This window comes from Ambystoma mexicanum, chromosome 6p (assembly GCF_040938575.1).
Source record: "Ambystoma mexicanum isolate Mex_15411 chromosome 6p, UKY_AmexF1_1, whole genome shotgun sequence".
Lineage (NCBI taxonomy): Eukaryota > Metazoa > Chordata > Amphibia > Caudata > Ambystomatidae > Ambystoma > Ambystoma mexicanum.
The window spans coordinates 273967326-275120758 of NC_090935.1; the positions used below are offsets into that span (position 1 = coordinate 273967326).

The following is a 1153433-nucleotide window of genomic DNA, read 5'->3' on the forward strand; positions in this document are numbered from 1 at the left end:
TTCCAAGATCAACATCGAAGAAAACTTTACATGAAATTTCGTTTAAACCTTTTCCCGACTCGAGAGCGTCTAAACTTGTGGGCAAATACTGTCGCTCCTACGGCAATCTGTAGACTGTGTAATGATGGTGAAGAAACCCTTAAACATCTGGTAATGCTGTGTCCAAGTCTGACTAGTGAACGCACAAAGCACTTTGGCCACTTTTTCAAGCAAGAACAACTCTATCGTTAGAAGATTGGTGGCAAGTCTTGTTTGACAAAACAGATTGGAAGCTAACAATTGCACTAACCTTCTTTTTGGAAAAAGTTATTTCTCTATGTGCTCTACCTGAGTTGCCCTTGTCAAATCTAACTCCCCAGCTGGATGTCCTTAGTTTTAAGTCTTGTAAAAATCTGTAGAACGATCTTGCATCCTGTGTGTGACTTGCTGCCAATGGAAGCTATATAATTTATGCATTGTATATTTCTATTTTTGTATCTTTTAAAGGTTTGTAATAAACTAAATAAAAGAATCAAATAAAAAAATAACCTTGGTATTGTTTTAGGCTATCTTGGTAGCCTCGAACTTAAACCCGCTAGACCATATATGTTTTATTACGGTTCCGGCTGGGTTTATTCACCATTTCATTTTGTAAAAGTCTTTCTCGTGTTTTACTCTGCGTGCCAAACCAGGTTTGGTTCCTTTGTTCACTGTCTTTTCGCGGGCTTCTACGCAGAAGCCCTCCTTAGGTGCCTGTATGTCTGGGGGGGACAGGATGTGAGGGAGGGGTTTAGGACATTTTGTGAGCTTAACTTGTCTGGAACCTATTGGGAGTGTTGTGGTCGATTAAGAGAGTGATTTTTAAACTGTTTTACTTTAGTGAAATGTTATACAACTGATGTGTAAATAAATGTATATTCTTTTACTCAGAAACCTTGAGTCAGCGTTTGTTTGAATCATAGTAATTGCTATCCTTTGTGTAACTATTGATACTGCTCACTTGCTCTTGAGATAAGTCTGGCTGCTCACCTATCGCTACCACTTTTACTGTATAATACAGGTTTGTAACAAAGGTAAATTTGTACTGTCACTTGTAGTCTTAATTGTGTGTGGTGTTCCCAAAGGGTACTGCATATAGTTCTGCTTAACAGCCTCAAATTCTAAAAATCCCATAAAACCCAAGGGGAGCATCCTGATCCAACCTGGGTTGCTGCTACTAAATGCATGCCTGCTCCAGGCTAGCCATCCCATTGATCTGTAGTCTCCAGTAACCAGAAAGGCCAGTCCAGTGGAGTCCGGTGTCCAGAACGACCTACATGATCCTGTCCTGCCCGGTTTGCCCAGCTGTCCTTGGTTAGACCCAATCCATGTGATGACCAGAACCCTTGACGGTCCAAAATCCTAATTTAAAGTGGACTGTAAGTATTAATAGGAATCATAGAAAACCATAGCATGCCTTGCCTTGCCTTGCCCTATCCCCATCTCTAAACCATCCTATCCTTACCTTAATAACTTGTAACATTGTTATTTTGCTAAGCGCCACTTCTTTAGTCATTTTTATCTTGTATAAATCCTAAACTATCCATCCTATTTCAAGTGGTCGGTCTGGTTCCACCAGAGTGGTTGCTGGGGATCTGGGGTTGAAGTCCTGAATCGACTCCAGAGCTTACTGTGTCCCTCTTTGGTATTCTAGTCTGCCTGCTCTAGTCTAGAGTAAAACTATAGTAAATCTTTTCTTGTTCAAACTGAGTTTCTTTTCTGTTTTCACAACCCGATTTTTCTAAAAATGTCTCTCGTTCTACATTGCATATCTCCCTCAGTTTAATAGCTAGAGACTTAATTTCAACTCTGGATTATACCTAAGACCTATAGCTACAACGCAAAACCGCACCCAAATCAGTGTATTTCACCAGTTTTTCTTAAAAACCGTTTGGTTCATTTTAGGCAGGCATCCACAATTTTGCAATGTTTACATGTGTGATTTTCATTCTAAATTATTTTCAAACTTCCATTCAGATTCAAAGTGTTTACTTTTGCTCAAACTATAGCTCATGATTGTTAGTTTCTTTCCAATGTTGCGCCCATAGAAATATGTATTGATTTAAGGATTTTTGCACACATTCACTGTTTTACCCAACCATTTCCGAAATGTAATTTTAAAGTGTAAGATTTCAAATCCATTTTTCTCTCTTGTTTCCTTATTCCTCATTACCTGCTGCTTCCTTATATCTATTTAGAATTGTTTATTAGTGGGTTGAGGAATATTGCAGGGGGAAATCCTAACTTTAGTGGTATCTTTCCAAACAAGCCAAAAATTTTCTTTTCTCTGGTGATTTCCTTTTGTGTTGCTAGAGAGTGAATTTGAGTGCCTTACATACCTTCTTATTTGTTATTGTCACCACATTGGTGATTGCAGCTCCCTATTAAAAAGCATATGTTTGATTAGAATTTTAAATAAATAAATATTGCCTTTACCAGCAGCCTGATTCTGGTCCATCGTGACCCGAGTTATTTGAAAAGGGGTGTGATATACGTTGTATCACTCAAAATATTGAACCTATAGATATAATAAAATAAGCATTTCAGCATTGCGCTGCATACTAGGCTGAGATCAGGGTGTATCGCCTGATTGGAATACTTAACACAACCCTGGGGGGGGGGAAATGACCGAGGGAGGATCACCTGGGCAGGGGGTTCTTGGGTACTATGGGAGACACGCCCTCAGATGATACATGGTATTCCACCTCCCACACTCCAACGTCCTTACCCGATATCCCCTCAGCTTTTGTAGGATGTTGTAATTCCACCACAACCTCATCCCAACGATGTCCTTCTCGAAAATGCAAAACCGTCCCTACAGATAGTAATAACACGTTTCCCACTCGCTATTCCTAAGTCTCCCTTCCTAGTCATAACTCTAAGAAACATTATCTGTGAATGGAAAGTGTGCTCTCCATCCTGCTTTCAGCGCAGGGGCGCGTTGATTGATGCAGGCTCGTTGCTGCCTAGTTACTTCAATGGCAAGAGTCCGGCAGGTAAGAATGAGTCTTTTGAACAGTTCTCTAACTTCGTTCCTTTCCTTCCTTAGATGATGGACAGCGTCCGGGGATGGCGACGTGCTGCTGAGGTGAGTAGCGCTGAAGATGAGTGAGAGCGCGATGCGCGATGCAACCCTTTCGTATTTGTATTGAACTGAGTTCTTTTTCTGTGTCTTTTAGGTGCCGCAACGTTTTCAGCGTGGATGCCGGTTATGAAGAAGAAATGTGGTGAGTAAGCGCAGTATGCAGCGCCTCTAGATGTTTCCACACTAACCTGGAGTGTCTTTTCCCTCTTGCAGATGGATGAGAAGTTCCGGAGAAAGAGTTCCCCCAGAGCGGCTGGGATTCAGGTAAGCGTTTGAAGCTCATATAGTCTTTAAAAATAAGCGAAGATTTGCTGAATGCTTACTAATGCCTTTTTTTCTGTTCTTTTCCCTTTTCCTTGGGAAGTGGAGTGCCGGGATGGGAATGACATCGCCGAAGATGCCCGCAGAACAGAAGAAGCGATGAATGATGGGCAGAAGCACCACAAGGTAAGGATGTTCCTAACAGTGTTCTTGTTCTTGCAGGAGCTGAGCGCAGAAGAAAGATGCAGGCCTACTGGTGACCGATCCGAACACGGTGAGTGTAACGCTGCAGGTGCAGAAAACACAAAGCATGTTTCTCAGCCTGGGCGTGGCTTAAACAGTCTCTGGGTATCCCAGGTGTCTCTGGCTGAACCACACCCAAATTACTAGACTGCACATTCAGTTCTGGGAACCGAAATATGTGGGGGCATCCATCTTGTCCCCATCAATGCACTACAAGTCCAATCCCCAATGTTATCCTCTGGGAGTGAGTGAGTCTGGTGCCACAAGCGCCAAGTCTGACTCCAAGTGGGTCTTTGGAGGGATGGAGAAGCCCTTTAGGGCCATGTAGGTGATCGTGGCCTGGCTCCAGCCTGACATCTTGGAGGGCTGGGGACATGAGGGGCAGGAATCATGACACATTCCAGGGGTAAATGTGCATCTGTTTACCAAGTTGGGAAATTTTAGGCCAAATTTTTCATGGTTAAATTTGCCAAAATGTAGCAGAAAGTCAAAACCAGGTCCCACAAACTTGGGGTTTTGATGATTGAAGTATGACCCACAAAATATATAACCTGTGTATCTGATTTTCTCAGAGGTTATAACTGTATAAATATGTATTTATGGCAAAATTAGATTTTGGTTCCAGTAGCTAGGGGAGGTTTCTAGTCATTGTAATAATCATCCCATAAACATGATATCCTGGGAGGATAGCTCAGCGGCAACGTGCTTGCCTTGGAAACAAGATGACACAAGAAACACAGGTTCGAATCCCGGGTCCGTGCTTAGAAACCTCCAGTTATTAAGCGCATTATAAATACGCAACTAAGAGAAACATGTTCCTGTAACAGCGCCTCGATGCCCACGGGGTGTGTGAGCGCTTTAAAAATGCAAATAAATAAATCCTTTTCTGTGATCCAATCAGAGAAGAGCAAGGCAGAAACTATGCCCTTGCCTAATCCTAGCATTATGGGTGTGCGTAGTAAGCCTGCCCCTGCCATGTACTTGAGTGATGTCATTTGGCATGATAAATAAGGGAACCTGACAGCACACAGAAAACACATTGATTCCTGACGTTCTTCCTGATTTGCTGCGTGGCGTCCTAATTTCTTCATCCTGCTTGATCCTGATTCCAAATTTCCTTGCAAAACCAAGGCCTATGCATTTCTGAACCCCCTTTCAGTTAGGCCTCTGATAGGGAGAATTCTCCAGAATGGCTCATTTCCCTTGCCTACTGAGTCCCTCTGCAGCTTTGCTGGATTTCTAGGATTTTTTCACCTGGTAAGAGTGTGAGCCTTTTTTCCCACTCTTACCTGTGTTTTGCTGTGTGTGTTTAAGATTTTTGTGTTCATAGACTGTGGAGCCTCACCTACTCCACAGGCATCTTTTTACTGTGTGTTACACAGCACCTTCAGTGCAACGAGACCTGCAGAGGTGGATTGTGTCCAGTATCCATATAGACCCAAGACAGACTGGTTTTACAAAGGGAGTCGGGTGTAGCATGAATCAATTGTTAATTAACCTGCTGAAAATGGACACTTTGCGGCCCGGGGATAAAATCTACATCGCTTCAATCGACCTATCACATGCTATCGATAGCATTGATCGCCAAATTCTTTGGACTAAGTTGTTGAAATGGAACTGCCCGTTAAGCTTATTTTTGGCTATTAAGGACCTTCACACTAATACTAACATCCCTATTAGACTCGCTAAAAGGGGAAGACTGTCATCTGCCATCCAAACGTTTTGTGGGGTTAAACAGGGTTGCCCCTTAGCTGCGATAGTCTTCAACCTTTTTATATCAGATGTTGACTTAACCTTGAAGAAAGTGATTTCATTTCCTCCTAAAATCAATGGCCTCCACATCGGCCATATGATCTATACCGATGATCTTATTTTGATGGACTCAACGCGTATTGGCTTGCAGCGTAGCTTGAATGCTCTTGAAACCTATGTGAAACAAAATGCTTTGGTTGTAAACACCACCAAGTCTGAGATCATTGTAATAAATAAATTGCAAGGTACAAATAGTCTCAGCAGACAAAAATTTAAGTGGTATTTAGGAGACAAAATTTTGGCATGAACATGAACTTGGGGTCTACTTTCAACTCCAATATAAACGATGTTCTATGGGCCAATAACATCAAAATGAAGTGCAAAAAACTTGCAATTCAAGCTGCTTGGCTTAATAAAAAATACGGCAAATTTTCAGTCTTGCCAGTACTTCATGTTTATAAACAAAAAACCGTACCTGCACTTATGTATGGCACAGAATGTGCATTGGGATGCTAGTTAGAAATTTGGGACAGTCTGGAAAACATCTTTTGGTCTCTTGTTCTCTGTTTACCTAAGGGAACCCCAACAGCCTCCATTCACTTTGAACTTAGCTTGACTTCTATTAATGCAAGAGTCTTCTGGCAAACTCTCACCATCTATCGCAAGGTCTCAATGGCCTCATTGTCTCTACAATATGAGATACTAAATCAAGCAAACAAAGCGAGGTCCTGTTCAGTCTTCTCACTGTGGGTCGAGCGTTCTGAAAAAATACTAATAGAACTTGACACAGACCTAATTACCCTACAGACAAATCCAAAACTTTGTTCAGAACAAACTCTGGAAGCAGGGCTGGATCCTAACTGGTGAAGAGAGTCGCAAACATCGTATAATGAAAAACATCCCGATGCAGAAAAGAGCTCTCAATGAAATTCAGAATTACCTGATAAAGTTCCAAGATCAACATCGAAGAAAACTTTACATGAAATTTCGTTTACACCTTTTCCCGACTCGAGAGCGTCTAAACTTGTGGGCAAATACTGTTGCTCCTACGGCAATCTGTAGACTGTGTAATGATGGTGAAGAAACCCTTAAACATCTGGTAATGCTGTGTCCAAGTCTGACTAGTGAACGCACGAAGCACTTTGGCCACTTTTTCAAGCAAGAACAACTATCGTTAGAAGATTGGTGGCAAGTCTTGTTTAACAAAACAGATTGGAGGCTAACAATTGCACTAACCTTCTTTTTGGAAAAAGTTATTTCTCTATGTGCTCTACCTGAGTTGCCCTAGACAAATCTAACTCCCCAGCTGGATGTCCTTAGTTTTAAGTCTTGTAAAAATCTTTAGAACGATCTTGCATCCTGTGTGTGACTTGCTGCCAATGGAAGCTATATAATTTATGTATTGTATATTTCTATGTTTGTATCTTTTAAAGGTTTGTAATAAACTAAATAAAAAAATCAAATAAAAAAATAACCTTGGTATTGTTTTAGGCTATCCAGGTAGCCTCGAACTTAAACCCGCTAGACCATATATGTTTTATTACGGTTCCGGCTGGGTTTATTCACCATTTCATTTTGTAAAAGTCTTTCTCGTGTTTTACTCTGCGTGCCAAACCAGGTTTGGTTCCTTTGTTCACTGTCTTTTCGCGGGCTTCTGCGCAGAAGCCCTCCTTAGGTGCCTGTATGTCTGGGGGGGACTGGATGTGAGGGAGGGGTTTAGGACACCCTGCACAGGGTCTCCTTGGAGACCCATGCTGCACTCCGAACTGATTGGCTGTGGTGACTGTCCCGGTGGGACAGCCACCCTGCTGTGTGATTGACAGCCAGGCTGTGTGAATGGGGGAAAACTGTATAGAAAGCAGGTCTCTGGTTCTGGAAAAGGCAGAGTCGCCACTGGAACGAAAGAACCGATGGGGAGCTGACGGAAGAGGACCCCCTACCACGACTGAACCACCCGGTGAAGCCCTGCTGCAGGTCCGAATCCTCGGACTCCGACAGAGAAGATCCTCCCAGAATCTTCTTCCCCTGAGCTGGTGGGACCAACCAGTTTGCCTAAACTGCAAGCCAGGACTCCCTCCTCTGGTCGAATTTGCTGTACAGAGCTACAGTGGGCCGGATAGCCAGGAAGCTCAGACCCTGCTTGGGTTTTAAGGAGTGCACCTTTTATTTGTTGCTTTGCTCTGTTGCTGGTTTCTTCCCTGGGCAGTGCAGTATTCTTCAGTCTTCCTACTTCATGTCAGTCTGACAGTCACTTCAGGAACCGTGAGCCTGCAGGAACTGCCAGGAAAGTCCGCCTCAGCTACAGCTTCTTCTCCATTTAAAGGTACTGTGCAAATCCGGTTGTTCGTTTCGGTCAGCCGCGGTGAAAGTGTGTGAAATCTTTCTCCAATCTGAGGGCTTGTCCTTCTCTACTCTTTAAACTAACTTTTCTGCCGACCAACTTCATCCGGAACTCTTGGCAAAGATTTAACCGCAAACTACCCTGAACTGTGTGATCTAGAGCAAAAGACTTTTGTCCTATTGACTTTGGCCCTAAGCCTTTTTGATTTGATTCCATCACTGTAGTTCCTCTTTCTAGATTGCCCTGCTTAGTTACCTGTTGGTGCTGGTCAATTTCTGCCTAACTTTGTCTTTCCCTCCCTTTTAAATTTCTGGAGAGCCATTTTGCTCCCACATCATTTTGTGAGCTTAACTTGTCTGGAACCTATTAGGAGTGTTGTGGTCTATTAAGAGTGTGATTTTTAAACTGTTTTACTTTAGTGAAATGTTATACAACTGATGTGTAAATAAATGTATATTCTTTTACTCAGAAACCTTGAGTCAGCGTTTGTTTGAATCATAGTAATTGCTATCCTTTGTGTAACTATTGATACTGCTCACTTGCTCTTGAGATAAGTCTGGCTGCTCACCCATCGCTACCACTTTTACTGTATAATACAGGCTTGTACCAAAGGTGAATTTGTACTGTCACTTGTAGTCTTAATTGTGTGTGGTGTTCCCAAAGGGTACTGCACATAATTCTGCCTAACAGCCTCAAATTCTAAAAATCCCATAAAACCCAAGGGGAGCATCCTGATCCAACCTGGGTTGCTGCTACTAAATGCATGCCTGCTCCAGACTCGCCATCCCATTGATCTGTAGTCTCCAGTAACCAGAAAGGCCAGTCCAGTGGAGTCCGGTGTCCAGAACGACCTACATGATCCTGTCCCGCCCGGTTTGCCCAGCTGTCCTTGGTTAGACCCGATCTATGTGATGACCAGAACCCTTGACGGTCCAAAATCCTAAATTAAAGTGGACTGTAAGCATTAATAGGAATTATAGAAAACCATAGCATGCCTTGCCTTGCCCTATCCCCATCTCTAAACCATCCTATCCTTACCTTAATAACTTGTAACATTGTTATTTCGCTAAGCGCCACTTCTTTAGTCATTTTTATCTTGTGTAAATCCTAAACTATCCATCCTATTTTGAGTGGTCGGTCTGGTTCCCCCAGAGCGGTTGCTATGGATCTGGGGTTGAAGTCATGAATCGACTCCAGAGCTTACTGTGTCCCTCTTTGGTATTCTAGCCTGCCTGCTCTAGTCTAGAGTAAAACTATAGTAAATCTTTTCTTGTCCAAACTGAGTCTCTTTTCTGTTTTCACAACCCGATTTTTCTAAAAATGTCTCTCGTTCTACATTGCATATCTCCCTCAGTTTAATAGATAGAGACTTCATTTCAACTCTGGATTATACCTACGACCTATAGCTACAACGCAAAACCGCACCCAAATCAGTGTATTTCACCCGTTTTTCTTAAAAACCGTTTGGTTAATTTTAGGCAGGCATCCACAATTTTGCAATGTTTACATGTGTGATTTTCATCCTAAATCATTTTCAAACTTCCATTCAGATATAAAGTGTTTACTTTTTCTCAAACTATAGCTCATGATTGTTAGTTTCCTTCCAATGTTGCGCCCATAGAAATATGTATTGATTTAAGGATTTTTGCACACATTCACTGTTTTACCCAACCATTTGCGAAATGTAATTTTAAAGTGTAAGATTTCAAATCCGTTTTTCTCTCTTGTTTGGGGAGGGAAGGTTGGATTCAAATTCTTTCTTCTATTCCTTATTCCTCATTACCTGCTGCTTCCTTATATCTATTTAGAATTGTTTATTTGTGGGTTGAGGAATATTGCAGGGGGAAATCCTAACTTAAGTGGTATCTTTCCAAACAAGCCAAAAATGTTCTTTTCTCTGGTGATTTCCTTTTGTGTTGCTAAAGAGTGAATTTGAGTGCCTTACAAACCTTCTTATTTGTTATTGTCACCACATTGGTGATTGCTGCTCCCTATTAAAAAGCATATGTTTGATTAGAATTTTAAATAAATAAATATTGCCTTTACCAGCCAGCCTGATTCTGGTCCATCGTGACCCGAGTTATTTGAAAAGGGGTGTGATACGCGTGGTATCACTCAAAATATTGAACCTATAGATATAATAAAATAAGCATTTCAGCATTGCGCTGCATACTAGGCTGAGATCAGGGTGTATCGCCTGATTGAAATACTTAACACAGCCCTGGGGGGGGGGGTGGAGTATGAGCGAGGGAGGATCACCTGGGCAGGGGGTTCTTGGGTACTATGGGAGACACGCCCTCAGATGATACATGGTATTCCACCCACCTCCCACACTCCAACGTCCTTACCCGATATCCCCTCAGCTTTTGTAGGATGTTGTAATTCCACCACAACCTCATCCCAACGATGTCCTTCTCGACAATGCAAAACCGTCCCTACAGATAGTAATAACAAGTTTCCCACTCGCTATTCCTAAGTCTCCCTTCCTAGTCATAACTCTAAGAAACATTATCTGGAAGGCCCATTCTATTTGAAACCCTTTGAAACTTATTGTTTTCCACATTTTGCAAAACAATACTACTCCCATAATCCTCACCTTTCCTATCCTACTGACATGACTGAGACAAGGAAGAATACACCTGGAGCAATGAGGGTTATCCATGAAAGTCCATGGGCCTTTTGGTATTATGGACAAACTCCACTTTGTCACATCAACAAGGCCAGGCAGAATCAGGCACGAAGAGTAGGGGAGAGTGTCAGGTGGGAACAAGATAGGCAGAGAAAGATGAGAGAGAGCCTTTGGCAGGAAAGAAGAGCACTTCTATTTTGGTTGAGTTTAACATCAGAATGCAAAGCCATCCAATATTTAATGCCAGAGAGACAGTTGGATATGTTGATAGAGAGATTAGAGGAGAGTACAGGAAAAGAGAAGATGATTTGGGAGTCATCCGTGAAGAGTTGGTACGAGAACCCAAAGGAGGAAATTAGTGCCACAAGGGTGATGACCCAAGACAGAGCATTGTGGTACACCAACAGTTAGAGGAGTGAGTCGTGAGGTGTTGTTACCCCAGGGGAATGGCAGAATCCTCCCAGAACTGTACAGATCTCCCTCTGGCTACACTAGCCCTTTCCGCTTCCATTGTCAATAGAATCAAATGCCTTTATAAAGGCAGCACCCTGGTGTGTGGCTATTCCCTGGAAGAGGGTGTTATCTGCCCTCACAAAGAGATCAAAGAGGAGGCATGGCCATGCAGGTTCCTGCCTTGTAATTTGGCTGGATAAACCCACCTGGCCAGAATACACATCACCTTCCATAGCTGAGCTTGGCTCACAGGAGCTGACACATGTGTGATATCAAATTTGGATGTGGATGTAAGGATCATAAGTAGTCCCATGCACCATGCCTTAACCCAGGCAATATTTTATTCTTAGAGTTTACCCTGCCACCATCATGGGCGATTTATGAGCATCATGGTTTTGGTACGGGTGTGCGCATCACTAAAGCAGCCCTTATGCTGCAGAGACTTGGCTGGCACTGCAGCTGTAAAATGGGGAGCTGTGACCTCTGAACCTGCTTTTTGCAACTGGTAGAGCAGATGCTGCAAATCAGGATACTGAGGCAGCAGGACACAGCTAAACACTATAACTTTGGCATGGAGCTTATAAAAGGGGCATCTGATCAGCGGATTACCCTTTCAGAGATGGAATTACTTTCATCATTGTATTATGTAATCAAAATCCAAAAGTGTCAGGGCTGTCACACCCTTGCCAGATGGCAATTACTCACACCTATGTCTTGTTATCACCAATCATTAAGAAAAGAATTGTGCAGGTGAACCACACAAAATAATATATAAAAAGATATAGTAAGCTTTTAGCCTCGGGCAACAACCATAGCCTCTCACCCATGGAGGAGGTAATCAGCCTCACAGAGGAGGTAATCTTCCTCATGGGGGGAGTCATTGTCCAGATAGGTAACCATTAGTGAGGGCACTCATTAGGGACAGATACTATGTCATCCATTTGAGGCATCTTGACATCTTTTAACAACATTGATGCTTTTATTAATAGAGGAGCCATGCAAAAGGTGTCTGTGCAAATAATATTGAACCCCCCATGTTCTGTGAGTATTAACTTTATTTTGGTTAGTAACCATAAATGTACATAACAGTATAATAGAATATTGAATTCTAACAGATACAAACATTGATTCCAAATGAATACAAAAAACAATATCATTACCATAAAAACAATTAATACATTAGGATAATGATCATGAAAGGATTGTCCTTCAAGACCATCTTTAGCCAAGGTTTGTAAGGAAGGCATGCTATCAAACAGTAAGACAGACACAAGCGACCACAGTTCAAGGGTGTTTATTGAACTTCAATTGGGTTTGAAAAATGCCTATCTAAATCTAAATGTAAAGATGGGAGCAAGCTATGACCATCAAATAATAGTAAAGCAGTCCTAGGTGTGTCTTGTCTAAATAAAAGGACTTATACCAATAAACCTATTGCCAATCCTTACTTCTAAATACAAATAGTGTGGGAAACAATGTTGTGCAAATGAAAAGTGTTCAAGAAATTATATGTCAGGATATTCAAGCCTTTGGCATCCTAGCCCCACGTTTTCAGCATGGGACAAGGCGGCACACTCAAGCTTAGCAGTCTCTAGCTTCTCTAGCACAATGGTGCAGTTCAAAACTTCAACATCATAGCTTTATATGCCAAAGTCTCTTTGCCATTCAAAGTCTCTTTTCCGGAGGGCCTGATGCAACATGACAAACACCAAAGTTTCTTTCTCCTTAGGATTTCACATATACAGATTCTTGGGTGATTTTCTGTTCACCATGGGTCCCCCTCATCCAAGGCTCAGACCCAATTTAACACGAAACCTTCTCGAGTCATTTTCATTTCTCCCCGGATCCCCCTGCATCGGTTTGAGTCCCACTTTAACGCAAAGCTTTCAATTGATCTCCCTCTGCCGGGCTCGAACCAACTTGATCAACTTTGCCACAAATCTTTACTGTATCAAAATCGAAGACTTTTGATTGTGCGCAGGGTTTTGCTTTGATTCACAACTCTCTACAATTCTTTCAACTGGATACCTTACACAAAGCTTCGATTGAGCAGTGAAGCCGCGTGGTGCCGGATCACTCTGTGAAAGCTATCGTATATTGGTTTCAAAAAGTTCAATCACTCATCAGCAGTTCCGAAATTCTTGTAATTACAAAGTACACAAAGTTTACAATTAAAAACAAAATCTCTCAATCAGTATTCTCTCTTCTCCTGGCTTCCCTCATTTGGGTTCAAGCCACTTTGCTTGTTCTATGATTCCGATCCCTCTCCTCCGTTCTCAGATCTGCCACTGTTAACTTTCTAGGCTTCCCTCTTTCGGCCGCCATCCTTTTAAACCACTCCAAGCATTGTTATTGCTACTTCAATTCTTCGTGCTTCATTCTTAAAGCCTTTCATTGTTCATGGACATCGTATAGAGCCTTAGGCGATTGTGCCTCACCGGGTTACTCCGGGTTGCACCATATGTGCATCAGAGCTATTGTATCAGTGGTGAATTGATAACAACTGGTGGCTGCCCACGTGTGCAGGCTGGAGACATTGAGGCAGAGTACACACTGCCTTCTGGAAGTCCCTGTTGTAGGGACCCCGACAAGGCCTACATCATCACAAAAAGATGTAACTTGTTTGCGATGCATCCTTCAAACCCATACAATAGAACGTTTACCTGCACGTTCCATATGTCTTGAAGCGCAGAACATTAATTTGGTAATACGCAGGCTGGCACCTTTTCCAGAAATGGTATTTCTGCACGTCACTCAAAAGCATAGTTCAGATGTGTGGGGATTTGAATGATCAATGGACCACAAAGACCTGGAGATATTAAAAAGGCATTGTCCAGTTGATAAGATTATTGCTCTCCTTCTCAAATGGCTAGTAGCAGCTTATGTGGTGCCTTGTTTTAGCCCATGCATTCCCTTGTTACTGTGTTGTTTCATTCTGCTGTATCTTGCGGAGTGACAGCTTTGACAGTCGGAGGCTGTAATTGAGTTGAAGGAACCCTGTGTTGCCAACAGTGTTGCTGCAGGGATCGTTCTGCTGGGAACACTGCCTCTTACCTACGAAACCTGCTTGGGAGGTGTACAATCGTTGGCATTCTGGTGAGTACTTCTATGCTCTCGCTACTTTCTGGACAAGGTGTTGGTGCCCAATACACTGATTGAAAGGTTTGGATTCTTCTGCTCTGTTTGAAAAGCTATGTGTAGGCTGAATCCATTTCATTGCCATCTACCGCTTCGGGCTTCTTCAATCTTGCAATTTGGCAGTTGCTTATTTGGAATTATAAAGTTACACTTAATCTGAGAGGTGCATGGTGGTGTCTACAGTTTGTCATGAAATTTGCAAAACCCTGTGGGTATAGGTTGAGAAGCTCTCTCGGAACACTGACATACAACTCTCCAAGAAAGACAAGACAGGCACCACACCTGATGGCCAGTCAAAAATAGCATGGTTTTTTGGAATGGCTGGCCAGGAGACGGGAACTGTAGCCCAAAAAGTCACACAACCCATCACCTGTTAAATCCCAGTATTACTGTAACCCCAACTTCTTTCATTTCGCCACTATTGATAGCAGCAATTCCCTATTGAATTTGTGATTGGGCCGGTAAAGGGACTCTTTGGGTGGATTGGAGGTGGTAAATGTTACTTAAGATCATTTTGACAACATCATTGGATCTAATCTCTCAGCTACTCCGTGCATTGAAAAAATTGCTTGCCCCTCCGACTCCACAGACGCTGACAGTGAGGAGGTGTCTTCATCTTTTTTTTTTTTTCTCTTTAAAAGGTTTATTTTAAGTTGGCATGTTACAAGTACAGGAACATAATGCGGGCAAGTAGAGTTACATAGGAACCTTGCGTGTTAATGAACATCTGCTGATATATGCCACAAATAAACAGTTAATACGTCATAATGGATCTTGCGATCAAGCAAATAAGACCTGGAACCGGCCCAGATGTCCCTTGTCTGCTGGCTTACTGCTACCACAGAGATATAGGTCTCCTAAAGTCATTTAATAATGAGAGTTAATGCAGCCATTCACTATGTGGGGGAGTAGTGTGGATGAGCAGTGTTTTATTTTTTTTTCAAAAAACATGAGACCTCTCTTATGCCACCTTCACTGAGTGCCATAGCAGTTACTGTAGATGCTTTGTTTGGATTACGCTCTACAATGGCTAAAGAACAACTGGATATGAAAAGAATACCTGCTCGAGTGTTAGACTTCATTTTGGACAGTTATGTGGGAGAACATGCTTTGAATTCTAGCACGCTGGCTCAGGCTAGTTCGATTTTGCAATCTACTTCCAAACAAGTGGGCACTACGGCCTTCCCAGCCTGCAAAAGCTGTTGCCTTCCAGTGCCTCTAGCACAAATACCTGTTACTTGGAATCTTTGCCTCGGGGATAGGATGGGGCTTTAGCCATGGCAACAGAGATAGTCGAGTCGGAGGCTATTTTGGTGCACCCTTCCATTAGAGGAGGACCTTGTATCCCATGACACCCACGTAGCACCCATTTTGACATGGAAACAAGCCACGGAAATCGGTCCCTTTTTCCTGAGGGAAATCAGTCCACCCATAAAGCAGCGACTATTTCTAAGGGGGTAAGGTCTGCTGGAAAATGCCAATGCACCCTGGAAAAGCAAGCCCCTCCCAGGAAAAACGTATCTCCAGGTGGCACTGTTTGCCAGGTTTCTTTAAGGGGTCCAATGGATAAATGCATGGACTGATGTTTCTGTCCTCCATGTGCCTACTTTAACCCCTGTTAATGAAGCTAGGGTCGCGTCTACTCCTTTACATAAAATTGTGACTGGCATAAATCCAGCGAACAACAGCGGTTATATTTCTCAGGAAACTACCACAGACCTATGGCCTTGTGTACCTATTATTGGTGAGACCTCCGTGGGAAACCCAACTTGGCTACATCCATCAAATGAGAACTATTCCACAATGGGCAAATGGACAAAAATTGAAGCACTAAATCCGCTTGCTGATAGTCCTTTCCTGTATTGAACTTTTCTTTTGGAACTGTTTCAGAAAATTCCTCGGCTGAGAGTCATTGAAACTGATGACATTGTGCATATTAAACTCCCTGAGGCTGACAGCCCTTTGAACTGGGTTGTTCGAGTCACACATTGCTGTGGACTTGCTGATATCTTGTAATATTGATATTGTGTCTGTGGGGTACCAATTGATGACATGTCGCAAACAAATTCTTGGTTCCCCTTCCACAGCAATCTCTCGGCCCATTGCTCCTTGGTCTAAGGGGCATATGCCAGAGGGCAGTCATAGTACGGAAAGGGCTAGTCTGCTTTTTTCCCTTAAAATGGGGGGGTAATCCTTCCAGTGGTGACAGTGGGGAATGCTGGATCCCTCAAGCACTCCTTTGTGCGCCCCCTCCTGAAAAAACCTTCTGCAGACTAGTCTTGCCCACCCAACTACTGGCCCTATCACCCCCTTCCTTGAAAGACTCTTGGAGAAGCTGGTCTTCCCCCAACTGACCCAGCACACCAAACATTTTGGTTGCCTCCATGAGCATCAATCTGGATTCTGAGCATCCAGAGGCACAGAAACTGCTCTTCTGAACACCTGTGACACACTGCTTGCATCTCTCTACTCCATCTCTCCAGCTCTTCTCATTCTACTTGATCTCTCCTATGCATTTGATACGGTCAACCACTCCATCCTCATAAAACAGCTCCACGATACCCTAGGTATCTCAGAGCAGGCACTGGACTGGCTGACCTCCTTCCTCAGTGACCATCCGTCCCGGGTTATTCTGGGCTCTTTCTCCTCCCCCACCTCCATCTACACCTGCGGTCCCTGCTCTTTAACAACTACCTTGCACTACTTGCACACCTTATTTCTGCCTTCTCCCAAACTTCCAGTGTTATGAAAATGACACACAACTCTTCTTCAAACTTCACTCTGAACCTCTCCGTACTTCTTCCATCATTCCTAACTGCCTATCTGCCATCCAGTCCTTATGTACCTCCAATGATCGCTGCCTCAACGCCAGCAAGACGGAGATCTTTCTTATTGGGACACCTGCTCCCTCTTTTTGTTCTCACTCTGGCCATCTTCTATGGGCTCTCCCCTTTCATCTGAAGCCAGAAACCTTGAAGTCATATTCAACTTCTCTCTCTTCTTCATCCCTCACATTCAGGACCTTGCCAAGAAGTACCGCTTAACTCCACCTCCTCAAAGGAATTCTACTTTCCCCCAGAAGATCAATGTCTCTAGAGCTCTGGTTCTCTCTAGGCCAGGCTACTGCAATAGCCCTTTCCTTAATCTGCCCTCTTCTTCTCTACAACCCCTCCAGCTAATTCAGAATAGGGCTGCAAGACTTATCCTTGGCCTCAAGCCCAGGCACCGTATCTCTCCAGCCTTAAAAACTCTCCACTTGCTCACGGTTGCTGCAAGGATCAAATTCAAATCCCTCTTCATCATTCACAAGGCTGTTTCGGGCCGGAGACCACACTGTCTACAACTTGCTATCACTAAATACTCTCCCTCCAGATCTCTACGTTCCTCCAGCACCAACTATGTGTGTTAAGCGCTTCGCTGAACAGAGCTGCTGGCTGAAAGAGAGCCCTCTTTACTCAGCAGGCTCCCTCCTATGGAACAGCCTCCCTCTTCCTCTAGAGCCAGATCTCCTAAAATTCTGTAAGCTCTTCGAGACTTTCCTTTTCATCTCCTCCTTCCCTTCCTACCTCCTCTGCTAAATCCCACAGTTGTTGAGATTGATGCCAGGGCCCTTATGAGCCCTCCTGGGTCCTGGCCTCCGACACCCAATCGCCTATAGACTTCACCCCTGCCAACACTTTGAATTGCACCCACTGGCCTGTCACCACAGGCCTGCACTTATTTATTGACGGCTGACCACTCCACCTATGCACTTCCCTCTTGATACACCTAGAACTCACCCCCCACTCGCTCATCCCTCTCTCCCTCTGCACTTGCACGTTCATAATGCTCACAAGGCCTAGTAGGTTTGCCTCTATCTTTATTTGTATTTGTTATATTTGTTTTAATTCCCATGTTCCCTCCCTGTTGCCCTGTGGGCGCTTTGAAACAAAATGTACTTGTTGTATAAGCACCTTACAAATGCACAATAAATAAAAGTTATTCTGAAGATGCCCTCCAAGAGTCTGGGTACTTCTTCTGATTCGCCACAGGATCTATACAGATTTGCATATTTGTGTTTGATTTAATATCTGATTTGTGTACTTTTTAACTCCGGACTATAAAACCGTATATTTTGAGCTCTTGAATTAAAGGATAGTTCCGGGACTTTTTTTTTATTGTCCCTATGGTTCGGCCATGTGTTTTTAAGCATAACTCGGTAGATCGTAGAAAACTTTCCTATGGACCTTACCCGACTTTTCGTCCATTAACGCACTCGAAATCAGCCGCCATTTTCTGATAATCCTATCACTTGCCGCATCGCCCTGGCTGACCTGCTTTTGCGGCACTAAATCAAATCCCCCGCCCCTGAGCCTGACATCAGCAGACGCGTACCGCCCATTTCCCAACGCCAAAGCACGTTTCGTGTCAACAATCGCTGCGCCTCAGCTAATGAAGTGTCGCCATGGAAATGGCAGGACGCCTCTTTCCTCTATAAGTATAAACACACCGTTTCACAACACACAGCAGCAGATTTTCGATTCCATTACTCTCTCTGTGTTACTTTGAGTATTCTGTGACTCGTTTCTGTGCTCTGGTCAGCTACCTTCGCCGCTTCTAGGCCTTGTGAACACCTGTACCATCTCTGTAAATTATTTTACTTTCTTTACCACACTATGGCTACAATAATGCCGTATATGTACGAGCCCGAGTACACCGAGGAAGAACTACTGGAAAGGCAAGCACGCGAAAACGATGGGGATTCGGACGGCAGTTGGGAGGACCAGTCAACGGATGAAGAGCCTGGACCATGTCGCATGGACGGCGTCTCCACCTGGTGCACGTGCAATCAGTGCGAGCTAATGCCAACTGAGGAGGAGAACTGCTGCTGCCGTGAAAATTCCGGGTGCTTGGGCTACATTTCGGAAGGCGAGCCAAGTCCGCAATGCATCACCGAGCTGCCAGAGTTCAGGGAAGCCTGCCTCTCACTGACCGTGTTGAGGATGATGATGGTGCTTATGCACGAACTTCGCGGCACTGTTCGTCCGCGTAATCCGAGTAACGAGTAAGTATACTCTGGTTTTGATGTCAGTGATGCCACTACTATGTCATGGTCGTCTCCCACATATAAAATTACATCTACATATCATTCGAATGCATGTAAATTGGTTCCATATTGTGCATTTTCTAGATAGAATTTTTTTCAAAGCAGAATGACATTTTTTACCTAAATCGACAGTGATAAGAAAGTTTTGTCATTTTAATACAGTTTGCATCTTTCATTTTCACAGGTGGTACAGGCTGGTGGCCTATCGTTGCTTCACTTGGTGGCTTCACGGGAGGCTCGGACACCGCGTTCGGAGAGTAATACCTGCCTGTGCGGTACTTGCCATTAGACAACATTTCCCCAGCGACAGTGGACAATACCGCGGATTTTCCCTGGATGTGCTGCAACCGGAACTTTACAATGTGTAATGTTTATTATTTATGTTCAATTAAAATTAAGATCTAAAATAAAACCCAACATATATTTTAACAATGGTTGTTTTCATTTTTTAAATGAATCTAGTGTGTCTCCATTGAATAGTCTTCCTGTGCCTTGTCTTGTCACACCACATGTCTCCGGCCAGCATCCTCCCTCACGCTGGCCGCCCACCTTCAATCCACATAACCGTTGAACCCATATGCAGCAGACATACATATGTTATTTTGCGGGTTGGCATCAAGCCTCCCGGCCTGGCCTCCTCCCCCAAAAATACTTACCACACCACTTTGTTCAAGCGTTGGCAATAAAAGGAAGGCCGTTGGATTTTATTGATACAAAACATGGTTATAGGTAAATAATCCATATGGTTGATCATAATAAATCATCCTTTTGGGCACCGGGTACAGAGATGACCCCCTCTGGCCTGTGCCGCCTTGCCACCACAGGCCAGCCTGCTGCTGACTAACTGCCTAGGCATCCAGGGTCTCCAGGGTGAACTGCACCCATATATTCTCCTGGGAGGGTGAGGTATTTATAAACTCACACCCCTGCCTTCCATGTACTAGATCCTGCAGCCTGCCTCTTACATGCAGTTAGATGGCCTCTCCTTGGTGAGGCCCTGCGGCAAACGAGTCTTGTCTGCACGACCACCGCCCCAATCCACCCCCCCCCCGCCCTATCAAAGGAAGTTCGCACCGGGGTACTTGTGCTGGCAACTGGAGCTGTCAGGGAGCGATAAAGGCCAAGAGGTGCCAAAGACCATGTACACTTCAAAGTGGTCTATAGAGCATGGGTTGTTGTTCCCATGTCTACCTCCAGACCCCGTGTCTCCTGCCAAGCATCCCCCCTCACGCTGGACGGCCCCCTGCAAACCGCATAATGCCACGACATATACACCTCATTCATTCACAAACACACCCCTGTTTCGAATTCTTTATAACCCACTTCATATTTCTAATGAGCACTTCTTTGCGCTTTGCTAGTCAACCCGTGAAGGTGCTGGTTATCTGCTCTTCGTCTCTGTGAACTTCCGTGACCACTTCGAGGAAACTCGTCAGTTTGCAACCTGTGAACTGCTCCCTGTTCTACGACAAGAAACTACTCTGATCCCTGCATCTAACTGTTTGTTCGTCAAGGTAAGGCCATGTACCATAATCATTTTGCGTCCAATTTCTTTTCCTTCAAGACAGTACATGCAAGGAACTAGTCACATGTTCTGAGTTTACATTGGTATTCATAGAGAATTGTTGATCTTTACTTTTCAGAACTTTCCACAATGCCTGCCTGTTCCATTGGCGGTTGCCCTTCGAAGACCCATAATAAATCTGAAGGTACTATAATGCATGTTTTCCCTAAGACAATAGATCAGATAAGAGAATGGGTCCGATATTGTGGATATCCACCGTCTGAGCCTGAAAGTAGAGTCCTAGAAGTCTTTGCGGACAAGAGGGGTGATCGATACTGCATCTGCAGCAGGCACTTTACCTCTGACATGTACTCCACATCATTGCTAATAAAGAAGAACACACCGCGAGCGAGGCGAAAATTGCTCTCAACCGCTATTCCCACTCTATTCGTCCACATCCCTCCACTGGTGAGTCAAGTTTACGTATTTATCTCTCGGCCTTGCGGTAGTGTGTAGCATTAGCTAACAATAATTTCCCCATTTATGTATCCACTCAATATGAAGGCGGAAGATTCTCCATACGTGTCGTTATTGCAGTCATCAGCCACTTCAAGCGCCTATCGGGTAATCTTACTTGGCTATTCTGCCACTGACTTGTTTTAGGCATGTAAATCAATAGTTTTAATTTATGGTGTAATTATTTTACCTAATGGTACACCCTTGTACTCGTCCTCTAGTCTTTGTTTTCAGTTATAATTATTGTTATCCAAAATAATGCAAGTACTGTCTTTCAGGGAGATGCTGAGGAGTCCAACGTATTGACGACTACCGTTGATGTCACTCAGATGCTCGAGGTACGTTTCCGGACAGTTCCATCGATGGAGATCATCAGATCTTGCATTCTTGTAGCGTGATTGTTACACACAATGTTTCTTTCATTTTTAGCCATTGATATGTCCTTCTGTCGTCGCCCTCCTATGTGTCTTCTTTTTTCAATATTGTGTTCATTACTAATGAAAGTCCTATGTTTCAGGGAGTCGATGGAGCATTAGTCCAAGAAGAAGGGGGAGCATGCAGTTACGGATCGGCGCAACAGCTTGCAGAAGTGTGCACCGCAGTTACATCGTCCCTTGATGTTCTTATGCATTTCGAGGTATGGATACTGACAGTTCGATCAAGCGAAATCATATGACGTGATTACATCCGCTATACTTCCTTCTTTATTAGCGCAAGTACTATGTTTCAGGGAGATGACGGAGCTTCTTCTACAAGAACATCACCCCTAGTAGTTGATGCAGATCTCTGGGTGGTGACACTTCCAACGATCGAGCAAATCGAATCATATTTACATATCCATTATTTATTTTAGACACCTGATCATTTGTGCAGGTCTATTTAGATGAGCCGTTGACGCCTGCACAAAGTGTATGTTCTTTTTAACAAAATAGAAAACCATACTAATGCAATTACTGTGTTTCAGGGAGTTACCGAAGCATCATCTTCAATAATATCATCAATGGAAGTCTATGAGGAGCCCGAGGTATGGATCTTGACAGTTCCTTCTAACTAGATCAACAATGCATGAATAATTGTCGTTTGAATGTTCTACACAAAGCGTTCATTCGTGTTTTGCTATTGAGATGTACGTGTGTATTGGTCCCCAAGTACATTTTGTGTTTTCGATATTATTATACATACTAATGAAAGTTCTATGTTTCAGGGAGTCGATGGAGCGTCAGTGCGTGATGGATGTGCTTATCATGAAAATATAGTCGTTGCAGCGCAAGAGGAAGTGGAGACATGCACACACGAGTCGGAGCAACAGCGTCCTGATGTTGAAGTTCGAGGCAAGAAAGTTTCAAAGAAAAGAAAGCAAAAGAAGGTTAGTGTCCTGGTCACTATATTATGTTGTTTTTCACTGTTAATAGTTCAATACTGTAAGTTGTGTTTAAACTGAACATCCCTTTTCCAATCTGTTCTCTAGTTGCGAGTGGGTGTACGAACTAGATCTACACAGACAGTGAAGCGAACGAGAGATGTTGCTTGTCAAACCGTTTGGCAGGGACTTGAGACTGGAGATGCATCGTGCCAATGGGAAGAATATGAAGTGATTGACAACTGAGCTATACCACCACCAGCCATTGATAGTGAATGTCCTCCTGGTAGTTCGGATGCAGTCGGAGATCAATTCACAGAATCCACACCCGCAAAAACTAAGACCGCAAGAAAGTTGAAGAAATTGTTTTATTCACCCATCGCCGGAGAAGGAACAGATGTTGCAATGGAAGAGAATGAAGTGGACGACAATGAAACACCATCAATATCACTGAACATAGCGGAAGACGATATCAGAGATTCTACCTTTCATGTGAGTGACATGTCCTCAACGTTACAGGCCGAACCAGCTGGGATGCAGAGTGACAGTATAAGGAAAGAGGCCAAATTCATTGTATTCGATAGTTGTTTGATTGATATTATTATTCGGATGAAATGTGGGCATTCGGTTGGTGGGGAAGTATGTGGGGAGCCATTGATTAATGTGACTCGTGCAATTCGAGGCACTAACCTTAAAATACATGCCACCTGTACAAAATATCATCCTTTCTCATGGTCTGCACAACCCATGCTGGGGCAACTGCCAGCAGGCAATCTACTTTGTGCAGCGGCTGCACTTTTTAGTGGTTCAAGTTTTAAAAAGTTAGAGTCTTTCTTTCAGTTTGTGAGAATCCATTTCATTGCGAAAACTCAGTTCTACAAATACCAAACCGATTATCTATTTCCAGCCATTAGTGAAGCTTGGAGAATGGAAAAAATGTCTATTGATAGTACATTCGCGGGCAAACGGTTCAGGCTAGCCGGTGATGTACAGTGCGACAGCCCAGGATTTTCAGCCAAGTACTGCACCTACCACTTTCAGGACATGGAAAGTAAGAAAATTGTGAGTTTGGTGGTCGTGCAGGTGTCACAAGGTACATCCTCATGGCCATGGAGAAAGTTGGCTTTGTAGCATCATTGCAAGAACTACAATCGCGGGGAATGGTGATCGACCTGTTAGCCACGGACAGACACGTTTCAATTGCCAAGACAATGAGAGAAGAGTACAAAAATATAAATCACCAATTTGACGTTTGGCATCTTGCAAAAACAATCAATAAAAAAATGTCGGCTGCAGGTAAAAAAAAAAAGATATGCAAGGTATTTCACAGTGGTCCAAGTCAATCAGCAACCATCTTTGGTGCAGCTCAAAAACATGTGGAGGGTCGTTGGAAATTCTACTGGAAAAATGGCGGTCAGTAATGCTACACTGTACCAACGTTCACCGTTGGAACACAAACCAACATTTCCACCATTGTGAACATGGCCATTTGTCCACAGAGGAGGCACGGAAGAAGAAGTGGTTGATTCCTTCATCACCCACTCACAAAGCCATTGAAAAGATTGTATTTGATAAAACTATAACAAGAGATTTGAGGGGACTCACGGAATTCTGCCACACAGGAGATTTGGAGGTGTTCCACAATATGTGCCTAAAGTACAGGCCAAAACGATTGCATTTTGGCATGGAGGGCATGATAAATCGGACTCTTCTAGCGGTCTTGGCACATAACCATAATGTTGGCCGTCAACAAAGTAGGACGACCGGAACTTTAGGGACGCTTCGCTACAATAAGGCCTTCACTAAAAGAAGTAAACAATGGGTGATCAAACCAGTGTTTGAGGATATGCAATATGAGTTTATTGAAAGACTTATTGTTGACGTCCTAGATAGGCACATAAATGGAGTTGTGAACGAACCTGTGCAGGGGACAACTGCATTGCCACCCAACATTGCCTGTGTTCCATGTCCACCTAAAGAAGAGCTCATTGAGAAATACACATCACGGTTTAAATGATTGTAATTTGATTGTCTGTTCTCTCGAGTCTCCTCATGTTGCAGGCCCGTTGAATATGTGTATCTATGTAATGTGTAAATAAAAGTGATTGCTCAGTGTACATGCAATGTGTCTCTCCACCGTTGCCCCTCCCTTCACCGTGCAGTTGTGCGAACCACCCGGGTGTCACCTGTGACTTGTACATGCAATGTGTCTATCCAACCTTGTTCATTTGCGCATTAAATTAAACCAAACAGTAATATAAATCATTTTTCAAAAAATATAGAATGTCTCCGTATTTATGGTTCTCTGGGGCTGCAAATGCACGCAGACAAAATGCAAAGATGGAGTGTAAATTTCAAGTCCTGTGAGATGGCCTTACACTGAATGTAGCTAACTAGGAATGTGTGCTCGTTCAAAGTGAAGGTCAGCTGCTTTGATTTTTTGCTTGGGTGCCGGAATGGCCCACGACTCAGTATAAGGTTCTATTGTTATTTGACCTTAACAGGCCGGGACCATCCCGAAAGACTTCTTTTTGGGGGTGTGGTGCAATAACGTAAACGATAATGAATATAATTTCAGAAACGAAAGCCATTTAATGTTCGTTCATTAGAAGAAATAACGTCGGCATAGAAGGAGTGGTATTTCGGGGCTGCCCTACGCACAGACACAATGGAAAATGCAAATATAATGTAAGTAACTCTTTAGATGAGTTTATACCGCAATTTAATTACTATACAGTAGCTTTAAAGACGGGTTAAGTTGTACTTGTTCGTTCTATGTGGCATATTGTTTTGTACCGCGCACTATCTTGAGGAGAACCATCTCCTTTTACGGAAGCACCTCAAAACCTTCCTCTTTGCTTCTGCTTTCTCTCTCCCTCTCCCCTGCTAAAACTGGACCACTGTCTGCGACCTCGGTCCTGGGCCCTTCCACTCTCCACCTGCACTGCCTCCCTGTCAACCCCTGCACTGGGGGACTGTCTCAGTATCCTACAGCCCCCCCTTGACGTATAATACCCAGTTGCACTGTCCTAGCTATGAAATAATTTCCCGACCTAATATATAAAATGAATAATTTTAATAAAGATCTGATGGTGAGACTAATTTCATTTTTTATGTTTTTCAAACAGGTACATCATTCATTATTGCCTGTGTCACGAGTACCAGACACCGGCGGATGGGTTTTTTAACCGCCAGTTGCTTCTCCGCGTGAACAATGTTACCACCCTGACCATTTTATGGGACGATCGCCAAGTACAAGTATGCCCTTACGCGGTACTAACGGCTAGATGCAACATACAGACCATTGTGGTGGCCTAGTGTCTCGTTGTTGGAACAGCCATGCGATTATCAGTGCGACCGAAGAGCTTATTTTATTTTAAAGCAACATCCTGTGTACTGCACACGAACATCGCTTGCCTCAAGACGAACTATTTTGGATCGAGAGCAAAGAAAAATGCAAATCGCTGAATATTCTCTAAGCATTTGATGTCCAATAAATGTACTTTGCCAAATGTACAATCTTGCCGTTTGCTTTTAAACCACAGTTTCATATTCCGAATTGTGGCGCTGTATTGTGAGATGATCTAAGACCCTGTGTACAGCAAAGGAACATCGCGTGCCTCAAAACAAACTTTTTGGAACGTGAGCAAATAAAAATGAAAATCGCTGAATATTCTCTAAACATTTGATGTCCAATAAATGTACTTTACCAAATTTACAATCTTGCGGTTTGATTTAAAAGTACAGTTTCATATTCCCAATTGTGGCGCGCTGTGTTGTGAGCTGATCTGTGTTGGTTTCCGGGTTCTGTGTGGAGTCGCGTAGAAGACGCCTGGGCGCGTTTGCCTACGCAGCACAGTCACGTCACGGATAGAGGCGGGGAATATGAATGTTTTGATAAAGTCTGTTTCAGGGGCGGGGGATTAGATTTAGTGCCGCAAAAGCAGGTCAGCCAGGGCGATGCGGCAAGTGATAGGATTATCAGAAAATGGCGGCTGATTTCGAGTGCGTTAATGGACGAAAAGTCGGGTAAGGTCCATAGGAAAGTTTTCTACGATCTACCGAGTTATGCTTAAAAACACATGGCCGAACCGTAGGGACAATAAAAAAAAGTCCCGGAACTATCCTTTAATACATTTTTGCACCAACTACAGCTGAGGAAATATGTGGTATAGTGTTAATATCAGGCACATGTAAACCCCTAGCTTCACTTGTAACTAAAGTGTGTGCTCTTGGGCAAATCATCCTATCTCGCTGTGCTTTATCTGTGAAAATAGGGATGCTTAAAAATGTAAATATTTTCAGAGAATACACCATTGAAAAAAGGATAGGTGTTGGTCAAATAAACAGAGGTGGGGCTCATAAGTAACAATCACAGTGACTATAAAGATACTGTGCATCACAAAGTTATTGGTCTGGATTTACTCATAGAAACAACTTGTAATGTAATTTCCCATGTTACCTTTAAGTTAACTTAAAACAGTGATGATCATGTTAGGATCTGTGATGTCAATACATAAGCAATTTAGCTGAGACCTGACCTCTCCCACTTGAATTTTGCTTCATAGACTTTGCGAAAGTGAAATTACCTGATCAATCATGAACAGTAGGTGGAGCTCTTTACAGTAATTATTAACATGTTACTATGTCAGCTATAAGGCATTATGCCAGAGCTGGAGAGGATTTAGGTGTCTCATCACACTGCATGCAGGCTTCATTTTACAAGCCCCCATCTATGTACGTTTAAAAACAGACACTCAAACCCAGCATTAGCTCATGCTTGTCATTTCCAACATCATAAATACTAGCTACTCACAGTGGATGATCAATGGCAAACACACTAGCAATTAAAGCCATAAAGGCCCCTTACAGAGTTCTTTACAATCACTATGGTGATAGTCGTATCCACTTGATGGCTAAATGCATAGCGCTGCCCACATAAGTTAGCTGACTCAAGACGATTTGGTTCTATGTCATATTTCTGCATATTGAAGACCGAACACAAAAAAGACCAATTTATTTTGGTCGACTTTATGCAGGCCGCAATATGCAGAATTATCACATTACATGCCACCAAACCCTACCTCCCTTCCCTCCCCCACAAATCTAATCCCCCAACGCTCCCACACTGGCACTTGTTTTAGCAATGGGTTGGGGGGGTTCATCTCCAAACTCCCATTTTCTCACACATCGCTCCCTTCGCAGCCAAAAGTCTTTGTCCCACTCAACGTCTCAACGCAGACACAATAAGGGGCATTCAAACATGCAAACTCTAAGGATGCAGATGGAGGAGACTGACACACAGGTGGCATGGTGATTGCTGTAGACTTATTTAGTGAGGAAAATAAAGAGAAAGCCTAACTTTCACTATCTCTAAGAGGGATTTCCCTGCCTTAACTAAAATACTGAGGGTTCTGTTGGAATGTCTGTGTAAATCAATGGTCCAAACCGTACTTCTGTCCCTTACACTTGAAATTAGACTACAGATAAAGTAGATCTTCTTGCTCCAGAAGAATTACTCCTTTCCTCTGGACTGTGGATAAATGTTTGCTACCAGATATTTGTTTCTTAGGGAAATGGCTACCTTCCCCAGGTCAAAACTGCTCTCCAACACAAAAACATAAAGTTCAAACACTTGACCTTGGCAGACACACTGCCTATCTCCTAACGCTCTATCAGAAAGTCTTTCTAACTTTGGTTACCAGGAGAATGACTCTTCTCCAGGTATCTTGGCTTCAGAGTTCGATACAACCAGGGGGACTGACTCCCTTCCCCTGATCTCTCTTTTGTTTTTGTATCACAGTTCAACAATACCAGGGGGAATGACTCGCTTCTCCTGGCCTCTCTTGATTTTAGGCTTCTCAGCAATACTGTTCATACAGTGGTAGGGTCCTCAATCCAGGTTTCCAACCTGTGGCCCACTTTTTTCACTATCCTACCAAGAACTGCCACAAGGAAGATGACTTGTAATGTCCTTCTATTTTGGGTGCGGGTCCCAGACCCATACTTCTATGCTTTTTAGGTCTTGCAGACTTGGTTTACTCTCCTGCCACAAACTGCCACGAGGAAGAGGACTTGTGTTTTTTTTTTATTAGGTCTTGCAGACTTGGTTTACTCTCCTGCCACAAACTGCCACGAGGAAGAGGACTTGTGTTCTTTTTTTTATTTGTGTCCTTAGTATTTGGGGCCTGATATGTGGCCCTATTGGGGAGCCACTTCTCCTTCTGGCTCTCCCCACGTCACACTAGCTCAAGTTACATCCTGTCCCCACAAGACCTGGATTTGTTCTCATCTGATTGGATCCTCTCGTACCCCCACTGGCCTGCCCGTTTACTCCCATACCTTTTGTGACTTCTCTGGTGGACTTTGGTCTTCCTTCGGTCTGCTTGGATCTCTAATGGCTTCCACTGGCTTCTCCTGCACTGCGGCAGCTCTGCAACTTCTGTCCTTCCGCAGTATGCATACCCATTACAGTCCGTGTGGTCCACCTCCCCTGCAAGGTCGGGTTATTGCTTTGCCAAGGGTCCTCCGGTATCAGACCATCTGTGGATGCCATATGGTTTTCGGCACCCTGTCTGAAGCCACTTGAATTTCCCATGCCAAGTAGCTTCATGGTGCTCCGTTCCACCTGGGATGGCTGAGCCCTTCTTTGTTTTTTATCTCACACTGCCATGAATGACTAGAATGCTCACCCAGGTTATATGGAATGTTCTTTATGGCTCTGCACCTCCTTCTTGTCCCAGTATGTGTCTAGTACACTTCCTTTGGGTAGTGCCTACTTTGTCCCAATATTTTTAGAGTCACAGACTTACAAAGGTACATGGGAGTACTGGGTAAAGTGTTAGGGTCTATGGGGTATGGAGGGTGTTGGATGTTCTCCTTTGTCCCCAGAAATGAGGTCTCTTCCCATGAGATCCTCCTGCTGAGTACCACTCCCAGAGGGACTGTCACAGGAAGGGGCTCCCTCCTGGGGAGAAGTGACATCTCAGGATTTGTCACAACACACAGTTACCTGTTCTCCTACCCTCCCCAAACATATCTTTCTCTCTCTCTCTCTCACTCTCACACACAAACTCACCCTCTTCTGCCCTTGCCAAGCGTGTCAGCCCCTGCAGGCACCCCTGTGCTTCGCAGGGGCTGACAGTTCATTTTAGGATGACCACTCAGAGCGGTCTTTCTAAATTAGTCTTTGAAGAAATCAATTTTACAAAATCCATGTCTTGTCTTGTGGGATGTTTCAACCCACTAATCCAGGCCCTGCAACATTACTGTGCATTGCTGGCAGCAGAAACCTCAGAAATGGCCACCGGAAAGCATGCTGCTCGCTAAAATCACCCAAAAGTGCGAAGTAAAAATCTGAAAAATAGGCCGCCATCCACTTTTGCCTATGTCAGTGGGAACACAGGAGACCACTGCCAAAACCCATCATTTGGCTGCCCACAGAGCAAAATCATTGCACAAGAAACACAGAGCTGTTTTAAAAATCAGTTTTTTCCCTGGCTGTCAAAATTTGCAAAAATCATGTCTCACAAACCACCCAAAAAGATCCAACCTCCTTGTTGGGTGCTGAACATCATTCTACTTCGAGAATCCACATAAATACAATGTCCACAGAAGTATATATTATCTGAACAAAGTCCACTTTTGAGGATGGTTGAGCTGGAAGAAATCTGTCAAAAATGGGTGTAGTACTGTTACTGTCAGAAGCCGGCGATTTAAAACTTATGTGTAAAGTTGTACATTGAACTCAAAATATGCCAAAGAAAGACTTGCTATACGAAGTCTAAGAGGTGGATACAATTCAAAACTATAGTCTAAAAAGGCTTGAAGTAAGAAATTGTTTGATGTATTTGTTAAAAATATAAGTTATATTTTAAGACAAGCCAATTTCAGACTTTGTGTTTAAAAGTTAAAGTTTCCCACACTGGGCTTCAAACACATTCCACACCTCTTCCCTAAACAAGGGAACCTGTTCTGTGCTCTGCTAAGAAACCGGAATGCTGGTGTGAAAAGGAACTGGGAGGGGCACCCTGGCCTGTTGCTGAGTGCAGACAAAGGGCTCCCTGGAGCTGAAGGCAGATGCTAATTTGGGGCATCAATAGAAACTGCCCTGGCTGGAAGGAGGCCATGTGACTCTCTGACTCAGCCCAGCTGTGGAGGTGGGCCAGACTGAAAATGTGGACTTGACATTGGATTCAATATATGTTTAAGGAAAATACTTCTAAAATATTGTACCAAACTGACAAAAATCTAAAATTTAGAGATTATTAAAATGAAAAATCTGCTCACAGTTTAAAACTAATTTGGAATCTGTGCGATGTTCTGAGACTGAACCACAAATGTTTTTAATATTGTAGCTAGTGTGGTTGTGCTAGGAACATGAAAAATTACAGAAGTATGACCAGATGGTATGCACATGTATATGTAAAATATTGTACAGATCCGAAAATGTGTAACCAACCAAAAGTGGGAAAAAAACGGTCATTTGTGAACCGAAGCTTGTAGGAACATGGAACTTTATCAGAGATGTGCCTTAATTAATCTGTGATGTGTATATGTAATATGAACAAATTGTTCATCTTGGAAATATGTTTTTGGGGGAAAATCGATTTTCTAAGTAAAAGCAAATGGGAGGTTCTTCCCTAGGTTGTGAATGGCAGCATCGCTATGACACATGATGACACACTGTTCCCTTGTCAAATCAGGGGACAAGGAATTCTCTGACCTATCAGATCCTTAGAGGGTTGGGCATAGACAATCAGCCTCCCCACCCACTTTGGAAAATGGATAAATAGGGACTGTTGAGGACCCAGAGATATACACTTTCCACTCATCAACTGATTCCTTAGCAAAGCACCCTGCAGGAAGATCCAGGCTCCAGACATAGATCCAGAAACCAGACTCTAGAACTTTGAAGCAGAGAGGCCTAATCCAAAAAGCTGAACTCTTCTCAGCTGGCCTTCAGAATCTTAAGCAACCTGATTCTAACCCCTACACTTCCAAGGGGCACCACAAAATCCCACAGCCTGGCTGAGCTGTTTTGCTGTTCTACCTAAGAACCCCATGCTAGAACCAAGATCCAGACCTGCAGAGCAGAGCTGTAACCCAGAACCCATCAGATCCAGACCCGCAGAGCAGAGCTGTAACCCAGAACCCATCAGATCCAGTCCTAGAGGCTGCGCAGACCAGAGGGCCTTGCTGAGAGCAGAACCCAGGTGCCCTGAATCCTGTCCGGTGGCGAGTGAAGTCCAAACCTTTGACCAGATCTTTGACGGGTCCATTCCATTCCAAAGCCATAGGAGTGAGTATTTAGTCTATAACTGTCCATAGTCATCTCTTAGTTTAAAGCCATCCTATTCAATCCATTTCAACCTATCCAGAACTGCATTACAGAATCTTGTGTCCATCCTGAATTCTTCTCATTATATAGTCGGTGATAATTGCAGCGATAATCATCTGTGCGCTGATATTTTCTGAAGAAGTCAAGTGTCCTGGCACACAACAATTAGAGTGGAAGGCGCCCTGTTCTGGTGGTTGTCCCGTTGAGTATCTTGTACTTTCATAGCTCCTTAGTATAAGTCCATCTTGATTCCTAATCTTTAAAGCGCATCTGTCATTTTTGAAATCTTGACTCTGTCTGAAAAATCTACTTTGATTAAAACCTCTGTAACTTTTGAACCGTACATCATAGAAACACAATTTCTAACATCCTCAGCTTTCAAACAAACCCAAAACGACATTCTAATTCCTTATAGTTTTTTCCATAATCGCATTTCCCGCACACAGAAAAGTTGCTGCGATTTGCAATTTGGCTCAATTTCATTCTATGTAAAACAGCCATTTCTTGCTTTCTACTTCTGAATTTCATTTCCATCTGCTAATCATTCTATAATCATTGCTAGTGTTGACCTGACCCAATCCAAAGCAACTCTCACTAGTTCTGAATCCCATTTAGCGAATTAAAATCAATTTTAGCATTTTCCCATTCATTGCAAATCACACTCAAAAGCATTTTGACCTAATTTTAAAGCATTCATGTTCTCTCTAAGCTTGCTGGGGGGAATTGGGATTGAACTGCATTGTTGATTGTCGTTCCGGATACCTGTGTGCCCTCATTACATATCTTCATATTGCATGTTGGGGGGAGTGAGTAGTAACAGGGGAAAGAGTGATCATATTGTCTTTTGATTGAAGTCATATCAAGTTTTATTTCTTTGTTGCATTTCTTCCTATCGTTGCAATTTCTTGAACCGTACAAAGTATTCTCTGTTAGATCATTCTTCCTATTCGTACTCCTAATTGATTAAAGAGATTGTTGATATTGTCATATTATCCATTGCTGATCATTGCATAAATATTCATAAGTGTGATATTCAGAAATTCATAAAAGTGTAATATATATATTGTGTAATTCTTCAAATAAATCTTTTAGTTTGCAAAACAAACCTATTTCTTGGTTCAGTGAGACTGGGGGAATTCAAAGAGAGGGGCATTATAGAAGGGTACATCATCCAGAATTAAACAAACTTTTGACATAAAAATATATAAATAACGGTTTCCATTAGGCATCCCATACTAGGCATTGACTTAGTTGGAGTGCTGGATTGAAATCACTTACACACTGATGTATAATAAGTATTCTTTCTACGGTGCATTACTTACATTTTGATGCACTTAACCACTGCGACCCATCCTTTCCATTACTGTTCCCCGTTGCCATTTCGTGGTAACCTACAGTCATTCAACAGTAAGCTAATGTCTCCTCGGGCCACACAAAATGGAGCAAATACCCTGGCTGGTGACACATGCAAACTCCAGAGAAAAAAGGTACTCTACACGTGTTTACATAATCACATGTCACCATGGAAAGCCGGAGAACGGTTTCCACTGTAATGCAGATCAACATTCACTTTATATGTTCATTTTTGATTCTTTTTGTTTTTAAGAATGCCATTTCTTAAATAAAGCAGTCGACAAAGCAACTTAAGTATTTGTATAAACATGCCATTGTACCAAGAGACAACTTTTATTAAAAACAGTCATTCGCTGGGAGTCAATAGAAAAGGGCAGTTATAAACCCGCCAAGGTAAAAAATATGAAATACTTTTTACATCCATCCTTTCTAATCTCGAACCACATTGCTGTGAAAAGTGAAGTCTAATAGAAAACAAAGTCTGTGGGGAGTTGGTGGCAATGTCGCCGAGTTCAAGACGTTTCACATTCAAGAGACGTGTCTTAGGAGTTCTGGCATTTCGAAGCAAAATTAAAATTACGTTATCAGCGAAAAAAAAGAGGTGCTTGAAAACTTTTCTGTAGTTAGCCAGTTAACTGGCAGTAGAGTGTGCTATTTTTACATTTCTCCTTGTAGCATTGGCCAATTCTTCATCTTCAGTTCACAGTTGTATTTGTACTGAATTGTTGTAAATAACTGAACTACGATTGGACAAACCAGGGTTTGCAGGTCCAGCATCAGCACTATTAGCAGTTGGGCCACTAGAAAGGACGGTCACAGAACGGTTCTTGAGAAAAAAAACATCTGTGGTAGGGGTAAGACTGTTGCACACACTTTCCTGAAGATAGTATCTGTCTAGGTAAATAACATGTAACACGTTTTTAATAACAGCAGTTCACCGATGGAACCCCGTCTTGACATACCCCTTAAGAACCCATAGAAGTCCCTTGCACACATACTGCTTTCCGTCACAAATTGTTCAACCAATAATTACAGCCATGTGGCCACACCATAAATTGCCCTGAAACACAAAACCTCCCATACCTAAGGTACAGTTATCGATTTCATTTTCGGTGCATCTCTTTCTGAGCCCTTTCATTAATCAAGCAAAAGATATTTGTCCTATCATCGCATATGTCTACAAAAAAGTGCACAATGAATATACCCAATGTATGTACTATCATAAAGATCTACCCTCCCTCGCAGCTTTGTTTTTTAGGTTGCTGGGCACCACAAATATAATGAACTCCCCATTTTTTCCAATATAACTTTGTATTAAGCAAGAGATGCAAAGAATACGTTGTGCACTGCAACAGTTTTATTTCTCTCCTATTAAAAAAAGAAACCTATAGGGTTTAATTTCAATTAATCATTGAACGATATGTGTCGATGGCTGGGACATAGTTAATATATAGTGCCTGCCAAATATATTTGCAAGTGCTCAATGGAGGAGGATCCTACGAGGCTCAAATCGGTAACAATTTATTTCTGGCTTAATAGGCAAGACTTCAGCTGTGGTAGCCAGTGGCCCTACAATTACTTGTGCATTCCTGTGCCGTTATGCTTTAATGAGTTGCTAAATCACAAACGTTCAAAAGAGTGCCTCCCTGGGTAAAATCCGAAAGGAGCGTGCATTTGCCATTCAAGACAATAACCATATAAAATGGCACACACGCTCATTTTTCAAGTGGTGTTGCCATTAGTGAGAAAAGAAACAAATTGCTTTGTGGTGTATAGTATATAAATGGCCAATTGTATTATATATGACTCAACCTTATAGGGCATGTTTTTCGCAAGAGTTTGCCCAGACAACCAAATCACTCTTAGTGGTAATGAAAGATTGAGGCACTTGCAATTTTGACTGGTTGGGAACCATGAGTTGCCCAGGATCACATACATTATTTCAGAGGTGAAGACAGGATTTGAGCGCAGGTCTCATTTCTGCACTTGAGCACGTTGTCGCCAATTTCTCTTTACTGCAAAGTGAAATGATTTATGAATGCTTTACTTCATTAAAAAAAACAGCTACCTGTTTTGAAGACATGACTTGGAAACAACAAAATCACAAATAGCTGACCAATATTTTAAAAAGGTTTATTTATAGAAGCTAATAGTCCCTTCATCAAATAAAGTAAGGTACATAAGTATTGGATTAAGAATTCCTGTTTGCCTAAATTGCTCATCTTAGTTTTTCACAAATTTTTTTTTGATTCTCTTCTATCCAGAACCTCTAACTCCAATGACCAACATGGAAATAAAGAGCAGGCATTTTGATTAAAAATGCAGTCAAAAAGTGAATAGGTAAAACATTGTACAGAAGGCATCACTGTACTAGACCAGGAAGTTACCTTATCTAGTGGGAAATCTGGGATATGGGTCTCAGCCCTTTTGTTACAGTGTTGAATTTGGCTCCCTAATCACATGTACAGACTAACTTCCTGCTCTTCATTAGCAGTGCTAACCGGTTTGACATCCTTTGTTTTGAGGAACAGCGCTCTAGAGCTTCACTACACTGATGTTATGATAGTGTTTTGAACTAACAGATGTTGCAGGCACATTCGTTTGCAGCACCATAGGTGCTACGATCACCAACGCGCAGGCATATGAACACTTCTCTGGAAGTAAGATGTCATACAGTAAGATCTCTTCTGGACAAGAGTGGCTATATGCTTTATTAATGTGCCTTTCATCTTAGGATACCACACAGGAGGAGAATATGCGCCACATAGGAGGGTAAAAACACTACACCACTCGTGCTACAGTGAAACACCATACGGTATCTACTAATGTGAACGCAGAACACAATACAGGCTAAATGAATCAAATACAAATGTACTTGTCAAAAACAGCCAGTCATCTATCTGAGCGGATAACCACAGCAGCGCACTGTACAATATTATGGCGTGTTTTATTTCTAATAAATGTGGCACATTCACTTTTTGAAAAAGCCAGCAATATGCTGGCTGCCTCACCGCTGTTAGGGAGAATTCTCTTATAAGGCTAATTTACCAAACCTAGTGAGTCCCCCAGCAACTTTGCTGGATTTTTTGGGGTTTGGTTTTTTCTCCTGCTAAGAGTGAGACTCTTTTTCTCCCACTTTTAGGCATGATTTTAGGTATGTCTTTGACTTATTGTGTGCTTATGGGCTATGGGGTCTTTTTACTCCATAGGGTATCATCTGTTTAAGTGTATGTGTTACACAGCACCCTCAGTGCAGTAACACAGGGGTGTCATAGTGACCCCCAAACATAGACTCCATACCCTGGGACTGACTAACGTCTCCCAGGGCATGTAAAGTCACCATTGACTTTACTAGTCCAAAATTGTGAACAGAACCAGTACAAACCATCATATTGTGGAAGTACTGGAAGAGGTTAATTAGATTGCCCCTGGGTCTGTTTCCAAGGGGGCGCTGTACAGTCCCCCCTCGTCGAGTTTCTGGCTGGTGGCAGTGGTTGCCATGCAAAATATTCCACCAGAATATTTCCTATGGGATTTTCCCATTGATTTTAAACGCACCACTTTTTGGTGCAATGTTAAAGATACCGCCGGTTTATTTATTTAATATAAAATCCCCGGTTGGGTCTTTTCGCCAGAACTCTTTTCCAAAATGGCGTTTGTGTCCGTCTCTGTAACTCCAAACCAAGGTCGGGCCCTTTGTTCCACTTTTTGGCGGGCTTCTCCACAGAAGCCCTCCAACTGGTGCCACTCTGTCTGGGTTCCACAGGATGTGTGGGTGGGGGAATTGGCACCCTGGACTGTGTTGCCTTACCAACTCAAGCTGCACTCTGTTCTGATTGGCCCAGTGTTGAGCCGCCCGGCTCACCACTTAACATGTATGAGTGACAGCTAGGCTGTTGAATGGGGGTTTTTCTGCATAAAAGCAGGGCTTTTGGGACTGGAACTTCAGAAGTTGCCACAGGACCTAAGAAATCTGAAGAGGGGAGTAGCTGAGCCATCTGCAACGACAACACCACCGGTGGAGCCCTGCTGCAACGACCTCACCACTTTCCCGATGACAACAGAAGATCTTCTGCTGAAAGAGTCTTCTTCCTCTGAGCTGGTGGTATCAACCAGTTCGCCATTCACCTTCCAGGACGTCTCTTGGTCGAATCACCAGTGTCAAGCACCTCGGCGGCCGGATAGCCAAGCTTCACCACTGTGACCGCGAATAAAAGGAACGCACCTTTTAACCGACTAACTCCGCGGCTGGTCTCTTCCCTGGGCAGTGCAACGACTCCAAGTTTCCTCTTCAATGAGACGTTCTGTTCCCCTGGTTGAAACCACAAACTGACCCGCTGCCATAAACAACTGCCACCGCTGGAGCTTCCTCAACCTTAAAGGTACTGTGTTCCACCAGGCCTCCTTTTCTACGGTTTGCTAAAGGTGACCCTTAAGTCCTTGGCTTTCCAACTGGGTTGGCCCCCAGACCTTCTAACTTTACCTTCTGAATCAACCCAACCTCTTTTGAACATTTTTACAAAGACTTGAATGCATTTCTAAACTGTGTGATCTTGGGCACATTTCACCTTGCTCCAGTTAAAGTGGGCCTGGCCCATGAACTTTGGCACTACAGTAGACTCTGCCTTCACTAACTTGTTTTGGTCTTAGAAAAGTGTTGGGGGCTGGTTTATTTTCACGACCTGCCTTTTTCTCTTTTACTTTATTATTGGAGTGCCATCTAAGTTACGTGCTCGCACCTGTTTCTACAAATAGTGGTGTTTTGACTTAGACTTGTCTAATAATTCTTAAGGGAGGTGTGTATACTTTTCTGTGTTTGAACTTGCTTTGATTTATAGTGCTAGTGCATTTCCTTAAGTGTGTGTTAAATAAATAATTATATACCTTTGGCACCAAGCTCTGGTCAGTGTTTGCTTGCCCTACTGTGTTTTTGGCCCTATTGTGTATCCTCTGTATACTGCTCTACTCTTCTTGAGAGAAGTCTGACTGCTCAGCCACAGCTACCAGGTAAATCTGGGTGGTGCAGACTGCTACCAATTGGGTTTACTGCTTACTCCTGTAGTCTTAATCTTCTTGCAGTGGTCCCCAAGGGAACTGCACAGGATTCTGCCTAACAACCGCAATGCCACAAATCCCTTTGTTGCCGCCCCCAATCTGTTAAGGAATGAAGGCTACAACAATAGGCTAGCAACATGGACAGAGGCGATCTCAGAGAAGTGCTTCACCACCAGAACTATCTTCTTAAACATTTTGCACTCACTCAAAATTATGCTTTAAAGGTTAATGTATACAATCAATAAATTACTCAAAAAAATGCACAAAGGCTAAACCAGTTTGATTTAGTGAATGCACAAACTTTATTTTCACAGGGTACAAAGTAGGCATTTGTCGATTGGTTGATCAAATAGGCATTTTACTATAACCATAACAAATTCATAGTCTAAAGAAGAAAACACGAGATTTTAATTGAAATATGCTACCATAATGGACAATGGCAGAATGTACAGGATGTTCATTGCATGCAATATTGTTTGCAATAATTCAGCATGCAGCCTATATTTATAAATGTCTGGTCTACCCACTCTCTCTCTTTTGGTAAAGGTGAATCCATAACCCTCTTCTCCAATACCTTCAATTCCCATTGCACCAGTTCTTCCATGTTGTCTACCCACATTTTCTTTGTGGGTTAAGACTTCTAAGCATGTCCTCACCTCCATGCAAATCGATGCTGAAATGACATTTTTAGACTGTATTTGAGACACGTGTTATGGAACACCTCTAAGTCCCCTGTGTGGCCAAACCTCCATAAATCCCTTCAGCCGCTTGTCACTTACAATCTTAACAAAGTCTGCATGAGAGTTTGAACCAGGCTCTAGTCATTTTTTCCTCTTGTCCTGTTCCTCGCTCATTGACCGAAGTACTCGGGCACGATAGATTGTTTACACCATGCATGTTTGTTGGCAGCGCATAGCCGAAGTGATTGCCACTTTTGACAAATAAACAGATTGATCACACGTGTTTTTAAAATGTCACTAGTTGTAAGTCTTTAAAAAGTCAGTTCTGTGGCACAAGTTAGCCCCACAGCAGCCCCTAAAGGGATGTAGGTTGAGCCCCTAGATTCATAACACGCCTTGGTGCACATACATAAGAAGTCACCAGAGAATTAGTTCTTTGATTAATGAGGTAAGTGTAACACCTCTTTCAAACGATCAAGTGCCTTGTTTTTGCAGTAGAGATACTAGTTTTTCTCATTGATGTGATCGGTTGAGAAGGTGCTCTAATGTCACCCACAATGCAGTGCAGGATTGCAGCACACCAGTACGTGCATCCTCCAAAACATTGAGTATGTAAATTGGAAGCCAAAGCAATGATCGGGTACAAAATAGCAAATGTGAGAATTGACTGCATTTTCTGAATGATTAATTCCGAATTTTGGGGACATTTTAGTAAAATATAGGTGTGGGGTAAGGGTAATAGTTCAGGTGGGGCGAGGGGATGGAGGGCGGGGGTCCCCCCCCCTGCATTAAAAAAACATGTTTTTTCACATTTGTTAATTTCACGGAAATCCATTTAAATTCTTAATCTGCCATGACATTTCCTTGTTATTTATCATTATTTATATTAAAATATATTTTGTAAAGACCTCACACCTCCCCAAATCCTGTCTGTGGATTTAATAAGAGCAACGACAAAAACAATAGAAGCACTGTGTGGGGTGAAGAATGGCTACAGAGTGGAAAAGCAGCTTGTGAAATGTGTCAGTTCCCACTGAACGCCTGCCTAAAGTCTCCTCCCAAGCATCCAGGTAAAGGCAGACGCTTCGTGATCCTGACCATTATTTATATTTGTTTATATACCACCACAGCCTGTGGGCATCATGGCACACAAAAAGACAAAAGACAGAACATGAAGCACAGGACAAATTGGGGGTAATGTACTGCAGGAGGATCACCTGGGAGGAGACAAGGCCCAGGGTGGTGAGGAGATCCTGTGGGATGATGCGCAATATTTGTCATTTAAAAGTATGAATCTTTTAAAGTTGACAAAGCATGTAATTGCTTATTGTGATTATAATGTATTTGAACTGCATATAAAATCTGTGGCTCTGGGCTCAAATACCTTAAACCTGAACAAACCTTAACACTAGAAAGACCATGTAAGGTAGTTCAGGATAAAAATCCTCCTTACTCCTATAACACCAAGGGATATAAAAACGTTACTATAAATATACTGTCTTCCTCTGTAACAACAAATTCTAAAGGTTCATCTTTAAATGATTCTAAGGGAAATAAAAATCCCCTTAAAATCAAGAAGTTGCTTAAAAGAGTTGATTTTTTTTGTTGAGATTACACGTCCCATAAAAATATAAGTACTGCCACGAGAAAGAAGACTGACAAGTTATCATGTAGCAGTAGTCAGGCAAGAAGCCTAACAGTCCACACCCAAAGGAACCTGGGAGGCAGAAAAGGCCCACACAGGTGCAGGCAATTAGAAGGAGCTGGAACTGTTAATGAAATCTACTCAGTAGCAGTAGAAGTAGAAAGAAGAAGATACAGCATTGGCAATCCCTGCAACAGTGGGAGAACCAGAGGGACGCCAGAACATGGATGCAGTAGATTTCACCTGCTTGTTCTGAGTGCATCTTGTTCCCCCAAACTCTGAAGTGCAGAGGCTGCGCAGAAGATGGCGTGTAGGAAGGCAGCCTTTCGCCATGTGAGCCTGATTGCAGTGGCTGCTGTGCAGGAGACATGTCAGAGAGAGGCGAGGAGCATTTGTCAAGCCATGGGTCTCAGGAGCGAGAGCGGCCAGGTCAGACACACCTTCAGCGAGGAAGTGAGCCAGAAGCAGTAGAAGTTGTGTAACTTGTGGAAAGAGGTCAACGGAAGCCAGTGAGTCAAACCAGGTATTTTGATTCCTTGTGCGAGCACTGCTGGCAACAGTATCCAGATCAAATGTTAACTCACATAGAAGCAAAAGCGAGTTGAAGTTGTTCGTTGAAGTTTGTAACAAGTGGGAAAATGTAAAGTAGTAATTTGCGTGTGATCAGAAGTATTTGCTTTACTTGCGAAAAAGCAAACGCTGTTCAAAGCCATTGTTAACCCCTTATGCTATGAAGAAGTGGCCTCATGCCTCTTATTAAGCACAACGAACATTGGAGAAAGTATTGTTGAACATTTAAACCCTGTAAAACGTAACAAGTGGTTCTGTGTGCCTAATTTCGATTTCTAAGTGAAGAGTGAACTTTACCTCTTCATTCACATGAACAACTATTTTTCATAATAATCGTTGAGGGTTTAACATTGTATCTGCAGTTGGAGAGAGCTCAAGCATTGCCCAAGCCAAGGGTATTCCCATATTAAGATTGAAAGCAGTCTTTCTCAAAGCCAGAAAACGGTTTTACAATTACTTAGAGACCAATAGAAGTTCAACCTTGCTTAAGTTACAATGGTGCAATCCTTACCTGAAGCCAAGAGAGTGGCACCAAGGCTTACGGGAAATTATTTGGCTAACAGTTGGCAAAGACCCTGTCCGGTAGATCATAGGGTACGATTAGAGTGAAGATCAGTGATCTTAGACTATAGGTAGATTGGGGCTAGGCCATGAATGTACTTGAAGACCAGACAGTCTTGAAAAGTATTCTTTTCTCTACTGGGAGCCAGTCAAGACTCCTTCGAAAGGAAGAAATAGTACATATTCTGGTTAGGTCGAAAAGTAGTTGTACCCCAGAGTTCTGGGCAACTTGTAATCTCTGGAGCTGGTACTTTGAAATGCCCATTAAAACAAAGATTGCCCTAACGTTCATGTATCAGTGAGTTCAGCATTCGAAGAAAGAAACACATAAGACATGCTGCCCTACATTCTTTCTGCAAAGGCATGCACTATTGTTGGGTGGTCGGGTGGGGTTCTTCATAGGGGTCGGCTCTACAAGTTCAATTCTCCTGAGATGTATTGACCTAATTGCAGCTCTAAATTGTCTACTGCTAATAAAAATGCCCCAGTTCCACCCATTATCCACTCCTTCCATTCCTTCCTATACAGACATCAACTGCTACCTACACTGCCTTTAGCAGCATAGTGAAAACCTGCACTGCAAATTCAATTTGCATTTATAGCTGCGCAGAGAAGACATGTCAACACCTATGCATAAGTCAAAATGATTGGCTTTGTCAGTGCTTGATTTAACGGGAACAGGTATAAATCAAATGGCTCAAGGAAGAAGGTTAAACCATTTGTTTTAATAGTAGACACTTTGGAGCTGCAATTAAGCCAATAACACTCAGCCGAATGCTTAGAAATAAAACAGGCCGGCTACCGTTTTAATGGTACTGCTTGCCAAAGGTAGCTCAAAGAGATCGAAGGAGAATGCGTTTTGGGCCGGCGGGCAGGGAGTAAGTGGGAATGGCCATAGGGATTAGAATGGAAATGTCCACTCAATGGGTGAGTAAATAAACAATTGTCCGAGCTGACATGAAAAAAGGAGGGGGACAATTAGAACCAATGTAGTCATGTGGCTGGTTTGCATAAAATCAAAGAAATTTGGAAACAGAATAGTGACCACAAATGTTTACTATTGATCAATATTTCTAGGACAGTGATTCAAGCCTGCAGACCTGAGCACATAGTGCATACTTACATTGCTGCTTATTCCATTTGTGATAACACACCAATAGTACAATGCCTGTAAATCAAGACAGATTTATTTGGACAGCCTTCCTGAGGCATTGGCTATCCTGCTAGGACAAAAACGGATTCTTGGTTCCTTCTACGGCTTGTTAAATCACTCTACCTAGCACGTTCCTGTGCATGTGCAGACAAATTTCTTGATCCCATTCAATCTCCCTGCTAGCTCTGGCCCTGTTAAAGCCATACAGGTTTCTAGGGGTAGCAACATAACGCAAAGATGAGATTGAACATTGCAGAATTGTTGGGGAAGAACTTATCTAACAAGGGGCTCTGCAGAATTGAGGTTATGCATGTTGGTTGAAATACTACCTGGTTCTCTAACGCAGGTACAAAAACATATGCCAGGGATTTGTTTTTATTGCGTTGCGAGCCACATGTTTATGGATAGATAAAGTGTCAAAGCGCATGAACAATAAGACATTTTAAACTTGATATTGCCTTTTTTCATTCATTATTGCTCTACCAGATATAAACTTTGAGGGGGAAGGAGCGTTTCCATGCAAAAAGATCACTACATTGTTCTAAATGCAACATGTGGTGATATTTTACCAGAAGATAGACAACACATGTATCCAAGCTATCTGTGCATGAATGTCCAGCAACATTAATCGCTTCTATCTGAGGTATTTGGTCGAAAGAAAGGACAGGGGCTAAGGGATAAATTAGATAATTACAGAAAATGTCACATGGTGTTTGGGGTGTGTGATGTTAGTGTCATATGCCGAAGGGGGCTGACTTATAAGGAACAATGTATAGGGGTTTAGGACAAGAGGTGAGAAATTAATTAAAGCTGCAGACAAGCTGGAGATGTTTATGGCTCTTTGGTTTTATTTAGAAGAGGAGCTTTTTTCCTTGGTTCACTTACTTACATATTAAAATGTGGAGGCATATTGCGGTTGATTGCATTATGGAAAGATTGGTTCCTAGTCCCCTATTCTGAGCCCTTTGCACGTGGTAGTTTGGGTAGTTTAGTTTAGTGCTGGAAGTGAAAGAGAATCGGCATTACTGCACAGAGATCCAGATATTCATGCACTGGCCAGAGGTCAGACAGCTGACACTAAGCAGACGGGCGGGGCAGCTGACACTAAGCAGACGGGGGGCGAGGTGGCTGGTCTGGTCCCACATCGTTGGCCAATGCACACATGTGGCTCCCCATTTAGTACATGGCATGGCTTTCAATGCCTAAAACCACAAATTACACTAAAAGAAATGTTCCATTTTCCTCCAAACTAATCTAAAATAAGCCTGCATCGTTCCCAAGTTCTGTGGTTTATTTCTCCCTTGCTCCATATCGCCGAGTGTTGCAAAATTATAATATCATATTGCATGATCTGGCTTATGTTTATAAAAAAAAAAACTGAGAAATGCTTCACAAACTCTTTCAGTGCTGGGTAGAAAAGGTTAAGGGTAATCTATTGGATTTTTGCACAATAAATATATGGTGTTGTGGATGTTTAGTTAACACTGGTCCAATTTCTGTTGTATTTAAAATTATAAATATGTTTTTTCATGCCAAAATGTGAGCAAGTGTGCGTTTTCTTTCATCCCAATATTTGTATGTGTACTTCATTGTAAGACCGTCTGAATGGAACAACAAGAAAGACGGTGTCAAATCTAAATGTGCTTAGCTGGGCTGGACTAAGATAAATAAAGGGTGCAGACAAACTCTCCTATAGAACGGTTCGTCCAGAAACGACCTTAACCATGTATAGAATGTATATAATATGTTGGTCGGAAACCAATTGCATCATAGGACAAACATCGCAAACACAGAATCGTCAGTATAACCACAGGGCGTCCATCTTGTGTAACATCCGCCATTTGCTTTTTTCTGTTTTGTCAAATGCTTTGCAAAATGTATTTTGTTCTGAAAGCTCATACACGGTGCAAGGCCACAACCTGCATGCCTGCATGTTGAAAGATCAACCCAGACAGGAATGCCAAACAGTACAGAAATACATTGTTTTCCTCCCTCACAAAGTCCTTGGAGGCGAGCAGAAACAGCATTTAATCAGCAGCCCAGGTGCCAGCCTGTCTCACTAAAGCTGTAGCAAAATGCAGTTAAAGCATGAACTACACTCTTCTAGCGGTCCTCCTTCGTGGATCTGCCTCTGAATAGGCTGACCCCTAGTTCACGAATAGAAACTGGTAGATAACGTGCTTTGGAATGTGTCTCTCTCGCGAACACAGTATCCTTGCTGAACAAGTTCTTTATGTTCTGTATAACAAAGAACTGTCTCTGCAACTGTCTGCAGCTGTTGCTAAAATAAGTATAATTAGATTGAATAAGAAACGTGTCATAATTGTCAATCACCGAATCCTAGCTCTAGAAGATACATTATGGGCGGTTCTTGATGGGCCTTCAAAGATTGCATGGTTGTATATATGTTCAGCTTGAATAATGTTCGCTCCCTTGCGTCTCACGAGGTCTGAGTGACACACGTTGCGAGACATTAGACCCAGTCGGCCGACTGAGCATACTTTGTAATAAACCATAGTACTTGGAAAATCGAACCTTGTGTCTGTCGTATCACTAGTAAATGGTGATTGTGCCTTAGTTTCCATATGCGGAGGGTCTTCAGGGCCTAGCAAAAAATGGCGCCCGAATAGGGACCCACCCCCTTTTGCTCCATCATATACGTTAAGTTTGAAGAAGGCAAAAACGAATCGAGGACAAAGCTGTCGAGCCGGGATCGAAAGGTGTTCGGGCGCCCCTGTAGAAGTGATGAGATACTCCTTTGCAGATTTGTACACAGCCGGTACCTGATCAACGAGCAGCGTCTAGAGAGCATCGAGGCGAGGGTCCCGAAATGAGGCAGATTGAGCCAGATACGCAGTCACAACGGTTTTTGGATGCGTCTGTATACGGACGAATTGCGTCTTGATTGACGAACTGACTGATCAGGTGAGTAGTGCCCTGATTCTTAATCGCCCTGATATTGATTGAGTGTTGCTTTTGCAAGATCAAATGCCCAGGGTAAGAAACGAGTAAGGATCAATTATGCCTGGGAGATAGTCTTCCTGCCTAGTGGGATTTTTCCACTGCGGTAGGCAATTTTTGGAAACTGGCCAGGTCGCGCCAACAGTAGGGTCGCCAGCATTTGAATTGTATGTGAAGTATGGAGTAGGGGCAATAATGTTTAACGCAATTTGGCATAAGCAGACCAGACATGTATCAGACTTGCAGTGGCCTAATGATGGGACTTTTGAATTGGCACGTATAGAACACTTAGAATCAGTTTTGCTACGCAAGAAAGCACGCCCAGCGGCATTCGATGTCGTGAAAGACTGGAAGAAAGAAGCAAACCTCCGTCTGAGAAGTAGAAACAAGCACGCAGACACAAATCAAATGCAGAGAAAGCGCTAGAACTTGATGAGCATAAAGTGACAGAGGATCTTAGAAGAATGGACAGGGCTTTTCAATTAGGCATACAAAAAATATATCCACAAGATTTGCATACAACAGATGAGCTAATAAACAAAATTCTGAATGAACGAAGAAATGAACGTCCTCAAAGTAGTATTGACCTTATTGCATCACTACCCATTGCTCCCCCACCTCAGTTGCCTCCCCCCACTCCTGTTGTTCCATCTGCACCATCTCCCCCTATGCACGTGACACCATTTCCTCCACTGCCAACAGAGCGTGAATTAGCAGCCGCCTCGGGAAACAATTCCACAGAGGTGGGGTCTGCGCCAAAAGGAAGCACTAGAGTAACTCGTACGGTTAGTAAAGAGAGTAAAGAGCAGCTAAGAGATTGGGCAGAAACATATATTGAAGGCAATTATGAGGGAGCCGTGCAGTGTTCCATGTGTGACTATAAGAGGCTTGGTAAACAGCAGGTATTGTTAGAATGCATGGGGGAGTATCTTGTGGAAAGTTGACTGGTACATTGGCACTGCAAGAGTTGTGTGATTTAAATGTTTTTTCTCATTTGCGGGATAATGCGTCCGAAGTACAATAACATGTAGGCCGGCTATTTGTGTTTAGAAATGAGCTTGATCAATTGAATGAAGAAATGAAAAGAGGTACACAGCAAGTGGTGCCATATGTCCAGCAACGATTCTTGCCGCTGATAAAACCTATTAGTGAAGAGATGAAAATTTGTACGCAAGAGGCGCTTAGATGGATTACGGATGCCTCCATTTCCCCAATAGAAGTCATGACACGTTTAGTCAATATACACTAGAGATACAGGCAATGGTTGAGCATTTGCAAGATGAGTGTTTGAAGAAGAAAATATGTTGTCCCCTTGATTTGATGACGGTATACAAAAGAGCATTTTCGTCTGAAACTGGAATAACTGCCTTTTCTCTCGATTTAGCATTATTGCTTAGCAAACAAACAGATGAAGAAACACCTAGTTTACAATTGCCTATGACAGAAGTGCCTCCCACGTTTGTCCTGAAAGTAGAGATTGCTGCCACTGCAACGACTGTCGCGTGCATTACAGATGCCCATTATACAGCACAGTTTGTGCATGTCCCTTTCTTCAGACAGGAGGTAAATAATATTAAGCAGACGATCCCTGATTTTAGGAAAAATCTGGCGGGATTCTATAAGGAAATTGAGTCTATTTTGAATTCCTCTGTTTTTATAATGAGTGATATTGATCTATTATTCCCAGTGATTCTTCCTGTAGACATATGGAAACAGGTTAGGAATATAGATGACTTAGATATATTGGGTGATACATGGCAAAATGTGATTAGAATTGATGCAGACAGAAAAGCTGGCGAAAAACCACCGCCAGTCATGTTGGCCTTACCAGTGTGAATAGTATAGAAATTGAACATTTTAATACCTGAGAAAATAATTGTTTGGGATAAATTAACGGCTTGCGTACAGGGCAAATATGAAGCTGCGACAGATTATTTTAATCGATTTGAAGAAGTATTTGCAGATTTCAATGGCCAAGATTTAAGTACTGAACCTGGGAAGAGGTTGTTTGTTGATAAGTTCGTGCAAGGGTTGTTACCGAAAATTCAAAATTTAATAATGACATCCGAAAGTGCATGCAAGCAAAATCACAGAGTGAGGTATTACACATGGCCCAATATTATGAGAATAGAGTAAATGAGGAGAAGGAGAAAGAAATAAGGGACAAAGGGAATTTTAAAACTTGGGTATTAATGCAGCAAGTAGCAAACAATAATAGAGGTGGGGGGAATGCACAAGCCAGAGCTAATTTTTCCAACATGCACGGTGGTCCAATTGGGCTTAATCAATGTGCCTATTGTAGACAAGAAGGCCATTGGTGAGCACAGTGCCTGCATATACAGAATTGGAATGGGAATTTCCCAAGAAGACAGAATAGAGGTCACCCGGGAACGCAAGGACAGAATAGAAACTCAAGAGCGCCACATGTTCAAAACAACCAGGGAAATCACAACCAGAATCAGAACCAAAACCAACAACAGCAGAATAGTACGGGGGATGGAAATGTTTTCGATAATCAGTCCAATACATATTACTCTGGCGACTTTACATCTGATGATGTATTGTTTTACTAGGACAGCCCAAGACAGGGGTTGGAACCAGTATCTATTCCCGTAGACCAGAAAGGGCCCTATGTAGAAATGAAGGTTGGGAATAGGGAGCATACTTTTCTAGTGGACACAGGTGCACAGAAATGTTCAATTGACCATTACCAGGTTCCAGATATACCACTCTCAGGGCAAAATAACATCTCAGTAGGGTTCGCAGGTACACCAGTAATTAGTCCAGTGTCACAGTCAGTACCTATAACACTAGGTCCATTCACTGAGTCTTGCCCATTTCTTTTGACACACAATGGCTGCCCACTACCTAAGCCCCTCCTCTGGCAGCCAGCTTCGGATTTGGTAGCACGTAAAAACGCAGTAGGACCAAGTGAAGAGCCGCAGAGTGGTAGGAGGGAGGGTTTGCATGTGAATCCATGCCAGACCCATGCTGGAGAACAACAGTTACAGTTAAGTAACGTGTTCCTTCTCCAGCATGGGGTCTGGCATGGATTCACATGCTCATGAATACAAGACGACATAGCAGTACACACATGCACAACCACGAGAGGTGGCAAGGCTCAACATTAAGCATTTCATCAACTCAACATTAAGCATCGCTCACCTCCTCACCAGGTCCATTCACTGAGTCTTGCCCATTTCTTTTGACACAAAATTGCGGCAAAAATTTGTTGGGTTTAAATTTAAGAAATTGAATGCGGTTATTCATTGTTCTCCTGATGGAGTGTTTTTGACAATATCACCACAAAAAGCTCCTGTATCGCAATTATTATCTAAACCATTACCGACTGAATTGAGTAGAGTACCAACGTGTATATGGGCAATAAATGATAACGATGTTGGTTGTTTAAAAGTAGAGGCAGTAAAAATAGTCTTGAAAGAACGAAGGAACAAGTTACTTACCTGTAACTGTTGTTCTCCAGCATGGGTCTGGCATGGATTCACATGCTCATGAATATTCCCCGTCGTCAGGCTGGGAATCCTCGGTAAAGAAAAAATCAGTTTCAGTTTTGTTTCTGAACTGTCTTTCTCCTAATAACCAATCACTGGTCTCTGGGTGAAAATGCCCCCAGCCAATGGCTGCCCACTACCTAAGCCCCTCCTCTGGCAGCCAGCTTCGGATTTGGTAGCACGTAAAAACGCAGTAGGACCAAGTGAAGAGCCGCAGAGTGGTAGGAGGGAGGGTTTGCATGTGAATCCATGCCAGACCCATGCTGGAGAACAACAGTTACAGTTAAGTAACGTGTTCCTTCTCCAGCATGGGGTCTGGCATGGATTCACATGCTCATGAATACAAGACGACATAGCAGTACACACATGCACAACCACGAGAGGTGGCAAGGCTCAACATTAAGCATTTCATCAACTCAACATTAAGCATCGCTCACCTCCTCACCAGGCCCACCTTCAGGCGAACAGGTTGCGCAGCACTGCCTGGCCGACTCTGGACTCCTCCCTGGAATTCCGGTCGATGCAGTAGAATCTCGTGAAGGTGTGCGTCGACCTCCACGTAGCAGCCCTGCAGATGTCCAGCAGGGGCACACCAGATAGGAACGTTGTGGTAGCAGTGATCGCTCTGGTGGAACAGGCTCTCGGACGGCCGGGCAACGGTCGGTTTGCCAACCAGTGACCGTGCATGATGCAGCCGGAGAACCATCTGGAGATGGAAGCCTTCTAGAGGGCCTTCCCTTGGTTCACAGGTCCAAAGTTCACAAACAGCTGTGATGTCTTCTGAAAACTCTTCATGCAGTCCACGTAGAACTTCAGCGATCTAGCTACATCCAGTGAGTGCAAAGTCCTCTCAGCCGGCAACGAAGGCGACGGGAAGAAAACAAGTAACACCAAGGGCTCGTTGAGATGGAAGTCCGACGGCACTTTGGGCATGATGGAGGGGTGTGTCCTCAGCACCACCCTTGTCTCATGGAAAGTCAGGTATGGGGGCTTGCAGGAGAGGGCCTGGATCTCTCCCACTTGTCATGGGGAGGTGATGGCCACTAGAAAATCTGTTTTCCACGACAGGAACTTCAACGGTGCCGAATGCAGAGGCTTGAATGGCGGCCCCATGAGCATGGTAATCACCACGTTGAGCTCCCACGCCGGAGCCTTCACCGGCGTGAACAATCGGAACAGTCCCTTCATGAACTCCTTCACCAGGCAATGGGACCACAGGGATGAGCGCCCTGGAGTTCTGGTGTAGCGGGAGATATTCGCCAGATGGATCTTGATGGAGGCATGGGCCAGCGATAGCAAGTACGGCAGCACTTGAGGGGCTGTAATCCGCAGAGGGTTAATCTCCTGTGCCCGGTACCAGACAGAAAACCTCTTCCATTTGTGTACATAGCACTTGAGAGTTGAGGACGCTCTGGCCTTTGCAAGCCCCTCCTTGCAGTCAGTCGGGATATCGTACCCTCCAAACTCTAGTGCTGCAGGAGCCAGGCCTGCAAGTTCAGCGACCCCGGGTCGTGGTGGAGAATGGCGCCTCCTTCTCTGGAGAGGAGATCCGTGTCCATCGGCAGTTTGACTGGGGGGGACGCTGACATGTCCAGAAGGTCCAGGAACCAGATCTGTCTCGGCCACGCCGGTGCAACGAGGATCATCCTGCACCTGGACCGTCTGAGTTGGTTGATGAGTCGCAGCAGCAATGGCAACGGCGTGAAAGCATAGAACAACAGGCCGTCTGAGGGGAATGAGAAGGCATCACCCATGCTCCCTGGCTGGGGAAACCTGCTGGCGAACCTCCGGCACTTTGGTGTTCATCGCTGTCGCAAATAGATTGATCTGGGGATTGCCCCATCGTTGGAATAGCAGATCCACCTGACCCTGTCGCAGTTCCCAATCATGGCACAAGCGTAGCTCCCTGCTGAGTGAGTCAGCAATGGTGTTCTTTATTCCTGCCAGGTGGAAGGGTACCAGAAACATCCCTTGGGCGACGGCCCAGTGCCACAGATCCTGGGCCTCCTTGGATAGAGCTGGGGATCTGGTGCCTCCCTGCTTCCAGATGTAGATCATCGTGGTGGTGTTGTCGGTGAAGATCCTCACCACCTTGCCCTTGAGGGATGGAAGGAACGACCTGAGGGCCGAGAACATGGCTCGTAGCTCCAGGATGTTGATGTGTAGTGACCTCTCCTCCGGGAGCCAAAGGCCTCTTGCGTGGAGATCTCTGATGTGCGCTCCCCATCCCTCCAGAGAGGCATCCATCATCACCGTCTCCTGATGTGCCGGGGTCTGGAAGTCCATACTCGCCTCGAGATGCGCTCTGTGTGCCCAACCATCGGATCGCTTGGCGGAAGGTCTTGTTGAGCGAGATCCTGTCTTCGAAGCTGCCCGCTACTTGCATCCAACAGGCGTCGAGGAACTCTTGCAGTGGATGCATCCGCAGCCTGCACAGGCGAACGAGGTAGATGCACAAGGACATCATGCCGAGAAGGGACTTGATGGACCTCACCCTGGCCACGTCCATGGTCAACAGCTGTTGCACCTTGCCCAGGATGACCTTCGTCCTTTCCTCTGACGGAGAGGCCAATCGCGCCACTGTGTCGAGCCTGGCTCCCAGGAACTGTGCGATTTACGATGGAACCAAGTGGGATTTTGCGAAGTTTATGGAAAATCCCAGATCCGTGAGCAGCTGGACAGTCTTCACTGTGTGCTCGACGGTGAGTTCTCTTGTCCTTGCTCAAATGAGCCAATCGTCCAGGTAGGGGAAGACGTGGATCCCCTGTAGGCGCAGCCACGCCACCACTGGTGCTAGGCACTTGGTGAATACCCTGGGCGCTGACTTCAATCCAAAGGGGAGGGCCTTGAACTGATAGTGCCGTCTTTGGACTACGAATCTGAGAAACTTTCGATGTCCTTTTAGAATGGGGATGTGGAAGTAGGCATCCTCCAAGTCCAGCGATGATAGGAAGTCACCCTCCTCCAGCTGCCCCAGCACGTGCTGGAGAGTGACCATCCGGAACTTCTGGGACTTGATGTACTTGTTTAAATGACGAAGGTCCAGGATGGGTCGGCAGCCGCCGGTCTTCTTTCTTACGAGGAAGTATCGTGAGTTCACTCCGGAGCCCCGGAGCCTCTTTGGGACGAGCTTGATGGCTCCTTTTTTCAGCATCGCGCTTACTTCCAGCAGCAGTTGAGGGATGTGGTTTTCCTTCCTGGCAACGGGTGGAATGCGGCGGTACTTCTTTATAAACGTGAGAGTGTGCCCGCCAGCCAGGGCATCCAGCACCCATCAGTCGGTGGAGATGGACTCCCACGCGCTGACGAACTTCGCCAGCCGGCCTCCCACAGGGTGCTCAGGTGGGGGCCCGACGCTATGGCCGGTTCAGTCCTGCTTGGTAGTGGCCTTGCCACCTTGGCCTTCTTGACGACGACGAGATCCTCCTGACTTGCCGTGTCCTCTGTAGGCCTCCTGCGACGAGGAGCGGGCCGCCTGGCGGTACGTCGAGGAGCCGCCGCCAGATCCTTTGGAGGCACCTTGCTTGCCTCCGGAGTTCCGAAAGGGCAGCTGTTGTTGCAGCAAAACTCCCAAGGTCCGTGCCGTCTCCATGTCGGCCTTGATGGCCTCCTGTGACTCGTCCACTGTCTTGCCAAACAGGTTGTTCCCTCGAAAGGCATGTCCAAAACTCTGGTTTGCACGTCCTGGCAGAAATCGGTTGCCTTGAGCCAACCACGCCGGCAAAGGCAAACACCGTTACCAATCAGGCGGAAGCCGGTGTCAGCAATGTCCGTGGCCACCGTTATGGCATGGTCCAAGGCCACCTCGCCTTCCTGCAGGATCTCCAGGGCCTCAGCCCTCTTGTCATCCTGTAGGAAGTCCAGCAGAGGAGCGACCTTAAAACATAGCTCCCTGTCGTAGTGGGCCACAATCGCGAGGGCATTGGCTGCTTTAATCGTTGTTGCCGACAACAAGATGACCCGTCGTCCCATGGCGTCCAATTTCTTCCCTTCGCCGTCCGGCGGGGAGGTCGAAGATGAAGCCGTTGTAACGCTCACCTGATTCCCACGGAGCCGCGGGTCTTGGCAGGAGGGTGTCTGTGACTCGAAAAGTGATGTGCAGGACTCAATTGGCTTCTGGGGTCGAACCTCTTCGCACTGTGTGTCGAACTCGAAGAGTGAGGTTTCTGCAGGTGAAAGAATATGGGGGTTAATGGCCTGGGTTGTTGAATGTCTCTCTCTCTCTCTCTCTCTCTCTCTCTCTTCCCAGCTTTTCTGTAGAGTCCCCCCCCATGTCAACGTGCTCACCTTAGATAGGTGAATGCTGGGCTCTCCATCTGCGTCTGGTGCAGGGTGCCGTTGCCAGTTCCTTCACTGGTGAAACATTGGCCTCTTGAATTCAGAGGATGGTTACCGTCGTTATCTGCACGAGCGGTGAGTTTCTGGACACTTTTTGTCTTTATAGTCTTTAAATGCGTGGCACGTTAATGTTGAAGACTCTGTATAATGCTTTTCCCTTATGTATTGCAGGACTCTTGGGATGGAAGATGGAGTGAAGTGCCTGGAAATTCGTAAGTATGGCAAGCGCTCTAACTGTCTCTTTCCTTGCAGCTTAGTTCGTGTTAAAGAGACGCCGGAGTATTCGCAGGCGTTTTATTGCGACGAGCGTGATGGGCGTGAGTAAATACCTGCTTAATGTCTTTTTCTTTTGTCTTTCAGATGTTGGTTTGCAGCGCCGGAGTCAGCGGAATGCTAGTAAGTTGTAACTAAACTTTGTCTTCACAGGCGGCGATGCAGAATGAAGAAATCCGGAATTCACGGCGTGCCGGTAAGTACAACAATGCCTTTGTACTTGCAGGCGAAGGTGCAGCGTGAAGACACGGCCGCTGCTGATGGATCAGGTGAGAAAGCACTGTGTGTAAAGTTTGTCTTGCTAACCTGTTGTTTCTTGTCTTTTGCAGGTGCTGATGTTGACTGGATACAGGAATGGTAAGTATAATTCTTGCAGGTTCAGGATCAAAAGAGGAAAGGCTGGAACAGACTCGGTGAGCGTTCTGCTGTAGATGCAGAATAACGCGAAGCACGTTTCATCTATCAGGTGTGGTTTAAATAGCCTTGGAGTGATGAGGCGTCTTCTTCCACGGCCCCGCCTAGGTAAGAAAAGAGTTCCAGTTTCCAGAAGAATTCCAGTGCTGTATCCAGGGAGTGGAGCTGCCCCACCCAGGTAAGAAAGTAGTTCCTGTTCACAGAGGGCTTCTAAGTGGCTGGTAAGTAAGCAGCATGGTCTGCCGCAGGTAAGTCCACCCAAGCACTTTCACACCAATTATGAGCCCGGCGCTTCCAGTGCCGGGACCGATGGTTTTGATGAGCCTGGTGCCACCGGCGCCAGGACAGGGTCCAAAAGGTCCCAGTAGGGACCGGCTGGTGCATAGGATTAGGGTTAGGGGCCTGCTTCCAAGGACGTTGGGGTGGTCCTGGCTCCTTGGAAACAGTGATCATGACAGCACCCCCCCTCAAGGCCCCTCCTAAGCGTGTCTTCTCCGGGGGTTTTGGCTTGTTGGGGTGATTCAGATGGAATTTCTTGACCAGACGAGGTGCGTAGACATATTCTGAGGGTTCCCAAGACCTCTCCTAGGGGCCGTATCCTTTCCAATCAACCAGATAATATAACTTAGATTTGGAGATTTTGGAGTCTAGGATGTTCTTCACTTCGAATTCAAGTTCTCCATCTACGGAAACCGGTTCTGGAAGTTCAGTCAATCGGGTTTCTGGTTGTACTGGTTTTAATAAGGAGACATGGAATACTGGATGTATTTTCATATGCGTAGGTAATTCCAATTTGACAGCCACCGGATTAATTATGGCAGATATGAGATAGGGTCCAAGGTATCTCGGGATGAAGGTGCGGGGTCCTTTTAGAGGCAGGTGCTTAGTGGATAACCAGACCTGATCTCCCACAGCGTAGTGAGGGGCCTCTTTACGATGTCGATCTGCTCCTTTTTTGAATTGAGCTTTAGCTCTTTGCAGATGGGCAGTGGCTTCCTTAAAAGCACGGGTGATCTCCGAGTGCAAGTGATCCACAGCAGGTGCTTCAAATTCTTGGGGAGGATCCAGGTTGGAGGTTCTAGGATGGTGTCCGTATAATAGGAAAAAAGGAGTCTTCCCGGTTCCAAAATGAGTCGAATTGTTGTAAGCGTATTCCGCGATCCAAAGAATATCCTTCCAGGGGTTTTCAGTTTGTTGGAGCATGCAACGTAGATATTGTTCTAGTGTCTGATTTGTCCTTTCGGTTTGTCCGTCAGTTTGGGGATGGTGACTGGTCGAAAGTCTTACATCAATTTGGGCTAGACGACAGCAACTGTGCCAGAAGTGGGAGATGAATTGGCTTCCCCTATCGGAGACTAAAGCCGAGGGAAAACCGTGTAAGTGAACGATGTTTTCCAAGAATTCTCGGGCCAATACTGAGGCTGAAGGTAGACCCTTCAGGGGAATGAAGTAAGCCATCTTGGAGAATAGATCCACGACTACTAAAATGGTAGTATACCCCGAGCATGGAGGTAAGTCCGTGATAAAATCCATGGACAAGGTATGCCATGGACAGAGAGGGATGTCTAGTGGCTGTAATAGGCCGGCTGGTTTCTGCTTCTGACTTTTATTTTGGGCACACACACCGCAGGAGATTACAAAGTCTCTAATATCCTTTTTCCATGATGGCCACCAGAAATGTCTTTTAATCTTTTCCATGGTTTTGGTAATGCCAGGGTGACCCTCCATTAGAGAGTCGTGATAACAGGAGATTACTTGTTTTTGTATTTTCTTACAGGGCAAGTGCAATCGTCCTCGGAAATATGGTAGGTCTTGATCCACTGAGAATTCTTTTCCCTTTAATTGCCAGTCCTGCAAATCGGCTGGAGTTAGGAGTGATTTAACCGTGGTCTTGATGTCTTCAAAAGATTGAGTACTGACCAAACCCAAAATCCTTTGTTCTGGGATTATGGGTATTGGTTCTGGAGTGGTCAAATGTTCATCTACTCCCATCCGGGAGAGGGCATCTGCTTTTCCGTTCTTACTGCCTGGTCGATAAGTAATTATAAAGTCAAATTCAGCCAGAAACAGAGCCCAGCGAAGCTGTCTGGAAGACTGAGCTTTGGCCGTCTTTAGATATTGTAAATTGCGGTGATCAGTCATTACGGTGACTGTGTGTCTGGCTCCTAAAAGATAATGCCGCCATGCTTTAAAGGCCGATCTGATAGCTAAAAGTTCCTTGTCTGTAATTGAATAGTTGATCTTGGGAGCCGAAAACTTGCGGGACCAAAAGGCTACAGGGTGTAACTGGTGTGTGACCGGATCTCTTTGTGATAAAACTGCCCCCATAGCAAGACTAGAAGCATCCGTTTCCATGATGTAGGGGTGTTCTGGGCGAGGATGTTTTAGAACAGGTGCAGAAATGAATTTAGCTTTTAAGTCCTGAAAAGCTTGCTCTGCTTCAGAAGACCACTCAAAACGTTTGTTCTTTTTTAACAGAGCGGTGATGGGCTGGACTATCCGAGAAAATTCAGGAATAAATCTGCGGTAAAAGTTAGCGAAGCCTAACATGCTTTGAACTCCTTTTACAGAGGTTGGTGATGGCCACTTGATGATTGCATTGACTTTCTTTGAATCCATATGGACTCCGTTAGGTGACAATATGAATCCCAGGAACTCGACTTCAGTTACGTTGAAAACGCATTTTTCAAGTTTAGCAAAAAGATTATGTTGACGCAATCTCTCGAGATCCTTTTTAACGTGTCTCTGGTGTTCCTCTTCGGATGATGAATAGACAAGGATGTCATCAATGTAGACAACAACACACACGTCTATGAGTTCTCTAAGGACATCGTTCATAAAATATTGGAAAGCGGCAGGAGCGTTACAAAGTCCAAAGGGCATCACTTGATATTCGAATAGTCCGTACTTGGTGCGGAATGCCGTTTTCCATTCATCGCCCTCTTTTATCCATACCAAGTGGTAGGCTCCTCTGAGATCCAATTTTGTATATATACATGCGTCTTTGACTTGGTCCAGGAGTTCAGGGATCAAAGGTAACGGGTATCTGTTTTTAACGGTGATTTGATTCAGGGCGTGATAATCTATGCAAGTCCTAAGGTCTCCTTCCTTTTTCGGAATGAAGAACAAAGCTGATGAAGCTGGAGATTTTGAAGGACGGATAAACCTGTTAGCTAGGTATTGGTCCAAATATTGTCTGAGGTGAAGATTCTCTGGCTCGGTGAGGGCATAAATCCTGCTGCAAGGAGGAGTTGTTCCGGGTATCAAATCTATTTAACAGTCGTAAGACCTATGAGGAGGCAGGGTGTTAGCTTGACCCTTCCGGAAGACGTCTTGGAATTCCTGGTATTCGGAAGGTAATTTGGGAACCTCCTCCGAAGAGATTGCCGCCAGTGAAACATCAGGCCTAGGATAACAAGTGGTAAAACATTCTGGAAACTGAACCTATTTTGCTCGCCAATCGATCTGAGGATTGTGCTTCTCTAACCAAGGGATTCCCAGAATGATCTGGAACTGAGGAGCCTTGATCACATCAAACACGATTCTCTCCCGGTGTCCATCTTGACTCACTAGCGTCACTTCTTGGGTGGCATGCGTTAAGATCCGGAGGCTATCTCCGTGCCATCCACAGTAGTAATGACGTCTTTTACAGCCTTAGGGACAAGGGGTAGATTCATCCTTGATACCATTTCACGGTCCACATAATTACCGATTGCTCCACTGTCGATGTAAGCTTCAATTGCATGCAAACGATCCGGACGTTCAGGACTAATGAGAACCATGGGTACCACGAAATGCGAGGTCACGGGACAAATCTTAACGCTCGGCAAGAGGACCTCTACTCTTGCCGGGCTAGGTCGTTTCCCTGCTCAGAAGGTGTGGTACAGGTATCCGCGGCTCCTACAGCCTTCTTAGCTGGTTTCACTGGACAGTCCCGAAGAAAGTGTCCTGAGTTTCCGCAATAGAGGCATAATTGCAGCTGCCTTCTTCTTTCCCGCTCTTTCTGGGTTAAAGGTCCTTTCATGCCCCCTATTTGCATGGGTTCCACCGTGTCAGCTCCCCTAGTAGAGGTTTGTGGTTTAGAAAACACTTGGTTATCAAATTTGGAACGATCTGCCTTCCTGTACTGTAGTCTGTGGTCCAATTGGACAACTAAGTCAATATAGTCTGAGCATTCTTGTGGAGGATTCACAACTTGAGCTAACACATCCTTGAGCTCTCCACGCAGGCCTCTGTAGAAAAGCGTTATTCTCTTATCCTCGGGCCATTGAGTTTCCACTATAAGTCTGTTGAATGAGGCTATATAAGTCAAGAGGTCTTGATTACCCTGTCATAATGAAAGAAGTTCATTGTCCAAGGCCTGCCCTTGTGCATGTCTTGCGAACAGTTTCTCCATGCTGGACTGGAAGGCCTGGAAATCATGTAAAACCGGATCATCCTGGGTGACTAAAGGGATCGACCAATCTGCGGCGCTGCCACTGAGATAAGAAAGCACGAAAGCCACCTTGGTCTGGTCTGTTGGGAAAGCAGCTGGTCGACATAAGAAGTGTAAGCGGCACTGGTTGATGAACACCGCGAATTTCTTTGGATCACCTGAAAAGCGTTCGGGTGGAGCCAAGGGCACATTACCGGGCAGATTGATTTGCACTGGATTTAAAGATGATGCAGAAGGATAGCTTCCTCCTGGAGCGGGCTCAGTTCGCTCCTGGGAAATTATCAGTTCTCTTCTTAGAGAGTTTGTTTCCTGACGAGCTACATGTACCTCTGCTCTTAATTCTCCAAGCAACTGGGCTAGGTGATCAGTGTCTGAGGTTTCCATTGCGCCTGGGTAGGAGTTTTGTGCTGGGCTTCGCGTTCTGTAACGCTCACCTGATTCCCACGGAGGCAGGTAAGTCCACCCAAGCACTTTCACACCAATTATGAGCCCGGCGCTTCCAGTGCCGGGACCAATGGTTTTGATGAGCCTGGTGCCACCGGCGCCAGGACAGAGTCCAAAAGGTCCCAGTAGGGACCGGCTGGTGCCTAGGATTAGGGGCCTGCTTCCAAGGACGTTGGGCTGGTCCTGGCTCCTTGGAAACAGTGATCATGACAGCCGTCGCCCCCGCTGCTTTCTTCTTGGCCGTCGCTGAGACGACCGAATCCAGGGTTGGCTGCGCCGTAAGGCACATGGGGGCGGAATCCGGGACCTGTTACTACTTCTCATACCGGTCTCTCTTGGCAGGGGTCGTGGACTGGTTCTTCAGGAGCACCAGCCCCTCATCCCAGATGTCAAGTAACAGGACCGAGAGGACTGCCTTCCTCTTGACTTCACGCCGTTGATAGCGGAAACCTTCCTTCTTCTGTTCTTCGGGGCAGAGCTGGAAGAGCTCGGATGCCCTAGTGATCATGGCATGGAAGGAGACAATTTTGTCGGGCGGGGAGGCCCGAGGAGGTGGTGATGGAAGGCCCATCCCATCGTCGCCACCGTCGTCATCCGTCCCCGTCGTGGCCGTCTCTGTTCCTGTGTCATCCCTTGGATCCGGGAAAGGAGATGAAGACTGAGGGCCACGCAGGCTAGAAGGGCAGTGGGGGATGAATTCTCGACTGCTTGCTTGGAGGGCTTCTTGACGGCCCAGGCTGCGCTGGGTCGTCCGCTGGAGCTAAGGGCAACCTTGTCCTTATCTCTGTACACAAATCCTGGATCGCCATCAAGATTGCTCCTGAGTTGTCCTGTGCCCCAGGTACTGGCTGCGACGGCCACGACGGTTGGGGAAAGGAATCCTCTGCCTCCACGGGAACCTCGTCGGCACCACCGTCGCTTTCGTCGTCCGCCTCGTCGGGATCCCTCCCGTGAGTCCGGACCTCCTTGAACCTCTTGTCCAGGATCTTCACGACTCCAGCCAGCTCCTCTTCAGAGGCTGTTTCCGTGTCCATGATGGCCACCACCCCCCCTTTCTTTTTCCACTGGGGTTCTCACGGGGGTCTTAGCGATGGGTTGAAAAGATGATTCCCTCAGCGGTGGCAGGGAAACTCTGGGCCCTGAGGTCGCATCCACTGGGGTAGCCTCCACAGGCTTTGCCAGGGCCACCACGACTCCCTCGATAGAGGCCTTAGCCGGGTGAATCAAGGCCTTCACGACTTTGGATGCACTTGAGGCCTTCACCATGGGATGAGGGTCGCCGCCTCGCTCCCCCTCGGCTGTCTCCGTCAGGATCGCCGGGACTTCTCCCGAAGCTTACCCGGGTTCTCCGACTTCCTCTTTCCCGAGCCAGAGCGTTGGCTCGTAGTTGATGGCATTGGTGAAAGTGCGCCCTGCTTGGCAGCCAAGGACCCCGACCATTCGGCGCTCCCGGTGCCCACCAACTTGCAGTGTTTTGCCTTTTGTTGGGCCCCCGTCGCTGGAGCGCCCTCAAAGGTCTTAGAAGACCGCTCGGACCTCTTCTTCTCACCTGTTCCTGGGCTCTTCCCCTCCAGCCAGTTGGTGAGGCGGATCCGCCGATCCTTCCTGGTTCACTCCGACATGTTCTTGCAAAATGCACAGTCCTTCTCCATGTGCGTTTTGTCTTCGTGAAGGCAGTAGACGCATCTAGAATGCTCATCCTCCTTGAAGACATTCTGCAATCTGCACCAGGGCAGCTCCTGAACAGCTTGGATCTGGGCGCCGTGCTCCCTTTGTCCTGGGCCACGTCCACACGGTTAGGCCTCAAAGATCTTCTGGAATCCTTCAAGAAGCGGAACTCGATGAAAACTTCACCCTTGAGGGGCATAGAAAATTCTGAAACAGGTCCCCGTTGATCAGAAGTAGAAACGGTGGAGTTTGAGGCTCGATTGACTGAAAAAATTAGATTAAACTCTTTGAAAAATTGCAAAACACAGTAAAAGCTCGAGAGCTATAGCACGAGGACTCCCAACACTTGAACGTGCAGTAAGAATCTGAAGATGGCTGCCAGAGGAGGGGCTTAGGTAGAGGGCAGTCATTGGCTGGGGGCAGTATGACCCAGAGACCAGTGATTGGTTATTAGGAGAAAGACAGTTCAAAAACAAAACTAAAACTGATTTTTTCTTTACCGAGGATTCCCAGCCGGACGACGGTGAATATTCATGAGCATGTGAATCTATGCCAGACCCCATGCTGGAGAATTACGTTGCCGTGTATTCCGCAATACAAAATAGGAAGGAGAGAAAGCGTTGACATGCGTTGTTTCTGATTTGATTAAAAGAAACGTAATTGAAGAGATTTTAGGTAGCACTTGCAATAGTCTAATTCTTCCGGTTTATAAGAAAGGAGGTAATGATATACCGTACCGTTTCATAATTTATTTGCGCAGATTGAATAAAGTTGTTGATCCACTATTTCCATTAGTCCCAGATGTGACTACAATTTTGACAATGATTCCAGCATCTGCATCATATTTTAGTGTTGTAGACTTAAAGAATGCGTTTTTCAGCATTCCAGTACATCAAGATGATATTTATTTGCTTTTACTCTAGGAGGACGCTCATTTACATTCACACGAATTCCGCTGGGATATACTGAAAGTCCGAGTATCTACAGTCGAGCATTGAAGGAACAACTAGACAAGTTAGAGCTACCACCAGGTTGCGCATTGTTGCAGTACATTGATGACTTACCGATTGCAGCAGACACAGAAGACATTTGCAAAGAGAGTACAGTTACATTATTGACACATTTAGCAGCACATGGACACAAAGCTTCATTAAAATAATTCCAGTATTGTCGAAAGGAAGTGGCCTACTTGGGCTACCTCCTTTCAAAGGATGGAAGAAGACTGACACCAGAAAGTATAGAAAGCATCTCTGGTATGCCTAGTCCAAAAACGCAGAAGGAAGTCAGGGCTATAATTGGCATGGCTTCATATTGTAGGCAGTGGATAGCGAACTTCGCCATGATTGTGAAACCGATGGTGGCATTAACAAGAAAGGATGTTGCTCAGCCTTTGCCATGGAACATGGAATGTCAAGAAGTATTTGACCTGCTCAAAGCTGCATTGTGTTCAGCTCCAGTTTTGGGCACACCAAATTATGACAAGAGTTTTAAGTTATTTGTACATGAAAACAATGGTTGTGCTTTGGCTATCTTGACCCAGGAACAAGGAGGGAGAAATAGACCATGCGGTTATTTTTCTTCCATGCTGGATCCTGTTGCATGCGCTTTGCTGCGCTGTTTGCGAGCTGTTGCTGCAGCTGCCGCGTCAGTAAAACAAACTGAGGGGATGGTTTTGGGTCACAGTTTAACCGTCATGGAGCCTCACGCAGTAGACGTTCTTTCAAATAGAACGCAGACGCAACACCTTATATCAGACAGGCTGACGAGGTATGAAATAGTTCTATTTGCCACGCATAAACAAATTATGAGGTGTTGCGCTTTGAATCCGGCTGAGTTAATGCCTCCTCCCAATGAAAAAACGGGTGAAAAAGAAATCCCCCATGATTGTTTAATGGTTACTGAGCAAGAAACGAAAGGAAGAATTCATCTAACAGATACCCCACGGAACGAGCCAGATGGAGAACTGTTTTGTAACGGTTCTTGTTTTAAATTTCCCGATGGTACATCAACTGCTGCATATGCCATCACGACAATGAAGAGTATTGTAGAAATCAAAAGAATCCCATACAATTCAGCACAGGCTGCAGGGATAATAGCGTTAACCAGAGCATGTGAAATATCTGAAAACTTAAATGTAAACATATTTACTGACAGTCAGTATGCATTTGGGGTTGTACACAATTTTGGTCGACTATGGGCTGAAATGGGTTTTCTGACATCACACGGAAGCAAGATCCAACATGGCACTTTGATAGTAAGATTGCTGTCCGCCCTTGTGCTTCCTAAACGATTGGCAATAATGAAATGCGAAGCACATAAAAAGGTAACATGTAATGTTGGGAAGGAAAACGCATTCACGGACAAAATTGCGAAACAAACTGCCACTGATTTGCATGCAAAAATGTATATTGAGAAGTCAAAAGAGGTACCCTGCATGGTAGAAAATGGAATTGCCACAGTTAGAGATGCAAACAGAAGCAACTGCAGACAAAATAAAAGCTTAATCTTAAAATACAGCAGAATTAGACATAGAAGGTTGCTGGCTGGACAGAAAAAATAGAAAGTGGATGTTGCCACATGCCTATGTAACAGCAAAGGTCACTATGGCCCATAGCCCAACACACATATGTGCTAAGAAAATGATTCAGCATCTAGATACTGTATGGCAGAATCCACATATTAGAAATACTGCTGACAGGCTAGTTCAAAACTGCATGACTTGTTTGCAACATAACATTGGAAAAGGAACAGCGACTCCAGTGGGTAGTTTTAGCCCACCCTCTATGACATTTGAAGTGATCCATTTTGATTTTATATAAAAGGAGAGGTGTCAGAATTATAAATACATCCTTGTAGTAGTCTGTGCATTCAGCAAATGGGTGGATGCCTATCCCCTGAAAGACTGTACCGCAATGAGAACAGCGAAAGTCATGTTAAAAGAGTATTTTTCCCATTTTGGCTTGCCATGTCTCATATGGTCAGAAAATGGTCCACATTGTATTGCAGCTGTGATACTACAGATTTGTGCAGGCCTCCAGATTGATTAGAGATTCCTCTCGGCTAGACACCCGATGAGTGCCGATCTTGTGGAACGCCAAAACGGTATTTTAAAGAATAAACTCAGTAAAATATGTACAGGAAGTCAGTTGAAGTGGCCTGATGCGTTGCCATTAGCCCTATTATGTATGAGAAAGTCAGTGCAGGCAAAGACTGGACTCTCCCCATACGAGATTGTGATGGGGTGACCAGCAAAGGTTTGGAGATCCCCAGTGTCAGAGAGATTGAAAACCCCTTGCTCATCACTTACTGTAAACTGTTAACTCAAAAGTTGTGTTTAATTCATCAGCAGGTGCAGGAGGCTCTTCCTGTCAGATATACCGGCCCAGGACATTGTCTGCAGCCTGGAGTTTGGGTCCTAAACAAGAATTTTGAGTGGAAATCTTAACTTGCAACGAGGTGGAAGGCGCCTTACCAGGTCCTCCTGGCAACACAGACTGCAGTTCGACTGCAGTCGCAAGTCATGGATTAATGCTACGCATACAAAAAGAATTCTGTTCCCTTTGAAAGAGCTGCCTGATCTGAACGCCGAAAGAGAAACAGCTGCACTCGATCACAAAGACACCATCACCAGTCCTCTGCCAGAAGTGCTTCCAAAACCAGAGATAGGGCCTGGGGAGATTGCACAAACTTTTCCTTGCAAGATATTCGCAATGAGAGGAGAATTGCACTATTTTGCAAAGTGGTTTTGGGTTCTATGGATGTTAGGTAGAAGTAGAAGATGCAATTTCGTTTCTATCATAAAAACTGAGGGAGTTAGGGGTTTTAGTAAAGGTCGTTTTTGTAAAATAGGCAGGAGAATTTGGACAGAGGCTTCAGTTTTAAAATCAGAAAAATATTGACTATGGACTAGAGTATCCAAGCTAAGCCACCAGGACGGCACAATGTAAGAGTCAGGAGTGATTCCGACTCAATCCTGGTCCCTCGATGTCCACCTTGGAGCGCTAGGCTAGTCACTCGAATGAAATCAATAGATCAAAGTTGACAAAATCACTAGGACAAGGATGCTTTTACCAATAGACAGAATAAGATTTCACTACGGATTTAAACAATGTTACTGATTATGGAAGTAAGGATACTTCAGAGGTTAGGAGGGGACAAGATGATGCACGGTAATCAACAGTTTCTAGCTTCCTGTTAATACTCACAAAACAAATGGATTTAAGATTTTGGACCGTCAGGATTCTAGACCATTGAATCGGATCCATCAGACTGGACAGGGTCAGCAAAGCTCTCTGGTCACAGCACGGCACAGAACTGCACAGGATCTGCCCTTCTTGGTTCTGAGGATATTTCAATTCAACAGACAAGCATTAACAGCACACCCAGCTGTATTATGATGCTTCCCCTAGGCTTTTGGGATTCTTTTCTAGAATTTGAGGCCTAGCTGAGAATGGTTCAGCAATGTATAGGCCTTTGCTTTGCTAAGTTTCTGGAGTCTGGAACAAGGAAGATGTAGATTTCAGCAGCATAGCGCTCCGCCAGCAGTCAGGAGATTAAAAAGTTGCAGAAGTCCCTATGTGCTGTCAGCTGTCCCTATATATTATGCCAGATGACATCACAAAAGGGGAGTATTGGGCCAGCTTCGCTAAGCTTGCCCCTGTGAAAGGTGATTGGGTCAGAGTCTACTCTCTGCCTTGATAGGAGGAGAGAAACAGAGTCATCTTTATGGTATCATTTTATGATGCTGAGAATTCACCCCTAGCCGCCACTGGAACACAAAGTGTAATTTTGGCAAAATACATATTTGCACATGTGCAACCGCTATAAAAATCACATACACAGATTGCATATTTTATGGAGTATCTGCTCCTCAACTTCCACAGCTCTGAGACTTTGTTTCGCCTTTCTGCAGAATTTTGTCAATTTTGTAATGAGAACAGGTTCCAATATTTCTGTAAATTTCCACACATATGCACGTTTACCCTGGGAATGTGTGTATAAAGGTTCACAATTCTAGCTGAAATACAGTCCCCATAAACCCACATTTATTGCCATTCCTGTTCAGAATAAGCTACACGGTTGTACTAAGTTTTCAAAGGTAGTGCTAAAAATTAGGTTAATTAATCTGCCATTTTCAGATATTGCATCCCTTCTGATAATAAGTTATACACCTTCTTAAAATGTCCATTACATATCCTGTTAACACCAAATGGTCAGTATTTGTCACTCCTTGAAGCATGTGGTAGCCCCCCTCCTTTGGAATTTTCTTCTGTCAGCCAGGAGTTTCCTGGGCTGCAGCAGTTTTATGACCTTTCACATCCTTCAATATCCTGGGTTGGAGGATGTCCATTGTTTAGTCCTGGAGACAAGAATCTGGCCTAGCCTGTAATTAGCATAGTTCAGCCAGCATCGGCTGAGTGGAAGGCCCTCCTCCTAGAAAAACCTGCTTTTCCAGTTCTTGCAGAATTGCATCCCCCAGCCAGGCTTAATTTAATTGTTAAATTCTTTTGGCGCTGTCATGATTCCTGCCCCTCATGTCCCCAGCCCTCCAAGATGTCAGGCTGGAGCCAGGCCATGATCACCTACATGGCCCTCAAGGGCCTCTCCATCCCTCCAAAGACCCACTTGAGTCAGACTTGGCGCTTGTGGCACTAGACTCACTCACTCACTTCCATAGGATAACATTGGGGATTGGACTCGTAGTGCATTGATGGGGACAAGATGGATGCCCCCACATATTTCAGTTCCCAGAACTGCATGTGCGGTGTAGTCTTTTGGGTGTGGTTCAGCCCAGAGACACCTGGGACAGCCAGAGACTATTTAGGACATGCCCAGGCTGAGAAACATGCTTTGTGTTTTCTGCACCTGCAGCGTGACACTCACCGCGTTCGGATCGGTCTCCAGTTGGCCTGCATGTCTTCTGCGCTCAGCTCCTGCAAGACCAAGAACACTGTTAGGAACAGCCTTACCTTGCGGTGCTTCTGCCCATCATTCATCGCTTCTTCTGTTCTGCGAGCATCTTCGGCTGTATCATTCCCATCCCGGCACGCCGCTTCCTAAGGAAAAGGGAAAAAAACAGAAAAAAGGCATTAGTAAGCATTCAGCAAATCTTCGCTTATTTCTAAAGACTGTACAAGCTTCAAACGCTTTCCTGAATCCCAGCCACTCTGGGGGAACTCTGTCTCCGGAACTTCTCATCCATCTGCAAGAGGAAAAAGACATTCCAGGTTAGCGTGGAAACACAGAGGCGCTGCATACTGCGCTTACTCGCCGCATTATTTCTTCATAACGGCATCCACGCTGAAAACGTCACAGCACCTAAAAGACACAGAAAAAGAACTCAGTTCAATACAAATACGAAAGGATTGCATCGCGCTCTCACTCACCTTCAGCGCTACTCATCTCAGCAGCACGTCGCCATCACCGGACGCCGGCCATCATCTAAGGAAGGAAAGGAACGAAGTTAGAGAACTGTTCAAAAGACTCATTATACTTACCTGTCGGACTCTTGCCAGTGAAGTAACTAGGCAGCAACGAGCCCGCATCAATCAACGCGCCCCTGCGCTGAAAGCAGGACGGAGAGCACACTTTCCAAGAAAACAAGGCCCAGTCTCCAGTCGAGTAGACTCTAGGGAAGGGTTTGAGGTTGTAAGAGGTCAGAACAGGCTGAGTGACGTCCCCGTGGATACCAGGTGAGCGTTACAGGATTTACTTAAGCACAAAACAAACTTGTTGGATCAAATAACAGATAGAATTCACCTTCTAGATTTTAAACCTATGGGATCAAAATAACTACAATATGCGTTACTATCAGTAACCAGCCTCTTATATTGCAAACATTTGACTTTCAGTTTATAACATGTTAAAGTTTAATCAGGAAGGCCCCTGACAGCTGTATATCACAGGTAGCCCTCTGCTGCACAGATATTTTTTTACAGATCCACAAGCAGGCCACTTTTGCTGTGGAGATCTCTTTTTGCTCTTAGCCTTTCAGGACCTTGTAAGTTCACAGTGATTCCTTAAACTAAGGGAATTGTAGCACCCAGCGAAAATTTTGCATATTTGGAAGGTGTTATGTACCAGCATTCTGAAGTTTCAGCAGCAAAGAAGAGGTGATTTAAAGCAATATTTGGAGTTTCATTTAGTAAAGCACTGCTTTTTCCTTCTGTACTCCACTTTCTATTGTTGTGGAGCCCTGTGACATTTCAGTAGTGAGAGCTCTGTTCCGCCACTGACAACATGCATGGCAGATTGGGCAGCCATCTTTTTGTGCATTGAAAAGTGCGATTTTCAGGGGTTTTGGCGCGCAAAAGGGTTTTGTGGCCATTTTGCTGTTTCTGTGACCACCATAACAGAGTGATGCAGCATAGCAGAGCGAAAGTGGGTCAATACATCCCACATATTATGGCCGTCATTAAAAGGGGATCTAGAAAGTTTTCCATTTTCAGAATGTCATTGTGGAGGATGAGCTACAGTGGGCAGAAGCATCCCAAGAAGATAGTAGGTTAAAGGTATGTTTGTTTAGTTTTTACATTATAAAAAAGTTAAGGCAGATGCAGAGGGGAGTAAAGGGAGGATGAAGAATTCTAATTTTGCAGAATGCCAGCATGTACCAACTTGTAATAGTCTGCATTGCAAGCTGTTAGGGTTTTTTGCGATAGTGTCGATCAGCCTGTTGTGATATTTCATGGTATTTTGTGAGCCCCAAATATATAAGACTACCTGATATTTTTATAATTGGGATCATAAGCAGTAAGCCAAAACCAGACCTGGTGCTACCTGAAACACAATTTCATCATGTGATATTTTATCTACAATACCACTTGGGTGGTAACTCACAATATACTTTCCAGGACACCTGGATACTGTTATTCATATAATCAGCCCCTGAAATTGACCCAGTTCACAGTGATTAGTTTGGTCTTACGTTTTTACAAGACGGAGGCTGGTTTATTTCCTTTTTCTTGGGCTTCATATGGTTTTAGAATTTATAAAAAAGGTTAAAAAAAAGTGCAATGCTTTGGGTTTTTACATGACATCCCCTTTGATACAAAATGAAAAACAAAGTCACGCTCACGTTTCATTAGTTAAGTTTCCCAACAGTGGTAAAGAGCTTTCTCTCATAATAGGCTTCAAACACCCTTCTTTTAGTGTTCCAGTTGTTATCAAGAGACCTTGGAACAAAGCCTCTGCTTTTCAAGACTTTATCTTTATTTGATACTTGTTACATGGAATTAATAACACATGAAAATATCTGTCTATGTTTATAAACGTGACCATAACTTTCCTGCTGTAACTGTCTGCAAAATGCACTTGTAAGGCAAATCAACACGCACCTCAGTTTTCACTAGACTCTTACCAAAAATGATGCTCGATTCTGTGTGCCCTTAGACTGCAAAACAGTACTCCCACCCAGCTGCCTGAACAGCCCGCAGAGCAAGTATTTAATATGTCAGGATGCGGTAGCCTGGTTCTCCTTTCCCCACATTTTGAGTATGGGGTAAGATGGGAGCTTGAACACAGTATAGACTTGGGCTTCTGAAGCACGAGATGAGATCCAATGGCAGTTCTCAGGAACATTGATGGGCAAGTCTCGTTTCCTTTCAAAGTCTTGAAGAGGGAAAATCCGAGTATGCCTTCCGTCCCGAAAGACACCCCAACCGGAAGAAGCACCAACGTCAACATGGCCGTCAATCATGCGAGCTCACAGCAATTCCCACTGCTCCTACGATGGACAACTACCAGGAAAGATATCCTGTTAACAGACCTTACAACCCCCTGCAGCAATGCGAACTCTACCCAGAGTGGACAAAGACACATAAGACAGAACTGGAACCAGCTACATGGATCGACTAAAGCACCAAGAAGCCATGGCCTCAAGTTGTTAGAGACATCATGATGACATAGCCACGTTAGAAATGAAGCACACATGCTACACGCACACTCGGGACTCACCCACCCAACCAACATGAAGAACATACACGTACAGCTCTACGAGTTAGAAGACAGTGAAATATACATACTGTCTGCATGTTTATTATTTTGCCACTTAGGCTTATCGCAGCAACACAGGAACGCAAGATGCCAGAAGACCTTGAATACATGTTTGCAGACGCTAACATGCAACTAACCCTATGGCTTGACAGGAGCACTCAATTGACCCAGAAGCCATGACGCACTATTGTAAACGCTGACACATAGTTGCACCTCACTGACACATAATATACATGTAGTACAAACAGGTGTCTCGCGGGCTGGGAACGGAGTTCGTCCCAGGCTTGGCAGCCCGCAGCCTGGCCAATCAGACACCTTGGGTCTAGGGGCAGATAGCGGGTGTTACTGACCAATCACCAGGCTTGCTCACTAACATTTTCAGAGTAGCAACTTTCAGGGCTGATCCAAGCACACGACCTGACACAGGTTCGTCCACTAATATTACTCTTCTATAGGCTCCTATATGGGTAATACCACTCAGTGACCTATCATGAGTGGCAATAGGTTTTCTGAGCAGAGCCTAATGAGTGACAAGGGTTATGACGTCACAAGGTATGAAAACTGGCCTGCGAGCCAGAGTTCTTAGAGATGTGCCTGGACTTCCCTCCATGCATATGACCCCTGTGTGTTTGTTGTCTGTAATTACCCGCAGTCAGATTTTGCTAATTGTGTGGACCTCAAATTCTTTATGACAATTGAAGGAGTTAGGGCCTTCTGTGAGTCGGATGTCCGCAGACTCCTAGCATGGCTCTGCCTGCCTGGGGGTCCCCCTAACATGTTGGAGGCACTGCTGAGATCGTTTGTGACGTCAGCCTGGCCAGGTGCTGCCTCCTTAGCCAGCGGACCTTGGAGGACTGCAGGACCCTCGCTGGAATTGCGAGTCAACCAGACACCACAACCGGTGATTGTTCGTCGGAAGCCGACTACAAAAGTATCCCGTCCGCAGTCGCCAAGGTGTCCATGCAGTCCAGAGGGGGTGAGACAAGCGATTAGCGGGAAGACAGCTGCTGTGCAGCGCCGGCAGACGCTGAACAAAAGTGTGGTTCACGCAATCAGCAATGCATTCTTTTTGGGTGGGATTGTGTACACAGGACAGGGGAGATGTAAATTGGGATAGTGTTGGTATTGAAATTGTGGTAGAACGTGCATGGGGGTAGGGACCGGAGTGGAGGTAGAAGTCCCATTTCTATTTTTATTGAGCATTTGAGTTGTGAGGAAACAGATTCCTGTGTTAAGTAGGGATTGTTCACTCGATAGGCGCGGACAGTGAATGTATATGTAGGTGTGTGGTAATCCTAGGAGTTGGACGTTTTGGTTCAGGTGCATAGATGATGTATCCCTGTGACCGTTAGCTGGAGCTATCCTAGATTACGGAAGGTGCAGTAACTGGTTAAGTATCCCTGCAGATAGACGTATCACACTTCAGTTGATGCAGCGGGTGCAGTTTAATCAGAGAGTTGACGAGCATACTCCAATCCTGGGAGGTGGGAAGACAGCTGTGGGGTTTTTGTAGTTCTTGATGTGGGGTTGAAGTAACGGGTCATTGTTCTGTGCACGCACAAATGTCTATCGTGTTAAATTTTAGCTTGGTGACGTCACCCATAGTTCGGTGCATAGGACGGTGTGTTGCAAACAGTGAAGGACTAGCAGTACAGCATTTGGATTGGTAGACAGGTGAACAAGTGTTGGTGCATGGAAGACGCATGCGCATGATTGAGGTGGTGTGCCGGATAACGGCAGCTCTGCTAAAGGCGGGGCGGTACACAGTACTCCGCATAAGGTAGGAAGCCACGGAGGCTCGTAGATAGCAAAAAGCCATACAGTACTGTATCAAAACCTTTTTTCCTGTGACAGTGGAGCATCAAAACCCTCAATAAAAGGTCAGGTAAAAAAAAACAGCACTGTTATGTATTCGCACTGAGGTGTGGGGGTTATGTATAGCGTGGCGTGTCTGCCATCCAGCACCTGAGCAAGACACAGCCCCCTTGCAAGGATAAAATAGTAAAATATAGTATACAATGATCCAAAAGTATGTAAGGAAAAATAGCAAGACCATGGCCGCCTAACAGCACTTTCTCCAAGTACGTGCTGCAATCACTACTGAAGAAATTAGCTAACCATATGGAGATATTCAAACTGTGGCATATGTTCCAGGAGGACAGGCCATGGATGAGGAGCTTGCAGGAGGTCAAGGAGCAGGGAGTGGACACCCCCGCTCCGCCTCCCGCACTGCCTAGTGTAACATCCAATGGTAGAGGAGGAGGAGCAGAGCATATACCTGTAAAGAGAATTAAAAGCAGCAGAAGGATACTCAAACCCTACTTATACAACATCCCCATATGCCCAAAGTGAGCAACAGCGAGGCACGAGTGAGGCAGCCGACAGCCCCGGTCTCGATGAGGAAGGGCTGATGCATGCAAAGTCAGAATTTGCAGGAATAGGCCTAGAAGAGTGGCTAGCAGCACAGATACTCTTGAAGTTAAAAGGAGTCACCACAGGGGAGGCAGAAGGTGCAACAAGGGCAATAGAAGGCTTGGAGCTGGGACACGGTTGCAGAGGAAGGGCAAAGCAGGTAGAAGAGGAGGAGCAATTGCAGGGAGACGAGAAAGCAGAACTAGAGGAGGCAGACAGGGAGCGGAAGAGAGATATCGAGGGAAGTGGAATTACAGGACCAGAATCGAAAGGAGCGTGTGCAACTATTGGAGAGGGAGGGGAGAGACTTAATGGAGAGAAACACGAGCAAGGAGAGGCAAAGGGGAGAAATGGAGAAGGAGAGTGACGTAAAAGAGAGCCTGGGAGAAGAAAAGAGGGAGAGGGAGATGGCACTCTGGAAAAAGAAAATACTATTACAAGCAACGTGTAGGTATGAGGAGAAGAGGTTGAAGGAGTTAAGGTTGGCAAGGATGGCAAAAGAACCTGATCAGGAGAACAAGGATGAGTGGGCAATTAAAAGGGTTAGTGCAGCAATAAAAGCAGAACTAGAAAGGAAAAGGAGAGATGAAGAACAACGGGAAGGACAAGACAATACAAACATCTAGGGGAAGCCAGTACAAAAAAAAAGGAAAAAATTGGCGGGCTGGGGGCAAAGGCGTGGCCGGAAATACAACTCACCATAGTGCACCATTGTAAGCTATAGCAAGAAAAAGTAAAGCAAATGGCAGAAGAAAGGAAGGCAGATGGGGCAAAACTGGTCCAAAAGAACTTGTCAAAATATGCACTAGAAGGAGCACTACTAACGAGCCCCAGCCCACAAATGCAAACAGTGACCTCCCAACCTCAGCCTCACGTTCAACAGCAACCACAGCACAGATACAACCTCAGCACACACAAATGACAGTAGCCCAGCAAATGACAGCACCGATGACAGCACCACTACCACAACATTTGCAAGCAGCACAACAGCTAACTCAGATACAGGACAACTCACCAGAACCCATGGACACAATGGCAGCCATATCAGTGAAAAGGATGGGACGGGTGAGCTTCGTGGGCACTATCCCTACACGGGGACCGGATTATCATTATACCCACAATACGACAGCCCACAGATGAACTCGCTGTGTCCCATCCGGTCGGTCACACTCAATCCTGCGGAGGAAACTCGCATAAGGGTGACGATATGTCACACAACTTTTTCCTTTCTTGTTGACACTGGGGTGACTGGTCATGTATACGGGTGGGGACATTTGCGTTGTCAGGCGCTGCCATGAACACTCAAGGATTCTCTGGGGCTCGAGAAGTGGTTCCCTTTACTGATAACATCTCCTTATCTATAGGAGATCACAACTTATCTTTGACTCTAATTTACTCTAAACAAGCACCTGTAAACATATTGGGACGCAACATAATGAGCAGACTAAACATGACGATCTCATTCACAGACAAAAGGCATTGTATCGTCTACACCAGAAATGCACATGCTCACTGCTCGGCATCACAGGGAAGGTATGGTGGAGGAAAGGTGAGTACTACAGAGAATTGTGGCAAGAGAGCATTGGATTGCTGTCCATGCAGTTGACGACAATGCTAAGGCATGGAGAGTGATCATTGCAGTGGCAGAGGGATGTTGGTTAGAACAAGTATCAGATGAGGAACTGTTCTCACGAAAGAAGGCAGATGGTGAAAGGATGTTGGAGATTAGTGTGTACCTCTAGCTGCGTATAAAATACAGAGAAGTAGCACAGAAAATGGCAATGTCGGTAGAGGCACCTACTGCAAAGAGGAACTAGCAAAAGTACCTGACACATTATGGACAAGTCCCTATGACGTGGGGTGCATAAAAAGCACAGGTGAGTACAGATAAAATTGAAACCTGGAGCTATTCTGCCAAGGGTCAAATAATACCCCTTGACTAAAGAGGCAGATGAAGGCATTTATGAAACAATTACTTCTCTCATCAACAGAGGCATTTTGGTACCATCAGAATCTCCATGAAACACTGCAGTGTACCCTGTCTGCAAGGTGAATGGGGGGTCATGGCATTTCATTCGGGATTTATGCCCCTGTCATGATGCCTACCTCCAAGGAGCCAGGTCCGACTCAGCAACCCCAGAGGCAGGCATCATTTCCCCCAGGAGAGTGCCAGCGGGCCCAAGCTGGGGCCCTTTGGACGCAGTCCTGGCCCCTTAGGCGCCAGGCTCATGTTGGACCCCTGTCCTGGCACCTTAGGCGCCAGGCTCATAAAGCTAGACATGTGTTCAAGTGTTTTAATGTGCACTTACCTGATGCAGACCATGCTGCTATCCTCTGCCCTTGATCCCTGAGCTTATCGACCAGGTGAAAGACGCTTGTGTGTACACCAAGTTAGATCTCCGAGGAGCTTATCACCTGGTGCGTATAAAAGAAGGCGACTAATGGAAGACTGCATTCCGCACCAAGTTTGGGCTCTTCGAATATCAGGTGATGCCCTTCGGTTTGTGCAATGCACCTGCCGCCTTTCAGTACTTTATGAATGATGTTCTTCGGGAACTTATCGATGCCTGTGTCATTGTTTACATTGACGACATCCTGGTGTACTCTTCTTCAGAATCTTATCACAGAAAACATGTTAGGGCAGTTCTTGAGAAATTGCGCCAGCACAGACTATTTGCAAAACTCGAAAAATGCATTTTTCATACCACAGAAGTTGAGTTTCTCGGATTCATCCCGACACCTCAAGGAGTCCGAATGGACTCGCGAAAGGTGGACGCCATTCTCAAATGGCCATCTCCTAGCTCGGTGAAGGGAGTTCAGAGCATGCTCGGCTTTGCCAATTTCTATCGAAGATTCATCCCGGAATTTTCCCGAACAGTTCAACCCATCACAGCTCTCCTAAAGAAAAACAAACGCTTCGAATGGACTCTTGAGGCCGAACAAGCCTTTCAGGACCTGAAAACCAAATTCACCTCTGCACCTGTATTGAAGCACCCGCACCCAGATCACCCGTACATTGTGGAAACCGACGCATCCAGTTCGGCCATGGGAGCTGTCCTGTCGCAAAGAGACCCAAAAACTAACCAACTACACCCAGTGGCCTTTTGGTCCAGAAAATTTTCTCCTCCTGAAATCAACTACGCAATTTCCGATAAAGAGTTACTGGCCATCAAATCTGCTTTCAAGGCTTGGCGTCACTACCTTCTCGGGGCAAGACACACCATCACCGTAATTACGGACCACAGAAACTTACAGTATTTAAAGACGGCCAAAGCTCAATCTTCACGACAACTCCGATGGGCTCTATTCTTTGCGGAATTTGATTTTGTAATTACTTATCGCCCTGGCTGCAAGAATGGAAAAGCAGACGCCTTATCCCGGATTGGCATGGAAGAACCTAATTCGAGCTTAGAACCTGTGCCCATCATACCTGAGCAAAGAATCTTAGGCTTAACTTCTTTGCAAACTATTGAGGACATCCAAACGCAAGTAAAACAACTTCTAGACTCTTCAACCTTACTGGAATGGAGTCAAAAGGGTCCACATTGCACCGTTAAGGATGACTTACCCTACTTCCAGGAGCGGTTGTTTCTGCCAAGTAAAGAATTGCAAGAACTTGTTATTGCCCATCATCATGAATCTTTAATGGAAGGACACCCTGGTATCGCTAAAACGGAGGAAAAAATCAAACGCCACTTCTGGTGGCCTTCTTGGAGAAAAGACAAAATCTTTTTTTCTGTCTTGCGGAATTTGCGCCCAAAACAAAGCTCAAAAGAAAAGGCCATCCGGCCTACTTCAACCCTTGGATATTCCACCGGCACCATTGCACACCCTGTCAATGGACTTTATAACCGACCTGCCTCCTTGTGCTGGTTACAACACAATCCTTGTAATTGTGGACCTATTCTCCAAAATGGCCCACTTTATCCCTTTAAAAGGTTTGCCTTCAGCTTCCACCTTGGCCAAGGAATTCCTGGAGAATATAGTTTGCATACATGGTTTCCCTTCCGTATTAGTCTCTGATCGTGGAAGTCAATTTATCTCCCATTTTTGGAAGAAGTGTTGCCGATTAGCACAAATAGATGTGCGGTTATCCACCAGCCACCATCCCCAGACCAACGGACAAACCGAGAGAACCAATCAGACTCTCGAGCAATATCTTCGGTGCATGTTACACCAATCTGAGTTGAATTGGAAAGACATTCTTTGGATCGCAGAATATGCATACAACAACTCAGTGCATTCTGGAACCGGACAAACCCCTTTTTATACTTTGTATGGTCACCATCCTCGGACCTCTGACCTAGATCCACCTCTGACCCTGGAAATGCCCGCAGTAAATCATCTGCATTCCACAATAACCCGAGCCTTCAAAGAAGCTGCAAGTCATTTACAGCAAGCCAAGAAAAAGTATAAAGAAAACGCTGATTTGCACCGAAGTAAAACTCCTCCTTACCAAGTAGGAGACCAGGTATGGCTAGCAACTAAACATTTACCCCTCAAGGGCCCGCGAACCTTCAATCCCAGATTCAAAGGACCTTATCCCATCAAGGCTATAATCAACCCAGTGGCCTTTAAACTGGATCTACCGTCCAACATGCGTATTCATCCAGTTTTTCATGCATCACTTTTGAAGCCAGTACAACCAGGAACCCGATTGTCCAAGCCTCCAGATCCAGTTCAAATTGAAGGGGAATTAGAATTCGAAGTTAAAGACATTTTAGACTCCAAGGTGGTAAAGTCGAAACTCTTCTATATTGTTGACTGGAAGGGATATGGACCTCAGGAGAGATCGTGGGAGCCTAGTAACCATGTCCACGCACCTCGATTAGTACAAAGGTTTCACCGGAGATTTCCGAACAAGCCAAAACCCCTGGAGGAAAGAACCTTGGGAGGGGCCTTGAGGGGGGGTACTGTCATGATGCCTACCTCCAAGGAGCCAGGTCCAACCCAGCAACCCCAGAGGCAGGCATCATTTCCCCCAGGGGAGTGCCAGCGGGCCCAAGCTGGGGCCCTTTGGACGCAGTCCTGGCGCCTTAGGCACCAGGCTCATGTTGGACCCCTGTCCTGGCGCCTTAGGCGCCAGGCTCATAAAACTAGACATGTGTTCAAGTGTTTTAATGCGCACTTACCTGATGTAGACCATGCTGCTACATCCAGGCCCTCTTGAGGCCTGAATGGAACTACTTTACCTGTGGGACTACTTTCCACACGGGTGTGGTCGGGGAAGGATACATACCTGATCGGTGGAAGGATACACACTTGGAACTTCTTCCAAAGCTATTTAAACCACACCCGGTCAGCAACTTATGCTTCGCGTTGTTCTGCTCCTCGCAGCTGGACGCTTACCGTGTCAGCTCCTGCATCTGGACCTCAGCCACGCATGTCAGTATCCTGGGTCACCTGCAAAGGGAGACAAAAGATCTTACCTGCTAAATCAGCACCACAGAGACATCACACCGACAATCCTGAAAAGGAAGACATCATTTTTAAAAGCATTTCGCTAAGATCGCTGCAGCGCTGCATTTCACTCACCTATCCTGAACGCCTCCATCTTCAGCAGCGATCATCCGGATCCACAGCCACTTCCCAGAGCCTAGAGAGAAAAAGACAAGAACAAGGTGAGAGAAGGAAAGGAATAGGAAAAGCTCAGTTTCCTTCTAAGACTTACCTGTTGGGTCATTCCCATTTCATTTCGGGTCTTGCCGCTTCCAGGCATTTTCCGGACCCGGCCCCTATGGGGAAAAAAGACAAAGACATTGAATGAGCGAATGCAAAGACGTTACCCAAGCGCTCATCCAGAACTTACCTGTCTTTTACTGGAACTGCACGTTTCACTTCGGGTCGGCGCCATATCTCCGGCATTCCGAACCCCGGACCCTAGGGGGAAAAAGACATAAGCATGAGCGCTTGCTGCAACAAGACAATGAACATTATTATTAAGCTTGGACTTTTGAACTTGCAGCAGAACATTTACAGCGCCTTACCTGAATAGTCAAGCTTACCTGAACTCCCATCAATCCTCAATTCAGTGAAGTAACTGGGTTTCAACGCGCCCCTGCATCAGAAGCAGGATGGAGAGCTCATCCTTCCTGACCCTAAGGTGAGACTTCACAGGGAATCGTGGAAGGGTATCGTGGAGGGTTGGAAGAGAGTGGGAGGCTTGAGCATTACTCAGTCAGTAGGTAATACTCCCTTTTCACGCACAGGGGAATATTCCTGCGAGCCAGAGAAGACAGAGTAGAGGGGCCCTTCCTGTCCATCTTCAGAGTCCTGCGCTTCACCATTGAAGAAGCATCAGCACCCGAAGCCAGACCTGCGCCTCCGTGGGTATCAGGTGAGCGTTACAGCCCCCTTAACCACACTGTAGAAGCAGAGTACCTCATTGCAACAATCCCTGCCACAATCCTATGTGGCATCCCAGCTGAAGCTACATGTTTCACTGTCATTGACCTCAATAACGCGTTTTTTTCAATACCCTTGCACCCAGATTCACAAGACTGGACAAGTTTCATGCACAGCAACCAGAAATGGAAACACACTAGATTACTCCAAGGGTACTTGAGTCACCATCCATACAGTAATACAGATGAACTTGGGTAATGTCCGAACAGAAAGCACAGTCTTACAGTATTTGCAGTACCACTGAGGAACAATGCAGGAAGAACTCGGTGCACATGCTCACTGTACTAGCAGAAAAAGGGTACAAGGTAGACCAGGTCAATCTACAGTACTGCCAAAAGGAGGTACTGTACATTGGACAGTCGATATCCAAAAATGGCAGACACATAGCCCCCACAACCTAAAACAGTAAGAGAACTGCAGTGGCTCCTTGGATTATGCAACTATACTAGAGCATGGGTCTTTGATTATAGTACCTATACGTGTCCACTCCTCACAGCCCTAAAAGAAGCACAGAAAACTAGGGTGGACAACGGAGATGACTGAGGCATTCAACGAACTAAAAGAGGCGATATCCACAGCTCCCGTTCCAGGGAACGCAGATTACAAAAAAAAAATTCTTTCCGTTTCACTCCGACGGAGTGGTTATGAAAGCAGTACTAACACAGAAAACAAGCATGGGCCACAAGCCAATTGCCTATTACAGTGGGCAATTAGATCCAGAAATTAAAGGACACTTCCCTTGCGAACAACACCCGGCTGTTGCAGCGTTCGTGGTAGGGAAGGCTTCATCAATAACTATGGGGTGCACAACCACCCTTTATGTTGAACATGCTCTCTTTGCGATCCTGCACAAGCCTAAAAGTACACTGAAAACAGAAAGAGCAACTGGATATGAGATAATCATATAAAGGCCAGAATTAAAGATTGTAAGGTGCAAAAATGTAAATCCAGCACAGTTCTTGGCAGATATCCACCAAGCTGGAGAATGGGTTCACGGCTGCATTGAAAGCATAGAGTTTTACACGGAAGGTAGAGGAAGGCACCCTTGAGGGGGGAGAGGTACTGTATATTGATGGATGTTCAACAATTGATCAAGGTGATGGCAACAGGAGCAGCAGTGGTCAGATTGAAGGAAGACTTGACAAACGTAGTGACGAGTGTCAGATTACCGCCACAGTATTCAGCACAGGCAGCAGAATTAGTGGCACTGATACTAGCCCTACGCGAGTGTGAAGGGAAAAGGGTAACGATTCACTAGATTAGCACCTATGTAACGTCAACAGTACATTCAGGGCTAGCAAGATGGTTGGGTAGAGGGTTCCGGAAAGCAGATGGGACACCTGTACAGCATGCTTTACTGTTAGGAGAGCTAATAGAGGTTGTAACATATCAAGTGGAACTATCATTAGTAAAGTGCCAAGTACATACTAATGGGGAGGACCCGATCTCAAAGGGGAATGAAGCAGCACAATATCATGCAAAGTGTGTATCATATTTTGGAGAAAAGTGGGAATTAAAAGAAAAACAACAAGAAAGGAGAGGGGTGAGACAAATCTTGATGAAAAAGGGATACAATTACCTACCAGAAACTCAGATAATAGAACTACATGCAGCTGCACCAATGAATGAAAAGGAGCTCTGGGTAAAAAAGAGTGTTCAATGTCCCCTACTGATGCCCTATGGCAACAAAATAATTCAGGGAAGGTAGTGATGCCTCTTGCATTATTAAAAACAGCATTAACACAACTGCACCATCCCACCCACACAGGGAAAGAGGTCATTGCACCACGCATTGGAGAATCATGGTTCTGTCCCGACCTAAATGCACACGTTACAAATTTCATCAGTAATTGTTTGACGTGCCAGCAGTTCACTGCCGGACATACACTAAGTCGTTGACTACGTGGACATGATCCAAGTATGTCAAGGTTAACGCTACACGATTGTGGTGGTCTGTCCCTTCTCAAGATGAATAAAGGTGGGTCATGTTCCCATGCCAACGCCCTCAGAGCTGCCAAATTCCTGGTCCGAGAAGTATTTCCCAGATGGGGAGTATGTGAGGTACTGTGGTCTGACAACAGTCCTCACTTCGCCAACACATAACGGCCATATTAGGAATAAAACACAAATTTGTCCGACCACCATTAACGCCCCACAAGGTGGTATCAGGACGCCGTATGAACCTCCCACTGGCTCCGCACACGAGGGCTGTAAAAGATTGAGACAGTGTATCTGATGTTTTTGGACATGAAACATATGACTATGTGAATTCACTTGTTTCAAGCGCTTCTTTTATCTCTCGCCAGATACAGCGAACACAGGGGAGGTTGAACACAGCGTACCAGTAGACGACAATACAACAGAGGTGCACAAGGATTCGCCTGTCCAAATAGGGGACCAGGTTCTGCTCAAAATTGTTATGAGGCACTGGAACACACCTCACTTTACCGGACCCCATGTTTTGGAGGCGGTAGCAGAAAGGGCCGTCAAACTACAAGGGAAGGCGGTCTGGGCCCATACCCAAGACATCAAGCCCTACAAAGCATCAGCCTCACCCCAAAGCGCCACTACAGAAATCGACAGGGCCAACGCTACAGCAACAAGTGATCACCATGAAAGCACGTGTCCCAACAACCCCCGAACCTGAGACTGTCCGAAACACGCAAGGCAACACTAGCCACCCTACGGTCAGATACTCCCAAGTTCCTGAAATTCCCACAGCAACACGGGTGCAAATTGACAAGTGAAGAACACTTCCCTGCCCCAAGATATTCCACAAATACAATTCAAATATTGCCCTGCCTGATCTCCCTCCCGTGACCCGGAAAAAGTTTAGCAACAATATTTTGGCACTGTGATTGAACATGACCATTCTGCACGCACAGGTTGTTAACACTGTCCTAACATTCTTCTTATTCGCACATGCAGGGTTCTGCGACTGTTTACGTACATAGTCAGGTGAATTTGATAGTATCTGAAGTAGTATAAAATACTCAATTTTGCCTTTTATTGACCATCCCAAAGCATTCTCCAACCAATTTGTTCATAGAGTATTTGGCCCAACTGTACCCACAACTTGAGCAAAGTGCATTTCCCATCCTGCCAACACTCCGAGATTCTCCTATACAGAAGATTTGGGAAGGGATATTTGCATGGGCATTAAGTGATTATTTAGTACACAGAGCTTAATAGTATTTACAACTACTAAAACAATAACGCTTTTTATCACGATTTGCAGACGGGTAACTTTATCATCTCATCAGCTGCTCAAAAGCATCGTAAATAAAAAATAAATATGGCATTGTTAATAAAATTGCTTACAACTGTGTGGTTACTGCTATATACTGGTCTCTTAGCCACTGCCCTTTGGCAGTTATATCTTGCTTGGCACGTTTCCACTGTATCAAACACTAACATTTCCCCAACCCTAGCTTCGGAAACCCGACGTGTTCAAATAACAACAAATCAAAAAAGGTTCCTTTAACCAAACGAAAGTTTGTTAGGGTGATAACTATTCACCGCGTGCGTCCCCCTCTTCTGGGCGCTGACCCTTCTCAATTGTAATCCACAGTTCAGATAGAACTCTGCGCCTCATGCTGCAGGGACAGTGTCTCCCCTTCTATGTATCCGAGGCCTGCATTTCCAGCCTCATTCACTTCAGTAGCTCTATAAATTCCTTATGTGTTTTCATGGTTTATTATGGTTAGTTGCAATAAAGCATATGCAAGTTTGGTCCACGTATATTCTGCATCTTGCGGTTTCGCTTTGGCGAAAGGTACATAGCATTATGTAAATGTACCCGTCCTCTAGCTACAGAAGTTATAAGCATGTTTTTCAGGTCTACAAGCAATAAAACTAGTGCATGAATCTAGCCTGAATCACAAGGCCTGTCTGTGCCTGTGTGAGTACAATCCATCGTTCGACGCCGTGGAGAGGGCAGGAGCCCTTCTCCACGATTCTATGCCATCTGCATGTGGCCATCCACCCAGGGGAGCACTTTGATGCCCATTTGGTGAGTGCATTCACCCCTCAGGCCACGCGTGCACACTGATCCGTCATGGCTACTTTTGCATTTTTTTCTAAATATCATAGCTCCTCCAGCATGGTAAAGCGCTATACGAGGCTCTACCTTCAGAGCGCTTGCCTTTGTTTTCTTTCAACAATGCCTGGCATGTAATATCTAAGCCCATTCATTAAAGGCCACCAAGTTGCACCGTCGTTTTCCCCAACGGCCCAAACACTGCTGAGAACAGGACAGCTGGTTGGCTTCTACAACATCAGCCAACCAGCGCGATTGACAGGCGGAAGCCGGCGCTGACTCTAAAGGCCTGAATCACAAGGCCTGTCTGTGCCTGTCCATGGCGCCGATGCCCCGGGCCCTGTTATGCTGCCGGTCGTCACCCCTGCTGCTGCGCAACACCACCCCGAAGACACTAACGCAGACCTATGGTTACCTACCTCCTGCAAGAAAGAACCATCAAACGCACTGTCTGACTATACCCGAGACACGCCAGCAAGTAGCTGAGTCTCTGATGCGCCGTATACACCTTATTGCCAATTCGATTGACAAACAAACTTATTACAAGTACTTTTAACTCCCATCCGGAAACTCAATTCTATTATCTACACATGCTACTACTAGAACAGTGATACGTGCCTGAATTTCTGTTAGGCTGCTACTGTTCCCTCATTCCGATTCTCTGCATATCCAACAATGCCTGACTACGCCCCCAATTATTAACAGAGATCGCGCTAATAGCCTGCTAGTGCTAGTGCTTCTTGATCACTGCTACAACACCATTGTTACTCTGCCAGTATTACCCTATTAAAGCAACACACTTCGCGTACGCCTGCTCGCTGCTGAACATCTATTAATGTGTTTCATCTGCAATGTTTATTACCTACTGCTGACTACCTATTCTCTTAACTATTTTGCTATGCCTACAACTGTATACAATGCTGTTTAAATAGTAAATAGTGCTGCATGACTGCTGACTACCTATTCTCGTATCTATTTTGCTATGCCTAACACTGCATACAATACTGTTTATATAGTGCTGCATGATTTTAATCGCCTAATTGGAACACCTGACATTCAGCGAGTCAGCGGAACATCTCATTAGAGTGCTGCTGCATTACACTCTCCCCGACTATACTGTTGATCATTTTCCCCCACTCACCCGGTCGAATGTTTTAGTGCAACCCAAAGCCACCACCACCGCTCTTAGCTTGCTACACACTTATTGCACAGGCACTGCGTCTCTCCTGTTGCTCGCCACTGCTCCCGATAGAGACCTCATATTGTCTATACTCTCACCTCCACAGCCACCATTCTGCATCATAAACTAGCAAGACAAGAGAATGACACTTAATGTATTCTGGTATCTTACTTCTCTCTGCAACATATCCCTCCTCTACACATCTCACTACATAATCCACAACATGCTTCCCACTTGCAACCACCCCAGTAAAAGTCGACATCACTACAAACACAATAATGCCAAACCTTACACTCTGATAATATAGCCCCAACTTGGTTCCTACCTGCATACATCCATCCTAACACAGGTCAATTAGTCACCACAAGCACCTCAATGCCAAACCTTACACTCCCTCATAACATAGCCCCGACTTGGTTCCTACCACCTTGCCTTCCAGATCATTGTAACATGGTCAATAAACACTCGTCCCAACACACACACACAATATACTCTATCCACACGCACCACCTAAGCCACATGTCAGACCGTCCACCACCCTACCTTGCACAACCATGTATAGAAACCTCAGACTAGGCTCTAGGATTCACCAAACTCACACTCCCATCAATGCTACTCTTATCACACACACCATTGCACCTGCTGACAACTCGCACACTCCCCTCCCCAATGACTCCACCCCACCTCCTCTCAACAGTAAGTCACAGCCCACCACCCAAACAATCAAAGGTGCGCGCATTAACGCAAGATCCCTAGCCGCACATGCTCTTAACATAGCTGACATCATCACCTCCAATGACCTTGACTTCCTAGCTATCAACGAGACTTGGCTCCACGCAGCAACAGGACCGACCCTTGTGCTAGCCATCCTTAAGGTTACTCCATATTCTGCCTGGACAGACAAACAGCTAAAGGCGGAGGCGTCGCCTTCATAGCAAAGACCTCTCTTAATATCAGGCACATAGTCAACCAAACACTCCCATCTGCTGAATTGCTTACCATCAAACTATCCACAACCCACACGAACACCACCACCACGATCCACCTCCTATATAGACCGCCTGGCCCCATATCCTCCAACGACGACATCGCCCTCCTGCTTCCTAACACCAAACCCAACTCACAGATACTCATTCTAGGCGATTTCAATCTTGGTTAAAATGACACAAAAGATGAAAAAGCAATCATGGTCGCCAACACCATCTCAGAGTTTCACCCATCACATCTCTCAACCCACTCACAATAAAGGGAGAACCTGTGATTGGTTAGCAGACCTAAACTGCGATACCACCATGCTTTCTAAGACACCATGTGCCTGGACGGACCACAACCTTATCACCTTCACCATCAACAAAGACAAATATGCCTCACCACCATCATCTAATGCTCCACCTGCCTTTAAAAGAAATATCACAGTTGAGAAACTAATCCCACTGCTACAACCCATCATCGACTTTAAAACCACCATTGGTAATCCCACAGATCTAGTAGACCTATACAACTCCACTATCCTCAAAGCCATCTACATTGCTGCACCACTTCAATTACGCAAAGGTTCACCCCTGAACTAAAAATGCTTCGGAAAAACAGACATGCCGAATCAGTATGGAAACACTCCCCCTCAATCATCAACAAGATGTCATATACCGTAGCCTACAACAACTACAAGCTAGCAATCGTCCAAACTAAAAATAATATGTACAATGAGAGAATCAGCAAGGCTAAATCCAACACAAAAGAGCTCTTATCTTAAGAGAGCTTGAATCCCCATACCCGACACATGCACCAAAGATACCTCTTGGTGTACAAATATACAAGAAGCCCTCCTCGGCAAAATTGCCATGCTCCAAGCAAAAATCGAAGCTAAGAAAGCAAGCCTTATGACTGCCAATAGCCTCACCCAACCCCTTCCCACCAAAATAAACAGACAGACAACAGCACCCCATTCAAATTCTCAACCATCACCACCAAAGAGGTCAAAGACATAATATCCTCCCTGAAACCGTCCAAATGCCAAGGTGACATCTGCCTAGCCCCAGTAATCAAAGACACGGCCAAACATCTAGCTCCATTCATCACTTCACTCAAACTCGTCATTCACATCGAGCATAGTACCCGACAACTTTAAGGACTCGTGGGTCTTACCACTACTCAAGAAACCCACACTGGACCCCAGTATTCGCACCAACTACAGACCCATCACAACAGTGCCTTTCCTCTTAAAGATTCTGGACAGAGCAGCTTACCTGCAGATCCAGAACCACTTGGACTAAGACAATCTGGCTTCCGCCCTAAACATGGTACAGAGACCGCCTTGATCGACCTCAAGACCCAAATGGACAACTTAAAAGACAATGGCAAACTGGCCCTACTACTCCTTCTTGACCCATCGGCCGCTTTCGACTTGGTAAACCATGACATTCTATGCAAACACCTAGCCTCTGCAGCGAACTTTTCTGACAAAGCTAACGCCTGGATTCAATCCTACTTGAACAATAGATCCATGAGGGTCTTCACACCCACCGCCGCCCCGAACCAGCCCCCGTTACCTGCGGCGTCCCACAGGGATCCTGTGTCTCGCCCACATTATACAATGTGTTTACAAAACCCCTATTCGACATACTGGATCATTTGGGTGTCCTCTATACGAACTATGCAGATGACACTCAAATACTCATCATGCTAACAGGCGACTATTCCACTGACAACAAAGTCCTCAACGACATTTATTCTATCATCCAAGATTGGATGGCCAAGCATGGACTCTGCCTCAGTGACAACAAGACCGAGCTTCTTCTCTTACGTTCCCAATCCAGACTCAACAACCTTGACAAACTTTACCAAACATTTACCATTGACAGCAACAACATTTCTGTATCTAGCCATGTCAAAACTCTAGGAATATACCTCGACTCTTCCCTCACCCTGACCAGACAAATCAATACCATCTCATCCTCTACCGCCTACACATGTAAGCTTATCAACGCCTGCAGACCCTACCTATCAACATCCAACTGCACAACCCTTGCTAGAGCACCAGTACTCTCTAAAGTAGACTAATGCAATGCACTCTATCTCGGCACTAGCCAAAAGAACATTAACAAACTACAAGTTGTTCAAAATAATGCTCTTAGAGCAGCTCCGAATGTACCAAAATCTGAACACCTCAGATCTGAGATGCTCCACCCAATGGCTATCTGTACCCCAAAGAATGGACTACAAAACACCCTCCCTCATCCATAAGTGCCTGTCCAACCAAGCCCCCATATAACTTGCTGACAACTTCACCATTAACATCTCATCTCGGCCAACTAGATCAGCCCAAACCCATTGCTTAAGTGTCCCCAGACACAAGCTCCAAAGAGCAGGTGGCTCTAGCTTCCCTGTGCTTGCCTCGAAACTCTGGAACTCCCTCCCGCCGATTCAGACAAAATGCTAAAACCTGGCTAATCGCCAAAGAAGCCTAAGCCCCACCCATTCACTTGAGACACTTGGACATATATTTAAAGACATACATAGTCAATACAACCTGCATAAACCATTTGTTGCAACTCTCTTGTAAATATCCTACTTGCTATTTTTCTGAATATTCCCTCAAGAGGGAAAATGGGACAATCCCTTCCCCCGATTCTCGTCCACACCATGGCCTATGACGTTACGACCTAAGCACCCGCCGCAGGAGGAGTTCGACCCGCTTACTGCCGCTCCGGACGTCAAGATCCACCGTGACCACGCCCAGTACACCCAGGCAAGCTGCTTGCCATCCCAACCTGGGGCTGGGACCTAGGGTGGAGCTAACACTGACCATATGGATATACTCTATTACACATCACCCACCAACATCGCCATCGTTAGAGATGCCATGACAACATAGCCAGCGAAGAAGAACACACGTGCCACCAAGCACATGGATCAGACACACACAAATCTACACGAAGAACATACTCAGTGCTATGACGTAGGGGACCACTCACACTCACATATGCATTGTTGTAATTATCCATATAGGCCGACTACAGCACCGCAGAAACGCAAGACTCCAGAAGAGCTTGTGTACATGCTTGCAGACGCTTCCTCGCTACTAAAACCATGAAGATATAGCCCTATATTTAGACTAACGCATAAGAACCCATGTCGCCCTTTGCGACCCCCGTGCTATGGACTGTACACCGCCACCCATGAGCTAGGCCAAGGTAGGCCGCAAAAACAGAGTCTACAGGCCGGAGCAGCTCAGACGAATCTGCAAGATGCTGATCATGCAGAACGAACCCTGACGAGAGCCTCAGAGCCGAAATACAAATCAAATACTCATAATTCTGCTCCAGCCATGGTCTCACAACACGTGACCAGGCCGACCTGATATGATGCCAAGCTCCAAGGACCAGAAAAGCTCTGGGGTCTCACATCTGGGACAAAGACTGCAGCAATGAAGTGACAAGTTGGACACCGACATCGATGGGAAAGGGACACCCAACAGCCAATAGTCATACCTGTCCATTGTCCGCCACTGACACATAGTCATACATTGTGCCAGCACCAGGTACACCGCGAGCTGAGAACAGCGATGGTCCCAGGCTTGGAGGCTCAGGGGTGAACCAATCGGAATACGAGGGGCTAACCACTGACGCCACTATAGTTTAGCCAATCACTAATGTCCCCCTTGTAACAATTCTCATGTAACAACTATTAGGGACGACCCAAGCGTACCAACTGACCCTTTCTCTACCAATAACGTTTTCTTCTATACAGGCCTATACTGACCCTACCACTCAGAGAGCCAACCCGAAATAGCATTAGGTTTTGGGGTTAGTTTTCCCAGGTGACGCACGTAGTCAGTCGCGTCATACAGCTATAAAATGAGACATTTCATGGGTACCTGTGATCAGAAAACATGTCCCTGTCTGTTTTGTGCAATAAACAGTAGTAACTCTTTTGCTCTTGTGTGTGCCTCATACTCTTTTGCTCTTGTGTGTGCCTCATACTCCTTTGGTATGAGGAGACATTTAACCATCATGAATCAACAACCTGATAAAAAAAAAAGATATGACAGAAATATTAGCAGAAAGAGCGGTACACCCTCTTTTGGTGTTGCTGTTTACATCAACCCAAAGCCACAATTCTTTTCAAATGCAACACAATAACATTTCCTGCCAACGTGCTGCATTTGAAAAGAATTATTCTTTGGAATTTTGGCATGAAGGAATTTAGACGTGGCTGCAATGTCAGCCACGTCCAAACATCCCTTGCACCAAAATGGGCGTGCCGAACTGGCCGCTGCAGCCAACTGGCCGTGCCAAACCGGCCCGCGGAGAAACAGCCGCGCCAAAAGGGGGTGTACCGCTCTGGTGCCCCATTGCAGGGGACACCAGAAGCAGTAACAGTCCTGCCCCCGTCCTGCTCCTCTGCCACGGCCTTATTTAATTATTTGGACAATGTTTGTCGGGTCCATGGACCCAATTAATTAATTTATTTCCGCAATGTTGCAGGGGACACCAGAGGCTGTAACAGTCATGCACACGTCCTGCTCCTCTGCCACGGCCTTGTTTATTTATTTAGACAATGTTTTTTGGGTCCATGGACCCAATTAATTTATTTTTGCAATGTTTGTCGGGACCAACATTGCAGAAATAAATTAATTAATCGGATCCACGGACCCGACAAACATTGTCCAAATAAATAAATAAACAAGGCCGTGGTTGAGGCATGTAACTGCCTCTGGCCATGCCATGCCACTTACACACCTGCAGAGAGGCAAAGCTGCCTACAATGCATGCCCACTCCCCACACCCCACTGCACCTCCCCTCCCATTACAACGCTGGCACAAAACCATTCAGTGACTAATGGCCCATCATTAGCAGTTTCCTGCAAGCATTGTGATGGGAGGGGACGGTATTAGCTGCAGTGGGAACTGAAGTGCCCTTATTGTTGTGCTTATGAAGAAATAAGCGCAACAATAAGGGACTAATTGACAGAGGAAAAAAAAAAGCAGTTCGCAAAAATGCACTCAATTCACCATTCGGCCACAAGGTGGCAATGGTGCATAATCACTTAAGGCATTAAATACAACTCTTTCATAGAGCTGCTAGGTTAGCTCACTGGCAATGCTTGTGTCTTGAATACAAGACATCACAGCTTCGAATCCCGCTCCCTGAACATAGGAATTAAGTATTATTTAATGAATTAACCGGAGTATATTTAAGGGGTCTAAATATCAGGAAAATCGGTAGACCAGACTCCCTAATTAGTGGGGCAGGGGGGAAAATCAGTAATCACCAAAAACTAGGCTCCCTAATTATGGGGTAGGGGCAGGATACAGAGCCAGCACCTTAACCACACCACTCCATCATATCTGTGCAACACTAACACCGCACAGAGATAAAATAGTAAAGTACAGTTTTGAATGGACTCAAGGGACCAACGGCAGTGTTATCTACATAACACATATAAGGGCAAGAAGTTCAAGAAGTTAGTGACCCACCTAGAAGTTTTCGATCTTTGGAAGATGTTTCAAGGATTTGTACCAAGTGTACCAGGGATGTTCAGCATGCAGGGGGTAAAGGAGGAGAAAGTGAGCGAGGAGGCCGGGAGCAGCGCACCCCAAGTTCCTCCCAGCGCTGAAGAGAGTGAGGAAGAGGCAGAGGGATCATACCCAGTTGCAGAGATAAAAAAGGAAAGTGAGGGCGAGATACCCATTACTAAAGAGGTAAAGAAACAGAAGGGCTGTATCCAATAAGAGAATTGAGAGAAGCGACACAATCACAGTTACCCACCGCTGAAGGATACTCAAACCCTACATACAGCCCACCGCCATACGCGCCAGCAGACACCTACCAAAAGAGGGTGGGTGCAGGGGGTGCAGCAGACACAAAATCGGCACAGGTAAGCTCCAGGAGCATAAAAAAGGCACAGAGATTTAGCAAGTATAGGGCCAGGCGAATGGGTAGCAGCGCAGGTGTTACTGAAACTTTGAGGGGCGTTAACAGGATAAGAGGAAAAAGCGGTAAACAGGGTAGGTAAGGAAGAGATAGGACACGCACAGAGGGTGTGAGGTAAGTACAAGTGAAGGGGGAAGCATGACAAGGGAAGAAGAGGCAGTGCTGAGGCGAAGTTAGCAGAGCTGAGGGAGGCGCAGAGCGTGTTAGACAACTTGAGCAGAACGAGCGGGAGAGAAAGGTGAAGAGGAAGGAAGGTAAGGAAGATCGAGCAGGATTAAACCAGCAAAGGAAGAAAGAAGGAAACGGGAAGAGGACCACATAAGGGGGATTGCTGAAAGAGTAGCACGCATGGAGCAGCGGGAGATCAGGAGGAAAGAAGAGGAACGAGATGTCATGATCTCTGCTTCCAAAAGGTCAGGGTTTTCCCAACTCCCTTGGAAGCAGATCCATAACCCAGGTTCCGAGTGCCAACCAGTCCCAATTGGGACCTTTTGGACCCAGTCCTGGCGCCAGTGGCACCAGGCTCATAAATATGCCCTGTCCCAGCACTGGAAGCACCGGGCTCATAATGCTTGGGTGGACTTACCTGCAGCAGACCATGCTGCTTACTTGCCTGCCAGTTGAGTCTCTGATCCTCTTCTGTTTGGAACTACTTTTCCTGTTGGGTGGGGCAGGAGCCACTCCCTAGATTCAGAACACTGGAACTCTTCTGGAAAGCAGGAACTCTTTTCTTACCTAGGCGTGGCTGTGGAAGGAGACACCTAAGCACTACAGGAGGCTATTTAAACCACACCCGATGGATGAATCTTGCTTTGCTTTATTCTGCATCCTCAGCAGCAGAACGCTCATCGTGTCTTCTGCATCTGATCCTGGGCCTAAGGAAAAAGGCTTACCATTCTGAATCCAGTCTTCAGCAACACCTATAAAGAAAAGAAAGAACAGGTTAGCATTACGGTCTTCAGTGACAGCTCTTCGCTTACCTGGTCCATCGGCTGTCACCAACGCCTCGCGCTGCATTCCGGCATCTGAAAGACAAAGGCTTACCTACTCTTCGTGCGCTCCGGAGGTCTTCACACTGCATTCCGGCATCTGAAAGACAAAAGCTTACCAACTCTTCGCACGCTCCGGAGGCCTTCGGCGCTGCATCCCGCATCTGAAAGACAAAACAAGGTGCGTTTAAAGACATTGGGGAACTTTAATACTCACGTGCCATTACTCCTCTCCACATCTAACCCAGTGGGTATTCCGGCACCCTGCCGTCGCCCCGAACTTGTACCTGCAAAATAAAAAGACAGTTAGAGCGCATCGTGAAGCAGGCAACAAGCGCTTACTTACGTGCTTCCAGGCGCTTCTATTCATCACACGGGCTCCATCTTCAACTCACTTCAGCCCGCCATCCGCCATCGCCGGTACCCTGCAAAACAAGAGACATCATTACTAAAGACTTTAAAGACATTAGAATTACTCGAAACTTACCGTTCGTGCAGTAAACGACGGACAGCAGTTCTCTGAAGTCAAGAGGCCTGCTCCCCTTATCCAGTGAAGAAACTGGTTACAGCACCTTGCCTCGAGGCAGATGGAGAGCACGGCGTTCACTTACCTAAGGTGAGAGCGTTAACCTTTGGGGTTCTACAGGAGAAGAGAAAGGGAAGAAGAGAGAGACATTCAATAACCCAGTTCATTAATCCCACATTTTCTATCTGCAGACATCTTACCCTTCGAGCCAGACATACAGTGCACAGAGGTCCAGCCCAAAGAACCAGCCGTGTGTTACACATCACCTTTGAAGATACGGTATACGCCCAGTCAAGACCGGCGCCTCTATGGGAATCATGTGAGCGTTACAGAACGCAAAGCCTACCACAAAACTCCCGTCCAGGCGCTATGGAAACCTCGGATACCGACCAGCTAGCCCAGTTAATTGGGGAACTAAGGGCAGAAGTGCATGCAGCCCGTCAGGAAATAAACGCTCTAAGAAGGGAACTGATTATTTCCAAGGAGCGAACAGATGATCTCGCTAGACAATTGCTACAGTCACAAGCCGGACAGACCCCGTTACGCGCATCTGGGGGAAATCTTCCTTCTACATCCTCTATGAATCCAGTGCAGATCAACCTACCTGGGAATGTACCTCTGGCTCCGCCCGAACGATTTTCTGGTGACCCAAAGAGCTTTGCAGTATTTATCAATCAGTGCCGGTTGCATTTCTTATGCCGGCCAGCAGCCTTTCCAACTGATCAAGTTAAAGTAGCTTTCGTGCTTTCGTACCTTAGTGGCAATGCAGCAGACTGGTCGATCCCTCTAGTAAATCAAGATGATCCGGTCCTCCATGATTTTCAAGCTTTTCAGCTCAGTATGGAAAAACTGTTCGCAAGACATTCACAGGGGCAGGCCTTGGACAATGAGCTTCTTTCGTTGCGACAAGGTAATCAAGACCTTTTGGCTTATATTGCGTCTTTCAACAGACTGATAGTGGAAACTCACTGGCCTGAGGACAAAAGGATTACGCTGTTTTATAGAGGTCTACGCGGAGAGCTCAAAGATGTGTTAGCCCAAGTAGTGAATCCCCCACAAGATTGTTCGGACTATATAGACTTAGTCGTTCAAATAGATCACAGACTGCAGAACAGGAAGGCCGATCGTTCCAAGTTTGATGCTCGAGTATTTTCCAAACCGCCAACTCCTTCCAAAGGAGTAGACTCCGGGGAACCCATGCAAATAGGGGGTCTGAAAGGTCCTCTAACACAAAAGAAGCGGGAAAGGAGAAAACAGTTGCAATTATGCCTCTATTGCGGAAACTCAGGGCACTTTCTTCGAGACTGTCCGGTGAAACCTGCCAAGAAGGCAGTAGGAGCTGCAGTTACCAAAGTTACAAACTCTGAGCAGGGAAACGACCTCGCCCGACAAGAATAGAGGTCCTCTTGCCGAGCGTGAAAACCAGTTCCGTGACCTCGCATTTCGTGATACCTATGGTCCTCATCAGCCCTGATAATCCGGATCGATTACATGCAATTGAAGCTTACGTCGACAGCGGTGCCATCGGCAATTATGTGGATCATGAAATGGTTTTGAGGATGAATCTAACTCTTTGTCCCAAGGCTGTAAAGGACGTCATTACTACGGTGGATGGTATGGAGATAGCCTCCGGGCCAGTAACGCATACCACTCAAGAAGTGACGCTAGTAAGTCAAGATGGACACCATGAGAAGATCGTGTTCGATGTGATCAAGGCCCCTCAGTTTCAGATTATTCTAGGAATACCTTGGTTAGAGAAACACAATCCTCTGATCGATTGGCGAGCAAGAACGGTCCAGTTTCCAGAATGTGTCTCTACTTGTCACCCTCCACCTGGTGTTGCACTGGCAGCAATTTCTTCTCAGACGCCCCAGTTACCTCCCGAATACCTTGAATACCAAGATGTTTTCCGGAAGGATCAGGCTAACTCTCTACCTCCTCATAGGTCTTATGACTGCCAGATAGACCTGATACCTGGATCTACTCCTCCTTGTAGTAGAATTTATGCCCTCACCGAGCCTGAGAACCTTCACCTTCGACAATACCTGGATCAATACCTGGCAAATGGGTTTATTCGTCCTTCCAAGTCCCCTGCTTCTTCAGCTTTGTTCTTCGTTCCAAAAAAGGAAGGAGACCTTAGAACTTGTATAGATTATCGCTCCCTGAACCAGATCACCGTTAAGAATAGATATCCGTTACCTTTGATCCCTGAACTCCTGGACCAAGTCAGAAAAGCATGCATATATACAAAGCTGGATCTTAGAGGAGCTTACCACTTGGTACGAGTAAAAGAGGGCGATGAATGGAAGACGGCCTTCCGCACCAAGTATGGGCTATTTGAATATCAGGTCATGCCCTTCGGACTTTGTAATGCCCCGGCCGCCTTTCAATATTTTATGAACGATGTCCTCAGAGAGCTCATAGATGTGTGTGTTGTTGTTTACATTGACGACATCCTCGTTTATTCTTCATCGGAATCTGAACATCGGAAACACGTGAAAATGGTCCTCGAAAGATTGCGTCAACACAAACTTTTCGCTAAGTTGGAAAAATGTGTTTTCAACGTGACTGAAGTTGAATTCTTGGGATTTATATTATCACCTGGCGGAGTGCGTATGGATTCAAAGAAGGTCGATGCAGTTCTCAAATGGCCATCACCAACCTCCGTAAAAGATATGCAAAGCATGTTAGGCTTCGCTAACTTTTACCGCAGGTTTATCCCCGAATTCTCTCGAATAGTCCAGCCCATCACTGCCTTGTTAAGGAAAAACAAACGTTTTGAATGGTCTACCGAGGCGGAACAAGCTTTCCAGGATTTGAAGACTAAATTTATCTCTGCACCAATCTTAAAACACCCTCGCCCCGAACTCCCCTACATCGTGGAAACTGATGCTTCAAGCCTTGCCATGGGGGCAGTTCTATCACAAAAGGACCCGGTAACCAATCAGTTGCATCCCGTGGCATTTTGGTGCCGCAAATTCTCGCCTCCTGAAATAAATAACACGATTACTGACAAGGAACTTCTGGCTATCAAGTCTGCCTTTAAGGCTTGGCGGCATTATCTGCTGGGGGCCCGACACACCGTTACTGTGATTACGGATCACCGAAACCTGCAATATTTGAAAACCGCAAAAGCCCAATCCTCTAGACAACTCCGTTGGGCATTATTCTTTGCCGAGTTTGACTTCATAATTACCCATCAACCTGGTACAAAAAACAGTAAAGCTGATGCCCTTTCTCGGATGGGAGTGGAAGAACACTTGATCAACCCTAAACCTGTACCAATCATTCCCGAACAAAGAATTCTGGGTGTAATCGCCTCAGAATCCATAGAGGAAGTTAAGGATAAAGCCAGGCAACTTGTAACTCCAGCAGACATACAGAATTGGCATCTGCAGGGAAAGGACTTTGCAGTAAAGGACAACTTATTGTATTTCCAAGAACGATTATACCTACCCAGCACAGATTTACAGAAAAAAGTAATCTCTTGTTATCACGATTCTTTAATGGAAGGACATCCCGGTATGGCCAAGACCTCAGAAAAGATCAAGCGCTACTTCTGGTGGCCGTCTTGGAAAAAAGATATAAGAGACTTTATAATGTCCTGTGGAGTATGCGCCCAAAACAAGAGTCAAAAGGAAAGACCAGCAGGCCTCTTACGCCCTATTGACATCCCACCTCGCCCTTGGCATACGCTTTCTATGGACTTCATCACCGATCTACCTTCATGCTCCGGATACAATACGATTCTAGTAATCGTGGACTTATTCTCCAAGATGGCGCATTTCATTCCGCTCAAAGGCTTGCCAACAGCAGCAACTCTGGCCCGAGAATTTCTCGAAAACATCGTCCGACTGCACGGTTTTCCTTCGGTTCTAATTTCGGATCGAGGTAGTCAATTTATTTCTCAGTTTTGGCGAAGTTGCTGTCGGTCGGCTGAAATTGATGTGAGACTATCGACCAGTCACCACCCTCAGACCGACGGACAAACCGAGAGGACCAATCAAACTCTGGAACAGTATTTAGGCTGCATGCTGCAACAAACTGAAAAAACTTGGAAAGACATCCTTTGGATAGCCGAATATGCCTACAATAACTCTGTCCATTCGGGAACTGGGAAAACCCTGTTTTTTCTTTTGTACGGCAGTCACCCTCGAACCTCGGAGTTGGATCCCCTCCAAGATCTTGAAACACCAGCAGTAGACTACCTGCATTCTACAATCACCCAAGCCTTTAAGGAAGCTGTTTCTCACCTTCAAAGGGCTAAAGAACAATACAAGAAAGGAGCAGATCAACATCGGAAGGAAGCCCCTCAATATCAAGTAGGGGATCAAGTCTGGTTATCCACCAAATATCTACCTCTAAAAGGGCCACGCACATTCAACCCAAGATACCTTGGTCCCTATTCCATCACTACCATAGTAAACCCAGTAGCGGTCAAGTTGAACTTGCCCCCGCACATGAAGATACATCCGGTCTTCCACGTCTCTCTATTAAAACCCATGCAACCTCAAACCCGACTAACCAAATCTCCAAAACCTATCCTAGTTGATGGAGAACTCGAGTTTGAAGTCAAAAGCATTCTTGACTCCAAGATCTCCAAATCTAAACTATTCTACCTAATTGACTGGAAAGGCTACGGCCCCCAAGAGAGATCCTGGGAACCTGCTGAATATGTCCACGCTCCTCGCCTAATCAAAAGATTTCACCGAACATTTCCTGACAAGCCAAAACCCCCGGAGAAGCCTGGTTTGGGAGGGGCCTTGAGGGGGGGTACTGTCATGATCTCTGCTTCCAAAAGGTCAGGGTTTTCCCAACTCCCTTGGAAGCAGATCCATAACCCAGGTTCCTAGTGCCAACCAGTCCCAATTGGGACCTTTTGGACCCAGTCCTGGCGCCAGTGGCACCAGGCTCATAAATATGCCCAGTCCCAGCGCTGGAAGCACCGGGCTCATAATGCTTGGGTGGACTTACCTGCAGCAGACCATGCTGCTTACTTGCCTGCCAGTTGAGTCTCTGATCCTCTTCTGTTTGGAACTACTTTTCCCGTTGGGTGGGGCAGGAGCCACTCCCTAGATTCAGAACACTGGAACTCTTCTGGAAAGCAGGAACTCTTTTCTTACCTAGGCGTGGCTGTGGAAGGAGACACCTAAGCACTACAGGAGGCTATTTAAACCACACCCGATGGATGAATCTTGCTTTGCGTTATTCTGCATCCTCAGCAGCAGAACGCTCATCGTGTCTTCTGCATCTGATCCTGGGCCTAAGGAAAAAGGCTTACCATTCTGAATCCAGTCTTCAGCAACACCTATAAAGACAAGAAAGAACAGGTTAGCATTACGGTCTTCAGTGACAGCTCTTCACTTACCTGGTCCATCGGCTGTCACCAACGCCTCGCGCTGCATTCCGGCATCTGAAAGACAAAGGCTTACCTACTCTTCGTGCGCTCCGGAGGTCTCCACACTGCATTCCGGCATCTGAAAGACAAAAGCTTACCAACTCTTTGCACGCTCCGGAGGCCTTCGGCGCTGCATCGCGCATCTGAAAGACAAAACAAGGTGCGTTTAAAGACATTGGGGAACTTTAATACTCACGTGCCATTACTCCTCTCCACATCTAACCCAGTGGGTATTCCGGCACCCTGCAGTCGCCCCGAACTTGTACCTGCAAAATAAAAAGACAGTTAGAGCGCATCGTGAAACAGGCAACAAGCGCTTACTTACGTGCTTCCAGGCGCTTCTATTCATCACACGGGCTCCATCTTCAACTCACTTCAGCCCACCATCCGCCATCGCCGGTACCCTGCAAAACAAGAGACATCATTACTAAAGACTTTAAAGACATTAGAATTACTCGAAACTTACCGTTCGTGCAGTAAACGACGGACAGCAGTTCTCTGAAGTCAAGAGGCCTGCTCCCCTTATCCAGTGAAGAAACTGGTTACAGCACCCTGCCTCGAGGCAGATGGAGAGCACGGCGTTCACTTACCTAAGGTGAGAGCGTTAACCTTTGGGGTTCTACAGGAGAAGAGAAAGGGAAGAAGAGAGAGACATTCAATAACCCAGTTCATTAATCCCACATTTTCTATCTGCAGACATCTTACCCTTCGAGCCAGACATACAGCCCAAAGAGCCAGCCGTGTGTTACACATCACCTTTGAAGATACGGTATACGCCCAGTCAAGACCGGCGCCTCTACGGGAATCAGGTGAGCGTTACACGAGAAGAGATTGACGGGGGATGACACTATGGAAGAGGAAGATTATATCAGAGAGCGCACAAAATTATGAGGAAGGGAGAATTATAGAGAGTATATTGGCAAGAGGGAGGGATATGGAACGACAAGGATGAAGACGCAAGGGTATAAGAACAGGTAAGTAACGCAATAATGAACAAAATTTGCAGGGCAAGAGCGCGGTTAGAGGATGAAGGGAACAAACAAAGCAATACAGGACTAAGAGGGACAAGCACGGAACATGGAGTTAAGACATGCGCGTGTGGCAATAAGGAGGCAATGATAACAACGTCACTTGGAGGCACAGAGAAAACAGGCGAGTACACAGACATAGACTTAGAAACTTAACAGTGGGGGGGGGGGGAAACGCCCAAGCACAAAGTTGACATTCTCTGATGAATTTTTCAGTGAGGCGGAAGAGGGATCTTGCGGAGGACGGAGTGATGGAAGTGGGGAGGGGCTAAGTAAATTATACACAACTCGCACAGACTGCGGGTCATCATGGGACTGTAAGACACAAGAAGGAGGACAGGAAGGGAGGGCAAAATACAACAAAGAGAAGGAACACAACGACCACGGACACCACCAGCACAACACACGTTAATAGACTTAGAGAACTCCCAAGAGGCAGAGTGGAAGAATCAGCGACCCCACACAAGAAGGATCAGGTGGGTCAACAGAGAGGGCATAAGAGCATAGGAGATAATAGACTTACACAACACCTTACTGATATTCTTCAAGAACTCTCTAACATGGAAGAGGATAGCGAATATACGCACACATCACTGCACAGACGCACGCCAGGGCAAGTAAAAGAATACACGCTAATGCCATTACTAGAGAGAGGGGGAAAGGCCACAATATGTCCCATGGAAACATGCAGACAAGGAAAACATTAAGTGCAGGCTACCATCTTCGAGTGGAGGGGCAGGGAAATGGATATATGAAACGGAAAAGCAAATTGCAGGACAAAAGCTAGCAGTGGGCGATGTCAAGGGGCTATTAATTTCCATATTGGGTGACACAGCAGATGTCATTTGGAAGAGGGTGGGATTCCCAAGGGTGACAATCAGTGACACGTCACATGATGGGGCGCCATTTGCAAATTGCAGACACACACTATGGCAAGCTCTGAGGGTACAATACCCAGGCACATCAGATATAGGGGCAATAACCTCACACAAAATGCGTGAGAATGAGGACCCTGTTGATTACATCCAGGAAATTCAGAAGTCGCGGCTGGAAACGCGGGGACCGTGGGACAAAACACTAGGATTTTCTTACCACATACTGATACAGGGCCTCCCAGAACCAGTACAAAGATAGTTAAAGAAATTGGTAGGAATGGAAGCAAAAGCATCGCCAGAAATACAGCTAACAATAGTACATCATTGTAGGCTATGGCAAGAAAAGATGTAACAGAAAGAGGAAAACAGAAAGGGAGAGGAGGCAAAACTGGTCCAAAAGAAACTATCAAAATATGCCTTGGAAGGTACGCTAATAACAAGCACCACCCAGGTCACTAGTACCAGACACCACACAACAACACCCAGCAGCACCACCACAGCAAGCACAAATAATAACAGCAAATGCCACCACCGCCTCCATACATGGCCCAAAACACATATGCTCCTCCGATGGGGGAGGGGGGCACACGCAAGTGGGAAATGGCTATACAAACAACTACAGGGAGAGGGGTGAGTCAGCAAGAGGGAGGGGATTTGGACCAGTAGCACCACAGCAAGGGGGAGGGTTCCAAGGGTACAACCAATATGGACATCAGGGGTACTTAGACAGCACTGGAGGATACCCATGGCAAGCCTGAGAGCCGCCAACATGCTGGACATGTGGGCTAGTAGGACACGTATCATGCACATGCAGGGCAAGACCGGCACAAGCAGGATGGGAAGAGCAAGGGCAACAGGGTTACAAAGAGGGACAACAGTACTATCAACAACCACAACAGGTGACAGAAACACAAGCCCAACAACAAGTGCCACCACAGCCATAACAGCAAACCTACATGACGCCCCCTGCACCACACGTGCAGTACCAACCAGCACATCAACAGGCACAGCAGCAAATGGCAACGACACAACAGTACGTCCAAACAGTACAACAGCTCACACAAATACAGGACAGTAAACTACACGCAGACACACCAATACAACAGACGCAATTGGGAAAGGTGACGATATTGGGTCACAACCCATACACAGGGAACGGACAATCACTATACCCCCAATAGGACAGCCCACAGACGTCCTTGTTGTGTCCCATCCTATCTGTAACGCCTAACCCTGCGGAGGAACCACAAAAAGGTGGCGATAGATGACAAAACGTTTTCTTTCTTAGTCGATATAGGGGCCACTAGATCCTGTATTAGGGAAGGGAAGTTCAACTTGTCAGGCGAGGCCGTGCACACTCAAGGATTCTCTGGGGCTCGACGGCTGGTTCCTTTTACTGATAACATCTCCTTATCTGTTGGAGATCACGATCTATCTCTACCATTGTTGTATTCAAAACAATCACCAGTAAATATACTTGGGAGAGACATTATGAGCAGACTGTACATGACTATATCCTTCACTGACAAGGGAATAGCGTGCTCCACACCAGGCATACACATGCTCACAGCACGACACATACTCCAAGCTTACTGTGGCAAAACAGTGGCAAGGGCAGAACCAGTGGACGGAGATCTCTTCCAATATGGGACAGACATGGCAATAGCATGGCTACCAGGAATTGAGGGCAAGGTGTGGAGGAGACCAGCAGCATACCTTTTCAGGCCAGAAACGCCCACTAGTGAGGAGGTAGGGGCAATAATATCAGTGGACATTGAGGGCATAGTGACAACGACAGACTATATTGCAGATCACGGCCAGGATGGGGGAGGGAAAGCATGGAGCGCAGTAATAGCACTAGCAGAAGGATGCCGGCTGACGCAGGTGTCAGATGAGGAGCTGTTCTCAGAAGAAGCAGGAGATGGGAGATGGTGTTCCAGATGAGCATCTACATTTGGTTGAGAGTGACATACAAGAAAGTAGCACAGAAAATGGTACTAGAAGCACCCACCACTACCCAAGTACCTTTTTATGAGATTTAGCAGCTGTACCCGCCTCTCTATGGACTACTAGTCCCTATGATGTGGGTTGCATAAAAAGCATCGGAGGAGTACAAATAAAGCTAAAGAAAAGTGCAATGCTGTCTAGGGTGAAACGGTACCCACTATCTAAGGAAGCTGATGAGGGGATCTATGAGACAATAACTGCCCTAGTGGATAGAGGAATATTGGTAACATCAGAGTCACCGTGCAACACTGCAGTGTATCCTGTGTGCAAGGCAAGGGGAGGGTCTCAGCGTTTCATACAAGATTGGAGACCTCTCAACCACATTGTGGAGGAGAGTACCCAATAGCAGCTAACCCAGCCACCATACTTTGCGGAATACCAGCAGAGGCGTCACAATTCACTGTGATCGACCTCAAAAATGCATTCTTCTCAATACCACTACACCCTGATTCACAAGATTTAACAAGTTTCACATACCGCAACACAAATTGGAAACACACCAGACTACCCCAGGAGTACTGCGAGTCACCATCCATCTTTAACAGAGTAATACAAATGGACCTAGGAAACAGAGATGGAAAGCACGGTGCTGCAGTATGTAGATGATATCATCATCTGCAGCACCACTGAGGAGAAGTGCAGGAGGGACTCTAAAGATGCTCACAGTGCTGGCTGGGAAAGGATAAGGGGAAACTGCAGTACTGTCAAGAACAAGTACTTTATATCGGTCAGATCATTTCCAAAGAGGAAGGAACATTGCACCACAAAGGGCACAAGCAATAATGAATACCCCACAGCCACAGACAGTAAAAGAACTGCAGCAGAACTGCAGCAATTCCTTGGCCTATGCAACTACTGCAGAGCGTGGGTCTTTGATTACAGCTCATACATAGGACCATTGCTAGAGGTCCTCAGAGAGGCACAGAGGGGGCAAGGAAGTTGGGATGGACAAGAGAAATGACAGATGCATTCAATGAACTAAAACACGCCATTTCAACTGCGCCAGTACTAGCTACCCCTGATTACTAAGAGGAATTCTACATCTTCTCACATTGTAATAGCGCAGTAATGAAAGCAGTACTGACACAAAAGACGAGCATGGGACACAAAACAGTGGCATTTTACAGTGGCCATTTGGATCCTGTAATGATGAGACACTTCCCATGCAAACAAAGCCTAGCAGCAGCAGGTTTTGCAGTAGAGAAATCTTCCTCAATCACAATGGGGTGTTCAACCACACTGTACGTGGAACACGCACTCTTTGCAATCTTAAACAAGCCAAAATCCACACTGACTACACAAAGAGCAACAGGGTAGGAGATTATTCTGTCTAGACCTGAGCTAAAAATAGTAATGTGCAGTAATGTCAATCCAGCACGATTTATAGCAGAGGAAGTCAAAAAATGGGGAATATGCACATGACTGCACATGCGATTGAATTTTACTCATGTACCAGAAAGGTGAACGAGAACGCCCTGGGGGCGGGGGGGATAATGCACATCGATGGGTCATCAACAATTGATCAAAGTGATGGAATAAGAAGGACAGGAGCAGCAGTAGTGCGATTGAGGGAAGACTGGACTTATGTTCTAGTAAAATGTGTTAAATTACCCGAGCACTGTTCCGCGCAAGCAGCAGAACTAGTAGCACTTATTCTGGCCTTAGAAGAAAGCAATGAGAAACTAGTAACTATATGCTCTGACAGTGCATGTCACATCAACAGTACATTCAGGATTAAGTGGCAAAGGAGAGGATTCAGAAGAGCAGATGGTACTCCTGTACAACATGCTCTCGTACTGGGTGAACTAATAGAAGTTATTACTTACCCAGCAGAGGTAGCACTGGTGAAGTGTCAGGCACACACTAATGGTGACGTTCCAATATCAAGAGGTAACAAAACAGCAGACGGACATGCAAAATATGCTGCATACTTTGACGAGTCATGGAATCTGCCAGAAAAACAAAAACATAAGGGGGGGGGGGGGGGCTGTAAGACAGATGTTAATGAAGGATGTGTAGACACACATCCCAAAGACACAGATTATGGAGCTGCAGGCAGCAGCACCAATGGCAGAAAAGGAACTGTGGATCAAACAAAAGAGGATGCACCATGTCCCCCACAGATGCACTATGGAGACAGAACAATACAGGGAAGGTTGTGATGCCCCTCGCCCTACTGAAAACAGCTCTGACCCAACTACACCACCGCACACACACAGGGAAAGAAGTAATTGCAGCACGAATAAAAGAATCTTGGTTCTGCCCCGAGCTAAACTCACACATTACAAATTTCATTAGCAATTGCCTCACATGTCAACAATACACGGCCGGTCACACACTGCAGGTGATCAAAGGTACAATACCCCGGCCTGAAGAACCCTTTTTGCACCTACACTTTGACTACTTTGACATGATCAACATATGTCAAGATTACAGATAAATGATTGTAATAGTGTGCCCATTTTCAAGGTGGATCGAGGTACGTCCATGCTTTCATGCAGATGCATTCAGAGCAGCAAGTTCTTGGTAAGGGAGGTGTTCCGAGGTGGGGAGTATGCGAAGTGCTGAGGTCAGACAATGGCCCTCACTTTGCCAATGAACTGTTCCAGCACGTGACTGCCCTTCTAGGAATTAAGCACAAAGTTGCCTGTGCGCATCACCCACAAGCCAATGGCATCTATGAATGCCTCAATGGTCTCCTAAAAGAATAGCAAAGATCCAGCAAATAATTAAAAAGAGTTGGCTGTACTGCCTCCCCTTGACCCTGTTTGAGTTGAGAAATAGACCAGGGTCGGACCACCACCTCACTCCCCATGAGGTGGTGACCGGACGTCAGATGCACCTCCCACTCACACCACCATCAAGGGCAATGACTGATTGTAAAAATGCGAATACTGTTTTTGGTGAAGAAATGCACGAATATGTGTCTTCCTTGGTTACTAGTGCCGCTTTTATCTCTCAACAGATCCAACGGACACATGGCGGGTCGAAGAACAACCAACAGAGAGAAGCAACCAACGAGTAACAGGAACTGACTGCACAGTGGACAGTGAAAGAAGGAGATTAAGTTCTCCTAAAGAACTATCGCAGAAAGTGGAACGCCCCTAGATTCACAGGGCCCCATATAGTGCAGAAAGTAGCCCCTAGAGGTGTTAAGCTGCATGATAAGGATGAGTGGCCACACATTTGTGATATAAAGCCCTAAAAAGCACAGACCTGTCCTCACCTCAGCGAAGAGGCCACCGCTTCAGCAACGGCAACAGACAACGACACAGCGCAAGAACCAAATACCCCAAAAGACACAAACGATCAACCACCCATAGCCCATCCCATGATCACGAGATCCCAGACAAAATGAATACGTTTAGCTCAAATTAACACTCACCAGCCACTAGTTAATGAAGAACATTGTCAAAGGAATGTGCAATATACACCACACTGTGTAAACATGTGTATGCTCTCTTCTCTTTTTGTCTCGCACATGCAGGTATTGCTCATTGTTATTGTATATGTTAGTGGATAAAAAAGAATACACGCCACTGCCCAGGGGCAAATGCTGCCCATAGACGATATACCAGAATCTGTCACACCAATTTTTATATATTATAAAAAGGCCAAAATACTTAAAACCACAGAGGATACGCATCTATTATAATGCGTTTCTCCTGCTAATTGTATGTTCTTTTCCACACCTCCACGCAGCACTACCTGCCTTAAGAGATAGGACAGTATGAAAGCGTGGGAAGAGCTTTTCGCCTGGGCATTGAACGACCACTTGATAACCAGGGCTTGTATAAAAAGTACTAACAATAATAACGCACATTTTGAGAGATTTTCAGGCGGGCACCTATATCATCTAAAGTAAAGTAGCTGCATGACCGCAGCAAAGGTAAGAGGAAAATGCCAGTATTAATAGTAACTGTAATAAAGATGATAGGGATATTTTTCACCACTGGTCTGATTACTGCCGCTGTCTGGCAGGCCTACTATGCTTTTTATGTGACGGCATCTCCCACTACTAACATTTCCCCTACCATGGCTGCAAGGAGCACAGTGTCAGGTGGTACAAGTAGCACGGGGTCCAAAATAAGGAGGGGTAAACGTAGTGTTTCTATTGATGTACATTGGGTGGACACATCTCACAGAATCCGCACACGTCTCCAACATGTGGTACAAGCACATGTCCAAAATTGGTAAGGACACGACAAAGGACAACTGCTATGTGTGCTCGTTGATCACATACGCCATGAGCACCTCAAGAACATTCGTGGCAACTGAAGTACCTGCAACAACTACAGAATGCCTGTTATATTTAGCGTTGTTTCAAACACGAGGACGATTTCAAGGGAAAAGAGCAACACTAAGATGGAAATCAAGGTTGACATACCCCTATGAAGACAACTTCATCAAAACACTAACAATGTTTGACAATTCCTGGCAGCTGACCGAAGGACTTCAATATATAACAGATGGACCCGACAAAGGAGAAACAAAAGAGGTTACACTGAGCTATCTACCATGCCAGTGGAGTGCAAGAGAGGTTGGTGGTGAACCAGGGTGCTGGGAAAGGCCACTCATACTAATATATGGCAAGGTATACACGAAGAACGGATGGGTGGATGGAGTTGTGGGAAGTAAACCCTTGACGTTAGCAAAATCATCAGTGATGACAGTGCAAGAAGAAAACGACAAATGCTACAAGGAATGGACAAACAGCACAGCATTGGTAACATGGTTAGATAAAGAAGAACCCATAACAATAATTCCCCTTACAGCACCCACCCTATGTTATCAGCATGATGAAGAAATTGATGTTGGAACGAATGAAGGATGCAAGAGAACGATCAAGCTTCCTGAGGGGGGTGCAGGAACAGCAGTATTGATGGACCGCTATTGGGCCTGCAGAGCAAAGGCATACAACAGCTTGCCACCGTTGTAGAATGGAGTGTGCACTATGGTACACATCAGGAAGAAGAGTTCCCTGAAGCTGATAGGAAGCAAGGCACAGAGTGACACTGCACACTTATCCTGAGTAAAAAGACAAGGAGAACCACTGACAGGAAATTACCTGTGGGGAAAGTCAGAAACAGCCCTGAGGGACATTCCACCAGCACACAGGCTATTTAGCAGAGCGGCTATGTTCTTTTCGCCATTATACATCCAGGTGTACAGGCGTATGCAAATGCAAAATGGCTACAAATAACAAGATGGGAGCTGATGATGACGATTTACTCCACTGTCAACGGATTCATCGCAATAAAGGAAGAATTAAGAGCGATCAGAATGGTGGCCCTGCAGAACAGATATGAGCTGGATCTTCTGACAGCTATGGAAGGAGGTGTTTGCGCAAAGATTGGAAGTTCATGTTGCACGTTCATTCCTGCAAACGACGAGGACAACGGTACGTTATCTGAAGCAGTCTCACAGCTGACCAAAATGCACGCCAAGATGGAAGAAGCAACGGGAGTGAAAAAGGATGGGAGCTGGTTTTCATACATCTGGTCCTGGATGCTATCGTTGCTCTCAGATGGTCTCAAGGTTGTGGCAGGATGCATGGTTTTGGGAGTGGCTTCTCTGATGGGAATAAAGCTATGGAAGCCAAGATCAAAGCGTAATGCTGAGGAGATGATCGGCATGCACGTCCTAATGCCAGCTGAAGACGATAAACACACAGACATCATCATCAAGGTACGTGAATGGCTGCGCCATCAGGTAGTACAAGCAGACATGTACCCACCATCCATTAAAGTTGAGAATCCAAGGAACCCGAAAAGTTATGTTGGAAAATGGGTTTATTGCAAGCCTGGTGGTGGATGTGTATATATGTACTGGTCATTCGAAGACCATGTGGACCGGTACGGACACTTGGCAGGAATAACGAAGGTATGGCGAGTATGTGGAGATAAGAGTGGATAATTTTGTGGTCGACAAGAGGGGTGACTGAAGAGGGAAAATGGGATGATCTCTGCCCCAGATTCTCGTCCAGATCATGGCCTAGGACGTCACGACCTAAGCACCCACCGCGGGAGGAGTTTGACACGCTCACTGCCACCCCAGACGTCAAGATCCACCGTGGCCACGCCAGCACACCCAGACAAGCTGCGCACCATCCCAACCTTGGGCTGGGACCTCGGGTGGAGGCGACACCGACCATATGGATCAACTCGATTAGACATCACCCACCAACATCGCCATAGTTAGAGATGCCATTATGACAAAGACATCGAACAAGAACACACGTGCCACCAAGCACATGGATCAGACACACACCAATCCACACGAAAAACACACTCAGTGCTATGACGTAGGGGACCACTCACACTCACATATGCATCATCGTTATTTATCATATAGGCCAACTACAGCACTGCGAAACGCTTGTGTATATGCTTGCAGACGCTTCCTCGCTACTAAAACCATGAAGATGTAGCCCTATATATAGACTAATGCATAAGAACCCATGTCGCCCCTCGCGACCCTTGTGCTATGGACTGTATACCGCCACCCATGAGCTAGACCAAGGTAGGCCGAAAAACCAGAGTCCCCAGGCCTGAGCAGCTCAGACAAAGCTGCAAGATGCTGATCATGCAGAATGAACCCTGACGAGAGCCCCACAGCTAAGGCCACGAAGTTGCAAGTTACACGCTGTGCTTCCCGCACCAAGGTTACACCTGCTACTGCCAAACTCTCCTCAGAGCCGAAAAACAAATAAAATACTCATAATTCTGCTCTAGCCACACGTGACCAGGCCGACCTGATACGATGCCAAGCCCCAAGGACCAGAGTAGCTCTAGGGGGCTCACGTCTGCGACACAGACTGCAACACTGAAGTGACAAGTTGGACATCCAACAGCCAATAATCAGCTGTCCATTGTCCGCCACTGACACATAGTCATACATTGTTGCCAGCACCAGGTACACTGCGAGCTGGGAACAGCGATGGTCCCAGGCTTGGGGGCTCACGGGTGAACCAATCAGAATACGAGGGGCTAACTACTGACGCCACTATAGTTTAGCCAATCACTAATGTCCCTCTTACAATTCTCATGTAGAAACTATTAGGGACGGCCCAAGCGTACCACCTGACCCTTTCTCTACCAATAATGTTTTCTTCTATACGGGCCTATATAGACTACCACTCGGGGAGCCAACCCGAGATAGCATTAGGTTTTGGGGCTACTTTTCCCAGGTGACGCATGTAGTCGCATCATACAGCTAGAAAAAGGGCCTGCGAGCCCACCACAAATGAGACGTTTCCTGGGTACCTGTGATCCGAGAACCTGTCTGTTTTGTGCAATAAACAGCAATAACTCTTTTGCTCTTGTGTGTGCCTCATACTCCTTTGGGACGCGGGTGGAGTTGGGGCCTCCCCAACCCCAGAGGTCCGTGGACGACCCTGCCGACCCCTGGGAAATTACCCCGACATCCCGTTCCACAACGGATTGCACATACCGTGAATATCATGTTCTTTCAGAATTATGCATTTGTATCTAGTTTCCTGTACTACAACAACCATGTATTTATTACCTGTAACCTTGCAACCATGTCAAGCGCCCAGATGCCCCAGGGCCAGGCCGCGCTATGCAAAACAAACTAAACTAGGTCTGCGTAACTTCATGCATGAGTGCAGATTTCCTTCATGACTTAAGCAGCTATGTTGTGGTGTCTCTAATGACGTCATCAATGCTTGGTTTTTCTGTCAGTTGACCTGGTCTAATAATGAGGCCTCTGCCCCCTCGAAACCATCAACTGGATATGGTTTTAAATGGGTGCCTGAGAGAATATCTCTAGTCATATCTTTGATATAATGGTGCATTTGGTGACTGGACAAACCCCCGAGTTACACCTTTCATTCTTCATCTTGCGGTTTGACAGTCGCATAGGGGACATGGCTAGGCCATAAAGACTGCATATGGAAACTAAGGCACAATAACCATGTACCCAAGTGACACGTCAGACACGAGGTTCGTTTTCCAAACAAGTCTGGTTTATTTCAAAGTATTCTCAGTCGGCCGACTGGGTTTTAACGCCTCACAACATGTGTTCCCAAACACTGTGAGATGCAAGAGAGCGAGCAATGCTCAAGCAGCAATATATATACATTAGACAATCTTTACGAAGGCAATACGATCCACCCACAAACATGTTGTACAGGCTAGTGTTCAGTGATTGACAATTATGACAATTAGGACATGTTGTGACAAGTCTTCATTCAGTCTAAACATAGTTATTCTAGCAAAGGCAGCAGAGACAGCTTTCTGTTATGGGGAACATGGAGCTCTTAGCTCGGCAAAGATATGTTCTTAGCAAATAAACATTCCTTACTACATTATCTGTGTGTCTCGGTTCACGAGCTAAGGGTCAGACAGTTCTGAAGCAGAAAATACCACTTTCTACGAAGGAGCACCACTAGGAGAATATAATTCATGGTTTAACTGCCTTTACTACAGCGTTTGCAAAAAAAGCCGGCACCTGGACTACTGATTAGATGCAGCTTCTGCTCTACTTCAAGGACTTAATGAGAGAGAAAAACAATGCATTTCTGCACATTTTGACATTCCTGTCTGTGTTAGTATTTCAGCATTCAGGCCGTGACCTCGCATTGTGCGTGTTCGAGGCATAGAATACATTTGCAAAGCATTTTGACAGAAATCCTTTCTTGTAAACCGGAAGAATCAGACTATTGCAAGTACTACCAGAAGTTTCTTCAATAACGTTTCTTTTAGTGAAATCTGATACAATGCATTTCAATGTTTTTTCTCCCTCAGCCGAAATGTTATATTGCGGAATACGCGGCAATGTAATTCCTTCTTTCAAAACAATCTTTACTGGCTCTTCTTTCAAACAACCAACATCATTGTCGATCACTGCCCATATACAAGCTGGTACTTCACTCAATCCAATCGGTAGTGGCTTAGATACAAATTGCGATACAGGAGTCTTTTGTGGCGAGATTGTCAAATACACTCCATCAGGAGAAAAATAATTGACCGCATTCAATTTCTTCAATAAATTCAATCCCAACAAATGTTCCCCGCAGTTTTTCGGCAAAAGAAATGGCCAAGACTCTGTGAATGGACCTAGTGTTATAGGTACTGGTTGTGACACTGGACTAATTACTGGTGTACCTGAGAACCCTACTGAGACATTCTTATGCCCTGACAGTGGTATATCTGGAATCCACTGATGGTCAATCGAAAATTTTTGTGCACCTGTGTCCACTAAAAAAGTGTGCTCCCTATTCCCAACCTTAATTTCTACGTAGGGCCCTTTCTGGTCTACGGGAATAGGTACTGGTCGAACAGTACATCATCAGATGTGAAGTCGCCTGAGTAATATGCATTGGACTGATTTTCAAAAACATTCCCGCCATTTGTATTGTTTCATTGTTGATTCTGATTCGGATTACCCTGGTTATCCTGACATTGTGGCGCTCTCTGGTTTCTATTCGGTCCTTCTATTCCCGGACGACCTCTATTCTATCTTCTCAGTAAAGTCCCATTTCTATTCTGTATATGCGGGCACTGTGCTCGCCAATGGCCTTCTTGTCTAAAATAGGCACATTGATTAATCCCTATTGGACCCCCATGCATATTGGACGTTAATGCAAATTGGACTCTGGACGGTGCGTTCCCACCACCTCTATTATTGTTTGCTACTTGCTGTAACAGTACTCTCGTTTTCAAATTCCCTTTGACCCTCAGTTCCATATCCTTTTCCAAATTTACTCTGTTCTCATAATACTGGGCCATGTGTAATACTTGACTTTGCGATTTTGCTTGCTATGCACTTTCAGATGTCATTAAATTTTGGATTTTCGGTAATAACCCTAGCACAAACTTATCAACCAACAATCTATTTCCGGGTTCAGTACATAGATCTTGACCATTAAAATCAGCAAATACTTCTTCAAATCGATTAAAATAATCAGTTGCTCCTTCCTCTTTGCCCTGCAAACAAGCAGTCAATATATCCCCAACTATTCTCTTTTTGGGTACCAAAGTTTTCAATTTCTCTACTATTTGCGATGGTAAATCCCACATTACCTGCGGTGGCTTCTCTCCAGCCTTTCTCTCACTATCAATTCTAGTCCAATTATCCCATGTATCACCTGATATCGGTGCGTCATTTATATTTCGAACCGGTTTCCATATCTCTACAGGAAGAATCATAGGAAACAATAACTCAATATCACTCAATGTAAAAACAGATGAATTCAAAACAGATTCAATTTCCTTATAAAATCCTGACGGGTTCTTCCTAATATCAGGGATCGTTTGCTTTATATTATTTACCTCTTGCCTTTAAAAGAGCACATGTACAAACTGTGCGATATAAGGAGCTTCCATCGTTCGTGCTGGAGTACCTTCAGAGGCAGCAACTTCTACTTTTGGGACAAACGTGGGAGGCACCTCTCTCAGGGGTAATTGCAAACTAGGCGATTCTACATTTGTTCATCTATTAAGCAACAAAGCTAAATCAAGTGAAAAAACAGTCGTTCCAGTTTCAGGCGAAAATGCTCTTTTATAAATAGTCATTAAATCAGCAGGACAACATATCTTATTCTTCATACATTCATTTTATAGGTACTCTAACATAACCTGTAATACCTTTCTCGGCATTTCTGGTGTATACTGACTAAATGTATCATGCACTTCAATTGGGGAAATGGCAATCCGTAATCCATCCAAGCGCATCTCGCATACAAATTTGCATTTCTTCACTAACAGGTTTCAACGGCGGAAAAAATGTGTTGCTGGACATATGCGGTTTATCTTTTTTCAATATTTAAGCAATCGATCAAGTTCTTGCTTAAACACAAATAAGCCGCCTACGTGTTCTCGTACTTTCGTCGCATTATCTCGCAAATGTGAAAGAACAACCAAATCGCGCAACTCTTGCGGTACCATTGTATCGGACAAATCACTCCATATTGTCACAAAATAATACCCCATGCATTCTAACAATACAAGGCCTCTATGATCAGATATGGAACTTTGCACAGCCACTTCATTGCCATCATCAATATACGTTTCGGCCCATTCTTTCAGTTCTTCTTTCCTTTCTTTGCTAACCGTACTACGAGTCTGTCTAATATTCCGTTGCGTAGGCCCCATCTCTGTAGAACTATCTTCTAACACGGCTAACTCATGCTCTGAAGGCGGTGGAAGAAATGATGTCACAGGCGTAGGAGAGGAACTGCTTTACTGCAGGTGTAGATGGAATAACAGGAATGGGGGGTACATAAGGAGGAGGTGCAACTGGGTCAGTACTTTGATGTTAATTTCTTCGCTTATTTAATATTTTGTTTATTAGTTCATCTGATGTATGCAAGTCTTGCTGGGGATATATTTTCTGAACATCTAATTGGAAAGCCCTTTGCATGTTCCTAATGGCTTCTGTCTGCTAATATGCTCTAGCGCTTTCTCTACATTCATTTTAGGTCTGCGTGCGCATTTCTTCCTACTTCTCAATCGGAGATTAGCTTCCTTCCTCCAGTCTCTTACAAGGTCGAATGCTGATGGTCGGGCCTTCTTGCTTAGCAATACTGATTCTAGGTGTTCTATATGTGCTAATTCAAAGCTCCCATTATTAGGCCACTGAAGGTCTGCCTATGTCAAATTGCATTAAACGCTATTGCCCCTTTACCATACTTTATGTACATTTCATGTGCCGGCGACCCTACGGGTGGCGCGACCTGGCCAGTTTCCAAAGATTGTCTACTGCAGTGAAAAAAACTCACTAAACAGGAAGACAATTTCCCAGGCATGGTTAATTCTGACCCTTTTCTTAGCCTGGGCATTTGATCTTGCAAGAACAACACACAACCAATATCAGGACTTTTAAGAATCGGGGCACGACTCACCTGATCAACCAATTCGTCACTCAGGACACAATTTGCACATATACAGACGCAACCAAGGATCGTCATGACTGTGTGTCTGGCTCAATCTGCCTCGTTCCAGGACCCTCGCCTTGATGCTCTCTGGGCGCCGCTCGTCGATCAGGGACCGGCTGTGTACAGATCTGCAGAGGAGTCTCATCACTTCTACAGGGGCGCCCCGAACACCTTCCGATCCCGGCTCGACGGCTCCGTCCTCGACTCGTTTTTGCCTTCTTCAACTTCAACATATACGGTGGAGCATTAGTAGGAGGGTCCCTATTTGGGCATCATATTTGCTAGGCCATAAAGACTGCATATGGAAACTAAGGCACAATAACCATATACCCAAGTGACACGTCACACACGAGGTTTGTTTTTCAAACAAGTGTGGTTTATTTCAAAGTATTCTCAGTTGGCCGACTGGGTCTCAACGCCTCACAACGTGTGTTCCCAAACACCGTGACATGCGAGGGAGAGCAAACAACGCTCAAGCAGCAATATATATACATTAGACATAATCTTTCCGAAGGCAATTCGATCCGCCCACAAACATGTCATACAGGCTAGGGTTCAGTGATTGACAATTATGACTCGTTGTGACAAGTCTTCATTCAATCTAAATATAGTTATTCTAGCAAAGGCAGCAGAGACAGCTTTCTGTTATGGGGAACATGGTGCTCTTAGCTCAGCAAAGATATCATGTTCTTAGCAGAGAAACATTCCTTACTATGTTATCTGTGTGTCTCGGTTCACGAGCTAAGGGACAGACAGTTCTGAAGCAGAAAATACCACTCTCTGCGAAGGAGCACCGCTAGGAGAATATAATTCATGGTTTAACTGCCTTTACTACAGCGTTTGCAAGAAAAGCCGGCACCTGGACTACTGATTAGATGCAGCTTCTGCTCTACTTCAAGGACTTAATGAGAGAGAAAAACAATGCATTTCTGCACAGTTTGACATTCCTGTCTGTGTTAGTATGTCAGCATTCAGGGCGTGACCTCGCATTGTGCGAGTTCGAAGCATAGAATACATTTGCAAAGCATTTTGACAGAAAGAAAAAAAAGCAAATGGCCAACATTTCACAAAATGGACACCCTCTGGTTACATTGACGATTCTAGGATTGCAATGTTTATCACATGATGTGATTAGTTTCTGGCTAACATACTATACATACTATAGGGTCATTTCTGGTCTAACAACATGAGGGCCATTGCAGGGACCCTCTCATTCGCATGGCGTGGCGTCCAAATGATATCAGCCATTATGTAATTCTAAATTCAAACCCCCTTTTTACCTTATGTGTTTCAAAGCACTCACATTTACCACTCTGTTACTGTATTTATCTTGTATATTTCACCCTCCGTACCCCCAAATTGTATTCTTTGTACCTATCTACATGTTGTAACTAAGCTTCAAATATTTTTGTAACTGCTGCACCCAGCTACCTGAGCGTTTGGTGCACATTACCAAATAAACAAACACACACTGACTCTGGCCAGATTCAGCCAAAAGTCTCACACTAAAGCTGAGCAATTTTCATTTTTTGGTGAAACGCAGACCTGGCTAAAATTCAGACCCTCCTTTTTTCCTACAAAGCAAACTTAAGACCCAGGTACACCACTATGGTGTTCTTGGTTCCAGTGCTCTTTTCAAGGAATGTTGTTAGAGTTGCTATTGAGAACTCTTCTTAGCCTCATATCTGGCATTGGATCCAATTGTTACTTAGTAATAAACTAATTTGTTTTCATCAATAACCAGTGTATATCTGTGCTATTCCCTTTTCTATTTGTGATCTGTCCACTCAGGTACAACCCCACTACTGTACTCCAGTTCTCACAACCAACACTTAAAAGGAATTTTAAGGTTTTGAGGATGCTTTTTTTTTTAGCTTTGCTTGCTACGAATAATTTGTGCCATTATGCAATTTATATCATCTTCCAGCAGTCAAATTGTGATATTGCATTATTTTACTGCTAGACACAAACAAAGATACCATACATGGAGTGGTCTGTGAGAAGGGAATAGTTTCTTACCTGTAACTCCATTTCTCCAGCATTGGTATCTTTCATGGATTCACATGCTTAGAATATTCCCCGTCGTCAGACTGGGACCCCTCGGTACACATATATATAGCCTTTTCCTATAGGAAAACTTCAACACTTTTGTGTCCTATCCTCGTCCTTTTAGGACCCGCCTACGCATGCTCCGCAGGCCGTCCCAGTATAAGAGGCCCGCCCCTGCGATTCCCCTTCAGATTTCGGCCCCCCAAAGTAGGAAGGGTTAAACTTATACATCACATACATTGCAGTCCCGGGGAGGCTTGGCGGGCGCATGTGAATCCATGAAAGATACCAATGCTGGAGAAATGGAGTTACAGGTAAGAAACTATTCCCTTCTCCAGCATTGGATCTTTCATGGATTCACATGCTTAGAATAGATTGTATAGCAGTAACATTTGAGATGGTGGTGAGAATGCAATGCAACGCACCCTCATCCTACTACTCAACACATATGCGCAGCAGTAATACGTTTACTCATATAACCTTTCCCGCCGAAAGTATACTGTCATCAAAGGTAGAAAACACACTCTCCACAACGTGGAGCTTACCTTACTGAAACAGATGGCGCAGGACAGCTCTTCCCATCCGCACCTCATCCGCATGCTGCCTGGCAAGGCAGTAGTGGCAGGTAAACGTGTGGGGCACTGACCATGCCGCAGCTTGGCATATGTCCGTCAGCGGAATTCCGGCCCATAACGCTGTTGAGGATGACATCGACCTTGTAGAATGGGCTCTAGGATGTCTTTGCAGTGGCCTTCCGGCCTTACAGAGTGACAAAAAACAATCGTCGACAAGACCCATCTGGCCAATCCCTGTTTCGAGATGGCTTTACCTCTCGTTGACCGACCATATGCGACGAACAGTTGCCGAGTAGCCCTGATGTCTTGTGTGCGATGTAGGTAGAATTTCAGAGCCCTCTTAACGTCCAGGGTATGAAGAGTTTTTTCTGCTGCCGACGATGGAGTGGCGAAGAAAGTAGGCAGAACCACGGATGAGTGTTTGTGATATACCGTCGGCACCTTAGGGACGAACGTAGGGTTAGTTGCCAGGACTACCTTGTCCTTAAAGAATCTTAGGTAGGGCGGGTCCACGACAAGCGCTTGTAGTTCCGAGATACGTCTGGCTGATGTGATCGCTATCAGGAATGCCAACTTCCATGAAATGAATTTCATGTCGGACGTGGCCATAGGCTCGAAAGGCGGTTTCATCAGGCCTGCCAACACTGTGTTGAGGCTCCACGCCGGGGGAAAACGTTTCACCGGGGGAAAGGCTCGAAATAAACCCCGCATGAAGTGTTTCACAAGTCTGTCACTGAATAGAGGAGACGACTGCCTCTTCCTTGTGAACCTCGAGATGGCTGCCAGGTGTACCTTTATCGATGAGGCGGACAATCCCTTTTTTGCTAAGAGGAGCAGGTAAGGTAGAACTTGTTCCGGCGTCACCAACAATGGTTGTAGGTCCCGCTGTTTTCTACACCATTCACAGAATCTCTGCCACTTATAGGAGTAGGATTTGTTAGTGGAAGGGGCACTAGCCGCCTGCAGAATTTCTTGGCACTCCTCTGAAATGTCTAAAGCCCCGAATTCCGAGAAGTCAGGAGCCAGGACGTAAGGTTGAGACTGTCCGGGTCGTGATGCCACACCGTGCCTCTGTCCCGGGATAGAAGGTACGGGACTTTCGGAAACACTATGGGATGTTCCAGTGATAGATGGAGGAGGTCTGAGAACCACGGTTGCCTCGGCCAGTATGGTGTCACTAGAATCACCCGGCAATTGTATCTGCGTATCCACTGTATTGTTTTCTGTATGAGGGGAAACGGGGGAAAAGCATAGAGGAAAATGTCTGTCCATGGGAAGGAGAACGCCTCCCCCACCGAACCCTCTTGGGGCCACCTGCTTGCAAATTTCTCGCATTTCTTGTTTTCTTTGGTTGCAAAGGCGTTCAGAGGGGGGTGGCCCCATTTCTCGAACACTTTCTTCAAGTGACCCGTGTCCATTTCCCACTCGTGTATCTGGGCCATGTTTCTGCTGAGGGAGTCGGCTTGGCAGTTCCTCACTCCTGGAAGGTGATGAGCCACGAGGGAGATATCGTGCTTCGATGCCCAATGCCATGTTTTCTGGGCTTCTATGGAGAGAGTCCTTGATCGTGTCCCTCCTTGTTTCCTCAGATAGAACATGGCTGTTGTATTGTTGGTCAGTATCCGCACCCGCGACCTCTTGATGTGTGGTAGGAATGCCTTCAAGGCCCATCGTACCGCTCTGAGTTCCAGTACGTTTATGTGTAGGAGTGACTCCGTTGGAGACCAGCGACCTTGCGTTTGAAGAGCACCCATGTGCGCTCCCCATCCGGTTAGGGACGCATCCGTAACTATGGTGCTCTGGAACTCCGGCTCCTGTAGGGGCACATCTTTGTTCAGATTGTGGGAGCTCTGCCACCACTGAAGGGTCCGAAGTAGCTTGTCGTCGTCGACGGTTATCCTGTCCGACCACGATCCCTGAGCCTGTGTCCATCGGTCTGCGAGGAATTCTTGAACTGGCCTCATGAAAAGTCGACAGTTTCTCACCAGATGGATGCAGGATGCCATGGCCCCTAGGACCGAAACATACTTTCTCACTGAGATCCTGGTGTTTCGCCGTAGCCGGGCCGCCTGTTGAATGAGGCTCGAGGTCCTGTCGAGAGAAGGTTTCACCAGCGCTAGCTGAGTCTCGAACTGTGCCCCCAAGAATACCAGCGTTCTCGATGGCCGCAGAGAGGATTTCTCGAAGTTTATGGCGAATCCTAGCCGTTGTAGAAGCTGCATGGTGGCTTGCAGACTTGTGTTGGTCGACGCTGGGGAGGATCCCCTTACCAGCCAGTCGTCGAGGTATGGGTATACATGGTGGCTTTGCTTCCTTAGCCAGGCCGCCACTGGAGCCAGGCATTTTGTGAACGTTCTGGGGGAGGTTTTGAGCCCGAAAGAAAGAACCGCGAATTGGTAGTGGGTTTGCCCTATTACAAAACGTAGGAATTTCCTGTGTTTCCGACACATTGGAATATGGAAATACGCGTCCTGTAAATCCAGGGACGCCAGGAAATCTCCCTTTTGAACTGCGCGGATAACTTCCTGCAGAGTGAGCATCTTGAATTTCAGGCTCTTTAAGTACTTGTTGAGCTCGCATAAGTTCAGAATGGGACGCCATTTGCCGTTCAGCTTTTTTACGACGAAGTATCTCGAGTAGACTCCTTGGCCTCTCTGTGATGTTGGAACTAATTCTATCACTCCCTTCGCTAACATGAGTGTAACCTCTTGTTGCAGTGCCTTCATATGGGACTGAGCAGTGAACGCAGGTGGAATTTGCGGAGGGCTGTGTTTGAAGTGAAGAGAGTGTCCGTGTCTTATAGTGTCTAACACCCATTGGTCCATCTTTATCCTTTCCCATTCGTCGACATACGCTGAAACCCTTTCCCCCAGAACGGGTTGTGGAATGTCACTGCTGATCTTTAGTTTGCTTGTCTCTCGTCGACGATGGGTATGACGGTCGTTTTCTGGAAGACTGGAAGTTTCGTCGACGGTTAGCCGATTGTGAGGCACGTCGGTATCCCTGGGAGGGGTAAGCCGATCTGGCAAAGGATCTGTCTCCAGAAGAGAATCTTGAATTACCTGAAGCCCCTCTAAAGGGGCGAAAAGACATGTAGCTTTGGCCACTCTGGAGGGCACTCAAAAATGTGCCGTGTCCGAGTCCTCTTTCATCCCTTTTAGGGCCTCGTCCACCTTCTCACCGAAAAGAAGGTCTCCCTCAAAGGGCATATCTAAGACCTTGTATTGTACTTCTGGTCAGAAGTAGGTACACTTCAGCCATGACTGTCGACGTAATACGACCCCATTATTGACTTGCTTGAAGCCAGACTCAGCAAGATCCACCGCGATGTTTATTGCGTGATTTGAGGCTTCCTCGCCCTCTCGGACCAGTAGCATCGCCGCCTTCCTCTGTTGTTCCGGAAGATGGTCAAGCAGCGGATCCAGCCTGTGCCACATCTCCCTATCGTATCTGGCTACAATTGCCAGAGAGTTCGCTGACTTTACTGTGGTCGCTCCCACGGAGAGCACCTTCTTGCCAAAGGCATCTTGGCGTCTCGCTTCATTCTCGGGTGGAGTCGTGCACTTGTGCTGTGCCTTTGCCTTCCTCGCTGCCGCCGCCGACACCACCAAGTCTGGTGTTGGTTGAGAGGATAGACACTTGGGTGTAGACTCTGGAGCCTTAAACTTTTTTTCTAGGCGTCCTTTCACTGCTGGTTCTGAGAATGGGTGTCTCATTGTCTGCAACCCCTCTTTCCATACATGGTCAAGTATCGGTATCGAGAACACCAACCTCCTTCTCTTGCCCATGTGGTCGAACAAAAAACAGTCCTTTTTCTGTTCTTCCTGGGACAGAGTAAATTCTTTGCAAGCTTTCTCCATCATCAAATGGAATGACGCAATGTCGTCCGGAGGGGACGGGTGAGCTGGGCTTCTGGGGTTTTCTAACTCTGCCTCATGACTCCTAGGTAGGATCCCTGGAGGGGGATAAAGAGACCTCTGACATGGCTCCCCTGTCCGACTCAGAATCTGGCAGCTCACCTTCCTCCTGCGCCAGTGTTGAGATTGGCGTGCGTGGGTGCGGCGGTTGACGGGACGGGCCCGGCTCGTCGACGAGTGACTGTGGCAGGCTGGCCTGGGGAAGTCGCTGGTCCAACGACCGTAGCAAGGACTGAAACGAGGACAGAATATCCAGCGACAAACCCGATTGAGGATTGAGGAGAGGGGCAGATACCGGTGTAACGGATGCCCTCGTCGACGACTTGGCAGCCGCTCGTAGCCCTAGGTCTGCTGGGCCAGCCACTCTCTCGCTCTCGTCCTCCGAGGACAGCAACATAGCTTGCTCTTGTAGCAAAGCCTCTGGGGGAGTAGGGTCGAAGACTTCAGGCCTCCAGGCCTCCTGTAGGACCCCCGTCGACGAGGCTCTCGTCGACGCCATTGTCGACGGGACAGAGGATGCCCCTTGCGCTAGTGGCGGGAAGGCGGCCGGTGACTGGATCGCCGTCGACGACGCAGGCTTCGCAGGTGGTTTTGGCGGTCCCGCCTTCTCCACACTGTGCCCGCTTTTACTCGACTCTCGACTCGTGGTCGATCTGTGATGATCGCCAGAGGAGGATTTCCTATCCTTCTCATGCTTTTTTGATGAGGATGATTTCTTTGACGAGGAGTCTGTAGTGGAGCGAGTTCCAGACGACTCTTTTTCCGACGGTCTACATTTCTTCGCCGGTGGTTCCGACGAGGCCGCGCGGAGTGATGTTTTCATACTGTGTGGAGCCTACCTCCGAGGGGGGGTATGCCCCCGCACCCTCATTCAGCCATGCCACCAGGCGTCGGTTCCGGTCTTTGAAGGTTTTTTGAGAAAAAACCCTTGCATATGTCGCAGGCATCCGCCGAATGGTGAGGGTGGAGGCAATATATACAATCCATATGTCTGCCCCCCTCGTAAACCTTTTTCAAGCCGCACGTCGCGCATGGACGGAACAGCGCTTTTCCTGATACAGAGGACATATCGTACTCGAAATCCAATAAGGCAACCTAGTACAAAATAGTAAGACAACACGAGGAGATCCCACTACTTTGGAGACGGTTGAAATCTGAAGGGGAACCGCGGGGGCGGGCCTCTTATACTGGGACGGCCTGCAGAGCTTGCGTAGGCGGGTCCTAAAAGGACGAGGATAGGACACAAAAGTGTCGGAAGTTTTCCTATAGGAAAAGGCTATATATATGTGTACCGAGGGGTCCCAGTCTGACGACGGGGAATGTTCTAAGCATGTGAATCCATGAAAGATCCAATGCTGGAGAATGTGTGTTGTACTGTGCCTTGAGAAGAAAGCAGTGAAGAATACATCAGTGCCCTCCACTTTCTACCACCTCCAGACCTCTGCTCTATATCCATTATTCTTCTCTCTGTTTGCTCAACTTGGCATCATCCATTGTATCACAGAAAGACTCTCTTTACAGCAAGGCTAGCTGGTCATTAGACCAGCAGCCTCTTATCAAACTACAGGAGACTTGCACAATCCTTGACCTACCAGGCTCTGCCTCCGCAGGGCTGTGTGTCCGACCCCACCACACATTAAGCCCCTATAGTTATAGGGGAGAACTTGCATGGCTACCAAAAGAGCCAGGACAACAGGTATTGACAGGAGTGTAGTATGTCTTTGTTCCCAGTCGTGGCACACAATTCTGTACGCCCAATAGAAACACATGTCAATTGTTGCGGCTGAAAGATATGAAACAATTGGTTCTGTACTTAAAACATGTGCAGTTAATCCTTTCTTTTTGGCACAGAGAGCTGCAAGTGTAATATTACAATATGGTAAAATCCTCAGGGATGTAGTGCATTTGATAGCATCCTAATTATACACTGCAAAAGCCCAATGAAACAAACCCTCGGTCCCATCCCCATAGACCATTGGTGACAAAAAGCACTGAATATTTGCAGGAGCATTGCTCATTTTTGATGAGTAAGAACCGTTTTCAACACTGACCCCATACTAACCGTAACCATGAGCCCACTTTTGTTGCCACCATTTCCAAAATGGCAAGCTCATCAAGCACCAGTGAAAAACTGGAAGGAAAACATTTTAAAAATGTACTTATTTTTCACTTTCTAGTTGACTTAGCTTATCAAATAACCAGAAGAAGCTGGAGGCGGGTTGATTATGGGCCCTTCTACATGGATCCTAAGGTTGGAATTCAACTGCAGGAATGACTCAAAAAGACCCTCTTTAAAAAAAGAAAAAGAAAAGAACCAGGTCTTACATCTTTTGCGAAGTTTCTTTCCTTGGCTCATCGAAGGAAGACCATGATAGCATGCTAAATAATGAACAATTATTAGTCATTTACCTTTATTACAGTGTTAGCCAAAAAGCAAAAAATACAATAACATTTAAAAAAGATAAACAACATGACAGAGAATGATTAAAATACAAAAACATTTTCTGGGATAAAACTGATAAAACTTTAAATAGACTAATGTGCAAATTTGCAATCAGAAGTGTTAAGGAATATTGTATTTGGTTATTTATATAGTGCTCTTTCCCCATGTGTGTGGCCTCAACGTGCTTTTTCTCGGTTGGAACGCCCTTGGTGACCGTAGTCGATGTGGTTGGAAATTCTAGGGAGTTTAGCTTAGGAGATGCATGTGTGCATGTTGCCGGTCTAAGACTTGGGTGGCTGGCAAGGCTCCACTAAGCAGCCCAAGAGAGGTCAAACACATGGGTGGGTGCTGTTGAGGGTTAAAGATAGATTGCTATTGTTGAGAGAGTCTATGTGAGGCCAGCTATACCGGTTTCCTTTCGGGTGGTGGTCGCTGTATGCTAGTGGCAGGGGTATTGAGGTACGTCAGGTGTTAGTCTGGACAGCTGTGTGTGAAACTAGATATATTAAGATTATACAACATTCACAACCAGTGCAGGTTCAGGGTCTGGTTAAAGGGAGGTCGTTATATTGCCCATTTTTCTTTGCTTTAACCATGCTCTGTGAATTTATTTGGCTACAAAGTATACTGCTGTAATGTTACTGGCACCCTTACAATGTGTTAGAATGTCTTTCAGCGGGTTAAAGGCTACCCTTTTCTTCTGTATCAAGGATTTGTATGCTGCCCTGTGGTAGCGCAACATTTGTCTACCACTATGCCCTCCTTCAGGCGGCACATGAGATCATACTTTGCTGCTCTGCATTTCTCGTCGAATCACCCTTCCTTCGTTATCTCCTTTTGCTTGATCTGCCTAGCAGGCTAGGCGATATCTGTTCATGACTTCATAATTACCCAATATGAGCTTGACTCCAGAACTGAGGGTACAAATTACTTCGTTACCCAATATAGTCTGGTACATTTTGGGTTTGAAGTAATTTCTTAGCACGTGTCCCCATGTTACCCTTTGTTTTGGCAGGCCTGTTACTTCTCTATTGTATGATCTATGTAGGGTAGATGGTGGTGCTGCCCCCCATATTGTTTAGTGGATAGAGCATGTGAGCGGCTTATGATCAAGTCTATCTTTCAATATTTTGATCATTTGCATCGAGTCTCCGCCTGCTGTTTCCAGATACCTGAGGCCCTACCCCAGCGGTGCCCTTTTTTTAAATTTTCTTTTTTTAATGTGGGAAGGCAACAGGGAGCCTCTCACTGTTACCTCCCCAACCCCCAAAACAAGGCACACTCCTTCGCCGCCGCCTCTTAACTGCTACACCTCCCGCTCCTAGCCACCATAGAAATGTAAAAAGGGACTTTATCCCTTTTCCAATGGAGGCGCACATCTTTTTTGTCCTTATTTTTTCCCCCACTGGAGTTTAGCGTTGCGCAATTAGCACAACCAATCGCCTGAGAAAATAAAATAAACTAGTTGCACCCCCCAGCAAGCTCTGGGGTGCGAAAAGCAATCACACCCCAGCCGGGGCGGGGTATAGGTCTGTAACAGCCTTCAGCCCTCGCCTAGGGTTGGCCTAACTGGCCATTACCAGCCATGTATACTCTCCTGCTCGGGCGTAATTGCTACATTAAGGATTGGGGACACCACTTTTCGGGCACCACATGCTTTCAAATGATCGACATATAATAAAACATTAATGCAGTGAGTCCATAGAATTTAACAGGGCATCTACAAGCAGGGAACATGGAAATGTTTGTTGCTAATAATCCAAATTCATCCCCACGAAAACCTCCATGAAAAGGAATAGCCTTTGCAATAATCTCTGAGAGAGGAGGATCCAGTTACTTAAGGCGCAGGGAGGATTCCATGATTGAGTTGTGAAGATGCAACAAAAGAAAACATTTAAGAATAGTTAGGTATATTTGGAAATTAGGTAAAACGATTTTGACTCCGGTAACCCAGGTAATAAACAAATGACACTGTTGAGAATAAAACAAAATTTCAAAAATGGCAGTTTGACTGGCAACTCAAATGAATAAAATGCATAATAAATACTGTAGATATTTCGATTTTGCATTATAAAATGTAAAAGAGTCAACACAATCCTTCATGGTCTGGAGATATCTTATATAGCAAGAGACCGACTGCAAGCTAAACCTCCTCTTGGGTTTACCAATACTCTTGGGTTTACCAATAGTGGCCCTAAGATTTCGAATTGGGTCTGGTGTAGCTAAAAGGGTGGTTTAGGTGGAAAGTTTTCTCCCTATATAGAAAAATGTTGCATCCTCCACAACTGGATGTTTATTTGAAAGATGTTATGGCCACTGTATTTCAAGGTCCTTGTGGAAGAGATTCTAAAAATAATAGTCAACAAAAAACTGATGTGCTCCTAATAAATCTAATTTTAGCATGAAAGCTGTTATTTAAACAAGACTGGATTACCACTATCGATAGGATGTGCAGCTAATCCCTGTACAAAAGCTTCTCCTTAGGTGATAAACCACTGGGTGAAATGCACTATCTGCGTGTTTCTCCTAACGTGCATTACAGGCAATCTTTCTTACGCTTTAGACTCAATATTCTTCCAACGTGTGATGTTCTAGCAGATTGTGGTAATCAAAAACTTAACGGTACTCTTGTTGGGTGGATTTACGCATGATACACGTTGGCTGTATACGTACGAGTTTTGGGAAAGACTAGCAAGTGGTCACAAAACCTTACTGCCTATAGCGGTTTTGAAATGTTTAATGCATAATGAGATAGTGAAGATTTGTTGGTAAACTGGAGACTTATGTACATTTTAGGTATACTTAACCTATGAGAATTTTAAGCGAGACATGATATTGGGAGATGTGACAACATTTTTTAATTATTCTTACTTAATATTGAGAGGTAAGAGAGGGTGCTAGAGGCCCGACCAAGATGGAAGCTCCTCTGTGGATTCAAATGAATCCTGAAAAAATACTTCTTCCAGTGCGTGATTCGGCTACCAATAGCGCAAAACTGCATGAGAGCTGGTGTAGACTGTGTAGCGAGGTGGGAAGTGGCGTGATCACCGCTGAGAACCCGACGCGAAATAAGCGGCAAGCAGAGAGTGTCATCTTGCGGCGCCAGGCCGTGAGCACAGCAAGCAGACCGCCATCATTACTGGAGCCACAGCGTCGTAGGCCCCTCTCAGAAGGCCGTAAAGCCCTACCGGTGACACAAGCTGCTCAACACCACCCTAGCCCCCACCCTCCAGCCCAAGACAACGTGAATCCGGCAACACCCATGCCAACCGCCGGAGCGGTGTTAATCCGAAGCGGGAGAGAGCTCAGGGGTGTCCAGAAGGGATCCGCCCCCTGGCCATCAAATGCCGACCGCCTCACCTAGACAGATCCCCCGCTGCAGTGCCCACCGGTCAGCAGCACCGACATCAGACCCCCCCACACCCCATGGAGCAGGCTCCGGAGTGAGCAAGGGATGTAGAAGCACTGAAGAGGTCCTGAGCCTGCGGCGGAGCACACAGTGGGCATACTGACGAGGGGGCAACTGGGGAGCAGCCTGCAACAGCCAGCATTGCCCCGGTGAGCAGATTTCAACGATGGAGAGGTGAGAGGTGATCCGTTAACCCCCATGGGCCGCCCACCCGCTCCTCTCCCCTCGCCTCCTCAACAGAGCCCGAGCGGGTGGAGGCGGTCGTCCAACTGCACAATAACATGCACCCCTACCTGGGGGGGGGCCCTGTCAAGACCTTCCGCCGCTTCCCTAAAACTGGACATACACCTTGCACAGATCGGCGACCCCGCACGCCCCAGACCCCCGAGACATGCCCTAAAAGAGACTTTACCCCTGCCACCTGCAACTGCTCCGACATCATAACAGCCATCGCAGTAGAGGCTGTGGTGGGGTCCCTAGGTGGTCCCTACACCTAGTGGGGGATTAACGGTCATGCCATAATACACCCGGCGCCTACAGCACGACCCAATGGGGAAAAAACTGGCTACAAAGCACATACCAGGGGCGACTGAATGGTGCACACAATACCTTATAAACTGTGAAGACCACTGAACTACACTCAGATGGCAGACAGACACATACAAGAAAACGTAGCACCAACCAGCACAGGACTGCACTGCACTGCAAATAAAGGCGACCTGACCATACACATCCACCCAACCAGACGAATACCGGCAACAATCCCCTCCTTAACCTTGATCGCTCCTGCTCCGACAAACTGCTAAATTGGCACCCCACTGGCGCCGTTACCCTACCTCAAGTTGGCAAAGCAACTTCACCCTGCTGCAGTGAAAATATCGACCTGCACACCTCAGCTCACTCCCCACCAAACAACCACCGAGGGGAGACACCCAGGACTTCCAGCTATTCAGCAATAAACCTTGGATCGTCCAACATGGGAAAAACTGATAAATCCCAACGGTTGCTTAATTTCAAGACAGGGCCATCGGCCAAGACCTCCAAGTTTGGTGACAGACCGGAATCGCCCACCGAGGCCATAGAAGAAGACGAGACACCAACTATGAGCACAGACATAAGAGAAATCCTACTTGAGCTGAAAGCTGGCATTGGCAGCCTCGACAATAAAATGGATGTCTTGTCCTCAAAAGGTAGACCAACTAGAGCACTGATTGGACAAGCATGGGAACAGGCTGGACGCGGTAGAACACCACATCTCAGCCCTTGATGGCAACTCAGCATCACTCACAGCTAGGCTCTCTACACTTGAGGGTGAAATGAAAGCCAAAATCACCAAAAATGAGGACTTGGAGGGATGCTCTCGGCGTAATAACATAAGGTCCGTGACCAACAAAGCCCCAAAAAGGTGGAGGATCTGGTTGAAAGCATATGCAAAGATCTGTTCGAAACATCAGCTCTTTCACAACATATTGTAGTTGAGAGAGCCCATAGAGTCCCCACTGCCTAACCGATCCCTGGAGCCGCCCCAGACCGATTATAGCTAGGCTCCTAAACTATAAAGACCGTAACATCATCCTACGCCTGGCCAGGGAGAAAGGAGAAATCCAATAGGACGGAGACAATATCCAGCTATTCCCGGATTTTTACACTGGCGGTGTAAGCCCAAAGAAGATCCTTTGCAGGAGTGAAATGTAGATTACAAGACAACCAACTGATCTACTCCATGCTTTTTCCAGCCAAACTACGAATCCAATACGAGGGAAGAGTTATTTTTTAATACACCAGATGACGCAAATTCCTTTCTAGATTGGGCTGGCTGCAAACCAGCAGACAAACCACGACCACCTAGAAGAATCCACCATGAAGTCGCTCCACACCAGACCTCGCTCGACTATTCAGACCCCGAGAACACATGCAGGAAAAGTGAAAATGATGCTGGAAGGGAGCCCTTACTACTTGGGAAGCCGCTAGCGCCACAAGCGCTGCAAAATCCACTATATTGTTTCTAGGGTGGGTTAAAAGTATGGGCATGTTGGGGGTTGTCTGTGTAAAAGGGAGGGAGGACAAAGAAGGCTCACAGTGCCAAACATGCACCGATCGAGGTCCGGCCACCCGGTACCCGACCCCACCAGAATTCAGTTTCGCGCCACACCAGACCGCCAAAGGGCTATCAACCGACAGACAATAAGAGGACACTGCATCACAATCACGGACACAGAAGGTACCACAAACTCCATCAAGGAGATACAGATCGACCAACAAGCTCAACCTAGCCACATGGAACATTAGGGGAGGCAACCAGCCAACCAAAACACGTAAAATAACGCAATACCTGCGAAGACACAAAATCGACGTGGCTTGATCCAAGAGATGCACCTTCTCCCTAGCTCCGAAAATAGCTGGGCCCGGGACTGGGGTTGCCATAGATACTTCGCCTCCTACTCCGCCTTTGCCAGAGGGGTCGCCATCTTAATCGACAAAAAGTTCAGACTAATATCAACAGAAAAAGACCCAGAAGGCAGGACACTGCTGGTGAGAGGGATCATAGAGGACAAAGAAATCATCCTTGTAAATTTCTATGGCCCAAATACTGACGGACCAAACAACTACGATTGGGTGATGACACACCTGGAAACAGCTGGAAAAGCCACAATCATCTGGGGAGGAGACTTAAACACACCATTAGACCCCAAAAAAGATAAATCCCATAGCTCAATGGCAACTCCCTCCAAGGCTAGTCTGCAAATTGCAGAAATATGTGACGCCTAAAAGCTCAGTGACTTTGAGGCATAAACACTGGGAGACCCGTGAATATACATATCACTCATGGGTCCACAAAACTAGCTTGCGACTCGACTACCTCCTTGTGTCCTCACACAGTCAATTTCTCTGGGGGCAGTGCCAAATCTTGCCCAGAACCCTATCAGACCACTCAGCAGTAATCCTTGAATGTAACACCAAACGGCAGCTAAAACGAACCTCACTGGAGGTTCAAACCAGGAGCCCTCCAAGACCAAGTCTTCGCAGACGAACTCTGAGCCGAGATACTATCCCCTTATTGAAATAAAACAAGGTTCCGTAGCGTCTGCAGGCACATTCTGGGAAGCACAAAAATTCTACATCAGGGGATATGCCTTGCAAAAGAAAACAGTTTTTTGAAGTTAAGGAGAGAACTGGCTTTGAGCGAAGCCTGACTCAAAGTACTTGAACATGAACACTCAGCTCAACCGATCCCGAATCCCTAGCAGCACTCAAAGCAGAACTCGAAGCTTTCAGAGCCGCAGCTGAGAGAGAGGTGAAATTCCTGACCAGAAACCACAAAATATGCCAATACAGCAAAGGACAAAAACCTGGAGCCCTTCTAGCAAGACTTGTGGCAGCCGAAAGAAACCCCACTCTGGTCGAAAGAATCTACGATTCAAACGGCAATCTTGTGCACATCGAAGTAGAAATTGATGAAACCTTTCGCAAGTTTTATCAAAAGATGTACAATGCTTACTACACAACCGACCTGGCCCAATACCTTAGACAACATCGAGCTTTATTGGACGAGTGCTGAACTCCGAGAACCACTCAACAAGCCTATTAACTCGAAGAAATTCTCGAAGCAATAAAAGAACTACCTAACACCAAGGCTCCTGGCCGAGACGGCCTAATAGGCAAATTCTACAAAACCTTTGCACAACTTCTGGCCCCATTCCTACTCCTACTACAAGTACAAGTACACCATGAGGCCATGATAACCGGGAGGCTACCACCAACTCTCCGCATGGCCAATATAATACTCCTCCACAAACCTGGTAAACCAAAAGAAGAATGCGCCACATACAGAACTATCTCCTTAATAAACCTAGACAATAAGATACTGGCGAAGATCCTGAAAGCGGGACTGCTTCCCCCGATACCCGCCATGGTACTGGCTGACCAAGCAGGTTTTATACCAGGCAGGAATAGATAATTCGGCATAAGAAGGATGTTAGGGGTTGTGGAGCATCTCGAACCGGAATGCCAAGCGATAGCAGTACTGCTCGATGCCGAAAAGGCCTTTGACTCAGTAGAATGGCCTTTCCTCTTCACCATCCTGGAACGCATGGGCCTAGGTAAACACTTCATCAAACTAATCGCCCTCCAACATGAACACTCGACATCCAATATCACCATGGGAACCTCACGATCAGCTGACATTTGCTTACAAAAGAGGGACAAGACAAGGCTGCCCACTGTCAGCAGTACTATTTGCACTAGTAATGGAACCCCTAGCCTCTGATCTCCGCCTCCACCATTTGGACAGGGGCCTCTCCATAGGTCCACACAGGTTGATCATAACCTTATATGCCGATGACGTTGCCCTCTTCCTTCATGATCCCGCAGAGAACCTGAATCCAGTGATACGTGCAGTAATCAAATTCCGCAACTTCTCGGGATTGAAAATTAACCACTAGAAATCAATAATCTTTCCCCTGACCGACAACCCTCAACAATTCACGGATGACTTTGGCTTCCAGTGGCAACAGTCGAAAGTCAGATATTTGGCCATCTTCCTGTCCAGCCGAGACATCATGCAGGACAACTACGAGAAAACAGTGGAAACAATCCAAAGCAAGGTAAATAGGTGGAAACCTCTCCCACTGCACTCTGGTGAAGGGTATCTCTGGTCAAAATGGTCATCCTACCTAAATTCCTATACCTGTTCTCGAATATCCCACTAGTGCTAACAAAGCAGTTCCTTCAGCGCATCGGAAGCTTGATCCTCGACCTACTATGGGCAGGCAAAGTATCAACAGTGGCCTACACTACGGTGATTCAACCCGTGACGCAGGGTGGACTCACTCTCCCAGACTTATAGCTAGAGTGCTACTATTGGGCCGCACAAGCCCAATTCCTAAGCCATTGGTACGCCACACACTTTATCAAACCCCATGTCCAGATCGAATGAGCCTTGGTCGACGCCCTACCTCCTTTGAGCCTTCATCTTTGGCCAACTTCAGGCGCCTTGCACACCGTTGAACATTGTCTGCACCACATACACTGTTTGGAAAAGGATTGCCCTAAAAAGTAACATGCAAGTCAGATTCTCCCCTCTCATCCCAGCAAGGTTTATACCAGGAATACCCATAACCACGGAAAGAATCTACCCACAATGGACCGACAAACTGCAAATAAAAACTCTAAGTGACCTATTCACCGAGGGCACATTTGTCATTGCAAGAGGCTCGAGACAAGGGAAGCGACAACACCCTAGACATGTTCATCTATTTTAGGCTACGGCATGCCCCCCCAAACTAGCCTTACCACCTTCCCAAGACAACCACCCACATGGCAGCTTCTCCATGGGGTGATACAATGCCAAGGTGAAGGTCGACTGGTCTCCAAAATCTACAGGTCAATCCTGACCGAAACGTTACTAGCATCCGCAAACCCCAGAAGGAGATGGGAGAATACCCTGGATACCACAATAGCAGACGACTGGGACTACATATTGCAACTCACCCAGAAAGTAGCTATCATTACAAGATACAAACAAATCCACTTCAATTACCTTCGCCAAGTGGACCATACACCAGCTAAACTCCACGCACAACGCCAACAATATCAGCAGCAGGCAGCCGCTGTGGGGCCTCAGATGCAGATTTCATACACCTATCGTGGTTATGCCCAAGCATCTCATCATTTTGGAACCTGGTACTCAAGAACATCTCAGCAAAATAGGGATGCAACTGGAACCCAAACCCATTTTGGCACTCCCGGGTCTAACCAAGTACCTACCAGAAGCCGAACAGACTGGCAAACCTTCTGTTAGTCCTAGCACGCAGAAAGGATTGCAATCAACTGGGGGCGCGGGCCTCCACCAAGCATACAGCGCTGGTTAAACGATGTTACCAACTGCCAGGATGTAGAATCGTGCTTCATAAAGACACAACCTCTACACGCCCGACCCCCAGACATTTGGGGACCCTACATATCATATCTGATGTCCACTGCAGACACATTATCTTCACAGACTTCGTCCACAGCTTCAAACCTGTGCTCGCCTCCACATCGAGAAGAGACCAGTGGGAATGTGAGAGCCTGGTTGTCACTCAAACTTCCTGGTTTAGACTCAGCGACAGAGAAGAGGGGAGGTGAAGAGGGAGGATGGTGCATTGGGTGCTTTACTGCGACCGGTGCATGGCCCGTTTGTTATTTCATTTAAAAAACAAAGTTTTTAAAATCCACCAAAAAAATAATATTGAGGGGTAATGTAAATGTAGGAATAGTATTTGAATAATGTATGTTATGCTATTTGTGTGTAAAGTGCATTTTTTATATGCATATTTGTATAGGACAATTCGTTTTTCAACCACTCACAAACATGCACAAGTCACATTAACAAGTAGTCACTTACAATTGAACACTATATGTATGGTATACACACAAAAGTAGCTCAGGTATTCCAGATAGTGAGTTCAGATAGAAGATCTAGGACATCAGAGAGGTTGAAACGCACTTTGTACATATGGCACATCACCATGTATACATTTATTAAATCTAATCACGTTAATGAACGACACAATTTTTATTGCCAAAGTAAGAGTATTTATTTAACATGATCCATGAGAATGTAAACATTTTCAGAACATACAAAATCATCTGCAACAAACCAGGTTCTTGTTTTTAAATAACCAAAACATTGCACTGTACATTCACTATACTCCGTTTGAGCTTTGGGAATTTCAGAGTGACATTCAGCTGCAGTGCTTTTGTAAAAAATAGCCTTGGTAAGGTTGATTAGACATTATATGTGCTGCACAAGTCCCATTATATGCCAATAGGTGTGGCCCCAAAAAATTAAGAGACAGTTTGCCAAATTATATTTTTCTGTATCCTAGCCAGCAGCATTAAGATCTGCATAGTAGATTGAAAACACGCTATATGAACACACAAAACTGAAGAGGTGTGAGCGAACACACCTTTTACTCATTACGGCTTCTGCAGGATGAACAAGGCAAAGGTACAAAATAAGTAACAAAGCCATCAAAACAGCCATGTTAGCAGCACAATCGGCAATTCTGATGAAAACAAAAAAACGATTTGATACTTATTGGCACATAATAGGAGTAGCTAATTATCTCCCTGAGGAGCGATAAGTGCTTTTGCTTCAGAGTTCAGCGCTTCCAGTGCATTACCAATGAATACACGAGTGCCATGTGTGGCATTATCCTTTACCCACCCAAAAAAAATCAACTCCTTAGCCATTTAAATAAGGAATTCGGTTAAAGCTGCTTGATAAACCTTTAGGTGTACAATTCCATGATTATCAAGTGCATATTTCTTCTAGGCACACCATTTGGTTTCAATACACTATGCTAACAACACTGTTGTCTTTCACTCTCCAAATATAGTCATTTATTCATCTCTGCAGTCATAATGCAAGAATATACAGGCGTCTCCTCAAAAGGAGGTATACACATATGTTTAAATAAATCATAGTTTTAATTTAGGGCACTAACAAATCATTCTTAGAAACCCTAAATTGGGGGGAAGAATACACAAAGAATGTATGACCAAAGGAAAACTTCAGTACATGCAACCTGGCATTAGCAGCTCTGTTTTTAATTTAAGAATATTGCTTAATATTTACTTGTAAAAGAGGCAAAAGTCATGTAGGAAATAAAATAAGGATTGTTCTTTTTAAAAAATAATATTCATAATAGATATGTACATCAAAAAATACGAGCCTGAGAAGGCATTGGCTTATCCCTATAAAAAGCTATTTAAATGTGCATAAGTTGTATTTTCCTCATAGGCAAAGTCTGATGGACAGGGTCTTCAGCTTCTGGAAATTCCTGGTGCAAAAGTCATTGAAAAGTACCTGTCAAAGAAAACCATATATTAACTTTTTGATATTCATAGTGACATGCGAGTAATACACGTGGTAAATTGAGAAAACAGAACAGCAATAAGCGACTACAGAACATTAGCATTGCAAGTCCTATTTTGGTCTTGATGATCAGAGCATGTGGAAACAGATCCATATTTCCACATGTGCCTTAACACTATCCAAATATATTAAAACCACATTTCTCCTCCTCCTTCTCCTTCTCTCTCCCCCTTCCTTGCTAATTTCCCCACCCTCCTCCCCGCTGATGTGACCGGCTGCCTAGTCCCTTTTGAGTCATATAAGGGCACGGCCCTTCCTCGACCAGTCTGCCTCAGCACCCACCCTCATTACTAGCACTTGCCTTTGGGCACCCTTCCCAGATCAAACCACTGGTCTGGTCCACCCCACTCCTCGCACTACTTGGCGCTCATTTCATCCGCAAGCGCACTTGCTCCACAGCTCCACCCCTGGCACTTAACCAGCCCCTTGGGCCCATTCCTGCATCCTCCCTTCCCTTGCCTTCGCCCGACCTGTCTCCCCCCTTTTGCACTTCCTGTTTTATGGACTTGCACAATCCGAATGCCACAAGGCCCATTAAGACAATTTGTTGTTTTTCCTCCTCTGTTCCTCGTCCCCCTTTGTCTTGTGGCGCCTGTAAACACTGTCTGCTGTATAGGTGTCCTATAAATGTTCAATAAATGAATAAAATAAAGAAGTCGTTTCATGTTGGATACACTTTAAGTCCTATATGCTTAAAGAATATTACACCATGCACGAACCCTGGAAGGTGGCAAATACTATTGCAGACCCAGTAATGCAGAACCTTCTCCAAGCAAGTATAAGACTCACACTATTCGGGTACCACTGCAACACATTTTCCTCCCATTTGGGTGTTCCTTCTTCATTCTGTGCATGCACTTTTACTATTCTGTAAAGAATGTCCAGGGCACCTGGGGTGGGATGCATTTCATTAAAAAAACATGGCTATTGCAAGATCCTCCAGAACTCTAGTCACACAAAGGTTACTATTTTCAAAGTCTGGTTGTCAACTTTGGGGAGTCTTATTTATAGGCATGTGGCAAAAACGTACTGAAAGTCAGACAAGCAAATCAGGCATTCCACTCAACTAATTCATTTCAATAATGAAGTGAGAGGAAAACATTTTCAACCCATCAGCAGCATGCCGATGGACTAAGGAAGCAAATTGTGTCAAAAACCACAGTGATGTCAAGAAGGCATCTTTATTCAAGGGTGTAAGCACTTACATCACCCCTGTGTTAATGTATCCTAAACATATGGCTTTCTCGTAATTTAGATAAATGGGTCAAAAAAGGAAATAAAACAGTATAATTATTTACCAAATTCACATTTCCCTTCCAAACACCATAAAAGAGAACCCGATTCTTACTTTAATTTGCTTACTTGCACTCAAACTGTTCTTCCCTATAGGTGAAGGTTCTGGTTCAGCTGCAGTGTTACTCCCTGCGGAAGAGACCCAGGTCTTAAAATATAGCAGTAAAATATAGAGTTAGTCTAATAAAGGTTTAATTGATGCAAAAACCCTGGTTTTATTTTTATTTTTTTAAATAATGCCAGTGAAACCCTAGATTGGCGCAATATTTCAGTTTTGATGTTTAACGTCAAAAGAAAGCCTTCTCTGCCTTAAGAGGAAAACCTTTCCCTTTTCATACTAATCTGTTCAAAAGGCTTAGGCATCCAGTCTTTGTAGTGAATTCCTCCAGATTCACATAAAAATATATACCCTGTGGTAGGTATTTTTCTATGTTTCCTGACCACATTAATTTCAGGAAGTCCTCAAACAAACCTGGTTAGGGTACCGCTATATTTCTGCAAGGAATATATCCAACAGTACCTTGAATGACAGAATCATTGCTAAGATTGGTGAACAGAAGCAGGTATGTGTATAAATGGCTTCGAGAACAGCAAAGGAATAATCAGATGTTTCGCGTTTACAAGGACTATTCAGCAGTATTGCCGGTGCAGACTTTTAAAGAAGGAGGTGTATACAATTCTAGTTTATTTGAATTTATAGACAGCTTTTGCCAAAGCTGTGCAATGTTATTTAAACAGTTACAAAAGAACAAATGATCAGTCATGAAGAGCACATTTTATTCCACATGAAGTGAAAAGATGAGAAGAGAGGAAAGAATACTGCATAGTGTACACGAAAGTATTCCAGAATTTAGGGGCTAAGAGCAAAAGGACAAAAATTAGATTGTGCACAAGGACAAGGAGGAACAATACGAAGAAAAGAGGAGTGAAATGTATTCGAAGGAACAAAGCGATACAAAAAAAAGAAAGATAAGCAGGTACAAGACAATTGATGCATTTATAAGCAATGCAAAGGAAGCCAAAACAAAGACAGCTGTAAACAGGGGCCAACAAAATGTGGTTAGCAAAAAGGTCAATGTGATAGCAAGAAAGTAGTACAGGGAGTATGCATATGGCAGAATTAAAAATAGATTGAAGAGGTGCAAGTGCAAAAGCCAGCATCCAAACAAGAATGCAATTACAGTGATCGTGGCGAGAGAACACCATTGTAGATTCCTTGAAGGTTGAAAATGTGAGAAATGGTTGAATTTTATGAATATTGTTAAGCGGATAGTGACAGCACTGAGCAAGTTTAGAGATATGGTGAGAGAAAGAAAGGAGTCAAAGATGACACATTACCATAAGAAGAAAGATTTTAAAAAAAATAGATTAAGAAGAACTGTCATAAGGTGAAGAACAATTTCTGTTTTAGAAGGGTTAAAGCTGGTGAGAGTGACAAAGCATCCAGAGTTTAACAGAAGACAGTCATAAATAGGCGAACGTATTGAAACAGAAATGGAGGAAAACAAGAAAAATATGAAAATCGGCAGCATAAAAGTTACAGATAAAACCAGATGACAGAATAATAGGAGGAATAGTAACCAAAGAAAAGAGAATGGGCGCCAAGACATGAAACCATAGTGAAACGGTAATAAAGTAGCAGAATTCCCAGCCAAAGAAATAGAACATGAGCTGTTCGAAAGATCAGAAGAGAACCAAGAAAGATTATAAATACCAAGAGAAGAAATGGAAGAATTGGGAAAAGAGTGTTCTACTATATCAAAAAGTGGGAGATAAATCAATAATTAGAAGCGAATATTGCTTTGTGCGACAAGAAGTACAAAAGTTAGTCACGTGTAGAAGAGCAGTCTCTGGAAATCATCCAGATTAAAAAGAGGTCTGAGTTCCTGATAGGAGGAAAGCTGGGAATAGACAGCATGTTCCAAAGATTTATTTAGAAAATGAAGAAGAGAAATGGGACAAAAGAAGTGAAGGATCAAAGAAGGCATTTTGAGAATAGGTCATTTGTTTATTTGTATGTTTTGTTTAGCCTATGCCCTATTCAGAGGGCTTTGGACTGTTTTACATGGCTCAAATACTGAAAAGGTTGGAGTTGGAAATAAGGTAAGATGATGGGGGGCATGGCTTGGCGGCCATCTGTTAGGCTGCAAGCTCTCAGAGCTACATGAGATCCTGATAAAAGAGAAGCTGCAACTGGCGAGAAACGTGAAATCCACGGCTAGAAAACGAGATATGGGCTCATGAAGGTATACAGCCTAACCGGGTCAACTCTCGCTTGAAACCGGATTCGGAGTCAGATGGTACACAACAAAGAATGACGGCAGAGATGCGCAATCTTGATACAAAATGGCAGATCAGGGCAGGAGAGGAGCTTTGCGAAGGCACCAGCGTGAGTGAGGTGACGAGGGCGGCCCAGCAATTAGTAGGTGAGAGTGCAACAGGACAGTGGCTCTAACAGGGGGTCCCCATCCTAAAACGCAGAGCCGTAGAGCGTAAAGGGGACTCCGGTCACCCATAGAGCATTCAAGCAACCCAGGCTGCACGGGCGGTGTACAGCACTAGCAGAGTATATGGCGGAGGAGAACATCGTTCATCGAGCGGATGCAGTCTGTTGGACCGTAGCCCAGCACAGTGCCCATCGGTGGCCAGGCCGTGACAGTAAGGTAGGAGCATGAAGCCTGATTTGTGGACCTCAGAGGTTCTGAACACTCAGGGAGCGGAGAACGCGTTGAAAACTCCCTTCCTCCGACTCCCTTGTGGAAGCACCAAAGGGACCACGCCAATAGTTGGAGCAGCCCCAGGAGGATGCCCCTCGCTGGGCTCGCAGCGGGGATACCAGCGGCTGCCCACAACAATGTATTGGAAGCTGACGGCCCTGCCTGGAGCCGTAGTGGCATCGCATAGGATCCCGGCCACCCGCCAGCTGGGGCCGTCGATTGCACTCCTAGAAGGCAATGTTGCACCAGAGGCTGAGACAGCGCTGCAGCTGAAAGAACGAGTCAGAAGAGGCCCAAAGCAGCCGCCAAGAGCAGCAGAGGCTTTTGAAGTGGGGAAGACGTAACAGCGGGAGGTGAAGGTGAGAGAAACAAGCTCCAGCCTAGCAGGGGGGAGGGGCAAGGGGAAAAAGGCATAAGTCCACAGGCACCCCCCCATATAAACTCTTGATTGGGAGCATCAAGATATATTTACAACCTCCCCTGGAGGCACAGACTGACCGCATGTGGTCGCACCTTCAACAATACCGGTGAGCCCAAAGGATCTGGGCTCCGCACTGGGGGCTGGGCAGACCCACACACTCACAAGCAGGGTCTCAAGAGTGAAATATTCTGAGGCACAGGGACAAGTGGACAACAGGCAGACCTCTGCCACATAGCGGGGGAGAAGAGAGAGCGTCGCCTGGAGCTGCAAGAGCAGAGAAACAAACCCACTTTTTTTTTTAAAACAAAATAGAAAGGGACAGTAACGTGGGAGTACACAACCCACTCGAGGAGCACCACAGTGGGAAGCAGAGCAAGGAGAGTGCAGCTGGAGCCGGTGCCTCCAAATGCCCAGTAGCACAGCAGATCAGAAGTACGCTGGGAAAGTACTGTCCGAGTGGGCCCAGTCCTAGGGTTCGCCGGTGCAAGTGACGGGGCGCCTGGCCCCCTCCTAGACTGTTTCAAGGACATGGCAAGGCAAGAGTAACCAGAGGGCAAGAACGCCACATAAGGGAAGGGAGAGTGGCTTTCCACACCTGAGCCGCAGTGGAGGAGAACCCCCCCCCCCCTGTAGCAAGCTTTCTGTGGGTGAACAAGATATGGATAGAACTGCACAAAGCCATCAGGGCGGTAAGAAAGGACATCAGCCAGACGGTCCCGGTGGTAACACATACAGGTGGGAGGACAGTCTGCCCACAGCTGCAGTGTACTGGTGCTGAAGAGTCTCAGGTACAAAGAGGGGGGTCTGCACCTCTCTGGAATAAAAACTAAGTGCACGAGGTGTCACGCTAGAGCTAGGGCTGGAGCGCAAGAGAGAGTCAATGTACCGTAATGGAGAGAGGGTAACAACACCCTGACACTGCAGTAAACCAGGACGCTCAGAGACACAGAAGCAGAGTCCAAAGTGCCAACTTTGGAGGGTCAGTGAAAGAATAAGACGCCCAATGCTTGAAACAGAAGGATGCCAAGCAGATCAAAAGGAGGCAGAAGCAAACAAGCTAGCATTGACGCCTTCACCAAAAAGTCAGACAAAAGGCAGAAAACAGAAGGGGAGGGAAAGGACAATCAAGTATTAGAGGCCATAGCTGCACTTAAGACATTTATAGACCCAAAAATAGAAGAAGTAAAGTCTGACATGCAGCTTATGCGCAAGGATGCCAAAAACCTCGCTGAGAGAGTCACCACAGCTGAAACGGCCCTCCAGGAAACAGCTGAGGATACCGCAGACCTCAAGGCCCGAATGGCAGAACTGGAAAAAAAAAGTGATCACGCTAGAGGCCCGGTCCGAAGAGGCTGAAGGGCGTGCAAGGCACAGTCACATACGGATACTCTGAGTACCCGAAGGCACGGAGGGACCGAACCCGACATCCTACATTGAAACCTTGATACAGCAGGAAATAGGAGTAGGCCAACTAACACAGGGCTTCGCTGTGGAAAGGGCACATAGATCTCTACGAAAGAAACCACCGCCGGGCTCCTACCCCGTCCCCCACCCCCCAATAATTACGAAAATCCTCAACTTTCAGGACAGAGAAACCATACTAAAATACTCCAGGGAAGGGGGGGGTGATCGAACGAGACAACTCCAAGATCGCCATCTACCCCGACTACATGCCCTCGGTACAAAGGGTGAGGAACTCATTTGTCCCAATCAAAGCCAGGCTCAGACAACTAAATTTAAAATACATGCTACTATATCCGTCCAGGCTGAAGGTGATCTACAAGGGCCGCGCAATATTCTTGGAAACACTAGCCACGCCCACCATTTGGATCGAGCATAATAATCTTGCAGAAGGAAGAAAGACACTCCCAAGGAGCCCGGAGCTGAAGCAACGAAACGACAAGGAACTGCATTTGCATCCCAACTTTTAACCACAAAAATGATAGACACCGAGCAGCCAAATGAAAATAGCGTAATGGTTACACAACCTGCCCGGCCTCCTCAGCTGAGCACACAGCACTAACCCACAAACACAATAGTGCATGCCTGTTTCCAGCACGACCACACTCACGCTCGAAACCCAGGATGGGAACGGACGGCGCAAGGGCAACTGAGCACCGCAACGGAAACGCAGTTGCTGGGGGCACGGGTTATGTTTGTTATTTTGCTTGTAAAGCATCCCTCGACCAGAAAACGGCAAAAGACAACAAAAACGAACAGTGTTGGACACGGACCCAAAGAAGGTGGTGGAACAGAAGGGATGACCGGGAACCAAAAAGGACAGCTAGTCTGGCACCCCAACTGGGGCCAGGACACAAAAAACTCCAGAAACCAACAATGGCAGCACAACTTAGGGTGATGACAAGGAATGTGAGAGGTATGGGGACATACCCAAGGAGGAACAGAATCCGATCCTTCTTACGGAGTAAGAAGATCTCGATCGCACTACTCCAAGAGACCCACCTAACGGCGGAAACAGCAAAGCTAACAGAATGCTGGGGAGTCCAGGGTGGAGGTGCGCACTACTCTAAATACGCACAAGGAGTATACACGTGGGTGAACCTAGAAACGCCATTCCAACTAATGGGAATGGAAGCTGACAAAAAAGGCAGATACTTGATTATGTGGGGCTCAATCGAACACGTAAAAATATGCATAGTGTACTCCTACTACCCCCACCATGGCATACCCATGCACCTCAAACAGCTATGTGCCAAAATGACCCACCACAGAGATGGAACCTTCATATGGGGGGGCAGGGGGACTTCAATTGGGTTAAGGACGGAATCCTCGACAGGTCTGTACCGCCACTACAACCAAAAAACACTGCCGCACAGACGCTGACCACCACAATAGAACATCTGGACCTAGCAGATGTATGGAGAGAACTACACCCCTCCGAAAGATGGTACTCTTACTACTCAGCTCCCCATGGCCTACACACCAGAATCGATTACCTATTCATCGACAGAGAACAACTAATATATGCAAAATCCGCCGACTACCTGGGCAGGTCGATCTTGGACCACTCCCCCTTACTCATGCAATGGAAGATTAGGGGCCCCCGATCCAGATGTGGAGAATGCCCACAGGGGTACTTGCTGATCAAGCATTTAACGAAAACCTTGGGGGAAAAACCTGAATACATATGCTTAAACAAGGGCACAGTGGACAGATGGAGCACGATATGGGAAGCCCTGAAAGTGGTATCGAGGAGAGAAATCATAGCGGGCGCCGGTGGTGTCCAGAAACAACTAAGAAGAGAGCTAGAGGGCATGGAAAGCGAGATAAAGCTGCCCGAAGATAATCTTTCAAGCACCAATGGGAATGAAGAAAAACTTAAGGAGATCAGGAACAACTGCCGAACGGCTTGGGAGAGACTGGCCAAGTTTGATTACACAACACGCACCGCCAGAGCACAAAAAGAAGCTGACAAACCAGGAAGACTGCTGGCATTGCTCTGCAAAAGTGAGCACCCAAAACACCTACTAACCGAGATCAAAGACAAGAATGGAGCAATACATAGAACGCAATCAGAGATCAAAGAAGCATTCACATAGTTCTACTCCGAGCTATACTCCCATAACACAAAGGTACCAAGAGAAGACATTATGGCCACCCTGGAAGAGATAGAGCTCCGCACATTAACCAAGGAGCAAAGAGAAGCACTAGAAGAAGAGATCACAACAGAAGACGTAACTGAAGCAATCCAATCTCTTGCCACAAGCAAAACTCCAGGGAGCGACAGCCTCCCGCCGGAATTCTACAAAGCCTATGAATCTACCTTAACCCCAATATTGCAAGAAGTATTTCAGGAACCATATGAAACAGGAATACTACCTGGGAGTATGAGAGAAACGCTCATCGTCCAATGCTCAAACCAAACAAACCTGCAAGCGACTGACTCATACCGCCCTCTGGCAATGCTAAATTACGATAGCAAAATCCTTACCACCATATTAGCCAAGAGACTTGCCAGGGTAGTGGGATCTCTAGTCCACAAAGACCAAAATGGGTTTGTGCCAGACAGAAACACCACAGCCAACCTGCAGAGACTCCAACATGTCATGTCACAGATACTGCGAAGCAATGAAGACATGGCTGTGCTATCCCTAGACGCCATCAAGGCGTTCAACTCCATATTTTGGGAATGGCTAATCGAGACCCTGAGGGGATTCGGGTTCGGCGAAAGATTTGTGAGATGTGTCAACGTACTATAAAACACCCCTATGACAAGAGTGAAGACCGGCAGGGTGGTGTCGAAGGCCTGGCAGATACAGAGGGGTACTAGGCAGGGATGTCCGCTATCACCGATGCTGTACATACTTGGGCTGGAGCCAATAGCCATATTCTTTAGGAAGCAACTTTTCGATGCAGGGATAAAGGTGGGCGCAGACTACAACATAATCTCACTATACGTCGACGACGTGCTACTATACCTAAGAGACCCCCGATTAAATGCTCCGACAGCGCTCAACATAATGGATAACTTTGCACGATATTTTGGGATACAATTCAGCAAACAGAAATCCTGTGCATTTCCACAAGCAGGACTCAGAGGAGTAAAAGAAGAGGACCTACCCATGGTAGGAATCAAGTGGCAGCAAGAAATGTTTGGATAGTTGGGGGTTAACATTAAACATACACCAGAGCTCACACACGACTAACACGGAAGCAGTGATGAAAGGGCTACGCAACGCCATGAATTTCTGGTCCAAGCTACCGCTATCCATGATGGGCAGAGCCTCCATCACGAAGATGATAATACTCCCAAGATTATTATAATATTTCATAAATGCATGCTACTACATCAAACCGCCCTTCAAAAAAGTGGAAGCTCTGTTGAAAGAATTCTTATGGGGCATGACCCGCCATAAATGACTCCTACACACACTGACATTAACGCACAAAGAAGGAGAGATACAACTACCTGACCTCCAAAAATACTACCTGGCGGCCCAGCTCAGCCATGTCACAAAGTGGTTGTCAGACGACCCATCAGCCGAAATAGTGCTACTGCAACACCAGATAACCCCAACGTTCCCCAAAGAAGCATTGTGGAGCCCCATGATAGACCCACTAAACACCCCCATGATAGTGAGACTTGGCAAACAAGTGTTGAACAAGACCAGCTCGACGTTCAAACTACATCATCCATATTCTACAGAATCACCCATAAATGATGGATGTATACACAAACCTCAACGACCTACAGGCAATGAGACATTGGGAAAACGTGGGGTTGTACACCTGGGGGGACATTTTCAATGATGGAACCTTTAGAGATTTCGAATCCCTCCATACCCAGGAAGGCCTGGCAAAAGGCCAGTTCCTGTGGTACCAGAAAGTTAAACACATCGCAAAAAAGAAATGGTCTGAGGAGCCACTGCCGAACCCCCTACTGTAAGTACTGCACGACCTAAACGACGGCTGGAATGCCATATCCAGAATATACAATCAAATAGCGGACAGACCCAACCCCCGTAATATGTCACTGAAAGAAAAATGGGAGAAAGACCTGGGCACCACCATGTCAAAAAATGAATGGGAGAGAGCGCTAATATACCCGGAAAAGGTGTCAAGCAATGCCAGATTCAGGTTCATACAGATGAATATCCTATACAGGACTTATATGACCCCGCACAGGGTAGCTGGCTTCAACAAACAAGCCGGATTGCACTGCCCCTGGTGCAGTAATGAAAGCGCAGATATGATCCACATGTACTGGACCTGTCACAGGGGTCAGAGCTTTTGGGCTAAAGTTGAGCGGACATGCGCGGAGGCGGGCGTAAACAGATTCAGATGGACCCCGAAAGAATGCCCATTAGGAACATTCCCCAGACCAAGTAAATACAAACACGTCATAAGACTAATGGACATGGCGTGCATCCTTGCGAAGAGAGCGATAGCGAGGGCATGGAAATCGCCCAGAGGCCTGAGATATGAGGCTTGGATCAAGGAGATGGAGAGATGGAAAGAGGCAGAAACCAGCACCTGGTACGCAGGAATAACCAGAGCGGAAGGCGACACGAGCGACACTCTTGAATCACCTTCTCGGCAGATCACAAACCCCCATGAACTCACTTGCACGACAGAACACATTCGTACCACGAACCGGGCTAAGCATCCTAAGAGTCCCCTCCCAAACCTGAACCCCCGTACCCTGCAACACTACATCACCTTAAAGAAAAGCGACAAAAGAGGAATTATGAACCGATGTCAACACAAAGTAGCCAGAGGACAGTTACTGTTAATTGCTGTTTAATGTTTATATAGCGTTAACCAAAGAAAAGAATACTGCACCGCAGTCACGCATTATCATAACACATGAGATTCTGTAAACCTGTTTAAAAATCCCAAAAAAATACTTAAAAAAAAAAAAAAATCAGAAGAACACCACCTGTTGAAGTCCCGATACCTAAGAAAACCTGGACAATAAGATACCCATTTTGAAAACCATATCAACACGTGAGACAGAATGACGATTGTTAGAATGCAATACCTGAAGAAGCCAAGATGATACCAAAAGAAGATGAATGCTGACGTCATAAGAGCCCGGACTGACTCACATATAGAAGATATAACGACCTGAGAATGAAGAAGAGACGAAACACCATGGATAAGTCACATCCCGAGCCTAAAGTGAAATAATTGATGTCAAAATGTCAGATACGTATGCCATGAGCGCGATGAAGACATTCAGTTAGTTTAAACGTGTACATATGCGCAGTAACCGCAAGGAGCACAGAAATCGTGAGGCTTGCTTATGCTTAGTAGTAAGATACCATCTATACATATTATCCTCACAAGGAGCACTTTATATATTTTTCTTCCACTATACACAACCAAAGGTTAATAAAGGTCTCAAGAGGAGAGCTTTGCCGTAAACAAATAGAGAATTAAAGACGGAAAGAAAATCAAACGAAGTTAACCATGCCAAGAAGCCAAGGTCATATCGGCTGAAATAGAGCAACAGTGGGTACAATTAATGAGAAGAAGAACAGAGTATCCTGTGCAGAAAGGTCCAGATACGCCACAGCAGACGACTGGCAGAATTAAATCAAATGCACGAAACTGCATAAAGAATAAGACGATTTCACGGTGTAGGAATCATGTGACCGAGCAAGCAGAAGGGATGAAACTTTCACACCTACGCATGGACTCTTGCCATGCCCAGACGCCTTAACTTTCCCAGACCAAGAAGCAGACTCGAGGCCAGAATACAAAGAAATAATGGACACATGGCCACTGAAGTGATGATTGATTGTAACAATAATTGGAGGGAAGCTGGGGGTGCAGACAAACTCCCTGCACCTGGCAGGCTATTCTGTACGCTGCTAAGAGCAAGTGGAAAAGTATGAGTGGGGTTGATGCCAACCCAATCATAGTGGACCATGTAATCTAGGGTCCTATAGTTAGTAGAACCAATGAGACGTTCTACTTCTAGTGACGTTTACAGTAGCCATTTTAAAGGAAGGGCTTAGTTGCCCCACCTGACAAAGTTTATCCAATCCCCTCTCCCCGTTACCATAAACAGATATAGTGCCTATATCAAAGTTACCTTCCTAGAACTAATCAAGTTGCATGCTAAGTATTAAGTGTAACACGTCAGTGATGACAAGTTTTTGGTATAAATACTATGTTTTTACTGAAATTAAGTTGAAGCGAGAAAGAAGATCGAGCGATTGCTGATATTCATGAAGTCCCTGTTTTTTGTACTCGTCATTAAACAGACTCCCTTTGCGAAACTATTGAGTTGTTATTATTGATTTTATGCGAGAGTACTAATCTGCATCCCCATCCATCTCCAGGGTACTGCTACTCATCTTAAAGTGCTGTTTGGGAAACCCCCAGTCCTATGGGCTGGCTGGCGTCCCTACTGCATACTTCTATACCCTGCCAAACTTAAGGTGATCCATCAGGGAAGATCGTGCTTCTTTGCTTATATATGGATGGACCAACATGGTATTCCCAAGCAGAGACCCAGGAACGCCAATAATGAGGACAACCTGCCCCGGTGCATAGATGAGGAAACCCAATATGAGAAAAGGCATTTCAGCATGACATACATATTGCAAGCCAGAAGAGAATTGATAACGGAGCAACAAACTTCAGTCCAGCCAAGAGGACAAGACAAAGGACAAGACAAACCCCAAAGAGTTCTACAAGTCGGTTTTAAGGCATCCCGCTGCAGCGAGCCGGCCTCACCTCGGTGGCCGGTGCAAGAGAAGCAGCAAGGCCCGAGCAGGGGGAAGGTGGCTGGGCATTTGTTTAATAGTTATAGTTAGTAAATTGTTTGGTTGATGGGTGGGTGAAAGGCATGAATTGTGGAGGAAGCAGCGTACGAAGAAGCAGGAATCATAGCGCGAATGGCGATGGATATATCAAGGATCAAAGGAGGCAAGCCCGGGGAAACATCACCAGTCAGAGGCCCACGGCAACAATGGCACATTATGACACTAGCGAGGGGAAGAAGGCGATTCACCTACGGGGAGAGGGGACTGCACAAACCAGGGCTGGGGAAAAGAGACTCAGGGTGGCGGGTTTGAAGAGGGCCAAGAGAGGGGCTGTGCCAAAGAGACTACCAAATTACGCGCCTGGGCGAGAACAATTGCAACCTGCAATGTCAGAGGACTTAATGCTTACATTAAGAGACTCAGAGTATATGCCTGGCAGGATGAAGGTAAAAATAGCTATGTTACAAGAGACTCACTTAACATCGGAGAACCAAGCCAAAGTGGCGAAGAAATGGGGGGACAAGTATACAGTTAAACGTACTCAAACTATGCCAGGGGAGTGCTGATATGGATTGCCCTGGGGGTCCCATTCCAGTGATAAAACAAGAACGCGACTCAGAAGGCAGACTCGTGATAGTGCACAGACTCTTGGAGAATAAAGACGTATGCCTGATCAACAAATACGCCCCTAATCACGATGCAACAGAATTCTTTATGGAAATTGCACCCAAACTGGCCCAACACAGAGGCAACGTTCATCTGGGCGGGCAACTTCAATTGCACCTTGGACCCACTCCTAGACTGATCGGATGACAAACACAGGAAGCCAGCACCGCCAGTGAAGGCTTTACACACAATCCTGAATCAATTGAAGGTACATGGAGATGGTACACACATTACAGCGCATCCCACATAACATTTACACGCATAAACTATCTATTCACGGGCACGCGTTCTGCGAGGGAATACACAGGGATAAACATTAAGGCACGAACATTGTCTGACCACGCACCATTGTTAACATGGGCACACACCTGTAGAAAGACTACGATATCAACGTGGCGACTAAGGGTGGAGGGTGAGCTCTGGGAATCTCTGCAAGATGCGATAGAAGACTACTTTGACCACAATGTGGGAAGTGTAGAGAGTAATGGCACGCTGTGGGATGCCTTCAAAGTGGTGATAAGGGGGGCGCAATAGGAAAAACAGGGGTTCTGAGAGGAAGCGCCTTGGCAGCTCTTGGGAATCTGGAAAAGAAGCTAGTACTAGCTGAACGTCAGGCGTGAATGACAGGGGAGGAACCCGGGGAACTAATGGCGTTAAGATAGAGATGTGTAGCACTCTGGGAGAAGTTCGGGAGATTGGGTTATGGGAAGTATATACAGAGGCTACATGCGGATGGTGATAAGCCCGGCAAGCATTTAGCCTGGCTCACCAAGCAGGAGAATAGGAGGGACCCTATCAATGTGGTAAGAGACGAAGCAGGGGAGAAGTCAGGACCCAAGAGGGCATTAACACATTATTCTCACAATTCTACCAACGATTGTATGCGCCTAACCCGCCGGTGGAGCTGGGAGACATAGCGGACGCTCTAGCAGAGATTAGATTGCCGAAATTGGCAGTAGAACAGGTCCGGATACTGGAGGCCCCCCTCACAATAGAGCAAATAGAGACCGTAATTACTGAGCTTCCATCAGGCAAATCTCCGGGACCCAGCGGGCTCCCGGGCGAGTTCTGCAAGGAATAGAAGGGCATTTTAGCACCAAGACTGCTGGAAACATATCAAGAGTCATATGAAAAGGAGCAGTTGCCAGACCGCATGTTGGAATCGTAATTATACCAATCCTTAAACCAGGCAAATCGCCACTAGATTGCGCCTCCTACAGGCCAATCACCCTGATCAATCAAGATTCCCAAATCCTTCAAGCAGTGCTTGCTAACCGGCTTAAACAGATGCTACCCACGCTGATCCACACAGAGCAAACGGGTCATGTACCGGGAAGGAATACGATGTGGAATCTGCGAAGACTCCACCATGTGGTGGATGAGACGTACCTTAGACGGGGCGAAAGCGCCATAGCGTTGCTGGACGCTGTTAAGACTTTCGACTCTGTGACTTGGGAGTGCCTGTTGAGTGTCCTCACCCACTTTGGAATGGCTGAAGGGTTCCTGCGCTGGATCAGGCTGTTATATAAAAACCTCAGAGCAAGGGTGAAAATGGGGAGGCACATTAGGGAGGTCTGGAGAATATACAGAGGCACCAAGCAGGGATGCCCGCTTTCGCCAATGTTGTATATACTGGCCCTAGAACCGCTGGCGGTTTTACTTAGAGCCGAGTACAGGGATACTGGGATATACATAGATGGGGTAGTACACCAAACCTTGCCATAAGATGATGACATGCTCCTCTTTGTAGGGAATCCGCGGGTAAATCTATCATGCCTACTGGAAGCGATGGATGCATATACCAGTCTCTGAGGAATAGCCATCAATAGAGAAAAGTCTTCCCTGGTCCCCTTAGCAGATTTAAGATGGGTTCCTTTGAACCAACTTCCAGACTTGGGTCTTACATGGACACAACGCTCCTTCCGCTATTTGGGAATTTAGGTGCACCAGGATACTGCTGATACACACAAACTTAACACACGGGCAGCCCCGGTAGAACACAGAAAACCATAATCTTCTGGGGGACACTTCCGTTGGGAATGATAGGAAGGGGAGCTTTACAGAATATGATTGTTTTGCCATGCATGCTATATTACTTCACAAACATCCCACAGGCTTTCTTCACTCAATTGAACACAATGACAAGAGATTTCCAGTAGGTGGGTGGGGGTGTGCATGATTGTGATGAAGACTCTACAGAGAGACTATGAAAAAGGAGGTATCAGATTGCTTGAACGATACTATCTGACAGGGCAACTCCAATTCGTGGTCAAATGGCTGTGGGAAGAAACAACGATAGATTCAATAATTTTCCAGCCGGCATTGAAATTACAGTATCTAAGTGAAATATTATGAATTGAGAAATCCCTGACTAAGACTTACCCAACATGGTCAAGCTGGGTATAACCCGGTGGAATAAGGCATGGAAAATCCAGGGGCCCAAAGACCCCTGCTCTGTATAGATCCCCCTTGCAGGATTTATGGGCCCGGACACGGGAACCTTTGCAACATACTGATCCCATTGGGAAGCCGAAGGCGTAGCCCAGATAGGAGATTTAAGGAAGGATGGACAATGGGTGGAATTCTTAAACTTGGTGGAGGCACATGACATACATGGAGGTCAGTTCATACTAAACAATAGCATGGTTCGAAAAATCAAGAAGAGATGGCCGGAATTTCCAGAGGATGAGGATCCAGGGGGGAGACTGGATGTGTGGTACGATATAACAGAAGGGGGGGCACACAGTCTCTAGAACTACGAACAATTGCTGGAATCTTACAATGAGCGGGAGCTGCAAAAGAGAACGTTGGGAAGGGGAGCTCCAGAAGCCCTTTAGTGACCAGGAATGGTCTGAGTTCTGAGATACCCAAAAAAAGAGTCCAGAAAATGCAAAATTCAGACAAGCACAGCTATACCTTATGCATAGAGCATACCTGACGCCCAGAAAAATGACCACGCTGAGAGTTGAGGAACCCCGAAATTGCCCCCGCTGTGCAGGAGGTCGCAGACATGCTCCACGTGTTTTGGACTTTCCCAGTGATGAGAACTTTTTGGGAGGGAATTAAGGAGAGAGTGGCGGGGGTGGAGGGGGTGGAGCGGAATCCAAATGCAAGCATGGACCCCAGAGTCTTATTTATTGGGCCTCTTTCCTAGAGGAGATAGGACAAAGGACACATCTGGCTAAAATGAAGGATTTTGGTGTGCATCCAGGCAAAATGCTGTATAGCAATGGCATGGAACACGACTTCGGGTCTGAGTGTGGACTAGTGCTGGTCGGACTTCCAGAGATGGTCGGTAACGGAAATGGCAGTGTGGACAAGAGTGGTGCAGAGAGGGGAGAGGGAAGGAGGTCATAAGATACTTGCATGGAACTCTCCAATACAAGACTTCTTTGGAGAAAGGGAATAGAACAGCACAGATGACTGCTAAAGAACGAGGTGCATGGACAAGAATAGACTAGAGCAAAGTGCCCCCTGACATGGAAAAGCACAAGGGACATAGACCTGAGACTGGGATAGATGGGAGGCCAAGGATCGGGACAGTACAAGTGATGGTGGGATGCGGAATCCACAAGAAGTGCCAGAGTGTTTAAGTTTTGTTTGTTGTTGTGGTTGTTTGATGTTGTAAAACAAAGTTTTTTTTTTAAAAAAGAAGGCAAGATGATAATGTGTTCTAAAATAGGAAAAACACAAAAAGACAGAAAAATTCAAAAGAGAAGTTAAGACGGGAAAGAAAGGATAAAGTAAGTAGAGGAGGCAGTGGATCCGGAAGATTAACACCCATAGAAATGCAGATAAGGGGTTAAAGTACAAATAAGATTGATAGAGCCACTTTGCATGGTGACGATCAAGATCATAGGAGGCATGAAGAGAAAACAGAAAACAGGATCGAGATCAGTTGAAGAACAAGATTTTTTCCAACATAGTTCAAAATTACGAAGATGTCTCAGAGTATAGCGTAAAGAAGTAGTAAGCTAAGGTTGAGAAGGTTTCCACGAAGGAATAAAAGGAAATGAAGTATTGAGAGAATCCAGAGAGAAAAACAGTGAGGAAGAAAGAATAGAAGAGTAGTAGGATGAAGAGAAGAAAAAGCATCAAGAGGACAAAGGAAAGGATAAAAATTAGAAGAAAGGGAAGATGCACCAACGCGACAAATATGATAGTACAGAAAATAAACTTCAAAAAGGGAGACGGCATACAAACCTTGGAACAAAGGAAAATAGAAGAAAGATGATCAGAAGAAATGAAAGGAAAGGCTGAAACAGAAGAATCATCAAATAAATACAAAAACATTGAATTGAGAGAAGAATCGGAGATATGAGGAGGGAGTGGTAGCTGAAACAAATTTAAAGAATCATGGTGGAAATAAAATGTGCATGATCAGTAGGCAGATGATAGACACAAACTGAAATCTCCTAGAAGAGGAGATTTAGAAGGAAGAAAAGCTCAAATGCAATCAATGTCATTGCAGAAAGATGAAGGACCAGGACGACGATAGACAATGAAAAAAAGACATTCAAAAGACGTATGAATGGGCAGGCGGGCGAGATCAAACATTCACTTGGAGGCCAGGATCCAGAAACTATTTTGCCCTACAACAAGTAGCAGTGACGTTAACACAGAACACATTTTCCCCCTACGTCTAGCATCTTTGTTTATAGTTGGGAGGGTTCCAGGATAGCAGACTTGTTTCATTGACAAAAACAACAGCTGAGAAAAATGCTGAGCACAGGACACTAGTGAATAAACTAATTTCAGCCACCAAATTAAATTGTATGCTCCCATTTCCTATCAGAACACCCTTGTACACTAGGAAAGATTTGGCAGGATGCACCGGGAGGAAGAGGACACCAGCTCCCTCTACATTGCCAGGCACAGCCCAGAAATGGCAGAAAGGAAGTAAAACTTCTATCAATTACTCACTGTGCACAGTGACTGGTGTTATTTACAAGCAGGCAGGAAAGGTTGAAATCATGGAGCAGAGCTCTGCTGTGCCGGCTACTTCCCAAGCATGTGTGAGTTGAAAATCCAAGACAGTGCTTTGCCACAATAAATGCTCTGTACACAGCCCTCCAAATTGGGAGGCAAGGCCAAGATTAGCTAGAATTCTACAGAAGAGTAGAATATAACCAATCAGGGTCTCAAACTGAAAGTCCCATGCACCTGAAATTGGTAAAGCAAGGGCAGTGCGTGCTGACATATGTACATTTCCACCAGACTGTATGACCAAGATTTGACTATCAGCTTAGGGGAGGATTCTGGATTGGGAGACTTTGTTGAACCTCGAAATTGCTGTGTTTTGAGCCAAGAGGCTCTTGTTCATTAACTGAGTCATTAAAATACTTATACATCAAGCCTTAAGACTTTAGGTGGAGGTCAAAGGGCTAATGAGCAATAAAATATTAAGTTGTGAGAGATTTACCAGAGGGACAAGCTAGACACTATGAGCTGGAAGAGCAATAGGCTAAGCAGTGAAAAGCCATCCTGACAATTGGCTTAGGCCCAGAAGAACAAGTTACTTTCTTACCTGGTAACTTTCTTTCGATGGGATGGTCCGACGACGTATTCCATATCTATGACAGGTAATGTCCACAGCTGTGCTGCTTCGGAAAATCTTTGGCGTCTGCGTCGATGAAGTTGATGCGCCGTCCCCGAGGACCTCCTCCGACGGCCGACGTCACCCGATGTGATAAGTAGGACGCACGATGCCCATAGCCTCAGTTATTGTTTTTTACCAGAACGCGTGCCACCAGTTTCTGCCAGTCAGACACACGAGGCCTTGCGGAACACAAGCTGCAATCGCAAAAGAAATTCTGCAGCTGGGAAGGCAGGGTGGGAGCGATATGGAATACATCGTCGGACCATCCCATCGAAAGAAAGTTACCAGGTAAGAAAGTAACTTGTTCTTCGAGGGAATTGGGTCCTCCGACGTATTCCATATCTATGACAGACTCCCAAAGCAGTACCAAGCAAGGAGGTGGGAAAGAATTTAGAATACAAATTTAGCATGCCCAATCAAATTGCAGAATAGAGAACTGCCTTGCCAAAGGCCAGATCTTGCCCTCTGATGGAATCAAGGGAATAGTGACGTACAAAAGTATGTACTGAAGCCCAGGTGGCTGCATCACAGATGTGACGAATAGGAACTCCCCTCTGCAGGGCAGTAGACGCAGCCACTCCGCTGGTAGAATGGGCCCGCAAGCCAGCCGGAGGTTCCTTACACGCCAAGTGGTAACACTCGGAGATAGCTAAAATAATCCAACGAGACAGTCTGTTTCGTCACAGCTTGTCCCAAACGCTTTCCAGCGTAACCAATGAAGAGTTGATCGTCCACTCTGACCCAGGACATGCGTGAAATATAAAAACTTACAGCTCTCCTAGGATCGAGCCTATGGAGCCTCTCCTCTTCCTTACCAGGATGCGGAGGAGGATAAAATGCCGGAAGAATAACCTTCTGGCCTAAATGAAATTCCGACACCACTTTCGGAAGAAAGGAAGGACGAACTCTAAGGACAACCCTGTCCTTATGAAATACAGTGAAGGGTGGCTTAACTGAAAGTGCCTGTAACTCACTCACTCTGCGAGTGGAAGTGACCGCAACCAAAAATACAGTTTTAAGAGTTAACAGACTCAAAGGGCACGAATGCAAAGGCTCAAACGGAGCACCCATCAGAGGACTCCTTGAGGACAAGGTTCAAATCCCAACCGGGCACCTGGAAAGGTGATGGAGGGAACACATTAGTGAGCCCTTTTAGAAACCGAGAAATCAAAGGGATTTTAAAATAAGAACACTCTTCAGACGAGTGCTTAAATATGGACAGCGCCGCCAGGTAACTTTTAACGGTACCCACTTGCAAGCCCCTGTGGGCTAAAGAAAGCAAAAAAGACAGAACCACAGGAATGTCACATGAAAACGGATCCACATTCTTAACCCTGCACCAGTCGCAGAACTTTCTAAAATGGCAACGGTACAGGTCCCAATCCTTATACCTCAACCTTTCAGAAACCAAGCGTGAAGGTTGAGGGATCTGACCTCTGGATGGAGAACCTGACCCCCCTCCGTGAGAGCAGATCGTCTCGGTAGGGAAGACAACGTGGAGGGCAGATGGACAAGTCGAGAAGGTCCGGATACGACGTCCTCCGGGCCCATGCCGGAGCAATGAGGATCATCCGGGAACCGAACCTTCGTAACCTCCGCAGCACTTGCGGGATGACGGGGACTGGAGGAAACGCATACAGCAGTGGGAATGACCACTCCACCCCGAACGCGTCTCCCAAGGCTCCTCTTGGAGGAAATTCCCACGAGCAGAACCTTTCGCACTTCCGGTTGACACTGGAGGCGAAGATTTCCACTTGGGGGGTTCCCCAAAGGGCGAAGATCTCTAGGAGAATCTCCTGAGCCAACTCCCACTCGTGAGAGATCGTGCTGTGCCTGCTCACAGCATCCGCCTTCTCGTTTACGTCTCCGGCCAGATGAACTGCCGAGATCGAAACTTCCTGCTGGATTGCCCAGAACCAGAACTGCATCACCTCCCTGCAGAGGAAGTGAACCCCCCCCTTTTCTTGAGGTAGCGCATGGCCACTGTGTTGTCCGTCAGGATCAGGACATTCTTTCCTCGCACAGTCGGCAGAAAAGCCTTCAGGCAAAGCCTGACGGCCCTCAGCTTCAACAGATTGATATGGAGTCTGGACTCCGACAGAGACCGACGACCGCTGACTGTCAACTCGTTGGCATGAGCTCCCCATCCCGTGAGGGATGCATCCGTCACGATCGTCACCTCAGGCCAGGGTAGCCAAAATGGAGCCCCTTCATCAGATTGCCTTTGGCGGCCCACCACAGAAGGTCCTGGACGACCGAGGACAGCACCTGAACAGGGTCCGACATCCTGCCAGAGGACTGAGACCACTGGAGCTCGAGTGCCCATTGCAAAGATCTCATCCGCAACCTGGCCTCTGGCACTAGAAGAATGCAGGATGCCATGAGGCCGAGCAATCTCAAGAACCCGAACGCTGGGAGACACTGGGCATGCTGAAATTTGTGCACCATCTGCTGAATGTGATGAGCCCTCACCTGGGGAGGAAAACACTGCCCCAGGGACGTGTCGAGCACTGCTCCGATGTACTGGAGCCTTTGAGTTGGCGTCAAGTGGGACTTCTTTAAGTTGAGGGAGCAGCCCAGCTTGTGGAGGGAGAGGCAGGTGACGGACAGATGATCCAGGACCTGCTCGGGAGAGGTGATGGACAGATGATCCAGGACCTGCTCGGGAGAGCACGTCCTGATCAACCAATCGTCCGGGTAGTAGTATACGTGAATCCAGCCTTTCCTGAGATGCGCTGCCACCACTACCATGAGCTTGGTAAAGACCCTCGGGCGGAGGTCAATCCAAATGGCAGGACCCGAAACTGAAAGTGCGAGTCGCCAAAAGCGAACCTCAGGTACTTCGTGTGCTTTGGATGGATCGGCACATGAAAATAAGCGTCCTTGAGGTCGAGAGACACCAACCAGTCCTGAAGTTGAAGGGCGTGGAGGACTTGAGAAAGAGTAACCATCTTGAACTTGTCCTTCCTGAGGAGTTTGTTCAAACCACGCAAGTCCATGATGGGTCACAATCCCCCATCTTTCTTGGAAATCAAAAAATAAGGGGAACACCATCCCTTGTTCCTCTCTGCTACAGGCACCAGTTCTATGGTGCCTTTCTCCAGCAGGGCTTGAACCTCCTGCACAAGGAGTGGATCCGGACTCTACAACAAGGGATTCCCCGGTGGATTGTTGTGAGGCCTCTGCCGAAAGGGAAGACAGTAGCCGTGGGCTATGATCTCCAGAACCCACACATGTGAAGTAATGGCACGCCATTCGGCAAGATGCTGCGCCAGCCTTCCCCAACCGGCGAAACCATGGGACATGGCCTCATGACTGAGCTGAAGCAGGTGCGGCGTTGCCTGAGGGCAAAGAGGCAACTGCCCGAGCGGCCTTGGCACCTCGAGTACCCTGCTTTCCACCTCTTGCTCGAGTACCCTGCTTTCCACCTGTGGCCCCTTTGACTGGCATTTCCTCTCGCTTTACCAAAGGATGAGTAATAACGAAATGAACCGCCCCTCCATTGCTGTCCCCTAGGACGAAAAGGCGAGGTTGGCGAACTGCAGCGCCCAACAATTTCGCTGCAGCTTTGGAGATCTGCAACCTCTCAAGGCTCTCATCAGCCTTGCTGCCAAAAAGATGTTCACCGTCAAAGGGCATGTTGAGGAGCCAGGCCTGCACATCAGGAGCAAACCCCGACTTCTGCAACAGCGCAAGAAAACCATCCTGTTCGTCCCCTTTGGGAATATGTTCAGCCGCTAAGGAAACAGTTCCACAGAGTGTGCGTGAAACGTGACAAGGCACATACAGAGTTGGCCGCCTGAAGAGACATACCCCCTGAAGAAAACACTTTCTTCGCCCAACCATCAAAACGCTTGTCGTCCCTATCATGAGGGAGGTAGGATACAATGCCTGCTTTGTTGGGGCCGTAGCCGCCTGCACCACCAAACTCTCCGGAGTGGGGTGCTAGGTCAAGTAGCAGGGGTCGCTACTGGCTGGTCGGTATTTTCGCAACAAAGACGTGCCCACTGCTGGGAGACTCTCCGGAGAAGTCCAAGCTGCCGCCAACCTCCTCTGTAGAGCCATATGGAACGGCAGTACCGCTGCTGGTGGACCTTGGTCGAGGATATCCGTGAGGTCATCCTGAAGAAAATCCCCTGAGGGAGCAGACCACCCCAAGTACTCTGTGATCCTAGGCATAAGGCGCCGGTACGAGGAGTCGGCATGGGTGCCAGGCTCAGGCCTACAAAGCTCCACCTCCGGAGAGGTGTCCAGACCACTGGCGTCGTGCAGGGACTGACGCAGGTCCTCAATCTGGCTATGGCCCGAGAGAATCTCATCTGGCACCGTATCAGGAACCATGCCATCATCAGAGCCCTCATCCACCTCCAAAATGTACTCAAGGTGGCAGAAAGTGGGCACGGAATAGGGTACAAAGCCATGCTTGACCTTGGCCAGAGCCTTTCTAAGGGGTTCCACTGTGCCCCGGGGTACCCCCGTCGAAAACAGCCTCGAAAGGCGTCGAGTGAATCGGCGTCGACGCCGAACGTGGCGCCGACAGCATCGACACAGGCCTTTAGGGTGGAGCCCCGAGCGTGTCCCTCGACATCCTGGGCACCAATGGCATCGACGACTTCCTCTGAGGCAGAGCCTCGAGAGAGTCCCTCAACGACCTTGGCGCCACAGGCGTCGAAGTCTTCCTCAAAGACATCACCGGCTCACACGGTCTCGAGCGCGTCGAGGACCAGGACCTGTAACGGGCATGCCTAGAACGATTCCCCTTGTCCGAGCGGGACCTCTCCCGCGAATTGTGCCGACCACCCGAGCTCGAAGGCGTACGAGCGGTGTGTCTAGTCTGATCACGACCGACCCCACTCGGAAGCACGGACGGACCAGTGCCCTGCGATTCGAGAATCGCTAGCATTTTCTTACCGAAGGAAGCCCGTTCCTCCGGCGTCGCATGCTTGGTGGGATAAGCGACCAGCCGACGGGCGGAGTCCTCGGAAGAGGACGGGGAAGGCGACCGATGACGGTGCTTCCGGGAGTGCCTCAAAGAGGCAGAGGAGTGGCGGGTCCCACTCCGGGACCGAGACCCATTGGACTTCCGACGACGAAGTGGAGAGTCGCCCCTCGAATCGTCCGTCGAAAGCCCCGTGAACCGCGATTTCCGGAGCCCCGTGAACCTCGATTCTCGTAAGGTGTCCAACCTTACCGACCGACAGTTTCTTCTTGCGCTCCCGCAAGGCTTTGGACGTAAGCGACTGGCAGTCAACACAATCATCCTTGTCATGGGCCTCCCCGAGGCACCAGAGGCAGGCGTCGTGCCAGTCCGTCACCGACATCTTGGACCCGCAGTCCTTGCACTTCTTGAAGCCCGGATGCGGGGTGGAAGAAGAGAACATCTCGAAGGACTTTTACTTCACAAACGAACAGGTTCAAAGAACCGAAAGAACAGAAACTCCAAAGAGTTGAGGCGCGCCGAGATCTCCGAAGCGAACTTGTTCGCGCAAAAAATGGAACTGAGGCTACGGGCGTCGTGCGTCCTACTTATAACATCCAGTGACGTCGGAGGAAGTCCTCGAGGGCGGTGTATCAACGTCATCGATGCAAGACGCAGACGCCGAAAGATTTTCCGAAGCAGTACAGCTGTGGTGATTACGGTCATAGATATGGAATACGTCGGAGGACCCAATCCCCTCGAAACCACATTATGTATTATTTATTTGATGCATTTATATAGCGCTTTTATCCAAAGCGCTTCACAAAATAATAGAAATGGTACAAACAATAGAAAGGGGAATTCCAAAAATGAGTCATCAAAAAGATTCCAAAACATTATTCCTAGAAGAAAAGTGTTTTTAAACGCTTTTTAAATTGTGAGAGATTAGAACAAGTACGGATGCCCAAAGGTAAAGAACTCCACAGCTCGGGAGCAAGCAGTTGAAAAGAACGAAAGCTTGAAGCAGCACAAGGAGGATGAAGAAAAGAAATAAGGAACTTAGAGGCAGAATAAAGATTATAAGGTGGATGGTAGAGTGAAATTTGAGTCTGGAAAGAAAAGGTTCAAATAAGTCACTGAGGTTACGTGCCTGAGACGATAAGGGAAGAGACAGAGGACGAAATAAAACCAACAGAGGCAGGAGAGATTTTTGAAGATAATGGACATTTCTTTCAGTTTTCTTTGAATTTTAACAAAGAAAATGAAGCCATTCAGCCTGCAATACAGGATAGGAGACGATAGAGTCAATGAACGAAAGAAAAAACAGGAAAAGCTGGATACCGTCTGCATACGAATGCATCTGAAAACCACAATCGGTGATAATAAAAAATAGTGAGGACGTGTTAAGCATGAATAAGACAGGACCAGGCCCTTGGGGAACACCATGAGAAAGAGGAAGAGCAAGAGGTTAAGCCCTTCCAAGAAAAAGAAAAAAGAACGATTGGGCAAATAGAAGAAAACCCTTTTAGACCAGTACCAAAATGAATCCAGAGTGGAGTGATCAACAGTGTCAAATGCGGCACAGAGGTCAAGCGGAATCAGGATGGAAGAGAGTTTACATTGACGAACATGAAGAATAGGATTGGATACAGAAAGAAGAGCAGTTGCAGTAGAATTCCCACCACGAAAACTAGATTCAGTAGAAGGGAAAAGATTATGTGAATTAAGAAAAAGAGAAAGTCGAGTATGCAAAAAGACGCTCCAGCAATTTAGAAAGATATGGGAGCAAAGAAATAGGCAGAAAATTTGAGGGGGAAATTTGTTTTTTTTAAGAAGTGCAACATTTATTACGGCTTTGAGCTTTGAATAATGAAGAAAGCCCACCAAAAGACTGATGAATTAAAAAAAAAAAAACTTTCAGGAACGGGGCATGCGCAGAAAATAAATTGACTTCACCAGAGTCGCAGGAAGTGGGTCCGAAGGAGCAGCCATAGGGTGTGACTGAGAAATAAAAAAAGTCACATCAGCCTTAGTAATAAGAAAAATGAGGGAGTAGTATGGGGTAAAAAAGTATTCAATGATGGAAGCAGGAGGAGCAGGGTAAGAAAAGGCAGTAGAGGCAGAGTATAAGACAATTATAATTTAACATTGTCAATTTTAGCCAGGAAAAAAAGGAGGCAAAATCATCAGGAGAAAGAAGATGAGGAAGGATCTGCAAGGAAAGGTGCTAAAATATATTTAAGAATAGAAAAGAGAAGTTTAGGAGAATTAGCATGTAGTTAAGTGTAGAACATAATTGATCTTCGCTTGTTTAAGAGTAGAGATATAGTAGCAAAGATGAGGAAAAGAAGTCCTAGGTCTATTTTTGAGCCAGCAACATTCAGCTCTGCATGCTTAAATGCTAATATTTCAGAAGAAGGGAAAACCAAGGACGAGATGGCCTACCCTTGGGACTGAACGCAGGGAAGGGAGAAATTGGATAAAGTGAAGAAGAAATGGCCAAATAGATCTTGTTAGGAGTGCCATCAATATCAAAGGATGACTTCTGCGCTACCATAGCGAGATAAGAATGGTAGAAATCAAAACTGAACAGTCCAGGTTACGTAACTCGCAACGGAAAAAGGAAGATGTTAACAATGTATATGGGGAGAACAAAGGAGCAGAGTTCCGCAAGAAAGCAGAGACTAGAAAAAGATCAGAAAAAGGCAAAGTGTAATAGATTCAAGTGAACAATATCAGAAGAGAGACGATCAGATCAAGAGCTCCATATAATGGTTAAGAAGAGAGGGGAGTAAATTAAGATGTTAGGAAGCAGTAAGAAAAATTAAAGGACTAGATTGAAAATCAGGATCATAAGATTGGATGTTAAAGTCACCAAAAATAAAAAGGTAGAATCAGAAGAGAACATTGATGATAGAAGGGAATCAAAGTCACCAAAGAAGGAACCAAGAGGCCCAAGAGGATAATAGATTACCAAAATAGAAAGAGGGAAAGGAGAAGAAAAAGAAATAAAATCGAATTCAAAAGATGGGAAGGAAGGTAAGGAAGTGGGAGAAGGAACAATAATCAAGAATAGAAAAGCATGCCAGTGCCACCACCTTAACGACAAAGCCTAGCAGAATAGGAGAAGGAGGAGTATTGAGAAGTAAAAGCATCAACGGGGCAGTGTCGAAGCCAGGTCTCAGTGATGCACCAAAACTCAAATTTGGAAGAAAGAAAAGACCCAGTAGGAAATCCGTTTTAGGGGTAATGGAATGAGCATTCCAAAGACCCAGATTAATGCACTAACCAGGAGAATCAAAATAGGAGGGCAGATAAGATGTGACTAAAAAGAAGCATGAGAAACATGATGTTTCTTATGTTTAGAAATACAAACAGGTATGTTCATGAAAGAAGAAAAGTGGAGTAAAGGGAGGAGCAATGAAAAGATTTCATTAATCATGTTAGAACCAGGTCAGTGAGTTATGCTAAAAATAGTTAACAGATGTAGGCGAGTATGGATTCTGTGACAATTCCCCATTGTGGGAGCAGGGCAGCCTAGTGGCTGAATATGAGCGTGTGGGTAATCTCTGTACACCATTTGAATATAATCCGATAATCATCTTGAAAATAAATTCATATATATAGCTACAACGTATTTGTGTCTGAGTGGTATTGATCCTGCTTACTTTTGTGACGCAGCTAAAAAATACTCCTACTTAGAGAGATTCATATTATCACTCCCTTAAAGTATTCGACTTCCAACGTAAAAATAAAAATAGGGCATAAAATACCTCTACTTCAAAATCTTTACTGGAGCTCTGACTGTACACACAAAAATAAAAATACAGAAGGCACATTTCACACATCAGTAAGTGTATCTAAATATTGGAACAGAGAATCGATGCAGCATTTCCGTCTCGGTTGAGTGCAAAAATATACGGATTTTGAGTAAGTCAAGATTGCCATCACGTGGTTCAAAGTGATATAGTCATCCTGACCATAGCTAATCAACCAGACTTGAGGGTTAGTTCAGTGAATGTGACGTCCATTTCCCATGTCTGCCCAAGAGAGCCTTTGTTATGAGCTGCAGACCAGGCCATGTTACTAAACGCACAGCACGATGCAAACACTTGTATGTGATACAATGCACCCAACAAGGTTCGTGAAGCCCTGCTCTCCAACCTTGACTAATATTCCCTCTGTCCTTATCCTACTTGATCTTGCCTCTGCTTTCGATATGGTCAACCACACCATTCTGCTCAATCGTCTCCGTGACAACCTGGGTATCACTGATCAGGCTCTGGCCTGACTGACTCCTTTCTCTCTGATCGACCCTCCCAGGTACAACTTGGGTCCTTCCTATCCTCCATCTCCCTCTCTACCTGTGGTGCTCCCCAGCTGTTCACCCAATACTTGGCAACTCTCACCTACTGCATTTCCATCTTTTGCTCAAACTTCCAGTGCTATGCTGATGACACCCAACTCATTTTCAGGCTTCCTTCAGCCACCTCCTTTCCTTCCCTCATCTCCGACTGTCTAATCACCATTCAAAATTGGTGTCATGTCAATGATCTTTGTTTAAATGCCATCAAGACTGAGATCCTCCTCATTGGTACACCCTCTCCATCCTTTCCCCTCACTCTCTGGCCGGCCTCCCTTGGCCCTCCTCCTTCCCCTACCGGCGAAGCTAAGAACCTTGGGGTCATCTTTGACTCCACACTTTCCTTCTCCGCACACATCTCAGACGTCTCTAAAAAGTCAAACTTCTTACTGCACCTCTTTAGAGGTATTCTTCCTTTCCTCTCCTTCCCTCAGAAGCTCACGGTCTCCCAAGCTCCGATTCTCTCCAGGTTGGACTACTTTTACAGACTTTCTAAATATATCTGCCTCCACTCTCCGGCCTTTACAACTAATCCATAACAGGACTGTGAGACTTGTCCTTGGCCTCAAGCCCTGGGATCGTATCTCACCAGCTCTGAAATCCCTTCATTGGCTCCCAGTGGATGCAAGAATGAAATTTAAAACCATTTTCATTGTCCACAAGGCTTTCTGGGGCCTTGGTCCAAAATACCTTCAAGTATCCCTCCTTAAAAACCTCCCCTCTCAAGCCCTTTGCTCCTCTACCCCCGACTCCCTCAGGGTCAGTCGTTTTTCAAAAAAAGTGCTGGGGGTAGATCTGTCTTCGGCTGGAGCCTCCCTTTGGAACTGCCTCCCTGCCTCCTTGAAACTTGAGGAGAACCATCTACAGTTCCGGAAGCTCCTTAAGACCTTCCTCTTCGCCTCTGCCTTTGCCCCTCTTCTCCACTGCTGATCTGCTTTCTCTCGGCACTGTTGCACCTGGCCACCTTCTGTCCTTCGGGCCCAGGTACCTGCTCACCCCGTCACCCTCCTGCACTGCCTCCTGGTCATCCCTTGCACTGGGGCTTGTATCTGTACCCATACAGTCTCCCCCACCCTTCTTCTGCAATTATCAGATACATCCTATTTGACCAACCTTGCACTCTGCCACTTACAGGCTGCACTACCACTGTTTTTGATCACCTTATTTATTTATTTACTTATTATTTATCTTGTTCTCTCCTATGCTCTGCACTTTCCAATTTCTCCCCCCTCCCATGCACTTTTCCCCCCTTTTCCCTTCCCCATGCACTTGCGCATTCTCAATGTCACTGGGCCTAGTAAGATAGTTAGTTTTTTTGTTTTCTGCCCTGTTCCCCCTCCCTTTGCCTGGTCGCGCTCTGAAACACCTGTGTATGAGCGCGATACAAATAAAATATATCAAAGCTTCCTGCTTTTGCAATGTTAAAAAAATACATTAGAGTTGTTTTTTCAACAGTCTGGGGTGGGCGCCAGCGACCTTCAGCCTGGTACATTAGAAGCCTCTTCTATAAACATAGCTGTTCATTGCTATATAAGCTTTTTCTAGGATCAGCGCCAATGTTCTAGTAAACAGAAAACAAACCAATTACAATGCACTACAAAGAACTACAAAGCACTGTCTTTTCTGTAGTTTACATGGGATCAATGTCTCCAGAATCTTTTGTTGGAACGATTCCTAGTGGCGCATGACACTTGTGTCCTTGCTATTTGCTTACACAAAAAAAGATGTGTTTCGCTGATATTTTTGTTCATAAACTGTTTTAGTGATGGAAAAAGATTGGGGATTGGAGGCATGGAAATGGACAGCCTGACAAAGCATCAACAGAGTCAGGTAAGGCCCTTCAGATAGCTGTTCAGGTGATTGAGCTGACAACCAGATGGGGCAGACGCACATGGCTGGCTAGAGGGTACACAGAGGTTTTCCATTTGAGAGGGGCCATCTCCCTCTTTTTTTCTTTTGCTGGACTGTAATGCCATCCAGTTGGCTTTTTGCAATTTTGAAGCATGCAGAGACCCTAAATACTACCCCTGTTAACTTTTGAGCAAACTATAGATTCAGTTTGAACTACTTGAGGAATAATTCTGTTTTTACCCCCAAAGCAAATCAGCTCACCACCTAAAGAGCAGACCCCTTATTCTGGATTGGCTATATGCTGGCGCCATTGATCCCAATTGACATTTAATTTTTTTAATGCTTTTTATCATATTTTTGATACTTTTTGATGAAGATCATTGTGAATTAAAAGGTGTCTTTTTAATATTTGATAGTTTCCATGTTTACTTGAATTGTGGATAATCCAAGCATCCAGTCTTCTCCAGCCCTCTTCAACTCCCTACCTTCTACATTTAGTGAGTATGAAGAGGCATTTTACCCTTCATTGGATATCACAATGAGAAAGTTATTGAGGTACTGATTGATGCAGATTCCTCTGACATTGAGATACGAGGTTGCCCTGGACGACCTGGTGAGGTAGTTGGTTTTTAAGAGGACTATGATTTCTTAGAGAAGCTTGATCAATCTTAGCCTTGATTTGAGGTAGAGGCGAGGACAACAGTTTTCAGCTTTTCCATCGATGACTTTGCATTTTAAGTGTGTTGTGTGTAGTGATAATAATGGCAATGTTTCTTAATTATACATTTCTCATAATTAAAAGACGTATATTTTGCATGATAGTGTAAGAAGCATTCATTAGTATTTCAACATGAGTGGGGCATCTATCTAAACATATTGTGTATTGATGTGTTATAAATGGTACATGTCTTTTAATAGACATATGAAGGGTTACTGTATGATGTGAGAAGTAAACTATAAATAAAAATATATGCGACATTGGTAAACCCTTCCTGCGCTGATATGAATAAGCAGCCACACACTGCAAGGAGTTGATCACCTGCTCTCATTACAGAAGCGCTGTGATAGATATATGTTTTTCCGTTCCCTTACACCTACCACAGCCCCTGCTTGGTGGTCTTGGGCACTCCCCTGGGGGTGATGAGAAGTCTCTGGAGGAATTGGTGATACAAATCACATCAGGCACTCGCTTCAATACATGAGAAAAGCACATGGTGGATTAACATATGTAATGTCACTTGCAACAACTATACCTCTACTTCCAGCCAGTTCTGTGCTCATGGGATTCCTGATTTGGTAACAACCCAGGGCTCCTGGGGGAAGCAATTCTTTGACTGTGTTGCCAATAAATGATACTGTTTATGTTTAAATTGTTCTTTATTTAAAACATTAGCCATACAAAGTTCTTGATAACCACCAACGGGACTCCTAGAATGAGATGCCTGCATCGTACCTTGCACCTTTTTGCCAACCGCTGGTCTAAATGCAGCTACTCTGTGGTTGTAGTCAAAAACATGACAATAATAGGTCTCCAGCAGGCAGATGTGCCTAGCAGACAGATGTGTTGCAACAGAACAAGTCTGTAATCGACCCAAGCAAACCAGAAAGGTAGAATTGTAATATAGTGTGACCTGATTTTATATGGTACCCTAAAGCTTTGCTGAAGGTCTCCAGCAGGCAGACGTGCCTAGCAGACAGATGTGTTGCACCAGAACAAGTCTACACAAGCAAACCAGAGAGAAATGTGGAATGTGCACAAACACCATAGAGCTAGCCGAACCAGTGAAGTTCCCTGTCAATAATTGCCACAATATGAACAGAAACACATTAGTTTAGTTTATTATTTGATAATGCGCTCAAAACCCTGGGGTAGCCGGACGCAGCGGTAACAAGAATACTTAAGCTTGGTTACATACAATGAATGCGTTACATGTTATTACAGTATTTACAGTACACATATACAAGCTGGGTACATAAGATCACACTAGTCTATAGTACAGGTTTCAAGGCAGTCCAGGTTTCAAATTATTCTACACTCAATGTACTGTCAGGATTGCATTCCATAAGGAATTTCTTACTGAAACAGTATTGCATGGCTTCAGTTCAATTGTAGCATGCATACAAATATATAACTGAGTCCAGTAAGGAGAAAGAAACGTTTTAGAAGCTACTGCTAAATGAGGCAAAGAGAAACTCGGACAGCAAAGCCCTTAGTAGTACCTCTCGAGATGGCTAACATGGTATGTAATAGGCCACAACAGAGCCTTAAAGTGAAATATTTGAAAGATTACTAAACTAGAATCCTGTACTTTAAATCAGAACGATGGATCATGTGTGATTAATCTAAACAAAGGCTGTATTTAGTGACTGGATTTGCATTCCTCCCCTCACAAAACACATGTTTGGCTTTGGAATCCAACCTAATTATCAATAACTCTCAAAGACTCAAGACCCAGTGGATTTAGTTTCAGGCAGTCAATATTAGCACATGGAGATCGTTATTTACCTCCTCTCAACCAATCAGAATATTCAGAGCGTAGTAAATAATACCCGGTATTGTCTGCATTCTGAACATTTTGACTTTAGAAGCAGACAGGGAAAATCGCAATGAAATTTGCAGGCAAGGATTTTTTCAACAAAACACTTTCTTTCTGGAAAGACCATTCTTTCACTGCAACATCCTATTTAACACACCAGAGAGAAAGCTAAAACATAGGGAAATGCTTTCACTTTCTTATAGGTATACCGTTTCTTTTTACAGGATGCCTAATGCATACTCATGTAAAACTCACTCCAGTTTAACAACGTTTGCAATTAAAATACTTAACGTCTGAAGGGGCTGTGAAACACTACAAAACAAAACCACATTTAATTGACTGAGTTTATCTATTTAATTACTATTACAGTAATATGTTTACTTCACCACCAAAACATGTTGCTACTACCACTATGTGATTGTTAGGCAGAATCCTGTGCAGTGCTCTTAGGAACCCCTACACACAATTAAGACCACAAGTGGTAATACAAGTTCACCTTTGGTACAAGCATGTACTACACTGTTAAAGTGGTAGCAGTAGCGGAGCAGCCAGACTTATATCAAGAGTAAATGAGCAGTAGCAGAGATTACACAAAGGACCACAATTACGGTGACTCAAGCAAACACTGACTCAAGGTTTCAGGTAAAAAATATAAGTACCTTTATTTTTAAACCATCAGTTAGAAAACACTTCACTTTTATAAATTCAAAACCACATGTAATATACACCACACACCCAATTCCACTTGCTTCAGTAAATTCAAGGCAAGTACATTCGGATTTGACCGACCGGTGTTGCGATACTAACGCGTAGCCGCGGAAAGAAATGCTCACAAAGTTAAAACACGCTTAGTACTTTAGAATTTTAAACAAGGGAAAAGTGAATAAAAATCATAGGCAATACTTTTTCAAGGCAAGGAGATTCAAGGACTTTCAAAGATACAGATTAAAGTCAATAGGCCTGCGCCAGTGTCAAGGGAGCAGATGCTCAGTTGCCGAGGATCACACGTTGAACAGTTCGAGATTCGAGATGCCAAGAGTTTGTAAAGATTGTCAAATGGAAGGAAAGGTTATAAGAAGGAGGGAAGAAAGAACAAATCTTCATGGAGGAAAAGGGTTCACCCCGACTCCGGCTGGTCAGACAGAGAGAATGATCGAGTGTGCACAGTACCTTATTCCGTTGGAGAAAAGCTGGTGCCACGGCAGTTGTTCCTGCAGACTCACGGTTCCTGCGGCTTCAGTGGTGGGGACAAGGACGACGTCTGGAGCGATCTGCACTACCCAGGGATGAGGCCAGCAGCAGCGAAAAAGACAATGATGAATAAAAGGTGTGCTCCTTTAAATCAGGAGAGGGCTCTTCTGATGGCTATCCGGACCACTACAGTACAGCAGTGATTTCGACCCAGGAGAGGATTCTCCGACTGAAGAAAAGACGAGCTGGTTGACCCCACCAAGCTCAAGTGAAGACTACTCCAGATTGGATCTTCTCTGGTCGTTGAAGGTTAGATAGCTCAGGACTAAAGCGTGCTTCACCGGGACTCAGAGTTGCAGCAGCCGTCTTCTTCTCTACTTCTCTTCGGTTCCTTGCAGTTCCAGTGACGACTGACTTCTAGCCCAAGAGTCCTACCTTTTATACCAAAATCCCCCATTCACTCAGTCTGGCTGTCAATCACTCAGCAGGGGGGTTTGTCCAGCCCGGACAACCACCTCAGCCAATCAACACAAAGTGTGACTTGGGTCTCCAAGGAGACCCTGTGCAGAGGGTGACTACACCCCTCCCTCACATTCAGCCCACCTAGACGCCAAAGGAGGGCTTCTTGTCAGAAGCCCGCCAAAGGTCGGCGAACAAAGGAGGCAAACCTGATTTGCTGTGCAAAGAAAGACCCAAGAAGGACGTTAACAAAAAGAAATGGCGATTAAACCCAACCGGAGCCAAAATAAAAAATATTTGGGCTAGTGGGTTTAAGGTTCGACTAAAATAGCCTAAATAATACGGTTTATGTAATATAATCACGGTAGGAAAATTAGGGTAGATACCACTGCCACCAGGCAAGTCTTAATGCTAAGGGAGCGAAACAAGGCTCCAAGAGGTACAGATAAAAAGGGCTAAGAATTAACCCTTTCCAATACTCCATGTAAGATGGGGTGTACTGGATCTGTGGTTAAATGACTAGGTAAAGTTAATGGCAACCTTACCCTTTTCTGGGGGACAGTAGTCAGCCCCAGAAATGGAGTCGGTGGGAAGTCTAAAAGACAACACTCTCACTGCACTGAAGGTGCTGTGTAACAAACCAAAGAGGGGTGCTACTGAAGTGGTGTACTCCAGGGTCCACAATCACAAAAATAGATGAAATACACATGGCAAAACACAGGTAAGAGTTGGGGAAAAGCTCACACTCTTACCAAGTGGAAAAAATAAACTCCAGAAATCCAGCAAAGCTGCTGAGGGACTCACTAGGTAGGGGAAATCAGCCATAGAATGAGAATTCTCCCTAACAGTGATAATAGCCCTATAGACCTCAGAAAGGGTCATTATGGATTGAGATAATAGCCCATCACCCAACTAATGCCCTTGGCTTCGCCTCGGCCCATGTGTTGGTGGTAGATAATTATCCTGCCATCACCCTGCCCTTGTGCTAGAAGGCTATATTAAATAAATGAAGGCTCTCTGGGTCCTTCTTGGATCCTTGCTCAGTGAGAATCTTCAAATCTCTATAGCCTGTAATAAATCAGCACATGCTGGAAGAAGCAGTTTTCATGCTCATGCTGGCAAAGCCCGCCATAGACGGCCCTGACCTTGCCAATAACTAATCTCGGATTCTGCGCCACGCTCTGTGTATGCACCTCCTGTGAGAAGTTCCAATTAAACTTTCAGAAGGTTATCCTTTATTCACACCAATCAGGCTACCCTCCTGGGAGAGGCACCTAGTAATTTCTAGTCACCTTCTTCAATAATCGTTGATTGGCAGCTGACATCACCAGTATCAACACTTTGATCCAATGGATGGTACCAGCAGCTTTTAACACAGATGGCCATCTGATTGTACTGGACCACCTATCCGACAACTGGCATGCACGATTTGGCCTGTTCTGACTTGATCTTCAAGAGTCATGTTCTATCCCACTTTCTATGACTCTCTGCCATGAATATGTAATGTTCATCAATTGTTCCTTTGGATTCAAGCTTTATATGCACACTGTTGACACAGATCCTTCTTCGTTTCAACAACAAAAAATACTGCCACGCCACACAGGACACCTCCTTGCTTCTTGTCTTGGGGACATGACCACCTGGATGGGATCCAATTGGCTAAAGCCCTCAAACTGTAATAATTTTCTTAGGCAATGACTCTCTGCTCAGCAGCTATCTCGCCAGTGAAAACAGAAGACCTAGGCTTCATCATAGACCAATACCTTTGCCTCACTGTCCAAGTTAGATCTGCTGTCAAACGCTGTTTCTTCCAGTCTGTCTCCTCGGTCATGTATTCCCCTTTCTAAACTTCCCTTAAAGAGTCAGTGCTGTAAATACCATAATCTCCACCTACCTGGACTATAACAACAGCCTCTATTCCAGCTTTAATCCATCCAATTAGTTTGCAATGCCCAGACTGCTGGTTTACTTTGATCAGAGATCACATGTCCTCATGCTTAACCCCAACAATGGCTTCCAGTCAACAAAATAAATCAGTTGAAAGTTCATGATTTATGAACAGCAATGGTCTTGGCAGTGAATACTTAATATCATTTTCGGGTGGCACCAAGCCTGATTTGCATATGGTCTTTCCCCTTTTATTGTCATGATCTCTGCTTCCAAAAGGTCAGGGTTTTCCCAACTCCCTTGGAAGCAGATCCATAACCCAGGTTCCGAGTGCCAACCAGTCCCAATTGGGACCTTTTGGACCCAGTCCTGGCGCCAGTGGCACCAGGCTCATAAATATGCCCAGTCCCAGCGCTGGAAGCGCTGGGCTCATAATGCTTGGGTGGACTTACCTTCAGCAGACCATGCTGCTTACTTGCCTGCCAGTTGAGCCTCTGATCCTCTTCTGTTTGGAACTACTTTTCCTGTTGGGTGGGGGTGGAGCCACTCCCTAGATTCAGAACACTGGAACTCTTCTGGAAGGCAGGAACTCTTTTCTTACCAGGAACTCTTTTCTTACTTAGGCGTGGCTGTGGAAGGAGACACCTAAGCACTACAGGAGGCTATTTAAACCACACCCGGTGGATGAATCTTGCTTTGCGTTATTCTGCAACCTCTGCAGCAGAACGCTCATCGTTTCTTCTGCATCCGGTCCTGGGCCTAAGGAAAAAGGCTTACCATCCTGAATCCAGTCTTCAGCAACACCTATAAAGACAAGAAAGAACAGGTTAGCATTCCGGCATCTGAAAGGCTAAGGCTTACCCATCCTGAATCCAGTCTTCAGCAACACCTATAAAGACAAGAAAGAACAGGTTAGCATTCCGGCATCTGAAAGGCAAAGGCTTACCTACTCTTCGTGCGCTCCGGAGGTCTTCACACTGCATTCCGGCATCTGAAAGACAAAAGTTTACCAACTCTTCGCACGCTCCGGAGGCCTTCGGCGCTGCATCCCGCATCTGAAAGACAAAACAAGGTGCGTTTAAAGACATTGGGGAACTTTAATACTCACGTGCCATTACTCCTTTCCACATCTAATCCAGTGGGTATTCCGGCACCCTGCAGCCGCTCCGAACTCGTACCTGCAAAATAAAAAGACAGTTAGAGCGCATAGTGAAGCAGGCAACAAGCGCTTACTTACGTGCTTCCAGGCGCTTCTATTCATCACACGGGCTCCATCTTCAAATCACTTCAGCCCGTCATCCGCCATCGCCGGAACCCTGCAAAACAAGAGACATCATTACTAAAGACTTTAAAGACATTTGAATGACTCGAAACTTACCGTTCGTGCAGTAAACGACGGACAGCAGTCCTCTGAAGTCAAGAGGCCTGCGCTACCTATCCAGTGAAGAAACTGGTTACAGCAAACTGCCCCGAGGCAGATGGAGAGCTCGGCATTCACTTACCTAAGGTGAGAGCGTTAACCTTTGGGGGTCTACAGGAGAGGAGAAGAGGAAAGAGATAGGGACACCCCAATAACCCCAGTTCATTAACCCCATATTTTCTATCTGCAGACATCTTACTCTACACGTCAGGCATACAGTGCACAGAGGTCCATCCCAAAGAGCCAACCGGGTGCTACACATCACCTTTGAAGATACGGTAGTCGCCCAGTCAAGACCGGCGCCTCTGCGAGAATCAGGTGAGCGTTACATTTATGATGGCTTGGCAGGCGACGAACGATGGTGTGGAGGGTTGCCCAGAGCAATGCAAGAGGTTACGATTTATTTAAAACCTTTTGATTGGTCACCCCGAGTGGGATGGGTATACCCAGATATGGATCCCATGCCTGCTGGGTCTAGAGACCCAAGCTACTCCTCACTGCTGAGTCCCAACAAGGCTGAAACATGTCTGGGGATGCTTGTGGTCTCGTGCTGAAGGGATGTGACCAAGCAGTTCGGGCTGGACTACCCCTTTTGGGGTGGAACAAAGCCTGCTTTGCATATGGCCTTTTCCCTTCTGTAATGGCCTGGCAGACGAAGAACGATGGTGTGGAGGGTTGCCCAGAACAATTCCAGAGATTAAGATTTATTCTAAACCTTCCAGCCATCACCTCTTGTTTTGCTACTTCATATCAAAGTTCACCCAACCACATACACACCTTGACTAATGCTGAAGGTTTTCTGAAAATCATGAACTTGTTCTGAAACATGTACATGTTTCCGAACATGTTGTGAAATTCAAAAAGACAAAAAGGGAGGAACAACCGTCTACCTTGAAGCAAAACTTTGGAACTCCCTACATTATATTCTGTATGAAAACCAATGCCCTCCAATTAATGAAGGTATAAAACCCTTCCTTTTTGGAATTGAACATCCTCTTCTGGCACCTGCTCCTTTATGTTCTACCAAAACTAAGCTCTTGCTCAGACTACCAGTAGCACACAGTGCTCAACAGGAAAGGCAATAAATATATAGGGCTGGCAGTAGCAGGTGATTGGAAGTGATGCACTGTGGACATAATGAAGTTAATCAATAGCATTTCTAGAGGATGCTCAGAGACAGAAACCTTAAAGTACTCCTTATAAGTCCTATTATCTTTTCACCTTTGTAATTGTGCTGCGATGGGAAAGAAAGAGGGGGATTAGTATGGATTGAAAATTAACATGGTGAGGATCCTTTTACCATTAGAGAAGGTGCAAAAATGCAGTGTACCTCCTTCAAAACCTACACTTGATTTTGTTCAAGAGACTCTCCCATTACAGGATGCAGCATGGTTGTCCCCATGAGCAATGGAAACTGTGCTCTTATATATCCATGCACCATGAATATCAAATTAATGCTTGACATTGTCTGATGAACTAAAAGGCATTTAATGTGATTTATTTGTATTTGTGTAATTTGACAGATGATGTACTAGGTATGGGCCGATATGTATACAAGGTTTTAAGTTGCCATAACAGACAAAATAAAATAGAAGTACATTTATATATGATTTTTCTGGTTGACCAAAGTGTCACATCCAGAGCAGAACGGCATGAAGAATAGCTTAGATTTGTGGCCTGGATTTCTCTAAAAACCTAGATGCATTCCTCTGGGAAGACACAGCTATATTAAGTCTTTAAAGATTGCACGCCCAGTCTTTCAAAGGGAGAGAAACTCCATGAAATTGGAACAGTGAAAGATCTTGGAAGCAATCCATCTAGCAAAGACATTTAAGTCTCCTTACTGGGAGTCTGTCTAACATATAAAGATCGTCTGCTTCTGAAGAAAGTAGTTCTGTCTTACAAAAATACTAGTGCTATCAAGATTATCAAAACCAGCGTGTTTAGAGGAATACAGGTTGACAAGGCCCAAAAGATAATGCATACATTTCCTATTGTTCTGTTTAACAGCCAAAGTATTCTTAATTGCACATACATAACTTTATAATTGGGCTTGGAGGTATTCATAACAAGCCAGCACTTTATAAGCCTACTGCTTCTTTTGACTGACAGATGTGGCATGGGGAAGGGTGCACGGTAGTAAGGGAATTAAACCTTATGCATGGCCTTTAAATGTTTTATCATAGATTAGTAATAATATCTCATGTCAGTTGATCTCCCGTCAGTTGATCTCCCACTTGATCTAGCCTTTTTCACTTTTCCTCATCAGATTGGCAGAGTGACTTGACCTTTGGTTCCTGCTACCTATTTTAGAAGAGTGGATAAATCCCGTGGGACATGCATATGGCAGGAACTATTTCCCTCATCTTCATCACGAAAAAGATGAATGGAGAGCAAATTAAGTTCTGACATCATCTGATGTCAAATATTGAAATATATTGTGTAATTCCACCTCCCTTTCACACTTTCAACACTCACATATAACTAAGAGGACGGATGATTCACTGGAATGAAAACACCACTTTTCTGAACTTTTTACCTTATAATGCATTCTGGAATTAAGACGCAACCCCTGCAGGCTTGTCGTTCATACAAAATAAACATTTAGAGCAGTTCTGTTTTCACCTGATAATTTTCCTATGCATCCTCTCTACTGTTCATTTCCATATCTGTGTCTCCTGTTTCAGCATCTCTTGCCAAGATATCTGCCATAAGTGCTTCTTCTAGCTTTTTCCGCACCTGATATACCCGCTCCTCTTGTTTCCTAAGTTAAAAGGAAAAATAAACAATATTAACATTACTTTGTTTTACCTCATTAGCATAACTATTTCAGAAAATGTCTCTTCCGATAAAAGCATTACAATGCATACAAATCCAACAGTCAGTGACTTAGAATCAAAAAGAAGAACAAATCATTAAGAAAAACAATCCTTGTAATGAAAATACAGTACTAGTCTTCCTAAAAGCTATATTTGCACTATAGGTTTTGCTTTCAGTTTCCTTAGTCGTAATTCGGCCTCAATGTCTCTCTTCAGGGACCAGGCAGTAAAAATAGCCCAGATGCCAAAGAACAAGTTAATTAGCATATCTGGTAACGTTCTTTCGATGGGATGTTCCTCCGACGTATTACACATGTATGACAGGTAATGTCCACAGCTGTGCTGCTTCGGAAAATTTTCAGCAGAGGGTGACCTCCGTCGATGGCGTTGATCCGTTGTCTCTCTGGGCCTCCGTCGAGGGTCGACGTCACCGGATGTTATATATAGACCGCACAGCGCCCGTAGCCTCAGTTGTAGTTTTTTCCCAGAACGGTTGGCACCAATCACCTGCCAGTATGACTGCAGAAAGCCTTGCGGAACCGTAAACTTCAATCGCATAGGAAATTCAGTAGAGGGGCAGGCTGGGAGGGCGATGTGGAATACTTTGGAGGAACATCCCATCGAAAGAACGTTACCAGATATGGTAAGTAACTTGTTCTTCAAGGGGATTGTGTCCTCTGACGTATTCCACATCTATGACAGACTCCCAAAGCAGTACCAACTTATGAAGGTGGGAAAAGAATTTACAATTTTAGAATTTTAGAATGCCCAATCAAATGGCTGAATAGAGGACTGCCTTACCAAAGGCCAATCCCTTCCCATGGATGGAGTCCCAGGAACAGTGTCTCACAAAAGTATGGACAGAGACCCACGTGGCTGCTTTGCAAATATTGCGAATAGGAACGCCTCCCTGTAGAGCAGTGGAGGCAGCCACACCCCTAGTAGAGTGAGCCCGTAAGCCTACTGGAGGGTCCTTTCCCGCCAAACGGTAACACTCAGAGATCGTCAAAATGATCCATCTGGACAAGGTCTGCTTGGAAACAGCCTGACCCAAGCGCCTTCCAGCATAACCAACAAAGAGCTGACCCGGGACATCCGTGAGAGATAGAAACTCAAAGCTCTTCTAGGATCCAACCTATGGAGCCTCTCCTTTTCCTTACGAGGATCTGGAGGAGGATAAAACGCCGGAAGAATCACCTGGCTCAAATGGAATTCCGACACAACCTTCGGAAGAAAAGAAGGCCGCACCCGCAGGACCACCCTGTCCTTATGGAAAACAGTAAAGGGTGGCTTGGCAGAAAGTGCCTGCAACTCACTCACTCTGCGTGCGAAGTAACCACAAATAAAAACACAGTTTTAAAGGACCACAGTCGAAACGGACAAGAATGTTAACCAAATTCAAATCCCATCCCGGCACCTGGAAAGGCGACAGTGGAAACACATTAGTTAGCCCTTTTAGAAACTGGGAAATCAAAGGAATCTTATAATAAGAACATTCCCCAGACGAGCGCTTAAATATGATTAGTGCCGCCAGGTAACCCTTAATGGTACCCACTTGCAGGCCCTTGTGGGATAAAGAAAGCAAAAAAGACAAAACCAAAGGAATGGAACATTGGAAAGGATCCACATTCTGTACCCTGCACCAGTCACAGAACTTTCTCCAACTGCAACGGTACAGGGATTTCGTTGCGGGCATTCTGGTCGAAAGCAACAGCTCCATCAAGTCTTCAGGGAGGTCCCAATCCTTATACCTCAACCTTTCAGATACCAAGCATGAAGGCTGAGAGACTTGACCTCTGTATGGAGAACCCAACACCCTCCTGTGAGAGCAGATCGTCTCAGTAGGGAAGACGGCGTGGAGGGCAGATGGACATGTCTAGAAAGTCCGGGTACCAAGCTCTCCTGGCCCATGCCAGACCAATGAGGATCATTCGGTAACCGAACCTCTGCAACACTTGCGGAATCACGGGCACTGGGGGAAACGTGTACAGCAGTGGGAAGGACCACTCCACTACGAACGTGTCCCCTAAGGCTCCTCTTGGGGGAAATTCCCGCAAGCAGAATCTCTCGCACTTCCGGGTGACACTGTGTAAAGACCGGTAGGGGGTGTCTGTACCTCTGCTCCCTATATGGTAGAAGAGAGGCACAGAAGACCCCAGCCAAGATTCTCTATTACGGTAGCAATGGACGAGCAATCAAGGCCTAGCTTCTCAGGAGGTGATGCAGGCTGGTTCTTAAGTACAGTGTATCCCCCAAGCCCCCACAAAGGAATGTCCACACACTGTATTACTGAAAACACAGTCTTTATATAATTAATATTCAAAGGTTATGTACACTTATCACAATAACGCACTTTGTGCTCAGGAAAATCAATAATGGTAAATATCTACAATTCTAAAGTGGTACCACTAATATTAGACCTCATTAAAGTGCACCCACAATACTGTCAAAATGTCACACAGGTCAATAAGAAGGAAACCAGCAATAGAGAGAGGAGAGATAACAGAGGGTTGAAACAATAGGCAGAATACTGGCCCCTACCACTGGACACAGTTCTGTGTGGAGATCCCCCCCACCTGGGCAACCTGTAAAATAAAGAGATATAACACAAGCCCAGTCCATATATTGTTCAATAGTCTTATTCTCTCCTACAATGTTTTTACCCCCCCAATGTACCTGGTGGAGTCGAGTTCTTCGAACAGGCGTTGACCGATCCTTCTTGAGTGACCCCCTTTAAAGCAGGAGTCACGGATCGTCGAGAGGCGTCGAGAAGCGTCGAGGAACTCGGTGTTCGGTGTCGGGGAATCGACGGCCCTTCTTGAATGCCTTCCCTTTCAAGCGGGAGACACGGGGCGTCGAACGTCCGACAACAAACAGGGTAGAACGGCGTCTATGAGGCGGCAGGCTTCGATCCGAGCGGTGCTCGTCGGCGTCGAGACGTCGGCATCCTGCGAGGAAGAGGCGTGCGGGGCACCTCGGCGACACTAGTTCTGGACCGCAAAGATTGTGAATGACGGTGGCCCAACAAGGGCGTCGAGTCGCTCGAGTCTTTGGGGTCGTGAGGAGGCGGGAAACCCACCGGCGGATTCTCCTCGGCGCGTTGGTCGTCCTCGACTTTCTCCGGCAGGACAAAAAGCGGTCGACGATGCGGACGAGGGAGTCCTTCGATTCGAATGTTCTTAGGCAAGGAGCGGACGGCTCCGGTCGTCGGCGGCACGGCGTCAAGCGGTTCCCACGGCTGGGCAACACAACTTCGACGGGCCTCCAGCGGTTCCACAGACCTGCGAACCCTGGTCGACGGCAATGGACTTTGACGGCGTCGATGTCCGGGTGCTTCACTTCGATCTCCTCGGCGGTCCCGTCTCGGGTCGGCAGCCTTTCGAGGGTCTGACTTCCAGGGCGCTTTGGCGAAGATGTAGCGGTGCTCGATGATCCCTCGGAGCACGGGAAGAGGGCGCCTTACCAGGTCCTCTCTCGGATCAGTCCTCGACGAATTCGGCAACCTTCAGATCTGTCGAAGCAAATGCAGCAGCAAGTCTTCTTCTTCCAGCTGGACGTCGAGGATCAGCAGTTCTAGTTACTCTTGAGTGGAGACTCAGCTTCTGAACGCTTCTGAACAATTTCCAGTGGTGAGAGGTCCCCAGATATACTATTCTGTCTCTCATCCACACTGCTGGCACACACACAGCAGCCAATCACACAGAAGGGCATTCATGCAGTCAGTCAGCCAATCAGGCACACAGTGCATTCAGGCCACACTCCTCCCTTTCAGACACTCACAACAAGGAATGTGGATTGGGACAAGTACCCAGCCATTCAACACTACACACTGCATTCAGGCCAGTTTCGGGCAGGGCTGTCTCAGTCTTTGTCTCACATGCCAGAAACCAGACAACCACAACAAGGAGTGTATATTGGTCACACACTCCATTCACCCAGGTCCCACCCACAGGAGGTACCCATAACATACAGTTACTGGGAAGGCTCCAGTCAGTCTAGCTGGGCCTTCACAACAACACCATATATGGAACTTCCACCCAACAGCCAGTCAGGGGGAAGGGACAGAGTCAGGGCTTCCCAGGACTTTGGGAAAAACAAGACAACAGGCAATAGAAAGCAAGAGGCCACAGGGGCCATCTTGTTTCTATCAGGAATCAACTGATCCCAATGGCAGGGCCTGGGTATCCCAAAATGGAGGACACCCAGAGCACCTGTCAAGTTCAGCATGGAGCTGCCACCAGCCCATACCCTGCTCTGTGGGCCACCTACAGGTGCCCAAAAACATACACTAGGGGCACAGGGTTGTACCCCTACCCATGGGTGCCATAAGGGTATCCCATGGGTCTGTTCACCAAACCAAAAGAGAGCTGCACTGCCAGGAGTCCCAAATGGACTCCTGGGCAGAAAACCTGACAGAACACACGATAAAAGGCAGTAAAGGACAAGGATTCAGAGGCCCTGTCCCTCTGATGCATTTCCAGCATCACACACTGGTGGCGAAGAGATCCACTTGTGGGGTTCCCCAAAGTGTGAAGATCTCCAAAAGAACTTCCTGAGCCAGCTCCCACTCGTGAGAGACCGTGCTCTGCCTGCTCAGAGCGTCCGCCGCCGCGTTTTCGTCTCCGGCCAGATGAACTGCTGAGATCGAAATTCCCTGCTGAATGGCCCAGAACCAGAGCTGCATCGCCTCCCTGCACAATGGGAGAGACCCTGCCCCCCCCTTTTATGTTGCGGTAGTGCATGGCTACTGTATTGTCAGTTATAATCGGGACATTCTTCCCCTGCACAGACAGCAGAAAAATATTCAGGGCTAGCCTGACGGCCCTCAGCTCTAAAGGATTTATGTGGACTATGAACTCCTACGGAGACCAACGTCCGCTGGCTGTCAACTCGTTGGCATGAGCGCCCCAACCTGTGAGGAATGCGTCCGTCACGATCGTCACCTCCGGCCATGGTTGCCAAAATGGTGCTCCCTTCAACAGATTGCCTTCGTCTGCCCACCATAGAAGATCCTGGGCGACCGAGGTCGGAACCTGAACGGGATCCGACATCCTGCCGGAGAACTGCGACCACTGCATCTTGAGAACCCACTGCATGGATCTCATCGGCAGCCTGGCCTCTGGCACCAGGAAAATGCAGGATGCATGAGGCTGAGCAACCTCAAGAATTTGAATGCCGGGAGACTCTGGGCACGTTGAAACTTCTCCACCATCTGCAGAATGTGATGAGCCCTCACCTGGGGAGGAAAACACTGCCCCAGGGATGTGTTGAGCACTGCTTCAATGTATTGGAGCCGCTGGGTAGTTGTCAAATGTGACTTCTTTAAATTGAGGGAAAAGCCCAGCTTGTGAAGGGAGTGGCAGGTGACGGACAGATGATCTAGGGCTTGCTCGGGAGAGGGCGCCCTGATCAACCAATCATCCAGGTAGGGGTAGCCGTGAATCCCCCCCTTTCCTGAGATACGCTGCCACCACCACCACCATCAGCTTGGTGAAGACCCTCGGATGGAGGTCAATCCGAACGGCAGGACCCAAACTGAAAATGCGAGTCACCAACCGCGAACCTCAGGTACTTCCTGTGCTTGGGATGAATCGGCACATAGATGCACTTAGAGCCACCCATTCCTTCCATGTGTTCAAAGCTAACGTTAAACTGTGGCTTAACACCAACGACTGCTAAATGCCCCAACTGTACCATATCTTTCATGTAAGTCATCCAACATTGTAACGTAAGAAATGTTTTGATATATGTAACATATCTCACATGCAAGTCTTCCGACAGAAATGCTTGATATATGATCCTGTAACATAAGAAATGTAACTTATTTATGTACCTGCAACCCAAGATTTATTTTCTGTAAGCGCCCAGTTGCTTAACGGCCAGGAGCGCTCTATAAATATACAATACAATACATGAAAGTAAGCATCTTGAGGTCCAGAGAAAGTAACCAATCCTGAAGTTGAAAGGCCTGGAGGACTTGAGAAAGAGTTACCATCTTGAACTTGTCCCTCCTGAGGAGCTTGTTCAACTAACGCAAGTTCATGATGGGTCTCAATCCCCAGTCTTTTTTTGGGATCAAAAAATAAGGGGCATACCATCCCTTGTTCCTCTCCGCTACAGGCACCAGTTCGATGGGGCCTTTCTCCAGCAGGGATAGGATTTCCTGCACAAGGAGTAGATACGGACGCTTCAGAGAGCTTCCCCGGTGGATTGTCGGGAGGCCTCTGCCGGAAGGGAAGACGGTAGCCCTGGGCTAGGATCTCCAGAACCCACACATCTGAAGCAATGGCCCGCCATTCTCCAAGATGCTGCGCAAGTCTGCCCCCAACCGGCGAACCATGGGACATGGCCTCATGACTGAGTGGACGCGGCTGCGGCAGTGCCTGAGGGCAAAGAGGCAACTGCCTGAGCGGCTTTGGCACCCCGAGTGCCTTGCTTTCCACCCCGGGTACTCCTACGGTGGCCCCTTTGACTGGCAGCTCCTCTCGATCTACCAAAGAAAGTAGTACCGAAAGGAACATCCCCTCCATTGCTGTCCCCGAGGACGAAAAGGCGGAGGTTGACGTACTGCAGCGCTCAAAGAATTCGCTGCAGCTTTTGAGGCGTGCAACCTCTCAAGGCTATCATCAGCCTTGCTGCCAAACAGATGAACCCCATCAAAGGGCATGTTCAGAAGACGGGATTGCACATCAGGAGCAAACCCTGACTTCCGCAACCACGCAAACCTGCGCATCACGGTGCTCTGCCGTGTCCAAACCCGACTGAAGGGATTCGCACATGGCATCCTTGCCGTCTTGCACAAGGGCTAGAAAACCACCCCTTTCTTCCCCTTCGGGAATATGCTCAGCCGCCAAAGACGCACAGTTCTACAGAGTGTGTGTAAATCTCGCTAAGGCACAAGTGGTGTTGGCAGACTTCAACGCCATAACCCCAGCCGAAAATACCTTCTTAGCCCAACCATCAAAGCGCTCATCGTCCCTATCAGGAGGGATGGTAAGGTACGCAGCCTGCTTTGAGGAGGCCGTAGCCGCCTGCACCACCAAACTCTCCAGAGTAGGGTGCGTCGATAAGTGGCAGGGGTCACTACTGGATGGGCGGTATTTCTTCGGAAGTGACTTATTAACTGCCGGTAGACTCTCTGGAGCAGTCCAAGCCGACGCCACCCTCCTTTGCAAAGCCATGTGAAACGGTAAAACCGGGTCAGTGGAGGGACCTTGATCCAGGATGTCGGTCATCCTGAGCAAACTCAACAGGTGGAGCAGATCACCCCAAGTATTCTGTCACCCTTGACATGAGATGCCAATAGGAAGAATCCCCAGGCTAAGGTCGGCCAAACTCCACCTCCGGAGAGGTGTCAAGGCCACTAGCATCATGCAATGACTGACGAGTTCCTCCATCTGACTATGCCCAGACAGAAGGTCATCAGAGACATCTGGAGGCACAGGCAAGGCCATCTCCTCATCAGACAGTTCCTCAACCTCTGAAATACCCTGTAAAGGTTGGGAAAACTCCAATCTAGGAGGTGGCGCAGAATGGGGCTCAAAAACAGGCCTCATAGACTTCCTGGCAGCCTTCTCAGAGGGTCCACAGCCCTCAGAGGCACCTCTGTCAAATCCTCCACAAACGGCGCAGAAGGAATCGGCGTTGATGTTGATCGAGGCGCCGACGGCATTGAAGACTTCTTCGAGGCCGGAGCCTCGAGAGAGCCCCTCGACTGACACTGCGCTGAGGACATCGACGCCTTCTTGGAAGGCTTCACAGGTTCCGACGGTCTTGATGGCGTTGTGGACCGGGACCTAGATCTGGCACAGCTATGGCGATCTCCCTTGTCCGAGCGGGACCTCGACGGCTCCTGATGATTGCACTGACCGCCCGAGCCCGAAGGCGTGCGAGTGGAGGACCTAGCCCGTTCCTCGCCAGCTCCTTTTGAAGGCACGGCCGGAACTGTACCTTGCGACTCGAAAATCGCCAACATCTGCTGGCGGAATGCATCCCATTCGGCCGGCAACAAAGACTTGGTGGGACAAGTCAACTGTCTGGCAGAGTCCTCCTCCGACGCTTCCTAGAATGCCTCGACGAGGCAGGGGAATGGCGGTAACCACTCAAAGACCGAGACCCCCTGGATTTTTGCTGACGCGGAGAGTCGCCGCTCGAGTCATCGGTCGAAAGCCCAGCAGACTTCGATTTACGGGGCTTAGACACCCTATCTACCTTCAATTTCCCCTTACGTTCCCGCAAGGCCTTAGAGGTCAGGGACTGGCAACCCTTGCAGTTGTCGGCAGTGTGGCTTTCGCCGAGGCACCAGAGGCAGATGTCGTTTGGGTGCGTGATGGACATCTTTGAACTGCAGTCCCGACATTTTTTAAAGCCCGACGTCGGGGTAGTAGAAGAAGATGAAGACATCGTACACGAAGAAAGAATCGAGCGCCGAGATTCCGAAGCAAACACGTTTGCGGAAAAAACAGAACTGAGGCTACGGGTGCTGTGCATCCTATATGGAACATCCAGTGACGTCGACCCTCGACGAAGGCCCTCGAGGGACAACGGATTGACGCCATCGAAGCAGGACGCCCTCTGCCGAAAATGTTCTGAAGCAGCACAGCTGTGGACATTACTGGTCATAGATGTGGAATACGTCGGAGTGTTAAGTGACTTCAATCCAGCATTCCAACTAAGTCACTGCCTAATCTGGGATTCCCAATGGAAACCCTTATTTATATATTTTTATGTCAAAAGTTCTTTATATCTGGATGATGAACCCTTATTTAACGCCCCTCTCTTTGAATCTAACCAACCTCACTGAGACAAGAAGTAGGTTTGTTTTGCAAATTAAAAGGTTTATTTGAAGGATTGAACAATATATATATCACACTTTTATGAATAGAATAATATCTGAATAGCACACTTATAAATATGAACAATGAAAAACAATGGGTAATATTACAATATCAATCTCTTTAATCAGTTAAGAGTAGGAAGGATACTGTAGCAGAGAATACTTTATATGGATTCAAGGAAATGCAATAATAGGAAAGAATTCAGCACAGAAATAAAACTTGATACGATTTCCACAAAAGACAATATGATCACTCTTTCCCTTGTGACTACTCACTCCCCCCACTATGCAATATGAAGAGATGGCAATGAGGGCACACAGGTTTCAGGAATACAATCAATAATGCAGTTCAATCCCAGTTCCCCCCCAGCACTAGTGAGAGTTACTTTGGATTGGTTCAGGTCAACACTAGAAAAAATTGTAAGGAATTGTCGTTAGGATCTTAGCTTCACAATGACAGTTAAATTTCGGGTCTAGGATGTGCGGTTCAAAGGTTAGAGGTTTTAGTGAAGGTAGATTTTTCAGAAACAGAATCAAGATTTCAAAATAAAAGATTGCGCTTTAAAGATTTACCAACAAGGATAGGCTTATACTAAGGGGCTATGAAGAAGCAAGACACTCAACGGGCAGCCACCAGAACAGCGGCGCTTCCGCTCTGATCTCTGTCCGTCAAAACACTTGTCCCTCTTCAGAAAAATATCAGCGCAAAGATGATTATTGCCACAATTATCACAGACAATATAATGAGAATTCAGGAGGGATGCAATATTCTATAATGCAGTTCTGAATAGGTTGAAATGGATGGAATGGGTTACTTAATACTAAGAGATTGGTTATGTACAGTTCTAGATTGGATACTCACTCCTATGGCTTTGGAATGGAATGGAATGGGCCCCGTCAAAGATCTGGTCAAGGATTTGGCTGGGGTTCTCTCGCCACCGGACAGGTCTCAGCACTGGGTTCTGCTCTCAGCAAAGCACTGCGGTCTGCGCGGCCTCTTGGACTGGATCTGATGGGTTCTGGATACAGCTCTGCTCTCTGGGTCTGGATCTGGGTTCTAGCACAGGGTTCTTAACAAGAACAGCAAAACAGCTCAGTCAGGCTGTTGGATTTTGAGATGCCCCTTGGAGGTTTAGGGGTTAGAATCAGGTTGCAAAAGATTCGGAAGGCCTCTGAAAAAGGTTCAGCTTGTGGGTTAGGCCTCTCTGCTTCAAGGTTCTAGAGCTTGGTTCTGGAGTCTGGTGTCTGGATCTTTGTCTGGATCTTCCTGCAGGGTGCTTCGCCAAGAAATCAGTTGAGAAGTGGAAAGTGTGTGTCCTGCCTGTCCTCAGCAGTCCCTATTTATGTAGTTCCAAAGTGGGTGGGGAGGCTGATTCTCTATGCCCAACCATCTAAGAATCCGATAGGTCAGAGGATTCCCTGTCCCCTGATTGGAGAAAGGAGCAGTGTGTCATCCTGTGTCATGTTTATGGCTTAGGGGAAAACCCTCCCCTTTGTCCCTGTACAGTATATCTTATTTTTTATAAAACACATATTTACAATATACACAACTTGTTAATACTACATAAATTACATGACAGATTGCCTAAGGTACATTTCTGTTCAACTCTCATCTTCCTAAGAGCTTTGGTTCAGAAATGACAACTTTTTTGCGCTTTTGGTGGGTTTCTCAATATTAATTCTGCACAAATTTTTATATATGCATGCACACCCCATCTGGGCACATTTCTGTAATTTCTTTACATTCCTAGCATAAACACAGTAGCTACAATATGAATAAATTCCAGGGTTTAGTCTCAGAACATCACACAGATTCCAGCTTAGTCTTAAACTGAGTGAATTTTTCATTTTAATAATCTCAAAGTTTCACATTTTTGTCAGTTCAGTGCAATTTGTTATACGCATTTTTCTGACACATTCACTCCTATGTTAAATCCACATTTCAGTCTGGTCCGCCTCCAGAGCTGGGCTGACTCAGAGGGTCACATGCTATTCTTCCTGGAAGAGCAGTTTGTTGTCAGTCACACCCGAATTAGCATTTCTTTTCAGCTGAAGGGCTCCATTGTTTTCACTCAGAGCAACAGGCCAGGGTGCCACTCCCAGTTCCTTTTGACACCAGCCTGTCAATCTCTTAGCCAAGGGCAGTGGGAAGTTTCCTTTGTTCAGGGAGATATGTGGAATTTGTTTGAAGCACAGTGTGGGAAACCTTTAACTCTGAAACCCAATGTCTAAAAACTGTCTTATCTTGTAATATAACTCATATTTTTAACACATACATCAAACAATTTCTTACTTCAAGCCTTTTCAGAATATAGTTTTGAATTGTCTTCACCTCTTAAGCTTCTGATAGCAGGTCTTTCTTTGGCATAGTTTGGGTTCAATGTACAACTTGACACAAAATGGTTTTAAATCGCCGGCTTCTGATAGAGGTGAGTAACGGTATTACACCCATTTTTGACTGATTTCTTCTAGCAAGCAATCCTCAAAAGTGGACTTTGTTCAGATAACACATACTTCTGTGGACTTTATATTTATGTAGATTCTTGAAGTGGAATGATGTTGACCACCCAATAAGAAGGTTGGATCTTTTTGGGTGGTTTTTGAGCCATGATTTTTGCAAATTTGACACCAGATAAAAACAGATTTTTCAAACAGCCCTGTTTCTTTTGCAATGCTTTTTCTCTGTGGGCAGCCAAATGATGGGTTTTGGCAGTGGTCTCCTGTGTTACCACTGCCATAGGTAAAAGGCAAAAGTGGATGGCGGCCTATTTTTCAGCTTTTCACTGCAACTGGTTGGGCTTAAATATGGCAACACATTTAAAAATGACTCCAATAGCATGAGGCATTAGATACCTTTGTGTGAAAACATGCTTAGAATTATACAAGATTGTAGAGATCCTAATCCTTTGATAAGCCAATTTCATTACCAGCCATTTTGTTTCAGATCCTGTAAATGCAAAGTGCAGGCATCTGACAATGGAATCAGTGACATGCATGGCAGCAGATTTGTCCAGGTGTTTGTAAACCCAACTCTCCCAGACAGGCAGTATACGCGTTCACGAGTGTTTGGAGTGATCTCAGGGTTCTTGGTACACGCACGCATTCATCCGCATAGGACATCATCAAAATCGTTAAACCTCTTACAACTGGTGTGTCAGCACCACACATTGTATATAGAGTTTATATACAGGTTAAATCGAATAGGTGCCAAGACAGATCCTTGGCACACTCCATCTAGGAAGGACAGGGTATTGTTATCACACCATTAGTGTCATAACTAGCAACTGTTTCCATGTGGCAAACCAACAGCTTTAGAATAACCAGACAAATATCCAATTTCTGTAAAGTAAGCCAAAGTGAAAATCCATTAACCGAACCAAAAGCTGTCAATATGGCTTTAAAGGCCTGGCCGTTGCTTAATATAGATTGACTTAGCTGCTATAAAGATTCAAAACCCACTGGAACAGTCCAAACCTTTTAACAAAGCTAACTGTATTGGGTTTAGAATATTGTTCTCATACACACAATTTGTTATCTTACAAACTTTACTGAACCCTTTGAACAAACCAAAAATGAAATTGGGTGATAACATGAAGGGACATCCTGCCCATCCCCTTTTTATATATAAAATTGGCAAAATAACGGTTGTTCTTCAGGATCTGTATAAATTGCACAGGAAAACAAGCATGCTAAACACATTGCAAAATAAGTGGTTCCCAAATCTCAGGATGGATTTTAAACAAGTCTGACGGAATAAAAACAGGCACATGATTTTTTGTGCGCTTATATGATTGTTTTGCTAACCTGATTTCTTCATAACTAAAAATCAGACTCCTATCTCCACATAGAATTACCAATTGGTTAGCATTCAATAAAACAATTGCATTATTAGTGTGACTACTAGTAGCAGAGGTATATCCACATGTACACTGGTCGCGCATTTTCTTTTTGTTTTTTCCAATTCCAGCATTAGGGACCAAAAGCGATCAGCCCCCAAAACCTTTAAACATCAAGGTAGTGCGTAGCTTGCTCAAGCTCATCCCATGCCTGAATTAAAAGCCTCTTCCTCTTGCAGGCTAATATAGCTCCATAAACATCTCTTCATCTGAACATCTCTCTTCAAGTATTTACTGCTGTAAGTGAGGTTTCCCATTATTTGTATATATTGATTTATAAATTGCTTTCCCCAAACTGTTGTTCAGTAAAACAATGGGAAAACAAATGAAAAATACAGAAATACATGACATACATTACATTATGATAAAGTAGAACATCTTTGAGACTAAAGCAGACTACAGAAAACAATGCAAGAACGTGTATCTAGTGAGACTTTATTTAACCATGACTTTTTAGGTCTAGAAGTGCCTACATCTAGGTCTGCATATGGCAACATTGAAATAGGAGGGATGTCTACATAACACTTGATATCAAAGTAGAGATAATGGTCTGGGCCACAAAATGTTGTATAATAGATGGTTTTAATGGCAACATCAGTAGTGCATGCTCACTATTACTATTAATTTTAACGGTTAGTCTAAACATGCTGGCAGGAACTGAAAAAATTAAAAATCAATAGTAGGTAAATACAGAGAATCACAAAATGTGCTTGTCCGAGGGTAAACGTCTATCAACTAATCTATCAACTAATAGCTGGCCCCATTCAGAAATATAATTTGACAACATACGACTGTCACTACCAAACAGGGATTTTTTTTTAGACTTTGTATCTCAATGCCACTCAAAGTATACTCTTCAAAATAAAATCGATCAGAACCAAATTAAAATCACCACATATCGGAACCAACAGGTCTTGGTCAGGGACAGAATTTTACACATTTAAAAAAATCCGTATTCAGGCTTGCTAGAAAGACCCTTGCCTTCTTACCACGAGGAGAACAATGACAGTTTGCCAATATTTATTTATTGGCTATTTTTATGGCACCTCTACACCAAGTGTTTCCACGCGCCACAAAACAAAAAGGGGATGTGGGGTACATGGGAATAGCAAAAGTAGAGCAACCAAAAAAATTGTTATATTGGCCTTGTAACAATCCTACCGTGCAAGTGCATGAACAAGGATGTAAGTGCAGGGGGAGGGCGTAGAGGGAGAAGTGCAGGAGTGAGGAGCCCCCAAGGGTGGGGATGGAGAAAGGCGACAAAAGCCGGGGGGAAGAGGGGAAGGGAGGATGAGTGCGGTGGACAGGGAGGTCCAGGTTAGGCCAGTGCGGGAAAGGGTGCCTGAGGGCAAGTGCTGGCACGGGATGCTGGTGGGACGGGTAGGGGGTGGTCTGGCCACTACATGACTCAGAAGGGACCAGGTCCCAGTCACAATGGCAGGCGAAGAGTTAGCGTAGGAGAGGGGAAGAAGAGGAGAAAAGGAAAGTCATGAGAAGTTTCTGGAACTTAAGAAGACATGGCTCAAGTCGGTGGGGTATCGGGGGGGGGCATTCCAGAGAGAGGAGCCAGTCGAGGAGAGGGATCTACCTCCCACTCTCTGCTTGGAGAAACGTTTGGCCGGGAGGCATTTAGGAAGGGAAAGCTGGATGTAGAGAGGTCTGAGGCCCCAGACAGCCTTGTGGATGATGCAAAGTGTCGTGAATTTGATCATTGCTGACACTGGGTGCCATTGGAGAGATTTTAGGGCTGGAGAGACGCAGTCCCTGGGCTTGAGGCCAAGTATAAGTCTAGCAGTCCTATTCTGGATTAGTTGAAAGGGGTGAAGGGAGGAAAGGGGCAGATTGTGGTAGAGGCTGTTGCAGTAGTCCAGCCTAGAGAGAACCAGGGCTCTGGAGACATTGAGCTTCCGGGGGAAGGTGAGGAAAGGTAGAATACCCCCGAGGAGGAGCAGCTGAAAGTTGGACTTCTTGGCAAGGTCTGATGTGCAGAGATAAAGACAGAGGAGTCAAAGATGATCGCAAGGTTTTCTGCCTCACAAGTGGGTGAGGGGAGTGGACCCAAGGAGTCAGGCGAGAGTGTGAGGGTTGGGGGAGAACAAGGAGCAGGCGTCCCAATGAGAAGGATATCTGTCTCATTGCCATTAAGGCAGAGATCATTGGCAGAGCACCGTGCCTGAATAGCAGTCAGGAAGTTAGGTGTGAGCGAGGAGGCAGAAGAGGTAGAGAATGACAGCTTGAAAGAGAGCTGTGTGTCATCTGCATAACACTGTAAATGGAGGGAGAAGATGATCACGTGAGCCAGAGGGGCCAGGTAGATGTTGAAGAGCCAAGGTGATAGGATAGAGCCCTGAGGGACGCCAGAGGTAGAGAGTGAAGTGGAGGAGCGAAAATAAACCATTTGGACTTGGGATGGTCTGTTTCAAAGGAAGGAGGTAAGCCACACCAGTACCCTATCACGATGCCTAGGGTATCATGGAGACGGTTTATGAGGATGGAGTGGTTGACTGTGTCAAAGGCAGAAGAAAGATTGACTGTTCAGGAGAGCAGTGTGCGTGCCTCTGGCTGCCCTGAAACCAGACTGGTGGTCATGGAGGCAGCCAGCTGTTTCAGTGTGGACGGTCAGTTGTGGGAGGACTAGCTTTTCAATGAGTTTGCCCAAAAAAGGGTTGATAGTTAGCTGGGCAAGTAGGATCAGCAGGCGGCTTTTTTTAGGAGAGGGTGCACAAGAGTACTTAAGGGGTTGAGGGAGGGAAGGAACCAGTGGCAAGTGAAAGGTTGCAGAGATCAGCCAAGGCTAGGGCAAGAGAGGCAATGTTGTCCTTGACGGTTTTGGAGGAGCAGGGCAGCACCTGTTTAGAGGAGACTTTCATTGAGCAGACAGCTTTAGAGATCTCCTGTGGTACAATGGGAGTGAAGGAGGAGAGTAAAAGGGGGAAAGGTGAGGGGGAGCATTTGACAGGACAGGATGTCCAGAGTTTGAGAAGAAGTGGGTGGCCAATGCAGAACAGAGGGCCTGTGAGGGAGGAGGAGACTGCAGAAGGATTGGCAAGTTCCTTGCAAATTTTCAGCCATGTTAGTGGTGACTCAAGAGATGCAGGCTTGCAAATTAGTGCTCTTCTTGGAGCATATGGCGAAACGATATTGCCTTTGAAGTAGGTCGGCAGGCCAGTTTGTCAGAGGATGAGCTAGATGCCTGCCACTTCCGCTCTGCAGCTTTGCCCTTGGGTTTCAAAGCTGCCAAGTTGGAATCATACCAAGAGTTGCATTTGGAGGCAGGCTTCATGCGGAATCTCATGACTGGGGCAAGGATGTCCAAGGGGTTAGCTAGAACAGAATCAGAAGGAGTGTCTAATGAAGGGGGCGGAGGAGGGATGAAGGAAGAGGCAAATGCAGCGACTGACACATGCGTCATTGGTCAAATGACAGAAGCAGACCGGTAGTGCAGGTGGAGGCATCAGCAGGAGTCAAGGTGGGGAGAGAGGAGAGAGTGGTCAGACCAGGAGAGAGGGGTAGTAAGAGGGTTGGAGAGAGGGATATCTATTGAGATGAGAGCATCCAAGGTGTGTACGTCAGAGTGTGTTGGGTCAGAGGGAGGGATAGTGAAGTAAAGTGTTGCAGAGGTCACGAAAGAGAACATTAGTCACATCAGGAGAGTAGAGATGGATGGTGAAGTCCCCAATGAAGATACGTTTGGGGGATGAGGCAAGAAGAGAGGAGGACAGGTCGGCCTATTCTGAGAGAAAGAGGGAATTAATTCTGGGGGGCCTATAGATGCAAGCGAGAGTAAGTGAGAAGGTAGGTGAGACAAAAAGCCTCCAGACTAGTGTAGAGGAGCAGTTACATGCCTCTGCAGGAAATTGCGCCCTCTACCTGCTATATGTTGGAAGTATGAGATTGTGCTGTGTTTGACATGAGCAAGTGTGCCAATATCGCAGTGTATATTTGAAAGAAGATACCCATTGAGACAACCCTATCAAACATATCCCAGAAGAGACGACAATCAGAGGGAGGAACTCCCCGAAGGAACATGATTAAGAGCAAAATGAGAAGTTAGTGACGTCACACAAGACATGTGCGACGTCCCGGGATATTGGCTGAAGAGGATGCCTGGATCTTACAGAAACTAATGACGAAGTAAAGAGTTAAGTGAACTTTTAAATATGAAAAAGAAGATTACACATGCATGAAGTGCTGCAGAGAATCAACCGTTCAATTAAGTGTACAGACGCTGAAATGCATGGTAGATTAAGTCATCATAGAAGCTGGCTATACATAGTGAATAGAATGCAGGCTCGAGTCACCATTGTACAGGGCCTGGACATCAGTGTCATGAATTTAGTAAGCCAGGACCAATGATGAGAAAAGGCGAGAATTGTGTTGCAGCAAGAATAAGCTGAAATCGTGGAGCTGCATGGCAAGGTTGTCTGTTCTGGTATCAAAACCGAAGCAGCCATGGTTGGTTATCTATTCTTGAAAGGACTGAACATGCGAAGTATGAATCATCTCTCGTTAAGGTGCAAAGAAAGAACACTAATGGTGCCACATTTTATTCAGTTAAAACAGTTTAAAACCTGCAAAATGGTTCAAATTGTTGTCTCCTGTCACGTGAGCCAAGGATGAAAATAGAGTTCAGCTTGGAGTCCTAGAACAACGATAGTGAGTGCTCGGACTCCCATGTATTCTCACAGACAAGGATACTTTGTAAGGACAAGTTCAAAGACAATCACTCATGGCAGAAGGCTTGCGTGACGAGAGATGTTGGGCTAACTGGGTGGGGAGACAGAGTAAGGCCCACCTTACTGCACCCGGCTCTCTGCTTACGTGCTGCTAAGTGAACCGAATGTTCCAGACATGGCAGAAGAGTGCCAACCAATTGTAGAGATCTGTATAATGAAGGACCTTATAGTTTGAAGACCAATTGAAAACGGTGTACTTAATGGTTTTAAAGATGACATGTTTTAGAGGTAAGCATGTATTGTCCACCTGACAATGGGCAGCCAATCACAACCCTAGGTCTTATGTAATGTATACTTAGATGTTCCCCTTTAGCCGATCACAATCCCTAGTAGGTTTTCTATTTGCCACATAGTATGACATTACCTCTGACGTATTTTAAGTATAAAGTCTACTTTTTGTGAAAAGATCGCAGAGAGACAATTGATCGAACGTCCGTTGATGTTCGTTGTAACTCCCTGTTTTAGATAATTGTCAATAAAACAGTATCTATGCTATCTTCTTGAGTTGGTTCAGTTATTTGGACTCAGTTATTCTGCAAACCCATGTGTGGGAGCGAGGGGCCAGCAGGCCCCTCTCTGCCTTCACTTCTCGGTACAAAGCTTGGACCAAGTGCCTCCAGTGGTCGGCTTGCCCCTTGCCCTTATGCACAGTTGACTTTCGTGTAGCTGGGACCACTGAGCAGGACATAGGGCATCCATGTTTTGTGCCCCCTTTTGACTCCATCTTGGTGACCAGGCCTCACTGCAATAGTACGAAATGCTTCTCTCCCTTTCCCCGCAGCAGCCAGGCTCAGGGCACACAGCCCCCAACATCGTTCCCACTCTGACTGGAAAACTCTGCGGCTCCATTCTCACGCTGAAGCCGGAGGTATTTGCAACAACTAATAAATGTATCACATCAGTCTTTCTCCGAGATCACTGTCCTGCATGTGAACCAGCATGAACTAAGTGCATAGCTCGTTCATCTCCACAAACTTGTCCTTGCCCCCGCACCCTCGCCAATGGAAACTTACTCCCATTCTGACCCTGTGTCCCAGCAAGATATTCCTTTCATGTGCCAGACCGCTGACCATGCTATGAGGCACACCCAACAGACCCCCAACTAACATTAGACCCCTGCTGCAGTATATCGTGCCTAATACTAACAAATGCCACATACCTGAGATTCTTGTGAGACAAACCCCACAGTTCAATGAGAGTATTATAGTGCTCAAGACCCTTAAACCTGTGACCTGTATAACCCAAATGTTATGGATGATAGAGACACCTGTGTGATTTGTATAGTGACATGATAAACTACTGAGGGTCTTTTGATCAACCATTATTTAGTGCATGCATTATTTAGAATGTATTCATTAGCTTAGATAGTGACCACCCTGCTTCACATCGACCTGACCTTCACCCATTCGGAGCACAGATATCGGACGTCCATCCTCCCGCCAACCAAGCAACCAACCAGGAGGAAGAGATGATGCCCACACCTAAGACACCACCCTGGCTTACCAATCCGGGTCCAACGTAGCATCATATGTTAGATATGACAATGTGCCTATATAATGTGATGTAACATTGACTTTGTCAGAGTGCTCTCAGAGATCCAGATAAACTTTTCCTTGAACTCTCGCAGCCAGCTCTCTTTTGCCTTATTCCCTGTCCGGGGAGTGTCCGTTTTATTTTCTTGCACGTGTGAGACAGGGAGGGCACAAACACCCATCCATTGTATGCATGTTACTAAAGGGCTCCAAGCTCACGTGGCAGCAGTGTGGATGGTTCAAAAAGATCCAAACCAGTTGGTCTCCATTATTTCGGACGATCAGGCATCCTCCGCCATTAGCTGGAAGATCGGAGGGTTTCCTGTGGAGAGCGTCTGATAGAAACAAACTTGGAAGAAGACCCGAGGCGGTGGGCAGGTCCCCCTTTGATGAAATCCCTGCCCAGTTTCCACAGGCGCTCTGTGGACGGAAGGTGAAGTGGTCGAATTGAAGGAGGAGTCGATACCGGAGGCCTTGAGTTGATTAACAAATGGTGAGTAGACTAAGGGAAATGGCAAATAAGGGGACGGGGATTGTAATAGTTTGAGTAACGGGAAATATTGTGAAGAAGAGTTGGCGCCTAGAAGCCCTGACTCAAGGGATTTGGGAGACATCTCAAACTCCAATGGGAGTAGGGTGAAATATATAACATGTAATCATGATTATGTAAGTTGATGTTTCAAACCCTGTATATTGTATAACTTAAGGCGAGAGTTAAGGTGATCACAGTGTTCATAAATGTGTAATAGTTGACTAGTCTGAATGTTGTTTGTCGAGTAAAACTATCAAAGAGTGATGGAGGTTGTGAAGAAATTGAAAAATTTGAGGAGCAACAGTGATTGAGCATTAGTAAAGTGATTGGCGCCAATCAAGAGAATCTATATATCAAGTGAGGGAATAGATAGGCTATTGAAATTAGAGGCTTGAGCGCTGATTGATGGTGCATGCCCATATTTGTTTTTAAGACTTTGAAAAGTGGTGATTTAAGCAAAGGTATAAAGTTTATTAATCAGTCTGGTAAGTATTGACAGTCAATTGAGACTCGTCATTATGTGGGATACTCCTCACATGCACTTATGCAAAACACTACCAAAGCATATGCCCAAGCTCAAACAGTACAGTGCCGAATCGCTAAAAGGCACAGCAGATAAAATGTTCATGCGGTGGCCACAAAGGGGCTTAATGTCAAAAGCAGTATTACAACACATGACCACATACTTGCACGTGGCGTACACAGGGAAGCAATTAGAGAAAAGATTAGTGATTTTAGAGCTCTGGAAATGTACCAAGAGGAAAGAGAAGACCCGCCACCTGAGGAGTAGATGCTTAGTCAGCATAAAGGGGAAGGCATTGAACCCTCAGCTCCCTTTACCTCACCTGAAGCAAAGGTTGTGTCTACGGAAGAAATAGGGTTGTATCCTTTAAAGGAGTTGAATGCAGCGACGGGGTATAGTAACACAATATATGAACCTCCTGCTTACAGTAGTGACGATAGTCCGGAAGAGAAAAAAAGAAAGGAAGAGATTTATAAGATTATACAAGCCAAGGAAGACAGGGTGAGCGTTCAAAATTATCAACAGAGATAGACAGGGAGATTAAGAGATGCAAAGGAGAGAAGGATAAAGCTGACGAGATTACACTCGATCCAAACGAAGAATGGCTAAGAGGACAAATATTTCTCAAAATAGATGGGAAAAGTATTGAGGTAGTTAGGCAAAGAAAAGATCAAGACGAACAAGAAAGACGAGATTGAAAGAAGATAAGCAAAAAGGAAAAGCATGGAGCGACGAGAGCAGATATATCAGGAGGAGCAAGAGAAAAAAGAAGAGCAGTCAGAAAAACAAAGAAAGTACGATAGACAGAAGCGATAGAAAGAAAAGAAAGAGGAGGAAGAAGCACAAAGATTAAAAGATTACAGAGATGAAGGGAAGAAGAGGAGAGAAGAGAAGGAGTAAGGCGAGGATAAGGATGAAGGCAAGAGGAAGAAAGAATTAGAAGGGACGTAAAAAAGTGAAGAGAAGTAGACGAAGAAATAGAACGGAAAAGCAGACAGTGAGGTCTCTATGCCAGTCTCATCTGTAAAGAACAAATGAGGCCAAGTACATAAATACGATGGGATAGAGTGGAAGAGATTCTTCAAATAAAGGAAGTAACACCAGCAGTATCTAGAGTAGAGTTGGAAGAAGAAAGATATGATATGATATTTATAACGCGCCTATACACAAGTGTTTCAAGGCGCACCGAGGCAAGGGAGGGGAGCAAAGGGAGGACGGACAACGATCCTAATAGGCCAGGTGTCATTCAGATCACGTAAGGGGGCTGGGCCAGTGCAGTACATAGGCATAAGTAACGTGACGGCCAGCATATGGCAAGTGCGTGGGTAAGTGCAGACATCCGGTGTCAAGAGCTGGTAGGAGGACTGTAGGGATAGAGAAACAGTCCCCAGGTGCGGGGGTTACCAGGTGGGCAGTGCAGATGTGATGCTGGCGGTGGAGGTACCTGGGCCCAGATCAGAGGGTGTACAGATAGCCAGTGCAGTTCCAGTTACTGTCACACTCACATGTGGCTCTGCAGGAGCGATGGACAAGCCTCCCTTGACCCCGAGTCTTCACTTCCCCGGTTTCACCCGGTGGAATACCTGTCAAATACAAGGTGTACACTCAGACCTGAATTCACCCGATTCCCCTGGGCCCGCCCTTCTCTTTACTGTGTGCTGTGATGTCCCCCTATGGCTTACCTTGATCTTTAGTAGGGTGTGCTCTCCATCCTGCATTTGCAGGGGTGCGATTCAATCATGTGATTGGTGCCAATGTCTGTACGCTGAATCCAGATGCCAAATGCTGTTTTGTGCCTTCACAGCAAAGCCGAGAGTTCAATGCGCCAGTTTCTTCACTGGTTAGAAAGTCCTTCCCACAAGTGAATGTTGTGCAGAGAATGTTGAGTGTCCAAAATTGTCCGTATTGTCTTTGTTTGCTGGTATTTTTGTGGGTGAGTAGCGCTGCGTGTAGAAGCTAGCTGCTGGTAGGTTTGCGCAGCGCCTTCAATTCGAGCGTCTGGTAATGCCTCTCCATTTCCCTTGCAGGAGCAATTATGTGGTATTAGCGCCTCGAGTCTGGGTTCAGCGCTACTGGAGACTTGGTTGTTAGGTAAGTTTGCACTGAGGCTTTTGGTAAGTATGCACCGTGTAGAGCGAGAGAGCGCAGTGAAATAAGTGTCCGCGTTATTGTAGCGAGCGCAATGAATAATGTCTCTTCTTTCTTACAGGGGTTTGTGGCTCGTGCAACTAACCTGTATTCCAGCATCGTGGGAAGATTCGGTGAGTATGCGCAGCGTTACTGATGTGCGCGTGTTAATGCTTTTCTTCTTTGTTCTTACAGGTGCCGGTGTAGAAGTACCCTCTTGACTGGAGATAGCTGCAGCGTGGAGTAAGAACCAGGTAAACTGAAGCTGAATGATCCAGAGGGGGTAAGCAGAAGTAGGATGATCCGGAGCAGGTAAGAAGATGCTGCCTGATCCAGAGCACGGCAAGTGTGTTGCTGATACAGCTCACAGTAAGCAACACGAAGCACTGGAAGAATCTTGGGTGTGGCTTATATAGCCAGCCACACCCAAACAATAGAGAGCTCATGAGTTATCATGCACTTCCTGTTTGGTAACAGGAAGTGGCAATCAGGAAGTTACTACAAACACTAGGAAGGAATGAAAGGAGGGATTTGTTATGGGATCTTTGTGTGCCTATGCCAGGCCTGCCAAGCCTCCACCCAGCTTGCCCCAACTAACTGCCCGATACCCATGACAGTTACAGCCAGGAGGTCAGCAGAGGAGAGGAGGAGAAAAGGCAGAAGCAGAGAAAAAGCTTTTGGAGGTGCTTCCGGAACCGGAGATGGTTCTCCTCAAGTTTAAGGGAGGCTGTTCCAGAGGGAGGCAACAGCCGAGGAAAGATCTCCACCAACTCATTGCGTGGAGAAGTGACTGACTCTGAGGGAGTTGGAGGCGGATGAGCGAAGAGCTTGAGAAGGAAGATACTTAGCAAGAGAGAGTTGAAGGTATTGAGGGCCCAGAAGGCCTTGTGGATGATGGAGAGGGTTTTGAACTTAATCCTCGCAGCCACTGGGAGCCAGTGCAGAGATTTCAGTCCTGGAGAGATACGATCCCTGGGGTTGAGGCCAAGGACAAGTCTTGCAGTCCTATTCTGGATAAGCTGCAGAGGCCGTAGAGTAGAAGCAGGCAGATTTAGAAAGAGGCTGTTGCAATAGTCCAGTTTAGAGGGAACCAGAGCTCTGGAGACAGTGAGCTTCTGGGGGAAGGAGAGGAACGGAAGAATACCTGTGAGAAGGTGCAGCTGGTAGTGTGACTTCTTAGAGACGTCAGATGTGAGGAGAGAAGGAGAGTGTGGCGTCAAAGAGAACTCTGAGGTTTTTAGCCTTGCAGGTGGGAGCAGGAAGAGGACCAAGAGAGGCCGGCCAGAGAGCTACATGAAAGGAGGGAATGGGTGTGCCGATGAGGAGAATCAGACTTACTGGCATTAAGACAGAGGTCATTGGTGGCACACCACTCCTGGATAGCAGACAGTCAGAGATGAGAGAAGGAGAGGAGGAGGCCGAGGGTAGCCTGAAAATGAGCTGGGCGTCATCTGCATAGCACTGAAAGTTGGGGCAGATAGCAGCAATGCAGTGGGCAAGGAGTGCCAGGTATTGGTTGAACAGCCAAGGAGAGAGATTAGACCCTTGGGGGACATCACAGGTAGAGAAAAAGATAGCGAAGAGGAAGGACCCAAGGTATTGGAGAAAGGATTGATAGGGTCTATCAACAGTTAAGGTGAGGTAGCGAGTATGGAGCACAAGGCAATAGTGATCGATCCCCAGTATCTCAATCACAAAGTGAGGAGGGAAACCTGTTCAGTAACGAATGTCGGGCATTATCTTTAAGTAGACTGAATCTGGCTAAGGGCGAAGGGGATGATGGTCACACAAGTTGGGGACTAGACATGTCAGATGAGGAAAGAGTTCGGTCTTGGGGCAGAAGGAGGGAGCAAGTGCACCCCTGAAGGAAGCCTGCACATGCATAAGGATTTAAGATGATCGGATCTGGAACAACCTAAAGATAGAACACCAGGTCCTATACCGTATCCTGAGCATCGCAGAGTATGATGATATAGTGAGAAGTGAGAGTCACCACCATATGTGAGTAGGTTAATGTTGTTACCCACAAGGAGACAGACCGGGACGATTATTCCTGACATGGATAGGCTAATAGACCTCTAGAACACAGAAGAAGATAATTTGACAACCAATCCTATTACCACCACCTACGTTATAGGTTGGGGACCTAGTCCTAATTATAAGTTTTACCAGAAAGTGGCATGAGCCACTTTCGTGGCCCTTTCGGTGTTGAACAAGTGTCCCCTACCGCTATCAAAATACACGGAAAAAGAACTTGGCTGCACCTTGGTGATGTGATCTATGAAAGAAAGATCTCCTCTCCCACTGTCGTCGATGCAGAAGCAAAACAAGAAGATTTATTTCAGCGTGTGCTGACTCGATGGACGACAAATAAGGACGATAAAACAACGTGTGATACAGATTTTATAATGGACTGGAATTCAATGAACACTCCTTATAGATATTTTAGCAGAGTGAAAAGACTAGCAGAGAATTCCAGGAATTTCGAAATGAACTTTTAGAAATACATATTGAACCATCAGAGTTATGCTTAAACATCAGTTCTTGATCAGAAATTGGAAACAAGATCAGTACCCGGATTCATTTCGTGGAGAGTATCCGTTTTAAGTAATTAAGCATATGGTACCTGCTGATAGTGACGTTCATCGGCTTGTGCTAGCTGTCTTTGTGTTTATACTTCAATCTTACCCTGCTCTTGTTAGAAGAGATGTTAATATTCACACTTGTGGGCAGGATCCAAAAAAAGGCCCAGTGATAAGGAGACTTCTTATTTATATAATTGAACAGATTTTACAGTTACAAAGAAATCTGATGATTGTATTAAAGACGATTAAAGAAGAAAGTGGCATGGTTCTAGAAGATGAACAAGTGCAACAAGTAGTTGGATGGCGTGAGAGATGGGTGCCTATGTCCTTATGGATAATATACGCTTGCATGATTGTTCTCTTTTTCTTCTTGTTCCTCATCTTTCACAGTCTCTATCATTTTAGTACTTCCACTGGAGAAGTTCCTATGGTTCTCCCTACTATAAAAACTGCTTTTGATTTACTCCATGAATATTACACAACCTTGGGAGACACAAGAGAGATGCAGAGGAAGAAAGTGAAGGGACAAATACCTATCTAGATAACACAGCACACTTGGGGAACAACATGTGGTACCAGCACATGAGAAAAGTGGGGGAGACATCTAAGGAGGGTTGCTACGTCTGCACTTTCATCCCCTATGCTATAAATACAGAACACACTTTCATTGCCAGAGAGATTCCAGAGCGTGATGCAAGTTGCCTCAATCATCTAGCAACATGTACAACTAGAGGACAATTACAAGGAAGCTGGGTAACTTTGCGATGGAGATCGAAATGGTAATTTCCATACCAGAATGGCTACATCAAGAACTTACAAATGGAAGAAGAACCTGGATAGAAGATCAAGATGCTTGCGTATCGTGCAGCAGGACCGGATGAGGTGATCATTGAAGAGATGAAGAAAATGAACTGCCCTTATGTGACGAAAATAGCTGGATGACCCGAATGTTGGGAACAAACTCTATTTTTGATCTATGGACGCGTGAAATACAAGAAGAGATGGGAAGAAGGAATGTTGTGCAGCTCACATGCTGAAAACAGAGTACGTACAAGAAGTGCACAGGGTGAATGATGGGTGTTTAAAGTCCCAGTAGTTGTAATCCTGTTGGCTAATGCGACACTGTTACCAAAGACACAGAAATAATCATGTGGGATACAACAAATAATGCAAGACTACAATTGATGTTACAAAGATGGTAGAAGGGTCTACCCAAGGTTGCCCCTAAGGTTGCCCAAAGATTGGGCGGAGTATGTTCTTTGGTGCTCATTCATGTTCCAGCATTAGTGATTCCTCAAAGCGACCTGAACATTGGTGAATTTCCAAAAGTGGATGCCCATTTGAAAAAAAGAAGATTGCTTGAACTTCTACGTCGGACAAGAAGAGAGAATTGCAAAATCATTAAAAGCATATGATTTCATTCCTGATTAACACAAGTTGTTCAGTAAGACTGCCACAATATTTAAGACCATATTCATGCCTGGGATCCAAACAGTAGCAAACGCCAAGTGGCTACAGATCACCAGATGTGAGCTTCTGCAGAGAACCAATGCTACCATAAAGGGACTCAACGCTATCAATGAAGAACTGAGGGCCATACGAGTAATGACCCTCCAGAACAGATATGTACTAGATATGATCACACTTATGGAAGGAGGAAATTGCACCCAAAATCGGGCCATCATGTTGCACGTTCATACCTTCTCAAGATGAAGAAAATGGGACCTTGACAGAGGCCATAATGTTGTTGATAGACCTGCATAACAAGCTGGAAGATGAGACCAAAGACATTGAAAAAGACAGTTGGTTTGCCACCCTGTTCTCATGGATTCTGCAGTGGTTGGCAAATATATTTAAGATCCTTGGAGTTATATTAGTGCTGGTAATGTTCGGATTCTGTGTAATCAGGATATTGATTGTCCAATGCAAGAAAACCCCGAAGAGGAGACAATCTGAGGGAGGAACTCCCTGAAGAAATATAAAAAAGAGCAAAAAGAGAAACTGGTGACGTCACACGAGACATGTGTGACATCCAAGGATATTGGCTGAAGAGGCTGCATGGATCTTACAGAAACTAATGACGAAGTAAAGAGCCATGTGAACTTTTAAATACAAAAAAGAAGATTACACGTGCACAAAGTGCTGCAGAGAATCAACTGTTCACCTAAGTGTACAGATGCTGAAATGCAAGGTAGATTAAGTCCTCACATAAGCTGGCTATACGTAGTGAATAGAATGCAGGCGGAGCTGCCATTGAAGCTCCACCTGCATTGACCCATGAAGAGAAATTGGGAGAATTGTGTCACAGCAAGAATAAGCTATAATCGTGGAGCTGCATGGTGAGGCTGTCTGGAATGGTATCAAAACCAAAGCAGCCAAGGTTGGTTATCTATTCTTGAAAGGAGTGACCGTACGAAGGATGAATAATCTTTTTGTACGAAGGATGAATAATCTTTTCTTAAGGTGCAAAGAAAGAATACCAGGGGTGCCAAGTGTTATTCATTTAAAAACCTGCAAAATAGACCAAATTGTGGTGCCCCTTGGTGAGCAAAGGATGAAAATAGAGTTGAACTTGGAGTCCTATAACAATAATGAGTGCTTGCACTCCCATGTATTCTCAGAGACAAGGACAATTCGTCAGGACAAGTTCAAAGAAAATCTCCATGGAAGAAGGCTTGCATGATGAGATGTTGGGCTAATGGGGGTGGTGGGGACCAAGTCTGGCCTATCTCACTGCACCTGGGTCTGCTAAGTGAACCGAATATTGGACATGGCACAAGCGTGCCAACCAATTGTAGAGGTGCATATGAAGGACCTGATAGTTTGAAGACCAATTGAAAACTGTGCACTTAATAGTTTTAAAGATTACATGTTTTAGAGGTAGGCATGTATTGTCCACCTGACAGTGGGCAGCCGATCACAATCCTAGGTCCTTTGTAATGCATACTTCGATGTTCCTCTTAAGCCTATCACAATCCCCAGTAGGTTTTCTATTATTTGCCACGTAGTATGACATTACCCTGATGTATTTTTTGTATAAAGTCTATGTTTTGTGAAAGGATCGCTGTGAGAAAATTGAGTGAACATCCGTTGATGTTTGTTGCAACTCCCCGTTTTAGAGAATTGTTAATACAACAATATCTTTGCCATCTTCCTGAGTTGGAGCGGTAATTTTGGAGTTATTCTGCCACCCATCCATTGTATGCACGTTACTAAAGGGCCCCAAGTACACGAGGCTTTCAAAGGAAGAGTAGGTTTGAGTGGGGATGATGGAGGTAGGAACCCACTCAGGGCAGATCAGAGCCACTCCACCACCAGGCTACGAGGGCCTGGGATTGGAAAGTATCTTATAGCCCTCAGGGAGGAGAGTGCCAAAAGCAGTGACAGAGCTGGCCTTGAACAACATCTCGGTGAGAGTAAGGACGCCCAGGTCAAGGACTTCAAGGAGGTGACAGATGTCTGAAGAGTGTTGGATAGCAGCGCAAGAATTGAGGGTAGTTAAGTGAAGTTGGTTGCCCTCTTTAAATGATTTGCGGGGGCAGGAGTGTGTTGCCACCTCTGGGTGGAGGAGAGAGGTTGGATGAAGGATGGAGGGGTGGCAGGAGGGGGTCGGGGGAGTTGAAGAGAGAAGGAAGATGCCTGTCAAGAAGAAGGAGGTTGGGCTGAGAGCCCTGGGCCAGGATAATGCCATTGTGATAGACATTAGTTGTGCATTTGGATGATGCAAAGTGAGCCAAGAGCACTTACCATCTGGTGCCACCAGTATTGGGTGAGGAGGAGAACGGGGACAGAGACCATACGCAGAGTCCATAAGTCAGAAGACGGAACAGCAAAGAGAATATCAGTGATAGTCTGTCTGGAGGAAGCACTGATGTAGGTGTCTGCAATGGGCAGACCAGGGTTGTCACCAAGGAGTTTTTTTTAAAGTTTTTCTTCCAGACTTTGTAAGAGGTAGGATAGGTGATGGAGAAACAGTTAGAAAGATAGCGGATACAGAGAGCACTATGTGGGAAGAGATAGGTGGGGGAAATCAAAGGCTAGCAGGAGAGAGGGTCAGTAGCACTTTGCAACAATAGAATCTCACCAGGCAGCCACGCAGACCAAAATAATGAGCACGCTGGAAATGCCCAGATTACAGATTATTAATTGGAAAGCACACCTAAATTCTAATTATGTCAAAAGCAATAAAAAGCATTACAAAAAGGTGGATGCACAGAGAATAGAAAATAAAAGTTTTAGATTATTACTTTTCTTTTTTTGAAACAGGACATTAAGAGCAGTAGAGAAGCTATCAGTATGTGGAACATCACGATGCATATATTTGTGCAGAGATTAGGAGGCAGGTGGGAAAAGGAGCAATTAGTGTATATTTGACACTATGACAATTATGAGCAGTCATAGTGTCCAAGGGAGGTGGGTGGACCAATGCAATCCATATTCCTTACCAGAGCAATTGAAGTCAAGGTTTTCATCATGGTCTGAGAGAACAAGGAAGCACAGTCAGTGAATGAGCTTTGGAAACGTTGCAAAGTAGTGGCAGGGAGAGGTGCTCCCTCTAACTTCAGACAAGGCCACAGAGGGTAAACCCTAGCCTTTACGAGGGCCTCGTGGAGGGGCCGGCTCACCACCTGCTGGCTCCCCTGGTTGGGCAAAGGGAAGCAGGCCAACCAATCAGGTGAGGCAGGCGGGCTCAGGCTGCCCACAAACAAAGTTACGAGAAATGACGGCGGACATTTTGGAAAGGTCAGCGTGGCTGTAGAGCTCAGGGGGCATCAGAAGTTGGATACGCATCACTCTGTAAAAGCACTTCAGCAAGCACTATAGATTAATCAACGTGCATGCGTGGCCCAAGTGGGCAATGAGGACAATATGAAAATGTGTTTACAAGTCAACAATTTGAAAAAGTTCAGGCTATACAAGAACATCCACAGTAGAAAGCCGTTTCTACCTCGTGGGTTTATTTCAGCTGGGAAAAAAGTGTTAAATAACCTCTCATATGAGCCGATCACTTGACCAAGTTTCTTGCAACAAAAACTGTCTCTTGAGGAAAATAATTAAACCTTCTAGAGCAGAGTTCCACCCCCCTCTCCCAGGGTTTCTAGAACAGATGAAAATGTCTGAGGCAGTCAATCTACATCTTTACAATTCAAAAGCGCTTCATAACGATTAGTAGTTTACAATGTATCATGGACAACAGAAGGCTTTCTTGAAATGGATGCTGCTTTGCCAACGTTGTGGACGTCAAACCCTGAAAGTACCAACCCGTGGAAGCAGCGCATAAAAATGATGGCGAGGTCCAAAATACATTTCAGATTTGTGACCACAATGTGCAAGATTTGAGTTCAATACGAACTTAAAACTTGTATTAGCAAATATCACAACTATGCACTCTACCCTCAATTGTTTTTAAGTTGGACCAATTCAGTGTTGTGCCAGTGTGACACTTTGTTGAGTAAAGCCGAAGTAAGTTCCATCTTCAATTGCCCAATCAGACACCTGGGTCAAGACCACTTCAAAGGGGTCTGTAACAGAAGCGAATGCACAATGCAGATTTGAATTAGTTTGTTGCGTGTTCCTGAACCACGTTTGGATTATTATGCTGCAACATTTGGGGCTATGGGCTCAGAAAATCCAAGATGGCCGAAAAAAACCCACATTTGCGCCAGAATCCAGGAAAACCACACAGTTTTGCGCATACCAAAATGGTCGCCTGACCTACCACCCACCAGTGTGAGCATGATGGTCCAGGAGTGCCATGAGTGGAATGCGTGCCAAAGGAAAAACAGCAGTGCCTGTTAGCTCAAAAAGCGCTTTGAAATCACCTTTGTTTCTCAGAAATGCAAGCTAAAAATGCCTATTTTAAACATTGCAAGATATTCAAAAATCTCATGAACACCAGCAGACATTTGGCAGAATGTAGTCTTGTGTGCATACAAAATCTGGAAAGATGAAGAGCCCAAAACAATGTTTATAAACACAACTGGCTGAGCTGTGGATGTCAGCAGCTGAAGTGAAATTGGACAAAGTCACTAAAATCGAAATGTTTAAAATAAATGAGTGACCTACTTTGAGTGTCAAATAGGTTGCAACTGTTTAAATGTCATAGTTTTGAACTTAGAAGCAGCATTCTAGCTGCATGTGTAAAAATTGTAAGTTTGATTTGGATGAAGAAAAACTGGGAACAAAAGTGACATTTGGCTGAAGCCTGGCTTGAAGAGATTGAATTCTGCCCGGCAACTACCCCCGACAGGAGGAGAAACTTGCTCAGCCACTGCATTCCCAGGCCTGGCTGCCTTCTGCTGTTCCCACCAAAAGGAGATGAGACCTCCTGATTGAATCAGGGGAGGAGCACCTGGGAGCAGGGAAACAGAACAATGAGCCTTCCTTGGCTCTGGCAAATGTTAAATTAGGAGGGGGTCGTAAATGGCTTCCTCTTGACAGAAACTGGGAGGGGCAGTGCCTCTGTGAGCAACTTGAGTTGGAGGAAGTGGACAAACCAGAAATTCCACCATGTGCTTTGGGAAACCACACCCCTCTGGGCCAGAGCATAATTTTAAAAAGATGGATAATTCATAGTATGGACTTGTCAAAATTATATAATTAATATCATTATTCTTGTGATTTTTCTGTGCACATTTTAAGAGGTGTTAGGACTCTGTGGTATGTTCTTCGGGGTAGTAGTGGAAAATAAGGTATTACTCAGAATGTCTATGTTAAAAATCTGACACTTTATCATCTGATGCCCATATTCCTTGTGCAGGTTTGTGTAAATTCTGGAAAAGTTTAGAGGCTGTGTTCTTGATGAAAATGGCAGAATTCTGTCATAAGTGGACACGACATATTACAAAGACAGGGATCGGATGGTTTGGTGCTACAGAAAATATGTTAACTGGACATATAATATTAGAAAAATTGTACGTAGATAAATATGTATTTGGATTAAGAATAGATTTGTGGGCAAATTGACCAGGGGTGGATCCTTTGACCCATAAACTACCTCATCACGATGACACTCCATTTCCTTCCCCCAATCAAGGGAGAGAAGAGAGCTTGGCCAATGATAAGTTATGAGGGGCAGGCTTAGTTATGCCCCGCACACACCCACTTTCAAAACACATAAAAAGAGACTGCTGGGACAGGCGAGACATTCACTTTCCACTTTCTTGCAGAGCATTTTGACGGACGACTTCACATCCAGATTCCAGACTTTACATCCAGAGATACAGAACTTAACTACAGAACTTAAAGCAAAGGCCTAACCCACAAGCTGAGAACTCTTCTCAGCAGGCCTTCAGAATCCAGCAATCCAACAAAACTATTCTATAGCTGGGCGAGCTGTTGGATTCTTTGCCAAGAACTTTTGCCAGAACCGGTAGCAGACCCAGAAAGCAGTGCTGTATCCGGAGAGACCAGACCAGATCGCTGTGAGCAGAACCAGAGATCCAGACCAGCAGAGCAGAGCTGACCCAGATAGCTGTGACTTCAGAACCAACCGCCCGGAGTCCAGTCCCAACCTGACCAGACCCTGACAGCCCATTTTAAATTCATAGTGTGAGTACTCAGTCAGAACTGTGCAAAACCAATCTCTTATTTTAAAATAATCCAATTCAAACTATTTTAACCTATTAGAACTGCATCATAAGGAATCGTGTGTCTATTCTGTTCACAGCTGCAAAACTGTCATCTGTCATTCTGAAACTGTAATTTCATTTCTGAAAATCTACGTTCACGAAATCGTCCGTATCTTTTGAACCGTTTGTGCTAAGATTCTAGGCTTTCCAAGGAACCCAGAACCGACTTTTCATTATACTTTTTCCGTAATCGCGCTCGACGCACTCAGAAAAAGTACAGCGATTTGGCTCAAATTTCTTCACTTGTCAAAATAGCAGCTTCTTGCTTTCCTTTGCTGAAATTTGTTTGCAACCTGATAATCATTCATAGAGCATTGCTAAAGTGATCCTGAACTAATTTAAAATAGCTATGACCCACCCTGAATCTCCTATAGGGAATTAAAATCATTTTTAGCATATTTTCACTTATTTGCAAACCACATTTAAAGTATTTTGCCTGTGTTTTAAAATCATCCATGTGATCTAAGCTTGCTAGGGGGGAATTGAACTACATTTGATTGTATTCCTGAGAACTGTGTGCTCTCCTTTCCATCTTCTATTGCATAGGGGGGGGAATGAATTGCCACCAGGGGAAAAGTGTTTTCCTGTGTTGCATTCTTTTCCATCATTGTTTTTCCTTGAAACCATAAAAGCATTCTCAGTTACCTTATCCTCCCTATACTAACTCTTAAGTAATTGAATCAGTGTGCTAGTATAACATTATCCATTGTTGATCGACATTAAACTCATAAGTGTGATATCAAATATTAATTTATTATAAAAGAGTGATATATATTGTTTAATTATTCAATACATCTTTTAAATTACAAAACAAACCTACTTCTGGGCTCAGTGAGGTCAGGGGGATTCAAAGAGAGGGGCGTTATATAAGGGTTTATCATCCAGAGTATAACTTGTCATAGAAATATATAAATAAGGGCTTCCCTTGGACGTCCCAGACGTGGCACTGACTTAGTGGGATTGCTGAATTGAAGTCACTTAACAGATTGGGGGCTTGAGCCGGGGATTCTGGATTAGAACTATCACTTGTACAGATTAATACAGTGTGCTAACTGACAGGATATATAAATTCTGTTGGATCACCACGCCGTGTTACACTGTAAAAACACCCCTCAAAGGAACGCTCTAAGGAAACCGTCTGTGTTGCAAAATAAAATACAAACTTCTGTAAGTCAGGAAGGAAATCAATTTCCAGAATGACGACCTTGGTAGATATCAAAATAGCCAGAGAACACCTCTTACATAAACTATTTGTGAGTGGTGAGTGGGATCATCAGGAACAGGCTGTCTGATTGCAGGCAATCGCACCCCAGATCACTGAAACAGGGTCAGATATATGGAGAGATCAGGGTCCCTTACATGTGGCCCTAAGTGAACTATATATGGACCCTAAGGCCAAGGATGAGCACAACAAGATTGTCGGGGTAGCGGTATATATATATATATATATATATATATATATATATATATATATATATATATATATATATATATATATATATATATATATATATATATATATATAGGAAACTGATGGCATTAGAGAAGGCCCAATCTGACCTGGTCTCTTCTGAGCAGAGGCTGCACAGAAGCCAGGAGTCAGAAAATGAGAGTAGGCAATACATCATTAAAATAGAGGATATGGATATCCTGCAACAGGAAAAGGCTGACCAGGATACCAGATTTCTGGCCTTGCAGAAGGAGTACCAAGAAGGTTTGGACTCCCTACTGCAGAGCCAGAAAAAGCTGGAGCAACTAGACTAACAGGGCATGCACAGAGCAGGAAGCCACCCTGCAAATCCGACTAGACAGAGAGAAAGAGGAAAGTAATACATTGATTTTGAAAGACCTGGATACCCAGGCAGAGTTTGATCAAGAACGCCAGAAAGCTGGTGCCTTTCAAAGGCAGAGGGACGACCTGGCGGCGCAGATGCAGGCTCTTAGTCAGGAAAGGGACACCTTAGGCCATGAAGTCTGCCAATTAAAAGAAAAAATTGAAGATAATCACCTGGCCCTCCGGGGACTGGGTGACCTTCAAAAAGAGCATCAGAACTTGTTAAAGCACACCAGGAGGGTGGAAGATGCTCTAGCAAGAAAGGAGCAGGCCAGTGGGGGTGGGACTCAGGGGGTAACCCTCCTGCAGCAAAGACTGGCCCAGTATTCCAGGACCAATCAGGAGGCACAGAGAGAGAATGAGGCTCTCTGTCAGCACAATGATAGGCTCCAGCAACAGGTAGCCATGCAGGAGAGACTGATGGAGTCTAGTAAGGCCTTAACTGAGGAACTGAAAGCGTGGGCTCTTGCATTGCAACAGTGAGCAGGGGCTGATAGAGATGAAGTTCACTGGGAAAGGGAAACACCTGAGCATAACCTCAGGAGCCCTAGTACCAGAGGCCTTCATCTCTCCCAGTCCTTGGACTCTGCCACCCCCATGTCCCCTGGCGCACATGAGCACAGGGCCACAGGGATGGCAGATTACTATCCAGCCAAAGGTATGGGGCTCATAGGCCAGTACCACCCAGGAATGGATGGGCAGGCATCCGTGTATGGGCACCCAAGCACAGTGCAATTTAGTGGGGAACCCCAGGAAAGTAGGCCCACTAAGGGCATCCTAAAAACCTCTGCCCAGTTAGGTCAGTGGGGGGGAAGGGTACCCATCAAATCCTGGCAGCAAGGAGGGATCTGAAGACTCCTCTCAGCGGCCCAGGACACAGGAGACTAGGTCCCCATATTCTGCTAGCCATTCCCAGGCTAGCAGAATCCGGGAAAACCTGGAAGATCAGGCGGGCACCTCTGGGAGCAGTGCTTCTGAGTCAGAGGATGAATGGACCAGAGTTACCCGAACCAAAAAGGCCAATAAGGCAAAAAGGGCTTTGCTTAAGGACCCCTTAAAACAGATTAAGGCAATAAGGAGTGTCATCGCGCCTTACCACAAGAATGCCAAGTATTCTGTTTGTGAACACTTGGAGCTTTATGAGCAAATGATGGAGACTTTCCATTTGAAGGACTGCAGTAGCTGCATTCAGTATGTCAAATGGACATTCTCCCCAGAAAACTCCAGTTTCTTTGCGGGGCTGGAGGACCAAAATCATTCAAGATGGTCCACCTACATGGCGGCCATCTTGAAACATTTTTCTGTTCACAGAAATCCCCAAGAGGCTCGCAAGGCAGCCTACAATTTGCAATGTGGGGAGGATCAGGCCCCACAAGAATTTGCGCAGGTGTTAAAGCGTGCTTTTGCGCAGACTACAAAAAGGGTACGCACAGGCAGTAAAGAATTTGTTAATATGTTTTTCCATGCCGTACCCAAATACATAATGACCCAGCTTGTGAGAGACTTTCACGAGAAAAGATCTTTAGACTGGGTCATTGAGAAAGCCACCCGCATCTATGAGGTGCAGAAACCAGTGGAAAATAAGAATCAGCCTAAAAACCCCAAAAGCAACAGAACCCCTGCTGCTGCCAAGGTGGCAGAGGTAAAGGTTGCCCCCGTTTTAGATTTGGAGATGGGGGGACCTAAAAACCTGCCGGCACCAAATAATTCTAAGCCCAGAAGGCCCTCGGGCCAGTCACAGACAGGGAGTCGAGGAGGTAGTCCCACAAATGGGGTCCCTCGCTCCCCTGACTATGTAAGTTCCCGCTATAAGGGAAACAGTCCAATCCTGGGTTATGTGTGGACTCCTCCGGCCCAAGAGGGGGGGGGGGGATTCAACCAAGCGCCCAACCCAGGGAACTTCCCTCCGCACTTCCCCCAGGAGGGCAGAAATTCACCAAATCCTGGGCATAACTTGTTCCCCAGGTATCCACCCAACTTCCAGCCCCAAAATCATCCATCCTTCTTTCCCCACTTCCCTGAGCCCAGACAACCTAATCCCGGAGAGTGAAGGCCAAAGGTGGAGGGGTACCCAAATCTTCCCAACCCGGGGCACTACCAGAGAAGGGATAGCTACCCTTCCCGGGATCAGCCCAGGGGAGAAAATAGAACCCTGCATCAGCCTGAGCGGGTTTCACAGAGCGCCAGGTCCAAAACATGGCACGGGATCTGGGTCACATACTGAGGGCTCAATAGAACCCTCAGATGAGCATGCCACTGCAGAATGCCCCAAACTCTGGGCCTGGTGCTCCAGAACAATGACGGGGCAGCACCCCGATAACCCACCGGTTCCCAGGGAGGAGGCACAAGGGGATGAGGGGTGTAAAGCCTTGGAGGAAGCTTCCTTCCCCACTTGTAAACAGCCCTTGGAAACCCAGGAAACAGAAACAATCTCCTACCCCTGAAAGTCTGCCACCCAAGGAGCAAAGGGGAGGTAGGAGAAACAAAGTACCCAACCAGACCCATTTTGTGGAGGAGGTACAGGTCTTCCAATTTGAGGGAGAGGGATCCTCAGAGGATCCTGGGGAAAGGATCTTCTTCAGAGATGGGGGGGGATCTCCTCCCAAGGAAAAATGGGTCCCAAGGGATTCCAACCCAGACTGGGTAGATGTGGGGATCGAGCTGTCGCCACCCATCATCCTATCCCAGAACCAACAATACCAAAAACCCCTGGTCCAAAACCATTCTGGTGACTGCCTCCAAAAAGGGGGGAGGGGCGGCCCAGGACCAGAACCAGGGGAACTCGAATATCCTCTTTCAAGTTGCCAACTTTTTATTGCAGATTCCCATGAGTCTCCACAGAATTCTGACCAAATCTCTTCTCTCGCAATGTCCAAAACCAGAAAATTAGCCCACCAGTTGTCCAAAAATGTGCATTATCTGTGCCCCCTTGAGAAGAAGGAGTGAAGCTACTATGCCCCGGTACAAGGGGCAGGGTACAATTTTGGCACTGGTGGACACTGGATCCCAAGCTACCCTTCTGTCCAAAAAGGCCTTTGATGAAATAAATTCAGGAAGGGGGGAGAAATACCATATTCCTCTCACCTCTCTTCCTGGACAACTCCAGAACTTTGACGGGAAGGAAATTCCCGTCGAGGGGACTGCAGATTTGGACATCAAAATTGGGCGACACAAGGTGAAACACCCGGTCATAGTAGGGACTCCAGAGGGCACCCCTTGTTTACTAGGGAATGACCTCCTGAGAAGGTTGTCACCCCTAATATATTGCGTAAACAAGGTCCTCTGGACCCAGACTAGCCGACCAATAAAATTAAAGCAAAATGTCAACCATGTTAGTTTAAACGGCACCTGCCACATGATTGAACAAAAATCCGACCAAGTAGAATTTCACTTCCAGAACAACCAAATTTAGGATGTGACAGTAATAGCAGTAGGACAACAGACTGGTGCTTGGGGGTCCCCTCTATTTCTGAAAATCAATCTTCCCTCCAGTTTAAGGTGATATTCAACACTGGAAGGAAACACTCTGAAATTCTTTACTAATCCACAATCAGAAACTCCCACTCCTATAGTCCAGAAAGATGTGAAATCGGCTCAGAGCCTGGCTGATATTCAGCAAATTGGAGAGCAGTTGTTCATCCCTGTTCAGTTAAATGATGGGAAGGATTCTCGCCCGAGTGTGTGTGAACAACGGTAAGAGCTTCATCAGCGAAGCCATGTTCCGCCAACTCCAAAAAGATCCAGCCATTCCCACATTCAAACTGATAGACAAATGGGAAATGGATCTGGAAACACCCAATTCGAAACATCTCCTGCCAAGCAGATGTATGCTCACAATCTCGATTGGCAACACGAGCATAGTCCATAATTGTTGGGTTGTGCGAGACGTCACTGCCGCCTTTTACTTAGGCAGTGATATTCTCAATCGCTTTGCCATTTGTTTGGACCTAATAAACTTCAAAGCTTGGTCCCAATTAGCGGATAATCCCATGGGCTTTGATGATCCAGAAAAAGCATTTAGGTCAGCTCAATTGCTACCTTATGCAGTTGAAATTCAGGTTAAAGAGGAAGTCCCCATCCCAGAAAAGACCCGACAATTCTCCCTGGAAGTGAAAGTTAAGAGGACAAAAATTGAAAAACCCTGATGCTTATATTCATCTAAATGCTTCTCTCCAACAGCAAGGGTTGGGGGTAAACCCATCACCATTAGTCAACATAGAACATGACACCATTCCAATAGAGGTGGATAACAGCGACTTAAAGAGTATTACTCTAGCCGCAGGCACCATTATTGGAATGGCGGTTGATGACCAACATTTTTCCATTGATCTAGGAAATGAACTGTTAGGACCAATACCCAAGGACTGTTTTGACAGTGAGGACAATACAACACCAGACAGGATCGTTACCCGGCATGGGGGGGGTGACTTCCTGGTGTACACTTCCTGCCCTTATGGTAAGGAAGATGTGACTTGTGACTTCCGGAGGGATGGGGTGATTTTCCAGGTCCATGAGGGCTGCCTTTCCCACCTGAAGCCTCCAGTCCAAATAAGCACTCTGACCAGGGACTTCTCCACCCAGCTGGAGGAGGCCGCTGAGATGGCAAAACCAGAAGTCTTTCCAGGCTTCAGGCAGATGGTGGAAGAGAGAGTCAACCTAGCTGATGCCTGTGTGACTCTGGAACAGAAGCAAAAGTTGAAACAAGTTTTCTTGGATTTCCAGGATCTCTTTGCGGTAGACTCATATGACTGGTCGCACCGACATCCACACAACAACAATTCCCACGGACCCTGGCATGACTCCAGTGTTTGTGAAGCAATATCGTTTGCCTCTCGTATCCATGGAGTCCCTTACTGAAATAATTAAGAACCTTGAGTCCCGGGGGATAATCCGTCCAGTACACAGCACCTTCAATAATCCGGTGCTGGGAATATTGAAGCCAAACGGCCAGTGGAGACTCTGCGCCGACCTTAGGGAGCTCAACAAACGGGTCCATACTTCCCGATGGCCTCTGCCCTACATTGACCAAGGGCTGGCCCAGATTCAGGGGTCACAGGTATTCACCGTAATAGACCTGACCAATGGGTACCGGTCTGTGCCTGTCAGTAGGGAGGACCAATACAAGATGGCTTTTACCTTTGGGGGCCAGCAGTACACATGGGCCCGGACTCGCTTCGGGTACCTTAAGAACGGCAATGAGTTCAACATTTTCGTACATAAGGCCATGCCCAACCTGGGTGCGAGGGGTAACCTGGCTCATGTAGATGATGTCCTCATCAAAAGTTAATCTGTGGAAGAACACATAGCGGAGATCCGTTATGTTCTGACCCAGTTGAGGGCCGCCGGGGCAAAACTTTCCTTTCAGAAAGCACAGTGGTGTAGAACCCGTGTTAATTTCTTGGGGCATGAGATTACTCCTCAGGGTCTCTGTCCCCAGGAAAAGAAAGTGGAAGCCCTCCAAAATTTGAAGGATCCCACAACTCTGCGGGAACTAAGGAGCCTCCTTGGACTGACTAATTACAGCAGAAAGTTCATTGAGGGCTACGCAGAGATCACTAGACCCCTGATTCATCTCTTGAAGGGGGGTCAAGTGGGAATGGGGTCCAGAACAAGCCGAGGCAGTAAGAAAGCTCAAAAGAAGCCCCTCACAAGTGCTCTGCCTAGCTTACCCCATCAGAAACAAGGAGTTTTTCCTGGAGACAGGGTTCTCTAATACGTGCTTGACGGCAGTATTATACCAAAAGCATGACAAGGTCAATAAAGTAACCTCTTATGCGAGCAAAACTTTATCCTCTGTGGAGGAAAAATTCAACAATTGTGAGAAGGCACTCCTGGCAACGGTGTGGGCATTGAAGAATTACCGCCCGTTCATCCAGGGGGAAAACATCATAGTGGAGACTCCACACCAGCCTCTGCAATATCTCCAAAGTGACCGAATCCGGGCCGGAAATGTGAGTAATTCCCGAATTACTGGAAGGCTTTCCTGTGGAGGTCAGATATGGCCAAAACAAGAAGAGTCCCCTCGCGCAAGGTCTGGCTGACTTGCATGATTGTGCCAGAGAAAACGGTCTCGAGGACGAAAGTCTGAAAATCAAGGACAACATGGAGGCATACCTTAACTCCCCACACAAAGTATTTGAAGAAGACAAGTGTGAGGGAATGCCCACTGTCTATGTGGATGGATGCTCTTACCATGTTGACAACAATGGGGAGAAAGAACTGGAGGCTGGCGTGGGCGTAGGGAATGCATGGGTGAATGAGTCCCCAGAACCCTCCGCTGGGTACAAAATTGGTCCCCGAAGTAGTCAGGTGGCAGAATTGATGGCTGTGCATCAGGCCATCCTCACTGCTGTCCAACATCAACTCCACAAACTGGTCATAATCACAGATTCAGATTATGTACCAAACGGGTTTGTGGATCACCTGGTTAACTGGAAAACCAGAGGCATGTTATGTGCTAATAACAAACCCTTGAAACATGGGAAGTTAATTCAAAACATTGATCTGGTCACCTCGAACGGGATGACCATCTACTGGAAAAAGATCAAGGGTCATTCCAAAGTAGAGGGACCAGACAAGACTGGAAATGACTTAGCTGATCAGCTGGCCAAAACCGGGGCCACCAAAGGGAATCTAATAGAGATTGAGTTCCTGTTGGGGGAAATCCAAGTCACTGCTATCACTAGGTCCCAGACAAATGCTCACAATGATCTTTCAACTGCACAATGGAGTAAGGAGACCCCAGATGCTGATTTGATTACGGCTCAAAAAGGGGATCCAATAATTGGTAAGTTTTACCAACACATTGAGGACCCTGAGAACTTTTCCCCTGACGGATACCGATTATATTGGGAAAGAGGACATTAGAGTGTTGATGAAATGTCCAAAAATGTTCTGAATCCAAGACAGTTTGTTGGTAAGGAAATCCCAAGCTGGCCATGATCAGTGGGTGGTTCCTACCTCATTCCGAAGCCTGATGTTAAGTCACGCCCATGATGCAGCCACCGCCGGTCATAGGGGGTTTCATACTACACTTGAGATCTTAAGAGAGGTTGCATACTGGCCACACATGGGGCAGGACCTCGACCAATACTTGAAAGGGTGTCTTGTGTGTGCACAATTTCAGCCAACATCCCTCACACACCGGGCGCCTCTCCATAAGAGGGGGATGACACTGCCATGGTCAGATTTGAAAATCGACTTCATAGGCCCTGTGATTCGCTCCTCTAGGGGAAACAAGTACATGTTGACGGTGACCTGCTTGTTTACCAAGTGGGTGGAATGTCTCCCGGCCCCAAACTGCAAGGCAGAAACAGCAGCTGCCCTGATGATGAACCACATCTTTTCGTGTTTTGGTGTACCCCAAAGGTTTGAGTCAGACAGAAGATGGAACAAGTTACCTACCTGTAACTGTTGTTCTCCAGCATGGGTCTGGCATGGATTTACATGCTCATGAATATTCCCCGTCGTCAGGCTGGGAATCCTCGGTAAAGAAAAAAAACAGTATCAGTTTCGTTTCTGATCTGTCTTTCGTAGTAATAACCAATCACTGGTCTCTGCGTCATACTGACCACAGCCAATGACTGCCCTCTACCTAAGCACCGCCTCTGGCAGCCATCTTCAGATTTGGAAGCACGTGAAGTGGCAGTATGACCAAGTGAAGAGCCGCAGAGGGGTAGGCGGGAGGGTTCGCATGTGAATCCATGCCAGACCCATGCTGGAGAACAACAGTTACAGGTAAGTAACTTGTTCCTTCTCCAGCATGGGGTCTGGCATGGATTCACATGCTCATGAATAAATAATACATAGCAGTACACACATGCACAACCACGGGAGGTGGCAAAGGCTCAACATTAAGCATTACATCAAACTCAACATTAAGCATCTTACCTCCTCACCAGGCTCACCTCAGGCGAACAGGTTGCGCAGCACTGCTTGGCCGACCCTGGACTCCTCCCTGGAATCCCGATCGACGCAGTAGAATTTCGTGAAGGTGTGCGTCGACCTCCACGTAGCAGCCCTACATATGTCCAGCAGGGGCACACCAGAAAGGAACGCCGTGGTAGCTGCGATCGCTCTGGTGGAATGGGCTCTCGGACGGCCAGGCAGCGGTCGGTTTGCCAACCGATGACAGTACATGATACAGCCGGAGAGCCATCTGGAAATGGAAGCCTTCGAGAGAGCCTTCCCCTGATTGACAGGTCCAAAGTTCACAAAGAGTTGTGACGTCTTCCGAAAACACTTCGTGCGGTCCACGTAGAACTTCAGTGCTCTAGCCACATCCAGCGAGTGCAAAGTCCTCTCAGCCGGCGACGAAGGCGACGGGAAGAACACAGGCAACACCAAGGGTTCGTTGAGATGGAAGTCCGACGGTACCTTGGGCATGAAGGAGGGGTGCGTCCTGAGCACTACCCTCGTGTCGTGAAAAGTCAAGTACGGGGCCTTGCAGGAAAGGGCCTGGATCTCTCCCACCCATCGTGCGGAGGTGATGGCCACAAGAAACGCTGTTTTCCACGACAGAAACTTCAACGGGGCCGAGTGAAGAGGCTCGAACGGAGGTCCCATGAGCTTGGTCAGCACCACGTTGAGCTCCCACGCCGGGGCCGGAGCCTTCACCGGCGGGAACGATCTGAACAGTCCCTTCATGAACTCTTTCACCAGACGATGAGACCACAAGGACGTCCGCCCCGTGGTTCTGGTGTATCGGGAGATCGCAGTAAGATGAATCTTGATGGACGCGTGTGCCAGTCCAGCTTTGGCCAGCGTCAGCAGGTACGGCAGTACCTGGGGAGCCGTAATCCGTAGAGGGTTAATCTTCTGTGCGTGGCACCAGACAGAGAACCTCTTCCATTTGTGTCCGTAGCATTTAAGAGTCGAGGACGCCCTGGCCTTTGCAAGAACCTCTCTGCAGTCGGCCGGTATGTCGTATCCTCCAAACTCTAGCGCTGCAGGAGCCAGGCCTGCAAGTTCAGCGATTTCGGGTCGTGGTGGAGGATGGCGCCTCCTTCCCTGGAGAGTAGATCTGCGTCCACCGGCAGCTTGATTGGCGGGGACGCTGACAAGTCCAGAAGGTCCGGGAACCATATCTGCCCCGGCCACGCAGGTGCGACGAGGATCATCCTGCACCGTGACCTCTTGAGCTGGTTGATGAGCCAGATTAGCAGTGGCAAAGGAGGGAACACGTAGAGGAACAGGCCCTCCCAGGGGAACGAGAAAGCATCGCCCATGCTCCTCGCCTGGGGAAACCTGCTGGCGAACCTCCGGCACTTGGAGTTCGTCGCCGTCGCAAACAGGTCGATCTGGGGTGTGCCCCACCGTCGGAAGAGGCGATCCACTAGATTCTGCTGTGGTTCCCACTCGCGGCACGAGCGCAGCTCCCTGCTGAGTGAGTCGGCAATGGTGTTTTTTATCCCTGCCAGATGAAACGGCACCAGAAACATCCTTTGGGCGACAGCCCAATGCCACAGGTCCTGCGCCTCCTTGGACAGTGCTGGGGACCTGGTTCCGCCCTGTTTCCTGATGTAAAACATGATGGTGGTGTTGTCGGTGAAGATCCTCACCACCTTGCCCTTGAGGGATGGAAGGAAGGACCTGAGGGCCCAGAACACTGCACGGAGCTCCAGGACGTTGATATGGAGGGACTTCTCCGTCGGGAGCCAAAGGGCTCTCGCGTGCAGATTTTCGGTGTGCGCTCCCCACCCTTACAGGGAGGCATCCGTGGTCACTGTCTCCTGGTGGTCTGGGGTCTGGAAGTCCATGCCTGCCGTCAGATGCGCGCGGGTGCCCCACCACCGGACCGCTCGGCGGAAACTCTCGTCGAGTGTGATCCTCTCCTCGAAGCCGCCCGTCGTTTGGATCCAGCGCGCGTCCAGGAACTCCTGCAACGGGCGCATCCGGAGCCTGCACATGGGAATGAGGAAGATGCAAGAAGACATCATTCCGAGGAGGGACTTGATGGACCTCACCTTGGCCGCGTCGGAAACCAACATCCGCTGTACCTTGCCCAGGATGGACCTGGTCCTTTCCTCCGACGGGGAGGCCAGAAGGGACACTGTGTCGAGCTTCGCTCCCAGAAACAGTGCGTTTTGCGCGGGTACCAGGTGGGACTTGGCGTAGTTCACGGAGAATCCCAGGTCCGTGAGAAGTTGGACGGTCCTTGCCGTGTGCTCCACGGCGAGCTCCCTCGTCTTGGCTCGGATGAGCCAGTCGTCCAGGTAGGGGTAGACGTGGATCCCCTCGCGTCGCAGCTGCGCCGCCACCGGTGCAAGGCACTTGGTGAATACCCTGGGTGCCGACCGTAGTCCGAAGGGGAGGGCTTTGAACTGGTAGTGACGCCCTTGGACCACAAACCTGAGGAATATTCGGTGCCCCTTTAGGATGGGAATATGGAAGTAGGCATCCTCCAAATCCAACGACGACAGGAAGTCTCCTTCCTCCAGCTGACCCAGAACGTGCTGGAGGGTGACCATCCGGAAGTTCTGCGCCTTGATGAACTTGTTCAGACGTCGCAGGTCTAGGATGGGGCGCCATCCTCCCGTCTTCTTCTTCACGAGGAAGTATCTCGAGTAAACTCCAGAGCCCCGAAGCCTCTTTGGGACGAGTTCGATGGCGCCCTTCCTGAGCATCGCCCTTACCTCCAGGAGAAGCTGAGGGACGTGAAGCTCTTTCCTGGCCACGTGGGGGACGCGCGGGCACCTTCTTTGAAACTCGAGCGCGTGGCCCCGGGCTAAGGCGTCCAGCACCCAACGGTCGGTGGAGATGGACTCCCACACGCTGACGAAGCTCGCCAGCCGGCCTCCCACCGGGGTGCTTTGGTGGGGGCCCGACCCCACGGCCGGGTCAATCCTGTTTCGACGAGGCTTTGCCGCCTTGACCTCCTTGGCGACGACGGCGGGGTCCGCCAGACTTGCCTCGTCCTCTGTAGGCCTCCTGAGACGACGAGCGGGCCGCTTGACGGTAGGTGGAGAAACCGCCGCCGGAACCTTTGGAGGCGCCCTTGCCTCCGCTGCTCCGAAAGGGCGTCCGTCGTTGCTGCAGAACCCCAAGGGCCCGGGCCGTCTCAGTGTCCGCTTTAATGGCCTGAAGGGAATCGTCCACTGTTTTCCCAAACAGGTTGTTCCCATCGAACGGCATGTCCAGGACTCTGGTCTGTACGTCTTGACGGAAGTCCGTAGCCTTGAGCCATCCAGCCCCGCCTAAGGCACATGCCGTTGCCCAACTGGCGAAACCCAGTGTCGGCGATGTCCGTCGCAATAGTGATGGCGTGGTCCGACGCCACCTCACCTTCCTGTAGGATCTCCAGGGCATCCGCCCTCTTGTCGTCCGGTAGGAAGTCCAGCAGGGGAGCCAGTTTGTACCATAGCTCCCTGTCGTAGCGGGCCACGATAGCCAAAGCGTTGGCCGCTTTAATCGTCGTCGCTGCAGACGAGATGACCCTGCGTCCCATAGCATCCAATTTCTTTCCCTCGCCATCCGGTGGGGAAGTCGATGTGGAGGCCGCACCCCCACCCGCTTTCTTCCTGGCCGCTGCGGAGACGACGGAGTCCGGGGTAGGCTGCGCCCGGAGGACTTCTTCTCGTACCGGTCTCTTCTAGCTGGCGTCGTGGAAGGGTTCTTGCGGAGGGCGAGGCCCTCATCCCAAATGTCGTCCAAATGTCGTCCAGTAGAGGCACCACGAGGACCGTCTTCCTCTTGGCCTCGCGCCGTTGATAAAGGAATCCTTCCTTTTTCTTCTCCTCAGGGCAGAGTTGGAAAAGCTCGGATGCCCTGGCGATCATGGAGTGGAACGATCCAATCTCGTTGGGCGGAGAAGCCCTGGTGGGAGGTGACGACGGTAGATCCTTGTCGTATAGCTCGTCGTCCGTACCCGTCGCTGCCGTGTCAGTCCCCGTATCATCCCCTCGGGTGGACGGGGAGGAGGGCTGGACGGGGCGCAACGGCTGAAAAGGAGGTGGAGGGTGAATCCTTCTTTTCTTGGGCGGGGGAACACCAGAAGGTCCCGGTTCAGGATCCCCCGACGGGAGAGGTTCCTCCGTCGGCAACGGTAGTCTCGTCCTTATCTCTGAGCATAAGGACTGTATAGCCAACAAAATGGCCGCCGAGTTGTCTTGCGGCGCTGGCAGAGGGGAATCCGACGGGCGATCAGGGGCCCCGTCGGCACCCTCGACGATGTCGTTGTCACCTGCGTCGGGATCCATCCCGACGGGCCGGTCTTCTTCCACGCCAAGGCCGTGGCTTAAGACCTCGATCAGCTCTTCCTCCGAGGTTGAAGCCGAATCTACGACGCCGCCCTGCCCCCCCTTTTTCTTCCCCGCCGGGGATTTCACGGGGGTCCCATCGATGGGCACAAAAGAGGACTCCCTCCGAGGTGGCAGGGAGACTCTGAGCCCCGAGGTCGCCACCACTGGTGTAGCCTCCACAGGCTGAGCCAGGGCCGCCGCGACAGTTTCGATAGAGGGCTTGGCCGGATGGATTAAGGCCTTCACCATCTTAGGTGCGCTCACCGCCTTATCTTTGAGGGGGGGGACACTGCCTCGCTCCCCCTCCGATGGGGCCTTCGAGCTCGACCGGGGCCTCTCCAGGAGCTTCGCCGGGTGCTCGCCCTTCCTCTTACCCGACCCAGAGCGTTGGCTCATGGCTGAAGATGCCGGGGAGGGTGCGCCCTGCCTGGCGCCCATAGAGCCCGACCGTTCGGCGCTCCCGGTGCCAGCGGACTCACGGTGCTTGGCCTTGTGTTGGACCCCCGTCGCCGGGGCGTCCTCAAAGGTCTTAGAAGACCGCTCGGATTTCTTCCTCTTCTTCCCGCCTGACGGGCTCTTCCCTTCCAGCCAGTTGGCGAGACGTTGATGGCGGTCCTTCATGGTCCGCTCCGACATATTGCCGCAAAACGCACAGTCCTTCTCCACGTGCGTCTTGTCCTCATGTAAGCAGTAGAGACAAAAGGAGTGTTCGTCCTCCTTAAAGACGTTCTGCAGCTGGCATCCAGGGCAGACCCTGAACAGCTTTCCGGGCGTCGAGCTTCCCTTCTCCTGGGTCATGTCCGGGCCTGAGAAGCTTCTGGAGTCCTCCAAAAGCGTAGCTCGACGAAATCTTCACCCTTGAGGGGCGCAGACGAATCCGACACGGGTCCCCGTTGATCGGATGGAGAGTCGGTGGAGCTTGAGGCTCTTTTGACCGAAAAAACCCGAAGTTTTTGAGACAAAACGTGAAAAAATAGCACTAACGCTCGAGAGCAATAGCACGAGGATCCCAACACATGAACGTGCGGTAAAAATCTGAAGATGGCTGCCAGAGGCGGTGCTTAGGTAGAGGGCAGTCATTGGCTGTGGTCAGTATGACGCAGAGACCAGTGATTGGTTATTACTATGAAAGACAGATCAGAAACGAAACTGATACTGGTTTTTTTCTTTACCGAGGATTCCCAGCCTGATGACGGGGAATATTCATGAGCATGTGAATCCATGCCAGACCCCATGCTGGAGAAGTGGGAGATCCTGGGGGTCAAAAGGAAGCTACACATTGCTTACCGGCCAGCTTCTTCTGGGGCAGTAGAACGCTACAACCGGACCATTGTGAGCATATTAAAAAAGTTTGTGGTAGATTCTGGGCCAAGTTGGGATATCCGATTACCTGTGGTCCTAATGGCCATCAGATCTACCCCTTCATCTGCAACTAAAATGTCACCATTTGAGCTGATCACTGGACACAAGATGGTGCTTCTGCAGCATTTGCTCTACAGGACCCAAGAGCAGACATTGATAAATGTCTCCACAACATGAGTATGTGGAGAATTTAAGGAAACACCTCCAACATGCTTTTGCCTATGCTCAGTGGAATCTAGAAAGATCAGCTGATAGCATGAACACTCACTATGATTTGAAAACTTCCAGGAAAGTATATAATGTGGGAGACTGGGCCTATCTATACAATTTCCAAAAAAACCAGGCCAAACTATTTTTGCCTACATGGAAGGGATCCTTTGAAATTATAGATAAGATCTCCCCAGTTGCATACAAGATCCGCATCCACAAAGGTAGTTTGGCAGAAGGGGAAGACAAGTGGGTCCATATAAATCAGTTAAAGTGTTGCCATCCAAAGCACACTCTGCAGCAACTGGAGGAGTCCTCTGCAATACCAGAGGGGGCCGACCCAGAGTAATTCAGTTCCAACCCTAAAATATTCCACATATAGCCTATAAAATTCTATGATTCTTGAAAGCAAATTGTCTCCTGATTAAAAAAAATGTATATGTTCGTGTCTCCTGATTTTAAAAAAAAGTACATGTTCATGTCTTTTGATTTATAAAATGTATATGCCGCCCCACTATATCAATAGTGGGGGAGAAATGTCTACGAATAGGTATTGCCGCTTTGCTTTGTCATCCTAGGAGAGAGAAAACCTGGAGACTGACCACGGAAGACGACCTGGGGACCGGGAGCAAAGATCCGAGTGGCCCGGGGTACTGCCCAAAACTCGCATCAAGACCGGCGAGGAGAACTGATCGATCCACCCTGATGGAGGAAAAGATGCTGAACTTTGTCATCTGCGGAATCGGAAGAAAATGAGGCGCACATCCCGCCACGTGGATCGAAACATCCTTTGCACCCGACTCCCCCTCAACTCGAAATCAAAGCGCAGTCGGGCGGGGGGGCTTGTTGGGTGTCCTGACCCACGTTTGGACTATTATGCTGCAACATTTGGGGCTGTGGGCTCAGAAAATCCAAGATGGCTGAAAAAGCCCACATTGCCGCCAGAATCCAGGAAAACCGTGCAGTTTTGCGCACACCAAAATGGTCGCCTGACCTACCACCCACCAGTGAGAGTGTGATGGGCCAGGAGTGCCATGAGTGGAATGCGTGCCAAAGGAAAAACAGCAGTGCCCGTTAGCTCAAAAAGCACTTTGAAATCACCTTTGTTTCTCTGAAATGCAAGCTAAAAATGCCTATTTTAAACATTGCAAGATATTCAAAAATCTCAATGAACACCAGCAGACATTTGGCAGAATGTAGTCTTGTGTGCATACAAAATCTGGAAAGATGAAAAGCCCAAAACAATGTTTACAACAAAACTGGCTGAGCTGTGGATGTCAGCAGCTGAAGTGAAATTGGACTTAAAGCCACTAAAATCGAAATTTTTAAAATAAATGAGTGACCTACTTTGAGTGTCACATAGGTTGCAACTGTTTAAATTTCCTAGTTTTGAACTTAGAATCAGCATTCTAGCTGCATGTGTAAAAATTGTAAGTTTGATTTGGATGAAGAAAAACTGGGAACAAAAGTGACATTTGGCTGAAGCCTGGCTTGAAGAGATTGAATTCTGCCCGGCAACTACCCCCGACAGGAGTGGAAACTTGCTCAGCCACTGCATTCGCAGGCCTGGCTGCCTTCTGCTGTTCCCACCAAAAGGAGATGACACCTCCCTGATTGAATCAGGGGAGGAGCACCTGGGAGCAGGGAAACAGAACAATGAGCCTTCCTTGGATTAGGCAAATGTTAAATTGGGGGAGGTCGTAAATGGCTTCCTCTTGAGAGAAACTGGGAGGGGCAGTGCCTCTGTGAGCAACTTGAGTTGGAGGAAGTGGACAAACCAGAAATTCCACCATGTGCTTTGGGAAACCACACCCCTCTGGGCCAGAGCATAATTTTAAAAAGATGGATAATTCATAGTACGGACTTGTCAAAATTATATAATTAATATAATTATTCTTGTGATTTTTCTGTGCACATTTTAAGAGGTGTTAGGACTCTGTGGTATGTTCTTGGGGGGTAGTAGTGGAAAATAAGGTATTACTCCGAATGTCTGTATGTTAGAAATCTGACTCTATCATCTGATGCCCATATTCCTTGTGCAGGTTTGTGTAAATTCTGGAAAGGTTTAGAGGTTGTGTTCTTGATGAAAAGGGCAGAATTCTGTCATCAGTGGACACGCCATCTTACAAAGACAGGGATCGGATGGTTTGCTGCTACAGAAAATATGTTAGCTGGACATATAATATTAGAAAAATTGTACGTAGATAAATATGTATTTGGATTAAGAATAGATTTGTGTGCAAATTGACCAGGGGTGGATCCTCTGACACAAACTACCTCATCACGATTACACTCCATTTCCTTCCCCCAATCAAGGGAGAGAGAAGAGCTTGGCCAATGATAAGTTGTGAGGGGCAGGCTTAGTTATGCCCACGCACACACCCACTTTCAAAACACATAAAAAGAGACTGCTTGGACAGGCGAGACATTCACTTTCCACTTTCTTGCGGAGCATTTTGACGGACGACTTCACATCTAGATTCCAAACTTTACATCCAGAGATCCAGAACTTAACTACAGAACTTAAATCAAAGGCCTAAGCCACAAGCTGAGAACTCTTCTTAGCAGGCCTTCAGAATCCAGCAATCCAACCAAACTATTCTACAGCCGGGCGAGCTGTTTTATTCTTTGCCAAGAACATTTGCCAGAACCGGTAGCAGACCCAGAAAGCAGTGCTGTATCCAGAGGGACCAGACCAGTTCGCTGTGAGCAGAACCAGAGATCCTGACCAGCAGAGCAGAGCTGACCCAGATAGCTGTGACTTCAGAACCAACCGCCCGGAGTCCAGTCCCAACCTGACCAGACCCTGATGGCCTATTTCAAATTCATAGTGCAAGTACTCAGCCAGAACTGTGCAAAACCAATCTCTTAGTTTAAAATAATCTAATTCAAACTATTTTAACCTATTAGAACTGCATCATAAGGAATTGTATGTCTATTCTGCGAGTTCACAGCTGCAAAACTGTCATCTGTCATTCTGAAACTGTAATTTCATTTCTGAAAATCTACCTTCACGAAATCATCCGTATCTCTTGAGCCGTTTGTGCTAGGAGCGAGTTTTATTTTTATTTTAAAGCTAAGATTCTAGGCTTTCCAGCAAACCCAGAACCGACTTTCTATTCATTATACTTTTTCCGTAATCGCGCTCGACGCACTCGGAAAAAGTGCTGCGATTTGGCTCAAATTTCTTCACTTGTCAAAATAGCAGCTTCTTGCTTTCCTTTGCTGAAATTCGTTTGCAACCTGATAATCATTCATAGAGCATTGCTAAAGTGATCCTGAACTAATTTAAAGTAGCTATCACCCACCCTGAACCTCCTATAGGGAATTAAAATCATTTTTAGCATATTTTCACTTCTTTGCCAACCACATTTAAAGTATTTTGCCTGTGTTTTAAAATCATCCCTGTGATCTAAGCTTGCTAGGGGGAACTGAACTACATTTGATTGTATTCCTGAGAACTGTGTGCTCTCCTTTCAATCTTCTATTGCATAGGGCGGGGGGGGGGGGAGTGAATTGCCACCAGGGGAAAAGTGATTACATTGTCTTTTGCTGAAATCAAATCAAGGTTATTCCTGTGTTGCATTCTTTTCCATCATTGTTTTTCCTTGAAACCATAAAATCATTCTCAGTTACCTTATCCTCCCTATACTAACTCTTAAGTAATTGAATCAGTGTGCTAGCATAACATTATCCATTGTTGATCGACATTATACTCATAAGTGTGATATCAAATATTAATTTATTATAAAAGTGTGATATATATATTGTTTAATTATTAAATACATCTTTTAAATTGCAAAACAAACCTACTTCTGGGCTCAGTGAGGTCAGGGGGATTCAAAGAGAGGGGCGTTATATAAGGGTTTAGCATCCAGAGTATAACTTGTCATAGAAATATATAAATAAGGGCTTCCCTTGGGCGTCCCAGACGAGGCACTGACTTAGTGGGATTGCTGAATCGAAGTCACTTAACAAGTTGCAGACCTTTCCCTTGACATCCAAGAATGTGATTGGTAATATTACTTTGAGATGAATCAGACATTTCTTGTGTTATTGTAACTCGTATTGGGACACGCTGCACAACCTGGCAAAAAATATGCTTGCTGTACAGTGTATTAAGATCTGCAGTTAAATCACCCACATGATTCGACATAGCATTAAATGGGCTGTCATCTCCATTCATTCAGAAACTTTCCCTATGCTTCAAGCACCCAAATGACAGCCACATGCAGGCAAAATTCTATCTGAAGTTAACATTTTAAAAAACAGTCGGCAGTTCTGTAGGATTTGCAGCCTGGGAAACAATGATGAAGAGGAGGGCACTTAGTGCGAGAACTGGTCAGAGCAACATAACCTGGATTTATTTTCTCGTGGCCAGATCTCCTAACCAACGCACAGTACAATTTATAATCTGCTTGCTTTGCTCAAACATGCGCATGGAATCACACGATCCCATGATTCCATGCTACAATTGACAAGTGTCGGACATACCAGGTGACTTCTGGCAAGGGTTGCTGTGGAAGGAATTAACTCCAGGGGTAAAGGATGTAAAGCCTGCAAATCAATGTCCACTACAATTATGTGGGCCTCATCCTCCCCAACCATCTGCTTCAAAAAGTAATCCAAATGTTCTATTATCATTGTTAGTTTAGAAGGCCTTGTACCAAAAGGGGGCAACAGCCTTCTCCTTAGACATATTAAACCAATGTTCTCAGCCTTACACAAATTAACTCCAAGCAACCACCCGGCACAGTCATTGTCAATATATAAAAAAATATATAAAAGAAAGACAGTCACTAGTCACAGGCAACCAAACATCCCTAAACTCACCCTTCAGATAGACACAATGTACCACAAATGTTCACATGAGAAGACTCCAGCATGTTGAGAAAGCATAATATCAATGGGGAACCACAAGCGCAAAAGTGGAAAGGCAGTAAAGTAATTTCCCTTAATAAGCCTTTAGTCTAGTCAGCTCCAGGGAAAAGTGGAAATTGAGTAAAAGATATTGAAACAACATTTGACTTGCAACTTGCGCCCTAAAAAGCCTGCTGCCTCCACTTTTTCACTTCTGCAACCTTTGATAGGATTCCATTCAAAGTGTGAGTCAACCTACAGGCAGCTCCTTCCCCACCTTCTCTTCTGTGCCGATTGCACTTTGCTCCACTTGTTTTGCCTCCATTTTAAAATGAATTCCAAAATATAAGTGCACATACATGAGCAAAACCCTTTTTGGCGGCATTACTAGAAAATAATGCTCTATAATACTGTGTGAGGAAGATCTGTGAGCAAGGAGACTGGCAGGAGCACATACTGTCAGTAGGGGATGGAATGTTTGTAGAACAGAAGAATGACTCAGCTACTGGCCAAGCAATAAGTGCAAAACACGGCATTAGCAACCAGCCCTATATTATCTGACCATCATGCTCAAGTCGCGCCACAAACAGTTGTTCTATGGCATGCTATTGTTCGAGAAAAATTATACAATCACGTAACTAAACACCACATTTGAAAGTATGAGATGTTGCTTTATTTCTTTACGAGTATTTTAAAACGCAACACATCACCTTACAGCAACTTCTATAAGCTGAATACACAAACTAAGGAGATATCGCTCTAATTATCTTGGTTACAGTTGTATCTGGTTAGAATATCTTCTGAAACAGTATTTCAATACCACCTTCTTTGTGATACTAAACGATGGGGAAGGGGGTGTTAGATATGAGGGAACAAGTTTACTCATGGAAGGTTTAAGGTACCTCCCTGTAACTATTGTTCTCCATCATGAGTCTGGCATGGATTTGCATGGTCATGAATATTCCCCGATGTCAGGCTGTGAATCCTTGTTAAAAGAAAAATCTGTTTTACTTTCACTTTAAAACTGTATTTCTCCTCTAAACAAATCACTGTCCTCTGGGTCATACAATGATAGTCCTCTCCTTAGGATCTACCCCTGGTGGCCATCTTCATATTTGGTAAGCAGGTAAAGTGGCAGCACGAGCCAAGAAGAGCCACAGATGGGAAGAAGGGAGAGTTTGCATGTGAATCCATGCCAGACCCATGCTGGAGAACAATAGTTAAAGGTAGCTAACTTAAACCTTCGACTGCATGGGGTCTGGCATGGATTCACATTCTCATGAATAATGATTACACAGCAGTACATAAACATAACCACAGAAGGTGGAAAGGCTCAAAAGAAGCAATAACATACTCGCCTCTGGAACAGACTCACCAAGTGAACAGGTTGCGCAGCACTGCTTGGCCGACTATGGGCTCCTCCCTGGAATCCCTGTCGATGCAGTAGAAACTCATGAAGGTGTGCGTGGAGCTCCACGTAGTAGCCCTGCAGATGTCGAGCAGGGGCACACCAGAGAAAAACGCTGTTACGGCAAGGGCTCTGGTGGAGTGGGCTCTCGGTCAGCCTGGCAGTGGCCTGCTCGCCAGTCGGTGACAGTACATGATGCAGCCGGTGAGCCACTTGGCGATGGAAACCTTTCATAAGGCTTTCCCCTGATTTACAGGTCCAAAGTTAAACTGAGCAGTCCTTCGAAAATTCTTTATACGTGCTAAGGCATGAGCGACATCCGGCAAATACAAGGCACTCTCCACTGGCGACGAAGGATTCGGGAAGATCGGTAACACCAAAGGTTTGTTGAGGGGAAATTCTGATGGTGGGGTATGTATGCAGTACCACCTTTGAAGCAAGAAACGACAAGTAAGGCTGCTTGGACAACAGGGCCTGGATATCCCCGACCCTCCTGGCCGAGGTAATAGCCACGAGGAAAGCCGTCATCCACAAGAGGAACTTGAGCAGGACTTGATGCATAGGTTCAAAAGGAGCTCCTATGAGCTTAGGCAGTACTACATTGAGTTCCCAAGCCGAAGGAAGAGCCTTCACCGGCGGAAAAGTCCTGAAGAGCCCCTCGAGGAACTAACAAGTCTATTCAATCACCGGGAGGGAGTATGATGACAGCAAGGTGCACCTTGAAAGAGGGGTGAGCCAATGCCGCCTTGGCCAAGGACAGCAAATAGCGTAGAAGTTGAGGCAATGACCCGCAAGAGGGTGCGGGGGGGCTGATCTTCCAAGTTCGGCAAAATGCAGAGAACCGCTTCTATTTATGGCTGTAGCATTTCAACATTGACAAGGCTATGGACAGGATCTCCTTACATTCTGTTGGTAAAGCATAAACTCCAAACTCTAGGGCTGCAGGAGCCATGCCCTCAGGTTCAACGACCCTGGGTCATGGTGCAGAATTGCCCCTCCCCCTCTGGTGAGAAGGCCCGGGAACAGTCGTAGCCTGATGTACGGGGCCAATGACAGACGCAGCAGGTCCAGATACCAGATCTGCCTCTGCCACGGAGAGGTGACGAGTTTTATCTTACAGTTGTACTATCTGAGTGTGTTTATCACACGTAGCATGAAAGGAAACTGAGGAAAAGCGTACAGGAACCGTCCCTTCCATGGGAACGAGAACGCGTCCCCCATGCTCCTCAGCTGAGGGAACCTGCTGGCGTACTTCTGGAACTTGGCATTCGTCGCATAGAGATCGATCTGGTGTTTGCCCCAACTATCAAACAGAAGAGCCACCTGGTCCTGGCGATGCTCCCATTCGTGGCAGAAATGCAACTCCCTGATGAGTGAGTCCGCACTGATGTTCTCGATGCCTGCCAGGTGAAAAGGGACGAGGAACATGCCCTGCTGAATGGCCCAGAGCCACAGCTCATGGGCTTCCTTGGAGAGTTCCAGAGAGCGGGTCCCCCCACTTGCTTCTGGATGTAGAAAATGGTAGTGTTTTTGTCTGTGAAGATCCTAACCACCTTGCCCTTCAGCGATGGTGGAAAAGACTTGAGGGCCCAGAATACGGCCTGAAGTTCCAGGACGTTGATGTGGAGGCCCTTTTCCTCCGGCTGCCAGAGGCCTCTGGCGTGCAACTGTCCGGTGGGGGCTCCCATCCTTCTAGAGAAGTGTCCGTGGTGACCTTCTCCGAAAGGCATAACTTGGAACTGAGTTCCCTGGACGAGTCACCATCTTACACCCCACCACTTTAACGCCCGACGGAACTCTTCGTTGAGGGATATCTTGTCCGTAAAGGTCCCCGATACCTGCATCCACCTCACACCCAGGAACACCTGAAGATGTCTCATGTAAAGTCTGCAGAGGCAGACGAGGCTGATGCAGACTTGATGGACCACACTGTCGCCATCTGTTCCGATGGCAAGCACTGCACTTTGTCTAGTATGGCTCTCACCCTCTCCTCCGAGAGAGATGGCAAACGCGTCAATGTTTTTAGTCAGACACCTAGGAACAGCGTGTCCTGAGATGGCATCAAGCAGGACCTTGGATAGTTTATGGAGAACCCCATCTCCATCAGGAGTCGTACAGTTCTTGATGTGTGCTCGCTTGTCAGAGTGCGAGAGCAGGAACGCATCAGCCAGTCGTCCAGGTAAGGGTATACGTGGATGCCTTGTAGATGAAGATTCTCCAGAGCCAAGCCCTTCGTAAATACCCTTGGACCGACTTCTTTCATGTACCACCCACACCTGTGATACTAACTTAGATTTGATATACATGTTTAGAAATGTGTTCAGTTTAACTGTATTATGTGTGATACATGATGTATTTTTATATAAATAGAGAAAAAAATAATGGTTTGTGAAAAACAGGTACTCAAGATGAGTAAAGAATAAAAATATGGTTTCCTGTTTTCAAAATCGTTTTCAATTGAGGTCTGGTCAATAAGAAGTTGATATGTTTGAAAACTTCAGGGTGTACATTTGGTTGTGATAACTGAAAAATCATTTGACTTGTAAGATCAGGAGGTAGTCTGTTTCCTTGTTTGCTGTATACACGATTATTACCCTGAAATAACACAGACCCCTTTTTAAACAAAAATATAGGGTAAATCCTGCTGTATAGGGATGTTTGTTGCCTTCAACCAACCTTGCCACCGCAGCAACACACCATTCCCTATCTGGTGGAACCCATGTCCGCGATGTCCACTGTCACTGTGATGGTGTAGTCCGAGGTCATCTCCCCTTCTTGAAAAGGTTTTAGTGCCTCTACATGCTTGTCCTCGGGCAGGAAGACTAGCATCGGACCCAGCTTGTACCATAGTTCCCAGTCATATCGGGACAAAATGGCTAGGGCATTAGCTGCCTTGATGGCAGAGGCTGCTGTATAAATTATCCTCTTACCCATTGCATCCAGCTTCTTCCCCTCCTGGTCCAGAGGCACCATGGCTGCCGCCGATGGATTCGCTGATCGCTTTCTGGATGCGGCCAAGACCAGAGTCGGGTGAAGGCTGAGACCTTAAGGACCTGGGTGCTGAATCAGGACCCTGTACTTTTCCTCCAATCCGTCATGCTTGGGCAGGGCCGTACTTGGGTTCTTCATTAGCACCAGGCCTTCCTCCAAGATGTCGTCCAGGAAGGGAACGGACATGATGGTCTTATTTCTTGATTTGCGCAGCTGGGACAGGAATCCATCCTCCTTAGTCTCCTCAGGACTCAGGAACCAACTAAAACAGCTCCGAGGCCCTTGACATCATGGAATGAAAGGATCCAACTTCGTCCGGTGGGGAAGCCCTATGTGACTCGTCCGCATGTGATGTTTCTCCGTCAGCCAGGATAAAGTTGTCGTCGTTGGTGCCCATAGCCGTGGTAGCCGTGTCCTTGCCCATGTCCATGTGCTGAGCCGGAGCTCCGGGTGGGGTTGTTTAACGGGGGGGGGGGGGTTTCGGTGGGAGGGCATGCCGAGGACCAGCACCTCCCCTAGATCGTCTCTTCCGTGGGGGTGCGCTCAACCTCAGCAGTTCTTCAGGTTCCCGCAGAGATATAGGCCCTGGTTCTAGGGGCTTTCTCTGCTCAGACGGCTGCTGAGTCGATGCGGTCGGCGCGTCTTTCCCCCACCCCCGAGTGGTCGATGCATATGCAGCCGGATCACACCTCGGGGGTAAGGACACCCATGGGGTGGTTGTGGCAGCCACTTCATTCGCAGACCCACTCTCCTTCAATGCTGTCCTGGTAGACATCATTGACTTAGTCGACGATGTGCTGCCGTTTACCCGGCAAGCTGCAAGGTCTTAATTAGCTTTGATGAGTCCTATCCGGACTGGTCGCTCATCAGTTTTTCTGCGGACACAAAGTTTGGACAGGGTTAGGGACTTCTCACTGTGGAGGCGGATTGTGATGGCGAATGCCTTCTGACTGACTCGGGGACCCCCCCATCAGCAACAAAACTAGCAGAGCTAGCGTTGGAATTTGGCCTTCTCTTGGACACTGGCATCCTCAAATGATCTCAACCTCTTCCCGGAGGGAGTCTGCTTATTGGACTGGCTTGTCCTAGATGAGGCTTGGCCCTACCTGGAGGCAGAGTTAGTGGCATTGCTCGACTTGAGCCATGCTGACAGTCTGCTGTAACAATCTTTCTTGGTTTTCTTCGAGAAACCAAGGCACACCTTGCATTCCACCTCATCGTGGCCCGGATACAGGCATGCTGATCTTCCACGAACACATTCCTTAATCTACACTTTGCGCAGAGTTTGAAGAGGCTTCTGCCTTCCTTCTCCTCAGACATGGACGGGCCTTCTCGAACCTTTGATGGCGATCCAACGGTGGATTAATATCTTCGCCGGTAGCGGATCCCTGCTGCCGGTCTCTGTCCTTCGTTGAAGACGAACAAGCAAAAAAAAAATAAAAAAAAATAATCGGTTGTAACTTCTTAAGGAAAAAAATTCGAAATCCCACAGAAATAGGTCAGAGTGCAACTTGAGGACTCCCAACACTGAAGCGTGCGGTAACAATCTGAAGATGGCCACCAGGGGTGGAGATTAGGGAGAGGACCATCACTGGATGGGGGCAGTATGACCCAGAGGACAGTGATTGGTTTGGGGAAGAAATAGTTTTAAACTGAAATGATTCCCAGCCTGATGATTGGGAATATTCATGAGCATGCGATTCCATGCCAGACCCATGCTGGAGAAATAGGAGGCCTGAAATCACATGTGACTGATTAGTAACCATCACTTTTTAAGGCGGCACGTACCCTTCTAACATAGTCCCGTCACTAAGGTCTGCGCTGGAAGCCATCAGTAGAACACCAGTTTGAACATTTCCATTTTTGAAACCTGTTAAATCGAAGATAATTCAGATTTGCCCTCAGGCTGAGCTTCAAAGTATTCCAGAGTCTCAATCCCTGTACATATAGACATCTATTTCTCTGCAGTGTACCTCCAATATTAGAAATCTAAGGTAAATAACTGCTGAAAGGTCAAACGACTGTTTACGCCAGAGTGACGTCAGGCTACATGTCATGAAAGGCTGTTGCAACAACTTTCAGGATACGATCGCAAAAGCAAACTAATTTACAGACATTTAGGAAAAATATCACTTGTGGAAAAAATATGTAACAGCTTAAGTGAGATTCCTCAGGCCCTCTACTACATCAACAATCAAATGCTGCTAGAGATATGTTCCCAGTGTGCAAGAATATATGTTGTTTATGACCAGAGGCCAGTCTTCTCAACCATTCTTTTTAAGACATACCCTTCTTCTGCTGTGGATGATGATGATTCACTCATTCACCTCTAAACTTTATAACTATGCCGAAGATAAACAACTACAAGACAAACTCCTACAAAACATCATCATCATGACATACTGCGCTGTCTCAACTGATGGCTCATTCTCACTTCAGGACAACAAGCTCTGGAACAAGCTCCCATTATTCCTATGGTAGATGAAAGCTTAAAGCAATTGGTATTGTTAACATTTAGCGTGGTGTCTGAGCACCAAGAAGCAGCCCAAATTAAAGGTGCTTTGCAAATCAACATAACATTAATAACTTAAAGCATGGTAATTATTACAGTTATACAGGGCCTTGGCACCAGTATGCCTAGGTACAAACAAAACATTGCACTTGAAGCAGGCTTCAATTGGGAGCCAGTGTAGGGATTTTAAAGTGGTGTTGCGGGTTGCCTGATTTTGCACTCTTCTCTCAAAAAGCTTATTGTGAATCTTTGTAGTGATCAAGTCATGCAGTGATCCAGTTACTTGTCAGCTCCACATGGGGGATATCAAGCACTGTTGATCTAGGAGTCTAATGGGAGGTGAGTAGCTAATTAATTTACCAACATTCGTAATATTATGAGCTGGGATATGTTTGGCACCCAAGATGGAAGGCCAACTTCTGAACAGCTAAGTAAAAGAATCAAACTTCATCTAGGATCCAAGTACTTGGAGAGGTTTGCATGGTCCTTAAAAATATGGATGTTGGTGTTTTTCGCATAGATTTTCTAAAGTAAATGGTACTGTTTTAAGACAAGAGGGAAGTCCCTAACAAACCTCCAAACCATGTCATGCATGCTTAAGCCACTGATACTATTCTAACTTGTTGGCAGTGGTTTCAGAAGAATTCTTTAAAATGGGCACATCCTGTAGCACTTAAACCAAACATATTTCAAAACATTCTTACTAGGACTTTGCAGTCTACCACATTATAAACCGGAGATAAATTGTTGATGACCTTCATCTAGGGAAACCCCTTCTTGGTCTACTAAAGCAGACTCTGTGTGAAGGAATTAGCAACAGCTGTAGCATATTATGAATAACTGCTGGTATATAATGGTGGTTTTTGGATAAAACAATGACTGGAGATGGAATATAAATTGCCCTGATGCTCTTATTCGGTGGAGAGCCACCATTACATCCATGGTTATCTAAAATTACTAAACCCGAAATTTCCTTAGGGGCAGCCTGGTTTTTAAAAAAAAAAACATTCAAGATGCATAGACTAGACCGCATTCAAAGGTTCAGTTCATCATATCACTGTCCCTCAGAGAAGAACTAAACTCTCCCTGGTGGTCCAAAAGGACCCTTGGGAGTGGTGTTGTGCCACCTGCAGGGATAGGGGAAGACAAATGCATCCCTCCACTAAACAAAAAAATGGAACAAAACAGGCAGCAAAATTGCCTGGTCACCAACAAAGTCTTGCTCTATTCATCCCCTGTGCCAATCTCCTATAACGCAGATCCCCACATTAGCAGCGAGCAAAACAGCATGCTCCATTTATCCAGCCATCTGCCAGATTGGCTGTCAGTTCACCATGTAACATTGGTGAAAAATGTGTTTTAGAAATCATGTCTTTCCATAGACTAAAGAGCAAAGGATGCCATTATCCTTATCCTTCTGCCTTTCCGTATCCGAGTTTAGTTAATTGAGAATTCACAGTGATCTACATAGAGTAGGCACTTTCGAACTGGTTAAAAGGACACTCCCCAACCCTACCCATCCCGCCCCCTCCGCCAAGTAGTGAGAATTACCTGAAAGGTCTCCTTTTAATGACTGCAGAATACAGGATAGGGAGTGCGTCTCGCACAAAAAAGTTTAAAAGAGTATTTGTATATTAATACAGTGGTGCAGATGTGTAACCATGTTGGGTACGCTGTGTTGCCGAAATTCCTGCTTAGTGGGAAGTGCAGGGGTCCAAAAAAATATCATGCATCAACTAGTATAAGCATGCAGGAGCTATGTATGGGGAATTAGGAGCGTGTACATAGCCTGCTACAAATGAAACTTGCATAAGGGAGCAATACATATATATTTTTGTTCATCATATAAGACCCATTGCGCTTCAAATGGTTTTCATACATTTCATGATCCTCCTTTATACGTATCCTCAAATAATCAGAATTAAAGTCACATAGGTACTGTTTGTATAGTCTATAGAGTCTTGGTGGTGGTTGATTCCAAGCTTACCAGTCTCTGCTAGCATATAAGTAGGAGCTAAACTGCAAAAGGATGAAATATCTGGATTAAATATGTGGGAAGTCTTGTATACGACCCTTCACTTAAAGGCCCAATGTACAAACCTCACCCCTGCAGCTTCAAACAGTGACCAGGAAACAGAGGCACACAGCTGGCATGGATTAATGTTGGTGTCAAGCTGCCATAGTCACTAGGAGACCGATTGTATTACTCTAAAGGGATGAGGACTGCCTATAAACACCAGCATTGAAAAGCCTGAACTGAGTGAAGACAGGACCCAAAGGTAGCCCATCCTCGGAGTTGAATCTACATCTGCCAACTTGGCAACAGCAACCACTCTAGAAACGTATGACTAAAGACAATGCCTTCTATTTTAGCACAAGGCAGACCATCATACCTCCCCAGGCGTATTCAAGATCACAGGATAGCTTCACTGCTGGTAGCATTTCATGAATTCAAAGATATTGAGAGTGCATTGGATAACACTTGCATCCAGAAGTCTCTTAATGAAGCTTTGCTGCATATTAAATTAACAGTGTTATTTTTCACTATGTCCAACTGCTACTACACACCCCCTACACCTTCTACAGTTCAGACTATGCTTTCTCTCAAAAATGTTTTTAAACATTGTGGCTTTTACGGTGTGCCTTAAATAAGCTTTTATTCAAGGAACCAAACACTAAATCCGTATTGGACTGTTGCCCGAAATTTATACCTGCTTGGGTAATTAGTGCTGCTTTGTTAACAGTTTGCAGCCCATGCAGGCTTTTGTTTTGTTTCGATCTCTGAGCGGGCATAAACGTTCTAATCTCCATTTTCCATACTGTCCATTTGTCCTTTATCCCGGTCACCTCTTTCACGATTAAGCTATGAGCTTGGACGAGATACCACAGATGACCAAATGTTACCTTAAAAGGTACTTGCATGTCTCTCTAAATAGCCAAATATAGGTGCTGAGGAAGGCAACTGCTATAGTGCATATAATGATTCACTCTTTCCCACCTCGTTATCCCTTCTTCCTCACTACGATATTACGAACGGGTTACGTTTTCACACAAAACCTTAACTCAGTAGGGCACTATTGCAAATAATGTAAGTGTTCTACAAGCAGGTGTTTAGGTTACAGAATAAAGGCAAACAGACTATGTATTTACACACATTTTTGCAACACCATTTAAAGTCCTTGCGTAATGACAGATTCCGCTCCAGTATGGACTGATCATTAAGTATGTATTCATTATAGGAACTGATAATACTATCATAACACTATTGTACATATCAAATGCAGCAGCAAACGCTCCCAGCTTATTTAAAATGGCTCAATTTTTAGAATGCGTTCTCACTGTAGCATTTGATAAAGCTCATGAAACAGCCAACATCCATTATTCATTATTGCAAAAGAAATAAAGAACACTCATCATTAGAAGAAGATTGACATTTTCAGGAGGAGGGCTATGTTCATTGGCAGGATAAAGTTAAATAGAATATTAAAAAAAGAATCAAGCTAGAGCGAATAGACAAATAGGAGAGACCTTGTCTTCTACTGACTGAATCCAGTTACCAACAAAGATAGAAGGTAGTTGCATAATGTTTGCGATCAACAAGAATAAATCATACCAATTAATATCCAGCCAGTGAGACGGTACAAAGAGCTTGACATTTTGGGAAATTAAAAAAGAGTTGCTCGGGAAGGGTACGGGGCAGAACATTGCAAAATCATTTTAGATCTTTGAAACATTAAATAGGCTATTTTGACAAGTTTAAAATAGCTTTATTTACATTTGTGGTTCTTTGCTATTCAAATGAACTACTATGTTAAATCAGCTACAATTCAACTGTGTGGAAAAACGGATATGAATAGGTATCTACAAAGTTCTATGCATGCTTTGAACACTTGTGTATAGGCGCGTTATAAATGCCATATCATATCAATGCAAAACCACAATAAACGAATGAATAAGCATACATCTGTATGTAGGATGGCATTTCTAGATCTATCTAGCAGACACAAAATGGATGACCATGCAAAACCTTGAATTACTGCACACATGGAAATATATCACCCAAAATTGCAGTGTGCATAACAACTTGACAAAGCAAGTCATCTAACACTTAATACCCCAATTTAAGTGCATCAAAATAGGTGTTTGCTGATAATTCAAGCTTCCAAAAAAGTAAAGAAACACAGTAATGGAAAAAAAAATGAAGTTTCCTCTGGCTAGCTTCAATTGCTTACTTTTAATTGCAGCTGGCGACATTTGATGTGCAAAAAATAGAAGTTATTGCCCCAACTTCTCAAAATGTACTTCAATGGCACAGTATACAGCTTTCGATCAAGAGTCTGATATGGTTGTAAATCGCTGATCATGCTGATAAGAAAATGTATAGAATCCAAAATTAGGAAAACTATGTGACGTCATGCTATAGATATTAGCCAACTACTGCCAGCTATGGGCAAAAAAAGATCAAATCTCGCCTGCTGCAAGTGCATAAAGTAAAATGTGGTTTTGTCAAAAAAGTTTTAAATACCTCAAGTTCACGTTTCCTTTTTTGCAACCAAGTTTAGGTTGTTCAGTTTTAAGAATCTGTTTTGTCAAAGTTCCCACAGAGCTTGGTGCATTGCTGATGGAGCCCATGCTGACAAAATACAAGAATTTAATAAAAAACAAACAGTTAATAGTTTTATTGTGGGCAATAGCAGAAAAACGTCACCCTGTTGATATAAAAGTTTCCACAACATGAAATAAAAAACCCTTGTACATTATTTCTTCATTTAAAATGATATGTTCTGCACTCATTGATTACCAATAACGATTGCTATGTAGAAAATATGTCACGTCTAAGGGAGTTAAAATCAACCTTTACAAGACATTTTACAATGCAAAACATTAATCATAACGTTAAATACACAAGAGGAAACATAATCCATTTGCTCACAAAGTCATGCTATTGCCCTCAAAACCAATCCCTATCCGTCACCTATATGGTAAAATCTCTGGTGAGGAATTGAGCATTGATGGGAAATTTGGGGCTACAACAGAAAGTTATGAGCTCTACTGGCAATTCAGTACATAGTTCACTGTCATTAAACATGGTCACTTAACTTCATATAAAAAGGGATGATTATATCCAAACAGAAATAAAATGTAAGATCATGTATGGTCGCGGTCATACCTTCCATTGATAGTGAATACACAAAATGGACAAAGGAACAGATAAAGGATAATCAGGGGGGGACCATTAACCATGAAATAACAATTCCACTAAAAGGCACTGAACGTTACTCAATGTTTGTATTGTATTCTCATCTAAGAGCTACACATTCTAGGCTTAAATGACAATTACTTACCAATGGAGGTACAGAGTGACGTCAGGACACCATTTTAGATCAAATTCTGAAAGCATTAAATCGATAAATATATATGCCAGATAGTTTGCTTATAAAGAGATGTGGCATTTACCTTTTCGCTTTAACATGGGGCTATGCCTCCTTTGTGCCCTTTACTCCACCCTTACCATCCCACCACCTATTTCATTTCTGTTACCGCCTGTACCTGAGAGGTAAACTGGAATACCATGGCTAGCGTGTTTTGCTGCTTGCAAAAATAAAATGGCAAAAAGATCCTGCAAGATTTTGCTAAAAGACTATTGCAAACCAAAGGTCATCCAACTGGTAACAACAACAATGCTATCACGAGCATTAGAAACTACAGGAGAGGTGTAGGAAGATTGTTTAACACTGTTTCCAATATTTAATTGCCAAACCCCCACCATATCCTAGTGATTTCTAAAACAGATGATCTGACTATTTTGAGGTCAATGTGTACTGCAATGGGATAGCAACACAGACTTTCAAAATAAAATGAAAATAATATCTTTACATATGTGCTACTGAACAAGATATTAAACCAAGACAAGATCCCCAAAGGAATTGTGCGCCACAAGACCAGATGGGTTCCACCGAATGCCACGTCGCTCCTTTACCAACTGAAGTTGAGTTAGGGTCTGTTGCTTGGTCTAGTAGATGTAACACACAAACAATTGTTTATAATATAATTATCAGTGATGCACATTCCTGGGCGAGCACCCGTAACTTTCAAACAGATAGCATGTGTTTATTGATTAAAATAACTTTTTTTTGGTGCATCAACTTTCCAATTAGTCCTCCTTAACAGTAGAATAAAAGTGTTGGGCCAGCATCTGATCAGAGGGTCCCCATCTTATCGGACGACCTCCATTAAACTTTCAAGTATGAAAGTTACAACCACCTGGTCCTTTTCAGTATCTACCTGTACATTTGACGTCCCTGCCCAGATCAAGACCCCCCACGCCCTCTCTGCTCCTCTTCATCATCTGCCGCCCATGAGGGGAATTGCGAAATCCCAGCTAATTGTGATAAATACATGCAAGGAAGTTCACATGTTGCACGATTTGAAAAGCTTGGGGTAGGCAGAGGAATAGACACAGCAAAGTATGATGGCCGCCAGTGCCCACCTTCCTTTCAGAGCTGCCACCCGAGACCCAATTGTGTCTCTACGCTCCCAGAATCAACAGCACACTTATTGGGCACATAGCTCCATGCAGGAACCATGCCCATGAAAAAGCACCACCAGACCGCTCCAGCAGCTTAGCCAATCAGAGCGATTTACAGACATTGCAGCAGGGAACAGCTCTGTCACACATTACTAATACTATCTTGAAATGTGTTATGACAAATACATTCCATCCTCGCATCTGCTATGTTTTCTTCTGACTGGGTTGGTTTTGTTACCAAATTTAAGCTATATTATTATGGCCAGTTTCGAAAGAAATACATCCCGTCCTTATACGTACGGTTTATAAAATTTCATAAGAAATAACACATAGTTATAAGTAAATGCAGTTGATTGACAGCACGGGCTTTCAATGCTTCCAAAATGAATCTAGCAAAACCGTTTTAGTTGCAGGGCGTAACAAATTCAGAAATGAAAAATGGTGCCATTGCCACCTAGAATGTTGCAGATTTTGTCCCATTTCATTTTCATTTGAATTTCATTACACGTGGGGCAACACACAGGCATTTATTCATAACACGAGAGGCTGCAATCACTTGTTGTGAACAAGCAGTTGGAGTGACACTATCCTTGGAAGAATGCGTGAAGTCCTATGGAATCTCACAAGAGGTAGCATTTTTGTATACGTCCTTGTTGAGATGGATTTCTAGAATCTGGCCTGGTGGACCTATTTTAGGAAGCCACCCTAGTTATAGTGAACAGGGTAACTCGGAAAGGTTATCCAAAACCCACTCAAGCCAAGCGTGGAGACAGTCAAGGCTATTCCCAGGAGAGTAAGTGTGGGGCCTGGGGTCCACAATGAGTGCACACAGTGAACTGATTTAGACAGGCAAGTACAAAAATACTATATTTATTCTAGGCCCAAAAACACACTAGGAAATGAAATGAACAGGTGGAAATATTACACAACACTTTATTATAAAACATATACAGTGACCTTTAGGTTCTTAGGAAAGCATTCAATAACTTATTCAACAAAACAAAAAGGTAGGTAGTGATGCAGTTGAATGGAATCCAGTCAGAAGAAATATACCCTAACTTTATAAATCCAATCCGATGTAGAGATAGGTCTTGTGTGGGTGAAATGTTACAGAGAGATATTCAACAAAGTTACTGGTAAGTAAAATTATGTTCCTATCTTTCAGTAACAGCTACTCTTAGACGTGATGATCAAAAAGCAATGGGACAGAACCACCAACATTTATTCTAAGGCTTATTCTAAGGAGAACATGGTGAGATGAAAGCGTTGCAATGTCTTACCCCACTGATTTTCCTAGTTGAGTATATGGGTCTACTGGGGGACACATTGTGGGTTAGATTTTCCTGACATTGCTTCCAGCGAGAGGTTCCTAGGAGCTGCGGGTTTAAGGATTTTTCCTGTCGGTTCCAGAGTGTCACCATCGGTGAGGAAGAAATGCAAAAGGCAACAATGCAGGCCTCTTCAAGGCACGTCAGAGAGGGAAGGCGAGTTCCAGCGGCGGCCAACGCACATAGGCGCGATGACCGGTGCCCTTCAAGTCATGGTTGAAGACCTTCCAGAGCAGCATCCCTTGAAGCTGGGAGGCTGAAATTTGGCAGGAATGCGACTTGCGCCACAAGCTGGTGACTACCAAAGTACTGGTACAAACGTGGAACAGTAACGGTTCTAGCAAGGTCGGCAACTGGAGAGCTGGTCTGTGCATGGACATTTATGAAGGCTCAAGATGACTGGATTCTCTAGAATGAATTAATATGGTTCTATGTGTAATTAATACTTTTTAAAGGCCAAACACAAAAAGTACAGTTTTATTTCCAGCTGAATTAGTATGGCCGTTAAATTGTTGAAATATGACATTCTAAACGCTCTCCACAGGAAGGCAATCCTTCCCCCCACCCTCTCCCACCAGATTTCTAGTAAATCAGGTGAGTTTGCCCACAAGACCCCCCCATTTCATCACCCACCACCCCCTTCTCAGCCCAACACATTTCCCCCTCCTCTACCACACAGTCACACATTTAGCCCTACCACCGCCCCTCCCTTCTTCACCACCAGCATTCCACCTCTCCTGCACAGACAAGCACACACACACACATACACACACACAGACACACGCACACACACATTCACAACGGATTCACAAAAAAGATCAAGACACTTCCACGCATTCCTTGTCTGGCTGAGCCAGACAGCCCCTGTGGGCACTCGTGTGCAGCAGGGGCATGACAGTTTGATTTAGAAAGACTGCTCAGAGCAGTCTCTAAGCGGTCTTTCTACATATTTCTTTTTCTCGCTTTCTTTAAAGTGAGAAATTTACTTCACACTGTTGAGACTGGTTGGTCCCACCAGTCTAAGGCTTAAAACACCACACAGGGCCTTCGCACACCAGGTAGTCCAGCAGAGCTTCACCGGGCCAAACGCAGGAAAGGATGCTGGACCTTTTCAAGAGTAATGCACAGATCTTTAGTTGGCTGCTCCTCTACACAGGATGCTTGGCTCCAATGCTGATCTGAAGAAATTCCTGCAGGAGCCCTCTTTGTATCCAAGATTCTGCCTGAAAGCAAGTTCAAGCCCACATCTGCACCATTAAAAGAGCTAGCTGTGGTCAAATCAGGGACCACTGTGGGTTTCACTCATACCACACACCTAGACATTCAGGCATGACAGATGTGTAATGGCACCATACAGTCCACACCCTTCCTGCGCCAAAAACACACAAAGGCATCAGTAGCCTGTGAAAGCAGCAGCTTTCCCGGGCAAGTGCATAACCTTATATGAGATTTCCTGATCTGAGAAGGCAGGAAGAAGGCCAAACAACAATATGGCCACAGAATAAGAGAACATCTCCTGGTGTGGCCATTTTAGGGCACTAGCTACCTTCGTGGGTAACGCCACAATAGAAATAACAAAAATTGTTAAACTATAATTGCTCCCACCAGCTTGTCTTTAGGTGTATAAAAGATACCAAAAATCCGAAGGGTAAAAGACTAGGGTGATACAATGCAGAGCAGTGGGGATACCTTTGTATATGCTGTGTGCACAGTTATAAAGTTAGCAAAAAGGTATAAAGAAAAAAATTGAAACAGTTTCCCAGATTGTCTAAAGGACTGATCAGTTTCCCAATAACAAAATGAGTAAAAGGCCATTGGTGTAAAGCTGAAGACTTCACTCCTGACACAAGTCAGGACAGGTTAAAAAACAAAAGCAAAACATTTGGGGGTCCGTAGAACTATGGAGGCAAAGTTACCAAAAGAGAAATTTTTCCTAACAGTCATACACATTAAATTCCATTTGAAGCAGACACATTATAGGCACGTGTCTAAATGGTGCCAGTCTTTCTCCAACTCTCCATGAAAATGTGCTGTTCTGAATATGTGAATGGATAGTGAGCTATAAAAGTATAAAAGCTCAATACCGCACAGGAGAGAAACGTTACTCACTACAACAACTGTACAGCCATTATCCCAGGCAGGTACAGTCGGAGATAGACGTGGTCTAAGCTGAAGATGGCACGGGTAACCAAACTAACGTTGTGACAAAAAGATGTGCATGCTTTAGACACAAAGCAAATGGGCACTGAACATGAAGAACACGGATACTAGGTAACATATGTACTTACACATGAATAATATTAACATAGCATCCATAAGACATGAAGAATACGAACATAAGCAGTGTATAGGCTGAATGCAATATGAACGGCACAAAAATATAGCGCACCAACATAGAAACGCAACAGTAATGGGAAGCCATCTTTTCTAAATTGGAAGCCACAAAACATGCTTCTGATTAAACGAAAGGTCTCAAGGCTTCACGCAAACTCAAAATGCTGACATCACACAAATACAGATCCGTGCACAGCTCAGGAAGGAGCTGGCAACCAGAGCCAAGATTACTATGAATTAAGGGAGGTTCATAAAATTGCAGTGAAAGCACGAGATAGCAATTCCCAGGATGGAAGACCGATACTCCCAGATTAAAGTTTCATAAGAGTACAACCAGCCTGTATAAGTCAGGTGCAGAACAACTATAAGCCAAAAGACTCCATGAAGAACAATTAAACAGTGTATAGTGGCAAGAGAAGAAAAAAAAAACTTGCATCAGTATAAGCTAAATTCCCAATAAATGAAGGGTTAAATAAGTCCAAACATGGTCCCATCACACATGACCTATAACTGGAGAACACCATCTTATTCATTAGCAAAATCATGATATAGGACACCTGCCTTAGTCCTTAGGCGTTTCCCCTGACACGAGACACCACACAAGGCCACATACAAAGATCACCATGGCTCATGGCCTAGAAATGAGGGATGGTATCTGCTTTAATTGAAATGAAAGCACTCCGTGGACCTCTCACCCACTACTCCTGTCTGGCTCATGTCTTGATGACCTTTCAGCTGTCCAAGGTGGGTTAGTAAGAAGCCAACCAATGTAATTCTCTGTTACGCTGCCCATGTAGCAAGGTGCCAGCCAATTACATATTGCAGAGATGCAGAGGTGATGTCTTTTTACCTTTATCAAATTAGAGACGGTTGCAGGAGGAGCCATCAGACAAGCGTTTCCCAATTAGAAATCTAACCCCTATTGAATGTATATGTAGTAACGACTATTAACCAATCCCTGTACCCCGTAGGTTTTGATAACTAAGATCATATGTCAGCTACGACAAATGTTTAATACGTAAATCATTGTTTTTGATATGCATATCAAAAGCACCAATAATTCAATGCTTGTATGCTGTCCCTGCATTATTTTGATGATAATAAAGCTGGGTTTTGGCTTGCACTGCCCATTTCATTTCCATTATTGAGTCTGAGTTTGAACTGGCTCCAGAACCTCTGAAATACGGAACTTCCAGGGCCATCTTAAACTACCCATGCACAAGTTAAATATTTGCACTTTCCTACCACAAGGCTTCAAGATTTGAATTGCAGTTCTAATTCCAGCTTCATTAATGTTACTGCCTGGAAACATCCCATCCACAAGTCGCTCATCTGCATGCTCCTCTCTAACAGCAGCAACTTCTGGCTATTGAAACTTCAACAGAAATGAATCCTGCCTTCATTCAAGCCATACACTGGCCTCCAGCTTGAGCACTGATGCACAAAGCAAGGTGGGTGTCGAATTATGCAAAGTTTAAATGCCCCCTTATCTACCAATGCATCTCATTGCCTGGCTATGGCGCCAGTGTGACAGGCTGGGTCAAGGTAAGCTTGTGGGACTTAATTGCTGCTTCCCTTCAGTGTTCAGTTATCCTAGATTTCAGCAGAGTACCATAAAGGATAATTTGATATGGACTCAGTCTGGTCTATGTTTTGATGAAATCAGTGGGCTTTGGCCCGTATATACGAACTCAACTATGTGATGGCACTGTGTGAATATTTTATGAAATTATGCAAAAGTCTCATTGCTTATACTTTTGAATAGCTTATTAGGCAACATTTTTGAAGTGTGACAAATCAAGGGTATTCATCCCTTCTCCCCAAGGGGTAGCCTCCACCCTTAAGGTTAGGGAGACAAGCTCACTCTGCAAGACCCTGCCTAGGTTCTGGGTAAGTGGCACCTCATGGAGAGAGACTACCCGTTAGGGGACAAGGGCTACCATTCCTGTGTGTGAGGAACTCCCTAGACCATCTACCATGGCAGCATTTATGAGACTGAAGAGGAGAGGTTTAATTATGCGCCCCCCCGTCTCGGAGGACATTCCAACCAAAAGACGAACCAAAGACCAATATGGCCACTGATCGTACGAGCTCACACCAATCCCCACTGCACCCACGATGGACAAGCACCATGAGAAATGCCCTCTCAGCCAATCCTACAACCCAGGTGCCATGCGAACACTACCCAAAGTGGATGAAGAAACACAAGACGGAACCAGTGACGGCTATATGGACAGAATCGACTAAAGCGCTGAGAAGCCATGCCTCAAGTCTTTAGAGACACCAGAATGACCTAGCAGCGTCAGACATGAAGCACACGTTCCATCCGCACATCCGGGACACCCAAATACACAAAGAACACATGCATACAGTTCTATGAGTTAGAGGACAGTGACATGCACATACTGTCTGCACGTTTGTTATTTTGCTATTAGCTTATCGCAGCAACGCAGAATCCGCAACGAAGCAAGAAAACCATGTGTGAATGCTTGCAAATGCTTACATGCAATTAACCCTATGGAATGGCAGGAGCACTCGAGGGACCTGACCAAGCCATAACTCACTAACCTATGGGAAAACACATACAGTAGAAACCAGACCATGGTTTGGGATATCAAAGTAGGCTACAACCGTCTCAGAAAACCTGAAGCCATGCAGAATGTTGTGCTAGCAGAACCACCACATGTGGAACGAGGCCACCGCCAAGGTTGCAATGCTGCGAAGAACATTCTATTCCCCGAACCGAAGTAACGCCGACAGCAGAGGCGCATAATTCTCCACAAAATACAGAACAACAAGAGCTCACAAACACTGTGTCTGGACACGTGACCCAGCCGAGCTGATAGTGGGCCAATAGTTGGCAGCTGGGAAGAGCAACCGTCTCACGGACCACACAATGGTTGCAACAATTTTGTTACACTCGAGCTACAGTCATGCAATGAGATAGGAGCACTCTCATGGCAATAGTGGTCTACACCCGATTACAAGGCAGACACATTATTGCACATAGCACCGTGAACAGGTTCAGTCTGAGCTGGGAATTGATTTTGTCCCAGGCCTGGGGCTCTCAGCTCAGCCAATCACAAATCATGACCATAGGGGTGGGTAGCTGGGGCCACCGACGAATCATTAGGTCCGCACACTAACAACTAAGTAACAGTTTTTGGGGAAGGTCCAGGCCTGACACCGAACATAGGTATGTCCAATCCAATAATTGTCATGGGTATCAGGCAGGTAGTTGGGGCAAGCTGGGTGGAGGCCTGGCAGGCCTGGCATAGGCACACAAAGAACCCATAGCAAATCCCTCCTTTAATTCCTTCCCAGTGTTTGTAGTAACCTCCTGGTTACCACTTCCTGTTGCCAAACAGGAAGTGCATGACGATTCATGAGCTCTCTAGTGTTTGGGTGTGGCTGGCTATATAAGCCACACCCAAGATTCTTCCAGTGCTTCGTGTTGCTTACTGTGAGCTCTATCAGCAACACACTTGCCGTGCTCTGGATCAGCCAGCTTCTGCTTACCTGCTCCGGATCATCCTACTTCTGCTTACCCGCTCCAGATCATTCTGCTTCAGCTTACCTGGTCCGGAAGAACCGCAGTTCTTACTCCACCCCCATATCCAGTCGAGTGGGGACTTCTACACCGGCACCTGTAAGAACAAAGCAGAACTGCGTTACGTGCACATCAGTAACGCTGCGCATACTCACCGAATCTTCCCGCGACACTGCAATCCAGGTGAGTTGTACGAGCACACAAACCCCTGCAAAAGAAAGAAGAGGCATTATTCATTGCGCTCGCCCTAATAACGCAGACACTTCTTTCATTGCGCTCACGACGCATACTTACCAAAAGCCTCTGTGTATACTTACCCAACCACCAAGTCTCCCGTAGCGCTAAACCCGGACTTGAGGCGCTAATACCACATAATTTCTCCTGCAAGGGAAAGGGAGACACCTTACCAGGCGCGCTCGAAGAAGGCGCTGCGCAAATCTACCAGCATCTAGTTTCTACACGCAGCGCTACTCACCCACAAAAATACCAGCAAACCAAGACAATACGGACAATTTTGGACAAACATTCTCCGTGCAACGTTCACTTGTGGGAAGGACTTTCTAGCCAGTGAAGAAACTGGCGCCTTGAACACTCGGCCTCTCTGTGAAGGCATAAAACAGCGCTTGGCATCTGAACTCAGCCTACAGACATTGGCACCAATCGCATGAGTGAATCACGCCCCTGCGAATGCAGGATGGAGTGCACACCCTACTAAAGATCAAGGTATTCCTCGGGTGAAACAGGGGAAGTGAAGACTCAAGGTCAATGGGGGCTCGTCCATCACTCGTGCAGAGACACAGGTGAGTGCTACTATAGGGGGAACTACCACTCATTTACCAATCCAGAGTGGAGTTAGGTTTTTGGAGAAGGGCCCAGGGTGTGACATAAGTTTCTATCAAAACTGGCCTGCGAGTCGGTCTTCGAGCTGTGCACGGATTTGCCTCTGAGCCTTTCATCCCCTGTGGTTTGTTGGCAGTAATAAACCTCAGTTGAACTTGCTACTTGTCTGGACTCGCAATTTCTTTTGGGATTGGGAAGGAGTTAGGCTTTCCATGAGTTCAATTTCCGCAAACTCCTAACAAATTGCCCTCCTTGCCTGGGAGTTCTCCCTAAGACGATGATCAAATATGAAGAACATTATAAGATCGAGAGATGTGGCTGAAGACACAACTAAAATTTCGAAATATGTACAAGCACCTGTGTCTTTAAGGAGAGACATGTATAACTGAGACGAGCACATTGAAGAGGGCGAGCACACTGAGGAGAGGCAAAACAGAGCACGAGAAAAAAAGCATATACACGGGAAACCCCCCCCCCCCCCCGACAACGTGGCCTGGGGAGCCGAGGAGCCTGGGATTCAGAGAAGCCATGAACGCCAGAGGGAAATGCTGGAGGCCGTAGGCAGAGAGAATCACAAGAGAAGGGAATCCTTATCCTGGTGGTGGCATGACCACAACAACTTCATGGTAGGCCGTGCGCCCGTCGAACAGCAGCAAAACCACCTAGCCGGGGAGAGAAAGGACCAAGGGCGTGACACTGATATGATTGAAAAGCATGAGAATCGAATTGGAGGAAGAGAACCTGAGCGAGCTCCGAGCCCGATAATGTTCTGCTGCAGATACAGAGGTAACGGGGAGAACAGGAGAACTGGAAGGCCACCGGGGCATCATTATGGAGCGAAAGAAACTTGTCACAGTGAAATTGGTGAGATGCGGAATATAAAGCCCTTTAAGGGGAACTGTTTTAATGCGATCAACAGAATAAAGAATAAGCCTAAAGGAAGTCATTAAGAACTGGGCAAACATACCCTGGGAAGAGGGGAAATACTCCATGGTTTAAAGAATAAGCCTAAAGGAGAAGACATTAAGAATGGGGCACGAATACTGAGGGGAAGAGAGTGTAATGGGGCAGATGAATATGCAGGTCCCACCAACTGGCCCTACTCAGATAAATATTCAAGAACCAATTCCTACTCAACCCTTCCCTAGTACCGTACAGGTGAGAAACAAGATCAGCTGAGGCAGCCCTACCGCCCCATGAGTCCAGGGGTGAGGGAAGGCGACAAGCGAAGACCGGTTCTAAGAAACAATATTTCAAATAAGTACATGTAAATGCCTCTGCCATAAAGAGTTAGATTGTGCGACACTCGTAGGGATTATAGCGCAATAGTAGAAAGCAAAAGTAATGTGCTATCGATAACATGGAAGGGTGGAGGATTCCAGGATACCAAGAGAAGAACTCACTACACTGACAGGGCAGATGGAAAAATATGCATGGGTAAATGCAGCATACAAGGGCAGGGAAATCATCGTATGGTAGAGGCACAGAGTGAATGTACCATGTACAGACTTGAATATAGGTCGCTAACATGGATGCGAAAAGGGCAGAAGTACAGTCCTTTCTTAGAACAGATGCCACAGCAGGCCTACAAGTTAGGAAGGCCTTAGACAAAGAGGCTGAAACTCAAAAACATTTTTGAAGCCTCGAAGCTGCCCACGCAGTAGTTTGCAGCAAACGCCAAGGTCAGATGCACAAAGTGGAGTAGTGGGCGTGCAGAACACAGAAACGAGACAATAGTTCCAAGAACAAAAAGCAGTAGACGCCCAATTTAATTAAGATTTGGAAAGAAACAACCAGCCATTGATGTCCAGGTGCATGAGATCTGAATGCCAAAAGACTTTGTCACGGATAGATAAAGTGTCTCCCCAATGGCCACAAAGAGCACAACATGCACATCAGAATTAGCTAAAATCCCAGTAAACAGGAAGAAATTCATTCTCCAACACGGTCCCCTAACACATGATCAGGACATGAAGAAAACTAGCTATTCATTATAAGCCAAGTGTCGATAAGACACCAGCTGAACTCATGCACTGCACACAGACACAAGACGATACACCAGGCCAAATGCAAAGGAATAGATAGGCTACATGGCTTGGAAATGATGAGGAGTACTTTTAATTGGAATTAGTGCAGACCATGGACTTCTCTCTCTATCCCTACCCTATGTGCCTCCCAAATCTTGATGCCCCGTCAAAGTATCCAAGGTTGGTAAGTAATGTGCCAACCAATGGTAAACCCTCTCGCCACACAGCCCATGATGGATAGCACCAGCCAATTAGTAGCTAAAATGGTGATGAAGTGAAACAGTTATCTAGGTTGGGCTGGGCTCAGAGGGAGCCATCAGATAGTCATAACCTTATGTAATCTATATGTATTTTAATGTTTAACCAATTGTAATCACTCAAGTTTTGTAACTGAAATCGTAGTAAAAAGTCATTGCTGATGTATCTTGTGTGCAAGATCCTACCAAAGGTCTCATGGTGGAGGCTGCTCTGAATGCCTGGAGTAGATTAGAAGGTCCAAGCAGGGACGGGGGCAGGTCCATTGATTTCAGTGTGCTGGTGAAGATCTTAGCAGTGTTGCCTGGGGTGTGTTACATCTCATACAAAGTCACACTTTTCAGGGCTGCTTTTTCCATTCACTTTCTTTGGCATATTTAGTGCCAGCTAACTAGTGGCTAAGTGCAAGGATGTTGGGTCGGGGAGCGCTTCATTAAATGGGAATGTTTTGTTCACGGGTGACAGGCTGAGAATAAGGTTTCATTAGTCTCAAACAGATCAGGAAGGGGAGGGGAGCTGGAGCATCCTATATGGTTCACCCGAAGAGGGGAGTTGCTCGACCTGGCTGCTCTCGCAGTATATGGCAGGGAGGCCTACGGCAGGGTCTAATATACTAGTGCACGAAGATTGCTCCCTCCTGACAATATTACAATCCCGCAAGGTTTCGTCAGCAGCAGTAAGGCAGGATACAAAGGGGCTGGCGGGTCTTCACATGGCTTCACGATAGGGGCAGCCACCACTCCGTTTCAGCAGGGGATGTTGGGATCGTCCATAATGAAATTGAGTGGATGGAGGTCTGATAGATTTAGATTATAGGGTGGAGGTTCCACCACAGTAGCATAGACCAAGGGGTTTATCATCACATAAAATAAAACATACACATATATATATATATATATATATACACAGTAAAAACAACTTTGTTAAAGGGACGTTATGGTTAAGTTGCACTACTAAAAACCTATGAAATTCAGTAAAAGGGATGTTATGGTTCCAAGTAAAACCGAAAAAAACCTTAAATTTGCCAGTTATGTTAAGCTAAGCAACCATAACTTGCGCCACCACTGTGCACTGCTAAGACTAACACCCAGGACATTAAAGATGACATCACAAATGTCACTGATGACATCATATGTGCATTTATTTTCATAAAAAATCTGTACAAGGGATTCTTATATAATGTTCATCAAGAAATTTCATGAGGTACATAGTGCATCAAGTAATGCATTGATACGAATACCATTCTATTATCAGGTTCTTTCCAGTATACTAAGCTACTCATGTAGAAAGATAGCTATTGTGTGCAACATATATGATGGATGTGCAATATTATTAATCTTACCATGTTAAATAGTAACATTCGGACATTCGCAAGGTTGTACCTTATGATGAAGGTAGTAGGTGGAGTTCCTCCAAGAGACTCCTGTGGGAGAGCGCATTCCTCCAGCTGCTTCACAGATCATTTGCGATGCTGTTGACCCTTACCTTTCGAGGGTCACAATATTGTGTATGTACTGTGACGCATTACTCTGCAGGGGGGAGAGTCTTTGAAGTGCTTTCGAGACTACGGTCACAGACCACCAGAAGACCTGCTACCTACCTAAATAACGGCCACCCTACATCTTCCTATCTCCCCCCTGCCCTTTATTATCCCCGTGGTTGGTATCCCTTGCTTACCCTCCTTTGCCCTCCTCTCCTAGGTTGTGGTGTGCAAAAAAGCCCAAAAAAATATAAAACAAAAATCCCCAAAAAAAGGCTCTTTTCAAAGCCGCCTTTCTCAGTTTAAAAATAGAACTTTCAAACAAACAGTGCAGGTCCCTGCACATTTTTTTAAAAGTCTGCGGACAGTCTTAGTACAGAAAAACTTTTGGGGTGCTGCCCTAGTAAAACCAATGCACTTTTCTCTGGGAGTAAGTGATGGCTCTGAAAAGAGCCTTTTGGTGGTGTTTTTGTGTATTTGAAAAACTTGGAATCGTCAACATCTACTGCAAAATAGAGGACTATAATTCCAAAAAAGGTTTGTACATTTCTCAGAAAAGTCTGATTGCCAGCATATGTAAGATGGACTCCATTTCTGCGAAAAATGAATGTGGTTCGAAACATAATATTTTCATTGTGAAAAGAGGACATGCCAACATCTCTTAGAAAGGCACAAACAGCCTTATTGACATTGCGCCTCGCTTTCTCCATTTGTGGACCAAATGAGGAAGAACGCAGCCACATTTGTCTTTGTGCAATATGAGAAAAAATTACTTTGTAATTTGGAAACATGTCCATGACCTTCTCAAGTCCTCCTTTCATTGCAAATTGCAAAGAAATTCCAGACACATGTCCTAAACTGTTCCCTCCACAATGAATTATAATTATGTCAGGATGACGCTCTGTCTGTAAAGTAGCACAGAGAGGTACCAACTCCAGCCACTTCATTCCACGCACTCCATGCCAGTGCACTTCCACATGAGGGAATCCAAGATTTGCAGATAAACCACAACGTTCTGCATGCACCTCCAACCAATGTATCCATGAGTCTCCTAAAATCCAGATAATCTGTTTTTGAAAACACACAGCCAGAGCTATCTATTCTTTTCTCAGGAAAAATACGTCCTCACTAAATCTCTCCTTAGACAACACACCCACTAATCTTTACTGACCAATCCCTACCTCCGCTCATTCTCATTTGCATGCCTCTCCACCCCAGAATGCCTGTATGTAATACACGCTGTCCACAGACTACCGCCATGTCCGCGGACATGTAGAAGATCTGAGGGTGGTGAATGTACATGTAAATAGTGTTCCCCGTTTCCCCTTTAAGATGGGCTCTGAAAGAGCTTTTTTTTTGGTTTTTTTGCAGATGCCTGACAGACACCTGTTATTTTGTATTTTTTGGATTTTTTTTTCTTCTTACTTTACTCCTAAAATCTTCACATAACCTGTTCCAAAGCAACCCTTACATTCCAAAAGAACATGGCATTTCCCAAAAAAGATAGAGAAACGCCATCTGCTTCAAAATAAGCAGCATTACTCGAAACAATATCCTCGTTGATACAGAAAAACATACCAGCTCTTAGCATGAAAGCATGCATGCCTCAATTGATTGCACACCTAGCAATGCTTTGATCAGGACAAAAAACAGAACTGTTGTCCCATTTTGCTCTAGGAGGTAATCCAGAAAACATTACCGCATTGGGAATGATCTCGAGTACTGCTTGAACCAACTGTTCCAAATCTGCCAACAAAGTAGGGGAACTCACGTATCCCAAATGGAAAGCACCATAGTGCAAAACTACCACATGGGGACTATTCATCCTACGCATATCTCTGCAAACTTGGAGACATGCCTCTATATTGCAGTCAGTCAGAGCGCTCCACACCACCCCCACTCCTCTAACATCGAAATTGTTTGCTGCATGCCTGCATTGAGAATACTCCTGTAAACCATGGACAAACATATCTCCAAGCACCAACACCTTGACTTTCTCCACCTCTGTCCTCTTCACTACACACACTCTCTTTCTACACAAATCAACAACGTCAATATCTGATCACTACAGTCCCCTTTCCATGCTGGATTTGCTGGAAAACCCTGTATGTGGCACGCCCTACCCGCGAACAGCCGCGGTGTCCGTGCGGCACCTAACTCTTAGTCAGCCCTTCTACCCTTTCCACATCACTCTTGGTTCCATTCCCTCAATGGATACAGCTAAGCAATCACACAACCATCAACCAATCACATCCAAGACCTCTACATCTAAACTCCATCAGGGTTCCGCACTTCAAATGTACAGTTGATCACTCTGAATATCATTGGAAAGCACCTACTACAAAAACTACTGTACAAGTCTCGAAGATTTCTACTTACAGCTCCATACATATCCACATGCATGATTACAAAGTACAGGTATGCATATTTTATTCAGAGTACATGTATAACTCTTATGAACCCATATAAACAAAGTAATGCCACTAAATCTGCGTAGCCAATACATACATGCCAACCCTCCCGATTTACGCGCGAGACTCGATTTTTCATTGAAAAATGTCACCATTTTTTACTGTCTCCCACCTAAATTAATGCCAATCCCAATGCAATCGTATGAAAAAAATAAATGTTCCTGATTGCTGTGGTGAAATCTCCCTCTCAGGTGTTCCCGACTGTTAGCATGTCTAGTTATAATATGAAATTATTAAAATTTTTCCCATCTACTATAACGACCTATCACTTCCAAACCTCTATGCTATCTAGAACACAGCTGTAAAAAGTCGTGAATTTCATGAACTTAAATTTCTACTCATTTGCGAAGCATGTTCAACTCACATACTGTAAATAACATAAAGACTGCACATAGTCAAATGAAATGCATGCATACACTATGTTCAAATATCAAAGAATACTACCACAAAAACATAAAAATCAATGTGTACATTAACATCAGTGCTATAAACACACAAAATTACTAACGTCTTCCTTTTACAATTGCAGTGAAGACCACTCTCCTGAAAATCAGCAGCATCTAAACTACAAACATATCCGAAGAAACCTGCCCATTCCACAAAAAGAAGTATGTACAATACTACCTTTATATTCTTACTGTTCCTCAAAGACACTGATTCATTCATGTAATTTGCGCACCAAAAAAAACATCTATTTCTGAACCATTCTGCCCACAAATCTGCATTTATTAAACAGATTAGCAGGCAGAATGGCACACAAATCCCTGTTTTTTTGGAACACAAATAACATACTCCACCCTTAGAATATTAGTACTACAAAACAAAGAACTGTTTTAATTTTATACCATTACGTTTACTATTAATGCTTCTCCTCACCACTAGCTCACTTTCTACTCTCATCTGAACTGCAGTGTAGTAACATACAAATAGAAGAATAGCCTTCCCAACTCACTATAACTGCCCAATGCACATTTACACACCACCACATACATCTTTCTGATCAAACTCATACACGCATGCACACAGCACACATACATTGTAAAACAAACCAACCCATACCAATTCAGCTACCACTACTGCCAATACTGCTCATATACATATTGATGTAGTGGCAAGTAACCATACCAAAAAAGTATTTTAGCAAAAATGTTCGGCTACATAGTCCTTCAGAATCTGATACAAACAGGAGCAAAATCATGCACAACCCTTCAAATCTACCATAGAAAATTAATTCTAGAAGCTCTCGTAGACCGTGCAATCCTTCTCAAAACAAAAAAGTTATTTATTTTAGTTTTAAACAGGATGAAAACACTAACAAAACTAAGTACTAAACTACAAAAAAAATTCTCAATAAACACGTCAACAAAAATAACTTTTTAAATATCTGTGGAGGTGAATGGGGTCACACCACAAGCACACAACCATATTTTAATGAAGAAGCATACAAACAAAACCAAACAAACACAATTGCCATCCATAGCAGTGGACGAGGTTATGAAAAACAATACCATCATGGAACAAGAAACACTTACAAAAAAATCCCCAGAAAACTCAGAATTACCTCTCCATTCGACTGAGCCAGAATGTCCAGTATACAAATGGCCGTGCATGTCAATGTGTAACATTCCCAACAAATCTTTAAAATCTTTACGCCAGTTCCTCAATCAGTATGTGAAAGGTAAAGACAAAATCAAAATGAAAGTGCTGCAAAATATGGATACCTGTCCAGTGCGCAAATACACAGGACTACAAGGACATTCATTAGCCTGCATTTCAGGACCTATTTGCAAAAGCACCTTCCATTATATCAAAATGATATCAACACATCATTCAACTGTAAGAAATCTAGTCTATAAACTGTACTGTGCTAAAAGTCCTGCTTTAGAACTAGCCAATTTAAATAACACTCTTCTACATGGTACACCCAAATACCTACAAGAAGAAATTGACCGTATCCAGAGAAAATATTTTGGAAGTAAAAGCCACTTACAAATTGCAATAGCTTTAGAACAGACTAGCAACAATTCTGCACATGGCACCCTTCTACTACACACATACAAAAAAGAAATACAAACATTTAAAAGTACATCCGCTGAAGTACCAAACCATGTGTGTGTGTGTGTTGCAGCAGAACTTTTTACAAAAGTAACATAAAAACTATAGACGTAACATACAAAATAGAAGACAATGAAGATTCCAAATGGTTTGAATTAGCTCTCTACCTTTTAGCAGAAACCAAATACTAAATAAATGAACCCTTAATACTTTGCAGTTACTGCACTACAAAACCTGACAACACCCAAGCTGTGGACCAAGACCATCAGCCTCGGGAGCAGGCATCAAGACATTTATTAAAACCTCAGCAGCCCCGGCTAGGGGCTATCTGGGTTCAGTCCTGCCGCCTAAGGTGCTAGGCTCATAGTCATTACTTACCTCAGGCAGACCATGCTGCAAATGACTCCAATCCAACATGAAGCCTGGAAGGGACTATTTTTTACTCGGGTGTGGTTCTAGGGACTTCTTACCTGGGACCACTTTTGAACCTATTTAAACCACGCCCGACCAGCAACACACGCTTCGTGTTATTCTGCATCCAGCAGCGTAACGCTCGCCGTGCCTACAAGTCAGCATCCAGACCTCTGCCACGCCCGTCCTGATCCGGAGCTCCTAGAGAAGAAGGATAGCAGAAGGCAAGGTTAGAAAACAAACTTTATTCCAGTTTCTCACCTGATTCCAGAACCATCACGTCTCAGCACCTGGAAAGGACATTCTTTCTACACACGTCGCATCGCATCGCAGCTGCAGCGCCGCGCCATACTCACCAGTCCTCACAGCACCTTACGATCCGGCCGCTGCCTCCATCATTTATTCACCGGGCTCCGGCATCTGGGGACAAAAGAAATAACCAGGTGAGCCGAGAGAGCCAACAAATACAATCTCTCTTACCACCATAGACTTACCTGATTTACCACCGGAGACATTATTTTTTAACTCTCCACTTCTTCAAACGTTGCATCTGAAAACAGAGAGAAAACAACACGTTAAAAACATGCATTATTTACCAGACAGCATCGGGTAATACAGACTCTTACCTGAATGCCATCTACCGCCACAAAACCATCTTTTCTCGAACTCCACTGCAAGATAAGAAAGGAATGGGACAAGAGTGAACATGGGACATATTGAACTCTATACTTGCTGGTCTTCGCCAAGAACCTCAGAGTCAACTCTCGTCCGGAACTTCCCCAACACCTTCCAACCAGTGAAGCAACTGGTATCTATACGCGCCCCTGCAATCCACGCAGGATGGAGAGCTTATCTTTCAAGAATATAAGGCGAGAGTACTGGAAGGGGATTTCGGAGGTGATTAGTGGGGAGAGCACAGAGGTGCCATCACTAGAATCCACGGGTGGCTAAATTCCTCTCTCCACTTGCAGGAGAATCAGGACCAGGTAGTTCTGTATCTGACTGCTTTTTTGGAGTTTGTCTTCCTTCTTTGAAGAAGTACCTGGTTTACTTTCCCTAATTGATTCTTTTTTGCTTGTGGTACTTGATGAAGTATTACTTTCTTTTACTCTCTTTGGAGGATTTGCAGTGACATCCTGTTGCTTTTCTGTTTGATTTATTTTTCTTTTATAATGTTTTACTTTTTGCGGAACAGAATATGTGTTTAGATGGGGAGTGTATAGTGAGCGAAGTCTATTGTATACTAAAATGCAAGGAATATCAGCGTTTATTTTACTTGCATCAAAGTTGATTAGAAATAGACTGTCAAGTGTACGTAAGCGTGATAGTGCTACGTAGCTCATGCCTTCTTTAAAGACCTTGTGATTTATGAATTGTGACTGCGTATGCAAGAGTTAGAGAAAATTGTTCTCTGTGTACATACATGTCTTTGAAGAGAAGGAATCGAGCTGTTGAGCGTCCTATCCTTTTAACTTCTGAAAGTTTGTCAAAGAGTATATTGACAAACTGAATTTTGAAGTCACGTGGGTATGTTTGAAAGCCAACAACTGTACTGAGTGCTCCATTAACTAGTCCTTGGTCCACGTCAAAGTTACGTTTAAGCATTACTTTGCAATTTAAGGATGATTTTAATATCTTTTCTAAGCCTGCTGTGTTTGAGATTGATTTTTCTAAACTATTTAGTCTTGTTGTGGCTTGGTCACACATAGGTAGTGTCATACCATGTACATCTAGTTTGTCTGTGGCGCTAATTTCCATTATTGGTTGCATTTCTTTACTTAACATTATTTCATTGAATTTGAAACAGCTTGCAAGAGTTGGCATTAAGGCCATACAATTGACATTTTTGTGGGCTAATTGTTCCATAACATCTGTTGCACATGCATTATCGCCATAAAGCGCATTTATTTGCCGGGTTTTCAATATTGTTTCTGCTTCTTTAGAGAGTATACCAACTCAGATACTTTTTAAGATGTTGGCATAAGTGAGATCTGCAGATTGCCGTATGTTTTCTGTTAATTCTCTGTATTGGAAATGTTGCTAAAGTTTGAGATTTCCAATGCTGCCAACAGTTTTACAGCAGAGTTTGTGTCCTAAAGTTTTAAAAATATGCTCACCTTTTACTGGCTTCAATTGAAGAAGATCTCTGAAAATAATAATGTGTTTTCCTGCAAAGAGCTCTTCATAGTTTGTTTTCAGTACTTCTTGTAATCGGAGGTGAATCAAAGCCAACATTAGGTTGGAGACCATGCTCACTTCATCTATTAGTAGCATTTTCATTTGTTTTAATACTCTGTGTAGTTCCATTGCAGCTTCTGCAGAAAGTTTGTAATAGTCTAATTTGTTCTGGTTTTCTACTGGCAATAGTAGTAATCAGTGTAAAATGACACCACCTATGTTGTAGGCAGCTAAACCTGTGGGGGCAGTGACAACAACTGACAGTTTGTTGTTTGTCAATTGTTGAAGGAATTTACTGATGATTTTGATTAGGAATGTTTTGCCAGAACCAGCTTCACCACCGACGTACAGTAATATAGGTTTATAATTATGGCAGGAACGTTCTTTATTTTCATGTTGTACACCATGTGCAATTTGTTTTGTTACATCTTCAAAAATGCTACGTTGTTCGTTGTTTAGTTTTGATTGTAGTATAGTTAAGTCCTCTTTATCTTCATACTGACACATGGTGTTTTCGACTTCTATCATAGCTAATTCTGCCTCATTTATTATTAGTGGTTCTCCCAGTGGTTCTTAGCTTCCTGTTACAGAAGGTTGACTACTGTCAGAAGTGTCTTTATCTAGTTGGGCCTGGAGTAGTTCTTCGTGTTCATTTGCTTGAAAGCATCTTCATATGAGTCAGTGTTCTAGTATTTCTTCTTCTTTTCTCCATGGTTTAAAGAGTTGTAGCAGTGACAAGTAATATATTTCTTTATGTTGAGGAGTCTTCAATGACAATTTGATTTAGTGAGTTTTACTAAGCTGCCTTCACAATTTGTCACTCTGTATTTACCTTTTTTTTCATCAGGTTTTATATTATTTTTGTATGTGTAGTTTTGGGCTATGTGGTATAGACACATGGTTTCCAAAGTATTACTTCTGTTTGGGTAGTATGTGTCCAATAAATTGTTTTTTAAAATGTCTTGGCTGTTGGGATCATGTTTGGCTATTGCTTCTATATCTTTGTATGTTTTTAGAACTATTTCTAGATTTAGCTGGACCAAGACTTAGCCATACTATATTTTCAGATTTACCATACAATGCAGTACCAGTTAAACGATCAGCTGCTTCATATGATCCACATTCTCTATGGGAGAGCATTTTGTATGCCAAGCTGTATAATTTCTGAGACACTGTTTTATCTGATGACGGGTCATTCCAGATGTCTTGGAGCTCTGTCTTTTCTGCTTTGGTTAAGTATGCTGTGACATATTGTGCAACTGCAGTAGAATTGTCTGCAATGTACTGCACATCTATGTTTGCATTCCATCAGTGGGCAATGATTGCATTATAATCATTGATATATTTTTCTTCTTTTCTGTTTATGTAATATGTATTTTTAGGTGACTTACCTTTAACACTATGTCTAACTGAAGACATGAGGTTGTTCACTTGACCTGTATTTGTAACTGGTCTAGGGAAACCAAATCGGCATTTGGTGTAGTATTTCCCTTTGTTTTTGTATTTGCGACGACAATATTTGCCACATTTATGTCTTTGAAATTGTAAAATTTGTGCATGAAGATCACTATTTGTGGATTCTGATGGAAAGTCACAAGTGACATATTTTTCAATAAACTGTAAAACAGTGGCATCACTGTCTTGACCAAATTTAGGAGCATCTTTAATCCATAAAAGCATGTGGATATGTGGTGCTCCTCTGGCTTGGTATTCTTTTCTCCAAAAGAAGTGTTGCACTTCTCCAAGGGGAGGCACAGTTTTATTACAAATAAAATGTAGCATAGCAATGAAGCGATGGTGAAAATATCTTGAAACATTAACAGGATCCAAAGAACAAAGTTCTCCTGGTGTTAGTATATCTAGGTTTGTTTTGTTTTTATTTGATATGCGTAGGAAATCATGTATATCTTCCCATGCATATTCTGCACAACTTAATGTAACAAAGCAAGTGGGTGGGCCAAGGTTTCTGATCATACAACGTACATCTCCGTGACTTCGAAACCAGTACTCTTTAGTACCACGCATATTTGCTAATAGATTTGTAATATTTGATTGTAAAACCTCATCCTTTTGTTGCACTTTTTGTAATAATTGTGTAGCTGTCATATTTTGAAAGTGGGATCCTGATTTTAATATGTGTGCAACTCCGTAACAAAGTTGCTAGTTCACTTTCAAAGACTAGGTGGAATATGTATTCCACATTTTGTCTTAATCTTGGATCTTCAGAATACATCCGTAATGAGGGGTATTCTGAAGCTGATATTTGAATAGGTCTATTATCATACCTTCCTCCTTTGCCAGTAGGAAAGAGTAGAGGAAAAGCACGTTCTTCTATACTTTTTTCCCATATGCTGATTGGTGATCCTTTTGTTTGTCGCATTTGTTACGTTTCCAGTGCATCTTCTATGGTGCACATTTTCTTTTAGATCTAATGGTAAATAAACTACTTTTCCACGAATGCCTTTTACCAATTCAGAGGGAAGTAATTTTACTGTTTTTGGTTGAAGGCGTATTATTGCTTGAAATGGGTGCACTGTTTGAATTATGATGCTCTCATATAAATTAAGTTGTTCTAGGGGTTTTGGTAGTGGGTATAATTCCAAATTATTTGTGATAGCACGTGAAGGAGTTTGGTTGTTGTCAAGTTTTGTAGTGCAGTAACTGCAAAGTATTAAGGGGTCACTTATTTCACATTTGTTTTCCGCTACAAGGTAGAGAGCTAATTCAAACCATTTAGAATCTTCATTGTCTTCTATTTTATATGATAGGTCTACAGTTTTCGTGTTACGTTTATAAAAAGTTCTGCGGCAACATACACATACATGGTTTGGTACTTCAGCTGATGTACTTTTACATTTTAGTATATCTTTTTTGTATGTGTTTAGCAAAAGGTTGCCATGTGTAGAATTGTTGCTAATTTCGTTTAAAGCTATTTCATTCTGTAAATGGCTTTCACTTCAAGAAATTGACTATATCCAGACAAAATATTTTGGAAGTAGGTCTTGCGCTGTACCATGTAGAAGAATGTTATTTAAATTTGCTAGTGCTAAAGCAGGACTTTTAGCATAGTACAGTTAATAGACCAGATTTCTTATAGTTGAATGATGTGTTGATATTCTTTTGATATCATGGAAGGTGGTTTTACAAGTAGGTCCTGTAATGCAGGCCAATGAATATCCTTGTAGTCCTGTGTATTTGCGCACTGGACAGGTATCCATATTTTGCAGTAGTTTAATTTTGATTTTGTCTTTGCTTTTTACATATTGATTGAGGAATTTGCGTAAAGACATGAAAAATTGTTTAGGAATGTTACATATTGACGTGCATGGCCATTTGTACACTAGACGTTCTGATTCAGTTGAATGGAGGGGTAATTCTAAGTTTTTAGGGCATATTTTTGTAAGAAGTACTTCTTGTTCCATTATGTTATTATTAACTTTTTCATAACCTCGACCACTGCTATGTATGGCAATTGTATTTGTTTGCTTTTGTTTGTACGCTTCTTCATTAAAGTATGGTTCTGTGCTCGTAGTGCAACTCCATTCACCTCCGCAGATACGTAAGAAGTTCTTTCGGTTGACATTTTGTTTATTGAGAAGTCTTTTTTGCAATTTAGTTATTAGTTTTGTTAGTGGTTTCATTTTGTTTAACACTAAAATAAATAACTTTCTTTTGAGAAGAATTGCACTATCAACGCTTCTAAAATTAATTTCCTACGATAGATTTTAAGCATTGAACCCGATTTCTCTCCCGTTATAAGATTTTGAAGGACTTTGTGACGCAACATTTTGGCTAAAGAACAAGTTACTTTCTTACCTGGTAACGTTCTTTCGATGGGATGGTCCGACGACGTATTCCATATCTATGACATGTAATCACCACAGCTGTGCTGCTTCGGAAACTTTTCGGCGTCTGCGTCGATGACGTCGATGCGCCGTCGAGGACCTCCTCCGACGTCGGACGTCATCCGATGTGATAAGTAGGACGCACGACGCCCATAGCCTCAGTTGTAGTTTTTTCCCCCAGAACGTGTGACATAAGTCAACTGCCAGTCAGACACAAAGCCTTGCGGAACGTAAGCTGCAATCGCAAAAGAAATTCTGCAGCGGGGAAGGCAGGGCGGGAGCGATATGGAATACGTCGTCGGACCATCCCATCGAAAGAACGTTACCAGGTAAGAAAGTAACTTGTTCTTCGAGGGGATTGGGTCCTCCGACGAATTCCATATCTATGACAGACTCCCAAAGCAGTACCAAAGCAAGGAGGAGGGAAAGAATTTAGAATCAAAATTTAGAATAGCCAATCAAATAGCAGAGCAAAGGACCGCCTTGCCAAAGGCCAGATCCTGTGCTCAGACGGAATCGAGGGAATAGTGACGTACAAATGTATGTACTGAAGCCCAGGTGGCTGCATCACAGATGTTGCGAATAGGAACACCCCTCTGCAGGGCAGTAGACGCAGCCATACCCCTGGTAGAATGGGGTAGCAAGCAAGCAAGCGGTAGCACTCCGAGATGGCCAAAATAATCCAGCGAGACAAAGTCTGTTTCGTCACAGCTTGCCCCAAACGCTTTCCAGCGTAACCAATAAAGAGTTGATCATCCACTCTGACCCGGGACATGCGTGAAACATAAAAGCTTAAAGCTCTCCTAGGATCAAGCCTATGGAGCCTCTCCTCTTCCTTACCAGGATGCGGAGGAGGATAGAATGCCGGAAGAACAACCTTCTGGGCCAAATGAAATTCCGTCACTACCTTCGGAAGAAAAGAAGGACGAACTCTAAGGACAACCCTGTCCTTGTGAAATACAGTGAAGGGAGGCTTAACTGAAAGAGCCTGTAACTCACTCACTCTGCGAGCGGAAGTAACCGCAACTAAAAACACAGTTTTCAGAGTTAACAGCCTCAAAGGGCAAGAATGTAAAGGCTCAAACGGAGCACCCATAAGAAACTTAAGAACAAGGTTTAAATCCCAACCGGGCACCAGGAAAGGTGACGGAGGGAACACATTAGTGAGCCCTTTCACGAACTGTGAAATGAAAGGGATTTTAAAGTAAGAACACTCTTCAGACGAGCGCTTAAAGATGGACAGCGCCGCCAGGTAACCCTTAACGGTACCCACTTGCAAGCCCCTGTGGGCCAAAGAAAGTAAAAAGGACAGAACCATGGGGATGTCACATGCAAAAGGATCCACAGTCTGAACTCTGCACCAGTCGCAGAACTTACGCCAACGGCAACGGTACAGAGACTTTGTTGCTGGCCTTCGGGCCGAAAGCAACACCTCCATCACGTCCTCGGGGAGGTCCCAATCCTTATATCTCAACCTTTCAGAAGCCAAGCGTGAAGGTAGAGGGATCTGACCTCTGGTTGGAGAACCTGACCCCCATCCTGTGAGAGCAGATCGTCTCGGTAGGGAAGACGACGTGGAGGGCAGATGGATAAGTCGAGAAGGTCCGGGTACCGTGTCCTCCGAGCCCACGCCGGGGCAATGAGGATCATCCGGGAACCGAACTTCCGTAACCTCCGCAGCACTTGCGGGATGACGGGGACTGGAGGAAACGCGTACAGCAGCGGGAAGGACCACTCCACCACGAACGCGTCTCCTAAGGCTCCTTTTGGAGGAAATTCCCGCGAGCAAAACCTTTCGCACTTCCGGTTGACACTGGAGGCGAAGAGATCCACTTGAGGGGTCCCCCAAAGGGCGAAGATCTCCAGGAGAATCTCCTGAGCCAACTCCCACTCGTGAGAGATCGCGCTCTGCCTGCTCAGAGCGTCCGCCGTCACGTTTTCGGCTCCGGCCAGATGAACTGCCGAGAACGAAACTTCCTGCGGATGGCCCAGAACTCGAGCTGCATCGCCTCCCTGCACAGAGGAAGTGATCCTGCCCCCCCCTTTTTGTTGAGGTAGTGCATGGCCACTGTGTTGTCCGTCAGGATCAGGACATTCTTCCCTCGCACAGACGGCAGAAAAGCCTTCAGGGCTAGCCTGACGGCCCTCAGCTCCAACAGATTGATATGGAGTCTGGACTCCGACGGAGACCAACGACCGCTGACTGTCAGCCCGTTGGCATGAGCTCCCCATCCCGTGAGGGATGCATCCGTCATGATCGTCTCCTCCAGCCAGGGAAGCCAAAATGGAGCCCCCCTCATCAAGTTGTCTTCGACGGCCCACCACAGAAAATCCCGGGCGACCGAGGACGGCACCTGAATCGAGTCCGACATCCTGCCGGAGGACTGCGACCATTGCGTCTTGAGTGCCCACTGCAAAGATGTCATCCGCAGGCGAGCCTCTGGCACCAGAAGAATGCAGGATGCCATGAGGCCGAGCAACCTCAAGAACTCGAACGCTGGGAGCGTCTGGGCATGCTGAAACTTGTGCACCATCTGCTGAATGTGAAGAGCCCTCACCTGGGGAGGAAAACACAGCCCCAGGGAAGTGTCGAGCACTGCTCCGATGTACTGGAGCCGCTGTGTTGGCGTCAAAAGGGACTTCTTTAAATTGAGGGAGAAGCCCAGCCTGTGAAGGGAGCGACAGGTGACCGACAGATGATCCAGGACTTGCTCGGGAGAGCTCCCCCTGATCAACCAATCGTCCAGGTAGGGGTAGACGTGAATCCCCCCTTGCCTGAGATGCGCTGCCAACACCACCATGAGCTTGGTGAAAACCCTCGGGGCGGAGGTCAATCCGAACGGCAGGACCCGAAACTGAAAGTGCGAGTCGCCAACCGCGAACCTCAGGTACTTCTTGTGCTTGGGATGGATCGGCACATGGAAGTAAGCATCCTTGAGATCGAGTGACACCAACCAGTCCTGAAGCTGAAGGGCCTGGAGGACTTGAGAGAGAGTAACCATCTTGAACTTGTCCTTCAAACCGCGCAAGTCCATGATGGGTCTCAATCCCCCCGTCTTTCTTCGAAACCAAAAAATAAGGGGAATACCATCCCTTGTTCCTCTCCGCTACAGGCACCAGTTCTATGGCGCCTTTCTCCAGCAGGGCTTGAATTTCCTGCGCAAGGAGCGGATCCGGACTCTGCAAAGAGAGGTTCCCCGGTGGATTGTCGCGAGGCCTGTGCCGAAAGGGAAGACAGTAGCCGTGGGTTATGATCTCCAGAACCCACACATCTGAAGTAATGGCTTGCCACTCTACAAGATGCTGCGCCAGCCTTCCCCCAACCGGCGAACCATGGGACATGGCCTCACGACTGAGTGGGAGCGGCTGCGGCGTTACCTGAGGGCAAAGAGGCAACTGCCCGAGTGGCGTTGGCACCACGGGTACCCTGTCATCCACCCCTGGTACCCCTGCGTTGGCCTCTTTGACTGCCAGCTCCTCTCGCTTTACTGAAGGATGAGTAATAGCGAAAGGAACCACCCCTCCACTGCTGTCCCCTAGGACGAAAAGGCGGAGGTTGGTGAACTGCAGTGCCCAACGACTTCGCTGCAGCTTTTGAGGTCTGCAACCTCTCAAGGCTCTCGTCAGCCTTGCTGCCAAAAAGGTGTTCACCGTCAAAGGGCATGTTGAGGAGCCGGGACTGCACATCAGGAGCAAACCCCGACTTCCGCAACCACGCAAACCTGCGTATCACGGTGCTCGCCGCCATGGACCTACTGACGCATTCAGCTAAGTCCAAACCCGACTGAACGGACTCACACATGGCATCCTTACCATCCTGGACCATAGCAAGGAAACCATCCCGTTCGTCCCCTTCGGGAATATGTTCAGCCGCTAACGCAACACAGTTCCACAGAGTGTGCGTGAAACGCGACAAGGCACAAATGGAGTTGGCCGCCTGAAGCGCCATACCACCAGAAGAAAACACTTTCTTCGCCCAGCCATCAAAACGTTTGTCGTCCCTATCAGGAGGGATGGTAGGGTACGACGCCTGCTTCGCCGGGGCCGTGGCCGCCTGCACCACCAAACTCTCCGGAGTGGGGTGCCTGGTCAAGTAGCAGGGGTCGCCACTGGCTGGACGGTATTTTCGCGACAAGGATCTGCCCACCGCCGGGAGACTCTCCGGAGCAGTCCAAGCCGCCGCCACCCTTCTCTGTAAAGCCATATGGAACGGCAGAACCGGGTCAGTTGGGGGACCAACATCAAGGATGTCGGTCAGATCATCCTGCACAAATTCCCCTGGGGGAGCAGACCATCCCAAGTACTCAGAAACCCTAGCCATAAAGCGCTGGTACAAGGAATCAGCATGAGAGCCAGGCTCAGGCCTACAAAACTCCACCTCCAGAGAGGTGTCCAGTCCACTGGCATCATGCAGTGACTGTCTCAACTCGTCAAACTGACTATGGCCCGAGACAATTTCATCCGGAACCTGACTAGGAACCAGGCCATCAGAATCCTCATCCGCCTCTGAAATATAGTCCAGGTGGCGAAAAGAAGGCACTCGAGAGTGCTTGCTCTTAACCAGAGCCTTCCTAGGGGGTCCACCCGTGCCCTGGGGTACCTCCGTCACGAAAGGCGTCGATGGCGTCGAGCGAATCGGCGCCAGCGTCGAGAGAACCGGCATCGGCGCCGAGAGGATCGGCGTCGAGGAAATCGGCGTCGACGTCAGATGCAGCGCCTCCAGAATCGGCGGCGTCGACACAGCCCTCGAGGCCGGAGCCCCGAGCGTGTCCCTCGACGACCTGAGCGTCGACGGCATCGACGACTTCCTCGGAGCCAGAGCCTCGAGAAAGCCTGTCGACGCCCTCGACGCCACAGACGTCGATGCCTTCTTCGAAGACCTCACAGGTGCACACGGTCTTGAACGCGTCGAGGACCGGGACCTGGAACGGGTACGTCGAGAACGAGTCCCCTTGTCCGAACGGGACCTCTCCCGTGACTCGTGCCGACCACTCTTGCGAGCGGTGTCTCTCGACCTCACACGACCGACCCCACTCGGGGGCGCGGACGGCTGAGTACCCTGCGACTCAAGAATCGCCAGCATCTTCTTCCCGAAGGAAGCCCATTCCTCTGGCGTCGCACGGCTGGAGGGGTAAGCGACGTGCCGGGCAGAGCCCTCCGAAGAGGACCTGGAAGACGACCGGTGTCGGCGCTTCCGAGAATGCCTCGAAGAGGCTGAGGAGTGGCGAGACCGACTCCTAGAAGGAGACCCACGAGACTTCCGACGATGACACGGAGAGTCACCCCTCGAATCATCCGTCGAAAGCCCCGCAGACCTCGACTTCCGGGGCTTGGACACCCGACCTACCGACAACTTCTTCTTACGTTCGCGTAAGGCTTTGGACGTGAGCGACTGGCAGTCGATACAGACATCCGTGTCGTGGGCCTCCCCGAGGCACCAGAGGCAGGCGTCGTGCGAGTCCGTCACCGACATCTTGGACCCACACTCCCCGCACTTCTTGAAACCCGGACGCGGGGTCGAAGACGAAGTAGACATCTGCAGAAGGATTTTCACAAACGAACAGGTTCGAAGAACCGAGAAGAACAGAATTCCAAAGAGTCGAGGCGTGTAAACCGAGAAACACGAAGCAACACGTTCGCGGAAAAAACGGAACTGAGGCTATGGGCGTCCTACTTATCACATCGGATGACGTCGGACGTCGGAGGAGGTCCTCGACGACGGCGCATCGACGTCATCGACGCAGGACGCAGACGCCGAAAAGTTTCCGAAGCAGCACAGCTGTGGTGATTACATGTCATAGATATGGAATACGTCGGAGGACCCAATCCCCTCGAAATACTTTTCTTGGTATGCTTACTATATTAAAATTTAAATAAGTAGTGTTATCTGTAGTGATAGCTGATTTTCTGTTACTTGATTTTTGGTTTGTTTTACATTTTGATAGAGGAGGCAGAGTTTTTGTACTTGAAACTTCTTGTGTTTCACTAAATGACTATTAGCGGTTTTGCTTCAACTTTTTTTTTTACAAATTCTGCTAGAGATGGAAGCTTATGTTGGACACTTTTCATTTGCTCTACTTCTGCGTTGCTTTCTACGGGCTTGACTTTTGGTAGGCATTCTTTAGGGTCTGTTGAAAAAAATAAAGAAGGTATGGGTTGGGTTGTTCAGCAATGTATGTCTGCTGTGTGCATGAGTGAGTAAGATGATGTATGTAATGGTGTCCGATTGTGCATTGGGAACTACAACTAGTAGGGATGTGTATTCTTCAATTAATATGTTACTAAACTCAGGTTCAGATGACAGAATAAAATAAGCTAGTGGTGTGGAGAAGTACAAATAGTTAATCTAATGTATACAATAAAAACAGTTGTTTGTTCTATAATATGACAATTATAACGGTTGAGTTGGGTAATTGGTGTGTCCAAAGTTAGGAATTTGTGCGCCATTCTGGCTGTAAATCACTGTTTAAGACATGGGGATTTTTGGACAGAATGGTGCACAATCACTATGTTTAGGCACAAAAATAGCATGAATTAACTTTACAGTATGTTTGAGTAATAATACAAATATTATGGTCATATTCTACTTACTTTTTTTCTAAAATGAGCAGTTTAATTCTTAGTTCTTCTTTGTTCTTGAAATTCGGCTGCTTCTTTTGAGAAGAATGGTCTTCACTGCAATTGTAAAAGAAACAAATTAGTAATTTTGTTTGTATATAGCATTGTTTTTGATTTAGATATTGATTTTTTTATTGAAATCCTGAGTGCCTTCCTTAAAACCATTAAAACTATCTTATTCAATTAAGATACGTCGCACCAGTTCAATACATATGATATGTTCTTAATGAACAAATTGTATTGCAATGAGTAACTGTAACAAACAAAATTCTTTAGTAGGTCTTGTGAAATTCATAATGTACCACTGAATACCACCATTTCTGTAACTAAGCTGTTCTAGGTAAAAGTGCCCTAATGTCATGCTTAAATTAAAGTAATCAAATAAATAAATAAATGTAATTGTATAAGCATTATTTTTTGAGATTGGAACATAGTGTGCGCATGCATGCAATTTTGTTTTAATATATGTAGTCCATAAATTTCATTTAAAAAATGTTAGTTTAACATGGTTTGATAGTGTGTGTATAAAGAAAGTAAATAGTATAAAGGTTTATAAGTGATAGTTGATTTTAGGAAATTGGAAAAAAGACAGTAGATTCATTTTACAGATTACACAAGCTAAAAGTCAGTTTGAAAATGTACTGTACAGAAAATATGCATACCTGTAGTTTGTGTTCATGCATATGGATATGCATGGAGCTGCAAGTAGAAATCTTGGAAACTTGTACAGTATTTCTTGTAGATGGTGCTTGCCAATGATATGACACGTGTACTCAAAGATTCACAGTACATTTGCAGTGCTGATCTATGATGATGCAGTTAGATGTAGACGTCTTGAATGTGATTGGTGCATGGTCATGTGATTTCTTAGCTACATCCAATGAGGGAATGGCACAGAGAGTGAAGTGGAAATGGTAGAAGGGCTGTTCATGTTACGATATGTCCGTGGACATGGCGGTAGTTCGCGGACATCAGGAGTTACATCCGGGGATTTTTGGGTTCAGAAGTCATGCAAATGAGAATGAGCACTGAAAGAGATTGGTCATGAAAGTTTAGTGGGTGTGTTGTGCCAGGAGAGTGTTTCTCAGATACTCTTTTTGCTGAGAGAACAACCGATAGCTATGGCTGTGTGTTTCAGAAAACAGATGGTTTGGATTTTGCGAGATTTGTGGATATATTGGTTGAAGGTGCATGCAGAAAGCTGTGGAGTAGCTGTAGATCTTGGATTTCTACATGTGGAAGTACACTGGCATGGAGAACCTGGAATGAAGTGGTTGGACTTGCTACCTCTCTGTGCTACTTTGGAAACAAAGCAACATCCAGACATAATTGTAATTCATTGTGGCGTGAACAGTTTAGGACATGTGTCTGGAATTTCTTTGCAATTTGCTATGAAAGAAGGATTTGGGAAAGTCATGGACATGTTTCCTAATTCTCCAGTAATATTTTCACGGATTGCACAGAGACAAATGTGGCTTCGTTCTTCTTCATTTGGTCCACAAATGGAAAAAGCAAGGCGCAATGTTAATAAGGCTGTTTGTGCATTTCTAAGAGATTTTGGCATGTCCTCTTTTCACAATGAAAATATTATGTTTCGTAGTACATACATTTTTCGCAGAGATGGAATCCATCTTACTTATGCTGGCAATCAGATTTTTCTGAGAAATGTACAAAATGCATTGCAACCTTTTTTTAGAAATACAGCATCCATTTTGAAGTAGGTGGTAAGTATTTATAATTTTTGACAAACGCCTCCCAAAGGCTTTTTTCAGAGCCACCACTTCCTCCCAGAGAAAAATGCGATGGTAACAATAGGGTAGCACCCCAATTTTTTTAATGTTCGCAAACTTTTAAGAAATACAAAGGGCCCTGCTTTATTTATCTTCACTTCTATTTTTTAACTGTGAACGGCGGTTCTGAAAAGAGCCTTATTTTTTTTTATTTTTGTAATTTGTATTTTTGTTTGGTTTTTTAGACAACACTAGGAGAGGAGGGGAAAGGAGGGTAAAGGGGGGGGGGACACCAACCACAGGGATAAGAAAGGACGAGCTGAGAGAGGAAGCTGTAGAGTGGGTTTTATTTGGGTAGTGAGCAGGTCTTCTCGTGCTCTGAGACGATAGTCTCAAAAGCACTCCGAAGTCGCTCCTCCCTGCAGAGTACTGTGTCACAGTACATACATACAACTATGACCCTCGAAAGGTAAGGGTCATCAGAATTCTGTATGGCCCGTGAGGCAGCTTCAGGAAGACACAGAGGTGGTCCTTGTGGTGACAGGATCAGAAAAAGAGGATGAAGTAGAGGAAATCAACCTACTACGTTCTTCGCAAGGTACAACCTTGCGAATAGCCCCAGAGTGAAATGACCTCGGGTGTCGCTTCATGGTCGTGGTCCCAAAGCTGTACGAACCATGCTTCCCGTGACTGAGTATCATTTTGCACTCATTGCAGATAACACGGTTCGCACGAGCCTTAGGACCATTCCCATAAATGGAAAATAACCGCCACACCAAAGACTCACGTCTAGTGCGGGTATTAGGGATTTCCTCTACCTCATTCTCGTCATCCTCTTCTTCCTCCTCTGCATCCTCACTCCTGTTCCCCTCTTCAGGCCCTTGGGGAAGGTGGGGGTGGGGGGTGGTGCTGATGCAGGTGCAGCACCAGGTGGCAGTTCTGCAGCCAGGGAGGTGTCCAGTCAATTCGTCGAAAAAAAACTGGTCGACTGCAATTTGGTCGAAAACCAAATGGTCGAATTTTTTATTTATTTATATATTTATTTTTCGGGTTTTCGTTTAGTTAAAAAAGGGGTTTTTAGAGAAAAAAAGGGGGTTGGGGGGGACCCCCCCAAAAAAATTAAAAAAAGGGTTAAAATAATAAAAAAAAAAATTTCGACCATTTGGTTTTCGACCAAATTGGTTCGACCATTTGTCTGGTCGACCAATTTTTTTCGACCAAATGTCTGGCAACCGCCAGGGATGCCATCTCGATGGTGGAATCAGCAAGTTGCTGGAGAAATAGCTGTGCTCTGAAGAATAGCCAGAAACACAATGAGAATAAGATCTAGGGTGTGGTCTTTTATAGGGGTGCTTGTACGCGGTTCGCGGACATGCGCGCTGTCCACGGACAGATCAAACACAAAAAAGGGTTCAAAAAGTTTCAAAAGATATGTAGAAACTCAGGATTACTATGTGGGACTTGTGCCATGATGAGTTTTTATAGAAAAATATTGTGGATTACTCGAAAATGTACTTTTAAATTGTTCGGGGACACGACCAGTGTCCGCATTCAGAACACGCGATCAGCATGGGCGCTGTCACATGATCCCTTTGCGAACAGGTCAGCGAAGGAAGCTCCTGTCCGCAGGACACCAAATGCAAGGACATTGGTTTGCGCAATGGCGTTGATGTTCTACGGACAGTGTTCGGGTCCTGAATTAATTAAAAGTGCGTCACACATCAAACGAACATTTCTGGACATTGCGTATGTTCTAGAACAGTTTAAACTTGCTAGTGAACAGTACGGACAGGTATAGTGTTCTTTAGGACACCTCCATTTTCGTTTAATTACGAACATTTCAGGACACCAATTGGGTGCTTAGAACAGTTTCAACTTGCTAGCGAACAATACGGCAGGTATAGTGTTCTTCAGGACACCTCCATTTTCGTTTATTTACGAACATTTCAGAGCATCCGCGCTGTCTGCGGACATCGACATTGTTATAAAAAAAAAAAAATGGGAAGTAATTACAACACAATATAAAAAATGAACTTTATTTCACATATATTAATAATTTATGACAGAGAAGGTGAGGCAGAAACAAACAAAAACGGGAGAATTAGGGGTTTCAACATGATTGATATCAGGTGAAGAAGGGATGGAAGTCTCATCAAAACGTTTTGGATTATGGAGAGGGTTTGGGGATAATTGACTGGGATATAGTGAGGGGGGACAAGTACACGTGGGACAATGGTATGAGGTTTTTGTTTTAAAATGATCCTCAACAAAAGTTTTCAAATTATTAAAATTGCTCAATAATAAATCCATTTTTTCTTTTAAGCCGATAAGCGTGTTTTCCATAACAGTTTCTTCCGACATATTTTCTATTTTGGTATGCTCTGTACAAAAAGAAATATATATGTTAAATATATATACAATAATAACACTTAAATGGTTTATATTGTAAAGTGTGTACCATTAGCTTCACTATTTTCTGACATTTCATCATGTGGGAAGTGCTCCTCTAGCCATTCCAGAGTACTAGACATTTCTGTGAGAAAATAAAATATATACAATATTATTTTTTTGTAATCTAATACAGAAAGTTTATAAAGATATGAGTAAAATGATGTACACTTACTATTTCAGGTAAGATATGTGTAGGTCTGGTCTTGGTCTTAGTTGTGGAGTGTCTGTCAGGTAATTATGTTGGAAGCCTATTTATCTTCTCTTGGTATATTCCATTTTAGAATATATTGTATTTAAATGAATGGTTAGTGTGGTACATATATGGGTTACATTTCTTATGTATTACTACATATAATATGTAAGTGTACTACTTTGTGAATTTTTTAAATGTTATGTTGTAATATAACAATGAAACATGCCCCCCCACACTTTTTAGGTAGTGGTACTGTTGTTTGAATTTGTCCGCGGACATCAAAAATGTTTGCGGACATTACATTCAGTAGAAGTGGTTCAGTATGTTCCATATTACATGTACATAAAGTCAAAGTTACTATTGTTAAGCTTTGCTACTAAAAACCTATTAAATTCAGTGAAAAACTTTGTTAAAGGGACGTTATGGTTAAGTTGTGCTACTAAAAACCTATGAAATTCAGTGAAAAAACCTTGTTAAAGGGACATTATGGTTAAGTTGTGCTACTAAAAACCTATGAAATTCAGTGAAAAAACATTGTTAAAGGGACGTTATGGTTCCAAGTAAAACCGAAAAAACCTTGAAATTCGCTAGTTAAGGTAAGCTAAGTAACCATAACTCGCGACACCACCGTGCACTGCTAAGCCTAACACCCAGGACATCAAAGATGACATCACAAATCAAAAATCCAACTATGGTTGAGTGTTTTACTTTACTCTACTACAGATCCACATCAATGCCATGTCAAGCAAGGATCATATACTATCAAGTAAAATCCTTTCTTTTGGAAATGTATTAATTCAAGACAGAACCCAAAAATAGGTGCAGTACCAGCATTTTCCACAAACTGGCGCTAGCAGTCTAAACTCTGACTGGGGACCTGTATTGCAGAAGCTAAACTGCATCCTGAGCTAGCTGGGACTTCAAAGGTTTGTTCCCAGGAGGCAGTCTGATTCAATTAAAACAGTTCAAAGGGCCCCTCTGTCCATGGGAAGCATTCACACCAGCCCTTACCAGCAACAGCCCAGGAGATCACATGGTCATGCTAACCAAATGCAGAGTGGCCCCTTGGTCTGCTGACCACAGACAACACAATAGACTCTTTCAATTGAATGGAGTATGCTGATTTGGGTGTGGACTGTAAACAGAGCTCTTCCTGGAAGAAGAGACATGTGATCCCTGACTCACCCAGTTCCTAGGGGCGGGCCAGACACTTTTTGTGAATTGAAGGCAAATATATGTTTTATAAAAACACTGATAACTAATTGTAACCAGATGACAGGAAGGTACAATTTGGAGATCCTTAAAATGGAATATGTACCTACAATGTGAGTCTAAACTCCATTCCGTACGATGCTCTGGGACCGAACCCCACAATTTATTCATGTTGCAGACACTGGGTTTAAGCTAGAGACATGGAAATTTACTGGAATATGTGTAGAAAGGTGGTGTACATTTGTGCCATTTTTGGTAAACATCTGATATTGGTAAACCAGCTAAACACGAAAATAAGTTGTCATTTTTGAATGCAAGCTCTTAGGAAGATCAAAGTTGAACAAGAATGTACCTCAAGTCATCTGCAATCTGTACATGTAATGTCAACCACTTGTGTATCTGGGAAATGTGTTTAGTTATGAAAATGATTTTCTAAGGTAAAAGCAAAGGGGAGTGTTCTTTCTGTATGCCATAAAGATGACACCTGATGACATAGGATGACTCACTGCTCCCTTCTCAAATCAGGTCAAAGAGAAATCCTTGACCTATCAAATCGTGAGTGGGTTGGGCAAAGAAAGTTAGCATCCACACCCATTTTCAAAAGACATAAAAAGAGCCACTGGAAGCCAGACAGGCAGATTCACTTTCCACTTTCTTGCGGGATGCTCTGCCGGGAAACTCCAGACATCAATCTCCAGACACCAGAGATCCAGAGAGACCAGAGATCCAGAGAGACCAGAGATCCAGAGATCCAGAGAGACCAGATCACTGTGCAGTGCTGAGAGCTGACCCAGATAGCTGTGAGCAGAACCAGAGAACCAGTACCCTGTGGTGAGAGAACTGCAGCCAATCCTGACCCGATCCGTGATGAAGTCGCATTCCTGTCCAAAATATAGTGCGAGTACTCAGCCAGAACTGTGCAAAACCAATCTCTTAGTTTAAAATAATCTAATTCAAACTATTTTAACCTATTGAGAACTGCATCATAGAAATCGTGTCCCTCCTGTTGATTCAAAGCTGCAAAACTGTCATCGGTCATTCTGCGCTTTACTTTTATTTTGAGAATCTACCTTCACAAAATCTTCCGTATCTCTTGAACCGTTTGTGATAGAAGCGAGATTTAACTTTTATTTTAAAGCTGATATTCTAAGCTTTCCTTATAGTTCCTTCGTAATTGCGCACAACGCACGCGACTAAATTGCCGCAATTTCACATTTTGTTTCATTTCAGCCACGTGTAAAAATATTTGTCTTTTGCTTCTATTACTGAATTCCGTTTTCAACCTAGTAACCAGCCCTGAATCACTGATAGGGCTCGCCTGAACTGATTTAAAGTATCTCTCACTCACCCTCAACCTCTAGAGGGAATTAAAATCATTTTTAGCATATTTTTCCCTTCTTTGCATACCACCTTTAAAGTACTTTGCCCGGGTTTAAAATCATCCCTGTTTCTCTAAGCTTGCTAGGGGGGAACTGAATTCGTAGTGTACTGTGATTGTATTCCTGAAGACTGTGTGTTACTTCCACCTCCTTACATTGCATAGAGGGGGGATGAATTTCCAAAAGGGGAAAAGTGATTATATTATATTTTGCTGAAATCATATCAAGTTTATTCCTGTGTTGCTTCTTTTCCACCTTGCATTTCCTTGTACCATATAAAGCATTCTCAGCTACCCTATCCTCTATACTACTCCCAAGTAATTAAACCAGTGTGCTAGTATAACATCATCCGTTGTTGATCACTCACTGTCATATGTCCAAGTGTGATATCAAATATTAATTTATTATAAAAGTGTGATATATATCTATTGCTTAATTTTTCAATAAATCTTTTAAATTGTAAAACAAACCTACTTCTTGGCTCAGTGAGGTCAGGGGAATTCAAAGAGAGAGGCGTTATATAAGGGTTTATCATCCAGAGTATAACGTGTCATAAACATATATAAATAAGGGCTTCCCTTGAGCATTTCAGACAAGGCACTGACCTAGTGGGAATGCTTGATTGGAGTCTTTAACAATCCCCTCCGTGAATGCTAGTTCTACCGCTAACGGCATACCATGAACTGCCCGTACTGCAAGTGACAAGAACTGAAATGGAAGCACAAGGGATCAGTGGGAAGTGTACTGCCCTTCCAACAATGCAGATGGGTAATTTCATGTACAGCATTTTCCACATCTGCTACGGCCAACAACAGGGGCACTCCTGTATATGATATGATATTTTATTTATATCGCGCTCTTACACAAGTGTTTCAGAGCGCGACAAAGCAAAGGGAGGGGAACAAGGGAGTACAAAATAAACAACAAACTTACTAGGCCAAGTGACATTAAGAGCGCGCAAGTGCATGGAAAAGGAAAAGAGGGGGAAGTGCATCGAAGGGGGAGAAGTGGAAAAAGGGGAACAGAGGAGTGAACAGAATAAATGATAAGTGCAGTAAATAAATAAGGCAATGAAAAGGGGTAGAGCAGCCAGCAAGTGGCAAGTCCAAGATTAGTCAGATCGTGTATATCTGATAAGGGCAGAAGAAGAGTGGGGGACTGTATGGGTACAGATACAGAAACCCAGTGCAAGGGGTGGCCCTAAGGCAGTGCTGGAGGTAGGCAGGGTGAGCAGGTACCTGTGCCCGAAGGACCAAGGGTGTCCAGGTGCACGGTGCCGAGAGAGAAAAACAGGCCAGCAGCGGAGAAGAGGGGCAAAGGTGGAAGCAAAGAGGAAGGTCTTGAGGTGCTTCCGGAATCGGAAATGGTTCTCAAGTTTCAGGGTGGCCGGGAGGCTGTTCCAAAGGGAGGCCCCAGCTAAAGACACAGATCTGCCTGCAGCCTGTTTCTTTGAAAAACGACTGACCGTGAGGGAGTTAGAAGTACAGGAGCAAAGGGCTCGAGAGGGGAGGTATTTGCTGAGGCATAGTTGAAGGTATTTTGGACCCAAGCCCCAGTAAGCCTTGTGGACAATGCAGAGGGTTTTAAATGTAATCCTTGCATCCACTGGTAGCCAATGAAGGGATTTCAGAGCTGGAGAGATACGATCTCAGGGCTGTAGGGCAGCAGAGCTTTAAAACATCCTGTCATGCCTGCGCCATGGGCGCATCCATTTACGCTCAATTTGGACTATATGTTTATCATTTATTTACAACAGACTCTTGGATCCATCTATATTTACTTTGGGAACTTTATTTCCCATTTGCGAGACTTTGGTGTTTTATTATTATTTCCAACAAACTACGCATACCATAATGCACCTGGCTACAAGCATCGATTCCTGGCTGTTCCTATTGGTTATCAAAGGAACTACACCCCACAGAAGCCCGAGGGACTTGCCCTGCTTCCACCAGCCCAGGAACAGAAAGGGAGGTGGCCGATTGCCTGCAGGTGTGCTTCGCCAGGTGCAACCAATTAGCCTGCCCCTGTGCTGGGCTAGGCAGTATAAAGGCTGCTGCCTGCAGTGGCTCAGCCTCTTGCATCTGAGAGCAGGAGTGAAGGTAAGCACCTTCCCCACCTTTTGCTTCTTCCTACGGATCTTGTTTGCTGCTTACCTTCACTCCTGCTTGGACCCTGCCTTGTTGCTTGCTCCACCCTGCTGCCTCCAGCCATAGCCTGCCAGGCTCCCTGCCTCACAGCCCTGCTCCTCTGGGCTCTCCACACTGCAGCTGATCACGCTCTGCTGCCTTCCAGCCTTCGCCCTTGCCCTGCCAGACTCTCCACATTGCAGCCGATCACGCTCTGCTGCTTTCCAGCCTTCGCCCTTGCCCTGCCGGGTTCTCCACATTGCAGCCGATCACGCTGTGCTGCCTTCCAGTCTCCGTCCCTTGCACCCCCGGGCTCTCCACATTGCAGCGGATCACGCTCTGCTGCCTTCCAGCCTTCGCCCTTGCCCTGCCGGGCTCTCCACCTTGCAGCCGATCACGCTCTGCTGCCTTCCAGTCTTCGCCCTTGCCCTGCCGGGCTCTCCACATTGCAGCCAATCACGCTCTGCTGCCTTCCAGCCTTCGCCCGTGCCCTGCCAGACTCTCCACATTGCAGCCGATCACGCTCTGCTGCCTTCCAGCCTCCGCCCTTGCCCTGTGGACCCTCTACATTGCAGTTGATCACGCTCTGCTGCTTTCCTGCCTCAGCCCTTGTCCTCTGGGCTCCCTGCCCTGCAGCCTGCCTCACTCCGGCTGCCTTCAGCCCTTGTCTTCTGGGCTCCCCTGCTCTGCAGCCTGTCTCACTCCGGCTGCCTTAACCCTTGTCCTCTGGGGCTCCCTGCTCTGCAGCCTACCTCTCTCTGGCTGCCTTAGCCCTTGTCCTCTGGGTCTTCCTACTTTGCAGCTTTTAACGCTCCGCTGCCTACTACCTACCTTTTCCGCTGGGTTCTCGGCCTAGCAGCCCTCTACAGTCCTCTGCTACCTTCTACGTTCAGCGGCCCTGTCCCTCAGGGTTCACTCCTTACTGTCCGGCCCTTACGGGATCCTTGCCATGCAGTCTGCTTTACTCTGCTGCCCTAAGCCCTTTTTCCTCTGGGCGTTCTACCTTACAGTCCTACTCCTGTGGGCTTACACATTGCTTTTCTGCTCCTCTGAGCTCTCAACCTTGTTCCTTACTGTCCTCTGCTATCCTATCCTGTTACACGACTTTCCTTTCATTTCCTTCTGCTAGTTTGCCATCACCTCCTTTACTGGATTTGTCTGTAGTATCTTCTCTTGTACTGTTTGTAGACCCTTTTGTACAGAGCTTGTCTGTTGGTTCCCATCAGTCAACCTCTGCCCCTTCCCTTGTCCTGTTTCTACATTACAGACACCCAGAGCTGCTGTTCCAAGTCATGAGCAAACAGGGTGGGCCTCTGTTATAGCAAACTGTGCAGAAGGCTAGAGTATTTCCAAGGTTCGTGGAATACTCTTTTCCTATATCTGCATACACCCCAAGAGGGTATTCATTCTGTATCTTTTCCCTTGCTACTCTTGCTTACTCTTCGTTCTCTTTCCTTTCCGCTGTGTGTGTTCTTATCTGTCCACTTTATTTGGCACAACCACCCAAACCCTTTCTGGGTGTCCTGTGCCACTCTTAGAGTGCCACTCCTGACACATCCTTGCAGACAATATGTTGCACTACAGACCCTTACCTGGCAAAGGGCATTGTATTATGCATGTACTACAATGCGCTACTCTACAGAGGGAAGCTACTTGGAAGTGCTTGGGAAGGGTCCATACGGGAGCATGACAATGACTGGCACCTATTTCGGTGAGGGCCACCCAACATTTCCCTCTCTCTGCACGTCTTCTATGTTATCCCTGCAGGTGCTGCCCCTTCCGTACCAGGCCTTGCCTTCCGTTCCTTCTGTGGCGTGTGTTACAAGACCCAAATAGAAATTAACTGGAAAAGGAAAAATGTTAAATAAAGAAAGCTCCTTTCAGAGTTGAACAATGGAATTGCCAATGAACAAATGCAGGACGCCGCGCACCGTATACGCTCCACAGAATGTGCACTAAATAAAGGGAGGCGTGGCACTGTGGAAAACACTAGTGGCATCAGGTAGAAAGTGCTTGCTGTAGAAAGAGGTTTCTTTACATGTTGCAGTGTGTTTTGAAGAGTTTAAGGGGGTAATTCATAGTATTCAGCGCACAAGTGGCACACGCGGCTAGCGCACAGTGTGCGCGTGCGAATCCCTGCGCCAGCCGCGTGCGCTAAAATCCATTTCCGCACATAGCGTATTCATGGAATCCAGCTACCAAAACCAGCCGTGGCACACAGTGGCGCAGCGACCCTGCAGCAGTGCCAGTTACGCCCCCAAGAACGCCTCTCGCGCAGGGAAAAGCCATCAAAATCCCCAATCCAGCGCAAAGGGCTGCGCTAATCCTGTACCAGCACGACAAGCGGGCTATGTGTATTACTGGGGTGCGCGGGAAGTACCTCACGTCATTTCAGCTGGGTACGTGCATTTCAGGGGTGCGCGGGAAGTTCCACACGCGATTCCATCAGGGTACGTGTATTTCAGGGGTGCGCGGGAAGTTCCACACGCGATTTCAGCAGGGTACGTGTATTTCAGGGGTGCGCGGGAAGTTCCACACGCGATTCCATCAGGGTACGTGTATTTCAGGGGTGCGCGGGAAGTTCCACACGCGATTCCATCAGGGTACGTGTATTTCATGGGTGCCGGGAAGTTCCACACGGGATTTCAGCAGGGTACGTGTATTTCAGGGGTGCGCGGGAAGTTCCACACGCAATTGGCCCCGTGCGAGTAGGGTACGTGTATTTCAGGGGTGCGCGGGAAGTTCCACACGCGATTTCAGCAGGGTACGTGTATTTCAGGGGTGCGCAGGAAGTTCCACACGCGATTCCATCAGGGTACGTGTATTTCAGGGGTGCGCGGAAGTTCCCCGTGCGAGCAGGGTACGTGTATTTCAGGGGTGCGCGGGAAGTTCCACACGTGATTTCAGCAGGGTACGTGTATTTCAGGGGTCCTGGGGAGTACTACACATGAATTGGCCGTGTGGGTCCTCCCAGGTGTTCGCTCTACAACCTCCACGGCCCCTGCAGGCAGCCCACACCACGGGGGACTACCCTGAACCCCTGCTCATGTCCCGCAGGCAGCCCATCCACCATGGGCATGCCCCCCAGCCAAGCCACATGTCACCTTGCACTACTGATCAACAATGCATGTCTCCCAGCACTCCCACCCCCCAGCAGTCAGGGGCACCCTCCACCAGGCCCCCACTCCTGTCTCCCTGCACCCCCACCCCCCAGCAGTCAGGGGCACCCTCCACCAGGACCCCACTCCTGTCTCCCTGCACCCCCCCAGCACTTTGGGGCACCTGCCAGCAGGCCCCCCACTCATGTCCAACTCATGTCCCCCTGCACCCCCACTCCCCAGCACTGTGGGGCACCTGCCAGCAGGCCCCCACTCCTGTCTCCCTGCACCCCCCCAGCACTGTGGGGCACCTGCCAGCAGGCCCCCACTCCTGTCTCCCTGCACCCCCCCAGCACTGTGGGGCACCTACCAGCAGGCCCCCACCCATGTCCAACTCATGTTCCCCTGCACCCCCACCCCCCAGCACTGTGGGGCACCTGCCAGCAGGCCCCCACTCATGTCCAACTCATGTTCCCCAGCCAACATGTCATCACAATCTAGATCCCTGGTCCCTATGGTCAGCCTCCAAATACAAAACACCCACCCGAGTATTGCATCCACCCACTTAGAAATGGCAATAACATGATAGAACACAAATTGCAAGTTTGGAAACAAACACATGTTCCTCACATACACCAAATGGGTGTCAGTGAATCTCAAAACCCATATCATGATATGCATGAAACCAATGAGATGATACCACACATTGAAGTTTGATCAAAAAATATGTATTAAAGGAAACATGAATTGAATCAAAAATAAACTAACAGAAATGGGAATGTAAAAAAGTAAAAAGAAGCATGTCCGTGAAAAAATGCAAAACCAAAAATCAGAATCCAAAAGGAATGGTGTCCAAAGTCACAGTCCACAAAAGAAAATCCAATGGGAAAATATAATTGAAAGCCATTGCTCCATGGGTAAATTGTAAAAAGAAAAGAAAATCCAACAGTGAACTATGTACAGGTGAACAAGCCAGGGTCCATGATCCCAACAAAAGAAATGAAACCCATCTAACAACACTACCTAATAAAAAATAACTATATACAAAAATGTGGCCCATTGTCCAAAAGGTCCAAAGAAAATGCAAAAACAAAGGAAACCTAACACTAACTATATAACTATTTACATGGGCAGCGGGCTAGTCCAACGGCTCACTGGATGTTGTCATGGGGCAGGGCATCATCGAACTCCTGTTCAATGGCTTGGAGGCGGGCATGTTCCCTGGCCCCGAGGTCTCGCAGGGATAAAGCTCCAACTCCCAGCGAAGACCCTTGAGGCACTCAGCCCGCCTCAGCGCCCTCCGCATAGAGTTCTCCGCCCTGACCATTGTGAGCCGTTCCTCCTCTGCCCGCTGCCACTCCGCACCTATCTGCTGGCCCAACCGCTCCCACACGGAAGCCACTCCCATTCCAGGGTTCTCCTGCCCTCCGGCCGATGCCTGCACCCCTGATGTTGATGGCCCCGAGCCATGATGCCTCCCACGTCGAGCCTGCCGCTGCCTCCGACGCAACTACCTGTGCCAGTACGACAGCATCCAGGCTGATGGAATCCGCCGACGCCGTCGTGCACGTGCCCTGCCCGATGATGCCGTCACATCCTCCATCTGCTGGGGTCCAGTTGCTGGTGTGTCCACCCCTGCTGGACCTCCGACTCCCGACTGTGGCAGGGATGGGATCCCCACCGAGCCGGCTGCATTGGTCGGGGTAGGTCCACAGGGGGCCCTGGGCTAGAAGACGGCATGGAGAACGACTGGTGCATAGTCTCCACAGAGGAGGAGAGGGTCGCCAGATTAGCCGACACATGTAGGAAACCCCTGACCATGGCCGATCCCAACTGGGCCACGTCGGCACGGTGCTCTCCGTGATGACGTGCATGCTCCTCCCGGGAAGCACACACCTCATCACGAATTGCACCTGTGCGCAACACGACACCAATAAGGACCTTCTCCATATGGCCAGGGGTCCCCTCGTCCGCAGGTGGAGGGGAGTCAGATGACATGGACATCCCCCCTACCTGCGGACGGGCCTGGGATGGGGCATCCCTGCTGGTGCATGGTGGTGCAGTCACAGTGTCAGGGACAGTGACATGCACAGGCCTCTCCACGGCGACCTGTGCTGCCTCCTGCCCCTGGACTGCAACACTTGCACCAGCAGGGATGCCCCCACCAGGCCCCATGTGCGCCTCAGTAGCGGCCTCCTCCTCCTCTGTGGAAACCACCAACCTGGATGGCTCCACCCAGTCTTCCGCCGTTGCAAGCCCCTGTGGGGGCTCACCCACCCCTTCCGCTGCAGCCGTGGGGGCATCCCCACCGCTTTGCTCCACAGAGCCGTCTCCACCCTCTTCTTCACGTGGCGCTGTGTAGAGGGCGACATAGAACACAAGCAACAGGGTACTGTACAATGGTCCCCTAGACAGGAAGCAATAGCAGATGAGTGGCACTGTCAAAGATCACTTCCATCATGTCCTTCCACAACACATGGCTCAGTGCAGGTAAAACACATGCGGTAACAGGCATGGCGCATGCTATGGACATTAGCATACATGTCCAAGGGATTCTTGAAACATACAATGTTGTTTTGGAACTCACATGCATCATCGGCCATGCCTATCACATGCACACACTTCACCCTAGTTTCATCCATCTGGCCTCGTACACCACAGACACAGTGGATACAAGGATCACTAGGCTGCATCAGTGAACCTGAACATTGCGAAAGACATGTGTCATGCATCCCTGGCATTCACAAGTCACACACACACAGGTCAGACACACAGACATGGACAGTATACATGTACATGACATCAGCACCCATCCCTAACCCCCACCCATGTCCAGGAACAGAGAATGGCATGCTTTCATGTGGCCATTCCGCATAGGGCAACCCATGTTGCATTTGAACACATGCACCAACCGTGTGGTTCACACATTACTGGTCTCACATGCATGACGTTCCTGCACACACACATGCATACATGGCCTATGTCAAACATACAGGCAAGTATCAGACAACTAGCACACTGCGACATGCCCTGTCTCACACAGCAATGCTTGGCCACTTACCGCTCAACTCCAGACGGGTCTGCCTCTCAAGGATCTGGGCGTGGAGCGCTGGGCCTACGCGTTCCAGGACCCTCATCTGGATGGTACTCATGCGGCCCCGGCCCCCCTCCACGAGGCGCCGGGCCTTCAAGAGGGTCCTGGACCTGCAGTCATCCCAGCGCTTGTTGATGGCAGTCACGATATCCGTCCAGATCAGAGTCCTTCCTTGTTGGCGCGCTTACTTCCGAAGAGGGCATCATACTGCCCAGGACTTGCTCCACCAGGACACCAACTTCGGTGGCAGTGAAGCTGGTGCCCCTCTGCCTCTCTGGCCGGGGGTTGCCAGATGTTTCAGTGCCCGACATGGCAACCCCAGAGGCAGGAGTGGGTGGACAACTGGGTCCTGGGGCTAGGCTGTGGAGCGATGGTATCCCAGTCGGGAGTCTTCTGTTCCAGCAGGGGTGGACACAGCAAATGGACCCCTGCAGATGGCTGATGTGCAGGCACCAAATGGCAGGGCACGGTGGCAGCAGGCAGGCAGCAGCAGATGGCTCGTGGGAGGCTGCTCGGGGCTCTGGGGGGCAGTAATTCGGCCTTTTGGGCAGGAGCGTGGTCTTCCGTGTGCTTACGCGTGGCCAGCTTGATACGGAGTGATTTGGCACGTGAAAATCTTGCACGTCTGCGTGTAAATCGAGGAAAGGCCCTTAGCGCGTAAGCACGCATACGCGATTTCATTGGACCAAAAGCCCTTAGCGCGTAAGCGCGTCAGCACGCATATGCGATTTCATTGGACCAAAGGCCCTTAGTGCGTAAGCCCGTCTGTGACGTTTCGCGCACAGGCGTTTCCCTGGCAGGGCTTGTAGATCCCACGTGCCTTTACATTGCTCTGTACGTGCTTTTCGTGGGGTGCAGTGCGTGTGTTTTCCAGCCGTTGGGGTTCACACGCTATTACTTCACAGCGGGTGTTGGCTACGCGTTCTTCTACACGCAAGGCAGACGGTAAGTGGTAGCCCGCTCCCCCAGGCCCGATCGCGTGAAAAACTTCACGCGAACTCCCGTAATACACGTAGCCCGCTCCCCCAGGCCCGATCGCGTGGAAAACTTCACGCGAACCCCTGTAATACACGTAACCCGCTCCCCCAGGCCCGATCGCGTGTAAAACTTCACGCGAACCCCCATAATACACGTAGCCCGCTCCCCCAGGCCCGATCGTGTGAAAAACTTCACGCGAACCCCAGGCACAATAGCAGTATGGGACATTCATCATTGCTGTATATTGGCGCTTTTGTGATGCACAGGGACGCTACCGCCTGCCTTTGTGCGGCGGACGTGTTTAGGCCTGTGCGTGTCTTTGGCCGTGCCCGGCTTTGCCCTATTCGATTCCATGAATATGTGTGGTTCGCGTGCGTGTGGGCGTTCCGTCTGCTTCCCAGCCGTACATCCCAGTTACGCCCTTATTTTCGCGCGTTGCTCCCCATTCCGCGCGTTACGCCCCGTGTTCCGCCCCCTTTTTGGTGTGTGCGCCAAGGTTGTGCGCGTCGCACACGCCGTTCGGGATTTTTCAGTGACGTGTGCGCCATGCACGGGAATGGCGCCCATCCCGAGGAAAACACCCGCAGGGACTTCCATGAATCGCACATGTGCGCGTGCGCCTGTTTTTTCGCGCTCGCGCCTGCTTGCGCATAGATTTTCGGTGCACGTTTGTTCCATGAATCGGCCCCTATGTGTGCAAACCTACTACAAAAATTCTTCGTGTACTTTCAAGAAGGGCAGCAAGGCAATTTGGATAGGGTGTGCAGAAATCGGGATGGCAGGAATAGTAAGAAGAACGTTATTGGTGGGAAAAACTTTGTGCTTTGAAACGTCATGGTCCCATTTTTGAAGTACGCCATTGGCACATGTCATAAAAAGACACAAATGGACTTCTTCACAATGTACCACACTTTCTCCATTTGAGGACCAAATGAAAAATAACGCAGCCACATCAATGTCTGCGTAATGTGATAAAATGTTATGTAGGAGATCGGAATCAGACGCATGACCTGGGCAAGTGCCTCCTTCATCGCTAACGGCACTGAAACACGTGTAACATGTTGTGCAATTTTCCCTCCACAATGAAGAACAATAATGTTGGCATGATCGCACGTCACCAAAGTCTCACACAGAATAACCAAAATCAGTCACTTCATTGTAGGTACTCCATAGCAGTACACATGCACATGATAGAATCCAAAATGAGCAGCCACTGCACCGTGTTTTCCATTCACTTTCAATCAATGTATTTAGAACTCCGCCAAAAACCGTATGCTGTGGCTTGTGAAACATACAGCCATAACCACACCCTCTGCATTTCTGTCGACAAATACACAGTGTACCACAGTCTGTACATACAAGCCACACAGAAACCTTTTTGACCAATCCCGTAGCCTCCAGAGGCCCATTTCTATGACCACCAACTTCAAAAGCGGCGTATGTGATACGTGCAAACAAGCAACTATCGCCATGTCCGCTGGCTTTTCGTGCTGTGCGCATGCATGTGTGGGGGAATAAATGTCAACCAGGGTAGGGAATTTCGTTAGTAGTGGCGGCCCTGAAAAGAGCCTTTTTTTAAAGTTTTTTTTAAAGGTGTTTCCATGCAAACACCTATAAGTATTTTTGTGTTTTATACGTCAGCTCACATTCTTCCAATAGGGTCTTCAGTGCAGCCTGCAGATTGTAAAACAAAATATCACTGCCACTGGTCAACAAAGAAATGCCATTTGCTTTGAAAAGGTGTATATATCGAGAACCAATGTAGTCATTCTCACTGGAGAACATCCCAAGAAGTCCCACATGCTTCTGTTGATGAGACCCCTTACGACCTCTGGCTGGCGACAACAATCATTGGAATAGTCCCATACTATTCTCGGTGGTATACATGAGAAAAGCACCTTGGCAGTGGGAAAAATGTGGTTCACCGCTTTCATCAACTTCTTCAGTTGACGGTAAACACGGGAACAAGCCATGGGACCCAAATGCAACGCTCCACAGAGCACAACCACACCAAGTACAGTTGCGGAAGTGGCCACTCGTCGACATTCTGCAAGCAGACCGCCGAAACTGCACACATCGCCACAGCACCACAAATCCTCCACTCCCTCTAAATCGAAATTGCCATAAAAGCCTTCTTCAACGGCATACTGGAACAGATCTTCCACAAAAACATCACCAACTATCAAAACAGTGCGTCCCTCCATCTGTGCCTGCCACACTCACTACACAAAGTAATGGAAAAAAATGTTGCCACCCTTTCCAATGATGCACACCCTGAGCACCTGATTGGACCATTCCTACAGTCCCATTTCCATTGGCCAGCATGGTGAGAAGCGCAGAATGAGGCACGAGAGCTTCCCCCCCAATACCGCAGTTCTTCACTTTCCACTATTTCTTGGCCATCACTACCTCATTCGGTACTGTTAGCCGCACATGCATCCACCAATGGCACCCAAGACGTTAGCATCTAACACTGTCACTTCTGTATAACAATGCATATGTACCGTTGCCCATTGAGCCCCCAAGTGTCGTGTCATTGGAAAGCACATCCAGTGGAAAGTTCAATAAAAGAATGCAAGATTTGTGCATCGACATTCAACCACATGAGCACCCATAACCACAAACTGGAGGTATTAAAACAGTTTCTGCAGTATGTTTACAACTCTGTCATAAGTGCCTGTGTGCACGTTATCTGCCAGTGAGCTTCCATTACATTCTTAAAGGTTACTGTTTTTTTCTCCCATCCACCATCACCAAGTGGCACTTCAATTGTATATGCGTGCAACATTTCCATTTACCCGTATCACCCATTGTAATATCGAAATAGGAACTCTTCATTCCTTGCTTCCTCCTACATAAATCGTAAAAATATGCCACCAAAACCAGCACTGAATGCATGTTCCTAACCTAAAGCAATGTCAGAAAAGCGCACTTTCTCCACAGCTGTGGATTGCTCTAGGCTAGGCTATTGCAACAACCTTGTTCTATATCTGCCTGCTTGTACTCTCTGCCCTCTGCAGCTCATTCAGAAGAAGATGGCGCACCTTGTGCTTGGCCTCAAGTCCAGGGATCGTATCGCTACAGGACTGAAATGTCTGCATTGGCTCCCAGTAGCAGTGAAATATAAGGTCAAAATCGTCTGCATTATGCACAAGGCCTTCAGGGCCCTGTGGCCTCAATACCTGCAACTCTCACTTGCTTAATTTCTCGGTGCTCAAGCTCTTCCCTCATCCACCTCAGGGTCACGCGCTTCAGCAAGCAATCAGTTGGTGGTAGATCTTTCTTCGGCTGGAGCCTCCCTCTGCAACAGCCTCCCTGCATCCCTGAAACGTGACGAGAACCATTGCCGGTTCCGGAAGCCCCTAAAAACCTTTCTCTTTGCCTCTGCTTTTTCTCCTCCTATCCCCTGCTGACTTCCTGGCTGCAACTGACTCTGCACTGGTTACCTGGCCACCCTCTGATCTCGGGGCCAGGCAACCTCCCTCTGCCAGTCGCACCCCTGCACTGCCTTTCTGGCAAACTCCCCATTTGGGGACTGTTTTCTGTAACCCTAACAGTTCCACCACCACCTGATGTCTGCAGTTATCCTTGCATTTGCCACCATTGGGTCGTATTTTTACTTATTGTCATGGTTTCTTCTTGCCATGTACTGCACTTTCTCCTCCCCCTCCCCATGCACTTGGGCGATCTGAGTGATACCTGGCCTAGTAGGTTCGTGATCTCAGTCTCCCCTCCGTTCCCCCACCCTAGCTTCGGCGCGCCTTCAAAAACTTGTGTATATACGCAGTACAAATGGCATATCATACAATATCATATCGTATGATATTTTACACACATTGCATGCATAACAGGATCCCTGCCACTTACCTTTTACACATCAGGGGTTACAGAAGTGTGAAACAGGTTAGGGGATTGGGTCTTTATTGTACCCTTGGAAAATAATTCCCATTTACATGGAACTAGTGCAAATTATCGCTCAATGATGTCATAGTCGGTGGAGAACATCCCAGTAGTTGACATAAATTGAACACATGCTTCTGATAATAAAACGCCTTCCGACCTCTGGCTGGGGACAAAATACACTGGCATGGTCGCATGCTCCTCTTGGTGGTATGCTTGAGAAAACCACCTTGGCAGTGGGAAAAATATGCATCACTTCTTCCATCAACTTCTTTATGCGATGGAGCAAACATCCACACGACCCCAAATGTGAAGTTCCATAATGCAGTACGACAACATCAACAGTACCGACAAAGGCACCACATTTGCAAAGGTCAACCATATGGCCGAAACTGCCCTCAGACAGTGCCACAGAAAGCCTCAACTCCTTCCAACGCAAATTTAGCAGCCATGCCTCTTTGTGCAGCACACATGTACAGATCGTGTACAAAGGTATCACCCAATATTAGGACTCTGCGCCTCTCCTTCGCTGCCTGCCACCCTCACTGCACAGACAGATGGGGGAAAACTAGTACCGGCCCTTCATGTGAGGCACACCCTTGACACCTAATTGGCTAATTCCCACAGTTCCATTTCAATGCCCACCATGCTTAAAAGGGCAGGATGTGGCACGTGCGCTTTCTCAGCTACAGTGTGGGCCGTACCCCAGTAAAGCAGGGACACTCCTCCTTCCCTTTCCACTCCAGCCATGCATTCAAGGCACATGGCGCTCACCACAGAGAACACACCATAGTACACCTTATGTTTAAATGCTCATGTTATGTGCAATTCACTCCCCATCTGCAATTGAGCCTGCCAGCTTTCAGCCTAACCACATGTTTGCATGCATGGCTGCATAATGTTGCGTTGGGTGTGCTGAACATTATGTAGGTGCCTGTGTACATTAGCCATATTTTACATGTGTGGTGCCGAGCACTTCCTTTGATGCCACAATATCTTAAAGCACTTCCTAAAGAAAGGGTCTTATAAAGGCCTAAACACAGCAAATGCAAATGGTCACATGTGGCTCCCTATTGTGATTGTGCAACAGGTGCTATGATGTACACCAGATGCTAATCTACGCATAGCAGCTCACTTCTGCTGTTCTACCAAGTCTACAATATCCTCCACAACCATTGTGTAAAAGTCACCAACTTCAAATACATGCAGAGTTACAAATGCATGCCTCCATTTTGTTGTGGTGGCTATGGTGGAGAGCTAGGCTGTTGGGTGCATGGCCTACGTCCTACGGCCTTTGGCCATGCACCCAACAGTCTAGGCTTTGGCCACACCCACCCCAACATAACAGCCATGCAGGCTAACATGTAGCCAGGTTCCAGAATTCACAAAGGCAACATAGGTACCGGCACGTCTACCCACTCGGCGCCCCATAATACAGCGATGCATGCAAACATGTTCCAGTTACCATAATCCACATAAATACCACACTGGTTGGCACCCCTACCCACTTCCATTCACAAAGCATTCCATTACTGCCAACCAAACAACAAATTCTTGACATTTGTTCTGCTCCCAACCCTGTTCTACATGCATAGAACCAATACTGCATAGAGCAGTACAACACTTATTAATCTGCACCATGCAGACTACCCAAGTACAGATAAGAACCAGTTTAACTGTACCCTCTTCCATATGGACACTATTCCAACACTGCATCCAGTGGACACACTACAGGACTGCTCACTGCAGCATCTGCAGCCATACACCGACAAGTGTAGGATGTTCTAACAATCGCCACTCATGCAAACAATGTGTGCAATGCAGTCAAATCCCACACACAAAGCAACACTGTCAAGCCTACTTGCTACCAGTGGACATACCTTTTCAACCAGTGGGCTTATTTTTCTGTGCAAGGGGTCCAGCCATGCATCAAAGGGGCTACGGACTTACCACACACCATAGTGCACGCTATGTTTAAATGTTCATGTCATGTGGAATGCACTCCCTTCTGCAATTCAGCCTGCCACCACTCATCAGAGAAAGAGATCGCTGCTGGAGCCGTCATACCATAGGAAGGGCGCCTCCAATCACCACGCAAGGTTGTTGCCTGTTGAGGTAACCACAAATTGCCATAGTATGCAATGATACTGATGGCACAACACCATCTTCTTCTAATGAGATATATCAGATGAAGCACTTCTCAATTCCCCACCCTTTCCATCCCTTCTTCCCACCACCAGATGCCTTAAAGTATGTTTTCCAAGCCCTTTCGCCGCCGCATTGTCCACGGATACAACATCCCGGCGGTATCAAACACTTATGATGAACAGCACGTCACTGCACACTGCAGTGGAAGCAAATTTTTGACTACGCACTTTAGTGGGCACACTGTTACGTACAAGAGCCCCAGCCATGCAAACAATGCCGTAGGGGCTTAGCACAAACACCACAACACTCTCCCCCGATACACCATGGCAGCGTTTCCCAAAAACTTTGACGCACAGCACGCTTCCCTCCAGCCAACCACTGGCCGCTTCCAAAGTTTGCCAACAGCATGACGTACTGCAAGCCAATGAGTCGTCTGACCGCTGAGCGAACAGGGCAACGGGTCAGCGGAGCAGAGCCAGATATCACTAATTTTTTTGAGACGCACATTTCAGTTCTTTGCAACAAAAGTACTGGTTGGATTTCCACCAAACAAACAAAGGCACGCTTTCTGACCAAAGCCCCCGCTCATGCTGCAAATTTGGTGCAAATCCATCCAGCCATTCGACCTGTAGCTGTGCTCAAAGTTTTCACCCTTTCATTCTATGGAAAAACAATTTGAGACCCCCCTATAAGTCCCCTCCGCCCCCCCCTGCACGAAACCTCACCAAACTTGCCGAAAAAATGAAGAGCGGGCCACATACTTTTTTTGCAAAGTTTGGTGAGGATTCCTCCAGGGCCGTTACAAAGTTATAAGCCGCCGAAAATGTGGTTTTCCTATGGGTTTAGCAACTTAACCATATCTACACGGCCGCTACCACGGGCTGTGATATATATAATGCATTACTTCCCTTAATCTTATTTCTGATGCTTGTATATGCTTAGATTCACATGCTATGAATAGGCTGACATCTAGTGGTAGTCGCAGAGAAGTAAATGATTTGTTTTTGAAACTCAAAAAAAGGATCATCAACTGGGCATGTTGGTAATACTATTCCTAGTGCGACATCTACAATACCCATGGTCCTTCACACATCGAGGTCCCTCAGATTGTTTGTTTCGGACATGAGGTTGCATGAAGTGTAGTGTGAGTACAGAGCTAATAATGCAGAAAGAAGATGGAGCAAAAAACATCTATGCACCTTCGACTGCAGGAGGGAAGGAGGGGTGGGTTTTTGCATGTGAATCTAAGCAGATACAAGCATCAGAGAAAAAGTAAGTTGAGTAATCTATGCCTTCTGAGGCTTGTGGAACTGCATAGATGATATGCTATGCATGATTAGCGAGCATTCCCGGAGAAGGAGGTGGGTTGTGAGAAGGTACAGCAGCAAATAGAAGTTTGAGCACCGTTTGTCCCACCTGTGAATCTCCTTCTTGAGTGTGTGTCAATGCAGTAATGCTGAGTAAACAAATACATTGAACTCCAAGAAGATGCTTTGCAAATTATATCTAAGGGAAGATTTGCAATAAATGCTAAAGTAGCTCCTGTACCTCTGGTAGAGTGAGCGCTCAGTGTAAAAGGTAGAGTTTTTTTTTCTATTTTTACAGTGAATAGCACAGCAGTATAGCTGTGCTTTGTTTAGTGAATAGCACATCTGGAGATGGTGTTTTTAAAAAAAAATGTGATCTCCTTCCCTACAAGTTGCTATGTAAACAAAGAGTTGGTCTGTTTCCATTAGAGGTTTTGTTTTGTTTATGTAGTACAGGGCCACTCAACTCAATATCTAAGGTATGGAGGCTTAGATGGTTTTTGGAAAAAGTAGGTAGTTCAACGGAATTGGCTCAAAAGTCTAACCCATGAGCTTTGAGAGTCCAATGTTAAGATCCCATGGTGGAGGGTTAGAAATGGGAGGGTATCCAAGAAACCTTTGATAACATGTACCTTCCACCAAGACACCGTTTTTGGAAGTGGTAGTTTACCTTGATGGAATTAAATACTAAACCAGAGTCTAGTAGGTAAAGTATGTAGTGTAGAATGTTGGAATGTGAAAATTCAATTGGGTTTAGGGATTGTGATCTGCACCAGACAAAACTTTTCAACTTGTTAAAGTATTAGTGTCTGGTGTTGGGTTTCCGTGCTTCCTTGAGGATATCCATACACTTTTGGTAGAAGGTTTAAGTGCCCAAACTCTAGGACTTCAGGAGCCAAGCTGCCAAGTTCATAGACTGAGGATGTGGATAGAGTGTTGCCCTCTTGTGCTGGGCCAAAATGGTGAAGGGGCACGGATGTTTGATTGGTTTGCACATTGCGAGTTTGAGTAAGTGTAGAAACCATGGTTGTCTTGCCCACATTGGAGCGATCAGAACTAGAGTAACTTGTTCCTATTGCATCTTGTGCACTATCCTGCTGAGGATTGGTGGCAATAGAAAAGCGTAAGCAAATTTCCCTTACCAACTCATCCACCGGGCGTTCCCCCTTGGATCATGGTTCGCAAAAACTGGATGCGAAGTCTGGGCATTGTGCGTTTAGGTTTGTTGCAAGCAAATCTATAGGAATATGACCCCACAGGGAGAAGAATGCGTCTACAGTGTCTTTGTGGATTTGCCACTCGTGTTCCTCGGGTAGAAGACTTCAACTGCTACAGCATTGAGCTCTCTTGGAACGGGTTGAGAGACTAGGAACAAGTTCCGCTTGAGTGCCCACTTCCAGATTATCTGGGGTAGCCTGGACAGACTTGGACAGCGTGTGTGCCTCCCTGCTTGTTTAGGTAAAACATGGCAGTGGTGCCGTCTGTGAGGACTAGCACTGTGCGACATACTAGATGCTGTTGAAAAGCTTGCAGAGCCTTGAGAACTACCAGGAGTCCTAAAAGGCTTACGTGGTTTAGGGTTGTAGTCTGTGTGCACCGTCCGTGAGCTGTGTGATGCAGGTAATGGCTCCCCACCGGGAGAGCGAGGCATCTGTAGTTGGTGTCGCTTGAACTGGTGGATTGAAAAAGGGTTTTTCTTTTAGCAAGTTGTCCTTGGACCACCAGTGAAGAGTTTGCAGTAGGGTTCACAAAAAAAACACTAGATCGTTCTACTGACCGCTTGCCTGAGACCATTGTTTTACTTTTTTTTTTTTATTTGAAAAAAACTACAGTTTTTACATAAAGAAAAAACCTTTGTTTCTAAGCTCCATTCCTTCATTAAATAAGCAGTAATTGACATACCATTCACACCTCTAAAGAACCAAGAAGGGCACTAGGACTGTATCTCAAAGTTCCATAGATCTGGTATCCAGAAAAGAAATCAGAATCAATCATACTTCTAAGAAGCAGAAGAAAAAAGAACAACCAGAGCAGAACAGAACAAAAGGAAGAAGGAAAAGAAGTAACAGTTATCCAAGCAGTTGTCTTTCGCACAAGTGGATGTGGAATTAGCTCTGCCAACTTGGTGCGCCCGCAAGATCTCTGCTTTGTAGACAGAGATTAAGGAGCGCGAGAAAAGCGCATTCAAGTAATTTACAATAGCACAAACATGTTTAACGTGGTTGCCAGAGGAAATCAAACACCACCAGGCCGCCATATCTCCATCTAGGGGTGCACATTGTCCAAGGTGTGTAGAACGTAAATCACAGGTTGCCTGGCAGTCTAGAATTAGGTGTTTCAGTGATTCAACTGTACCAAGGCAGAAGCGGCATAGGTTAGCTTTTATCAGAGGATCTTTTCTTTGCCATAGAATTTCCTTAGGTTTCAGGATGTTCAATCGAAATCTAAGGAATCGCTCACAATAATATCGAGAGTAACATTGCACCAGGTAGGCTGACTGAGAATTTAGTTTTTTTTGTTCATTACCCAGCCAGTTAGTTGAAGCCAGCTTTTCACGCCTTTCTAAGTTGACAATCCAAGCCCTAGCCTCAAATTTTCTTTTTGCATGTTGTGGCCGGATGAACAAATCGTAATTGCTGATTGCCGCAGCATCAACCCATTTTTGCACTCTTGACCGCCATTGGTCCAGTAGGCAGACATATTTTAACTCGTGTTTGTTTGTGAATATATGATAGGCCGATGCTTTGCTGTAAACTGTCATCTTTCGCATGAGCGAGATGGATTTCCAGATCACGTGACTCTACATTGAGTTCAATGATAGTTCATGGCGTAAAGATATGAGTGGGACACATTGCGGAAGGTTGAGGGCACGCCGCCAAAAGCAGCCTTCGAGCTGATTCCATGTTTACTCGTTAATGTTCCAGCTTGCTCCGGCGCCAAAAGTTAGTATGGGCACTACCTTTTGCATTGTTTTACTAACCACTCTTGCCTTGGGCACATGTGCAGCCATGCGTGTGGAACTAGGTAAATGCAGGAGGACATCATCCCAAGCAGGCACAATGGTGACTGGTTTCCCTTCCTTTAGTTAGAGGAACGTTGAGGGCCCTGGCCACAAAAAAAAAATCGTGTTATACGATCCTCTCTGGACTATAGTTTTGTTGCACAGTTGCCCTAGTGATTTTATGGCGTCATATTCCTCGTTTGCACTTTTAAGTGCATCCTCAACTGCTTTGCTTAACAGGGCATTTGGCTCAATGGGCATATTGAGTAGCGTGGACTGGGTCTCTAGCTTAAACCACGACTGCCTCAGGCAGGCATGGCGTTTAATTAACGTGCCTTCGGCTAGGATGCAGCCTGCATGGTCTGCGGCATTCCAATTTTTTTTTTTTAAATGCAGTTGCCCACTGGTTTACCCTCTGATACAGTTTTTGAAAACAGACTTTAGTGGCTCTCAGACAGCCTCATTTGTTGTTCTAGCGCATTCCACATGGGGAAACCACAGCTAGCCAGAAGAGTGGTATTATTGGCAATCCTGGTTTAATAGGCAGCTAAGTATTACACTTTTCTGCCAGAAGTATACATCTTTTTGCTTTCCTTGTCAGGTGGGGCCTTGGCGAAGGCCAGAGGTGTGTCTGCTCTCTTCCTGGTCGTGGCGACAACCACAGAGTCGGGTTTTAACTGAACCCATGTACAGTGGGTCAGTGGTGGCCAGTCTGAACACCTTCTCAATACGTGGGTTGACCACTCTAGTGAGATTTGGTGCGAGTAGTGAAGGCCGAATACACTTTTCTATTGACTGCAGGAGGGGAATTAATTGTGTAGCTGTATCACCCAGGATGTCCTCCACAAAGTCCTTGTCGTATTGGGCCTCCTAAGTATCAATTTTAAAGTGTTGTGCGGCCCTGAGGAGCAGCTAGTTGTACTGGAGCTGGTAGTCAATAGGTGAATCAGCCACTGGCTGATCTTGATTGTCTGGGGATTGGATGATGTAGATGTCAGAGTCATCGTCGTCATAATGCTGGTCCTTGTCCAGACTATACTGGTCTCTGTAAACCTGGACCTTGAGAATCTAAGGAGGTCTACAGTATAGAGATCCTGTGAGCGATCCTGGATCTGTGAGGTAGCTCGAGTTTAGGTGGAGGTGCTGGTCTGTGAGGAGTCTATACTTGGCACCTTGGCAGGCGATTCATCCCAGACTATCCTTTCCCCTTGTGCTGAGCCATGGGGGTGTCTAAATTCTTCAAGGCGGCGGTCCATGAAGGCTACGACACAGGATATCCCCCTCATGACCCTGTCAAAGATTTCTGTGGTCCACGCAGTTGAACTAGGAAATACTGAGAGGGTAGGCATATCCTTCAAAGCTGTAGGCTCCTTGTAGCTCATGGCCCCTGAAAGGGCATCTTTAGAGTATATCCACTATCTTGAGAGGTAGATGGCTGGGATGGCATATCCGTCTAAGATTTGCGTGTTTGACATCTTGGATTTGAAAAGCGAGGCCAGACATGCTTTTTAAGGCGTTCCCTCATTTTGGAAGCATTTGAAGGGGGTGTTTCAGCACGCGAAAGTAGGGCCTTTTGAGACACGCTGTCTGAAACTGGCCTGTTTGGTGCCTGTTTCAGAAACCTGTCGTGCGGCGAACGCGATGTCCCAGAGGACAGGGATGACTTAGAGGACCTCTCCTTAACCACTGCGTGGCCATGAACGGTCAACGACTCGGTCAGCGTTCGTCCATGGGATATGTGCTTAGTGTGGCGTGATGTATGTGTGCCTTTGCCACCGGGTGTTTTCTGTCATAGATCTGCTGCCCTACTAACTGGAGTCGGAGACTCGCACGTTGGATTCTTTTGAACCCTGATTACTCTCGGCATCACTTAGGCAACGCTGCACTCACTGGAATTCCCCACCACATCTATGGAGGCCTTGGCCTGAATGGCATGGGAAGCCCAGCGCTTGGTTCAACGGTCCTTTAAAGTTTTAGGACAAAACAGCCTGCAGTACTTGCAGTTCTCATCGGGGTGCTCCCTTGGCAGAAAGTGATTACACACTTTGTGCAAGTCTTTCCTGGGGAATTTCCCATTACAAGATGGGAATAATTTAAATGGTGTGTTTTCCATGGTGAGGGGAAGAGGCAGCACGCGATGAAAGGGAACGGAAGGGGTCAAATTAGGCATTCTATAAAAAGGCAAAGATGGTGCATGACCACCCTGCCCTCAACTACACTTGCCCTACTGTGATGGGCTGAGGCCCGGTGAGGGCTGTGTAGGCCGCAGTTGTCCACCAAGGTAAAGTGTTGACAATAGACCCGTCCATCGAAGGGTGCTGAAGAAGTTCTCACTGCAGCATGCGATTGACTTATCAAAAGAATAAGAAGTCTAATATTAAGCTGCTTATAATCAAAACCCGTTAGTCAGAAGTACTAGCGACAGACTATGATCGCGGAAACAAAGAATCCGAGGGACCTCACCGTGTAATTGACCATGGGTACAGTAGACGTCACTATATATACACACACATGGGATGAGTGTGTTTGATGTGGTTTTGAACAGAATTAATTTTCTTACAGCAGCTGGCAGGACTGTTGCTCATCGGGCACTCCTTGGTGACAAGAGCATTGCAATGCCAGAGGGATTGAGGAAATATGGGGATGGGAAACAGTTAATTTGGCTTGGTACACTGGGCATGCAATGGCATGCGCTGGTGCCAGCAGTTCAAAGGCAACTGGTCAGGTGGGTATCAAAATCTTGGGGTAGATGTTGGAGGACACCAAAATACTTTGGTCCGAGATTATCCCACAGAATGTTTGGCGGGGTGCACGGTCCAATGTGAACATGGAAAAAAACTAGGTGGTTTCATAAGAGCACTGAGAAATGTATGCAGCTCAAAGGCTTGGGATTTATAAAGTCACTGAATGCTTTGTGATAAGGACGATGTACCATTTGACAGGGATGGGGTGCACTGGTCTACTATGGGTCACTGCTTTCCTATTAGACATCTTTGCAGCACGTCTGAGAGCAAGGAGTCAAGATGGGTGTTTTGCCGTGAGTGGGGGCATTGGAGCAACAGGGGGGGGGGGCACAAGAGTTATGAGGCGGTCCTAGCCAAGGTGTCACGCTGCAGATGCTGCTGTGAGCTTTATCTGCAGGAGCCAAATTGGGGATCTATGGGCACCAACACCCTAACAGACTGTTGGGACTACTTGCAACTGCAGGGGGCCTGGGTAACACTCTATACAGGTGAATGGCTGTGACTGGCCTGGCAGAAAAATAAAACCAGAGGCGGTCTTGAATACTCGCTAAAAACTAAAACCAGAAGTGACGGGTAACCCGGAAGGAGAGAAAAACCAAAGCAATTGGTCACCGGTTTGTGATAAGCCTGTGAATGGCGAATGGCCACCGAGAGAGGTATTTTACGACAGGGCCACTCGGACTGAAAGAAGGCTATGACCACTCATGAGAGGACTCCAATAAAGTGATATGTATGTTTTCCAATACAAAATGAGAGTCTGTGCAATCATTGGGTAAAGGGAAGATGAATAAAGTATGTCTGTGGGCAGAGGGGCCAAGTAGGGCTTATCCCCGCTATGGTTTTAATGACAGTTTATACAGTTGGTGTAAGTGTAGAAGCAGTCGCCAGTCTCACAAAATCAACTGGTCACATACTTGATATCTTGGTCCGAGATACAAGCCTCAACTTCCCTTTGGCTCCATTGGTCTAACCATTTGACAATTCCGATCGCTCTTAGCCATCCTTTAAGTAGCTGCACATCCTGCCAGCAAGGAACCCACCACCACCCCACTCTCCCAGAGTACACACATTCAGAAAAATCTTTTATCAGAAACATTAATCTCTCAGGGATTTGTTACCAAATGTTAGGTTATGTTACTTTGCATTTATATAGTGCCTTATGTACCATTGGTATGATCTGAATGCGCTGGCAGGTTGAACGCCCTCGGAACCGTAGTTCAAGTCAGTAGAGAAAGAGAGTCATAAGGTGAGTGTGAGCACCGGATGTGTGCAGCAGGTGTAGCACTCGTATGATAGCTGCTGCTTAGCGGTAGGTGTGGTAGTTGGGAGATCTGGAGTATGTGTTCGTTCTGGCAGGGGCGATACCGAGACTGATTCTGGCTGCGTTAGGCCTGAGGAGAACGCCTAGGCTGGCGGGTGTGCAGCCATCTGTGTTTAGTTAGGATGATGGGGAGTATGTGGCAGGTGTTGGTATGAGAAGGAACAAGTTACTTACCTGTAACTGTTCTCCAGCATGGGTCTGGCATGGATTCACGTGCTCATGAATATTCCCCGTCGTCAGGCTGGGAATCCTTGGTAAAGAAAAAATCAGTATCAGTTTCTGATCTGTCTTTCTTAGTAGTAACCAATCACTGATCTCTGGGTCATACTGCCCCCAGCCAATGACTGTCCTCTCCCTAAGCCCCGCCTCTGGCAGCCATCCTCAGATTTGGTAGCACGCCAAGTGGCAGTATGACCAAGTGAAGAGCCGTAGAGCGGTAGGTGGGAGGGTTCGCATGTGAATCCATGCCAAACCCATGCTGGAGAACAACAGTTACAGGTAAGTAACTTGTTCCTTCTCCAGCATGGGGTCTGCCATGGATTTACATGCTCATGAATAAAAGAATACATAGCAGTATACACATGCACAACCACGGGAGGTGGCAACAGGCTCAACATTAAGCAACACAACAACTCAACATTAAGCATCTCTTACCTCCTCACCAGGCTCACCTTAAGTGAACAGGTTGCGCAGCACTGCTTGGCCGACCCTGGACTGCTCCCTGGAGTCCCGATCAACGCAGTAGAATCTTGTGAAGGTGTGCGTCGACCTCCACGTAGCAGCCCTTCAGATGTCCAGCAGGGGCACACCAGACAGGAACGCCGTGGTAGCAGCGATCACTCTGGTCGAATGTGGTCTCGGACGGCCGGGCAGCAGTCGGTTTGTCAACCGGTGACAATGCATGATGCAGCCGGAGAGCCATCTGGAAATGGAAGTCTTCGAGAGAGGCTTCCCTTGATTCACAGACCCAAAGTTCACGAACAGTTGTGACGTCTTCCGAAAACTCTTCGTGCGGTCCACATAGAACTTCAGCGCTCTAGCTACATCCAGCGAGTGCAAAGTCCTCTCGTTCGGCATTGAAGGCGACGGGAAGTAAACTGGCAACACCAAGGGCTCATTGAGGTGGAAGTCCGACGGCACCTTGGGCATGAAGGAGGGGTGCGTCCTCAGCACTACCCTTGTGTCATGAAAAGTCAAGTATGGAGGCTTGCAAGATGGGCCCTAAATCTCTCCCCCTCGTCGTGCAGAGGTGATGGACACAAGGGACGCTGTCTTCCATGACAGGAACTTCAAAGGCGCCGAATGCATAGGCTGGAATGGGGCTCCCACGAGCCTGGTCAGCACCACATTAAGTTCCCACGCCGGGGCCGGGGCCTTCACCGGCGGGAATGATCGGAATAGTCCCTTCATGAATTCCTTTACCAAGGGATGAGACCACAAGGACGCCCGTCCCGTAGTCCTGGTGTACCGGGAGATGCCAGCCAGATGTATTTTTATGGAGGCGTGAGCCAGTCCAGCTTTGGCCAGCGACAGTAGGTACAGCAGCACTTGAGGGGCCGTAATCCGCAGAGGGTTAATCTTCTGTGCACGGCACCAGACAGAGAACCTCTTCCACTTATGACCGTAACACTTGAGAGTCGAGGACGCCCTGGCCTTTGCAAGAACCTCTCTGCAATCAGCCGGGATATCGTACCCTCCAAACTCTAGTGCTGCAGGAGCCAGGCCTGCAAGTTCAGCGACTGTGGGTCGTGATGGAGAATGGCGCCTCCTTCTCTAGAGAGATGATCCGCGTCCGCCGGCAGCTTGACTGGTGGGGACATTGACAAGTCCAGAAGGTCCGGGAACCAGATCTGCCTCGGCCCCTCCTGTGCGACGAGGATCATCCTTCACCTGGACCTCTTGAGCTGGTTGATGAGGGGGAGCAGCAACGGCGACGGAGGGAACGCATATAGAAACAGGCCGCCCCAAGGGAACGAGAAAGCATCGCCCATGCTCCTCGGCTGAGGGAACCTGCTGGCGAACCTCTGTCACTTGGAGTTTGTCGCCGTCGCAAACAGATCGATATGGGGTTTGCCCCATCGTTGGAAGAGTCGATCCACTTGGTCCTAGCGCAGTTCCCACTCGTGGCAAGAGCGCAGCTCCCTGCTGAGTGAGTCCGCAATGGTGTTTTTTTATTCCTGCCAGGTGGAAGGGAACCATAAACATCCCCTGGGTGACAGCCCAGTGCCACAGATCCTGGGCCTCCTTGGATAGGGCTGGGGGTCTGGTGCCTCCTTGCTTCCGTATATAGAACATCGTGGTGGTGGTGTTGTCGGTGAAGATCCTCACCACTTTGCCCTTGAGGGACAGAAGGAACGACTTGAGAGCCCAGAACATTGCTCGAAGCTCCAGAATGTTGATGTGGAGAGACCTCTCCTCCGGGAGCCAAAGGCCTCTTGCGTGGAGGTCTCTGGTGTGGGCCCCCCAATCCTCCAGAGGCGTCCGTTGTCACTGTCTCCTGAAACGCCGGGATTTGAAATTCCATGCCTGTCGTGAGGTGAGCACGGATGCCCCACCATAAGATCGCCTGACGGAACTCCTCGTCGAGAGGGATCCTGTCCTCGAAACAGCACCTCGCTTGGAGCCAGCGGGCGTCGAGAAACTCCTGTAGCGGACACATGCAAAGTCTGCAAAGGGGTACAAGGTAGATGCATGAGGACATCATCCCGAGGAGGGACTTGATGGACCTCACCCTGGCCACGTCCGTGGCTAGCAGGCGCCGCACCTTTCCCAGGATGGTCTTGGTCCTCTCCTCTGAAGGGGAGGCCAATTGCCCCACTGTATCGAGCTTCGCTCCCAGAAACAGTGCTATCTGCGATGGAACCAGGTGGGATTTGGGGTAGTTGATGGCGAACCCCAGCTCCGTGAGCAACAGGACGGTTCTCGCCGTGTTTTCGACGGCGAGTTCCCTTGTCCTTGCCCGGATTAGCCAGTCATCCAGGTAGGGGTAAACGTGGATCCCCTGCAGACGCAGCCGCGCCGCCACTGGTGCCAGGCACTTGGTGAAAACCCTGGGTGCCGACTTTAATCTGAACGGTAGGGCCCTGAATTGGTAGTGGTGTCCCTGAACCACGAACCTGAGGAACTTCCTGTGCCTTTTTGGAATAGGTATGCGGAAGTAAGCATCCTCCAGGTCCAAAGACGATAGGAAGTCGCCTTCCTCCAGCTGTCCCTGCACGTGCTGGAGGGTGACCATCCTGATTTTCTGCGCCTCGATGTACTTGTTTAAGCTACGCAGGTCCAGGATGGGGCACCAACCGCCTGTCTTCTTCTTGACAAGGAAGTACCTTGAGTACACTCCGGAGCCCCGGAGCCCTCTGGGGACAAGCTCGATGGCACCTTTCTTGAGCATCGCCTTTACCTCCAACAGTAGTTGAGGGACGTGATTCTCCTTCCTAGCCATGGGAGGAATGGGAGGGCACTTCTTTTGGAATTCCAGCGGGTGCCCGTTGGCCAGGGTGTCCAACACACAACGGTCGGTGGAGATGGACTCCCACGCACTGACGAACTTCGTCAGCTGGCCTCCCACCAGGGTGCTTCGGTGGGGGCCCAACAATACGGCTGTGTCAGTCTTGCTTGGAGGCGGTCTTGCCGATGACGGCAGGATCCCCCTTGCTTGGCGCGACCTCTGTAGGCCTCCTGGGAAGAGGAGCGGGCCGCCTGGCAGTAAGTGGAGTCGCCAACGCTGGATCCTTTGGAGGCACCCTGCCTGCCTCCGGAGCTCCGAAAGGGCCGCCGCTGTTGAAGCACCCCCAGGGCCCGGGCCGTCTCCGAGTCAGTCTATATGGCCTGTAGGGACTCATCCACCGCCTTACCAAAAAGGTTGTTGCCGTCGAACGGCATGTCCAACACCCTGGTCTGGACGTTCTGGCGAAAGTCTGACACCTTGAGCCATCCTCGTCATCGGAGGCAAACTCTGTTGCCCAGTTGGGGAAATCTGGTATTGGCAATGTCCGTTGCCACCATTATGGCGTAATCCGACGCCACCTCACCTTCCTGCAGAATTACTAGGGCCTCCGCCCTTTTGTCATCAGGCAGGAAGTCTAGCAGGGGAGCTATCTTGAACCGTAGCTCCCTGTCGTAGCGGGCCACAATCGCTAAGGCATTGGCCGCCTTAATCGTCGCCGCCGCCAACGAGATGACTCGTGGTCCCATAGAGTCCAACTTCTTGCCCTTGCTGTCTGGTGGGGAGGTGGAAGTTGAAGCTGCCGCACCTGCTGCCTTCTTCTTGGCCGCTGCCGAGACGACAGAGTCCGGCATGGGCTGGGCCCTGAGGCACAAGGGGGAGGCATCAGGGACTCGGTGCTTCTTCTTGTACCTGTCCCTCTTGGCTGTTGTCGTGGAAGGGTTCTTGAGGACAGCAAGCCCCTCCTCCCAGATGTTGTCGAGTAAAGGCACCGCGAGGACGGTCTTCCTCTTGGCCTCTCGTCGTTGGTACAGAAACCCCTCCTTTTTCTGTTCTTCAGGGCAGAGCTGGAAGAGCTTGGATGCCCTGGTTATCATGGCGTGGAAAGAGCCAATTTCGTCGGCTGGAGACGCCCGCGGGGGTGGGGGGGGTGACGATGGGATGTCTGCTGTGTCATCGCCGCCGTCATCGTCCGTCCCCGTATCCGTCGCCGTATCCTCTATAGGGTCCGGCGAGGGGGAGGAGGGATCCACCGGTCTCGCGGGCACGAAGGGCGGAGCGGGGTGGACTCTCCTCCGCTTGTTCGGAGGGCTTCCCGACGGGCCTGGTTCTGGATCTTCCGTCGGGGTCCGTGATAATTTCCTCCTTATCTCAGTGCCTAAGGATTGGATTGCCAACAAAATGGCTGCCGAGCTATCCTGGGGCTCGGGCAATGGCTGCGACGGACGGGATGGCCGTTCCACTGGACCCTGTTCGTCGTCGCTATCTTAGATCACGTCAGCACGGACCGCCCCCTGGGATCGTACCTTCTCGAACCTCTCGTTGAGGCCTAAGGACCTCTTGTTGAGGCCTATGGACCTCTCGTTGAGGCCCTTCTCGGTTTCAACCAGTTCCTCCTCAGAGGCTGATTCCTAGTCTGTAATGTCCAATGCCCCCCCCCTCTTTTTCAGCCGGGGGCTTCACGGGGGTCTTAGCGATGGGCTGGAAAGAGGAATCCCTCTGCGGTGGCAGGGATACTCTGGGCCCGGCGGGCGTTTCCACAGGCGTAGTCTCAGCCGGCTTCGACAGGGTCGCAGCGACCACTTCGGTAGAGTCCTTTGCCGGGTGGATCAAAGCCCTCACCACCTTAGGTGCGTCCTGGGCCTTCGCCTTGGGGGGAGGGTCAGCGCCTCGCTCCCCCTTCAAGATCGACCGGGTCCGCTCCAGCGGCCTACACGGGTTCTCGGACTTCCTCTTCTCCGAACCAGAGCGCTGGCTCGTGGTCGAACATGCCGGGGAAGTAGCGCCCTGCTTGGCAACCGAAGAGCCCGACCTTTCGGCACTCCCGGTGCCTGCGGACTCGCGGTGCTTGGCCTTCTGTTGGGCCCCTGTCGCCGGGGCGCCGTCACAGGACTTAGAAGCCCGCTCAGACTTCTTCCTCGCCTTCTCACCTGCTGTGCCCTTCTCCAGCCAGGCGGCAAGGCGGGAACGACGATCTTGTTTGGTCCGTTCCGAAAGGTTCTTGCAGAACGCACAGTCTTTCTCCACATGCGTCTTGTCCTCATGGAGGCAGTAGAAACATTGCGAATGCTCGTCCTCCTTCTGTAATCAGCATCCAGGGCAGCACCTGAACAGCTTGGATCCGGGCGTCGAGCTTCCCTCGTTCTGGGCCATGTCCGCTGAGGTAGGCCGCAGATCTTCCGAAAACCTCCAAGTATAAACTCGACGAAAACTTCATCCTTGAGGGGCATAGAAGAATTCCGAAACGGGTCCCCGTTATCGTAAGTAGAAACGGTGAAGCTTGAGGCTCGATTAATCTGAAAAAATGAGAAAATCTCCTGAAAAAGCGTGAAAACGCAGTAAAAAACTCAAGAGCTAAACACGAGGACTCCCAACACTTGAACGTGGGGTAAAAATCTGAGGAAGGCTGCCAGAGGCGGGGCTTAGGGAGAGGGCAGTCATTGGCTGGGGGCAGTATGACCCAGAGATCAGTGATTGGTTACTACTAAGAAAGACAGATCAGAAACGAAACTGATACCGATACTGATTTTTTCTTTACCAAGGATTCCCAGCCTGACGACGGGGAATATTCATGAGCATGTGAATCCATGCCAGACCCCATGCTGGAGAACAGCTATACCAAATGTGTCATTGTATCGCTGTGTTCTAGTTGAAAGATGGTGTATAGAAGAGTAAGAGTGGTGATATGATATAGTGGTTTTCAGTAGGTGTTTGAGATTGAGCGCGCTTCTGAACCATTTATTCTATCTGTTCTATTCACTCGGTCTGTGCAGTCGGCTTCGTCTGGTTACACATTTCGCCTGGTTCTTTGTTTGGTTTATTAATTACTCCATTCATTTTATCATCCGATCATTCATCTACATAAACTGTTCGGCCATCTCCATCTGGTTCTGCCCACTCTATCCGTTTCCATCTGTTCTATCCACTCCATCCATTCCGCCATCTCGATTTGATCGTTCCGTTCCATCCACTCCATCCGTCCCATCCACTCCATCCCATGCACAATGTCCATTCCATGCCCTCTATCTGTTCCATGCATACCATCCGTTGCATGTACTCCCTCAGTTCTATGCACTCCATGCATTCCTTCTGATCGATGCACTTCGTCCGATCCATCTGTTGCATGTACTCCCTCAGTTCTATGCACTCCATGCATTCCTTCTGATCGATGCACTCCACCCACCCCACGCACTCCATCCGCCCCAATGCCCTCCATCCGTTCCATTCATTCCATGCTCTGTCATTCCATGCCATATATCTGTTCCATGCACTTTATCTATCCTGTGCCCTCCATCGGTGTCATGTACTCATCCCTTCCATCCTCTTGTCCATTTTATTTCTCTTGTCCACTTCGTTCCCCTCGTCAATTTAATTTATTTCATCCATTTCCTTAATTTCATCCACTTCACTGTTTTCATCCAATGTATTCCTTTCATCCACTTCACTCGTTCTTATCAGTTTATCAGTTTTAATTTACATTACCGGTTATTAGTTTTCGATTTCTCGCTCGGATCATGATGCTGGATTGTTATTTATGATATAGCAGCTATGGGCTAAAGTCATTGATTGCTGTTATCCAGTTTGAGTTAAGAGTCGAAATTAGGGGAAGAGCCATGTTTTCAGTAATTTGTGGAAAGACATGAGGTCCTCGGTGAGTGGGATATGGGGGGTAGGGGGAGTGTGTTTCACAGAGTGGGGCCCAGGGCTGAGAATGATGATCCACCTAACCTGAGTTGGTTTTTGGAATTACTAAGAGGCCGGCAGAGCTTGATCTTAGAGTGCGTGGAGGATGGTAAGGTTTTAGTTTGTCTTGAAGATATAGAGGTCCCGTTTTATGCATTGCTCAGTGGGAGATGCATAAGGTTTTGAAGGTCACCCTTCGGGAAACCGGGAGCTAGTGCAGAGTTTTGAGGGAGATGTGATCTCTTGAGCCAAGTGCTAGTAGCAGTTTGGATGCAGCGTTTTGTGCTCTTTGTAGTTTAGTCAGTTGGTACGCGTGGACTCCGAGGTAGAGGGGGTTAGCATAGTCCAGTCTTCACATAACAATTGATTGGACCACGGGGAGTCTGTTGGGATAGGAGAGGTATGGAAAAATGCACCTAAGAGTTTTAAGGTGGTAGTGGCAGGACTTGAAGACGTTAACTTGGAGCGAGAGGGTTAGGTTTGAGTCTAGGGTGCATCCAATATTTTTTACTGAATTTGAGGGTGTCAGGGAATTGCCCATGGCAGATGGCCAGGGTAGCGGGTGCGGAAGAAGTTTGGTGTTGCCACATACAATGATTTCAGTTTTGGAGGGGTTTAGCAAGAGGTAGTTTGTGGTCATCCACTGATCTATGTCGAGGAGGAAGGAAGGAAGGTCAGGTTGGCAGTTGGGTTTTGAATTCAAGAGTTTTAGGAGAAGTTGTATGTCATCGGCATAGTTGTAGCACAGGATAGAGTGCAAGCAGATTATTTGTGGGAGGGTGGACATATAGAGGTTAAACAGGAGGGCTGATGGGCATTGAAATTAGTTTCTAGGCCGGAAATATTTTTATTTAGGATTACCAACAGCTTCACTACTGCTGCCTACCAAACACCTATGGGCAAGGGGAGAATGGTGGAGGGGAGTAAGGAGTCAACTAGGATCTTCAGTTTTAATACATAGAGCCCCCCAACAGCTTCCATGATCCATCCACTTAGACTGTGTACGCATATTCACTGACATACCAATGTAATCCACCTGCTTGATGGGTAAAAGTTTATCTTCTTGTATTTTTTGTTTTGGTCTAATAGAAATATTAACTAGCTAAACCTTAAACGTAAACATAGTGAAACGCATTCCACTAGTAATCACAACCTCTAGAGACCACTATGGAGGCCCCAAACCTATTGCACATGTTCCAATCCTGTGCACAAAGTAAATATGTTGGTTTTAATGCGAACAACAGATTAGAAATTTAAAAAAAGGATTAAGCACAAATTTTGTTCATCTGTCAATGATGGCACACATTCTTGTGTACTACTTTTTTGGTTTTTACTTTAGGACAATTCATTTTTCAGAAACAGAATGGAAAAATCGTTCTCAGCTATTCCGATTTCCCTTCTTGTATCTGAATCCTACACCAACCTTAAACTAGAAATTGTGTAGGAACACTCCACAACTTCCTTAACATAGGGATCTACTGTGGAAGTTATGTTGCCGGATGAAAATATTGGTTCTGGTTTTTAGATAATCAAGGTAAATGAATTTTGAATTATGGCAGAAAAGAGAATTTATTTTTCAGGGTCGTCAGGATTGACTTTTGCAGTAGATATTGGCATGCTGGACTCAATGTCGCAATGGTCCAGGTTTTGTTCAGCATTGACTGTTTCAGATATGGTTGGGTATCAGGACTCAAATTTCAATCAGGCAAAGGTTTATCAAACAGACTTACTCTGAGAATATGGGCTCTCTTTCTTGATGTGCAACGTCTTTAGGCCAATGTTTCATTCAGTACATTCAGATAACATGGAGTCAGGGTTCTGATAGCCCATAGTTTCAACCCCAGGAATTCCTTGAACTTGCTTTGAAAACATGGGATCATTATCCCATCAAATAGAATTTGCAGCAAAAATGTTTTTCTCCATTTGATTTATGTGGGATGTTTTAACCCACTAGGCTCTGCCCTGCGACATCCCTGTGTGCTGATGGTTCAAGAATCATCAAAATGGCCGCAAAAGCCCTATGCGCGCCAAGACCTATGAAAATTGCGCTTTGAAACAGGAAAAGATGGCTGCCAAATCTACTTTGCCTGTTGTCAGTGGTGGAAGGTGACCTCACTGCTGAAACCTGTCACTGGGCTGCCTACCAAGGAAAAATGGAAACATGAAAGGCAGTGCTTTAATGAAAGAAATCCAGAAATTGCTCTTAAATCTCTTTTTCTTGGTTGCTGAAAATACAAAATACTGGTCCAAAACATCAGAAAATATCCAATACCTTTGCGGGGTGTTACCCGCCACTTCATTTAAGCAATCAATATGAACCTACGATGTCAGGAAAATATAATAAATTGACAGTGAATTTAAGCTGAACTCAAAGTCACCAAACCAGTTACCCCTAGTTTCCCCCAACAAAAGGCATCTCTCCTGCTTCCCACCAAAGTCAGGAACTTACATCTTTTTGTTGATTAAATCAGGGAGGGTATCTTGGGCTGCTGCAGCAGAAGTGGACAATGGACCTTTCTGGGCTGAAAGGATATGCAGATTGAAAAGTGTCAAAGAGGCCTCTGCCAGAAGGTAGAGGGTGGAGATTGCTCTTGAGCTGCAAGATGGAGATGGAGGCGGAGACAGTCACTTTTGTTGATTCACAAAGCACAGAAAGCATATTTTGGAAAAAGACTGATAAAGGACTGAGAAGGCACAGTGAAAATCCGAGTTTTGTAGCAATTGTATTTATGTCAGAAGCATGAAACTTCATACTATTATGACCATATCCTATGCGCACATATGTACAAAATTGTGGACAAATCAGATTGTGTCCCGGACAAAAAGTGCAAAAATTTGTCAAATCCAGACCCAAGACCTCACAGCTACGAGGCTTGGAAGCGGGTGTGCTCCACAAAATATGTTATCTTTGTATGTTATTGGTATAAAGATTGTACACATGTAAAGATGTATTATATCAAAAATAGATTTTATGTGCAAAAGGCAAAGGGGAGGATGTTTTGCCACATAAAACCACGTCAACATGACACTGTTTTCTCCTCCAATCAAGGGAGAGAGCAGATTTTAGCCAATAGACTACCTAGGGGGTGCGCCTAGGATAATTCAGCTTATCCACCCCTTTATCAAACACAGACAGTTGAGGACTCCAAAAACACACTGTCTCGAATTTGGCGAAGCACTCTAAAGGAGATCCATTCATACTTCTTGTTCCAGACCACAGAGACTTTGCAAGCGGAAAGGCTCAGAGTATAGGTGAACCACTTTCAGCTGGGCCTAACTTCCAGAACCTATCCCTCAACTTAAAGGGGAAACCAAAGAAGCAACCAGGCTGTGCTGTAACTGCTTGCCTGCCAAAAAATCATCTTCATAGCCAGACGGCCAGATTAAACCCTGTCTGGTGCTGTGCTGTACAGATCAGAGAGACATTGCAGATCCAGTCCAGTCGTGCTGTGTAGTGTAGACCAGAGCGCCTTGCTGTCCAGTCCTGCCATGCGGTGTCCAGAGCACCTTGCTGATCGCTGAACTAGACCAGTCCGGTGTGCCCAGCCGTCCGTCCCAGAAAGAATCCCTGACCAGAACCAGATCCCTGATGGTTCCATTCAAAACATTGGTAGGGAGCATCCATAGTATAGGATTGTCACTAGCCTATGTACTTTCCATAGTCATCCCTATCCAAACCAATCTATCTTTTATCCAGAACTGTATTGCTAGAAATCCTTTTTGCCTTGCCTGAACTCTCCCTCTTATCCTATAGTCCTATAGTCCTTCTGTAATATTGTTAAAATCATCTTTGCGCTGATATATTGCATCTGAAGAAGGCAAGCGTCTCGGCTGGCAGTTGCCTTGATCAAATGCCTGAACATCCATGTTTGTTTCTTCATAGTCCATCCCTAGTGTAAAGAAACCTTGTTCGTATTTTTAAAAGTGCATCCTTGTTTTACATTTTGCCTCCATCTGAAAAAAACGACTTCCACGGAAAACGTCCATAACTTGACGAAATGTAAGTGTCTACGTGTAGCTAACATGCTAAGCTTTCTAAAAACCGCATCTAAACTCCTTATAGTTTTTCTGCAATCGCGCTTACCGCACGCGGAAAAGTTTGCCGCAAATTTTTCGTTTGGCAAAAATCTATAACATGTAAAATAGCTTTTCATTGCACCCAACCTCAAAATTAAGTTTTCAACTTGCTTATTACTCTCAAATCATTCCTAGTGTTGGTCTGAAACCATACAAAGAGGCTCCCATTAGTATTTAAATCATTTCAGTGAATTAAACCCATTTTCAGTGTTTTACCCAATTCATTCAAAGCCAACTTTAAAACAGTGTTGACAGTTTTGCAATCATTCCTGTTTCTCTCTGGTGTTTTCTGGGGGAAAGTGGGATTGATATATCTGCTTTAATTCTGCATTCCTGAAACCTGTTCTCTCTCCTATTTCTTCGTATTGCATATTAGGGGGATTGAAGGGTGTGCAGGGAGAAAGAGTAACCACATTGCCATTTTATTTGAACACACACCCACAAAAGTATTATTGTTGTGCTGCATTGCTGGTGCTCATCATTACTCCTTGAAGAGATTGTTTAGTGTGGCATCACCCTATTGGTGATCATTGTATACCCATTAAAAATAGTGTGATATATATTGTGAATAACATATATAAATATTTTAACTTTGCAAACCAGCCTGCTTCCTGGTTCAGTGTGACCGGGGGGGGGGGGATTCCAAGAGAAGGGCGTGATATAAGTGGTACATTGTTCAGAAGTAAAGAACTTTTAGACACAAATAAATAATTAAGGGTTTCAGTTGTGTATCCCACGCTAGGCATTGACTTAGGTGAAGTGCCGGATTGAAATCACTTACATTTAGGACCTTGTATCCTGCATCCCGGTAGTCAGGATTACTGGTCTAGTGGCTTCTTTCAGTTTGCAAACTGGGAAGCAATTGTTGATAAAATGTTGCATGATGGGAAAATGAGTTCAGGTATCTTGAAATCAAGTGTACCGCAAGGCAAAATTTCTCAATCTTAGGTTCTCATGGTTTGCTCTGGGACCATGGACTTGCAGCCTAGAATGCATCCGTTTCTCAGCAGATTGTCTTCCATGGTCTCCTTTCCCTCAAAGATGCATCAGGCCCCTTCTCGTTCATGTTCTGTTAAGGGATATTTATACGCACACAATTATCATCCGAGTGGTCCCCGGGCGCTCTGGCAGATCTGAAAAGCAAGATAGTACGTTTTTGGTACTGAGCGGGAATAATGCGCAAGAGAGATGCAATGTGCGATTGGCAGCTTTAGTACAGTTTACACTGTTCACCGAGTATAGGTGTGAATTTTCAGCTGGTAATTGTCATGTGCTTTTGTGTGAAGCTGTGTGTGGGTGTTCATGCATTTTTCCTTTCCCCTTCCATTGGTCTTCTCTCTCTTCTTTCAGCCTGAGGTTACTTTTTTCCAGTGAGAGAGAATCACAATATCAGATTTCGTTAAGTGGCAAATGTCTCAAGCTGTTCCTTGTAAGATTTCATAGGGTGAGGTAGATCTGTCCTGGTCCTCAGTTTCCAGTGCACTGCTTATAGGGCATGATAGTTATTGGCATTGTTCTTCTGGTACACAGGCAACGTTCACCTTAGAACTCTTTGGTTCGTAAGCACTGCTTGCTGCTCTGCTGCCTTAACAAATAGCAAATGTCCACAGAAGACTGGCTTTTCAGAAAGCGCTAGGTATGCAGACCTGACAGTTACCAGGAATGACCCAAGCCAGCTTTCTCAGCTCAGTGATAACCACGATTCATCACAGTGTACTTTTTGAAATGGACAGGTTTATGTTTTGCCAGATCTTTCACTGAAGACAAGGTAGAATATAACCTTCACCAAAAGAATGTAATGTTTTGCATAGGAAGTTGAGTAGCAAGGATCTTAACTAATTCTACTGATCAATGAGTGACAATGGAGGAAATAATGATGCAGGACAAGGGAAACCAAGTAGGTGCCCTGGTTATTACTTTTTTCCATTGCTCATGAGATATTTTCTTCTTTAGTGTTTTCTAGATTGAAGCACACTACCATGGACAACAAACGGCTTTAAAGTGTCAAAGCTTAGTTTGTAGAGCCTTCAACCGCATCCTTTACTCCTGAATCAGAGACAACTTTTTGTAGTTTAAAAGAGAATAAATAAATACAATGCAATTTGGGATTAAACCCTTCTTGTATGTGCATCACACCACTTACACCCGATAGACCTACTGCATATCCTTGTGATGTCCAACCCATTTCTTCCTTCAGCATTTTCACACCAGTGTGTCTATGGTGTAAAATGTTAACAGTTCTTGTAAAGGAGATTTACGAATGGAGTGATCTTACCAGTTGCAATTGGCATTAGTAACATCATCCACTAAGGGATTTACAATTTCAAATATACAACAGGCCACGTAGTTGGAATACAGATTTATTTATTTTGCAGATTCGACACTACAAAGCAGAAATATTAAAAACAAAAAAAAAACACACTGCAGAGAATGCATTAGAACACCAACTTACCCAGAGGAAGAAAATGTTCAAACCATCAAGATGAGAAACTACCTCCTGTTAGCAAAACAGTCTCACACTCCCAGAAAGTGCACAGTATCACTGAACTTTCTAAGATAAAGTTAATATCAAGCAATCAAAAGAGAAGCCCAGAATGAGGGAAAATTCCTAGCAAATCGAATCCAATCACAGCCGGATCACTCAACCAATTCAAGGCATTCACGTAGTACACTTCAACAAACTGGGGAATTAAATTAAAGCAGGCTCCTAGCAAACCACTGGCCCATTGAAATTTAGATAAACAGCCTGAGGAAAGAGAAACCCTAGACCTCTAGGCTTAATAACTGATTAACTCTTCTCTGGAAACAGGAGTTGTACCAAGAACTTTCAAGAAATCCTACATTAAGCCACTCTTCAAAAACACTACCAGAATCTGAATTACTTAAACTACCAGACTAACTCATATATCGACTCTAACACTCAGGTAAATCTTAGCAGTTTTTGGCACAGTCAACCATGGGTCATTATTAATAAGCAAACCTATAAAACAATGCTACTATGGATAAGGTCTTTCCACACAGATAGAACAAAGCACCTGGCCCTCACCCTTTTAATTCCAACTCACTCTAAATCTACAAGGACGAAGCCTTTCACTTCTCAATCGTTACATAGCCCCACTTGTGGCCTTAGCTGCAACATGTAGAAAGACAGTACATTAATAATTTTCAAAATGTCCAGAAACAATGGCACTAATGCTACCAACTCCAACTGCCATGAACAAAAGCAAGCACTTTAATGAGGAATACCTACCAAAAAACTCACCTAAATATCTATGATAAACCATATAGAAGTCGTTATAATTTCCCCAATGCCACACCAGTAGTGCCATTACCTTAGCATTTTGTAATGGGTACATGCCCAGAAACGTTAACCTTCTCAAAAATCATAGTGTCGTTCTGGACGATGGATTTACACTGGAACCAAAAATTAAGGCTTTAATAAAATGCTTTTACCATCTTTGCTTAGAGAGAGGATACAAATCCTCACTTTCTCATACTCTCTCTGGTTTTATTCAAAATAGACTATGCCAACAGGATATATCGCAGACTGTTTTATTACCTCACTAAGAAACTTCAATGCATCCAGAACACAAAAGCAAGACTACTAAACAGACTCAACAAATGGGAGCAGCAACATAAGTATTAAGAGCTCTCCACTGACTACTCATCCAATAAAAATGAATCCACTTTGTAGCATTATGCATGATCCACATACATAGGCCTTCTGGGTTATGCAGTAAAATCGATCCAGGGAAAGATCACCAAATACCAACCATAATGGAACATTAAGCTGCAGAAATGATGTAAGAATAAAGACCAAACGATACAGCAAAGGGAGCGAGAGCGCAAGATAGGATCAGCTTTCGCCAGGATCTCCAACATGTTGCACAACTTCTGGGATATTGCAACAGAGGAGGTATTCATACTCCATGGTCACATTCAGTTTCAGCAATATGTGAAATACCTTGGTTTTCAATGCCTTATTGACCGGAGAAACCTCAGCAGATTATGCCACCTAGCAAATGTGATCAGAGTCTTCAGCATATACTCAACTTTTGAAACTCAAGTCAATTGTCCTCAGAATGCCACTCCGGTTCCCCTCCACCACATCAGAATTTGCTTCAGGGGTTCAGAGAACCGCCCACAAATGTGCACTAAAATTCCCATACATAATGCTTTGGAGTGGTTTCTCTTAGCATTACCTGTGTTCTAGTTATATTAAACTGTACCACGAATTTAATGCAAATCCGTATATGTATTCTGATTAGATGGGTCATATCTGAAATGCTAGCTCCAACTCCATCTTGTTCCCGTGTATGTGCTATTTCTGTGTTGCAACTTTGTACTTACCACTCCAACTGTTTGCACTGTGTCCTCTTCCCCCTTCAGCCAATTACTGCACCCAATACAAAAGTCACTTTTTATTTCGTTTTTTTTTTTTTAACACTTACCGGTGATGTCCCAGTACCTGCTCAGATACCACATAAACAAGTGTGTGTCACACTACAATGTGTGGTTCTCTACATCAATCAATCATATGGGTAGAGAAAAATAGTGCTGGTGATAGAAGAACACTTGCTGTACACAAAGCATAGCATCCACAGGATCCGTGGACTTTTCACCTCCAACTCACTTCCTGGTACAAAGTCTCTGGTTACATTGTATTTCCATCTTGTTTGTACCATAATAGAAGTACTCATTTTGTGTTAGTTACAAGTGCTACTAGTATAATATATTTAAATGCCCAACCATTGAGACAACCACTTTGTTAAAAAAAAATGGGATAGTGTACTACACACAATTAATCTTCTCAATCATACTTTTCTTTAAATAATTAAACTGTGGTGAACTGAATTTTCAATTTAAGAAACAGCAATACAATTGCAGTTGTGAATATTGCTTTTTTGCGTTAAGACTAGGATTCTATAGTAGTAATGTTGTCATTTTATTTTTCTGTGGTGGTCTATGTAGTAATTAGAGTCAATGTTTTTGTTCAAAATGTAACCCTAAAGTGCTATTTAGATTAGATTTTTTTGGTAGCTGGTGTGGTTAATTATTTCCAAGACTGTTTATTGACCCATTGGGTTGAATTTTTTGTAAAAATTCACCAATTATCAAAATGGTTGTAAAATATCAATGCATCAATACAACTGTCAAAGATAAAATGAGAAACAACTGTCACAAAGATGCCTCTTTTTTTTGGAGCGGATTGGTTTTGAGTACATCGGAATCCCCTTCATTGAGGGACTCAACCAGAAGAACAAGTTACTCTCTTACCTGGTAACGTTCTTTCGATGGGATGGTCCTATGACAGTAATCACCACAGCTGTGCTGCTTCGGAAAATCTTTCTGCGTCCTGCGTCGATATGCTGTCCTCGAAGGCCTCAGTCGAGCCGACATCACCGGATGTTATAAGTAGGACGCACTACGCCCGTAGCCTCAGTTGTAGTTTTTCCCAGAACGTGTGGCACCAATCTTCTGCCAGTATGACCACAGAAAGCCTTGTGGAAACGTAAGCTGCAATCGCATAAGAAATTCTGTAGCGGGGAAGGCAGGGAGGGAGCGATATGGAATACGTCGTCCGACCATCCCATCGAAAGAACGTTACCAGGTAAGAGAGTAACTTGTTCTTTGAGGGGATTGGGTCCTCCGACGTATTCCATATCTATGACAGACTCCCAAAGCAGGGCCAAAGTAAGGAGGTGGGAAAAGAATTTAGAATATACAAATGTAGAATGCCCAATCAAATTGAAGAGTAAAGGACCGCCTTGCCAAGGGCCAGATCCTGCCCATGGATAGAATCTAGGGAGTTGTGACGTACCAAAGTATGGACCGAAGCCCAAGTGGCTGCTTCACAGATGTTACGAATAGGAACACCCCTCTGCAGGGGAGTAGAGGCAGCCATACCCCTAGTCGAATGGGCCCGTATGCCTACTGGAGGGTACTTACCCGCCAGGCGGTAACACTCAGAAATTGCCACGATAATCCATCTAGACAAAGTCTGCTTAGTCACAGCTTGTCCCAAACGCCTTCCAGCGTAACCAATAAAGAGCTGATCGGGACATGCGTGAAATGTACAAACGTAAAGCTCTCCTAGGATCCAGCCTATGGAGCCTCTCCTCGTCCTTACCAGGATGCAGAGGAGGATAAAATGCTGGAAGAATGACCTTCTGGCTCAAATGAAAATCCGACACAACTTTCGGAAGAAAAGAAGTATGAACTCTAAGGATAACCCTGTACTTATGAAACACAGTGAAGGGTGGCTTAACAGACAGTGCCTGTAACTAACTCAGCGAGCGGAAGAGACCGCAACTAAAAATACAGTTTTCAGGGTCAACAGTCTCAAAGGACAAGAATGCAATGGCTCAAACGGAGCACCCATAAGGAATTTCAGAACAAGTTTCAAATCCCAAACAGGCACCTGGAAAGGTGACGGAGGGAACACATTAGTGAGCACTTTCAGAAACTGAGAAATTAAAGGAATTTTAAAATAAGAACACTCCTCAGACGAGCGCTTAAATATGGACAGCGCCGCCAGGTAACCTGTAACGGTACCCACTTGCAAGCCCCTGTGGGCTGAAGAAAGCAAAAAAGACAGAACCACAGGAATGTCACATGAAAAAGGATCCACATTCTTACACAGTCGCAGAACTTTCTCCAACGGCAACGGTACAGGGACTTTGTTGCCAGCCGTCTGGCCGAAAGCAACACCTCCATCACGTCTTCAGGGAGGTCCCAATCCTTATACCTCAACCTTTCAGAAGCCAAGCGTGAAGGTTGAGGGATCTGACCTCTGGATGGAGAACTTGAACCCCCTCCCGTGAGAGCAGATCGTCTCGGTAGGGAAGACGACGTGGAGGGCAGATGGACAAGTCGAGAAGGTCCGGGTACCACGTCCTCCGGGCCCATGCCGGAGCAATGAGGATCATCCAGGAACCGAACCTCTGCAGCACTTGCGGGATGACGGGGACTGGAGGAAATGCATACAGCAGTGGGAAGGACCAATCCACTACAAACGCGTCTCCTAAGGCTCCTCTTGGAGGAAATTCCCGCAAGCATAATCTTTCGCACTTCCGGTTGACACTGGAGGCAAAGAGATCCACTTGAGGGGTCCCCCAAAGGGCGAAGATCTCCAGGAGAATCTCCTGAGCCAACTCCCACTCGTGAGAGAGCGCGCTCTGCCTGCTCAGAGCATCCACCATCTCGTTTTGGTCTCCGGCCGGATGAACAGCCAAGATCGAAATTTCCTGCTGGATAGCCCAGAACCAGAGCTGCATCACCTCCATGCACAGAGGAAGTGACCCTGCCTCCCCCCGCCCTCCTTTTTGTTGAGGTAGTGCATGGCCTCTGTGTTGTCTGTCAGAATCAGGACATTCTTCCCTCGCACAGTCGGCAAAAAAGCCTTCAGGGCAAGCCTGACGGCCCTCAGCTCCAACAGATTGATATGGAGTCTGGACTCTGACGGAGACCAACGACCGCTGACTGTCAGCTCGTTGGCATGAGCTCCCCATCCATTGAGGGATGCGTCCATCACGATCGTCACCTCCGGCCAGGGCAGCCAAAATGGAGCACCCCTCATCGGATTGCCTTCGACGGCCCACCACAGAAGATGCTGGGCGACCGAGGGCGGCACCTGAACAGGGTCCGACAACCTGCCGGAGAACTGGGACCATTGAAGCTTGAGGGTCCATTGCAGAGATCTCATCCGCAACCTGGCCTCTGGCACCAGAAGAATGCAGGACGCCATGAGGCCGAGCAACCTCAAGAACTCCAACGCCGGGAGCGTCTGGGCAAGTTGAAACGTGCACCATCTGCTGAATGTGAAGAGCCCTTACCTGGGGAGGGAAACACTGCCCCAGGGATGTGTCGAGCACCGCTCCGATGTACTGGTGCAGCTGTGTTGGCGTCAAGTGGGACTTCTTTAAGTTGAGGAAGAAGCCCAGCTTGTGAAGGGAGTGGCAGGTGACGGACAGATGATCCAGGACTTGCTCGGGAGAGCGCGCCCTGATCAACCAATCGTCCAGGTAGGGGTAGACGTGAAACCCCCTTTCCTGAGATGCGCTGCCACAACCATCATGAGCTTGGTGAAGACCCTCGGGGCGGAGGTCAATCCGAACGGCAGGACCCGAAAACGAAAGTGCGAGTCGCCAACCGCGAACCTCAGGTACTTCTTGTGCTTTGGATGAATCGGCACATGAAAATAAGTGTCCTTGAGGTCGAGAGACACCAACCAGTCCTGAAGTTGAAGAGCCTGGAGGACTTGAGAAAGAGTAACCATCTTGAACTTGTCCTTCCTGAGGAGCTTGTTCAAAACGCGCCAGTCCATGATGGGTCTCAATCCTCCGTCTTTCTTCGAAATCAAAAAATAAGTGGAATACCATCCATTGTTCCTCTCTGGTACAGGTACCGGTTCTATGGCGCCTTTCTCCAGCAGGGATTGAATTTCCTGCGCAAGGAGCAGATCCGGACTCAAAGAGATTCCCTGGTGGATTATCGTGAGGCCTCTGCCGGAAAGGAAGACAGTAGCCGTGGGCTATGATCTCCAGAACCCACACATCTGAAGTAATGGCACGCCATTCTACAAGATCCTGCGCCAGCCTTCCCCCAACCGGAGAAGCATGGGCCTCATGACTTAGCTGAAGCGGCTGCGGCAGTGCCCGAGGCCAAAGAGGCAACTGCTTGCGCAGCCTTGGCACCTTGAGTACCTTGTTTTCCACCTCTGGCACTCCTACGGTTGCCCCTTTGACTTGCAGCTCCTCTTGATTTACTAAAGGACGAGTAATAACGAAATGAACCTCCCCTCCATTGCTGTCCCCTAAGACGAAAAGGCGGAGGTTGGCGAACTGCAGCGCCCAACGACTTCGCTGCAGCTTAGGTCTGCAACCTCTCAAGACTCTCGTCAGCCTTGCTGCCAAAAAGATGGTCACCATCAAAGGGCATGTTGAGGAGTCGGGCTTGCACATCAGGAGCAAAACCAGACTTCAGCAACCATGCAAACCTGCGTATTATGGTGCTCGCCGCCATGGACCGGCTGACGCAATCAACCATGTCCAGACCCGACTCAACGGATTCACACATTGCATCCTTGCCATCCTGCACGATAGCAAGGAAACCATCCCGTTCCTCCCCTTTGGGAATACGATCAGCCGCTATGGAAAAACAGTTCCACAAAGTGTGCGTGAAACGAGACAAGGCACAAACCGAGTTGGCAGCCTGAAGCGCCATACCCCCAGAAGAAAATACCTTCCTCGCCCAGCCGTCAAAACGTTTGACGTCCCTATCAGGAGGGATGGTAGGGTACGACGCCTGCTTTGCTGGGGCCATAGCCGCCTGCACAACCAAACTCTCCGGAGTAGGGTGCGTGGTCAAGTAGCAGGGGTCGTCACTGGCTGGGCGATATTTCTTCGGCAAGGACTTGCTCACTGCCGGGAGACTCTCCGGAGAAGACCAAGCCCCAGCCACCTTTTTCTGCAAGGGCATGTGTAATGGCAACACTGGGTCAGTTGGAGGACCTTGGTCCAAGATATCAGTCAGGTCATCCTGCTGAAAATCACCAGGGGGGGCAGACCACCCCAGGTAATACGTGACCCTCGACATGAGGCGCCAGTATGAGGATTTGGCATGCGTGCCAGGCTCCGGCCGACCAAACTCCACCTCCGGACAGGTGTCTAGACCACTGGCGTCGTGTGCAGCGACTGACGCAGGTCCTCATGTTGACTAGGACCAGAAACAATGTCATCAGGAACCTCTGCAGGAACCTCACCATCCTCAGATCCCTCATCCACCTCAGAAATATAATCCATAGGCTGGAAGTAGGGTACAGAAAAAGGCACAAAGACATGTTTAGCCTTGCCCAGGGCATTTCTGGGGGGTGCCACCGTGCCATGGGGTACCTCTGACAAGGCCGCCTCGAAAGGCATCGACGGAATCGGCATAGAGTGCGGCGCCGACGGCGTCGACACAGGCCTCGAGGTCGGAGCCCCGAGCGTGTCTCTCGACAGCCTGAGCGCTGATGGCATCAACGACTTCCTCGGAGGCGGGGCCTCGAGAGAGTCGGTCGACGACCTTGGCGCCGCCAGCGTCGATGCCTTCCTCAAAGACTTGACAGGTTCTCATGGTCTCAAGGGCGTCGAGGACCGGGACCTGGAACGGGCATGTCTAGAGAGCGACCATCCTTGTCCGACCGGGACCTCGAAGGCGCCCGGTGGTCGCGATGACTGCTCGAGCCCAAAGGCGTACGAGCGGTGTCTCTAGCACGGCCATGACCGGCGTCCTCAGAGGGCGCGGACGGACCGGCGCCTTGCAATTGAAAAATCGCCAACATCTCCTTTCGGAAGAAATCCCATTCCTCAGGAGTGGAAAGCTTGTTGGGACAAGCAACCCGCCGATGGGCGGAGCCCTCGTAAGAGGACGGGGAAGACGACCTGTGAGTCCTGGAGTGCCTCGAAGAGGTAGAGGAATGGCGGGACCGACTCCAAGACCGAGAACCCCTATACTCACATCTATGCAGAGAGTCACCCCTTGAATCGTCTGTCGAAAGATCAGTGGAACGCGACTTCCAGGGCTTGGCCACCTTACCGACTAACAGCTTCTTCTTACGCTCCTGCAAGGCCTTCGATGTGAGCGATTGGCAGTCGACACAGTTGTCCGTATCATGGTCCTCCCCGAGGCACCAGAGGCAAGCGTTGTGCATATCCGTCAGCGACATCTTGGACCCGCACACCCGACACTTCTTAATCCCAGACCGCAGGGTGGAAGAAGCCAAAGACATCATATGATTAGCAATGAAGAAACAGGTTCAAAGAACCGAAAGAACAGGATTCAGTAGAATCGAGGCGCGCCGAGATCTCTGAAGCGAACACGTTCACGGAAAAAAGGAACTGAGGCTAAGGGTGTCGTGCGTCCTACTTATAACATCCGGTGACGTCAGCTAGACAGAGGCCCTCGAGGACAGCGTATCGATGTCATCGACGCAGAAAGATTTTCTGAAGCAGCACAGCTGTGGTGATTGCTGTCAGATATGGAATACGTCGGAGGACCCAATCCCCTCGAAGGCAAAATATGCAAGTTATAACTGCTCAGCTTGAAGCCAACCTCAATCTCTCTTCTTCCCTAGGGGTTGCTTTTCAAATCCTCCCACAGTCTTGATTGTGTAAGTTACTGTAGCTCCACTGGCGAAACAAGTAGTCCTTGAGTCTGATGATTTGATGCACTAAATAGATTCCAGCATTAAGGCAGAATCCCTTTTATGGCGGTGATCACCATAAATATCTTGATTAGTACTAATTAACTGCTCTCAGACCTGTGCCTTAGGTCACTGACCAAAGGACTGGCATTTGAGCTCTGTCATATTCATTCCACATTATATAACCTTCACTCCAAAAAAACTGGCCCTGGAAGAACTCTGTGGCTATAGGTGCACAACAAGCCTCTTAGAAAAGCCAATGCTTATGAAAGGACTAATGTGTGCCAAACGAAGGCCAATATTGTAAAAATACTGGATGTTGCCGGGTTGAAAGTCACTTGTGGTTTTGGTGCAGTGAATGTTGTAATCGGGCAACAATTATAGTCAATGACTGATTGAAATCAAAATAAATGTCATACCGTCGTGAGCTGCCATGATTGTTGTGGGTAAAATTAAGGCAATGGTTTTCCACCCATCGAATGAGAAACCACAGTTTACATTTGCAGTTTGATCTGCATAGTTTAGAGCAGGTGTCTAGGCATGATCATCTTGGTGTACCAATTTTCATATTGAGAATGAGGAGCAGTGACAATGTGCAACTTAAAACTGCTAAGAAAACTTGGGTAATTCAGAAAGACACCCAGGAATGCATGGCAGGCTCCCAGTGACTGTACCGACATTACCATACATTGGAACACTTTCTCTGAGAAGGTAATCATCCTTTAAGGTGCCTGGGTGTCAGTAAGTCATCCAATAGCAGAGTTCAGATATTGGTTTTTATGTATTGATAAGTACTTCTCAGAGATAGACTAGGGGTGTTACCATAATCAAGGTTTTTTTGGTTTCTACAACATCCATTTATATCTTAGCTGAATCATACTGCCCCAAATGGCACTGCTGCACACCAGGCACTCAAACTAGGAGTGACATTTGTATGCAACTGTGTGCCTTAACAGTACTTATTTTAATGTCAAATTGAAAAATAAAAATTGCGAAGCAATACAATATATTGTTTGAAGAGCGTGTTTACTTAGTCTCCACTATGCCACCAGTCCAATGGTCCATTTAACAGAGGTTTTTGACTGGTGAGCCAAAAGGCTTCTAAAGAACACCCCAAGTGAAGTGCAAGAATACTTTATAAGTTCTGCCAGATTTGTTGTGCGATCTATAATTTCGGGTATCAAAGATTTGAGGAGTGGCTTAATGTAGGATTTCTTGGAAGTTCTTGATACAACTGTTTCCAGAGAAGAGTTCATCAGTTATTAAACAGAGGTCTGGGGTTTCTCTTCCCTCAGGCTGTTTATCTAAATTTCAATTGGCCAGTGGTTTGCTAGGAGCCTGCTTTAAGGGATAGTGTACTGAATTACTAGAAACGACTATAGAAATCTGGAATTTCCAGACCAGGTGATCAGGAACATTGGGTCAAACTGTAATGAATCAAAATTCACTTCATATCTGCTTTAAGGATGGGAAAAGCACTGACGTAACTATAAACCATCGGCAAACATATTTAGATTCGACAAGCAAGACACTTAGTACACAGGATAACAGCCAACATGAGATGGGCATGAGAGGGGCAATGACAACACATAAAAGGATTGGCTTACACTGGAAATTCAAAAAAAGGTGGCCCAGACCTTGGTAAACTTACTATCCCCAGTTATGTGACAGGACTCAGTTGAAAGAAAGGTTTGACTAAGATCGAACAAGTCAGCCAGAAACAGGCAAAATATTCTCACTGCCAATCAGACCCCAATAGTAGATAAGCTGTTGGAAATAAGGGAGTTGAGACTTGAAGGAGAAAGAAGAAATAGTACTGAACTTGCTAAAGCTGCAGTACCTGGTACACTACAATATGGTTTACATTGAATTCTGAATGCCAGCAACCTAGGCAATGTTACCCACTCAACACCAAAGTGTGATTAACTCCTGAAAGAAATGTTGGCCCCAAGATGGTGTGAAACTGAAATACTAAAAAAAATCCCACCAAAGGTTGGAGAAGTTAAAAGCCAACAGAGGCTCAAAAACGAGCCTCTGAAAAGATAATCCTGAAAGGAAATCAAGCGTTAATTTTATAATTAATGAAGACAGAGGCCTGCATGTCTCATTGAGGTCTATTTATCACAGCGATAACAGTCTTGAAAGGCTGGTTCGTTGAATGGCCTGGGCACTCCATGGACAAGCAACTGCATGATGCATGGGTGATACATACACCATTCCCCCTCCACAAACATCCACCCACATTAGTTTTGAGTATATGAAAATGGATAAAGTCATGTGGTCAAATCATGTGGTATTTGTTAGAAGATTGCATGCAAAGCTCTTTAAAACCCTGAGGCCAGAGGCTCATACATATCAGAGAAACTAAGTGGGTAACAACTTTTTGCATTAGCTCAACTGTTCAGGATTTTATCAACAAATTCTAGAATAAACAAACCAATTCCAGGTCTCTGGCTGAGAACATCTAGTACCTGGGTACATCACAAAGTTGGTATGATGCCTTTGCCCTACCCAAAACATCAAGGATCTGATGCCAAAGCTCATTGCATGCTCCTAGCTTGTTCCTTGCAACAAACCTAATATCCACAAATTTCTCACAACATCAATCGCAACCAGAAACATTATAATAAACCTTTATTCAAGGGCCCAAACACATCAATATTCTGTGCATAGTTACATTTTTCATCTCTAAACGGCCGTGTTTGGGTGTGTGGAACCTCTGGCATTGTGAATAGAAACTGTTAGCTACGGAACTACCTTTATTGGGACAGGCTTCAACACAGATCATCCTTTCAGCAAATTAATGAGTTGCAACGCAGCATGAACAGTCTTTTTTCAGTGGCTCATCCACAAGGTACAGCTTTAGAAAACTGGCTGAAGGCACAACCGTACACGGACAGTGGCCAACGTACTCAATGGCAGAAATAACATAAAAGATGCCTGTAGCACAGCATGGAGTAAGGATGCCTCCGATCACTAAAACTAGAGGGTAGTGCACAGATGCTTAGCCATTTAGTTCCATTATGTGTTAAAGCCAGAACAATGTATTAATGTATTGGGAATTTGCAAGGAGCTTATATGTAGGAATTGTGTTTCAAAGCGCCCACAAGGCAAAGGGGATGGAACAAGGGAACAAAAACAAGACAATGGAATCAAAAATGACAATGAAAAATAAATTACAACAGCAGTCATATTGGCCTCATGACATTCAGAGCGTGAAAGTGCAGAGAGGGAGATGGGACAGGTAAGTGTTATAGGGCCCCAAAGTGAGGAAGTGCCAGAGGGCCAGTTACAAGGCAACCGCTAAGTGTGCGGCAGTGATCACCTGGTAAGAGTGGGGTCACCCGCCAATACAATAAGTGCAGACCTGAGAGACCGCACAGGCTAGTGTGGGCCCGCAGGCAAAGGGAGGGTGGCTGCTGTAGGCTATTGGACAGAAGGTCAGGACACGTAGGACTCTTAAGGGTCCAGGCCGCCAATCTCAGCGACTGTGGGTTTTCGCATGGGAGTTAGAGAGGGAAGGAGAAGGAGAAGAAAAGGAAGGTCTTGAGATGCTAGCAGAACTTGAGGAGATCCAGCTTAAGACAGAGAAAGAGGGAAGCTGTTCCAGAGGAGGGAGCCAGCCGAAGAGTATGGCTGCCCACTCTCTGCTTAGAGAAGCACTTGACAAGCAGAGAGTTGTAGCCAGAGGATCGGAGGGATCTGGAAGGAGAGTATTTGGTGAGAGTGAATTGCAGATAATGTGGGTCCATGGCCCCAGCCAGCCTTATGGATGATCCAGAAGGATTTAAATGTGATACTTGCAGTAACCAGGATCTAGCGGAGAGATTTTAGGGCTGAAGCGATACGATCCCTGTACTTGAAGCCAAGGATAAGTCTCATAGCCCTAGTGTGGATTAGTTGGAGGGGATGGAGAGAAGAGGAAGGTAGATTAAGGAAGAGGCTGTTGCAATAGTCCAGCCTGGAGAGTACCAGGGCTCTGGAGACATTGAGCTTCTGGGGTAAGGTGAGGAAAGGAAGAATGCCTCTGAGGAGGTGAAGTTGGAAATGGGCCTTCTTGGCAAGGTCCAAGATGTGAGAAAAAAAAAGAGAGAAGTCGAAGAGGACTCCAAGGTTTCTGGCTTCAGAGGAAGGAGAAGGGGCGGGGGAGGGTGAGGTGGCCCGACCATAGAGGGTGGCCAGAGTGAAGGGAGGAAAGAGGGAACAGGAGTCCCGATAGGAAGGATCTCAGTAAAAATAGACATTTACACCTGGATATATTTTCTGCACTAAACTTAAAGCAGAGGCAATAAGTCCAATAGTGCAGGAAATGAAAGGTTTTTGCTTTCACAAGAGGGGCCACACAGCCAAGTGGCATTCCAAGGAAGGGTCTTGGGATTAATATGGCAGCAAAAGTCCACTCAATTACTTCAAAAATAAAACAACCGATTGCTATTCTCTAATCGATAAGGATGAGGTGCTGGGAAACTGAACAGTGGAAAAAGCAATCTGTCGTCACAAGTTGTAAGCAGCATGCACATATTTATTGACAGAAAGCAATGCATTCTCATTTTAGCAGTATGTATGCATTTGCTGACGGAACTATGAACGTGTAACAGTCCCACTGGATGGCAATCAATATACCTGTGTGTTGGACTTCAGTTAGTATTTATATTCTAGTTTATTCTGCAGTGACCCAGGATGCATTAACTTTACCAAAAGCAATGTGCTACTCTTTGTAAAATGGGGGTGTAAAGTAACTGAAATTCATTTGGTTGATAAAATGTGTTAACAGTAGAAATAGACTCGGGCTATAATCCACTAGGGCCAACCTTTGAGGCCTTAGATCCCTGGTCTGCACGCATAAAAAAAGTGAATTCTAATCAAATCAAACTGTTAGTGAGCTGAGAAGATTTTGAAATGAGTACGCTGCTCCTAAATTAGAGAATTTGCGCAAGTATACCAGGCCAAAGTTGCTACTTCCATTCAGCCTGTTAAACAAATATGGGGAACTAGCAATCAAAAATAATGGAAACACAAATAAGCTCCTTTATGTTACAACAAGCACTCCACCAGGCCTGCTGCTATTCTGGTACAATCTGGGGTTCAGTCCGCTTTGATCTCCATAAAGCACAGTACATTCAATTATACCCTGAAGATGATAAAAGGCAGAATAAAGAACCTGCTTGCTACATTTGCATGTCGCCTCTGAAACCTCGAAAACCCTGGTGGATAGAGTTGTGCCCCAGGTGAATGTTGATTAGATGCAAAAATAATGTACTTGTATTTATTTTTTGTATTTCTAAAGCGCCAACACAGCCCGCAGGCATCGAAGCGCTGTTACAGGAATTGTTTGTTTTTTAGTTGCGTAATTGTTTTTTGGCTTTGTTGCGTATTTATAACGCGCTTAAATACCCAGAAGTTTCTAAGCGGGACCCGGGGATGAAGCCTGTGTTGCTTTGTGTCGCCTTGCTTCCAAGGAGAGTACGTTGCTGCTGAGCTATCCTCCCAGGACAACGAATGAGTACTTCGATAAAGTACAAGACTGGAGAGAGGCTTGAACAAACAGTCAGTGAAATAGTAGGTAGTAAGCTGCAATATCACACACCTGCTCATAAAACACCTTATGTTTAAGTTATCAGAACTTCATAAACGCTTCCCCAAATGTCCTCCACACAATGACAGGTGAAATAACTGGCTAAATGGACAAACTGGATCACCAGACTGTGCAGGTTGAGTGTGGGGAGTTCTGAAACATTTTGCATCCCATTGCAATACCCAGAATGCTACTTATTTCTAGAGACCAGACAACAATTATGCCGTAGCCGAATTTAGACAAGGATTGAAGAACCAATTTAATATTTGAGCCGTGTCAGGGGGAAGGGTATGAAATTCTATATCCGTTTGAAGTGCTAGCACACATTTTCAGATAGACCTTCTCTTATAATTTCTACTACTCGTAATTAGAATGTAAACTTTTTTTTAGTGTGGGTTTCAAATAAAATTCTTCAATCAAAACTATCTACTTATCTGCTTTTTAAAAAGTGAATGAAGTGTAACTGTAACAAGTGCAAATTAGCGGTTAAATGCCAGGAATTGCATGACGGGGTCGTATCAGCTCCGGCTGATAAATATAAAAATAAATAGCGCAACACCCACAGCCCCATACTGCACTCGTACGTCAACCATTTTCCAAATCCTTACAACAGGCTGCGGTTCGAAAGATGCAGATACTGTGCAGTGAAAGGGCCAGGATTATTGGATGTGCTTCCAAGGACCATCCACGCCGAGGCAAAACGCCTGTCCTCATGAGAAAACTCACATTTTGATTTGATGCAGCTTTGCTCTGTATCCTTAACTGCATTATCGTATTAAGGTTGAAAACTGCTTACTGATTTTAGCCCCTTCCAACAAACGAAAACATATCCTTGCCAATGTTCAGTGCTTTGAAATCTTAGATCCTGCTCTGTAGATTATTTGAAAGCCTTCCCAAACACCTCTAAGCACCATTAAAAACAGTGGCAGGAAAATCAGCCATTTCACTATACAGTTGAACTGCCAACCACCCATCCCCCTCCAGCCCCAAAATGGCAGCAGTGATATGTCCGCTAGTTAAATGAGAAGTGGAGGGGGGGGACGGGATTGTCCAGTATACACTGAAGAGGTAAAATACCACCTTTCTACAACTGGGTTAAAAGGTAAGGGCTCACTACAGAAAGGCATTGTGTGGGAACCTGCATGAAAACCCCAATGTGGCAGTGACATTGCAGAGCGGTTTTGCATTCTTTAAGGACACTTCGCTAATTTGCCTAGACAAAAATCCTAAAAACAAAATCTATGCAGAGAGAATGGCTATGAGAAACAATTTCTGAGCAAACTATATCCATGAAGAAAGGGTTTTCTGGAGTGGCAGTATGTTAAAAAAAAACATTTAAAATTATCAGTTCATCATTTGCTAAATGCTTAGAAGGATGATGCTTTAACAGTTATCAGTTAACCAACTGCAAGTTATTTTTATCACAAATTCAATTTCTAACCATAGTTTTATATGTAAAAGAAACACATACAGAAAGTAGGTGCCTTCACTATGTAGGTCTCACCTAATATCTTCATCTGTGACGAGAAACGCTTTGCAGAGGGGTTGAGTCGTGTTAAGCCAAACTGCTGGGTTCTTTTCCACTGCAGCCGAGAGCTGCCCCGTGATGGGGGCGGAACTGGTATGTAAAGCACTGGCAATTGCAGACAGTAGGGTCTCCTCACTGTTACCAGGGCCAACCCCTACAAGAAAACACATCAGTTAGTTCGGTCTTCTGGTATCGGAATTCTACAATTCTGTACTATAAAACTAAAATATGTTTCAACAAAGCACTATTGTAGCAAACCCCTTTTAATTGTATTTAAAGGCAAACATGGCGTTCCCTTCGTCAATGAAAGTTCCATCCTCATTCTTTAAAGTCGTGCGCGAAAGCTATGAAAACATAACATTTCATGCCCTCCGCTATTGAAAGACTGGAAAAAGCGCAAAGCGGAGTAGAGCGTTATCGTGTGATCGCACAAAAAGTCCACTTAGTCTAACTTCATCCTCTTTATACAGGACCAGGCATTTTTAAGTGTAGGCGAATGCAGCACTTTGTGGTAGGTGTCGGGCTCACAATGGGAAACTTGAACAAATGTTTTCTGACGAGCTGTGTGACAATGAGCCATTACCTACAATTGCTTCCCAGGCCTCTGGGCAGACTGAATGACATGCGTCTCTACAGATGTGTATGCATACGAATACACGTTCACCTTAAAATGTACTGCAAGAACTCGGTGGCCAATCTAGTGCATATTAGGTTTGTTGGACCACGAGAGAGAGAGAGATGCAAAGTCAAACAAATGAGATGATATGGTAGATCAGGGAAAGAGCTGAAATTGCAGGTCAGTGAGGAGAGCTATATTAAAACGATTACGATAATCTAGCATCTGCAAACATGTGAATTCCAAGCATATGCAAACTTGTGAATACCAACTTGAAGGATTCATTTATTAAGCACCAAGTATAAAACAAAAACAAGATCGTTGGAACTGTGGGATGTTTTTACCCATGCATCCGAGCCCTACCACAAAAACTGTGCCTTACTGGCATTGAAAACATCATGATGGCCAGAACTTCACAGAAAATGCACAGGGAAATGCATGAAGAATAGGCTGCCACCCATTTTTGCCGATGTTGTGGGCACAGAAGGGCACTACCTAAAACCACCATTGGGCTACACACAGTAGCCTGAAACCATTGCAAAAGGGGCAATGCTGATTGCCAAAAGCAACCCACAACTATTGGAAATTCATTTCTTCAATGGGCACAACATTATTTTACTGCAGAACCACACCAGTGCCATGTGCTGAACCTGGATAATATACTTCCATGTAAAATCTCTTGTTTGAAATGCATTAATTCAAGACTGATAAAAAAAAAATGCATGCAGTACCCGCTTTGGACTCAAGGTGGCGCTAGCGGTTTAAACTCTGACAGGAGAACTGCTACTTCAGAAGCTAATCAGCCTTCTGTGACAATTGGGACTTCAAAAGACTGTGGGTTAATTAGAAATCTAACCACCTGCTGTTCCCAGAGACAATCTGATTTGATTAACAGGCCAAAAGGCTGGGAAACCTTCTCACCTCAGAAAGCCCAGGATATCACATGGTCATGCTAACCAAATGCAAAGTGGCCCCTGGTCTGTTGACCTCAGCTTGCTGGAGCCCACACAAAAGACCTTTTCCCTTGAATAGGATATGGTGATTTTGACTGTTTCCTGTCAACAAAGATCTGCCAGCCAGGAGAGACATGTGATCACTGTCATCCCCAAACTTTGGGGGCGGATTCAAACACTGCAGTACTTTGAATTGAAAGCAAATATATATTTTACAGAAACACTGATAATTCTTGGTAACCAGATGACAGAAATGTGAAATTTGGGGATCCTTAAAATGAAAACTTTGCCCACAATTCAAGCCCAAACTCCAATTTGTGTGATGTTCTGGGGCAAAACCCCGCTATTTATTGATACTACAGACTCTGTGTTGAAGCTAGAGACATGGGAATTTACTGGAGTATGTATGGACAGGCCGTGTATATGTGTATAATTTTTAATGAAAAACCAATGTTGCATAACCCACTAAAATCGAAAATAAGTTGCCATTTCTTTACCCAAGCTCCTAGAAACGCCAGAGTCGGAACAGTGCCTACCGCATGTGATATGTGATGTGTGCAGGTGATGTAAAAACAACTGTGTATTTGGGAGAATTTGGATCAAATATAGATTTGTGTGCAATCTGACAAAGGGAAGGGCCCTCTGGCCATAAAATCTACCTCATCACTCTGCCTCACAACTCAGTTCCCCAATCAAGGGAGAAAGGAAAGCTTGGCCAATGATAAATTGAGAGAGGGGCTGGCTTAGTGATGCTGCCCACACACCCACTTTTTAAACACATAAAAGCAGACAGTGCAGGACAAGTGGAGATCCCTTTTTCACTTTCCGCGGGACGCTCTGCCGGGAGACTTCAGACTTCAATCCATCAATCTTCAGAGACCAAGACTTTACTTCAGAATTTGTAAAGAACAGGCCTAACCCACAAGCTGAGTTCTCTTCAGCATGCCTCAAAATAATTTGCAGACTATTCACAGCCGGGCTCAGCTGTTGATTCTGGCCTGAAACCATGCGCCAGGAAGATCCAGAAGCAGTGCTGTACCCAGAGAAAGCAGAGACACCCAGAAAGCAGACCAGAGATCCAGAGAACCACAAGCCGCTGTATCCGGGGAGCTGACCCAGACGCTGTGAGCAGAAGCGGTGCCTGACGGACCCAGCAGAGCGGAGCTGACCCAGGCGCTGCACGCAGAGACCATCCGTGGTGAGGGAACCGCAGCCAATCCTGACCCGATCCGTGGCAAGGTCCAGTCCTTTCAAAGCTAGGAGTGAGTACTTAGATCAGATTGTGACAGAAATAAGCTCTTAGTTAAAATAATTTAATCCAACTATTTTAATCTGATGAGAACCGTCTCCTAGAAATCGTGTCACCTGTCCTTTTCAAAGCTGTCACCTGTCAATTTGAGTTACTTTAAATCCGAAAAACGACCTTTACAAAATCGTTCATATCTCTGGAACCGTTTGTCCTAGGAACTTGGTTTAACTTTCCTCTCAGCTTTCCAACGAACCTAGGACCGACTTATACTTTTGCCGTAATCACGATTCATGCACTCGCGAATTTTGCCGCGATTTGCGAGTTGGGCCGATTTCTTTACCTGTAAAAAGATATCAGCTTTTTGCTTTCCTTTGCTAAAAATTTGCTTGCCTCTTAATAACCATCCCTGAATCATTGCTAAAGGGAGACTGAGCTCATCCCAAGTATCTCTCACTCACCCTGAACCTCCTAAACGGAATTAAAAGCATTTTCAGCATATTTCTCACTTCATTGCCACCACATTCAAAGCACTTGGGCCTGTGTTTTAAAACTGATACCTGTTTTCTCTAAGCTTGCTGGGGTGGCAATTGAATTTCGTATTGTATTTGATTGCTTTCCTGAGAACTGTGTGTGTTACTTCCATCTCCTTGCATTGCATATGGGAGAGGAAGGGGGTGAATTGCCACCAGGGGAAAAGTGAACATATGATATCTTGTGAAACCATATTAGTTAGTTTCTGTACTGCTTTTTCATTCAACATTGCATCCATTTGAAACCATAAAAGTATTTTCTCTGCCTTATCCATCCTACACCAACTCCTCATTGATTATAAAGAAGTGTGCTAGTGTCAGATTACCCATTGTTGATTAACATTATATTTATAAGGGCGATATCGATTAATTTATTATAAAAGCGTGGTAGCTATATTTTGCTTTATTTCTCAAATAAACCTTTTAAACTTGCAAAACCGAATTACTTCTTGGCTCAGTGGGGTCAGGAGGATTCTATGAGAGGGGTGTTATATAGGGGTAGTCATCCAGAACTCATGAACTGAACATAAAGATATATCAATAAGGGTTTCCATTCAGTATCCCAGACTAGGCATTGACTTAGCTGTAGTGTTGAATTGAATCCTCTTACAGAACCTTAAATCGCCCTTTTGTTTTAGATGGTTGGTTTTGTGTATATAGTGTTTTGTTTGTAGATATCTGTTGCATGCCTGCTTGTAAATGTGACCAGAAAATAGTATGCAAAAGTATTCATGTGTTTGATAAATAAAAGTGCACTTCGGAAGAAATTATAAAAAAAACTAAGCACTGTAAACAGGTATACAAAAATTGGATTATTTCCCATAGAGCCCAAATGGCTCAAAGGGATGGAGAATTAATGATATCTGCTATGGAAGGTAAAAGCCCTTGTAAAATTCGGTCACTTATTAACGGCACTGAAGTTACGCAATTGCAACTTTCAATGAATCCGATAGCAGGAGATGTATGGTTGAAATACTTTGAGAATTTATATAACTTTTCGAATGTGAAGGAAACGATGAATTATAACAGCATCCAGCCGTGGGTGTTGGACATTTCAACAAAGAACATCTCGAAGTATATTAGAAAGACAAAAGTGTCATCCACCCCGGGCCCAAATAATTTATCATACACTACTTTAAAATATGATAGTGACTTATGGGCCAACCTATTGAATTGCTTATTTAATCAGATCGTAAGTGAGAAAATTATCCCGTTATCTTGGAAACTGTCGTATGCAATCCTAATATTCAAAAAAGGTAATCAACTTAGCCCTCTAAACTTTCAACCAATTATGCTATCTGATGTTGAATCGAAAATATTTACTGCAATAGTCCTAGAAGAAATAAATAAATGGATTAACCTCAATAATATCCTGGACCCAAGACAAATAGGATTTAGACAAGCAATGGGGACGGATATGGGAGGTTTGATAGTAACAAGTTTGCAGGAGAAAGCTAAAGCGAAGGGTAATCATGCACTGTATATTGCATCAATGGACCTCTCCATGGCCTTTGATAAGGTTGATAGGCAAATATTGTGGAAGACTCTTGATCTGGGAATGGATAAAGGTCTATTAGAACTCATAATGTTATATACAGGTACTGTATTGAAAGTACGTTTAAGTAATAAAGGAGACTTATCAGAACAAATCACTGCGAATAATGGACTGCGCCAGGGTTGTAGACTGGCCGCTACACTATTTAATTTATATGTATCCCAGGTAGGTAAAACTCTGGATATAAGCGGTTTAGTTTCCCCGAAGACTAATAATAATGTGATCATAAAGTGGGTTGCATACGCAGATGACTCTTGTTTGATGGAACAAAAATTGGTTTGCAAAGAATGATAAACACTTTCAAAGAATTTATAAAGGAAAGAAAACTGATAATAAACCCAAACAAAACAGTGATTTATCAAACAGGGACTAAACCACTTAAACAAGAAACTCTGGTAATGTTTTGTGGTGGAATAAAAATAAAAAATCAACCGATACTGAAATACCTGGGTTATACATTTACCAGTAAACATACACTTAGTTATATGAAGAAGGAACTCAAAATGAAAGCATTATGCATTGCGAACCAGATGTCAATAATAGAAAGGATGTATGGGAAATTCACACTAAGTGCTTGTATTCTATTTTATCGCACAAAAGCAATTCCAAAATTGGCTTATGGCCTTGAATTTTGTTGAAACGATTTGTATCAAAGTCGGGAAAGGAGGTATGGGAAATTCACACTAAGTGCTTGTATTCTATTTTATCGCACAAAAGCAATTCCAAAATTGGCTTATGGCCTTGAATTTTGTTCAAACGATTTGTATCAAAGTCGGGAAAGGAGGTATGGGAAATTCACACTAAGTGCTTGTATTCTATTTTATCGCACAAAAGCAATTCCAAAATTGGCTTATGGCCTTGAATTTTGTTCAAACGATTTGTATCAAAGTCGAGAAAGGACCCAGATGGAGCTTTTATGAAAGATTTAAAAAAGCTATGCGATGAGAAATTATTGGATCTTGGTCTTACTAATGAGACCTTAATAGTAAACCCATGGAAAGTAAATGAACTGATAAAAGCATATGACTGGCTCGAGAACAATGTGGTGATTTTAAATTCGTCTATATATACAAAGTTAATATCCTTTTGGAAATGGTATGCTGTACCAGAGAAATATATAGTGAAATATCCATCGAGGTCCTTTCGAAATTCAACAATGAGATTCCGGTTTAATGTTTTGAACACTTATGAGATACAAAGCATTTGTGCCAAAAACGTGATGGCTTATAACATTTGCAGACATTGCAATATACCTGATACAAAAGAACTTACATCTGCTATTGATTTGTCCAAGTCTGATGAAGCAAATGATTGAATATTTCTCAAAATTTGTTAATGATATATCTAATGTAAATCGAGAAAATATTTGGTACGAGATGCTTCATGGTAATTCAACGATAATGAAAATAAGAGTTAATGAATTCTTGAGGATAATATGTGATGTAACGAACTATTGGAATACGTACTACGAATTGAAGGATTATAAATTATAAGTTGTGAATGAATTTTACAAATTCTGATATAATGATGAAGTTTTAAGTGTTTTAATGTGACGTAATATGTTGTTTTAATGACTTCTAATTTTAAGAAAGGTTGATCATATTAACAAAATGAATTATTATCTTAAGGTAAATATTTTAGGTTTTATAGGATTGTAATGAGTATGATTCATTCGATTGTATTGGTTTAATTTGTGTAGCTTAAACGTTTTGTAAAAATAATTTTCTTGAATAACTTTGTAAAGGTTTATAAAAACCAAAACAATAAAGATAATAATAAGTAAATGTTACTTGTTTTTTTATGTGAAATATAGTATGAAGGGTGTGTGTATGCTTAACTGAATGTGTATATTAGGCATAGTATTTACATTGTAATGTGTGTTTTGAGAATATATTGTTGGTTTGCTTTTTATCCTGGCATGATGTTGGGTATGTTATCTCCGGCTCTTAGTTACTGACTTGCTTTTTGGGAGGGTGACTTACGGTTTCAACAATGCTGGTTATATTGTATATTTTCTGTTTAACAATGGCATTCCTAACTGAACTACAAACCACCGTATACCATCAGTAACCATTACATGTTAAAAAAAAAATAGTATTCCCACAAATTTCTTCTAATTTCGGTATTGTGTAATTCATGTACTAGCTAGGTGGACAGAGTGGCAAGTTAACTATCATGTATTTATTTAAAGGATTTCACACAAATGCACATGAGCGAGAGAGTGTGTGTGTGTGAGAGAAAATAGGCAAAAGAGGAAAGGGCAAGAGTGGAAAATAGTGCTGGACACGAAATTGTGAAAAGTAGTAAAATGTGTGTGTCAGAGGGAGGCCAGAGAGCATGAAAGAAAGGAGAGAAAAGGTATGGGAGAGCAAGACTAAGAAAGAGAGGTAAAGGGATCAAGAGAAAAAATAAAAAGAAACAAAATGTGAGGCCAAGAGCTAGAGAAAAGGAACGCAAGAAAGAATGAGAAAAAGAATGGAGACAGTGAGGAAGAGACAGGGAGAGAAAGAAAGACTGAAAGAGGAAAGGAGAAGAAGAAAGGAGAGAAAGATGGAGATTGAGGGGTAAACGAAAGGGGGAGAGCGAGAGAAAATATTGAGGGCCACATGGGATTGTATATCTTCATTTTGTTTTTTTCCTGCAGCCCTAGTGCGCATGTATGGGTATACAGACACATTAACAACTCCACATAACAATTTTTTTTTTTTTTAGAGTAAAAGCAAACCTAACATTTTTATAATATATTTGCCTTTGTCCCCTACTTTCCAGAGCATAGAGGTGTATATTGGTGCATGGGACTGAAACAGATCAGTCTACACGAATATTATTACTTGTAAGAAACTCCTTGCCTCTGCAACCAGAATTCTATTTTTATTCAATTGTTTGCATAAACAAGAGCAGCAAGAGTTTCACTTCGAGGAAGGTGTGATATAGGCATAGCTTTCCCAGTTCAATGCGTGACATCTCGTACAAGTCTTTCCCATTGCATGCTGGAACTTCTAGACCCATACTTACAATGGAAAAAACGAAACTACCAGTTACAGCATGCAATGGGAATAATCTGGACTGGCTCGAGGTGTCGCTTATGGAAATGGGAGACATGGCAGCTATGTAATGGTAGTAAGAAAACAAATTCATTAAAACTGCCCACCCTTGCTCGCACATAAATGTTTGGTAAATTTGTGTGCAGACTTATTGCTTCTCAAATATGGAGTCAAACAGCACGTTGGTCTGAAAGATTTGAGTTGCACTTATTGACTGTGCTTTTGGTGTATCAGTAACATTTATTTGATCGTGTATCATACTCGGCGTCTACACACTACATCTAGCAATGACAGCTTGCTGATTGGGCTGCCTCTATTAGTGATGCTGAAAGTAATAAAGAATGTACTAGTCGTTTGGATTCGTTTTATTGTGTGAATGTAGAACATGACTGTCCTACATACATCTAGTGTGTGTGTGTGTGTATGGGCTTTTCAGCATTCGACTGCTGTATATTTTTGTAAAAAAAATGTTTAGGGTCGTTGTCTTCAATTTTATAAAATTGAGACACTTGCTCTACTCTTGATCCCGCGTGAGACTGATTTCAAAACATGGTGCTTATTATCCACAGCAAACTGATCATTGCAAAAACAGCAAGACTTATAGTTTAGGCCATGGCGTGGCGTCCATGCACAAAATGGAGAGTTGCAATCAACATAGCAAAAATCTTTCTCAATGCTCCATTTCCTAATTATCAAACAGATTAGTCATAGTCTATAGACATCCGTGTCGTGCTTTTAGTTCTCTCCGACCAAAATCAATGGTGGAAGAGGGCATTGATGGTAGGAGCTTCATGTCACACAAGGTTTACTATGACTCCTTACCATGTCACAATTGTCTTGCGAATCCCTTGGTGGCCCTGGCCCCCTTAGGTACAATATTTCTAACGGGATTTAGCACTATCAGTGCTGCTGCGGCAGCCAAAGTTATTACGGGTAAGCCCTCCCTTAATAACTGCCTGCTTAACACGCTCTTTGGTGTCTCATGCCCCCTCAGTTTATGGGTTTCTGCAGGTTCACGCCCCGGAGGACATGTGCCTCCCTGAAACATGACTATCAGATAGTTCTTCACCCCATACTCATGAAAGCGCTCCCCGATGGGTATAATTATACTCAATCTTCATCTAATTGCTCTCCATCCAGGAAGGGGGGGGGAGGTGTAGGGGATAGCCATCCTGTTTAAATCGTTATGGTTCTCTGTGATTACCATACCGCACAGCCTAAAAATGGAAGCCTTATTGGTGTGTCTGACAGTTAATGCTTCACATTCTATTTCTTCATTGTTTACAGGCCACTTGGCCCTTACGCCGCTTTCCTTACTCTACTTTTTTGAAACTGGCAGCATCGCTACAAGTTGGATTGAGCAATTTAGTAATGTTGGGCAATTTTAATATTAGGCATAATGCCCCACAGTTTGTGCATGAAGCTACCCATGTGTTGGGTGGCATCCTTGATCTGATTTTATCGACAGAAACTACTATTCTGGTTGCTTCTGTTAGGCAAGTCTTGTGGTCAGACCACAATTTAATATCATTTGAGGTGGACTGTATGTATCCTTCCACAAATCATTGCCCACGGCTATGTTGAAGTGCAATTGGCGTTCAGCGAATCTGGATCAAATCTGTCTTATTAATGATGAATGCCAAACCACCACACAAGTGGCTTTTACTTTTCCATCTCAGACGCTGCAGGAAGCAGCTGATTTGGTGGCCCCTTGTAAGGTATCCCGTCCCAAAATGTTTCCACCTGCACCTTGGTTCTCTGATGAACTCAGAGCAGCCCGTTTGGCTGTAAGGCAGGCTGAATGAAAGTGACGCCTGTCATACTGTCACAAGAAGAAATTAGCCTCTCGACAGCTCCCTCGTGAATACCATGTGGCTATTCGGACTGCTAAGCAGGCATTCTTTATGCACAAGGTTGAATCAGCTCTCAATCAATCTACGGAACTCTTTTCGGTAGTCAAGTCCTCCTCCTTGTCCGCTCATTTTGCACCTTGTGTGCTTCCTAGCCAATCTTGCTGTGACCCATTATCTGCGTTTTTATAACAAAGATATCAGATATTTGTAGAGTTATATAAACTAATATGGCTAGTTCTGCTAATCTAAAACCAAATGATTTGGAGATCCTGAGTAGTCAGGTGTGGTCTTTTCCTGAGTTCTCGGCAGAAGCGGTCTTTAAGGCAACTAGTCAACTTAAATCAGTATCTCCTTCGGATCCCATTGCACTTAAGGTACTTGAAGGTATTTTGCCCACCATTATCCCTTGGCTTACGCTGGCAGTTAATCCTATATGCAAAAAGAAGATAAAGGAAAATACAGTATATAACTCCAACAACTGACTGGTTCTTATTCAAAACCTATAGCATGGTCCTGAAAAAACAGACCCACTAGCATATTAATAAAATCACAAATTCAATGTTATTATAAATTCATATACATTTTTTGATACAGTACAATTAAAAAACAGTTCTATAGAAAAAAAGACACCCACAAGAAATAGAAAATACAATATACACAAATCACCTCATATATAACACTTATACACACTAAGAAATATATCAACCTAAAAACATTCAATCTACCACAACAGGACAATAGATAAATCCATACTGGTCCAATTTGTGTGGAAACCAATTGTCGGCCCAACATGGTTCTGTCCCTAGCAACACAATGGTTGGACATTCATCAGGGGCTGTCCACTGAAGACTTTAAATAAGTATCTGATTCTTGTATTGTGAGTGGGTTGTAGGTCACATATGCATATTACTTTGCCATTGGGTAAAAGAGGATCATACTTTGTTCATTTTCTCAGTAACTATAAGGTGCACAGAATCCACTGAAATATCAATGTAGACCTTTTAAAGAGGACTATCAATTGACTCAACTCTCATGGGAACACGAATTACAACCTAAAAAGAGTTTCTCGCTCCCCAGAAAATATCATTAAGCAGAGAATTGGGGAGGTGATAGCTTGTTAAATTAGATATCTGTATATACCATTTTGGGTTGATAACTTATAATTTTTGAGTAAATCTCGAAACACTGTCGTTCGCACCTGCAACCTCGTGCCATCACGGGACTCATTTTATTAAATCCGGCATGATTAGATAAAGCCAAAAATCTATGTTAGAGGATGCTTATTTGTAAATGAACGTTTTTTACCATGTTGAAGTTTTTCACTGCATATTTGAAACAATGAAAATGCTATCCCAGATGGGTGGAGTCATAAATTCACAAGGATGATACATAGAATCAAAGAAAAGGGGCTCGGGCTGGGTTAAACCCTGGGTTAAGGGGATGGAGAATAGTTGTACAATCCAAATTAAGAGCCAATGAGCTGGCATCTCATAATTCAGACATTTTTGGGGTGAGGTTTAGATGGTATAAGGTGTCACACAATTGGGGGAAAAATGCCCAGTTTCATCTGCGTGGGACTACTGCAAAATTGCTGAAAAAATAACATTGCCTGGGAGACAGGATTTGGAGTTAACCAGGAACATAGACAGAAGTTGGGATTTAGACTAGAAGTCAATAAAGGGATTAGTGCTTGAGAACATTTTTGACTGAACCTGGAGAGGCCTCTAACCAAGTCCTGATGTTTACCCAGAGTATCCAGAATTCTTGAGGAATTTTCCATAGGAGAGGAAACCCAGAGCGATGTTATGTAAGTAAACTTGTCCAACCAAACCAAGTCTGTTTGATTTAATAGTTTTCCCATGATCGGGATGAGGTTGGGATGGGATATGGCCTTAAAAAAACAAACTGGTGTTTTCTCAACTCCGATGTCCAAGAACAGTAAGGATGTCCGTGGCAGTCCTGTGATGTTCGCAAATATTCGGCGACATCAATACCTATTTCTGCATTAAGTGGTTGGTGAAAAGCAGTTTTTGGATGACTTTGGCATCACTTGATGAAACTGCATGAAATTAATTCTGGGATTGCATACTAGGCCTGACTCTGAATGGTTCTGCAAAGTGTGGTGCTGTTTTGTCAAGAGGTAACAAAATTAGAACGGGAGAGGTCCCAAAATATTTTAAAGGCTTATAAATGTGGTGCAATTTGACGAATCTGCATACACATTTGCAAAAAGATTTTAGACCTTGATATGAATGCTTTTGCAAAGTTTGGTGGGGTTTTGTCAAGGGAGCAAAATTAGAGGGTGGGGGTCTCAACATTTTTTAGATGGCTTATAACTTTGTTGCCGTTTGACAAATGTAGACAAAGGTTTTCAGAAGGATCATAGAACCAACCTTGAATGTTTGCTAATGGATTATGTCAAGTAGGGGCTAAATTATATAACTATTCTTTTTGTTAAACATGTTTATTTTTGTTCGATACACAGGAGAACGTACATTGTAACAAGCAATTCTCAGCAATTTAACAAGCCCGATAGTCCCTTTTCTTTCAGGCATCCCTCCATCCTCCTCTCGTTAACACTCAGTCTTCACCCAATTCTCGCTCCTCTGCTCGCTGCACCAAGCCTGTACGCTCGGCCGATAGGGCGTTTGCTATCGCCCGCGGCTTGAATGTTAGAGCCGGATAGCTCTCATCATAGTCTATCAGAGGTGACCAAATGTTCATGAAGCGATGAAGTAGGCCCCTACATGCCGCTGTGATTTTCTCCGCAATAAAAATGTCCCACACTTTTAGCCACCATAGGATCAACAGGGGGCCTTCCGGAGATTTCGATGTTCGTACTACCGTGATCTTGGCAGCTAATAGTAGGTGAGTCAGGAGGGCTGCCGTTCTGCCAGATCTTGGGTATAAGCCTGGAATCGGGGCTCCTAGTAAGATTGATTCTGGCTCCAGGGGCAACGTGATCTTTGTTATGTCTGCGATCGCCAGCGTGCATTGGGACCAGAATTTAGCAACCACTGGGCATGACCACCAGATATGTATGAATGATCCCGGGAGGCCACATTGACGCCAACATTGGGCGTCTAAGGATTGGTTAATATGGTGTAGTCGGAGTGGTGGATAGTACCATTTTAGGAGTAGTTTATGGGCACACTCTCGATTAGTGATGCAGTATGAAGAGGAGCGTGTACGAGACCAAATGTCTATCCACGTCTGGTCCTCTATTGCATGATCGAGGTCCGTTTCCCATTGTGTCATATAGGCCGCTCTGGTAATGAGAGTTTGTCTGCAATAGCTTGTATATCGTCGAGATTCAACCTTGGTGTGGGGGGGGGGGTCTGCGAGTGTCAGTTCTATGGGGCCCAACTCTCGAGTAGCTGCCAGGCGAATTGATGGATGGGAGCACCAGTGACGTAGCTGCGTATATGATAATCTGTCTGTTTCCCTTAAGCTGAAGGCGCTCTTGCATTGTTCAAAGATGAGAGGGCGATTCCCTTCAAAGAGCTGGCCCAGGGAGCTGAGACCCCCCAGCGATCCAGTTGTTGAAATTTGCGAGGTGGGCACCTGGTGAGAACGCCGGGTTATGGAAGACTGGGGCTGATGGGCCCAGGTCCCTCGAGATGCCCCTATATCTACGTGTCCATTCCAAGGCTTTCAGGGTGTGCTTGGTGGAGGATAGGGTGGCTGGCCATGTTCTCCTTGAGGCGGGAGGTAGATGTAAGAGGAAGCGGAGGGGAAGGGGTAAGCGGGATTGTTCCATCTCCGTCCATCATGGTCGATTCGAGCTAATGATCCAGGCTTGCGTGCGGGCTTATTGCGCCGCTATCTGATATTTCTGGAGATCCGGGACTCCCAGGCCTCCTAGGTTCGGACTGGTCAGCATCGTTTTCAGTGGAATTCTCGGCTGTTTACCCTTCCAGATGAAATGCAGCATTTTTCTCTGGAGATTTTGAAATGGGGGCCTGGGGATCATAATAGGAAGGGCTGAGCAAGCATAGAGGAGTCAAGGGAGGAGGTTCATCTTACACGCCGCTATACAGCCCAGCAGTGAGATCTCCTGTGAGCGCAACCGTTCGAGGTCTTCTTCTAAGGACTTAAATAACGGTTGAAAGTTTGCTCGATAGGTGTCTTCCGGGCGGGCTGTGATCTGGACTCCCAGGTAGGGTATCGCCTTCTCCGATAGTTGGATCGAGCAGAGGGCCCCGAAGGATATTTTATCCTCCGAATTCAGTCTCACCCCTAAGGTGGATGATTTTGTGAAGTTTATAGCAAACCCTGATGCTTTGCCGAAGGAGTGAATTTCTGCCAGGGAGGACCTTAGCGATTGGGCGGTGTCTGCTATGGTTAGCATCACATCATCTGCGTACAACGCTATTTTATGTTGGGTAGGGCCTACTTGGAGGCCTTTGATTCTAGGGTTGAGGTGGATACGTTGGGCCATGGGTTCCATGATTAAGGCGAAGAACAGGGGGGATAGGGGACATCCCTGCCTGGTCCCGCAGGATAGGGGGATCGGATCAGACAGGAAGCCATTGACTAGGAGCATAGTTTTTGGGGATTGATAATTCGCCAGGATGTATTTCTGAAATGCGGTGCCAAAGTGAAAGGACTCTAGAGTGAGTCGGAGAAAAGACCAGTCTACTTTATCAAAGGCTTTATTGCATCCAGAGCCAGCACTGCCAATTTTCGTGAGTCTCGCTACACTATTTCAACCATGTTCCGGACTCTGCGTATGTTGTCCGGGGCAGATCTGTTCATTATAAAACCTGTCTGGTCCGGGTCGATGATGTCTGGGAGTACCCTCACCAAACGGTTGGCCAGGACTTTTGAATATAAGTTGGCGTCCAGATTTAACAGGGAGATCAGCCTGTATGCTGTGATATCTCTCAGGTCCTTTCCTGGTTTTAGTGCGAGGACTGTGATCGACTCTTGCATCGATGGGGTAGTTGTTCCAGTGAGAGCAAAGGAGTTGAAAAGAGTTGAAAAGAGTCGCCAAAGGGGACACCAGCTGGGGGTGGAAGATTTTATAGAAACGGGTCCAGAACCCATCCGGGCCTGGGGCTCTCGGTTTAAGACTCTTGATGGCTTTGTCCACCTCTTCACTCGAGATCGGGGTCTCTAGATCGTCTCTAGTCGCTTGGGAGATCCGGGGAAGAGCTGCGTCTCGGAGGTAAGATTGTTGGTCTCCGAGTGATCTAGCGAATGCCGACATCGTGTCTGTGAGATGGGCCACTGCGATATGCTGCTTGTCTCTCTGCAAATTGGACTCCACCTTGCGAGTCCCGGAGGCCTAGGAAAGCGTTTCTTTTCCTGATCTTTGCCAGCTTCTCCACCAGAAATGTATTCGCTTTGTTTCCTTTAGCATAGTAACTTTGTTTAGTTCTGGCTAGCATCTGGGCTGTGCCTTCCGCATAGTGTGCTTCCAGCTTCTTCCGGGCTATCTGGAGGGCCCGGTGGGTTTTAGGCTTCCAGTTCTTTGCCTTACATATTGCTTCCGCTTTCTCTACTTCACCATGTAGGGCCAGGCGGGTTTGTCGCTTCTTTTTGTGATAAGCTGCCCCTTGCGAGATCAGGACCCCTCTAACCACTGCCTTCATGGCGTCCCGTGTATTGGCCAGTGAGGTGTCCTCATTCTTATTTACGCTAAAGAAGTCTTTGATAGCATTCGCCGTCACGTCTCGTAGTGACATAGTCTCCGCCTATTGTCTGCCCCTCTATAAATTGCGACAAGGCTTCTTCTAGGGCTGCGTAGAACTCTTCCTGCTTTTCATTCGGCGCATAGACCGAGATCAGCGAGTATAATTGGCCATATAGCCGGCATTTGATCGCTACAAATCGGCCTTCCGGGCAGAGTAAGGAGTCTAAGATTTGAGGTCGGAGATCCTTGGCGAAGAGTATTGCTGCTGCCCCTTTCTTGGTGCCATTCGATGCTAGAAACTGCAACGGGAATTGTCTGTTACGGAGCCTAGTGAAGTTCGCTGGGATCAGGTGGGTTTCCTGGAGGAATACTACCGAGGCCTCCTCGTTCTGGATATGTTGTAGGATGGATTTCCTTTTCTGCAGCGCGTTCAAGACATTGATCGTCAGGAATCGCACTTTCCGGTGTGGTTGTGGGGACTCATGCTCTTCTTCGAGTGGCTGGGACGCCTTTGGAGGGGAGGGATGGTGGGGTTAGGCATCATCTATGGGCTTGAGGTTGAGCTGAGGTTCTTGTAGGACTGATTTATTTTCGGCGTCTCTGCGACTTTGACCAGGCCGGATGAGCCTTTTTCCGGGGAGGCTTTGTTGGGTCATCAGGAGTGGAAGTCGGGCTGCAGGGGGTAAAGATCCCGGAGAAGCTGGGTGTAGGATAGACGCAGCGTCTTCCAAGTGACTTATCGAATGCTGGGTCCCTTGGTAGGTGAATTGGAGGGCCGTCGGGAATAGCCATCGGTAGCAGATCTTCTGGCTCTGCAGGAGTTGGGTCAGGGGCTTAAGTGCTCTTCTTTTTTGCAGGGTCATCGGGGAGAGATCCTGGTAGATCTGCAGCGGGGTGCTCATAATTCGTCTTTGGTGCGACTAATCACTGCAAGTGCTTCCTTAGTAGAGTAAAAATGGACCCTTGTTATCACGTCCGGGGGGGGGGGGAATCCGTGGTCACTCTCCGTCTAGGGCGTAGCCTATGGGTCCGATCAAGGATTAATTGAGTCTGGTCCAATTGTGGGATTAGGAATTGAAAGAAGTTTCCTATGTATTCTGGGAGATCTTTATCTGGGATGGACGAGGGCACTCCGCGGATGCGCAGATTATTTCTTCGGGTCCTGTTTTCCAGGTCCTCCTGCTTAAATTCTAGTAGCTCACTTCTGTTCTGGGGGGTCTGAATCACTTGTTGCATCTCTATTATGGATGCATCATGGCTCCGAGTTATATCCTCGACCTCACTCAGTCTCTGCTCAGTCTCTGTGACTCGTTGGTCCGTATGTTCTAGTTTTGCGGTGAATTCGGCAATGCAAGATCTAAATTCTTCTTTAATATCCAGCATAAAGGCTTCAATATCCCCCCTTTGTTGCCAACTTTCCCTGCTCTTCCGAGGTCTTCTGTGGGGTGAGTTTCAGAGGGTCTGATTTCTTGGCCTTGTCTGTTGCTGGCAAAATCGTGGAGATATCAGTATTTTTGGTTCCCGTCACAGCTTTCGCCATTGCAACGATCTCAAAGCTCTAACTTGGGGGTCCGGATAGGGGGCTGCGCTGGGTTGGTCCGTGAGTTCCCCACTTAGGTGGAGATCTAGTGCTCCGTGAAGGGCAATGATGCGGTGTTAGAAAGCAGGGGCCTCTCTGGGCGAGATCCGTCGTGTTGCTTGTGGAGTTCAGCAGCAGTGGGGTGCTTCAGCGTCACCAGGAACGTCTGCTTCCGAGAGAAAGCTTGACTAGCGGGAAGGGAGGTGGGCCGTGGCGCCCCAGGAAGTTGTTGGGCAGGAGGACCAATTCAAGCACTGTGTGGTGGGCTTGGGGGGGTTCAGACGGTGAGCTAGCTCCGTGGTTGGCAGGCCGAGTCGGCCCCCTCACTGCGCTAATGTTCCACTGAAGAAGGGGGCACCGGGCCTCCAGAGCGAGGGCGGGGGCAGCCGCAGGTCCAATGATCGCAGCAACCTTCAAGGAGAACAGACTGGGGGTCCCTCAGGATCAATTCATGGTTTTGGGCCCTTGGCCCATCCAGATTGCCCAATGCAGCGGCAGCTCTCCAGGGGCTCAGAGTGGGGCCCACCGGGGCCGCTCCCTACCCCAAGCCGGGGCGGGAGGGCGACAGCGGGCACGGGCTAACACTAACACCCAGGACATCAAAGATGACATCACATGGCTGGCTCTCTTTTTTTCCTTTACTGACATATCTAAGCCACATAGTTTTCTTCAGTAACAGTCAGTAAGTAAAAATTGAAAAGGTACTATATTTGTAGACTTCGGGTCAAGTCATATCATATGAAACATATATATAGCGGAAGACACAGGCTTGAAAGAGCAATCCTTTCTGTGCATGAAGATAATCATTAGGGTTATCAGCACTTTCTCATAGTTTTATTTGTATTACTCTACCTTCCCTGTATATGCTCATATTTGTATACATTATACTCACTCTCCTTTCCTTTGGGTGCAGTCACATCATATGATACACATACATATGGTAAGTAGCAGCTTTGAAACAGAGCAATAGTTTCTCTGCATAAAGACAATCAGTTAGGTCATGAACTCTTTCTGCTACTACTACTGCTTTTTTGTTTACTTCACTGTCCTTGTATATACTCATATATGTATGTGTTGTTGTCTCTTTGTGTTTTGTCTGTGATAATTATGTATTAAGTGGGTTTTATTATCTACTTATTACATGTTTCACAGTACGCAAAACTCTAATAAGAAAGCAGTTATCATTTCACTATTCAACATGGCAAGATTATGAATATGGGACCTTCATCATGTATGCTGCACACACTGCCTATGTTTCTGCATGAGTAGCTTAGTATACTGGATAGAACTTCATAATAGAATGCTATTTATATCAATGCATTGCTTAATGCACTAATTAGCTCATGATATTTATCCCAATGATCCTTGACAGTTTTTGGTCAGCATTATAAGAATCCCTTGCACAGGGTTTTTATGAAAAGTAAATGCACATGCGATGTCATCAGTGATGTCATCAATGACATTTGTGATGTCATCTTTGATGTGCTGGGTGTTAGTGTTAGCAGTGCACGGTGGCGCGAGTTATGGTTGCTTATCTTACCATGACTGCCGAATTTCAGGGGTTTTTCAATTTACTTTGAACCATAACATCCCTTTAACAACGTTTTTTTACTGAATTTCATAGGTTTTTAGTAGCACAACTTAACCATAATATCCCTGACTTTAAATACATGTAACATAGAACATACTGAACCCATAGCTAGTGATTTCGATGTCCGCAGACATATCGAAAATCTGAGCGTGGTGAATGTAAATTTAAATAGTGTGCCCCATTTCCCCTTTGAGGTTGGCTCTGAAAAGAGCCGTTTTTTTGTTTTTTTTGCAGATGCTTGACAGACACCTGTTATTTTGTATTTATTTTCTTCTTTTTTTCTTACTTTACTCCTAAAATCTTCACATAACCTTCTCCAAAGCAACCCTTACATTCCAAAACAGCACGGCATTTCCCATAAAAGTTAAGGAAATGCCATCTTCTTTAAAATAAACAGCATTACTGGAATCAATATTCTCATTATTACAGAAGAACATAACAGTTCTAAGCATGAACGCACACATGCCTCGGTTGATTACACAACTAGCATTTTTTTGCTGAGGACAAAAAACTGAACTATTGTCCCATATTACCCAAGGTAGTAATCCAGAAAAAATTACTTTGGCATTTGGAAGGATGTTCATTACTGCTTGAACCAAGTGTTCAAAATCTGCCAACAAAGTAGGGGCGCTGACATAGCCCAAACGGAAAGCACCATAGTGCAAAACTACCACATGGGGACTGTTGATCCTGCCCATATCTTCACAGACTTTTACAATTCCCTGTACAGTGCAATCAGGCACAGTGCTCCACACAACCGCCACTCCTTTAACATCAAAATTCTTTGCAACATGCCTGCATTGAGCATACTGTTGTAAACCATGCACAAACATATCTCCGAGCACCAACACCCTGACTTTCTCCACTTCCGCCATCTTCACTACACAGTCTCTCAACACAAATCCACAACCTCAACATCTGATTGGCTGATCCCTACAGTCTTCTTTCCATGCTGGATTTGCTGGAAAATCCCAGATGTAGCACGCCCTGTCCATGGACAGACGTGGTATCTGCGGACCACGTAACTCTTGGACAGCCCTTCTACCATTTCCACTTCACTCTCTGTACCATTCCCTCATTGCATACAGCTAAGCAGTCACACAATACAGAGAACGTCCTCAGAACACCCCCATTTTGTTTATTTTTTAACATTTCAGGACACCGCGAGTGTTCTTCTGGCTCACTCTTTTTTCTTTTGCTGACATATCTAGGCCACATGGTTTTCTTCAGCAACAGAAACTAAAAATTGTATTTTATTTGTAGACGTATCCTACAAGTAGGTTCTTATAGTAATTCTCTTAGAGTCCAGTCACATCACATGAAACAAATACATAGGGGAAGACACAAGCTTTAAAGACAGCATTATTTTCAAGCAAATAAATGATGATTTCTCTGTTTCAAAGCTGCTATTTACCCTATGTATATGTATATTGGTATGTGTTCTTGTCTCTTTCTGTTTTCTCTATAGTAATGCAATTATGTAATACATGGGTTTTATTAGCTACTTATTACATATTTCATAGTACACAAAAATCTATTACGAAAACAATTATTTAATTATTCAACATATTAACATTACGAATATTATACCTTCATCTTGTACGCTGCACACAATGCTATGTTTCTGCATTAGTAGCTTAGTATACTATATATAACCCCATAATAGAATGCTATTTATATCAATGCATCGTTCAAAGCACTAATTAGGGTATGATATTTATTGCAATGATCCTTGACACTTTTTTCTCAACATTATAATAAGAATCCCTTGTACACATATTTCATGAAAAGTACATACACATGAGATGTCATCAGTGATGTCATCAATGACATTTGTGATGTCATCTTTGATGTCCTGGGTGTTAGTCTTAGCAGTGCACAGTGGTGGCGCGAGTTATGGTTGCTTAGCTTACCATAACTGGCAAATTTCAGGGGTTTTTCGGTTTTACTTGGAACCATAACATCCCTTTAACAAAGTTTTTTTATTAGCAGGCAAACAATATACAAAGATGGAGTGTAAAAAGCAATTTCTCAGAGATGGCTGAACACCGAATGTTGGAAACTAAGAATTTATGGTTGTTTACAGTGAAGGTCAGCTGCTTCCATTTTTTGCTCGCGTGCCGGAGAGGCCCACGACTCGCACTGTAAGGTTCTATTGTTTTTTGACCTTGACAGACAGGGATCGTGCTAAAAGACTTCTTTTGAAGGAGTGTTGCAAAAACGTAAGACACGATAAGTATGAAATTTCTCAAACAAAACCACTTTTATATATTATATCACTATGAGAAAGATCATTGGCATAGACGGAGTCGTATTTTGGGACTGCACTACGCTTAGACAATGGAAAATGCCAATATAATGTAAGTAACCCTTTAGATTATTTTATACCGGAATATAATAACAATAGCGTGGCGTTAAAGCCCGGTTAAGTTGTACTTGTTCGTTCAATGTGGCATAGTGTTTTGTACCGCGCACTATCACCGCCGAATTGGTTCCCTGTCGCTTAGAGGGCTCTGAAAAAGGCAGAGGACAGAGGGTGGGTTAATGGGAATAAGTTAACATACTCCATTGCACTATCCTCGCTAGCAAATAGTTTCACGCCCTAATAAATAAAATGAATATTTTTAATGAAGATCGGCTGGTGAGACTGATTTATGTTTTTTAAAACAGGTATGTCCTTCCGTACTGTCAATGCCATGACTTTCAGACCCCGGCCGACAGATTTTTTAAGTGCCAGGTGCAGCTACTTCTAAACAACTTCATGACCCTCACCATTTTATGGGACAATCGCCAAGGACCCTTACGCGGTACTAGCGGCTAGATGGAACATACCAACCATTATGGTGGTCTAATGCCTCGTTGTTGGAACAGCCTACCGATAATCAGTGCGACCATAGTGCTTCTTTTATCATAAACCAACACCCTGTGAACCGCAAAGGAACAGCGCGTTACTCAAGATGAACTTTTGCGGGTCGACAGCAAAGACAAATGCAAATCGCTGAATATTCTCTAAACATTTGATGTCAAATAAAAGTACTTTACTAAATGTACAATCTTGCTGTTTGCTTTTAAATCACAGTTTCATATTCCAAATTGTTGCGCGCTGTGTTGTGAGATGACCTGTGTTGTTTTCCGGTTTCTATGTAAAGTCGCGTAGGACTGGAGACGACTGGGCGCGTTTGGCTAGGCACCCTGTACCGTCACAGAGAGAGACGGGGAATATGAATGCTTTGATAATGTCAGGCTTAGGGGCGGGAGATATGATTAAGTGTCGCAAAAGCAGGTCAGCCAGGTCGATGGGGCAAGTGATAGGATTATCACATAATGTCGACGCACAGCAGCCCGATTTATCATTTGTTTAGTGGACAAAAAGTCGGGTAAGGGCCATAGGAAATTGTAATGTCAACGGACATAAGGAGTGTTCTTAGAACACTTTCAAACTAACAACGAACAATATGAACAGCGTTCTCAGAACACCCCCATTTTGTTTAATTGCAAACATTACCTCCACGTCCACTCTTCCTCGTCCCAGTACTTACTTCATGAGGCCCCTGCGTCCGAATAGGACCTTCTTCTATTTCTTTAAATTCCTATAAATCCTCCCCCACATCCACATCACTCAGTTTCATATTACCAAGCCGGAGCATGGGACCTTCCCCGCAGGGAGGGTGAGGAGGGTCATCAATACTGTGATGAGGAAGAGTAGGACTAGGAGTAATGAAGATTACTGAGTAATCGGAGCATTTCAGGACAGCGCTAGTGTTCTTAGAACACATTCAACTTGCCAGAGTACAATACGGACAGCGTCCTCAGGGCACCACCATTTTGTTTATGTACGAACATTTAAGGACACCGCGAGTGTTCTTAGCTAAATTTTTAGCTTGCTTGCGAACAAAACGGACACATACTCCGTCCTCAGAACACCCCACTATTTAGTTTATATAGAACATTTCAGAACAGCCGCGTTGTCCGCAGACAAATCGAACACAACAAAAGTGTCTAGCATATAAAAAAACAGAACATTGAACCTATCTCATACTCCCCCCTCCCACCCTCCCCAAACACTCTTACACACCAACACACTCCACTAAATACAATTTTTAATCCAAGTTTCACCGCGCTGTCCGCGGTCGTCCGCGAATGCAAGATGGCGGGCGCCACAGAAAATCTGACGCGCTTCACGCACCACGCCGGTCAATCAGCGAACACGTCGCATGTCCGCGGACATTACGCAAGCCGCTCGGCCAATCAGGGCACTGTCCGCGGAGCGAACCGGGAAGACCGCGGAGCGAACGGAGATATCACTAATTTTTTTGCCTTACATTTTGGTCATTTTAAAAAAACTACTGGACGGATTTACACCAAATTTGCAAAAGCACGCTTTCAGCACCAAGCCCCGGCTCCTGCCGCAAATTTGGTGTAAATCCGTCCAGCGGTTTGGACTGTAGGCGTGCATTATGTCTATGGGAAAAAAACAAAAGTTTTGGGACCCCCCTATAACTTTGCCCCCCCTGGACCAAACCTCTCCAAACTTTGCAAAGAAATTCAGAGTGGGCCATATATTTGTTTTGCTAAGTTTGGTGAGGATTCGTCAAGAGGGAGCAAAGTTATAAGCTGCCAAAAAAATGCTCTTCCTTTGGAAACACCAACTTAACCATGACTACATGGACGCTATGTATATATAATGAAAAACACTTTGTTAATGGGACGTTAAGGTTTCAAGTAAAATCTAAAAACCCCAGAAATTCGCCAGTTATGGTAAGCTAAACAACCATAACTCACGCCACCACTGTGCACTGCTAAGACTAACACCCAGGAAATCAAAGATACTGATTTCACATGTGAAATAAATTTTGATGAAAAGTCCCTACAAGGAGTTGTGTTTATATTGTTGGTAACAAGACATCAGGGGTGATCGGGAGACCCATCACGTACTACTTCATCTATTAAAGAATGTACTCATCTAAAATCATTGTATTGGAGGGTTATTAATATAGAAACCTAATCATATATAAACATAGGCAATGACTGCAGCATGCACCATAGAAGTACACTATTTAGAATATTGTAATTTTGGATAGTACAATAATGAATGCTACCGTATCAGAGTTTTGAGTAATGTTAAACATGTAATAACTAGCTAACAATTAATGACTTAAATCACTTGTGCCGGTACAAACAATACATATGAAGAACCACAATGCATACAAATCAGAGGCACATACAGGGAAACTAAAGTAAGGAAGAAAGAAACTGCATCATCAGAAAATGTTAATGACATTAAAGTTCAGCTTCATGTATACAAATGTGTTTGAGGCCTGCTCATTTCCCCATGTATGTGCACCATGAGCTGAGACCAAACCCTAAGGAAAGTACTTAAAGAACATATGACAAGGTTAATTTTTAGATATATAGCACCTTTTTCAATTGTATTATTCTGACTGCCAGTGAACAAAACCACCTGGCCTATATATGTCAATAAACAAAAACAAGTGGCCCAGATATGTGATGTCATCAGTTATGTCATCAATGACATTTGTGATATCACTGGGGTAAGTAAGCCCCCTGCCTGAGAGCGGTGCACGCTGCGTGAGCCATCCTTCTGGAGGAGGATAGTGAGATGTAAAAGTGACGGCCGTTGGTCGCTAAGGGTGAGGGCTAACCCCAGAGACCTGCTGAGCTGCAGGAAAAGTTGGCCCTCGGCGCGGGGTGTGCCGAGTAGGGGGCCTATGTTGCTGAGGATGCACAGACTGCTTGAGTATACTCCCTGTGGCCCTCGATATCAGCTGGGACAGCAGGAGTCAACCTGGTGGTGTGTGAGAATTAGCTACCTGATCAAGACTGAGGTACAGTGACGCAGCCTAATAAGAAACTAGGCATAATAGTGCAAGCCAGCCGCAAAGCACAGCAACACCAGCGCGCACCAAATTAACACCACAAGTGCTCACATTCCCAGGCAACCAGGAGGAAACTGCCTACCACTCTTCCCGTCCCCACCTGGTGCCATGCTTGGCGGTTGCTACAACAATAAGAGACTGGGTTGACACCGGTGCGAGCAGCGGAAGAAACAGTGAGAGCCTGTACAAGTGCGAGCAGGGCAGAGTCCATAACGGTGACGGCACTGCTGGGTACGACAACAGCAGCAGCCCAAGAACCGAAACGCAGACAGGAGGAGTACACTGAGTTGAAGCGGGATGCAGTGACCTACGGCAATCAGCACAGCACGCAGTGTGCGCCACATAGAGGGCAGAGAAAGGCCAGAAAGGCCAGAAAGGGAAAGGCCGACAAACGATCATGGAGGCCGACGCACAACAGGAAGATAACAGCCTGAAACAGCAAGGAGAGAAAGCAGGGACGGCTCTATGCAGCAGGTGACCATGCAAGAAGGAGTCCCAATGCTGGCAGCCATAGCATCACTGAAAACGGCATTGGAGTACAAAATCAACGCAGTCATAGTGGATGTGGGCCTCCTGCGACAAGACGTAGGGCGCTGGCAGATCGATTAGGCACAGCGGAACAGCAAGTACAGGACAACACGACAAACCTAGCCAACACTCAAACTCAGTTGGAGGACTTAATAGACAAGGTTAAGGCCCTAGAGCACTGCACAGAGGATGCAGAGAGGAGAGCATACAGGAGCAACATAAGAATACTTGGACTCCCTGAAGGAGAAGGAAGACAGCCCACAGAATATATAGAGAACATGCTGCTGCAGGACGTAGGCCCAGGCTCCCTAAGCCATGTATTTGTGGTTGAAAGGGCACATAGGTCACTGGCTCAGAGAACCCCGCTGGCTGCCCCTGCAAGACCGAAATCCTGAACTACAAGGACAAAGAGAGGGTCCTCGTTTTTTCAAGTAAGGGGGATCCATCACGAGAGGATCCTCGAAGCTAGCAATATTCCCAGACTACACTGCAATGGTCCAGAGGCGAAGAGCACTGTTTGGCTAGACCAAAGAGCATCTGAGAAGGATTGAATTTATGCTACACGTTAATATGCCCTTCTAAACTGAAAATATTGCACAATGGGAGGCAGCTCTTCTTTGACAGCACTAGAGAAGCACAAGCCTGGATGGATGCACAGGGAATACCTCAACTTCCCCACAGATATGATGATTCACCATAGCAAGGCGACCCCGGACAAAACATGCAACAGACCCAGAGGACCACCGCACACAAGATGATTGTTAAGGTGAAGGTGAACAATCACAGTGAGAAACAATATAGGAGCACAAAAAACAGACACCGCAACAACATGTGATCACTGGGCGACAGCCCTAGCAACAGTCACTCACCTGAGTTGAAACAGACGTCAGTTTCAAGACGTCAAGCTGCTGCACATTGCTGATGAAGAGGAGACAGGAACATGAGAAGCAGCTGGGCCTGAACGGGAACACTACTGCTGGGCCGTCGTTTGGTTTGGTAGTTTTGTTGGGTAGTTGTTGAAGCAGGGAGAGGGGTGGTGTGGCTGGGGAGGGAGTTACATGGGGTGGGACCGTTAAGTTACCAGACAATTGGAGCCACAAACAGGAGACATTGGGCAAAAGACACATTAGCGAAACATGTCAGTAAACTGACAGAAAAGTGCAAAGACAAGTAGGGAACCACTGCACATTAAGGTACAAAAAGGCTTAGCAGGGCTGTGGGAATCAGATCCCTAATGTGATGGGAGATAGGGTGTGAATATGCTCACCTGGAGCATGAAAGGACTAAATAATTATATTAAGAAACTGCAAATTCGGAACCACCCGGGGACGCTGAGATGCACTGACGCGTCTACTTCGGTCTCCTCCTTTGGGTCAAATAAACGGGGATTGAGCCCCTCTCCCAGCCCCCCAGGAGTGAGCATCGGGCCCCGCTGGGGGCCTCCCGGACCCCCAGAGCGCCTTGTGATTTGATTCCAGTGTCCTTGGCCCCAGTATTGGCGCAGCGGCGAGCCAACGAGACAGGGGGCGGTACGTTGGCGCTTCCCGCCTGTCGCCCCGCCCGAGATTGCTGGGCACCGAGGCTTTGTGGCACGCAGTGGCTGGTGGAGGGCCCCTGCTCGCCCCCAACCCTGCGGGCACAGGAAGACCCGCAGAGGTGCGGATGTGGCGGCCGGTGGGGGAGGGAGGACAAGCCTCCAGGCCACCCAGGGAGGCGCTGCTGAGACGCTGGAGAGCGGGTGAGCAGCCCAAGGAGCAGTGCAGACTACGAGGGTGAGCCCCTGCATTTTGCTGGTGTGTGGAGCTGGGAGTCGGGCTGTGGGTGGGATTAGCATAACTCTGCCACCGTCCCTGCCTAAACCCAGCCGCGAGACTGCGGACAGCCTTGGGACCTGCTGCAAGGGTCCCCTTGGAAGCTCCGCTGGTTGGCCCTCACGGGGAACTGAGTTCTGGGAACTGACTTAACCAGGCAAGGACGGGGTACCATTACAGCAGGCCCGAGGAGCGGCGGATACGAGACCTCACCGGATCTACTTCAGTGGTCTGTGAACAAAGCCTGGGGGCCAGGAGGATACTCAGGGAGGGTGCCCCCTCATCACGCCACCTGTGGGAGGTGGGAGTGAGGCCCAGGCGCCTGTGGTGGGGGCTGTGGGCTGAGAGATAGACACCCAGGCTCTGCATTGCATCCCAGGGGCAGTCAGGCGAAGCATAGCACACAGGCTACTGGACCGGAAGCGCCCGGTGCACCTTCTGCAGCTGGAGACCCATACCCTCTGCCCTGACCGCAACTTCTGACAGGGTCCACCGGTGGCGACCGCCCACCACATCGGGTTCACCCACAGAACGATTTCGGCTGGTTGAAGCAGCGGATTAGCCCGCCTGAGACCCTTAAGTGGCGAACCCCTTCCAACCCCCCCCCGCTCAGCAACTTTCTAGAGGGGCCTGTCCTGTGTGTCAACTACTCTGGTTTTCGTATGAGTTGGTTGGAGTCCCTGCAAAAGTTCTGACGCACTCCACAGTGCTCGCCTCACCTCCCCATCATGGTGGCCCCCCAACATCTGGAATCTGTAGGTGCCACCACCGTCACCAATGGTATGGCTGCCCTTTTGGAAGAAATCCGGGGTTTCAGAGCAGATATAGCTGTGCGGTTGGATACGTTGGACAAGAAAGACGACACCATCGATGACCGGGTCCAGGCACTGGAAGCCAACATTGTCAGTCGATGTTCTGGAAACCCAGTTAGATATGCGCTTAGCGGAACTGGAGAGGAGAGAGGAGAAGTGTTCCCTGAAACTAGACGACCTGGAAAATAGGGAGCGCCGATGCAACCTGCGTTACCTCGGTTTTCCGGAGAGAGAAGGCGAAACACAACTGGACTTAGCCAGGGCTATCAATGCTGTGGTTAGGTTGCTCTTCGAGGATGCCAACACCAACGAACCAACGATCGACAGGGCACATAGAGCGGGAGCTCCTGGTCGGGGTCCCAGATCAGTCTAAGTGTGGTGTGCTTTCACTACTACTTGGAGAAAAGTAAAATCCTGGAGCTAGCACGCAAGAGCGGTCCGGTCGACTGGGAAGGCTCGCAAATCTCGATTTACCAGGATCTGTCGGCCTTCACCTTGGCTAGGCGCCGAATGTGCGCCCCCACCCCTGACAAAGATGCTACAATCTAAGGGAGTGCGCTACAGATGGGGGTACCCCTTTACCCTGTCTTTTGAACTCGAGGGCTACAAGTATGCTTTGGTCACAGAAGGCAATATTCAAAGGGTGTCCCAGGAACTGTTGGGTGAACCACACGAAGATCCTGCCGCGGCGGCACGAAAGCGAGCCCATCCGGCACTCCAAACTCTAAGACTTCCACGGAAAGGCGCAAGGTCCGAGGGCACAGGAAGTTCAGAAGGGTGGCTCCAACGTCGCCAAGTTCTCCTAAAGACTGAAGGTTTCTTGTTCGTCTTTCCTTTTGGGCCATCATGGTTGTTGCACGGAGCGGCACAAACAGTCTGATTTAAGCTAGCTGGCACCGGCGAGCCTAACGGGTCAGACCCTGCTTATGCATGTACCTGTTGCCTTTTGTCCTTGTTCTTTGTTCAAGTGCACGTTGTTCCTGGGGGTTTGAGGTGGGGGGGGACTCTTGATGTTGTAGTTGAGTTTGAGGACTCGGAGGAGGGAGACACTGGTGGCCTGGTTTGGCGACATGTTGGCATTGCTTACTATCTAGGCGTTCGGGGAGGGGGTGGGGTGGCTTGGTCCGTTTCAGTCAAGTTTTCAGAGTCTTCTTTTATGCTTACCAGACCTTAGGGAGGGTACAGAAATTACAGGTTTATTCTTGGGCATCGATGGTGCACAGAGGCAACTGGGGGAGGAGGTTGTAGTTGGCTCCCTCGGGGGAGCTACGAGCGGTTTTCAATACTTCAATGGATGATTCTCTTCTGTCACCGATGGTGAGGTCTTTGAATGTGCGAGGTCTCAATTCTCCCACTAAAAGGTCTCTCACCAGGGAATTCACCAGGCTTCGGCTTCACTTTTTATTTTTACTGGAAACTCACTGGGTCAAAGGGAGGGAACCCAAGCTTAAGGCTCAGTCCATACAACATATATTTGCCTCCCCCTATGTGGCGAAGAAAAGAGGGGTTGCCCTCCTGGTCTCACCCAAGGCCCATTTTTCACCCCGAGCTCAGAGGACTGACCCAGAGGGGCGGTATATTATGGTCAAAGGTTGTGTGAGAGGCAAGCCATTTACCATAGTGGGCATATATGCTCCGAATGAGGCGCAGGATCGTTTCTGGGGGGAAATGAAGGATAGGGTTATTGCATTTACAGAGGGTACACCTTTTGGTGGGAGGAGATTTTAATATGGTACTGTGTCCAGAAAGGGATAAGAAGTCGCTGTTATGACCGGTTCTTGGTCATAGGGTTCACTCCAAGGGACACTCAGGATACACAGGCCAGGTACGCATAGTGGTTACTTTATTAGCTTCTTAGGTTAAAGGACCAGATGTCAACAAGTCATTAGGAGATCAAGAAGAAAAGGACAGGAGCCCACTGGCTCCACCACCCAGGCTCACATCTTGTAACTGCCTCGGTTAGAACCAATTCAACTCTAAACATTCTAACCTCACACTCACAGCCTACATTCTAATGATGTCATCGATCCTGGCACAGCATACATGCAAGCACAGGAGCCAACCCTAACAGTCGCTCAACCCATTTCCAGACTCACGCCTCCAGAAAAGGCTTGCAACTGCTTTCCAAGGAGTTAATGGGGAACTGGGACTGTTTGATTACCACTCATCAAAACGGGGTTGCCTTCTTTTCAAAACCACACTCAACATTTGCCAGAATCGACTATATCCTAGTCGATTCCTCACTCCAAGAGCATGTCTTTGAATCGGGGGTAGAGTCCATTCCATTGTCTGACCACGACATGGTCAGGATAAGGCTGGTTATCCCTCCCCCAACCTCCAGTGGGTCCCAATGGCGGTGCAATGATTTTTTGCTGCAAGATGGGGAATTGAGGCAATCACTTCTGGCCGCCATCAAGGACTACTTTACTATCAATGACAATGGAGAAATGGGGGTCATGGGAGTCTGACGCTTTCAAAGCCACTATTAGGGGTACTCTTATGGAGATGGGCTTGAGGAGGTAAAGGGAAAGGGGATATGAAGAGAAAAAGTTAAGGGACAAAATTGCTGCTATCCAACCCGGGGGGGGGGGAGTTAAGGACACATATGTTTCCAGGCAAGTGGGAGGAACTACAACATCTCAAAGCGAAGCTGGCAGCTCTCCTGGTAGGCCAGATGGAAAGGAAATGAGCTTTTTTAAAGCAAAAATATATGGAGAAAGGGGAAAAGGCGGACCAGATATTAGCTTGGCGGCTGAGGGAACTCAGAAACAGCAGTAGAGTGAACTCGGTCCGCTCCCCCGGAGGAGAGCAGATTCTTAGGGATGACTCCATAGCAGAACAATTTTGCCTCCATTACGAACGCCTGTATTCCTCAGAATACTCGGAGGACGGCACTATTGTAGATCAGTTTTTGGAGTCCTTGCCTATCCCCGACTCCCCCTCGACAGTGCCGACTCTCTGAAGCTCCCCCATCACCCCGCAAGAAGTTGTAGATACCATTTCCTCCTTGAAGAGTGGCACAGCACCGGGAGACGACGTGTTTACGGTCTGCTTTTATAAAACTTACCGCACCACTTTGGCCCTGTTAATGACTAAACTGTTTAACACCGCCCTAGAAACAGGAGCCCTCCCACACTCCATGATATCTGCCCTTATTGTGGCCCTTCCAAAAGAAGGCAAAGACCCCTCCCAGTGTCAGTCCTACCGGCCCTTTTCCCTCCTTAACACGGATGTTAAAACCTTGGCCAAGCTTTTGGCCAACAGACTGGCGAAACATCTCCTGTCGTTGGTGCACGGAGACCAAGTTGGCTTCATTCCCGGTCGGCAAGGTTCAGATAATGTGAGGAAGACGGTGGACCTTATGTACGAGGTCAAGAGGCTGTAACACTCACCTGGTATCCATGGGGATGTCACTCAGCCTGTTCTGACCTCTTAGGACCTCAAACCCTTCCCTGGAGTATACTCGACTGGAGACTGGGCCTGAAACACCGGATTGGTAGAGTTTAACTCCCTATTGTCTGTGTTCTTGAACCCCTTCTTCCCCTGGGGTCCAACCCTTCCCTTTGATCCACAGCTCACCTTGTTTTCTTGGAAAGTGTGCTCTCCGTCCTGCTTTCAGCGCAGGGGCGCGTTGATTGATGCGGGTTCGTTGCTGCCTAGTTACTTCACTGGCCAGAGTCCGACAGGTAAGTAGAATGAGTCTTTTGAACAGTTCTCTAACTTCGTTCCTTTCCTTCCTTAGATGATGGCCGGCGTCCGGGGATGGCGACGTGCTGCTGAGTTGAGTAGCGCTGAAGGTGAGTGAGTGCGCAATGCGCAATGCGACACTTTCGTATTTGTATTGAACGGTGTTCTTTTTCTGCATCTTTTAGGTGCTGCGATGTTTTCAGCGTGGATGCCGGTTATGAAGAAGAAATGCGGTGAGTGAGCGCGGTATGCGGCGCCTCTAGATGTTTCCACGCTAACCTGGAGTGTCTTTTCCCACTTGCAGATGGATGAGAAGTTCCGGAGATAGAGTTCCCCGAGAGCGGCTGGGATTCAGGTAAGTGTTTGAAGCTCGTACAGTCTTTAAAAATAAGCGAAGATTTGCTGAATGTTTACTGATGCCTTTTTTCTGTTCTTTTCCCTTTTCCTTAGGAAGCGGCGTGCCGGGATGGGAATGACACCGCCGATGATGCCCGCAGAGCAGAAGGAGCGATGAATGATGGGCAGAAGTGCCACAAGGTAAGGCTGTTCCTAACGGTGTTCTTGTTCTTGCAGGAGCTGAGCGCAGAAGAAAGATGCAGGTCTACTGGAGACCGATCCGAACACGGTGAGTGTCACGCTGCAGGTGCAGAAAACAAAGCATGTTTCTCAGCCTGGGTGTGGCTTAAATAGTCTCTGGGTATCCCAGGTGTCTCTGGGCTGAACCACACCCAAAAGACTAGACTGCACATGCAGTTCTGGGAACCGAAATATGTGGGGGCATCCATCATGTCCCCATCAATGCACTACAAGTCCAATCCCCAATGTTATCCTATAGGAGTGAGTGAATCTGGTGCCACAAGCGCCAAGTCTGACTCCAAGTGGGTCTTTGGAGGGATGGAGAGGCCTTTGAGGGCCATGTAGGTGATCTTGGCCTGGCTCCAGCCTTACATCTTAGAGGGCTGGGGGCATGAGTCGCAGGAATCATGACAGAGGCAGAACTGGGAGGGTTACCTTCTCTCATTGGACTCGGAAAAGGCCTTAAACCACATTGAATGGCCTTATATGGGAAAGGTGCTCCGTTAAATGGGTTTGGGTGAGAGGTTCTGTGGGTGGGTCTCAGCGTTGTACAACGGTCCCGTGACGAGGGTTTTGGTCCACAATTGCACCTCAGTAGCCCTACGTCTCTCCAGAGGCACCCGTCAGGGGTGTCCCCTTGTCCCCCCTTTTATACGCATTGGCGATAGAGCAGACGGGGGGGCGGGGGAGATCACCGGAGTTCATTGTAGAGACTGCGAATATAAACGATCGCTATTCGCAGATGATATTTGGGCTTATTTGACCAACCTCCCGGACTCGCTCCCATGGTTACTTGACCTCATTGGCTTCTTCGGCTCCTTCTCGGGGCTCAAGGTCAACGTAGCCAAGTCTTGTTTAACGCCGATGGGTGCTGGGGATAATGAAATTAACGAAATTAAGAGTTAAAACTGAGGTTCAGCGCATTAGAATAGAATGGGAAGCCACTCCGTACTTAGGCAGTGCACATCCTAGGGACCCGAGCCGTATCTTTGAAGCCAACACCCCCTCTCCCCCATCTTGGCGAAAATCAGCAGCGACCTTATACACTGGATGCCCCTCACATTCTCGTGGTTTGGGCGCATGGTCACGGTTAAAATGAATATTTTGCCTCGGCTCCTTTACCTCTTCTCTGCTGTTCCTGTCGCTACACCAGAGGCTTTCTTAGAGGTACTGCAGACCCGGCTCCTTCGCTTCATATGGAGTGGCAAAATGGCAAGAATTAAACTTTCCACCTTGACTTTGCCAAAAACCGAAGGAGGCTTTGGTCTCCCAGACATCAGGTTGTATCATAAAGCAGCGCAATTGCGCGTAATGTTAGAGCATATGAGAGAGCTGATGGGGACCTATTGGACCTACCTTGAAGATACACATTCCCACCTGAAAGAAAAATAAAAATAAAGGACCTCCTGTGCCCCCCCCCTCCCAAACTTCTCCCGTCACATCTCAAATCTCACCCGACCCTAGCCGTCCTCTGGGAGACCTGGAGGCCAAACAAGGAGAATAAACAGCTCTCCTCCTGGCCATCCCCCTTATCTCTTTGTGGGCCCCTTTTGGCCTCGGCTCAAGGGGCTTCAGCAATACCCAATCGTGGTCGGATAATGGGTTGGAGAGGGCAGCACAACTCTTCCACGAGGGCGCTTTCAATGAATATGACCACCTGGCAGAGACATTGGGGGATAATTCCCCCCTCTGTCTTTGAGTACTTATGCCTGAAAGGGATTCTCACCAACCCTAAGTGGTTGACCAAACTGATTCGCCCTCTCACCACGTTTGAGAGAATCCTGCGGCCAATCTAGAGCGCAGGTAGCCGTTCAAAAGAATATGGGAGGAAAGGTTGGGGATGTCTCTAGAAGAATCAACGTGGAGGGCAGTCTTTAAGTCAATCTTCTCTGGGTCCTTGTACACCACTGCCATGAACACAATTTTAAGATGCTCCATTCCTGGCACCGCCCCCCAGTTGCCCTGTCCAAAATGTTTAATGGCACCTCCCCACTGTGCCCCAGAATGTGCTCACAGCGGGGCACTTGGTACCACATGTGGTAAGAATGTCTTATCATCCGAGTGTATTGGTCCAAACTGCTCAGCTGGATCAAGGACATCGTGGGTACGAGTGTCTCTCCACCCCGTGGAAATCCTCCTGGGTGTACCCTTGCCAGAATCTGAACTGTCAGCTTTCCATAAAATAGTTATGGCAATGCTCAGAGCAGGGAGACTTGCCCTGGCCCAAAAATGGAAGAGCACCTCTGCCCCCTCCAAGGCGGAATGGCTTAATAAACTGATTACATATGAAAAACTCTCTGCAGTCATTAACAATACTATGTCTTCCTTGTGCAGGAATGGACAGTAGTTCTTCTGAATGACCAATGTGAAGATATGCGGCTCTAGTTCAGATGAGTCGTTGGAGTCATTGTGTTACCCCATGCTCTGTTCCCCAACCGTTTTTTACTTTTAACTCCAGCCCCATACTATGATCACAACGTTTGACCCCACATTGTCAGCCAATCTCTATTGTCTTGCCAAGTATCTTGCTTCGACTATTTTTCCCTTTGCTTCTCATGTCTGTTGCCCTATGGGGCCTGGAAGGCTTAAGGGTGGGGGGGGGGGTGGCTGGTGCAGAGGGGGGTAGGAAACTCAGACGGTTAACTTCTGTTGATTTATTGGAACCTATAGACCAGGGTCCTCCTGGTTTGTCTGTTATATTTTGAAATGTTCAATAAAAAAACAAAGTTAAAAAAAAAAAGACTGCAAATTCGTGCCTACTTGTCTGGGAAGGGCACCCAAGTGGCAATGTTGAAAGAAACTCACCTGACAGGCTACATTAGCCAGGAAATGGGGAGGTAAACTATACAGCTCACCCTTCTTGGCTTATGCAAGAGGGGTCCTGGTCTGGATAGCTCCAACAACCCCCTTTCAGCTGCTAGGGTTCAATAAAGATGAGGGAAGGAATATCGCTGTGCATGCATGGTGGGAGAACAGAGTAAACACTTGACGCCCCAAACCATGACACAACAGTGTTCTTCAGATCGCTATACTGTATAGGGGAGAAACAGGAGTGTGGGGAGGTGACTTCAATTGTACCCGTAACCCTGAGCTGGACAGATCAGACAACAATTATAAGAAACTGGTGCCGCCGGCCAAACCTGTCAGCGGCCTGATGCGAGACCCGAGACTGGTAGACATATGGAGAGAAAGGCATGGAGTAGAATGTGGCTACTCGCACTTCTCGGACCCCCAGGCGACACATACACGCACAGACTACATGTTTGCGGGAGACCAAACACTTGAATATTTTGAGAGCATAGAATATACAGCTAGAACACTCTCAGACCACGCCCGCTTATATCAGTATGGCAATGCACGGCCCAGCGACCCCGAATACCTACCTGGCACCTGAGGGCGGAAGCCTTACAAGAGGGGTTCAACAATCACGAGAGACCAGATACAGGAGTACTTCACTATCAACACAGATAGTGTTCCACAGCTGAGCATGGTGTGGGACGCATTTAAAGTAGTGATACAGGGTAAGGTGATAGGGAAATGGGAGGTCTTAAAGAAGAAACACTGAAGGCCCTAGAAGATATAGAAAATGAGATAGCGAGCGCAGAGAGCGCGAGAGGTGTAGCATCCGGAACACCAGGGCAGTTGATGGAGCAGATAAAAATACATGGGCGAATGGGAACAACTGGGACGCCTAGCCTTTGCGAGATACAGCCAAAACCTGCACACAAATGGAGACAAACCAGGGTGACTGCTGGCCTGGCTCTGTAAGCACGAACCAAGATCTGGTATCAACACAATCAATGACACAACCTAGATAGGACCCAGGTTGAGATGCATGAGGTGTTCTCTGGGTTCCTCAAGTCCCTGTACACTGGAGGGGAGGAGGTAAAGGGGGAGGAAGACAGAAGAAGCATTGGCCCTAATAGACCTGCTCAGACTTCAGGAGGACCAAAACGCAGAGCTAGACGCCCCGCTGACGCTAGAGGAAATAAGTGAGGTGATAAGACAGCTTCTGACCTCCCAAATCCCAGGGGAGTTTTACAAGGCATACGTGGAAACCCTAGCGCCCAAATTGCTGAGTGTCTTAATCTTCACAGAGGCATTTGAACCAGGAGTACTGCCCAGCAGTATGTGCAATGCAATCATCGTACCAATCCTTAAACCAGGTAAAGCACCACAACACTGGATCATATAGGCCCCTCTCAATGGTCAAGACTGCAAAATCCTGACGACAGTCTAAGCAAACAGGCTGAAGAGGGTAGTAGGAGATATAGTGCGCACAGACAAAACTGATATATCCCGGAGCGAAATACTAGCCGGAACCTCTGGAGGCTACACCATATAATGGACAGCACTAATCACCTGTCGGTGGAGTGCGCAATGGCATTGCTAGACTTGGTCAAGGTCTTTGACTTGGTCAGCTGGGAATGGCTGCAGACTGCTCTGATGCACTTCGGAATGGGGAAAACCTTTCTGCGATGGGTGAAACTGATTTATACGGCATCCAGGGCCCGAGTGAAAATAAGCAGACAGATCTCTGAAGCATTGGAGGTGCGGAAAGGCACCAGACCGGGCGGCCCACTGTCGCCAATGCTGTATATCCTAGCATTACAGCCGCTGGATATTTTTCTTAAGAGGGAATATGAAGCAGCAGGGATAGCATTAGACGGAACAGTACATCTGGTCTTCCTGTAGGCGGACAACATGCTGTTATATGTAAATAATCTAGCAGACAATTTACCAAACCGGCTGGATGTCAGAGGAGTTTGCCAAATTATCAGGAATTAAGGTGAATCGGAGAAGTCCTGCTTGTTCCCGCTAGCGGGACAAAGAGTTCTTGATGAACAGCAACTGCCCCAACTAGGCCTTCAGTGGGAAACACAAACCTTCGGCTAATTAGGTATCAATGTGTGGCATGACCCAATGGCTTCACACAATAACACGCACAGAGCCATGAATAACATGGCCAACACTATGAGATTTTGGAGGAAGCTACCCCTAGGAGTCGCAGGAAGAGTGGTGTACTCCCACACCTCCTATATTGCTTTGCTAACGTGCCGTACAATATATCTGTAGCATTCTTCTGCAAGCTAGACAAGAGAATTCCTATGGTAAGTAGCGAGGAACAGAATCGCCATAAGCACTCTGCAAAGGAACTAGGCTGACGGAGAGATGAAGGTACCCCACTTCGAATATTACTACTTAGCAGGGCAACTGCAACATGTGGCACGATGGCTAGGAGATGAAACCTCATTAGACACCCTGCTGCTACAGCCGCTGCTGAAGCAGTGCTATTTGAAAGACATATGATGGTTAAAGGACCCAGAGCTAGTGAGACCCTCCCAGCTGCTGCAGTTAGGCAAAGAGATGTGACGCAGAACATGGAAACACCTGGGCAGCCCGGACCTTTGTTCAACACATACCCCCCTGAAGGGGGTCATAGCATAGCAAGAGGGGGCACTAGCGCAGTATAGAAGACATTGGGAAGACAGAGGGATAGCCACGGTCGGAGATTTAGTAAGACAGTAAATTAATAGCCTTCCTGATCCTAGTTAGCGAACATGGTATCCATGAAGGCAAGTTCCTGCTCCACATGGGTATGGTAAAAAGGATTGAGAAACAATGTTCAGGCCCGCAAGAGGAAGTGCAAATCCACGAAGACTTAGACACCATGTATGACATGTCAGAGGGAGGCCACATGGTCTCCAGACTACAACTTGTATTTGACCATCCTGGGAGAACCGAAACTGAAAGTGCGTAGTAAGTGGGAGGCAGACATAGGCAGAGGTCTGACGAATTAGGAGTGGAAAAAAACATTTATGTACACCAGGAAAGTGTCCAGGAACGCCAGATTTAAACCCAACAACTAACACTAGAATATAATGATTTGTTTACACGAGTATTGTATTTGGTTATTTATATAGCTCTCTTTCCCCACTTGTGCGGCCTCAATGCGCTTTTTCCTCAGTTGAACGCCCTTGCAGACCGTAGTTGATGTCGTTGGAAATTCTAGGGAGTTTAATTTAGGGGATGCATGTGTGCATGTCGCCGTTCTAGGACTTGGGTGGCTGGCAAGGCTCGACTAAGCAGCCCAAGAGAGGTCAGACACATGGGTAGATGCTGTTGAGGATTAGAGATAGATTGCTATTGTTGAGAGAGTCTATGTGAGGCCAGCTATACCGGATTCCTTTTGGTTGGTGGTGGCTGTTGTATGCTAGTGGCAGAGGTGTTGAGGTACCTCAGGTGTTTCAGTCTGGATGGCTATGTGTGCACTAGACCGGAAGTGCTTGGCCGTAGCAGTGTTCTATAGTGCATGGAAGCTTGGCCATGCCTGCAGCCTGTGTCCACACTAGTGGTGTGAGGATATACGTACCGGTTTATAGTCATAATTTCGAAACCAATAATGTCGAAAGTCATTTTTTGGAATTATTTTTTTTTAATGCATTTTTTTTCAAAATGGGGGTTCCTCCCAACCCCACTTTTTTAAACTTTATTGTTTTACCCAATTTTTTTATCCCGAACCCCAAAATAAATATTTAAAAAAACGGAATTCGAAATTTTTTTTTCGACATTTTTTCGAAAAAAATGACCGACCACCATACGTACCGTAGGCTCCGAGATTGCTCAGCTCTGGCAATATATGTCCAGGTCTAGAATTGAGAGTCCTATAACGATGGGCCTAGCTTTCATACTGTAGCAGGTATCTGCATATATTAAACAAAGACCGAGGCTACACCTAGATTTGAGAATCCTGTATAGTGGGAGAAAGGCCTATGTTTCACAGTGCAGTAGGTTTAGGCATATGGTAAACAAAGAAAGAGGCTACACTGTATTTGGGAATCCTGTATAGTGTGCAGCAAGCTTCGGTCTCAAAATACAGTAGGTCTCATCATATAATAAACAATGGAGTTTCCGTAGTGTAACAGGAATTGATGGATTGTTGAACCTAGATTTGGGAATACCTTAGTAGTGAGAGATTGCTAGTGTTGAGAGCTTCTCTGAGTGAGCAATACAGGTTAAGAGTGACAGTAAATTACTTAGTGATGTGCATGTGCTACCCTGGGCTACTTATTTCATTGTTAGTCGTCTCTCATGTGAGCCGGCGGGCGGGGCCATGGTGAGAATGTTGCGGGGGTTGGTTTGTGGCTGCTGTTGTGGGTGGGTTAATAGTGGGTCAGGTGTGCCACAATGAAAGCTGCTGGCTTACCTGGTTTACCAGTCGGTGGTGTGTCCGGAGAAACCACTGCGAGAACTGCCGGCCCCCGAGTTGTAATTGATGCATGGGTGTTCATTAGTGGTGTATTCACAGGGAGCAGTGGATTAGGAGAGTACTGGGGAAGAGCCAGGTTTTAAGGGCCTTCCTGAATTTCAGGTCTTTTTCCGTGTTGCAAATGTGTAATGGAAGGACATTCCAGATGATTGGCGCTTGAACGGAGAGGGAGGAACCGTCAAGTCTAATGGAACTGTGGGGTGGGATCACTAGGTGTAATGCAGTGCGAGACCGGAGGTTCCTGGAAGGATGGCAGGGGACAATTTTGTCTTGGAGGAATTCAGGGCTGGTGTAGACTGCGCGATGGGTGCTACACATGGCTTTGAAGGGGATGCGTCGAGCAATAGGAAGCCAGTGGAGGACTCTCAAGGTAGGGCTGATGTGTTCTCTGGCGGGCACGTTAATGAGCAAGTCTGCTGCCACATATTGGACTCTTTGGAGTTTCCTTAGTTGGGATGCTGGGGCTTCTAGGTAGAGGCAGTTTGCCTAGTCTAGATTGGAAAGGATGAAGGAGTTGATGGCCCAGAATTGATGGGGGTAAATGAGGTAGGGGGAAAATCCACCCGAGTATACGTAGGTGGAAGAATCAGGTTTTGGATGCGCTGGTGGTGTGTTGGGTGAGGGATAAATCTGAGTCAAATTTGCATTCGAGGTTTCTAACCACGTTAGAGGGTTCAGGTGCTTGTCCTAGTGATTTGGCCCACGGGATTGGTTGGGGGATGTTTTCCTGCAGACTAGGATTTCAGTTTTACCAGGGTTGAGGATGAGGTGGTTGGTCGTCATCCAGTGATCATGCCAGAGAGGCACAATGACAGGTCCGGGCTGGCAGAGCCTTCGGAGTTTGGGATTTTGAGGATGATCTGGGTATCATCTGCATAGTTGTAGCAGTAAGGTTGTACGAGCGGATGATTGCTGGAATGGGTTGTATGTAGAAATTGAAGATTAGCGGTGATGTGGACGCTCCTTCGGGGGCACCTTTACAAACTTTACGTGATATGATGTGAACTGGTCGAGATGCATGATTTGCGACCGGTTAGAGATAAAGGAGGAGATCGGAGAAAATGCTGTGCTTGTGATTCCTAGTGTTTGAAGTCTGACTAATAGAATCGAGTGATCGATGGCATCAAAGGCTGCGGAAAGGTCTAAAAGGATGAGAACCACGCAGCCGTCTGCGTCGGCTGTTCTTTTTAGGTCGTCCCAGATGGAAACTGGGGAGGTTTCGGTTCCCCTTAGCTGTCTGAAATCTGATGTGCTGGATCTAGGAGGTTGTTGGCTTCGGCAAATTGGCCAAGCTGTGTGTAAGCAACGTGGTCATTCAGTTTTGCAGTGAAACTCGTATTGGAGACAGGTCAGGAGTTTTGGGGGAGGAGTGGGTCAAGGGTAAGTTTTTTTAGAATGGGTTTGGTGTAGGATGTTTTTAGGGCTTTCAGGAAAGATCCCGATGTGAGTGATTAAGGATTGTGCGTGTAACGTTAGCTGCACAGGTGGAGGTTAGTATTTATTTAGCATTGAGGGCGGGCATGGGTTTTCTGGGGAATCTTCTGGGGAGTACATGAATATACTTTAATACATCAAGTAGTTCATGATAGTTTTCCCAATGAACCCTATTGTCTTGTTGCCAACATACTAAAAACAACCCCTTGTAGCGACTGTTTATTAAAATTCATTTCATTTATGATGTCATCAGTGATTTGTGATGTCATCTTTCATGTCCTGGGTGTTCGTTTTAGCAGTGCACGTGATGGCATGAGTTATGGTGGTTTAGCTTACCATAACTGGCGAATTTCTGGGAGTTTTCGGTTTTACTTTTAACCATAACATCCCTTTAACAATGTTTTAATCATTGAATTTCATAGGGTTTTATTAGTGCAATTTAACCATAACGTCCCTTTAACAAGCGCAAGGAGAAGAAAAAGACTGCATGTGTGGAATTGCTTTTGCAAGTAGAAAAGTGTTGCATATCATTTAAATTAAACTTCATGTAAAGTAGAGTACCTAGTGTAAGATCTGTTCAGGTTTCAAGGTGCTACATGTTATTAAAAGTGTACCTCATGCAAAGTGTTTTTGACTGTACATGTTGTGGGGTTAAAATAGTCTGATCTGTGTTATCCTGAACCAAATAGTGTTTTAAATTTGTGTAAGAAGAGATTTTTAGGAAAGAAAAGCATTTGGGCCACTGAATAAGGTGGCGCAATTGCGATTTTGTACGAATATTAATCTTCCTATTCATTAATCAATATATATTCCTTCTATACACTGGCCTGGTTCTTGGCTTACCTAGTGCTAAAGGGTGAGGGGGCTATGTGCTTCTCTGGCACTTTTGATAGGCATGGGCGGGGTCTGAACTCCCTGTATTGATTGCTACCGTATAAATACCCCCAACATGTTATAACTTTACTCATCACTTGAGTGAAAAGCATGAATCTTCCCAAAACAATTCAGAGCCATTTCGTATGGACTCACCAAAGGTATGAGAATCTATAAAGTGCTGTTCAATGGATTATCAAACTTAACCATAACTACAGTACAACTGTTGCTGTAATACATATTGCTGCTCTGAACAGATTAATATTCCATTACACTGACCAAGAAACTGTTCCATCTCCAGAGGACAACACACCACTGGAAGATTCAATGGCACCAGACTACAAGCAAAGAGGAAACAAATAGCAACTGCCCTTTTCCATGTAAGCACTCTCACTAAAACACGTTATCAATCCAGACCATACTGGCCACCTCCATCCTATACATTTGAAATGACTCGAACACCCTACTCTTCAAATAGGAACTCGCTGATTAAACCAGTCAACCCCTTATCTCTTATCCCCATAAAGAGCGCACACCTCATCTACTCCTACCCATCCCAAAAACAACTGCTACCCAACCACTCTACCTACAACCCCATGAGTGTATGAATGTGTCCCCTATTTACATCTCTGCTGCTACCCAGCTCGGTTTGCTCTTTATAAATCCCATAGGTATATCATCTGCAGAACTCTCGTTCGCACGTTTTATTTATAGTTGTTAATACTTTTGGTAGTCAAGGTACAAATATTTTCGTGACATTGGAGGAAAAAGCACCGTTCTGCCCCCTGCATTTTTCAATCTTAAGCCCATTTTGGTGCCACAGCTGCTGCCATCTTCCTCTGGGTAGAATATCTGTGCAGCAGGTTTACATAAGGTTTAGTCCATTCACCTGCACCACCAACCCATCCCTGCAGTATTTTTGGGCCTGGACACAAGACACTTCGTACCAAAACAAGACTGTGCTACTATTTTGTCTTGCAGCCATGTCCCCTCTAAATGCCTATTAAGATCATTTACTATTTCTCATTTAGAGAATATGCACTCGTAAATTGCTCCTCTGAGTTGGACTCAATGTGGCAAACCTTGGAGTCTCTGATCCATGAGCCACCAAGGTTAATTTTACAGACAATTGCTCCAAGATTCTTGATCATTTCAGGGACTTCATGTTCAACTCATGATTTGCTGATCTGCTCACAAACTAGTTCACTCACCACTACCACCATGTGGAGCAATATTGAAATTTGTGTCTCTGGAAAAGTCTGCCAAAAGCGTTCACAGCTCGATTCAGAATACGACATGGCACAGAAGCGAATATTAAGCTTCACTTCCTTTACTGTGAACTCCCAGCAGCGCAGTAAATTCACATATTTTAAAGAAACTATTTCCCAGAAAGCCCAGCACACTCGCAAAGAGGAAAATAGCTAGGTCCGCTTGGCCGGATGGCATCGAATACCAAAGCAAGTGAGCCACATAGACAGAAAGGTACAAATGTTCAGAACATAATGCATTAACAGGTGTAAGCGTCAGGTAGGTGGCAGAAGGCGCAAGAGTTTTGTAAGAGCACACCAACGTTTGAACATCAAACACAGAGCTACTAAATCTCATAAATTAGCACTACAGAACACGCACTCGCAGGAACATAAATGCAAAGTTACTTATCCTGCTGGCAACAGAAAATAAAAGAGGAGAAGCGTGTCACAAGGAAGAGAGATCATGACATGCTGGATGGTAGGCAGATAGAGCTGTGGTGTTTGGTGAAAGTAGTACAGGATTCTCCAGGGTTTTCTGGGAAATGTAGATTGCTTCTTTACAAAGTTAGAGTTTACTTTACAGTTGGATAATTACAGCAAAAGGAAGTAGAGCATGATAATCACCTCTGTGTCATTAATATAATCAGAGCTCCCTTTTACATCTTTTTTTTCTTCAAATAACTTTACGTTATGTGATTATTGATAGTGTTTTTCATATCTTTTTTGCGTTCATCAAATCAATGATTTTGCAAAGTGTCCTTTAATGACTTTTTTTTTGTTTCTTCGTCGTCTTCTTTCTTGTTTAAGACCTGTTGCTTTCTTTACTTCCTTTAGTTTCTTTAGTTCCTGCAGGCCTTATCCTATTGCGATTTGCCTTTCTCACAAACCAAAACCACGGTGAATTTAATCTGTAGTTTTTTTAGAGCATTCATCCAAGGCTGCCCTTAAGAATTTTGCAGTTGCTAGGGACCATGATGTCTTTGAGCCGCTCAAAAGACGACTCCACCACACTTCTTCAACAGAGGGCTTGATTTGAATAAGGGTCCAAGGAACGCCCCTCTACATTTGATGGTCGATGGGCAGCTCAACAGGAGATGTTTCACAGTTTCTTTTTCTGATTCGACTTTGCATAGGCGGCAGTGGTTTGTTGACGATAGGCCCTGATGGCCCGGATTTCATTTGTCGGAAGTAAATTTAGTCGGGCCCTTAGGAAAATAAGTCGCAGGGCTTTGTCCGGGAACCTTCTCATGATTTTGTTGGTGGAGTGCAATTTTGTAGCGTGGAAAGGTAAGTGGGACAGTAGTTTGTTTTTCTCAGCTAGAGCTCGAGTTTCAATCCAGTCTGCCTGGTCCATTTTGCATCCGATTTTTTTGGGATTCTGGATCAGGACCTCATCCGTGCATGCAATGTTCACCAAACAAGCTCTCTGTTTGGTGACCATGCTGTTAAAGCATTGCAGCTGCTGGTCCCCATTTCCTTTTTTATCAAGTTGTACAAGGGAGGGGATTCAGACATTAACACTTTCCTGAAGAGAGCCATTTCACCGGCATCTTTTGCTGCTTTCAAAGAGAGTAGACCCAGTTCTCTTCGGATGGCCGAGATGGATGTCGAATTTGGGAATTGGAGGACCTTACGCCAAAAGTGTCCCTGCAGTTTTTGCCAAATAGTTGGTGGAATCGTGGGCATTGCTTCGCCTCCATACACCAGACTCGGGACAACTTTCCCTTTGTAGAATTTTAGCACTGGTAGCAGCAAGAAACATCCATATTTTCTGTCAATTATACGGGTCTGCGTGATTAAATTCTGCGTCTTTTCCCACAGGTGGTTTTGCATCATCTCGCATTTAGTGCTGTCCATCATCATGCCCAGGTATTTAAAGTTTTTGACTACCTCGATGGATGTGTTTTCAATAAGCCAGCTTGGTTTCTTTCCCTTCATTTTCAGAGTTTTTTCCAGGATCAAGATTTTCGTTTTCTCCTCGTTTATCTCCAGGTTGTTCTTTGTTATGTATGAGGCCAAGTTATCCAGTTGTCTTTGGAGGCCAATTGCCATCTGGTCGAGAAGGATAATGTCATCCGCGTAAGGTAGGCGGGCCAGTGGTGTTTGACCAATTTTGGGCGGAAAAGATCTTATTTGGCAGACGCTCTCTTTAAAGTCACCCAAAAACGAGATAAACAGGGCTGGGGTGAGAGGGCAGCCCTGCTTTACACCTCTGTATGTTGGTATTTCCTCAGATAGTAGGCCTTTTTGGTTCAACTTGACTCTCATTGTGGTCCCGGTGTGAAGAGCTTTGATTGGCTCGAGTAGTGCTTTTGGACAGTTCCAGTGGGTCAATTTCGACCATAGCATCTCTGTTGATTCGGTCGAATACCTGGGTGAGGTCTATGAACGCCAGGAAAACCTTTCCTGACCCTTCCACGGTTTTGTTTTTTATGATACTTAGGATCATGATGTTCACTGTTCCGGAACTCTTCACGAAACCCGTTTGGAAGGGGTCGTTGCGCGGGGCGGTTTTTGCCCATGATTGAAAGTTCTTTTGAAGGAATGAGCCATAGATCTTTCCAATCGTGTCTAGGGGTGCAATAGGGCGGTAATTTCCGGTCTCCTTTCTTGTAAATTGGAGCGACCACTCAGGAGGTCCAGGACCTCGGAATCGATCTTGAGAGAGAGCAATTTTTTAAAGACTTGGCTGATGAAAGAAGCCCATTCTACCGGGTGGTTTTTCAGATCGATGTTAGTGATTCCATCGGGGCCTGGAGCTCTGGAGGATTTTAGTTTCTTTATGGCTGTCTCAATGTCGGCTGTGTCTGAGAAGTCTTCCCAGTTGGTGTCATCGGGAGCTTCTTCAATGACAATCCCCTTCAGGATGGGAGGCTGGAAAATGGCCGAGAAGTAGGATTTCCAGGTATCCTGGGCTACACTGTTCGATGCAGTTGGCGTCGGCGCTTTGCCAGTCTTTTATCAGTTGCCAGAATGCTCCAGGATTTTTATCTACCAGTTTCTCAGCATTTCCTCAGCGTCTTGCTAGTAGAGAGCATTGGTGGAATCTCAGCCAGGATTTGTATCTCTTGTTCATCCAGGTACATTTTCTTGGCACAGTTAGAAGTTGTGCTTGCCGCCTGCCTCTTTAGTTTCCTCAGGTTTCGCCGCTTCTGTACTAGCTCCTTGTCGAATTCGTGGAGAGGTCGTAGAATATCCCTTTTTTTTGTAAGGTTGAGTAGTACGGGAGTAAGAGAGGTTGGTAGTCCGTGGAGGATGTGGAGCCTTGCTCCTTCCTGGAAAGCTGCGAGGCATAGTTTTTTTTAAAAGTTCCCTGATCCTTTTCACCATTAATCTAAGGTGATTTCCTTGCGCTGTAGTCCCCGTTTCTTCAGGCATGTTAAGATTCGGGCTGCACTTAGAGGGCCACACAATTTTCAGGATGTTGTGGTCCTGGCCACAGTCCGTATAACCTCTAAGGATGTGATCCGGGTGAGCATTTCTTCCGAAGTAAAAATGTAGTCGATTGTCTTGTTTTGAGAGCCTCTTTCCCATGTTGGGATGTGGTTGGCTGGGGGGAGAGACTCCTCGATATTGTGTAGGTTTCTGGAGTTCATGAGTGATTGCCATAGCTGCCCGCGGGATTCTGCCTGGAGTTTCGGGCGCAGTGGATTGTAATTCGGAACTCGTGTCGGACATTTGGCGTTCATATCTCCACTTACTATTATTAGTGGGTAGTCCTGAGTTGCAATAATTCCATCGATCTCAGATTCAATGGTGTTTATGAATTCTTTGTCTCAGATGGTCTGCGGATTCCAATACGTTGTTATTATCGCTAGGCAGGAAGTATGCATGGTTTGGGGACAAGCCGACGGTCTCTCCCACTTCACTAGAACTACTTGGTGGCACTGGGTGGAAGCTAGACGTTTTTGAATGGACAGACTGGATCCCAAACGGACTGCCACTAAGACCAGCCGAGGGTCGGCCCAGTCGACCTTTGGTTGCCGGAGAGACCACTACAGAGAATCCGTCAAGTGCTGGGGTCTGGAGGAGCCATGTTTCTTGTAGTGTGATGTCAAAATCTCCCAGGTTAACTTCCCCTGGTCTTTTTAAGTGGATGTATCCTCTGGTGTTCCAGGACATCATTTTGAGGTCAACAAATAGTTGGTTCGTCGTCTTGTAAGAGTCGATTGATTCTGCGAGTGTTGGACTTTTCTTTAAAGGTACGTTAGCTGGTGTTAGTTGCTATTTATTCGATAGAGTCGTTTGGGCTTTCGGCAGCCACGCCAAAAGTTGTTTAATTGGGGCGAATGTTGACAATGTCTTCCGAGGGGGTAGGATTTCGGATGTCCGAAGTTACGTGCTCTTTGACTGCCAGATCTCGGGTTGTCATTGCCGATTCTCCGTATAGCACTGGGCTGGGGCCGTTACTTTCTCTCGGCTTTCTCGGGGAGATTTGGTTAAATTTCCTTTTAGCGTGTTTGGTCTCAGATTGAAAGTCTAGAGAACCCAGCGTTCGGTGATTCATTGGTTTTTGGACTTGGGATGAGTTCAGGTTATAGGGCTCTGTTTTAGACCTATACTGGGGATTCTGGTCCACGGGATGACTAATCACGGTTCTTGTCGTTTGATCCTTTGTTGGATTTATCATCTCTGATGTAGTAACCTCGTTTGAGGAGGTCACCTTTCCCTTCTTTAATCCCCCGAACTAGAGCTTTCTCTCTGACGTGAAGGCAGGCCTTTGCCTTGTGGTCCTTATGGTAGGGTTCGACTAAAATTAGGTTGTCCGTCGTCAGATCTTTAAAGTCTCTGGCATGTTTCAGGACTTTAAGGACCGTTCCTCTATTCAGGGTTATTGCCTCAGAGTTTTGCGGGATCTGTTCTAACTTGAAAATGGAGGTTGGTGTCAGGTGACGCTGGTTTGTTCATTTTTGAATGGTGTCCTTTCTCCTGTAGGGGCTACTCTGCTTTTTCGCTCGAGTTTCTCTCTTGCACCTGTCCTGTGTACCTCTTTTTTGTTTGGGCTCGTCTTTGACCCGGTTTTGTGAATCTGTATTTCTGAGGGGCCTTTTAGGAGATGCAAGGCGAGTTCTCAGATATTCAGGTCCTCTCGGATATCTGGACTTGTTGACTTGATTCTCAACAGTGCAGTTGGTGCTAGTTCTCCTGCGTTTTTTGGAGACTAGAGAGAGTGTGCGATTGGATTTGGTGGGCGTCATTTGTCTCACATAATTCCAGGTCTGGGGGTCAGGGACACTCAGGGGTGATGTTTGGAGAGTGATGTTCATGAAGTTTTCATCTCTCATAAAGTCCTCTACTGTGAACGGTGATTTTCGTGAAGAGGCCTGTGGGGGATTTCTAACGGACTTCAAAGACTGCGTCGGAAGCCTGGGTATGCCGCTTTCCTTTAAGGCTTTTTCTTTTGATTTGACCATGCTCCCAGGAGGTGGAGCCCCTCCATTAGCTGCTGTTGGATCGATTTGTTCAGATCCCTTTGCAGTTCGTAGTAAAGTTTGTAATTTCTCGGCGGACTTGACGGCAGGTGGTGAGCCTACCTGGATCGTACCTTGATCCGGCTTTCTCATAGTATGGGGTAAACCCACTGTTGGCCCCTTTGGATGCAAAGAGGTTTTGAAGGCCCCCTTTTGACACCCTGCAAATGTGAATAGGGGGTTGAGTCAGTGTTTTCCTTGTTTTGCTGCTTTTTTTGTTGTTTTTTTTTTTAAGGTCTGGGATGTTTCCAGAGGGGTTCGTTTTAGCTGCCATTTGGTTTTGGGGAGCCAGCAGAGTGTCTTTCAGGTTGCTAAAATCGGTTTGGGAAGCAAAGTCTGTAGAGTCTTTGATGACAATGGTTCGAGGTGAGAGAGGGTCTGTGTGAGGACCAATTCTTGGGGAGGCAGCCAGAATTTTGTTGAACAGTTCGTTGTCCAGTTTTTCTTTGGCCGTAATGTACCCCTCCATGAAGATCAATTTCGTGTGGGTCATTGCGATTAAAGAAGTTTGTAGGAGGCCATAAGCGACACGCTAATGGATCAGTTTTCCGAACGGGGCGAGCGCAATTGTTATTGCAGACATCAAAGAGGTTAGGTCGAGCTTTTTTGTCGGAGTATCTTTTTGAGTGTCATAGACTTGCTCTCCAGCTCTGCTTATTCTTCGGGGAGTGGCTTGGAGAGAAGCCTGTGATGTTGGTACTTGTGCTGCATTTTTCGTTGATCTCTGGGCCCTGGCCGTTGAGGCTGCAAGTGGGCCTAGGGCGGTACAGTCATTGGTGGTGTTGAAGGGAGTGAGGCGGACTCTGCCTGGGATGCCAAGACTAATCCTTCCGACGTCTTAGGTTGTTTTTGATGATCTCTCAAGGGTGGTGTTTTGATGAGACTGCTGCCCCAAGTGCTCAGGATCTGTTGGAATTACTGCTGGAAGAGATTGCTGGTCAGTAGGAGAAGCTTTGGCTTGCGTTTTCTCGGCTCCGAGAGGAGTTTCTGGAAAATTGATCGGAGTACCGCCCTTAGTCAGAAGAGGGGTGAAAGTAAGGGGACTTGAAGCGTTGTTTTCTGCTAACAAGGGTACTTCAATAAGGGATCCCATTTCTGTTGCAAGGCCTTTGTTTGGGATGAAAGGGGTTTTGCTTGCTTTTGGACCTACTGGGGGATTCAGTGCGATTTCCAACATTCCAGCATCCGTTGCTTCTTTCAGGACATCATATTTTCTTTTACTTGGCTCGCAAAGTATTCTTTCAATGAGTTGCATATTGAAGATTTCGTCAGGGCTTTCATAGGTTTCTTTTGTTTTTGGGAGGTCAAGTGCGATGATTTATTATTGTTTTTTGGTGCCGATTTATGTAACACTTTCAGCCCGTTTGTTTTGTTTTTCTTTTGAGGTGGTGGAGAGGAAGGCAAAGTGGCAGCCATGAAATCTGCATAAATTTCATCCGTGGTAATACTTTCACATTGACATTTGCGGCTTGGGAGCCCAGCCTCCCTCTCCCTTCTACCGGGAGCTTGGGCCCGCCCCCATGAGGAAGCAGACCCTCACTCTCGGCCGTGTGGACCAAGGCATCCACAGTCTTCTGTTCGGATGATGTGCCCTGAGCGGGAGGATCCCGCCCACTCTCCTCAGCCTACAGTACGGACGGCGCGGGTCCAGCCTCGACCCTGCCTCCACAGAGGGTGTCAGCTCGACCAGACCGACCCGGGGACCGAGGCTCCCCTTCGGACGCCTGGGTTGAAGTGTCGCAGGTAAGGTTTACATTGTTCAGAGTGTGGTGTTGAGTTTCTTTTTGCGAAGTAGAGGTGTCGGTGCCCATCAGACCGACATGCAAATCCCTCGCAAGCCGCCCTCCGGCAGGTTGCACTGGGAGCTTGTCGGAAGAGGGATGCTTCTGTGCTTTCACATCGAGGCGCGGCGCATCCGTTGCTAGATTGTAGACCAGAGCGTTATGGTCTAATGTTGGAACTTCCATTAGTGGCCCATTTTTTCCAGGTTGAGAAGGGCACTGCTGGGGTTCGAGTGAGTGCTCCGCTTATGTGTCAGGTGTGTGGGCAATTGGGGGTGTGTGGGAGACCTGCTGCGGAGCAAGGTCTCCGCACTGCCCTGGACCCGACATCGGAGAAAGCCTTGTTCTTGAGGTGGGGCGGGTCGAGAGGACTCGCTGGGGCTCTGGTCTGAGATGGCCTGGTCTAGAACTTCGCAACCAGCGACTCTCATCGTCGTCACCGCTCTGCGGTGATAAAAAGGGGTCTTCAAGGCTTCCAGCCTCCATTAAGCATGACTCTGCCAGTCCTGCCCATGGATTGCCACAGACTGCGCCAACTCAGCAGTTAACTCCGCCGTTTGTCATAATACTAGCATGTGTTGTGAGAGCATATAAGTGTATGTGCGCCATCAGAGCATGTTGCATAACAGCATTTGGATTAAGTATGTGTCCCAAGTGTGGGTGTTGTAAGTTATGTTGTAAGAGCATGTGTGAGATTGTGTGTTGTAGGAGCATGTGGTATAGGAGCATTAAACATTACAGTGTGCATAGTTATATCCCGTGATATGGGAGCATGTTCCGTAGGTGTGTATTGGAGGAGCATGTGTGTAAAAAGTGTGTAACATTGCAGGGTTTGTGACAGAGTATATGCAGTAGAAGTGTGTGTCTTAAGAGTGTGCATCATTACATAATGGGGTGTATGGTGTGCGAGTGCTTGGTGTGCAAGGGTTTGGCATGTGAGCGTATGGTGTATAAGTAGTGCGTGATTGTTTGGTTTAAAGTCATAAAATGTACCTGTTCTATATGTCTTATATTTATATGAAAACCTACATTTTATCTGTTTTGACATAAATTTGAGGTTTTCATACATAAAAGAGGTGTATAGCACTTTTACATTTCATACATATAGGAAATGTACATCTCCTAATAACCGTCATCTGAGTTAGTTATTAATGTTACATGATGTTTTTAGTGGTATGTTAAGTGTACATTCACAAACAGCTCATTTATCACATGTACATAACAAATTTGTATATAAAATATGCATTTCTTCTAATAATGCATTGTATGCTGTGAGGGGTCAGCAATGTGAGGCGGACAACTTTGTAAGGAGTTTTCAAAATGTGCCATTTTATTAAATAAAAGGGTTGGATAAATGTGCCATTATCCCTAGGAGAATTTCCCTGCCTAAAGTAAATTAAAGAAACCATTCTAATACAGGATATATCTCTCTCACAGTTCTATAGTCAACAAATCGATAAGGAAATGCATGGCAGTTCAAAACAACAAAATTAAAACAACAAAATTAACCTAACAATAGAATTCGTAATATAACCACTATTTTGGCTCATGAGCTGGGCGAATTCCTCTTCCCCAGATTCAAACAGGATTCAACCTCCACAGTTCAAAAGGGAAATAAGGAAGTCCTGGTTTGTAACAACGTTCCAACAGAGTCCTCAGCTGGATAATAGAAAGTTACAACACTTTAAAGATGTACCAAAGAAAATACAATGTTCTTTCTCTTCTTTGCTCAAGAATGAGCCTCAGAATTATTTTCTCCACTAGGCAACAAGAATTGTCAGGATGATATGCAACAACTGAATGCTTTTGAAGAAACAGAACTCCTCCACAGCAGGTTTACACAGTTCTTCCTTGAGCACCACAAAACAATATATACTGTCTTTGGTGAAGACTACTTTACAGCACTTCATCAACTGCTACCTGGTCTACGTACATGCCAGCCTATTTCTTCAAAAGTTTGCCATCCGGGTATACTCCTCTGCCTGAACAGAGTTTCACAAAACAGAAACGTGCTTCAGTGGTACCCTTATAACAGCTTTATAACAAATTCACAATGAGTGTTATTTTGCGGCATTAGACTTTTGGCAACTTCTCAGGGAAACCAGATTCACTTTGGTGCGCTGTAATACTCCTCTGTAAATTATGCTCCTCTGCCTCTGAATAATTTTCCAGAAAAGCAGCCTCTTTGCCACTTTTGTTCCCCCACTACATAAGTAACCAGATACTGATAAGAAAAGAGCCTTTGCCTGTTCCTTTCTCAACTTTGGTAATGTGCGTTTATATCGGCTGTTATGAGTTTCACAAAACATGCATAGCAAATTTCACAACCATTGGGTGTTCGATTACTCCCCTTTCACATTTGGCAATATCTGTTGGGTGTGTATGGCTTAGTTGTTAGTTTCTCTTGGCTTGGGTAATGGTTGTATGCCTTAGCTTTTTTTTTTAAACATCTCTTTTTTCATTTTTAAACTTTGTTTATTGGCTTGAAGTTAGTGATTAGGTATTCAAAATCCCAACTACAATTAACGTCCCCCACCCTCCCGAATACAGAAACAAGGTGGTGGTGAGCACAATGTTATACACATCTACGATTGTGGGCATTCAGAAACTGAAATGGTATGTCCGGCAACATTAAATAAGACAATACTTGACATCCACATGAGTATTAAAGCTAGGGGTTGAGTAGCTGTCTCGGGTACAGTGGATAGAGTATGAATAAAATCACTGTAGATCTCATCTCGGGTGGCTGGCTAGGTTCTGAAGGGAGGCCAATAGTACGTGGGCCTCTAGTTTGCTGGGCCCATGGCCGCATACTGTATTTCCATATATTTGCATCTTTTCAAAAACTGGGAGGTTTACATCTGCCCCAGTGTTTGGCATTCATGTGCCTCGCCGCCACTGTGGCCATTCTAACAAGCTCCTTCTCAGCTCTGGAGCCTACATCCATAACTGCCAGCAATGGGAATTCTGTGGAGGACTGCCATGGAGAATTGATCAAGTTGGGTATAGCGGCAGCAAGGGCGTCCCAGTACGGGCGAATGTATGGGCAGAAACAGGTCCACATGGACAAAGTCAGCCTCGTCGCAACCACTTCTGATGCACTGGAGAGATCCATCCAGATAGATCCTATGGAGCTTTGTTGTGGTGCAGTATACCTGGTGTAGAACATTTTGGTGTTTAAGGCATAAGCGTTTATTCATGGATATTGATTTAGTGAACAAGCATATTTCTTTCCATTGTTCATCCGCTATTTCCCTATTTAAGGCCACTTCCCATTTAATCTTGGAGGTGCTAGATAGAGGAGGTCTTAGGGACCCAATTTCTTTATATATCGTGGATACTAAGGCCTTAGAGGGAGAGGACCTAGTCACATACTGTAATATGGGATCAGAGCTGTGGAATCAGGGTATCTGGGACAAGTGTATTTTAGCACCTTGTGGAGACGAAAGAATAATAATATTGTTAAAAGCGATCCATTCCCCTCAGGCATTTATTATGTCCCAGGTAATAACCCTACCGTCCACTTTCAGGTCTTGTAGTGGTTCCACCCATAGTTTAGTGATGTGTACCTCGAAAAATCTGGTGTGTGAGAGGTATTACCCTGGACATTAAATATAGACAATGCTGGAGCGAAGGGGTCCAAGTCACACAATCTGCATAGTCTTGCCCAGACCCTGCATGTGTTTTCAGTCAGCTGTATCTCGACTCTATGGATACAAGAAGGGGCTCCCGTCAATCCCCTTGGGTCCTCTGGGGCCAATATCGCCTGTTCCAGTGGGACATGTGGAAGGTCCGACGTGGGGGGACCACCACCACACAGAGTATTGAAGTTGGGCTGCTAAGAAATAAGATAGGCGATCAGGAAATTCCATCCCGCCCTACTCATATCCTAACGTCAAAACCCCATATGAGACCCGTGAATGTCTCCCTGCCCAAACTAGCCGTGTCATGAACTTCTGGATCCTGACCCAGAAGGCTGATGGGGGCCAGATCGGGGCATTATTAAATATTTACAAGAATATTGCCATTTTCAATAAGGAGATACAAGCTGCTTGTGAGATAGGTAGGTGGATCCAAGATTCAACTCTGTGTTCCAGAAATATAATAGCGCTCATGTAATCCCGCACATATGGAAGGTGGAAATATGAATCCCTAAGTACCACATACCCTGGGGCACAATCTAAACTCTGCACCTGTATCACCCAAAAGAACTATAGGAATCAATGGCAGGACGTCTGATTTTGTCCAGTTAATATTTAGGCCTGAGTGTTCTCCGATGGGCTAAACCACCATCAACATTGGTTGTAAATTATCCTGGGGGGGTTTTATATAGAGTAAGAGGTCGTCCGCGTATAGGGCGACTATAGGCATGTTAGAATGGACCTTGATTCGAAGCTGGCAGTGGAATTCCCCGAGATAGCAGCCAAGGGGTTCGACTACCAGCACAAACAGAATCGGGGACAGGGGGCACCCCTGTATGGTAACCCACGACAGCAGAATGGGTTTTGACGTATCCATTGGAGTATATCAGTGCCCCGGGGGCAGTATAAAGTAGTCTGACCCATTGAAGAAAGGCGAGTCCCAACCCCGATCTTCTCAGGACTTCGAACAAGAAGGGCCATTCTACAGAGTAGAAGGACTTCGCTGCGTCCAAAGCGGCAACCACCATTGGGATCTCGGGGTTGACATTGTGCATTAACAGAAACAGTCGTCTCAGATTATTCTGTGTAGGGCGGCCAGGGATGAATACATCCTGATCAGATCAGTGCAGGCATATGGCAAGAGGCAGTTCTCTAGGATTTTCGCAAGAATTTGGTCATCAGTGTTGATCAATGAGAGGGGACGGTATGATGTACACTTCATGGGGTCTTTATCTGTTTTAAGAAGAACAGTAACTATGGCAAGCCGAGTTGATTCAGGTAAGGTGCCCGATGAGGGCTTCTTCATACATTGCTCAGAGATGTGGTATGATAAGGTCATGGAACGCTTTGTATAGTTCGATAGTGATCTCATCTAGGCCCGGTGCTTTACCATTGGGCAAGAACTATGGCATTGCGAATGTATGCCTGGAAGGGAGGCGTGTTTAACAGTTCCCCTTGTGCTGGTCAAGCCAGCCCAGGGCTACTGCGTCCAGATAACTGGATATTAAGAGTCATGGTCCACTTCTAAGTGGGAACTGTATAGTGTTTCATAATATTCTTTGAAAATATAATTGATTAATAGGGGGTCTCAACATGGGGTCCCGTTGGGGTGCTCAATCTCAACAATATCTTTCTGTGAGTTCTCACGGTTGATGGCCCATGCTCGAGTACAGCTCAGTCGGTCGCCCTCAGCACACTGGTTACCTCTAATCGGGTCCCCCAGGAACCTCTTCTCCACACAGAAGTCTGTACATGGTGCAACATGTACAGTGGCCATGGCCCCCCAACGAAAAATATTGGTGCAACATGTACACTGGCAAAGGCCATGGCTAGTGGGCCACAAAGAAACCTATACAGTGTACAGTGCAACATGTACAGGGGCCACGGAGGAAGGATGTGGCCACTGGCCATGGCCAAGTGGGCCCCAAAGAAGGCTACTGGTGCAACATGTACAGTGGCCATGTATAGTGGGCCACAAATAAAACTATATCACAAAAAAACTATTGATATTCAATAAAAACATTAAGATCAGATCAAATGTGAAATATACATAGCAACTAAAAATAGAAAGTTGAAAACAGTTAAGGTGAACAATAAATTGCAACAAAACCTTGCAAATTCAGTGAAAAAGCCTTTTAAGAGACATTAAGGGGAAAATGTAATGCAACAAAATCCCTGAAGTTCGGCCGACATTTCAAGCAAAGATACATTCATTACGTGCTCCCTGTTGCACTCATTACATCTTCAATTTATAGGCTTCATTTGTTTTGTAAATATGTAATTATGTAGTTATTTTTATTATAATACATATACATATGTATATAATACATATACTTCGAATTCTTGTATTATAATATATCACAAAACATAACGGCATGTACTTTGTAGTGCATGTTTATATTAGCACTTCTCATTTAGAAAACAAAAGGTTTATATACTAATTTTATAATGCGTAAAATAGGAAATGTAAATCTGTACATTTAGCATTTTCCTAACAATAAATATGTTTCTATTTCTATCCATTACTATTTTCAATATTTTACTACTACATGTACCTAGATCATCTTACACATATCTAAAGTACATTTGCCACAATCAGGTGCATTTTATGCACTGGACAATTTTAATTGCTTGCTATTAAAAAGTATTTCAATAATATTACATATTTATATTCAAAATGTCATACTTTATTTATTTCTACAAATGAATGCTCCACATGCACTCATTTCATACATGTGTACCATTGTTAGGGAGAATTCTCACCCAAGTGCTAAATTCCCTCTAACTTAGAGCCTTCCAGAACTTTTGCTATATTTTGGGACTTTGAACTTTTCATTTTCAATGTGTTTTACTTTTGTGTTCTTTGGATATGGAGTTTTAAAACTCCATAGGCATCATCTTGTTCTTGTGTGTCACACAGCACCTTTAGTGCAGTGGCACAGGGATGTCTTTCAGACTCCCCAAGGTTCAAATACCTTCTCTGGAACCGACTACTGTCTCCCAGAGCAACTTTTCGTCTGACCAACTACTGTGACAACGACTTAATCGTTTACTACCAGAACTGTGCTATCCTATCCAAGACTCTGAACCATTGACTTTGGCCCAGGCCTATTGAATTGAATTGCTGGTTGTAGTGAACTGAAACTATTTGCCCTACCTCTGAAAGTATTTGTGTTTTAATTCTTTTAACCTTGTCTTTTTATCCCTTTTTAAATAACTGAAGTGGCATTTTGCTCCCACTTTAGGGGAGCTGAACTTGTTCAGAAACTGATTGGTTGTATTGTATTACATTAGATTGTGATATTGAGCTGCTCTTACTAGTGGAATGTTTGACAACTGACTGTGTAAATAAATGTATATTCTTTTACCAAGAAACCTTGAGTGTTTGTTTGAACCACTGTGATTGCTAACCATTTGTGTAACCTCGTGTACTGCTCACTTTATTCTTGAGATAAGTCTGGCTGCTCAGCCACTGCTACCACATTACTGTGTAGTACAGGCTTGTACCAAAGGTGATATTGTGCTTACACTTTTAGTCTTAATTGTGAGTAGTGCTCCCAAAGGGCACTACATGTGATTCTGTCTAACAACCATCTATTGTTCCATGTCATGTTATTATTAAGTATACTGAAATAACATGTACCAAGAGAGTGACTCAAAAATACTTTAACATAAAGGGTGATCTCATGACAAATGCCATCAGTGGTGTCATATATGATGTAATTAGTGATGGCATCAGTGATGTAATCTCTAAAGTCATCATTGCTGCACAACAGGGAGCATGTAGTGAAGGTGGCTTCACTTTAAATGTCTGCTGAATTTCAGGGGTTTTTGTTGCATTCAATGTTCACCTTAACATCTGTTTGACTAAGGTTGTTTCACTAAATGTATATATATTATAGTGGCAGCGGCCGCCACACTACAGTAAAGGTGAGTATCAAGTTCCATAGGAAACAAGGAAATTGAATTGCTAATTACTTTTGACTTGCATGATGAATTTGGCTGATATTTTGCAAGCAAAAAGTTTGTCACAGGTCCAATATTCGACAAACATGGGGGTGCCATCCCGTTCCTTAAAACTTTATATCAGCCTTGGTGCTTTGCAGCAGAGACCTTTCAGAAATGAAAAATCCTTTTTTTGCTCGATGCAAGTTATTACCGCAATATTACCATGAGAAGTCGCCAATGAAAACTCCAAACCCTAATTGGAGGAGGAAAAAGAATGTCAAACTCTAGAATGTACTCCCCCCCCCCCCACGACCTTAGAGAGCCTAATTCTCGACTTAAGAAAGAGACTCAAAATTCTGTTTATATAGTTACTCTTGTGGGAACAGGGATTGTTTTTCACCAAAGTGCTTAGATGGCCCTGGCCATAGGTGCTATATAAATACCAATAGCAACAGCGATCACATCAGGCTAGAGGTTGGTAGTGGGAAAGAAGACACCATGTGAAGTTGGGGATTTGGGCAGTGAGTTCGGAAGCAAGTTACGGGTAGAACAGTTTTGGTTTTATCAGGGGAAGACAGTGAGAATCTCACGAGATTACAGCGGCAACATCACAAGGCACGCTCAGAAAAGAATTTGTGGTACATGAAGTAATGAGTGATAGGTGGTAATGTGAGCGGGTTAGGGAGGGATAAACGCAATTGAATGGAGTGAGAGGACCTGGAAAAAAGAAGGGGGACACTTGTTGCTGTGAGGACGTGGAAGACTATTTCTGAGCAATGTGTCCCGTTATCCTGGGATTCGGCAAGTCAATACTCTACCGCAGCATTTTTCTGTTACTGGAAATGATTACAGTAAAATGATCGCAGGAATAAGGAGTTTGAAGAAAAAAAGGTTTAACATCTGCAGTGCCTACATCTACTGGGTCTGGGGCAATGGTTGTTTGGTAACAAATTAATAGTTTGACATAGCCCGGGCCATGGCTAGTGGGCCCAAAAGAAAGATATTGGTGCAACATGCACAGAGGTCACGGCCGAAGGCCATAGCAAGTGAGACCTCAAACTATGCAACATGTTCAACCGTGGCCAATGGCCATGGCTGAAGGCCATGGCTAGTGGGAAGGTATAGCAAAACCACTAAAATCCAGCACTCCCATTTCAATGAAGTCCTCCACGGAGAACGAAATGTGTCCAGTGGCCAAGGTCGAAAGACCTAGCAAATGGGACCTGAAAAAACTATAGTATAAGAAAACACTTGAAATTCAGTGAAAACACTTTAGTTAGGAGAGAGTTAAGGTGACCAGATTTAACGTGAGAAATACATTGCAACAAAAACTTTGAAATTCAGTGAATAAAAACCTTGACTGTCTCGTGAGGATAGCTCAGGAGCAAGGCGTTCTCCTTGGAAGCAAGACGACGCAGAGCAACACAGGTTCGATCCCCGGGTCCGTGCTTAGAAACCTCTTGGTATTAAGTGCATTATAAATGACCAATTATAATTTTTATAATAAGAGAGTGCTAAGGTGACCATATTTAATGCAACTAAACCCCTGAAATTCAGCAAGTGCATTTCGAGCAAGTCCACCTTAACTATGCACCTCCTCTCCTGTTGCCCAGAGTACGACCACAATGATGACATCACAGATGGCATCACTAATGAAATCAATATTTACATCAAATGTGACATTACAAACAAAATAAATTCGAATATTTTAGTTGACTTTTTTATACACATTTCATTTTATTACACTTAATAACATGACATGGAACAATACACTGATACAGGCATATGATTACGTGTGGAGCATTCATTTGTAGTGATTATCAACTTCTAAAGTTTAAAATAAAAATATGAAACGTTATACAAATGGTTTGAATTTCATCTATTTCTAAACAATTACAATACATCATTGCATGGAAATTACCTGATTCTGCTAAATCTATGTCAGTTATTTCAAACATAATAATAAGTATATGTAGTACTAACAAAGAATAAGGATATAAGTAGAAATATGTTTAATAGTAAGTGCTATGAAAATAGTCAATGTTCACATTTAACTTTACAAGTCTCCTTACTGTAATAACATTACAGCCCCTCTGCATGTATACACACGGACCCATCAACCACATAGTTAAGTGCCATAATCAGTCCCAGGCCCTGGGCGGGTATATCCTGCTACCACAAGTTGAAGAAAGGAGCCCAGGAGTCTGTGACTGGAGGGAAACTGCTGGGCACAAGGAACATGTCTGAATAAGATATTGGCACCACAAGTGAATGATCACAAACCAAAAGCAATGGGCCGTGCAAACAATGGTCAGATGAGATAGAAAATCTATACAGGTTACAGCAGGCTGGGTATCGAGATGAAATTGAATATAAACCTGTGAAGCAAGTAGAAATTGTGTACTGCTGGCCTGAGACAGGAATGGGGAAAACACTTCCAAGGAAGGACAGCACATTTTATTACTATATTGAGCAAAGAAAAGGGGAAGACAAAGACGTTAAAGTAAAAGTGAATGCCTATTAATAAAGGTAGCCTTTTCTATCAACAGAAATGTTAACCTTTCGATGTTTTTAAAAAATATCATTAAAACTGATTGTCTTAATTAAATACATTAAACAAAATTACATGAAGCCATTATTTTCTAAATTACAAGTTTTAGCAAAAATAATCACACACACAAAGGAAAGTACATGCCAATGTGCATTGTGAAAATATATAAAGTTTGGTTAATATGCACACAAAAAATTACTTATACTACAAAATTACATTTATTGAAAGAAATGAAGATTAGAAAGTACATATTTAATTATGGACATTACAATGGTATTACTAACATTTGTAGCCATTTCTTTTGAAAATAAATTATAAATTTGTATTCCAATGTAACAGATTACTTTCCAAAGTACATAAATACTGTATTTGTTTTGTAATAATGTCTGTATATAGCGTGTAAACTTTTAAGAAATGAGGGCAGAATACATTGTACTGTGCAAATATGAAATATGTACATGTAGGTTACAAAAGTTGTCATAATTTAAAATGTAATTAATCAAACCAGTGAGGTCATTCATAATATAACTAGCACTGAGGTCTTCTGTAATGTCATGTATGATGTTATAAGGGAGGTCACCGGTGATGTCTTCGGTGATGCCATCATTACAGTCATATGCTGCGCAATAGAGGGCGCATAGTTAAGGTGGACTTGCATGAAATGCGATTGCTGAATTTCTGGGGTTTTGTTGCATTAAGTCTGATCACATTAACACACTCTTAGCCAAGGATTTTTCCACTGAATTTCAAAAGATTGTGTTGCTTCATATTGTTCACGTTAAATCTGATCACCTTAACTCTTCTAGCTAAAGTTTTTTCACTGAATTTCAATTGTTTTGTTATAATACAGCTTCTTCGGAGCCCACTACCGTTGGCCTTCGTTCATGGGCATTGTCCATGTTGTACCAATCGGTTTCTTTAAGGCCCACTAGCCTTCGGCCATGGACACTGTACATGATGCACCGATAGGTCTCTTTGCGGCACACTAGCCATGGCCACTGTACATTATTATTTATTGTAAAACGCAAATTGCCCAGGGATCTCAGTGCGGTAAAATATATAACAAACCAAATAAAACAAAGAAAAACTGAAATACCGACCTCGCTAAAACACAACAAACTAGGTGTCAAGTAGATCATTTTTCACAGCAGCCTTAAAACTGTCCAGCTGGGGAATGCAATGCAAGGTGCATGCAAGTGAATTCCACAAAGCTGGAGAAAGAAAATCAAACATAGGGTTGTAGGTCTGCTGCAGTTTGAAGCGCTACTTCTCAAGACGATCATCATCATTAGAGCGCAGTGTTCAGTGAACAGTAGCATGTTTAATACGGCGAGAAAGATAGATGGGACCAGCATCATGCAGGCACTTATCTGTACGAGCAGGTAGTTTATGAGAAATACCTGCCTTGACAGGCAACCAATGAAGAGAGCGCCTACCCAGCGTACCATAATCATAGTGCAAGAGATCAAAGAAATGTGCAATGCATCATTCTGAATAACCTGAAGCTTTGTCAGGTTGGACTGACATACCAACACGTAGGCTGGTACAGTAATCAATCTTAGATCCAATAATGGCACAGGCCTGATGGCACAATTGTGGTCTGATAAATAGGGCCGAATCTGCCTGATAAGTTTGAGAAAGAAAGCACAAGAAGCTCTAAGATAGTTAATGTGCTGATTCATCATCAATTCAGCATCCAAAATCACTCACAGTGTCTTCACCTTAGATGCCACGGGAATAACAATCTGAAATAGAAAAAGGGGTATATTCACTATATAACTTCCTTAGTCTGGCACAAGTCCCCAAAATCAATTTGGTTTTAGCATCATTAAGAGCCAGGGCTCTTTCAAGCCTGAATAACCAAACAGATGTAATGAATGGTCCTGGAATCTTCTTGGTAAAAACCCGTTAGTTGGAGAAGTATCTGCATGTCATCAGCATAGTTACCATAAGACACCCAGACTGTATAACAAATCAAAAAGGGAAAGAGTAGAAATAGTGTACAACGTGGGGCCACACTAGAGTCCTGAGTGTGAGGGAGGCATGGTATCACAAGCAGAGACTGACACAATGGGTACAATTTGTAAAACCTTTATTTAAATGGTTGGGATTGGAAAAACTCCCATTCTGCCCTATAACTAAGATGGGAGTAGTCTCGACCATCAAATAACAAATAATGCAGTCCTGGTGGTGTCTGTCCAGCAGGACTGCAGGCTACCCTTGGCCTCCTCCTCTCCTTCCCTCATCTCCGACTGTCTGTCTGTCTGCCATCCAGGAATGGTGTGCCGCCAACAACCTCTGCCTTAATGCCAGTAAGACAGATTCTACTCATCGGCACACCCACTCCCTCCTTCCTTCCTTCCTTCCTTGCAGCTCTCTGGCCGGCCTCTCTTGGCCCTCCTCCCACTCCCACCTGCAAGGCTAAAAACCTTCGGGTCATCTTCGACTCTGCACTCTCCTTCTCCCCTCACATCTCTGACGTCTCTAAGAAGTCACACTACCAACTGCACCTCCTTAGAGGTATTCTTCCTTTCCTCTCCTTCCCCCAGAAGCTCATCGTCTCCAGAGCCCTGGTCCTCTCCAAGCTGGACTACTGTAACAGCCTCTATCTAAATCTGCCTGCCTCTACTCTCCGCCCTCTGCAACTTATCCAGAACAGGACTGCGAGACTTGTCTTTGGCCTCAAGCCCGGGGATCGTATCTCTCCAGGACTGAAATCGCTGTACTGGCTCCCAGTGGCTGCGAGGATTAAGTTCAAAACCCTCTGCATTGTACACAAGGCCTTCTGGGGTCTGGGACCGAAATACCTTCAACTCTCTCTTCCTAAATAGCTCCCTTCTCGAGCTCTTCGCTCATCTGCCTCAACTCCCTTAGGGTCAGTCGCTTCTCCAAGCAATGAGTTGGTGGCAGATCACTCTTCAGCAGGGGGCTCTCTCTGGAACAGCCTTCCTGCCTCCCTGAAACTTGAGGAGAACCATCTCCGGTTCCGGAAACACCTCAAAACCTTCCTCTTTGCTTCTGCTTTCTCTCCTCCCCTCCCTTGCTGAATTCCTGACCGAAAATGCACTGGTTACCTGGCCACCCTTTTTGATTTCTGGCCCAGGCCCCGTCAATTACCCACCTGCACTGCCTCCTAGGCAACCCCGGCACTTGGGGACTGTTCTTCTGTATACCTTCAGTCCCCTTACTAGCACTTACGTCTGCACTTCCTTGCACTTGCCACTAGCTGGCTGTTTATGTGCCATATTTATTCCACTTCCCATGTACTGCAATTCCCAACTCCCTTCCCCTTGTGTACTTTTCCTTCCCCCCCCCCCCTTCCCATGCACTTGCGTGATCTGAATGAAGCCTGGCCTAGTAAGATCGTTGTCTGTCCTGCCTTTGTTTCCCCTCCACTTGCCTCGTCGCGCCTTGAAACACTTGTGTATAGGCGCGTTATAAATGCCATATCTCATATCTGTCAAATCAAAATGGCCTATGCTAAAAAAATAAATAAAAAAAAGAATGCCTGCCCTATCTCTTATACAAAAAGTGTAACATGGAAAAAGATCTACAAAAGGAAAAATCAGTGTTCAAATGATAATGTGGTTGAACCAGCTTTCCTCCCCACGTTAGGCCTCACGGAGCAAGGAGATCCTTGTAGGCAGGATGACACTCTGGCTTGGCTTTCAACACAATATATACAGTTCAAAAAGCCGGGGATCAAGACCCGCCTGGCCTTCCATGCTCGAGACGCTCTTGCTTCCAAAATAACGTCTTAGAATGTCAGACCTTTCACCACACAGTTCTTTTAGACCTCTCTCGGGGTAGGAGGGGGGGGAGCTTCCTTCCCCAAGCTTATTTCACTTCAGGTCTCCCTCTGCCAGGCTCGGACCCCATTTCAGATATCGTAGACTTTCAAATGTGCATGGCTTATTTGTCAGATCACTGCAGGACCACTTTCGATTTCAAGTTCATTGTGTTACTATCACTATTCTCTTCCCTAGGAATGAATCTTCTTCTCTTTACCTGTACTGTTCATTCGCTTTCTCGCTTTAAACAAAGTACCTTTCACAGAAACCTTTGAGTGGGTTACTTCCTTTCCCCGGACCACTCTGTTACTTAGTATCGCTGATTTCCTTTGGTTTCTCACATGAGGCACACCCCAGGTCAGGTTGGTAGGGGGAGCATTGGCAGCAAAAAACCCTGACTAGTGTCAGTTAAGAAGGACTTGACTCATGAAGAAGACCCGGGAGAAAGGTTGACCATTTCTATGAGCCACTCAACCAGGATAGAAAGGTCGACCAGATCAAAGGCCGCTGAATGATCCAACAACATTAGCAGGACAGTATGACCATCATCAATAATCCCAGTGATGTTAGATTTAACATCAATGAGGACGGCATCATTGCAGTGCCATGAGTGGAAACCAGACTACCTTTCACCAAGAATCCCATAGGTTTTGAGATGGTGCTGTACCTGAAGATAAGCAACCTGGTCCAAGATTTCTTTTTTTTTTTTAAAGGACACATGTGGGTGATAATGTCTCGCAAGGATCAAGAGACTTCTTTTTAAGTAAAGGCGTGATTCAGACTTCCTTGAGAGTACCAGGTACACTAGAGGCATCAAAGAAGGCATTCATGATCTTCATCATGACAAACACCAAGGAGTCAGCACAATCCTCATCACATAAGCAGGGCAAGCATCACCCTTGCAAAAAGTGGGTTGCATAGATTTTATAAACTTAATAGCAAAATCCTTGGATACATCGCTAAAGCAGAATTGGGGGTCTTATAAACTTCCCTATGATATTCATGGGTGGGAGAAAGTGAGGCTTGTCACGGTTTATTAACTTCAATATTCTGGCAATGAGATTGTAATTTAACCATCATGGCAACTTGGATGGTTTGGTACCAGGTAGGATTCTTTGCCACATGTTTATGTATGGGAATAATTCCCTTAAATTCTTTTAAAATGCAAAACAGCTAGCTAGAGTCAGATTTTGAGCCATTAATACAAGAAACATAGTCAGCCTTTTTAGCAGATAGAATGGCTTTTTGTATTTGAAGGCAGCATCAGTGTAAATAATGTTATTGTCATCAGATTGACAATTATGCCACTTCCTCTCAAATAGCCTCTTTTGTTTTCTGAGCTGAATGGTGTAGTCAGTTAACCAGGTGCCCTTCTAAACACCAGTTCTGATCAATTTCGTTTTTACTGGTGCAAGAGCGTCAATGGACGCCAAAATAGAAGAATGAAAGAGTTATAAGGTCACCGATTTCAGAAATATCATCAACAGAGTAAATGTTCGGCAAAAGAGTGGCCTTAAAGGTAATGGGATTTACTCCCCTTTAGTTACGATGTTCAACAGGAGGCATTTTCATTTTCGCCGGATTGGCAGGTAAACACAAGGAGAAGCAGACAAAAAGAATTGTCAGACCAATGGCAAAAAGAGGTAGAGACTTGGCTAACCGATATTATTGGCTGCAATAAAGTTAAGAATATTCCCCTCTATATGTATGTAAATAAACATTGTAAAAAGCCCAGATCAACAATCATGGAATCAAGAGCAATGGCACTTTAGCAGCAGCATTATAGGCCCAATAATTAAGGTTTCTCAGTATCAGAGTCCTAGAATGCAGTTGCATAAAGGAAGCCAACAATGCAGAAAGTTGTGATTCAAAACAAGACAGATTGCGGTGGACGATACAACAGAATAATGTAGAAGGTAGAGTTAGCATTGAACTTAAATTTAATATATAGGAATACAGAGGAAGATACGGAGTCTTATGAATGTCAAAGTGGTCACTGTAAATTACAGCCACACCCCTACCTTAGCAGTATTACAGTCTTCACGCAGGATTTGATACCCTTGAGGTGTAGTCAATGCTTCAGCATGGCAGGGAGCAGAGTGTAACCAAGATTCAGTAATAGCAAGAAGAACAAGACCTTCAGCAACATTATAGTTAGCTAACCCTCTGGCATATTTCACCAACGGCCCAGTATATAATAAGGTGAAGTGAAAGACCAAAAAAAACAATAATATTAGATGCAGATTTATGTTGCTTGGGCTGGGTTCCAGCAGATCCCGAAATAACACAAACCAGCACAGAGCCACAAGTAGCAGACCTCTAGCCTGATGCGATTGCTATTCCTATTCCTATTGGTATTGGTATTTATATTGTGCCTACAGCCAGGTGATTTTGTACCAATAGGCTTCTTTGGTGACCTTGGCTAGTGGGCACAAACGAAAGATCAGCGCAATACGCACAGAGTGCCACGGCTGAATGCCTTAGCTAGTAGGACCTCAAGAAACTATGCAACATGTTCGGCTATGGCCACTGGCCACGGCTGAAGGCTTCTTGTCTGGGGGTGGTGGGCCTGTGACAAACATTTTGTTTGGTAAACATCAGCCAAATATACGTCTTGTAAGTCAAAGGTTATTAGCAATAGAATTTTCACATTTACTATGGATCAAGTCACTCACCGTAACTATAAAGGTGGTGACTGCCGCAAGAGAATATATATATATATATATATATATATATATATATATATATATATATATATATTTGAGCCAAATCACACATGTCACAATACCACCTAGTGGCCATCACTGGACGGTCACCTCCAGTTCAGAGTCACATCAGCAAGGCATAGTGGCTATGAAAACGAATCCAAATGCAAGCCTTTTGCTCCAGGCATGTGTGACTTGGCTAAAATGTATCCTACTTTCACATTTCAGGTGAAATGGGATTTTCCAAGCCTTTCCAAACCCACCCTAACTTCATTGCTGTTTTGCAAGCATGCCCAAATGCTCCAACCACAAGGCTGTCAAGACTATACTGCACTGATGTTTCCCAATTTGAAACCGGTATGTAGTTGTCGGACAGCCTTGAGAAATGTCGGTCTTGTGTTGATAAAGCTAAATAAAAAGTAGCCATGCCCTGTAGAAAAACAAAGATAATTTCTTGGAGCAAAAGGGTTGCATTTGGGCTGATTTGCCTCCTGCAATGTGGCTTTGTGGCATGTGTGACTTGGCTCAAATGCATTATCCTAGTTTCACATTTCAGCTGAACTTTTTTTAAGCCCTTTTAAACCCATCATAACTTTATTGAAATTATATATACACAGAGTGAAGTAGACCTAACTAGACCGTTCCCCACTCTTAGCTAAATGTATAACCTAGAACTGTTGGTAAACGCATTATATTGGTGTGGCTGGGGCGGGGATCACCAGACCTGAGCAACATACATTACAGAGTCATGTTTAAGATCCACCAACAGCACACAGGGACAGTCAGTCACAGTATACGGAAACTATGATCTTTCAGGAGAGATGGGATTGAATTTCACAACAGAACTCGGAGGTTCAGCCAATAATCAAAATAGGATTCTAGTAGCAGACCTACTGGTCTCACTACACTCAGAAATATAGGCAACTAAAATTCTTATACATTTCATTATGCAGGAAAGCAATGCATGGATCTAAACGATTACAATTTGGGAATACCAGCTAAAATTCTAGTTCTTGGTACTCCAGGGTCCTAAAGGGGGTAGGGGCGGGAATAAGGTCACCACTTCAAGTGAATATCTTGAAGAGTAATTTCTTAGGAGTTTAGTAGCCAAAGAAAGTTCCCTACAGGAAATAACAGGATAAATCCAACATGCAGAACGACGCTTATGAAATAAAGTCAGCTAAATCTGTTCTACCCCACAGGTGTTGTCCCAGAGAACTTCAGGAGACCACCACAAAGAGTTCCAGTTACAGATTTGAGGATCAGAAGACCTAGGGAGCAAGGCAGTTTTCAGCCAAATGGTAAGCAATGTCACGCAATGTCACGCACACACACACACACACACACACACATACCCCCCCCCCCCCCAGCCCTATGGTAGAGTGCTAAAGTGAGCCTATTTTAGCACAACAGCCATTTTACGTTTGTCGCATGAATTCCCTAAACAAAGGAAATGCACAGAAACACAATGCATGAGAGTAGGACATTGTAAAATATATTAGTATCTCTATGGCCATCATACTAGTACATTGGGCTAATAATGCAGTAAAACAGACTACATCTGGTGGATCCCATAATAAATTACAGCATTCACCAGCCTAATACATATTAAGTGTTGTATAATCAGCCAAGAACCAAAATGGAATGTATAAAAAGCACCTTTGTCCTAGGAGTTACATGGGCTATCCCAGGGCAGTACATCAAAAAGGGATGTATTGGCAGTGAGATCCAAGTCCCTCTGACAACTAAAATAAAGTCAAAGAGCTATGAAAACAAACAGGAAAAGGCAAAGGGCACAGGGTCCCATAAAAACAGAACAGCAGAACCCCAAACAAGGAATTCTGCCCCTGCACATTCACAGTTCAGAGGCTGGCAGTGGTTGTGCTCCTTATAGTGACCCACCCAAGCACTTAAGGGCTGGGTGGCCTATGCGGGCCTGCTGACAAATCAGCAGTTGCGTGTGCGGGACTTCCTTGGCTGGACATTACTTAAAGTCTCTGCTTCTTTGGGTCTCTTGGCCACTGGTGATCAGCCTCTGACCAGGGCATACCTGCAAATATCATGATAGCTTATGCCAAGAACTGCAGAATGCTCAATAACAACTCAAGGGTCTTCACAGCGGCCATGTAGAGCCCTCTACTGTCCTCCGGTTCCCAATAGACAGTGCTGTCCTTTGAACATGATCAGTAAGTATGGGAATGCAACCTTTATTCTTCGTCCCTATGGCTAAGTGGCTTTGTTAGTGGAGGGTACTTGCTATGGAGCGGAGAAAAGTGCCTTAAGACACAGATACATGAATACTGAAAGATGGCACCTGAAAACTAGGCTGGCATCCCAGTGATGACGATAAAGTGCTCACATTGAAGACTTGATGTGGGGGACCTTTAAATAAACAACTGTGAAATGTTTTGAACAGTGGCTTTTCAAATCAAAGAAGACAAATTGAAATGAGATACAATGGTCTAGTAGATTGCAGCCATCGATTCAACCTGATGTGATGCTACAATATGTTTTACCCTATAATTATTTTAGGAATCATTTGGCATTTGAGGGTGCACCATTTTTTGGGGGATGAAAAGTGCAGTAAGGCTACGTTTGTAAAAACAATACTGAAAGGGTTGCCAGGTACAATAACTATTTATTTAAAAGGGCATAGAATGGACGTCCCGATTGTCACTCATGAAATTTAAATAGTATGAGATTCTTTGTATTGTAGTATTGTATTAACATTTCTATAATGCGGACAACACACTAAATTTCTTTCTGAGTGCGTCTTGCGGCATTGCTTCTAATCTTGTGAGATTCACAAGATCTATCCATGATAAACCAATTATTTTCTTCCCCCAACCAACCCACCCCCAAATCCCCAAATCCACAAGGTGCCGTCTTCCCCACTCCTGACCTCCGGCTGATGAGATTGCTATTGCTATCAATATTTATATAGCGCCTACAACCAGGCCATCTAAGCACTGTAATAAAAAAAAAATCAGTGCTCCCCTAGGAGTGACTACATAAACAGAAGAGTGTTGAGCCTCTTTCTGATGTCAAGAACGTCATTACTCTGAAAGGTCATGGGGGAGTTCATTCCAAAGTTTAATGGCATCATCTTTCCTCCTCCAAATAGCATTTTGAGTTTTCATTTGCAGCTTCTCCCTGCAATATCGCGGGAATCGCATGCATCGAGCAAAACAAAAACAAAAAGGTGACTTAATTTCTGAAAAGCCTCTCAGCCCCTCTGCTTCAAAGGCGAGATACATACTTTGTTAAAGCGACATCATGGTTACAAGTAATACCGAAAAACTCCCAAAAATCGCCAGTTATGGTAAGCTAAGCACCCATAACTCACCCCACCACTGTGCACTGCTAAGACTAGCACCCAGGACATCAAAGATGACATCACAAAGCCGACACTTGTTTTCGTTCATCGACATATCTAGGCCAGGTAGTTTTGTTGACCATCAAACTATTAAAATTGAAAATGTTCTATATATCTAGACATTAATCATAGAAAGTTCTTAAAAACTACTTTCCTTAGAGTTTGGTGTCAGCTCACAGTGGGTATATATGGCAATAAGCAGGCCTCAACCACACAATTCATGTGTATACATGATGATGAACTTTAATGTTATTGACATTTTCTGGTAATGTTTCTTTCTTCTTTACTTCTGTTTCCCGCATTGTGGCTCTTCATATGTATTGTTTGTACTAACACAAGTATGTAGTAAATCTTGATTTATTTTCCATTTATTCCATGCTTAACATTACGCAAAACTCTGATAATGTAGCATTCATTATTTTACTAGCCAGACTTACCAGATAAAACATTCCACTTGTATGGTGTATGCTGCATTGCCTCTCTGTATTTATGATTAGGTTCCTGTATTAACAACACCCCCAATATAATATTTTGTTTAGATGAGCACATTCTTTAATACACTAAGTAGTTTAGGATAGGTCTCCCGATTACCCGGACATCTTACTACTAACATTGTTAACACATCCCCTTGTAGAAACGTTTTAAGTTCATATGGGATGTCATCAGTGATGCAATCAACAACATTTGTGAGGTCATCTTTGATGTCCTGGGTGTTAGTCTTAGCAGTGCACAGTGGTCGCACGAGTTATGGTTGCTTAGCTTACCATAACTGGTAAACTTCAGGGGGTGAAGGGGTTTGGTTTTACTTGTAACCATAACATCCCTTTAACAAAGTTTTTTCACTGAATTTCATAGGTTTTTACAAGACCCCACCTTAATTTGCTACAAGTTCCTAATACCTATTTTTAATGATTACACCTAAAAATCACACTCACCTGCAATGTAGTTGCCCTAAAGGCCGTGCATAGTGCAAATGTCCCCTGACATCAGATAGCATCAACAAAACCCAGAAGCACAGGGGACAACAGAAAATGTTGTACCCTTTAACAAACAAAAGCATATACATAAAACATATTTAATACACCCAAATATACCTTTTTGTACAATTCATCGCAAAATATTTAAAAAAGTTCATTTAGCACATAATATAAATGAATGCGCTAAGCACAAACCATAACTGTACACCTCATTATCACTTGAGCACAACTCTTCATACAGATTCAGATACACCAGGAGCTCATTCAAAAACCTCTTACCAAATAGCAAGTACACTGTATTTCTCTATTATTACCATTCCTTATATAAACATTTCTTGTAAGCAAATATCACCATTTCTTTTATTTGAACAGAAATGGAAAATACACTTGAGTGGTTGGAAGAAAACTTTCCCAAAGAAGAAATGTGTGATGATGAAATATCGAATGGTAAAAAATACATTTTTCAATATAAATAATGTCTTCTTTTCTTATACTACATAGTTTACATGAAGAAATACCACTAATTAATCATGGAGAATAGCAATAATCAGAAAGACAATCCATATCCCCAACTGTACACAATGAAATCATGATCTTGTCTTCAAAAATGGATGAACTTAGAAATGACTTTAACGAACTTCTAAATTATGTCAAAAAGCATGTTATTAGAAATGTTAATTATCACAGTCCTTTTTGAACCTGTCCCCTTTTCCCCAGCCATCACTCACATCAAATTCCCAAAATATAAATCAAAGACTGTTTGATGAAACTTCTCTCCCTCCCTCCCCAGATGATGATTGTATAGAAATTCCAAATCCTCCCATTCCAATTCACCCTCCCTTTCATAAATGCATGTATTTGTTATACTATAAATATCTAGTATATTATTCGGTCATAATTATTTAAATAATTTAAATAATTATTTACCACTGTTCGTTGTCCATCTGCGCAATGAATGACATCCGCAGACATTGCGCCTTGTCCGGCCATGTCTGTTCTCGCATTACGCACTTTTAATTAGTCTGTGGACAGCATGCCTGATTGCTGGCATCCCTGCGCATGCACCCTGCGTCTCCCGCTCAATGCAGTCTGCGGACGCAACGTGGAAGTCTGCGGATGTCATGTGACTGCACCCGTGCAGCGTGATGACTTGTCCGCAGATGATGTTCGTGCTCAGCAGACAGTTGGAAACTGCATCTTTGGCCAATCTAGGCTGTTTCAAATTGAAAGTTTACCCTTCAAGAGCTCCTAGGCCCATTCGTAGTTGATCTGTCAACTCTTACAACGTTACAAGGCCTATTTCCGACACAAGAGGTCCACGGACCGTTCCTCTGAAGGGACCCACCCATTACAATTAGTCATTCTCAATCTGGCAATACAGGAGATAGCACCTGCTTGGAGTGCCTGGTATTTACCATCAAAAATGCCTGCACTCAAGGCCATCCCTCCTTCCCAGGGGCCACCACAACCACCAGCTGGAGGGTCTGGACAGGGGAACAGGTGCAGTGATGCAGAGTAGGATGACGAGGAAGAAGAGTTAGACAAAGTGGGGGCGTGGCTTGAGCAGCCATGGAGTAGGACGTGCTCCGGGAATAGCTCCTGATGATCCAACACCATTTGCTTGATTCACGCTGTTGAAATTGGCACGTATGCATTGAAAACACAGGATTGTGTTTTGGAACACACTGGCTGCAGGAACCCAGAGGAAGGAGAGTGCGGACTGGGAGGATTGTGAGATAAATGTATCTTCTTGTTCCTGCCAAGTAGATATTTTGTCAGCAAAATGGCGGCGAACAAAGAGACTGCCGGAGCGGACAGAAATCGAAACTAGCTCGCTACATTGTTGCGAGTGTTTGGGAGCTGCGGCTGGAGCCCGTGGACGAAGGGCCCAGTTTCAAGTCATCAAGCTCTTGTGGGTCTCTCTGGTGCTGTCGGCGCTGCAATTTGGCCTGACCCCACAGTGTATGGGTTTCGGCGGGTTGCGCCGACCGAAGGGGGCGGACGCCTTGGAGGAGCCCTGGGCGAGCACCTCTGTGGGAACGTTTGCGGGACACAGCCCGGGCGGCTGCCTTAAAGGAACGAGCGCAGCGCTGATTGATGTCGGGAACAGCTGCGCTCGCGAATGTGGGCAGCTGCAACAAATTAATTTAAAGCTGCCCATGGAGCGGAATGGTGCTACGCGGAAAACTTAACAGCGTGTTGTTGACTATAAAGCTTGGGCCCTTGGGCTGACATCACGCAGGGTCTGCTACGGTTTGAGGCTGCATGAGCGCGCACATGATAAGCCTTGCAAATCACCCGAGAGGCGATCAACGACAACACTGATGTATGAGCTGTGAAGGCGCATTCCCACACCGAATAACCTTGACAGCTGATTATAACATCGGATGGCACAGCACATGAACGGAGAGTGCTGATGAGACTAAATAGCCCACTATGGTCATAATACGGCTGGAAAGGAGTGCCACTGGAGACACAGGGCTACTGTGCACATGAGGTACGCTGGAGAGTCCATCCCCCGTGACAAGGGCTAAGGAACTGTGGTGACGCTGTAGGCCTTGGAAGAGTCTGGGGCCTGCAGAGAGGTCACATATTCCATACTGAGGTGCTGCTAGAGGGCATAAACAGTTGTGCAGTCCAGTGCCAGTTGCGAAGGCTCGGTTGTGGGAGCAGCTGGAAGTGTCTGTTGGACCCGGAAAGTAAACTCTTGAGACAGTGACAGTGGTACCCGAGGAAAAGACGCGGGAGCATTGAGCCGAAACTGTGGATAACAGCTGTGAGTGTTTAAGGTGGAGGAGGAGGATCGTAAGCGGTACACACAATAAGCCAGGAGGCTAGGCGGATACGCTAGGGCTTCGGGGTCCCCAAGACGCAATGAGACGTTGAATACGTGGGAGGACACAGCCCATTCTGAACTTGGGGCTCAACATAAATAGGTGTGTGCCGGGGCTCCTCTGGGACGGCTGCCTATACCCTGGGGGCGTACTGGTGTCGAGCCTACATAAGAAAGCAGGATTGCGCGCCTGAGGCTGGTCAACCTAGGGTGCATAGCGAAGGTTGCAGGATGGCGGGGCGGGGGACTGGGAGTAAACACAAACATAAGCAATCCACGATGGAAGCATTCGCCAAATCACAACAATCCCCAGCAGCCACACCGTCTAAAGATTTGGTAGTACTGGGGGAGAGCGCTGCAGCGACTGACAAGCATCAGATACTGGCGGCTATAACAGAGCTGCGAGACTCATGGGGGGCGGCGATGGCAGACCTGCGCACTTCCATGGAGGCCAAAATAGACGCAGTAGGCATTGAAGTTACCCTGCTGAGGCAAGACGTCAGGGGGCTGGCGGAGAGAACGAGTAGCCTGGAGAGTGCGGTGAAAATCAACACGGACACCAGCACTAGCAACGTATAGGAGATCCACGTGCTCAAACAACAGGTAGCTAACCTGGAGACTCGGGTGGAGGAGGCAGAAGGGAGAGCGAGGAGGAACAACATTCGTGTGGTGGGATTGCCGGAGGGAGAGGAAGGACAGGACCCGACAGACTACATTGAGAATCTGTTCCTACAAGATATAGGGGCTGAAAAACTGTTGCAGGGGTTTGCAGTGGAGCGTGCACATAGAGCCCTCATGAGGAGGCCGCAACCGGGGGCTCCCCCCCGGCCAATAATAGCGAAAATACTGAACTATAAGGATCGCGAGAAGATTTTAGAATACTTCCGTAAAGGAGGAACCATTGAGAGGGCGTTGAGCACTGTCACGGCATATCCCGATTACATAATGCTGGTCCAAAGGCAGCGATACAGTTATGTGGCAATCAAAATAAGGCTACGTGCGGCGGGGATCAAATATATGCTGCTGTATCCCGCGCAACTAAAAGTGATACATAAGAGCAAGATGTTTCTTTTCCACACGCCCGAAGATGAGACGACTTGGCTGGACCTTCAGGGTTGCCCGGAACAGGAGGCGGATCAAGCGCAGGAGTAATACGATAAGTGGACAGGGCATTATATGTAGCGGGGCATGATGTGTAGTGGGTATCCATTACGACTGTGGGTGATGGCTAGGGTTGAGAGGTAGTACTGGGTACGGGTGGCATTTGAAGTAGATCCTATGGACATGGGCAAATACAAGTCTTGAATATAGCAGCGGGCATATATTTTTGGTGATTATACAGTTCAGTGTGTAGAGTTTACAGTAAACAGCAGCGGCAGGGCGTGAGCACTCTATCCCCCATATTAGTTTTAGTAGGCTAGCCAGTAGGGCGGCCTTACCCCGCAGAGCATCGAACACAGGCGGAAGCCAGGAAAGTGCTAGATGCGGGGGAGCCTGAGATCCAGGAGTGGAGCTGGGCAAAAGTTGGGGGGGATGTTGGGGGGGTTGGAAAGGGGAATGGGGGGTGGGAGGTGTGGGGAGTTGGGTGTGGTTGGGCGGGATAAGGGGAAGGGAGGGGTGTTTTGGGTGTGTGTAGTTAAGGGAAGTTTGAAATGGGATACAAGCCCAAATAGATGAGAACGGGTACGAGCAGTGGATAATGTGGTGGGGAGGAAAACATAAGTCATGGGGGACCTTAAAATAATCACATGGAATGTTAGGGGTCTAAACAGTTACTTGAAGAGAAATAAGGTTATGCTATACTTGCGCAGACAAAAGATAGATATTGCGCTATTACAAGAGACCCATCTGACAAAAGAGAGATTGGGAATGATTAAGAGGAAATGGAAAGGAGTGGTGGTGGGTTCAACGTACTCGGCTTATGCTAGAGGGGTCCTCATTTGGGTGGCCCTGCATGTCCCCTTTCATGTATTACAGGAAACTGCTGAAGCGGATGGGAGAATGGTCATGCTTAGGGGACTGGTAGAGAACAGAGAGAAGTATAATTAATACATATGCTCCCAATCAGAACACGGCTATGTACTTCAGAACCCTGAGTGCAAACCTTGGTATGTGCATGGGAAGTGCAGTACTTTGGGGAGGGCATTTCAATTGTGTGTTAGATCCGAGGGTGGATAGATCAGATAAGAAGTTGGAAAAACCTGCCCCGGCGGCACGGGTGTTACAAGCGCTGCTTGAAGATTTTGATTTGCTTGATGTATGGAGAATGAAGCACCCTCAAGAATGACAGTATTCTCACTTCTCGGCCCCGCAACAGTTGTCCACTAGACTGGACTATGTCTTTGCTACGTCAGGCTTAATGATGGAAATGGTGAGGGTGGAATACAAAGCGAGAGTCCTGTCGGACCACTCGCCCTTGGTTGTTAGCTGGCAATGCCGCCCTCCGAGGGCAAGGATCCCGACATGGAGGCTCCGAGCGGAAGCGCATAAAGATCCTGTGTTCAAAGAAGAGGTAAGGGAGGAGATCATAAATTACTTTGAGGAGAACACTGGTAGTGTAGATTCGGCGTGCACGCTATGGGAGGCCTTTAAAGTAGTGTTGAGAGGAGTGGTCATAGCAAAGTCCCAAAGCCTGCAGGGCGGTGTCCTGGCGGATTTACAAGAGGCTGAGAGGGAGTTGGAAAAAGCACAAAGGGAGGAGGGTGATACTAGTCCGAACGCAGAGCAGATACTTCAACTCCAACAGACGTGCGGAGAGCATTGGGATAGGTTGTGTAAACTGAACTATAAGAAATACATAGAGGCGCAGCACGCGGGGGGGGACAAAACGGGACGGCTTTTGGCATGGCTATATAAGAGCGAAACCCCCAGGCCCACCATCAGGAGGGATGACAATAACAAGGGATGATGGCAGTGTAGCGGACACCCAGGAGGGAGTTAATCAGGAATTTGCCACCTATTACGGAGAACTGTATGGGGATGATGAGGAGGGATGATGAGGAGGACAATCAAGAGAGGATAAAAGAAACACTCGAAGATATAGGTTTACCCAGGATAAGTGCTGAAGAGAGGGAAGAGCTAGATGCACCAATCACTTTAGAGGAGTTAGAAGCGGTGGTGAGACAATTGCCTACTAGTAAAACCCCAGGGGCGGACGGGTTTCCGAGCGAGTTTTATAAAGCATACATGGCGGAGGTGCTCCCTCCGATGCTGAATATGCTAAATGAAGCGTTTGAGATGGGACAGCTGCCAGAGTCACTAAGGGAAGCAATTATAATTCCGCTCCCTAAACCGAATAAGCCAGGGAACGGTTGTGGCTCCTATAGACCACTATTAATGCTGAATCAAGACAGCAAGATATTAACAGCTGTTTTGGCAAGCAGATTGCGCAGAGCGATTGACAAACTCATACACCCGGATCAGACGGGTTATGTTCCGAACAGGAACATAACTCACAATCACAGGCGACTCCATCGAGTCATTGAATGGGCAGGGGGGAATGAAGGAGACATGGCAGTAGTGTCCTTGGATGCGGTAAAGGCCTTTGATTCTGTCAAGTGGCCATGGCTGCTGGTGGCTCTGACGGAATATGGGATGGGGCCTGGATATGTAAGATGGGCAAAGATGCTATACAGCGTGCCGCTCGCCAGAGTTAAGACGGGAGCCGTTATTTCAGAGAGATGGCGGTTGGGCAGAGGTACCAGACAGGGATGCCCATGGTCCCCCATGTTATACATATTGGCATTGGAGCACTTGGACATATACCTCAGACAGCAGTATGACATCATAGGCATTGAGGTGGGGGGGGGCGACACTTGATTTCTTTATATGCTGACGATATGTTGCTGTATCTGAAGTATCCAGAGGAGAATCTCCAGTGTATCTTGGAAACTATGGATCGGTATGCAGAGCTGTCTGGAATAGCTGTGAATCCCCAGAAGTCTGTAATTTTCCCTTTGGGTAACTATATGGGATCCCCCGTGGAACAGCTTCCGGTATTGCAAGTCCCCTGGGCAGTTGACACCTGTCGGTACCTTGGGATAGATGTGTATCATACGGTTGAACAAGAACATAAGCATAACACGGAGGTAGCCATGGGGAAAACTGAGAAAAGTATGCAATTTTGGGGTAAGCTGCTGCTAGCTATGATGGGGCGTAGTGCAATGCTTAAGATGGTGGTTTTGCCCAGGCTCCTGCATTTTTTTGGAAACATTCCACACCTCATACCTGGAAAGTTTTTTGCCAAGCTTAAAAGTATATGCAGGGACTTTTTGTGGCAAGGGACTAGGTGCAGATTGGCACTGTGGAAATTGCAAAACTTTTACGAAAGGGGGGGATACGGCTCCCCAACTATGAGGCCTACTACATAGCGGGCCAATTGCAGTATGTTGCTAAATGGCTCTCGGACGAAAGTACCCCTGAATCTAGATTGTTTAGTGCAGACTGTGCCCGATTTTACTTAAAGGAAATGATCTGGTTATCTGAATCAGACATGAGGGGGTGCCCCAAAATGATGATGTTGGGGTGGAGGATTTGGCGTCGCGCGTGCAGGATGATGAAAGTTCCTGCCCTGTGCTCCCCGCAAATACCGCTGGTGGCGCTGGCCAAGGGAGATGTGCAACTGCGAAGGGGGATCAGAAACCACTGGGAATCGGTGGGGCTGGCTACGGTGGGAGATGTTTGGCGGGAGGGAGCCATCATAAGTTTGGAGGAGTTGGGTGAGGAGACAGGTCTACACGTAGGTCAATATATTACATATCATAGATTGGTGCGAGAAATTAAGAAGACTTGGCCCGAAACTGTACTCGAAGCAGAGCCGGAGGTATTGTAGACACTATATATGATATAACAGAGGGAGGGCATGAGATTTCGAGATTGTATGACATGCTGATGCTTCAGATTGGTAAAGAACCAACGCAACTTCGATTAGATTGGGAAACGGAGGTGGGAGCCCCGATGGAAGATGGGATGTGGGAGCGGGCCTTGTGGTATCATCAAAAGGTGTTGAGAAACGCTAGGTTGAAACAAATTCAAATTATATGTTACGCATAGGGCGTACATGACGCCCCTGCGGATTTCGGGGTTCAAAAATGCAGGCAGACAAGCATGTCCTAAGTGTGATGAAGAACGGGCTGACATGGCACACATGTTTTGGTCCTGCACTGTGGTGGGGCGTTTCTGGAGCGAGATAGCGGCGAAATTGGCGGATAAAGGAGTTACATTGGTGGTGGAATCAGCCTGGGCTTGCCTATTGGGGGGGTTCCCAAGATCGCAGAAACTGAAGCATGTTAACAAGCTGAAGGACTTGGCATATGTGTTGGCTAAGAGGAGGATTGCCATGGGGTGGAAGGCTTGTCATAAACCACAGGTTGAGATATGGTGGAAAGAATTGCAAAAGTGGGCGGAAGCGGAGACTATGGTATGGGAAGAGTCCAGTATGATGGGAGGGGGAGAAGAGGCGGGAACCCTGTTGGCTTGGAAATCACTGATAACAGAATTGTTTGGTACGATGGCAGATTTGGCAGATTCCAACGGAGAACGGACCCCACTGCGCAGCGTGAACACGGAGTAAATAGACATGGGCTAGTAAGGGGGGTGGGCACTGGGGAGCGGAGATCAAATTGTATGATGTACACATTTGGAACTGTGTTATGGCATTTTGCACTGCATATTTGGTCTGCATTATTTTGTTGATTGAAAAACAATAAAAAAATTAAAATAAAATTAAAAAAAAAAGAAGAGTTAGACAAAGTGCCTAGCTCAAGCACCCAGAGAGAGTCATGGGTGTAGTGTTTTTTTACCACCATTGGGGGTGTGCGAAAAGCATGGGCTATCCAGGTGAAATGCATTGAGAGCTGGGCCATACTCAGTCGTGGGAAAACCGGGCAGTACTTTTTTTGGGACCACTCCATGCACCGCCACACCAAATCCAACCACTCGGGTGCACCAAGAAAGGCTGTTCCTTTCTCAGGGGGAAGTAGGTTATCGTCCTCTACCCCATCTTCCTCAACCGCTCCTGACCCATACAAGATACTCCTCTGAAGCAGAGGATCCCACCAGTTGCCTCGCAGGCCATAGAGGGCGCTGTATATCCTTACCTTTTGAGGGTCACTGTTTTCTGTATGTTCTGCGATACACTGCACTACAGTCGGGAGCAGTTTGAGCGCTTTCAAGGCTTCGGTCAAAGAGCATGAGAAACACTACTCCCGATCTTAGATTTAAGGCATGCCCAACATCTTCCCTTGTCCACCTGCCCCTCTGTATCTGTGGTTGGTGTCCATTCCCTCCCCCACCTTACCTCCTCACCTCTCCCACCAAAAAATAAATCCCAAAAAATATAAAAGGCCAGAAAGAAAAAACTAAAACAGTTTCCTTTTGGAGCCACCTTTCCCAGGTAAAAAAAAATAGAACAAAAAAAATCATAAAATAATTAAAAAAGCACCTTTTGCAGCCTGCATAGTGCATGAACAGTATAAAAGTCCTGACGCCTGGAAAATTCCAGGCATGGGGGCGGAGGATTAAAATCAATTAAATTGTTTTTTATTCGAAATAGGTGGCTCTTAAAATAACCTATTAAAAAATAAAGAATTGGGGGGTTATATATACTGAATTAACAAATGTTCTACTGCCCCCACCTCTCCCCAATCCCCGACAGAATGCCTACTAAAAAACAATTCGGTAGAAAATAAAGGAAAAATAGAGCAGATAAAAAGTCAGCCACCTCTAAAATAATTTATAGAAACCATTAAACAAAACAGCTAGTAACCACATTCAACAAAACTGAACCAGCCACCATTAAAACAAGTAAGCCTGTCTTGCAAAAACAAAGTAAAAAAAAGATGTACAAACAAAAGCAGACCTATTAATGAACTGAACACTATATCTACCAATGTTAACATAGCCACAGTAAAGCATTCCAAAAAATGTATTTTACAAATAAATGTCCACAGTACAGTTCTTCACAATCATAAAAACAGCTGAAAAGTCATGAACTACAGCAGAAGACTAATCCTCGAAGCTCTAATAGACAGCACATTTCTGCTAAACAGAAAGTTGTTCATATTAATTTTAAACAGACTAAAGCCACAAACTAAATGAATCAATAAATTACAAAAAGTACTTCTAAACATGTGCAATGTCAATATAAATACCTTTTCAAACTTCTGAGAAGGTGAATGTATTTACACAAGCAGCACAGAACCATATTTCAATGAAGATGCTTATAAACGAGAACAAACACACCAATTAGCCGGTCAAGTGGCACAGCGAGCAGAGCGCTCGCTTTGACATCCGTGCAGAACTTGTTAACGCAGGTTCGAATCCCGGCAGGGCCAAACTCAGCCTTTCATCCTTTTGAGGTCGATAAATGAGCACCACACACCGTGGGTAATAATAAGCAGCGCTCAGATACCGGAGGGTTCGCAGCGCTGTATAAATGCAAAATTATTATTTGCCATAGACAATAACGGTCTAAGGTATGGAAGTGTTAGGAAGAATTCTCTGTTTAGGCTGATTTTCCTAACCTAGTGAGTCCCCCAGCAGCTTTGCTGGATTTTCTGGGGTTTATTTTTTTTTCTCCTGCCAAGAGTGAGACTATTACACCCTCACTCTTGGACATGACTTGAGAGAGTTTTCTGTGACTTGCTATGTGCTTATGGGCTAGGGGGTAATTTTCCCCATAGGCCATCATTGGTTTTTGAATGTGTGTTACACAGCACCCTCAGTGCAGTAGCACAGGGGTGTCCTAGAGACCACCAAACAGACTCCACACCCTGGGACTGACTACTGTCTCCCTGGGTCTGTAAAGTTACCATTGACTTTACTAGTCTTAACTTAGGAACTTAACCAGTACAAACCATCTTACTGTGGAAGTACTGGTAGGGGCAATTAGATTGCCCCTGGGTCTGTTGTCGAGGGGGTACTGTCCCGTCCCCCCTCGCCGAGTTCTGGCTGGTGGCAGTGGATACCACGGAAATATTCCACCGGAATATTTCCCAATGGGATTTCCCATTGTTTTTGATGCACCACTTTTTGGTGCAATGTTAAAGATACCGCCGGTTTATTTAATTAATATAAATTCACCGGTTGGGATCTTTTGCCGGAACTCGCTGCCAAAATGGCGTCTAGGTTCACTTCAGTAACCCTGAACCCGAGTCGAGCCTTTGTTCCACTTTTGGCGGGCTTCTGCACAGAAGCCCTCCAAAGTGGTGCCATTCTGTCTGGGTACCACAGGGGGTGTGGGAGGGGGTTTAGGCACCCTGGACTGAGTTGCCTTGCCAACTCATGTCGCACTCTAGTGTGATTGGCCCAAGTGGTGAGCCACCCCGCTCATCACTTAGCATGTTTGAGTGACAGCTAGGCTGTATGAATGGGGGTTTGCTGCATAAAAGCAGGGTTTTTGGGACTGGTTCTTCAGAAGTCGCCACAGGACCTAAGAAGCCGAAGAGGGAGAAGCCGAGCCGACCTGCCAAGACGACACCACCGGTGAAGCCCTGCAGAATCGTCTCACCACTTTTCCCGACGACAGAGGAGATCTCCCGCCGGAGAGTCTTCTTCCTTTAACTGGTGGGGACCACCAGTTGCTGCCTTCTTTTCACCGTCCCGAAGCATCTCGTGGCCGCCTTGACTGTGCCAAACACCCCGGCAACCGGGATACCACTTTTTACCTCAACCGCGAAAGAGGGGTACAAATCCTTTGTGACCGGAAAACTCCACGGCTGGCCTCATCCCTGGTAGTGCAACGACCTGCAGCCTTCCTCCCCGTTGAGATCACCTCTTCCTCGGGACGACGCCGCGACTTGCACCCACTACCAGGAACGACTACCACCGCTGGAGGAATCTTTCCACTTTTAAAAGGTACTGTGTTCCGCCCGGCCTCCCTTGCCACCGATTGTACGGGGTAGATTTAGCCCTCGGCTCTCGAACCTGGGTAGGTCTGGGACACCCTAACTAAACTTTTCAGAACTGTAGTAAAACCTTTTTACCCACCTGCAAAGACTTGTGACATTGTGTGATCTTGGGCACATTTTTCGCCTGGCTCCCTCTAAAGCGGGCCCCGAACTAATTCCCCTTGTTTCTCCATTGACTGTCTTCGCTAACCTTATGTGAAAAGTGTTTTACCTTACTGCTCTCTTTATTTCTGCCTTTTCCCTCCCTTTTTGTAATACTTGTTGGAGTACCATCTAATGTTAAGCGCTCACCTCTGGTTGGAAATAAGTGGCGTTAACTTAGAATTGTCCAACAAACGATTAGGGATGTACATATGAGTAATAGTAACTATGGTTGACTTTCTTACCTTTTCTAATGTGCTAGTGTAATTTATGAGTGTACCTTTAATAAATAAGTTTATACTATACACCTAGCTCTGGTCAGTGTTTGCTTGTGCTATTGTACCTCTGTACCTATTATGTATCCTCTGTATACTGCCTAACTCTTCTTGAGGGAAGTCTGACTGCTCAGCCACAGCTACCACAGTGAATCTGTGCGGTGCGGACTGCTACCAAGTGGGTTTACTGCCAACACCTGTAGTCTTAAATCTTTTGCAGTGGTCCCAGAGGGAACTGCACAGGTTTCTGCCTAACACTGGTGTACAGCGGTGGGATCTGTATCGAGTATACACTTTAGAGTACTTTTGAGATACCTTAGTGCAACTAACCACAAAGCTTAAGCACAAGAAAGAAAAAGTCATTTTTAACCTGTCTACTATGGAAAGTTATAGTCAAGAGTCCCTTGCTACAAAAACTGCTGATTGTCTAAGACTTCTCTGTAAGCATAAGAATCTCATGACTAAAGGAAAGAAAATAGAGCTAATAGAAAGGTTGTTAGAAAATCAAAGTCTGGAGGATGGTTCAGAGGAACCTATCACTCCAGCAAATGTAGAAAGCAGCAATGATCTTGATATGGAACAAAGTATTGATGATCTTGGGTCAGAACCAGAAGAGGAGGATGAAACTGTTGTAGATAGTCCCTCTAGGCCTCTGTCTGCTCTACCAGCTGTACCTACTGGACCTTTGCCAGGTCCCACATTCAGTCCTCAATACTTTGAACTAGAGAAAATGAAACTTGAATTAGAGTACAAGAAACTTAATGCTCAAACTGACAAAGAACTAAGGCTAAGGGAAATGGAGCTCAAGTATGGGCTAGAAATGAAGAAATTGTCTGTTGAGAATGCTTCTCTCTGGCTCCTCTAGAAGTTCCAGTCCTAAAAGACCCCAGATGCCTAAGGAATTGATTGGTATTTATGAGCTTAAGTTGGATGTGTTGGATTGGTTGTCTATGTTTGAGTATAATCATGGGCTCCAGAACATCACAGGTAATGAGTTACTCACCTGGTTGTTCTCTAGGCTTCCCCCTGTTGCAACTGATGTGGTAATGGAGTTGGGGGAGGAGGATAGGAAAGAGTATGAATGTGTGAAACTAGCTTTGATAGCTAGGTTTGGGAAGACCCCTTCCCAGTATCTTAAGAGGTTTAGGAGCCTCAAAAAGCATGATGGTACCCATTGGGCTACCTGGGTGTGTGAAGGGTTGAAAAACTTAGAGGGATGGATTAAGGGTTACAAGGTGAACACTTATGAAGGAATGAGAAATCTTGTAATGATGGAGTCAATTTATGATGCCTGCTCCCCTGAGCTCAGACAGCACTTGGCTGATTCACAGGAATTAGATCCTAGGAAGCTGGCTAAGGCTGCTGACTTTTGGGTTGCCAACAGGGCTACTCACAAGGATTCTGGGGTAACTCAGAAGAAGGATGAGGGAAGGCAGCCTAAGAAAGACTCCAAAGAGAATTCTAATAATTCTAATTCCAAAGAGGGCCCCAAACAAAACCATAAGGGTAAGCCACCTGGGAAACCACAGCAGAGTAGTATACCTTCTGGTGCTAAACCAGAAGGAGGTCAGAACAAGCCTCCATTCCAAAGGGCCTTTGGGGCCTGTTATGTTTGTAAGGCTACTGACCATGTGAAAGGAGATCCCAGATGTAAGGGTAAACCTTCAGGGGTCCAACTTGTCTCCTTAGCCTTCGCTCCAGAGGAGGAAGTCACTATGGCAAGTGGAAACTTTCTACTACTGGCTGATAAACCCACTGGAGTCTCAGCCAGTGTTTCTTTAGTCTCTCTGGGGTTGTGGGAACAGCAGAATTTAGATGTATATAATTCTATCCCAGATAATACTAAAGAGTATTATAAGGACAGTGTCCACGTAAATGGTCAGGAGACTCCTGCCATCAGGGACACTGGGGCCAGCATAACTGTGGTGGATGAATCATTTTTCAAGGCAGAGGATGTTGCTAAGGCACCCAAATGCCTCACCAAGTTAGCTGGAGGGCCTGTGCAGATGTGCCCCCAGTTACCAGTTCTCATCCAGTGTAATGATATGGCTGTGAAGATACCTGTCAGTATACAATGTGAAGTGCCAGGAAGAGTTCTGCTGGGAAATGACCTGAAAGCTCTTGGAGTTGTGTCACATACCCCCAGACCTCCTAGTAAAAGGTTACGGGAGCTCACCAAATCTGCAAGAGAGAAAACCCTGCGAGGTTTATCTCAGGAGATGACAGAAATCACTCCTCTACCACTGGAGCAACTTACTGCAGTAACTACCAGATCAGGAGCAAAGGGGCAACCCAAGACTCCTAGGAAAAAGCCTACAGCAAGCACTCCAGTGCTTCCAACAAGGACTTCCCCGAGGTTGTCCAAAGTTACACCTGTAACTCCACCTCCAGCTGAGGCTGAGAGGGAGGTACAACCCTGTTTGGTTGAACTAGACTCTGAAGAAGAGCTAGTAGGAGGTCCAGAACTTATTGGAGACCTGGACCCGGCTGACCATCCTGAGCTGCAGTCTTTACTGGCAGAAGGTGGACCCAGCAGGACAGCTTTCCGTAAGGGACAAAGAGAATGTCCAACTCTGGAGGGTCTCCACCAGCAGGCAGCTTCTCAGGCTGATGGGCAAGAGCCTGGGAAGTATAGGTTACACTGGGAAGATGGCCTCTTCTACAGTGAACCAACCGTATCTGAACCTGGAGCATACCAACGCCTGGTAATGACCCAGGAGAACAGACAACAGTTCTTGCAACTAGCCCACGAGATTCCTTTGGCTGGTCACTTGAGTTTCAAGAAGACCAAGGAAAGGCTCTCTCTCTACTTCTATTGGCCAAAAATGGGGGCTGAAGTAGATAGGTATTGCAGGAGCTGCCATACCTGCCAGACTTCTGGTAAGGTTGGTTCCAAGAATGCGGCACCTTTAGTGCCTCTCCCAGTTGTGGGAGTCCCATTTGAGAGGGTAGGGATTGACATTGTTGGTCCCCTTGATCACCCAACCTCCTCCGGCAACAGGTTTATCCTTGTTGTAGTAGACCATGCTACTAGGTACCCTGAGGCAATTCCTATGAGGACTGTTACAGCTCAGGATGTGGCTAAGGCTCTCCTTGGTATCTTTACCAGGGTTGGGTTTCCTAAGGAGGTGATCTCTGACAGGGGGACAAATTTTATGTCCAACTACATGAAAGCCATGTGGAAAACCTGCGGAGTTACCTACAAGTTCTCAACCGCCTACCACCCTCAGACAAACGGGTTGGTAGAAAGATTTAACAGAACCATGAAGAGCATGATAGGTGCCTTAGAAGAACCCCTTAAGAAGAAGTGGGACCTTCTACTGCCATGCCTTCTATTTGCTTATAGGGAAGTCCCTCAGGAGGGAGTGGGTTATTCTCCCTTTGAACTTCTCTATGGCCATCCCGTCAGAGGCCCCTTGGCCCTGATTAAGGAGGGGTTGGAGAGTGCTCCTTCCCCCAAGCCAGTCAGAGTGACTGACTACGTGATAGGTCTCCGAAGGAGAATGTCACACATGATGGCAGAAGCAAGTGACAACTTGAAAGCTGGCCAAGCTCTGATCAAACATTGGCATGATCAGAAGGCTAACATGGTTGAGTTTACTCAAGACCAGCTAGTTCTAGTTATGCTCCCAACAAGGCAGAGGGCCTTGCAAGACAAATGGATGGGACCCTTCAAGGTTGTGGGAAAACTTGGAGAGGTCAACTATCTGGTGGATCTGGGCAAACCCAGGAAAGCTCCCAGAGTCTTCCACACCAACCGCCTCAAAGCCTATGTCTCTAGACCAGAAGTAGGAGCCCTGCTTCTAGCTTCATCAGAGGAGGAGGAGGAGAGTGACGCTCTACCTGACCTCCTGAGAGGCTTACCTTTGGACGAAAAGGTTGAAGGAGTTAATCTCTCTTCAGATCTAACCCCTGAGCAACAGGAGGAGTGCAAAGCTATGTTAAATCAGTTTGCCCCCCTGTTCCCACTTTCACCAGGCTTGACCCCTTGGGGACAGCATGAGATACTCACTGGTGACTGTCTGCCAGTCAAAAGCAGGGGATATAGAATGTCAGAACATGTCAGAACCCACATCAAAGGTGAGGTCAAGAAGATGCTTGATCTCGGGGTAATGGAGCCCTCAACTAGTCCATGGTCTAGCCCAGTGGTGTTAGTACCAAAGGCAGGATCCAAAGAGTTGAGATTCTGTGTGGACTATAGAGCTCTTAATGCAGTCACCAAGACTGATGCCCACCCTTTGCCAAGGACAGATGAGTTGGTGGATAAACTTGGTGCAGCCAAGTACCTCAGCACACTGGACCTTACGTCAGGCTATTGGCAAATAGCCCTGACAGACCATGCCAAGGAGAAAACTGCATTTTCTACCCCAATTGGCCTATACCAATTCAAGGTTATGCCTTTTGGACTGGGAAATGCACCTGCAACATTCCAAAGTATGGTGAACCAAGTTCTGGCTGGAATGGAGGACTTCTGCATGGCATACTTGGATGACATTGCACTCTTCAGCCACTCCTGGGAAGAACATGTGACCCACTTAGGATATGTTTTGCAGGCTCTTGAGCAGGCCAATCTGACCATAAAGGCAAGCAAGTGCCAAATTGGTCAGAGTAAAGTGGTCTACCTTGGACATGAGGTAGGAGGTGGAGAAATAAGGCCTTTGCTCAGCAAGATTGAAGCTGTGCAAAATTGGACAACACCTACTACTCAGACCCAGGTGAGAGCCTTCTTAGGCCTCACTGGGTACTACAGGAATTTCATTGAGAACTATGGGACCATAGTTTCTCCTCTGAATGTGATCTCCTCTCCAAAATTCCCTAAGAAGGTCAAATGGACTGAGGAATGCAATCAGGCCTTTGAAAACCTGAAGAAAGCTCTCTGCCAAGCTCCAGTACTCAGTGCTCCTGACTACCACCAAACTTTCATTGTACAAACTGATGCTTCCAATGTAGGTATAGGTGCAGTTCTTAGCCAACTGGATGAGTAGGGTAGGGAACACCCCATTTGCTTCATCAGTAGAAAACTGAAGGATCCTGAAACAAGGTGGGCAACAATCGAAAGAGACCCCCAAACATAGACTCCACACCCTGGGACTGACTACTGTCTCCCTTGGTCTGTAAAGTTACCATTGACTTTACTAGTCTTAACTTAGGAACTTAACCAGTACAAACCATCTTACTGTGGAAGTACTGGTAGGGGCAATTAGATTGCCCCTGGGTCTGTTGTCGAGGGGGTACTGTCCCGTCCCCCCTCGCCGAGTTCTGGCTGGTGGCAGTGGATACCACGGAAATATTCCACCGGAATATTTCCCAATGGGATTTCCCATTGTTTTTGATGCACCACTTTTTGGTGCAATGTTAAAGATACCGCCGGTTTATTTAATTAATATAAATTCACCGGTTGGGATCTTTTGCCGGAACTCGCCGCCAAAATGGCGTCTAGGTTCACTTCAGTAACCCTGAACCCGAGTCGAGCCTTTGTTCCACTTTTGGCGGGCTTCTGCACAGAAGCCCTCCAAAGTGGTGCCATTCTGTCTGGGTACCACAGGGGGTGTCGGAGGGGGTTTAGGCACCCTGGACTGAGTTGCCTTGCCAACTCATGTTGCACTCTAGTGTGATTGGCCCAAGTGGTGAGCCACCCCGCTCACCACTTAGCATGTTTGAGTGACAGCTAGGCTGTATGAATGGGGGTTTGCTGCATAAAAGCAGGGTTTTTGGGACTGGTTCTTCAGAAGTCGCCACAGGACCTAAGAAGCCGAAGAGGGAGAAGCCGAGCCGACCTGCCAAGACGACACCACCGGTGAAGCCCTGCAGAATCGTCTCACCACTTTTCCCGACGACAGAGGAGATCTCCCGCCGGAGAGTCTTCTTCCCTTAACTGGTGGGGACAACCAGTTGCTGCCTTCTTTTCGCCGCCCCGAAGCATCTCGTGGCCGCCTTGCCTGTGCCAAGCACCCCGGCAACCGGGATACCACTTTTTACCTGAACCGCGAAAGAGGGGTACAAATCCTTTGTGACCGGAAAACTCCACGGCTGGCCTCATCCCTGGTAGTGCAACGACCTGCAGCCTTCCTCCCCGTCGAGATCACCTCTTCCTCGGGACAACGCCGCGACTTGCACCCACTACCAGGAACGACTACCACTGCTGGAGGAATCTTTCCACTTTTAAAAGGTACTGTGTTCCGCCCGGCCTCCCTTGCCACCGATTGTACGGGGTAGATTTAGCCCTCGGCTCTCGAACCTGGGTAGGTCTGGGACACCCTAACTAAACTTTTCAGAACCGTAGTAAAACCTTTTTACCCACCTGCAAAGACTTGTGACATTGTGTGATCTTGGGCACATTTTTCGCCTGGCTCCCTCTAAAGCGGGCCCCGAACTAATTCCCCTTGTTTCTCCATTGACTGTCTTCGCTAACCTTATGTGAAAAGTGTTTTACCTTACTGCTCTCTTTATTTCTGCCTTTTCCCACCCTTTTTGTAATACTTGTTGGAGTACCATCTAACGTTAAGCGCTCACCTCTGGTTGGAAATAAGTGGTGTTAACTTAGAATTGTCCAACAAACGATTAGGGATGTACATATGAGTAATAGTAACTATGGTTGACTTTCTTACCTTTTCTAATGTGCTAGTGTAATTTTTGAGTGTACCTTTAATAAATAAGTTTATACTATACACCTAGCTCTGGTCAGTGTTTGCTTGTGCTATTGTACCTCTGTACCTATTATGTATCCTCTGTATACTGCCTAACTCTTCTTGAGGGAAGTCTGACTGCTCAGCCACAGCTACCACAGTGAATCTGTGCGGTGCGGACTGCTACCAAGTGGGTTTACTGCCAACACCTGTAGTCTTAAATCTTTTCCAGTGGTCCCAGAGGGAACTGCACAGGTTTCTGCCTAACAGAAATGTTAAGAGACACCCTTATGGCAAAAGAAACCCTTATAGAAAAGACTTCCCCAACAAACTTTCAACCAAATGTTCCTTTCGCCCAAACAAACCACCCAGTGCACAAATGTACATGCAGCTTAATCTGTAATAAATGCCAACAATCCTTCAAATCTTTACGACAATGCCTCAATCACTATGTGAAACTAAAAGACAAAAGTAGAATGAAAACTTTACAAACCATGGAATCCTGCCCAGTTGACAGCCAAACTGGACTGTAAGGACATTCATTTGCCTGAATTTCAGGAACTTCTTGCAAAAGCACCTTCCACCAGATCAAAATGTTAGTAACACACCATTCTGCTATACAGAATCTTTTGCATAGACTGTACTATGCAAAAAGTCCTGCTCTAGAACTGCAGAATTTAAATAACATTCTCCTACATGGAACAGCCAAAGAACTCCTTCAAGAAATCGAGCACATCCAAAGTAAATATTTTGGTACTGAAAAATTCAGTTACTTCAGAAAACATTAGCGAAAACCTCACGAACACCAACTGCCTAACAAACGTCTATCGTCTCGACAGGATAGCTCAGGGGCAACGAGCTCGCCTGTGAAGCAAGACGACGCAGAGCAACATAGGTTCGATCCCCGGGTCCATGCTTAGAAACCTCTCGGTATTAAGAGCATTATAAATAACATATCATATCAAACACTTACACAAAAAGAAATACGTTTCAAAACACATCAGCTGAAATACCAGACCAAGTATGTGTCTTTTGTTCCAGAACCTTTTATAAAAAGAGCACAAAAATAGTAGATATGGCCTACAAAATCGAGGACAATGGGGAATCCCAATGGTTCCAATTGGCTTTATACCCAACAGAAAATAAATGCAAAATAACTGACCCCTTAATAGTATGCACATACTGCAATACAAAGCTGGACAATAACCAAATGCCATCCTGTGCTGTCACTAATAACTTAGAAATACTTCCACTTCCAAAGGCTCTTCAACAACTTACTTTTATGAGATCATTATAATCCAAACAGTGCACCCTTTTAAAACTAGAATACGTCTTCAACCGAAAACAGCCAAATTGCCTCCATCTGAGTTACTAAAAGGAGTCTCCCGCTTCCGCTCCTTTCAACTTCTCGCTCCCTTCCATTGGAACCGCCTACCCCTTCCTGTCCGTTCTATTACCTCCTACCCCTCATTCTGCACTTCTCTAAAATCCCATCTCTTCCACTCACCCCCCTAGCCTCCTTTTTTCCTCTCTCACTACTGACTCTACCTCGTCCCACTCCTCCCACCCCCTCCCTCACTTAGCCTCTCTCCTTCATCGCCCTTCCCATCAATAATTGTAAATTGTTCCTTGTACTGTTCTCTGGTTCTGATTCAATTTGTCATGCATTGCTTATTGTATTATGCTTGTTCCTCTTGTTAAGCGCTTTGGATTAAAGCGCTACATAAATAAAAATAAACACAAATAAATGCAAATATTTGCCATTAGATCTTATAGAGAATGTAGAAACTGTGGGAGTACCTCAGCCAATATATCAATATTTGATTGTACTAGTTAATGGTGTACCAACAAAAGACAAAATAATTGGCAACAACTAGTCGACTTGATGTTAGACAAGCCCTAGCATATCTCAAGGAAAACGATCAATACTACAAAGATATAAACAGAATAAAATTTAAGCGAAACAGCCCAAATAATTTAAGATTCACCACAAACTGGCCAATTGAACGTGTAGATCCTGTTACTGCAGCCAACATTTTAGACCAGTATACAATGCACCCACTACACTCCATAGGCACCATAGAAGATGCATTAGAAACATATCAAATGTGTGAAGCCAAAGGATCCCCAATGAGCATATGGGGAAAAAGTGTAGAAGCGTTGTATTTTCCTCTAATCTTTCCTATAGGAAAGGGTGGAAGATATGATGAAAGATCAACACAAATGACTGCATGAGAATATTGCTCTTTACCAATGTATTCTGAAGACCCCAGATTCAGACAAAGCGTTGAATACATTTTTCACCTCCTGTTCGAAAGTGAACTAGCAACTATATGTTATGGAGTTGCACACACACATTAAAAACGGGCTCTATTTTTTTTTTTTTTTTAAACCTGTCCGCCACCCCATGTCCGCTACCCAACTGCTTCAAACGATAAAAGACAAAGATTAAGTTTTGCAGTCAAGTATCACAAATCTGTTTGCAAACATTTGTGGTAGAAAAGAATACTGCTTCTGATGTCACGCTGATGTACGTTCTATGCTAAGGAACCTAGGCCCACCCACATGCCTGTTACTTTAAGTTGTGTAGAATACACATGGGATGATTTGCATGACTTCTTAAGCACTGCAAACCAAAATAAAGAGGTAATAGTTATAAAAACACAAGCAGAACTCTGTTCTCTTGACCCAGTAAATGTATCAAGGTACTTTCACCATCACTTCATTGTCATGCTGCACTTCATCTGCAATACAACTACGCATCAACTCGGACAAGTAGGACACTTCTTTTGTAGAAAAGAATATCAATCCAGGGGGGCACCTCACATCCACATGCTTTTGTGGATAAAAGATGCTCCCTTATTTGGCCATGACAGCGATGTCGCCGTTTTACAGTTTATTGAAAAATACACTCCCTGCGACATCCCTTCAGAAACCACAAGGTGACCTACGTACACAAATCTTAACTTGCAAAAACATAACTGTGGCAAATAATTCCGACGTAGATATAAAAACAAAAAGGTAAATACTATACCAAATGCCGTTTTTGGCTTCCCTATAACAGTTTGCACAAAAGGACAAGCTTGATGTCTTCTATTAGGCACAGTGTAATTCACCTAAAAACACATACAACAGTAAAAGGGACGAAGCATCCAAGTACATCAATGATTACAATGCAATCATTGCCCTCTTGTGTAATGCAAATCTAAACATCCAATACATTGCAGACAATTTCACTGCAGTTGCAAGATATGTCACCAAAGCTGAGAAAACAGCTAAAAGACCTCTTGAATGAACTATCATCGGACAAAACACTGTCACAAAAATTGTACAGCTTCAGTATAAAAATGCAAATCGGAAAACATTGTCTGGCTAAACCTCGGTCCAGCTTTATCCTGAAAAAGAGTACTAACATCCGAGCAAGAGATTAGACACAATAGCCACAAATGATTCCAACAGTCAGTACATTTAAAAAAAACATTTAATTGACACATACCAACCAAACAGAAGTACTGCATTGGAAGACATGTGCCTGTACGACATAGCCCAAAACTACTCCTACAAAAACAATGTCACACCAGAGGAGACAACTGGCAAATATTCAGACTACTGGAGGCATGCGTTACCATTTGGCCAGACTATGATTACCAATCTTTCCACAGTGTGTACAAAAACGCTGGCTCCTGAGCAAAGCAGAGCGAGTGCAGGAGGAGTGTGATACCGTGTGTTCCCGGCATCCACAGCATCGGCAAGGCCCAGGAACTTTCACTGTGAGGAACTTAAACAACGAACATGGAGCTCCATCTGGCAGCGGATGCGGAAGCGGGAGCTCTGTCACGGACCCGCAGCCAAATAAAGCTCCTATATGGAGGTAACGGAGGGGGGAGGAGTGCACACTGGTGTGGGCAGGGTCTTTTACAAAATCTAAGGAATTCAGCACTCCAGTAAACATTACACACCCTGGCCCCAAATCCTTACCATGCATCAGCATTGAACCCGCAACCCGACTAAGAGACCAGGCTGCCCCAGAAGATAGTGACAGCGTGAGGTGGTTGAGGACTTCTATGAGTCTGCCAATCCCTGAATGTTGTGACCGCAACAATGTGAAGGACAACAATCAAGTCGATATCTCCCAAAAACAAAGCCAACCACCAGTGGGCGACCTACCTTTGCTGAGATCCGCAGGGTGGGACACTTCGAGTGCTGCACAATCGGCTGTGTTGGTCTCGACCGACCCTCAGCAGGGGTTGGGAAGGGATCAGCCTGAGGGATTTGTTGACGGTCATGCTAATGGGTGGCCTGAAGATGGAGGGGAGATTGGTACGGGGTTGTTAGTGCAGCATATTGATGCTTCCTTGCCAATGCTCAGACCGAATCTCCCCCAGCTTAAAAAGGAGGGCACCCATAAGGTAAAGAAAAGGGGCCTGCCGCTTCAAAAACTTTGCAATAAATCATTATTTGAGAACAAAACAATAAGATGGCACTTCAAGACAAAAGCCCTGGCAACCTGCCAATCTGACAAAGCACTTCAGCAACAAGGAGAGGATGTTTCGGCAAGCGTCTCAGACTTGGACTTACTGGCAGGGTCAGCACATTCCAGGGGATCCATTACAAAACCATTCCCAAGAATCCAGTGCTTTTGTTGCAGAGACCCCAAAATCACACCACGACATCGGACGAGACTAGAAATCTGGACCTCCCTAATGAACCTGATGCAACATTTGCATCTTCTGCAATGACACAAACACTGCCAAGAACACAGATTGCTGGAACCACGAAGAAATCCTTGGGCCTGAACTCACAGGGGGGTGTTAGTGGGCTGGGTAACCCCTCGATTGAACCCTGATTCAGTCGCCCAACTCAGTGCACGAGGCAAAGTACAGGAATCCCACACTGGTGTGGGTAAAGAGTTTCATGAGCCACAGCCAAATATGGTTGGAAGCCTTTCAACAAAACAAATTCACCAATTTGTTTACCGGAGCAACTCTCCCAAAGGCCTAAGGGCAAAGCTTCTAACACTAACATTCTATGTAATAAACCGACCGCACCAAATAAAGTGGAGGATTGGCAGGCGATATTGACAGAGGAGTCGGAGGACTCAGAGTCAGACTATGAGGCAATCCATACAGAACCTCGGCCTAAAGAGGTGTCAATGCAAGCAAGGCCACGCAAAAAGTCCAGGCTTTCCATGCCCCAGCCCAATCAAACAACCATCAAAACTGGGAGGAGCAGTGTGCGCAACTACAAGCGTCAATTGCATCTATTGTCACTATAGCCCTCTCCCCCCTCTTAAAACTATACGAAAACCTGAGTGAGAACTACAAGGACCAATCAACGTTACTAGCTTTGATGCATTCAAAGCTGGTCTTCATCGAAACATATATAGAAGCCTCTAGAGAAAAAAGATCAAGAGAAAGAGCCTGAGGGGGTTATCTTTAAAACTCTTGTTGATTTGATAAAAGATGCACAAGGTAAAAAAGGTCATTCTTGGTGTGCTTCAGGGAAACCATTACTTTACTGAAGAGCCAAGAGAACCCAGGGACTTCTAAAACCTTGCCCCACAGAGTGCAGGCCCGACTCAACTACTCACCTACTGCCTAATAACACAGGCCCTAAAGTAAGAACTGCAGAGAGCACTTCCAGAGCAAGGCATTTGTCAGCTTATGGGGAGGAAGCCCCGAGGCCTTCATGCAGTGGGTTGCAGAAGGACAGCCTGGAGCAGCATGCAGCTATCCTGGTGGAATCCGCTACACCTCCTTCCAGCGTACACGTTCCCTGGAACAGGGTCTCAACAAATGAGACCCCTCTAGTGGAGTGTTGCCCAGAGCAATGCGTGAACTCAGAACACTTTCAAAGGACGGTCAAAAGCCCATGAAAGTCTCCACGAAGACTAAAAGGAACAAACCCCACATTGACAAAAAATAAAACAAATTTAATGTCAGTAAAGGATTCAGAAGGAGGAGGATCTAGAAATGTCATCCAAAATTTAAGAACTATTGCCTTTACTTCCCCTGCTCAAGAGCTGTGTGTGATCCAAATTAAGGCTAAGGAGAAAGATGGTTCTTTACCTGTCCCAAAGACCTCTATGGACTGGGACATAGAACTAGATACCACGACAGAGGGAGGTGCCCCAGATCCCAACACAGAAGATGTGATGTTGCTTTCTACCTACGAAGAGCACGAACGAGAAGTAAAGGAACAGGACCTTGAACTATCTGACACCAGACAGAAGTGTGCAGACAATACATCCTGCAGACCTTGTTCAGAATCACAGAATATTTGAAACCCTAGAGTAAAGGAGGGAACAAAATAACCGAGAAGGGGCTAGACGTGGTGGGACTTAAATCGGCTGACGGATCAAAGAACCAAAGATGTTACCAACAGGGGTCCTTGCACTCACCAAAGAAAACAAGTACACTAGACTGAAAACCGAAGTGTGAAAATCCCACCAAGGGCAGAGAGGTTGCTCACCCTCTGCCGCAACAACGAGGTATTAAACCTCAGTACAAGCTCCTCCTGGAACGAGTCATGAAAGGCCAATGAAGACCTTATATTAAATTGTGTAAATGGCATGAAACCTTTTTACAACATACCCCAGTTAAGGGTGATTACATCAGATGACAAATATAATACCCTTCCCATTTGAGAGAGAGTACGACAGAGTTTTGTCGCATATGACATCTCCAGCCCTAATAGCTCTTCTACTCAATGCATCTGATGAGCTGAAGGCCCTTAGCTTTGACGCAAAGGAAATAGACGGAGCAGATCTATGGGAATCCGTCACCTACTCAAAGATCTCTAAATTTATTGAAAGTGTTCATAAAGAAACCTGCTCTACGGATCAAGATCAATCTTCAAAGCCAACAAGAGATGTCCCATTTACCCTTCAAGGCCTGGATTCCCTGAAAATATCAATTGACCCACAAGAAGAAACCCGCAGGAACCTACTGAAAATAAACAGGCCCTGATCACTAATATCTCAAACGAGGCTTCATGGAGCTGGCTGGAGAGAGCCCCAACTGATCCTATGAGAAATTAGGGTTATCAAGTGTATCCACCCTAACCCTCTGATCCAAATTCTGCTAATAAAGTTGGCAGATTCAGTGACTGCGAATGGAAGTACTAATCCTTTTCAACTTGTACTGGAACCCGCATGCCAAGGACTAACACATTTATCCTAGAAACAACGAAGTGGATAGATAAGCTTAGAGCAGAATTTACAGATCCATGGATTATATTGTGTGGAGACTTGAATAATAACTGCCTCACATTGGCCTTGAAAAGAAACCTAAAGCCTGGAAAGCCGCCACAAAAGCCTAAAACATTGAGGGCCCAACAGTGGTGGGAGGAAGTCGAAATCAGAGACCTACATATGTTAAATGGCCAAGTGAATGGCGACCGAGAAGGAGCTATAACCTGGCACTCTTCTCTCGTCAGCGCAAACGTAGAGTACTACTTTGTTGATGCCAGGACTTATTCTAGGGTAGCCACTTTAAAGATCTTTTATTCAGACAAGAGCGATCATAATCAAATGATTTTAACCTGCCTAACACCCAAAATAACAACAGCCATAAGGGAAAAACATCAGTTTGGCCCCATAATGGATTATTGGAACAAAGCAGAGGCAGGTTTCGAATCAACCGGAAATCAATCCAGATCCTGCCCAACGCCTTGAGTTTATGGCAACTAAATCGGACGGAGGGGCTGTATTACAAATCTTGCTTGGTGATCTTCAGGGAAGGATCCGGGAGCAACGGTAAACACTTAGACCAAACATGTATGTGATAGCTCTATGGCATTGTGAAAGAGCGAATTACGTAGAAACCTTAAAAAGGTTAAACCATCTACCAATACAATTTTGATGCTAGGAAAAAAAGAATTGGAACAACGATTTCGAAATTGGGCCGCCTCTCAGAGCATTCCTCTTCCAGAAGGACTCAGAAAGCATGTTACAGTTTGGGAACCCAGAATTCCCTCTGGATACGGAAAATGGTGCTTATAGGAATTGGGAGTAGGCAGGGTGTACAAAAATTGGGGAAATGGCAGGGGATCAAAAGGTGCTCCCGATTGAAACATGCAAAGGAGCCTGAATCTCAGGGAATCAGATAGGTTTAAATATTAACAACTTAAAACACTGGTTAATTACCCCAACAATTAAACTGGCGTCGACACAGCACCTCACTCAGTTGGAGAAGTTTGCTATAACCAACCCAGGAACCAGGAAGCTGGTATCGACTCTAGAAGTTCATCAATGTGCAGGGAGAAAGGGTCAATTGGACCTATATGGTGAAAAAGAGAGCAAACCTTGTTTGTTTGTTTTATTTATTTATAATGCGCTCCAGACCCTTGGGTTACCGGGCGCAGCAGCAAGTATATGCAAGGCTTACAATGTTACATGAATGAATTTACAATATTACAAAATTACATGAATGTACAATTAGCGATTGCAGTATTTACATGAATGTACAGTTAGCAAAATACAGAGTTAGCAGTTATAAACATAAGGGTTACTAACGCATCTGAGTGCATTAAGTAGGGCTACACGTGTGAAGATTCAGGTGTCTAGTCGTTGTTAGCGTTAATATGTTTGAGGAAGTTCCTTCTGAAGTGTGGGAAGGGTTGGTCTACTCTTAGGTTGGGTGGCAAAGCGTTCCACAAGTTGGCAGCTCTCACAGGGAAGCTTGCACCACCGATTTTAGCAAGTCTAAATCTGGGTACTACCAGGCAATTGGATTTGGCGAGTCTCATGGGTCTATTAGATGTTTTTCTTTTTATTTTGTCCGTCAAGTAACTAGGACCAGCATTGTTTAGGGCCTTATGGGTAAAGGAGATCATTTTTAGGTGGATTTTATTATCCTTGGAGAGCCATTCGTGTTGCTGCCTAATAGGGGAGATATGCTCCCTCTTCTTTATGCCTAATGCAGCTCTAAGAGCATTGTTTTGTAGTGTTTGGAGTCTTTGGGTAGTGGCTTTGTTGGCACCACTGTATAGGGCATTACAATTGTCGAGTCGGGAAAGTATTAAGGCTGAAGCCAAGATTAGACAACTGGTATTGGACAGGAAGGGCTTGCCTGCTCTTATCAATTTACAGGTGTAGGCAGTAGTGGAACCTAGGGAGTTGACCTGTTTAGTGAAAGACAAGGTAGAATCGAGGTAAAAACCGAGTGTTTTTACTTCCCTCGAGACTTAGATAACATTTCCATCTATGCTGAAAGCTGAGTAGTCTGGGCCCAATTTGTTAATATTGGCTTGTGTACCCAGAATGATCAACTCTGTCTTATCATCATTCAGGCAGAGACCATGAGTAGCCATCCATGCCTGAATGATGAGATACACTCTATTCACCAACTCCCTGTCCTTGCTATGATCCCCAGAAAGTGGGAGGAGAATCTGTGTATCATCTGCATAGTTGGTGTAGGTGATACCAAGATTGTCCAGATCATCGAACAGAGGTTTGGTGAATATATTGTATAGAGTCGGGGAGACGCAGGATCCCTGAGGGACTCCACAGGTGATGGGTATGGGGTCTACTGCTGCCGATGGGGGAAAAAACTCTTAGTTCTCTCACTCAAAGGATTCTATCCAACTGATAGCTTGGGTGGAGAAGTGAGCAGCAGAGTCCAAGTGTCTGCAGAGGACCTTGTGGTCCACAAGGTCAAACGCAGCTGAGAGATCTAGTAGGAGGAGGAGGGCTGTCTTACCTTGATCTCTCAATTCGTCTATTTGGGTCTTTAAATCAATAAGGGCTGTTTCCGTTCCATGTAGTGGGCGGAAGCCAGATTGTCTAGATCCTAGTAGTTTATGCAGTTCAAGGTATTTTTGAATCTGTATGTAGGCCACTTTGTCCAGGATTTTCAACAGAAATGGAACTGTAGTGATTGGACGGTAGTTAGTAGGGATGAGAGGGTCTAGAGTTTGCTTTTTGAGCAACGGGAGCACCCAAGATTGTTTTAAATTGGCTGGGATGATGTCTGTGGAGAAGGATGGTTGACAAGTTTGGAAATAAAAGGTGATAAATCTCTGGCAGCGTCTTTTATTAACTGTGCTGGGCAGATGTCTCCTTTGCAATTAGATGGTTTGAGGGTAAAGATGATTTTTTTTATCTCTAGTGTGGTGGTTTTGGTGAAAGAGAATTTGCTAGACTGGTGCATGTGGGTAGCCTTGCGTGGTGACAGAGTAGGAAGGTTAAGCAAATCTTTTTTCAGTTGAATTTTATTTTGGAGGGTGTTAATTTTATTGGTTAGAGCATGTTGGATGTCTGTGCACCAGGTCTGATCTTTAGTACAGGTGTCTGGTATGGCAATAGGTGACTCAAGTTCCTTCAGTATGGAAAAGAGTTCCTTCATACTTGAGTTAGAGTTGCTGATACGATCATTGTATGAATTCCTCTTAGCCAGACAAACTGCATTTTTGTATTGTCGGGAAATAGATGTTAGGTTGGCCTTGTTCTCAGCAGTTGGGCATAGTTTCCAGTTGGATTCATATTTTCTCTTGGTGAGGCGTAGGGCCTCGAGTTCAGGAGTAAACCATTTATTTAAATGGGCTTTAGGTTTACTTGTACGCATTTTAAGTGGGGGGGCCCATCAGTAGGGAACAGTGGGAAGAACTATGGGGCGATATCCCAAGGTTGACCCGATCGGTCCAGATGAGGGAGATGTGGGTAAAGGTGATGACAGTGGCACCTGACTCCAGTGAGGTTGAAAGGGATGTTTCCGCAGGTATCCAAATGGAGAGAGTGTGGAGGCAAAGGCACGTGGAGGCACATTTGGTGGGACTGCAAAAAGATACAGTGCTTCTGGGTCGAAATAAAAGCACAGATGCAGGGGACTGTGGCTCGAATGAGGGAGCTGGTGTGGATGTGTGGGCTCAAGGACCTCGCAGCAAAAGTGTTGTCTAAGTCGCAATGGAGGTGCTTTATGGGACTGCTAACAGTGGCCTGGGCGGATATAGCCCAGAGTTGGAAGCAACCGGATCCCCCACTGGTTTTCGGCTGGTTGCATGATGTCTGGACAATGGTCACAATGGAAAAACTATCCCACACCCTGAAAGGGCGCTAGTGGCTCCTTTGCAAAAGAATGGGGAAAGGTGTTGGAATATGTTCAATCGGACTACATGGAACAGTAGTGCCCACACAAAATAAGAATATTTGACATGTTCAGGGCATGAGCGATTCCCAGCGGACTTCGAGCATATTTTACGGTGGGGGGAGGGAAGGTGGGCGGGGGGGCCGGAGTGTGGGGTTTCCTGTTGTATGTTCTGAACATGAAAATAATAAACAAAGTTATAAAAAAAAAAAGAACGCATGTTACAGGCAGTTATGTCCAATAACGGAAAGAACTTATGGCCCCTGCTCAATGGTAGGGAAGAATTAAACTGCTGCCTACAACTTAACCCCATACATAAGTCGGGATGGATTGCCCACTTTAAGACTTTATTCACCCAGCAGTCCCACACAGCGACTGGCTGATGGGATATCAAGCTTGATGGAACGGAAATTAAAAACATGTTAAGAGCCAGCTCGCCCCGAGCACCAGGCCCGGATGGAATTACTAACTCCATGCTGAAACTAGCTCCTGATCTATGGACGGACTTCTGCATGAAACTATTTGAAAGAATCTTACGCCAATGAAAAGTCCCACCATCATGGAAAAGGGCGATTATAGTTCCAATATCTAAAAAGGGAGATGGGCCTATAGTTCCTAGGGTTCAGCCTATCACCCTTTTAGACGTCCTTGGCAGGAGTACTGTTGAAACGTCTGAAGGAATGGATAATAGAGTCAGAATCCTACGATCCCAGACAAACGGTTTTTGTGAGCGGAACAGACTGTGGCCTAAACCTGCTAATCCTTAGCCTATTAAAGGCAAGAACACTGAAAGCAAATGAGTGGCCTGTGTAGACATGGAGACGGCATGCAACTCCATAGATAGAGAGCTCCTTTGTTCAAAACTGATGGGAAGAGGTTGTCCGAAAGATCTTGTGGCCACAATAAAATACCTTTATTCAGGAACACCACAACAGATCAGGCTGAATAAAGATGGGCGCCTTACTAAAGAAATTCAAACTACTAAGGGGTTGAAGCAGGGGTGCCCGCAGGCGCCCATCTTGTAAAACATCAGTGATATGATGAATATATTGGATCCCCCTAGATCTTGTCCACCTAAGATCAATGCCAGGTCAGCCGGTTGGCTATTATATGCTGACGACCTGGTCCTGCTGAACAGGACCTCATGGGCGCCAAAAAATATCTAGATGCCTTGCACGCCTACGTCATCTTGAACAACCAATAAATTAACGCCGAAAAAACTGAGATCCTCCTAATCCAAACCCAAAGGAAGGAAGGAAGAGAAGACCGTTCCGATGGAGGCTGGATGACAGTACAATATTTCCAACAAATTCCACCAAATACTTAGGTATTATGATAAGTGCCAGCAGAACGGAGACAGAGTGGATTGCAAGTTTAATTCTGAAAACCGACCAGTTGACAGCACAGGCTCTTGTGATTGCTAGAAAATATGACAAATTTTCATTATTGCCGGTGATTCAATTCTACAATCAGAAGGTGGTGCCAGCTCTGACCTATGGTGGCGAAGCAGGCCTGGGCCTAGCCTGGGAAACCTGGGAAAAGCTTGAGGGTACATTTTGGAAACGCCTGCTAAGATTGCCAAACACGATCCCTATGGCAATCATAAGTCATTAACTGGGCCTTCAATCTATGCATGCAAGAACAATCTGGAAATCTCTCCCAGTATTGGGAAAATTGAACTCCTGGATCTGCCCCCCGCAGCAGAACATCATTAAGAGGGCAGAAGGCTCAATTGAATGGACCCTGAATGAATGGAAAGCAAATTGGCTGGAAATCCTGACATAATTTGGTCGGTCCCTAAAAAATCCTATTCGAAAACCCGTTATTGGTCAAGAGAGCGCTGTGAGTGGCTAATTGGTCTGAAACAGAAGCAAAATACCATACTCTGTCAAAATGTGTGACCAACCTCCTTAAAGTCCTGCCAGTATACTTAAGAAAATCTACGAAACCCAGCTCTCCAGACCGGTTTTTAAGATTTTGTCTCCACGAACTCCATACAAGATCTGTGTTGTGTCGCTATGGAGGAAGGGTGAAGGATAAAAGCTGCAGACTATGCAACTACTGAGGGGAAACATTACAATAGTTGATCCTCTACTGCCCAGAGTTACGAGTAGAGAGAACCTTGCTATTGTGTGAAAAAATGAAGAACATAGCAGGTACCGACGCAGAACTGTGGTGGGAGCCCCTGTACTGGGGCAATAACCCATCTACAATCTGATGTTTGTTAATATTCCTAGAGAGCACCTTTAAGAAAAAATGCAGACTCACCCCTGGGACTTGAAGGTAACTCTGCAAGGTCTTCGTTATAACTAAACACTCTAGGAGAAAGGAGCATTCAGATGGGGAGGGTCAAATGAGGAGGCTGGTTTTTGGAGGACGTAGTTTGCCCTCCTCACTACTCTGACTCTTGTATGTTTGTCTTCTTTTGTTTACTTTTAAAGGAATGTCTAACATTTTTACTTTTTTACTATTTTATTTTCACTCTCTATGTTTGCTCCTGGGATGTTGCTCGAGAAAACAAAAGTTTTTGTATTAAAACTGTATGTTTAAATTAAAAAAATAAACGTAAAAGAAATAGACTTGTGAAGAAAGCCTAGTAAAACTTACCAAACCCAGCCTAATTAATCATATAAAGTTATCATATACATCTCTGCAACAGAAAACGTTATAACATGCCTCTACTACAACTTTTTAAACCTTGGCGAGAAGAAGAATTATTATTAGGTGACTATGACTCATTTGAAGCTGCATTCAATGCAAATGAAAGCAGTATAACAAATGTGAATTATAACCAAATGTTGGACAATGAACGCCAACAAGAGGAAGTAATTGAAGCTACACTAGATAAAGACACTCCTGAGGGCTGCCAACTTTATCTTACAGAAGCCAAGAACCACTTGGAGAACCACTCATTCTAAATGAAGCAGAAATAGCCATGACTGAGGTTGAAAATACCATGCATCAATCTAAACAATCTGAAGAAGACTTGTCAGTGCTCAAATTCCAGCTTAATGATGAACTCACCATTCATCTAGAAGTCACTGAAGAAATTGAACATGGTTTTAAACATGAAACTAAAACTCGTAGCTGCAAAAACTAACCTCTGCTCCTGTATGTTAAGTGGTGAAGCTGGTTCTGGCAAAACGTTCTTAAATAAAATAATCAGCATGAATCTGGGCACTGGCCACAACCACCACAATAGAATACAACCATATAACAAGTATGTACAATGCACCTTCAAATAACAAGACTCGGCCAGACCACCCCACCTCCCACACAATTCAAATGATGTCCGCAGACAGTAAAAATGACTGCAGACTCAGCGGCACCGGCACACCTTTTTTTCACCTATAAAAATCACTCCATATCAACTTTATTACACTCCCCCACACTTTCCAAGCGCTCTTTTGCTCACCAAACACCAAATTAGATTTCCAGATTTTTTCCTTAATGTGCTGTCCATGGACTACGGCGGGTGTCCAAGGATCCAATATGGCAACCGTTTAAAAAAATAAGATGCAGCTCATGTTTTTCAACATCCAATCAGCGTGCATCTTTGGTGTCTGGAAACACCAAGCCACCCTCCGATTGTGGACTACGAATCAGGAAATGAGTCCGCAGATTGGACCCAGATATCAATTTGTTTTAACCAACTTTTTGCCCATTATTTAAAAAACTGCTGGACGGATTGCACGCTTTCGGAACCAAGCCGCTGCTCCATGCGCAATCTTGGTGAAAATACGTTGAGGGGTTTGGACTGTAGGCGCGAGCAAATGTTTGTTTTCCATGGTGTCTGAGAAACCCCCTTATACATTTGGCCCTCCGCCCTGGACGAAACCACACAAAATTTCCGAGGTGGCTATATGCTTTATTTGTAAAGTTTGGCGATAATTCATCCAGGGGGAAAAATGATAAGCCGCCCAAAAAGTGCTGTAGGAGTTGAGCAACTTAACCATAACTACACGCCCACTACTGCAGGCAATATTATATAGATCGTCTAGCCGCCCCTATAGTTGAGGTGAGTCAAACTCCCATCGGAACTCCTTAAAATTCTATTGTGAATGCTTGATTTGAGTAATGGATTTGACCGAACTTTCGAAAGTGATAAGGGACTCGCACCCTACCCCCAGACTGCAAAGTTCCGTAAAGATCTGTTAAAAAGTTATTTAGTAGACAAAAAACATTTTTCCACATTTGCAGCCTACTTCCCATTCATTTTGCCATAGACAAACAAGGTCCATTTTTGCCAAAGCACACAGTCCAAACCGCTGGATGGATTTGGACCAGGTCTGAAACAACTTGGGCACGAAGCGATAACCCGCAATCCAGGCTTGGTTTGGGGTTATTCCTTGGTCATTTTTTAAAATATTTGATGGAGAAGGGGTGCCCCCCTTCTCAAAAAAACAGATCGCCATTTCTCGGGTAAATGACCAAAACCAAGGTTTTTTTTTTTTAAATGAAACGGCCGCCATCTTATTTTTCTCTCTATGTGAGAGATATTCGAGGTTAAGTGAAAATGAAACAGGAAAAAGCCATTTGCAGGTCAAAAATATGTAACTGCCATCTGGCTAGAGGTGGGGGGAGGTTAGAGGGCACCAAGGGAAAGTAGGAACTGAGTTTGCAACACAAAGCTTTCTGCAGCCTCTGTGGAAGCCTCGAATAGCTGAGATCTCAAAGCAAATTGCATCACAGAAACTGAGTGTGCTTTGGGAGGAAAGCGAGAGGCCATCTGGGGAGTGGGGGTGCTGGCCACAGATGAGAGGGGAACTTGGTGAGGGCCTGGGAAGGAGAGGAAAGCATTTTTTAACACATTTTTGGGATATTCATGTCTATATTCAAGGCTATAAAGGACTACCGATACCCAAACTTATGTGTAGTACGTTAGAGTTTTGTGTTGTAAAAAAATATTTTTACAGCTATAGTGACGGTGGGGGTGAAAAATGAAAGCAACATTGGCCATTGACACGGTAGCCATCCAGGTCTCCCATTCATGCAGTAACCAGGACAGACCCTGCTTAGCTTTCAAGTGCCGAAGTGGCCAGCCCCCTCAAGCCATGCTGCCTGATAAATGAGTCAAAGTTACAAGAACACTTGGAGAAACCTGACCAGCCCTTTCGTTGCTTTGACGCTAAGCAGGGTCAGTCTCATTTTCTGCATGGATGGGCGACCAAATAGACATCCAAATATCTTTTTTTTAAACCATGCTACTGTCAGTTCTTGAATGCTTTGCACTCGGACAATTTTTTTACAGCTACAGTGCGTTTCCCATCCATGCATTAACTGGGACAAACCCTGCTTAGCCTCAAAGCGAGGAAGGGGTCAGCCCCCTAGGGCTATTTTGCCATAAAAACAAGCCCACCTTACAAGACCACTTAGAAGAACATGGCCTAAGGGGGCTGCATCCCTCCTCGCTTTGAAACTAAGCAGGGTTTCGGTCCCGGTTACTGCACAGATGTGAGACAGTCCACGGTCCCAAATGCTGTTTGTTTTAATAGTTTTATAGATCTCATAACTCAGCATCTGCATTCTTCTTTTATAAAACGAGCTACTGTCAGTGCTTGAAAGTTTTGGACTCTGAGACAATTTATTCGCCTTTTGACTAATTGCATTCTGGTATTTGAAGTCTCAGTCATGATGGGGACAATACCGCCACAATTGAACACTTTTTGCCTAACATAGTTCTATACAGATTTAATTTATGCATTTGAGTGACACTATGGTATATGTACTTTTCAAGTTATATCTATGAAGCAGAGTATTGTTGAAAGCCAGACATGGAGGGTGTGGGGTGGGGGGGGAACTGATGATAGGGCAAGTCAGTCATGAGTGTTTGCCCACAATGTGGTAAGAGTTTGCAATCATTGACACTGGTGCAGTTATTGTCCCCGCGATTGTGGCTGCTTTCAGGGCACAAGTAAAGGACACATGTGGGTGGACAGTGTAACCTTTTTTCAAAGGGCGCAGGCAACCCCTTGGGTATTTTTGAGGTGGTCAAGCTTGCTCAAGTATTTGGCTACCAGGATTGTACTCTGGTTGTCATGTTCCCAGTGCAGACGCTTACCCGCAAGCACTTGTTTCATATTGTGATTAAGTTTTCCAGGGAATATTTCACGACAGATTGCTGGGTTTAAAAGGTGAGCACCATTTATACTTTTCCAGCATATTTTTTTAAAAAATGTTATTTTCAATAAAACCAAACAAAATGACACACATTACAACTGTTTAGGACGTACATAATCAGCATCAAACCATTACATTATACAGTGTAATTCTCCGTCCTCCCCCCTCCCACCCCACAAACTAGAGCCGGCACACTCATGTCATCTACAGGAGCATTATCAGGTATCGCAGTGCTTGTTCACTCATCCGAGTCCTCTAATTCGTTATTGTCCTGGTGAGGGTTTGCCTTAGAGGTCTCCAATTGCCGCCAGGACAACAAGGGCCCTACTTCCTCCTCTCCCCCCCTAGTAACCGCTTCAAACCAAACTACGGATTCCGCCCATCTTGGGTCTGTGGGCCGCCTTCCAGTCCATTGCGATCCTGCGTTTGGCCAGGATGTAGGCTAAATCCTTCATTTTGCTTATGTGCTTTAAATCCCGTGGCCTGGGAAAAATCCCGAGCATGCATGGCCACGTCCAGCTCCACTCCCCCCACCAGCCAGTTTAGTTTTAATCTCATCCCAAAATCTGTGCACCTCCGGGCAAGCCCAGAACATGTGTAGCAGCCCCGCTTCCACCTCCCCACACCTGGGACATTTCTGCGTAGCCGAGCCTCCAAACCTTTCAATTTTCCTGGGAGTCAGATAAGCCCTGTGAGTGACATACAATTGTAGTTGTTGGAGTCTCGCATTCCGGGATACCTTTTTATGGTACCTTTGGGCTCTCTCCCATTGCCCATCTGTCATGGGTCCTCCTACTTCCTCCTCCCAGTCCTGCCTCAATTGAAGCATCTCCTTCCCTGCCTTTGCTCTTAGAAGCTCGTATATTCTAGATATTTCGTGCCCGCCCTCGAAACATCATACATCGTTTCCAGGGAGGCATCAGGGTCATCCGCTAGCACTGTCTCCGTCCATCTCTCCCTAACCCGTTTCATGAGCCTAGCGTAGGTTATATACTGGCCTTTATGCACCCCTGTCTCTTCTTGCAACCTCTGAAATTCCAATGCCTCCCCTTCCTGCCATATGTCCCCAAGGGTGGCCAGGCCTACTGGTTCCCAATATATACGGACCACTTGGAACAGTTGAGAGTCGTTCCTGCATAGTGCCACCAGCGGGGCCTGCTGAGAGAACGGCTCTATGTCACCCATCATTCTCCACGTTCTGCGCCAAACCTCCCAGCCCAGCCTCAATAGCCCCCCTCTTCCCACCAGTTTGTTCTTGTGTAACCACACCACTTCATTCAAAAAGTATGGGGCCGAGTCTTCCCGCAGAAGCCTGGCTTCCTCAGAGTCTTCAGTCAACAGCCACCTGGCCACGTACAGCAGCTGCCCAGCCAGATAATAAAGCTCAAATTTTGGCAGGTCTATGCCAACCTTGTCACATGGATTCTGGAGTTTCCACAGGGCCACTCTGTTCCTGCACACGCTATGAAGTCTCACAAATAGGCTCCTGGGAATCAAAAACGGGACATTCACCAAGAAATGCAGGAGTCTAGGCAGGACCACCATCTTAAGCAAGGCCGCTCTCCCCATCATAGTCAGGGGCAATCTAGACCAAAACACCATGCTGTTCTCAACTCCCTCTAATGCTTTCTCCGTTTTGTGTTCGTGCTCCGCCTCGATCTTGTGGTAAATATTTACTCCCAAATACCTAAATGTCTCAGTCTGCCATGGTATCGGTAGGATAGGCAGCCTCTGTAACGGGACATTCTTATTTCTACCCAAGGGGAACAGACTAGATTTCCTAGGGTTCACCGATATGCCCGAGAGGGTGGCATATCGGTTCACCACCTCTAGCACATACTGCAGGTTCTCCTCCGGGTAGCGCAGATAAAGGAGCATGTGATTTGCATACAGCGATGCCAGGTGTCTACCACTTACTGTACTAATCCCCACCTCCCCGTATTGTTGCCTCAGACATATTGCCAACGGCTCTAATGCCAGAATGTATAGCATGGGTGACCAGGGGCATCCCTGTCTGGTCCCCCTGCTAAGTTGCCAAGTATCTGAGATTATGGATCCCGTTTTAACTCTCGCCACCGGGGTGCTGTATAACAACTGGACCCACCTGATATAATCAGGTCCCATTCCGTATCCCCTCAGGGCCGCTTTCAACCCAGGCCATTGCACCGAGTCAAAGGCTTTGACCGCGTCTAGAGACACGATAGCCAGCTCACCCGTATCTTCCTCAGTGTGGTCAATGATATGGTTATCTGTAATGTTCCTGCCGGGGACATATCCCGTCTGGTCTGGGTGTATCAGCTTACTGATCACCCTCTTCAGCCTATTGCCCAGTACTGCCGTAAGTATTTTGCTGTCCTGATTCAGCATGGACAAGGGTCTGTAAGACCCACACTCCACGGCCGGCTTGCCTGGTTTCAGGAGTGGGATGATCATCGCCTCGTAAAGGGACAATGGCAGTTCCCCCTGCTCATAGGCCTCATTGAACATGGCAAGCAGTGGCTGAAGCAGTTCCTGTTTGTATGTCTTGTAAAACTCACTAGGCAACCCATCCGTCCCTTACACGTGGGCAAATGTTGGATCACCACCTCCAGCTCTTCCGAGGTGATAGGGGCGTCCAATTCCGCACGTTCTAGGTCATCCAGAGTGGGCAGCTCTATGTCCTCTAACGTGTCCAGTATGTCTTGACTCCTTCCCCTGCGTCCTCGTAAGTGTCTGTAAAACTTGAGGAACTCCTTGTTCACCCCCTCCTGGGTATTACAGATGCGACCTTCCTCATCCCTAATCTCACTGATCACTGTGCGAGGGGTCTCACTCATACAGCCAGGCCAGCAGTCTGCCCGGCTTATCACCCCCTGCGTGTAGCCTCGCCGTGTATTTCTTGTAATTTAGTCTACATAGCCTATCCCAGAGTCCACTGCAGGTTAACTGTAGGTCTTTTATCTTATCGCTATTCTCCCGGGCGGTTTCCTCATGTCGTGTGAGACTCTCCAGCTCCCTTTCCGTTTCCTGAAGTTCCCTTTCAATGCCCCCCTGGAGCCCTTTAGATTTCGAAAAGGCTACTCCACGCACCACCACCTTGAACGCCTCCCATACTGTTCCAGCCGAGCGCACAGTGCCCGTGTTTATATCAAAGTATTCCTCGATGGCCTCCCTCAAATCCTCCCGGAACCCCTCATCGTGTAATGCCTCAGTCCTAAGTCTCCATGTCGGGATCCGGGGGGTTGGTGTCGCCATTCTACCACCAAAGGTGAGTGGTCGGATAGTACCCGGGCCTTGTATTCCGCTCCCACCATTTCTCCCGCTATCTCAGCCGCTACGAACACATAATCTAGCCTAGTGTGCAGGTCATGTGGCGCTGCATAGTGCAAGTATTGCCTATCCATTGGATTCAACCTTCTCCACACGTCTTCTAGGCCTAGATCTTTTAACAATGTCCCCAGTGCTTTGGCCGCCGGCGCCGGCTTCCCCGCTTTGTCGACTGACCTATCAATTTTGGGATTCAAGGTGCAATTAAAGTCCCCTCCCCACACCACCGCACCCCCAGCCAGGGGGCTAATTTTGCTGTAAAGGGACCTGAAATAAGCCACTGTATCATGGTTAGGGGCGTACAGATTTATAATGTGCACTTCCCTGTTCTCCAGGAGTCCTGTCACCGCCACCATTCTGCCCTCTGGGTCTACCGTTGAGCTAAGCACCTGGAGCGGCACATGCGGCGCCACCCAAGTGATGACACCTCTAGCGTACGCAGAATACGTAGCCCTCCCAACATGTCCCCTCCATTTTCGCCTGACAACCTCCAGCTTCTCCCTTGTGAGATGAATCTCCTGCAGCAGGGCTATATCAATGTGCATCCTTTTTAAATATAGCATCACTTTATTACGTTTCAGGTAGCTATTAAGGCCCCATACATTGCAGGTCACAATTCTGAGATTACCCGATGCCATCTACTCGGTTTGTTCCCAACCCACCTCTCCCTTCAATGCTTCCCTTGATGGTTTTCTGACTCTCCCCCATCCCCCCTCAACAGTTTCCCCCCTCCCTGTTCCCCAACTCCCATCCACTGCACACCCAGCCCCTCCCTCCACCCTGCCCTACTCCAACAAATGCCCAGCTCCATCCCTGGATCTCAGGCCCACCCGCGTCTGGTCCTGTCCCGTCGCCGAGGACTAGGACCCCGCGGGGCGTCACCGATCTAACAGTGACCTAACTAAGTATATTACTATTGGGTACAAGGGATGCCTCCTAGGAGCTCCCAGTCGTCTATTTTAGGATTGGTGCATCCAGCGGGTCCAGCCAGTTGATACTACAACACACTCCCCACAAACTTAATACAACTCTATATTCCAGTCCCAATGTCTTGGCCATGTCACCCTAGGTGTTACAGCCATCTGCTACTTATCTCCTGCAGCTCCCATCTGGACATCCGGTTCCATTACCTCGGTTGGCGTCTCGAAAAAAAGGGATCTGTTCTTATAAAACACTTTCAACTTGGCTGGGTAGAGCAACATGTAGCGATGGCCTGCGTCCTTCAGCCTCCTTTTCACCGATCCAAAGTTCATCCTACTACGCTGTACAAGCAGCGTATAGTCCGGGTAGGCCGTGATTTTTGCTGAACCCCTTTCAATCGTTCCTCCCCTCTGGAAAAATTTGAGGATCTTCTCCCAATCCCGATAGTTCAGGATCTTTGCGATCAGCGGCCGCGGGGGGGGCTCCAGGGGGAGGTCTTCTTGTCAGGGCCCTGTGCGCCCTTTCAACCGCGAACCCCTGGGTCAGCACCCCGCCTGTTATCTCCTGTAAAAGCATGGATTCCACATATTCTGTGTGGTTTGACCCTTCCGTACCTTCCGGCAGGCCCACTATACGGATGTTATTGCGTCTGGCGCGCCCCTCTGCTTACTCAGCTCTGTCCTCCAGATTGCCCACCCGTTGCACGAGGGCATGGAGCTCCTTTTCATGTGCGGCGCACGCCTCCGTGTTCGGGGCCATCTCCTTCTCCAAGGCCCCAGTGCACTCCGCAATCGTTCGCACGTCCTGTCTCAGCAGGTTCACCTCCTTCTGGACCGCTCCGATCTTGAGGTCCAGGCCCTCCTGCAGCTCTTTAATTGCCTGGCCCAACTTAGTCTCCCAGGCCACCTTTAAGTCTGCGATCGCTGCCAGCACCTCCTGGATCGTGCCCAGTGTTTCCGCCGTTGCCGTGGGGGTCTCCTTGCTCTTGCCCCCCTCTGCTTCTGGGGGCGACCTTGCATAAGCCTCCATCGTGGGCTGTCGGATCCTGGGTCTAACCACTTTAGAGGACATCCTGCTATGTGAACTGGGCGAGGGCCTGCCGTGCCTCCCTCCGCACAAAGGTCTGCGTCATCACGGACCACTCTCAGCAGGCCAAGTATGTACTTGTCTCTTCCCTCGCTCCCAGAGTGGGCCATGTCCTCCCACGTGCTCGTACCCTCTTGGTGTCGTGGCCCGGTCTCGGTCGTGTTCCTTCCGTGGCCAGTGCTCGAGTGCGCTCACCTATTCGCAGCACTCCCTTTGTTCCCCCTCTTCCGCGATCACAAGGCCATCCGGGCCACAATGCCCAGGCCCAGAGGGGCCGCTTTAAGTGTCAGGGGATCAGCAATTGTCTCGCATCGGCCTCCACAACTGGCCTGTGCCGATGTTACGTCTGTCCCTATGGGATTTCTCCCATCTCCCTGTGTATACAGAGTTAATCCGCTGCGCTGTGAAAACTGCAGCCACCACCGCCAGCTCGTTCGCGTTGGCCCCAGGATCCGCGGCCACCTTATTGGTGCGCTGCCACAATGAATCTTCCTGGGTTCCGCCGGCGTTCGATCCGATTACGCCGCGGGCCTGGCGTCGGCTACCAGTTTACTCAACGAGTCTCGGCAATGTACAGTCCATAGGTTGTACCAGCTCCGGGTGCGTGTGCCTTCAGATGTGCGCTGCCTCAGTGAAGAAACAGCGTTTTCCGGGCAAATGCCGCGGTCTGCTTCTCATCGCTAGTCTTGGAGTTCGGTGCAGGGGTTTTACAAGACCTACATCTCGTGACCCCTGTTGTCCTCTTTGTCTCTGCCGCCATTTTGTTCCACTCGCCGATTCGGGGCCCGCGGCGAGCAGACGAGTATAACTCAGTGTCGCCACCCTCCACTCGCATCAAAGTTTCAGCGAGTGTAGCCGCCATCTTCACACGCACAGACATTTTTCAGTGCCAGCCGGTTCCCGTGCACGCACTACCCCTCAAGGATCATTGCAGGATCAGCGGAGCTCCACGAGAGCACGTCCCTTTACACGGCCGTCCAAGCCATGCCTCCCTTTTCCAGAATATTTAATGGAACATTTCCTCTCAGGTTATTTTTCTAGTGTTCATTACTTTTTTTTTTAGCAGTCCAATGCTATTTTGTCTTGCGCACCTTCGTCTAAGGAGTAGGTCTGTTGAATTACATTTTCACTTTAAGACATATGTTCACTTACTGTGCACATATTCATGGGTGCTAGCATTTGATTTTCGCTATGGGGCAGAAGTACCTGGACATTTGTTATTCTTGCAGCTGGTCATTGCTTTCCCCTTTTCCATGCTACTTAAATGCAGTTAGTTAGGGCTGTGCAATGTTATCACAACAGTAGCCAAGAGACCAGATATAAAATGCTGCTTAACCAAAGTGTGTGATGCTCTGCAAATAATTTAATCTCACTGCGCATTACCTAAAATCATTGTGAGTTTGAAAGCCTGCAATATTTTAAAGTATTCACTGTTGACGATTCTTTATCTTCTATTTGTTTGGAGGTTTTTAGCCTCTGTTGGGTATAGATCCTTTAAGACATAAGTTCCATTATCCTTACACTCAGGATTTCCTTACATGTTGCGTTCCCTTGAAAGATGATGCTTTCCTTACTGTGACTATAAAAAGTCTGATTACTCTCAGGGGGATTTGCCTCCAACTCTGTCTCTCTTGATTATACGTCCAATATCTTTACTGAGAGGAGTATGAATCGTTTCATAATGATTCCCCTTTTCTTCTCTTGTTCTCACTACGGTTATCGCGACTGTGATGAGTAGGAGTACTCCGATAACTAGCTTTCACTTCTCTTAATGAATATATTCCCATTATATTGACTGGGACTCTTCTTCTCAATGGTATTTTCTCCTTATATTGACTGGGACGAGTATGAATTTCCATACAATGATTTACTGTCTCCTCCCCTGGTCTCTCGCTTTCCCAGTGACCTGCTTCTCTTAGGTAGAACGTTACTGGGTTTCCGTTTCATTAGGGTTTACTTTCTCCTTCGCTCGTCCGTAGCCTTTTTCTCTTCATCCCGTGTTCTCGTTCTTAATGATGGGTGCTCAGTATCACCAGTACCGGTTTATTTTGAGGTATCATCCGCGTAGCATTATCATTGTGCTCGATAGGATAGCTGGTCCAGCACTGGCTCTGTGTGGCTATGCCAACACTTACTGCTCAGCTTTCTCTCCAGTAGAACGGACGCCACATGTCTGCTTTCTAAATTCTGGCTTGACAGCCTGTTTGAAACTCCCATGCTCTCTGGAGTTCCCAGTTCCCTTTCCTTACAGAGGTGATGTAGCAATGGACCTTCCCCAGATTAGCTTCTCCTCTCGTGACTTCTTGAAGTCCTTAGTCTTCATCATTCATCTTTATTGTCTCAGTAGAATCAAGTTCCTAACTTAAAGGTATAGATACAATTTCAGTTTCACAATAACATATATTGGTTCCTTCTTTGTAGAAGTCCTTGTGAGACATGCATTGAGAGGCAAACTTGGGAGACTCTTCTCAGGAGTTCCTCACAGGAACAGGAGACTCGCCCCCTCGCCCCCAGGGGGAGTCTATCCCACTGAGGTCCTGTGTGCCTCTACCCCTAGGGGGAATATTGTGGAGCAGGCTCGCCTTCCTAGCCTCACAGGGGGAAGGGGGCCTTGCCCTTGGGGGGAACGGCAAATTCCTGTGATTCCTCACAATGCGCACAGGAGTTGGTGTATGCACGCAGGTTTATGAGCATTCATGGAAGTGCATATGCTCAGGTGTGAGCATTCATGCAAGTATTGCCACATGCACTACTAGGAGCATGTAATTATGACAACTCACATTGGTGAGGTGATCATAAACTGCTGTGGAAACATGTATTCAGGTGTATGTTTGAACACACATGTGCCGAGGTGTGTGTGTGTCCAAGTGTGCATGCATGAGCAGAGGTGTCACGTGAAAGTGCCAAAATGAGCCACGGACGTGGTAAGCAGGATGATTGTATGTTAATCTACGAAAGACACCAATGCTGGAGAACAGCAGTAACAGGTAAGTTACTTATTCCTTCTCCAGCATTGGATCTTTCACAGATTCACATGCATTTTGAATAGATTACAAAGCAGTATACACATAAGCATATCCTAAAAAATGAGGTGGGGGTGGGGGGAATATTCTCACATTCAGAAAAAGCTCACTTTATGTAACCAGATAGCAATGCACTGCTCGTCTGATCCTGGACTTCTCTGTGAAATTCCTGTACATGCAGTAGAACTTTATGAATGTGTCGACAGACCTCCATGTAGACGACTGAATATATAGCCAACAGCGGGACACTAGAGAAGAAGGAAGGGGTGGGAGTAATGGCCCTTGTGGAGTGCACCCTATGCAGTCCAGGAGGCGACCAGTAACAGTACGAGATGCAAACCGATCGCCTTAGGGAGATGAAAAACATAGCCCCTTGACAACAGCCGTGGGAACAAAAGTCACAAACAATTGAGATAACTTGCAGTACTGCTTGATTTAAGCAACATATTTTAAAGCCCAAATTATTTCTAAGGAATGCAGCAAGCATTCAGGCAGGATCAAAGGCTCATTAAGATGGAATGATGAAGGCACTTGGGGCAGGAAAGGGAGATCTTTCCATAACAGGACTTTGGATTTGTGGAAAAAGGGCAAGGTGGCTTGCAGAATAAAACTTGGATCAACCCCACTCTCTTGGCAGAGGTGATGTCGACCAAGAAAGCAGTATTACATGAAAGAAAGTTGATGCTTCTCTTGTGCAAAGGGTTCAAAGGGAGGTTCCATTTGTTTCGGAAGAAGGACGTTCATCTCCCAAGCAGGGGTCAGTGCCCGCACTGGTGGGAAAACACAGAAAAACCCATCAGGAATTCCAAGTAAATCATGGGACCATAACAGGGGTGTGGTAGAGGTGCGAGTAAACCTGGAAATCATAGCTAGATGGACGTTGATAGAGGAATGTGAAACACCACTGGTGGCCAATGACAGACGGTATGGTAGAATGTTCTGAGGCTGCAAAGGGAAAGGATCAATGTTATTGTCATCATGCCAAACCGTAACATGCTTCCATTTGACATTAGAGCAAGAGACTGTAGAAGATGCAAACCTTAGCAAGAATGACCCTGCATTCCTGTGGCATTGCACTATGTCTGTATTCTATGGAAGCAGGAGCCAGGACATCAGATTGAGAGCCTGGTTCAAGGTGCAGGTCCGCTCCCCTCCCCTTATCCGTGGAGAGCAGATTGAAGACCAAAGGCAGTTGGATGGGAGGTACAAGCGAGAGGCTGAAGAGTTCTGCAAAAAAGTCTGTACCCACCAAAATCAGTCTGCACCACTAAAGCATGCACAAACCTGGGGATTAGCAAACATGGAGGGAAAGCATAGAGAAACTTGTTAGTCCATTGACACATGAAGGCCTCTCCCATGCTTTCGGCTTGGGGGGAACCTGCTGGCTAATGCATTCTACTTCACGTTTTGTTTGGTAGTGACAAAAAAAAACCATCTCCGGAACACTTGACATTCAGATGATGTGTAGACGTTGGTAGGAGTGTGGTTCCCTAATGTGGATATCTGCCACTGAATTGTGGCAGCTTCGATGAAAGGGGGTCAGCAACATCACATGTGCCAGAGCCTCCAGAGGGCCTATGCTTCCGCTGAGAGGAAGAGAACTCAGGTGCCCCCATGTTTCCATATATAAAACATGGTGGCCATGTTGTCTGTCAACACCGGAACCACCTTTAAGTGGCGATGGAGGCGAAAGGACTGCAGTGCCCACAACACTACACAACTCCAGGACATTGCTGTGTACAAATTTTTCATCTTGCGACCACACACCCCTCGCATGGTAGCTGCCAGTGTGGTCTCCCCATTCCTCCAAAGATGCATTGTTTGTGACCGTGATCTGGTGGACTGGCGATACTCTGTGGTTGAGATTGGTGGTTGCAGACCACCAGCACGCTGGTTCCTGGAAATGGTGTGCGAGTGACACTGTTGCCTCAGTTGCCCTAGATGTGGGTTTCCAGTCAGCGTCCAGAAATTCCTGAAGAGGCAACATCCAAAGCAAACAGTGTTGCACTAAGGTAATGCAGGAGGACATCATCCCTAGAAGTGACCTTAGAGTACGGACTGACAGGACTTGTTTCCGTGAGCAAGCATGTTTCTGCAAGAATGGCTTTGACCCTGTAGGCCAACGGGTAACAGTGCAAGGAGCAGTGCTCCCATCGTTCGCATCTGGTTCAAAGGAGTTCAGCAGGACATACTGATTTTGAAATCGAATCCTGGTGAGAATAAACAGGATTGTTGCTTTAGTATGTCCTTTGGCCTGAAGAAGGGAAGGAGACCTGACCAACCACCCATCGAAATACAAGTGCACATGCTCGACAGAGGTGGGCTGATACTCTAGCAAGGTATTTTGTGGCCAAAGGGATAAGGCATTGAAATGACAGTGCAGGCCTGCCACAGCAAACCGAAAGAACATTGTGGCTACAATGGATAGGGACGTGGAATTATGCACATTCCAAGTCCAGTAATGGCAAGAAAACACCTTAAAGAAGCCGACTGGGATCAAATGAATTTGTAATTTGTTTAGAAGAGAAGGTCTGAATTGGTCTCCGACTGATTTTTTTCTTTACATGGAAATATCTTGTGAAAAAGCCTTGGCCCCACTGGGCACGAGGCACATGTTCGATCGCTTCTTTGGAAAGGAGTGCGTGGACTGCGCCTCGAAGTGTAAAGGATGTTTCTCCACTTTTGAGGATGGAGGCATGTTGGGCGGTTGTTGCACTTATCCTAAGGTGTGTCCGTGTTGATGGAAGGAGAGGATTGTGGGAACCAAAGGGTGTCTCATTAGCTAGTCCCCAGGGATCCCTCTCTCCGGTGGCAAGGGCACAGCCATCGCGTTTGGATCCAGAACCTGGGGGTGAACCAGTACAGGAGAATCACCCAAGTAAGAGATCTTTAGGGAGTGGGGGTGAGGCAACTGATGGTGAGACAATCACCCCGCCCCTTTCCTGTGCCCATACCCCATCCTATCATATAGGATTCTCCAACATCCCACCCTTCCCTCCTACACAAACACTGGGCCGAGGAAGAGGGCGAAAGAGTAAAGAGGCTAATACTTACATATCTCATTGGACATGTCCTGTTAATCAGGTCAGGCAAAGTCAGGCACTTGACCTTAATCCCATACATCAGATACCCATTAGCTCCCCCCACACGGATAAAAGGCAGAACACAGGGACACATTCTGAGCCAGGTGGAGCACGAGAAGGAGCAGACTTTCCAGGGCAAAGGCAAACCCACTTGAGCAAGACGACCGATTGAGGGTCTAGAGAGAAAGGGTAGGGAAACCCTGAAGATCCCTGCAGAAGGTTGTTATCTCCCGGAAACTGAAGGATACACAGAAGGCCAAATCCCAGACAAGAATAAGCCTGCATTGTGTTTCAAGGACACCAGCGACCCTCCCGGGTGAATGACAGTTAGGGAAGCGTGGCTAAGTCTGTTGTAAATCAAAGCCACAGAGAACAGAAAGGAAAGCACACAACTGGTGAGTTAGCAAAAGACATGAAAGCCTGGTGTCAAGGAAAGATTAAAGTCGCAACAATGTATCTCACGATTGAAGGTTGCGCATGTGCTGGTGACACTTGAAAGAAAGCCAACCAGTAGTGAACTTTGCGTCATTGGCTTCACAGTTATCAGTAACTTTAGAGTAGCAGGCGGTCCGGCGAAAGGAAATAGCCTACTTGAAAGCTTCTGCAAAATGTTTGATATCTTATTATAAAGCGACAAAGTGAACAAACTCTGAAATGCGCAATGGTCAAGATTAACCCCCCACGAAAGGGGAAGTTAAAAGGTGAATGCTTTGAGAGAAAGAGTTCTTTGAACTTTTTTGTGATTGTGATATGGAACTACCAAGACCAAGTGGGGCAAATAACATAAGGGAGAGCTGAAGTGAAAGTCGAAGTGGTTCTGCAGAGGTCGATGGTAAAAGCCTTGCACGTTCGAAGGTCTACGACAACCAGACTGAGGGAGACCTGGAATATGAAATAAGTTAGGAGAAGGTAACCCCTAATGAGTGTGAATGAAGCTTGGGGAAGGGAAACCCTGCAAATGCTGCGATTGCGAGGTCCGAGCACAGCTGAGGGAGATCTACGTTGAATCAGGTACTTTTTGGTGAGGTGTGAGCCCGACAGAAGGAGACCTACGGGAAGTGTTGATGCCTTGAGAGGTCCGAGTTCAGCAGAATGAGACCTACATGATCTTTGAACTGTGAAAGAACTGTAGGTGAACTGGAAATAAGAGACTTTAACGTGGAAGGCGAAGCAGGCGTTTTGTCCCACGTTTTGAATTGGCTTCATTTTGATAACCTGAGCCAGAGTGTGTGACCCTGTTTATGGGGGGGGGCGCCTTATTCTGTGCTGTCCAACGTGGGGAGGAGAGCTGACTCAGCCACCCTGATCCTTTATGTTATTACACCGACTTTCTTTTGCATACACATTCCTCTTTACACACGTTTTGTATTAGAGTTAGGGCAGGCATTAGGTTTTGTTAGTATAGGCCTTTTTTGATTCGACAAAGACTGGCTAGAACTGTGTTTTCTTTATTATTTGATGGTAGAGACTACTCTCATCATCACTAAAGGGCAAAGTAGGAGTTTTTACAAACCCCAAGAATTGAATAAAGGTTTTGAAACTTGTAGCTCTTGTGTCAAAGATTTTGAAACTTGTAGCTCTTGTGAAACACGTGTCTGGGGATGCTGTTGGTACTCTTGTTCAGAGGAGAATTGCCTAGCATTTTGGTGCTGGACTGCCCCAGGGCAGGACAAAGACTGATATGTTTGGGATATTTCTTCTCTGTGAAAGATAGTGAGCTAAAGACTCTGGGCAAGTCCCTCGTAACCAGGACTAATGTCTGGCAGAGGGACTCCCAGGACCCCCCCCCCCCTTGTCAATTTGCTCTTGTGTCAGTGACATACTTGCAATACCATGCCTCCCTTACAGCAGCCACTTTTATGTGGTGATGAATTTCCACTCACTGAGGAAACAGGAAAGCTGTCCTCCCACTGGGGTGTGGAAGCAGAGGGGTAGGTCCATGACCTGATTAGGCCTACTTACCGCTGTGGCCTCTCACCTAGGATAAATACAAGTGCTGTTGATTGATTCTGTAGAACTGAGACTTTTCTCTGTATGTATCTCCAGAGAAATACGTACTCAATTGGTACGATTGCAACCAATAATTTGGCCTATAGTCTCAGCACGTTCAGGAAAAATTAGATTTTCGAAATGAAAGGACTGCTGACACTGGTGCAGGGTACCCAAACAATGGGCAGTGTCAGTTTTGATGGCAGGAAGGGTATCAACTTTCTTTCCGAAGAGATCCTGATCATCAAAGGTATGTCCGCAAATCGTTTGCACATAGGCCGGAAGCTGCTAGCTTTTAGCCATCCCTTGCATTGCAGAACCACACCGTTCCCCATCGGGTGAAAGCCGGTGTCAGCGATGGATACAGCCAATGATATGGCGTGATTGGAAGCAGACTCTCCCTCACAAAAAAGTTTGAAAGCCTCCTCCGTGTTATCCAGCAACAAATATAGGATTGGGCCCAGCTTGTACCAAATTTCCCAGGGAGTTGGAGGCCTTAATGGTAGTGGTCGCTGTAGACAATGCACTTTCTGAAAGGGACTCGCTTCCTTATACAGTGTTCCAGCACATAGAGAAAAGGAGTTGGTGGAAGCTTTGCGAGCTGCCACAGTTATTGCAGTATCAAGACTGGGTTGAGTTTGCAGGCACTTGGGGGTGCTGTCTGGCACCCTGTATTTCTTCTTGAACTTGTCCTTTGAAGGATCCATAAAGGGGTTCTTCATGGTCAGGAGGCCATCTTCCCAAATGTAGTCAAGCACTGGGATGAAAACAGTTTTCCATACCTGGCCCCTGCATGTATACAGGAAACCGTTCCTCAGGAAGTAAACTGAAAATGTTAGTGACCCTGGACACAATAGTATGGCATGTCCTAATTTCATTAGGTGGAGAATCCCCGATAGGGCGGTCGCCAGTCTCACCATCAGCTGTGACCAGGTAATCAAACTAATTCATTCTGCTGAGAAGCGTTCTGTTCAGATTGGCTGGAACAACTGGGATCCTGGACTGTAATTCCAACACCAGAGTCTCCAACGTAGGCAAAATGAGTCCGCTTCTGGTTGACTGCGAGCAGAAATCGGCTGAGGAGCAGTAGGTGCACATGGGGGCTGCATGACTGGAAGCGGTTGGGCTGGTGGCAATGACCACAGTGCTTGGTCAACCTCGTCATCTGAAAACACTTCTTCTGTGCCGTCAAAAGTATTAATGACATGTTCTAAAATGTCCTCCAAAGGTACCTGGGAAAGACCAGGAACAGAAGGGGTGTCAATGCAAGCAATGGTTGTTTTTACCATGTCGGAGATCTAAGTAGCAGACTGACCCTGTGGACGGGCGGCAGGAGGCATCGACATAAGTTCAAGATTTCAAGGAAGTGACTGCTGCAGTCAGAGTTTTTGCCGTCTGCAAGGTTATCGTCGTCGCGGACGAGGTCTTGATCGTGGCCGGGGCCCAAAATCGATGGAAAGGCAAACAAAGTTGACGATGGAGTGGCTGATGAAGTCGGAGTGTACACAATCTTTGCGTTTATGAACCATCTACAAAGAGGCTATAGATGGGATCGTCGGTTGAAAAGGTTTTGTGGACAATGAAAGACGTGGATGCTGAGGGTGTCCTTAAATGAGCTGTTGAAGCGGTCATTGTGGCCTTCATTGACACAGGCAGCTTATGTGAGGACTTGTGCGTGCTGACCGTCTTGTCCAGGGCAGTCCGAGCACGGGTGCCATGTCCTTCACCCTTTTCTCATGGGCAGCCTACTTGTAGGACTGTGACCTAGGAGAGGGAGTGTGCTCTTGGCATCTACTGTGACGGAGTGAAGCATGGCTCGAGCAGACGCAGGGTCTGAGGCCACAGTCTCCTCATCCAGCAAAGCCACTAAACTTCAGTGTTAGTCCTTCAGAATTTTGTTTAAGACCGAGTGGCAGATGGAACACAAATTAACTGGATATAGGCAATAAAGCATTTAACATACTGGTCCGCAACATAGATGTTCTTAAAACAGCAGGTGAACCTGCTTTAAAAAAGGCTTTTCTTAGCCTTAGAATCAGCCATAGTTGGGTTAGCAGGCACCCTTTGCAGGCTTCAACCCTGAGGTGGCAAAGATCCACGTAGCAGGGGGACACCAAGAATTATAGGATTCCCCAAACCACCACCATAGAAAGGTACTTCGCTCAGGCTTTCCAGAAAAACCAAAAAGCATTGAAAATTGTACAAATTGTTAGGTAGAGTGTTCAATGAAGTAGAAAAATGTAGAGGACTAGCAACACTTGAACGTGTAGTAAAAAATCTGAAGATCGTCTCCAGGGCTGGAGCCAAGCGAGACTGCCTATTGGCAAGAGAACACAAAATGACAAGGGAACACTAGAGTGACTGTAGCTTTTCAAACTCAAATGAAAACTGCTTTAATGTTACCAAGGATTCTCAGCCTGATGACAGAGAACATTTAAACAATGTGAATCTATGAAAGATCCAATGTCATCCTTCAGTTTTAGACCATTTTAATATTGAGATGAAAAGGTCATGGCATACAACTACCCTCTCGTACAAATGGACAACGTTCTCGTCACATTCTTTCCCCACTTTCATGATTCACAAAATGAAGGAATTTAGTAAAAATGCCAAGACTTCTAATTCCCTTTATCGCCAGTATCAATATGATCCACTGGTCCAGTGTTGAAAAAGAAAGACGAGAAAAGATATTAAGGCTTTTCAGGAGAGTTTGATAGCCCCAAATGTGGATATTAAGTCCATAGCTCAAACAGGAGTCCAGGAATTGGATAAAAGCTCATAGATGTTGATTGTTACAGTTTCAGCAAGAACTTATGCCGGAAGCAACTTTAAGGAGAATGCTAAAAATGTCTGGGCCATGATCCAATGCAAGGGTGAGGACAGTTTAGAATCCCTCACTAATCCTAGAGGATCAATGGATAATTCACTTTACGGAACTATATAGGGGAATCAACCGGATATAGGATATTACCCCATATGACGGACCATGGAACTTGAATGTCTTGGTGGAATCAATGTTACCTATCATGAAAGCCAGCCCTGCCTCATGAGCAACTGGCCCTAATGGATTGTGCAATAGGGTATTGACAATTACACCAGTGGTTTTTTAATTTTTTTTAAAGTATTTTAGAAACTAAAATAATTCCAGCAACATGGAGACCTCGATTATAGTCCCCATTCTTAAGAAGGGGGATCATACGTACCCAGCCAGCTACGCCCCATTGCCCTCTTGAACGCCAATAGCAAGATCTTCTGTTGAAGGATATTGAAGCACAGATGTTAACACATTTTCTGTCTAGATTCCAAACGAGCTTCATTAGTGAAATGGGGACAGAGGTTAAAGGGCTTGTGATTAAAGAATAAATTGCGATGGCAGGGGAGAAAGGAAGCGACCCACTGTATGTAGCATGTGTTGACCAGACTCTGCTCTGGAATACGTAAAAAAAAGTGGAATTTTCCAGAGCCTCTTAACAATTTTTATACATCTGCACTCCGATACTAGACTGAGTCAGAATAGCTATGAAATGGTCGATATCCAAGGCGAACCCTACCACGCGGGGCAGGGGTGTGCCTTTTTAATTTGTACATGCCCATTAAGATGACTATTTTGAACCTATGCCTTTTATATCCCCTAAAATCTCTACTAATCAAATCTCCTGGCTCAGCTATGCTGACAATGTGCTTTTAGTGACTTCAGCAACTTCTAACCTGTTTACTTTCAAATTATTAAAATTAGTACATTTATATTAATTCACAGAAGACAAAAGTGATGTGCTTTGGTGGATCCAGAGTCAGATCCCCCTCCCCCTCCAACCCCTTCACCCTAAGTACAAGTGTGCCATGATGGTTGTCCAGAGTCTTAAATAATGGGTTTTACTTAGCTACTGCCTTCTCATTGGGCAGTATGGGGAGAAATGAGAGGATCCCAATTTGGATCACAGATGCTATAAACTGCATGCAAATATTGTTTTTCCTCGATTCCGATTTTAACATTTCATAAATTGAAAGTACTTCACACAATTTTATATGGTCTCAGGATTAGCTAATTTTTGGAAGAACTGATCAATGAAAAAGCTCTGAATTTGTCAAATAGTGTCCCAATTGTTTTCATTAGATATGGAGATGGGGATAATATCAATGTACTAAAAAAGTAAAGTGGAAAACTAGAAAGTGGTTTCCCTAAACAGAAAAATCATTTTGGGTCTTGGAAACACCTTATATCAAGCTCTCTGATCAGAAATTAAGACTAGTAATCTAGTATGCCTCACTAAATTCAAATCGAAGTGTATTATTGTAGTAAATTCATGTAAGGGACTTATCTCAAATCCAGAAGATGTGAAAAAGAAAATGTATACCTATGACTGGATCCAAACATGTGATAAAAGGGATACGTAAACAGTTTGTGGATGTCGGACTAGAAAATAAACATCTTGGCACTGTGCAGTCGCATATTGCCCAATGCGCGGATGGCCGCATAATACGTTTTTTATTTTAGACCAAGGCTTAATTTACTGCAAACCACATACTATTGAGATATTACATGTCAGGGGTCTCAGTTTAGAAAACAACTGTCACTTGGCTACAGAGACACTAACACGATCTTTATCTAGTCTTCTGCAGTGCAGCCGCAATGAGGAGAGTTTTTTGAAGTTTGTACATCTAAATGAACTTTGTTTGACAGCTTTTCAATTGCTACCATCTCCTTTTTAAAAACCTTGAAAATGATTGATGAATTTTAAATGGTGCTTTCTCTTTTTATTCACCCGTAGTATTTTTCTTTCAAGCATTTCTTTTTTTTTAAGATTGCTAGGCTTTTGTGAAAATGTACGTGATGATTGTATTCTGTTTCTATGCTGTGTATTTCTCTGTATATGATTTTTTAAAACTAATACAATAGAAAATAATAAAAAGTTCCAATGCTGGAGAATAAGAAGTGATGAGAAAAAGGGAAGAGATTGGAAGAGTCTGCCAAGTTAGGAGAAATTGAGGAGAATATAAAGTCAAGAGAGGATTCAGAAGTGTGTGATGGAGAAGGACATTGAAAAGTATTATAGGAATCAAGTATTGTGAATGGGTGCATGAAACTTAAATGAAGATTAAATCCTTCCAGAGGAAAGAAGGATGAAGACCGAGATACCAACTCACTGAAACGCCATGAAAGGGGGTTATCTAATTGACCGTGGAAAGTACAACACAGGGGCCTAAAAGGGTTGGAGTCCCCTGTATAACTTTTTCTCTCCATCTCTATCTGAATATCGAATAGCTGGGGAAACCCCTGCCAAAGGAGAGATACACTGTACACACCCCAGATTTGTCTAAGGCTGGACAATCGAGCCAAACCCCAATCATATTCCATCGTCAGTCTGTTACACATTGATGATTGGTCAACAAAAGGTCCTGCCAAGAGTGCAGCCTTTGCAGTTCATGCCTTAACCTTACCTGCCTCAAGATCCAAAGAAAACCCTTATCGTTATTTTCTACACGCTTGAAAAACCAGAAAAATCAAGAACCCTTTCAATATGTAAGACAAAAAAGAAACCGATGACAGTAAACCCTTTTTGTTATACAGTTCTCTGGCCAGTCCCAAACCTTATTAAGAAACGAAAAATACATTGGGATCTAGCTAGCAGAAGGGAGTTATTCTCCTAACCCCATGAGAACTTTATGTAAATAATGGACTCTCTGTTGGGTTATAGAAAACCCAGAACCTTTGTGAAGCTTTTTCTTTGAACAGCCTGAGAGGCGTTTGGACGCTTTACATCCAGCAGAAGAGTCATTTTCCTGGATTACGAACAGTAGCTAGACTTCAAGGTGTTTTGTTGAAGTGAAAGGGATAGAGTAAGAGCCTTTGTGACTGGGACAGTGCCTTTTTGTTTTGACTCGCATAGACTTCCTGATGAGCACCAGAGTTTCATTAGTTTAGGTAGGGAAACCACCTTAGAGTTAGGGATAGATAGGTTTGGTTTTCATTTAATAAAAGTCTATATGAACCACTATTACACCACTTGGTCCATCTCTCCATTCTGTGTCGCCACAGTAATAACAGATCAGATTTTTCTGTCTACTTGACTTTGTAGGTGGCTCACTTGCCTAGTTCCTCTAGACTCTGCCTCATATCTTTCTCTTTAGTATTATATTCTTCATTTACAGAATGTCTAGTTATTTACCTCTTTTCCCCAGAGTATTATTATCCACTGTTCTCTCATTCAGCTTTTTATATAATTCTTTCTTTTGAATCACAATATTTGGAGTTCATTCGTTTTCAGATTAACTCTGTTTCATAGTGTCTACTGTGAAGAGTTAATTGTGCAGTATAAGGATTCCCTTGGGTCCTCCTGTGCTTCCTGTTCACCCAGTCACCTTTGTTCTTGAAGCAGAACGTCTTCGGGAGCCTTCTGCCTCTGGGACCCTCTCTGCTCATGAACCGCTGGTGCCTTTTCTTTAGCATCTCTGCTCACGCTCTCCCGTGTCCTCACGGTGTCCCGGTGCTCCGTTGCGTGACAGGACACCCTGTGACCCTCTGTTGCCAGAGAATCAGCAATGGTTTGTGGACCAGTTGTCCACTACGGATTCTCTGTGGTCTTGCCACCACCTTTTCCTGGACTCCTGCACGGTCGGTTTTTCATGCTTTGTGCCACTGTAGCTCTGGTGTCCCGCTCTGCGATATTGAGGTAGTTTGAAACTAGCGGACGTCATGGTTTCCATCTTCTCCAGGTGATACAAAGCTTGGGACATTCCCTGGCTTGCAGCACTATAGAACTATACTTTACCAGCAAGTGACTCCCTCCAAAGTCTTACACCTAGGATAGGCTTCTTAGCATTTTCTTCCAAGCCCCTCAACACAGAATTGGTTATTGTCTTGTGTAAAGAAGCACACACTTAAAAATTGGAAATTCATAAAACAAATATAATTTGATGACTAGATTCGTAGTCTTGATATTGTGTTAACAAATTATAAGAATTCAGTTCAAGAAGTGCTATAGATGGTTACGGGAGGTATGAGGTCATCCTTCATTCAACATGCTGGGCGAGCTATAAAAACAAAAAAGAGACATGTTTTGATTTATCCAGCAACATTCCAGGTTGCATGTAGTATGCCTTATATTTCACAAAGATGAAATGCCTTTCTCTTATATTAAAAAACTTCATCCGAGCAGTACAGGGACTACAGGAGGGTTGTTATGGGGGTTACCTGCTACTTTGTTGTACTTGTAAATATATTACTTTTTAATGTAAATCCCCTGGGTGTTTTGAACTATTAAACACAACAACAAAGAACCAATACTGAAACTTTTGAAAGGCCTCCACTGGAGTTCTTTTCATATTTAAGCAATAGGTGCCCTTGGACAGGGTTGCAGAAGCTGGCTTACCCATAGAGGCAGGGGGCCTGGACTGCCTAGTAGACTCAGTCAGATTTTGGTAGAACTGTTTCCTGCAGAAAAAAGCAGGTCCTTCAAATAGCATGCTTAAAAAATTATTTTTTTCCAGAGACAATAATCGAACAGTGATCCCACCACACTGAACTTTTTAGTACTATCACGTTCCATGTTATTCAGCTTATGGAATGCTTGCTTAGCAGCAAAAGATTGCACATGTGTTGGTAGACATTTTTGGTGAGAAACTGTTAACCAGTGACAAAAAAGCCAGAGGAGTAGCTGATGTCCAAGCCCAATGCACCACAGAGATCCTGGTCTTCCACTTTTACCAATATCACAGAGATATGGTCCAATAGGAAGCAGCACTGGCACACTGAGGACCATCCTCAACGAGAATGCAACTTTTCTTTGCTTTTAGGCAGAAGTGAAAGAATGCCACCTAACATTAGAAATACTGTGCAACTAGTTTTCATACATGTCACCCCGACAGAAAAGTAAAATCTTTCTCTTTAGATACTGGGAATGTACAAGACGGGTACTTGATAGTAACAGGTGAAATCTTCCAGATGTGCTAAGTTTGAATGCAATATGGGAAGTATTTTCCTTGACAAAACCTTCTAGAATGCTAATCAAATATGTAGACACTAAAAATACAGCGCTCAGTATGATTATATAATCCACTTTTGTGGCTTACGTACACAAATGTACTCCAGTGGACTAGGCTCTTAATGTGGTTACAAACAAATATTATTGAGGCTATCCTTAAAAAGGTGGAACTCTCAGAAAAAGAGGTGATTTCAAAGATGAGCGTAACTAGAAAATTTCTGTTACCCGGGGTTCAGACATTCCACCTCTACTCAATGAGGACTCACCTTTGAGAGTCAAATAACTGGTGGACATCTGGGACGAACACAGTCGTACGGCCATCGGGACCAAGTTGAAAAGGGAGAATTCCAAATGGGGTGGCAAGATGACTGTGGCAGGCTGCTTGATTAGTGTGAAACCATGTTTAGCGCTCTAAGCCAAATGCAAAAGAAGAACATGTGACTTCCCTCTCAGTAACGTTCTTTCTGATGGATACTCCTGACATGGATACCTCATCTATGATATTCATATCACAGCGCAGCTGTTCTCCGGAAACATTTCCGCCGAAAGGGCGTGCCGAGTGGCTCTGCGTTCAAGGCTAGAATAAGTAGTGGTGCCACACTCCATGAACACAGTTCTTACCGTTTTCCCCAATACCCTGATGCTGAGGCACTATAGAACTGATGGTGTACCAGCTTCCCGCAAGAGGGGCAGGTAGGTAGGGCGATGAGGAATCCGTGGTAGGAACATCCATCATAAAGAGCATTGATAAGTATATAATTTGTTCCTCTAACGGATTCCTTTCTGACACCGATTCCTCACCTATAATAAGACTCCCATGTAGCAATCAATACGTAATATGTAGGAGGGAGGAAAGCAAGCACACCACCTAAACCAGAAAACTGAAGGATTGCCCTGCCAAAATGGGCACTCAGGTCAGCAAGTGAATCCAGGCAGTAATGCTTAGCGAACATGTGCGAAGACGCTCAAGTTGCCACCTGGCAAATCTCCATGGCCCCCCCCCAGCCCGCCTCCCTGCTGTGCAGAGGCGGAAGCCACTCCTCTAGTAGATGCGCCAGCCCGATCATAGCATTCTGCGATGCAGAGAATGATCCACCTAGACAGGATCTGTTTGGTCACAGCCCTGCCAGCATGAGCACCAGCGTAACCAACAAAAGTGGGTCACTCTTCCAAGCCTCTCTAGTACGAGAGACTTAAGGACCCATAGCAGGTCCAGTCAATGAAATAGTTCCTCTGCCTTGGAAGGATGCAGCGGAGGGAAGAATGCAGAGAAATGTATCTCCTGAAAGATGGAAATCCGAGACCACCTTTGTCAGAAAGAAGGGTCTCACTCTCAAAGCCAGTTATCATTGGAAAAGAAACAACTAGGCAGGTAAAACAGACAAAGCCTGGAGCTCACGGACCCATCTTGCAGAAGTGATGGCAACCAGGAATATCACCTTAAGGGTTAGCAATCTAATGGAACAATAATGAAGGGGCTCAAATGGAGTGCCCATAAGAAATGTAATTCAAATCCCATGCCGGAATCTCAAATTGGCAGGGAGGAAGCTGGTTACACAAACCCCACAATAACTGCATAACAGTGGGGATTGTGCAAAACGATCCCTGTTCTGGTGTCCCCCTGAACACAGAAATAGCAGCAAGGTAACCCTTCACAATGCTAATCTGCAGGCTTGTGCTGAGGAAAGCACAAAATTCAACACAGGAGACAGAGGACAAGATAAAGGATCCAGGTCCCTCTCCCAGCACCAAATGGAAAAATGTATGCCACCTGCAGGCATAAATGGATTTCGTAGCGGGACTCTGAGCTGAAAGGAGCACACTGAGGACATTGTCTGACAAGTCCCACACCTTGCATCTCAGTAGCCAAGCTAGGTTCAGGTGCTGAGGTTCGGGTGCAGGACCTGCCACTCCGAGAGCAAGTCGACTCTCCTCAGAAAAGGCCAGGAGGGCAGATGGACATGTCCAGAAACTAGATTAGCGTTAGGAAAGATCCAGTTTCTGGGAACACCACTCTCAGGGATCACATAGCAGAAAAAAAGAGCAACAGGGGGAGGCGGTGACCCTATGCCCTTGGAACCTCAGTCAGGTCAATGATGTGCCCATCGTTGGGGAAAAATTCCCCCCAGGACACTTGTTTAGACTTATGGTAAAAAGAGGGGGCTTGAAAATACAAGTGGCACCAAATTTCACTCAAAAAACATTTGTCAAGATTTATTGAAAAACAACCACTAGATCATAACAAAATTACTTTTTATTTAGCAAGTTAAAAATCAATCTAAAGAATGTTTTCCTTTAGAAAGAAAACACATTATATAATATGATTGCATCAAAGATAGAAAACCTATTAGATGTCGTAGGTTTGGTTTTGTCTACTCTCACAAAACCAAACCTAAGACATCTAATAGGTTTTCTTTTTATATGATAGAGCTGGCTTAATTATATGATGCTCTACTGTTAAGAGTTGGATGTTACAAATTGAGTGCTCACACAACTTCTTTGGTTCCTCACATACTAACCCCACTTTAAAACTATCTTTGATGCAATCATATTATATAATGCATTTTCTTTCTAAAGGAAAACATTTTTTAGATTGATTTTAACTTGCTAAATAAAAAGTAATTTTGTTATGATCTAGTGGTTGTTTTTCAATATATCTTGACAAATGTTTTTTGAGTGAAATTTGGTGCCACTTGTATTTTCAAGCCCATGTCCAGAAACTCCAGATCCCAGTCTGGGGCAATTAGGATCAGTGTGGTTCCAAATTGACGCAGTCTCTTGAGGACCAGCGTGATGACCGGGATCGGCGGGAACTCACAAAGGCTGTGAAAAGTCCACTTGATCATCAATGCATCCCCCAAAGCTCCCCGACAAGGAAATTCCCTGAAGCAGAAGAATTTGCACTTCCTATTGACACTGAAAGCAAAGACGTCCACTTGAGGAGTCCCCCAGAGAGCGAGATCTACTCCAGACCTTCCTGACAGAGCTCCCACTCGTGGGAGGCCAAGGTCTGTCTGCTTAATGCATTTACTGTGATGTTTTCCCACCCAGCCAGATGAGCCGCTGTTCTCCAGAGCTCAGAACCACAGTCTCATTGCTTCTCTACACAAAAGGCAAGGACCCCAACTCCACCTCATTTATTGAGGTAGTGCATGGCCACTGTGTTGTCCATCAGCAGTCTTACATTTTGCAGAGGACTGGACAGCGACCAGGGCCAGTCTGCTCGCTCTCGACATATCAAGCTGATGTGCTCCAAAGACTCCGGGGGAAACCACAGTCCGCTCACCGTAAGATCTGACAAGTGAGCATTCTAACCGGTCAGAGATGCATCTGTGACCAGCGTCACCTGGGACCAAGGTTGCTGAAACACCACACCTTTCAACAAATTGTCTCATCCGGCCTACCACGCTAGGTCCTGAGCCACCAGAGTTGAGACTTCCAGAAGGTCCAACATGTGGCCTGGAGCTGCGAGCATGGCAACGAAGAAGCCACTGAAGTGATGTCACATGCAGCCTTGCCCCCCCCGCACCACCAGGATGCAGGAGGCTATGATGCCCAGATGGTGTAGGAAGGCTTATGCTTGGACCTGTGTCTCAAATTGGAGGACATAGACCATCCGGAAAATGTTCACCACTCAATCCTCGAGCGGGAAAGTGCTTGCCGAGGAGAGTGTCCAAGACTGCCCTGGTAAATCGGAGAGACAGACAACAGAACCCGAGACTTGACGCTCAGGGAAAAACCCAAACTGTGCAAGGGAATGCATGTACCGAGTAGATGTTCCGACACTCCAGCTATGGAAAGAACATATGCCCTCGCTCCCGAGTCCAGCTGCTACCACTGAACAGCAGCTTAATGAAAACCATATGGGTGCCGACAAAAGACTGAATGACACGATCCTAACTTGGTAATAATGTTGGCCCACTATGAACCGCAGGTACATCCTGTGCTTCAGATAAATTGGCACATGGAAGTAGGTGTCCTGAAGATCCAGGGAATCCAACTAGTCTTGCAGATCCAGGGCTTGAATGATCTGGGCTAGAGTGACCATCTTGAACTTGTCCTTGTGAAGAAACAAGCTCAGTAGTAACAGATCCAGAATGGGGCACAAGCGTTTAATCTCTTTTGGCAACAGAAAATAGGTGGAGCACTACGCCCACCCTCACACGGAAAGCAGAACTAGTTTGATAGCATTCTTTGTGAGAAGCTGATGGAACTCCTCCAGAAAGATGGGAACTGGAGAGAGAGAGAGAGCGGGATGGACAGTGGTCTGTGGGTGTTGGTGAAAAGGATGGCAATACCCTCGATTGATGACCTGTATGGCCCAAGCATCGACCATTCCCTGCTGAGCAAGTATAGTATCCCCTCACCCCCGGTGATGGGTAGCGGAGCCAGTCACTGAGGTTTGGTGCCCTAGGGAGCTGAGGGGACAGCGGCTGTCACAATACCCCCTCACTGCGAACCTCTCCCTCAGCCTCTCAGGGCACATCTGCCTTGGCCCCTTCACGGGGATGGTCATCAATGGCCCCTCTGTGCAAATGGGGCGAAAACCCCAGCCCTGTGAAAAGGATTATGTGATGGGCTGCTGGACCGTGAGTACCAAGGACTTGGCAGTTGCCTTAGATGTCTGAACTTTTTGGAGGGCGTCGTCAGCCTTGATTCCAAATACGTTCTGTCTGTCCAAAGCCATAACTAGCAGTCTCAACTAGATGTCCGCCACAATCCCAGACGTCCTTAGCCATGAATGGAGCCGACCACAGTGCTAGTGACCATGGAGCTGCCCACGCAGTCCACTGTGTCTAGGTCATATTGCAGCATCTGCCCTGCCCTCTCCTTGCCATCCGAGACCAGAGAGAAACCCACCCCTCATCTCAGCCTCTGGAACATGCTCTGCCGCACTGGCTACAGCCAACCATAACCAAATGAGAACGTTGGCCATGGCACAAGATGCATTCACGGCTTGCAGCACTAGATTGACTGACGCAATGACCTTTTTGCCCCACACGTCCAGCCTTTTGCTTTCCCTGTCCAATGGAAGGACGAAAAGCTAGACGTCTTCAGGCTCGCTGTAGCATCCTGTACGAACAGGCTTTCAGCCGATGCGTGGGGGAGAGGAAAGATGGTTCTGACATATTAGGGGACTTTGCTTGCTCACCAGATCCCAGGCCACTGGGGCAAAAGAGGCAGGTTTCTGCTACACTTCCAACACTGGGGGCTTCCACCGCCACGTTGCAGGACAGCAGCGTCTTTCTTTGGAGCATCGACTACAACGTTGCAGAGTTCATGTACTGAACGGCGCCCAGAAACCCAGGGTAACGACCACCTTTGCCATCAGGCACTGAAAAGCGCCTTGAGGTTTAACTGGTGTTGGTGCTGGCAGAATGTCCAACTTGGGGGAAGTGTCCAGTCTACTGGCCCCTTGCAGGTCAGCTGCCAGGTCCAGCATGTCACCACTCCCTTATAACGCTTCAAAGAAGTCCCTCTTTCCTAGAATCCATGGGTTCCAACCCAAATTGGACTTGGTCGCCAGGTCATACATTTTCGACATAAAAGTGTCTCTGGGAAGTGAGACGTATTCCCACAGAGCCGCAGAGTCCACTGCTCCAATGACGTTGCAGACTGCGTGGCCAGAGCCTGCCACACCAAGCGATATCGCTCTGCATTTGGACCGGACCCGAGCTGGTAAACATGCGGGAATGGTCGCCTAAGTGTACTGTAAGAAAGGCATGGTATCAAACAGTGAAGAAAGACAAGTGATCACAGTTCAAGGTTGTATATTGAACTTTCAAAACGGTTTGGAAATATGCCTGGCTAATCCTAAATCTAAAGATAGGAGCAAGATTCGACCATCAAAAAATAATAACACAGTCCTAGTGGAGTCTTGTCAAAATACAGGGGCTTATACTAATAAACCTATTGCCAATCCTTACTTCTAAATACAAATGGTGTGGGAAACAATGTTATGCAAATGAAGTGTTCAAGCAATGATCTGTCAGGATAGTTGAGCCACTGGCTTCCCTTTCCCACGTTTTCATCATGGGACAAGACGGCACACTCAAGCTTAGCACACTCTCTGGCTTCTCTAGCACGATGATGCAGTTCAAAAACTCAGTATCAGGACCTTCTGTGTCAAAGTCGCTTTGCCATTCAAAGTCTCTTATTACAAAGGGCCTGATGCAATGAACATTAACGTTCCCTTGTTCTCAGGATTTCCTCATGTGCAATTTCTCGGGTGATTCACTGTTCACCCAGAGTCTCCCTCCATTAGGCTCAGACCCACTTTGTGCACAATGTCTGCTCCGACCCACTTTTTACACAGTGTCCTCAATTGGACTCTGACCTCTCTCTCATTTTCCAATCTTTTCCTTTCTGTATCAAAAGTCGAAGACTTTCGACTGTACGCAGGGTTTTGCTTGATCCGTCACAGAACCACTTTGATTCACAAACTCTTTCTCCTTAACACTCTAACTTTCTCTTCTGCCACTTCTCAGAAGGATATCTTAGATTGAGCATGCACTCAGTGCCGGACCACTGTCAACGGTATTGTATCTTTCCTTTCAAAGTTCAAATCAGCAGTTTAACTTTACTCACGTCTTTCATCACACATGTTTTAACAATATTCGTTCCAGCGCTTGTTATACAATGTTGCGGCTTACAACTTTGGCTTCAACGCAGACCTGTCTGTCATCGGTCTCTCGCCTGACCATTGTATTGGGACAAATCGGGTATACTGCTCAGGTGTTAGTCTGTTTTCTCCCAGAGCGAGCTGCCCGTGTGAAAGTGTTTGTGTAAGAAAAGTGGGGGTGAAGGGGGCAGTGGAAGAACGAGAATCCCTACGTATCCTACCTGGTAGGATGGGGTAAAGGTGTTACAGGAAAGGGGATATTGTGTCTCACCATCCGGTGTCCCACTCCCACTCCCCGAAGACCCCTCACTCAGGAGATCTTCCCACACTGGTCCACCCCCAGGAACTGGATCCACAAGCGATGGCCATGTCCTGGACACCTGAATGACAGATTACTGGGGACTACTGGATGAGACACCTTCTGGTTTCTCACAGTACCGTGCGGTCACAGAAGAAGCAGTACGACCCATCAGTGCCATGGCCGAAGTCAGCGGTACACCTGCCATGCACCCCAGGTGCCGGTGGCGAAGGTGTCAAGCATCTACAGGTGAAAATATTGCTATTTCTCCTGCATGGAGGATTGGGTGGGAAAGGGTCCCTCCCTGTGCCAACCGCTCTGGAGAACCCTTAGAGCAGTGGCTAGAGTGCCAGTGAGAAGACTCACTCAGAGAGCGCGTCCTCCTACAGTTTTGCTCCTTCTGCATGCACGAGCCGTTCAATCGTTGAAACGACGATCCACACTGTGCAACCTCGACCTTGTGGATGAGAGTGAACGATTTTGCCACCCGCCACCTAAGGGCCTTTGGGTGCATCGACTGACACGACCCGCAGTCCTGGGGGTCGTGGTCTTCAGCCAAGAGAGTATAAGCAAACGCAGAGCAGATTGGAGACCGATATCTGCCTACCGCAGTATGCGCATGGCTTGAAACCGCCAGCCTTCGACAGAGTCGGAAAGGTAAATCACTTAGAAAAGCTCAACAAGCACGTTCCCGATAAGCGAACAGACTGCGCAGAAAAAATGAAACTGAGTTCATGGGGCGCAGCATCACCACTTATTTATTTATTTTTGCATTCATAAAGGGCACAAAGCAGCCTTCAGGCATCGTGGCACTGTTACAAGCATGGCTTACTTAGTTACAATAGTATGACAGCCTGTCTGTAAATTAACCTCTACCTGTCTTATTAGGTTCCCTGTAACCACGAACCACAAAGTTACAGATGGGGGGTGCTCTACGGTTCATAGGGTTACAAGTGAATCGGCTAAAACGTACAGGTTCTTGAAACACAGGGTAAGCCTAGGCATGAGCTAGTTAAAAAGCCTCGTTTTGAGAGCTTTGCCGAAAGAGGCGAGAGGTCTCATTTCTCAGCGTGGTTGGGTGAGCATTCCATTGTTTTGGAGCTAAGAAAGTGACGCTAGTGACGCCCGCTTTGGCCTGTTTGATGGTGGGGATGTTCATTTGGTTAGAGTAGTGTGATATTTTCGGCCTGGATGAGGCGGCTCTGACCTACTCTGACAGATAGGAGGGGCCTGTGGAGGAGAGGCATTTGTGTGTTATGGCTAATGTCTTAAAAATAATGCATTCTTTAACTGGGAGCCAGTGTGCAGCGCGTCTAGCATTGGAGGTATGCTGCTCCCTCTTGGGGATGTTTGGAACTGCTCGAAGAGCATTATTTTGGATAATTTGCAGCTTGTTTAGATTCTTAGCAGACGTACGATCAAAAAGAACATTGCAGTAGTCTTATGGTGGCTCTGGCTATGGCGAGACAGTTCTGAGTGGATAGGTAGGGTTTGACTGCATTGATCAATTTTGTGGTTAACGATGCAGAGGAGGCAAAGGCGCTAACCTGGCGTGTCATGGATAGTGTGGCATCGAGGTACACCCCCCAGGGTCTTTACCGATGGGGATACTGCGATTTGTGTGTTTTCAATGGAGAAGGAGCTATATTGTTTGGTGAGTTCATTAAGGGTTTCTTGGGGGCCGACTAGGAAGATTTCGGTTTTGTCCCCGTTTAAGCAACGCCGGTTAGCTGCCATCCAGGTTTGGATGGTGGCATAAATATTGTTCAGTGTATTGGCATCATTTTCGTATGAGCCAAAGAGTGGGAGGAGGACCAGAGTGTTGTCTGCATAGTTGGTGTATGCTATGCCGCAGGAGTCCATGTCAAATAGAGGTTTAGTAAATAAATTGTATAGGGTGGGCACGGTACAAGAGCCCTGTGGAACCCCACAGTGAATGGTGGTTGGTGCCGCACTGGCCTTCTCGGAGAAGACCCTCATGGCTCTCCCTTCAAGGCCGGAAGTGATCCAGCTGGTGGCTTCCAGGGAGAATTGAGCAGAGGTTGTGAGATGTCAAGAAGGAGGAGTAATGCCGGTTTGCCCTCATCCATGATTTCTGCTAATTGTTTTTTTAGGTCCAATAAAGCTGATTCTGTTCCGTGGCCAGAGCGGAAACCTGATTGCGTCTTACCCAAAATGTGGTTGGTTTCCAGGAAGTCCTGGATTTGGGTGTAGGCGGCTTTGTCCAGAATTTTTAACACAAATGGGACTGTAGTGATGGGCCGCTAGTTGTTGGGGGAGGAGGGGGTCTAGGGATTTTTTTTGTTTTTTTTTTGTTTTAAGTAGTTGTCTTACCCAGGCCTCTTTAAGGAATGGTGAGACGATGCCTGATTCAAAGGAAGCGTTTATGAATGCTGTGAGGAAGTGCGCTAGGGTGTCAGCGCAGTCTTCGATTACATTGGCTGGGCAGATATCACCTTTACAGTTGGAGGGTATAATATTTTTGAGGAGGGCCAGGATTTCCTTTTCTGAGACCTTTCTGAAGGTGAATTGGATATTGTCCTGCGAGTGGGAGTATCTGGCAGGCAAAGTGGGGGGTTCTGAATAGGTCAGTGAGTTGACACTGGATCGAATTTTGCCTCATAGTAGGTCAATTTAATTCAACATCGCTGTTTGAATACTTGAACAGCAAGCTGCATCTTTAATGGTGTCTTGGGTGCTGGGGGCACTAGTTCCATAAATATGGAAAACATCTCTATAGAATCGGATTTAGCATTAGTGATTCTTGCGTTGATAGAGTTGGATTTGGCTAGGATAATCGCTTTTTTGTATTGGGTGGATAGTTTATTAAATTCTTCTTTAGTAGAGTTTTGATGGTTAGTTGGCCATTTGGTGAGCGCAATGCGCTTACAGGTGTGTAGTTGTTGCAGATCTGACGTGTACCAGGAGTTGGCATGTCGAGTCCCCTTGGCTTTCTTGAGTTCTAGCGGAGCTATGGCGTCAATTGTGTTTTTGCGGGTAAGGTTGTCACTTATACTGGCTGGACGTCATTTCCGGCACATAATGTCAGACAGACAAAGCAGAGTCATGGGGCACACCCTGGTGGAGGAAAGGTTTCCAGAGAACAGCTGCACTGGGATATGGAGATCATAGATGAGGAATATGTGGCCGGAAGGAATCCACTATAAAAGAGGATCTAGATTGACTTTGTACTACTCTGTCATGCCATAATTATAGTTGCTTTATAAAAATTCTCTTGGCCAGATTGCACTCCGTTGATATACTGGTACATTATTTGTAAATGGTACATTTGCAGTGTCACAAATCTCATGACGACAGGTCATGCTGTATATGGACGCAAACATTTCTTACACATCTTGCCCCTTTACCCAAAGCAGAGGTATCCCTATTCCTATGTGCAAAATGGGTCCACATATGAACAGCAATCTAGGATATAAGTGTTTAGAATCTCTGGTTGCTGATCGGAATCCCATAGGGTTCTAAAGGAAGGCAGCAATGTAGAAGTTGTGCTTTTTAAACATGGTTAAAAGGATTATGGATTGTGTGACAGGGAGCTGAGAGATTTAGTAAATTAAAGCCAAATTATTGCTCTTTATGTGCACAAAATCAAACTATGTTTTGGGACAAGAAGGGACGTAAAATGCCCGTTGGGTATTTCTCTTACCTGCGAGTTTGTGTTTGCGTACCACTTTACTGGTCGAATCATTGGGGGTTAGGGAGAAAAAAATAGCTGATGCTCTGTCATGCAAGGGCTGTCAAAGTATGAAAGGGTATTGCTCTATCTGTTGCTTAATTATAATTTGGCCATCCTGAGGATTACAACTCCCATGATCCTTCACCACTTACTATACTGGCCAGGCCTAATAAGAGTTTAAACAGGTGAAGGGTCCCATGATGTATAACTACACAAGTGCAGTCGGAATTACAGACTAGGGAAAAATGGGCATCCAGATTAATAGGTACCGAGAGCACAAAATCAAATTATGAAGCGTGAGTTAGACATACATTTTTTTAATTGCTGAAAGAATTGGTGTGCTCCAAGAATCGATGTGATTTTGGGTAAGCAAAAGCAAATGGGACAAAAGGCAGTGGAATTGCAAAAGCTACCCTTTTGAACTCAATTCCAATGTTTTCAACTTCTCTTGAGGACCCGAAAAGGACTGCCTGTCATGGCCGAGTGATCAACTGACAACTCAAACCAACGTCTGACTTTCATGGGTCTTCATTAAACAGAAAAGGGAAAGGGATTAGGAGGATTTGAATTAAGCAGTCGTAATTAAAAAAAAAAATTATTTGGAGTTTGATCAATTGCTCACGATAACATTATGCAATAACAGCTATTCTTGTAGTGCATAGGAGTCGGAGGAATTCTAGAATAAACTTATATTAAAAAGAACATTGACAGGAGGATGATGTGAAACTACCTACTGTCCCGTTTTATCGAGTTGTATATGCAATATTTAATACACACAATCTGAAAAGTGAACATCCAGACATTTAAAGAAAGCCTTACCTTGAAGACCTTTTGGTAGTTCCATTGTTCTTAAAATCTGGTCAGTCACATCTGATGCACTCAGCCCTTGCAACCTCTTCTCCCAGAAAAGCTGAAAGAAAGGATAATGATGTAGACTGCAACTTCCAGTAAAATAGGAAAAGGCACAGAGCAGGGATTCAAATAAGTGTATTGCAGGGACCTACCGGCAGCTTTTATATACATATCAACACAGTATAAGCAAAAGTTTATTTACAAATAATCACGTTCCATAACTGTGAAATAGGAAACTGGCATGGGTAAACACAGAAGCAAAATTATGCTACATGTCTACATTAGACATTTTAGCAGTTAACGTCAAAAAGATCACAGCGGATGTTTGCACCTTCTAGATGAACAACCCACATAGCACCTACTGGGGTTTGAAATTAAGAGGTCACCCCTGATGTAGCGGCGGAGTAGGGGTGTGACTTTGGAAACGGTCTGCCCCGGGTTTCCTTTCCGGTCCCAATGCATCAAATTCCATACACAAAGTGGTGAAAAGGTATAGTCACACTGAAAATAAGACACGTTGACTTTACACTTGATATAAAAATATGTATTTAAAAAAGGTATCCTCAGGCAATGAGATTTTATAGTAGGCACTGTGGTGTACACATTTGTTTTAGATTGTCCCGTGAAGACGATGGGGATGGCAATTACTGATATTGCATGCCTAGAACGCTTCTTTATAAATGTTTGTGGTTATACATGTGAGAGATATATATATATATAAAGATAAGACTACAAGCATCCATGCGCCTTCTCTCAGAGGGGAGGAAGGGTGGGTTGCAAGTGAATCCAAGCAGATACAAGCATCAGAAATACAATTACGGTGAGTAATGTATCCCTTCTGAGGCTTGTGGAATCTGCTTAGATCACATGCTGTGCATAGATTAGCGAGCAGTGTAGGAAGAAGGAGGTGGGATGTGAGAAGTGTCATGAGCAAATATATGTCTTAGAACCGCTTGTCCGACTTGAGCATCTGTCTTCGAATGAGTGTCAATGCAGTAGTGCTGAGTAAAAGTGTGAAGAGCTCCATGTAGCTGCTTTGCAAATGGTGTCAAGGGGTACGTTTGCAATGAAAGCCAGAGTGGCCCCAATGCCTCTTGTAGAGTGGGCTCTTGGCGTAAAAGGCAGTCTCTTTTCAGAAACGGAGTAATATAGTTGGATACAATTGACTATCCATTTGGAGATGGCACCTTTAGAGACATGATCTCCTTCTCTGCCTGCAGCTACAGAGACAAACAGTTGGTCTGTTTTCCTTAGCGGTCTGGTCTTGTCTACATAGTAGAGGACTGCTCTTCGCACATCTAGCGTGTGTAGTTTCACCTCAGCAGAGATTTTGGGTTCTTGAAAGAAGACCGGAAGCTCAATGGACTCATTAACGTGGAATTTAGAAATAAACTTAGGTGAGAACGTAGCACCAGTTTATCCTTATGAACAGTAAAGAAAGGATCCTGCACTGACAGCCTGAATTTCACTTACCCTTCTTATGGATGTAATGGCTACTAAGAAGGCAGTTTTATAGGTCAGGTGTTTGAGACTGGCTTTATGCATGGGTTCAAAGGGTGGGCCCATGAGCTTAGCAAGCACCACATTAAGATCCCAACCAGGAGGTGTGTTTGAAATTGGAGGGTGGAGTCTCTTTACCCCTTCCATGAAGGCTTTAACCACTGGTACTTTCCGCCACGAAACCGTGTTGTGGGAAGTGGTGTAGGCTGACAGCGCTGCCAGGTGTACCTTGAGCGAGTTAAATACATGCTCCACCTGCTGGATGCAGGGCTGGTAAGTGACAATATTGGAAGGAGTGCAATTAACCGGGTTGATTTGCTTATTCTGGCACCAGATAACAAATCTTTTCCATTTATCAAAGTAACAGTGCCTTGTGTTAGGTTTCCTAGATTCTTTTATGATGTCCATACATATCTGTGGTAAGTTGAGATGTCCAAACTCTGACTTCAGGAACCATGCTGCCAGGTTCATTGAGTTGGGTTGAGGATGCACTGTTTGTCCTTGGTGCTGGGACAGTAGGTTGTACAAGCAGGAGAGTGTGATGGGTTCGCACACCGCTAGTCTGCGTAGGTGTGGGAACCACGGTTGCCTCGCCCACATGGGAGCAACTAGGATGAGCGTCATCGATTTCCTGTGCATCTTGTTGACCACCTTCCTCATGAGAGGGGTTGGTGGAAAAGCATAGGCAAACATTCCTGACCAGTTCATCCACAGGGCGTTGTTCCCCTTTGAGTCTGGCTGGGGGAACCTGGATGCGAATTCTGGGCATTGCCTGTTTTCGCTTGTGGCAAATAGGTCTGTAGTGGGGAAACCCCACTGTGAGAAGATGTCTTCTACGACTTCTCTGAGTAGACACCATTCGTGTTTTCTTGTGAGGAGATCTCTGCTCAAAGCGTCCGCTAGCGAATTGAGATCCCCTGGAACATGGTAAATGTTCTTTCTGAGTGCCCATATCCAAATTTTCTGGGCAAGCTTGGACAGATTTGGCGAACGAGTCCCTCCCTGTTTGTTTAGGTAAAACATTGCTGTTGTGCTGTCCGTCAGGATCTGCACTGACAGGTTCAACAGGTGGGGTTCGAAAGCCTGAAGAGCTCTGAATACTGCCAGAAACTCTAGCAGATTGATATGATTCTTGGCTACTGTGTGAGACCAGAGACCCTGAGCTGTGTGGTGCAGGAGGTGTGCTCCACACCCTGACAGGAATGCGTCTGTAGTGACTACACCCTGTACTTCTGGATCGTAGAAGGGTTTCCCCTTTGACAGGTTCTCTCTTGTCCAGCAGTGAAGACTTTGAACAAGTGTTGGCGAAACGACCACTAGATCGTCCCCACTGACCATTTGCCTGAGACCACTGTTTCGCCAACCATTCTTGCATGGGTCGCATGCGCAGGCGTGCGTGGGAAACCAGGTAAATACATGACGCCATCATGCCTAGCAAACGCATCGCTTTGCGCACCATTATCTGGCGACCGAGCTGGTAAAAAGGAATTTGCAGTAGTAGATTCAGAATTCTTTCCTCTGATGGAAAGGCCAACCCCTCTTGAGTGTCTAGGACAGTTTTGAGGTGCTCGGCACCAGACTTGATTTTTTCTCGTTTATGGAGAAACCCAATTCGAAGGAGGTTGAACGTTCTTCGAATGTTTGACCTGCAAATTACTGGGGTCTCCCCGTGATGAGCCAGTCGTCCAGGTAAGGGTACACCGGGATTGCCTCCATGCGCAGGTGTGCCGCCGCCACGGCCAGTACCTTGGTGAATACCCTTGGAGCCGAGGCTTTACCGAAGGGCAGCACCTTGAACTGGTAGTGCGGACTGCCCTACTTGAAGCGCAAGAACCTTCTGTGGGCTGGGAACATGGAAATATGAAAATAGGCATCTTTCATGTCCAATGTTGCCATGTAATCCCCCTTTTTTAGGAGGGGGATTACCTCTTGGAGAGTAGTCATGCGAAACCTTTGGGGCTTGACATACTTGTTTGCAGGGCGTAAGTCTAATACTGGGCGCATGGTCAAATCTTTTTTTGGCACAAGGAAGTAAGTTGAATAAATACCCTTGTTTACCTGGTTGCACGGGACGAGTTCTATCGCGTCCTTTGCTAGAAGATTTACGATCTCCTCGAGGAGGATCTTTTGGTGGTCCAAGGAATGTTTAGTTTAGTTTAGTTTATTATTTATAATGCACAGTTAAACCCAGGGGTATCAGGGCGCAGCATGTACAAGAATATGCGAAACTTGGTTACAAGGTGTAAACGTACGAGTTGGCGTAGGGCGAATGTACAGAATAGCAGAGAAAGCAAGCAATATATACAATATATACAAGCAATATATACAATATATACACAATAGAGGTGGCATGCATACTAGTACGGATCACATGAGGAAAAACCTTGGCATTTAAATGTCTGGGAGGTCCTTCAGTTTCAGCCAAGAGATGACCTTAGAGCGGAAATTCAGGTAGGGCATGTCTGCTCTAAGGTTAGGGGGCAAAGAGTTCCAGAGTTTGGCTGCTTTTACCGGGAAGCTGTTACCTCCTATGGTGGCGAGTTTGTAATTTGGGACAGAGAGGCAGTCTTTGTGAGCCGTTCTGAGGGGTCTCGCGGAAACTTGTCTATGGAACCTGTTAATCAGGTAGATCGGGGCGGCATTGTTGAGGGATTTGTAGGTGAGTGAGGCCGTTTATAGGAGAATTTTATCTCTGGTTGAGAGCCAATTGTTCTGTTGACTGAGTCCTGATATATGCTCTCTTCTGGGGATCCCTAGGGCTGCTCTCAGGGCGTTATTCTGGAGAGTTTGTATCTTGCTAGTGGTAGCCTTGGAGGATCCTAGGTAAAGGGCATTGCAGTAGTCAAGGCGGGATAGTATAAGGGCTCTGGCGATTGTAAGACAGCTGGTATCTGACAGAAATGGTTTAGCTGAGCGGATAAGTTTGCACGTGTATGCAGATGAGGATGCCAGTGAACTCAGTTGTCTTTTGAAGGAGGGGTTAGAGTCTAAGTAGAAACCCAGCGTTTTAACCTCCTGTCCAACTTTAATGTTGTTCCCATCTATCTTGAAAGAGTTGTAGGCCGGGCTAAGTTTCCTTAGACTGTGTGTTGTGCCCATGATTATAAGCTCTGTTTTCTCATCATTCAGGCATAGTCCGTGAGTGGCCATCCATGCCTGGATGATGATGTACACCCTATTTAGCAAGGCCAAATCCTTTCCATAATCTCCAGAAAGCAGAAGGAGGATCTGAGTATCATCTGCATAGTTAGTGTAGGTGATACCAAGATGATCCAGATCATCGAAAAGGGGCTTGGTAAATATGTTGTACAGTGTAGGGGAGACGCAGGAGCCCTGTGGTACACCACAAGTGATGGGTATGGGATCTGCTGCAGCTGTGGGCGAGAAGACCCTCATAGTTCTACCGTTAAGGAATGAGGTGATCCAAGAGATGGCCTCAGGCGAGAAGTGTGCTGCTGTGTGGAGATGTGAGCATAGGACAGAGTGGTCGACCAGATCGAAAGCAGCAGAAAGGTCAAGGAGGAGGAGCAAGGCAACTTGTCCTTTGTCCCTAAGTGTGTCAATCTGAGCTTTCAGGTCGATGAGTGCAGTCTCAGTCCCATGTTGAGGGCGGAATCCTGATTGTCTGGATCCTAGGAGGTGGTGTTCTTCCAGGTGCCTCTGTATTTGAGCGTAGGCGACCTTGTCTAGGATTTTTAGTAAAAAGGGAACAGTTGTTATAGGTCGGTAATTGGTAGGTATGGCTGGGTCAAGAGTAGGTTTTTTTAGTAATGGAAGTACCCAGGATTGTTTTAGATTCGTGGGGATGGAGCCAGTGGTGAAAGAGGCGTGGATCAGTTTCGTAATGAAGGGTGAAAGATCGCGAGCAGCGTCTTTGATAAGCTGTGCTGGGCAGAGGTCTCCCTGGCAGTTAGAGGGTTTCAAGGACAAGATAATTTTTTCTACGTCAAGAGTATTGACTTTTGAAAATTTGAAACGGGTGGGGTCTGTGGTTACGCACTTGTCAGGTCTTCTGGAGGGGGGCAAGTCTTTTAAGGTCGCTTTTTTGCTAGAGATTTTAGTTTGGAGGGTCTTGATCTTATTGGCCAGGGCATTCTGAATTTCTGAGCACCAGTTTTTATCTTTGGTGCAGGTGTCAAGGGGTAGTATGGGGGTTTCAACTTCTTTGAGAATGGAAAAGAGTTTTTTGTATATTGGACTTGGCAGATGATATGCGAGAGTCAAAGGAAGTTCGTTTGGCCATGTATATTTCTTTTTTGTAGAGTGCAGTTATTTTAGAAAGATTAAGTTTGTTAGCAGCTGAGGGACATTTTTTCCATGTAGTCTCGCAATTTCTCTTTTGTTGCCTCACATTTTTGAGGAATGGTGTATACCATTTGTTGAGGTGTGATTTCTGTTTGCTGGGTCTGCGTTTGAGAGGGGCGATGAGGTCCAGTGCTGTGGCCATGGCTTTATTATATTCCTCAACTAGGATCTCTGGGTCTGTGTTGTCCGGAAGTGAATCAAGAATGGGGAGAAGGTTCGTGATGAGTCTTTCTGCCGTAATGTTTTTCTTGTTTCTGGTGAGAATAGGTGGGGCTGTTGTGATAGGCGTGGGTGTCGGTCTATCGGTAGTTAGCCAGAACGAGACTAGGTGATGGTCGGACCAGATTAACAGTGAGATATTGGTGATGTTTGCTACACAGTTGTAATCGGCCACCCAATCAAGTATTCTACCTTTTGAGTGAGTGGGGGCCATGCTTCTTTGCGCGAAGCCTAGTTCAGCAAGGGTGGTGGCAATAGAATTAGATATAGGGTCTGCTGGGTCGTTGTAGCCAAGGTTGAAGTCCCCCAAGGTGAGGACTAGAGATGAGGTTTTAAGATTACTAGTTAGGATGGCGTTAAGGTCTTCATCGAAGGTACTGATGGGTCCTGGCGGACGGTAGATTAGGTGTATGGTAAGTGTTTGGGTGTTGTTGAGTGGGACTTTGACTGACAGGTTTTCGCAGGATTGGACAGTGTTGGGTGTAGCAAGTCTCATGGGTAGGCTGAGTTTATGTATAATAGCGACACCCCCTCCTCTGGAATTAGGGCGATCTTGCCTCAGGATGGTGTACTTATCTGACGTGGAGGGTGGTTTCGGGGACGCTCAAGCAGTTCTATGCAGTATCCTGCGGACACTGTGGACAGCACCCATCTGTCTGAGGTGATCCCTTCCCAAGCTTGGGTGAAGTTGGAAATGAGTCCCCCTACTGGGGATGCGTGAGAAGGGACCCTGAGCGCGGCGTCACTGTTTTGCGGGAGGCGTGCCGCCTCTGCTGGGGCTGCCTCTACCCTTACCACGGCCCCTCTTGTTTCCCCTGTTGTAACTCTGGGTAGACTGCTGGTTGTTACCCCACGATGTACCCTGGCCCTGTGAATAATTGGAGCCTCTTTGTGAATTTTGGCCGCGTGGGCGACGAAAATTACTATTGCCTCTTTGATTAGGGGGCTTGTTGGTCAACTGTCCCAGGGATTTCAGAGTATCATACTCATCTTTGGCAGTCTTTAATGCGTCCTCTACCGCTTTGCCAAACAGTAGATTAGGTTCCACCGGCATGTCGATTAAGGATGCTTGTGTCTCGGGTTTGAACCCTGACTGTCTTAACTAAGCATGCCTTTTAATGACAGTGCTCTCTGCTATTAGCCTGCCCGCGTTATCTGCAGCATAAAAGGTTGCCTTAAGGATGCAACCGGACACGGCTCTCCCCTCCAACGCGACCTGGGCCAACTGGCCCTTTAAAGGTTCTGGTGTGGAGTGGATGAGGGCAGCTACTTGCTCCCACTGGTGGCAGTTGTAACTAGCCAGCAGAGTGGTGGAGTTGGCAATCCTTGCCTGGTAAGCGGAAGTGGAGGCTACCTTCCTTCCCAACCCGTAGATTTTCTTGCTCTCCTTGTCGGGGGGAGCCTCAGATGATGAGAGGTGTTCCCGCCAACTTCCGGGTATTAGTAACTACCAGGGAGTCAGGCTTCAGTTGACCCCTTATGTAAAGCGGGTCTGATTGGGATGCCCTGAACAATTTCTCGATTCTGGGGTTTACTGCCCTTGTGAGGTTAGGATTGAGAAGGGAAGGATCAATTCTCTGTTGGATGGACTGGAGCATTGGAATGGCTTGGGCAATGGGTTTCTTTTCTACTACTAGTTCCTCAGCAAAGTCCCTCTCCTCCTGTGCTCCCCGAGTGTCTATGAAGAAGTGTTCTGCCGCTTTAGTTAAGACCTCATTTAGGAGGGGCTGGTTGTTGACTGGAAAGTCGGTAACTTGAGTTTCTTTGCCTACAGGGGAGTCTATTCTGTAGACTTCTGGGTCGTCTTCCTCCTCCTCTTGGTCCTCGTCATCCCCATAATAGTCCACCCCAGTTTGGTCGTCCAACGTTACCAAGTCTGGATCCTCATCTTGTAGTGGACCCTCACTATACTGGGTGTAAGGTTGGATGTAAAAAGGGTCTGAAGACAGACCTTGCGTTGGGGTCTCAAACCGAGGTTTCTTACTAGGGGGCTGCAGGTCCCTAGATCCTGAGGGAGTAGCACAGTCAGGGGTATAGGTGAGGAAGTGTTCTGGGTTCTTGGAGTAGAAGTCTGCTAGGGAGGACATTCTAGTCATAACCCCGTCTATATCCTCACCGGTCCATTTTTTGGAACTGGGAATGACCCTTTCTTGAGAGGGTTTCCCTTCTATGACTTGACTGGACCTATGGGCCTGTGCAGGGGTCTTGGCTAGATGCTTATCAGAAGACTTAGAGCTGTCTTTATGTAACTGTGGTGCAGAAGAAGGGTGAGATGGTTTCTTGTGCTGTTTCCCCCCCTTCCCCATGAGTGGAAGAGTGTTTCCCTGGTGTTTACACCCTCTAAGTGCTTTTAGACGCCTAGCATCGAGATTCGGGGTAGTGTCCCTTTCCTTAGAGTGAGGACATCGGGATTCGGAAGCAGCCGCCGAACGGTCTGCTGTAGCCGACTCCTGGTGAGTGGCCTAGGGCTGGCGGTCGGCTTCGTCTTCTGATGAGCGTACCTCCATGACTTTGGTGAGTGAGACACTTTTGGCAACTGTGGACGGTTGTCTGGTGTCGTGAGGCGATCTTGACCGAGAACGCCCAGAGGACACCGATTCGGTGGACCGCTGTTTTTGTGCCTCTTTCCGAGAACTCGACACGTGCGTCGAGTCTCGGTTGGACTTCAAGTGTTTAGTGGAAGTGGTATGGGTAGCGCTTGTGTCGCTAGCGCTTGTGTCGCTGGGTGTGTTCCCCATAACTGCCCTGCCGGACAGTCTTCCGAGGTCGGGGACTTGCGCTTGGCTGTCTTTTGACGCCTCGTTGCCCTCGCCGTCCGAAAGTACGGCGTCGCTGTCCTCACTGAAGGTGCCCTCCACTTCCATGGCCTCGCGTTGCCTGGCGTGGTGGGCCCAACATTTGGTCGAGCGGTCCTTTAGTGTCTTAGCCTTGAACCGGCTACACGCTCTACAGTTCGCCTCGAGATGGTCCCTCGGCAAGCAGAGGTTACAGGTGGCGTGTTTGTCAACCCAAGGATACTTGCGGTTGCACTTGGGGCAGAATTTAAAAGGGGTACCCTCCATACGCACTCTGTGGTAGGGGGCTAGTGTGTGTAGGAAAATATATATGAGCGTAGAGTATGTTTCCACCCCCCACTCTCCCTACTTGCAGGGCCGAGGCCAGAGGCCTTCAGAGGCCCAAAGTCCGTCGTACAGCTCTCGACGGTTGTTTCTTCTCCGGGCCGGCGTCGAACCTCGAACGTCAATGACTCGACGTGGGAGTGGAAGAAACGGGGAAATATGATATTTAGCTAAATATGGCTGAAAGCCAGGGAACTCTGCGGAATGCTTCCGTCAAGTATGGCGGAAAAAAAACAATCTGAGGGTCCTACACGCGTGAGGGATCATGGGTACAGTGGACGTCACACTAGGGACAGTATTACTGGCACGCCCTCGGTCAACGCCCATTTTCGAGTTTCGAAAAACAAACTAATACTCTGCAGGTTCCACAAAGAGGACATCACAAATGTAATTGATGACATCACTGATACATTGGAATCTGCACCATTCACTCATTGGCTACTGTTAAGTAGTCACACAACCATCCACCAATCACATACAAGACCTCTACAGCTAACTCCATCAGAATTCAGCACTTTAGATGTATTGTTGATTACTCAGAGTATAATTGCCCTGTAACTGAAAAGCACCTACAGCAACTACTAGTAAACTCTCCAACATTTCTACTTGTAGATTCATGCACATCCACTTGCATGAACACAAAGTACAGGTATGAATATTTTTTGCACAGTACATCATACATGCCAACATTCCGATACACCTGGGAGGCACATTCCTCCGAAAAATCGGGAGACAACATAAGAATGCATTGGGCAAAAATGTATTTTCGGCAGAATCGGGAGGATTGGCATGTATGGTATAAATGCATATAAACAGTAACTGCCACTTACCCTGTGTAACCTGTGAAATAAGCTTACTGTCTTTTCTCCCATCTGCTATGATCAAGTGTCACTTCCAAAGTTGTCTGCTCTCCAAATTTTTATTTACCCATATTATTAACTGCAGTATGCAAACTTATTTTCTTCATTCATCCTATCATTTCTGTAATCACTGCCACGTATTTAGCCACATTTCAACCATGAGAGAATTCAATGCATTATAGTGCATATGATGTACATACAATTTCCTTTCTATACATTCCGCATATTTCACATACATTCTGTCATTTAATCTTCCTTTACAAATGACTATATTAGTAATCAAACACAACACACACAGCTATCTAACAAAGTGCCATTTCACTTTAAAAGATGAGAGAAATAACAGTATTATTATGGAAAAAGGCTTTCTAGTGTGATATAAAATAAAATTGCACGCAGCCAGGGTGAGTCCATGCATCTTTATTTATGCACACAGATAGCCAATATCATTTGAAAGGCTCCCAGCTGATACACCACTGCCTCAACAACTGTTCTTCCAATCTACACAACTCTCTCATTCCACCTGGTTGCCCATTCCGTTTTAGATTTCACAACAGCATCCAACTATGCACAGGTGCAGTCATATCTATCAGATCCACTACACCTATGTACAGTGTTGTAAATCAAGACATACAACATCTACCCCCTTCCCTTCAGTCTGCAACACAAGCACCAGGTCCTTCCTTGCAACCCTTACTTTATTTCAGACTCTCCATCTCCAAGCACCACAGAATTATCCAGTACTTTAGCAATAAGCTACTGAGTAATAAGCTGCTGACCCAATCAAATTCTGATTTATTTCCCACACCTTCACAAATACATACATTGCATGCTTTTCCATACAGTTCCTGTCATTTACCCTGTAAAAATAGCAAACAAAGCTTAAGATTATTTCTTCTATCTCCTAACATCCAATAACACTGCCTTACGATGCCAAGTGTGCTCTGTGCGCTTACTATTCGACTCATTTCTAAAGCACATGCAACTAACAGATTCTAAATAAAATATACAGAATGCACATAGGCAAAGAAAAGTGCATGTACATGCTATGCACAATTATCAGAAAGCACTACTAGTGCAAAAACAAAGAAATTCAGGTCTACATTAACAACAGTGCTATTAACACACATATTCACTAACTTCTTTCATTAACAATTGCAGTGAAGACTACTCTCCTGAAAAGCAGCAGCATCTGAAATACTAACGAGAACTCAGAAGAAGCCTACTCTTTCCATCCAATGAAAAGTAAGTGCAATACTGCCATAATGTTCTGTTACTCAAATACTGTAGAATTCTAGTATTCTAGAACAAACAATTGTATTAACCCTGCAACATTAGATTCAGTATTAGCGCTTCCCCTCACTAGCTCCATACTTTCTATTGCAATCTGAACACCAGTATAGTAACACACAAATACAATAATTTTCTCCAACAGACCCCAAAGAAGGTCTACCAAAAAGCAACTCTGTAGAAAGCAACGCAAAAGTAAACAAAATCAAACTAAAATTCTCCAAAATAAGCATCCACCTCTAGCAGAATTTGTACAAAAAGTTCAAACAAAACAGCTAATATAGCCATTCAGTGAGACAAAACAAGTTTCCAGTTTAGAAACTTTGCCTCCTCTTTCAAAATATAAAACGAAACAGAGTGATTAACAAGACTACAGCTACCACTAGTGCTAACACTGCACCTATAAATCTTGATGTAGCGGCTAATAAGCATACCAAAAAAAAATATTTTACAAAAAATGTTAGCCAGAGTCCTTCAGAACCTTATAAAAACAGGAGAGAAATCACGCACAACCCTTAAAACCTACCCTAGAAAATTAATCCTGGAAGCTCATAGACAGTGCAACCTTTCTCAAAAGGAAATTATTCATTTTAGTTTTAAACAGAAAGAAACCACTAACAAAACTAAGTACTAAACTACAAAAAAAGACTTCTCTATAAACGGAATATCAACAAAGATAACTTCACAAACATCTGTGGAGGTGAATGGAGTCACACCACGAGCACATAACCATATTTCAATGAAGAAGCATACAAATGAAAGCAAATAAACGCAATTGCCATACATAGCAGTGGACGAGGGTATGAAAAACGTAATACCATTATGGAACAAGAAACACTGCTCACAAAAATATCCCCCGAAAACTCACTATCAACTGTCCATTCCACTGAAAGTCCTCCACTCTACAAATGGCTGTGCACATCAATGTGTAATATTGCCAAACAATCTTTCAATTCTTTACGCCAGTTCCTCAATCAGTATGTGAAAGGCAAAGACAAATTCAAAATTAAACTACTACAAAATATGGACCTCTGTCCAGTGCACAAATACACAGGACTACAAGGACATTCATTAGCCTGCATTTCTGGACCTATTTGCAAAAGCCCCTTCCATCATATCAAAATGATATCACATCATTCAACTATAAGAAATCTGGTCCATAAACTGTACAATGCCAAAAGTCCTGCTTTAGCACTAGCCAACTTAAATAACAATCTTCTACATGGTAAAGCCAAACAACGACTTGAAGAAATAGAGCATATCCAGAGAAAATATTTTGGAATTGAAAGTCACTTACAAAATGCAATAGATTTATAACAGACTACCAAGAACTGTAAAGATGGCAACCCTCTATTACACACATACAAAAAATAAATACTAAAGTTTAAAAGTACATCTGCTGAAGTACCCAACCATTTGTGTGTAGGTTGCCGCAGGACTGTTGTTTATAAAAATAGCAAAAAACTGTAGACATAATGTACAAAATAGAAGACAATGAAGATTCCAAATGGTTCCAATTAGCTCTCTATCTTATAGCAGAAAACAAATCCGAAATTACTGACCCCTTAATACATTGCAGTTACTGCACTGCAAAACTTGACAACAACCAAATACCTTCACGTGCCATCACAAATAACTTGGAATTATTCCCCATTACCAAAACCCCCGCAACAACTCAACTTATATGAGAGCATCATAATGCAAACAGTGCACCCATTTCAAGCAATAATACGCCTTCAACCAAAAACAGCAAAACTACCTCCCTCTGAATTAGTGAAAGGCATTTGTGGCAAAGTAGTTTATTTGTCATTAGCTCTCAAAGAAAATGTACACACTTTGCGAGTGCAACATGCAATAGCTCAATCTATAATTATCTTAGTAAATGGCGTACCTACAAAAGACAAAGACATTTGGCAACAACTCGTGGACTTACATAAAGTTAGACAAGCCCTGCTATATCTAAAAGACAGCAATGAATACTACAGAGAAATTAATATTGAAGAAAACCTGAGGGAAACCACTGAAATAATTCAAGAGCCATCAGAAACTGGTCAATTTCAACTTCTAGATCCTGCTACAGAATCCAATATTTTAGACCATTATACAATTCACCCTTTACACTCTAAAGGCGCCATAGATGATGCACTGGAAACGTATCAAATGCGACAAGCCAAAGGATCTCCACTGAGCATATGGGAAAAAAGTATAGAAGCACGTGCCTTTCCTCTACTCTTTCCTATTGGCAAAGGAGGAAGGTAAGATGATAGACCCACACAAATAACAGCATCAGAATACCCCTCTTTACAAATGTATTCTGAATACCCCAGAATCCAGCAAAACGTGGAATACAAATTCCACCTTCTCTTTGAAAGTGAACTAGCAACTCTATGCTACGGAGTTGCACACACATTGAAATCAGGTACCCATTTTCAAAATATGTCAGCTGCGGAATTACTACAAAAAGTGCAAGAAAAATATCAGATTTTACAATCAAGCATTACAAATCTTTTAGCAAACATGCGTGGTACAAAAGAATACTGGTTCCGACGTCACAGAGATGTACACTGTATGATAAGAAACCTTGGCCCACCCACTAGGTTTGTGACATTAAGTTGTGCAGAATATGCTTGGGAAGATTTACACGATTTGCTACACATAGCAAACAAAAACAAACAGATATAAAAACACCAGGAGAACTCTGCTCTCTAGATCCTGTGAATGTTTCAAGATATTTCCATCATCGCTTCATTGCTATGCTAAATTTCATTTGTAATACAACTGTTCCTCCCCTCGGAGAAGTGCAACACTGCTTTTGGAGAAAAGAATACCAGGAGCACCACACATCCACATGCTTTTGTGGATTAAATATGCTCCCAAATTTGGTCAAGATAGTAATGCCACTGTTTTGCAGTTCATTCACAGATATGTCACTTGTGAAATCCCTTCACAAACAACACAGTGACCTTCAAGCACAAATTTTACAATTTCAAAGACACAAATGTGGGAAGTATTGTCATCGCAAATATAAAAACAAAGGGAAATACTATACTAAATGTTGCTTTGGTTTCCCTAGACCAGTCTCAACAACAGGTCAAGTAAACAACTTTATGTCTTCAGTAAGACAGTGTAAAAAGGTAAAACACCTAAAACACATTACATAAAAAGAACAGAAGAATCAAAATACATCAATGATTACAATGCAATCATTGCCCTCCTATGGAATGCAAACATAGATGTTGTAACGCTCACCTGATTCCCACAGAGACGCTGACCCGAACTGGACTGCTACTGTTTCTTCTATCGTGAGGGGCAGGGCCCGGAAGATGCTCTGGACGGGGCCTCCGAATTTGGATTGCCTGGCTTGTAGAGTAAGCTTTCTGCAGGTGGAAGAAAAGGGATTGATTACCAGCTGGGGGGGATATGTGTTCCCACCAATCTCCCGTTTCTCACTCTTCTTGACCCCCAACTTGGTTTCTGCGAGCTCTCACCTTAGGTATTGTAAAGATGAGCTCTCCATCCTGCTTCAGGTGCAGGGGTGCGTAGGATCCAGTTACGTCACTGGATGGGAAAAGTTGTGGACACTGTGTCCTTTCGTCTCTCCTGCGGTAGCCGTAAGTATGAGTGTCTTTTCTCCACAGGAGCCGGGGCCCAGAAACCTAAAGCAGGTAAGTCTCTTGGTGAGTATTTGTTCTCCGTGCTTAGTTAGTGCTCACCATGTATTCCTCTTATGCAGGTGCTGGGATGTAGCTGGCGTCGTGGCCGCGGTGGAGGAAGGTAAGTGAAAGAAAAGCGACTGCTTACTTCTAATGATTGTCTTTTTCTGCTTACAGGTGCCGAGATGCTGCCGGCGACACAGCCGCTGTCGCGCATGATGAAGCACGTAAGTAAACGTAAATAAGTGGAAGAAATGTGGCCGCTTTAGAGCGGGCACCTCTAATGACTGTCTTTTTCTGTCTTTCAGGTGCTGAGATGCTGCCGGCGTCGTGGCCGCGGTGGAGTTTGGCGAGGCCACGGATGGGTAAGGCAAGGCGGCGCAGCTGCGAGCGTTTGAGAGCGCTGCCAATCTTGTACCTTTCCTTTGCAGGATCGTCGGAGGTAGGATTGCTGAGGCCGGATTCCGGTAAGTATAATTTCTAATGCTCGCCTTCTCTTTTCTTGTCTGTTTGCAGGTGTTCCGGGTGCTGGCGGGCATGTCAGGAGCCGACTCGGTGAGCGTCCTGCTGCTGATGCAGAATAACGCGAAGCACGTGTATTCCATCGGGCGTGGTTTAAATAGCAGAGAAGTGCTTCAGGTGTGTGTTCTTCCACCGGCCCCACCCAGGTAAGAAAAGAGTTCCTGAATAGAGGAAATAGTTCTTCCCAGCCCTGATGGCTGGGGACTTCAGCCAGACTGGATTGTTCTGGGTAAGTATGCAGCATGGTCTGCCTCAGGTAAATCCACCCAAGCATTATTACACAGTTTATCAATATGAGCCCGGCGCCTATGGCGCCGGGACTGCAGTTCTATGAGCCTGGCGCCAAAGGTGCCAGGACACGGTCCAAAGGGCCCCTGTAGGGGTCTGCTGGGTCCGGAGATGTGGAAGAAGGTTCTGCTTCCGGGGGCGCTGGGTCAATCCTGGCTCCTCGGGAGTAGTGCTCATGACAGATGTGCAGTACATTGCAGACAATTCCACTGCAGTTGCACGATATATCACAGCCCACTTAAGCAAAGCAGAGAAAACAGATCTTCAGGACCTCTGGGATGACACATCTGACAAAACACTATCACAGAAATTGTACAGCTTAGGCATAAAAATGCTCTCATAGAGAATGTGGCTGCTATGAAGCTGCAGACCGTTTAACCGGTACTGCCGATATGGAAAATCTGACAATATAGTATGGTTAAGTCTTGGTCCTGCTAAATCTAGAAAGAAAAAGAGTTCTCAAATCATATGAGGACATAGATATAATAGCCAAAAATGATCCCAACAGCCAAAACATTTTGAAAAACAGTTTACTAGACACATACTACCCAAACAGGAGTACCACTTTGGAAACCATAGGTCTCTACCATGTAGCACAAAACTTCACATTCAAAAATATTAAACCAGATGAAAAGAAAGGTAGATACAGAGTAGCAAATTGTGAAGGCAGCTTAGTGAAACTTACCAAACACATCTTAATTAATCATATCAAATTGTCATTAAACACTCCTCAACATAAAGAACTGCATTACATGTCCCTGCTACAACTTTTTAAACCATGGAGAAAAGAATAAGAGTTACTCGATACGTATGACTCCTATGAAGACACTTTCAAAGCAAACAAAAACACTATAACTGACGTGAACTTTACACAGTACCAAACAATGTTGCACAATGAAAAGAAACAGGAAGAGGAAGAACTCCAGGCCCAACTAGATGTGGACACTCCTGACAGTAGTCAACCTTCTGTAACAGGAAGCCGAGAACCACTTGGTCAGTCACTAATAGCAAATGAGACAGAATTAGCCATGACAGAAGTAGAAAACACCATGTGTCAGTACGAGCAATCTACAGAAGACTTTGCTGAACTGAAATCACAACTAAACACTGATCAGCATAGCATTTTCAAAGCAGTAACAAAACAAATTGAACATGGTGTGCAACATGAAAATAGAAAACTGTACCTGCCAAGATTACAAACCTATACGGCTATACATGAGTGGTCAAGCAAAACATTCTTAATCGAAACCATCAGCAAGTTCCTCCAACAATTGACAAACAACAAACCATCAGCTGTTGTAACTGCCCCCACAGGTTTCGCTGCCTACAACATAGGCAGCGTCACTTTATACCGATTCCTACTCCTTCGAGTAGACAAAACAATTTAAACTATTACAAACTTTCTACAGAAGCTGCAATGGAACTACGGAGAGTTTTCAAACAAATGAAAATGCTGCTAATAGATGAGGTGAGGATGGTCTCCAACCTAATGTTGGCTTTAATTCACCTCCGACTAGAAGAGGTCCTCAAAACAGACTACGAAGAGCTCTTTGGAGTAAAATACATTGTTTTCTGAGATCTTCTTCAATTAACACCAGTGAAAGCTGAACCTATTTTTAACACCGTAAGAGCACAAACTGTGCCGAAAAACTCTTGGCAGCATAGAAAATGTCAACCTTTGGCAACATTTCCAATACAGAGAATTAACTGAAAATAGGCGGCAGGCTGCAGATCCGACATACACCAACATTTTAAAAAGTACTAGAAGGAACAAGTTACTTACCTGTAACTGGATCTCCAGCATGGGTCTGGCATGGATTCACATGCTCATGAATATTCCCCGTCGTCAGGCCGGGAATCCTCGGTAAAGAAAAAAATCATTAACAGTTTCGTTTCTGATCTGTCTTTCTCAGTAGTAACCAATCACTGGTCTCTGGGTCATACTGCCCCCAGCCAATGACTGCCCTCTCCCTAAGCCCCGCCTCCGGCAGCCATCTTCAAATTTGGTAGCACGCAAAGTGGCAGTATGGCCAAGTGAAGAGCCGTAGAGGGGTAGGAGGGAGAGTTCGCATGTGAATCCATGCCACACCCATGCTGGAGAACAACAGTTACAGGTAAGTAACTTGTTCCTTCTCCAGCATGGTGTCTGGCATGGATTCACATGCATGAATAAGAATACATAGCAGTACACACATGCACAACCAACGGGAGGTGGAAAAAAGGCTCAACATTAAGCATTACATCAAAACTCAACATTAAGCAGTTCTTACCTCCTCACCAGGCTCACCTTAGGCGAACAAGTTGCGCAGCACTGCTTGGCAGACCCTGGACTCCTCCCTGGAATCCCGGTCGACGCAGTAGAATCTCGTGAAGGTGTGCGTCGACCTCCACGTAGCAACCCTGCAGATGTCCAGCAGGGGCACACCAGACAAGAACGCCGTGGTAGCAGTGATATCTCTGGTCGAATGGGCTCTCAGACGGCCAGACAACGGTCGGTTTGCCAACCAATGACAGTGCGTGATGCAGCCGGAGAGCCATCTGGAAATGGAAGCCTTAGAGAGAGCCTTCCCTTGGTTCACAGGTCCAAAGGTCACAAAAAGCTGTGATGTCTTCCGAAAACTCTTTGTGCGGTCCACGTAGAACTTCAGCGCTTTAGCCACATCCAGCGAGTGCAAAGTCCTCTCAGCCGGTGACGAAGGTGACGGGAAGAAAACAGGTAACACCAAGGGCTCTTTGAGGTGGATGTCCGACGGCACCTTGGGCATAAAAGAGGGGTGCGTCCTCAGCACCACCCTTGTGTCGTGAAAAGTCAAGTATGGAGGCTTGCAGGATAGGGCCTGGATTAATCCCACTCGCCGTGAGGAGGTGATGGCCTGAAGAAACGCAGTCTTCCACGAAAGGAATTTCAATGGTGCCGAATGCAGAGGCTCGAATGGCGCCCCCGTGAGCCTGGTCAGCACCACGTTGAGTTCCCATGCCGGGGTAGGGGCCTTCACTGGCAGGAACGATCGGAACAGTCCCTTCATAAATTCCTTCACCAGGCGATGGGACCACAAGGACGCCCGTCCTGTGGTTCAGGTATATCGGGAGATCGCAGCACTTGAGGGGCCGTAATCCGTAGAGGGTTAATCTTCTGTGCACGGCACCAGACAGAGAACCTCTTCCACTTATGTCCGTAGCACGAGAGTTGAGGACGCCCTGGCTTTTGCAATGACCTCTCTGCAGTCAGCCGGGATATCGTACCATCCAAACTCTAGTGCTGCAGGAGCCAGCAGGCCTGCAAGTTCAGCAACTCCAGATCGTGATGAAGTATGGCGCCTCCTTCTCTGGAGAGAAGATCCACGTCCGTCGGCAGCTTTACTGGTGGGGACGCTGACAAGTCCAGAAGGTCCGGGAACCCGATCTGCCTCGGCCACGCTGGTGCGACTAGGATCATCCTGCACCGGGACCTCTTGAGCTGGTTGACGAGTCGGAGAAGCAACAGCAACGGAGGGAACGCAAATAGGAACAGGCCGTCCCAGGGGAACTAGAAAGCATCGCCCATGCTCCTCGGCTGGGGAAACCTGCTGGCGAACCTCTGGCACATGGAGTTCGTCGCCGTAGCGAACAGGTCGATCCGTGGTTTTCCCCATCGTCGGAAGAGTTGATCCACTTGATCCTGATGTAGTTCCCACTCGTGGCACGAGTGCAGCTCCCTGCTGAGTGAGTCGGCGATGGTGTTCTTTATCCCTGCCAGATGAAAAGGCACCAGAAACATCCCTTGGGCGACGGCCCAATGCCACAGATCCTGGGTTTCCTGAGAGAGGGCTGGGGATCTGGTTCCTCCCTGCTTCCGGATGTAGAACATCATGGTGGTGTTGTCGGTGAAGATTCTCACCACCTTGCCCTTGAGGAATAGGATAAAAGACCTGAGGGCCCAGAACACTGCACGGAGCTCCAGGATGTTGATGTGGAGCGTCTTCTCCTCCGGGAGCCAAAGGCCTCTCGCGTGAAGTTCTCCGGTGTGCGCTCCCCACCCTTCCAGGGAGGCATCCGTCGTCACGGTTATCTGGTGGGATGAGGTCTGAAAGTCTGTGCCCGACGTCAGATGAGCGCGGGTGCCCCACCACCGGATTGCTCGTCGGAAGGTCTCGTCGAGCGGGATCCTGTCCTCGAAGCTGCCCGTCGCTTGGATCCAGCTGGAGTCGAGGAACTCTTGCAGAGGGCGCATCCGAAGCCTGCACAGGCGCACAAGATATATGCAGGAGGACACCATCCCGAGGAGGGACTTGATGGACCTCACCCTGGCCACGTCCGTGGCCAGCACGCACTGCACCTTGCCCAGGATGGCCTTCGTCCTTTCCTCCGACGGCGAGGCCAGACGCGCCACTGTCGAGCTTGGCTCCCAGAAACAGTGCGACTTGTGACGTGACAGGTGGGATTTGGGAAAGTTGATGGAGAATCCCAGGTCGGTGAGCAGCTGGACGGTCTTTGCTGTGTGATCCACAGCACGTGCTGGAGGGTGACCATCCGGAACTTCTGTGCCTTGATGTACTCGTTCAGTTGTCGCAGGTCCAGGATGGGGCACAATCCTCCTGTCTTCTTTTTCATTAGGAAGTACCTTGAGTATACTCCGGAGCCCCGGAGCCTCTTAGGGTCGAGCTCGATGGCACCTTTTTTGAGCAACGCCCTTACCTCCAATAGCAGTTGAGATATGTGATTTTCCTTCCTGACCATGGGTGGAATGTGGGGGCACTTTCTTAGAAATTTGAGGGCGTGCCCCTGGGCCAGGGTGTCCAGCACCCAACGGTTGGTGGAGATGGACTCCCACATGCTGACGAACTTCGCCAGCTGGCCTCCCACCGGGGTCCTTCGGTGGGGGCCCGACACTGCTGTCGGTTCAATCTTGCTTGGAGGACGTCTTGCTGCCTTTGCCTCATTGGGGACGACGGCGGGGCCCACCCGACTTGCCTCGTCCTCTATAGGCTTCCTGTGACGATGAGCGGGCCGCTTGGCGGTACGTAGAGGAGCCACCGCCGAATCCCTTGGAGACACCCTGCTTGCCTCCGGTGCTCCGAAAGGACGGCCTTTGTTGCCGGAGAACGCCTAGGGCCCTAGCTGTCTCTGTGTCCGCCTTGATGGCTTGGAGGGACTCATCCACCGTTTTCCCCAAACAGGTTGTTCCCGTCGAACGGCATGTCCAACACCTTGGCTTGTACATACTGGCGGAAATCCGTCGCCTTGAGCCAACCTCGTCATCTAAGGCAAACGCTGTTGCCTAGCTGGTGGAAACCGGTGTTGGCAATGTCTGTTGCCACCGTAATGGTGTGGTCCGACGCCACTTCACCTTCTTGCAAGATCTCCAGGGCCTCGGCCCTCTTGTCATCCGGTAGGAAGTCCAACAGGGGGGCGATCTTGTACCATAACTCCCTGTCGTAGCGGGCCACGAGCGCGAGGGCATTGGCCGCCTTAATCGTTGTTGCCGCTGACGAGATAACTCGTCATCCCATTGTGTCCAGCTTCTTCCCTTCGCCGTCAGGCGGGGAAGTTGACGTTGAGGCCGATGCCCCCCCCACTTTCTTCTTGGCCGCCGCTGAGACGACTGAGTCAGAGGTCGGTTGTGCCCTAAGGCACAAAGGGGCCGCGTCGGGGACCCGGTACTACTTCTCGTACCGATCCCTCTTGGCAGGCGTCGTAGACGGGTTCTTGAGAAGGGCGAGACCCTCGTCCCAGATGTCATCCAGCAGAGGCACGGCGAGGACTGCCTTCCTCTTGGCCTCGCGCCGTTGGTAAAGGAAACCTTCCTTCTCTTCGGGCAGAGCTGAAAAAGCTTGGATGCCCTGGCAATCATTGCATGGAAAGATCCAATCTCGTCGGATGGGGAGGCCCGGGCTGGCGATGGGAGCTCGGTCCAGTCGTCACCGCCGTCGTCGTCGGTACCCGTCGTGGCCGTATCCGTTCCCGTGTCATCCCCAGGGACGGGGGACATGGGCAAAGGCTGTTCAGGCCGCGAGGGCTGAGAAGGCGGTGCTAGATGGATCCGTCTTCTCTTGTTCGGGGGCTTCCTGCCGTGCCCGGCTCTGGTTCCTCCATCGAGCCTGGTTCTGGATCCTCCGTCGGTGGTAAGGGCAACCTCGTCCTTATCTCCGAACATAAGGATTGTATTGCCAACAAAATGGCCGCTCAGTTATCCTGCGGCTCCAGAAGCGACGGGCGCGAGGTGTGACTAGGACCCTCGCCGGTGCCGCCGTCACTCTCGTCGTCACCCTCGTCGGGATCCCTCCTGTGGGGAAAGGCCTCTTCGATGACCTCATCGAGGCCCTCTAAGACTTCTACCAGCTCCTCCTCGGATGCTGTGTCTGTGTCCACAATGACCACCGGCCCCCCCTCATTTTCCACCAGGGTCTTCACGGGAGTCTGTTTGATGGGTCTGAAAGAGGCTTACCTCCACGCAGGCAGGGAGACTCTGGGCCCCGAGGTCGCCTCCACTGGTGTAGCCTCCACAGGCTGCGCCAGGGCCGCCACAACTCCCTCGATAGAGGCCTTGGCCGGGTGAATCAAGGACTTCACCGCCTTAGGTATGCTTGAGGCCTTCACCTTGGAGGTCGAAGGGGGCTGCCGCCTCGCTCCCCCTCGGCTGAATCCTTTGAGATCGACCGGGGCCTCTCCAGAAGCTTACCCGGGTTCTCGGATTTCCTCCTCCCCGAACCAGAGCGTTGGCTCGTGGTTGATGGTGCCGGAGAAGGCGCGCCCTGCCTGGCAGCCGTAGAGCCCGACCGTTCGGCGCTCCCGGTGCCCGCGGACTCGCGGTGCTTTGCCTTCTGTTGGGCACCCTCACACGACAAGACTGCTCAGACTTCTTCTTCTTCTCACCTGACGGACTCCTTGCTTCCAGCCAGTTGGAGAGAAGAAGGTGTCCGTCCCTGATGGTCCGTTCCGACATGTTCCTGCAAAACGCACAGTCCTTCTCCACATGCGTTTTGTCCTCATGAAGGCAGTAGAGACATTTCGAATGCTCATCCTCCTTGAACACATTCTGTAGCTGGCATCCAGGGCAAACCCTGAACAGCTTTCTGGGCGTCAAGCTTCCTTTCTCCTGGACCATGTTCGGGTAGGCCGCAGAAACTTCTGGAATCCACCAAGAAGCATAATTCGACAAAATCTTCAACTTTGAGGGGCGTAGGAAAAAAAATAAAAAATCTGACACGGATACCCGTTAATCGGATGTAGAGGCGGTGGAGCTTGAGGCTCTATTTGACCGAAAAATGAGAAATTCTCTTTGAAAAAGCGCGAAAAACAAAGCAAAAGCTCGAGAGCTAAACACGAGGACTCCCAACACGAGTGTGCGGTAAAAATCTGAAGATGGCTGCCGGAGGCGGGGCTTAGGGAGAGGGCAGTCATTGGCTGGGGGCAGTATGACCCAGAGACCAGTGATTGGTTACTACTGAGAAAGACAGATCAGAAACGAAACTGATACTGATTTTTTCTTTACCGAGGATTCCCGGCCTGACGGGGAATATACATGAGCAGGTGAATCCATGCCAGATCCCAAGCTGGAGAATTGGTGTATTATCTGAAGAAGCACAAAATATATTAAAAACCAGGCACATCCATGCACTCTATGGCCATAACTAATGTGCTACTGATTTCATGGAACAATTAGCACACAAAAATGTCAATTGTATGTCCTTTATGCAACTCTTGCAAGCTGTTCAAAATTTAATGAAACCATTTTAAAAAAATAAATGCAACCAATAGTTCAAATTGCCTCCACAGATAAACTGGACGTACATGGTATGACACTACCCCCCCATGTGTCAACAAGCCACAACAAGGCTAAACACCTTGGAAAACTATCTCTAACACAGCTAGTTTGGAGAAAATATTAAAATTATCCGTAAACTTTAGAGAAATGCTTAAACGTAACCTTGTTGTGGACCAAGGACTAGTTACTAGCAAACCATCCGAAGTTAAAAGGATAGGACGCTCAACTGACTGCTTCCTTCTTTTCAAAGACATGTATGCACGCAGAGATTTTCTCCAACTCTAGCATACGCAGTCACCATTCACAAATCACAAGGACTTACCCTCGATAAAGCATTGATAGATATTGGTAGCACTATCTATAAAGAAGGCATGATCTATGTAGCACTATCACGCTTACATACACTTGACAGACTATTTCTAATCAACTTTGATGAAAGTAAAGTAAATGCCAATATTTCTTGCATTCTAGAATACAACAGACTGTGTTCACACTACACCCCCCCCCAATCTAAAAACCTATCCTGTTCCGCAAAAAGCAAAACGTTGTAAAAGAAAACTACTTCAGACTCAATCTATGCAGGATCTCACAGCAATTCCTCCAAAGAAAGTAAAAAAAGGTAATACTTCATCAAGGACCACAACCAAAGAAGAATCTACTGCTCAAAGTAACTCAACTACATCTTCAAAGTAGCAACGCACACTCCCAACAAATGACTTGGACACAGAACTGTCGGGTCCATTCAAATTTTCAAATACAACTGGTGTAAATTGCTACACAAATGTAGCAATAAATATTGTATTGTAATTGCCACCAATTATTGACAACATTTACTTACACGGTACAGACCAATTGTGTTTGCACATTTTATTCCTTTATAGAAATGAAACCAACAATCCTGACGACACCTACAGTGTTCATGGAATAAGACAAGAATTGGACTACTGTTTGGAATGGTCAAATTCACTATAAACTCACAGGAAGATCCACAAAAATGTCGAATGCACTTGCTACAAGTACTAGAAAACAAAAACACACCTATAAATGAAATCTTCCTGATTTCATACGTGTGGAAATATACATTCACTCTTTGCAGGGATATAGTACAAGAAGAAGTTCCTAAGGAACGCTTCGTGTATGTATCCATACCAAACTGTGAATCCATTACAGTTCAGCAACTTGTACAAAATGCAAACCATGGCAGATTATGTACTACCTGAAATTCCGATAATCGTTCCACCTTACAAATACAGATGCATAGTAAATACGTAATAGTAATGCTTTTACGTTATAATGCAGATGGTACCAGAAACAACTGCAAGCTGAGTGGATTCACACATGGTCAAGTATCACTTGGTAAGAAAACCTTCACAACAATAGGTATAATCTACCACGCAGGAGCCACAACCAATGCAGGTCACTATACTGCATATATAAAAACGAATTGCGGATGGTTCGAATGTAATGAGAGTACCACTACTCTAAAGCAGAGATTACCAGCAAATCTTATAAACGCTTACGTAATATTCTGAAAACCAAAATGTAATAACTAATCTGTGTATGAACATAAACAAAACTTGAACTTCAAAACTATGACCAGTTAGAATACGCCAACAGGAAACTAACTGTCCCAAAAATCTGCAACAAGCCAACAGATATATGAACCCCACTTAAAATGGAAAAAGAAATAAACAAATAGAATACACCAACTTCTATCTAATTGCAACAATACTACCACCACTTCCAAATGAAAAACCATACACCTATTTAATTCCTCCTATTGAAATCAACGAAAGAAATATTGTACCACAACGTAGGTTTTTTTAATCCAGCATGGATTTTTTTCTCCACAGACCCAATGATTTAATCAACAAACACAGGAACTGAGCAAATTGCACAGTACACTGGTTTGAACTATAGTACTTCTAAAGGGTCGACAAAATACAGAAATGTCTACTATGCAATGCAAAAACTACCTACACTAACATATTTTTTTTTTCTTTTATCACAGTGATTGAAAAAAAGTGGGTGCTCCAACTACCCATGTCATGAAAAAACTGCATACAACCACAAAAAGTCAAACAGTAAGTATATAATGATTGGACTCAAACACCATAGCATAACACACCCATTCAATCAAACACCCGACCATAAACCACAATCCAAAATGTTTACTTCCATGGATATCTTATGCTGCAGTGCTTGGTGCCAAACACTCCAATCTTGACTACATGGTCTGGCCAAAACTCTTCATACAGCCTCAACAAAGGGTATATAATAATTAAACTCACAAACACTGCAACATAAACACAGCCATGCAAACGAACACCTCACCAATAAATACAACCCAAAATGCCTAGAGTCTTCCATACCAACAATCTGAACACAATTCAACAAACACACATCATCTCACTATCCTATAAACACGATTACACTACTACCAATCAATACTCACATTTTTTAAAACATATCCCCTAAGCAGGCCACATGCCACAATCAAAATGTTTGGTAGCATTGTACAGTTATGCTGCGGTGGTTGTGGCCAGGGCCTAGAGTCTTGGGTGCACTGGCTTCGGCCATACACCCAAGACTCTAGGCCCTGGCCACAACCACCGCAGCATAACGCACCCAAAGAAACAAACACCTACCAAATGCATAATACATCCACCCTAAAAATATGCACTTCAATTAATATTCTAAAAAATAATTACAACCAACGTACAAACTCTTCAATACATACCCGCTTCACCCAATCCTCTTCTAACGACCCAAAACCAACATCATACTAAAGTAAACTAGCCAGTAGTGCGCCCAGTGTTTAGTATGTCCGCAGAAAACCGCGGTGACCGTGACACCGAAAGCACATAACAGCATTCTCCGACCTAAACAAATACAGCATTTGACCCATCTCTTACTCCCCCACCCTCTCCAAGCACTCATACACACCAACACACTCCCCAAAATTGGATTTATGCTCACTTCCAGCACATGTCTGGGCATCCAATATGGCAGGCGCATCGAAACAATTTGATGCACCTCATGCCTCATCCCAACCAATCAGAGAACGCGTTGCGTGTCCGCGGACATGACGCAAGCAGATTATCCAATCGGTGTCCTGTCACCACTAGATCGTCCCACTGACCACTTGCCTGAGACCACTGTTTTGCCAACCATTCTTGCATGGGACGCATGCGCAGGTGCACGCGGGGGACCAGGTAAATACATGACGCCATCATGCCTAGCAAACGCATCACTTTGCAAACGTATCTGGCGACCGGGTGGATATAGAGGAATTTGCAGCAGTAGATTCCAAATTCTTTCCTCTGATGGAAAGGCCAACCCCTCTTCAGAGTTTAGGACAGCTCCTAGGAACTGTTTGGAGGTGCTTGGCACCAGGCTTGATTTTTTTGTTGTTTATGGAGAAACCCAATTCGAAGAGGAGGTTGATTGTTCTCTGAATGTTTGATCTGCAAATTACTGGGGTCTCCCCCGTGATGAGCCAGTCGTCCAGGTAAGGGTACACTGGGATTGCCTCCCTGTGTAGCTGTGCCACCGCCACCGCCACCGCCAGTACCTTGGTGAATACCCTTGGAGCCGAGGCTATACCGAAGGGCAGCACATTGAACTGGTAGTGCGGACTGTCCACCTTGAAGCGCAAGAACCTTCTGTGCGCTGAAAACATGGAAATATGAAAATAGGCATCTTTCATGTCCAATGTTGCCATGTAATCCCCCTTTTTTAGAAGGGGGATTACCTCTTGGAGATCAGTCATGCAAAATTTTTGGGGCTTGACATACTTGTTTGCAGGGCGTAAATCCAATACTGGGCGCATTGTCTAATCTTTTTTTGGCACAAGGAAGTAAGTTGACTAAATACCCTTGTTTACCTGGTGTCCCAGGAAGAGTTCTATCGCGTCCTTTGCTAGAAGATTGACAATCTCCTCGAGGAGAATCTTCTGGTGGTCCAAGGAATGTACTTTTTGACGTGCAGGGTGGTTTCGGGGACGCTCTAACAGTTCTATGCAGTATCCTGCGGACACTGTGGACAGCACCCATCTGTCTGATGTGATCCCTTCCCAAGCTTGGGTGAAGTTGGTAATGCGTCCCCCTACTGGAGATGCGTGGGAAGGGACCCTGATCGCGGTGTCACTGTTTTGCGGGAGGCGTGCCGCCTCTGCTGGGGCTGCCTCTACCCTTACCACGGCCCCTCTCGTTTCCCCTGTTGTAACTCTGGGTAGACTGCTGGTTGTTACCCCATGATGTACCCTGCCCCCGAGAATAGTTGGAGCCTTATTGTGAATTTAGGCCGCGTGGGCGACGAAAATTACCATTCCCTCTTTGATCAGAGGGTTTGTTGGTCAACTGTCCCAGGGATTTCAGAGTCTCACACCGGCATGTCGATTAAGGATGCTTGTGTCTCGGGTTTAAACCCTGACTGGCTTAACCAAGCATGCCTCTTAATGACAGTTCTCTCTGCTATTAGCCTGCCGGCGTTATCCGCAGTATCAAAGGTTGCCTTAAGGATGCAACCGGACACGGCTCTCCCCTCCGACGTAACCTGTGCCAACTGGCCCTTTAAAGGTTCTGGTGCGGAGTCAATGAGTACAGCAACTTGCTCCCAATGGTGGCAGTTGTAACTAGCCAGCAGAGTGGTGGAGTTGGCAATCCTTGCCTGGTAGCGGAAGTGGAGGCTAACTTCCTTCCCAGCCCATAGATCTTCTTGCTCTCCTTGTCGGAGGGAGCCTCAGACGCAGATAGGGGCGTTCTCGCCCTCTTCCGGGTATTAGTCACTACCAGGGAGTCTGGTTTCATTTGCCCCCTTATGTAAAGCGGGTCTGATAGGGCTGCCCTGAATAATGTTTCGATTCTGGGGTTTACTGCCCTGGTGAGATTAGGATTGAGAAAGAAAGGATCAATTCTCCTTTGTATAGACTTGAGAATAGGGATGGCCTGGGCAATGGGTTTCTTTTCTACCACTAGATCTTCGGCAAAGTCCCTCTGCTCCTGTGCTCCCCGAGAGTGTCAATGCGGAAGTGTTCTGCCGCTCTAGACAAAACCTCATTTAGGATAGGTTGGTTGTCGATTGGAGAGTCGGTAACCTGAGGTTCTTTGCCTACTGGGGAGTCTACTCTGTAGACTTCTGGGTCATCTTCCTCCTCCTCTTGGTCCTCATCATCCCCATAGTAGTCCACCGCAGTTTGGTCATCCAACGTTACCAATTCTGGATCCTCACCTTGTTGTGGATCCTCACTATACTGAGTGTATGGCTGTACATGAAAAGGGTCAAAAGACCGACCTTGCGTTGGTGTCTCAACTCGAGGTTTCTTACCAGGGGGTTTCTGGTCCCTAGACCCTGAGGGAGTAGCCCCGTCAGGGGTATAGAAGAGGAAGTGATCTGGGTTCTTGGCATAGAAGTCTTCTAGTGATAACATTCTAGACATAACTGTCTATATCCTCACTAGACCATTCTTTGGTGCTGGGGATAACCCTTTCCTGGGAGTGTTTCCCTGCTATGACCGGACTGGATTTATGGGTTTGTGCAGGGGTCTTGGTTAGCTGTTTATCAGAAGACTTAGCACTGTCTTTATGTAACAGAGGTGCAGAAGAAGGCAGAGATCTTGTCTTCTGCTGTTTTCCCCCCTCCCCATGAGTGGCAGAGTGCTTCCCAGGCGTTTTCACCTTCTCAGAGATTTGACGTCTGGCGCCGAGATTCGGGGATAGAGTCCCTATCCTTAGATTGAGGACGTTGGGATACGGGAGCAGCCGTCGAGCGGTCTGCTGACGCCGACTTCTGGAGCGCGGCTTGGGGATGGAGGTCGGCCCAGTCTTCCGACGATCGTACCTCCATAACTTTGGTGAGTGAGGCACTCTTGGCAACAGTGGATGGTTGCCTGATGTCATGCAGTGATCTTGACCAAGAACGCCCAGAGGACACCGATTCGGTGGACTGTTCTTTGTGTGCCTCTTTCCGAGAGCTCGACATGCGCGTCGAGTCTCGGTTGGACTTCGAGTGTTTAGTGGAAGTGTTGTGGGTAGCGCTCGTGTCGCCCGGTGTGTTCCCCATAGCTGCCCTGCCGTACAACCTTCCGAGGTCGGGGACTTGTGCTTGGCTGTCTTTCGATGCCACGTTGCCCTCGCCGTCCGATAGTACGGCGTCGCTGCCATCACTGAAGGTGCCCTCTGCTTCCACGGCCTCTCGTTGCCTGGCGTGGTGGGCCCAACGTTTGGTGGAACAGTCCTTTAGAGTCTTAGCCTTGAACCGGCTACACGCTCTGCAGTTCGCCTCGGGGTGGTCGCTCGGCAAGAAGAGGTTACAGGTGGCGTGTCTGTCAACCCAAGGGTACTTGCTGTTGCACTTGGGGCAAAATTGGAAAGGGGTACCCTCCATACGCATCCTGTGGCAGCGGGCTAGTGTGTAGGAATATATATATATATATATATATATATATATATAGTGTGAGTGTAGAGTATGTAACACATCCCACTCTCCCTACTTGTAGGGCCGAGGCCAGAGGCCTTCCAAGGCCCAGGCTGAGGCCATAGGCCTTCCAAGGCCCAAAGTCCGTCGTGCAGCTCTCGAGGATTGTTTTCTTCTCCGGGCCGGCGTCGAGCTTCGAAAATCGGTATCTCGACGTGGGGATGGAAGAAACGGGGAAATATTATACTATTTGCAAAATTATGGCTAAAAGCCAGGGAACTCCAAGGGATGCTTCCAACAAGTATGGTGGAAAAAATCAATCTGTGGGTCCTAGACACGTGAGGGATCATGGCTACAGCAGACATCACACTAGGGATAGTATTACTGGCACGCCCTGTGTCAATGCCAATTTTCAAGTTTCGAAAAACAAACTCTAATACTCCACAGATTCCACTAGATGGCGGCCTATGCACAGCATGTGATCCAAGCAGATTCCACAAGCCTCAGAAATATATATATATAATAAAGTAGTGTGGGTTTGTATGTGGTGTTCATCTTTGGGACGCAAGTCCTCATGAACGGTGAAGTCTGCCGGCTACGGGCACTGTGTGTCCTGTTTATACCATTGGGTGACGTCGCCCTCAACGGAGGCCTTCGAGGGACATCGACCTGACGCCATCGACGCAGAATGCCCTCTGCCAAAAGTTTCCAAAGTAGCACAGCTGTGGACATTACATGTCAAAGATGTGAAATATGTTGGAGGAACATCCAGTCGAAAGAACATTACCAGTTTGTAAGTAACTTGTTCTACTCACTGAATGTCAGGCTGTGCCAGACAAGATCTGTGAAATAACAAAGAAATTCACTCCAAGTCGTACGCAAAAACCTCTCTCTCTCTCTCTCTCTCTCTCTCTCTCTCTCTCTCTCTCTCTCTCTCTCTCTCTCTCTCTCTCTTTCTCTCTCAGCTCATGTCAGTTTCAAGGGACCTTTTATTTGGACAGATGCCTGTGCATTAGAAACATGATTGGGACTTTGGAAAGGTTCAGAAAATTGATGATAGGAAGGCTGCATTGTAAAGTGACAGCCAAGAAAAATTAACCGCATGTAAAATGGTTCATTTTACAAACAAGAAAATATGTTTAAAAGTGAAATGTTGAATTCAGGCCCTGTTCTTGTATAGAAATGTGATGGGGGGCTTGATTTTAAAACATATATAGGATATTTAATTCCAACAGTCTTGCTTTCTGGTTCAGGAAAGAAAAATAAATACATTTGCTGTGGGGCCAGGAGAACAAAATGCACAGGCCCTGGCTCCAAAGGATCTTGCTTCCTAGGAACAGGATCTACCTCCCCTACCGCCTGGGACAAGGGATTTCCAGGACAAATAGATGTGATTTTCTGGTAGCACCTCGAGGGCTTCAAAGGCAACTCGATGGCAACGCTGGACTCAGGTTGGCTAGAGCCTGACATGTGACTGGGGGTTGGGAAGAATGTCCTTATTTGGAAGATAAAGCCGGCCCATTTGGGGCAAAAGACTGTTCTTATTTAATAAACTTTAAGACTTTTATTTCTGCAAACGGAAAACGCAGTAATGCGAAAATTTAACAGTTCAAACATAAACTTTGTGGCATTAAAATAAGACATTGTAGCTTTTCCTAGCATTTAGGGGACACTGACAGCAGGAAAATGTGATTTGTGGGAAAAGTATACTCGGTGCAACTTTGAAAGTTAATGCAAACATGCTCTGTGATAATAGGCACACGTATATAAAATTGTAAAATTTTAGGTGAAATATTTCCCACCAAAAATTGCAAAAGATTAAACAACATTGTACAAACTTGAGAATCAGAATGACGGTGACGGGTTCAGTGTAAAATAGGGAATCTGCTTATGTGATTTTCAAAAATGCCACAACTGTAAATATATGCAATTTATGTCACAACTGATTTTGGAAAAAATAACTGTGGGAGGGCCATGGGCATTGTAAGCACACACAATAAAACTGATGTCCTGTCCCTGAAGTCCAACCGGCTGACAGGAAGGCAGTGACGACCCTTCCTGACCAATCCAGTTGTTAGAGGCATGTCAAGCCAAAGGTCTGCCCCCATAGAAAATCCTGTGATGTCATCCAACTTATAAAATGTGGAGGCTCAGAGAGACAAAGGACTGACATTCCTAACTTCCCGCTTCAACATCTTCAGAGATCCAGCCATTTCATACTCACCCTGCAGATTCTAGATTCCACTGCAAAGAAAGGGATAGCTGATCCAGACCCTTCTATCCAGGCAGAACCGCCATTCAGAACTAAACCCCACAAAAATCACACTAATTCAGGGAGAAGGGGGAAAGGGGGCTGAATCCTCGTTGGGATTATCCAGCGCTTCCTGCTTGCCCTGCTACCTGTTTTATCCAGCTGATGCACCTCACTATCTAGTGAGGCAAGACCCCAGTTTCCAGCTGTCCCCTTCTAGGAGAGCCCACAGCTGTGCCTTGACCAGACCATTGCCCTGCTGTTCAGATACCCGGTTGGCGTTCCCAAATTCCAAATTCAAGTGCTGATTGTAAGTATCCCCCATCCCCATATAAAATGTAGCATGTCCATTTTTGATACCTTGCCTTTGTTCCACCCTATAAGTAATCCCATCAATACCCTGATAACTTCTGAAAATAGTCCAAATCCTCTGTGTATTCTGTTCCTTGATTTCCAGGTGTTTGCGTCATTTCTCCCAATCCTTATAGTCCATTGCATAAATACTTAGTCATATTTTGAATAATTTAATAAATTCCCATATAGAGCTGAACGCGGCGTGAATAGGTTAACCTTGCAAATTAACCTTTGAGCGTACCAGGTCTTTCTTTAATAATCTAGTCACAAAAATCTAGTTTAAGTGAAACTTGTCATTTCCTTTCCAAACCAATGTTCCCTGTCAACAACTTTCATTTTTAAAACCAAATTTCCTTTCATATTAAGAATCTCATCCTGTCAGGCATGTAGAGTTATCCTTTCACTTTCTTATGATTCCTGTGATGTGCATCTGTCCCTTACCATAAAAACCGCATTCCAAGTTTGTCTATTCAACCCGTTTTTCAAGTGTTTTTCCTTCCCAATTCGATTTTCTGAATTGTATGCCTGTTAGGACATTGCTTGGTAGATTGCTAGTGTTCTGATACTGTTATACTCAATTATACCTTTTTCTTTCAACCTGCGCCTGTAAAATAAACATTGAGTAATTTTACGGGCCATTTTTGCTAAATTTTCAGGGAGCGAAATACAGTTTTTCACCTCCTGTTCAGTGGGGGTAATTCGGATTTTAATTCTGGTTGCTGCATATTGTACCTCCTCCTTGCTACACCTCCCCATCCATGCAAAGTTTGATTAATAGGGGTTTGAGGGAGTGTTGCGGGGGGGAATCATTAACTGTGATACACTTTAAAATCCTCTCAATTTTTTGCTTCCTTTCAAGTGTGTAATGTTTATCTTACATGAAAATGTCCAAGTCCATTCCATCAATTAGCCATGTAATTATCACCCCACTGGTGATTGCTGCCCAATATTAATGTTGTGTGATTTCATTTGAATTTTAAAATAAATATTGTATTACCATCCACCGGCCTGGTTCATGGCCCATTGTGGCCCGGGGTATTTGTAACAGGGGGTGTGAGACGGGTTGGGTGCCATCTCCATCTGAATTCTTAGTAAATAAAGTGTTTTAATTGTGCGCTGCATGCTAGGCCAGTAGCCAGAGTCCTGGTCTGGTGTGATGCCCCTTTAGAATCCTTAACAATCTTTTCTGTTTCCTCTGGAAAGTGCTCTGTTATGCATCTGTATTGTTGTATAACTCTGTAAAGGGTTCTATGTCTTATTTTCACTTTTTGTAGCTTGCCTAACAAAAAGACTGTTTTTTTTCTGCCGATTTTAGGCACCTAGAAAAAGTGAAAAGACTATGTTGCTTCCCCCACCCTTGCTTGCTGCAATTCTGTGAAATTGGGGGGTTTCCACCCCCCAAAATTCCCTCCCTGACTCCCCAGCCTCGCACCCAAGTATCCCCAAAACACACAGACACACATGCACTTACCCGTTCCTCCACGATGCTGCTTCTGGGTCCTTATCATCCTGTCAGCCTCTGCGCTAACTCGTGTGCGGCATGGGCGTTACAGTTAAGACCGCTCTGTGCGAGCACAGAGAGGTCTTTCTAAATCGGTATTTGATATTTTTTGGGGAAAAATAAATTTTACTAAATTTGACCATAATTTGTATTTATATTTATGTTATTGTAATTAGTCAAATGACTTTTCATAAACATTAACACATAATAAACATACGACAATACTAATAGAAACACAACTTTAAAATACATCATTTACAATTACAATCAATTCCCAATATAAAAGATCCAAACAACCAATTAAAAATCATACAGTAATGTATAGAAATGTCAAAACAAGTTCAGTTCAAAAGTTATACACCTGCATTAAAACACTAAAATAATAGCAACCAACTTTCATGTATAAAAAAGCAAGAGACAGTACAGGGAATAATTAATGAATGCCCAATAAATGTGCAAAATATGTTTTGTGCAAGTAAGCATTTTCGATTCAAGTTTCACTTAGTGAGACAAGATTATAGCTAACAGGCATTATACAACCTTGCCAACAATGCTTGTGAGAACTAAAATGGGTTAGTGCCAATAGCCAGTGACTTTGCTATTTTACGCTGGACCCTATATCGTGCAATGTGTACTGAGACTGAGGAAGAAATCAAACAATATGTCTCGACATCAATAGATATTATAGAACCATTGTCATGGACAAGTTCTAATATCTGCGCATATAAAAAGTCCTCAGTCATACACTCTGTAAACAGGTGTTTTGAGGTTTCCAGACTAGCGTTGCTCTTACAAATACTGCAAAATCTGTCTTCCAACGATCTTTCCATTTGGGAGCCAAAGACTGACAGCAATGGAAGTTGATTGATACGAAGACATAACATGAGCCAACGCACTTAAAGATTAGGCCTCAGTGTAATGTACAGTTGGGGCCTATTGTACCTGTGAACCATATTAGCTACATGTCTCAAACTTTTTATTGTGAAAATGTGATTGTAGTTTTTATTCCAATCACAAATCAAATTTAGCTTTAAATTATGTTTTTAAAGTTTTATAACCAACCCCTGGTTTTTCAGTTTTTCCAGTTTGGGTACCAATGTATCGCTTGTAGAGATCACAAGATCGTCAAACGTGTCACTATTGGCACTCGACATTTTTAAACTAGGGCCCACTGGCGAGATCTTAGTCTTTAGATCTAGTTCTCCACTCTTCATTTCAACCTGCCCACCCAAATAAATCAGGCCCAGCTCCAGGCGTAGTGTTTCCATAGGGACTGATGGTCTAAGTCTCAGTAACTTCCTCCAGACAGCTCCCTCAAGAGAGTTTAACCATCTCAAATCCTTAATCCTCAGCACCTCGAAACCGTATAAAATAGCCGGACAACAGCACTGCTTATAAAGGATTAATATGCCCTCAAAGGAGTATCCTGCTGTCTGGTGAGCAAATCTGCTGAAGAGGTGGGTCAGCAGAGCTGCTTTCCTCTTCTTATTAGCAATAACGTAAGGATAGTTGTTCTGTGCACTTATTTCCAAACCAGGGTAAGGGCAATGATCTACATAAGCCATTTTCCCCAGGTTGGAATCTAGTTTCACTCTATTTACCTTTTTCCTAGGGATCAACAATGTCTTGGTTTTTACAAGGTTAATCTGCATTTATCTATGATTTAAATTCGCACATGAATATCATATTTGTACTTACTCTGATTATTTGCAATGTTAGCAGTGGTGGCCATTGTTGCTGTTAAACACACACTGCAAATAATCAGAGTAAGCATACAAATATGATATTCATCTGAGAATTTAATTCAGAGATATATAAAAATGTGGTGTCCAGTTAATTAGTGAAATTAACATGTACTGTGTTTATTGCAAAATAAATCCATGAAAAGAAAGACACACTCAGTCTTCCTTAAAAGAAAAATGAAAAACCAACACCATATGCCCCGTTCAGCAAAGGCAACACGATGATGAGCACTTTCTACAAATGATCTGCAGATGGTGCACAGAACACCACAAAACGTAATGCTGAAAAATAAAAGTTGATTATCCCGGGAACAGGGATGACCTATCGAGCTAGCTATAGTTGCATTAATTCGGCAAAGAAATAAAGAGTGGTCCATGCAAAAGTCACGACATACTCCCCTCCACTGCTGTCCCTTAGGACGAAAAGGTGGACAGCTGCGCTCAAAGATTTAGCAGCAGCTTTTGAGATCTGCAACCTCTGAAGGCTCTCGTCAGCCCTGCTGCCAAACAAATGCGAGCCATCAAAGGGCATGTTCAGAAGACTAGCTTGTACATCCGGAGCAAAACCAGACTTCCACAAAAAACACACAAACCTGTCAATAAAGGGTGATCGCAGCCATTGACCGGCTAACACTGTTGGCCGTGTCCAACCCCGACAGAAGGGATTCACACATGGCATCGTTGCCATCTTGAACAAGAGGAAGGAACCCATCCCTTTCTTCCCCCTCAGGAATATGCTCAGCCGCTAGAGAAACAATTCGACAGTGTGTGTTAAAGTCTTGCCAAGGCACAAGTGGAGTTGGCCGATTTCAGCGCCATATTCCTCGCAGAAAACACCTTGCGTGCCCAACCGTCGAAGCGTTTGTCATCCCTATCAGGAGAGATGGTAAGGTACGCCACCTGCCTTGAGGTGGCCGTAGCCACCTGAAACACCAAACTCTCGGGAGTGGGGTGAGAGGAAAGATAGCTGGGGTCGCTACTGGAAGGGCAGTATTTTTTAGTTAACGACTTGTTAACCGCCAGAAAAGACTCTGGGGTCTGCCAAGTAGCCGCCACCCTTTTTTACAAAGTCAAATGAAACGGCAACACCGGGTCAGTGGACCGACCTTGATCCAAAATATCAATGATGTCATCCTGAACAAATGCCACTGGAGGACTGGACCAACCAAGATACTCTAGCCAACAATCTCCTATAAGAGGATTCTGCATGAGCGCCAGGCTGAGGCCTGCCAAACTCCACCTCTGGAGAAGAGTCCAGGCCACTGGCATCATCCCTGTCGTAGCTCTTCAGAAAAGACAGGATTCTCATCTGGCTCAACGGGGTCAAACTCAAAATCCGACCCCTCCTCATAGATATCATCCAGAGGCTGAAAGAACTCCTGCCTAGTAACAGGAGTGGGCCTGGAGTCAACAAAATGCTGTCCCTTCTTGGCTTTAGGATCCACAGTAGCAGGGACCTCCCCCGGGAAATTCCGGCCAAATGGCCCCATAGCCGTCGAGGGTGCCGACGGCTTTGGTGTCAACAATGGCGCCGATGGCTCGAGTTAAGGCAAAGCACCAACAGCCGTACTCCACGGACAAGTCGACGCCGACTTCGAGCCCTTACCAGACTTCTGCGGTTTCGCCGGGGGAAAAAGACCGAGACCTGGACATAGCACATCTCTGGCAATCAACCGGAGCCTTGTCCGAACGGGACCTCTACGGTTCCCGATGTTTATCGCGCCGAGGACCTGGGCCCGAAGCCACGCTAGCATTGGACCGAGACCGTTCCCTGCCGGCTTCTTCTGAAGGCGCGGACGGAACTGTGCCCTGGGATTGGAAAAATCACCAGCATTTGCTCCCGCAAATCCTCAAATTCCTCGGGAGTCGAGGACTTAGTGGGACAAGCCACTTTCTTTGCGTTGCCCTCCTCCGACGAGCACGGGGGAGGCGACCGGTGATGCCACTTGCGGGAGTGCCGAGATGAGGAGGACGAGTGGCAGGACCCACTCTGGGATCGAGATCCCCGGGACTCCTGACGAGGAGAGTCACCCCTCAAATCTTCGGTGGACATCCCTATCGCAGTTTTTTGGGAAATAATGGGTTTAGTACCCCGACCTACCTGTAACTTCCCCTTACGCTCCTGCAAGGCCTTAGCAGTCAGCAACTGGCATTTAGAACAGTGTGTCATCACTCTCGCCCAGACACAAAAAAATGCAGTGCAGGTCTGTAATTGACATATTAGACTTACAGCCCCTGCAAGTCTTAAAGCCAGAACGCGGAGTCGGAGGGGTAGATGAAGACATTCACAAAGAATACACGAGACACGCCGAGTTCGCGAAGCAAACACGTTTGCGGAAAAAAACAGAACTGAGGCTACGGGCGCCGTACATCCTATTTATAACATCCGATGACGTCACCCCCGACTGAGGCCTTCAAGGGACATCGACCCGACGCATTTGACGCAGCATGCCCTCTGCCGAAAAATTTCCGAAGTAGCACAGCTGTGGACATGTCAAAGATGTGGAATACGTTGGAGGACACAATCCATTTGAAATTCCCCCTTTTGTTGGAGCACAACCTGAATATGGATGGACATAGCTGGGTCTCACAGGAACAAAAATGTGTACTGTTGAAATGGTGGAAATGAGCATCAGGGCGCAGTCATTTTAAAAGCAGAAAAGTTTATTTTTCAGTGAAAAGTTTTGAGCTGGCAGCGCTCTGCCTTTGAATTATTTTCGTTGGTTCAATAGAAGAAAATACTGGCAGAAATTCTCGGGGTGCTCCATGTTTTATCTTGCCCCATGTGTGGCTGGCAAGACAGCGCAGCCATTATTTTGGTGACTGCAAAACGCAGTTTTAATGCAAGGCGATCATGCTCAACAGAGCCAGCGCAGCCATTCTGCTGGGGACTGCGGAGATGTGGTTTGGTGATGTAGGGGAGTGGTGCTGGGCGGATAAATTTACCCCACAAGATATACAGCGGGGTGGGATACAGAGGGGCACACAGGAGGGGCACAGCTGCTTGGGTGGTCGGGAGGAGAGGGGCGGGCAGCATTTAGCGAAGTCAGGCACGAGGGGTGATGCGTGCCTTAGCTGTTGAGGCAGAGTATGCATCAAAGTGACTTTATTACGAACTCCATCTCTAAGAAGCTAGTGGAAAAAAGAATGAAAAACCCATCAAGCCTTCCACATCAACCAAAATGGCTCTGCAAAAAGATGACCACAAAGCTAGAGAGCGCCATCCCAGCTGGTAAATCCATGAAATTATGAGCAGAACTCAGGAGTTAATCCATGTTCTTTCCCCTTTGCCACAAAATAAGACCACTCTTGAGCTATCCAATGAGGTGACATTTTAAGTCTAAACAGTACTGTTGGGAAGAACCCCCAGGTATGCCAGAGTGATAGTGGAGGTTTGTGGACTTGGAGGGCCCAACACCCTCCCCCGGAATACACAGAGGACTAAGTCAACAGCAAGTTAAAACTGTGGTTTATTACATCCAAAAATCAACAGGGACCGACACAAGAACTCAGAAATTTCCAGCATGTCACACAGTAATTGGTGCGCAGGCCACTTTGGTCTGCAAAACTACTGCTCCGTCATTACTTGGGCCTCTCTCCGAAAACCTATTGCGGCGTGGGATTGGCCGTCAGGAGCATGATAACCTATACATTTTATTCTATTGGCTCTTCCATGTCAGGCGGCTGGCATGTTCCATCCCCAATTCACTATAACATTGTTGCAATGTTGTGGACTTATCGTTGCTACCCACCCCTAGGGTACTAAACTATGATTGGTGTTAGGATTTCAATCAGGCGACACACACCTTGGTCTCAGCCTAGGATGTAGCGCTCAATTGATATGCCTTTCTCTTTATTTTAAATGGATTCAATTTGCGATGGTACTCAACTCGTATCAAACCCCCTTTTTCAAATACCCCGGGTCACAATGGACCATGAAACAGGCCGGTTGGTGAAAATTACAATATTTATTTATAATCATACAATTTTTAATGTGGGGAAGCAATCACCAATGGGGTGAGAATAACAATAAAAATGGAAGCAATACACTCGATTAACCTTCTAGAAAAACATACACAGCCCAAATGAATAGGAGCGCTTTTTGATTTTAGCAAAGATAGCACCCAAGTTAAGATTTCCCCCTGCAATGTTCCCTCAACCCACAATTAGTCAGATTCTGAGTGGATAGAAAGAAGCAGCAGGTAGTCAGGAATAAGAGGCAGAAATCTAAATCTGACCTTCCAAAAACTGACTTTAATCCCTTAGCAAAGGCCTAAAATAACACTTGAATTTTACAAATAATTAATTAATGTGTGGTTAAATTATAATATACATATGTTCTATCACAATAGCATATATGTTATAGCACTGGTAATCACAAGGCAATGGATCAGCAAAAGGCATACAATTCGAAAATGAGTGGAAGGTTTAGAGCATGCTGCAGCCAAATGACACGTTGGAAAACTTGTAATTTTCTCAATTCCCGCTTTAAATTACCCAAACGTTTTTTAATAAAAACGGGTGAAATACTCTGATTTGGAGTGCGGTTTTTGGGCTGGGGTAGATTTATATCACCGGTACAATATAGAGGTGAAAATAGGTCTCTAGCTGGTGAATTTAGAGAGATTTGGAAGGTAGAGTGAGGTTCGTTTTCAGGAAAATAGAGCAGTTAAAGTGAAAACTTATGTTTTAAAAGAAAGGTTATCTAGACTATATTGTTAAAGAGCAACACAGTAAGCTCCAAGGTTGATTCACCAGGTCAACCTTGTCCCCCCAATGCTCAGCCCCAACAATAAAATATATGTAAATTAGTTTGATTACTCCAAAAATAACTAAGGGCTTATAATTTACACCAGACAAAATTGAAAAGAGATGGCGCTAGCACTTAAACATGAAGGACGGGATACGAGGATAATTCTAACAGTTTCAACAAGTTACCAGGGTATAAATAGGACTACTTAGAGAGTGGAAAAAGGAAAAAGGCAAGACAAGGGAGGCTATGTGTTTCTATGGGGTGGGAATTACACTCACAGTCCACTTGAGTTTTTGGGATTTTTGGACAGTCAACAGGTTCTGGTCACAAAAGATTCTGGTCATCGGATAGCGGACCGTCCTGGCAAAAGACAGTGGGGCAAAGCTCTGGTCACCTGATAGCGAACAGCTGGGCAATTCGGGTCACTGGAGGGCACAGGTACTGCTGGATGCAGTCAGTGGGCAAACAGTGAGTGGGCAGCAAGCCAGACTGATCTCAGGATGCCAATGGGAGATATTGGGCTTTTCTGGGTCAATAGCCTTGCTGGAGTTGGAGTCAGTTATGTGTGGGTTTTGCAGTGGGCTCTGGAGTAGGGTCAGCAATGCTTTGGCCTTGTAGTTGGAGTCAGCAAGATGAATGGCGATCAGGAACGCAGCACAGGAACTTCAGGAGAGTGTGTTTAGAGTCCTGTCATGGACTCTTATTTAGAATGCCTAGTGACGTCATAGAAGTATATGGCTGGGCAGGCTTAGCTAAACCCACCTCTAACCCACTGGATTGGTCAGGGGTGCTAGTTTCCGCCTTGCTCTCAGCTGGTTGGATCTAAAGGGCAGGAGGGCAGATTTATGATGGGAGTTTTACAATGTTCAAAAACCTCACACAGTTACTTTAGCTAAAATCCAATTTTGCCACAAATGGTACTTTTATACAGTTGAAGTCTCTTAGCAAATTACATAAACAAGTTACATATTGTATGCAGACCATTGCAGTCCAACTCTGAAATCTGTGAGACATTGTGTTGTACTAGTAAATAATCTTTGGTCATTTTCAGTGTGAAATGTCCAGCCTAAAACACTGCGACTTTACACGTGCGTACATACCATCATGGGGCCTATTTCTGTTAATTGTTTTACGTGCCATCATATCTCCTTTCCCCATGATTCACATTCTTCTGGCGTTCGTGTCCCATACATGCTATTGATAACCAAGACCTCTTATTTTGAAAGCCACAAAAATCACATTTAAACTATTAAATGTTTACATTTTTGCAAAGTCCTGTTGGAAAGATAACCATCTTCAAAGTTTCTTAACAAAATAGTCTTTTGAAAGAAATGGGCATCCTTTGTCCTATGCCGGCCCATTTTTTGTTCTTTTCAGCCACCACCAATTGTCACTTCCCCCAGAGGGAGGATGGGGTTTTGCCAGCTTGATTGAAGGTTTATTGCCCCTTCTCCACTTCGCATCTCCGTGTCCTGGAAATTCCATTGTAGAGGGCTCAGCCCAGACCAGACTCTGTCCAACCAAGTAATAATCACTGGGGTGTTAGTATTTATTGAGGGGGCCCCTTTTGTTTCTGTCATCCTCTCAGCAGAAACCTGTTTTTGGCTGAACTTCTCCCCCCCACACACTGCAGCCACTGAAGTTTGGTTTAATTGTATTTATTTTTGTTCTGAATTGGGATAAAACCTGCTGAATAGAACCATTTCATACATTGTATTTTCACCGTACAATCCTATTTCACATTACTAGGCAAGAAGCATTTTTCTTCTTTAGTTTGCCAAGCCCGTTTTTACACATGTGGTGCAAGCTGCTAACTTTGCTTTCAAATTCGGTTTTTGACTTTCCATTTGGGTTCTCACACTGTTTTGCAGCCATAGTTATTTTCTTCTAGGCAGTAGTTTATTTGAACCACCTATGCACTGAAATTGAGATAGCCAAGAGCTGGAGTTTCTTTGAATTACTGATCATTGACACTTTGTAACTTAAAAAGTGAAGCTTTTCCTGTGCGGCGGAAAATTGAGTTTCTTTGTTGATTTTTTTTCAGATTTGGTTTGACCGGGCCTGTCATTCAGGGGTCATACTTGGTTTTGCTGAAGCACAATGGGGATATAAATGGGCATGGCAGGGCCTTATTACTAACAGTAGTTTGAGGAAGAACAGATAAAAATAGCATCCGAGCAGCATCATTTTAAGGTAAAATACCCCCTTTTCAATGGGGACTTGTTAAAAAGCAGCGCTGCTTTTCTGCCAGCCCCTCTATTTCTATTGTATATGTAAGAACACACTGGCAAGCTCCTTCAATGTGCCCCCTTGTTCCATCCTGCCCAATATTGTCGCTGCAAAAATGCAATTTGAGGCCATGGTGCTCACAGGAGCCAGCGCAGCCATTTTGTTGTTTCTGCAGATGCGCAGCTTGGTGATGTGGGCAGTACAGCCGAGTTGGGTCAATATATCCCACATTGGCTAGAGCAGACGTCCCCAGGCCTGGGACCCGAAGCAGTTCTCTGCTCACTGTGCACCTTATCAAGGTGATGGGAATGTGTGCACCACCTTTGCCTCATGAGAATATTCTCCTGCTCGGTGCAACACTTGTTGCATACTTGTTGCAGTCCGTGTTTAGCTGCCTGGGATCAGCTCTCCCTTCTCACCACCAATCACTGTCCATTGTCTGCTTCAGCTGCATCGCGTGTTTGGAGACCACTAAAATTGAGCTCTGCCGCTCCGAATTATGAGGATCTAGCTTTTTTTTCTGCAGCTGGTCCTTTTGTCTGGGGATTGGAATGTCTTCTTTAGCTTGACCTTGGCTGCGGGCCCAGTCTCGCACGTCGTGCTCTGTCTAGCCTGAATCAGCTCAATCTGTCCCTTGCTCAGTGGTCTGATGCCTGCTGTAATTTTCCTAAAACCTTATAATGCAGTTTCTACATTGTCCACACTCTGCTATATTCTCCATAGGTTAGTTACACTTGGCTCTGTCAGGTCCCACAGGTGCTCCTGCAGTTCCATAGGGTCATTTTGTGTTAAGCATCTGCAAGCTTGCTCAGGATCTCTTGTGCCTCACAGTTTCTGCATTGCTGCATTTGGCTAAATGGTAAAAATAATAAAAGCAATGACATTATGTTTATGTATCATCCTCTAACGATAGACCTGTACGCTCGTGTTCTTCATGTATTCGAGTGTGTGTTTTGTGTGCACAGGGTGCTGGTGGCACGTTTGCTTCATGTCGAACACTGCTATGTTTAGGTGTCTCCAACAACGTCAGCAACATGGTTTCTTGGTGCCTAGTCCAGGCTGTCCATATAGGCGTCTCTGACCATGGCATGCAGCCCTTCATTCACACAAGGATAGATTTGTACTGCACCTGGTCTGTATGGCTGGCTGAGGGGAATTCTTCTCAACGTATTTATCGATCACTGGTGCACTTGGGATTCGTCCGAAATAGAATGGGTGATTGCAGTGTTTTCTGGCCTTCCTTCTTGTCATGAACTTGATGGGAGGGAGGTGGTGGCAGGATTCAGACTCCCTCTTCAGTCACCCCTCTGGTCGACCGGTTGACTACATCCTTATACTAAGGTCCTTTTGCTCATAGCTGCCATATCTTATTCCTCTGAGGTGTCCATAGTAGTTTGTATGATCATCGAAGAACCAGTCCACATAACAACACACTCCTTCAGGGTTGCACCACATCCACTTTCCTTCCTAGTACTTTGCATCAAATGGGTTGTCCAACTTCATTGTCCCTAGCGGGAACAACTCACATATTGCTATTCTCTATCTTATCTTGTTTCTTTCTGCCACAATCTCGCCCTTTGCTCCTCCTATATTTACATCCATCAGGACCTGCATGCTGATAGCTTCTTCCACCGTCTTCTTCCACCGTCTTCTTCCACCTGGTGAGGCATATTTTTATTCCACACGTTGACATTCCTGTCAGTACCAATGCTCCCATTATCACCTTTAGTCCATCTGATAGCCATGACGGCATCCATGACCATATGTACGCTATCCAGTTCTGGTCCCTTCCTACCATGACGACATCCATGACCATTATGTACGCTATGCAGCTCTGAACCTTCCTGCCCACTTTGCTGCTTCTTCCATTTTGGCATGCATCTGAGCCAACTGGTGTACTGCCTCAGACAGGGTACCATTATCTTCATTGTTGGCAGGTATGAATGTGCAACCGGAACTCCCTATCTTTGCGCAAACTCCTCCTTCCATAGCCGTGAGGATGTCCAGGACGTATCTATTATGGAGAGCCACCAACCTTATTGCTCAGAGCTCTTCTTTTATTGCGTTGAAACCATTCACCATGGAGTTTATTGTCCCCATCAGCTCCCAGCGGGGAATCTGTAGCCATTTTCCATTTATGTATGCTTGTACAGATGGTATTACTGAGGCTAAGAACATTTTTGTCCTGCTGAACAGTGTTCGGCCGGAATTTCATGTAATGCAGTCTTGGATGCTTCTGTTCAGTTCAGCTTGCTTCTCTGTCTTGGCTGTTGATGCCCATTCCAATGACCTCTTATTCCTTTTGTTATTGTCCATCTTCGGAAACTCATCGAGCTTCACATCTTTGCGAGGCAGACCAATGAAGGCATATTGTGTACCAACGAGGAAACTACTCACCAGTCGGGTGGCAACCTCCCGTATACCTTTGATCTGCACGCCCAGTAGTGGTCCATCAGTACTGCTGTGCCTGCCTTCATAGTTGCATGTTTTTCAATGCTTCTGCACCCAACATTCCCGCCAACTTCACTGTTTTTCTGATAGCACAGGGATGTGTCTTCAGGTGTATTATCGGCATTGGTCCTGCTTCCTTCTCCAGCCATGTCAGTAACTTTGTACTGGTCTCCCGCTCCTTCAGGCACTCGTCATTTTCTTCTTGTACCTTGTTTACTGGTGATTGAGCTAGTGTCAGTGCCTTGCTCCCTACCACTCCATCCTTCCATCCATCCATCCATCTTCCGTGTACACTTGGCCATACACAAGTATCTGCAGTCTTCCCCCGCAGCCAGGCTCTCCTTTTCTTTCACTCTCGTCCAGGGACAAGGAAATTCCTTAAAGGTGATAGTCTTTGTTTCTTCGTCACTTATGTACCGTATAGCTTTAACTAGCTCAGGACATCCACCTTAATGTCACTGTCTTACCTTGAAACCTTTGTGTTGTCACCAATGAGAGATACAGTAAGCATTCTGCTCTTGCTGCTGGTCTTTTAGTTGCTATGAACATTCTGGAGGCACTTATGGTATAAGGGATTAATGAGCAGACATAACTCTCCACGGTGGTTTCTTAACCTACTTTGGTCATGTGTGTGTACCACATGTTATTCGACACTCTGGCAGTGTCTGTGAGATGCAGGTCTAACCCTTTCATGTCTGTCAAGACTGCGCTTACCTCTCCTTACCGTTACTGCAGTGTTCTGTCTGCCCGAAATGGATCAGGGGAATGTTATTGAAGGGTACAGCGGTAGCACTAGCAAAGCAGGAAATCTTCCAAGATACAAACACAATAACACCGCTAGGTATAAGTAAGACCAAAAGAATCATTACATTTTTTAATATTCCGTTCATTTTTACCTGTGCTGTTCATCCTCCTGCAGCCTCGAGATATATAACTCTTAAGCCCCGCAGACCAAATCACTTATCGCAAGTGCAAACACTTTTTCACACACTTTTCTTACAGACAGGTCTTTGAGTAGCGAGGATAGGGGGAATTGCCATTCTAAAGCAGTTGGTATGTTTTGGCCAGATACTCTATAAAGGCAAGGTAGTATACTCCCGCGGAGCGTTCTCGAAATCTACTGGGTCTTCACAGTATGGACAAATTGGTTTAAGAAAGTATGTGGGTGATGGGCAGTGGGCAACTGAACAATCATCAACAATTGCATCCATCGGCTTACTCATGGAAGGTGTGTAGAGAATGAAATAACAGACAGGGTATGCTCAGTTCAATTCAATGAGCGGCCCAGTCTCTAGCTCTGCTACCCGTGAACGAGTAAGCATTGGGTGCCCTCCACTCTGCCGCGTACGCACAAAGCTTGCTTGTATTTCTTCCAGCTGCTGACCATTGGCCCTTTTGATCATGTTGCCAGGTGAGGCTGCTGCTTTGTAGGGCTTCATGTCTGCATGGTGGTTCCAGGCCGACTTCCCTTCTAGTTTGACAGCACAGTCTGACACCTGCTTGATATGTGGTACGGTAAATCATGATGCATTCCAGCCCCTTACGAAGTTCCTTAAAAGTACAATATCCCCTACATTCACCGAGTTTTGTGGTGCGCGGTCGCAGTTCTCCTCGCCATCTTCTGGGCCTCCCCGGTGTCGTATCTGGCGAGAGATATAAGAGGCGCTAGCGATCAAGGAAGTAATGTACTCATGCATTTCCTGTCCTAACACATCTCCACTATTCTTACAGTGTTTCAGTGCCCTTGTGGGAGGAACAAGCGAGAGATGTATGCACAGTCCTGTCACCACCTCATTGGACATTAAACGGTGGTTGGACCCAGGCTTATTGCACAATGCAAACAAGGCAAGAGGTAAGCAGTGAAGCCAATTCTTTTTTCGTGCTGTGTTTTGGCTATGGATTCCATCAGGAGCCGTTCAAGCATTCACATACCCCATTCGCTAACTGATGGTACGCACAGGCAAATTTGTGTCGAATGCCCAGCAGCGTGGCGAGGTGCTGGAAAAGTGAGGGCCATGGTCAGACCGCAGGACCTCGCACATGCCGCATCATGGGAACACTTCCCTGACCATGAATTTTGCCACTCTAAGAGCATCAGCGTGTGAACAGGGGCCTGCCTCAATCTACCTGGAGAATGGGCATACAACCACCGTCATGTAGTGGTATCATTGACACACTTGGATCATGTCAATGTCATCTACATGTAAATGATGGAATGGGCCCACTGGCCGAGGTATGGCCCCTTGACAACTCTCAAGGTATGTCCTGCTGTAAACTGTTCACGTCAAGCAATTACTGACAAATTCAGCCACGTGTCCTGCCAAATTAAGACCAAACCATGTTTCTCCAATGCAGGCAGCAATGACCCCTTTTCCTGTGTGTGTTGGATGTTGCAATTGAGTCAGTGCAGTTTTCAGTAATGCTAGTGGCCTAACCACTTTACCTGTGTTCTCCTGCCTCCATAGGGCATCTGTCAGAGACCTTGTACATCCCATTTTTGTCCACAGCTCCTTCTCTTCCCAGGGTGCAGCTCCCTTCAATTCAATAATCTGCTTCTGGCAATACATTGTACCCTTCCTTTAGTAACATATTACTGGTGCACTCGAGCATGTGGAGCTGTCTCCATTTCAAATAGCTGCCCAAAATATCCTGCTCATTTTGTCTCAAAATCTGCTGCTTTGCTTCCCCATGAGATGGGATCTTCCCCTTTAGTGTAAGCTTGGCACTTCACTATTGCTATCCGAGCTGGGTAATGAATTACTTCAATCAGTCTGACCAATAGAAGTGCATGTTGTACTGGTGTCCCGTCCGCCCTCCCGAGTCCTCTTCAGACCCATTGTGACAGTCCAGAGTGCACTGTGGACGTCACACAGGCGGAGTCCGGGTACACTGTGACCTCCTTGTCTATGCTGTTCTCTTGTGCTAGTATTAGGGCCACTAGCACTGGTGCTTGTGCTGAATAGTGGGATGGTACTGCGCACTTGCTACTACTTCACTCGTCCCATCTTCCTTCTGTCTTATAACTGCACTTCCTGTATGCCTGAACACATCTGTCTAGTCAACGTAAAGCACAGGCTCCTTCCTGTATGACATCTGCTAGGAATATTTCTGGGTTGACAAGTCTGCACCTCACTACCTTCAGCGCTACATTCAATAGTATCACCTCATGCCCTGATGCTCCTTGTGTTGTCAGGGTGCACTTTGACTTCTGCAATATCGCAAAAGAGGGCGTGCTCCACGTAAAGAGTGGTAGTGGACCCCATGGTTATTGCTGCCGTTTGACTGCAAATGCGGTAGTTGCCAAAGCTTGTACGCACTGATAGTGTACTCATTACTGGGTCAAGCTTCCCACTATAGTAAGCTATTGGCTTGTGTCCCATGCTTGTCTTCTGTTTCAATACTGCTTTCATCACTACACAGTCAATGTGTGAAAACAGAAAAAAATGTTTTTCTGCATTCTGGGATCCCTAGCACTGCTGGTGTGCATATTTCCTCCTTCAACACGTCAAATGCATCAGTCATCTCTGTTGTCCATGTCAGTGTCTTGTGTACCTTCTATGCTTCTTTTAGAGTGCCCAGTAGATGCCTCTTGTATGTGCTGTAATCAAAGACCCATTCTCTGCAGTAGTTACATAACCCTAAGAATTGCTGAATTTCTCACTGTTGTGGGTTTAGGTGTTTTGCATATTATTTCAGCTCTCTCTGGGATAGTCTTTCAACCATGCTGTGAGATTGTCTGTCCAATGTACAGCACTTCCTTCTGACAGTAATGTAACTTGGCCTTGTCCACTGTGTATCCTTTGTCAGCTAATACAGTCTACATTGATCTTCTGTCTCGCTGCAAATCAAAATGTCATCTACCTATTGCAAAACTGTGCTCTCCATCTGTAGGTTGCTTAAGTCAATCTGTATCACTCTGTTAAAGATAGATAGTGTCTCAATGCACCTGAGGAAGTCTTGTATGTTTCCACTCCTGGTTTCTATACGTAAAGCTAGTCAAGTCTTGTGAGCCTGGTTGTAGTGGTACTGAGAAAAAATTCTACAAATCAGTGACCGTGAAACAGGCAGTTTCCACCAGAATGCTGCATAAAATTGTCTCTGGGTTTGACACTAAGGGATATTCTGCTTCTACAATTTGGTTAAGAGGCCGGGCTTAAATCCTGTATGAAACACCACAACCCCATTTTGCCTTCCTCACTGGGCACACTTTGGTGTTGCATGGGGACTCTGATGGTACAATAATGCCTCGCTCTATCAGTGTTGTGATTGTCTCATAAATGCCCTCATCCGCCTCCTTCGTAAGTGGGTACTGTTTCACTCTTAGTAAAATCGCTCCTGGTTTCAGCTTTATCTTCCCTCCCCCTATGCTCTTTATGTGACCCACATCATAGGGACTTGTTGCTTAGCCAGGTCATCCTCACAAAATAGGGGGTGGTGCCTCCAGCGCCATGCCATCATCTGTGGTACCTCCCTGTAGTGTACCCTTAACAAGTAAGTCACACTCATCTCAAACACATCTCTATTTCTAATCTCTCATCCCTGAATAGCTCTTCGTGTGTCACTGTGTTCAACCTGCAAGCTTCTGCCACTGCGATCATTGCTCTCCATGCTCGACCTGTGTCATCCATCGCTTGCACCGCTATCCAGTCCTCTCTCACGCCCACTGCCTCCATTTCTATAGGCACTATGGCTCCCTCTTCCTTGTCCAATGGTAGCCCAGGCCTGAAAAGGTATTTGTTTGGAACCCGCCACACCTTCCCTGCAATGCCTGGGAGCCATACAATATACCTCTCTGAGTGGGTGCACCTCTCCTCCTCCCTCCTGGACTCGACCACTCAACTCCTCCTTCTTGGAGGCGAACATCCACCTGGGTGCTTACTGTCCCTCCTCTGGACTCTTTTGCGATCTCTGCGACTCTCTCTTTCTATTATCCCCTCTGGCCCGACTCACTCTGCAGGGCACACACTCTGGATGTTCTGATCTCCTCAGGCCTCCCCATCCCTATACTCCTCACCACTCCTCTATCCTGGAGTGATCACTTTCTCCTTTCCTCCCATCTCTCCACCTCTCCCCCTGTCCCCCTCTACCCCTCTACCCCACTCCCCCTCTACCCCTCTACCTCTCTACCCCTCAGGTCAAGCCAACTCCAGCACTGCCACCTAACTTCTCGGTTATCCGACCCATGAAGCGTGTGTCAGTTGAGGCTTTCGCTCACACTTTCTCTCCCCCTCCTCTTCCGGCTGACTCACATCCTGACAGTCGTTTGCATGCTCCACTCTTCTATCTCCGATAACCTTGATGTTCCTGCCCCTGTCTGAAGATCTGCTTGAAACCAAAAGCCAAGAGCAACTCATGGTAGGACTCTGACCTTGTCACCCTTAAACGCAACTGAAGGGTTGTTAAGAGGAAATGGCCAGCTTCTTGGGTATCCTCTGATAAACTGGCCTGTCTGCTCCAAAGGCAATACCGGCTTTCTGTCCACACCAAGAAGAGAGCCCACATGCAAGCGCGTGTCACTGCAGCATCTAACAACTTGGCCGTACTCTTTAAAATCTGCAAGGAGCTGGCAAATCCTGCTGCAGTTTGCACATCTCCTGTGCTCTCCCAGACCCTCTGCATGGCCCTGGCTTCTCATGACATCTCTAAAAGCCAGGACATCCTGTCCCCTCCTCCTCCTCCACCAAATCCTCCTCCTCCTCCTCCTCCTCCTCCCTCTACTCTCTCCTCCACCTCTGCCCCCCCCCCCGTGGCAACTTCTCCTCCCTTTTTCTTTCCTTGGGTCTCTCCCGACAAGGTTTCTAGACAAGTCTGATCTATGAAAGTCACATCAAAACAAGGTTCTCGATGTTATTCCAAAACCATCAATGACCACATTGACACCCTTGCTCCTGCCCTGGCTGACTTCTGCAACTACTCCTTCAACACTGGAACCTTCCCTTCCCCCCCTGAAGCACTCTTGTGCACCCTCGTCTAAAGAAGACCTCAGCTGACTCCTCCTGCCTGGCTAACTATCGCCCGATCTCCATTACAACTTTCCTGGGCAAACTCCTGGAAAAGCAGGCTCACACTGAATCTGTTGGTTGTCTCCATGACCATCAGTCTGGCCTCAGAGCAGCTAGAAGCACAGAAACTGCTTTCCTGATCTGTGAAGACCTGCTCTCTAACCTTGATTCTAATCTCCCCTCTGTCTTCATCTTTCTCAGTCTTTCTTCTGCCTTTGACACGGTCAACCATGCCATCCTGCTCAATCGTCTCCATTATAACCTGGGTATCACCGGCCCTATCCTGGCAGACCTTGTTCCTCTCCGATTGACACTCCCAGGTCCTACTTGGGCCCTTCCTTTCATCGATCTCACTATACCTGTGGTGTTCCTAGGGGTCTCACCTCTCTCCCTGGCTGTTCAACCAATACGTGGCACCTCTCACCCACCGCATTGCCGCTCTCTCCTCCAACTTTCAGTGCTATGTGGATGACACTGCACTCGTTTTCAGGCTCCCCTCTGCCACATCTTCTCCTTCTCTCATCTCCGAATGTCTGCTATCCAGGAGTGTGCAGCCAACGATCTCTGACTTAATGTCATTAAGACGGAGATTCTTCTCATCGACACACCTACACCATCCTTTCCTGTCACTCTCTGGCCAGCCTCACTTGGCCCTCTTCCTGCTCCCACCTGTGAGGCTAAGAGCCTCGGGGTCATCCTCGACGCCACACTCCTTTTCTCCTCACATCTCTGACATATTTAAGAAGGCAAACTACCAACTGCACCTCCTCAGAGAATTCTTCCTTTCCTCTCCTTCCCCCAGAAGCTCACTGTCTCTAGAGCTCTGGTTCGCTCTCGAAGCTCGACTACTGCAACAGCCACTTTCTAAATCTGCCTGCTTCTACTTTCCGCCCTCTGCAACTCATCCAGAACAGGACTGTGAGACTTGTCCTTGGCCTCAAGCCCAGGGATTGGATCACTCCAACACTGAAATCTCTGCACTGACTCCCACGGGCTGCAAAGATTAAGTTCAAGACCCTCTGCATTGTCCACAAGGCCTTCTGGGGCCCGAGTCCTCAATAACTCCAACTCTCTCTTGGCAAATACGTTCCTACTCAAGCTCTTCGCTCCTCCACCTCCAACTCCAACTCCCTCAGGGTCAGTCGGTTCTCCAAGCAACGAGTTGGTGGTAGATCTCTTTCTTCGGCTGGGGCCTCAATCTGGAACAGCCTCCCTGCCTCTCTGAAACTTGAAGAAAACCATCCCCGGTTCCGGAAGCACCTCAAGACCTTCCTCTTTGCTTATGCCTTCTCTTCCTCTCCACTGCTGATTTCCTGTCTGATACTGCACTGGCCACCTGGCTACACTCTGATATCGGGCCAAGGTCCCTGCCAGCCCATTTGCATACCCACTCTGCAACCCTTGTACTTGGATCTGTATCTGTAACCCTACAGTCCCCCTACCTGCCATTTTGGACAGCTGCTGTCTACATTACCCTTGCACCTGCTGGCTGCACTTGTTATTGTTTTAATCCAATGTACAGCACTGCCCCCCCACCTTCCGCTGGACTTTTCCCCTCCCCTTCCCCTGTATGATCTCAGTCTGCAAACAGTGAATATTGCGCCATGTTTTGTGTTGTCACTCCAGCGAGCTCTGCCCTTTTACATACTTCATCAGCAGTGTACCCGGGGATTGCCACTAGTAGTCCCTTTACTTCTCCCACTGTTAGCCTGGTTCCCGCCATCAAACTTTCCATCTCATGAATTCATTTCCTAGCCCCCGCACTTAATGAGGGTAGTCTGCACGTCACATTCTCCTTGTCTGTGTGTTTCCATGGTATACACCGAGGACGTACCCCTCATCTCTCGAATAAGGGCATCTGTGTGAAAACAACCTCCTCGTGCATGTCTCTAGTCAGTCTGACCTGCCTGTCCCCTCTCTCGCTCAATGCCTGTGCATACATCTATCGGTTATAATGTGGGTACTCTAATACCGCTGTCGTACCTCCTAGTTAACCTTCCCCTAGAGCAAGCCATGGCTGTTTCCCCCTTCCTTCGTCCTGGGAGGTCCCAAGCCTATCCACATACATAGTGACGTCATATAGGGTGTGTAAGACGCCAGACAACCGTGCCTGCTCATTTGAGCTGCCCACTTCTGTATGCATCCTAAATTCCCATGACAACCGCTTGTCTGTCCCTGTCCCCATTGCCTGGGATCGATACTGCTCCCCCCTCTGATTCCCACCGTTCCCGTCTTCATTGTCAGACCCTGAACCCATGTTACTGCAGAAATCGTCTGCAAAACTCAATCTCCTAGATGTCAAGTCTGTGTTGGGTTTCATGCCGAGATCAATGTCTCAAGTCGTATCTGCTTCCTCCCCCCCAGGCCCATAGGCCTGCTCCATCTCTTTCTGCTTTGCTCCTGCCCATGAGCTTATGCCATCTGATTTTCTTCTGTCCTCCTCAAGCCCGTTTCCCCTGTCCATTGTTCCTTGTGCTTTTGCTGCCCTTATTGCTCGCTCATCCTCCTCCATGCACACTCGTTCCCTTGCCAGTCTGTCCAACTAACTTCCTGTTCCCTATCTGCCAACTTGCGCTTTTCCCACTTAGCTACTTCCCTCCGTCTCCCACGCTCTTCTACTTCCCTTGTCCTCCTGTCCCGCTGCACCAGTTCCGCTCTTTTCCTCTCCTTGAGGTCCCTTTCTATCCCCTCCTCCATTTCCCCTTCCATGCACTCCGCCTCCTTCCTCTGTTCCCTATCCTCCCTTGCCAACTTCTCGCTTCTCCTATCCCTATCCTCTCGTTCTAACTTCTCCTACTGAAGAGGGATGAAGAAGTCTACCCCTACCACCCTCTCCCACGAAATCCATGACCCGGAAGAAGGCCAGGAAACACTGCAATCACCCATTCTATTTCAGATGAATTTCCAACAGACCGATGGTTGACAAATATGTCGAGAGGTACCCCATCAGCCCACCCTACAGACCATTTGGGGTACAAATTTACCAGAGTGGACAGGGAGCCCTAGGCTACAACTAAAGACACCTCAATCGACAGTCGATTAAAGCGCCAAGAAGCCATGTTGCTGACGTCATTAGAGTCCCCCACGACTTAGCAGCGTTAGATGAAGCACACGTACCATCTGCACTCTGGGATATAAACACACTCTAATACATGAACACAGGCGTACAGTTCTTTAGTTGGAGAAAAGACACACATACATACATACATACCTCTCATTGCTTTTATTATTTTTGCCTTTAGCCAGACGCAGCAATGCAGAAACCGCAAGCAGCAAGAGATCCTGAGAAAAGCTTGCAGATGCTTACATGCAAATAATCTTATGGAACTCCAGGAGACCCTATGGGACCTGACAGAACCAAGTGTGACTAACCTATGGAGTGTAGCATGAACATTGTAGAAACCACATTATAATGGTTTAGGAAAATTACGTCAGGCCACAGGCCTCTCAGCAAGAGCCGAGCTGAGCCGAATTCAGGCTGGACAAAGAAACACGGGTGTGACAGGACCCGCTGCCAAGGCCACAAGATACGAAGGACATTCCATTCTCTGAACGAAAAAAGCACCAGCTGCAGTAAATACGAATAATTCCTCATAATTCAGAGCTGCACAGCTCAAAATCATGGTCTCCAAACACATGACCCGGCTGATACAGACAATGGACTACAACCAGCGCTGGGAAAGGGAGCAGATCTCAGGCTACCAGACACAAGACTGCAACAAAGATGTTACAATGTGAGACAAGTGTTGGCCTAGCAAAAGAGCACTCTCATAGATTAAGGTGGTACACACAAGTTACAATACAGATACATAGTCCTTATTATCTTGAAAAGGTACACCAAGAGCTGAGAACTGGGCCTCGGGACATCAGCTCTAGCCAACCAGAGCTCAGTATTATATGATTGGGTAGCAACGGGCAAGAACCAATGGCAAGATGCTCACACTGCAACACTGTTATAGATGGTGACTTGGGGATGGACCAGGCCAGCCAGCTGACATGGGAGAGCCAGTAGAATAACACATATACGTGACAATATAAGTTATTAGGCTCCTGAGGGCCAATCTGTAACACTTAACTTGTCTCTTCAGGAACTTAGGTTGGCTCGGTACTGTGGATGCTGAGACTACTATGCTGAAAAAGGTACCCCTCTGTATTAACGAGAGAAAAAAGAACAAGGAATGATTCTAAATGTGGGTCAAAGATCAATGGCCCTTTCCCACTCTGTTGTGCTTCTTACTGTGTACGGAATACCCCTTCCCTTTCTTCTCACCTGTGAGTTTTAGTTATGGAGCCCTCCATCCTGCTGTCACGCAGGGGCACGATGCTAATGAGGCTGTAGCAAGATGAAGTGCACATTTTTGCTGAAGAACTTGGAAGAGTCTAGAGATGGTAAGTATCTTGATACGGAACCTTGGTGTTGTCAATAGGTATATTGTAGTCTCTGGATTCTCGTTCAATCTCTCTCTCTCCCTCTCTCTCGCTTACAGCTTGAAGGAAAAAACCTTCCAAAGGAAATGGAGGCTTTTTCAGAACACCCGCGACATACTGTTCATCGAGGTAAGTCTGTGCGCGTAATTTGATGGCACGCAGTGCAACACGACAGCGTGGTGTTGCTGCAGGAGTTCGCTAAAAGGCCCAGCGCTTGAAAACACAGATGTTCGTGGAATGTCTGTGGTGAGTTTAAGCACCTAATGTGTTTTCTTGCGTGGTCTTTCTTTTAAATGTCTCTAATAACTCTGTACCTTGTATTTCAGGTTGTCGGAGTATCGGAGTTAGAAGCTCTGCAGAATATGGTCTCGGCTGCCGAAGAACGTCATAGGTCTGAGGTGAGGAACTCAGAATGGAGCTCCTCTACTGAAGTCAGCTGCTATAGAGATCAGGTCAGGTACGTTGAATCTGTGGTCTGAACTTTTCGGATGACTTGACAAGTTTATAACATGGATTTTCTTACACTTTGCAGGTCTGTGGAACGGAGCGCCGGTAAGCGTAGCACCGCTTTCTGTGGGACCAACGCAAAGCATGTGCTAAGGTGCAGGCGGGGCTTAAATAGTCCTCCTTGCCCAGCTACTAGTTCTCTCATGATATTCAGTCTGCGACCCATGTGGCTGCCATCTTAAGGGAACCCTTCTCACATTTGAGTCCCTATGGGTCCCACTGTGTACTGAAACTAATGAACATTAAGCAGGCCTAGCACGCCAGGCAAATAACAATCTAGCCCCCACAAGTCTATTGAAAGAAAATCTTCGAGCCTGCAGTAATAGTCCCAAACCTCCAACCCTCAAGGTGATCATGACCCAATCCCACACGTCGATACATTTTTGGAGAAAGGCCCAAGTAATGATGGAGCCATGGCGCAATTGTGTATCAAAACAGGTCTGCGAGCCAGGAGAAGTCGAGACGTCCACGGATTTCTTCTGTCCCTGTGCTGATCCCTGTTGGTTTTGTCTGTAATAAATCGCAGTTTGTAATTGCCGTTGACTGAGTTCCCCCATTTATCATGTGGAAGGTGTTGGGCCTTACAAGAGTCAGTGAACTGCTAGTGGCCCTCTGGCATACCTGGGAGTTTGTCCAAACAAGTTGGTAGCATAGGGATGGTGGGCTCCGCCAGTCCCGCACCAGGTCATCTCATTCGCCGCCGAAACTAGTAGGCTGCAGGACCCATGCATATTTCGAGAAGGTGAAAAAACGCATGCCCATGTACATGTCGTCAGGAGCCGCTTGTGAATCATCCTGCCCGAAGTCAGTGAGATTTCCAGGCAGACCAAGACGGGGAGGCGAGCGCCTTGACGGGGAGCTGGCAGCCGAGCAGCACTAGCAAACCCCTGAGTGCAAGTATTGACCCACTGTCAATGCGGGTGTGAGGGAGGGACTGAGTATTATTTAGTATTGTTGAAGTATTGTTTAGTATTGTGATAGAGAGTAGGGACAGAAGCAGAAGTTCTTTTTCTACGTTTAGGGCATATTTTGGTAAAAGGTTCTGTTTTAGCTTGGGTCAAAGATGACTGTATCCCTGTGAGGGGTAGCATGGGAGCTGGCCTAGATTGCAGAAGGTGAGTCGACTGATTAAGTCTCCTGGAGTGAGGCTATTTGCACCCTAGGCGACGCAGCAGGTGCAGTTCGATCATAAGAGAAATCACAAGAGAATATTGGTACACTCTGCCTGGAGAGCAGGAAGACAGCGGTGGGGGTTTTGTGTGGTTTGGGAGTAACGGGCTATTGCAGTGTGCACTCAGTGTTTGATTTTCCTATAGCACTATATTAGCTTGACTTCGGTTTGCACATAGGACCCAGGGATTCGGTCGAAATGACTGAATCCAATTTACCTACCCCACCGAAAGACCTAAAATGCGTACCACCAAAAGTTCGAACACTTGTGGTATGTATGTTTTGGTGTGGTAGGTTAAAAAAATGTATATAATTATTATATTTTTTTAAAGGCAGCGGGGGCGTTTCCCCCGCAACACCCCATTGATCATACTATACAGTATAGTGAGCGGGGTTTGCGGGGGACACCCCTGCAGCTGCCTAAAAAAAAAATAAAAAAAAAACAAAAAAATAAGAATAGGACCCTGCGGCGCCGGTTCCCAATAACGGAAGTGAAAGGGAACAGGTGTCTCAGGGTCCATCGAGACGAAGTCAAGGTAAGGTAAGTAAGGGGGTGGGGGTGTGTTGGGTGTGAGGGTAGGGGTTTCGGCACATCGGGAATGTTCAGGGGAGAAATGACCAAAGATCATTTCGAGCAAATAATCTTCGGTCATTTCTCCCTCGAACATTTCCGTCGCAGGAAAATCACATAGATTCAGGACACAGAGCTTGAGACTGCGAGGAGCGAATATTGGAAACTTGGGCTTGGCAGACGAAGTGAACCAGCAGCGGTGCGCGCAAGGCACATGCGCAAGATTGTGGGTGTGCCTGAGGAGACAGTGGTTGTGACAGAGGGGCGGTGCACGGAGCACACCTGTTGGAACTTGAGAAGGTCGTAGACATTGAAAGGGATCATTGTGCTTTTCTCCCTTAACAGCGAACTGTCGAAATCCTCGACTTGAGGTGAGGTAAGGGTACCAAAATGTATTCGGGCAAATGTGGGGGGTGGGGAAATACACCCCTTCAGCACATGTGTAAGACACTTCCACCCTATACAGAAAAAATATGTAAATCTAGCATAAAATGGTCCAAAAGTACAGAGGGAAAATGTACTGTGGAAGTTTCTCCAAAGACGTGCAACAATCACTATTGACACACATACTGGGTACCTATAAGGGGAAGAAACATACAAAATGCATGGCCATATTCAAGTTGTGGCACATGTTCCAGGAGGGCGAGTGGGACACAGCGAGGTGCCAGTGGATGTTAAGTCAGCAGGAGGTGAAGGACCGGGGACCCATCCCTCCACACCTCCCTCTACCACTCAGAGTAGCATCCAATGACATAGATGAACAGGGAATATATCCAATGAGGAAACTAAGGGCAGCAGAGGGATATTCATACACAACATATAAACTACCACCATACACAAAGGAGAAGCCGAAAGGCGCAAGGCAGCCAGTTAGCTACCCAGAGGCAGGCAGTGAGGCGCAGCAGGGAGCAAAGGAGGGGCTCGAGGGCATAACTACCAATAAGTAGATAAAGGCACAGGTACTCCTGAAACTTCAAAGGAAGACAAACAGAGAATCAGAGGAGACGACCGAGGCGATAGAAAGCCTCAAGAGGAACAGCAACACAACAGATTGGGCAGAGATAATGGATGAAGAGGATAGGAGGGAGAAGGACCGAGAGGTGAGATTAGAGCACAAGCACAGAGAGAAGGAGAGAGAGAAACTGGAATGGGAAGATAGGGAGCAGAGAAGGGAGGAAGAGAAGGAACACTTGGAAAGGGAATGGAAAGGATCAAGAGATCAAGGAGCGGAAGAGGGCAGAAAGAGATGAGGGAGAAAAGGGAAAGGAAGCTGGAGATGGGACGATTGACTATGGCTAATGACAACAGGAGAGTGCCCATATTGGAACCTGTAGATGTATGCACAGGCATTGAGAGCTAGGGGATGTGGGGGGTTGGGGGAAATCAATAAATAAAAAAAAATACAAATAAAAAATCCATAAACTAGTCTGACTCGAAGGACACAAGAGGAGGTGGCAGCATACACACAGATGCCCTTACTGAAGAGAGGAGGGGTGAGACCTCAGTACATGCCATGGAGGCACACTAATGCAGGCTAGCATTGTTGAGTGCGGGAGCAGGGAAGTGGATTTATGAGACAGAAAAAATGACAGCTGGCCATAGGTTAGCAGTGGGTGACGTAAAGGGACTGTTAGTATCGATAATAGAAGACGCATGACATATGGAAGAGGGCAGGGTTCCCAGGGGTGACGACACAGGTCGCCATTTGTAAACTGTAGGGCAGCAGTATGGCAAGCATTGAGGACACAATACCCAGAAACGTCAAACATAGGGGCGATTACGTCACGCTAAATGAGGAAAGATAAAGATCCTGTGCAGTACATTCAGGAGATTAAAGAGCTTTGTCGCCTCGAAACTCGAGAGCCTTGGGACAAAACAGTAGCAATATTCTATCACATATTAGTGCAGGGACTACCAGAGCACGTTCAGAAGAGTTTGAGGAAATTGGTAGGGATGGAAGCGAAAGGATGGCCCAAGATACAGCTCACGATAGTGCATAATTGAAGACTACAGCAGGAGAAAGTTAAGCAAAAAGCAGAGGACAGGAAGGCAGATGAGGCAAACCTAGTACAGAGGAAGCTATCAAAGTATGTGATGGAAGTGGTGGTTATAACCAGCCCCACCTCACAGGCACAGCAGAAACAATCACTACAGCAGCGGTTTGCTCCACCCATGGGACAACAGGAGAGTGCCCATGGAAACTGTAGATGTATGCATAAGCATTGAGAGCGACGGGGTGTGGGGGGGGGAGAAATAAAAAATAAAAGAAAAAAGAAAAAAAATCAACAAACTAGTCTGACTCGAAGGACACAAGTGGAGGTGGCAGCATACACACAGATACATGGGGCGGGCAGCCCCCAACAGGAGCTTCGAGGAAGGAGGGGCCCTACAAAAGGGGCGTGGCTTTGGGCCACAGATGCATCACAATCAAGGGGGGTTTTCAGGAGGGATTCAAGGATATGGGCAGCAGATGTAGTAGAACCAATGGGAGTTTTTGCAGGGTTTTCCATGGCAAGGGAGGGAGCCGTAAAAACACTAAAAGTAGTATGAGGGTCAGTTACCTAGCTCGTCAAGTAAAACCCTCTTAATAGGTTTCAATACCTTAAACTAACAAACGTGTGGGACAGGGCATGGTACTGTACCCTGTCGAGCAAGTTGTGCTCTGTATCAAAGCACTACTGACTGGTAACTAGAAAATAAATATTCAGTCAGTTGAATTATACTAAAACAATATACATTTTATTAGTGCATATACAGAAAAATGTTCTTAAAAAACAGACAAATTGATTTTGTTACCAAAAAGAACATGTGTACGTTGAGAAGGGCAGTTTTTGTTAAACAACAGCTATGGTTGTGTAACATGGCTCTACTTCCATTTAAATGACAAATGCTAAATCAACACAAATCTCTAATTAAAATTCACATCAAGGATTAATCTCAAAGTTCTACTCATTCTCTCATTCGAACTAAACAAAACTCATTCATCCCAACATGTTTGTTTCTTTCCTCAAAAATACAACTATAGAATTAATATCGGAAATTCCTCAGGGGTACACTGTCTAATGGCTGTAAAATAACGTACAAATTGGTGCATCAAGACCAGGACTTATGGGGAAGTGCCAAAAATGTTGCTTGTTAATGTTGCATCTTCCAGTTCTGGTCTTTCATTGATTACTTTGTGCGAAAGGGGAATGGTAGCCTTCCTTGAAACACAAAACAACATTGGTTTAAAGATGCCATATGTTATTCAATTTTAATTTGTCTTCAGAACAAGTATATGTTGAGAAGGAAACTTTGTGCATTTTAATTGCACAGGTAATTACTAGGTTGGGGAACAAAAACAACAAAAACAGCAAATGCTGTTACACATTTAAAAACCAGACCAAAGTATGTTATCATCTCACCCTGCGTGCAAAGAGCTAACAGAGAAAAATGATCGCTGTGCTTGAAAGGTCAATTGAAAACCGGTACAAATATGCTGCCAAGTTTATAGGCATATCAAATTTCAGGTACAAACCGCTCAGTAGAACAAATCAACATAAAGGCTCTGATTAAATATATTGAGTGCCCTGCTACCACTAATCTCCTCGGCTCAATGACCCATCAAGGCGACCTAACCGTCTGGGAAAGGAATTAAGGGCATTTATTAAATGGAACTCGCCCAAATGAAAGGGAAGCGTTCCTGATGTATATTCACGGACGTAAGCGGCCAAGGAATAGTGGTCTAGCTTTTCTTTACTTAATGGATGACGTCCTCTCCTGTCAGTACATTAGTCTTCTCCGATTAGCATAGAGAGTAGCTGTTAAACACAAGGAAAAGTCCCGCGGATGTAGCCCCATGGCGTACATTTTTTCAATTTTCTTCCCTCTAATTGTTGTTAGCCTAATGCTACATCTTACCTGTATATCAGGTACGCAGATGATTGTCAGCAATGTGCTGTATGCCGTTGGAGCCCGTAACGTTCCAGGTTCCTGCTAGATATCTGTGCATTGTATACGGGTTTCCCTCCCATCGGCAAATCACTGTGGTGATCTGATTTGGTGGAGTATGGCTTCGCTTTGGTTCTTTGAAGCATACAAAAAGGCTGGTAAGGGCCCCATATGGTATACTTTCCAATTCCTTCCCTCTAGTTGGTGTTCACATTTTGGTTACATATTACCTGTGAGCCAGGTAACGAGATGATTATCAGCAAGGCGCTGTATGCCAGTGGAGCAGGTGCAATTCCAGGTTCCTGCTGGTTGTCTGCGCGTTGTGTACATGCTTCCCTCCCATTAACCAGACATCAAGGGGAATCTAGTTGGATGGGGTACCGCTTCAGTTCTATAAGGAATACAAAAAGACTGATATGTGTTGCAGTCGATACTGCTCCACAACCATCACGGGTGAGGTAAATCTGTCTCTTATGCTTACTGGTGGTTCTTTAAAGAAAAGTTACAAAAGGGTCAGACGTCTGCTGGACGTAGAAAAATCCATCCTCGTGTTCCGCTCTTTACCGACATTCGAATGAGGTTAGTGGGAGCGGTCTAATGAAAGTCTGTTATCCATTGTTTTTGCAGGTGCTTTTCCTGTCACGTGGTCCCCACCTGTACGTTATGGGTTGAGTCCTCTTTATCTTTTTGGAGGCTATCTCAGATCAAATGGTACCAAATTTAGATATAATCAAGTTTGGAGAAATTACACGCCACGGTACGCGAAACTGCCAACCACAGCAATTCCTAGCGGTTTAACTACAGAATACTATCACGCCGGGGAGACGACAAGCAAGATGGACAGCCAAAGGCTCTTGTGGTGTCAAATGATTTTAAATAATCATTTCAGCGAACGCTCTCAATTCACGTGGGGTAGTTGGATCACTATAGAATACAATAGAGGCAGTGCTGGGAGGAGAGGATTGGATTGCAGTGCATGGGATGGATGACACTGGGCGCGCATGGAGAGCAATAATTGCAGTTGCAGAGGGATGCAGGCCAACTACAGTGAAACTATTCAAGGAAGAGAGACAGAACTGGAGATGATGTACAAAATGAGTGTAACCTATTGATTACAAATACACTACAGGGAGGTGCCGCAGAGAACGGCGATGGCGCTAGATGCCTCCCTCATTCTGGGAGGAGGACATGGCCAAAGTACCCAGTAGTTTATGGGCCACAAGTACATAGAATGTGGGGTGCATAAAGAGCATAGGGCGAGTGAAGATTAAATTGAAGCCAGGAGCGATTTTGCCAAGAGTAAAACAGTACCCCCGAACAAAGGAAGCAGATTAAGGCATTTATGAGAATCACAGCTCTGATTGAGAGAGGAATTCTCTTAACAACATAATCTCCAAGTAACAGCAGTGTGCCCTGTGTGCAAGGCAAATGGGGGGGGTTGTGGCATTTCACTCAGGATTTAAGAGCTCTTAACCATATTGTAGAAGCAGAGTATCCTCTAGTTGCAAATCCAGCAACACTTTTGTGCTGCATTCCGGCGAATCTTCCTGTTTCAGGGTAATTGATTTGAAGAATGTCTTCTTCTCAGTGCCACTAAACCCAGACTCGCAAGACTTGACCAGCATTATGTATAGAAATCAGAAGTGGAAGCACACTTGTTAACCACTGGGGTACTGCCAGTCACCATCTATCTTTACCAGAGTGATCCAGATGGATCTAAGCAGCATACAGACGAAAATCACAGTTTTACAGTATGTAGACGACATTTTGATTTACAGTGAGACAGAAGATCAGTGCAGGAGGGTCTCTGTGCACATGCGGACGGTGTTAGCTGACAAAGGGTACAAGGTGGACAAAGCCAAGTTACAGTATTATCAGAAGGAGGTGCTATACATTGGACAGACGATATCCAGGGACGGCCGACAGATCAACACACAGAGCAGAGACAATACGCAAAACACCTCAGCCAACAACAGTGAGGGAGATGCAACTCGGGGTTATGCAATTATTGTAGAACATGGGTCATGGACTACAGAACATACACAACGCCACTACTGCGCACCCTGAAAGAGGCACAGAGGGGAACAAAGACACTGACATGGACTACAGAGATGACTTGGGCCTTTGAGGAACTGAAGGAAGCAATAAGCACTGCCCAAGTGCTGGGGATCTCAGACAACAAAAAGGAATTTTTCCTATTCGCGCACACAGATTGTATTGTGATGAAAGTAGTGCTCACACAAAGGACAAGCATGAGCCATAAGCCAATAGATTACTACAGTGCACAACTTGACCCATTGATGAGAGGACATTATCCATGCGAACAAGCTTTGGCTGCTGCGGCCTTCGCAGTGGAGAAATCAGCAGCAGTAACAATGAGGTGCACCACCACCCTTTACGTGGAGCAGGCCCTCTTTGCGATACTGCAGAAGCCAAAGAGCAGACTGACCACACAGCGAGCATCAGGGTACGAGGTGATACTTTCGAACGTAGGACTGAAGATAGTAAGATACAAGACTAAACCCAGCAACATTTTTGGCAGATGTTCTCCAGGCAGGAGACTATGCAGATGACTGCACAAAGAACATAGAAATGTTCAGTGAGACATGCAAGGTAGAGGAGGATGCACTTCAGGGTGGAAGACGTGCTCTACATTAACGGTTCTTTGACAATTGATCAAATTGATGGGGTCAGATATACTGGCACTGCAGTGGTAAGATTGAAGGAGGATGGGACAAGTGAGGTGGTCGCATGTGCACGGCTACCATCCCATTATTCAGCACAAGCAGCAGAACTAGTGGCTCTCATATTGGTGCTGGAAAGCAGAGTAGAGAAGGCAATGACTATTTTTTCGGACTCTGCCTACGTGACATTGTCAGTACACTCAGCATCTGCTTTCCTGAACCATCGTGAGTCCTATTATTGGACAGACTGATCGAGGTGATTGCTTATCCAACAAGTGTAGCAATACTGATGTACCAAGCCCACCCGAAAGGGGAAGAACCTATCTCAAGAGATAATGAGCAGCAGATTTTGAGGCAATATGCACAGCGTACTTTGAGCAACTGTGGGAGCTGAGCGAGAGAGAGACAAAGGGCTCAGGGAGGGGCGAGAAACATGGTACTGAATGAGGGTTACAATGTATTAGCAGAGACACGGATTATGGAACTGCAGGGAGTTGCATCCCAAGGAGGAGAAGGAGCTATGGGTGAAGAGAGGGTGCTCAATGCCCCAGACAGATGCGTTTTGGTGACAGAACAACACAGGGAAAGTGGTGATGCCACTAGCATTATTGAAAACAGCGTTAGCACAATTACAATATCCAACACACACAGGGAAGGAGATCATTGCTACACACATTTGGACAGAACCACGTTTCTCCAAACATGTTACTAAGTTTGTGAGTAAATACTTGACATGTCGACAGTTTACAGCAGGGCCTACATTGACAGTGGTAAGAGGAGCCATACCAAAACCTGTAGGCCCATTTCTGCATCGCCACGTGGACTACATGGATAAGATCCAAGTCTGCCAAGGATACCGCTACACGATAGTAGTTGTCTGCCCATTCTCAAGGTGGATCGAGACAGGCCCCTGTTCACATACTGACGGCCGTAGAGCTGCCAATTCCTGTCAGGGAGGTTTTTCCGAGATGGGGCATGTGTGAGGCCCTGCGGTCTGTCAACGGCCCTCACTTCGCCAATGCAATGTTCCAGCACATCTCAACCCTGCTAGGCATTCAGTACAAGTGCGTCTATGCGTACCACCCACGAGCAAATGTGGTGTATGAATGCCTGAATGGACTACTAAAGGAGTGCATAGCCAAGACTCAGCAAAGCACTAAGAAAAATTGGTTACACTATTTACCCCATGCCTTGTTTGATTGCGCAATAAGCCGGGGACCAACCACCATTTAACACCCCTTGAAGTGGTGACAGGATGGCTCATGCACCTTTCCCTGGCTGGCAAATGGGTGATATCGTACTGTTGAGGAATTTTATAAAGGTGCTAGAATGCGCCCAGGTTTACTGGACCCCAAGTAGTCGAGGAGGTGGCAGACCGAGCTGTCAAGCTAGTAGGCAAAACAGTTTGTAACCACCTGCAGGACATAGCGCTACAAAGCAGTGATCTCACCTGACAACAAAGCCTCTGTGACCGGCAGGGCCATCGTTCAGCACCTAGACGAGCTGCAAGTACATTCTGAACTTACCCGATTAGGGAGACTCAGACACTCCATGGTCACATGATCCCAAGCAGCGGAAGCAGCGACTGGAATACTTTTACAAATCGACTAAGCATACACAGTTATTTTCCCCTTTCTTTTTTTTATTTTATTTGGTTTAATTGCTTTAACAATTTTTACAAAAAAAAAAAGAATATAATCCATCCATCCAGAAAGCCCTCAAGACACTCAAAGTAGAAGAATTAAAGTGTCAAAATAGTCCCTCAATCAAGTCTGTACCCCACCCAGAGTTCCCTTGTATGAAGCACCTTTACTAGCCAAGAAGGTTTATAAGTTCATACGATATTCAGAGGCTGTTACATCCATTGGGGCCAAGTAGTCCCTGAGGGCTTATGAGCCAAAACTCCCTAGATGTATCGGGGCTTGTACCTCCGCCCCTCCAACGTTCATCTCACGTTTTGATCAAAGTCAATATTTATTTTAAAAGGAAATCGCCCCAATCGCACAGCAAGTGTCGTCCCCATTTGACAGCACCCTCCACCATTCATCTTCTGATAATGTTGTGAAGGCTGACATTATTTTACCAAGAACTACAGTTCTAATTTGATGGGTCCCTTCACAACTCAGTAGTAGGTGCCTACTTATTTCCACCTGGTCTCCCTTATTAGAGAACCTGCACTTGTCCATTGAGGATTATTTTCTTATGAAGAGTATTTCATTTGTTTTGAGTTGATTTAGTTGGAATCTCAAAAAGAACCTGCTACGAGTTTTGTCTGGGAATTTTTAAAGGTAGCTTCTGGTATCGATTAATTTCTTAGTTGTTGTTGTGAATTGTTTGGTCAAGCTGTAGTTGTTGGCAATGTCACCCGTGGATATGCAGTCCTGTTCAAATAGTTTTTTGGACATCTTGTCTGGGTTTGTTAGCAGCTGTTCTACCGAGGCATCAATCTCATTTAATAGACTAATGTCCAGTGCTTGAATATCATCAGCCTCCATTTCTTTTCCAATCAAATACAGAGCTTGTGGTTTGATGTCCAATAAGGTTTAACGGTACATCATCAGTGTATTTCTCTCTTTGATGGCTTTAAGTGAGGACAGGCATAGCTCGCGTCTGATTATTGGCATAGGAGTGGTCTTTGACAATCCAAGAACTCGCCTCCAGACGTAGCTCTCCAATTTAATCCAGAGGTTATCCGGGAGAAAAAGCATAGCCTCTGTCCCATACAGTATTGCTGGAACCACCTTTGATTTATAAAAGGTGATTACTGCCACAAGCGAGAATCTACCGTACTTTTTATCAATTATTTGCGCTTGTGTAGCTAAAGCTTTAGGTTTTATCCAAAGCGTGTCCTGCATTGGTCTTTCAGTGCTGTTATTGCTCAGGATGACTCCCATTAGGTCCAGCAAAATAATGACATCCGCGTAGAGGAGACGCGCTATCGGTTCTCCTCCGATCTTCGGTGGGAAACATCTTGCTATGGCCTCCGTATCTGAATAGTCTGCGATCTATGAATTATACAGTGCAGTAGCTAGAGGGCAGCCCTGCTTGATGCCTCTTGTTTTAATTTCTTCTCAAAGAAGGCCCGCTTGCACAAGTGAAACCTTCATCGATTTATTTTGATATAATGCTTTTATTGGATCTAGTATTGAAACAGAGCAGTTTATACGTTCTAGCTTTTTCCATAGTAAGTGTCTATTGACCTGGTCAAAAGCCTGGACCAGGACAATAAATCAATAAATACCATGTGCACTGGTTGACCAGACTATACGACCTTTGCTTTTATTAGACTCATCGTTAGTATGTTTTTGGTGGTGCCTGCGTTCTTGACAAAGCCTGTTTGAAAGGGGTCAATCCCGTTTTCCTGTTTCTTTTTTTTTTTTTTTTTGTTTTATTGGTTTGACAAAGTTAAACCTTTAACATTCCCTTAACAATCCCTCCTCAAAGAGGTGGAGGCCCCCCTAAAAATAGGGTCGAGTTCCAGAATCTCTAGATGATCGTCCCTAGGCCGGAGGCACTAGTTATTTGGGTGGCATCCACCTCAGATTCCCCCTCCTCCCGCTCCAGATTCAAAGATTCAACAAATTTCAGAGCATCCAAGGTACGGCCCACTTTCTCAGCTGTGATGAGCCTTTCCCAATACTCTTCTTCATTCTCCTCCGTGATCAGGCTCGTATAATTTCCCATATACATCAACCGAATCAGTTTAAGGTTCGGGCAAGTCAACATCACATGCCTTATAGTTTCCAATTGGGCCTTCTTTCTGCAAAATCTACAGTGTGCTAGTGATTTGTCAATTTGCCTTCTGCGCCACCTTATTTCTCTCGAGTGCCAGATGTTAAACCTACAGCGCATGAGCAGATCTCGATAGTGCTGTGAGGGGAATTTCATCAAATATGGAGGTAATAAATTCAGGACTTTGCGTTCCCAGATGACATTGTGACATAGGTCTCGTGCTAATTTCTTTTCCTGTGTTTCCTCCCAATCTTTTTCCCGATTTGTTCTTTTAGCCTTTTCTGGATGGTTTTTCAGAGTATCTTCGGAAATCGACAGGTGTTTCAAAGTATCTTCACACCTCTTTTTCCAGTCTTGGAGAATTGAATCACTACTGGAATCGCCTAGCTTTGCTAGGATTCTGAATGGTGCAGGTGGATTATCTAAGATGCACTTTCTAAAGAGGGATAATGATTTCCACGTCGTGATTGAAATGATGGATTGCAGTCTTAATTCCATTCTTATAAGTTCCAGGGGTAATGAATTCGGAAGGCGCAAAATCTTTCGCCAGAAGTAGGCTTCACATTGGTTCCAGACCTCCCAACGTAGGGCTAAAAGAGCCTCGGCTCCATATGTGATGACGGCTACTACCTTTTGCTTGTAGAAGGTTATAACCGGCAATAAAGAGAATTTCCCATATCTGCGATGTACAAGTAGCCCTTGGTTAACCAGACTTTTTAGTTTTTCTCTGATCAGAGTATAGTGTGCCTGCTCATTATAGCTTCGGTTAATTCTTATCCCAAGGTAGATCGTAGTATCGACCACTGCCAGTTTTTCTTTATTTAATGACCATGAGTATATTTTCCCTGCCGATTTCTTTCCGTGACTTGATTTCATGGTCAGGATCATTGATTTTTTTGCATTTACTTTCATATCATTCATTTTCAGATATTCATTAAAGGCCTCAATCCTACGCTGAAGACCTATCGGCGTCTGATCCATGAACACTACATCATCCGCATAGAGCATCCATGGTATATCTATGCCATTGATCTTCGGAGGGAAGGCCCGAATCCGATCTTGTGAGGATTTCATATCAGCCATGTAAAGTATGAAGAGAAAAGGGGCGAGGGCACATCCCTGCTTAATGCCTCGGGATGTCTTGATCTTCCTTGATAGTCCACCATCTGCATTAATCTGAACTTGGATTGAGGTGTCGGTGTACAATGCCTGGATTGCCTCCAGTAGGTCCACAGGGCATCCCCAAGCGTTCAGTTTAGCCCAGAGCCGTTCTCTGTTTATTCCATCAAACGCCTGCTCGAGATCAATAAAGGCCAGGTAGATAGTTGTTTTCCCTTTTAGGGCCTTCGCTTTTAGTATATTGATCAGGAACAGGTTAAGGCAGGTGCCCACTCCACTCACAAAGGCAGTTTGTCGCTCGTCTAGAATTCCGGCTTGAGCTGCCCAGTTCTTTAAATCACGTAGAAGGATGGAGGCAAAGAGCTTGCCAATGGAGTCTAGTAGCGCAATCGGCCTGTAATTTCTAGGGTTGCCACGATCACCTTTTTTAAAAATAGGCACAATGTAGGCCTCCGTCCACGTACTAGGTATTTGTTTAGTTCTCGCTATTTGTTTAAAGAGGGCGTGAATTAAATCAGACCAGCCTTCCATGCTTTCTTTTAACATTTTGTTGGAGACGCCGTCTGGTCCAGCCGCCCTAGAAGAGCTTAATTTTTTGATCAGCATTTGGATTTCTTCTTTATCAAAGATCAATGACCACGTAGCGTTTCCTGTTGTTTTTTCCGCAACCTTTCCCTCAGTTTTTCCTTTGAACAGGGCAGTATAATGGTCGAACCAGTTTTTCACGGAGACTTGATTAATACCTATGGCCGATTGGTTTGAGTCTCTGTTATTAATAAGATCCCATGTACTTTTTGTATTGTTAGCTGCTAAGGCTGCCATCATGTGTTCTGCGTCACTTTGAGTTCTTTGATATCTGGTTGATTTTAACCAGTTCTTGTAGATTTGACGGCATTTTCTTTCCCGATCACATTTGTCTAGGCTATGAGATTTTTTAATACGCCTAAGGTCAGCTCTGTATCTTTTTCTTCTGGCGACTACAAATTCATTAAAGGCGTGTTTCTTCTTTATTTGCTTCAGCTTAGATGGATCATACTGGACCTCATAGGCTTTAAACAGCCATTTATAATCGACCACCTCTTTGCCCTTTTCTACAGCTTCCTGGAAGTTTTTCACCAGTGTTGGAATAGTCTGGTCTTTAAGTCGCAGTCTGTTTCTTCCCCATGATATCTCAGTTTCCATCACTTTTCCTCCCCTTGGGAGAGTTCTTGAATTCCATGCAAGCTCAGTTTCCAGAAGAGAGTGATCACTATTTGCTTGCTTGATCACTCGGAACGAATTTATCCGGGCCAGCGTATCTCTTCCCACAAAGCAATAGTCCAAGCAAGCTCTCAATTTTCCATTGTGCCAAGTGTCGGCCCCCATTAGATCACCCTTTGTTTGGCTATTTAGCATCATCATATCCCGTGTGCCCATTTCCGTCATCCATTGGCTTTCTTTTCCTATAAGATTTTCTATCTCTTTAATTTTTCCCCTTGTGTCTAGGAGCTTGATGTTTAAATCACCATTCAGTAATATAAGCTGATCTTCCTCCTCCGTCATGGACTTGTCAATGGCTTTCGTGATTGATTTTAGGTATGCCCCTGGGTTTGGCATTTTTTCCCTCCAGTATGTGTTTATCAATAGCAATTTAGTCGTCTCTTCCTGATTTTCTATTGTAGAGGCTATTTTCAATATTTGGACATAAGGATTTGGCATTTCGTACTCGAGTATTTGAAGGTTGCTATCGATTTTTTTTAGTACCAGTAAGCCAGCAAACGGCCGACCTTTTAGCCCCTTCTTTGCCGGATTGAAGAAGACTTCAAATCCTTCACATATCGGGGGTTCACACAGCCATGATTCTTGGATACAGATGAGATCATATTTAGTCAAGAAAGCGCTTTCCGTCGAGAACAGATGATGGAATCCTCTGGTATTCCATGAGGCACAGCGAACGGATCCCTGTCCAGCTTCCTCATTCTATTGTTTCTTTTTTGAGTTGTGATCATTTGACAAGGGGTACCGAACATTTGATTTAATCTCAAATTTGTTTTCATTTATTTTGTCCTTTCTTGGGTTTTGTGAATTGTCAACCGTGAACCTCAAGGTTTTTAAGTTTTCGACGTTTTCTTTAGGGCTGTGTAAGTGGCTTTTGGGGTTTTTGATACCTTCTTTTTCGTTTTCTTTCGAAGTCTTCCTCTTATTTTCCTCTTTTTCTTGTCCATTTTCTCCCCGCCTTTTCTCCGTTGATTCTTTTTCGGTGTAGGATGAGTACTCATTATTTTCCTTTTTTCTATCCTTTGCGGTTATATCGGTACTATCAGGCTTAAAGTCATCCTCCAATTCTGTTATGCGGAATCCCTTTCTTTTTAGAATATCAGCCGCCTTCAGAAATTTCTGCTTGATGTCATTTGAGTTGAGATGTAATATAACTTGGTCCATTCTCTGTTCTTTTGGGAATTCCACAATTTTGATATCTTTAGTAGTTATCATGCGTAGAGCTGATGTTTGGTTGCAAAGTGAGACAACGTAGCTCCTGTTGAGCAAAGCCCTTCTTGGACCATTTGATGTCGTCACTAATTTCAGACAGCATTCTTTTGATGGAGCTGTCCTCGAGGGGGGAGCGGTCGCTTTTGTTTCTTTAGTGCTCTTCTTTGTTTCTTTAATTCTATTTTTACCATCTTGTTTTAGATGAAAGTTTTCAAGGTGAAATTGTACCCTTTTTTCTTTGGTAGCCAACATTTGTCTTTTTTGCTCTAAGGTTTTGAAGTTAGCAGAGTTGTCATCAGCCTCGTTGGATTCTTCTATTTCCCACGAGTCAGATCGGGTTTTTTTCTCTTTTAAGATTATCGGCAGGATATCTCGTTGGGGTATCTTACGATTGGGGGGGTTAGAACTCCTCTCCGCCAACTCCCAATTGTCCATAGTTTCCCATTCTGATGGGCTGATGCATTGCCATTTTTCATCCTCTCTATAGTCTTCTATAATGTCAATCAAATCACTTAGATCTTCTCGTTGGTGTGACTCATCTCCATTTACCTTCTTGGTCGGAGTCGGGTCTTGCCCCCCTCCCACTTCCTTTGCATTCGTATCTGCCGAAATGTTTGTATCTCCCATTGCCAGTTCTCTCCTCGGCTTCTTTGCCTGTTGGGGATTTTCTCGTCTTGGTGGTGTTCTTAGATTCCTTAAAAAAGCCCTCGAGCCATTTGTCTTCCGTTTTAAGCCTTCATTTTTAGTTTTTTTTCCATTTTCATTAGGTTTTGTCTTCAGCTCACTTTCCTTATCTAAGAGCAGGTCTTGGGATGTCCCACCTCTAAAGATAGCGAAGTTTGTTTTTTCTGATTGTAGTTTAATATCAAAGGTTCTCATCCCCTTACAGCCAGGAGAGATCAATATTACCTCTTTGGTCATTTGCTCATTTTGCATAGGTTGATATGGTTTAATTTTGCTCAGTTTCATGGGACCTTTACCTCGACGCGGATTTTCAACCAAGCTTATCTCATCTTTTTCCTGTTTGCATAGATTTTGCATCCACTTGCAGTCTTCCAGAACCGCCTCCATCAATAGGGACTTATCGTTAGCATCTCTCCTTGCTAGATCCGTAAGGCGATTTTGCCATGTGAGCGATTTTTCGGCTTCTTTGTCCATTCGTACATTTAAATTCCTCAAGGACAATTCTGTTTGTATGTTTGCCTCTTTGATTTGTATGTTAGTAGTGGTCATCTCTTTCACAGAATCATTTATCATCTCGTACAGTTTTAGGTATGGGGCCAGTGTGATGTTCAAAGAGGTCATAATCACTTGCTGAAGGTGTTTCATATCCTTTTCTCTGGTCATTTGGTAAGCGTCTTTAATTAGGTGTGTAATTTGGTCTTTCGTAGAAGTTTCAGAACACTGCTCTTGACCGTCCAACACAGAATGGCCTTGTGGTTTTGAGCTTGTCGGTCTCTCTTCGAGGCATGGATTTCTCCTCTCCGTTAAAGATCTTTGTAATAGGGTCAGTGGCCTAGGGTCTCTTTGGGGTTTTGCAACGAGGAGCTCAGCCTCCGCGACCTCCGACTCCAGAGAGCTCCCTTTTATTTGATCCTTTTCGAGCTCAGCCATTTTTTCGCTTATTATCGAGAAGCTCCTCCTTTTTTCTCTCTCTATTTTCCCCGTCAAAAGGGTAAGGTCTTGCATGATTTTACTAGCTAAATTTGAGTTGCTCAGATTAGCTAGTGGCAACATTGTCATTCCCTCAGTACTTGTAATTTTTGACGGAATTTCACTTTCAAAATTCCACAGGGTTTCCTTTTCTAGTCTGGCCTTTGGGGGGAGCATCCCCTTTGGATAGGGCGACTCCGGCATATCTCTATGGAGGGTCCAAGGAGGAGATTGATGGGCCGTTAGGTCGTTTGGTATCAGGGCAGTTGCCTCCTGCTGGATGTTATTTTGGGGGGTCTTTTCCTTGAGCCACAGACCTCTGTTCTCTTCCCTGTATGGCTGGAAGATGTCACATATTGTTGTGGGTTCTTCCATGGCTCTCAGATGTTGTTTGTTTTTCTCTGTTTCCCTATTGGGATCTGGTGAAGCTTTCTCCCATAATTCTAAGTCTTTTGTGGTCCATTGAACCTCCTTTTCCCAGACAGACTCATACAGTAAAGGTCTGTTTGTAATTTCCTTTAGAGTCAAAGTGGGGGAGGTCAATGGCAGACTGGAGTTTTCATCCGAAATGCTTTCGCACATATTTAGTATAGGTGCAGTTCCATAATTGGCTGCATCATAAGTCGGCATGTGTATAGTGTCAATTCCCTTCCTTAGGGAAATTGCAGGTGGTATCGAATCACGTGAGTCTCTCCATATTTCAATGTTACTAGGTTGATCTAATGTATCCGTTGACTCTTCAGGGCTCAGATTAGCCGAGAGAACTGGGCTTTTCTCGGATGATACCCCTACCATTTGGTTTACTTCAACTAAGCTTTTTTCTTTGTCTCTTGGGGACACGGTGTTGGTCGTTTTACTCAGATATCTTTCACCAGAAATTAAATCAGACTTCTTAGCCTGGTCGGCATCCTCGTGCGGGTTCGATGTTTCAAAGGGGGGAGAAGGGTGGCTTATAGGTTCTTTGACAGTAGGAACTGTGTAAGCCATAGGTAGAACAGGCGATTTTGGAACTAGCCGCTCAGGGTCTTCTATAGCCATGCCCAACCTTTTCTCACTACCTATATCGATCGTTGGGGCCCCCATAGATGAGCTTTTCCGCTTCTTGGTGCAGAAAGGTAGGCGAGATTGTTTCAGCGTTGACATATTCTGTACACACTCTGGGCTGGCATTTGCTTCCGGAAGTGATGTAAATTTTTGCCTTACCTGCAGGCGAGTTCGCACGGCTGTTCCTTGTGACTCCATGTGTATAGCCGTAGGTTTCATCCTGTAGTGCAGCTCCTCCGTGTGGGCTTTCTTTCCTCAGCTCCGCCTGTCGTTACAGTAGGCTATTACTTACGCAGCCCAGCAGCCAAACAGCACAACAGCAGGATACTCCGTTGAATCGATGCCCTTTGCGCGCTCGGGCTTAGCGCCGCAAGGGTGCTTGGGAAGTCCTTATATACTTCCTGGAGGCGGTGCACGGGGGCGGGAAAGGGGCGGAGCTGGATTCGCACTTCTCTCTCCTTCTCTCTCCTTCTGTGCGCCGCTCCTCGCTCTCCTCGCTCTCCTCGCAGCAACAGCAACAGCAACAGCTGATTAGGGCCGTAAATGCAGCCACAGCACAACAGCAGGATACTCCGTTGAATCGATGCCCTTTGCGCGCTCGGGCTTAGCGCCGCAAGGGTGCTTGGGAAGTCCTTATATACTTCCTGGAGGCGGTGCACGGGGGCGGGAAAGGGGCGGAGCTGGATTCGCACTTCTCTCTCCTTCTCTCTCCTTCTGTGCGCCGCTCCTCGCTCTCCTCGCTCTCCTCGCAGCAACAGCAACAGCTGATTAGGGCCGTAAATGCAGCCACAGCACAACAGCAGGATACTCCGTTGAGTCGATGCCCTTTGCGCGCTCGGGCTTAGCGCCGCAAGGGTGCTTGGGAAGTCCTTATATACTTCCTGGAGGCGGTGCACGGGGGCGGGAAAGGGGCGGAGCTGGATTCGCACTTCTCTCTCCTTCTCTCTCCTTCTGTGCGCCGCTCCTCGCTCTCCTCGCTCTCCTCGCAGCAACAGCAACAGCTGATTAGGGCCGTAAATGCAGCCACAGCACAACAGCAGGATACTCCGTTGAATCGATGCCCTTTGCGCGCTCGGGCTTAGCTTCCTGTTTCACCCAGGTTTGTAAGGCATCCAGTGCTAAGCTCCCAAAGATTTTCCCAATGACATCCAAAAGCAAGATGGGACGTTAGAGCGGACCCGACGCATTATCCCCTCGCTTAAAAATTGGGACCACAACAGCCATTCCCCACGACTGCGGGATGTTATGTTCCTGGTTGCAGTTCTTGAATACCTTGCTGATGAATGTGAACCATAATTCCGGATTTGATTTCAGATCACTGTTGGCAATCCCATCAGGGCCCGGTGCCCTTGAATTATTTCGCTTTTTTAACAGATGTCTTCTTCACCATCAGGGATGTTCCAAGGGCTCGTCTTGCTTTTTTGGTCATTTCTACACGTATTCCCAAAGCTTGTGTTGTAGACTGGCCCGTACAATTTCGCGAAGTGTGACATCCACCTAGTTTTGCTTATGCTGTTATGGAGTACGATGTTTGTTGTGGGTCTTGCTCCATTTATAAGGGACCAGAAGTCTTGAGATTTTCGTCCACAAAGAATTTTCAACATTTTTTCAGAGTCCGTTTGATAGAGGTGGGGTCTTTTTTGTCGTATCCAGGCCTTGTATTCCTTTTGGGCTGTGATCCATCTCCTCTTGTTCTCTAGTGTACCAAAAGCTGTTGGCAGCCTTTTTATTTTTCTCAGGATTCTTAGTTTTACAACTACTTCCTGATTATTGGCATGTTGGTGCTCAGGTTGTAGGATTTTGTTCTTCCCCTTTATCGCGCAATTCTGCAGGAGAGGTGGATAGTTCAAGATGTCATTTTCAGTTCCCCCCCGCTAGTTATTTTATTACACATTACAGTGTAGTTCTTTATCAACTGTGGGATTGAGTTCTCGTTAAGCTTGAGGCGATTGCCCCTCACGTTCACCTCAAGTTCATGATGGTAACAATGCATTTGTTTTTGGTTGTTAACCCAGCAGGCGCGTTTAGTAGGTTGTGGTCATTATGATGAGTTTTCTCTACTGCAAATTTGGTCATCAGCCCTAAGAGTCCCTTTGACACATACGTGTGGTCAATTGTGCCAGTTTGATCGCCCCTTTGCCAAGTCGGTATATCCACATTTGCTTTTGCTCTAAGCCAATGTACATTGTAAAGGTCTCTTACCGCTAAAGTTTTTTCCAGGCTCCTTCCTTTCTCCAATATTGGCGCCGAGTTTTTTAAATGTGCTCTTTGGTTTCCTATCTCCGGGCAGATGGCGTTAAAATCACCTGTTACTATTGTATAGTTGCGCCGGTGACTTGTACTTGCTTCATTTGAGAAGATGTTCAAAGATTCTAGATAGACCTAGTTGGTGATGACTTCGGGGTTCCAGTAGGCATTCCTCAAAAGGTTCTTTTCTTCAATTTCTCCAGTAGCCGGTGGCTCTGTGTGCTTCCAAGTAAGTATAAAAACTTGGAATAGATGTGATGTTTGCAGCTGTTCCACCACCTCTAGGCCGCTACCAGAACGAATCGCTGTAAGTAGGCCAGCCGATGGTCTCCAAGTCAGTCCTTTTTTTACCAGGGTGCTGAAAGTCGTATATCCATCCAGCTCGGGTTATTTTAGCAGCCAAGTCTCCTGAAGGCAGATTATATCCCATCTGCCCAAGTTGACATCACTCTTGGTCATTAAATGGCCAAAGCCTCTGGTGTTCCAGGGGGCCATGTCGATTGATTTTTTTTAGAATTGTCTTTGGTCCAGAGAATTTTAATCTTGAAGTGATCCAGAGAGATTGTTCCTTCTTATCGGATTGCTATTTTTTTTTTGCTTATGTGTGGAGCAGAAGATTTCAATGTCCACCTAGCAGGTGAGCTTTTTGTGTTATTCTTTTGCCTGGACAATGCCTCATTCTTCTCTTTGTCTGCATGGGCCCTTCGGTCTTGACTGGAGTTCTGTTCTTATGAAGACCCTCTGGTTGTCGATCTCTTTTTTTCGTCCATGGGTTTCTTCCTCCGAGTCTGATGGAATAGGCTTTCTCGCTGCTCTGAAGTAATCTTTTGTGTGGTGAGGCAGCTGGTTTTAATTTGGTTCCTGCTCTTCCTTGGCCCTATTTCCTGTTGACTTTTCGTTTGATTTGTCAAGCCTTGATCTTTCTTTACCTTCTTTTTTTTCCCCCCATGTGTAAATTTCTTCCGTGGGTGATTGATTCTCTCGCTCTCGCTGAATTTTTTCACTTGCGCTGTTCGTTAGCCTGCACCGCCTATCGGTTGATCAATTTCTGTCATGATATATCCCAGGATTATTAGATGGTCTGCTCCCTTCAATAGTAGTTCTCTAATAACTTCAGATCTAATATGAAGGTAGGACTTTTCCTTCCTTCCCGTTTCACATGGTTCTACTATCCATAAGTCATGACTCTGGATTTCACGTAGTCTTGGTACTTGTTCAAATAGGTTTATGATAGTTCTCCTGTTCAGAATTCGATCATCATTTCCCCGATATTTCCGTTCCAATTGAAAGATACATGTACTTTTTATTTTTGGAGCTGCCCTCTTCCACTGTTCTGACGTTTCTTGTGAGGGTTTTGTCAGCTTGTCGTTTAGTAGTCTCCAACATCTCTGCTATTTCTGGGTTTGCTTTCCAGGGCGACGGGAGTCTTAGGCAACTGATGTTTTTGCGATTTTCTGGGTGATCCTTTCTTCCCCCAATCATGATTGCACCTCGTTTTATTAGCGCAATGTGTTTCCCTTTCTGCACACAAACGGTGTATCTGAATGTCAGGGGGTTGTACTGTTTGTCTCAATCATGTTACCTTCCACCAGTCACCCAGACACTCACTCCAATCAATTTGTTCATGCTGTAAAGGGACCCAACCGATTCAGAGTATTATCCCCTGGAGTATATTATCTTGTCTTCGTAGAGTACTTGCCCAAACATACCCACAACTTGAGCAGAGTGAGCTCCCGGTGCTGGCCACATTAAGAGATCCATCAGTAAGAAATGTCTAGGAGGAGGCGTTTGCCTTTGCAATTAGTGATTATCTGGTCCGTGGGGCTATAGGGCCCTGACAATACTAACCGAGTAATGCACTTTGTGCATTTAAGGATGTCAGCTTCATCACCAGGCTGCAAGGATCAAGCGGAGTAAGTGGAAATGAAGGGAACAGTAAAGAACATTATGGTTATGTCGTGTCTATTAATTTCCAGTGGATTGATGGGATTCAGATTTTGGCAATTCTATGTTGTTACCGCTACCACTGTAACCTCTACCGACATTACCCCAACCCAAGCAGGAGCGGACAACCATGTCAGGTGGATGAGAGAACACTGCGGATAAGGTAGTGAGAGGTAAGCGCAGTGTTGACACACACGAGGGGAGTATATGCATCTCATAGACACTGCTAGAGTGTCTACCAACATGTGGTACAAACACATGACAAAGGTAGGTAAGGAAACCACTGGGGAGAGCCGTTATGTCTGCTCTTTAATCCCTCACACCACGAGTGCCTCTAGAATAGCAACTGAAATACCAGCAGCAAGAGCACAATGTCTGATGTATCTCGCAATGGTGCAAACGCAAGGAAGATTCCAAGGGAAGTCAGCAATATTGAGATGGATGTCCAAAGGAACATTCCCATACGAAGATGAACAATTATTGGCTGCTAGATGTAGCAAAACAGTACATAACTGACTGACCTGAAAAGGGAGTAATGAAGACTATCACATTGAAGGTACTACCATGTCCCTGGACAAGAGTGAAAGAAATACAAGGAGAGCCTGGCTACTGGGAAAGGTCACAGATACTAGTCTATGGATGAGTGTACACAAACGAGGGATGGCAGGCTGGAGTAGTGGGAAGCAAAGCACAGACACTGGCCCAGTCAGTGAACAAGGTGCAGGAAGAGAACAACAAGTGCCTGAAGAAATGGGACGTAAGTGCAAAATTACTGACATGAATGAAAATGAGGCTGGACCGATGCGGATGATCCCCTTGAAGATACCAGCCCTGTGTTATCAGAATAATGACGAGGTTGAAGTTGGCGAGAACATTAGGTGCAAAACAATTGAACAACTCGCAGCCATGAGGGTGAGACCAGCATTACTGACGGATCACTATTGGGCTTGCAAATCAAAAGCGTATGAGAAGCTGCCACCTGAATGGGGAGGAGTTTGCTCTTTGATACACATCAACATGCCCTTGTTGGTAGTACCAAGAAAGGATGTAAAGCTTGAATTCCTAAAAAATGAACAACGAGAGAAGGAAGAGGTTGGTCAAGGTGGCTCCAACAGCCAAGACCGAGAAACAGGGAAGGATTGATCAGAGTGAAGAGGGAAGGGAATTATTTCTCAGAAGAATCAGAAACGGCACTAGATGAGATCCAGCAGAGCACAGGCTGTTCAGCAGGACACAGATGTGCTCTGCATCAATAATACCATTTGTGCAGACATACAGGAATGCCAAGTGGTTACAGATCACTCGCTGGGAGCTGATGTTAACAATTAACCCTTCAGTGAATGGGTTCAACGCCATAAAGTAAGAGCTCAGAGCAATAAGGTTGGTGGCGCTCCAGAATATATATGTTCTGGATCTCCTCGCGTCTGAGTTTGCCCAATGATGGGAAGTTCCTGTTGCACATTCATACCTGCCAACGACGAAGATAATGGAACTTTATCAGAAGCAGTGGCACAACTGGGACAGATGCATGCCAAAATGGAAGATGAAGCACGAGGAACGGGGGAAGGACAAGAGCTGGCTGGCGTACATATGGTAATGAATGCTATCATGGCTGTCGGATGGACTGAAGGTGATAGCAGGAGCTCTCGTGCTGGGAGCATCATCCATGTGCAGGATGAAGACCTGCATGGTAAGGTGCAAGAAAACAGAAGAGGCTATCTGAATGCAGATACTGATGGCTGCAAACATAGGAGGAACAAAAGACGAGATTGTTGCAGAACGGGGCAAGTTCAGATCGACAATTGCATAGTGTCAACTATTACCAACTGAATCAATGAAGCTCGACAACCCGCACGATCCAAAGTACTATGAAGGCAGGTGGGTCTGGTGTAACCTCGAAGGAGTGTGCAGTTACATGCACTGGCTGTTTGACGACCACAAACTTTTATGGACACCTTGGATGCATAACAAAGACATGGCAGCTCAGAGCAACAAGACTGTCATACAAGGATGTGGTTGACAGGTCGAACAGAGTGGGCACTGAAGAGGGATGGGGAAGTCGACCCCCACCTCACCCTCGCACGAAATTCATGACCCGAAAGAAGGCAAGGAAACACTGCAATCACCCATTCTATTTCGGACGAATTCCCACAGACCGATGGTTGACAAGTATGTCGAGAGGCACCCCCTCAGCCAGCACTACAGACCGGGTGCAGTACAAATTTAGCCCAGATTAGATGAGGAGCCCTAGGCTACAACTAAAAATACCTCAATCAACAGTCTCGATTAAAACGCCAAGAAGCCATGTTGCTGACGTCGTTAGCAACACCACAACTTCGCAGCGTTAAACATGAAGTACACGTGCCATCCGCACTCCGTGACATAAACACACACTCAAAAACATGAACACGACGAGCGCACAGTTCTATAATTAGAGGACAGAAACATATACATACTGTCATTTATTTTATTATTTCTGCCATTAGCCAGGCGCAGCAAAGCAGAAACCGCAAGAAGCAAGAGATCCTGAGCAAATCTTGCAGATGCTGACATGCAAATAGCCTTATTAAACTGCAGAAGCACCTAGGGGACCTGACAGAACCAAGTGTGACTAACCTATGGAGAAAGGACTGTAGCACGAACATTGTAGAAAACGCATTATAATGGTTTAGGAAAATTACAGCAGGCCACAGGCCACTCAGCAAGAGCCGAGCTGAGTTGAATTCAGGCTGGACAATGAGCAAAACATGGGAGAGAGGGCCTGCTGCCAAGACCACAAGATATGGATGACATGCCTTTCCCTGAATGACAACAGCACCAGCAAAAGTAAATACAAATAATTCCTCATAATTCAGAGATGCATAGCTCAAAATAATGGTCTCCGAACAAGTGACCCGGCCAACGCAGACAATAGACAGCGACCAGCACTGGGAAAGGGAGCAGATCTCAGGCTACCAGACAGAAGACTGCAACAAAGATGCTACAATGCGAGACAAGCGTTGCACAAAGCAAAAGAGCACTCAGACTAAAGTGGTACATACAAGTTTCAATACAGACACATAGTCCTTCTTATTACCTTGAAAAGGTACACCAAGAGCTGAGAACCTTTGCAGATTCCAGGGCTGGGGACGTCAGCTCTAGCCCACCACAGTTCAGTATCCTAGGGGTGGGTAGGAACGGGCAAGGACCAATGGTAAAACCATCACACTGCAATATTGTTATAGACAGGGATTTGGGGATGGACCAGGCCAGCTACCTGACATGGGAAGGCCAGTAGAATAACACATAGGTGACCATATAGGTTATTAGGCTCCTGCCGGCCAATCCCCAACATCGATAGGTTTTTGGAGAAAGCCCCAAGTAATGATGCAACAATGACGTAATTGTGTATCAAAACTGGCCTGCGAGCCAGGAGAAGTTGAGATGTCCACCGATTTCTTCTGGGCCTGTGCTAATCCCTGATGGTTTTGTCCCTAATAAACCACAGTTTGAATTTGCTATTGCCCGAGTCCTCAGTTTATCCTGTGGATGGTGTTGGGCCTTCCGAGAGTCACAAACTCCTAGTGGCCCTCTGGCATACCTGGGAGTTTGTCCCAACACTCCCGTTCCTTCCCTCTCCTATCTGCCTCGTCCATTATCTCAGCCCAGTCGGATGGTTTGCTGCTTCCCTTCAGACCTTCCATTGCCTCGGTCACTGTTTCTACATCCCGGTCCGTTTTCCCTTCCAGTTTCAGGAGTATCTGTCCTCCTATCCACCCTTTAGTGGCTATGCTCCAAAGCCCTTCGTTCGTGCCCTTCTGCCCCTCACTGCTTGTCTCTCATTTAGTAGCTGGCTGCCCTGCACTCTGCTGCCCCTCTTCTCTTGGGTATGGTGTTGGCTTATATGTCGGATTTGACTATCCCTCTGCTGCTCTTAATTCCTGTATGAGTACACCCCTCGCTCATCGTCTTGTCTTTTGATACTACACTCGGAGGGACATATGGGGGGTGAGCGGAGGGAGGAGTCCATGGCTCCATCTCCAGCTGGCTCAGCATCCACAGACGCCTCGCTGCATCCTCTACGCCCCTCCGGAAACATGTACCACAACTTCAATATGGCCATGCGTTTTATTAACCTCTTCCCCTTATAGGCACCCTGTATGTGTGTCAGTAGTGATAGCTGCACGTCTTTGGAGAAACTTCCACAAGGTGGCCACAGTTTAGTTAACTTTCCCTCTGTACTTTTGGACCATTCTATGCTAGATTTACAAATCTTCTCCCTATAAGGGGGGGGGAGGGGGAGAAAGTGTCTTACACAAGTGCTAAAGGGGCATGTCCCCCACATTGCCCTCGATACATGTTCCGGTCAGGTAAAGGCACTGATGTCAAGGGTTTCGACAATCTGCTGTTCAGGGAGGAAGGTACAATATAATGACAATACTTTTCCCCCAGGTACTAGGAGCCTCTCTGGCTCCACAAATTATTAGGTATGCTTTGCGCACCGCCCCTTCTTCACAACCACTGCCTCCTCAGGCACACCCATAATGTTGCGCATGCGCCTTCCGCGCACCGCCACTTGTTCACCTCGCCTGCCAATCCCAATTTTCCAATACTAGCTCCTCCCCGTCTCATGCTCTCTGTGTCCTAAACACAAACCTATGGGTGACATCACCAGTTTACTAAACAAGGTAGTGCTGAGAAAAATCGAATACCACACACACACACCAACACAACCCGTTACTTCCAACGACAAAAAAAAATAAATAAATAAAAAAAAAAAAACAGCTGTCTTCCCGCCTCTTGGCAGAGTATACCAATATTCGCTTGTGGTCGAACTGAACCCGCTGCGTCGTCTAGCATCCAAAACGTCTCACTCCAGAAGACTTAACCAGTCAACTCACCTTCTGGAATCCAGGCGAGCTTTCCTTGCTAACGCTTACAGGGATACTGTCATCTATGACCCGAGCTAAAACGGCAACTCACAGGAAAACCACTATTTACATATCTTCTGCCATCCGAACCCTCGAGTCAATAGTCTAGGTTATTCACCAGAACCATTTACCTCTAAAACCAAATGTGCCCTAAACATAGAAAAAGGATATCTACCTCTGCTCCTACTCACTCTGACAATGCTAGACAATACTCAACGATATTAAACAATACTACACAACGTTCAATACCCTTCCCTCAAACCCAAGGTTTGCCATTCGACTGGGTCAATACTTACACTCTGTGGTCTGCTGGCGCTGCTCGGCTACCGACTCCTCCAGAAGGTGCTCACTTCCCCGCCCTCGTCTGCCTGGACTCCTCGCTGACTTCGGCAGGATGATTTCCAACTGGCTCCTGACGTCCTTTCCACAACTAGGAGTTTCCAGTCTTCTCGAAATACGCGAGGGTCCTTCAGCCTCAAAAGTTCTGCAGCGCAGGAGACAACCTGGTGCCGGATTGGTGCAGCCAACCATCGACTCTGCTAACAACTTGTTGGGGAGAACCCCAAGGTATGCCAGAGCGATAATGTAAGTTTGCGGACTTGGAGGGCCCAACACCGTCCCCCAGAATACATGGAGGACTCAGTTAACAGCAAGTTCAAACTGCGGTTTAGTACAGCCAAAAACAACAAGGATCGATACAAGAACTCAGAAAAATTCCAGAATGCCGCACAGTGAATTGCGCGCAGGCCACTTGCGTCTACAAAACATGTCACTGCTCTGTCATTAATTGGGCCTCTCTCCAAAAACCTATTGCAGCATGGGATTGGCCATCAGGAGCACAATAACCTATACAGGTACCTATACATGTTATTCTACTGGCTCTTCCATTTCAGGTGGCTGGCCTGTCCCATCCCCAATTCACTAACTATAACATTGTTGCAGTGTTGTGAATTTACCATTGGTTCTTCCCCGTTGCTACCCAGCCCTAGGGTAGTAAACTTTGATTGGCTAGAGCCGACGTCCCCAGCCCTGGGAACCGAAGCGGCTCTCATCTCACTCTGCACATTTTCAAGGTAATGGGAACGACTGTGTGTCTTGTAACTTGTGTGCAATACCTTTGTCGTCTGAGAATATTCTCCTTCTCGGCGCAACACTTGTTGCATACTTGTTGCAGTCCGTGTCCGGCTGCCATGGATCGGCACTCCTTTCTCATCACTGATCACTGTCCATTGTCTGCTTTAGCTGTATTGCATGTTTGGAGTTCACGAAATTGAACTCTGCAGTTCCGAATTATGAGGATGTATTCCCTTTTTCTGCTGCTGGTCCCTTGGTCATCTGGTGATTGGAATGTCTTCCGTATCTCTAGACCTTGGCTGCAGGTCCTGTCTCACACGTCCAGCTCTCTGTCCAGCCTGAATCATCTCAATTTGTCCCTTGCTCAGTGGTCTGAGGCCTGCTGTCATTTTCCTAAACCTTATAATACAGTTTCTACAATGTCCACACTATGCTTTATTCTCCATAGGTTAGTCACAGTTGGCTCGGTCAGGTCCCACAGGTGCTCCTGCAGTTCCATAGGGTTATTTTGCATTAAGCATCTGCAAGCTTTGCTTGGGATCTTTTGTGCCTTGCGGTTTCTGCATTGCTGCATTTGGCTAATGGTAAAAATAATAAAAGCAATGACAGCATATATATGTTTCTGTCCTCTAACTATAGAGGTGCATGCTCATGTTATTCATGTATTGGAGTGTGTTTTGTGGCGCGACGTGCGGGTGGCATGTGTTCTTCATGTCTAACGCTGCTATGTCGTGGTATCCCCAACGACATCAGCAACATGGTTTCTTGGTGCTTAGTCCAGGCGGTCCATATAGGTGTCTGACCATGGCCTGCAGCTCTTCTTTCACACAGATAGATTTGTACCACACCTGGTCTGTATGGCTGGCTGAGAGGTTACCCCTCAAGGTATTTATCACTGGTGCACTTGGGATTTGTCCGAAATAGAATGAGTGATTGCAGTGTTTCCTGGCCTTCCTTGTCATGAACTTGATGGTAGGAGGTGGTGGTGGTGGTGGCAAGATCCAGACTCCCTCTTCAATACTTTAGCTGAAAACAATAGTAGGAAATGGTCCAGTAAACCTTTTATAATCCCATGAGAGAAAGCATGCAGCATAGAATGTTCCAATTTCCCCCACAGCCAGTCCTGCATTTCCTTAGCATCTTCTCTCACTCTATTTATACACAACCCATTTATGACTATTTTCATCTCTTTTTCTGAAAGAATGTGCATTCATGTGCAAGGGCTATCATTCTGTTGTTGCAGTTCTCAAATCTTGTTCAACAAGGTCACCCCATCTCTTATTTGGAAGCGTATACTTATCCCTGACTCGCTAGACGTCGTCCGTCCCTTTCCTCCCCACCTCCGTGTACAGCTATACTCCCTCTGTGCCCCTCTGTATCCTACCCCCCGCTGTATATATGTTCTGATAACTCTGAAAAATGCTCCGTTATACATCTGTACTTTTGTATACCTATGTAAAATCGCTCCATTGCTTCTCAAAGCTAGGTCCGCACTCAATAAATACCATGATAATAATAATTTCCCAATATTCAAAAGTTAGTCTTGGTAAGTCTAAGAAGACGGTGGTCTCATTTTGTATAAGACTATCCGTTCCTACTTTTCATGAGGTTTCTGGCTTAAAATTCATTTAAACCCTGATCAATCCTGACATTTTAATTCATGGAGGAGGGGTCCATTAATTAAAATGTCAGGATTGAGATTTTTTTTTTAAATGTTAGAGCTATGACTGCTTCTATATGTTAAGATCACAACTAAACCAGCAAGATGACCTACTTGAGCTGTCAAATGTTTAATTTTCTCCTTTAGTTAAAGAATTATCAAGACAGACTCCTGCAGAAGTAGGCTGGAGGGGAGCACAGTAGAATAATCAAGCAAAACAGGCAACACCTGTGTGTGAGAAGGGTGGGGAGGCACTGGGAGATTAGAGGGGGTGGGGGTGGCCTGTGGGGACATGCTGATGCATGCTTACCTGCTGTCTGAGCAGTGGGGTTTGTGCCCTGGGTCCGAATGGTCCAAACAGGAATTGCCCTTTTCTTGGTCTGCCCTTCGGACACCCGGGCAAGAAACGCCCTTGATCTAAGAGTTAAGAGCAGGCAGGAAGAGGCAGGGCTAAGAAGGCGGGTGGTGCTTAGGCCAGGTGACCTAGATCCACCTACACCTGCTCTCCATCGCCCCAATTACTTCGATCAATCTGCACAATAGAAGTGCATGTTGTACCGGAGTCCTGTCTGCCCTCCTGAATCCTCTCCTGAGACATTGACAGTCCAGAGTGCACTGTGGACTTCACATAGACAGTCGGAATACACTGTCACCTCCTTCCCTGCACTATGTTCCACTGCTAGTATTAGGGACACTAGTTCTGCTACTTGTGCTGAGTAATGGGATGGTAGTCGCGCAATCTTCACTTGTCCCCTCTTTCTTCAGTCTTACTACTGCAGTTCCCGTGTGCCTGACCCCATCTGTCTGATCAAATGTTGGAAGACCTGTCAATGTAGAGCATGTCTCCCCCTCAAGGGCATCCTCCTTGTGAGTGTCACTGAACATCTCCGTTTGCTGTACAGTCTTGTGCATAGTCTCCTAGCTGGAGGACATCAGCTAAAATATTGCTGGGTTGACAATTATGCATCTCACTCGGTTCAGTCCTACATTTGATAGCATTACCTCATATCTTGATGCTCTTTGGGTTATCAGTGTGCTCTTTGGCTTCTGTAGTATCTCGAAGAGGGCGTGCCACTTAGAGAGTGGTGGTGCACCACATGGTTACTGCTGCTGAATTCTCTATCGCAAATGCAGCAGATGCCAAAGCTTGTTCGCACTGATAGTGTCCTCTCATTACTGGGTCGAGTTGCCCACTGTAGTAAGCTATTGGCTTGTGTCACATGCTTGTCTTTTGTGTCAGTATTGCCTTTATCACTACACCATCAGTGTGTGAAAACAGGAAAAACTCCTTTTTGTAGTCTGGGATCCCCAACATTGGTGCTGTGCTCATTTCCTCTTTCAGCATGCCAAATTCCTCAGTCATTTCTGTGGGTCAGTGTTTTGTTTCCTTTCTGTGCTTCCTTCAGGGCACCCAGTAGGGGCCTTGTGTATGTGCTGTAGTGAAAGACCCATGCTCTGCAGTAGTTGCAGAGCCCTAAGAACTGTTGCATTTAGGTGTTTTGTGTATTGTCTCTGCTCGCTCTGGGGTGATCCGTCGGCCATTTTGGGATATTGTCTGTCCAATGTACAAGTGCTGTAACTTGTCCTTGTCCACCTTGTATTTCTCATCAGCTAACACAGTCAGCATATGTACCGAGTCCTTCCTACACTGATCTTCTGTCTTGCTGCAAATCAAAATGTCTACATACTGCAAAACCGTGCTCTCCATCTGTACGTTGCTCACATTCATCTGTATCACCCTGTGTAAACCAGAGGAAGTCTTGTAGGTTTCCACTTCTGGTTTCTATACATAAAGCTGGTCAAGTCTTGTGAGTCTAGGTGTGGTGGTACTGAGAAGAACGTGTTCAAGTCAATGACCGTGAAGCAGGCAGCTTAGGCCGGAATGCTGCACAAAATTGTTGCTGGGTTTGCAACTAAAGGATATTCTGCTTCTACAATGTGGTTAAGAGGCCTTAAATCCTGTATGAAATGCCACAACCCCCCCCCCCCATTTAGTCTTCCTTACTGGGTAAATCGCAGTGTTACATGGGGACTCTGATGGTACAAAGATGCCTCTCTCAATCAGGGCTGTGATTGTCTCATAAATGCCCTCATCTGCTTCTTTACTTAGGGGGTACTGTTTCACTCTTGGTAAAATGGCTCCTGGCTTCAACTTGATCTTCACTCCCCCTATGCACTTTATATGACCCACGTCATAGGGACTTGTGGTCCATAAGGTGCTGGGTACCTTGGCATGTCCTCAGAATGGGGGTGGCACCTCCAGTGCCGTTGCCATTCTCTGTGGTACATCCCTGTAGTTTATTTGTAACCAATGAATCACACTCATTTAAAACACCATCTCCAGTTCTAGCCTTTCTTCCCTGAATAGTTCTTCATCCTTCACTATGGTCAACCTGCCCCCCCTGCCACTGCAATTGCTGCTCTCCATGCCCATCCTGCGTCATCCATCCCATGCACTGCTATTTAATCCTCTCTCGCAACCACGGTCTCCATTTCTATTGGCACTCTAGTTGACTCCTCCTCAGCCATTGGTAGCTCAGGACTGAACAGGTATTAGTTTGGAACTCGCCACACCTTCCCCTGCAATTCCTGGAAGCAAGGTCAGTTCCATATTGGAACATTTCTGTGTCCACTGGCACCCCCTTCTGTACTGTGCACCCACAATATGCCTGAACAATCCATCTTACACTGAGCATGAGTATTCCTGGTGTAGAGCACACTATTCCATTGTCTGTGAATTAAATGGTCATGTTAAGTCTGCTCATAATGTCTCGTCCCCAGTATGTTTACAGGTGTCTGTCGAGAGTAAAGCAAATGCAGAAATAGATCGGGATCTCCTATAGAAAGTGAGATATCCACTGTGAAAGGAACCACTTCCAGAGCACCAGAGAATCCTACAGTGTTCCTGGCATCGCCTGACAATGGAAATGCTCCTTCCCTAATGCAGGACCTAGTCGCCACTGTGTCAACAGGAAAGGAAAAGGTTTTGTTACCTATCGCCACTCCAATGCCAGGTTCCTCCGCAGGGTTGGGTGGGATCAACAGGATGGGACACATCAAGTTTGTCTGAGGGCTGCCCTATTGAGGGTATAAGGAAATTCCATTTCCTGTAAAGGGGTTGTTCCCCCACCATGGTAACTCCTCCCAGTTGTCTGACGGGAACTGTCAGCATTGAGTCCACGTGTGCTGCTGTGTCATTGTTCTGCATTTGTACCTGCATTTGTGTTTGTGGTGCTTGTACCTGTGCTGGTGGCATCTGCTGATGTGTGCCCTGCATCTGGCCTTGTTGTTGTTGGTCCTGTTTATAGCAATCATCTTTCCACTTGATAGAGCTGCTGGCCCTGCTCCTCCCAGTTTTGTTGCATTCCCCTGTACCTACACACTCTTGAAATGTGTCTTAGCTGCCCACATGACCATCACTGTGCTGGCTCCCCCCCTTGCCCTTGGAAACCCCCTGAGAAATCCCCTGGGTTCTGCTGCATCTGTTGTCCATATCCCCGAAACCCTTGGGAAAGCCCTGTGTGTTGCAATGCATCTGTGGTCCAAATCCACGCTCCCTGTTGCACCCCCCTTCCTTGGAACCCTTGCTGTGGACCACTATGCCACATGAACCCTCCCACCATGGGTGGTGCAAACTGCTGTGGTTGTTCTTGCTGCTGCTGCTGTGGGGTGGGGCTGGTTAAGACTGCCCCTTCCATCGCATACTTCAATAGTTTTTCTGTGCTAGTTTCGCTTCGTCCATCTTCCTGCCATCTGCAATGGTGAACTATCATGAGCTGAATCTCTGGCCACCCTTTTGCTTCCACCCCTACCAATTTCCGTAAACTTTTCTGGACGGCCCCTGTATGAGTATGTGATAAAATATTGCTACTGGTTTGTCCCACAGCTCTCGAGTTTCAAGGCGCCAAAGCTCTTAAATCTCCTAAATATACTGCACAAGGTCTTTGTCAGCCTTCATTTCCCGGGACCTAATCGCCCCAATGTCTGATGTGTCTGGGTATTGTGTCCTTAATGCTTGCCATACTGCTGCCCTGCAGTTTGCAAATGGCGAACCATTGTGTGCTGTGTTTTCAACACTAGGAGTCCCTTTACATCCCTCACAACTAGCCAATTTCCCGCTGTCATCTTCTCCATTTCATAAATCCAATTTCCAGCCGCTGCACTCAACGAGGGCCATGTACACTTCACATTCTCCGTATCTGCGTGCTTCCATGGTATATACTGGGGTCATACTCCTCCTCTCTCTAATAAGGGCATTTGTGTGAACCCTTCCTTCTTCTGATGCGTTCTTCTAGTCAGTCTGACCTGCCTGCCCCCTCTCTCGCTCTCAATGCCTGCGCTCACATTCACCGGTTCTAGTATAAGTGTCCGGATACTGAAGTCATATCTCCTTGTCAATCTTGCCCTTGGACAAGCCATTGCTGTCTCCCCTGTCACCCTTTTCTTCACCCTGGAAGATTTAGAAGTCTATCAACATATGTAGTGGTGTCATGCTGCCCCTCCTTTTCCCCCTGTATTCGTCATAAACTCCCATGACATCCGCTTGTCTGTCCCCGTTGACTGGGGTCGGAACTGCTCCCCCCTCTCATCCCCACTGGTTCTGTCTTCATTGTCAGACCCTGTGTCCATGTTACTACAAAAATCGTCTGCAAAACTCTGTCTCCGATGTCAAGTTTGTGTTGGGGTTTGTGCCAAGGTCAATGTCCCTTAAGTCGCATCTACTGCCCCCCCAGGTCCTTAGGCCTGCACCGTCTACCTCTGTTGTGCTCCTGCCTCGTGAGCTTGTACTATCTGGTTCTGTCCATCTGTCCTCCTCCAGTCTGTCATTTCCCCTACCTATTTCTCCTTGTGTCTTTACCGCTCCTATTGCTCTCTCATCCTCCTCATTCTCTTGCCAGTCTATCCAACTGCAACTTCCTCTGTTCCCTCTCAGCTACTTCCTCTCCATCTCTTCCACTTCCATCATCTTTGTATCCCGCTGCTCCAGCTCTGCTCACTTCCTTTCCTTGAGATCTCTTTCGATCCCTTTCCATGCGCTCCCTATCCTCCTTCCTTCCTTCATTCATTCCCCATCCTCCCTCTCCAACTTTTCTTCTCTCCTCTCACTCTCTCAAGTTTCTCCTCCCGTTCCTTCTCTCTCCTGTCTTCCTCGTCCATTATCTCCACCCAGTCTGATGCTTCGCTGCTTCTCTTCAGGCCCTTCATTGCCTTAGTCACCCCGTCTGCCTCTTCAACTGTTTTCCCTTCCAGCTTCAGGAGTATCTGTCCTCCTATCCACTTGTTCGAGGCTATGCTCCCGAGGAGACCCTCCCCCGTGCCCTTCTGCGCCTCACTCCTTGTCCCTCACTCAATAGCTTGCTGACCTGCGCTTACCAGCCTCTCCCCCTTTGTATATGGTGATGGCTTATATGTCAGATTGGAGTACTCCTCTGCTGCCCTTAATTCCCGTATTAGATACATCCCTTGCGCATCGTCGGTCATCAGCTACCACACTCTGAGGGACATGGGGAGGTGCAAAGAGAAGAGGCCCTGGCTCCTTCACCTCTTGCTGGCTCAGCATACACCGACGCCTCACAGCATATTGCTCGCCCTCCTGAAACATGTGCCACAACTCGAATATGGCCATGCCTTTTGTTAAGTTCTTACCCTTATAGGCGCTCTGTATCTGTGTCAGTAGGGATTGCTGCACGTCTCTGGAGAAACTGCCAAGTTAACTTTCCCTCTGTACTTTTGGACAATTCTATGCTAAATTTACAAATCTCCTCCTGTAAGACAGGAGTGTCTTACACAAGTGCTGACGGGGCGTGTGTCCTCCCACATTTCCCTTGGTACATCTCTTCCTGCCTTTACCTGACCTCACAGTCGATGGTTTAGACAATCCATGGTTTAGGGAAAAAAGGTAACGGCAATACTTTTCAGTTTCTATGAGCCTCTCTTGCTCCACAACTATCAGGCATGCTCCACGCACCGCCCCTCCTTTACAATCACCAGAGTGATGCCAGCAAAGCTTGTCCCCTTCCTTCCACCCCACTCAAACGCAATCATTGATAAAGATGTCTGATCCGCATGGTGTTCATGGGGGAAGTTAATAGAGGACAGGAATCGGATAACTCATGTGCTCATTGGCGCCCAGATATCTTTACCCTGGTAAAAAAAAAGAAATGCAGGGGACTGGTCAGGAGAAGGGACCGTAGCAAATGCTGGTAAGGGGGCGGGTGATTGCAAGGGACCTGCTAATTGGCTGCTTCTTAAGGAATATATGCTGCGGGATCTGGATGCATGTTCAAATGCGGAGGATGTTCAGGCCTGGGCGGTGTCCGTAAGCCCCAAGATGCTTGCGTCATACCTGTTAACCTCACAGAAGTGCACCCAAACAGAACTTAAGGAGCTAAAAAGTCCTCTCAAAACTGTCTTCAGAATGGATTCCATCAGGGCTGCCAAACTGACTTTAATGCGTCTATACTTAAAGGAATGTCTCTGCAGGAGAAAGTAGTATATCCTGATCTCTGCTCAGTGGACAAAGTGTCATCGGGGGGTATTGCTCCTCACACCAAGCCTGACGCTTCATCTGCCCTATTAGCTGCCATGGACATTCGCTTAAAAATAATAATAAAAATAAAAAAACACAACAATGGCAAAAATTGTGGATCCTAATCTAAGGAGTTTTGTGTCTGACTCTAGAAACATTATCATCACTAATGTTGACAAGTCGAGGAAATTTGAATCGAAAGAGGCACTCAAGAACAAAATCCTAGCCTGGCTCAACCAAAAAGTGGCCTATAACATTGTTAGAAGATTTAAAAGTCCTCCATAGGAAACAGATTAACAATTGGTGTTCCATTGTTAACAGCGATAGTAATATTGGTTGTGGCTCTAGTAGTCTACCTGTCTTTTGACCAAAAGCACAAAACCTCAGAATATGCTTTCCTCCACTAAGTTGAGAATCATTGTGAACTGATTTATCTCACTCATTAGATCTGTTCTTTCACAATACACCTTGCTGTTACTTTTTTTTGGATGTTTTTTTTAAATTGTCTATGTATCCCTTATTTTGTGCTCAGTATATACACTATATTATTGTAAATAGTGTGTTTGTTGGTGTCCTCAAGCTTCAGGGTTTATGGTGTGCATTACAAATAAAATCAAAATCAATCACTGCCTCATCAGGCACACCCACAAGTTTGTGCATGCGCCTTCCACGCACCGCCACTTGTTCACCTTGTCTGCCAATCCTAATTTTCCAAAACTAGCTCTTCACTGTCTCGTGCTCTCCGTATCCTAACCTATCGGTGACGTCACCAATTTATTGACCGAGCTAGTGCAGATATCGTAGTATCAAATACCGCATGCACACTGATAGCCCATTACTCCCAACCACACAAAAACCCCAAAGCGGTCTTCCCGCCTTCCAGGTAGAGTATACCAATATCCTCTTGTGATCGAACTGTACCCGCTGCATTGCCTAGCGTGCAAAACGTCTCTCTCCAGGAGACTTGGTCAACTAATCCTTTGCAATCAAGGACAACCCCCTTGCTAACCCTCATGTATGACCCTAGCTAGAATGCCCAACCACACTTATTTACATATCTTTTGTCATCCGTGTCCACAAGTCAATAGTGTAGTTTATTCACCAGAACCTTTTACCTCCAAAACTGAATATGCCCTAAACATAGACAAAGGACTTCAACCTCTGCTCCTGTCCCTACTAATCGTGACAATACTAGACAATACTTTGACAATACTCGATGATGCTGAACAATACTCAATACCCTCCCTCACACCAACAGTTGCCATTAGACTGGGTCAATACTGCCACTCAGTGGAGGGGGCGTGGCCAGCAGCCGTAAGATGAGGATGTGAGTTTTGCTGCTCCCGTGCCACCGGCCTTATCCTGTAACGATCCTGCATTAAAACTCTTCTGTGACGAGCCCCAAAGTAGCTCACCGAAGTGGGAACCTCTGCTACACTGAATCGCACTGCAACGGCATGAAACCGGAGCGTGGATCGGTCTCCCGAGCGAGCGCAAAGTCCAGGGACCCGAAACGAAGGGCGTTTCCAAGATGGCCGCCGTGTGTTTGCAGTAGCTGGCGACCGAGGTGGAGGACGGCGTGCTCCTGAAACGAAATCAAACACCGGGCACAGCGGCTATGGGCGCACGTGAGGAGCCGGCTCTGCGTCCGATATCCTGATCCAAACGGAGGTGCTGTGCGGCAGCTGAGGGCGGGCTTCACCCGTTCATCCGCGGCGGGTACCGGCCAGCTGTTAACCGCTGGGTGGGCGCCTCTGCCTGTGCGGACATCCTGTAGCTGCGAGCCCGGGGCGCGCCCGGCAGACGAAGCGCAGAGTGGTAGTGCTCAGCCTGTGGAAAGGCGCCTGTCACCTGTGGACCATTCCCCATCGCGAGAGAGTGAGGGAAGCCCAGGCGGGCTCAGTGGTGGTGCAACGAAGGAAGATCCACGGAGTGACAGCGGGCGCTCCACTCAGCGTAGAGCGCCAGCCCAGAACCCCATCAAACCGAGGCACGGCCCCAACAACCCGACTCCCGAGTGTGCTGCAGGACGGTAAGGAGGGGGAGATGGTGGCATAGAGAGAATTGGTGGACTTTGAGATAAAGGTGCACACAAAGTTAGTGTGGATATAAGTAGTCGCCTTGTACGCCACGCCTAGCCTAGCGCCGCTGCAACCACCACCACAGCCCCGCCAACAGCGGCCTATCGACCAGCACTCCCCCCTCTCATCAAGACCCGACACCAGCCTCCTACACCAACATCCTACTAAGCAGAAAGATGGGTAAAGATAAGCCTAGGAAAACAGCTACGCAGAGTAGAATTGATCAATATGCATCTACTTCAGTGCCTCGCTCAGCAGAGAGGCTCCCTGCGGCCGATCTAGATCATGTGGAAGAAAATATCTCCCTCAGAGACATAATGAGTGCCATTGCCAGCTCCAGGACCCCAATGGAAAAAAAGATGGACAATATTGGCGCAGACGTGTCCTTGTTGCGCCACAACCTGCAAAAGCTGACCTCCCGGATGGGAGGAGCGGAGACACGAATCTCGGAAACCGAGGATGGCTTACGTGGTGTGAATCGGCAAGTGTCGAGCATGTTAGCACGCATTAAAACCCTGGAATCAAGAGCTGATGACAGTGAAGGCAGATCCAGACGCAACAATATCCGTATAGTCGGCCTTCCTGAAAAAGCAGAAGGGGAATGCATGGAACTGTTCCTCGAAGAATGGCTGGTAAACACCTATGACGCAGAGTCATTCTCCAGGTTCTTCTCTATAGAGCGTGCCCACCGTATCCCAACTGGCAAGTTCACACCGGGATCTCCACCAGGCACAGTCATCGCCAGATTTCTGAATCATAGGGACAGGGACACTGTTCTCCAAATGGCGAGATCAAAGGGCACGGTCACATTTAACGGATCAAGGATAGCCTTCTTCCCTGACTTCACCAGGGAGGTGCAGAAAACGCGTCAATCATTTGACCCGCTCAAGAAACTACTGCACTGGATGGGTGTTAAGTATGGGCTAATCTTCCAGGCCCAGCTCAAGATATTCCACAAGGGCACAACCGTACACTTCACTGACCCTAGAGAAGCATGGAGCTGGGCTGAGCGCCATATAGAAGGGGACTGGAGCGCCGAGGGAAGAAAGAGAAGGGAACGCAATAGCCCTCGCCCAGAGCGGCCGCCAGAACAAGAACCGCAGCAGCAACCACAACCAGAAAACCCGCAGCAGGGAGATGTATGAAGTAAGAGCAGCTGTGAGCAACATGTTAGTCACCAAGTAATGTAACGCTATGGAGCCTCCGCTCCCTACAACAGTCTAATCACAGAACACATCCAGGCCGGTGGCTAATCAATCAAACACCCGCCCCCCGAACCAAGACTTAAGTTCCAGCACCACCCAGAGGTGCTGTAAAGTTTAACTGTTCACATGTTGCTGTTGGGTCGACAGATGCTTCAGTTGAGGATGGAGCATAGGGAGGGGTGGGGGGGAGTTGGAGACAACGTTGGTCTACACATTTTAGCATACAAAAGGTACCAAGAGCAATGTAAACTTGGCCCATGCCGCCATTTCGCTGCAAAAGCACCAAAGGAAACACACCTGTGAGACTATACCTCATGCACCAGATGCCACCTGAAGCGACTCCAACCACTAGGTGCCGAACACTCATGACATGGAACGTCAATGGGGTAGGCTCCAGTATCAAGAGGAGGCTGGTGTTACGGCACTTGAATCGCCACTTCCCCGACATAGTCCTTCTGACCGAAACCCATCTGGCAGGAACCTCATGCACATTTTTCCAAAGATCTAATTACCGCACAGCAGTACATGCAGGCTTCTCCATGGGCGCGAGAGGAGTGCCGATACTCATACATAAAAGGCTCCCTCTGGAAATCACGCATACCACACAAGACAAAGGTGGCCGCTATGTACACGTCCAGGCAACAATATGTAATAAAACCCTGGCAATCCTGGCAATATACTCGCCCCCCCATCTCTACTCAGTGCTCTCCTAGCAGACATTACCCCGATCCTAGCAGAAAATGATGCAGATACATGGGTGCTTGGAGGAGACTTTAACGAGGTCATGAACAATGTCTCAGATCGCTCACACCTGAGGGCAAGGAATCCAGCCGCCACCACCAAATTGGCGGCATTTGCCTCCGCATTGGGACTACGAGATGCAACGTACACAAAGATGTCTGAGAATATTCCTTCCATTCAGCAGTGCACACCTCCATGTCCAGAAAAAAGACTTCTTCTTGCCAAATCAAAATGTGCAACGCATCCCTACTCCCACAGGGTATCTCGGACCACTCCCCGCTGATCCTGGAACTAGAATCAGAGAGACCGTGCCCCCCACCTACATGGTGACTGAACACCTACTACTTGGGGTTCCCAGAGATACAGGAGAAGATAGAGACAGCCACTTCCAATTATTATGAGCTAAATTCAGGATCGGTCAAAGACCCTACCACGCTATGGGAAGCCTACAAAACAGTCCTGAGGGGCGACATCATTTCGTGGACATCAGCAAAGAAAAAAGCACACTGTGAACAGATTAAGTCTGCCGAAGAAGAGGTGGTGACCAGGGAGGTAGAGCACATCACCCACGATACCCCGGAGACGAATCGAGCGTAAACACTAGCGCAAAAGAAACTCCATAACCTATCGCTTGACTGTGCCCAAAAGGCACACCACGCCATGAGGGCACGACTTTATGAGACGGGAGAAAAAGCTGGGAAAATGCTCGCATGGCTGGAGAGACGAGAAGAGGGGCATCGAAAGGTGAAATGTATTAAGACAGCAGACGCAGAACCAGTCTCCACTGATGCGGAGATAGCAGAACGATTTGCGGATTTCTACGAAAATCTCTACAAGCCCCCGGCCATCACACCAGCCAGTGACATGCTCGACAACATTGATCTCCCAATACTTACCACGGAACAGGTCACCATGTTAAACAGCAAAATAACAGTGGATGAAATATCTGCGGCCAGCTACAAACTGGCAAGACGACAGGACCCAAAGATTCCCGATAGATATCTGGAAGAAGCTGAACCACCTAGACATATCCACGCAGATGCTCAACATGTTCGAGCACTCCCTAACCAAAGGGAGGCTCCCACCGGACCTCCGCAAGGCCACCATAATAGTGATCCAAAGGAAGGCAAACCCCCCCGATGAGTGCAGCTCATATAGACCCTTATCCCTAATCAATAGTGAACCCAAAATCTTGGCCAAAGTGCTAGCAAATAGACTCCAAGCGGTCATCACAACACTGATACACCCGGACCAGTGCGGCTTCATGCCCCAAAGGTCGACGAGAATGAATATTCGCAGACTCCATTTGGCATTAGAACGAGAACCCGTGCTACAACAATCGCTAGCATTACTGGCCATAGACTTCGAAAAGGCCTTCGACACTGTCTATTGGCATGCTTTATGGGCGATCATGAGGAAGATGCAATTTGGTGATTCCTTTATAAAATGGGTCCAACTCCTCAATAATTGCCCACTATCAGAGGTAAGGGTAAACGGCGGACATTCGCGTATATTCCCATTGGGTAAGGGTACCAGTCAAGGCTGCCGCTTTCGGCTATGCTATTTGCATTAATAATAGAACCGCTAGCAGTCATCCTACGGATGTAACGCTCACCTGACTCCCACAGGGGCGCTGACCTGGTTCGCGCTGCTGTGACCTCGTCTAAGGTGATGCGCAGGGTTCGAAAGACGGACTGGACCGGGCCCCAGATCTGGCTTGCCTGACTCGCAGAAGTATCCTTCTGTAGGTGAGAATAGGGGGTTAACTGTCTGCGGGGTAATGCAATCGGCCTCCCATTTACCCCTCTCACCCTCCTCAAAACCCTGCTGTGCTTCCCCGTAGCGTCTCACCTTAGGGTCTGGAAGGACGAGCTCTCCATCCTGCTTCTGATGCAGGGGCACGTTGGTATCCAGTTACGTCACTGGATTTTCGGATGGGTGAGAACCAAACTTGCTTGGCTTCCAGGTAAGTTTTTCTATAAGTGGTTCCCCTTGTGTCCATGCATTAATGTTCTAATGCTAGTGTCTTTTTCCCCATAGGGGCCGGGGTACGGAATGCCGGGGAACAGGCACCGACCCGAGGTGAGCGGTGAAATCCTTGTGGAAATCAGGTAAGTCTTTAATGAGTGTTTTGGTAATGTCTTTTCATTCACTCATTAACGCTGATGTCTTTTTCCCCTTAGGGGCCGGGGTCCGAAAATGCCTGGATGCGGCGCGGACCCAAAATGAAAAGGGAATGACCCAACAGGTAAGTCTTGACATGGAGTTTTAGCTTCCCTTTTCCCTTCTTTCTCTCACCTTTGTTCTTGTCTTTTTCTCCCTAGGCGCGGGGGCGCGACTTCGAATCCGGATGGTCGCTGCTGAACATGGAGGCGCCCTGTAAAGGTGAGTAGAATGCGGCACTGCAGCGATCGATGCGATGTGCTTTTAAAAATAAATGTCTTCCTTTTCAGGATTGTCGGCGAAATGTCTCTGGGATGCAGATTTAGCAGGTGAGGCCTTTTCCTTCTTCTGTTCTCTTGTTCCCTTCCTTTGCAGGCGATTCAGGATGCTGGCAGGTGTGGCAGAAGTCAGGATGCAGGAGCAGACACGGTGAGCGTCCAGCTGCTAGATGCAGAACAACGCGAAGCATGTGTGGCTGATCGTGTGTGGTTTAAATAGCCTTGGAAGAAGTTCCTAGAATGTGTCCTTCCTCCAATCAGGTATGTATCCTTCCCCGACCACGCCCGGGTGGTAAATGAGTCCCACAGGTAAAGTAGTTTCTTTCAGGCCTCAAGGAGGCCGGGGTTCTGCAGCATGGTCTGCATCAGGTAAGTGCACCCAAACACTTTCATAATGAGCCTACGCCCGGGGACTTGATGTCCGCTTTCGGGGGCGCAGGGCCTGAGCCGGCTCCCCGGGAGCGGGCATCGTGACAACGGAGCTCACCCACGTGGCGCGCCTTCTGCTGGAACTCAAGAGTGGGAGGACAGGGTGTCCCTGTATGCCAATGACCTTCTAGTGTATCTGGGGGACCCGGCGGTCTCCTGCCCTATAGTAACTCAATTACTGGTGGATTATGGGGTCTTTAGCGGACTAAGAGTGAATTGGGTGAAATCGGTGTTCTTTCCGGTAAAAGGGATAGACTGCATTCTGCCTTCCGTTTCCCCACACCGTATTGAGACCACACAGTTCCGATACCTTGGCGTCCTACTAGAAAACAGACTTGACAATTATGTAACCCAAAACCTACACCCCCTGATCAAAAGATACTCGCAAGATGTAGCTCACTGGGCATCACTGCCCTTGACGCTGTTAGGCAGAGCGGCACTCTTCAAAATGCTGGCCCTGCCCAGATTCCTCCATATCCTCCAGAATGCCCCTCTGAGTATTCCCGTTGTAGAATTCCACACAATAGGCAGAATAACACGTAGGCTCCTATGGGCAGGGAAACACCCGAGAATAGCGCTTAAAACCCTCCAACGCCCAGACTGGGAGGGGGGAATAGGGCTACAGAATATCCAGGTCTACTACTGGGCGTCACAGATGGCAACAAAAAACGGCATTCTGCACGGAGAACCAAAGCTCCCCCACATACAGGCTGAGATTGCTGCCCGTCATGATATGACCCCGATTGAAAGCCTATACACTAGTGTGAATCGTCATCCTAAGGGCACGATCACAGCCCACACAGCCCAAATATGGAGAGATACTCATAAGTACATAGGTTGGGACAACATACTCACCCCGGTCCAGCCCATCTGGAACAACGTCCATCTTGCAGGTCTCGACAATCTCCCTAAATGGTCGGCTTGGATAACAGCTGGTATTCATACCATCGAGCAGGTATATGCAAATAATCAAATAATCCTGTTTGCCGAAACCTCGTCCACACACGGTCTCCCTGCCACTGAAAGTTTCCACTATAATCAGCTACACCATGCACTGATGAAACAGAGTCCGCTTACTGGAAATGCCAGAGTGCATGCCCATAGCGAGAAATATAGTTATCAACAGTGTGAAAGCCAGGATCACATCCACCATGTATAACGCTATCTCCTCCTTTGCCACAAGAGAGCTCACAAGCCTGAAACTAAAATGGGAAGGGGACGTGGGCCCGATTCTACCCGAAGACTGGATTGAGACCCTGATGTACCCCAGGGAAACAGTGATATCAGCAAGAATCAGACTCATTCAGCTGAAAATACTCCACAGAACATATTACCCTCGAGTTGCGCTATACAGGTGGGGCAAGACATCTGATCCAAAATGCTTACGTTGCAAGCAAGAAGAGGGGACATTCTATCACATTCTGTGGCAATGTACACAAGTACAACACTTCTGGCGTAGCTGCTGTTAGACTCGCCAGATTCTTAGGCCGACCAATCCCTACTGACCCCAAACTCCTTCTACTGGGTATTGATACGGAACAGGACCTATTGCGCTTTGAAAAGCTATTAGTCTCAACATCCACCGGCATAGCTAAATGAAACATAGCCCACTATGGGGTTTTGAGATCATTCCACAGTATGAACAATGGAAATCAGACAGACGCAATTAAACCAATGGAACGACGGGTTTACCAAGCAAGAGGGTGCCCGGGCAAAGCAGACAAAGTATGGGGGATTGGGAAGAGATGCTGTGAAACTGGTACAATTTGAAATAATCCAGCTTGTAGTTTAACATCCTCGCCGCCTCTGGGCATAACAGCTAGGTCATTAAATCCTCTAGTCATCTGTAAGAACTGAAGTGAAATGTCAAATGGACACTTGATATGGTTAATATCTACTGTATTCCTAACCTCACTTGTGTTTCTACATTGGTCCGCATATAGGCAGAGGTCCCTCATGTAGCTCTACCACATGTATGCACAGTTTTATGTTTGTAAGTTAATAGGTTATTGTATTGTAACATGAAAAGACAAAACATGTTATAAAAAAAAAAAAATACTTCCACTCAGTGGTCTGCTGGCGCTGCTTGTCTGTCGGCTCTTCCAGAAGGTGCTCACTTTCCCATCGTGGTCTGCCTGGACTACTTGCTAACTTCAAGGAGGATAATTTCCAACTGGCTCCTGACAGCCTTTCTACAGGCACAAGTTTTCCAGTCTTCTCGAAATATGCAAGGGTCCTTGCAGCCGCTCAGTTTCCGCCAAGGATGAGACGACCTGGTGCCGGGCTGGCGCAGCCAACCATCCACTCTGCTACCAACTTGTTGGGGAAACTCCCAGGTATACCAGGGGGATACTAGAAGGTCGTGGACTTGGGGGGCCTAACAACCTCCTCCATGGTATAGAGAGGACTCGCTCAATGGCAAATTAAAACTGCGGTTTATTACAAACAAAACCGACAGGGATCAGCACAGACCAGAGCATATTCATGCACATCTTGCTCTTCCTCGGCTTGCAGGCCGTTTTTACCCTTGAATGGCAGCATTTCGTCACAATCTGGGCCCCTCTTCAAAAGCCTATTGGGCCAAGTGATTGGGTATTGAGTATTCCATAACCTATACAAGACACTATAGATGTTATTCTACTGGCCCTTGCATGTTAGGGGGCTGGCCTGTTCCATCCCGAATTCACTAACTTTAACATTGTTACAGTGTTGTGGACTTACCATAACCATTGGTTATTGCCCGTTGCTACCCACCCCTAGGGTACGAAACTGATTGGCTAGAGCTGACGTCCCCAGGCCTGGGTCCCAAAACGGTTCTCAGCTCACTGTGCCTCTTCAAGGTGATGTGAACAATTATTTGTATTGTAACTTGTGTGCACCTTCTTTGCCTTGGGAAAGTGCCCTCCTGTCCGGCACAATACTTGTTGCGGTCTGTGTCTGGCTGCCTGGGATAGGCTCTTTCCCACCGATCACGGTCCATTGTCTGCTTCGGCCACGTCGCTTGTTCAGAGACTACGAATTTGAGCTCCACAGCTCTGAATTATGAGGATTTATTCGTATTTTCTGCAGCTGGTTCCTTTGTTGTCTGGTGACTGGAATGTCCCCTGTATCTCTTGACCTTGGCTGCGAGTCCTGTTTCACACATCTTGCTCTCCGTCCTGCCTGAATCCGTTCAGCTCGTCTCTTGCTCAGAGGCCTGTTGTAATTTTCATAAACCTTATAATGTGGTTTCTACATCGTTCATGCTATACCATAATTTCCATAGGTTAGTCATACTTGGCCCCATCAGGTCCCTTAGGTGCTCCTGCAGTTCCATAGGGTTATTTGCTGTTTAAGCATCTGCAAGCTTTGCTCAGGATCTTACGCCTTTCGGTTTCTGCGTTGCTGCATTTGGCTAATGGAAAAAATTATAAAAGCAATGACAGTATGTATATTTATCTGTCCTCTAACTATGGAACTGTACGCTCATGTTCGTCATGTATCCGAGTATGCGTTTCTGTCCAAAGGTGCGGATGGTACGTGTGCTTCATGTCTAAAGCTACTATGTCGTGGTGTCGCTAACGTCGTCAGCGGCAAGGCTTCTTGGTGCTCTAGTCCAGACTGTCCATATAGGTCCCTCTGACCATGGCCTGCGGCTCTTCATCCACAAAGGGATAGATCTATACCACACCTGGTCTATATGGCTGGCTGAAGGGATACCTCAACGTATTTGTCAATCATTGGTGCCTTAGGAATTAGTCCGTAATGGAAGGTTTCCTGACTTTCTTTCTTGTCATGCATTTAGTGGTGGGGGTGGTTTCAGGATCCCGAACCCCTCTTTAGTACGCTAAAGACGACATTAGAACTCGCACATAAACCAATGGCATACTATAGTGCGATTTTAGATCCAGTAATGAAGGGACACTATCCTTGTGAGCAATCTTTAGCTGCTGCTGCCTCGTTTGCAATTCAAAGCAAACTTTGAAGTATAACGATGGGGTGTTCAGTAACGTTATTTGAAGAGCATGCATTATTTGCAATTTTTGAGAAACCTAAAACTACATTGACTAAACAAAGAGCATCAGGGTATGAGGTGATTATTTCCAACCCTGCAGTTAAAACTGTTAGATGTAAGACAGTGAATCCAGCAACGTTTATAGCAGAATCAGTAGGAGAGGATCACTATGTACATTATTGTACAACGTATATTGAGAATTATAATGAAATCCTCCGTTCGAGAAAATTCTTTTGGCAGGGGAAAGTTTTTATTGAAGGTTCTAAGAAAAAGTGACCAGACTACTAGTGAAAGAAATACGGGAGCAGCATTCGTAAAACCAAATAGAGAAGGTGTATTCGAGGTTATAACAAGTATAAGGTTGCCTTTGAGTTATTCAGCACAGGCTGCACAATTAGTGGCACTCATGGAAGAGCTGCAAAGCTCTAAGGATGAGAAAGTGATGGTGCCCTCAGACTCCACCTATCTGATTTCAACTGTGCACGCAGGTCTGTCACGCTGGAAAACAAGGGGCTTCCTCAGCACAGATGGCACTCCAGTGAAAGATTCAGCCCTATTTGAAGGCTTATAGAAGCATTAATTCTCCCACTGACCCCAGCAATCTTAAAGTGCTCAGCACATTCAAAACAAGCAGATTTTATTTCCTGCGGAAACGAAACCGCAGACGTAGAGGCTAAAAAAGCAACCTATTATCCACCCATATCTAGTTTAGAGAAAGGAGATATTAAACAAATGACAGGAGGATGCATGTTGGTAAAGGAGGGATTGAACATGCCATCTATTGCTTGGTAAATTGAAGTACAAGGTCAAGGTCCCCAAGGAGAACAAGATTTATGGAGAAAACAGGGGTGTTCTTTATTCCGCACTGAGGCAATTTGGAGGCAGGATAGCAAGTTATGCCTCTAGCATTATTGAGTGTAGCACTGGAGCAGCTGCACTACACCGCACATGCGGCTCAAGAGAGTCTAGCTACAACAATTGCAGAAGAGTGGTTCTCACCTAATCTCCTGGAACATGTGGCACAGTTCATTGACTGCAGGACACACTTTGCAAACAGTAAGAGGAGCAATCCCTAGGCCCAATGGCCATTTCAACATTTACATACAGATTATGTAAATATGCTACAGATATGCACCGGCTAGGGATATATGCTGGTTATAGTATGTCCTTTTTCTAGATGGATAGAGGCAGGTCCGTGCACACATCCTGATGCCTAGTGTACTGCCAAGCTTCTGGCACGTGAGGTGTTCCCCAGGGAGTGGGCATGAGGTTTTGTGGTCTGACAATGGACAGCATTTTGTAAACAAACCTTTTGAACAGATACTACTTCTGTAAGGTATAAAACACAGATTTTTGCCTGCTTATCATCTACAGGTCAATGGTGTTTGTGAGAGACTAAAATGACTTCTTATAGAGAGAATAGCCAAAATTAAGATCACTTTAAGAAGGGGGTGGTTGGTTGCATTGTCTGCCTCTTACTTTGTTTGCACTAAGAAATCAACCTGGTTCAGAGCACCAGCTAACTCCTCATGAGTTGGTGACTGGACGTTGTATGAGAACCACATTGACTCCTCCAACTAGGTTAAGAACCGATGCGGACAGTGTAGCAAGGGCATTAGGTGAGGAGATGCATGATTATTTAATAACAATGATTGCAAGTGGTTCTTTCGCGTCTCAACACATCAAGAACAGAAGGGAGGGTTCAAAAAGGAAGCAACAAAAACAATCAAGTGCACAAAACAGAAGATTTACTAAAGCCCACAAGGTTGTACCCAGGAGATGAGGTGCTAGTGCGCAAATTCATACGCACCTGGAGTACGCCTCGCTTTGAGTGTCCCTGTGAAATTGAAGGGGCGAAGAGCGGGGCTACATCTACACAATGTCAAACCATATAAAGGCGAACCATCGGCCCCTCCCAAAGACATCCCAAGAGAAGCAACAGAAGTAGTTCTGCATGTGCCGGTCTATCCAAACTAAGCAAGACAAGTAGTTCTGCACATGCAGACTCTCCAAATGGCTTGGAACAAGAATAAGGAGAATTAAGTGCACACAAGCACTATAGAGATTGGGATTCAATGTTTTTCAAAATCAACTAAATATCATTGGTTTCCAGATTTGATAAGGAAAAAATAGCCTTGCAGCTACCTTGGAACACTCCTTTTAGACAGCATTTAAGGAACAATGAGAGAAAAGTCAGGACCTAGAAGAAAAAAAATATCAGCTATTGCTTATGATACCCATCATCACACTAGTATATACATTGTCTGTTCTTTTTTCCTACATACTGCAGACTTATCGTGCTTTAGTTCAAAGAGGAATAAACATTACATTTTTGGAGGACCCAGAAAAAAAGTATTGTCATAATACTCCTGGTTTTGATTAAGAAGTGATAAAAAAGGAGAACAAATGTACATATTAAAATAAACGTAAAATGGAGAGGCTTCAACATTTTAGAGATTCATTACCATCCAAAAAATAAACAAAAATAAAATTTAAAAAAAATGTAAAAATAATAATCGATAGGACTTAATATGACGTTGATGGTGATATCAGCTGGTATTATGATTTGTGTTTTTCTCCTTATTTTTATGGCATTGCGAAGTGTTACAGAAAATGGCACTAACATGGTAGGTATAAATGGTACCGATATGAAGGGTATTAATGAAACACTTATTATTGTCCCCACTAAAGGCACAGACAGCCCGTTTTACAATATGACTAGGAGTTTATTTCGATTTAAAAGGGATGTTGAGGAGACCCATGAAGGTATAAATACATATCTTTAAATATTTAAAGAGTAACCTACACATTGGGCGAAAGAACATCAGACGAAAGTTATGTTTTTTCCTTAATACTGTATGCCATGAATGCAGCAAGAACCTTTATTGCGAGAGAAATTTCTTCACACTACGTAAAATGCCTCAGTTATCTAGTAGTATGCACAACGAGAGAACAAGGAAAACTGGCTATGTTACGATGGCGATCAAAATTGGCATTGCCATATGAAGATACCCATGTGTAAACAAGAAGGATGGAAAATGGATTATGATTGACAAGCAAGAAACTATGTATCTATCCCAAATAGGAGAATGAATAAAGGTTGTCCAGATGAAGTTGAATTGCTCAGACATCATTGAAAAACCAGAAGAGTCAAGATGACCATACTCTTGAGACTGTCCAATTATTTTGTCTAAGATCTATTATTGTAATTACAGCTAGCACAAAAGCTGCTTCAAGGTGCTAGAGCACACCAGTAACTGCTAACGTATCCAGTAGCCGTTTGTGGTCAAGCAGATCAAAGACTACTGAAAGGTTAAGAAGGATGAGCAGCCCCATACTACTTACTCCTTTCCAAAACAGACATCTGAGTGCCTAAATTCAAGAAAGCACTCAGTTCCAAAATTACTACAAAACCCAGATTGCTTTACATATAAAATTCCAGCAGCTTCCATGTGTTGTTGTAACTAGATTGTGGCAATGTTATCCATAAGTAATGGGCTTGAAATTTCATTGTTCCCTAGGATCCCATCCTGTTTCTTTTTCACTAAGGAGGCTACCACCACTTCCTTGATCGTAGATAGGATAGATCCATGTGTAAAAGATGCATTCATGATTTTACTAAAAAAAGGAGCGAACATTTTACATTTTCATGATTTTACAAAATGATTAGGGAGGTGTGATACTTCAGATGTGTGTTAATATAAAAATGAGGTCTCAGCCAACAAGTAGTTAGTTTGGACTAAAAGAGAGCCCAATTCTTTTATTGATCAATTTCTTTTTCTTTAGGTAAACCAGAAAAATGATACATCTTCTTCACCACTTCGATTCTTCAAGACATAGTTTGTGACAGCGAGGGAAAAAAACCAAACAGGTAAGTTCTTATTGTGTAGAATGTTCATTTAATTATTTCCTTCCCTTTGTTGTTATTCCAGACTTTGTACTCTCTTTAATTCTTCTTTTATCAGTCTTTCATCTGTCCTTTCTGCTCTCAGCTGCCTTTAAGCTTGTTTTTCGTCTCTCCACGCCTTAAATTACCTTGTTAAGGAAATTCGTTTTCACCACTATACTGATACACTTTGAGTTCAAATGAGATAGTATTCTTTCATTAACGCCGTTGGTTTAAGAACGGCTCTGTTGTTAAACAGTTTTCAATATCAGCTGACTCGGCGTGTTTGACAGCTTTTACAGCGCTCCCCTTCTTTGAAACTCCCCTCTCGCTCTCTTTGGTGCTCCGGCCCTGCGTTCATTTTGAGCGGCCGTTCCTTCCTTCATACGCAGCTTCTCCTCTACAGTACAACACGAACTTCAGTTCATTACAATCAGCCTCTCATGCTCCTCTCTTGGTCAGAGTTCATTTAACCGGCTCTCTCCCCCTCCGGTATTGAATCTCATAAACTGGTTCTCCTCTTTTCACTCAAGCCATATATACAATACAGTTTTCGGGATGCGTGTGACTAGTCTCCTTCACAACGCAGACGGTGATTCGGCTCCGCCCCTCTGCCGTTTCTCTGCGACTAACCTCAGGGCTTGCACCACTTCTCCTCGAGTTCGGGTAGCCGACTTCGGTCTCCCCTTTCAGGACGCTCCTCTCCTCAGTGACGAAGTGTCACGGCGTCATCTCTTTATCTGCTACCATACGAGCGACAACGGTCGCTATCTTACTCACTATGTTAGAGCGCAACGGCGCTGCTCCGCTTATTTCAACTCGACGACTTCAGTCGTCATTTCTTTAACGAAAAACCCCAACAGCTGAAGTCTGCGCCACGGCGTAGGCTTAGGCCAGCAAACCCCTATACTCTTCCTCAGCTGTTCCTCAATACGCCCAGCTGTAACTATTGGGATCAACCTCCTCCTCGTCAGCCCTTGTTTCCTAGGATACCAAAAACACAGATCTGATTAGAGGAAAGTCCACACAGGTGTTACTTCTTGTATCTATATCCAGGCTCTAATAGGGCTTTCCCACTGTACAGAAGCATATGTAGAGGCATGGACAAACTAGCACATTGTCACAGGAGGGTAAAGAATCTCTGGGGAAACTAGTCGTATAAATGTCCCTCAGAAAATTTTCTGTTTCAAAATCTGAAACGGGACTAAATTTGAACAATGCTTGGGGCCCCTGATGGTCCCCCTGTCCCTTCAATGTTTAGCAGACCCGAAGTCTTCTTTATGTTAAAATCTTGACTGATTTTATTTCGTGCTAATGTGATTTTCTCAAAGGATTTCTGGATTTTAGAACAATCATCTTTGTCCGGCATGAAAGGGCTTCCCCATTACTTAAATATTTGAAATAGTTTTTGTTTCGCTGTCTGCTTTACTTATTTGCTCATTATAATAATTGTTCTTAATCCCTGTGACTGTTAGTTTGTATTCTTTCTCAATCAATTTCCAAGCACCTTTATTTTTCTCCATTTTATCGTTGGTCCAGATGCTCAGCCTGTCTTTCAGCTTGTTTAAGCAGGGTCAGCTCAGGGAAAAACCAGCTATGATGGTTGGAACAATCTCTTACAATTTTTTGTTTTAAAATGGATGGTTCTGTCCAGGAAAGCTTCCAATTGTATTATGTTTTCCTCTGCTAGGTGATCGGGGGAGTCCTGATCAGTTGAATTCCTAAGTTCCTCTAGACAGCTAGCCATTCCCAGAAGCTTTATTTTCTAAAAGTGCATGCTACAAACCAGTCTGAAGATCCCGTGACTTTGCAGCCGAGGTGCCGATAGCTGCACCCCGCATATAATAAAAGAGTGGTCAGACCCTATACACGGTGCTGTTTTCATGGTCATCACATTCGAGATCCTAATGGCAGGCCAATCAAGGGTATGACCCTTAATATGAGAAGGGTCGGAGTTATGGGTATGTATGTCCATATTCTTTTACGTATAGTCCAGATCCATGGATTCCTTATCCTTCGCATCTCCTTTCCAATGGTTAAAATCTCCTAACAGAATGGTGGCACAGTTCGATTTATGCAATGGTAGCAACAGTTGGCCAATGTGGTCATTAGATGTGGACATCTCTATAGGAGGACTCTAGATTAATATGACATTCACAATATTATTATTAGGCACAATTTTTTAGTGTATTATTTCACACCCTTCACATGCAATCTGAATTTCATGCAACCCCAGATTTTTCCTACAAATTATGGCCATCCGCCCCTTCTCAAAGAATACATTGCCCGTGGGGTCCACTCTTCTATCTTTGGGCCATTTGAGATCTGTAGCCATTTCTCAGTTCGACACATAATGTCTATCTGATGGTCTACAATATAATCATAAATGTCCTCAGCATGTTTTGGATGTGACCTAGTGTTAAGAAGAGTGAGTTTTACCAGCCCAGTATCTAAAATATTAACATCAGTCGACTTTTTGGCTGCATATGCCGCAATGGACATGCTACTGGGACTCTAATTCCCCATCAGGCTGGCCGCCAAAATCACAGCGGAGTGGCGCACATCCTTCCTTCTCGCAACAGATGACTTGGATTGGACAACATATTTCTTCTCTTAGTAAAACAGAGATATTTAACGGAGTTAATGTGGGCAAACCCAACTCCCCCGCTGCTGGATTGTGATAAACTTAAGCAAATGTTTGACCTCACTCACCAACGATTCTTCCAATTATCACTGCACTATGAGCTCTCACCGTAAGCGTTGAGCCTAAAAGTAAATATTAAAAAAAAAAAAAAAATCGAAAGACAAGCTCATTCGGCACTTCAAATCCCATAATCCCCTATGTTTTGGGACGAGAAAGAGAGCTAATAAGTTACAATGTTGCAGGATTAGTCAGATCATTAATTCAGATGACCCACACCAGAGGGAGACAGAGGCTTAAAAGGCAGCCCTCAGGTACAGGCCATAAGGAAGCAGAGTAGCAGATAAAGCTGTTACAAGCAAACGCAGCATCATTCATGCAGGCAGCCCAGAGAAAGGCTGGAAGAGATTGAAGACGCCGGGACCTCATTTCTGCAGAAATCAGCTGCCGCTCCCATGAAGGTCTGTCTCTCAAATCCTGAAGAGCAGAGGCTGCACAGCGGAAAGCGGAGGAGAGGGAAGCTTTTTTGCACTGCATGCTGGCATTCCTGATTATCATCATTAACTGGTGACCACTTGTCCATGTACAAATAGCTGAAGTCTGTCCCAGCATCCTGGTAGTCCTGATCTTTGGCATCTATCTGCGCAATTCAGACTCTTGTTTGATGACGGTTATCTGCCCTCCAATCAAACTAGTAAATGAATGAATCTTTTTCCATCTTTTTGTGTTTTGATGTAAGCATCTTTATATGGCATGCATTATTCACTGTAATAGCATTTCTGATGATTGTATCTGCTTAGATTCACATGCTGTGCATATGGTCCGACATCCAGTGGTAACCGCAGAGTATTACATCTAGTCTTTCGGGGACGTCAACATAGGTGTGTCTGTAACACTATCCCTATCATGAAGTGTAGTGTACCCAAAATCCCTCACGCGCCGAGGTGATTATATTTCTTATGGTATGAGGGAGTGCAGGCTATTGTGAGCGAGTACATGGAGAGAAAGTAGTAAGATGTCTTTATTCCTTCCACCCCGAGCGGGAGGCAGCATGTGAATCTAAGCAGATACAATCATCAGAAATGCTATTACGGCGAGTAATGCGTGTCTTCTGATGCTTGTTAATCTACTTAGAATCACATGTGTATCGACTAGCGAGCAGTACCCGGAGTAGGAGGTGGGTTATGAGAAGGAACAGTAGAGAAAAGATGTCTTAATACTGCTTGTCCCACCTGAGAGTCAGATCTAGAATGCGTGTCTAGACAATAGTGTTTGTAAAGGTGTGTACAGAACTCCAGGTTGCTGCTTTGCAAATGGACTTGAGGGGAACATTTGCAATGAATGCTATGGAAGCCCCAGTGCCCCGAGTAGAGTGTGCTCTACGCTTGAAGGGCAGTTCTCTTAGTAAGAGAGAAACGCAGTGTGATGCATTTGACAATCCACCTTGAGATAGCTGATTTAGAGACAGGATACCCTTCTCTGCCAGCTGCCACTGAAACGAAAAACTGGTTTGTTTTCCATAGTGGTTTCATTCTTTCCAGGTAAAACATGACTGCCCTGCGCACATCTAGTGTGTTTAGGCTTCTTTTGGCCATGCTAGTGAGATTCTGGAAGAAAGTTGGTAGTTCGATCGATTCACATGCAAATCTGGGATGAGAGCACAGAACCACCTTATCCCTGTGGACTAACAAAAGGGTCTAGAACAGAAAGGGCCTGTAGTTTGCGAACTCTTCTAATAGAAGTGATAGCCACTAGGAAGGCTGTCCTGTAAGTAAGGTCTTTTAGATTTGCTTTATGCATTAGCACAAAGGGAGATCCCATGAGTCTTGTTAAAACCACATTTAGATCCCATCCAGGAGCTGGGTGGGAAATGGGGGGGGGGAGTGGATTCCCTTCACCCCTTCCTTAAAGGCCTTAATAACCAGTATTTTCCACCATGACACTTTCTGTTGTGACAAGGTGTAGGCTGAGAGAACAGCAAGATTAACCTTTAGGGAATTGAAGACCAGCCCTGAGTCTAACAAATGAGTTAGGTACTGTTAGGCAGAATCACCTGCAGAACCCTTGGGGAACACTACAGGCGATTAGGACTACAAGCCTGTACTACAGAGTAAAGTGGTAGCGATGGCTGAGCAGCCAGACGTATCTCAAGAGTTTAAGTGAGCAGTAGAACAAGTTACACAAAGGACCAACCAATATAGTTATTCAAGCAAACACTTACTCAAGGTTTCATGGTAAAAGACTATACATTTATTTTCTCAGTCAGTTATACAACATTACTGTAGCATAAGCAGCACAATATAACACACTAATAGACCACAAAAATACAACCGTAAGTAAATGAACAAGTTTAGCTCCAAAATGAAGTGGGAGCAAAATGGCACTTCAGTTACTTAGTAAAGGAGGGATAGACAAGTTTATAAGAATAGACAGCACAAATACATTAATAGGCAGGGCAAAGGGTTTCAGTTAAATACAACTAGCAATTCTTCTCAATAGGCCTGGGCCAAAGTCAAAGGTTCAGAGTCTTTTGTATAGGATGGCACAGTTCTGGTATATAACGGTTAAGTCTTTGCCACTGCTTTTAAAGGATTTGGCTAGGTGAAAAGTTTGACAAATGTTTAGGGAAGGACAAGCCTTCGTAGTTGAGGAAAGTTTCACGCACTTTCTCGATGGACGAAAAGATTTCCGGACCGCGTTTGCACAGTACCTCGTCAATGAAGAAAGCTGTAGCTGAGGCAGTTCGAGCAGATCTCGCTGTTCCGGAGCTTCACTAGTGGGGACAAGGAAAATGTCAGGAGGTTCCTGCACTGCCCAGGGAAGAGGCCAAAAGATGTAGCAAGGCATTGGTTTAAGGTGTGAGTGCCTTAAAGTCCACAAGCTGGTTTCCTTCCCTCTGGCTATCCGGTTTTCAACAGCACTGATGAAAATTCAGCCAGACTAGGACGGTGTCCAGGTGGCTTGGGAGTTGGTTGTTCCCACCAAACTCAAGGGAAGAAGTTAACCTTGAAGGGCTTCTCTGTCTTCGGAGTTTCAGGCAATTCGGACCTGCAGCAGGGCTTCACCGGTCGTCCAGGAGTTGCAGCAGTCCTCTTCCTTCCTCTCCTCTTTGGTTCTTTCATTCCAGTGGTCGACTCTGCTTTCCAAGTCCCAGAGACCTGCTTTTAAACAGTTTTCCCCCATTCATTCCAGACTGGCTGTGACTCACACAGCAGGGTGGCTGTCCTTGCCGGACTGCCAGCCGGCCAATCACACCAGAGTGCATTCAGGTCTCCTAGGGGACTAAGCACAGGGAGTTTCGGGCACCTCCCTCACATCCTGTCCACCTCAGACACTCAGGCGCCAGAGGAGGGCGTCAGCACTGAAGCCCGCCAAAGGCCAACGAACAAAGGGACCAAACATGGTTTGGCGCGCAGAGACAAACACAAAAAGGACCTTTCCTAAAATAAATGGCGAACAAAGATGACCAGAGTCTGTTTTTACAGATAGGTCTTGGGCGACCCGATTTTTACCTACTGTTAGCGGTAGGGAAAAACCATGGTAGTTTGATCTAAACCACTGCCACCAGCCATTTAAAGTAGGAAAGGGTAACATTTTACTGTTACAAGAGTGTTTTGACTCAGGGGAAGCTAGGCAACCCCCTCCAGCACTCAAGATAGTGTGTGCTGGGTCAGTATACTTAAAGAGACTAGTAAAGTCAATTTAACTTTACATGCTCTAGGAGACAGTAGTCATTCCCAGGGAAGGTATTTAAACCTTGGGGAGTCTAAAGGACACCCCTGTGCCACTGCACTGAAGGTGCTGTATGACACACTAACAGATGATGCCCATGGAGTTGTTTTAAAACTCCATAACCAAATAACACAAAAGTAAAACACACATCAAAATACATCAAAGAGTGGGAAGGCTCACACTCTTTCCAGGTAAAAAAAAATCAAATCATAGAAATTCAGCAAAGTTGCTGGGGTCTCAAAAGGTAAGGGAAATTAGCACACATTGAGAATCCTCCCTAACAGGTACAGCACAATGTGTGTTGGTAAGCAATTGATGGGATTGACACCCTTGGTATTATACCAGATGACAAAGCGTTTCCATTTACTGGAATAACAATAGCGCGTGTTAGGTCTCCTAGCTTCCCAGAGTATGTCCATGCATCCCTGAGGGAGCTGTAGGTGTCCAAACTCTAGGACCTCAGCAGCCAGGCTGGTAAGTGCAGAGTTTGTGGGCATGGGTGATGGGTCTACCCCCTGTCCTGAAACATGTTGTAAGGGCAGGGTAATTTTACTGGTGGGGAGGGAGACATTTCCATTAGATGAGCGATGCAGGGTTGGCAGGCCCACGTGGGGGCCACCAGAATCATGGCAACTGGTTCCTGGTGCATCTTGTGCACTATCTTGTTCAGTGGGTGAGTCAGGGAGGAAAAGCGTGGTGCTGTACATACTCATGTGTGCAAATTGGAGTGTTTCCCACAGTGTGGGTGTACCTTTCATGCGAGTCAACGTTGTTCCAAATAGCACCCTCTCCCACTGACCTCTCATTCCAGGCAGTGTAGGTTTGCAGCGTGCATCAAAATGTTCATGTCAATACCTCCCCTCACTATCTGTGCCCTTGAGGCCAGCAACGTTGTGGCATCATGAGTTGTGTGATCTGTGTGGTTGCATACGTTCATACCCGCTGACGTTCAACTTGTTGTAGCCTGCAGTTACAGGGCCTTATGACATCAGTGCCTCCCCAGGATAGTTGTCTGTACTCTTTCCTGTCCTATGGATGATTTCTGCCTTTGAGCCAGGACATGTTGAGTCACACTTTCCACTGTTAACCATGTTGTTGAGCACCGTAGTTTTATGTTTTGGTTATGTCATGGCATGTGACATGTCCTCAAGTGTCACTGCACTCTTATAGTGTTTCTTGTGGGTTTCAATTTTGGATTCTACACTCGGCTCACCCGTGTGCTCCTCCCCATTTCTGAGTAGATGATGTATCTGCCTTTCGTCTTTGTACTCGGTAGGACCAGTGCTTCTCATTTAATGCTTGGTGTCACTTTGCTATCCTGTCGTCCATCATATGCATCCCAAGGTCCATGGCACACAGTGTTCCAGTTGTCATTGTGCAATTTTGGGTGGTGGCATATTTGCTTTGTTCACTCCATAGTTGCACTTTGAGACTCCTGCTCCAATTGGACGTGGTGTCCTGTCCATTCAGACCTAATGTGGTGTGCACCAATAGTTCGCCATGCATGTCTGTGATGTCATTGTGGGTGAGGTTTCGACCTTGCGTAATGGCACCACATCCATCTAAAATGGGAATGCGTATTTCGTCTTGAGCGCTCACTGATGTGTCCAAGTTTGTTTGTTTGTTTGTTTATTTATTTGTATAGCGCTCTTGACTCAGGGGTATATGTGCGCTTTGAGCATCAAGTTACAGGCAGCAGTAGGGAACAATAGTACAGTAGTAATGAGGCAGAGTAAACAGAAAGACAGTTAGTGCATAATAAGAGACATTTGTACATTAGGAATGTATACAAACATGGTTGGCTATTTGTTGAGTAACCAGGTGATGACCTTAGTTCTGAAGGGTTGGAAGGTAGGTGTGGATTTGATATCCAGTGGAACAGTGTTCCAAAGTTGTGAGGCCAGAGTTGGGAAGCTGGATCCACCAGCTCTTTTGAGGGAGTATTTGGGCACCGTCAGTTGTAGTGTGTTAGAGGATCTAGTGGTTCTAGTGTTCTGTCTTAATGTAAATTTGTTAGTGAGATAGGGTGGGGCTAGATGGTTAAGAGCTTTGTATGTAAGGCATAAGGTTTTTAGGTCGAGTTTTTGTTGGGTGGAGAGCCAATTGCAAGCGATTCTTGTAGCGGAGATATGTTCTCTTCTAGGAATATTTAGGGCGGCACGGAGTGCGTTATTTTGTAAGACTTGCAGTTTGTTGATTACTGTTTTGTTGGCGCCTACATAGAGGCTGTTACAATAGTCCAATTTAGATTGAATGAGTGCTCTGGCTAAAGTGAGGCAGTTGTTAGGGGAGATCAATGGCCTGCAGGCCCTGATTAATTTACCAATGTAGGCAGTGGCTGAGGCGGTCATATTAATTTGTTTGGCTAGGTTGGTATTTGTGTCTAAATAGAAACCGAGGGTTTTTACACTCTTGGCAATGGGTAAGGTGTTGCCGTCAATGGTAAAGCTGGTGTAGCTGGGGCAGAGTTTCCGGATAGTATTAGGTGAGCCGACAAGAAGCAGTTCGGTCTTATCATCATTCAGGCAGAGGCCATGTGTGGCCATCCATGCCTGAATGATGGAGAAGACTTCATTGATCCATTTGGCGTCCGCGTTGTAATTACCGGATAGGGTGAGGAGTATCTGGGTGTCATCTGCGTAGTTCGTGTAGGTGACACCCAGATTGTCCAGCTTGTCGAATAGGGGCTTTGTAAATATATTATACAAGGTAGGTGAGACACAGGAACCTTGTGGGACACCGCAAGTAATGGGAATAGGGTCAGCCGCTGCTAGGGGTGAGAAGACCCGCATGGTCCTATTATCCAGGAAGGATTGAATCCATGTGACCGCAGAATGGGAGAAGTGTCCTGCCGATGACAAGTGGTTGCACAGGATTTTGTGGTCAACCAGGTCAAAGGCAGCGGAAAGGTCGAGGAGAAGGAGAATGGCAGCCTTACCTTTATCTTTGAGTTCGTCTATCTGGCACTTGAGGTCAACAAGGGCCGTTTCTGTCCCATGTTGTGGACGAAAGCCAGATTGGTGAGTTCCTAGTAAATGGTTAGTCTCAAGGTAATCCTGGATTTGTAGATAGGCCACTCTATCAAGAATCTTTAGTAGGAATGGGACGGTGGTAATGGGTCTATAGTTAGTGGGTATGTCCGGGTCGAGAGTGGTTTATTTTAGTAGTGGTAGGACCCAGGATTGTTTCAGATTACTGGGGACCAGGTTGTTGGAGAAAGACAGGTTTATTAATTTAGTAATGAAGGGGGAGAGATCCCTGGCTGCATCTTTTATGATTTGTGCGGGGCAACTATCCCCCTTACAATTCGAGGGTTTCAGAGATGCTATAATTTTCTGTACCTCCGGTATGGATACCTTTTTGAAGGTAAAGCCTGAGCTGGTGGTGGTGGGAGGAAGAGGGGTAGAGCTGTAGGTAGAACCAGGAGTGAGTTGTTGTCGTTTGTTGTCAATTTTGGTTTGGAGCCCTGAAATTTTGTTAGCAAGAGCATTCTGGATCCCTGTGCACCAAGATTTATCCTTGGTGCAAGAGTCAGTGGGAGGAGTGAGGTTTTCTAATTCTTTTAGGATGTTAAAGAGCTCTTTTGTGCTAGAGCTTGCCTGGGAGATCCTAGTGTTGAGAGATTCTTTCTTAGCGCATGTAATCTCATTTTTGTAGAGAGTGGAGATATTAGCGAGATTAGTTTTGTTGTTTACTGAAGGCACTGATTTCCATAGTGCTTCAAGTTTACTTTTTTGTTGACGGAGAGTTTTGAGCTCCGGGGTGTACCATGTATTCAGGTGCGCTTTAGGTTTCCCTTTGCGCATTTTCAGTGGGGCAATGATGTCAATGGCTTTGGTCATGGAGTCGTTATAGACTTTGACCAATTGGTTCAGGTCAGTTGTAGCTGGAAGTGCGTTTAGAGTCGGGATCACCAAAGGTATTAGTGCTTCCGCTGTTATGTTACTCTTTTTCCTGGTTGAGCAGGCAGGTGCAATAATGGGTTTTTTGTGCACTAGATTGCTGGTATTAATGTCAAATGAGAGGAGGTAGTGATCGGTCCAAATGAGCTGTGTGGGATCTTTCACGGTAATGTTGCAGTTGAGGGCGGTTATCCAGTCAAGGATTCTACCCTTCGAGTGGGTGGGTTTGGAACAGAATTGTTTTAGGCCATGCTCCCCTAATGCCGTGGCCAGGGCAATGGCTGGTGTGTCGAGAGGGTCATTAAACCCAAGATTTAAGTCTCCAAGTATAATCATTTGTGCTGATGGTTTGGAGCTTTCTGCAACTAGTGAGGTGATGTCTTCTTCAAATGAGCCAGGTGGGCCCGGGGGTCTGTAGATTAAATGCAGCGTAATAGTGCTATTGGGGGAAGTTTGTAATTTGACTGTGAGATGCTCACAAGATTTAAGTGGAGGAGAGGGGGCTAGTCTAATATCAAGCGAGGACTTAAAAATAATGGCTACACCACCTCCTCGCGCGTTAGGTCTATCTGCTCTGAGGATGGTGTAATTGTCAGGTATGGCTAGGGTGAGAGATGGTCCTGCAGCATCATGCAACCAAGTTTCGGTTACAGCAAGGAAGTCCAAATTGTTAGTTAGAATAATGTCTGCGACTTCAATGGAATGGGCGACTAATGATCTAACATTTAGAAGAGCTCCTTTAGGAATAGGAGGGGTAGAATTCATAGGTATTACCGAATGAGTGTTGGTCTTATTGGGTGGTTTAACTGGGCAGTTGCTAGATCTATGGTGGGTTCTGGTACCAAGTATAATGTTCCGATCGGTAGTGGTTCGAGAGATGGTTGGGTTGGCAGTTATGGGGGTGCTATAGTCAAGGGTGAGTAGGGTGCTCTCCTGTCGGTGGTGTTCCGCTTGGAAACGGCTGAGTGCATAATAGCTGGGACATGAGAGGGGTGTTCATAGCTGCAGGTAGGGTTGGCGTAGTGTGATACCGGGAGGAATGCCGGTGTGGTAGGCAGAAATGGTGTAGGGCAGGTGATGGGGTGATGTCTTGGGCAGGCAGGTCTGACTAGACCATTGTTGAAGGCTGTGTAACTATTGCCAGTGCAAAGTATGTTACTTTGCAGGACACAAAAGGGGAACATGATCACGGTAAAGCAGAGTAGCATGCTAAGGCTGGGGTGGCGTGCAGAGGACTGGCGAATAGGGGGCATTGGTGACATAGGGTAGGCGGAGTACAATTTGAGTGTGGACAGGAAACGACCATGGGGCACAACACAAAATCGAAAGTGGTCCCGAGGCGACCATAAGGCACAACACAATGCAAATGTGGTGTGGGGGCGACCATAAGGCACAACACAATGCAGGTGTGGTCTGGGGGCGACCATAAGGCACAACACAATGCAGGTGTGGTCTGGGGGCGACCATAAGGCACAACACAATGCAGGTGTGGTCTGGGGCGACCATAAGGCACAACACAGAATCAACTGTGGTCTGGGGCGTCCATAAGGCACAACACAATGCAGGTGTGGTCTGGGGCGACCATAAGGCACAACACAGAATCAACTGTGGTCTGGGGGCGACCATAAGGCACAACACAATGCAGGTGTGGTCTGGGGCGACCGTAAGGCACAACAAAGTCTAAATGTGGTCTGCTATTGACCATAGGCACAACACAGTCTAAATGTGGTCTGCTATTGACCATAGGCACAACACAGTCTAAATGTGGTCTGCTATTGACCATAGGCACAACAGTCTAAATGTGGTCTGCTATTGACCATAGGCACAACACAGTCTACATGTGGTCTGCTATTGACCATAGGCACAACACAGTCTACATGTGGTCTGCTATTGACCAGAGACACAACACAGTCTAAATGTGGTCTGCTATTGACCATAAGGCACAACACAGTCTAAATGTGGTCTGCTATTGACCATAAGGCATAGCACAGACAGTGAGGTCAGTAAGTATTCATGAGCCAAACAGGTGTTGGGCTCTATAGATAGACCAGCAAAAGGAAACAGTGTAGAAGATTGAGAGATATATTGTACGTCTTAGCAACCAAGGCCAGGAAGGCTGCAATCTCTAGCTATAGCGCCTAGAATCAGAGTCCCCGTGGGACGCTATAACACTTGAGACTGGTTTACTTACATGGCCTGGTGGGTATGAGGAAGTTTGAAAGCATTGGCACATCAGTGACGCCTTGTTGGCTGATGAGGTATTTAACAGGGTTTCAGGGTAGTTCTGCAGACGGGTAGCGAGTGTTCCGGGCCTTCACTTGCCAGAGTTAAGGGCTGGGGGGGCTCCTGCCCTCACCCCTCAAAGATAATGGAAGAAGTGGGGCACCGACAAGTCTCACGGCACCGCTCGCAGGTACCACGGTTCCACAACGGACAGCGTTTCTGGCCCCTGGCTCCTTTGGCTCACAACAGGCTCAAGACAGGAAGCCTTGGTGAGTGGCCTTAGGGGGTGGGCCGGCGTTCGCCTGCCGGCGAATAGGATTGGCTGATGAAGGGTCGGTGGGCCAATCGGATCAACCCTAGGCCATCAGCAGGCTGGTGAAGCTCAGCGAGTGATGGCGATCGGCCATCTTGGAATTGGAAAAGCCTCCTCGGGGCTAATGGCGGCGGCGGCGAGAATCCTGCTTCTTTGTTGCAAATATGCAGGATTTTGCAGTCGAGGAGCACAGAGCAGCATCCCACTAAATATGGGATGTGAGGCAGATTTCGAATCTGTTCGTGAAGATAAAAGTAAAAAGTGAGAGACGGAGCTCAGTGCTGCAGGGAATTCAGCCCTACCCTCACCTAGGCTCAGGGCAGCACTGCCCCAGCAGTAGTGGGGGTCCTGTGCCTCCTGGCTCTTCCACAAGACTGATGTGTCCAAGTGTACCTCTACCTTTTCAACGCAAGTGCATTGTGAGCGAGTGTTATGTTTTGCTTTCTTGCCATTGCATGCTTCGTGCCGATGGGAGGGTGGCAGATGTTCTGCTGGGGGATGGTGTAATCTCTGCATTGCATACGGCATGTCAGTTCAGGCAATGTTTCATTAATCCTCCAGTGTGACATTTTTGTTATGGCGCTGTAAAGTAATGTCATCTCACAATGTGTTGTAATTGATGTTGAAATGGCATGCAGATGAATGGTCATTTGTGACATGTCATGTAAGCCGCATGTGTGGTGGTGTGGATGTACGTGTGGACACTGATGAGGAATATGGTTGTGCCTCATTGTTTGAGTGCTGTTATGTGCAATGGAGTATCTGTTGTTCCTGGGTTCTTCCATACTCATCCTTGATGGGATTTTGTGGATGTGCAGTACTAGCATGGTGGAATGGTTGTGTATATGTGTCCATAGCTTTTTCGTGCAGTGTGAGGTTGTGTGTGAGGAGGTGTGCATGTTTCCTATGTGTTGTCATGCCCACAAGTCTGTTAACATGGTTGTCTCAGGCAGGTTAATGTGTGCAGGCCGCCGTGCCTGGCACTTGTCATCCTTTTATCCTTTCATCTTTGCATCGTGGACACCACTTGTGTGCAATCACTGTTCCTTTCCAGCAGCATGTATGCTGATGTGAAGGTGTTGACCAGCTGCTCTCTCACTCACATAATAGTCACACTGGCCTCCCCCTGTATCAGTGGCCTTGCATGTAGCTTGGGCCTGAGGTCTGGTACTAGTCCTGCATGTACATATTTATGCAAAGCAATTTGTATTTGTATTTATTTTATTTATAAAGCGCACCAGGCCCAAGGGCAACCAGGCGCATCACTTGGTTACAGGCATAATAAAAACAAGGGCAAAGGTATTATATGTACAACAAATATACAAACATATGACTTAAATATACAGATATATACAAGTAATGCAGGGAATATACAAGTGTTGGTTAGACAGGTTAAGGCAGTGGGCAGTAAATGCTGTAGCTGCTGACTCTAAGGTAGGGTCAAGGTAGGTCATGGGTGGATAGCCAAGCTTTGGCTTTGCGTTTGAAGAGTGGGAAGGAGGTTTCAGCTCTCAGGGGGTTAGGTAGCGAGTTCCACAGCTTGGCTGCTAGGACTGGGAAGCTACGTCCGCCGGATCTTTGGAGGTTGAAGCGTGGGATATCAAGGTAGTTAGTTTGGGCACTTCGGAGTGGTCTGGAGGTGGTGTGTCAAGAAAATCTACTGGCTAAGTAGCTGGGGGCTTGGTTGGCAAGGCTCTTGTGTGCAAGTGCCAATGCTTTAAGATAGACTCTTTGGGAGACTGAAAGCCAATGGAGATTCCGTCTGGAATCTGAGATGTGCAGGTTCCTAGGAAGGTTGAGGCCTGCTCTAATTGCATTGTTTTGGATGATTTGTAGTGTTTTTAGATTACATTGGTTGGTACCCAGATAAAGGGCGTTGCAGTAATCAATTTTGGAAAGAACCAAGGTCCTGGCTAGTGTGGTGCAGTTGGCTGGTGAGAGGAAGGGGCGGCATGCTGATAAGCTGCTGCAGAGGATACTGCATTAGTTTGTCTAGATAGAGAGTGTGTGGAGTCAATGTAGATGCCAAGTGTTTTCGTATCCTTAGCAACTTTAATAGTGTTGCCATCAATAGTGAAGGAATTAAACGCTGGGTAAAGCTTACTCAGTCTTTGGTGTGAACCAAGGATGAGAAGCTCGGCCTTTTCATTGTTTAAGCACAATTCATGCTGAGTCATCCAAGCCTGAATGACTTGCTAAATGGCATTGATGGCTAGGGAGTCAGTTTTGTGGTATCCTGTGATGGGGATGAGTATTTGGGTATCGTCAGCATAGTTAGTATATGTGACGCCCAATAGGTCCAAGATGTCAAAGAGGGGTTTTGTGAAAACATTATAGAGTGTTGGGGAAACCCATGATCCTTAGGGGACTCCACAAGTGACAGGAGAGGGTTCAGCGGTGGCAGTGGGAGAGAAGACCCTCATGGATCTATTGTCGAGGAATGAGGCGATCCAGGCAGTAGCTTTGTCCGAGAAGTGGGCAACAGTTTTCAGGTGACGGCATAGCATTTGGTGGTTTACTAAATCAAAAGCAGCAGAGAGATCTAGAAGGAGTAATAGGGCAAGTTTGCACTTGTCCTTACGGTCCTCAATCTGGGTTTTGAGGTCAAGAAGAGCGGTTTCGGTGCCATAGCGTGGTCGGAATCCAGATTGCCTTAGTCCTAGGAGATTATTAGTTTCCAAGTACTCTTGGATCTGCAGGTATGCTGCACGATCAAGGATTTTAAGAAGAAAAGGGAGTGTGGTGATCGGCCAGTAGTTAGTGGGTATGTTGGCGTCCAAGGTGTTTTTTTTTTTTTTTGTTTTTTTTAGGAGTGGCATGACCCACGCATCCTTGAGGTTATTAGGGACGATCCTATTCCGAAGAACGATCCTATTCCAAAGAACGTTTCGTATAGTTGGTTGTTATTTAGGGCAGAGCAGAAGACGACGCTGTGAAGAGGGATGAAAGTAAAGAATAAAGAAGTCGTCTACCGGTTGGGGCGCAAGTTATTGAGTTGTTCGATCAGCGTCAGAAAGAGGAAGTACTGTGGTTTATGCAGTGTTTATAGGGGGTGTGTTTTGCAATTTGGAAAAAACAAACGCTTTTCTTGCCTGCTGCTGCCTGCTACTGTTGCCGGCTGTCTTGCGCTGGGAGTTTCAAAGAACTCGCGCTAAGAGACACGCTTGCTTCCAGGAGGAGGCGGAGCACCGTGGCTGTCACGTGAACAGTCACGTGACCGTTCCTTGCCACAAAGCACAGCCCAATCCACCCTTGCGGCGATAAGCCCAACGAGGTAAGGGCGCTGGCTGTTGTGTGGCTGGAGGAGTGCAGTATAAATGTAACTGACTGATGGATAAACAACATCTGAGTGTTCTTATCCAGAGCTGAGAGAATGAAATCCGGTTGTACTCAGTGCTTCGGATAAACAAGGTGAGCTAACCCCGCACATTAAGTAAACATCTGATACTATCTTTTTCTGAAAGCCGAGTAAAAAGCGCATAACGCCAGATTCAAATAGTGTATCATTCGGGTGGGGTGTTCTCGGAAGACTGCGGGGGGCCTGACCCCTTTGATCCCTAATCCCCCACAGTACGGAGATCATGCTAAAACTGAGCTGAGCTGAACACAAACCTGTACAGATTTGAGCACTCGCCCCAATAAGAGAATGACCGAAACACAAGGCCCTACTGGAAAACTTAACTCGGACCTAATAGCACGGAACAAAATGGCGTCTGCTGGCCGCCTACACACGGAAAGCTTGCTACACCCACAAACAAGATTACAATTGCGACGATGGGACTCGCTGGCTACCTCACGCAAACCCACACGGCAGCAGCCGAGCAAGCCCGATTGCAAACCCGACTGCAAGTCAGACTGTGACTGCACGAAGGTGATAAACTGTTCATCATCAGCATCAGATCCCGAAAACAGACAAGATCTAAACCAGACACAAATAAGAGAAGGACAATTGAAAACTCCTGATGATATGATCACTAAACAGCTGTGCACTACAAGTCCGCAGAACGTGGGGGTAAACCGGATAGCGAGCTGCCCAGCAGCTTTATGTCTCGCTCTCCTTAACACAGAAGGAGCCCCAGAAAGTGAACCTTTAAGTGCGCTCCTCAGTCAGGCACTAATGGTTCGCCTCGCAAACTACCTCTAGAAGTCGACGTGGGCCAGGCCTTGATCCCCGATGAAAGTGGCATCATACCACAGGCCATCGAGACGGAAGCGACGAAGGAAAGCTCAACCACAAATAGAGCTGACTCCTCCCCAATCTCCTCGAAGAGCTTACCGGCAAACGGAGAAGTGCATCTGCATCTAAAGCAAAAAATGGGACTCAGGGATGAATGGGTTGGCTCTCCTAAAGACGATGAAGTTTTCCTTCAAGCACGTCACGACACAATCGAGACTCTTTGCATCAATGAGTCTACTGCTATGGGATCCAACAGGAGAAATTCACTGGAGGTCGTTAACAAGATAGTAAACGACATCTCACTAATAAATAAAGCACGAGGCTCCACAGTAAAAAATAGACCGGACACTCTGATCCACAAGCCCAGTGTCACCGAGACCATTGAAGACATTGTAGATGTAATGAAGGAGATCTTGGGAGCTCCGCCTCTATCACAATGGAAAAACGCCTATGGGAAACGTAGGCGCATCGACCACAGCCTATCTCCTACCCTACCGTGTTCACAGAGAAAAGGCACGAAAATCCCTCTACAGACTTTAATGAGACCAACAACACCCCCATCCAGGCAAGGAGGTGCCCTTGAGACGAGACAATCACCCCTCTCTTCGTCATCATCGTCAGACTCTTCTTACTCAGAGCAACAGTACAACAAACCAAGGTGCCCCAAATCCCAAACGCACCTAACTCCACAAAATAAGCATGAGGAGCTTTCTTCTGAACTAGTCGGATGTATAATGAAAGAGATTCAACCGCTAGTGATGTCTATCTATAGCTCCGTTTCTAAAACTATACGAGCAAGTAGATGGGAACCTTAGAGATCTGTCCACACTAGTTGCAATGATCAACTCAAAACTGGTAGGTCTGGACATGGAAATCACATTAACGAACCAAGTTCAACGAGACTCCTATAAAAGAATTGAGGCTTACCTGAATACTCTTCTGGATCAAAGGAAAACTAACAGATCGGAAAAAAAAGTTGCTGGCAGAAATCACTAAAGAAGCACTCAACCTCTTAAAAACAAGGAAAACCCCAACGGAGTTTGCCAACGATAAAAGCATTAGTATCCGTCCGGATTCCCAAGAGATTATCTGCATGAACAAAACATGTGCTCAGGCGAGCACCAACCTGGAGCCCGATTTGAATAAACGCGATTCTCCATTGCAACAACCTGAGAGCATCACAAACTGGAAGCCAAGAGGTGCCTAGCCCTTTGCCACTCCCGATAGATCTAACCACAGATGATGCCACACAGCAGAAAAGTTCACATGAAGACATAAGATTGGAGGAGATAAGGAATCCTGAAGTACTTGATAACGCGACAAAAGTTATTCCACCTAGTATGCACTTACAGGAACAACTTAACAAGCCTTGCTTTCAAACAATCTTAGATAAAACGAGATCGACACTGAATCCAGCCTCCCTCGATCCACAAATACCAACTACCTCAACTGACATCGAGAAATGTGGCAGACAGCAAGATTGCGCCTCCGTGAATCCTGACACTGAGGCTGAAAGGAACAATGGCATCCTTGCGATTTTTAAGGGAAACACTAATCAGATTACTGGGACGCACATAAATCAAACTAGTAAGCAACCACAAACTAAAAAAAACAAAAATCAATGCATTAAGAACTCTCGACGTGGCAACAACTCCAGAAAGTTCTTACATAACATAAAAACAGTAAATGTAACTGTAAACCAGAACATAAAACCTGTGGATCCAACCCTGAATAAAAAGAGCTTAGAAAAGGAGGCGACAGGTGAGCTCTCAGATCAAAAAAGTGAGGAATTTGACAAAGAAACCGAAAAAATGAACGAGCTGATGAATATGTCAACCTATGTGGACACTGATGAATTGGAGCCAATGGAACCCAAGACTTCAACTGGGTCACCTTCAAGTCAGAATGAGCCACCACAGGAGACAGAAAAAATGAGTATAGAACCAAACCCAACATCCACATTGTTGTCTTCACATGTTACAACGCCACAAAGAATTTGTACAATGATCCCCAAGACCACAAAATCTCGAAAAAGCCCTACCTGTGGAGGCTAGTTCTCTCTTCCTCACTCTGTCAGAAAGACGGGAAAAGATGCTCAAGAAAAACGAGGCTAGAGAGTGTCAAATGACAAAAGTACCCAAAAGCTTTCCCCAGCCAGAACGCAGGAACGAAAATCGTGAGTTTTATTCTGATGTCGAAAATTTGCACCAAACAAGTGCAATGGGAAAGGACTATCGGCGATCAAAGCTCCTGCTATAAAACCAGCGTCTTGCGAACACAGAGGAAGTGCCCCTCACCAAAATGAGCAGTCAGGCAAAAAAACGTCCATATCCATCTATAAAATAAAGATGGAAAGAATATAAAAGTAAGGATGACGTGAACATGAACCGCAATAATTTTCTACGATTACTCCACTGCGTCCCGTGTCTGAAAACGATACATTAGTATGACATCCAAACAGTGGAATTTCCACAGGAAGGCCAAAATGATCTCGTAATACTACATCTGAAATCAAAAATGATAACCAACAGTATCTTAGATGCAACGCCTGAGCTGATGTCGCTTGGATTCGACATTCTGGAATTAACCAATGAAGATATTTACAAAAACCACTAACAAAACTACAGAACCACAGTTAGTCTCACCCTTTTGGAAGAAAAGCCATGAAGTGAAGAGCTCTGAGAAAACGCGATAGGTTGGCCGACATAATAGAAACCAGAGCAACGACAGAGATTGTGGCCTAAAAAAAGTGGAATACGCTCAAAACGACTTGGCGGAACAAATCCAAATCACAGTCGTTGGCTATGAAGCCATCAACAAGAAAAACCGCATAGTGGAACTGGAAAATAACGAAAACGAATCACCGGACAACTGGGGGTGGCTTGCAAAAGCACTGAATAAATCAACTCAAAGCTAATTCCAACTAGAAAACTCCCCCGACTGTCAAGTTTGGCTCCTGGAACACCAGAGGATTTGTGAATTTATACCAAGAGAGCTGCTTTCCAGGGTTGGATGTTGTGTGCCTTCAAGAGACTTGGCTGGACAACTGTCCCATCTCTGGAGAACATGAGATCGCATTCAATCCAGCTATCAAACAACTGATGGGTAGGCCCATGGCAGGCCTTATTACCCTGGTCAAAAAAACCTCCGGATATCAAATCCTCAATACCGAAAACGCGACTCCCTACATTCAGGCAACGACAATCGCACAAAGTAACGTAGGAAACAAGAAAATCCACATCCTGAATCTATACTGGAACCACAAGATAATAAGCGGCAGTGGATATACAGACCAAGTTACAACTGTCATAGATGATTGGTTCGAAGCAGACGCTGGCACTGATACTGTGATTTGTGGAAACTTGAATATGAACTGTCTAACATCAAACACTGTCTGGAATCCAAATAACTATATCAAAACAAAACTCGTCAGTCAATGGGCGACAGAGATGGAGCTAAGAAACCTCATGCTAATGAACGGAAATTTAGCAGGTGATATTCCAGCTAAACCAACTTGGTCTAGAGGTACCCAACGATCGACGCTTGACTACTTTTACTTTAGTGAGAAAATACATCAACACTCGATATCACTCGTGGTGCACCCTATGACCAACAGTGATCATGACTTAGTCATTCTGTCATGTATCACAGCCTATGGAGCTAAAACCTCAACATGGAACTTCCCGGTAATGATTGAATCCAACAGGGTCAGATTGAAATTAAAGAAGACAGAGGTTAAAAACATACTAACCACATATGTGTATGAGCAAAGGGAGACTGAATACATCCATCTCTTAGACGACTTCAAAGAAAAACATCAAGGATTCAAAGCTTGTGGCTTTGTTGCAAAACCTAAATTTGACCTAGAGGTGAGAAAAAGAAAGAATTAAGAGCGCAAATAAGACATCTACCGAAAACTGACTCCAATAGTTATCTAACTGCAAAAAGAGATTGTAAACAAAAGTACAAAAACATTGTTACGAACACACAAAGCAGATATGATGCAGAACGATTCAGAAAATTGCAAAACAAAAATTCCACTGATTTTTGGAAGATAATCAGCAACGAAGGAGCCCCGCAATTAGCATTACTGACTAATGTAATTACTGAAGCTGAGTGGATACAACACTTCTCGAAGCTATACAGTAAAAGAACAACCGCAGTAGAGACTCCATCACCTAACCTAGAAAAATGGAAGGTAGATTTTGATAAAAACGACATCGAGGAGATAATAAAAAGAGTTAGCTCCTCCAGAGCACCAGGCCCGGATGGTCTAACAAACCACACAATCAAAGAAAATCCAGAGCTGTGGGCAGAGCTATGCGACACGATGTTCAAAAGAATAGTAGCCAATTGTAAATGCCCGGATTCATGGAAATGTGCAATAATCATTCCAATCTTCAAGAAAGGGAACCGTTCTGTGTGGAGGGTTTTGACCCATGTGGAATCATTAGACGGGGTAAATATGGGGATTAAGCTGTCGCTGCCCATCATTTTACCCCAGAACAAAAATAAATCATTGGAGTGGGTAAAGATGGGGATGCGCTGTTGCCGCCCATTATTTCATCCCAGAATCCAGGAGAGCTGCGCAGTTGTGCGCACACCAAAATGGTTACCTAACTTGCCACCCACCAGTGTAAAGAAAGGTCTTTGTTAACAAAATCCACTGTTACTGATGTCAAAAAGTTGCTGAAATCGTGACTCATTGGACCACTTTAAAGATTCAACCCTTTTGTGGGGTTCCACATAACCATCTTACTGTAAGGAGCCCCATCAAAACAATGTTAAGCAAGGATTTACTACCATGTAAGAACCATTCCTGTTTAGAATGCATTAATCCAAGAAAGATCCCAACATTGCATGCAGTACCAACAAAATCCTGAGGGTGGCGCTGGCGGTCTAAACTCTGACAGGAGAGCTGTCTTGCAAAACTGTCTAGTGCAAAGAAAGGGGTCTCATTTCATCAAAAGTTCAAAGGGGTTGCCTGTCCTGAGAACTCTTGACACTTCAGAACTCAACACAAGAAGCCAGGAAATCACAGGGTTCTGTTAATTAAATGCAAAGTGGCTCCCTGGCCTCCTGATGTCAGCTTCCCAGAGACCACACAATGGCCCCTCTCCTCTGAAAGGAATATGTTGATTTTTACTGTTTTACTGTCAACAAAGGCCTGCCTGCCAGAAGACCTGTGACTGACCCACCCAAGTCTTGGAGGCGGACTCCAACACTCTGAGGACTGAATTGAAAGTAAAATATATATTTTACAAAAACACTGATAACTCTTTGTAATCAAATGACAGAAATGTATAACTTTGAGAGACAATTTAAAAAATGTACCTTTAATTCAAGACCAAACTCCAAATTGTGGGATATTCTGGGACAAAACCCTGCTGTTTATTAATATTACAGACTCCCTGTTTCAGCTAGACAAACGAAAATGCATTGGTATGTGGGTAGATATGTGAGGAACAGTTGTATAAAATTTAATGAAGATCCAATGTTGTTTAGCACATTAAAAAGTGCTAAAAGTTGCCATTTTTGAATGCAAGCTCTTAGAAACAGCAGATTTGGGACAGAGTATACCTCATGTGATATGTGACATGGGTATGTAATTTCAAACAACTGTGTAACTGTGAAATATGTATTTTGATCATATATAGATTTGGGTGCACAGATGACAGGGGAGTTTTTTCAAGAGATCATAAATGGCTGGCATCACTCTGACACAACTTAGCTCCCCCAATCAGGGGAGAAATGAAAGCTGGACCAATGACAAGTGAGAGGGGCAAGTTTAGTTATGACCAACACACACACCCACTTGCAGAACATATAAATGGACCACTGAAACTTAGGTAGAGACATTCATTTCCATCTGCAGCGGGACGCTCTGCCGGAAAAATCCATACTTACCTCCATCAACCTTCAAGGAGCCAACACTTAGACTCCAAGATAAGCAGAGACTACAGAACCTTAACCAAAAAGGCCACTGCCAGCAAGAGTATTTGTCAACAGGCCTGAAAATCTTTTTGCAACTGAACTCTTCAGACAGCTGGCTGACGCCGTCTGAATTTTGCCAAGAACTTTTGCAAGAACCCGGTGACAGAAATATCCAAAGAGAAGGCAGGACCCGACCCAGAGAACCGGTGCCTAGCAGAGACCAGGCCATTGTATCCAGAGTGCTGACCCCGATGCTGTGAGCAGTTCCAGAGGCCAGGCGATGTGAGCGGAACTCGGGAAGACCTGACCAGACTGAAGTCCGTGACTAAGTCGCTTTCCGGTTCAAAATCTCTTGTGAGTACTCAGCAAAACTCAGAACACATCTCTTAGTTAAAATCATATAATTCAATCCATTTTTAATCTAAGTAGAACTGCAGCTTAGAAATTGTGTTATTCTGCCATCATTTTTAAAGCTGAAAAAGTGTTGCGTTTAAAATTTGCAAAACCAAAACGACCTCTACTAAATCGGTCATAACTCTGTAACCGTTTGGGCTAGAGACTTGCAGTAACTTTCATCTGAATGCTTAGAATCTTAGCTTTTAATCGCACCATGAACCACATTCCTACCCCTTATAGTTTTACCGCAATCGCGGAACACGCATTCGCGAATTTTACCACGATTTGCAAATTTCTCCACGTGTGAAAACAGCAGTTCCATTTGCCAGAAATTCGTTTAACCTGCTAATTATCCCTGAATCATTGCTAGTGTGAGCCTGGACTAATATTAACTTGATTTCACTCACCTTGAACCTCCTAGAGGGAATTAAAAGCATTTTAACATATTTTCACTCCATTGCCAGCACATACCAAAGCACTTTTGCCTGTGTTTTCAACTTCTGTAGTCTAAGTTGCTGGGGTGAACTGAATTACATTTGAATTGCATTTCTGAGAATTGTGTGCCTTCCTTCCATTTCCTGGCATTGCATAAAAGGGGGGGTGAATTGCCAGAGAAAAGTGATTACATTGTTTTGTTGAAATCATATTGAGTATTTTCTGTACTGCATTTCATTCAACATTGCATCCATTTGAAATCTATAAAGCATTCTCTACCACATTATTCTTCTGTACCTATTTACCAGTGTGCTACCTTATCCATTTCATGTCAACTCCTTAGTGATTATAAAGAAGTGTGCTAGTGCCAGATTCTCCGTTGTTAATCTTTATCATCTCAGATTAAGTGTGATATTCAATTATTAATTTATTATAAAGTCTGATATATATATCTATTGTTTAAATTATCAAATAAACCTTTTAACTTGCAAAACAGAACTACTTCTTGGCTCAGTGGGGTCAGGAGGATTCCAAGAAAGGGGTGTTATATAGGGGTAGTCATCCAGAACGCATGAACTGGACATAAAGACATCAATAAGGGTTTTCATTCAGTATTATAGACTAGGCGTTGACTTAGCTGTAGTGTTGAATTGAATCCTCTTACATCTGACCAGACAAACTATCGACCCATTGCGCTGCTTGACGTGCTAGGCAAAGTGTACGCAACTCTGCTACAACAACAACTTGTGAAATGGGCAGCCGACTCAAAACATCTGGACCCACGACAGACTGGTTTTGTCAAGGGTGTAGGCTGCCCCTTGAATCTCCTCTTAATCAATCTTCTCAAAATGGAAGCCATAAGAACAAAAACCAAGGTGTACCTTGCACTGATAGACTTCTCACACGCCTTCAACAGCATAGATAGAGAGCTACTATGGGAGAAAATGAAGAGGTGGGAATGTCCGGAAGATCTGATAGCGGCCATCAAAGAGCTCCACACTGGTACAATCATTAAAATTCGCCTGGATCATAAAGGCACCCTGTCCAAAGCGATAAACACCTTCTGCAGGGTTAAACAGGGCTGCCCACTGGCTGCCATAATATTCAACTTATTTTTATCAGACATTGGAGGAGCAATTGACAGCGTACGCTCCTTTTCTCCAAAAATACATGGAGCCCCACTAAGTTGGATGTTATATGCCGATGACCTAATATTGTTAGATGTTACAACTATAGGCCTACAGCAAAAGATTGATGCAGTGGAACTATATGTGAGAGCCAACGGCTTACAAATCAACAAAAAGAAGTGTGAGGTGCTAACGCTGCAAAACTTGAAAACATCAAAGCACAAAAAACCTAAATGGCATTTGGGAAAAGAGTGGCTAAGTAACACAACAAACACAAGATACTTAGGCATGCAAATCAATTCAAGCGTGAAAGACAGTCAATGGGAACAGGTAGCCAAAACCAAATGCGGCAATTTGCATGCCAAGCTAGCGTATTACACAAGAAATACAGAAAATTCTCAATAAAACCGGTAAGGAACTTCTACTGCCAAAAGGTAGTGCCGGCCCTGATCTTTGGCGCAGAAACCGCTCTCGGATGCTCTGCGGATGTCTGGTCCACCCTAGAAAACATCTTGTGGGTAAGAGTTTCGCAACTACCAAAGGGTACATCAACTGCATGTATCAGATACGAACTAAACTTAACATCAATCAACGCATGAATTAGCTGGAACCTGTTGAGCCTCTTCAGAAAGTGGCCTTGCAATTTGAAATACTACAAAATCCAAGCAAAGGAAATCCCAACTGTCTGCTGTCGTTGTGGTATAAACACTGCGAGGAAATATTGGCTTTCTACGACATCGACCTAAAAATCCTACACGACAACCCGGATGCCGCAAAAACTAAGGTCTGGCGACTGGACTGGATCGTGACTGGGACCTTAAGATCAGCTAACAATTCAATGAAGGATGTCCCGTGAGAAGCTAGAAACCTAAACACTCTACAGTCTTATATCAAATTGTTCCCAGATAATGGCAGCAGAGCCCTGTTTTTACACTTCAGACTAAACGCATTTAAAACAAGAGAGTGGTCTAGAGAGCTACGCAAAATAGAAGAACTCAATGTAGCCTGTAGATTTTGCAATCAGATGGAAGAAACCTTAAAACAACTGACACTCCATTGCAAGAGACTAAATCGGGAGAGAACACTGACATTAGGGCCTCATCTAACGAAATTTCAAACGCCAAGCGCTGACGACTGGTGGCAAGCCCTGTTCGACAGCTGGGAGAAACAACTGAACAACGTGTTAGTTCGCTTCCTGAGCCTGTTGAAAAAAATACTGACATAATACCTAAAACAAGGGAAAAACTGAGAACGCATTAAAGAGGCTCACAGCTGGCGAAGGCTCGAATGCGGCCTGAGAGCTTATGATGTTAAGGTTTTAACAGATGAGAGTTAGCCGGACATTTAAAGGGAGAGAAGTGAGAACAAATTGTAGTTTAATATCTGTTCTTTTTTAAAGGCATTTTTGCCAATAAAAATAAAAATAAAAAAATATTAGGGACGATCCCAGAACTGAATGAGGAGTTTAGAAGGGTAGTGATGAAGGGGGCTAAGTTATGTGAGGCTTCCTTAATGATGATGGCAGGACAAAGGTCCCCCTGACAGTTGGAAGGTTTGAGGGTGTTGATGTGTTCAACTTCCAAGACGGAGAGAGGTGAAAAGCAAAACGGTTGCAGAGATTCAGTGTTAGTTTTGGGGTTATCCTTAGTAATGTTATATGAACGATTAGACTGCAGGCTGTTTTTTTTCTCATTAATTTTGGTTTGGAGGGTAGCAATCTTACCCAGGAGGGCCTTTTGAATGTTGGCACACCAGATACCATCTTTGGGACTTGTGTCTGGTGGGGTGGTGGGGCGTTCTAGTTCCTTAAGGATTTTGAATAGCTCCTTGGTGTTGGATTGGGCTAGTTCGATACGTTTATTGTAGGACTCTTTTTTGATCGAGAATATAGCTTCTTTGTAATTTAAAGTAACTAGGGCAACACTTGCTTTGTTAGTTTCCGTGGGGTGACTCTTCCAACGTGATTCGAGGATCCTTTCTTCCTTGCGAAGGGCTCTCAGCTGTGGGGTGAACCAGGAATTAAGGTGGGCCCGTGGTTTAGGTTTTCGTAGCTTGGATGGTGCGATGAGATCAAGCGCTTTTAGCATGGTCTGATTGTAGGTGTCTACCAAGACCGTGGGATCAGAGCAAGTGTGGGAGAGATCATTATAGACGGGAAGGATGAGTGGAAGTAGTTTAGCACATGTTATATTACGTTTATTTCTTGTGGTAGTAGCTGGTGCAATGTTAGTGATGGTGGGGAAGATTTTAGTTAGGATGCTGAAGGTGATAAGGTGATAAGGTGATGGTCAGTCCACGTACAAGATTGGTTAGAGTTGATAATGGTGTCGCAGTTTAAGTCGGCTATCCAATCTAGGGTCCTACCCTTAGAATGAGTAGGGGAAGTTACACGTTGAGTGAAACCTAGGTTAGATAAAAGATTGATTTCGAGGGCCGGGGCAGCTGTGTGAGGAAGGACATGAATGTTATCAGTGTGCATTGGGTGGTCCTTCGTGTGTGGTGTTGGACGCTTGCTTGTTGCTTTAATGTGGACATAGTGATGAGGTACACGTGTTGCAAGGGTCATGTGTCTCTGCGCCCGTGTGTGGATGTGAGGCTGGGTATCTCTGGTGGAATGTGCTGAGAGTTTGTGTACTTACTTATCAGCCACATGTATTTGTAGTGTCCAGATTCCAATTGTGCACATATGCTGGAGCACCAGAAGATGTGGCTATCGTGGACGGAGTATGGAAATTTGGCACACAGATCCATGTAGAGGCCATCAGCATTGCATACTAGTTGTGCATTGATGGAGTGCCAGCAGTTCCGGTTACGGTACATGTATGCATTGTGCGGGGAAGGGCATAGCACAACATTTCCCCAACCATGTTATCCAGAGTGCGTTCCCCTTGGAGCGGTTCTGGCAGTATCTGGAGGCGTGGTCTTGGCATTGGGCATTCTCCCGAGTTGTGAACAGGTCAATCGCTGGAAAGCCCCATTCTGCGAAGATCTTGAAGACGATGTCTTCGTGCAGACGCCATTCGTATACTACGGGCAGTGGGAAATCTCTGCTGAGCACGTCTGCCAGAAGATTGAGTTCTCCTGGAACGTGTTGTGACAAAAGAAACATCTTGTGTTTGAGATTCCACATCCAGATGTTTTGGGACAGCTTGGATAGCCCTGGAGTGTGTGCCCCCTTGTTTGTTTAGGTGATACATGGCCATGGTGCTGTCTGTCAGGACCAGAACTGTCTTCCCTTGTAATTGAGTCTGAAAAGCTTTTAGTGCTTTGAACACTGCTAATAGCTCTAGCAGATTTATATGGTTGGATGCTACTTGTTGGGACCATACTCCATGCGCAGTCTGCTGAAGCAGGTGAGCCCTCCACCCCGTGAGAGATGAGTCTGTCGTGAGAGTGGCTTCCACTGCGGGGGTGGTGAAGGACTTCCCCTTCAAGAGGTTTTCCTTCGACCACCACTGCAGAGAGAGGAGGGCTGGTGAGACAACTACCAGATCTTCCCATTGTCCGCTGGCCTGACACCACTAGCTGATGAGCCACTCTTGCATGGGACGCATGTGCAGGCACTTGTGGGGAACCAAGCATATGCATGACGCTATCATACCTAGCAGCCGCTAGACCTTGCGTACCGTCACCTCTCGACTGGCCACATATTGAGGGATCTGAAAAAGCATGTTCTGAACCCTCTCGTTGGAGGTGAAGCCAAGGCCGTCATTCGTTCGAATCAGAGCCCCCAGAAATCATTTTACTTGACTGGGGACTGGACTGGACTACTTCTCGTTGATCGAGAATCCCAGACTGAACAGAAGGTCTATGGTCTAATGGGTGTTCAAAAAGCATGTGGCGCGAGAGTCCCCAGTTACGAGCCAGCCGTCAAGGTATGGGTAAACAGGGATGGATAGTCTGCGCAGGTGTGCTGCCACTACTGCCAGGACCTTTGTAACACCCTTGGCGCTGTGGCAATGCCGAATGGGAGCACCTTGAATTGGTAGTGTCTGTCCTCTACCATGAACCTTAGATATTTCCTGTGCGCTGGCAACATTGAAATATGAAAGTATGCATCTCTCATGACCAGTGTTGCCATGTGCTTCCCCCTGTTTCAGCAGTGGGATCACTTCCTGTAGCATTACCATACAAAACCTTTGAGGTTTTATAAATTTGTTCGCAAGTCTAGAACAGGTCGCATGGTAAGGTCCTTTTTAGGTACAAAGAATGCCCTTGTTTACCTGAAGAATAAGGACAGCTTCTATGGCGTCCTTTCCCAGGAGCGCTTCCACCTCTTGAATCGGGATCTGCAGATAGTCCGGCGTGAGGCATTGTGATCTTGGCGGTCTGGGCTGTGGTGGTCGGGAGAATTACACGCAGTACCCGTGGGCAACCTTCTGTATGACCCACTGGTCTGAAGGTATTCCCTCCCATGCCGCAAAGAAAGAGGTTAAGCGCCCCCCAACCGGGGTGACATGGGAGGAGACCTGGATCCGTTGGTCTTTTCTGACCAGAGGCTGAGGCTCCTCTGATTGGGGATTCTTCCTTTGCCGCGTCATTGACCGCTAGGTGGGTAGTTGGCGGGGCTTCTGGATGCATGTCCAGAGTTCCAGTTTCCCGTATTGTAGTTCCGACCTGCACGGGATTGGCCTCGAAAGGACAGACAAGAACTGCCTCCCCTCATGGGGGAAGGTTTCTGTGTTACTTGTTGTAAGGACTTAAGAGTCTCGTGCTCTTTCTTGGCTGTCTCCAGAGCCTCGTTGACTGCTTTACCGAAGAGATTGGTGTCGTCTATGGGTTTGTTAATAAGAGCGGCCTGTATTTCAGACTTGAACCCCGAGTTGCGGAGCCAAGCATGCCGCTGGAGTAGTGTGCCCTGGGCCAGAGACCTGCCTGCCGTTTACGCAGTGTCCAAGAGTGTTTTTAATTATATTTTGATTTACCTGCCTGCCCTCGGCCACGATGTTGAGTAGTCTGGATTTAGCGGGTTCAGGAACCTCCTGGAGACCTTCTTGTACAAGATTCCATTGTGCGTCTGCATAACTGTGCTGGCGTGACCAGGGAGGGGGCCAACCTTCTTTTAACAGAGTTAAGAACAGAGTTAAGAAGAGTAATGGCTTGGCTTGATGGGGGCTGCTCTTTGAGAATGTCCTCCACGAAATCCTGTTCAGGTACCGCCTCCTGGGTGGTGATATTAAAGTGCTCTGCTGCCTTCCTTAAGATGGCATTGGAAGCCATTTGATCGTCCACAGGCAAGGCCGGAGTGGTGGGAGGGGAATCCAGGTATATAACATCAGTGTCCTGATCATGCAGAGGGGGGGCGCCCATGGCTCCGTCTCCACTTGCTGGGTCTCCTCACAGCTGCCCGTGGCATCCGCCTGGTCATCAGGATAGTCTTGCAGGAAGGATGGGTCTTCTTCCTCATCATAGATGTCCATCTGGACCACATCTTCATGGTGGACAGAAGCCGAAGGATCTCGAGGGTCAAGATTTTCAGGGAAACGTGAAGCTGACACCAAAAGAAAGTCTTCACGAGATCCCTTCGGGGAAGGATGCTCTGAACATGAGACAATCCTTACTAGGCAGTCCATGCACCCTTCAACCTTTTCCCTGGTCCATTTAGACGAACCAGCCGGGGAAAAAGGTGGAAAAAACGTCGCCTTCCTCTCGTTGGCGTCGAAAATTGTCCCCAGGGTTGTTGGACATTGGCTCCAAACTGTCCTCGTAGGTTTCAGATTACTGGGTTGCCATGGCGTATCTTTAGACCTCTCTGCGGCACGTTCCATGCGTTTAGACGGTTTCTTAGACATCAGCCCAACTGCCGAAGTAATCCTCGCAAGACTTTCCTCAATCTCCGCCGAATCAGCGTGCGTCAACGGGTCAGTGGTAAATCTATCGCTTACACCAGCGCCAGAGGGCCTAGCAGTAGATTTTTCTCCTGCGGAAAGGCTAGGAGTAGGTTTCGGGCCTACCGGGGCATTAGGGGGCGCCGGAGCATCCGATGTTCGCGCTTCGGCGTCTAAACCCGATTTAGAAGTAGCGCCCTTAACTCTGGACGCTGCTGCGGATGCGGGGAAGGCTGCTGATCTACCTGATCAGAGGATTCCGTCGAAATTATCGTCCGTCCTCTTGCCGCTTTCACCTTTTTCGGCGCAACCGTTGAAATCGGTGATGGGGTTGTGTGCTTCGTGTATGGTTTCTGTATGCCCTTGTTGCCGGGTGTTGTCCCCAAAGAGTTACTTACGTCGGGCCTAGAGGGGTCGGGGACGGGCGTGGCGGACCTAGAAGCGTCCGCCTCAAGGTCGATGACATCTGACATGGATGTCTGGTCATAAGTGCCCCCGTCACTTTCAGCGGGTGTGGCGGTGGGGGGAAGTGGGTTTCCGCCCGCAACATGCTGTACGCAGCCCACTGCTTTACACAGCGCACCTTAAGGGTCTTAGGCTGAAAGAGACTACAGGCCGCACACCGCTTCTCATGATCGAGGGGTAGACAAGCGTTACAAGTACTGTGCTCATCTTTCCACAGGTACCTGACCCTACACTTAGGGCGGAACCTAAATGGAGTCCTTTCCATAGGGAAAGGTATACACAAAGATGACCAGACCTAGAGGGCAAAGAGGGGGAAAGAGGAGAGACATAACGAAAGATATGGCCACCCCGACCCCACTCTCCCTACTGTGTAGGCCGGCCAGAGGGCCCGGCCACGTGGATGGCTCAGCCGCCGGATCTTAGGCACCTAAATCCACCGCCGTAGAAACCTCCTGCAGTCTTTGCCAAAGTTGCTTGAATCGCTGTCGAAGTGACTTATGGGAAAATAACCGACATAGTCCGTATCAACATAAACAATGTCTCTAATGAAGAGCTCCTCTATAGGGCAACCAGTTATCTGGGCAGAAAAAAATAATCTGAGGGACCTCGGCGCGTAAGGGATTTTGGGTACACTACACGTCACGATAGGGATAGTGTTACAGACACGCCTATGCCAACGTCCCCTTTCGGTCCCCCAAAGACAAGATGCAACACTCCGCGGTTACCACTGGATGTCGGACCATATGCACAGCATGTGATTCTTCGCAGATTAACAAGCATCAGAAGGGAATGTTTTCTTTGACCTCCATTTCCCCTCAAATGAACCTCTGGTCAAGCATAAATCTAGGTAGACAGGACACATTGTATCATGAGTAGGTATTTCTATTGCTATAAATGTTCTGGCTGCGTTATGGCATATGGGTTGAGAGAACAACGGCTCTCATCGGACGTTCTTCTCTCTACCTCATTTATGTGTTAGTAACATAAGTTATCCTTTAAATCGGCTGCATTTTCAAGATGTGTTTATATCCTGGTCGTCTTCCCCAGCATCCCTTTTAAGTTCAACAATTTGTTTAGTGACATCAGGAAAAATATTACTCATGCCTTTATCAGGGATAGAAAGAAATGCCTCATTGTCAGGTACTTCATTTGAATTGTAAAAATTGTAAAACAATATCTCATGAAATGTAAAGAGAATAAGATGGAGACAACGCGCAAGGCAAAATGTAGTTGAAGTAGTGCCATTGTATTCAAATGCAACATTATCTCTTTTGGAGTAGCTAGTTTCTTGTTAGCAAGGTGTGTCTAATATAATGGAAAATTCCCATTTTCAATTCAATTGGTTCACTTTTGATCACTCTTAAAATTAGCACTTTTTATAACAAACTTAATTATAATGGCTATAATAACTCTTCGAATAATACGACTGTTTTTGGGATGCAACCCTGTCTACGTTACGTCACACTAAAGCTGAATAGGATTCAAGAATGTATACAAAAACAGCAGGCAGAAATGCGTGCAACATTTCAGGTAACATTAGTCATTTGTAATCTTTGTGTCTTATGTTCAATGTATAGTCTGTTTTTAGTTCAACTGAAAAAGTTCTGGAACTGCAGCAAGTTAATTCATTCCCCCATTAGACTTAGGAAATGTCAACTTGCTTCAGACTGTTTTTTAATCCAATGGTTCTGTATCCTTGCCCTTGGTAGCCGATCTGGTCAGAATGCACAGAACCTCTTCTGTTGCTTCTCTGTCAACAGGTGCCGGAGGGGTCGGGGTCTCCTTTGTAGAGCTATTCGTCATTCGAATGCACCCAGGCTCTTCTCCCTTGGATTTTAACAGGAGCGGAAGTGACCCCCTCTACTTGGTATGGTCCCTCAAAACAGGGTTTGTTTCAAATGCGCACAAAATTCTTGACTAGCACTTGGTCCCCTGGGTACAAACTTGGTTGTTTGATTAAGTCAATAACATCAGTTGGTTGGCCGTCTTCCTCAATTTTCGTCGACCCTTCCCTCAGATTTATGATCTGTTGAAAAATAAATGAAACACTAGCAGTCATATTTGTTAAATAATCATGCATCTCATCCCCTAATGTGTTTGCTACAATATGAGTTTCTATTTGAGTGGCAGGAGCAACATGTACTCTCATGCAACGTCCAGTCACCCACTCATGAAGAGTTAGGTGGTGATCTGAACCAGGCCGATTTCTTAGGGCAAATAAAGCAAGAGTTAGGCAGTGCAGCCATTCCTTCTTCAGAGTGTTCTTAATCTTTGCTATACTTTCTTTCTGAAGTCTGTTTAATCCCTCACAGGCACCATTGGCCTGGGGATGATATGTGGATGAAAACTTTTGTTTTATGCCTAATAGAAGAACTAAACAACTCATTTACAAAATGCAGGCCATTATCAGACCGCAGAACTTCGCACAAACCCCATCAAGGAAACACATCACGCACGAGAAACTCAGTAGTGCATGTGGCATCAGGGTGTGTGCATGGACCTGGAAAAGGGACATACTACTACCAGCATGTACCTATATCCTTTCCATACTTTTAACATATCGACAATCTAGATGCAGATGCTGAAATGGACCATTGGGCCTAGGAATTGCCCCTCTCACTAGTCGCAAGGTGTGCCCTGCTGTACATTTTTGGCACACAATGCATTTCACAATAAACTGTGCCACATGTTCTCATACAATTGGTGTGAACCAGTCTTCTGCAATCATTGTAGCCAGACTCTCTGTTGGCATGCACAGGGTCGTGAAGTTGCTTCAGCACCAACTTCAAATATGGCTAGAGGTATAACTAGCTGTCCCGTCTCCACACAGCCTCAGTGGGGAATAAAGACCACCCCCGTTTCCTCCATAAGTCCTGCTCTTTCTGTGAAGCTTGACTTTGTAGTTCAATTAACTGTACAATCCTGCATCAGCATGTATTGTTATGATCCTCACTTAACATCCTCTCATTCAAAAATGAGAAATATTTGAAAGATATGCTGCCCTTTTGGCCTCTATATATGCAGCTTTGTTACCACGAGAAATCAAATCTGCCCCTTTAGTATGGGCTGTGCATTTCACCGCAGCAATAGCAATGGGAGCTTTAGTACTTTAATGAGCTTGTCCAAGAGACGCATGTTGCAGTGGGGTGCCGTCTGTGTGGAGGAAACCCCTCCTTTTCCAACATGACAACCCTGCATGCATGGCTGTTAGCACGTAGACGGAGTCCGTCACTGTCTCATCTTCAAATGTTGTAAGCGCTGTGTTAAGCGCCACTAACTCTGCAGCCTGTGCTCAACAATGTGAAGGCATTCTCACACTCGTCACTAGGAACAAGTTACTTACCTGTAACTGTTGTTCTCCAGCATGGATCTGGCATGGATTCACATGCTCATGAATATTCCCCGTCGTCAGGCTGGGAATCCTCGGTAAAGAAAAAATCAGTATCAGTTTCGTTTCTGATCTGTCTTTCGTAGTAGTAACCAATCACTGGTCTCTGCGTCATACTGACCACAGCCAATGACTGCCCTCTACCTAAGCACCGCCTCTGGCAGCCATCTTCAGATTTGGAAGCACGTGAAGTGGCAGTATGACCAAGTGAAGAGCCGCAGAGGGGTAGGCGGGAGGGTTCGCATGTGAATCCATGCCAGACCCATGCTGGAGAACAACAGTTACAGGTAAGTAACTTGTTCCTTCTCCAGCATGGGGTCTGGCATGGATTCACATGCTCATGAATAAAGAATACATAGCAGTACACACATGCACAACCACGGGAGGTGGCAAAGGCTCAACATTAAGCATTACATCAAACTCAACATTAAGCATCTTACCTCCTCACCAGGCTCACCTCAGGCGAACAGGTTGCGCAGCACTGCTTGGCCGACCCTGGACTCCTCCCTGGAATCCCAATCGACGCAGTAGAATTTCGTGAAGGTGTGCGTCGACCTCCACGTAGCAGCCCTACATATGTCCAGCAGGGGCACACCAGAAAGGAACGCCGTGGTAGCTGCGATCGCTCTGGTGGAATGGGCTCTCGGACGGCCCGGCAGCGGTCGGTTTGCCAACCGATGACAGTACATGATACAGCCGGAGAGCCATCTGGAAATGGAAGCCTTCGAGAGAGCCTTCCCCTGATTGACAGGTCCAAAGTTCACAAAGAGTTGTGACGTCTTCCGAAAACACTTCGTGCGGTCCACGTAGAACTTCAGCGCTCTAGCCACATCCAGCGAGTGCAAAGTCCTCTCAGCCGGCGACGAAGGCGACAGGAAGAACACAGGCAACACCAAGGGTTCGTTGAGATGGAAGTCCGACGGTACCTTGGGCATGAAGGAGGGGTGCGTCCTGAGCACTACCCTCGTGTCGTGAAAAGTCAAGTACGGGGCCTTGCAGGAAAGGGCCTGGATCTCTCCCACCCGTCGTGCGGAGGTGATGGCCACAAGAAACGCTGTTTTCCACGACAGAAACTTCAACGGGGCCGAGTGCAGAGGCTCGAACGGAGGTCCCATGAGCTTGGTCAGAACCACGTTGAGCTCCCACGCCGGAGCCTTCACCGGCGGGAACGATCTGAACAGTCCCTTCATGAACTCTTTCACCAGACGATGAGACCACAAGGACGTCCGCCCTGTGGTTCTGGTGTATCGGGAGATCGCAGCAAGATGAATCTTGATGGACGCGTGTGCCAGTCCAGCTTTGGCCAGCGTCAGCAGGTACGGCAGTACCTGGGGAGCCGTAATCCGTAGGGGGTTAATCTTCTGTGCGTGGCACCAGACAGAGAACCTCTTCCATTTGTGTCCGTAGCATTTAAGAGTCGAGGACGCCCTGGCCTTTGCAAGAACCTCTCTGCAGTCGGCCGGTATGTCGTATCCTCCAAACTCTAGCGCTGCAGGAGCCAGGCCTGCAAGTTCAGCGATTTCGGGTCGTGGTGGAGGATGGCGCCTCCTTCCCTGGAGAGTAGATCCGCGTCCACCGGCAGCTTGATTGGCGGGGACGCTGACAAGTCCAGAAGGTCTGGGAATCATATCTGCCTCGGCCACGCAGGTGCGACGAGGATCATCCTGCACCGTGACCTCTTGAGCTGGTTGACGAGCTGGATTAGCAGTGGCAAAGGAGGGAACGCATAGAGGAACAGGCCCTCCCAGGGGAACGAGAAAGCATCGCCCATGCTCATCGCCTGGGGAAACCTGCTGGCGAACCTCCGGCACTTGGAGTTCGTCGCCGTCGCGAACAGGTCGATCTGAGGTGTGCCCCACCGTCGGAAGAGGCGATCCACTAGATCCTGTCATAGTTCCCACTCGTGGCACGAGCGCAGCTCCCTGCTGAGTGAGTCGGCGATGGTGTTTTTTATCCCTGCCAGATGAAACGGCACCAGAAACATCCTTTGGGCGACGGCCCAATGCCACAGGTCCTGCGCCTCCTTGGACAGTGCTGGGGACCTGGTTCCGCCCTGTTTCCTGATGTAAAACATGGTGGTGGTGTTGTCGGTGAAGATCCTCACATCCTTGCCCTTGAGGGACGGAAGGAAGGACCTGAGGGCCCAGAACACTGCACGGAGCTCCAGGACGTTGATATGGAGGGACTTCTCCGTCGGGAGCCAAAGGCCTCTCGCGTGCAGATTTTCGGTGTGCGCTCCCCACCCTTCTAGGGAGGCATCCGTGGTCACTGTCTCCTGGTGGTCTGGAAGTCCATGCCCGCTGTCAGATGCGCACGGGTGCCCCACCACCGGACCGCTCGGCGGAAACTCTCGTCGAGTGTGATCCTCTCCTCGAAGCCGCCCGTCGTTTGGATCCAGCGCGCGTCCAGGAACTCCTGCAACGGGCGCATCCGGAGCCTGCACATGGGAATGAGGTAAATGCAAGAAGACGACATTCCGAGGAGGGACTTGATGGACCTCACCTTGGCCGCGTCGGAAACCAACATCCGCTGTACCTTGCCCAGGATGGACCTGGTCCTTTCCTCCGACGGGGAGGCCAGAAGGGACACCGTGTCGAGCTTCGCTCCCAGAAACAGTGCGTTTTGCACGGGTACCAGGTGGGACTTGGCGTAGTTCACGGAGAATCCCAGGTCCGTGAGAAGTTTGACGGTCCTTGCCGTGTGCTCCACGGCGAGCTCCCTCGTCTTGGCTCGGATGAGCCAGTCGTCCAGGTAGGGGTAGACGTGGATCCCCTCGCGGCGCAGGGGAGGGCTTTGAACCTGAGGAATTTTCGGTGCCCCTTTAGGATGGGAATATGGAAGTAGGCATCCTCCAAATCCAACGACGACAGGAAGTCTCCTTCCTCCAGCTGACCCAGGACGTGCTGGAGGGTGACCATCCGGAACTTCTGCGCCTTGATGAACTTGTTCAGACGTCGCAGGTCTAGGATGGGGCGCCATCCTCCCGTCTTCTTCACGAGGAAGTATCTCGAGTAAACTCCGGAGCCCCGAAGCCTCTTTGGGACGAGTTTGATGGCGCCCTTCCTGAGCATTGCCCTTACCTCCAGGAGAAGCTGAGGGACGTGAAGCTCTTTCCTGGCCACGGGGGGGACGCGCTGGCACCTTCTTTGAAACTCGAGCACGTGGCCCCGGGCTAAGGCGTCCAGCACCCAACGGTCGGTGGAGATGGACTCCCACACGCTGACGAAGCTCGCCAGCCGGCCTCCCACCGGGGTGCATCGGTGGGGGCCCGACCCCACGGCCGGTTCAATCCTGTTTCGACAAGGCTTTGCCGCCTTGACCTCCTTGGCGACGACGGCGGGGTCCGCCAGACTTGCCTCATCCTCTGTAGGCCTCCTGAGACGACGAGCGGGCCGCTTGACGGTAGGTGGAGAAACCGCCGCCGGAACCTTTGGAGGCGCCCTTGCCTCCGCTGCTCCGAAAGGGCGTCCGTCGTTGCTGCAGAACCCCAAGGGCCCGGGCCATCTCAGTGTCCGCTTTAATGGCCTGAAGGGAATTGTCCACTGTTTTCCCAAACAGGGTGTTCCCATCGAACGGCATGTCCAGGACTCTGGTCTGTACGCCTTGACGGAAGTCCGTAGCCTTGAGCCATCCATGCCGCCTAAGGCACACGCCGTTGCCCAACTGGCGAAACCCAGTGTCGGCGATGTCCGTCGCAATAGTGATGGCGTGGTCCGACGCCACCTCACCTTCCAGTAGGATCTCCAGGGCATCTGCCCTCTTGTCGTCCGGTAGGAAGTCCAGCAGGTGAGCCAGTTTGTACCATAGCTCCCTGTCGTAGCGGGCCACGATAGCCAAGGCGTTGGCCGCTTTAATCGTTGTCGCTGCAGACGAGATTGCGTCCCATAGCGTCCAATTTCTTTCCCTCGCCGTCCGGTGGGGAAGTCGATGTGGAGGCCGCACCCCCCCGCTTTCTTCCTGGCCGCCGCGGAGACGACGGAGTCCGGGGTAGGCTGCGCCCGGAGGCACAGGGGGGCCGCGTCCGGGACCCGGTACTTCTTCTCGTACCGGTCTCTTCTAGCTGGCGTCGTGGAAGGGTTCTTGAGGAGGGCGAGGCCCTCATCCCAAATGTCGTCCAGTAGAGGCACCGCGAGGACCGTCTTCCTTTTTCTTCTCCTCAGGGCAGAGTTGGAAAAGCTCGGATGCCCTGGCGATCATGGAGTGGAACGATCCAATCTCGTCGGGCGGAGAAGCCCTGGTGGGAGGTGACGACGGTAGATCCTCGTCGTATACCTCGTCGTCCGTACCTGTCGCTGCCGTGTCAGTCCCCGTATCATCCCCTCGGGTGGACGGGGAGGAGGGCTGGACGGGGCGCGACGGCTGAAAAGGAGGTGGAGGGTGAATCCTTTTCTTGGGCGGGGGAACACCAGAAGGTCCCGGTTCAGGATCCCCCGACGGGAGAGGTTCCTCCGTCGGCAACGGTAGTCTCGTCCTTATCTCTGAGCATAAGGACTGTATAGCCAACAAAATGGCCGCCGAGTTGTCTTGCGGCGCTGGCAGAGGGGAATCCGACGGGCAATCAGGGGCCCCGTCGGCACCCTCGACGATGTCGTCGTCACCTGCGTCGGGATCCATCCCGACGGGCCGGTCTTCTTCCACGCCAAGGCCGTGGCTTAAGACCTCGATCAGCTCTTCCTCCGAGGTTGAAGCCGAATCTACGACGACGCCCTGCCCCCCGTTTTTCTTCCCCGCCGGGGATTTCACGGGGATCCTATCGATGGGCACAAAAGAGGACTCCCTCCGAGGTGGCAGGGAGACTCTGAGCCCCGAGGTCGCCACCACTGGTGCAGCCTCCACAGGCTGAGCCAGGGCCGCCGCGACAGTATCGATAGAGGGCTTGGCCGGATGGATTAAGGCCTTCACCACCTTAGGTGCGCTCATCGCCTTATCCTTGAGGGGGGGGACACTGCCTCGGTCCCCCTCCGATGGGGCCTTCAAGCTCGACCGGGGCCTCTCCAGGAGCTTCGCCGGGTGCTCGCCCTTCCTCTTACCCGACCCAGAGCGTTGGCTCGTGGCTGAAGGTGCCGGGGAGGGAGCGCCCTGCCTGGCGCCCGTAGAGCCCGACCGTTCGGCGCTCCCGGTGCCAGCGGACTTGCGGTGCTTGGCCTTGTGTTGGACCCCCGTCGCCGGGGCGTCCTCAAAGGTCTTAGAAGACCGCTCGGATTTCTTCCTCTTCTTCTCGCCTGACGGGCTCTTCCCTTCCAGCCAGTTGGCGAGACGTTGATGGCGGTCCTTCATGGTCCGCTCTGACATATTGCCACAAAACGCACAGTCCTTCTCCACGTGCGTCTTTTCCTCATGTAAGCAGTAGAGACAAAGGGAGTGTTCGTCCTCCTTAAAGACGTTCTGCAGCTGGCATCCAGGGCAGACCCTGAACAGCTTTCCGGGCGTCGAGCTTCCCTTCTCCTGGGCCATGTCCGGGCCTGAGAAGCTTCTGGAGTCCTCCAAAAGCGTAGCTCGACGAAATCTTCACCCTTGAGGGGCGCAGACGAATCCGACACGGGTCCCCGTTGATCGGATGGAGAGTCGGTGGAGCTTGAGGCTCTTTTGACCGAAAAAACGTGAAAAAAATAGCACTAACGCTCGAGAGCAGTAGCACGAGGATGCCAACACATGAACGTGCGGTAAAAATCTGAAGATGGCTGCCAGAGGCGGTGCTTAGGTAGAGGGCAGTCATTGGCTGTGGTCAGTATGACGCAGAGACCAGTGATTGGTTACTACTACGAAAGACAGATCAGAAAAGAAACTGATACTGGTTTTTTCTTTACCGAGGATTCCCAGCCTGACGACGGGGAATATTCATGAGCATGTGAATCCATGCCAGACCCCATGCTGGAGAACTTCAAATTCACTATTTCTTTAATTTCACAACTGCCATCCCAGTATGCCCTTCACCAGTCGTTTGATCATTTTTCAAAGATGAAATTGTGCAGTCATGTACATAGTCCTCCTTTTCTACTGGTTCTGTTATGAACGTCGCTGGATTCACTATTCTATAGCTAATCATTTTGATTGCTGGATTTGAAATAATCACTTTGTATCCAGACGTTCTTTGTGTAGTCGGTGTACTTTTGGGCTTCTCCAAAATGGCAAATAGAGCATGCTTGACAAAATGTTGCTGAACAGCCCATTGTAATACTTGCAGCTTTTTCAATCGTGAAAGAAACAGCTGCTAACGCTTGTGCCCCAGAGTAACGTCCTTTCATCACTGGGCCTAAAATCCCACTATAATAGGCTAATGGTTTGTGTCCATTACACAGGGAGGATAGCTCAGCGGCAGCGTGCTCGCCTTGGAAGCAAGACGACATGGAACACAGGTTCGATCCCCTGGTCCACGCATAGAAACCTCTGGGCATAAAGCGGATTATAAATAGCCTATCATATCATGTCCTAATGTCGTCTTTTGTATAGTACTGCTGTCATCACTTCTCCATTTGATTGCGAAAATAAGTAAAACTCTTAATTGTAGTCTGGTATACCTAAGACGGGCTGTGAAAAATCACCCTTTTTAATTCCCAAAAAAACCTGCAAAAACTACCATTTACAAAAAAATACTCTGGGTGCCAGATGCTCAAAACTTTTTAACGCAAGAAATGAAATGCGCTAACACATCTCATCACTTGCGCCCAAAATAAGAGCAGCCCAATCCACAGTGGACACCTGAATGGGCACATTTTATTAAAATGTGCCCATTCAGGTGTCCCTTGTGGATTTTATATGCTCACCCATTCAGATGGCCTTTTTCACCTCCTTGAGCAAATCAGAAGGCGTTTCTGCCAATTTAAAAGCGCATCCTAAATTACTAAGCAAGATGCACTTTTAAATGTGCAGAAATTGTAGGCAACCCTACGGGCACGGGAGGTGGGGGTGCCACTGCATGACAGGGTCTTTCTTGACCCTGTCATGAATTTCTTTTAAGGTATGAAGCGCTGCTATGTCGCTTGCATTTCTGTTCCTCAAAGAGGATAGAAATTAGTTTTGTGGGTCGCATTTTACAGTGGCAGGCCTCTGAAGGGCCGGTCACTGTAAAAGGCGCTGGGAGCTTGCAGAACACTATCGGGAGAGCGCTTCTATTCAAGATACAACCCATTTTGGCCAGCAAAAATCGATGGAATGGTACAATTTTACCTATTTCGCCAGCACCATTCCATCGATTTTTTATAAACACGAAACATGTGGAGTGGTGGTTGCGGGGGTGTCACCCGCTACCTATGTTCAGCATCTTTGGGCTTGGGGGTTGCAGGGGTGTTCCCTGCTTCCTCAAAATTGGAGGTTGTGGTCCGAAAACAGAAAACAAAAAAAGGGAGTGTCCCTCCGGTGTTGGATGTGACCTGCGTTAGAGGGACAAATCTGACACTGCAGGGTTGCAGGGGAAGCGGCAGCGACCAAGCAGTTAGGTAGGGGAGGGGGCGGGTGGTGGTGAAAGGTACATTTTGGGTTGTTTGGCTGAAGAGCAAATCTATTAGCGGCAAAATGGACTACGGTCAATTGCGACACAAATAAGTATACTTTGGTCAAACCACCCAGAATCCTATTCAAGGCAGCTGGCCAGCACACAAATTGCACTACAGCTCAGCCCCGTGGAAATGCGCAGGTCACCTTTGTGAATAAGGTGACCTGCTCATTTCCAAAAATGGGTTATCTAAAAATAGCATATCCTTGGCTCTATCTTTAAAGGATCCTGGTCAAAATCTATTTTTTTTTTTAAATGGTCACACTATGAGAGGGAAAGGAGAGAGAGGGAGAGTGATGGGTGAGATGTGACATAATAGGCAAGAAAGCAGAGCAAGAGAAGTGGGTCAGAGAAGGAGGCGGTGCACAAGAGAGCAGAGGAAGCAGTGATGCAATGGGCCAGAAATCAGAGCGAGTGGAAGTACAGAAAGCAGAGGGAGCGTGTGGTCAGCGGGAGCAGTGAGCCAGAAAGAAGCGAGGAAGCGGTTGCCCAGAAAGGCAGTGAGCTGCAGATTGGGAAAAAGGATGAGTGAAGGGTGCAATAGATGGGAGAGTGGATGCAGAAGCAGCACAAAAGAATGAAGGACTATATATTGCGGGAGGAATTGTAGAGTGTAAGGTGTGAGTTTGGAGTATGATTTGGAGTTTGGCAGGGGCGTGCAAATTGTGACTTGATAGTGTGACATAGCACGTAGATATTTGTATGACAGAGTGAGAGGTTCAGGAATGCAAGCTGTAATGGGGAGTTGGTGTGATGTGTGTTGATGAGAAAGGTGTGTGGGTGTTTGGGGGATTGGAGAACATAGAAGGGGAATAGTTTCAGCATTAAAACTGATAATGATCAATTTAGTTCATCCTATTAAATAGGCATGCACATTAAACAAAAGATGTAGCCAAAGCAAAAACTGTCCTGCAAGCCAGAGACATCTGGGACTCTTCATATTAAATTAATACAAAAGATACATAATAATGACACCCTGGCTCTCTTGTAGCCTTGCACTCTGCCTCTTTCGTAGAATGTGGCAATCTTACACCCTCCAGTTAATACAAAATGTCCTGCAAAAAATGCAGCAATAAATAAAGGTTTGTGCCGCAATATTTTCCATTTCATGCCTCAAAATTTGTCATTTCATGCCGCAATATCCTGGAAGGTCTGTCAAACCCTTCAGTTATGTCAAAGTTATCTCACTTTTACATTTCTGTTTTTGCTTGAGTCCTTGGTCGAATATATTTACTGTAATCAAAAACCCAGGCCCAACAATAATTACACATGCCTAAGAACTGTTGCCTTTCCCTTAATGTCTTAGGTTTTGGAGTTTTCATGATCACTTCTGCTCTTTCAGGTGTCCCTTTTCTCCACTCTTGAGAGCACTCCTCATGACACGTCCGATGTACATGACCTCTTCCTGACAATATTGTAGCTTTTCTTGGTCTACTTTGTATCCTTTTTCTGCTAGAACTGTCAACAGTCGAACTGAGTCCTCTCTGCATCTCCTCTGTCTCACGGCACACCAAACATCTACATACTGAATAATTGTGCTCTCGAGTTGAACATTGCCGAAGTCCATCTGAAGGACTGTATTAAAGATTGATCGGGCCTGACAGTACCCCTCAGATAATCTTGTATGTTTTAGGTGCCGATTTCTATACAAAATTAAGTTAAATCCTGCGAGTCTTCAGGAAGGAGAATTGAAAAGAAGGAATTTTTTAAGTCGATGGCTGTAAAATATTTGGCATAAGCTGGGATGTTGCATAATATTGTATCAGTGTTTGAAAACAGAGGAAACGCTGCTTAAACAATATTGTTTAAAGGGCGGAGATCCTGAATAAATCTCCACAACACACGAGTTCTTCACTGGGTACACAGCTGTGTTGGAGGGCACCAATATTCCCTGCTTTGTTAAAGCGTACATAGTCTCAAATCTGCCTTCATCTGCTTCTCGGAACACTGGATACTGTTTTGCACATGGCAAATTGCTCCTGGTTTAATCTTAATTTTAACTGCCCCTGCTCCACTCAATAGACCTACGGCATATGGACTATTGGTCCATAAGATGTTTGACACCTTTTCTAAATCCTCTTGGAAAAATGACTTTTTTTACCAATGCCATTTTCTGTGGTATTTCTCTGTGCTCAATGTTCATCCAGTAAGTGAATACTAATTCATTGTCTGAATATTCATTTCTGAGCAAGTCTTCGCCTTCCAGTCTATATCCTTCCTTAAGGGCTATTACCATTCTCCATGCTCTTATCTGTCCCATGAAAAACCACACTTTATTGATGTACCGCTGCCAACTCCAGCTCTTTGGGAATGGCCTGTTCTTCCTCGTCATCCATAGGCGTTTCTGGACTAAACAAAAATCAGCTATTCAATATTTTTTCTGTCAGTCCAGGAAGCCATGTTAACAAAATATTTACTCCATACAAAATATTTCGGAATCTAAAAGGAGCTCCTCGTAGTGCCTTCTGGCCTGTGAAAGGTAGTATAAACTCGCTCACATTCATGCAATGTATCCCTGGAGTAGAACACTATCCCTTTATCAGTAAAAGATATTATTATGTTTAATTTTGTCATCAAGCCACATCCTAATATATTAACTGGTGTCTGCCAAGAATATAATAGTCCCCAATCGACGACTTGGCATTCAGTCCACAGAGCGCCTGCAGGGAGGACAGGAATTTCTTCAAAGAGGAACCTGCCCACTATCTCAGGTCACACGTGCTGTAGCACCTCTCTCCACAGGAAACTCCATGATCTTCCGTCTAATGGTAAAAGACTTTGAGAATCTGAAGATCTGGATCTGAACCATCCACAAAACTACCAACATGTGCAGTAGCACTTTGACGTTTCTATGCGCAGAGTGGAATTAACATAATAAATAAATACTCTTGGAATCCAAATAACCGGACAGATTCAAAGAATATGGCAAAGGACTACTTTATTAGCAGTTCAATAAAGTAGGGAAACCTGGCATACAACAAATGCTAGTCCACACACTCAGTTACATTTTAGATATACAAAGGCTTTATACCTCGATGTGCATCAACTATGACGTCATCCTACGTGGCAAATAATAAAATCGGATGGGGAGATTAGGGGAACATATCTACTTATAGGTTCTATACGTTTTAGTAACATCATTGGCTGCCCCTCTTCTTGTAGGCTTGCTTTGCATTTCTCTCCATCTACGTATACTACAGATTATAGCAGCAGCGGATTGGACCCTGCAATAATAAATGCTCACCATTGCATAGGCCCTCTGATTGACTAGCATTCTCTCTCCCAACCTTGGACACTCTGCTCTTTAGCAGCACTCTAGCAAAACGAAACCCAGGTGCGGAGAACATCAGACTAATGCCCACTTGTCCAATTAGTGTACCATCTCTAATCAACAAAGCCTTCAGCCAAGGATTCTCCTTTGTACTTGACATCGCATGTTTATCTTGTCCCTGGAACTTCAAGGGGAGTTAAGGTATGACGTTTTCTTCGCCTAGAGCTTATGAATAGGCCTAGTTTTTCTGGTCCTGGACAACGTGTGAAGAGACCATGATTTTGTCCGTATTGGCTTTTTATTTAGTGCTATTTTATTCAATTATCCTGACGGTCATTACTCTCCTCGGCCTCTGGAGACTTGGTTGATCTGTCCCTCATATGCTTTTCTGCATCTTTAATCATCAATACTTGACATCTGTAAATGTTCGCTCATTTACTTCATCTAAGAGAAATATGTCCTGCATACATTGCTTATTCTCGTTGACTACCTGTGTAATCTTGTGTGGCATCCTTGATCTTTAGCCAACAGCTATTTTTTCGTTCGTGTGAGAATCCATTCTCCAGCGTCTGCAGCTCTAGTCTAACGCCTTCAAGCCTTTCGCCTACAATTGTCCAAAGCCAACATCCATCTTTTCAACATGTTACCCGTGTTATGTTTTCTACTGCAGCAAGCTTCTATGTTGCTCAACTTCATTGCGTTTATACATTCACTACTCATCTGGTTATTTATCTTCTTTCTATATATGGTTTCTGCTCACTTGATTACTTTGCTTCTTCAGTTACGTCTTCCTTCGTTGAGTATTTCCATATCATTTCAGCACATCATCGTCTCTTCTCCTTATGGCATCACTTTGCACCCGTCAGATTTTCTTTACAGTTTGATATTCATCGGTGTCTGCTAATCTCCTGCTACCACTCAGTTCAACGGTACATACAGTAGGGCTTTCTGAATGCACGTCTCACATACACTCGATGCACTATTGGAATTATACCATGTGTCACGCACAGTGTCTTCTGGTTCTTCATCCAGTATGTCGGAAGTGAGGTGGTGGTTTCTATTGATGACATATACGTCTGCGTCTCTACAAGACCCTCTCAGAACCAGCATCCATATGGCAAACGTCCGTGGCTCTGGCAGCTCTGCTCTCCTTCAGCTGCAAATTGTGAAGTCACAGCAATTGCTCCTCCTCCCACAACTGCTGCTACTCTTCATGGCCTGCACCCGAGGGTGACTTTTATGCCCCTCAGCCTCCCTCGGGTGTGGGTCATTAAACTTAATAGCCTGCAATAAATCAGGGCCTCTGCAGCCCTCTTTCGTCACAGTACTTTTGGCATTGTGGATTTTGAAATCAATTCCCTCCTTTTAAGTGGACAATGGTTACCAAATTTGTTCCTATCCTTAATCACCTTTTTAAAAGGAGTATTATAAGGTTTTACTAAATGGTTTTTATCTTTGGAGGAATTATGTTAATATTTAAAGATTTGCCTATTGAACATGGAAGCTTTCACCACTACAACTGTGCTCAACTTGGCAGGGAGATTCTTACTCCCAATACAGGATGGGTTAGGACTGTTTTCACCACCATCAGGATAATTAGTTCTGGGAAAGAACAGCTCCCTCCGACAGCAATCCATGACATATTCTGGCATTGCTGACACTTCATCCGCTGAAGAAAAATATTGCTGCTCTCTCCCGTTCCCTTCGGGATCTTCTCCTCCCAGGTGATCGTTCCGGCTAATATCACCCCCCAGAGTCAGGATCATGTAGCAGCTGCCTTCCCCATGCCACTTGGGAGGAGACGTTAGGTAGAGTCTTTGTGAGGACTCTGTAGGATACATCATACTCAGTGTGGCAGCGCTCAGAGGCGCGGCCATTTTCGTCTGCTCTCTAGCACCACCTCCCATCTCATTCTTGAATACATTGGGAAATTGTTCTATGACTTATGTTACTTGCTCTAGAAGATCCGCTAAGGAGGACTTGCTCAACTGCCCCAGCCCTGAGCGCTGTTACAAATTCCGTCTGATGCCTGCAACTCAGGATAGGAAGCCCCTTAATTTCCACACTAATCAACCCCCTCGACTGGGTGATACTTTTAAGTTACTCATTCCTTGAAATCCCCAATTATTTCAATCTTTTAACCAGGATACGTAACTGGCAATAAAATGTGTTCTTATATTCTCCTTTGATACAACTTTTTATTATCCCTTTGTAAGGGAATTATGGTGTGCAATGAACTAAGTCTACTATCATAATTCAGGAGGCTGCCAGTGCTCCGATTACTGTGTGATAAATCCTACGGACGCATCACTAAATCCCTGCCTAGGTCTCCTCCGAGACAGCCAGGGAAAGGCAGAAGCTTCCTGACCTTGGGGGTGGTGTTCTGCAGGAGGCACAGTGAAAGGAAATCTTAAGACCTGCCTTCCTTTTTTCAATCAAGTCTGGTGACTAATCTTTGTGGGTTTATAGTGAAAATTTCAAAACCAATAATGTCGAAAGTCATTTTTTGGAAAAAAAAATGTCGAATGTTTTTTTTAATGCATTCTTTTTTTGGATAATGGGGGGTTCCCCCCACCCCCCTTTTTAATTTCTTTTTTTCTTTTACCCATTTTTTTTTATCCCAAACCCCAAAATAAATATATAATTTAAAAAAAACGGAATTCAACATTTTTTTTTTCAACATTTTTTTTCTCGAAAAAATTGTCATTCGACATTATTTTTTTGAATAAATGACCGACCACCATCTTTGTGATGTTCCTTTAAAGAATACTTAGGTGTTTGAGTTTTATTTTTACCTTTAAACTCAACTGTCAGTAGGGAGTTCAAGTTCCATAATTCCCCAAGTACTAGGACGAAGAAGAGGGCTAAAGTAGCAATGTTGCAGGAGTGGACAGATTGGTGAGCCAAACCTGAGGCAGTAAGAGACTTAAAAGGCCCCCTCAGGTGCAGGCCATAGAGAAGAGCAGAGAAAGCAAGCAAGCAGCAGCATGGTTCGTTCAGTCATCCCAAGCAAAAGCTGAAGGAGACCGAGAAGACACCGGGACCATTGCTCGGCAGATACCAGCTGCCGGTCCAGAGAGGGTCTGTGTCTCCCAGATCCTTAAGTGCAGAGGTCACGCAGCAGGAAGCATGCAAGAGGGAAGCTTGCCTTGTAGAGACCTGTTCTGCAGTGGCTGCGCAGCAGGAAGCGAAAGCAAGGGAAGATTTCCTTCCCAGGAGGCTGTCTCCGGTGGCTGGCGTGCACAGGTGGGCCTCCTGGCTGACTCTGTTGGCTGGGTTACAACAGAGGTCCTCAGGAGCAAAAGGTGCTCCTGTTGCAGGTGACACAGGGTGAAGGCGGACTAAGATGCAGTTTGCCGGGTCGCGAGAAGCCACAAAAGCCAAAGTCCTGAAAGCAGCGAGTGGTTTGGAAGCGCACTTCTTACCCAGTGAGTTCACAAGTTGGTAGGGACCCAGAGCGCTCTGCACCCGCTAGCGACTACAAGGCAGGTGTTCAGTGAATAAGCAGCACTCGCGTACAAGTTAAAGTGGTTCTCAAAGTAATTGTGAATATCAAACCATTGAAAAGCAGCGAAAACCTTATGTAACAAAAGCCAAATGATGGACTTTACAAGGTGTGAGTCTGTGGAAAACCCAGCAACCCGATGGGACAATATAGTTAAGAATGAATACACAATACATTGCCCAAGCCAAGAAAGACTCAAATCATGGAAGATACAATCCAGCAGGTATTGCGAACAGCAGAAGGGGGCTAATAAAAAGGTCCATAAGTTGTGCAACGTGTTCCCTTTTCCAACATATGATAAAAGCTGGTGTAAGCTCACATTATCAAACCCAAAGGAGAAGCAGAATAAGACCCTATCATTGTCAATATTTGATTACATGTGCAGCGGGGAAACACGAGTGGCAAAAAGGCTGCCCTTCTGAAAAGGGATATTCAGAGAGAGGAGCATTATTTACAGAAGATTATTAGAAAGCACTGCTGGGAATCTTGTTCTACCTTAAGAGTTGTTAAAAGTGTTGAAGCTGCAAACTGTTGAATACTGTGAAGCTGTTGTGAACCTTTTGTCAGAAGATCTTAACCACAAAAGAACAAGTTACTTTCTTACCTGGTAACGTTCTTTCGATGGGATGTTCCGACGACGTATTCCATATCTATGACAGGTAATCACCACAGCTTTGCTGCTTTGGCAAATTTTCGGCGTCTGCGTCGATGACGTCGATACGCTGTCCTCGAGGGCCTCTGTCGAGCCAACGTCACCGGATGTTATAAGTAGGACGCACGACGCCCGTAGCCTCAGTTGTGTTTTTCCAGAACGTGTGGCACCAATCTTCTGCCAGTATGACCACAGAAAGCCTGGCGGAGACGTAAGCTGCAATCGCATAAGAAATTCTGTAGCGGGGCAGGCTGGGAGGGTACGATATGGAATACATCGTCGGAACATCCCATCGAAAGAACGTTACCAGGTAAGAAAGTAACTTGTTCTTCGAGGGGATTGGTTCCTCCGACTCCCAGAGCAGTACCAACGTATGGAGGATTGAAAAGAATTTAGAAATTTAGAATGCCCAATTAAATTGCAGAATATAGGACCGCCTTGCCAAAGGCCAGATCCTGCCCATGGATAGAATCTAGGCAGTAGTGTCTTACAAAAGTATGGACCGAAGCCCATCTGGCTGCTTCACAAATGTTACGAATGGGAACACCCCTCTGCAGAGCAGTAAAGGCAGCCACACCCCTAGTAGAATGAGCCCGTAAGCCTACCGGGAGGTCTTAACCGCCAAGTGGTAACATTCAGAAATTGCCAAGATAATCCAGCTAGACAAAGTCTGCTTAGTAACAGCTTGTCCCAAACACCTTCCAGCGTATCCTATAAAGAGCTGATCGAACACTCTGACCCGTGACATGCATGAAATGTAGAAACCTAAAGCTCTCCTAGATCCAACCTATGGAGCCTCTCCTCTTCCTAACCAGGATGCGGAGGAGGGTACAACGCCGGAAGAATGACCTTCTGGCTTAAATGAAATTCCGACACAACTTTTGCAAGAAAGGAAGGACGAACCCTAAGGACAAACCTGTCCTTCTGAAACACCGTGAAAGGTGGCTTAACAAAGTGCCTGCAACTCACTCAGTCTACGAGCAGAGGTTACCGCAACCAAAAATACAGTTTTAAGGGTTAACCGTCTTAAAGGACAAGAATGTGAAGGCTCAAATGGAGCACCCATTAGGAATTTTAGAACCAGGTTCAAATCCCAAACAGGCACCTGGAAAGGTGACGGAGGGAACACATTAGTGAGCCCTTTCAGAAACTGAGAAATTAAAGTAATCTTAAAATAAGAATACTCCTCAGACAAGCGCTTAAATATGGACAGCGCCGCCAGGTAACCTTTAATGGTACCCAATTGCAGGCCCTTGTGGGCTAAGAAAAGCAAAAAAAACAGGACCACAGGAATGTCACATGAAAAAGGATCCACATTCTGAACCCTGCACCAGTCGCAGAACTTTCTCCAACGGCAACGGTACAGGGACATTGTTGCAGGCCGTCTGGCCGAAAGCAACACCTCCATCACGTCTTCAGGGAGGTCCCAATCCTTATACCTCAACCTTTCAGAAGCCAAGCGTGAAGGTTAAGGGATCTGACCTCTGGATGGAGAACCTGACCCACCCCTCCTGTGAGAGCCGATCGTCTCGGTGGGGAAGATGGCGTGGAGGGCAGATGGACAAGTCGAGAAGGTCCGGGTACCACGTTCTCCGGGCCCATGCTGGAGCAATGAGGATCATCCGGGAACCGAACCTTAACCTCTGCAGCAGTTGCGGAATGACGGGGTCTGGAGGAAACGCGTACAGCAGTGGGAAGGACCACTCAACCACGAACGCGTCTCCTAAGGCTCCTCTTGGAGGAAATACCCGTGAGCAGAACCTTTCGCACTTCCGGTTGACACTGGTGGCGAAGCGATGCACTTGTGGGGTCCCCCAAAGGTCGAAGATCTCCAGGAGAATCTCCTGAGCCAGCTCACACTCGTGAGAGATCGTGCTCTGCCTGCTCAGAGCGTCCGCTGTCACATTTTCATCTCCGGCCAGATGAACCACAGAGATCGAAATTTCCTGCTGGATGGCCCAGAACGCAGAGGTGCATCGCCTCTCTGCACAGAGGAAGTGACCCTGCCCCCCCTTTTTGTTGAGGTAGTGCATGGCCACTGTGTTCTCTGTCAGAATCGGGCATTCTTCACTCTCACAGTCGGCAGAAAAGCCTTCAGGGCAAGCCTGATGGCCCGCAGCTCCAACAGATTGATATGGAGTCTGGACTCCGACGGAGACCAACGACCGCTGACTGTCAACTCGTTGGCATGAGCTCGCCATCCAGTGAGGGATGCGTCCGTCACGATCGTCACCTCCGGCTAGGGTAGCCAAAACGAAGCCCCCTTCATCAGATTGCCTTCGACGGCCCACCACAGAAGGTCCTGGCCGACCGAGGGCAGCATCTGAATGGGATCCAACATCCTGCCGGAGGACTGTGACCACTGCATCTCGAGAACCCGCTGTGGAGATCTCATCCGCAGCCGTGCCTCTGGCACCAGAAGAATGCAGGATGCCATGAGGCCGAGCAACCTCAAGAACTCTAATGCCGGGAGACTCTGGGTATGTTGAAACTTGTGCACCATCTTCAGAATGTGATGAGCCCTCACCTGGGGAGGCGAACACTGCCCCAGAGATGTGTCGAGCACTGCTCTGATGTACTGGAGCCGCTGGGTAGGTGTCAAGTGGGACTTCTTTAAGTTGAGGGAGAAGCCCAGCTTATGAAGGGAGTGGCATGTGACTGACGGATGATCCAGGACTTGCTCGGGAGAGCGTGCCCTGATCAACCAATCGTCCAGGTAGGGGTAGACATGAATCCCCCTTCCTGAGATACGCTGCCACCACCACCATGAGCTTGGGGAAGACCCTCTGGGCGGAGGTCAATCTGAACGGCAGCACCAGAAACTGAAAATGCGAGCCGCCAACCGCGAACCTCAGGTACTTCTTGTGCTTGGGATGAATCGGCACATGAAAATAAGCGTCCTTGAGGTCGAGAGACACCAACCAGTCCTGAAGTTGAAGGGCATTTAGGACATGATGGGTCTCAACACCCCGTCTTTCTTCGGGATCAAAAAATAAGGGGTATACCATCCCTTGTTCCTCTCTGCTACAGGCACCAGTTCTATGGTGCCTTTCTCAAGCAGGGATTTGATTTCCTGCACAAGGAGCGGATCCGGACTCTTCACAGAGACAGTCCCTGGTGGATTGTCATGAGGCCTCTGCCGGAAAGGAAGACAGTAGCCGTGGGCTATGGTCTCCAGAATCAACACATCTGAAGTAATGGCATGCCATTCTACAAGATGCTGCGCCAGCCTTCCCCCAACTGGCGAACCATGGGACATGGCCTCATGACTGAACTGAAGCGACTGCGGCATTGCCTGAGGGTAAAGAGGCAACTGCCTGGGCGGCCTTGGCACCGCGAGTACCTTGTTTTCCACCTCTGGCACTCCTACGGTGGCCCCTTTGACTTGCAGCCCCTCTCGATCTACCAAAGGAAGAGTAGTATCGAAAGGAACCTTCCCTCCATTGCTGTCCCCTAGGACGAAAAGGCAGAGGTTGGCAAACTGCAGTGCTCAACGACTTTGCTGCAGCTTTGAATGTCTGCAACCTCTCAAGGCTCTTGTCAGCCTTGCTGCCAAAAAGATGTTCACCATCAAAGGGCATGTTGAGAAGCCGGATTTGCACATCAGGAGCAAACCCTGACTTCCGCAACCACGCAAATCTGCGCATTACGGTGCTCGCCGCAATAGACCGGCTGACACAATATGCCATGTCCAGACCCGACTGAACGGATTCACACATGGCATCCTTGCCATCCTGAACAAGAGCAAGAAAGCCATCCCGTTCCTCTCCTTCGGAAATATGTTCAGCCACCAAAGAGACAATTCCACAGAGTAGGAGTGAAACGTGCTAAGGCACACACAGAGTTTGCTGCCTGTAAAGCCATACCCCCTGAAGAAAACACTTTCTTCGCCCAGCCATCAAAATGCTTGTCGTCCCAATCTGGAGGGATGTAGGGTACGACACCTGTTTCGCTGGGGCCATAGCCGCCTGCACCACCAAACTCTCCGGAGTGGGATGCGTAGTCAAGTAGCTGGGGTCGCTACTCGCCGGACAGTATTTTTTCGGCAAAGACTTGCCCACTGCCGGGAGACTCTGCGGAGCAGTCCAAGTCGCTGCCACCCTTCTTTGCAAGGCCATATGGAATGGCAGTACCAGGTCAGTTGGTGGACCGTGGTCCAGGATATCTGTTAGGTCATCCTGCATAAAATCCCCTGGTGGCGCAAACCACGCCATGTACTCCGTCACCCTCGACATGCGGCGCCGGTACGAAGATTCAGCATGCATACCCGGTTCAGGCCTACTAAACTCAACCTCCGGGGAGGTGGCCAGACCACTGGCGTCGTGCAAAGACTGACGCAGGTCTTCCGACTGTCTATGACCAGATAATAGGTCATTAGGAACCTGCACAGGAACCAGACCTTCATCAGACGCCCTTCATCCACCTCAGATATATAATCAAGAGGCTGGAATAAATCCCTGGATGAGGGCACAGAAAAAGGCACGTGTTTGGACTTGGCCAAAGCCTTCCTCGAGGGTTCCCCCGATGGAACAAGTTACTTACCTGTAACTGTTGTTCTCCAGCATGGGTCTGGCATGGATTCACATGCTCATGAATATTCCCCGTCGTCAGGCTGGGAATCCTCGGTAAAGAAAAAACCAGTATCAGTTTCGTTTCTGATCTGTCTTTCGTAGTAATAACCAATCACTGGTCTCTGCGTCATACTGACCACAGCCAATGACTGCCCTCTACCTAAGCACCGCCTCTGGCAGCCATCTTCAGATTTGGAAGCACGTGAAGTGGCAGTATGACCAAGTGAAGAGCCGCAGAGGGGTAGGCGGGAGGGTTCGCATGTGAATCCATGCCAGACCCATGCTGGAGAACAACAGTTACAGGTAAGTAACTTGTTCCTTCTCCAGCATGGGGTCTGGCATGGATTCACATGCTCATGAATAAAGAATACATAGCAGTACACACATGCACAACCACGGGAGGTGGCAAAGGCTCAACATTAAGCATCACATCAACTCAACATTAAGCATCTTACCTCCTCACCAGGCTCACCTCAGGCGAACAGGTTGCGCAGCACTGCTTGGCCGACCCTGGACTCCTCCCTGGAATCCCGGTCGACGCAGTAGAATTTCGTGAAGGTGTGCGTCGACCTCCACGTAGCAGCCCTGCATATGTCCAGCAGGGGCACACCAGATAGGAACGCCGTGGTAGCTGCGATCGCTCTGGTGGAATGGGCTCTCGGACGGCCAGGCAGCGGTCGGTTTGCCAACCGGTGACAGTACATGATACAGCCGGAGAGCCATCTGGAGATGGAAGCCTTCGAGAGAGCCTTCCCCTGATTGACAGGTCCAAAGTTCACAAAGAGTTGTGACGTCTTCCGAAAACCTTTCGTGCGGTCCACGTAGAACTTCAGCGCTCTAGCTACATCCAGCGAGTGCAAAGTCCTCTCAGCCGGCGACGAAGGCGACGGGAAGAACACAGGTAACACCCAGGGTTCGTTGAGATGAAAGTCCGACGGTACCTTGGGCATGAAGGATGGGTGCGTCCTGAGCACTACCCTCGTGTCGTGGAAAGTCAAGTACGGGGCCTTGCAGGAAAGGGCCTGGATCTCTCCCACTCGTCGTGCGGAGGTGATGGCCACGAGAAAAGCTGTTTTCCACGATAGAAACTTCAACGGGGCCGAGTGCAGAGGCTCGAACGGAGGTCCCATGAGTTTGGTCAGCACCACGTTGAGCTCCCACGCCGGGGCCGGAGCCTTCACCGGCGGGAACGATCTGAACAGTCCCTTCATGAACTCTTTCACCAGACGATGAGACCACAAGGACGTCCGGCCCGTGGTTCTGGTGTATCGGGAGATCGCAGCAAGATGAATCTTGATGGACGCGTGTGCCAGACCAGCTTTGGCCAGCGTCAGCAGGTATGGCAGCACTTGGGGAGCCGTAATCCGTAGAGGGTTAATCTTCTGTGCGTGGCACCAGACAGAGAACCTCTTCCATTTGTGTCCGTAGCATTTAAGAGTCGAGGACGCCCTGGCCTTTGCAAGAACCTCTCTGCAATCGGCCGGTATGTCGTATCCTCCAAACTCTAGCGCTGCAGGAGCCAGGCCTGCAAGTTCAGTGACTTCGGGTCGTGGTGGAGGATGGCGCCTCCTTCCCTGGAGAGTAGATCCGCGTCCGCCGGCAGCTTGATTGGCGGGGACGCCGACAAGTCCAGAAGGTCCGGGAACCATATCTGCCTCGGCCACGCAGGTGCGACGAGGATCATCCTGCACCGTGACCTCTTGAGCTGGTTGACGAGCCGGATTAGCAGAGGCAAGGGAGGGAACGCGTAGAGGAACAGGCCCTCCCAGGGGAACGAGAAAGCATCGCCCATGCTCCTCGTCTGGGGAAACCTGCTGGCGAACCTCCGGCACTTGGTGTTCGTCGCCGTCGCGAACAGGTCGATCTGGGGTGTGCCCCACCGTCGGAAGAGGCGATCCACCAGATCCTGCCGTAGTTCCCACTCGTGGCACGAGCGCAGCTCCCTGCTGAGTGAGTCGGCGATGGTGTTTTTTATCCCTGCCAGATGAAACGGCACCAGAAGAATCCCTTGGGCGACGGCCCAATGCCACAGGTCCTGCGCCTCCTTGGACAGCGCTGGGGACCTGGTTCCGCCCTGTTTCCTGATGTAAAACATGGTGGTGGTGTTGTCGGTGAAGATCCTCACCACCTTGCCCTTGAGGGACGGAAGGAAGGACCTGAGGGCCCAAAACACTGCACGGAGCTCCAGGACGTTGATATGCAGGGACTTCTCCGTCGGGAGCCAGGGTCCCCTTGAGTGCAGATTTTCGGTGTGCGCTCCCCACCCTTCTAGGGAGGCATCCGTGGTCACAGTCACCTGGTGGGCTGGGGTCTGGAAGTCCATGCCCGCCGTCAGATGCGCGCGGGTGCCCCACCACCGTATCGCTCGTCGGAAACTCTCGTCGAGCTTGATCCTTTCCTCGAAGCTGCCCGTCGTCTGGATCCAGCGCGCATCCAGGAACTCTTGCAACGGGCGCATCCGGAGCCTGCACATGGGAATGAGGTAGATGCAGGAAGACATCATCCCGAGGAGGGACTTGATGGACCTCACCTTGGCCGCGTCGGCCACCAACATCCGTTGCACCTTGCCCAAGATGGTCCTGGTCCTCTCCTCCGACGGGGAGGCCAGAAGGGACACTGTGTCGAGCCTCGCTCCCAGAAACAGTGCGACTTGCGCGGGCACCAGGTGGGATTTGGCGTAGTTCACGGAGAATCCCAGGTCCGTGAGGAGTTGGACGGTCCTTGCCGTGTGGACCACGGCGAGCTCCCTCGTCTTGGCGCGGATGAGCCAGTCGTCCAGGTAGGGGTAGACGTGAATCCCCTCGCGGCGCAGCTGCGCCGCCACCGGTGCGAGGCACTTGGTGAAAACCCTGGGTGCCGACCGTAGTCCGAAGGGAAGGGCTTTGAACTGGTAATGACGCCCTTGGACCACGAATCTGAGGAATTTTCGGTGTCCCTTCAGGATGGGAATGTGGAAGTAGGCATCCTCCAAATCCAACGACGATAGGAAGTCTCCTTCCTCCAGCTGACCCAGGACGTGCTGGAGGGTGACCATCCGGAACTTCTGCGCCTTGATGAACTTGTTAAGGCGTCGCAGGTCCAGGATGGGGCGCCATCCTCCCGTCTTCTTCTTCACGAGGAAGTAACGCGAGTAGACTCCGGAGCCCCGAAGCCTCTTTGGGACGAGTTCGATGGCGCCCTTTCTGAGCATCGCCTTTACCTCCAGGAGAAGTTGAGGGACGTGAAGTTCTTTCCTGGCCACGGGGGGGACGCGCGGGCACCTTCTTTGAAACTCGAGCGCGTGGCCCCGGGCCAGGGCGTCCAGCACCCAACGGTCGGTGGAGATGGACTCCCACACGCTGACGAAGCCCGCCAGCCGGCCTCCCACCGGGGTGCTTCGGTGGGGGCCCGACCCCACGGCCGGTTCAATCCTGCTTGGACGCGGCCTTGCCGCCTTGGCCTCCTTGGCGACGACGGCGGGGTCCGCCGGACTTGCCTCGTCCTCTGTAGGCCTCTTGCGACGACGAGCGGGCCGCTTGACGGTAGGAAGCGAAACCGCCGCCGGAACCTTTGGAGGCGCCCTTGCCTCCGCCGCTCCGAAAGGGCGTCCGCCGTTGCTGCAGTACTCCAAGGGCCCGGGCCGTCTCAGTATCCGCCTTGATGGCCTGAAGGGAATCGTCCACTGTCTTCCCAAACAGGTTGTTCCCGTCGAAGGGCATGTCCAGGACCCTGGTCTGGACGTCCTGCCGAAAGTCCGTCGCCTTGAGCCATCCGCGACGTCGAAGGCAAACGCCGTTGCCCATCTGGCGGAACCCAGTGTCGGCGATGTCCGTCGCCACGGTGATGGCGTGGTCCGAGGCCACCTCACCTTCCTGCAGGATCTCAAGGGCCTCCGCCCTCTTGTCGTCCGGCAGAAAATCCAGCAGGGGAGCTATCTTGTACCAGAGTTCCCTGTCGTAGCGGGCCACGATAGCCAAGGCGTTGGCCGCTTTAATCGTCGTCGCCGCCGACGAGATGACTCTGCGTCCCATGGCATCCAATTTCTTTCCCTCGCCGTCCGGCGGGGAAGTCGACGTGGAGGCCGCACCCCCCCCCGCTTTCTTCCTGGCTGCCGCGGAGACGACGGAGTCCGGGGTAGGCTGCGCCCGGAGGCATAGGGGGGCCGAGTCCGGGACCCGGTACTTTTTCTCGTACCGGTCTCTTTTCGCTGGCGTCGTGGAAGGGTTCTTGAGGAGGGAAAGGCCCTCATCCCAAATGTCGTCTAACAGAGGCACTGCGAGGACCGTCTTCCTCTTGGCCTCGCGCCGTTGGTAAAGGAAGCCTTCCTTTTTCTTCTCCTCAGGGCAGAGTTGGAAAAGCTCGGATGCCCTGGCGATCATTGAGTGGAACGATCCAATCTCGTCGGGCGGAGAAGCCCTGGTGGGAGGCGACGACGGAAAATCCTCGTCGTATGCCTCGTCGTCCGTACCCGTCGCTGCCGTGTCAGTCCCCGTATCATCCCCTCGGGTGGACGGGGAGGAGGGCTGGACGGGGCGCGACGGTTGAAAAGGAGGCGGTGGATGGATCCTTCTTTTCTTGGTAGGGGGAACACCAGAAGGTCCCGGTTCTGGATCCCCCGACGGGAGAGGTTCCTCCGTCGGTAACGGTAGTCTCGTCCTTATCTCGGAGCATAAGGACTGTATAGCCAACAAAATGGCCGCTGAGTTGTCTTGCGGCGCTGGCAGAGGGGAATCCGACGGGCGAGCAGGGGCCCCGTCGGTATCCTCGACGATGTCGTCGTCGTCACCTGCGTCGGGGCCCATTCCGACGGGCTGGTCTTGTTCCACGCCTAGGCCGTGGCTTAAGACCTCGATCAGTTCCTCTTCTGAGGTTGAGGCCGAATCTACGACGACGCCCTGCCCCCCCTTCTTCCCCACGGAGGGTTTCACGGGGGTCCTATCGATGGGCACGAAAGAAGACTCCCTCCGAGGAGGCAGGGAGATTCTGGGCCCCGAGGCCGCCACCACTGGTGCAGCCTCCACAGGCTGGGCCAGGGCCGCCGCGACCGTTTCGATAGAGGGCTTGGTCGAATGGATCAAGGCCTTCACCACCTTAGGTGCGCTCACCGCCTTATCCTTGAGGGAGGGGGCACTGCCACGCTCCTCCTCTGCCTTAGAGCTCGACCGGGGTCTCTCCAGGAGCTTCGCCGGGTGCTCGGCCTTCCTCTTACCCGACCCAGAGCGTTGGCTCGTGGTTGATGGTGCCGGGGAGGGTGCGCCCTGCCTGGCGCCCGTAGAGCCCGACCGTTCGGCGCTCCCGGTGCCAGCGGACTCGCGGTGCTTGGCCTTATGTTGGGCCCCCGTCGCCGGGGCGCCCTCAAAGGTCTTAGAAGACCGCTCAGATTTCTTCTTCTTCTCGCCAGACGGGCTCTTACCCTCCAGCCAGCTGGCGAGACGTTGATGGCGGTCCTTCATGGTCCGTTCCGACATGTTGCCGCAAAACGCACAGTCCTTCTCCACGTGCGTCTTGTCCCCATGAAGGCAGTAAAGGCAGAAAGAGTGTTCGTCCTCCTTGAAGACGTTCTGCAGCTGGCATCCAGGGCAGGCCCTGAACAGCTTTCCGGGCGTCGAGCTTCCCTTCTCCTGGGCCATCTCCGAGACCGGGCTTGAGAAGCTTCTGGAGTCCTCCGAAGTGTAGCTCGACGAAATCTTCACCCTTGAGGGGCACAGATGAATCCGACACGGGTCCCCGTTGATCGGATGTAGGATCGGTGGAGCTTGAGGCTCTTTTGACCGAAAGAATCGAAGTTTTTGTGAAAAAGCGCGAAAAAATAGCACTAACGCTCGAGAGCAATAGCACGAGGATCCCAACACATGAACGTGCGGTAAAAATCTGAAGATGGCTGCCAGAGGCGGTGCTTAGGTAGAGGGCAGTCATTGGCTGTGGTCAGTATGACGCAGAGACCAGTGATTGGTTATTACTACGAAAGACAGATCAGAAACGAAACTGATACTGGTTTTTTCTTTACCGAGGATTCCCAGCCTGACGACGGGGAATATTCATGAGCATGTGAATCCATGCCAGACCCCATGCTGGAGAACTATGGGGCACCTCCGATAAAGCCTCCTCGAAAGGCGTCGAGGGCATCGTCGTAATCTGTGTCGACGTCGAGCGTGGCACCGATGGCTTCGACACAGGCTGCAAGGGCGGAGCCCCAAGCGTGTCTTTCGACGGCCTCTGCGCCGATAACTTCCTTGGAGGCGGAGCCTCGAGAGAGTCCCTCGACCGACATGGCGCTGATGGCGTCGAAGTCTTTCGAAGACCTCACAGGCTCCGATGGTCTCGAGGGCCTATAGGACCAGGACCTGGAGCAGGCATGGCTAGAGCGATCCACCTTGTCCGACCAGGACCTCAAAAGGTTCCCGGTGATCGCGCCGACCGCTTGAGCCCGAAGGCGTGCGCGAACGGTGGCTCTAGCACGTTCCCTGCCGGCGTCTTTCTACAGCGTGGATGCAACAGAGCCCTGCAACTGAAAAATCGCCAACATCTCCTTACGAAATGAAGCCCATTCTGCTGGAGAGGAATGCTTGTTGGGACAAGCAACCCGCCGATGGGCAGAGTCCTCGGACGAGGAAGGCGACCAGTTTCGGTGCTTCTGGGAGTGCCTCGAAGAGGCAGAGGAATGGCGGGGCCCAGTCCGGAACGGAGACCCCCTGGACTTACGCCGACAATGCGGAGAGTCGCTCCTCGAATCGTCGGTCGAAAGCCCAGTGGATTTCGACTTCCGGGGGGTGGACACCTTACCGACAGAAAGCTTCTTCTTACACTCCCGCAAGGCCTTCGATGTTAACGACTGGCAATCGTCACAATCGAACGTGGCGTGATCCTCACCGAGGCACCAGAGGCAGGCGTCGTGCAGGTCCGTTATCGACATCTTGGAACCGCAGTCCCGACACTTCTTGAAACCCGGCCGTGGGGTAGAAGAGGACGAAGACATCAGTAGAACAACCAGAAGAACCGAGGCGCGCCGAGATCTCCGAAGCGAACATGTTCGCGGAAAAAAGGCTACGGGCGTCATGCGTCCTACTTATAACATCTGGTGACGTCGGCTCGACAGAGGCCCTCGAGGACAGCGTATCGACGTCATTGACGCAGGACACAGACACCGAAAATATTCCGAAGCAGCACAGCTGTGGTGATTACCTGTCATAGATATGGAATATGTCGGAGGAACCAATCCCCTCGAAGCCCTTGTTGTGAAACGTTGTCCGAGCAAAGGAGTATACCTGGATGACAAACTTTAGGTGGAGTAGGCCTGACATGGGATTCATTTCCCTATGGGCAACATCTTGCGGTTCCTGCATGTGGTTCTAATCATCCCTAGGAAGCGCTGGTGGGACGACTATCTTGGGTGGGGGAACATGGTGGGTCGTGGGTTCGGCCAAATAACATCAATTGAATCACATTTTAATGAGTGACTAAGAACAATTGCTGTCCGTTGTTTTAGAAAAACTTAATTGATACCAATTAAGTACTATTATTAATAAGACACACAGCTTGGTAGGCGATACAAATGAATGATACAATCGATGTACAAAGGGTGTGCACTTCCTTTTTAGAAATGTAGCAAAGAGTGAGAGGACAGGGTCAGCCTCTTGCATGTTCCCCCACCCTAGATAGGCGTCCAACCAAGCGACAGCAAGATGTTGCGCATAGGGAAATTCATGTAGACGTAGGGATTTAGACCACCAGGAATAACTTTTTAAACAAACGGTTCTGTCTTTAATGTGTTTAAATATGTGGGTAAGACGGAATGGAATCACCCAGGGATTCCAAACTATATAGATACTGACGTGGGATTAAACAAGGTGGAAGTTGAAGAAGTGCTACAAAGGGGTCTTAACAAAGACAATTTATGTTTGTGGTGCTGAAGGAAGAACTGTGTTGTTACAAAGAAGTTGTATTCCTTTAGAACTTATCGGTTGTGGCAAATCTGACCAAGACAATAATTTTTGCTATTAATGAACTGAGAAAATATCCTTCATCTCAGAAAGATAAATCATATACTTGTTCAAGGAAGAGGAAGAGCCTTCTATTGTCGTGGTTGAATCACTGGAGTGGTAGAACTTTCTATGACAAGTTGAAGGTTGCAAAGAACTGTCTTGGAACTTTGTTGTGAACCAGGATTTCCTTATTTACTTTTATTCAACTGTGAAGCAGAATGTAACTTGCAATCTGGGGAAAGGAATTCGCCCAGGTTATAAAGGAGAGCCTGGTTACATTACGAATGCAATCATTATTGTTTTTGAACTGTCATGCATTTCCTTGTTTATTTATTGTATGTATAAGTGTGATGTGAGGGACAGATATCAGAGTGTTTCCTGTAGTTTGTGTTGGGCAGGGAAATTGTCAGGGTAGGCATAATGAGGTATTCATCCAACCTTCAAATATAATAAAATGGCATTTGTTGAGAAAACTTCACAAAGTTGTACACCTCACTTTTCTGATCCCTCACATGTCACAAATTCATCCTTTGCATAAAGATTGCCTTTTTCCCTGGCAGCCGTGATCCCAGTACCATCTATTGCCTCTGTGTATTGCGGTGAGTCAGAAGGACACAGACCCTCAGATGACATATTTTAGGATTATTTAAGTAAGAATTAGAAGGTCTACCTTCGCCTGGGACTATGGGTGGTCCCTGCCTATCTTAAAACAAAGATGCTCACCAGTTTGTCGTAGAAATCCAAATAAAGAAATCTACTGTCCAAAATTACCCTCACTGACCATGCCACTATATAAACTAACAGTCAGAGAATGGCTCCCTTCTCCTTAAGACACTGCTAGTATAAGTTTGTAGAATAGTATATGATCTGTTAATAGTTTCTTGTCACTTGTTTTATCAGTCTCCAACTGTTCAAATGGGCATTTTCCTCCTCCTTTGGGAATCTCCTTTAGTGATCTCTCATAGGTTTTACACTCCTGTTTGTAGTTCTCAGTATATCCCTGGATACATTCATTGTTATGGGTGCCTGTCCCCCTGGGTTTACTATAGTGCAGTTAATTTAGGTATTTTTTACCTTATCTCGGTTGTACTACTTTTGCCTCTTCCCAGGGTATTATCACTGGTTCTTCCCTCTTTAGCCAACGTTTTAGTAATATGCTCTTTCGTGGTCTCGCATTTTAAATTCATCAGTTCTAGTTCAACCAAACCTCTTTTCCCTTTTTCCAGCGTATTTGGATCACTGATTCTTGCTTTATTTACCTTATCGATAATCTGTTCTTCAGTATTATTACAGTTGAAATGTACTTGCTTCAATATTAACTTTGTTTTGTAACCAACACTGGGACGAGTTCCCTGTACGGTATAATGATTCCCTACTTGAGGCCATACGTGACTCCCGGTTATCTTAGTCTTTACCGGAGAATGTCTTCCGAAGTGGAGTTCCTCAGAATCCTTTTCACTTGATCTGGGCGCCAATGCCTTTCCTTCGTTGGTGCTTTCTGTCTTGCGGTTCCTGCTCTCTTCCTGGTCTCTCGTCTCTTCTCAGTGCTCAGATCGGGAGACTGACACCCTGTGGCTTCACACTCACAATGGTGTTGGCAGAGTTTTGCGGACCAGGGGTCCACTACTAACCTTCCTTCATGGTCTCACCACCATCTATTCTCAGGCTTTGGCCCAGCTGAATTCTCGCGTTTCAGGTTAGCCGGAGCTCTGGCGTTCTGCTCTCCACCCTCAAGCAAGTTCAAAACTCTTGGGCTTTTTCGTTCCTGCTTCCCACAGGTGTTACACAGGTCAAAGCTTACCTGGGCCGATGTCTGCGTGCCTCTCGCTCTCCTGTCTCCTTCTGGCTCATCGAGGTTCCGTTAATCCACGTACTTGACTCAGTAGATAGGGCCATATTCTTTTTCAGTAAGATGATAGCATATTTGCAGAGGTTATTTGTCCCTGTCTTGAGATGACAAGGTCTCCGATATTTGTGAGCATCCCAGGTAGGCCACAATGCATACAGCTTTAAGGGGTTCATCACAAGAACATGAGTCCTTGTCCCCCCCCCCCCCCAAGGGGGTGTCTATCCTGGTGAGGTCCCACTTGCCTCCACCCCTGGCGAGGGTATTGCGGAGCGGGCTCCCCCTTAGGGAGAAGGGACGAATTCCCTCGATCCATCACAGTATTAATGAATTCCTCTGTCCATTGCATCCAGGCCATGGAAGGATTTCCTGGCCTAGGGAGGGATTTTCGTGGCTGATCAAGTTTCTGCATGTTGGTGCAATTCAATTGTTCCCTGGTTGTTAGATTATCCATCACTATTAGTTGCATATGTATTTCAGTATGTTTCTGTATTTGTCTCCCTCCCTTCTTTCCCTCATGATCAAGGCTGACCAGGAAAACCAAAGGTATTCCTCTCGTGACAAAGCAGTTCAAGGACCTTCAACTCAGGTTGCAGAAGCTACACAAGAATCCCCTTTGTGATTCTAGATCTGCCAGCACTAGATATGACAGCAGGGCACAGGAGCACTGCGCCAAGCCATCACTGTACCTCCTAATACAATGACTGACCGCTGCCCAGCTAAAACATCTCAACCTGCGAAAAAGCAAAAAGAACATGATAATGGAAGAAGAGATGTTAAACGGCTTGACCCCCAGACATTGGATGTAACTACAATTAAAACCAAACTTATCAATGCAGAGGAAAGACATACAGAGCTTACGACAAAATGTGGTAGCAGTAAAGAACATCTGAACATAGAGGATGATACAACCTTGAGACTGACTGACCAGATAAGGAACTTGGAAATTCAAAATGAGAAACTGACCCTCAAGCTGTCTGAGCGAGTTAATTTCTTCAGAAGGAATAACACAAAAGTGGCTGGATTTACGAAGAATGTGGAGCGGGACATTCCTATTACTTTGATGGAAAAACCATTCATTTCAATGCTCAATTTGGAACCAAAAATACTTTTGGAAATGGAAAGACCTCACAGATCATTGGGACAGAATCCTGCGTTGGGCCAGCGACCAAGACATTTTATTGTGAAATTCCTGAGATTTCCCACCAAAGAGATGATTGTCAAGAAGTCACATGAGATTGCTGATCTATCATGGGTAGGAAACAAAATTATGATTTTAGGAGACCTGAGTAAGGATGTGTTGGAGAAAAGGAGGGCTTTTAATATGGCAAAGGAAAAGGCGAAGAACGAAAGGCTGAAATGCTACTTGGTGTACCCAGCAATACTTTGTGTTGTTTTAGAGGGTCGGGTACACTCCTACAGGAGTGCTGAGGCCTTTTTGACTGACCTTGATATTGAGCCAATAGAGGCTATATCCATCACCCCCCCTCAAAGGAATGTGCCTGTAAAGAAAAAGAGAAAACTGCTTTTTAAGAAAAATATATTTACCACTTATTTCTTATTCATTTTAGGTTTTCATTTTGTTTCTCTTTATTTAATGTAACTTGAATTGTCAATTACGGGATAGCCGTAGGCCTCAACGGTTCAAGCTGTGTTTATCTTTAAATTAATAATACGCGATGGCTCGTGTGCTAGAGAAAAAGCACCTTGTCACCCACAATGTGAACTCCTGCAGGCATGCTATAAATAGCGTCTGGTCTCACAGCTGGGGCGTGAACTTGTGTGTAAACTTGGCTGCCGGAAGTTGCTGCTCTCCAGGCGGGGAATAAAGTACCAAAAGGGGAATACCTTTGTCGGAAGGTGTCGTTGCCGAGAACTTGTTCGGTGGCCTGAGGTGAGGGGATTAAAGTGTAGAAGAGGTAATGCGAGGAGGATCAGGGTTTGGACCGGTCTGGGTCTCCATTCGATGCCGCGGGGAAAGGGCGATTGTCTGCTGTAGCCGGGTGATTGCGATATCGTAGACAGCCGGAAGTATACTGATCACTCCTGGCAAATCTAAGGCGGTGGATAGACGCTTGAGTGAATGTAACCATATCTACCACAACGCTAACTTCACTTTGACGAGTTTACAGGACATCCTTTCACGAATACTCGAGAATGGATCCCATTATTGTGAGATATAAAACCCAGAAATGGGGGGAAACAGCTGGCAAGTTTCCCTTACTGATAGTATTCCCAAGCAGTGTTTTTAGCTAATTATAGGTAAGGGAAAACAAACACAGTCCGTTTCTGCAGTTCATCAGAGTAACTATAAATGGGTGTGGAAGTCTGTGCACCTGTTGGGAATAAAGCTCTTTACCAGGATGGGCTGGGGAGCTACGATCGCTGCTGGAGTGGCATTGAAGCTGATGAAGTTCATAAGCTGCGTGACTATCTAGAGCTGTAATAGCATGGTAAATTGCATACCCATAAAGAGCGGCATGAGATCTGTGGGCCCTCTTGACATCGGCACATGATGAGGGTACAACAGCAACAGAGAATGCACGAAAAGGAATGTGGCAACAATGGTGGGAATATATTCCAAGGGACTCAGAGGAAAGACTGGTTTTCCACCTCAAAATGTGATGTTTGACTCTTCGTGTCCCTTACTCCTTCACTTCTTGGTCAAATCACTGTAATTGTTGTTTTGTGTGCCTACTATGATATTAGGTAGGCAGACATATTCATGAGAAGGAGGGTAATGGCATGGAGTAACATGAGAGCTGTATGTCTGTCGATTGTTCAGATACATTAACCTTGATGGCTGCCTACACTGAGTCATTCCAATGGCTGAGACGCCTTGGTTAAGATGCTTTGATGGGTTTATACTGTTTGCTTTTGAGCCAAACGCATACAATATTGATAGGGGTGGACCTTCACTGATGTATGACAATTAAACAAAGTTGTGGGGGCTAATAGACATAATTGATAGGGATATTGGGAAGTGTTTATTGGGCTACTTCCACGCGAGATATTTTTGTCTATATGTTGTTGGGTTTATGTGCCGTGTTTGTGTCTAAAAGGGAGAATGAAATATGCTCCAATTTCCAGATGAATGGAAGTAATTGTAAGATTTCTGAGGAGCTCAAGGTTGAATTCAAAACACTTGAACAGTACAGATCTCTATAGCCAACAGTTTGGAGTAAAATATATGCCTATATGTATGATGATTTACACTACAGTGAAACTACATGTCCAGCAAACTTTCAGAAAATGGGGTTGTTGACACTAGACACTTGGAATGTTAAAAGGCTTAAACTGCTTAAAAAAAAAACAAATACCATCTAGATTCTGGAGAGAGAAAGCAGATGTGGTATTTCTGCAGAAAAGAAACTGATAGAGCACTCAGAGTTTACTCGACAATTCTACATACACCAAAGTCCTACTGAACTGTCACTCTTCCAAGTCAAGAGGGTTGGGATCATACATCCCAAAGGACTGGGTATGACAATAGAAAAGGTGACAAAGGATGACTAGGGTCGAATTATTTTGCTGATTTGAGATATGAGGGCACACTAATAACGCTGGGCTCTCTGTACGGACCCTACCCTGGAGGGGGATCTTAACCACTTTTTTGTAAGATCTGGGTGGCGATTGTGTTATTCTAAGGGGAAGACTTCAACTGTGTGTTAGATCATAGGATGTATAGAGCTTCTACATGCAGGTTTACAGGTCAGGGGTCGAGTAGAGAGTTTTAGGGATTTAGTGACACCTTTAACTTGATTGACATCTGGAGGACTGTGCACCCTGGGGAGAGAGACTGCTCATTCTATTACCTGGTACATGATCCCTATACTAGAATTGATAATTTTATAATATCCGATAGGTTGGTTAAACAGGCGGTAGAGGTTAATATGGGTGAACGTAGTCTTTTTGATCATTCAATGGTGACACAAACTACATTTTGGATATTGTTAGCCTAATTTCTTTAGATGGTGACTCAAAACATGTATACAGAAGAATAAGAAAGCATTGGAGGTTGTTTGGTACTCTTAAGACCTCTATCTGTGGTGAGTTAATGAACTGGACTGCCAGAGCAAGGAGGTCAGGAGAGAAAAAACTAAAAGGAAATTGAGTCAGAACCTGGTGATTTGCAAGGAAAATATGCCCCGTTAAGGACAGGGGAGGATAAATTAAGGATGGATAGAGTTAAGGAAACACTAAAGAGTGAAATGGACAGGCAGGCTGAAAAGGGCTTGTTTTTTATGAAACAAAGACACTGGGAATTATTCGCTAGAATAAAAAACATTATTCTAGCGAATAATTTAAAAGGCCTGACAGAAAGATCATATGTTCAAAGGATAGATAATGGATTAGGTGGAATGGCAATTAAAAAAAAAAAAAGGAAATATGCAAGTGTTTTCGTTCATTCTATGCCTGCTTTATACAGAAGAGCTTCTCCCACAGGCATCAGATTTATTTCAATTCTTTGATAAAAATGGATTTCCCTTGTTTATCTGAAGAAGGCAAGACCTCATTGGATGCTCCGATTACTGTACCGGATATCTTAATGGCAATAAATCAACTTAACATAGGAAAGTCTGCAGTCATGGATGGGTTACCAGTAAAACTCTATAGATGGTTTGGCTCCAAATTGGTCCCGGAACTCAGACTCTTCGTCCTTCAATGAAGGAGCGATTATCACTTTAATAAAGTCAAATGTAGTAATTATCGCACAATCTCACTTCTCAATGTTGACGCAAAAATATTTACAAAGGTTCTGACTAATCGACTGGATAAACATGTGTGAATTAATTGATCAATCCCAAGTGGAATTCATGAGGCCAAGACATGGGTATAATAACATTATAATAACATTAGAACGTTAATAGATATTATGGGTCTGCCAGAAGCCTAAATTGGGAAAATGCTACTAATTAAAAAAGGCTTTTCATCGTGTGAATTGGACCTTTTTAAATTATACGCTACTCGAAATGGGATTTGGCCCACTATTCCTGAATGCTGTTGGCGCATTACAGTCTAATATTACTGCAAACATTTGGCTTAATGACAAGCTATAATCATCCTTTCAGAGGTATGAGGCAAGGTGGTCCGTTATCACCCTTTCTTTTTAATCTAACATCTACAATCTTTGTGTCCCTCCTCATATGCCATTTCTTCCTAGTTGGACTATAATGCAATAGTTTTGGCTTATAGGTGGTGCTTTAGAGCCGCCTAATACCCAAAACTAAAATAAATTTCACAGTGAATGTTTACATTTGTTCTAGCTGAACGGTTTTCTGATGCCCATCTGGCTACAAATGAAGCAAAGACTCTCACTACAGAACTAACGCACAACTGACTTGAAATATTACATGTATAGTTAAAGTGACCGATCTAAAGTTGTGATGGGTATGAATTAAAGTTTGCTTTGTAGCAGAAATAACCTTCATATTTGGAAAACAGTACCTTCACATTGGCTTTTGCAACGTGTAGTAGTCTTTACGTGCATAGGTAGAAACAGAAACTACTGGTAAAAAGCTGTACATCAGTATCTGACACATCCAAAATTAACAAGGTATGATGCAACAATTACAATATATTTTCTCACACGAGCAGAGGAGCAGCTCCCATACTAACCTGTTGCCATCAAGCTTATTAAATTACTATAAAATAGGAGAGAGAGTATAATAATATCGCCGGTCTGGTACGACTCTCCGGTGAAATCACAAACGGAAGATCGTTGCCATGTGTATTACTTGCCGAGACTAATTCTAATATCAGGCTCGAAGATATGTTTGGTGCTACTGCTTTGTAATTGGGCATGAACTCCCTGGTTCTTTAACATCCCATGGGTAAACATCTGCCGACAATTCTGCACTGTTTTTATTCCTTTCTGCTTTACACTCCTGGTCATAAAGAAAACACCACCTGTACAACATGTGTGATCTATGTTTTGCGTTCTGTGCTTTGCCTACTCAAGCAAATAGAGCTTCAAGATGCCGCAGCCCACTGATCCTATGCTATAGGTGTGCAAGAACACTTCCATAAAGACATTAAAATGTGACAAACCTGTCGCGGCTGTTCGTTCATTCGCTGGGGATCAGATTTTACTTTGTTCGATGGGTGATTGGTGACTTTGGTTACTGGCTGTTTAAAGATTGATGCCGTTTGCCTGATTGGCAATGTTGTGTTTAAGTCTGGTTTACCCTGCAAATAGAGAGAAACAGGATATGTGGAATTCAGCACTTAAAATGCCCTATATTGTAGAAACATAAGCTAGTTAACATTGTGGAGACAGTTCTGTGGTTCATAATTTACTACAGAGTTAGTGTTTTAACTTTATGCATGAAAGGTCCTTACGTTCTATTGAACTCCTTTCTGGTCAGCACGAACATTGCAAGGACAACCATCAAAAATGGAAACCTACATATCTCCAATTAAAGAATTGTCCCTTTTAAAAGGCATCTGCCAATCAGCAACGTATAGCGCTCTACAAACTTCATGAGAAACTCCACAACATTTTACATAAATTAGTGCACACACATTTTTGTCATTTGCATGCCATTACTTTCAAAGCTAGCTATTGGATTGGTATCATGGCAAGATGTTCCAGATTTTGTCAATGGATGTATTCAGGCAATACCCTTTAAAATGTACACCGAGGAGCGGACGTCATCATGCATCCTAGCCACAGAAAGCAGGCCTTACCTTCTGATATGGACCTGCAATAACATCTCCCGGTTGTGCTTGATGTGGTCATCCTGTCTCCCAAGAACCTGCCTCCCTTTGCCCCAGCCTCCAACAGCACTTCCTCTCACTCCCACCCTCGAAACGCGTTGCCTCAACCACTTAACTGCCTCCAAAGTCACCGGGCCAATCGCTTGAAGGTAGTTGATGAAACAATCTTACAAAGATTGTGCATTTTTTTTTAACACACTTCACATTAGTTTCTGGCAACTCCCCCTTTTCCATCCAAACTATTTCTCCTTTGGATTCCAGTGCATCTCCACACGTGCATTGTGTGGTGTATTTTCAGTGTGTCACACGTACTGTGTTTGAGCATATGTGTACTATGTTAGTTTATATGCAGTGAGTGAACATATGTGCAATGTGTGGAAATATGGTCCTTGTGATCATTTGTGGTTATATGCAGTGTCAGCACATTGCAGAGGTTGTAGGCATTTGTGTATGTGCATTGTGTGGGTGCATGTGCTATGCGAGATTGTTTATGTGCAGTGTGACGATGTGCGCAAGCACGATGGCTGGTGCAGACTCCACTACTACAAAGAGGCTAATCAAAGTGACACTGGGCCGCGCCTTTCACGAGCACATTATTGGACATAGATGGACACATCACTAGAGGAGCGAAGATCCCGGGTGCATTCTTCTTACTTGTCAGATGCACAGGATGGAGGGAGGTCAGGAGCAGTTACCTAGGAGACTTAAAATGGCCGGGGGCCAAAGAATAAGCCTATCCAGTCATTCTTTCGAAAACAGTTTCGAATGACAAAAGTTTCGAATACAAAGATTTGAAGAAAAAAAAATGTCAAATGCATTTTTTTTCATGTTTTTGGTTTTATTTTAGTATAGAAAAAAAGTTTGTTTTAAAAAGAAAACGGGGGCTGGGGGGGAACTCCCTTCCCCCATCAAAAAAAAGAAATTAAAAAAATGCATTTGAAACTTTTTTTTTTAGATGCTTTTGTGTCGAAACTTTTGTATTTTGAAACTATGACTGTCGAAAAAAATCAATATGAACCAGAATAAGCCAAACCTTGGGATAATTGGGGGATACACAACACAAGCATGACCTTTCATTACTGAAATTAAAGATACATTGAAGCCATGTGAATTGTAGGTACTGAATAAAATTATGTTTTGCTATGATTTTCTCTTGCAGAGCCTAAAAGAATATTTGATACGATATGTCCTTTAGAACGAGTCTATACACAGGTTTCAAGGTGCAACAAGACAAGGTAGGAAGTGAGGAAAAGACAAACGATCTTACTGTGTCATTCAGATCGTGCAACTGCAACAGTGCAAAGTATAGAGGGGAAGGGAGAAGGGGAACTGCCAGGGAGAGGTAAGTGGGAAGTGCAATGAAGGTAGAGCTTGCAGTGGGTCTCAGCGGAGGACAATTCCCTACAGATCGCGGCTTGAATGCCCCTGATTTGGCTATTGCGTTGCCTCTGATAACCACTTTTAGGGTTTCCCATAGGGTACCCGCTCCGAGCACACTGCCGTCAGTGATGCAGTCTATAATTTTGTCTCTGAAAGGGATGTCCAGTATGGCCTCACTTCTCAATTTCCATGTTGGGATTGGAGGGGCTCAAAGGTGCATATTGCCACTGCAGCAGCAGAGGTACATTATCGGACAAGACTGTACTCTTATTTATTTTTAAATTTATTTATTGGCATTTATCATTTTTACATTTGCATGGCATAAAATATGTCCATAGTTAGAGGATAATGAGCGTTTCGTAATAAGACATTAACATTTAACAATTCAACTTTAACTGTCTCCAAGTGTTCCTTCCATCATGACAGGGCAGTCTGTCGGTTCAGAGGGGGTTAGGCAAGCCGGGGGCAGGGGGGGGGGGGGGACTTGTGCTTGTAAGGACCCAGTGAAATTGTGGCTAGTTGCTCTTGGGGTTCTGTGAGGTTGGTTGTGAATCCGTTTTCCATAGGTTTGTTCTTGTTCATGGGGGCTTGTCATCCGAGGGGTGAAACAAGGATCCTGTGAGTTCTTTCCAGGCTGTTAGGGTCATGCTCGAGGTGTCCGTGGACCTGGCAACACTGTCTTCCCATGCCTTTGTTTCAGCTTGTACCCAACGTTCCAATTCTCTGTGCCATACCTTTTGTTGGGGTCCTGCGGGTTTTTTCCAGGACATTGCAATTGTCCTTTTTGCCAGTATGCACATGATGTCCATTAATTCAGCCAGGTGTTTAAGTTTGGCCGGCCTGGGGTACGTTCCCAGAAGGCATTTGTCCGGGGTCCACTTGTACCTAGTCGACCCTGCTTTTTCGCTTGTCAGCAACGACTGTACTCTTATATTCTGCTGTCATTAGTTCGGCCGCCAGATCCTTCCCTACGAAGAAGTAATCTAGTCTAGTGCAGACAGCGCGGGAGGAGGAGGCGTGAGAGTAATGTCTAGTGTGTGGGTGGAGCATTCTCTGAATATCAACCAGCTCTAATGAGGTTAGGAGTGTTTGCAGGGACCTAGCTGGGGGGAGGGGTCCAGGGGGCTTTAGAAATTTAGTGTCCAACCTGTCCATGCATGGATTCATGACACAATGTAAGTCTCCACCCCATATGACATTACCATTTCTGTATGGACCAAGTCTTGGGTACAATGTCTGGAAGAAAGCCGCTGTGTTATGGTTGGGTGTATGTGTATTTACTAGGCAGGTGTCTATGTTTTCTAAGAGCCCCTGTATGAGCACCATTCTGCCCTCATTGTCTGTCTTAAACTGGGGCACTTTAATGGGTACTGTGGGTGCGATCCAAGTCAGTACTCCGCGAGCATACGCCGAGTACGTGGAGCCTATGATTCGTCCCCTGCATGTTCTGGCAATTAGTGCTCGTTTCTCTGTCATAAGCTGGGTAAGGCTATGTCAATTTTATGTATGTGGAAATACGTACACACTCTATTCCTTTTCAGGTAATTATTCAGGCCTCAGACATTCCATGTTAGCAATTTTATGTCCCTAGCCATCAACAAATACTTGCAGCAAATGAGACATGTCATCAGTACCCCTTGACCATCTCTTCCCTTTACTCCATGAAAAATGCTCTAACGCCACAGGATTGTTTTGCAGTGTAGTTATTAATACAGGCAACATCAATTCCCTTATAACTTCCGCCAACTTCCCTAACTAACAACCACCGCCCAGCATTGTTTTTCATGCTCAGGTGTGTCTGCTTTTCGTGTCCGTCTTCTGGGGACAGTCCCGAGGCTTGTGCATAGCAGATGGGCGCATAAACACACGTCCAAGAAAGGAAAACACTTTGTGGGTGGGTTAATAGCAGTTGTGGGAGGTGCTAATTAAGACTATATTGTTGATCCTGCCACTTGAGCAATATAGGCAAAGACTGTGGTCCCAAGGGGAGGTCAGCTACTACCATCTACCATCTTGTTCCAGGGGTCTTTAGCAGGTTTTCTCTGATCTATTAGTTAAGGCCAAGTGCATCAATCCACAACTCAGTTGTTTAGGTCGTTCTTGCACCAGCATTCAGGGTGTCTTGTGCTTGGTTGGGGTGGATTGATCCTCTCCCTGTCCATCCATGTGCCTCGCCTCTTCAGGGTGGTCAAAGAATAGGGCGTGGTTCATAAAAATAACTTTTAATCGAGATGGGGGCATTAACATGTACTTTAAAGCTGCGTTGCAGAGCTTGGTTTTAGCCGATGAAAATTGTGCCCCGTTTTTCTGGACCCAAGATTGCAGATGCTCTACGTATCGTGCCTCCTTGCCTTGAGTAGGATAAGATCTTCTCTATGTCCTTATAATTCAGGACTTTTGCTGTTATGGGTCATGGAGGGGTAGGGGGCGGGGTTCCAGGTGGTGGTTTCCTAGTGAGAGCCCTGTGCGCCCTCTCAATCATGAAACCTTATGAGAGATTGCCCGGTCCAATGTCTTGCAGGAACATGTTCTCTATATACGTCTGTTCCTTCCTCTCCTTCAGGTAGGCCAATTATGCAGGCGTTGGTCCTGCGGGCTCTCCCTTCAGCATCTTCCGCTCTCCTCTCTAGTAGTTTGACCTTTTGTTGTAAAATGTGGATTTGGTTGCGATTTCCCTGTGTTGTTGCAATGTTTTCCTTCAGTTACGTTTCCAATTTCATAGTCCTTTCGGATAATTTCTGGACACCCTGTCTCAACAGCCCCACAAGTACTAGAACAGCGTCTATCTTGGAGCCTGTTCTGTACCACCAGAGGGCAGGTGCTGCAGATCGGGACGCTGATGCAGCAGGGAAGATATGTCACTATACTTTTGGCAAGGAGCTTAATGGAAGGTGGCGACGTTCTGGTAAACAAACCATCCTTTCTCAGATATAAATCGCTGCATCCATTTATACATTTAATAACAAAAAAAACACAAGGCTTCTACAACCTTTCCAGATGGCAATTCCTCACAATCACCTAAAGGCAATCTTCCTTTTTGTTCTAAACTTCCTCTGGGACTTTCTGGACTAGTCCTACACTATCGATGTTGGTGCAAACAGAGGTTATGGAATGTGCCTTAGATGCTTACCCAACTCAGCTTTCTTCCCCTCATTCCCCGATATCCCTCTACCAGTTTCAGATTGTTGTGCTCCGCTCTCTGCTCTCCTGCGTCCAACTCCACCCACCTTCTCTCCTCTCCTCCCTACTTCCTCCTTCTGTCCCAGATTCCTTTCACTCCCACTACTTGCCTCCACCCTTCGATGTTATTCTCTCTCTTCCACACTTCACCACAGTTTTAATCAGTCACCCTCCTATCACTCTCACATACACTTTCCACTCACTCTCTACACCCACTCTAACACTTACCTAGCTTGACACATACTCGCAACACAATACCACTTACACTCACCAACCAAGACCTCAACTTTTCTCTAACCAGTCACCTCCACACTACAATCCCCATCCATCATCCTGCTCTACCACCTCCAAGTCACGCACCGCCGCCCCAGCTAAGGGGAACCTGTAAGTGTTTCTCCCTCATAAAGGAATGCCAAATTTACACAACTGCCTCAAGATCTTACCCTTGCATCTAGGGTCGACCTTCGTATGGTTACTAGAACCACAGGTTACAAACAGCGGGGGAACCTCCCTCACCTCCACAGGCAGACTGTGGCAGTTGAGCTCCACGCGATGGGTGCCATCATGTTGCAGACAGTGAGCATGCAAGGGAGACCACGGATAATATTCAACACATGCTCACTGTTCATGTGCTCTGGTGGCCATACAAAAGCCGCTTAGTGGCATCCAACTTTATTAGGTACTCCGGAATGGCACTCAATGCTCCTATGTGCTTTCCCCATGTTTCTCTGCCTTTGCTCAGTCTCCATTTTTTTGGAGTTCTCCGTTCCTGCTTTTGTGCTTAGGTTTTTCTTCCCTGCCCTTCACTCGTTAACTCTTTCTGCATTATCTTTTGCTTGGTCCTGGAGCTACTCCTTTTGCCTTCCTTTTTTACCGTTTTGTCTTGCCATGTGTCCCTGGACCCTTTTGACCCAGCATTGCTTTGTAGCACTATCATTACAGCTGGAGTATCTTGGGCCAGTGCGCAGCACTGTCCCTGCTCCATGTTAATCCTAGGATACGGTCGTGTGGTGCAGGGAGAGCAGACGTGGTCTCTCCCACGTATCACCTCCATGGGAAAGTTCTGTACCGAATTCCTGTAATGCCTTGTTCCAATGTGGCAATTCATTTGAACACCAATGTCACCTTTTGGAATATCAGGAATGCAGTGCCTATGCACTGCGCTTGTTGACACTCTTACTCCTCCTCCTCCTCCTCCTCCTCCTCCTCTGACTTCACCCAAACAACCTACACCTTCATGCTTGCATTTGCTCCTCTTATCCATCCCCTCTTTCCCCTATTGGATTACTGGCCCTGACAAATAAATGTGGCCCTGTTTTCCCTGCCCAGGAGGTGTTGCAAATAGAAGTTTTAAACAGTGGATTAAGCTGCACCCCTATTCTTCATGAGTGGCCACTCAGACGCAGCAATGGCGGCCTATATTGCACAATTTCTACATTCATGTTAGGGGACCTTGACATAGTTCACCCCAAGGTAAGTACAGGCTGGTTGGGCAACTGCCTCTCTGATGGAAGTCCCTGGTGGCCTAGGGTGACAGTAGCAGCTTTGCTGCTGCGTGCCTACTGGTACTGGGGAGCGGTTCACAGTTCAGTATGCTATACAATCTCCACTCCTGCTGCCTCTCTCCTGCTCTGCTGGTCCAGAGCTGCAATACGGATAGCGTGGGGCATTGATGGATTGTTATATCATCGCTGGTCTCTCCACATTGCTGCAGCATAGACTTTGGGTTTAGAAAAAAAGAGAAACTGTGGTCAGCACGGATGTCAAGAGTCATGTGGTGATGCAAGTGGGTAATGCCCATGTATAAACTGGCACTTCAGCAGGGTACAGAAATTGGGCCCTCTCAACTGTCACTGTGCCCCCTCTCTGGAGTAGGACTCGGACAGGATTACATCGAGTAGGCCTCCCACCCCAGGCTGAGAGGGTCCCTAGCATTTGATGGCAAGGTCAACAAACTGTCACATTAAGTACAAGTGTAAAAGTACCCAAATCTACAGGATGCACAAAACACAAGTTAAATGACACGATTGTAGATTTTATTCAGATTACTTTTCTCATGATGACACCTTGGTGATACTTTTAAAGTGGCCTTGTGAAGCATCTGCAATAAAAGAGAAAAAGGGCACCCATCATTCTGCTAAATGATTTTGGTGCTTTAAGTTGAATTTGCCAACAAGTTTACGTACATGCAACAACAAACAATGCAGCTAAAATTTAACATTAATAAGAAATGTCAGAACCTGTAAATTTCAGCCGTTAAGGGCAAAGGCAAAATGTTATGGCTGTAGAGGACCAAGAAAACCAAACTTAGGTTATGGCCATGCGTAATGTGAAGGCATCATAAAGCAAGACTCAGAAAACAGACTTCAAGTTTAAACAAAAGATATTTATTAACTGAAATGTGAGGATGGTAAAAGGCCTAACGTGCCGTATGCTAAGGTGGGAGCTCCCTACCTGAACCTAAGGAAAAAGTAAGGAAACTCTGAGTCAAAGAGTTCAACCAAAAAGTCTGTGTACAAAACATATCCTTGCCCTCACAACGGAACTAAACAATGTGCAAGGACTTCAATAATGAAAGACGTCCCTGCACATTGGACCAAAACCTTCGGAGTCTACCGTGACTCCACTCCTTCCCAAGGCAGGTTAATGCAATTGCGTCGGCAGCAGCCTACACTGCCAAACTAATCAATGCCAGCAGACCATTCCTGACCACCACCAACAACTGCACCACCCTCGCTAGAGCCCTTATACTATTGAGAATTGATTACTGTAACAAACTACAAATCATCCGAAATAATGCTGTAAGAGCAGCCCTTAACATTCCCAAAAAAAACATCTCTTTAGCTAGACGTAATATCCACTGGCTCACGGTCTGGGAACGTATCACATTCAAAACTCTATCTCGGACACACAAATGTCAGACAAACAGCACCTGATATACCTATCTAAGCAAATCACTAAAGCCCAGTCTAATACACCAACCCGATCTGCATACTCATGTCGCCTCATCATCCCTAGATACAGACGCCAAAAAAGCAAGCAGGTGCAGTTTCCCTCCGATCGCTGCTAAACAATGGAACGCCTTACCCCTTACGCTGAGATCAGACCCCTCCCTTTGATTCTTCTGCCAAGGCATCAAAACATGTCTTTTCTCCCAAGATATCTAGAAGAAGCACAACCTTACAGTTATTCCAATTCTGCTGCACCAGCAATCCTCTGCTGCTTGCAATGAACTGTATTTACTTCATCCAAAATTCAATGTTTTTGAATATATGTCTGCCTCCAGATTTTGCAGCCCAGTGTAACATGTAACTACCGTAACCTAATTTAACATGTATCTACTCTACCCACACTATGTAACAGTGCCCAGATGCATCCGGGTTATGTGTGCTATACAAATGTCAAAATAAATAAAGGAATGGCGATCAACAAAGTTCTGAGCTTTGTCCAGCTCTTAGCATCCTTTTCAGCTTCCCTTACCCAAGTTCAAGAAAGTTTGCAGAAAGTCTTAAAACCTTTATCGAAGTTCAATGCAAACAGTTCCAAACAATTCTCGTGGCTCTCTTCCCCAAGTCTCAAACACAGTTCAAAAGGAAAAGAGGTCTTGAGACAGCACTGGTAGTAAATCAAGTCTAAGGAACAAGTTACTTACCTGTAACTGTTGTTCTCCAGCATGGGTCTAGCATGGATTCACATGCTCAAGAATATTCCCCGTCGTCAGGCTGGGAATCCTCGGTAAAAAGAAAAATCAGTATCAGTTTAGTTTCTGATCTGTCTTTCTTGGTAGTAACCAATCACTGGTCTCTGGGTCATACTGCCCCCAGCCAATGACTGCCCTCTCCCTAAGCCCCGCCCCTGGCAGCCATCCTCAGATTTGGTAGCACGTACAGTGGCAGTATGACCAAGTGAAGAGCCGCAGAGGGGTAGGAGGGAGAGTTCGCATGTGAATCCATGCCAGACCGATGCTGGAGAACAACAGTTACAGGTAAGTAACTTGTTCCTTCTCCAGTATGGGGTCTGGCATGGATTCACATGCTCATGAATATAAGAATACATAGCAGTACACACATGCACAACCATGGGAGGTGGCAAGGCTCAACATTAAGCATTACATAAACTCAAAATTAAGCAACTCTTACCTCCTCACCAGGCCCACCCTTCAGGCGAACAGGTTGCGCAGCACTGCTTGGCCGACTCTAGACTCCTCCCTGGCATCCCGGTCGACACAGTAGAATCTCGTGAAGGTGTGCGTTGACCTCCACGTAGCAGGCCTAGGCCTGCAGATGTCCAGCAGGGGCACACCAGACAAGAACGCTGTAGTAGCAGCGATCGCTCTGGTCAAATGGGCTCTCGGACGGCCGGGCAACGGTCGGTTTGCCAACCGATGACGGTGCATGATGCAGCCAGAGAGCCGTCTGGATATTGAAGTCTTCGAGAGGGCCTTCCCTTGAGTCACAGGTCCAAAGTTCACAAAAAGCTGTGATGTCTTCCGAAAACTCAGCGTGCGGTCCACATAGAATTTCAGCGCTCTAGCTACATCCAGCAAGTGCAAAGTCCTCTCTGCCGGTGACGGGAAGAAAACTGGCAACACCAAGGGCTCATTGAGGTGGAAATCCGGCGGCACCTTGGGCATGAAGGAGGGGTGCGTCCTAAGCACCACCCTCGTCTCGTGGAAAGTCAAGTATGGAGGTTTGCAGGATAGAGCCTGGATCTCTCCCACTCGTTGTGCGCAGGTGATGGCCACAAGGAACGCTGTTTTCCACAACAGAAATTTCAACTGTGCCGAATGCAGACACTCGAATGGCGGCCCCATGAGCCTGGTCAGCACCACGTTGAGCTCCCACGCCGGGGCCAGAGCCTTCACCAGCGGGAACGATCGGAACAGTCCCTTCATAAATTCCTTCACCAGGCGATGAGACCACCGGGATGACCGTCCCGTAGTTTCTGGTGTAACGGGAAATGATGGCGGATGGCGCCTCCTTCCCTGGAGAGAAGATCTGCGTCCGTCGACAGTCTGACTGGGCGGGGGGGACGCTGACAAGTCCAGAAGGTCCAGGAACCAGATCTGTCTCGGCCACGCCGGTGCGGCGAGGATCATCCTGCACCGGGACCTCTTGAGTCGGTTGATGAGTCGGAGCAGCAACGGCAACGCAGGGAACGCATACAGGAACAGGCCGTCCCAGGGGAACGAGAAAGCATCGCCCATGCTCCTCGGCTGGGGAAACCTGCTGGCGAACCACTGGCACTTGAGTTTGTCGCCGTCGCAAACAGGTCGATCTGGGGTTTGCCCCATCGTTGGTAAAGTCGATCCACTTGATCTTGACGCAACTCCCACTCGTGGCACGAGCGCAGCTCCCTGCTGAGTGAGTCGGCGATGACGTCCTTTGTTCCTGCTAGATGGAAGGGCACCAGAAACATCCCCTGCACGACGGCCCAGTTCCACAGATCCTGGGCCTCCTTGGACAGGGCTGGGGATCTGGTGCCTCCCTGCTTCTGGATGCAGAACATCGTGGTGGTGTTGTCGGTGAAGATCCTCACCACCTTGCCCTTGAGGGACAGGAGAAACAACCTGAGGGCCCAGAACACTGCTCGGAGTTCCAGGATGTTGATGTGAAGTGACCTCTCCTCTGGGAGCCAAGGGCCTCTCACATGCAGATCTCCGGTGTGCGCTCCCCATCCCTCCAGGGAGGTGTCTGTCGTCACCGTCTCCTGATGTGCCGGGGTCTGAAAGTCCTTGCCCGCCGCGAGATGCACGCGGGTGCCCCACCATCGAATTGCTTGGTGGAAAACCTTGTTGAGCGGAATCCTGTCTTTGAAGCTACCCGTCGCTTGTACCCAACGGGCGTCGAGGCACTCTTGTAGAGGACGCATCCATAGCCTGCAGAGGCGCACCAGGTAGATAGATGAGGACATCATTTTGAGCAGGGACTTGATGGATCTCACCCTTGCCACGCCCGTGGCCAGCAGGTGCTGCACCTTGCCCAAGATGGCCTTCGTCCTCTCCTCCGACTGTGAGGCCAATCGCGCCACTGTATTGAGCTTGGCTCCCAGAAACAGTGCGACCTGCGATGGGACCAGGTGGGATTTCGCATAGTTAATGGAGAAGCCCAGATCCGTGAGAAGTTGGACGGTCTCCGCTGGTGTTCGACGGCGAGTTCTCTTGTCCTTGCACGGATGAGCCAATCGTCCAGGTAGGGGTAGACGTGGATCCCCCGCAGGCGCAGCTGCGCCGCCACTGGTGCGAGGCACTTGGTAAACACCCTGGGAGCCGACTTTAGCCCGAATGGCAGGGCCTTGAATTGGTAGTGCCGCCCATGGACTACGAATCTGAGAAACCTTCAGTGTCCTTTTAGAATGGGGATGTGGAAGTAAGCATCCTCCAAGTCCAGCGACGATAGGAAGTCACCCTCCTCCAGTTGTCCCAGCACGTGCTGGAGGGTGACCATCCTGAACTTTTGTGCCTTGATGCATTTGTTTAGCCGCCACAGGTCCAGGATGGGGTGCCAACCGCCAGTGTACTTTCTGACGAGGAAGTACTTTGAGTATACTCCGGAGCCCTAGAGCCTCTTCGGGACGAGCTCGATGGCACCCTTCATGAGCATCGCCCTTACTTCTAACAGCAGTTGAGGGACGTGATTTTCCTTCCTGGCCATGGGAGGAATGCAGGGGCACTTTCTTTGAAATTCGAGAGTGTGCCTGTGGGCCAGGGCATCCAGCACCCAACGGTCGGTGGAGATGGACTCCCACACGCTGACGAACTTCATCAGCCGGCCTCCCACCGGGGTGCTCCGGTGGGGCCAGAGGCTACGGCCGGTTCAGTCCTGCTTGGAGGTGGCCTTGCCGCCTTTGCCTCCTTGGTGAAGACGCGATCCTCCTGACTTGCTGCGTCCTCTGTAGGCCTCCTGCGATGAGGAGAGGGCCGTCTGGCGGTACGTCGAGGAGCTGCCGCCGGATCCCTTGGAGGCACCCTGTCTGCCGCTGGCGTTCCGAAAGGGCGGCCGTCATTGCTGCAACACTCCCAAGGCCCGAGCCGTCTCTGTGACGGTCTCGATGGCCTGAAGGGACTCATCCACTGTTTTTCCAAACAGGTTGTTCCCGTCGAAGGGCATGCCCTAAACTCTGGTTTGCACGTCCTGGCGGAAATCAGTTGCCTTGAGCCATCCCCACCGTCGAAGACAAACACTGTTGCCCAACTGGCGGAATCCGGTGTCAGCGATATCAGTGGCCACCGTTATGGCATGGTCCGACGCGACCTCACCTTCCTGTAGGATCTCCAGGGCCTCCAACCTCTTGTCGTCGAAGTCCAGCAGGGGAGCAATCTTGTACCACAGCTCCCTGTCGTAGCGGGCCACAATTGCTAGGGCGCTGGCCTTAATTGTTGTCGCCGCAGACGAGATGACTTGTCGTCCAATGGCGTCCAGCTTCTTTCCCTCGCCGTCAGGTGGGGAGGTCAAAGTTGAGGATGACGCCCCTGCCGCCTTCTTCTTGGCTGCCGCCTAGACGACAGAATCCGGGGTCAGCTGTGCCTTAAGGCACAAAGGGGCGGAATCGGGGACCAGGTACTACTTCTGTACCGATCCCTCTCGGCAGGCGTTGTGGACGGGTTCTTCAGGAGAGCAAGTTCCTCCTCCCAGATATTGTCAATTAATGGTACCGCGCGGACCGTCTTCCTCTTGGCCTCAAGCTTCTGATAGAGGAAATCTTCCTTCTTCTGTTCCTCAGGGCAGAACTGAAAAAGCTTGGATGCCCTGGCAATCATGGCGTGGAAGGAGCCAATTTCGTCAGGCGGGGAGGCCCGAGGGAGTGGTGATGGAAGGCCCATCACGTCATCACCACCGTTGTCATCCGTCCCCGTATCCTTTCCCGTGTCATTCATCCCTAGGATCAGGGGAAGGAGAAGGCTAAGCGGGCTGTGAGAGCTGGAAAGGCGGGGGGGATGAACTCTCCTCAGCTTGTTTGGAGGGCTTCCCAACGGGCCCGGTTCTGCTGGGTCGTCCGTTGGGGTGAGGGGTAATCTCGTCCTCATCTCTGTGCATAAGGTTTGGATTGCCATCAAAATGGCCAGAGTTGTCCTGAGGCTCGGTTACTGGCTGCGACAGGCGCAATGGTTTCTCCTCCTCAGAGGCCACCGCCCCCCCTCTTTTTCCACTGAGGTCTTCACAGGGGTCTTATCGATGGGCTGAAAAGAGGATTCCCTCCGTGGCGGCAGGGAAACTCTTCGCCCCGAGGTCGCCTCCACTGGGTTAGCCTCCACAGGCTTCGCCAGGGCCGCTACAACTCCCTCAATAGAGGCCTTCACCGGGTGAATCAAGGCCTTCACCACCTTGGGCGCACTTGAGGCCTTCACCTTGGGGGAGGGGTCACCGCCTCGCGCCCCCTCGGCTGATCCCTTCGAGATCGACCGGGGCCTCTCCAGAAGCTTAGCCGGGTTCTCGGATTTTCTCTTACCCGAGCCAAAGCGTTGGCTCGTGGTTGATGGTGTTGGTGAAATCGTGCCCTGCCTGGTAGCTGAGGAGCCCGACCCTTCGGCGCTCCCGGTGCCCGCGGACTCGCAGTGCTTTGCCTTCTGTTGGACCCCTGTCGCCAGGGCGCCCACACAGGACTTGGAAGACTGCTCGGACTTCTTCTCATCTGCTGGGCCTTCTCCAGCCAGCTGGTGGGGTGGGTCAGACGAACCCTCATAGTCCGTTCTGACAAGTTCTTGCAAAACGCACAGTCCTTCTCCACGTGCGTTTTGTCTTCGTGAAGGCAGTGGAGACATCTCGAATGCTCATCCTCCTTGAAAACATTCTGTAATCCGCATCCAGGGCAGTTCCTGAACAGCTTGGATCCGGGCGTCGAGCTTCCCTTGTCCTGGGCCATGTCCAAGAGGTAGGCCTCAGATCTTCTGGAATCCTCCAAGAAGCGTAACTCGACGAAACTTCGCCCTCGAGGGGCGTAGAAAATTCCGAAACGGGTCCCCATTGATCGGAAGTAGAAACGGTGGAGCTTGAGGCTCGATTGACCGAAAAAATGAGATTAAACTCTTTGAAAAAACGCAAAATGCAGTAAAAGCTTGAGAGCTATAGCACGAGGACTCCCAACACTTGAACGTGCGGTAAAAATCTGAGGATGGCTGCCAGGGGCGGGACTTAGGGAGAGGGCAGTATGACCCAGAGACCAGTGATTGGTAACTACTAAGAAAGACAGATCAGAAACAAAACTGATACTGATCTTTTCTTTACCGAGGATTCCCAGCCTGACGACAGGGAATATTCTTGAGCATGTGAATCCATGCCACACCCCATGCTGGAGAAGGGTTCCCTTCCCCAAGACTTCAACGTAGCATCAGCCTGCTCACAGTGTTTTCCCTTAGTTTATTTCACAACACCTTTCAGCCTTTATCATTTAGGGCTCACTGGTCTAGGCACAGTTGTCAGAACACACAGTCCACCAGTCACAGGTTGAGCAACCAGGAACCCCCAAGTTAGCTTCTAGGCTTTAACTCCACAGGTCACACCTCTTGGGCCAGTATTTTCCCTTATCACATGGTCGCCTTTCATAAAGTTCACTTTGTGGTGGTCTGGTTCATACCCCACCTTTGTTATTTCTTTACCTACACACAGTGCTTTGAGAGGCATCCCGGCTCAGGGTGACTCTACCGACACTCACCAGTCTTTGGCATACTCTACGGCAGCTGCGGCTGCCTTCTTTCTACGTCCATCTGCGGAATGGCTCCTGCGAGACCAACTCGCATTTCTGGTGCTCTGCAACACCCGCCGACGTCTCCCGCCGACGCACCCCTTCCTTCCGGCTTGCTCGTAGGTGCTGCTAACCACAGAAAAGTACAGAGGCTCCCAGTTCTGTGGCAATCCAACGGCCCACCTGGCCTGGGGCTCCACAGTTGTCATGGGCATCAGCCGGCATCCTGGCTTTCTCGCTGGTCCTACTATGGCTGTCTCATCACGGCACAGGTCCCCTGCTGGTAGCTTCCACACAGGCCTCCCTGTTCCCTCTCTCTATGTGGTTTCACTGGCCTCTTTTTATAAGCCTGCAACCCTTCAACAGGTTGCAGGTATGGGCTCACCATCAGACTTGCCTGACCATAATTAAAGGGACATGCCTGACTCTCAGAGTACTCTACAGGCATCTTCAACGTCCAAGTACCAAAGTGGTAAAATGTGTTTTTAGTGTTCATCGCTCTGAGTTGCCTCTTCGTCGTCCTAGTACTAGAGTGGTGAACTAGGTTACTAAAGTTCATTACTCACAGTCACTTCATCCACATCTCAGGTGGCTCTAGCTTCCCATTCATTACCTCAAGACACTGGAACACACTGCCCCACTCCATCAGAAGTGAAACCTCATCTCGCCTTCCGTAAGGCCATCAAAACCAGACTATTAATCCAAAATTGGACTCTGTATGGCCGCCAATCTAATGTAACCCTGCGGCCTTCCTTGAGCAGAATCTCTTGCACTTCCGGTTGGCACCAGTGGCGAACAGATCCACTTGTGGCGTTCCCCAAAGTGTGAAGATCTCCAGAAGGACTTCCTGAGCCAACTCCCACTCATGAGAGATCATGCTCTGCCTGCTCAGAGCATCCGCCGCCGCATTGTCCTCTCCGGCCAGATGAACTACCGAGAGCGAAATTCCCTGCTGGATTGCCCAGAACCAGAGCTGCATTGCCTCTCTGCACAACGGAAGTGACCCTACCCCCACCCCTTTTTTGTTGAGGTAATGCATGGCCACTGTGTTGTCCATCATGATCAGGACACTCTTCCCCCGCACAGATGGCAGAAAAGCCTTCATGGCCAGCCTGATGGCCCTCAGCTCTAACAGGTTGATGTGGAGTTTGGACTCCGATGGAGACCAACCACCGCTGGCGGTCAAGTCTTCGGCATGAGTTCCCTATCCTGTGAGGGAAGGTGTCCGTCACTATAGTCACCTCCGGCGATGGTTGCCAAAACAGCTCCCCCTTAATCAGGTTCCCCTCGCTGGCCCACCACAAAAGATCCCAGGAGACCGAGATTGGAATCTGAATGGGATCCAACATCTTGCCCGAGAACTGCGACCACTGTATATCAAGAACCCATTGCAGGGATCTCATCCTCAGCCTGGCCTCTGGCACCAGAAAAATTCAGGATGCCAAGAGGCCGAGCAACCTTAAGAATTGGAAAGCCAGGAGACTCTGGGCATGTTGAAACTTGTCCACCATCTGCACAATGTGAGGAGCCCTTACCTTGGGAGGCGAGCACTTCCGAGGACGTCTCCAACACAGCCCCGATGTACTGGAGCTGTTGGGAAGGCGTCAGATGCGACTTCTTGAAATTGAGGGAGAAGCCCAGCCTGTGGAGGGAGCGGCAGGTAAAACAGAGGTGAGCCAATGCTTGCTCGGGAGAACGCGCAAGGATTAGCCAGTCGTCCAGGTAGGGGTAGACGTGAATCCCCAATCGCCTGAGATACGCTGCCACCACCACCATTAGCTTGGTGAAGATCCTCGGGCAGATGTCAATCGGAATGGCAGGATCCGAAACTGAAAGTGCAAGTCGCCAGCCGCAAACCTCAGGTACCTTCTGTGCTTGGGATGAATCGGCACATGAAAGTAAGCATCCTGTAGGTCCTGAGACACCAACCAATCCTGAAGTTGAAGGGCCTGGAGGACTTGAGAACGAGCGACCATCTTGAACTTGAACTATGAGAAGTTTGCTCAACCAACGCAAGTTCAGGATGGGTCTCAATCCCCAGTCTTTCTTTGGAATAAAAAAATAAGGGGAATACCATCCCTTGTTCCTCTCCGCTACAGGCACCAGTTCTACAGTGCCTTTCTCTAGCAGAGTCAAGACTTCCAGCACAAGGAGTGATTCCCCAGTGGATTGTCGTGAGGCCGCTTTAGGAAGGGAAGGCAGTAGCCGTGGGCTATTGAATCCAGAACCCACGCATCCGAAGTAATAGCTCGCCATTCTTCGAGATGCTGAGACAGTCTGCCCCGAACCGGCAAACCATGGGACATGGCCTCATGACTGTTTAGGAGCAGCTGCGGCAGTGCCTGAAGGCAAAGAGGCAACTGCCTGAGCGGCTTTGGCACCTCTATTTCCCTGACCACCACAGGTACTTTTACTCTGACGCCTTGACTGGCGGGCTCCTCTCGTTCTCCCAAAGGAGGAGTAGTAACGAAAAGAACCTCCCCTCCACTGCTGTCCACTAGGACGAAAAGGCAGAGGTTGACGCACAGCTGTGCTTAAAGATTTCACCGCAGCTTTTGAGGTCTGCAACCTCAAGGCTCTCATCAACCTTGCTGCCAAAGAAATGCGCGCCATCAATGGGCATGTTCAAAAGACGGCTTTGAACATCCGGGGCAATACCAGACTTCCACAAGCACGCAAATCTGCGAACAACGGTGCTCGCAGACATGGACCGGCTAAAACTGTCAGCTGTGTCCAAACCCTGATAGGATTCACACATGGCTCGAGAGCAAGGAACCCACCCCTTTCTTCCCCCTCAGGAATATGTTCAGTCACAAGAGAAACACAACTCTACAGAGTGTGTGAAAATCTTGCCAAGGCACAATTGGAGTTGGCCGATTTCAGCACCATACTCCCCGCAGAAAACACCTTGCGTGCCCAACCGTCAAAGCGTTTGTCGTCCTGATCCGGAGGGATGGTAGTGTATGCCGCCTGCCTCGAGGTGGCCGTAGCCACCTAAACCACCAAACTCTCGGTAGTGGGGTGAGATGAAAGGTAGCTGGGGTCGCTACCAGAAGGGCAGTATTTTTTAGTTAACGATTTGTTAACTGCCGGAAAAGATTCTGGGGTCTGCCAAGGAGCCGCCACCTTTTCTTCAAGGTCAAGTGAAAAGGTAACACTGGGTCAGAGGACGGACCTTCATCCAGAATATCCGTCACTCATTCTGAGCAAAAGCCGCAAGAGGAGTGGACCAACCAAGATATTCCCTGACACTAGCCATCGGTCTCCTGTAGGACTACTCAGCATGAGTCCCAGGCCAAATTCCACCTCAGGAGAATTGTCTAAGCCATTGGAATCATGAAGAGATTGCCTTAACTCTTCCAATTGACTATCCGCTGAAAAGACAGGAACCTCATTAGGCTCAACAGGGCCAAAACCTAAATCCGACCTCTCCTCATAGATGTCATCCAGAGGGAGGTAAAATTCCTGTCTCGGGACAGCCGAGGGTCTGGAGTCTGTAACAGGCCTGACAGACTTAGAAGTAGCCTTCCTTGGAGGATCCAAGGTACTAGGGACCCCCGATGCAATTTCCGGCCAAAAGGCCCCAAAGGTGTCAATGGCTTTGGCATCGAGAGCGCTGACGGCTTTGGCATCGACAACGAAGCAGACAGCACCGAGGGCTGGTACGAAGGTAAAGTTTCGAACGTCCGTATCCGACGGACACGGCGCCGGAGTCGACGCCCACCTCGAGCCCTCTGGTTTCTGCGGTCTTGCTGGGGACGAGAACCGAGACCTGGAAGCATGTCTCCTGCGACCATCCTAAGCCTTGTCCAAACAGGACCTCGAAGGTTCCTGATGAGGATCACAGCGAGGACCCGAGCCTGAAGGCGCACGAGGCACGGATCGAGACCGTTCCTTGCCAGCGTCATCGGAAGGCGCAGATGAAACTGTGGCCTGCGATAGAAAAATAGCCAACATCTGCTCCCTGAAGGCAGCCCATTCCTCCGGAGTCGAGGACTTCGTTGGACATACCACTTTCCTCACAGCTCCATCCTCCGAGGAGGACAGGGAAGGTGACCGGTGACGGAGCTTCCTAGAACGTCGAGACGAGGAGGACAAATGGCAGGATACACTGCGGGACCGAGACCCCCCACGGGACTCCTTCCGATGTGGGGAGTTGCACCTCAAAACGTCGGTGGACATACCTTTGGACTTAGATTTACGGGACTTACAGGGTTTAGAACCCCTACCTACCTGAAGCTTTCGCTTACGCTCCCGCAAGGCCTTAGCAGTCAGCGACTGGCATTTGGAACAGTCGTCGGTGTCGTGACTCTCACCCAAGCACCACAAACAAATTCAATGTGGGTCGATTATCAACATCTTAGACTTGCAGTCCCGGCAAGTCTTGAAGCCAGACCGCAGAGTCGGAGAAGACATTCACGAGGAATAAACGAGGCGCGCCGAGTCTCCAAAGCAAACACATTTGCGGAAAAAACAGAAATGAGGCTACGGGTGCCGTGCGACCTATTTATAACATCCAGTGACGTCGCCCTCGACGGAGGCCTTCGAGGGACATCGACCCTACGCCATTGACGCAGGACGCCCTCTGCCGAAAAAGTTACCGAAGTACACAGCTGTGGATATTACATGTCAAAGATGTGGAATACTTTGGAGGACACAATCCATTCGAATGTTACCTTGCTCTTAAAGGAATAAAACATAGTAGCAAATGGATAACTGGATTTTTGTTTGGAATAAAAAGGCAGAACACCAATTATGTGCCACAGCCAAGTCTCTCTAAATTGAAGTGGCACCAAACTTAAAGATATATCTCACACACACACACACACACACACACACACACACACACTTCCTGAAAAAAATTGGCATCATTCTCCCCGAAAAGACAAAAATTATCTCAAAGAGCAGTCTAATATATCAAAATATTGAGAGTTAAAAAATATTCAAATTGCAATATAGAAAGTGTATTAAAAATAACCTTCTCTAGCACAGTGTACAAAATAAAAAAAATGTAGATCACACATCCTGGCATTTGCTATCAGGTGAGTAAAAACTTCAGTTGGGTTCTATTAAGTGATCATTTAACTCATTAAAGAAATGGTTCAGTCAAAATGTTTTATTGTCCCTACGGGTCAGCCATGTGTTATTAAGCCCAAGTCGAACGATTTTAGAAAAATGTCCTATGGACCTTACCCGAGTTTTCATCCATTAAACGCATGCGGAAACAGGCACCAGGGCGCTGCCATTTTATGATAAACCTATCACTTGCCCCATCGCCCTGGCTGACCTGCTTTTGCGCCACTAAATCAAATACCCCGCCCCTGAGCCTGTCATCAGCAGACACGAACCACCCATTTCACAACGCCAAAGCACGTTTTGTGTCAACAATCGCTGCGCTTCAGCTAATGACGTGGAGCCATGGAAACGGCAGGAAGCCTCTTTACTCAATAAGTATAAACAGACCGTTTCACAACACACAGCAGCAGATTTTCAATTCCATTCCTCTCTCTGCGTTACTTTGAGTATTCTGTGACTCGTTTCTGTGCTCTGGTCAGCTCCCTTCGTTGCTTGTAGCCCGTGTGAACAGATACCAGTACCACCGCTATAAATTATTTTCGTTTGTTTACCACACAATGGCTACAATAATGCCCTACATGTACGAGCCCGAGTATACAGAGGAGGGACTACTGGAAAGGGAAACATGCGAAAACGTCGCATGGACGGCGTTTCCACCTGGGGCACATGCAATCTGTGCAAGCTAATGCCAACCGAGGACGAGAACTGCTGCTGCTGTGAAAACTCGGGATGTGTGGCCTACATTTCAGAAGTCGAGCCACGGCCGCAATGCATCACCGAGCTGCCAGACTTCAGGGCAGCCAGCCTCACACGGTCCGTGTTGAGGATAATGATGGTGCTTATGCACGAACTTCGCGCAACTGTACGTCCTCGTAATCCGAGTAAGAAGTAAGTATACTCTGCTTGTGATGCCACTCCTATTTATTGGTCTTCTATTATATCCAAAATTACATATACATATCATGTTAACGCATGAAAGTCGTTCAATAGTGTGCAGCCTCTAGATAGCATTTGTCCAAGCAGAATGCCATTAGATACAAGAATTGTCATTGACAACAAACGTTTAATAAACTTATCTTGTTCATTTAAAAACAGTTTGCATCATTCTTTTTCACAGGTGGTACCGGCTGGTGGCCTATTGTTCCTTTACATGGTGGCTTCACGGGAGGCTTCGACAACGCGTTTGAAGAGTAATACCCGCCTGTGCCGTTCGTGCCATAAGAGAAACTTTCCCGAGTGACAGCGGTCAGTACAGGGGATTTTCCCTTGCTGTGCTGTAACCTGACCTGTACAATGTGTAAAGTCTTGTATTTCTGTGCCATCAAAATAAGCTACAAAATGAAACACCACATATATTTCAACAACGGTTGTTTCGATTTTTTAAATGAATGAAGTGAGTCTCCATTCAAGGATGGACGTCAGACATCTGTGCTCCGAATGGGTGAAGGTCAGGTCGCTGTGAAGCGGAGTGGTCACTATCTAAGCTAACATAATATATTCTCAATAATGCATACACTTGTTCTAAGTCTTTCAGTAGGTTATGTCTCTATAAAAGTCATATATATCTATACTATCAATTAACATTGGATTATACAGGCCTTAGGTTAAGGGTCTTGACCACTATAATACACTGGTTGAAGTGTGGGTCTGTGCTCACTAGAATCTCCGGAATGTGTCATTTGTTATTGATAGGCAACGATATACTGTAGTAGAGGTCCAATGTTAGTTGGGGATCCGCTAGGTGGGCATCATGGCGTGGTCAGTGGTCTGGCACATGAAGAGAATACCTTGCAGGGACACAGGGTCAGAATGGCACTACGTTTCCACTGGCGAGGGTGCGTGGGCAAGGACACGTTTGTGGAGATGAACGAGCTATGTGCTTAGTTCAGGCTGGTTCACATGCAGGACAGTGATCTCAGAGGAAGAGTGATGTGTTACATTTATTAGCTGTTGTAAATACCTCTGGAGTTTTCCAGTCAGAGTGGGAACGAGGGTGGGGGCCATGTGCTCTGCACGCTGTACTATCGCAGTGAGGCCTGGTCACCAAGATGGAGTCGAAAGGGGGTGCAAAAATGGATGCCCCGTGTCCTGCTCAGTGGTCCCATCTACGCGAATGTCAACCAAAGTTAACATCACATAAGGGCAAGGGGCGAACCCACTACTGGAGGCACTTGGTCCGAGTTTCTACTGAAAGTAAAGGATGAGAGGGGCCTGATGACCCCTCGCTCCCACACACTTGCCTGCACGCCCACCGGCCCATCCCCTCACCCTCATCAAAGGCATTTTGCACCCGTGGATGAGCGCTGCCATGGTGTGCTGTCAGGAGCGATAATGGCCAAGCTGAAAAAAAAACACCATGTACACTTCAAAAGGTATCCCACGCCCAGGAGCAATCGCTCACATGGCCTCCTCAGACCCTGTGTCTCCAGGCAGGCCAAGCCGGACGCTGGCCGCCCCCCCTGCAAACCACATAATACCACGACATACACACGTCATTCATTCACAAACACACCCCTGTTTCTAATACTTTATAAACCACTTGATTTGTCTCATGAGAACATCTTTGTGCTTTGCAAGTCAACTCCTGAACATTCTACCTGAGAAGCACTGAGATCTATGCTAATCTGCTCGTCGTCGTGCCATCTGTGACCGCTTCGAGCAAACTCGCCTGTGGCCATCTACCTGTTCTCCTGCAACATACTGCTCGGCCTGCTGAATCCGACTGTTTGTTGGTCAAGGTATGGCCATGTATCCTAGTCATATTTCGGTCATTTTTAAATTTCAATCTATTTGCGATTAGAGTACCCAATAGTGCTATGTTCATTTGGCTCATTGCTATTGACTTGAGTTTCAATTGTTAAGCTATCGATAGATCTATTTATTTTCATCTGTGTCAATTGTCATCGAATTGCATCCTTCGGGGGTCCAGTCTATAATGTAAGCATGTTTCCTTCTCGTGCAATAGATCACAGAAAGAACATCCAAAGGAAGCAATTTTCAAATGGGTATCAAGGAAATTTATTAAACCTGATACAATTTAAATAAATGATTGAAATCATGATTTTAATCTGCTAATGGCAATAATTCACATAGCAGGAAAAAACTTTAAGAACACATCTATACAATAATAAAATGTATCCTATTCAATCGTACACTCATCCACATACAAACGTCAGCCATCCAATTTGTACAAAACTACAAAAGATACACAATCCCTAAAATCTATAAAAACCATGACATAATTCATCCATAGGGTTATTTATAGAAAGAATGTTTGGCCACAATAGATGATAAAAGTGGTCAGATGATTGAGATGGGTCACCGAAATCTTCAACCCCGACCTAATCTCAGGTTCCTCTAACGGTTTTGACGTGATATTTTATTTCAATGACGTCTTCATCAGGAGATACATAATTTTACATTCTAAAGAAAACAGGAGACAAATTCATAAGTCTCCTATATTAAGATAACATACTACGATCGTGTTTTTTAAAAACCAAATATACAACCAGTATATGTACACATAAGCAGCAGCCTGCTGCTACTTCTACTTAAGATAAGTATCTATAAAATAAGCCGTGTGGGTCACCCAGATAGAGTGCAACCATCATAAATTGGTGTCCCAAAATTTAGTTGAGTCAAGTCAACAGCAGAATGCACACCACAACTCATCTCGAGGGTATTTGTAGAGCACTTTGTTTGCTCCTTAGTCGCATCAACTGTGTCATACATATATTAGTTTAGACCAAACTATTTGATTAGGCCGAAAGCCCCTCCAAATTAAGAAGTAAAACATAGATGCTCCAACGTAAAAGGTGGTCAACTGGGAATTATCCATCCCTATATGTTGGAATAATAAACCAGGAGTGCATAACTAACCTTAAATGAACAGAAGGAAGATTCCTTTATGATGTTACTGGGTCGTTTAACAGCTTCCAGCAGTTCGTTCCCGCAATAGGAGGTGTTATTTTCCCCAAACAGACTCCGCCCTATGAGTTAAAAACATCACTGAGTCAAAGTGCAAACTACCCCATCACTACTAACGCATAAATCTAAGCTCCGGACTTCTCCCATGTGTCTGGTGTACGACATCAAACAGGAGAAGAGATGGAAGATGTAGATGTTAATACTTCCATTACGCAGTGGCTCACAAGAATGTAATCTATTCCTAAAGTCAACAAAAGACTAAAGGTTAGAATTTTGTGACCAAAGCAAATGTAAAAATCATTTGCCAAACTCAAAACAAGGGAGAAGGTTAAGTTACGGCCCCCGCTAAAGATGCAAAATTTTAATACATGTTAAAATGTGAAAGGGATGCCTAAGCCCCAAAATGGGGAGCGCCATTTTTCAAATTCAGCCGCAATTTCAAAAAAGGGGTGTGGGAGTGGGGAAGGGGGTGGGGGTTTGTTTACCCATACGGCTTTCGACAGTTAAGCGGCCGTTATATAAATCAATGGCGTGGGCATCTCACATCAAAAGCACTTACCTCCAACAAGTAAAAGTAAAAAGCTGTTCTCTGGCTATCTGCTGCCGTCTTGCTTTATCGGAACGAGTGTAAGCAGCTATGACCGCGGGCACAGATAGTTTACTTTTTCTGACAAGTTAAAATAGTTACATGTCCAACACATGATCTGACATGCGATCACATGATATTATAATTGTGCGTGCCATCGTGGCAGCGCAATGTCTTTCTTCCAAAATTTGGTCACATGATATTCTAATTCTGCTTGCTACCATGGCAGCACAATCGCTTCCAAAGGAAGTCTTTTTCCAATATTTAAACGGGCACTTAACACTATCATGCCCACTTAGTGCAGGACCAGCTCCAAGGAGACGTTTAAAAAGATTTTTAAAACATTTTTCTTACCAACACGCACCTGAATATTGTGGGAATCTAAGTAGAAACAAGGAAATGAACGAGTAGAGAAAATTTCCAATATGCATGAAAGGCAACATTAGATGCATGCCATCTCCTCCACAAGGACTTGAACGGTCCTAACCTCATTATAGGCAATGCATGAACAGTAATAGTGTTCTATATCCAAAGTGTACTGGATAGGGAACAAACAAGGAAATTACAATATTTCTGATGTTAATCGCTCGCGTGCCAAGGTTCCAAAGTATTCAATCCTTGAGTTAATGTTTTGAGGTTAAAGATCCATAATTTTTCTTTGTAATCCAAGTTTTTGACCATTTGGGACTGATTTTCGGTTAAAAGGTACTACCCTTCTCTTCGCGGTAGTGGTAAACCGTGGTATTCCGGTTGCCGGGGTGCTTGGCAAGGGCAAGGTGGCCACGAGATGCTCCAAGAAGGTGAAAAGAAGACAAAACTGGTTAACCCCACCAGTCAAAGGAAGAATACTCTCGGGACTGGAGATCACCTCTGTCGTCGAGAAAAGTGGTGAGAGGGTTCAGCAGTGCTCCACCGGTGGTGTCGTCGTCGTTGCAGGTCGGCTCAGCTTCTCCCTCCTCGGATTCTTCTGAAGTTTCAGTCCCCAAAGCCCTGCTTTATGCAGCACACCCCAATTCATTCAGCCTAGCTGTCAATCAAACATGGTATGTGGTGAGCCGGCCACTTGGGCCAATCACACAAGAGTGCGACTTGAGTTACCAAGGCAACTCAGTCCAGGGTGCCTAAACCCCCTCCCACACCTCCTGTGGTACCCAGACAGAGTGGCACCACTTTTGGAGGCTTCTGTGGAGAAGCCCACCAAAAAGTGGAACAAAGGGCTCGACTTGGGTTGGAGTCACAGAAGAGAACACAAACGCCATTTTAGAATTGAGTTCTGGGAAAAAAATACCAACCGGTGAATTAATATTAAACAAATAAACCGGCGGTATGTTCGAGGCTATAAGAATTAAATAATTAAAGTCAGTAGCCTCGAACAATGGGAAAACCCATAGAGATATATTTGCGGTCGAATATAAAAAGTAGTATCCACTGCCACCAGCCAAAACTCGATCAGGGGGGGGCGGAGACGTGCCCCCTCGAAGAACAGACCCCGGGGCAATCGAATTGCCCCGACCAGTGCGTCCACAATATGATGGTTCTTACTGGTTTCTGTTCATAATTTGGGACTAGTAAAGCCAATGGTGACTTTACATGCCCTGGGAGGCAGTAGTCAGTCCCAGGGTATGGAGTCTATGTTGGAGGGTCGCTACGACACCCCTGGGTTACGGCACGGAGGGTGCTGTGTAATCCACATCAAAAGCACCTATGGAGTAAAAGACCCCATAGCCGATAAAAAACATGGAAAGATAAAGGAACACCTCAAATCATGTCTAAGAGTGGGAGTAAGCAGGAGAAAAAAAATAAACCCCAGAAATCCAGCAAAGCTGCTGGGGGACTCACTAGGTTTGGGAAATTAGCCTTTACAGATAATTCTCCCTAACAGGTAACAAAGAATAATAAACGGCGAACACCACGAAAATTGCTCGCAAACGCTATTCCCACTCTATTCGTCCACATTCCGCCACTGGTGAGTCAAGTGTCCGTTTTTAGCTTTAGGTCTTGCGGTAGTGTGTAGGTAGCCGAATGGATTAATTGATATTTTAGGTGTTGTTTCCAATTTGTAATACTTTCGACATTGATATGAGTGTATAGCTTTTTGAATTATGACATTTATCAATATATTATTTTTAGATTTCATAACCCACAAACGAAATCTATATATGGGCACAAGGAACTGTGCTATATTGCGCATTTTCAATAGCATTACTCTCAAGTATTCCGTCTCCTTACATGGCAATTTTAAATATTGGCATTTCATTATCAAACAATTTACCTTTACAACTGCTTGACTATCCCTTGAATCTGAAGCAAGAACATTCTACTTCCGTGACGTGCTCGCAGTTATCAACCACTTCTAGCGCGTATCAGGTAATCTTACTTGGCTATTCCGCTACAGACTTGTTTTATGCATGTCAAGTAATAGTTTTTATGTATCGTGTGATTATTTTACCAATTGTTTGGTTAGTGCTTTTCAATTGATATACACCTTAGTTGTCGTCCCCTGGTGTTTGTTTTCAGTTATAATTAGTGTTAGCCATACTAATGCAAGTACTGTCTTTCAGGGAGATGCTGAAGCGTCCACCACATTGACAACAGCCCTAGATGTTCTTCAGCAGCACGAGGTATGGATACTGACAGCTCCATCGACCGTGATCATCAGGACTGGAACACTTGTCGTTTGTTCTACACCATGTTTCATTCGTGGTTAGCCATTGATATGGCGGTCGACCCCAAGTGTGTGTTATGTTTTCAATATTGTAATCCTTACTAATGCAAATACTATGTTTCAGGCAGTTGTTGAAGCGTCAACCCCGCACTTGATGCAGAGCCTGACATTCAAGTAATTCCAAGGGAAGTGGAAGCGGGACCATGCGGATACGAATCGGCGCAACAGCTTTCGGAAGTGCGCACTACATTTACAACATCCCTAGATATTCTTCAGCAGCACGAGGTATGGATACTGACAGCTCCAACGAGCGTGATCATATAACGTGATTCCATTTGCTATACTTTCTTCCCTATTAACGCAAGTACTGTGTTTCAGGGAGACGATGGAGCTTTCACTACAATCACAACATCCCATTTAGATGAGGCAGATGTAAAGAAATCAGAGAAATAAGTCAATTAAATCTGATCATATTTAAATATTCCTTGATTCTTTTAGACAAAGCATCATTTGTGGTTATCTCTTTATATGTACCTGTGCCGTCGACCCCAAGTGTGTGTATGTTTACAATATTGAAAACCATATTAACGCAAGTACTGTGTTTCAGGGAGTTGCTGATGAATCCTCGCCAATACAATCATTCATGGCAGTCCATGCAGAGCCTGAGGTATGGATACTGACAGTTCCATCGAACTAGGTCATCAGAGCTCGAATACTTGTCATTTGATTGTTCAACACAATGCTTAAATCATGTTTAGCTATTGAGATGCACCTGTGTGTTCGTCCTCACGTGTGTTTTATGCTAACAATATTGTGATACATAGTCATAAAGGTACTGTGTTTCAGGGAGTCGATGGAGCCTCATTCCGTGCCGTCTATGCGGATACAGAAAATATAGTCGTTGCAGCGCAACAGGAAGGAAAGAGATGCGGAAACGAATCGGAGCTACAGCGTGCAGATGTTGAAGGTTGAGTCAAAAAAGTTGCAAAGAAAAGAAACAAAAATAAGGTTAGTTACAAACAGTTCATAACTTTAAAAAAAATGTTGTGCTGGGGACTATTTTATTTTTTATTCCAGTCAATTGTACTATACTTCATCTTTAAACTGAACATCCCTTTTCCAATCTGTCCTCTAGTTACCCGTGGGTGTACGAACTATACATAGAGACAGTGAAGCGAATGAGATATGTTGCTTGCCAGACCATTTACACTATGGATGAACTATTAATACAGACGCCGCGTGTTGAGACTAGAGATGCTCATGTCCAATGGCCAGAACATGAAATGAATGTGTCCGGAGAATCCAGTAAAGTTGTATAGGACCAGTGCGACTGCAACACCACAAGAAGATGATACTGAATGTATTGAAGATAGCTCTGAAGTAGTCGCAGATCAATTCACACAATCTACACCTGCCAAAAAATTGCCACCAAAAAAAGCTGTCGACATTGTTGTGTTCTCCCATCAATGTTGAAGCAATAGATGTTGAAATGACAGAGAATGAACCAGCAGCAGCATTCACCGACGCATCAGAACCAGATATCAGCAATATTTCTTTCAATTCTGCTGATATGTCCTCACCGGCACAGTCCGAAACAACTCACGCCGGATGACAGTCTAATGAAAGAGGGCAAATACGTATTATTCGATAGTTGTTTGATGGATATTATAAGTATGCTGAAATGTGGGCATTCCGTTAGAGGGAAAATATGTGGGAAGCCATTGATTCATGTGACTCGTCAAAAACAAGGCAGTAACGTCACAATACATGCCGCCTGTAGATTAAATCATACGTTCTCATGGTCTGCACAAGCGATGCTGTGGAAACTGCCAGCAGGCAATCTGTGTGCAGCTGCATCACTTTTTAGTGGCTCCAGTTTTAGAAAGTTAGAGTCTTTCTTTCAGTTTGTGGGACTCCATTTCATTTCTAAAACGGAGTACTACAAATTCCAACATGATTATCTATTTCCGGCCATTAGTGATGCTTGGAAAATTGAAAAATTGTCTCTAGCAAGTACATTCGGAGGCAAACGATTCAGGCTAGCCGGCGATGGACAGTGCGACAGACCTGGATTTTCTGCCAAGTACTGCACCTACAACTTCCAGGACATGGATAGTAAGAAAATTGTGAGTTTGTTGGTCGTGCAGGTGTCCCAATGTAAATCCTCAGTGGCCATGGAGAAACTAGGACTTATAAAATCAGTGGAATATCTACAATTGAGGGGAATGCACATCGACCTCAGCCACGGACAGACACGTTTCAATTGCCAAGACAATGAGAGAGCAGTTCCCACATATTAAACATCAATTTGATGTATGGCATCTTGCTAAATCAATCAATAAGAAAATCTCGGCTGCAGGGGAAAAATAAGTTTTGGAAAGTATTTCACAGTGGTCCCAGTCTATCAACAACCATCTTTGGTGGAGCTCCAAAACTTGTGAAGGGTCAGTGGAAATCCTACTTGAAAAATGGCGGTCACTGATACACCTCTGTACCAACGTTCACCGCTGGACAGAAAACCTACATTTCCACAAATGTGAACATGGCCCTTTATCCCCAGGAGGAGGCACGGAAGAAGAAGTGGTTAGTTCCATCTTCACCCACACACAAAGCCATTGAGAAGATTGTTTTCGTTAAAACTTGATCAAGAGATTTGAGGGGGCTGACAGAATTATGTCACACAGGAGGTTTGGAAGTGTTCCACAATATGTGCCTAAAGTACAGGCCAAAGCGATTGCATCTCAGCATGCAGGGCATGAAACATAGGACTCTACTTGCGGTCTTGGCCCATAACGAGAATGTGTGCCGTGAACAATCTAGAACTACAGGTAATGTAGGGATGCTTCGCTGCACTACTGCCTTTCCAAAAATAAGTAAGCAATGGGTGATTAAACCAGTCTATGAGGAAATGGAGTTCGACTTTGTTAAATGCCTTGTTGTTGCTGTACTCGAGAAGCACAGATATGGAATTTTGAGCGTTTCTGTGCAGAGCACTGATGCATTGCCACCAAACATTGCCACTGTGCCATGTCCACCCAAAGAAGAACTTGTTGAGAAGTACAAATCCTGGTTTAAATCATTATAATCTGATTGTCTTTTTGTAAAATATTTTTATTGTACAGTGTACATACAAAGTATGCAAACCCTAACCCCTACCTTCACCATCCTGGGTGGCGAACAACCTGGGTGTCATCTTTGACGTCTCTCTCTATTCACCTTATATCGCTGACCTTGTCAATATGTGTATGTATATATTTTTGATGATGTAACTAAGTTTCGCAATCTCACGTAAATGTTGCGCACTGTTAACCGAGGGGAGGCTTGCGTATTGCAAATAATAAAACAAACAATAAATCTCACTTTCAACTCATCTCCTAGGGTACTTTATACTTTCCCTGACCTTCCCCCAAAAAGTCAATATCCCCATAGTTATGGTTCTCTAGGGTTGCAAAGCTCACGGACAACGAGGACAAAATTGGGGGCCTTAGAACGCGCCAAGCGAGCCGTTGCAGATGGGAGAGAAGCCAGTTCGCATTTGCACATTGAGGCTCAGTACATAGATGGATTCGAAAATTCAAGTTCTCACAGATGGCTTTACTACGGGATATTGCAAAGTAAGAATGTATGCTCATTTCGAGTGAAGGTCAGCGGCATTGATTTTCAGCTCACGGCCTGAAGAGGCCCACAACTCGCACTGGCAGTATAAGGTTCTATTGTTTTTTGACCTTGAGACAGGGACCATGCCGAAAGGACTTCATTTGAAGGAGGGGTGCAATAACGTAAGAGACGATAAGGCAGAAAATTCGGAAACTAGACCGAGTTTCATGTTAGTTCAGTATACGAAAAATCGTTGTGACAAGCACAGTGGGATTTATGGACTGCATGTAACGCTCACCTGATTCCCGCAGAGGCGCCGGTCTTGACTGGGTGAATGCCGTATCTTCAAAGGTGATGTGTAACACACGGTTGGCTCTTTGGGCTGGACCTCTGTGCACTGTATGTCTGACTCGAAGAGTAAGATGTCTTAGGTAAGTGAACGCCGAGCTCTCCATCTGCCTCGGGGCAGGGTGCCGTAACCAGTTTCTTCACTGGATAAGGGTGCAGGCCTCTTGACCTCAGAGGACTGCTGTCCGTCGTTAACTGCACGAACGGTAAGTTCTGGGCACTTCAAATGTCTTAAAAGTCTTTTGTAATGCTATCTCTTGTTTTGCAGGATTCCGGCGATGGCGGATGGCGGGCTGATGAGAGTTGAGGATCGAACTCGCGTGAGGAATAGAAGCGCCTGGAAGCACGTAAGTAAGCGCTTGTAGCCTGCTTCACGATGCACACTAACTGTCCCTTTTATCTTGCAGGTACAAGTTCGGAGCTTTAGAGAAGCTGAAGGGTGCTGGAATACCCACTGGATTCGGCGTGGGAAGGAGTAATGGCACGTGAGTAATAAAGTTGCCCAATGTCTTTAAACGCACCTTCTTTTGTCTTTCAGATGCAGGATGCAGCGCCGAAGGCCTCCGGAGCGTGCGAAGAGCTGGTAAGCTTTTGTCTTTCAGATGCCGGAATGCAGCGCGAGGCGTTGGTGACAGCCGATGGACCAGGTAAGAGATGCGCTGCCACTGAAGACCGTAGTGCTAACCTGTTCTTTCTTTGTCTTTACAGGTGCTGCTGAAGACTGGATTCCAGGATGGTAAGCCTTTGTTCCCTTAGGCCCAGGATCAGAAGCAGAAGACACGATGAGCGTTCTGCTGCAGAGAATGCAGAATAACGCAAAGCAAGATTCATCCATCGGGTGTGGTTTAAATAGCCTCCTGTAGTGCTTAGGTGTCTCCTTCCACAGCCACGCCTAGGTAAGAAAAGAGTTCCTGCTTTCCAAAAGAGTTCCAGTGTTCTGAACCTAGGGAGTGGCTCCTGCCCCACCCAACAGGAAAAGTAGTCCCAAACAGAAGAGGATCAGGGGTTCAACTGGCAGGTAAGTAAGCAGCATGGTCTGCTGCAGGTAAGTCCACCCAAGCATTATGAGCCCGGCGCTTCCAGCGCTGGGACTGGGCATCTTTATGAGCCAGGTGCCACTGGCGCCAGGACAGGGTCCAAAAGGTCCCAATTGGGACTGGCTGGCACTCGGAACCGGGGTTATGGATCTGCTTCCAAGGGAGTCGGGCAAGTCCTGATCTTTTGGAAGCAGAGATCATGACACTGCATTACGCAGTGACACAATGGAAATTGCAAATATAATGTAAGTAACTCTTTAGACGCTATTATACCTGAATGAAGAATTAATGAATGGATGAATGAATGAAGAGCAAGAAAAGCGTTTGTGGGATCGTCTTTGTACCGGGCACATGGGCATGCAGGTCCACATTCCACACGCATGTAGACAAACAGTCGTTTCTCATTGTGTGTTAACCTCGATTTATTTCGTTAGTTTTCGCATTGATTTTAGAGCCGAACATTCTCCATTGCACTATCCTTGCAAGCAAATAGTTTCTGATCGGCCGCAATAAATAAAATGAATAATAGTAATAAAGATCTGCTGGCGAGACTATTTATAATTTTTATGTTTTCAAAACAGGTATATCCTACCGTACTGCTACTGCCACCAGTTTGAGACCCCGGCAGATGGTTTTTTCAACCTCCAGCTGCAGCTTCTCGTAAACAACTGCACCACTTTGACGATCTTATGGGACGATCGCCAAGGGCCCATATGCCCTTACGCGGTATTAGCGGCTAGAAGCAACATATCAACCTTTACGCTGGCCTAGTGCCTAGTTGATGGAACAGCCTTGCGGTTCACCGTGCGACCAATGTGCTTCTTTTAACGAAAACCAACACCCTGTGTACCATAAAGGAACAGCACGTGACTCACGATAAAACGGAACAGCATTTGTGGATAGAGAGAAAAGAAAAAAAACATCACATTCCGATTTAATATGCCAATTGCTGAATATTCTATAAACATTTAATGTCAAATGTACTTTACCAAATGTACCGTGTTGCTGTTTGATTTTAAAGGACAGTTTCATATTCCGAATTGTGGCGCGCTGTGTTGTGAGTTGATCTGTGTTGGTTTCCGGGTTCTGTGTGAAGTCGCGTAGAAGACGACTGGGCGCGTTTGCCTACGCAGCACGGTAACGTCACGGAGAGAGGCGGGGAATCTGAATGTTTTGATAATGTCAGGCTCAGGGGCGGGAGATATGATTTAGTGCTGCAAAAGCAGGTCAGCCAGGGCGATGCGGCAAGTGATAGGATTATCACAAAATGGCAGCGCCCTGGTGCCAGTTTTCGCGTGCGTTTAATGGACGAAAACACAGGTAAGGTCCATAGGAAATTTTTCTGAAATCGAGCGACTTAGGCTTAAAAACATGGCCGACCCATAGGGACAATAAAAAATTGTGACCGAACCATTCCTTTAACAGTAGAACGCCTTTATGCACAGTAATAATCCAACTACCAACTATAATAAACGTTAAATGTGGTAAAAAAATGGCAGAAACAGATTCTCAGCAGCTGAGGAGCTTAAAAGAAAGATACCGGTACAGCAGGAATAAACATGGGTGCAAAGAGGAAAAAAATGCATGAAAAAATATAAGGAGAATGGAAAAAACTGATTGAGAATGAATGTCAGGGATGAGAGAAAAAGGAGAAGGAATCCAAAATGTAAAAGAAAAATTATATCTGAGAAGAAGGAAAAACAATGGTTGATTATCCATGAAGACTTAATTTGATTACTGTGAGCAAGGCAATGGGAGAGTTGGATAGAAGAGAGGCTCAAGATGCTGTACAAATCCTTCATCAAAACCCCTGATCCAGCAGCCTACAACTGCAAACATTAAAGACTCCTTGACGTACTCTGGGCTTTGCCTTTATGGAGCATTGGTTGAGCGCAAAGGATTAAACTGCAGAGGGGCACAGCTATGAATGAAATCCAGGAAAAATAGCAGAAAAAGTGCTAAAGAACTTCAGGTTAACTTAAATATGACTATTACAATAGTGTAACTTGCTCCGATATCCACCCTCAAGCTCTCTAACTAATTATTTAAGAAAATGACACCAACCAACAGATGGAAAATGATTTGTTGAGCTTGTTAACGCCTACAGCGGTTTAGAAATGTTAGGAGAATATGCGGCATAGAGTAAACAAAAGGATGGAAGACAGTCAGAAGGACTTTCTGATAATGTAATGAAGGCAGAGGACATCAAGAAAAGTTACCATTAGCACGTTTTCACTAAAAAAAAGGTTGTAATGTGCATTGATTTCCCAAGCATTGTACTGGCTCGGCAGATGTTTGTGTAAAGGTATGCCAGAGGACAGGGGGTTTGGGCTACAAAATCACTGCTTAGCAGAGTACCCAAGGCCCATCAAACCCTCCCCTGGCAATGACGGAGAACTCAGCAATGGGGCAAATCAGAACGGTCTTATTTTCTAAACAGACAGGGATCATACAGGAAACACACAAATCTCCAGCATTCACAGCTCCTTAGCCCAGGTCACAAGCTTTTAATCCCTAATGACGTCACAACTTCCAACCCTTCCCTCAAAAACCTAAGATTCGAACCCATTGGGTAGCTTGGGTAGTAACACCTATTCATATCCCCTATGAGTTGGTTAATCGGTCCTCCAATCAGGTGGGTTCGCCCGAGACTTCACCAAAACGATCCATTACATTATTTCATATTCTCAGGATGACCATCAGCCATTGCTCCATTACACACCACTGCAGGATTTGTGCATCCCGATTGGCTAGAGAGGGTCTCCCCAGGAATGGAACCCTGTTCTGTTCACAGCGCTCAGTGTACCTTTTCAAGGTAATGAGAAAGCCTGTGTCCCCATTGTTTCCACTGGTATAGCCACCTAGCCTGGGAGACTGCCTGCAGGATGCAATGTTTGGTTGGCAACGCTTGTATCAATTTGGTTGGTCTTTGCTGGGAACAGCTTCTCTTCTGCTCGGCCAAGTCACATGGGTGAGAACCACAAAACTGAGCTTTTCGGTCAGCAATTTGAGAAGATTTTATTCTGTTATTTTGCAGGTGGCTCCCTGCCCCAGGACCCCGAAATGTTCCACCTGCCCTTGTCCTTGGCTATGAGCACCGGCCCTGTGCTTCGTGCTGCAGAGTCTGCATCTCTTCTTCCCTTATTTGGATGCCTGTGGCTTCATGCAAATTCACTACAGAAATATATATATATGTATTATTTTCCTTATATGTTCGTAGCATTCGGCTCTTCTATGTCCCTTATATGTCCCTGCACCTCTATATGGTTAGTTGCAATAAAGCGGCTGCAAGCTGTGCGACTTTTGCGCATTTGGCTAGTGAAAAGGAAAGGCTTCTGACAGTATGTATGTTTATCTGTCCTCCATCTACAGAATGGTGTATGCATGTTCTTCGTGTGTGCATGTGTGTCTGTGTAACTTCATGCAGTGATGCAAGTTTGCTTTGTGACTAATGTTACTATGACGTGTTGTCGTTAATGACGACAGCATGGCTGGATATTTATCATTAGTCAACTTGGTCCAGTGATGGGACACCTGTACAGCAAGGACATTAGCTGTATAAGGTTTGAACAGTTGTCTAATATCTGCTCACATACGTGGAATGCACCAGTCCAGCTGGGGGTTGGTCAAACAGCGACTGGCATCTTTTGTTTCTCAATCTTCTGGCTGACATCCGCATAGAGAACACAAGGGCCATTCCAGGGACAATCTCTTCATTCATGTTGAAGACACTTTGTGGTGAAGAAAGAAATGCAACAGAGATGAAGTGTTGCTAACAAATGTAGCAGGTTGTACAGTCCTCAGATCTTTTGGATGAAGGTCTCTAGAACCATAGTTCATATTAGCAATGTTGGGTTGCTGTCTGGTTTGATTATATAATGAGGATATTGAAAATGCATGGGCAATAACTTGGAATAATAAATAATTAATTTTGTTTACAGTGCTAAAAAGGGATCTAGGTCAACTGTGTAGCTTACAATTTTCTTGCCAGTTCGTAAATATTCTCTTATTTTACCAAACCTCCAAATTTCACATAGCTACTTGGTACTTGCCATTGCACATACGTGGTTCATGCCAGCTTGAACCTACTGGGTTAACAGCAAAATGCTATGCAACGACTACAGGTGCTTGAAGGACCTCAGCAGGTCTCCCCTTATCAAGACTGAGCTTGTGAATTCTTATTGTGCTCCTTGATATAATATGCTAGTTGCAGCACTGCTACCAATAATTGGCAGTTGAAGACGGGGAGGATCTCGAAACGGCAGACTGGGTTTCACAACCCACTTGGTCCCCTCCATTAATGACTGTTTTGAAAGGTGTTATAAATCAGGCATGGTCTTCAGAGTAGGATTCCATTTGTCTGGCTACAAGCGACCTTCCAGCCACATTTGACGTGGTCGATCAGGGCCTTTTGTGGTCCAAATTAAATAACTGGTGAATTTGGGCAGAGTTATTGCACCTCATTATTGGTCTGTATGAAGGCTCAAATGTTCAAGTCAGACTGGATCATCAGGGCTCTCATTCTGGTTAGCGGGGTGTGAGGCAGAGCTATGTGTTGGCGCCCACCCTTTTTAACCTGTACATGTCAGATGTAGGTGACTCGTTGACTCCTGCTACTTTTGCCTCGTCTAAGATCTCTAATTTTAAAGTTACGTGGTTGGCTTACGCAGACAATTTTACCATTTTCGACTGCACTCATTTGGGCTTACAGCGCTTCATCACTGCATTTTTTAACTTTACTAAAGCACATTGCCTTAAGATGAATTAGAACAAAACAAAGGTAATGCAATGTACTCGGCATAAGATTTCTCCAAATTACACTTTGCATATTGAATGTACTCCTATTGAGTTGGTGGACAACATTACTTATCTAGGCTTTCCTATGTTTGTAAATTTACATCTCATATTAGATAATAAGGGGGGTCACTTTCCATTTTTTCTGGAATTTACTACCAACTACTGAGGCTTTAATACGCCATGGGCAGCTAAATACAGAGTCAAGTATGGGTAGATTTTGTCAGGTGGGGAATGAAATCTTGCCTGCCACTGATAGCTAAAAGACGCATTTATTTCAATAGATCCACAGACTTATTTGCTTTGTGTAATTATGAGTCTGTTCGGCAGCTTCATCTTTCGTGTAGAACAACTTCCATTGCGATTGCGGTAACCAACTACCTGAATTCTTTGTTGTTAGATTACACAGCACACGCATAACGCACTCTTGTCACTTTATCTAACATGAGTTATTAGATTTGATCATAGTGTATCTTTTTATTGATTGTATTTGAATGCATTGTGATATTAGAATTTGAATTTCTTCTTCATTTGTATCTTAACTCTAAGGAAATTGTACATTGTTTGTCTTTTAGTACCGTTTAATCTGCAATTTCTTCCTTAACTTGTTTTTTTTTATACATGTGATTTTGATTTGCTGATAGTTTGTTAAAAGTTATTGAATAACCATATAACAAAAATAATAATTGTGGGTGTGGACCGATCTTTTTGCGCATCGTCTTAGCCAATTATCAGAATCCGACCACTAGGCTGATGGTAAACGGGCAACTCACGGACATCATCCCGATACGCAAGGGGACTTGGCAGAGGTGTCCACTGTCCTCGCTAATCTTTGCCATGGCCATGGAGTCATTGGCACAAGCAGTCCAGGCAGAACAGAGGATTCAGGGGGTTGCGGCAGTGACCAGCGGCATTCAGAAAATCGCTCTTTACACAGACAAGGTTTTACTCTTTCTTAAAAACACAGCACATTCTCTCCGCAGTGTTCTCACGTTGTTGGATAGGTTTGCTGAAGTTTCAGGGTTCTATGTTAACTACTCTAAGTCAAAGGCACTTAATGTCACTGCTATCCACTGAAGTGGGAACAAAGGTCCATAAAATATCTGGGAATAGATCTGGCACCTACACATGGGAGGCTGTATGGGACTAACATTCCAGGGTTACTAAAGACCCAGACAGAAAATCTCAAGAGTTGGGATATGCAGGAGTTGTCCTGGTCTGCGCGTACTGCAGTGGTGAAGATCTACCTCCTCCCCAGGTTCCTATATGCAATGGGAGCTCTCCAAATACAGATCCCGGGTTCGGCAATTAATAACCTGCAGAGCGAGGTCTTGGCCTTCATTTGGAAAGGGAAGAGACCAAGGGTCCCCAGAAGGGTCCACTTCCGACCACACATAGTCAGGGGGGTTTGGGGTACCAGATTTTCGCAGATACTTATGGGCAGCACAGGTGGCACCAATGCTTCAATGGGCTCCCCGGGAGAACCAGAATAGATGGGCAATCTTGGAAAGGGTGGCTACTAAGATTCCTCTGGAGAACTTGGGCTTCCTGCCCCCAAGACAAAAGGGGGAAAGTGGGTACGTTGTTGGAATCAACAAAGGCTACCCTATGGTATTGGGATAAGGCACTTGTAGGGAGGAAGACAAAAGTAGGTGGAGGCCCACTTACACCAATGGCTCACAACCCAGACTTTACATCTGGGATGCAGCCCAACTTCTGGCTACATTGGGGAGACGGGCAATAAGGGGTATTGGGGGACTTCTATAAGGAAGGGGTACCATTGACTTTGGAAGGGTGTAAGGAAAAGTTTAAGATAACTGAAACAGAATGCTTTCGATATGCCCAAATTAGACATTGGATCAAAAACACAAAAGTAAAAGAGGGGGCCAGTCGAAAACCAATAGGGCTAGAACTCACGGTAAAGGAAGGGGCTCCAGAGAAAGGGGTGTGGAGGTTATACCGATTGATAGACGGGTCAGATCCAGAAGAGATCCTACTGTATATGCTGAAATGGGAACGGGACCTGGGGAAACCCATCTCAGGGGAGACATGGAGTCAAATATGGAGGTGGGCGATGAAAGGTTTGAGGTGCGTTTAAATTAAGGAAGCTGCATACAAATTATGCTTCAGATGGTACATGACACCACAACACATGCACTCCATTAATGTGGACTACTATGACCACTATGACTACTATGACATGTTGGCGAGGCTGTGGGCAGATCGGGGGCTTGATTCATATGTGGTGGGCTTGTCCGGTAGCATAGACATATTGGAAGGAAATTTTGAGTCACATCAAAGAAATTACTGGGGCGCAGCTAACCCTAGATCCGGCAGTGGTTCTGTTGGGAGAAGCAGTAGAGGGAATCTATGTTGCCACCGGATGGAACGCCACCCTCATTACCCATATGCTGAGTGCGGCTAGAATCAACTTAGCTCATGCATGGAAAAACAAGAAGGGGCCAGCAGTAGCGATGTGGTGGGTGAGACTATTGCAAGTGAGGACTATGAAAAAGGTGACTGTGCTGGCATATGGATCTTATCAAAGGCACCTAAACACTTGGATGCCCTCTCACAAATTTATGGTGGATAGGGAGCAGATGTATGTAGCCTAACATGCGCTGCAGGGTTTCTATTCTCTGACACTGTTCAACCTGTAAATACAATGGAAGGGGTTAACAAAAGTGGTCAACTCAATCGAACATGGACATTTTAAATGAGGAAAGGGGAGGGGGGAAGAAGGGGAAATTATACAAGTTAAAACCAGGAGTATACTTACAATTGCAATGAAATCTGAACGTTTAAAGATGTATTGCAGAATAAGATGGTGTATTGTGCAATGTGAATTTGTTTATTGGCTCAAATAAATAAAGTTTGTATTAAGAAATAATAATTGTACTTCAGGATTCACAGGTCCTTGGCTTTCAGCAGGCAGGATAGACCCATATACTAAAAACACTTCAGGCATAGCTCTCATAGCAGACAACGCAATGGTGAAAGAATCAGGTGAACCAAATATTCTAAGCAATTATAACTTCTTTTTATAACACGCTGAATGTCTGAGAACCAATTTCTAAGAACGGGCCCGGGGTTCAAACCTGTGTTGCTCTGCGCTGTCTAGCTTCCAAGACGAGCGCATAGCCCTGAGCTATCATTTTACACTCAGCTGAGTGAGAGCAATCTGGCAAATGTGTAACTTAATAACATGAGGAAAAGGTTTTAGAAAACCACAATTATTTAATGTAAAAAACTCCAGGGGGGCATAAATTGGGTACGAAACTGGGTTGAGTCTGCCCAATTCAATAATATGCACATAGAAGTACAAAAGCAATGGTTTAGTGTGTAATTTTCGCAAAGCTGTCCAAACAACAGAGAAATTATGAACACCTCTAAATGGAGAGCCCAAACCCTTAGATTGAAGGTGACTCACTGCAGGACTGATTGGAAGGAGGATATAGGAACAGGAATTGACATCTACAGGAAAGAGAATTGAAAACCTTGATTTCCTTTTAACACATCTTGGATTGCCGGCAGACCATTACGAGAGTCTACATCAAACTCAAACCAAGACTTTCTCAGTGGAAACCAGGAGGTGGCAGGAATACCCTCAGTCTGCAAGATGGGCTAGCCTCCTTCTAGAAAGGGAGCATTAAACCAGTTCTTGAGAGGGTACCCATCGGTCTGTGAGACAGCCAAAAGTAATTCCTATGTAAGTGTAATACCATGAGAAAATATAATTTTTACGGGAGGTATACTCTGAAGTGTAATAGATGAAAGCCCAACCCCTCTTATTTATGAAAGTACTGAGTTAGGTATAGTGGGGTATAGCAAATGACTGTACATCCTGGGAAATTAGTAAATATGATATAATATGGCATTTATAACGCGCTTATAAGTGTTTCAAGGAGAGAAACACTTTCGAGGTAGACCATAAAATCCTAGAAGCCCTGATCATTAGCGAGGAAATTGACTCGGTCATCAAATCCCTAAAAACAAGAGCCCCTGGCTCCTATGGGTTCTCAACTAGATTCTATAAGCTCTTCGTCCCTCAACTTCTGGCCCCTCTCACGTCCCTTTTCATTTCCTTCTGTCAGTCCGGCTCCATAACCCCATTAATGCAGATTTCTTCAACGATCCCTCAACTGAAGCTTGGCAAGGACCCTAGAGACTGTACCTCATACAAGCCCATATCGCTACTTAACAGATGCCAACATCTACTCCAAAGTCTTGGCCAATCGCCTTGCCCTGGTTCTCCCTAAAATAATTAATGCAGATCAAATCAGCTTCACTAAGAGCAGATCCAAAGGGGGCCCTAAACCTAGCTGAAGTGGCAGTCTCAGACCGCAAGAAATGGTCTCCGCTGACATTGGACGAGACCAAATCCTTTGACAAGGTGGACTGGTCCCTCTTAAAAATTCAGTTTGGCCCTCTTTTCTGCAAGATGGTCGTAGCTAACTATAGCTCACCTAAAACAACCCTATGGGTTAACCAAGGACAAACAGCGCCCATCTCCTTAACTTGTGGAAAGAGACAAGGGTGCTTTCCCTCTATGCAGATGACGTCCTGCTCTCTGTAACAAACATACACCACTCCCTTCAAAAATCCCTTTCAGAACTAGAGAAGTTTGGCAGGGTGGCAGGATTCACCATTAACTACCATAAATCACCAGCCCTGGGAGTGGGACTGACCCCAAAAGAAATTGATGTCCTCCAACCCTTATGTATCATATATTGGAACGAGAAGTCCATAGATTATTTAGCGGTGCACATTCCAGCCATCCCAGGTAAAGTATATGCAGCAAACTTCCCCCTCCTATTTAAAGAACTAGAGGGTGACCTGAAGAGGAGGACCACCCAAGAGATCCGGCTGATGGGTCGGATCACAGCTTGCAAAATGAACCTGTTCCCGAGGTTCCTATACATACACTCCACTCTCCCCATAGTGCTCCCGTTGCCCCACCCCACCCCACCCTCCTTCGACTAACACAAAAATTGCTACAGTTCATATGGAGGGGTAAGAAAGCAAGGCTCCCTAAAAGGATAAGGATGGGCAACGCCCGCCAATGTGGTTTGGGGGTCCAGTACCTGTGTAAATACTATGTGGCGGTGCAACTAGCGCGCTTCCAGGTTTGGCTCTCCCCAGCAGACCCACCGAAATGTGTGGAGATCAAACAATCAAGACTGTCACCGACCCTCTGCTCCCTCCCGCATATCCCCCCAAGCAGCACAGGAACACTTGCTGGGCCTATCTCCCGCCACAAAATCAACAGTGAGAATTTGGGACTGGACCATGAAACTAAAGGGCATTCCAACCGGCCTGGGTCAACATTCCCCAGTCCTTTATAACCCAGTCTTCATGCCTGGCCTACACCCTACAAACTTTAAAAACGGGGTAAGGGCGGCTGACAACTTTGGCACAGCTTTATGTTAACGGCCAGCCACGCACCTTTGAGGACTGCAGGGGAACATTTCAGCTGGCCGAGAGTGATAGAGTCTCCTATGCTCAACTACATCACTGGTACACACACCCTCTGGTCACCTTACAGGAAAGACTAAACGGGGGAGAATATTTCCAAGCTGTACATGATACGGCAGGAAGATCTGCTAACCCTTCACCTGGCATATATCAGACAATGGGGAAAAGATTTGGTAAGGCCAATTGAAGATCAGACTCGGGTGGACATCTGGTCGAGAAGCTACTCCTCTTCTGCCTGTGTAACCAACAAGGAATGTGAGCTTAAATTGCTCCTTCGCTGGTACTATCACCCTGTGGTGGATTAAGATATGGGATATCTGGGTGGCGAAAAAGATCACATCAGCCAATGAAGGCTTTTTGCACCGCTCCACATTATGCATGGGCCCTTATCGTAGAATATGATTGGGACTTCGCGGCTCAAACAAACCACGGCTCCCGAGTCCATTCCTCTGGGACAATATTTAAAACAAGACCCAGCCAATTCCTACCCGGCTGGAGGATACTAGGGAAGAGGTGAGGCGAGCTTGAGGGATATGGGGGAGTGGTTGTGGAGGACCTACCTCTGTCATTGTATTATTGTTTGAATGTCTAACAGCAAATTTGTAACTCAATACTGCCCATCCCATGTGTGCAACCGAATAAAATAAAGTTGTTAAAAAAATGTTTAAAAAGGGGGCGATGACCCAAATCTGGAAAGCTTTCATGACCTGGATAAGAGAGAAAGTGGATAAAGAAGGGGAAAGCACCGACAGGCTAACATCACAAAAATAAAGAGCCAGACTCCTACACAAGAAAGTGTCAGGTGCAAAGCAGGGTAGGAAATATACACCCCGCCGCCCAATCATGGAAGCAAAAGGAGTTTGACCCTCCCACTTTGGTTGGCATGGGTCCCTGATTATGAAAGAACAGGTCCCCACAAGCCGGGCAGGGGGTGGGAGGGAGCGTTCGGAAGAGGTTGTGGATGGGTAAGGGGATGGTACACAGGAAAGAGGGTTAGAGTAGCGTAATGGATAGTTATGGGGAAGTTAGGGAAAAAAATCTTACAATATCTCTAACATTACATACTCCCCGACAATCCTCAGATACACTTTGATTAGTGTCTAAGTCACACTGAATACCTACAGCTCTCCTACTCAAACACTGCCCTCTTACATGCAGATGAAACGCCTACCCTGTACCATGCCTACTCATACCCAAAGTCTCTCTACAAACATGATGAAATGAGCATGATGCTACATGAAGTCACAATGGAATCATGACAATAACATAGGTCCACTGTTAACTTCACTGTTAACTGTACGTTTGATAAAGAGACAAAGGAAGATTAATGCCCTTTTTGGAACTCAGTCATTGCCTTCTTCTCACATTTTTGAACTGCCATAAGAACTCTAGAGGAATGGAGACACCTTTTCTGGCAGGACACTGTTTTATTCTTACATTCTGCAACTTAAACCTTTATGTTGAGAACTTTTGAAACAAGCTACAAGTACATAGCATACAAGAGTACCCCAATACACATTATATTGAGTTTAGAGTACAAAGGACAGAGAACGCTCTTTTTTATTAAAACATCCTTACAGACGATCCTAAGTTTTGTTGAGGCCGGGACACCGCCTCTTAGATTTAGGGATGGAAAGGATTTTCTCCAACCCTTCGTAATATTTTCTGGGAATAAAAGTCTATAGCAGCGAACATACATGCCACTGTGTCCGAGTCTTACGCTTGACCCCTTACAGTACCCTAAGCATTTTCACAGATATAATCCACATTGTGCTGTTTCGAGAACCCCACATCATAGCCTAAAAAATAAATTGATAGTGTGTGATCTTTGAAAGGCAAAGATAAAAAGAAGTGAATCGGTAGGTGATAGGGAAAGAACCATCCTAATGCCATTGTTGTGGGAAATTATCCTAATTTAAAAATACCCTCTCCTCACTCTTGACATTGTGCAGTGACCCGGTTTTCAAAGAGAAGTGGGCAGGGTAATCATCCTACATTATAACATCACAAAACAATGGGAGGGTTGGGACAATGGAGAATCCTATACAATAGTAGGACCCATATGTACAGGAAAGGAATACCACGTCTCGCCACCAGCTGCCTTGCCCCCATACCCCTCAACACCCCACATCCAGGTGATCCTCCTGCACTGGGCCACCCCCAGAGTCTGACCCAAAGGCGATGGCTGTGCCCTGGCCAGAGAGAGAGAGATCCCTGGGGACTCGCAGGTGAGACACCATTTGGTTTCTCTCAATTCCAAATTGATTGCATAGTTTTTCAGACCCAAAAATGCAGAATTCTGATACAATTCATTTCAGCCTGCATTTAAATCGCATGCACATAGATTAGAAAGTCATAATCTAACATTTACAACAGGAGGCCATGTGATGTAAAGTATATACCTGTAATTGTGTATGCATCCCTTCTCTGGTGCCATTACTTGCTTTTGATACTGGAGAAAATAAAATGTATTGGACTGATCATCTACCGACTGAAGCAGATTTAACGTAAAGGTGAACTAAAAAACGTTCATACTGGTCAATATGCATTATTATGGACATAGAATTAAGTGCTTAAAGGCGATCTGGTATCATTTGGGATTGTTAGAAATATTATTTATAATTCTATTGTGTTACTGAATGTGTGGATAATATGAAGCTAGTTAAAGATGGGCTGCCAGGGATAAACTAGTAAAATAAGCCAGTGTAAAATATATCTGATGTCTTGTGGCAACTTCCCCTGCATAACGTTTCAAGTTTAACCTTGAAACCTAGCCCGTTCTTTGAGCCAGAATTGTGCAGTGGGTCTATATAAAAGGGGTGGTTAGATTGGTAGTGCCTATTTAGTGAAGAGACCATATATTAACCAATATATCTTATACTCTTCTGTCTTGGTGGTTAGCCAAACATCTACACAGTTATTATCCACACACAACTTTGCAACATAAACCCAAAATGCCTACATCTAACCTGTTGGATCTGAATACCAGAAGGAGTCCAAGGGGAATCTCTCTGAAAAAAAGCCACTATCCTAAGAGTACTACAGATGCAGCAAAATTCCATTCCACAGCGATACAAACACTCAAGTCTTAAAATACAAAGGACCTGCTGGGGGTCACAGTTAGACGCAGAATGCAGAAATGTTAAGATGTGCTACGAAATAAATTGAAGCAACCTTTGTGAATATATGATGGAAATTAAGGATGCAGATTAACACAGAGTTTAAAAATCTTTGGGGATACATTAGCTCTGGAGTGTGACTTCACATAGAGGGCCCTGTGAATGCACAAAAGCCAGCATGTACCTTGAATGGAAGTGACAAAAGTCTTTACAGCAAGGGTGGAACGCACGTTGGAGAAGCACCTAAGCTCAGCACAAAGAAATTGGCAGCAGGGAGGCAAACTTAGGAAGAAGGGAGCCGGCTTGTCTCGCCACCACGACAGTGCTGTACGATTTCAACATGGCAGACAGGGCTATTGAGAGCTCAGACTGTGCGTTGAAGCCAATCATTAACATATGCGCAACACAGGACTTTAAAGACTAGTAGCCAGAAAGCTAGGGAGGAGTGAGAGTATTAAGCACAGGCCAATCATGAATTGGGCATTAATGGGAAAAACTGACAAAACAACCAGACCACTCATTGGGACAAATGCCATTACTACACTAGAATAAAAAGAGGCTGAAGCAGAGATTCTAGTGGGCAAGTTGTGTTGCAGTGAGAGGAGACGAGCTAACAAATCAGGACCTGCTACAGGCCAATTGGCAGGAAAGAGACAAGATGGCTAATCCAATTAGGCCATGCTGTAGAATAGGCCTGGGTGTGAGATGAAATGCTAAAGCTGAGAGCTGACAGGAGTCAAAGTCTGTGAGGATAATTTGGGGGGAATTGCTTGCTCGGGGTTCAAGCTCAGAAACTTGTGGTAGCTGCACAGAGAACCACCAAACTAAAGAAGTCTGCGACCTTTGAAAAGCTCAGGTGGAGGGCAAAATACTACCCAGAAGTATGCAGATTTAGGGAGGAGAAGGAGAGAGGAACGCCTGTCCAGAAGAAATCCTGGGGTAAAATGGGGCAAGATGAGAAGCTGCATGTCTCCATTTGATCAAACAACTAAATAATTTGGGCATGAGTGCTATTGTTAAAGGGCTTATATTTTCAAGGTTAGCGCATCCAGAAAACAATTCACCTGACAAAAGACAAAGAGAAAAACCAAGGTCAAGAAGTGTGTTGGGCAAATATAAAATACCATTAGAACAAGGAATGGACTTTGGCCACCAGACATTTCCTCATGCTATCCTGACACTTTTTTCCAGTTAGCCTATGTTGTTGATTAGCTTGTACTATAGGTCTGGTAGGCATTTCTGCTACTGAGTGCTAACCCCAGATGTTGAGAGGATGGAATAGGGACTCTGTTATATCTCCATGGCAGTGATGGCTGATCATTCCCAGATATGCTGAATCAAGAGGTGAGAGATGCTCTATAGAGACGAATGATTAGTATCCTGCACTTACCACCAGGTTTCGCATTGTTACAGACATTGGAGTTTAAGAAAGTCTCTTGTTGATATGAAAACCACAATGCCTGTAAGGTTGTTTTGCTTATGTTGAACCCCTTTATTCCTACTACCCTTTCCAGAAACAGTCACTACAAATAAAAATGTCCTACCACATTTTCTCCGGTTCAAGTGTTATGGACCTCCCTCTTTTTGATATCCCACAAACCATCTACTCAAATATGCAGTCAACTACACCATCTGGAATAAGACTGCACATGCAACATCAGCATTGTCCAAAGCAGGCAACTTACCCCATAGAGGAGCTAATTCATGTGAATTGTTGCAAATACACTGAAAATAGTGGAGCCAGTAACAAACCTTATTTTGATTGAGAGGGTCATTTCTTAATCTTTGCTTGTTCTTCTGTAATTTACTGGGCATCATCTTTCCCGTTCGAAAGTCAAAACTGCTGAGATCAACTGTATTCCCCAGGTACCTTGACAATTGGGGTTTGCTTCTGAACTTCTTACCGCTTGGACTAAACAAAAAGAAACAGTATTTAGTACTGCATGCCCTTGGATAGTGCAAGTTTTAATGTATTGCATTTCTCAGTCAATCAATATCTGAAAAGCTTAAACTACAAAGAATGTAATCGGGGAACAATGCATAGGTAGTATTATGCTTTTTGAAGTTCAACGCATCTTGGGAGATGGTTGAATACACCTAGGAAAAGGCACACCATTAACTATTTGATTTATTTACAGATGTTGTGGTCTATATAAATGAGATGCAATCCACATTTAACAGCTAAAGACAAAAACCTTAAATCAGACATACCGCTTATATTTGCCATCACATTATCCTTGATGCAGGTTTACCACCACCGTTTCCAGTCCCTTAGTCCTCTCCTATTGTTCGAATGTCTGCAACATTTCCTTCACTGGACATAATAGCAACATAATCTAATTTATCAAAGATGGCTAACAGCCCAGCTAATGACACTGAATTGACGTAGCTGCACATAGAGTTTCTCTAAATAAATGTATGGTGCATAGCAAGATCAGAAGTGCAACACCAAAACAAATGGCCTCCCCTTCCCTGGAAAATAACAGTGGGTATAGGCAGACTTCTAGTGTTACCAATCTGTGGTGGGGGAGAAGGGAGTGTCATCATTTAATACTGTAAACTTGTACTTTCTTCAGTTGCCTCTCTGATTTACTGCAGGGCCCTAGAGCAATCTGGGAGATATCTGATTTTTCTCAGTGGTCAGGTGCTTATGAACTGCATGTGTTAGGGAGACTTGTCTATATCTAAAATTTGTTTCATTTTTTTACTTTGAGATTGTTTAAATTTCACAGTTCAGTATTTTTGAGATTGTGTTTGGAGATTTAATGGTTAGGTTAATGATTTGTCATTTATACTTATTTTCTTGTAAATTGTCCATTTTAAATTGCTGTAATGCGTAAAAAATAATTGTTTTTTTTTGTGACTAAATGCACATTAAATAAAATATGTTGGGGAGATGTATGAAGGTTATGCTTCATCCCCTCCTAGTGAGACCCCAAGCACTTTCTGCTAGACTTCTGGACTTTTTTCTGAAACCCTGAATGAGTGGAGCCTTTTCTACTAATTCATTCTTATAGGTTCTGTCTTTTGAAACTCTATTCTTTGTATTGTATCTGTCCCATGGAGTCTATTGTCCTCCATAATACTTAAAATACTTCGCTATTGCAGCACACAACTCCTTATGGGTAGTGTTGCTGGGGACCCTTCTGGTCCTCAGAGAAAATAATCTCGATCCTAGAATAACTACCGTCCATAAGGATAAAGAGATACTTCGTATCTCTCCACAAACTTTATAGTCTGATAAATTGGCACAAACCACCTTATGTGGAGTGCGAAAGGGATACCCAGTATCACAACCTCCTAATTATGGCTGGTGGCAGTGTCCTACCAACTATTGTGTCCATAGCCTCGGTAGTGCACAATAAGGGCCGCCCGTCTTTTTTTCGCAATTCTAGCATGGTTGTTCTTTGTTAGCCCTTCTTCTGCCATTCTAGGAGGGGGAGGCCAGTTTGTGTTTTTTACCTTTGGTGGGAACCCTTTAGGTGTCCCCACCTAGGCGCCAGAGTGTCTGGTCAGGCCGGAAGTGGGGGAGGAGTTTTCCACCCCTCCTGTACTTTGTTTGCCAGAGTGCCTGAATGGAACCAGCTCCCACTGTGGGACTGGCTGTCCTAAAAGGACAGCCAAACGCTCCTTTCTGTAAAATGATGAGATTGCAGAGGAGTGTGTGCTGGTACTGTATAAGGTACTGTATAAAAGGGAGGCTCCTGGAGTGAAAAGCAAGTCGACCACTGGAAGCTGAAGTAACCGAACATGACCAGAGATGCCTGCAGACCCTTTGCAACACTGCAAAGCGACCAAAGCTGTCCTGACCCCCTTCTCTATGCGACAGGAGCTCCGAAGAGGACGCCTCATTCCCTTTGGTAGGAATAACCGGTCCCAAGACAAACTTTGTTTGGAGCCATCTCCCGAGGTCCTGTGCGTTTTCAGAGCTGCAGGACCCCAATAACAGGAGACCTGCTGCCCATTTAGAGTGCATAGTTGTGGAAAGGCCGAATCCGTGCAAATATTTGCTGAGCTCTCACGGACACTCCAGAGATCCGATTCAGCTTGCACAGACCCCCTCAGCAGAGTGTGGGGTTGTAAGAAGCGAAGAAGATTGACTGGGCGAATCGTGTCCTTTGTTGGTTCTGCAGAAAAGGCGCCAAAACCACAGAGGGACCAAAGCATTTGAGGAAAGCTTTGTCAGAGGTCCTCCCTAGAGACTGCTGCTGCTGTGAGATCACATCCATTGTCCTGCCTTTCATCACCAGACCAAGGAATAACGGGTCTAGAGCAGCAACACCCAGAGCATCCACCACTAACGTTTTCATCAGTCCTAAGGTACCATGGGGAAAAACATATTGCATACCTGATTCCAGAAAGTCGCTACAGTGTACGTAGAGGTGTAGAGGGCAACTTGCTCTTACCTCTGACCCAAGCCGCTGCTTGCGTCCCTTTAGCAAGCCTGTTAACTAGGTCACCAATGTTGGTTAAGTCTTCTTGTATCTTCCCTTCCTAGAGACTAGAAAGTATCCACAGGAACTTTTGAATTTTGCTGCTTTTCAAAACTTTAAGCCCCTCTGAACTGCCTTTTAGCTAGGATTGAGTTTTGGACTTTAAAAGACTTGCCGTGCAGGGAAACCGCCTCTAGAACCTGAAGCTCTACTAGGATAACACTAACCAACTGTTTTTCCTTCCCAAAAATCACTATTTTATGTGTGTTTGCAGACTAAATACAATTACTGTATTACTTTGTGGGTGTGCGTTATTACCGATAGAACTGTCAAACTTCTGTAACAATTATATGCGTTCAGCAATCACCAACTAAGTAGTGGCCTTTTGAAAGTATTGTAAAGTATACCCATGTGTGTTAGTTTATTGTGGCAAGTATTTAACAGTGACTTGTGTAAATATAATACATCTATATTTTAATATAAATCTATGTGTAAGTGTTTCTTTGATGCGCATTGCTGGGTAGTTTCAGTGTACTTACCTCCAGCTCACATCTTCCTCTTAAGGCAAGCCTGACTGCTATGCCACTCTACCAAGGTCCTTGAGCAGTACAGACTGATACCAAGAGTTCGGGGGATCTACAAACCAATGGGATAACTTTTCGGAAAACTACCCGAACAGGATGTACGACAGCCAATTAAAATGTTTAACAGAGTACAAAATGCACTCGCCAATAGCCATTGTCTAGTGATAACTGACTCTTGGCAAGTAAGAAACGGTGTGCTGTTCGAATGTATAGCATTGAGATGGGACTTTTTTTATGGCTGGCTAGTAGCTTGCAAATATGTACTGTGGCGAATCCAGGGTTATCATCACTGATTTAGATGGGGAAGCCAGTTTCCATGAGGCTAGGGAGATGAGGCAGCTACCAGAGAGTACCCCTGGGGGTGGTTCTCAGCAGGACGATCTCATGAGGAGGGAGGACCCCATTGAGAGTAGGGACTATCCCGGGAAAATGTGGTATCCCTTTGACCTTCCCTCAAAACCCCTCCAATCCCATAGTACCCAATGTCCCCATGTGTTTTTTCGGCATGAGACAAGAACACTGGGACAACAATGAGGCCGCAAGTAATTCATGTCACTGACCAGAACAAATGCATACGTTCTAGCCTTTCAAGTGATCCTATTGTTCAGCGGTCATTCAAAGGCAGCAGGGAATGGAACGATTGAATTTTCATTGTCATCTTGGCAGGAGCTGAGAAAGTGCCCAGGTGCGTGCAGCACACTCGCGGAGGTCCCATGACGCAGAAAGCAGACCGGAGGAGAGGGAAAACATCAGCCAGTGACCGAAGCTGCTGGAGTGCCACAAAACTGTCGGATACCCATGGGGTAGAGTGACATAGTGAAAGGGGTCTAGGACCCATACCAAGAAGGTATACTGCCAGCCAATATTAACGGGAATCACAAAGTTTGCATGTATGGATGATGCTCACAGACCTTGGCAGGGGAGTAAACCAAGGCTGTGGCTTGAAGAAAGACCAGATAAAGAGAACTGTAAGAGTAACCAAGTGAAGGGGGTCTGGGCCCCACGCAGGGGAAACGCACCCTAAACAGAAATAAAGAGGTATTTACACTTTACATACAGAAGTGGCATTCACAGACCTTGGCAGAAGAGTAAACCAAGGCTGTGGGTAAAAGATTTGGTGAAGAACCAGATTAAGGGAGCCTGGGACCCATGTTGGAGAAGTGCACCCCAAAGTATAATCAAGGGGAACACAAATGCTGTTGGTCCAAGTGAAAGTCAGAGACCTTCGCAGGAGAGTTAGCCACGGCTGTGAAACGATGTGAAGACAGGGAGAGAAAACTGAATCCAAGAATATGGAGTACCCTATTTTGCAGGAGAGTGAGCCAAGAAGAGGCATAATGAGAAAGGGCCAGGGACCCTCAGCACAGCTTGGGAGAGAGTACCGGGCCATTTCTTCTTTGTGCAGAGAAGGGCCTGGGACATGTAGTAATTGAGAAGAAAATCAGAGCACAGCATAGTAGAGAGAACCAGGCTATCATTCAACATCGCAGTATCCAGGAGTCGGGTCTGTCCACCAAGGGGCTGGGACCCTCGAAACTGCTCGGAAAAGGTGTCCAGGCCATATCTCCTTGTTGGGAGTCAGGCCTTCTAAAGAAAGATAAAAACTCATCCTGACTATTAAAGTCAGTCATTTTTGGATGAAGTGGAAAGATTCAGGGGGAAGGGAATCAACCCCTTGAGTCTTGTGGAACATTTGTTTGCTTTTCTACACCTTGTTGGAACTTTTGGTTTTGAGCTACCGAGACAAGCTTGTAAGGAACTCGTGGTGGCAACAGTAAAGACAGACAAGTGATCACAGTTCAAGGGTGTTTATTAAACTGTATAAATGGGTGAGAAAAACGCCTAATCTAAACTTAAGTCTAAGTCTAAGATGGGAGTAAACTACAACCATCAAATAATAATAAGGCAGACCTAGTGGCGTGAAAAAAAAAGGCCCAATACTAAAAAACTAAAAACTATTGCCAATCCTTACGGCTAAGTTACAAAATAGTGTGGGATAAACTACACTAGAAAACAAAGAAGTGTTCACAAAATAATAAGTCAGGATGGTATAAACTGGGGTCTCCCTTGCCCACGTTTTTAGCACGGGACAAGGCGGGACTCTCAAGCACAGCACTCTCCTGGGGTTCTCCAGCAGGAGCTTACAGTTTGTTTCCAAAATATCAGGGCCTTCTGTGGCCAAGTCTCTTTTACACCAAGTCTCCGGCCTTAGACGGCCTGATGTGCTATAAACAAAAGTTCCTTTCAGTAATCTTCCTGTCGGTGATTTCCCTTAACCCGTGCATCCCCCTCAACCGGGCTCCAATCCTTTTGCAACATTGGCATCACTCAGTCGGGTTCACTACAGCCTTTCGTTCAAGATACCAGCAACTTGTAACATTGTAGAGTCTCTTCATTGTGGACATTCCACAGCCGGGTTAACATTTGCAAGTCTAACACAGTTCAGTTGGTTGTAACACCTTGTGGGATTCACTTCCCTTAGCTCTTTCCAGCCCAGTCAAGCTTCACACATTCATCGTTCACAGTGTTTCCCTCAGTCGGGCGCAAAGGCATGTTTCACAATGTCAAAACTTTGGTAATGGGTTAAGGACTTTCGATTGTACAAGGGATTTTGGCTCGACCCTTGTATGACCACCTTAACTCTCTATGGCCTCCCTTTCCTATGGCCTCTTGGTACTAGAATGTTTGCAAGAAAAGGGGACCAGCCAGAGTCTTTGGAATGGACGCCCATGTGGTGCCAGATCACTCAGCAGCTGGTATTTCCATGGGCTTTAAAAGTTCATTAGCACACAAGTTCTTTGTTCATAACATGTTGCCATTTTCGCTCAACATAGTCAGGTTTACTATCAGTTCTCCCTCCAGCTCACCGACTGTGCTGAACTCCATCGTTTCTGGTCTCTGGCATCAAAGATGGTACCATGGTAGCCAGCGCGTCTCCCTTCCACTGTCAGTAGCATGGGAGGGTGCTATGCACCATTGACATCTGTTAAACCACGCATGAGCTGTAGTTTCCAGTGTTGTGATTCCATGGAGGCTTCACTGGTCTGGGTCCAAAAGAGCAAGGGTACCTCCCTCCTTTGTGGTCCTTTCCGGACCTTCCTTCTCCATTTGAACTGCCGTCCTGGAATAGATGCTTTCTTGTGCGTTTGTCCTCGCTCAAAGTGTACTCTCGTGCTCTGCCTTTTATCCCTGTGACGAAGGGAAATGGCCATCAGGTGTGTGTAGTGTGTAGTGCTTGTCAATTGCCCGACTGTCTGACCCTTGTGTTGGGACATGTCAGGTAAGCGGCTCCGTTAGTCCGTGGTCTTTCACGGTTTGAGAAAGTGTTTGTGACGGAAAAAGGGGGCTAGGGAGGTATAGCTTCTAAATATCCTACGGGGTAGCATGGGGAAAAGGTGTTATAAGAAATGGGGAACCATGTCTCACCCGTCGGTGTCCCACTTCCACTCCCCAAAGACCACCCATTCAGGTGATGCTCCCCCACTGGTCCATTCCCAGGAACTGGATCCAATAGCGATGGCCGTGTCCTGGCCACCTGGGTGACAAATCTCCGGGGACTAGCGGGTGAGACACCTTCAGGTTTCACACAGGGTGCACTTAAGAAGTCAGAGACATTTCCCTTTTCAGCTTTTGTTCTATTTACATTGTGAGGGATAGGTTAGGATTTGGAAACAGGACGGCAAACTTTACTTTGGGCATTCTCACAGTTTCATTAGCTATTTTGGTTGAGGCACGGAAAACCCTCTTAGAGGTCGGGCTAGTTAAGATTTTATCCAACTTCGCCTTTCTTTTGTTGCCAATTAACTTACCATACATGGGTCTGAGTCTTACTCCTACATCCTCACAGCACCCTGCTTTGATAAATAAAAAACACTGCTAGGAGGAGACTGTATTTATGATTTTCATACATTTATTTACATCACAAAAGCAGAGGATCTTGATTATCTAGTAGAACCTTAAGTGCGAAAAGCAGGCTCTTATGATCATCTAAGAAGTTTGCAGCCATGGATTCACCGTCCATGGCTGTACAACTCTTAGTGGAATATAAGAGCCAAAAGGGAAAGCAATGGAGCCTAACTTAGCAATTGGATATTCACCCATGGTGGGCCAGGAAGCCTCAAGAAACCTTTCATGTAAACTATTCCCCATGCTTAATGGTTTATACCCCTTCTGAACACTGTGGTTTTTAGCTCAGAAGAACAATCCGGTCTGGTGACAAAGACATCCCACATCTATATAGGTGTTCTTTCAGCAACATTCAAACAAACAGGGTCAGCTTGTGGAAGCTAGGGGACATGGGTAAACCGTTGTCGTCCTATTATACCGTTAACAAGATACAATGTGGTAGCACAAAAACAATGGTTTTATAGGAGGATGGTGAGGTGATTCAAAAGTACACAGATGAGAAAAATACTAGTAGAAATGCTCAGACTGAAGGAGAAGGCTGCCCAGCTAGCAGAAACTTTCCCTGGGAAAGAACACCCTGTGCCTGTTGGGGGTGCCGCGTGGTGTAACGCCTATCTAAACGTGATAGAGGAGAGAGCCGTCCCTAACCTTCTATACTGGTGGCATGTATCTGGTTCAGAACAAGGTGTCAAATATTCAGAGCATTTCCAAATGGCTATCGCAGTAAAAGACAGAACTGTCTTAGATTCTGTCGCTGCCCAATCTAGGTGGTGGAAACCTGGAAACAAGTCAACTAGTTGTATTCCTAACTGAGTATCAACTTTAATTATGCCCATAAGTCTCAGTAGCTGGAATGCAATAAGTTCAGATGGAATGCCCATTCACAAAGAACAAAGCTAAAAAGCTAAAATGGCTCTTAGAAAAACATCTCACTCCATCCATGTGAGTGTACAGAAAGTAGTTTAACGAAACAGTATCTGTCTAATTTGGTGGGAGACATCAGGATAGGTCATGCAAGCCCTCATGAACACAAGGGTCCACCGGATTCGATGGCATTGGGGTGATGGGCCATCTTCTTCAGGACTGTGATTTAAAACAAAAAATGTATTTTACTCGTCCAGCGTTGTTGCACTGGACGTGTCACTGTAGAGTTCATGCGTCTCCTATAGGGAGACAAGAAAGAGAGAGAGGGGAACAGAGTATTAGAAACCTCTGGCCTGGCTCTATCTAGTGGGCAGTGGTCGACCTCCTACAGCTAAAGGAGCGAGGTAAAGCCATAAGTGCTTAATCTGGTTGCAGGACTGGTGGGGTGCCTGGTCACCTCGGTGGTGTGGGTCTCACAGTCAATGAGGGTGGGGGGAGTGGGGTGAGGGTTGGGAGCCTGGATCCCCATATGCTATGGGGGCTGGTGCACATGGGCCAACACCAGCCAAAACGTGAGCTACAATGTGGAAACCTTGTGTGTAGGAAAGGCTGTGCACTGTAGCGGGAGCATGCTCCGCAGAGTAGCAAAAAACTGAATATTACCTCCCGGTAAGGGTTTCATTAATACATGTTTTGATGGTTCCAGGTGTTAAAAAATCGCAGTAAGAATTGCAATTTACACAAAGAATCATGGCAAAAAGGCTGTGGTTTTGCCGCTGCAATCCAAGTAATGGTTGCAGGGACAACCGCACAACCCCCGGACCCATTATACCATTTAAAGGGAGCGGGGGACAGCCTGCAAACCCCCGCTCTCCTTAAATGGTATAATGGGGCACACCCAATGCTCCAGATAAGATTTTGAGGTGGGAATATTTTACGCATAATTTTTCAAATTAGAGCGTAAATGCAATTTCAAGAGAGTAAAAATGAGTTTTCTCCTCTGCAAGAGAATAAAACTTATCCAACACATACATTATGGGTATGAACACATTTTAAAAGGGTGCATGTTTTATTGCGTTGCTCGCTTAGCTGTCACAGATTTGGTCTTTCAGTTGGAAATTCACCATCATGCATAAGAAGGCTATGCTGCTGACAAAAGAAATGCTACAGTGCCATCTAGTGGTGGAAAGTATGTTTAAATAAATCAAAGCGTACACGGTACGCAGTACAAAATTAAATGATCCGTATTTGCCATATTTACATGCGTAAAAGGGCAAGATACGCACGTTAACTGGTAGGCTGGGCATACCGTTACCGGGTCAAACCACTGCATTTTTTCTGCAACTTTTTTGTCGTGATTTTATTACTGCATAACTTTTGAGCTCAACATCTTGTCTCAAATGTTCTTTTGGTCACTTCATCACAGCAAATTTACACTAATTTCATTGGAACAGGCAGTAGTCTAATGGCACCATCCTCTTGGTAACTTTGAGACAAACAACATTGTAGAGGGGAGGCCGAAATCTACTATAGTATTGCTCCCCTTCGTCCCAGGCGAATGAACAGGAAGATGAGCAGAAAGGATATGGAGCACACTCGCCATTCTGCACCAATCCCAGGTGCATCCAAGGATGACAGGAATGCTGAGAGATACCCACTCCACCGACCTTTCAGCCCAAAAGCAACACAAATCGTGTCCAGAGTGGATGAAGAGCTTCTGGGTGCCGTTTGAGACACGTCCATTGACAGTCTTGACTAAAGCACTAAGAAGCCGTGCACAGTGCCATTAGGGCCCTCATGACATAGTCGCGTCAGACATGAAGGACACGTGCCATCCGCACACAGAACCACTCACACGTGATTACATTAAGAACACGGATGCACAGCTCTGTAGGACAGAAACACGTACATACTCCCATTCCTTTTATTATTTTGTCACTAGGTTAAATGTGTACTGCCATGCAGGAAACCACAAAGGTGCAAGAGTTCCAGTTTCTAAGCTTTCAGATGCTAACATGCGAATAACTATCGGAATGTACAAGTATTTAGACTACCAGACAGCGCAATAACTAATTAATTAAATCATTATAGATGGCACACTGTGTAAGCTCTGCTCCAGCATTGGGAAAATTACAGCCAAATACACTTGTCTCAGTGAAGTCAAGTAGCGTCGGGATCCGTGCTGACAACCCTGAAAATCCAGGCTCTCAGCCAAGGTCTTCTGCTGAGATAACATTCCCCACATTGACCGACAGTACACTATGGCAAACAAACATTAATTCTTCAATGAAATATGAGTAATTCAGAGCTGGAGAGGCGCCCAGGGTGTGAAGCAGCACACGTGCTTCAGCAGAACGGACAGCAAGCCAAGACCTGTCTCTAGGAACGAAGGACAATTTTGCAAAGCCCAGACATGATTTGAAACACAGTGTAACAAGAAGGCCTGCATGTCGCATTAGAAGCAAGTGCACTCAGACACAGTGGTGGTTCACACATAATTATGATGCACGAGAGACAGTTACTTTTACTTTGGGAAGATACATTTCGAGCTGAGAACACATTTAGTCTCAGGCCTGGAGACCTTAGCTCTATCCAATCACCATTCAAGACGCCAGGGGTGGGGAGCTCTGAACATTAAGCCAATGGGAAGACATTCACACTGCAACATTGTAAAAACTAGATCATTGGGTAACAGGCAGGCAAGCCCTCTGACACAGTAGGACCAATGAGAATAATATCTATAAGGGAGCTATATGTGGCTATACTCAACACCCAATCACAGGGGAAGATAGGTTTCTGGGAACTGGCCCAAGCTGTGAGGTCAGCAGGGTGTTGGGTGCTACAAAACTGGTTTGCAAGCCAGTCTCTCTGATAGCATGCTTGGAGTTCTTTACCTGTGTACATCCCTGTGTGTTTTCTGGGACAAAATAAACCAGTTTGAAACTTGCTGTTTGTTTGGACCTCTGCATTCCTTTTTGGCAAAGGGGGAAGTGTTGGGCCTCACATGAGTTCTGGATACATGGACTCCCAGTAGCGCTACCCTACCTGGTGTGCCCTCCAACTCAACATATACACACCCTCCGAGCCTTGGTCAACCATCCAGGGAATGATACTCCGGCACTATTCCACCACAACACTATTCGTAACACAATGTGACCACTGCACTGATTGTCCCACAATCGAAACCTGACGCACTCCCAATTGCACTGCTGTGCATGCCACTACATCTTTGCCCTAATTAACATGCAGGCAGTGTCCCAAATGCCACATTATATAATTGCAACAAGTTGAAACATGCACCAAGGCACTTCTACAAGATGTTGAGTAGAGAAACTATATCCACTATGTCTCACTGCAGACTTGGCTAACCCTACCCACTAACTACTCTAGTTCTGGGCTGTAACACTACATGCTACTCAAACATAGCTTCTTAATACCTCTCCGACCAGATGGCAACCACAGAAAACTACTTGCATACGCAGCCCTAGCTAATTCATCCTAGCACAGTGTGCACAACGAGATCGCTTTTGCAAGCACAAACACTGATGAATCGCAGGAATTCGTCCCTTCTCCCCAAAGGTGAGTCCCCGCTCTCCACTCCCATCTCCCTTGTGAGGCTAGGGAGGTAAGCCGGGTCCACAATACCTTCCCTAGGGATGGAATCAAGCATGACCTCACTGGGAGAGACTCCCCCTGTGGGGAAAAGGACTCATGTTCCTGTGAGGAACTCCCTAAAGAGTCTCCTAAATTTACCTCTTCAAGCATGCCCAAGGGAGTATACAAAGAAGCAACCAATGTGATACTGAATTTGCAAATATTCCTTTAAGGGAAGAACTTAATTTTTTATTTTATTTTTTAATTAAACTATCTAGTTTACAAACTTTTAGCAAAAAAACAACTCCAAACCACTGGAGAAGTCATGTCATACAGTTCATTCAGATTCCATCAATCCCTTCTTTCAGATTCCATCAATAGACTCTTCTGAATTTCTTCACTGCGTTCTCCAGCTGTTGAGAGGCACACCCTAACAGAGGTTTTGGTGTAAAGGCCTTTAATTTGTTCGAGTAAATCTCCCTGGCAGTATTTCTCCTTCAGTTTAGCCCACAGTCGATCTCTGCTGATACCATCAAAGGCTGTAGTGAAGTTAACAAAAGCTAGATGTATTTTAGTTTTACTACTCAGGTTTAGCTTTAAGTTTGGAGATAATAAACACTAGGGGTGATCATTCCTAAACCCTTTACAAAAGGACTTGAGTCTTTTCAAGAGAAGGAGGTGTAGACTTTTCCCATAGCATCCGAAAGGGCCATGGGCCTATAGTTGATTGGGTCTGCCGACCCACCACTTTTAAAGAGTGGGATTAAGTTGGCCGTCTTACATGACCTCTGGGTCTGTTTTTCCTTCAATATTTCTTGAAAGATCACATCTAGTAGCCTCGCCCAATGTTCCAAGTGATCTTTCAGCAATTTGTTAGAAATCCTGTCAGGGCCTTGCGCTCAGGATGGATTCTGTTTTTTTATCATTATGACCACATCTTCCATTTCATAGGTTAGGGTCCAGTCCTCCCCTGTTACAAGCTCTCTTGTAGCAGTCCTATTTAGATTCTTGAACAGTTTTGAATAGTATTTCACCCAGACTATTTCCAAAACCCCAATGGCTTGTAGATGTCATATGTGCCAGAGGTCTTTTAGGAGTGTTCACATCTGGGCTGTCGTTTTATCCTTCATAGCTGCCAGCACGTATTTCGTATCTTTTTGCAAAAGCATTTTTTGTGCATTTTGCACCATGCTCTATAATTAGATTTTATAATTTTCATTTGAGATGCCTGAGCCAAAGTCGGACTATGTTTTAAGATGTGGATAGCTTTCCTCATTTCTTTTCGCTTTAAAACCAGGGCGGAATCGTTAACATGTTGGTGTGTGTTTTTTGCCATGCCACACCATTACTCTTTTTTGTTTTGTAGTCCTCCGTCATATTTGGGTTAGCAGTCCTTGATGTTTCGAACACTAAGTAGATTTATTGCAAAATGATCTACTTTTGTTGCATCCAAACGTAGGCGGTTACCTTGGTTTGTAACTGTGACTGGCATTGTTAATGTTGGATGGGGGGCTACAGCTGGTAATTCCCAAGATAACTGCAGTCAGTTGTGGTCACTTTTATCCGACTGAATAATCTCCAGTCTAGATATCAACAAATTTAGCTGCCTCGAAAAAAAATATATAATTGAGGGTAGATGACAGACCTCCCCTTTTCCATGTTGTATGTAGGATATTTCCAGTCTCATAGTAACGGTTAGCCATATGAAGATCTGGACTTTTCACAAATTCATGCCAGAGCTTGGTTTTACCCTTTGGGTCACTGGTGATCACTCAATCCACTTTAGTTTTACCCAAGGACACATATGCAGGCATGTTAAAGTCACCACAGACAATGATGGATGGATTGCTCAATGTTAGACCCATATCAATAGCATCAGCGATCTGATCCATCATAACAGAGGATTCAACATCAGAGTCATTTCAGTAATCAATTATCTCTAATGCCGCCTCAACATTGATAAGCGTCAAGAGACCGGCCTTCGGTCTTCCGGATATCCCTTGAATAGCAGGGTTAGTCAGAGTTGTAAATCGGTCGAGGAAGGGTTCCTCTCGTAGCCAGGTCTCTTATAGGCAGACTATGTCCAAGTACTTCCAGGGTAGGGCATCCTTATGCATCAGGTGACGAAAACCTCTTGTATTCCACTATAATAGTGTACTTTGTTTGGTATCCCTGTGTTTCTCTCCAATTAGTGAATTATTTTCTTTGCCGCTAAGGCTCCAGGGAGCCATGTCCAATGATCTTCCGAGTTCATGGCTTGCCTAAGGAGCAATTTATTCTTTGATGTTGAAGATGCTTTATTCTACCCAGAGGAAAATTATGAATAATGAAGATGAACGGCTTGAAGAAACCAAACGAAAGAACAGGAGAGGAGATGTTAAGCCGGTGAAGGCCCACGGCTACGTCACCTCTGCAAGGGGAGGAGATTGGGAACTCAGGATCGAAACTCCCAGGCTCTCCAGAATAGAGGAAGAGGAGGCACAGTGTCCAAAATACTGGAGATTGAGCGAAGCTGGAAGTCGTTGTGGGGCCAAAGCGAGCCAGTGGTGGACAGGAGGTCCTGTCAAGCACGTAGATACCACAACATGGATGATAACGCGAAGCACACCAGAAACTGAGATATCAATCACCCGTCAGAAAGGACGAGATCAAGACAGTAGGCAAGAGAGAAAGGCTGCAGACGAGTAAAAAAGAGAAGCCCAAACTAAACTGAAACCCAGTGACTTTCAGATTCGTCCCAGTGATAGAATGAGAATATACCACGAGCAGAAGAGAAGTTCATATAAATCATATGAACATGTATACTCGTCCCAGTCAGCACAAGGAGAATATACCAGCGGGCATGGCTAGCAAGATCTTTTAATTACGATAGTTGGTCATGCTAGGGGGTCTGACATGGCCGAGATCACTGCTGCAGGAGCATGGATGCTAACCCTCAGGGCCGGAGCAGAAATTAAGTGGGAATGGCATGGTCAATAATATTCAAAATAGCGGCTGCAACACTCAGCTGCACAGTTTGAGAGCCGAAGAGCCGGGACTTCAGCAGAGCAGACCTGCGACCACTAGAAGACCCGCAAGCCTAGAGATGGCCACAAGTGTACCGCGGCACAGGCAGAGAACAGGCAGGAGAAGCAGCGAGGCGAGCAACGCACCAGCGGCTTAGACATCGATAGTGAAGACCTGGTGGTGAGATTCGGACAGGCGCAGGGTCTAGTCTTAGGGCCACTGTGGTGCAGTGGGACGTACAATCTTGAGAAGCGGACAGACGCAGCCGCGGGAAAAGCCTGAGGCGGGGGCTAGCTGCGGGCAATTTTCCTCTGGAGCTTTCAATAGTCACAGGGTGAGGAAGCAGCCGGATGAGAGTGTGACTAACGTGGAAGAGTGGTTGCCGGCCAGGCTCCTGTTTGAGCTGGCCTTCATTTTACTTGAGGGCTGCTTTGCCTCTGAACGGCAGTGCTTGAGAGGCTTCTGAAAGTGGTCTGCGCCTCTCGACCAGCCCGCACAAGGATTTAAGGATGGCAATACAGATGATGTAAAGGAAGACATTGCGCTGGGAGCTCTATGACCCTTCAGACCTTAATTCATATGCGTGCACTGGGCTGCAACAAGCAAACTGAACACCAACATAGATTCGAGATCCTCACAGGCGTTATTTGATACACTTTCTAACACATGGCAGGACAATAAAATCAAGGCATGTGATATGATAAGGCATCTATAATGCGCCTATACACAAGTGTTTCGTCTTGGTCAAGCGTGGATACACCAGCTTTGGCGCGCACTGGCAACGCTAAACTAGCATCAGTGGGACATTGTAGCAGAACGTGGCACAGGACCTAAGCAACTATGGCGCAACCACAGAGAAGCAAGGCTGCTGACGGGGTTTGCTCCGCCAGGATGTGCGGGCATTGACGGACCGCCTGAGAGCAGTGGAAAATCAAGGTCAGGACAATATGACAAACGTGCTCAAGCGCAGGCAGCGGACTTGCTTGACAGAGTTAAGGTACTGGAACTACGTGCGAAAGAGGCGAAGGGGAGGGCTCACAGGAACAACATCAGGATACTTGGACTCCATGAGGGCGAAGAAGCAAAAAACCCTGTGGCATGTCGAAAACATGCTGTGGCAGGAGGTGGGCCCGGGCACGTTGACAAACAGATTCAATCATTCACTGTTGAAAGAGCACACAGAAAGCGGACGAGGAAGCCTTCACCCACATCTCCCCCTTCCCCCGCCCACCCCCGAGACCAATAATATCAAAGATTATGAACTATAAGGACAGAGAAAGGATCCTGGCCTTTTCTAGAGAAGGGGGACCAAAAAGAGAAAACGTGAAACTGGCTGTATATCCCCAACTACACCGCTGTGGTACAAAGGTGGAGAGCAATGTTTGGAGCAACTAAAGAACGACTGCGGCAGGCAAACTTACATTACATGTGGATTTATCCTGCAAAGCTAAAGATTTTACACAACGGGAGATCACATTGCGTCGACAGCACTGTGGAGGACCAATCCTGGATGGACACACAAGGGATACTGCAGTTACCAGGTAGGAACAACAAAGAACCATAGTATGACGGCACTGACACACACTAGGGAGATGACCCCTGGCGCTGCTACCCGCTCACAGTGCCTAAATGCACAGGTGGCGAGGAACATACATTGAACCATGCCGGGGCACATGGAAGCGGGGCACCGAAACGAAGAACAGTTATTCGAAAGACTGTTGAAGCAGGCAGTTGCAATGTGCCCCAGTTGTAACTTCAGATGTCAGTTTCAAGGCATCAAGCTGCTGCACGTTACCCAGGAGAGGGGAGGCGGGAGCGGGAGAAGTGGGTGGGCCTGAGCAGAGGACTTGCTGCTGGGCCGTTGTTACGATATGTGGAATGTTTTTGGGTTGCACTGGTTGTGGGGGTTTGCGGGATGGGAGAGGTGGGCACGCAAGGGGCCAGGGTGGAGGGAATGTTGTGTAACCTGACAGGTTGAACCATGAACACTGGGGAATTGGTGAGCGAAGCACATTAGGGGACTGTGGGCGACTCATTGCCCGGTGGATGGGGTGCCACATAATGAGATAACCTGTGAAGATGGTTGTTGAAGAGCAGTATGGCCTTAGGTGGTGCGGGTCGATTGCAGGGAGTAGTGCCATCAGCAGATTGAAGGGGCGGTTGGAATTGGGAGGTGTGGATGTAAACACCTATGTCTAGGACTAGTGGTGTGGGCATAGTCACCTGGAACGTACAAGGTCTTAGTAATTATGTGAAGAGACTGTGTATACATGCCTGGATGGTCAGGAGGTGCATACAGGTGGCAATGATACAAGAAACGCAACTCACAGCGGACAGAGGAGCCACTATGGGCAAGAAATGGGCAGGCACGCTGTATAGGTCGCCTTTTTCTGCATATGCCAGAGGTGTCCTTATATGGATCGCTCCTGCGGTCCCCTTCCAGCTAATGACTTGATGGGGGGATGATGTGGGCAGAATGGAGGTGGTGCACAGACTGTGGGAAAACAGGGAAGTCTGCTTTTGAAATACATATGCCCCGACCATGACGCTACTGTGCATTTCAGGTCCTTCTACTCAAAACTATCAGCATATAGGGAGTCTGCATGGGTTTGAGGTGGGGACTTTAATTGCACCCTCAACCGGAACTCGATAGCTCGGATAAAAAACATAAGAAGCCTGCGCCGCAAGCCAGAGACCTTGGCTGCCTATAACGGGACTCAAGATTAGTGTATATCTTGAGGAATACACATGGCGAAATATGAGGTTATTCAAATTCTTCGGCCCCACACGCTGTATGAATGAGGATAGATTATATCTTCACAGGGAGTGAAACTTGGGTGTATTTGTATATACGGAGTACAAGGCATGGGTCCGTTCGGACCTATGATCCGTTAATAACGCTATGAAAGGGTACCCCCATCCTCCCCGGAGACCCAAGATACCCACCTCAAGGCTAAGGGCACAAGCCCTGCAAGATGAGGTTTTTACGACTATTTGAGAAGGCAGATAGAGGAGTACTTCACAGATATGGTAGCAAAAAGGAGTATGTTATGGGATGCATTTAAAGTGGTCATGTGGGGGGTGGTAATATGGAATATGGGAGGCCTCAGGAAAGAAATACTGCAGGATCTGGAGGACATTGAGAGAACATATGGGGAGTCAGGGACGCTGTTGGAATTGAAGCAGAAATGCATGGGAGAATGGGACAGGTGGGAAGATTAGATTTTGCAAAATATACCCAAAGGTTGCATGCAGAGGGAGACAAGCCCGGGAGATTGTTGGCATTGCTGTGTAGACGTGAGGAACCAAGAGACGTGATCAGTGCTGTTGATGAAAATGGGGATATAGTCTTGACCCAAAGAGGGATCAACAAGGTGATTGAGATTCTGCAAATCCCTATATTCTAGGGATGTAACCGAGATGGACAGAAACATCGAAGTCGCTCTAACCCAAATTGACCTAACAAGGATAGAGGCGGAACAGGTGGATATGCTTGATGCACCACTGACACTAGAAGAAATAGACTAAGTGATAACAGAACTTCCGACATCCATGACCCCGGGGTTGTTCTAAAAAGCATACACAGAACGCTAGCACCTAGATTGTTGGCAGTCTTTACAGAGGCGCACAAACTTTGAGTGCTGCTCAATAGCTTAAGTGAAGCCAGGCAAGCCCTCACAGAGATGTGGATCATATAGGCCTCTCTCAGCATTGAATCAGGACTGTAAAATCCTAACAGCGTTACTGCCGAACAGACAAAGGTAATAGGAGGCTTGGTCCAAATGGACCAAACCGGGTATGTTCCAGGACGCAACAGCAAAAGGAACCTGAAGAGGTTACATCACATCATAGATGGTATTAACCAACTGAAGGACGATTGTGTGGTGGCTTCATTGGATGTGGTGAAGGCCTTCAACTCGGTTTGTTGGGACTGGCTGCTAGCGACCCTAGTGCGATTTGGGATTGGCAAGGCCTTTTTGCGATGGGTGGAATTATCTACACAGCACCCATGGCACGGGTGAGGGTGGGCAGACAAATGTCAGAGGCATGGGAGGTACATAAAAGGCACTAAGCAGGGCTTCCCACTTTCACCGTTGCTGTACATTCTAGCATTGGAGCCACTGACAGTGTTCCTCATGAGAGAGAGTATGTTGAAGCAGATATCAAGTTAGATGGAGGGGTACACCGGGTTTCTCTCTATGCAGATGACATGCTGTTATATCTAAGTCAGCCAGAAGATAATCTATCGTGCCTACTGGATGCGATTGGCCAATTTGGCATGTTCTCGGTCATTAGGGTGAATAGGTAGAAATCCTGACCGTTTCCACTCACGGGACACAGAGGTCTCAGCGAGGAGCGACTACTGCATTTGGGCCTCCAGTGGGCTGTTGACACTTTTTACTATTTGGGTATCAATGTGTGGCATGATCCCCTTGTCTGCACACAGGGACAACACGTTGAAGGCCGTAGATGGCATGGCTAAATCGATTGGATTTTGGAAGAGGCTCCCCCTTTGGGCACCAGGCAGTGCAGCTCTTGAAGATGGTCGTAGTCCCTCGACTCTTGTATTGTTTTATTAATATACCTTATGATATACCTGCAGGTTTCTTCCAACAATTGAATACACTTACTAGATAATTTCTGTGGGAGGAAGGAAGAGTTGTCTTGCATGCATTGCAGAGGGACTATGCTGAGGACAGGATGAAAGTACCTCATTACGAGTGCTACTACCTGGCAAGGCAACTGAAATTTGCAGTGAATTTGTAGTGAACAGGCTGGGAGATTAAGTTTCGCAGGACACCTTGTTGCTGCAACCAATGCAATGTTAGGGTGATACTTTTTGAAGGAAGTGCTGTGGGTGAGGGAACTCGCCCTAGTGAGACCCTATGGACTATTAACACTTGGCAAAGACATATGGTGTAGGGCCAGGAAGCTTCTGGGAGCATCAAATCCCTGTTCTGTGCATGTCCCTTTGACAGTTGTTGGAGAACAACAGGGAGTCGTGCAACAGTATAGGAGGTAATGGGAAAGTAAAGGGTTAGCCACCGTGAGTGACTTCCTATGGGACGGCAAAATAATAGATTTCCAGACTTCTGGTCAGAGAACAGGACATACAAAAGGGCCAGTTTCTATTATATATCGGTATGGTTAGGAGGATTGAGAGGAGATGGTTGGGTCCACAAGGAGCAGTGGCGACCAATGTGATGTTGGATACCATATATGATGTGTCAGAGGGGGATACATATGGTCTCCAGATTGTATGACTTGCTCCTAGGTAGCTTTGCCACACCAGAGCGGAGGGTGCGGGGTAACTGGGAGACGGACATGGGGAGAGTATTCATAGATGCCGAATGGAGTAGGGTGCTGCTATATACTAAACAAGTCTCAAGAAACGCCAGATTCAAGCTAACCCAATTTTACATCACACATAGGGCATATATGACCCCACAGAGACTATCCCACATATCGGGGAAAGATAACCAAGCCTGCCCGATTTGCGCACGGGAGGGAGCGGACATGAGGCACATATTTTGGCCATGTCCAGTGATTGGGAAATGTTGGCAGGTGGTAGCTGAGAGAGTGACACATGAGGTATTCAGATGCAAACATGGCCCGCAGGGTTTTGCCTGCTGGGACTGTTGATGGGTGGGAGACATGACGCTCACCTCTCTAGAATGATGGACCTAATTTGCATATTGGCAAAATGCAAAATTGCCATGGCATGGAAACTGACATGGTCCCAAGCTTGAGGCATGGTGAGTGGATTTGAAAAGATGGTCAATGGTGGACACTGATGAGGTATGGAATGCTGTAGAGAGGGATGCATGAAAGGCACAAGAGAGTTGAAGCCTGGAATGCATTGAAAAAGACCATGTTTGTCGCCTTTGTAGAGGTGTCTATTTGAACGCAGAGGATTGAAAAGAGGGGTTTAGCAGGGTGGGCATTCGGGGGAGTAATCACAGAAGACAGGGACACAATATGGAAGATGGACAATGTTATAATGGATGGTGGCGAGGAAGGGGGAAGTTTGAACGGATATGTACCTTCATGATTGCATGGATATGGCAAAACCTGTCTTTTGTTTTGTTCATATGTTTATAAAATAAAAACAATTTAAACAACAACAAAAAAAGAAAAAAAAAAGGAGAATATACTAGTAGGAAGGAGAGAAGTGAATGACAAACATGTCAACATTCATACTCTGCCCAGTCAATATAATGGGAATCCATTAGTAAGAGAATCTAATGAGAATCACAATAAAAAGTGTCAGATTCAAACAGGTGAAGATAACCAGGAAATATCCTGGAGAATAAGAGGAGGAATAGAATATCATTACCAGAGTACTCTCGTCACAGTCAAGATTTAAAAAAAATACAGTAGTGAGAACAAGAGATGAAAAGGGGAATAGTTATGAAACCATTCCTACTCGTCCCAGTTAAAATATTGAGAGCATAATTAAGAGATGCAAAGAGTTGCAGGAAAAATACTCAGAGTAATCAGACTTGTTATGGTCACAGTAAAGAAAGTCAAAGAGAATCACAGAAAGATTGGATAACCCTACCCTGGTAAAAGGGAAGAACAACATTTGGAATTAGATTCAAAGAAGAAAGTAATAAACCAATAATAGACACTGATAAGAGGAGAGATCAGTATCAATTCAAGAGACTTGCATATCGAGAAGGACAAGAAGAACACTAAGGTACTAAAATAACTGAACTAATTAAAGCAGTCACAAATAACTATTTGAAGATTAGTTATTGAAAACAACTTGCAAGAAGCAAGAACCCAAGAGAAGGGAGTCATTCTCCTGTCCTTAGTTGTTATCAATAGTGGTAGGGTTAGCTTGCGACAGTGGACAGATTCTTTAAAGACATTTTGCTTAGAAGCACCTTAGTTTGTTTTGTTAGGTAGGGAATACCCCATAGAAATCGGGAAAGAGGGGGTTACCTTCTTTAATAAACACACCTTAAGAAATGTTTAACAAGAGTGTGTCCTTCAGAGCTGCCACAACACCTTGATTATCTTGACATAAAACATACCTAGACACTCGCCTACATACAGGGCTCAGGTTACTTCCAGCTCTTATTTCCAGTCTGCACCTATCAACAAGAGAGCCAGGCTATTTTGCATTATCCGCCCACAAGCAAACCTACCCACTCTCTGAAAGATCCACCAGAGTGCCTGGAAACCATGCAAATAGCAGCGGTTTGTGGTATAAATTGGATTGACAAACATTCTCCATCACATCCAGGTCCACCAACTTCTGAGTTGCCTGAAGAAGAGGTAAAGGCCTGAACTGCCAGAGTGGTTGGCAGGAGGGAGTGGAGAAACAATAATGGGAGGGAGAATTACCACATCACCATCAAAAGGACCCATGAATCCATGTGGATAGACCTCCAAGACTCCAGGTGTAGTGAGGCTCTGCTCCTCACTGTAGTTACATGAGGTCAGATCATCCAGTCACTGTAAAGATTTGGTCTCAGATGAGAGGAGGAGGGACCCAGAACCGCTGTCCTCCTGTCCCGTGCCACCTCACCCAGAGTGGTGTGATTTTGTTCACTGCCCTGATGATGACCTCTCTTGATGTCCTGCTCTTTGCATCAGAAAACCTTTGAAAATCCCCAAATAAATCTGGATCTTTGCTTCTGGGAGAAGAGAATGGGTTTCTGTTGCAGCTTTGTTACCCTAGCTGGAGACTTGGCAATCTGTCTGCTGTTCTTTTTTTTGCGCAGCTCTCCCATGCTTGCCAAATTAAATGGAGCTACCCCATCAATGGGAAGGTCCAGGAACTTCTCCTGTATGTTAGAGTTGAATTTGTTGGGCATCAAGTAGGACTTACGGCCCACATCCACACCTATCGAAATACAGTGAGCGAATGTATCCATATGTTCAATGACAGACTGCATGAGATCATGTTCCACCTGGCGTGGCTCTGCCAGTGAAACCATGTAATAAGTCCTGAATTATGTGAGCTCAGTCCAGAGTCTGATTGGCAGGAGCTAGAGACCTTCAGCGTTTGCCTGCCTCAGGTGTAGTGCCGATGTTGGATACATTCTTGCTCACTCTCAAACAGCTTGCCCTCTTTACCTTACAAAGAAGATGACTAAGTCCCAGCGTATCCTTGTAATATAGTGAGGCTGCCAGCCACCAAGGACATTAGCTCTGGATGGGAAGCAAGACACGTCTTCTCTGTTGACGGCTGGAGTCAAGTCTTTTTGCAGAGCTTCTGCACCTCAACGAAAACATCCTGAATATGGACACCCTTCAACTCCTGCCCCCTGGTAGCCAGAGCTCCCAAAAATAAACCCAGTACAGTCTATAGGGTATCTGGCCAGGGTATATCAAGAAACTCAAATAGGCCTGACATCCTTTATGAAAGGCGTTGACCGAGATGATGACCTCATCCTTAGCCACTTGGTGAACAGTGTCAGGGTCCATTGGAAATAGGTTCTTGTGCCACCAGCAACTGGCATCGGTGGCAGAGGCACGAAGGTCAAAGTGGCCTGTAGTGCAGGTGGTGGAAGGCACCATTGGAAGTGAGACTAGGCACTATGGCTGGTTTCAGGAAGGCCGAGGCTTGTTGTACCATCAGTCCTTACAGAGGGGGCTTTTGCAGCATCTGCTGATCAATAGCACAAAAAAATCCCTTTATCAAGGGTGATGGCAATATCGCCTGGAACTGGGCTGGAAGCCATCTTCAAAGGTGAATGGGGAGGAGATGAATTGAGTGGTGGCACAAACCTATGCTATTCATGATGGCCCACGTGTGTGTGAGGATCCCAAAAGAACATTGGTGATTACAATTGTGGCAGGTCTACCATGGACGGCAGGGACCTCCACAGCAGTGAGACCACTGAATCGCAGGGGGGGGTCTTGGGGTGGAGGGGTTGAAGATAACCCTTCTAATAGTAGAACCCAGCACCACCATAGTACTGACATTAATATGCAGAGGCGTGGACAGGGTAGGGCTCTGTAAACGCCCACTCAGGAGCGCTGTGATGTCAGTGTCACTGTGGTGTGCCCAAATACAGACCCCACTTGTAAGACAACCCTGGCTACGCCTCTGATATCCCGTGACAAGAGCGGCAGCAGGGAAGGTGGTCAGCTGCAGACCTTGCCCACTCTTGCTATATATCCTCCATCTTGTGACCCTGGGGAGCAGAGGAACTTGCTGGCTCTGTGTCCAGCACATTCTCTGCCATCTTGTGGTGATGAGAATGTGTTGAACCCTCAAACCTGTGCTTATGACCATGAATCTGGATTCTTTGGGAAGCCCCTGCTACAACCTATTCTCCTTAGCCCCTTTGCACTTGCCTGGTTTTAGCCATACTATGGTACTCCGGTCTCAATCCATGTTTACCCACCTGGGGAGTGCGGGGGTGGGGGTTTGGAGAGGCGTGAGGCACCGGAGCAGGAAACCTAAGTAGTCAGGTCAGATACTGCAAGGACCACAGGGATCCTTCCAGTCCAAGGTGCCCTCAAGGTGCTGTGGAGGAGGTCTGGAGAATATTTCCTCCCAGCATCACCGGTGCCTGGTCAGAGACCTTGCTGAAAGGATATGGCAGAACAAGCACTTACCTCAACGATAGTTGGGCCAGTAGCACTCCAGTCAAAAGGAGTGAAACCATGTTGAACTGTTTAACCCACAGAGGCTGATAGAAACAAATAATATGGGCACCATAGGGAAAATAAAAAATAAGCAAAATACTCACAACTTGAGAAAAAGAAAGAAAACACAAAAACAGCACAGAAGCCACGCCACACTGGAGGCACGGTCTGCTACAGCAAAAGGGACTGGTGCGGCGGTTATGGGACTGGTGTGGCTGGGGCACGGTCTAGAAGGGAGTGGCACCATGCATGCAGACACCCCTAAACAACATTTGAAAGCAAGGATTTCATGCTGGAAAATTGCTCTGGTCCTGTTCCTTCCTCCACCCCACCTATTGGACGGGTCGTCAAAAGAATATGGAGGATTACCAAAGTAAATCCTTGAAAATAAGGTATGTGCCATTTGAGACGGAGACCAACCATAAAAGACAGTTTTGATCCTCACTGCCATCATCTGCATAAATTAAGGAGCCCAAGTCACGTGATCACAATCTTCCTCTCCTTTCCTTCTTTTACAGACTCTCACCACTCTGTTTCTGCCTGCCTCTTAGCTGGGCAAACATGGATGCATATACCCTTCGTCCACCTCAATCCTTCCAGAACTGAGATCCTCTTTTGTAGTGTTCTTCCCGCCTCTTTTTCTACCTGTGCTCGTAATTTAGTTGCTTCTTTTGATACTTTTATTTCTTTACCCACATCTCCAACACTGCTTGCATCTGTCATGTTCATCTCTGAATAGTCAAGGTGCTCCTGCATTTCTCTTTTCATGCTATGAAACTTCTAATTACATCTCTGATCTTTACTCATCTTGATTATTGCTATGCCCTTTTAATTGGCCTTACCGATTCCCATTGTGCTCTCCTCCACTTAGTGTACAATGCAGCTATCCACCCTATGTTTTCCTTACCCCTTCTCGGTCCTCTATATCTGCCTATCTTGCCTCGCACTCCATTCCTTTATTTTCCGCTAGGAATCTTCATGTATTTCCCAACTGTGGTTGCCCCCGTGTGTCGCGTACCCCTTAAGTGGTCAATGTAGGCTGCGTGTAACACGCATATGCTTATTTTTGTGTTTCTGGGTGCCACAGCATAGTGCGGGTTTATTTTTCCACGCACGTGGTCTACCAGGGGTTGCGTGCACGTGTGCTTTTGGGGTGCCTGTGCGTTTGCGTGGCCAGTCATCCTCCCCCATGGGTCACATACAGCCTTGCCAGAGCACTAGGATACGAATTCCATCTAGTACCCTACCCCTTTCACCCCAATTGCCCAGGGCAATTGTTTACTGCAACTCCCATACCTACAACAACATCAGTGCCATGATTGGGAGGCGACCAAGCAGCAAGGGAGGCAAAGGTGGCCGACCTCCAAAAGGTGGGCGTGGTGGGGGACGTGGCCAGGATTTACAGGGCGCCCCTAGACCCCTGTGTGTGGAGGACCAATCAGGGACACCCATGCCCCCCCATAGTTGTGGGAAACATAGCTGACACCATCCCAGCTCAGCCCTTGTTGGACCGGCCCATTTTGGCACCTGAACCGGCACAGGATGACTCCCAGGCTAACTTCCAGGTCAGCAAGTCTAAGCCACGTGTGGCGGTGCAAGTTGCTGTCACCAGGCCACGTGGATCTGGGGCAGCAATGTCATCTGCTGCCCCAAGTAGGCAGGGTGGGGAGGCTGCAGGGGCAGCTCTATCCACCCCAGCTCCGAGTCTCCCAGCCGGGACAGTGTCGGTCCAGGTCCATCAAACCGACGTTGGCCCCGCAAACATCACTCTGCAGCCAATGCCTGCACCAACACCTATGGTCATTGTGCCTTCGCACACTTCTAGTACCCAGTCCACCTGCGCTTCTGCCCCTACTGACCAGAGCGGCGTAAGCCACTCAGGATCCGCACCACCTTTGAAAAAGAAGAAGGGTGCTCTGGCACTACAGGCTGAGACTCCAGACACGGCTACACAGTCCGGCATGTCAAGGAAGCCTAGCTTTAATGATGCCAAACTTGATGCACTTGTGGCCTATGTGTCGGCACATAGCTGCGAAATGGTGGTGACTGCAGGGTGCAAGACCACACCAGGTCAACGTAGGGCACACTGGCAGACCATCGCGGACCACATTAGTGCCCTTGGATTTGTGAGGCACACAGCCGATTGCTCTGTGTTTCAGGTCATTCCACCGCTTGTAGCAAAGAACAAGCTGGCCTCAAATCATGCCTCTACTCTGGTGACTGGTGGCGGGTCTCCACCTGAGGACAACCAACTCACTGAACAGGAGTCTGTTGCTGGAACCTTCATCACAGAGGAACAGATCCAAGGGGTGGGAGACCTACCAGATTACGACGCATTGTCCGGTGAGTGCCCACGGATGTGTGTGTAATCCATGTGTATGTTGTTTGGGCGACGGGTTCTGATTTGGGTGCCAGCTGAGGGTGTGTACTCCTGAGTGGTATGGGTCACCCATGTGCTTCCTCCAAAACATTCAGCGGCCTTGGATTTGGGTATGACAGTATCCCTTCTACCCACAGTAGCCAATTGGCGCCATATTGCTGCAGTTGCCCTTGAACGGTCATCTTGCAACAACATTGTTCTGAATTTTTCAGTGTTCATTCAGGCTGATTGTTTCAATTCTCCCATTTTTGCAATGCATTTTTCAGCCCTAATGCCACATATGTGACATGCTTCGGTCATTGATTACACCCCACATTGGCCCACATTTGTTCCCTTGCTAAGTGAATGATTAGACCATTCAGGCTGATTGAGTATTGGCCTGCTCACATTAATTTTTGGGGCCTGTTTGAATGTGGATCATGATAGTTGTTTCCTGTCATGTTGAAATGACCAACCATTGATGTGTACATCTGCCTGCAATCACTGTATTATTGTACACTGGATGTGTTGCAGTGTGTGGCACATGCGTATTTTGTCACACTATTTAGCATTTTTCATCTCATCATGTCCATCTCACATGGATGGGTGACAGTACTCATTCACTGACATATGGCTGTACTTGTCAAATGTACCATGGCTAGGCTACATGCCATTTGTGTGCTGGCATGTGTCATGTATGTGTATTGGACATGCCACTCACAGGCTAATGTGTGATGCCAGTGCTACCCAGCATGCAGCAAATGTGTTGCTTTTCCATCTTGGTGTCCTCAGTGTCTGCTTTTTGCCTCCCCTTCCAACTCATTGACAGTGCATGCATGCCAGGGTTATTGTCATGTGGGACATGTGTAAATCATGTACTGGATCTCTGGCTTGTAAGGCCTATGTGTGTGCTATGGTGCTCATGCCTGTTTCCATTTGTTGTCTCATGTTTTTGCAGGTGATGACGCACTTGATGCTGTAGAGGTGGAGGAGATGGTGCAGACCCAGGAAGAATCTCAGGCACGACCGGGCACCAGTGGAGGACGTGGTGTGGTGGTGGGTGAAAACCCAATCTTATTGCAGACCATACTGTCCAGGGGTGTCTCTGGTTGCACCTCCCCAGACCTCTATGATTCAGGTGCTGAATCGGATGATGAGACTAATGTGCTGTCGCAGGTGAGTGTTTCTGGCAGGGATTCTGTTCTGTCCAACCCACCTGCACCAGGGGTAGAACCCTCTTATGGGGATGTCAGTGTTGGTAACTCCGCCTTTGGCGGTTACGGATGCAGGGTCACACTTCACAACATCTGATCCTGTTCCTGGGCCAGCAGATCAGAGGGGGAATGCAGTCCTGCAGCCTCAGGCAATGCCGGCACAGCAAGGTGCAGATCGCCTTGCCCCAAACAGGTGTGGTGCCCGCCGACGCGGTGGCCGTGCGCCACCAGCCAATACTGTATGGGAAAACTCCATGTACGGTATTGCAGCACAACAGGGAGCATCAGTTGAAATGATGGCTCAGGCAATGGAGAGGGTGGCCACTTCCATTCTCCCCCCTGAAAGGCAGATGGAGCAACAACAGCAGGCAACAGACTCCATTTGCCAATCACACAGGGAAGACATGTTGGCGTCCAACATGGACCGACGGGCAGCACTGGAGACTCTGCGGAAAGCCATTTCTGTGGAGTCACAGGGCCACAGGGAAGCCCTGAAGTTAGAACTCCAGTTTCTCAGGCAGACTAAGTGAACTTGAGGCTTCCCAAAATTTAAGGTCAGAACAGCAGCTGGAGCAGCTCACACGTTCGCTCTCAGCGGAGCTGCAGGCAGCTCGGGAGGAGATCCGGGCATCACACAAGGCCATGCTTGCAGAAATGCAGGCAACCCGTGAGGTGCTTCATGGGGATCTCCGGACTATCATCCTCCAGAATCAGACCTTCAACACCTGCATGCTTGCTGCCATGGAGGACCATACCAGGGCTTTGCGTGGGCTGCCTCTCATAGGACCACCACCTCCTGATGCAGAAGCAGAGGGTGAGGAGAGCGACAGCAGCAGTTCTCCCACAATAGCATAGCCGTGCAGGCCATGAGCCCATGGAGGTATTTTTTTTTCCACAACATCCACGCAGGTGGGTGTTGATGTGCACCCCGTCCTCGAACCTCCTGGGTGCCCCCCCCTTTCCCCCACATGGCCATTTTTGATTTTTTTTTTAGATTTTTACTGTGTATTCCAGCTGGGCACATGCAGGCTTGTCCTGTGTTTGGGTTAGATCCTTGGGTTCCTGACACACACCCCTCCTGCTTCCCTTTCCATGGGCTTGCAAAGGGTGTGACCAAGTGACAGTGACTTACACAGCGACATTGGGCTCCCATGAGCTGTGTGGGCTGTCTGTAGTCAAAACTGTGTGTACATCCCTAGTGGGGATTGTTGTGTTATTGAACACTGCATGGTATATTGATATGTGCCTGTGCATCCACGTTTTCCTCCTTATTCATAGGTACCTTCTTCATGTCTTCACAAGGCCGTCTACTTTGCGGATGTAGTTCATTTGTATGCAGTACACTGACATTTGCCCAATGTTAACACTCTGCAGTTTGAAGGGGTGTTTGTGCTAGCTTATTCAGGTGGTAACACTTGCACTACTTTCATTTGGTACTGTCATATTTTGGCAATGTTGCATCATGTGTTGCTGTATTGTGTTGCTGGTAAGTATTTGGTCATGTGTGCTGTTTGTTATTGATTACTGGGAGCATATTGTCTGTGGCCTGTTTCCATTTGGGACAGTGCACTTTATGACACTTGTGTCATGTGTTGTGCATTCCTTTGTTTCCTTTCGCATTGCATGACATGCCATGGTGTGATGGGGAGGGGTTGGGTGACATGGCGCTGTTTTCATGTTATATTTTGCAAGGGGGTAGTCATTCATGCAGCATAAATGTATGTCTTTGTGACACAGCATTGGTTGTCTTTGGGTAGGTAGGGATGCACACAATGTAACACTTCCAGGTAACCAATCTCAGGCTGGTACGGTTGCGACAGTGGACTGTCCCTTATGTCATCATCATTGATTGTCAGCTGGTATGTACCAGGGCTGTGTGCACTCCACAGCGGTGTGATTTTAGGTGAAGTAATTAGCCACCAGCTGCATACAGGCTGCCTCCCCACGTGCCCTTTCCCCTCCCATGCGCAGCGGCTGTGCATGTGGTTGGGGATGTGGAGGCTCCACCATGTCCACCGGCATGCCCCGGCGGGTTGCAGCGTTGGGCAGGACACATGCTGCCACTATGATCCTGCACACTACTGGGGGCGCGTATCGCAGCTGCCCACCAGAGCGGTCAAGGGAGCAAAAGCGTGCCTCGAGCACTCCGAATGTGTGCTCCACTATGCCCCGGGTTGCAATATGGGCTGTGTTGTATCTTAACTCGGGTGGTGTGGTGGGGTTCTGAATTGGCGTCATCATGTGGGTGCTCAGAGGGTATGCACTGTCCCCTTGGGAGGTGATGATGGGTATCATTAGTGGGGTTGTGACATTACTCAGTATCTGACATGCAGAGGCATCTATACTCACCAAGCAGCCATGTATCGCCATGCCGCCCAGCTTCTAGGTCCCGGTTTAGGGTTGGAATTCTGTAAATTAAACTGTCATGGGTGGACCCTGGATAGTTGGCATATACTGAGGTGATGATTCCCTTGGCATCACATACTACCTGCACGTTGATGGAATGCCAGTGCTTGCTGTTGCTATAGATGTGCTCAGTTGCCCTGGGAGGACCTAGAGCCACATGGGTGCAATCAATGGCACCTAGCACTTTGGGGAAGTGTGCCACCCCGGTAAAATCGTGGACGGCAGCCTGCCTTTCTGCAGGTGTTCTGGGCAGGTATATGTGCCTGCGGACTGATGGGCGTGCAGTCATGATGGCCAACACCTGGTGTAGGCAGCAAAACTGTGTGGCCTGCGACACCCACCCCACTATGGCACTTGTCTGCTGAAATGAACCAGTGGCCAAGAAGTGCAGTACATTGAGCACCTTTTCCAAGGGGCTCAGTGCTTGGGAGCACAGGGTGGGTGATGTGAGGTCATCCTCCCACTCACCAGGTTGAGCATAATGCGAGATGGAAATCTGTACCTCCCATACACCTGGTCATCAGGCATCCCAAAAAGGCTGGTCCTGGGTGTAAATATTCTGGCCCCGACTATTCTCCTCCTTCTGCGGAGTCCCACGACCACTGCTGCAAGGAACGGTATATTCATCGTAGCGTCTGAGCTGGTTTGTTGTTTGCACGCACTTTTATGCTGCGTGGGTCCGCGTACAGCTGCTTCTTGCTGGCATACGTGTTTCCGGATTAGCACGTCTTTTATTGGCACACGCGTTTCCCCGGTTTGATTTCATGAATACGTGTTGTAGGCACGCATGTGGGCGTTCCGCGCATTTGCCTCCTGTACTTCCCCCGTAACGCCCACATTTTCACGCGTTGTTCCCCATTCCGCGTGTTACGTCCCGTGTTCCGCCTACTTTTGTTGTGTGCGCCGCGCTATGTGCGCTTTCGCTGTATGCGTAGCGCACGCCGTTTGATGACGTGTGCGCCATGCAGGATTTTAGCGTACATCCCAGTATTTTACACACGCAAGGACTTCCATGAATCGATGTGCGCGGCTTTCGCATGCTTGCACTGCGATTTTCGCACTTGCGCTGCGATTCGCACGCTTTTGCAGAGATTTTCCGGCGCACATTAATTCCATGAATCGGTCTGTAAGTCTATGGGGAAGAGTGCATGCAATCAAAATGACAATGACTTAGAGTAAGCTACATCTTAAGCATGATTCCTTTGCAACTTAAAAAATGTTATTTGAAGAAGATGGAAAGTTTGGTCCAGTCCTTCCTATGGGAGGGGAAACAACTGTCTAAGCCTATAGAAACTGCAACTTTCACAAGAACGTGGTGGTCCGGGGGTCCCGGATTTTGAAAATGATCATTTGGCGTTTGGGGCTCGTCACTTGGTGCCTTTTATAGAAGCATCATCTGATGTGTGGACAATGGCAGAAACGAGTAGAGCTTCAACTCTTTCTCCCAGGGCAATTCTGTCAACGGTGGATGAAATGGGATATAAATCATCACCACCAACAGCTTTTGTGAGAGCATGCTGGAAGAATCTATGGAACAGGAGGGGCAAAGATGTTTCAGAGGATGGGTTTACTTCTCTCTTGGTTTAATCCAGAAATTACGTTGAAAGGAAAACCTCTGTTTTGGCCAAATTGGTTACTAGGAGGAGTACAGTGGCTGGAGGATCTTTTTGAAGAAAGAAAATGGATCAGCTTTAACAGACTGAAGGTAATTAAAGATCTAAGAGATTGCACTTTGGGAGAATATAGGAAACTGAAAAAAGCTCTGGTGCACAAGATTCCGGATGGGTGCCAGAGGTGGCATGTATGGCTGAAAGAATATAAATCAGAAGGTGGCATTGCTTCAAAAGTGTACAAGACTCTTGAACTTTATAAAGATCCAAACTATGATTTACTATCAAAATGGTCAGATATATTAGACTCGGAGATGTCGGAAGACAGATGGAGAAATTTGCGTAAAAATGTGGCTCTGACATCCTTGAGTCTAGGGGAAAGGAGTAGACAGATCAAAATTCTAAACAGAGTTTTCTGGACCCCTAAAAGATTGCATGCAAGAGGTTTGATAGATTCAAGTGCCTGTTGGAGGTGCAAACATGCTGATGATTCCTTTGAGCACATGATTTGGGATTGTTATGAACTAAGATCTTTCTGTAGTGGGGTCACTAAAAAGATGAATGGAGTTCTCATGGTACATCTGGACTTCGATTATACGACTATAATTTTAGGAGAGGATGACTTGGTGGATGATTTCTCTTTTCCACAGAAATGTCGATTTTTAAGAGCGTCAAATTCTGCCAAGAAAATTATTTTGGGGGAAATGGAAATGTGATGTTAGACCAACATATTCAGAATGGATGGATGATTTGAGACAAGTATCCAGAATGGAGAGATTGATTTTGTACAAGGATAAGAAAATGAACGTGTTTGATCAAATCTGGGATAGATTTTTGGGTTTTATAAGATTGTAGCCTTTTAGGCTTTCCATTCATAAATGTGAAGATCCTGGCTTTTATGTATGTTCGTGTATTGATTGTATACCTTGTGTTGTATTTTATTTTAAAATTTAATAAACATGTAAATAAAAAATAAAAAAAATACTGTAATTATGCATCATGTAGCAACTTTCATTTTAGGAATGTAATTACAGGAATGTCTTTTTAAAATATATAAAGTTGACATATACTGGTCTTTGCTAGACAGGATATAGAAGGCTTCATAAAAGTACCACCCTGAATACTTTGGGTTTGTAATAAAAAAAACAAAAAAGAAATTTGTGCCGAGCACTCGTACACATGCTTTTGGCACTTAAATGGAGGAGATGATTATTGGTTCACTTTCCCTCCGTTAGCACTTGAAGTGAACACAGAAAAGAGGGCGAAGAGAATACCGAGATCAAGAGAAATGCAGGGCAAGCTGTGCATTCATTGACAAGGGCAACTTAAATAGCTAACTTTGCTACACAAGTGTTCATTTGATTAGCAAACCTACAGAATTGCATAGTAAATTGATAAGCGACACTGCTTATTTTATGCCTTGAATTGCATTTTAATTGCACATCGATTTGGCAAAAGCGCTATATAAATTATAATACATACAAATACATTGCAGAAGAGGAAATGTAACCTTAGGTCAGGTCCATATAACAAGCATGGGGTGTGGCCAAGAGGTGTGGACTAAACTGCCCCATTTTGTGGTGGATCCAAGCTTGATTTGCATATGCTCTTTTCCCTTTCTGTAATGGTTTGGCAGGCGAAGTACAATGTCTGGAGGGTTGCCCAGAGCAATGTGAGGTTAAGCTCAATTTCAAACCTACCAGCCATCACCTCTTGCTTTGCCATTGAGCAAGCAACCTCAGACATGTTTATTCAGCAGTATAACCCAGTCCCTTGATTGCCGTGCCTAAAAGTAAAAATCAGGGAGCAACTAACTGATGCAGACCACAAAGTTAAGACCAAGTCTGGGGTTGCTTATTCTCCCATGCAGAGGTGATAAGACCATCTCAGAAACCTAGCAGAGTGCATGTGATGTGGGCTAAGTGGTAAAGTGGTCTAAATCTGAGTGGCATGCCGCTCCGTGAAATATCCCTGATGGCTCTTCAGGCTGCTCGGTTACTGGTTCGGCTTGCAGGCATTCCACCACTACCAGTAACTAACTGCCCATGTGCCAAACCCAAAAGTCAAAATGAATCATTTCCAGCTGTTGCCCGTGATCTCCCTCATTGGGGACACTTTCTGCTAGAGACTGCACTCGCCAAGTTGTGTCCTCTCTCCAATAAGGAACAATGCGGAGATGCACTGAAACAATCAGATGGGCATCTTAATTCTGCTAAACAGCAGATTCCATATGGGGCTGCTATACATTAGGTCTGCAAGAGGTCACATTTTTCTAGTTCGAGTCGAGATATGCTGATTGGACTTCAATAAATTAGTGGCAGGATTTGACATGGCATAAAACGGTTGCAATGACAGCAAATCCACAGGTGGCATGGTTTTGGTTATAAACTTGCATTTCTTGAATGGAAAACCTCACTATCCCTGCTTCAAACTAAAATTAAAGGAGTTGTCAGAATGTCCATCAAATCAAGGTTTCACTGTCCTGTGTCAAATTCTACTATAACCCTCACATTGTAACTAAAGAAAGTTCCTTCTTTGGGGGAATGGCTCCCTTCTCCTGCTTCAACAGTGTCCAAAGAATGTTCAATACAACACATTTCTGGGAGAAGGACTCCCTTCCCGAGGGTTTCACTCGGTCTTCATGCAATTTTACATCAGACTACCTTCCCCTGGTATCTCCAGTGCAACTCTCAGCACACGACCAAAAGAATGATTCCCTTCTCCTGGTATTACTTGATACAATTCACCACAAAGCCAGAGGGAATGACAACCTTCCACTGGCATCTTTATCACAGCTCTTTGTTTGGTACCAGAAGAATGGCTCCCTTCTCCTGGTATTTCTTGCACAGTTCTTTCTCACTGTTGGGGTCCCAGACACTTCTGTGGTGGCCGGTGGTTTCCTTGTTACCCCTGCCCCGAGAAGGATTTCCTCTGAGGCTAGATTTCTCGCTCTTGGGGTCCCAGACCCTCCTCTCCTTATGCACATTAACACCCTAGCCACCATATCCTCAGTGTTGTCCCCTCCGGTTCTCATGTACCATCTGAAAGGGTGTAGAAGTAGGGGAAGGACATAGAGGGGGCATGGTTTTGTTATAAACATTTAATTTGTAGATCACAAAGAAACCCATCCATTCCTAGCTGTAGGAGGGGTTTTCTCTGCCTCAACATAAACTAAAGGAACTGTCAGAATGTCCATCAAATAATCACTGTCATTGCCCAAAACCCTACTTCTATCCCTTACACTTAAACCTAAGAATGTTAAAGTACATTCTTCCACCAGGAGAATGACTACCTTCTCCTGGTACACTCAGATAAGTTCTCTTAACAAAAAGAAAATCCAGAAGGAATGACGACCTTCCCCTGATGTTCCGTTAACTTCTGTATTGGTTAAAATTTCAGATTCTTTACCAGGAGAATGCGTCTCTTCTCCTGGTGTCTATGGTTGTATGACAGGGTCCACACCCTTTAGACCATGGGGAAGCACTCCTTTCCCCTGGTTCTTGACATCTAAAACTTGTAATGGCCTTAATGTCGCCCAATCTAGCGATTCCAGTGGCCCCTGTTCCCAGATACACAGTGGCCCAACTCTGTTTCAGTGATGTCCCCCTGGTCACTGAATTGGGGAAAGTTTTCTTTATGCTATATTGTACTTTGTGTTGTGCATCAGACCCTTATCCTATATTCAGTGGTCTTGCTGTGGTCACTGGGTTGAGAACGTTCTCTGTTGCTTCTTTCAACTATTTTAGGGTCCTGGTCCCTTCTCTGGTGGACAGTGGTTTCTCTCCACTGAGACGAGTAAGTACTCCTCGGATGCAGTCTATTAGTTCTGGGGTTCCCGATCCTTCTCTGGTGGTCAGTGGTTATGCTCTCTTCTGAGACACAGAAGTACTTCTCGGATGCACCCTCTATTCATTATAGGGTCTTTACCCTTCTTGGCTCACTTTCAGGCCCCGCCACATTGATGGCTGGAAGCGGAGACCCTTCAACTTTTCCCCTTGTCCTCACAGAACTGCCCGTGCCTCCCGCTACCTGTTGGGAGTAATGCTCCCTGTAAGGTGTGCGCGGCCGCACACTTTGATTCAGAAGCATTGAAAATTCTTTGAAGCATTGAAAATTCTTTGAATCACCATGGACATTCATTTATCTGCCCTGCCGTCTCAACATCAACAGTATGATCTGCTCATCCAATCAAAACAGGTCACACAGGAGCTGTGCGCACACCATGCTTTTGATGTGATTGGCTGTGCAGCGCTTGGCTGCACATCCTGCACTGCTACTGACAATCAAACACAGCTGCTCCCTCCAATCTTGTGCGTAATGCATTGTACCTTAAAGCTCTCCTGTTTGGTGTGAATGGTACGCAGCAGGTTGTGATCGCTCATGCCCCAGCCTGATTTCAGGCCCATATCTGTGTGCACAAAGCAGTCATTGTGGTCACTGGGTGGGCAGACCCAGTATATGAAGCCCAGAGGCAGCAGGACCCTAAGTGACCAGATTGTAAAAAGGTATACACAGAGGGCCTTAGCAGTGTTCAAAGTAGATGTGTGTAGGGTCCGTTGGCGAGGCCTGGGATTGTGTCCAGCTGCCGTGTGAGACACCAGCCATGTGGGGATGCAGTGAGGTGGGGTGTATGCAGTGTGGCAATGATAGATGCTACTGGATACACCTCACATCACAAGCCAAGCATCAGAGCAGTGGAGGTGGGAAGAAGAGGGGGTGTTCGAGTGTGACTTAAAGGCATGGTCCAGTAAAAATGTTTATTGTCCCTACAGGTCGGCCATGTTTTTTTAAGCCTAAGTGGCTCGATTTTAGAAAACTTTCTTTTCGTCCATTAAACGCACGTGAAAACAGGCACCAGGGAGCCGCCATTTTGTGATAATCCTATCACTTGCCGCATCGCCCTGGCTAACCTGCTTCTGCGGCACTAAATCGAATCCCCCGCCCCTGAGCCTGTCATCAGCAGACTCGTACCGCCCATTTCCCAACGCCAAAGCAAGTCTCGTGTCAAAAATCGCTGCGCCTCAGCTAATGACGTGTCGCCATGGAAATGGCAGGATGCCTCTTTCCTCAATAAGTATAAACAGACCGTTTCCCAACACACAGCAGCAGATTTTCGATTCCATTCCTCTCTGTGATACTTTGAGTATTCTGTGACTCGTTTGTGCTCTGGTCAGCTACCTTCGCCGCTTGTAGTCCGTGTGAACACCTGTACCATCTCTGTAAATTATTTTACTTTGTTTACCACACAATGGCTACAATAATGCCCTACATGTACGAGCCCGAGTATACCGAGGAGGAACTAATGGAAAGGGAAGCACGCGAAAACGATGGGGATTCGGACGGCAGTTGGGAGGACGATTCAACAGATGAAAAGCCTGGGCCTAGTCGCATGGATGGCGTCTCCACCTGGTGCACATGCAATCGGTGCAAGCTAATGCCAACCGAGGACGAGAACTGCTACTGCCGAGAAAACTCGGGATGCCTGGCCTACATTTCGTAAGGCGAGCCACGACCGCAATGCATCACCGAGCTGCCAGACTTCGGGGCAGTCTGCCTCACACGGGCCGTGTTGAGAATAATGATGGTGCTTATGCACGAACTTTGCGCAACTGTTCGTCCTCGTAATCCGAGTAACGAGTAAGTATACTCTGCTTGTCATGCCACTCCTATTTCATGTTCTTCTACTATATCCAAAATTATATATTCATATATCATAGTAACGCATGAAATAGTGTGCATTGTCTATATGGCATTTGTCCATGCAGAATGCCATTAGTTACAAGAATTTTCATTGACAACAAACGTTTATTAAACTTATCTTGGTCATTTAAAAACAGTTTGTTTCATTCCTTTTCACAGGTGGTACAGGCTGGTGGCCTATTGTTCCTTTACATGGTGGCTCCACCGGAGGCTTGGACACCGCGTTCGAAGAGTGATACCCGCCTGTGCCGTTCGTGCCGTAAGAGAAACATTCCCGAGTGACAGCGGTCAGTACAGGGGATTTTCTCTCGCTGTGCTGCAACCTGACCTGTATAATCTTTAAAGTCTTGTATTTTTGTGTCATGAAAATAAGATACAAAATAAAACACCACATATATTTTAACAAAGGTGGTTTCTATTTTTTAAATGAATCAAGTGTGTCTCCATTCAAGGATGGACGTCAGATATCTGTGCTCCGAATGGGTGAAGGTCTGGTCGCTGTGAAGCAGGGTGGTCACTATCTATCTAAGCTAACATAACATATTCTTGATAATGCATGCACTAAATAACACTTGCTCAAGGTCTTTCAGTAGGTTATGTCTCTATAAAAGTAACACATTTATCTATACTAACAATTACCATTGGATTATACAGGCCTCAGGGTCTTGACCACTATGATACACCGGTTGAAGTGTGGGTCTGTGCTCACAAGAATCTCCGGTATGTGGCATTTGTTATTGATAAGCAGCGATATACTATCAAAGGCGGTTTGCGCCAGTGGATGCGCGCTGTCAGGGGCGCGAAAGGCCAAGGTGCCAAACTACATGTACACTTCAAAAGGTATCCCACGCTAAGGGGCCATCGGTCACATGGCCTCCTCAGACCCCGTGTCTCCAGCCAGGCCTCCCCTTGAAGCAGGCCGCCCCCCTGCAATCCACATAAGTGCGTCTCTATTCAGCAGTCTTCCTGTGCCTTATCTGCACGCCCCAGGCCCATCCATCCCACCCCCTCTATCAAAGGCGGTTTGCACCCGGGGATGAGCGCTGGCATGGGGGGCTGTCACGGGCGCAAACGACCAAGGTGCCAAACAGCATGTACAATTCAAAAGGTATAACATGCCCAGGGGCCATCGCTCGTAAGGCCTCCTCAGACCCGTGTCTCCAGCCAGGCCCCCCCTTCAAGCAGGCTGCCCCCCTAAGACCACAACATACATACGTCATTCATTCACAAACACACCCCTGTTTCTAATACTTTATAAACCACTTGATAAGTCTCATGAGAACATCTTTGTGCTTTGCAAGTCAACTCCTGAACGTGCTACCTGGCAACCACTGAGATCTACACTAATCTGCTCGTCGTCGTGCTATCCGTGAACTTCTGTGACCGTTTAGAGCAAACCCATCAGTGTGCTACCTGTGGCCACCCACCTATTCTCCTGCAACATACTGCTCTGCTTGCTGAATCCAACTGTTTGTTGGTCAAGGTAAGGCCATGTATCCTAGTCATATTTTGCAAATTTCTATCTATTTGCGAGTAGAGTACACAATAGTGGTATGTTAATTGGTCTCATTGCTATTGACTTGAGTTTCCATTGCTATGCTATCAATAGATCTATTTATTTTCATCTTTGTCTATTGTCATCGAATTGCATCCTTTGGGGGTCCAGTCTATAATGTAAGCATGTTTCCTTCTCGTGCAAGACAGAACATCCAAGGGACGAGTCACATGTTCAGATTTTAGTCACATCATTTATACATTTCTGCAACTTATGCAAATACTAAGCAGCACATAATGAACTGGTATAGTTCCGGCGGCCAAAACAAACCTTGCATTGATCATTGTATGATTCATTTACTTTTGTATCAAATCTTTATTCATGAAGATTGTATAATAATGTTGATATTTACTTTTCAGATTTATCAACAATGCCTGCCTGTTCGATTAGCGGTTGCCCTACGAAGACCCATGCGAAATCTGAAGGCACTACAATGCATGTATTCCCGAAAACTGTTCATCGAATAAGAGAATGGGTCAGACATTGCAGATATCCACTGGATGAGCTGGAAAGTAGAGTGCAACAAGTCTTACAGGACAAGAGGGGTGATCGATACCGCATCTGCAGCCGGCACTTTTCCTTGGACATGTACACAACATGTTGGGTAACAAAGAAGAATAAACGGCGAACGACACGGAAATTGCTCGAAAACGCTATTCCCACTCTATTCGTCCACATTCCGCCACCGGTGAGTCAAGTGTCCGGATTTAGCTTTAGGCCTTGCGGTAGTGTGTAGGAAGCCGAATGGATTAATTGATATTGTAGGTGTTCTATCCCTTGTAATAATTTCGATTGATATGAGTGTATAGCTTTTTGAATAATGACATTTATCAATATATTATTTTTTGATTTTATAACCCACAAACGAAATGTATATATATGGGAACAGGGAACTGTGCTGTATTGAGCATTTTTCAAGTATTCTGTCGCCTTACATGGCTATTTTTAATATTGGCATTTCATTATCAATCATTAATTTACCTTTACAACTTCTTGACTATCCCTTGAATCTGAAGCAAGAACATTCTACATCCTTGACGTGGTTGCAGTTATCAACCACTTCTAGCGCGTATCAGGTAATCTTACTAGGCTAATCCGCTACATACTTGTTTTATGCATGTCAAGTAATAGTTTTTATGTATCGTGTGATTATTTTACCAATTGTTTGGTTAGTGCTTTTCAATTGATATACACCTTAGTTATCGTCCACTGGGGTTTGTTTTCAGTTATAATTAGTGTTATCCATACTAATGCAAGTACTGTCTTTCAGGGAGATGCTGAAGCGTCCGCCACATCTACAACATTTCTAGATGTTCTTCACCAGCAGGAGGTATGGATACTGACAGCTCCATCATGCGTGATCATATAACGTGATTCCATTTGCTATACTTTCTTCCCTATTAACGCAAGTGCTGTGTTTCAGGGAGACAACGGAGCTTCCACTACAATCACAACATCCCATTTAGATGATGCATATGTAAATAAATTGGAGAAATAACTCGATGAAATGTGATCATATTTAGATTTTCCTTGATTGTTTTAGACAATGCATCATTTGTGGTTATCTCTTTATATGTACCTGTGTATTCGCCCCCAAGTGTGTGTTATGTTTCCAATATTGAAAACCATACTAATGCAAGTACTGTGTTTCAGGGAGATGCTGATGCCTCCTCTCCAATACAACCATTCATGGCAGTCCATGCAGAGCCAGAGGTATGGATACTGACAGCTCCATCGAAATAGATCATCACTGGTCGAATACTTGTCGTTTGATTGTTGCACACAATGTTTAAATCATATTTGGCTTTTGAGATGTACCTGTGTGTTCATCTTCACGTGTGTTTTATGCTAAAAATATTTTGATACATAGTAAGGAAAGTACTAGGTTTCAGGGAGACGATGGAGCCTCATTCCGTGCTGTCTATGCGGATACAGAAAATATAGTCGTTGCAGCGCAAGAGGAAGGGAGGACATGCGGAAACGAATCGGAGCTACAGCATGCAGATGTTGAAGGTCGAGTCAAAAAAGTTGCAAAGAAAAAAAAACAAAACGATTAGTTACAAACAGTTAATAACTTTAAAAAAATGTTTGTGCTGGGGACTATTGTATTTTTTTTCCAGTCAATTGGACTACACTTTATCTTGTGTTTAAACTGAACATCCCTTTTCCAATCTCTCCTCTAGTTACCCGTGGGTGTCAGAACTATACATACACAGACAGTGAAGCGAATGAGAGATGTTGCTTGCCAGACCATGTACACTATGGAGGAACTATTAATTGAGGCGAGGCATGCTCAGGCTCGAGATGCTCATGTCCAATGGCCAGAACATGAATTAACTGTGTTTGGAGAATACAGCAAGGTTGCATTGGACCTATTGAAGATAGCTCTGAAGTAGTTGCAGATCAATTCACACAATCTACACCCGCCAAAAAATTGCCACCCAAAAACATGTCTACATTGTTGTGTTCTCCCATCAATGTTGAAGTAGCAGATGTCGAAATGACAGAATGAACCAGCCGCAGCATCCATAGAAGCATCAGAACTTGACAGCAGCGATATTACTTTCCAATGTGTTGAAATCTCTGCAACGTCACAGGCCGAAACAACGTTGGCGCAGGATGACAGTCTAATGAAAGAGCAAATACATTGTATTCAACAGTTGTTTGATGGAAATTATAAGTATGCTGAAATGTGGGCATTCAGTTAGAGGGAAAGTATGTGGGAAGCCATTGATTAATGTAACTCGTCAAATAAAAGGCAGTAACGTCAAAATAAATGCCGCCTGTCGATTAAATCAAAGGTTCTCATGGTCTGCACAAACGATGCTGGGGAAAATGCCAGCAGGCAATCTACTGTGTGCAGCTGCATCACTTTTCAGTGGCTCCAGTTTTAGAAAGTTAGAGGCTTTCTTTCAGTTTGTGGGACTCCATTTCATTTCTAAAGCGCTGTACTACATGTACCAACGTGATTATCTGTTTCCAGCCATTAGTGATGCTTGGAAAATTGAACAATTGTCTCTAGCAAGTACATTCGAAGGGAAACGTTTCAGGCTAGCCGGCGATGGACAGTGCGACAGCCCTGGATTTTCTGCCACACTTTCAGGACATGGATATTAAGAAAATTGTGAGTTCGGTGGTCGTGCAGGTAACACAATGTACATCCTCAGTGGCAATGGAGAAACTAGGATTTATAAAATCAGTGGAATATCTACAATCAAGGGGAATGCACATCAACCTCATAGCCACGGACAGACACATTTCAATTGCCAAGACAATGAGAGAGCAGTTCCCGCTTATTAATCATCAATTTGACGTATGGCATCTTGCTAAATCAATCAGTAAGAAAATCTCGGCTGCAGGAAAAAAAAAAAAAAGGTTTTGAAAGTATTTCACAGTGGTCCCAGTCTATCACCAACCATCTTTGGTGGAGCTCAAAAACTTGTGAAGGGTCAGTGGAAATACTACTTGAAAAATGGCGGTCACTGACGCACCACTGTACCAACGATCACCGCTGGTCAGAAAACCTACATTTCCACCAATGTGAACATGACCCTTTGTCCCCAGAGGAGGCAAGGAAGAAGAAGTGGTTGATTCCATCTTCACTGACACACAAAGCCATTGAGAAGATTGTTTTCGACAAAACTCTATAAAAAGATTTGAGAGGACTGACAGAATTCTGTCACACAGGAGATTTGGAGGTGTTCCATAATATGTGCCTAAAGTACAGGCCAAAGCGCTTGCATTTTAGCTTTCGGGTCATGAAACATCGCACTCTACTAGCGGTCTTGGCCAATAAAAGCAAAGTCGGACGTGAACAATCTAGGAATAGGGGTAAAGTAAGGATGCCTCGCTACACTAAGGTGTTTTCAAAACAAAGTAAGCAATGGGTGATCAAACCAATCTATGATGAAATGCATTTCGACTTTGTGAAAGGCCTTATTGTTGCTTTGTTAGAGAAGCACAGATATGGAATTTTGGACGTTTCTGTGCAGAGCAGTGATCCATTGCCACCGAACATTGCAACTGTGCCATGCCCACCAGAAGCACAGCTGGTTGTGAAGTACAAATCCCGGTTTAAATAATTGCAATACAATTGTCTTTTTGTAAATAAATGTTTTTGAATTCTCTCTATTCACCTCATATATGTGTATGTATATATTTTTCTCATGTCTCATCTCATGTAAATGTAAATGCTGCGAACTGTTGCGCACTGTTAACGGAGGGGAGAGAAGCCAGTTCGCATTTGCACATTGTGGCGCACTACATAGAGGGATTCTAAACTTCAAGTTCTCACAGATGCCTTTACTACGGGATGTTGCAAATAAAGAATGCGAAGGCAGCGGCTTTGATTTTCAGCTTGCGCCCAGAAGAGGCCCACAAGTCGCACCGGAAGTATAAGAGTCTATTGTTTTTTGACCTTGAGACAGGGACCATGCCGAAAGAACTTCATTTGCAGTGGGTGCGCAATAACGTAAGACGATAAGGCAGAACATTCAGAAACTAGACAGAGTTTCATTTTAGTTCAGTATACGAAAAATTGTTGTCAAGAGCACGGTCCGATTTACAGACTGCATTACGCAGAGATACAATGGAAATTTCATATAAAATGTGATTAAATCTTTAGACACTTTTATACCGGAATGAAGAATTAATGAATGGATGCATGAATAAATGAATGAAGAGCTAGGAAAAGCAAGGAAAACGTGTTCGTAGTGGGCACATGGGCATGCAGGTCCACTGGTCTCACCGATCTCAGTCCTTGGCCCAGCCACTTTTCCCTGCACTGCCTACCTGCACTACGGGACTGTCTCTGTATCCTTCAGCCCCTTCTCCTGGCATTTACCTTGCACTTGCCACCAGCTGGCCCTATTATTTATCTTGTATTCTACTAACCATGTACAGCACTTTTACCCCCTCTCCCCTTCCCTATGCGCGATCTGAAAGACACCTGGCCTAGTAGGATCGTTGTCTGTCTGCCCTTGTTCCCACCCCTGCCTCGTCGCGCCTTCAAACACTTGTGTATAGGCGCGTTACAAATGCCATATCATATCATTCCACACGCATGAGGACTGTCGTTTCTCATTGTGTGTTGGCCTCAATTTATTTCGTTACTTTTCGCAATGATTTTAGAGCCGAACATACTCCATTGAACTATCCTTGCAAGCAAATAGTTTCTGATCGGCCGTAATAAATAAAATGAGTAATATTAATGAAGATCGGCTGGCGAGACTAATTATAATTTTTTTGTTTTCATAACCGGTATTTGCTCCCCTTCTGCTACTGTCATCGGTTTGAGACACCGGCAGACGGATTCTTCAATAGACACCTGCAGCTTTGTGTGAACAACTGGAGCACCTTAACCATATTATGGGACGATCGCCAAGGGCCCACATGCCCTTACGCTGTACTAGTGGCTAGAAGCAACATATCAACCTTTACGGTGGACTAGTGCCTAGTTGATGGAACATCCGTGCGGTTCACCGTGCTTCCAAAGTGCTTCTTTTAACGAAAAGCAACACCCTGTGTACCATAAAGGAACAGCGCGTGACTCAATATTAACTTAGACGGATTTGCGGGTACAGATAAAAGAAATAAATGGCTTTCGGAGTTCATATGGCAATTGCTGAATATTCACCAAATGTACCGTGTTGCGGTTTGATTTTAAAGTACAGTTTCATATTCCGAATTGTGGCGTGCTGTGTTGTGAGATGGTCTGTGTTGGTTTCCGGGTTCTGTGTGGAGTCGCGTAGAAGACGACTGGGTGCGTTTGCCTACGCAGCACAGAAACGTCACGGAGAGAGGCGGGGAATATGAATGTTTTGATAATGTCAGGCTCAGGGGCGGGGGATTTTATTTAGTGCCGCAGAAGCAGGTCAGCCAGGGCGATACGGCAAGTGATAGGATTATCACAAAATGGCGGCTCCTTGGTGCCTGTTTTCGTGTGCGTTTAATGGACGAAAACTCTGGTAAGGTCCATAGGAAAGTTTCCTAAAATCGAGCCACTTCGGCTTAAAAAAACATAGCCGACCCTTAGGGACAATAAAATGTTTTACTGGACCATGCCTTTAACTGCCCACAAGCACCATCCAGTTCCAAGTACTGCACCGGATTCTGTTACACCAGTATACCACCACATTAAATGTTCACATTAATGAGCTTGCCACTGTCAGCAGAAACATCCCATACTGTACGTACATCTGCTGTGGCTTGCTGTACAATAAAATATGCCCAATCCACCGAAGTTCATGAACTAAAGCATAAACAGTAGTCTTGGAAATGTGGCTGTAGACGCATGTGATTTGCCTTACTCAAGTTAAAGACTTTTGAATCCTGTAATCCTTGCAGCGGTAAAGATTTGTATCCAAGCCCCTTAATTTTCATGCCCAGTGTGCATGCCCTGCAAGCAGTTAGTGGCTTTAACCTTTTTGATACAGAGAATTAGCATGAACATTGTAGTGCACTTGTTCTTTCGAGTAAACTGACTGTATGTTTGTCAGAGAGGGATAAGCTGCTAGAACGTGGGAAAGGGGATGCGCGAAACATGTTGGCACTGGTACATCAATTTGTGACATTATTTGAAGAAACTTCCTCACTTAGAAGCACTGTCATAAAAGATACAATGGCCACGTACGTTAACACTTATTTTGTGGAGAATATAATTTCTTACCAGTGCCAGATGGATAGGCTGCGGAGACACCGCAGAGCAAGGGAAGCTTCATTAAGTTACTGGAGCCCCGCGAACGTGTCCAGCTACCTCAAAAGAGCAGACACTTGTGTAGACCATACCACAAGTATGTGGGTGGTCGAGAAGACTCGAGGAGGTAGTGGCACGAATTGGAAGGATGCAAAAGGAGTGTCTGGGACCCTAATGCAATGGGAGAAAAGAAATGCATGGACTTGTACTATGGCTTGGCAGGAGAGTGAACCAACCCACAGAAAGGAAAACTAAGGCCAGAATTGAAAGTCTGGGACCTGCGCCTAAATAAAGAGAACTGGAAGTTAATGGACAGTCCACACAGTACTTGACAAGTTAGTGAACCAAGTCTGCATGGGCCATCACAGCCTAGGGGAGCGCATCCAGGATACTCTTTCATCTCAGTACCTGGTGAGAGGAAACCAGGTCTGCCCAACGGGGTCAGCTACCCACTACAATTTGGGAAGATTATCCAGCCTATTCTTCTTCATTGCATCCTACCAAGACAATAACTGCTGTTTGTCCAAGGGAAGGGGTCATTTCTCTGGACCAAGAAGACATCCCTTTGATTTAGTTAGCTTACAGTGTAAGAGACAAAGTTAGTATTTTGACCCTGGACATAGGGTCTTTTACTTTAGACATTCTGATGCTAGTCATTTCTGTTCAGACAGGGAACCCCCTCAGAGTTATGGCAAGACAGGGTTTTCTTTTCCTTAGTACCCTTGAAAAAATGTTTATAACAAACACTATGATCCCCTCTGTGTCAGAGTCTTACCTCTGCACCCTTACAGTAGTTTCCTTCAGTGGATCCATTATAAGTCACATTGCTGTGTATTGCCTCTTGCCTACCTTTCTCTCCACCTGAGAGTTGAAGCACCATAAAGATGTGATCATTTAAATACCTATACAAATTATGCATTTGAACCCCCACCTTGACAGGTGTTCTCTTTTTTGCAAAACTAGTTAGAGTAGTTGACTGATAATGGTGTAACTTATTCAGGGTTTATCCTGTAATGTGCATCTCGCCTGGACTTATGGGATTGCCTTAAAAAAAGTACATTCGTTTTTTTGTATAAAAAAAAGATAGTATAGCACACACATTGTCATGGTCGTTGTGTTAACAGCATTAGAATGTAAACACAGCAAACCTGTAGTGTGTATCACATTCTAATAACATTTATTGCTGGCACCAAAGCATCATTATTGATCCATTCGATTGAACCCGTTTCGGCCGAAAAAGCGGAGTAAAAAAAGTTGAATGCACATTTTATGCGCATTTAGCATGGTAAAAAAGACCAAAGCCCATAATACTAAACAGGGGGAGCAGAGGTTGGGGGGAGGGGGGGGGGAGTCTCCTGCTCCCCTAGTTCAATATTATGGGCTGCGGGGGTGTTCCCCGCATACATTGAATGCACAGCAGGGGACAACCAACCTAAATCCCAAAAGCTAGAGCTACAAAATACAAACAATTGGGCTTCGAAAAGCTATTGGGATTCGGTTTTTCAACCTAGATCCGATTGAACCGACCCTCGACTGACTATGCAAAACACTATAGTTCGCAGGCACAGGGCTTCTACTCTCTGTGGTTCAAGGCATCTACCTCTTGGTTTGAACATGTTTTAGTCCTACTGCCTACTGTGCACATGCATGCATAGAACCCCTACTAACCCTCTCCTTCCTACCAGAACTAGAGAGCCTTTCCTGCTGCATACCACGCATACAGTACAGCTTAGTGAGTCCCATCATGCATTCATCTTTACACCGCTTTGAGGCATAATAAAATGGCAGCAGGTGCTGTGCTATACAAATGACAAAGTACATAGCATTTGCTGAAATCTACAACTGCATATTATTAACAGAGATGCCCAGTCCAACCCGTCCATTGCTATGAACTTGTAAGCCTATACATACACATTTTTCTCATGCAGTTCTACATGCAAAGCACCTATGCAAACATATAATTTAAAAAGAATTTAATATTTTGCATTTTATGCACACTATAAATGCCCTTTTAGCAAACATGCACCACCAAAGTTGCTTGGGATTTTGCATGTATGCTTGTGAGCTTTTAGGCTGCATAGAAGGTGGCTGATTGCCATCATTCTATTGTTAACAGTACTGCTTGCTTGCATCTAAGCATGTTAGTGGAGGGTTTATAGTCATAGATGCATTGAATATAATGCTGGTATCTTTCCAATTGTTGCTAGTTGCCACATGCTGTCTGTATCAATCCATTATGTGAGATTTCACGTGGCTGATTTTCATTTCTGTCTCTAGGAAGGACTCTAGGTGCTGTGCAATTCCATTTGCACACCTGGTAGGCGCCAGGCGGCTGTGTGCCATTTTGTTTAACAGAATGGTATCATTAGTATAAGCACTTCTAGCCAGCCTCGGAACAAATTACACGGTGCATCCCTACTGTATCTTGTTATGGGCGGTCTGTCAACTTCAAACTGAGGTGTGACCTGGTCATTTAGTCCTCATGGGTTCAGTAGCTCATTAGAAAAGCATTTTGATATTTGTTGTCTGACGGTCTGGGATGGATAAACAATTCAAGTTGTACGTTAATAGGCATAAAAGGCATCTGGCCTGGCCCAAACCAAGTTCCCCGCTTACACATAGCAGTACAGCCCTTGAATCATCAAGTTAAGTGACATAGTGCTGCTACAGCACCGCCTATGAAGAAATTATGTGCTGTTTCAAAGGATTGGTTAATGGAAATTGTCAAAATAGAGTCCCAGAAATCACAAGATAAGGTTGGAGAGATGTTTTAGTACAATGCTGATATGGTCCTGATCTGCAGAGTATGTGCGGAAGCAAATGTTACTGGCGAATTATCTACGGGAGGGAAATGGGCCGATGGGTGGAAATTGGTCTACATGAAACGCCATTTACTTGGAAAAGTCCACGTCTCTGCTGTATAGGCTCTCAGGCAGAAGAATGCTGCTTGGAAAGTGGAGTTTGGATTGCGTAGTATGCTGGCACAAACTTCTACTGAGAGGGTTAATAGATTGGCCATGATTGAGTGACAGCTGTCCAAGCCTGTCCAAGCCTGAAGAGGTCAAAGTTCAACTAAACAATGTATTGCAAGCTGTAAAATTAAACACTTCCATGCAAGAAATACACAATCACATAGCACACTACACCAAAATACCAGATACATGGTGAAGTAATTCCTGGAGTCCATCAGCACAGTAATCGGATCAGAAATCATGGCAGAATTTTACAATGCTCTAGTTCACACACTCATTGTTGATGAAAGCACAGACATTTCAGTCAGTAAAATGGTAGCAATTTACTTTAAGATCAGAGATCGTGTGGCAAAATCAAATACATAGTACAAAACATAGTTTGGTGGAATTGTGTTAACGTCTTGCAATGTGGAAGCTATCACTTCAGAGTATTACTGAATTTTACACTGCCAATGGTCTGAATTTGCTGAAAATGGTGATGTTTGCATCAAGTGGTGCATCAGTTCTGCGTGACAAAAACAACAGTGTTGCTACAATGTTTAACAAAATATTCCACATTTAATTGAGCAACACTGTGTTGCTCACCATGATGAACTGGGCATCAGGGATTCTAATATACCAGCACTCTGCATTTTAAACTGTTAGATTTTATTTGGTCCGATTTTGCAATTTAGCATTGTATGATTTTAACTGTATCCTTTAATGCAACTACTCTGCACCCACTTTTAGTAACTATTACACAGGCTATTAGGCTCCACTTTGTTTATTGAATTCAGTGCGATTTTTATCAGGGAGGTTTTTTGTCCTCTGCACGCACTCGAGATACTTAGAAATTACAATCCCCAGCAGGAATGTAGTTTCCCGAAGTGCATTTGTATTGAAGCCCAGCGCAAATACAAAATACAGAATAAGCATCAGAGAGACCAAATCTAATTACTACAACGAGCTGATAGAAGCTGTACCAAACTCAACAAGTACACTTTGACATTCTCAACTCGGTAGAAAAACCCAAAGTATTGTCTCCCCCACATACTTCTTCGGAGGAGGATTGTGAATTGGTGCATAGGGCGTTGCTTGATAAAATACAGAAAGCTAGAGAGTCTATCATCTCGGCTAGAGAGGCCTCCAAGGAGGCCTGTCTGCCCATAGCCGTAGAACTGCGGCAGAAAGTCAGTGAGCTTCAGCTTCCAACCCATCTCAGAAGATGAGATGATTAAAGGGCTGACGAAAATGAAACACTTTGCTTGCGCCAAAAATTTAATTCCCACTAAAATAATTCTGGAGAACAAGGAATTGTTCTGCCCAGTCCTGACAAAAATAATTAATGCCTCTTTGCAAGAGGGCAGTGTCCCTCGGGGAATTAAGAATATTACCACTGCGCCCCTTGTTAAGAAACCTGGATTAGATTCCAAGGGTCCTGGTAATCTGCGTAACTAACACCAACTTTATCCTGAAAATCATGGGTAAAATAGATACGAATCAGCTTCAATCATCCTGCACGAGCAACAGTCAGGTTTCCGTGCAGCACATAGCACGGAGACGGCGATGCTCTACTTGCAGTCACATATGCTATCCATACGGGATAAGGGAAAGACGGGGATGTGCATGCACCTGGAGCTAAGTGCGGCTTTCGATCTGGTGGACCACCAGCTGCTACAGCAGGTCCTGGAGAAAACAGCAGGATGCACCAAAAAGGCGCTGGCCTGGTTGGTATCCTTTTTGGCAGATCGGGTACCAAGAGTCCACTGGGGAGAGAAGTTCTCTAAGGCAGCTAATATAAGCGCAGGGGTTCCGCAGGGAGCCAGTTTATCCACTCTACTTTTCAATATTTTTATGAAAGGTTCGTGTGAACTATTCAAAATCATTGGCGTATATTTCACTAATTATGCGGACGATACCCAGCTGGTGCTGGAGTTAAAGGATGACTATCAAGTAGACATGGCTAAGATCGTGGCAATATATGGCATAATTGGTAAGTGGATGGAGGGCAACTGGAAGTGCCTGAATGGCAAAAAAACTGAGCTAATGATATTTGTCTCACGCCAGACAAGAACCAAGTTAGGAGCAGAATACAAGTCATTTTTTATCAAAAGACTCGCTTATCAAGGTAGCTACTCCAGTTAAAACTCTAGGGATGATGGAGGCATCTTTGGCCGAAGAGGGCCAGGTGCACTAACTCTATAAAAACAATGCTTACGATCTGCGTCTCCCGAGAGCCGTCTGACCCCTTCTCAGTGAGAAGGAGGAACAAGTTACTTACCTGTAACTGTTGTTCTCCAGCATGGGTCTGGCATGGATTCACATGCTCATGAATATCCCCAGTCGTCAGGCCGGGAATCCTCGGTAAACAAAAAATCATTATCAGTTTTGTTTCTGATCCGTCTTTCTCAGTAGTAACCAATCACTGGTCTCCTGGTCATACTGCCCCCAGCCAATGACTGCCCTCTCCCTAAGACCCCGCCTCTGGCAGCCATCTTTAGATTTGGTAGCACGCAAAGTGGCAATATGACCAAGTGAAGAGCCGCAGATGGGTAGGAGGGAAGGTTCGCATGTGAATCCATGCCAGACCCATGCTGGAGAACAACAGTTACAGGTAAGTAACTTGTTCCTTCTCCAGCATGGGGTCTGGCATGGATTCACATGCTCATGAATATAAGAATACATAGCAGTACACACATGCACAACCAAAGGGAGGTGGAAAAGGCTCAACATTAAGCATTACATCAAAAACTCAACATTAAGCAATGCTTACCTCCTCACCAGGCTCACCTTAGGCGAACAGGTTGCGCAGCACTGCTTGGCCGACCCTGGACTCCTACCTGGAATCCCGGTCGACGCAGTAGAATCTCGTGAAGGTGTGCGTCGACCTCCACGTAGCAGCCCTGCAGATGTCCAACAGGGGCACACCAGACAAGAACGCTGTGGTAGCAGCGATAGCTCTGGTCGAATGGGCTCTCGGACGGCCAGGCAACGGTCGGTTTGCCAACCGATGACAGTGCGTGATGCAGTCGGAGAGCCTTCTGGAAATGGAAGCCTTCGAGAGAGCCTTCCCTTGGTTCACAGGTCCAAAGTTCACAAATAGCTGTGATGTCTTCCGAAAACTCTTTGTGCGGTCCATGTAGAACTTCAGCACTCTAGCCACATCCAGCGAGTGCAAAGTCCTCTCGGCCGGTGACGAAGGCGATGGGAAGAAAACGGGTAACACCAAGGGCTAGTTAAGGTGGAAGTCCGACGGCACCTTAGGCATAAAAGAGGGGTGTGTCCTCAGCACCACCCTCGTGTGGTGTAAAGTCAAGTATGGAGGCTTGCAGGATAGGGCCTGGATCTCTCCCACTCGCCGTGCAGAGGTGATGGCCACAAGAAACGCAGTCTTCCACGACAGGAACTTCAACGGTGCCGAATGCAGGGGCTCGAATGGCGCCCCCATGAGCCTGGTGTTGAGTTCCCATGCCGGGGTAGGGCCTTCACCGGCGGGAACGATCGGAACAGTCCCTTCATAAATTCCTTCACCAGGCGATAGGACCACAAGGACGCCCGTCCCGTAGTCCTGGTATATCGGGAGATGGCAGGCAGATGTATTTTGATGGAGGCGTGAGCCAGTCCAGCTTTGGCCAGCGACAGTAGGTACGGCAGTACTTGAGGGGCCGTAATCCGCAGAGAGTTAATCTTCTGTGCATGGCACCAGACAGAGAACCTCTTTCACTTATGTCCGTAGCACGAGAGTTGAGGACGCCCTGGCCTTTGCAAGGACCTCTCTGCAGTCAGCCGGGATATCGTACCCTCCAAACTCTAGTGCTGCAGGAGCCAGGCCTGCAAGTTCAGCGACTCCGGGTCATGATGAAGTATGGCAACTCCTTCTCTGGAGAGAAGATCCGCGCCCGCTGGCAGCTTGACTGGTGGGGACACTGACAAGTCCAGAAGGTCCGGGAACCAGATCTGCCTCGGTCATGCCGGTGCGACGAGGATCATCCCGCACCGGGACCTCTTGAGCTGGTTGACGAGTAGGAGCAGCAACGGCAACGGATGGAACGCATATAGGAACAGGCCGTCCCAGGGGAACGAGAAAGCATCGCCCATGCTCCTCGGCTGGGGAAACCTGCTGGCGAACCTCTGGCACTTGGAGTTCATCGCCGTCGCGAACAGGTCGATCTGCGGTTTTCCACATCGTCGGAAAAGTCGATCCACTTGATCCTGACGTAGTTCCCACTCGTGGCACGAGCGCAGCTCCCTGCTGAGTGAGTCGGCGATGGTGTTCTTTATCCCTGCCAGATGAAAGGGCACCAGAAACATCCCTTTGGCGACGGCCCAATGCCACAGATCCTGGGCTTCCTTGGAGAGGGCTGGGGATCTGGTTCCTCCCTGCTTCCGGATGTAGAACATCATGGTGGTGTTGTCGGTGACGATTCTCACCACCTTGCCCTTGAGGGACGGAAGAAAGACCTGAGGGCCCAGAACACTGCACAGAGCTCCAGGATGTTGATGTGGAGCGTCTTCTCCTCCGGGAGCCAAAGGCCTCTCGCGTGAAGTTCTCTGGTGTGCGCTCCCCAACCTTCCAGGGAGGCATCTGTCGTCACAGTTATCTGGTGGGATGGGGCCTGCAGGTCTGTGCCTGCCATCAGATGAACATGGGTGCCCCAACACTGGATCGCTCGTCGGAAGGTCTCGTTGAGCAGGATCCTGTCCTCGAAGATGCCCGTCGCTTGGATCCAGTGGGCGTCGAGGAACTCTTGCAGAGGGCGCATCCGAAGCCTGCACAGGCACACGAGATATATGCAGGAGGACATCATCCCGAGGAGGGACTTGATAGACCTCACCCTGGCCACGTCCGTGGCCTGCAGACGCTACACCTTGCCCAGGATGGCCTTCATCCTTTCCTCTGACGGCGAGGCCAGACGCGCCACTGTCAAGCTTGGCTCCCAGAAACAGTGCGACTTGCGACGGGACCAGGTGGGATTTGGGAAAGTTGATGGAGAATCCCAGGTCCATGAGCAGTTGGACGGCCTTTGCTGTGTGAGCCAAGGCGAGCTCCCTTGTCCTTGCTCGGATGAGCCAGTTGTCCAGGTAGGGGTAGACGTGGATCCCCTGCAGGCGCAGCCGCGCCACCACCGGTGCAAGGCACTTGGTGAACACCCTGGGTGCCGACCTCAATACGAACGGGAGGGCCTTGAACTGGTAGTGCCGTCCTTGGACCACGAACCTGAGAAACTTTCGGTGTCCTTTCAGAATGGGGATGTGGAAGTATGCATCCTCCAAATCCAACGACGATAGGAAATCGCCCTCCTCCAGCTGTCCCAGCACGTGCTGGAGGGTGACCATCCGGAACTTCTGTGCCTTGATGGCCTTGTTCAGTCGTCTCAGGTCCAGGATGGGGCGCCATCCTCCTGTCTTCTTTTTCACTAGGAAGTACCTTAAGTATACTCCGGAGCCCCGGAGCCTCTTCGGGACGAGCTCGATGGCACCTTTTTTGAGCATCGCCCTTACCTCCAATAGCAGTTGAGGGACGCGATTTTCCTTCCTGGCCACGGGTGGAATGCGGACGCACTTTAGAAATTCGATGGCATGCCCCTGGGCCAGGGCGTTCAGCACCCAACGGTCGGTGGAGATGGACTCCCACACGCTGATGAACTTCGCCAGCCGGCCTCCCACCGGGGAGAATCTTGCTTGGAGGACCCCTTGCCGCCTTGGCCTCCCTGGCGACGACGGGGCCCACCCGACTTGACTCATCCTCTATAGGCTTCCTGCGACAAGGAGTGGGCCACTTGGTGGTACGTAGAGGAGCCACCGCCGAATCCCCTGGAGGCACCCTGCTTGCCTCCGGTGCTCCGAAAGGACGGCCTTCGTTGCCGGAGAACGCCTAGGGCCTTAGCTGTCTCCGTGTCCGCCTTGATGGCTTGGAGGGGCTCATCCACAGTTTTCCCAAACAGATTGTTCCCGTCGAACGGCATGTCCAAAACCTTGGCTTGTACGTCCTGGCAGAAATCCGTCGCCTTGAGCCACCATCGTCCATAGCTGGCAGAAACCAGTGTCAGCAATGTCTGTTGCCTCCGTAATGGCGTGGTCCGACACCACTTCGCCTTCTTGCAAGATCTCCAGGGCCTCGGCCCTCTTGTCATCTGGTAGGAAGTCCAACAGGGGGAGGCCTGGGCTGGCGATGGGAGCTCCGTCCCGTCGTCACCGCCGTCGTCGTCGGTACTCGTCGTGGCCGTGTCCGGTCCCGTGTCATCCCCAGGGACGGGGGACGTGGGTAAAGGGTGGGCAGGCCGCGAGGGCTGAAAAGACAGGGCTGCATGGATCCGTCTTCTCTTGTTCGGGGGGCTTCCCGCCTGGCCAGGGCCCGGCTCCTCTGTCGAGCCTGGTTCCGGATCCTCCGTCGGTAGTAAGGGCAATCTCGTCCTTATCTCCAAACATAAGGATTGTCTTGCCAACAAAATGGCCGCCGAGTTATCCTGCGGCTTCGAAAGCGATGGGAGCGACGGGTGACTAGGACCCTCGCCGGTGCCGCCGTCGCACTCGTCGTCACCTTCGTTGGGATCCCTTCAGTGGGGACGGGCTTCTTCGACGCCCTCGTCGAGGCCCTCTAAGACTTCTACCAGCTCCTCCTCGGATGCTGTGTCCGTTTCCACAATGGCCACCGCCCCCCCCCTCTTTTTCCACCAGGGTCTTCACGGGGGTCTTTTCGATGTGTCTGAAAGAGGCTTCCCTCCGCAGAGGCAGGGAGACTCTGGGCCCCGAGGTCACCTCCACTAGTGTAGCCTCCACAGAGGCCTTAGCCGGGTGAATCAAGGCCTTCACCGCCTTGGGAGTGCTTGAGGCCTTCACCTTGGGGGGGGGGGGGTCACTGCCTCGCTCCCCCTCGGCTGAATCTTTCGAGATCGACCGGGACCTCTCCAGAAGCTTACCCGGGTTCTCGGATTTCCTCTTCCCCGAACCAGAGCGTTGGCTCGTGGTTGATGGTGCCGGGGAAGGCGCGCCCTGCCTGGCAGCCGAAGAGCCCGACCGTTCTGCGCTCCCGGTGCCCGCGGACTTGCGTGCTTTGCCTTCTGTTGGGTCCCCGTCACTGGGGCGCCCTCACAGGACTTAGAAGACCGCTCGGACTACTTCTTCTTCTCACCTGACGGGCTCTTTCCTTCCAGCCAGTTGGAGAGACGAAGGTTTCGGTTCCTGATGGTCCGTTCCGACATGTTCCTGCAAAACGCACAGTCCTTCTCCACGTGAGTTTTGTCCTCATGAAGGCAGTAGAGACATTTCGAGTGCTCGTCCTCCGTGAACACATTCTGCAGCTGGCATCCAGGGCAAACCCTGAACAGCTTTCCGGGCGTTGAGCTTGCCTTCTCCTGGGCCATGTTCGGGTAGGCCACAGAAACTTGTGGAATCCTCCAAGAATCCTCCAAGAAGCGCAACTCGACGAAATCTTCACCTTCGAGGGGGCGTAGAAAAATCTGACAAGGATCCCCGTTAATCGGATGTAGAGACGGTGGAGCTTGAGGCTCTATTTGACCGAAAAATGAGAAATTCTCTTTGAAAAAACACGAAAACGCAGCAAAAGCTTGAGAGCTAGACACGACTCCCAACACTTGAGCGTGCGGTAAAAATCTGAAGATGGCTGCCAGAGGCGGGGCTTAGGGAGAGGGCAGTTATTGGCTGGGGGCAGTATGACCCAGAGACCAGTGATTAGTTACTACTGAGAAAGACAGATCAGAAACGAAACTGATACTGATTTTTTCTTTACCGAGGATTCCCGGCCGGACGACAGGGAATATTCATGAGCATGTGAATCCATGCCAGACCCCATGCTGGAGAACCCAGCCACAATTGCTCGAGCCATTATTCTGTCGCGTTTGGATTATAGTAACTCTCTGATGTTGGGTGCCTCTAAGAAAGGCATTGAGAGATGCCAGATAATGGAGAACATGGTACGGGTTGTGAAAGTGATCAACAAAAGAGACCATGTGACCGAAGGAAGGAGAGCACTACACTGGCTCAGGATTGAGGATAGGATCATTTTAAAATCTATGACATTAGTGCATAGACGCCTGCATGGCGTGGCACCTGCGAACCTCAGGAATAAGTTCAAAAGATAAATGCCCAATAGGCCATTGAGGTCTGAAGCGCATGACAGGCTCCAGGTGCCTTTCGTCAATCGGGTGACTGGTGCTAGGAAATCTTTCCCTGTGAGAGCTGCACAGCAGTGGAACAAACTCCACTGACTATTTGCTTAAAATTAAATTATAGAATTTTTAGGAAGCACCTCAAGACACACGTTTTTAAGTAAGCCCCACACATATAGAAAGGATCCAGAAATATGTACATCTAGGTTTGTCCTTGTCTCCTGGTTGTATGTTACTGCGCCCTGATGCCTGCAGGCTTTCGGCGCACTATAAACACATAAATAAATACAAAATAAATCAGGGGTGCTTGAAAAAAGGCGGCAATGATCAGGGAAGTAGAAACCTTGTTAAGAGCAGTTTATTCTTTGTTTTGCAGATCTCCTTTATCAAAATCGAAATTTGAAGAAACGGCATCAATCGTTGAAAGTGATGCTTTGTCATTTCGACCCCTCAATGAAGTGAGGTGGTTAGCAAGACATTTTGCATTGAATGCAGTAATGCACAATTATGAGGTGCTGCTCAAGTACTATGATCAGGAAATGGAGGAAAATGATCCAATAGAGACATACTGTTTCAAGAAACTGTCTGACCCCACTTATCACATTTCTTTGGCAGTGTTAAAGGATATTCTTCCCAATCCAGCAGACTTGCCCAAGCTACTCCAAAAAAGCAGTCACAATTGAAGCCATGCAGTTTGCACGAGGCAAGATCCCCCAGATTAGGGGACAGTAACTGTGCTGCTCGAGAAGACCTCCTGACCAAGGTAGAGATCTGATCTCAACATAGTGTGACAATGAGAAGGACTGTAGTACTGCATCTATTCTGATTTTTATTGGCTTCAAGTGTGAACATATGGAGAAAAGGTTTCTAGAAAACGAACTGAAGGATTTGGGCAGTTCTGAGTTTGGAATAGAAAATGTAAAGCATCTTGTTGAAAAATACAAAGAAACGTTAGATCTTAAAGAGTATTCAGAATCAGACCCTAGCATTTATTTAATTGTTTTATTTATATAGCGCACAAAACCCAAAGACATTGAGGCACTGTTACAGACCAGTTACATACAGAGCGTAAGCGGTTACACATCAGGTCACATGGCAGTTACACTCAGACAGTGTAAGGCCTAAGCAAGCTTAGTGTAGGCTCCAACACCCTTTAAGTGAACACCATGTTTTGAGAGCTTTTCAGAAGACTCAGTAGGATTCTTCGGCACTCAGTGCAGGTGGAAGGAGGGTTCCATTGTTTAGCTGCTAAGCACAGAAAACTTGATGCCGCCACCCCCGCTTAAGTGCATTTGAATTTGGGCTGGGCACGACAGTGAGCATAAGGTATTCTATTGGGCCTAGAGGAATGTACCTTGGAGATTTTCTGAGAAAGGTAGAGTGGGACCAACTTGGAGATACACCTATGCGTGATGGACAGGGTCTTAAATGTGATTTCGTTCTCGAATCAGGAGCCAGTGCACAGCTCTACATGTGGCTGACATGTGTTCGAGTTTTAGAATGTTGAGGGCTGCTCGAAGAGCATGGTTTTGGATGATCTGTAGCTTTCTGCAGCTTGTGCGTAGATGTGCCAGCAAAGAGCACATTGCAGAAGTCGAACCATTGAACGTGCAGTCATTGGTTCTAGGTTAGACAGCTGTCTTTGGATAAGAACGGTCGAGACATATATCAATTTTGTCGTGTACTCTAGCAAGGTGGGAGAATGAAATCTGGGTAACATCAATGCAGAAGGCAGCATATTGGAAGTCGAGATTTGTTAGCACCATTGAGGGTCCAACTAGGAGGATCTACATCTTCTCGTCATCCAGGCTTGGATGGTTGAGTAGTTCACGTTAAGTGTGTCCACGTCTTTCGAGAAGTCGCCGGAGGCGCAGGAGAATGTGTATTGGCAGCATAGTTGGTTTATGCTATGCCAATGGAATCTAGAAGGTCAAAGAGTGACTTCGTGAAGGTATAATAGAGCATGGGAGGGACGCAGGATCCTTGAGGTATGCTGTAGCTGATTGGTGCTGGAGGCACACTGGCATTCTCAGAGAACACTCACATTGCTCTACCCGCTAGGAAGGAGGCAAACCAGGTCGTGGCTTCAGGTGAGAGGGCGGCAGAAGTGGTGTGGTGATGGCTGAGTATTTTGTGGTCGACTAAACTCAAAACCTGCAGACAGATCTAGAAGTAGGAAGAGGACAGGTTTACCTTTGTCCCGGTACTCATTGAGCTGGTCGAGGAGAGCAGCCTCAGTTCCATGGCCTGGACAGAAACCAGACTGGTGAACTCCTAAGATATGGTTTGCTTCCTAATAGTGGTGAATTTGGACATAGGCAGCTCTGTCCAAGATTTCTAATAAGAAGGGGACAGAGGTGATGGGCCGGTAGTTGTTTGGGCCGCAGGGTCTAGGGAAGGTGTTTTAAGCAGTAGGACGACCCGGGCTTTGAGGCTAGAGGGCACTTTGCCCTCTACAAATGAGGCATTCATAAAAGTGGTGATGAAAGGTTCAGATACTTCCGAGCATTCTTTGATGAGAGGCTGGCCATACATCAGCTTTGCATTTCAAGGGTTTCATGCTTTTTAAGATGTCATTGGGCTTCCATCTCAGATTTTTTGGAAGCAAAACAGTGGGTGCTCAGGGATGTTAGTCGTGTGAGAGGTGGCGGCACCTGGGGCCAGCTGAGAGGGTTTCAGCATGGCTTGTTTGCTGCAGATATTTTTGTATAGCGTTTCAATTTTGAGGAGCATGGCATTTTGTAGATTGGTGCACCAGGCTTTGCCCTTGGTGAGAGTGGAAGGGGGGGCTTTGGGGGCGTCCAGGTCCCAAGGAAGGTGAATTGCTCTCTAGTGCTGGAATGGGTGTTGGCTATTCTTGATTTCAACGTGTTGGATTTGGCGTGAATGATCGCTTGTTTGTATAGCTTGGAGGCCCTTGTGAACACTAGTCTCAGGGCATGTGATGAGTTTTTTGCAGTTTGTGTCAGTAACTCTTATTTTGATTCCAAGTTCAACAAGGTTCGGGGTGAACCACGAGTTTATGTGCCTGGCAGGTTACTTCACGGGATACTAGGGTGGGCAATGGTGTCTGCTGCTTTGGTTAAGGTCATAGCGTAGAGATCTGCTAGTGCATTAGGGTCCTGTGAACAAAGAGGCTTCCGTTTGGGGGTGTTTAGGTGAGGTAGGAAGCGTTCTTTGGTAAGTTTGTATGAGTTGAGTGCCAATGAAGCAGGCAGAGGTGCAGTGCTGGGTTTGGTATGCTTGAAGTGTGGGATCGCGAAGGCAATGATATGGTGGTCGAACCAAGGGCAAGGAGTGGTAGATCCAATAGTGACTTGGCAGATATGGTCAGCAATCCAATCCAAGGTACGACCTTTGGCATGGGTGCAAGAGCTGATACAATGGCTGAAGCCCAGTGCATTAAGGGAGTTGGCCACAGAAGACACAGTCTCAAACAACATTAAGACCAAACCAAGGAAGCGACTGTAAGAAAGTCACCTTGAAATGCTCATATGAACAAAGGTTTCTGTTAAATAAAGTGAATTTTGATGTGTAGCAGCACTGGAAGAGAGGAAAGGACAGGCGAATGAAGCATGCGAATCATGGCGAGTCAGAGTAGAGCTCCAAAGACTCAGTAGTGCCACAGCCACTGCGATTGGTAGCACCATTGAAGTGCAATGCCAGCCACCATTAACTTTTCCTCATCAATGCTGACACTTTGTATTGCCTGTTTTCTCGGATAGTGACTTTTGCAGCGTATTGACGCTTTGCTCATAAGAGACAACTTTGCCTTTTAAAAACAAAAGTTTACTGGAAACAAGCATACAATGTAAACCTGTTAATGCTGCTAAAATGTTACTGATACTTGGGCTTTAACAAACAGCAATTGTCATGTATGGCATTCACACAAATATTCATTTAAATGAAAAGGTGTAGCAGATTTGTTTTTTTTTCCTTGATAAATAGCTTCAAGTAACAATGTAGGTGTGTCCGCTGTATTACTTATAAAATGGTTTTATTTATTTTATTAATTTACATTTTGTGTGCTCCCAGTCCCACTCCCAAGGTGCAACATCTTTATATGTATTGTTCATGTTGAATAAAACAGTAAATATAATATACTAAATCCTTCCTTGTTAGCCTGTTTCTGGCCTTTTGCTTTGGTTGTACAAGTGACTATGTAATCTTTTATGATGCAGTTTTCACCCTATTCCTGGCAGACTTTCTAAGACCGTTGGTTTCACATCCATTCAGTACAATCTGATATTACATGATTTAGTGTAATTTAACCATACCTCTCTCTTTAGTTATCTTAGTCAATAATCATGTATTCCTTATTATGTTCAACCAATAGACATTTCCTTTCTATTTCTTTCTTTTTCCATAAATTCAGTGAACTGTGAAAACAAGGAGCTAGTGATATTAATTTGTGAAGCAGAAACTGTGAGCCACCAGAGGAACCAGACTTCCTTCCTATACCAATCATACAACGAAAGATGTTGCTAAAGTTTCGAGCTTTAAAAAGAAAATTTCAGATGAGTTAAAGTATTAGGAGGAGAATAGAGCATCAAAATGTCCCTTGAAGTAGAGCTTGTTGTGGTGCAAACCTCGCTAGTTACAAGGGGAATCCAAACTTGGACCCCTTGCTCACTATTCTCAGAGAGGAACAGCTCCACCCTACTGATGAGGTCCAACCAGACAGAAACACGTGTCTGGGGTTGGTATTGGTACTATTGTTCAGAGGAGAACTGCCTAGCATTTCGGTGCTGAACTTCCCAGGGCAGGACAAAGACTGATATTTAGGATATTTCTCCTCCGTGAAAGATAGTGAGCTAAACAATAAGGTTATGGATCTCATAACCAGGACTAATGTCTGGCAGAGGGACTCCCAGAACCCCTTTGTAGATTTGCAAACCTTGCTTGCACAGCGGATTACTGAACACTTACTCACTCACTGCCCCTTGGATCTGCTGCCATAGGGCCAGCTGGAGACACCCTCTGCTTCCCACTTGCGCCCTCCAGTCTCTGGTCTTCATTGCTTCTGGACTCCTGCGCTAGGCAACTTCCTTGCCTCTTGCTACTCCGGAGCTGGCTTGACCCAGCTGGGCTTGACAGTTTGTTTAGTCCTTTGTCTCTTCTTATACTGCTCCCGTCTCCTCCCTGACAAAGTCCTTTGTTTCTTTTGACATTTGCATCTTTATATCCTTTATATCTGCTCAGGGCCACCTTATACAACTACTCGCTTAACCAGTACTTTTCACATCCTCTGATCTTCCTTGTCCTATTCTTTTCTACCTGGGCTGTACTGAAGGAATTACAATAGTGGATATGATCATCCTCAAGGAAGGGGTTTATGATGGAAGGGGAGGGGGGGGGGGGTCAGAGAATATTGGGGTGTGATGTCAACCAAGGGCCTGTATCCTAGGTGGTCGTACTTATCCCCAGGCGGGGAGTTCCTCCGCATGAGGTCCTCCCACATTAAACCACCCCTAGGGGGGGCTATTGGGTAGCGGCCAGACCTCATGAGAAGGGGCCCCCACTGGGGAAAAGTGACTTCCTAGTACTCATGCACACTTCTCCGGCTCAGAGGGCTTCCCTCCTCTGCACTTGGGGCTTTGCGGCGTCTTCCTAGCCTCTGGATTCAGACAGCTTCCACTTGGCAGGCAGAAAACTTCTACGGCGTCCTCTTGCCGCTCTGTTTTTCCTCAGTTGTCGGTCGGCTTTTTTTTTTTTTTTTAATAACACATTTTATTGATTTTATAACATACAACCACTAGGCTCCCCGTGGCCAGCATTTAGACAATGACAAAAATAACGATAAAAGAAATAAAAGTAACATTGGATGGAAAAAACATTCATATGGAACACATACTGCATGCTTTCATTTAGATTTCGATACACGACGCAATGGGGTTTGGTTCAGTAACAGGATTCCCGCCGCAGCATCCACAACCCTTGGTTCATGATATCCTGGTATGGAAAGTTCAGTAGTTCACATCGTGTCTTCCCAGCGCTGCCATACCTTATCTGCTTTTTCAGGGCAGCTCCTGGCTCTGTAGACCCTCCTTTCTATCGCGATGCAGATTTCTACATCATTTATCCACTGCTCCACTTGCAGGGGTTCTGCTGCTCCCCATAGGCGTGCTATGTTCCTTTTGCATATTGCTGTTGTAGTCATGAGGCAGAGTTTCTCATATTTTGACAAATCTATCTCGCTGTCCACTCCCAGTATCAAGAGTTTGGGCTCTTTGGGAATCGTCTGGTGCGGCACCCTCGATAGTACATCGCAGCATTGCTGCCAGTATTGACAGATCACCGGGCATTCCCACAGTATATGGAAGAAGGTTCCACCCTCCTCCCGGCATCGTAGACAGTTGGGTTCAGCTATTTTGCACCACTGGTGCAGGGCTACTCTCGGATAATAGATCCTGTGTAGTATCTTCAGTTGTACTAGGCGTAGTCTAGCTGATATGGTGACTTCTCTGGGGTACATTAGGATCTGGACCCAGTCCTCAGACATAATTTCTCCTACGTCAGTCTCCCATCTCAACTTTCGTCGCTCCAGCTCTGGCGTGGCAAAGGAGGTGATGACACTATACATGACAGTAGTGACTTTGGCTGGGATATGGTCTACCACTATATTTCTCTCCAGTGGGGTAGAGTCTGCCATCTCAGAGAGGGCGGAAAGGTACTGCTGCAGAGCATGCCAAAGTTGTGTATAGTGGTATCTCTCTGTTTCTGGAAGGCCGAAGGTCAAGACTAGTTCATCAAACGGTGTTATGGCTCCCTCCTCTATAATGTCCTGTACTTTTTCTATACCATGTCTCTTCCACGCTGCCCATTTCGGTAGTTTAGTCACTTCAGAGAGGTTGCTATTATTCCACAATGACTGTAGTGGAGTAATTTTGCCCCCCCAGCCTATAAAGGTATGTGATTCTGCCCAGATGCGTGGTATGTGTGAGACCATGTCGCCTGGGGTTGCTCTACGTGTTCCTGCGTACAGTTCCATGGGGCGGGACGTTCTCACATGTGGTAGTGTTGGGTTGACGTGTAGAGCATCGTTGATTATCGCCATCTGGCTGGCCCAATAGTACGTCTGCAATCTTGGTAGACCGATGCCTCCTTCCCAAATTGACCTTTGTAATGTTTGAAGAGCTATTATTGGGTGTCCGCCTCCCCACAGTAGTTGCCTGAGCACACGATCTATCTCCTGGAACGTCCTGGTTGGTATGTGCAGTGGAGCAGCCTATAGTACGCACAGGTACCGTGGAAGTGTTAGCCTCTTGAACAGTGCGGCGCGCCCTAAAAGGGTTAAGTGTAGGGACTTCCAATGTTACACATCCCTCGTGAACCTTTCCGTCATGATTGTGTAGTCATCGAGATTTCTTGTGATCTGGACACCCAGATATCGAAACAGTTCATGCGCGACTTTGTTTGGGCAGGGCTCCGGGGTCTAGTTTCCTATGCGATTCAAAGAGAACAATGTAGATTTGGATCGGTTCACCCTCAGGCCACTGAATGTTCCGTATTCCTGCAGTAGCTGTGTTACTATTGGGCATGCTGTTTTAGGATGTTGGAGGTATATCAGTAGGTCGTCTGCGTATAGTGAGACTGTCTTCCCATTCTGTTCCTCCAGGGATGCCATCCCAAGTTCGTGTGTCTCGCAGCCATTGGTTCCCTGGCCAGTGCGAAAAGGAGGGCCGATAGAGGACAGCCTTGTCGCGTCCCTTTCCCTAGTGTGAAGGATTGTGATGTCCAGCCATTCACCTTCACTTCTGCTATCAGTGCCTCATACAGCAGTTGGACCCAGGTTAGGAAACGTTCGCCAATCCCCATTTTACGCATAATCGTCCAGAGCGCCTCCCAGTGGACCGAATTAAAGGCCTTCTCAAAGTCCACTGCAAGTAGACCCACAGGGGCATCCAGGGTCTGGGCACGCTCAATGGCCAGGTGAAGTCTGCGTATGTTCATCCTCGTCGATCTACCGGGCATAAAACCACATTGATCTGGGTGTATTAGGGATGTTAGGACCTGCTGTAGTCGTGTGGCCAGTAGTTTCACCAGTATCTTTGTTTCGCTGTTGATCAGAGATATTGGCCGATAAGAGCCGCAATCGTCCGGAGGTTTGTCTGCTTTGGGCAAAACAATTATTGTCGCCTTCCTTAGATCTGCTGGTAAACTGCCTACGTCTCGGGCATGCAGATAAAGCTTAAGTAAATGTGGGGCCACTTCGGTCCCGCCTATCTTCTTCCAAGTTTCAATGGGGAAACCGTTCGGACCAGGGGTCTTACCAGATTGCAGGTGCGTCATAGCTGCCACTATCTCGTCTTCTGTGATTTCCATTTCCAGCATGGCCGTTTGTTCTGCAGTGAGAGAAGGGAGGACGATCCCCTCCAACACAGAAGTTTCAGTGGGGAGCTGAGATGTGCTGTATAATTTCTCGTAATATTTAGCAAATTCCTCCGCAATGTCTGCATCTGTTGACCTTGTTTCAGCGTTTTGTGTTCTGATCACTCTTACATGATTTTGGCCCTCGTCCCTCTGCTCGAGCCACGCTAGCATCTTTCCAGCTTTATCCCCTGTTTCGTAAATTCTGGCTCTCATCGCTCCATGTGCCTCTTTAGCATTGTCCAGCGCAATGTTCTGCAGTTTTTTCTGAGCTAGGATCAGGGCTCAATTCGTGTCGGGGTTGTCCTGGGTTAGGTGCGTTTCCTCCGCTGATCTGACGCTCGATTCTGCTTCCCTTATCGATTGCAAGTGTGCTTTCTTTTGTGCCGATGTCCAGGAGATAATCTCCCCACTAATCACAGTTTTATAAGCTTCCCACAGAGTGATGGGGGAGTCCACAGTACCTTTGTTTAATCCGAAGTATGTTGTGCTAGCGTTCTGTAGTCATTCTACGAGTTCTGGGGATCCCAGATGGTAATTGTTCAATCTCCATACTGGAGGTGGGAGTGGTTTGTATGTTGCAATGGACATGAGCAGGGGGGAGTGATCCGAGATACCTCTTGGGAGGTATTCTGCTTGTGTCGCTGTATGTATAATTGATGCTGGTATAAAAAAATAGTCCAGGCGTGACAAGGACGCATGCACCCCAGAGTGGTAGGAGTATTCCCTGCCTTTCGGGTGGAGATCCCGCCACACGTCTCCAATTCCAAAGGCTTCCACAAAGCTAGCTAGGTTAGTCCGGCGGTCCGGGTCTCTACTGCGCAGGTGTGTGCGGTCTTGAACATTATCCATTATGTCGTTGAAATCTCCTCCCAGGATCAGGATGTCTGCCGTGTCCATCGTAAGCAGTGGTGTTATGTCTTCTATCAGCGGGGCTTGCAGTGCGGGTGGTGCATAGATCGCCAGTAGGGAGATCGTTTTGTTCCATAGCGTGCTCGTGACATCCGTGTACCTGCCACCAGTGTCTTGAGTCGTGCTCGTGAGTGTGAAAGGAATCCTTTTATGTATTAGGATTATTACCCCTCTGGCTCCCATCGTGAATCCTGTCTGTATTGCTGTGCGGTAGATGGATCGTTTAAATAGTGCGTTGGTTGTGCCGGCTAGGTGGGTTTCAGTTAAGAAAGCTATGTCTGGGCTGTGTCTGTTGAGAAGTTGCCGCACTAATCGTCTTTTCAGACTGCTTCCTAGACCATTTACGTTCCAGGTGAGGAGTTTCAACGTCCGGGTTTTAGTGATTTTTGAGCTCATTTAAGCGTTCGTGGATAGAGTGACAACGGTGTTCCATGGATACTGACCATTGTGTGCATGCGCACTGCGGCAGAGAACAGCCCATTCCGCTCCACATTTTTTGTCTTGAGCATTTGATGTTCCATCGAGTTTGTCCATCCTTTAGTTTGAAGTATAGGTGACCTGGAAGGAGACTGCGCCTGATTCTTGCACACAAGACTTATTTTTTGATTTTTTATTTTTAATTATTTATTTTTCAGAAAAAATTGCCCTTAACGTTGATGACACGTGTTTCGGTCCTCCAAGGACCTTTTTCAAATCAGGGCTATTGATTAGTCTTAATAATAATAAAGTCATAAAAAGAAAATAAACACATAAACAATCACAAAAGAAAAATATGTGCATGTATCCAAAAAATAAAGTAACGGTTTGAGTATTGAAGTTAGATCAGCATAGAAAAATAAACATTTTTAGGTGAGATGCATACACACAAAAGTACATAGATGTAAAAATAATAAAAATAAAATAAAAAGCCAGACAATAAATGGATGGGGAAAAAGGGTAGGAGAGAAGGGGTGAGATTCAAAGAAAGATAAGTACAAAATCTCCATTAGTTGTTGTACACAATAAATTGATAAATTATGCAATTTGTAATGGTCATTGTATGTCTCAGAAAAAAATACATTGGTTGTGGTCAACGGCTGACACTACATAGAACGCAATGGCAGAATATCTTAGGAACAGACAGGAAGAAACAGAAAATCTTTTTACACCGAAGGGCAGCAATAAACACGCATTCTTCAACCCCATACAGAAGCATGAGGACTTGAGAGCACTATTCTTCAAATTGGAACGACTTTCTAAAAAAGAAATCGACAAATACTGGGAGATAGTCTCCTTGGAAAATTATACTAAAAATGAACTAATACCCAAAGGATTACGCATTCTGATCTTCCCCAATTTCAACAATGATTTAGATAATGATTTAGCAGAGATGTGGGAACAAAATCTAAATGGAAGTTCCCAAAAGATGTTAGAACTTCTTATTGAACATGCAACGCGAGAACACAAGAGGACGATCGAACTAATTGACAAAACCAAAAAAGAAATTGCAGATAAATAATCACAAGAAACGACAAAGGAGAAAAATTATAATACCATGCATGACATTTTAAAGAATTATCAAGATGAAGTGAAACTGAGAAAATTGAGGAAACACTATCGGGACGAAAGAGATTACCGAGATGATAGGGTATACACTTTCCAGGCAAAATATAATTCAACGACGAAATTTGGGTCTAAAACCAGCACACCCAACACATCATCGGCCAGTTCGGATGCTGATTCGGAACCTGAAACACAGAATACAGAAGAACCAACCAATATTATTGATCCATCAGGGGTTAAAGCGAGTTCAAGTGGAAGATCATCCTCGGGATTCATGAACCAAATCAAGAGATACAAAAAAGGCAATAGAAATCCCATATTGAAACAGGTCCGTTTTCAGTTGCCACAGAACATTGGAGCAACACCCAATACACCAGGAGGAGAGGAAGGAGGGGGGGTTCAAGATCTAACCAGTCAAGAATCACAAGAAAATGTAAACAAAAGGCTTACAAGAGCAACCTCAAGAGAAGTGAACAGAGTGAAATAGGGCCAAACTTAATTCTCAATTTATCATCTAGACCGATTTCAACTGAAGAAAGTATGCTTCTTAACAAAGGTCTTTCTTTTGCGCCATCTACAATTCATAATGAGACAGATTTACATATCGATCTTTTCAAGTTTGTTCGAAAATTGAAACTAAAAAAGTTTTTTGCCATTAAGGCACCAGGCATGTACACACATCAACCTAAAGCCATTCATAGTGACCTAAGCATTAAAGAGATTGAAGAGATTTATTTACTAAGATCAATCGCAGAACCTATGGACTACGACATCACTAATGTATTAAGAAACCTCAATGTGCAACCTGATTCCTTATCAATGAAGGAGCTGAAACCCACATCTAAATTTGTACCTCAATTAGCAACTGACAATGTCATTGACACCTTTTACAAGGCAGTATCTCAAGATCTGTATAAAATGGATTTTAGAAATACTCAATCCAAAACTAAACCCAATCTCACCCTCAGGGAACAAGAAGCTTTACATCAATTGGAAACCGACCGCTCAATAATCATCAAAGAAGCGGACAAAGGAGGGAACATTGTCATTATGGACCGAGATGATTATTTGAAAATGGCCAGCAATCATCTCAACACCCCAGGTTGTTATGAGAAATTACCAGTTAACCCTACAAATGAGTTCACACAAAAAGTGGAACTCTACATTTCGGAATGGTATCGAAAAGGTCTTATTTCGGACAATGAAAAGAGCTTTCTTACTATCAAGAACCCAACCATACCTATAATATATTTCTTACCGAAAATCCACAAGCAATATGATTTAATACCAGAGGGCCGTCCGATTGTCAGTGGGATAGGTTGGGCAACAGAGAATATCTCACAGTATTTGGACAATATTTTGAGACCCAGGGCAACTCAACTAAAGGCATACCTTAAGGACACTACAGATGTCATCACTAAGCTACAATCTTGGAACTGGGAACATGATTGTTTTTTAGCAACCATGGATGTGAAAGCACTATATACCTCAATTCCACACACACATGGGCTCTGAAAACTATTGATTATACCTTCAGGGAGGAGTCAGCCTCGATGTACCATCAAATTGTCATGATCAAGGAAATGTTAGAGCTTTCCCTTCAATGCAACATTTTCAATTTCAACAATGTCTTTTATAGACAAACAAGAGGGGTTGCTATGGGCACCAAATATGCCCCTGCCCTAGCAAACCTTTTCATGGGACTGTTTGAGGATTCAGTCATATACAAGGATAAAGTGTATCAGAAGGATCTTATATATTGGTTAAGATATATTGATGATGTGTTGATACTATGGAAAGGCACAGAAGTAGAATTCACGGCATTTTTAAACAGAATCAATGCTAATGAAATGGGTATACAATTCACGGGTGCCTGCGATGCTAATAGTATTGATTTTTTGGACCTCACAATATATATTGAACAGAACCAGATAAAAACGCGCACATTTCGTAAACCTACGGAGGTCAATGCCACCTTACATGCTACTAGTTGCCATCATCAAACAACGATTCTCAACATACCAGCAGGTGAATTCATAAGAGCAAGAAGAAACTGTCAGACCAAAGAATACTTTGAGAAAGAATGTAGGCTTCTACAATCAAGATTTCTGGCAAGAGGATATTCAAACAATTGTGTCACTAAGGCATTGGATAAAAGTCTACAACTAACTCAGGAACAGACTCTAGCTAGTAAGAACAGATCTGCGGAGCCATCCACCATAGGATTCATCACTAAATTTGGTAACGACCACAAACATGTGAGAAAAATATTGGCCAAACACTGGAATCTCTTGAAATTGGATGACCATATTTCTAATTTTATTGACAACAAACCAAGAATCATCTTTAAGAGAGCACAGACACTAAAAAACAAACTAAGCCCTTCAGACTTACCAGACCTACCAGAGGGAACATCGAATTGGCTACAATCTACCCATGGCTTCAGGAAATGTGGAACTTGCACCATTTGCAAATATGCACATGAAAAAACTGATTGTTTCAAGGGCAGCAATAATAAGACTATAAAAATCAAGCAATCTATAAACTGTAGGACAAAATATGTGGTTTATGCGATTGTATGTGTGTGCAAATTAATATACATTGGAAGCACCATCAGGGAACTCAGGACTAGAGTACGTGAACATTTTGCCAAAATTGGAAGCCAGGACCCTAGACTGCCTCTTGCCTGTCATTGGCAAGAGAAACATCAATTGGATAACAAAGCTGACATTAAGTTCATTGACCTTCAAAAAGTTACCCTTGGAAGACGTGGAGGTGACAGAGAAAAGAGACTCAGACAAACTGAGGCGAAAATGATTTGCAAATTCAATTCAACAGTACTTGGACTTAATTCTGATAATGAAATGGTGTCCTTTTTATAGTTACAACTGTGTGGTAACTATAATGAAGAGTAACATTCTTACCAGTCTATGTACATTATTCCATATTATTGCCTTTCTTATTAAGACATTATTCCATTCATACACTTCCACATATGTTTTTTCTCTGCAATTCTGCCGTTTTTTGATACCAATATCAAAAGTTCATGACATGCAGACTTTATCTGAACACATATTACTTCACAATCTGCCACTCAACATATACCGGTATGGCATTTTCACTCCATTACAATATGGCCACCAGTGAACATATGACTAAACATGAAGGAAGGACATTCTATGAGAATTGTTCCCTTAGTAACATATAAACAACAGGGAGGACGCATAATGGCGCCCCCTTGAGACGTGTAGCAACTTTGCGATTGTACGCGCTTAATCTGAACAGCAGGTAAGAGAGCGTCTGAATTTTCACGCGTCCACATTCTCATGCGATTTTCACGTACGCGAACGCGTGTGAATCGACCACCACGTTTTCACGCTAAGATTCTGGAATTTCACGCGCACGCGAATGTGCATATTCACCCTGTATAAAACTACTTGAACGCTTTATCATGTAATAGGCGCACGCGATCGTGCGCATCCAGTATAGAATACGTCTCTATCCATAATTACGATTTCACGCGATCACAATTTCACGCGGTCAGATGAGATAAGAGCAATTTTTTCACGCGCACGCGAATGTGCGTATTATAACTGTATAGATGTACTTTTACGCTTCAACATGGATTATCGCGCACGCGTTTGTGCGCTTCGAGTTCAGTATACGTGGCAAGCCAGCATTACAATTTCACGGGTTGACATTCTCACGTGGTTAATTTTTAAGGCACTAGGATCCTGTCATTGTATCGTATTTTCTCACGCGGGATTACTTTGCAAGTACTCAGACGTGAAATACGTCTATCCACGTATATTTTCACACGCGAAAGCGTACCATCAGTTATTAGGAGTGCGAAGCTAATTTTTTCACGTGTAAAAAAAATTTTTCACGTGTAATTTTGTTTTCAACTATTAATCCTCAATATTCAAGAACACACGCTATTTGGTAACCCAATACCCAGTGCATATTTCATTTTTTGAGCTTTATTAGGGTAAGATAAGAGTTTATTCATTATATTACAATTTTCTTTATTTTTGCTTTTTCAGGGATTTATCCCAATGACATATGGAAGCTCATCTTTCACATTATGTGACAGGGGCCTCTTACATGACCATAAGGTAACATGTTTCTACCTTTTTTTTCTGAGACATACAATGACTATTACAAATTGCATAATTTATCAATTTATTGTGTACAACAACTAATGGAGATTTTGTACTTATCTTTCTTTGAATCTCACCCCTTCTCTCCTACCCTTTTTCCCCATCCATTTATTGTCTGGCTTTTTATTTTATTTTTATTATTTTTACATCTATGTACTTTTGTGTGTATGCATCTCACCTAAAAATGTTTATTTTTCTATGCTGATCTAACTTCAATACTCAAACCGTTACTTTATTTTTTGGATACATGCACATATTTTTCTTTTGTGATTGTTTATGTGTTTATTTTCTTTTTATGACTTTATTATTATTAAGACTAATCAATAGCCCTGATTTGAAAAAGGTCCTTGGAGTACCGAAACACGTGTCATCAACGTTAAGGGCAATTTTTTCTGAAAAATAAATAATTAAAAATAAAAAATCAAAAAATAAGTCTTGTGTGCAAGAATCAGGCGCAGTCTCCTTCCAGGTCACCTATACTTCAAACTATTCAGCAAGGGGTCTTGTACTTGGCTAAACCCCCGATTTGGTGAGACGCGACTCTAAGGACCTATTGGACTACTTACATTCACGACATTCAGTTTTTTTACCACTATCGGATGTCGCCAGTTTAGACCAAACCTTCCAAGCCAAGGGTTTTTTAAGAATATATTGTCCGGGGGCGTGGCCTGGAGCGCCACGGATGAGGCTGCTCCGCTGATGGCCTCCGTAGGGACCCGCGGCCTCAACTAAGATTGAGCCGGCTCCAGCAACGCTGCTGCCGTCCCTCTGACGGGAGAAGCTGGCGGAACCTCTCCCGCACCCTCCGCTCCAAGTTTGAAGAGAATCGTACCAGGAGCGCCGAGAACGAGGTCGAGGAACTTGGCGCGGATCTTCACGACAACGGGCCAAGATGGCGGCCGCGACCCGGATCCCGCATCATCGTCCCCGGCATCCAGCGATGAGACGCCCATAACACCTCCGGCTCTCTCCCGCCGCCCCGATCCTGAGCCCCGTGACCGGGGACTGCTGAGGAGTCGACTGCTCCATTCTACCCCCCCGGGCTCGACTCAGGGCCCCCCCTCGGCCCGCCCCTCCCCCACCGGAGCTCGCTGGGGCGGAGGCCGGGGTCGCTCCCAGCTTGCTCTTTTCTTCGGAGGGCCGCCGGCTCCCTGGAGAGACTACCGAGCCCCCGGAGCCCTCCAACTCCTAGACCCCCCCCCACCTCCATCACTGGCAACGATCAGCTGGGGGAACCGGCGAGACGACGACCGGAGTCTTCTACCGGCCTCCCAACACTCCACCTTGGGCCCCGGGAGTGGAGGTCCCCCGCTCCGGATACAGACCCCCTTCCGGCTTCCTGGGGCGCCCCTGCCCACCAAAGACCTAGCCGGCGGAGGAAGGGGGCCACGCAGCTACCTTGGAGCCTAACCATTCCCCCCGAAGCGCCCTTCCAAGGGCTCTCAGCTTGAGCAAAATGTCGAGACTCACCAGACCTGCCAAAACTGCAGACATCTCCACCATGCTCATGACAACAGACAAGACACGGAAACCGGACTCCACGCCTAAACTCACCCCGCAAAAGCCCCCAGAAGAACAGGGTAATCTCGCTACCAGAGATGACTTGATGGCCTTCATGCGGGACATTAAAACCGAGATCCGGTCCTGCATGACGGAGCTCACCACTCGACTAGAGCAGACAGATCAACGACTCACAGAAGCGGAACAGAGAATAGGTGAGGTTGAAGATTTAACCCAGAACCATGATGCAACAATAATAGGAATGCAACGCGAGATCCGAGCTCTTCAATCCAGCAATGAGATCCTCACATATAAGCAAGAGGACTTAGAAAACAGAGCCCGACGGAATAACCTGCGCATCCGTGGAGTCCCGACAACGGTCCAAGATAAAGAGCTCCCGGAATATATAGGCAACTTTTTCCAAGCTCTCCTCCCGCTCATGGACAAACCCCAACTTGTTCTGGACCGAACTCATAGATTACGCCCGAGACGGGGAGCAGACTCAGACGGCCCCCCGGACGTCATTACCAGAGTACACTTCTACGCTACCAAGGAGGCCATCTCGGCGATAAGCCGCACCAAAGATGAACTGTCATTCATGGGCACCCCCCTGCAAATATTCCAAGATCTCTCCCCGATCACCATACAGAAAAGGAGAGCTCTCAAGCCTTTGACCCAGTTCCTCCAGAGTCAGCAGATCCGCTACCATTGGCTCTTCCCAGCCACACTGCAATTCTCGTACCAAGGTACTCTACGTAAAATTAGCCACCCGGAGGACGCGAAGTCAATCGTACCCCCGAGCTCCCCGGGGACCTCACCCACCCCCAGTCCACACCTCCCGCCAGAGGAACCGGATCAATCACCCAAGAGACGGCAGCAACCCTGGTCGACGGCACAGAGACGCCGTAAGGCAAAATGATTCCCATAGCGCAGGGACCGACCCTGGAGCCAAAATGAAGCAAGGCAGCGCCGCGGGCCCCGAACGGCCCAGTCCCCTCTCCAAGGAGTATGTCATCTCCCCAACCCTTGGAGCCGAACCGATCTCGATGGTTCGACCCCCGCCCCGTTGGCGAGGAAAACTGTTTGGGCCCTGTTGGCCGTGGTGGAGGCTGCGCTGAAAACTTCGGCCCCCCACACAGTTGGGAGTTCTCCCACCCGTTTAAATTCGCCTGCCCGTTGGTTGGCCCACTCAGATAAAAAGCTACCCTCCCGTTGGAGGATGCAAAAAATTTGGCTGCAGGAGGACCTGGCTAACCCGGAATCACAAAATGAAGACTGAATACCCCCAGCCCTCCCACGAGGATCAGTACCCCACCCCGGAAGACACCCAGGAGGCCCCCCTACCGATCCAGAAACTAAAGTTCCTAACGTTGAATGTAAGAGGCCTAAACGCCCCACAGAAACGGAAAGCGATCCTACAACGCCTCCAGAATGACAAGGCCTCCGTTGTCTTCTTACAGGAGACACACCTGATCCCAGCGGACTTCACAAGACTCAGAGATCGGCAATTCCCAACACAGTTCCTAGCATCGAATGGAACGAAGAAGGGTGGCACGGCTATCCTAATCGCCAAAGGTTTGAGGCCGCAAATACTAGACTCTAAGCAGGACCCCGAGGGCCGCTTCGTGGCGGTGAAATGCCGGATTCTCGGCCAACTACATACGCTGATCTCAATATATGCTCCGAATCAAGAACAGGCAGCATTCTACTCAGCTCTGGAAAGCTCCCTCCTACCATTTGCTGAGGGTCAGACCATCATCGGGGGAGACTTCAACGGAGTCCCCAACCCACTAGTAGACAGATCACACCCCCCCGCACGCGGAGACTTCGGCTTGGCGATCGCTCTGCTGAGATTGTTCCGAACCTTTGAAGTGGTGGACACCTGGAGGATCCTCCACCCAGAAGAGCGAGACTACTCATGCTTCTCTTACGTGCATAGAACTTATTCACGCATTGACCTCCTGCTAGCATCCCCACAGATCCTATCATACACAGACGACGTCCTCATAGGCCCCAGATTCCACTCAGACCATGCACCCGTAACACTAACGCTAAGAGCCTACAACCCGGACCCACCCCCAAGACGCAGATGGTCCCTTTACGACCCGATCCTAAATGACATGGCCACGAGAGACGTGATAGCCAAAACAATCAAACAGTTCTTCGAGGACAACAAAAACGAAGACACCTCCCCAGCGACCACATGGGACGCAATGAAGGCCGTGGTGCGAGGAGTTCTGATTTCCCGGGGAGCAGCCTACCATAAGCAAAAACAACAGGCCCGACGCACGCTAGAGGACAAGGTCCTGGAGGCAGAGACGGCGTGCAAGGCTAGAAATTGGTCCCCAAGAACTTACCGAGCCTTACAGGTGGCCAGGAAGAAGCTAGAGGCCCACTACGCAGAGGATACAGCCCAGCTGCTAACCAAAACGAAGCAGGGCTACTACGCCAGAGGAAACAAAGCAAATAAATTCCTGGTGGAAAAACTGGCAAGAACCAAGAGAAGGAACACTGTATTAAGCCTCCGGGACCCTCAGGGTATAGTCCAATTCGCTGACCAGGAGAAGCTAAGAATCGCAGAAGCCCACATAACAGAAACTATGTCAGCTACCCAAAGACCCCGCGAAGAACAGCAATCCTACCTACGGGAAGCCGCCTTACCGAAGCTCTCGGACACGAGTAGAGAAGAGTTGGAGGCCTCGATCACCAGTGAAGAGATCGATGAGGCCATTAAAAGCTTACGAACTAGAGCCCCGGGCCCAGATGGTTTCTCATCCCGATTCTACAAACTCTTCCGGCCCCAGCTACTAGCTCCGATGATGACACTCTTCAACTCCTTCGCCGCATCTGGATCAACAACTCCATCAATGAGAGTCAATAACGGTATTAGCGTTGAAACCAGGAAAAGACCCCAGCGACGTTGCAGCTTACCGACCCATCTCCTTATTAAACCTGGATACGAATATCTACTCGAAGGTCTTGGCGAACCGATTAGCGAAGTTGCTTCCAGACATCATAGACCCAGACCAGACTGGATTTATCCTAAACAGAGCCACCACAGATAATACACGCAGAGTCCTCAACTTAATCGAGATAGCCAAACAGAGCTCGAAGAAACTCACCCTCCTAGCCTTGGACGCGACCAAGGCTTTCGACAAAGTGGATTGGTCGTTCCTCCGCTTCACCCTGGAAGCGTTTGGTTTTGGGCCCACCTTCTTAAAGCTCACCTTAGCGAATTACCAATCCCCGACCACCCTCCTCCGAATGAACGGCCTCCTGTCTAACCCGATCTCCCTAACCTGCGGCACCAGACAGGGGTGCCCCCTCTCTCCCTTGCTATTCGCTATGGTTATGGAATCATTGGCCCAGCGGATCCGCCTCAACTCCAGAATCAAAGGCCCCCAAGTTGGCACCACCCAGCACAAGATCGCGCTCTACGCGGATGACGTGATGCTATCCATCACAGACACCTCACATTCCTTAAGAGCCGCCCTAGCGGAAATCCATCGATTCGGAAGGGTGTCCGGATTCGCCATTAACCTGATGAAATCGGCAGCAATGGGGATAGGCTTAGACCAAAGGGACAAGGCATCCTTCAGCGCCCAATGCGCAATCCCACTAAATGACACCTCCATCCCCTACCTCGGGGTGCAGATCCCCGCTGACCCGGGAGACATCTACCGGACAAACTTCCCACCTCTGATGAAAACGTTGGAAAAAGACCTAGACACCTGGCACAAGCAGGAAATATCCCTAATAGGCCGTATCACGGCCTGTAAGATGAATCTGTTGCCACGATTCCTATACGCATGCTCAGCCCTCCCCGTCATTGTCCCCCGCCCACAACTACAGAGACTGCAGAGAAAGATACTGGAATTCATATGGAGGAGGAAAAAGGCCCGCATTCCACGGAGGACCATGCTCTGCGCTCCGGGCCGGGGGGGCCTAGGGGTCCCGGACCTTCAAAAATATCAAATGGCGGCGCAGATAGCCCACACCCGGGCGTGGACTATGACGTCGGGACGCCCCAAATGGATGGACATAGAGCAATCCCGACTACCCCTCCCACTGCGCTTCCTGTTACACCTCCCACCTGCGCTGCGCCGGACATGGCCAGCCATCCTATCTTCAACCAGGCACACGCTGAAGGCATGGGATTGGGCCCGCAAACTCAGAGGTATTCCGAGAACCCTGGGCCCCTCGGCCCCAGTCTTCCACAATCCAGCGTTCTCGCCGGGAGCTCACCCCTCGAACTTTAAAAATTGGATCGCGGGAGGCCTCAGCTCCCTAAGCCAACTATTTGAGGGAACACAGCCGCTGACATTCGCCCAATGCAAAAGAGCGTTTAATCTAGCGGAGTCGGACAGGTTTTCATACTGCCAAATCAGACACTGGTGCACACAACCCCAAACACGGGAGGCGGCCACTCGGGCCCAGGACGCCTTGGAATTGACGGTGACGGACCCTCCAGCCCGAGGGAGGATCTCGACACTATATCGATTATTCCAGGAGGACCTCCTGACAAATAGAGCGACTTACATGGCCCGGTGGGAAAAGGACCTGGGGCATCCAATCCAGGATCAAGACTGGACTGATATCTGGTCCCGCACGCACTCATCCTCCTTCTGCATCACCAACCGAGAATGCGCACATAAACTGCTCATGAGATGGTACTACCCGCCCCTGCAACTACACCACTTCAATCAGTCGCTAGACCCACAGTGTTGGCGTCGATGTGGCCTGCCAGGCTCCTATCTACATATGTGGTGGTCATGCCCGGTGGTGAAGGCCTTTTGGACCCAATGTATAGCGGCCATCACAGACATAACCCAGATCCCGCTACCACTGGAACCAGAATCGCTGCTGCTGGGGACCCCGATACCGGACACCTACCCGAGGTCGGGGACATCTGCAGCTCTCATCACTCAATTACTCCTAGCCGCTAAAATCACAATAGCCTGGGCATGGAAGGCTCCAGAGGGTCCCCTAACAGTGTTGTGGTGGCTAAAAATTTGGGACATCTTCATTGCTGAGAAAGTTATGGCAGCAAACAGAGGCCACCTACATCGTTTCACGAACATTTGGTCGCCGGTGATAGACTATGACCTTCGCTTCCCGGCGCTTACATACAAGCCGCGCCTAGTGCAACAGGCCCAACGAGCTGCGGATAGAGACCAGTCTCAGACGAGCGAGGAGCAGGCCCCGGAGGATAGCCAGTTACAGGACTTGGAGACGTAAGCCTGGAGAAGAGTGGGGATGTCGAACCGAGGTAGGAGGAGACAGGAGCGGATGAGCCCTGAATCGGACCTGAGGGGGGGGGGGAAAAAGAGACAATCCACTGTGAACTGTTGAGACTAGGAAGTGGGTTTGGGTGCCGGGGGATAGACGATGTGATATTTATGCTGTGATAAAGTGTTGATTAGACATGTTAAACTGTTCTCCTGTATGCCAACCGAAAATAAACAAGTTAAAAAAAAAAGAATATATTGTCCATCCTTTAAACATAAAAACGCATACCCAACTCCCCCCTCCCTATACTTCACCCCATAGTAACTCAAACTCAAACTTGCTTGTAAGCAAGTTTCAAGAAAGGGTCCTTCTCAGGGGGGGGGGCAAGGGGCCCCCGCTTTCTTGCGCCGAATGTTAGTGTTTTGCATGGTGGGGTGGTTCTCATGCTGCAGCCGGTGGTGTAGCAACAGTGCGTTCCTTTAGTTTAGTAGGGCACTCCGTTTCTTCACTGCAGGATGTTACTTTATTCAGTGCCCAACCGGTTCCGCAGCAGGTTCTGGAGCCTCTTGCTCGTTTCGTTCCGGGTTTCTCCTTGGGGAGGCCCGCTGTGGTCTAGACCTGGGTCTTCCTCTTTGTACTCTTGGTCTTGTGGACCAATCCCCATCAATATGAGCCTCGGCCCATCTCCAGGCTTCCTGTGGGTCTGTAAAATGAACTGTAGATCCCTTGTGATAAATCTTGAGCTGGGCTGGGAAGAGAAGGCCGTATTTCACTTTCATCTGCGCCAGTTGCCTCTTAAGTGGCTCCAAAGATTGTCTTGCGCGTTGCACCTCCCGGGTATAGTCTGGGAAGAAGGCTATTCGCGACACATTATGTGTGACTGACCCATGTGAGCGTGACATTTGCAGGAGAGCATCTCTGTCACGATAGTTTAATAATCTAGCTATTATTGTCCGAGGGGGAGCACCTGGGGTCGGTTTGCCCGATGGCATTCTGTGGGCCCTCTCTACAGAGAAAATTTTCGAAAAAGAATGGGGTTCAAAAATGTCAGTCAGCCACTGTTCGAGGAACAACTCCAGGCACTGCCCCTCCTCGCCCTCCGGCAGGCCCAGAATGCGGACGTTGTTGCGACGAGACCTTACCTCTCCTTCATCCACTCTGGTCTCCAGGGTTTTCAAGCGGGACAGGGCTTGGGACAGCTGTCTGTTTATCCCACTGATGTTGTCTTCCGCTTCTGAGATACGGTGCTCGGCTTCACCGGTTCTGGACGTTAGCTTCTGTAAGTCATGCCACAGGAAGGAGACATCCGCTGCGATGCTATCCATCTTGATTTCCATGGCAGAGCGGGAGCTAGCGATGGCAGCCATGACGTCTCGTAGGGAGAGGGGTACTTCGTCCGGCAGAGAGGTCGGTTGTGCAACCACTCCCATCTGAGACGGGGTGGCAGCGACTGCAAATTGGTCCATGCTGCTTTGGGTTGAGGCTTTCTTTTGCCTGTCTTTTCCCATCTCGATGTGTGTTTGGCGTTGCGGTGGAGGGATCAGTACCGCATGAGCAGTCCCAGTGCAACCGCTGGCCCCCAGCTGGGGTTGGTGTCCTCACTGTCACCCCTTCCCCGTGGCCTCTTCTCCGCTGTGCGGTGTGTTTGTGGCTTGTCTTTCACCGGGAGCAGCCGGCGGGTGGGGTTTGTACTACAGAGCCCCGTTCATCTGGGACTATAAGTGTCCTCCATAATAGATCTTCTATCCACACCTTCACGAGACCCTGCGAAGGGCCCACGTCGTATCACCAGTCTCCAGCCGGGCCCAGCCCCCACTGTTGTGCTGTAACGTTTCCCACACCTCCTCCTGCGTAGGGAGAAATCACCCCCTTACTTTGGGTAGTGTCCCCCAACGGTTGATTCTTCAAGGAGGTCGGGAGGATCTAAAGGGGGGGAGGAGGGCCCACTTGTCGTGCTTCTGGGTTGCTTCCAGAGTAGTCGCCGGTCCCCGTCCACAAACCGTTCTCCACGTGGTAGCGCGGGGAGGAGGGTAGGGCATGCCACGGGATCTTCACCAGGCTTCAGCTACCATCCCGGATACAAATCGTGGGCCAGCGGCCCACAGCGTGTGCTCCTCTGCGCCTTCTGTTCCCACGGTGAGTTACATAAGATTACTCAGGCAGTCAATGGCGCCAGTTTTGGGGGGGCAGATGCACAAAGCCCGTGGGTCCCGCAAGTGTCAGCGGGTGGATTCGTCGCTGTGTTCCAGCAGCAGTGCCGACACCCAGCCGGGACCCGCCTCCCCACGAGGATCTCCCGTGCAGGGAAGGGAGAAAGCATCAGCCGCCACAGTCTAAGTTCGGCAGGAGGACCTCTCTCCTCCGGTCTCTGCCCCTAGACCCCGGCCACCAGGGCTGTAGTCCTCAGTTATCGCGGCCGACGCCGCACTTCACCGCCACCACCGCCAGCGCCCGCAGTGCGAAAGACAGCACCGGTTCCCTGCCGGCGAGGATGAGGCTGCACCCCCCCGGCCTCACCTCCACTCCTCGGGCGCACAGCTCCTCCGGTCTTTCAGGACACCGCCGGAGGTCCCCGCTCTCAGAGTTCAGGGAGGCTCCGGCCTTGTCAACAGCAAACCTACCCCCAGCAGCCAGGCACGGGGAGTCAGCTCTGCACTGCGCACAACAGCCGCCGTGCACAGGCAGCAGTTGTCGTTTGTCTGCTTCACTGCGACACGGCACAGATATCTTCCCCCGCTGCAGGCGCCAAGGGGTTCTGTCCGTTAGAAAAGATGAGTCGCAGCAGCCATCTTGGAGGCGCTTCTCGCTTCTTACGCGCCAAAACTACTTTCTCGTCTTAAGAACACAAGGCAGAGGATTTGCGAGTCGAAACTTGACACGGAGCTGCTTCACACAGTTACCCAGTTGTACTTCAAAATTCAGGTTGCTACGACCCACCAAACAGGATAATATTATCAGGATGTTGTCGGCGGCAAGAGGAGCTCACGTCTTCTGAGCTTGCATGTTGGCCACGCCCCCGGTCGGCTTCTGAATTTCCTGTGCTGTGGATTCCAGACGCTGGATGCTTTCCCCCAAAAGGACTGGATGCTGCTGTGCCTACACCACCACTGTGCTTCTCGTTACAGCTGCGTTCGGCTACACTGCCAGGCTTGACACATCGAATAGTCAATTGTTCCTTTGTATGCAATGTATCCAGTCCCACCCATGTGGATTGCACAAGTCTTTCTTTGCTACTGATTTAATCCTCCTGCCTCCTTGGGACCACCTCAAACCAGTGTTTGAAGAGTATGAAATCTTTGTGTCTCAGGTGATGTTCTTTGTCCTGCTATCCTATTCAACAGAGGAGTGGTTGGTGTGAGTCCTCTACTCTTCCTAGTCCTGTTGAAAGGAGGGTTTGCATCAGTTACTAGGTCTGCTTCAGCCCGGTTGTTAGTAATTACTACATAAGAGAACAGGTTAAAATAGCACACAATGGCATTTTAGCATAACCCACCATAGACCTTACAGGTTTTGGGGCCTCAAGGATGAGAGGGTGAGTGAGTTCACTCATGTTATTAAGCCTTTAAACCCCAACCCAACAGGGTAACGATACCATCAGATCCCTCTGGGGTTAGAGGGGCCTTTCTCCAGATCAATGTACTTGTCCCCAAGAAAGGAGTTCCTCTCCACGAGATCCTTCCGCAGGTTAACACCCCTAGGAGGGACTATTGCGTAGTAGCCTCCCTTCCCTAGCCTCATGGAAAGGGGTCCCCTCTAGAGAGAAGTGATGAGAGAAGGTGAATCATCACAGTAGTAAAACCAAAGTTATGCTGAAATGAAGAAATGGATTTAGTTGGCTCTTCATAAACGCGCCTAATATCGTACTTGAGTTTAGTTTCTACTCGCGGATCCAGGATTCAAATCTCTGTTGCTTTGTGTGGTCTTGCTTTCAAGACCAGCGTGTTGCCCCCTGTGCTATCCTCGGTTCAAATTAATATCCAATTGACTCAAACACGAATCTTGTGAGGATCAGGAAACAGAAGAGGCAGTTTTGGGTTTGAATAATTGAGATGGGGTGATAGAGGGAAAACACAGCCTCTCAAAATCAAACTGACTTCAGGTATACATCTGTGCTCTGTACTGGTAGTTATGGAAGCTAGAAATTTAACTGGCAAGTATCCGTCAGCCATCTATTTTTCAAACTAGTAAAAGTAAATGTTAAGCTTGCATATAGCTAGATGTCATACTTGGACTCAAACATTAATATGTTCAAATCTCCATTCCCCTTCTCAATCAGACATATCCTCCACATTTGGAGGCCACCAGAATCACTGCAGGGTATTATGTAGCAGGTCTTTAGATTTCCCAAAGGATGACCAGGCAGGCTGATCTGGAAACAGCAGTCAGACTGTCTTGCTCTGTCAACAATTGCAGCCAGCAAAACTGACTGCAATGGGGCATTCCAATTTCCACCACCTCCCACTTGCATGTAGTCAGCTCACAGTTGCCAATTGGTCATATCTCATTTGGAGCACATATATGTATTCCTAACTTCTTACCTGCAGTGGTTTATCCGGTTAGGATGTAAAAAGCCAAATAGTCTGCATCCAGAGCGTGGCTAAGAATGCAGTGCTGGATAAAGATGTGGCTGATAATGCTGTCAGTTTGCAATTCTGCAGATGGGGCCATTCAATATCAAAATGTCCTACTGAGAAGCGGCAGTGTACCGAACTGCGGTTTGGAGTAAGTATTCAACCAATTTCTGGCTGAGGAAAAAGTGATTTGGCTCCAGCCACAGTTTCTTGCTATTTGGCTAATGCCGAATACTTTGTGTTGCAAGAACTCAGAGAAACAAATATGGAGTACAGCATACAAAAGCGAATGGCATTCGTTTCCCATTATGTTGCAAGCAAGATATAAAAAGGTGAAACACCTTTAAAACCTACAAAGCTGTACCCAAATATTTTTTGCAGCGTATAATCGCAACAGGCATGTTCCTACATACCCTGAGATCAGGTGTTCAAGTGGTCTGTGTGCAAGTCTCTAGCCTTGCTCCCGATGACATAATTTCGAATTCCAGCATCAACAACAAAAGCAGAGAAAAAACGCTAAAACCCTCAAAGAGTGTAAACCGATGACCCGGATCCTAGCTCTGGGTGGACTTTTTTTGGAGGATCCCAGATCTGGGGAAATCTGGTCCAATGACTAGCGCAGTCCGACCATGCATGCAGAAGCTTTCATCAGACATGAGTTTGAACAACCAACCAATACTTGGTAGCACGAGGACCAAGAATCGAGAATGCCTTTAACCAGAATGTGATCAGAGCACAACATTCTTAAATCTTCTGAGAAAACGCAACTACTATTTAATAGTTGAATGATATGAAATGATTTAGCTCGGTAGACGGCAACCCGTCTATAGGCACTGTATGACAGAGCAAATGCTTAGGAAAATTCTCCATGGGAAATACCAACTGGCTTCAGCGCTGAGCAAAAACCTGTAATAATGTTTCAATCTGAAGGCAGGGTCACTTTCAGCAGAAGGCAGAGTTCAAGAATAAAAAATGTACGGTTCAAATAAACGGACAAAGCATGATACAAGTAGAGAATTAGGGCACGAGGCGCCATAGAATGGTGTACTGACGGGTGGACTGTACCTCATTCCACTAACAAATAATTCAAATGTAAGCTTGACTGTACCATATTAGATTGAATTCTAACAATATGTAACCATTACTTTCATCTGAAGCTACACAGTTCACTGAAATGTCGGACGTCATTAACTGTATAGGCCCGAGTAAGTCAACAGCGATAGATTTTATGTTAACAGGGTAATCGTAACACTATAATGAGCATTTTGCCCTACAGTGCGGTTTAAACGTATGCAGGTCTGAAAGGCAGTAATTATTATGGGTAGAGTTCAGCAGACTGTACAGTCTTGCACTACCACCACCCACCCACCCAACAACTTCCAACCCCCCTGTCCTGTTCCATTACACACAAAGGGCGGCAGTGTATGTTCAGTGTTGTGGAAGGTGTGGAATACATGCCTATCCACACGTCTTTCCGGCAATTGGCGCTGATTTTCACTGACAAAAAGGCAAACGCAGCGGCTATAGCAGACGTTAGCTGCTCTGCTTGAGCCACCACACGATTTAAAGTAAGAAATATAAATGCAATCAGGAGATTTGAAGCCTACTAGTGTTGCAGTGCTCTGCCTTCAGTGAACAATCCGCTACCCGCAGTGCTGAGAACAATTCTTCATATGCATTTTGTACGGCAGACTGTACGTACTTGGGTCATGTAAACGCAGCAATCAATGCTAAATGGATGCTTAGTCAAAAGGGTATGTTATGACCCTAGATTCAAATACAAAGCAAGGGACTATACATTCCCATGCTACGCATACGCGAAGTAATGTCGTGAAGACTTCAAGCGTGTGTTATTCTAAGACATTGATGACTTGTGCCGGTTTCTATAAACATCGGACTTCATAGTGCACGACATGCTTTTTATATTTATGTGCATGGATTAAATAAAATACTGTTCAATTTTTTGCAAATTGTATCGTGTGAAATGCATAGTTTTCCATAAACAAAAACGTTAACTTTTCACACTACATACAAACCCTTTGTTTAGGTGCAAGTTAAATGCACAACTAGGCGTGAAAGGTTCATGGCTACATAGTTATCTTGTAGAAACTGCAGTCTTCATCGAATTTTAGGCTCCTGCAGATATTTTCTCCTTTGCTTAATCTAAGAGAACTAGGTTTTACGTACATGGCTTATCCTTTTGACTCCCCTTGTGCCTTGCAATTATTCCTTCAAGTAGCATCCTTGATACACTTCTTTATTCCTCACACAAAATTGTTTTTTCAGCGTCTCCTGACTCTGCAGCCCTGGTCCGTCTCCGAGGTAGCTCAATTGGTTTTAATACGAGTTCGACGTCCATCTTTTCCATCATGGCCACTCTACCGATGTTATCTTTTCATCTGCAGCAAGCTTCTATATGTCTCATCTACCTTGCGTGTTTCTGTGTACATGCACTTATTAGTCAGCAGGTTACTTGATCTTTGCATATATAATTTCTTGATATTTGATTACATGTTTCTTGTTAATTCAGTTGCATCTTTATTCTTTGAGTATTTGCATATTGTTTCAGTGAGTCTTAGTATCTTTCCTCTACGACGTCACTTTGCTCTGATCACTTATAGCTCTATAGTGTCCAATGGTGTATGCAGACATCCTTCCAGCCTCTCAGTACGAGGGTACATTCGATATGGTTGTCTGAGTGCATATCGTCTTTACACTTGATGCAGTATTGGGATGAAACCTGCTGTCCCACGTAAGGCTCTTCTCGTACAGTTCCAGAATGATGGAGGTGAGGGGGTGGGAGCTAGGGATGACATGTCCACCTGCTCCTCTACACTTCTACAAGAGTACTCCTAATCAAAAAAGTAAAACAGGTACAGCCAAGAGCTGTACCTCCCTCCTTTGCTTTTTGTGGTAAGGTGGGCCGAGGGAAGGCTATATTCTTAGATAGGATGTGAATGTTAGACAATAGCATCCAAACCAGTAAGAGCACATCAGTTCCAAAATGCAAGAATGTCCAATGAAGGTTTTATAAACATAAGTATACTTTAAATCAAACAAATGAATCATACAGCAAACTATTAAAAACACTATATAAACCCAAACCCACCCCTGTAAAAGAAGGTAGAACATTCAGAAAAACATATCCAGGCACTCTGGATACGTCAGCAGGGAGGAATAATGCAACAATGTTCACTCAAAAGATATGTTCTTCAGGAAAAAGGATGCAACAAGGACTTTAACCAGTCGCTAATGGCCCACAAATGGACCAAGGAGACAGGTGCTCAGTAGTACCCAATTCCAGTCGTTAAGCTCAATGGAGGTTGAACCATTCTTCAAAAATGGGTTCTTGCAGGCGAAGCAAGGTTCGAAGGCAGCAGTCGCAGTCAATCAGGATTGAAGCGATGCTCCATTAGATTTGGAGGTGGTGGCGAGTGATGCATATTGATGGGACTAGAGCGGTTTGATGATCGAGCATTGTTCAAAGCGATGAGTACTGCTGGTTCAGGTCAATATGTGACTAATACTCCTTGAAATTGTATGCTTGGTTCAGGGATGCATTGGATCAAAGTCATCTGCTTGTTGCAGGGGTCCTCAAGCTGACCAGGTGATGAGCTATGCTGGGGCAATGCAGTGTTGAACCGGTTCGGTGGGCAGTAAGCAACGGTTCAAAGTTGATTGCCAAAGGCAGCACCATAGGTCCTGGTGGTTCAAATGCATCAAACTGTTCAAATTCGATTCAAATTGGTTTGAGTGATGGACACTAGGCCTGGCTTACATGGCTTCTATGGATGCTGTAGGGCCCACTGGAATTGGTTCTAGGACAGGGCAAGTTGTTTTCTGTCTCTGCTCTCCCAGCCTACGGAGGTTTGCTAGCAGAGTGGCAGGACTTGGTCATCAGTAAAGTCACACACAATTTGCTCTGCGGATGTGTAGGCAGCAGAGCTTTCCTCTACCTTGGAGCACCCAACTTCACCTCTGGCATAGGGAAAAGGAGTGTTTTCCCAAAAGGCTGCAGATTAATTCTTCTCGATTTCCTTAAAGGTCCAGAAATGAATCGAGGAAGGAGGGACAGACCCAATGCTTATCTATGAAAGGTAATGCTCACACAGAATAGCATGAAAGCAAGCCTGCTTTAAGTGCCCTAATCCCTAGCCTTGAGACACATGACCATTGCCTCCTGCTATCACACCCAGAGTGCCTTATACTGCAGGAAGTGATGGAACAGGAAGGAGAGAAAGCCCCACAGCAAAGCAACATGGAGGAATCCTTCCGCATGCTCTATGACTGCCCCAACTCTGCAGTTCTCCAAGCCAGCAGCTTCAAAGGTTCTCTAGTGGGCCACCTCCCCTGAGAGGCAAGTCTTTGATATGAAATTGCCTCTCTGAAGACAGGCAATCATGAGATTTCCTGGTGGGGACTACTGGGCCTGGCACTGAGAAATTGCCCAGAGAGTTAACAGAAGCAGGCTTCCTGACTTCTGCCTCATTCACTGGAATACAAATAGTCCGGTTACCAGAACTTTGCATAGGCTCTCAGATGGTCTGAGCTTACAGGGTTGGCACCGGTAGGATTACAATTTGATGTGGCTTGTATAATTATGTGTATTGTCAGCCACAACATGACCACATATGCAAGATTACCCTTCGACTTGGCAATAGTTTTCATAATTTGTGTTGTATTTTTTAATCATAATTGCTGAGGTTAATTCTCTTTATAGCATATCAATTCAGCATCTGCCTAGAGGAGTCTTGTGCTGCAGCAGCTGTCAAAAGGGGATATGGGACCTTTGAACCTGCTCTTTGCCATTGGAGAGCAAGCACTGTAGCTCTGTGAGAAGAATGGTGCAGAAGGGCACATGTATACACTATGCTTTTGGCATCGAGGTTTATCAAAAGAGGATCTAGATATTAGACCACCCTTTCTGAGATGGATTAACCACATTATTTTATAGTTAATAAAAATAAAGAAAGCTTCTAGATCTTTGCCAGGTGGCAATCTTTCACAGGTTGGCCTCTTGTTGAGGTAGAGTACAGATGCCTCGAGGGAAAGGCGTGCGTTACAAATAAAGAAATTGAAATAGAGTCTACAGGGAGATCACCAGGAATCCACGATTACCCTTTTAGGTGTGCAACCATGTTTTTGCTATCACAGATCTTTTGGATCTTAACTCAACTCCTTTCTAACACAGAAGTCACAGCTGTATTTCTACTTGTTCCATACAATGACCATAGAGGATGTTTTCATCTTGTTCGTAGTCTTGTTTATGAAAACCAGTTTATTACTGGTTTCATCTGAACAGTCATGGGTCGGCTTCTGTTGGCCAGGAAAAGCAATTCCTTCAGGTTTATTGAAGTCAATAATTGTTGCTTCTCAGAAATCTACATTATTTTTTCCCTTTTGAGATTTTAGAAGCATCTATACTCTGTATTGATCCTTGCTACAGCAAATGCTTCCTGATCTATCCAAGATATGCAACTTTGTGTTAGTGATGAAATTCCTTTTTCAGGATTTCCAAAACGCTGTCATACTTGGGTCCTTAGACAATGTCATATGAGTGCCACAATGTCTAAGTGAAATGGGTTACCGGCAGGATAATTTCTCCCAGATCAATTAATTTGTTATCGCTAGTTATTAAAATTGGGACAGTGTTCTTTTAACAGGATTCCCCTTTCAAAATGTGCAGGGAAGAACTGAGAAACTTCTGCAAGTGCAGAAGGTTTTAATAGTTACCTTTAAAGTTAAGGTTTCGATCCTCTGAGCAAGTGGAGAATCATTTGAGATTAGTTGTAGGTAAATTTGTTTTCAGAATTAAATTAAGGACAAAAGTGCTTTGCAAGACATTGCAGGGCAGGTTGACATCAGCGTTTCCTGCCACAGGGCTTATATGAGGAGTCAAAATGGTTCTTACAGTTAACAGAATGTAGTTGTGTCTCCAAACATGTTGATTCCATTTTCACGTTATTTTAACTTTTTAATGGCATTTTCAAAATACAAACGAAACCTACTTTGCAAGCAGTTCAGGGGAGCACTATACAGTTCCATTGTACATTCCCTCCTTAAGCATTACGATTGCATCCCCTATTGCTGTATACCAGCTGGTCCCATTTCATAATAGAGCCCATCCCTACATGCCATCTCTCCAAACCAGGCGGTTCCTGACTCCTCCATATTTCAGCTATCCCCCTCTTTACCAAAACAAATGCTATATTAAAAAATATCTTTCGATAAAGAATTCCAACTTCAACCATTTCTCTAATAATGCCCCGATGGGTACCAGACAGATTGCACCTTCTAAAACAGCCACCAATTCATTTTCATGTAATGTTTGAAGAATTTAATAGTGGTAAAGAAGGTGTTGGTTTCAAATGGGGATACAGAAACAAAGAACTGGTCTGGAAAAATGAAATGTATAGAAGGGGTTTGAATCCTTTGACTCTCCAGGTGTTTGCACTACAATTCCCATTAGCCTAGTCGGAGGTCAATGAAGATGTAGAATGGGAATTGTAGTCCAAAACATCTGTAGAGCCTCAGGCTGCGGGCCCTTTGGTCTAAAGACAGTGTGTACAAGCTAGACTCCTTTGGAGGTACCAGTTTTCAGTCCCACGTTTGACACCTCAGTCAATTATTCTTTTCCACACCTGCATTCAGGATTCATGAAACCCAGAGTGGTCTACCCTTTGGAGTACAGGTTTTCTGAGTTGTTCCATTTTAATAACATGGTCTCTGGCTTGATATTGGCATTAAATGCGGCTGATTGGATACTGTTGCATCTTCATTTGACTTTGAAACCAGCGGTATCCTCCAATGTGAAGCTGTGTATAAACGGCTGCATACTTCCGAGATGAGGTTTGTGGTATTAATAATCGTACTGCTGTGCATCCTGGTCTTCGACAACATGGGCCAAGAGTCCAATGGAAAAGGGCCAGCCATATCAAAATAATCTGTTTTAACCTCACCAAGCGTACACTCACTTATCCTTGAATGGATCATTAGGTTTGAAAAGGCATGCTTCCTAGGTTTGCCTCATGTTTCTTTTTCATGTTGTCTATGGTTAATGACAAAGATGTGAATGATAATACTCCACCTCTCTTCTTTACTTCCCTCTTGGGGCGTTAAATTGGGGCATTACGAATCATCCAAAAAGAAATACAATTGTAGAATCCAATTTACATCCGGAGGGCCCTTCATGTAATAGTCAAGAATGTTGGATTTTGATCTCCCAGTTCCAGTTTAGTTTCCTGGTATTTCCTGTTTTACTTAGGCCACCAGGGTCAAGACTGTATGGCTACCGTTGTTTGTGTATGATCTTTTTCCTATTCAGAGATTTGATGTGGAAAGGTTGGGAAGTAACTGATTGTAGCAAAAGACAATGTGAAACCACGCCAAAGTAACAATTATGTGTGCTCAGTCAGTAGTTAGCTTAATTTTTAATTTCTGTCTCTTTTTGGGGATACTATTATATTGTGGCCAGCAGGGTGCAAGAAATATGTAACCTTACATCCACCAAAACATGTCTGGCTCTGTGCTTCTACCTCTAGCCGCAGGAATGTGGTGGAACGTGTCCTGACATACATAGCCTGATACCAACACATACCGAGCCAACTGAGGCCTAACAAACACACCTATGCCAATTGTAAGGGTGCAGAAGTAACACTGACCCGGAAGGGTCATGCTGATTAGAAACATTTTTCAAGTGCAAAAAGGAATAGAAAATGCTTAAAATCGCCCTAACTCCAAGAGTTTCCCTGCCTCAACTGAAATATCTAGCACCAGAATGCCCAAAGCAAAGGTTCCAATGTCAGAATCCCAAATCTGTACCTCACCCTCAGTTTAAACTAAACGAAAAGAGGGTCTTTCTAGCCCAAAGAGAGTGGCACTCTTCCCCTGGACAAAAGACAGTTCTGGAATCTTCACACCTTGAAGTATTGGGAAATATCTCCCTTTCCCAGCATCTTGTAATGTTCAATAATGATTGGGGAAAACTCCATTCCATTATTGCCCCTTATCAGGCTTCTTTTCTGTCCCTAGGCGCCCGACCACGATTGGCAGACCTGGTTCCTTTTAGCCTGGCACAGTTGCAAAAACAAAAAGGAGTTTGGATTGGTTTCCAAACTGGTGTGGGTCTTTGACACTGGTTGGCAAACCTGGCTTTCCCTCTACCAGGGACTGCGACGAAGAAGAACAGCTTGGATGCACTGCCAAGCTGTGAGGGGTCCCTGACTCTGGTTGGCACACCTTCTGTCCTCCCACCAGGTACTGCAATTAAGAAGTACAGCCTGGCTGCACTCCAAGGCTATGGTGTCCCAAACAGGAGTGGTTTAACTCACCTGCCAAGTACTGCATGTACGGTCTATCAGTTTTAAAGTTCTGTTTATGTGGGTGCATGTCCCAGGCTCGCAATTCTGACTCTAATTTCCAACTTTGTAGACTTGGTTTACTCTCCTTCCAAGCCTTAGCCTCATAAGCCCATGTCAATTGAACAGTTTCTCCCATAGTTTTAGAGTCCCAGACACTTTTTCCTAACCTCTCTGCTCAGGCCACCACCTCCTTGGACCTCCACCGCCTCATTACCGGTCGACTTCTCCGGGACAGCTAGCCTTGATCACAGGGTCCAGATGGCATTCTGCGGCAGGATAACAGTCGTCTTTCTTTGTAGTGTGTTTCCTTCACTGTGCTCTCTCCAATTCTCAACTTCACTGCAGTAGCTCTGCTGTGTTTTTCTCCTTTCTAGCAGTGAAGATTCTTCCCTGCGCACTCCCCGGGTCTCAGGAATGCCTGGAGTTCAGCCTGCCTGCTGGCCATATGGCCCTTACGCCCTGGACCAGCCTCTGACTCTCTCTCCATTCTTGGCGTCCCGGTCAGCGTCTGCCTTCACCCCTGGTCCGTGCTTGCTATAGCAACTCCTCCACGAGGGCTTGACACTTTGTCAAGTCCTTCTTTGCTTTTCACATGGCTTCCACCAACCAGCTGTTGAGAACCACTACAATGGGCAAAGTGGTTCTGGTAAGTATTCTGTACTGTTCCACACCTCCTTGTCCCAGTAAGATATATGTCATGATGAGCCTTTACACAAGTGTTTCTAGGCACCACAAGACAAGGTGGGGAGACAGAGGGATGTCTCTTACTAGGCCTTGTGAAATTCAGATTGTGCAAGGGCAACACGAAGTGCTGGGAAGTGGGGAGAAGTGCAGTACCGAGTGAGGTATGATTTTGTAACGCATTCGAGATCTTTCTCATCTCAGTACCTTCTACTCTTGTTGAGCTACAAATACACGGTATATGAGTGTTGGGGTGGAGAGGGAGGAGGTGAAGGTGAGGTGGGGTTATTAGGTTATTATAGGGAGGGGGTCTAGGGTCAGGTGATCGGCAGGTATACTGTTCCCAAAAGGGGGATTCCCCCGACGAGATCCAACCGAGTAGCACCCTTAAAGGGACTATCGAGTAGAGGCCTCACCACCCAGGCCTCATGGGAAAGGGCTCCCTCTTTGGAAGCAGCAACGACATCCTGGGATTCATCACACAATTTAACGCTGGGCGACATTAGGACACATCTATAAGACATTTAAAGCAGAACAGGCCACAAATAAAGGGGAAATAAATGTTACATTTGCATCTTATGTGAAAGTTATATTTTGCCAAAGGTAGCTGGTTAATGCTGGACTCCAAAGGGCCGACTTTAGCTCCTGCTTATCCAATCTTACTTTCGATCCCTGCAGTTCTGCTGTGGCCGTTGGTGGATGGCTCTTCCATCGATTAATTGCCTGCCCAGTAGGTGTGTGGAATTTGCGGTTAATGAGGGGTGTGATCATTAGAACTCCTTCTAGGCTACCAAGAAATGTCTATCAAAGAGTGGGCATTGATTTTCAAGACAAGAACTGTAACGACGAAGAGCGATAAGGTGATAATGCTCTGATTACTTACAAGTAATCCTCTTCACAATGATCTGAACTGTTGTTCTGAAGGTTAGGTTTCTCCTTCCACCTTGCTCTGTAATGTGTTCTAGCATGTACCAAAAACACATACATTTAAGAAGCAGGTCTATCCCATCACAAGGTTAAAAGAAAGCCTGTGGTTAGTTGCGCAATAAGAGTTATTATTGGATTATGCCTTAAAGAGCTTTCCTTGACTACCTGAAAAGAACAGAGGTAGAAGGATAAAAAACAGTTTGAAGGCAATGGGATATAAGCTATTTGCAATGATACTTCAATTTTGCAAATATTGCTTGAAATGCAAATACAATGAAACCCTCAGTGCTGTATGGACGCTAGTGTGTGCTCAAAGTTTAATTGCAAGATAAGTCACACCTGAAAAGCAACACAAATAGCTCAGCAGTACCATGAAAACTACAATAAAAAATATTCAGGGCAGGGTGACTTGATGTAATTGCCCCATAAACTCTCCGATTTCACATGCTACCAACTCTTTAAATTCCAGGAACTCTATTTTATTACCTTCCAAAGGCAAAGACAGAAGTCACGCAATCCAAGAGAAACAAAATACTCTACATTTCAGGAAACCGCACTGTGGACGTTACTGTGTGTCTCAATGCCAAATCAGTCCGCCTTATAGCGCATCTTATGTCCTCCTTCCAATTGCCTTTACAAGTGTTTTGCAAGTACTCATTACAGGCAGCTTTTAATTTCGGAATAGCCACGATTCCGAACAGCCGTGCTGCTCTCTTTGGCTTTGTCAGGAACAGAAACGGATTATGGCAGGTGTATTGTCCATTATGCAGAGACCCCACAGCTTAGAGTTCTGCACAAAGAAAAGCACAAGGCTGAAGCTCTCTGGAAAAGTCTTCCTTGTGAATCCAACAAGGACCGCCTCCTCATCACTTCCCTTGACTATAAGGAAGCGATCCTACAAGCCAAAAAAGAGACCTACATCCAGCGGATATCCCAAGCGGAATCCAACACAGAGCTATTTAAAATTCTCAAAGAACTAGAATCCCCATCACCTGCACCAGATACTTGCAGTAAAGGCAGCACGTGGTGCAACAACATCCAAAATGCACTTCTCAACAAAATAACCACCCTGCAATCTAAAATTAATGCCAAACAAATCACGCTTCTCACCTCCCCCATAACTAAACCCTTGAAGCCCATAACGGCCCCCTTTTCTCACACCCCTTTCAGCTTCACTCCACGCACCATTTCTGAGGTTGAAAATATCATTTGCAACTTAAAACCATCTAACTGCCAAGGTGACTCTTGTTCGGCACCTATCATCAAGGAATCGGCACATGACCTTGCTCCCTTTATAACCACCTTCATCAACTCCTCGTTCCAATCTGGAATGGTACCCAATAACTTGAAGGACGCCTGGGTCATCCCTCTTCTAAAAGAAACCGACTTTAGACCCTGAGATACCAACCAACTACAGACCTATCACTACCGTCCCGTTCCTTCTAAAAATATTAGACAGAGCAGCATATTTACAGATACAGAATTATCTGGAAACAAAAACCTCCTCGGTACAAGACAATCTGGCTTTAGACCAAAGCACGGGACAGAAACGGCTCTTTTAGACCTTAAAACTGAAATTGAGGACCTCAAAGACAACGGCATATTGGCCCTTCTACTCCTACTTGACTTATCTGCAGCCTTTGATTTGATCAATCAACAAATCCTCTGTCAGCACTTGAAATCTGCTGCCCACTTCTCCAACAATGCCATTAATTGGATTAGGTCATTCCTAGACAATAGGCACATGAGAGTATTTTCACCTACCTCCTCTGCAGGTCCCACATCAGTCCCCTGCGGAGTCCCTCAAGGGTCCTGTGTATCCCCCACACTCTACAATGTATTCACCAAACCGCTGTTTGATGTGCTTGACTATCTGGGCGTCACCTACACTAATTATGCGGATGACACCCAGATACTCATTCCCATCACTGGTGACTACATTGTAGATTCCAAAGCTATGAATGACATTTACCAGGTCATCCAAGCTTGGATGGTCCAACACGAGCGTTGTCTCAACGATAAGACAGAGCACCTCATCTTGGGTACACAACAGAGACTTAACAAACTGAACCCATCGTTCAGCTCTTTCAATATTGATGGCAATTCCATTAATGTATCCAGAGATACCAAAACCCTAGGAATCTACCTAGACTCCACACTCTCCCTTTCTCCCCTCCCAATCCAGGTGATCCTCCCCGACTGGTCCACCCCCAGGAACCAGATCCAATAGCGATGGCCGTGGTCTGGCCACCTGGATGACAGATCTCTGGGGACTAGCAGGTGAGAAACCTTTAGGTTTCTCACAAGTGACAGCAGCACATCAAAATCTGAAATAAAATGATCTTGCTTATGAGCATCACATACACCTCACCCTATGTCAAAATGGGCTAAATAACCTGACTTTAGGCTTCCTTGTAACTTACGTTGTACAGCTATACTTTCCCATTATGTATCCTTGACAACAATTAAAAATAAGTACTGGCAAAACCAGTAGGTCTGACTTGGCCCTCTATTTTGTGAGGTGTGACCTAGTGAGCTTGGAAGCAGCCCTGCCATCAAAGGCTCCCACTATCACCAGTATACAGGCTTTGTTTCTCTATCTCTGGTGCAGAGTTGTACTTCTTTAAACAGTCCAAGAGCGGAGGAAGCAGTCTGGAACTGTTGAGGGGAGACTGGGACAGTTGTGAGCTAGCAGGACGCGTTGGTGATAATGGCTGAGCTATTGCAACACAGTGCATGAGCAAATCTAGTGGACTCTACAGACTTGGCCAAAAACATCTATGCCACTTTCTGCCTGTAGGTACGTGCGCTCTCCTGCAAGTCATATGAACAGCAGTGATGGAAAGTTACCACTGCCAGAAAGGGGAATGCGTTTCTGGAGCTGTTCATGAGCAGGCCTCTGGTGGAGACTGGACTGCAGCTAAATCCAGAATGCACGAGCTGAAAGTCCCCTGGAAAGTAGGGGTCTTACGGTCTATGGCACACGAGACGCATTAGGATCACCGAATGAAGGACGTTCCCTGAAGTGGCTCAGCCATACTACCCTGAAAGTGATGACTGAGGTGTCTGGGACTCTCACATTCGAGACCAGATGAAACAACAAAGAAGGCACTATAGGGTAGGGGTGGCTACGGTAGAGGTGCTGCACACCAATTCTTAGCCATTTTTCTCACACTCTAAATACCTGACAAGGTCTGCCTACCCTTCTTTACACCAGCCTATTGCATTTGTACATGGTTCCTCATTAATGTGGTCATCTCCCAAAGCTGTACAACAATATATAGCCCCCGTTATCTCCCCTATGCAAATCCATGTTGGAGTGTGTAGGAGATATGGGTGGTGCAAATTGTCGAATGGTGCAAATTTCAAGTAGGCCAGGAATCATAACTCAGACACCTGCAGAAGAGATAGGTTAATGGGTATGTGAGACACTTGTGTGAGATAGCATTGATAATTCATACAATCCAGAACTGAGGAGTAACTAGGATTTACCCTGTCAGGGCAGTGCACATTTTCAGGGACCAACACCGAACTTCAACAATTATTACTCTACTAATTACTAATATGTAACATATTAATACAATTGTTTAGAATGGGATAGCCGAGTCCATAGCACATTCTGCAAATTAGGGTTCAAACTGGGATGTAAATTGGGCGGTCAGTGGCAACACGGCAGACGGGCTCTGAAATGCTGCTTAGAGGGCAAATGGCAGATTAAAGATGCTTTTGCAATTAGAAACGTGAGAGTTAGAAAACATGGAATGTGCAGCAAATTGGGTCCATTGTTTGTGCAGGAAACTGGAAGAAAAAGGTTTTCAACTAAGCCATCCGGGCTCGCTGCGCTAATCTCTGTGTGAAGGTGACAGGATTGGGACATGTGTTCGTTTTCTAGAAGCTTCCAGGAGGTTTGGCTATCCCAAGGAGGTGTTTGATGGGCATGTGACATCACAGTCAGGGGCAGGCAGATTGTACGCTTTGTGTAGGGGAATCTACATGTAGTGGGAAGGTAGAGAGGATGCTTTTAAAAGAAGACAGAGCAAGGCAGGGCTTTTTGCTGTCAGCTGCCGAAAGAGGGAGAAGGAAAATTGCATGATTGGTGGCAGACAGACTAGGGCTGACCGTGGTAAAGAGGCCTTTTCTGTAGAAGAGAAAAGGAGGGAGCCAGAGGGTTATTGCAAGCAAAGATCCTTCAGGCACCTGGGTAAGCATGTCAGTAACCAAGTGAGAACAGTACAAGAATATTGTGGATTGAGAGAGAAGCTTCTGAAGCGAACACAGCAATTTTGCATGCAAACTGAAAGTTTACAATCCTGCCAAATTAGCTAACAATGTTCAAGGATACAGATAACAGTATATGTGAAGTCTATTACTGTTTATCGCGGGAGGGGAGTGGCTATGAAGTATATTTGCATCACTCCAGTGAAAAATGAGATTCAACTTGTGCTTTCATTCTTGCATCATTGAAAATGTGATGCCGAGTTTATTGCATTACAAATGTTTGTTTTTTCCTGAACACTGTGTTGAGCAGAGAATTTCAGTTGTTTATAAAAGACGTGAAAGAATTGGATTAGTGATGGTCTGTTTCTTGTGTGCTCCATTTGTGGTAATGCATAGACAGATACAAAGCTAAAAAGGGGTATTTCACTGCTTGCAGTTAAAATTAATTTACACAGTGATAGGAGTCAAACCATTGCATGCTGTTTCTCCAGGTTATAAGCACATCATCTTTCAGGTAAACTGATAAATCTACTCTGGGTAATTATACCACCAACAATATAAAAAAGGTAGAGAAATTGCGCCCCTGGTGCATCCCCAAGTCCTGTTTTTGGTGTCAGCAAATGTTCCCAATGTGAGTTTAGCCACGTGTTTTGTGGCAAGGTAGGGAACCTCACAAAATATCCTACATATTTATGGAGTTTTGGCTGGGAATGTGGGAATGCGGAAAAGCAATTGTTGGGCGTGGCTTTGCATAGCATAGTCATATGGTGTTACACCAGGTGCATTTTCAATTTTGTTCACTTTGTTCTGTAAAAAAGGGCATTGCGTGGGAAGCAGTAGTGATTGTGTTGGCTGCACATTGAGTTTCTATTTATTGCCTTGCTGCCGCTGGATTCAGATAAATGGACTTTACTGATCTCCAACTATGCAGAATCAAAATAATTCGCCTTAGCAACATAGTTATCCAATACAATATCAAATTCGTGGAAAAGAATTAATGCTGAAATTGAAAATTAAGGTTTCAGCAAACTTTTTGCTGAAGGAAGTGTTTTCCAAACAGGTCTACTCTGACCCTCTAGGCAGGAGTTCGGAAACAAGAGGTTGACTGTCTTATCCGTTTGTGTGACAAGATTTGGTTTTACTACATGAACTCATTAATTTGCATGAAAAAGACTGATGTGATTGCGAAAATACAGTGTGATTTGGCCGCAGAGCGCAAGAAATTGTTATAAGTGGACGCAGAGAACTCTATATGAATATACAAGCCAAACTTGATATTAGTGCTGTAGCGGAGGCATGGTATCACAAGCATGACACTGACACAATAAGTACAATTTGTAAAACCTTTATTAAACTCCTACTTTGCCCTATAACTAAGATGGGACCAATCTCAACCAAGAAACAAAACAGTCCTACTGGTGTCTGTCATATCAAAATGGCCTGTGCAAACAAAATCTAATGCCTGCCCTTTCTCTTGTACAAAAAAGTGTATAAAGGAGAAAGGTATATAAAGGAAAAATTAGCAGTCAAAAGAATAAAATGTGGCTGGATCAGCTCTCCTCCCCACATTAGACCACACAGAATAAGATAGTCCCTTTAGGAAGAATGGAACACTGTGGCTCGGGTTTTCAGTACAATAAACAGTTCCAAAATGTGGATTGAGATCCGCCTGGCCTTCCACATTAAAGTCTCTCTTTCAGACCTCCAAATAATGTTTGAACACAAAGTTCATGTAGGTCGCCCTCTGTCAGGTTCAGACCTCAGTTCACATGGGTACCCCTCCGTTGGGCTCAGACCTCTTCAAACACAAAGTTTAACAAAACTTGCACGTGGGCTCCCTTTCCCAAGCACATTATACTTCAGGTCTCCCTCTGCCGGGTTCAGCCAACTTTTGGATGTCGATATCATGGGTACCAGGCAGGTAGTTGGGGCAAGCTGGGTGGAGGCTTGGCAGGCCGGGCATAGGCACACAAAAAACCCATAGCAGATACCTCCACTTCAGCTCTCTAGTGTTTTGGTGTGTCTGGCTATATAAGCTTCACCCAAGATTCTTCCAGTGCTTCATGTTGCTTACTGTGAGCTGCATCAGCAACACAATTACCGTGCTCTAGATCAGCCAGCTTCTGCTTACCTGCTCCGGATCATTCTGCTTACAGGTACTCTGTGCTTTCTCCACGCCGCAGCCATCTCCAGTCAAGAGGGGACTTCAACACCGGCACCTGTAAGAACAAAGAAGAACAGCGTTAGCACGCGCACTTCAAAAACGCTGCGCATACTCACTGAATCTTCCTGCGATGCTGGAATCCAGGTCTGTTGTGCAAGCGCACAAATCCCTGCAAAAGAAAGAAGAGACATTAGTCATTGCGCTCACCCAAATAACACGGAGACTATTGCACTGCTCTCTCTCCCTCTCCCTCTCTCTCTCTCTCTCTCTCTCTCATAACGCAGTACATACTTACCAAAGCCTCCGTGCACACTTCCCAGACCACCAAGTCTCCGGTATCGCTGAACCCGGACGAGGCGCTAATATCACATAATCCACTCCTGCAAGGGAAAATGGAGAGAGACATTACCAGGAGCGCTTGAATTTAAGACGCTGCGCTTACCTACCAGCAGCTGACTTCTACATGCAGCACTACTCACCCACAAAATACCTTGGCAAACAAGACAATACGGACAATTCAGGACACTAAACATTCTCCGCACAACGTTCACTTGTGGAAAAGACTTTCTAGCCAATGAAGAAACTGGCGCCTTGAACACTTGGCCTCGCTGTGAAGGCATATAGCAGCGTGTGGCATCTAAACTCAGCCAACAGATATTGGCATCATTCATATGAGCGAATCGCACCCCTGCGAATGCAGGATGGAGTGCACACCTTACTAAATATCAAGGTAAGCCTTTAGGGGACATCACAGCACACAGTAAAGTGAAGGAATGGGCCCAGGGGAATCAGGTGAATTCAGGTCTGAGTGTATATCTTGTATTTGACAGGAATCTCTCCGGGTGAAAACAGGGGGAGTGAGAACTCTGGGTCAAGGGAGGCTCATCCATCGCTCCTGCAGAGACACAGGTGAGTGTGACAGTCGAAGACTTTCAAATGTGTGTGGCTTTCTTTACAGACCTCTGCAGGGCCACTTCGACTCACTCTCCCCTTCTCTAGGAGTTAATTTTGCTTACTTCACTTTTGCAGTTCATTCGCTTGATCGTTCTAGACAATGCACCTTTCACAGAGACTCGAGTGGGCGACTTCTTTTCGCCGGACCACTTGGTTGCTCAGCATCGCTGCTTTCACAGCTGTCCTAACTTCAAAGTTCATTCACAGGTCTGCCTTTCTTCGCGTCATCCACACACGTGCAGCATTTACTGGCGATAGAACGCTACTTTACACTTTCTGTAACACACACCGGTCTCTCAAGTTGCTTGCCAACTCACGGGCTGAGTGTGTTTCTTTTCATGGTTTTAGATTTCCAATTCACAAGTCAAGGTTAGTAACACAGGCTTGGCCTCGCCTCCCAACTCTGCCGTTTACCTGGAAAGACTGCTGGTTTCCTTGAAGCATAATGCAGCCTTCTGATGTTCGCTCTGGCTTTCTTTGTGTCTTCCGGAGACAACAACCTCCAATATGGAACTCTTGGGGTTTCCGACCCGCTGCTATCATCCGTTGGTCCATCGCTCTGCTATAGTAGTTTTGCCTTCCCCCCGGAAGTCCTGCTTGTACCAGTGTTCCGCCTTGCTCACAGTGTGTTTCTAGGTGCTGCCTTTTATCAGAGTGATTTGAGCCAATTGGTATCAGGTGTATGCACTTAAAGTCAAGTGCCTGACCCGATTAACGGAACATGTCCAGTACGATATATGAGAGTTAGTCTTGTTACTCCCAGTCACCCTTCGATACCCATTTCCTAGTGTCATCATACAACGTCCTGAAGACGGGTCCAACACACGTCTTATAGCATATTAATTTGGCTATAGATTGTTTCTTTTTAATTACTGCTGCTAGGACCCAGAAACACATTTTTCTGTGTTGCCAGAGTCAAGGACAAGTTCTACGAGTTGAGGATATATGAAATAGCAATATGTTCACCTCACACCTTTACCAACCCTCACAACATCATAAAAACATGATGGTTGTGTTCAGTCTAAAGAAATGGTTTTCACTGAATGTTTTTTATGTGATGTTATGTGTAAACAATGCATTTTGTCTTTTTTAAACAAACTTTGAGTGTTTTGTATTTACAAATTAAAATATGTATATCTATTTTCTCTGCATAAATTGGTTGATATGAAAGATAGCATGTTTTGCAACTAGACACACCTAGTACGTGTGTAGGTGGGTATCTGTTTTTGTGGCACTTTTCTATATATATGTTTACAATTTGTCCTCTGCCACACAACCCCCTAAAAAAAAAAAAAAAGAGGCCCTCATAGCTCTAATTGCTTGGTTTACCTTAACATATAAGCCTCCATGATGATACAGGTCAATATCTGACCGTGTAAGAGACAAGTTTCAGTGCAATTTGATAATACCTTACATTGAGCCAATCGAAGCAAAGAAGCTAAGAGAAGGATTCTTCTAGCTGGAGTTTGTTGAGTATTTGAGGTTAGACCCATAGCAAGTGAGTTTTTGTGAAAGAAGCAGCTGAAGCGGGCTTGTCCTACAGGTAAAGAGCTGATGGGGTTCCACCTGGATGTAACAGATGGAAATCCTTCTCAAGAAGGCCTTTTCAAGCGGCAGCTGAATGACAGAAGCAAATTGCGTGAGAGCGATTTGGGAACAAAGGGACAGATTGGAAGTGAGAACTTACCTGGTGGAATGGCCTGAAGCTGTTTATGTCCCCATTTGTTCTTGGATTTTATAACTAGACCAACCAAAAGTGAGTACAATGACTGCTGTGCATTTAGATATATGTTCTAAGAGTTAGTTAAATTCCAAGAAACCAATTTATAAAACTAGGTCACTAAAAGGGGACAGTACCTGTAAATTAATCTTTGTGAAGTAGATTTAAAACAGAAAGAAATAGACTCCAAAATGACAGGGCATAATAGTATCTGAAAGTAGCTAAGTATCAATTACATTTGCAGAGTTTTCACAGGAGCCAATTAAATCTTGTTTTGTGAATATGTTGTACAGTTTAAACTTCTTGAATTGTGAAAACCATATAATAGAAATCATGCATATAGTGGTCTGCCCTTCCAATTGGAACATGAATGAGGATATTTTCTCCCCTTCATTCCCAAGAAAATATCAATTTAAATAACCGTAATTTTTCCAAATAACATTACACAGAAAAGATGGGGTTCCTTCAGTTTTATGTGGACTCATAATGCCAAGTAAAGTTAACATGCCAATTCAATTTGTATTTCATTTAAAATATCATGCTTGGGTGGCCCTTTAATACATCAAGATATTTTGTTGTGAATAAATAATAAATAAATAAAATAAATAAAAATCCTCCCAAACCTTAAGGCAAAGTAACCAGGTTAAACCTACCAAACATTCCTGTATCAATATCTAAGCTAGAAACCAATAGTGCCCAATATTCTGAAGTGAATATAGTCTAGGTGAACCCAATATTTTTCCCTGATGCCAACACTTGTCACTAATTCAATCGAAAACTGTATTGTACTGTGTGACAAATCCCTCAATGGTGTCACTTCTCCCCGGGAGTGGGACACTTCCCATGGGGCCAGGGAGGCGAAGCGGCTACCCGAGAGTCCCTCTGGGGGTGGTACTCAGTGGAAGGATCCCACAGGTGGGGACCCCCTCTTTGCTGAGGGAGAGCACGGTATACACACCATCATATTGTTAAACATGAGGCATCCAGCCTTATATGTAGGACTCAGATACCCCCATCCGCTCTTTCTCCTCTTGCTGTCATGGCCATTGGGCAAGGTCTCTGGCGCCAGGCTCATAGAAAGGTGTGCTGGGCACACTCTGTGCCTAAGTCACGTGCATCAGGGCCGGGTGTGGCCATAGAACATCATTGGGAGGCACATGCCAGAGTCCTTGGGAGGGGCAAGGTGGAGTCACAAGGCAGGGCCAAAGGGAGGGGCCAGAGCCAGTCTATATAAGGCCAGCCCAACCACATGCCCTCGCTTTACGTTATTCTGCTTTGCAGCGTCACGCTTACTGCTGTTCCTCACCTTGATTCCTGTTACTTCATCTCTGAGGACCGTCTTACCCGAATTCTGCAACTCCATCGCGGAAGGAACACCTTACCAGATTCCAGCCGCTCCATCGCTGTGCGCGCATCCTACCTGCATTCCATCGCCATCGGAGTCGGAGCCTTTCCTCACCCGATCCGGACTTCCAGCGACACGGGAGTTTCGCTTTTTCTCTTCATCTTCGCGGCATCTTCATCCGGAGCTGCGGAACGGCCTTCGAGCATCCAGTCTCTGCTCCACGCCATCAGACCGCTCCTGCAAGGGGAAAGACACACAACAGGTTAGAAATCTTATAAATAACAAACACTTGGCCGCACCATACCCGAGTCTTGAATTCCATTATAACTGCCAGTTTACCGGTTCATTTGGTGAGTCCCATCATCCTCAAGGGAATCCCCGGATCCGATCCACGCTTCCGATCTACCATCTTCACACCTATTGGGAAGAGAAGAGACATTGCAAGAATTATTATTACTTACCATCAAGGCAAAAGACTCTCAGCCAAAGACATCATTATAAACGAACAATAACCATAACCAAAGACTTACCTTCCAAGTGGATTGGTCGCAGCTGGTCTGGATCGCCACTTTCGCGGGCCAATGAAGCAACTAGGCCCACTCTACGCACCCCTGCTGAAGAAAGCAGGACGGAGAGCTAAGCATTACAAAATAACAGGTGAGCTTGCATGGGAATGCTCTTGCGCACTACGTTTTGGCATGAAAGGGTCGAGGGAATTCATAACAGATCCACTCCATTCTCATTGCCCCTCATCACCTCCCAGGGGCAATACCAGCATCCAGAACAGCATACTCCGCAGCAGCTGGGGAAGACAGCCGATACAGGGGAGCCAAGCCGAGGGAAGGCTCCAAAAAAAAAACTGTGCCCCAATACACCCGCAGAGACCAGGTGAGCGTAACACTTGCTTCGACCAATTTCCTTATAGATAGTAATTGTGTATATCAGGCAAATAACACTAACGAGGAAGAGTGAATATGGATAACTTCCAAAGTACTGTCACGAGAAAGAGCAGGGCGATGCACAGCCATCCATGGTACTGATATGAACATGCTAGCTATTGGAAGCTAGAAATGAGTCAGGACATAGACACTGACAAGGGACTCCACTCAGAGTCTGTCCTGCCCCAGAGCAGCTTCCCACTGTGGAGCAGAAGGCAGAGGAGATGTCCTGCGGCAGACCTAACTGCCTGGAAAAGGGTGGCAGAGAATGGCAAGGCAAGGGGAAGCACCATGACTTACCTGGTTGTGGGATCCGGTATACGGTGGCAGAAGCAAAGTCGCCCGAGTGGTCCAGGCGAGACCAAATGCACTGAGAGAAACCAGCGTGGTACAGCCGCCGAACACCGAAATACAACCGTGATAGCCCATGTGAAGGTGCAGAAGCTGTCCTGTGTCACCAAGGACCACAACCCTCACAAAGTACAAAGGTACGTGGAGGGGTTTTGGGAAGGCACAGGCATACCCCAGAGGCTGTGGTTAGGAGGAAGTGCAGCAACATCTTCCTCGTCCCAGTAGAACCAAAGAGAGTTGAGAATGGAGAGGTTGGAAAAACGCTCCAAAGAGACTGTAAGAGTAGCATGTCAGGACAGTGAACCGGGTCAAACTTAAGAGATTACAAAGTTGAAAGAGGGAGTCCAGGACCCAAGCATCAAGAGAGACCAGTTGAAAACAGAGGGGGGGTTAAAGGGCACCTCAGAGAGACTGAAGGAGAAGCTTGGCAGGTTAGTGAACCAGACCTAGTTGAGAAACATTACGGAGTTGAACAAGGGATCTGGGACCCACAGGGAAGAGAACCTTTGGCACAAGTTTCAAGATATCAATGGGAAAATACCTTTTGGCACAGGTCACAGAAAGCCCAAGGGGGAAAGAAAGACCCTTTTGGCACAAATCAAGAAAAGACCAGAGAAAGGGAGTCATATCATTTGGCAGAAGGTTGAACTGCGATGAAGAGAAAGAGGAATGCTTGGGGAAGGTAGATGGTTTCCCAATATTGTATTAGAACTTTAAACTGCTTAAAGCATCCTGAAGAAGGGAGTCATCCTGCTCTGAACAGGCTGTAGTCTAGTTCTAGGTTTTCTGTTGCAGTGTAAGGGGGGTGTGGTGTGTGGTGTGGTGTGTGGTGTGGTGTGTGTGGTGTGTGTGGTGTGTGTGTGGTGTGTGTGTGTGTGTGTGAGTTAAATGTAGTAAAGATTAGCGAGATAATCGCTTTGCCAGTTGTGGCTCTTATGAAGCCAAGCTGTCCATATTTAAGTTGAATATTGTGGGCGACATCCCCGAATTGAAAGTTAGATGACCAACTTCAATATCTTTATCAGGTTAAACAAAACAGAACAGAATATCCAGATTAAAAACCGCCCCTTTCTTGTCTCAGATTTTGGGGTCAAACTGTCATGGTGGCGGGAGGGTTAAAACAGGGACATTTGTTGCAAAAGAAATTAGAAATGTAGATATATTCCATGGGTTGGCGTTAAGACAAAATTGGCACGGTGAAGCCCAAAGGACAAGCAGTAGTTCTGTCTGGTCTGGTTATAAGGGTCACCCAACAACATTTAAGACCCCACTCCTTACCATTTTAAAAGCATATACTTGAATTTGAACATTTACACCAAAACAACTGAATGCATTCTCAAACCCACAGTGCCCCTTGCAACCCAAGGTCTGCGTATTCTGTGCATTTCATTATTACAAGCGGGGGCGGTTTGTATTTTTGTGTTTTGCTATAGTACTGTTTTGATCTCAATGATGTAACGCTGGAGACCAGTTGAAGTTGCATTATTCTTTTCTCAATACCACATGGTCTATTCCTTGCCCAGAATTGTGGGGTGTGCCTATAACTAGGGATGTGAGGCATGGCATGCCATGACTACGTGAGCTGAACATTTAAAAACACAAAATATTCCTACAAGACCATGCAAATGCTGCCAAACGCAGTAGGACATTGTGATGAATCCTATAGAGTCCTCACAAAAACCCTACCTAAACTCTCCTCTCAGGTGGCCAGGAAAGGCAAACACTTCCTGATCCAGACCTTGGGGGCGGAGTTAGCAGGGAGATTATCACCTGGGAGGAGAAGGGCCCCAGGGAAACAGGAGGACTTCATGGGATCAGACACAGTACTAGTCTACCTCAAGGAAGGGAATATCATTAATGCCAGTACAAATAATGGCATGTTGTCTAAGAGAACGGGTACTCCCTAAAGTTAATTGTAACAGTGTGAGTGAAGACAATTAAAACCGGTCATGTATCAAGGGTGAGAAAAGCGCTTAGAACATGTATAACACTCCCAGAAATAGGAGTCCCAATGAGTCCCAGGAAAAGCATGCGGAGAGGTCTTTAAAAATTTCCAATCTGAAACTGGAAAAACGAAAATCCTATGTAAAACCAAATATATATTTTTATCCTTATGATATTCCTTTGAGGAATATGCTTAAAATGAAAAAAAACTTAGGGGGAGGGGAGGAGGGGAGGAATGTTGAGAAAACCGACTTTTGTGTTAGGGACTTCAAATCCCAGAGTTCCCAGAGAACTGGAACAAATACGAGGGCTGCAGAGGCACAAGGTTTATTGACCCACACGAGGATGGATGAGAGGCATAAAAGGCCCTCTCAGGTACAGGCCATGAGACCAACTTGGAAGAAAGTAGAAGAAGAAGAAAGTGAGGCAGCCGAAGCAGCAGCAGGAGAGCAGTAGTAGTAATAGCATGTGGATAAGTTTTGAATTCGACAAAGCAGCAGCGGAAGAAATTGCCAGCACCAAAGTGGCGATAGCGGTTCATGCCGGTCCTGAGAGGGTCGCATGGGCCCGAGATTTCAGCTGCAGAGGTCACGCAGCAGAAAGCGCATCTTTTTGGAACTTGGTGGCAGGCGAGCACCGGGTTGCTGGGGGAGCTGCGAGGGCTGTGAAACACAGGAAGCTGTGCAGGAGAGGTTCCTGAGCCACGCAGGAGAACTGAAGCAGAAAAGCTGGATGCAGCGAGACACACGGATGCACACGCCCATCCCAGTGATTACACTTTTATATTGCGACCCCGGAGTGCTCCATGTTTACCAGTTGACTGAATCCAGACTCGTATTTGAATACCAAACCGATATAAAACAAATTAACGATTGTGACGCAAACCCAGCTGATGCAACCCAAAGCGGTTGCCACAAAGAGACTCTAAAGATCCCACCTGAAGGAGGTGCTTGTTATATAGTGGGTGACAACAGCCAACCACACCCACACGAAGGGGCAATATTTCAAGGGTTGCCTATGTCATATCAGAGCGTTTGAAGAATATTGCCCAGATGCAGAGAATGTCTTAAACCCATATTGGCAAAGCCAAAGAGGTGTGAAGCAGGGAAAGAGTTATCAGCGGTTGGTTAACAAAAGGTGGGACAAGAATGGCAGAAGGGCAACCTAATTGTGTGAACCAGAAAACATTGTTGAAACCTTTGAAGTTGATCCTTACACAGAAGTACTGAAAGGTAGTAGTTTGATCTGGCAAGGGAGAACTGGCCAGGTCCTAGAGCTTTGTGCCAATGGGTTCTGTTTGGGCAGGAGAGTATACCCACACAGAGAACTGCATTAGTTTGTCGTGGCTGGCAGGAGTATACCTGACCAATGGCTTTTATAACCATCGATTCTGTTTTGGCAGGAGTACATCGGAGCAGAGAGTTGTAGCAGCAGTAAACCTGGAGAGAGTAAAGTACTGTGGTGGGGTAAGGCTTATGAGAAAGTAATTGAAGTATTTGATGAAGTAGTAATGAAGCTACAGTGGTGTCAAAATATCCTGCCAGACGTTTTGTTTTGAAGTCAATGAAGTTCTGCAATATTCAGTGTTGATGACAAGAAGCTGTCTCAAGACCTTAGCTGCAAGGACAGCTATGTTAAATAATTGTGAATCCAAGTTGGAACTTTTGTGTTGTCAAGTTGGATTAGAAAGAGAACTGAAGTAGAACTTTTTTATAACACAGGATTTCCTTATCCTTTTTGAACATTTTAAGAAAAGCCTGCTTGAATCTGGGGAACGGGAGTTCGCCCACGTTATCAGAAGAAGCAGCTATTGTGGTGTGACTAATACTGTTATATTTGTTGTTGTTAAACTGCCATAGATTTCCTTATTGATGTATTATGTAGATAAGTGTGAGGGACAGAAACCGGTTTGTTGATGACCCACCCCCATGACGACCATCCACACCTATTGATATTAGACAACAAACAAATAACCAAGTCTTTGTCATGGCCTAACACCATCTTTTTCTAGGCCCAAGAATGATCCCTCAGTAATCACGGCTCTCCCTTCCCCAGCGCACAGACAGCCCAAGCCACCTCCGCCTCCGCCTCTTGCCAGCTCCACACAAGCCTTGTTCTCACGGAGGCCCAAGCATTCATTGTTGCAACGTTTAGTGTCACTTTGTGTCAGATGAGCTCATTGCACCATGTGAGACCAGAGCAGGCCACAGCCCATGTGCCCCTCCATCTCCACTAACTTGCCCAAGCTCCTTCGACTCCCACCTCGCCAGGCCACAGTCCACCAGTCCCGCGCCCCTCTGCTCTTTGATGTAGATAGGCATCTGGCCCCTCGCATTGCCCATTCGAGGACACACACCATAGCATTAATCCCCATGTACCAATATATCCTCCCCAAAATTAACATGTCCATCTATATCATGAGGCATCAGATAGATCAAACCCACAGGGGGAGACATCTGGGAATGGGGCCCTGTGTTGTATGAACCCCTGTGTGCAGTACTCCCATTCATGCAATGATTTTTATTTTTGCCATTGCTCTTATGCAATCAGTTCCTGTAGCATTGTAGCGCCTCTCTGCCCCAACCTTCACCCAGACGATGAGCCCAACTGACCACGTGCACTGTGACTGACGAAGAGACAGCAACCAATGGAACCCAGTCATCCCATATGGAGCTGGCATTAGTATACGTACCTAGCCAATCGATAGTTTGTTAACTATATATGATGTCACAAATAACGCTTGGTGCCTTTTTAATGTACTGCCCGTGTATCTGTTGGCAGAGCACTCTCGGGCAGAGTTCTTTGCTTGCAATTTATCCTATATAAATTTGTTTTACTTGCAATTCATCTCCTGGTCTCACTCCCTTGCGTGGTGTGTCCATTATTTGGTCTCCAATATTACGTGCTTTGTTGGGTGTGAGCCTTCACATGACCAAGATGGGCTGGGGGGAGCGAACAGAGGGAGGACTGGACAGACAGGCTTGCTATCCCAGGAACATTCAAGGTCGGGTAAGTGGGCAGAACAGGAAGTGCAGGGGATGGGGGGGACAAGTGTGCTCAGTCCAGCAGGGGCCAGGGTTCAGTGCAGAGTGGTTGCTGCTATAATGGGGCATATTGCAGAAGTGTCAGGCACAGTGCAGAGGCCCGGAGGAAAGTGCAGGACTGGCGGGGGAGCAGTGAGGTTCAGAAGGTGCATCAGGCAACCAGTCAGCTAACTGTGCAGGTGGGGAGGAAGGTGGCAGGGGAAACAACGAACAGGAGGTTAGCAGGGGAGAGGGAAAGAGAGAAAGAGGAGGAGAGGAACTTGAGGTCCGGCACAAGACGAAGAGAGGTAAGAAGGCTATTCCAGAGGGAGGCACCTGCCGAGGATAGGGATCTACCCCCAAATCTGTTTGGAGAGACAGCTCACCCGCAGAGAGTTGGAGAAGGCCGAGCGAAGGGCTCTAGCAGGAGAGTATTTGGGAAGAGAGCGTTACAGATAGTGACGGCCTAGGCCCTAGAAAACTTTGCTCTATGCAGAGGGTCTTGAACTTGATCTTTGGAGCCAGTGGAAAGATTTCAGCGCCAGAGAGATGCAGGTTCCCTAGGCTTGAGGCCAAGGATAAGTCTTGCAGTTCTGTTCTGAATAAGTTGAAGGAGGTCGGAGAGAAGAAGTAGGAAGATTGAGAAAGACTGTTGCAGTCGTCAAGTCTGGTGAGAACCAGGGCTCTGGAGACAGTGAGCCTCTGGGCAGAAGGTGAGAAAAGGCAAAATACCTCTGAGGAGGTGCAGTTTGTAGTGGGACTTTTTGGACATATCCGAGATATGAGAAGAGAAGGAGAGAGTAGAGTCTAAGATTACCCCAGATTTCTTGCCTCACTTGTGGGTGGGGGCGCAGGACCAAGGGAGGGCGGCCAGAGTGAGAGTGGGAGCAGGGGTCCCAATGAGGACGATCTCTGTCTTGCTGGCATTAAGGCAGAGCAGCATGAATTGCGGACAGACAGTCAGAAATGAGCAAGGAGGAGGAAGAGGGAAGAGCCTGAAAGAGCTGTGTCATCCGCATAGCACTGAACGTTGGAGGTAAAAGCAGAGGTTTTGTGAGCCAAAGGGGCTATGTAGACATTGAAGAACCAGGGGGATAGATTAGATCCCTGGAGGACACCACAAATAGAGAGGGTAATAGCAGAGAGAAAGGACCCAAGTTCCACCTGGAAAGGACAGTCTGAGGATGCAAGCCATGCCAGGTCGTGATCTGTGATGCCCAGGGTATCACAGAGACAGTACATCGGGATGTTGTGGTTTATTGTATCAAAAGCAGGAGGAGAGGTCAAGGAGAATGAGGACAGAGGGAGAATTGGAGTCAAGGTTTGAGAGCAGGTCTCCATGGGTGTTCAGAAGAACAGTTTCCATGCCCCTGGATGCTCCAAGGTGAGACTGATGGTCATGGAGACAACCAACAGATTTAGTGTGGAGGGTAAGCTGAGAGATAGCCAACTTATCCAGGAGTTTGCCCAAGAAAGGAGTGATGGAGATCGGGAGATAGTTAGCCGGAATTGAAGGGTTGGCAGAGGTTTTATTTTTAGCAGAGGGTGCACAAGAGTGCTTGAGGGAGGTGGGAAGATTCCAGTGGTCACAGAGGTTGCACAGGTCTGCAAAGGCTGGAGCTAGAGAGTCAATGTTGTCCTTGATGGTTTTGGGGGGGGCGAGGGTCCAACTGTTGGAGGTGGCTTTCATAGACCGGACTGTTCTAGAAACCTCCTCAGGTGTGACAGGGGAGGAGGAGAAGAGACTGGGAGGGGAATGGTGGGGGCGGCCGAGGAGGGCCCATGAGATGGTGGTGCATGAGTGGGTGCGGAGGAGAGAGGAAAGTGAAGTGTGCAGCCAGGTCCCCGCAAAGGGCCTGGGTAGGTGCAATAGAGGAGGCGGCTGCAGTAGTGTTGGCCAGCTCCTTACAAACTTTGAAAGGTTTGGCCGTATTGTTGGAAGCCGCAGAGATGCAGGCTTGCATATGGACTCTTTTCTTGCACGGGATTCAGAGTCTATATTACCTTTGCAGAAGGCGGCAGGCCAGGTTATCAGAGGGTGCACCTGAAGATCCACATTTCTGATCCGCTGCCCTGCACTTGCGTTTAGGGTCAGCTAGATCAGAGTTGAGCCAAGAGTTGCACTTTTTGGGAGGCTTCAGTCAGACCCTCATGATAGGGGCAAGGATACTGAGAGTATTGGAGATGGAAAGGTGAAAGTTAGAGAGGGCTGTGCCAGGGTGGGAGTCAGCCGCAGGAGTAGGAGGAGGGGAGTAGGTGGAGGCAAAGGCAGCCACTGACACTTTTTTCATGGGTTGGAAGACCATGTAGGTAGGAGGTGTCCAGGGTATGCCAGTGTTAAAGGAGAAGCAAGCTTCAAGTGAGGAAAAAGGAAAATGATCAGTCCATAAGAGTGGAGTAGTGAGGGATAGAGAGCATCCAAGGTGTGGCCAGCAGTGTGTGTCGGACCAGAGGGTAGAATGGAGAGAGAGAGAGAGAGAGAGTGAGTTGCAAAAAGCTCCTGAAGAGTCAGGATAGGCAAGATGGCATTTATCCAAACTTTTGAGTAAAAAAAAAAAATTGCATCTTTTGAAAAACCTTCACAAAAGTTGTCCACCTCACATTTCTGATCCCTCACAACATCCAATAACAAAGTGTCTCTTTCTGGAGAGGGGCGCCTGCTACCTTTTTTTTTTTTTAAAGTTTGCAAGGAATTTGGGGGTGGTTTGGGAACCCAGACGTGGACCCCCTGCTCACTGTGCTCAGAGAGGCACAGCTCCACCTCACTGATTAGGCCCAACACGGCTGAAACACATGTATGGGGTTGCTATTGGTAGTCTTGCTCAGAGTGGAATTGCCATAGCATTTCGGTGCTGGACTGCCCATGTAGGCGGGACAAAGACTTATATGCAAATTGCTATTTCCAATCTGTGAAAGGTACAGTGAGGAAAAAGCGATGGCTGCGGACTCTCAAAGTGGGGAAAAAAACACAGAACAGGTTATCATGCCATGTTCTTTGGGGAGAGGGGTGCCTGCTACCTTTAACAAAGTGTTTAATTAACAGCTTTTAATCTCAGAATACACAATTTATTTTGAATATATTGGTTCTTCCTCATCCTTGTAGGCATACACTGGTAAAGCAGATACTCCATCTCTGGGACATTTAGCAGTATTTTTAAGCCATATGTCATGAAGAGGGTGATAGACTGACAGATAACTCCATATATTAAGCCGTCACACAGACATATATTCCTTAAAAGCACCATATTCTCTAAAACTGAAAATGTGGTGGCCTAATTTATAGTTTGACTGCAGCCTTAGTAACCATCAGGAATGAAGCACAAGCACCGCAAGGAGATTCTCTTTCTAAAGGCCCTGGTTTTGCACACCAAAAAAAGGAGTTAAAATATTGCACCTGCAATGTGCTCCGTTAAACCCTAATGCATACTTTGTCCCTTTATGAAAGTAGCATTTCCTAAAAAGCAGCACCACTTTTCTAGTTTACTGAAAGCTTGGAAAACATTCTTAAATTAGAAAAGAGGCAATATTAAGAAATGCTTGCAGTGCCACTGGTACGTGTTTCTATCAAAATAATAGATTTTAGCAGATTTTGCTGCTGGCAAGCACAACATCTACCCTCTGCCACAATTTGTAGAAAAAATGATTTACGCCGGCCTGGTAGTTTTGCAACGTTGGCGGTTGCCATGGCGCCTCCACAGGTACTGAACAAACGCAACACAAGGCCGTTGTTGCATGCCCTCCGGGTAAAGATTAGGTTGCCATGGTTAACTGATGCAAGGCGCTACAGAAACACAGATAGACGTCCATGTTTCCCATGAAGCACTGCATCATCTAGACGCCGGCACTTCTGATCAAAAGAGAGCGGGCAGGTTTTTCTACCCACTTATTTTTACTCCTGCAGGTTCCTTCTGTGACCCAGAGATTGCCACTTGACTGCCTCTTTGGATTTTGTACCTTCGACTCTTCTATTCACAATAATTACCCTTTTGCTTTGGAGCCTATATTGCCTTTTAAATTCACATTTGCTGTGTTGATTGACATACTTCCTGCCTTAAGCTCACGGAGGAACATGGGTACGTGAGAGCTCTTTCCTGGGATTTAGAATTGTGCACTGAACTTTGGACGCTAAGCAGAATTTGTGCACAGGAGAAAATAGTTGACTGCGCCCTCGTGCCATCCAGGGTAGTGCCCTACTAACTATACTAATACCTCTTTCCCTTCCGCTCCTAGTTCCTTCCTCTGGATTATTTTTTTCCTTCTGAATCTCCTTCGATACTTTCAGAGATTTCCCACCAAGTTTTTTTGCCACCAGATGCTACCTTGAAAATAAAGCTTAGCATCCACCTAAATCAGGTTAGTGTCACCTCCTTACGTTCATTAAGTGTGGTCTCCCGTTACTGTTACTACTAAGTCTATCCCTCATTTGTTTTACAGCCTGGCGCATACCTGGTGGTATCGATTTCCGCTCCTTCAGTTGAATTGAAACTCTGCCTGTTAATTTCTAAAACAGACAGAGTGGTGTTTCAAGGGAAAAGTCACTAATGCTGGAAATGCCTTATGGAGGGACAGGGACTCCTGTCCTTGTCCTACCACTTGTGTGAGCGATTTCTCTAGGTTTTCTGTCACTGAGGTCCCACCTGGACCTCTGGCAGTGCAGCTCTTCATCCTTATCTTTTGGTGAACGTTACCCATGGGAAACCTTTATGGCACCCATGGGTCGGGATACACCTTTGTACCCCTTGTGCATGTTTGGTGCACCTGTGTGTTGCCCACGGAGCAGGGTATGGGTGTGTGTGCATGTGTGTTGCCCACAGAGCAGGATATGGGCATGTGTGCTGCCCACAGAGCAGGGTATGGGCATGTGTGCGTGTGTGTGTTGCCCACAGAGCAGTATATGGGCGTGTGTGCATGTGTGTTGCCCACAGAGCAGGATATGGGCGTGTGTGCGTGTGTGTTGCCCACAGAGCAGGATATGGGCGTGTGTGCTGCCCACAGAGCAGGGTATGGGCGTGTGTGCGTGTGTGTTGCCCACAGAGCAGGATATGGGCGTGTGTGTTGCCCACAGAGCAGGGTATGGCCGTGTGTGCATGTGTGTTGCCCACAGAGCAGGATATGGGCGTGTGTGTTGCCCACAGAGCAGGGTATGGGCGTGTGTGTGTTGCCCACAGAGCAGGGTATGGGCGTGTGTGCATGTGTGTTGCCCACAGAGCAGGATATGGGCGTGTGTGTTGCCCACAGAGCAGGGTATGGGCGTGTGTGTGTTGCCCACAGAGCAGGGTATGGGCGTGTGTGCGTGTTGCCCACAGAGCAGGGTATGGGCGTGTGTGTGTGTTGCCCACAGAGCAGGGTATGGGTGTTGCCCACAGAGCAGGGTATGGGTGTGCGTGTTGCCGACAGAGCAGGGTATGGGTGTGCGTGTGTGTGTGTGTCACAATGAAAGAGAAAGCCCTGCCTAAAACAGACAGAAAAAAAAATGCAGTGTAGTGTACTGAAAGGCTGGGTACTTGCCCGAATCCACATCTTTTGTTATGGGCGCCTTGGTAGAGTGAATGGCATTAATGCCTGTGTGCCCGATTGGCTGCCTGGCTGCATGAATGCCCTACTGTGTGATTGGGTGACTAGGCCTGGCTCAGCCAGAGTGAATGAGGGACAGATGTGTACATCTGAGACCTCTCACCAATTTGTTCAGTAGCTGAAGTCGACACTTAGCAAGAAGAAGCTGCTCCCTCAAACCAAACTGGAATAGATGTCCGCTGCTGCATTTCTTCAACAATCTGAAAGCTGTTGCATCTCCCAAAGGACTGATCCATAGAGGGTCTGTAAACAAGACCGCTCCACGAGCTACGAGGGACCATCGTGCAAAACTGCTTCATCGAACTACCCTGGAAGCCAGTCCTGTGTGTCTGCAGTCTGGATAAGGGGTCTTCAAAGTCCAGAAGAGCAGTGCCGGACATCGAGCCAGAGAAGTCCATTGGTGTCGCCCAGGGTCCGTAAGTGCGTTTCGTGACCACTGGAAGCCGTTGTTGTCTACCGCCCAGAAGAGAGGGGGGGGTGTTGGAGTACCCTAGCACAGTGCTGCTGGACACCCAAAACTGCGCAACAACTCTGGGCTCTCTCCGGCAGGAAAAAGTGCTCCATGGTGACTGTAAGGATGTTCTTAGGCAGTTACGAACTTTCGCAGTTTTGGGTGTCCACCGGTGGGTTTCCCGCCACCAGAAGCTATCAAAGTCATCCCGAAGGTCCAGAATTGGTGAGGGTCCGAGGTCCACTCCAGTGATCGAGTCCAGGTTACCAGAAGCCATCCAGGTGGTCCGTGTGCGGCTGCAGCACCAGGGGTCTTATCTTCATCCACCAAGCCTTTAAGGAGACCACAGCAAGTTTCTTCTTCATGGGACTTGTCGGAAAAATCATCGACCAAAGGAGAGCATTGCGAAGAGCCAAACTGCTGCCATTCCGAAAGACCATGGTTCGTTTTTATTCTTGGACTCCCAGTGGCTCCTTCTTCCAAAGGGGGTCCATCTTCGGAGGAAATTATCAAGTATAACCAAGAAACTCTGCCACTTCACCTGCCAAGGCACCAAAGGTACAGCGACAGGGAAGAGCATCTTCTAGCCTCAGGGGTCATCCAGGGGTCCCAGATTAGTCTTCGATCCTGTTCTCCTGCAGCCTCTCAGGTACTTCTGGGCAGTAGAACCTTTTAAACAAAGCACAAGGTTGATTAACAATATTGGACTGGATTGTAAAAGACAACATAAGTTACTCCCCAACTTTTCTATTACAGGTTGCCCAGGTGGAGGGAGTCCTCACTCAGAAGAACGTGTCTAGTCTAAAGAAAGCATACGGCCACTGTTCATAACCAACCTGCCTTTCTTTCCTATTCTATGCTGGTTACACCTTATTTAAGAATTCACGTGCCATTTAAAACAGTCTGCAGATAGTGCAGTTCTTACTGAATTTAAGTAGTGTGTGGTACCACAGAGTGTATATATTTACCATTCTCTGAAAAAGTATCTCATGTACAAAGTGTTATTATTTATATGTATATTTGGTAGAGGTAGTAATCTCATTTTATATAAAGCTGTGTTATCACCTAACCGTGTGTGGACATTCCTTTGTGGGGGCTTTGGGGAAACACTGTCCTTAAGAACCTGCTTGCATCACCTCCTGAAAGCTCAAGCCTGGCTGCTCATCCAGCGTTACCAAATTGAGAGCCTTTCTGGGGTTGTTCTGCACTTTACCCTACCATATAGGGGGCAGAAGTACAGATACCCCCTTCCAGTCTTTACAGTCACCCTAAAATAGGAGACCCCCACATCCTGGTCCAGTGTTCCGTCTGTCCTATAGAAGACGGACCATCCGACCTGCGATCCTGTTCACGAGTACCACTATCACCCTTGAATTCTTCCACCCACCTTAGAATGGTGGTGCTGGACAGTGTAGCAGAGAAGGTCTGCTGTCTCCACTACTTCCAACACGAGCTCAGAATCGAGCCCTCAAAGCCTTTCATCAACACAGGTCCAAGAAACAGGAATCCAGCATGAGGCTTTATGTACAAAAGTGATATTTTTAACATGTCCACCACCACAGAGTTAGTGCAACCTATTTATATTCTCCAAGTGCAGGAACAGTCATAAGGAGCCAAATCCTCTCCTCGTTGCGAGTCGAGGGTGCCAACAATAACGAAAATTGCAGATTTCGCTCACCCATATTATTAATATGGTATTGAGGGCGGACCAAGATTTGAAAAGCAACAGAGCGCTTTTCAGAGGTAACAGAACAGATACACAGGGGGTTGCAGGGTTATGATACAGAGGGGCATATAGGAGATGGAACAGCTGTACCGGCTGGCGGGGAGGAGAGCGGAGGGCAGCGTTGGCTACGTGCATAATGTGTATGCGGTTTACCATTATAAAAGCACACTTCCTGAATACGGAGCCAACTCCTAGTGATGAAACATTGCTTAAAAAAGGTTCCGACTTGGGTGGCCGTCATAGGCAGCTGCAGTCTTCTTACAGTTCTCAACGCAGCTGCAAATTATTGCGCAATATTGGTGAACAGTAAAGATTGTTGTCGGCGACCAACCAAGAGCAAGCACCACTCCCAAAAGAGATGGCATGTATCAGGGGATATTTAGCAGGTGGCAGCAGCCCGAGAGTGCCGAGACCAAGCGCTCGGAAGCGTATGCAAATTGATAGTGGGCACATCACCCAGGAAGCATGGGGCACAGGCACGCCACTTTGGATGCGTGTAAGTGACAGCCTGTGAAGTCGAGCTCCCCACGCAGGATCTCATGCTGGGCAGCAGTTATTCGTCCCATCACGGTTTGTTTTGAACAGTTTCAAAACAAATATATCTGCACATCTGATCCCTACAAAGCTCCTCAATATTTAGCTGTGTGCAAGAGAACAAAAACTAAAAGCAAAGAATGACCCGGTCAACGCGGTCTATTCCATTCCAATGAGGGAGTGTGTATTGTTCTCGAAACTATTGCATCATCACGCGCAACAGCACGCTGTATTCCTGTATCAAAGAATGACTAAATATCACACATGCCCCTTCGAATGTGCGTTTTAGAAAGTATAACAGAGTTTACTGAGAATCCAAGTTGTCACACTGAGGTGTAACCAGTTTTGCCAGTCCTTGCTTTTAAACTCCCATCCCTTTGCATTCTGGTACTTGGAGGCCAGCATGTACATATGTAAAGTGGTAATGGCACTTTTAACAGGAATTACAAATCACCCGAGCTAAAAGCCAGGATGTGTATGTACATCACTACTTGGAAACGGTGTACTTATATGAAAAATAAGTGTGCACCATCAAACGTCATAGAATGACGCTAGGTGGAAAAATGTGATAGAAATTTGTCAAAATAACTATGTTTATTGTCATTCTGCATGTTTTCCGCAGCAGTTACTTTCCATGCACATCACTACGCGTGACAGAGAAATATGTTCTAGTGCCAATCAATTAAATGCATCTTAAAGTGCAAGGGACATCTCACATTTCTTAAAAAGGGCAGATGTTGCCTTGCTGTCCATTCACGTCCTCTGACATTCCTTCCAGCGATGTTGTGAACTCTTTATGCTAACTAGACATACTCTTATTAGGCGTGGATATAGAAAGCTGCCTCTTGCAGGTGCATATTTAGAGGGCCCCCAGCTGCTCCATGAAGCATAGTGAGAGCCTTCCGTTTCAGAGCTGGCCCTTTTTTCTTTTCTTCCTTCTTTCATAAAGAACTAGACCAGTCTAATTAGCAGAAAGCTTGGTTTTTTTCGCTGCTAGTTGCGACATTGCTTTGTTTTTTAATGGCGTGCATTATATGACACCCGTAAACCTTTTGCCCTGCTTGACAACTGCTCGAATGTTTGCCTGGCCGGAAGACGAATGCCATAAAAGACTCGGCTCACACACCAGGGGGATCTCGCCAATTTAACACCATTCAAGACAACCGAGATCTACAATATGTGTGTCGCACCTGTGTATAAACTGATACTACAGCAGGCACAGCTATGCTGCACCTTCTGCCCCATGTACAGTGTTGCTCCATCAGCTGTTGCATCTTTGCTATAGCTCCTACAGAGGTACAACACATTCTGAAGGAAATCGTTAAGGAGTGGACAGGGCTTTTATTGGGGCAAGAAATCGAGGGGAGCCCTCATTTGGGACGTAGCTTGCGGGATGGGCGTGGCCTAAACAAGAACACAAACCATAGTAAGGTACGCAAATATAAATGCATGTAAGCATTTATATATTGATGTGCGTACCTTACTACAGTTTGTGTACCATGCAAGCCAACTTTCATAAACGTAGAAATATGTAACATATTTCAATGTTTATAAACGTTGGCTTGAAAAGTACACAATTCAATCCATTTCCACGAATCTTACGCTGGCCTATGCGGGACCATTTTTCACAAATTTTTGGGTTGATGATTCTAATCCCTGCGACAGTGTCAGTTGTTAACAACTCGCTGGCCAGGCGCAAAAAAAAAATGAATTGACAAAGCCAATGCGTGTGGCGTGTTAAATGTAGACTACGTTTCTTTTCCTAAAGCCTGTCCTGCACCTCAGAACAAGCTACGTTTTGTAAGCCAGACGTATTTGTTTTGCCAATCGGGTCTGTTCTATTATGTACAAATGTGAAGTCTTGATTTCTTAACCGTAGCATTTCTCTTTTCATCCCCAAATGAGTCAGGTTTCACCCAAGCACAGCACTAGTCACTATATTTGTGGCTCTGTGCATTGCACAAGCACCTTACATTCACTTTTAACAGAGCGGCAGTGCGTTGTTTCCTTTCTGGTTGAAAAATTCAATTGCTGGCAAAAAACAGGTCAATGTGAAAAGTTGTCAGCACTCGCATATAACTGGTTCAGGAGCGGTGTCAAATCTGTACCTGTTACATGAGCAAAAAGATTTGCGAAAGCACTTGTAACAGTTATATGCAAGGGCTGACAACGTTTTCACATTGAAAAATTCAATTGCTGGCAAAAAACAGGTCAAAGAAAGGAAACAAAGCACTAGCCGCTTTGTTAAAAGTGAACGTAAGGTGCTTGTGCAATGCACAGAACCAAAAATATTGTGACCAGTGCTGTGCTTGGGTGAATCCAGACTTCGACTCATTTGGGGATGAAATGAAAATTCTACGGATAGGAAATCAAGACATCACATTTGTACATAATAGAACAGACACGATTGGCAAAACAAATACGTCTGGTGTAGTGGTCTGCTTAGGTGTGGTGATGTCATAGTGGGCAGTGGAAAGTTTGTGCTTGGTGGCTTGGTGTAATGATCGTGAGGACGAATCATTCCGCTTCTACCTATTCCAAGATGGCCGCACCGGTTTATGGCCGCGGCAGCCCTAGCGGCGGTCTAGTTGTTTCCCTGCCTCGAGCCACGCAGGATGCGGAAGTCGATCTCTCTTCGGCATATCAGCCGGGAAGTCCTGGATACCGGTGCGTTGCTACTCTCATAGGAGTACACGGACGCTCAGTGAGTATAGCTCGTTCAGTCTTTACATCTCATTGTTTCCTTCTTCCTTCTATCCGTACCATGTTTTCTTCCTATTTCTGATACATCTGTTCATTCATAGAATCCGGAATACGATCGGATCGAGGGTATCGTATTGGTAACCATTAAGCCACGCCCCCACAGTCCGCGGCTAATATCGACTTTACTTCGTGCTCCCCTTAAAGGTAGATTTCTTTCTCTTACACTCAGATACTCCGACCCTTGCCACCCGACCTTCTTTGATTCTTAAATTCTTTATAACTTGTTTCCGTTTCATACAAAGGAATAGTTCTTGAACGGACTCGGTTCTCAAGGTTCCTCAACTACTAACTCCGGTCTAGATGTTTGGATGGTAACTCTGTTGTCATAATCTCACCATCAGTCCTTATTGTGTTGTTTTCTCACCTTTGAATTGAACCTTGTGTTTTCACCCTTATACCTCTCCAGCATTTAACCAACACCTAACGTTATTATCGGAACCCGAGGTCCTTCAAGTTCCTCCTGTCTGCCTCACCTTTACCAACGCTCCCCAGCAGCTCTTCATAGGGTTTTCTCCCCCATGAGGGTTTCCCTGGTTTTCCCACGGTCGCCAAGTACTTAACTGGGCTCCGAGGGAGATGCCAGGGGGATTCCTATTTTCTACTGGGAAATCTTTCCATTCTTTCTTGTGAAACCTGAAACTCCTTGGGAGCCACGAGTTGGACATTCATCTATTACCAGGTAGGAGAATCTACGCTTTCTATGTTGCAATGTCTGAAGACTGATGAATTGCCGGAAACGGTTTGTAGTAAACATTACACTTGGGGGTTCTGAGAGGAACCGTTGATAGTTTGAACTGAGAGAGTTGGAAGGGTGTGGGGATCCTTTTTACATGTTGGTGGACTCTGCGTTTGAGTTGTATTTCTGTGCGTGTGTAGCATGTTTGGACGTATTGTAGGTTGGTTGGTTGTTTTGGGGTGCTGACATTTTGGGCAGTCCGGTGCCCTGTGGAGGAGTTTCCTGGTGTATGGTGCTGTGTTTCTCGTCACTTTGTAGGCCGCTTTGTGGTAATGACGTGGCATGTGTGTTTGTGGCGTCCGTTAGAATTTGTGCGGGTCACATTTTCATCTTTTCATGTGTGTTCCCAAGGGAGGGAGATGTGTAGTGGTCTGCTTAGGTGCGGTGATGTCATAGTGGGCAGTGGAATGTTTGTGCTTGCGGGTTCTGAGAGGAACCGTTGATAGTTCGAGCTGAGAGAACTGGATGGGTGTGGGAATCCTGGTGTTCCTTCCTTCTGCTATACTTGTCTGTGTCTTCCCTACCATTCCATGTGGTCCCAAGAGGTATTCAGGACTGGACAATAAAGGTGTTCACACTTACCTGGTGTACAGACACAGTTTATTACATCTGGCTTACAAAACATAGCTTGTTCCGAGGTGCAGGACAGGCTTTAGGAAAAGAACTGACACTGTTGCAGGGATTAGACAGTCATCAACCCAAAAATGAGTGAAAAATGGTCCGGCATAGGCCAGCATAAGATTCATGGAAAGGGGCAAAAGACCCTGGTAAGTCAGACAATTGGGCAGATGCAGGACTCGGCCCATAAAGCACCAAACCATGAAAGCAGAGTAGATAAATGGGCCGCATCAAGGTGGAGCGGAGCTCTGGCAAAGTGTGTCTTGCCGGAGTGCGTATGTCCTCAAGCATTGCTCTTCAGAAGACTCATCACGGATGACTGACTGCAGAAACAGCCCAAGCCTCACATACTGTTTTGCAGCTGTCCAAGTTGGTATATAATCAGTAAAAAAACTGTTCAGAGGGACGATATTGTTACAACTAAAACCGAAAAACACCAAAAACTCGCCAGTTATGGAAAGCTAAGCAACCATAACTCGTGCCACCACCGTGCACTGCTAAGACGAACACCCAGGACATTAAAGATAAAATAACAAATGTTATTGAGGACATCCCTGAGGACATCACATATCTGACCACTTATTTTGTTCACAGACATATCTAGACTATTTTTGATCACCAACAATAGCAATTTCAAACATTGAAAATGTGCTATATATGCAGACATTAACCTTATATGTTCTTAAAGTACTTTCCTTACAGTTTGATCTAAGCTCATGGTGCACATACATGGGTCATTAAGCAGGCCTCGAACACACAATTTATTTGATCAACTCTAATGTTATTGTTATGTTCTGGTGAGGTGGTTTCTTTCCTCTGTACTAGACTTTCCCTGTATGTGCCTCAGATTTCTATGCAATGTGGCTCTGCATATGTATTTGTACCAACACAAGTGAACTGGATGGACCCCAGCCCCACCCAAGAGACTGCAAGTCTCCAAAACAGCCCTTTAAGATGAGCGGCAGCATCCTTGAGATAGATGGGGAACAGGGAGTTTAATTAGCATCAGAAACCGCTCAATCTTCCTTCTTGCTTAAACTCCAATTAATTTCAGAAAACACACAATATTTATACCAAAAACTCCTCATTGACGCGTAATCTTAAAAACCTAACATGCAACATGATTGATTATAGGAAAGTAACTTTATCATAGTTACTATATCTGTATATGGTAACAGGGAGAGGGGATTGGATAATCGATGTCAGGTAGGGCAACTAAGCCCTTCCTTCAAAAATGGCCACTGTAAACATCACTCAAAGTACAACGTCTCATTGGTTCTACTAACTATAGGACCCTAGATTACACGGTCCACTATGATTGGGTTGGCATCAACCCCACTCATACTTTTCCACTTGCGCTTGGCAGCATGCAGAATAGCCAGCCAGGTGGAGGGAGTTAGTCTTCACCCCAGCTTCCCTCCAATTATGTTACAATTATTCATCACCTCAGTGGTCATGTGTCAATTATTTCCTTGTAGTTTGGCCTGGAGACTGCTTTTAGTCTGAAAAAATTAAGGAGTATGGGAGGGTCCATGTGTAGGTGTGAAAGTCTCATCCCTTCCTGCCTGCTTTGTCACGTGATTCAGACACTGAAATCAGCCTCTTCTTCATGCATTTTCGTGTATCTGAACAGGATACTCTGTTTTTTCTCTTTAATTGTATCCAGTGTTGGCCTATTCCAGCCCGATATAACATTGGCTTCTTGGCATGGTTATCTTTATCTGGGTTTCTCTCAGTCTTAACTCTCGATTTGTTTGCTGCAGCACTCTTCTCTTGAGACCTTTAGTAATCTTTGTTCAATTCTGCTCATGTCCGTAGTGGATTTATACTCATCTATAAAGAACTTTTGAGGTAGATATATGCATCGTTGGCGCTTGCCGCAATCTTTTACTGCTAAGCATAGGCAAGCTTCACAATTGCTTTGCTTCTTGCATCTGTACATGTTTAAACTAACTTAATATCTTCGTCGTGCATATGGCATATGTTTCTGCATCTTGACATCAATTTCTTCATTTTATGCTCAGGATATCACTTATCCATAGTATCTCGTTTCTTCTCAGTATTCTCAGGTCATTCTATTTTCTATATGTGTGTCTGTCCAATTTCTCATGATGTCACCATTCTTCTTCCTTTAGTATCTTCTTGGCTTCTTTGGGTATTACATTCTGACAACGGTCATTATGTCATTATGTCTTGCCTGTAGATATGGCTTTCTCAATGGGTACCTTAATTTTTCTTAGGTGTCGGTACTTCAATAGGTGCTGTTATTCTGATAGGAACTGGCCAGAGCCCAACTGTGGCTCTCTGCTGGTTTATCTGTTCTCCATAAGTCACATATTTTGGCGTGAACGTACTTGCCACTTCAAAGGGGGTGGCTGGAGTGTGGATGATACTTGGCACTTCCTCTTCACAAGTGTGTAGTGAGTCTTGTATTGCTAACTAGTCATTTCAAGTTTGACGTTAGTCAACATTCTGATAGGTTTGCATTTATTTTACTGGCCAATATTACCAGATTAAAAATATCAACAACACAAAATATAATGTTTTGGTTGGATGAGTACATTTTTTTAATACATGAAGTAGTACATGAGAGGTCTCCCGATCACTGCTGACACCTTACCACCAACATTATAAGGAAAACCCCTTGTTGGGACTTTAACAAAAATGTATTTCATATGTGATGATGTCATCAGTGATTGTGATGTCATCTTTAATGCCCTGGGTGTTCGTCTTAGCAGTACACGGTGGTGGCGCGAGTTATATTTGCTTAGCTTACCCTAACTGGAGAATTTCTGTGGTCTTTTGGTTTTACTTGCAACCATAACGTCCCTTTTTCAAAGATTTTTCACTGAATTTGTACCAGAGAATTCTTTTTCACTGAATTTCATAGGTTTATCAGTGAACCCTAATTTACTACAACTTAATATCATACTGAGCCCTAATATAGCAGCATTTTTGGCCAATCTAGGAAGTTAAGCGAAAACGGTGCCATTCCCCACCTCCTAGTAACATTCTAAACACTTGTATCAAATTCCTACAACTTTTTACACTGTTTTTTTTTTTGCTGAGGCGGACTTCATCGTCACGTGGAGTGACGGTACGCGCAGCGTAATTACACGTTCTCGAACGGGTCCATGCTTCGCGAAGATCCCGAAGCTTTTTCACTCAATCTAGCAAGTTTCAAGCTGAAACTTTATCCTTCCACAGCTCCTAGATCCATTCGTACTAATTTTTACAAATACAATCCAGGAGAGAGCAACTGCTTGGAAGACTAATAGCACACCTATTGAACTACACAAATGGCATCCACCTGTCCATCCCTCCTGCCAAGAAGCCACCACCAGCTAGAGCGTGTGGACAATGAAAAGGTGGAAATGATCCACAGGAGGATCAAGAGGACCAGGAACATGAGAGAGGAAATACCATGGGGTACCAAAAGCTCAGGCTACCTATGTTGAATGCATTGAGTGTGGTCCACACATCCATGCGCCGCCACACCCGCTCATGCCACCCAGGAGCTAGAAGAAAGGCTGTTCCTTTCTCAGGAAATAGTAAGCCGTCTTCCTCTACCTCATCTTCCTCACCCACTACTGCCACCACACAGGCTACTCCTGTGGGGCAGAAGATCCCACCAGCTACCCTGCAAGCCATAAAAGAGGCCTTTTATCCATATCTTTCCCAAAAAACAGTACTGCAACACACCATTCTGCAAGGGAGCGCAGTTTCAAAGTGTTGGAGGGTGTAGTCCAAGAGCATGAGAAACATTCCCCCTATCTTAGATTTAAAGCACGCCCAACATCTTCCCCTGTCCACCTACCCCTGCATATCTGTGGTTGGTGCACTGTCCTCATTTCTGTCCCGCATGTAACATCCCGGCCACTCCTACAAAAAAGTACAAGATCAAAAAGTACCAAAAGCTTGGGCTTCCAAGGTTCAATGCATGGAATGCAAGGTCGTACTCAGTTGCGGACAACCTAGGCAGTATTCTCTATGGACCACCTCCATGGAAATCCAAAAGTGCTCTAAGAAAGGCTATTCCTTTCTCAGGGAGAAGTAGGTCATCTTCCTCTACCACATCATCCTCAACCGCTCCTGCCACCACACAGGCTACTCCTCTGGGGCAGAGGATTCCACGGGCTGGCTTGCATGCCATACAGAACGCTGTTCACCGTTACCTTTCAAAAGTCAAAATACTCTGTATTGTGACACACCACACTGTAGGGGGAGTAGTTTTAGAGTGCTTTCAAGGCCACGGTCAAGAAGCATGAGAAACACTGCCACCTACACCTTGGATTTAAGGCATGCCCAACATCTTCCCCTGTTCCCCTAACCCCCCCCATACCTGTGGTTGGTGCCCCTTCCCATCCCTTACTTTACCTCCTCGTCACTCCTACAAAAAGAAAAATCACCCAAAAAATAAAAACTGAAAAGACAAAAAAAAAACAAGTTTTCTTTAGGAGCCACCTGTCACAGTTATAAAATAGAACTAAAAATAAAAATCACAGGACCTTTTGCAGTCTGTATAGTCCGGACAGTACGACACTCTGGACTACTGGAATTGCAGACGTGGGGGTGGAGGAATTAAAATCAATGAACTTGTTTTTCATTAAAAAATGGTAGCTCTTAAAAAGAAACATTTTGGGGGGGGGTTATGTACTGCACGAACAAAGGCTCTACTGAACTTAATCATTTGTGCTAACTTTCACAAAAAACGATTTTTTTTCTGTTATTGTTTTTTTATTTACTACAACTACTAAGGAAAACTTCACAACATATTTCATGAGTTCACATTTTGAGAGCATTGTGGATATTCAAAGAAAAATCTGATTTCCGACATCACTCAAAGGTATTCCATCTCCTTGAAAAATATTTTACACCATGCAACTGGATATTTGGTTGTCAAAAGATGCCATTCCTAAACAAAACAAAAAAGCACATACACCTTTATTGACATGCTATCTAGCTTCTTCCATTTAAGAGCAAAACAAGTTTGAACGTCTCCATTTTTTACTTCCATGGATTTCCAAAAAAAAAATCTTCACAGCTGGAAACAGTTCCATTAGGCTTTTGTACATATCATGCAGTCACATAGCCCAAACTGCTGCTTCCACAATGCACAATAATAATATCTGTACATTTAAAGTGAGCCATACTCTCACTGGTAATAACGTTGCCCACTTCAATCCACAATCTGCATACCACGAAACGCCCATTACTGCCAATCCAATAGTAGCGGAAATGCCACAAGATTCAGTATAAACCTTCAAAGAATGGATCCAAGAATCTCCCACCATCCACGCACACTGCTTCTTCATTAGTCATAGCCACAGCCAGCTTCACTCCACACAACAAAGAAAAGACTTGCTATCCTGTACTCCTGCACACTTAAACTCCTCCTCCAAAACCACAAAACCACATTGGCTAGTCCCCCAATGGCCTCTTTCTATACCAGGCATCCTTAAACGACCCGGATGGCAGGTGCTGGTCCGCAGACTACCGTGGCGTCTGTGGACTCAGCAGCACCTGCACACCTTTTTTCACCTATAAAAGCAACTAACTCCATATCAACTTTATTCCACCCACACCATTTCCAGGGGCCCCATTCCAACCAACAAATAGCCCGAAATCTGTTTTTCAGACTTTTTCCTTACAGCGCTATCCGCAGACAATGGAGGCTGTTCGCGGATCCAACATGGTGACAGTTTCAGAAAATAGGACGCACCTAACGTTCTTCACCAACCAATCAGCAGGCACGTACGATGTCCGTGGACAGCATGACGCTCCCCGACTGGCCCATAGGTGTCTGCAGACCCGGAATCAGGAAGTGAGTCCGCAGACCAGACCCAGATATAACTAATTTTCTTTGGCTGTTTTTTTTTAAAACAGACTACTGGACGAATTCACACCAAATTTACAAAAGCACCCTTTCGGGGCCAAGCCGGTGCTCCTAGCGCAAGTTTGGTGAAAATCCATCCAGTGGCTTGGGCTGTAGGCGCAAGAAACATTCTTTCTCCATTGCGTCTATGAGGATTTCCACACATTTTGGGACCCCCGACCCTATAACTTTGCCCGCCCTGGACAAAACTGCACCAAACTTCGCAAAATCATTCTGAGGGGGCCATATTCGTTGCAAAGTTTGGTGAGGATTCGTCCAGGGGGGACAAAGTTATATGCTGCCCAAAAAGTGCTCTTTTTATGAGCTGAGTGACTTAAACCATAACTACAGGGCTGTTACTGCAGCCCCTGTAATGCATTACAAGTTGCAGATTGTTTTTTTTCTAGGGTGAGTATTGTGATTAATGAAGAGCAGAGTCCAACTTCCATTACTCGATTCAAAGGGTGCCTTGCTGAATGACAGAATGCTCATACAGGTTTCAAATTTAAAACTGTGGAATATATTGACCCACTCAACGGCATTGCCCCACATCACTAAGCTGGATTTGCACAAGAAACAGCAACCTGGCTGCGCCGGCTCCTGTGCGCACCAGGACCTTTTGGCAGCAGCAAAGAAAATGGCTGCCCCATCCGGCCTAGCACACTTCAGGCAAACTGGAACAAGAGGACACACTGAAAAAGTATGCCAGTACGTTCTGAAACCCATAAAGGGAATCAAGTGAAAAGGAAAGCCCGTCATTGATGCAAAAGCCAAAATCCCCTTCAAAATGAAACATTTCACCCTTTCAAAATGCTGTTTTTACGCTAATTCCATCTGTTCATTTGGAAACCACTGAGTAAAAAGGCCCTGTCATGCCCAGGATATTTGACTGTGCTCCACCAAATCTAGGCATAATTCCCAAGGGACAGGCCCAGTCAAACGAGCTCTCAGAGAAATCAAGAAGCAACTTCATTTTCACTCGCACGGGAACACGCATATATTTTCCTTCCAAATGTATCCAGGTGCAGCAGTTCAAAGAGACCAACTATCTGAGCCAGGTCAGTGGCAAATGTATCTATACTTTACATAAGACTCCTGCTTCAAGGAAATGACTACAGCTGCAAAGACAGTGTGGGCAATCTGAGGCAGCTATCAAACTGAATTTAAAGAAAGAAATTATAGCAGTTTAACACATTTGGAAAAATGGGCTTTGCTGACTGAAGAAAAATTTGGCCTGTTTTAAAATAAATTGTTGAATAAAAGCCTGCTTACTTAGCAATGTAAGTGGATTATGTTAGTGGTGATAATACACACATAGGCTATTTCCATTCACAGGTTTAATTCAGGACCCAAAATAAGAAATTAAAAAGAGTTTAAAACACATGGTCTGGATTTGCAAGCTCTCAGAAAAACCAGTCATTCCAGTTGCCGGCCATGAAACTTCCCCCAAGGGGACGGGGACTATCATAAAAACTCTCAGCAGATACTGACAAACCCCTGATAATTATGGGGTTGAACAGACTGGTCTCTGCTGGGACCCAAACAATTAAGCCAGATGTGTGAAGAGGGCAATATATCTCCAGTCAAGGGAGAACCCCCCACCCCACACAGGGATGAAATGACAGTTGGTTGCAGTTGAAGTTAAAGAAAAAATAATTACCCACTGCCTTTTGGTTACAAAGACTATCTTATAAAGAAACTTTAAAGACTTTTTTTATCTCTGCAGCACAAATTAGTCATAATGTAAAAAGTTTGCAGTTTCAAATCTAATTGTTATGGGCTATCCTTTAAAACTTGGTAAGCAGTGCTCCAGATAAGATTTTGAGGCGGGAGTATTTTACTCCCTATTTTTAAACTTTGAGAGTAAATGTGATTTTAAGAGAGTAAAAATGACTTTTCTCCTTTGCAAGGAAGTAAAATGTATGTGGCATTCAGCTGAGTGTGCAAAAACTGTATGGAAATAATTACTCTGCATTGACAGAATACACCTTTCGTTATTTCTCTAAGGTCTGGCCATTTGATCTCCTTTATATATTTAAATTTTGAAATCACAAAAACCTAGCCAATTACATAGTAAAACAAACATGAATTGCAAGGCATAAATTAGTTTTCAAAAATTGATTAGCAGAATTTGACAATTAAAATATTTTTGATTAGCAAATAAACCTATTTGATTAGCAATTTTGTACTCCTATTTTAAATGTCACCAGAAGTTAGTTTTACCCCAAGACATACAATTAGCAAGAATACAGCATTTCTATGTACCTCTGAAGTAATAGATTCATGCAATGAGTGTAAAATGTAAAGGTTCACTGCATGAATGGACTACATAAATAGATCTGATAAAAAAAGCTCTGTAAACATTTTTCAGTTCAACGCTCTGTGCAGACTGATGGGCTCAGACCAATCCAGTGACCCGACAGCTACATGACTTTGCCCTGCACTCTGGCTGGGACAAGCCTTAGGTGAAAAACCAGTGAAGGCAAGTGGCAGAGCATGCCACCATCGCACATCATCTGCATATCAGACTGAGGAGGGTATCAGTCTCCATGTTGTTCAGTTATTTATCTTGCACTGCAGGAACAAATATGTATTGCCCGGCTGCTGCTACAGAGCAGTGACAAACGTTGCCTACCAGCTCTGTGTGATTACCTTCTGCGAAGGTAGGTAATTGGTGTTAACTTACGTTCAGAAGGAACAAGTTACTTACCTGTAACTGTTGTTCTCCAGCATGGGTCTGGCATGGATTCACATGCTCATGAATATTCCCCGTCGTCAGGCTGGGAATCCTCGGTAAAGAAAAAACCAGTATCAGTTTCGTTTCTGATCTGTCTTTCGTAGTAATAACCAATCACTGGTCTCTGCGTCATACTGACCACAGCCAATGACTGCCCTCTACCTAAGCACCGCCTCTGGCAGCCATCTTCAGATTTGGAAGCACGTGAAGTGGCAGTATGACCAAGTGAAGAGCCGCAGAGGGGTAGGCGGGAGGGTTCGCATGTGAATCCATGCCAGACCCATGCTGGAGAACAACAGTTACAGGTAAGTAACTTGTTCCTTCTCCAGCATGGGGTCTGGCATGGATTCACATGCTCATGAATAAAGAATACATAGCAGTACACACATGCACAACCACGGGAGGTGGCAAAGGCTCAACATTAAGCATTGCATCAAACTCAACATTAAGCATCTTACCTCCTCATCAGGCTCACCTCAGGCGAACAGGTTGCGCAGCACTGCTTGGCCGACCCTGGACTCCTCCCTGGAATCCCGTTTGACGCAGTAGAACTTCGTGAAGGTGTGCGTCGACCTCCACGTAGCAGCCCTGCATATGTCCAGCAGGGGCACACCAGAAAGGAACGCCGTGGTAGCTGCGATCGCTCTGGTGGAATGGGCTCTCGGACGGCCAGGCAGCGGTCGGTTTGCCAACCGATGACAGTACATGATACAGCCGGAGAGCCATCTGGAAATGGAAGCCTTCGAGAGAGCCTTCCCCTGATGGACAGGTCCAAAGTTCACAAAGAGTTGTGACGTCTTCCGAAAACACTTCGTGCGGTCCACGTAGAACTTCAGCGCTCTAGCCACATCCAGCGAGTGCAAAGTTCTCTCAGCCGCCGACGAAGGCGACGGGAAGAATACAGGCAACACCAAGGGTTCGTTGAGGTGGAAGTCCGACGGTACCTTGGGCATGAAGGAGGGGTGCGTCCTGAGCACTACCCTTGTGTCGTGAAAAGTCAAGTACGGGGCCTTGCAGGAAAGGGCCTGGATCTCTCCCACCCGTCGTGCGGAGGTGATGGCCACAAGAAACGCTGTTTTCCACGACAGAAACTTCAATGGGGCCGAGTGCAGAGGCTCAAACGGAGGTCCCATGAGCTTGGTCAGCACCACGTTGAGCTCCCACGCCGGGGCCGGAGCCTTCACCGGCGGGAACGATCTGAACAGTCCCTTCATGAACTCTTTCACCAGACGATGAGACCACAAGGACGTCCGCCCCGTGGTTCTGGTGTATCGGGAGATCGCAGCAAGATGAATCTTGATGGACGCGTGTGCCAGTCCAGCTTTGGCCAGCGTCAGCAGGTACGGCAGTACTTGGGGAGCCGTAATTCGTAGAGGGTTAATCTTCTGTGCGTGGCACCAGACAGAGAACCTCTTCCATTTGTGTCCGTAGCATTTAAGAGTCGAGGACGCCCTGGCCTTTGCAAGAACCTCTCTGCAGTCGGTCGGTATGTCGTATCCTCCAAACTCTAGCGCTGCAGGAGCCAGGCCTGCAAGTTCAGCGATTTTGGGGTGTGGTGGAGGATGGCGCCTCCTTCCCTGGAGAGCAGATCCGCGTCCACCGGCAGCTTGATTGGCGGGGACGCTGACAAGTCCAGAAGGTCCGGGAACCATATCTGCCTCGGCCACGCAGGTGCGACGAGGATCATCCTGCACCGTGACCTCTTGAGCTGGTTGACGAGCCGGATTAGCAGTGGCAAAGGAGGGAACGCGTAGAGGAACAGGCCCTCCCAGGGGAACGAGAAAGCATCGCCCATGCTCCTCGCCTGGGGAAACCTGCTGGCGAACCTCCGGCACTTGGAGTTCGTCGCCGTCGCGAACAGGTCGATCTGGGGTGTGCCCCACCGTCGGAAGAGGCGATCCACTAGATCCTGCCGTAGTTCCCACTCGTGGCACGAGCGCAGCTCCCTGCTGAGTGAGTCGGCGATGGTGTCTTTTATCCCTGCCAGATGAAACGGCACCCGAAACATCCCTTGGGCGACTGCCCAATGCCACAGGTCCTGCGCCTCCTTGGACAGTGCTGGGGACCTGGTTCCGCCCTGTTTTCTGATGTAAAACATGGTGGTGGTGTTGTCGGTGAAGATCCTCACCACCTTGCCCTTGAGGGACGGAAGGAAGGACCTGAGGGCCCAAAACACTGCACGGAGCTCCAGGACGTTGATATGTAAGGATTTCTCCGTCGGGAGCCCAAGGCCTCTTGCGTGCAGATTTCCGGTGTGCGCTCCCCACCCTTCCAGGGAGGCATCTGTGGTCACTGTCTCCTGGTGGGCTGGGGTCTGGAAGTCCATGCCCGCCGTCAGAGGCGCGCGGGTGCCCCACCACCGGATCGCTCGTCAGAAACTCTCGTCGAGTGTGATCCTTTCCTCGAAGCTGCCCGTTGTTTGGATCCAGCGCGCGTCCAGGAACTCCTGCAACGGGCGCATCCGGAGCCTGCACATGGGAATGAGGTAGATGCAGGAAGACATCATTCCGAGGAGGGACTTGATGGACCTCACCTTGGCCGCGTCAGCCACCAACATCCGCTGCACCTTGCCCAGGATGGTCCTGGTCCTCTCCTCCGACGGGGAGGCCAGAAGGGACACTGTGTTGAGCCTCGCTCCCAGAAACAGAGTGTCTTGCGCGGGTACCAGGTGGGATTTGGCGTAGTTCACGGAGAATCCCAGGTCCGTGAGAAGTTGGACGGTCCTTGCTGTGTGAACCACGGCGAGCTCCCTTGTCTTGGCTCGGATGAGCCAGTCGTCCAGGTAGGGGTAGACATGGATCCCTTCGCTGCGCAGCTGAGCCGCCACCGGTGCGAGGCACTTGGTGAACACCCTGGGTGCCGACCATAGACCGAAGGGGAGGGCTTTGAACTGGTAATGACGCCCTTGGACCACAAACCTGAGGAATTTTCGGTGCCCCTTCAAGATGGGAATATGGAAGTAGGCATCCTCCAAATCCAACGACGACAGGAAGTCTCCTTCCTCCAGCTGACCCAGGACGTGCTGGAGGGTGACCATCCGGAACTTTTGCGCCTTGATGAACTTGTTCAGACGTCGCAGGTCCAGGATGGGGCACCATCCCCCCGTCTTCTTCTTCACGAGGAAGTATCTCGAGTAGACTCCGGAGCCCCGAAGCCTCTTTGGGCCGAGTTCGATGGCGCCCTTCTTGAGCATCGCCTTCACCTCCAGGAGAAGTTGAGGGACGTGAAGTTCTTTCCTGGCCACGGGGGGGACGCGCGGACACTTTCTTTGAAACTCGAGCGCGTGGCCCCGGGCCAAGGCGTCCAGCACCCAACGGTCGGTGGAGATGGACTCCCACATGCTGACGAAGCTCGCCAGCCGGCCTCCCACCGGGGTGCTTCGGTGGGGGCCCGACCCCCCGGCCGGTTCAATCCTGCTTCGACGAGGCTTTAGAGCCTTGTCCTTGGCGACGACGGCGGGGTCCGCCAGACTTGCCTCGTCCTCTGTAGGCCTCCTGAGACGACGAGCAGGCCGCTTGACGGTAGGAGGAGAAACCGCCGCCGGAACCTTTGGAGGCGCCCTTGCCTCCGCTGCTCCGAAAGGGCGTCCGTCGTTGTTGCAGAACTCCAAGGGCCCGGGCCGTCTCGGTGTCCGCTTTAATGGCCTGAAGGGAATCGTCCACTGTTTTCCCAAACAGGTTGTTCCCATCGAAGGGCATGTCCAGGACTCTGGTCTGAACGTCTTGACGGAAGTCCGTAGCCTTGAGCCATCCACGCCGCCTAAGGCAAACGCCGTTGCCCAACTGGCGGAACCCAGTGTCGGCGATGTCCGTCGCAACGGTAATGGCGTGGTTCGAAGCCACCTCACCTTCCTGCAGGATCTCGAGGGCCTCTGCCCTCTTGTCGTCCGGCAAGAAGTCCAGCAGGGGAGCCAGTTTGTACCAGAGCTCCCTGTCGTATCGGGCCACGATAGCCAAGGCGTTGGCAGCTTTAATCGTCGTCGCTGCAGACGAGATGACTCTGCGTCCCATAGCGTCCAATTTCTTTCCCTCGCCGTCCAGTGGGGAAGTCGATGTGGAGGCCCCCCCCCCCGCTTTTTTCCTGGCCGCCGCAGAGACGACGGAGTCCTGGGTAGGCTGCGCCCGGAGGCACAGGGGGGCCGTGTCTGGGACCCGGTACTTTTTCTCGTACCGGTCTCTTCTAGCTGGCGTCGTGGAAGGGTTCTTGAGGAGGGTGAGGCCCTCATCCCAAATGTCGTCCAATAGAGGCACCGCGAGGACCGTCTTCCTCTTGGCCTCGCGCCACTGATAAAGGAAACCTTCCTTCTTCTTCTCCTCAGGGCAGAGTTGGAAAAGCTCGGATGCCCTGGCGATCATTGAGTGGAACGATCCAATGTCGTCGAGCGGAGAAGCCCTGGTGGGAGGCGACGACGGTACATCCTCGTCGTATACCTCGTCGTCCGTACCCGTCGCTGCCATGTCAGTCCCCGTATCATCCCCTCGGGTGGACGGGGAGGAGGGCTGGAAGGGGCGCGACGGCTGAAAAGGAGGTGGAGGGTGGATCCTTCTTTTCTTGGTAGGGGGAACACCAGAAGGTCCCGGGTCCCCCGACGGGAGAGGTTCCGTCGGCAACGGTAGTCTCGTCCTTATCTCTGAGCATAAGGACTGTATAGCCAACAAAATGGCCGCCAAGTTGTCTCGCGGCGCTGGCAGAGGGGAATCCGACGGGCGTTCAGGGGCCCCGTCGGTACCCTCGACGATGTCGTCGTCCCCTGCGTCGGGATCCATCCCAACGGGCCGGTCTTCTTCCACGCCGAGGCCGTGGCTTAAGACCTCGACCAGCTCCTCCTCCGAGGTTGAGGCCAAATCTACGACGACGCCCTGCCCCCACTTTTTCTTCCCCACGGGGGATTTCACGGGGGTCCTATCGATGGGCACAAAATAGGACTCCCTCCGAGGTGGCAGGGAGACTCTGAGCCCCGAGGTCGCCACCACTGGTGAAGCCTCCACAGGCTGAGCCAGGGCCGCCGCGACAGTTTCGATAGAGGGCTTGGCCGGATGGATTAAGGCCTTCACCACCTTAGGTGCGCTCACCGCCTTATCCTTGAGGGGGGGGGGGCACTGCCTCGCTCCCCCTCCGCCTTCGAGCTCGACCGGGGCCTCTCCAGGAGCTTCGCCGGGTGCTCGGCCTTCCTCTTACCCGACCCAGAGCGTTGGTTCGTGGTTGATGGTGCCGGGGAGGGTGCGCCCTGCCTGGCGCCCGTAGAGCCCGACCGTTCGGCGCTCCCGGTGCCAGCGGACTCGCGGTGCTTGGCCTTATGTTGGACCCCCGTCGCCGGGGCGTCCTCAAAGGTCTTAGAAGACCGCTCGGATTTCTTCCTCTTCTTCTCGCCGGACGGGCTCTTCCCTTCTAGCCAGTTGGCGAGACGTTGATGGCGGTCCTTCATGGTCCGCTCCGACATGTTGCCGCAAAACGCACAGTCCTTCTCCACGTGCGTCTTGTCCTCATGTAGGCAGTAAAGACGTTCTGCAGCTGGCATCCAGGGCAGACCCTGAACAGCTTTCCGGGCGTCGAGCTTCCCTTCTCCTGGGCCATGACCGGGCCTGAGAAACTTCTGGAGTCCTCCAAAAGCGTAGCTCGACAAAATCTTCACCCTTGAGGGGCGCAGACGAATCCGAAACGGGTCCCCGTTGATCGGATGGAGAGTCGGTGGAGCTTGAGGCTCTTTTGACCGAAAAAAACGAAGTTTTTGAGAAAAAACGTGAAAAAATAGCACTAACGCTCGAGAGCAATAGCACGAGGATCCCAACACATGAACGTGCGGTAAAAATCTGAAGATGGCTGCCAGAGGCGGTGCTTAGGTAGAGGGCAGTCATTGGCTGTGGTCAGTATGACGCAGAGACCAGTGATTGGTTATTACTACGAAAGACAGATCAGAAAAGAAACTGATACTGGTTTTTTCTTTACCGAGGATTCCCAGCCTGACGACAGGGAATATTCATGAGCATGTGAATCCATGCCAGACCCCATGCTGGAGAATTACACATTTTTAACATTTGAACATCTTTCCATCTTGTGGTGTTGGGTGGGTTGTGTATTTTAGAACGCTCCAGTGGTGCCAACAATGTATGTTTGTATTTTCCTGTGATGTAATTGTTATGCAAAGCATTAGTTTTGAAACTTGAAAAATCCTACATCTTTCTGGCCACAAAATATTGGCAAGTATGCTGCAGGGCTGGGTGCTTGGAAATTGGCAGAAATAATATTTCTCCCGCCCGTTCGGGCAGGGGAATATTATTTCCAGCCACTTTCTAAGCCCCCAGGCCTGCAGTAATAACGTAGCCTGCTTGCAGAGTGCATTTTTAATTTTCTTTCAGTCTCGTGATGAAAGCGCTTGTGCCACTTTTAAGCACTAGACTGAAAGAAAGTTAAAAATGCCCTCTGCAAGCAGGCTATGTTATTACTGCAGGCCTGGGTGCTTGGAAAGTGGCAGAAATAATATTTCTCCCGTCCGTTCGGGCGGGAGAAATATTATTTCCAGCCACTTTCTAAGCACCCAGGCCTGCAGTAATAACATAGCCTGCTTGTAGAGGGCATTTCAAATATTCCTTCCTTCTCGCGAATCACGAGAATGAAAGAATATTTGAAAGGCAATCTGCCAGCATGCCATTTTACTGTGGGGCTGGGTACTAGCAAGTGGCTGGAATTATTATTTCTATTGGCCACTTGCTTACACCCAGCCCCGCAGACAAGGGGCTCCCCCTCCTCCGCCCTCCCTTAAGCACCCCAGCATGACTCCTTACCTTGGATGGAAGCCGGGTCTGTGAGTGGAGCTGGGGTGCTCCTGCTGAAGTCTTCTCTGCGTGACTTCGACGCCGCTCCCGGGCTGGGCACATACAATGTATTTAGCCCAGCCCGGGAGCTGCTGCCTGCTGTCTGCACACTGTCAGTGCACCGAGCGCAGAGTTTAAATAAACAGGCACAGTAATCTGTGCCTTTTAAGCTCTGCGCTCAGTGCCATAAATCATATTGCAGTTTCTGCGACATGATATTACATTTAAAACGCAAACCAGCGGTATCGGATCACAAATTGCGATGCAATACCGCTTATTTGATGCCTTGAAGTGTATTGTGTGTTTTGAGATTCGATAACAGAATTGTCTTTTTAATGAAAGTCCTAATTTCCTGTAGCTATTACTACCTAATGATATGTCAATGTTCTAATACAACAGTGCAGAGAGGCAAGGACTCCATGCTAAATTCTATATCTAATCTAATGGTCAAATGGTTATTTATATAGCGCTTTTGGCAAAGCGCAGTACATAGAACATATTTATCATGATTATCGCTAAACCAAAGTCGGTACTCCTTTATCCACCTTGGAAGGATGAAAAGCGGAGTTTGCCTTGCTTGGATTCGAACCTGCAACCTACAGATCACGCACAGAATGCAGCAACGAGTGCTCAACCGGCTGAGCTATCTTATTGGCTAACATCCTGCAGAGGTTGGTTAACTGAGTATCGACTTGGGTATAATAATCACAGTACCTAGATGTTGGGTGAACCATTCATGAAGCGCACCATACAGTTAAGTACCTATCTGGATTATCACAGGGACAGGTTTTGCTGAGTTTCTTTTTCAATTACCAATGTAACTTTCAATTATTTGTTTTTGAACAGCGCTTGCACTTCCTGGAGTCAGGCTTTGGATGTTTTTAATTGTAGCCTTGAACATTTGAGAGACTAGAACACCTGTAGACAATCACTCACCCTTGAGGAAAGACTCTGCTGCCACTGACCATTTATAGTAATGTACCCCCATTGACTGCAAGGTTGAATGGATGTAACCTAGACTGTGCATAGTCGTCCTTGTACACACTGTTTTTATAAGTAGAGTAAATTAAATTGTAAGTGCAAAAATGATGTGCCTCCGCATGATTATACACACAGCACCGGAATTCTGAAAAATACAATTGTGCATTACTGGTTTGCTTTCACTGGAAAAAAGCATAATGTTACAAAATATTAGTTCTCAATTGCAACTTAGTTTTCCATCATTTTAATTATACAATCCTAAAATTCTAGGAAAATAAATATACACAGTGCTTCCGTTTGCTCAGTGCGTATCAACACAGCAGAAGCTGAATTGAAAGTAACCTTTTCAGTGTGCAGTTTCTTTTTTGAAGGGCTTCAGAGAAATACATTCCGTTTCAGAGGTGGCTTGCAATTACATTGATGTAGATAATATATATGGCATTTATAACGCGCCTATACACAAGTGTTTCAAGGCGCAAAAGATACAAATGAAAAGAAGCCTTCTGGTTTCTGTCAAGTATCCTGACCTTTGCACCACCCTCTGCTCAAAACCTGTGTGTAAATGTACACAGGAAAATACTAAAGCTGTCGTATTTACAAGATGTTCATGCGTAAAAAGGCCTAGTACGCACCTTATGTGGAGGCCTGGATGGAAATACAAATCGAACATTTAAATGAATTGTAAAGTTTGAAGGATACTTCATAGAAGAGGCATCCCTCTTGAACAAGTGTGAACTGTGCCCAAGTGACTTGCTGATTACCAGAAGAATTCTAGGGAAAGGGAGACCTGTTTTCCTTGTGGAACTTAATTCTTTTTTTAATACACTTCAGGTTTTTTATTTATTATATTTTCAACACAACAAATCCATCAATAACAACCATTTTGTGAACACTCTTATGCATCTACATTTCTTTATCAAATACCCTTTAACCTACCCAGCCCATCCCCCCCATAACTGCCTTATTGCACTACCACGCTATCCTCAATATTGTCTTGTGCATCTGGATTAGCACCATCACTCATCTCTTATTAAACAAGGTCTCTGTCAGGGCTATACATTGAAGGAGGTCTGCACTCCGTTCCTGTTTCTGCTCCCCCAGCGCTTTCTCCCACACTCCTGTCTCGGCTGCTACCCATTTCTTCAGATCTTCCCACCATATATCTATTTGGCATGTTATTATCTTTCCACTGCCTGGCTATGCTACATTTGGCTAGTATATAAATCAAGCCTTTAATCTTGGCTATAGGCTTCCGCTCGTTGTTGCTCTTAAACCGGCCTAGCATACATGCTTCCAGGGAGTGTACATCTAAATGAATGCCACCTGGGCTACTTTGCTTGACACCTGCCTCCAAAACACCTGCACCACTTGACATCCCCAGAACCTATGTGTCAATCCCACATTCTCTTCCGTGCATTTGGAAAATGTCTGCCTACTTGCTCCTCTAGATTTTGCTATTGAAACCGGTGTTAGATATGCTCTCTGTGATATAGAATTGTATTAACTGTAGCCTTGCATTTCTAGAGACTTTCCTGTGGTATAGAGCTATACTCTGCCACTCCTTATCAAACATTCTACCCAGTTCTTCCTCCCATTTCCCCTTACATATCAATTGGGCACCCGAAATACGATCAATCAATACATCAACTCAAATTCTGGAGACCGCTTGCCCCCCCCCCGCCCCTCTCCGAGGCACCAAATTGTTTCCTCTAGGACTGCTGGCCACCTGCCTTTTATTGTACTCATCATAGTCCTATGTAGCAGAAACTGACCCTCATGTATGTTCTTTGTCCCTTTTAGTTGCGTTAAAGTTAGCAGTCTACTCTCGTTCTGCAAATCTCCAATTGTCACAACCCCACAAGCCTCCCATTGTACTCTAACTCTCGTTCTATAGCCATTTTTATCCTTCATCACGGCTGCTAAGGGTAACTGCGGTGATATTGGGTCTCCCAATCCCATAGTTTTGCAAGCCCTCTGCCATATCTGTATACCTAGATTCACTAAATAGGGATGGCTATACTGTTGCCTCTGGGAAGTCCACATTAGGTCTCTAAGAAGAAGTCTACTCAATGCTGGCTGTAGGAGAATTATTTTTATTTTTTATAATGTTTTAGTTTTATTCAAAACTTTTCATTTATCCACAAGGTCATACAGTATCCAAATTCACAATAAAAAACAGTTTTAAACACACATTTTTCCATTCTCCGTACTCTACACACTACCTAAGGTCAATTCCGTTCTGCGTTCAAGAGTACTGTAAGTCCTCACTTTCAGATAGTTATGTCCTCTTCATCATAATTACGTGATTCCAAAATTGAATTATGACAGTAGTGAGACTCCTATTATTCCCTGATAATATTAAATTCCATCTGTCCTGGCAATTAAGTTCTTGGCCAGGTGTTATTTCTCGAAACCAGTTTATTTTTTCGGCTAACGCCGGCCACGGCATGATGATATGATGGATGGTTTCCAGAATCTGTTTGTTCTTACAAAATCGACAAAATGCTTCCTCTTTCAGGATTTGTCTGTTATTTGCCAAGAGTTCTCGTGTTGGTAATTGATTCAGTCGTAGTCTAATAAATGGATCCCTTATATACCTATCTGGGAATTGCTTCAAATACGTAGGCAAATCATTGATTGCACGATTATCCAATTCACAGTGCAAATTCATCTGATATTGTGTTTTCTCTCTTAGAGTAGTTATCCAGTCATTTCGCTTTAATCTTTGTTTAGCACATTGAGGGCGGTTCACAATCATCTCCATTGTTATACTGTTTGCTCCCAACACACTATTCATTTCGTTCTCCCATAATGCTAATGCTGTGTTGGCCACAGAAGTGCTTTTTTGTTGGAATAATTTATATGCAGGAATTTCATCCTCATTAATCATTTTCCCGTACAAGTCGATTTTTTTCCACTCGACTATTGATCTTAATGATTGTGTTGCGATCTCATGTCTGATTCTTTTGATCGGAAAGGAGTTCGATAACCCAAGGATTTTCCTCCAAAAGAGGCCTTCCAAGATATCCCAGATAGACTGGTCAAGATTAATCATGGTCTCACTCCCGTAACTCAGAATTGCTGTCACTTTTTGTCAGTAAAATATGAGGATAGGTTGTAAGGAGTATTTTCAAAATGTTCTATGTATGAATAACCCTTGTCTCGCCAATGCAGTTGTTTTGGTTCTCAGGTGTATTATCCAGGGAATTTCTACTTCCGATTGATTCACTAGGACCCCTAGGTGTTTGATTTCAGTTACCGTGGTTAATTTTTGTTCGTTCCTGTAGAACTGGAAGGAATGTTGCTTTCTATTCTGTCCCTTCTTTGCCGAGAGTGGCATAATTCTTGTTTTGGCTGTGTTGATCTCTAATCCATTTTCCAGCATACAAGTTTCCAATTCTCAGAGACTTCTTTGTAGACCTAGTTCTGTTTTGACTAGGATGACAATGCCATCTGCATACATCAAAAGCTGAATCTGCTGGTTTAATTTAGGTGGATTCACCTTCTGAAAACGAGGCGGCTCAGGGAGATCCATGGTGTACAACTTAACGTAGCTGCAAGTGGACATCCCTGTTTGAGACCATTTACCACTTCAATTGGTGCCGACAAATGACCTTGTTGTGATAATCTAATTCGTAAAAAGGTATTGGTATCTAGTTGTTGGATTGGTTCCAATAGCGTCACTGGGCACTTCCACTTCTTTAATTTTCCCCACAATGTTGTCCTATTAACCATATTAAAGGCCATATGCAGGTCTATAAATGCTGCATATGTGGTGTGGTTATTGATCACTGCCTCCTGTTTCAATAAATTCAAGATCATGAGATTTACATGGGTGCCAGTGCTCTTAGTAAATCCCGTCTGCCTGATATAAAATTGCTCAGTTTCTTTGATCCATATGTTAGTTTATTGAGGAGAAGCATTGCGAAAATCTTCCCAATCGGATCCAAAAGTACGATTGGTCTATAGTTTGTAGGTTGTTGTCCATCGCCTGCCTTGTATATAGGTATCAGAATAGCCGTCGTCCATGTCATCGGGATTTGTTTCACTTTCTCAACTGCGGCAAATAGATGGACGCAAAATTTAGCCCAATCTTCTGAGTGTTTTTTGTATGAGCATATTACTTAGGCCGTTTGGGCCTGGGGCCCTAGATGAGTTGAGCTTCTTTATAATTGTTAGGATGTCCTCCAGAGTCCAGGAATTTGTCCAAGCAATGAATTCACTCTGTTCCGTTCTGATGAGTTGATTTCTCACTGTCCGGTTGTAGATGGACATAAAATGTTTAATCCATACAGATTCTTCAATCCCTTGGATTAGTTTATGTTGGTTGTCAATTTGCGGATTTAATAAATTCCACAATCCTCGGTATTGTTTTTTTAAAAAAAAGAGCTAGGATTGCTTCTGCATCTTGTTGGGAGAGAAGAGCTTTTGCATTCTTTATCCAATTTCTTTAAGTTTGTTTTGCTTGTCGAATGGCGTTCCATGAGTTATCCTCGTTTTTTCTTTTTATTTCCGTGAGTAAACTCCTCAATTCTTTTTTTTTTGTTTACTATCTGCAGATTGTATGCATGAGTATGGCTTTTCTTCAAGGAGTCTTGTTTATGAATCTTTAGTAGAAACAGTAGGAGTGTCCATTAATAGTTTATCTGTTCCATACCAGACACCTCAGCACTGATGTAAGTACTTACTAATTTCTTCATTTGTTTGTCACCAATATGTAGTCGAGTGACTGCAGTGTTCGTGTCCATGTGGGGTAAATGAACTTTACTACCTTCACTATACGATGCTTTCCATGTTACGCTAACAATTCAATGATCACTGTTGTCTGATCTTGTGATGTCTTGTGACATTACAGTTGTTGACATATAGATGTAATCTAAAGTCGCCGAGACCTTTCCATTGGTCCACGTGGTATGGTTTGGACTCTGGTTCGTTGGATCAATACAGTAAAGCTGGCTGTCGCCATGAGGTTTCTTTAGTCCAAGATTTCGCTCTTGCTGAGAGGAATTTTTTCTCAATCGCTAGACCTTGCCGGTCGAATAAGTGAATATTGAGGTCCCCACATAAGATTATTTCAGTGTCATTAGATTCCAACACTACTTCATCTACAGCCGTGAATAAAGTGTCAATGAATTCTTCCACCTCGATCGCTACTTGGTTCCAATATATGTTAAATATTGCTCATCTCTGCGCCGGAGCTTTTGCAAGGGTTCCAGATGATATCTTAGTGCTCACAATCTCTACTTGTGTTAATTGAATCCACGGTGTATGTTAGTACAATTTGCCACTTGGATATTCTCTTCCATTTTAATGAGAGTCAATAGTCCTGCTGAGGGAAGTCCTTTTTTACGGGATATTGCAGGATTCATGAGCACTATGTAACCATCACATCCCGGCATGATGTCAATCCATGTTTCTTGTAAATATATAAAGTTATGTTTACGGAGATTGTCCGAATTTAAGCGAAAGAGATGTGAGAATCCTCTGCTATTCCAACTACATAAAGACAGTGTATTTGTAGATGTTTTAATTGATGGTTATGAGTTGGTTTTTCTCATCGATGACATCCTTCTATCAGGGGTTTCCTCCTCTCTCCAAAATGGCATGTTAGTAAAGTTTACTCGCTTATATCTACTTATCACTCTTTCTGAAGAACTAGCCATTCTGTTTTTAGTATTAGTCCTCAGGGAATGTGCACCATCGTTCCCTTCTCTCTCCTGTTTTATTGCTCTCTTTACATCATGCTGATATTCTCGAATAGGTTTCCTCATGTTTGTTGTAGGAGAATTATATCTCCAGTAGGGTCGTCTGCAATCCATTGCACCATGAACCGTAACTGGCACGCCAGGAAGTAGAATTCAAAATTCAGGATCTTCAATCCACCCTTCGCATAGGGTCTTTGGAATTTATTGAGTGCTACTCGAGGTCTACTCCTTGCCATAGGAAGCCCCTGCATGCTTTATGTAAGTCTAGGAAGAATCTTAGGAATATTTTAAGGGACATTTCCAAAGCAGTGCATGAGCCTGGGCAATGCCACCATTTTCAATAGAGCAGCTCTACCTGCCATCGACAGGGGCAGCCGACCCCAAAACTCCATTGATTTGACCAAGTTATCTTTGGCTTGCACTGTGTTAACTTCATGTTCTAGTTTAGAATCTTAGCATATGTTCAGACCTGGGTATTGCAGGGAATTCCTGCTCCATGGTAAGGGCAGAACCGGCAAATCAGTTTCTCTGAGAGTCACCATTCCTGCTAGAATAAGCATGATTTACCCCTATTTATTCGGATCCCCATCATTATGCAAAGTTAGTTAGACCACATGACGCATTCCACTTGTGGATCAGGTACATTGATGACGTTTTCGGTAACTGGTCGGGCACATAAACAGACCTCAAGGAGTTATTCATCTATCTTAACAGCATAGATCGCAGGATACAATTCATCCATGAAATCTTTACCACAGAAATACATTTCCTTGATGTGAACGCAAGGATAGACGCCAACGGATAGAATGACAATGCATTACTTACCGTAAAAGCATTTCTGATGATTGTATCTGCTTAGATTCACATGCTGTGCATAGGTCCGACATCCAGTGGTCACTGCGGAGTATTGCATTTTGTTTTTCGTAGTCAAAAAGGGGACGTCGACAAGGCGTGTCTGTAACACTATCCCTATAGTGACGTGCGTCGTACCCACAATCCCTCACGCGTCGAGGTCCCTCTGTTTGTATTTTTCTGCCCTGAGGGAGCCTTCTAGACGTGAGTGAGTACAGAAAAGAGAGAAATATAGAAAAAGGATGTCTATGTTCCTTCCATCCGAGCGGGGAGGAAGGGTGGGCGCATGTGAATCTAAGCAGATACAATCATCAGAAATGCTTTTACGGTAAGTAATGCATTGTCTTCTGATGTTTGTTAATCTGCTTAGAATCACATGCTGTGCATAGACTAGCGAGCAGTACCCGGAGTTGGCGGTGGGTTATGAGAAGGAACAGTAGAGAAAAGATGTCTTAATACTGCCTGTCCCACCTGGGAGTCAGATCTAGAGTGTGCATCTAGACAGTAGTGTTTTGTAAAGGTGTGCACAGAACTCCAGGTAGCCGCTTTGCAGATGGACTCAAGGGAAACATTTGCAATGAATGCTATGGACGCCCCCGTGCCTCGAGTAGAATGTGCTCTTGGCCTAAAGGGCAGTTCTCTCTTAGCAAGAGTATAGCAGAGAGTGATGCATTGAACAATCCATCTAGAAATAGTGGACTTTGAAACTGCATCCCCTTCTCTTCCTGCTGCCACCAAGATGAAGAACTGATTAGTCTTCCTCAGTGGTCTGGTTCTTTCCATGTCGAACATGACCGCTCCGCGGACATCTAGTGTGTGCAGAGTCCTTTCTCCCAAGTTGGAAGGATTTTGAAAGAACGCTGGTAGTTCTATAGACTGGTTTACGTGGAATTTTGAGATGAATTTCGGAGCAAACCTTGGGTGAGTGCGTAGAACCACTTTATCTCTGTGAACTGTAACAAAGGGGTCTAGAACAGAAAGAGCCTGTAGTTCACTTACTCTCCTGATGGAGGTGATAGCTATTAGAAAAGCAGTCTTAATAGGGAGGTCTTTAAGAGATGCTTTGTGCATGGGTTCAAATGGTGAGCCCATGAGTCTGGTAAGTACCACGTTAAGGTCCCATCCGGGAGCTGGGTCAGCTATCGGGGGGTGTATTCTCTTTACTCCCTCCATGAAGGCCTTTATAACAGGGATCTTCCACCACAACACTTTGAGTTGGGAAGTGGTGTATGCAGAAAGTGCCACTAGGTGGACTTTAATGGAATTGAACACTAGACCTGAATCCAATAAATGGGTCAGGTATAGAACAATATGTGTGGGAGAGCAGTCAATTGGGTTGATGCTCTTTCCTCTGCACCAGATGACAAATCTCTTCCATTTGCTAAAATAGCAGTGGCGAGTGTTAGGTTTTCTGGCTTCCCTGAGGATGTCCATGCATCTCTGCGGGAGCTGTAGATGTCCAAATTCTATGATTTCAGGAGCCAGGCTGCTAAGTTCATGTTCTGGGGGCATGGATGCAGAGTCCTGCCCCTGTCTTGTGATAGCATGTTGTACGGGCAGGGGAGTTTCACTGGGGGAGATAGAGACATCTCCATCAAGTGAGCGAAACATGGCTGTCGGGCCCACATTGGGGCCACCAGTATCATGGTTACTTGTTCCTGGTGCATTTTGTGCACCACCTTGTTGAGAAGGGGAGTCGGGGGAAAAGCGTAAACAAATTTCCCTGACCATTGAATCGACAGACCGTTCCCCTTGGATTGGTTCTGGGGGTACCTGGAGGCGTAACTTTGGCATTGTGAGTTATCCAGGGTTGTGAACAGGTCTATTTCTGGGAATCCCCATTGCGTGAAGACGTCGAAGACGATGTCTTCGTGCAGTCGCCATTCGTACTCTTCGGGCAGGGGGAAATCCCTGCTGAGTTTGTCTTCCAGCAGATTGAGTTCCCCTGGTACATGTTGTGACAGAAGGAACATATTCTGTTTGAGAGCCCACTTCCATATGTTTTGGGCCAGTTTGGACAGTCCTGGAGAGTGGGTTCCCCCCTGCTTGTTGATGTAATACATGGCTGTGGTGCTGTCTGTCAGGACCATCACTGTCCTGCCTTGTAGGTGTTCCTGGAAGGCTTTTAGCGCCTTGAACACCGCTAGTAGCTCCAGTAGATTGATGTGTTTGGATGCTACGTTCGGAGTCCACTCTCCGTGAGCAGTCTGATGGGATAGGTGAGCCCCCCATCCTGTGAGGGATGCGTCTGTGGTTAGAGTGGCTTCCGCCGCGGGTGTGGCAAAGGGTTTCCCTTTTTCCAGGTTTTCCCTTGTCCACCACCGTAGCGAGAGAACTAGGGCCTGCGAGACCACCACTAGATCGTCCCATAGTCCGCTGGCCTGACACCACTGGCTGTTGAGCCACTCTTGCATTGGGCGCATGCGCAGGCGCGCGTGAGGTACCAAATAAATGCACGACGCCATCATGCCTAGCAAGCGCATTGCTTTGCGTACCGTCACCTCTCGACCGGTCACATATTGAGGGATCTGAAACAGCATGTTTTGGACCCTCTCTTTGGAGGGGAAGACGAGGCCGTCCTTTGTTTGAATTAGAGCCCCTAGGAATTGTTTGATTTGGCTGGGGTCTAGGCTGGACTTCTTTTCGTTGATGGAGAAGCCCAACTGGAACAAAAGGTCTACAGTCTTTTGGGTATTGGAGAAGCATGTTTCGTAAGAATCCCCTGTTATGAGCCAGTCGTCGAGGTAAGGGTAAACTGGGATGGACAACCTGCGCAGGTGGGCTGCTGCCACTGCCAGCACCTTCGTGAATACCCTCGGTGCTGATGCTATGCCGAAGGGTAGCACTCTGAACTGGTAGTGTTTGCCCTCTATCATGAACCGGAGGTATTTTCTGTGCGCTGGCAACATTAAAATATGAAAGTATGCATCTTTCATGTCCAATGTTGTCATGTAATCTCCCTGTGATAGCAGTGGGATCACTTCCTGTAAGGTCACCATACGAAACTTTTGGGGTTTGATGAACTTGTTCGCTGGGCGCAGATCTAATACAGGGCGCATGGTTAGATCCTTTTTGGGTACAAGGAAGTACACTGAATAAATACCTTCCGTTACCTGAGATAGAGGCACGACCTCTATGGCTCCTTTTTCCAGCAGTTGTTGTACTTCCTGTAGAAGGATGGCAAGATGTTCCGGTGACATGCGTTGTCCCCTCGGGGGTTTGTATGTTGGGGAACTGTTGAATTCGATGCAGTATCCGTGGGCTACGGTGGAAAGTACCCAGCGGTCTGACGTTATACCCTCCCATGCTGGAAGAAAGGATGTTATCCGGCCCCCGACCGGTGTTGCATGGGAGGGGACGCGAATCTTCGCGTCACTTGGTGTTGTTAGGGGCTTGGGAGCCTCTGGGGGTGGACCCCCGCCCTCTTCCTTTGCCCCGGCGCTGTCCTCTTTGGCTGTACTGGCCACTATTGGTCTGGAAAATGGTGGCAGGGTACTGTTGCTGCTGGTTTTGTTGTTGGCGTTGGCCACGAAAAAAGCGTTTGTTGCCATAGCCGCGCCAGGTAGAGGGCTTAGAGATTTGGTCAAGAGTTTTGATAGTATCGAACTCTTTTTTAGCCATCTCCAGAGCCTCATCCACCGCTTTCCCGAAGAGGTCTGTGTCTCCGGTTTGAACCCTGAGTTGCGCAGCCATACGTGGCGTTTTAGGATTATTCCCTGAACTAGGGAATGTCCCGCAGTTTCTGCCACATCCAGAGAGCTCTTTACAATACTCTGGTTGACCTGGGTGCCTTCACCAATAGTTGTAAGCAGGCGTGTACGTAATGGTTCCGGCGCTTCTTCGGCGTCTTTGCGCAGTTTGGCCCACTGCGCGTCCGTATAGCTAGCGAGCAAAGAATTGTTGTTTGCAATTCTTGCCGAAAAGGCAGCCGAGGATGTAACTCTTTTTGCAAGGGCATATAACCGCTTGCCCTCCTTGTCAGGTGGTGCCTCACTGGTGGAAAGTGGTAACCCTACCCTCTTTCCTGTGTTGGTTACTACCAGGGAATCCGGAATGGAATGTCCCCTGATGTACAGCGGGTCTGAGGGTGAAGGAGTGAAAAGTTTTTCAATTCTAGGATTGACCCCTCTGATTAGTGCGGGTGTGGACAGCGAAGGGATAATTCTTCTCTTCACCGAAGCGAGGAGGGGAATGGTCTGACTGACCGGGGGTTTTTCCTTAATTACTCTTTCCACAAAGTCTAATTCAGGGGAGAGCTCCCCAGTGTCCAGTTCGAAGTGTGCTGCTGCTCTGCGCAACAGGGCATTAAATGTGGGCTGATCGTCAATGGGAGATGTGTTTCTAATAGGTGAATTGTCAGGAGGATTTAGGTTCAGGACATCAGTGTCGGAATATATTGATGGGGATTGCCAGGGGTGAGAAGGTCCTTCTTCTGAATTTTCTCCGAAGCCTTCTCCTACCAAGTCTGGGCTGTCTTCCAGACCTTCCTCCTGGTTCCGTCCCTCTTCCTCGTCCATAAAATCATCCTCTTCCTCAAAATAATGTTCTTCCCCAGTGAGGTCATACACACTATGGAAGTCTGAGGCTGTGTCCTGGTGGGGATTGACTAGTCTTGGAATTTTGCCCCTGGGGTCCTCCTGAGGCCCTTCTCCTATTCTCTTGGGAGTGGGAGGGTTCTGGGTATTCATAAACCTCTCCATTCTTTCCATGCAGAGATGGAGCCTTTCCATGGTTTCATGGGGTACTCCTGAGCGGTCTAGCGGGGGAAAATTGGTGTCTTTTAGCTGAAAACGGCTCGTCCTCTCCCACAACGTCGAGGAAAGTGTCCCGTCACCCTCCGAAAAGCCTTCAGGTGTGTTGGGAATGCCTTCGACTGAAGGAGATCGTCCCTGTCTTTTCGGCGTGTCTTTCAACATTTGCGTAGCGCTCGACGAGTCTTTCGGCGTACGCTTGTGGGCGTCGGCTACCACGATCCTTGCCAAGCTCTCAGCGACTCGTTTGTCAGCGGAGGGCTGTGGTTTCGACGTTATGGGTGTCGATCGCTCTACGGCGGCATGCGCTTTCTGCTGATGCGCGCCGGCCGATGATTTGGGGGCGGCGCCCTTATTTGCCGAAAGCCCAGTCGCTGGTCGCGGCTGCGAGAGGGGCTTCGAACCCGAACGCTCCGAGGAGGCCGCCGGTGAAACCTGCGTCTCCTTGGGCGCTGATGCTCTCTTCGCCTTCGACGAAGAAGAGCCATGGGTTGTGTGCTTATGTGTGTTCTTGTGTGCGTCCATGTCGCCGGGGTGTTCATCCCCATAAGCAGGGCATGAGACGAGCCCGTCGGGGCCGGGGACAGACGACGAAGCGCGTGTGCGCTCTCTAGGGGGGTTTTCGACTTCCGTAGCGGAGGTCGTGGTATCACGTTCCTCGTCACTGTCGGAGGTAGCGACGGTGGGTGGAGCGTCGGCCTTCGACATAGCGTAGGCCGCCCACCTCTTAACCCTACGGTCTTTTAGAGTTTTCGGCTTAAGAAGCCGACAAGCCGTGCAACCTTCCTCTTTGTGATCGAGGGGCAAGCAGCGGTTACACCGTGAATGCTTGTTCTTCCAAGTAACCTTGCCCTTGCAAAGCGGGCAAAACCTAAAGGGTGTCCTCTCCAAAGCCGAGACAATAAATCGTGATAACCACCCCAAGTGAAAGGAAGGGGAAAAGGAAAGGCATTCTCAGAAAAGAACTAGAGATGTCCCACGACCCCCACTCTCCCTACTGTATTTGGCCTGCGAGGCCAGGCCACGTGTTCGGCAACGCCGAAGGATCTCCTCCGCTCGTCCCCTCCGTCGAAGATCTTGCTCGGCGGAGACAGCGTCGAGGGGGGGGATTGATATTTCTATATTAATATAGGAAAAACGACCAAAGGTGAGGAGATGAAATCTGCAATGTCTCTCGAGGAGCTCTGCGTAAAGGCGACCAGTAGCTGGGCGGAAAAAACCAATCTGAGGGACCTCGACGCGTGAGGGATTGTGGGTACAACGCACATCACTATAGGGATAGTGTTACAGGCACGCCTTGTCGACGTCCCCTTTTCGACTACGAAAAACAAAATGCAATACTCCGCAGTGACCACTGGATGTCGGACCTATGCACAGCATGTGATTCTAAGCAGATTAACAAACATCAGAAACCAATTTATACAGGAAGGATACTGACAGGAACAATTTGCTTCATCATTTACGTTTTCATCAACCTAGTCTAATCTGTAATTTGCCTTCTAGTCAAATACTTCCGAGTTAAACAAATTATAAGTGACCCAGAGGACTACATCAAGGAACATTCTGAAATGGGCAAACAATTCCTTGCACGTGGGTATAAAAGTGCAGATCTAGAGAAAGCTACAACCAGGATAAAACTTAGACTGCAAAAAGACACCAAGGATACATCTCCACTGGTCTATGTATCCAAGTTCTCATTACAACAGCTACCACATAAAGATCATCAAAAAGAACTGGCAACACTTCAAGGCAACACCTATATACACTTACCAGAGGAGCAGAAACCTCAGAGATGAACTAGTCTCAATGACATTTACATTTTTTTTTTCACTCTTGAACCGGTATTTGGCGATCTGTCTGTCCCGACACCTCCATTCATGGGGAGGTTGGGACGCGAGGCACCTGGGGCGGTGACAGACCCACGGTGTGGCCAGCGGCGGGCGTCTCCAGAGGCACCATGGCAACCGCATAAAAGCTTGCATGAGCGTGTTCACGCGTGCCTTCCTTATTCTGCTATCTGGCAGACTGGCGATAGGTAAGCAGCGGTTTTAAAGCATGCAGGGAGAATTGCACACAAACCCATACTTATGATCCCACATTTCTTCCAGGACATTTAACCTATCTCAGGTTAGATGCACTCACAACACGCATACGTACGCTTGCCTGAATTCACCCGCCTACACTGCAGTTAAGTGTTGGCCGCTCCTACATGGATGATGTTTATTTACTTCATATTTTACTTATGCTCATAAATGTAATTTACTTCCCGATAGTGGGAACCAGGAAACTTTACGCAATTATATGTAAAGGTTCGTCACCTATGACCAGTTGGTCAAGAGATGGAGATACTTTTTGACTTTTTGTCTTTGAACTAATTGATACCAACTGAACAGTTGCACATTATTACATTATCCTGTCGTTTGTCTTTTCTTCAACTAACCCAACACTGCTATGCATTGGAAATGGGGTATCAACTTTTTTTGCCTTGGACAGTGTTTATTCTGGTTATTGTATTGATTTGGTATATGATTCACTGTATTGACTAATAGAGCTTAGCCCTGACAAAGGAGTAACAGACTCTGAAATGCATTGGCACACGAGCCTGTGATACATAGAGGCTACAGCAGGCCTCCCTTGGTTTGAAAATTAAATTACCATTTTGTTTCGAAAAGCACTAAACAAAAAATAGTTGGAATCAACGTTTACATTTCTAAACTTTTGTGGAATCTAACAGTAACTCCTTACGGTGGACAGTATCTGAGCGACTGATAGCTGTGTATTTACGACTGTTTTCTTTGTGTACCCGTCTTGACCATAGCCATCGGTTGGGTATATATTAACTTGACCCAATTCATGTAATTCGCCCTATGCCCATTTTAACCATGGTGTCATATAACCAGTTTCAGTGAACTGAATCAAATTCCTTGGTAGCGTCCAGTGATGCGATGGCACATTTCACATCACTAGCTCTCGTACCCTGGATAACATGGTGCACACGTCTCAGATTTCCAGAAATGCTCCTCTCTGGAACATATCCTATTTAATCGCGATGGACCAAGCTGGGTATTACTTTCCTGAGTCTATTTGCCAAGAATGCCGTCAAAATATGACTATCCTTGTTTAATAAGGACAACGGTCTGTAGGAACTATGATCCGGGTCTATCTCGTTTGGTTTGAGGAGCGGGATTATCACTGCCTCCCTCATACTTCCCTGGAGTATTCACAATTCGTATGCCTCATTGTATACCTTCACCAGCAGCAGTGCCAATGTGTCTACATTTGCCATATAGAACTTCCCCCGCAGCCCGTCCATACCCAGGACTTTTCCTAAGGGCAGCATTCTTACAATGGCTATCACTTCTTCTGGGGTTATGGGCTCCTCCAGCATATTCCTGTGTTATTCATCTATTCACGGTCATGTGATAAGATCTAAGGTGTACTGTACCTCTTCGTCCCGCGCTCTACTTTGGTCAGTGCGGGTTTACCTCCTCTTTATCACCATTTAGAATGGAATGCATCCAGGATCTGCCATTCCTATTTTTATATATCGCCAGGCTAGCATTCGCTCCGATTTATCTCCCTGTGCATGACTTCTTTCCAGATACCTCGCATAACTGAACTTACCCAGCCTGTCCCAATGTGTCATGCACGCCTGCGTCAATCTGATTTCTTCACTCAGGTGTTCCTCACCCAAAGCTCCCTTCTTTCACAATTTCAATAATTGATCTTAAGCATCCCTTAATTCATTGGTAATGGCTTTCTGCACCCCACCCGCTGTGGCTATCATCTCTCCTCTAGTCACTACTGTGTATGCTGCCCACCTGTTTTACACTACCCTCATTAAAATTAAAAAAAGTCCTTTGCTTTATGTGTTCATAAAACGCTTTATCTGGCAAAGATTCGCTTCTCAATCTCCAAGTAGGTATGGGCTGTCTCGACACCCTACATTTTGTTAAAAGAGGAGCATGGTCCGACCGCAACCTGGCCTGATATTGTGCCTCTATAAATTCCATCGCATACTCTGCCATGGTGAACAAATAATCCAGCCTAGTGTGAACTCTGTGCTGGGCAGAGTAACGAGAGTATTCTCTACTGTCCTTATGTAGGGTGCTCCATGTATCTACTAACTGAAAATGATCCAAAAGCGTACACAAGACCTGAGCCGGACAGCCCGGTCTTCTATACTTTTTATCAGATCCATCTGTAGTGGGATTCAGGGTGCAATTGAAATCGCCACCCCATATCGTGACTCCGACTCTGTACGGGCCCAGCATCGCATACAAGGACCGAAAGAAGACGGGGGCATCATGATTGGGCACCGAAGTGTTTACTATGCATACTTCTCGGTTCTCTACCATGCCATGCAGCACAGCCATTCTACTTTAAATGTGATATCCGGGTTTACCCATATGAGTTGAATATGTGGAACGTACCATCACACTATCCGATGCGTTGGCCAGTTTCTTATGCATATCTGCATTCAAATGAGTTTCCTGGAGTAGCGCAATCCCGACTTTATGTCTTCTTGGGTACGTTAACACCCCTTGACGTTTAACAGTTATTGAGACCCCGAACGTTCCGGGTCATTATTCTTACCCCTTCAGCCATATTGCGCTAATTCCCAAAGTACTGATGGGAGCTCTGGACTGCATGCCGCTCCTATTGGGATTGTGTCTAGAGCATCACCTAATTTGACAGGCTTCCCCACCCTTCCTCCCTCCCTCCCCCCATTACCCCAACATATGAATAAACTTGCCCAAACTGTAACTGTCCAGCAATGCCCTGCATGCTTTGACTTATCCTGCTTCCGCTCCCTGAGCGCCCAGTGTGCATCCGGGGCTCTCGGTATCCAACGGGTGGGTACAATAGCATATATGGGGGTAGTAGGTGGTTTCCTTTCTTGTGCCTGGTTCTTGTTACTTCTGCAATCGGCCACATCATCGGACTACAGAATGGTTAACCCTTCAGCTAACAGTTTTATTCCAAAAAGGTCCATTTTGGTAAATCCTCGAATGTCCCAGTTTTCCAACCGTCTAAGATGGCCAGGCATTGATACAGAGCATCGCAGTCTCCTCCCACTTCTGTAATCACTCCGCAAGTGGGGTGGGGGGGATTGGGGTGGGGGGGGGGTGGCGGTCTTCTCATTGTCCATCCAGTCTTGTGCCTCAACTGGCGTCTCAAAGAGAACCAGTCTTTTACATTGTGAAGAATCTTCAGCTTGGCCGGGTAGATTAACATATATTTGAGAACAGCCTTTTTCAATCTCACTTTCGAGGCAATACATTGTGCGTGGCTTTTTTGCACCTGGAAGGTGTAGTTCGGGTATGTAGCCAGTTTCGCAGTGGCCCTCATTTGTATTTGTATGTTGCCCCCATTCCTGGAGAATGCTAGGATCTTCCCGCTGTCTTTATAATTGAGGACCTTCGCTATTATCTGCCTTGGTGGGGCTCCCGGTTGTGGTCTTCGTACCAAGGAGTGATGTGCCTGGTTGATTGTTAACCACCCCCCCATAGTGGGCTAGTGTAGCAGACTCCTCACTCCAGCGTTGTCTTGGGATTTAGCTTATGCAGCAGTCATTATTCGCGCACAGCGTGAGGCTCGCGTGTCTCTTATCGTTGTCCCGTCTCCCCCTCCACACAGAGTTGGGTCTCATGACCTGCCAAAACAGCATGCAATGCACGGCACTCGCCTCAGGCCTTCCGGATGACTCATGTGCTGTCAGCAACACAGTGCTGCTGCCTGTAGGCCAGTATTAATTACCTTGGTGTATTCAGCCCTACACCCCACAACTTCCTGTGTGGCCCTGGGGGTAGCGTGCTTTCGGGCGGCATCCCTACCAGAGAGCCTCCACTGTTGCTCGCTGGCCTCCTCTCACTGCTGCATATTTCACAATCTGGCACCAAAGATGCACACCCATTCAGCTGCTATTCTGATGTACCAGTGTTAATGGATGCTCTTGCCACTTACTAAATTGTACCTTCAATGAGATTGGGTTCAAAGTCTTTGTGAATCTGCTGCCTGGCCCTGGACCTAAACCCAGCAGCAGGACTAGTCGTCACTACACAGCAAGAGTATGGGGTGGATTGCTGTTACAACCACGTGGCTTTGTGTATTGGCTTTAGCTGTACCCATCCTCCTCTCAGCCGTGGCTCGTCTCCCGTCTTTCACTGCAGTGTTCGATCTTTAGATTCCTACGTCCTTTCAACGTTATGAATGTACGTTCATGTCAGGAGTCACTTCCCAATGTGATGAGCTCCTCTCTCCTGTTTGCCCTCATGTATGGAAGCACCACTTCCAGCCTCACTACATGACTTGCACTTCACACGTTAGCTCTTAATCTTTGCTCATGTGTATGGGGCACCAAAGACACATCCCGGTGCCAGCGTGTTCCGGTTTACGCTATTAAACTGCAACCGAGATGGCGTTGTATGCATTTACAGCAGCCCCATGGGGGTCCTCCAATCCGCCTACGTTACACCATGGGGGGACTCGCACCTCGATTACTCAGCTACAATGCTCCTGCACGTGCTCCTCCCATGCCTGGGGTTCTGACTTGCACTGCCAGCTCCAGCACGCTGTCGAACTTCTTCGTAATGTCTGGGCAGTCACAGCGTCCACAACCCTCACTGAAAAGGCCTTATCCGACCTCCGTGACCCCAGCTACAGACCTTCTCCGCAGTGAACAACTGGCTATGTGCGCAGTCACTCGCTTTCGGCAGCTCCTTCTCGCCTGTTGCTGCTACAGTGGCATCTTTTGCTGGCAGCACCGGCCATCTTGATACTTTGTCACCACTAAGATACAGGATGCTTTCAGCTTGCACCAAAGCAATTAGCCTTCACTGAGTCTTCAGTTTACACATAAGTGTTCCTCACCACTTCATGCATCTGCTGTTTTGAGTCGAAGGCCAAATGCACATTGTTAACGCTTCTTTTAGCCAGGATCATGCAGGTCAGCAGGAGCGCACAATGAGACACGTCCTACTGCATGGTCTCGTAGCCAGGCCCCCACTTTAGATCTTTATGTTTTGGAACTCTGAAGGAAAGCAACAAATACAACTTCCACAAATCCCCTTGTGTACATTATATTGCGTTTAGAGTGTAAGGGTTAGTTTTGGATTTGGACACAGGACAGAGGACAATCTTTTTTGTTATTATCCTGACACAGACGTTCTTTAGTTTTGTTGAGGCAAGAAAACCCCTCTGTGAGATAGGATTCCCCACAACCTGCTTATTAAAAAAAAGGAAAAGTCTATAACCAACACTAAACATGCCACTTTGTCGAGTCTTACTAATGATCCCCTTACAACTCACAGAAAAGAACTTGAAAGTACCACCAGTATCACTTAGTCAGACATGTGGAATGTAATTAATTCAAGTACATATTTTTGCAAGAATTAATAAGGGGGCAAGGTAGTCTTAAGAACCATTTATAATGGGCTCTCTAACCAAATTGCAGCACCTTGCAGATATAGTTTTTGAGAGCCAAATTAGGGCACAAAATAGTCACTCATCACTAAACATTGGCATGTGATAATTCATTTTGGGGAGCAGGAAATGGTACGCTGTGTGCATATGGAGAATTGCTATTCCTGCCAGGGGGCAACTAACCCAGATTTGTCCATCTTGAGAACATGGGCACTAGGCTCTTAACAGTTGTAGTGGGAACACAACTTAATAGGTCAGGCTTTCTTATAGGCAAACAGATTTGTTTATGGAGAGATGCATGAAAGGATAGATGAGCAATTATACGTATAGAAGATAGATGTAATTGTTTGCACGGTTGAAGTGAAGAGTGATCAATGGGAATGGGCGAAAAGATGGATGCACACAATTGGATGGATGGGTGTGATTAGATGAATTGTTGAAAGGGTGCAGAAATTAAGTGAATTTGGTGGGATGGAAGGATGAAGGAGTGCGATTGGACCTATAGATTTGTGATTGGATGTATACATGGGTGTGATAAGGTTGATAGAAGATGGTGCAAATGGATGTTGGGCGTGATGGATAGTTGGGTGTGATTACGTAGATCGGTGGAGGAGAGAAAGATTCATAGACTTGTGCAATTTGATAAACTGGTGGTTTTTAATTGGGAAATTGGGTTACTTGATGAATGGATGCTACTGAATGGGTCAAACATCTCTTTAAATGAAAACAGGTACAGGTTCCAGTTTCCCTGGAATCACATTATTAAGTGCCATTTAAAGGTGCACTCCCATATGAAGATCCAAAAGGTATTTAGAACAAGATGTGATCAGTATCTGTAATCCTTCAAAATGTGATGAATAGCTGACATGTGGACTCCTCCCAGAAACGCAACAACACACTCGCCCAGGTCTTTTAAACTGAAAGGGAGCAAACCCTGAGAAAACTCTAGCAAGCCTTTTCATATTTCAAGAACCAGGCGACCAGTGATCCACTCCCAGCTTCGCCCTTTCCCCACGTGTGATACTGGGCTACATTTCGCTAACATTGAGTCTAACACTGGCATCTAGCACTATGTAAAAAGGGTTCGTCTGTCAGGCATAACATCAGTTTTATTAGAGCATCTATTGCCCAGAGTGCAATTGGTTGCAAGTTGCAACCATTTAAGAGGACATGTTAGAAACGTGGATTTCACGCATTTTGTGGGCTAAATACTAGAGCTGGGCGATAGACCAAAAAGTCATTTCTCAATATTTTTGGGCTTATTGTCGACATACGTATCAATATTGTTTGTGTGTTAAATGCTCAGTTGTAAGCCGTCAACTACATGTCAGTTGTTACAAACCCCTTTATTTTGGTAAATGGCTTATAAATAAAGTGCAAATACAGGGTTCCTCTTCCTGTTTGAGAATACACACGGCTGTGTGTCTCATTATATATCAATTTTGAAAATCTATTGATAAAATCTCCAAAACTCGATGTATCACCCAGCCCTACCAAGTACATCTGTAAACATTGGTATCCTTTTCTAAAGAGAGGGGTCTCCTCTCCAGAGAGTTTTACAGACAAAAATAAAAAGGTGGCTTCTGTTAATAAAGTAGTAATGCAGCACACAAATGAAAATAAAAATGTGTGTACCAAGCAAAAGTGAGCTAAAAAGCATCACTGAACATACAAAGACATGATATGATAGCGTATTTATAACGCGCCTAATACCCAGAGGTTTCTAAGCGGCGACCCGGGGATTGTACCTGTGGTGCTCCATGTCGTCTTGCTTCCAAGGCAAGCACTTTGCCCCTGAGCTATCCTCCCGATGCCCCTGCCATAACATCCAGACTTATTTTGTCAGCACCTTTCATTTCTTGTGAACATTATCCCACACTATTTTGTACCATAGCAGTAAGGATTGGCAATAGGTTTTTAAGTATGGGCTTTTTCTTATTTGACTAGACTCCACTACAACGGTATTATTTGAGGATTGTGACTTGCCCCCATCTTAGAATTAGGTTTCGATTAGGCATTTATCGCACCCATTTTACAATTCAATAAACACCCTTGAACTATGATCACTTGTGTCTGTCTTGCTTTGATACCATGCCTTCCTTGCACCCCTCTGTCGGGCTTGGATCTTTCACAACAAAGTTCCAAAGGTTCCCCCTCTGTCGGGCTCAGCCGTTTCAACAATACTTGCAGGGGGCTCCTTTCCCCAAACCTATTACACACTGTCTCCCTCAATCGGGCTCAGACTGGTTTCGGATGTAGAAGACTTTCGTATGTGCAAAGCTTTCTTTACCGACCTCCGCAGGACCACTTCGACTCACTGTTCAGCTTTTTCTCTCTGGGTTAATTATGCTTACCTTTGCATTTGCAGTTCATTCACTTTTATCGTTACAAACAAACCACCCTTCACAGAGAATTTCGAGTGGGCTACTGCCTTTCGTCGGACCACTCCGTTACTCAGTATGGCCGATTTCACAGCTGTCCTTAGTTGGAAGTTCTTTCACAGGTCTGCCTTTCTTCGCGTCTCATTCACACGCATGCAGCCTTCACTTTCGATATAATGTTGCCACTTCAAACTTTAACACACACCGGTCTGTCAGGTTGCTTGCCAACTCACCAGCTGTGTGCGTTTCTTTCTTGATTTTACGATTTCCAATTCACAAGTCAAGGTCAGTGCCACAGGAAATAGGATGGGTTAGGTGAACAAAAAAAAAATAAATAAAAAAAATGGGGGGTGGGGGTGAAATACCACATCTCACCATTGCGCTGCCTCACACACCCACTCCCCGAATACCCTTCACCCAGGTGATCCTAATGCACTGGTCCATCCACAGGGCCTGGATTCAAAGGCGATGGCCATGCTTTGGACACCTGAGAGATCCCTAGGGACTAGGGGGTGAGACACTCTTGGTTTCTCACACTAAACCATGATAGTTTGAGAACATAATTTACATCAATGTATTCACCAATCACAGTACACAATACAATCCTAATGCCGCTTGGCTGTCCTTCATGCACTCAATGCGTATATCTGTTGTCTAGCCTTCGAATGTCGCAACTTTCGTTGTTTTCGTGAAAGTGCTTTGACTGCATCCGATGTACCCGACTAATGTAGTATGCAATTCAATGTCACTGCATATCGTTAATTGTGCATGCGTTCTACTTATAAATTAAAGCAGAGCCCTCTACTGCAGGCAGTTGCGCTTGGGGTTGATGCACTGATTAAGACCAGCTCACTTTCCTGATATAGCGATGTGCCGCAAAGTATACGGCAGAGTCCAACAACGAATGTGGTTCTGCTGTCTCTCAAAGCAATCCACAATGCACTGTTCACACTTTAGATTGTGAGCTATGTAACGAATATTGAAGGCTTTGGAAGCCAGTTTTGACATGGGTTCTCTGAAACATAAAACTGAAAATATCTTGCTTTGGAAACTGCTGAGATTGCAATTTAAGTGAATGCCTATGTAGGGATGCAGCTGCCCACATGCGCTTACAGAGCGAGTTTCAGTATTTAGCCCTATCCCGGAGTGCAAATTAAGCCAGGACCAAAGACCTTTTGAAAGACTACACTGGCTGTAAAATGTAAAAAGGCTCTGCTTTGAATGGGGGAGAGCAGACACAGATAAATAAGGAGAGGGCAGGTGGTTCCCATGCTAAATTGTATCAATTGTATGACCATGTGGAGATAGCTGCAGCTGTATAATAAAACTGTTTAAGAATAAGACAAATTAGGTTCCAGGCGTTTCATTTTGTGCTTTAAAGTTATTTTCCAAACACAAGAGGGAATACAAATGAGTATTTTCCCACAGGATGCGACACAACCACCACATTAGTCATCTCTGCTAATTGAACAGTTTCTTTCATTTGAATTTACTATATGCATACAAGAAGATGGTCCTCGTCTCATTTTTATTCAGACTATGGTCTGCCAAAGACTCAATCAACCTGTGGCGCTTTGAAGCCATAACAAATGTCAGTAGGTGCTCTTAAAATAATATGCAACATGACATAACTAAGTTAATCATAAGACACTTCTCCCAATCAAAGACCCCATACCCCATAGACGAGAATTTAAATAACCCAACATGTTGCACCCACTTCTGGAGTCGCATTACAAGCACGGTGGTAACAGTAATAACATGTGGTATTTAAAATGCCTTCTATTTTGAAAATACCACCTACTCAGGACTCAGAATCACATGGGCTATTTAGAGCTCAAGATACATTGAAAGTACAGCATGGGGTAAAATGGCGTACTTTACCACATGACATAAATACAGCATGTTAACTAGCTGGTAGTTTACAAAACGGTAGGTATTTTTTTTCAAAAAATGTTAATACTGTTAGCACTAAACATCTAATTAGGAGCTGTGAATTTTTTTTTTTAAAACAATGAAATGTCTGTGTAATGAGGATGTATTGGACCCACTTAAGCCCACTGCAGGACACATTCACAGTCTATGAACCCAAACCACTTCAGAAACAATTCCAACAAGCCTGCTAGGCACACCATAAAATCCCCAACAGATGCATCTACATCTCCACACTGCACTCTCGCCTGCTCTTGCCTTCTCCCTCCATCTCCCCATCCCTACTTTATAATCTCCAGCCAGTCACGCGTTAGCTCGATGGCAGACCCCATCAGTTCCTAGCCAATCACACCTCCCAGCTGAGCCCCTAGTCCAGGCCAACAAGAAGAGTGTCAGTGGCTGCAATTGGTTTATCTTTTATAACCCGGAATAGATAAACGTAGGGACTGCTACACTCGGGGACGAGTTATAACAAGACAATACAGTGGTCAACAGGAGCCCGGGCAGATGTAAATCAAAACAAGATGAATCGGCCGGAGAACGATCACATTACCACAGACAGGCATAACATGAGCAGTGATCGAAGTGCACGAAAAGACGTAGTGGAGAAACACAGAAACACACACAGAAACACACACAGAAACACACACACACAGAAACACACACACACACACACACCCCCCCCCCCCCCCCCAACACTTGCACCTGCTGTTTAAAGGAACGCTCAGTGCAGTGCACTGAAAGTGACGTTTTCAACTTCTCCCTACACTTTTATTTTAAAACAAAACCATTCCGGAAAGGTTTATTTTTAAATTAGAAGTATAGGAGCTGTACAAGGTAATTAAAAAGGTATAGGAGCACCGCTCACTTCAACCACTGAACATGAGTAAATAGTGCAGTGCTTAGATATACATATTTTGAATATACATATCTTGATGTAAATGAATTGGCAACTAACATACCATTATTATTTACAAAAATGTCAATTGAGAGAAGGAAAAACAGTAGAAATCCCAACAGGTTACCCATCACGGCCATTGCATGGTCGAAAGGATCATGCTTCTGCACGGTGACATGTGGCAAGCATCCCACCTCATCAAGAGAGAGAATTAATATATTTGTACGGATATGTACATGTGTGAAATTGAAAGGGGAGGCGGTTGGGTGTTGGGGGATCGTTAAGGGGAGACGACAGCACCAGCACATACATGTAATATTAACTAACAGCCGTCGCCTGTCTGCGAGGGGCACTGGAGGTCATCATTAAAAGAAAAGCAATGACGGGTGATTTTGTTTGAAAGGTTCAGCAACGACACCTATAATCAGATTTCGATGTTTCCAAGTATAAGGAATACTTTAACATAGCTTTTGGATATTGTAAAAGTTTTATGTATTTGTATATACTTGATTTTTCCTTTTCCTTTTATACTTACACAACTGTATAAATTGCATATTTTAAATTCTTTTTTTTTGATTATGTATAAGTAATATGTGTAAAGTTTGAATTTTTCTATCTATATCACATTAAAGTATTATTATTTAACATCGTCTAGTTTCTGATTAAGACCTCATTGGCAGTGCTCCAGGACCTTAACTGTTGTGGCAACAAGTATCACAGGGCGGTGCGCTTGGACAATACGGCTCTCAATTAGAATTACTGTAGCAACATAATACAAAGAGGAGCTTCTGCTTTCTTTAAAGTTACATTTTGGACAATGTAAACTCGTCAGATGAAAAGGCCGCCCTCGCCGTCACCTCGTTCTGAAGCAGCAGCACAGTAGTTATCAAAATGCACAGACTGTGCAGTCGGATAAGGACAACAGATTTGGCAATAATTGGGACAAAGGGGCACTTGGGTTGGGCACTACTGCTCCCGGCATGCTGAGATGTAAAATAAAAGATTCAGCTAACAATATTGCATCAGCTGGACCAAACTGCCATTCAAAACTGTGCAACTTATTCCACTAGCAAAGGCTTCATTAGGGGCAGAGTGCACATTGTCCGATGCACGTCCCATCCTAAACGTTGCCTCAGCTATTCCAACCTCATGCCTCGGGGCCTTATGGGCTAGATTTGAAGCATGGTGCACTTCTGATCCTGTACGTCTTTTAAAGGGCATTTTGATAACTGCAGAGTGTATAATCATACAAGCTACACGTTACTCTCATTTTCTCTGCAGAATTCCATCATGGAAATACTCTACATGTTGGGTTTTGTGCATGTGATGTATTTGCATACTTAGAGCGCACTGTGAGCCCTGGTGCTTATTATGGAGATCCCAACAGAAAAGGGGGGATTTTTAAGACAAAAGTAAAAAAAAAAAAAAAAAAAGAAAAAAAAAACACAATAGCAGTTATTCAGGATAAAGGATAGCCTTTAGGTTCTTTCCTAAACTTATAGTGTGGGGCGCTGTTGCGCGGCAACCAAGATGGCAGCTCTTATCTAGAGCTCCCACCCCCGAGCCCAACTAGGGCGGAAACGGGACTTCTTGATTTGATCATGCAGCATCTTGGGGCAGGCAGCCCCAGCGGCACATAGATCCTTCCTTGGTCCCGATCGGTGGCCGGGAAGCGGGGGGACGAGCGACTTGGTCTGCTGTAGCGGTGAAGGACCGGGAGCGGAGTGTGACCGACCACCCGCCGTGCCATAGGAGCTGGCTGATTCAAACCCGCTGAGGGTCTGGAGAATCCTGTGTCAGGTGAGAAACTTGGAGGACCCGCGGCTCCTCCCTGGCACACAGATGGCAGCGTTCGACGTCAGCACACAGGGCACCTCCCCCGCCGACAGCACAGAACTATTACATTGGGCTACTGGAGCCAGGACAGATGCCGCAGCTGGGTGGAACCTGGGCTGCGGAGCAACCTCCTGCGCACTTGCAGCAGGAGTCTCCCTGTGTGGTCCCCGGGGACGCTGTGTACTCAACTTCATTCAGAGGCTACTTCACGAGGCATTGGTGCTCATCCTCGATGGCTGCAGCGGCTAGTCCGGCAATCTTCAGTGAACAAGCTTTAAAAGACAAGCACTGCGTGCTACTCTGGCTACCATTGTAGATAACGCTCAGCAGCTTGCTTGAGAGAACCTTGGCAGGCATCTTGAGGACAATGTGGCGACCCCTCCCCCCCCCAGATGGCTCATCGGAGCCCGCAGCGATGAGTAGGAGCCTGGCACTCAATATGACGTATTTCCAGTGGACTGCTGAGCTATAGGGTGCACCATCTCGGTACAGTTCTGGTACTGTTCATAATCTGCTTGTTTTGCCCTGCAGGGGGCCTTAGCTGTAGCCTATGGAGATCAATTCGACCCAAACAGCCACCTAAGGGGCTGTGGCCACCTAACGATTGCACCTCTACTGAAAGTGAGAACTACTGGCCTAATATCAGCAATGCCCTGTGGACTGCCCAATGGGGATATTCAGTACCCTTGTAGCACTCATCCTTGGACTGTGATCCTCATCTTTGTGAAGCATGATAAAAGGGAGCGCAAAAAAACTGCTCAATGAGCCAATACACCAAATCCGCTCCCAAACCATTGACCGCCGGCGGAACATCTGCAACATGGAATTGGAATCAATACAGATGGAAATCACCGAAATTCAACACATGATGGCATGCATCTAAGAAGGATTTGCTAAAGTGCACAACAAAGAAGGATTTGCTAAAGTGCACAACAAGCTAGATGACATGACCAGCACCATCGACTCCATTAAAACATGTATAGATAAGACAGACCAACGTCTAACAGAGGCTGAGACAAAAGTAGGCACAGTGGAAGTTGATGTGTCCACCATGAGCGATAAACTGGCTACAATTTCCAGGCGAGTACTCCAGGTGAAGAAGAATGACTTAGAATCACAGTCCCGCCGCAACAACATTTGCATTATTCCCTGATAGTAATACTGAAACATCCCTGAACTGTGGATAAAGGCCACCCTATTGCCACTTCTGGGGAACCCAGCATTATCGCCACAGTTTTCTATTGAACGCGCCCATAGATCCCTGTCTCCTAAACCTAAGCCCAGTGCGCCCCCACGGCCCATCATTGCCCATATTCTCAATTACCGAGATCATGACGCTATCTTTCGAGTGGCCCACGAACAAGGAGACCTGATGCTGGGATCGAACAGAATACATATCTATCCTGACTTCAGTGGCTGGTTAGCAAGAGAGGAAATTCTTCTTGGCAGTTAAGAAATGGCTATGTGACAGTAACATGAAATATGCAATGTTACACCCAGCCAGGCTACGTGTGGAGTGGAACAACAAGACCTTCTGTATGTTACATGGTGAAGCCATGACTTTTTTTGATTAGACCTTACCAACTTCCTGAACCCAGAGTACGAAGCCCAATTGCTGTCCTTGTAAAAGTGGACTACTATCTTCCATCCTCGCATGCCCTGTGGATCGCTCTATGTGGAAATATTTGCACAACTTTATTGCCGCATTGTCATTTACTGCGATACTTTTCCATGGTCCTGCGGTTGATGAAAATGTTAACCCTAGCGTGAACAATTACATAAGAAGTATGTGAACACTCATCCCTTCTCTGTGTCTAAGTCCGGCATTGGCCTGGTTGGACCTGTGCACCAGCTTCCCCATGCAATGTTGCGTTAATGGTTGGGGTGTTCTTTGGGGGGCACCACCCCAGTTTCAAGGGCGATATGGGAGGGGGTTGGCGAGGGATTGTTTGGGTTGTTAAAACAGCACTTGGAAAACACTATATTCACACTAACCCAGCTGTCCTTAGCTACGGGTTGGTTCTACGTATAGTTGACCCTTACTGTATAACAGCTGCATTAGCCTGATGGTGGTCCCCCTGAAGGCAGGCTCTCCAACTCCCTCACAGACTTCCAAGGCTCCCTAATCTCACCAGATGTTAGTGTTCTAATGGGAAAGTTAGGAAGTGTGCCTTACAGCTACTCTATAAGACTCAACTGGTTTGATTTGCGCGTCAACCGTTACTGTCTCCTCCTCACCAACTTCTTCTCCCTCATGTTTCACTCCTCCACCTTCCTCTCTTGGTTACTTTTCAGTTGGTCCTACTACCACTACTACCTTTGCACTATACTCCTTTTATTTCTCACTCTACTTCCCTCTTCACACTTATGCTCACACACTGCCACTCCTCCCACTAGTACTACTACACACTACTTCACTCCTCCCACACTACTATGCTTCTTTTCTTTCCCTGCTGCACTCTCAGTCGGTCTGGTTGACAAAATAGCGTCTGGAGGTTGCTGTGTGGCTGTTCTGTTTCTGTGCGGGCAGGGTTGGCAGTTGGCATCTCCTTTTTTTGCTGCCATGCCGCGATGAACAGAACTAAGCACGTGAGTGTTTTGGGTTGTGCTGCGGGCGGCTCAAACATTCCTTTTTTTGTTCTCTTGTCTTAGTGGTCTCAGTGCGTTTGGGCTGTCTCTGGAGTTTGACTTGTGGCTCTTCATGGTTGCGGCCTTCATCAGGACGTGGTCAGTTTGAATTCCCAACAAATGTTTGTCTGCAAGTGGGGGACAAGTTTGTATGTGCATGCTAAAAATGATGGGGTATCCCAAATTACAGGAAATGGCTTGGATTCTTTTTTAAATAATTGTTCTAAATCATTAATATGAAGGATGGGCACCCCGCATAATGCCTGTGCGGGGGTGTGGGGACACTTTTCCCGACGTAGGGCGCTTGGGCTGTATTCTACACACCACTGGTGGCAGGAATATATACACTACAAAAATGGGTATGATACAGAAATGACATGCACCAACACTGAACATTTTCCTACACAGCTCCAACTGTCGGTGTAGGATACAGGTAAGAAGTCACCTACTTATTGGATACGATTTACCTAGTTTTTATAAAAAACACTATTAAGTTATAAACACAACCAAACAATCCAAACCAAAGAAACAGTGCATGTTTCAACAGTTTCATTGCACTTCTAGCCTCTACTTCCCTTATCCCCACCCCCCTTTACGAGTCTATTGCTTTAAACATTCTGTTTCCGCAACCTGTGGTACGGTCTCCTCTTCTACAGACTCTGCCGGGTCACCTATTGACCCAAACAGTTTGACTATCAATGATTTCCAGGCCATCCGGGACTCCGTCTCCCCCCCCCCTGTGCTACTCGCTTCTTGCCATACCATGGTTTCCGCTTCCGCCCATTTTTGCAAATCTCTCCACCACACCTCCACATTTGGCACGTGGCATGTTTTCCATCCCATGGCAATTCTCCTTTTTGCAAGCACATAAGCCAGATCCCTCAGTTTACTCACATGCCTGAGCTTCTGGGGTCTTGGGAACCCCCCCCCCCCCAGCAGACAGGCCCACACTGTATCCACTACAATCTTGACCCCCTTTTTTTCCAGTTTCCCTTTCACTTCCCTCCAGAAGCTTTCTATGATCGGGCATGACCAGAACATATGCACCATGCCCGCGTTCTCATCACACTTGGGGCATGCTTGCCGTCCTGCATTCTCAAACCTCGATATCCTCCAAGGCGTCATATATGCCCTATGCGTTATGTACAGTTGAATCTGTTTCAGCCTCGCGTTTCTAGACACCTTATGATACTCCTGCGCCCGTTCCCACATCCCGTCTTCCATCGGGGCTCCAACTTCCGTTTCCCAATCTAGTCTCAACTGCGTGACCTCCTTCCCCACTTAAGACATCAGCATTTCATACAATCTGGAAATCTCATGTCCGCCTTCATCTATGTCGTATATCGTATCTGTGGTGGCATCAGATTCATACTCCAACACAGTTTCAGGCCATGTTCTCTTAATCCTCTGTACCATTCTATAATATGTAATGTACTGGCCCTAGTGCAACCCAGTTTCTTCCCGCAGCCCCTCAAAAGTAATACTAGAGCCCTCCCGCCAAATGTCACCCATTGTTGCCACCCCAGCCGGTTCCCAGTGTTTCCTGAGTATCATTAGTAGCTGCACATCTGCCCCAGTTAATGCAACCAGCGGTATCTGCGGAGAGCATGGGGACGGGTTCTCCATCATCTGGCATGCCCTGCGTCACACATCTTCCACCCCAGTAGCATCATTTTAGGGCGCCCTACCATTTCCGCCCTGGGTACCAACATCATCTCTTTCAAATAAAATGGTGCACAATCGCGCCCAAACAGCCTAAATTCCGAGGTCTCCTCGTCAGAGAGCCATTTGGCAACATATTGTAATTGGCTTGCCACGTAGTAAACCTCATAGATGGGCAGTTTTATCCCTCCTTTGTCATGGAAGTTCTGTAGCTTCCATAAAGACACTATTTTGCGTGCCATGCCACAAAAAGTCCCTACACATGCTATTCAGTTTGGTGAAGAACTTCTTAGGAATCAGGTACGGTATATATTTCCGAAGTAGTGTAGGAGCCTTGGCAGAACCACCATCTTTAGCATTGCTCCCCGCCCCATCATTGCCAAGGGTAGCTTTGCCCAAAATTGCATGTACTTCTCAATTTTTTTTAATGGCTACTTCTGTGTTGCACCTATGCTCCTCTTCCACGGTGTGGTATATATCTATCCCCAGGTACCGAAATGTGCTAACCGGCCATGTGCTATACCGGACAGCACAGCGTATCTCTCCAACACTTCTAGGATGTACTGGAGATTTTCTTCTGGGAATCGCAAGTACAGTAGCATGTCATCTGCGTAGAGGGAGATCAGATGCCGCTCCCCTTCCACCTCGATGCCTATGGTGTCATTTTGCTGCTTCAAATATATTGCTAGAGGTTCCAGGGCCAGTATGTAGCGCATTGGAGACCACGGACATCCCCGTCTAGTACCCCTGCTGAGCTGCCACCTTCCCGATATCACAGATCCTGTCCTAACTCTAGCCAGCGGTTTGCCATATAATATTTTCACCTACCTTACATATCCAGGCCCTAACCCGTAGTACTTCAGGGCCGCAAGCAGCCATGGCCATTTAACTGAATCAAAGGCCTTAATTGCATCCAAAGACACAATTGCCATTTCATCATAACTTTCACTGCCACATTCAATGATTCTCTGGAGTCGCCTGTGGTTATTGGTAATATTTCTATGTGGGACATAGCCTGTTTGATCCGGGTGTATTAGTTTGCCAATAACCTTCTTCAGTCTATTTGCTAAGACAGCGGTCAATATCTTGATTCAGCATTGACAAGGGTCTATAGATGCCGCAGCTGTGCCCAGGTTTATTAGGTTTGGGGAGCGGTATTATGACGGCCTCGCTCAGTGACTCTGTAAGTTTCCCGTCTCGAACACTTCGTTTAACATCTCTAACAGTGTGGGGAGGACCTCTTCCATGTATACTTTGTAAAACTCACTTGGGAGTCCATCTGTCCCTGGGGTTTTACTAGTAGGCAGCTGCTTCACCACCTCCCCTAATTCTTCTAAGGTAATCGGGGCATCTAGTTCCTCTCTCTCCTCCTCGCTTATCTTGGGCAACACCATGTCCTCCAGCGTTTCTTCCATTATAGCGCGACTACTCTCCCCGTCGTCTCTGTATAATACCTTATAATAATCCACAAACGCTTGATTAACTCCCTCCTGGGTGTCCTCTACGCTACCGTCTTCTCTTTCTATAGTCCTGATTGTGACTCTGGGGGTCTCACGCTTCTATAACCACGCAAAAAGTCTCCCCAGTTTATCACCTCCCGCATGCTGTCTCTCTCCGTATTTTTTATAATTCAGGTTACACAATCTATCCCAGTATTCTGCACATGTTTGCTGTAGCCCGAGTGTCAATTCTAGCTTCTCTGCTGTATCATCTTCGCCCATTAAAGCCTCTTCAAGTTTTTCCTCCGTCTCCTGTAGTTCAGCTAAAATCCCACCTTGTAGACCCTTGGATTTTGCTATGGCTACCCCCCTCATGACAACTTTAAAGGCCTCCCATAGTGTTCCCGCCGAATCCACACTCCCAGTATTTGTTTCAAAATAATTTACAATCTCCTCCCTCAAGTCCTCCCTAAAAACGGGGTCTCTCAACGCTTCCACTCGTAGGCGCCATGTCGGGATCCTTGCTCTCGGGGGCAGTATTGCCATTCGAGAATCGGGGGCGTTTGGTCCAAAAGGACCCTGGCTTTGTACTCTATTTGTGTGATCTCCGCTATCATTTCAGGTGATGTGAAGACATAATCCAGCTTCGTGGATAACTGCTGTGGGGCAGAATAATGAGAGTATTGCCTTTCCTGGGGTGCCTCACTCTCCATGCATCCTCCAAACCAAAGTCACTCAGCAAGGTCTGTAACGCTTTGGCTGCAGGGGCCGGTCTAGCCATCTTCCCATCCAATCCGTCTACCCTCGGGTTCAGTACACAGTTGAAGTCCGTCTGTCTCAGCTACCACTTGCAATCAATGAAAAGGGACATGTGGCACCACCCAAATAAGCACTCCCCTCGCATAAGCAGAGTACGATGAACCCACCAGCACTCCTTTCAACTTCCTAGCAATCATGTCCATTCTCTCTCGTGTAAGGTGGGTTTCCTGCAGCACAGTGGAGGTATACTTATGGTATGCTCTATATTAATTTACAGATACTGGCACACTTGGCACAACACTGTAGAGAAGGAGTGGGATATTTAAGAGTCTTGCATTCACTTGGCTACTACCCGATAGGTAGGCAGCAAAGCAGTATATAATTTGACAAATGTAATAACCCCAGGTGCAATAAGATGTCCGTTTTTAATCATGTCATTTTTTAGACGTGCATGCAGGTGTGTCCTTTTTATTTGTGGACACAAACACATTTGGTGGGAATGTGGACAAACTGCATCCTGGTGGAGGCTATGGTTGGTAGGGGTTGCAGGTTGGGCTCCAGAGGCGGCCGACACACACTGTGTGAAGTAACCACCACACTGCCAACAAAGGGCAGGTCACACTAAAACAAAGAATGAATTCGATTTTGAATAAGTCCCTGAATTGGCCAGGGGCTCCGTTTATGTTGACAGCAAGAATTCTCAAACGTAGGTGTTCCCTCCATCTTTAATATATGCTGATACCTGCTACATTGTGAAACCTAGGCCCATTGGTATAGAACAATCCTGCAGCTTACGGTACATATCTCTCACACTACTAGTGTAGACACAGGCCGCAGGCACGGCCATGCATCAATGCACAATTGAATACGGCTGTGGCTATGCACATCCGGTCTAGCTTCACACATAGCCGTCCAGGCTGAAACACCCGACATACCTCAACACCTCTGCCACTATCATACAGCGACTACCACTTAAAAGGAACCCGATATAGCTGGCCTCACATAGACTCTCTCAAACAATAGCAATCTATCTCAAACCCTCAACAGCACCCACCCACGTGTCTGACCTCTCTTGGGTCTGTTTAGTTGAGCCTTGCCAGCCACCCAATTCTTAGAACGACAACATGCACACATACATCTCCTAAGCTAAACTCCCTAGAACTTCATACCACATCGACTACGGTCTCCAAGGGCCTTCCAACTGAGGAAAAAGTGCATTGAGGCCACACAAGTGTGGAAAGAGCGCTATATAAATAACCAAATACAATTAAGAGATAAACTGGCACAGAGAAGAACTCTGGGGTAATGGGAAGGTTAAGTCAATATGTTGGAGGAGAACAGAGAAGAACATACTAAGCGATCTGTACCGAGATAGGAGACAGAACCTGCTTTAGTTGGAATGTACGTATCCTCAATAATCCAATCAAACGGCGGAAGATACACCTATGTCGAAAGACACAAAGTTAAAATCCAGTATTCGTAGGAGGCCCATGCCTTTTCGGTGGCTGCGAGGGATTCGCTAGGAACTGGGGTGGAAACTGATTCTATACTGACCCTGGTGCCCAAGTCTCTTCCATTCTGGTGCAAAAATGCAAAGGCAGACCCTTTAGGTAGATATGTCTTGGTGTATGGGTCCCTTGTGGGGAAAGAAATGTGACTGATGAAAGTTTATGGCCCTAATGTTGATGACCCCCAGTTTTATGCAGATATTTTTTATGAACTTGCCTGATATCCACCGATTCCTACATTGTTGGGGTGGGGGTACTAGACGGATCCACCAGCACTCAGAGGGCTCTTTCGTGGGCAGCATCTACCATTCAAGAGGGCATGCATTTACTTGGGCTGATGGATGCCTGGAGAACATTACATGCCGATGACCGCTCCTACTCATTTTATTCGACGGTCCACAATTCCTTCTCCCATACAGACATGTGGTTCATTTCTGATGCATTACTTGGAGGGGTGAAGGATGCCTTGATGCTCCCTCGCACCTATTCTGACCATTCCCCAGTTAGCATCTCCCTGACATTACCAACACTGTCCAGGCCTCGTAACACCCGTCGGTTTTAACTGCTAGCACTACAGGATGAAGTGTTTTGCGTCCACTATTGATGAGCATGTGCAATTGTTTTTCGAGAAAAATGTAGGCTCCATGCGCTCGGCCGGCACGCTCCGGGTAACTTTCAAGGTCTACATCCGGGGGGATTGTGATGTCCACAGAGTTCAGTGTCCTCAAAGCAATCCAACATAGCATAGCGCAATGTGAAGGCGGACTGAGGAGACTACAATGAGCACTGGCTAATGAACCCTCTATGGCCATGTTAGCACACATCAAGGAGGCCATCGACACCTTCAGGATTCCTGCTGAACAAGAAATTAAATTCTTTGATGCCCCAATGTCTGCTCGGAGGTACGGGGAGGGTGACAGACTTGGTAGGTTGCTCGCTCGCATGGCACATGAAGAGAACGGCCATGGATGCATTCCACTCATAACAGATACCTCTGGTAACCTAGTACACACACTTATGGCCATCAACAGGGTATTTGCAGGTTTCTAGAAGGACCTTTTTTACTAACAAGGATACATGCACGCTAGAAGAGATTGATATGTTTCTCGGAGCGCTCCCACTCAGTCAGATATCACAAGATACAAGGGCCCTACTAGAGCTCCCCATCTCTTTACCTGACATTTCTCAGGCAATTGACCATCTACCATCTGGGAAAGCCCCTGGTACTGACGGTCTCACAGATGAATTTTGCAAACGCTACAAGAAGACCCTCGCCCCACACCTTTTACAAGTATGGCGAGAATCCCTCGTGCCTGTCGCTTTCTGGCCAACCTGCAGATCAATGCAGTTCCTATTATCCCCTATCCTTAATTAATACAGATGTAAAGTTGTTCACGAAGATACTGGGCACTCGGCTGATGCCAGTCATGCCATACATTATCCACCCGGATCAGTCTGGGAAGGTCCACAGCATTGAATCTGCGCTGCCTCTGATATATTAGCACAGATAGATCCGGGGGTCCAAGCGGTGGCTGCTAAAGTAGACATTCAAAAGGCATTGATTCCGTGTCTTGGCGATTCATGTATGCTCTCCACACAATTTGTGATAGACAAGAGGGACCCATCAGGGATGCCCCCTGTCACTCCCAATATCTGCTATTATTGAACCATTGGCAGATTTAATAAGACTTAAACAGACACTGGGGGATCAGAAAGGCAGGCGAACCGCAGATAATTTCCCTTTATGCAGATGGTGTGGTGTTATACATTCAGAACCCCTGGAAACACTTAATGCCTATTATGGAAGACATTCTAAACTTCAAAGAGGTTTCAGGTCTCCGAATGAATTACAGCAAATCTGAGCTATTCCCCTTACAGACATTATCACCCCACAGGGATTCAAGAGGGACCCAGTGACCATACACTACTTTGGGGTGACAGTTGCAAGACACAGCCCTATGATACATGACTGCAGCTACGATGTGTATATGGCTCAATTACGGGCTAAACTCATGGGCTGGGCCCATCACAATAGCTGGTAAAATAACACTCCTCAAAATGACTGCTCTCCCTAAACTCTTGCATCTCTTCCTCAATGTACCGTTGTGGCCTGAGCATTATAGTTTCAGGAATTGGAAAGCGAAATGTGTACAATCGTATGGCACTCCGAGGCAGTACGATTAAAATGGGACACACTAACACAGTCATGTGATAGGGGAGGGTTTGCACCCCCTAACTTCCGGCTGTACTGGATGGCTGCACAAGCACAATTCACAGCCTTCTGATTTGGTGACAACTCACCTCCCTCGCATACTGCTAGAAACACACTCACCTGGGAGGACCAGCAATCACTAGTGCTTACTGCCAGATTTACGGACAACTGAGCATTCGGCCCAGCAAGCGTCACAGACTTGGCCTGGCGTAATAAAATGTGGATGATATAGGTGTACATACCCCATACCATCAAGACTTCCCTCTTTGGAATTGTGTTTCATCCCTGCCGCAGGTCAATGCTGACTCTCGTGGGGTTTGGATGTGACACACATTAGGAGCACTGTACTTGGAAGGCAACTCCATCCACACCACCAATGTCCCTGGGCTAATGTGCAGTACGACCTTGCAATGGTTGCACTATGCGGGCCTGCGCAAGGCATGTAAGAAAATGCTTTGCTGGGTTTTGTTCCGATGGCGTGCGACAGTCTGAGCAGAGTGTGGCACCTATATCACTTAATACAAACTCACTCAGGCGTATCACATCACAATGTACGAGCTAATGGGCGGAAGATCTCCAATGATATGTCACTAACGATCTCTTGTCTGATATGTGTGCACAAATAAGTAAAGTGTTGTATTACTCCTGATTCCAACTGAACTGGTATCGCTACACTCCAGGTAGGCTGCATATGTTTTTTAACAAGGGGACAGAGGCATGCCAATGTTGTAATTTCACCCATACTAAACACTTTCATATGCTATGGGACTGCCCGCAAGTTGCAACCTTATGGAAGGATGGGTGTGTTTCTCTGTTTCTCAGTTTGTTTCATATCTTTGACCCCACCATTAGGCAACATGTGTAAATGTGTATGGCTATGCCTCCTTCTAGCCAAACGCTGTATTATTCTACGCTAGACAATAGACAAAAACTACTTGTTGAAAGATGTATGGCCTAACAATATGGAAGAGCAATGGGCACATATGCAACTGCCTGAATCTCGCCCAAGTAACATTTGGAACCCACTTAAAATGTACCTTCTACGCACAACGATAATGCCGGATGTGGTCTGTCCCCCAAATTGATGTGAACTATTCCCCAACGCCTACCCCGCACTGAAATCTTTATACGAGAACTACATGGGTCCACACCATGTGTACTCATCGTTTATTCTTCAGCAACTTGTAATGCCCAGGTCTCATCGGCCCAACCTTTCTGCTCTGCTGTTTTTTATATCCTGCTGTATTGTGTCATGTGTTACCAAGTGTGTCAATAAAGGTAGTTTGAAAAACTTTAGAGTGGTTTTCAATCGACTTCAAAGATAATTGGAGGGTGTTCCAGAGAGTAGGAACCGCCATTGATAAGGATCGGCTGCATACAGTCGCCCTCCGATACCAAGAAACACAAATAATATGAATATTTCAGTAACAAGAGATTAGTGGTGGGCCTGAAAGGAGTCATTCTAATACAAAGATAAGACGGGCCCCGTCGATGAAAGGCTTTATGTATTCAACAGAGCTTTAAATTTGATCCGGTTCTCAACTGGGATCCAGTGGAGTCTATGCAGTACAGTTACAGGCAAATTTAGGTAACCCAGTCACCAGCCAGGAAGCAGAGTTTTGCAATACTTGCAGCCTGTTAAGATGGTACTTCGGCTGAGCTAGCAAAGTCACATTACAACAATCAATTCCCAGAACAGAGGAAGCAACTACTGGTCCACAAGAGCATGAGAACATAAGGTATGAGATTAAAATGTCTCGCACTACATCCAGCAATAATTTGAAGCAGAGGAAAAAGGGAGGCAGTGATATCAATTCCAAGATTTTTACGGAATCAACCAGGGTTGGAGTGCGCCCAAAGAGGGCAGTCAAAACTCTGAGGAACAGAGTGACCGTGTTGTCGGTGGTCGAATCACCAGGATTTCTGGCTGGTCTCCATTCAGTTTCAGCCAGTTATTGGCACATCTTTCAAAGCAAGGTCAGTAGCCGCACTCCTAGGAGTCCAAATCTGAATTTATAGTAAGTGCCAGAACATGGCATGTTCATGAGCAGTGTGTATGCTTGGAGATCCAGGATCTGGGCAGTCTTCCTGTAGAGCTATAATATCTGGAGCTTATGGCGGAATCCTCCTCATTGTGGTTCAAGCTGAGACATGGTAAGGAATATTTTAAAGACCAAGACGACTCTTTAAGGCTTTTCTGGGGTGCAAGTGGTTTTCTGCAAGTCAATGTTTCCTTAGAAGGTAGTTCGAGATTGGGGATCCATCAGAGCCTGTTTTTTTGCCCCACTGCGGGCTGAGGTTGGCAGTACCACCCAGAGAGACACCTTGTTCCGTAGCATTACATTTCTTTTGCAAAGATACTGGTGGACTTCCAATCCCTTGTTCCAGATAGCCATGTAGATGGTGCACAGACCATAAACATCCATGCTGGCTTCCAATGGAGGCCAGTAGAGGGCTATATGACCATGGGTGGCATGTTCGGTTTGAACTGTATGATTTTTAGGGCTTTGTTGGTAGCCGTGCATGTTGGTCACTGCAGTAGTCCAATTATGCTGCTCTGGTTACTTCCCCTTTGTTTGTGTGGTATTTTGCTTAAAACACAATGTTTTGGACAACAATTTGCTTGGAACCCCACCACCGACTATGCTGGCCAGTGCAGATGGCATTTGTAGTTCAAAACACCCAGAGGACCAAAAGGCTTTTGTCTCCAATGCATCTAGACTGATTGGCCAGACCACCATCTCCCTTCAACTACCACCAGAACCCAGTCAGTGCTCCAGGTAAGATTTTGATGTGGGAGTATGTTACTCCCCATCTTTAAACTTTGAGAGGAAATGTGATTTCAAAGCCTTTCTGTTGGAGAGGCAGATTAATGTGGCCCTCGTAATGCAGGCCCCTCTCTCGTCTCGGCGTTACATGAACGAAAGGTGTACATTGTTCCTGGTCCCCTAATCCCCATGACCACAGTACCGCAGATGCGAAAAAACGCTATTCACTCAGACAACCATACAGACCCTGATGACATCTCAGAGGAGCTAAACCTGCAGACATTGGAGCAATTGGACCGACTGTGACCGTGCAGGGAGCCAATGACGCCACCGCTAGGACAAAGACGTAAATGCATGGACACAAAGCATATACTCATCCATCACAAAGTTACACAAACAAATAGGCCACATTGCTCAGACACAAAGAACATGCTTGTACCCACTAGGATAGAGGACATATACTCTTTTGTGATGCTGGAACGCAAGACGCACAGGAAGAAACATGAGGCATGCAGAATGCAGTTAACATAAGTTGCCATGAAAATCAAGATGGAAGATGCAGCCACATTGAAGTGGATGAAATGCACTGGGAAGACTGAAGGATGCAGAGAGAGGCCAGACTCACTAATTTAGGACACAGACCAGATGGCTCATGCAGCCGGGTTAACATTTTTGCGAAGGCTATCAAGGGAGGGAGTGTTTCACATCGGCACCCAAAGGTAGACGTGAAAAATAATCTTAGATTAATTAAGAAACAAAGGTTGCTGAAAGGACAAGCGACACACCAAATCAGACTAAATGTGACTGAAAGGTAGCTCAAAAAAGTCTCCAGAGGACAGGGAAGGTATGACACCTACATGTCTAAAGGCTAAAATTCCTTGCAAATGTTGAGCAAGAAAATGAAGCCCGTGGTCTCTAAACATGCAACTCAAGACTGAGGGACAAAGTCTATTTATTCGAACTAGACAAAGACAAGTCATTCCCATCCATCTTAGGACAGACGATACAAAGTAATGCTAAGTTGAAAGCTAAATGTCCTGGCTGAAGGCCTAGAGGATCGAAGATTGTAACCGTATTGATACAGACAGCACAGTTGGGGCTGTTCTCATCGCCTTGAATTGTTGCTCATGGGCTGGTAACCTAAGGATGAGAAGGCCTTCACTGACAATCACTACTTGCCTGCCGTGCCAATTCACACTTTTTTGCATCGACCAGTTATAATGCACTAAACCGACGTGCATCTATGTGCAACATTTAGGAAGTGGTTGCAGGTGGAGCTACAAGATGATGTGAAACCAATCAGAACACTAACCGTATATGGATGTTATATTTAGTGTACCCCACTAACCAACCCCAATCTACATTGGGTATCTTGGAGTAACTTGTAATTTCTGACATTATAACCCTGTATAACTGTTGACAAGCCTGTAACCAATCGAGAGCATTGGAAACCTTGAGATGTCTAGAAGTGTCCCGGTTTTCCTAGATCTTGTTAATAAAGCAGTGGTTTGGTCACATTTCTGGATTTTTCCATTTCGTGGGAGTGGGGATTTTCGCCGAATTTGACTTCTTGCTTTAACATTGGAGGCTTTCACGCTCCTCGACTACACTCTCAAGTTAACAGATAAAATCAGTGTGCAATAGAACAACTGTCCTGAACGTAGCACAGGAGCACCAACCCTATGTACTTGCCCCGAATGCAAACAATAGGTACAACAGCATAAACCTTTCAATGCTTCTCTCACACAAAACAGGTCATCTTGAGTAGCAGCCGATCAGGCTTCCCTCACTCAAACAGAAAGAGTGAATCAGAGCAACAGCAACGCAAGTTGTCAACGTGCAGAACAAGTGTAGAGGAATAGTGCAAGTTAAGCTAGGGTAGACGATACCCAAGCAGAGAACAGATCAGGAATGGGTCTATAGAACCGGTGCAACTAAGGCTTTAGGCGTGCACACTCCCTATTGATATAGAAAGGGTATGCCATGGACCTTGGATCATGCTTTCCTCACAAAAACAGTAACATCATGGGTCTCAACAGTACAAGATTACCACAGTGAAGTCAATCACTGCAGTAGAGGTTCCACTCTCACAAAAGAAACTGCATGGGATCGAACAGTGCAAGCACCCCCACACTGAACAGGTAAATGAAGGGTCTCAGAAATGCATGCTACAATTGCATAGAACGGGAACAGCATAGGCTTAGCAGTCCAATTCTCCCTCACCAAGAAGGTGCACAGCAGTGGGTACATGATCCAAGCTCTACTCATATAGAATAGGAATTGCATACCAGCAGTGGGAGCACCACCCACATAGAAAAGGAACAGTTAAATGCCTCTGCAGCGCAAGCTCTTCACAAATAGAACTAATATAGCATTGATAGCAACATAGGCTATCTCTGCTTCCAGAATACGAAAAACTCCACATAGTAGGAATGTAGTAGAATTTAATTAAAAGCAATTCATCCTTACTTATAGGCCTATAGCATTGATAAATGTTGACGCTAAGATTTATATGAAGATCCTGGCAAATCGGTTAGAGAGCCTCCTCCCAAACCTGATCCACCCGGATGCCTAGCCCTATGCCTAATTGAATGCCATTTGAATGCATATCTAGCCCTATGCCTTCATTGATTGCCATTTGAATGCTTATCTAGCCCTATGCCTCATTGAATGCCACTTGAATGCTCATCTAGCCCTATGCCTTCATTGATTGTCATTTGAATGCTTATCTAGCCCTATGCCTCATTGAATGCCACTTGAATGCTCAACTAGCCCTATGCATTCATTGATTGCCATTTGAATGCTTATCTAGCCCTATGACTCATTGAATGCCACTTGAATGCTCATCTAGCCCTATGCATTCATTGAATGCCATTTGAATGCTTATCTAGCCCTATGCCTCATTGAATGCCACTTGAATGCTCATCTAGCCTTACGATTTTACTGAATGCCATTTGAATGCTCATCTATCCCTATGCCTCACTGAATGCCACTTGAATGCTCATCCAGCCCCACCACTTTATTGACTGCCTCTGGACGCTCAATTAGATTAGCCCTGCTACCTGAATGATCATCTAGCATTTGCATTTGTAACAACCGCTACCCCAATGAGGGACTAGCCCTGCTATCCGAACGATATCCCGACCATGATATGCAAGACCACTCACATTTGGTCCACTACTGGAATGTCGCATCTAGCACACCCACTCTGACGCGGAATTAACCTAACCCGCTGTATCGCGTGAATATCGCATCCAGCATATACGCCCACGGCCAACCGCCAACGACCCTTCTAGATACCACCCCCCCACCTGAGCCCTCCTCAAACTATACAATGCGCCTTCGCAAGAACCAAACAGCCACCCTACCATACCTCCTCATACCCTTACTATACCTCACCATCTCCACTGTTACTTCAACAATGCTCTCTGCAGAAAATGCACCCCGCCCGACCTCAGAAAGAAAGATTAGGCTTCGAGCCAGTTTACCCCGTATCTTTGAGCCCAGTTACCAGGACAAGTTCATAAAATCTACCTCAAGACACCCTAAAATATGCCCAACTACACAATGCAATAGCTCCACCCAACCCAAACTTATTCCGATAACTATCCAGGACACACCCAATACAACTACTATATCCGGAGCCTTAATCAACGCTAGATCACTAGTAGCCCACGCCACAGAGATAGCGGACACCCTATCCACCAACAACCTCGACCTCCTAGTGATTACCGAATCCTGGCTGCATGAAGCAGCAGGCCCAGCACTCTCAATAGCCATCCCTGAAAACTACCAAATAGTCAGAATGGACAGACCCATCAACAAAGGAGGCAGTCTAGCCATCATAGCCAAGACTGACCTTGAAATAAGACTAACACCACAAACCTCTCTCAAATCCTGCGAACTCCTCACAGCCGTATTGCCCATTTCCAACTGCCGTACCTTAACCCTCTATCTGATCTATAGGCCACCCGGCCCCGTTGGCTCTTTCGAGGCAGATTTATCCAGCCTCTTTGCTAACACAAAGGAAACCTCCCAAATACTATTACTAGGCGACCTGAATCTTGGTCTCAATGATCCTGATGACAAACCAGCACAAGCCATAGCCAATAATCCAAAAAGTGCCTACCCCCACCCACAACAAAGGTAAGGCCTTGGACTGGATCGCCACACTGAACTGCGATACCTCCATCTCCAAAACTACCCCTCAACACTGGACAGACCACCACCTCATCAACTTCACTCTCACTCCATAAAGAAGTCAATGGGAAAAAAAATCATTGCACCACCACTGCCCACCAGAGCAACAAAAAAAAAAACATAACGTCTGACAGCCTCCTACCACTACTGCTGCCAACCCTTAACACCCTTCCCGACAACCTACACCCAGAGTGCCTAGTAGAAAGCTACAACAATGCAATGAAAACAGGACTAGACACTATTGCCCCCCTAAAAATGCAAAAAAGTAAACAAGCCCATCTCAACGCATGGTTCACCCCCCACCTGAAAGAACTAAGAATGCAAAAAAGGAAACTAGAAACCCAATGGCGCAATACCCCCACAGAAGAGAACAAACTACAGCTCAAACAATTCGCAAACAACTACAAAAAAGAAATCCTACTCACCAAAAAGAACTTTTTCAATGAAAGAATCAAAAACTCCAGCTCCAATACCAGGGAACTATTCGCAATCCTTAGAGAACTGGAATCCCTCATACCCCACCAGATAACATAACCAAAGACAAACAATGGTGCACCAGCGTCCAAAACACCCTAAACAACAAAATCAAAACTCTCCAAACAAAAATCGCCCTAAAAAAAGACTCCATAACCACCAACGACTCATCACCCAGCATCCCTGCCAAAACAACTAACCCACTAGGCCCAAATCTCTTCAGATTCGATAAAATCTCCATTCCAGAAACAGAAAAGATCCTTGCCTCCCTCAAACCCTCTAATTGCAAAGGTGACAACTGCCCACCCCAGATAATAAAGGCCGCAGCCAGGGACCTAGCTCCCTTTATAACCAAATTGATCAACGCATCCTTCTCCTCCAATACCATACCAAGCAACCTCAAACAATCCTGGGTTCTGCCGCTCCTCAAGAAGCAAACCCTAGACCCCGCTATCCCCACCAACTACAGGCCCATTACCAGAGTGCCTTTCCTGCTAAAAATAATAGACAGAGTAGCATACCTACAAATCCAGCAATATCTAGAAACCAATTTAGGTGCCCGCCAATCCGGATTCAGACCCCAACACGGCACAGAAACCACCCTAATCGACCTCCAACCCCAAATTAATGAGATTAACGACAAAGGAAACACTGCCATGCTCCTCCTCCTCCTCGATCGGTCGGCGGCCTTCGACCTGGTAGATCACACAATCCTGTGCGAACACCTGGCCTCTGCTGCCCACTTCTCAAAAGAGGCGATAGCCTGGATCCAATCATTTTTGGACAATCGCACCATGAGAGTCTTCTCCTCATTAGCCTCAGCAGACCCCATCAAAATAACCTGCGGCACCCCCCCCCCCCAATCTTTACCAAGCCCTTATTTGACAAGTTGGACAAACTGGGTGTCTCATACACTAACTATGCAGATGACACCCAGATTCTCATACCCCTTTCGGGCAAATTCGACTCAGATACGGCCTTGGTAAACAAAATATACCTCATCATTCAGGCATGGATGGCCAATCACGGCCTATGCCTGAATGATGAGAAAACCGAAATACTGCTCCTTGGATCAAACTTCAACCTAAAAAAAAAACTCAGTCCTGACTACAAGGCCTTCAACATAGATGGCAACACTATCACAGTCGCCAATACAGTGAAAACCCTAGGCTTTCACCTTGACTCAGCCGTGTCGCTAACAAAAACAAATGAACTCTCTAGCATCATCTACCTCTCACACTTGCAAGCTTATCAGGGCAAGTAGAGCATTCCTCTCCCAAGCTAGCTGCATCACCATCGCCAATGCCCTAATACTATCCAGGCTCGACTATTGCAATGCCATGTACCTAGGAGCCAACAAATACATAACAGACAAGCTCCAAACTCTGCAAAATAATGCACTCAGGACAGCCCTTAACTTACCACACAAGGAACACATATCCAACAAAATAAGAGAACACAAATGGCTCAAAATCTGCAACCGCATCTCACTCAAAACAGCATCACTCACCTTCAAATGCTTAACGCTGCCCCCCATACCTGTCAACCAGAATAGTAAAAAGAACCTCCACCAGGACGACCAACGCTTACTGCCTACAGGTACCCAAATTCAGACAGCAAAAATGGGCGGTAGCAGCTTCCCTGTCTTGGCAGCCCAACACTGGAATGCCCTCCCTCTCAACAATAGAACTGAGCAATCCTATTACAGTTTTAGGCGAAACACCCTCACCTGGTTACGTACCAACGATCCCCATGACTGAACAGTGCCTCTGCACCCGTATCCAAACCTCACTGTATATATGTACATAAACTGACCCGCCAAAATGTATAATATTGTATGTATACTTGTATATATGTCTTCTCAACAGACGGTTGTAAGAAATGCTATGCTCTGCCTACCTTTCAACTGTTTTCCCACCCTGTAACTGTATACTTACTTTCTGTTCTCTGTTGCACCCTGTTACCTCTGGGTTCTGCGCGCCATATCAAATGAATAAACAAAAAAACAAACATCAGGCAGGGTTTATAAGAGGCAGGCATCGGACATTATCAGGCGGGTGGCCCATCTGGTGGAAAAGGTACAAAACACGGACACTACAGCGGTACTCCTAGCTCTTGACGCAGAAAAGGCGTTTGACCACGTGGAGTCGTCCTTTCTGTTCTGGGTAATGCAGGAAATGGGCCTGGGAGTGGAGTTTCGGACAATGGTGCAGGCCAACTATCAAACACCATCAATGAGAGTGTCAGTGAACGGCGGAATGTCAAGATCCCTTAAGCTGAGTAGAGGCACGAAACAAGGATGCCCACTGTCCCCAATGCTCTACGCAATTTACCTGGAGCCTCTTTTGCAGGCTATAAGCGAAGCGAACGGGATACGGGGCATTCCATTCAGGGGGGGAAAACCAAAAAGGTGGTAGCGTTTGCAGATGATATGTTGCTGGCCCTGACAACACCAATAGACTCCATCCAGGCAAGCAGAACATTACTGGCAGAGTACGGGGAGATCTCAGGCCTGAAAATTAACGTCGGTAAATCCGAATTCCTAAACCTAACCCTAAAAGCAGAAGGCTGCGACACATTGAGGGCATCCACTCCATTCGTGTGGAGCCCAGGGGGGCATTAGGTATCTAGGAGTGAGCATTGCGGCGACCTTAGCGAGTTGGTACGCAGCCAACTATCCCCCATTAATGAAGAATATCAAGAGGGACTTCACAGGTGGGGGACTCTCAGTCTTGTGGCTGGGACGACTGGCCGCAGTTAAAATGGTCACTCTCCCACGATTATTATACCCATTCCAGGCGATCCACCAGGTAGTACCAACATGCCTCTTCAAGGAGCGCGAGGCCCTAACAAGCAAGTTCTTATGGGAAGGAAAGAGCGAGGATTAGTAGACACCTACTAATGGCACCCAGACGGGAGGGAGGCCTGGTGCTAACAAACTTCCAACAGTATTACAGGGCTATGCACTTAAGGGCGAAATCAGAGAATGGCTCCAGGAAGGACAAAGCATGCAAAATAAGGAATGGGTTAAAATGGATAGAGTTGTGGCGCATCGTGAGCTGGCAGAGGTCCTGTGGCTACCGAAAAAGCACAGGCCAAGCCATCTATATGAGATTACAATAACCAAACTGGTAGCAGACAACTGGGACAAATTGGTGGGAACCAAGGGGCCAACGACCTTCCCGTCTCCTTTCACACCCATATTCAATAACGGGGATTTTATACCTGGACTAGAAAAAGGGGCATTCAAACAATGGCTAGAGGGAGGGTGCAGATAATTGGGCGATATGTTCCGAGGAGAGGGAATACTCTTGTTTGAGGACTGCAAAAGAGAATGTGTGGTCAAGGGAGGGGAAAGGCTTGGATATGCGCAAATAAGGCATTGGGTACTGAACCCCGGAGTCAAGGGGGCAGCGATTATGGATACAGCACAGTTCAAAGAATTCCTCCTATCCAACGATAGGTCTAAGGGGCTAACATCCAATTTATATAAGATACTGGACAACTCTAATGGTTGACAACAATGGCCGTACATGCAGAGTTGGGAGTGGACTTTGGGGAGGGAAATAAGTAGGGAGGAATGGGAGAGACTATGGAGGAAGATCCCCAAACTCGCAAGAGCCTCTCAGCTGCAAGAAACATGGTACAAGATTCTATTCGGTTGGCACTATACACCAGCCCGCCTTCACAAGATTTACCCGGGAACCTCAGGGGATTGCTGGAGGGGTTGCGGGATGGAGGGCACAGCAGAACATATCTGGGGGAAATGCCAGAAAATCGAGCCATTCTGGCAGGAGGTGTGGAGGGCCCAGGACCAAGCTTGCAGGCTAAGGGGTCACGTTGCGCCGGAGCAGATTCTATTAGGAATTGGAGGGCTCACGGCAGGGGGATAAACTTGCTCTTGGGACAAAGCGAAGGCAGGTCTAACACTTGCGGCTATGACGATAATAGCACAGAGGTGGAAAAGCCCAGGAGGTGCCCATGATCCAGGTCTGGTTGCGGAAGATATGGGAAATCATAACATACGCCACAAATGACAATGTGCACAACTTTGCAAAGGACTCGGGAGAAACTTTGGCTTTCCTCAAGGACGACTTTCGGGCAGTGTGGTGCCGCCAATGCCTAAAACTGTTGGATCTCCAATGAACCCTGATGACCGGTCCATGACAGAAATGGACCGAGGTCAACGCTGGAGTCACCTCGGGAGGTGGGGGTTGGGGGGTTACGTTTAATATGTTGTACATTTAATAAAGAGATTATAAAAAATAAATTAAATTTTTTTTGGAAAAAAAAAGGCAATTCCTCCTTACAACAAAAAAAGGATTTGTGCAATATGAATTTCATTTTTCCCCTCTACAAAAGGTCTGCAAATTTGATCCCTCCTTATAACACATTTTATTGTATTTTGCTACTTAAGAACCATAACATACAGTATACCAACGAACTTTACATACGTACAACAAAGGTATTGTAAATTGGCCTCAGGATTAGTTGCAGCTCTACAGCACATGACAAGTTGACAGTCTGATCATGTCCCTTCTATATCTACCACACAGCAAAGTTCCCCTGTGCTCTTATTTACTACATAGATTATTCCCATTTCTTCCATATTTTATGGGCTTTGCCAGGGCAGACTCTAGCTGTGTATACTCAACGCTCCATTGCTATACAGGCTTCCACATCCATTACCCATTGGTCAAATTGGGGGGTCATCTCCGAGCCCCACAACTGTGCTATGTTCCTCTTGGCCAGCCCTGTGGTCGTTGAGAATAATAGTCTTTCAAAGCGGGTCATTTCCCCTCCTCCTCAATTCCCAGCAACAATAGTTTTGGTTCATTAGGGATTGGTCGGCCCATGGCTCTTGATAGTCTATCACAACATTTTTGCCAGAAGTATTGTATGTGTGCACATTGCCACAAAATGTGATAGAAGGTACCCTCCTCCTGTTTGCAGCGTAGGCATTTGGCATCTGTGATTTTGCCCGAGCGGTACAGTGTCACTCGTGGATAATATATTCTGTGTAACACTTTCAATTGTATAAGTCTGATTCTAGCCGAAATTGCTATCTCCCTGGGGGTACATCAGGGTCGAAGTCCAATCCTCAGGCAGCAGTGGACCCACATACCTCTCCCATTTTGCCTTCAGACTACATAATTCTTTTGTTGCAAAGGAAGAATTGCATTATACACGACAGATGTAGTTTTGACATTTACTCTATCCAGAACAATGTTCCTTTGTATGGGTGTGCATTCTGGCAGGTCAGCTAGGTTTGGCATATGTTTCTCAAGTGCATGGGACAATCGTGTGTGATGATATTTCTCAGTTGGTAGGAGACCATGAATGGCCGAGAGTTCAGAAAAAGGTATAATTCTGTCATCTTTGATCACTTACTTGATTGTTAATATACTCACCGTTTCCCAAATCGGCCAATTAGGTAGTTTGTGAAGCTCGGGGAGGAAAGTATTATTCCAGAGGGGTTGTACTGGGGTGATTTTATTTTCCCATGCTATACGTCTGCGCGTCTCCACCCAGATCTGAGCCATGTGAGTTGTTATCATGCGAGGGGGGGGGGCGGCCCACTATGCGATATAAGCTTTCGATCGGGGGTATGCTATATCTCGCCGCTTTCTCTGCTCGTATGTGCGGTAGTTCTGGATCTCCATGCAATATATCATTTATGGCCGCCATCTGACTCGCACAGTAGTATGTTTGAATATGTGGGAGTACAATCCCTCCCTCCCATACAGACCGTTGGAGGGTGCTCGGCGCTATCCTTGGGTGTCTTCCATAGTAGCTTCCGCAGTGTCTGTTCTACTTTGTGAAATTCAACGGCAGGAATGTCTAAAGGAGCATTTTGCAGTATATATAGAAAGCGGGGAAGAGCCAGCATCTTGAAGAGTGCTGCCCTTCCTAATAGGGTCACTGGCAGCGTCACCCAGTGGTTCACATCTTGCATGAACCGCTTTATAATTGGGTATAGATTATGGGTCACAATCTTCCAATTTGTTTGAGATCAGTATGCACAGATATCGGAATTGTTCCAGCAACTCTATATGGGGAGCCCTCAGGGTGTATGCAGTCTATTTCTTTAATCGGGAACAGTATCGATTTACCCCAGTTCACTTTCAGACCACTGAACCTGCCGTATTGGATCAGTATCTGTGTGACAATAGGGCAGGAGACGCCGGGTTACCCAGGTAGATCAGTAAATCGTCAGCATAGAGAGACTCTGTCTTCCCAAGCTGGGTCCCATCGGAATCCTGACCACAACGGTGCGTTTCTCAGTATTATTGCTAGGGGCTCAATTATTAATGCAAATAGCATGGCTGATAGAGGGCTTTCCCAGCTTGATGTCACGAGAGGGCCAGCTGTTCACTCTTACTACTGCTATGGGGGCCGTTGTACAGGAGCTTAACACAGCTTATGAATTGTTCACCAAAGTCCATTTTTCTCATGATTACCCACAATGCTTCCCAGTGGACTGAATCAAAGGCTTTCTCAAAATCAAGCGCCAACAGCGGTGGTACCATTGGATATGTAGCCATTGTGGTCTGTTGTTGTGTCCCAAGAAAAATGACTGCGTCTCGGTTACCATCATTTGCGCTGTTGCCGTCTTGCTTGTGTTTGGTGTGGTCACAATACCTTTCAAGCGCCAAGTGCAGCTTACAGATATACATCCTTGTGGATCTTCTTGGCATGAAGCCACATTGGTCCGGATGCATCAGGGACGAATTTACCTTTTGGAGTCTGTTGGCGAGTACCTTTGCTAGTATCTTAGTTTCACTATTTACCAGGGAAACGGGCCTGTAGGAGCTACATTCTACTGGTGGCTTCCCTTCCTTTGGTATTACTATAATGGTGGATTTACGTAAATCCATCGGAAGCATCTCTGCTATTCTGGAGTGTTCGAACATATTAAGCAGATGTGGTGCAATACCGTCACCATTTATTTTCTTCCAAATGTCCTGGGCCCGGGCCTTTACCCGATTGGAGTTGGGAGATGGCTGTCGATATTTCCTCTTCCGTAATATTACCTTCCAGTATGACTGACTGCTCAGTATCCAACGTAGGGAGAGTAATACAGTCTAATTTGTTGATGACCCTCTTCTCTTCTTTCCAACCAGGCTAGTAATTTACCTGCTTTCTCCCCATTTCATACAATCGTGCTCTCATAGCTCTGTGCGCCTTCTTGGCGCAGTCTAGTGATACATTATGCAGTTTCTTCTGTGCCAATATCAGCGCCCCATTTGTCTCAGGTGTGTTAGTGCCTACATGTTGCGCTTCCCTGCGCGCCACTTCCTGTTCAGCATCTTCCACCTCTTTCCGGTGTTCTTTTCTGCGCTGCTGTCCATGCGAGGATCTCCGCTCTCATTACTGGTTTATAAGCTTCCCACAGTGTTCCAGGATTGTCTACGGAACCGTGTTCAGCTCAAAATATGTGGAGGTAGTGTTGAGTATTTTTTCCACCAGATCAGGGAACCCCAGGTAATAGTTGTTGAGACGCCAGGCAGGCGGTGGACGTGGCCTCTCTGTTTCAATTTCTATCAGTAGTTGGTAGTTATCGGATATGCCATGGCGTAGTAGGGATGTGCTATATGCGTTGTGAATTCTGAGATGGTAGAAAAAAGTACTCCATTCTAGAGAGTGAGGCATGCACGCCTGAGTGAAAGGAATATTCGCGTGCATCTACATGCAAGTCCCGCCATACGTCCCTCATCCTTAGTGCGGAAACAAAGGTTGCTAGTTTGGTGTTGGATGTGGGTTCCTCCCCCTTATATGTGCGCGGTCTATTGTATTATCCATGACCTCATTGAAGTCTCCACCAAATACCCAGATATCTGCTACATTTGTTGCGAGGATGGGTGTAATCTCTTCCAGTAGTGTAGATATAAGTGCTGGTGGGGAGTATATTGCCATTATCGCAAGAGCTTAGTTCCAAATTGTAGCGTTTATATGTACATACCTCCCCCCCCAATATCATGGGTCACCTTAGTTATTGTTAGTGGCAGTCTTTTGTGGATTAGGATCAACACTCCTCTAGCACCCATGGAAAAACCTGAATGCACCGTGGTACGGTAGTTGGTTCTTTTAAAGAGGTTGTATATCGTTCAAGCCAGGTGTGTTTCTGTCAGGAGCACTATATCAGGTGTTTGTCTATTTATGAATTACGTCAGGCGCCTCTTGATGCTAGACCCTAGTCCATTGACATTCCATGTCAGGAGTTTCAAGCGTTTGTTGATTGTCACAATTGGTGGTACCATTGGATATGTAGCCATTGTGGTCTGTTGTTGTGTCCCAAGAAAAATGACTGCGTCTCGGTTACCATCATTTGCGCTGTTGCCGTCTTGCTTGTGTTTGGTGTGGTCACAATACCTCTGTGTGTGAAGCAATAAACTGATAACTCATACCCAACTCCCCCCTCCGTTTACTCCATCCCAACTGAAGCATCTGTCGCCCCATTATAAGCCTAGAATCTAAGAACACTAAACACGCATACATTAACTCTTGACAACTTGGCGTCCCTGACCTGTGATGTAGTCAATACACAGTTATCAGATACTTTAACCGATGGGGCAGTTAAGGCGGCGTGTCACGGACCTCCAGCCATCTTGTATGTTGATTACTACATTGGCACTGCCATGAGGCAGAGTAGCAGTTACTCACATGTGACGGGCATATATGCTTGTCTGTCTCTTGTTCGCGCTCATTTATTATCTCTTTGCGGTATTACCCCTACTTGTTGCTGTGGTCTCTCATCCGTTGGTCTGCCTGGACGAGGTCTATTACTTCGATTTTCTTGCCTTCGCCATGGACACCAGTCTCCTTCCAGGAAACGTTCTGCCCAGGGCCATGCCTCTTTTGGATCCGTGAAGTGTATAGATGTGCCGCCATTGTATATTTTCAGCTGTGCCGGGAAGAATAAGCCGTACTTCACCTTCAGCATCTGTAAACGTTTAAGGAGGATCAAACTATTGTCTTGCTTTTTGTACTTCTTTAGTGAAGTCAGGGAAGAAGGCTCTTTTAGACCCGTTGTATGTTATAGAGCCTTTTGTTCTGGCCATTTGAAGCACTGCATCTCAGTGTCTATAATTCAAGATCTTGGGGATCACCGTACGTGGTTGTGCACCAGGGATCGGGTTGCCGGATGGTATCCGGTGAGCACTCTCGACAGAAGAATTTTGACAAGGTATTTGGCGCAAATAAATCCACGGCCATTGCTCTAGAAAGAGTTCCATACTTGGACCTTCTGTCTTTTCAGGCAGGCCCAAGGATTCGGATATTGTTCCTTCTCGATCGTCCCCCTCCCTCTTCCACGCGCTCCTCCAGTGATTTGATGCGTCCATTACACTGCTCATTTGTTGGCCCATACCCCGTATCTCGTCCTCTGCCACGGAAATTTGAGTCTCAGCCTCTCCCGTGCGGGATGATAGCTTCTGAAGGTCGTGACGCAGAAGGGACACTTCTGTGCTGATGCTGTCCATTTTCACTTCCATGGAAGTTTGCGAGCTGGAAATGACATTCATCACATCCATAAGATTCTTAAGAGTCCTGTGGGCCATCAGGTTTATTTTGTTCCGCTGGGGGGTAGGGACGCATGGTAGATGTCGTGAATTGTTCCATTGTACTTTGTGTAGCAGTTTTCTTGGCCTTCTCTTTGCCCATTCAGAGTTAATGTTCCCATACCTTATATATCCCCGATATTTGACTGATAGCGGAATGGGCCGCAGTATACAGTGTGGTCTCGCGCTGCCCTGAAGTGCCTGTGAACTGGGGGCAGCACCGCAGATCAGTCACGCCATATGCCAGTGCAACAGTGTCATCTCACGACTTGGTGGTTAGTTTCACATTCAGCGTATGTGTGTTGCCTGTATGTGGGTTATTGAATATTTGGGCCTTCTCCACCTCGCCGGCTGTATCACAGGAGCACGCAGCTCAACCCATGCGTACAGGCGCGACCATATTGATCCCATTCGGGCTGCGTGCATATTTTCGCGGGTGCCACTTTAGCACCAAATACACACAATGGTTGCCCATTGCCTGCGCTTCCAGTGGTAGCACTTCGCGTCTATATTTATTTCCTTTTTCCCCACCGTTTCCTCCCCCTGGGATCACACTGAGCGGTCCGTGGGGGGGGGGGATGAACTCTGCAGCAGGGTGGGTGCAATTTCCGCTACGTGCCCCCCTTACTTTCACAAATGTCCACTTTTGCGTAACATGCAGGGTACAGTTCCATAGCTCATTTTGGCAACAGTATAAGCCTGCTCCCACCATCTGGTCTCACGGGGGGAGGCAGGAGGGGGACATGCGGCAGCAACACCAGGCCTTTGGGTAAATATAGGTATGGAGCAGAAGCTGAGGGAGGTGAAGTGTCCGTTTTCGGTGGAGCGCTCTATGCTATGAGATTCCTCCAGCGCACCTCATAGCCACACGGCCACACAGGGGTGGAAGCTTAGAGAACTGTACCTTGGTGCACTGGGTGGTCGCCTCGTTGTCTAGCAGGGTTCATCTCACACCTGGGTCGTCCACACTTCAGGACCAGCAACTCTGCAGCACCCCGTGCACGATGCATCTTCGTGAGCGGGAGTTTGCGACAGGTATAGCCAGCGCGGGAACATTCCTAAGAGGCAGCGCACACGCACCGCACCCTTGGTCTCTTCAGGATTGATGCAGTGTCGCTCCCCACCCCAAAATGGAGGAGTCTGGAGTAACTGTTGCTTGTGAGCAGGGCTGCTGGAAGAAGGTCCCCACGGAAAGGTTGCTGGCGGATCCAGATCCGTAACATGGAACCAGCAGCTCTGAAGAGCAAGCAGAGTGCGCCTCATTTTCAGGCGTGCAAGAGGTAGAGCTAATACGCAAGAGGCCATGAGGCCTAGGAGTCTTTGGAACCACCAGGCCGATATGTGGGAGGACTGCAGGAAGACCCCGTCTTCCATCAGGAACACTCTGGTACTGAGGGTATCCCAACAGAAACCCAGAAAGATCACGTCTTGAGCGACCGCCAGACGATTTCTGCCAATTCACTGACAGCCCAAGATGGAACAGGAGCTGAAGGAGTTATCAGGAGGAGTACATTCCTAAAACTCTGCAAGCTCTTTCCACAGTTTGACATTAGCAGCCGCCAGGATAAGCTCTGTATTAACCTGATGCAGCTGAAGATCCGAATTGGAAAAACCTTTTTTTCCTCAATGCCGTCAGGAAGAGTGTCCTCTCTGGAAAGGATCTGAGATGCTGCAGTGGACGATGTTGAGGCCGGCTTCAACTGGAGCGTAGCTGCTGCCACCACCGTCAAAAGAGGTTAGTGGACATGCACACAAGGCTATGTCCTCAGACGCGACTAGCTTGTTGTGACCGTCAATCTTCTTTTTTAAGTGTTGCCTGGAAGGAGGTTTTTCCCAGACCCTACAGCCCTCGGTCAGGACGTCCTTCTGAAGCAACAGGCTGATGCACTCCTGTGTCGACAGAGTGAAGGCTCCAGAAGGTAACCCATCTTGTGGAGCCAGGGGCTCTTGTATTGGGATGTCTAGCATATCCACAACCCGGTCGTGAAAGGCTATAATAGAGCGGGGCATCACTGTCCAAGCCCTAATGAACCGCTGCATGTGGCGCCTCAGGCCCGAAGGCACAGTAGACTGTGTAACAAAGTCTTTTCCACAGGGGAAAGAGGAGGCAGTAAGGAGGGCCCCACAGGAAATGGGAGGAGATGGCACTACCGGGACCTGCACAGGGATTTTCGGAGCCTGTTCAGGTGGCATAGGATACATTTCCTTAAATAAATCAAAGAATGCCTTCATGGGATCAGAATGCATAAGCGTCTGAAACTTGCTAAAAATAAAATATTAACAAAAAAATAAACACATTCTCAGATGAAGGTCTAGGCGCTGGAGTTGGTAGAGGCCGCTGGCAAGGGGCAGACCCCAAAGCTGATAGTTGCCAGGATGGTCCCACACCAACTGGATCCACGTAAATCAAAAGGTCACAGACGGAGGAAGCAAGACTTTATGCGGCAGCAGAGTCTGACCACGCCAATCCATTGGAGGGCGGAACAAGTACTTATCCACAAAAAGTGGAAAAGGCTGCTCTGCCCCAAAAACAGGCCCCTCAGCACCAGCCGTGGTGACGTTGGGGTAAGAGAGGTAGTCAAAATAGCCGCCATGGACTGCAGGGGTTGGACCGCCATTTTATTAACACCTGAGGCAAACTGCGTCACAGGTGTGAGGCTGTGGTCACCACAGGTGACTCAAGAGTCTTATGTTCCATTTTAGCCTTGTGACAAGGAACCTCGGCAGAGCCGGTGCTAGCAGATCTACAGTGTTTCTGAGACACCTTAGAGACTGCTTATGGATTAGCCTCAAGTGAGGAACATCGGCAGAGCCGGTACCCGAAGACGTGCTTAACCAACTTCTTTGCCACCTCAGCAGGATCGGTTCCACCAGAGGCCTGAGTGTGGGAAGGCTTAGAGTCACTCCCTGAAGCCAGAACCCTCAAAGGGGGTCCCTCAATCTTGCTGGTCTTCAATATAGCCCCAAGAAGGGGAACCTCTGGGAGAACCCCGGTACGTTTAGTCACCTTGAGAAGGACCTCGATCCGAGACTCAGTACACTTAGTTCCAGATGTGGAAACCTCGGGCTGACCCCGGTGACAACAGCCCCAGAAGTACTGGGCCTAACTTGAGCCCCCAAAAGGGGAACCTCAGATGAAGGTCCAGTTTTGGCAGCCCTTTTGCAGTGGTCCTCGGAGAAAACTCTGGAGTGCCGGTTGGATCCCTTTCGGGACACCTCAGTGAGATCCCTGGTAATTGAGCCGCTTGAGCACCTCCCGGACCCAGAAGACCCCGGGAAGGAGTCCCCTGGCCAGGATGCCCTAAAAAGGAACAACCTTACCAGCAATTTCCTTTTTTCTTCAATGAACTGCTGTAAATGTGGTGGAGGAACGTGTTGAAACACCGTCTCCCACCTGACAAGCCCGGACGGAGAAGGAGTCGCAGTAGAAGTCCCAACGGTGTTCCAGGCCTACACACTCCTGGCAAAGAGTGGGGTTCCGCTATCTGTTTGCACGTTGAACAGGAAACGAATCAGACGGAGAAAAGATGACCGTGGAACCAGAGCAGGAATGAAGGACAAGGGAACAAAAGAAAATTATTTGCAGAGAAAAGGACTGAAGGGCGATGTGCTGGGCAGAGCTCAGGAAGGCATTAAAGTGCTAAAGTCCCGTCCCGAAGGACGGAATATCACACTAGTATGGAGGAAAGGGAGCGGGACGTAGGAGTATGCCAGATATAAACGTCTGGCATGCCTTAACTCACCCATGAACAGACGGATTGACCTTCAAAAGCAAACACTTATTTCAAGGTCTATTGCGTAAAGAAAACACAGGCCACCCAGCCCTCCCTGACCCATTTTACCCTGCTTCTCCCGATTTGTGTGAACGACTGGAGCCCTATCCATGAGGGGCTCCAATCGTTCCTGTGCTGCGGTTCCCAGTGCAGGGCTGTTCCACACTAGTTTTGCAGCCTCCCCAGCGCACTCAATGCCAACGGCGAGCTGACGCATCAAAGGAGAGGACCAACTCTTCAACCTCGGACAGTCTCACGTGCCACAGTCTTGAATGAGGTCCACCACACTGCATCCCCAACCAGTCTCACTTTCCTTGCTCTCATCCATCCCTTTTATCCCCTCCCATACACCATCATAGCTCTCCCTCCTGCCCTGGATACATCTCAGATTCTGGTGCCAACACACACCCACTCGTCCCCTAGCCCTCACCTTGTTGTCCAATTCTTTCCTCGAAAGAAGTAGGGGCACGTCATTACATACATTTCATCAAGCTAAGGATTGAGACTTAATGAATGAACTTGCAACTTTTGTTTGGGACACTTATTTTTTTTTATTATTATTTGGTTGGAATGAAAAAAAAAAAATAAGAATCGTCACCACAATCACTGTGGAAGTAGTATGCCCAGCCAGGCAAGAAATTCATACATGATGATGACCACCCCTCGCCCCCAAATTATTTTAAAATTTGCTGAGCATAGGTTTGCTAATTCAGCCAATGTTTCAACGTCTCACAACCTAATTTACAAAAATCGACGGTGCGTTTTATCTGGGGCTATAAGAACGTATCGCACCAATATTTGCTTTGACGGAATTAGGTTCCAACATAAGAGGAGAAAGGTCCATCTTGTTAATCTATCTGGGTAAATGCTCAGAAAAGGTGCCTATTTTGTGTGCTCTACCTGCATATAAGACAATGAGATATAAGAATGCAGGGATTCCTGCGTGCTGATCCAAACGTAACTGTAAAGGGAAAGTCTACTTTTGCAGGCAATTGCATTAAAGGATAGTTCCGGGACTTTTTTTTTATTGTCCCTACGGGTCGGCCATGTGTTTGTAAGCATAAATCGGTAGATCGTAGGAAACTTTCCTATGGACCTTACCCGACTTTTCGCCCATTATCGCACTCGAAATCAGCCTCCATTTTGTGATAATCCTATCATTTCGCCCCATCGACCTGGCTCACCTGCCTTTGCGGCACTAAATCAAATCCCCCGCCCCTGAAACAGACTTTATCAAAACATTCATATTCCCCGCCTCTATCCGTGACGTGACTGAGCTGCGTAGGCAAACGCGCCCAGGCGTCTTCTACGCGACTCCACACAGACCCCGGAAATCAACACAGATCAGCTCACAATACAGCGCGCCACAATTCGGAATATGAAACTGTACTTTGAAATCAAACCGCAAGATTGTAAATGTGGTAAAGTACATTTATTTGACATCAAATGTTTAGAGAATATTCAGCGATTTGCATTTTTATTTGCTCACGTTCCAAAAAGTTCGTATTGAGGAACGCGATGGTCCTTTGCTGTACACAGGGTCTTAGAGCATCTCACAATACAGTGCCACAATTCGGAATGTGAAACCGTGGTTTAAAAGCAAACGGCAAGATTGTACATTTGGCAAAGTACGTTTATTGGACATCAAATGTTTAGAGAATATTCAGCGATTTGCATTTTTCTTTGCTCTCGATCCAAATTAGTTCGTCTTGAGGGAAGCGATGTTCGTGTGCAGTACACAGGGTGTTGGTTTACGATAAAAATAAGCTCTTCGGTCGCACTGATAATCGCATGGCTGTTCCAACAACGAGGCACTAGGCCACCACAACGGTAGGTATGTTGCATCTAACCGTTAGTACCGCGTAAGGGCATACTTGTACTTGGCGATCGTCCCATAAAATGGTCAGGGTGGTAACGTTGTTCACGCGGAGAAGCAACTGGCGGCTGTAGAAGCCGTCCGCCGGTGTCTGGTACTCGTGACACAGACAGTAGTGAATGATGTACCTAAAAACATAAAAAATGAAATTAGTCTCACCATCAGATCCTTATTAAAATTATTCATTTCATAGCGAGGACAGCGCTACTGGGTGTACACAAGTGTTTAAAGGCGTGGCGAGGCATGGAGGGGGGGGGGAGTGGAGTACAAGGTAAGTAGCATAAAATAATAAATAAATAGGGCCAGCTGGTGGCAAGTGCAAGGTAAGTGCAGAACAAGTGCTGGGAAGGGGGGGCTGTAGGATACTGAGACAGTCCCCCAGTGCAGGGGTTGACAGGGAGGCAGTGCAGGTGGAGAGTGGAAGGGCCCAGGACTGAGGTCGCAGACAGTGGACCAGTTGTAGCAGGGGAGAGGGAGAGAGAAAGCAGAAGCAAAGAGGAAGGTTTTGAGGTGCTTCAGTAAAAGCAGATGTTTCTCCTCAAGATAGTGCGCGGTAGAAAACAATATGCCACATAGAACCAACAAGTACAACTGAACCCGTCTTTAAAGCCACTGTATAGTAATGAAATTGCGGTATAAACTCATCAAAAGTTACTTACATTATATTTGCATTTTCCATTGTGTCTCTGTGTAGGGCAGACCCGAAACACCACTCCTTCTTTGCCGACGTTACTTCTTCTAATGAACGTGGCTCATCGTTTCGTTTCTGAAATTTTATTCATTATCTTTTCTTAGTCTTTCAGGATGGTCCCGGCCTGTCAAGGTCAAATCACAATAGAACCTTATATTGGGTCGTGGGCCGTTCCGCCACCCAAGCAAAACATCAAAGCAGCTGACCTTCACTTTGAGCGAGCACACATTTCTAGTTAGCTGCAGTTAGTTTTAGGGACATCTTGTCTGCGTGCCTTTTTTTTTATTGTCCCTATGGGTCGGCCATGTGTTTGTAATACGGAAACATTCTATAATTTTTGTAAAAATGATTTATATTACTGTTTGGTTTAATTGCAATGGGCCTGCAACATGAGGAGACTCGAGAGAACAGACAATCAAATTACAATCATTTAAACCGTGATGTGTATTTCTCAATGAGCTCTGCTTTAGGTGGACATGGAACAGAGGCAATGTTGGGTGGCAATGCAGTTGTCCCCTGCATAGGTTCGTTCACCACTCCATGTATGTGCCTATCGAGGACATCTACGATAAGTCTCTCAATAAACTCATATTGCATATCCTCAAACACTGGTTTGATCACCCATTGTTTACTTCTTTTAGTGAAGGCCTTATTGTAGCGAAGCGTCCCTAAAGTTCCGGTCGTCCTACTTTGTTGACGACCAACATTATGGTTATGTGCCAAGACCGCTAGAAGAGTCCGATTTATCATGCCTTCCATGCCAAAATGCAATCTTTTGGGCCTGTACTTTAGGCACATATTGTGGAACACCTCCAAATCTCCTGTGTGGCAGAATTCCGTGAGTCCCCTCAAATCTCTTGTTATAGTTTTATCAAATACAATCTTTTCAATGGCCTTGTGAGTGGGTGATGAAGGAATCAACCACTTCTTCTTCCGTGCCTCCTCTGTGGACAAATGGCCATGTTCACATTTGTGGAAATGCTCATTTGTCGACCATCGATGTACGTTGCTACAGTGCAACATTACTGACCGCCATTTTTCCAGTAGAATTTCCAACGACCCTTCACATGTTTTTGAGCTCCACCAAAGATGGTTGCTGATTGACTTGGACCACTGTGAAATACCTTGCATATCTTTTTTTTTTCCTGCAGCCGACAATTTTTTATTGATTGTTTTTGCAAGATGCCATACGTCAAATTGGTGATTTATATTTTTGTACTCTTCTCTCATTGTCTTGGCAATTGAAACGTGTCTGTCCGTGGCTATCAGGTCGATCACCATTCCCCGCGATTGTAGTTCTTGCAATGATGCTACAAAGCCAACTTTCTCCATGGCCACTGAGGATGTACTTTGTGACACCAGCACGACCACCGAACTCACAATTTTCTTACTTTCCATGTCCTGAAAGTGGTAGGTGCAGTACTTGGCTGAAAATCCTGGGCTGTCGCACTGTCCATCACCGGCTAGCCTGAAGCGTTTGCCCGCGAATGTACTTTCCATTGACATTTTTTCCATTCTCCAAGCTTCGCTGATGGCTGGAAATAGATAATCGGTTTGGTATTTGTAGAACTGACTTTTCGCAATGAAATGGATTCCCACAAACTGAAAGAAATACTGTAACTTTTTAAAACTTGAACCACTAAAAAGTGCGGCCGCTGCACAAAGTAGATTGCCTGCTGGCAGTTGCCCCAGCATGGGTTGTGCAGACCATGCGAACGGATGATATTGTGTACAGGTGGCATGTATTTTAAGGTTAGTGCCACGAATTGCACGAGTCACATTAATCAATGGCTCCCCACATACTTCCCCACCAACCCAATGCCCACATTTCATCATCATAATAATATCCATCAAACAGCTATCGAATACAATGAATTTGGCCTCTTTCCTTATACTGTCACTCTGCATCCCAGCTGGTTCGGCCTGTAACGTTGAGGACATGTCACTCGCATGAAAGGTACAATCTCTGATATCGTCTTCCGCTATGCTGAGTGATATTGATGGTGTTTCATTGTCGTCCACTTCATTCTCTTCCATTGCAACATCTGTTCCTTGTCCGGAGATGGGAGAAAAAAACAATGTCTTCAACTTTCGCGCGCTCTTATTTTTTGCGGGTGTGGATTCTGTGAATTGATCTCCGACTGCATCCAAACTACCAGGAGGACATTCACTATCAATGGCTGGTGGTGGTATAGCTCCGTTGTCAATCACTTCATATTCTTCCCATTGGCACGATGCATCTCCAGTCTCAAGTCCCTGCCAAAAGGTTTGACAAGCAACATCTCTCGTTCGCTTCACTGTCTGTGTAGATCTAGTTCTTACACCCACTCGCAACTAGAGGACAGATTAGAAAAGGGATGTTCAGTTTAAACACAACTTACAGTATTGAACTATTGACAGTGAAAGACAACATAATATAGTGAACAGGACACTAACCTTCTTTTGCTTTCTTTTCTTTGAAACTTTCTTGCCTAGAAATTCAACATCTGGACGCTGTTGCTCCGACTCGTGTGTGCATGTCTCCACTTCCTCTCGCGCTGCAACGACTATATTTTCATGATAAGCACATCCATCACTCACTGAGGCTCCATCGACTCCCTGAAACATAGAACTTTCATTAGTATGTATAATAATATTGAAAACACAAAATGTACTTGGGGACCAATACCCATACGTACATCTCAATAGCAAAACACGAATGAACGCATTGTGTAGAACATTCAAACGACAATAGTTCACGCATTGTTGATCTAGTTAGATTGAACTGTCAAGATCCATACCTCGGGCTCCGCATAGACTTCCATTGATGATATTATTGAAGATGACGCTTCAGCAACTCCCTGAAACACAGTAATTGCATTAGTATGGTTTTCTATTTTGTTTAAAAGAACATAAACTTTCTGCAGGCGTCAACGGCTCATCTAAATAGACCTGCACAAATGATCAGTTGTCTAAAATAAATAATGGATATCTAAATATGATTCGATTTGCTCCATCGTTGGAAGTGTCACCACCCAGAGATCTGCATCAACTACTAGGGGTGATGTTCTTGTTGAAGAAGCTCCGTCAGCTCCCTGAAACATAGTACTTGCGTTAATAAAGAAGGAAGTATAGCGGATGTAATCACGTCATTTGATCTCGCATGATTGATCTGTCAGTATCCATACCTCGAAATGCATAAGAACATCAAGGGACGCTGTAACTGCGGTGCACACTTCTGCAAGCTGTTGCGCCGACCCGTAACTGCATGCTCCCCCTTCTTCTTGGACTAATGCTCCATCGACTCCCTGAAACATAGGACTTTCATTAGTAATGAACACAATATTGAAAAAAGAAGACACATAGGAGGGCGACGACAGAAGGACATACCAATGGCTAAAAACGAAAGAAACATTGTGTGTAACAATCACGCTACAAGAATGCAAGATCTGATGATCTCCATCGATGGAACTGTCCGGAAACGTACCTCGAGCATCTGAGTGACATCTACGGTTGTCGTCAATGCGTTGGACTCCTCAGCATCTCCCTGAAAGACAGTACTTGCATTATTTTGGATAACAATAATTATAACTGAAAACAAAGACTAGAGGACGAGTACTGTGGTGTACCATTAGGTAAAATGATTACACGATCAATTAAAACTATTGATTTACATGCCTAAAACAAGTCAGTGTCAGAATAGCTAAGTAAGATTACCCGATAGGCGCTTGAAGTGGCTGATGACTGCAATAACGACACGGATGGAGAATCTTCCGCCTTCATATTGAGTGGATACATAAATGGGGAAATTATTGTTAGCTAATGCTACACACTACCGCAAGGCCGAGAGACAAATACGTAAACTTGACTCACCAGTGGAGGGATGTGGACGAATAGAGTGGGAATAGCGGTTGAGAGCAATTTTCGCCTCGCTCGCGGTGTTTTCTTCTTTATTAGCAATGATGTGGAGTACATGTCTGGGCTAAAGTGCCTGCTGCAGATGCGGTATCGATCACCCCTCTTGTCCGCAAAGACTTCAAGGACTCTACTTTCTAGCTCAGAGGCTGGATATCCGCAATATCGGACCCATTCTCTTATCTGATCTATTGTCTTAGGGAAAACATGCATTATAGTATCTTCAGATTTGTTATGGGTCTTCGAAGGGCAACCGCCAATGGAACAGGCAGGCATTATGGAAAGTTCTGAAAAGTAAAGATCAACAATTCTCTATGAATACCAATGTGTTAAAACATTAAATGACACATAAAAGGTTCAATGCAAGGTCCGTTTTGGTTCTTGGAACTATACACGTTATTCACATGCGGATAAGTATTTCAATAACTTTCAAAAAATAGAAAAAGTAATTTGACTAAACTCAGAACATGTGACTAGTTCCTTGCATGTACTGTCGTGAACGAAAAGAAAACATGGATGCAATTTGATGACTACTAGCAAATAGATATAAATTAAAAAATTGGACGCAAAATGATTATGGTACATGGACTTACCTTGACGAACAAACAGTTAGATGCAGGGATCAGAGTAGTTTCTTGTCGTAGAACAGGGAGCAGTTCACAGGTTGCAAACTGACGAGTTTGCTCAAAGTGGTCACGGAAGTTCACAGAGACGAAGAGCAGATAACCAGCACCTTCACGGGTTGACTAGCAAAGCGCAAAGAAGTTCTCATTAGAAATATGAAGTGGGTTAAAAAGAATTCGAAACAGGGGTGTGTTTGTGAATGAATGACGTGTATATGTCGTGGCATTATGCGGTCTGCAGGGGGCCGTCCAGCGTGAGGGGGGATGCTTGGCAGGAGACACAGGGTCTGGAGGTAGACATGGGAACAACAAACCCATGCTCTATAGACCACTTTGAAGTGTACATGGTCTTTGGCACCTCTTGGCCTTTATCGCTCCCTGACAGCTCCACTTGCCAGCAGCGCAAGTACCCCGGTGCGAACTGCCTTTGATAGGGCGGGGGGTGGATCGGGGCGGTGGTCGTGCAGACAAGACACAGGAAGACTCGTGAATGGAGACACACTTATGTGGATTGCAGGGGGCCGTCCAGCGTGAGGGGGGATGCTTGGCAGGAGACACGGGGTCTGGAGGTAGACATGGGAACAACAACCCATGCTTTATAGACCACTTTGAAGTGTACATGGTCTTTGGCACCTCTTGGCCTTCATCGCTCCCTGACAGCTCCACTTGCCAGCACAAGTACCCCGGTGCGAACTGCCTTTGATAGGGCGGGGGGGTGGATCGGGGCGGTGGTCGTGCAGACAAGACACAGGAAGACTCGTGAATGGAGACACACTTATGTGGATTGCAGGGGGCCGTCCAGCGTGAGGGGGGATGCTTGGCAGGAGACACGGGGTCTAAAGGTAGACATGGGAACAACAACCCATGCTCTATAGACCACTTTGAAGTGTACATGGTCTTTGGCACCTCTTGGCCTTTATCGCTCCCTGACAGCTCCACTTGCCAGCACAAGTACCCCGGTGCGAACTGCCTTTGATAGGGCGGGGGGGTGGATCGGGGCGGTGGTCGTGCAGACAAGACCCGTTTGCCGCAGGGCCTCACCAAGGAGAGGCCATCTAACTGAATGTAAGAGGATGGCTGCAGGATCTACTACATGGAAGGCAGGGGGGTGAGTTTATAAATACCTCACCCTCCCAGGAGAATATATGGGGGTCATCTCTGTACCCGGTGCCCAAAAAGAGGATTTATTATGATCAACCATATTTATTATTTACCTATAACCATGTTTTGTATCAATAAAATCCAACAGCTTTTTATTGCCAACGCTTGATGCCAACCCACAAAATAATATATGTATGACTGCTGCATATATGGGTTCAACGGTTATGTGGATTGAAGGTGTGCGGCCAGCGTGAGGGAGGATGCTGGCCGGAGACATGTGGTGTGACAAGACAAGGCACTGGAAGGCTATTCAACGGAGACACACTAGATTCATTTAAAAAATCAAAACAACCATTGCTAAAATATATGTTGGGCTTTATTTTAGATTTTAGTTAAACATAAATAATAAACATTACACATTGTAAAGTTGAGGTTGCAGCACATCGAGGGAAAATCCGCGGTATTGTCCACTGTCACTGGGGAAATGTTGTCTAATGGCAAGTACCGCACAGGCAGGTATTACTCTCCGAACGCGGTGTCCGAGCCTCCCGTGAAGCCACCAAGTGAAGCAACGATAGGCCACCAGCCTGTACCACCTGTGAAAAAAAAAGATGCAAACTGTATTAAACTGACCAAACTTTCTTATCAATGTCGATTCAGGTAACACATGTCATTTTTCTTAGAAAAAAATTATATCTAGAAAATGCACTATATGGAACCAATTTACATGCATTCGAATGATATGTAAATGTAATTTTATATGTGGGAGACGACCATGAAATAGTGGTGGCATCACTGACATCACAAACAGAGTATACTTACTCGTTACTCGGATTACGCGGACGAACAGTGCCACGAAGTTCGTGCATAAGCACCATCATCATCCTCAACACTGTCCGTGAGAGGCAGGCTTCCCTGAACTCTGGCAGCTCGGTGATGCATTGCGGACTTTGCTCGCCTTCCTGCAGACTTTGCTCGCTTTCCGAAATGTAGGCCAAGCACCCGGAATTTTCACGGCAGCAGCAGTTCTCCTCCTCAGTTGGCATTAGCTCGCACCGATTGCACGTGCACCAGGTGGAGACGCCGTCCATGCGACATGGTCCAGGCTCTTCATCCGTTGACTGGTCCTCCCAACTGCCGTCCGAATCCCCATCGTTTTCGCGTGCTTGCCTTTCCAGTAGTTCCTCCTCGGTGTACTCGGGCTCGTACATATACGGCATTATTGTGGCCATTGTGCGGTAAAGATAGTAAAATAATTTACAGAGATGGTACAGGTGTTCACACGGGCTACAAGCGGCGAAGGTAGCTGACCAGAGCACTGAAACGAGTCACAGAATACTCAAAGTAACACAGAGAGAGGAATGGAATCGAAAATCTGCTGCTGTATGTTGTGAAACGGTCTGTTTATACTTATTGGGGAAAGAGGCGTCCTGCCATTTCCATGGCAACACGTCAATAGCTGAGGCGCAGCGATTGTTGACACGAGACGTGCTTGAAATGGGCAGTACGCGTCTGCTGATGTCAGGCTCAGGGGCGGGGGATTTGATTTAGTGCCGCAAAGGCAGGTGAGCCAGGTCGATGCGGCGGAATGATAGGATTATCACAAAATGGAGGCTGATTTCGAGTGCGATAATGGGCGAAAAGTCGGGTAAGGTCCATAGGAAAGTTTCCTACGATCTACCGATTTATGCTTACAAACACATGGCCGACCCGTAGGGACAATAAAAAAAAAGTCCCGGAACTATCCTTTAATTCATTAATTGAGCTCCCAATATTTCCAAGAATCAGAATACTAAGTTCCTGGATGTCTTTCACTCGAGCACTGCCCTGCTCCAAATAGATGGCATTAAGATCTGTAAATAAAGAATTCATCACTGGAGATAAAATCTTTCGAAATAATTAGACAATCCGCCAATATGCTCTTGCTTCAGTGACACTATTCCCAAATCAGATCTTATAGCATCAGTAGGCATTATGGCATAGATCGGCATTATGGCATAGATCTCTATGCTATAATGCCATATAGTAATTTGGGCACTATCTTAGCTACATAATAGCGCATCACTGGCTTTAAAGTAAACTTGCCAAACTTTGTGTCAACTCTCGCCAGTTGATTAGCCGTTTTGATAGCACACGTTTTAAACCACCCGGATAGGTTTGTTACACTAGTGATTGGAGATTTGATAGCCTCACATTCCTAACATGCCAGCAATGATTACTGTTTTTCCTATATTTGGTCAGCTGCAAAATCAGAATGGACCCTCAGTGACAAATCTTTCCCAAACTTCACGAAAGCGTTGATCAATTGAAGAAAGCCCAATTACAGTTGTGTCAATTACAGTGGTGTCAAATAATAGGTAATCTGCATAGATCAACCACCGAAAGCACAGGACGTGGCGTTGGGTGAAACAAAGGGAACAGGTAACAAATAATTGTCAATATCGGCGAAGTATAAATTGAACAGGCAGGGTGCAAGAAAGCACCCTGCTTTACACCCCTCACAGCCAAAATACTTCTTGACAAGTCACCCAAGTGGTTCAGTCGGACACATGTTTCTGCCGGGAATACAGTGCAATTAATAACTTTAGCAGATCATGGGGGAATTCCCCATGACTGCAATTTACACCAAAGCCTCCCCCGATGCACTGCAACAAATGCAGAGGTGAGGTCCAGTGAGGCCACAAATACAGAATCATAGCTCCTGCTCCAGGCCAAGGATTGCAAACAGTTCAATGATAAGCCATTCAGTGTAGTTCCCAGTTTGCCATTTTTCAATTCTCCCAATACTCTCCACCCACGATTCCAGATGTGACAGCAAAATTGAAGAGAATACGTTGCTGTCTGCATCCAGAATCGCAATTGGTCTGTAACTCAATGGGCTACCACAATCTCTTCCTTCATGAACGGGGCGTACATAAGCCATTGACCACGAGGAAGGATATTATCCCCGTTTGTAGAATATTCCCAAAGAGAGATATCAAGACTTCCACCCATATCAAAGGGTCCCCCTTATATAGATCATTAGAGAGACCATTCAGGCCAGGAGCGCGACACACTAATTCCCCACAGCACTCCATGCACAATCTCATAGCCAAAATCTTCATTGCTAAAGTCGTGGCTGTTTGCAAACACAAGTGGCTCATAGTTTTTAACAGGCCCCTCTGCAAAGATGCGGCTAAAGTGCGACACCCACTTTGACTCCGAAACACCATCGAGTTGTGCGTGAGGCTGGGGCAGGTCAACTTCAGAATACTCTTGAGTATTTTCCTTTAGGCATAGTAACATCGTCTCTGCACCATCCTGTGCCCTTTGGTTTCTAAACTGATGCAACCAATTTGTGTAGGACGGTTGAAGCTTCTTTATCCCTACCAACCTCACCTCCATAGGGAGTAATGACATTTTCTTGATCTGGCGATCATTTGCATCATTACTTTTTTTACGAGAAACCACCTCTTAGTTATAAGCATGTTGGTGGGGAATGGCTGTTCCTGGTTTCCTCTCCTTCAACTTTACCTGGCCCCCTTCCATCAATGAGCCAAAGAAATTGCCAGAGTAAAGGTTAAGTATTTGCATTCATCTCGTGTAGATGTCAAATAGGAAGCCAGATGAACATTAATCCTCCTTCCCCCTACCTGCACTCCAGGAGATTCGATTCCCTGCAACGTTAGATATCTAATCTCTAGAATCTGCTAGTTGAGGCGTCAGGCAACCCACACCCAAAGTAATATCAAAGGTGGTTTCCAACATTGCGTGGTCACTATAAGGGGTGAAATTAATCTCAAAGTTAATACTTCTTGCAGTAATCCAATCATCAGCAAAGATGTAATCAAGAGATGTACATGTATGACCATTAGTCCACATGGGTGGAGTACTAGAGTGAAAAGTAACAGTCATTCAGAGGTAACAAACCCAAGCTACCTAGGCCTAGCAACCATAGTTTCCTGTTGCCCTTCTACCATTACTCCGGGCGACCTTCTTACCCATTTGTTCTCACACTTCTGCATTCAAAACAGTCAGAATTGGGCATGCCGACCAGAATAGCATGTCTACCTGGGGAACTTGGTGATCCAGTTTTCCATACTAACACTGAATCCACAATATGTACAAGTGTGTCATCCAAGCTACCCAACCCTTCATGCCAATATACATGGACTACTAAGAGGTTTAGTAGCCCCTCTTTTGCTTCTACCCTAATGTGGTTTGCTAACACTCCCCGACAAACATCAAATAATGTTAGACCTTTCACTAAGCTGAAATCCTTAACTAATAAGAGATCCCGTGAAGGATGTCCAAGGGTGCCCTTCTTAACAGATTGAAAGATGACCACTGTAGGGAAGGCATGGTATCGCAAGTATTGACACTGACACAATGGATACAATTTGTAAAACCTTTATTGAAAACGTTGGGGTTGGAGAAACTCCTATTCTGCCCCATAACTAAGATGGGAGTAGTCTCGACAATCAAAAGATCCTAGTGGAGCCTGTCAAAAAACAAAATGGCCTATACTAACAAAAACCCAATGCCTGCCCTAAAGTGTAAAAAGGAGAAAATTTATGCAAAAGGAAAAGTCAGTGTTCAAATGATAATGTGACAACCAGATCTCCTACCCACGTTAGTCCTAATGAGGTACAGCGATCCTTGTGGGCAGGATGACACACACTCGCTCAGCTTTCAACACAGTACACAGATCAAAACCGTGGACCGAGGCCAGTCTGGCCTTCAACGTTTAAAATTCCTTTCTCTGCCTTTCAAAATAAAGTTTCAACCAAAATGTTCACAATGATCCCCCCTGCCGGGTTCAGACCCTTCATGATACAGTTCACACAAAGTTGCAAGGGGGTTCCCTTCCTCAAGCTCATACTTCGGGTCTCCCTCAATTGGGCGGGGACCACTTTTAGATGTCGAAGTTTTTCCAATGTGCGTGGCTTTCTTTACAAACCACCGTGGGACCACGTCGACTCAACGTTCACCATTTACTTTCACACTTGCAGTTTGTTCGCTCTTTAGCTTCAAACAATGCACCTTTCACACAGACTCGAATGGGCTTCTTTCTTTCACCGTACCACTCCGTTACTTAGTATTGTTCATCTTGCAGCTGTATTTCACTTTAAAGTTCATTCACGGGTCTGCCTTTCTTTGCATCTAATCCACACACGTGCAGCCTTCACTTGTGATATGATGTTGCCACTTCATTCACTTTAACACAACTGGTCTCTCAGGTCGCTTGCAAACTCATGGGCTGTGTGCACTTCTTTCTCGTATTTCTTTTGCTGATTTCCGAGTCAAGGTTGGTACCATAGGCTTGACCTCATTTCCCCAACTCTGCCGTTCAACCAGGAGGGTTGCTGGCATCCTTGAAATACATTGCAATCTTCACTTATGGGATCTGGCCTTCTCCACTGCGGCCTGTTGGAGGCAACGACCTCCAGTAGGGAAACCTTGGGGTTTTTGGCCCACTGCTCTTGTCCCTTGGTCTGTTGCTCTGCTCCAGTAGGTGTGCCTTTATCCCAAATGTTCTGCTCGTTCTCGTGTTCCACCTTTCAGAGAGTATCCCTTTTGGTGTTGCCTTTTATTCATGTGAGGCGAGCTAATTGGTAGCAGGTGTATGAATTTAGGGTAAAGTGTCTGACCCGATTAACGGGACAGGTCCAGTACGATGTGAGAGAGTTAGTCTCAGTCACCCTCTTCCTCGGCCCAGTGTTTGTGTAATGGGGGTGTGGGGAGGGGTTTGGACTTCGGAAAATCCTAAAAAGAAAAATAGGCTGGGGTAGATGAACAAAAGAAGAGGGAATACCGTCTCTCACCATCAGCTATCTGACCCCCCCACTCCCTAAAGACTAAAGTAATCCTCCCGCACTGGTTCACCCCCAGGGTCTGGATCCAAAGGCGATGGCCGTGCCCTGGCCACCTGAGAGAGAAATCCCTGGGGACTATCAGGTAGGATATCCTCTGGTTTCTCACACCACCAACCCTTAAAAGAAGGTGACAGGGTAAGCAAAGTCTCCTGCAGCGCAATGAACATGATGGGTCTTAGTGTCTTAGCCAAACCCACTGAGGAGAACAGGCGCCCATGTCCCGAGGTTTTCCAAGAAAGCAAATTCAGTTGTACACATTATTGATTTTCATTTACGACCTCATACTCTTTTTCCAATCATCGTATTCAGCAACCATAACCAGTCTTTGGAAGCCTCAGACTTGCAGTTTTTTGTTTCCAAATACTGAATTTCAACCTGTGGTACTTGCTCACTTACTCCACCCTGCTCAGCATTGGTTTCCATTAAGTCAGCCGAATAATGGTGGACAACAAACCCATAGACTCATGCGTTGTCTCTTTCTTTCAGAATAGAGAACGAAGATAAACCCAGAGTTAAGCACAACCAAAGAACGCTCCATACAGCGGTGATCAGCGGAGTTGACCCCCTCTGTATGTCAGCTGAGGAGATTCCCGACAAGCTTGGAATTTCTGACAAGAGATTCAAGATCGTGGATCGTCACAGAATAACTGCTTTGTTCTCTGGCAGAACACTCGAAAATTAAAGAGAAATTAAGACATGAGAACAGGTCCTTGGATCAATCACACAATTGACACTCTTGTTATGACCATAAGTGTAAATGTGCTAGTGATGTAATAAAAATGTCAACCAGGACTGCCTTCAGCCACTCTATTTACAATCACTATTCGTGTCCGTCACTGAAGTCAAGCATTGGCAAAGCCAACAGTTTTGATTTGTGTATAAGTATTAGGCATTTGCCAGGCACTGCTATTATATCCCCAGGTACTTTCACCGTTTGAGATGGCGCCATCATTTGCCAGTTAATATCACTAAGGCAGTTTGCAAATGCCTTTCCCATGCCAACACAAAAGCCGAACCTGTTGGCATTGCTAGTGCTCGTTTTACTTCGGGTGGGGTGTCTGCTTCATCCTAAAATCAGTGACCATTATTTTCCATATTTTAGTGACCATATTTATATTACAGATGCTCACAACACATGTGTATTATTTCAGACCTACAAGGCATAAAATAAGCAGTGTCGTATAGCAATTTGCTATACAATTCTGTAGGTTTGCTAATCAAACGGGCACTTGTGTAGCAAAGTTAGCCATTTCAGTTGCCTTCTTCAATGGAAGTACAGCTATCCATGCATTCCTCTCTTCTCCCTCTTTTCTCTGTTTACTGCAAGTGCTAATAGAGAGAACATAGAGCAGTTATATAAGTGCAAAAAGCATGTGTGGGAGTGCTTGGCAAGAATGTATTTTTTAAATAATTGCAAACCAGAAGTAATTGGGAAGATACTTTTATTAAGCTTTCCGTAGACTGTCTGACAAAGACCAGTATGTGTCACCTTTCTATATTTTTAAAAGACAGTTCTGCAATTCCATTCCTATAATTTAAGTTATAACATAATGCATAATTACAGTATTGCTACTGTAAAACACTGCATCATCTCTATGATTTACAGTAAAGTTCAGGTTTATCTAAATTTCATAGTGTCAACTATATATCATTTTGTTGGGGAAGATGCATCATGCTGACAAGTGAACTCTTTTGAAAATTAATGTGATTACATGATCAAATTATTTTGATGCCAAACCCAGTTCTGTAACCTGCAGGTTGCATACATCTTGCAACTAGTGCTCAAACCATGAACAACCCCATACTCATTGACATTCTACATTAATCACCCTGTTGCTTTATACCAGGTACCCTGAAATTGAGAGGACCACAAACTACAATATTCCACCTAGTTTGCCCAGTTCTCTGCCTGCTACACAATATACTCTTAGTCTTTTTTTCCTCTTACATAACAAATAGATGATAATGCAAAGTAGTCATTAATATTTCTATCCAGTCTGTACATCTGGATTGGTGACACCTGGGTATCACCGATCAGGCTCTGGTCTGGCTGACCTCTTTACTCTCTGATCGACCCTCCCAAGTAACACTTGGGTCCTCCCTATCTGCTATCTCCGCTCTACCTGTGGTGTCCCCCAGGGGGGTCCAACCTCTCGCCCTGGCTTTTCAACCAATATCTGGCAAATCTCACCTACTGCATTTACATTTTCTGCTCAAACTTCCAGTGCTATGCGGACGACACCAAACTCATTTTCAGGCTCCCTTCAGCCACCTCCTCGCCTTCCCTCATCTCCGATTGCCTTTCTGCCATTCACAATTGGTGTGCTGCCAACGATCTTTGTCTAAATGCCAACAAAACTGAGGTCCTCCTCATCGGTACACCTTCACCATCCTTTCCCCTCACTCTCTGTCTGGCTTCCCTTGGCCCTCCTCCCACCCCTACCTGCGAGGCTAAGAACCCCGGGGTCATATTTGACTCCACACTTTCCTTCTCCGCACACATCTCTGACGTCTCTAAAAGGTAAAACTCTGTACTGCACCTCCTTAGAGGTACCCTGCCTCTCCTCTCCTTCCCCCAGACGCACAGTCTCCCAAGCCCTGGTTCTCTCCAGGCTGGACTATTTTAACAGCCTCTTTCTAAATCTACCTGCCTCCACTCTCCGCCCTTTACAACTAATCCAGAACAGGACTGCAAGACTTGTCCTCGACCTCAAACCCTGGGATCATATTTCTCCAGCTCTGAAATCCCTTCATTGGCTCCCAATGGATACATGGATTGCATTTAAAACACTCTGCATTGTCCACAAGGCTTTCTGGGGCCTGGGACCAAAATACCTTCAACTATCCCTCCGTAAATACTTCCCTTCTCGAGCCCTTCGCTCCTCTACGTCTAATTCCCTCAGCGTTAGGAGTTTTTCAAAGAAACGTGCTGGGGGCAGATCTCGGTCCTCGGCTTGGGCCTCCCTTTGGAACAGCCTCCCGGCCACCCAGAAACTTGAGGAGAACCATCTCCGGTTCCGGAAGCACCTCAAGACCTTCCTCTTCCCTTCTGCCTTTGCCCCCTCCCACTCCTCTGCTGATCGGTTTCTCTCGGCAGCATGCACCTGGCCACCCTCTGTCCTTCGGGCCCAGGTACCTGCACACCCTGCCTCCCTCCTGCAGTGCCTCTGGCCACCCTTGGCACTCGGTTCTGTATCTGTACCCATACAGCCCCCCACTCTTCCTCTGCACTTATCAGATATACCCTATCTGACTAATCATGCACTTGCCACGTGTCTGGCTACACTACCTTTTTACTGCACTTACTTATTCATCCCACTTATTTATTCTGTTCTCTCCTCTGTCCGCACTTTCCACTTCTCCCCCTCCACGCACTTCCCCCGCACCTCTCCCCTTTTCCAAGGACTTGCTTAATGTCACAGAGCCTAGTAAGATTGTATTTTTTTCTCCCGTTTCCCTCCCTTTGCTTGGTCGCGCTCTGAAACAGCGTGATATAAATAAAATATATATCTACAGATCTACTGCAATACCAAACACTGTAGTTAGCCTCCAGTGCTTGCTTTACTTTGCGATTATGATTGTATTATATATTACAAATTACAGGAGACAGGGGGACAAACTGTTTTCAGAGCATGTTTATCGTATCTATTTATTTGTGTGCATTCATACAGCTAACCCTTTACATCATACTGACATTCAACTATGGCTCGCAATGTCTTTTCACTCCCTCGCTTAGATTTTATGAAGGACTAGTAGCATTTACAAGAGATGTTTGAAACTTTTATTTAACATTTACTTCGCAGTAAATGTCAAATGAAAGTTTCACTGTGCATGGCTGGCAGCAGTGTACCAAACATAAAGTGGTAATGTAGCGACAGGCACCATTTTACAGAAATCACATTTTTAATTTGTTGTCCTCCGTTGCTATGGGTCGAGTGCATTTCTCTTAGGCTGAATAGGTAACCTAAGTTACCTGACCTGCAGGTCTAGCTGACGTTTAAAGAATTTGCAAGGCCTGAAACCTCTCGAGGTCTATTTCAGCGGTACGCAAAACTGCTGCATTGTAGCTCATTTCATGTCTTCGGGACAAATAACGTCTGGTGACATTAACATTATTAGTACAAAATTGCTAATCAAATGGGTCTGTTTGCTAATCAAAAAACGTTTAATTAGCAATGTCTGCAAATCCATTTTTAAATCTAATGTACGCCTTGGACCAGTCATATGGGTGTTAACCATGGTACAAGTGAAGGGACACATACGAGATTGGCTTTTTAAGTGTAAACTGTAAGGACCTTGGCAACCAACACAATGGGTTAGTACTCTGATCCAGATGAAACAAACACAAAAAGCACTAGAAGTCATGAGATAGGCATTTTTCAGGCACTGCCTTAATGGCACTACTTGGCCATAAGATAGCAACAGAAGGAAAATGGTGTAAGTACTTCACCCTTATGTAACATGTAAAACTCATACTACCTTTTCTGGATCGTTAATATGAAAAGAAAAAGGAATAGTGCATGCACCCATTGATGTGATTAAAAGCCAAGACTCCAAAACATGTTATATTATGCCTATTACACACTTGAAAGAAAGCACATTCACCACAGTGTAATAACACGCTCCAAAGCGAATAGCAAAAATATGAGCGAGAAGCACAAATGGGAAAATGATCCGGCATCAGAGGCGTCACTAGCGGGTTCCCGGATCTTTTCCAGAAATAGCAGCAACACCTCTGTCTGGCATTTAAGATCACCTTTGTGAACAGGAGCATAATCAACATTATAAACTCAAAATATATTCAACATTTATTTTTTTCATTTGAATGTATTTGTATTTAGTTCAAAAATTAACTTTTACAAAATTGACCAAATTACATTCATAATAGACAATAAAACAATTATACATAAAAAACCTCAATTCATATGTATATGAATATTTCAGACAGACTTATGCTTGACACGAGTACAATTTACACTTTTAGTTAATTTATCATAGAATTTGATAAAACCATAAAATAGGTCAATCACTTTCTACAATACGATAAACCTATGTGCGAGTTCTCTGCTCCATCATTCTATGTCAAACAGCTCAACCGTTGGGACCATTAAGATACATTTTCATACTGCACCATACTCTGTACAAGGCAATGTGTGTAGACCCATTTTCGGTATTTAAGCAGTACAACCACAATTCAAGGGTTTTTCATCGACACTGGAAGCAGTGCAGCACCTTTTGTAAAGTAAGTCACTGGTCTGTCCCAACCACCACTTTCAGAATAATCACATGCCTACCATTTCATATTACAGTAGCACACCAGGCATACTGGCTTGCATGTAGAATACAACTTGCTAAACAAAAGATAGAACGGTTCTCTTTGCCATTGCTTCAGAGCAGGCAAGAGATATGAGGACACACATATTACCTATAAACAAAGTGATTGTTGGCACACTTGTTTAAAGACCTTTCTATTGCACAAAAAACTCATTTACAGTTGTAGTTAATACTGTATAAAGCACTCATGTTTATGTTACTCAGTGATGGAGCTACCTTGTGCCCCTACTGTGTTCCTCCCATCTGTGTTCCAATGGAGGGCTCGAAAATGTAGCGGAGGAGGTGGATGCTTGTTCTCTAGTCCCTGCCCCCTCACCAACGTCCTATTGGAGTAGCAGACGAAGATCTACAATTGGGAACCCATGCACGAGTGTATGCGACATATCCATACCGCGTCGATTGTATGGAAGACAATATGCACTCAGACAGCAATTCAGGAGACACCCTCACATTTAGGCAATGGAAGGGAGTTACCAAAAAGGTTGTACAATACCGAAGGGCCAATATATGGCTATGGGAATCATGCACGAACTCTGAACAAAGGTCTGATGACAGCAATATGATGTCAAAGAAAATATATAAGGCCAAGCCGAAATTATATGAAAATACAAGATTGACAATGTAGCAGAAGCACGAAGACAAACAGGTTATCGTTAAAATAAGATGAAGTCATTTGCTGACCAACAACTGTAAATACGCTGTAGAAAAAGCATACAGAAGCTTGCTAAATCGAATATAGATATATAACCTTTTGGACGTCCATTGGAAAAAAATGGAAAAACAGCCTGTGTTAAAGAATCAACCCAGCTACCTCAAAATACAAACTGAACAATTAATGAAGTAGCGGTTTTTCGGGTGCAGACAAAGAGAGTATGTTGGCCTGAAGTCAAGAAAGATTGAGAGATGGGTGCAAGGCACAAAGGGAGTCGAATGAACAGACCTTGCGCATAAGACATTTCTGTTAAGATTAGAAGGGCAAGGACATTTGCTGATGACAAGTATTGGACAACCACAAAGGCAAAAGCCTATGTAAGGTGGAGTGAGCAAGTCTCTAAAAGGCCAGAGAGGGTAATGGCAACCCGTTTAATTAAATCAAATAACAGCAATTCAGAGGCTGAAATTGACAAAATCTGTTCTCCTAACACTTGGTGAAGAACACTCCCTTGAACGTCCCAGAACAGTGAGCAGACTACAAGGTCAACTACCAAAGATAGATCTTGGCTAGGGATCAGGTCGATGACATATGATGGACTAATTGGAAAAACAGAACAAGTTGACACAGTTTGAACACCTAGGTTTCGTTCTGTTCACATGCTGATAAAACGAGCCAAAAGTCCAAGGTTGGATAGGGTTGCCAACCACTCAAAGGCTTGCCACGCACTTTCATATACAATGTTTCAGTTATTAGCCCATTGCCATATTCTCAGCTATAATCGGTATGTGACATACATAGAAGTAGCTCATGGTGTGTCCTACACACAAGGGGCATCCAAATAGATTAACACATAATGCTATAAGAGGAAAAAAAAAAAAAAAAAAAAAGTTCCACTAATCCAATCCCCCCCAGTGTTAGGTTTTTATGAAATGCCACACAGGATGACATCATAAAATGAAGTATGTGAAAGTACATAAACTCTGTGCAAGGAAACTTCGGTGTGAACATTGAGCATCTACTTTGTAAGCCAGCGTATTGCCCCGATTTCTTTCATTGAGATTAAAGCAGTATTTAATCATCTTCCTTTGGTCTGTCCGATTATTTGGTCTGTGATAATTACTGGCAATTCCATCTAGCACAAAGAGGACACTTCAAGGTGCTAGAGCGATACATTGTGGATAAGCAGGAGCTAAAAGCAGCTCCTGTGTATCCAGAATTAACCAGTGACATTAAGTTACCACAGCAGAATGAAAACCTAGTGCATAGCGTTCTGCAAATCTAATGTTAACATAAGATAGACACAATTATGTTTCTATTAATTTAGGACTCTTTATGATTCAAGTGTTGCATAGATGTACCCTAATATTTATAGATGATCCCAAATGCACAGAGTTAGATTCACATAGGTGTGTTTGGCATACGTTTGCCTGGGGAGCCAAATGCAACTATTGGTGTCCAGCTAACCAGGCTCTTCTAGGCTTCAAGCAGGAGATAAATAGTGTTGGAATGCACGTTCAAATCACGGCCCCTCCCAAATGATTTAGATTGTGGTAAATATATTAAACTGCAGAGATGGCCTAGAGGGCAGTGTAGTGGAGAGGGGAAAATCCTATGGGGTAAAATGGACTATTGGGAACACATGTATTTTAGAAAATCATTCAGGGGAAAACTAAGCATTGCTTTGCGATAGTGTCACTTAGAATACATTGCACGTGTGCAGCATTCACAACATGACCTAGGGCTGCATTCAAGAATAGGCCTCAATCCTCGTAGGCCGTGTTGGAGATGCAGAACAACGAGGCCTCATCTCTGGCTTGATTTTCACATTCAAATTCCCAGGCGCGGCATGGAACACACATATACACCCACATATAAATATCAAGTTACCCCTTTGAACAATTATGTAGCAATGTCAGATGTTGAATGGATGATGGGTTGCGGCCCTGTACTAAGGCCATACTCGTGGGGGCTGGGGCACAGGTCTTAAGCTTATAAAACAGGAACTAGGATGATTTAGGGCACTAGCATCCCCCAGAATGGTCATTCTATTTGAACTATCAGATGCACAGAAAGATTGCTCTTAAATCGGTAGTGGAATAATTTTATCCATGTCAATGCACCCTACTACATCCCTTTGCCAATGGGGAAAGAAAACTGCCGAAAATGGAGGCGATAAGCCCTGTGCACGCCAAATCTGCAAAACTGCGCATGGTTCATAAACCACAAAAGAGCTGCACACCCCAACACACAAGCAAAGTTGGGGTAAAAACAGGAATCATTGCCGTCACCCGTCACCTGAAGCAAGGCCACAGAAGGGATAAAATCCGAAAAAGCCCTTAAATACAGTTTTCTAATCAATGGCAACCTCCAAAGTGCTGTTACGGCACTAAATTCAGTCATTCTCCTGGTGAATTATTGGAAGGAAAAGTGTTCTGAAATCATAGATTCTCCAGGCAGTCAGAGGAATCCAGGCCTCACTGCCTGACAGCTGCTTTAGGAAATTAGCTGTCAAACCCAGTTTAAAAGGGGTTTCTTTTTCTCGAAGAAATTGCGAATTGCATCTATTTAAAGCATGTTTGAGAAGGGCTTAATTCTTTTAAAGTGTCCAAATCCCTTATAAACTGTGCTTATTTTAATATGCGTTAAAGAAATACTTTTGTAACCCAGTGGAAGTAACTGCGTAATTCTGATTGGGCATGGCCTGGCCTGGGAAAGTTGACATCTCAGCTTGACACTCCCTTGAAAACAGGAAGCCTAATGGTTCCTGCATATTGACAACAAAGAGCATCAGACATTCGTATCTGGCTGAGCCAAGAACAACGGACTGGCTGAGCATTGACCTCTGCTGGGAGGGGCAGGATCCTTCCCTCTCCAGGAAGGGGACACACCTCCCTGATCAAAGGACTGGACAGCTGTTGTCTTGGAAGGGAGGTACAAAGAAAAAAACTTCAGTGACATTTGAAATCCTTATTTGTGATTAAAGTTGAAACTCTTTAACTGAGTAACCTAAAGACGGATACATCTGAAAATTGGTAGACATTAACCTAATTTCAGGCTTTTGATTTTAAGACATTGATGAAACGTGTACCATTTAAGGAACCAAAGTTATGAAAACAATTCTCAATGTAGAAGAACGATTAATGTTGCAAGCCTAAGATTGTATGTACATGATCCACTGATAAGCACCCAGAGATGTACCGAATTAGAAATGATTAATCCAAACTTATGGTTAAAAATAAAAATCTGTAGAGTGACAAAGACAGCTCTCACAAAGATGGGGATTGAATGTGAATATAGACAATCAAATATGAAATGTATGTGTCCGCTTTTATTAGGGTACATAATCTTAGAAACGTACATTTGTGCAAAAGTTATGTTTTGGCAAAAATCAATGTGGGATTTCCTAAATCCCATCGTAAAAATGACCACTCTGTTCCGACTGCCAACCAAAACAAAGCATGTGCCTGCAGCCACTCACAGCCATGGGGTGTCATAGATCAACCACGTATCATATGTAAAAGGATACAGGTATAACCGTAAAGGATACCATTGGTAGGGTTCTTCCGAATCCTCGAGGAGACAACGGCTTAAAAGTAGTTAAGTCAAAATAGACCTTCTAAATGATACCACTCTGACTAATGAAACAGGCAGAGGGAGGAATCATTGGAAAGGGCGTGAGAAAACAATTGGAAGTCAGTCTAGGATAAAATAAGGAGTAATGAAGGGGTATCCCAACATTAATTCTCATTAACAGTTCAGCAATTAGAACCACACTAACCTGTAGATGCTGATAACTGGAGATTCCGCCAACAAGTCTCTGATGTAATCCAATATAGAACCAACGAAAAGGAGTAAAAGTTAGTAAGGGAAAACTTATCCCGAAAGGCACGAGGGTCACGCTAGATACCGGGTTGGTGCACCACAGGATAGCGTCCAATGTACCGTGCAAAATCGCCTTCCAATTAACAGTTGTCGGCAGTACTTCCTTTCCCACGTAGAACAGAAAAGTAGAAATTCCCCTGTTTTATCACAGACGACAGGATTCAAATCCAAAGCGTAGCACAACTTGCATGTGGAATTAAACGTGTAATACAAGCAACCAGGAAGCCGCATGTTAAGAATTCAGGAAATTGCATGTGGTTTTACACACAGCCAAAGTACTCACAGCCAGGACAGCCGCACGTTAAGAGTTCAGGAAAGCGCGTGTGTATTTACACACCAGCAAAGTACACATGGACGGGACAGCCAGAGTTTGCGTGTGCAGGAAAAGCCGGACGTTGGTCTTCTTGGAAACTGCAACAGAAAGTAGCGTGTAGAATAATACATGTAGTGAAGGAAAGCCACACGTTTCTTCTTGAAAGCAGCTACAAGAGTTAGAGTAATAAACACGCAGAGAGGAAGTTGCTGAAGAGTTATGGGGATGCAGAACAAAGTTTCAGCTACAAGACTCCATGTTTGTTCAATCAGAAGCAGCAAACGACATCCCAGCGCTGCTTATTAACGTACGATGCAAAACATGTGACAATTCCTAATCACATGATCCTAATGACGTGTATAATGCAAACGTCGTTTTCCAGGCAAGGTATCAAACAGCCTCCATCTTGAATAGAAGGGTTTTGCAGTTCTATGAGCATAACCAGATCTTTGTGAAGAGTGAGTAACAGGTCCAGATCTGCCATGCATGACAGGGGTGTGTTTTTGAAATTCTGCCTACACCATAAACTGGGGGATGTCATTTGACAGTATAAATATAGTAACTTCACTCCACATAGGGACACTGCTTCCAGAACACCTCTAGATTTCCATGCAGCACCTTGTTCCAGAACTCATCTTGTAGCGGACTCCAGACTTCTTTGAAGATCTAGATTTCTTAGCAGAATCAAGAATTTAGCATTGCTGAACTCTTGCTACCTAGGCCCACTTTCAAACATCCAAAACGTAAAAGAATAATTCTGATTCAGCTTGGCTTGCTACCTTTAAGGCTTGCCCGCTGAAACTTGCATTGTGTAATCTGCCGTGTCCAGTGACCAGAAGGGCCCATCGAAATCCAGTCTGAAGTGCAGTCCCAAATCGACCAGAACCACGCTGCTGATCCAATCCCTCCAGAGGTGCACTGCTGCCGGTAGACCTGGCCCAATCCAATGACCAGAACCGTGACGGTCCAATTTAATAACAAAGGACTGGAAGTCCTAAATTAATAGGAAGAACAGTGACCCATAGTATATCTGTATTGTATCATCCCAATCTCAACCTATCCCATGTTTAAATTCAGAACCTTAGTATTGTTAGAATCCTTTGTGCGATGATTTTTCTCATCTGTGTTACAAAACCATAACTCCTTAGTGATTTTGAGTAACTAAAGTAAATCCCAGAAAGAAACGGAGTATCCACCACGTGAATGGTTGCGCTGGCCACGTAACTGCAGATTCATGTGTGGCCTCTTCTTTTTCATAGTCATTAATATAGTGTAATAAAACTGATCTGTCAGTTTTAAAACCAAATTCCTGTTCCATTTTCGTGCCCATTTTGCAAATACGCCTCTCACTAAAACCTCTATAACTTCTTCAATTTTAAAGAAATGAAATTTCAACTCTCACTGATACCCAAGACCCTTAGCTACATCCTCAACTAAAAACGGTATTGCGGAACAGTGTTTTTCTACCCGTTTTTCTCCAATATCGCGTAGTAAAAGTTTGCCGCAAATTTGCAGTTTTCAAAAGTTTACACATGTCTTTTTCCCCATTTCAAAGTGCTTCTTCCATCCCATCCTGATCTAAAGTGTGTCCTGTTTATATTATAGCTCATGTGTGTAAGGACCTATTTAGTGTTGCTTTCCTCAGAATTTTTCTCCATTTAAGCATTTTTGCACCCTTTTGCATTATTTTACAAACTCATTTTCACCTGACCTGTCAGTTTAAAAGTGTCATTTTCCAAAAATGGTTTTCTTGTTTGGGATGGGAAGATCTAGACTTTGTCGTTCATTCCTGAATACCTGCTGATAACTCACATTTGTGTAGGATTGCTCATTTGTACTTCATTACTTTGTAGGGGGAACCATTAACCTAAACGCTATCTGTTCACAAACCATCCTTTTCCTGCGTTTTCTATTTTTTCCTTAAAGTGAATTAGATTGCTTTGCTTATTTTCTGAATTGTATTGTCAACGTTAGGATATATATATGTGCATACCCGCCATTTGGAGGAAGCTGCAGAGTATTACAGTTGTTTTCGAAACTCGAAAAGGGACGTCGACAGGGAGTGCCAGTAATACTATCCCTAGTGTGACGTCCACTGTACCCATGATCCCTCACGCGTCGTGGTCCCACAGATTGTATTTTTTCCTGACATGGTGTAGCATGGGTACAGCTACATCCAAGCAGATACTTATCAGACAAGCTCATAAGTATCCATGCGCTTTCTCTCTGAGGGGAGGAAGGTTGGGTCGCATGTGAATCTAAGCAGATACAAGCATCAGAAATACGATTACGGTGAGAAATGTATCCCTTCTGAGGCTTGTGGACTCTGCTTAGATCACATGCTGTGCATAGATCAGCGAGCATTGGAAGAAGGAGGAGGAGGGACATGAGAAGGTTCATGAGCGAATACGTGTCTTAGAACCGCTTGTCCCACTTGTGTATCTTTCTTGGAATGGGTGTCAATGCAGTAGTGTTGAGTGAAAGTATGTATAGAGCTCCATGTAGATGCTTTGCAAATACGGTCTAAAGGAACATTTGCAATGAAAGCCAGCATGGCTCCAGTACCTCTTGTGGAGTGGGTCCTGGGCGTAAAAGGCAGTGTCTTATTTGAAAGGGAATAGCACAGTTGGATACATCCGACTATCCACCTTGAGATGGCGTTTTTGGAGACGCAATCTCCTCTGTCTGGTGCTATGGAGACAAACAGCTGATCTGTTTTTCTTAGCAGTCTGGTCTTGTATACGTAGTAGAGGACCGCTCTCCTCACATCTAGTGTGTGGAGTTTTACCTCAGCAGAGCTTTTGGGTTCTTGGAAGAAAGCAGGTAGCTCAATAGACTGGTTAACATGGAATTTAGAAATGAATTTAGGTGAAAACCTAGGGTGAGTTTGTAAAACCAGTTTGTCCTTATGTATAGTAAAGAAAGGATCCTGCGCTGAGACCTTGGATTTCACCGACCCTTCTTATGGAAGTGATTGCTAAGAAAGATTTGTGCATGGGCTCAAAGGGAGGCCCCATGAGCTTAGTAAGTACCACATTAAGGTCCCAACCTGGTGGTGGGTTAGAAATTGGAGGGTGGAGACTCTTTACCCTTTCCATAAATGCTTTGACAACTGGCACTTTCCACCATGACACTTTGTTATGGGAAGTGATGTAGGCTGATAAAGCTGCCAGGTGCACTTTAAGCGAGTTAAACACTAAACCTGCACCCAATAGGTGGAGCATATAGGTGACAATATTAGGAGTACAATCATCTGGGTTGATTTGCTTATTCTGGCACCAAACAACAAATCGGTTTTCTTGATTCTTCAAGATTTCCATACATCTCTGGGGTAAATCGAGATGTCCGAAATCTGTGACTTCAGGAGCCATGCTGCTAAATTCATCAGGTTGGGCTGAGGATGCACTGTTAGCCCCTCGCGCTGGGAGAGTAGGTTGTACCGGCACGGGAGTTTGATGGGGGTCGGACACCGCCAATTTGCATAGGTGTGGATACCATGGTTGTCTCGCCCACATATAGCAACTAGAATGAGCGTCATTGTTTCCCTGTGGATCTTGTTCACCACCTTCCTCATCAGAGGGGTTGGTGGAAAAGCGCAGGCAATCATACCTGACCAATTCATCTATTGGACGTTCCCCTTGGAGCCTGGCTGGGGGAACCTGGATGCGAAGTCTGGGCATAGCTGATTTTTGCTTGTGGCAAATAGGTCTATAATTGGAAAACCCCACAGGGAAAAGAGGTGTTCTACGACCACTTTGTGTAGACTCCACTTGTGTTCTTCTGGCGGGGGGGAGGGGTCTCTGCTCAGTGAGTCTGCTAGAGCATCGAGTTCCCCTGGAACATGTTGAGATGCCAGAAACATCTTCTGTTTGAGTGCCCATCTCCAGATTTTCTGTGCAAGTCTGGATAGATTTGGAGAACGTGCCCCCCCCCCCCTTGTTGGTTGATATAAAACATTGCTGTCCATTAGGATCTGCACCGACAGACTTGTTAAATGAGGTTTGAATGCTTGGAGGGCTTTGAACACTGCTAGAAGTTCGAGCACGTTGATGTGGTTCTGAGCCGTAGACTGAGACCACAGACCCTGAGCTGTGTGGTGAAGGTAGTGAGCCCCCACCCCGCTAATGAGGCATCTGTTGTGACCACTGCTTGTATCTGTGGATCGTAGAAGGGTTTCCCTCTCTGTCAGATTCTCTCTCGTCCACCAGCGAAGATTTTGTACTAGTGTTGGGGAAACGACCACTAGATCGTCCCACTGACCACTTGCCTGAGACCATTGTTTCGCCAACCACTCTTGTATGGGACGCATGCGCAGGTGCGCGTGGGGAACCAAGTAAATGCAAGATACCATCATGCCTATTAAGCGCATTGCTTTGCGTACCCATCCGGCGGCCGGCCTGATAGTGTAGTATTTGCAGTAAGTTGTTAACTCTTTCCTCTGAGGGAAAGACTAACCCTTCCTCTGTGTTTAGAATAGCTCCTAGGAACTGTTGGAGGTGCTGGCTTGATTTTTTCTTTTTGATCGAGAAGCCCAATTGGAAGAGGAGGTGGATTGTTGTCTGAATGTTTTGTCTGAAAATCAGAGGCGATTCCCCTGTTATGACCCAGTCGTCCAAGTAAGGGTACACTGGGATTGCCCCCCTGTGCAGGTGCACTGCCACCACCGCCAGTACCTTGGTGAATACCCTTGGCGCCGAGGCTATTCCGAAGGGCAGTAGCTTGAATTGGTAGTGCTGGTTCGCCATTTTGAAACGCAAGAACCTTCTGTGCGCTGGAAACAGTGGAATATGAAAATAGGCATCTTTCATATCCAGTGTTGCCCTGTAATCCCCTTTTTTAGAAGCGGGATTACTTCTTGTAGCGTGGTCATGCAGAACTTTTGTGGCTTGACATACTTGTTTGCAGGCCTTAAATCTAATACAGGGCGCATTGTTAAATCTTTTTTTGGGCACAAGGAAGTAAGTTGAATATATACCCCCGTTTACCTGGGACCACTTCTATGGTGTTCTTTAATAGAAGCACTGTAATTTCGTCTATTAGAATCTGTTGATGTTCTTCTGAGTGCATCTTTTGTCTCTGGGGATGATCACAAGGTTTTTTGAAGAAGTTCTATACAGTAGCCACCTGCTACTGTTGACAGCACCCATCTGTCTGAGGTAAAACCCCCCCATGCATGGGTAAAGTTGGAAATGTGTCCTCCTACTAGAGATGCATGGGAGGGTACTTAGAGCGGAATGTCACTTGCTCTGAGGTGGAGTACCACCTCGAGCCTGGCCTCTGCCCCGACTATCACAACCTCTTTGTTGTCCTCGTGGGTAGCCCTGAAAGGATTATCTTGGTTGGTACCATAGGAACCCTGACCCTGGTTGTATCCAGATCCCCTCTGGGAATGATGTCCCCGAAAGCGGCGCAAATTGCTGTTGCCCCTCTGCCCCGTGTGTTTGTTCGTGAGCTGGCCTAAAGATTTAAGGGTGGCATATTCAGAATATTGAATTTATATACACAAATAAAATAAGGGTTTCATTGCGCACTACATGCTAGGCAAGGCCCGAGTGTGTGCCTGATTGAAATCCTTAACACCGTCATGAATTGGATGGATTAGTAGGACACCAGGTCTATCCCTCGGGAGGGGTAGCTGATACAGGGGGGAGCTCAGCACAAGGTCTGTGATTTGTACCAAGGAGAACAAAGGGTGATGTCCAGCTATAAAAGGTGATGTCCAGTTATAAAATTACAAAGGGGAGGCACGATGGGGGCGTCTACGTGTCTGGGATGAGAAAAGAGTTGCCTTGTTCTCAAGGACCAGAATGACCTCGAAGTTATCTGCGGAGTTCATATTGACGACCAGGTGAACATCACGTGGATAGAAGTGAAGATAGGATGTTGCCCTTTTATGTTTAACCAATTACCTTGCAGCACTTTGAGGTGAAGAACTCGTCACCCGCGTGTGGCGAACACAGCAGAGAAGACGGCACCACCAATCGGCACGGCAGCCATGTGTAATCATTAGCATGTAAATAGACAGCAGCCAATGATGGGGGGTGATTAATTAAGCAATATGACCCGAGCAATGGGGGCATTACTGACTCAGGTAAAGCCCCCGGGTCCATTCGCTCGGGCCTTAATGAAGGCCCCAGGGCATTACCCGAGTCGGTAATGACCCCGCTGAGGTAGTCCTATTGCTTTTAGTACTTCCTTTAGTACACAGAAGTGTTCCCAGCGTGTCCGCTCCCGAAAAAAAAAGGAGAATGTTAAGTGGGGTTGGGAGGGAGGAAGGGGGAAGAAAAAAAAATAATTTAAAAAAAAAAAAAAAAAAAAAGGCCTTACCCAAGTCCCCGGTGTGGGGCAAAGGCCACCTCTCAGCCGTGGGGAGGCTCAGAGCGGGATGGCCCCGCGTCAAGCCTCCTCGTTGGCTGAGGGGCAGCCACACCCCACGCCGGGTACAATGGCTGTGGAATCCCGGCCGAGCGATTACAGGCCGGGTAATGCCTCAGCGAGGGCCAATCAGAATGGTTCTTTCATTCGGATCGAGCCCTCGCCGGGTACTAATACTGTATACGCAATGCATCATCATCATGAATGACAATGTTAAGTGTTTAAGAAGACTCAATTTTGACAAAGAGGGAGATGTCTGTGGCAGTGGACTCAGAATACCATTGTCGCCATTTTCCCTTTTGTATACAAAATAAAGTTCTTGTTATTCTTGAAAAATGGTGTACTAGCTTTTCTCCCTAGCGGGTTGTTTTTTCTATGTCTGGTTGTTGGAGAGTTACCCAACAATAACCACCTTCTTCCCTCATTTTCGAACCATGCGAATGCAATAGTTTTGGCTTATATAGGTGGTGCGACACTTAATAGTCAAAATTTCAAAAAACAATTTTTAATAAGGATATTCGGAAAAAAGGATATTCGGAAATGTAAGCTTAGCTTAGGGTCAACAATACTAAAGGGAACTTCATAAAACAAAGTGAGTCAACAGCTGCAGAAGTTATTGTAACTAGGGTATTTATTAAGCACAGACCTAACTTCGGATAACAACTAAGCTGAGTGTCAAATATTTCCTTCCGTTGATGGTTCTAAAAATATCTACATACAGGAAGGTGTTCTCAAAACGAGGTCCCAGAGCACATATTAACATAAACGTCACGAGCATTAGCGCCCCATTCGGTACTGGCTGTTGTGATGCAATCTCTGAACTTCGGCCGGCATTTGTATTAGTAAAAGCGAAACTGACAATCCCCGAAGGCAAAAACAGCACAGAAGGAGAACGCGGGCAGCGTCGTCAAGTGCGTAATCTTTCTTCTGAGAAACTGGAACAGGCAGACAAGTGTGAATCCAGAGTGGCCTACTGACACAGTTGAACATCGCTTTTTTGTTTTAACAACATTTTTGCTCAAACATCCGATGCAGGCTTGTTTGGCCGGTGTAGTTGGTACCTTTGTCGACTTGTACGAGTTTCTTTTGGAGGAGTTACCAACGTTTCACTAATGATGGTACAAAAACAGGTTCGTCGTGCAGACAATTAATCTCTCGAGTAAATGGTTCATCTCAGATTTGTTTTGTTGCACTTGTACGATTTTCTGCACTCCTTATCTGTAGGAAATACATGGTCGTATGGGCCAGTCCAACCTGGTTTAACTTTCAAAAATGCCAGGGTCCAAGGCGGAGGATACTACAAATGTAATATTCCTATACAGGCTTGGTGGTAGACCCTCAGTCTAAGATTATATGGCGCGGCTCTTTTACCATTGCTTAAAACTCAGGGGTTAACTTTCTCTGGAACATCAGCGTAGACTGTAACTTCTGCTGCAGGACATCCAGGCATGTGTGGCCTGCCATAAATGCTGTCCTGTAATAGTTATCGGCATGCTTGCATGCTCCTTCATGCCTTTCCCCAGGCACGGTCTCAAATGTGGTTGGTGGAGGAAATTACAAGAGCACATTATGTACCTTACGTATAAGAACATACCTACTTAACCATATTTGTTTAGTCTGGGATATAAATCTGACCAGATTAAATATGAAGCATAATTGTGTATTTTTCCTCAAACTAACACATTATCTCCCTGCCTCACCACCTTGCCCTGTGACGCCAAGATTAAGCAGGCTTCCCACTGAGCAGAGCCTAGCGAGTCCCCCAAGCGTTAAAGTGTTTTGTTGCATTATGCTTTTTGAGGCACTTACACTAGCACTAGTTTAGTTTTTCGGGTGATTTTATCATCTGCTTGGTTGTTTACTATGGATGCACCCGTACCCCTTACCTCCTCACCACGCGCGTATTCCTTTGCGGATACACCACAAGTCGGCAATGTGTGCGTATCCGGAGTAAACCAAGTAATTTGAAAAGCATTCCTTTCTTCTTTCCATAGCAAACAACATGGGCGCCAGTTGTATGGGTAGCAATTATGGCCCAAATTACATGTATTGCTTTGCACGCACAGGAGAGGACCGAGTGCAATTGCTGCATGAAGGGCATGCCTCTAGTCGGAGGATGGTGAGTTTTTTTTTTAGTCCCGTTTTTTACCGGTTTTCTTGTGTTCCCATTACAGCAGGGACTGTAGGCACCAGTTTGCGACGACTCTGCCTGTCCCTTCTGCCCCTCCCTCAACGGTGGGGAACCCAGGACGGCTCAACAAAGCCATTACAAAAACACACGTTTCCTAGGTAACGCAACAGAAAAACTGTTAGCCACCACACCCATATCATCCACTTTGACAAAGGTCCTTGGGCTCTTGTGGGCGTATTTAGAAATGCAGCAGTTGGGCTCAGCAGTCACACCTACACTGGGATAAAAAAAAAATGATAACATGAATTCCGCCCTCCGCTTAAAGGTATTAAAAGTAATGTTGAATTTTTTATTTTATTTACGAGTTTATACTCACCGAAGTGATTTTTACAAGCATCTAGCAGTAGTGTCTAGAAGAAAGAAAAGAAGGAAAAACAGTTTTATTTTTAACCTGACACTTTGTTTTTAACATGTTACCTAATATGGTGATTTAAGTGGCCCAAAAGGAAGGGGTAAATGCAGATGAACATGTGATCCCCATCCCTGCCAACCTGGATTCATTAGACACAGGCATTCATCTCGGTAGTATGCACTGTGGGTCTGTCTACTTGACAAAAGTGCTGCTTAACATTGCCCCCAGTGGTTTGACTTGGTGATAGATCCTTTAGTTTGGCCTCTATTAACTGGAGTACCATTCAACCTCTCGAGTATAGATTGCAGATAAAGATTTGTTCTGTTGCGCCGTTGTGCATGACCTATTGTGCCGGGAAAAAAACAAGCTTTCACAAGGCCACCAAGTCTGGCTTCACAACATGGGAGATGAAAAAAAAAAAGGATTAAAAAAAAAAAAAAAAAGATATACTACACTTTTAAGAGTGTTATGACCATCTCTAGCCGTGTTCTGAGTGAAACTGCAGGGCTGGCCTCGGGGCAGGCATGCCCAGTCCACCGCCCAGGGCGCCCTGCTATTAGTGCCCCAGGAGCTTACAGGAGTCTTTCAAGGGCTCACCCAGGCTGGCATGATGGGTGAAGGCGCGGCAGGCGCCCTATTGTACCGAAATGCACCCCGCTTGCAACGAGGGGGAAGCGAGTGGAGATGCCACTCGCACCCGGGTGCTGGCAGTGCTAAGGCCGACCCTGTGAGGCCGTTTTAGCTGGACCCTGAAGATCTAAGATCATTTGAACATTTGTGGCTTCCAGGAGCACAGTATAAGTAGATAGAGCTGGGCGACACAGGTGAGGGCTAGGCCTCTGTGACCAAACTGAGGCTCTGGCCTCGCCCTCCTCCTTTCGGTTCATTGCTTGCACAAATAAGTGGTCAACCACAAGCCTCATCTGCTGCCCATGACAACCCTGACATTTACAAAATGTTTTTTTAATGCTTCCATGATATGACAGCACATACATAGAGCACTGTTGCCCTAACCCCCAACCCCTCCACTCCTCATTGATTGCGTGGGGCAGGCCAGTGAGTTTGAGAACTCCCTATTATGGTATTGGAGGAGCAGAGCATTGACTTTGAAGAAGATTGCTTCATAAAGTTAAGTACTTCATTTTTCACTTGCCCCACCCTGGCCCTACCAGTGCTGCCAATGCTCTGTTCTCTCGCCATTCCCTGTGCCAACAGCCCCCTTTCTTGTCCATGCCTCATCCACAATTCCCCTATCTCGCTCTGAGTGCCAGTCAGCACCCTTTCTCTCCCCCAAATCTGCGCTACCATGCATAATTTCTCCCACATCGCCTGAGCGCCACTAGTCCCATTCTCTTCCCCTTTACTCATACCACAAGCCACAATTCCACCACCTCAGTACAAGAGCAGCCAACCCCCTTTCTTTTCCCCCCTCCTATATGCCGCTATCCACAAAAGAACTGTGCTAATCCACTCCCACCCCAAGCGCCACCACCACCTTTTATTGGCTCCCAGATCTTTTTTATCCCTTTAACTGGACCCGAGCCTTCTTGTTGCCAAACCATTTTCTCTGCACATGTTTTGTACAACCATTTCCTGGACTCGGCTTGCGTTTGGTCCAAAGAGCAGGGCAAACCGCCAGCTCGGTCCTGGCTTGGCCCTAGCCAGGAGATCCCTGGCCCTCTCAGCTCCAAGCACAATACACCTTAGGAGATTTCACACTTCGTGGTATCTAGAACTAGTACATTTAAAAGGGCATTTTCCATTTCTAGGTCTTGGAGTAAGTAGCTCAGCACAGTGCATTGTGGGGGAATGCAATCTTTTTTTCTTTTGTATGCTAAATGGCACGGATGATTAATAAAATCCCCTACCCCCATGATTAAATGTGTCATAATGCACTCATGTGAGTTCTTAAAGGCACTCCTTTACACACATAAATACATGTCATAGGTACACTAGCGCTGGTTTGGAACGTATCCTCTATTAAACCACCTGCAATGACAGAATGTATCTTGCCACCTTTCCATGCCCCCCAAAATGAAATGATGAATACAGCTTTGATTAGGGTGGTAGTGATCAGGACAAACCGCTTCCGAAAGAAAGCATGTAAAGCACCAAAATGGGCTCTTCCACATTCATATCAGTATTGTGCAATTCTCGAGTTATGAGTTCCAAGGTGTTTTAATAAGGCTTCAATAGAAGCAGGACATTTGGACATGAAAACACTTCTGCAGAGAAGGGGATGGGCACTAGGGGCAAGAATCCCTCCATCGTCAGAACTCTCGGGTGCATGGAGAAATGCCGTCTAATTGGAAAAAAATATGAATCTGAAAAACATTCAGCAATGCTATTTCCCCACTTCCAAAGGCCGCAAACCCAACTCTGATGGCAGTTACATTCTTTCCCAGGGATCAGCAAATATTGGTTCCGGAGATACTTTGTAATCGCACAATATTGGTTTTGAAACCCACCCACCCCGTGCATAGTAGTGGAATGAGAGAAACCGCTCCCCTTTTCTCTTACCAACTATTTACAGAACAACCCGTCCTTGCACGATCAGTAAATTATGAAAGCTCAACCTGTAAATGCCTTGCATTAGTTGTCTGAAGTTCTTTCCCGTTTATACTATTCTTACACAGATACAGAAGATGTGGTTATTGGATTTGGACATTGTCAACAGCATTGCAGGCTTGTTATATAGTTCCAGTTTGCCATGCCAACCAAGAAATCTAGTTTTCATGCCGAATGGGCTATACAGACCGCAGGTAAAAGCAGCAGTGCTCTTTTCACCAAAACGAAATACTTTCTAGAGCAGACTGTCTACTCTACAACAACAATGCAGATGGTGGAAGAACTGTAAGGCCTCCCCCGCGCCCCCCACCCACACCCATTTATCTGCACTGCCTAAGCTGGGTTGTGCTTTCTCAGCATGACATTATAAAACATTGTGTTTGCGTGGGTGTGGACACACTCTGGGAATGGAGAAGTCACGTGGTTGTATTGCATCATGCCACTGACACTAAATGAAAGCTCCGATTGTGCAAACATAAGTGAGTCATCATTTGTCCACATTTACGGGAATTACACGCGGCCAATCCTACTTTGAAACACTGTGGCATGGACGATTTAAATACCTCAGTCACCAGGGAGTGAAGTTTAAAGATGGAGTCAGAATGTAACCAGCAACGGTTCTGAACAAGAAACATCCCTGTGAATATACATGGGGCCGACTAAGCGAGCACGTATGCAGGGTCTCTGTGGCATAGGATTAACTGCATAAATGTACCGCTGCATGCACATCGCAACATAACAAGTCTATTTATTCCACCCCACCTTCTCTTATTTCATTGCTCTTTTACAAGCAGTTTTTCTGACATTGCAAGGCCTCGCGCCTGATTTTGGCACCACTATAAATACCTACTTTGTGGACATTTCCTATTTTTTCGCGGCTTACATTGGTTACCCTCGATAAACATTGCAAATGTCCTATAGACTCTTAATATAAAACGGTACAACATCCTTTTCGCTTTTGCTACCACTTCCATCCCCGCGCAACAAACTAGCGGCATTTTTAAAATACAATTATCTAAACTCAATGGTCGAAGTGTACGAAAAGAAGTAGTTTTAACTAGGTTCCCCGATGGCCTACCACCGCTCCCCACAAACCGCATCGCCACGCCCCCTCCCCAAACAAAACACATATGCCTTTTATGGGAATGTTCAGTGCGGTGCACCAAGTGCAAGTTTAAACGCTTGCCTACACATTTAATTTAAAAGTAAACCATTCTGGAACGATTTCTTTTCTAAATGAAATTATAGTTACAGCACAACTTAAAAAAACAACAACAAAAAAGTAGGAGGACCGCTCCCGCACACTTCGACCACTAATCTAAACTGTTTTGGATTGCGTTTGTGTATGTCCTGAATCACTCCGCATCTCTGCCGAGACTAAAAGTTGCTCTTTGCCAATCGCAACGAGAGCATAGTACCGAGCATACTACCTCCAGTTTTGTCAACCCAAGTTTTTGGGAAGTTTAAAAATATCTTCCCACTTGCTCTCTACTCGTCCCCCCACTCCTTCAATGGGCTTCTCGTAGTCACAAAACAAAACAAAAAAAAATGATTAAGCGCTCAACTGAAAGATGGTGGGTCAAAGTATGAAGATAAACAGACCAATAAAAACCAACTACTAACAGATGAACAAATAAAGGAAATTGTAAATTATTCTGAAACCAAAGCCTTCTCAGTTGACAGTGTTAATACAGTGATTTTGGAAAGTAGATCATTAAATTATGGTGTACAATATTGGTACCGAGCAAAGACACTACAGAGTTGCACAGACAAATCTGATGACCCTATGTCCACTTTGGGAAAACGCAACCCCAAATATTATACATTGGGATTATCAGTGTCCAGCAGTTAATGGTCTTGGGGAAGCGCCATTATTGAAGCAAAAATAAAACGGGAATGGAGCTTTTATTACATACAAAATCCTGTTAGGTCCCAACAGGAATCTCGCTATGTGCCATTAGAGTGAAAATTATGGCAGCCAAGCCATATGAGTTAACAGTAGCCCACTAGACAAAAGGTACAGACATGAAAAAGTGTGCGCTATTAACGGTGGCAGGCTGTTAACGGTCAGTACGGCCTAGCCCCATGGCCTTTATCAATATTAGTGCCCACTAACTGATAGCAACTGGATAGGAAATGTCTTTCTTTTAAAAAGGTCTCCCGTGCAAGTGTCAATTCGGGAAAGGAAATATATACCAAACGAAGATGGCTGCAACAAACTAGGAAAGAGCACTCATGAATAAGGCCTTTCTCGATTTCCATGGCAGACAAAGACAATGAGGCGAGCAGTAGTTCCCATTTCAAAATTGGCTACCCATGATAGACCCCCATGTTGCTGCCGACTTATTGTGCTCCTAAATCACCTGCAAGTGTTTCAGAGACTGTGCATGCCCTGCTCCATAGTTATTCTGTTCACAGCACGCCACACTCCACTTTCCATGAAGCCAGACCCAGAAGCATTCACCTCTCCTCTTACATGTAGGAGGAAATGGCAGTCCACGGAAGTGGAAACTTTGGAGTGCTCCATTCTTCCAAAGACGCTCTCCGACCGCCAATCTCATACGGTGCCACCTGCAGGTCCACAACTAGCTGCTGCATGCTCTCCCAATCAGAATCCACGTTCCACATGGGTTGTAATGGGCATCCCCGCTACCCAGACAACGTTATTCTCATTCGTACAGCACTGGTCTAAATCCTATGAAATAAATACCTTTAACAAAGATGACTGTTTTTACTGAGGATTATTTTAGCAAGAAAGTATGATGGCAGCAGAACAGGGCAAGAATGCTTTTTTAACAATACCATCAGACCGATTTCTACGACACTGAAACCACTTAAAACATTGAAATACAATACAAATTTTGAAACCCAAAAACGCACTTTTCATAGAGTTGCCATTTGCCACTGCTTTGCTAAAACAGCCCCAGTGGGCAGTCAATAAATAGGCTCTTAATCAGATAACTATGGAGGATTTAGTGCCCTATAGGGCCTTTGAGCAAATCTGTACCAAACAGAAGGGTTACATTAACATTGATGCACGAGGAGAGGTGAATGCTGGTGATCAACACAGGGCTCCAAATCAGGGCCTCGAGAGGATATAATACAGTGACTCTCATTGCGGGATCATTTGCAAAGTTAGAGTGATCCTGAAAACCTGGTGTGGTGGTGGGACTGGAGGAATGGAGTTGGAAACCCCAAGGGTACAAGGACAAGGTACCACAGATGCCCCGTTATCCTAAAAAACATGGACCAAACAAGCTGTTTTTGAAAGACCCATAGTCTAAACAGGGGTGCACAACTGATTTCTCTGAAGGGCTGAATGTACCACAAAAGTCTCATACCGTGGACCTGACTCTTTGAGGATGAGCAGATGGTAGGGGTGGCAGTGTGTGAATTTGGAGTATAAAAACACAAAACTTGGATTTTGAAGAGGACCGTAAACTGATACCCTGCATTGTAACTTTAACATGTATTAAACTTAAATACTGTCCGTTTTAAACCAGTGTCCAGATGCAGAGATAAACTGACCTTAGGACAGACAACACTTCAACATTAAACTTTGGTGACGGGGGTTGAGGAGGCTACAATAACATCCTGAAGATCTGCATTTGGCCTGCAGGCCATGGGCTGTGCATCACTTGTCTAATACATTAGAAAAAGATGGGTGTCTATGCACCCTGCTCTCTTGTTAAGAGTAAGCAGGTACTGCAGCATTTTTATGGTCAACACTGCAGACCGAACTAAATCTTCGTGCAGAATTTGACCATAATAGGACCTGAAGTTAATGAAGACATTGTGGCTCAAATAAACCTAGAAGTGGATTTTCCTAAGCTTTTGGATGTGGTGGTGCTTAACATCTGTTGCAACGGAGGAGGTTGAAAAGGGATACCTAGATATGAAAGATATGAAACAGAATTTCCTTAGAGGTTTCACCTATGACATGGAAGCAGCTTCACGGACAAGCAGCAAGACAAAGGATATATGGGACAACCAAACCCAACACGTATTCGGAAAATTGAAGAGAAGAGATTTATGGAACAGATATTGGATACTCTGAAAATCATTTCAATTTAGAGTGGGCATCGGATGCTAGTGCTTACGTGGAAAACATCTCAAGAAAGACTTGCTCTGAATAATCTCCCAGTGTTACATGTATCTAATGGGATAAATAGGCTGCGAATAAACCCTGAAGAGATCTCAGTACCGACAGCAAAATATCTGAATAGCTCCAAGGTTGGCACTGACAAACTGGAGTACGATTGGCTGCTAGTGCCTCATAGATCCATGGACTCAAAAGTCCCAAAGATAGTCTCCAACTATGATCATGCTTACCATTGCAAGCTTGTCGAGAAAATGAGAGAGTGTCGAGCTGAATCAAGAAAATTTGAACAGAAGGAAGATCAGCTTATGCGAGCTAAAGGAATTAAGCAAAAATTTAACAACTGGCTCTGTATGTCCAAAGCTCAACGACTTCAATGTGACGCTTAAAACCTTGGCCAATCAAAATACTAGAGTCCTGTGGTCTCCTTTGAAAGGGCCGCACAAACAAGCCGATCTACTCATCTCTTCTGTTTCAGAGACAGCATGGGTGAAGCATTTGTATGCCAAGAGACCTATTTGGGTAAAACAGCAGGACAACCTTGAGCAGTCAAAATGGAAAATTGAATGGGACCGAGATGATCTGTTGACACAAATCAAACAGTTAAAATCTTCACGTGCTCCAGGCCCAGACGGTTTGACTAATATGATCTTAAAATCCAATCCAGAAGCCTGGGCCGATCTCCATCATTCCTTATTTGAGACAATTATGGAAACTAAACAGATTCCCCAGACTTGGAAAAATGCGCCCCTCATACCAATTTTCAAACAGGGAGATTGTTTGTTGGAATCGCCCTACAAACTATCATCCAATCGTACTACTAGATCCACTGGGGAAACCGTTTGCTTCTATGCTCTTCCGATGATTGTTTACTTGGTCGATGCTAACAAATAGGAGGGATCCCAGACAGACTGGGTTTGGTTAAAGGTGTCAGCACTAATGTAAATCTGATTATTTTTAATTTTCTAAAATTAGAAACAATCAGATCAAAAACCAAACTGTGGTATTTATTGATCTAAAACAGGCGTTTGACAGTGTAGACCGGGGCAAGCTTTGGATCAAACTGCAGAGCTGGAATTGTCCGCCTGACTTACTAGCCACAATACAGGCCCTACTCAAACACTTCGATCCAGGTGAGACTTTCGGCACTTTGAGCAGTAACAGAGAAAATTGCCACCTGGAATGGCCTGAAACAGGGCTGCCCCTTGGCAGCCAGTTTATTTAACTTATACATTTCTGATATTGCAGCGTATCAACAGGAAGAGCCCATCCACCTATTCTGAATGACGTGATGGTGCCATGGATGATATACACTGACAATTTAGTCCTTCTAGATAAAACCCAGATTGGGCTTCAAAAGGTGACTAAATACACTGGCTACCTATGTTAATTAAAACTGCCCAACTATAAATACTGCAAAGACTCAAACTATGGTTTTCTCTAGCCAACAAGGAGCCGTCAAACGAAAGCTTGCTTTATACTTGATAGCCAATAAATTGTCACAGGTACAAATGACAAAATACCTACGAGTTTGGATTAACTCGAGCATTAGTGAACACGAGTGGGAAGGAGCCATTCGAACGAAAGTGCAGGACCCCACAAGCCCTTATCCTTCAAAAGAAATATGGATAATTCTCCCTATTATCAGTTCTTAACTTCTATCGGCAGAAGGTGATCCCGATATTCACATTTGGCGCAGAGGCAGCTCTCAATCTAACTTGGCGTACCAGGGACCTGTTAAAAGGAATTTTTTGGAGAAAAGTGCTTTTACTCCCTCCATCTTTCCCCGTAACACGGCTAAGGTACGAGATTGCTGTACAATCCATGCACTCTATTATACTGTGGAAATCGCTTTATTTTTTTTCCGCAAAACTATTGTTGCTGATGCTGTCCCACCAATCGACATTTTGAGATCCATCACGTCCCAAATGCCAGAATGTGATTCTTAATGGATGGAAACTCAAATGTATCCAATGGATAGAAGCATTGGGATGTACAACAGAAACATTAAACTCAAACCCCTTGCTAATTATGAAAAAGATCCAATGGAACGATTGGATTGACACGCAAGTAAATAAGGCGAGATGCAAATTATCAATTGCCCAGCGGAAAAAAATCGAGCTTTGAACCAACTATCCAGGTACCTCCAGCAATTTCCTTGCTCAAAGTTCTGTGATCCCTTTCTTTGACTGAAGTTAAATCTGCTACCGACAAGAGGTGCTGGCACAGAGAAAACAAATAACCAATCCTCTAAAGACCTGTCGCTTTTGTAAGATGAGACTTGTCAAGAATCCCTATACCATCTCCTAATGGATTGCCCAGTCTGGGCTCCTGTAAGGAAAACCGATCGTGATATGTTGCCAATTGATGCTATGCCTCTAACTGTAGAGAAAGAAACGTTGGACTTCCTTGATAATTGGTGAACACATGTTTTTTTGAGTTTTGTAATTTTGGACGGAAATGTCAATTTTGAAAGATTTTGAATTTTCTGTAGTGGAAATGTTTGTTTTCTTTTTAAAAAAACATTTTGCTAATAAGGATGTGTAATAATGAAAGGTTTGTAATGAAACAAATTATAAAAGATTTTATTTATTTTACTTGAAAATGTGTTCAGCACTGGCCCTACTAAGAAGGTCTCGTAGTGCTGGTCTACAAGGGGGGATAGTAATAGAATTACAAGAGGCGGAAAAGGAGCTAGAAACAGGGCTGAGCAGGGGAGGTAATACTAAGGAAGATACTGAAACCATACTCAGGATGCAACAGAAATCCGCAGGATACTGGGAAAGACTGTGCAATCTCAACTATAAAAGATATGTAGAGAGACAACATGCAGGAGGAGATAAACCAGGGAGGGTGCTGGCATGGTTATATAAAAGCGAGACCCCCAGACCAACAATCAGAATAATAACTAAGGAGGATGGAGTGTAGTGGATACCCAAGAGGGTGTGAATCGGGAATTTTTAAAATACTACCAACAACTGTATGGAGATGAAGGGGGAAGCGACCGCAAGGAGATAAGGGAAACACTAGAAGACATAGGTATGCCACAAATTAGCGCAGAGGAGCGAGAGGACCTAGATGTCCCGATTACCCTGGAGGAATTAGAAGAGGTGGTAGTGCAGCTACCCACTAGCAAGATGCCGGGGCCGAGGGACTCCCTAGTGAATTCTATACAATGTATAGAAATGAGGCGCTTCCCCCGCTTTTAGCAACGCTGAATGAGGCATACGAAACAGGAAGGTTACTAGAGTCCCCGAGAGAGGCGATCATCATACCGCTCCCTAAACCCAATAAACCTTGCAATGAGTGTGGATCATTCAGACCACTGTCAATGCTTATTCAAGAAAGCAAAATGGTCACAGCTGTTCTGGCAAACAGAATGAGATGGATCATTACTAAACTAATACACCCCGATCAGACTGGATATGTCCCAAATAGGAATATATCCAATAACCTTAGACGACTTCACAGAGTTATAGAACATACGAAAGGGGACGCAGACGAAATTGCAATTGTATCCTTGGACTCAATTAAAGCCTTTGATTCAGTGAAATGGCCGTGGCTGATGGCAGCTCTGTCCAGTTATGGGATAGGGCCAGGGTATCTTAAATGGGTCAAATTGCTATATAGTGCTCCGCTGGCCAGGGTTAAAACGGGAGCAATAATATCGGAGAGGTGGCAATTTAGTAGGGGTACTAGACAGGGATGCCCGTGGTCCCCCCATGCTGTATATTTTAGCACTAGAGCCCCTGGCGATATATCTAAGGCAACAGTATGACATAATAGGGATTAATATAAATGGGGAGTCACATTTGGTCTCCTTGTACGCTGACGATATGCTGCTGTATTTGCGATACCCTGAAGAAAACCTCCAATATGTTCTGGAAGTAATGGAGCGATTTGTGATGCTATCTGGCATAGCGGTGAATCCCAAAAAGTCATGTACATTTCCGCTGGGTAGGTATATTGGGACCCCGCAAGATAAATTAGCAGTTTTGCAAATACCATGGGAGGTCGACACGTTCAGATATCTTGGGATAGACATCTACTATACGTGGGGGCGGAGCACCAACATAAAAAGCATGAGGTTCTGGGTAAGGCCCACCTTGGCGATGATGGGAAGAGGGGCGATGCTAAAAATTGTAGTTCTGCTGAGATTATTGCATTATTTCGGGAACATACCATATCTGATACCAAGGAGATTTTTCGCTAGAATGCATAGCTTATGTAGGGAATTTCTCTGGCATTGTATGAGGAACAGAATCGTCCTCTGGAAGATGCAAAATTTGTATGATAAGGGGGGTATAAAACTGCCAAACTACGAGATCTATCTAGCGAGCCAACTACAATATGTGGCAAAATGGCTATCAGAAGACCCAACCCTGGAATCTAGGCTGTTTAGACTAGAATGCGCCCCATACTTCCTGAAGAAAATGATATGGCTGCCCAAATCAGATATGAAAGAGCGCTCAGAGATGATGATATTGGGATGGAAGATATGGCATAAGGCCTGTTAGGTGATGGAGAACCCAACCCCGTGTTGCCCGCAAGTGCCACTGGTCACATTGACGGGAAAAGAAGGCCAATTAATAAAGGCGATGAGGAAGCACTGGGAACCGGTAGGCATACCAACTGTGGGAGACACATGGCAAGAGGGGAAAAAGGAATTCGGTATGTTCATGGAGGAAACGGGGTTGCACACAGGACAATATATCACATATCATAGGAAGGTGCGGCAAATCAGAGAGACATGGTCCGATGCAATACTAGAGGAGCAACCGGACGCCGCCATAGAAACAATATACGACATAGCAGAAGGGGGGCACGAGATATCCAGGATATATGAGCTGATGATGTCCAAAGTGGGGAAGGAAGTATTGCAGCTGAGACAGGACTGGGAGGAAGAAGTTGGGGCCTCTATGAGTGATGGGATGTGGGAGAGGGTCCAAGAGTACCACAAGAAAGTGTCAAGGAATGCGAGGTTACAGCAAATACAACTGTATATAACCCACAAGGCTTATATGACACCCCAGAGGATAGCCAAATTTAAAAACGCAGAACAGCAAATATGCCCCAAATGAGGCAAAGAAAGTGCTGGGATGACTCATATGTTCTGGGCATGCCCAGAAATAGCCCACACATTAGAGGAAAAAGGGATTAAGATAACTGTTGACACAGCATGGGCATGTCTGGTAGGGGGTTTCCCCAGACCACGTAAACTTAAACATGTAAGTAAACTAAAGGATTTGGCGTATATACTTGCGAAGCGTATAATTGCCATGGGATGGAAGGCATGCTACAGACCCAGGATAGAAACATGGTGGAAAGACCTCCAGAAATGGGCAGAGACTGAAACTGCAGTATGGCAGGAAGCTAGTAACGCTGGAGGGGATGAAGAAGCAGAAACCCCGACAGCCTGGAAACAATAGCCACACTGTTTGGGTCCATTCAGGACTGGTCGAGAGACCAAGACCCAGCAGAGAACACAGAAGAGGGAATCCCTCTGCCGGACGAAGAAGCAGGTCGCGAAGTAGGGTAGGCTCGGGGGGAGGGGAGGTAACGGGAGACGCAGCAGACATTGTTCGAGTTGCATAACATTGGAAATATTGTGATATGTACTGCGAGTTTGGTTGTTTGAAATAAAAATCAATAAAAATAAATAATTTTAAAAAAAGAAGGAGGAGGTCTCGTAGTGCTCAACAAGTATGAAAAGTTCAAAAAGGTGAGGTGAAACCAAAAAAGGTACAAAATATTTTTTAGGATAGTGGGGGTGAGGGGAGATAAGGATAGACAGGCAGTAGCAGGGGCGGTGCAGGGACTGGATGCGTGTGGGGAAACATATGTTTTGAGGATCTTTCAGAAAACGGTGATGGAGAATGCAGTGCAGATGTGAAGCGGTAGGTTATTCAGTACTCTGGATTCCCAATGGGTAAATGCTTGTTTTTGTGTGAATGTTGGTGGAACACATAGAAGATGCTGGTTAGCTTGTCTGGTATGTGTCTGGGTTATGGATTTAAGTTTGTCCCGCAGGTCAGATTTGGTTTTGAGGCGAATGGCTAGGAATACAATGCAGAGTTCTTTGAAGGCAATTCTCTGAGGAACGGGAGGCAGTGCAGATGGGTGAGAGCTGGGTGACGTGCAAGTGTTTGGGTTGGTAGAGAATGGGCCTTGCAGCTTCATCTTGCATGGAGGGCAGCCAGACTGGTATTGGGGAGTCAACAGAGGAGAATATTACCAAAGTACAGCATGGATACAACTAGCACTTCGACTACAGTGCAGAAATTGTCAGAAGCAAGAATGCATCTTATCTTGCGTAGGAGGTGTAGTTTCAGATTGCATATATTGGCAGACACAGACTGGCCTATAAGGCAATTCCCGAACCAAAAATGAAAAATGCTGGGGTGGGACAGTTTTTTGTCAAACTGCCACTTTTTTGGCAAATGTGGGCCAGTTTGATGAGTTACTTCACTATGCAGCTAGTAGTTTTGACCATTATTACTGAATAATATTCTTTAAAATGCAAAATTTGCATCACATTTTATCAAAAAACTCCCCCTTGGGTACTATTCAAACAGTCTGTCACAAAAAGAGTGAATTGCCTGTTGCAACTGTGGGCCATTTTTTCATTGGTGCTCGAGACAACTGTATGCCCCAATCTGGCCCTGTATATTGGTACAGCAACTATGCGGTGTGAGACAAAGGTGAGGGTCGATGGTGAAGCCAAGGGATTTGACAGGTGTGGGGGTGCATATGTGTGGGTTGGATTAATAAGGGAGCATGGAGACAAAGTAAGTTCTGGTACACCTCCTTGATCGCCGACAGTCGAGGACGGTGACCGAGTGTTTCATTCGGTGAGATACTATGAGGAGAATAGTGTGGTCAATGGTGTCAAATGCTGAAGAGAGGTCAAGGAGTATGAGTCGGACTGTGGGAGCTTTTTCAGTGATGTTGTGCAGGTCATCAAGAATGTGAAGTGTAGCTGTCTCCATGCTGTATACCGATCAAAAGCAAGATTGGAAGGGATTGAGTATGTGGGGGCAATGTGTTGGTGGATTTGGGTTGTGACCAAGTGGTCCATGGTTCTGACAAGGGTACAATGGCCTTTCATCCACAGTCGTTATTTAGATGTTTTATTAACGAAAAACCTCATCAAAATATATAGGGGGTAGGGAAAGTGTATATAAGGAGTGAGGGGGTCGGGAATGGTTTAAAAAAAAAAAAAAAAAAAACACACACAATAGGGGATGGGGGTCGAACCCTCCCGAAAATAAACAAATCAATTTCAATAAAAATACTCGTAAACAAAAAATTCAAAAAAATAATAAATCGAAATTATGACTGTCAATGAAATGACATAGAACCGCTTGAGGTAGGCACAAGTCATCCAGAGAGTGAGGGTTATGGGGTGAAAAGTGTCCTGTGTGTTGGAATGTTTGTGAGTGAGAGCAGAGGGGAGGACATGCTTGATGTTCTGTAATTTTAGAGTTCAAGTACTCCATGAGGGAGTTGCATACTGAATTAAATGGGGGTGTGGTTGGCGATTTGGAGATATACTTGACGATATTGGAAAGCTTCTGTTCACGAATGGTGGCAGATTCAACTTCTGGCAGGTGGCTTTGGCATTGCATACAGCTGTTTCATGTGTTGCAGCATTGTTTGATGGGTGTCCTGGTGGTGGGACATGGGTTCTTTAGGCAAGCTCTTTCTTGGAGTCTGGCTTCCGGCTTGACAGAGGAAGGGGAATATCGAACCATGGTTTATGTTGGTGGTTGCAGGATTTGCGGGTGGCTATTTTGTGAGTGCCTGTGTAGTGTTGTAATTGTTGAGAACTGAGGGAGGTATGTGGACTGAGGACTGGGGGGTGGGGGTATGAGTAATGCTAGGCCTGTTTCTGTAATGTGTTTGGTTTGTCTGGCTAAGGGAGTGGGGTGGGAGGTGGCATGTGGGGTGTCTTCTTTTGATGGAGTAAGCATGAAGGGGATCGCAAGTGGTCAGACCATACCACCCAGATTTGATTTTCCACAACATAATATCCTATTTATAAAAGATGGGACTAGTAACCACCAAAATGTGAAAGGGAAACCGAATTATCGAATTATCTCTTTATGCGTTATATCCATTTGGAACTTTTTGAATCAGGGCGAGAAAACTCTGAAGGAGCCCAGCCTTTAAGTTATGTCTTCAATTAACTAGAGCTGCAACTGCAATGCAAGTCACACAAAAGGAGCGCTATGTTTTAGAGAAGCCAATTACCTGAGCGGGCGCACAAACAACAAATCACTGTCGAATTCTACCAGGTACATATAACACACCACTCAGTTGGTCAGTGGCCGCAGGCATGGCTACCCGCACACATCAGAATACAGCAAGAAAAATTACAAAATTTGGTTGTGCTGTTCACATAACCTTCCACCTACTCACACCAGACTACACCTCCAACATCAGAATGCAGCGCAGACCTATGACAAATTCGGGCATGCTGGACACAGAGAGTCTATAGCACTGGCACCATCTCCGACTCCTCTCAGCACCCACCCACATTCCTGTCCACATGGGTTGCTCTCAACGAAGCCTGGCCAGCCGAGGCCAAGCCTTATTTGGCTAAAGGCACACACGCATCCTTATTGGACTCCATGACCTCCAACACTCTGGACATTGGTCCCCTGACAGCGTTCCCACCAACAGCGCATTGAGACTATAATAATGGTAAAAGGCGCTATATAAATGACAAGTGCAATACAATATAATGCAGAGGAACAATGGTTCGCACATTATCCACATTATACGTAATGTCTTTTAGAACTAAAAATGTTATTTGGGGTTGGCTCTGTTTCAGCTGCCCTAATCATCCAGCGTATGATCAGCGTTGGCCAGGAACTACTGTGTGTTACATGTTTCTGTGCAGCATGTTTTGGCCCTGCCATTTTAATCCTCAATGTCATCAACAGCCTAAGCTGAAGACCAGAGGTTTCTGCAAAGAAGGTGAACTCTATGTGCTGCCTGAGCACCAGCTCTGACTGGTAATAGCAACGATACAGAGTATAACGTTACAAATTAAAAGACACAACCTCTACCAGTGATGAGGGTATACAGCAAGAGTTACAGTGTCATCCTCTGCTGATTGAGTAAATTAGAGTATGCTAGTACCACGCCTTCCTGTGATACAGATTAACATTAAGAGTAAAACATCAAGCCTGGTCTATAATGGGGATAAAACCTGTGGCAAAAAAAGTACTCAAGCATATACTTGTGCAACTGCACCCTTGAGAGGTTACCGGAGCATAGAAATGTCATCCCAGACTGAGAGAAAAAAAAAAAGTGTGGGGACGGGTTAATAGGCATCCTGCTGCTCTCCAGATGACTTTGCCAACAACTCCCATGATCTCTCAGCTTTGATTATACCAGCTTGGGCTGTTGGAAGTTGTAAGTAAATAAATCTGGGGTGCGGCACACTGCAGAGCCCTGCACTAATAAATTAAAATAGCGAGTAGATTGTTCTTCCTCAGTTGTGGATTGACAATTTACAAGACGGTTGTATTGCCATCTCTATTTGTGATAGGCAGGAGGCATCCAAGGGCTACCCCGATTAAATTCCTGGTCAGTCATGAGAAAGGAATCCTAGGGTACTGGAGGTATCCTTGCATGTGACACAGATAACCAACATTATGTGCAGAGTATACATGTGCAACCTTAACAATGCCAAAATAAGCTGCAGCATTTAAGCTTCACCCTCACTTCCTCTCTTTTCACACATGGTTCTATAATTGTTCCTTTCATTTGAACAACTCGATCTCTCAATGTATGTATTCTATTCTCTCACCATTGTAAACTAACCCTACTCCAGGTTTGGGCTGGCCTATAAGACAATGTCCAATGGGGCGGCCCATGCAGCTATTGTAGGCCAATTGATAAGTTAAAGTGTTGAGCAACGTTGAGGTTGGACCAATGTTACTGACCCCATCATGCATTATTTGTTGTAAATATTATCGAAGGATCACCTATAGTTACTAGGCAAACCCTATTAGTATTAGGGCACTTTGTAACCAAGAGTAATGAACAGCAACTTGTGATTGTGTGCCACTTTTTTGTCCATGCCATGTCAATAATGGCATCACTCCTCTGACTTTGGTCACTGCTCCTTGCCATTATGCCTCCAGTCTCCCCCACTCTTCGCCTTAACATCATCCCCTCCCTTTCCCTTATCTGTCGACCCTTTGCATTTTTCTCCATTCTTATTCCCACTTGATCACTGTTCTTCTCCTACCTGTGCTCCCCTCCCTTGCCACTGTACTTCTAAACCCATTGCTCCACTCAACTTCAACATTTGTTCCAATCACTATGACTGCCATTCTTTTTTCTCTTGGCCCCATGTCCCTCCTCCTCCCCACTCCCTTTACTGTTCCCGCTTCCTGTCTCTCTGCTTGTGACAGTGATCCCTGCATTTCAATTGCCCTACCACTATTTTCGTTTTTTTTTCATGGAGCACAACGGCCACCACTACTGTACTCTCCTTGTGCAGACACTATCAGATAGCTGGCAAATGGTCCCATGTCATGTGCGATATATTTAGCCAATCCTGCCTTTTCAGATTGATTCTGGGGCTTGTAGTTTTGTTTTTCACCATTGTGAGTATAGGCCTTGCTCTACTGTACAAATCGTAGAATGCAAAAAATGCTTTGCTAAACAAGAAGTCAGGATGAAAGTGCCACATAGCCCCTACTCTGGCTCATCTCTTGACCTTCAGCTCACTAATCATAGGTCTCCCTAGGTTCCTCCCGCTCTCACAGCCTCCTGTGGTCCCCCTCTCAATCATGACTTTTTCCTAGCTCCTGTGCTTCTCCCTACATCACCTACTGCCACACCTACCCAACACTTCATATCAATTTTTCATCCGGCCCCTCATCCTGTCCCTACATATAGATCACCCGCTTGTGAATGTCGCTCTACTTCCACGTCAATTATGCCTAAATGGCCAATTAACATCAATGTGCCACTCTTTCAAGTCCTCGGTTTTATTTAGCAATCCTCTTGCACATCCTCCCTCCCCTAAACATACTACTTGTGCCTGTCCTGCTCCTTCATACTGTACTTGACCCCCTTCTCAGGTAGCATCCCCTCACATTCCTCCTGCCTTGTCCCCTCTACACCCCTGTCACTGAAACTTTTCTTCCTCATATCACTGCCCTTCTCCTTCCACTGTCCTTCTCTGCTCTCTCCTGTTACTACCTTTCTTAGCCCCTGATCCCACGCTCATCCAGTACCTGAAATAGTAGACATCGCTCTTGCCGGCGCTAAGCCCTGACTTCCGGATGACTTCTTCCTTCTTCCAACCCGGGGGCAGCGCAGGGCAGTCCATGTCTGCGGTGTGCTGGCTGTGCGCGCGTCCCTCTTCCCCGTGTGCTGGGGCTTTGCCGGGCTCGAAGCTGTCACAGCTTCAGCTCCAACAAAGGCCCAGCCCCGCCCCCTCCAGCGCGTGACGCAGGGGGCGCCTCGCGCACGGCGTTCCGAAATCCATCCGCCGCAGAGGACCCACAACACTAAATAGTCCCAGCCGGGCGCTCCATACGCAGCTAAAAGCATTGGACACTATTGAGTGGGTGGTACGTTTTTCACAGAGCACACGACGTTTTTTTTTTTTTGTGGTAAGTTTGGGCTGGTCTTGTTCTGGGCGGGATCTCTGCATGAACTGGTTTATTTTATAGTTTGTAGTGAGAGACAGCGTGGTGGCTAAGGGACTACGGTCGCTGTGCAGCTGGAGTCATCAACTAAGATGTTATGTATTGCCACTCAGTATCTCCCATACTCGGCAATAGTTCCATAAGAAAGCAGATTTCTAGCCTCCTTCGTTATCACTGGATTTCAAGCGAATTCGATTGATACCGATTTGTGAGTTCTTTCCCAGAGCTTTTACCTGAATGCTGTGTTTCTGAAGTTACCTTGGCCGTTTGCGCTATGAACTAGGTACAGTCTCACGGAGATGTTTATATTATTAACTGTGAGATACAGCCGGCAGCGGTGGGGTGGTTGTTTGAGATTCCCACTGCCCTCAAATAAATAAACATTTTCATTTTAGGACATTGATGAATTGGGGGTGGGAGAATTTTTTTCCCATCCGTCCACGCACTCTGCCACCATAATTAAGCATTTCGATTTCAGGAGATTAATTAATATATTGGAGGTGAGGGTTTCCCTCCGCCTCCATAAAATATTTCCATTAAAGGAGTATTACATCCGATGTTTGGGGGGTCTGCACCTTCGTCATACCGGCCTCCCACACAGCATCTCAATATAATTAACGACACAGACATGGAGCATAGGAATTTTTATTCCTTGCTCTCAACATTCATCAACCCTCCTCACTTCCCTTTCCCACCTGCTCTTAGCCCCTACCAAACACTAAACTGCGTAAGCCAATGTCACAACCACCCCCCATTTTATACAACTAGTTTGTCATTATTACCCCATTTCTTCAATGAGCCAACGCGGCCAATTCTTCGCCCTTTGTGCGCTCTCAGGCCCCTGCAATTGGTGCTCCATCACGTTTTCTGACTCACGGCCAGCTTTGGCTTCACACTGTGACTCTTCCCCATCCCCAATATGATTTGTCTGATTGATACATGTCCTCCTCTTCTGACTCGTTTCTCCTCAGCCTCCATCTTCTGTTCGACATCTTCCTGACGTGTGATGAGTTCCTCGTTATCTGGCACTGATCTCCTGTCATGCCGCCAGCGTCTAGTCGCCGGTGGGGGCTATGGAACGCCTGGTGTTGGCGGCGCCATTAGGTCATCCATTGTGTTTCCCTGTCTATTCCAGGTTTACCGCTCTAGTCTTTCTCTGGTTTTCCCGGCTTCACTATTTAAGCACCGCCCACTTCCGGGTTCGGTGCGTTGCAACTTTGTTTCTTCCGAGTTGCTGGCTCCGTGTGTTTTTTCCTTCGTGCTATTTTTTGCTACCCTTTGGTCTCCAGTCGGCGTCTCTTCGCCGTCCGCTTTCTCCCTTGTTTTCCCTTTCGTGGCGCTCCGCCGTCATTCTGGTTTTCTCCTTGCCTCTTGCACTCTCTTTCTCCTTCATCCTTCACTCCTGGATTCTGCCAAGGACCTGCCTCGCCTTCCGTCTCCTGCTCAAGATTCTCGCTCCAGTCATCCTACCTTTACATCGGATCTGCTGAATTACTTCACATCACTCTCCGAAACTTCAGGATCGTGACTTTGTTTCTCCGAGGGTTTTTTTGAGCATCCACTTTTTTCCCTCAGTACCCGGTCCCTGCGGGAAGGAAGCCTCTTGCTTCCCTGCTTGGCAGGGAATCAGGGTGGCTTCTTACCGCGGACGGCCATACCTCTTCTCTAAGAAAAAGAAGATTGGGAAAAAGGTTTTCCGCCGCGACACTTCTCCAGAAGACTCAGGTGAGGAGGAAGCCAAGGAGGTAGTTAATATCATTGATAGGCCGACCAAGGTTCCGGAGGTTGACATCTCCTGCTGCCGTTATCATGGAACCTTTTTTGTCAGTTAATATTAATGTGTCCTCATGGAGGGTGGCTATATGTTTGTGGTTGCTTCACTACAACCATATCTCCTACCTCCTCGCTTGGTGTCAGCATTCTGTTTCATTTTGTTTTTTGCGACCCTGTCCTGGGCTCTCATGACATCATCCTCCTGGTATTTTTCTGAGTCACTAGGGAGGTGTGGTATCAAGATTGCGTATGCTTCTTCCAAACCTCACTTCTGACGGCCATTTCTGTCGTGCCTGTCAGACTACCCATCCCTTCATCTCTGCAGAATCCTTGTACTATGACTGCGCCTCCCCACTTTGCCTACAGAACAGCTAGACCATTCTACACGAGATGGAGACTGTTCAATACTCTACCCAGGAAGTGGCATCTGCAGCAAGCACGTCAGTAACATCACGTGGACTAATCACATGACCTATGCTTACGTATTTGGCAGAGCGCGAGTCTCCGCTCACTGCTTCTGATTGTTGTTGTTTCATTACGGCGTTGCGGAAGCTGATTCCTTATTTTTCTACATTTCTGTGACATTGGCTCCTGACTATCAAGACTATCATCCGCAACTAGCTTCCACTCAGCGGTACGTGGATTACTGTCGCTTTGTTCTGAAAGAAGCCTTTTTCCCATTTTCAAACGGATTCCGAATTCTCTACTTCCTTTCTGTGCTGACATACCAGCACAGCATCTTGTTTCCTCATATCGAACCGCTTGCCTTCATAGCGGCTTACCGCTATACTCCAGAGGTGGTCGTTAGCATCTAACTTGTGTGAAATTCGGCTGTACTCCTTGTGGCATAGAGTTAGCAGAAGTAAGTTCTGTTCTTCCTACTAACTTCTCATAACTAGAGACCATTCTAGGACTATTGCTACTCTTGAAATTAATTATTCAACAAGGGCATTGGACATCATCATTCCAGGACACTCGTCATGTTATTCCCCTCTTCAATACTTCTGGAATACGTGCACTAGACATTTATGGACGTTATTCTGAGTGCACCAACCCGGCACTAGCGTGGCCCTCATGCCGTCCGGGTTTAGTTCCCCTACTAACTTCCTATTCCCTGTCATTGTTCCTTTTTGGACTTGCCTGGTGTGTCTACAAATAACTTCCTGAGACTATCTACGCCAACAGATTAGTGTGTTGTTAAACAGCTGACATACAAATCCATAGGCATTAGAATAGTACCTAATTAAGTGTTTCTTGTTACAGTTTGGCGAGTTGTTGTTAACTTCCACGCTCTTTCCATTGATTTCTCTCTCTGGCTGTAGTTTTGACAGTCAGAGAGTGACATCAGTTGGAAGGTCTGATTTGACCAGATTATTCTCCAGACATCAGACCCTACCATCTCCAGGAGACGGTCCTCCCACACTGTATCCTTTAAGGTGTTACGCAACCTGTATCCTTTGTCAGTACTGTTTGATTCATGACAGATTCAGAAGCCATAGACATGGAGGGAAGGGATCCATTGGTGGTCTTAACTCAGTTGGTAGCTGATCTAAGACAAGAGATGATTACGCTCAAGACACCTTGCGTCATCGTATGTACATATTGCAAGATGCTATGCATGCATCCCCTCAAGGGCTGGCAACCCTGGCTCCTATTGCTTCTGGCTCGGGTTTCGCTGCGCCTCAATGTGAGCCAGGCCAGGTGGTAATGCCTACTCAGTTCCCTTTGGCACCACCTGAAAGGTTTATGGGCGATCTTAAGGCATATCGCACGTTCGTTAATCAGTGTCACCTTCATTTCCTTTGTAGGCCGAACTCTTTTCCGGACCGGACCACAAAGGCTGCTTTTGTATTGTCACATTTAGGGGGCACTGCTGCAGCATGGGCCAATCCATTATTAGAATCCGACAGTCCTTTGCTGTATGATTGTGATGCCCTCCTGTCAGCCATGAGTAAGGTATGCGATATGCTACTCAAGCCACAGATTTAGAATTGCTGAATTTGCAACAATGCAACCAGTCCTTATTGACTTATCTTGCCAAATTCAACCAGTTGACTGCGGAAACACAGTGGCCGGAAGACAAGAAAACCGCAGTCTATCAGAAGACTTGAAAGACGCTTTGTCTTCAGTTACAATGGTACCCGCAGGTTTCATGGAACTACTGGACCTCGTCCTCCAGATAGACGCGCGAAGATCCGCCAGAAAAGGTGAAAAGAAACCATTCTTATCAATCCCGTACTCGTTCTGACACTCCACTGACCTCAACCAGTGACCCTGAACCAATGCAAATAGGGGCTATTCGTGGTCGGTTGTCTTCTGCTGAAAGGGAGAACCGACGAAAGAATAACTCATGCATGTATTGTGGTTCAGCTGAACATTTGTTTGTTGCATGTCCAATAAAGCCTGTCAAACGGTCGGGAAACGCCCAAGCTCGACAATAGCGGGAGTCCCTCTGTCGAATATAAAACCGGACTCCAAACTCCTTATGTCTGCTTCTTCAATAGCGGTACCAGTCACTTTAAGTTTCAATGGCATCAGTATTCAAGCAAAGGCTATGGTGGATTCTGGAGCCTCTAATAATTACATAGATGTCACATTTGCCAAACTGTCAGCCATACCCACAGTTGTAAAACCATTCCCTGAAACGGTCAACACTGTAGACGGTTCGGCATTAACTTCTGGTTTGGTAACAGAAGAGACTATTCCTGCTAAGTTATCTTTGCCCGATGGACATACGGAAGATTTGGTCTTTGATGTGATTGCTGCACCCCAATACAAGTTGATTTTGGGTCTTTCATGGCTCAAACTACACAATCCTGTTATTGATTGGGTTACGAGACACATACAGTATCCCTCTACAATGCTTTCCAGTACCGGAGGTGGTCAGAAGCACACCTGTTTTAGCAGTTCTTGAAGGGTTTCCAAAAATAGGTGCTGTCTTTCCAACCGGTACTCCGGTACCAGAGGAATATGTTGAATACGCAGAGTATTCGACAAGGGCATGGCTGACTACTGCCTCCACATTGGCAGTATGATTGCCCTATTGAATTGCTTCCTGGCGCTAAAACACCAATCGATCGAGTATACTCGTTAACTCAACAGGAGGATGTTGTCCTGAAGGAGTATATTGACAAAGCATTAAAGATGGGCTTCATACAATCTTATCAGTCACCAGCTGCATCCCCTTTGTTTTTTGTCCCTAAAAAAGAAGGGGATTTGAGGCCCTGTATTGACTACAGGGCGCTCAACGCTGTCGCCATAAAAAATCAATATCCATTGCCATTGATTAGCGTACTGTTAGACCAACTGGGTACGTCCACCATTTTCACCAAATTGGATCTGCGTGGGACGTATAATCTTGTACGCATTAGGGAAGGCGAGTAGTGGAAGACCGCATTCAAGACGCGGTATGGCCTTTTTGAATACCTCGTCATGCCTTTCGACCTGTGCAACGCCCCCGCCCCATTTCTGTTCTTCATGAACAACATTTTTAGTGACTTCCTAAATCACTTCATCGTCATCTACTTGGATGACATTTTGATATATTCTGCATCATACAAGGAACACATAGATATTGTGTCCAGGGTACTACAAAGGCTGCAAGACAATCATCTCTTTGTAAAGGCCGAAAAATGTGTGTTCCACACTCAAGAAGTGGAATTCTTGGGATACGATATAACCAGTAAAGGAGTGAGGATGAGTCGTTCCAAGGTTAAAGCCATTCTGGACTGGCCAGTTCCTAGTTCCGTCAAAACCCTGCAATCCTTTTTGGGGTTTGCAAATTTCTACCGTAGGTTCATCCAGTCTTTTTCTAAGGTGGTGGCTCCTTTTACTGCTTTAACCAGTTCAAAGACAGCGTTTTGTTGGAACAACGATGCTCAGGCCTCATTTGATACCTTGAAGGAGGCTTTTACCACGGCTCCCGTGTTACAACACCCTGATACTGAAGTACCATATTGTCATGATCTCTGCTTCCAAAAGATCAGGACTTGCCCGACTCCCTTGGAAGCAGACCCATAACCCCGGTTCCGAGTGCCAGCCAGTCCCAATTGGGACCTTTTGGACCCTGGCCTGGCGCCAGTGGCACCAGGCTCATAAAGATGCCCAGTCCCAGCGCTGGAAGCGCCGGGCTCATAATGCTTGGGTGGACTTACCTGCAGCAGACCATGCTGCTTACTTACCTGCCAGTTGAACCCCTGATCCTCTTCTGTTTGGGACTACTTTTCCTGTTGGGTGGGGCAGGAGCCACTCCCTAGGTTCAGAACACTGGAACTCTTCTGGAAAGCAGGAACTCTTTTCTTAGGCGTGGCTGTGGAAGGAGACACCTAAGCACTACAGGAGGCTATTTAAACCACACCCGATGGATGAATCTTGCTTTGCGTTATTCTGCATTCTCTGCAGCAGAACGCTCATGGTGTCTTCTGCTTCTGATCCTGGGCCTAAGGGAACAAAGGCTTACCATCCTGGAATCCAGTCTTCAGCAGCACCTGTAAAGACAAAGAAAGAACAGGTTAGCACTACGGTCTTCAGTGGCAGCGCATCTCTTACCTGGTCCATCGGCTGTCACCAACGCCTCGCGCTGCATTCCGGCATCTGAAAGACAAAGGCTTACCTACTCTTCGCATGCTCCGGAGGTCTTCGCACTGCATTCCGGCATCTGAAAGACAAAAGCTTACCAGCTCTTCGCACGCTCCGGAGGCCTTCGGCGCTGCATCCCGCATCTGAAAGACAAAAGAAGGTGCGTTTAAAGACATTGGGCAACTTTATTACTCACGTGCCATTACTCCTTCCCACACCGAATCCAGTGGGTATTCCAGCACCCTTCAGCTTCTCTAAAGCTCCGAACCTGTACCTGCAAGATAAAAGGGACAGTTAGTGCGCATCGTGAAGCAGACTACAAGCGCTTACTTACGTGCTTCCAGGCGCTTCTATTCCTCACGTGGGTTCGATCCTCAACTCTCATCAGCCCGCCATCCGCCATCACCGGAACCCTGTAAAACAAGAGATATCATTACAAAAGACTTTTAAGACATTTGAAGTGCCCAGAACTTACTGTTCGTGCAGTTAACGACAGACAGCAGTCCTCTGAGGTCAAGAGGCCTGCACCCTTATCCAGTGAAGAAACTGGTTACGGCACCCTGCCCCGAGGCAGATGGAGAGCTTGGCGTTCACTTACCTAAGGTGAGGGCGTTAACCTTTGGGGTTCTACAGGAGAAGAGAAAGGGAAGAGGAGAGAGGCACCCAATAACCCCAGTTCAGTAATCCCATATTTTCTATCTGCAGACATCTTACTCTTCGAGTCAGACATACAGTGCACAGAGGTCCAGCCCAAAGAGCCAACCGTGTGTTACACATCACCCTTGAAGACACGGCATTCACCCAGTCAAGACCGGCGCCTCTGCGGGAATCAGGTGAGCGTTACACATATATAGTAGAAGCCGATGCTTCTTGCCTGGCTATAGGAGCTATTCTTTCTCAGGAATGTAAGGATACTGGGGAAGAGCATCCCATTGTGTTTTTTTCCCGCAAGCTTGCACCGTACGAGAGGAATTACAGTTACAGAGAAAGAATTGCTGGTGGTCAAGGATGCATTTCTGGCATGGAGGCATCATCTCCTTGGGGATAAACATTGGGTGATAGTTTATTCAGATCACCACAATCTACAGGCATTTAAGACCATTAAGTGCCTTACGGCCTGCCATGCTCGATGGTATTCCTTATTTGCTCAATTCGACTTAATCACCTATCAGCCTTCCAGATATCATGTCAAAGCTGACGCTCTGTCTCGCATCCATAGTGATACTAGTGAACCGTGTCCAAAACAAATTCCACTCCTGGCTGATCACGTGATTTGCAGTTGCTCCATGCGACCATCCTTAAAACAAGAGATTCAGAAATGGATTTTACAGAATGCCCATGAGATACAAGAACTTAATCTAGATGTCCGAAATGGGCTGCCTTTCATACATGGAGTTCAGTATCTTCCCACTGAGGAGGCCCGAAGCAAAGCACTGCGATGGTGGCATGACTCTTTGGTAGCTGCACATCCAGGTCAGAAAAAAAAATTGGAACTACTTTGACAATGGTGTTGGTGGCCTTGCATGGCTCGGGACGTCATTGATTATGTCTCTTTCTGTTCAATATGTATACAATGTAAGAACAACCCGGGTAAACATATGGGGCTGTTACAGCCTTTACCGGTGCCGCACAAACCATGGTACATGATTTCTATGGATTTTGTAATTGAGTTACCCCAAATTAATGGTTATGACACCATATGGGTTGTGGTGGACTACTTTACTAAAATGGCGCTTTTCATACCGTGTAAGGGAATCCCTACCGCTCCTGTTCTAGCAGACCTATTCATGCAGCATGTCTTTCGGTTTTTTGGTTTACCTTCCGTGGCGATTACAGACAGGGACTCGCAATTCGCTTCATGCTTTTGGAGGGCGTGGAGCTCAGCTTTTCTCATTGATGACCGGATGTCAAGTTCCTACCATCCTCAAACAGATGGTCAGACACATAGGGTCAAGAGTACCACGGAACAATACTTACGGTGCTTGTGTTTACAATTCCAGTCTAACTGGTGTTCAGTATTGCCAGCGGCCGAGTTTGCGTACAATAACTCCCTCCACTCATCGACTGGCACCACACCGTTTTATGCTTTGTATGGTCAGCATCCCAGATCTATTCCTCTAGTTCAGGAACTGTCCATGGTTGTTCCAGCTGCAGCCAATAATCTAAAACACCTCACTTTCTTGCATGCACGAATCAAGAAACACCTGTTGAGAGTCCAGGCACGGTCTTCATGCCAGAAGGGGCATGAGGTTCCCTTTGGCTGGATGGTACTGTCATGCCTGTCGGACTACCCATCCCTTCATCTCTGCTGAATTCTCCTTGTACTATGACTGCGCCTCCCCACTCTCCCTACAGAACAGCTAGACCATTCTACACGGGATGGAGGCTGTTCAATACTCTACCCGGGAAGCGGCATCTGCAGCAAGCACTTCGGTAACATCGTGTTACGTGACTAATCACATGACCTGTGCTTACGTATTTAGCAGAGCGGGAGTCTCCGCTCGTTGCTTCTGATTGTTGTTTTTTTACGGCGTTCCGGAAGCTGATTCCTTATTTTTCTACACTTCCGCAACATTGGCTCCTGACTATCAAGACTATCATCCGCAACTAGCTTCCGCTCAGCGGTATGTGGATTACTGTTGCTTTGTTCTGAAAGAAGCCTTTTTTCCCGTTTTCAAACTAATTCCGAATTCTCTACTTCCTCGCCATGCTGACATTCTACCAGCACGGCATCTTGTTTCCTCATATCGAATGGCTTGCCTTCATAGCGGCTTACCGCTATACTCCAGAGGTGGTCGTTAGGCTCTAACTTGTGCGAAAATCTGCTGTGCTTCCTGTGGCATAGTTAGCAGAAGTAATTTCTGTTCTTCCTACTAACTTCTCATAACTAGAGACCATGCTAGGACTATTGCTACTCCTGAAATTAATTATTTAACAAGGGCATTGGTGTCATGCCCTCCTCACACCTACCGAGCCCGGCGATGGAGTGCGTTGCGGGTTCCGTCCGCTGCTGCGTTCGCTCGGCCTCCGGGTGGGTGCCGCTCTCCTGCACTTCCATGACGCCTGTCTCCTCGCTTGTGTTGGGGCTTGCCCTGGTGCCTGCAGGCGTGGCGGGGTTCCGTTCTACTTCGCGGTCCCCTGCTGGACACGGCGCCTCACGGAGGAAGGTCACGTGACCCGGAAAGCGGTCACGTGACCCGGAAGAACGCAATAAAAAGGGTCCGCCCTTTCATTCACTGCTTCTCACCTGTTCATACGGCGTGTAGCTCTTCCTGTGCTCCGTGCTTTACTGTTTTTGACCTTTTGGATTCCGGACCTCTTTACTCTCTTGGATTGTGCTTGGTTTTGTTTCTTGGATCTGATTTGGACTGCCTATTTGTACTGCCTGGACTTTGGATTTTGCCTTATTGGATTGCTCTTGGATTAGCCCCTTGCATTTGGTTTATTGTGAACTGCCTTCCTGAATAGCTCTGACCTGTGAAATTGCTCTCCTGGACTGCATCATTTCATACCCCTTTGGCTCAGGTACTTTCTTTCATCTGGAATCAAGCCTTTGCTCCGCAAGCTACTTCCAGACCATGCTGGACCCTGCTACATAGAGGTTCCCTTCCCTTTCCTCTGAACCAACCCACCACACCTTCAGGGGGAACAGTTAGATTCCAAACTTTCATTGGTTTTTCTGCTTGTCTGTTGATACTTGTTGTGGATTCCCTGTCTCTATTAAGCTAACCTTGTGTTTCCCTTGCAGCCATCCGGAACCCGGTGTTTTCTGTTCCTGCCACCAGTGGCCCCAATAACCGGTCAGTGAGTCTTTTTATCCTCTCTGACTGGTGCTTGGGACAGAGGTATACTAATCCACGTGCTCCTCAGATCTTGACAATTGGACATCATTCCAGGACACTCCTCAGGTTATTCCCCTCTTCAATACTTCTGGAATACGTGCACTAGACATTTATGAATGCTATCCTGAGTGCACCAACCCGACACTAGCGTGGCCCTCGTGCTGTCGGGGTTTAGTTCCCCTACTAACTTCTCATTCCCTGTCGTCGTTCCTATTTGGATTTGCCTGGTGTGGCTACAAAGAACTTCCTGAGACTATCTACGCCAACAGGTTAGTGTGTTGTTAAACAGCTGACATACAAATCCATAGGCATTAGAATAGGCCCTAATTTAGTGTTTCTTGTTACTGTTTGGCGAGTTTGTCGGGGTAATTTACCAGAGGTCGGCAGGACCGTCCGCAGACCTCCAGAGGTGGGGAGGCCCCAACTCTTCCCGTGTCCCAAAGGAGTATGAGGCACACACAAGAGCAAAGAGTTACTGCTGTTTATTGCATTTAAACAGACAGGGACAGGTTCTAGGAGCGTAGGTACCCAGGAATGTCTCATTGGAAAATGGGCTTACAGGCCCTTTTCTAGCCAGGTGACGCCACAATATGCGTCACCTGGTAAAACGTACCCCCAAACCTAATGCTACCCGGGTTGGTTCACCGAGTGGTAGGGTCAGTATAGAGCAGTATAGAAGGAAATATTATTGGTAGAGAAGAGGTCAGGTGGTATGCTTGGTCGTCCCTAAGAATTGCTACATGAAAATAGTTACATGAAGAAAGTTGGTGATTGGTTAAGGTATGGTGTCGTCAGTGATTAGCCCCTCGTGTTGTGATTGGTTCATCCGTGAAGCCTGGGACCATCGCCGTTCCCAGCTCGCTATGTACCTGGTGCTGGCAACAATGTGTGAATTCGTGTCAGTGGCAGACAATGGACAGGTCTTACTAGTGGCTGTTGGTGTGCTCCTTTCCCATTGCCGCTGGTGTCCAACTTGTTACTTCATTGTTGCAGCCTGGGTCCCAGACGTGAGACCCCAGAGCTTCTCTAGTCCTGTCATGATGCCTACCTCCAAGGAGCCTGGTCCGACCCAACAACCCCAGAGGCAGGCATCATTTCCCCCAGGGGAGTGCCAGCGGGCCCAAGCTGGGGCCCTTTGGACGCAGTCCTGGCGCCTTAGGCGCCAGGCTCATGTTGGACCTCTGTCCTGGCGCCTTAGGCGCCAGGCTCATAAAGCTAGACATGTGTTCAAGTGTTTTAATGTGCACTTACCTGATGCAGACCATGCTGCCACATCCAGGCCCTCTTGAGGCCTGAATGGAACTACTTTACCTGTGGGACTACCTTCCACCCGGGTGTGGTCGGGGAAGGATACATACCTGATCGGAGGAAGGATACACACTTAGAACTTCTTCCAAAGCTATTTAAACCACACCCGATCAGCAACTCCCGCTTCGCGTTGTTCTGCTCCTCGCAGCTAGACGCTCACCGTGTCAGCTCCTGCATCTGGACTTCAGCCACGCCTGTCAGCATCCTGGGTCACCTGCAAAGGGAGACAAGAGACCTACCAGCGAAATCTGCACCACGGAGACATCACCGACGATCCTGAAAGGGAAGACATCATTTTTAAAAGCATTTCGTTACGATCGCTGCAGCGCTGCATTTCACTCACCTTTCCTGGGTTCCTCCATCTTCAGCAGCGATCATCCGGATACACAGCCACTTCCCAGAGCCTAGAGAAAAAGACAAGAATAAGAGGTGAGAGAAGGAAGGGAATAAGACTTACCTGTTGGGTCATTCCCATTTCATTTCGGGTCTTGCCGCTTCCAGGCATTTTCCGGACCCCAGCCCCTATGGGGAAAAAGACAAAGACATTGAATGAGCGTATGCAAAGACAGTTCCCGAGCGCTCATCCAGAACTAACCTGCCATTTACTGGAACTGCACGTTTCAATTCGGGTCGGCGCCATATCTCCGGCATTCCGAACCCCGGCCCCTAAGGGGAAAAAAGACATAAGCATTAGCGCTTGCTGCAAAAAGACAATGAACATTATTATTAAGCTTGGACTTTTGAACTTGCAACAGAACTTTTACAGAGCCTTACCTGAATAGTCAAGCTTACCTGAACTCCCAACAATCCTCAATCCAGTGAAGTAACTGGGTTTCAACGCGCCCCTGCATCAAAAGCAGGATGGAGAGCTCATCCTTCCTGACCCTAAGGTGAGACTTCACGGGGAATCGTGGAAGGGTATCGTGGAGGGTTGGAAGAGAGTGGGAGGCTTGAGCATAACTCAGTCAGTAGGTAATACTCCCTTTTCACGCACAGGGGAATATTCCTGCGAGCCGGAGAAGCCAGAGTAGAGGGCCCTTCCTGTCCATCTTCAGAGTCCTGCGCTTCACCATTGAAGAAGCATCAGCACTGGAAGCCAGACCTGCGCCTCCGTGGGAATCAGGTGAGCGTTACAAGTCCTTGGAGCTTGGCATCATATCAGGTAGGCCTGGTCACGTGTTGAGAGACCATTACTGAGGCAGAATTACGGGGATTTGATTTGTATTTCTGCTTCGAGAAGTTTTTAGCAGTGGCAGGTGTAACTTTGGCGCTGGGAGCGCGGCATGTTGATTGCAACTTCGCGGCCTTGGCTGTGGGGCTCCCGTCAGGGTTTGTTCTGCATGATCGGCGCCTTGTAGCTCCGTCTGAGCTGCTCTGGGCCTGGGGACTTTGGTTTGCAGCCTACCTTGGCCTAGTTATGGGTGGCTGCATACAGTCCATAAAACAAGGGTCGTGAGGTGCGAATTGAGTCCTTATACATTAGTCCATCTACAGGGGTTTAGTAGCATGAAGCATCTGCAAGCATGTACACGAGTTCTTCTGGCATCTTGCGTTCTGCGGTGCGGTAGTTGGCCATAGTGAAAAATAACGATGCATGTCTGTGAGTGTGCGCGGTCCTCTAAGTCCTAGCACTGTTTGTTCTTCGTGTGGGTTGGTGTGTGTCTGATCCGGGTGCTTGGCAGCACGTGTGCTCTTATCCGTTGAGGCTATGTCATCATGTCATCTCTAATGATGGCGGTATTGGTTGTTGACGTTTAGTGGAGTTGGTCCATATGGTCGGCCTCAGCTTCACCTGGCTTCCCACCTCGTACTTTGGATGGGGTGCGGCTGGCTTGTGGAGGCCGGGCGTGGCCACGGTGGATCTTGACATCCGGGGCAGCAGTCAGAGGGTCGAACTCATCCCGCAGCGGGTGCTTAGGTCGTGTCGTCATTGGCCATAGTTTGTATGGGGAAAGGGATCATCCCATTTTCCCTCTTCAGTCCCATCCCCCTGGTCTACTTGTCAACCACAAAATTATCCACTCTTTAATCTCCTCTTACTCTCCATACCTTCGTTATTCCTGCCAGTACATATATACACACCCACCACCGGGCTTGCAATAAACCCATTTTCCAACAGGTTTCGTGGGTTTTGAACTTTTATGGGTGGCGGGTACAGGTCTGCTTCCACTATCTGCTGGCACAGCCATTCATGTTCCTTAATGATAATGTCTGCGTGTTGGTCGTCTTCAGTGGGCATTAGAATGTGCTTACCTATCATTTCCTCAGCAGTACGCTTCGACCTTGCCTTCCATATTTTCACTCCCATCATAGAAGCCATTCCCAGGACCATGCATCCTGACAAAACCTTGAGGCCGTCCACCAACCATGACGGCATCCAAGACCAGATGTATGAAAACCAGCTGCCATCCTTCTTCACCCCCTTAGCTTCTTCTTCCATCTTGGCGTGCATCTTGGCCAGTTGTGACACTGTTACTGATAAAGTGCCGTTGTCCTCGTCGTTTGTGGGAATAACCATGCAGCAGGAACTTCCAATATTTGCGCAAACACCTCCTTCCATTGCTGTTACAAGGTCTAGCACATACCTATTCTGCAGGGCCATCATTCTTATTGCTCTTAGTTCCTCTTTTATTGCGTTAAATCCGTTGACTGGAGTTGTCATCATGAGCTCCCATCTTGTTATCTATAGCCATTTCACGTTTGCATACGCCTGCACTCCTGATGTATCACAGAGGAAAGGAACATTGCTGCTCTGCTGAATAGTCGGTGCGCTGGTGGAATCTCACTCAGTGCTGTTTCTGACCTTCCCCAGAGGTAATTTCCAATGAGCGGTTCTCTTGTTATTCTGGATAGTTGTTTGTCTTTAGTAGCGTCACACTTTGAGATGCTCTCTGCTTGCCCCAGGAACTTTCTTTTTCTTCTGTTTCCTTCATCCATCTTAGGAAAGTTTTCCATGTTAATGTGTTTCTGCGGTCCTACCAGGGACGGTACGTTGATGTGTACCATAGTACATACACCATTCCATGACTGTGGTAGGCTATTATAAGCTTTTGCTCCGCAGGCCCAATAGTGGTTCATAAGTACTGCTGTCCCTGCCCCACCTCAGGAATCTTTATTGTTCTTTTATACTCTTCGTTTACTCCAACATCAACTTCACCATTGTGCTGGTAACATAGTGTGGGTGCTGCAATAGGTATTATCGTTATGGGTTCCTCTCTTTGTCTAACCATGTTGGTAGTGCTGCACTCTTTGTCCACTCCTTGTAGCATTTGTCATTTTCATCTTGTACTGTCATTACTGATGATTTTGCCAATGTAACTATCTTGCTTCCTACAACTCCATCTGCCCATCCATTCTTTGTATATACCTTGCCGTAGATCAGTATCAGTGGTCTTTCCCAGCATCCTGGTTCACCTCCAATCCCTCTTGCGTTCCATTTACATGGCAGGTAGTTCAGTGTTACCTCTTTTGTTTCCCCTTTGTCTGGTCCGTCAGTTACGTATTGTAGCCATTCGGCCAGCTGCCAATAGTTGTCATACATCGGCAGAGTTTTGATGAAGTTGTCTTCGTAGGGGTATGTTGACCTTGATTTCCATCTTAAAGTTGCCGATTTTCCCTGAAATCATCCTCGTGTTTGAAACAATGCTAGATATAAGAGGCATTCTGCTGTTGTTGCTGGCGCTTCAGTAGCCACGAATGTTTGGAGGTGCTCATGGCGTATGGGATCAACGAGCACACATAGCAGTTGTCCTTTGTCTTGTCCTCACCAATTTTAAACATGTGTTTGTACATCATATTGTTAGAGACGTATGCGGATTCTGTAAGATATGTGTCCACCCCAGGTACATCGACTACGCTTATCTCTTCTTTACGTTTGGTCCCGTGCTACTTGTACCACCTGACACAGTGCTCCTTGCAGCTGTGGTAGGGCAGATGTTAGTATTGGAGTTTGCAGATACTCGTAAAGCATAGTACGCCTGCCAGACAGCGGCAGTTATCAGACCAGTGGTCAAAAATATCAACTTCTTTATTACAGTTGCTATAACCACTGCCATTTTTATCTTACCTGTGCTGCAGTCCTGCAGCTACTTTACTTTTGATGATATAGGTGCCCGCCTCAAAATCTCTAAAATGTTGCATTATTTTCGTTAGTATTTGTTATTCAAGCCCTGCGTATCAAGTGGACATTCAATGCCCAGGCGAAAAGATCTTACCACACCTTCCTTACTGTCCTATCTCTCAGGGCAGGTAAGGCTGCGTGGAGGTGTGGAAATGAACATAGTATTAGCATGAGAAACGCGTTATAGTAAATGCGTATTCTCCTTGGCCATAAGTACTTTGGCCGTTTAATTACATATACCATTTGACCCTGGGCAGCGATGTATGTTTTTTATCAGCTATTTGCATACAACAATTACAATGCGCGATACCTGCATGTGCGAGACAAAAAGAGAAGAGAGCATTCACGTGTTTGCACAGTGTTGTGTATATTACAGATGCCTTCGTCACAGTTCCTCTTTCACTGTTGGTAGGTGCCTTTAAGTTAAACTTAATATCCTAGTTCCAATATCACCATCTTAATTAGAATATTTTATGGTACTGGCGTGGGGACGTTTTTAGTCTGGGACCTTGTGACCATGGGGTGGGCTATGGGTGGTTGTCCGTTTGTGTCCTTTGGGGTAGCTGGCGTATGCGCTGTGTCCTCGTTGTTGCTGAAGCATTGGCCATGTCGCTGTAGGGGTGGGGCCAGGTCTGTGCTTTGTAGGGCTTGATGTCGTGAATGTGCGTCCAAACGTCCTTGTCGGACAATTTAAGAGCCCTGGGGGCCACTTGTTCGACAGTGTGAGGCCCCGTAAATCTAGGGGCATTCCACTTTCTCTGATAGTTCCTAAGGAGTACTGTGTCTCCCTCTTTCACTGCCCACTATCCAGTCTGCTCCTCAGTGTTTGCTAGTTCCCGTTGGTTGTTCTCTGACCCGCCCTGCAGCCGTTGAATCTGTTGAGAGATAAAAGTGACACTAGTAACCAGGGAAGAGACATACTCATACATTTCTTCACCAAAAACAGTAGTGTTTTCAGAGTCGTACATTGCTCTCATTGGGGGGCTGAGGGGCAGGTGCATTTGGTGTCCAGTCACCACCTCGTGGGGTGTGAGGTGGTGGTCTGAACCGGGTTATTTCTCAATTCAAACAAAGCGAGAGGAAGGCAATAGAGCCAACTCTTTTTGGTTGTTTGCTGGATTTTTGCTATTGCTTCTTTCAGGAGGCCATTGAGGCGTTCACAGGCGCTGTTGGCTGGTGGGTGCTACGCACAGGCAAATTTATGTTTAATCCCCAATAGGGCAGTTATGTGTTGAAACAATTCATTCGCAAAGTGGGGTCCGTTGTCTGATCTCAATACTTATCGCTTCCAAATGTCGTCCGCTGCGTCACCAAAAATTGAAATTAAGAACCCTCTGACATCTCCAACTGCTAATTTGTGACCTGCAATTAGCTTCTTCATTTCATGTTTCCATTTTCCTGCCACTCCGCTCAATGATGGTAGTCTCCGTTTAATATTCTCTTTGTCTGCATGTTTCCATGGTACATATTGTGGCCTCGTCCCCCCTCTCTCTAATAATGGTATCTGTGTATTCTGTTATTTCCTCTGGCGTTCGTCGGTATGGTGTGATGTGTGTGTTGTCACTCTCCTCCTCCATATCGGAAAATTCATCGATAAATTCAGTAAGGTGTTGTGCAAGCCGTGTGTCGCTTATGGCCTCCCCGTTGCCCCGCTTGGCCCTTGTGTGCCATTGTTGATCCTTCCATTTTGCGCCCCGGGAGGTCTCTAAGTCTGTTGACATATGGCGTGTGCTGGGCTGGTGGTGTTATTGTTCGTAGTGTCCTTTCCTATTGTGAGCTTTTGCCCTCCCGTCCTGTTGTTTCTTCTTCTTGTGTCCTGCATTCCCATGACGACCCGCAGCCTGTGCCTGTGATATATAGTTTACTTAGCCCTTCTCCGCTCCCATCACTCTGTCTTCCACAAGATCCCTCCTCTTCCTCTTCATCACTACAAAATCCTTCTAAGAATGTCAATTTTGTGCGTGGGCGTGTGTATCCCACTGTTATTGTCTCTAAATCCATGTCTGTGTACCTGTATCCTCTGTGCCTGCCCCTACGTGTGGTGTCGCTACTTCATCACCACTGCATACGTTGGTCTTACTCCTGGTTGCTTGGCTGCTTCCTCTTAGCCCTCGATTGCTTTGTTGGTCATCTTCACTCCGCTCTTGCCCTGCAAAGTGCATTAATTAACGTGTCACTTACCTGTCCTAATACCCTTGCGTCTCCCCGTATGGCGTCACTTACCTGTCCTAGCACCCTTGCGTCTCTGTCCTTGTCACTCGTGTCCCGCCCTCTTTTGCCAGTATACTTTCCATTATTCTCCCTTCCTCGTACTTACGTGCACTTTCTGATAGAATCTTTTTCTTCCATAGCGTCATTTCCTTGTTCTGTTCCTGTGCCTCTTCTTTCCTCCTAATCTCCTGTTGCTCCATACGTGCTATTCTTTCTGCAATCCCCCTTATGCGGTCCTCCTCCCTTTTACTTTTCTCTTCCTCTTGCTGGTTTAGCCCTGTACGCGTTTCCCTTCCTTCTCGTGTCTTCACCTTCCTCTCCCGTTCCTTTTGCTCAAGCTGTCTGATCAGTACGTTCCGCGCTTCCCTCAACTCTGCTAGTTTCGCCTCCAGTACTGCCACTTGTTCCTTCGTCATATTTCCTGCTTCCCTAGTACTTAACTCACTCTCTCTGAGTGTGTCCTACCTCCTCATCTACCTTCTGCATCACCTCTTGCTCTTTGCTTGTTACCGTTCCCCGAAGTTTCAATAACACCTGTGCTGCCATCCACTCGTCTGGTCTTACACTTGCCAAGTCTAGCTGTGTTTTCTTTAGGCCATCAGAGCTCACCTGTGTCCCCCTGGTGTCTACTATACTCCCTGCACCCAACCCCTTCTGGTATTGGTCTTCTGGTGCGTATGGAAGTGGGCTATATGCAGGGTTTGAGTATCCCTCGGCGGCTGTTCACTGTGCTCGTGCTGCATCTCTTAATTCTCTCATTGGATACAGGCCTTCAGTCTCTTTCTTTACTTGTTTAATTGGTGGTGTCTCTCCCTCGCTCTTTTTTTAATTCCCTAACGGGGTATGACCCTACGGCCACTTCCTCGCTCTCCCCCACGCTTGGAGTGGGAGCAGCCTGGGGCGCGCTACACCCCTCCCCTTCGTACACCTCCTCTTTCTTTACCTCTTGCAAGCTCATCATCCCCGGGCTATGGCCGTGAAACATTCTCCAGAGGTCGAAAACTTCTAAGTGGCCTGCTAATTTCTTGCCCTTGTATGTGTTGTGTAGGTACGCTAGTAGTGATTGTTGAGTTGTCATGTCAAAACTACCGTTGGGTGGCCATGGTATCCTGATCCTTTCATCTGTCCCTCTAGTCCATTCAATACTGTATTTTACTATTTTATCTCTGTGCGGTATTAATGTTGCGCAGATGTGCTGGAGTGGTGTTATTAATGTGCGAACCCCGTAGCCAGTCCCTATCCCATAATATACTGACATTTTGAAATATGCAGATTTGTGTACCACTGTGACCTTGCCACTTAATTGGGGACTTCCCACTTTCCGCTGTAAAAAAAGGAGGGTTAACGTTACAATACTCTGTCTGTTCACTGCCGCTTTCCTGTCTTTACCTTGCTATTGCCCTGTTGGCACCCCTCTCTTCGGAGCTAGGGCCCCCTTTGACCCGTGGCACGCAAGGTCCTCTGCTTGCGTCCTTGCGCCCAGCGCGGCGTGCTGTAGTGCCACCGTGCCTTGTCGGTGCAGCCGCTATTCAGCGCGCCTGTGTTGTTCTTCGAACCCCTCCTCCTTTCTATTCTACCCACTGTCTGCGCAGCGTGCGTCCGTATTTTCCCACCCAGCTGACTGCACTGCTGCTCCGCGCTCCCGTTTGATCAAGGATGTGCCGGCGTTCTCCGTGCGTGGCCACCTGTCCCCCTTCACCCCTCCTTAGCCGCATGCCGCTGCTCCAATTTTGCAGAAGAAAACTGCGATGTCCTATGCAAGCCCTATGGGTGACGTCACCATCTAGTACAGTGTGCTATCGATACATACAGTTGCAACATATAATGTGCGCCAGGTTCGACAATATTATTCCCCACAACCCCCACAGCTGTCTTCCCACCACATCCGGAGTGGAGTATTCATTAATCACTCTTGTTATAATTGTGCTGCACCCGCTGCGTCGCCTCGCATGTGATACGCCCCCTCGCCAGAGGAGCTTAACCAGCCAACTATCCTCCACACTGAGAAGCAATCCCTCCTGTGGGAATACCTCATCTATTTATTGAACTACAATGCCGACTCATAGGAATGCCACACCCCCTATACAGGTGTCCGCCATCTAGACCAGTCAGAGCGACCCGCCAGTCAACAAGTGGGAGCTCAAAGCCCCACCCAGTACCCTCAGTAACACCAGAAGGGACGGTCCTCGTTCCGTTCCCCACTACACTTCACTTATCAATCACCGCTGATTGACCAAATTTAGCAACACTGTGAAACGACCCGCCACCCTGTTCACAATTCCTCCCGCCACCTGCACAACCATATACTGCTGGTTGCATGTGCCATGCTCACATCGGGCTCTTGCCTGCCGGTGCTGCTCGGCTGTGGGCACCCCTCCCAATCAGCTCACTGCCTCCCCTCATCTGGACCGCGCCTAGACACTCGCCAACCGCGGGCAGGACATTTCGAAAGTCTGCTCCCGGCGGCCAATCTCCGGATTGCGCTGTCCGGTCGTCTTGCAGTTCCGCGATGGTCCTGCACTCTTCCAAGGGGTGCAATGGCAGAGGGGCCCGAGTTGCCGGGCCACCTTGACGCAAACGGTCTTGTTGTGATCTATCTCATGTGGGATGTTTTAACCCGCTAGTCCATGCTCTGCAACATTACTGTGCACTGCATGCATCAGAAACCTCAGAATGGCTGCTGGAAAGCATTATGCGCACTAAAATCACCCAAAAGTGCGCAAGGCAAACCGCAAAAATAGGCCGCCAATCCACTTTTGCCTATGTCAGTGGCAACACAGGAGACCACTGCCAAAACCCATCATTTGGCTGCCCACAGAGGAAAATGAAACTATTTGAAAAAGCAGTCCTGCATTGCAAGAGAAACACAGAGCTGTTTAAAAATCAGTTTTTCCTTGACTGTGAAAAGTGCAAAAATCTTGGTTCTCAAACATCAAAAGAGATCCAACCTCCTTGTTGGGTGTGAAACATCACTGTATATAAGGAATTCACCGAAGCACAATGTCAGCAGAAACATATTTATCAGAAGAAAATCCACATTTAAAGATGCTTGCTTGGAAGAATGTCAAAAATGGGCGCAGTACCGCTACTCGCCTGTGTCAGAAGCTGGCGATTACTTAACCTGTCAATTTAAACTGGTACATTGAAATCAAAGTATAAAAAGGAAAGGCTTGCTATCAGAAGCAATAGAGGTGGATACAATTTGAAACTTTATTTTTATAAGGCTGGAATTAAGAGATGGGTGGATATATCTGTTCAAAATGTAATTTGTATTTTAGGACAAGACTATTTTAAACATTGTGTTAAAAGTTAAAGCCAGCTACACTGAGTTTCAAAGACATTCCACACCTTCTCCCAAACAAAGGAATCTTTTCCCCTGCTCTCTGCTAAGGAACTGGCAGGGAGGCATGAAAGGAAAGGGGAGGAGCACTTTGGCCTGTTGCTCTGCTAGGAGACAAAAGACTCCCTTTGACTCAAAGGAAATGCTAATTCAGGTGTAGGCTGAAACCAGATGCCAAAGTCAGAGAGGCCTGGGAATGCTCTCTAGCCCAGCCAAGACCTTGGGGGCAGAGACAAGCAGTTTTGTTTATTCAGAAAGCACAGACAATATCTGTCAGGTGCGGGCTCACCCTCCCAATTCTCCTCACCTGATTCTTCGGTGGATGTTGCAGTGGGAATCTTGACCTGGGTCTTGCGGCTTAATTGCTTCTTCCTCGCCTCCTTCTCCTTAGGCTTGGGGTCCTTCCGGCCGTGTAAATAGGGTCTGGCTCCCCCAGAGGCCACCTTGGCAGAGATATGATCCTGCCCTCGGGGGACCCCGGGGAGCCAGCCCCGAAATCAGGGAAAAAGCCGAAAGGCAGAAAAAACCCTGGATAAGCGGTGAAGACTTGTAGCCCAGGAAGGATGATTGAATGAGAAACTGGATCAGGAACTGCCGAAGGCAAGTCTCTTTACTGCGTACTCAGTACAGGAGTTATGGATCTCGAACCAGGAAATTAAGGTAAGTAAACAGAACCCCAACGGGAAGGGCTGGCTGATTGTAATTGCAATAAAAAGGAAATAATACAAGAATGTAAAGAGAGACAGAGGATAGAACAAAGGACAGTCTAGATAGGAACAGGAATCCGCCTTGTTAAGAAGTAGCTGGCGAAGGAATCGATAGTAAAGTGTGACCGAAACCGGGAAAGGCGTAAGACTCCAGGAGGAAAGCGGTGATTCGGGGAAAATCACGTAAGACACCCTGAAAAAAAGATACAAAAGAAGGGGTAGTCAGGAATTGCAATACTCCATTCAAGCTATTGACGGCGGCGGTAAAATGCCGAGAGAAACCGAAAGTACAGGGAGAACTCGAGAACGCGTAAATGGAAAGTAAACAAAAGTAGGCTGTAGTAGCGAGGGAAGGAAAGATGCAGGGGAACAGTAGTGGAATATACAAAGGAAGGCTGTTATGCAAAGCTACAGAAGGTAGGCACGGGAGTTGACGGAGCGAAGTACAAAGGTATTAAACGCAGATACAACGCACCGAGTAATGGGCCGAGTCTACCTTTATACGTGACTCAGCCATCTTGAGTGAGGACTAGAGCGAGTCCTAATGCTTCCACCATCTCCACAGCGTCCATCCACATTTCCTGACAATATCTTTTTGAAAAAGACTTATAGAAAATTGTGCCGAACTGGTAAAAATATGGAATTTAGAGGTTATTAAAATGAAAATGTTGCTCACAAGTAGAAACTACTCTGGAACTCTGTGGACTTTGTAGCAGTTGTGATAATGTTAAAAATATGAAACTTTACAGGAATATGCCCAGATGGTATGTGCATGTATGTGAAAAAATTGGTACAGAACTGATGACACTGAGTAACCAACTAAAAGCACGAAAAACTGTCATTTGTGAACCGAAGCTCTCCAGAAGATGGGACTTTGACGGATGCGTGCCTTATTTAATTTGGGATGTAAATATGTAATATTAGCAAGTTGGGGATATTGTGTAAATGTTTTTTGTGAAAAATGAGATATACTGTACAGAAACAAAGGGGAGGGTTTTTCTCTGGACCATAAACACAGTGTCACTATGACGCATCATGACACACCGTTTCCTTCTCAAATCAGGAGAGGGGGAATACTGGGACCAATCAGTTTCCTAGAGGGTGGGCTTAGTATAATCAGCCTCCCCACCCCTTTGGGAAATACATATATAGGGACTGTTGAGGGTACAGAGAGACACACATTCACTCATCACTGATCTACTGGCGAAGCGCTCTGAAGGAGTATCCAGACTCCAGAACTATCCAGACTCCAGAGCCCTGAAGCAGAAGGCCCACTCCAAAAAGCTGAACCCTTTTCAGCTGGCCTTTAAAATCTTGCAACTTGATTTAACCCCAAACCTTGAGGGACACCACAAATCCAACAGCCTGGCCGTGCTGTTTTGCTGCTTCTGGCCAAAAACCCTTGCTAGAACACAGAGATCCAAACCAGTAGAGCAGAGCTGTAACCCAGAACCAAACCGTCAGATCCAGAATCAGAGGCCGCGCAGAGACTAGAGTGCCTTGCTGAGAGCAGAACCAAGTGCCTGAGACCTGTCCAGTGGCGAGCGAATTCCAGTCCAAACCTTTGACCAGATCTTGACTGGTCCATTCCCAACCCATAGTTGTGAGTATTTGGCATAGAACTGTCCATAGCCATCTCTTAGTTTTAAGTAATCCTATCCAACCCATTCCACCATATTTAGACTGCGTTATAGAATCTCTTTTGTCTATTCTGAATCCGTTTCTAATCCATATAATCCTGTGATAATTGTAGTGATAATCATCTTTGCGCTAATATATATTTGCTGGAGAAAGGCAAGCGTCTCGGCAGATAGAAACCATCCGGGGCGCCCCTGGATCGGTGGCAGTGCTGTCGTGTAGCTTGTGGCTCCGTAGACTCCCTAGTGTTAAGAAATCTTTGTTCGTAATCTTCAAAAGCGCATCTGTCATTTGAAATCTTGACTCTTTTCTGAGAAAAATCGACCTTTACTAAAACCTTCATAACTTCTGAACCATACATGCTAGGAACAAAATTAAAATGTCAAATTGAAGCTAACATCCTCAGCTTTCAAATGAACTCCGACTCCGTATAGTTTTTCTGTAATGTTTTGGGCGCTGAAAAGTTGCAGCGATTCTGCATTTGGCTCAATTTCATTCCATATAAAATTGCTATTTCTTGCATCCAATCTCTGAATTTAATTTCCTATCTGCCAGTCATTCAAACATCATTGCTAGTGTCTACCTGAACCTATCCAAAGCAGCCCCCACTAGTTTTGAATCCCATTTAGCGAATTAAAATCAATTTTTAGCTTTTTTCCCATTCATTTCAGATCACATTCAAAAGCATTCGACCTGTTTAAAATCATTCCTGTTCTCTAAGCTTTCTGGGGGAATTGGGGATTGAACTTGCATTTGTTGGTTGTACATTCCTGAAACCTGTGTGCCCTCATTCCATCTATTCATATTGCATATTAGGGGGGATTGAGTGGTAACAGGGGGAAAGAGTGATTACATTGTCTTTGATTGAATTCATATCAAGTTTTATTTCTGTGCTGCATTAATTTCATATCATTGCATTTCATTGAACCCACACAAAGTTTTGTTCTCTGCTACATTATTCTTCTCACCCATACTCCTATTGATTAAAGAGATTGTTGATTTTTGTGATATCACCCATTGCTGATCAGTGTATAAATGTTAACTGTGGTATCTAGATCTTGTTCATATTCATAAGTGTTAATAAATATATATATATATATATATTCATCAAATAAATCTTTTAACTTTGCAAAACAACCTACTTCTTGGTTCAGTGAGACCGGGGGATTCAAAGAGAGGGGCGTTATATAAGGGTACATCGTCCAGAAATAAAAGAACTTTTGACACAAAAATATGTAAATTATGGGTTCCAGCTGGGCATCTCACGCTAGGCCTTGACTTAGTTGGAGTTCTGGGTTGAAACCACTTACACTCACCAGCTCAGCAGTGCCTCCAACTTGTCGGGGTAATTTCCCATAGGTCGGCAGGACCGTCCGCGGACCCCCAGACGTGGGGAGGCCCCCAACTCCTCCCATGTCCCAAAGGAGAATGAGGCACACACAAGAGCAAAGAGTTACTGCTGTTTATTGCATAGAAACAGACAGGGACAGGTTCTAGGAGCATAGGTATCCAGGAACGTCTCATTGGAAAATGGGCTTGCAGGCCCTTTTCGAGCTGGGTGACGCCACAATGTGCGCTACCTGGGAAAACGTACCCCACAAACCTAACCCTACCCACGGGTTGGTTCCCCGAGTGGTAGGGTCAGTATAGAGTAGTATAGAAGAAAATATTATTGGATGAGAAGAGGTCAGGTGGTACACTTGGGTCTTCCCTAAGAATTGCTACATGAAAATAGCTACATGAAGAAAGCTAGTGTATGGTGACATCAGTGATTAGCCCCTCATGTTGTGATTGGTTCCTCTGCGAGCCCCCAAGCCTGGGACCATCGCCGTTCCCAGCTCGTGATGTACCTGGTGCTGGCGACAATGTGTGAATTTGTGTCAGTGGCAGACAATGGACAGGTCTTACTAGTGGCTGTTGGTGTGCTCCTTTCCCATCGCCGCCGGTGTCCAACTTGTTACTTCATTGTTGCAACCTGGGTCCCAGACGTGAGACTGCAGAGCTTCTCTAGTCCTTGGAGCTTGGCATCATATCAGGTCGGCCTGGTCACGTGTTGAGAGACCGTGGCTGAGGCAGAATTACAGGGATTTGATTTGTATTTCTGCTTCGAGAAGTCTTTAGCAGTGGCAGGTGTAACCTTGGTGACGGGAGCGCGGCATGTTGATTACAACTTCATGGCCTTGGCTGTGGGGCTCCCGTCAGGGTTTGTTCTGCATGATCAGCGCCTTGTAGCTCTGTCTGAGGTGCTCTGGGCCTGGGGACTCAGGTTTGCAGCCTAACGTGGCCCAGTTATGGGTGGCGGTATTCAGTCCATAAGACGAGGGTCTCGAGGTGCGAATTGGGACCTTGTACATTAGTCCATCTACAGGGTTTTAGTAGCATGAAGCATCTGCAAGCATGTACGCAAGTTCTTCTGGCGTCTTGCGTTTCTGCTGTGCAGTAGTTGGCCTATGTGAAAAATAACGATGCATGTCTATGAGTGTGCACGGTCCTCTAAGTCATAGCACTGAGTGGGTTCTTCGTGTGGGTTGGTGTGCGTCTGATCCAGGTGCTTGGCAGCACGTTTGTTCTTATCCATTGAGGCATTGTCGTCAGGTCATCTCTAATGATGGCGGTATTGGTTGGTGACGTTTAGTCGAGTTGGTCCATATGGTCGGCCTCCGCTTCACCTGGCTTCCCACCTCGTGCTTTGGATGGGGTGCGGCTGGCTTTTGGAGGCGGGGCGTGGCCACGGTGGATCTTGACGTCCGGGGCAGCAGTCAGAAGGTCACATTCATCCCGCGGTGGGTGCTTAGGTTGTGATGTCATTGGCCATAGTTTGTGTGGGGATCGGGGAAAGGGATCATCCCATTTTCCCTCTTCAAGTTGTTGTTCTCTTCCACGCCCTTTCTATTGATTCCTCTCTCTGGCTGTAGTTTTGACAGAGAGTGACATCAGTTGGAAGGTTTGATTTGACCGGATTCTTCTCCAGACATCAGACCCTTTTGTTTATTTTTTATTTTATTTTTTATAACCTTTATTTTTGAATTTTGAATACAAACGCACCAACATGGTGCTCTGTCAAAACCATTGGAAAGGGCAAAAGGGAAGAGGGGAAAAGAGGGGGGCATGAGAGGAAATGAAGGGAAGGTAGAAGGAAGAGAAATAACACATTACCGAATCCCGAGTTCCCCTACAAGGCCGCATCCTCTCCCACCCTCACAAAACGAAAAAAGTCCGAAACAGTCTTTCATCATAGTCTGATAATTTAAAAATTCAGTGGATTGTTGAGGATCTTAGTTCCATAATCTCCTTTCAGGTACTAGTTGAATCGGACTCAGAAGATTCATTACAATTTAGCAGGTATGCAATATATGGTCCCCAGATGTCGGGGGGGGGGCGTGCATGCAATGGTAGGGTTCTTATAAATTTGCTTTCCACGTCCTGGCAGTATGTTATATCTTTGTTCCAGTCTTCGATTTTGGGTAGTGGGCCTCGGCTCAATGACATGGCGATCCTTCTTCAGGCCAGCACCAGAAGAAGGGATGCTAATTTACGTGCTGCGGGTTGAAGCTCCAGACATCAGACCCTAACATCTTGTCAGGGGTTTTGACCCGTGTTCGTGTTATTATGCTGCAACATTTGGGGCTGTGGGCCCAGAAAATCCAAGATGGCCGAAAAAGCCCACATTGCGCCAGAATCCAGGAAACCGTGCAGTTTTTGCGCACACCAAAATGGTCGCCTAACCTGCCACCCTCCAGTACGAGCGTGGTGGGCCAGAAGCGCCATGAGTGAAACGTGGTGCCAAAGGCAAAACAGCAGTGCCTGTTAGCTCAAAAAGCGCTTTGAAAATCACCTTTGTTTCTCTGAAATGCAAGCTAAAAATGCCTATTTTAAACATTGCAAGATATTCAAAAATCTCACTGAACACCAGCAGACATTTGGCAGAATGAAGTCTTGTGTGCATACAAAATCTGGGAAAAGAAAAAGCCTAAAATAAGGTTCATAACAAAACTGGCTGAGCTGTGGATGTCAGCAGCTTAACTGAAATTGGATTTAAAACCACTAAAATCGAAATGTTTAAAATAAATGAGTGACCGAGTGTCACATAGGTTGCAACTGTTTAAAGGTCATAGTTTTGAACTTAGAATCAGCGTTCTAGCTGCATGTGTAAAAATTTTAAGTTTGATTTGAATGAAGAAAAACTGGGAACAAAAGTGACATTTGGCTGAAGCCTGGCTTGAAGAGATTGAATTCTGCCTGGCAACTACCCCCGACAGGAGTGGAAACTTGCTCAGCCACTGCATTCCCAGGCCTGGCTGCCTTCTGCTGTTCCCACCAAAAGGAGATGACACCTCCCTGATTGAATCAGGGGAGGAGCACCTGGGAGCAGGGAAACAGAACAATGAGCCTTCCTTGGCTCAGGCAAATGTTAAATTAGGGGAGGGGTCATAAATGGCTTCCTCTTGAGAGAAACTGGGAGGGGCAGTGCCTCTGTGAGCAACTTGAGTTGGAGGAAGTGGACAAACCAGAAATTCCACCATGTGCTTTGGGAACCCACACCCCTCTGGGCCAGAGCATGATTTTAAAAAGATGGATAATTCATAGTACGGACTTGTCAAAATTATATCATTAATATCATTATTCTTGTGATTTTTCTGCGCACCTTTTAAGAGGTGTAAGGACTCTGTGGTATGTTCTTGGGGGTAGTAGTGGAAAATAAGGTATTACTTCGAATGTCTGTATGTTAAAAATCTGACACTATCATCTGATGCCCATATTCCTTGTGATGAAAAGGGCAGAATTCTGTCATAAGTGGACACAACATCTTACAAAGACAGGGATCGGATGGTTTGGTGCTACAGAAAATATGTTAACTGGACATATAATATTAGAAAAATTGTACGTAGATAAATATGTATTTGGATCAAGAATAGATTTGTGTGCAAATTGACCAGGGGTGGATCCTCTGACCCATAAACTACCTCATCACGATGACACTCCATTTCCTTCCCCCAATCGAGGGAGAGAGGAGAGCTTGGCCAATGATAAGTTGTTAGGGGCAGGCTTAGTTATGCCCACGCACACACCCACTTTCAAAACACATAAAAAGAGACTGCTTTGACAGGCGAGACATTCACTTTCCACTTTCTTGTGGAGCATTTTGACGGACGACTGCATATCCAGATTCCAGACTTTACATCCAGAGATCCAGAACTTAGACTCCAGATAGTCTACAGAACTTAAAGCAAAGGCCTAACCCACAAGCTGAGAACTCTTCTCAGCAGGCATTCAGAATCCAGCAATCCAACCAAACTATTCTACAGCCGGGCGAGCTGTTGGATTCTTTGCCAAGAACTTTTGCCAGAACCGGTAGCAGACCCAGAAAGCAGTGCTGTATCCAGAGAGACCAGACCAGATCGCTGTGAGCAGAACCAGAGATCCAGACCAGCAGAGCAGAGCTGACCCAGATAGCTGTGACTTCAGAACCAACCGCCCGGAGTCCAGTCCCAACCTGACGGTCTATTTCAAATTTATAGTGAGTACTCAGCTAGAACTGTGCCAGAACCAATCTCTTAGTCTAAAATAATCTGATTCAAACCATTTTAAACTGTCCAAAACTGCATCATAGAATGAAGTGTCCCTTCTCCGATTTTAAACCTGTAAAAGTGTCATTTTGCCATTTTGAATCATTATTTAATTACTGAAAAACTACCTTCATAAAAGCGTCTGTATCTTTGGAATCGTAGGAACGAGATTTAACTTTCATTTGAATGCTAAGATTCTAAGCTTTCCAACAAGCCTAAAACCGACTTTCTATTCATTATAGTTTTTCCGTAATCGCACTCGACGCATTCGGAAAAATTGCCGCGAATTGAAAAATTAGCCCCTGTAAAAGATAGTCTTTTGCTTGAACTGCTAAAATTCGTTTTCAACCTGCTAATCCCTCATTGAGCATTGCCAGTGTGACTTGAACTAATCTTAAATATCTATCAACTACCCTGAATCTCCTATAGGGAATTAAAAATCATTTTGAGCATATTTTACTTCATTGCCACCACATTTAAAAGGATTTGCCTGCTTTAAAATCATACCTGTTTTCTTCTAAGCTCGCTGGGGGGAACTGGAACTTTGAACTACATTTGATTGTATTCCTGAGAACTGTGCTCTCCTTTCCATCTTTTTATATTGCATAAGGGGGTGGGAGGGTGAATTGCCAAAAGGGGAGAAGTGATTACATTGTCTTTTGTTGAAATCAAATCAAGGTTATTCCTGTGTTGCATTCTTTTCCATCATTGTTTTTCCTTGAAACCATAAAGGTATTCTCTGCTACTTTACCCTTTCTATACCAATTCCTAAGTGATTAAGTAAGCATACAATTGTCATATTATCCATTGTTGATCACGGTAATATTCTTAAGTGTGCGATCAAATATTAATTTATTTCTAAAAGTGTAATATATCTATATTGTTTAATTTTTCCAATAAATCTTTTAAATTGCAAAACAAACCTACTTCTTAGCTCAGTGAGGTCAGGGGGATTCAAAGAGAGGGGCGTTATATAAGGGTTTATCATCCAGAGTATAACTTGTCATAAAAATATATAAAAAAGGGCTTCCCTTGGGCGTCCCAGACGAGGCACTGACTTAGTGGGATTGCTGACTTGAAGTCACTTGACAGATTTGGGGGCTCGAGCCGGGGATTCTGGATTAGATCTATCACTTGTGCAGATTTATACAGTGTGCTAACTGACAGGATATATAAATTCTGTTGGATCACCACGCCGTGTTACACTGTAAAAACACCCCTCAAAGGAACGCTCTAAGGAAACAGTCTGTTTTGCAAAATAAAATACAAACTTCTGTAAGTCAGGAAGGAAATCAAGTTCCAGAATGACGACCTTGGTAGATATCAAAATAGCCAGAGAACACCTCTTACATAAGCTATTTGTGAGAGGTGAGTGGGCTCATCAGGACCAGGTGGTCTGGTTGCAGGCAATCGCACCCCAGATCAATGAAACAGGGTCAGATATATGGAGAGATCAGGGTCCCTTACATGTGGCCCTGAGTGAACTATATATGGCCCCTAAGGCCAAGGATGAGCACAGCAAGATTGCCAGGGTAGCGGCATATTTATATTTACATATGGGAGCCATACAGGACAAATGTGCTGAAGGCCAAGATCTGGCAAATAGGCAACTGATGGCATTAGAGAAGGCCCAATCTGACCTGGTCTCTTCTGAGCAGAGGCTGCAGAGGAGCCAGGAGTCCGAAAATGATAGTAGGCAGTATATTATTAAAATAAAGGAGCAAATGGATATCCTGCAACAGGAAAAGTCTGACCAGGATAACAGATTTCTGGCCTTGCAGAAGGAGTACCAAGAAGGTTTGGACGCCCTACTGCAGAGCCCGAAAAAGCTGGAGCAACAACTGGACTTCAATAGGGCATGCACAGAGCAGGTAGTCCCCCTGCAAAGCCACCTACATAGGGAGAAGACAGAGAGCAATAAACTGATTTTGAAAGATCTGGATACTCAGGCAGAGTTTGATCAAGAACGTCAGAAAGCTGGTGCCTTTCAAAGGCAGAGGGACGACCTGGCGGCACAGATGCAGGCTCTTAGTCAGGAAAGGGACACCTTAGGCCAGGAAGTCTGCCAATTAAAAGAAAAAATTGAAGAATCTCACTTGGCCCTCCAGGGACTGGGTAACCTCCAGAAAGAGCATCAGAACTTGTTAAAGCACACCAGGAGGGTGGAAGATGCTCTGGCAAGAAAGACACAGGCCATTAGGGATGGGACTCAGGAGGTAACCCTCCTGTAGCAAAGACTGGCCCAGTATTCCAGGACCAACCAGGAAGCGCAGAGAGAAAATGAGGCTCTCTGTCAGCACAATGATAGGCTCCAGCAACAGGTAGCCATGCAGGAGAGACTGATGGAGTCTAGTAAGGCCTTAACTGAGGAACTGAAAGCGCAGACTCTTGGATTGCAACAGGGAGCCTGGGCTGACAGAGATGAAGTTCGCTGGGAAAGGGAAACACCTGAGCATAACCTCAGGAGCCCTGGTACCAGAGGTCTTCATCTCTCCCAGTCCTTGGACTCTGCCATCCCCATGTCCCTTGGCGCACATGAGCACAGGGCCACAGGGATGGCAGATTACTATCCAGCCAAAAGCATGGGGCTCATAGGCCAGTACCACCCAGGAATGGATGGGTGGGCATCCAGGTATGGGCACCCAAGCACAGTGCAATTTAGTGGGGAACCCCAGGAGAGTAGACCCACTAAGGGCATCCTGAAAACCTCTGCCCAGTTAGGTCAGTGGGGCGGGGGGGTACCCATCAAATCCTGGCAGCAAGGAGGAATCTGAAGACTTCTCTGAACGTCACAGGACAAAGGAGACCAGGTCCCCACATTCTGCCAGCCATTCCCAGGCTCGCAGAATCCGGGAAAACCTGGAAGATCAGACGCGCACCTCTGGGAGCAATGCTTCTGAGTCAGAGGATGAATGGACCAGGGTTACCCGAACCAAAAAGGCCAATAAGGCAAAAAGGGCCTTGCTTAAGGACCCCTTAAAACAGATTAAGTCAATAAGGAGTTTCATCACACCTTATCACAAGAACGCCAAGTATTCTGTTTGGGAACACTTGGAGCTTTATGAGCAAATGAGGGAGACTTTCCATTTGAAGGACAGCAGTAGCTGCATTCAGTATGTAAAATGGACATTCTCCCCAGAATACTCCAGTTTCTTTGTGGGGCTGGAGGACCAAAATCATTCAAGATGGTCCACCTACAGGGGGGCCATCTTGAAACATTTTTCTGTTCACAGAAATCGCCAAGAGGCTCGCAAGGCAGCCTACAATTTGCAATGTGGGGAGGATCAGGCCCCACAAGAATTTGTGCAGGAGTTAAAGCGTGCTTTTGCGCAGACTACAAAAAAGGGTATGCACGGACAGTAAAGAACTTGTTAATACGTTTTTCCATGCCTTACCCAAATACATAATGACTCAGCTCGTGAGAGACTTTCACGAGAAAAGATCTTTAGACTGGGTCATTGGGCAAGCCACCCACATCGATGAGGTACAGAAACCAGTGGAAAATAAGAATCAGCCCGAAAACCCCAAAACCAACAGCACCCCTGCTGCTTCTAAGGTGGCAGAGGTAAAGGTTGCCCCCGTTTTAGATTTGGAGATGGGGGGGCCTAAAAACCTGCCTGCACCGAATAATTCTAAGCCCAGAAGGCCCTCGGGCCAGTCACAGACAGGGAGTCAAGGAGGTAGTCCCACAAATGGGGTCCCTTGCTCCCCTGACTATGCAAGTCCCCGCTATAAGGGAAACAGTCCAATCCTGGGTTATGTGTGGACTCCTCCGGCCCAAGGGGGGATCCAACCAAGCACCCAACCCAGGGAACTTCCCTCCGCACTTCCCCCAGGAGGGCAGAAATTCACCAGACCCTGGGCAGAACTTTTTCCCCAGGTATCCACCCAACTTCCAGCCCCAAAATCATCCATCCTCCTTTCCCCAATTCCCTGAGCCCAGACAACCTAATCCGGGAGAGGGGAGGCCAAGGGTGGAGGGGTACCCAAATCTTCCCAACCCGGGGTACTACCGGAGAAGGGATAGCTACCCTTCCCGGGATCAGCCCAGGGGAGAAAATAGAGCCCCGTATCAGCCTGAGCGGGTTTCACAGTTGGAGCGCCAGGTCCAAAATCTGGCACAGGAGCTGGGTTGCATGCTGAGGGCTCTGCAGAACCCTCAGATGAGCATGCCGGCGCAGAATGCCCCAAACTCTGGGCCTGGTGCTCCAGAACAATGACGGGGGCAGCACCCCGATAACCCACCGGTTCCCAGGGAGGAGGCACAAGGGGAAGAGGGGTGTAAAGCCTTGGAGGAAGCTTCCTTCCCCACATGTAAACAGCCCCTGGAAACCCAGGAACCGGAAATAAAATCTCCTACCCTTAGAAAGTCTGCCACCCAAGGAGCAGAGAGGAGGTAGGAGAAACAAAGGACCCAAACAGACCCATTTTGTGGAGGAGGTACAGGTCTTCCAATGTGAGGGAAAGGGATCCTCAGAGGATCCTGGGAAAAGGATCTTCTCCTTCAGAGATGGGGGAACTCCTCCGAAGGAAAAATGGGTCACAAGGGATTCCAATCCAGGCTGGGTAGATGTGGGGATTGAGCTGTCGCCGCCCATCATCCTTTCCCAGAACCAACCATACCAAAAACCCCTGGTCCAAACCCATCCTGGTGACAGCCTCCAAAAAGGGGGGGGGGGGCGGCCCAGAACCAGAACCAGGGGAACCCATAACCGCATCCTTATCCGATTGCCAACTTTTTCTTTCAGATTCCCGAGACTCTCCACCAAATTGTGCCCAAATCTCTTCTCTCTCAATGTCCAAAACCAGAAAATTAGCCCCCCAGTTGTCCAAAAATGTGCATCATCTGTGCCCCCTTGAGGAGAAGGAGGGAAGATACTATGCCCCGGTACAAGTACAGGGGCAGGGTACAATTTTGGCACTGGCGGACACTGGATCCCAAGCTACCCTTCTGTCCAAAAGGGCCTTTGATTAACTAAATGCAGGAAGGGGGGGGAATTACCGTATTCCTCTCACCTCTCTTCCTGGACAACTCCAGAACTTTGACGGGAAGGAAATTCCCGTCGAGGGGACTGCAGATTTGGACATCAAAATTGGGCGACACAAGGTGAAACACCCGGTCATAGTAGTGGCTCCAGAGGGCACCCCTTGTTTACCAGGGAATGACCTCCTGAGAAGGTTGTCACCCCTAATAGATTGCGTAAACAAGGTCCTCTGGACTCAGACTAGCCGACCAATAAAATTAAAACAGAGTGTCAACCATATTAGTTTAAACGGCACATGCCACATGGTTGAACAAAAATCTCACCAAGTAGAATTTCACTTCCAGAACAACCAGATTCCAGATGTGACAGTAATAGCAGTAGGACAACAGACTGGTGATGGGGGGTCCTCTCTATTTCTGAAAATCAACCTTCCTTCCAGTTTAAGGTGGTATTCCACACTGGAAGGAAACACTCTGAAATTCTTTACTAATCCACAATCAGAAACTCCCACTCCTATGGTCCAGAAAGATGTGAAATCAGCTCAGAGCCTGGCTGATATTCAGCAAATTGGAGAGCAGTTGTTCATCCCTGTTCAGTTAAATGATGGGAAGGACTCTGTTCTCGCCCAAGTGTGTGTGAACAACGGTAAGAGCTTCATCAGCGAAGCCATGTTCCGCAAACTCCCAAAAGATCCAGCCATTCCCGCATTCAAACTGATAGACAAATGGGAAATGGATCTGGAAACACCCAATTCCAAACATCTCCTGCCAAGCAGGTGTATGCTCAAAATCTCCATTGGCAACAAGAGCATAGTCCATAATTGTTGGGTCGTGCGAGACGTCACTGCCGCCTTTTACTTAGGCAGTGACATTCTCAATCGCTTTGCCATTAGTTTGGACCTAATAAACTTCAAAGCTTGGTCCCGATTAGCGGATAATCCCATGGGCTTTGATGAACCAGAAAAAGCATTTAGGTCAGCTCAATTGCTACCTTATACAGTTGAAATTCAGGTTAAAGAGGAAGTCACCATCCCAGAAAGGACCCGACAATTCTCCCTGGAAGTGAAAGTTAAAAGAGGACAAAAATTGAAAAACCCTGATGCTTATATTCATCTAAATACTTCTCTCCAACAGCAAGGGTTGGGGGTAAACCCAACACCATTAGTCAACATAGAACATGACACCATTCCAATAGAGGTGGATAACAGCGACTTACAGAGTATTACTCTAGCCGCAGGCACCATTTTTGGAATGGCGGTTGATGACCGACATTTCTCCATTGATTTAGGAAATGAACTCTTAGGACCAATCCCCAAGGACTGTTTTGACAGTGACAGTGATGACAATACAACACCAGACAGGATCTTTACCCAGCATGGGGGGAACTTCCTGGTGTACACTTCCTGCCCTTATGGTAAGGAAGATGTGACTTGTGACTTCAGAGGGGATGAGGTGATTTTCCAGGTCCATGAGGGCTGCCTTTCCCACCTGAAGCCTCCGGTCCAAATCAGCACTCTGACCAGGGACTTCTCCACCCAGCTGGAGGAGGCCGCTGAGATAGCAAAACCAGAAGTCTTTCCAGGCTTCCGGCAGATGGTGGAAGAGAGAGTCAACCTAGCTGATGCCTGTGTGACTCTAGAACAGAAGCAAAAGTTAAACAAGTTTTCTTGGATTTCCAAGATCTCTTTGCGGTAGACTCATATGACTGTGGTCACACCGAAATCCACACAACAACAATTCCCACGGACCCCGGCATGACTCCAGTGTTTGTGAAGCAATATCGCTTGCCTCTCGCATCAATGGAGTCCCTTACTGAAATAATTAAGAACCTTGAGTCCCGGGGAATAATCCGTCCAGTACACAGCACCTGCAATAATCCGGTGCTGGGAATATTTAAGCCAAACGGCCAGCGGAGACTCTGCGCCAACCTTAGGGAGCTCAACAAACGGGTCCATACTTCCCGATGGCCTCTGCCCTACATTGACCAAGGGCTGGCCCAGATTCAGGGGTCACAGATATTCACTGCAATAGACCTGAACAATGGATACTGGACCGTGCCTGTCAGTAGGGAGGACCAATACAAACTGGATTTTACCTTTGGGGGCTAGCAGTACACATGGACCCGGACTCCCTTCAGATACCTCAACTCCGGCAATGAGTTCAACATTTTCCTACACAAGGCCATGCCCGACCTGGGTGCAAGAGGTAACTTGGCTTATGTAGATGATGTCCTCATCAAAAGTTCATCTGTGGAGGAACATATAGCGGAGATCTGTTATGTTCTGACACAGTTGAGGGCCACCGGAGCCAAACTTTCCTTTCAGAAAGCACAGTGGTGTAGAACCCGTGTTAATTTCTTGGGGCATGAGATTACTCCTCAGGGTCTCTGTCCCCAAGAAAAGAAAGTGGAAGCACTTCAGAAACTGAAAGACCCCACAACTCTGCGGGAACTAAGGAGCTTCCTTGGACTGATTAATTACAGCAGAAAGTTCATTGAGGGCTACGCAGAGATCACCAGACCCCTGATTCATCTCTTGAAGGGGGGGAGGGTCAAGTGGGAATGGGGTCCAGAACAATCCGGGGCGGTAAGACAGCTCAAAAGAAGCCTCTCACAAGCGCCCTGCCTAGCTTACCCTGTCAGAAACAAGGAGTTTTTCCTGGAGACCGGGTTCTCTAATACGTGATTGACGGCAGTATTATACCAAAAGCATGACAAGGTCAATAAAGTAATCTCCTATGCGAGCAAAACTTTATCCTCTGTGGAGGAAAAATTCAACGATTGTGAGAAGGCACTCCTGGCAACGGTGTGGGCATTGAAGAATTACCGCCCGTTTATCCAGGGGGAACACATCATAGTGGAGACTCCACACCAGCCTCTCCAATACCTCCAAAGTGACAATCCGGGCCGGAAATGTGAGTAATTCCCGAATTACTTCCTGGATTCTGTCAATGCAAGGCTTTCCTGTGGAGGTCAGATATGGCCAAAACAAGAAGAGTCCCCTCGCGCAAGGTCTGGCTGACTTGCATGATTGTGCCAGAGAAAACTGTCTCGAGGACGAAAGTCTAAAAATCAAGGACAACATGGAGGCATACCTTAATTCCACACACAAAGTCTTTGAAGAGGACAAGTGTGAGGGAATGCCCACTGTCTATGTGGATGGATGCTCTTACCATGTTGACAACAACGGGGAAAAAGAACTGGTGGCCGGCGTAGGGAATGCATGGGTGAAGGAGTCCCTAGAACCCTCCGCTGGGTACAAAATTGGTCCCCGAAGTAGTCAGGTGGCAGAATTGATGGCTGTGTATCAAGCCATCCTCACTGCTGTCCAACATCAACTCCACGAACTGGTCATAATCACAAATTCAGATTATGTACGGAACGGGTTTGTGGAGCACCTGGTTAATTGGAAAACCAGAGGCATGTTATGTGCTAATAACAAACCCCTGAAACATGGGAAGTTAATCCAAAATATTGATGATCTGGTCACATCGAATGGGATGACCATCTACTGGAAAAAGATCAAGGGTCATTCCAAAGTAGAGGGACCAGACAAAACTGGAAATGACTTGGCTGATCAGCTGGCCAAAACCAGGGCCATCCAAGGGGATCTAATAGAGATTGAGTCCCTGTTGGGGGAAATCCAGGTCACGGCTATCACTAGGTCCCAGACAAATGGTCACAATGATCTTTCAACTGCACAATGGAGTAAGGAGACCCCGGATGCTGATTTGATTACGGCTCAAAAGGGGGATCCAATAATTGGTAAGTTTTACCAACACATTGAGTACCCTGAGAACTTTCCCCTGACGGATACTGATTACATTGGGAAAGAGGACCTTAGAGTGTTGATGAAATGTCCAAAGATGTTCCGAATCCAAGACGGTTTGTTGGTAAGGAAATCCCAAGCTGGCCATGATCAGTGGGTGGTTCCTACTTCATTCCGAAGCCTGATGTTAAGTCACGCCCATGATGCGGCCACCGCCGGTCATAGGGGGTTTCATACAACACTTGAAATCTTGAGAGATCGCATACTGGCCACACATGGGGCAGGACCTCGCCAATACTTGAAGGGGTGTCTTGTGTGTGCACAATTTCAGCCAACATCCCTCACACACTGTGCGCCTCTCCAGAAGAGGGGGATGACACTGCCATGGTCAGATTTACAAATCGACTTCATAGGCCCCGTGATTCTCTCGTGTGGGAGACCAGGTCTATCTATACAATTTCAAAGAAACCAGGCCAAACAGCGGAAATGCTTGCCTACGTTGAAGGGACCTTTTGAAATTATAGACAAGATCTCCCCAGTCGCTTACAAGATCCGCATCCCCAAAGGTAGTTTGGCATAAGGGGAAGACAAGTGGGTCCATATAAATCATTTAAAGTGTTGCCATCCCAGGCACACTCTGCAGCAACTGGAGGAGTCCTCTGCAATACCAGAGGGGGCCGCTCGAGAGTAATTCAGTTCCAACCCTAAAATATCCAACATATAGTCTCTAAAATATTATGATTCTTGAATGAAAATGTCTTCTGATTATATCTTGTTTTTTTTAAATAAGAATGTAAATGTCTATTGATTTATAAAATGTATATGCCGCCCCACTATATCAATAGTGGGGGAGAAATGTCTACGAATAGGTATTGCCGCTTTGCTTTGTCATCCTAGGAGAAAGAAAACCTGGAGACTGACCACGGAAGACGACCTGGGGACCGGGAGCAAAGATCCGAGGGGCCCGGGGTACCGCCCAATACTCCCATCAGGACCGGTGAGGAGAACCGATCGATCCACCTTGATGGAGGAAAAGATGCTGAACTTTGTCATCTGCGGAGTCGGAAGAAGATGATGCGGACATCCCAGCGCGTGGATCAAAACATCCTTTGCACCCGACTCCCCCTCGACTCGAAATCAAAGCGCAGTCGGGCGGGGGGGGGCTTGTCAGGGGTTTTGACCCGTGTTCGAGTTATTATGCTGCAACATTTTGGGCTGTGGGCTCAGAAAATCCAAGATGGCCGAAATAGCCCACATTGCGCCAGAATCCAGGAAACCGTGCAGTTTTTGCGCACACCAAAATGGTCGCCTAACCTGCCACCCACCAGTGCGAGCGTGGTGGGCCAGAAGCGCCATGAGTGAAACGTGGTGCCAAAGGAAAAACAGCAGTGCCTGTGAGCTCAAAAAGCGCTTTGAAATCACCTTTGTTTCTCTGAAATGCAAGCTAAAAATGCCTATTTTAAACATTGCAAGATATTCAAAAATCTCACTGAACACCAGCAGACATTTGGCAGAATGAAGTCTTGTGTGCATACAAAATCTGGGAAAAGAAAGAGCCTAAAATAATGTTCATAACAAAACTGGCTGAGCTGTGGATGTCAGCAGCTTAACTGAAATTGGATTTAAAACCACTAAAATCGAAATGTTTAAAATAAATGAGTGACCGAGTGTCACATAGGTTGCAACTGTTTAAAGGTCATAGTTTTGAACTTAGAATCAGCGTTCTAGCTGCATGTATAAAAATTGTAAATTTGATTTGAATGAAGAAAAACTGGGAACAAAAGTGACATTTGGCTGAAGCCTGGCTTGAAGAGATTGAATTCTGCCCGGCAACTACCCCCGACAGCTCAGCCACTGCATTCCCAGACCTGGCTGCCTTCTGCTGTTCCCACCAAAAGGAGATGACACCTCCCTGATTGAATCAGGGGAGGAGCACCTGGGAGCAGGGAAACAGAACAATGAGCCTTCCTTGGCTCAGGCAAATGTAAAATTAGGGGGGGTCATAAATGGCTTCCTCTTGAGAGAAACTGGAAAGGGCAGTGCCTCTGTGAGCAACTTGAGTTGGAGGAAGTGGACAAACCAGAAATTCCACCATGTGCTTTGGGAACCCACACCCCTCTGGGCCAGAGCATGATTTTAAAAAGATGGATAATTCATAGTACGGACTTGTCAAAATTATATAATTAATATCATTATTCTTGTGATTTTTCTGCGCACATTTTAAGAGGTGTTAGGACTCTGTGGTATGTTCTTGGGAGTAGTAGTGGAAAATAAGGTATTACTCCGAATGTCTGTATGTTAAAAATCTGACACTATCATCTGATGCCCATATTCCTTGTGCATGTTTGTGTAAATTCTGGAAAAGTTTAGAGGTTGTGTTCTTGATGAAAAGGGCAGAATTCTGTCATAAGTGGACACGACATCTTACAAAGACAGGGATCGGATGGTTTGGTGTTACAGAAAATATGTTAACTGGACATATAATATTAGAAAAATTGTACGTAGATAAATATGTATTTGGGTCAAGAATAGATTTGTGTGCAAATTGACCAGGGGTGGATCCTCTGACCCATAAACTACCTCATCACGATGACACTCCATTTCCTTCCCCCAATCAAGGGAGAGAGGAGAGCTTGGCCAATGATAAGTTGTGAGGGGCAGGATTAGTTATGCCCACGCACACACCCACTTTCAAAACACGTAAAAAGAGACTGCTTGGACAGGCGAGACATTCACTTTCCACTTTCTTGTGGAGCATTTTGATGGACGACCGCACATCCAGATTCCAGACTTTACATCCAGAGATCCAGAACTTAGACTCCAGAACTTAAAGCAAAGGCCTAACCCACAAGCTGAGAACTCTTCTCAGCAGGCCTTCAGAATCCAGCAATCCAATCAAACTATTCTACAGCCGGGTGAGCTGTTGGAATCTTTGCCAAGAACTTTTGCCAGAATCGGTAGCAGACCCAGAAAGCAGTGCTGTATCCGGAGACACCAGACCAGATTGCTGTGAGCAGAACCAGAGATCCAGACCAGCAGAGCAGAGCTGACCCAGATAGCTGTGACTTCAGAACCAACCGCCCGGAGTCCAGTCCCAACCTGACCAGACCCTGACGTCCTATTTCAAATTTATAGTGTGAGTACTCAGCTAGAACTGTGCCAGAACCAATCTCTTAGTCTAAAATAATCTGATTCAAACCATTTTAACCTGTCCAAAACTGCATCATAGAATCAAGTGTCCCTTCTCCAATTTTAAACCTGTAAAAGTGTCATTTTGCCATTTTGAATCATTATTTCATTTCTGAAAAACTACCTTCATAAAATCGTCCGTCTATTCATTATAGTTTTTCCGTAATCGCGCTCAACGAATTCGAAAAAATTGCCACGAATTGAAGAATTAGCTCCTGTCAAAGATAGCCGTCTTTTGCTTGAACTGCTAAAATTCGTTTTCAACCTGCTAATCCCTCATTGAGCCTTGCCAGTGTGACTTGAACTAATCTTAAATATCTATCACCTACCCTGAATCTCCTATAGGGAATTAAAAATCATTTTTAGCATATTTTACTTCATTGCCACCACATTTTAAAAGGATTTGCCTGCTTTAAAATCATACCTGTTTTCCTCTAAGCTCGCTGGGGGAACTGGAACTTTGAACTACATTTGATTGTATTCCTGAGAACTGTGTGCTCTCCTTTCCATCTTTTTATATTGCATAAGGGGGGGTGGTGAATTGCCAAAAGTCCTCCGCCACGGCCCGGTTTATTGGTCGGACCCAACATTGCAGAAATAAATTAATCATGTCCACGGACCCGACAAACATTGAATAAATAAATAAATCGGGCAGGGAAGCCGACTTATGAATTTCCTGGGTGGTGCCCAAATATAGGAAGTGACATAACCAGCACTTATATGACCGCATTTGCACGTAGTCGCCAACTTGGTGCGAGGGGGACGGGGGGTGCAGAACAGTGGAAACATTGGCTAGCATGTATTGCATATACTAAAGGCAAGTAAGAAGGAGGTTTAAGCCTTCCAGTTGCATTCCAGTAGGCCAATACTGCCCCTACTCCACTCCTCTATAATCATCCAGGTTGTAGTAGCCCTCAAAAGGCAGAGCAACACAACTAGGATAGGAGAACGAAATGCCATCCCATCCCGTGAGTGTGTCAAACCTCAGAGCAAAGACTGTGTGTGTGCCTTGGAGCACACTCTCACTAATTTGGTGCAAATCACGCAAGTGGGTGCATGGGAATGCCATGCGTGTGTGTGGGCTGCATACCCCAGATCACTTGCTCACTTCTTCACTGTGAAACTCTGTCCAAGGCAGTACTGTCCCAATGGTGAGAAGTGTCATATTTTCACATTAACTATGCTTAAGCACTTTGGGTTATTGAATAGTGCTCCTACATTCGGAGTAATTCCATCCCTTTAAATATATTAGCTCTTGTATAACCACAACAGTGTTGATTTATTCTGATGATGATGAAGATGATGTTAGACTTGCTCAATAGTTCTGGTTTGTATCATTAAATGTACTTCAGATCTTCGGAGTCTCGGGAGGATAGCTCAGGAGCAACACAGGTTCGATCCCGCTGGGTACATTATACCTCTACATCTGTGCACCCCTCTTACTAAGAGGGCTGCACAGAGGGGTGCACAGATGTACAAATACACCCAACCCAAAACGATTTTTAGAAATTGAGGGACAGACTTGCTTTGCATCTGTGCCTCCATTTCTAAAAATCGTTTTGGGTTGGGTGTACTTCATCTGTGCACCCCTCTTACTAAGAGGGGTGCACAGATGTACAAATACATCCAACCCAAAACGATTTTTTAGAAATTGGGGGACAGACTTGCTTTGCATCTGTGCCTCCATTTCTAAAAATCGTTTTGGGTTGGGTGTACTTCTACATCTGTGCACCCCTCTTGCCAAGCGGGGTGCACAGATGTACAAATACACCCAACCCAAAACGATTTTTTAGAAATTGGGGGACAGACTTGCTTTGCATCTGTGCCTCCATTTCTAAAAATCGTTTTGAGTTGGGTTACTTCTACATCTGTGCACCCTTCTTGCCAAGCGGGGTGCACAGATGTACAAATACATCCAACCCAAAATGATTTTTAGAAACTGAGGGACAGACTTGCTTTGCATCTGTGCCTCCATTTCTAAAAATCTTTTGGGTTGGGTGTACCTCTACATCCGTACACCCCTCTTGCCAAGAGGGGTGCACAGATGTACAAATACACCCAACCCAAAACGATTTTTTAGAAACTGGGGGACAGACTTGCTTTGCATCTGTGCCTCCATTTCGAAAAATCGTTTTGGGTTGGGTGTACTTCTACATCCGTGCAACCCTCTTGCCAGGAGGGGTGCACAGATGTACAAATACACCCAACCCAAAACGATTTTTTAGAAATTGGGGGACAGACTTGCTTTGCATCTGTGCCTCCAGAGGGGTGCACAGATGTACAAATACACCCAACCCAAAACGATTTTTTAGAAATTGAGGGACAGACTTGCTTTGTATCTGTTCCTCCATTTCTAAAAATCGTTTTGGGTTGGAGGGACAGACTTGCTTTGCATCTGTGCCTCCATTTCTAAAAATCGTTTTGTGTTGGGTGTAGCTCTACATCCGTGCACACAGATGTAGAAGTATACCCGAACCAAAACGATTTTTAGAAATTGAGGGACAGATGTAAAACAAGAGCATCTTGCTTTGCATCCGTCCCACAATTTTTAAACATTGTTTTTACCCGGGCTGCCAGAGAGAGACACAGTATGGATGGAACAAAGGGCCGGAGCACCCGCATACTCTGTGCCCCTAAAACTGGGCCATGGCCTGTAACTGCCTCTGGTGCTGGGGGCACCAGAGGCAGTTACAGACCACGGCCCTGTTTATTTATTTATTTGTTCAATGTTTGCCGGGTCCGTGGACCCGATTAATTTATTTATTTCTGCAATGTTGGATCCGCCCAACATTGCAGAAATAAATAAATTAATCGGGTCCACGGACCCGACAAACATTGAACAAATACATAAACTGGGCCGTGGCCTGTTACTGCCTCTGGTGCCCCCCCGCCCCTTTTAGGGGGCACCAGAGGCAGTAACAGTCCTCCACCACGGCCCGGTGTATTTCTTTATTTGTTCAATGTTGTCTGTACAGCCTCATGGGCCACATGAAATGGCTTGGAGGGCCGCATTGTGGCCCGCGTGCCGTATGTTGGACAACCTTGCTATACATAGTCGATTCCCTTAACACCATAGGTTTTTGTGACGCTGAAGAATGCGATTTCAGTTGTGACGTGTTTTATGTTTGTAACCCTGTGTCAAACCTCAGAAGATCACGCGATTGGAGACTTTTGATGTTCATTGCTGGCCCTGTTTTAAATGGATTGTGAATAAAACGGGTCTTTCAAATGTTTGGACTCTTCCGTTATTGGGCGTGGGATTTCCATGGGCTATCCTTACTGCTTACCCAGGGGTTTCCACCCCCTCCTTAGCACATAGCTATGTAGAGAAGGACCCAAGTAACCCCAACCAAAAGCTCTGCCCCCATGCTGCCTATATGTTGGGAATCGGAAGTTGAGACATGTGCAGTACCAGCGAGAATGCCTGTACCGCAAAGAATCATGGAAGTAAGGTATCCACTGAGGAAACCATAAATGCATTCACGAAAATATGATGGGCCATTTGAATGAAATCCCGGAAGAAGTGTGAAGATGAGTAAGAAGGAAGACTGGTGACGTCATGGGAAGCAGAGCTGACGCACCCAGAAAAGAGACAAGAGGCTGAAGACCATAGACATTCTATAGGATCTAAGGAGGAGGTGTTAAAGATGATTAACATTTCGGGCTCGAGATGAAGATGCTCATGCTACAGAAATGATGAAGACAATGCAAAGTCAGTTTACAATTATACAGACGCAGTAACGCAAGCAGACAAAGTATTCTTAAGGCTGGCTTCGTAGTGAATAGATTGCGGCGATGCGCCAATGTATACATATATGAATGTATGTAATATGGATGATCCACAAAACACTTTAGCAGAGTCTGGACCCTGTGAACAGAAAGGCTTTTTAGTGTGGCGCAGTTGGAAAATAGCCAATGGCGGAGGAGAAATCAAGAAAGGGCTTGGCTGGCCCAGCATCAAGAAGTCGAGGCCACTGGGAGCCTAGATGTTCATTCAGACGCTACAAAACGTGTGAGAAGAACAATCCCCTGTCTAAGGTGGGGTAGAAAAACACTGAAGATGTCAGAGGTTTAATAGTATTTAATACAGCAATAAGCTCTGAAATGTAGTCTCCAGTCACATGGTCAGATGAAAATAGACACTGGGTCGAGCCACACTGAAACTAGACCAACCATGCCTATACTCCCTTTATTCTCAGGCACAGAGAATATTTACAAGGCCAAGTTGAAAGCCTAATTGACTGGCAGACTGCAATTGGTTGGGAAGCTATGGTCAAGACCAGCCCACGGGCACCTGGGGTGCCAGCCTGTGTGCTGCTAGCGTGTGTGGAATAATACAGAGGGGTGCAAGGGTGCAAACCAATTATGGAGGGCAACGTAATAGCCCTATAGTTTGTATAACCAATAGGACGTTGTATATTTGATGTTCATAATGACTTGTATTACAGGAGGGCTTAGTTGCCCATATGATGTTAGAGTCCCAATCGCTGTTCCTGTCAGTATGGAACGTATACTTAGATGTTCCTTCTAAGCCTATCACTTTCCCAAGTAGGTTTTTGTAGTTTGCCACATAGATTAACGTCAGTGATGATGTTCTTACTATATAAACTGTGTTTTTTAAGAAGCTTGTGGTGTGAGGGAAATATAGCGTACGTCTTTTGATGTGCACTGGACTCCCTGTTTTAGACAATTGCAAATAAAACAGACTATATTTTCCAACTTCCTGAGTCGGTCTGATTATTGATGTTTGAGTAAATTCTGCTTACCCATCTATCTCAAAGTATTGCTACCTTGTCTTAAAGGGCCCTTGGGTACACTATACGGGTTCAGCAACACATAGTCTTATGGCCTGTGAGCCTTTCTTTGGTACTGGAACAATGGGGACAACCCACAGTGTTGGTCCCAACGCTGGCTCCATTATGTCTTGTTCTAGTAGTTTGTGTAGTTCTTCCTTTACTTGTTTTTGTAGGTTTACAGGAATGCCCTTGTAGTCTTAGGCCACGGGTGGGACAGTTTCATCAATGTTAAGCCGGATCTGTCTGTTTTGTGGCATCCCTATGCCCTTCAAAAGCATTGGGAACAGTTGATCTATCTTGTGTCGCTATGTATTTGTTGACTATAAGTCTCCAGAGTATGTGTATCAATACCATGTATATGGCAGGCTTGAAACTTAAAATGCATCCACTTCCGGTCGTCATTGCTAACACATGTACTAGGTATCTCTTTTCTTGTGTTTTGTATCTGCATGTTGCCTCGAAGTATCCATTCAAGTGTAGCAGAGTTTGTGATACATATGGGTAGATGTCGACTTCGGCCAGACAATGCCTCTTGTATACCTGTTCACTTATGACCTATTCGGTAGACCCTCTGTCCACCAGAAATTCCATCTGTAGATTGTTTATTTGCACTAGTAACATTGGCTATATTCTGTGGCTTGTTTGTTCCCTATTGCGGTGGTGCTCTGCGGGAGGATCACATGGGGTGGGGTTCAGGTCAGGAGAAATGGGGATAATACCTTTACCAACTGTCCCAGAGACCATACACTATTAATGGCCTATTGTAGATTTGAAAATGTAGAAGGAAAATCTAATTGTAACATTGGGGACTTCAAGTCCCACAATGCCCAAAGTACTGGGACGAGGAAGAGGTGCAGTCAAGCGATTGTAATGACCTACACCTGAGAAGAATTAGTGGGTATAAGACCCCCTCAGGTGCAGGCCAAAGGAAGTAGCAGGAGAAGAAGCAGAGGGTAGAGTAATTATTGTGGTGATGTTGCAGTGGCAGCAGAGGTTACATGTAAGCAGAGACCCTGTAGCCACAGCTGATTGTGAAGCAAATGCTGGTTTCATGAGGGTCTTAAGCGCCTTGTATGCAGAGGTTGCGTGCCAGGAAGCGTTGCTCGCGAAAGCTTTCCTCCTTAGGATCTCATGTATGGAGGCTGCACGGCAGGTAGCGTTAATTTCCCCAAGTAAAGTGTGCTCCGGTGGCAGGGCAGCGCCAGAGTGCTCATGGAGCGAGGAACGCTTCTCTCCGAACGGCGTGTTTCACAGGTGGCAGAAGAAAACAGTTTGCCTTGTATCAGGAAGTGGAGGAAGCAGAAGACACAAAGGCAGCGGAGCAAGCAGACACAGCACCCGGTGAGTACACTAGTTGAATGTGACCCCAGAACGCTCTGTAATTGCCTGCTAGCCTGTGTTAACAATATTGAATACCAAACTAATGTAAAGAAGCCGAATTAGCAGACTAATAATAACTTTGCATATCAAACTGACGCTTACAAATTAAAGTGTCTGAATACGAAGATTGGGCCAATTGAAATTTCAAAGGTAACAAAAACCCACCATTACCAAAACCAAGGAAGGGCAATATTAAAAGACCTTGATAACACTCAATATTGCCAGAACCTAAAGAGGGCAATTAAGAAGCAGACACATTGTAAACCCTACTGTCAAGAGAAGAAGAGTCAATAGTTAATAAAGACCCAAACAAGCATTGTGCAGACCAAAGACGATTGTGGGATAAAAGGCCATTATCAGTATTTGGTTGATGTAGGAGTGGGAACACCAAAGTAGCAGAAGAGCTGCCCTCCTGATAGCCAGTATTCAGGAGGTGAGGAGCATAATCTGCATTATATGTGGCATAAACCACACCAATCTGGTTCATGTCAGAAGTTGTACAGGAGGGCAGAGCATTCTCTGACGGGCCCATAGGTCAGAACTCGCCCTCTAGTACCTGTAAAACAAGATAGCTGCACCTTGAGGAGGTTAGGGTGCAGGATTCATTTACTCCGACACATTTAAATAAGGACAACTCAAAGGTTTGGCAAAGGGAAGTCCGTTATGACAAGTACAAAAAACGGGGAAACAAACGGTAATCTTCAATGGTGCGATCGCCTGTCTCGCTTCAACTCCCAACTTCTTCATTCAGACAGCAACTTTTATGGGCAAAATTTTTCATCATTTGACGTGCAAAACTCATAAGTTTGTCATGCAATTTCGATTGGTCAGAAAGGTAACTTAAGTATAGGTGCTATATCTGTATATGGTAACAGAGCATGCGGATTGGATAATTCTTATCGAGTGGGCGTCTACGCCCATCCCACTACATCACTCGTGATAAACGTCACTACGACTACGATGTCTTATTGGTTCTACAAGCTATAGGACCCTAGATTATTTGGTGCATTGTGAGTGGGTGGGTTACACTCCTAGACATAAATCTCCACTTTAATTAGCAGCATGCAGAATAGATAACCAGATGCGGAGTGCCCCAAGATTCACCCTGCCTCCCTTCCATCAATCAGTACCTTTAGGGCTATGTGTCAATTAGTTGGCTGAGGATGGCTTTGAAACTGTAGTTCTTATCAGGAAAAGTTATGACATCCTCGGGTTCTGGGTGACATCAGACGTTGGTACCTCTTTGCCCTTGGCTGGTCACGTGTCTGTTCACCGTGAATCTGCTTCTTTTTCCTTCTTTTCGTATATTAGATTCTTTGTTCAGCCCAGCCACCTGCCTGGGGCCTCTTATCTCGACCTTCACTGGCTGGCAGTCATGTTCGGACGTTTTGAGTCTTCAGAGTAGCCGCTCTCCTCCTTTCCTGGAGTTGACCCAAGCGTGAGCTACTTCTCGCTGAGTTACGATTCCGCTCTTCCCTTCTGGCTTTAGCTGGAATATGAATCTCGGCCTTGGTGGCCCCCTTGCAGCCTGGGCTTAGTTCTGCTTTACAAAATGGAGTTGTACTCATATAGCGTGCTTCTTTGAGGTAGAGATATAATTGGCGCATGCCGCTCTATTCTTCTACTAAGCACTGCAAGCAGTGTCGTTTACCTAGCTTCTTGCGTTCCAAGCCTATTTACATGCATTCAGTCAGTTGCACAATTCGATCCTGGGTACGTTCTTTGTGCTGCAACGTGATATCTTATTATACGTTTGTCACATCATTATTCTTTTACAGTTCGTCCTTGTGTACTTTCTTTTGCTTGTCGTTTTATGGTTGTCTGTACGTCACGTCTAGGCTCTTATATCGTCACCAATTGCCTTCCATTAAGGTTCTGTGGGCCTCTTCGAGGACAGTCTGTAAGTAGTCTTCGTATCGTGTCATCCGCTGGTATAGTTGTCTCAGTGGATACCTTGCAGCCCACGGTTGTCTGGTTATTGGTGCTTCAATAGGTATACTTGTCTTTCTGATGGGTACTGGACAGAGCCCCACCGTGGCTCTCTGTTGATTCATTTGCTCCTATTATGTCACATATCTTGGCGAGTATGCTTCTGCCATTTCGACATGAGTGGCTGGAGTGCAGGCCATATTTGGGACCTCCTCTACACACCCCCCTGTGGTCGGTTTTATTATTCTTGCTTTGTTCTTCCACATCCACTTCTTCGTCATCTACGTTTGTACATGATGGTGTGAACGTGTGCATCTTTAGAGTCCATCTTTTTATCACTCCTTTCAAACTTCCTGTTTTTACGCGTTTGTCTTTGTTCCAGGTCATTAGCTGGCATTGCCCATATGGGCTGCAGTAAATATATTTCCCTTCATACCTTCTTTGTTTTCTGGGGTATGCAAACTTTGTTCCTTCTGGCGTAAATTCGCTGGCCTTCACGAAGTTTGTTATTTCTTCATCTGTTAGTTCTCTGGGATTCCATCCCGGTTTGACATCGACCATAATTTTCATCCCAATGGCTTTCTTCGCCGTTTTCTGGCATTGTGTTACGATTATCTTGATAGCACAAAATCCTAGTAGTATCATTACTAGCAGGGCTCCCAGAATTTTGAATATGTCTGCCATCCATTGTGGGACCCATAGAAACAGTGTTCCAAACCAGCTGTCATCATCCACTTCGTCAGTTTCCTTGATCATCTGATTCTGCAGATCTGCCAGCATACTTATGGCTTCTGTTAAGGTTCCATTTTCTTCATCATGTGAAGGTATAAACGTGCAACATGATTCTCTGATTTTTGTTCAAACACCTCCATCCATTGCTGTAATCATGTCAAGGACATATCTATTCTGGAGGGTCATCAATCGGATTGCTCTCAATTCTTCTTGGATTGCATTGAATCCTTTTATGGTAATGTTGATGGTCTGCAATAACTCACATCTGGTTATCTGCAACCATTTCGTATTTACTCCAACTTGGAAGTGGGGCAAGAGCAGTGTTGTGAATACTGTTGAGGTGAGGCTAAACAGCATGTGCTCGTATGGGATTGCATGGAATGCCTCTTCTGATTTGGCAGAAAAGAAATTCTCCCTCTTCATACAAGATACCAATGCTATAGATCTCCTCTTCCTTAGATGAGCATCTGCTTTCGGGAAACTGTCAATACTCAGGTAATTCTTCGGGATCACTTGTGCAAGAACGTGGACGTTCACTAGTGTGCATATGCCTCCCCAATTTCTCGGTAGTCTTATGTATGCCTTGGATCCACACGCCCAGTAATGGTCCATGATTACTGTGGTCGCTTGCGTCATTCCTGGGGCTTCAAAGATTCATCCGCAGTTTTGATTCTCTCCCATCTTCCTTGTGCCATTGTTCTTAAAGCATAATTTCGGGCTTTCCAGTGGCACTATCTGCAGGGGTCCCCCTCTATCTTCGACCCATGTTAGTAACTTCACCAATTTTGGCCATCGGGGTTTGCACAGTTTTTGAGAGTTTTCTATTGATTCCTTGCAGGCTCCAAGGACCATCCATGTTCGGCATATCACTACTCCTGCTTCCCATTCGTCTGGGGAAAGCACTGTTCCCCAAATCTGCATCTGGCCTCTATTTCTCCATATCTGTGCTTCTTTTGGGGTTTGCCCTTGGGCGTTCAGTCTTGGGTTTATCTCCCATCTTGTTCCTGTTCCTTGTGCTTCTAGCTTTGCATACCTAATCACGTGATTCCTGGTGTGAGCTTGGTTTCTTGTCTTGATGTCTTGGATATAGTCGTCTTCATCAGGGTATGGTGCATCTGTTGCCCATATCAGTGAGGCATCTCTTACCATGAATTGTCCTTTTGTGTTGCACATTGGTACGTGTGTTAAACAGTGTGCTGTCGGGACATCAATTTCTACAGCCACGAAGATCTTGGACTTTCCCATGCTGTACGGTAGGAGTGCGCAGACGTAGCATTCTCCTTCAGCTTTTCTTCTTTCCGACCTCTTTCATGTGTTGGTACCAAATGTTGTTTCCTAGATGTGCTGTGCGGTCTAGGTAATCGTTTAGTTCATTGTTGTCTTCATGTGGGTTTCTCTTATTCTTAATGTCTTTTTGTAGTTAGCTATAACTACGTCTCTAAATGCATCTATGTGACTTTTTCTTGCTGGAGGATTCTCAGGTATGCTTGTTGGAGGAGCAGGCTTACCTGTATCGCTGTGGTAGGAGAAGGTTTTGTGTGTCTCTGCTCCTCTTGCATTCTCCTGTAGGGCTCCTTTAACCACCATCTATGTATCGTCTGTCCAATGTGGAGCCTTACCGTGGGCCTGGTGGTCGTAGGAACTGATGTGCTTGCTGCGATAATCACTGTGGTCCTATTTTTCAGCTCCTTATGCACTTCCTTTGCTCTGGCTATAAACGGGAACAAATGGTCTATCAGCATTTGTCTTTGCAGCAAATTCTTTTGTAGCAGTCTCTGTCTTCTTGAGTGCTTTGGTTATATCCTTTTCAGTTGACCTTTCACTTGCTTCCTCTTGGTTGCTTCCACTATTTTCTGGAACTGGTTGTTCGGTAAGCAGTCTCTTATTTTCTGTCGCCAACATTCGAGGTTCTGTAGCCATTGACACTTGCCCTTGCCCATGTGCATTCAGTGTGTGTGTGTGCGTGTAGTGGTCATTGCTATGTTTTAATTCATTCCGTGCTGACTCTGTCTCCAGCTTTTCTCTTCATTTGTTACTTCAAATGTCTATGAATCACATTTAATTTTAGTTTGTTTACTTTATCGTCAGTTTTTCTAGGAATCGAATGACTATATAGGGTCTGGGTGCTTTCGTGGGAATCGTACGTACATTATCTGGTGGGTGCACTGAAATTGGAGTGCTTTGTGCACCGATAAAGAATGCAGTTCTGATTGTTAAAGACAGAAACACAATAATAATCACTATACATATGCACATTATCGTTCGATAAGACAGTTTGCAGCATTTTCTTCCAGGAAAGTGGGGGCGCCCCTCCGCTTGTGGGAGGACTAGGTTACTGTTCTGGGCCCCCATTCCAATCACATCAATGGTTAAGGTTCTATAAAGGTCCCTTCTTTATAGTTACTCCTTTATGGTCTTTCAGGAGGTCTTGGACGTAAAGTGTCTTGTGCTTCGTAATTGTCCCCCCTCTTGAGGGTGTCGATTGTCGGTAGGCAGTGAAAACGTCAAAAACATTATGTTGAAAGACATAATGTCGGAAAAAAAATGTTGGAAAAAAAAATGTGAATGTTTTATTTTTTATTTACATGTTTTTTGGGTTTCGCGAGTTAAAAAAAGGAGTAAAACAAAAAAAATGTTTAAAAAGGGGGGTTGGGTGACACCACCCCATTTCGAACAAAAAGCATTTAAAAATAGACATTCCATTTTTTTTTTGTTGACATTATGACTTTCGACATAATGTCATTCGAATTTATCACTATAAACCTCAATTGTCGCTGGTTGTGGAATGTAGGTACCTTGCTAGACTATGGAAAAAGATTAGACTAGCCTCTTTGGTGAGTCACACTCATTGAGCATATTCAAAATAGGTCAATTCCCAGTCCACCCCCTGAATTTGCCTTAATCCGGAAGACATGCTGGAATCTTGTTTAAATGCGACAAAGATAGAAAAAATTGGAAACAATAGAAAAATTGAAAAAATGGTATTGTTCAAATCAAATAAAAAATGGGAGTCAAATAACCAAAAAAATAAAAATAAATAAAAAATAAAAACAAAACAAGCGGTGAAGTTCCCTTCCTTGCTCTTCTCGATCTGTCCCACAGCAGTAAGATGAAGAACTGTGCCTTTTTTCCTGGATCTGCACCACGGCGGACGGTTTCACTGGAATCTCCTCAGGTATTCTCGCTGAACATTGGATAGCTCCACCTGGAGCATGATTCCGTGGGGGAGTGTGCCCATATGTGCGACATTAGCTGGGTCTCTGAGGAAGGTGATGATGTCAACATCTGCAGGCCTTCCCACCATTTCTGCATAGTCAGTGACTAGACGGAACAGGACATTGTGCGCCAGGCGACTGTCCTCGGGTGACAGGGACATTTGTCCTGCTTGGCTGGGTTCTGGATCACAGGCCTTTCTTTCGATGAGAACAGTCTCTGCACTTTCCTGCTGCATGGATTGCGACCACATAATTTAGCTTGATCCACACTTGGTTCAGGTATTCATTGTTTCTTGGATCTCTGATGAATGTTAGGGTATCCATGGTTCTCCCTACGAGTCCTGGGCATTCCTCTATGATGCGAAAGAAAAGCGTGTATGTCGGCTCATCAATGATCACTTGTGGTGGAAGCATCTGTGTCCTTATCACCGTACTCGGGCAGTACAATGAAGGCTTCCGCGATGACAGCTTGGACAAAGTCTGTGATACTGGTAACTCTCCCTACAAACGATGGATGTGTCTCTAGCACTAACTGAAAACAGGACAGCACATCCCTTGTGATATTTCTGTTGGGGGATGTCATACTTTCTGCAAAGCAAGTCTGGGCGTTGGTTGATTCAGGTGACTGTGTGATGTTCTTAACTTTTGCTCTTAGTTCATCAAAGTCTTGTTTGCTGAAAATGCTTGGATATGGCTTGATTCAAAAGTTTGTATCATCAGTGTGATGTGGCTTAGATGTGCGATTCTCTTCTTTACCCTGCAATTAGAATGCACAGAGTGTCCGTTATGTCCTTATCCCCCTTTGCTTGGAGAAACTGTCCAGTTTTATGCCACAACTTGCATCCGGGTTCTTTGTCTTGATTTTCCTGCTCATGCGTCCTTCTTCCTCGTCATAGCTCTCGTCTGCACGTGCTGAGGTTCTTCCCCCTTGTCTGTAGGTTCTTCGCGGTGGGGTGCAGCTAAGGGGATCTCGCCGATATAATGTTTAATGTCATTTAGGAAGATCCAAGCTCTCCTGCCTTGCAGTTTCATTGCTGAGGGAGTGCAGTCCTCCACGATGAACGGGCCGTTGAATCTTGGCTCGTCCCACCTTTTCTTTGTGTGATTCACACAAGCACTGTATCACCAGGGAAGATGATTGGCGTACGTAGTCCTTGAGCTGTGTCTGTTTCAGCATCTCCCTCTGGGTCTGGTGTTGTGCTGCACCCTTTTCGTCATCGCTGCAGTTGGTCTGAAATCACAGCGAGGCTTGATGTCATGTAGTTCAGATACTCTGACAATTCAGTTCCCAGAACCTCTCGGGTAGACTGGGCATCACATCTAGCTCTATCTCGAGGGGTTAGGGAGGTCCTCATTCCCCTTCCCGTGACTCTCTTGTGCGGCGTGAGATGATGGTCGGAACCTGGTTGGTTCCAAAGTGCATACAATGCCAGTGGTAGACAGTGCAGCCATCCTTTCTTTAGAGTAAGCTTCAACTTGGCTATCCTCTCCTTTAGCAAGCCGTTGAGCCTCTCGCATATGCCATTTCCCTCTGGATGATACGCCGACGGGAACTTGTGCTTTATACCAAGCAACAAGCTAATCTGTTCAAAAACTGTATTTACAAAATGAGCCCCATTATCTGATCTCCTCACCTCACACACCCCCCATCTAGGGAATACTTCCCTTACCAGGAATTTGGCAGCACAAGTTTAGTCTGGGTGTGTACAGGGACCTGCTTCTATCCATCTAGAGAATGGACACACCACTACAATTAAGTACCTGTACCCGTTACACACTTGAATCATGTCGACATAATCGATGTGCAAGTGCTGAAATGGCCCATTTGGCCAGGGGATGACTCCTCTCACTACTTTTAATATGTGCTCAGCTGTGAACTGCTGGCAAATTTTGCAGTTTACTATAAAAAATGCAACCTGCTCTGCTAAATTCGGTATGAACCAGTCTTCTGCGAGTGAGACTAGATATTCTTTTGTCATATGGAACGGGTAGTGTAATTGTTCTAATGATATCTTTAGTAGGGCTACAGGCATTACTGGTTTACCAGTGCTGTCTTGTCTCCACAATCCGTCCGAGGGGTTTAAAGAACACCCTTGACGTTTCCACAGGCTCTTTTTGTCCTGTGGTGCCTCCCCTTGAAGCTCCATCAATTGAGTTTGCCCCATATTACTATAAGCCTCTGGAGTGGCTCGAGTTATCATCATACGCTCATGGGTGCGTGCCGCTTCTACTTCCATGATTGTCTCATTTTTGGATGCCATACGCTTGGCTTCCGTGTCTGCTGGGTGATTTCCATGTGACACAAAATCTGTCTCGTGAGTATGAGCGGCGCATTTCACGGCCGCTATGCCCACTGGGAGCTGTAGTGCCTTGATCAGCCTGTCCAATAAGGCTGTGTGCTGCACTGGCGTGCCGTCTGCTTGGAGGTAGCCCCTCCTCTTCCAGCACGCTAGTCCTGCGTGCACTGTGGACGTTACACAGGTGGAGTCACTGTACACCGTTGCTTCCTGGTCTGCATGATTCTCAATGGTGAGTATCAACGCCAATAATTCTGCAGCCTGTGCTGAATAATGAGATGGTATTCGTGCACTAACAAGTACTTGGAATTCTTCATTCGCTATGTGTTTTATTACGGCAATGCCCGTATATCTTTCTGTCTTCTTGGTCGATACTCGAAGAACCGTCAATGAAAACGATCTCACCTCCCGCCAGGGCATTTTCTTTTACCCTGGGGATTTCATCATAGAATTCTTCGTAGTTCGCGCAGTCATGTGTCGGCTCACCTTCAGTGACTGGTTCAGCTATGAACGTGGCTAGATTCACTGTTTTACATCGCACTATTTTGATCGATGGATTCGATATGATCACCTCATAGGCTGAGGCCCTTTGAGACATCAATGTACCTTTCGGTTTCTCTAATATGGCAAATAATGAGTGTTCAACATACAATGTCATGGAGCATCCTATTACAATGGTTGTTGCATTCTCTATGGCGAACGCTGCGGCAGCTAAGCTTTGCTCGCATGGGAACTGGCCTCTTATTACTGGGTCCAGATTCCCACTGTAATACGCCAGGGGCTTGTACCCCAACGAGGTTTTTTGAGTGAGTACTGCCGTCATAACATTGCCATTCGTGTGCGAGAACAGGTAGAATTCCTCTGCATAATTAGGAATCCTGAGAACTGCGCAAATTGCTCTCTTTAGTTCTGTGAGCCCCTCTTCCATCGCTTCAGTCCATTCAATTTGTTCCTTTGTCGCTCGGGCCTTCTTCAGGGCCTGGAGCAAGGGCATGGTATACGAACTGTAATCGGAGACCCATGCCCTAACATAGTTGCACAGGCCTAGGAAGCTCTGCATTTGTTTATTGCTTAGCCGTGTTCATGATCGCTTCAGCCCTTTCTGGGGTGATCCTTTTCCCCTCATGCAAGATTAGCTGGCCTATGTACAGCACCTCTTGTTGACAATATTGTATCCTTTTTCAGCCAATATAGTCAGAAGCTGGATAGAATCACGCCTGCATTGTTCTTCAGTGGTGCTGCAGATCAGAATGTCATCCACATACTGCAAAACAGCACTGTCCACTGTAATGTTGCCTAGGTCCATTTGCAATACTCGGTTGAAAATGGATGGGGACTCACAGTACCCCTGCGACAACCTCGTGCTTTTCAGACGCATTTGTCTGAATGTGAAGGACGTCAGATCTTGTGAGTCACGGTGCAGCGGGATTGAGAAAAAAGCATTTTTCAAATCAATCACCATGAAGTATTTCGCCTCGATCGGTATGTTACACAAGATCGTATTTGGATTAGGGACTATAGGGAACTCGGCTTCAACAATATCGTTTAATGCTCTTAAATCTTGGATTAAACGCCACAACCCTCCCTTTGATTTCTTGACGGAGTAAATCACTGTATTGCATGGTGATTCCGATGTCACAAGGATGCCCTGCTCCATCATGGCGGAAATTGTCTTCGCAATCCCTTCATCTGTTTCTCTGGACATGGGATATTGTCGTGCCTTGGTAAAATTGCTCCTGGTTTCAATTTAATTTTCACATCTCCTGCTCCTTTCAGGAGTCCTACGTCATAGAGTCCTGTAGTCCATACTGAGACGGGCACCTGGGCCATGTCGTCATCAAAGTATACGGGCGGATCAGCGCCAACATCATTCTCTGTGGCACTTCTCGTTTGATCATTTTGACCAAAAATATGAGACTTACTTCCACCCTTGTCTCTTCTGAGTCAGGGTGTTCTTCGAACAGATCATCATCAGTGACATCAGTCACTCGGTACCCTTCTTCAATGGCGATAATTGCACACCATTGTCTGCCTTCATCATCGTACTCTTTGACCATTACTACCTTCCCTCGTACTGCTGCAATATGTTTTGATAAGGGAAATACTTGTCCCTCTTCTTCATGCATAGGTGTCACGCTTTCCCACGCACACCCTCTCCCTGCTCCCTCCGCACGCCCGGTCTCTGCCAAAATCCATCAGGGGATCCCGTTTATGCACTCTGGCAGTCGGAGACTGCATCATCTTACCCGCCATACCAAGACACTGTTTGGACCAGGGGTTTACCGGCCATCCCAGCGCTGGAAAGCACAATGGAGACTCCCACTGGCAGCCCGTAACAATCCACATCGTTTGCAACGATCCTCGCGTCACGTGAGAGGGCCAACACGATCACGCATCACGTGAGGGGGCGAGCACCGCCAGGAGTCACGTGGCGACAACGCTTCCGCATCACGTGACACGCATCACGTGATTTCTCTCAAGGATTCAAAAGCGGCCAGGAACACTGAAGCGTTGCTTCACAGCTGAACTCTTTCAGTACTGTACGGCTCTTGTTCCTTGTTTTGAACCTTGCTCCTACGATCTGTGTACGACCTCGGATTTTGTCTACTGGATTGCTTTTGTCTAACCCTTGGCATTTGTGAACTTTGGCTTGAACTCTGTCACGACCTTGGATTTGTCTACTGGATTGATTTGTCTACTCCTCTGGCACCTTTGAACCTTGGCTTTGCATTTTTTACGACCTCGGACTTGGATTTGGATTGCCTCACGGATTTCGTTGTGTTTTGGTATTCTTGGCCACCGGCCTCTGCAAGGCGTTCGCCTGGCTGCATAACCTGGATTGCCTCAAACCTCGGTGTGCGCCCATCCACAGAGTCTCGCACACCAAGCCCCGTCCAGGGCCCCACTATCCATCAGGGTGTCATTTTCTATACACTAGGTAAGCGGTGCTCTTTTCCTTGCTGGGTATTTATTGTACAACACGCACATTGTTTTGATAATCACTTATTGCCTTGCAGTGCTCCAGGGGTCCTTCTGGCTGTTCCCGGTTCCAGACCTGACGGCTCACAAAAAACCTGCGGCCTCAAAGACTGCACAGACACTGAATATCTCGTTGTCTGTGTGGTACTTGGGGACGGAGGCTTACTAATCTACACGACCATCAAGATCAAGTCCGTAACAGACTGTGAAGCCTGCTTGGTCGTGCCGATTATGGATGCCTCCGCCGGGGACCCTGTGACCGCTCTAATGCAGGCTGTCGCGGCCCTTAGGACCGACATGGCCGCCGCAACCACTGCCATTCACCATCGTCTCGACGCCTTACAAAGCGCACGCCAACCTTTGCCTGTTGACGCTGAGTTCGGGGATCCCGACCCTCCACTCCAGCCTGCCCCTACTCTGCCTCCTACTCCCATGCCTGTTCTACTCCCAACCCCTCTTCCCCTGGCGGCTCCAGAACGCTACCAAGGCGATCCCCGGAAATATCGCACATTCATCAACCAATGCAAACTACATTTTTTGTGCAGACCCCAGGCCTTCCCCGACTCCGTTACCAAGGCCGCTTTTCTTCTGTCCCACTTATCCGGTGTAGCCGCTACTTGGGCGAATCCGTTACTAGAGAACGACCATCCAGCTTTGTATGATTTCAAACTACTAGTGTCCGAGATGGCGAAGGTGTTCGATACCCGATATAAGGCCCAATCACGAGACCTGGAACTCCTTGAACTATCACAGGGCAAGCTTTCTCTGATTGAGTACATCACTCGTTTCAACCAGCTTGCAGCCGAAACGTCCTGGCCAGAGCAGAAAAAGACGATTGTCTATTATCGAGGGTTATGCAACCCCATGAAAGACGCCCTCGCGGTGGTTCAATCCCTTCCTTCTGTTTTCTCTGATCTTGTTGATCTCACTCTCCAGGTGGACGCTCGCAGAACCGAGCGTAAAGCAGAGACGTTTATTTCTGGCCAGCTCTCTCCCGCTTCAACTGCCACTGGTGGTGAACCTATGCAAATTGGTGGCATCCGTAGTCCTATAACCTCAGTTGAGCGGGAACGCAGGAGAACCAGTAATGCCTGTTTTTACTGTGGGACTAGTGGGCATTATGTAAGAGAATGTCCCCGTCGGCCAAAAAACAAAACTCTGGGTTTTCCGAAGGCTCGCCCTTGAGATCGGGGGTACCGGGGAGCCCTTCATTGACCCCCACTGGACCCGTATTTGGCCCTATCAGACCCATAGTAGTACAGGCACTGCTGAAACCCTCTAGGGAGGTCATGCATGCCGTACGCATCGTGATTGACTCAGGGGCCACTGGCTGTTTTCTTGACATCACTTTAGCCCAGCATCTCAATCTGCCCCTAGTTCAGAAAGAACATCCTGAGCCTGTACAAGCGGTTGACGGCACCTCCCTTTCGTCTGGTCCAATCAAACAGCAGACTGCCCCTCTAGAAGTGGTGATTCAGGACACCCATAAAGAAACCATGTCTTTCGACCTTATCACCACGCCCCAGTTTGGTATCATACTGGGCATACCCTGGTTAAGACAACACAACCCCTTGATCAATTGGGGCACTGGGCAGGTAACGTTTGAATCAGATGTATGTCAGCATTTCTGCTTAACAGAACCCGAGATACTCACCTCTCCCGCCGCTATTCTTGGCGCCATGGCCTCTTCTCGAATTGAGGATGTTGATCCACCCACACCTACACATACCGTGGGGGCTGTTACAGCTGGTATTCCTGCTGATTACCACGATTATCTGCAGGTTTTTGATAAAGCCACGGCAGAGGGTCTCCCTCCGCATAGGCCTTATGACTGCCCCATTGACTTGATTCCCGATGCACCAATACCAAAGGGTAGGATTTACTCATTATCCCATTCCGAAGAAACCGTTTTGAAGGACTATATACAACAAGCCCTACGGTTAGGCCACATCCAGCCCTCTTGTTCCGTTTAATTGGACTCCCGAACACCAAAAGGCAATTGAGGCACTTAAATCTAGGTTTGCCTCGGCTCCAGTCTTACAACACCCAGACCCAGAACTCCCATTCATCCTAGAAGCAGACGCCTCCTCTTTCGCATTAGGGGCAGTTCTTTCCCAGTCTTGTCCAACTACAGGCCGTCTCCATCCGGTAGCCTATCATTCCCGGAAATTCACTCCAGCCGAATCCCACTATACAGTTACCGAAAAGGAACTGTTAGCCATCAAGGACGCCCTCCAGGCATGGCGACACCACCTCATCGGGGCAAAACACAAGACGGTGGTATATTCTGATCATAAGAACCTGCAAGATCTAGCAACGCTGAAGTGTACAAACAGCAGGCATGTCCGCTGGCATCTCTTTCTTGCAGCATTTGATTTTGTGGTGAAACATAGGCCGGGTCTCTCCCACGGCAAGGCGGATGCACTTTCCCGGTCTCCTGGGGGGGAATCGTTACCTCTATTTCCCGACACATTGTTAGAAAAGGGCCACGTCATCTGTGTGTGTACACCATCCCCTCCTATGCTTACCACCATCAGACACTGGGTTTCCCAACACCCACATGCCTTAAATGAGTGGGATGTTCAACTACAGGAGGGGTTGCCTTTTATTCAAGGGAAACTATTTCTCCCAACCAGCGATGCACGCAATCAGGCACTCGCTTGGTCTCATGATGCTGCAGTCAACGGGCACCCGGGGCAAAAACGCACTCTAGAACTCCTACAGCGGTGGTGCTGGTGGCCTTCAATGAGGAGAGACATAGAGAACTACGTCAACACTTGTTCAATATGCGCTCAGTGCAAGTCGTCTAGGGGACGGCCTCTGGGGCTGCTCCAACCACTACCAGTCCCGCCCAGGCCCTGGCACACGGTCTCTATGGACCTTATCACTGACCTACCCCGCAGACGAGGCTACGACACGATCTGGGTTATCGTTGACTCCTACACAAAAATGGCCCGCTTCATACCTTGTACGGAATACCCTCAGCACCCACATTGGCCCGTTTGTTCTTTCAGTCCGTTTTCTGTCTGTTTGGTCTCCCGCAGGTCATTGTTTCGGACCGAGGGTCCCAGTTCACGTCTTGTTTCTGGCGTGCTCTTACTGGCCTTTTGGGTATCGATTCCCGCTTCTCCTCTGCCTATCATCCAGAAAGTGACGGGCAGACCGAGAGAGTGAACCAGGCCCTGGAACAGTATCTGCGCTGTCTTACCCTCCAGTACCAGGATTCCTGGTTTAACCTGCTCCACTTAGCTGAGTTTGCCTATAACAATTCCTGGCACTCGTCTACTGGTTTCTCCCCTTTCTATTCCTTGTACGGCCAGCATCCTCGTGCCCTTCCTCTTCCTGATTTCCCCTCCGCCACTCCTGCTGCTGACGCCTGCGCTCGTGACCTGGTCGCGATCCATGCCCAAACACTTACCCACCTGCGCGAGGCCCAGGTGGTGATAAAAACCAAGGCAGATAGGAGGCGGCTGGCGGCTCCTAAATATTGTGTGGGTGACCGGGTTTGGCTCTCGACCCGCCATTTGCATATACCTGGCTGTCGCAAGCTGCTGCCCCGCTTTGTTGGTCCCTACAAAATTGCTAAGGTCCTGAATCCTGTGGCCTTGCGCCTTTCAGTTCCACCTACCTGGCGGATTCACCCTGTTTTCCACACCTCCCTCCTCAAACCCTGTCTTGCTCCTACCCGACTTAGTGCCCCTCCTGCTCCTGTTTCTGTGTCCTCTCCTGACGAGTACGAGGTCAGTGCCATTTTGGGTTCTCGTTTCCTCAGGGGTCGTCTTCAGTATCTTGTGGATTGGGTGGGTTATGGCCCTGAGGACCGCTCCTGGGTCCCTTCCCGAGATGTGCACGCCCCGACCCTGGTTGCCCGTTTTCATAGGGACTACCCATCTAGCCCACGGGGTCGTGGGCCTTTGAGGGGGGCTCTGTCACGCTTTCCCACGCACACCCTCTCCCTGCTCCCTCCGCACGCCCGGTCTCTGCCAAAATCCATCAGGGGATCCCGTTTATGCACTCTGGCAGTCGGAGACTGCATCATCTTACCCGCCATACCAAGACACTGTTTGGACCAGGGGTTTACCGGCCATCCCAGTGCTGGAAAGCACAATGGAGACTCCCACTGGCAGCCCGTAACAATCCACATCGTTTGCAACGATCCTCGCGTCACGTGAGAGGGCCAACACGATCACGCATCACGTGAGGGGGCGAGCACCGCCAGGAGTCACGTGGCGACAACGCTTCCGCATCACGTGACACGCATCACGTGATTTCTCTCAAGGATTCAAAAGCGGCCAGGAACACTGAAGCGTTGCTTCACAGCTGAACTCTTTCAGTACTGTACGGCTCTTGTTCCTTGTTTTGAACCTTGCTCCTACGATCTGTGTACGACCTCGGATTTTGTCTACTGGATTGCTTTTGTCTAACCCTTGGCATTTGTGAACTTTGGCTTGAACTCTGTCACGACCTCGGATTTGTCTACTGGATTGATTTGTCTACTCCTCTGGCACCTTTGAACCTTGGCTTTGCATTTTTTACGACCTCGGACTTGGATTTGGATTGCCTCACGGATTTCGTTGTGTTTTGGTATTCTTGGCCACCGGCCTCTGCAAGGCGTTCGCCTGGCTGCATAACCTGGATTGCCTTAAACCTCGGTGTGCGCCCATCCACAGAGTCTCGCACACCAAGCCCCGTCCAGGGCCCCACTATCCATCAGGGTGTCATTTTCTATACACTAGGTAAGCGGTGCTCTTTTCCTTGCTGGGTATTTATTGTACAACACGCACATTGTTTTGATAATCACTTATTGCCTTGCAGTGCTCCAGGGGTCCTTCTGGCTGTTCCCGGTTCCAGACCTGACGGCTCACAAAAAACCTGCGGCCTCAAAGACTGCACAGACACTGAATATCTCGTTGTCTGTGTGGTACTTGGGGACGGAGGCTTACTAATCTACACGACCATCAAGATCAAGTCCGTAACAATAGGTATCCTTGGTCTGAATAGAAACTCATCAGGGGTTCTCATAGTTCTATCTGCGAGGCCTGGCAGTCCCGCCATAAGCACACGCATGCCATATGCGAAGACTTCCGGTTCTAATGGTATAGCTCTCATGGCTATACGTCCGGCGTACGCTCTGACCATTTTGCATACGTTAGAAAAATGCATTCCTGGAGTGGAGCATACTATGCCCTCCTCTGTGAATGATATAGTCATATTCAACTTTATCATTAAATCTCGACCTAAAATGTTTACTGGGGTCTGGCGTGAATATAACAAGGGCACATTCATCTCACATTCCCTAACAGAGACTGGGAGATTGTCTGTAAAGGGAACTTGCCTTCTCGTATGCACGAGCGTGTTGTGCCTGTGTCAACTAAGAAGGAATATTCTTTCCCCCCTATGACGACATTTACCCTAGGTTCCCTGTTAGGGTCTTGTGTCACTGATAGGATAGAGCACATCAGAGTTTCCCGTGAGCTGTCCTATTGTATATATAGGTTTGGTCCGTTATATACTTGTGGATTTGCCCCATTTCCAGGTTGACTCCCCCTCCGGAGTTAGTGTCCTGCAACATTTGCGGCGGTGCCTGTTGGGATTGCCCCTGTGGCAAATTCCCCATATTCAAGGGTTGAACCCCTTGCGGCGTACCTTGCTGCAAGCCTGGCACCTGCTGCTGTACTGCGTGATTCTGTGCACCGTCTTGTTGTGGGACGGCAGGCTGATTTACATGCCTGTTCCCGTCCCTTGGCTATTCTGCCACATGCCTTGGCTTCTGCACATCGCACCACATGTCCTGTCATTCCACACAGCCAGCACACTGGCGGTGGTTGGGCCATCTGTCCATCTGGCGTAGCTGGACTGGCCATCTGCGCGTTCTGAAGGCCACCTTGGTTATTCTGAAAACCTCCATGATTACGTTGAAATCCTCTCTGAATACTCTGCCATCCTCTTCCTCTAAATCCCCTACCCCTCGGGTAAAAACCTGAGCTACCCTGTTTATTCTGCAATGGTTCAGCCACTTGTTACGCGCTTAGCTCAGCTAGGTTTGGCAGCATGGCTCCCTCGAGAGCATACTTCGCTTCCTCACCTTTACGAGTTGCCGCCTTTTTTCGGTTCTTTTCTTGCAACAATCTACAGTAGTGTGCAATTGTCAAATGTATTTCGGCCCACGGTTTAGCTTCTACTCCTACCAATTTCTTGAGCTATTTCTGCACCGGGTCTGGCAACCCTTGGCACAATATGTGGTAGATTACAGGGATAGATTTCGTCCAAGATTCATGCGTTTCGAGTACCCACGTTTCTTGAAAATTCTGGCTATAAATCAAAGGATCCTCTGACTCTTTCATTTTCCGAGTCATTATAGCTCCCACATCAGAAGTGTCTGGGTACAGCACTCACAGCGCTTTCCACACTGCTGCTCTTTTCAATTATTGAATGGTGCTCCGTCATGGGCAGTGTTAGTTATGGTTACCCCAGGGTACTCAGCCCGCTTCCATACATCATCTGCACTCTCACCCAGTATGGCGATCAATAGACCTTTAATGTCCCATATAGCCAACGTGACACCCCCCGTCATTTTTTCTAACTCGTGTATCCATTTCCCGGCTCCTGATGTCAGCATTGTAAGCTTGTTTTTTAAGTTCTCTCGATCCATGTGTGGCCATGGAATATATTGTGGTCTTGCGCCCCCCTTTTCTACCAGCGGGAACTGAAATGTGCAGTCTTCCTTCTCTTTCCCCATAGCTCTTCTGTCTATCGCTGAGGTAGCATTCCCGCATCACCGTCTACCTGGCAATGTCCTCAATCTGTCTACATAGGCAGGTTCTGGCTCCCCCCTCTGACCGCTGTGTATTCCCTCATGTCGGCCAGGCTGCACAGAGAACCCCGATACCTCAGGTGCAGAGCTGCTAGTGTCTGGCCATCGTACCCCTTGGTCCCTTGGGAGCCGCTTCTCGCGTTGTCTCCCTTCTTCGCGTGTCTCGTCCTCCGTTTCCCCACCGGAGTCGCACACTGATTGGTCCCAGTTCACGCAACTCCTTGCATCTACTTCATTCTTACTAATTTCTAGCCTATCCAGGGACAGTCCCCTGCTCCCACTACTTCGGGTGACATCCTCAGTGTCATACAGCTGAATGCTTTCCAAGCGCTCATCTTCCCTTTGCCCTTGGGAAATCTGTTCCAGCCCCATTTCATCGTTTATTTTATCAATCGTTTCCCCGATGCTTCTGGTGTCGAAGTCATCCTCAATATTTGTCCCACTCGTACCTGGTACCGAGTCATTTGCAGGAAAGAATTCTTCTATGTCTTCCCATTCTACAACAGGATTGGGTTTTTTATCTTCCCACTGCAAATATTCCAGATCCCGTGCCCTCTGTCTGTGTTTATGTTCTATTTCCTCATCTACTTCCTTGCGCGTCCTCGCTTCTTCTCTAGCATTATCTACTTCCCTCATCCTTTCGTTTCTACATTCCTTTGCCCGTCTAACTTCCTTCTCTTCTCTTCACCCTCTTCTCACGTACTCTTTGCTCTTCTTCCAACATTTGCTTATTCTGTCTATACTGGTCATAGGCTGCCTTCTGTTTGCGATTGAGCTATTTCTCTTGCTCTTCGCGATATATTAGTTCTCGCTTCAGCCTATCCTTTCTTCTTATTCTTTCCTCCCTTATTTCCTTCTCCTTTTCTCTCTCCCTTCTTTGCGTCTCATCAGACTTCTCTCTCGGTCTTATATCATCACTTCCTTTTCCATCAAGTTTCAGCAATATCTGTCCTCCCATCCCTTCGTCTTTTGCGAATGCTATCTCATCTGTTCTGTCTTTACTTCCTTTCCATTTCTTTTCTCTCTCCTTAACGAGAGGTGCACAACATTGTGCCTGGTCCTTCCCTTCATCATGGCGTCTCTCCTTGTCCCTCGGGACTGCAGAGGCAAGTTTAATTTCCTGGTCCTTCTCTTTGATTTCGTCACTACTGTATGTAGGCGGGTAGAGTCCCTCTGACTTACTTCCCTCGATGACTGGCTCAGGCGGGGCTGGTGGAACGGTAGACGTCTCACCCCACTCCGTGCATAGGTTTAATATCCAGTCTGTGGGTGGTTTTCTAAAACAGCGAGGCGTTTCTCTAGCTTTTTGCCTGTGTATGTGGCATGTAGGTAAGTCGTCATGTGTTGTAAGACGGCTTTAGATAAGGACCCATTTTGTGGTCACGGCATAAACTTGTGGGCGGTACCCTAAACCCACTCAGTACTGTACTTTTTAAGCTTATGTGCATGCTTGGGTAACTGCTTACACAAATGTGCAAGTGGGGTAACCTCCTCCATTCTCAATTTCGTTATCCACAATACTTATGCAGTTTTTTATCCTTCCAATAGTGTGAGCGAGCACCAATATGCAAGCTCCAATCCAGACTTTTCCCGCCAAAATTCTTATATCATCAATTTATACAAGAACATCAATTCATTGGCGATACCCTCTTAGATACGGAATCGCGTAAAGCCCAAACTTCATCTCAAACAATCAATGATACAGTTCTTTACGTTTGACATATAACAGGACACATATGACAGACATTTGACAGACTAGACGGACACCAGCTGGACACACATATACCTGCCTTCTAATCAATACCCCGACATGGGGTTTAAACAAACTCCATTTGTGCCGTCTTTAATCGTCACCGTAGCCTAATCGTCCCCTATTATGTGGGCTCTGAGTTCACGTTTCTTCTGACCACTGTATTAAAGCGCAGGAACAAGGCGATTCCTTACTGTTTTCTCTCGGGTGCCCTCCTGGTAACCTTACTTTTTCTCTATCATACTCGAGTCATTAACCCCTTATATATATATATATATATATATACAGTCTTCTCTACATCTAACTCTTTTTATTTTTCTCCACCACCCTCCGTTACCTTTCCCTTACTTGTTCTAATGCCTACAAGACATTTGCCAAAGTAATGAGTTTATTGTTTCACTCACCGCTCGCATCTTTTCCTCTCTGGAACTTCGGGATCACCAGCCCCTCTGTCATTACCGCCTCTTGCAGTCTTTTCGTCTGATCCGCTGCCCGTGGGAATGAGAAGGGTTATGCTTGGAAAGGCAGGTTCTTTCAGACCTACAGAAGATTTTATTTTTTTAACAACGTTATTTATTTTGGTTACAGCATTATCTCTGCATTACATGAGTCCACAAGACACTCCTCACATCTAATATGTATGCAGCTTGCTCTGTGCCCATTCCCATCGTTCCCATTTCCACCCCCCTCCTTTAGTTTGTGGTGCTTTTATCGGTAGGGGACCCATCAGGGCTTTGAGGGCCCAGAAAGTTCGCTACCAGGCGGGATTGAAATGTTAGGGCTCGAAAACGGGAGTAGTAGTCCAATACTGGAGCCCAGCAGTCGGTGAAGCGGTGGGGGGCCCCTTCCTTCGCTGCTTTGACCTTCTCCGCCACCAGGATCTCCCAGACCTTTATCTACCAGAGGGCCAGCAACGGGACCTCCCGGGCCTTCCACTTCCTTGCCACTGTGTTTTTGGCTGCTAACAGTAGATGTGTGAGCAGTTTGGCTGTTCGGCCAACTCGGGGATAACAATCTGGGCTTGTCACCCCAAGCAGGATGACCTCCGAGTCCATCGGGAGTCTGCGCTGATTGATGTCCTCCGCGATCCGCAGGACCTCCCTCCAGAAGATTTGTACTGTCGGGCATTCCCACCACATGTGGAAAAAGGATCCTCGTTCGCTGCATCGTATCCAGCAGCTCGGATCAATGTCACCGTTACAGTGGTGCAGGCGGACCGGCAAGTAGTACCAGCGGTGCATGAGCTTCAGGGCGCATTCCTTGTTTGTAATGCACCTGGATGTCGAGCTGATCCTGGACCATATCTCCACCCATGTCTGACCTTCTATGGGATCTCCCAAGTCCATATCCTATCCGGACATGTATGGCGGTCTGACTTTTAGCATGTCCTCCTGGAGGAGTCGGTACAGTTTGGTGACCTGACCTCGGCCTGTGCTTTCTTCTGTAGCCAGCTCGAGAGGATGGAGGTCCCGGGTGGCTCCCCGACGGACCGTGGGCTGCGAGATCCAGTGTCGAAGTTGGAAGTATGTGAACCTCTCTCCTTCTGTCGGGTGAAAGCGGGCTTTGCATTCCTCAAAGCTAAGTGGGTTGTTGGCTTCGTATAGTTGGGATAGGGTTCGAAGGCCTCCTTTGGTCCATCCGTGGAAGCGAGCTGCTTCATTCCTGGTTCAAAGTCAGGGTTCCAGATGACCGGGTAGAGCGGGCTCAGGGCCCTGGGTATCTTCCTCCTCCGACGGGGCCATGCCCATGCCTCAAGAGTCGCTTTGGTGGCTGCTAGCATCTTCGGACCCTGGTTTCGGTGTGGGCCCGGGTATGTAGCAGGGAATGTAGATGTGGCTGACATCTGGATTGCTCTATGGGGGACCATTTTGGGGGGGCCTGGGGACTCATCCAGGCCATTGCGCTTGCCAACTGGGCCACCAAGAAGTAGTTCATAAGATTGGGGAGACCAAATCCGCCCCATTTCGCGGCCCCTGTCATGACCCTCATAGGTATCCTGGGTCTGCGTCCCTTCCACACAAACTTTGCTAGTTTCCTTTGTAGCTGTTGGAAGGCCCGCTTTGGGGGGGGGGAGGGCTGGAAGAGCGGAGCACAGGTACAGCAGCCTGGGGAGAAGATTCATTTTGCACGCTGTGACCTGTCCCAATAGCAAGATCTCTTGATTGTCCCATCTTCGGAGGTCTTCTTCCAATTCCTTGAACAGCGGGGGAAAGTTGACGTACAATTGTTTCGGATCTGATGTGAGGTAGACTCCCAGGTAGGCTGTTGAGGAGGAGCTCCATGTTAGCCGGCAGAGTGCCTGGAGATCTGCTACGAGGGGAGCGCTCAGGTTGACGTTTAGTGCCTCTGATTTGGAGTCATTCACCGGGAATCCAGCCACTTCTTCGAACGCCTCTAGCTCAGTTAGGTTTGCGGGCAAGGAGGATTGGCAGTTTGTGATGGAGATCAGCACATTATCGGCGTATAGGGAGATCTTGAATAGTTCGCCGTTTATTTCTAGACCAGTGATGTTCTTGTTAGCTCGTGTGCGTTGGGCGAACGGCTCCATGACCATGGCAAAGATTAGTGGGGAGAGCGGACAGCCTTGTCTCGTCCCGCACGAAAGCTGGATCGGAGGTGAAGTCTTCCGATTTAGGCGGATTGAAGTCCTCTGGGCTTTGTAATTTGCTAGCACCATTTTCTGGAATATTGGGCCAATCCACAATGCTTCCATGGTGAGGCGCATGAAGTTCCAGTCCTCCCTGTCGAATGCTTTGGCGGTGTCTAAAGTCAAGACCGCCATGCCCTGGCGTTCTTGGGTCGCAATTTTGATGAGATTAATCGCTCGGCGAATGTTGTCTGTGGTGCTTCTTCCTTTAATAAACCCTGCCTGGTCCTGGTCTATGATAGATGGGAGGATTTGCGCCAGCCTGTTGGCTAAAACCTTTTAGTATGTGTTAGCGTCCACGTTGAGCAGGGCTATCGGTCTATACGATGAGCAGTCCTTTGGGTCCTTGCCGGGTTTCAATAGCAGGATTGTGGTGGATTCTTGCATAGAGGGTGTGATAGAGCCCGATTCCCGAAAGGAGTTAAATAGCTCTGTCATTGGGTGTAGCAGCATGGGGCGAAAAAGTTTGTAGAACTTTGGTGGGAAGCCGTCTGGGCCAGGGGCCCTGGGTTTCAGGTTTTTGATTACTTCCTCCGCCTTCGCGGGTGTGATCGGGGCTTCCAGGGCTGCTCTGTTCGCTTCTAAAATATGTGGGAGCCGGGCATCTGCTATGTATTGCTCCTGGAGGGACTGTGGACGTGGGGCCGCAGTCAGGTTGTTGGTTAGATTGGTAGCCACCACCTGTAATTTCGCCCAGTCTCGATATACGGTTCTACCGTTCGGGTCCCTCAGTGCAGTGATGTGGTTCCGTCGGTGGGTTTTGGTGAGTTTGTTCACCAGGTATTTGTTAGCTTTATTGCTGTGTGTGTAGTAGCTTTGTTTTGTCCGGATCAGGGTCTGGGCAGTGTCCTCGGCGTAGTGGGCCTCCAGCTTTGTGCGAGCTAGTCTGACCATCTTGGCTGCCCTGGGGGACCACTTCTTTTCTAGGGCTTTTCTGCCTCCCTCTTGTCCCTCTCCATTTGGTTTCTGAGCATGGTTCGCCTCCTCGTATAAGCAGCCGCCTGCTCTATTAGTTCCCCCTCTAATTATGGCTTTCATGGCTTCCCATCTTGTTGCTGTAGAGGTGAGGTTGTGGGGGTTTTCTTTAAGGTAATTACTGATCGCCTTGGCTATGGTGTCCCGTACCGCCATATCATGTAGCATTGGTTCATATAGGGACCATTTACATCGTTCTGGGGGCTCCGGGTCGGAGACCCTTGCAGTGAGGAGGATTGGAGCATGGTCTGACCGTGCCCTTGCGGCTATTTCTACATCGTCTGTGAACTGCAGGAACTGAGGGCTGGCCAAAATGAGGTCAATTCGGGATGAGGAGCGGTGGACGCGGAAGAAGAAAGAGTAGTCTACGGTGTCCGGGTGGAGAACCCTGCAGGTGTCCACCACGTCCAGTGTCTTCAACAGGTGGCAGAGGCCCAACGCCAACCTGAAGTCCCTGCTGGATGAGGGGCCCGACCTGTCCAGTGAGGGGTTGGGAACCCCATTGAAGTCCCCGCCCAGGACCACCAGACCTTCGAGAAGGGTGGTTTCCAGGGTAGTATAGAAAGCCTCCTGGCCGTTGTTCGGTGCATAGATAGCAATCAGCGTTTGAAGCTGCCCGTAGAGGACCCCCTTGACCGCCACGAACCTGCCATCTGGTCTGCGCAGGGTCTCCTTCTCTTTAAAGGGGATACCTTTCGCTAGCAGAACTGCAGTGACGCCTTTTTTGTTGGTACCGGCGGCCAGGTATTGTATTGGGAATGCTTGAGATCGTAGCCTAGTGAAGTCCTCTGTTACGAGGTGGGTCTCCTGGAGGAAACCCACCGAGGTCTGAAGGTCCTGCAGGCGGCGGAGGATGGACTTACGCTTTGTGGGAGAGTTCAGGCCTCCGACGTTTAGTGAGGTAAAGCAGAGTTTGGTGTGCGCTGGGATGGAGGCCGGCGGGGCGCCACTAGGGTTCAGGTGGGTGGTGGGTGGTGGGTGATCCTGCGCCCAAGGAGGACTCTCAGGGGACTGCTGGCAGAGTGATTCAGCTGCAACCGAATTCTAACTATATCCAATTTAGGGCCAACCGGGCCTTGGTAACCATGGGGGCTGCGGGTGAGTCCAGCCCAACAAAAAGAACGGAAGGAACAAAGAATAACCAAACTGGCTCTGGCGGGCCTCAGGCAGAATTGACTGTCCATCCACTCGGCTGGGGCATTGCGTGGGACGCCCGGGAGCCCAGAGTGCAGGTTCCGGCCCTGAGAACTGAAGATTAGTTATTGTTCGTGCGCTGCAGGAGTTTTCCCTCCCCTTAGAACCTTCGTCCAGCAGCTGTGTTGGGGCTTTGGTGTTGAGCTGCGGGGTTTGTCTTTCGGAGAGGTGGTTGTGTCCTCCTCGGGTGTCGCGGGCTCGCACCCCATAATGCTGCCTGCTTCCTCCAGGGCATGGATTACCCTCGTTTGGCCCTCCAAAGTGAACTGCAGCGAGGCTGGGTAAAGCGAGCGGTATTTGATTTTCCATTCCTGCAGAAAGGCCGTTGGAGGTCGGAGGGCTCTCCGCCGTTGGACCGTAGGGACGGATAGGTCCTGGAACAGCTGTATGGCAGCTCCCTAGTACATCAGGTCACCCTGCGAATGGCTTGCTGTCATGATCTACTGTTTTGTCGAAAAGAAGTGAACTCTAGTGATCACTTCAGGGTTGCCCGCTGATAGGGAGTTCCTGCGGCTTCGCAGTCTGAGTGCGATCGAGTAGCAAGAGCGACCTGCGCAATCCGGGAGAAGAATCTGGAAGAGGTCTCTGATGTAGGCAGGGAGAGCTTGGTCTGGGACTGAGGTAGGGATCCCCGTGATACAGATGTTGTTTCTGCGGGCCCTGTTTTACAGGTCCTCCTCTTTGCGTTGCTGCGTTATCCTCTAGAGATTGGATTTTCCATTGCAGCTCTGCAATCTGGGTTCAGTGCTACAGGACTTGATCTTCTGTGTCCCTGACCCTATGTTGCACCTCCTCAACGCAAGTGTCCAGGCCATCTATCTTGGTCGTGACTTCTGCCATGCAGTTGCAGATTTCCGTTTTGATGTTGGCGAGGAGGCCCTGAATGTCTTCTTTTGTAGCCCATTGTCCTTGGGTCCTTGTGGGTGAAGACGGCTGGGTCGGAGGAGGGTCCGGGGGTTGGGATTTCTTCCTCAGGTGGAGCAAGTTGGCTATGTCTGCCGTCCTCGGGCCCTTCTGCCTGGACATTCTGGTGCCTTGGTCGCTGTCCGCCCGTGTGAGTCGGCTATTGTTGCGAGGGGGGAAAGTTTCAGGCTCCAGTTGCGGGTCCCTTTTTGCTGGATAGATGTGTGGAACCTTCTGGGGCGTCTCAGGGGGGGACCCATCCAGACAGGCCTGTTCGAGCTGCTGGTTCCCTGTCCTTCTGGCCTTTCTATTAATGCGGAGGGGGGCTACTCAGGCAGTTCCCATCAGCCGGGGACGCTGGTTCAGGCGTATGATTGGGATAGGGTTGACGCCATGTCCCTCCGGCTCTCAGATGCTGTGTCTGTATGGGTCCATGGGGAGCCACTGTGGAGGGGGTTAAATGGGCCGGTGGAGGCTGGTGGGGCAGCCCAGGGCCTCTCTAGGCCGTTGTTCAGCCGCGTGGGATTGCCCCAGACCTGGAGGTGCGGTGCTGCAGTGATGCTGGGAGGGCTCTGCTGGGCTTGTGCCGGCAGGCGTGTGGGCCACTAGTCTCCTCACCCCCCACAGGGCCTGGAAGGCTCGTGCTGGTGGCGAGGGTGGGGCGATGGTTTGCAGCAGAGAGTTGCTGGGTTCTCAGGCGGGCCACCGGCAGGACTCTCGAGTTCCCCTGCTGCTACTGGGGGCCGTGTGCTGTCTCGTCTGCCCGCATTACTCCCCTGTGGGGTGGAGTGGGATGGGGCGGGTGCCGGGGCTGCTTCTTTCCTGCCAGCCAGCAGCGCCTCGTGGGTCCTCGGGGTGGAGTGGAGAGCAGGTACCCCCCGGTCTCCCCGGAGCAGTCGCTACGCGGGTCCACAGCTTGCTTGAGGTGTGTTGGCGGGGCCCCTCTTCACCCCCTCCACTCCAGGCTCACGCGGGGGGTCCAAGGTTGGGTTGGTGCTGGTGCCGTGGGGCCTCCTGCCTCCCCGTGGTCCATGCTCGAGGTCCGCCGATGCCGTCGCCTCTATGGCTCGGGGCTGTGCTGGGGCCTCCAGGCCGATATGCCTCGCAAATCTGTCATCGGGGCCCCTCCAGCAGCAGGTGAGTGGGCGCAGGCCAAGGGTTGAACACCGCCGGGACTGGGGGGGATAATCGCGCCAAGAGCATGTCACAGGAATCAGTACCTCTCTCCCGGCCCGGCGCTGTTAGGTCGCCATCTTGGTTCTGGGGATTCGGCCCCGGCGCCGTTTGCAGAATACAGATTTTCGGTGGGAAAAGCCCTCAGATTTTGTTCGGCGTTTGGATGGCCGGATCGAGGAGATTCTGCTGCTTGCTGGGATGACTCCAATCCGGGATTACAGTTTTATAGCGGGCATTTAAGAGCTAAATCCCGGGCGTCCCACGGAGCTTCTAATGAGGCGTCCGCATTGCCGGTGCCTCAAGCCCCTACTGCAGATTTGATGGATTTACTTCTATCATTGTCCACGGGAAGCTTCTCAGTCTACTCAGCCGAATAGCGAAGGACTCGTGATAATGCCGAAGGCCTAGAGTTACTTTGTGCTGTCGGTCTATTGGTGTCTTATTATTAATCAATCAATAGTTGATGGTCGAACCATCCTCACGCTACCAAGTGTACAGGAGGGCAGAGCATCCTCTGACGGGCCCATAGGTCAGAACTCCCCCTCTAGTACCTGTAAGACGAGATAGGTGCACCTTGAGGAGGTTAGGGTGCAGGATTCATTTACTCAGACACACTTCAATAAGGACAACTCAAAGGTTTGGTAAAGGGAAGTCTGTTTAATGACAATTACAAAAAACGGGGAAACAAATGATAATCATCAATGGTGCTATCACCTGTCTCGCTTCAACTCCCAACTTCTTCATTCAGACAGCAACTTTAATGGGCAAAATTCGTCATCATTTGACGTGCAAAACTCATAAGTTTGTCATGCAATTTCTATTGGTCGGAAAGGTAACTTAAGTATAGGTGCTATATCTGTATATGGTAACAGAGCATGCTGATTGGATAATTCTTATCGAGTGGGCGTCTACACCCATCCCACTACATCACATGTGATAGACATCACTACGACTACGACGTTCTATTGGTTCTACAAGCTATAGGACCCTAGATTATTTGGTACATTGTGATTGGGTGGGTTACACCCTAGACATAAATCTCCACTTTAATTAGCAGCATGCAGAATAGACACCCAGATGTGGGGTGCCCAAGATTCACCCTGCCTCCCTTCCATCAATCAGTACCTTTAGGGCTATGTGTCAATTAGTTGGCTGAGGATGGCCTCAAAACTATAGTTCTTATCAGGAAAAGTTATGGCATCCTCGGGTTCTGGGTGACATCAGACGTTGGTACCTCTTTGCCCTTGGCTGGTCAAGTATCTGTTCCTGTGAATCTGCTTCTTTTTCCTTCTTTTCGTATATTAGATTCTTTGTTCAGCCCAGCCACCTGCCTGGGGCCTCTTATCTTGACCTTCACTGGCTGGCAGTCATGCTCTGATGTTTTGAGTCTTCAGAGTAGCCGCTCTCCTCCCTTCCTGGAGTTGACCTCGAATTCCCAAGCGTAAGCTCCTTCTTGCTGAGTTTTGATTCCACTCTTCCCTTTTGGCTTTAGCTGGAATATGAATCTCGGCCTTGGTGGCCCCTTTGCAGCCTGGGCTTAGTTCTGCTTTATAAAATGAGTCGTACTCATATAGCGTGCTTCTTTGAGGTAGAGATATAATTGGCGCATGCCGCTCTATTCTTCTACTAAGCATTGCAAGCAGTGTCGTTTACCTAGCTTCTTGCATTCCAAGCCTATTTACATGCATTCAGTCAGTTGCACGATTCGATCCTGGGTACATTCTTTGTGCTGCAACGTGGTACCTTTGTATACGTTTGTCACATCATTATTCTTTTACAGTTCGTCCTTGTGTATTTTCTTTTGCTTGCCGTTGTATGGTTGTCTGTACGTCACGTCTAGGCTCTTATATCGTCACCAATTGCCTTCCATTAAGGTTCTGTGGGCCTCTTCAGAGACAGTCTGTAAGTAGTCTTCATATCGTGTCATCCGCTGGTATGGTTGTCTCAGTGGATGCCTTGCAGCCCATGGTTGTCTGGTTATTGGTGCTTCAATTGGTATACTTGTCCCTCTGATGGGTACTCGACAGAGCCCCACCGTGGCTCTCTGTTGATTCATTTGCTCCTTATATGTCACATATCATGGCAAGTATGCTTCTGGCATTTCGACATGAGTGGCTGGAGTGCAGGCCATATTTGGGACCTGCTCTACAAAATGTTCATTAATGAAGTTGTTGAAAGTCAAACGACTTTACCAAGTTGTTTGATGTAACCTTTACCACAGAAGTACTTAGAATTAGATGCTTTTAGTCCTAGCAGGCAAATATACCAGGGTAAGGGACTTTGAAGTGGTAGACCTGGCAGGTGAGTGGACCAGGAAAGAGATATTACTTTGTGGTGGTTAAAGACAGTAAAGAAGAAGAGGCACGGCCACTACATGATTTTGTGTATCATTGTGAAATCATCCTGACAAACTATTTCTGTTGCTATCAAGGAACTATGAAAGTGTGCACTAGAACCTTTGGGTGTATCTCATGCGCCAAATTCTAAACGATATCGGACCCCAATACCCGGACAGACTCAAAGAATATGGCAACGTACTACTTTATTGTCAGATCAAATAAAGAAGGGAAATCTGGCAAGCATAACAAGTCACAGCTTACTCACCCTGTTACTTTTTCAAAGACTTTATACTTCAATGTACGTCAGCTATGAAGTCATCCTATGTGGCAATTAATAAAACCTATCGATGGGAGCTATCGGTTAAGGGAACATATATACCTACACTATGTATAAGTGTTAATAACATCATTGGCTGCCTCTTACTTGTTAAGCACGTCTCAAACTTCTCTGGGACTTTTTATGGTGTGTAGGTACATTGCTCTCTTCAATTGAAGCTTAATGAGTTGGCTTTGTTTTTGAGTCTTGCACCACGTGTCAGTAGACCATGAGTTTGTCCATTTCAACCTTTTATTTACTGCTATTTGATTCAATTAATCTGGGTGTTATTACTCCCTTTCTTCTGCTTAATCTAAGAGAAATGTCCTTGGTTCATGTCCATGTTGACTCCCTTTTGTACTTTCCAATTTATTTCTTCATATGTCATCCCCGTTCTCAGCCAAACAGATATTCTTTGTTCCTTGCACGAAAACTGTTTCCTCAGCGTCTTCAGCCTCGCAGCCTTGGTTTGTCTTCTGAGGTAATTTTAACACGACCGGACGTCCATCTTTTCATCATGGCCACTTTTCCTCACGCTATAGTTTCTACTAGAGCAAGCTTCTACTTATCTCATCTACCTTGCGTTTCTGCGTATATGCATACACTACTCGTCTGGTTACTTATATTCTTTGCATATATAGTTTCTTTGTTTATACATACGTGTTTCTTTTGTTACTTGAGTTACATTATAATTCTTTAAGTATTCGCATATCGTTTCAGTACCTCTTAGTATCATCTCTTCATGAGCTCTTCTATGTCCAATGGTGTATGCTGACATCCTTCCACCACATCAGTTCGAGGGTACATTCGATACAGTTGTCTGAGTGCATAACGTCTCTCGTATCTTTGATAAGGTATTGGGATAATACTTGGTGTCCTGCCATTTTTCCAGTTTGACGGAGGTGAGGGGCGGGCACTAGAGATGGCATCATCTGCTTCTCTACATTCCCCCCCTCTAGTCGAGTCCTCGACCACGTCCTCAATTTTCTCAACCTTTTCTTCATACTGTGATTTCTTTGAGATCCATATCTTCGTCACCCCCTCAGGTGACCATATTTTTTATGTGTTCATCCACACTCCGTCACATATGTGAGAAACCAGAAGGTGTCTCCCTGTCTAGTCCACGGGGATCTGTCATCCAGGTCGCCAGGACACGGCCATTGCTTTTGTATCCAGTTGCTGGGGCTGGACCAGTGCGGGAGGATCACCTGGATGGGGGTCCTGTGGGAGTGGGACACTAACGCTTGAGATGTGGTATCCCCCTTCTTTCAGCACCTTTTCCCCATCCTACCACATAGAACGTTCAAAACCACGCCCCCCTTTTTCCGACATGAATACTTTCGCACAACACAACAGAGAATGGACTTACACCAGAGCCGTTTACCTGACATGTCCCAATGCAAGGGTCAGGCAATTGATCAGAACCACACACACCTGACGGCCCTTTCCCTTCCCCACAGGGATAAAGGATGCAGCGAGAGAGCACATGACGAGCACGGCATACAGCATGATGGCACAGCTAACCAGGCACGACAGTTCAAGAGGAGAAAGGCAGCTGGAATTGAGAGGGTGGCGAGGAGCCTTTTTGTCTCAGACAAGAAGAGGACATATTACCGCAAACATTAGCACAAGTCTTGCAGCAGATGTCAATGGAACACAGGGCAAGCCTATGCCGATAAGCAGGAGCGAGGGAAGCTCCTGCACCATGGTACCGGCCTTGACTCCAGTAAAGAGGAAAGCCAAACGGGTCATCACAGCCAGTGAGTCGAGGGGAGAATCGATTAGAACCGGGCTGTGTTGAATGAAAGTCATAAAGTGACTAAATGTATCCAGTATTTGTTTATAGTTTTTCTCTGGACAGCTGTTTCCTGATACTTGTAGCAAAGAGATGGCCGCGTTTTTGCGTGGAAAAATGAAAACACAGTCCCTGGTTTGCTTTTACAAAGATACTGTTGCCAGGAGCTGTCATTCATTGAGGCCCGGTTCCTCTGAGCCACACTGGATGATCATGGGTATTGCAGGGCCCTTTTTAATCTCAATGATTCAGTAGAAATGAATGGATCTTGTGCAAAACAGCACTTTTGTGGTTGAAAAGCTGACATTTTAAAGAGGCATTTTGGGTTTACAGCAAAGTACTGCTGTGTCTTTCCTTTTCTCCATGGGAATGTTACAGAACACACTGGCACATTCATGCAGTGATTACTCTTGTTTTACCCCACCTGAAATGGGTTTGGCAGGGCAGTGCAGCCATTTTCTGGTTATTACAAAATGCAGTTTCAAGATTTTGGCATGCACAGGAGTCAGCACTGTCATTTTGGGCTGTTTCTTTTACCCTTCCAGTAAAGTGATGTAGTGTGGCACATTGGAATGGGTCAAAATATCCCACAGAATGGTTTCTGTACTGTATGGGCTCCTTCAAAGGGATCCTCTATGTGAACCTCTTAGATGCAGGCGGCAATGGGAAAGAGATGCACAGTACTCCTTCACGGATAAACAATGGACACTACTCTGTGAGCGCACACACAGCGGGGCATTTAATACACTGCTGCCATTGATTCAATTTAAAACCTTGGATAGGATATACCTTATGCCGGATCGTATCCACAAGTTCGATCGTACCAAGGCGAGCAGCTGCCCGAGGTGCAGCTCTGGGTCGGCGGAATTTATTCATATGATGTGGTCAAGCCCCAAGATGGGGGAATTCTGGGGGAAGATGTTGGAAACAGTGTCTGAGGTGGTGGGGTGTGAACTCCCACATGATCTGCTGTGCTAAATGTTTGGATGGATGCCTGAGGCACCTAAAAGCACCTGGAAATTGGTCACAACATGAATGATAATGGCTAGACAGTGTATCTTGATGAGATGGAATCGGACAGCTCCCCCAGATACCCGGACCTGGCTTAACGACTTGATGAAGCTCAGGGACGCGGACACAGAATATGGGCTGTTGTATGGCCGACAGTCCAAACCTAAGAGCATATGGGGCCCCTTTGTTGCCTACTCAGTGTCCCGGGATGGTGAGCTTTCTGAAAGCGAACCTGCAGCTGATACTGCCTTTGGGAGGGTGCCGATGAGCAAGTGAGAATAACATAGTAGCCTGAAATGCATTTATAGGAATAATGGCTCATCTTGTATTGCTGATTGTGGTCGAAAGTAGCCTTGCCCTACGTAGATATCCTGTACTTAGCATTCCAAGTCCCTCACGCTGTATATAACCTGAATAATGAAACGTTAAGTGTACTGTCATGTGCACTTATTAATAAAGAAAGTTTAAAAAAAAAGAAAATCAATGGAAGCGAATACCCATGAGTATTGAACTTTGTATAAGAAAATTGTGAAATTAAAGAGGGGTCAGTGCACAGAAGAGGAGGACCCACAAGGGCAGTGAATCCCGCACTGTTAGAAAGTAAGGGAAGTGAATCCTGCACTGTGAGAAAGTAAGGGGAGTGAATCCTAATTGTTATTTGCGGGTCAGCGCCCAAAGGAGGGGGACACAGGGGTGAAACCGTCACCCAAAACTTGGGACTATCAGGCCCGCAAGGGCAACAGACCTTTTTAGTGGAAAGAGAATGTTTACCCGTCAGAGAACCTGATAACTGGAGTGCAACTGTCGGCTCTTGCTGGGAAAAGTTCAAGTGTGTGCTGTGCTCAGGAGACCCACCTTGCCCCTTGCTGAAAACATGGGGAGGGGCGACCTCTGGAAATCACATCCCAATTTATGATTTGAGAACACTTCTTTCTTTCCTTGAAAGCTATCCCACACCCTTTTTGTATTGGTGTAAGGTTTGGCAATAGGTTTCTTAGTATAGGCCTTATTTTTTATTTGATGGTCAATGCTTGCTCCCATCTTAGATTTAGATTGGGCATTTTTCCATCCTGCATACAGTTTAAACACCCTTAAACTGTGATCACTTGTCCGTCTTTACTGTTCTCACCATGAGTTCCTCACATGTAGCAGCTCTCCCCAGATGGTTGACAGAATACCCAACGTCCTATATATTTCTTATGATCCTAAAGGTAGTAGAACTTAGTTCCTGGGGGTGGCAGGGAACTTCCCTTTATATTTTCACGGGTGGAGCTTTCATTCTGCATGTGTTGACCAGTTTCAGCATTTATGTCGATCATTATCTTCATCCCAATAACTTTCTTTGCTGTCTTCTGACATTGTCCAATGATGATTTGCACAATACAGAATCCCAGCATCACCAACACTATTACTGCTCCTAGTAGCTTGAAAGCATTGGCCATCCAGGTCAGAATCCATGAAAATGGGGACGAGAACCAGTCCTCTTCCTCAGTCTTGTCTACTACTTCTATTTTCATATGTAGGTTTGACAAAGTCGTTATTGCCACTGTCAGGGTTCCATTTTCTCCATCCTGGGCAGGTATGTAAGTACAGCAAGAAGACCCGATCTTGGCGCAAACAATGCCTTCCATTACTGTAATCAAGTCCAAGACATACTTGTTCTAGAGGGCAATCAATCAAATGGCCCTTAATTCTTCTCGAATCACATTGAATCCTTTTATAGTTGCTTTGATTGTCTGTAGCAGCTCACATCTGGTGCTTTGTAACCACTTGGCATTCACTGCAGTCTGGAGCCTTGGCATGAATATGGATGTAAGTATCATTGCCGTCAGTTTATGCTCATCTGGAATACTGTCATAAGCTTTTATCTTTTTTTGTTTTTGTTTTTATTTTTTTTTGCTGAGAAATAGTTCTCTTTTCAGCTGAAGAAGGATGATTAACCTCTTCCTACTCTGGTGTGCATCCATTTTCGGAAAGCTTTCAATCTGAAGATCACTTTGGGGAATTTCCAATGCAGGAATGTATGATTACTATAGAGCATATTCCTCGCCAATTCTGGAAGCTGCATATAAGCTTTAGATCCACAGGCCCAATAATAGTCCATCAGCACAGCAGTTCTTCCATTCATTCTAGGGACATCAATTATCTGGTTACATCCTTTATTTTCTCCAACTTTAGTCAGTCCTCAATTTTGGAAATATATTGTGGCATTCGTCATTGGTAATATGAATGCAGGCCCTGCTTCACCCTTGACCCATTTCAATAGTTTTGCATACTTGGCCCATGATTTCTAACATTTGTCATTCAGTATTCTTCATGGGTTCTCTCAACAAATGTGCACTGCAAGAGAACATTCTATCTTCCCATCCTGTGCTGGTTGCCATTCGCCCATAAACCAACTTCTGAGTTCCTTCCCAACATCCTGGCAATTCTGGTGTTTCCCAATTTTCTGCACAATTCAATCATTTTTGTTCGACTACCCTTATCTGGTTGTCTCCAGACATGCCACAGTGAGCCTACAAGAGCATTCTGAACCCAGCCTGAATCTTTTTCCATCTTCTGCATTTTTACGCATTAATCTTCATATGGGAATGTCTTTCTTGACCTCCATCCTAGGGCTATCCCTTTTTCTTGTGCAAGCTGCTAGATGGCTGAGACACTTCGCATCATGTAAAGGTATTTCTCTTGCAATAAATGTGCGGACTGTGCTCATGGCATAAGGGATGAAGGAACGTACATAGCAGCTTTCCTCCGATGTTCTCCTCCCACCTCCTTCATCTGCTGGTACCACATATTATTCTTTAAATGGGAAGAATTATCAAGATCTGAGTTTATATCCTCATTATCTTCTGCAGCATCTCTCTTTGCTCAAACAGTTTTTTCAGAAACATTAGGGAAAACACTGTATGTACCTTTGCAAGGGAAAACCATAGAAGTATCATCACTTATCTGTATTATAAGAATCAACTGTCGAAAAGCCATTTGTCGAGAACGGTGTCCCACGATGTATCCCCTGACGTCCTAGCACGACAGGGGGCTCCTTCAGGGAGAGACTTTCCCCCAGAGAGCGCAATCTGCAGAATAGAATGAAACTGTCCGACCAGGGGCTCAGGTGAAAAGGCCGGGCAGCAACAGAGCTAAAATGGAACAAAACACATAGGTACACTGGTCATGTTATGTGAGAACAGAAAAGTAAAAATCCTCCACAACAACTCCCCAACTCTTACCTGTAGTCAAGAATGTAAAACCTGGCACCTATGACTGCTGCACATGGCCTTAGGTGACACAGAAAACACACCTGGTGACGTGCAGAAACCTTTAGTGGAGTGGAATAGATGACCTGACCCGGGCGGAAATCGGGTGCAACTAAAGAGTTCAAAGTCAATATGAGTCAAGAACCAACCCGCAGGAAACACCAGTGCAATCTGTTAAGAAAGAAAACGAAAGTCACACCATCCAGCAAATCCACGTATGAGATTCAGTATGCAGTCCAAAAACTTGCAGTGTTCATGCCGACGTATTGGGAGAAGAAAGACGAAAGAATTAGTACTGATCACAGGCGGAGTGAGACTGGGAGAAATATCCTGCAACTGTACCATAAAAGAAAGTGAGAATGTTGCCGCGATATGGAGTCTCGTGCAGGAAATTGCGGATGAGACCAAGGTAGTGTGGGATTAATTGCAGGGGAAGAAGAGGCATCAGAATTCAAAGGGTTACCTGAGAGGCAATCCAATGTCCTTAGCAGGGGGTCGAAGTCTGGGAAAGCAGCCAAAGGGGAAGGGGAGCCGAGCATGGAGACAAAGGGCAAAGAAGCGAGGCAGAAGTCCAAAGAAAACACGTAGCCGAAGTCCTGGAAACCGGGTAAACAGATAGTTGGAAGCGAAGCACAAACAATAGGCTGCAACCTTGCCTGGCGAATGCGACGGTTAAGGAGCGTCGCCCGGCAACTGTAGAGAAGCTTTAACCGACTGCTTCCGCATGTGCGCTGACATAGTTGAACGACAGGGCTGCTGGGAGGCATAGTTTTGATAGGGTGGCGTCTCTGGGAAAGATGCCAAGGCACCTGCCAATGTCTCCACGAAACAGGGAAGTGCGGTCTCCTGAATGCAGCACCCCGTTTCCGGACACCATTATAATGAGGAGGAAAAGACAGATCATTGTACAAAATGACAATATAAGCATCAATCCAAATGAACTTATTGGTCTTCTTACCTGCATGGTATTTCTTATATTCTTAAAAATTCTCATTCTCTTTCTTCTTAATGTATATGCTTAGATCCCCTTTATAAATTATTCCTTTTTGCAACAAGAATTGCAGAATAATCGAATTAACAACTCTGAAAATAATATAGGACTGTTTTTAGGATTCCCAAAAAATGTAACCGCATCCACGTGTCTCTTATGTCTACTATGTTTACTAAAGCTGGGTAAGACCGAAGAATATAGGCAAAAACAGAATACAGAAATGTGTTAACATTACAGTTATAGGTAACATGAAATGGTATGTATGTATGTTTTGTTGCTTTTTTTTTTGCACATTGTTCCTTTTTCCTAACTAAAATTGTTCTGGAATTGCTGCAATGTTCACTTCCCTTCAAACATGGGAATGGCTGAAAAGTTCAGAAATGTTCTTTATTGTGATAAATCTGTTCTTGCCCTTGCTAGCCCATCTTGTTGTCATCCGTGGAACTTCTTCTCTTGCTTCACTATCATCAGTTGTCTGGGGGTTTGTGGTCTCTCCTTTTGTAGAGCTTTACGTCATTCAGAAGCATCCAGGCTCTTCTATTTTTTAATTTTACTCCATTAGGTGTAACTTCCTCTAGTAGTTATGGTCCTTCAAAGCTAGGCTTATTCCAAGTGCACACATATCTTTGTGCTAGCACTTGGCCCCCTGGGTACAAACTAGGCTGCTTTAAACAATTTGCTGAGATCACCGGTTTGGCTGTCTTCTTGATTCTTCTTTGACCCTTCCCTCCGATGTTTGATCTATTGAGAAATAAAAGAAACACTAGTGGTCATATTTGTTAAATAATAATGCATCTCTTCATCTAAAGCCTTTTCTACACTGTGGGCATAAGGATCTGTTCGAGTGGGAGGCGCAAGGGGTATTGAGAACAGGCAAAATTTGCTCAGAGAAGCTCTCACTGAGCCTGGAGATGCCCAGAACACAGAAATTACTACTTCAAAGAATAGTTCATGGTTAAAAATTGTATGCTTAGTTGAAGAAATAAAACTGTCTCTGTTTCACAATTTTGGGGACAGGAGTGGAACCAGGACAGCTCCCTTTATTCTACAAAGCTGCTATCTGGCAGGTAAGGGTTCTATGACCCAACCTATATAAAAGTTACCTGAAGAATTGTGCTTTAAAGTATATGTCATAACAGACAGCCAGACCCCCTGTGGGAGATGGTCCTATTCAGGCACTCTGGCAGACAAAGGACAGGGGGGTGGAAAACTCTTCCCCCACTTCCTGCCAGCCCATGCCATCTGGAGCCTAGGCGGGGACACCAAACGGTTCCCGCCAAAGGGAAAACACACACACACACACAGGCCTCTCCCTCCCAGAATGGTAGAAAAAGGGCTGACGGAGGACAACCATGCTAGTGAACTGGATATCCCAGCATCTTTGAGTAGCAATTACCCTGGAGATGGATGGAGATGCAGATTTTATTCATACATCAATAATCAAAACGACTCAGGTAGAAGACTGTTTTAATGTAAATTATCTAAAACATGGTGTACAACGTACATCAGCACTCGCTCGATCCTCTTACTCAGCGAATGTTACAAAAAACTGAGGCTATATTCAGAAAATTCGTCATTGGTGATGTTTTGACCTGCGTCTTACCAACGTCACCCTGCGTGACAAACTACAAAAACCTATTAAAGGAAGTATAGGAAGTGATAGGCTCTAAGTGAATATCTAAGTATATGTTCCATATCAGCATGGGACAGTGAATGTAAGTGATATGGTACTGAACATCAGGTGGGGCAACTAAGCCCTTCCCTCAAAACGGCCACTATGAACGTCGCTAAATACACAACGTCCCTTTGGCTACACAAACTATAGGACCCTTAATTACGTGGTCATCTACAATTGGTTGGCTTCTAACCCATGTCAGTACTTTTTCACCTACGTCTAGCAGCAGGCAGGCTGAACATCCAGGTGCTGGTCTAGTGTCAATTAGGGCTTTGTACTGTGCTCTGAGAAATTTAAGGAGTGTGGGCACACTGTGCCCTCGTGCGTAGGTGTGACCACCTTGTTCGTCCAACTTCATTCTTCAACGTGACTGGAGACTATGGAATCGAGCTTTTAGTGTATTCAAATACTATTTTCTAATAGCCCTCTGACGTCTTTTGTTTTGTTCATGCCTTCTGAACAGGAGTTTCTGTTCTTTTACACAATTTGTATCCAATGTCAGTTCACTTCAGTTTGATAAGACCGTGGCTTCTTTGGCTCATCCAACTCTTTCTGCTGAGATTCATTTTGTAATTCAATTTGCTTTTTTAACTGTGACACACTAGAAATGAGGCCTTCTTGCTAATGTTCAGCACTGCTATAATGCGTATTGGAAACATCCATCCTTTACTCGTCCATATGCATATATATATATATATTGGCGCTTGCTGCAATCTATTCACTATAAAGCTAGCCTCATGATTACTTTGTCTGCTTGCGTTTCTGTTGCATATGTACACGTTTAAACTAGCTTGATATCTTCATCTGTTTCTGTGGCATTAGCATCTTCACCTTGACCCCAAGATGTCACTTATCCTTGGTACTCTTTTGATGCCTTATAGAATATCTGCATTCTCTGGTCTCTGCATCTCTTCTGTAGACGTCAGCTCGATTCTGTGTGACGTCACCATTCGTCTTTGCCGCTTATTTGTTCTGCTTCTTCATGAATTTCATTCAAATGGTCATCATATTTTCTCGTATGCAGGTATGGTTTCCTCAGTGGGTACCTTGCCTCCCAGATTCTCTTAGGTATTGGTACTTTCACTGGTACTGCACAGAGTCCATACTCTGCTCTTTGTCTGTTCAACTTCTCTGTGTATGTCTCATACTCTGGTTTCCAACAGACAGGTAATATGGGCGGGACGATTGACGTGGGGGTACTTAGCTCCTTCTCTACACCCCCCCCTTTGGGCGATCCATTGACCACTTTCTCATCATCCTTCACATCCAGGCACCCTCTTCTGAAAAAGAGCCTCTTGGAGACCCATATCTTTATGACTCCCTTCAGGCATCCAGCTGATTTAACACGCTCATTTTTGTTCCATGTCATAAGACTACATTGTCCACTTGGACTGCAATAGATCCATCTTCCCACATATTTCTTAATGTTCTTTGGATAGAGGAACTTCGTTCCCTTGGGTGCATGGATACTAGCCTTCATCTGTCCGGTCGCTGGCCTTCCATCCTGATTCAACATTGATGATCTTCATCCCTATGGCTTTCTTTGCTGTCTTCTTACACTGCAAGATCATTATCTTGATCGCACAGAATCCAAGCATATAATTACTATCAGGGCTCCAAGGAACTTGAATATGTCTGCCATCCGTTGTGGAACCCAAGAAAAGAGCGATCCAAACCAGCTATCATCAGCAATGTCTTCCACTTCGTCTATCATCTGGCCATGGAGATTTGTCAGCATGTCTATGGCCTCTGTCAAGGTTCCATTATCGCCATCATGAGAAGGTATGCAACATGATTCTCCAATTTTTGCACAAACACTTCAATCCATAGCTGTATTATGTCCAAGAGGTATCTGTTCTGGAGAGTCATCAATCTTATGGCTCTCACCTCTTCTCTGATTGCATTGAATCCCTTTATGGTAGTGTAATTGTCTGCAGCAATTCCCATCTGGTTATCTGAAGCCACTTTGTATTTTCTTCAACCTGGATTCTCGGCGTGAAGATCAACGTGAACACTGAAGAAGTCTGGCTGAACAATCTGTGTTCATACGGGATAGAGTCAAAAGCTTCTATTGACTTGGCTGGAAAATAGTTCTCTTTCTTCATCCTCTTTATCAGCTCCACAGATCTCTTCTTCCTCAGGTGAGCATCTGCTTTTGGAAAACTGTTGAGATTCAGATCACTTTTTGGAATCACTAATGCTGGAACATGGACATTCACCAATGAGCATATTCCTCCCCAGTCCTTGGGTAACTTCATGTATGCCTTGAATCCACAAGCCTAATAATGATCCATAATTACTGCTGTCCCAATTTCCATTCCTGGTGCTTCAAATATTCAACCACATTTCTGGTTCGCTCTCATTTTTCGTGTGCCATTGTTTCTGAAACACAGCTTTGCACTTTCCAAAGGCACTATCTGCAAGGGTCCTCCTCTGTCTTCGACCCATGTCAATAGCCTTGCAAGTTTCCACCACAGAGGTTTACACAACATTTGTGCATTTTCAATTGTTGGCTGGTAGTGACCCATGCAGATCACTACACCTTCTTCCCAGCCATCTGGTGATAGGACAGTACCCCAAATGTGCATAGGACCTCTGTTCCTCCATCTACAAATGTCTTCTGCAAACTTCTGTGGCACTTGCAGTTTTTTATTTATCTCCCATCGGATTCCAGCTCCCTTTACTCCAGGCTTTTCGTATCTAATCACATGATTCTTGGTATGGCCTCTGTTTCTTGTCTTTGTGTCTTGGATATAGTCCTCTTCGTCTGGATCTGTCCATTCAGTTGCCCATTTGAGGTAGGCTGTTCGACCCATGAACTGGCCTCTTGTACTACAGAATGCTAGATGCAATATGCAGTGTGCAGTCAGGACATCTATTTCAATAGCTATGAAGATTTTCGACTTCCCCATGCTGTATGGCAGGAGTGCACATACAAAGCATTCCTCCTTTGAAGTACTTCTTCCAACTTCCTTCATATGTTGATACCATATGTTATTTCCCAAGTGATCTGTGCTGTCCAGGTAAACATTTGATTCATAATTATCTTCCTGGGTGCTTCTTTTAGGCCTCATTCTTTTCATGTGAGCGTCTATGATCATATCATGAAGTGTACCAGCATGGCCTCTTCCAGCTGGCCTAATAACAGGAACATCTATCAGTGCTCCCTGTGTAGGAGAAGTCTCAGCAAGTTTAATTATTTCAGCATATCCTTTAGGCATACAAATGTCTTGCAAAATCCCCACATGCAACTTTCTTTCAGGAACTGCTCTTGGGTCAATTGTCACAGGATCAGGTATATCTGCATGCATTATCTGTGTAGGATCACCTTCTAGCAACCATCTTCCCTGTCTGCTTGGCCAAGCCTGTCTTTTATGTCCAAACACAATCTCTAAGACACGTTTTGTATGTGAGTGATTATTAATGGCACTTATCTCAGGCTCAGGTAATTTGTCATCTTTCTTTGGGACAGGAATGACTACATAGGGTCTGGGCGGCCCAGTAGTTGCCACGTTTACAATTTCCTTCTGCTCGGGAACATGCACAGGAGTCTTGACTCCATTTGCACCAATGTAGTAAGATGTGCGTACTGTCAGTGAAAGCAGTATGATTATGAATGCAATGCAAGCATAAATAACACAGGGGTATGTTACTTTACAACATCTACTTCGTGGACACTGTGGATGTCTCTCTGCATTCAACATTATTATATTACTGTTGATACTACCCATCTTTATTGCCTAAGGAAGGAAAAACTCAAACTTTAATGCTGCCACATTATGTACTGCTTCTTGAAACTGTAGACTTGAATCAGCATTTCGTCCTAGCTGATCGAGGATAAGGCTCTCAATGATCTCCTTGCATCAGTATTTCATCAGATAAATGCCACTTTATCAGATAAAATACAAATTACTCCTACTTTCCTCCATACTTATGGGACATTCCTCTGTCCTGTGGGACAGGACCGGAGCACTTTGAAAAAGCATCAAAAAATGTTCAACATTTTTTTGTCGTTCCTCTCTTTCTGCATGGGGCACAGCACGCGGCCGTAACCCTGCCCTTCTCGGCTCCACCCCGCGCATCGCCCATCAGTCCTTTTTGCCGCTCGTTCGGGACTGGGTGCACTTGCATCTGCGGAAGAATTTCTTTCTTTTTTTCTCCTCTCTGGCTCTCGCTAGCGATTGCGTAATAGTCTGTCTATGTCGTTTAAACTAGACTTTCCAGATTGTTCCTCGTGCCATCGACGCTTCGCGAGGGCGGGTCCCCATCCTCTTTGTTTAGAGTGTTTGGGTCCGGATCACTGTTGAGACTCCTGTTTTTATTGTGATTCCCTTTCGGTCCGGGCACTTCAACGTCGGTTAGAGCGGTCGGAGGAGGTGTTCCAGCGTACTCCTCCTTTGCAATTTCATTCTTTCATCGAAGAAAAGAAGAAACGCCCCGTAAGTAATTTACTTTTCAGAGCACCCCGGCCGGGAGACAGCTTCCTGGGTTCTTCCCGGTCCGGGAGGAGCCTCGACAACTCTATCACCGGGGCTTGCCCAGAGGTGCTTTCGGGGCCTAATAAGTGTACCAGAGTTTTCTCTGAGGGTCTCCGTAAGCAGCTTGTGGATACCAAAGTACGCTCCAAGTCCCCTCCTGTGGGGGCTGCTTGTAGACCTAGTTCTACTCGTGGGGTACCGGAGCTCACTCTGAGGCCTCTTTTTCGGCTTCCTTCAAAAGTACCAGGGTGCGCCCTGAGGCCTCGGCTGGGCTTGGTGTTATGGAACGTCCCTCATACAGAGGCTAAGGAAACCAACATTTCTGAGAGGCCTGAGAAGGCCTGATCGGCGAATGCTTTTTCTCACCGTTCCCACTCTTGTGGCGATGCCAGAACTGTTGAGGGGGCAAGGAGTGGTAGTTCCTCCTTTACCGGCAGTGCTGAGGTCCTTCCTGTGAAGGCTAGTTTGTCTATTGGTATGTCACAGAAACAGTCCAGGCCACATAGTACCGGCTCGGCTGAGGTTCCTTGTGTAAAGGCTAAAATGAAGACCCCTGATCCACCGGTGGGGACCCCTGCCTCACTTCAACACGTGCCGCAGTTCCCCTTAGGTGCTGGACATGATGTGTCTATTGGATGTTCCAGTGCCCGAGGCACCAGCTCCGCAGGAGGGTGTGCTTTCGGGGGCGTTCACTTCATCTCCTTTGGAGCGTACCGGCCTGTTCTTGCAGAAGGACGTTTTAGCCGAGGTCCGTAGAGTCTGGGAGAAGCCACACTCGCATGCTACAGGCTGCATTCTTCGGAAGAGGTGGCCCTAGCATCTTGTCCACCCCCTCCTCCACGGTGGTGGCTGCGGCCACTTTACAGTGCAGGCCTGCAGCATTCTCTTCTATACGATGGCTACTCAGGTCCTGGGGAAGGAGGACAAGCTCCTCGACTCCCTTGGCAGGAAGATTTTTGCTAACTCAGCCCTGCAGCTCCGGCAGGCCAATGCGGAACTAGTGGTAGCGGGGGCGATTATGAAAATGTGGAAAGGTCTGTTGGAGTTCGAGGAATTCATTCCGGTCGAGAAGCTGGAGGACTTTAAGGCGGGATTGTCCGATGTCTGGGTCTTGGCCCAGGATCTGCTGGAGGCCGCGGCTCATCACGTCGACACTTCGGCTCGGGGCCTTATGCTGGGAGTTGATACCTCTCGACAGGCTTGGTTGCACGCCACCAAGTTCTCAAAGGATGTGCAGGACAAGGTATTGGACCTGCCGTTTGACGGTACGGAGCTTTTCCATTCCTCAACGGATGTGGAGCTGACCAAAACAAAGGACAGCACCCAGACAGCTAAGTCCTTGTCTGTCCTGATTAAAACTCATTTTAGAACCCAGAGACCGTTGTCACAAAGCCAGCCCTCCTCTGGTTTCAGAGGGTTTCTAGATCGGAAATCCGGCAGAGTGGATACCCCTTCGGGTAATTTCCACCGGAGGCAGCAACGGACTCGGTTTTTCTCCCGCTCCTCAGCCTCCTCCTCAGGTTCAGGTGCTAACGCCACTGAAAAAAACGCCAAATGAAGGATATCCGCACTCGCACAAGACCCCGGTGGGAGGACGCATTGCGTCTCATTGGGAGGCGTGGCAGACCATCACCGAGGGCAGGTGGGTCTTGTCAGTCGCTCGGGAGAGCTTCCGCTTACCCTTACCCCCTACCCCACCCTTCAACCCTCCTTTCCAGCAGTCGGGATCGTCCTCCCTAAAAGCCGAGGTTCAGAAACTGCTGGACCTCAGAACTGTGGAACCCATTCCCCTTGTGGAGCGAGGGGAGGGCTTCTACTCCCGGCTGTTTAAGGTGCCCAAACCGAACCAGGCTGGCCTGCGCACCATCCTAGACCTTTCCCAGTTCAATCTTTTCCTACTCCAAGAGAGATTCAAGATGATCACGCCCGGCCAGATACGGTCCTCCTTGCAGATGGGCGATTGGCTCTGTGTGGTGGACCTTCAGGATGCGTACATGCATATTCTGATCTGGAATCCACACAGGAGATATATCCGTTTCTCGGTGGGAGAGGAGCACTTCCAGTTTCGAGTGCTTCCTTCTGGCCTCAGCTCCGCGCTGTGTGTCTTCACGAAGATGGTATCGGTGATCGCGGCCTATTTTCGTCTGCAGGGTATCCATTTGTATCCGTATTTGGACAACTGGCACTTACGCAGCCCTTGACCGTTGAAAGCCGTGTGCAATCTTCAGTCCCTCCTCCAGCTCCTGTTCAACCTCGGGCTGTTGGTGAACTGGTGGAAATCTTCCTATGGTAACCGTCACAACGGACTCCTCCCTTTTACGGTAGGGTGCGACGTTGGATCTTCTTCAGGTCTCGGATCTTTGGTCGCCTCAGGACAAGCTCCTCCACATAAATCATCTGGAGCTTCTGACGATCTTCCCAGCGCTCAAGGCGTTCAGACCTATCATTGCCAACAAAGTGGTCCGTATCCGCACGGACAACGTGGTGTCAATGTATTACATCAACAAGCAGGGGGGCACCAAGTGTCCCCCTCTCGTGGACCTTTCCATCCAGATTTGGGAGTGGGCGGTTCATCATGGTGTCTGGCTAGTTGCAGTACACATTCCAGGCCAGCTGAATGTCACAGCAGATGCCCTTAGTCGGCGGACGATGGTAAGCTACGAGTGGGAATTGAAGGCGGAGATCCTCTCATGGATTTTCCTGCGTTGGGGCACTCCGGAAGTGGACCTCTTCGCGACAGCGGCAAACAGGAAGCTTCCTCTGTATGCCTCCAGAAACGGGCTGGGAGCCTCCTCTCTGGGGGATGCTCTCGAGAATCCATGGCACAACACGAGGGCTTATGCTTTCCTGCCTCTGCCTCTGATTCATCGGACGATTTGCAAGCTGAAGAACGCAGTGAACTGTTCTCTTCTACTCATAGCCCCATGGTGGCCGGCCAGGTTTTGGTTCTCAGAACTTCAACACCTTTCGGTGTATCCACCGATCAGGTTACCAGTGAGTCCCAAGCGTCTTCACCAGGGGGATCAACAGCTGTGGCACCCCTTCCCACAATCGTTAAGCTTGGCGGCATGGTGCCTGAGTTCAGGTCTTTAGAACATCTCAACCTGTCTGCGGATAATATGCGCATTATTCAGGCAGCCAGTAAACCCTTGATGAGGTCTCAGTACAGAAGCAAATGGCTCAGGGTCTGTCATTGGTGTGTACACAATCAACTGGACCCAAGGGCGGCTATGATTGACACAGTACTGTCCTTTGTATCCCACCTAGCAGAGTCGGGAATTCACGTTCTGTCATGCAGAACTTATCTTTCGGCGGTATCCACCTACCTGTCTACGGACCAATGCTCTTACTCTCCATCTAATCCAGTGATTAAGAGATATTTCGCAGGTTTGACACGCCGTTATCCCCCGGTTCGTAATCCGCACCCGTCATGGGATCTAAATGTGGTCCTTATGGCGTTGTGCCATAAACCCTTCGAACCAATGGCCACTGTGGACCTCAAGCACCTGTCGTGGAAGGTGTCCTTTTTGGTTACTGTGACCTCAGCAAGGCGTGTGAGTGAGCTCCAGGCTTTGTCAGTGGAGCATCCCTTCTTGGTTTTTCACAAGGATAAAGATTGTCCTACGGACAAACCCTTCTTTCCTGCCGAAGGTGGTCTCTGATTTCCATCTAAATCAGTCAATCTCCCTGCCGGCCTGCTTCCCGAACCCTGCTTCAGAAGCAGAAAGGATTCTGCACTGCTTGGATCTTAGAAGGGCTATTAAGTTCTATCTGGACAGAACTTCCGAATTTAGGAGCTCTTCTCAACTGTTGGTAACCTTTGGTAATCCACAAGGTAAGCAGGCCTCTAAGGCCACTATCTCCAGATGGGTCGCTGCCTGTATTACGGAGTCTTACACTGTCCAAGGACTGCAGCCTCCTAAAGGTATTCATGCACACCTGGTGCGGGGCAAGGCAGCGGCAGTTGCCTTTTCGAAATATGTCCCCTGGGAGACCATCGCAAAGGCGGCTACTTGGGCCTCCCCATCGGCTTTTTGTAAGCATTATTGTCTAGACCTGAGCTCCAGATCTGATGCCTAGTTTGGCCAGGCTGTGCTGAAGAACCTTTTTCAGTAGGGGGTTTTCCATCCACCCGTAGTTCCTGTGAGGAGTGCTTGGGAATCTCCCATAAGTATGGAGGAAAGGGGACAGGACGTAAGGCGTATAACCATGTTACTCACCGTAGTGACCACCTTACTCCTAGTCCATAGCCCCCTTTTCTCCATACGCCCACTGTCCCCTCTAATAATGTTCCTCTGTTATTGCTTAAAGGTCTCTGACCTGGTGATAGAAAAGGACTGATGGGCGATGCGTGGGGCGGAGCCGAGAAGGGCGGGGTTACGGCCGCGTGCTGTGCCCCGCGCAGAAAGAGAGGAAAACCTAAAAATGTTTGCAAAATTCTTGATGCTTTTTCAAAGTGCTCCGGTCCCGTCCCACAGGACGGAGGAATGTCCCATAAGTATGGAGGAAAGGGGACTATGGACTAGGAGTAAGGTGGTCACTATGGTGAGTCTCCTCAGCAAGAAAGAAAATGACTTCACCAAAATGTTTTTTAGACATTTTTCTCCAGAAAGTCTCCTTTTATAATGTTTTCATCTACTTCAATTGTCTAGAGAAGTTCGATAACATATATCAGCTCCCATTCTTTGCCTCAAATCTGCTTCAGCCCAGACGACATGATGAATTTCTTTCAGCATGAAACAAGCGTCTTTTATCAGCAACCTCTCGATCTGTCCCTCGAAGGAAAGTTTCACACCGACCTCAGCGTTCGCTTGGAAAATTTATGCTCATTTGGATTATAATGCCTTCCAAGATTACATTCAAGTGTGCAGTGTTTCTAGGATCCATTAGAAAGGTGAGTACATCCGTGTGTCTTCAAACAAGATACGGGTACACTACAATTAGACGAAAGAACACCACACTGACTAGTCTATGAGCGTCATCAGTTGATAGGGGCATTTGTGATCTCCACACTGTACTCGGGTAACTGCAAAATGTGTTCAGTGATAACTATAAAAAACCTTCTTATAACTGGGCCATTCTTTGGATCTTGTAAGAAAACAGGAATGCGAATAGTTCTCCCCACAATCGAAATGAATCCGCACAACACAAACTCGAAATAAGCAAGAATGACCCGAGAAAGGTCATCATTGGGTAACACCATAGGCAAATCCAAACAGGAACTCAATGTGAAATGAATCAGGGTACTGCACCCTCTTCCAATTGTTGTAACCACGATCAGAATCTGGCATACTTCTCCTCTTATCAAGGCTTAAGCATGCCTCAGTCCAAAGTTTTTAACAAGCTTCTCCTCAATACTGTAATGACTGCACAGAGTTTTGAAACAAGCCACAGTCAAATTAACTCTTTCACTTTAGTTGACAGCTTCTGCATCCTTCTTCCTTGTCATACATCTCGTCTGCACGTGCTGTGGTTCTCCCCGATGCTTGTACTTGCTTCCAGTAGAGGTGTGGGCAAAGGAGTTTCTCCAGCAAAGATTTTGACATCGCCTAAGAAAGTCCAAGCACGCCTGCCCTGCACTTTGACAGCAGACGGCGTGACGTCTTCCATGTTGAAGCAGGATTTGTCCCACTTCTTCCTTGTGTGGTTGCGGATTAGGACCGCATCTCTGGGGAATAGTTCGGGAATACAATTTTCTTTAGATTTACTTGTTGAAGCATCTTCTTCTGTGTTCTGTACTGCCCTACACCCTTCTCGCCATAGCTGACCTGAAATGACAGAGATACTTGAAGTCATACAATTCAAATAGTCACGCAGTTCCATTCCTAGCAAATCTGCAGTTGGCTGAGCATCACTTCTAACTCTGGATGAAGGCATTAGGGGTGTCCTCATTCGTCTTTCCTGTCACTATCTCGTGGGGGGGTGAGATGGTGGTCAGAACCTGGTTGTTTCCTTAATGCATATAATGCCAGTGGTAGGCAATGCAACAACCCTTTCTTCAAGTGCTCCTTTAGTGCGAGTATTGATGCCAATAATTCTGCAGCCTGCACTGAATAATGAGACGGCAGTCAAGCACTTTTAAGCACTCGAAATTCCCATCAGCCGTGTGATTTATCACTGCGGCACCTATTTACCTCTGTCCATCATTTTGATTTTTCCTTGAAGAACCATCAATGAAAACTCTCCTCCTGCTTATGCATTCTCTTTTATTCTAGGGATTTCATCTTGGAACTCTTCATTGTTTGCGCAATCGTGTACAGGCTCTCCTCCTGTCATTGGCTCAGCTATAAACATGGCAGGATTCACTATTTTACATCGGACTATTTTAATCGCTGGATTCAATATGACTACCTCATAAGCAGAAGCCCTTTGAGATGTCAATGTGCCCTTTGGTTTCTCTAAAATAGCAAATAATACGAGCTTAACGAACAAAGTCATGGAACATCCCATCACTATGCTTGCAGCCTTCTCTGTGGCGAACATGGTAGAAGCTAAAGACTGTTCCCATGGAAAGTGACCTCTCATTACTGGGTCTAAGATTCCACAGTAATATACAAGGGGCTTGTACCCCAACGTGGTTCTCTGCGTGAGTACTGCTGTCATAACAGTGCCATCTGTATGCGTGAACAAAATAATTCCTCAGCATAATTGGGAATCCCTCAAAATGGAGCAGTGCAAATTGCTTTTTTCAACTCGTCAAACCCTTCTTCCATTTCCTCAGTCCACACAATTCTTTTCCTGCGTTGCCTGTGCCTTCTTTAAAGCCTGTAATAGAGGCCTAATATACAAGCTGTAGTCAAAGACCCATGCCCTGACGTAATTACGTTATCCCAAAAACCTCTGCATATTTTTTATCGTCTGTGGCTTGGCTGTTTCTAAAATAGCCTCAGCTCTTTCAGGGGTAACCTTTTTTCCTTCATGTGAAATCAATTGGCCTATGTACAGCACTTCTTGTTGACAATATTGTAACTTTTACTTTTCAACTTTATATCCTTTGTCAGAGAGAATAATCATCAGCTGAACAGAATCGCGTCTGCACTCTTCCTCTGAGGTGCTGCAAACTAATATATCTACGTATTGCAACACAACGCTTTCCAAATCAATATTGCTTAAGTCCATCTGAAGGACTCTATTGAAAATCGATGGGGACTCCCAATACCCTTGTGGTAAACAAGTACTTTTCTAACGTGTTTGTCTAAAGGTAAATGACGTCAGATCCTGCGAGTCTTTGTGCAAATTCAATCACTGTGAAATATCGTGCTTAACGGGTGTATTACATAGGATTCTAGCCGGTTTAGGAACTAGAGGGAAGTCGACCTCTACAATCTGGTTTATCGGGCGAAGATCTTGAATTAAATGCCACAATCCCTCCTTCGATTTTTTTTTTATTTTAATTTTTTTTATAGGGTACACTGCCGTATTACATGGTGACTTTGACATCACTAAAAAGCCCTGATCCATCATGGCGGAAATCGTCTTAATACCTTTGTCTGCCTCTCGAACATGGGATACTGTCATGCTTGAAGTTGAATTGCTCCTGGTTTCAATTTAATCTTCACTTCTCCAACCCCCGTCAGTAGACCTACGTCATAGGGGGCCAGTGGTCCATAATGAAGCTGGCACTTTCGCCATGTCTTCATCGAAATACTCAGGACGCTTTTGTGCTATCATCATCTTCTGAGGAACTTCTCTTTTCATTTCTCTTACCCAGTAAGTGATGTCTAGGTCATATATTATTTCGTCATCAGATGGATGATCTTCATCAGTGACGTCAGTCAATCTGTAACCCTCCCCGATGGCGATTACTGCACACCATTGTCTGCCTTCATCATCATTTCCATCAAGCAAAGCCATTTCTCCTCGTACTATGGCTCCTTGTAGCTTTAAGGGAAAGACTTGTCCCTCCTATTCAAGCATAGGTATTCTTGGTCTGAACAGAAATTCATCGGGTGTTCTCATTGCTCTGCCTATTAGGCCTGGTAGCCATGACAACAGAATGCGTCCTCCATAATGAAAAACCCCTGGTTCTAACAGTATTTCTCTCGCAGCTATTTGTCCTGCAAACGCCATAATAATTTCACATACATTCAAATAATGCATTCCTGGTGTTGAACACTCTATGCCTTCATCAGTAAATGAAATTGTCATATTCAACTTTGTCATTAAATCTCGTCCCAATATATTAACAGGTGTTTGCCTTGAATGTAGCAGTGGCACCTTCATGCCACATTCTCCTATAGAAACTGATAGGTCTTCAGTAAAAGGAACCCTACTTGTAGCTCCTGTGAACCCCTGAGTATTCATGGCATTGCCAGACATTGAAAATATTCCCTCTCGTATACATGAGCACGTTGCACCTGTGTCTACTAAGAACGAAAAAGCATTGCCTCCTATATTGACGTCTACACTTGGTTCCTCGTGAGGATTCGTCTTCACAAATAGTACTGAACACATCAGGTCTCCCAGTGAGCTGTCCTATTGCGGGTACAGCCTCATTCCATTACTTATAAAAGGATTCCCTCCATCAAGAGTGATTCCCCCTACTCTAGGAGTTATTAACTGTCCTGTGCTTGTGTTTTGCTGAAGCTGCATAGGTGACTGCTGCGACTGCCCTTGCGGCGGATTAACTGCTACCTGCTGTATTTGCAAGCCTTGCTGCACTCTCGGCGCTTGCTGCTGCATTGTTTGATTCTGAGCAAATTGTGTGGTACATTGACCAGCCCAGTATAAATCCCCTACCTCACCAAACTACCAGCAGAATGGCTGCACTGGCTCTGTTGAGCACTATCTCCTTGCATTAAAACTGTGCTTTGCAGTCTCCAAAATGATGGCTGCACCGTCTTACCAACCACACATGGGGCACGATAAACACAGAACACCCCGAGAATTGCTGCCAGTATTTTCTTCAATTGCACCAAAGAAAAGAATTCAAAGGCAGCACTGCTATGCTGCCAGCTCAAAACCTTTTCACTGAGAAAGAAAATATTCTGCCTTTTAAAATGACTGCGCCCTGATGCTCTTTTTCATCTGTTCAACAGTACACAGTTCTGATTCAGTGAGATCCAGCTAGGTCCCTCCATATTCAGGTGGTGCTCCAGTAAAAAGGGGGGAATTTCTCATTGAATGACAGGCTGTGTCAGGCAAGATCTGTGAAATAACAAAGGACTTCACTTCAAGCCAAACGCAAAACGCTTTCCTTTTTGCAACAAAATGACACAGATGAACCCTTCATAAGAAGCTTTCTCTCTCCTTGCTCATGTCAGTTTCATTGGACCCTTGCTTTGAACAGATTCCTTTGTAGTAGAAATTGACTATGGCCATGGAAAAGCTCAGAATAAAGATACCAAGAAAAAACGCATTTGAAGTGACAGCAAAGGAAAATTAACCACGTGTAAAATGGTGCTTTTACAAACAAGAAAATATCTGTTTAAAAGTGAAATGTTGAATTATGCTGTGTCCCTGCATAGAAATGTGATGGGGGTTTGTTTTAAAACATATGTAGGATGCTTCATCCCAACAGTCTTGCTTTCTGGTTCAGGAAAGAAAAAAATAATTTACTGTGAAACCAGCAGGACAGGTTTTTAGGCCCTGGCTTCAAAGGACTCACTACAGGATCTACCTCCCCCCAAGTGTACCAGCATCTCGGGCATATGAATAGGCAAGTGTGATGCATCTCACACCCTCATCAGACTCTGTGGCAGTGCTCCAGCTGGGTACAATAGATTTCTGGGACAGATAGGTGTGACTTTTATTTAACAGCAACTCCCCTCCACTCAAACTGGGGAGCTTCAAAGGCAACTCCAGAGCAACATGGAAAAATGCCCGTATTTGGAAGACAATGCTGGTGCATTTGGGGCCAAAGACTGTTCTGAATTAATACACTTTAAGACTTGTATTGCTGCAACCGGAAAACGCAGGAATGCAAACGGTTAACAGTTTAAATGTAATTTTTGTGGCATTAAAACAAGATATTGTGGCTTTCCCTAGCATGTATCGGATGCAAACGGCAGAAAAATGTAATTCATGGGAAAAGTGTACGTGGTATAACTTTGAAATGGAATGCAAACATGCTCTGTGATAATAGGTACACATATATAAAATTGTAGAATTTTACGTGAAATATTTCCCACCACAAATTGCGAAAGATTATCAGACTGACTAAATGATACCGTATAAACTTGGGAGTTGGAATGCCATGCTCTGTGTGAAATATGTAATCTGCCTATGGGATTTTCAAAAGTGCCACAACTGTAAAAAGGTGCTTTTTTGGGTAATAACTGATTTTGGCAAAAGTAACTGAGGGATGGCTCTGTACCTCATAAAAACATACCCCATAAAACTGAGCCCCCTCCTTCAGTCCAATCTGCTTCTAGGGAGGAGGTGACATACATAGTCTGACCTATCCAGTTGTTAGTCATGTCCAGCCAAAGCCAGCCCCCATAGTATAATCCTGTGATGTCATCGGCCACAGAGACAAGGAGACTCTCTTCTGAATTTTCCAGCTCCTGTGTATCCAGATATTCCATAATCATACTGCAAGATTCCAGATTCCACTGCCAGGCCAGAGCATAGCTGACCCTATCTAGGCAGGACCATTGATCCAGAACTCCCCCTCCCCACTAAAAATCCTAATAACTCAGGGAGAAAGGGGAAAGGTGGCTGAACCGTTTTTGGGATTATCCAGTGCTGCCTGCTTGCCCTGCTACCCGATCCATCCAGCTTAGGTGTCGCTGTGCCGTGACTAGACCTTTGCCCAGCTGTGTTCTGCTAGGAGAATCCGCCGCTCTAACCAGTGACCAGATATTGCTTCACTATCCAGAAACTTGGTCCGCTGTTCAAAATACCCAATTCAACTGCTTGTTGTGAGTATTTCCTTCCCAAAACAGCCACAAACTGCATCCTTTGCTCTGTTACCTTGTATGAGGTCCAATCCCATAGAAATCCCATAACTGCCTTAAATGGAAATCATTAAAACTGTCAGAATCCTCTGTGCATCCTGTCTTTGATCTCTAAGTGTTAGCACCATTCTTCCACTCATTTCTGTCCTTGTGTAAATCCTTAGTACTATGTTGATTAAATTAATGAATTCTCCTTAAAAAGAGGAACACTGCGTGAAGGGTTACAATTGCAGCGTAACCTTTCTATTCACGGGTGGCATTACTCTTTTCTAGCCACTAAAATCTAGTTTAAGTGAAACTTGCCCTTTCCTTTTCAAACCTCTGTCATCTGCTTTTATTATTAAAACTGAATTTCCTTTCCCATTGAGAATTGCATCCTGTCATTGATCATTCTTTCTCTTGATTATTATCCCTGTGATGTGCATCTGTCACTCAGCATAAAATCTGCATTCCGATTCTGTCTATTTCACCCATTTTTCAAACCGTTTTTACATTTAAACCTGTGTAAATTAGCAAATGCAATTTCTGTGCGTGTGATTTGGCTGCACTGTGGCTGCACTGTGATTTTGTCAATTCAAAGTTGAATTTTGAACTGTATGCCCGTTGTTGGTACCTTGCCTTCTAGTTGCTAGTGTTCTTACATCCCTGATACTGTTAAAACTCATATTTACCTCATTCATTTAACTGTGCATTTAAATTAAATATTTAGTCATTCTGAGTGCTATTTTATGCAATTGCAAAGGTTTTAAAATCCGATTTTACCTCCCATTTCGTGGGGGAAGGTCGGATTTTAATTCTGGTTGCTGCCTAGTATACTTGACTCCTTGTTGCTCGATTAATAGGTGTTAGGCAGAAACCTGTTCAGTTCCCTTAGGGACCACTGCAAAAAGTTTAAGACTACAGGTGTTAGCAGTAAACCCAATTGGTAGCAGGCTGTACCACCCAGATTTACCTGGTAGCTGTGGCTGAGCAGTCAGACTTCTCTCAAGAAGAGTTAGGCAGTATATAGAGTATACACAATAGGGCCAAAAATACAGTAGCACAAGCAAACACTGACCAGAGCTTTGGTATAAAAGTATATAATTATTTATTTAAAAACACACTTGTAAAAATACACTGGCACTAATATGTCAAGCAAGTTCAAACACAGTCACTAGAAATATATACACCTCCCTAATTAATTATTTGACAAGTCTAGGTTAAGACACCACTTATTTAGCAAAACAGAGGTGAGCGCGTAACCATAGATGGCACTCCAATAATTGGTTTAAAAAGGGAGAGAAAAGGCAGAATAGAAAAATCACACAGTACCAACACTTTTAAAGAACCACAGCAAGTCAAGAAAGGCAGGGTCTACTGTAGAGCAAAAAGTTCATAGGCCAGGCCCACTCTTGGAGAGAGCAAGGCGGAATGTGCCCAAGATCACACAGTGAGAATGCACTTAAAGTCTTTGCAGGAAAGTCAAAAAAGAGGTTGGATCAAGTTAGAAAGGTAATGTTAACGGGTCCGAGGTCACCCAAGGATAGAGAGTCAAGGATTTACGGGACACCTTGGACAGTCTGTTCCAAGGGAGACCAGGCGGGACACAGTACGTGAAATGGTGAGAAAGCTCCAGTGGGGACAGTTGTTCTGGCAGCGGGTGCAAGTTGGGGCTTCGTCAAGGGGAAGAGAAGATCTCGACGTGGAGGAAAGCTGGAGGTCGTTGCACTGCCAGGAAAGAAACCAGCCGCAGAGTTTCCCGGTTAAAAGGTACTACCCTTTTATTTGGTGGTAGTGGTGAAGCGTGGCTAACCGGCCGCTCGGGTGCTTAGCACGGGCGGTTCGACCACAAGACGATCCAGGAGTCAAAAAAAGGCGAACTGGTTGGTCCCACCAACTCAAAGGGAAGAAGACTCTCCTGGAAGAAGATCTTCTCTGTCGTCAGGAAAGTGGTGAGTTTCGTACAGCAGTGCTCCACCGGTGGTGTCGTTGTTGTAGATGGCTCAGCTTCTCCCCTCTTCGGATTCTTAAGGTCCTGTGGCGACTTCTGAAGTTCCAGTCCCCAAAGCCCTGCTTTTATGCAGAAAACCCCTATTCATCAGCCTAGCTGTCAATCAAACATGCTAAGTGGTGAGCCGGGCTGCTCACCACTGGGCCAATCACACAAGAGTGTGACTTGAGTTGCCAAGGCAACTCAGTCCAGGGTGTCTATTCCCCCCTCCCACACATCCTGTAGACCCAGACAGAGTGGCACCACTTTTGGAGGCTTCTGTGCAGAAGCCCGCCAAAAGTGGAACAAAGGGCTCGACTTGGGTTAGGGTTTCAGTGGCGAACACGAACGCCATTTTAAAACCGAGTCCTGGCAAAAAGACCCAACCGGGGAATAGATATTAAATAAATAACCCAGCGGTATCTTTAACATTGCACCAAAAAAGTGGTGCGTTTAAAATGAATGGGAAAATCCCATAGGAAATATTCCAGTGGAATATTTCGCGTGGTATCCACTGCCACCAGCCAGAAACTCAACAAGGGGGGACTGGACAGTGCCCCCTTGAAAAACAGACCCAGGGGCAATCGAATTACCCCTACCAGTACTTCCACAATATGATGGTTTGTACTGGTTCTGTTCACAATTTTGGACTAGTAAAGTCAATGGTGACTTTACATGCCCTGGGAGACAGTAGTCAGTCCAAGGGTATGGAGTCTATGTTTGGGGGTCACTATGACACCCCTGTGTTACTGCACTGAGGGTGCTGTGTAACACATATACCAAAAACACATGAAGCCCTATGGAGTAAAAGACCCCATAGCCCAGAAAACACATTACATAGTCAAAGGACATTCTCAAATCATGCCTAAGAGTGGGAGAAAAAGAGTCTCACACTCTTAGCAGGAGAAACAATTAAACCCCAAAAAATCCAGCAAAGCTGCTGGGGGTCTCACTAGGTTTGGGAAATTAGCCTTAACAGAGAATTCTCCCTAACAATAGGGGTTTGAGGGAGCATTGCAGGGGGAAATCTTAACTCGGCTGATATCTACCCGAACAGTAAAATTGCTCCCATTCATTTGTGCTTTGGATATTTTATAGTAGAAGGTCAAACAAAGTGTATTCCATCAATTTACCTTGTAATTCTATTACAAGACTGGAGGCAAGCATTATGCTTATTCTTCTTTATTTACTGCTCAACAGCAATTCAAAACTTTATCATTTAAACTGTTTTTTTTTTTAAGAAAGTATGCCCAACTGGCTTAAAAAACGAAAATAAACAAAACATGGTGTAACAAGACCACCACTCTCAAGAGTCTTAGAGGCTCTGTAGTCCTTAGCCTCAGTTCCGTCCACGAATGGAAGTCCCCTGGTAAGTATAAACTCCCATGTCCTTAGGTACTTTCCTCTTCTTTTTTGCTGGCTCGACAGTTAAGTACCTGCTTACATTTTCTAGCTTTATTCAGACATTGTGTCAGAATTTGTGTTTCATAATAATGAGCGCGTATTTGCTAGCTTTATTCAGACGTTGTGTCAGATCTCGTGTTTCATAATAATGAACGCATAGGATCGTATATTGGATCGTATATTTTCTTACTAGCGCAGCGTGATAATACTAGCGCGTCACATTGTGTGTAGAAGCGTGATTCGTTTCGTCGCCCGTTACTGGAGCGGTAATGTTTTATTTGTTCCAGGCAGGGCGCATAATGGGGAATGGGTATCCCGCGAGTGATCTTGCTCACTTCGGGTAGCCCATTCCTTGAGTGACAAAAAGGCGCGAAAGGCGCGTATCGCTCTGGAGCCGCTGACAGAGAGGCAGGCTTAACAGAGGGTTCCGCGCATGCGCGGATGGTATTTTTCCCTGCGTAATGTCTTTACTCGAGCGCGACACAGTTGACAGCTCCCGAGCGCAGCACGGACTTGGTCACTCAAAAAGACTTGGTCCTGATTAACGCGCGATCGTTTTAAGAGGCTTGTAAAAATTTTACAGAGCACCAGATAGCCGTATCTCCAGTCAGGCAGAGATGGCCTGTGACAGGGGAGAAGAGTGCTGGGAGGAGTACTCTTACCAGGATCAGGAGCTGCAGGAGGAGGAATTTGACCTCTCTCAAAGTTTTAAGAAGGTTTTGGGGGATTCCCTAGTTAGAGCAGTAGCTCAAGGGGTCCAGCCTATTCAGGACAGGCGTCAAGTCCTGGAAAACATATTAGGCACTAAAGCTGGCAGAGATGAAGACCCAGGTGAGGGGACCTCCACCACCAAGCCTCTACAGAATATAGGGGGTGTAATGCAGCCCGGAAGAGGAAACACTCTTCTACCCCCCTGGGCTTAGATATGGGGAAGAGAGAGAAGCCCCAGGAGGCAGCTGACGCCTTTAGCAGGCTAAAGGATGTGTTCCTTTCTAGATCAGCGGTGCCCAGCCTCATACCTCCTACCCCAGGGGTGAAAAATATAGGGGTGGTGCCTTCTTCCTCAGATGAATATGACGAACAGGAGGAAGAGGAGAGGAGTCTGTCGGGGAGCAGTTCAGAGAAGAAAGTGAGACAGACGGAGGGAAAGGCCAGCTTGGTGGAGAGTACCCCCGAGGAGGATATTGCGGATATGTTTGAGCCCGAGGCCATCAGGCATCTGAGAGGGGGCGTGGCCAGCACACATGCTGTAAGGACAGGCTCCCCCGGAGCTCCGTTCCGAGATACTTGCAAAGTGAGCTAATATTGCTATAACTGGTCTGCAAACTTAAAAAACCGAACAACATCGAAGGGGAACCGATTACCAACACTCGACCCTGTTACTGGGGCGAACCGGGGCAAGGAAGGCTGAAAACGCGAAGCTGGATGCTGAGCCCCTGGGACCCACAAGATGGCGGCGCCCACCGTGGAATAAGAACAAAGCTACGGAGGCCTAAATTACCTTGCGGAGCGCGCCAACAAAGGACTCTTTCCCACACTGAAGCCGATGAGGGGCCACTCGTTCCCCAGCAGTGGAGAAACCACAGGGATTGAAATTCGAGCTCAGTGATACCGGCGCCGAAGGCACTCCGGGGAGCCGTCGCCGCGGGGGGAACGAGGGCCGAAGACACGCACTTGTGGTGCAGCCGAGCGGTGCTGATGGGAAGATCGTAGAAACAGCGGGTGCAGTGGGCCAGCATATAACACAGTAAGTGAGGCGGAAAAGAACCAGGACCCCCCCACCACCCGGATTTGGGGCACGGGTGCACGATGGACCCCCCCACACGGCCAACCAATAAGTGGGGGCAGCCAACTCGACCCACGGACCCGCTACCCTCCGCCCAAAGACACGAAATCCATAACGCAAACCAGGAGCCGCAGGAAAGGCCTGCATAGTTTGCAGAACCGGACCCGGCATAAGAGACTGTGGGACAGAACACCGGGGATGTCTCCCCCCAAAAATAAACCAAAATTGGTTATGATGGATTCCTTCATGACAGTCAGACCCCAAAGACCATCACAACAAGACCGGGAGACCTCGGAAAAGCCTCCCCAACAAGAAGAGGACCTCAAACACACGCAAGTCCTGCAGGCAATAGCGGCCCTCCGCACATCAGTTGAAGGAAAGATAGAGGAGGTGAAATCGGACATACAGCTCATGCGTCAGGACGCCCGAAACCTAACTGAAAGGGTCACGGCGATCGAAACTACCCTGCAAGACGATGTGGAGAGTACCCAAGATCTAAAGATAAAAGTCCAAGACCTGGAACAAAAAGTGGCAAGGCTGGAGGCGTGCTCCGAGGATGCCGAGGGTCGAGCCCGCCGAAATAACATTTGTATACTGGGGGTTCCAGGGGACTTGGAAAGCCCAGACCCGACAGAATTTATCGAAACATTGCTACAACAGGAAATTGGTCCAGGAACACGGGGGTTCTCCGTTGAAAGAGCCTACAGATCTCTCCAGAAACGCCCCCCACCCGGCTCACACCCGCGCCCACTCATTGCCAAAATTCTAAACATTCGTGACCGGGAAACTATATTGCGGTACTCCAGAGAAGGTAGAGAGATCAAGAGGAAAGACTCGACAATAGTCATGTACCCAGATTATACCCCCACAGTGCAACAAGCAAGGAACTCCTTCATCCAAATAAAAGCACAATTACGAAAGCTCAACCTAAAATACATGTTGCTCTACCCGTCGCGCCTCAAAATTTTGTACAAAGGAAGAGCGATATTTCTGGAGACCCCAGCCGCAGCAAACATGTGGCTCAAACATAATAACCTGGCTGATGGCAAGGAGGAACCACCACGGTCAGACTTGGGCTGACTACGCACCCACCACGGCAAGAAGAGCAAAGCGATTCCCCCACACGAATATAGACAGCAGACAATTATACTACAATTGAGTCCTACTGTGATGTAAGCCAGATCGGACAGGAGCTCGGAGGACCATGCGAAATAAAAGAAAGGCGACCCACCTCACCGGAAACTGTGCAGGCAGTCTGCCTACACACTACCTGATCCGAAAGGCCAGGAGTGGCCTGGAAGGCTCGGGACCCCCTCAGCGCTGCAAGTTGAAAGCAACTGCTAGCGGCAGTTTGAGTTGGTTTTTGTTTGTTTTCCCCATTCACACAATGGGAGTTACTCAAGTTAAAAAGTCTCCAACAGGTTTAACAGGTGGTGCCGGGGAGGACGGGCATGGAGGGAGGAAGCCAAAAAGGGGTGAGCAAACGAAAGAGGTTGACGGTTGCTGTACTGAAGCAGCGGAAATCCTATTAACGCACCATGGCAACTAGAATAAAAATAATGACTTGGAATGTGAGGGGCTTGGGATCTTACCTACGTCGGAACAGAGTCAAGTCCTACTTGAACAGATAGGGAGTGCAAATAGCACTGTTGCAGGAGACACATTGCACGGTGGACTCTTTGGCCAAATTAGGTGAGCATTGGGGAGGACAAGGAATTGGAACCACTGGATTCACCCCCAACTCCCATTCCATTTTATTAAGTCTGAGATAGACCCGGAAGGCAGGTTTGCGATACTGTGGGGCCGACTAGAACAGGAAGAGGTATGTATAGTGAACTCCTACCTTCCCAACACTAATATTCCGGCACATCTGAACTCAATGTATCCCAAAATCGCCCCATACAGGCACCACATCTTTTTTTGGGCGGGGGACTTCAACTGTGTACGAGATCCCAACCTTGATAGGTCCCAGCCCCACCCGAAAGGTCCCTCAGCAGCTACGGTAGCCCTATCCCTATTAATAGACGGACTAGATGTTGCTGACACATGGACGGAGAAGCACCCCAACGCTCTGGGATACTCGTACTTCTCCTCCCCACATGACCTTCATACGAGGTTAGATTACGTTTACATTAGCAAAGAACACCTGTCACAAATAGACAGTGCACAACACCTAGGGGAATCATCTCAGACCACTCGCCACTTCTAGTAGAATGGAACCATGCTGGCCCTAGACCCCCTATCCCTATGTGGAGAATGCCGATTGATGCCCTGGGAGACCTGGCATTCAGGGAGGAGCTGCACGACTTTATAGATAACTTTATAGAGGTAAATACCGGAAGTGTCGACCACCTGAGCACGATGTGGGACGCCCTAAAAGTAGTGATATGGGGGGAAATTATAACAAAAGCAGGAGGCATTAGAAAACAGCTGCGAGGCGAACTAGACCAGTGGGAGCAAGAGATTGAGCAATTTGAGGCCACCCCGGTGAACACTCACCAGAGAGAGGACACCCTCAAAGCACTTAGAGTTAAATGCACTTCGGCATGGGATAGACTAGCTAAATTCGACTACACCACCAAAACTAACAGAGCGCACACATAAGCCGACAGGCCGAGTAGAATGCTGTCCTGGCTGTGCAAGAAAGAACACCCCAGGCACACAATCACCATGATACAGGATGCAGAGGGCAATGAATTCCAAACACAACAAGGCATAAACAACGCCTTCAAGCGTTTTTATGAACACCTATACTCCCACAAGGACCAAGTTCCCCGAGACCAAATCACAGATACTTTGGAGGAAATAGGACTCCCTAGACTAACCCCTGAACAGACTGAGGCCCTAGATGCAGACATCACGACCGAAGATATAACCGAGGCGATTAAATCGCTGGCCACCTGTAAGACCCCTGGGACCGATGTGCTACCCGCTGAGTTTTATAAAGCGTACGAGACCTCCCTAACACCTTTATTACATGAGGTTTTTCAAGAAGCATATGAGAGAGGGATATTGGCCGACAGCATGAGAGAGACCCTTTTGATCCCGATCATTAAACCTAACAAACCTGTCGACAAATGCGGCTCTTACCGCCCAATAGCCATGCTCAATTATGATGTGAAAATATTGACAACGATATTAGCAAAGAGGTTGGCTAGAATCATAGAGGAGATCGTGCACATGGATCAGTACGGCTTCATACCGAGCCGGAACACGACCATGAACTTACGCAGATTACAACAGGTTATAAACCAAACTGAGGCTAGCACGGAGGCATGTGCACTGCTATCCCTTGATGCCATTAAGGCGTTTGATTCTATATATTGGGAATGGCTCGTAGTGGTTCTAGAAGGTTTCGGCTTTGGCCTGGGGTTCATTAGGTGGATCAAAATACTTATACAAAACCCAGGGCTAGGGTAAAAACCGGAAAGTATGTATCTGTCATGCCACAGGACTCGAGACAGGTTTCAAGAATTCCACGATTCGCCAAGAGTCTTGCTAAACCTAATGTAGTACGGAAATACGGCAAAAGACTCCTGCGTTTCCGACCCGATTCATGCAGAAGGGCTTGGAAGTTACCTTGGCAACGGTGGAAGCCGTTGTCAAGGGGAGGGAGTAGGCGCTCAGGAAGCAAACACTAGTCACATGACTTGCTCTTCTTAAGCTCCGCCCTGTTCTAAGATCAGTGCTTCTGATTGGGCCTTTTTGGTATTCTGCTTCGTTCTGTGTGTTTTTGTGATTTCTGCTAACGTTTTTCAGACCTGCATTTGGATTTCCCTAGTCTGTCTTGGTACCTGGAACTTCTGGTTTTCTGACGTACGGCACTCGTCCCTGGACTCTCTACTTGCCTGCTCCTTGGTTCTGTCGCCGCCCGCTTGTGTTTTTGATTCGGACTGGTATTTGGCTTGCTGTTCTTGACCCCTTGTTTTTTGACGCCCATACGGATTTCAGGTTTTCCTCGTTTGAGTTCCTTTCTTGTGTACTCACTTTTTGTTACTTCCACATATTTTGTACCGATAACTTTCTCAACCCTCACTTCCTTGCGGGATAGGAGTGTTTCAGCCTCAGCTGCACCGCAGGATATTATCAGCCTCCGGTGCACCGCGGGATCCTGTCAGCCTCCGCTGCATCGTGGGAATAGGAGTTCTCAGCCTCAGCTGCACCGCGGGATCCTGTCAGCCTCCGCTGCTACGTGGGAGTGTTGTGCTTTCTATCTTGGCCACCCCGTAGGATTCGTTGAAGACCAAGACCTGGACTCAGCTTCAGCTGCACCATGGGAGAGATCTAGTGGAACTATTGCGGTACGGTAACTTGTGCTTCATTTTTGTTTACCTTTTGGTTCAGGGAAGTGGGTCACTACAAACTATACGGGTTAGATAGGAACTTTTCTCTCACGTTTGGCTATTCAAGGGATATTATTACCTCCTCATACTGTTTATCTAACATGGGGATTTAGGCTATTATTTGTATCATTGATCTCTCAGTCTATTCTGTTCTCACGCAGTGGTTTCTGTTACAGGAATTTCCACGACTACTGACTAGAGTCCTTGTCCTAATAGTTCTGGGTCTTGCCACTAGCCTCACAGGTTAGTGTAATAGATATCTTGCTCGAATTTTGTCATAATAATTCAGGTTATTAATTACTGTATCTTTCTTCACAGCCACGAGGTCTCCAAGGATTCCAGTCTTTCGATTAATCAATCTTTCTGTATGTTCCTTTGTATATTCAGAGAGGTATATTGATAGAAAGAATTCTTCCTCTACACTACGGGGTCAAGTTTGTGAGGAAGAATTCTGACAGTATCTGAGGTCTGGGACATATGCAGGGGCACTAGGCAGGCATGTCCACTATCCCCCATGCTTTATGTACTAGGACTGGAACCTATTGCCATCTATTTTCGGAAACAATTCTTCAATGCTGGGATATGTCTGGGGGGAAGTGGACCACATCATCTCACTTTATGCAGACGATGTGCTGCTATATGTTATGGACCCACACAATAACGTGCCCACAATGCTAGACATCTTAGACAACTTTGCGAAGGTCTCAGGCATACAATTTAGCAGGGCGAAGTCCTGCCTCTTCCCTCTAGCTGGCCTCAAGAGCAAGAATATTGTAGAACTTCCTTCTGTGGGGATACAGTGGGAGGTCACCTCATTTAAATACCTGGGAATACACATAATGCACACCCCTGCACTGATGCACGAACACAACACGAAGTCAGCAATCCCCGTCGTAAGAAAATCCATGAACTTCTGGGCAAAACTTCCCCTGTCTATAACGGGCGGAGCCTCAATAATTAAAATGATTGTCCTCCCTAGATTCCTGTACAGGTTCCAAAATGTTCATTACTACATCAATGCTTCCTTTTGTCGCCTGCTAGAAGTGATACTCTGTGATTTCCTATGGGGGGAAAGGAAGACGCAAGATGGCACTCAACACCTTGGTCCTACCGCAGAGCCAGGGGGGAATTCAATTCCAAACTTTGAGAAATATTATTTGGCAACGCAACTCAGTTTTGTGACCAAGTGGCTAGCAGACGACACCACATCTGAGACGCCCCTGCTACAACCCTTGGTCTCCCCGATCCATTTGAAGGAGCTTATCTGGGCCCCCAGCCACCTGATGCGAAATGCCCCCTTCTTGGCTGCCCTAGGGCGAAAAGTATGGCACAGAGCAGAGGCACTCGCCCACGCAAAGCATCAGTACTCCCCAGACATACCAATGATCTCGGAACTGTGCAGATCCGACATAGACCTGCAACACCTGAGACGCAGGGAAGAAAAAGGGATATATACGTGGGGAGACCTATACGACGATGGCACCTTTAAGGAATTTGAAACACTACAGGAGGAAGCTGGAATCCACACGGGCCAGTTTCTGTGGTATCAAAGGATACGGACTACAGCACGAAACAAGTGGACAACATGGCCTGAGGAGCCAGAATGAAACCCTCTGATCACACTATTGTACAGTTTGGGAGAGGGATGGAGACCAGTGTCCCAGATCTACGGCCACTTGAGTGACACCCCCAACCCACGAAGTGCCGATCTGAAAAGAAGATGGGAAACGGACAGGGGCCGGGAAATGGCTGATGGAGAATGGGAGAGGTCTCTAGCGTATCCTAAAGCAGTCTCCAGAAACCACAGATTTAGACAAATACAACTGAACCTCTTATACCGAACATATTTAACCCCATCCAGGCTGGCGAAATTCAATAAATCACCAAACTCTGTCTGCACCTGGTGCGGCGAGAATAATGTGGACCTGATTCACATGTTCTGGTCGTGCACCAAAACAGGGACCACCGTACAGCTGAAAAGCAAAAAAGCAGGGTCGACTAGGTACAAGTGGACCCCGGACGAATGCCTTCTGGGAACGTACCCCAGGCCGGCCAAACTTAAACACCTGGCCAAATTAATGGACATCATGTGCATACTGGCAAAAAGGACAATTGCAATGTCCTGGAAAAAACCCGCAGGACCCCAACAAAAGGTATGGCACAGAGAATTGGAACGTTGGGTACAAGCTGAAACAAAGGCATGGGAAGACAGTGTTGCCAGGTTCACGGACGCCTCAAGCATGACCCTAACGGCCTGGAAAGAACTCACAGGATCCTTGTTTCACCCCTCGGATGACAAGCCCCCATGAACAAGAACAAACCTATGGAAAACGGATTCACAACCAACATCACAGAACCCCAAGAGCAACTAGCCACAATTTCACTGGGTCCTTACAAGCTCAAGTCCCCTCTCCCCCCTCCCCCCGGCTTGCCTAACCCCCTCTGAACCGACAGACTGCCCTGTCATGATGGAAGGAGCACTTGGAGACATTTAAAGTTGAATTGTTAAATGTTAATGTCTTATTACGAAACGCTTATTATCCTCTAACTATGGACATATTTTATGTCATGCAAATGTAAAAATGATAAATGCCAATAAATAAATTTAAAAATAAATCGGGCATCTGAGATCCACGGACTGGATGCCATCTCTTAAGGTAGCAATGTACATATCCCAAAAAATAAGGAAACCTCTGGAGAAAGAGACCAGGTTCAGATTGAGATCAGAATGTCCCAGGCCAGAGCTTGCGGGGAAGGTGGCAGAGACCCCAGAGCTTGACCCCAAAATGTTGACTTTCATCACGAAGGCCGGTAAGGATGCTAGGAAAGGGATGGACCGCGCATAGCGGTCCTGTCAAGATAAATATTGGATCTGACAGGCCCCATAGCTAAAATTATGCATCTTGCAGACAGAGCAAAGGACACCGGAGAGCCGGTGGATCCATATGTCGTAGCCGGATGGGCTCAACAAGCCGTATGTCTCCTAGGGAATGCAAATACAGCCATTTCAGCGGAAAGGTGTAGGTCTATGCTCTTGAAGATAGACAATAAGCTAGGAGACTTAGCCTCGTACGAGGCAGGAGAGGGGGCACAAGGCCTTCTCTTTGGCGACACATTTGTCAAAGAAATGAATAGGTTTGTAGGGACTTATACGGCACTTCAGAGGGCTCAAGCATCGATCAGAAAGGTGTTCCCTACCCGGGTTTTTGCAGGGGCCGGCCGCAACAGAGGTCGCTCGTCCGGACGCCTTAATTACAACAGGAGACCTCAGGGGCCCAGAGCCCAATACTGGGAATCACGTCAACAAGACGCGTTCTTCCCAAGCAGAGGCAGAGGATTCAGAGGGCGCTGAGGAAGAGGATACTTCAGGCAGCAGAATAGTTCCACAGGTGAGAGGGAGCGCAGCGAGTTATCCCCCGGTGGGTGGGAGGACGTTGCTTTTTATGAACAACTGGCACGAATTATCAGCAGACGCGTGGGTGCTGCAGACAGCCCAGGGATTTCATCTAGATTTTGTAGAAGAGCCGATTCAGACTCGAATCCCTCAGCGCATGGGTTCCTCAGAGGAGAAGATGGCACTTTTGGATGCAGAGTTGTGGGCACTGGCGCGGAAACAGGCGATAGAGAGGGCGCAGCCCCAAGCAGAGGGTTTCCTGAACAATATGTTTTTGGTACACCGCAAAGGGAAGGTGAGACCAGTTATCAATCTGAAGGAGTTGAACGGGTGGCTGGTCTACAGACACTTCAAAATGGAGGGAATGCACTTATTGGCAGACCTCCTAAGGAAGGACGATTGGCTGGTTCGGCTAGATTTGAAGGACGCATACCTCACGATACCCGTAGCTCCACTATTCCGGCGCTTTCTACGTTTCGAATGGAAGGAAGAGATATGGCAGTTCAAGACGTTGCCCTTTGAGCTAGTGTCGGTGCCCTGGGCCTTCACAAAGCTAATGAGGCTTATAGCCACCGCAATGAGAGAACAGGGGATGAGGATGATCATATATTTGGACGATATCCTTCTCATGGCAGAGAGCAAGGAGAGACTTCAGAGGCAGGTTCAGTGGTTGACCGCCTTCATCTCCAGCCTAGGCTTCTTGATCATCGAAGAGAAGTCAGAGCTATTTCCATTCAAGAAACTAGAGTTTCTAGGTTTCACCATGGACACAAGAAGGGCCACTCTAGCCCTCCCGCCTGCCAAAATAAGAGTCATCAAGAAGGACCTGAGGACAGCCCTGGGGAGACAGTTTATTTCGCTTCAGAATCTAGCCAGGATAGTGGGGTTCTAGCGTCCTCCATTCAGGCTATTTTCCCCAGGCCTCTGCATTATTGAGCCCTTCAGAGGCTCAAGATCAAGTATCTTCAAAAGGGATGGAGATATCATCACCAGGTCCTGTTAGACGAGTCAGCAGGACAGAGCTCCGATGGTGGCTGAGCAATATGGAAGCATGGAACGGCAGAGCTATCTTCGGAGACCTGCCAGAGCTCATAATAGAATCAGATGCCAGCAGGTCAGGCTGGGGAGCCAGGTGCGGACGCACAGAAACCGGGGGGAAGTGGTCCCCAGAGGCGCTAGAGCTGCATATCAACTGCTTGGAGCTGCTGGCGGGATCATTCGCAGTAAACGCCTTCTCCAAGGACAAGGTTCAGTGCTGCATTCTGCTTCACATGGACAATATATCAGCAGTGAGGTATATCAACAAGATGGGAGGAACAAGGTCCAGGATGCTAGTGGAGATTGCCAAGGATTTCTAAGCAAGAACATATCAGTCAAAGCAGAATTTCTTCCGGCAGTGAAGAATACAGTGGCCGACTGGAATTCTCGCTATCTGGTAGACTCCAGCGACTGGAGACTACACAAATCAGTTTTCAGCAGATTGCAGCACAGATGGGGGCCGTTGCATACAGATCTGTTTGCCTCCAGAATGAACGCACACCTGCAGAGCTACTTCAGTTGGAGACTAGACCCGGAAGCGCTGGGAAGGGATGCGTTCCTGCAAGTTTGGGGACGGCACGTTCATTACGCGTTTCCCCCCCCCCTTCGCGATGATAGCCAGAGTACTAGCGAAGGTCCGCAGGGACAGGACCCAGTTGGTGATAGTAACTCCAGAATGGAGGTCTCAAGCCTGGTTTCCGATTCTGATGGAACTTTCCACGAAATTTCCCTCAGAGGATCTCACACCGAGAGGATCTCCTCTTACATCCAGCAGGAGCACCTCACCCTCTGATCCTGGATCGGAGTCTAACACTTCTGGCCTGCAGAATTTCAGGCGAAGGTGGCGCTTGCCGGGACTTTCAGAAGAGGCTACTGAGCTCATCAAAGTATCATGGGCACCATCGACAGTCGGGAGCTATAATTCCGCTTGGCAAACCTGGGAATTGTGGTGCAGGGAGAGGAGTATTCCTCCCATTTCAGCCCCTATAGCTCAAGTCATAAATTTCCTGGCGTTGCTGAGCGCAGAGGAGAAAGCTTTCAGAACTATAGGGGTGTATTGGTCAGCCATTTCGGCGGGACACGAGCTGGTGGAGGGAGTACCAGCGGGAGAGCACCCAGCAGTAGTAAGACTTCTCAAGGGTCTCAAGGTCAGCAGGCCTCCGCTTCCTAAGTATTCAGTCCTGTGGGACGTTACAAAGGTGTTACACATGTTGGAGCGATGGCCAGGAAACGATCTCTTGTCAGAGAAGCAATTATCGGGGAAGTTAGCCACGTTGCTATGTTTAGTCTCTTGCAGACGTATTTCGGAGGTGAAAGCACTCGAGATAGATCGGAAGATTTTCGACCCGGAAGGTGTGACATTCAACATAGCGCAGCGCACTAAGACTAACTCCAGAATAATTACTTACCCGTATTTTCCAGATAACAGCAAGCTCAACAACAATGCATAAAGCGATATGAGGCTGTTAGAGCCGCGGTGGGACCCATAGGAGTGACCCAGCTGCCATAGTGAGATGGGTGAAGGAGATCATGGATTTGGCAGGAATCGATATAACTATGTTTGGAGCTCATTCGGCCAGAGGGGCAATGGCTTCCGGGCTTTTGCAGCTGGAGTTCCGCTGCAGGAGATCATGAAAGCCGCAGATTGGTCCAGTGACCCAGTTTTCAGGACTTTCTATTTTAAGCCAGTAGCTAACATTGCAGAGGCAGTGATGCAAAGCTTTGAACAAGCATAATGCTCGACTCCGGTCTTGTAATAGAATACAGATTGGCCATGCGACAAGCGCAGGAAGTCTTTATTCTATTAAAGACACAGAGGCGAGCATTATCCCACCCAACAGATTTAAGAAATTGTGAATAATATTGTACTGCATTATTATCATTGAGACTTTAAGAAGAGTTCCCAACCCTAACGTTTATGATCTCCTATTTGTTCTTAGGAGAAGAGCAGAAAAATAACAGGGACTATTGGAATGTCGAAAGGTCTATCCGACAAAGAGAGGATTATAATGGTTTAAAGTTGAACTTGATTGGATAGTTGCAAGAGTTATGCAGCGAGAGAGAGAAAAAAAAAGAAGAGGAAAGTACCTAAGGACATGGGGATTTATACTTACCAGGGGACTTCCATTGGTGGACGGAACTGAGGCTAAGGACTGCAGAGCCTCTAAGACTCTTGGGAGTGGTGATCTTGTTACACCATGATTTGTATATTTTCGTTTTTTATGCCAGTTGGGCATACTTTCCTAAAAAAAACAGTTTAAATGATAAAGTTTTGAATTGCTGTTGAGCAGTAAATAAAGAAGAATAAGCATAATGCTTGCCTCTGTGTCTCTAATAGAATCAAGACTTCCTGTGCTTGTCGCATGGCCAATCTGTATTATCACCCCATTGGTGTCATGATGCCCGCTCCCAGGGAGCCTGTTGAAGCCCTGCGTCCCCGAAAGCAGACATCCAGTCCCCAAGGAAGGACCCATCAACCCCATATAGGGGCCCTTTGGACAGTGTCCTTGCGCCTATGGCGCCAGGCTCATAAAAGACATCAGTCCTGGCGCCATAGGCGCCAGGCTCATTATGGGAGTGCTTGGGTGCATTTACCTGATGCAGACCCTGCTGCAGGATCCCGGCCTCCTTGAGGCCTGAAAGGAACTACTTTACCTGTGGGACTAATTTACCATCCGGGCGTGGTCGGGGAAGGATACATACCTGATTGGAGGAAGGATACATACCTGGAACTTCTTCCAAAGCTATTTAAACCCCACCCGAACAGCCACACGTGCTTCGCATTGTTCTGCATCTAGCAGCTGGACGCTCACCGTGTCTGCTCCTGCATCCTGACTTCTGCCACGCCTGCCAGCACCCTGGATCACCTGCAAAGGAAGAGAAGAAGAGAACAGAAGAAGGAAAGGTCCTTACCTGCTAAAACCGCATCCCGGAGACATCTCACCGACAATCGTGAAAAGGAAGACTTTTATTTAAAGCTCATCGCGTCGATCGCTGCAGCGCCGCATTCCACTCACCTTTACAGGGCGCCTCCATGTTCAGCAGCGATCATCCGGATTCGCAGTCACGCCCCAGCGCCTAGGGAGAAAAAGACCAGAACAAAAAGTGAGAGAGAGAAGGGAATAAGGAAAGCTAAATCTCCATGTTAAGACTTACCTGTTGATTCATTCCCTCTCCATTTCGGGTCTGCGCCGCATCCTGGCATTTCCAGACCCCGGCCCCTAAGGGGAAAAAGAGACATCAGCGTTAATGAGCGAATGAAAAGATATTACCAAAAAACGCTCATTAAAGACTTACCTGATTTCTACAAGGATTTCACCTCTCATCTCGGGTCGGTGCCTGTTCCCCGGCATTCCGTACCCCGGCCCCTATGGGGAAAAAGACGTACGCTAATGCATGGACACAAGGGGAAGCTCTTATCAAAAACTTACCTGGAAGCCAAGCAAGTTTGGTTCTCACCAATCCGAAAATCCAGTGAAGTAACTGGATACCAACGCGCCCCTGCATCAGAAGCAGGATGGAGAGCTTGTCCTTCCAGACCCTAAGGTGAGACGCTACGAGGAATCACAGAAGGGTTTCGAGGAGGGTGAGAGGGGAAAGTGGGAGGCCGATTGCATTACCCCACAGACAGTTAATCCCCTATTTTCCCCTACAGAAGGATACTTCTGCGAGCCAGACAAGCCAGATTTGGGGGCCCGGTCCAGTCCGTCTTCCGCACCCTGCGCATCACCTTAGAAGAGGTCACAGCAGCGCGAACCAAGCCAGCACCTCCGTGGGAATCAGGTGAGCGTTACAATTGGTGATTGCTGCCCAATATTAAATTTGTGTGATTTTCTTGGAATTTAAAATAAATATTGTATTACCACCCACCGGCCTGGTTCATGGTCCATTGTGACCCGGGGTATTTATAAAAGGGGGTGTGAGACGGGTTGGGTGCCAGCTCAATCCAAATTCTAGGAAATTAAATAAATGTGTTATAATTGTGCACTGCATACTAGGCTAGTGGCAAGAGTACTGGTCTGGTGTGTGACGCCCAATTAGAATCCTTAACAGATTGGGGACTTGTGCCGGGGATTGAGAGAGTGTTGCCTCCTGTGACAGCTTAACACAGCAGGCTAACCTTCAAGGTAGTGATACTTTGTGTGTTTGGAAAGCTGTGTTACACTGTAGAAGCGCCTCCCAAAACATAGACCCTTAGTATCAAGCCTGTGTGTAAAGATAAATTAAAATTAACCCCAAACTAGATAAAAAGCAACAGAATACAGGTTACCATTATATAAATGAATTAATAAAGAAACAACACTCTCCCGAATGACCACAGTAGAGATAAACATGGCTAGGCAGCATCTTCTGCACAAATTATTTGTCAGAAGGGAGCGGGCACAGCAAGATGAGGAAGTCTGGCTAGAAGAAATGATGCAACAGGTCACCGCCATGGACATGGATAGACGGTGGCCTATTACATCAAGCATTTTGTGAGTTGTACATGACCCCAAAAATTAAAGAGGAGCAGGTTAAAATGGGCAGAATCCCAGCCTACCTATATCTACATATGGGAGTTATGGGGGAAAACCTGAAGAAAGCAGACACTTGCGCAAAACCAGTCCGGGCTCTTAATCCAAATCCAGACTGAATTAAAATTAGTGGAAGAGAAATTGCAAAAGAGCCAAGATTCTGAGGTCCAACTTGAGAACTATATCAAACAGCTAAAAGAGGACTTGGCTCTACAACAGCAAAATAATTCAAACCAAGAGGCTCAATGAAATGCATTAAGAGTGAATTGTCAAGAAAAGGTTGACTCTTTGGAAGAGAGTCAACTGAAATTAAAACAACAAGTAAGATACAATAACGTCAGTGCAGAGCAAATAGTCACTTTACAGCATCAGATAAAAAAATTGGAAGAGGAAAATAATAAATTAATTATGAAAGAACTCCACTTTCAATCAGAATTTGATGAGGAGCACCAGAAATGAGGCACCATAACGCAACAAAGGGATGACCTGGCTGAACAAAGGGGCGGTCTGTATCAGGAGAAAGAAGCCCTATACCAGGAAATGTATAATTAAAAACCAATCTGGAGAGAAGGGAATCAGACCTTCAGGGACTGACTGGCATAAAACAATAATGTGAAAAATCAATGGGACATAGGAGACAAATGGAACTCGAGTTAGAGCAGGCCATAGAGGCTCAAAATATGCAGAAAAAGGAGGTTCACCTCCTGCAACAGAAATTGCCAGACTAAACAGGTAGCGCAAAGAGACAATGAGGCCCTCTGAGAGGAGAACAATGGACTCCACAGCAGGTGGCAGCTCAAGAGCGGGGTCATAGAGGCCAGTCAAGCCCTGATAGCGGAGCAAAAAGTTCAGACCTTTGCCTACTATCAAGAGGTAGGGGCTGAGAAGGAGAAACTAGGGAGGTTGGAGAAAGAGTATGCCAGGCTAAATCCAAACTTGAGGGACCCTGAACAAGTAGAGAAGGACAGGGCTACCCCATATCAGTGTGATTCCCTCTGTATAAAAGGGACTTGCACCCATTTAATACTTTGTGCACTGCTTCATGTCTACTGGTTCACATGAGCCAGAAACCATGAGGCCGTCAGAATTAAATAGGCCTAGCATGATGGAGCTGACAGATCAGTGCCCTTCAGAAATTAATGGACGGACTTCCCTGTATAATACAAACGTTTTATGGCTGATGTCTCTGACCAGGATGCCTCCTATGAGGAGAAAGTCAGGGAATTAGATATGCAGAAGCATTATCTAAAAAGGGACCATTTGGTTCGATTTGCAGAAAAACAGCATGAAATGAGGTCCCAAAATAGCATTCTGAAGACCTCCACCCAATCAGGGCAATATGGGGGGATGCTCCGCCAACCCTGGAAGCAGGGAGGAGTCAGAAGAATATTCTCCTGTGCGCCACAGGGGAGAAACTAGGCCCCACCATTCTGTGAGCCCCTCACAAGCTCACAGAATCAGGGAGAGCCTAGAAGATCATGAGGGAACCTCAAACAGTAGTGGCCCGGAGTCTGAGGGCAAGTGGACATAGGTGATGTGGCAAAAGAAGGCAAATAAACAGAGGAGAGTTCTGGTGAAAGACCCCATTAGGCAGATCAAGGCTATTAGGAATTTCATAATACTGTACTACAAAAACACAAAATATTCTGTCTGGGATCATCTGGAACTCTATGAACAAATGATGGACACTTTTCACATCAAAGATAGCCAGAACTACATAGACTATGCCAAATGGCCATTCTCTCCGGAGTACTCCAGCTTCTTTGCTGGACTGGAAGATCAAAACAATTTAAGGTGGTCCACCTGCAAGGTGGCCATCTTGAAGCACTTTTCCGCCCACAGAAACCCCCAGAAGGCTCGCAAAGCGACCTACAATTTGCAATGCAGAGAACATCAGGCCCCAAGAGAATTTCTGCAGGAGTTAAAATGCGCCTTTGCATAAACTACCAGGCGAGTGCACACTAATTCCAGAGAATTCATAACCACTTATTTCCATGTGCTCCCAAAATACATAATGACCCAGCTGGTGAAGGATTTTCATGACAAGATCCCTTGACTGGTTAATAGAGCAGGCTACCCGGATCTATAAGGTCCAAAAACCTGCAGAAAATAAAAACCAGATTAAAAAACCCCAAACCAACCAACAGCCCCACTGCTGCTAAGGTGGCGAAGGTGAAGGTTGCACCCATTTTAGACCTAGAAAGGGGGGCCTAAAAACCAACCGTCCCAAAATCAGCTGAATCCAGAAGGCCATCTGATCAATCAGCAACAGGTGGCAGTCAGGGAGGTAACCCCACCAATGGGACCCCTAACTCTCCTGATTAAATAAGTCCTAGATACAAGGGCAACCAACCTATCTTGGGGTATGTATGGACTCCCCCCAGCCCAAGTGGGGGATCCAACCAGGTAAGTACTGTCCCAAGAAACTTCCCTCCTAACTTCCCTCAGGAGGGCAGTAATCCCCCAAATCCTGGGTTAATTTTCTTTCTCCTGTATCTACCAAACCCCAACCTGCAGCACAACCCTCCTTTCTTTCCCTGGTCTCAGGAGTCCAGACCACCCAATCCGGGAGAGGGGAGGCCAAGGGTGGAGGGTTACCAAAATCCTCAATACCCAGGGTACTCCAGGAGAACGATAGGTACCCTTCCCGCGAACCACCTAGGTATGAACAAAGACCTCTGTACCAGCCGGAACGGGTGTCCCAACTGGAGCGCCAGGTCCAGAACCTCACACAGGATCTGAGTCGCATGTTGAGGGCTCAGCAGAATCCTTTGATGAACATGGGGGCTCAGAACCCCTCCAACCAAGGGTCTGGCACCCCAGAACAATGATGGGGATAGAACCCCGACAAATCACTGGTTCCAGAGGAGGCGGCACGGGAGGAAGGGGGGTGTAAAGCCCTAGAGGAAGCTTCCTTCCTCAACCGTCAAAAGCCCCTGGACACCCCGGAACTGGAACTAAAATCTCCTGCCCCCGAAAATCTGCAACCCAGGGAACAGAGGGTGGGTAGGAGAAATAAAGACATCAAAAAGGCCCATTTTGTGGAGGAAGTTAGTGTCTTCCAGTTTGAAGGAGAAGAATCCTTAGAAAATTCTGGTAAGAGAATCTTCTCCTTCAGGGACAGGGGAACTCCTCCCAAAGAATAATGGGTGCCAAGAGACATGAATGAATACTGGGTGGGTGTGGGGACTGATTCAGTCACCCATCCCTGAACCCCAGAATTGACATCCTGAGAAAAAAAATGTAATGGAAAGATCCTCCCCACAAATTGGTTCTAGTGACTTCCACCAGGTATGAGGGAGCAGCACAGGGTTAAGGGAAAAAGAGGATTCCAAAATCCCCTCTATTTCAGGATGCCACATTTTTATTACATATTCCCAGACTCCAGCACAGAAAATTGTCCAAAACTCCACTGTGTCGGAGTCCAAAATAAAGAAATTGACCACGCAGCTTGCCCAAAATGCCCATTGCCTTTGCACGCTTGAGGAGAAGGAAGGGAAATTTGATGCGCCCGTTCAAGTGCAAGGGCAATACGCCTTTTCAGCACTGGTGAACACTGGATCCCAAGCTACTCTTCTGTCAAGAAGGGCCTTTGAGCAGCTAAATTCAGGAAGGGGGGGGAGGTACCAGATCCCTCTCACCCTCTTCCTGGACAACTTCAGAACTTCAACGGGAATGAAATTCCTGTCGAGGGGACTGTGGATCTGGAAATAAAAATTGGGCGACATAAGGTGAAACACCCGGTCATAGTCGTGACGCCAGAGGGAACACCTTGTCTATTAGGGAATGACATCATTCGCAGGTTGTCTCCCCTAATAGACTGTGTGAACAAGGTCCTCTGGACTCAGACTAACCGGCCAATAAAATTAAAAGTGTCAACCATGTTAGTTTAAATGGCACATGCCACATGGTTGTACAAAAATCTGATCATATTGAGTTTAATTTCCAAAATTGATGTAGGACAACAAACTGGTGATGGGAGCTCCTCTCCATTCTGGAAAATCAACCTTCCTTCCAGTTTTAAGTTGCTTTCCACATTGGAAGGAAATACTTTGAAATTGTATACCAATTCACAATCTGAATATCCTAATTCTATAGACAAAAACGATGAAAAAGCAGCTAAAAGTTTAGCTGACATTCAGAAAATTAGAGAACAGTTGTTCCACCCTATTCAGTTAAATGAGGGGAAGGAGTCTGTTCTCGCCCGAAATGGGCCTCGAAACTCCCAATTCTAAACATCTCCTGGTAGCAGGTGTATGCTCAAAATTTCTATAGGTGACAAAAGCATAGAGCATAACTGTTGGGTCATTCAAGATGTCGCTGCTGCATTCTATTCAGGCATGGACATTGGTTTGTAATTAATTTGGACCTTATAAATTACAAGGCCTGGTCCCGACAAGGGGGCAATCTCATGGGCTTTGATTCTGAAAAAGTATTTCGGTCAGCCCAATTGCTGCCGTCTGCGATTGAAGTTCAAATTGTAGAGGAGGTCACGATCCCAGGACAGACACGACAATTCCTACTGGACTTAAAAATTAAGAGGACAGAAACTGCAAAGTCCTGACGCCTATGTACATCTCAATGCCCATCTCCAACAGCAGGGGTTGGGGAAAAACCCAACACCATTAGTCAATATAGAACACAACACCATTCAATATTGATGGTTAACAACGACCCTAGGAGTATCACTCTGGCCGCAGACATCATTATTGGAATGGCGGTTGATGACCAATATTTTTCCATGGATCTAGGAAATTAACTGATAGGACCAATCCCCAATGACTGCTATGACCGTGACAATGACATACCACCAGACAGGATCTTCACCCGGCAAGGGGGGGAATTTCCTGGTGTACTCTTCTTGCCCTTACGGGGAGGAAGAGGTGAACTGTGACATCAGGCAGGATGAGGTGATATTCCAGGTCCACAATGACTGCCTCTCCTACCTGAAACCCTCTGTTCAGGTCAATACTCTAACCAGAGACACCTCCACCCAGCTGGAGGAGGTCGCTGAGATAGCAAAACCCAAAGTCTTTCCAGGATTCAGGCAAATGGTTGAAGAGCGGGTCAACCTAGCTGATGCCTGTGAAACTGAGGAGCAAAAGCAAAAGTTGAAAGAGGTTTTCTTAGATTTCCAAGATATCTTTCCTGTGGACTCGTACGACTGTAGTCGCACCAAGATACATACTACCACAATTCCCACAGACCCTGGAATGATTCCTGTGTTTGTGAAGCAATGTTGCTTGCCTCTAGCATCTATGGAGTCCCTGACAGAAATTATCAAAAACCTTGAGTCCCGTGGGATAATTCGCCCAGTCCACAGCAACTTTAATAATCTGGTGCCCGGGGATTTTAAAAATGGCCAATGGAGACTTTGTGCAGACCTTAGGGAGCTGAACAAACGGGTCCACATGTCCCAATGGCCCCTCTCCTACATTGACCAAGGGCTGGCCCAGATCCAGGTGTCAAAGGTATACACCGATATTGACCTGACAAATGAATACTGGACCGTGCCCGTCAGTAGGGAGGACCAATACAAGCTGGCCTTTACCTTCGGGCGTCAGCAGTACACGTGGACCTGGACTCCCTATGGATACATATACTCTGGCAACAAATTCAACATCTTCTTACACCAGGCCATGCCCGACTTGGGTGAAAGGGGTAACCTGGCCTATGTGGATGATGTCTTGATAGAAAAGCTCAACTGTGGAGGAACACATAGCGGAAATCCGCTATGTTCTGACCCAGTTCAGGGTTGCTTGAGCAAAACTGTCCTTCCAGAAGGCACAGTGGTGCAGGACCCGTGTCAAGTTCATGGGACATGAAATAACTCTTGAGGGTCTCTGTCCCCAGGAGAAGAAAGTTGAAGAACTATTAAAACTAACTCTGACTAATTGCAGTAGGAAGTTCATTGAGGATTACGCACAGGTCACAAGAACCCTGATCCATCTGTTGAAGGGAGGAGGGGTCAAGTGGGAGTGGGGTCCAGAACAAGCCGAGGCAGTAAAGCAACCCAAAAGAAGCCTTTCACAAGTGCCTTGCTTAGCTTCCCTGTCAAAAACAAGGAGTTCTTCTTGCTTGGAGACAGGGTTCTTGAATACATGCCCCCAGGCCTTTGGTCGCCCCAGCCACCCTCACTAGAAATAAAAAGAACATTACGACAGAAAAAATACTCCCCCTTATCCTTCCCACACTAAATAACGCTCCTGACACTTGCTCAGACCCCACCAACCTAGCTGACATGTATAACCAGTCACTGCTTGCAGCCATCAACTCTATCGCCCCGCTCAAACTGAGGAAACCCAAACAACGAGCACAGTGTTAAGCAAAGAGAAACGCTCAGCAGAGTCACGCTGGAGAAGTCACCACTCCAACGCCCACAAGGACAGTCTTCTGATAGCCACCCTTAACTATAAAGAAGCTGTACTCCAGGCAAAAAAAGATTCTTATAATAACCGCATTATGTCAGCCCAGTCCAATACTAAGGAACTCTTTAATATCCTTAAGGAACTCGAGAAACCTGCAGCCCCCCTGACTCTTGCTCCAAAGACAACACTTGGTGCACCAATATTCGGTCAGCACTCCTGGGTAAAATTGCTGCCCTCCAATCTAAAATCAGGGACAAACAGAAATCCCTACAGCTTGACCAACCACCGACCACACCTACACTTATTACACATTTAACCTATCCGCATAAACCTTTCTCCTTCTCCCCACTCACTACTCTCGAAGTAGAAAACATCATAAACAATTTAAAACCTTCCAATTGCCAAGGCAACCCCTGCCCAGCACCTATTATCAAGGAAGCATCTCATGAGCTAGCCCCGTTCATTACAGCATTCATAAATGCTTCTTTTAAGACGGGTATTGTCCCAGACAACCTAAAGGATGCATGGGTTATCCCACTCCTCAAAAAACCCTCCCTTGACCCTAATATCCCAACTAACTTCAGACCTATCACTACGGTCCCATTCCTGCTCAAGATCCTGGACCGCGCAGCCTACCTGCAGATTCAGGATTACCTCGAACGAAACAATCTCCTGGGCTTAAGACAATCAGGGTTCCGCCCTAAACCTGGCACGGAGTCAGCTCTGATCGACTTGAAAACTCAAATGGAGTCACTGAAGGACAATGGGAAGCTAGCTCTTCTCCTTCTCCTCGATCTCTCCGCGGCTTTTGATCAGATCAACCACCAAATACTCTGCCAGCATCTCAAATCCGCAGCCCACTTCTCCGACTCTGCCAATGCCTGGATCCACTCATTCCTGAGCAATAGATCCATGAGGGTCTTCTCACCGCTGGCATCAGCGGATCCCTCCCCCATTCACTGTGGCGTTCCTCGAGGCTTGTGTGTATCCCCTACGTTGTATAACGTATTCACCAAGCCCCTCTTCGATGTGCTTGACTATCTGGGTGTCTCCTACACTAACTACGCAGACGACACCCAGATACTCATCCCTATCACAGGAGACTACACAGCTGACACCAAAGCCCTTAACAATGTTTACTCGGTCATCCAGGCCTGGATGGCACAGCACGAACTTTGCCTTAACGATGATAAGACTGAGCTCTTACTTTTAGGATCAAATCATCGGCTCAACAAACTAGACCAAACCTACAAGTCCTTCATTATTGACGGCAATGACATTAAAGTCTCCAAAGATACTAAGACACTAGGGGTCTATCTTGACTCCTCGCTTTCTCTGAACAGACAAATAAATGCAGTTAGGTCAGCTTCGGCCTATACCTGCAAACTTATTACTGCCTGTAGACCCTTCCTAAACTCCACCAACTGTATCACACTCGCCAGAACTCTTGTTATGGCCAAAACCGACTACTGTAGTGCTCTCTATCTAGGGACCAGTCAGTCTAACCTTAATAAATTGCAAACTGTACAAAATAATGCCTTAAGGCAGACTTAAACATCCCGAGACGCTCTCATATCTCCTCCGTCAGATTGGACTTACGCTGGCTCCCGGTAAAACAGAGAATTGCCCTGAAAACCCTAGCTTTGACTCACAAATGTCTGAACAACAACGCCCCACCTTACCTGTCCACTCGCTTCTCACGCCACACCTCCACTCGACCTACCAGAGCAGCCCAAACTCACAGCCTCATTGTGCCTAGATGCAAACTCCAAAAAGCTGGTGGGGTGAGCTTCCCCGTCCTGGCCTCCAAACTCTGGAACACCTTGCCCACATCTATCAGAATTGAACCATCATTCCACTCCTTCAAGAACAATGCTAAAACATGGCTGCTCTCCCAAGACTCATGAGACCTTGACACAGTCCAGACTCCATGTGGGGTACAGAACTGAATTTACATTTTCTCTCTGCTCTGTCCCTGTATTAAACGCTCTTAATGGTACCCTTCGGTACATGTATATATGCTGTATATTTTTGTAACTCACTGTAACTACTGCTTTTTGTAACATGTTTAAGAGTATGTACATGTATATATGCTGTATATTTTTGTAACTTCTGTAACTACTGCTTTTTGTAACATGTTTAAGAGTATGCGCCCGGTTGCCCCTGGGCCTGTTTTTTTGCGCTTTATAAATAAAATAAAATCAAATCAAACATGCTTGACAGCAGTATTATATCAAAAGCATGACAAGGTCAATAAAGTCATCTCCTATGCAAGCTAGACTTTATCCTCTGTGGAGGAAAAATTCAACGATTGTGAGAAGGCACTCATGGCGATAGTGTGGGCATTGAAAAATTACCATCCGTTCATCCAGTGGGGAACACATCATAGTGGAGACTCCCCACCAGCCTTTGCAATACTTCCAAAGTGATAAAATCTGGGCCAGAAATGTGAGTAATTCCAGAATTGCTTCCTGGATTCTGTCAATGCAAGGCTTTCCTGTGGAGGTTAGATATGGCCAAAACAAGAAGAGTCCCCTCGCGCAAGGTCTGGCTGACTTGCATGATGGTGCCAGAGAAAACTGTCTCAAGGACGAAAGTCTCAAAACCCAAGACAACATGGAGGCGTACCTGAATTCCCTGCACAAAGTCTATGAAGAAGACAAGTGCGAGGGAATGCCCACCGTTTATGTGGACAGGTGCTTCTACCATGTTGACAACAACGGGGGAAAGGAACTGGTGGCCGGCGTTGGGAATGCCTGGGTGAATGATGCCCCGGAACCCTCCGCTGGGTACAAAATCTGTCCCCGCAGTAGTCCGGTGGCTGAGTTGATGGCAGTTCATCAGGCCATTCTTACTGCCGTCTAAAACCGACTCCACAAACTGGTCATAATCACAGATTCAGATTATGTCCGGAACGGGTTCATGGAGAACCTGGTTAATTGGAAACCCAGATGTATGCTGTGTGCTAATAACAAACCACTTAAACATGGCAAGCTAATACAAAATATTGATGATCTGGTCACCTCTAATGGGATGACATCTATTGGAAAAAGATTAAGGGTCATTCCAGGATAGAGGGGCCAGACAAAACTGGAAACGAGCTGGCTGATCAGCTGGCCAAAACCAGAGCCATCCAGGGGGATCTCCATTTCCAAAGGAAACTTCACATTGCATACGCAGTCCTCTAGTGGGGGAGTTGAGAAGTACAATAAAACAATTGTGAGCATTCTAAAAAAGTTTGTGGCAGATTCTGGGCCAAGTTGGGACATCCGATTACCACTTGTCCTGATGGCCATCAGATCTATCCCATCTTCTACAACCAAAATGTCTCCATTTGAGCTAATGATTGGATGAAGGATGGCGCTACCTCAGCATCTGCTCTATAGAACACAAGAGCAGACACTGATGAACGCCTCCACAACACAGGAGGATGTTGAGAATCTAAGAAAACACCTTCAGCATGCTTTTGCGTACGCTCAGCGGAATCTGAAAAAATCAGCAAAGGGGATGAAGACTCAATATGACTTAAAAACAACCCAAAAGGAATACCAAGTAGGAGACAGGGTCTACTTGTACAATTTACAAAGGAACCAGACTAAGGAGAGAAAATGTCTCCCCTCCTGGCACGGTCCGTTTGAAATATAAAATTTCACCTGTCGCCTCAGAATCTGCATCCCCAAAGGAGAGCTGTCGGAAGAGAAATGGGTCCACATTAATCAGTTAAAAAGTTGTTACTCCAGGCATACTTTGCAGCTGATAGAAGAGCCCAAGGAAAGTCAAATAGAGGGGGCACCTGTAGAATAAGAAGCCAGAGAATTAAAAATCAGAAGGGAATAGGTAGGTACATAGGTATTTCTATCTAACAGGGAGTACTTTTCTTCACTATCATTGCTAAAAGGGATCACAAAACATGGGGTAAACGTTGATAGTTATCTTTGCCTTGTTAAGGAATTATTGCTGATATGGTGCTAGTACTTTAATGAATGTAATGTCGGTTTGTCCCACTGGTCTCAACCTTCCGGGAAGACAGTCAGTGGGAAAGTGTTGTAATCTGTCTTTATCTATCCACTAGTTAGTACAAATGCTTCTGTCCTTCATAGACTAAGGAAGACTTCCCCGGGGACCCGGTAAGGGGATGTCGCTCCACACGCCAATGAAAGACCAAGGGACCCGAAAAAGGGGTGTCGCTCCACACTCCAACGAAAGATAAGGGGAGGATCGGGGCGTACCGATCCCTAATGGAACTTTGCCCAATGAACCCCACTTTGCACTACTTTCCCTCAACAAGAAGTCTCAGGGAAGAAGGGGGGATCTGTGGGGTACATTGACCAGCCCAGCAGAACTCCCCTACCTCACCAAACTACATCTCAGCAGTCACCAGCAGAATGGGTGTGCTGGCTCTGTTGAGCACTATCTCCTTGCATTAAAACTGCGCTTTGCAGTCTCCAAAATGATGGCTGCGCCGTCTTACCAACCACACATGGGGCACGATAAACACAGAACACCCCGAGAATTGCTTCCAGTATTTTCTTCAATTGCACCAAAGAAAATAATTCAAAGGCAGCACTGCTATGCTGCCAGCTCAAAACCTTTTCACTGAGAAAGAAAATATTGTGCCTTTTAAAATGACTGCGCCCTGATGCTCTTTTTCATCTGTTCAACAGTACACAGTTCTGATTCAGTGAGACCCAGCTAGGTCCCTCCATATTCAGGTGGTGCTCCAGCAAAAAGAGGGGCATTTCTCGTTGAATGACAGGCTGTGTCAGGCAAGATCTGTGAGATAACAAAGGAATTCACTTCAAGCCATACGCAAAACGTTTTCCTTTTTGCAACAAAATGACATAGATAAACCCTTCATAAGAAACTTTCTCTCTCTTTGCTCATGTCAGTTTCATTGTACCCTTGCTTTGAACTGATTCCTGTTTAGTAGAAATGTACTATTGCCATGGAAATGCTCAGAATAAAGATACCGGGAAGAACCGCATTTGAAAGTGACAGCAAAGGAAAATTAACCACACGTAAAATGGTGCTTTTTACAAACAAGAAAATATCTGTTTAAAAGTGAAATGTTTAATTAAAGCCCTGTCCTTGCATAGAAATGTGATGGGGGGTGGGGGGTTGTTTTAAAACATATATAGAATGTTTCATCCCAACAGTCTTGCTTTCTGGTTCAGGAAAGAAACAATAAATAAATTTACTGTGAAACCAGCAGGACAGGTTTTTAGGTCTTGGCTTTAAAGGACTGATTACTGGATCTACCTCCCCCAAAGTGTACCAGCATCTGGGGTATCTTAATAGGCAAGTGTGATGTATCTCACACCCTCATCAGACTCTGTGGCAGTGCTCCAGCCGGGTACAATGGATTTCTGGGACACATAGGTGTGACTTTTTTAGCAGCACCTCCCCTCCACTCAAACTGGGGAGCTTCAAAAGCAACTCCAGAGCAACATTGAAAAATTCCCTTATTTGGAAGACAGTGCTGGCCCATTTGGGGCCAAAGACTGTTCTTAATTATTAAACTTTAAGACTTTTATTGCTGCAACCGGAAAACGAGGAATGCAAAAGTTAAAAAGTTTAAATGTAATTTTTATGGCATTAAATCAAGATATTGTGGGTTTCCCTAGCATGTATTGGACGCAAACGGCAGAAAAATGTAATTCATGAGAAAAGTGTACATGGTATAACTTTGAAATGTAATGCAAACATGCTCTGTGATAATAGGTACACATATATGAAATTGTAGAATTTTAAGTGAAATATTTCCTACCACAAATTGCAAAAGTTTATTAGAAGGGCTAAATAATACCGTATAAACTTGGGAGTTGGAATGCCATGGTCTGTGTGAAAAATGTAATCTGCCTATGGGATTTTCAAAAGTGCCACAACTGTAAAAAGGTGCATTTTTGTGTCATAACTGATTTTGGCAAAGGTGACTGGGGGGTGGCTCTGTACCTCATAAAAACACACCACATAAAACTGAGCCCCCTCCTTCAGTCCAATCTGCTTCTAGCGAGGAGGCAACATACATAGGCTGACCTATCCAGTTGTTAGAGCCATGTACACCCAAAGCCGCCCCCCCTAGTATAATCCTGTGATGTCATCCACCTTATATAAAGTAGAGTCTCACAGGGACAAGGAGACTCTCTTCTGAATGTTCCAGCTCCTGGTATTCCATATTCATCCTGCAAGATTCCATATTCCACTGCCAGGCCAGAGCATAGCTGACCCTATCCAGGCAGGACCATTGATCCAGAACCCCCCCCACTAAAAATCCCAATAACTCAGGGAGAAAGGGGAAAGGTGGATGAACCCTCTTTGAGATTATCCAGTGCTGCCCGCTTGCCCTGCTACCCGATACATCCAGCTTAGGTGCCGCTGTGCTTTGACCAGACCTTTGCCCAGCTATATTCTGCTAGGAGAATCCGCCATTGTGACCAGGGACCAGATATTGCCTCGCTGTCCAGAAACTTGGTCCACTGTTCAAAATACCCCATTCAAGTGCTTGTTGTGAGTATTTCTCTTCCCCAACAGCCACAAACTGCATCCTTTGCTCTGTTACCTTGTATGAGGTCCAATCCCTTAGAAATCCCATAACTGCCTTAACAGAAATCCTTAAAACTGTCGGAATCCTCAGTGCATCCTGTCCTTGGTCTCTAAGAGTTGGTGCCATTCTTCCACTCATTTCTGTCCTTGTGTAAGTCCTTAGTACTATTTCGATTAAATTAAATAATTCTCTTTAAAAAGAGGAACCCTGCGTGAAGGGTTACAACTGCAGCGTAACCTTTCTATTCGCAGGTGGCGTTTCTTTTTTCTAGCCACTAAAATCTAGTTTAAGTGAAACTTGCCCTTTCCTTTCCAAACCTATTTTCTGTCAACTGCTTTTATTTTTACAACCAAATTTCCTTTCCAATTGAGAATCTCATCCTATCATTAATTTAGAGTCACTCTTTCACTTGCATATTACCCCTGTGATGTGCCTCTGTCATTCAGCATAAAAACTGCATTCCAATTCTGTCTATTTCTCCCGTTTTTCAAACTGTATTGACATTTAAACCTGTGTAAATTAGCAACTGCAATTTCTATGCGTGTGATTTGGCTGCACTGTGTTGTCACTTCAAAGTTGAATTTTGAACTGTATGCCCGCTGTTGGTACCTTGCCTTGTAGTTGCTAGTGTTCTTACATCCCTGATACTGTTATAACTTAAATTTACTTGTGACAAAGAGGCAGCAGGCAGGCTTCTGAACAAAGTAGTCTTTATTGACTGGTAATTCAAAAAGTGAAAACTAAAAATGTCTTTAAAAAAAAAAATCTTTTCTCAGTGTTCTCTTATTCTCTGTCGTCTTGTCCAGGTACGCAGTATGGACCTCCAAATCGTCTTCTGTGTCTAATCCTCATAGGCCCACAGGCTTCCTTCAGCTCTCCTCTCGAAGTCCAGCTGGCTCTGCAACGAAAGCAAGAATGAACGCACACTCTTTTCTTTACAGGTGCTTTAAATACCTTTTTGATAATTGGCCAATCAGAGCCTTCAACATTCGTTAGGTTATATAAACCCCCAGAAGCCCTGCCCCCTTTTTCTGAAGGCACCGAGTGTAATGGAGACCTGCTGTCAATGGGGCCGGCCACCTCATCCTGTAGTGAGGATCGTAGGTGAGTGAAATTCATGGTGGGTGTTTCGTTTTGTTTAACATGTATGCCAGTGTCTCTCGGGTCCGTGTTGTTGCTGGGACCGTTCATTATGATTGCCGTGGAATGCCGTCGAGACTCAGCGCCTCTCCCCGCTTGCGGCGTTCCAGCAGGGAAATGAACGCAGAAAGGCAGCGGCTTCCCGGCTCTGCCTTCCCGTGGCTCCTCCACTGCTCCGTTTTCTTGCGGCGGCTCCCTCCTTTCGCTCACTATGAGCGCCGAGGAATGCCGTTGCGGCTCAGCTCCTCTACCTCCTTTCGGTCTCGCATCTTTGCCGGTACCCCGCATGACTTTGATATGCCGGGACGCCCAAATTCACAGCTTTTGCCCGACCCCACCCTGCCCCAAGGCTGTACTCTGTTGGTTTGTCAAGCAGACCTGATGTCTCTGGATTATTATGACCGTTACATTACCTCATTCATTTAACTGCACATTTAAATTAAATATTTAGGAATTCCAAGTGCTATTTTATGCAATTGCAAAGGTTTGAACATCTATTTTACCTCCCATTTCATGGGGGAAGGTCAAATTTTAATTCTGTTTGCTGCCTAGTATACTGACTCCTTGTTGCTCCTGACTCCCTGCTGCTCGATTAATAGGGGTTGAGGGAGCATTGCAGGGGAAATCTTAACTCTGGTGCTATCTACCCAAACAGTAAAATTGCTCCCATTCATTTGTGCTTTTGGATATGTTATAGTAGAAGGTCCAACTAAGTGTATTTCATCAATTTACCTTGTAATTATCACCCCTTCGGTGATTGCTGGCCAATATTAAATTTGTGTGATTTTCTTTGAATTTAAAATAAATAAATATTGTATTACCACCCACCGCCCTGGTTCATGGTCCATTGTGACCCGGGGTATTTGTAAAAGGGGGTGCGAGACTGGTTGGGTGCGAGCTCAATCCGAATTCTAGGAAATTAAGTAAAAGTGTTCTAATTATGCGCTGCATCCTAAGCTAGTGGCAAGAGTCATGGTCTGGTGTGTGACGCCCGATTAGAATCCTTAACAAAATCCATCTTCATTTTTCTGAGAATATGCAGGCGGATTTGACATCCCCCCTCTTGAAAATTGGCCATTTTGCACTAACCTTTGCAAGCAAGGTGCCTTGTCATTTCACAAGTCCAACATATAGGCAGAGGTCCCCTAACCTGCCCATTTTGCATATATGATTACCATTCTGCATAGTCTGAAACCCACCTTGGTTCTTCTGAAATCTTCCCTAATTATTCTGCCAATTCCCTTGATTACCTTGCCAACCTCGTCCTCGACTCTTCCCCGTGGAGCAAATCCACTATTGCTTTGATCAAACTGCCTTTGATTATTCACCTGTGGCATGTTCATTGTTTGCTGTGAATTTGATCCGTCTACACTAGTCAACATTGCCCCTTCAATGGCATACTTGGACAATTTTATCTGCACTAGCTTTGCCTCTTCACCTTTACTAACATCATCTTTTTTGCGATTCTTTTCCTGCAGGAGTCTGCAGTAATGCGCAATGGTCAGCTGAATCTCTGACCACGGTTTTGCTTCCATACCCACTAACATCTTGAGCTGCTTTTGTACCGGTTCTGGCAGCCCTTGGCATAATATATGATAGTATACCGGTATAGATTTTCCCCAAGCTTTGCGCGTCTCCAAGGACCACGCCTCCTGAAAATGTTGAATGTAAACGAGCGGATCATCTCATACTGCATCTTTTTTGTCATTATAGCTCCCATATCGGACGTGTCCGGATACACTACTCTAAGCGCTTTCCATACTGCTGCTGTACAGTTATTGAATGGTGCTCCATCATGAGAAGTGTTACTGTGGTTACACCAGGGTACCCTGCCCTTGTCCACATGTCATCAGCTCCCTCACCAATTATGGCGATTAGGAGACCCTTAATGTCCCATATAGCCAACATATTTCCTCCCGTCATTTTTTCTAATTCATGTATCCATTTCCCAGCTCCAGAAGTTAAACTCAAGAGTTTACACCTTAAATTATCCTTCTCCGTCTGGGGCCATGATATGTACTCTGGTCTAGTTCCTTCTTTTTGTAGCAAGGGGAACTGTGAAGCTCCAAACTCGTTCTCATTTCTCATCAATTGTCCATTCTTCCTGGTAGCGATCTTAACCTGCTTACATAAGGCGGCGCCTCCCCCCTCGCCTCACCATGGTGTTGCCCTTTAGGTCGGTCTGACTGTGTCAATGTTTCTGAAGCCCTAGGTATAGGTGTGTTTAAATCCGACCATCTTACTTCTTTATCCATAGGAAAGCATCCCTCAAGACCACATGCATCATCTCTCTCTTCCCATGGAAGCTTTCTCCCTCTTTGTCTGACATTTTTTGTGCCCAACTAGTGCAAATTCTCTCTTCCTCATCTCTGTATAGTATCAGTCTAACTAAAGACAGCTCTATATGCTTCGTACTACATGAGGCTTCCTCCGTGTCATACAACTGAGTACTCTTCTCTTTAGTTCTTTCTGGGCTCTCATTTCATGTTATACTTAACGATCGCTTCCCCAATGCTCCTAGAGTGAAACTTGTCTTCTAGATTTGCTCTAGACAATCCTGGTAATTACCTGTATTCTGGAAAGAATTCCTCTATATCCTCCCATTCTACTTCTGGATTAGGATTCCTTTTTTCCTTTTCCAGGCAATCAAGATTGCGTGCTCTTTGCCTTCTTTTGCGTTCCAAATCATTGTAAATTCTCTTCGCTTTCTAGCTTCCTCTCTCACTCTGTCTTCCTCTCTTTTCTTCATATCCCTTCTCTCGTTTGCCCTTCGTATCTCATCCCTTCGTCTCTGTATTCTTTTTCTTTCTAGTCTTTCCTGCTCATTAATTGTTCTTTGTCTATTGTCATGTTTCCTTGGCTCCTCTGCTCTCTCTTGTTTTTTCACTTGCTCGACTTGATATAACTGCTCTCGTCTCTGTCTATCTTTCCTTTTCGCCCCTTCGTCTTTCAATCGTTCCTCCCTTTCTTTGCCTTTTTTATCTTGATCATCTTGATCTTCTCTTTACCTTACGTCCTCGATGCCTTTACCACGAGTTTAAGCAAAATCTGACCACCCATCCATTCGTTGTGTAAGAGCGCTATCTCATCAGTTTTATCTCATTCTCCTTTCCATCTCTTTATTTCTCTTCCTATGTCTAGAGATGTGCTTGCTCTATCGCTTCTTTCCTTATCGCGTCTCTCCTAGTCTCTCGGGACTTTGGAGATTATATCTTTCTCAGTATTTTTCTCTGGACCCTCGTCACTACTTTGTGTAGGTGACTCATAAGGTGGGTTGCTTTACCCTGCCGCTGCTGTAAGCTCCCTCGATGGGTATAACCCATCATCTTTCTTATTCTCGTCTTTTATTTCAGACGGGGCAGGTGGGCAGAGGGCTCTTCACCCCACTCTTTGCATATATTAAGTATCCAATCTATAGGAGGCGGCTCATCTCGCTCCTCCTGGTACATTTTCCAAAGCTCTAAACTCGCTAGTTGCTTATCTAGCTTCTTCCCGGTATATACTGCATGCAGATATGTCTTCATATGCTGCAGGACTGCCTTCGATTGTGATCCTGCTAGGTGCATGTTTCGGCAACTGCTTGCAGAGGTGCAAAAGTGGAGCAAGCTCCTCCATTCTCGCTTCATCACTTTATGCTTCTTTTCAGTTAAAACCTATAAAATGTCCCCCAAGCCCAACATTGCCTCTCCCATATCTCATCAAATTTTTGGGGACCAAAAATCTTGTGCATTGCATCATTTACACTTCCACAGAACGCTTTGATTTTCAGGCACTCCCAACATATATGATCCCATGTTCCTATTTCTGTACATCCCACCAACATTCAACCAAAAATTTTTTATAAAATGTTGCCAGTTTTTCTGGTGTGTAATGCCATTATACCATTACCTTAACCCAAATTTCCCGTATCTGTATTGCACGCATCCATTTTGGGATTCCCTTCCTTAACGCCAATCATTGGCTCTCAGTTATGACAGTACATGTATCTTTCTCCCATAGCTTCATGTACCCCCATTCCACTTCACTTGAATTCCCTCTGATTATCTTGTACAATGCCCCAACTATGTGTCTAACGGCTGAATTTGTAGTGATGTTTTCTTCAAATGGGGATAGATCCCTTATTATGAAGCTCTTGTTGACCATTAGCCATTGACGGAGTTGAGCATACCTCAATCTTTCACATTCGTTCAGCATAAATGCCTGTTTGCTTTGTTAAAATATTGTAATCTCTTGACCCTCTTCCATATCACCCATCTTCAAACATCCCGCATCCTCCCACATCTTAAATGCTTTCGGCTCCAAGCCCGGAATAAACTGAAGATTACGAAAAAGAGGAGTAAAGGGGGATGGAAACATTGTGATACCTGATTGCTTCAGCACTGCATCCCATACCTGTGCCATTAGCACTGTGATTTTGCTTTTGTACATATTGGTAGGACGATCCTGCTTTTTACACCAAAGTACTTCTTCAAGGGGTTTACCAACCACTGCCCTACCCATTCGCACCCAAATCTTCTCCATGTTACTCTTAAACCTTTAGTTACAGGTGCCATCAGTATCTTCCATGCAACCTTAGATTTCTTGCTTTGCCAAATATAATCCCTCAATATTTTATGAAATGTCTTAAAGAATTTCAGGGTGACCACTATCAGTAATGCTTGGCAAAAGTATAGCACTTTTGGAAGAACCATCATTTTGATTACGTTTATTCTTCCTGTCCATGATATTGTCCGAAAATTGAGTGTCTTGAACCATTGTTTGATTGATACCAAAAGGGGTAGATAGTTTGCCCGGTACATTGACTCGAGAGAATCTGTTAATTGTATGCCCAAATATCTCATACCCTGTTCCGTTAATACAAATTGGTCTTCATAGCCTTCCCATTTTCCTGTTACTTTCCCTTTTTGAAATTTCATAATTATTGGTTTTAGTATGTACATTTTTAGGCCTGTCACCTCCCCAATTGCTAGGGCTGATAAAGAAGAGGGCATGTCGGTCACCGTCAACAATAAGTTGTCAGCCAAGGCCATTACTTTATAGTCTTCACCCCCAAATTGAATATCTTCAATTTGCTCCTCATTCCTAATTCTGGACAACAATGGCTGAAGGTAAAGCGCATATAATATTGGTGATAACGGGCACCCTTGTTTGGTCCTCCGGGTGATCCGAACCTCTTGGGAGAGATCTACATTAATAGCTAGTCGTAGAATTGGAGATTTGTAGTTTGCTCTTACCATTTGCAGGAACTAAGGGCCAAAACCCATAGGGCCTCATTACGACCCGGGCGGTAAGGGATTACAGGTACCGGTAAGGGTACCGGTAATCCCTTACCGCCCAATTACGAGGTCCCTTTGCGGGTCCCTACCATAAAGGCTGGTTTCACCAGCCGTTCAGGAAGGGACCCGCAAAGGAACCTTGGAGATAATTATGGTAGCGTAATTTGCGGTACCGTAATTACCACCTTCCCCATTCCCATTGAGCCCTATGGGGCAAAAATGGGAATGGGTAAGGGCCAATGGTGAATGGGGAATTACTGCCCCGCCAACCTTGGAATGGGGCGGTAATTCCGCCATTCACCATGGCGGATTCTGGCATCAACCATGGCGCTAGTAGCGCCATGGTTAACGCCTGGGTCGTAATGACCCCCATAGCCTCCATTGTTGAGAAAAAAAAGACCATTCAACTCGATCAAATGCCTTTTCGGCATCGAGCGCGATAAACCCTGCTGACAATCCTGCTCTGTTTATTTTCTCAATTAAATGGCTTACCCGTCTAGCATTGTCAAACGTTTGCCTGCCCATAACAAACCCAGATTTATCAGGGTGAATCAGTAACGGAACTAGCCTTCCCAGTCTGGTTGCTAACATTTTGGTGTAGAGTTTAGCATCTATATATAGACTATGGGTCTGTAAGATCCACATTGTGTCTCATCCTTTTCAGGCTTTGGAAAAAGCACCAACTTTGCCTCTTCCATTGAAGGTGTACTGAAACCCTCATCCCAAATGAATTAAACATTGATGTGAGCACTAGGGTCAATTCCTTTATGTAGGTCCTATAGAAAAAAGCTGTGAAACCATCCGGTCCGGGAGCTTTGTTAAGAGGTAGGGTCTTTATCGACTCTCATACTTCGAGTGTAATCTCACCCTCTAGCTCTTCCCTGTCACTTAAGTCTAATTTGTTTAACCACTTATATGTCCCATATAAGTCATTTTTACTTGGGGGTCTGGGCAATCCGATGAATATAGCACAAAGTAGTACTCTGTTAATGCGTCGATTATATCCCTAGAGGAGGAGCTAATTTTACCTCGCTCGATTTCAATAGTACGAATATTCCTAGCTTCTTCCTTCATTCGGACTTGGCGTGTCAGATGGTGGTCAGCCTTATTGGCCTTGATATAAGACCTCTGTCTTAAACACAACAGAGCCTTCTCGGCTCATCTTTTCTGTAGCATATCTAATTGTTCTCTGAGACACCTATATTTTTTGTGTATTTGTACCCCCTTATTGATTTCATCTCCTTCATAACTGTTTTCAGTTGCGTTTCCAGCCGCAATTGGACTGCTGTTAATATCTTCTCCCTTTGGACTTTTTTTTCAATTAGTTCTCCCCTCATGGTCGCTTTGAAAGCATCCCATGGCCATCGTTCCGGTGTGCACTGAGTACCTTTTAGTTAAAGATATTCTTTTTTTCACCCCGAATTGCTGCACCCAGTATCTGATTGTTTATAATATGTTCTGGAAATTTCCACCGCCATAACCCTGACCCTTCACATTCCTGGAAAATTGTTAACTTTAATTGTGCATGGTCGGTTAGGGCTATTGGGCCCATATCCATCTGTTGTATTCTTCCTAACAATGAAGCTGAGACCAACACATAATCTATCCTCGAAAATGTCTGATGGACAGATGAGTAAAATGTACACCATTTGTCTTCCTGCTGAGTTTCTTTCCATGCATCTAATAATGATAGGTTATCCATGGTAATTCTCAATTCTCATGAGGGGGTCATTGCGATATTAGTCCACCCCTGCTCTTATCAACCTGAGGATTCCAGGTCATATTGAAATTCCCCCGTAAGTAGAATTTGTCTGTTCTAGTTTGCCCATGACCCCTTGCAAAAACACATCTTGCCCTGAGTTTGGAGCATACAATGTGGCAATCGTATACCGCATCCTACCCATTTGTACTTTGATGAATAAATATCTTCCCTCCTTATCCAATTCTTTAGCCAATATTCTCTGGCCGACCCAACCTTTCAGAGCTATTAAGACACCTCCCTTCTTTCCATTGTCGTTTGCTTGAATGATATGTGGATAACAAAATAGTTTTAACGTGTTTGCATGTTTCCTTGCAACATGTCTCCTGGAGTGTAACTACATCAGACTTCTCATGGCTCAAAAACAAACCGATTTTACGTCTTTTTACTGGTGAATTTAAACCCCTAATGTTCAAAGTTAGGACTTGTAACACTTTCTTACCTCCCATCTGAGTATATATGCTCTGGTTATTTCTTTGATAGCTAACCCCCCCTACCCCCAAAACAAATTCCGCAAACCCACCCAAACCCCTCCCATCCCCCTCCTGCTCCCTGGTGGAGCTCAACCTATTCCCCTTCCTCCCACGCATTGCAACATGGAGGTTGTGCTCTACTTCACACTCACAGATTTATTGTGCGGGTCTACCTGTACCCAACACCCTTCTGATTCCAAGCACCAAGAACTCCTCCCTCCCAACCTCCCACCGCCTCATGTACTGAAACGTCGTGGCCCCCTCTACTTGTCTATCCACCACAACATTCATTGCAATCATATAATTAACGGATTCAAAAATAACATACATATACATTTACATTTTACCCTCTTCGCTGCCTGTGGATGTCCTACTCGATCAACACTTCCTTGGGATCGACCTCACAATGTTTTATCACAAGATGATTTAGTCCATTCCCATCTTCTGAATCTCCCAGTTTCATGGACTTTGCAAGCTTCCTTTTGTCGAGTTTCTCCTTCTCCCCAATCCATAATCCTTGCTCACACCGAGTGATTCGATATTTTTGTCCTTCCCATGTGAACAAAAGTCCAAAAGGAAATGTCCCTCTGTAACGAACTTGGTGTTAAATTAACACTTTTCTCTCAGTCTTCAATCGGTTCCGGGAAAATTTGACCTGAATGTTAGACCGGAATATTAGATCTCCTTAATCTGTTTTCTAGATCTTCCCTTTGTATTTCCATATTCTGGGTTGCCATTGCCGACTGATCAGTCACAAGATCTATCCAGGCCCTCCAGAATAAATGCAAGGATTTAGAATCCAGATCTAGACGGAATAATATAAGAGTGGTCCGGGTAGCAGAACGCAGGACTAATGTGCCCATGGAACACTTTCTGGAAGATCTACTCCATTCACTATTTCCAGACGCACAATTTTCAAAGCAATTCCTGGTTGAAGGAGCACACCGGGCACCAGTCCCTCCACCCAAGCCCGGAGCACCACCAAGAACGATTGTAGCTAGGTAACTCAGCTATAGAGAACGGGATCTTATCCTCCGCCTGGCAAGAGAACAGGGTCCTCTAACCTTTGAGTCTAACTGCGTCCACATATATCCAGATTTTTCAACAGGAGTACAAACTGTGCGAAGATCCTTTGACCCCATGAAGAGTACTCAGAGAACGGAAAATAATATGCAATGCTGTTCCCTGCCAGGTTACGCATCCAGCATGGAGGAAAGACAGTTTTTTGAGTCACCAAAAGACGCCATGACATTTATTGAGCGCCACATTCCGGAAGCACCTAACAATACCAGAAACATACGTTCCTAGTAACACCGGAAAAGAAGCAAAGCCCCGATTGCCCAAAACCGCAAAATAGCAGCACACCAATCTACAAGTCAATTGAAGCCGCGGCTCTACAATAGGTCGGGTCCACACGGTCCCCCTCTTCCATTCCAGTTAAAGTTTTCTCTTGCAAAGTTGCATATGGTTTTGTGGGTTACACCGCCCGATTGGGGGGAAGGTGAGGGTGGGGGGAAGGGAAGGAAACTGGCCAGTTGCCGGTACAGGACAATGTCTCATTGCCAAAAAGTTTGTATAGTTAATAACTGTTGGTACAATAACAAGAAAATCCTGGCATGGTTGCAAAGGGAAGAATACTCCCACAATACTGAGGTAATAATGAGCACACTACAGATGTTTCATGAATGGCACCTCAACAAATAACCAGAAGCACCAGACTCCTATCCTGGAATGTGAGGGGACTCTTGAACCCAATCGAGGCTAGAAAAATAGGTGCATATGCCAATAGACACCGAATCGATATTCTCCTGCTGCAAGAGACGCACACCACGGAGCAAATGGCTAATTCACTCGGCCGTGCTTGGGGCCCACAGGTATTCACGACAAATTACTTGTCATAGTCATGGGGAGTCCTGACATTGATTCACCGCAAACTTGCATTCCAGGTGCAAAAAAACAAACTAGACACAAATGGCAGATTTGTAATAATATGGGGCTCACTACACGGTCAGGAACTATTAATCATAAACACTTACGGCCCCACCGTTGACACACCAGAGTTCTATCAGCAGATTGTGACTCTAATATCCCCAACAGAAGAGAGTGATATGGGAAGGAGACTTCAATACTATACTTGACCCCTCACTTGATAGGACATCCACGGCTTAGCGGACGAACTCAAAAGCAGCACTTACCATAAAACAGGCCATGTCTTCTCTACCGCTTGTAGATGCCTGGAGAGAATTGCAATCCAACATCAGAGACTACACATTTCATTCATATGTCCATAGGTCGAGCTCCAGAATAAACTGTTGGCTCTGCTACACAAGCTGCACCTCAGGCCTGAAGGAATGCACTATACTACCTAGAACACTCTCGGATCACTCGCCAGTGGTACTTGAAATCCAGATCGGGTCACCCACACCAGAACGCCACCAATGGAGAATGCCCCTGATCTCCCACAAGATGTCTCACTCCACGAAACACTCCGGATCGAGGTGCAGGACTTCTTTGACCGAAACCAAGGCTCAGTGAAATCACACCACACAATCTGGGAATCCTTTAAAGCGTGGCTAAGAAGACACCTGATCTCCAAGGTTCACGGCATGCTGAAAGACAAATGCACCTAGCTAACCCTAGCTGAAGACCATATTAAAGAGTCAGACACAGCATACACAAGAGCACCAGAACCTGCAACACTTGCCAGGCTGCATGAAGCTCTTGCTAAGTTCATGACACTAGTAGAACAAGAGGTGTGACACACATTGCAACCAATCAGAGCCAGGAATTATGGAGAGGCTATAACTAGGGGGTTGTGCTTCCCTCTATAATTCAAAGGAATGCACCACTGATTTAAAGTGCAAACAGATTTTAAACCATTATGGATGCCTGTCCAATTCTGGCAACCATTGTTAGAAACAGCATACTCGCTGCTGGTAAACTCACATCTCTTACACATGTGAAAAGTGTCAGCTTTTTATTATTCATTGGCTGATGCTTTTTTCTTTTTTTCACAATATTTAAGTATTTATATATACACATGATAGTACATGATAACAGTTTGTTGTAATGCACACACAAATGATTGTATAAAAGAGTTCAATGAAGCATGTTAACAGATCATTTGTAATTTTAAACCATCACATAGTATATTTGGCAAACAGTTTGTTAGTAAGTGCAATGTGCCATATGATTAGGTATAGCAAAAATGGAAATTAGGGGAGACAATGGTTTGATGTCTCCTATGCCCGGCTGAGATCTGACCTCATATTTGGAAATATGGAGAGGGCAATAAATCCGGCAAGCTGTTGTCCAACCTCATCAAGACAGAACAGGGACACCGACAAATCACCAGCATTACAGACGAACAAGGGTCGACGCATGTAGATCACCTGAAGGTGAATGAGGTGTTCCGGGTTTCTACAGCAAACGCTACATGAATGCGGACCAAGTATCAACAGAAGAACTGCAAGAGTATCTGGACTCCTTCCCACTCCCCAAGCTCACCCGAGAAGAAAGTGCCACTATTGATCTACCTCTTACCCTAGAAGATCTACAACAAGCAATCAAAGATCTCAAGGCAGGCAGAGCACCAGGGTCGGATGGCCTACCTGCAGACCTCTACAAAATCTTTGGAGACGAACTGGCCCCACGGCTCCTAGAAGTATGGGAAGAATCACTGGAAAGCAGAACACTCCCTCCGACAATGAGAGAAGCCATCATGACGGTTCTGTTAAAACCGCATAAATCGCACACTCTCCTTCCTCATACAGACTGCTGTCCCTCATGAATCTCGACACAAACATTTTTGCCAAGGCTATAACCAACAAACTGAACCCATATATGTCTAAACTGGTGCATCCAGACCAATCAGGTTTTATTCCTGGACGCTCCACTGCCCTGAACCTCAGGCACTTCTTCGCCATCACCTCCCAACTAGACCACTGAGCACAGACGGTGGCAGTTACACCAGACGCAGAAAAAGCATTTGGCTCCATTTCAAGGAAATTCATGTATGGAATCCTGAGTAAGATGGGTTTTGGTGCAGGATTTCTCGGATTCATAACCCTACTATACCACAACCCCACGGCCAGAGTACGGACCAACAAAACGCTATCATCCAGCTTTACACTACAGAGAGGTACCAGGCAAGGCTGAAGGCTGCCCACTCTCTCCGTTAATATTTGCACTAACAATAGAGGGAATGGCTGCGTGTCTACGTCATAACCATGCCTGGAGTGGGATCCGCATAATGGGATCCCCACAATTAATCTCCCTCTATGCAGATGACACAATGCTATACATCGGGAACCAGGACATTTATTTCGCACCGGTGCTACGAGACATAGCCAAATTCACCAAACACTGCGGATATAAAATCAACAGTCCGAAATAATCCCGCTGACCGAGTCCACAATCCAGACTGCAGGTATGAACGATTGACGCTGGTCCCCTACCACTGCAAGATACTTGGGCATTATAATGGCGCCTGACAAATGAATCTTGTTTGCCAATAACTACGCCCCATATCTGATACAATTGGAATGCAAACTCAATGCATGGATCAGGCTGCCATTGTCCCTGTATGGTCGCATCTCCCTACTGAAAATGCTGGTAGTACCAAAGCTGCTATACCTATTTAACGGCATCCCGATCTGGTCGGACAGGATATTTTTTGACACACTACAAAAACTCGCCACACGTTTCATCTGGTGAGGACAGACGCCCAGACTAAGCTGGTCCAAACTATGCGAGAATTATGACACAGGTGGCCTGGCAGCCCCGGTCTTCCAACTATACTACTATTCAGCACAGGCACACGTCACAAAATATTGGTCCAATACTGTAGAACAATTTGCGCATATACACGGAGAAAAATTTGCAGCATCTCCTCTGGACCTCAAAAGCATGATATTCACCAAGGTACAAAGAGAAAAAACATTGGCAGACCCGATGGAATCGACAGTGCGAGCATGGTCACAGATCCTCAAGAGTAGGATGTGAAATAACATACTGGCTGCACCTACCCCTATGGCATTACCCAGTACTGGAACCCACAATGGACCGCATTATACAAGCATCATGGGACCCTGAAAAGCAAGCCAAAGTCGGAGACCTCTTTCCGGCAGGCCGGTTCCTCACGGCAGCAGAGATCCAAAATGAAGCTGGAAAAGGTCTATCCACAACTCTACACTACCAACGGCTAAAGGCTTCCTGCAAGAACAAGTGGCAAACCTTCCTGAGTGCACCTCCAACCCACAAATTCCTAACTGTGATCCTTACAGAAGACGGCTTTGTGGGTAGCATTTCTATGCTATACAGGATAACTCAGTCTAACATACCATCCAAGGATGACAATAAAACCAAGTGGGAAAAAGCCTTGAATATCCAGATAGATGAGCAACAATGGACAAACTATTAAAGATATACAAAAACCATCTCCCTCTGCGCAAACTTTAGACTTATACAATTCAAAATCTTGAACCACCTGCATATCACTCCCAAACAAATCTCCAAGTTTTACCCTTCCAAACCACAGTCATGCCCCAAATATGGCACACTTAACACAACAGCCATACATATGTATTGGGAATGCCCACCAATCAAGCAATTCTGGAATGAAGTGGCAAAGACTATGAACTCTATATTAAATACAAACATCATGGTCACACCGTTGAAATATCTACTGGGAGATATTGGGAAAGCATCTGTCAAAACCTGCAGACTATTTCAGTGGGTGGAGCAGTGGCTAAACGGAACATGCTTAGGAAATGGAAAGCAAAAGATCCCCCAACACACCAAGGATGGATACAGGATTTGATCAACACACAAGAATGTGAATAATCTTACGTTCGAGGGGTCCAGTCCACCTCGAGGCCCAAAGACATATGGGCCCCCCTCAGGACATACTTAGTGTCGGAGAAAGACAAGACAAGGACCATGAGAACTGGAACACCCCCTGAATGACCCATTATGTTATGTCTTCTACCCCATACCTCAAATGTTGTATAATTTGTCTCACTATACACCTATGCCAAGCGTGTATTGCCTCACTTGAAACATGACCATCCCGCAATGTTAACATGCCAGTAATAAATAAAGTTTAAAAAAATAAAAATAAAAACTGTATTTCTGCATAGGAAGGTCGTGCTGATTTCAGACTAGCCTTATCTGATTTGGCTAAAAATGTAGTTCTCAAAAATATAGGCATACATGTAAAGATTTGAAAATTTAGGGTACTTGCCATCTTGAGAGATTTATGAGTTTAAAACATGACCAAGCCCATCTGTCAAAGTGGTATGATGAAGCTTTCTCCTCCCACAGCTGTCCCAAATCACTCCCCCATCTCCTTGTCCTATTAGCACACAGGTGGGAGGTGGATAGTGAAAATCAACCAATCCCTTTCGCAAGAATCATGACAAGTTTGTGATGTCATTTGCCCTATAAATAAATCTCTTTGCGTCAGGACTGGACTTCTTGCACTAAATCTGAGAGAGAACCTGCTGTTGCAATCTCAACCTGCTGTTGAAATCTGGCGAGAAACATCCCAGCAGAGAGGCCTACATCTTGCATTGGAGACAGGAACCAGGAGACATAGTAGCTGATTGGGACCCCTTTGAGGATTCAGAAAAGATCTTTGACTGACCCCCTGGCTGCCCCAGCGGTGCCCTGATGTTCCCTGATGCCCAATGAAGGCCTCTCCTGTAAGTAAAACTACCCCAAAGTCATATATTGTGTAGGCCCTATATTTTTAAAGCATTGTTTTAGTTATTTTCTCTTAGGCAATCCTCCTGTTTGTCTGTGTAGATCCCTAGCATATTTAATTAAAGAAAATGAATTAATTCCCCTATAGTGATCACGGAATGGGTATTGTTGGCATTCGAAACCAACAATCTTTTCCCAGTGTGTTTTGAGCCGGTATAGACATTAACATTTGCCAAAACAATGACTCCCAAAACCCTGTTTCCATGTGAGTGTGCAGGATGCAAAACGAAATTCCCCATTGATCCCCTTCATTTTAAATCAGAAGTGTGAAGCCTGGTAGTGCCTTCGCATATGCAAGGTGCAAAACGAAATTGCCCCTTTGTCCTAATTGTGCTCTGACCAAAACCACAAAGCCCTGCCTGTTCTTTTTAGGTGTGGCAAAATGAATTTCCCATTGCTTTTCTTTTTTTCACATTGCAGCTGTGCTTAATATCCCAAAAACAATTTTCCCACAGTGCTCTGACCAAAACCCCAAATCCCTGCCTGTTCTTTTAGGTGGAGCAAAACCAATTTCCCATTTGTGGACACAGAGAACATTCAGGATTGGGAAGTACGTCCAACGAAGGACATTTTTTGGAGTTACTCAAGATGATGTCCAATTATGACAATGTTTTAGCACAGCATATTGCTCGTGCTAAGTAGAATGAAAACGACTTGAGCCATGAGATCCAGAATTAGCGCCATAGGGAAAGAAACAATGTGCGCTATACCTGAAGAAGTTAAAATGGCCAAATTCTATAGTGTCATAGTTGACTCTACAATAGATGTCAGCAGAGTTGATCAATTTTATTTATCTCTTAGATATGTCACATCATCTGGTCATGCAGCTGAACATTTTGTAACATTTGCTGAACTCCCTGGAGCAAGATTGGTACACTTTCATAAACTATTGACATTGACTTTAGAGTCGCTGGACCTTGATGTCTCCTTAACCCATGGTCAGGGGTACGATGGTGCAAGCACTATGGGCCTCATCACGAGTTGGGCGGAGCAGTAAAAATGCAGCAGTAATGCTATTACCGCCCCATTACCGCTCCGTCCAATCTTGAGTTTGGCCCTGCCATGGAGCATTCACCTCCAGCAAGCCATTTTTGACACTATTACTGCCGGCACTATTTCCACCGGTGGTGATGGCGTCAAAATGTCCCATTGAGTCCCATGGGGACTAACAGCGCCACCACAACTCGTTATCCGGGGGCGTGTTGCATTAACGCTATTAGCATTGGGCGGTATACCGGCAGTATTATAGCCGGGATACCGCCCAACTCGTGATTAGGCATGACCAAGCCCATCTGTCAAAGTGGTATGATGAAGCTTTCTCCTCCCACAGCTGTCCCAAATCACTCCCCCATCTCCTTGTCCTATTAGCACACAGGTGGGAGGTGGATAGTGAAAATCAACCAATCCCTTTCGCAAGAATCATGACAAGTTTGTGATGTCATTTGCCCTATAAATAAATCTCTTTGCGTCAGGACTGGACTTCTTGCACTAAATCTGAGAGAGAACCTGCTGTTGCAATCTCAACCTGCTGTTGAAATCTGGCGAGAAACATCCCAGCAGAGAGGCCTACATCTTGCATTGGAGACAGGAACCAGGAGACATAGTAGCTGATTGGGACCCCTTTGAGGATTCAGAAAAGATCTTTGACTGACCCCCTGGCTGCCCCAGCGGTGCCCTGATGTTCCCTGATGCCCAATGAAGGCCTCTCCTGTAGGTAAAACTACCCCAAAGTCATATATTGTGTAGGCCCTATATTTTTAAAGCATTGTTTTAGTTATTTTCTCTTAGGCAATCCTCCTGTTTGTCTGTGTAGATCCCTAGCACATTTAATTAAAGAAAATGAATTAATTCCCCTATAGTGATCACGGAATGGGTATTGTTGGCATTCAAAACCAACAATCTTTTCCCAGTGTGTTTTGAGCCGGTATAGACATTAACATTTGCCAAAACAATGACTCCCAAAACCCTGTTTCCATGTGAGTGTGCAGGGTGCAAAACGAAATTCCCCATTGATCCCCTTCATTTTAAATCAGAAGTGTGAAGCCTGGTAGTGCCTTCGCATATGCAAGGTGCAAAACGAAATTGCCCCTTTGTCCTAATTGTGCTCTGACCAAAACCACAAAGCCCTGCCTGTTCTTTTTAGGTGTGGCAAAATGAATTTCCCATTGCTTTTCTTTTTTTCACATTGCAGCTGTGCTTAATATCCCAAAAACAATTTTCCCACAGTGCTCTGACCAAAACCCCAAATCCCTGCCTGTTCTTTTAGGTGGAGCAAAACCAATTTCCCATTTGTGGACACAGAGAACATTCAGGATTGGGAAGTACGTCCAACGAAGGACATTTTTTGGAGTTACTCAAGATGATGTCCAATTATGACAATGTTTTAGCACAGCATATTGCTCGTGCTAAGTAGAATGAAAACGACTTGAGCCATGAGATCCAGAATTAGCGCCCTAGGGAAAGAAACAATGTGCGCTATACCTGAAGAAGTTAAAATGGCCAAATTCTATAGTGTCATAGTTGACTCTACAATAGATGTCAGCAGAGTTGATCAATTTTATTTATCTCTTAGATATGTCACATCATCTGGTCATGCAGCTGAACATTTTGTAACATTTGCTGAACTCCCTGGAGCAAGATTGGTACTCTTTCATAAACTATTGACATTGACTTTAGAGTCGCTGGACCTTGATGTCTCCTTAACCCATGGTCAGGGGTACGATGGTGCAAGCACTATGGGCCTCATCACGAGTTGGGCGGAGCAGTAAAAATGCAGCAGTAATGCTATTACCGCCCCATTACCGCTCCGTCCAATCTTGAGTTTGGCCCTGCCATGGAGCATTCACCTCCAGCAAGCCATTTTTGACACTATTACTGCCGGCACTATTACCACCGGTGGTGATGGCGTCAAAATGTCCCATTGAGTCCCATGGGGACTAACAGCGCCACCACAACTCGTTATCCGGGGGCGTGTTGCATTAACGCTATTAGCATTGGGCGGTATACCGGCAGTATTATAGCCGGGATACCGCCCAACTCGTGATTAGGCCCTATGTCCGGATGTATTGCTGGACTGCTATCCTTGTGAAAGAAGTCTCCCCCAGAGCTATATATGTTCACTGTTGGGTGCACAATTTAAACCTTGTGCTGACTGATGCTGCACAGTCATGTATAAAAGGAAAGTTATTTCTTGGTACATTTGAGGCACCTTACAGTCTGCCTCACTTGAAAGTGCTGCAGGAAGAGCAACAGGAGCATGACCTACAGGAAACAGCGCTGACATTAAAAAAGCCATCTGACACTAGATGGGCTAGTTGAAAAAGCTCAGTAGACTCTGTGAAACAAAACATTGTACCAATTAGTACAGCATTGTACCGAATATACACTGGATGCATCCCAAATAAAAATGGAAAAGCACTTAGGGATGCACAGGGGCCCTGGAACACAATTGAAACCTTAGAGTTTAAATTCTTAATATGTGTTTGGCACAAAGGGCCTCATTATGAGTCCGGCGGTAGCCGTGCCGGAATCATTTTTTTCAACCGCCCGGCAAAGGGGAATTACTGGGGCATTACAGCCCTGGTGTTCCTGGTAATTCCTTATTGCCGGGCACCGGAAAATATTACTCCCCATTCCCATGTGAGTCCCATTGGACTCAATGGGAATGGGGAGGGCGGATGCAGACCTGGCTGGGCAAAAAGGTACCCACTTGCAGAACTCGTAGTTTGCCGGTCCGGAAATAACGGTACCGGCAAACTTACCGGTACTGTTGTTTCCGGACCGGCACCCTTATAATGAGGCCCAAAGTACTGCAAACTATGCATACACTGTCAACATATTTTAGTAACTGCAGAACACATGGTTGTGAGAAGTTTCATATATTTGATCGGTTTGAAATAGATGCTAGAAACATGGCTGAAGAATTTGGGACATCAACACACTTTCAAGAAAAAAGGAAAACGACTATGTATAACTTTCATGATGAAGCAGCTGATGATAATCCTTTAGAGAGTTGGATGCAGGTATTCAAAGTAGAAATCTTCTTAGTTCTTGATAACTTTGAGGTTTCAAGATTTTAGAAATACTGTGCATACATTCTCACCACTGTATCTTAAACATTTTACTAGGTCAGATAATTCTGATGCATTAAAAGAGTTAGCTACATTTTATGCAGGTGATGTTGCTGTGCCCGATGCTGTGGAAGAGTATTCTTCTTTTTGTGCACTGTATGGGGAAATATTCTCTGACAATAAGCAGTTAATAATAAACAATGTGCTGACTTTCTTGACAGCCAATGATATGCAGGGTGTTTGCCCAAACCTTTCTAATATGTACAGAATATTTCTCACTTTCCCTCTAAGTAGCCCCGGCCCAGAACAATGTTTTAGCAGGCTGAAGTTGATCAAAAGTTACTTACTGCCAACAATGGGTGAAGAGAGACTTTCAAATGTAGCCTTCCTAAGTATTGAAAGGGACCTGACTGACTCTGTGGACTTTGATAAAGTAATTCAGACATGTGCTTCAATGAAACCATGCAGAAAGGTTTTGTAGCACCGATGCTCCATAGGTTTTTTTCCGCGGCAGAAGGCTTCTTGGTTCTAATCTGTCATAGCAAAACATCTTCAAGCACATTCCGTTGCCTACCGCTGCATGGGACACAATCCCATTTTCACCTTGCATTTGAAGGAACAGTTTAATCCTCATTACATGTATTGTATATGTTTGTTTGTATCTATTTAGTCTTTGTTATGCAACAAACATTTGGTATGAGGGATATTTGTTTTCAGCTCAAATGTTTGGCCACATGTTGGATTTTTGGTACTAAGAAATGTTTACAAAGGATATTGCACTGATGCACTCAGGGAATAATTACAATTACATTGAAAGATATTGTACTTAAGTCAAATATCTGGACAAATGGCTTGTTTGTGCCAAGCAGACAGTCTTGTGTAATATGTCAGAGAATCTAGAAAAATTACCAGCACAGTATGATATATTGTTTGCTTGCAAGTGTTTATTGGATTGTTCTTTTTTGTCTTGCTAATGGATCTGATTCAGATCTGTCGATTGTCACATTGAAAATACATTTGAATTGGGCGTTTCCTCCATAACAAATGTGTGGTGTGTAATTGATAATAGATGTGGCTTGTAGTGTAAGGTTTTATAAATGAAATATATATCGGGTAAAAAACCTGCCCAGTTTTCCCTTGCATATTAAGCATCAACAGTTCCTAGTTATACCCACAAAATTAAGTAAATGGTAGTGACACCTGGCCCGACCCCGACCTTTCTCTGACCCGGCCGGTGCACCACACTGGGAGCAGCTTCCGCGGCCCCATGAGTGGCACTTAGACCCACTGGCCGCAAAACCTGACTCCGCCACTGACTAGGGCGGGGATGAGGGGCACTGGCAGTCAGTGAGCCACAGTGGCAGTGACTAGTGTACACAGGAACCTACAGATCTGAATCTGCCTGGTTTTGACCAGGTGTAAAACCGAGGCAGATTCCATGGCAACCCATTTGTTGTATGCCTGCATAAAAATCTCATGCGGGTGTACATGGAGCCGGCTGATGAGATGGAGGAATTTAGCACAGGTTCTTCACATGGCCACTATTCAATACAACAATTATTCAGGATATCCTTAAAGCTAATAAAAGAATAATATATCCACCGATATGCCCTGTTCCAATTTGTGAGGTTAATAATGTGGCTAAACTCATGTCTGGTAGAACACATGCAACATAAAAATTATATTGAGAATTATATTTCCTGAATTGTATGTGATACAATAGTTGGTTAAAGAAGCTGTTGGTTTGGTGGAATTAAGTTTGTTCTGAGACTTATATTTTCTTACCAAAATATTTTCCTGATTTCATAGCTCCCAACCACTTTTATGCATTGCGCAAAGATGGCTTTGCACGGTATTCTGAGATTATTTGGTATTTGCATAAAACCACAAAACCCTTAATAGTATGCTGGGTCTTATAGGTATGTATGGAAGAAAAAACCCTTGTGTGTGTAAATGATGCTTTGGAATGTGAAGGGGGATGAAAACTCAAACACTGAATCTTCAACCTAGAGAAATAGGAAGATCCTGGTCCTGTGCCCATAAGACCTATCAAGTACAAAGATCCAGTGAGGAAAAAACAACCAGATGCATTCCACATATGAATTTGGTGCATAGGGAAAGCAAGTGAAATGCTTGATGGGAGTTGTAGTCGTGACACTTCCCAATATGTGAATCAAAGGAAGTAGGGCACTGATTGGACTTGTGCACTGTTTGCTGGGGGTTGCAGTCCTAGGATTTCACAGTTTGTGGGCCCAGTGAAGTGGTACATTGACAAGGCATGTGAACCGTTAGGTCCTTTTAAATGAGGAAGCGTGTCATTACATGGTTGGGGGTGCAGAATAGCTCTCACACCAATAACCCGACCGACTCAGAAAGTTGGCAAACAAAAGCTGTTTTATTGTCAGTTGTCTAAAGCAGGGAGTACAACGGACATCAACTTACGTCTCACAGCATAATCTCGAAGCATCATATGAAATAACATCCTTATATAGCAGAAACGCGTCATAAGTGACGTCATACTACGTGGAAAACTAAGAAAACTTATTTGGGATTGTGATAGGTCTACGGGGAGCATCTAGGTATACTTTCTATATAGGGATGGGTTGTGATTGGGTCTCTACAGTCAGGTGGACTACTTATACCCACCCCTAGTGCAAGTCATCCTCAATATTTGTTAGATACACGACACACCATTGGTTCTCAAACTATAGGGCTCTTCAATACATGGCCCTCTATAATTGGTTGGCATGCATGTACCCTTTTGGAATATTTGACTCGCTAGCAGAACGTAAACTGGTACCCCAGGTGCTTATGGGTGGACTTGACCATGCCTCCCCACCCAATTAGCCCCCCATCCATCATCACTCATGCTGTCTGCCATTCGAATGGTCTTTGAACTCAGCCTTGCAACGTATCACTGCTCATGAGAATAGAAGGGAGTGCAAGCACGTTCTTATCTTCGAGTCTCGATGCAGCTTGCCTATTTTCTATTTCCATCCCACGTAGTAGGCGACAGCGTTTGAGCTCCTTTCTTCGCATTTAATGGTATTAGATGAATAAAATTTGGCACTCCTAGTGTTTTCATCGCACCTTAACAGGAGCTCACCTTGTTTCTCACGTTCTTTATATCTTCTTGACTAGATAACCAGTTCTTGGCTGCCCCAACCCTTGACACTGGGCAGACAGCCTTTTGGATCCTTTCATGATTTTCAGCTGCTTTTCTCTACTGCGCTAAACATTCAGTCCTTCTCTTTAACGGGTCCTGGCTTACTAAAGTTGCGACATAGTATATCCAGACTCTATATTTATATATATATGTATGTACTGGCGGCCCTGCCTGCCGTCTATTCACTACGTATAGCCAGCCTTCATGATTACTTAGTCTATTTGCGTTGCAGAATCTGTGCAGTTATAAAGAGACTTATATTTTCTTTAGTGTTCTTCGTACGTGCAATCTTAATTTTGCACATAAACTGTCACTCGATTCTTTAGCTCGTCATCAGTTTCCCTACGATCTATGCATTCTCTACTTTGATCATCCTTCTCAGTGCGTCACTCTCATTTCTTGTAACGTCACCACCCTCTTGTGTTCACCGCTTCCCACTTCTTCAGGGACCTCCCCTAAGAGGCTGTCATCTCTCTGGGGGTACATCTTATATGGTCTTCTCACTGGATACCTTGTTTCGAAGACCTTTCGCGGCATCGAGATCATTATCGCCGTTGTACATGTTGCAATTTCTGGCTTCCAACATTTAGGCAAAATAGGGGCGGGATTTCTGGTAGAGGCATTTGGCTCCTCCTCTACACTCCCACCTCCGGTTAATTCATCGACCACTCTCCATCAGTCTTCACATCTAGACATCCTCATCTAAAAAAAGTGCTTCTTTGGCATCCATATCTTCATTATTCCTTTCCGAGATCCTGCTGAATTTACATGGTCATGAGCCCTCCAGGACATGTGGCTACATTACCCATTCAAGCTGCAGTAGATCCATCGTCCCACATACTTCTTGGGGTTTCTCGGATACAGGAACTTTGTTCCTTCTGGTGCTAGAATGCCTGCTTCTATATATTTTCTGATTTCCTCATCTGGCAGTTCTTTCGGTCCAAACCCAGACCCAACATCGATCATGATCTTCATTCCTACTGCTTTCATTGCTGTCTTCTTACACTGTGCAATTATTATCCTGATCACACAGAATCCAAACATGATCATCGCCAGTAGTGCTCCAAGAAACTTGCCAATATTCGCCATCCATTGTGGAACCCATGAGAACATTGATGCCAACCAGCCGTCATGTGCAATATCTTCTGTCTCATCTTCCACCTTGATGTGCAAATTTGTTAGCAATGTTATGGTCTCTGTCAAGGTGCCATTTTCTTCATTGTGAGCAGGTATGAATGTGCAACATGATTCACCGATTTTGGCACAAACAGCTCCATCCATTGCCGTAATCATGTCCAGGACATACCTATTCTGGAGAGTCATTAGTCTTATGGCTCTCAATTCTGCCTTGATTGCATGTAATCCCTTTATGGTGATGTTGATCGTCTACAGGAGCTCCCAGCGAGTGATTTTCAGCCACTTTTCATTCGCCATTGTCTGGATCCCTAGCATAAAGATAGTTGTGAATACTGCAGCAGTCTGACTGAACAACCTGTGTTCATATGGAATAGAATCGAAGGCTCAGCTATTGACATAGCTGAATAGTAATTCTGCCTTCTTGTCCGGTTGAGAAATTCTAATGATCTCCTCTTCCTCAGGTGAGCATCTGCTTTTGGAAACTCTCCAGTGTTCCAGTCAATCCTTGGAATTCCCAATGCTGGAACATGAATAAGTGCGATGGAACACAGCCCTCCCCAATCTCTGGGCAACTTCATATAAGCTCTGGATCCACAGGCCCAGTAGTGGTCCATCAACAATATTGTTCCATCCTTTATTCCTGGTACATTGAAGATTCGGCCACACTGCTGATCCATTCCAAGCTTTCTTGTGCCATTGTTTCTGAAACACAAGGATGCACTAGCTAGAGGTCCTATCTGAAAAGGTCCTACTTATATCATCGGCCCACGTCAACAATTTCACAATTTTCAACCAATGATGCTTGCAGGATCTATGGCTGGTTCATAGTTAGTGCTAATGCATTGCAACACTGTTCCCTTTATTTGCAGCGGACCTCTCTCCTTGCATCTTCGTATTTCTTCATGGTTCTTGTCTTGACAGTTGAGCATTTTGTTTTCTTCTCTTCTGATTCCTGCTCCGTTTGTTCCATGCTGTTCATATCTGATCACTTGATTCCCTGTCTCTGATTTCTCTCTTGTCCTTAAATCTTGCGCATTGTCATCTTCTTTTGGAGCTGTCTCCTCAGTCACCCATATCAAGGATGCTGTTCGACCCTGGAACTGACCTCTCATCTGGCAGAGTGCAAGGGGCGTCAGGCAATGAGCTTTTTGGACTGCTACTTCTATAGCTATGAATATTTTAGAAGTCCCCATAGCATAGGGTATGAGAGCACAAACATAGCAACTCTCTTTGGATGGTCTCTCTCCAACTCTTTTCATGTGCTGATACTACATGTTATAACCCAAGTGTGCTGTACTGTCTAGATAATTGTTTAATTCAAGATCTTCTTCCCTTGTGTCTCCCTCTCGCAAAGTGAGTGCTTGCATAATACTCAAGAAGCATATCTGTAATGGTCCTTCTTATAGGGGAAATCATAGGAAAATTCGTTTGAACAATATATATCCCTACACGAGCTACCGGTATGGGGAAAATCACAAATGGTCTTGGCCTCTCAGTAATAGACAATTCTGCGTGAGTCACTGGAGTGGGAAGAATCAAAGGGGCTTCTACTTTGCTTGGACCAACGAAATAAACAGTACGGATCAAAAGAATAAGGAAGACAAGGATGAATGCTAAGCATGATATGATATGATAGGTTATTTATAAAGCGCTTAATACCCAGAGGTTTCTAAGCACGGACCCGAGGATTGAACCTATGTTGCACCCTGTCGTTTTGCTTCCAAGGTGAGCACGTTTCCCCTGAGCTATCCTCCTGAGATGATATATTATACACCAATACATTAATCCCCACCATTCACGATTCTCTGTACATCATTGGACTTGCTCACTTTCCAAAACTGTACCATTTTCAACATTCCTCATTATGCTTGTGTACTATTTTAAGGAAGGGAAAATCCTTTTTCATCAGGCAATTTTGGTATATCAGGTAGCTGCAGGATCTGCTCAACTATTGCCAAAAGTAGCCTCCTTATCACAGGGCCATTTTTAGGATCATGCAGAAAAGTAGGTATGTTACGCTACGCCCAACAAGAGCAGGATATGCTCTAAGAATAAATATGAAAATAGCTATAAGGTTCCTATGAGCATCGTCGTTTGACAAAACCATTGAGTCAACCAAACAATTGCGTTGTAAAGTTCCACATTCAAAAGATTTCTGCCGCTCAAGAATTGAGTTTCCACTCCTGCTATAATACCTATAAAGCCAAAGTCCAAATGCACACTTGCATTTATTTAGTCAGCAACCTTGGCGTCCTTCTTCCTCATCATTGATCGGGTATGTACGTGCTGAGCTTCTTCTCCTTTTCTTGCTTCCGAATTGATAGTTGGGGGTGCATCGGCCTCACCAGCATATGGCTTTATGTTGTCTCCCTTGGACTTTTACTGCTGAGGGAGCAATGTCCTCCACTAGATAAGGTCCTCTGAATCGTGGCTCATGCCACTTTCTGGTAAAGTTCTGAATTAGAATTGTGTCTCCAATAAAAAGTCTAGGTACAGGTAGTAATTCTGAAATTCTGGTTGCTGTATGGTCTTCATCTGTGTCCTGAGACCGACTGTTAGGCGATCCTCTGCACACCAGTCCGCTACACACCAGAACACTGCTCACATTTCCCCAACACCTCCTCCCACGGTTCGAGGTTCAAGTGATTCGGTGAACCCAAAGGACCGGAAACTCCGTACCAGCTATGGTGTGCGGTCTCGATTGCAACCCTTTCTGCATTGGCAATTGCCTTGGAGAGCGTATAGGGGCGGTGTTACATCTCCACGTCGATCACGTGATCCAGAGTGGCGTTCCTCACGTGACCTTGGTGGACATCACATGACCCAGAGACGTCACATGACCCAGAAACGCACAGTATAAAGGTCGGAGAGACAGAACACTCATTGCTTCTCAGCTGTCTTCAGACTCTGTTTGGCGTTACCCATTGCTCCATTGTTACCTTGATCACGGAACTCTACCTCGGACTCCTTCGGATACCCTTTGTACCTTTGCTTGGAACTGTTTACCTGTTGCCGGACTTTGGACTACATCCTGACTTGCTTTTGGATCATCCCTTGGTACTTCATTGAACTCCTACGCCATTTCCCTTCTGGGGATCCAAGTCACGCCTTCACTCCTACAGGTGGCTGATCCTTCATCCACGCTCTCTTACGGCCCTACTATTCCAGGGACCGCCGCATCATCTGAGTCTCGAACCTCTACTAGGTTCCCGGGGTTTTCCTAGCACCCGATAGGTAAGACCTTCTAGATCCTTTGATTTACTGAATTGTATTGTGGTTGCCTGGTACTTAACCTCATTCCTTTTTGACAGCAGCATCGGTGTTCCAGAGGTTCCGTGGATCTGGGAAGTCATCTCCCACCTGTGGCCTCAAAGGTCGTACAGCGGGTTTCTTTTAGTTCCCCTGTACGTCACTTGGGGACGGAGGTCTCATCGGTCTACACGACACTCAAGTCAGAACAGACTGAGAAGCCGTATAGTCGTGTTAGACAATGCAGGGATCCACGGAAGAACCCATAGCTGCTTTAGTCCAGGCGATTACAGTATTAAGGGCAGATATGGCCGCCGCAAATACGGTGATCCACCAAAGGTTAGACTCCATACAGAGTGTTCAGCATTCCCTTCCTGCAGACCCTGAGTTCGGAGATGCTAGTTCCTCCACCACACCTCCTCCCTTGGCTAGTACTACAGTCCCCACCCCGGTGATACTCCCAACCCCTACCCCCCTGGCCGCTCTTGAACGTTTTCAAGGTGACCCCAAGAAATTCAGGACCTTCATTAACCAGTGCAAGTTACATTTCTTGTGCAGACCTTTGGCCTTTCCTACTTCCACTGCTAAAGCCGCCTTTGCCCTTTCCTATTTAGCTGGGACAGCTGCAGCTTGGGCTAACCCTCTGTTGGAGAATAATAACCCAGTCATTTATGATTTCGATCTGTTGGTTCTAGAAATGTCTTGAGTATTTGATACCCGACATAAGGCACAGTCTAGGGATTTGGAGTTGTTAGAACTAACTCAAGGTAGAAGAACTCTGATAGAATACATCACCCGCTTCAATCAATTAGTTGCTGAAACATCATGGCCAGAAAGCAAGCTGGCAGTTGTCTTTTATAGAGGGTTGAGTAACATAATGAAAGATGCTTTAGCAGTGATCCCTTCTATGCCCACTCAGTATCCGGAACTAGTTGATCTTGCACTACAAGTAGATGCACGACGATTGGAACGTAAAGCCGAGCTGGGGGTTTCTTCCCATCCTACACTTACCAGTACTCCTACCTCCAGTGCGGAAGAACCTATGCAAGTGGGGGGTTTACGTAGCCCTATTACAACATCTGAGAGGGAACGTAGAAGGGTAGATAATGCATGCTTCTATTGTGGCATCACGGGACATTTTGTGAAAGAGTGTCCTCGACGTCCCAAGAAGAACCAGGTTTTTCGGACAGCTCGACCTTAGACCCGGAGAACAGGTCGAGTGTTCAGTCTCTATCTCCGGGTACCCCTCTTGCCTTTGCTCGTGTTCAACCCGTCTCTGTAAACGCTACACTATGTCCCTCTACAGGCCTTCTTCATACAGTCACAATCATCATTGATTCAGGTGCTACTGGAAATTACATAGACATTGCTTTAGCCCATTCCCTCAATCTACCTTTAGTGGTAAAAACCCGACCTGAACCTGTTCAGGCCGTAGATGGCTCTGCGTTAATTTCTGGTCCTGTTCGACACCAAACTGCACCTCTCTTGTTGACCATACAAGATATTCATACAGAGACCTTAAGTTTTGACTTAATCACCACACCTCAGTTCGGTATCATATTAGGGATACCATGGCTACGTGAACACAATCCGCTGATTAATTGGCAATCAGGCACTGTGCTCTTCGAATCCGAGATCTGTCAGAATTATTGTCTCCCGACCCATCAAACTATCGACACCCCTTCTCGGGCTTTGGGAGCCTTAGCTCAACTCACGCTGAGTGTTGATGGATCCGAGGTGGTGACTCCTCATACCGTTGGGGGGTTGATGTCTGGGATTCCGTCTGAGTACAAAGCATTCGAATCAGTTTTTGATCGCGGCTCTTCTGAGGTACTACCTCCACATAGACCATATGATTGCCCCATCGAATTAATCCCTGATTCCACTATTCCTTCGGGCAGGATTTATTCTTTGTCTCCCTCGGAGGAACTAGCATTGAAAGAGTATGTACAGAACGCCCTTAGTTTAGGACACATCCGCCCCTCTACTTCACCAGCTGCAAGCCCTATATTTTTTTTACCGAAGAAAGAGGGGGATTTACGTCCTTGTGTGGATTATCGACGTCTTAATGCCATCACAAAGAAGGATAGGTATCCAATTCCGTTAATCACACCACTTCTGGACCACTTATCACATGCTTCTATTTTCACCAAGCTTTATCTGCGCGGCACATACAATCTTGTACGCGTTCGCGAGGGCGATGAGTGGAAAACGGCTTTCTGTACCCGTTACGGGTTGTATGAATACCTAGTCATGCCCTTCGGTCTTTGTAATGCCCCGGCCACATTCCAACGCTTTATGAATGACATATTTAGGGATATACTGGATGTTTACGTGGTTGTATACTTGGACGACATCTTGATCTTTTCACGTAATCTTGATGACCATGTAAAACATGTCCGAGAAGTACTATCCCGTCTCAGAAAACATTCCTTATTTGCCAAACCTGAGAAATGTCAGTTTCATGAAACATCTGTTGAGTTTCTGGGATTTCACATTACTCCGGGAGCGTTATCCATGAACTTTTCCAAGGTCAGAGCAGTCTTAGAGTGGCCAGTACCTCAAACACTCAAGTCCTTGCAATCCTTTCTGGGCTTCGCCAATTTTTATAGGCGTTTCATTTCCTCCTTCTCCACAATCGTTGCCCCGCTCACGGCCCTGACTAGTCCTCAGGTACCCTATCGTTGGCAGAGGGAACATCAGGAGGCTTTTGAGGCTTTGAAAACCGCTTTCACTACCGCACCAGTGCTCCAGCACCCCAATCCTGACCTCCCATTCATAATTGAAGCGGATGCCTCTTCCTTTGCCCTTGGTGCGGTATTGTCCCAATCATGTCCTACAACCGGAAAATTACACCCAGTGGCATACCATTCCCGTAAGTTCTCCAGTACTGAGACTCACTACACCGTTACGGAGAAGGAACTCCTGGCTGTCATGGACGCCTTTTGTGTTTGTCGCCATCATCTTTTGGGGGCTAAACATCCGATCACGGTATACTCAGATCATCAAAATTTACAGGACCTGGCTTCGTTGAAGTGCATTAATAGCAGACAGGTTCGGTGGCATCTTTTCTTTTCCTCTTTTGATTTTCGTATTATGCATCGTCCTGGAACTTCACATAGTAAAGCAGACGCCTTGTCACGTTCCCCGTGTGGGGTCGAGTTGCCAACCTTCCCTGACACTGTTCTCGGAAAGAGTCATGTAATTTGTCTCTGTACACCCTCATTGCCACTATTAGACTCGGTCCGAACCTGGACTAGCATTCATTCCGAACAGTTGCGAGAATGGGACCCCGTGTATTCTAATGGTTTGCCTTTCGTGCATGACCGCCTGTTTCTTCCCACACCTGACACTCGTAATCTGGCCCTTGAGTGGTCTCATGATGCTCCTTTCAATGCCCATCCCGGTCAGGAGCGCACTTTAGATCTCCTCAAGCGCTGGTGTTGGTGGCCCTCTATGAAGCGCGATGTGGAGTGTTACGTTAATTCGTGCGCGGTGTGTGCTCAGGCTAAACATCGGAGAGGCCGACCGGTTGGGTTACTTCTTCCGCTTCCGGTACCTCCCAGACCTTGGCATACACTGACTATGGATTTTGTGACCGATCTCCCCAAGTCACAAGGTTTTGACTCAATCTGGGTAGTGGTGGACACGTTCACAAAAATGGCCCGTTTTGTTCCTTGTAAAGGTATTCCTTCGGCTCCGGTCTTAGCAGACTTGTTCTTTGAACACGTGTTCATGTTATTTGGGCTCCCTTCGGTCATTATATCCGATCGAGGATCGCAGTTCACCTCTCGTTTTTGGAGATCGTTGACTAAATTGTTGGGCATTGATACCAGGTATTCTTCGGCCTATCATCCTGAGACTGATGGGCAGACTGAAAGGACGAATCAATCCATGGAGCAGTATCTTCGCTGCCTTATATTGCAACACCAGACCTCCTGGTTGGCCGTTATACGGCTTGCTGAGTTCGCATACAATAACGCGGCTCATTCAGCTACAGGTTGTTCGCCTTTCTACGCCCTCTATGGCCAACATCCCAAGGTCTTGCCGGCCCCTGATTCTTCTATTTCATCAAATCCTGCGGCCACGACATGTCTTAGGGATTTGTCTGCGATACATGCTAGTACTGTGGTCCATCTCACTGAAGCAAAGGCGTCTATGAAGGCCCGTGTGGATGGCAAACGACTAGCTGCTCCTCCTTTGGTGGTGGGTTCTAGAGTCTGGTTATCTTCGCGTCACCTTCGCCTAGTGGGTTGCCGGAAATTGCTGCCTCGTTTTGTCGGCCCGTATGTAATCTCTCAGGTTGTGAACCCGGTGGCGTTTCGTCTGGTGCTTCCTAGTTCCTGGCGTATCCATCCTGTATTCCATGTCTCCCTCCTCAAACCCTGTCCCGACTCTGTCCGTCTCAGAACCCCTGTTGCGCCGGTGTCCCTGGCTTCTCCTGATGTCTTCGAGGTGTCGGCCATTTTGGGGTCCCGATGGTTTAGGGGTAGGCTCCAGTATCTAGTGGATTGGAAGGGTTACGGTCCGGAGGAGCGCTCTTGGGTTTCCGCCTTGGATTTAGACGCTCCTCGGTTGGTGGCCCGCTTCCATAGGGATCATCCGTCCTGCCCACGGGGTCGTGGGCCATTGGGGAGGGGCTATGTTAGGCGATCCTCTGCACACCAGTCCGCTACACACCAGAACACTGCTCACATTTCCCCAACACCTCCTCCCACGGTTCGAGGCTCAAGTGATTCGGTGAACCCAAAGGACCGGAAACTCCGTACCAGCTATGGTGTGCGGTCTCGATTGCAACCCTTTCTGCATTGGCAATTGCCTTGGAGAGCGTAAAGCAGAAGGGGCGGTGTTACATCTCCACGTCGATCACGTGATCCAGAGTGGCGTTCCTCACGTGACCTTGGTGGACATCACATGACCCAGAGACGTCACATGACCCAGAAACGCACAGTATAAAGGTCGGAGAGACAGAACACTCATTGCTTCTCAGCTGTCTTCAGACTCTGTTTGGCGTTACCCATTGCTCCATTGTTACATTGATCACGGAACTCTACCTCGGACTCCTTCGGATACCCTTTGTACCTTTGCTTGGAACTGTTTACCTGTTGCCGGACTTTGGACTACATCCTGACTTGCTTTTGGATCATCCCTTGGTACTTCATTGAACTCCTACGCCATTTCCCTTCTGGGGATCCAAGTCACGCCTTCACTCCTACAGGTGGCTGATCCTTCATCCACACTCTCTTACGGCCCTACTATTCCAGGGACCGCCGCATCATCTGAGTCTCGAACCTCTACTAGGTTCCCGGGGTTTTCCTAGCACCCGATAGGTAAGACCTTCTAGATCCTTTGATTTACTGAATTGTATTGTGGTTGCCTGGTACTTAACCTCATTCCTTTTTGACAGCAGCATCGGTGTTCCAGAGGTTCCGTGGATCTGGGAAGTCATCTCCCACCTGTGGCCTCAAAGGTCGTACAGCGGGTTTCTTTTAGTTCCCCTGTACGTCACTTGGGGACGGAAGTCTCATCGGTCTACACGACACTCAAGTCAGAACACCGACCCACTTGGCGCTTAAGTTGATCTGAACTGACAGAGATCATAGCGGTCATACAAGTCAAATATGCACATAACTCATTTCCTAACATTTCTGCAATCTTCTGGTCATCACTTCTGCTCCTCAATGGAGGAGACAAAGGCGTTCTCATTTGCCTTCCTGTCACTAACTTGTGCAGTGTGAGATGGTGATCTGACCGAGGTTGATTCCTTACTGCATATAAGGCTAGGGGTAGGCAATATAACCATCCCTTCTTCAGTGTCATTTTAGGTTTTGCGATCCTCTCTTTAAGAAGACTGTTAAGTCCCTCACATTTCTCCAGCATTGGATCTTTCATGGATTCACATGCTTAGAATATTCCCCGTCGTCAGACTGGGAACCCTCGGTACACATATATATAGTCATTTCCAATAGGAAAAAACTTCTGCCCTATCCCCGTCTGCGTCCTCTACGGGGCCGCCCACGTACGCCCCGTTGGACGTGATGGTATATAAGCCCCGCCCCCGCGGGTCCCTTCAGATTTCAACCGTCTCCAAAGATAGTGGGATCTCCTCGTGTATTTTCTTCAAATACTTATCGAATTGTTTCTAACTCCTGCGAGTTTGTCTGTTTGGTCCACTTCTAACTCCTACGAGTTTTGTTTGTTGGGCTGGCAATAATGTCGGGTAAGCCTCTTTTCCGCCCGTGTGCCACGTGCGGTCTAAAGAAGGTTTATGAAGGGGATGGCCATCTTGACTGCATCTACTGCCTTCACCCCCACCACTCGGCGGACCAATGTGATATTTGCAAGGGGTTTTCCCAAAAAACCCTGAAGGACCGGAATCGGCGACTGGTCTCGTGGCTGAACGACGGCGCTGGAGCGTACCCTCAGTCGGAGGTAGGATCGGTGCGCAGTATCGCCTCAGCGAAAACATCAGAAGCCCCCCGACGCTCACATCCGTCGGAACCTCCGGCCAAAAAATCACGACATACGGAGAAGGACGTGCCTCGAAGTCATTCCTCTAAGGCCTCATCGAAAGAATCGACGAAGAAATCATCTTCCTCTTCTTCTTCGTCGAAGAAAGATAAGGACAGGCCAAAATCCTCCTCGAGCGATCAGAAAAGATCAGCTACGAGTAGAGAGGCGGATAAACGCAGGGAGAGCTCCGCGAAGGCGGGACCGCCTAAGCCACCTGCAGGCCCTCCGTCGACGACGGCGACGATCCAAGTGCCCACTCCGTCACAGTCCCCCGCCTTTCAAACGGGCTCATCGTCGACGACGATTCCCTCGTCGACGGAGTTCCAGGCCTGGAGGCCAGAAGTGTTCGACATGGGGCTACCCGACACACTGCTGCAAGAACAGGCAGTTTCGATCGCCTCCAAAGAAGACGACGGCTTCAGAATAGTGAGCCCGGAAGACCTGGGGCTACGGCCCAGATTTCCTTCTGGTGCAACCTGCTCTCAAGTTTTCACCCAGCCTCCAAACGCCCAGGCTACTCTCTCCATGGAGGTACTTTCCTCCTTACACTCGCTCTTGAAGTCCCTGGACGAAAGGCTCCCACCTGTTCCGACGACTCCCCTCGTCGACGAGCCCGGACCTTCACACCGCCCGACTAGATCGGTCGTGGGCCCAACTGCTCCAACAGTCCAGGAAGAAGGTGAGCTCTCGGACTCCCTCTCTGAACAGGGGTCAGCTTCTGGTATCTCCCTCTCGCCGTCGAGAGACCCGTCATGGGTTTCGGATGTGGAGGTGGATCCTCCGAAAAGTCCCATTCACCCGTCTCCACCGGATGACATAGGGGCCTTCCATTCCATGATGGAAAAGGCCTGCAAGGAGTTCGGTTTGACCCAACAAGAAGAAAAGAAGGACTGCTTCCTCTTTGACCACATGGGCAAGAATAGGCGTTCCGTTTTTTCGATACCGATACTGGACCACGTATGGAAAGAGGGCGTCCAAACCATGCGGCACCCATTCTCGGAACCTGCGGTCAAGGGCCGCGTAGAGAAAAAATTTAAAGTTCCAGATTCGACGCCAAAATGCCTCTCTGCGCAACCCACGCCGGACTCGGTGGTATCGGCGGCGGCGACGAGAAAGGCAAAGGCCCAGCATAAATGCTCTACGCCTCCGGATTCCGAAGCTAGACGCCAAGACGCTTTCGGTAAGAAGATCCTGTCAGTGGGAGCGTCAACAGTGAAAGCAGCGAACTCCCTGGCAATCATGGCCAGGTATGACAGGGAGATGTGGCACAGACTGGCACCCATTATGGACCACCTCCCAGAAGAACACAGAAAATCAGCTATGTCCCTGGTTCGTGAAGGAGAAGAAGCCTCGAACCATGCTATCCATATAGCGGTGGACCTGGCAGAGTCGGGGTTCAAACAAATTAACAACGGAGTGGTTCTACGACGCCAGGCCTGGCTCAAGTGCACCAACTTGAGCCATTGGGGAGGGGCTATGTTAGGCGATCCTCTGCACACCAGTCCGCTACACACCAGAACACTGCTCACATTTCCCCAACACCTCCTCCCACGGTTCGAGGCTCAAGTGATTCGGTGAACCCAAAGGACCGGAAACTCCGTACCAGCTATGGTGTGCGGTCTCGATTGCAACCCTTTCTGCATTGGCAATTGCCTTGGAGAGCGTAAAGCAGAAGGGGCGGTGTTACATCTCCACGTCGATCACGTGATCCAGAGTGGCGTTCCTCACGTGACCTTGGTGGACATCACATGACCCAGAGACGTCACATGACCCAGAAACGCACAGTATAAAGGTCGGAGAGACAGAACACTCATTGCTTCTCAGCTGTCTTCAGACTCTGTTTGGCGTTACCCATTGCTCCATTGTTACCTTGATCACGGAACTCTACCTCGGACTCCTTCGGATACCCTTTGTACCTTTGCTTGGAACTGTTTACCTGTTGCCGGACTTTGGACTACATCCTGACTTGCTTTTGGATCATCCCTTGGTACTTCATTGAACTCCTACGCCATTTCCCTTCTGGGGATCCAAGTCACGCCTTCACTCCTACAGGTGGCTGATCCTTCATCCACACTCTCTTACGGCCCTACTATTCCAGGGACCGCCGCATCATCTGAGTCTCGAACCTCTACTAGGTTCCCGGGGTTTTCCTAGCACCCGATAGGTAAGACCTTCTAGATCCTTTGATTTACTGAATTGTATTGTGGTTGCCTGGTACTTAACCTCATTCCTTTTTGACAGCAGCATCGGTGTTCCAGAGGTTCCGTGGATCTGGGAAGTCATCTCCCACCTGTGGCCTCAAAGGTCGTACAGCGGGTTTCTTTTAGTTCCCCTGTACGTCACTTGGGGACGGAAGTCTCATCGGTCTACACGACACTCAAGTCAGAACACCGACCCACTTGGCGCTTAAGTTGATCTGAACTGACAGAGATCATAGCGGTCATACAAGTCAAATATGCACATAACTCATTTCCTAACATTTCTGCAATCTTCTGGTCATCACTTCTGCTCCTCAATGGAGGAGACAAAGGCGTTCTCATTTGCCTTCCTGTCACTAACTTGTGCAGTGTGAGATGGTGATCTGACCGAGGTTGATTCCTTACTGCATATAAGGCTAGGGGTAGGCAATATAACCATCCCTTCTTCAGTGTCATTTTAAGTTTTGCGATCCTCTCTTTAAGAAGACTGTTAAGTCCCTCACATTTCTCCAGCATTGGATCTTTCATGGATTCACATGCTTAGAATATTCCCCGTCGTCAGACTGGGAACCCTCGGTACACATATATATAGTCATTTCCAATAGGAAAAAACTTCTGCCCTATCCCCGTCTGCGTCCTCTACGGGGCCGCCCACGTACGCCCCGTTGGACGTGATGGTATATAAGCCCCGCCCCCGCGGGTCCCTTCAGATTTCAACCGTCTCCAAAGATAGTGGGATCTCCTCGTGTATTTTCTTCAAATACTTATCGAATTGTTTCTAACTCCTGCGAGTTTGTCTGTTTGGTCCACTTCTAACTCCTACGAGTTTTGTTTGTTGGGCTGGCAATAATGTCGGGTAAGCCTCTTTTCCGCCCGTGTGCCACGTGCGGTCTAAAGAAGGTTTATGAAGGGGATGGCCATCTTGACTGCATCTACTGCCTTCACCCCCACCACTCGGCGGACCAATGTGATATTTGCAAGGGGTTTTCCCAAAAAACCCTGAAGGACCGGAATCGGCGACTGGTCTCGTGGCTGAACGACGGCGCTGGAGCGTACCCTCAGTCGGAGGTAGGATCGGTGCGCAGTATCGCCTCAGCGAAAACATCAGAAGCCCCCCGACGCTCACATCCGTCGGAACCTCCGGCCAAAAAATCACGACATACGGAGAAGGACGTGCCTCGAAGTCATTCCTCTAAGGCCTCATCGAAAGAATCGACGAAGAAATCATCTTCCTCTTCTTCTTCGTCGAAGAAAGATAAGGACAGGCCAAAATCCTCCTCGAGCGATCAGAAAAGATCAGCTACGAGTAGAGAGGCGGATAAACGCAGGGAGAGCTCCGCGAAGGCGGGACCGCCTAAGCCACCTGCAGGCCCTCCGTCGACGACGGCGACGATCCAAGTGCCCACTCCGTCACAGTCCCCCGCCTTTCAAACGGGCTCATCGTCGACGACGATTCCCTCGTCGACGGAGTTCCAGGCCTGGAGGCCAGAAGTGTTCGACATGGGGCTACCCGACACACTGCTGCAAGAACAGGCAGTTTCGATCGCCTCCAAAGAAGACGACGGCTTCAGAATAGTGAGCCCGGAAGACCTGGGGCTACGGCCCAGATTTCCTTCTGGTGCAACCTGCTCTCAAGTTTTCACCCAGCCTCCAAACGCCCAGGCTACTCTCTCCATGGAGGTACTTTCCTCCTTACACTCGCTCTTGAAGTCCCTGGACGAAAGGCTCCCACCTGTTCCGACGACTCCCCTCGTCGACGAGCCCGGACCTTCACACCGCCCGACTAGATCGGTCGTGGGCCCAACTGCTCCAACAGTCCAGGAAGAAGGTGAGCTCTCGGACTCCCTCTCTGAACAGGGGTCAGCTTCTGGTATCTCCCTCTCGCCGTCGAGAGACCCGTCATGGGTTTCGGATGTGGAGGTGGATCCTCCGAAAAGTCCCATTCACCCGTCTCCACCGGATGACATAGGGGCCTTCCATTCCATGATGGAAAAGGCCTGCAAGGAGTTCGGTTTGACCCAACAAGAAGAAAAGAAGGACTGCTTCCTCTTTGACCACATGGGCAAGAATAGGCGTTCCGTTTTTTCGATACCGATACTGGACCACGTATGGAAAGAGGGCGTCCAAACCATGCGGCACCCATTCTCGGAACCTGCGGTCAAGGGCCGCGTAGAGAAAAAATTTAAAGTTCCAGATTCGACGCCAAAATGCCTCTCTGCGCAACCCACGCCGGACTCGGTGGTATCGGCGGCGGCGACGAGAAAGGCAAAGGCCCAGCATAAATGCTCTACGCCTCCGGATTCCGAAGCTAGACGCCAAGACGCTTTCGGTAAGAAGATCCTGTCAGTGGGAGCGTCAACAGTGAAAGCAGCGAACTCCCTGGCAATCATGGCCAGGTATGACAGGGAGATGTGGCACAGACTGGCACCCATTATGGACCACCTCCCAGAAGAACACAGAAAATCAGCTATGTCCCTGGTTCGTGAAGGAGAAGAAGCCTCGAACCATGCTATCCATATAGCGGTGGACCTGGCAGAGTCGGGGTTCAAACAAATTAACAACGGAGTGGTTCTACGACGCCAGGCCTGGCTCAAGTGCACCAACTTGAGCCATTGGGGAGGGGCTATGTTAGGCGATCCTCTGCACACCAGTCCGCTACACACCAGAACACTGCTCACATTTCCCCAACACCTCCTCCCACGGTTCGAGGCTCAAGTGATTCGGTGAACCCAAAGGACCGGAAACTCCGTACCAGCTATGGTGTGCGGTCTCGATTGCAACCCTTTCTGCATTGGCAATTGCCTTGGAGAGCGTAAAGCAGAAGGGGCGGTGTTACATCTCCACGTCGATCACGTGATCCAGAGTGGCGTTCCTCACGTGACCTTGGTGGACATCACATGACCCAGAGACGTCACATGACCCAGAAACGCACAGTATAAAGGTCGGAGAGACAGAACACTCATTGCTTCTCAGCTGTCTTCAGACTCTGTTTGGCGTTACCCATTGCTCCATTGTTACCTTGATCACGGAACTCTACCTCGGACTCCTTCGGATACCCTTTGTACCTTTGCTTGGAACTGTTTACCTGTTGCCGGACTTTGGACTACATCCTGACTTGCTTTTGGATCATCCCTTGGTACTTCATTGAACTCCTACGCCATTTCCCTTCTGGGGATCCAAGTCACGCCTTCACTCCTACAGGTGGCTGATCCTTCATCCACACTCTCTTACGGCCCTACTATTCCAGGGACCGCCGCATCATCTGAGTCTCGAACCTCTACTAGGTTCCCGGGGTTTTCCTAGCACCCGATAGGTAAGACCTTCTAGATCCTTTGATTTACTGAATTGTATTGTGGTTGCCTGGTACTTAACCTCATTCCTTTTTGACAGCAGCATCGGTGTTCCAGAGGTTCCGTGGATCTGGGAAGTCATCTCCCACCTGTGGCCTCAAAGGTCGTACAGCGGGTTTCTTTTAGTTCCCCTGTACGTCACTTGGGGACGGAAGTCTCATCGGTCTACACGACACTCAAGTCAGAACACCGACCCACTTGGCGCTTAAGTTGATCTGAACTGACAGAGATCATAGCGGTCATACAAGTCAAATATGCACATAACTCATTTCCTAACATTTCTGCAATCTTCTGGTCATCACTTCTGCTCCTCAATGGAGGAGACAAAGGCGTTCTCATTTGCCTTCCTGTCACTAACTTGTGCAGTGTGAGATGGTGATCTGACCGAGGTTGATTCCTTACTGCATATAAGGCTAGGGGTAGGCAATATAACCATCCCTTCTTCAGTGTCATTTTAAGTTTTGCGATCCTCTCTTTAAGAAGACTGTTAAGTCCCTCACATTTCTCCAGCATTGGATCTTTCATGGATTCACATGCTTAGAATATTCCCCGTCGTCAGACTGGGAACCCTCGGTACACATATATATAGTCATTTCCAATAGGAAAAAACTTCTGCCCTATCCCCGTCTGCGTCCTCTACGGGGCCGCCCACGTACGCCCCGTTGGACGTGATGGTATATAAGCCCCGCCCCCGCGGGTCCCTTCAGATTTCAACCGTCTCCAAAGATAGTGGGATCTCCTCGTGTATTTTCTTCAAATACTTATCGAATTGTTTCTAACTCCTGCGAGTTTGTCTGTTTGGTCCACTTCTAACTCCTACGAGTTTTGTTTGTTGGGCTGGCAATAATGTCGGGTAAGCCTCTTTTCCGCCCGTGTGCCACGTGCGGTCTAAAGAAGGTTTATGAAGGGGATGGCCATCTTGACTGCATCTACTGCCTTCACCCCCACCACTCGGCGGACCAATGTGATATTTGCAAGGGGTTTTCCCAAAAAACCCTGAAGGACCGGAATCGGCGACTGGTCTCGTGGCTGAACGACGGCGCTGGAGCGTACCCTCAGTCGGAGGTAGGATCGGTGCGCAGTATCGCCTCAGCGAAAACATCAGAAGCCCCCCGACGCTCACATCCGTCGGAACCTCCGGCCAAAAAATCACGACATACGGAGAAGGACGTGCCTCGAAGTCATTCCTCTAAGGCCTCATCGAAAGAATCGACGAAGAAATCATCTTCCTCTTCTTCTTCGTCGAAGAAAGATAAGGACAGGCCAAAATCCTCCTCGAGCGATCAGAAAAGATCAGCTACGAGTAGAGAGGCGGATAAACGCAGGGAGAGCTCCGCGAAGGCGGGACCGCCTAAGCCACCTGCAGGCCCTCCGTCGACGACGGCGACGATCCAAGTGCCCACTCCGTCACAGTCCCCCGCCTTTCAAACGGGCTCATCGTCGACGACGATTCCCTCGTCGACGGAGTTCCAGGCCTGGAGGCCAGAAGTGTTCGACATGGGGCTACCCGACACACTGCTGCAAGAACAGGCAGTTTCGATCGCCTCCAAAGAAGACGACGGCTTCAGAATAGTGAGCCCGGAAGACCTGGGGCTACGGCCCAGATTTCCTTCTGGTGCAACCTGCTCTCAAGTTTTCACCCAGCCTCCAAACGCCAAGGCTACTCTCTCCATGGAGGTACTTTCCTCCTTACACTCGCTCTTGAAGTCCCTGGACGAAAGGCTCCCACCTGTTCCGACGACTCCCCTCGTCGACGAGCCCGGACCTTCACACCGCCCGACTAGATCGGTCGTGGGCCCAACTGCTCCAACAGTCCAGGAAGAAGGTGAGCTCTCGGACTCCCTCTCTGAACAGGGGTCAGCTTCTGGTATCTCCCTCTCGCCGTCGAGAGACCTGTCATGGGTTTCGGATGTGGAGGTGGATCCTCCGAAAAGTCCCATTCACCCGTCTCCACCGGATGACATAGGGGCCTTCCATTCCATGATGGAAAAGGCCTGCAAGGAGTTCGGTTTGACCCAACAAGAAGAAAAGAAGGACTGCTTCCTCTTTGACCACATGGGCAAGAATAGGCGTTCCGTTTTTTCGATACCGATACTGGACCACGTATGGAAAGAGGGCGTCCAAACCATGCGGCATCCATTCTCGGAACCTGCGGTCAAGGGCCGCGTAGAGAAAAAATTTAAAGTTCCAGATTCGACGCCAAAATGCCTCTCTGCGCAACCCACGCCGGACTCGGTGGTATCGGCGGCGGCGACGAGAAAGGCAAAGGCCCAGCATAAATGCTCTACGCCTCCGGATTCCGAAGCTAGACGCCAAGACGCTTTCGGTAAGAAGATCCTGTCAGTGGGAGCGTCAACAGTGAAAGCAGCGAACTCCCTGGCAATCATGGCCAGGTATGACAGGGAGATGTGGCACAGACTGGCACCCATTATGGACCACCTCCCAGAAGAACACAGAAAATCAGCTATGTCCCTGGTTCGTGAAGGAGAAGAAGCCTCGAACCATGCTATCCATATAGCGGTGGACCTGGCAGAGTCGGGGTTCAAACAAATTAACAACGGAGTGGTTCTACGACGCCAGGCCTGGCTCAAGTGCACCAACTTTAGACCCGAGGTGCAATATAAGGTCGTCGACATGCCTTTCGAAGGTGACCACCTGTTTGGCGAAAAGGTGGATGAGGCCTTGAAAGGAATGAAGGAGGACTCTGAGACGGTGCGCTCACTGGGCTCTCTCCAAAGCGGTAAGCCCTTTCGTTCCTTTCGCCCCTTTAGAGGAGCTACGGGAAACGCACGATTTGCGGGATCAAGGGATAGAGCATTCGGGAGGTCTTCATATCCGTCCCAAGGCTATAGGCGCGCCTCACAGTCCTCGACCCGACGCAGAAATTTCCAGGCCTCCAAGAGACGTCCCACTTACTCGTCGTCGACGGGAAAACAAAAAGATCAACAATGACGTTCTAGGAGGGAGAGTGTCAAGTTGCGTCGAGGAATGGGAGTCAATTACGACAGATCGGTGGGTTCTGGACACGGTGAGACTGGGACATTCCCTAAGATTCAAATCCAGACCTCCAAGACGTCCACCGATACGCCTGTCTCAACCACACCTAAGCGTCTTGCGTCGAGAGGTTGCGCTCATGCTACAAAAAGGCGCCATCGAGTTAGTCCCTGCTTCGCAGAGAGGCTTAGGGGTTTACTCACGCTGCTTCGTAGTAAAGAAACCAAACGGGAAGTGGCGCCCCATCCTCGACCTACGGGACCTCAACAAAACCCTGCTGAGTCAAAAGTTCAAGATGCTTACTCTACAAGAAGTAATCAGATCGGTCCAAAAGAACGATTTCCTGGCGTCTCTGGACCTCCAAGATGCGTATTTTCACATTCCGGTGCGCACTCACCACAGGAGGTTCCTGAGGTTCCTAGTCGGCCAAACACACTACCAATTTACTGTGCTCCCTTTCGGCCTGAAGTCCTCCCCAAGAACCTTTACAAAGTGCCTAGCACCCGTAGCAGCCTGGCTGCGGAAGGAAGGGCATCACGTTTACCCGTACCTCGACGACTGGCTCGTTAACGGATCCTCCCCAGCGTCGACCAACGACAGCCTATTGACCACCTTGCGACTGCTACAGCGTCTGGGATTTGCAGTGAACTACGAAAAGTCTTCACTAAAGCCCTCGAAGAGCTTGAAGTTCCTAGGTGCTCAATTCGACACCCACACGGGACTAGTGAAACCATCCCTGGAAAGGTTGTTGAAGATCAAACACCTGACAAGCCAACTTCGTTTACAGAGCAGGTTGTCAGTAAGAAAATATGCGGCTCTCCTCGGCTCCATGGCATCGTGCATCCACCTAGTCGCGAACTGCCGGTTGTTCATGAGACCTCTACAGGAGTTCCTATCAGACAGATGGAAGCAGGCCACAGGCCGCTGGTCGGACAAGATAATAGTCGACGACGAACGAGTTATCAAAGCCCTCCGATGGTGGAAAGTGGCGCGCAACCTGGACAGAGGGGTCCCCCTGCAGGAGCCGGAATTTCAGAACACCATCATTACAGACGCCTCTCTGTCGGGCTGGGGAGCACACATGTCACGTCACCAAACCCAAGGCAGGTGGTCGTCGACCGAATCTCGCCTACATATCAACGTCCTGGAGCTAAGGGCGGTGAGATGGGCCCTGAAATCTTTCCTCCCACACATCAAGGGGTCAAAAGTAAGAGTGCTCACGGACAATACGACAGCTATGTTCTACCTCATAAAACAGGGTGGCACCAGATCCAGGACCCTCTCGAAGGAAGCTCAAAAGATCTGGCATTGGGCTTTAAAACACCACATCTCCCTAGTGGCATACCACCTACCGGGAGCGAAGAACGTACAGGCGGATTCCCTGAGCAGGACTATGTCACAAATACACGAGTGGGAGCTGGACTCCACTCAACTCGGGGAAATCTTCGAAAGATGGGGGACCCCGTCGATCGATCTCTTCGCCACGGAAAGAAACCGAAAATGTGTTCAGTTCGCGAGCAGATGGCCCCAAACAGGCTCCCTGGGGGAAGCGTTCTCGTTTCCGTGGACAGGCAAGTTCCTCTACGCCTTCCCTCCATTTCCCCTCATACGGAGGACGATCCAGGGGATCCACAGGTACAATTGCCGGGTCATCCTAGTGGCCCCGCGCTGGCCGAGGCAACCATGGTTCTCAGACCTCCTTCATCTGTCGCTGGATCAGCCGATACCATTCAGGAAAGTGCCGAACCTCCTGTCCAGGGACGAGGGGACCGTGTGGCACCACAATCCGGACAGCCTGAACTTAACTGCATGGCTCCTGACTTCTCGGAGTTCGGGAACCTAAAAGTCTCGACTGATTGCCGAAGGATTATGCAGGCGGCCAGGGCCCCGTCCACTAACAAATCATATTTAAGCAAATGGAAAAGGTTCTGTATATGGTGTCAAACACAACAAAATATACAACCTTTGGAAGTAACTCCGGAGCAAATCCTCCCGTATCTTCTTCATCTTGCGGAGAGCGGACTGTCATCATCGTCAATCAAAGTACACCTGGCGGCTGTTTCGAGATTTACAAGAAGAAGACAGTCCCCTCCACTATTCAGTGACAGGCTAGTGAAGCATTTCATGAAGGGTCTGTTTAGAACCTTCCCTCCGGAAAAACGGTTCCCACCGTCGTGGAGTCTGAACACGGTTCTAGCTGCCTTAATGAAGCCTCCCTTTGAGCCAATGTCCTCTTCATCTCTACAATTTCTATCTTGGAAACTCGCGTTCCTAGTTGCCATCACTTCGGCTAGAAGAATATCGGAACTACAGGCACTGGTCATAGACCCTCCATATCTGAGGTTCTTTAAGGACAAAGTTATTTTATCAACTAACCCTTCATTCATCCCAAAAGTACCGTCGGTCTATCATAAGCACTCGACCCTGGTACTCCCTACTTTCTTTGCATCTCCTTCGTCGACGGCGGAGAAGGCTCTTCACACTCTGGACGTCAAAAGGGCGCTAAAATTTTACCTGCAAAAAACGCAAGATATCAGAGCCACCAGACAGCTATTCGTCGCCTACGGCCCCTCGGCTAGGGGTAAGGCTATCTCCAAACAAGGTCTGGCTCGCTGGGTCTACTCGGCGATTACCCTGTGTCATTCCAAGGCCGGGAGACCTCTACTACATCGTCCCAGAGCCCATTCCACGAGATCGACATCTTCCTCCGTGGCTCTATGGGCAGGAATTCCGCTGACGGACATCTGCCAGGCGGCGGCATGGTCTGTTCCGCACACGTTTACGCGCCACTACTGCCTGGAAAAGCAGCACGCGGATGAGGTACAAATGGGAAGGGCAGTGCTTCGCCACCTTTTTCAATGAGGTAAGCCAAAGTTTCAAGAATAATGCTGCCTATTATTTGGCCTCAGCTGTTTTTTTCAGAGTGTATACATGAATGTACATAGTTTATTGACCTAAACATAAGTGGTCGGGTAGATATATGCGCAAGGGGTGCATACTGAGTCATATGACATAGCATTGTATGGCGGAAATCCGTTTCGTATCAGTATAATAAGTTGTTGCTTACATACATGGTGTAAACGGTAGTGTTTGGGGGTGTCTCTACGAATGTAAGTTACATTGCACTCTCACCTCCTTCTTGATGTTACTGCTTTACAATCTATTCTAAGCATGTGAATCCATGAAAGATCCAATGCTGGAGAAGGGAGTAGTTTCTTACCTGTAACTCCATTTCTCCAGCATTGGTATCTTTCATGGATTCACATGCGCCCTCCGGCCTCCCCGGACTGCAATGTGGAAGATTGGTATGTAAGCAAGTTTTTCCCCCGTTATCTTGGAGGGGTCGAAATCTGAAGGGACCCGCGGGGGCGGGGCTTATATACCATCACGTCCAACGGGGCGTACGTGGGCGGCCCCGTAGAGGACGCAGACGGGGATAGGGCAGAAGTTTTTTCCTATTGGAAATGACTATATATATGTGTACTGAGGGTTCCCAGTCTGACGACGGGGAATATTCTAAGCATGTGAATCCATGAAAGATACCAATGCTGGAGAAATGGAGTTACAGGTAAGAAACTACTCCCATCCCATTCGCTTGCGGGTGATAAGCAGAAGAATGCTTGTGCTTAATATTCAATAATAGACTAATCTGTTTAAATACTTCATTAACAAAATGGGGCCCATTATCGGATCTCAGCACCTCACACTCTCTTGGAAAGACTTCTCATACTAAAAACTTTGCTGTGCAAGTGGCATCAGGGTGTGTACAAGGACCTGCTTCGATCCACCTAGAGAAGGGACACACCACCACTATCATATACCTGTATCCACTACATACTTGCAGCATATCAACATAGTCAATATGTAAATGCTGAAAAGGACCATTCAGTCGAGGAATCACTCCTCTAATCATTCGCAGTGTCTGCCCAGTGGTAAACCTTTAACATACGATGCAATTTACTATATAAAATGCAACGTGTTCTAACAGGTTTGGTACAAACCAATCCACCGCAATAGTTGCTGCAAGGCTCTCCCTAGTTCCATGTGCAAGGTAATGTAGCTGTTCAAGCGCTTCAATGCTGTTTTGTCACCATAGAGCTTCGGGTGGGGATAAAGAATACCCCCTTTGTTTCAATAACTCTTGCTCTTCCTGTGGTGCACTGCCATGAATTTCCATCAACTGTGTTCTTGGTAAATGATTAAATCCTTCATTTACTACCATAATTGTGACTTCTTTTTCCTTTACATCTGGAGTATCAAAACCTGAACTATCTGGCGAATATGCAGCCCTTCTGGCCTCTATGTCTGCGGCTTAGTTCCCGTGAGAAATAGGTAGTTTTCTTAGTATGTGCTGAGCATTTAAATATTGCTATGGTTACTGGGATTTGTAGTGCCTTAATAAGCTTGTCCAATAACGCTGCGTGCTGCACTAGAGTGCCATCCGCTAGGAGGTAGACCCTCCTTTTCCAACGTGCTAATCCTGTGTGCACAGTTGACATCACATAGGCGGAGTCTCTGTACACTGTCCCTTCCTGCCCTGCATGATTTTCGAGCGTGACAATAAGCGCCACCAATTCTGCTGCTTGTGCTGAAAAGTGAGACGGTAGTCTTGAACTTGCTACACCCTCAAATTTGCCATTTGCTCTATGTCTCACCACAGCTGCGCCAGAATGCCTTTCCCCACTAGTTTGATCAATTTTCAAAGAACCATCAATAAAGAGAACCTCACCTCTGCTAACGCATTTTCTTCTACGCGCGGGATGTCGTCGTAGAATTCTTCGTAGTTTGCTCAATCATGCACAGACTCAGCTACCCTTAGGTTTCTCCAAAATGGCAAATAAAGCATGCTCCACAAAAGTGTCATAGAACACTCCATCACAAAACTGGTAGACTTCTCAGTCGCGAATGTGGCTGCCGCCAGCAACTGTTCCCCTTCATAACTGGATCCAGAATCCCACTGTAGTATGCCAAAGGTTTATAACCTAGTGTAGTCCTCTGTGTAAGTACTGCTGTCATAACTGTCCCATTTGTGTGCAAACATAAAAAGAACTCCTCATCATAGTTGGGAATTCCTAAAACTGGAGCTGTACAAATTGCTTTCTTCAATTCACCAAACCCTCCCTCTATTTCTTCAGACCACTTTATGTTCTCATTGTTTACCGGTGCTTCCTTCAGAGCTTGCAAAAGAGGCCTTGTGTATGAACTATAATCAATATTATAAATGCATAGTCCCAAAAACTGCTGCATTTGCTTTACCGTGTACGGTTTTGCTGTTTTCCTAAACGCCTCAGCTCTCTAAGGTGTGACCCTTTTTCCCTCATGTGAGATCAACTGGCCTATGTACAACACCTCTTCTTGACAATACTGTAACTTCTCTTTGTCTACCGTATATCCTTTTTCTGCTAGGATAGTCATTAACTGAATTGAGTCTTGCCTGCACTCGTCTTCTTTAGTGCTAAAAATCAGAATGTCATCTACGTACTGTATCACAGCGCTCTTCAAATCAATATTGCCTAAGTCCATCTGGAGGACCCTATTAAAGATCGATGGAGATTCACAGAACCCTTGGGGCAGCCTAGTATATTTCAGATGAGTCTGGCGGAACGAAAAGGTAGTCAAGTCTTGTGAATTCTTGTGCAACGGGATTGAGAAAACCGCATTTTTCAAGTTAATCACCGTAAAATATCGCGCCTCTACTGGAATACTGCATAGTATCGTTGCTGGATTGGGAACTAAAGGAAACTCTGCCTCTACAATCTGGTTAATTGGTCTCATGTCTTGTATGAATCTCCATGACCCCCTAACCCCCTTTGATTTATTGATAGGATGCACCGCTGTATTGCACGATGATTCTGACGGTACCAGAATACCTTGTTTCATCAGTGCTGAAATAGTCTTAAAAATTCCCTCATCCACCTCTCAAGAAATGGGGTACTGTGTTGCTCGATGTAAAATTCCTCCTGGCTTCAACTTTATCTTAACCTCCCCTATCCCTTCAAAAGGCCTACGTCATAGGGACCTGTAGTCCATAAAGTACTTGGCACCTTTTCCAAGTCCTCATCAAAAAATGCTGGGCGCTGCCACACTATTGCCATTTGCTGTGGGATCTGTCTTTTTTTCTATTCTAATACAATATGGAATACTCATCTCGAATATTACTTCATAATCTGTCGGATCCTCTCTAAATATATCATAGTCAGTGAGGTCAGTCAGTCTACACAATTCCCCAATGGCAATCACTGTTCCATGGCCTGCCTCATCTGTTCCTTCAAGCATTGCCATTTCCCCCTCATACTATGGCTGCATTTAACTCTAGGGGAATGGTCTGTCTCCCCTCTTCGCCCACAGGTATCTGTGGCCTGAACAAGAATTTATCAGGTATTCGCATAATATTTCCCACTAAACCGGGTAGCCATGTCAACAGAACGCATACTCCCTAAAGAAAGACTTCTGGCTCTAGTGGCAATCCTTGCAGAGCCAATTGCCTTGTAAATGCTAGTATAAAATTGCCCATATTCATATAATGTATCCCTGGAGTAGGAAACAATATGCCTTCATCAGTGAAAGAAATGTTCATGTTAAGCTTTGTCATTAAATCTCGTCCTATAATATTAACTGGTGTCTGCCTTGTTTATGTTTGTTTGCTTATATAGCGCCGGAGCCCGCAGGCATCAGGGCACATACACAGAATAGACAACAGAACCAGACATAATAGTGGCATCTAAAGCCGAAACAAATAAAAATGGAGCTATTTGCTTCACCACATATTTTTGGTGGTAGTTGGTTCCACATCATTGCAGCTTGCGTGGCAAAGGCTCATCCATTTCCTCTGGATCTTTTACATCTTGGATGGGCCAAACGCATAGTCTTTTGACCTAGTGGTTTTGGCAATATGCTCCAATGGCAGTCTTCTCCTGCAGATGAGGGGCTTTTCTAAACAAACATTTATGTACAATGTTATTAACCTTAAATCGTATTCTGACATCTACTGAGAGCCAGTGAAACTCCTTCCTATGGGTAGATTCTGTGTCCCGTCTTGAGGTGCCTTTAATGATCCTAACCGCATCATTCTGAAGGACCTGAAGTTTTTTAATACATCCTTTGCTAGCTCTAACAAGGATGTCATTGCAGTAGTCCAACCTAGGCATAATCACAGCTCTTACCAGTGTTATGAAATTTACTGTTGATACATATGGCTTTACTAGCCTTAACAATCCCAGATGGTATTGTGCCTTTTGGACTACACTATTTACATGGGCTTCAGCGCCCAGTGATGATTCCAGGGTGATTCCTAAGGTCTTCACCTTGGGGACAACTTTAATATAGTGATATTCTAAAGTAATTCCTTGATACAGGTTATCAAGCTTATTCTGTGCCTGTGGAGATCCAAAAATTAGAAACTCTGTCTTATTTGCATTAAGACAGAGGCCATTCATTGTCATCCAGATCTGGATAGCTTCGTATATTTTTTTTATATGTTTCAGATCCTTCTCATAAATCCCACTCAGCTCAATAATGAGCTGAGTGTCATCTTCGTAATTAGAAAAGGGCACCCTTAGTGTGTCTAGGACAATGCATAAGGTACAACAAAAAATATTAAACAGGGGACAGGCACGCTCACTGTGGAACACCACATTGGATGACCTCTGGGTTTGAGCATGCCTGATTCCAAACTATCTTTGATTTCCTATCCTGAAGGAAGGATCTAATCCAGTTAATGGCTTCACTTGAGCACCCTCCATAATCTGCCAGCTTCGTTAGTAGTTTCTCTTGATCTATAAGATTGAAAGCTGCCGATAGGTTCAATAACATCAGACGCCCTGACTTACTTCTATCTACAATGTCCAACATTTCTGACTTCAGATCTAAAAGAGAAGTTTTGGTTCCATGTGCAGTTCTCAAACCTGATTGTTTTTGATGTAAAATGTTATGACTCTCAACATAGTCTTGTAATTGGATAGTTGCAACTTTATCTACCAGTTTCAGAAGAAACGGCACATTGGTTATAGGCCTTAAGTTACTGCAGTTTTTATGGTCCAATGCAGGGTTTTTTTAATCAAGGGAGTAACAGTTACATTCTTTATGATAGCTGGTAGATGACTATGAGAAAAGGTGGCATTGACGAAACGTAAGAGAAACAGGGAAAAAAAATCTCCTGATGTTCCAATACTAATTTTGCTGGAAAAATATCTTCAACACAAATAGTGGGATGCAAGGGGGCATGGCTTGATGGCTGCATAGAGAGACGAGCCCTGCAGGAGCTCCCGTGATCCGAAATCGATCCGAAGCATAAAAAGGAGGTTTGCAGAATAATAAATCTGCTGGCACCATACCCACGGATGTCGGAAGAGTTGGTGCGCGTTTTGGACGCCGTGGAAGCGCAGGCTGTAGCAGGATGAGCAAGATACGGCGACTCGGAAGAAAATAAGGACCCGGACCGTGACAGCAGACAAAATGGCCAAAGGAGGACAAAGGGCCATAAACTGACTGAGGCAATACGAATAAGAAGACTCTCGGCTGTGGCCGGGCCCGGGTTGCTGCTGCGCCGCACTGCTTGCCGAGGATAAACCAAGCAGGACAGGACACGGCCTGCCGGAAAGAACCATAAGCAGCGCCACAGCAACGAAGCGCACCGGTGCTGTTGAAGACGCACCAACTGCCTGCTCGAGCAGACCTGGTCCTATGTGCTGCCCCCAGCCGCGGTGCACTGAGAAAGCCAGCGGAGTAAGGAAGCCGAGGCGCTGCCGGCACCGAAGGACGCCGGCGGCGCAGGAGCCAGGTGGGTGGCACGCCATGGGGACAGGCCCCCGGCAGATCAGGTGCCTAGCACCGCAAGAGACCTGAAGGGCGTGCCTATATAACGTATATATATATATGCATATATATGTATATATATATGTTGCAGAGGGGGGGGACCACCCGAGAGGACAGCGCTAAAATAAGGGATCTACAGACGACCTGCAGCGGGCTCTGGGATAGATTGTGTAAGCTTAATTATAAGAAATATACAGAGAGGCTTCACGCTGGTAGGGATAGGCCAGGTAGGTTACTGGCATGGCTATACAAGAACGAGAACTCACGTGCAGTGATCAGAGAGGTAAGAGACGTGGAAGGCCAAATACATAACACACAGGAAGGGGTAAACAAGGAGTTCCTCAAATATTACAAACAACTATATGAGGATATAGGAAAGGACATGAGCCAGTAAATACAGAAAACAATAGATGACATGGGTTTGCCCACCTTGGATGACCTGGAACAAGCAGAGCTAGAGGCCCCAATCACTGTGGACGAATTGGATGTGGTGATTCAACACTTGCCCACATGTAAAGCGCCCGGATCGGACGGGCTACCCAGTGAGTTTTACAAAACATACAAGCAGGAGTTACTCCAGCCGCTGCTAGCCATGTTCAATGAAGCTTGTGAGCGAGGGGAATTACTGGCGTCCCTCTGGGAGGCTGTGATCATCCCGCTCCTAAAACCGGGCAAATCGGAAGTGGAGTGTGGGTCTTACAGACCCTTGTCAATGCTCAACCAGGATAGTAAGATTCTCACGGCGGCACTGGCCAACAGACTTAAGAGAGTAATAGGCAAGTTGATACATCCAGATCAAACGGGCTACGTCCCCGGTAGAAATATAACAGACAACCACAGGAGGCTGCACCATATCATTGATCAGGCCAATGGAGACACTGGCGAGGTAGCTATCGTGACCCTGGATGCGGTTAAAGCCTTTGATTCAGTGCGGTGGCCGTGGTTGCTGGCAACTCTAAAAGGATACGGGATGGGACCTGGATACATTAGGTGGGCCCGGCTGTTATATAGTTCCCCGATAGCGACAGTGAAAACAGGAACAGTCATTTCAGATAAATTGCAACTCAGCAGAGAGACCAGACAAGGTTGTCCCTGGTCACCGATGTTATATATTCTGGCATTGGAGCCCCTGGCAATTTACCTGAGGCACCAATACGGGGAGGTGGGGATCAGTACGACAGGAGGAATACACCTAATATCACTATATGCAGATGATATGCACCTTTATTTGCGCTACCCGGAGGAAAATCTGCAATATGTGCTAGAGGTGATGGATCGGTATGCCACTCTCTCGTGCATATCGGTGAACCCTGGAAAGTCCAGCTTGTTCCCCCTGGGCAAATATAAGGGGATTCCATTGGAAAAGCTTCCCATTCTGCAGATACCTTGGCAGTCTGAGATGTTCAGATATCTGGGCGTACACATCTACCATAGCGTTGAGGCAGAGCACAAACATACGGAAAAGGCAGTGGATGGAATCAAAAACAGTATGGTGTTCTGGTCTAGATTACCCCTCGCCATGATGGGAAGAGCAGCACTGCCTTAAATGGTGGTATTGCCCAGACTCCTGCATTTTTTTCTGAATGTCCCGTATTTGATCCCCAGACGCTTTTTTGTGAGACTTCACGGCCTGTGGAGGGGCTTCATATGGCACAGCTCCAGAAATAGGGTGGCCCTGTGGAAACTACAAAATGCGTGTGATAGGGGGGGCATAAACCTGCCGAACTTTGAACTGTACTATTTAGCGGGACAGCTGATGTATGTAGCTAGGTGCCTTGGTGCAGAGGACTCGGCTGAGGCAAGGCTCCTGCGAGGTGACACAGCCCCATACTTCCTTGGAGAGACACTGTGGTTGCATAAAAATAAAATGGTAGGGATGGGGAGTCTTTTGGTGTTGGGCTGGGAAGTCTGGCGCAGAGCATGGAGGACTGTGGACGACCCAGACCCGCATTCTCAACAGGTCCCACTGGCGGCGCTATGTGGGGAAGATTCTCAACTGTTCAAAGGGGTCCGTAGATATTGGGAACCAGTGGGTCTAGCCACCCTCGGAGAATATGGCAGGAGGGGGAGGCACTAGAATTCCAGAGGCTGCATGAGGAGACAGGGGTGCATAAAGGCCAATATATTACTTACACCAGGCTCATGAAACGGGTGAGGGAGAGGTGGCCTGAGACTGTGTTAGCGGAAGAACCTGATGCCACCCTAGAATCAATGTATGATATCTCAGAGGGAGGGCACGAAATATCCTGAATATATGAGCTCCTGAGTGCTACAGCAGGGAAGGAGCTGCTGCAACTGAGGCATGACTTGGAAAAAGAGATGGGGGAACCCATGACAGAGGGACAGTGGGATAGAGTCCAGAGATACCACAAGAAGGTATCCCGGAATGCTAGACTCCAGCAGATACAGCTATATATCTTCCACAGAGCTTATCTGACCCCCGAGAGAATAGCCAGGTTCAGAGGCTCTACCACACAGAAATGCCCCAAGTGTGAGGAGGTAGAAGCAGGATTGTTGCATATGTTTGGTGCTTGCCCTGAGGTGCCGGGATTCTGGGAAGAAATAAAGATGAAAATGGCCAGGGGAGGGGTGGTGCTCGACGTTGGGTCTGCCTGGGCATGCATGCTCGGGTGTTTCCCTAGACCACGTAATTCAAAACACGTCAGTAAGATGAAGGACCTGGCCTATATCCTAGCCAAGCGTAGAATAGCCATGGGAAGGAAGGCGTCCCAGAGGCCCAGGGTGGAGACATGGTGGGCAGACCTCTTGAAATGGGCAGAAGCGGAAACCGTGGTGTGGTATGAAGCTGTTACTAGAGGAGGAGAAGAGGAAGTGGGCTCTCTGATAGCCTGGAGGCAACTGGTGACCATAATGACGAACCCCCACCAGGTCAATCTTGAAACGGAAGACGCATATGAGTGGACAAATACTGACAAACCCGATAGATCCCAGGTAGATGGCGTGGAGGAGACGACTCAAGTTTGTGGGGAGGGAGGGAGGGAGACGAGGGATGACATTGTATAAAGTAATGTTTTGATTCGGACTATGATCATCCGAAAGTGCTGTAATGTTTGGTGTGTGGTTTGACAAAAATAAAAATTGTTTAAAAAAAAAAAAAGTAGTGGGATGCATGGTTTTAATAATTTTCTCTAATTCATTTCTTGTAATAGTTTTAAAGGCAACGCTCTGCATGGCAATACCTTTGGGTATTCCTGGCGCAATTGGCGTGGGGTTAGGTGTGAGGGTAGCTCGATCACTAGCAATTTTAATTTGGGATAACGTGACTTTTTCGGCAAACGCCTTTTGAACTGCATGACAGTCCTGGTGAGTAGGTTCTATCTTTCTCGTAAGTGCTTGCGATTTCTCCAAATTACTAAGGACTTCGAATAACTTCTTTGACTCATTATTTGCATTTAAAATCTGCCTATTAAAATACTCTTGTTTGGTTTTAAAAATGTCTATATTGACTAGAATAATGGAACTGACATATCACACTCTCCTATGGAGATTGGTAATTTATCAGAAAAATAACTCGACGCATAGCTCCAGAGAATCCCTGACCATTCATGGCAATCCCCAACATTGGGTAGTTTCCCTCTCGTATACATGAATGAGTAGTCCCAGTGTCTACTAGAAAAGAAAAAGATTTGCCTCCTATCATCACATCAACCCTTGGTTTCTCTTGTCGGGGCAGGTCTAACTGATAGTACTGAACACATCAAGTCACCCTGTGAGCTGTCCTATTGTGGGTACATGCATACCCCTGTACCTGTGAAAGGACTTCCTCCTACCACAGTGACACCCCCTATTCTAGGTGTCAGTAACTGTGCCGTGTTTGCATTCTGCTGTATCTGCTTGGGTGCATGCTGCGACTGCCCTTGCGCATGGCTCAGTGGTGCTTGCTGTGGCTTTAATGATTGTTGTATGTGCGGGGCTTGTGCCTGATACACTGCCTGATCTTGGACAAACCCATCTCTAGCTTGTGAGCTATGTTCTGGAGGAGAAGCTGTCCCCCTTCTTCAAAACTGCCCATTCTGTACATACCCTTGACTTCCGCAGGAGCGTGCAATGTGCCCTGTTATGCCACAAGTCCAACATATAGGAGGAGCTTTTCTGACTAGTCCCCACTGGTTAAATCCTCCTTGCACATTCTGATTATTATTCTGCATATTCTGAAAACCGCCTTGGTTATTCTGAAAACCACCCCTTCATCTGTAGCCCATTCCTCTGCCTCGTGGCCCAAACCCATTCCCTCCTTGGTCCATTTGGTGCTGATTGTATGCCTGCAATGTGCCCACTGTTTGCGGTATTCCCAGTCCATTTCCACTTGTCAATACCACCCCTTCTATGGCATACTTTGACAATTTCCTCTGAACTAACTTTACTTCTGCAAGTTTTCTAGCATCTTCCTTCTTCCTATTCTTCTCCTGTTACAGCCGACAGTGATGCACCATAGTCAATTGTATCTCTGCCCATGGCTTCGCTTCCGTTCCCACTAGTTTCTTGAGCTGGCGCTGTACTTTTTTAAAAATATTTTTTATTTTTATTCAAACCATTGTTTTTAGTTCGATCAACAAACTTTTACAACTTTTATACGTGAATCATTTCTTCATATTATACAATTAAAATTTTCAAAAAAACTGTTTTTCTTCCTACATAGCTATACCTTTACCTGCTATATACAATTTAATATAAATTATATAGTAAACAATTCAAAATTCATTCATTTGCTGTTCACCATATGGCCGATGTTTTGCCATCTTCATATGTGCATATTTTTAGGAAATAAAGGTGATATAAAACACTATTTTGGTACTTCAGTTTAGACTTAAATGTAATTTTTCAATTTTTTTAAAACAGCTGCCGAATAGCATCTGCATAGCCGAACCTCTTTTTGAGCACATGTCAGAAGGAAACAACACTTGCCAATCCCTATCATCTTACAGCTATAACAGCAGGCAGGCAACGTTTGCTGGCAACAAGCAATAGAGAAGGAATGTTAGTTACAACAGCAGCTACTCAGCCCCTTTCATCTTTTGGAACATATTTTCAAGTTCATAATTAATGATTGTTAAGAGTCTACACAAAGACAATATGAAACTCGTTCTAGTCCCCCACATACAGGTTAGCCAAAGCCATTCCCTGGTTGCCTCGGAGAGTACACACTCTGTTGCAATTGTTAAAATACGTGTAGTCTCAAAATGTGGACAAAATATAACTAGATGTTTCAGCGTTTCCTTAATAGAGCCATCATTACAGAACCTACAACCCAACTCCCCATCTGCTTTCAGATGAGTGCTCCAGCTGCCAATTCTTTCTAAAGTTAGGGATTGGTTCAATTTGAAACGAAAATAAATTTCTCTAGCTTTATTACAGGGAAACTGGATTACATATGGTTTGTGTGGAAGTCTTGGAGAGCAGAAAAGGGCTGCTTCCTTGTATCCTTTAAATTCAGCTATTTGGTTTAATGTTTTGCACCAGTCATGCTCAATAATACGCAATTTCACATGATTTGGTCTACATTCTAAATCTGCTGGTTCAAGTGCAATTTCGTCCAATAGCTGGACCATTTGTAAGTAGTAGATTGTGATGGAGGATCGTTCCGAGGCGACCATTAGTTGTCCTAGATCTTCGTACAAACAATTATCTGGAGGATGTAGCATTCTGGCAAAGTTAGAGACTAGGCGCCAGTTCCGACGTGCAGACAAAGCAGTTAGACCAAGTTCCTGCCTTATTATCACATTAGGAGTGGAATGGGCCAACCACAATGCTCCCTTCCATATGCGCTCTTGTAGTTGGTCAAGATAGCTGTTAATATTCACAAGGCACATATCCAATGTGAACAGGAGCACAGATTCCACTTTCAAGATGTAGAATTGCAGTAATGGCAACAGTGAGAATTTGCAGAACTTTACGTAAACCCTCCGCATTTGGGTGGAAAGGGGAGCCGCTTTCTTTTGTAATATCTCCTTCCACATTACCAAGGAATTGGAATCAGATATTGTGTAACCAAGATAGCGGTTGGCAGGCACTATGATTATAGGATAGTTCCCAATTCTCCAGTTGCGGGTGATGTTTTTCCTCTTAAAATTTCTAAATACAACAATGTGAGATTTTTCCACATTGCATTTTAAGTTGTGGGTCTGACAATAGGAGGCAAACAAGTCTAATTTAATTTGCAGGCCTTTGGGCGTAAGATCGAAGATTATTATATCATCGGCAAAGGCTAGCCATTGTATTTTTAAATGGCCAAGCCTTGCCGGATAAGAAATATCTTCGTTCCAAATGTCATTAATACCACATAAGTAGAAATTAAATAGCGTGGCCATTAGGTTACATCCTTGCTTTGCACCAACATCGATCTTTATCGGATACGTTGCTGCACCTTCTTTGTTTACTCTTACCAAGTAGGTGGTATTTGCGTGAAGCTTAGATATCAACTGTATTATATACTCAGGTATATTCATGGCGGCCATTTTTTTCCAAAGTAGTGCACGTATGACACAGTCAAAGGCGGAAGTAAGGTCAATTGAAGCCATGTAAAGTGGACCAGAATCCCGTTTTTTGGTTTTCGCTAGTAAGTGCGCCATAATTGTTGCATTAAGGGGAGTACCCATCCTTGCCCGGAATCCAATTTGATAGCTGGATAAAATCCTAAGCTGCCCAATAACCGCTTGTAATTCACCCAAAAGCAGGCTAGCAAAAACTTTCGCAGCAGTATCAATTAGCGCAATCGGTCGAAAATTACCTGGCTCAGACCTTACTCCCTTTTTGTACATCGGCACAATGATGGAATTGAGCCAAGAAGGGGGGGTGTCGGCGCTTACTAGAATATTATCAAAAAGTTTCTTAAATATCCGAGCCCACATAGCTGGATTCCGTTTGAGTACACAAGGTGGAATTCCATCGAGGCCCGCTGCTTTCGAGTATTTTAATCTGATAATCGTGGTCTCTATACTAGACATTTCCCATAACGGGAAAGATGCAACGGCAAGGCTGGTCCATTTATACTCAATTTTTACAAAGGCTGCGGGTAGGGCAAATTTATTTTCAAAGAAGGTCTTCCAGACCTGTGCAGAGATCATGGAAGACTGGTCAGTGGGGAGTGCAGTAGTTCCCGCCCTGAGCAAAGCCCATGTGGATCATCTATCCCTGTGGCAGAGAGTACCAAACATTTTCTGATTTACCTGATTAAGAATGAAGTACTTATGATCTCTGCATTTGTTTCGATAGATGTTCAAGACCCTTTTTTTTTCCAACATTAAGACCCCCCATGTAGGAGCAGTTCTACGAATTTCACGAAGAGCCGCATTCTTAGATCTTTTGGCTTCAAGAATAAAGTTGGAATTTAGAGTGGTGTGTCAGAAATGTACCAAAGTATCAACTGAAAACGATACAATACTCAAAAGGATACAGGAGGTAGGGTCTTCCGGATCCCTGTTCACCCGACTTGATAGTCGTGAAGTCAACAAAGACCTTCCAAATGATACAACCCTCTGGCTGATAAAACAGGCAGAGCGATGGATCACTGGAAAGGGCGTGGGTAAGGTATAGTAATCCAGCCTAGGACAAATTAAACTATCATGAATAACTGCTCCAACCTGAGTATGATGAATTAGATAATGACAGGAATGATCACACTGACCTGTATCTCTGGGTAGAACAATCCAGAAGTCTCTTGATGGATTTGAAATGAAGAACAAAACGACAGGGAAGGGAAAATTAGTAAGGGAGACTTATCCCGAACGGAACGAGGCTCACGCTAGATACGGGTTGAATTCACCACAGGATAGCGTCCAAAGTTCAGTTCAAAGTCACTTCCAATGATCCTTGAAAGGCTTCCTTCCCACTTTAGGGATCAATCCTTCTGTTAATTCCACAGATGCAGGAGTTAGAAGAAAATAGCGTATGAAGACAACGTGCGCGTGTGGATTTACACGCAGGCAGGATTCGCGCAGCCTTGGCCAGCCGCACTTGAAGACGAAGAGCGCGTGTGGATTCTACACGCGGGCAGGATTCACGCAGCCTTGGCCAGCCGCGTGTGAAGACAACGTGCGCGTGTGGATTTACACGCAGGCAGGATTCGCGCAGCCTTGGCCAGCCGCACTTGAAGACGAAGAGCGCGTGTGGATTCTACACGCGGGCAGGATTCACGCAGCCTTGGCCAGCCGCGTGTGAAGACAACGTGCGCGTGTGGATTTACACGCGGGCAGGATTCGCGCAGCCTTGGCCAGCCGCACTTGAAGACGAAGAGCGCGTGTGGATTTTACACGCGGGCAGGATTCGCGCAGCCTGGGCCAGCCGCGTGTGAAGACAACGTGCGCGTGTGGATTTACACGCGGGCAGGATTCGCGCAGCCTTGGCCAGCCGCACTTGAAGACGAAGAGCGCGTGTGGATTTTACACGCGGGCAGGATTCGCGCAGCCTGGGCCAGCCGCGTGTGAAGACAATGTGCGCGTGTGGATTTACACGCGGGCAGGATTCGCGCAGCCTTGGCCAGCCGCACTTGAAGACGAAGAGCGCGTGTGGATTTTACACGCGAGCAGGATTCACGCAGCCTTGGCCAGCCGCGTGTGAAGACAAAGAGCGCGTGTGGATTTTACACGCGGGCCGGATTCACGCAGCCTTGGCCAGCCGCAATTGAAGACAGAGAACGCGTGTGCATTATCACGCGAAGGGATAGCTCCAGGAATCAGCGTGTGGCGGAACACACGCTATCGAAGGCCCAAAAGTAGCTGTAGGATTATGCCAGGAAGTAGATCAGAGGTTCAGCTACACAACGCCAATAGAGACGATCAGAAGCAGCGAGTGAAGTTTCTACGCTGCTTAAATACGTGATACCGTAGTTCACGTGACGAAGCAAAAGTCACGTGAAGTTAGCGACGTGAAAAGTGTAAACGTCGTTTTCCCGGTAACGTATCGAATAGCCTCCATTTGGAGTAGAACGGTCTCGCTGTCCTACGAGCGTAGCGACCAGCATGCATGACAGGTGTAACCTACGGGCGGGTGCAGACTATTTGACTGCAGCAAGTGTATTACCCCAGTAATTATTCTGGATAAACCATCAAGTTCTAGATTTGGGGATATTCTATGATGGTGCGAGCTGTAATAGAATACGAGGCGTGCAGAGATCATATCATTTACCTTATCACAAAGTCTGGTTGCCCATCGAATTGATAAACCAGGTCGATCCCCTTCTAACAGCCCTTGATGATGGTCCTTGACTAATAATGCCACATCTAACTGCAGGTTAAAATGAATCATGTAATGGTCACTATAGCCAGGATCAAAGATTTTGATGTTGTTTGAGAGCGACTGCAAGCCCCGAGATATGGCAAAATAGTCAATACAAGTGGAACTGCCACCTCTCCTCCAAGTAAAACACCCATCGCTAGTTTCAAAAGGGAGAATATCTAGTTCCCAGGATTCCAAGTACTCTTTCCACAAACGACCTCTGTGTCCCGCTTGCTGAGTAGCCCCACAACTCACGAGATTAGAATTTATTTTCATACAATAGGCATTGAAATCCTCTCCTAATATGATATCACAAGTAGGATGCACTGATAAAACTTCGTCAAATAGGTTATCCTATATTCTATATCCTATATCTTGAAAGGCAAATGTTAGGTTGAGAGTTACAGGATTGTGATATAAACATACAATAAGAAATGGAGTTGACTGTTTACCCTTAAGCAAGATCAGTACGGCCAACATTGCAATTGCATTATAGACATCTAACACAAGTGCATTTTGGTTGGTGTTTAAGCAAATTTCTAGTCCACCGTACAGCCTGCCACATGTGCCTCGTTTCGCTTTTGTTTGTATGACAGTGTATCCAGGGAACAATAATTCGTGGTCGCACATAGTTTCCTGGCATAAAATAATGTCACATTCCATACCTACATGTGCATTACTAAACCACTGCTTTAAATTGTTAAAACCACACAAGTTCCAAGACAGAATGGATAAGGAAGATGTCTGGTTAATGGGGAATATTATTCACAGCAGGGTTTAGAGTGTTGTGCAGGGCAGCTAACCATGACCAGTCCTTGCTAGTATTGGATAAGCCTACTAATTGGGCAATGATTTCTGCATTTACCCTACTCTGTGCAACACCAGAGGCTAAATTTGGCAGATGTTCGGGAGTATGCACTAAAGGAGTTTCATTAAATGAGATGGCATCATCAATAGAATCGAAGGGGTACGGCATAAGGCCGATATAATGCAACTCTTCCGTATATTGCAAGAGGAGGTTGGTAATAATGGCCGATTGCACCTTGCACACCATGCGATGGTTCTGAATAGGCGGCAGGGTAATCCACTCAATATCTGTCGTGTGGAGAGTGCGCAGACCAGGAATACGACCAAAGGCCTGCAACAGTGCAGATCGATTGAGTCGCTTTATGCCATTCTTGTCCGAGATGATTTCCCATCCTATAATCGTAGTGGACTGCTTGGGCAATTCTCCTGTCATTTCAAAATCCTCCGCAAAATGTACCGGAGATGAGTCCCGCTGCTTTTCGCCCACTCCCTTTAAGTCTTGCATGAGTGGAAGCTTTCTGCTAGACTCAATCTGATTCCCCGGATGGTGAGGCTGGTGACGGTCATCGTTTACTAAGATAGCCCTATAGGGAGGCACCGTGTCCAGCAACTTCTCACTTTTGGTGGATGCTATCTCTAGTACCTTTCCTATTTGAGTGATTTTATTGTCACCAGATTTGAAAAAAGCAGGCAGTTGCGTCTGAGACGATGAGTGCGCTTTCTCATCAATAAGGGCCTGCGCCTTCTGAAGTGGGCATTTTTTGTGTTTTTTATTAGAAAGAGTTTCTCTAGGATCAATGCCATTTCCAGTGATTTTCTCTATTTCTGGATCAGTTGCTGGTGGAGGTACATTGCTCTTTGCCATTTTTTTTTTTAGTTTTTTCGTTTGCTTTTACTTGGACAACAGGTTCCTCTTTAGCAATATGGGTCGCTTTTTTACGATGTGCTTTCCTTTTCAAGGCGCGGAAAAAAAGTCTTTTCTCCCTCCTTGAAATAAAGGAACGCTCTACCTGGGGTGGGGAACTTTCAGCAATTGCAGGTGGAATGCTATCGGGAACAGAATCAATTTGGTCATTGTTCCCAAATAGTTTGATTAGTGCTGAGGGGCTGTCCGGGTAGAATACCTGACCCCCCTCCGTAGAGCCAAAAGAATCCCCCGATTTCTCTTCCGATTTCTCTTCTGATTTCGCTTCCCTAGGGCCATGTTGTAAGAAAAATAGCACCTGTTCCAGCTTCTCAGCATGTGAAGCAACTTCCATACATAGTTGGGCATGCGTGAGAATGTGGCAGGAGGTGTCAGGTCTTGGAGCAATCACAGTTTGCGCAAATGATTGCGGGAATGCGTAAGTAACACAGGGATCATTCGTGATTTTAGATTCATTCAGAGGGGCAGCTGGTTCATCTGTTTGCGTAGTCACAGAGATATTTTGAGGAGCGTCCATTTTCAACGGTTTCTGCTCCTCTGGTACCCGTCTAAGACTGTCCGCAAATATGAAACCCTCCAATTTATTAATTTTTAGTAGGATTTCTGTCAACGCTGATTTGCAGTCCCTCAATTCATAATGCGTGTACTCATGGCCACGATCCAATAGCTTCAGTATTCTCGTTAGTACGGGGTAGGATGCTTCAAGGGATTGCATGTCCTCAGTGGGTTCTAAGATGTCAAAACCCAATGGGTGATTTGACAGCTTTTTAGCAGGCGAATACAATGGGTCTATTTCAAATTTAGTAGTACCACTTGGTGCTCGGGTTGGGGAGAAAGGCCAAGAACTACAAACAGGAAAGGCGAAGGGTTTAGATTCATGCAAAGGAGGTGCTGGGGAGATATTTATATCCTCCATGTGCACCACATCTTTGCAATGAATATGTACATCCGCTCTCTTGCAACTAGGGTAAGTGACTGGAGTGGAAGGTCCAACTGAGAGCCGCACACGTTTTTCGAGCGCTGCGAGTACGACTGGGGCTAGTATGGAATTGTCAGCAGGTGAGGAGGGAGTGTCCTCAATAGAATGCCCGGGGCCAGGAGGTATGATATCCATACGCATGCTGAGGAAGCTTTTGCGAGATGGTTTGGGTGAGATCTTACTTAGTGCAGGATCAGCGCCAAGGGAAGGAGACCCATTTGTTGCATCTGTGAGTGCTTGGGCACGCGCATAAGAAAATGCCACCTCATGCTTTATTAGGTCCTGGTCAGTTACGGGACCCCAGTGCGCCGCCAGGCCGGTGCCTTCACTTGGCATAGGAGCATCACTCCTCACAACTTCCTTTGATAGTAACATTCGTCTTGTTTTTTTGTTTTTTTTTGGCATTTGCAGGTTTGCAAGGAGACCATTTTAAAGGGTGACCACTACGTAAGCAAGAAACCATTTAGGCCTAGCGTTCTACGCTCTGTGAGGGGCAAGCGCAAAGTCCCACAGAACCACCACCCAGACCAAGAAATTTCTCAATTGAGAAGCAGCCAAGGGGCCCGTGCTCCCTGCCTCACCGCCCAACAGCCCAAAACCACTTGGAACCCACTTCGATTGCCGCCTACTTTGATTGTGTCACTTGTTTTGACAGCAACATAATTCAAAAAGTGGAGTTATATAATCAAACAGTACATTAGATATTCATAAGATCACCTCAGTGCAAAATAGCAGATTGATTGTACAAAACAGCCCTATATCCGATGGGCTAGAGATAGGAACCGACCCAAGGGATAGAGTAAAAAACAAGGAGATAAAAGTATTTTTTTTGTTTTTTTTTATTTTTGTTTTTTACACTAGCGATAGAGTACCAAAACGCTCCAGAGGTATTGTACGGAGGCCACGGATGTTAGACAACATTTTTGGCCCTTTAGTGCACCCAGCGCCCCGCACACCTTGAACAGTTAACAGTACTTCAGATGTACTTCCACGATGTGCGCGCGCGGGTGCACTGGGTGCGCGTAATTTGTTTCTGCCAGGGGGGCGTCACCACACCAAGGGGCAGTTCACCGTTACAGGACACACCTTCAGAGAGGGAGGGAGATTAACATAATTAGCGATTTACGTATTGTAATATTTGCAACGTTAGCTGTTACACGCAAGCTCGACAAGCACAACAAAGACACTAGCACAACTAGCACAATGCGACCCGTGCAATGTGCAGAACGTGGCACAAGCCTCGTAAGTCCTCATGTGTGATTAAACTCCAAGCAGACAAACAGTCACCTTCACTTCCTGTAGAAGAGGCCAGGCACTTGTGCATCTTAAAAAGACTTCCTGATGCCTCCATGTTTGAATGCAGGGAGTCAGCTTCCAAGGGAGCTCCGGTAGTATGCGGCCACAGTTAACAGTACTTCAGATGTACTTCCACGATACTGGCGCTGTACTTGATCGGGCAACCCCTGACATAAAATGTGGTCAAATACTGCCACTCTTTTTCCCCACGGCTCACAAGTTTCAAGGGTCCACTGTTCCTGAATGTAAGCAAGCAGATCCTCATCTTCTTTCATCTTACATGTCATAATTGCACCCATATCTGATGAGTCGGGATACTGCACTCTGAGGGCTCCCTAGACATCTGCTCTACAATTATTAAATGGCGCGCCATCATGCGCTGTGTTCTGTGCCGTGACTCTTGAAAAGCCTGCTCTCGTCCAAAGGTCATCAGCTCTTTCCCCAAGGATGGCTGCTAGGAGACCCTTAATGTCCCCCTATTGCCAGCTAATTCATAAATCCACTTCCCCGCACCTGCCGTCAAACTAGGAAGTTTGCACCTTAAATTATCCTTATCCATTTGTGGCCAAGGAATATACTGCGGTCTGGCCCCTCCTTTCTCCAATAAAGGGAACTGTGTGAATTCCAACCCACAATTGGCTCCCATCGTCTGCCTATCCATAGTGGGACAATGGTTCCTGATCGCCTTCTACCTGGCAATGACCTCAGCCTGCTCATATATGACAGTGATGACTACCCTTTCTCGCTATATGATCATCTTCTAGGATGCTCTGGATATGCTACAGATTCTGGTGCCCTATCCTTAGGTTGCTCTAAATCAGATCATCTCACTTCCTTGTCTGCCTGCAGACATCCATCAGGGCCGCATGCACCTCCATCTTCCCCTCAGAAGGTTTCTCTCTTCGTCTGACATATCTAGCCCCCTACTGGTATGGCTCTCATCCCCTTCCCCTTTGTCTAAAGTCAGCTTGTTTAAGGACAAGGCCCTATGCTTGAGACTAAACGGGTCTCTTTCTTTGCTTCATGATTGGAAGACCAGGGATCGATCTCCCTTCCCTCGGCTTCCCGATTTGCTACCGTCTCTCAAGTCTTGATAGGCTTTATCAATCCCATCTCTGATGCTCTCTGTATCAGAATTCTCTTCTATGGCTACTCTAGATGGCCCTGGTATTGCCTCCTTTAACAGAAGAAACTCCTCTATATTACCCCATGATATCACTGGACTCAGTTATGATATGATATGGCATTTATAACGCGCCTATACACCAGTGTTTCAAGGCAAGGGAGGGGGAAACGGAGGGAAGACAGATAATGATCCTACTAGGCCAAGGAAACCTTGGGATCAGGCAATTGCATGGGAAGGAGGAAGGGGGAAAGTGTGGGGGGATGGAAGGGGGAAGACAGTGCAGTACATGGGATAATAGAATAAATAACAATAAGTAAAAAGTACGGCCAGCGGGTGGCAAGTGCAAGGGTAAGTGTGGACATCAGGTGTCAAGTGCTTGTAGTGGGACTGTAGGGAAACAGAAAACAGTCACCAAGTGCTGGGGTTGCCAGGAGGGCATTGCAGGTGTGCGACTGGCGGGGGAGGGGACCTGGGCCCAAGATCAGAGGGTGGCCAGGTAACCAGTGCCGTTTCAGTATCAGCCAGGAAGTCAGCAGGGGAGAGGAGGAGGTGAAAAAGCAGAAGCAAAGAGAGAGGATTTGAGGAGCTTCCGGAGATGGTTCACCTCAAGTTTCACAGAGGATGTTCCAGAGGTAGGCCCCAGCCGAAGAAAAACTCGTTTCTTGGAGAAGCGACTGACCCTGAGGGAGTTGGATGCGGATGAGTGAAGAGCTCGATAGGGAAGATATTTAGGAAGAGAGAGTTGAAGGTAATGAAGCCCCAGGCCCCAGAAGGCCTTGTGGACAATGCAGAGGGTTTTGAACTTAATCCTGGCAGCCCCTGGGAGCCAGTGCAGAGATTTCAATCCTGGACAGATACGATCCCTGGGCTTGAGGCCAAGGCCAAGTCTTGCAGTCCTGTTCTGTATGAGTTGCAGAGGGTGGAGAGTAGAAGCAGGCAGATTTAGAAAGAGGCTGTTGCAATAGTCCAGCCTAGAGCGAACCAGAGCTCTGGAGATGGTGAGCTTATGGGGGAAGGAGAGGAAGGGAAGAATACCTCTGAGAAGGTGCAGCTGGTAATGTGACTTCTTAGAAACATCAAAGATGTGAGGAGAGAAGGAGAGTGTGGAGTCGAAGATGACCCCTAGGTTTTTAGCCTCACAGGTGGGAGCAGGAAGAGAGGCCGGCCAGAGCGTGACAGGAAAGGAGGAAGCGGGTGTGCTGATGAGGAGACTCTCGGTTTTACTAGCATTAAGGCAGAGATCATTGGCGGCACACCACTCCTGGATGCGAACAGACAGTCAGAGATGAGAGAGGGAGAAGAGGTGGCTGAGGGTAGCCTTAAAATGAGCTCAGTGTCATTCGTATAGCACTGGAAGTTGGTGAAAAGTGCAGCAATGCGGTGGACAAAAAGTGCCAAGTATTGGTTGGACAGCCAAAGAGAGAGGGTAGACCCCTGGGGGACACCACAGGTAGAGATGAAGGAGAGGAAGGACCTAAGTTGAACTTGGGAGCCTCGATCAGAGAGGAAAAAAGCTAGCCATGCCCGGGCCTGACCGGTGAACCCCAGGTTATTACAGAGATGGTTGAGCAGGACGGCATAGTTGACCCTGTGAAAGGCAGAAGAGAGATCAAGTAAGATGAGGACACAGGGGGTGTTGGAATCAAGGTTGGAGAGCAGGTCTTCACGGATGTTCAGGAGAGCAGTTTCCGTGCTTCTGGCACCTCTGAAGCCAGACTGATGATCATGGAGGCAACCAACAGATTCAGTGTGAAGATTGAGCAGGGAGATGGCCAGCTTTTCTAGGAGTTTGCCCAGGAAGGGAGTGATGGAGATTGAGCGATAGTTAGCTGGTCAGGACGCGTCGGCAGTGGATTTCTTAAGAAGAGGGTGCACAAGGGAGTGCTTCTGGGGGAGGGGAAGACTCCAGAGGTGCAGGAGTGGTTGCGGAAGTCGGCCAGGGCAGGATCCAGGGAGTTGATGTGATCCTTCATGGTTTTGGAGGAACAGGGATGAGCCTGTTTAGACAAGACTTTCATAGATTGGACTTGTCTAAAAACCTTGTCTGGGGAGAACAGGGGAAAGGGGGAGAAGGAGGGAGGAGAGGTGGCCGAAGAAGTGCCAGGGGATAGCAGGTAGTAGAGGGAGGAGAGGGAGAGGAAGAGAGACAGGACAGGATGTCCTGAGTTTTAGAGATGAAATGGGAAGCCAGGGCAGTGCAGAGGGCCTGGGAGGGGACAGGAGAGGTAGAGACTTTAAAGGTTCCTTTAACTCCTTTTGAATGCGATCAATATTGCGCTCCTGCTGTCTCCTGTTTCATTCCAATTCTTCGTCTAATTCTCTTCGCTTTCTTGCTTCCCATCTAACTCTTTCCTCTTCTTGTCTTTTGTCCTCTCCTATTTTGTTTACTCTTTGCTCTTCCCTTCATCTTTGTATCCTTTTATCTCTTCATTTCTGCGCTTCTTCCTCTTCTCTTTTCCTTTCTTGCCTATCTCATTCTTCGAATGCTCTCTGCCTGTTGTCATACTTCCTTTGTTCCTCTTTCCTTTCCTCTTTCTTTTGTTGCTCTTCCTGATACATCTGTTCTCGCCTCTGTCTGCTCTTTCTTTTATGTTCATCCTCTTTCAATCGCTTTTCTCGTTCCATCTTTTCTAACCTGTTTGTTTTGATCTTCCCTTTGCCTGACCTCCTCGATACTTTTTCCATTGAGCTTGAGTAATATATGTCCTCCCATCCATTAGTTATGTACGAGCGTTGTGATGAAATGCATTGGAAGGACAGGGCCTCCATGTCCTCTCCTGTAGTCCTTTCATCAGGTGGTCTGTGTTATTTCCTGCACAGGAGTCCATGTGGGACTCCTGACAGTGCAGCTCTTCCTCTTTTTGGTTTGGTGAACAGACCCTTGGGATACCCTTATGGCGCCCATGGCTCCTAGTGTATGTTTTTGGGCACCTGTGTGTGGCCCAGAGAGCAGGGTATGGGCTGGTGGCAGCTCCATGCTGAATTTGGCAGGTGCACTGAGTATCCTCCATTTTGGGATACCCAGGCCCTGCCATTGAAATCAGTTGTTTCCTGATAGAAGACATGATGGCCCCTGTGGCCTCTTGCTTTCTATTGCCTGTTACCTTGTTTTTCCAAAGTGTTGGGAAGCCCTGACGCTGTCCCTTCCCCTGACTGGCTGTTGGGTGGAAGTTCCATATATGGTATTGTGGGGGAAGTCCAGTTCTGACTGGCTGGAGCCTTCCCAATGACTGTATGTTGTGGGTATTCCCGTGGGGCGGGACCTGGGTGAATGGAGTGTGTGGCCAAAATACATTTCATGTTATGAGTGTCTAAATTCTAGTGTGTGACACAATGAATGAGACAGCCCAAAACTGGTATGAATGCAGTGTGGAGTGCTAAATGGCTGGGGGCTTGTTCCAATCCACATTTCTTATTATGAGTGTCTGGATGGAGAAGAATGGCCTGAATGCACTGTGAACCTTTTTGGCTGCCTTCCTGCCTGAATGCCCTTCTTAATGATTGGTTGCCTGAGTGCGAACCAGCAGAGCAAATGAGAGACCAAACAGTATATCTGGGGTCTCCTGACTGATGGAAATCGTTCAGAAGCTGAAGTCAAAACTTGATGCTTACCTTGAAGCCCAGCTAGAAGAAGAAGGCTTTGGTGCTGCTTTCCTTCAACGCAATATGAAAGCTGTCGTGTATCCAAGAACTGATCCAAGAGAGGACCTGGCTAGGAGACCTATTTTTGAGCTACAAGGGAACATCGTGCACCAGCTAACCTTCACCAAGGCTCCCTGGAAGTCAGCCATCAAAAGGCTGCCGACCGTGGACGGGGACTGCCGAGGAATCTCGAAGAGCAGCACCCAGACATCGAAGCCATCGAAGTCCATCATTGTCGACCCAGGGTTCAGAGAATCGCTGTAGGCACGTTGAAGCTGTGTTGCCCAGAAGCGGGGACAGCTTGATGCCGTGCCATCGATGACCGGATGCCGCAACACTCCATTGCCTAAGAATACTTTCAATCAAGGACTCCCTTGCTCACCACCGTCGAGTGCTTTGTCCTGTCGGAGAAAGTCTAGGTTGCCGCCGAACCGAGGAGAATCCACTGGTGTGTTTCCCGCCACCCGAAGTCCTCAAAGATGCTGATGAAGATCCAAAGGCCAGCAGTGGTTGAGTCCCGATCGCTGACGCCAAACGCAGATGACCCAATGCCCTTGCTGGTCTTACATTCTTCATTGACTCTTTGCGGCAAAAAACTACCATCGCTGAGGTGCACCGAACGCCTCAGCTTCGCAGGACATCTACAACCGATTGTCGACGAGCACGGCAAGGACCGAAGCTGCTGCCTCAACAACATTGTTCACCCTTTTCTTCGAGGAATCTCCACGATCCGTGGCTCCTGCCTTAAAGGGAGTTCACTCAAGAAGGATCTGTCGACGACCCGTCGCCTAACTCTGCTAAACCAGGTACATTAGGGTAGTAGAACATTTGTAGAAGAAAATAACGCTCTGCTAAACAATATATGGACTTGGCTTGTCAATATATCTTATTTACAGGTTGCCCAGGTGGGGGGATCCTCACACAGAACTGTGCCTAGTGGTAGCTGCTCAGTATTCTGCCAATTGTTTAACCAACTTGTTTTCTTCCCAATCCTATTGTTGATACCTTTTGCTATTGATGTGTATGCTATTTCAACCTGTCAGCATTTGGTGCATTTTAAGGGAGTCAGAGTAATTGTGGTACCACATAGAAATTGTACATTTCTCATTATAGTATTGCCTGAGCACAAAATGTGTTATTGTGTGTGTGTGTGTGTATATAACTTGAACCTTATTTATATAAAGAACTGTGTTATCACTAACATAGTGTGTGGACATTCCTTTGTGGGGGCTTTGGGACTACACTGTACTTAAGAACCAGCCTGCATCACCTCCTGAGAGCTTAAGCCTTGATTGCTCGTCCAGCGTAACCAAATAGAGAATCTTGGCTGGGGTGCTCTGTGCTTCTACTCTTCCACATAGAGAGCAGGGGTACAGATACCCCCCTCCAGTCTTTACACTGGTGGCAGCGGTGGGATGCTTATGGTTTTAAGAATCAGTGTGTAACCTTGCCACTTACAAAATATTCACACTTGGTTAAACTGAGGTTTAGTTGTGTACTAGATAACTAAATTCCAAGCCATGGCATCTATTGCAAATTGTACATTGACTTGGATGAATTTAGAGGCTCTCCAGAGTGCTTGTGAAGCCAGGGAGTTATACTTTGAGGATAAGTCTAGGGCTAAAAAGATAGCTGCAACCATTGAGACTCCTGTCCCTGGGGTTGTTTCTGAATGTGTTTCTGGGAGTGCCACCCCTCCTGCTGCCTCTATTCCAAAACCCAGAAATGTGTCTTCAAGAAATGCCTTGGAACTTGAATTATTGAGGATGGAATTGGCCTTTGAATATAAAATGTTGGAAACTGAAGCTGAACTTAAGAAGGAGGAGTTGGCACAGCAAGTGATACTCAAACATAGGGATCTTGAACTTAAAAACAAGGACACTGAATGTCAGAGAATCCAGCTAGAGAAAGCTAGATTGGAGACTTCAACCAAACCAGTTGAGGGTGTCGGTTCCCCTTCCACCAAGTTTATGAAAGATTTGGTTGGTGTATATGTGGAGGGTTCTGATATCCTCCAATGGATTTAAGCATTTGAAATGGCTTGTGGAATCCATGATGTTGATAAAAGGGATTTGGCTAAGTGTTAAGTAGAGTACCTCAGACTGGTTATGACTGTATTCTGAAACTAAGTGTGGAAGAAAGGGGTCTGTATGAGTGCATGAAATCTGCTTTGATTGACAAGTTTGGCAAGACACCTGCCCAATACCTTAAAAAAGGTTCAGAGAATATAAAAAAAGAGAGAATGTGTCTTGGGTTGACTGGGTGAGTGCTACACATATGAACATGATGGGGTGGATTGATGGTTACATAGTGAAAACGTTTGTTGAATTGTCCCACCTTTTGTTTTTTGAGCATTTTTCTGAAGCCTGTTCACCAGAGCTGCGTCAGTATGTTGCTGACCAGAACATTTTAGGTCCCTTTAAGCTGGCCAGGCTGGCTGACAAGTGGGTCTTCCACCGAGTGTCCCCTAAGGAACCCAGTGGGAAGGACAAGGACAAAAAAAGGGGGCCTCTAAGAAGTCCCAAAAGCAGTTGCAGTCGGTTAAACCAAAACCTTCCTCTCCTAAGACCCAAAAATCTAGTAGGGATAAGTCCTATGTGGATGGGAGTAAGAGTAGTGGTCCTCCTGCTACAAAGCAGGCTCCCAGTGGCTCCAGTACCGTACCCCGCATTCCTGGCACTTGTTGGGACTGTGGGGCTCTAGACCACAAGACGGGTGACCCCAAGTGTAAAGGTAAGGCACTTGGAGTCCAGGCTGTCAGCCTAACCTATCCTTACCCCATGCCTGAGGTGGAGCACACTGTCCTCCCCTCCTATGCAGGAATCACATTCGGTGCTCCTGCAGAAATTTCCCTTGTGTCCCTTGGGGCATGGGACCAGTACACAGAAGTACTGGCTACAATCCCACAAAACACCCATAGATTTTTGAAAAGTGTCCTCCTGAACGACCAGCCTTTTACTGGTTTGAGAGACACTGGGGTAAGTATGACAGTGGTGGACGGGACCTTGCTCATGCCAGAGGACTATGTAGGTGCTCCTCTGAGAACTACAAGGTTGGCTGGTGGGCCTCCCAAATTATCTCCTGTTGCCCTAGTCACAATCACAATTGGAGACAAGACAGCAAAGCTTCCTGTCCTGGTTCAGGGCAATGTACCTGCTAACAGTTTGTTAGGCAATGATCTAGTGGAGTTGGGGTTGATCTCTGATGGTCTCCCCCTGATTGCTGCTGAAGTCACTAGGTCACAGGTAACACCGGGTCTGACTGCCAGTCAGGTACCCAAGCTGAAGGGGAAACCCAAGGCAAGACAGAAGAGTAAGAAGGCCACCTTTGCGATGGGTGCCCCTTCTCTTCCTGCTGCTTCAGCTGGGTCTTCATGCTCGGGACGGGCTGGGTCCAGTGGTAAACCCAGACTCAACTCCTGAGGGAGAAGAGCCAGAAGACACTCCTGCGGGAGAGGTGATCAACCCAGAGCATCACCCTGACCTTCAATGCCTGCTGGCTGAAGGGGCGTCCTTTAGGGGAGACTTCTGTAAGGGTCAGAGAGAGTGCCACTCTCTCGGAGGTCTGAGGAAACAGGCCCATGCCCAGGCACAAGGGCTGGGTCCAGTGGTAAACCCAGACTCAACTCCTGAGGGAGAAGAGCCAGAAGACACTCCTGCGGGAGAGGTGATCAACCCAGAGCATCACCCTGACCTTCAATGCCTGCTGGCTGAAGGGGCGTCCTTTAGGGGAGACTTCTGTAAGGGTCAGAGAGAGTGCCACTCTCTCGGAGGTCTGAGGAAACAGGCCCATGCCCAGGCACAAGGTTAAGTGCCTAGGTCTACACCTCATTCCATCCCCAGACCAATTGTCTGGTTGAGAGATTTAATAAAACTCTCAAGGGCATGCTGGGTGCTTTAGAAGAACCCCAAAAAGGTCATGGGATTTCCTCCTACCATGCCTGCTGTTCGCTTGCAGAGAAGTACCTCAAGAGGGTGTTGGTTTCAGCCCCTTTGAGTTGCTCTTTGACATTCCGTGAGGGTGCCCCTTGCCTTGATCAGAGAAGGTTTCGAAGCCACCCCTCCCGGTCCTGCCTAGCAAGTGGGGGACTATATGTTAAGCCTCAGACAGAGGATGACACAGATGATGGGCCAGGTGACAGCGAACCTTAAGGCAAGCCAGGAAATGAACAAATATTGGCATGAACTTCAAGCATCACAAGTGGATTGGACTCCAGGACAGAAGATCCTTGTGATGGAGGCTACCAAGCCTCGAGCTTTGGCAGATAAGTGCACTGGACCCTTCAGGATAATCTCCAAGATGGGCGAAGTCAACTATCTGGTTGACATGGGAGTCCTGGGGTAGCGCCTCAGGTATTCCACTTCAACAGGCTGAAGCCTTTCCATAGGCAAGCAGAAGTCTCATGTCTCTTGCTAGCTTCAGAGCAAGAAGAGAATGAGAGTGAGCCCCTTCCTGATTTTCTGCATTGCAACCCTTAGGATGGCTCAGTGGAGGGAATGCATCTCTCTCCAGATCTGACACTAGAGCAGCAGAGGACCTGTGAGGCTTTGCTCCGGCAGTATGCCCCTCTGTTCTCACTGATGCTAGGCCTCACCACGTGGTGCATGCACGAAATTGACAAGGGTGACAGTGTACCTGTCAAAAGCAGATGCTACAGGATTTCAGACACCGTGAAGAACCACATCCAGGCTGAGGTCGCCAAATGTTGGATCTGGTTGTTATTAAACCCTCAACCAGTCCCTGGTCCAGTCCAGTGGCCCTTGTCTCCAAGGCAGGTTCCCAGGCAGTTACCAAGGATTGGCAGTTCTGTGTGGACTACAGAGGGGTCAATGCCATCATCAAAACTGACGTGCACCCATTGCCCAGGGCTGTTGAGCTTGTGAACACCATAGGTGCTGCCAAATTTGTGAGCACCTTTGAGCTTACCTTAGGCTATTGGTAAATTGCTCTGACGGACCATCCCAAGGAAAAGACTGCATTCTCAACACCTGAGGGACTCTACCAGTTTAGAGGCATGCCTTTTGGGTTGAAAAATGCACTTGCCACCTTCCAAAGATTAGTCAACCATGTGCTCAGTGGGCTTGAGGCCTTTTGTGTGGCCTACTTAGACGACATTGCTGTCTACAGTTCCACCTAGGAAGAGTATTTGACTCATTTGGATAAAGTGTTGCAGGCCTTGAAAAGGGCTAACCTCACTATCAAGGCAACCAAGAGCCAGATAGCTCAGGGGAAAGTCATGTATCTTGGTCATGAGATAGGAGGGGGTTGAATCCAACCTCTCCCCAATAAGGTACAGGATGTACATTACTGGGAGACTCTCACTACTCAAACCCAGGTGAGAGCCTTTTTGGGCCTCACTGGGTATTATCGCAACTTCATGTCGGACTATGGAACCATAGCTGCCCCTCTGGCAGCTCTGACTTCGCCCAAACAACCGAGGAAGGTTAATTGGACAGAAGACTGTCAGAGGGCCTTCACTGGCTTGAAGGAAAGTCTGTGTAGGGCACCTGTGTTGTGTGCGCCTGACTACAACAAATCCTTTATCGTTCAAACTGATGCCTGCGACACCAGAATTGTAGCTGTCTTGTCCCAGTTAGATGACAAAGGGAGGAAACATCCTATCATATTCATCAGTAAACAACTCAAGGCTAGAAAACTTAGGTGGGCTACTGTTGAAAAGGAATGTTTTAGCATAGTTTGGAGCCTTAAGCATTTTAGGCCCTAGATTACGTGGTCTACTTTCAAGGTCCAAACCGACCAAAAGCCCTTAAAATTGCTTATGCAGATGAAGGGTGAAAACCTGAAACTGCTCTGGTGGTCCATTAGCCTGCAAGGGCTAGACTACACCATTGAGCATAGGCCAGGGAAGAGTCATGATAATGCGGATGGCCTTTCCAGAAGGAATTTTGACCATCTGGTTGACAGTGTCAATCTTGTGGGAGATTAGACCACCCTAACCTCCGTCTGGAGAGGGCGAACGTGATGCTGGAAATGCATTGGAGGGGCAGGGCCTCCATGTCCTTGTTCTGTAGTCATTTTGTCATGTGTGTTCTGTGTTAATTTCTGCATAGGAGTCCACGTGGGACTCCTGGCAGTGCTGCTCTTCCTCTTTTTGGTTTGGTGAACAGACCCTTGGGATACCCTTATGAAACCCATGGGTTGGGGTACAGCCCTGTACCCCTAGTGTATGTTTTTGGGCACATGTGTGTGGCCCACAGAGCAGGGAATGGGTGGGTAGCAGCTCCATGCTGAGTTTGACAGGTGCTTTGAGTATCCATTTTGGGATACCCAGGCCCTGCCTTTGGAATCTTTTGATTTCTGATAGAAGACAAGATGGCCCCTGTGGCCTCTTGCTTTCTATTGCTTGTTACCTTGTTTTCCCAAAGTCCTGGGAAGCCCTGACTCTGTCCCCTCCCCTGACTGCGTGTTGGGTGGAATTCCACATATGGTATTGTGTGGAACTCCAGGTGGATTGACTGGAGCCTTCCCAATGACTGTATGTTGTGGGTACGCCCGTGGGGTGGGACCTCGGTGAATAGAGTGTGTGACCAATATACATTTCATGTTATGGGTGTCTAAATTCTAGTGTGCGACACAATGAACGAGACAGCCCTGCCCGAAACTGGTATGAATGCATTGTGGAGTGCTGAATGGCTGGGTGCTTGTCCCAATCCACATTCCTTGTTGTGAGTGTCTGGACGGAGAAGAATGGCCTGAATGCACTGTGAGCCTTATTGGCTGCCTGCCTGCCTGAATGCCCTTCTGAATGATTGGTTGCCCGAGTGTGATTCAGCAGAGTGAAGGAGAGACCGAACAGTATATCAGGGGACCTCTCACTGATGGAAATCGTTCAGAAGCTTAAGTCAAAACGTGATGCTTACCTTGAAGCCCAGCTAGAAGAAGGCTTTGCTGCTGCTTTCCTTGGCTGCAATCCGAAAACTGTTGTGTCTCCAAGAACTGATCCAAGAGAGGACCTGGCTAGGAGACCTCTTCCCAAGTTACGAGGGAACATCGTGCACCAGCTATCCTTCAACAAGGCTCTCTGGAAGTCAGTCATCGAAAGTCTGCCGACCGGAGATGGGGACCGCCGAGGAATATCGAAGCGCAGCACCTGGACATTGAGGCCATCGAAGTCCATCATTGTCGACCAGGGTTCGGAGGATCGCCGTAACCGCAGGAGGCGCGTGGAAGCAGTGTTGCCGAGAAGCAGGGACATCTTGATGCTGTGCCGTCGATGACCGGAGCCGCAACACTCCACTGCCTAAGAACACTTTGAATCAAGAACTCCCTTGCTCACAAGCGTCGACCGCTTTGTCCTGCTGGAGAAAGTCAAGGTTGCGCCAAACCAATGAGAATCCGCTGGTGGGTTTCCCGCCACCCGAAGTCCTCAAAGATGCCAACGAAGATCCAAAAGCCAGCCGTGGTCGAGTCTCGATCACCGACACCAAACGCTGACGACCCGACGCCCTTCTTCATTGACTCTTTGCGTGTGACGCTCACCATAGCTCTGCAGAGGTATTGGGAGGCCCCGTTCGGATCCTTCTCTCATCTACTGAAGAACTGCGCCTGCAGGGAAATACCAAAGGAAATTGTGTGAAAACTAAGACTGAGGGGATTGGCAACTCCCTCTCTACACTCCCTGGCCCCTCCCCTGTGACTCTGTGCTCACCTTAGGAATATAGTAGGCTAGCTCTCCATCCTGCTTCAATCAGCAGCAGGGGCGCAATAGTTCCAATCCACCAGTTGCTTCACTGGATGGCTCCGTCCAGACTTGCTGTGACTTGGAGGGGTGTATGCGCTGTTGGAGCGTTCCAATATATTGCCCAATGTTCTTACCAGCCGAGATCAGCTGCTTTCTCCTTTGTTTTCTTGTACCACCTCTGAGCTGCAGTGGGTGGCTGTTGTATCCTACTGTGCTGCCTTCTAATGATGTCCAAGGCTTATGCCTCTTTTACGTGTTCTTGCTAAATGGCACTCTCGTGTCTCCTGCTTCTTGTAACTGCACTTGCCTGCTGTGCTTTCCTTTTAGGTTGCCGTCCGGAGCCGTGTGGAGTTGAATGAGGCCACACCAGTTGGAGAGACAACGACCTCAAGAGGGCCGCGGTCTGTCGAGGGAGAGCTGGCGAAGATGACAGAAGCTGCGCCTGCAGGATTAGCGCGGACCCGATGCACAGCTGATGAGGATGACAGGCAGCCGGGCCTGCAGGAGTAGCGCAGACCCGATGCACAGCTGATTAGAATGACAGGCAGCCGCGCCTGCAGTGGAGTCACGGGCCGCGTTGGATATATCCAGGTAAGTACAGGCTGGAGCGGGCGGTTGAGCTAGCAACAGGGAACAATGAGCCGGCAACTGGGGAGCTTTGTAACAACGGTGAGCCGGCAGCTGGGAAACGTTGTTAGCACGAAGAGCCGGCAGCAGGAGCAGATGCCAGGACCGAGGAGCGCGGTGAGCGTGCTGCTGTCTTGCTGACAGTTCTTAACGCAAAGCGTGGACCAAAGCCTGGGTGTGGTTTAAATAGGCAGCCACACCCAGGAATTAAAGAACTAGACTGCGGCCTCCAGTGTGCAGTTCACACCTCCTCCTCCATGTTAAGTTGTATGAGCGCCATGCTCTGGTCCAATTGCGTTTCCTAACGCTATAGGAATTCCATGAATATATTAACCCATGAGGAACTATTCTAGGTGCATGTGTGTGTGTTAGATTGGTGGACATAAAGGCAGGATAAGTTGTGACATTGAGGCAATGAACTATAGTCGCTGAGGTGCACTGCATGCCTCATCTTCACATGACGTCCACGACCGATCGTCGACGAGCACCGCAAGGACCGAAGCTGCTGCCTCAACAACATTGTTCACCCTTTTCTTCGAGGAATCTCGACGATCCATGGCTCCTGCCTTAAAGGGAGTTCACTGAATAAGGATCCGTCGACGACCCGTCATCGAACTCTGCTAAACCAGGTACAAAGGGGTAGTAGAACATTTGTAGAAGGAAATAAGACTCTGCTAAACAATATATAGACTGGCTTTGTCAATATATCCTATTTACATGTTGCCCAGGTGGGGGGATCCTCACACAGAGCTGTGCCTTGTGGTAGGGGCCCAGTATTCTGCCAATTGTTTAACCAACTAGTTTTCCTCCCAAGTCTATTGTTGATACCTTTTGCTATTGATTTGTATGCCATTTGAAACTGTCAGCAGTTGGTGCATTTTAAGGGAGTCAAAGAGTAATTGTGGTACCACATAGAAATTGTACATGTATCATTATAGTATTGCCTGAGCACAAAGTGTGTTATTGTATGTGTATAGAACTTGAACCTTTATGATGGCAACCAATTACAAACTAAAAATGTTGCATTATGGCTAAGACATATAGACGATCTAGTCATTATCTGGAAGGGGATGTAGAAAGGTTGGTTGGAGTTTAAGAAACTAAACTCAAACTCCAGCAATCTGAGATTCACAGAAACACAGTCAGACATTAATAAAGTTCTTGGGTATGAATATAAGAATTGTGAATGACATTATAACTTGTGAACTGCACAGAAAAAGAGTGGCTCCAGTACACAATTACATGCTACAGGTGGGCACCCAAAAAATTTGATCTGGAGTGTCCCATATGGTGAATTTGTAAGACTGAGAAGGAACAACACCACTTTTGAAACTTACGACCTGGAGGGTAAAATAAAAGCAGCAGGATTTCACAGACAAATGTATCCCAAAAAGATTGTTTAAAGGGCCTATTTGAAGGCAAGACTACTAGACGGACAAAGCCTAGTTTCTGGATCACGCAAGAAAGAAAAAATGGAAGCAGATAAAGAAAGTACACATCTGATCCTAACACTATCAGGCATATGTTAGAAAAACATTGGAATATTCTATTGGCAGATCTGGCAGATAGCCACAAAAAGGAGCCCGAAATCAGTTTTAGAAGAAAAACGATCTCTGAAAGACACTTTAGTCCAAAGTTTTATGTCCAAAGATGAAGAAATGAATCAAATTAGTTGGCTCACAACTCAAAAGAAGGGTTTTTTCAAATGCACATGATGCAATATTTGCAAATATGCAATACATTGTGGAACTTTCAAATACCCAGTTACAGGACAGACTGTGATAATATCAGAAAAAATGACCTGTGAGACAGACCATGTTCTATATGCTTTAGTTTGTGCTTGCAAAAAATGGTATATAGGCAGCACTATGTGCAAATTGAAAATTTTAATACAACAGCCTGTAAGAGCGATTCAGCATAATGATGCCAACTATCCTATGGCTAAACATTTTATCGAATATCATAAGGATAACATGGACTGTTTCGGATTGTTCAGAATCCACAAAATTGAAACCGGGTCTACAGGAGGAGATAAAGAAAACTTTTTCACCATTTAAAAATGCTGCTTTGACGCTAAATCCATCTGTTCTTTCGTAAACTACTGTGATCAAAAAGGCCCTGCCATGCCCAGGATATCTCATTGTGCCGCAGCAAAACTAGGCATAATTCCTGAATGACACGCCCTGTCAAACCAACTCTGAGAGAAATCAACAAGCAACTCCACTTTTACTTGCACAGGAACACATGTTTATTTCTTTCCAAAAGTATCCAAAGCTCAGCAGTTCAAAGAGACTCTAACTCTCTGAGCCAGGTCAGTTTCAATATATCTGTGCTTCAGACAAAACTCCTGCTTTCAAGAAAATGATTATGGCTGCAAAGACAGTGTGGGAATCTGATGGAGCTGCAGAACCGAATTTAAAGAAGGAAATGCTAGCTTTTCACCACACATGTAAAAAGGGGCTTTTGCA

The 1153433-nt window shown here is 46.2% G+C and overlaps 1 protein-coding gene across 2 annotated transcripts; it reads right to left on the reverse strand.

The window, feature by feature from the left end:
- Positions 1-132422: 132422 nt before the first annotated feature.
- On the reverse strand, positions 132423-941660 carry MBD2 (methyl-CpG binding domain protein 2). 2 transcript variants are annotated; one of them, XM_069626989.1, is made up of 8 exons: positions 941379-941629; positions 694971-695130; positions 647685-647822; positions 470094-470184; positions 330272-330449; positions 238505-238612; positions 173975-174113; positions 132423-133721 (listed from the first exon to the last, which is right to left on the reverse strand). In XM_069626989.1, exons 1-7 carry the CDS (start codon positions 941471-941473, stop codon positions 173987-173989), a joined length of 897 nt encoding a protein of 298 aa, XP_069483090.1. In that variant the 5' UTR covers positions 941474-941629; the 3' UTR covers positions 132423-133721; positions 173975-173986. The 2 variants fall into 2 exon arrangements, with proteins under 2 accessions (XP_069483090.1, XP_069483091.1); XM_069626990.1 differs by lacking the exon at positions 238505-238612 and having other exon boundaries at positions 941379-941660.
- Between the last annotated feature and the right edge of the window lie 211773 nt (positions 941661-1153433).

What these genes read in the sequence shown, in the direction of transcription:
- MBD2 (XM_069626989.1), bottom strand. Translation starts at nt 941,473, where the DNA reads ATGGACTGCCCTGCGCTGCCCCCGGGTTGGAAGAAGGAAGAAGTCATC. An exon ending in ACCCTCTCAATCAAAATAAG is followed by an intron (nt 647,823 to 694,970) that starts GTTTGTTACTGG and finishes CTCTATTTGCAG; the next exon opens with GGTAAACCAGACTTAAACAC. An exon ending in AAAGGAAACGTGAACTTGAG is followed by an intron (nt 174,114 to 238,504) that starts GTATTTAAAACT and finishes CTTTTAACTTAG; the next exon opens with GAAACAAGAGGAGCGGGTAT.